Raw genomic sequence first — 1,153,433 nt, 5'->3', positions numbered from 1 at the left:
GACACCTTCCAGCCTGCTACTTATTGATGCCAGAAAGAGACTAGAAAGGTCACCTTCAAAAAAAAAAAAAAGAAAGGTCACCTTCTTATCTGTGGGATAAAGTAGTATATAGAGCTATATCTATATCTACCTCTATCTATCAATCTATCCAGGTAGCACGTATGGTATACACCATATGACCCATATACAACATGTATAACATACACCATACAGCCCATATACCATACCCAAGTATATGGACATGAGTGGGGGGCTATCATTTAGGAAACTCCAATTGAAATCGCACCCACCTGGTTCTGATCAAACACAACCCTTTAAAATCAGGGGAGACCATGGTCAACACCTTCGACAGGTCTTTGAAATTCATCCTACAAAATGTTAAAGGACTGGAGAATTTTCCAAAGGCCAGGAAGGGCATATCTGTTGGATATAATAACAACAGGGTGCTAACTGTAGAGAGCACTGGCCACATTTCCCTGGGAAGGCCCTCTTTGATTTGGGGGGAGCTGCCACTCCAAAGCAATTGTTGACAAACACATGGCTTTTCTCTAGTATTTGTATTGGAATGTCTGTCTCTTAAGTCTTGCTTAGGTCTAAATCACCTTCATTAGCATCATAGCTCATTCCAAATCTGGCACACTTTTGTAGACTCTCAAAGTCACACATCTCCCCAAGTCATGTGTGAATTTAGAGATTGACTGATGTGGAGCTAGAGAAAATAAAAGGCACTTCCACTTATTTTATTTTTTTAAAGATTTTATTTATTCATGAGAGACATGCACAGAGAGGGGCAGAGAGACAGGCAGAGGGAGAAGCAGGCTCCATGCAGGGAGCCTGATTGGGGACTCGATCCAGGATTCCAGGATCATGCCCTGAGGCGAAGGCAGACATTCAACTGCTGAACCACCCAGGCATCCCAGCACTTCCATTTAAAGATCTTATGGAGACAGTCATTGGAGTGGACTGGAAAGTCACTGAAGGCAGTGCTAGCCATTTTGTCCTGTTCACAGCAGAAATCCCAGTGCTTAGGACAGTGCCCTATACAGCAGGTGCTCTATAAATACTTGTTGAAAGGATGGTGACTTGAAGGCTGTGTTGAGCCTTCAACACAGAGACTCATCTGTTTGGTGATGGGTAGAGATGTGAAGACTGTATGACCTTTAAAGAATCTTGTTTGAGAATCAAGAAGGACCAAAGAAGACAGTACAGGAGCTTCCATTGGGTCTCTACCATGGCTTTTGGGACAGGGAAGGGAGACACCAAGGTGGGGAAATTGTGTGGCTAGACTACTAGGGGGATGCCAGGTTAGGGCTCTGGTGTTCATGAGGAGGGAGTTTCATGCTGAAGTCAAGAAATAGAGGAAACTGTTTCTTTTGGAACACAAGCAGCTTCCAGAGTGACCTTGGGTGTGGGAGGCGGTGACCTCTGATACCTGATGTATGATACACTGAGCTCAGTGGAAAAAACAAGACCCGTTCAAATCTCCACATAGCAGTCAAGGAGCTTTTGTTTCCTAAATGGCTGAGTCGGAGTGGAAACCAGGGAGAGAGTATTCGTAAGAGGAGACAGGCAGAGGACTTCTTCCTTCGGCCACCATCTTGGTTGGGCCACCAAGACACCCATAGCTTTTATAAAAGAAATACATTATTAAGTATGACAAGAAATCCCCTTGCTCTCTGGTGGAGGTGAGGGGGCCTGTTCTAGCAGATGATTGATCCCATATTTGACCATCTCTTTTATTTTATTAGTCCTCTGGGTTTATTACCTTCCCTTTTGTCAATCTCTTTGAAAACATGTTTGGGATTGCAGAACCTTACCACATAATACATGTGAGGCTTTTTGTGGAAATCTCATGACATCACTACATCCGATGTTTGACGAACTTGTATGGTCGCATAACTGAGTCTGTCTGTAACCCATTTCCATAAAGGGCCAGATTATAGATCTTTCCGGCTTTGTGGGCTATACAGTCTGTCTCAACTCTTCACTGTAGCATGAAACCAGCCACTGACAATACATAAAAGGACGAGCAAGGCTATGTGCCAATAAAACTTTACTTACAAAAATAGGCAGGGGGCTGGATCTCTGTTCCACACCGCACCCGCTAGGGTCTGTAGACATTTGGTCTAGACTCTTGCTTTTCAAGCTGTGCTCCATAGACCAGTGATCCCGGGATCACCCGGGAGCTTCTAGCAATGCAGAGTTCTGGTGCTGGACCTACTGGATCAGAATCTGCATTTTCACAAGACCCAGGTGGTCCAGGGGTACCGTAAGGGGTGATGTTGGGGCACCCTAAGGCGCGAGCAGCCCTGAGCTGAAGGCCGGAGGGTTTCCTAAGAGCACAATTCTTTTTCCTCCTCTCACTGCCCCGAAAATCCATCTTCCTCAGCCCTGTCCCACCAGAGCATATCGCAGGCCGAGCTCCTAGGTTTGGTTGGTTGGTTGGTTTCTTCTGGGCATTAGAACAGTTTCATTTTTAGCTATTGAGAAGTCTGGTCCAATCTAAACTGATAATTCAATAGCAGACGCATTTCAGCTTTCCCACTGCCATCCAGCTTGGAAGTCTTAGGAAAGAAAGAGGGGGAGGGCTGGATACCACCCCCCCCCCGGCTTCGGACTCCAATCATCCTGTCTCTGGCTTACCCCAGCACCGTTCTGTGTTGGGGCCCCCTGGTTCTGGCAGTGTGTCCTTGGGCAGCTCACTCTCCTCCGTCAGCATCACCCTTCTAGCCTCCCAGCCTCCCAGCCTCCCAACTTCCCAGCCTCCCAGCCTCCCAGCCTCGGGAAAGCATAGCTCCTTCCCCACCAAGCTCTGCAGGTGTGGGCTGTGCCAGCTGCCACCGGCTGACCTCTCTCCTCACCTTTGAACTTGCCTGGGCCAGAGCCGGGTGCCAGTCTTGGTGGCTCCCTGATGCTGGGACCGGGCAGGATCAGCGTCTCCGAGGCTGGCTTCTACCCTTGCAGCAGATAGAGAAACAGGCCGATCACTCTCCCTGGGGGACGACAGCGAACTCGGGACCCTCCCTCTTCTTTCTGCGGGCTGCTCTGGTCTCTCAGTGCTCCCTTGGTGTGCACAAGGCAGGTGGCAGGCAACGAGCAAGGGTCACAGAGTCAGTGTGGGGCCACTTGGCAAGTCCTTCAAGGAGAGTGTAGCTCATCTAACGCCTTCAGCCTCGGGCCCCGGCCAGGAATGCTCCCCAGAGCAGCCTGTTCCAGGGAGTTGCTCCCAGTCCCTTTACCCAGGACAGTGACACTTAGTGAAGTTCAGTGGCCGGCACAGGGTCCCCAGCTGGTAAAGGGCGAGCTGAAGATCTACCCCCCTGACTCCGAGGCTGGGCCTCTCCCTTCCCCAAGCTTCTCTCTGGAACACTCTTCCGACCTTTTCACTTTACATGCACGCAGGTGGACCTGGAGTGAAAGTGAACTCTCTTGGTTTCCAGCTAAGAAATGGTGCCCTTAACAGCATCTTTCCCTTTTTTGTGTGTGGAGTGGAAGATTCAGCAATCAGATAAATAAGGGGAAATTTTTAAGATTCAATCACTGAAGGGAAGTCTGTGTGTTACATATTTTCTTGGTGGAGAAACAGGGCAAATGTTTGCTCTGTGAAAAAAAAGCAGCTCTCAAAACAGAATGTATTAAATGATTCCAATTTTGTTTTGGAAATATATGCGCATGCATATAAAAGTGCCCAGAATAATACGTCACGAGTTGTCAGGACGTTGTTATGATCCTTCTCTGTCTACCCTTTTTACGCTCTTCTAGAGTGTTGGATGTTCCAGCGCTTGTGTTACTTTTATAATAAGGAATAGGCACACATTTATCTTGACAACACATAGAAAGGAGGGCTGTTTGTTTGTTTCCAGCTTTTGTTACTATCAATTTTCCATTCCCTATAATTTCAGCGTTAACATACGGGACAGCAATAACAGCCTTGAGAATTTTGGCAAGTTCTCCCACCTGGGATCCGTGATCTATGTCGTGTGAAAAAGACAACCATGAATTTGGTGAAATGTGATTTTCAGGGAAACGCATGATTTCAGGAAAAAGGATTTACAGGAAAAAAAAAAAAAAGAAGAAGAAAAGAAAAAAAAAAGAAATTACTTCATTGAGAAAAAGCCCCGAGAACATTCAGACGAATTTAGTACTTGTGTCTGTTGTGTGTCGGCGGCGGGGCCTTAGGATTGGAATTTTCTGTGTGTGTGTAACGAAGTCACCAGGAGCCTGATCTGCCTTCACCTTTGACCTGCAGAGGTCAAGGTTTCAACGGGGATGTTTATTGATTCTCCTGCAGCATTTATTTCTTGGTTTCCTGATGGTCCGTTTGAAAATCACGAACTCAGTCCCAAACCCACAAACTCGGTCCAAATGGCCATACTGAGTGCATTTAGATTACCGTCCACTCTGCTCGTCCTAGGACTTGAGTCCGGTGAAGCCTCATAATATTGAGGGGCAAGGACATCCACCTCATTGCCAAGTCTGAGTGCTCTTCTGTACACGTTCCTCCCCACGTACCCTTCACTTTATCTTCACCCCAACTGGAGAAGCCCATCAAACCCTCTAGCTCTTCCGCAGAGCCGCCACAGACAACCCTACTTTCAAGCTTCCATCCCAAGTAGGAAGTAATTCTTCCTTTTATTTTAATGGTTCATCACACTTGCGGCTACTTATATGTCTTATCTCCCCTGTGACATTTTGGGACTACGCATTATTAATCATTGGGTTTCCCCGAATAGCTTGGCACAGGGTCTGGCACCAAATGCACACCAAATGCGTTTCTTTTAAGGCCTAGTCATTAGTTTCCTGCAGGTTGTGCATACACACAGTTTAAGAAGTTGTATAGGTCCACTGGCTTGATTTGAAAAGCAGCACTCCGCTACCCCCTCCACTCACCTCTTATTTCCTGCTTCCCAAGGCAACGACCTTAACTGTTTGGAAATCGATCCCCACGCCTCTACGTTGCACGCTTATATTGCTCCTTCTTGTTTCTTTGATTTCTGCATTACCCACTGGCTTCCGTTTTGGAGGCTGAGGATCGAGCTCTCTACTGCGTCCCCACCTCCTCGCCTCTGCCACCCAGCCGCACACCTCCACCCTGGAAATACAGTCACTCTGTAACTTCGGTCAGACCAAGATTCAGAATCTGCATGATGGTGACGAGGTCACGCTGGCCCAAAGGCTCTCTCTGGAGGTAGAAATAATCTTTTTATTTTTCTGGTTGGCTTGGTTTTCTATGCACGTATCAGATGCATTTGCCAGCATTACCTTGGTTTTAAATCTCTCCTCTTATTGATGTCTTTTTTAAAAAAGATTTTATGTATTTATTAGAGAGAGTGCGGGGAGGGGCACAGGGAGAAGGAGAAGCAGACTCCCCACTGAGCAGGGAGCCTGATGCGGGCCTTGATCCCAGGACCCTGGGATCATGACCTGAGCTGAAGGCAGACTCTTAACCAACTGAGCCAGCCGGGGGGCCCCCTCCTATCGCTTTCGAACACGTCCAGGAAGTCTATCCAGTTCATCGTCTTAGGAAAAGTCTCTCCCAGAGCTTCTGGCTGCCTTATCTCTCCACCACCCTGGGGTCTCCCTTCCCCAGAATGGTCGGCTTTCCCTGTACCCCTTGTTTCCAAAGCTCTGTTTCCTCTGTCTTCTTTCTGATTTCTTCTTTTGGTTGCCTCCTGAGAATGGATGCAAGGGAAATAATTTTTTGACACATTGGGTGGTAGGACATGTCTTTACCTTTGATTGATGGCGTTACCTTGCTATGGACTTCTATGCCGGGTGTTATTTCCCCTCAGAAACTTGAAGGCGTCGCTGTAGTTGCTCTCAGCTTCTGGTGGTGCTGCCAAGAAGGTTAATGCTCTTCTGATTCCTGATCCGTTGTGTGGACATGGTTCCTTTTTCTTCCCTTTCTCTAGAACTTTGACCATCTTCTCCTGGTGCTTGGTGGCCTTATAGTTCATGGTGAGGTATGCTGGTGTGAGTCAACTGTCGAGCACTACGTGGGACACACTGTGGGTGACCCTCCCAAGCCGGACGATCAAGACTCTTGTTTCTGGGAAACTTTTTGAATTGTTTATTGGATAATTTCCAACCTCACATCGGCATGGTCCTCTCCTTTGCAACCTCTAGTTTGTGAATGTTGTCTCTCTGGATATTTTTTGTGTCCCCTCCCCCTCCTTTTTATCATTTCTTTCTTCTCCCATGTTCCTTAACTCTGTCTTTTAAGGCGATCTTGTGGCCGATCTGCTCAGCTTCCCTTCCAATACCTAGTCTTTCATTTCAGTGGTTACATTTCAGTGGTTACATTGGTCATTTCTAATGTTCTTCTTCTTCCCTGAGTGGTCCTTTCTCAAAACATCTGTCCTTATTTCATGCCTGCGATATTGTCTGTTTTTTTTTGTTGTTGTTGTTTTTTTTGTTTTTTTTTTTTGAGGATACGAATATCCTTGAAGTGGCCTACCACTTGCGCAGGCTCTTTTGCTCCAGATAGCTTTTCCTTCTTCTTATGTTGCATGCTGTTTGCCTCAAATGTCTGGGGGTCCTTGACTGTGTACGTGTGAGTGGAGCATTAGGCACACAGGTGGAGGTGTTTGCTACTGGCTTCACTCTAGAGAGACGACTGACCCGTCGGATGGGAACCTTCTTCCGACGTCAAGATCTTTAGATACCTTTCTCTCAGATGGAGGACATTTCTCTGAGAGGACTCCTACACTCCTCCTAGAGTTTGTCAACCCTGCCTCTGTTAACATTTGGGGCGAGACAATTCTTTGCTGCGGGTGCCGTGCTGGGCAGTGCGGGATGTTTAACAACATCCTTGGTCTGTACTCACCAGAAACCCGGAGCATCAATCCCTCTCCCACCCCAGTGTGATAAAAACATCTCCCCAATTTGCCCAATGTTCCCCATGGGGCAAAGTCACCCCAACTTGAGACGCACTGCCTTAACTTTACTCGCTGTTTCCCCGATTACAAGCTCTCTCTCTTTCCCGAGAATAAGGACAGGGTTTCATGGACATCAAATCCCTAGTTGTTCAGAGGATCTCAGAGTGTAACTGTTTCTTAAATAAACCTGCCACTGACCCTTCTATCATTAGCTCCACATTTGCACTTTTTTTTTTGCTACAGTGTCTGAGACAATCAATTCCTGAGCCTTTGGGGGTTTCTGTAATACTGGTTTTTCCCTTGGCTTTCTCCATTGCTGATCCTGGTTCCCACTTTCCCGGGCCTGCTAAATCAATTAGCATATCCATCTGCTCACCAGCTGCTGAAATTTTGCTCCTATTATCTCCTCTCTTTTTCTTTGTTGTCCTGGGTTTCTGCCTTTTGTTTTTAGATGTATTTACAGCCGTGGGAGTTAAGGACGGCGTTTCAGGAAGGGAAAGAGGGACACATGTGTATTCTAATTCACTGTCTTGAATGGGAAGCTGAGTCAACCATTTTCAAGTTGTAGAAATGTTATCTACAATAGAGTTGGGGGCAGGGCACAGGTAGGGAGCTGCCTTCCCCTAGGATCCTAGGAAGGAGCAGCGGCTAATAGGAATATGCAACCTGCGTCTTTAAATGCTAGTGCTGCTCAGTGGATATATGTTGAATGCCGGTTACGTTGCATCATACTTATGTACCACCTTGAGTAATTTAAAGGCAGCCTATTTAAGCACTCGCAAGACCAACTGAACATGTCTTGTTTCCACCAAATTATGCTGTTAGCACAAAAAGCACTTAAAAGGGAGGTGGGCTTGGGGAAGAAGCCTATTACTTGGCTCCCACTTTGGCTCCATGATAAGATTCTTTAATAGATGAGTCACTCTTTCCTTTAGGATGTGTTGTGGTATTAATCTCCTCTCATGTTCCAGGGTTGGGTCATAAGAGTCTGCTCTTCTCTTTCTTGTTTGAGAAAAGCAGAGAAGGAGAATTGGGTCTCGGGGAAGCATGTGAATATGGTGGATGTAATATTACAATTCCAGCAGCTTGGGCTTTGGACCTTTGCTCCCTCTCTCTGGCCCACCCCCACTCCCCTCTATTACAAGAGGGGGGCGGTTCTTCACAGGACCCTCCCTTCCACACAGGTTCTGTCCTCTCACTGGTTTATTTTCTCTTCCAGGCCCTGTCAGAAGAGTGCAACATGGAAGGGTGAGCCCCTTTACTTGTGGCTCAACTGCTTTTTCTAATTTAGGGAGACAAATTCAGCAAATTATAGGAATCTTCTGACTAGGTTTTGCTGACTGGTACAAAGTTAGCACTAATGTGGAATACACTTTACAACAAAACGTACTCACTGCCTGAATCCTAAATATGATTAGTTTGACTTCTTAACCTTTCTTTTTTCCAAAAATAAAATAAAATAAAATAAAATAAAATAAAATAATAATTTGTAGGAAAATGCCTGATATGGACTTTCCTCTTCCTCTGAGAGAAACCCAAAGAGAACTTTAAGTAAATTCCTTTTCATAAACATTTCTGACACGGTTGTAAATAATACAAAGATTATGGAGGGTTTTTTTTTAAAGATTTTATTTATTTATTCATGAGACACACAGAGAGAGAGACAGAGAGAGGCAGAGACACAGGCAGAGGGAGAAGCAGGCTCCACGCAGGGAGCCCGACGTGGGACTCCATCCCGGGTCTCCAGGATCACACCCTGGGCTGCAGGCGGCGCTAAACCGCTGCGCCACTGGGGCTGCCTGATTATGGCTATTAGTGCTATCACAAATATTCTTATTCTTCTATATTTCCTGGCATGCCATAGGATGTCACTCCTCTAATTGCTCTGAAGGTAGGTGTGGCCAGATGACTTGCATTGGTTAAGAAAATGAGAGGATATGCTTTAAGAGCCAGTATGTAATTTAACATTTATCCTCTGCTTATCTTATTTATTATAGAGGAATGTCCAGAAGGAGCTTCCATCAGCCTGGTTTCCTGAGTGACTTCAATGAGCATAAACCCATGCAAACTGATGTTGGACAGGTAATATAAAAAGAGAATGATGTTTTTATTGGGTGAAACACTGAGATGTGGGGGCTGTTTGTTACTGTAGCATAATCTAGTTTCCACTGACTGATACAAACTTGATACGTGATGGGGTTTGTTTAATTCAGAAGCATTAATAGTATTTTCCAGTGATATGTACATGTGTAAGATAGGTAGAAGCAAGACTGCTTTGCTTGGAGCTGGGTTGGGAGTCTGGAGACCTAGCTTGGCTGGTCCTTCCTCCCTGTGTACTTCTGAAATACCTTCTCACAGTCTTATCAGAAGACAGTTTGAAAAGCATTACCAAAGACTCCCAAACGAATACCAATTTCTCATGATAAGAGTTTTGTGCTTTATCCTTTTCATCCAGAAGCAATATGAAAAATATACTCCATAGCCACTCAGTAATAAACTAAAACTAATTATAATCAGGCAAATGAAATAAAAGCTAGAACAACGGGGGTCTTTTCCCAGCGAATATGCCCTAATCACATACACATGGCTTCAGTATGAAGACAGGGTTATGTGTTTGCATTTCCAGACACAGCATCAACTTTGAGACCAGGACTGAATATCAGCATGGGGACTGGGAGATGCCATGTGTCATGTTCATTTGTCCTACCCGGGGTCTGCTCTCATCTTCTTCTCCCCACCAGATCCCTCATCTACATGTCAGTTCTATGGTCAGCTTAGTGACTACATTTTAGTCACAGCTAAAAGGTCTCAAGGAAAAAAAAATAAAATAAAAGGTCTCAAGGATTTCAAGCATCCTTAAATGTTATGGTGTCCTAGGCCTTTGAGAATCTGACTTAAACCATTGACTCCAGAAAAAAAAAATCATATACACACTTAATATGTATATCAAATTGCAGGAGTTTTGAGAAATCTTGATTAGCTACTTCTCTAAATCTACCCAGAATGGATTTGGCCTCTTGAAGATGTGTATATTTCGGTATTTGGTCAAGATGTATGTGAAAAGATACTATATTTAATAGTTTCCCATATTGGTTACTATTTCAAGTGCATTTCAAATGGTAGAACTCATTAATTCCCTATCTTTGTTGGGGTGAAATATATATAACATAAAATTTATCATTTTTAAGTGCATACTGCAGTGGCATCAAATGCATTCACATTGTTATGCGACTGTCACCACCATCTGTCTCCAGAACTTTTCTCATCTTTCCAAACTGAAACTGTACCCATTAATACTAATTTCTCATTCTCCTCTCTCCCAGCCTCTGATAACCACCATTCTACTTTCTGTCTGTATGAAAATGACTATACCAGGTACCTCATTATAAGTGAAATCCTATGGTACTTGTCCTTTCGTGTCTGGCTTGTTTCACTGAGCATAATGTCACTAAGGTTTATCCATGTTGTAGCAGGTGTGAGAATTTCCTTCCTTTATAAGGGTAAATTATATTCTATTGAGCCTGTAGACCACATTTCCTTTATCTATACATCCATCGATGGGCACTTTAGTTGCCTCTACTTTTTATCTATTATGAATAATGCTGCCATGAAGATAGGTGTACAAATACATATTAAAGTCCCTGCTTTCCATTCTTTTGGGTACACACCCAGAAGTGGACTTGTTGGAATTCCATTTTTACTTTTTTGAGGAACTGCCATATCGCTATCCACAGCAGCTGCACCATTTTACATTCCCACCAGCAATGCACAAGAGTTCCAATTTCTCTACGTGTTGTCAACACTTGTTATTTTCTGTGGTGTTTTTTTTTTAATAATGGTCATCCTAATGGGTAGGGAATGGTATCTCATTGTGGTTTTGATTGCCATTTCCCTAATGATTAGTGATGTTGAGCATCCTTTCATGTGCTTATTGGGCATTTTTATATTTTTGGAGAAATGTCTATTCTACATTTTTTAGAAAGATTTTATTTATTTATCCATGAGAGACAGAGAGAAAGAGGCAGAGATATAGGCAGAAGGAGAAGCAGGCTCCCTACAGGGATGCAGAACTCGATCCCAGGACCCCAGGATCATGACCTGAGCCGAAGGCAGACACTCAAGCGCTGAGCTACCCAGGTGCCCCTTATTCTACATTTTTAACTAGGTTTTTTGGTTGTTGACTTGTAGGAGTTCTTCATAAATTCTAGATATTAACCTTTATCGGATAGATGCTTTGCAAATATTTTCTCCAATCCTGTGGGTTGCCTTTTCACTCTGTTGATAATGGACTTTGATGCACAAAAGTTCTGAATTTTGTTGTAACCCAATTTGTCTGTTTTTTCTTTTTCAGTGTCCTATCCAAAAAAATAACTGCCAGATCTAGTGCCTTAAAGGTTTCCTTTCATGTTTTCTTCTAAGAGGTTTATAGTTTTAGCTCTTATGTTTATAAGTCTTGGGTCCATTTTGAGTTAATTTTTGTATATGGTATAAGGGTTTAACTTCTATTATTTGGCATGTGGATGTCCAATTTCCCAACACCATTGGTAGAAAAGACTGTCTTTTCCCCATTGAATGGTCTTGGCACTCTTTTAAAAAATCAATAGACTATCTATGCAAGGGTTTATTTCTGGGCTTTTTTCTATTCCCTTGGTCTATCTGTCTGCCTTTATACCAATACCACACTGTTTTGATTACTGTAGCTTAGGTAGTACATTTTGAAGTCAAGAAGTATGATGTTTCCAAATCTGTTCTTCTTTTTCAAGACTGTTTTGGCTATCTGAGGTCCCTTGAAATTCTATATTAATTTTGGGATAGATTTTTCTAGTTCTTCAGAAACAATCAGGGGCATTTCCATAGGGATTACATTGCATCTGTAGATTGCAAAGTGTAGCCATCTTAACAATGTTAAGTCTTTCTATTCATGAACACAGGATGTCTTTCCAATTGTTTGTATCCTCCTTAATTTCTTTTTGCACTATTTTGTAGTTTTCAGTGTAAAAACTTTTCAGTTCCTTGATTAAGCCTATTCCTATGTATTTTGTTTTTGACGCTCTTGTAAAGGACTGATATTTCTAACTTCCTTTTCAGGTTGTTCATTGTTAGTGTATAAAAACACAACTGATTTTTGCATGTTGATTTCATTTTGGACAACTTTGCTGAATTCATTAATTGGTCCTACCAATTTTTCAAGGAATGTTTAAGATTTTCTATATACAAGATCCTGTTATCTGCAAACAGAGATAATGTTGTTCTTATCCAATTTGGATGTCTTTTATCTTTTTTTCTTACCTGATTGCTCTGGCTAGGACTTCCAGTACTATGTTGAATAGAAGTGGTAAAACTTGGGCACCCCTGCCTTGTTTCTGATCTTAGAGGAAAAGGTTTCAGTCTTTCACCATTGAGTATGATGTTCACTGTGAGTGTTTCACATATGGCCTTTATTATGTTGAAATTATTTTTCTTTTATTCCTAGTTTTTAAAATGTTTTTCTTATAAAAGTGTGTTGAATTTTGTCAAATGCTTTTTCTGCATCAATAGAGATGATCATGTGGGTTTTTTTTCATTATTTCGATGTGGTGTATTCCATTGACTCCACGTCTTTTAAAACATAGGGTTAAAAATATTCTCAAATAAAATCCAGGCTAAAGAAGTATCGATGTGGCATCTCATTGCTCATTGTACCCTATAACATAGGGTTAAAAATATTCTCAAATAAAATCCATTGCTAAAGAAGTATCGATGTGGCATATCAATGCACACGAATGAGACTTCTCCGCTCTTCTTTCCAAGAAATCTCCTTGACTTCCTAGGCTTCTACCTTTTGCTCCTTACTTTCCTTGTGGTCTCCTCCTAAAAATATTTTTTTTTAAGTAAAGAAATACTAAGCTCTTGAGAAAGAGGCAAACCTACAGTCCTACAATCAAAGATGGTTACGACTGAAAATGAGTTCGAGTTTATTTTGTCTACCTGTTGCAAGGACACAGAGCTTGCTTTGTTTAAAAAATGGCTATTGAAGTACAGTGTATTTCGACAGTCCAGGTCTCACATCTCATTATGTGTTTTAAGCTTGATATACACATACGAACAGAGAGAAAAGGAATTACATACAGGACTAGCTACGAGTAGATTCAAAACTATTTAACTTCAACTGGAATATGTCTTTTTCTCAGTTTTTCTCCCGTGGAGGCTATTTGATTGCTTTTATACATCAGTATACTAATCGAAAAGAGACAATTTACCCGAAGAATTCACATATACCATCTCATTGAGTCCTGAAAACAACCCAGTGAGGTAGATATTATACTTCCCAATAGACACAGGCAGGCCAAAAGAGAGATTACAAAATCGTGGTCAGAAAGACATGTGGAAAATTCTAGAGAGAAGAGATATGATTACAGTGTGGGAAAGGAGTGAACAGCTTGAGTTGTTATACTGTACCAAAAAGGATTAAACATTTAGATGGAACAAGATTTATTAGTATTAGCATTATAATGGAAATAACCATATGAAGTCATGACCATAAATAGAAAAATTGTTCTAGCTCTATCATTAAAGTGACCTGGAAGCCAACTACCAGCACACATGTAGAAGTCCTTCCTATACACCCTGAATGCCCAGATTTGGGCTTCTAATTCTATTTTCCATTAAAATAGCATGTTGTGAGTACTGGATTTCATATCCTTCCAGTGGGAGAAACAAGGTGGGTACAAAATATTTGTTTTTACCAGAAAGTTGTGTCTATGGAAGGCTGAGTCCATGATGGATACTAAAAGGAGAACAATTGATATAAAGTGTCCAAAAGGAAGTCATAGTAAAAAATAAAGATGACAAGGATGGGAAATAGTGCATTCGTTTTATTACAGAGGGGACTAATGGTTTAAAAAGGTGTTTGTAAAGAAGCCGCTGGTTTGCTAAGGGTGGCCACTACTCTCAAGAAAATGAAAATAACCAGATCTTACTTATGGTGGCAGAGCCAGGATAATGCCAGAACGAAGGGATGGGCTACGTGGAGTTTGTCTATTAAAAATGTCAGGATTAAAAAAAAAAAAAAATGTCAGGATTTTGCCTGTGTGTCATCAGTGCTGTTGGAGTGGGGGGGGCGGTGATGTCCTCACCATCCATCAGACATCCTACTCCAGAGAAGGTCAAGAACTGGGCCTTGTGGCAAGCACACCATCAGGGTGTGCACATGTAGCACTCAGTCTGAGCTGCAAGAGGGCCTTTCTCCCTAAACCAACAGTTCCCAGCTTTTTTTTTTTTTTTTTTTGGTGGGGGGAGGATATCCACACCCTTCCCCCAAAGCAACGGGAATGTACTCTGGCAAGGCACTCCCCTGGAAGCAGGGGAATTAGAATTTCCTGGGGACACATGTATCAGGGAAAAGCCCCCCCATCAAATGATGCTGACCCCCCTCCTACTTGGAAGGAGCTGACTTTCCCCATTGAGGATCACACTTCTCACCAACTTAATTGCAAGATCTTCAGCTTCTGCAACAGTAAAGGCAATAGTCCATGAAACAGCACAACGTATCTGGGTTCCAGAAGGAACTTTACGTACGAATTTAAAGATTCGAAAATAAGGACATTACAGCTTAAGTGTACTAATTAAGTCATCTTACAGGCTGCACTCCAAAGTCCCTTGTTTCTTGCAGTAGATAAAACAATTCCATGAAATTTCGTTAAACTACCCAAGGACAACGAAGTTACGACGTAAGGACGTAACCATTGGCGAGGAAAATAGTGAACTTTCAAGAGAACTAGTTTGCACTGTATTAATCTGGGAATAAGTAAAATGCGGGTAATGCCAGTGGTTCAAAATAGCAAATCTTTGTTTTTCCCACATGGTGCCTAAGCTAGCAGGGAAGACTGAGCGTGACGTGCTGTGTCCAGCGCTGTTGACCTGGTGTGTGGGGCAGGGTGCCGAGCTGTCCCCTGCCCGGGGAGCCAGGGCTCCCGTCCCACCAGAGAGGTCTGCCCCGGGCACCGGCTGGCATTCCCACGCCGTGCCAGGGGTTCTGTGCAGCGACGAGATTAGAAATTACACTCCCTGATCTGGTTTGGGAATGGAGATACCAAAAGGTGAGGAAATAAAACATTTCTCAGGCAATACGGACGCTTCTAGAAAGTTCTTCTGGGCCCCTCTGGTGGAACTAATGGCTACTTTTTTTGTTACTCCCATTAGGATTTTATGGGTGCTGTGACCCGTCTGCCGCTTTTATTGTTGTCCCAATGTGATTATCCACCCCCCACCCCGTGGACTTGTGATCCCTCCATGAGGGCAGTGACTCCTGTCCAGAGCCCTCAGAGCCCTCTGGGCGCCCTGGGCCGTGCTTCCCCAGCTGAGGGGCCTCGGCTATGAGGGGCTGAGCCCACCAGAGCAGGAGGGCTAGAGGAAATGGGATGCCGGGCTTCCCCCCAGTTCCCAAGCCCTTCCTGTTTCCTAACTTGCCATCCCCCCCCCATTTTCTGGGCCTGTTTCTAGGGCGTCCCATTGAGTCTCTCAACTACACTACAAACTTCTGATTACATTCCCCCTCTAAGATCCCCAGAATCGAGTTTCTGTTGCTTGAAAGCAAGCTCGGTGCCTGGGACGTTCTCCCACAGGTATCTGGCTTCTTCTCCCTTCGGGCCTTTGCCTCCATCACCCTGCCTGTCACCATCGTCTGTCACGTGGGGTGATGGGAGTCACATAATCTAAGAGCCATGGGACCTCCTGGAGCCACGGGATGCCCAGCCCATCGGCTCTGGGATCAAATTCCAGCTCTGCCACCTAGTGTTGGACCTTGGGCAAGTGGCTATCCAGCCACCCAGGATGAGCTGAGGATCAAGGTAGATAATGTGCACCAGGCCTACGGCTCCGGAGACACTGGTTACCCAGCTCCCCAGTTCCCTTACCCAGTCGGCGGTGGTTGAGTCATGGCCATGGGTACCCTGGGCTTCGTGACCATTTAAGTCCTTAATTATTTATCTACTTAGGTACCAATGCCCCATTTCCCTGATGCAGGTAAAGCACCTGACCTCTCCTGGCCTCTTCAGAGGACCTGAACTTCTATTACGTGACTCTGGGGAGGGTGTAAGGAGGCAAGACTTGGCTCTGGGTGGCATGATCTCAGGAAGCAGGGCTAATTCTGGGATTGGGTATTGCAATAACTCTCAACTAGGAGGAGGGACGACGAGAACGAGGCCAAAGCTGTAACTGATAAAGCAGCAGCAATCACGCCTAGTAGCCAGGAGAGGGGGAGGCTTTCTGTTCTGTGGCTTGGACACCGTTCGTGTTTTGTCTATGTTCCAATGTTTACGGAGGACTCTTGTTTTTGTCTTCATTCATCTTGGGCACAGGGTGGCCTTGTCTGGTGTTAATGTTCTACGAAACTCTTCATGTTCGAGAGGAGAACACCCAGGCCTGGCCGGGAGTGCCTGCCAGCTCCTGATGTCAGGGGCTCCTTTTCTTTTTCTCAACAGTAATTTAAGCTGAAATTGTCTCGTCTGTCAGGCCACAGCTTTCATTTTATGGAAAATTTTCTCCATAATGGTTTAGGTTTCTCAAGCCTTTATAATTACAGCAGACCTCCGATTTCCTGTATTTATGGGGTGAAAATCCCTACTGATGGAGACCCTGTTATTGGAAGAGCCTCGACTCACAGGATACAGATCAAATTATTTTACCCTTCGTGATAAAGGCTCACCTGCACGCTGCTCTCTCCCTGGGCAGCGGGCTCTCCGACTCTTCCGTTCAGTCGAATGCCTTTTGTCACTTGCAGTGTTTTCGACAGTGTCGTGTTGGCTGACCGGATCGGATCCTGTGCATTTCTAAGGCAGCACTGTGCCAGTCTGCTCAGAGCCCCGGTTGCCCGCAGCCCAGGGTGAGGGCTATGGTTCGAGCCACCTCTGCGGGCAGCGATTCGCCAGGCCCAGCGCTTCCTGGCTCCGTGGGCATCGTCCCTCCGATAGGCACACCTCTTCGCCCCCTGCTCAGGTAAGCCTGCAACCCTGACGCCAACAGATCTCTGGCAGCATCAGCTCTGGGCTGGCAGGCACAGGTGGGATCTTTCTTCCAAAGGCATCAGGAGCTGCCCCCCCCACCCGCCCCTGTGCTCTCGTGCCCCCTGGGGCTCCACTCTCCACTCCTGTGGCCCCCCGGGGGCAGACTGCAGGCCCAGGAGCTAAGGAATATTCTAGATCGGATGGTGTGTGCCATCCCCTCCTGCAGGGAGTTGTGAGCGATTTTTTTCAGGGCGCTCTCTCCCTCGGTTTTGGGAAGGAATCTGGCCCGGGAGCTGGGCGGCTTCCTGGAGCGGGGGCAGCATCTCGCCCTTGCACCTGCATCGCTCATTCCTTGGCACCCTCCGGGGCTATGCCCATTCTGCTGATGGGGGCCCTCTCAGTGAGTCCCCCAGGGGAGTTGGTGGCTGCCGGCGATTTTTGATATAGTGGGGCAAATAAAATATAGTATTGAAATTAATTTTACTTGTTCCTTTCAAGTGTTTTTAAATTTTTTAAAAATTATTTATTTCTTGATTATCGTAGTTGACACGCGGTGTTATATTAGGTTCAGGTGTACGACATACTGCTTGAACAATTCTGCACGTGACTCCGTGCTCACCACAATTAGGGTAGTCACCATCTGTCACCATATAGCATTATTACAATATAAATTTAACACTACCTATGTGGAGCCCATTATATTTCTATTGGGCAGGGCTGTTCTAGACCAGGTGTTGGCAAACCATGGCCCACTGGCCAAATTCAGCTCACCACCTGTTTGTGTAAATAACATTTTATTGGAATACAGCCACGCCATTTGTTCTCGTTTGTGCAACAGCAGAGTCGAGTAGTTGAGACGGAGAGCATCGGCCCCCGAGGCCCCAAATATTTGCCATTTGGTCCTTCACAGACAACGTTTGTCAACCGCCGGTGCTAAGACTATCAAGTAAAATATACGTGTTCTAAAAGTGTGGAATGTATTGAGTTTTTCACTCAATATCAAATATATATCGTAGTCTTTTATTCCCCGGGCAATGGATGCATTTAGGCTAATGGGATATTAGGATGAGGAGTTAAATAAGCCGAACTCCCCACTGCCCCAAGTTAGTGGGTGGCGGAAAATTTGCTCCGCTGGTTTTGGCACGCCAGTATCCTCGTGGAGGGCTTGTGCCCGTTCCCCCAACGCTTGTCCTCACCACGCAGTGACACGGACACACACTCCCGAACCGTGGAACCGTACCTGGGGAAAAATCCAGATTCCCACTCTCGCCACGGGGCTCAGGGCCTGGCGGGGCTCCATATGAAGCTAAGAGTCCACTGCGTACGAGCAGGAGCCGTGAGGATTCGGGGGAAATGGCCATCCCAGCCCCAAATCAGAGGCTCCGGGTCCCCGCTGCAGTGACAGTGAGCGGAAAGCAGTGTCCTTTCGGGACGGGGAGCAGAACCTCCCGCATGATCACAGAATCACATCTAACCACATGTGGTCTCTGTTCCTGCGCTCCCGCAGCAGAGCCCTTTGTCGCAAATGATTACGCTCTTCATTTCCCTCCTGACCTTTCATCTTTTTTTATCCTTGTCAATTTTCCTCGCGCAGCGTTGCCGTGGTGGTGGGGTGTGTGTGTCACGAAAGCACGTTTTTGCATCGCGCTGGAAATTATGGCCGCAAAGCCTCCTTAAATTACGCTCTAATAGTATTTTCTTGGAAGTCATTATGAATTTTGGTTCTTCCTAACCTTTGCCACTGGGGATCACATAGCACAGCTCAACGTTTCCGTTGCTGCGTTTTATAATGGTGGTAATGTAAAAATTTACTGGGGACTTTATATACAGAGACAAAAGCACACCACTTTATGAAGCTATTAAACACCACGGATTTTCCCACATGAGAGATCAAGCCTATTGTATTTCCCAAGTCTTCCAGCAGTTTCCCCACAGCACCGCTCCATTGTGGGAGCCGGTGTGGTGGACCCAGCCGCTCCCAAGCCCGAGCTCGTTAGCGTCTGGACTGCAACCCAGCAAGATCACCAAGGCATAGCCGTCAGAGACAGCTCGCCGCTCTGTCACCAGGCTTGTTACTACAGGACACCTGGCCTCTTTGCAGGAAAGGTTATTATATTTCCTTCTGACAATGGAAGCTTTTCAAGGGCCAACAATGCAATTTTTTTTATAGCAGAGATTAAAGTTAAAAACGTGACAAGCAGAGAGCAGCGTGCTTTTGTGTGCGGATACCCAGACATTTTCAGCCAAAGATGGCAGTAAGCTGCATGATAAAAATTCCAACTTGAAGCTCCCAGGGTTCTCCAATTAGATGCTTATCTTCTCTTTTATGGGGGAGGCTTCGTTTAAGACGAAATTTCTAATGGGGAAAATATGGTTTCACTACCCAAATGCATTTGCTGGGGGAATGGCAGACCGCTGAGACATAGGAGACATTATTTATATTGAAAAAAAGACGGTCAAATAATATACCTTTATGTGCATAGGATCTTGAAATTCGGGACTATTTCCATTTAGGAGGAGCGGTGGTACTCATTAAGGCGCTCTTTGGGGTAATTGAGTTATTAAAATCAATTGTGTTTCATGGAAATGACCAAAGCATTTCTTAGATTTGAAGGTTTGTGTTTAAAAAAAAAAAAAAATATATATATATATATATATATATATTAAGAGTTCTCTGAATCTGGAGGTATTTACTGTGTGGTTTGAGTCACTGATATAACTCTAAAACTATGTGAAGCTGCCTATGAGATATAAATCATTCCACCGCCAAATGTCCTCGTTTCTTCTTTGATTAGAGTACGTTTCTTCCTAACGGTGGGCTGGTCGGCGGGCGGACATCCACGCGGAAACTGCAGCAGGCCGTGGCAGGCAGCTAAAGGAAAGAGCCAGAGGGGGCTCTTGGTTGTGCTCGGCTAAATTGCAATGGGGCAGGGACTTCTGACCTGCTGGATGGACAGTTCACCAACTGCATGAAGATTTGGCTTCCAATTCACTGGGCTTTACAGAGTGCAGGAGCCCACGCGCGCGGATGTGCGCAGTGCTGTGCGCTTTCCATCTACATCTGCTGTCCCCGGAGACCTGGACCCAGGCCACAGGGGGTCAGTGGGAAAAGCAATCACTGGACGGCTTTGATCTCGTAATCCCCCCCACCTCACCCCCGTGGGAGGCTCCCCTGGGACTGGGTGCTCACAGCGGGACCCTCCCCAAGGCCCAGAAAGTGAGTGCAGCTCCCCGCAGGCACCCTGGCAGGTGCAGGCCCAGGGTCTGCTGGGTAGGGCCTGCTGCCCTTGACCTCCCTTGGCTGATAGGATGCGGGCGGGGGCAGTCAAGGTGCTGTCGGAAGGACCGACTTGGTGAACGCAAGTATGAGACATCTTCAGGTCCATCTCCTGAGAAAATGAGCTTGGGAGAGAGTGAGATGTCGGAGGCCCTGACCCACTCCCCTGGCGTTATTGGGCCGCACATATTTTCAGCATCTGTCCTGGAGGCTCACAGTGTTAGGAGGGACTCTAACTTTAATGGTGTGTAAATTTTTTTTTAACCCTCTTGTTGCTTCTTAGCTGCTGCTTGCAAATGTGGAGAGGCCTCCCCCACTCTTTTATTTTTTGCATTTAGTTTTAGAAGTGCAAAGAGGAAAATATGAAGCACTGTGTTAAAATCCCAGAGAATTCTGTACTCAGAAAAACGTCCACATGCTAGCTCTCCTTGGGAGAAGAAATGTCCAGACCCTAGGTGCTCAAGGCCCCGATATTAATTTTCTTTCAGGTCCTCCAACCTCCCTACCTGCACCTACCTAGAGTGGTTGAAGCTCCCAAGTCGCTGGCTTCCCTCTCCCGCCCCCCTCCTCCAAACTCTCCCGGTATCTGGTCCCCAGTTGGGGGAGGAACGAAGTCCTCCCTTACTCGGCCAATCATTCACACGCTGGGGAATGTGGGGAATGCAATTCAAGGAGAAATGAGAAGAAAATAATTTTTAATTTCAAAGAGAATCTGAGATATCTCTACACCGCGAATATATGAATACTGTACAATTTATGAGGTGCTGGAAAATATACTACATTACATGGTCCAATTTAATGCAATCCACGGAGCTCCAAATGCCCTTTAGAGTGTTTGAAGCCAACATTTACAAATACAATTCTAAATAGAGGATAACTAAATGGGTGTTATTATTCCGTTCTGAGCCTGCTAACGAATTCTCAAGAACGTAGCATGAATTGGTTGTCAAGGTAATGTCTGGGAAGGTGGCAGAAACTGTCACTAAGCCAAGTGGAAAAATTAAACCCTCTCCTCGTCATATTCCAGGAATTCTCCAGCAAAAGGAAATTCCTAGACACCTCTCGGAGCCCTTTCGTATTCTCTGCTCTTTCATCCCTCAATCCTCTCTTCCATTTCCCTGTAGATGACCAAACGAAATAGAATGCTCCTCAAGAAAACTCATTTTAAGAAGTTGAGTTCAGGGTCAGTCTTTTTTATTTTACTTTATTTTATTTTGTTTTATTTTATTATTTTATTTTTTTCATCTACGGGTCTTTCTTTTAGTTTATACCCTCTGGGCTGATTCAAATTAGAAGAGTATTTTGGACTCTCTACGGAGGACACATGGCGGAATGACCTAAATTGGAAATGCATGTTTCATGATAACAGACATTTCCACTCTTGCTGGGCATTTCCAATTGCTGGAAAGCACCTCTGTGACATGAGCTAATCCGCAGACCCTCTGGAGACTCGGCAGAGAAACTGAGGCCATGAAAGTGATTACAGGGCCATTAAGCATAAATGGTGGAAAAGAAATTACATTTGAATTTTTTTTCATGTTCTGCTTTCATATAAATTACATAAGACAATGGAAAGAAAAGACCATCTGGGTTTGGGTTTCATAAAATGGGACTCACATCTGCTTTGGTATGTCATATAAATATTCCCTCATTAGAGAGTTCAGTCTATGAAACACTTTTGGTCAAAAAAGCATTAAGAAAAAAGGAGGAGAGATTGCTTTTCATGGATGCTGATTATTTTTAAATCCTCAGTTCTAAATATTAACTGGCGAACACCTCAGAGGATCGTATGTCACTTTATTTTTAGAAATTAAAGTATCTTACTCTCTGTCTACTTTGGCCAAGTAATGCACATTGCTTTTTCATTTGTTAAACAGGAGACCTGATGCTGCTTTGTCAAAAAGCGAAGGGCCTTTTGTGCTCAGTTCAGCTTTTAAAAAGGCCTGAGCATGGAAAGGTGTATGTTTATAGATGCATCTTCTGGCTTCACCACCATGAATGAGATGAATGCTTCTTACCCTATTAGATTAGTTAGCTTTCTAGCAGTCTCTCACATCTCCTCCTTTTCTCACCTTTTGTGCCTTGGCTTCGTCTACTTTGTATTGGTTCCACCTTAGACTTTATGTGGCAGCGAGATGAGAGCAGCAGGTCTAAATTTGTACCATCTTAGGTTCAAGCCCATGGAGAAGGGTGAGAGGTGCCTTTGCAGGATCTCGCTGATGCTGACTGGGTGACGTGCCTGTCCTGGGACTAATCAGGAATCCCAGAGCCTGGGGGATGTGGCGTTCTCATTGGCTGAGGCTTAGTCACATGCCCCACTTCTGAATCAGAGGAGTCCACCCAAAACTTAGAGAATGAAGGAGGGATGATCCCTGAGGTAGGCAGTTTCTAAGATAACACCTCCTGATCCCTGCCTCCGGGGCTATCTCTGCCTTTGTGGATTCCTCTCCCCTCGAGTCTGGGCTGGGCCTAGTCACCTACTTCTAACACAGTAGAACACAGCCAAGGTGATGGGATGTCACTTCTGTGATTAGGTTATGTAAGGTAGTGACTTCTGTCTGGTTGTCACGTTCTCTCTATTGCCTTCTGAGCTTGCACACGTTGATGAAGCAAGCTGCCTGGTGGGACAGACCCATTCGACAAAGAACTGAGAGCCACCTCCAGCCAACAGCAATTGAGGAACCGAGACCCTCAGCCCGACCACCTGCTAGGACCTGAATCCTGTCCCCATGTGAACCTGCAAGCAGATCCTTCGCCAGTCCAGCCTTGAGATGACACCCCAGTCTTGGCCGTGTACTCAGTTGCAGACTTTCGATGGCCTGAGAAGCGGAGAACCCAGCTAAGCCGTGTGGGGACACCTGACTTGAAGAAACTGTGTAAGAATAAATGTGTCTTGTGGGACGCCTGTGTGGCTCAGTGACTGAGTGTCTGCTTTGGTTCAGGGCGTGATCCCAGGGTCCTGGGATCAAGCTCTGCATCAGGCTCCCTGCAGACAGCCTGCTTCTCCCTCTGCCTATGTCTCTGCCTCTCTCTCATGAATAAAAAATTAAAATCTTAAATAAATAAATAAATAAGTCTGGTTTTATGTTGCCAAGTTTGTGGGAATTTGTAATGCAACAATAGACAGCCAATATAGTGCCCCAGAGGGAACTGGGCGTACAGGCACCGGGGGAGGGTAGTGTTTAATCAGTATGGTGAGACACGTAGACCTGGGAATGAGTGTCACCAGGGAAGCAGTTTATACCGATCTCTAGAAACAGGAGTCACGACATGTCACACAGGGCCACCTGGGGAAGGAACAGAGGTAGGCAGCAGAGGGGCAATGGAAAAGCATGGGAAAACCCTTCATGGTGGTCTTCACAGCAGAGGAAGGGACAAGGCGGGACAGATAGACTTGGGACCTGTGGGTTTGAATAATTTCAGGGCCCTCCAGGATGTAGGGACAGGCCTACGTTGCCTGGCAGCTGGCCCCGGGGGGATTTCAGGACAGGGCAATTGTGTCCTGGTGGTTTATAAACAGCAGAAATGTATTTCCCGCGGTTCTGGAGGCTGGAGGAGTGAGATCAGGGTGCTGGGCGGTGGGGTCTGGGGACCACCATCTCCTGGGTGTCGGACTCTGGCCATGTCCTCTCCTGGCGGAAGGGGGTCAGCTCCCTGAGGTCTCTATTACAAGGGCACTGATCCCATCACAGGTCTCCGCCCTCGGGACCTAATCACTTCCCAAAGGCCCCGCCTCTGAGTACCACCATCCTGCGGCTGGGATTCCCGCCTCTGAATTTTGGGGGGAGCGGACACTCTGACCATGGCCCGCAGGGTGGCTCCACCCGGGACAGCTTGCTCACGGAGGTCGCTGGCGGGTGTGGGCTGCGGCCGGTTGCTCTGCTGTCTCTAGGACTGAACCAGCTCCGGAGGAGCGGTCTCCCCAGGATCGGCAAGGCCCCAAATGCCAAAGCGTCATTACATACAGGAAACGCACAGCGGAGGGGATCCCTGGGTGGCTCAGCGGTTGGGCGTCTGCCTTCGGCCCAGGGCGTGATCCCGGGGTCCCAGGATCGAGTCCCGCATCGGGCTCCCCGCGGGGAGCCTGCTTCTCCCTCTGCCTGGGTCTCTCATGAAAAAATAAATAAAATCTTAAAACACACACACGCACGCACAGTAAGTGAGGCACGTGGGTGGCGTCGGGGCTGCCAGGACAGCGGCGCCCCGGCAGCCCTCGCAGGTGGGTGCCCGTCGCTTGTGCCCCGTGCGTGACGTAAGGAGCCGGAGCACCGAGCAAGGGAGTGACCCGCTGGAGCTCCGGGCGGGGCAGAGGCGGCTGCAGGCCGGGCGGGAACCGGGGGAGCGGCGGGCACTGCTTCCCGGCTCCGCTTCCCGGGCCCCGCGGGGCAGAGCTGCGCCCCCGGAGGGTTTCGGGGCCTACAGGCTGTGGGGGCCCCCCTAACCGGGAACCTCGGCTCCCCGACTGGCGGCCGTAGCAGGCCCCCACGCAAGGCGCCTTCCGAATCCGCTGACCTCGCTGGCCCCGTCGGGCAGGAGGGACAGGCCCGCACCTCCGGTCAGGACCCGCCTCCCTCCACCGGGGCTGCCCCCGTAAGCTGTCACCTGGACACGGTGTGGCCCAGTCCCGGCCAGGAAGCAGAGCGGCTCCTCCATCCCGGGTGGCCCGCAGCCCAGCTGGAAGCGGTCCCTGCGCCCTCGCCACCCCCCGCGGGCCCCCCGCGGCCCAGCTGCGTTAACGCCGCGCACCTGCCAAGTGCCCGGGTCCCCGCCAAGAACCGCATCTTCCTGAGCGAGCAGGGTCCCCGGGCTGTGGCGTGTCTACAAAGCATGCGGAATTCCCCTTTGCAGGGATAAAGCAGCCCGAGCATAGGGTAGGGGCTGCACCCGATGGATTGTAAGGGCTCTTCCTCCCGAGAAGCCCCAGCTTGCCTTGCTCTGTCTTGTATTATGGTACTTTCCTTTATTATTCGGTCTCTCCTGAGACTGTGAACTTTTTGTGATCTGTGACTTCATGTATCTTACACATAAATATTCTTAATTTAAAAAAAAACTAAAGATGCTCATAGTCTTGATAGCTCTTAGGTTGGAGATGAAAATGGATTTAGGAAAAATGACATTCCAAAAAAAGAGTGAGAAATGAAAGTAGCCTTTTATTCTTTTTAAAATTTTTTTAGGTATTTTATTTATTTATTCATAAGAGACACAGAGAGAGACTCAGAGAAGAAGGCTGCATGCAGAGAGCCCGATGCAGGACTCGATCCTGGGACTCGAGGATCACGTCCTGAGCCAAAGGCAGATGCTTAACCACTGAGCCACGCAGGCGTCCCTATTCTTTTTTGTTTTTTAACTAAAGATTTTGCTTATTTATTTGAGGCGGGGGGAGGGAGAGAGAATCTGAAGCAGACTCCTTGCTGAGTGCAGACCCCGATTCAGGGCTTGATCTTATGTTCACAAGATCATGACCCGAGCCGAAATCAAGAGTCAGACGCTTAACTGACTGACTCACCCAGGTGCCCCAGAAATAGCTTTTTATTCTTAGAAAAATGTTTCCCTTTTGTGTTGTTCCTTTATAGTTATCCTATATGATTAACTCAATGAGCACAAAATCCCAATGACTGGAGCTACCTCTCATGATGATGGAGGTTTTGTTTCACTTAGAAAAAAACCATCTCACACAAAAAAGGCAAAGGTGTCCATTCACGTCGCTAACTACTTGTAGCACATTCTGGAGATGCTAGGCAAGATTAGAGTCATGTTGTTCAGTTCTATTTTTAATATAGTGATTGAAAATTTTCATGTGGCTGAGCAGGATGGAATGACCCCAGATATTATTTTTTAACACAGAGCAGGAGTTGGCAACTATAGCCTTTGGGCCAAATCTTGCCCGCCGCTTGTGTTTGTAAATAAAGTTTGGTTGGAGCGCCATCGTGTCCATGTGCTTACATTTTCCTGTGGCTACTTTTGCAACATAACACCCGCACTGAGCAGTGGTGACAGGGACTGTATGCCAGCCAAGCCAAGAATATCTCTTTGTCCCTTTAAAGAAAGTGTCTGCTGACACCACGCCTTAAGTTGAAGGGCAGTTAATAAAGTATAAGCTTTTATTTTATTTTATTTTACTATTTTATGGTCCTCATTTCCTTTTGAGCAATGAGCAATAGGCAGTTTTTCAGTCTATTTATATGATACCTCCCTCTAAAGAATTTCGAGTCTGTTTGCCTACAGATTTGCACATCTGGTACAAGGCTTATAGGTTCTTTTTCCAGACTCAGAGAGGTTAATTGGCCTTCATAAAGCTGCACACACGGATGATAGCGGGGGCCCAGAAGACAGCACAGGTTTGCAATTCTGAAGTCAGGCCCCGTGCGATGGGCATTTGTGTTTGAAGTTGTGGTTCCTATCGCTTTACCAAAAACCAATGGAAAAGGAAAATATCGAGTCAACCAGCCTGTTCTCTGTGTAGCAGTTAGCCTGAGTAATACCAGTACTGAAATGTGCATCAACGCCCACAATCACATTTGCTGACAAATGCATCTTTCAGGAGGTGGTACTGCTGTCTTCCAGTCCATGATGCCGTTTCTAAGTGACTGAGAATGGCACTTCCACTCTGGCCCCCAGGCATGTCTCCTCGAAATCCAGGGGCCAGCCTCAGTCCCAGGCCTCACACTTTCAGGGTCCTCCTCCCTCTGCAGAATTCTGTTGGGCTAAGTGGATGTAGAGTCCCCTTCTGGAGCACACCCCTTGTCCCTGAGACCTAGAAACTTCCTGCCCAAGCCTGTTTCCAAGCCTGCACGGATTATTCCGGATGTTCCTCCTGTATCCAAGAGCACAGGGCAGACCGTGCTGCTGTGCACACCCCCAGGCCTGGCCCTTGGATGTGCAAGCTAGGGTGCCTACTCTCATGGGCCCGAAGCCCTTCATGATCTGCAGTAGAGCTAGGGACGGGGAGAGGGACTGCGCTCTGGACAGGCCTCTATTTAAACTACCGCCCAGGCTCTGCAAATCACTCAAGTTACCTAAAACCCATTGTTGGTTTGCAAACTTGCTTTTTAAGGCAACTATTGTGGGTCTTGTAAACTAACTGGTTTAGAAGCAGACTCTCCTTGCTCAAATGTAAGGTGCAGGAATGTGGAAGCCACTGCTCCCATGTTTCCACGTCTCCGGTATCTGCACAGTGGTTGGGACATTTTGGGTAGGCAGCAGATATTTGAGGATGGAAAGAACATTGTCTGTGTCACTAAATTGACAACCAAATGGAAAGTCAGCGTTCCCACTATTGTTGCTGCGTAGCAAACCACCCCAAACGTAGTGTCGTGACACAATTGTCTGATTATGTCCACGGCTCTGTGGGCCAGGAATTTAGGGCAGAAGGGAGAGCTTGCAACTGCTTTACCATGTCTGGGGCCTCAGCTGGAGAGTCAAAGACCTGGGGCTGGACCCTCCTGGGTGCTTGCTCCCTCATGTGTCTGCCAGGTGATCCTGGCTGGGGCTGGGCTGCTATGCGTGGCCTCTTTCTGTGGCTGCTTGGGCTTCCTCACAGCATGGCGGCTGGGTTCCAAGCGTGAACACTTGAAAATAAGTAGCCCGGGAAGTCACAAGCTCAATGAAATTCAAGAGAAAGGAAAGGAAACCAGACTCCTACGTTTTGATGGGAGGAGAGCCTAAGACACGATCTAAGAAGAGCATGTGGGGCAGGAAAGACCGTGGTGGCCAAATTTAGAAAAATAGAATCTGCCACAGTCAGGTAGATGTTCTTCTAGAAAAATGAACACATCTACCCAGGCCTATGGAGAGGGACAACAGCTTTTTCCAAGAAAACAAAACAGGTCAAAGAGGATCTACTTTTCACCCCCCTCTAGGTTCGGAGAGGTCATGAGGAACCTATTTGCGGTGTCAAGTGCAGACTGCCTCTATGAGCCAGTGGGCTAAAACGTGCTCCATTTAGAGTAACGATTCGTGGCTTGAAATGGGCTTCTTTCCCACTGAGTGGTTGATGGTTCCATTGCATTTGCTTTGTCCCAGTGGTATAGAGTTACTTTTATATGAAGTACTAAAATAGCTTTTCAAAAATAAGACAGGAAGTTTCATGCTCTAATGAACTAATACAGTAAAACGTCAATATCATTAGCTGGAAAAATAGCAGACAAATGTTTGAGTTAAACTCAGCCCTGAAAGTTCTTTTCGTTGGAAAAGTTCTTATATTGAAGAATGCTTAATTTGACATTATCAAGAATTTATAGCCATCACCATTAATACAGCAAAAACATATGATATGTAAATAAGAAAGCACTGTGTAATGATTCCGCGACTTCATTTAAGGTTGGGGGCAGGTGAACAAAATACAGAGCTGATATGAAGTCTTCAGCAGTTTAGGAGTGTATGTAAGTTTATAGTAGAAAAGTGGATGCAAAGAGAAGGAGAATCTGAATTGCTGGAGGCCAAACCGACACACCATTTTAAAAATCCAAACAGGGGGCAGCCCGGGTGGTTCAGTGGTTTAGCGCCGCCTGCAGCCCGGGGTGTGATCCTGGAGACCCTGGATCGAGTCCCACGTCGGGCTCCCTGCATGGAGCCTGCTTCTCCCTCTGCCTGTGTCTCTGCCTCTCTCTCTCTCTGTCTCTAATAAATAAATGAAATATTAAAAAAAAATAAAAATCCAAACAGGGCTGTTTCCCACAGTTTCTCAAATTTTAAAATTTATTTTATTTTATTTATTTTATTTTATATTTATTTTTATTTTAAATAAAATATTTTATTATTTATTTATTATTTTATTATTATATTTATATTTATTATTTATATTTATATTTATATTTATTTTATTTTTTATTTGACTGATTCGTGAGAGACACAGAGAGAGAGAGAGGCAGAGACATAGGCAGAGGGAGGAGTGGGCTCCACGCAGGGAGCCGATGCCAGGATCCCGGGATCACGAGCTGAGCCAAAGGCAGATGCTCAGCCACTGAGCCACGCAGGTGCCCCTCAATTTCTGGGTCTTATCTGACAAACTCCGGCCTGCCAGGGTGGCCAGGGTAGGGAGGCAGACCCAATTTGCCTTGGGTGCTAAACTCGCACAAAGACAAACCGAGAGTACCTTCCAGTTGGGTAGTGGGGAGGTCTTCAAATCCACTCTGTGGCACATCTGTAGCTCTCACTCGTGGGAAGCCAAGGGGGCTGTAGCAGATGGAGCTCTGAGCGTCCCGCCCAAATATTAATGACATGGCTCTGGGTTTTTCCGTTTTACTCTCAGCCTTCCTTTCAAGTTTGCGTTTGAAGAGCTTTTTTTTAACAGGTTAGCTTCGCAGGCTGCTGTCTGCATTCCCCTCAACTGGTCCTCCCCAACACTGCTGCTCTGGAATGGCTTCTGGGCATCTTTAAATAATTTAGAGAAAGCTCATGTCAGTTCTCCAGTCCCACCCATGGTTTAGCTTACTTAAACATTTTTTAGCACTAAGAACTGTAATAATAATAATAATAATAATAACAACAAAAGGAGTCATGGACAAAGTAATGATGCCAAATGCTCCCGATCACCCACCTCTGGTCCCAAAGTAGAAGAGTCTCAGGATTTGAACATTCTTTTTATTAAGTCATTGAAAATTATTTGCTTGATTATGAAAAATATATAGACTAATAGATCTCAAATTAAGGACACGTGTTGGCTGTGACTTGGCTCTGCCTGGAGTCTCACTACTTTATTTTACGAGGTAATTCAGGGAAAGGGCATAGAAGCAGTGAGAAGGTCACATCTCAAGTTTCTACTGAAGAAGATCTCCTTTAGTGGGACAAGAAATACGTGCATGGTGCCCTGTTCGCCTGTGACTGCAGAGAACACTAGAAAATGCACCCTTTGGCTCAGTGGCCGTTTCCTAGTGACAACTGTGTTACTAAGGAGAGTGTGGAAGAATGTTTGGGGGACAGAGATCTTTTCTGCCACCCCGCTTCCAGCAAACTGAACCATGTGCAGAGGGGTAGGCAGATGCGGATTTGAGTGTGACGGCACAGGTTCGTGCGCTAGGCCCATCGAGCGAGGTCTGTGGCTTCCCACCCGCATAACCAAGCCTCTCATTCTTGCTTCTCCTACAGAACTGTCTGATGCGACCTTTAGCCACCACCTACGACTCAGTGTTGAAATTAATTCGGGTCTTCTGACTTCTCATCCTAGGAAAAGGGGAAAGGAGATGTCCTGCTTGACTGGACATTGAGGGGATGTCTTTTCTCCACCGTCTGTCAGGGTCACCAGCAATGGAGACCACAGGCCCAGCACGCCACATCCAGCCAGGCCCGGCATATAGCTCCCAGGCCTGCCCCTGACATTTCCCTCATTAGTCACCAACTTGTTCTTTTATTTTTTTAAAAAAATTATTTATTTATTCATGGGAGACACACATAGAGAGGCAGAGACACAGGCAGAGGGTGAAGCAGGCTCCCTGCAGGGAGCCCGATGCGGGACTCGATCCCAGGACCCTGGGACCACCGCCTGAGCCAAAGGCAGAGGCTCAACCGCTGAGCCACTAGGTGCCCCATTTCCTCGTTCTTAAATCATTTCTTCCTTTGGTTTCCTTGGGCATCACATTTCCCTTACTCCTCTACCCTCTCTCCCTAGATGCTCAGGGATTTAAATTTCTCCTCATGGACTTATGACTTCCAATTGTTTTCTAGCCTTAATATCTCCTTTGAGCTAAAAACCGGCCTTGTGAGAATTCCAGGTCCAGGTCAATGGGAAGTGAGCGTTTCATGGGACATCCTCATCGGTGCCATTCGGACTACTAATTTCCATTAGCCGACCTCTCCCACTCCTTGTCAAACATCCACTTTTATTGTCTCTGTAACCCTATCACCACCTGAAGTTACTTGCGCATTTGTGTGTGCTCGTTGATCATCTCTCCTAGGTGTGTGTATATCTATCTATACACTCCACAGGTGCTAAGACTTTGCCTACCCTGTGCAGAGCCTAGCACAGCGCTCGGAAAATGGGAGATGTTCCCCAGATGTTTGTCGAATGAATACATGAAGAATTTGTTGTAGGCAGACCCCCTCTGAAATCCTAAGTGCAGATCATGAGGGACACGAAAGCGGAAGTAGCAAACACATCGGCTGGAGGAGTTGGAATTACTTTTCCACCAAGACCACTCACAATGAGGGAGAGGTAATTGCCCATCAGGATTCCGGAACATTATCCTACTGGGAAGCAGTGGTGAGGCAGGTAAAACCCAACAGACATTTAGTAAAGTTTGTAATTATTGCATAGAAAAAAATATATAGTGCTGAGTCCCTAGATTCTGGGATCAGGGTGGGCAAAGATTTTTCCATAAGAGGCCAGATAATAAATATTTTGCGGCTTGTGAACCATATGGTCTCTGTTGAAACTATTCAACTCTGCCGTCAAAGAACAAGAGCAGCCATAGACAGCACGTAAGCAAGTGGGTACGGCTGGGTTCCAGTGAAGCTTTTTGTAATGGACACTGAAATTTGAATTTCATATAAATTTCACTTGCCACTACATTTTTATTCTTTTGATTTTTTTCCAACCATATTAAACAACAACAACATTCTGAGCTCACAAGCCAGAGAAAAACAGGCAGCAGGGTGGATTTGGCCTACAGGCAGTAGTTTGCTGATCCCTAATCTCCATGGTTGGAAAACTCAGCCTTGTACATATTTGGATTTTTTTTTCCATGGCTACTTTATAAATAATGTTTCTTCATAAAACATTTTCATGTAACCCCTGGACTTGAGTCTCTAGGGGTGTTCGGGGAGGGGAGGGACTAGGAAGAGAGTCTCCCAGGCCTAAATGGTTAACGTTTATATTGCAACATAAATAATTCTTTGCTCCAGATTGCCTGTGCTATCCATGTAGAATGATTAATGTCAAGATGATAAAATGATGCAGTCTCTTGAATTTGATTCCAGCTGTTCCCGTCTTTGATATGATTTGTGAATGACATTTGTATTTTTCACTGGTGATTAGTTAATGCTGGGAAGGACGGCCAGATGATAGTTGTCTAGAATTCTAAAGCCAAAGATTTACTTGGCTGGAAAACTGTTCAATAGAATATCGTTACAACATTTACCGCAAATTCATTTAGCATTTGTCATTAGAAGGTGCTTAGCGATCGGGGAACGCCAAGCAATCTACAGCCTGAAGAATTTCTTAGACTGTTTGATCATACCGTGATTACAAAACAACGGTAACCCAAAAAGGCTTCTAGCCACACGATGCCTTACTCTTGTTTGGATGGCAAGTGAACTCTTGAAGAAGTGATTCCATTTTTTCCTGAGAGCCCTTTGTCGGCTTGTCAGCGGCCAGACGACATCTCAGGTCTGCATCTCAGTTTAGGAGCCCCGTGGCAAAAGCTCCTGGGGGTTTAGCCCACGATGACAGGAGTGACCATTTCGGGAGCCACGAACAATGTGTCAGGCACTAAACTGCTTTACGCTCATTTCGGGCTTCACACCAGGGCTTTCATTTCTTTATTTTTTTTTTTTAAAGATTTTTATTTATTTATTTGACGGAGAGCTAGAGAGAACACAAGCAGACGGAGGGGCAGGGGGATCAATACCTGAGCTGAAGGCAGATGCTGCACCAACTGAGCCCCCCGGGTCCCCCCACACCAGGGCCTTTAAACATTATGCTGCACTATGGGAATGTTTTCCTACCCACCGAGTCATTGGGAGGGCAGGCAGTTTGGTGTCTTGTTCTCTCGGCAGCCCTGTGGCCACTTAGCTTGTGACTCTCTGTCACAAGGACAGAGAGGACATCTCTGATAAGGATGGGGGGAGTTTAACCCCATGTCCCTCAGCCTCAGCCCTGGCGACCTCTGGGGCTGGACCAGACTCTGCTGTGGGGGCGCCCTGTGCACCGTCGGATGGTCAGCAGCATCCCTGGTCCCCGGCCACTAGGTGCCTGGAGCACCCCCCCAAGATGTGACAAGAAGTTGTTTTGTTTTTTTTGTTTTGTTTTTGTCTCCAGACGCTGCAGATGTCCACTGCAGGACAGAACCACCCCAAGTTGAGACCCACTGATTGAACTCAACCTCCCCAGTGCAGCATCCTGCAGGTAAAGCCGTCCTTGGGGCTTAGCCTCTACGTTCACTTCCTGCACGAGACCATCTTGTAATGAGTTTCTCTTTGTGTCAGGAATTAAAATGGGAGCTGTCTGCTTTATCACGAACTCTGCTTCATGGAAAATAGAGTTCATTATGGTGTTGGCAGCAGTGACTGGCTTGATTCTTTACTCTGGATCCAGATTAGTATAAAGGAGGTATCAATGTTTTTGATAAATGAAAGGAGCAGATAATAAGAGTCTCTCTGTCTCTCTGTCCCCCTCCCTCCCCCTGCCCATCTCCTTTGGATCAACATCTCCGTAACCTTGAGGTAAATAAACCAGTGTTTCCTCTGCCCGTGGGACCGTGGGCAGAATGGCTTGTTTTCCTCTGTGCTCTTCTTTAAATTGGAACTTTCTGCAATAAACGTATATCTTTTTTTCCAATAAGATACAAATTCTTTTAAAAAAAAATGGTGTCGCTAATCCAAGCTTAGCTTTCTAGGTGGTGTTAACAATTTCTTTAGACAATCTGAGCCTCGGCTCTCCGATCAGACACTAAGGCCGTGGCAGTTCCAATGGCGAAACTTCTCAGACAGAACTTGATCGGTGGACACAGGAAAGTAGTATCTGTTACTTAATGGTACATGTACAATTAGGGCGATGTCCTAAACATTTGAAATGCCAGGGACCTGGAAAAATAAACATCCCCTCGCCAGTTTTGAGTTATGTAATATTTTCATTAAGGAACAATGTGGGACAGAACAGCAGTTGCTTTGAATTACATGCTATTTGGGATCAGCAACAGTGGATTAACAAGGTTTTACTACGTTTCAGATGTTTGTCAATGATTGATTGTCGGCTTTCATATCTACATATGCTTACCAGGCTTTCGGGGCACAGGGTCTTCAAGGCAGAGGTTATGTTTTTTATTGATTCTGGACAAGGCCAGACCACACCGGAGAGCCCCAACAGGCCGGCGGAGTATTTTGACCATTGATAACAGTGTGCGGACTAGTCAGCTCAAGATCCCAAGGCCAAGGTGGAAACAGGCCGGGAACAATGCCTGCAAAGGCTTTTTATGGCTAAAAAGCCCCAAGGAAGCATATAGCTTTCCCAATCAGCAAAGGCACTTGGCTCCAGCCCGTCATTAAAATGTGGGCATGGGCCCAGCCCCAGGCCCGGGAAAGCAGCCCCCCTCCATGAGCAGGCTTCCCTGAGCTGAGCAGAAAGCCCTGGCTGTGGGCCCCCTGGAAGCCGGGAAGTTTCCTTGAGTGGCCTGGACGCCAGCTCCTGCCTAGAGAAGTCGGGAGAAGTGATGGCTTTCAGGCTGAGGCCTGCAGGAGCAGAATTCCCAAATATCCAGCCAAAGAACATAATCCCGAAGTGGAAAAACAAATGAAAGTCATACCCACTGAACCCAACGGCCCCCTTTCGTCATTGGAAAGGAAATGGCTGGGAGAAGGTTGTGGACAAACACTGCACAGGGGTCACACCCTCCTTCCTTCTTGCATCGGCAGAAGCCAGAGGGAGCTTAGCTCAGACTTAATGAGGGTCCCGTGGATTGGCAATGCCCTCCGTGGGCCTCTCTATGCCATCAGGACACATTTCCTTTGATTCTTAATTTTTGTTTGGCTTCTGGTTCTTTGACCGATGGAAGCAATCGGATTTCTTCACCAGAATTAAATTGTTAAGTCCCTTATTGCACAAGGGAGGAAACGTTCTCAAGTAATTTTCATTCAGATGAAATGGGGATAAACCGGTCTTGAAATAGAAGGAAAGAATTAAAATAGTAACTCTATTCCCAGGTATGTTTTCCTCCCGTAGGAAACAGTGGTTTAAAGTTTATGGAGCAGGTTAATGAGTTGGAGAACCTTGCCTTTTGGCCCATGTCCTAAAATAAGACTTAAACACACTTCAAAAATATACAACACTTCTCATTAATGGTGAATAACGAATTAGGGTTTGAGTCAGGATGCAAAGGCAGAATGATTCATATAGTAACATGTAGTAGAAATGAGGTTTTTCAGAAATGAAATATTTCACTGATTAAATGATTCCTGGAACACCGTGGGCATTTATTTTGCTTTGCTTTTACCCTCGTGCTCTTTGATACTTTTCACAATTTTCTTCAATCGATATACATGACTGGACTGGAGCAAATGGACTAGATTTGAGAGCAGAAAAATTGATGCGGTATCAAGAGGGCCTTTCGAGAAGTGGAGTTGCTGTCAAAAGTCTGTGGAAGAGGAAACTATTTTTTTTAAATCTTTTTTTTTTTTTTTTTTGGTTTTGCTTGAAGGGCGTGGAATGGATTAAATGACTTTTTAAGCCTGTTCTTTTATTTATTTATTTTTAAAGGTTTTATTTATTTATTTATTTATTTATTTATTTGACAGAGAGAGAGAGCGAGCAATCAGGGAGACAGGCAAAGGGAGAGGGAAAAACAAGCTCCCTGCTCAATGGGGAGCCATCCCAGGACCCTGGGATCATGACCTGAGCCAAGGGCAGATGCTTAACCAACTGCACCACCCAGATGCCCCAAGCCTGTTGTTTTATTCTAATTCTGTTTATCTTCCGGCCCCATAGTGGAAGCTTTGTCCTCCTGCCTAATATTAAGTTAATGGGAATATGTGTAACTAACTCGAAAAGCTGGGCATCTGCTGACTAGTTACAGTTGCTTATTGTGTCTTGATGTCACTTTTCATTCACCCGGATTTCTTGGATCACCTAAACCCACACAGCGCTTCTTTTTGTTCTGCATGAGAGGCTGGAGGCCGGAAACAGTACCAACTTCCGGCTGTACGGCAGCAGATGAGAGCAGGTTATGCTAAGCATCACTTGTGTGATTCATTTGATCTTGAAACAAATTTGATTTGATACGTCCTATATAAATCTAACCCTGGTATCCTCCCTCCCTGCCTTTCTTTTTCTAGTTTTCTTTCCTTTGATCTTCCTCCTTCCTTCCCTCCCTCAATCTCTCTCTTCCTTACTTCCTTTTGGTAGTGAACATCCACTGAAGACATACAACAAACTAGCCACTGCATTAGGCACCAGAGATAGGAAAAGGTAGTAAACACGATCCCTACCTTCAGGGAGCTTACGTTCTCAAGGGAAGAAAAAAAAATCCCTCAGGGAAAGAAAGGCAGAAACTTGTGAATTCTTCTGAACAGCCTAGGGAAGGAAGAAAGGAAGGAAAGAGAAACATGGTAGCTCTACTTTGGGGCTACCATAGTCTTTCAAAGAGCAGCCCCCTCCCCCATATTCTATGTAGAATATGTTCCCAGCTCTTAGCAAAAACAAAACAAAAACAAAAAACCACAGGGACACCTGGGTGGCTCAGTGGTTGAGCATCTGTCTTTGGCTCAGGTCATGATCCCGGGGTCTCAGGATTGAGTCCCACATCGGGGTCCCCGCAGGGAGCCTGCTTCTCCCTCTGCCTGTGTCTCTGGCCCTCTGTCTGTGTCTCTCATGAATAAATAAATAAAATCTTTAAGAAAAAACAAACAAAAAAAACCCCAAAAAGCTATTCTCTCAAGTTAGCCCAGAGAAGAGAAGCTTAATGTAATGACAGCAGGGTGATGGTGTGCCTCTGAGCAGGAGCAGGGTCTTCCCTGAGGTCTGATGTGAAAGTTGAGAGTGCCGGAATTTCTTGTGCCACAAGAAAGTTCAGAAATAATCCATTTTCGCAGTGCAGAGAAGTATTTGGAGAGCTTCAGTAAATTCCTTTTAGGCTATCTTTTATTTATTTATTTTTAAATCTTTTTTTTAAAGATTTTATTTATTTATTCATGAGAGACACAGAGAGAGGCAGAGACACAGGCAGAGCGAGAAGCAGGCTCCATTCAGGGAGCCCGATGTGGGGCTCGATCCCGGGTCCCCAGCACCATGCCCTGGGCCAAAGGCAGACGCTCAACCACTAAGCCACCCGGGCTTCCCTAGGCTATCTTTTAAAACACACACTGTAACTTCACTCCTTTTTTGGGCAGTAATAATAATTTGGGTAATATTACCAGCAAGTATATGAAAATTCCTTCCATTGGAATTCCACGTAGACCTAGAATCAGGTCTCTTGAGGCTTTTCTTATTGGCAGCTTCCAGATCCAGGGAGAAGCTGGAAGTGTTTATTCTTCCCACACCCCTGCCTCGCTCTCTCCTGACTTTGCTGATAGCACCCTGGGCACCCTGGGGACATTGAATCTTGAGCCACACCATTGGCTGCATTATCGACAGACACCCCACAAGTGATACGGGGGCCTGGGAGCAGAGAGGAAGGGATAGAAAATTGCAAGAAAATGCCACGAGAAGATCCCATGGGCAGGAGGAATGCTATTATGAAGGAACATATATAACATTATAATGTTATAATGATGTGACGTCGATGTTATGAGTCAACTGCTTGCCTAGGCCAGTGGTTCTCAAACTGGAGTGACTGTGGCCCCTTGGGGGACACTTGGCAGTGTCCAGAGATACGTTCGATTGTCACAGCTGGGAGGAATGAAGACCAGGAACCATCCTGCAAGGCACAGGACAGCCCCTCAACAAGGAACCGTCCGGCCCCAAATGTCATAGCGCTGAAGTGGAGAACTCATGCTTCCGAGCAGGGACAGGTAGAGAAAAGACGATGAAAACAGGGCATCCGAGGACTGCGTGCACAGGACGAGAGAGGCGAGGAAGTATTTAGGGACAATATGTCCAACAGATACCAGCTTTCCTGTCCTTGGCCTCCGTGGAGGGGGAAGATTGTACTTGGCGACCTCACCAGACCCCAAATACATATAAACGAACAGAGTTCGTCATGTCCTGGTGAAACTGAAAATGAGCACCTGACACCCAGACAGCAGTTAGGAGGGATGAACAGCTTCCTCCCTTCCCACCACGTCGCCAGGGCATTTTAACCCTCAGCCCCGCTGCCCACTTCCAGAACCCGAGGGGGTCATGCCTTGCATCCCCCTGCAGTAGAATTAAGGAAAATCGCTCACATCTGTGTCTCGGATGCTGTCACGAGCTGGGTGGATTTTCGGCCAGTCAGAGGGGTCCCTGGGGGCTCCCTGGTTTCCAGGGCGAAAGCCTCAGGGAGAGCGAGCTGCCTTTGCCAGTCGGCTGGCCCTGCGTGGGCGGGCGCTCCGCGGTCATACAGACGGAAGCTCGGAGCGCTGTTCCTGCGCTGGTGGTCCAGAAGCTTCTCTTGGGCCTCCTACAGGGAAGGGGCGGCCTGGCGGGCTTCTCTGGGCCGTCCTGCACACCAGGAGGTCTCCCGAGGGGCCACCTGGGAGAGCCAGTGTGCCCTCATCCCTTGCTCAACAAGTGTGAGCACTGCTCCAAGAGTTCGGCCAAGAAAAGATCAATCGACTTGGAAATGTGGAAAATGCTAGTATCACGGAGCCTAGAAACGGAGCCCGGGAGGGGGCAGGCGGCCTACGGTTTTGGCACCGGGTCCAGCGGCGTGGCCTAATGAGAACTGTCTGTTGGGCAGCATCAAGGGCTGGGGCTCCGCAGGCCGGCCCCCGCCACCCCGCGCGTCAGGCCTCAGGCCCTGGCACTTGCACCTCCAGTCAATCATTTGAAGGTTTCAAACGTACCCCCAACAGCAACCTTCTCCATTTCAGGATGTCCTGAGCCGAGCGCCGGGTCTGGAATGCGGGGAGGGAGCAAGAGGCAACCGGGAACAGATGCTGCCCGGTGGACACCCTCCCCTCCTCTTTGTGCTCAGATTCCCCAGGGGCCAAAGGTCACAGGCCTTGCCGGGACCTCTGTTCCATGCTGAGCGCTGGGCGTTTATTCTTGGCTGTGTCTCTGGTTGCTTCTGAACCTGGCCTCACCAGGACAGACTCACCGAGGCTTGACGTGGGGATCTAAACCGAGACTATTCATCCCCATCAGCATCTACCGTAACTTATTTATTGGGTGCGGACAACAGACTCCAAAAAGCAGTAGGCCCAACCACAAGGCTGCCTAGCCAAGTCCATTTGGAGAGGCCTGCTCCAAATTTTCCAACTCCAGACCTTGTTTCCCTCAACTGACCCTGTCTTTGCTCTTGCTCTCATTCTTTGGTTGGGGTGGTGGTGGTGAGAGAATGGGAATAGGAGGGAAAGGAAGTAAGAATGCTTTACATAGGGGTGTCTGGGTGGTTCATTTGTTAGCCTTCGGCTCCGGTCATGATCCCAAAGTCCTGGGATCGAATCCCTTGTCGGGCTCCCTGCTCAGTTGGGAGTCTGCTTCTCCCTCTGCCTCTCATCTCTGCTCTCTCTCTCTCTCTGCCCAGTAAATAAATAAAATCTTTAAAAAAATGCTTTACATATTAAGTGAATTGACTCCCAAGAAATGTTCCTTGTTTGGAAGTCTGCTTTGTCTGCTGTTAATACAGACTTCTTTTGACTAGTGTTGCTGTGTTGTACCACTTGCCCTCCTGTTACTTTTAACCCATTTCTGTCTTTATTATTGAAAGTGAGTTTCTTATAGATTCAATGCAGTGTCAGTAAGCCGAGCTAGGAGCTGTTGAGTTACCATCTTTGGGAAATGTGCCCGTGAGTTCATTTACAGGGGCTTCAGGGCAGCAGACCTGGGAACATGGGAGCAGAACCTGAAAGAATGAAACCAGAGAAATCAGCCCATACAAAGACGCAGCCAGGGGCACCCAGTAGGTGACCTGAGACCAAGGTGAATAAGCAGGCGACACGGGCATTGGGCGGGATTCCAGGTGGAGGGCTGCCGCCTGCCCAGGAAGTTGAGTATGTGCTGGAAGTGGAGTCAGAGGGAGTACAAGCACAGAGAGCCCAGCTACTGAGAGAAAATGAGAAGGGAGGCTGGGACTCTGTGATGCTGTGGTGAAGAACAGGGAATGTGCTTTCTGGGAAGCCGAGGGCGGGGGCATCGAGGTTGAAGGGGACCTTCTCCAAGACCGAGGTTGACAGTGATACCTTGGGGCTGATTTTATTTGCACCTGGATTGTCTTGGAGTGTGGGATGGGCTGAGCTGGCAAGTGAGAAGCCCATGAGTACAACCCTAGACTCACAACGCAGGGGCAGGAGCCGTGCGGGAGGTGATAGAAGACACGGATGGGTGATGTGCTTGCCCAGATTTAAGGTTTTATTTTTGCTGATGACCTGCGGTCAGTCTAGAGAGAGGATGGACTTTGCTAGAAGGTACATATTCTAGCTTTTATTGTGACGTTAATTTTTTATTCTGTGATATTTGTGGTTTCTGCATCTACGAGGGACTTTTGTTTTAACGTAAGTCTTTTAAAAAGACAATAGTGTGTCTGTTGGCCATCTGTATGTCTTCTTTGGGGAAATGTCTGTTCATGTCTTCCGCCCATTTCTTGACTGGATTTTTTGGTTTTTTGGGTGTTGAGTTTGACAAATTCTTTATAGATTTTGGATAGTAGCCCTTATGCTCAACATCACTTGGCATCAGGGAAACACAAATCAAAACCACAAGGAGATACCACCTCACAGCAGTCAGAATGGCTAAAATTAACAAGTCAGGAAACAACAGATGTTGGTGAGGATGTGGAGAAAGGGGAACCCTCGTACACTGTTGGTGTGAATGCAAGCTGGCGCAGGAACTCTGGAAAACAGGGTGGAGGTTCCTCAAAAAGTTGAAAATAGAGCTGCCCTACGACCCAGCAATTGCACTACTGGGTATTTATCCAAAGGACACAACAATAGTGATTGGAAGGGGCACCTGCACCCCAATGTTCATAGCAGCAATATCCACAATAGCCAAACTATGGAAAGAGCTCAGATGTCCATTGACAGATGGATGTGGACAGATAAAGATGTGGTCTATATATACACAATGGAATATTACTCGGCCATCAAAGAAAGAATGAAATTTTGCCATTTGCAGTGACATGGATGGAACTAAAGGGTATTATGCTAAGTGAAATAAGTCAGTCAGAGAAAGACAAATACCATATGCTCTCCATGTGATCTCTACCATATGTGGAATTCAAGAAAGAAAACGAATGAACATGGGGAAGAGAGGAAAAATAACATGAGATAAAAACAGAGAAGGAGGCAAACCATGAGACTCTGAACTCTTGGAAATAAACTGGAGGGGAGGTGGGTGGGGTGATGGGGTAACTGGGTGATGGGCATTAAGGATTACTTGAAGTAATGAGCACTAGGTGTTATATGCAACTGGCGAATCACTAAATTTCACCCCTGAAACTAATCATACACTACATGTTGACTAAATTGAATTTAAATAAAAAAAAATTTTAAAGAGAGAATAGGGATTCCTGGGTGGCTCAGTGGTTGAGCATCTGCCTTCTGCTCAGGTCATGGTCCCGGGATCCTGGGAACGTGCCCTGCATTAGGCTCCCTGCATGGAGCTTGCTTGTCCCTCTGCCTGTGTCTCTGCCTCTCTCCCTGTGTCTCTCATGAATAAATAAAAATCTTTAAAAATAGAGAGAGAGAGAATAGTGCATGCTGTAAGTGTAAGAGAAAGTTTTAAGTAGAAAACACTCATGAGAAATTAGAATTCTACTCTCTATTTACTGAGTACCTCCTACTGGCAAACATTGAGCTAAGTCAGTCTTGGCCTCAGACTTCAGGAATATTACAGTCTAGTGGGGGGAAAGGAACAGACATAGTAAAGGAAACTTAAAGACATGCTAACTTTCAACTGTGACAAACATCATGCAGGGAGGCATGAGTTGCTTTATGAGATTAGGGGAATTTGGCTGAGGCACGGAGGTCAGGGTAGATTCTCGGGGAAATGAGGGTTGAGAAGTAATCTGAAATATTCGTGGTAGGGAAGAAAGGTCTGTGGTAGACCAGAGCATGGCTGCAGCAGCTATCTCGCCAGAGTGCAGGGAATAAGGGGACAGTGGTCCAAGATGATACTAGGGAAATACACAGGGACAGTGGAGAATCTTTTTTCTTTTTTAAGATTTTATTTATTTGAGAGAGAGAGAGAGAGAGAACATGAGCAGGGGGGAGAGGCAGATGGAAAGAGAGAGGCACACAGTCTGCTGAGCAGGGAGCTTGACTTGGGCCTCTATCCCAGGACTCTGGGATCATGACCTGAGCCGAAGGCAGATGCTTCACCAACTGAGCCACCCAGGCGCCCAGGGAACCTTGGAGAATCTTATGGGCATTGTGGAAGAGCTTTGCAGGAGTTTTAAAGTCAACATACGGGATTCAGGAGTGGGGCGGGGGTGACTCTGATGGGAGGAGTGTGCAGGGGTGGGTGTTACGGGACCCAAATTCGAGATTACCTTGGCTGCCCTGTCACCTGGAGGGGTGTAGGGTGCAGTGTGGATTTACAGGTAGACCAGTCAACAGGTTAAATCAGCTCTAGAGCGAGAGAGAAGGAAACCTGGACTTGGACGTTGTGTGCAGACGGAGAAAGGCGTCCAGATACTTAAGAGAGAAAATTAACAGGATTTGGTGACGGATTGGACATGGAGGGTGAGGAGGGCACCAAACATGAGCCTGTGGTTGGGGGTTCATGAAACCTTCGGATGAGGCAAGGTTTGGGGGAGAGAGAGCACGAGGTCAGATTGGGACACGTGGAGTTTGAGGTGCCCATCGGATGTCCCAAAGAGATGAGCAAATAAGCAGGTCGACATGAGGGGGCCGAGTCCGCAGAGAAATCAGGCGCGGAGATTTAACTCGGGGAGGCTTCTGCACACAGTGGTGCAGGAGGAGGAGGCTCGGATGGCATGGGGGGGCGGTTAAAGAAGAAATGGTCAACATCTCAAAAGCTGCCCTATGTCAAGATGAGGCCGATCAAACGTGTGTGGACACACGTACCGATGCAGACACGGTTTCTGACGGCAGCGAGCGAAGGCCCTCCACGCCGGGCGGAGCGTGGGGACGGCTAAGGAGAGGTGAGGGAACGGGCATCCGAACCGCCCTTGGAGAAGCTTGACGGAAAACGGGAGGCGAGAGCGGGCAGGAGCTGGAGGGAACATAAGGCTGGGGGAGCTACGAGCTTTAGTAACTGAAATACGTCGCCGAACTCGGACAGCTTTTAATGACCATCATCAAAAATTAAGCTTTGAGAATAAATAGACCGTGCCAAAGCACCGATGTTCATTCAATCATTTTTTTTTTTTTCTGTGTCTCTCCTTAATTGGTAATTGGTTTTCGGCCACGACACATTTGCTTGTTAATTGCTATACTTCCTATTTAATCATGCTTTTATAATTCTCCCAGGAGAACACGGCTGAGAAAGATCCAAAGGGAGACCTGCATTCCTCCCCATAAATCGCCCGTGTTAAGACAGGACACAGCTACGAGAAGGGTTTTTCCATAAGGCCTCAACCCCGTTTTTATTTTGTTCTCGAACGTGCAAACCACAGCGAGAACGATACTCAAGGGAGAAGGACTTTGCAGGTTGCACATGTCTCCCTTTTATGCTCCTAGTATAATCGCGAGCAACTACCTTCAACAGATTTTACTTGTGCCCTTTTCCAAATAATAATTTAAAAAAGAGGGAGATGTGGGCTACTCTCTGGAGCGCATGGCAGGCCCTCCGAGCTGACTCTGAAAGGCGATTAATCACAGCAGTGTCTGTTCGGTTTCAAAAGTTCCAGTTAAACGTACTTCACAACTCCTATTAAAGGGAATCTCTTCTACACACCTGTCACTTGTGAGAAGGGCTGATTCAAGTCAAAATTATGGAAGCGGGAACGCTAATCATTAGAACTGACATGCCCTCCTCTGCTGAACGAAAGAATCTTCTAATCACCTTTGAGTGGGCCTTAGACACTCGGTGACTTGTTCTCCACGAGTTCCGTGATTTCAGAATTGAGGGAGTTCCAAGGGGGAAAGGACTTGAGAGCGGAGAGGCCCAGAGCCACGAGGGGCGGCCGAGCCCTCAGGGCGACAGGAGATAGCCAGTGGCCCACCGTGACTTCAGTACTGTGTGTGTCACAGCAGGAGCTGGCCAATCACACCAAGGGCCAAGTGCAGAGCCAGGCCTGTTTTTTGTAAATAAAGTTTTATTGGGGCAGCCCAGTGGCTCAGCGGTTTAGCACTGCCTGAAGCCCAGGGTGTGATCCTGGAGACCCGGGATCGAGTCCCACATCGGGCTCCCTGCATGGAGCCTGCTTCTCCCTCTGCCCGTGTCTCTGCCTCTCTCTCTGTGTCTCTCATGAATAAATAAAATCTTTAAAAATAAATAAATAAATAGTTTTATCGGAAGCCAGCCTCACTCGTTCATTTCCGTATCCTGTATGGCTGCTTTCACTCCACCACCACCGAGTCGAGTAGTTGCCACAGAGACCGTACGCCCCGCACAACCCTAGAATGATTCGCCCTCTGACTTTTATAGAAAAGGTGCCACACCCCTGTCTCTGGCATTGGCTGCCAGTCCTGGCTGCACTTTAGAATCACTTCAAACAAAAGTCTAGGGTGCTCGGCCACACGCTAGACCACCTCATCCCCGCTCTTTCAGAAGCCAACCCAGGAATCAACATTTTTATTTTTAAAAAAGGGAAATTTTAATGCCCTACCGGGCTAAGAATCACTGCATTACATCATGCCGCCCCAAAGCACATTACCTTGAAAACACACTCCAGGTTGTAAGTGCATTTTCATATGGGACAGGGGTCTGGATAAAGCCCCCCAGAGCTTCGCTTCACAAACTTTTGCCAGCATCAGAGTCCCCGGGAGGGCCCGTTAGGACTCACTGCTGGCCCCGCTCCCAGAGATGCTGATGAGGAGGCCTGGGGTTGGGCTGCAGACCAGGCATTTCTAACCAGCCCGCAGCTGGTGCTGACACCGCAGGCCCGTGACCACTCTGCAGGGCACTGACGTCCATCAAAAGGCCTTGCACCCCTAAGGAGAGAAAGTCAAGTCCTGGGAGCCACGGGCTGGGGTTGGGGAGAGACTTAGGGGCCACCCACTGGGCTTGTTGCAGCCCCCACTGTGAAGAGCCTCACCGCTCTGCTCCAATCACCCATGTCCTCACCTCCTCCACCGCATCTAGAAGACTCGAAATCAAGCCATTCTTGTTCCGGATCTCCCCTCCCGTATCGGTTTTCTTTATTGTGTTTTTAAAATTTCCCAGGGATGGGGCACTTGGGTGGCTCGGTGGTTGAGCGTCTGCCTTTGGCTCAGGTCGTGATCCCGGGGTCCTGGGATCGAGTCCCGCATCGGGCTCCCTGCAGTGAACCTGCTTCTCCCTCTGCCTATGTCTCTGCCTCTCTCTGTGTCTCTCGTGAAAAAATAAAATCTAAAAAAAATAAATTTCCTAGGGACCATTCTGAGGCGTAGTAACTATTTTGAATGGAGAGAGGCAGGATGGTGGGTCGGAGTTTCAGAAATAAAAGGAAACATTATATGTTGCAAAATAGTTCAAAAAACACCAACAGAAGTGGAATAAATATTTGTGGCAACAGTGAGTGCGAAAACACACAGTGATGACAAGGCAACAGAGACAGGCGAGACAGAGGCCTTGGAACCACAAAAATGACTTTATTTTGAACCAGAAAGCAACAGCAATGGCGAGAACAGTCTGGGCCGAGGGCGTAGCAGTGTGAGGCAAGTACCAGGGGCTGAATTGGTTCAGGTCAAAGGAGTGGCCTACTTTGCATTTTCAAACTAAGCAAATCACATCCAGATCTTCGTGACACCAATCCCTGCATTCCCATTTATACAGGCTTGGACTGCCTTTCAGATTCCAGATTTTTATAATGGTTTTGTTATATATATATATATATTTTAAGTGAAAGAGCCACCGCAGTGAAGGTTTTGCAGTGAAGTTTCCCCTTTTCTTTTCTTTTTGATATATCAGGCATTGAATTGATTACAGGAACAGTAAAACATATTTGTGAGCATTTTGCTTTAAAGAACCCCAAAGAGCAAGCTTCTCCCCTGCGGCACCACTGATATTTTGCCCGGATCATTCTTGATTGTAGGGGGCTGTGCGGTGCACTGGAAGGATGTTGAGCAACATCCCTGGTCTTTACCCACGAGATGCCAATAGCACCCTCTCCCAAGTTGGGACAACCAAAAATGACCCCAGACATTGCCGAATCGCCCCCTTGCTGAGAAACACAATTTCAAAAACATCCTCCTGCTCCCATCATCGTGGTCTTTGTTTCCTTTTTAAACATTTTGAAGGGTACACCAAATCATCAACTTCCCAACACCAAAAGCACAGGTATGCGAGCATACCTGTGTGTGTCTCTTCAGGCACCACATATGTGCCTGGAGCCGAAACGGAATCCCCCGTTCACCGGGCAGCGCCGGTTCAGTTCCTTGGGAAGTTTAGGGTCAATATCTCAGTACCGTGACAAACTGCCCATTCATCATCAGGCCATATCCTCTTCTCCAGCTGAAGTCATCAACACTATTGCAGTCAGTTTTTGAAGTCTTTTTTTTTTTTTCAAGCTGGAAAGAAAATCTTCACCCACGCTCATCCTTCTCTTAATCCATTTAGATTCCTACTTGAATTATACGGCCAGCCACTTTTGACATTGGATCCAGGTTTCTTCATTTGTATCCACCAGGAAGAGAGGTACCATGTTTCTGAGTTCTGTTATGAGGACTGGCTATATAATTTTTGAGGCCCAGCGTCAGATGAAGATCCAGGCCTCCCATTCAAAAATTATCAAGAATTTCAAGATGGTGACAGCACCTGTTCGCACACCCATGACATCAGACCCGGCAGGCTTGGTGCTGTATTAAGGTGATTGGCACTGCCATCTCTTTCTTCCCTGTGTCACAATGCTTCCTGTGAAGAAAGGACCTCAAAAACAAAATACAATGACCCCAGTCCACTTAAAGAATTGTACTGCAGCAAATGTTTATAGCGTATATTTTTTAGACTTTCAAAAAAAAATTCACATGGAAATCTTTTCTACATCATTACAGTAATGAAAGTAAACACTGTGGCCTTTCACCATATACATACTTTCCTGTAAATATGACAACATGGAAATAGTAACCGCTACTATCCACAAGGTTTTTAAGTTAGCAAAGAGTGAGACTTCCACAACCAAATTATAACATAATCCCTCTCGTCCTTATAAAAATAGCCGAAACATAAACTAAATGGCTTGCAGCGAAAATTTGAGTAGTAACTTCTTTATATTGAAAAACATTATATTCATGGAAATATTGTCCTCGTAAATGCTTTACATTAACATCGTAAGGCAAACTGTAGCGTTTACTGGTACCTGGTGACCATGATTTTAAAAACTCAGAAGCTGAGCTTTAGACCCTTTTATTTAAAACCTGTTAGTGTACAAAGTGCATTAAAATATCCGTTACCCAGCTACCAAAAACAGTATGTAAAAATTACAACCCTTTCAGTTTGTTCAGGGAAGGCAAATACACATTGTTTTTATGCTGTAAAAAAAAAAAAAAAAAAAAAACACACAATAACAACCAAAAACCAAAAAACAACCATTAAGTTTCCAGAGAATGATTAACTTTTTTTTCCATTCAGGTGTCCATCTTTTCAATGTGAAATTGTCCTAAGTAGCTATCAAAATATTCATCTGGGTATAAATAATATAGTAAATATATAAACTCTATCTGTTAAGAAAAAGGAGAGCGTCTGCCGCTGAGGAGGACAGAAGCGCCCATGACGCAGCCATGAAGTCCAGGCTCGTGCTCACATAGCACGATGCTCAAACAGCGGGTCTATGGACGGATTTTAGGGAGACAATTGGTTGATTTGGTTAAAAACAAAACTGCTAAAAACAATGCCTACATCCACCAGTCTGTTCAGTCAAAATGGCCAACGCAGTAGCTCAGATAAATATTTTTAGCAAATGAAATGACTTAGAGACATCACGCCTTTCGTCAAGGTAGAACCAATGCCGGATTCCTGGTCCAAGTCCAAAGACTGCTTAAGAAAGCCTTACTTCATGGACCATTCCATCTTACCGGATCAGCATGCCCAGAATCCCACTTAACATCCTATTAGCAGGTTCTGTTAGCAGGTTCCAGCGTGGGAATAGTGAATTTGATTTTTTTTTTTTGGTTTTGTTTTGTTTTGTTCTTTTTTTGTTGTTTTTTTGTTTTGTTTTGTTTTGTTTTTGTCTTACAACTCTATAGTGAACTATACTAGAATACAGAGGGACTTCTACATCTTTCAAGATTGTTTAATAAAAGTCTGTTTATAACTTTTGAGGCACGTATACTAGTAAATAGTACTTTATGCAACGTCCCTTGTCATTAGCAACTCATAAATACTAAGTGTTTTCAGGTGAGTTATATTTGGACGTGGTAGAGACAGTCAGGGCCATGTGTTGATGTCCTGGAGAGCAAAGTCAATCCAAAGTGGTGCTGCCATTTGTACCAGAAAATGTTTATTTCCTCAGCCCCAGCAACCAAAGAAAAATGATTTGGGGGAGAGAGAGATAGGACAGCTATTAAATGTAGCAGAGCAATGTCACAGGCCTACAGATACTATTAAAAGGAAGAATGAAATAGGTTTCTTTTTTTTTATGAAATAGGTTTCTGTCATGAAACAGAACGCTACTTCTGATCAAAGACAAATCGGCCTCTGACGTTTTGAATAATCAGTAGAATTCCAAGTGACTATTTTTAATTGCAAGCTCATTTTTAACGTTCTCCCAGAATCCTGAATCCTGGAAAAGGGGAGGTCATGCATGGCCAAAGGCTTCGGAACCTTTCTTTCCAACATGACCCCACCAGCCATCGGAGGGTGATTAAAGATTGGGCCATGGCGGATTCCAAGCTCCCAAGTCAATTCTTTCTGGTCTCCCTCTTGCTCTCCGTTCTAGTTGATCCAAGACGGTTTTGACATCAGTTAAAACACTTCAAAATAAACCACGGTAAGAAAGCCCGTTTACTGCCCTACTAGGTTCAAAACTATTGTTTTTTTTTAATTTTTAGGGTAATTGCATATTCTGTTATGCAGCGTCGAGGCGACAGGACCTACCATGGGATCAGTATGAGATACGATGCTGTGAGAAGGTGAAGAAGCATACGAAACTACAAAAGACTGTTTTCTCAAGCCCACAGACTGTGATGACACAAAGGTTGTCGTAAAGGGCTGGTAAACCTCTGGGCCTCTTAATGTGCAAAACCAAATAATTTCTAAGAGTTGTAATTCCGGTTATGTTTTCATTTCATAAATACTCTATAAACTTTCCTGTAAATACAAGAAAAATTTGAAGAAATTATTAAAGTGTGTACTTAATACAAAGGGCAGTAAGAGGGGAGGATCGCCTACTTTGAGTCCTATCCTAGCCGATTTCTGGACACTTTCTGGCGACATTTAATCACACTCTGGAAGCCTGTGCTTTCTCTGTCCCTGAAATGGTGGCCACGACCCTTTTTATTCCCCAGAAAGTAGCCCCGCCCACGTGGCCAGGTGCTCACGGCAGCTGCTCTGTGCAGTCCAGATGGTCTGGGATGGGGAGGCCAGTTATAATGGTCAAGCACTTGTTCCACACCGTGAACGTGGGGCACACAGGCTGCGAGAATGTGATGTCGAAGGTGTAGAGGTGGATGGAGTTCAAAGCGTCGTAGAAGGCGATGGAGCCATTATCATAGTCCAGCAGGATGCCGACGCGCCGGAGGTGGGGGGCCGGCTCGATGGGGGTCTCCTTGCTGTTGTGTCTCACTACCCAGTTATTGTGACAGCGGCACAGCGCCCAGGAAGCAGAGTTCTTCCCAATCCACTCGTGCTTCGGGGCTGACTTGTAAGCAAGGCCGATGGCATACCTGCGCAAACAAAACAGTGACGACAAAATAATGAGGCGTGTTGCACACGTACGCTACGTCCTTTCTACAGTTTTCAGGGGCCACGAAAATATGATTTTTGTTGGCCCCGCTCATTCTTCAGTGAAAGCTTGGCAAAGACCCTGACACAGGTGGTCCTCATTGTCTTCCCTCCCAAGAATACAGTGCGCGGCAATGGGCCACTGTATTTACTCATATTCCTGTTTTTAGTTCCAGTATTACAAGAGAATTTGAACTTTGTGTCTCACTGCCCTTTTTTTTTTAACACTCATTGAGACCCATGCAATGAATTCTCCAGACCCACACAATGAATTCTCTAGCACTGTCCAACAGAAGTTTCTGCAGCAAGTGAAACGTTTTGCTCCGTTCAATGTGGTAGCCACAAGTCACAAGTGGCTACTCGGCACCTGAACTGTGGCTGCCAGGCTTGAGGAACCAGACTTTAAAATCAGTTAATTTTAATTAAGTTACGTGATTTAAATTAACTGCACGTGGCCCAGAACTACCATATTGGACAGCACAACCCTAGGCTTCTCCTTTTGACCTACTTTTAATTTTTCAACCGACACCGTGTCTGTCACTTTCCATGACTTTGAGTACACTTTGCAATGGGGTAAGCGCGGAGAACGGTTTTCATTTATGGGGTAAGTTCCTTGTCTTCTCCTAGTTGGTTTCCTGATCTACGGCACAGGGACAGTGGACAATCTCCATCTCTGAGGGCGATTTTGAGGAGTGAAGGAAAGAATACGTGTAAAATCTGGGGCACAAGGCCTGGCAAGGAATCTTCGGTAACTGCCGTTTTATTATCTTTGCCCCATGCCACATTATGAATAAGTACCGGAATCAGAATTTGAACCTTGGATAACTCAAAAGGCCATAGACTTAACACTCTCAAATCCCTTCCCTCACCGGAAAGCATGTGATTCATCCCTGCCGAGAGCCCCTCTGATTATATTTCCTACTACATGTTTTTAATTCTGGAAGTCTTTGAGAGATGGACATCCTGGTTATCCTCAGTGTACTCTCAACTGTCCAAAAAGGTTAAGGATTCTTTCGACAGTGTTCTAAGCTCCTTCGTCTCTTTTTACCCTGCTGAGATATGCCTCTGTGACACTTGTAGACTAGATGATTCAGAGCTCAACCTTTAATATGTTACGGCAGAAGCCAGTCTAGGTGGACACTGACACATGGTACCTTACCAACAGTGCAGAGAGCAAAAAAACTTCACTGGTCTTTGATGAAATGACATTTTTTTTTTTAATTGCATGTTGGACTTAAAATACAATCTCTTTAAGAGTGATGTGTTAAGAAAATGAAAAGAATATGCTATCACTAAATTTAAAAAGAGGATGGAATTGATCATCGGTTCAGCCTAGGGGACCAGCCCAGGGTGTCATCAACTTGGCCTCCTCTCTTCCTTCTTGCCAATCCTGCTCCGCATCATGGGGACAATCGTGGGGCTGCATTTCCCAGAATCCCTTTCCATTGTGATGGCTTTGTATAAGATCCAGAAGTTCTAAGAGGTGGGGAAACACTCTTCTCCAGACGGCAGAAGGCAGAGGTGGGGTTTGCAGTTTTGGCAAACTCTGGGGTCCCTGGCTTGGGGGGGGGGTGGCTTTCTGGCACACAGAGGTCACCATGGATTCTTGGGCTGCAGCAGCGGGCTCCCTGACTTGTGCACTTAGCCTTCCTGGCTCCCTTCTTCCTTGAGTTCCTAGCCTGACGTGTTTTTCTACTGAAGCCTACCTCACCGAGACACTTTGGGAAGGTTTATGTTTTGATTATGTGCCCCAGCTAAGTTCTCTATGCCCCGCAGACACGATTTCCATTTTTTCAGATAATTTGGAACTTGCATGTGCATCACAAAATAGCCATGTCTGTATTGTTTCCTTCTTGTTGCTGCACGTCGTTTTGATTTTGCATCAAAGGACTCTGATGTTTACTTCCCATTTGAACCGTAACCGAGCCTGCTCTGAAATAGCTATGGCAGGTATGACTGACTTCATTTAGCAAATGGAAGAACACAGAGAAGGTTACAATTAGGAGCGGAGTCCGGAATCTCACCCCCTCCTCCTTGACTTCTGGCCCAGTCATCTTTGCATGAACCCAGGTTTAGTTAACACCATTTCATGAAACACCAAGTGCGCATTAACAGCATTAGAGAGCAAGAAAATAACTATGTGTATAGTCCATTAAGCAAAGGAAAATACCATTATGTTATCATTAATCTGTAAAACTATGTACATATTTCCATTGGGTTTGAAAGGTGAAGGCAGAAGGTAATGTTCCATTAAGTTACGCAGTGAGACTTGGAGAATTCAGAAAATATAAAAATTATGTTTCTCAGAGCCATGTTAACATGCCCCATTGCAGGGATCATAGCATACATGTTAATTGAAAGTCAGGACCATATTTCACGAGAAAATCTATGTGTCCCTAGCTGGTGCGGACCAAGGTGCCATAAGCACTTGATCACACGGGTCACCCTTTCCTCTCGAACACCTCCCAGGAAATGTTAAACTACTTTCTACAGGAGACTTTTTCTGAAACTGACACGCTCCGGTTTGTAAAGATTCAAAGGGTGGCGATTAATTTTAGAATGTCCCCCCCGCCCCGAGTTGGTCTTGACATCTGGAGGGTGTTTCCAAGGTAATGCCGATCTGTGTTTATATAACTGAACGGGTCCGGTGGAATTTCCCGAACCATTCATCAATGGGAATGAGGTCATAATGATCGGGTATCGTTTATCATAAATAATTATTAATGGAGGTGTAATTATTTAGACACTGGATCCTATCCCAGATTAATACAGCACGTTAATTAACTAGAAATGTTTGCTGCTTTGCACCTGCAAAAATTCATTGTATTTTCCTTCGGGCTTTTATCTTGCCCCAGCGCAGCTAAAAACTGCAAATGCCAGTCTGGCCCAGAGCCGAGTGGGGCGGAAGGATTTGTCCTCCATCCTCTGGCAGGATGTTGGAACAGGAAAATGTTCTGGGCAAAGAGAATTGTGAGGATCACAAGAGAAGAAAGGCCAATGAAGGTGCCGTTTTGGGGAGAAAGGAGACACCCAAGCTTATGATTTCACTTCTTAGATTTCAGTTGACTTGTACCAACACTGTAAGGGACCTAAGACACAATAAGTGTTTCACCACCCTTACCTCAAACATAACACTGCTATAATACTCATCATTTCAGGTTATGCAGTTTTCGAAGTGTTTCTAGCATTAAGCTGTCACTCGTCAAGTATCCCACTGTAAGCCCTAAAAAGTAATTATACTGTTTCGAAGAAAAGCATGGTGGTTCAGAGCAGAGATTGGCAAACTATAACCCACGGGTCGGATTTGGCCCTCTGTTTATTTCTATAAATGAAATTTTATTTGTGCACCGCCATGCCCATTCACGGACATACGGTCTGTGGCAGCTTTCTCACTACAGAGAGTTGAGTAGTTGGGATAAAAATCATCTGGCCTGCAAAACCAGCAACACTGGCTCTCTAGCCCTTTACAAAAATGTTTGCGAAGCCCTGGGTCAGAGCTTGCACCCTGAGTGCAGCCTCCCTAGCCCTGCCGCCTCTGAGCTTTGTGACCTTGTGTTAACGGGCACGCACCTCAGTCATCTCAGCTGCAAAGGTGGATGCTGGCACCTACCTCTGTGGCGCTGTTAAGATGAACAAGTGAGCTGACATTTGTGAAATGCTTAGACCAGTGCCTGGCACATGGCTGTGCTAGATGAGGGCTGGTTAAGTAAAAATAAAAGAGCAATGGCAAACAGGTGTTTGCGAGCCAGCCAGCCGGAGCAAGGGGGGTGGTTTGTGACTGTGGAATAGACAAGGTCAGCTTTGTGAGATTAACTCGGCAGGGTTAGCTGATTCCAACCCAGACACGGCACCCTGACCGACACCCTTGGGTTTTAGAGATCTCGCTGGGCTGAGGGCACGGTGCCGGATCTAACAGACCTTTTGAAATGATTCCCAGCCTCTGATCACCGCTTCAGCCCCTCAGCTCTGGACTATTTACAGTATCGGCCCAGTCTAGAAGCACAAAATGTACAAGGCAACAGAAATTAGTTTTCTCTAAATGATGAAGAGTAATGTTTTAGAGTGGGAATCAGCAAACATTTTTGGTAAAGGGCTGGAGAGTTAATATTTTTGGCTTTGTGGACCATAGGGTTCTGTTTTAACTGCTTAACTCTGCCATGTGGCTCAAAGGCAGCCACAGACAACATGGAAAAGAATGGGCATGGCTGTGTTCCCATCACACTTTATTTACAAAAACAGGCACAGGGCCAGGTCTGGCCCACTGGCTGTAGTTGGCTGACTCGTGTGTGAAGGCGTGAAAGAGCAGCGTTAGCAGACTAGCTCTGTTAGGCACCAGGACCCTATCATCTCAGCTGCAATTCTTGCTGTAAATAATAATTTTAAAAATGGATGGACTTAAAACAGCTGTTTTTCTTATTGGCTGAATGGAAGATTAGACGATTGTTTTGCAAATATTCACTCCCTCCTCTCACCTCCATGGGAGACATATACTTCCCTAGACCACTGGCTTTGGCTCTGGCCAATCAGAAGGTAGTAGACAGTGATGTAAGCAAAGGCTTGAAATGTGCCTTGCACAGTTGCGCTTGCACTCTCGGGCTCATTGAGAAAGACATGACCTGGGTAGCCCTCACGTCCGAAGAGGATGAAGAGGCGCAAAGAACAGACCTAGATCCAACCTATGGTTTAAAGCAAAGCCTGGCTGAGATTAGCCCTGACAGCTCACCCATGGACGTGGGTAGTGAGTGCACAATAATAAATGGCTACTGTTTGAGGCCACTGAGTTTCGGGATGCTTGTTATGCAGCATTACCGAAGCAACAACAGACCGGAAAAGCTTTTCTGTGTATTTTTCTTCAAGATGGGCTCTGGTATGGACTAGTGCTCTGACAAAACACACAATGAGATGGGCCTTTTTATAACTGGAGGACAATAGATATCATTGCCTACCATGTGCTTCCACTTATGACCACTTCCCAGTAATGCCGGCCACTATCAATGAACACATTTCCAGCTACACCGTAGCTCCCTTGGCTGGTGAAGCGTTCAGGCGTGTGACTCTTTTTGGATGATGACTCATCACGTTCTACTGTTAAGTTATCGTGGGACACCTTCAGCTTTCGATGTGCAGATTTGGGGTCCAGTTTAAATGGCTGGCCTGGGAACAAGGTTACAGAACACAAAGAGGAAGAAGAAAAAAAGCACTGTTTATTTTAGCATGATTGATAATGGAGCTTCAATTTAGAGTTTAAAAGCACAGTGAAATAGTGATTCCGAACATGTTCCCACCTTCATGAACTCCCAAGTCTGTCAGTTCAGAGACAGGGAATCAGGGCTGCTCCAACCCATGATGCCATGGTATCATGGGCAGGGATCAACTACGACATGTGGTATGAGCCATCTTTGGGGGTCCCCACTGGACACAAACAACATGGGGACATACTGGCTAAAACAGCTTTCCCAAAGGAAGGAGAAAATGAAGACTTCATTTTCAACCATTCTTACATTCAATCCATCTTAAAATGTGCTTCATGCTCAGTAGACTTCAGACCAGAAGCCAAAGAAATCGAGATTTCAGATTTTGACATTATTTGGAAACAGTTGGAAACTCAAAATGACCCTCATGAGCTCAGAATGATTATAAAAATGTATACTTTTCAGCCCACAACAAGATCGGTGGGGTGTGTGTGTGTGTGTGTGTGATCACAACACCTGGGTTTTCTACTCCTGGCTGTATATATATGTGTATATATATTTATATTTATACATATACATTATATATATCTCTAAATATAGATGTATATAAAATTAGGCCCTCTCTATTTCATCATTGACATATGTGTTTTGAAGATTGAACCACTAAGTCTTGGCAGAGTCACACCTGAACATCTTGTCGTAGCTGTTACTTCTGTGAGAACATACCACTGGTCTAGAGGACTGCCTGTTATTCGGCACCACATGGGTGTTAAAAGGCAGGAAATGAGTGACAAGAGGATGCAAATGCCATGATGCCCAAAGCCCCCAGCCACTGGTGCAGTTGGCAGACCCACCCTCAGGCAGTGGGTGGAAAAGTCTGGTAAACTGGCTGGGGTGATACATGACGCTGGCTGAGAAACCGACCCAGAGAGCATGGGGCAACCTGTGTTATGTCCTGTGCGGGTAGGCCAGAGGATTTCCAGTCACCACCTGGATACAGCATGACACCAGCATCTCTCAAATCCTTTCTTGTAGATCAGGGGCCAGAACATTCTCTCGTAAGAGGCCAGATAGGTATTTTCAGCTCTGCTGGCCATGTGGTCTCTTCTGTGGCTCCTTAACTCTGATGCTGCAGCCGGGAAGCAGCCAGAGACAAGAGGTGAATGGATGGGTGTGGCTGGGGGCCAACAAAACTTTATTTCTAAAAATAGGCAGCCAGATTTGGCTGGTGGGCTGTATAGTCTGCTGACCCGTTTTCGATTTCTGTCCACGTCGCAGAAAAGCTTAAAGGGGGAGCTGAGAAAAAGCTTCAAGCGTGGATCAGAGCACGGACATTCTCAGAGGCCCTAAGAGCTGGTGGATTTAAATTTAGAGTTTAAATTTCAGCTTGTCCTGTCAAACAAAAATGTCCCTAGGAATGATCACACCAGCAGCTGTTAGGGATAAAGTATGAACTGAGGCAAGAAGAATCTGAAGATAGTTTTGCTTAAAACACTTCAATTGTTAAACGCAGAAGATAGAATGTGGGTGAAGACAAGTGGATGTTAGTGGGCAGGCTGGGAGGAATTCCATAAGGGCAGCCATCGCTGAAAAGGAGGGCCGTGAGCTGCTACCCTGCCTCCAGTGAGGACTAGCAGGATGGGATAGCCATCAGAAAGACTGGCGTCATAATGAGGTGAGACGTAGCCTGTGTCACCTCAACTCACACCCTCACCCATACACACATGGAGCAGGACCATGTCAGCCCAACCGCTGCATCCTCAGTGAGCAAATTCCACCTGTGCCTCAGATGTGTTTCTCGAATGAACCATCATGTGCTCTAAGTTCAAGGCTTTTGCTTCAGTGAGGACAAACTGGTTCAGGGGCCAAATTCATCAGTTACTTTACTGAAGAACTCAATTCATTGTAGTATCGTGTGCACAGGAGTTGGGCAAACAAGAGGCTGCGGGCCAAAACCAGCCTACCGCCTGTGTTTGTCAATAAAGTTTTATTGAAACACAGTCAAGCCCATCCAGTGATGTGTAATCTATGGCTGCTTTTGCACTGCGGTGGCGGAGGCGAGGAAGAGTGGATGGTGACCAAGACCATCTGACATGCACAGCCCCAAATATTTACTATTTGGCACAAACGCAGAAAAAGTTTGCCAACTCCTCGTGTATAACTTGATAACATCTGTTCAATAATTGCACGTCTAGAAATAGAAGATGACATTATCTGTCTACATGAAATGAATACATCATCTTCAGTAAAACCGATGAAGCACAAATAAGATGTCTCAAAGATGTATTCTCCAGAATTAACCTCAGAGGATGTATTTACTTATTTGTTCCCTCCTTAGTCTCTAAAAACATTTTCTTCTTTGCCAGCAGAAACGCTGAAGGACAAACTCGCTTAAAAGTCTAAGAGTATGTGTCTTAAACACGGATGTCTGCGGTCAAATAAAGTTGTCTGACCACCGAAATCGAGGGTCCGGGGTAAGTGAGGGCTCTTCTGGAAAAGCACTTAAGTGTTCCCGTTGACTAGCTGGCAACCCTCTGACATGGTGCCCTATCGACACACTCCAATTTGCTTTCTCTTGGGAGGTCCTATGCAAAGAAATTCCCTGTTCTATAACATATTTCTAGATCAAAAATAGTCAAGAAAAGAAAAGAGAGGATAAAAGAAAACACATGTGGGCAGAGACAGCGAGGGAGATGACAGTGTTGCAAGACATATGCACGGGCCAGATCTTTCTTCGTTGCGTCCTGGTAGTGCGGGATGTTTCCCATCATCTCTGCCCTCTAACCACTAGACACCAGTAGCATCCACCCTACTTGTAACAACCAAAAATGTCTCCAGGCCTTGCTCAGTGTCCCTGGGCAGGGGGGTGGGGGCGGAATCGCTTCTGGCAGAGAACCACAGACGCAGACACTTACCTGGGGTAGTAAAGACTTCCTGGGGAAAAGAGTTCTCAGTGTGCTCCTCTGCTATGGAAAGCAACACTCTGCCATTTGCAGAGCTCCAGCGACATGTCAGGCTTCGGATATAAGTACAGAGACGTGCAGATGCACAGACAGAGATGCAGCTAGACAGACAGAGGTTCTGATTCTCACGAGAAGCCCCTCCAGGATTATTTATTTTAAAAGCGAGCGTCCGAAGCGCAGAGAGGTCGATGGACTCACGGCCCTTAAGGGTCGAGCGCGTTGTGGCTCCCGATGCAAGCTCCACCACCCCGTGGGGCTCCCCGCTTGCATCTCGGGGCTGTGGCTGACCCCGGAGGCAGAGAAAAGGAAAAGAAGGGGGGGACAGACGTGGCCCAAAGATGAGTGGAAGGGAGGTGACAGGCCTGCTGAGCCCGCGGCACTTACTGTTTGTCTTTAGCTTTCCGGGCTCGCTGCTGCGGCTGCCCGCCTGGTTGATGGCCTTGACGATGAAGATGTACTTGGTGCCGCTCTGCAGACCGTGGACCGTGTAGTGGTTCTGCTTGATGTTGGGCACGATCATCCAGCTATCGGCAGAGTTACACAGACCTGCGGAGCCAAGCAGACACGGCGCACGGCTTTGGCGTACAAGGCTGCAGACGCTGAGCTCATCTGACCCCCAAGTGCAGTGCCTTGTCGCTCTGCACTTGAGGGGGACCACGGAGATGCTCGACGGCGCAGTCTCCTGCCAACCCGTGTGTGTTATCATACACTCCTATCGTGTGCTCCGGATGGAAGAGCCAATTAAAATGATTATATCGCAGGGCACCTGGGTGGCTCAGCAGTTGAGCATCTGCCTTCGGCCCAGGCCGTGATCTTGGGGTCCTGGGATCGAGGTCTGCAGCGGGTCCCCTGTCTCCCTCTGCCTGTATCTCTGCCCCTCTCTCTGGGTCTCTCATGAATAAATAAATAAAATCTTAAAAAAATAAAATGATTATATCGTAGCTTCTGTTCGGTAAAAATAGGAGCAGCGAAGGTGGTTCTGTCTGGTACCCTGCGCATGGCACGTGTGCCTGCTGCGTTCTCAGGGGCCGTGGCGAGGAGAAGGAAGCAGCAAGTGACCGCTGGCCGGCTCTCCGCACCCTCACCCCACGCTTGCGACAGCGATCGTTACATTGGAATCGCAATTTTGAGACTCACAGCAGGTGAGAGGAGGCCTGAATCCTGCCTGAGAGGTCGACTCCGCTAATGTAGACGTAGTAGATTGCAGTTTTGCCTCTAATTCTTCACCCTGCCCAGCTCCGGGCCTGAGTGACTTTGCAGTTACTCCCTCCAGAGACGGGACGTGTCCCCCATGACGTGGCTTTGGATTTGGCCCCGTGATTTGCTTTGGCTGCTGGGATGAGGCTGAAGTGGCAACGTGCCAGCTGCAAGAGTGGGCATTACAAGGCCTGCAGGATTTTGTTTTAAGGTGTTATTTATTTATTCATGAGAGACCCAGAGGCAGAGGCAGAGACACAGGCAGAGGGAGAAGCAGGCTCCCTTTGGGAGCCCGATGTGGGACTCGATCCTGGGACTCCAGGGGTCACACCCTGGGCCTAAGGTAGACGTTCAACCGCTGAACCACTCGGGTGCCCCAGGCCTGGAGGATTTCTGTTGACCTGTCGTGCCTCTGCCACTGCCACGGGGAGGACATTCCCCGGAGAGTCTGTGGTCTCCGCAGGATGAGAGGCCCAGGGCAGGGCTCTAAGCCCCGCCACCGCAGGAGCAGGAGCAGGAGCAGGAGCAGGAGCAGGAGCAGGAGCAGGAGCGAGGCCAGCAGAGACCGGCCCAACCTCTGACAGGGCAGCTAAGAGAATGATGGTCAGGCTTGCTTGCGTGCCAGCAAGAGGGTGGCCGTAGTCAACTGACTCGGGAGTCCCGACCCTAAGAGAAGCCTGGAGCGGCCGCACCGGGCAGCTCGGGGCCCCGCGGAGCCCTCAGCAAAGCACGCACAGGGATCTGAGCAGCTGTACTCCCGGGCTCGGCTGCCCAGAGCACGGCGCTGCCGCTCGGGCTGCATTCTGCAGGATGTGGGGTGGGGGGCAGGCTGAGGATTTACGACGCTTGGAAGAACTTGCAGGGGAAAGGAAGCCCGTTTTGTTTTGCAGCTGGCTGATGCTGAAAACATCTCTTTGGTATCGGGCCCAACTCTCCTCTCTCCACCCATCAATCTGCACTCCAAGAGAACCTTTTCCCAGCCCCCTGGTGACTGGCTGTCATGAAGTTTCCTGACTCTGGTGAATTTCCTTCACCAGCTCTTGGTAGAGGGCTGCGCCCCTCCACTTCCTGAGGGGCTCCCAACTCCCCCCACTCGTTCCCTTTCAGTGGATTTGCGAGTCAAAGGGTTCGTTCTTTTGATCTGGAGGCAACTTATACCTTACCGTAATCCCAAGAAGCAGTCCCTTCATCTTTCTTTGGTCTCACCTCTTTGAGAATCTAATAAAACATTTCTATAGAAGCAAAGTCACATGTGCATATCCATACCAAGCCACAAATATTTGCATGGCATTCCAAGCTATTCACAGCCCCATGACATCTGTCTTTGAATCCTACTAGATACTTTCTCCAGCTTTTGAGGTAAACATTGTCCATGGTAGTCTCACCGTTGAGAAGAACCTTAAAAGTATTTAGTCAAGGGTGAAACTTCCCCTCCTATGATTTGTACCTCGGGAGCAGAGGCTTTTAAGACACCCTCCAGTGAGTCATGTATCTATAAACTGCCACATGTATATAAACTTGCAAGGTCAGGTTTGACCTTGTGAGTCTCCTATCACCTCTTTTTGTCTCCGCCTGCGGTCACTTCACCAGGAGCACCGCTGGATTTGACAAAGCCAGCATAAAGCAAGGGAAGAATGTGAGATCCACGGAAGCGGTTGAAATCTGTGTGTGTGTGTGCACGCGTGCTTGGGCCGGAGATGCAATGGAACAACTGAGGCACCACCGTCCGTCCACCCCCACCCCCAATTCTCTCCTAACTCTTCACTGTTCTGATTCTCACTCATGTAGGACCCAGGAAAACACCCATGAGTGGTTCGGTAACATGGGATTCTCCTTGCTACGTAGCCCTTCTGACACTTTCCCCCCTTACCCTGTCCTTGATCATAGCTGTAATAAACTCACTGCTTCGGGATAGTGCCACGGCCAAATAATAGATCTTGAGTTAAGCAAGGAAGGGTCATTTTGAACTCTGAGCTCTGGGCCCCCAAGAAGCCTGCAAGTCGCTTTAGATATTTAATCATAATCTTACAACAGTAATAAAACAAAAACAGTGAGCTTTTCTATTGCCCAGGATAATCCACTCATGTTCCTAGAGCTTTGTCAACAGCAGTCAAGCACGAACGAAAACAGTAACAGCATTCAGTAGAATCAAATGAGAGCCCTATCAATGTCACTGCGTTTACACTGTTCCTGTTTAATTGCATGTGTTGCAGTAAAATGACTATTGTGGTCAAAGAAAGCAAATGTAAAAATGTTTCAATAAACTTTACATCACTGTACAACCGAAAAGCTGGGCTTAATGTGGCGGGGGAATGCTTTCAGCGACATCATAAAGCAGATGTCTGAAATTGCTACGAACAGCAACTTGGCCTATAATCCAAAGCCTTAACCCAACAAAAAAGATTTAATGTTTCAGAACCCTTTTTTGCAAACAGAAAAGGGACCCTGACTATCTGATTATGTTGAAGGGGTCGCTAATTTTTTTTTCCCCTTCGAATATTAAAAGAACAAAACGTTTACGGAGCAGTAAAAGTTGATTGGATAGCTTTACACTGGGACAATCTGCTTTCGTGAACGCTCACTATTTCTGTGGAGGCCTACCTTTCTGCTGTTATTACTGCCAGGATAATAATTGAGAAGTTGATTAAAAATGCCAAGAAAGCAACATCGACCACTTTCTTCTGGGGGCTGGAGTAAGCGGGGCGCCTCACTAGTACACCGTTACTGCGTTGCGAGTGTTGGTCTTGCGCCAGCACCACATAACTTCTTGCATATGGTGCCAAGTGCCAGACCCCTCTGCCTCGATACCCCACTGTGTCGGGACCGTTGACCAGGTTTTATGCATCTCTTTATGAAACACCCACGTAACCATCGTGACTGAAACTTCACTCTTCTCCAAATTCGTTTTCAATCATCTTTGGGGGGATTCCAACACCCACCTTCTCTAGTTCGGCTTGAAGTATTAAAACAACAATGGAACTTGGAAGATAATTAGTTCATAATGAAACTTAATTGGGTTTTTCAATTTTCTAAATTTTGTTCTCATTCACAATGGGTCAGAAGCATCTCCCTACATAATGCCGCTCATTACAAGATCCTAATTACATTTGGGATTTCAGAGCCTTGTATAGCAACTGTCATCTCGCAGTAAAACATGATGTATAAAACATTACGCAACACGGATCCCCCCTTCAGAGAGGCGGCACCCCGGCTTCAAAAATCCTTTGTCTCTTCTAACAGCTTGGACGGAAGTGAACATTCTTTTCCTTCTTCTCTGTAAAAATTGTGCCTGTTTAATAACTTTCACGAAGCTTTTCAAAACAACTACAAATAATTAAATACAGATAACTACTTCACCACGGAGACCTGGAAGAAATGCATCTTTTGACTTTTGCTAATACTAAATATAGGCTGCTGGGGAAAGGCCCCGTTTAGGATTTTAAACGGTGCACTGAAAGTAGTTTTGGAAAAAAACATGAAAAAATTTTGTAAAAATTAAACACATATCTATCGATTAATAAGCAATCCATTAACATCTGTGGGCCTAAGTCTGTTAATAAAAAATGCATAATAAAAAATTAATAGTGTCATTAATTTTGCATTTGAATATATGAATTTGATTAGGGGGAGCCTTTTTATAAGATTAAAAGCTCCACAGATATTATCTAATTCTCCTTCACTGAAGTCAGTTGTGGGCAATTAACCAGAATTTATTGTGACAAGTGAAGGCACCATGACCTATAGGCAGGAGAGGATTCCTAGCGGCACGAGGAGCTCTGGCCAGCTTTGGAGTATTCGGTCTTCTAATTTTCACCACAGTTTTACTCTTAGATCTTGTCATTCGATGTAATAGCATCTGCAAAGGAGATTCCTCGGAATGGTACAACAGATGGACAAACAACGTTCAGGGAAGGTCTTGCACATGAAGATTGCGTAAAACGCTCTCGTGTTGATAATCCTGGCAAATGTCACGACCAACCTTTATCATATGACCCAAAACATCAGCCTTTTTAAGAAATGCAACGATGGGTGAGTACAGAGTCATATTTTCATAGGAGTAATAACTTTGAATATCTGTGTGCTTGCAAGCACAGGGCTCAGGCTTATACTCTTATTATCTCAACCACTTGAAGTTAAAACATTACCTCTTTTTACAGATGAGGGAACACATTCGGAGGATGTTAAAGAACTTGCCCCAAATTACGGAGCTAGTGAGGTCCAAAGTGGGGATTCAAATCCAGGTCTCTCTTGGCCATGACAGACATGTATAATAGTTAAGAAGAAAATAATTTCATGCCAAGATCTTTGCATCTCAATTACCTTTTTATCTAAATTTATTCTTTCATTGTTACGACTGCATCCTGTAGGCCTCAGGGCTTTACTATACTGGTTTAATGAGCATTACAGAGACTAACAAGCCCATGAGGGTACCCCAGTCAGACGAGCACCTGCAGTCTCCCTGATTTCCATCTGTCTTGGGAAGAATGGCCTTTTTAAAAAAGACTTTATTTATTTATTCATGAGAGATACAGAGAGAGGCAGAGACATAGGCAGAGGGTGAAGCAGGTTCCCTGCGGGGAGCTCAATGCGGGACTCAATCCCAGGACCCCAGGATCACGACCTGAGCCAAAGGTAGACACTCAGCCACTGAGCCACCCCAGTGCCCCAAGAATGGCCTTTTTGGCATCTGTGTATCAAATAAGCAAGGTCTATCAGCTTCAATAAGTCATTCCCATTTATTTTCTTGTGGCAATGGCTTTTGGGGAATAAAACACCTTCTCTGGAATCACCAAGCATAGAGCTCCAAATTCAGGAGTGTCACTGCCAGTGGATTTCTGTAGGTGTGGCCTTTTCTCATCTATTCCATTTACATGTATTGTTTCAGTATTACTTTTCAAGCCAACAGCATGGAAGCCAAGTCAGTCCCAGGTCAGCTACCTGAGACACCCTAAGTTTCAAGCAATAGATCTCTTTTCATTTCGGGGATGGAGGGAAGCACTGGGGTTGAGTCAGGGTTCTAGAGTGAATCGCCTTCTTGCTCCCTTCCTTGCTCCTTGCCATATCCACACTCTGCCAGGGAACCTCGCAGGCCCCACATTTCAATCCTGGGCTCACCCGTGGGACTTGATTTGGCCTCTGGCACATCAGCTAATGTGACAAAGACAGGCCCACGTGTGCAAATGGGCCTGTCCTTATGGCGTGTGTTGCCCACCAGGAGAATGTGCCCTCATGGGACTGCAGGAGGGAGATGGGAGCCCCAGTCATCAGCCCGACCGTGACAGAGCTTCACCTCGGTCAGTGACACCAGCACACCCCCGCCTGATTCCAGACGCATAAGCAATGCATGTTTATTGTTATATGCTACTTAGGTCCTGTGGTTGTTGGCCATTCAGCAAAAGCCGATTGATATGGGGCCTGCCAGCCCAGGCCAAGGCTCTACGGACTGTCCAAATGCCCATAAAAATTTGATTCAAGACACTTTAGGAAAGACATAACCACCTATGGCAGACACGCCCTTCTGTAGCCCCTGTGATTCTCACTCCACACTATTCATGACTTTGTGTAATTCCTCTGCCTTGGGTGAAGCAAGACCTGTGACCTGCATCTCACCAACAATGTGGCAAAGGACAAAAGTCTTATCATTGTTATCACTCCTGTGGTGGTACATCATATAGGTTAAGGGAGTTTGCAAATTCAATTAAGGTCCTTAATCAGTTGTCTCTGAGTTAATCAAAAGAGAGATTATTCTGGGTGAAAAAAGCAAGGTAAAGAACTGTGTACAGCATCCTATCTTTTATGTCCCTAAAAAGTGTATTTCTAGGTGTGTGTGAGTGTATGTGCACCCTTGTGTATTAGCAGACTACCACAGGAAAGATGCGTGTGAAATGGAACTGGTGCGGTGGCAGCTTTGGGACCAGGGTGGCTGCCATATTGAAAAACACCCAATTGTCACTGTAGATAGACATCTTATATATTATTACATAGTGTTCGTGCATTACTTACTAAAAAGAAAGATTTTAGAGAAATTAGTATTTCTTCATGATTTGTAGCAGGGCATGTAGAACAAGGGATGAGGAGCAATACTAGAAGAATCCAAAATCCTGAAAGGAGAGCAAGATGATGCCAAACCATGGACACACCAGGGCTGGTTAGACTTGTCCCCCAAAGCACTTCAAATAGCAGAAGGTAGTAATGGTGTTTCCCAGGGATATGGGTCAGTGGGGGAGAAGTTTTTCTGGGATTATCTGCTCCTTGCCTTCTTTGGTGCTAGTGCCATTGGCAGGTCCAGGCCATCTCTATCTCTGTCAATTACTATGAACCTCCTAGTTCATGTTTCTGCTTCTAGTTTTGCCCTGTTCTGCTCCATCCTCCACAGCACTAACTGAGGCTTCTAACTGTGTATCTGATCGCACTGCTGCTCTGCATGACACCCAAGGCCACAGGGAAAAACCCAACACCATGTGGCCCAAGTGGCCCTCTCTGGTTTAGGTCTTTACTGAGGGTTAGGATGAATAGACTGATGATTTAGGACATGTGCTTTCTGGAACCAGACCCATATGGGTTTGAGTCCTAGCTCTATTTCTCTATCTTCATTTCCCACCATCTCCCCTTCTCCACTCAATTCTCCAGTCAGGCTTTAGTAGAGGATGTTTCAGAAAATGTCTTGCCATCCTCTGTCCCCAATGATGCGGCTGTCTGGCATAGGTTTGCCCCCAGTGATGCGGCTGTCTGGCATCCCCTTAACTTGCTGATATGTATCCATTCTCTTCCAAAACTTAATTACACCATCCCTTCCCCCAAGACTTTTTTTGTTACACCTACCACCTCTGCCCTCTTACTCAGGCAGCTGGCCATAGTGGTTCGCCACGTCTCATGATTTTCACATGAGACATTACACATTCTTGGAAAATGGTTAAGATTTTAATATAGCTTCCAAGGCAGCCAATTAGGGAGTGGAAGGTCAGAGAGTTGAGGAGGGAAGCCTGGGAAATGAGGATCTAAGGAAGCTTGGGGGTCCATTTGTTGGTACTTTACTTACTTGGAGGTGGGGGGTCTTCGAGCATCACTCTTTTAATTAATCCTAACTCTAATTTCTTTTTTAAGCATCACATGCTCAGAATTACTTGTGCTAGGAAAGAACAGTGTGATTAAGGGAGATGTGTATATAATAAAAGCACATTCAGTTGATATGGATTTATTCAAAACATTTCTTTGTTGAAATGTGCCTGCTATTCTCTTCTATTCTACTTTGGCATGTCCTATTTTAATTTCCTAAAGAAGTTTCAAACCTGAAAGGCTACTTCTTCTGGTCTTTTCCCATTTACTCAGCTCAATTTAAATAACCATGGCAGTGGGGAGGAGAGATTCCTTTGTTATCACTTCTCTGGCCAGCAACTGGGGCTATCTGAGATCATCAAATTTTCTCTGATCCCAAATACCTCATGGGCTCCAGTGAGAGAAGGGCTCTGTGTTTCAAGTAAGGTCTGAGATTCTGCTCAGGTAGGGGCCAATGACTAACATTTCAAATGATGGGCCTTCCCTCCTCCAAATGGGAGGTGGTATGTGGCATTGTTTGGCTATCCATTTTATTAAAAATTTTTTTTACATTGTGAAATAACACTCAGGAAAGTACATTATACTAAATGTATGATATAATGGCTAAATCATGTAACTTCCCACCCAGAAAGTAGTTAACCCCATGAACCCCCATATATTGCTTTCCAATGGTGCCACTCCCTTCCCATCCTGGAAGTAACCATTATCCTCTCTCTCTTTTTTTTTATCCTCTCTTTTATTTATAGTTTTTACACTCATGTATGCATCTCTAAACAAAATAGTTTCTTTTTTTTTAAAGATTTATTTATTTGAGAGAAAGAGCGTACACACATGGGAGGGGCAGAGGGAGAGAGAATCTCAAACAGACTCCCCATTGAGCATGGAGCTCCACGTGGGGCTCAGTCTCACGACCCTGAGATCATGACCTGAGCCAAAATCAAGAGTTGAAAGCTTAACTGACTGAGCCACCCAGGTGCCCCACAAAATAGTTTATCTTTAAATTACGAATGGATAAAAAGATTCATACCACATATATTCTCTTGTTTCCTGTTTCTTTCTCTTAACCATATGTTTGTAAGACTCACTCATGTGGTTTGCTAGAGATCACTAATTTTCATCACTATTTGGCCAGCTATTTTTGCTAGCAAGCAAATGCTATCATCTTCTTGGTTAGGAAACGCAGCCAATAAATACTGTGTATTCTTTCCTTCCTCGTCTTCCCTTGATACTTAAATTTAGAAATGCAATCTATCTGAAAACAGTCACCAAACAGAAAAATCAACAGGGTGCGCAATACTCACTAACAACATTGGCTTGTCCGGTGAATATGGTGTATTGGAGCTCATAGGAAACCACGCTGAATTCATCATCGGAGGTCCAATGAACGGTGATGGTGTCATAGGAAGCTGTGCAGAGCTCTTCTCTAATTGTGGGAGGGTTGGGAGCTGTGGGGAACAAGAATGCTCATCAGCGAAGTGGCACCTCTGGGATACATTTCAGAGGAGATGTGTGACAGTCAAAGTGGGCCTTTCTAAACAGGTCTATTAGGATCGCTACCCTAGAGATGGTGACCCCAATCTGAAGAATGTTTGGTTGGTTGGTTGCTACTGTGATTTTTGACAGGTAGCGTACGTGACTTCGGCCAGCCAGCAGAGACTTCTCTCTGTTTATCATGAAAGTACGTTTAGGAGGTTAAGCAAATAATACTCTTATCCACAGGGAAAAAACATGTTAAACAAAAAGCAAACAAGATGAACTCTTGTAATTTCATCCACACTGGGGAAATGGCAGACTTTTCCAGTAAAGGGCTAGAGGGTAAATATTTTATGCTTTGTGGGCCACACGGTCTCTGTTGCAACTACTCAGCTCTGCCTTTGCACTATGAAAGCAGTCATAGGCAATTCATACTCAAATGGACATGGGCAGGTTCCAGTAAAACTTTACTTGCAAAAACAGGTGAGGGCTAGATTCGGGCTATGAGCCAAAGTTTGCCAGCCTCTGAGCTTTGTGAAGTCACGTATTTCTGTATTTACCCACCGGATTGGAAAAATACTGATATTTGTTATCCTATAACAACCTGCCAAATAATTGTTTGAAAAATTTTCCTTCATTAGATGTTTTGATGCTTTATAAAATAAAAACCGTATTAGTGTAGCCCTATTTATTCTCCCTTTTCAATTTATAGGTGATATTTCGAATCCAGAAGAACACGATTAACAATCAATCATATCTAAGTACATTTTCCTTCCCCAAAGAAAACCTGGTTCATTGGCATTTGGTTAACTTTATCACTGGAGAAGGCTGTTGTTTTATGTCTTGAACATAGTCTGGAGCAGAGAAGTCTAAATCCTACCAAAATAATGATTTGACGTTGATTCAAAGTCTACCAGCTTGATTTCAGTAACTGGTTTTATGAGAAGAGTTTGTGGGCAAGAAAAAGACTAGGCAGTGAGTGTTTTGCACTGGCAATAATATTTTAGAGCAAGGGTTGGCAAACTATGGCTATGGGCCAAATCTGGCCCACTGCCTGTTTTTGTAAATAAAGTTTTATTGGAACACAGCCAGGCTAATTCATTTATGTATTGTCTGTGGCCGTTTTTGTGCACTAGCGAAGTTGAGTAGTTGGGACCATATGTCCTGCAAAGCCTAAAATATTTACCATCTGGCCCTTTATAGTCAAAGTTTGCCAACCCCTGGTTGAGAGAATTGATCCAGGCCTTTATTTCCACTCTTCTGTGTCCTAGAACCTAACTTCAAAAGGAGAAACATATCTGGATTCTATAGATTTGTTGCAACCTCTGCTCACACTTATTGCGGAGTTCTTTCCTGCTTTACACTTTGATTAGGATTGAGGAGTCCTAAACAAACCCAAAGAAGAAGAAAAGTTCGTAAACATGGTAAATTTAAAACTCTAATTGTTTTAGTCTTCTTCATTTTGCCACCTGAAGAGATGTCCAGGACAAATATCATACAGACTAAGTAACTTTTATGTTTGTTGTACAAAGTCAGTTAGACCAGCTCTGTCTCTTGGTTACTGAATTCCACAAACATTACCGAGCACCTACACTTGGCAGGCACTGCATTAAGTCATGTATTAAGATAGAAAGGCTCTACAGAGCCCCTTAAGCATTCTTCTTGGAGTATGTATTTATACATCTGTCTCCTGAAGTATCCACATGCAAGATTTAGTGTCATGTGCTGTGACTTGGATGTGCATGAATCAGCGACACCAATCCAGAGATGCATTCTGCGGGGGAGGCCCAGCTGCACCATAAAAAGTGCTTATTATTGTTCTGTGTGGTCCCTGTTGGTGTGGGATCACCGGCAGGGATCAGTGGAGAGATGCTTATTCTCCCATAATCTAAATAGTTCATTGAATTACTTTTCCATCAACCACTGTAGAAAGATTTTGTTCTTTTTGCATTGCAATATATGATCATATAGAAAGAAAACTTATGTTCAAAATAAGCAAGGAGCTGTGAGACACATGGCAGTAGCTGTGATCAGGGAGGAAATGTCACCTCTCTGGGTTATTAACTTGACATACCACTTAGAGGCATGTCACAGGAGAAAAAAATCTTGTTTTCACAGCCACGCAGGCTAACCCTGTTTTGATTAGAAGCCCAATGGGTTTGTCCTGAAAAGTCAATACCCAATTTACCGTAAATGAGAATAGCAGCACGTTTCCAATTTCAATATTCATGGAATATTGGTGGCAGCACTGCCATTTTCTTGCCTCTGTCATAAACAGGACTTGAGAAATGGTGGGCTAATATTCCACAAACACTTCATTTCCTGCTTACAAATGTCTGATAAACTATTTGGACTTGGCAATATCAGCCAAGCATCATATGTTATGGCCAGGATCGATGTTATGTCTACAAATGGGCCAGATTTGTATTTGAGGTTGACGGTTAAGAAGGCATAATGGCAGGTACCCCATGTGGTCTTAGCTTGGCATAAACAGCCTTCGGGATGATATATGGCGTATGTGGTACCAGTCAGTGCAACTACTTTCATACTTTCTCCTTTAATCACTGCTTTGGCATTTGCATAGAGACATAGCCCATGAATGTGTGCCCGCTGGAACACCATTAAACGATGATTGGGAAATGCGGAGGACACCCTCAGGTCAACAAGACACTGATTTTGTGCAGAAAGGCCATGTGCCCCGCCCGACAGGTTTTCGGTCTTCTTTGTTCTTGGGCATGACCTTGTGACATGGATCTGGCCCATAAGACACAAGTGAGAGTCTGTTGGTGGTTCTTCTGAGCAAGCTTTTTGCTTTGCTAATACACAAAGACAAAAGTTGGCTGGCAGATTTTTGTCACAGTTTCCCCTGCATCCCTGTCTTTTTACCTGTAACTTGAGCATGATGCATGGAGGTAGGGTAGTGGTGCCGTGATCTTGTGGTAAAAAAAGCAACAGAGTGAAGAGGGCAGAGCAGAAAAAGAGCAAGAGCCTGGAGTCTGAGATCATCACTGAGCCGCTGCCCAGCCCTGGAACACATACCTCCGTTCTCATGTTTGCATGATACAAACCCTCCTTGATGGGTTTAGTCACTGCTAACTGGATTTTCTGTTGTTGCAATCATACTCAATCCCAAATGATATAAGAAAAAAAATAGATTTTTCATAGGATGCCATGATGAAGAGCAGCTCAGCCAGAGAAAGTCTAGACCTGCGCCGTCTAATACAGTAGCCACGAGCTACATGTAGCTTATAAAATTTCAATTAAGTTAATTAAAGTGAAATAAAAGGAAAAACTCACTATGTACATTGCAAGTTTCTGATAGCCCCATGTGCTTAGCAGCTACCATAGTGGACAGTGCAGACACAGAATGCTTCTATCATTCTGGAAGGTTCTATAGGGTAGGGTTAGTTTAGGCAGATCTTAGAGTTAAAAGCTTCAAAAAGGAGGGCAGTGGATCAATAAATATTTGAAATCGAGTTTGTTTCCTTACTGCAAATGCATTTCTGAGTCAGCTGCTTTCTTCCTTAACATGGTCTGCAAGGATGACACAAGTTTGTGGGATGACCGCAAATGCAGAAAAGCTACAAGCGGCACCTTGGATTCTTGCGAAGGAAAAACCTACCTGGCTACAATACAATGCCCCTTGGATATAAAACTCCTTACTTTTGATCCACAGACTGTAAAAACAAACATCACAATGTTCCCTTTCTCCTGTTCCACCTTTTCCAACCACTGTTCCACAAACATGCACACACACAATTGGGGTTGAGAAGCTGATGCCATGCTAAGTTAAGAATGTGATCTCTTGAAGGCTGCATGTCCTAAGTTCGCTGCACATCTGGCTTCAATGTATATACGGAGCTTTCCTGAAGTCCTAGGCACCGGTAGCTTTGGTTAACACAAATAAAGGTCACCAAAACAGTCCACATTCTAACAGCGAATGATTTCAATTCTCGCTCTAGAGGTAGACAGCAAAGAAAAATCTGGGAGCCTGGTTAGGAATAGGAACAGCCTGAGGTTCTCTTTTATCGCTGTTGCTTTTGTTTTTTGAGCTTGACCATCAAAATGCCTATCAGAAACATGGCACCAGGAATTCGCATGTGATTTTTGGGATGTTTGCCATGGTGACCTCTGCCAAGATGAAGCATGATCTTTCACTAGAAAGAGCAAGGGGTCTTTGGAGTCCGTACGGACCCAAGCCAAATCCTAATTCAGCCATTCCCTAGCTACCTGGCCTCCAGTAAGACGGGTGACCTCCGTCATTTGCAAAGTGGGGGTCATAACAGGTTACCTCAGTTTGATGGTGTGAGGCTTACACAAGGTCTCAGATACCAAGAGCTGAAGCAGGGTAGACGCTCCATCGGAGTTAGCTGCCAATTCTTTCTCTGCCAGGACACTGTGAAAGTCAGCTGCCTTGCTGAGATGAAGTGGAAAACAGCCATGCTACCTTATGTATCTCTTTGATGGCCAGCAGAGCTACTTTTTGTGGCACCCACACTCTGAGAGGGAGGGAAGATGGTAGGAAGTATGTTTTTAATTACCAAGATTCTCCTTTTTCCTTTGTCCCTAGTTTGGTCTTGAATTGTATTGTTTTGGGTGGGAAAAAAAAGAAAACGAAGAGTGCCAGAAATCGTTTATGGGAATATCAGACACCATTCTCAAATCGGAAGCCCGCACCTCTGGTTTTTAGGGAATGGATGTGATGGCAAAGTATGCATATCATCGAATGTACACAATGTTAGAAAACACACACACACACACACACACACACACACGACAATACCTGTAAGGTAATCCAGACATTCTAGCAATTTCTTCTCTCGGGAAAAATCTAAGGCAAAAGTGTCAAATGTGTCATTGAGGTTGATTTCAGGAATAAGGACCTGGGATGATGCAGTTGCCATGGAGACTCTGTAATTTAAACAAAACAACTTTTTAGAAACGTCAAGATGGCTTTCACCGTCACTGCACAGGAATGAAAAAAATAAAAGGAAAAGAAGCATAATTTTTAAATAGTGCTGTTTTTACACGTGAGCCTCAAAAAGAACTTTGGGATGGCACCACACAGCGACAATGCAAATGAATGCAAGCTTAAAGACAAGGCCAAAGAATTGGGTGACCAGTAGAACGGCTCCCCCCAAACCCCCACTTCCTTTTTACTGCTGCAAAAAAATTCCCGACGGAGGTGAAAGAATATTCATATTTCATGTTGCTGTGTATTTAACAGCCTGGCCCCTTCACATCTAACCCCGGCGAGAAGCACATAGCTCCAGGCATTTCTTCACACATCTGTCTGGGAAACTGTTTGTTCCTTTCAGACTCGACCCTGCTCCACTTCAAAGAGGACTCTCCAAAATTTCAAACTGCATAAAAGGCAAAGTGAAGATTAAAAAAGAATGTTTCCAGATATTGGATTAGTTTAATCAATTACTAGCCTCTCTCTAAAATAAACATAAAAAAAGGAGTTTTTTTTGTCTGGCTCGTTTCGTTCTCCTTGTATTCTTTTTTTTTTTCCACCATATTCCCAGCAGATGCCATGGAAAATATTCATGAGCTTTCTTGCAAATTCTTCCAACGGATGCACCATTTTCCCTCTTCATTTAGGGTTGCTAGGTAGAGCTCTGATTTATACACTATAAAGCAACATATTGGCTAATATGACTCTCCTGCTATGAGAGAATCTCCTGCTAGGTGTGTGTGAAGCTCTCAAGTTGATTTGCAAAGTTCAGTTACTAATAGCAGAACGTTTGGACTAATTAAAAAACACAAGTGATTTTCTGAAAAACAATACAATTGTGGCATGATGTGAACCACGTCTGAGCATATCATACCATGCCAGCCCTGTAATCTTGTTGATTTGGGTATTTCATGAAGTTTGGTAAATACCACCACGGACCTAATTCTGTATATGGTACTAAGTACCGTATGGGAATTTCTGAGCAAAGAAACACTCTGAAATGGCTCAGCCCTAAATCTAGTTACTTATTTTCTAATCAAGAGTCTTGATGCTCATTTATACAAGGTCACAAAGCCAGCTGGCAGCAGCCAGGAGAATTCTAGGTCTACATTCTTCCATTTAATCTAGAAAAAAATTCAACCTGGTTACCTAAGGAGACATGATCTCTTAATGGCTCTTAAAACTTTGTATTTTATAAAGATAATATACTTCTTTGGCTATAAAAATTATACTTGTGGGTCTATCCATACAATGGAATATCATTCATCCATAGAAAGGAGTGATGTACTAATACACGCTACAGTGTGGATGAACCTTGAAAGTGTTATGCTAAGTGAAAGAAGCTCGATGCAAAAGGCCATGTATTGTATGACCCATTTCTATGAAATTTCCAGAATAGGTGAATTCATAGAGTCACAGCAGATTAGTGGTTGCCAGGGGCTGGCCGGGGGAGGCGGGAGGAGGCAATGGACAATGACTATGTAATGGGTATGGAGTTTCTCGGGAGGTAATAAAAAGATTTCAGAACTCGACAGAGGTAGTAATTGTACAACACTGTGAATGTACTAAATGCCACTGAATTGCACCCATTAAAATGGTTAATTTTATGTTAGCCGAAATTCACCTCAGTAAAAGTTACACCTGTGAAGTGCTCAAAATCCTTAGAAATAAGGTTTCTGTAATTGCCCTTCTGGTTCATGTTCAGTTGTGTAGATGGAGGGGAGCAGACAGGATAATTAACAACGTAATAATCCGGATGATGTTGGGATCGATGGATGAAAAGTTTGAAGAGGCATGAATTCGGGAAAGAAAACTTTCAAGTGTTTGAATGAGAGTGGAGAATCTAAATTCACCACCTAACTCCTTCACCAAGAAACAGTGAATAGCAGAGTTGTGGGATCTTGTTGGCTAAAGAGCGCACCCGAGGGGAGTGGGCCAATTATTGTGACGAACACCTGCTAATTTAGCCTGATGGATAAAGGGATGGTTGCTAGGCATTTTTCACAGGTGGTCAAAGTGTACTTACAAAAATGCTTTCCTTATGCCCCACAATCGCAAAAACTCCTCAAAACTCTGAGTGATCCCAGGACTACTCAACAAATCTATATAATAAGCTCTTAAAGTGTGCCAGGTACTGAAGAGCCTGAAATATTTGCATCAGTGCAGATAAGTTAAAAGAAACATTGCTGTGCCCATGTGTCCTCCTCAAATAAAAATTTCAGAGTGAAACCCCAATTAGAATGTCTCACGATGTCCAGCAGGGAGAAGCGCACTGAGCTACTGAGAAACCAGCATCTTTCTATTGCATTTGTCTGCCCATCTTGCATGGCACAGATCTTGGGCTGAGAGGATCCCGAGGGCTCTGAATAGATAATCTCACTTCAGCACTTTCCCGGGCCAGTGGCAAAAGCTTCTGTTTGGGCTCATCCAAAATAGATCTCACTCCCAAGTTTCTCCCCATTCTATGGTCCACAGTTAACTAAACCGTGCGTCAGGCCAGTGACAGTGTTAAAAATGCCTGCCACCTTGATGGGGGTGCCTTTGCGGAGTGGAAAGAGAAAGGCTGAAAGCCCCTGAGCCTGGGAGGCAAAGGCTGAAAGCAAGAATCTATGCAGATGACTGCAGCTTTTAACACCTACACATTTTCTGATGGAAAAGATATTTATCTTTGGCTATAATTTCAAATTCTTAATTGGAGTGACAGGAGAGGGGAGATCTGCCAAATTCAACATTTTTAGGCCGTGTTTTTATTCCCCAAATCCTTGTTGCCCATCTTCTGGCCTTTCAGATGCATTGCCAAAATCCACTGGGGCCATCAGTATTATGCCACTTGTGCAATTCCGTGCTTTCATAGTTGTGTGTGTGTGTGTGTGTGCGGCTGTGTATATGCTTGTAGGTGTGTGTTAAGCTCTTAGCATGTGGCAGCAAATAAGAACATTGTGTCCTATCTTGATGCTTCAGGGGGTGAGCTGCACATCACTTCCTATTTTGATCTTGACTTCGATGCTCCTAATCTCCAAGACACTCTGTTTGCTAGGAGCCACATGGGGCCTGTTTTCCAGAAGGTGGAAGTGTCTGGAGCTACACTGTTCACAGGATTTCTGTCAAACAGTCAATGCCAGGGGAAGATGCTCTACTCTTCCCGCCTAATATCACCCCCATGCCAGACCCCTGACAATGGCACTTAAGTGGGTCTTTCTTGGGCAAGTGGGCAAATCACCGTGGTAAAACTCAGTGAGGTCTCCCTGCAACAAAATGTGGTTTACTTTGGTCTGTTCAGGATTTCCCAAATGCACTTGGCTCTGGAACTTTGTTGTTGTTTTAACACCAATTAACACCCTACCAGAACACACTTCAAAAACCACTCATCATGTGTGCTTGAATTCTTCAAATCAAGTGACATTTTTCCAATGTTGACAACCAGAGCTCTTGGCTTTATAGTCTGGGTAAGTCTGATAGATCCTTGAACTGCTTATGGTGTTGAAGGACAAAGGGGTCACTTTGTGGAGTCGGGACACCCTCCTAGGAGCTCTGAGAAATGGGTACCATTAGGAGGGACGTTTCTTTTCATCATCCTCTTGATAATTTGCTGCTAAAAGTGATTTTAATTTCAGATTTAAGAAGTAGACCAACTTTCTTATGCTTCAATTTAGTGAAGAGTTTTGCTTACTTAATGTAATTTTGTAAAGATGACTGTACAATCACACAGGACACCTATATACTAGTGTGGCTTGAGAGTGTGGTATGTTATACAATACATTTGCATCAGTTTAGTGAGTGGGAAGGAAGGGAATTAGCATTTGTTGCCTGATCACTTTGGGACAGGGACCAGAATAAGAGTTTTACTATATTATTTCATTTTGTCCCTATAATAACCATATTAGGTAAGAATAATCGACCTGTTTTACAATATGGTCACTCATTCACTCGTGTCAGACAGATTGCTATGTGCTGGGGCTATAATGGGGAAAACAAGGTGGCTGGGGGTCTGCTGCCTACTAGGAGCGTATAAGCAAAATTAGACTCAAGTGTTAAAGGAGCTGCCCCAGTGCCATCCATAATTACTGCTAAGCAATTAGCACAGAGCCAGACACTTGATTTTGAAGCATATGCATCTCACAATGTAAAGCTTGCAGGTCTCTCTTCTTCGGTGTTTGTTTTTTTGTTTTGTTTTGTTTTTTGTGAAAACCTTATTGCGGGTGATTCAGCCTTTAGGTGAATATATCTACTTCAAGCAATTTAAAGATGCAGAAAAATCTCACCCAAGTCTCATTTCAAGAAGGCTTGCAGGATTAAAACTTTGTTTCGGGCTTTCCACCCTTGAATACAAGAATAAAGATGGTTTAGAAGTATACAGGTGCCAAAGCCCAAGGCAGATACAATAGGAGGCAGAGAATTATGAAGTCACGTCCTAGAGAAGAAGTTTATTTACTAAGTAAAGGATTGAAGAGTAGAGACAGGCAGAGACCAGCCCCAGGACAGACATAACACGGTGGGGTCATACTGACATACTAAACCATGAGAAATTATATCCAAGTGCTGTGACGGAGTATCTATGATGCCAAAGGCCTGTTCTTAGGAGTCCTCAGCAATATTATTACGACTACTGACAGAAGCAGCTACTATGAGGCCCAATTTTCTTTTTTTTCCTTTTTTTTTTTAAAAAAAGATTTTATTTATTTGAGAGAGCGGGAGGAGGGACAGAGGCAGAGGAAGAAGCAGACTCCCCGCTGAGCATGGAGTCCGACGTGAGGCTCAATCCCAGGACCCTGAGATCATTATCCAAGCCAAGTCAGATGCTTAACTGGCTGAGCCAACCTGGGGGTCCCTATGAGCCCAATATTCTATGCAGAAAACAGCTCATGGCTAAACCCAAAAAGTGGCAGTGCTGGGACCAGAACCTGAGTCTCCCAGGTCCTAGTCCAAGCTCCCTGCCCTTTCACTACACTCCAATCCTGGAAAGAGAGAAAGGCTCAGGAATTGACCAAGAGGATTGACACGATAGAGATGGGAAGAGAGGGGCTGCAGAAACAGAGGGAAAAGACTCTTGGCAAATGTTTATACGCCCTACATCTTCAAACTTGATGGAAGTTTAGCCTTCTCATAAGCAGGAGGCCAACTTTCTTATGCCTGGATTTAGTGAATAGTTTTGCTTATTTAAAATGATTTTAGGGACGCCCAGGTGGCTCAGCGATTGAGCCCCTCCCTTCGGCCCAGGGCGTGATCCTGGAGTCCCAGGATCGAGTCCCACATCGGGCCCTCTGCATGGAGCCTGCTCCTCTCTCTGCCTGTGTCTCTGCCTCTCTCTCTCTGTGTCTCTCATGTATAAATACATAAAAATGTTTAAAAAATGATTTTATAAAAAAGCACAACTACACTAAGAACTATAGTGAGGCTTGAGAATATGGTATATACAGTTGACCCTTGAACAATATAGAGATTAGGGGCACTGCCCCCCCACCCAGTGGAAAATCCACGTAGGACCTTTGGCTCCCCGAAACTTAAGTATCAAGAACCTACTGATGGCCAGAAGTCTGACTGATGACATAGAGTCCGCTGACATATCTTTTGTATGTTATATGTATTATACTCTGCATTCTTACAATAAAGTAAGCTAGAGAGAAGAAAATATTAAGAAACATTATTATAGAAAATGTTATTGAGAAAATACATTTACAGTATTGTACTGTATTTTTTTTAAATCCATGTATAAGTGGACCTGAGCAGTTCAAACCCATGCTGTTCAAGGGTCAACTGTATTATACAATTCATCTGTAGAAAGAAAAATCAAAAGCACGTTTCCATCCTTGAAGAGATGGGCTTGTTGCAGGTAGAGGTGAATGGGACTGGTTATGACCTGCTGGATCTGTGGGAGATCACATGTGGACATTCATGCGCTTATGCTATGCTTCAAAGGTAGGTCTTCTTTCAGAATGTTCTATCTTAACTGTTATGGTGCCACATTCTCTCCTCTCCGTAGGTGAGAGTGTATTCATATTACACTTGATCAAATTTTGGGGGATTGCTGAGAAATGCAGCTCAGAGTAACCATTTCATTTGGACATCTCATGATTTATAGCCAGAGAAAAGCACTCTTGGATCCCAGTTGGAAACCATGACGTAAGTGTAAACACTGTCTAGTAGAGTGTCCTAGGTACACTGGAGTATTAATGCTATTTGCCGTGCTTAACCTTAGGATGAACATAAAGCAACTGGATAGAGTCCAGGGGAGAGCTGTGAAGACAATTAAACACTCAGAACCGAGGAGGCATGAGGAAAGACACTGGCTTTTCCTAAGAGTAAGGAGGCGATCATTTTAAGGATATAAAAGGGATGATAACCAGCCATGTTAGCCATGTGCTTTGGAAGAGATTAAGTATCATAACCAGTCGCAGGAGAATTCTTTCTCAAATATAAGAAATAGCACAACGAAGCTGGTTCGATACAAAACCAGAGTTGTAAAACCATTGTACGTTTCTCTAATGGAAAGAACCCTGAAAAGAGAAATATCAATGCCTACCTCTAAGTGAGATTTTGAGAATTAGCGCGGTTTCCAACGCAAACACGCAATCAAGTAAGGTTACTTTTCTTTCTCTTTCCTTGAAGGAATTCAAGCCATGAGATGGTGGGTATTTTTCCCCCTGGGCCAGGGGTTGGCAAAAGACAGTCAGAGGGCCAAATACCCGTTTGGGGAAGTGTTTTTAGAAGCATAGCCACGCCTGTTTGTTGCCGTTTTGTCTATGATAGGCTGCTATGGAGCTATCACGGTAGAGCTGAGTCATCCTGAAGGAGGCCCTTATAACCCACAGGCCTGGAAAATATTTCATCTCTGGTCCCTTATTGAAGTCTGCAGACTTCTGCTCTAGGATGAAGACCAGCGTGCATGAACGGGCTGGGGTGGTCCGGTGAGGGGATTCCATTATTGCTTTGCATAAGGGGCAAGTGACTGAAAATTAAAATGAATGAAAAGTCAAGGGCGTTGTCATGGGTTGGAGGGAACACTTAGGTGGCGTCAGGTGCTCTGGCTTTACTACAGCTGCCGTAGGCCTTGTCAGCAGTGAAGGTGAGTGATTTTATGCCAATCAAAGATGTGAAGGGAAGGAGTCCCGAGTCCCACCAGTTTTACTGCTGAACTGACCATTCAAATAATGGCATCTTTATGTTCCCTGCCCTAGAATCAAGGACACTTTAAGAGAAAGAGGTAGGAGATTGACAGTTGGGTCCTTTCTCTCCAACATGAGTCAGCTTTGACCTTTCTGACGAGGCGAAGTTTCTCCACCAAATAAAAACAGGTCTAACACAGAGCAACACCTGGGCGTTTGCTTTTCTCTCTCTCTCTCTTTAATAGATGAGCCCTGAGATGGAAGAAAAGATTCTCTTTTATGTGACTGCCCTCATTTTGACTCTTTGTTATCAAATGTACGATAAGATCAGGTCTGGGAGTCACAATAAATGCTGTTTTTGTGCCACGGTGAGCTTTCTGCCCCCGCAAAAGCAAAGGCTGATTTTATTCTTTCTAACTGGTGGACTCTTGTTTCAAAGGCCTTGAACTCCAGGGCGCTACTGAAAAGGCTTTGACATGTCAAAGGGAAGCATCTTTGGCTGGAACAAAGCAACTCAAAGCCTCTATTCTCCTGGTACTCAGCCTCGAAAATGAAAACAAAAAGCAAGGCGAGGGCAAGGCCAACCGATTACTCCCCATCCCCAGACACCGGAGCCCCGGCAGCTGAGAAGTTGCCAGCAGCCCTCCACACTCACCTCTCGGTGATGTTCTTAGCCGTCTGTAGGAAGCGCGCATGATCATTCTCCTTCAGAGAGTGTTCCGCCTGGGAGATGAGGGATGCCGACCGCTCGATGCACTGCTTGCAGTTTGCAATCTGCTGAGCCAGTTTGCGAAGCCTCATCACCTTGAAAAGAGACATGGAGACGGTTAGGTGGGGGGGCTCACTTAGGTTAGACGCATCCGGCTGGATCCTTCGGAAGTGTGCATCACATTGCACGCAACTCGTCCTTCAAGACAAGTCCAAAGAGTGGGTAGGGAAAGGTGGAAATCCCAGTTACGGGACTCCTGGCCTGGAGAGTCTTTATCTCCTTGGAGAAGCGTTGCTAATTTGTTTTATGAGAAAATACTTTATTGTGAATTGCTTCCTTGTTGATGGGGAAAAAAGGTGTTGCCTAATGGCAAGTCACAAGGGTCACCAGACCTCTTCCTTCACCATTCCACTCAATTACTGTGAGAAGGCAGCCGGCGCTGGGACGTTTCTCCAGCTCAGATTTTCTGCTGGACCATCGAGAAAATAAAACATCTCCGTGGGTGCAAACGTGTGGCTTAAGTAAGAATCATTTTCTAGAAAGGCCCTTGCAATCCACGCAATAAAACTGTGATGTGAAAACATGAGGTATTACTATTTCCCACACGATCTAAAACTCATGTGTTAAATTAACAGAAAGAGAGCGTTTTTTTCCATTGATTAATATTTTTCCTGTTGAGCAGATGAGAGAAAGCCAAAAAAAGCACAGCTGGGCCATTTCCCCTCACTGGGAACGTCATTTCCAGGCACTTTGTGCTGACTTGATAACTAAGAACTATTTTGATAAGCATTTCCCAGTCGGTATAAAAATGCATGTTTGGTTCCAACCTCCATTCCAATTCCTGATTCTGTCTTGCTTGAAAACGACCCTCAAACGTAATTGACCGTAACCTCAGGGGTAGGCCAAGATAAGTGCACGGTAACCCACTTGACCATTCGCTCCGGTGTTTGAAATGTGCTGTGAGATGAAGCCCTCTGGCCAGAAGCCAAGTCAAAATTAGACCGCTAATTGGAATTGCCGTGCGCCCAGTGCCCCATCCACACAGCCTGGGACAGGTCTTGGCCGGCTTCAGGATCATTCCGGAATGGAAAACAGCCCTGGGTGAAAGGGTAGGAAGGAGGCCAGTTAATCTGTCTTACAGACAAGGCTGGCTCCAGCTCCCTCCAGAATTCCTGCTAACTCCAAGAAATTCCTTCTTTCTCCAAGTCATCATTATCATCCCCATGCAACTTTAATCGAAGAAAAGGAAGGAAGGAGATGTCAGAACTTGAAGCCTCTAAGGAACATCTGATTCCAGCTATGTTGTACTGCAGCAAACAAAGGAAATTAATGCTGCACCGAGAGGCAGCAGCCACAAGATCTCGGGCAAGAGTGAGAAAGATTCCTGAAAGTAGAGAGTTAGAGAAGTGTCAAAATCTTGGAGCAAACAGCATATGATATTAAGCCTAGTAAAAGACTTAACTCATTATAATTAGAGGGACCGTCCGCAGCAGATTAACCATGTTCATTAGTTGAATGAAATAACACTTATTTTACACCAAATTGAATTTAGCATCTAATATCATTCCGTCCAGAGGTAAAGCTAAGAAAGGCATAGAGTCCAATTCAAGACACTAGAACATGTCCATCAGAGGAAGGAAAATAACTTAGAGTCCCTCACCAACCAAGCGAATGAAATATTTAATCATACAACACAATTAAGGGTGTTTAACACAATTCTAACAAAAGACACACAAGGTCAAAATACTCCTATAGAATAACCCTGTGTCAATCACTTATCCTTCCGGTATGCCTATTAGTGATCCCACAGACTACAAATGCCACAATGCCTGAACTCTACTTTCTTCTTTCTTTTCTTCTGTCATGATATTGGAAAATAAAAGTGGCAGTAAGAGGAAAAGATAAAAAAAAAACAAACAAAACCTAAATCATGCGTAAGTTGAAGCAAGCCAAAATGAGAGCCTCCTTTGAAAACACAGGAATGAAAAAAAAAAAAAAAAAGAAAGAAAGAACACAGGAATGCTTTACAGAAAACAATCATTGGCATAATTTAAATTGTGGTTCAGGTGTACAGTTCCATCTGATACATCGGATCGGAGCTTTCCAAAGTGGTGTGCACAAGAATCTGCTGGGGATCTTTTTAAAAGAGAAACTGTAGATGTTTGGGCCCACTCTCCAATATCCTTGGTAAAAAGCTGATACTGTCAGAGCAACGGGAATCTGCATTTCAACAGGCAATGAGCTACAGGTGATGGATCAGTCCTATGGTCAGGGCTAGCATTTAAAATAAACTAACTAAAAAAAAATTAAAATAAAATAAACTAACTAGAAGAGAGGAGAAAAGAAAGTAGCAGAGTGCGCTCCCGGTACAAAGGGCAAAGTAGGTTTTGCAAAACCTTTTTGTGTGCGCAAGCGTGGGAGATTTCATGTCTTCTGTATTTTTTACTGTGGGTTTCAGTCAAAAAAGAAAGAAAACCACTACTTTAAGTTGGATGTTCACAAACTATGGTCTGTAAGCCATATTCAGCACACACCGTTTTGTATAAATAAAGTTTTATTGGCACACTGTCACACTCATTCATTTATGAATCATCTCTGGCTGCTTTCACACTACAACAGTTGGTAGAGGTGAGCTGCTGCAACAGAAACTGTACGGCAAAACCTAAAAATATTTATTACCTGGCCCTTTACAGAAAAAGTTTGCCAACTTCAGTGACTCTGATCAAATGGCCCTGCTCTGAACCACATTCTGGGAAACACTATCCTGCTTGACATAAGCACTTCAAGAATCAGATACCGAGCATTTAGCAAAATATTAATTTTGTCACTAGAAAACATTCTCATATCCTATTTTAAAAATCTGACAAGACAAATACAATTTGATTTTTGAAAAGAAACACTGGGTATCGACACATAAGAAGATTCTTTATATGTATTATTCCGTTTTTCCAAGTTGGCTCTGTTCTTTTTTCCTTTGGGAAGTGTTGATTGCAAATTGTAATTTCAGGAATTCACTCCATACTCATCACGGAAATAACCTGCCTGTTGAATCTCCTGTTAGTGAGGACATGGGCCGATAGATACCAATTTATCTGCTGTTTATTATACCTTACACATGCTTTTTAAAAGTTGCCCTTCATTTTTCTTTAAATGCTTTTAATATATGTGCTTTTATATATGCTGTAGGATTCCCACCCCAAAATTGTTATGTCCTATCAACCGATGGCACAAGAATCTGAATTGCCATTGAGGCCTGAGTTGGCATTTCTATAACGCTCTAGAAAAGCCCGAACATGTAGGCCAGTTAATTATCTTAACTGTTGGCGATTTAGAGTATGTGAAAGCGGTGAAGAGAAAGGACTTTTTCTCTCTGTGGCCACAGCCTTGTACCATTGATCGGTGTCTGCACATAAAACACATATTTTACTCAATCTGGAGTCTGCTGCCAGCTTTTCGTGTGTTGACATGAAATTTATCTCCTACTCCTGAAGAGATAAGACAATTCTTTCCCAGGGAGTCTCACGGCTTGAGACTCTCCAGTCCGTCCAAGTAGAAAGGCTGCTGAGCTATTTATTGCGAAGAATGCACGATGGTCTGAGAGCAGGAATGACCAGTATGTCCCCAGTGTGTCCCGACCCTGCCTGCCTGGCAGGCCCCCAGCTGGAGGGGTCGCGGTGAGTCTGTCTCCACCAGGTCCAACGGGCTTGTGATCCGCACCAGAGGTACATGGCAGCGAAGTCAGGAGGTGGTGAAGTTCACCACCGTGATCCCCACGATCTTGCCAGATCTCCCTCCAGCTCCCACATTTCCAAGTGTTGGTGAGAGGCTCCCACTGTCCCTTCTCTGGATTCAGCGTCCTTAGGCTGCCCGGACAGCACCCTGAGCATCCTCCTTGGGTACCCAGTCCTTACCTGCCCTCCCTGCCCAGCACCTCAGATTTCCAGAGTGTTGGTACTCATGCCCTGTTCTTCAAAATGCATCTCTAACACCACCAGTGCTGGCCGGGGACTCAGCCACTGTGAACTCCGAGGTTTGGGATCCACTAGACCTTGGTGATGTGCCAAAGCAGTAACTCAAGAGAAAGCCAAACTGGGCCTCATCTTTCCTGAGTGATGTTTGCTTTCTATTACTGCCTTCAGAGATAACATCCCGAGCAGGGGTGCGCTTTTTAGAAAGTGATAAATGTCAAACACACAGGCAATTTTTAAAGTAATATCATCAACTTCCCTGTACACAGTATCAGCTCTCCCAAATCTCCATCTTCTTGTCATATTAGCGTAAGAGTTCTCAAAAGGAAGTAAATTTTTATTGACAGCGCTGAAGCCCTCCCGAATTCCATTCAAGTCCTTCTCCAGAGGAAAACACCTTTTTGAATTCAGGGTGGATCACTCCCAAATACGTACACATGCCCAAACATTGTATGGGACTTTTTTGCAGTTTATCAAATTTTATGTAACAACTCTCATTCCGTGCAAAGCACTGTAAGCTTGTTTGTATTTTTGCGATTTGTCCATGTGAACGAGGGCAATATGTATCGCCCTAGAAAGCACTCTCTTCTATCCTATTTTAAAATAGGATTTTGAGGACTGTTCCATTATATAAATATACAATTGTCTTATCAACAGCTTTATTGAGATATAATCAACATATGACAAACTGTATATATTTAAAGCGCAAATTTGGTAAGTCTTCAAATATGCATAAACCCGTAAGATAACGAACAAATAGATCATGTCTCCACTTTTCCTCCTGCCCCTTGGTGATTCATCCTCTCCTCCCTCCACCGCCACTCCCTGTCACTCATCCCCAAGCAACCACTGATTTGTCTTCTGTCACCGTAGATTATTAGAAAATGTGGTTTCTAAACTTCTGTATGAATGAATCCATGCAGTACATGCTATCTTCTGTCCGGCTTCTTTCACTCACCATAATTTATTGAGATTCATCCATGTGGTTGCATGTATCTGCAGCGCGTTCTTTTTGGTTGCTGAGTAGTATTTCATTGTGCGGATGTGTCACAAACTGTGTATCCATCCATCTGCTGATGGACACTTCGGTCATTTCCAATTTGAAGGGTAATAGCCCTTCCCCGGTCCTGTGAGAATTCATGTATGTGTCCTATAGGGACATATGGTTTCATTTCTCTTGGTGAACACCTAGAATGGCTGGATTCATATGGTAAGTGTATGTTTAACTACTTAAGAAACAGTTTTCCAAAATGCAGTTTTATTCATATAGACGGCATGTGATTTCCAGTTCTTTCATGTTCTCAACAACACTTGTTACAGTCCATCTTTTTCATTTTAACTGTTCTACTAGGTAAGTAGGGCATCTCATTGAAGTTCTAAGTTGCCTCACTGACTTTTCTCAACGCCTTCCTTAATAACTAATGATTTGGACATCTTTTCCTGTGCTTATTTGCCATCCGTATACCTTCCTTGGTAAAGTACCTATTCAAATCTTTTATCTATTTTGGTAAAGGTGTTGTTTCCTTACTAACGAGTTTTGAGAATCTGTTATATACCTGCATACAAATACTTTTTATTTAGATAAAAAATTTATATTTGTCCCCAACCTGTGGCTTGTCTTCATATTCTCTTAACAGTGCCTTTTAGAGAGAAGTTTTTGCTTTTGATGAAATGCACTTAGCTGCTTCATTTGTAAATATTTCTTTGATGTTTCTAACATTGCATATGAACAATCTTTGACCAATTGAAGGTTCACCAAGATTTCCTCCCATGTTTTCTTCTAGAAGTTTTACCGTTTTGTCTTTTGTATTAGGAATATGATCCATTCAGATTTAATTTTTGGATATGGCATGGAATATGGCTCGAATTTCATATTCTTACATGCAGAATAGTGTCTCCTATGTGGAGGCTTAAAACTCAGTTTCCAAATTCCCCTTGCAGCTGAGTTGTCTTTGTATTAATGTCTACATTTTACTTCCCAAACTGCTAGTTTGCTATTTTCCTAAGTCTTTCTTTCTGATTTTATAACCTTGTGTGGCTTCACAAGGTTTTGCTCTCTTAAAAATAGAAGGTATCCCTTTATTTATCATTTCAAACATCTTTTTTTATATTTTCCCATAAAATGAATTTCACCTGGGATGAGATAATGCCTTTGCTGATTTTGTGGGCTATATTTTTAGAGATGCAAGATTTTTTTATATGCTTCAGAACTGCAGTTTGAGTTTCAGATTTAAAGGGAAGAAGTCATTCATAATCCTTTTCTCCCTCACCCTCCTGGCTTAGCCCTCTCTTATCCCCTCGGCCAACTGGTTTTACCATCAGTTTTATTATTATTATTTTTTTATTTTTACCATCAGTTGTCCCCCCTCCCTCCCTTGGGGGTCTTCATTCAGGGATCCTCTGCATTTCTGAGGCTTCTCTCCTGTGCAGGTATCAGAAATAGTGCAGAGGCAGGCTCCAGCCCAACAACTGACTTGTTCCAGACTCGCAGGCCTGAAATCGCTAAAAACTAAAATCCTAGGAGAAGTTGGCAATAGTCTTTTTCAGTGCCTTTTAATGAACTGAGAAGCCTTATGCGGCCTGTGGCATTAACCAACGAGCCTGGTTTTAGTCCCCGATACCATTGGGGCACTTCCAGCCCCTTTAACCCAAGGCTTCAAGAGCTCTTCATCCGTTGGAGTTGAAGCTGTAGCTACTTTGGTGTCTTCCAGACCAAGTCCCACTCCCATGTTTTAGCCAAATTGCAGCATTGGGGACTTGTCCATTTCTGGATCATGGAGACCTTTATCTTGCTTTGGATTCAGCTGTATCTCTTTGCTTTCCCATTCCACTATGTTCTCTTGTCACTGACGAGAGAGTGGAGTGGGTGCACCAGAGCACGAACCCCCTGCATCACCATGGCCAGAACTGCAGAGCCCCCTTCACTACTTTGATCTAGCTCCTGAGAGACACCCTGTCATGCTAGGAAGTTAAGCAAAGGAAAGGCCTGCTGGCCAGGCTGAATAGAGGCCCCCCAGAAATGCTCCTATCTTAACCCCAGTAGTTTTTGAACTATGGCGCTTTACATGACAAAAGGGACATTGCAGATGTGATTAAGGCAAGGATCTTGAGGGAGCGGGTATTATCCTGAATGATCTGGGTGATCCCAGTGTAATTAGAAGGATCCTTAGAAGACAGAAGCAGAGAGAACTGTTAGAGAAAGAGACCTGAGGAGGGAAGCAAAGGTCAGAATGATGTGATAAACCAGGAGCCAAGGAATGTGGGTGGCCTCTAAAAGCCAGAAAAGGCAACAAATGGATTTTGCCCTAGAGCCTCCGGAAAGAAACAGCGCTGCCTAAATCTTGACTTTAAGCCCAATGGAATGGATTTTTGACTCCCGACCTCCAGAAGGTCAGATACTAAATCTGTTGTTTGAAGCCACCCAGTTTGTGGTAATTTGTTACAACAGCGATAAGAAACTAATACCGGACTATTGAGAGCTGATCCTAGCACCATGTAAAGGCAACACATTCCCTTTCACATGCATATTAATTAATTGCAGCTGTACTTCAGACAATCGTATCTGAGGACCTGGAAGATGTCAGGTATTAAGAGATGTACACATGTGGTGTATGATAAGGGAAGAGGAAAAATATCCTGTAAGGATTCCTGGCTGACAGTGCTCTTTTTTTTTCTTTAAAGGTTTTATTTATTTATTTGAGAGACAGAGAGAGAGCGCAAGAGCAGGGGGAGGAGAGAGTGAGGGAGAAGCAGACTCCTTGCTCAGCAGGGAGCCCCATGTGGTGCTTGATCTCAGGACCCCAAGATCATGACCTGAGCCAAAAGCAGACTGAGCCACCCTGGTGCCCCACTCAGTGTTCTTCTAAATTGTACAATTTGTACGTAGGGAAAAGTTGCTTCTCAACACACCTGAGTCAGTTCTTGGCCAAGGAATGATTTCATATTAATTTGTTAATTCACTGGACCAGCTTCAAGAGCTATTTGATTTGACTTTTTTCTGATCACATCGCAATTTACATTGTAAATATTTTTCAGCCTATATAGACAAAGTGGTTAAAACATTATGCAATATTGAAATTACCTTTTAAATTTGGTAAAAAACAGAGACGAGCACATATATTAGTTATTGTAACCTCTGTGCACCACTTAATAGTTGCTAATTTAATTATACAGATTTCATTAAAGTATGGTTATGAGCAGTAATAATAGAACTTCATGAGTTTATTGTATTTTGAATGAATGTTTCTACTTTTAAAATATTTACAAAATTACCTTTTGAGGGTGGCAGAGAAATGGGTAAAATAAAATGGATCCTAGGTATTTCAATAAAAACCATAGGAATTTTAAACATACAGACATTAGAAAGGAATTACTATTAATATATTCACAAAGGGATATATGATATAGTGAAACTATAGGAGTTTTGCCACCATGAAATTATACCTGTCTGAATTTGCTCAACAGCATAGGAAAACACTTTGCAATTTCTATATAAAATCTGATTCATTGAAACATTTATTTATTTATTATTTATTTGCGAGACACAGAGGGATAATGATAGAGAAAGCATGAGCAGGAGGGAGGGGTAGAGGGAAAAGCAGACTCCCCACTGAGCAGGGAGCCTGATGGGGGACTTGATCTCAGAACCATGGGATCATGTGACCTGAGCCAAAGGCAGATGCTTAACTGACTGAGCCACCCAGGCTCTCTGACACATTTATTTAATACTGTGTTAACTGCTAAAATATAGCAGTAAATATGAAATGAACTCCTCCTCTGTGGAACCTACCTAGAGAAGAAAGATGAAAACAACAGCTATAATAGACCAGAGCTTCATGCTGCCCCCAGAAGTTCAGTAATGGAGCAGAGGTAATGTAACATAATCCCTGTATTATAGGTGTGCATAGGACACCATGATAATACAAAGAAAGGGTTGGACAAAAAAATGGCCAACCAGGGGCCTTTGAGCTCCGCCTTAGAGACTTAAAAGGAGATTACAGAAAATATAGAAAAGGGGGGTATTCAATATTTCCTAAGCTATTGATGTACATGGGAATATGTTTTCTCCAGGTAGAGAATATGAAATATTCTGCCCTAGAAATCATACCTTCCCTTCTTTGATCTTGGTTCCAATAATCTGTCGTCTTTGCTGAATGATCTCAATGAGAAGATCACACTCCTCCATCAATTTGGCTTCTTGACGTGATGCATTGACCTACAGGATAGATAGAATAGTAAGCATTTATTTGGCCTTTGTTTTCAGTTACACGCTCTTTAATGTAGACTACTGTGTTTCTGGTGATCACTAAAAACATATACTTTTTAAAGATTTTATTTATTCATGAGAGACCCACAGAGAGAGAGGCAGAGACACAGGCAGAGAGAGAAGCAGGCTCCATGCAGGGTGCCCAATGTGGGACTCGATCCCAGGACTCCAGGATCATGTCCTGGGCTGAATGCAGACGCTCAACCGCTGAGCCACCCAGGGGTCCCTAAAAAGATATTTTAAACGTTAACTTTTCTTCCAATTATATAGAGATGGAAAATATAGGACTTAGTGTCCATTCCCTATCTTGCATCCTTGGAGAACACTATTATCCAATGGTAGCAGTCTTTTCTACTAAGCCATACTTGGCCTCAGCATCTTCCTTAATCCCACATATATGTAGCTATTACCAATTAGTTGGAGATCAACACATGAAATATATTTGTAATTCCTGCTTTTATTCCTTGAAAGAAAGTGTAATTTTGGCCTTTTAAACATAAAAAGTAAGTTAAAAACACAATATTATTCCTTTATGGAGGGTAGATTACTATCGATGTCCATTGAACAAATTTTCCAAAAGCAAGGTAGCAAGATTATATCATATTTACTTTTTTAAAGATTTTATTTATTTATTCATGAGAGGCACAGAGAGAGGCAGAGACATAGGCAGAGGGAGCAGCAGGCTCCTCGAAGGGAGCCCCAGGTGGGATTCGATCCCAGGACCCTGGGACCACACCCTGAGCCAAAGGCAGCCGCTCAATCGCTGAGCCACCCAGGCGTCCCTACTTTTCTTTTAAATATAGACATTGACTTTGTATTTCATCACTATGGAAACATCAAAAAAGAAAAAGGATGGTTGACTATTTTATTAATTTTATGACATGATTTAAAATTTTACTTCTGGTATGCTTCTGAAAGACCAAGGTTCTACAATGAACACATGCCATTCTCTAGAAAAGGTAGATCATTAGAGAATGGCTTGTATTTGAAGTTTTTAAGACTCATTATATGCAAGGGAGGGTGACAATTAGCTCATTCTTGGCAACTGGGCTTGGGAAATACTCTGCACATGCTATTTCCTCCACCTCATGACAATTTTGAAATGCTTATTCGCAAACAAGAGGCCCAGAAATCACAGCTGTGGGAAGTGGAGAGAGCATGCATGAGTTTTATGATTTTAACACAGCACAGAAGTTGCAGTGTTACAGAGAATGACAATAGCATCATTGATTGCTCTAGCATATCTCGGGGAGGGGACATGGCCCAGTCATTAAGCCCTTTTGATTTGGGATACTTTATTTAACTGGAGTAATTCCATTCTCTATGAATGAGATAGACTGGAAGTAGGGTCAGAAGTTCAGGATAGAAATCTACTGATGACTCTTCAGAGAAATAATGTCCTGTTTCCGGAGGCCAAGATTCCTTGAGTTTTATTCCTGATTACTATAAGACACAGCAGAAAGAGTACTCAAGACATCTTATTGAGAAGATGATGGTCATTGGCGATCTGCAGCAAACTCCAAGATTAGCTCCTGTGTCAGATTAGCACACAGATATGCTTGCTAAATGTTTAATGAACAAAAGAAAAAAAAATCACAAGATGCATTGATGGACAAGTACAGACGTGGAACTCAGGCTAATATTTCAAGGAAGTTCATCACCGGACTCGATTTCTCTTACTGTTACTTTTATGTTGTCATTTCTAGTTCCCCTTGAGGATTCGCAAATAAATTTAGCTATCCGTGGAAATACTTACTCCAAATGCCACTACTCTCAAGAAATTTCTTGTCTTTCCCTTTGACCTCAAACTGAATTTAATAACTGACTACAACTGAGCTGTGAAAAGGATGTAATCATATAGAAACCAGGGGCACATTATGATGGGGAAAGTGAAATTTCTGGGAAGTATCACCTTACGTTTAAAAAATATCTTTTAGAATGAGCCCTAAGAGCGAAATTGTACTCGAGCATACAATCAAGGTAAGTCTAATGGGATGCAAGTTCTGAAAGCGCAGTGATTTTGGCTGTTGTATGAAATGAGGCATATCTCCCAAGTCTTTTCATTTTCTTGGTGATGTCCTTTGTTTTTCTTTTTAAGTTTTATTTATTTAAGTAATCTCTACACCCCAAGTGGGGCTCGAACTCACAACCTCGAGATCGAGAGTCGCATGCTCTTCTGACCGAGCCAGCCAGGCACACCTTGATGATGCCCTTTGAAGCATCAAAGTTTTTAATTTTGATAGAGTCCAATTTACCTCCTTTTCTATTGTCGTTTGTGCTTTTGGCATCATAGCTAAGCAACCTAATCCAAGGTCATGAAGATTTATGCCTCTGTGTTCCTCTAGAAGTTTTATCTCTTACGTTTAGTAGGTCTATGAGCCATTTTGAGTTAAGTTTTGTGTATCGTGCGGAGTAGGGTCAAACTGTGTCAAACCTATGCATAGCCAGTTGTCTAAGCACCATTTATGGAAGAAATAATTCTTCCCTTCATTGAAGTGTCTTAGCACTTTTGTCAAAAATCAATTGACCATGTCACAAAGTCCTCAGGTTTTGACGTTGTTGCTAACATATCCTGTGCTTAATGATATTCCAGTTTTGAGTAACCCTGATCTAACCCCACTAGTACTTCTAGAATAAGTGCCAGGAAATGTGGTGTGGAGTACTAACTCTACTCACTCACAGGATGATGATGTTGGGGAACTCAAGGAAAATATCCATTTCTAAGTTCTCTTATTTTGTGAAATGAGGTGAGTAATATCTGCTGTCTCAGCCATGTGGGATTATTATGGTAAATACATGAAATAGTATATGAGGAAATAAGTAACACTGTGAAGTCATAGACAAATCTGAGGTGGTGTTGTCTGCACTGAGAAATAGTTTTGTTAATAGACTACGATTTAGTTTGGGATCCATTTCACTCTGAAGATCATTGGGTTTTGGGTTACTCTATGGTAGGAAAAGTGTCCCAGTTGCCATCATAACATGGGGTTCCATTTAATCAAAATCTGACCATTTGATATTTACGATGGATAGATTTGTTTTACAAAAAAAGTAGACCGAAATCTACTTTGTTGAGCCAAATATGTTTTGAGAAAGCTGATACCACAACCACCATGGCCCCAAAATATAAATTCCCAGAAATTTGGAAACATGATATGTTCATTTTAGGCCAAGTATTTTCCTTAGATCTTTCAAAAAAAAAACACAGAATTGACTTTCCTTTGAAACCAGGAAAGTCGAATCTCTTTTTATACTTTGATGAAGCTTCCAAATTTGTGTAACTCTAGCATTCTTATATTCCAAAAGGTACAATAAAATAAGTTGAATGCTACCCTATATTTCTGAAAATCTTCCACTACAAAGAAGTTTTCCACAGTTTTGCTGTTTTATATGTCACTTAAAAGAAGTTAATGATTTGATTGGACTTCATTTCTTCTATGGGCCATTAATCCAAATACGGCAGGGTTTATTGGTTGCTTGCAGTGTGTTCAGGCGTTTCTAGTTCCCAGGTTTGGTTTAGAAGCTGGCAGCTCCTGGTTATGACTTCAGCTTTCAATTTCTGATTCATATCTTTTGATTCAGAATCACTAGGGCTAAAAGACGTGCTCTGAGTAGAGCCAATCTAAGGATGAAAGAAACAGCCCCTAATCCTTCTTTCATTGACCTCTACTTCCACCTTCTTTGTCCCTAGCCTAAAGACAGGAGTGCGATGGAGATAATTAGGAATGATGGCGGGTGGTAGGCGACTACTGGATCCCACCTCTGGACCACACTGGAATAGGGCACTTATCCTTCAGGGCCCTTGACATGGCAGGACAAAATAGAGCTAAGAATTAGGCCTCTTCCCATTCCAGGGTCCTCACTGCTCATCTCAATTATATTCACGTGTAAATGCCACATCGACCCCTCATGAGAAGAAATACTCAGGTGCTTCGACCTCATCTCTGTTCTGGCCTTGCCCATGTCTCAGCATGCCACCTCTCTACATCTAGAGTTACAGCTTCCTTTCTCATCCTGAAACACATCCCCGCCCCCTCCTCCCGCCAGCATTGTTTCTAGTTCTTAGTACCAACTTCATCTTTTTGGAAAACACTTCAAAGTAAGTCTTCTAAAGTTAGACCCAATCTCAATTCTGGCAAAATTTATTTCTTCTTTTACGTGTTATTATCCCATGTTTTAGGCCCTGACGCCTTATCTGAAACTGCAGACAGCGCAGCCAATGTCATGCAAGCTCAACTCTACTCTTATAAAACACTTGCAGGCTTCACTGTGAAAGACCTACATACGGCTAATGATTCATTCATCTACCCGTTCATTTATTCATTCGGATAACAGCAACTGGATTCTCAGAGTTTCTCTGACAGCGTTCCAAGTGCTGGGCGTGCAGGGGGTCCAGGCTAGACGAAGCTATCACAGAGTTTACATAGAAGCGTAGGGAAACAGCCTGAACAAGTCAAGAAATACATAAAAGTTTTGGATCATGACAAGTGCATAGAGGAAATTAAACAAGGTACTATGACTGAATGTGGCTGAGAGTAGGGTCCATTTTATCAGTCAGGTAAGAATTCTCTGACAAGTCTCTGAAGGGGTGAAAAGGGACCAGCCAGAAGATATAGAAAAGGTATTTGCGGGCACTCTCAACTCTGCTTCTAGCAGGGACCTCCTCACAAATTCTACAGCCTATCTTTATTAGTTACAGATCCCGTATTTGCAATATGGGTACTCACTACAATGTAAAAATTAATCTGAAACCCCAAATCAATACTTGTGGCCTTTTTGTGTTCATTTCAGACATTCCCGGAGTACAAAAAGCACATGAGTCACCCTACCAGCACCCAGCTGAGGTTGAGCAAGGACATGCTCAGCCTTCTTGTTTCAGCTCTTCTCTATCCAAGGATGGAGACAATAGGTGTGGTGGAGTGTGGTGCAAGAAGCTCTGGCTCTGGGGCCAGTTGGACGGGCTTTGAGTCCCAATTCTGGCACCTGTTAGTGGATCAGCCTTGGGCAAGTCACCCCACACTCTGGAACCTCCTTTGCTCTTTCCTAAAGCAAAGACCACGGAATCTACCAGGATGACTTGCTTTCGAGATTTAAGATTATATAATGTAGGTGAGGGGAGTGTGTGTCAGTGTGTGTGTATTTCTCCTAAGAGCAATGGTTCGGGATTGGCCAATTCAGTGTTCCTGGCAAATTTATAGACCATAACTATCACAAATAACAAGAATCAATGTATTTACCCACTATCTAGTGTGTCCATAGTCCTAAATATTCTGGAAGCAGGAAAGGTCTAGAATGAGGGGTGCCTGGGTGGCTCAGTAGTTGAGCATCTATCTGTCTTTGGTTCAGGGCGTGATCCTGGAGTCCCGAGATGGAGTCCCACATCGGGCTCCCTGCATGGAGCCTGCTTCTCCCTCTGCCTGTGTCTCTGGCTCTCTCTCTGTGTCTCTCATGGATAAATAAATAGAACTGTTTTTTAAAAAAGGAAAGAAAAGGTAGAATGAGAAGGCAAATTACGTAAGACTGGCTTATAGAGTTGGCACCCTGCTCTCTCCTGTTCCTACGGTAGTTCTGCTTCCTCTCACTGACAGACTAGGACTAATTTCATCCTTTATAGCCTAATGAAAGAGAAATTAGAAAGTCAAACAATGGAGGGAGCCTAGAAGGCCAACACTCCTGTCCTGTCCTCCTAGCCCTGAGATCTCCATCAGCACGGAGGCCATTAGGCCGCATTAACACTCAAGTCCGCTGCAGTCCTGGGGAAGTTGCTCCTGGGCGCACAGTTTATCTGCCTTTGCTAGAGGTCCAGTCACAGACACTCCTTCCCCCGCGTTGTTCCTGATAACATAAGCGGGTTGGCTATTTTTTCCAGAGCACTTGGTTAGCAATGCCCAGTAAAAAGTGCCCCCTGTTAAATTTTATGGTAAAATAGTGTTACGGCGTTTCACAGAAGGGGTGGGGTGAGGCGGACAATTTCTTATTTTGTTCTTGTCATATACGTATAAACATTAAAAGGATTTAATTACATCCACACTAAAAATTGGCCTATGTGTCTGCGAAATGTTCTTTAGCAGTCTGTAAACAGTTTCTAAGTATTTCTAAAAACTTGCTCTTTTAATTTGACTTGTATTCAACTGCAAAATGAGATGTTCGGTGCAGAGTATAAACATCATTAGATTTCAGGCACATGTGGCCTTAACATCTTTAGAAATATTTTATGAACTCTTAGAAGGCGACATCAATGGGGAAAGAGAATCTGGAGGCTTCTCATGGGCAAAATTGGACGGATATGCAGCTTGGAAAGTCTCATTTTCTCATTTTTAAATGCTCTTTAGCCATCTCTAGATTTTGAGAATAGAACCTTTTAATTCCTCTCGTGAGAAGGATATGCCGACTTGATAGATCACTTTCTATTTGTACACAGATGCAAACGCTGGAGTAAGTTTCGGAGAGGATAAGGCTGATGTGTCGGAAAATGGAAATTTTATTTCAGGGTGTGGAGGAAAGAGGGGTGCTGGCGTCACACAATCCCAGAGGCCACCGTTCCCTTTGAGTTCTAGGAGAACAGTGCCCCTGTTCCCCGACCTGTGCAGCCCAGGAGATTGCCCCTACCCCCATGGACCCACCATCAGTGCACTCTTGAAATTGTGCCATCAAACTGTGACCCCTCTGGCCTAAGATTCTAAACCTTGCTATCCTTACAATCACTACCAGTGAGGGTACCTGGGTGGCTCAGTGGTTGAAGCATCTGCCTTTGGCTCAGGTCATGATCCCGGGGTCGTGGGATCGAGTCCCGCATCGGGCTCCCCGAGGAGAGCCTGCTTCTCCCTCTGCCTATGTCTTTGCCTCTCTCTGTGTCTCTCATGAATAAATAAATAAAATCTATTTTAAAAAATCATTACCAATGAGTTTGGGGGGGTTAAAAGACAAATGTCTAGTTTCCAAATTTGCCTAGAATTGGTCCTCATGGCAAAAGCAAAGCGGTATCATGATTCAAATTAAGGTGACCTTGCGGAAGGTCAGAACTCTTTTTCATTTTACCGTATGTTGATGTTGTTCTTGGTTAAACTCAACAGCGCTTTTCTCTGCGACTAAGAGTATGTAATTCTGAGTCTGCATCCAACTTTAAAGGGGTTCGTGTTATTATTATGTCTCGGTAACACCATCATCTCATACTGTTATATGCTATAACATTGCTAACAATCCCATCCCGCTCCAAAAGAAAAACATTGGAGGAGCTCATTCCAATCTGCCCAGGGGCTGGAACAACGGAAACACAACTGGGCTGCAGATAAGCTGATAATTTGGCCAGGAAAGATAAGGGTACAGGGAAAGCCCGTATGCAGGTGGGCTGTGCCCTGCTGTGGACTGCTGACCAGGTGCGAAGAGAAATATGAGGATCTGAGGGTGCTTTGGGTTTTATTGCCAAAGGCAGCTGTGATGAACATTCCAGACACTGGGGCAGAAGTTAGAGCTGCCAGAAGGAACAATGAAAGCGACTCTAACACTTGAGTTTGTATATAAAACTGAGCCAAAGAGAATTGAGTAAGAGCAGACTGTATTACTGTAATTCATCTAATATGTTTATATGTAATCTTCACCCTGAAACTCTCTCACACCGAAGTCAAATATTTGTGGACCTAGCTTGAGTATATGAGGGAGGGAAGAGTGGCCAAGTTTCCAGGGTCCCCATCTTTGGAGGAGAAGCCGGAGGACAGGACACTTTATAATATTTAAGATGTTCATTTAAAGCCGAACACTTTTGAACAAGACTTTTCAAAGCCCAAGATGGGCTTTTCAGAAAAATAAAAAACAGAATCCCTTCATAAAGTGCTTTTGGTGAGAAAGAAAAGTAGTGACGGAGTGGATAGAAGCTACAGGGAATCCGGCCTTTACTGTGGGGCGACGTGCGGGAACATGGTTTGGCCCGGCCCAGAGGAGGCCAGTTCCGCATGCTGCTGATGAACTCTACGGGATTCTGCTATCTGTTTGCTTTAGGGTAAAAAAATAGCCCCCAGGAACCTCAAGAGAAATCCTCTTTTCTTGAGGTTTCTAAGATTATGAAGCTGGAATGTTGGATGAGGGAAGTGGGATGCCATTAAAAATGGGAGCCCGCTGTGGTAAGCTGGCAATAAAGTCTCCTCATAAATGAAACACAACTGTGATGATACAATAAAGCTGTCCGGCAAGAGCCCCACGGCTAACGCCTAAAACCCTGAAGCTTCACACAAAGGAATTTCCCCCCAAGAGTAGCACACACGACATGTCCGTCCAAGACATTGTTGATGCTGTTGTTAATTTTTCAGGAAAGCGCAATCGTCAGACAAGGTGAAATGAGTTAGGGGGGGACCAGGGCTAAAGGAGGCGGTGGTTCAGAGCTCAGGGTCCCGAGGAAGTCTTCCTGGGGCCGAATGCCAGATCCTCCCAACTTCCTAGTCCTATGACCTCAGGCATTTGCTTAAACTCTCCATTTCTCACATTCCTCTTGCCCGGTAGACCAGGTGTTCTCCTAGGGAGCACCGGCAAGGTGTGGAGACATTCTTGGTTGTCACGGGGGGGTGGGGGGCTGCCAGGGGGTGGAGGCCAGGGGTGCTACACAACAAAAGTCCGGCAATGCTCAGAACAGCCCAACCACAACCAAGAATCATCGAGTCACTAGGGCCAAGGCAGAGAAACCCCGGGGTAGCTGGGGTGAGAGCTAAATGAATTAGTAGGTGAGAAGCCATTACGAAGTAACTACTCAACGAATGTTAACTATCACTATAGTTAAAAGACTGTTTATCTGGAACGTCCACATAGAACCATGCTACAAGGGCTGGGCCCCGTCAGCCTGTGCTGATCACCTGGGGGACTTCATAGCATGAATCGAAAATTTTTCCCATCTACATCTTTCACCAAGACAACGGCTTTGGAAGCTATAACATGAGAACCAACTCCAGAATGTTTGGAGTTGTTTTCAAATCCCAAATGCATTCTCTAAAGGCTCTTTGCTGATGCAATGGGGTGAGGGAGGGTGGGGACGAGGGGAAGTCTTTCAAGATGTACAGTAGGAATTGGGAGACTTTGCTGCAGAGGGCTAGACGGTGGTTATGATAGCGTCGCGGACCACAGGGTCTCAACGACTCAACACCCCTGTTGTAGCAAGAGAGCAGCCCCTGACAAGATGGAATTAAATGGGTGTGGCTGTGTTCCAATAAACCTTTATTTAGGAAAACAGGTGAGGAGTCAGATGTGGTCCCAAGGGTCATCGTTCACCCCCCTCTATGGGGGCCTCTACGCCTCCTAAAGGCATAGAGGAAAAGAAAGATCACGGACATTGTAATCAAAGAGCTGCAGGTATGAAAATGCGCCGCATCTGTGTAAGGATGGCTCCTGGCTTGCACACTTTCACTGAAAATATCTGTAAACTCTCTGACACCTAATAGCTGTTTGATAAATATCAGTCTTCTCCTGTCGGGGCATGAAGAGTTGCAATCGGTGAGTTCATAGGATTTCAATTTGAAAATGAAAATACACTTGCAGGATGGTTTTTACTCCCCCCGCCCCCACGTCCTGCGGCTCCTGTGACAGTTTTAATAATAACCACCGCTCTTCCGTGCTGTCTTGCTCAGAGCACACTCGACTGACTTTCCAACCTCACATTCTTGGCATTAAGGCCAGAGACTTTTCTTTTTGTGTTAAACGGTAACTCTGTTCAAAGCGGTTCCAAAAAGAAGCAGCAGAATGGAAGGTGTTGCTCATAATTCATTCAAAAACAATAAACTCCTCCCTTCCTTTCTCTTATTAATTACACACTTTATAAAACAAATGCTCCACTCCCTTCCGTTTGGGTTGGGTACACAGAATGAAAAAAAAAATCTATTAACCTGTCATGGACACTTGTGTCCATGAAGTCTTTTTCATACAGTTTCTGAAAAGTGCTCCTTTCGATTAAGTAATTTTCAGCTAATGTATTTGGCAAAAATCACATTGTGGTCAGAAGCTAAAAAATCATTTACAGAAGGGGACGGTTCAGTGGTGGCTGGGGAGGACAGAGGTGATCCATCTCAGGGAAGGGAAGTCATTTCAAATGGAAAGAGGAAGCTTCCATCCCATGACCTTCCATTACTCATTTTCGATCTTACATGTCATTTCTCATTAAGCGGCATTCTTTTTCGTTGTTGCACCCTGATTCCTGAATAGCGGTGTCCTGGAAAATTACAAAGTTGAACTCCTATTCAGGCTTGAGCGATTCCAGGATAGATGCCGTCTGCCCCGCTGCCAAGTGACAGAGAATGAGGATCGGACGCCCACTCCTCAGTGGGCCCTACGGTGGGTGAAACACGCTCACCTGTTGTGGTACGTCCTGCAGGCACAACTGGGCAATGCGAAGCTCTGTCCTGTCTTTCTGATGCAGCCACAAGTAACATCTACAACACTTTGCCTGGGTATCGTCACCTTAGAAGCCAGGAGCCTGATTTTTAAGTATCTTTGGTGCCCGGTGTTTAATATTCACACTCATTCAAACAAGGTGAAAGGGAGGAGCTTAGGGAAATTGAACACGCGAGCTGGGGGCACGAGGGGAAAGGCATGTGTGCCATCATTCCATCTCAGAGGAGGCCTGCGGTCCTCTCTCCGGGATGCAGGGCAGGAGACAGGGCTGGCAGGTACAAGTCATCGCCAGGAAACACCAGTGTGGGGTGCAAATGGTATGAAGCCAGGAGGGTATGGCTCACCTAGACCACGGGGGGCAACTGGAAATTCGCCCTGGTGGGTGACTTTGGGACTCTGCAGAACAGGCCAGCTGATAGGGGGAACGTGAGGTATTTACCTAACATCTCCAAGCAGTGGCTGGTTGAAGGCTGTTCCGGGGGTGGCTGGGCAATAATTCTCCTCTGGAATTAACGGGTGGGTACCCTGGGTGGGGGAGACCCCAGGCAGAGTCTTAGGGGCTTCCGAGGGAAGGAGGCTCTCAGGCCAGGGGGCAGAGGGCTGGTGAGTGCTCTAAGGGTGTGGCACTGCCCATTACAGACACAAACACCTACATCAGAGGGGACTACAATCTGGACGTTTCTTAAAGAGCTCTAGAGGACATCACAGGGCACCCGTGTCACACTCGCCCAGCTAGCTCTATAGCCCCGACGACTTCTGATGAACTGCAGGGCTGAACAGAGTTTGCACCTGACTGTGCTTTCTATCCTGACCTTGGTCTTTTTTTTTTTTACTTCGGGTCACAATCTACCTACAAACGTTCATCTACGACTGATGATAAATGGGCCTACATCTAAGCAACGGCAGGCCAAGTCGCCTGGAGAAAAAAAAAAAAAACACATGGAATCTAGTGAGTCGGACTCAAATATATATATTTCTTTATCTAAAGACCCCTAGATTTTCCATCATTCCAGATCACTGGGAAATTAACATTGTCTTACTAGAACAAGGGCTTTCCAGTTTTCAGCCTCAATGGGTACAGTTTTCTAGAGTCAAATTGAATCTTAAAATACTTAAGTTAGGGATTACACGAAGAAGTGCTTCTCTCTCTGTCTCTCTCTCCTTCCATTATCTGAAAGGTCAACTCTATTTCTATATACAAACCTGCCAGATGTTGCCTTCTCACCTCCTAACTGGGAAACAGAATGCTCTGCTTACATTTGTCAGGATCAGGGGGTGGCGGGGAGGCGGCCTCCCGCCAGGTAATGGAAACACTGCTTGCTTTAATTTTATTACCAAGAACAAAGCCTTCTCGTCGCTTACTAGAACCCTTAAAGGCGGGCCTCATGGGCATAGTTCTAATTTTTTCGAGACCACAAACAAGAGGAATTCTTTAAGGCCATTTCATGAAAACTAGAAAGGAAAAATTACTTTCTTCTGCCAAAAGTAAGGCGACCCTTTGTGGAAGCAGCCAGAGCCCGAGTCAGGTGGGCCCGCGCCAGCTGTCCTTCTGCGGGCGCGAGCGGCCGTCCTCGGCCTGGCCACCCCCGTTTCGTGGAGGTTAGATCGAGGCGACGTCACAGATACCAAAGAAGCCACCTTCCCTCGGGATGGCATCTCCCCAGCCCCGCTGGCCCCGCTGTTTTCGGAGACCACGCAAAAGGAAGAAACGTCTCGCCCCCCAGAGCCGAGCGTGCTCCCCTTGCACACTTGCAAACTCTCTAAAGCCGGGCCGGATGCTGCCGACGAGCGCACCTTCCCAGGCTGCTCCTGCTCCTGCTCCTGCTCCTGCAGCAGGTGTCACTTGCCTCCCCCCTTCAGGCACAGGTGGCTAACGCTACTGCTTTCCAGAGATCTCTGCAACGGTCTCGGGAGCCGGGGAATGTATGTGAGAGGGCGTGAGGCCTCTTCTGTCTCTCCGCCAGGGAGGAGGGTGGCGGCAGGGGACGGAGGTAACACTGAAGCCATCTATGGCCTTTTGAGTGCCCATGATGTGCAAAGCACCACGCTATGGCCTGCGACAGACGCTGCCCCCAAAAGGCAGTGGCTTCATTAGAGAAAACCTAGCAAACATGCTGACGACTGCGTACATAATCATCCGCTAAGCCAAGGGCTATAGACGTTCTAGAGCTGTGTGGTCCGACACGGCAGCTACTGGCCTCTTGCAGTTTGGGGGCTTTGAAGTGTGGCTAGTCTGGGGGCGCCTGGGCGGCTCGGTGGTTGAGTGTCTGCCTTTGGCTCAGAGTGTGACCCCGGGTTCCGGGATCGAGTCCTGCATGGGGCCCCCTGCGGGGAGCCTGCTTCTCCTTCTGCCTGTGTCTCTGCCTCTCTCTGTCTCTCTTTCTCTCATGAATAAATAAATAAAATCTTAAAAAAGAAATGTGTCTAGTCTGAATTGAGGTGTGCTGTGAATATGAAACATATATTAATCATTTTTGTGTTGACTACATGTTGAAGTGATAATCTTTTGAATGGATCAGGTCAAAGAAAATATACTAGTAAAATTAATTTTACCCCTTTGTCTTCACTTTATTTTTTTTAAAGATTTTATTTATTCATTCATAGAGACACAGAGAGAGAGAGAGAGAGAGGGAGAGAGAAGGAGGCAGAGACACAGGCAGAGGGAGAAGCAGGCTCCATGCAGGGAGCCCGACGTGGGACTTGATCCCAGGTCTCCAGGATCACACCCCAGGCTGCAGGTCGCTCTAAACTGCTGCGCGACAGGGGCTGCCCTTTGTCTCCACTTTAAAAAAATGTGGTTACTTGGAAATCTCCAATTACATACATGGCTGCCATTATATTTGAGTTGGATGGTGTGATTCCAGAGGGCTTCGGAAATGAGGCAGTTGGTGTGTGCGAGTACCTGAGGAAGGTCTGCTTCGGAATGTGGAAGTGGGACCGGTTGTTGAAGATCAGAATGAGCAAGGAGAGAGCTGGGAAACCCCGAATGAGGAGGATGAGGAAAGCGTCAGAGCAGAGGGGGGAAAAAGGCCACCTCTGTAGGGAGGTAAGGATGTGTTTCAATGATATGTAGGGCACAGTGGGCGTGTATCCGGATTTGGTTATCCGGGAGTGGACAGAGAAACACCCAAGCCAGGTATGGCTTACTAACCCTTGTGAAAAGCCACACTGAGGCCAACTGCAGAGAGCTGGCTATGGCCCACCTCACACGGAGCCCAGCTAAGGTAGGAAGGTAAATTTGGAGACTTAACTTTGGGGAGGGGCTCTTTTCCTGACCTCCTTCTAATTGACTCCCTTTGTATCCTCGACCTCGTTGGTCTGCACCATCTCTCTTTGAAACTATCCATGCTTGGGGTGTTCTGGGCAGCTCAGTTGGTTAAGAGTCTGATTCTTGATTTCAGCTCAGGTCGTGATCTCAGGGTCATGAGACCGAGCCCCACATTGGGTTCTGCACTGGGTGTGAAGCCCGCTTAAGACTTTTTCTCTCCCTCTCTTCTGCCCACCCCTACCTGACCTGTTCTCTCTCTCTCTTTCTCAAAAAAGAAAAAAAAAAAAGAATAAGAATGAAGCTATCTATGCTTACTTGCTCTCCTAAGATTTTCCTCTGAAATGGTGTTGGAATTAGACATGCACTAAAGACCGTGAGGGTATTTGCCCAAAGACCGTATCTCTATCAACAAATCACTATATAGTTTTCCTTAAGCTTCTAGATTCAAGTTATGAATCTCATTATTCTATTCACAAATCCAAGAAATTTCATAAAACCAAGAATAATCACTCTTGGGGGGGTCCTGAATCAATGTTTAAGTAATTCAACTTTTTTTTAAGAGATTGTATTTATTTATCCATGAGAGACACAGAGAGAGAGAGAGCGAGAGAGAGACAGAGACAGAGAAAGAGAGAGAGAGAGGCAGAGACACAGGCAGAGGGAGAAGCAGGCCCCATGCAGGGAGCCTGATGCAGAACTTGATCCCAGGACTCCGGGACCACGCCCTGGACCAAAGGCAGGTGCTAAACCACTGAGCCACCCAGGGATTCCCATAACTAACTCAACTTGAACAGACATAACTCCATTAAACAATCAATGCCATATGTAAATTAGTTGATTAAATCCTGTACACATTTTTTTTAATTGAAATGAATTTACCTACAGGAAAATGCATAAATCTTAAGGGACAAGTCAATGGATCTTGATAACCAACATAACCAACAGCTTAATCAGGATATAAAAATATCTCCATCACCCCAGAAAGTACCCCCGGAGCCCCTCTTCCAGTCTATTCTCACCCCCCTGGGTAACCACTGTTCTGATTTTTATCACCAAATTCCTGTAACATTTTAAACTGCATTTATAAATGTAACATATTCAACTTACTTTATAAGCACTTTAAATGCCTAACAGGGTAAAATTAAAACCCTAACAAGGTAAACCTTCTCACATCCTTAAGTAGCTCTTAGAAATCTAATAAATGAAACTTACAAATGTAGTGAAACTCAAGTTCTCCTGGGTACTCCAACACTGGTTTGAAACAAACTATTTTACACTTTTAACTTAAAGACCACAGCTCTAAAATAAATTACACATTTCAGATTGGAATCTCAAAGCTAACCTGTCAAATATCTGTAATATGCCATTTTCTCTTAAATGCTACAAACCCTTAAAACACAAACATATGTTTTAGTTCCAAATTGTAATACCAAGTATTGATTCTACAGATATGGTTTAGTTCTGCATCTTTACGCATACTTCTCAAACTTCGTGGGGAGGTGGAAAAAAAGAACTTTCTTTATTAACAGGAGCAAACTGATCGTCTCAAAGAAGTTGGGGCTTCGTGGTCAAAGAGTTGAGAATAATCTCACAAGACCTGGAGGCCCACTGGCTCCAGTGGCACCACAGAAATATACTCACTGGGGCCCTGGTTATGGCGAGTTGGACAGGGTTTCCAATTCCCCCAGCAGGTGGGATCGCTTCTCGCCATGAGCACTCCCCTAGAAATCTAAGTTTTGAATCATCTCTTTCAACTCTCTCACCTGGTTCGGGGAGCTGAAGTTCAGTAACCACTCCAGTTGCCTTATTATTTGATTTGATTTGATCCTTTTTTTTTTTTCCTTTCTGGCTGATTCTTTTTATGTCTGCCTACAAGTCACATTTCCATGGTCATCTGAATGACATTTACCGCAAAATGTTATTGGGATAATTAAATCAGAAAGTGATGGTAGGAGCTAGCTAAGTGGTTGTTTTTGTTTTTGTGTACATCTGTGTTAAGTCCCGTCGCTTTTGCCTTCCCTCCACCACAGGCTACACGTTGCTGTGGAGCTGTAAGACTCCATCCAGTGATCACCTTCTAACACCTGCAAGGACCGACAAGGCACCATCTTCCCAACCTATGTAAACACATGGAAGGCTTTCTTGGACTTATCACAACCCCAAACAGAGCTTGTCTGGTCAGAGAATTAGGCTACTAGGATAGTTTTCATCACCTCGTACATATAAGCCTGATGTTCTATCTAGTGAAAATACTTTTAAAAGCATAGTAAAAGCTCTATCATAAATTCCCAGGCTGGGAAGTTACCTCACTTGGTTGTAAAAATCTTTATTTGTGTTGCTTCTCACTGAAAGCCTTTTACATTGAGTGGTGGCCTCAGGCTTTTTAAATAGCTGAATTAAAAATTTCATATTTCTGTTTCAAACAAAAATAATCAATGCTACAATTGTGCTCTTGTTAACGAGCATTTTATATGCATGACTCAATTATTTTGCGGGAGAATTTCAAAATTAGAACAGAGCTCTTCAGTTTTCCCTATAACATTTAGCAATTAAAAATAGAAGTGAATCAAACGAAGGTAAAAGATGATGTGTCCCGCTTCTCTCACACTCTGTAATTATCTTATGTACAGAGATAATTTCATCTTGATTACCATAAAAAAGCAATTTTATATTCATTTGTTGGAAAAATAATTTAAACTAGATATCAAGACCCAGAAACAAAAGAAGCTAGTTCAGTAACAAAATGATGGATTGATGGTTGGAATCATGCTCATCTCTGAATGGTGCGCACAGGCATGATAATGAGACTCAATCTCCTACCTGACAGTTACCTTCTCACCTGGGATCGTTCCTCTCACACCTCTGACTCTCCCAGCTGGATCCATCCAACTACCACTATCTCTTGTGATAACTACAATGGCCATTTTTTTTTTAGATCTGTCATGACCCGTTCTTATTATTCTTTATATCATGCCGGAAACATCCCTGCTGCTCTAGTCAAGTGTCTGAATATCTCAAGGCATGGAGGTTGTGTGTGGAATAGTGTAGGGGAGACGTGATGAAGAATTCCTGTGGTATGGGGAGAGACCACATTAAGATACATGTCTTCTCTCTTTTTCCCACTGCTCATCCGCTGGGCCCCCAATTAAGACCAATTATTTCACATTTAAGTATTAGCCTTAAAAATCTGCATTACTAAATTCAAATATGTCAGAGGAATTACTTTCAGAGGCACGTACATGGGCTCACACTCCAATCCAAGCCACCTGGTAGGATTCTGAATGTGACACAATAGTTCATCCCATCCAAACTGGAAAGATGAGGAGAGGTGTGGATCATGTTTTAAAAAAACTTTCAAAGCTGAAACTTGAGAAATGTTATTCTGAGAGTAACACCAAATGGACCAAGCCTCATATTCACTCATTCATTCCTAAGATTCATCTCTTATTCCAAAACAAGACGGGAAGACTTTCTACTGGTCTTCTCATTATTCCTCATGAATATACCTAAGAAGATAACAGGATTCAATGCTTATGAATCATTTTTTTAAGGCAGAAGCATTGAATCTAGGGGAAGATATTTGAGTATGTGTTACATACATACTACTTTAATAAACAATTAAATTTAATCTTCATGGAGAAATGTTAAGTTTCTTTCATGAGCGGTCAATTTTAGCAAACTTGGTGGAGTGAACTGGGTACTTGGTGGAGTAGCCATCATACACATGTGGTAGTCAATCTTCTCCGGAGAGAATGAAGTTCTGTGCAGCCTAAGAGTTCCTCTTCTCATCTGTCTTGGGAACCCCAAGACTTGAACTTGGGAGAGCAGCCTTTACCGCAGTGGCTTATAATTTTTGAATGCCACCATTTTTGCACTATCACATTATCATCATTCCAGAGCCGTCTGCATGGAGACCCCATGGATGACTGTGGGTTGCCTGGCGTGTTTTAATGCGGCCAGAATCCGACTCTAATTATACCCTGAGAACATTTTCACAAGGGCTCAGATGGGGTGGGAATCTAACCCTTATCTGCAAGTGACAATAGATTGTGCCTTTGCACATTTGAGTTGGCCCCCAGCACGACATACGTTATCCAAGACCAGACCCCTGTCCACAAGACACAAAGAGCACATTTGGTTTAAAAAAAAAAAGAGCACATTTGGTGTTCAGATGCTGGTCTTTATCCAATGGGTGTAGTAGAAGCAATTGTCAAGGTTTTCCATAGAGATGCAGAGAATGCTCTCAGGTAAAACCATATAATAAAATAATATAAACATAAAAGTTCATCTTTCTTTTTAACCCAGTGATTTCCCCCATCTCAAAGTTTACAATGGAATGCTTTTAGGATGTGGTGAATGACTACAGAAGTCTTTTACGGACCCCTACCTATTTTACGAAATCAAGGTTTTTTTTTTTACCATTTCTGAGGAGCTACTATAATACATCACCCCCCTCCCTCTCAATTTATGGAGCCCAATATCTGGGCAAAAATGGAATTAAAAGGCACTTAGTTCACCCCCACGTTGTCACTTCACGTGTCATCAGCAGTGGAAGAACTCAGAGAAAGCCAGGAAGAGAGCAAGGTTTCCATTAAAATGAAAGAAAAAGATAATTTGCAAACAATGGCGAAAGGAATTAAAAAAAAAAAAGGAATTACAGGGTGCCTGGGTGGCTCAGTCAGTTAAGCGTCTGCCTTCGGCTCAGGTCGCGATCCCAGGGTCCTGGGATGGAGCCCCAAGTCGGGCTCCCTGCTTGGCAGGGAGTCTGCTTCTCCCTCTGCATCTCCCCCTGCTTGTGCTCTCTCTCTCAAATAAATAAACAAAATCTTTAAAATAAAATAAAAAGTAATTACAAACAAGGCAAGATAAGCCAAAGGGGCTCATGCCAGGACTTGGGCGGGATGCCGGCTTGGAGAATACCCTTCTAGGATGAGCTTGGGCAAGGACAGTGAGGTCAGATGAGCCTTTACTTTCTCCACACTGCTCTGGCAATTAATTAGCCACCCTTCCCCAGCTGCTCTTTCCCACCTCTCTGTGTATTTACTCACTGGTCCCCTGTCATTCCCCAAATGAACATCTCATTTGTGTCCAGGTGTTGCAGACCCTGTGAAAGAACTTGATTCTCAGAATGTGTGCAGAATTTGATACATATCAGTATTTGCTTAGCTAATAAACTAGGTCTTCTGATTTTTAAAATAAAACAGGGAGGAGGAGGAGGAGGTGATGAAGAGAAACAGTCCATATTCGATCTGGAACCAGTAGTTCTGTGGCTGACCCAGATTTTGATCACTTCTCATAGGCTTGTCCCAGACCCCACATAGAACTAACCTTAAACTCATCCCCTGGGGATTCTCCACTGTCTTTCTCTCCTGAAGAAAAGAAAACCCAGTGGCCAAAAACCCCACTCGTTTCTAGAATCCCAGCCAGCACCGTACATGCACGATTCTTGAGAGTCTCCCCAATATTGCTCTTTCCATGCCTCTCCCTCCCGAGTCCTGCACTCCCTTGGCCTTCACACCCTCCGTTCACTGGTTTTAAAAAGACTGGGTACTTACTTAACTATCACAAAGCCATTTCATTTGCTTACCCTCGCTGTAAAAACAAGTCACAAAAACAATGGGGATGGGGGGAGACCTTCAAGCTCTTTTCGTTCTCAAGAAAAGCAGAAGTGAATCCCAGGAAGGAGGTGTGGACTTATAAGGATGTGGCATTTCCTCAGGATTTGGTGGGAATTCATTGATTTGATTTACAACAATTGAGAGTCGCCTCCGTGCTTGGAGTTTTGTGCTCCAGCTGGCATGGGGATTATTTTCCCTAGGAATGCTCAGCCCCGAATACAAGGACACCATCAGGAAGAGGAAAAGGAAGAAATACAGTCTCGGAACCTCGGATGTGAACCAGGAAATGCTGGTCCACTGCGCTGAGTTAAAAGTGCCTAACGGATTCCACTCCCTTTTCGGAGCTTACCAGCGGCCTGGGAGGGTTTCCCCTGGATGTGCCCCCCACGGGTTTTGCACGAAGATCTCCCTCTTCGTTTTCCATCAGCCAAAAATATCCCCGACTGGAAAGAATGAGGGATGCCGGTTGTAAGGGGGGGAAATGACCCAGATCTTTGTGCTCCTCGAACCCTCGCGAAACCCTCAGGACCAAATAGAGTTGACACAGAGCTGGCACTACTAAAGCCCACCCAGCTTTCAACTCCCAAAAGCCGGTTCCTACCGATCCCCCTCACACGCCTTCTGTTTCCATAGAACGAACTACTTGCTCTGGGTACACACACTCTTTATTGTTCTAGCCCCATACCTCGGTTTGCCCTGCAAGCAGTGCTGTTCTTGTCCCTCCGTCCGCCCAAATGCCACCTACCCTGGAAGGCAGGCTCAGCAGAGGTGCTGCCTCCCTCTGCCCCCAGCTGGGAGAAACGTCTTGCTTCCTAGAAATGCCAAGTACAGAGTCCACACCTCTCTCACAGCGATTAGTTTTCATTTTGGATGGCCGTCATTCCTTGGTCTTAGGCAGGGTGCTAAGCTCCCCGTGGGCAGGTCCCCGGGCACCGCACACACGGGGGCTGCCCCTACACGGGAATGGCAGGAACAAACCAGTGTGGCACTTTAGCAAACCCAAGTGACTGGCCAGAGGCTCAAATTTACACGCTCGCCCAGAAATATCTGTGCAGCGAACACAACTCAGGCATCAGCAGTGATCAGAGGAGGCAGGGCAGAAAGTCATGTTAAACTAAATTATCCCAAACCTGGAAAGAAGGCAAAAAGAAGACGGTGAGTCCTTTCGGGGTTGTACTAGGTGGAGTGCGGTCCACCAAGGCAGCCTAAGGAAGGGCCCTGCAACTCCAGGCTGGCAGGTCACGGAGTTCAGCTTTCTATTTACTCCTGATCAAGCCTCAGTCTCTGCAAAGCTAAACATAACTTAGAGAAAACTGATGATATACGACTCATTTTGCCCAAACGTTATGACTTCATTGCCCTTTGGGTCCCGAGCCCAGTTTTGCATCTCACTTAGCTGCCTTATTCTAGCGCCCTTCTACCCACACTGTCACTACCTGCCCCAGGTGTTTGCAGGTGGAGGGCTTCTGCTGTGCTCCTTTCGGCCAGCTTTACCACCTTGCTGGCTCCTTCATCAGTGACTTAAAGAAATCTTCAACAGACTTGTCTGGTTACTGTATTGAGAACTGGATGCTCAATTCTGTGAAAAATTATACTCTGAGAATATTAATAATTATGAATAAGGGACACGTGTAAAAAAAAGGTATTGCCAGTCTCATTTTTCTACTCATAACTAATTTTCTTTAATTTTTACCCAGGATAAATTTCCCAAATACCAAATTTATTCACCCACAAGCATTTCTTTCCACTCCAAAGGCTTGTAGAGAAACATAGTGAAAGGAATGAATACCCTTTACTCCTTACATCTAGAATAACTTCCAAGGGCACGTATGTGTGGACTTGCAAGTCTGCTACAATCAATTTAGTAGTAGCTTTATTTAAAAAGCCTCTATCACAACTAAATATCTAATCTTTTGGAAGAAAAATAAAATCTGCTGGTAAATTTCTATCATTTGAAATTGCTGAGCATTTTAGAAAGTAATTTTACATGTTAAAACGAATAGCGTTTTGTAAATTCAAGCCATACTACTATTGCATTAGGAACAAGACAGTTGTTCTGAAATCACTACAGGCCATAATAGAAACCAGACACTAAATGCTTTAAGAAGTAACTAGCTGAAATTGAATGAAATAATCACTCAATCCATAAAGCCTTTGTAAGATTTCCCCATAAAACACAGGTAATTTTTTTGTTTGTTTTACTGAAGAGAAATTATTCTTTCTTATTGTCCTAAACATCAAATGCCATCACATCATAAAAATAAAATACAGCACATGGATCATTCCATTTTGTTCATCCATTTATTCCTATAACACGTATTCACTGTGCCCTACAATAATGAAAACATTATGCTTGTTCACTGTTATTTACCACGTTGTTTAATCAACAAGGCTCAAAATGGTCCCTGGAGAAACCCTTGCCAAAAGCGAATCCATTCTTTTTTTGTTTTTTTAAGATTGATATTTATTTATTTATTTATTTATTTATTTAAGAGAGAGTGCACAAATCGGGGGGTAGCTGAGGGACAGGGACAAGCAGACTGCACTGAGCAAGTAACACGATGTGGGGCTTGATCTCACAACCCTGAGACCATGACCCGAGCCACAATCAAGAGTTAGATGCTCAACAGACTGTGCCACGCAGGCACCCCCAAAGCAAATCCATTCTAAGCAGGAGGTTAGAAAGGTCTGGGTTCTGCAATTTGTCCTCGGTGTCACTGCTGCCTGCATACTCTTGACTTAATCCCGACAAGTGGTCTTTTTCAGGGGAACATATCTGACAACTAAGATGCATTTAATGTACACCTGCAGTGGGTTGAGTGGTGGTCCCCCCCCCCCCCAGAAAGATTATGTCCAAGTCCTAATGCCCGTTATCGGCGAACATAACCTTGTTTGGAAATAGAGTCTTTGCATATATAATCGAGTTAAAGTGAATTCCCACTGGGGTAGGATGGCCCCAATCCAATGTCTGGTGTCCTTGTAAGAAGGAGATTTGGACGCAGACCCAGAGACACACAGGGAGAAAGCCAAGGGGCCACAGAGCCAGAGGTTAGAGGGCTGCAGCTTCAAGCCAGGGAACTCCAAGAATTGCCTGGAACTGCTAGAAGGTGGGAAGAGGCATGGAATTCCCCTCCCCTAGAGCCTTCAGAGGGACCAAGTCTTGATTTCGAACTTCTGGCCTCCAGAACTATGAGAGAATAAAGCTCTATTGTCTCATGCCATCCAAGTTCGTGGTGATTTGTCACAACAGCCCCAGGAAACTGATACAACACCTTTTATGTAGTGCTTTTTTGGATGCTTTTTGTGAGGGTGATTAAAATCTACAATATTAGGAATGCTAAGTAAAGCTGCTGCAGGGAGAGCGTCGTGGCAGCAGTGGGTGGGTGGGGGTGGGACAAAGCAGTGCAAGGGGAGAGATTCTGGGAGATTCTAGTTCCTTCCAAGTTCGTCCATCTTTTATATTTGGCTTCGGCAAAAGATTTAATCTTAAAAAGATTCCCATCTTAAAAATGTCAAGGGCGCAGTTTTCACATGAAACACAGCACACACAGAGACAGAGACGCTCACCTCCACATGCTGACAGGTTTGGATGAGTTTAGCCAAAAGGGTCTCCAATTCCGTGTTCCTCTTGATAAGGCTGGTGAGGTTACTCTCTAAGTTTTGCTGTTCAGAAAGAGAAGAAAGATATTATTCTACATCCCGAAAATACTACACTGTGTCCTGAAGTATTTAGATACCTTTCATACTTCAGAATACACAAAAGTACTCCTACTCCCGAAAAACTGATCTATTTTCCAGGAACCTCAATGCAATCTATGCAGCTTTAAGCATTTATAGATTTAAAGTCGACTCTGCGGAGCTGCATGTAAAAGAACCTTTAAGAAAGGTTCAGATTTCATCCTTTTGGTTCCTGCTTCTCGTAGGAACTCAGGCACATTCGCCTGAATAATTAGCTATAGGTCGTGAACTAAGGAGAAAGGAGGTAATTGGATTTCTAGTTCTTTACCTGAATCAGAAATGGCAATAATATAAGGAATATATTCCCACAGCAAATCAACTATTATTGGATTTTGAGGATTTACCACTGAGGCAGTCCCTCGGAGAAAGGTTTGAATTATCTGGCTCTCGCTGACATTATGACTATTTATAGGCATTTATAAGATATTAGAAGTCCTCATCATACACATTTACTCACTCATAGTACATTTCATTGTACCTGCTTCTATTCTTGTTCTATCAACCTATCCATGTCAGATTAAATTTCCTGGAATGCCACATTTCTCATATCACTATCCTGCTTACAAATCTAGAATTATTCCCTATTCCTTTAGAACATCGAAGTTTGCTGCAATGACCATTAAATCTAATTTTCAACCACAATAACCCGCTTCTCATTCTGGATGCTCTTCATTTATGCCATTCATTCATTTATCCATTCACACAAATTTATTATGCTTCTCCTAAGTGCCAGACTCTGAGAGATTCTGGGGAAACACACGTAAAAATTCCCACTCCCTGCCCACAGGGAGATGGCTCTGCAACTGGGGGAGAGATGCTGTGAATGAGAAAGGGGCAGCGTCAGGGCTGCCTGGAGGTTTTCCAGAGGACACATTCTTGCTGCCGAGGCTGGGAGGATGGGCATGGAGTTTTTGGTGAGCAAGAATGGGAATGTCTTTGGGGTAAATCCCCAACAGTGCAATTGCTGGGTCGTAGGGCAGGTATATTTTTAACTGTTTGAGGAACCTCCACACAGTTTTCCAGAGTGGCTGCACCAGTTCACATTCCCACCAATAGTGCAGGAGGGTTCCCTTTCTCCGCATCCTCTCCAACATTTGTTGTTTCCTGCCTTGTTAATTTTCCCCATTCTCACTGGTGTGAGGTGGTATCTCATTGTGGTTTTGATTTGTATTTCCCTGATGGCAAGTGATGCAGAGCATTTTCTCATGTGCATGTTGGCCATGTCTATGTCTTCCTCTGTGAGATTTCTCTTCATGTCTTTTGCCCATTTCATGATTGGATTGTTTGTTTCTTTGGTGTTGAGTTTAATAAGTTCTTTATAGATCTTGGAAACTAGCCCTTTATCTGATACGTCATTTGCAAATATCTTCTCCCATTCTGTAGGTTGTCTTTGAGTTTTGTTGACTGTATCCTTTGCTGTGCAAAAGCTTCTTATCTTGATGAAGTCCCAATAGTTCATTTTTGCTTTTGTTTCTTTTGCCTTCGTGGATGTATCTTGCAAGAAGTTACTATGGCCGAGTTCAAAAAGGGTGTTGCCTGTGTTCTCCTCTAGGATTTTGATGGAATCTTGTCTCACATTTAGATCTTTCATCCATTTTGAGTTTATCTTTGTGTATGGTGAAAGATACAAATGCAATGAAACGCCGGGACACCTGCACCCCGATGTTTATAGCAGCAATGGCCACGATAGCCAAACTGTGGAAGGAGCCTCGGTGTCCAACGAAAGATGAATGGATAAAGAAGATGTGGTTTATGTATACAATGGAATATTACTCAGCCATTAGAAATGACAAATACCCACCATTTGCTTCAACGTGGATGGAACTGGAGGGTATTATGCTGAGTGAAGTAAGCCAGTCGGAGAAGGACAAACATTATATGGTCTCATTCATTTGGGGAATATAAATAATAGTGAAAGGGAATATAAGGGAAGGGAGAAGAAATGTGTGGGAAATATCTGTAAGGGAGACAGAACGTAAATACTGCTAACTCTGGGAAACGAACTAGGGGTGGTAGAAGGGGAGGAGGGCGGGGGGTGGGAGTGAATGGGTGACGGGCACTGGGGGTTATTCTGTATGTTAGTAAATTGAACACCAATAAAAAATAAATAAAAAAAAAAAAGAATGGGAATGTCTCAGGAAGGTGGAATCGAGGTGGAGGTGGCCACGTGGAAGTGCATTCTACAGGCAGAGGGTAGAACAACGTCGTGGACCAAGATCAGGGCCAAGGATTAGGGTGACCGCGTGTTTTAACAGTCAGACAATTCCACGAATACAGTGAACGGAAGGAAATTTCATGGAAAAGAAAGTAGATCGAGGATGTGTAATGCCATCTGAGAAAAAGGATTTGAAAGGAGTATGGGGGCATTTTGAACATCAATAATTTCATAAAGGTGATAACAGTTCACTATGCTGTGAAACTAATTTCTGAAAGCATTTACTCTTTCTACTTTCTAAAATTTTAGATTTAGAAAGGTATATTCAGGAAAAGAGCACTTTTACTTAATGCTTCATTCAAAAGCACGAGTCAGAAAGAGAAATCTCTCTGGTTGTTCTTAAACAAGTTAAGCTTATCCATCTGGTCTTTACCCTATTGCCTGATTTTTTTCATTTCAATGACCGCATTTTTCATTTCCAGGGGATTCTTGATCACATCGCCCTCTTCTTGAGTTACTTTCTCTTCCTGTTCCCAGGATGCAACTCCCTCCTTCATAATTTCAAGAGAACTAAACACACTTATTTATTCTTAAGCTTGCTTGAAAAAAGGGCACTTCTGTACTTTCCTATGTTTGTGCAACGTTTCCCAAGAGTCTGATTTTATCTTGTATCTTATAATTTCTGTCTGGCAGCTCATCTGACGTGAACTTTGCTCCCTGCGCTGTGATCTGGGGATTGGCACCGCACTGCCAGGCAAGCTGCCCACTGTGATGTTGGGGCCTAAGGTCGTCCCCCGCCCCCCCAGAGAGGGCACTCCCACGAGACACCCGTGTGTCTCTGCTTCCTTCCCTGAGAATTCTATCTGGCTCCAATTCCAGAGAAGGTGGGAGGTACCCTTTGTGTATGTGTTTTTTTTTAAAGATTTTATTTATTTGACAGAGAGATAGAGAGCCAGAGATCACAAGCAGGGGGAGTGGGGGAGGCAGAGGGAGAGGGAGAAGCAGACTCCCCACTGAGCAGAGAGCCTATGTGGGGCTCGATCCCAGGACCCCCAGATCAGGTAACTGACTGAGCCTCAGGCACCTGGGAGGTGCCCTCTGAGTCCAGTGTGTCCATGGGGAGTGCTGGCCTCGGGCGTACAGACGGGACAGCGGGGGGCTCCGGCCCCAGTGGGATGCTCTCCACCATGCTCCCCCTCGGCCCATCTCCTCTCCTTCTCCCACCCTTCTGCATCTCCTTTCATTTCCGGCCTTTGGATTCTTTCCACTTAGGTCTCAACTTGTTATTAGTCTTCAAAATCCATTCGAAAATATTTTATCTGTAGTTCTCATGTGCTCAGAATTCAGAGGGAGGTTCTGTGCATATTTCATCGGGACAGGACGACCAAAAGGAACGCTTTGATTTTGGCTTCGAAACACTCAGAGCATCTTAAATATAAATATTTGAAAGGAGAAACACGACTATTTCCCACCTAAAGGATGGGCTACCCAAGCGGGAAGTCAGAGAAGGAGCCAGAAGGAGTGATTTAGGTGCAAGGCAACGATGTCATGTTTGCGTCGAAGAGAAACGTGCTTTCAAAGCTCTTAACGACGACAAAGACGACAAAGATGAGAGCCAAAGGCTTTTCTGTTCGGATGAAATGAATCACAAGCACTGATCACTTTATGGTCAGAGACTAGAGAATAATTTTGAGGCGTTCCGTTATTCAGTGTCCTTGATCTAGATGTGACTACTTTATGGTGCATTTGTCAACTTCTTTTGGTATGCTAATCTTAGGGAATCTTTTTACTTGTCTTTTTGGCTGACCCTTTGGAGCAGGAAGTTTCTAGGGACATACATCATCTCACTGTTTACACTTCAGTGATCATAGGTATGATTTTTCTAAAGCTCGTCAGCAAAAGAGGGCCAAGTAAATATAATCTAACACATTTCGATTTTACAAACATCTGCTTGCTTCCCCTCCCTTTATTAAGTATACATCATGTATAAAAAATCTGTTTTTAATCAACTAATATGTAGACTGAAGCCTGTGGTTTAAACACATTGACCTATCTAGATCCTTTGGGGTTATTCAAATTGAAATAGTACAAGTGTTACTGAAGTCCACAAAGAATTACCGAGTCACTTACAAGCAAAATAAAGGGAAATGAAGCTGGGAGAGAGACTTGTTTCCAAGAAGTACCAAAGGGGCTGACAACACTTCTGAAGAGAGCCCGGGTAATGGGGAGGTAACAAAATCCAGTCCTCGCTGAACCATGCCTCCACTACATCCATAAGCCTCCACTACAGGGACTTCTGTGGAGTTTTCGAAAATTTAACGGTATCGCTAACATCCTGTGTGGTGGTCAGCAGGTCCTACAACCTCCTAATTTTGACTGTGCTTTGTGCAAAAGAGAGATAATATTTTTTGGCATGACAGTCTTGGGACTAAGTGTATGTAAGTATCTACTTCCCTATGGGTATCTAAGGAATCCTACCGAGTACACACACAAAAAAAGTTTTAGTTTCCTGTTCTCACCTCGAAAACGTTGATGTATTCACACCTTCTTAGGGAGCCGAGCTCCGTAGAGACCCAAGGAATCGGGCCTGAGTGACCACACGCGCAGAGTGAGGAGACCGGGGCTACCACCCCAGCTGATTTCCGGGCCCAGTCCCCCACCCGGGGTGTGTGGGTGCTGAGAGACCTCCCTAGGCGGCTACTGTTAAGCTCGGGGGAGGAAATGAACACACACACACCGGGAACTATCCAAATGTTGGCTGAAATCATGAATTACAGGAGAAAACATTCAGTTGGGTGTCGACCCCAGGCCCCAGGCTTGCTGGTGGCTTTTGGCTGCAGGCACCTGTTCTTTTGGGCACCAGGGTTTTATCTGGCCCCGGGCAGGGCAGGCTGGGGTGCTGGGGAGGACGAGGGGAGGCCGATGCCTCTAGGAGCAGCCTGCAGCCAGCAACTACCAGCAGTAGGTGGAAAGAGCCCAGCTTCCCTCACCTCCCAGGTGGGGTCACTCTGAGTTGTGACCCAAAGTCTTTCAGGGAGCCCCACTAGAGGAGCCCAGGTGCCCGCAGCCACAAGGGGCTCGGGGCCACACCCTCTTTCCACTCCCTCCCCTCCTTGGTGTGGCTTCCCCCTCCCTTACAGATGCTTCCTGGGTCTCCTTCCAACAGGGACCCTGAGCCAGGGTCTTCTTCCGGGAGAACCCTACTAAAACCTTATTAGGAAAATAATCCTAATTCGTTATTTGTGAGTATTCCTTTTTTTAAAAGATTTTATTTATTTATTCATGAGAGACACAGAGACACAGGCAGAGGGAGAAGCAGGCTTTTAGCAGGGAGCCTGATGCAGGATTCGATCCCGGGATGTGAGATCATGCCCTGAGCCAAAGGTAGATGCTCAACCACTGAGCCACCCCCAGGCACCCCTGTGAATATTCCTTCTTATGAGGAACAGCCAAATTAACAAAATATTTTATTGCTTTTGAAAGACATTTGCAAATACAAGAGATTGCTTTCTCTTCCTCCACCTCTCCTGTCTTTTTTTTTTTTTTAAAGATTTTATTTATTTATTTGAAAGAGAGAAAAAAAGAGAGAGGGCGCTAGCTAGAGGAGGAGCAGAGTAGGAGGGGGAGGGACAAACAGATTCCCTGCTGAGCGCGGAGCCCGCCCCGTGGAACTCGATCCCAGGACCCTGAGATCATGACCGGACTCGAAACTAAGAGTCGGATGCTTAACCCACTGAGCCACCCAGGCGCCTCCTCCCCTCTTTCCAACTTTTTCTAGAGGTCACATATCCTCCAAATTCAACACTCTAAACCAGTAGTCATGGGAAATACAATGTCAGCCACATATGTGGATCACATTTAAAATTTTCTAATAGTCAAAACAAAACAAAACAAAAACTTAAATAATAAAATAAACTTCTAATAACTATTAGAAAATAGTCATGTTAAAAATAAAAAGAATTGGTTAAAATTAATTTTAAGAATACATTTTATTTGATTCAATATCCAAAATATTTCAGCCCGTCATCGTTATTTAAAAACTGATGAGCTGGAGCACCTGGTTGGCTCAGTCAATGGAACATGAGACTCTTGATCTTGGAGCTGTGAGTTCAAACCCCACACTGGGTGTAGAGATTACTCAAGATGTTTTATTTTATTTATTTTTATTTTTAAAAAGATTTTATTTATTTATTCATGAGAGACACACACACAGAGAGAGAGAGGGGCAGAGGGAGAAGCAGGCTCCATGCAGGGAGCCCGATGTGGGATTCGATCCCAGGACTCCAGGATCAGGCCCTGGGCTGAAGGCGGCGCTAAACCACCAAGCCACCCGGGCTGCCCAAGATGTTTTAAAAACAAACAAACAAACAAACAAACAAACCCCCTGATGGGCTATTTTACATTCTTTTTTGTTCTTTCTTTTTACTAGGTCTTTGGAGTCTGGTATGTGTTTTACACATATAACACATCTCAATTCACACCAGTCGCATTTCAAACACTCAGCTGCTACATGCAGCCTGGAGGCTCCATTACTGGACAGCACAGCATTAGAGTCCAGAACAGGGATCAGCAACCTTTTTCTGTAAAGAGCCAGGTAGTAAATATTTTAGTCTTTATTGGCCATAAGCTCTCTGTTGCAACCGCTCAATTCTGTTGCTGTTATAGTGAGAAAGCGGCCATAGACTCTACATAAAGGATGGGCAGGGCTCTGTTCCAATAAAACATTATTTACAGAAACAGGTGGTGACTGAGATTTGGCCCATAGGCCAAGCTCCTTCCTGGGCCTGGACACAAGCTCTTCCCCCTGGAATGCAGCAGTAAATAATTCTACTACTAGGGAGAGGGCATAACGAAACCAACCTATGTGTGGAGTGCCTGCTGTACACCCATCACTGCTCAGTCCCTTCCCATTGTAAGTGCTCAAATATTTATTGTGGGAACAATTAGCAGGGAAAACTGAATATTCATTGGACAACTCTTCCGAAATCTAATGTAGTAAATCAACTAACTGGTTATTTCATTTAACCACTACTACCGATCGTTAAAACATTGCCTTCTACCCTTGGGAGCCTTTCTCATTGGTAGCATTGAGTCTGAGCCCAAGAAGAGGGGCTTGGCAGCTGAGACGCATTCTGAAGGAATGCCATATAACCCCCTAAGACCACAAGGTTTCTGGAGAGGTAAATACTGCACTGTTGAACAAATTTTAATAAACATAGGTTTCTAGAAATAGTCCAGCAATGATCACTGACATATCTATTCCAAATTCTGCCTAAAAGCAAAGTCAAGTGGCTCCTAGCCTCAACGTGACCTCTCCCCCAGGTGTGTTTTTCACAGCGCTCTTACTCCTTGAAGAGGAAGGATGCGCTAAGGACGTGTCCTTGTTGAGACCAGTGAGGCTTTTGTGAGCACACAACCGGCTGAGGGAATTCAGCACGTGCCTCCTACCACTACCACCACCAAAGTAGAGGAATATAAATAATTCAAGATGGTCCTTCTCAAAGTAAAGATACAAGCTGGTCCTTCTAAAAGGCAGGTTTGGTTTGTGGATATTAAGCAAATGATTGGACGCAAGTCAAATTTGTGAAAGGCAGAGTTGTAGACCTCGTGTTGCTTAAAGAATGAGGCTGCCCTGCACTCTTCTGCAGCGAGGATGATTAATTTCTCCTATAATTTCTGTTTTTAATGCATACACTTCTAATGCATTTTCATGGAGCCATATTCCACCTCCTCTACATTAGGTAGTTTTCAGTGAGGCTTATTTGAGCTGATAATTTAGCAATTTAATAATTCCTGGCAGGACAGCAGATTTTACACGGATCTCAATAGAAGCCTGTAGGCATGGATACGGACAGCAGTTGAGAATAGTAAATCCAACTTAACAGATGAGCTTTGTGCTTCTACATACATTGATACCTAATCAAATAGCAAGGTAAGCAGACAAAAATACTGCTAATTTTAGCCTTTGGAGACCTGTACCTAAGAGTCAAGTTGCAGGGAATTAATGACTTGTCATTGAGCACTACTATTAAAATGTATGCCTGAAACAGGAGATTTCAGTAATTCCTTTTGGGTTTATCCAGGCCTTAAAGAATGTTTGCTCTTATTCCGAAGTCAATGCTTTAGAATGTCTTTAAAGTATAATATTAAGTCTGGATACCTTTCAAGGCAAACACAGATCTGGCTTGTTTCATTCCATAATATTCAGAGCGACATTCAGGAACTGTGTTTGTAGCCCTGACACCCAACACCAGCACTCCGGCACGATCAGGATATGAACACGTCGAGTGCCACAATCCATATATTTTCTTCTAAGAAACTTTAATCACAATCCTTAATACGAAAACACACCCGTATTAACACATGCCACCTGCATAAAAGCATAAATTCTTTATATGTAACTAAACACTTAAGATGTTTTAATTACATTGCAGGAGTTTAAGGCTATCTTCAAGTTCAACTCATGACAGACCGCGCATACGTGTGATTTATGCTGGTTTTAGTTTTTAATGCCTTTTTTCATTGGTTATGATAGTTAACATTTCCAAATGCCCTGGCAAGACAGGCCGCCCAGGGAACTTCAAAAACATAATAAAACCCAATCTGCATACAAATTTAAGTCTAGTGTTCCACGGACTACAATTTAAGCCATTTTGATATGCGATACTGTATTTACCTTGTCAGGTTTTATTTGATATTTCTGTATTAACTCCGCAGAATCTGCTCTATATATTTATAAATTCCATCATCAGGAGCTCAGGGTTTATTATTCTAATCTGGTAGTCAATAATAGACAGGGAACAATTCTTAAATACCATTTATGGTCTAGAATGGCTTTCAAATTTTGATGGAGATAGATAAATATCGTAGTAGAGTTATATTCACCTTGTTATAATTTGAGCAGATCCAACGACAACTACTTAGTTACAGATATTAGAGACATGAATGGCCTTTCTTGTTCACTCCTCATCCCCTTGGCCCTACTTCTGCCAGTAATAAGAGAGGTAACTGATCCATGACCCATTTGTCAGTTTTGAGAATCAATACTGAGGTGAAGGAAGCTGGGTGACTAGGAACCTTGGAAAATCTCAAGTTTAGAAGTAAGTATATCCATGGCAAAATTGATGCCTGCAGAGAAATGTTTCAGATAAAATGACTGTAACATTTATCAATGGAGCATTACAGGAAACATTTCCCAAGCTCATGGCCTAGGTAATAGAGCCATGAAGGTCACCCTTCCCTGCTCACATGCCCCTATTCAGGGTCTTGAATCAATCTCAACACAGCACTCTGGGTTGCCATAGCATATCCATGGGGTTGACTCAAGAGAGGCAACCAACCGTCAGTCAAGAATTAGATGGTGGGAGGATTATGGGAATATTAGAAAACAGACTGGGGCACCTGGGTGGCTCAGTGGTTGAGCATCTGCCTTTGGCTCAGGGTGTGATCCTGGGGTCCTAGGACTGAGTCCCACATCGGGCTCCCCGCAGGGAATCTGCTTCTCTCTCTGCCTATGTCTCTGCCTCTCTCTCTCTGTCTCTCATGAATAAATAAATAAAATCCAAAAAAAAAAAAAGAAAGAAAGAAAACAGACTAATAGTAGTTAGTTATTTTTGCTCAAAAAAAGAAAAAAGGCTTTCAAGTTGGGGAAATATTAATCTCCTAGACCAGGGGTCAGCACAGTATAGAGCATGGACCAAATCCTGCCTGCCACCTGTTTTTGTATGTCTTGCCAAATAAGAATGGTTTTTACGTTGTTTTTAAGATTTTATTTATTTACTCATGAGAGACACAGAGAGAGAGGCACAGACATAGGCAGAGGAAGAAGCAGGCTCCATGCAAGGAGACCCTAATGGGACTTGATTCCAGGATCCCGGGGTCACACCCTGAGCTGAAGGCAGATAACTGCTGAGCCACCCAGGCATCCTGGTTTTACATTTTTATTTTTATTTATTTATTTATTTATTTATTTATTTATTTATTTATTTTGGGTTTTACATTTCTAAAATGGTTTTTAAAAATGAAAAGATAAAATTTTGTGACACATGAAAAGTATATGAAATTCAAATTTCTGCATCCATAAAGTTTTATGGGAACACAAATACTTTCACTGGTTTATGGGTTGTTTGTTGCTGCTTAGAGCCACAATGACAGAGTTGACTACTGGCCCTTTTCAGAAAATTGGTCTCCTTAAAAACAGTAAAAATGTCTTTAAAAAATCTAAACACTTTTTATTAATTAATACAGAGCGTTTTCTCTGTTGGTCCAAATCATTTAAAAATTTCAACAATTTGGGATCCCTGTGTGGCTCAGCGGTTTAGTGCCTGCCTTTGGCCCAAGGTGTGATCCTGGAGTCCCAGGATTGAGTCCCACATCGGGCTCCCTACGTGGAGCCTGCTTCTCCCTCTGCCTGTGTCTCTGCCTCTCTCTGTCTCTGTATCTCTCATGAATAAATAAATAAAATCTTTTTAAAAAATTTCAACAATTTAAGTCACTTAACGTTTTCAATCCCTACTAAGAGAGCGTAGTAGTATGCCTAAAATTTCAATCGTTCAGGTATTCAAAATTCTAAAGGAGAAGACTCTTTTTGTTGGATACCAAATAATTTGTAACTCATAAAAGAAAAAAATAGCTTTAAATGCTGGGTGAAATGCAAATGTCTGGATGAATTCCACTGTCAACTTCTGTTCAGAGAAGCAGAAGATTCAGGCTGGGCAAGAGTCAGAAAGGATCTTAAATGGAATCAAGGTTGTTACAGCAAGAGCATGGTCAAGGGTGGGTAAAGAAGGCAGCAGAGCCTGAGGATTAGTCAGTTTTTTTCCGTTCTGTGAATAAGTATAAAGCATTGGGTTGTAGGTACACACTGAATGTGGAATTACTCATCAGTTGGTTTTTCCATCAATTCTATTTTCCTCAGTCTTTTTTTCTCAATCATGAAACACACCTCAAAGGAGGCCTTAGAGCTTGGGATAATAAATGTCTACAAAATCCCCTGATACTGATGGATGTCATACACCTTGTTTGTATATGTCACTTCAAGCTTTACTTCCTCCATCACTCAGAGATTGAATAATTTTGATCTTATCCCCTTTCCTCCATTCTAAGTAGATGATGACATTGCTAGATACTCATTAACGAACATGTTCTGGCTTTTCTACTTACATAGGGTTTTAACTGATACCATCAAACATTTCTACCAGACCTGAATGTCTCATGGTGGATGTTTAGCCTTCAATGAATGGAGATACATTTTTGTTTTTAAGATCCTGTGGGAAGACCAAATCTTTTTCTAAGCTAGTACTTCGCATTCTGCAGATACCTTATTTTGGTCAAAGTGAATATATTGAATATATTTCAAGCTAAAATAGTTGAGTCTTTGATCTAATAATTCTGCATAGATAACTTTGCTTTGCTTTGTTTCTACAGCAACATTTATCTCCTCAAAGTTTTGGGTTTGGGAGGAATATGCCTTTCCTGGACCCGCTGCTGAAAAGGATTATTAAAATTCAATACATGGTCAGCTTTGCTCTTGAATTTGTGGCATTCCCAGGAAGGATTCATATTGTTCACAAAATGCATATCCCCATCTGGGAGGTGCAAAAAGTATTAAAGCCAAGGGAGGTTACTCTCTTTGACTAAAAAAAAAAAAAAAAAAATAGATTGAAATTCCACTCCATCTAAAAGGGTCTGGTCTGTTAAGAATTTACAAAATCAATGTTATGTAAGAGAATTCCCCATTTGGGACAGCCTAGAGAATCAAAGAAGAATATGAAAGCATGCCATAGTTTCTCAGCCCTGAGTAACCTTCAAAGACAGAACCTTCCTTGGGTTTTAGACGTCTGAATCTCAAATTCCTTGAATTCATCGCATCCTTCATCCCTGACTCTACCACCTTTACCCAGCCATTTCCTCCTCATTTAGTAGGACCGATGCTGTCTTTGTCCGATCAAGGTGATTTTGATTGAGTTGAAATTTAAAAAAAACATAAAAGTTATGGAAGGAAGCAAGATGATGACCGATCACTGGGTAAGTGGTTCCCATCCTGGCCTGTACACCACAATCACCGGGGGGAGCTGTACAAATACCGTGCTCAGTCTACATCCCCTTCCCACCAGAGAGTCTGAATTACTTAGACTGGGTAAGGTCCAGGGATTGGAATCTTTAAAACTCCTAGGAGGTTCTAATGTGTAGCCAAAAGCATGAAGTATTGCTCAAAATTGAGAAATCAGGTTGCCAAGTCTTTGGATCTGTAATACTGTGAACAAAAATTAATAATTTATTCACTTCACTAGTTTTACACTTTAAGATTTATTCAGAATACAAAGAATATTTTTTTGGAATGCAGCATATGCATACAGTGAGTGCAGGAATAAAATTATACATAGATGTCGTTGGAAGTGTGAATTTCTATGAGTTTATCATAGAAAATCTCAGTAACTTTACTAAACACTGCTTTGCAAGGAACACTGATTACTGTTCAGAAATTCAGAGGGTTTTTTTTTTTTTGACCAGAAGATGAAGGGAAATACTTTGTTGAAACATTCAAGTATTCCCAATGCCTAAAAAGAACTTCCGGTCACCTCAATTAATACTTTCCAAATTATTAGTATCCTACAAATGTGGTTTGTTGATTTTAACAGTAATTATTTCACCAGAAATATAACAGAAGTATGCTACAGATGTTTTAATCCAACAGGATTTTTTATTCAGTAAATCAAAGATGTAGGGGAAGAAATCTAAGAACTCCGATGACCAAAAAAATAGATTCACTGCCCTACCCAGATTCTTTGAAAGGTCAACTCAGGCAACATGACTGCCCTCAAGACTAGAAACGCCTCTGAAATCTGAAAGGTAAAACGCAAATATTTACAATGATGGAAACCACAGTGATAACATTTAATTCCTTCATCTCTGAGCATGATATTCTGTGTCTTTGATTGAGGGCTACATGTCTGCTGGCAAAAAATAATAATAGTAATTCTAGAGTTAATTATTTCATCTGCAGTGCTACACAAAAAAAAAATTATTAAGCCATTTCCCAGAGCTGGTTTGTGTAGACATGACTGAAGACAATTTAAGCGTCTGGTGTATTTCGGAAATGAATGAACAGAACTGTCATTTCCCTGGAATATATTTTGGTTCGCATATACAATGTCTGGCTCAAGAGGAAGTCAAAGAATAAATGTCACTTAAAAAAATGTTTAAAGCCATTTGCTTTTAACCCAGTGAGAGAAAACTGTCCAATATTCAGAGAAGTGGAAGGAGACTTGCCAGTTACAACGCTCATGAATGACGGAGCCTCATCTCGCCCTGGCCATAGGGTCTGGCTCTCCAAACGCAGGGAGGACCACCAGCAGCAGCCTCCCCAGGGAGCCGGTGGGAAAGCATATGCAGGGGCCCCAGAACTTGTGATTTAATAAGCTCTCCAGGGGATTCTGGTGAGTGCTAAAGTTTGAGAACCACTTACCTGAATGTGGTAATGCCCTCCAGCGTGTGGGGTTTAAAATCTTTAAAGAGAAGAGAAGCTAAGTGGGGGGGGTGAGTCACACCTGTGCTGTTTTTCCTATCTTCCCTTTTTCGTGGACACCTTTGGATCTTCTTATTCAGTCTTTGTCCTCAGGCCTTATTCATGGGCCTTTCCAGAGTTCCTTCTGTCTCCACTGGGGAACAGGAAGCATAATGGCAGAGGGTGCCAGCCATGGCACAGGGAGAAAACAAGGCAGGGCTGGGGGATTGGGGAGGTGGGGGGCGATGACCCAATGACATGGCAGATGGAAGGTTTGGGAATGAATGTGTACCTGAGTCAAATGTGCTTTTTACCCCGTCACCATTGGCAATTCTGAATCGCTTTTTCTAATAAAAACATAGATAGAACTCAGATGTTCAGAATGTTCCAGAAAAAATTTTTTTAAAAAACCAGTCTTGGTGAAGTTGCCCCAGTGTATTCTCAATTACTTATAAATGCTGTTTTGAAAAATGTTTAAGTGGTGTTGAAAGGGGGAGAGGGCAGTCAGCCAGCAGAGGACCCAAACTCATCTGTTTATGATGAAAAAATAATGCCACCCCCACCCCACTGGTTGAAGTCAGTGCACCTCTTTAAGATTTGGCCTGACACAAAACGTATAAAGCTGAAAGCCAATGTTAAACTTTGCTCTCAGGACTTTTTAGTGTGACTTTTGTCATTTGATTTTCAAATTTGTCTGTGACCTTGGTTGATCACTGTGATAGGACACTCCAGGGAGGTAGAATGTCAACATATGACATCAGAGGCAGCTCGATAGTTCAATGGTGATAGTAAATCATAGAGTGGCCTTCCACTAATCATTGTTTTTCTCCAGTGCGTTAGTTTTATTTCAATGAAGTGCCACTTATATAGCTAATGAATACATTTTCAAATCAAACACATTTGCTATAATTAAAGGCAGACTTTAGCACCGCGTAATTTTGACTGCGAGTGAGTCTTTCACCAGAACATGTTCTTTCCATCTCCAAACAGTTATGACAAAACAGTGACTTCATATATACATATTCCCTCGGCCAACGTGGACTCCTTTACGGCTCCGACTTTCTCCTCCATCCTGATAATATTCAAAGTTCGATCTTAGATCTAAACTCTGACCTAAACTTTGGTCTCTCATTCCCACTTCTGTACCAACATTAAGCTTTGACGATCCCTTGTTATTTTAAACTCAACTTTCTTTTGTTTTTAAAAAAGATTTTATTTATTTATTTGAGACAAAGAGAAAGAGAGAGAGAGAGAGAACGAGCAGGGGGGAGGGAGAAGCAGACCCTCCCCACTGAGCAGGGAGCCTGACGTGAGACTCAATTCCAGGACCCCGGGATCATGACCTGAGCCAAAGGCAGACGCTCAGTGACTGAGCCACCCAGGTGCCCCTAAACTCAACTTTCTTAACTGCATCATCTGCCCCTTTGAAATTTCTTTCCGCTTTCTAGTCTTTACAAAGGATAATTCCCATTCTCCAGGGGAGAACCACAATGTAATCTTAGACCCTGACCTCTCCTTCACACATTCTATCAATCACTCTATACAGTTGAATGGTTGTTTATTAAAAAGGCCCCTCAGCTTCAGCTTTTCCTGGTCTTCCCAAGGTTACCACTCTCACCATCTTCTTCCGTGAGTTGTTGGTTTTCCTTCTTCTAATATTTACCCAGCCAAGTGGGTCCAGTCCATGGGTGGTCACCAAAGTAATCTTCCCAGTAAGTTTGTATCACCAGTGTCACATTCTCAAAAGTCCAAAAGCTGTCTAGTCTTAAAGGATCAAAATCAAACTCCTGAGTTGGCATGCAAAATCCTCAAAACTATAGCAGGTTTAGAATTTCCCCAGTAGAAACCAGCTGTAATGACCACTGCCTGCAAAATGAGCAAAAACCTTCAAACTGTTCCTTACTGGCCAATAACTGCCAAGCCATTTGCTCTTTCTGAGCTGTTGGCTATGCCTTTCCACCTACCCATAACTTTTCTCACCACCCCCGACAGCATCTCAGAATCTCGGAGAGGGCTCTACGTGCAAATAGAGGCACCAATAGATGCTTGGTTGATAAAAGAACACATGAATAATATTAATGCAGCTAACGATTTCCTGTCTATAACACAAATCACAGAAAGCCAAATCTGAATTCTATTTCAAAATTGGGGAAGATTAAATCATTCGTTCCTGAAGACATCAATACATATTTGAGACATCAAGCCAGAGTTCACTATATTATAAAAACACTTTGATTAAATTAGTTTCAGAAATTGCTCTCCGGCCAAGGAGCTATCTACCACGCAATGGATCAGGCAATAAATCTTAGACTGTATGTGCTGACAAGTGTAAGATGATTTATTGAATTGCAAGACAAGGAATTGTGAAGCACTACTAAGAAAATACACACTGTCTTCCAATGCAGCATTATTTTACTTAATAAAAGCAATTCAGGAGGATATTGTATTATTAAAATAATCGCGAACGCCTCCCATACATCATTAATTCTATATATTAAAAATAATCCAGGAATGAAATCATTAGATCGTGCTGCTGGCTCTAGATCAGACGGATGACTTAATAATGATCCATTTCCCTGAGATACAGCTCATCTCTGCCTGCTAATAATTGGAGTATTTACACTACCTGTGACCGCCAATACTGCTTTGCCCAAGCATTAGCACTGTGATTTTCACTCTTCTGTCTGTTTTTTCTTTGCAATGTTATTCTATTTTACACAATAACTAAAGAAACTGAGCCACATATTTAACTTTCTCTTCATGATTGAACTTTATTATAATGGTTGCCTGAATTTTACCATGTAACCAGTTTCTTGAAAATTAACACTATTTGCAGCTATAAGCTTCCCCAATGACCAATCAAAAAATTTTAAATAAAAAAAATGTACCTAAGGGGACCTTCATGTTGGTTTAATGAAAAATGGCATCTTTGGTGCTCGAGATATGAAGGCAACCTGACATGCCCTGGGAGAGGTTGGTGTGATTATGCCACAGTATATATGAAGAACAGCTTGGAGGTGTACCAACCAGAAAGGCACATTTTGTTTTGTCAAGATGGAATGATACTGCTAGAGAATTTGATACTCTTGCTCTTGGTCTCCAGCTCCCGAAGAGTAGTCTAGCCCTAAACAAAATCCTGGGTGTAGAAAAGAGATCTCCTTAGGAGCCCACTCTAGGGCAGGATGCCAGAGTTTGATTCTGGCTACAGCCAGTCCTTAGAGTCAGAGGGAGGCCGAAAACATAGTGGGTAGTGGGTTCCTGCCTCCTTGTGGAACCTGGGTTTGTTTGCATGGATCTTAATAATCATTTAGTTCCTGCAACTTTACAGAAGAAATCTGGACCAACAGTTATTAGACACAGCAACACCAGAAGTGGCTCTATTACACTCCCGCAGGGTGACTGGGCCTCTCTGTTCACCACCATCGTACAAGTGGTTCATTAGACGGGAATGGAAGCTCAGCTAGAAGCAGATCCCTGCATGCTGCCTGCAGAACTTTAAAGAGTAGAGCTCTTTAGAGGGCCTTTGCAAGGTTCCAAGATCTGGGAAAATCCCAAAGTCTTCATAGCACCATATGGTTGTGAAATGAGTCCAAAGACTTCTGCCTGTAACCTTAGTCTGTTCCCTGGGCTGTTGGTATTCCACACGAGCAGCTCTAGCTGTGGTCTGTAGAGTGCTCTGCGGTTCACAGAAAAAGATTCAGAGCAGAACTAGCTGATTATAGTCTGACGCATTGTTTCAAAGTATGAGAGTCAGTGTGTCCTTGACCATCAGAGACCCAGATACCCAGTCCCATCCAGGTTGAATCTATGGCATGGGTAACAAGGATCCCATCCACAGTCCATTTGGTAAACATTAAGTCTACCAGTGCCAGTGTTCTCTAGTAACACACACAGAGACTTCCCCTGCCTCTTCTTATAGTTAGAAAATTTCAGATACAAAAGATGTAAACTCCCTCGAAAGACTCCTGTCTCCACCCCCATTGGATTCCAAATACCCGACACCATGTTGGCTGCATAGTAGATTCTCAACAACTATTTGCTAAAGGAACGGGCAGATGAGTGGGCGAGTGGATAGATGGATGGGAGGGTGGGTGAATGAAGGCACCTGGAGGGTCTGGGAAAACAATGCAACACTTCAGCCCCAAATCCTGAGAAAGAATTGAGGTGGTGGAGAAAGTTTTCAGATTATACTGCTCTCACAGCTATGCTGGTGCTGCCTGAGATTTGGAAGTATTTCCAGTTCTCTTAAATGAGCACTTCTGATTCTGTTGAGAGCTTTCCGGAAGGATCCAAATACTTGATATTCTGACATTCTATGGAAGATACCAAAGGCAGTAGGCCTATTTATCTCCTTCTCTGTCAAAAGTCCTAATTTTCTCTTGTACATGTGCTGAAAAGAGAGGCCTTACTCCCAAGGGTACATTTTCTCCTCTGCCTGGAAAGTTGCTGTTGCAAATTAGCAGATGAAGTTAGTAGACGCTTGTTTTTTAGATTACAGACAAACAGAGAATGCTGAGTTCAAGTGCTAGTAATAGGTTTTCCCTCCAGTAACTCACAGCTGGTTATTACACCTTTTTACTATCTCAAACTCTAACTTTAAAACTGGAATCAGAAGAAAATATTCGGGAATTAGGAAGGCACATGATGAGATGACACTATATGTTGGCAAATCGAATTTAAATAAAATATATATTTAAAAAGTTCAAAAAAAAAGGGAAGAAAACATTCTTCAATGTACTCTGAAGCAGGTTATGTGCATTTCATCACTTTGGAGAACCGATTACGCATATCAAGACTGAAAAATAGGAAGAAGTTGTCCATTGACAAGCATTTTCTTTCCCTGAGTCCTAAGGTCCAATGGGGGCTTAAAAATCTAGGAGTGCCTGGGTGGCTCACTCAGTCAGTTAGGTGGCTGACTCTCAGTTTCAGCTCAGGTCATGATCTCAGGGTCCTGGGATTGAGCCCTGCAACCAGCCCCATGGCAGGCTCTGTGCTCAGCAGGGCATCTGCTTGAGGATTTCAACCCCCTCCCTCTCTGTCTGCCCCTCCCCCACTCTCTTTCTAAAATAAAATCTTTTATAAATAAATAAATAAAAGGCCAAGAAAGCAGTTTCACGTTACTTGCATTTTGTAGTATAGCAGAGTGTCTCCTAAACACACAAGCCTGGAATTGTAGTTTAGGGTTCATCTCAAGATGTATCCAGAAATGTAAAAGGAAATTGCAAAAATGAGTTTAAAGCACAAAAATCCCAAGTGTGAATTTTTCTGAGCACAGGTGGAGTAAATGAAGAGTTGGCTAGAAGAATATGAGAGATGGGGGGAATGGGGATAGGAGGATTTCAGGGAGAAATATCTTACTCCAAAGACTTTTGGGACTCTCTGTAGCCAGGTATTTCCACTAAACTTTCCAGGCCTAATCAGACTCCCCAGGACTGTGGTTCATTTGTTTCCAGGCAGCCATTTTACCATTTGACTTAAGAGTCAAATGTATAAGGAGAATTTTATCACCACTAATGCAACCCAGTATGGACCATGTTCTCATGGCACGGAATGAGATTTGGCAAAAATCAATGACCATTTAAAATGCTTAACCAACTTCTGGATCATATCAATTAAATCCTTCATAGAATTGTCACCTAAATTAAACATTACAAATGTACAGCTTGGAGGCATGTTAAAAAACAAAACCTTCCTCAACTGTATACATTACAACCATTAATGTGTTTTGCAGATTTTTTTTTTAGAAGCTGGGATGAATCCAAATTGACCATGTGTGTGCTGTCTTTGGCAATCATATGGTTTTCCAAAACAATTATAAAAATAAAAGAAACAATTGCTCCTTGCTCCTAGTGTATACAATGTCTCCATAGGGTACTTGGTGCCGTCCCAATAAATGCTCCATACCTTACAAAAAGGTTGTGGCTCATTATTTACCAAGGTCTGCCAGTTGTTAAGAAATGAAAGAGTCATGATGAGGTTTGGGGTGGGGACTTCAATACTTAATTAATATGGTGATTAACATCACAAATAGTGTCTAAACAGAAAGCTGCAGAAGAAAAGGAATGAACTTGAACCTTTGCTGCTCCAAATACTTTCTTTCCTGCAACTGTTATATGAGTTTATCATGAAAAATAACACTTGAATAATAATCAAAGACTAGATATAGCATCCAGGTTTACTGGATAGTAACCTTTTTTAAAAAAAGATTTCTTTATTTATGCAGGGTGGGAGGGGCAGAGGGAGAGGGAAAGAGAGTGTTAAGCAGACTCAGTGCTGAGCCCAGAGCCGACCCCGGGCTCCATCTCATGACCCTGAGATCACAACCTGAGCCGAAACCAAGAGTCCACTTAACAGACTGAGCCACCTAGATGCCCCTGGATGATAATCTTCTTAATGAGAATGGTATCTTTGTGCTAATCTTAACCTCTTCCCATCTGAACACCGAGTAGGCTCAATAAATGTTTGCATTGCATTGGAATATATTCGGACATCGGTGGTGGGAGTAACTGAAGTACTCCGTTCTGTTCTACTTCAGACTCAAAACATTTCGAAGATGCTCCAACCACTTCACACTGGAAGGCATCATCATAATTATATTTAAGCTTACTTTTCTTTTGAATTGAAAATAAACAAAGAATTCAGTGCAATTCAATTACAGATCGTTAAGTGGAAGTCTTGGTTCAACTACCACGTAACAGACGTATAATAATCCTCCTCATACGACACACTTGCTGGTATGTAAATGTTCACAGTAACAACCACACAACAAGGCCTAAGCACTTTTAATCCAACTTGAAGTGTCTGTCTGCTTCAAAAGATCAAATGATGACTATAAGATAAATTTCAATACCTCGGACGATATTCGATTTTGGAAAACCAATATTCAGAGCCACAGAGTCAGCATTGGGAATGCACTCGGGTTCTCATATCCTCTGTGGTCCTATCATTCTCCGTAAGCTACTCTGAGTTTATCCGATGCCAATGCACTTGGTCATTTTCCTATCCTAGCTAGAAAGGTGGGCTAGGGTGAGGCAATGACTCATTTGTTTAGAGCGGGGTGGGGGGGAGGAAGGATTCCTCTTTCCACACGACCTCCTCATGAACTAGAAGAGTCATGACGGTAACAGTGTAGTAGTGAATTAGTCATAGCAGCAGCACAAAGAGCAGCCAGTGAAGGTAGTCATAGCGGCAGCAGCCCCGGTAACAGCAGCCAGCATTTACTGAGCATATACTGTGCGACGAGTACTCTGCATATATTATCTCTAGCCCCCTTAATAATGCTATGGGCATGCATCATTACCCTGATCTTTATTGACGGAGAAACACACTCAGAGAGCCTCGCCTGCCCAAGTTCACGTAGCCAGTGAATGCTGGAACTGGGTCCCTAAGTCCAGTTCTGTTTGATTCCAAGCTTGACCCCCAACACACACACACATACCATCCGACTTCTGGAGGAGACACACGTCTTCATTTTCATGGCATCATCTTCTAAGAAGTCAATTCATTTCAGCTACTTTTTTTGTTCCCTTGTAACATCTCCAGAAAATGCCGGTTATGAGCCGAGCAGGTTGTGCTGGTTTCATAAACTGAGACTCCAAAGACAGAGTCAGCGCTTCAGAGGGAAGCCTGGGGTTTCCAAGGTTACACTTATGGCAGAAAAGCCAACAAGCAAGATTCTGCATCGGAGTGGCCCTGGTTAGAACCAGGAGGACCTGACATCTCAGTCAATAGTAACCACATCATATGGTAAGACCTCTGGCGGGCCAAGGCATGCTTGGAACTGCTGACCAAGGACTCACTTAAAAGACCTTAATTTAGGAAATACTTTTCTACCATGAATTGAAATCTTTATCGGAAGACCTTTCAGCAGAAGGGAAATATTGTTCTATTTTAATACCCAACTCACTCTAAATAAAACCAACTCTGGACCATTGACCTGATTTAGCCTCATAAACAATAACAGGACTGCATCCAACTTAAGAGTACAAATATATATAGTAGTCCATGTCATCGTCCCCTTAATACCACGTGTTTCTCCCAGACTTTGACTATAGGTTAATTCTGATTCAGGCTGCTACCAATTAAAGGGATGTCTGTTTAGCCTGATGAAGCTTTCAATTGAAATTTTTAAGGAAAAGGCCAATAGATGAATTCAGACCAAGTGAAAAACGGTGCTGCCTTATATAGTAAAAAATGCACCATAATTCTAAGCTCTAATTTGGGGATTTACCTAATGTCAAAGGTAAGTCATTGCATATGTAGGCCTCTACTTACTTCAGGATTTTGTTTTATTTTTAAAGATGTTATTTATTTGTTCATGAGAGACACAGAGAGAGGCAGAGACACAGGCAGAGGAAGAAGTGGGCTTTCTGCAGGGAGCCCGATGCGGAACTTGATCCCAGGACCCTGGGATCATGCCTCGAGCCAAAGGCAGACCTGAGCCACCCAGGTGTCCATTTTTTTTTTTTTAAGATTTCATTACTTCAGGATTTTAACAAGAAAAAAATATCTGGATGTGTGTGTTCATGAAGCCCAAGGTAGAAAACATTATGGAAAGCTTCTTTCTGTAAAAATGTGGCATCTTGAGGCCAGATAAAGTGGACTTTCAACACATAGTAGGCAACTGCGATACCAGTTGACAAGCTCTGAAGGTAATTTTGGGAGCCATGTCTTTGGCTGCACAAGATAGGATGAAGAATAAAATGTCGCTCTTCACCCTGTGCTCAGTCTCCAATTATGGAAAGATTCCTGTTTTCCTTCAGCGCGTCTAAGTAATCCCTTTGCCAAAAAGGAGGAAAGTCACACCGGATCTTCAGAATCACAAGATTAAAAGAGAGGGAAACGTTCCTGGAAAACATCTTCAGCATGGGATGCGTGCCTGTGGTGACCAGATGATTGTTTCTGAACTAAGGGGGGGGGAGGGTGTGAGAAGGAGAAAGAAACACATCCGAAACAATGCTACTTTCATGTCCCCAAACAAGGCTGGGGTGGTTTTCTTTTGTTGTTTTTTATTTTTTTTAAAGATTTATTTATTTATTATTTATGATAGACATAGAGAGAGAGAGAGGCAGAGATACAGGAGGAGGGAGAAGCAGGCTCCATGCTGGGAGCCCGACGTGGGACTCGATCCCGGGACTCCAGGATCGCGCCCTGGGCCAAAGGCAGGCGCTAAACCGCTGAGCCACCCAGGGATCCCCTTTCGTTGTTTTTTAAAACTTTTGTTTATCACTTTACAGAGTCGTGATTCTCCCATTTATATTTTCTGAATGTTTCTCTTCTTTAGTTCTGCTTGGCAGTTGTTGGCCTTTGGAGCAAACTCTGTATTTGAAAAAGCTTATGCTTCAGATCTCTAGAACTTTAAAAAAAAAACAAAAACAAAACAAAACAAAAAAAACAAAACAAAACTGAATATTGCCAGTGGATTTTAAATGGAACTCCCAAACAATAGCACGGCTTACATGGACTTCCCATGGGAGTTTAAGACTTTACAAGAGCAATGGCCAAGTCTCATGAGGCTGCTTCCTCCATCCTGCCATGACGTTTTGGGCACGCCTGAAATGTTCTGGCATTATGCTCTCTGCTCGTTGTCTTTTAGTGCATGGAATTTATTACCGAGGAAATATTTTTAAAGGATTTTTAAATAATAGTGATTCTTTAAGCAGTAACAGCAAGAACAAACAAGTAAGCCAACATTTAGAAACAGTAAAGTGAAGAACAATTGCTTCACTTTGGGAGAAAAAACGAACCCAAGTTCGGAAATGTTTTTGTTTCATGAAAATTATGTTCATTTCAGCAATTTATAAATCATCATTCAAGGGTTCAGTGGCATTTAAGGAACACATGCTGTCTTCCTCAGAGCTGTTTTTTGCAGCGATAGTGGGAAACAAACAAAGGCATTTCTTACAACAGCTTCTACGCCTGTTGTGCATCCTACAAAGACAACCTCAAGTGCAGAGCTTATCTGGATAAGGATCAGCTCAACCTTCAGCAGCTGTCTTATCACCTAACACTTCCTTGTCAGAAGAAACGCATGGGATTAAGCCATATCACTCATCTTCTAGAACACTCCTTTGGAACATTTTATTTCATAGGATCGCTTACGGCTATATAACTCTCAACAGCACGGGAAAAATGACTCTCCCTGAGCCTTGAGAATCAAAGATTAAGGCAGCAGTGAAGTTTTACTGGGGTGGAGTAAGCCAAGTGGAGAAAGCAAACTTAGATATATCTGTCCTCACGTCTGCGGGGGGGCATCGTGGGGAAAGGGCACCATAAAAGGGGGGTCACAGACATGGATAAGGAACACTTCCTGCGGGAAACAGATTTCATTTTGTTACACCATCTCTAGTGTTTATCCACCGAGCCAAATCATTGCCAGAAAGCCATTTTATCATTGTAAATATGGCACCGATTTTTTTCTGAGCAGGGAGCACTTTTATCGAATATATCCTTTAGACACAAAATGGAAGAGATAGAATCATCTTCTCTGAAAAATAGACACAGGTAGGTCACTGACAAATATACGTAAATCAATCTCCAAGAAAAAAAGACCAGATTCAATGGCTTTTTAACCTTCTGAGAAACCTATTTTCATAAGTGCATTTTGGAAGAAGTGCTACACAAACAGCAAAGCAGACCAACATCGTCCTCAGAGCCAAACACATAACGTTCCCCATTAATTGTGATGGTTTCATTTCCTCCCCCTTGGCCTTCCTCCACGGTCACTCCCAAGGACTTCTAGGGAGGCATCTCCAGCTATTCGATTTAGTACTCAAATTTGCTCAGAGTTACTCAAAAGAAATTATTTTCTGACTTTCCAGTTGAAAATTTCTCTTGGATAGAAATCGTATCAACTGGCCTATATACTTTCATGAAACAGAGACACTGTGATTATTATTATTATTTTTATTTTTTTAAGATTTTATTTATTTATTCATGATATACACAGAAAGGCAGAGACACAGGCAGAGGGAGATGCAGGCTCCATGCAGGGAGCCCGATGTGGGACTCGATCCCGGGACCCCAGGATCACGCCCTGAGCCAAAGGCAGACGCTCAACCGCTGAGCCACCCAGGTGTCCCTGTGATTATTATTATTATCTGCAATTTGATAAATATCTTCAAAACGAAGACCTCTTATAAAAACACGGGTAATGGAAATCTCTGAGTGGTAGACCGAGTACCTACACTAGGATCCTCATCTTAACTTACATGAAGGTATTTAACTTCTACAGAAAAGACTGCATCAAGTGTTAGAACATTTACTGAAGGCTGGTCTACTTGTGGTCTAGCATATAGGTTTCCACTAACCAGCTGTGAGTTCTAAACCAGGGGTTGGCAAACTATAGCCCGTGGGCCAAATCGGCCAGCCGCGTGTTGTGATGGTTTCACTGGCACACAGCCACACCCATTTGTGTGTGTATTGTCTTTGGCTGCTTTCACACTAAGGCAGGTTGGGCAGCTCCAGAAGAAATCATATGGCCCACAAAGCTGACAGTATTTTGTAGCTGGCTCTTCCAGTGTTTCCTGACCCCTGCCTTTATGAATTAATCTGGACCTCAGTTTCCCCATTCTTAACTGAGAGGCTGAGCAAGACTGAAATTTTTCAAGCAAGTTTGTACATTATAGAATCACCTGGGGAGTTTTGGGGAAATCCCAGAGCCCTGATTGTAGCCCAGAGGGTCTTGTTCCATGGGGCTGCCCCCGCCCTCCACTCCCCCCCACACACACACACTCAAAATGATCTATGTGCAGCCAGGGCAAGAACCACTGGACTAGACGATGATCAAGCCCCCACCCCCCAGCCCAGGGCTTTGACTGTGTGAACCTCTTGTGGAATAAACAGCATCTGCCTGCACGAACAAGCACCTGGAAATTAGGCCGGTACTGAAGACTCGTGTTTGATTCCAAGACTCACATTCCAACTCTCTGACTTGAGAAGTTTAGAATCTACAGTTTTGCAGATAAAGATGCAGGGCTATGTAAATATAAACGGCTCCTTTGGAAGACAGATTTGAAAGAGACTAGCACACTTATGAGTAACTTTTGAACTATGGACATAATTCACTTTGAATGTATCACACAATTAAAACTATTATACATCAAATGTAAGCCATCTGGGTGAAAGTCTCAGTGGCTTCCCACTCGGTCGAAAGCCCCAGGCTGCCTCTGACACAAGCAGCTACACCTGGAAGGTAGTCCCGAACGTGAGCCTCAAGGATGCGGAAGTCTGCGGGCTAGCAGATCATATCAAGTGCACCTCAATCACGTTCGAGGAAGGAATTAAAGAACATTTAATAAGCTTTTGGAGGTTTAGATATTGCTGAAACAGCCTTTAGGATGGCATGGGCGCTCAGGACGGGCTGGGGGCCCCCACGCAGAGAGCCCTGGGGTGCGGCCAGCTTGCACTCTGGGCGGCCGCAGGCAGAGGGGGTCCCGCAAGGGCCCACTTTCCTACATCACCAAAGGGACTTGGATTTGGAGGTCACGCAGACAAAGTCCATGCCTCCGAGACAGTCAGGCTGAGCATTTCCCTTTGTGTCACTGGCAAAGGCGCTTTGGAGGGACTCAGGGCGTCCGGGGCCGGGCATCGGGGCCGGATGATGCTCTGCGGCGCGGAGTCCCACGGAGTCAGGATGCTCAGCGGCACCCAGGCCTGGGTCCCCCAGATGCCAGGATCGGCCCCTGACCCCTCGAGTTGCCACAGGGAGGCAAGTGTGTGCTGCTCAGTTCACCTGCTGAGCTCCTCGTGACTTCTTAGCACCCTGCCTCAAAGTGGAACTCAACAGAACTGCTCCGAGGCAGCAGAGAACACGATCGACACGCAAAAAGTATACGCGCAAAAGCTCCAGGTGCGTATAGTACCAGTTAGTCTCTCCCACCCCTTGTGAATGACAAATGTTTCATCACCTCTGCCTGAGTTAAAGTTAAAAACAAAAAAAAAAAAAAAAAAAAAAAAAAATCAAACGGTCTCTTCATAATACTTTCCCGAGAGAAATCACTGGGGAGCAATTTGTAGGTTCCGAAATGAATGCGGAGACCTGAAAGGCAGTGTTTCGCTTGCTTATGTATTCAAAATTCAGAAGAATGGCTGGTGGGCTATGTATGGTTTTTCCTTTTTTTATCTGATGGGCAAATTCTACCGACACAGTGGAGACTATAATCTGATTAAATTATTATGGGCTGTTCCATTTGTTTCGACAAGTATTTACTACTGATAAAATACCTTGTAGCTTTCAAAAACGCTCTAGTCATTGAAAAATGAGTGATCTGATACAAAGGAGCTGTAAGACACAGTCACCGGGCTTGAGAAATGGACAAATGGTTGGGCTGGGAAGGCTTGTGCCCCAAAAATGTTTCCAAAATAATACCAAATACTATGTAATTATGAAGGGGTGTGGTAAAGGCAATATGGAGAGTCTGAGATGAGGGAATTTCGTGAACAGCTAAGCAAGAAACGTCCTCAGTGAGCCTAGAGTTGGGACCTTTAAGAATAGTGTGGAGTTGAGTAGCAGAAGGGTGGAAGGATAGAGGAAGGAGATCATTCACTTGTGTTTATAGAAACTTTACGCTGTCTGGCTTCTTAGAAGAACCCGTATTATCTTGATCACTACAGAAAAAGGCTTAACATTCGGAGTAAAGGAGAAGACGATGGGAGCCTTCAGAGAATAACAGTAGGAATGGAGAGAGGAGCCACTATCCTTGGTCCAGGGCTTTCCAAGGGTCAAGCGTTATAGGGTTTAATCCTGAATTATTACCTCCCGTTTTACTGAAGAGCACACGAGGCTCAGAGAAGTTAGTTTTGTTTTTTCCCCCTATAAATGCACACAACCCCACAACAGCAAGGCCAGGACACACGTTGCACTCGGACTCCAATCCCGTCTCAGACTTGCTGACTCAGAATCAGCATTTTAACAAGACCCTGAGTGGTTCCCGTGTACATTTATGTTTGAGACATCCTGGCTTAAGAAATGAATTTTTAAAAATTTTTTAAAAAAAGAACTGAACTTAAGCAAGCCTACAATTCTGACTGATAAGCAATTGTAGAAAGAGGGCTGCAAGGTCCACAATAGCCAAACTGTGGAAGGAGCCTCGGTGTGCATTGAAAGATGAGTGGATAAAGAAGCTGTGGTCTATGGATACAATGGAATATTCCTCAGCCATTAGAAACGACAAATACCCACCATTTGCTTCGTGGAAGGACCTGGAGGGTATGATGCTGAGTGAAATAAGTCAATCGGAAAAGGACAAACATTATATGGTTTTATTCATTTGGGGAATATAAAAATTAGTGAAAGGGAATAAAGGGAAAGGAGAGAAAATGAGTGAAAATATCAGCGAGGGTAACAAAACATGAGAGACACCTAACTCTGGGAAATGAACAAGGGGTAGTGGAAGGGGAGGTGGGCGGGGGGTTGGGGTGACTGGGTGATGGGCACTGAGGGGGGCACTTGGCGGGATGAGCACTGGGTGTTATGTTGGCAAATTGAACTCCAATAAAAAAAAATTAAAAAAAAAGAAAGAGGGCTGCGTGATAGACCAAAACGCTCTGTTATTGACTAACATGTAGTGACCATTTTTATTTGTATCCATGCTTGGCCAAGAATAACTAAATATGCACAAGCACTCAGTGAGGTCTCTTAAGGGAGTTGAAATGTCAAACTCATAGACTGAGACTAAATTTACATTTTTAACCAGGGCAAATAAATAATCACATTTCAAGTGATGAAATGAATTTAGAGATCATCAGAGATTCGTTCATTCTTTCCTTTTACACTTAACTACCTATGGAGTAGCTGATGAGTTTTGAATAATTCAACATTACTGTAAATACATAACAATTATTCCACGTGGATCTTCACATTTCAACTTTGTATTTTTCCTTCTTTATTTCTATCAGGATGGAAAATAGATCATCTTCGATATAGTCACCACGTTAAAGGAAATTTTTTTGTTCAGTCCACGGAGCCCTTGTGTCAAAAGGTAAGGCGAAAGCACTGTGTGTCTCCATCGCCCAAGCCCTTTCTCCTTGTCACTAATTTTTTTGAAGTGTAGCACGTTTGAGCCATAGTTCTTTCTTTCAGTCTTAACCATAGGCGACCATTTCTCTAACCATAGTTATGCTATTCAATTTCCCGTGGCCTCGTGCTCCCTATGGTTAAAAAGGTTCCTAGTTACCAAGTTTCTCCCACCCACTACATGCTGGGCCAGACGCTTGGCCCTACATTATCTCATTTAATCCTCCCAAGATCCCTAATGAGCAGGTATCATCATTCCCACATTTTTGTAGGGGCTACATGGTCGTTCCAAGGATCAAATAATACTTGAGAGTGCTTTGCAAACTGTCAATCTGGAGATTTACCAATGCTACTCATTACTCTTGGTAATAGCTGGTTTTCGGTGTTGAATCAACAAATACCCTTGAACCACATCTCAAAACAACTTAAAGCAGCATCTTGAAAGATAACTACCTCTCCCTCTACCACCACCCAGACTTGGCCTACTGGACTTTTTTCCTAGAGGCATGGAGGTAGCATGATGGCCTTGCCTGGTATGTTTCTAAATGCATTTCTAGAATACAAGAGAAACTACAGCTACTTCACTTAACGAGCTGAACGATAGTCTGTTTGTTGGTTTGTTAGGACCCTCGAGAGCTTAATTCAGCAATCCAGGGGCGAGAAAAGCATCTCCCTCCAAGCCCCTCGGTTGGGGTTTGCACAGGTACCTTAGGTCTCCTAGATCTTCCAGAAGCAACAGGCCATGCTAAGCACGAGTCTGAGAGCCTGTTCATTTTGCTTCTCTTGGCCTTTAATCTGACTATGCCAACCAAGAGCAACTGAGTTCTGAACAGCCATGTCAAGGGTCAAAGGAAGGAGAAATAAACCTCTCTATCAGGCCAGGATATTCAGCCTAATGCCCAAGTTCATTAAAAAAAAAAAATCCCTAACAGATGAAGCCAGCCCAGCAGCTGGCTTGGCAACACAACACTTCCTCCGGTTGCCTCTCACAGTGTCTTCCTAGAGATGAGTCCCTTCAGTGTGGAAATGACATAAACCGCTTCCTAGCCTGGCTATTTACCTGATCTCTGAGCCCTGTTCAGGAAGGACTTAGAGACCTCTGAGGAAAAGCACGTGAGTAGTAGATCTTTAATAAGGAAGGGTCCGGCAGGGGCCCCTGGGTGTCTCAGTGGTGGAGCATCTGCCTTCGGCTCAGGTCATGGTCCTGGGGTCCCAGGATCGAGTCCCACATCGGGTTCCCCGCATGGAGCCTGCTTCTCCCTTGCCTGTATCTCTGCCTCTCTGTGTGTGTCTGTCATGAATAAATAAATAAAATATTAAAATAGAGAGAGAAAAAAAGGGTCCGGCCCAGATTTTATTACAGCTGGGAGCCCTCCAACCTTGCCCTTACCAGCCACTCCAAAGGAATGCACAGTGCAAATGTCATTGTGTGTCCTCTGCCTGTGGCTCTTCATGGAGGTGTGTTTTTGCTTGAGCTTTTGGAATTAGGCGACTTCCAGAGAGCAATACGTAAGTCAGCAATTCCTGACTTAGTATTCATATTAAATACCTATCTCATGGATTGAGTTTCACAGAATTCTTTTCATGGTCCTTTTATATACTCTCATCGTGTGTTATAATTACATTGGGACTTTGCTATTCGTTTCTGCATTCCCAGAGTTTACCCAGTGCTGATCTCAGTAGCTACAAACAAATAGTCATCGGGAGCATAAACAAGGGATCTTTTCTTTCTTTCTTTTTTTTTCTTGGTGGGATTTCATAAAGCAGATGGGGAAAAGATCATTTATAAAGGCACAAATGGGGTAGAAGCTTTTCATGGTTCCTGTATTGTTTTAGTCACGATAACCTAGTCTACACTATCCAATGCGAATAAAAGGCCTTATTGTCCTGATTTTTTTCCCTACTATAGGGAAGTATAAGCAGTATAGAAGATATAAGGGAGGAGGCAGCTAACAACATTCTGTCCCCATGGCAGGAGAGCAAGGAGAACAAAAGACCCGAGGGCCGCTACAATGCAGGGGGGGCTCGAAGCCTCTGGAAGGCTTCTCCTGCAAGTTCCTTCACTCCAGGGCCTTCCTCCTCTCCTGGCCCTAGCCAACACCAAAACCTCTTCTTTCCATTCTAAGGGACACAGCTGCTAACAGAGCCCAAGGCCAGCTTGCTCCATCCTTCCTTCGCCCACCGAAGGCAGTCTACAGCAAAAAAGAAAGCTGGCCTCCTGAGCTTGTGGTTGGTCTGGGCTGCCCGCGTGTCATGTCGTCTACATTCGTCTCATCCGCCTCTATGTGTCTAAATGTGACAGTCGTGGCATAAACCTCAGCCAGCTCCTCTTCCCTAGGAAATAGCCACGGGTCCTCCGTCAACACCTCTGGTGTTGATTCCATCAGGTAAACCAGGAACATGAAAGACTGGCTCATCCCCCATGGACTGGACTTCAAAATGGTGCTTGTTCTTACAGCCCTCTCTTTCAGCCTACCACTCACTGCTTCTTAAAAGTCCATTTTACTACCTAGCTTGGTTTCGAAAGAAGGACAAATCAAAGTTTCCACCCAATTATAATTCCCCTGAAGTTTGTTCAGTTTCCCATGTCAGCCAGAAACACAAATCGACCCTATAACCACTGAGTAATTTATGATACTGTCAGGAAATCCACGATTGGATTACACCAATGAAGCCTTTACTGTAACAGTAAATGCCCAGATATAATAATACCTCATGTTCACGGAACGCTTACTATGTGCCAATCACCATGGTAGGCACTTTACAGGCATTTTCTTTTTTGATGAGAAATGCAAAATGTGTTTCCTCTGTCAGCTTAAAAGCTATCCTCACGGGTAGAGACCTTAAGTATCACGCCCCAAAGTCTAAAACATCAAGTGAGTAGGTTCTAAATGGATTTTGTAAATGCAATTTTATCAGATTTCTCCCGAACGCTTACATCACCTACTGAGAATGAATAAAATCTTTAGCCACATTCACTTTCTCAGGCCACTTATGTTCTCTTTATTACTCATCCAGTATTGAAAAAGTTACCACTCTTTCTAAGAAGGACTTAATTCATGATTTGTCAATGACCTAGGAGGAAGGAGAACTTTGAATGTGGCAGCCTTAAAAAGCTGGCCTGTTTAGTTAACGTAATTTCTGCATATCCGACTAGCTTTAACTTCGTAACTGGTCGAGATGAATCGCATTCTTTTCAAAACGTTTCAACTGGAATTCAGATCCCATGCACAGACAGATCTTCCTCGCTTCAGCTCACTCAGCTTATATATTTAAATAAAGTTTCATTGTTATCTGTATGCTAAGACATTCAGGTTCAGGGTGCCTGGGTGGCTCAGTGGGTGAGCGTCTGCCTTTGACTTGGGTCACGATCCCGGGATCCTGGGATCGAGTCCCACATCGGGCTCCCTGCATGGAGCATGCTTCTCCCTCTGCCTGTGTCTCTGCCTCTCTCTCTGTGCCTCTTATGAATTAAAATAAAAAAGAAATACAATTAACTTTAAAAAAATAAAATACAGGGACACCTGGGTGGCTCAGCAGTTGAGCATCTGCCTTCAGCCCGGGGCATGATCCTTGAGTCCTGGGATGGAGTCCCACATCGGGCTCCCTGCATGGAGCCTGCTTCTCCCTCTGCCTATGTTTCTGCCTCTCTCTCTCTCTCTCTCTGTGTGTGTCTCTCATGAATAAATAAATAAATAATCATAAAAGAGAGAGAGGGAGAGAGACCACAAATTGTAAAGTAATATGAGTGTCTTTCCCTGCTCTATCTCTTCTGTGGGCGCTGATGTGTTCAATTGATCTTACCTTCAGAAAATAGACATCACGTCCACCTCTCTCTCAAAAACAAAATTGCTTCCACGTCACCCCATAGAAAAGAGTAAAAATGTCCCAAACTCTTAGCTTGGCATTCAGAGGCTTTCAAGATCTCCCCCAACATTCTCTCCGGGCCCCTCAGTCGACACCCCAGGCTCTCACCAGCATTGTCTAGAATCCTACACCGTCTTGCAGGTTCCTGCCAACAGGTCTCTGCTGGCCTCGCTCCCGAGGAAGGCTGCTCTCTACTTTGATGCCTAATCCACCGATCTGTCACGGCAGCTTAAAACCCACCACCCCGAAGCAAGGTTTCTTGTCTACTCAAGACCAGTCATCTCTTCCTCCTTCAAATCCTGAAACAGCCCTCCCTAAGCCATCAATTCTGGACATGTCCATCAACAAGTGTTTATTCATGCCTGTGTCTCTGGCCTTTGCCAGGGGCTTTCGAAACAAAGCTACAGAACACATTAAAGCAACGACATGGACCCTTATCTCGCAAATAATACAAGCAGTATTACAAAATAATTGGAAGGCAGTCTCCCTCCAAAGTCCATACCTTAACCATCATAGCACACCCCTCCAGCCCCCGGTTTCCAACAGACATTGTGTGTTCTAACACACATTGCGGGCTTCCTCTGTGCCAGGCACGACACTGAGGGTTTATGTGACACATTTTATTATGTCCTCCCAAGTGCCATGCAAGGAAGTACATCATTAGCTCTGTTTCTCGAACATTAAGGGAGGTGCCCAAGACCGACATTTGTTCACACAGCCACCTGACTGTATGCTTTTCTGTGCATTTTCCAGAACTCTCCAAACTTACTGAAAATGATTCCAGGAATAATCAAGCATCAGGCCAAAATACCTTCCTCTTTGCAGGTGAAGGAAGGGCAAGAGGAGACTCTTCAGGGAGAAGGATGTGACTTGAGCTTCCTGTTAAAAACTTATCCCTGGAGATGTTTTCTTCTACTCCATATATCATAAATCCTTTCGGTACCAAAATACGAACATTAAAATATAGGTTTATGGGGCACCTGGGTGGCTCAGTAGTTGAGTGTCTGCCTTTGGCTCGGGTCACGATCCCGGGGTCCTGGGATCGAGTACCACATCAGGCTCCCCGGGAGGAACCTGCTTCCCCCTCTGCCATGTCTCTGCCTCTCTCTGTGTGTCTCTTATGACTTAAAAAAATACAATTAACTTAAAAAAATAAAATACAGGGATGCCTGGGGGGCTCAGCAGTTGAAAATCTGCCTTCAGCCCAGAGCGTGATCCTGGTATCCTGAGATTGAGTCCCACGTTGGGCTCCCTGACTGGAGCCTGATTCTCCCTCTGCCTGCGTCTCTGCCTCTCTCTGTGTGTGTCTCATGAATAAATAAATAAAATCTTTAAAAAAAAATAAATACAATACAATAAAATATAGGTTTAACATGACTTACAAATATTTGGAAAATATATTTTTATCGCACAGGAACTTTAAACATACTTTGCAGATTCAAAGAGACACAAGCACAAGTGCATTTGGAAGCAGCCAGTTCGAACTGATGAGACCGCATATATAACCAAAAACATTTTACAAGACACATGTCTGACTTACCCACACATCCCACTATGCGGTATCATATGGTGAAACGTCATAGGGTATATTCGTATTTTAGATTAAAATCTAGCCTGGAATTATAGTGAATTAGTTTGAATCCACAGAGAGGGTCACACAAGGGATGTCACATGAGATAACAATAAAAAAGAATGATTAATACCAGGGAATTTACAGACATGTAGTAAATTGGACATATTTCCTAATAAAAGGCCTGGAATGGTGGGTGCAATCAATGGTCCTTTCCTGGGAAGCTGTTCTCCATCACTCAGGGCTGGGGTTGGTGTCCCTGCTTTGGACATGGTGTGTCTCGCTCCACCACCAATATTTACCCGACTGGAGTTCTCTACTAGACTATAAGCTCCATGAAGGAAGGAGACTGTGCCTGTTCATTTCTTAAGCATATATTAGCTTACTTTTTGGTGGCCTGTTAAAAAAAAACCACTGTGCCAGATATGGTTAACTGGAGGATAAACGAAACAATGGGTATAATGGGTCTATCAAGTGTCCATCGCATAGTGGCATGAAACAAATGTGAACTGTCCTACAATCAGTTGAGATCTAGTTTATCAAGATTCACACCATTTAAGCCAACAAAATGCAATATAGACCAAAGTAATGGTTCCTGTTCTGTTGCATAAAATGCTATGTAATATCTGGCTCAGCTCTTATTTAGAAATTATACTATATAGAATGCTTCGTCATATAGAAGAATAAATATCTGCAATATGAGTATGAATTTAAGTTTTCATGTAGGCTCAATAAGCGAAGGTCAATCAGCGAAGCAGCTGATAAGAATTTATTGAGAATTAAGCAGACAGACAAGCATCTCTGGCCTCTATCCACGCTGTGGAGACATCATGCAACACACACACACACACACACACACACACACACACCCTTTCATGGAAACTGCACTATATCTGCTATTTTCAAAAAAGAAACAAGTTATAGAAATTCTAAGGAAAGAGAAAAAAAAAAGCCTAGCTATTTATCCACTTACAACTTTCCCAATTGCAAATAAAGTACAGGACTTTCAAAATTATAGAACCTTACAATCTATAAATGAAACCCAAGAGTGAAATCCCTTGTCTTTACCTCTAGATGAGGACTGCACAGGCAGGCTGAGCTTTAATTGGAGCCTTTATCAGACAATGACAAAAGTCCAATGGGATGACCCATTGAAATGGGCATCGTACGAATAAACTCCTTCGGCCAGCCTTTAGAGTCACAAATGCAAAACAATGGTTTGGACCTTCAGCATCAGCTGACTTGAAGTTGAAGGGCAAAGAAAGGTCAATTCTTCCCAGTTAGTATATTTTCATAAGTATAACTAGCAAAAAGGACCAAGAGCCTCCACATTGCACATTGGAACAGAAAAAAATGGAATTACTGCATTGCAATTCCTTGAAAACTCTGCAATACATTATATTCAATTCTGTCAAGTGTTATGTGGTTCACAAATCAAACTTTTAATACAGACTTGAGGACTGAGAGGCTTCTTAGAATTCAATTAAAATGATGCAAACAGGTCCACATTATGACATGCTCCATTTAGAGACATGCATTTGGCAGGAAGACTTTTCTCTTTTTATCTTAAAATAGAGTTCAGGAAATGCTGGTTTAATTTTCTCTTTGCTTTAATATTTTATGAGTGCTTCCCAATGCATAGTCTCTGAAAGCACTAGATCACTGACATGATACTATTTCAGATGACATGGAAGGTTTCATTTGCATAAATTCTACATGTTGGAATTTTTATGCTTTCTTTTCTTTTGTACCTAGCAAGAGAGTTGTAATGTACAAAAGTACATTCCAATTCTTTACATAAGTGCATGCATACTGAGACCTAATATGAGGAAAAGTCCCCCCAAAGTTTAAGATTAGTGTGAGAAAACTGTTCTTCATAATCATTGCAGACTTCCCGTCTTTGAATAATGGGCTTTTACTAACAGAAAGGACAAACACATTTTCCAACAGGAGACACCTGCCTCCTTACATATCCAAGTAAGTACGGCGCATCTATCCACTTCTCCTTGAAAGCACCCTCACCTTTTCCATGTTTGATATTTCCACATCATCCAGATCCATTTCTGTATGAGATGCTAAAGCCTCAGAAAAAGACACAGAGCACATTCACTTGTTCAGACCAAAGTAACAACAAAAAAATACCCTTCCATGGTTTGGTCCTTTCGACACGCTATTACTTCTTCAAAGATTAATGTCCATGTTGCACATGGGTTTTTAAAAAAAATATTTTTATTTATTCATGAGACACACACACACACAGAGAGAGAGAGAGAGAGAGAGGCAGAGACACAGGCAGAGGGAGAAGCAGGCTCCATGCAGGGAGCCCGACATGGGACTCGATCCCAAGTCTCCAGGATCATGCCCTGAGCTGAAGGCGGCGCTAAACCGCTGAGCCACCCTGGCTGCCCTGTACATGGGTTTTAAACCAAAATTTAAAAAGCATATATGTTCATAACTATGTGATAACTATCACAGACACCTCAAATGTCAACATATTCTTATGATCTTTTTATTCTAATGGAAGTGGCGTGTTTGAGGACATTCGGTGCTAGCAGGTTACCTGTTTAAATGCTCATAAGCACATTTTGTGAAATGGCTGTAAAGAAATGCTCATAAGCATGTTTTGTTGAGTGGCTGTAAATGTGCTTTGGCACACTGGCTGATGTTTATATGCTTATATTTCTCCAATTAGAGGACAAAATATACTGTATTGTTAATTGTCAGGCCCTCCCGGTGACAGTATCAACGACCGCTAACCCACAGGCTTGATCACACAAGTGTGCAGGGCTCATAATTGAAGAGCTTCATTTTCATCACAAAAACAACTGAGAGCAGGACTGTATCTCCTCATACATTTGGAGATGTTCTGTAAATAATTAATAACTCCTCTATGATAGCACACAAATAATGAGCAGAACCTGACTACCAAGTGTACATATCAAGTCTGGAGGTTGCTGCATACTGAACATCAGTCATTGTGGTGTTTTAACAATCGATCATTAGAAGGCAGTGCCAATCCAGTCAAAGGAACATCTTTTTGATTAAGACCCCGTCCGCCCTGTTTACATTTTGGAAAACAAAAACACCTATGTCCAGTCATCCTAACCATTCTGTCCCCAACTGAAAAGGAGTGGGGGAGATGACCACCTTGGTTTCCAAGATCAATGCCGTATCGATTTCCGAAGACTATCAGAGGCCCAATTCACACACGCTTTGCCTCTGCTATCATTGACTCTAGCCGTGTGTTTCTGGCTAGTGCCGTGCACTATACTAGAAAACCGGCCGGCATCTGTCTCCCCTTATCCCCAGCACCTAAATCCTTGGGCTTAACTTCCTCTCCAGGTTTACAGATGGATTTGCACCCGTCGTCCTTGAACACTTAAGAGCGAGGCATGCTGCCCAGGTGAGGCTTTTGTTCCCCCAAGAGACATGCAGAAGCGGGATTCCCTTCAGCTCACCGATCTCCCTCAGCATCTCAAGAAACAGCCAAACCAAATCACAGGTGTCGTCCCTTGATCCCAGCGTCACAAAATAAACTATGAGGTCCGGGTAAATGCACCACCCATTAGCGCCAAGGCAAGGTGATAGGAACCATTTGTGAAAGGTGACGATGAGCTCTGAGTGATAACACTCTCGATCACATGACTCATTTTTTTGTTTGCTCAACAACACAGAGTGTGTTTTTCCTGAGAGGAAGGACTTCAATATATATTTACTCAAAGCTCTTAATTTATACTTCCTTTCCTTTTAATTGGCGTCTTGTGATCTAAAATTAACCGGTGCGCACAGTATCTCACTATTCGAGCAAACTCTCGGCTGAGTTTGCCATAATTAGACCCACCGTCGCCTGCAGTTGATCAGACATCTGGAGACCTGACTTATTTCTTCCCTGGTGCATTCTATCCATATTTAGAGAGTGATTTTTTAATTTGACATATAGTCATATTAATTATCATTCCCCGCGCTGGAGTTAGGTTGATAATTTCATGTTAAAAGTGAAGTTCAAACAGTCTTGCCTGTAACCTTACTGAATGAAAAGCCTATTCGGAAAGGAATTCCTTCTCGAAACCCGAGATGGTCAGAGCACTCTAGCTCACCAATAAGCCAGATATCATTCACACAAGAAATACAAGGTCACATGTCCTCTGAAATCCCGCATTTGCTATAGGCATTCCTCCTTCTATCCTTTTGTTTGTGCAAGTAACTAGATACAGGTACAATTCGGGTGAAATTAGCTTTCTTTAACGAGTGAAGAAAATAAATGCCCCCCAAATGCCCAAAGCCAGATTTTATCTGCCATTCCTTCTTTCCTTCTCCCCCCTTGTCCCCCCCCTCCTCTCTCAACTGCAAGGACTGAAAATGATCCAGATTTTTCAAATTCGCCCTCACCTTGACAACGCTAAAATTACAAGCAGCAGTCAACTTTTACAAGATACCCTTATTGTGCAACATTTATAGGCTGCCAAAAAACATGCTAAAACTAATCAGATAACAAAGGTGAAGAGAAAACCTTCACCTGCCATGCAGCGAGCAGTGAATACACTTTTTATTTCCATGACATTTGCTGGCAGAAAGGGGTTGGCTTAAGGCGGATCGGACTAACCTTCAATTTGTCATAGCGCTCACTCAAAGCTGCCACCTGATGATCTCGGTGCCGCCCAACCAGTTTACACAAGGCACAGATTAACTGGTCATCGGTCACACAGTACATATTCACCTTCTCATCCTCGTGCTCCAGGCACATCAGCCCCCGGATGTGCGAGTCCGGAATTGGCTCAATCAGACGATGGCCTGTAAAAGGCTTCTTGTTTGGGTGAGTGGCTTTCAGGCACTCATCACAGTAGGACACTTCACAAGTGACACAGGTCTTCACAGCGTCCTGGGCAGGATCCTGGTCACAGAACTGGCAGAGGACTTTCTCGGCGGAGGTCATGGTGTTGGCGTCGAACGCCCGCTCCCGGCGGGTCTCGCTGGGGGAATTGGGCCCACTCACTGACGCTTTCTGGAACCTGTCGATGATGTTCTGCAGGGTGACGTTGCGCTTGAGTCCGTCTAGACCTCGCTGGCTGAGCGTGATGACATGTCGGCAGGTGGGGCACTGGAAGGCGGTGATGGACTCCACAGACTCGTTGGTGGCGCAGTGTGACACCAGGATGCGGTGGGCGCAGTTGAAGCAGAGGCTGTGTGCGCAGGGTAGCAGGAGAGGGTCCTCAAAGAGCTCCAGACAAATAGGGCAGGTCAGCTCCGACTCCAGTGTTTCCATCTTCAGGCAAAGCTCTCCTGGGTCATCAGCAAAATCCAAGGAAGCTGATCAGCTATCTGGAAACAGAACGGGAGATCTGATTAGGCGCGAGGGGGTCAGCCATGGGCAGCTGTCAGCTTTGAATGCATCTCAGAATCATTCCAAACCCAGGTCATGGAAGGGTAATTGTGTGTACGTCCCAAACAATTCTCTTTCTATTCGCTGGGGGAACAAGGAGGGTGGAAACACCCTAAGCCAGCAACACCAATTCCAGCCACTGCAAGCAGCACATTTTTTTTTCTCTTTTCGCAAATTTTGTTTGTCAAAAAGGTCTCACTCCCCACTGGCAAGTTACCGAAACCGTAATCGCCAAGGTTTGTATCTCATCACAATCATCTCATTGTGTCACGGCCAACTTTTACCTTGTGTCGAGAATGAAAATTGTAGAAACGTTAATTAATGAACCGGACTCTTTCCTAACTCTGAGTTGACGAACTTACACTCGTGAGTGTGTACGCGTCTGCAGGCCTTTGGACTCCGCGATTCCAGAGCAGGCTCGGGAGAAGTTAGAGACGCTCTCCTCGCGCACATGGGCATGAAATGGGCAGGAATTCAAACGCATGACTTCAGCGGAAATGATAATGCCTAAGTATGAGATGTCAGCTTCCAAAATATATTCCTGAGGAAAAACTGACTTTCTCAGAGATGATTGGGATCGAGGCGATGGTTTTTGGCATGCGCTCGTTACTCTCCTGAATAATTCTATTGTTTAACCCGGCAGTGGGCTGTGGGTGGGCAGAGTGGAGCAGAGAGAAACATCTGCGGGCCTTTTCGGTGGCTGCGGTGAGCCCGGGTACCAATGACTAATAGCGATGTAGTTAATTAGAACAAGGGTTTCCGTGGCTCCCAGATTCACTGGACAAGTGCTTAGGATCGCAGCTCGGGCAGCGCTGCAAAGCGGTCGCAGGCCTCCCAGGAGGCCGGCGGAGGCCCGTCAAGGGCTTGTCCCCGCGGCCAGCGACAGGCCGGGCCCGCCAGCTCCGTGCTGCCCGCCGCGCTGCCCTCGGGTGGCCCAGCTGCGCGCTCCCTGCGCCACCTCGACGGGCTGCTTTTGTGAACTCGGGCCTGCCCCCCCCCCTTGGCCAAGGGGGCAGGGGACACAATCCCACACAAACCCGGCTCGTTAGCGGGGAGGAGGCCTCGCGCTCATTAGCAGGCCTGGGAACCAAGGCTCTTTGAACCTTCCCCCTTTCGAGGCCATTAGCAGAGGTCTGCGGAGCAGCACCGGGCACACCAGCGGCCGCGCACTGCGGGCTGTGGGAGAACGGTGCCGCTCGCCAGGGGACGCGGGGGTCCCATCCCCCTGGGGGGGCCGGCTTCCCGCTTCGTGGGAAGGCTTCTCATCCCCAGCTGCGTTGAGTGATTCCGACAGGCGGCCTTTTTGTATTCACACCTCCGTTTATTGACAAAACTGGTGGATTTCTAGAATATACTGGCCCTTCCTGCCACAGCATCCCTCAGAAACACCATGGGGGGGGGGGGCTTTGGTTAAGCTCCTGCTCGTCTCGCCACCAACTGAATGGGAACTGATCATTAAAAAGCGTCAAGTGGCCGCTGAGTTTGTTAAAAATTAAAGAGCTGCTGGCTTCATAGGAGCCTGGTATCTTAAAAAGATCCTCAGCCCTTCGCTAACGTTAACCACAGGAGGAAGAATAAATGGGCAGCTGAGATTTGAAATATGAAAGCTTGCTCATGTTTCCACAACGTGCAGTGGCAACCCCAGGGCTGCCGTGGGGAGACACCCGCCGTCCCCACGCGGTCCTAGCCACCCCTTCCGACACATGGCTTGGAAGAAATTGAAAGGGGTTAGCTATTAACCATTATTTTGGCTGATCATGGAAAAAAACAGAATTATCTCTAAATTGAACTTCTCCCTTTCCATCTGAAGGACGTAAATTAAAGGGAAAACATTGCCCTTTTGGTCTGCTTTGTTCTCAGGCGTAACAAGAACGCCTACCGATAGATCCCAATGGAAGGATGAGCCCCAGTCATGTCTGGAGAGCTGTGATGACTGCCTTTTTATGCCAGGTGCCAGGATCCCACCCCAGCGTGGCACAATCAACCATTTCTAGAGGTGATTCCGCTGCTGACCCCAGTGGAAACGCTGATGTTGTATTCAGGAGACATTATGCTCCAGAAGCCAGAATCCAGCATCCTCACCATCCCAGCTCTATGATGTGGGCCAGCCAACATCGTGCCTCACCTGGATGATCACAATAGCTTTCCTAATGGCTTCCTGCCTTCGGCTCACTCTTGCCCCCGCCCCCAATCTTTTACTCAGAAGCCAGAGAACCTGTTAAGGCACGACTGAGCCTGCCTCTTCTCTGCTCTACCCTCCAGGGGCTTCCCATCTCACTCAGAGAGCAACTCACCAGAAGAAAACCAGCCCCAGAAAACACAGACTCAGACAATGACCTCATTTCCTCCCACGCTACCCCTGGTTCTGCTCTGGGCACAAGGCCTCCTTGCGATTCCTCAAACACGCCAGGCCTGTCCCACATAAGGCCACTTCCCCTGCTACCACCACGACCACCTGCCTATCCATCGCAGCAATCCTCCTCCCCCACCCCCCACCTCAGTTTGTCTTTCCCCCAAACTTTGTCACCCAACGCATCCTATTAGTCTGGTCACTGAGCCATCCTTCCCCACTGGCCCACCAGTAGAATGTAAACCCTACAAGAGCAGAGACTTTGCTTTGCTCTTTGAGGGACGTACACCACCAGCACCTGGAACCTTGCCTTGCACACAGTGGGACACGAACATTTGTTGAATGAGCTGGTAACCGTACAGATGTTGGGGTTAAAAACCTCAGAGCACGCAACCCAGCCACTGCCTCGAAGGATCTCTCAGCAGATTTGAGGGGAGGTCAGCCAACTTTTTCTAGAAAGGGCAAGACAGTAACTATTTCTGGCGTTGCAGGCCAGACAGTCTCTGTTGCGCTGCTCAAGTCGGGTGTGGTAACACGCAAAAGCAGTCACACGCAGTACACACCCGAGTGAGCGCGGCTGGCCGGTAATGCCGGATTTACAAAAACAGGTAGCGAGCTGGATTTGGCCCGAGGACCTTATTTTGCTGACTCACGTAGGAGAAGATAGAGACACGCAGAGCTAGAGAAAATACCAGCGAGACTCTCCCCCGCAAAGAGACAGGGATGAAATGCCGCGTGGGCGACAACGGAACGAGGGGCGGAGGGAGCCTCGGACAAGCGGGTACAGGCTTTCGGCTGCTAACGGGAAATGATGTGCGATGGGATTTCACCCTGACATCAGTGGAAATAATGGTGAGGCGAGCGCTTAGGGGCACTTCACGTAAGAATGATTTAATAGCAGCTGCTCAGAACAGGATCCTTTTCTTTTATTGCCTTAGCGCTTGGCGCTGTGCTTTGTGCGAGTGTCTACGCCGTAAATGTTGGTTTAATTGTATTAAGTGATGACTAAATACCTGGATGCGGAGCGGAGGTGCAGCCAATTTTCTGAATCTTTTGCCTGCACGCTGCCCACAGGGAAGGGGCTCTGGGTTCCAGATCTATGGTGGATCTGACCTTTTTCTTGCTTTATGCAGACCTTGCTGCGGCACGGGTAATATTTTTGTTATGTTCCTCGACAATATGTTACTGGCGAGCATGCATGCCATCCCCCCACCCGAGGAAATGAGCATGGTTTATTCTCCAGCCTCCCGAGAAGTGAAAATGCCATTCATTCTTCCACCAAATATTGAGCCCTTCTAACAATGGTAATACTTGGCCCCTGCCTCAGTGATCTTATGGGGAGAGAAAACATGAACAAACTGCTGTGCAACAAAACAAAAGACACGTGCCAGAAGACGGGGTAGGGGAAGACCGGAAGCTTCGGAAAGGAGGCAAGACCCAAGAAGGATTTTTGAAGACGAACAAGGGTTCATCAAACAGGTGGGGGAGGGGGGGAGGGAGTTCGTGAAAAATGTCATCGTTTCCTTTTCTTAACTCCCATAATTTAATTTCTAAGCCTCAAAAGAGAGAGCGAGAGAGCGAGAGGGATTCTCAGCCTTCCCTACAATGGAAGGAAATCACACGTGCATGTCATTGTCAGGAAATTCTATAGCTCAACATTTTTCTGAATGGGCTGATTGGTCCTCATTCAGAGGAGGATATGGGTAATCATGGGAACTCCTTGCAACAAACTGGGAATGGCAACAATTTACAGCTCACACCTCTGCCTGTCCACGGTTTGGAGTCTAGAACAGAGTGGGGGACAGAGGGAAAGGAGAGCCGGATGGGTTGGCCAGACAGTCCAGGACGACACACAGCTCGGCTATTTCTTAGCTGTGCGGCCCTGGGAGAGGGTCCGCAGATGTTCCCTCTGGTTCCTTCCAGAACTCACTCCAAACACTCAGTCACGGGCTGCAGTCGGGTGTACTGGATGCAAGACACCTTTTCGAGAAACTTTCTTACAGACTCAAGACTTCCGAGGAAAAACGGTAATGTCAATGTTTTCACACCTCTGCCTTCCTCCTGTCCCATCCTCTCTCGTTCTGGATGTCACCCGAAGCTGTGCTCTTCCGATTCTCCTCTAACCACTGCTGACCTCTCCTCCCAGCGAGGCAGAGCCTGGCTGTCTGCTAAGGGTCTAGCCTTCCATCCAAAAGTCATCAAAGCAGGTAGAGACTTCCAGTTGTAAAAGAAGTAAGGCCTGGGGATGTAGTGTGCAGCACGGTGGCTGTAGTTAATAACCCGCTCTATACAAATCAAGGAGTCGTGCTGCACACCTGAAACTAATACAGTTATATGTCAACTACACCTCAATTAAAGAAAAAGCCATCCAGGTCATCCATTCGTTTCTCCTACAGCATCTCTGAGAATGACTCCTAGGCTTGTCTCTCACAGGCCACCTCTTTCCAGAATCCCAGCTCAGCACTGACAGTTCTCTGCCTCATTTACTGTAAATGCCTCAATTCAGAGCGTGCATCTCAGGGGCTTCATCAGCTCCCCTCCCAAACCTGTCTGCCCTACAAGCCTCTGGTGTCTCCTCATGGTGCTTCCATTCTCCCGATCGCTAAAAGTCAGAAACTCGCCACGCATTCTACTTCTCCCTCCCTGGCGGGGAGCGGAATAAATGGCCTCCAGACACGGCCACGTCCTAAGCCCCAGAAGCTGTGACTTCTTTAGGATACAAGGCAAAGGGCAAGGCAGGCTGCAGATGGAACTGACGTGGCTCCAGCTGGCCCGAAAATGGGGAGATGAGCGCACTATCCACGTGGACTCGATGCAATCACAAGGGCCCCCCCTTAAATGTGGAAATGAGAGGCAAAGGAGTAGGGCCAGGCCATGAGATGCAGAAAAGACTCGATGACCGATGACCATTGCTGGCTTTGAAGGTGGAAGGGCCACGAGTCAGGGAACGTGAGCTGTTTCTAGACGCTGCAGAAGGCAAACAGATTCCTCTGCCCTAGAGCCTCCCTAAGGAACGCAGCCCCTAAGACACCCTGATCTCCAGTGTGGTTCAAGCCATCATGTTGGTGGTGATTTCTTCCTGCATCAATAGGAAGCCCCACACTCTCCTTCCTCCAAACCCAAATCGTTGGCCAAGATATGCGAGTGTCAATCCCTGGTTCTGTGACTGGCTTCCTTCTCTCTGCTCGCGCTGCCTCTGGGTTGACCCGGGTCTGCCTGTGTCCCCAGCCTGTTACCGCCTGCCTCCCCGCCACACAACCGACCAACCAACCAACCACCTCCTAATCTGATTTCTTACCTCCAATCTTTCTGCCCCTCAGTTTCATCTTTGCCACGTGCTTCTGGCACCACAGCTTTTTCCTGTCATTTCTCTTAAAGGCCTAAACAATGAGCGGCTCCCTGCTGGCCACGAGTCCTGAGGGATGCCTTAGCTCGGGGGTCAAAACCTTGCCTGAACTTCTCCCGAACAGCTTCTTCAACCAGATTCCCACACATTCGCCTCCTGTCCCAGGGACCCAGGAGATGGGGCCTTTTAGGGCTTTTAACAACTGCCTCTGCTTATGTCCCTAGCACAAGTCCTTTTTTTCCTTTGTGAGATGCTTTTGTGTGTTTCGTGTTTATTTTCTTGGTTTTGTTTTCTGGTTTTTTTAAGCTGACTGCAGAACCTCCTAGAGGCCCAAAGAACCACGGCCGCTGTTATATTTGGAGTTTTCATATTAAACAAAGAAGAATTGTTTTAGAAGATGGCTATAAATAGTGCGACGTGTCCTAGAAGTTTACGATGAACAAAGTAAAGCTTCTGGCTGAAAACCACAAAGCAGTGTGACTATCCTATTTACAAAATAACCAAAGTATTCATTCCAAAATATGATTTCCTGATACACAGCAGAGTGATCAGTAATGGGACCCCGGTTTAAATGATTCATGCCATTGTTTCAGTAGAGCTGGGTCAGCTCTGGGACCGATTCAGGCGTGCACGCGCAAGTGCACATACAAATCTCACACGGAGATAACACTCAGAGTCTAAATTTGAGGCCAATCGTGAATGGGTGGCCTGAGCCAAATGACCACCTAGTCCTCGAAATCCCCCATGATCAATCTGGATGTCAGAGGCTCGTGCCTCTTGGGGTTAAGGAAAATTAATCAACACAGAGATGGACAGCTGGTGGTGAGGGTGCAGAGATGAGGGACGTTGGCACCCAGGTGACAGCTACGGTGATTTGGCGGCAACAGCTGCCTGGGCAGATGGCCCCTGGCTGCGCACCCCCCCCAACCCCCCGGGCTCCAGGTATCATCATCCTGAGGTGGCACTCATCCCGGGAGGAGGACTCTCCTGGAGAGAGAAGGGCTCTCTTTTGTCCAAGGTGCAGGGTCCTGGGGGAAGCAGACGGAAGGAGAAAGTCCCCAGGGGAAGAGGACGGACACCTGTCTTAGCTGAGATACAAGGTGTGGGCCTGAGAACGGAGATGGGGAGCGCAGGATGGATGCCCTTACGGATTACTGTTACAAGCCAGCAAGATGGAAGTGACGAGGGTTCGCGTCGGTTGGCTTCATCTTTTCTGCCTCCTCCTCTGAAGTAAGAGGCCAAACCACCATCCTGGCAAGTTAGTGCAAAGAAAACATTTAACCCCCGGCCTGCGCTGTCACAAGCCTTGCCGTCATCCTGCTCGCTAGCTCATGTTAGAATCTCACAACTTTATTCCTGGTAGTCCCCCCCCCCCGACTTTGACTATGACACAAAGATAATCTACACCTTGAAGGAACACCTAGGGCCCCCGTGAAGACGACATGCATTGCAAGGTTTGACCTGTGGCCAAAGTCCGCGGGCGAGCTTTCCAGGTCAAAATTGCAAGAATATGGAAATTTCAGGGGCGCTTGGGTGGCTCAGCTGTTGAGTCTCTGCCTTTGGCTCAGGGCGTGATCCCGGGGTCCTGGGATCGAGTCCCGCATCGGGCTCCCCGTGGGAGCCTGCTTCTCCCTCTGCCTGTGTCTCTGCCTCTCTCTCTCTCTCTCTCTCTCTCTGTGTTTCTCATGAATAAATAAATACAATCTTAAAAAAAAAAAGAGCGTGGACGTTTCAGCCATATGTGCAGCTGACCAAGGACTAGAAGTCTCCAGACCGAGTGCACTCTGGAAGTTCAATCACCCACTAGAATAAGGAGATACCTGGTTGTCAGCATGCCATCCAGGAGTTTCTGAATTCCAAATTTCTCTTCATGGAGTTTTGACATTTTAATCATAAGGTAAACCCATCTCAGTGCCTCCCTGCAGCTCTTCTATGTCATGTCTGCAAACTCCACGAACAAAGATCATTTTTCTAATTTGGAGTATATGAAAAAGAGCATGCATTCCAGCCCCCGATAATTTTCCTTTCAGTCCCTCACTTTGTATGGCTCTGAAAGCCATCACTATGAGGGCAATTCATGAATCACCAGACCAAGGAATAAACGGATACCAACACTGGGTGGCCGGTGGTCAACTGTTACTACCAGGTGGCTCTCAGCCACTGCCCGGATGATTCCCCAGGCACTTACTCCGTTTTTTTTTTTTCTACATACCCTCTGGAGTAATGGAAACTAAGTTTGATGTTAAATTTACCAAAACATAACCGAGACGACGAACACACCACCAAAACCGTACAAACGTTACACCAAATCACATAAAAACGGTTTGGCCGGGGTGCAGGGGAGGGCCTCAAAAGGGCTGTGTATAACAAACAGCATCCCAAATTCTACGAATAAATTTTCTTTAAAAAGTCCTAAATTTCCGAACCACAACCCAGTCAGTTTTCGATCCCCTCTTCACACGAGTAACAAAGATTTAGCTGGTTTATTGCCATTTGGATTTTTGCTCTGAGATTATCCCTGTTAGAGAACCACAGGTGGAATTGTTTTTTAAGGACCGCAGAATGATGTTTTTATCTTACATCAGAAGAAACAGACTTTCAGAGGACTCAAGACTTTGGAACTGTGAAACTTTGGAAATTAGCCTCAGTTTGGTGAGGCAGAAACAAGAGAAACTGGGTGCTCTACTCAAGATGAATTCACCACAAATTAAATGACACAATGCAAGCACTCAATGTCTGCATATTTGGCTGTGGTTTAGCATTTAGCTTTGAGTTCTAAAAACCACAAAATAAACACCCTACCCAAATGCTGCTCTACCGATTAGCACCCTCGCTGATTTGAGACACAGGCGCGTCAGTAAGTGCACAATAAAACGGGGCCATGGGGGGATACAGGGGGGAGAGGGAAATCCATTTGAATTTAGTGGCATTTTGAAAGACTGGAAACTGATACCACAAGAGAGGCTACTTCCTACTCCAAATTATGGCAGAGAGCAGTCAAAATGCAAAGTGACTCTTAAAGCAACAGTGCAAATAACACGCTAGCAGGAACAGGTGGGGAAAAAAGAGTGATCTGGAACATTCTATAAGGTAATGCCTCTGAAATATCTCTGGTGAACCTCCGACTGTCAGCACACTCAAATTCCTTCCCTTGATCAGTGACGGACGACTAGGAATTTCTGCTAACCAAATCTTAAGCGGCCAAAGGGAACTGGCTGGAGGGAAGAAAAAAAAAAAAAAAAAAAAACCTTGACGAGCAGATAAACACCGAGGCACTCAGCTCAAGTTTTAAAGTAACTAATTAATACAATAGATGGTTTTTTAGAACATGCCACTTCACCTTTATTCTGAGGAGTGCTCCTGTTAAAATGTTGTACCTGATACCAAAAGTGAGAAACAGGGAAGACTTTTAATTTCACCAAACCCCCACCTGGTGGAATTCATGCAAATTGAATTAAACTGTTCGCAAAACCTTTTCTATACTTGCACATCTGTCCATAATGTGCTCGGTTTTTAGTAATTGGATCTCTAGGATAGTCTCTAAAATAATCACATACTCTCTTGACCATGTAACCTGATTAATAATGAATGAACATTCCTGAAAAGAATCACTTGGAAGCACAGCAGATGTCTTTGGGGATACGAAGGCTTTAATGATAAAAATTAAGGAGAAATGGGAGCTAGGTCACACTGTCTGGTTATTTTAATTGAAACCCAGTCTTCCAAATTTACTTAACAGAATGCTTAAATACACCTTCTGGAGTTCATTTATACAAGCAGACAAGAAAAAAAAAAAGACGCCAATGACAATGCAAAAAAGCAATCCTGATTTCTCAAGGACCAATGCCCAGATCCCGCCCGGTCTTAATAGTAAAGAAACCACCTCGACAGTCTCCCAAATGCGAGATCTCTTACTGCAAGCTGATCAATAGGTTAAAAACAGGAAACAGCACATTTGTCCTTAATAGTTCTTTTAGCCTCTCTCCAGATTCTTACAAATAGATCACCTCGAATACCCACCAATGGACTGCACCCTAGTTCTTGTTGAAGAAACATCGCCGTAGGCAGAGGATGGGGACCCACGAAATGACAGACGGGCCACCGAGACCAGATGGTGGGTGGCAGGCAGTGCTGGAGCGGTCCTGTGTGTCTGTGAGAGCGTCAACAGTGAAACACAACAGGAAAATCGACGCGACAATTCCAGGAAGGCCAGCTCCACCTCATCCACCCCGCCAGGGCTGCTGAGTTGAAGAATCAAAACTCCCTCTTGCTTTCCAATTGCCTTTTCCACAGACCTGACAGGGCTTCCCTATGCCCTCGCCCACTCAACGTTCAACTCAAGCCAAATGACAAGGCAGCTCGGGGCAGATTAACACCCATTGCCTCGTCCCAAAAAAATGATGACTTGGCACCAGGATCTGTACCCTCATTGCTTACGGGGACCAGCGGCAGGTCAGTGTCCTGCAGCTGAGCGCTGGATGCCAGCTTTCCATGCTGCCAACAGGAGCGTCCTGCCCAGCTCCCGGGGTCAGCGACAGGCGCTCGCCCCACCCCCCTTGCATTTCAGTCCTTTTGGTGGCCTCCTAAGCACATGATCCCATTATGCTCTGGACGCTGGGCTGGTTTGTTTGTTTTTTGTTTTGTTTTTGTTTTGTTTTTAATAATATACTTATTATTTTGTGTCTGTCTTCTGAATTAAAATATAATACCTGGAAGAAGTTTTTTAAAACATTACATCAAGAAGAACGATCTCTTGTACAGACACAATAAAGTGGTTATTTTTTTCTTCCCAAAATAGAGGTCTAAATTGCAGTTGATCATCCTGATAAACAATTGAAAATACACGTGTATGAAATATATACATTTGCACATACTCACAGAAGCAAAACATATATACACACACATATATGCCTATGTTACACATGCATATAACATCAAATATACCTATATTTATGTATACATATAATGCCTGCAACCTACACACAGAGCAAATCTGTGATGGGTGTCCCAGATTTCAGTCTCCAGAATGGCAAAGAAAGAGTGAATTGAGAATGGGAAGTAATCTTTTAAAAATGGACTGTCTAAAGGAAGAAGAGGAAGTAGTCTTCCCAAAAGAAAAAAAAAAAAGGCCTATCCTGCAGTTCTTTCAAGGATGTTGCTTATCACCATGCAAGACAAGAAACTGCAACCAAAGTAAATCATCAGGAAAGTGTAAAAAAAAAAAAAACCACGAAGCCAGAACAAAAAACAATGCTGATTGCAAACCTGCACTATTCATGTGCAAACCCAGACATCTGGCCTCCACCAAAGGTGTGTAAGAACTTGTCGCTGAACGGTGAGCAGGAGGCAAGGACCACCTACCTCCTCCTGTTGCCTGCCTTGAATGTCGTGACATTCATCACTTTCATGCCATTGCAACACCTCACGGTAAAACCAAAGCATGCCTCACATGTTTGGACATAAAAATGCAAACATCTACTCTCTTGGCTTATGTCTGTACAAATCGTAATCTCATTTGTCTGTTAACAATAAACAAAGGGATTACTCAATTGCACATACAGATGACTTCCCGAAGAAGTCCTCACTCTCCGCAGAAAAGACACGCATACATCAAATAGAATTTGAAAGGACTTTTCATCATGAGCTCTGAAAGCATCGCTTTTGTTAAAACAACGTTAAAATGGGCAAAATTTCTACGAGACGTGGCTAACTTGTCCATATTTTGGCCCCGTGGTGGAAAAACGAAGCCCGACCCTCTAGAGTTGAAACACCAGGAAACAAACACGTACTCCACCCCTCAAAAACAAAAGAGAAAGACAAACAACAACAACCCTTATAATCTCCTCTAGACCCTAGTCTGGCAACCTCTGCAGGAGATTTCCCACCGTCGGAGGGTCTCAGACATTTCATGTCCTATATAGCTTGTTATTTATTTTTGTATTTCTTAGAGAGAGAGTAGAGCGAGCAGGAGCATGAGTAGGGGGAGAGGGGCAGAGAGAGGGAGAAGCAGGCTCCCCGCCGAGCAGGGCGCCCGATGCCACGTGGGGCTCAGTCCCAGTTCCCCGGGATCACGACCTGAGCCGAAGGCAGATGCTTCGCCGACAGAGCCCCCTTGGGTGCCCCCTTTTGCAGTTTATACGAGGAAAGAAAACATCCAGCGCTAAAGGCACATGGAACCTCTTTTACACTGAAGCCAAAATGACTGATGTTTCCGTGGTCTAAGCCAGGCCGAGCGGCAGGCAAGGATGTGGTGGCGAAGGCAGGGACAGCCCGCGAAAGAGAAGGGAGAGCGGGGACCTGGCCCACCGGACCCCGACAGCCCTCCGCATCGCCCTCTGGGGGTGGCAGACACGAAGCGGCCGCTGGTCCCCCTGAAGCCACCCGCAGATGAACAGCGCCTCAACGCCGCCTTCCCGAATGCTCTTCCCAGTGTTGCTGGGTGGACGAGCATTTCTACACCCATTCAGAGATCTAGTCTATGTCGATGGAAGATCCCATAGATGCCTACGATGGAATGGAATTTTGGAGTCGCGTATAAACATGCATGTGTGTTGGGGATCCCTGGGTGGCTCAGCGGTTTAGCGCCTGCCTTCGGCCCAGGACGTGATCCTGGAGACCCTGGATCGAGTCCCACGTCGGGCTCCCTGCATGGAGCCTGCTTCTCCCTCTGCCTGTGTCTCTGCCTCTCTCTCTCTCTCTCTGTGTCTCTCGTGAATAAATAAAAAACATATTTTAAAAAACCATGCCTGTGTGTACCCGTACGCACCCGCACACACCCATATACAAAAGCACCTTTGCAAAATTACCTGGGACTCTTCACCAGCCCCTCAGTTACAACATCCCTCCCGCATTCGAGAACCATTCCTTCCCCTGCACAAAAATGGAAACTTGTACATACTGTAGATATTAAACCCCCCTGCCAGATGCCTCCTCGTGTCTGAAAAGGGTTGCCCCGAAAATAGCAAGATGACATAAGAGGTCCAGTCTCTGAAGGATGGACCGGTTGGGCTGGGTTGCTGCGGCAGCTAGATTCCACCTGGAAGATGCTCGCCAGTCGGGAAAAGTTTTTCTTACTTCATTCCTACGATACCCCTCTAGAAGGCAGAGAAAGTGCACACTCTCCCCTTCCCACTTGCTATCCACCAGGAGAAAAATGCTTCAGTAAATAGTTGGGGATGGTGGCCAGTACGGCATCCCACCATTGCTCTCCGAACACCCAGAAGCTGACGTTCAATGGCACGCACCACCACTCTGGTCTCCTGACTCATCGAGGTAATGACAATGTCACATAGTAACTGACTCCTATTGTATGGACAGATTGGGAAATTCAAATATGATAGTTCCTTTCCTCAAAGGAAATGGCTTTCTCTCTCAACTTCAAAGTCAGCCACACACAAAAACCTCATGGTCACAATGCCCTGAAGCTACTTTGCGGTCTTAAAAAAAAAAGAAAGAAAGAAAGAAAGAAAAGTAACCTTTATTCACAACTCCTGGTTAACTATTATGAAGAACAGGCTTTAAACGTTTCCCGTGATCACTGAAGCCCTACAATCAGGGGATGAAGTCTTTTTTTTTTTTTTAAGGCAACAGAAAGAGGAGTGACTCTTTTGTTCTGAATTGTTATTGTAAAGCACCACATGAGAGAAGGGGAATGAGGGGAACATGGCAATGAAAAGGACAACAGTGCTGACAAACGAAAACAGGATATTAAGAAAAGCATCGGAACTGTGCGTCCTCACAGAACAAAGGCAGGAGTCTTCTTGGGAGAAATTTGAGCAAAGATACTTGGAAAAGATGTAAACGCTAATGGATGAACGAACTTTCCAGGCAGCAAGAAATCTTCAAGTCTGGGGCAGTAAAATTGGGTTATCATTAAAATGCATGCACGCACGCAAAGTATCAAAGTACTCAATGTACTGATACTCAAAGTATCATAAAATTAACACTCCTTGCAAATCACATTAAATCACTCACTTTTCAACCCAACATCCACTTCTTGACATTTCTAGATCCATTTTTTGAGCCATCTAAAATAAGATATGGGTTTTTTTTCTTACACCACTGAGCTCACTTAGTGGACACCCATAAGGAAACGGAATTTTTTACAAAAAGAAAAATCATCTCTCTCCGTTCAGTGCATATTCCTCCACTTTAAATATAACCTGTAAAGAGAGCTTTCAAGAACCCCCAGGGAACCCACGGAATGGGTTCTTCGTTGAGAAACAATCACCACGACTAAGTAGCTCACGTGAATGTAATAGATCGGTTGGGTCAAGTCACGCTCTTATCACTTTCTACTTTTTTTTCTGATGAAAATTCTGCTAAAGCTGCTTAGTAGGGCAATGCATTTGGGGAGATCATCAGACTTCGTCCGGTTTATTGGACCCACTACACAACGAGAGGTATACTGATCATTATTTCAGTCTCTAAGCTACTGGGTTCAGAAAAACAAGCAATAGATCCGGTCTCGCAATGCCCCCAAAATGGCCGCCCATTTCCTCTTCTCTCTGTTCTGCTGCTTCTCTACTTCCTTCATCCTTCCCCATCCTGTCTTGCTATTGTAAGAGGAAGGGAAAACTAATAGGCTTTCCTCTTTTAGACAATGCACTTCAGCTGGCTTTCTCTTTGATGTGTTGGCAGAAAAGATGGGGTCAAGTCCTGAGCTCAGTGGGCCCAACTACCCTTGGTCTAGTTTTGGGGTGGTGTCCATCAGTGTGGTGTCGTGCAAAGAAATGTGTACCTTGAACCTGAGTTCAAACCCTGGCTCTGCCATTTCCTACTAAAGGCGGAGAGCAGCCAGCTACTCGACATATCTTCGACTCACAGATCCTCTTCCTATCTTATACAGTTTCCTTATCTGCAAAATGCGACAATGAGCGCAGTCTCAAAGGGTCTTTGGAGGATTAAGTGAGGCAAAGGTTTAAAAAGTGCTAGCGAAATTGTAGCTCCCACACCCTTCCTCCCCTCTTGTCCTGAATCACCTCTTCCCACTCTTCTTTGAGTACCTTAATGATCTGTCTGTTTTGTTGTTCAAACCACTTTTGGAAATGGAAAGGATAGGAATCCGTTTATTTGTTCAATAATGTGCACGGGCTGTCTTCTGTCATGGAACAGTATATGACTAAGAAACCAGCATTCCTAGTATTAAGATCAATTCTGTTTAAGTACTTGTCTTCAGGTAGGCAATCTTCTGTATTTCCCAGCCATCAACATGCCGCGCTCCATTACCACTGGGTCTCCCACCATGTCCTCGAGTCCTCAGTCCTCTGCTCCTCACTGAAGAGCTCCCTGTCCCAGACGAATCCTCTGCCGGAATTTTTGATTTTGCAGGAAATTGGAGACCCTGGCATGGTGGTACAAGTGAGACTATCAAGAACGGCCAAGGGTTTCAGATGTTTCGTACTTACAAGCTAATCAGTTAGCTTACCAGTTTCATGGATTTTGGCAGAAGACACAAGACCCATGAGTCAGAGAAAAAAGGATGTTGTTAGGACACAGCAGGCATCGTGAGTTTCATGTTCATGTCAGTTCCCCTGGTCCCCCAAGTCCACGGGGCACCTGGGAGTGCCCCAGGTGCAGGCTGCATTCACAAGGAGTTTGCATCACAGCTGAGATGTGTGTTTGCATCACATACAAGCTTAGGAAACCCGAATCTTTTATTATGGACTGCAAGCAAACTTGCCTGACATTTGCCCTATAGAGACACGTTATCTTTATTATAGTGGGCAGTAAACAAACCTGCTTTCTACCCGGAGGGAGATAATCTATCTCGATCTTCCAAGCTGTTTGCTGTACAAATAAATATCCTTTTAGAGATAGCCTGGAACAAAAGCCACCAGCACCTCAGCTCACAAGAGGTACAGAAACGCGAGTGGTCCCTGGAGAATTATTTCCCAACAGACACAGCTCCTGTTCCCTCCTGGAGACCTGGCACAAGAAATCAGATCACCACTGGGTTTTCCAGCAGGTAGGGTGGAGGCAGTTAACTTGACACTAAATAACCCTTGAGCCATCTATGGAAGACCAGAGGCAAAAGGAGCCCACAAGAAAGCGCTCCACGCTCCTCATCCCCACCACCCTCTAAGATCAGGGGATGTACCAGGAAAACTGGCAGAGAGCAGATTTTGCCCAAGTAAACAGAGTCCTTAATAACTTCCTTATTAGTTCCAAATCAGCCTGTATCCGGTCTTCACTCTTAATCAAAACTCATTTTAAGAGTTTGGAAGAATAAGCTAGTTTTGTTACTTCTATATTAGAAGTCCTATATGTACATTAAGTTGACTTTCTTTTTTTAGATTTTTATTTATTTTAAAGATTTTATCTGAGAGAGAGAGAGAGAGCACAAGCAGGGGTAGAGGGAGAAGCAGACTCCCCACTGAGTGGGGAGCCCAACACAGGCCTCAATCTCAGGACCCCAAAATCATGACCTGAGCTGAAGGCAGATGCTTAACTGACTGAGCCACCCAGGGGCCCCAAGTTGACTTTCTTTGACTAAGTTTTTTTTAGAGCTACTTTTGGAGTAAAAGCAGAGAGAAAGTCAGTTCTCTGAATATTCTTTCATTCAACAGGTATTTTTGAGGTCTTGTTGTGAACCAGACACTGCTCTGGGCAGTAGGGAATGCACTTTTGCCCCTACATTTTCAGGAGGGAAAAAAATAGGAAGAGGGTGAGAAAACACCATCATTTCAAAGAACCATACATAAAATGAAAGAAACAGAAAGAATGTCGTGATAGAAGATGGAGGGGCAAGTGATGTCTACTTTAGCTACAAAGACATTCTACTCATATCTGTGTAGCCTTCCTTGATATTTTGGCTTTTCCCCCTCCCCATAAACAAGCAAACAATATCTTAATTTCAGTATAAACCTTTCCAGCCCCTGGGTACAGGGTTTTGATTTAATACTCAAGTCGTTGAGTGTTCAGTGGCAGATTTCCTTAAGGGATGATTTCTTTTTCAAGGACATTAAAATCCAACTTTTACCATTTCTCCCATGAAAAGACAAAGTGATACATTATTGGAAAACAGTGACCTCTTTATTTTAGCGATAAAATCTAGGAAAAAGAGGCCACGATCACATGGTGGACCAAAAAAACAGGAACTATGGTAAGTACTTAGAATTCCCTGAATGTCTGGGTGGTTGACGGCAGGATGTTAACCCAAAGTTGAAAGTAACCATGGACATGCAGTTAAGGGTACAGGGAAGGGTGTGAAGGAAATTAATAGACATTTCAAGAGTCATTGGTTTTGCTTTTGCCTGTCTAGAAGAACCTTCAGGAAGGAAGGGAAAGGGGTGGGGAAACGGCATGGGGGTTAATGCACAGGTAGAGCTAGGGCTTCATGCCTGGAGGATCAAAGGCAAGTAGAAACTAGGAGAGCCCATTGCCTGAGAGCTGGTTGGTGTCTCACTGACAATAATCATGAAAGGGATCTCAAAAGAAATAAATTCACTGGCTAGGTAAAATTGCAACAGCAGCTGGATCATGGTTTTTAGAGCCCATCTCTTCAAGGGCTTAGAAGGGAGACGAGCACGGCAGGAATCAGCAGGAATCGTGAAAGAGTGATGGGCGGCAAGTGGCTATCACAGCTCAGCAGAGGCCAAGGGACAGGCTTGGGAAGTCTTGGTGGCGGGTGCCAGCCACCCCACAGAGAAACCAATAAGCAGGTTTAGGAGAGGATGGAGCAGCAGGCACAGTGGGGGTTGCGGCACAAGTGATTCTCCCAAAGTGAGTTAACCCCAGCCCAAAGACTTTGGGCCTAAAAACCAAGATGGAAAATGTTTCATTGGAGGCTTGATAATTCTGCAAAAAAAAAAAATACTTGAAATCATATGAAAACAAATCTCACAAAGGCTGTGAGGCTTCTGGCGTCTTTTTAAAAAATACTCTCAAGGCAGGCTAACCTCTGAGAGACTTTTCTTGCATTACCCAAAGATGTTTCCTGTTGTAACTCTGAGAGGAATTACAAATGTAATTTATAAAACCGGAAATCAAGACATTCCCTTGGAATTAATATCAAAAGGTACGATCTCAGGGACCTGACGCTAAGGATTTTGTTGTCGTTTTGCTCTGTTTCTTATTTGTTTGCTGTTTAGGACAGTTTGAGTCTCAAAGGAAAAAAGTTTTATTTTCACCCAGTAAGCATGCACTTCGTCTTGTAATTTTATCCTCTCGTTGTATCAAATGCTATCAAAAGCTGGCTTTTTGAATATAAGCGAAGGTACTCAGTCCTTGAGATACAATCCAGAGCTTAAAAATTCACTTACGAGGGATCCCTGGGTGGCGCAGCGGTTTGGCGCCCGCCTTTGGCCCAGGCCGCGATCCTGGAGACCCAGGATCGAATCCCACATCAGGCTCCCGGTGCATGGAGCCTGCTTCTCCCTCTGCCTATGTCTCTGCCTCTCTCTCTCTCTCTCTCTCTCTCTGTGTGTGTGTGTGACTATCATAAATAAATAAAAAAAAATTAAAAAAAAATTCACTTACGAAAAAATACCTAGCTTTAAGAACGGTGACTTTTCAAGGTAGTGAAGCTACCTCAAAGTGGAGATACATTTATTTTGATAATGAATCTGGAGGTTAATTGGAAAAAGCATCACAATTATGTGAGAAAGTGTTGCATTTTTTTGGAAAAAAAAATACTTCTTAACGTCTGTTCTCTCATCTTTATGGTGAAGACTGCTGGGTCATCCCTTGTTGCGGAGCCCCTTTAGCTTGTCCTTACTTAAATTAACAGACACTTGATCCAGGGCACTGGTCCAAACAGTTCCACCAGTTGTCTGAGTCTATTCTTTCTATGACAAACTCCTCCAAGTGACTCTCTCTTGTAAACGGATGCAAATATGCCATTCCCCAACTCCATTCATTCTCTCCCTCAGGGTGGGAAATGCCCTGCTCTCGGGGCGCTGGGCAGAGGGGGCAGGATGATGGCAGGGTGACTTCCCAGAAGGGAGCTTTGTTGTGCCTGAGCCACTGCCAGGCAACCTCCCTGCACATCAACTGCCAAAACATCACGGTCCAAATAGGGGCTCTCTGATCCCCCCCTGTCCCGCCCCCACCTATCAGCATCCAGAAAGCAATTCTTTGCATGGGTGCTTCTTCATCATGATCCTGACTGGCAGCTCCGAGGATTAAACGCAGGTCCTTTATGCACATTAGCCCCCTGGAGTGTTGAACTCCAAAACCTCTATTTTCTCCCGAGTCTACCCCGTATCTCACAAAACCCCAGTTAGCCACTGTGGTACACAGCCTTTCTTCCATTCTGGGTTATCAAAAGAAAACAAAACAAAACACCAGACCCTACAACAAAATGATGGACATGGTAATGACGGAGAGTTTGTAGGGTAGTGGGCAGATTCCAGGTTCTTTCATCGCGGAGACTGGGAACCCATTTACTTCTTTATCATTAAAACTTCACATTCTCATCAGCAGAATCTTGCTTACAATGGCACAAATGATCAATCGGCTGAATGAAAACTGTGTTCTCTGCGTGCGTATATATATCTCCATTAAAAAATGGCCCTCAAAACTGCTGAATGAAAACCAACACCAGTGCCTTCTTAATCAAGCAAAATTTCCTGCTTAGCGGCTGCATTAAAAAAAAAAAAAAAAGACCATCTGGCCTCTCTGCTACTTGAGGGTTTTTGCTCCTCACTTCCTGGTTATCTTTAGCAACGTATTATAATTTCACTTATAAATTATTTTTACCACGGTGCATTTCCTTCTGTGAACTACTTTAAGAAGCAGAGTAGAAAGCATTGTTCTATTTCTAGGAAAATACTTCTCAGTTCTAAATGGCAGGTTGGAAAGGGGAAAAGACTACTTGAAAGAGGAAGATGGAAGTCAAATCACAGTGAGAGCATTAACTACTCATATTTCTTTAAACATAAACACGTCTGCCACCAAGCTCTCTCTGTCCCTTTCTCTCTCTCTGTAGAGATGTAATAATTTACATCCAAAAACAGAGAGCCACTTCTGCCCTGCTCATTCAAAGTGTTCCTTGTGCTAAGCACTCTCCAAAAAATAAGTCGGAAAATGGAATTCATTCCTGCAGAGGAAAGAAGACTATAAATAAAAGTACAATCAAACTTCAATTAGTTGAAATTCTCTGAAAATGGGAGAGTTCTGGTTAATTTAATTTTCTGGTTAACTGAACCTCAAATAGAAAAGCTTTTTTTTTTTTTTTCCTAAATCCTCGCTGAGAACGTTCCTAAAATGCTTGAGCCCCCTTTACTTGCATAACTCCAAACCACATAACTGGATTGAATCAAAAGTTCTTAGGTAATTCCAAATTTTATTATTTCTTGAGATCATCACTTTAAGGACCTTTTTTCTTTTAGTCATAGAGGAGATTTAAGAGATTGCATTGAATGTGTATTTGTATCCGTGATCCTGAATGTTTGCATGAATCCATGATATTGCCTTCTTCCTTGCATCTCACGATCTCTCGGGAAAGTATAGCGTAGAAAACTGGGTAACAGAGAGGTCTGATTCTTTTGGCCATATTCAGGCAGGTTGAAGTTTTGGTCTGGTTGTGTGCTAAAAGAAACTGACAAAAGTCCCTTCAAAGCCTGTCTGGTAAGTATCAATAATAAATCATTTTAATACAGTGCCTCCCATCACTTTTATTAACACTAATTAAAGACCGTGTCAATTCCTTTGATGTACACATTTAAACTCACTAAAAAAGCACTAGGGCTTAGGTTTCATGGTAGAACACGGCGGCAGCTCCAAAGTGGCCCCAAATGTCCACCTTGCACAATGTGGCCACAGTAAGATCACCTCTCACTTGGGCTCCATGTGCCAAGTTCCCACAGGACTTTATACCGTGCCACCTCGAGCTAGCAAACAAAATACCATGCTGAATCAAAGTAGTGCCCAACAGTAAGAGCCCTCTAGTCTTATACCAGTCTTCCTGCCCTTTGCTGAAGACTATTCTAGAAGGAATTCCTGCACTGGGGAGGAGATTGAAAAAATGTCAGTTAACATCATGTCCCACTCTAAATACCATGCCATGTACGTGCAAAGATAAGACTGGTGCTTTCGCTCTCTAGGTAGAATCTAAGTAGAATGTCTCTGTCTCTGTCTCTCTCATACACAAACACACACACACACACACTTTTTGGTGGGCGGGAGCAGCAAGGGGGGTTACAATGTACTCATCCTCAAAGCAGCACTAGGAAAAATCTAATGTGTATTGAAATCTTATGATTTGCCAGGAACTCAGTTGGCTACTGGGCACACAATAGGATTTTCATAAAGATCCCCATAAAGGACCGAATGACAGTGAAGGGATCAGTCATAGCTCACTTATGGACCTATAAAAGATCTCCTTATAGGTAGATTAATGATACCAAATTTAGTGGCAGTGGCAGTGTTCCTGAACAATGACTATTTTGAAAACAGTGCGGTTGTCACATAGTAGAAATAAGACTTTATGGTAAAGCATAAATAGACTCGTTTATGTGTTGATCTTATCAACTAGTATATCTTGGGCACAAATGTGGGGAGCATATCCTGAGGATATGCTCTCAAAATCTACAATTCAGTGGAGACATTGCCTATGATCAGTGGGTTTTTCTCCTTGCTCATTTCGTCCTTCTATCTGTACTGTCCGCTCTTCTCAGTACCTTTGACAGGTCTTGCCCTGTAGAGGATAATGACACCCAAAGTGTAGACACTTTGATTTTTCCTAGGGACCTCTTCAGGGAACACAATAGACCTGAAACCTTGGGGAGTTCTGCAGAGACTTTCTAAAGTGAGACACTCAGAAGCAGGGTAAGGGACCCGAGGGTGATTTGCCTCCAACATCTGTCACCGCAGTGATTTCCAGGTGGAGGGGGTGGATATGACACCCTTGGTCAAAGGTCTGGGCAAGTAGCCCCATCTCATCTAGAACCGCCCAAACACCCTCCTGGGTCATGTGTAGAAGCAGCATCAGAAGGTATTACAGATCATTACCTACTGGTTCTGTGAGGCTGCCCTCCCATTAAATACCGAAATAGCTTCCTCAGAAGAGGGCAAACAGGTCCCAGGGTGCGTGACTCAGTTAGCTACCATGCCCTGAGCGACAGTGCGCTATATTGATTCTTCACTGCAGGAAACAAAGCACTCCTATCAGAGGAAGTATTAACAGAAATTAACACTCACTTGGGGGATTTGGGGGACCTGGGAGGCAAGAGTAATGCTTGCATTGATGTCCCAGCACCCACGTTTGACATGTGAGGCAACTTACAAAAGGCTTCCTTTGAGTTTCCTTTTTTTGACCATTCCTTCATATAACCATAGCTGACATTTTTTTTTCAGCATCTACAATTTGTCGGGCACTTTATGTAAATGATCTCCTCAAACTCGAAAGACTGGGTCATATTTTGCCCCTTCTTTTTTTTTTTTTTTTCCATCTTGCCCCTTCTGCAGCTAAGGAACTGAGGCTCACACTTAGAACCTCTAGCCCAGGGCCACGCAGCTGGCACACAGCAGAGTCCAGTTTAGACGGTGGCTTTTTCTGACTCATAATGATCGCTTTTCTCGGCAACATGTTGCTGCTACGTCACAAGGAACTGGAAAGTTCTGATGAATGTAAAGAAAAATATGGCCATTGTAGGTTCTTTCAAGTGTCTCAACTACTTGTAAACTTTAATTAAAAAACAAACAAACAAACAAATGGGGGCACCTGGGTGGCACCAGTGGTTTAAGCATCTGACTTGGGCTGGGGTCATGGGATCGAGGCCCGCATTGAGCTCCTCACTGAGTGTGGAGCCTGCTTAAGATTCTCTCTCTTTCCCTCTCCCTCTGCCCCTCTCTCCATTTGTGCTTCCTCTCTCTCTCTCTCTCTCTCTCTCTCTCAAATAAAGAAAAATTTAAAATCAAACAAGCAGATAAAAAACCAACCAAATGAACAGCTAAGCATTGGCCATGTGTCTTTACCAGGAGCCATTCAGGAATTTCACAAGCTAAGTGCTCCCCAGTCTCCCTTAGAAAGACAAAAAGGATGGACATCTGGATCATATTGGTAAGTGGGTGCTTTAAACATGAGAGAAAATTAGGAGAAAAACCTAAGACTGGATTACTTCCACGAGTTCACTCACCAGTATCTCACCAAGTCTGTCTTTCTTTCTTTCTTTCTTTCTTTCTTTCTTTCTTTCTTTCTTTTTCTTTCTTTCTTTCTTTCTTCTTTCTTTCTTTCTTCTTTCTTTCTTTCTTTCTTTCTTTCTTTCTTTCTTTCTCTCTCTCTCTCTCTCTCTTTCTTTCTTTCTCTTTCTTTTTCTTTTTCTTTCTTTCCATCTATCTTTTTTCCTTTTTTTTTAATATAACAAGCTCATCAGCCATCCTTTTTCCTCAGTGAGCAATGGCTAGTGACCTCCCAGGTAGCAAGTTCACAGGATAAACATATCAGTTATAATTAATGTTTACTAGGATAAGTGTAAATATTTAAAAACACACAACAGTTCCAGGCACATGTGATTTCCATTTTATTTTATGAAACACTAAAAATCCACTTGTCCACCCCATTAATTATAAGCTGCTCTCAGCCCTGACCTGTATATAATTCCCTCTGACGTAAATTGGAACAAGGTGCTCGAAATGGAAGCAGCCTACACCCCAACTGGGCTACAAAATGTCAAGTTCCCAAACCTCTCAAAAGTGTAACCTGACATTTTTCTAAGATTAGAGGCAGTTTGTGAATTTAAAAAGAGGGCTTAAAGACTCACCACAGTTAAACCTACAGTAACTCCTGAAATATCCAAAGTAAACAGGACTAAAGGGGCTCTGGGGACACCAAAACCTTGCTAAAAGAGAAGAAACACTCTTTAGTAGGCGGTATTTCTTTGCAGAAAATAATGTACATGTGCTTGAGCAGAATTAAGAATGCAACAGTAAACTTTCAGGAATGGAGCCCTCCAGAGATCTAAAGGAATCATGAATGGACCGTGCAAAATGTTGAATGATTGAGTTTACACTGCCTATTAATCTTAAATGTTGAAGGCAAAGAGAGAGAGAGAGAGGGAGAGAGAGAGAGAGTTGATTGGTTAACTTTTCGAGCAGTATTTTTCTTGACGCAATTGTAATATGTGTTCATTTATAACGTTCCCCCAAAGCAAAATGCCTGGAGAACAACCTGACCACTGAGAAGCAGCATTCGGCAGACTGATCTTTCTAGTCATTTTTCTATCATCTTAGCCACAAAAATGGGATAGTACTTCACATTTTGTTTTGCAAGTTGTTATTTTAAATATAATATACTGGGTGATTTTTCATGTTCAAAGGTTCTTGTGATTTCTCAGGATTAATCTTAAGTACCTTTGAGTACAACCAAAGTATTCCTGCCAGTTGCCAAATCAAATAGACCATGCAAGCTGAAGATTTAATAAATATTAAAATGTGAACAATTTCTTTTTTTCCCATCACAGCATGCATTGTCAATGAGGACAATATTGCCCCCAACGGCGAGAAAATTAGTTCTTGGCAAAAAAAAAAAAATCTTACTCTTTTTATGTACAAAACACAGATATACATAAATATGCAGTATAGTTATAGCAGTAAAATTTCGTGGCGGGGGGAGGGCAACTAGGAAACAGTATTTGTAAAAGCTCCTTGAGGGATCAACGATGAAAATAGTTTGTGAAACACAAACTACAGCACTGAACTTGCAAACGATTAGCCTTTACATCAGTGTGCCTCAAAGGATGAATTTTTCCATTATAAATGTCTCATCCTTCAATGAATTCCAGCCCCTTTCTTTTTTTAATGATTTTATTTATTTATTCATGAGACATACACAGAGAGAGGCAGAGACATAGGCAGAAGGAGAAGCAGGCTCCCCATAGGGAGCCCAATATGGGACTCAATCCCAGGACCCTGGGATCACACCCTGAGCCAAAGGCAGACACTCAACCACTGAGCCACTCAGGTGCTCCCCCCAACCCCCCGCAGCCCGTTTCTAAGTTGGGAGAAACTGAGGTTCCAAGAAGCAGATCTACAGTGAATTTTTTGTGATGTGCTCATGGTCGGCACCTGTTCTATAGGCCGTGTTCTTACTTAGAGACTCACTGGGGTCTGGGTTGGGAGGCACATGTTCAGCGAGAAGATGCTCTGAAGACAGGTGAAGAGATCATCTCTGAAAGGCCTTGGACTGAGGCTGCAGGTCAACCTGGAGCAGCTCTTGCTCTGTGCTGCCCTCTGGTGCTGTCTGGGCTTCCAGGACACTCCTTCCCAATGACCTGAAGTTGCTCCAAAATGATGGGACCATTTGCCTTCTGGGGTTTCTTGGCACCAACGTGCAGGAGGTGGTCACAGAGAGGAAAGAAGGCCCAAAGACATAGATTTTCTTGCAGGAAGAAGCAAGTGTCAGGAGGAAGGAAAAGCCATGGAGTTACTCATGTGCCCTTTCACCCTGGGAGAGAGTGGACCAGCTGCCCACACAGCTGTTGTCATCCTAGGCAACACAACTCCCAAAGGAGCAAGGCAGCAGCGGGAAATCTTCACTTTCTGTGCTAGGTGGAATTTCCCAAATGGTAGCCTGAAGATGTCGGCCTTAACCCCTAGAACCTCTGATGTGAGCTATCACGCCCTCAATTGCATTGTTACATAGCACGGCTGACGTCAGGGGAGGGAGATGATCCAGAGGGGCCTGACCTGAGCACGTGGGTCCTTAAAAAAGAAAGGTTTTCCCACCTGATGGTGGAAGAGGAACTTACACACATCATTGTGTGTGTGTGGGTGTGTGTGTGTGTATGCAAAAGACTCAATGTGCTGTTGTACTTTGAGGATGGAGAGGGCCACGTGAGAAGGAATGCAGGTGGCCCCCCAGGAAGACAGAGTGGACTTGGCTGACAGCGATCAAGGAAATGGGGACTTCAGTCCCCAAATCGCAGGAAAATGAATCTGTCAACAACAGGTGTGAGCTTGGCAGTAGATTCTTCCCCAGGGCCTCCAGATCAGAGCCGAGCCTAGCCAACACCTTGACTTCAGCTTCAATGAGACCCTGAGCAGAGAAGAGAGTGGGCCACCCAGACCTGTGACCTGCAGAACCACCAGCTAATGAACACATACGGTTTTAACTTGTAAGTTTATGGTGATTGGCTACACAGCAATAGTCACGAATACTTTCCTCCTTTCACTACTCAACCATCATATCACTTATACCAGCGCAAGACATCCCGGCCATGTTGGTCTCCCAGGTCACAGGCCCTGCGTCAGTGACAATCAGCTCAAATAAAGTCTCCAATCCTGGGCCTCTCACTGGGCTCTCGACCCTTTGAGAATCTACAAGCAATCCTGCCAGTCAAGCCATAGCTCTTGACCCCTGTTCCAATAGATGGTCCCTCAGGAGGATTTTCATGGCCTTCCCCTTAAATGATGTTCTCAGTGCCCTCCGCTGCCTGGTTTACTTGGTGCTTCATGGCTTCTCCAGCCTGGGCAACCAGCTGACGGATCTCACTTGGACTGTGTTCCACCTGCTAAGAACTCTGAACGGTGGGTGCATCAGCCTCTCGCGGTCCCCAGTGCCTTCATTTTGCTAGTTGGGCTGATCACAGGATCACGGAGGGAAATTAAGTGGACGGCTGGATACGCTTCCATGCCTTAATTTTCCTAACTCTTCTGTAGGGAAGATAGAAGCAGGGATTGCTAAGGTGCAAAGCAAAGGAAGGTGATCTGGCACCGCGTGGGGCTGAACATGAAGCTTTCCCAGTATCTTATCACCTCTGGTACCTGCTGCACATTGTACATCTCTCTACGCCTCCTTTTCGCTCATTTAGAAAAGAGTAGTAGTAAGAGTATTTACCTCCTAGAGCTGCAAGTAGAACTAGAGCTGGTAAAAGCCCATATCACAGAAACTGGAGTACGCAAACACTTTAAATGTCGCAGTGAGAATTATTTAGATAACAGTTTACATAAAATACTTTCAACTTTTCTGGAGGGAGCTTTGTAAATAATCTCTTTATCTCTTCTATCACAAGAAAAAAAAGCCACAGTTAACTTTCCTGATGGCAGACGTTAGCCTTGACCAATTGAGTATTGTGGGACATGGAGACAATCATTGGACATGGATGCCGCCTTCGATACTCTGGCCAAGAAGGAAAGAGTTTTAGGATTAGGAAGAAAGTTCTGCAGTTGCCACACTCGTAAGGAGATTTCTATTGGTATTGCTGTAAAGTTAACTAAACCCCAAGCCCCCTGAGGACAGAGCCCACGTATAATTCACCATGGAGAGCCACAGGGTCTACGGAAAGCTGTGGCCTCAGTGGGCACTTGACATAGTCATGCACCAAAAGATCAGTTCCAGAGTGAAATTTATGCTGAAAATGGTGGTGAGCTCGACATTTGATTCCCCCCCACTGAATTCTCTTATTTATGATCCCAGTGAATATAGGTTCCATTTCTCTTCAAATTAATGGATCTAAACACCTCCGTTACAGAACTGAAGGGGATGTTCAGGGGTCGAGGGCAGTAGGTCAGACGTCCGCCAAGTCTTTATGTTCTTCAACTTCTGGCTTCTACTCAAATCAGGAAATAACTCCCCAAAATGTGGTGTAAAATGGCCAACATATTTCCAACTGTTCTCTTCCTTTTGCATTTCCGGCTCATTACCTGGGAAGTATTTCCAGCGTCCTAGCGGCCACATCCCGTGCCAGTCATCTAACACCAAATGCTCCCTCCTGGATTGGAACGTTGGGGACAGTTATTTCCAGGTCTAAGAGACACCCTTGTTGAACAGCTTTTCTTTCTGTAAATTAGTTGTCATTAAAATAACAATGGATGCACTCATCAGTCAAATTAAAGATCATCTCTCTGAAAGTGTGTCAAATGCAGATAAAGTATAAAGAAGCATTGTTGATAGGTTTTTTTAAAAATGTGAACTTAATGAATAACTTTGCTCTTAAAATACAGCAGCCAGGGGCAATGAAGAATTCCCAGGGCTTTAAATCCACAGCCTTGGCAGACTTCTTAATGGCCTCTGTTCAAGATATTCCCTGACTTAAAAAATAAAAATCTCAAAACCACACAAGGTACCATTATTATACTCTAAATACTCTTAAGAAAAGATCCTATTAGCTGATTTTTCAAAATTTGCTAAAAAGTGGACTGGTGCAATTTAGTCTCTCAATAGCTTGGCCTTTAAATCTAATGTAGCATTATTTATTGCTTGGGTAAGGAATTTAACTTGCTTTACAACAAATTGCGGATTGGCCGAGTACCTTTCTAAGCCATTAGCCCAGAGCCGGGATCTGCAAACCACAGCCCTCTGCCTGTTTTGTGTGGCCCACAAGCTAGAAATGGTTTTTACATTTTTAAGTGGTTGGAGGGAAAAAAAATCAAAAAGGTATCTTGTGATATGTGAAAATTACATGAAATTCAAATGTCAATGTCCAATCGTTTCTGCCTATTGCTTATGGCTGAGTTGAGTCATTTTGAACGAGATTGGGTGGCCTGCAAAGCCCAAAATACTATCTGGTTTTTATGAACAAGTTTGCTGACCCCTGGCCTAGACACATGTGGTATGAGAAGGGTACCAACAGCTTAAACTTCACCCCCTGAGTGTGGGAGTGTCCACAGATCCTGGAAGTCTCATGACCTAGCTCTGCACACTGCCCCACTACACTTACACACACACACATTTTTCCCAGCTATTGGGTTGAAGAAAGAGGGAAGTAACCAATAGCAGAGCCCACTTCTATTCTCTAGGGAATATTCTGCTGGTTCCCTTTAGAGAGATGGAGCAGAGAGAGATAGAGAGATAATTAACAAGTGGTTCCTGACCTTTTAACCATGAAGGACCTCTTCTTCTTCTTTCTCTTTCTCTTTTTTTTTTTTTTTTTTGAAGGCTAGGTGCTGTGCTTATCGTGTTGAAAATCAGTTTTACTGAAATGTAATTCAGTGGTTTTAGTGTTTTCACAGAGTTGTGGCACCACCACCACCATTTAATTCCAGAACATTCTCATCACTGCCACTCCCCACCCCCCAAAAGAAACTTTGTACCCATTAGCAGTCACTCCCCACCCATTCTCTCTTCCTCCTGACTCCTGGCAACCACGAATCTACTTTCTGTTTCTATGAAATGTGTTTATTCTGGACCTTTCATATAAATAGATCACACACTATGTGGCCCTTTATGACTGGCTTCTCTTACTTAGCACAATGGTTTTTAAAAACCTCTTCTTTTAACTTCACAAATCTCCAGGTTTAGGGCAGCCCGGGTGGCTCAGCGGTTTAGCGCCGCCTTCAGCCCAGGGCGTGATCCTGGAGTCCCGGGATGGAGTCCCACGTCGGGCTCCCTGCAGGGAGCCTGCTTCTCCCTCCGCCTGTGTCTCTGCCTCTCTCTTGGTCTCTCATGAATAAATAAATAACATCTTTAAAAAAAAGAAGTATCTGATGAAAATAATCATTTAAAAGTAATGAGCACAATTTTCTCTGAGTTTTTTGAAATGATAAAAATAGCCCACAAACCATTCTTCCCGTCCACAGGGATGCCTGTGTGTCTCGGCAACACCGTTCAGGACATCACTCTGTGGCCAGATGCTCATTCTGTCATTTACTCAACAAATATTTATGGAGCGCCTGGTACCTGCCCAGTACTGTGCTAGGCAGGCGGCAAGACAGGCCTGACTTCCAGATCTAGTTCTTCAAGACCTTACTTTTCACCAGACACTGGCTCGATCTGTCAACCCCTGAACACCTTATTGCCAACACGTTGTATGTATTTTCCAGGGTTTCCATCTTTTCTGTAAAAATGATGTCATTTCTTAAGATGTTCAAAAGAATTTCAGTTGCTTTCCAGTCTCCAGATATCTGAAGAAAGCTCCTGATTCCTAATTCCCTTCTTTTCCCACTTATCCACCCTCTATTTTCTTCTCTTCCACCTTAGGATTCCATTCGTTGATAATCATGTTGAGTCCCATAGCACATACCAAGATACGACGAATATCCGGGGAGTATCAGACAAGCAAAAGGACGAACTTCAAACCTTGTCCATTAATGATTCTTTTTCTCAGTTCCTAGATGCCCACCATCCTGTTATTGCTCGCTCACTAGCAAAGACTCAGAATTTCCACTCCAGAAGTGGGCTAGGCAAAGTCTGTATAATCCAAGCAGCAAGAGTTTTAAATGGTGGCTTTAAGATCACTGGGTATTAGAAGCCGAATGGTATCTCTTTCCTCCAATCAGGCAAGTCTCTCCCACGGACAGATCATTTAACTGTTGGACATTTGTACTTACTAACATTGCTTGATCCTAAAGGATAGAGTCCAAATCAAACACATCTGGGCATATTTAACCTGGAAAAATGCCCCCAGAAGGCCCTGCTAGCTTTGTCTTTGAAGTGCTGTCAGAGAACAGAGTAACTGCACGTGTTCTGTGCTGTGTAGAGGGGTCCAAACATGGGTAAAAGCAATAGGGAGACAGAGATTTCACGTGAGGACAAACCGTACCTGCGAACGACGCCCCAGATGGGAAGGGGGCTCAGGAGAATCCCCTCCCCTGCTGTGCTAGCCTTCCTGGGGGCCACCAGAAAAGGTATGCTGGGGACATTATGGGAATTCAAACGGGACAAGGTACGAAGAAATGAACCAAAGACTTTCAACTCCCAGTGACGTAAAGTCTGTGCCATGGGTGATGGGTAAGGAATTCAGCTGGGGGGATCTTTAAAGCCACTATGATGGTTCAACCCTAAAAACTGGGGTGTTTTTGAAAGTGATGAAGATCATGTCTCAGTGGTCAATGGTAACATAATTTTTAAAGCATTTATGCAGCAATTTAGCAAACAGAAAGAAAAGCATTTGTTAACACGTGTAGGTAAGTGTTAGAGATTATTAACCTGTCCAGATTATTTAATATTATATCTTTTTGTTTAAAAAAAGTTGTTTGGGCAAAAGGCCAAAAGTAGCCTTTTGGAATGGAAAAGAAAAACTATATATTCATGCTTATAATTTGGATGATAAATACTGACTATACATAGATTCTTTTTAAAAAATATATTTAGATTCTTAACATGGTCATTAGACAAGAGCTCCAGGAGAAAACTTGAAATTTAGAAACACAAAGCCATACATGTTTTTTACAAGAAAATCATGAACTATATATAGGGAGGGCTCTACCTCGACATTAATTTCGAAGAACACAGTAATTTAAAATCTAGAAGCACTGTATCACTTTAGGCTGGAACTAATGAGAAATACTCTTCATTTCTTGAAATGACATTACATTTCTTGAAATGACACTGATTCAAAGTTAAAAATCTCAAGCTATTATACACTTTGAAATAATTTTAGGAGGGAAAAAACATGAATTGTCTCTCCTATAAACACCTTTAAGACTGACAAACTTTTTCTTCTATTGAATATTGCTTTCTTATCATATATTACAGCTCGAGGGGCTCCAATGAGACTTAGTACCAGGTAAAGTGTTTGAAAATCCCTACAGCTTCAATTATGATGTTCGATTACATGGAGAGGACATTTTATCTCAAATAACCAATGTTACATTAAAAAATGATCTTTCTATTCATTAATTCAATAATCCATACATTCACCAGATAGGCAAATAAGTTTTGTGCTAGGCATTGGGAAAAATTCAGATCCTCCACTGTACAGGTTTCGAGGACTTATTCAAAGAATTGCATAAAAGAACTGCCAAAAAATTGAAGTCTTTCTTTCTTTCTTTACTGACATTTTATGGATTTCAGGGAACGTTCAGCTGCTGTTATAACCTCGGCAAATCAATCTCAATTTGTAAGAAGATATTGTAACCCTAAAAGGTCACCTCATGTGTTCCTTGCATAGGAAGGACTAAGGGAGGGCAAAGATGAGCATGACTGGGGACCAGCGTGCCATATTTGATTTGTCCCGACACTGTACCTTTAAAAGAGAGCTTTGTCAGGCAATACTGGAAATGAGAGGTCTGTTATTTCGAGGTCTGGTACCCCTTTGTTATATAACTCCAAAAAATAAATGAACCTCTTGCTCTGCTCATCAAAAGGACTATGCAGGAAACACAAAAGTGTGTGATGTTACTAGAAGATAGATTTTATTTTTTTTAAGATTGTATTCATTTATTTGAGATGGAGAGAGAACAAGCAGGGGGAGGAGCAGAGGGAGAGGGAGAAGCAGACTCCGCACTGAGCAGGGAGCCCGATGTAAGGCTCGATCCCAGGACCCCGAGATCATGACCTGAGCCGAAGGCAGACGCTTAACCGACTGAGCCACCCAGGGGCCCCTAGAAGACATATCTTAAATGAAGTTATAATGCTATAACTTCGGAGAGACTTTCTGGAAGAATATTAAATTAAGAAAACCAGTATCATATCCTACAAGAAGGGCAATTTTAGCCTATGAAGAAATGTGTATTCGCGTGTTAGAAGCCAAACCTCCTCTACGTAATCCTGTAAACAAAGGAAGATCATTTTCTTGGCTCATAGGGATACAATATTTCTTTCTCCAAAGCCTTTTCTCAACATAATGTACAAATCCTTTTGGGCACTTTTGAAATAGACTCAAGCATTTTCAAGTATTATTTGTCATAATGAAATGAATACATTTACAAGTGTTATTCTATCATGTGGGGAGTCGATCCATATCTCGGTCTACTCTTTTTCCTTTCTTGGCAAATAGTCTTATTAAAACTCATACACTCCCGAGAGCCTTTGCTGTATTTAAGTGTCACTTGAGTTTAGTGCGATGGGATCACAGGCGTGTAGAAAAGAACAAAACCACTTCAGGACACACCTTCATCTAGAAATAGCGATACCTCCAGGCAGTTTATAAATCTCTACTCCTGAGAAAGAAAGGCTCCATTCTGCATTGGCTCAGCGTTCCCGGGGGATTTGTACTACAATACCACTCAATGGTGTCATTTACAGGCAGGGCCATAATGGCTGTGAATTAATGATAACTATTGTCCACATTTTTGAGCACGCTGTAACAATTTACATTCTGTTGCTAATAAAACGAGGAAAGGGTGACAAATAAAAGTGGAATTTAAATTGGATAACTGATATGGTAAGATGTAATTTTTATGTGAGGTTATAGTTTATTCTTTTCTCTGGTAATCTGTGACTTGCATGTAAATATAAAGCACATATTTTAATTCTTAAAGCCATAAGAATATACTATTTACAATATTTCAAACAATAATTACTTTCACCCTCTTTAAAGTCTACAATAGAAAACTACATTTACATATTAAGATATAATAAATATGAAATATATTATTTTTACCTTGTAAACATATGCTAAGGTTTTAAAAAATGATATTTTTACACAATGAAGTAATTATTTTTACCACATAGTTATAATTTAAGATTTAAAAACCAACTGTATTTTCTCTTGCCTGTTTTGGAGTTGTTTTAAACGTCTTAAAACGTCTACCACTAGAGAATTCAGTGAACAAGTTAAATCAGAGGAATATCCAGGACTGTGCCAATTTCTCTATGAAACTCTCTATGCACACATAGATATACCCCATTCATAAAGATATTATTTATTCTGTTTTATATCTGTTGAAATAGTCATGATATCTAACATTAAGTGATCAACTATCAATACAAAGTAAAATAAAACCACACTTGCACAAAGTTTTGTTTTTAATTACGTGTGTCCGATTCGCATAAGCTCTGCAAGAAACAAGGGCTGATATCTTTCTCCATTAACCACTAATTTTCAGCCATAAGGTGCAGAAGCAGATTTAAAGACATTGGTACTTATCAGAAGGGACCAGGCAGGCAGGCACCCAAATCTACCTCGTGGTAAGATGCTCATCAAGTGCTTGCAACCCAGTGAGCTACCCTGAAGGTTGACATTCTCCTTCTCCTCTACCTAGACCAGTGATTCTCAAAGGGGAGGGAGGGGTATTTTGCCCCCAGTGGACATGTGGCTGGAGGCATTTTTGGTTATCAGGTCTTGGGAGGGTGCAGGGGTTGCTACTGGCGTCCAATGGGTAGAGACCAAGGATACTGCTCAACATCCTAGGATACACGGAAGAGCCCCACAAACAACTGTCCAACCACAAATGTCAACAGCGCCAAGGCTGAGAAACCCTGCCCTGGAAGAAACTAGATTGGGTGTTGGGGAACATTTAGGATGCAAGCCCAAAGAGGCTGTGAAGGTGTGTTTGCGTATATATTGCCCATCTGTACATATATCGACAATGGAGCTGGGTCATGCCCCTATTTAACTTAAGCAAATGCAAAGGCAAGGGACCATGTTTGGGGGAAGAGAAAGTTGAAATGTTCGACAACTCTTCCCAGCATTAAATGGGTCTATTCCCCAAGGTGAATATGTGTGAAGTGTGGGTTCACTGTGTCTTGAGGAAGTATCAATTCTCTGTGTCTCTCAGAGTGTAAATCGAAGGCCAATCTAACGTTGAAAGACCTATTTTACACAACACTGCTCCTTTATTGCTTATCAGCATCCAAGCCCGAGCTTCACTGGAGACCCAGCAATCACTGGGAATTTTGACAATTCAGCCGTGCACCAAGACAAGCCCATATAGGTGTGAGAATTTTACCGGGGAGGTATTGACTACAGCTACATCAGATTATGAAAATATTTCTTCATCTTTTAAAAAACCAATATGTATGAGATACCACTGCACACCTACCAGAATGGACAAAATAAAAGTAGGAACAACACCAATGCTGGGGAAGATGCAGAGAAACTGGGTCACTGACCATCGCCGGTGGGAGTGTGTGATGGTTCGGCCACTCCGGAACGCTGTTTGGCAGTGGAGTATAAAATGTAACATGCACTTCCCACATGACTCAGCAATCACACTTCCCATCACAAAGAAATGGAAATCTATGGTCACACAAAATCCTGTACGCCGATGCTCATGGCAAATTATTTGTAATAGCCCCATACTGGAAACAACCCAAATATCCCTCAACGGGTACTCGGTTATACTGCAGTGCAACCACACTGTGGAATACTACTCAGTAATGAAGAAAATCAAACTAACGATCCACGCAACAATTTGGGTGACCTTCCAGAGAATTATGCTGAGTAAAAAATACCAATCTCGGAAGGTTACACACTGCATGATTATATTTATATAATAGTCTTGAAGTGAAAAAATTATAGAGATGGAGAACAGATTGCTGGTTGCCAGGGGTTAAGGAGACAGGCGTGGGTGAAGGGTACATGGGACCTCCTTGTACACTGGTTCCTAAGGATCTATAATTATTTCAAAATAGAAAAATATTTTTAAAAGCCAGATTTTTATAGGTGCCTGGGTGGCTTAGTCAGTTGAATATCTGCCTTTGACTCAGGTCATGATCCTGGGGTCCTGGGATCGAGCCCCGCATTGGACTCCCTGCTCAGTGGGGAGCCTGCTTGTCCTTCTCCCTCTCCCCTCCCCCTGCTCCTGCTCTCTCTCTCTCAAATAAATAAATAAAATCTTTAAAAAAGAAAACCCACATTTCTACACTAACAGAGCCCTGGGAAACAAGAGCATCCAAATGGCCACATTCAGTCGTAGGGTTGGTCATGGCTAGTCTTAGCTCTCAGTAACAGCAGCCCTATGCACCTTCAAAGTATACTTTTTACCAATTCTACCTTCTGTATTTACCGCTCTCTGAAGTAATTTTGTTTTTGCTTGCAGGACAGAAACACATAAACACGAGTATTAATTACAATTTCAGTTCCAAGTAGAGTTTTAAATATAAGGTGTGTAATACTGTACCACTGTAAGGAATAAACAGATGAAGAAGAAATGCTTTCTTGGATCACGCTATATGACAAAGGCACCTTTCTTAACCAAACTTTACTCAGGCTGCCTCAGTCCTCCTCTTTTTTTTTTTTTCCAAAGATTTTACTTATTTATTCACAAGAGACACAGAGAGAGAGAGGCAGAGACACAGGCAGAGGAAGAAGCAGGTTCCCTGTGGGGAGCCCGATGGGGGACTCGATCCCAGGACCCCGGGGTCACACCCTGAGCCGAAGGCAGATGCTCAACCGTTGAGCCACTCTGGTGCCCTAGTCCTCCTGACTAGGCCTCGATCTTAGCCTCTATCCTTGCTGGGCCTGCATAACCCAGTGTTAGCAAGAATCCTGCTAAGTCAGTTTAGAGACAATCCCCCACCCTCAAGATCTGGTCACCCTGACCTGAAGAATCCTCTTAAGTTGGCTTAATAAGAATCCCCTTACCCTGATGTCTCCTGTTAATAGGTTTCCATCATGCTATGAATTTCTAACTGCAGGGACTGAGTCAGATCTCTCTCCCCTATTGCTATCATGAAAGTCCTAAATGAAGTCTTCCTACGGTTTTAACAAGGGTCAGAATAATTTTTCCTGGGACCCGGGGTCCCCTGTGTCTCTGCCTCTCTCTCTTTCTCTCTCTGTCTCTCATGAATAAATAAATAAAATCTTTTAAAAATTAAAAAAAATATAATTTTTCCTTTAACACATGAAATCTAATGATAAGTGATCACGTCCATCAATGAGATTTGGTATTGTTTCAGCATATGAGGAGAACTTGTCCTACAAAGGTACTTTTTAGCAACAAATTAGTTTTCTCACACTTTATGGGGATAATTTTTACATATACATGCAAATATATATGCATTTGTGTGCACGCATGCCACACACACACACACACACACACACACACACACACACAGATCTGCCTGAAGAGATGCCTTTAGATGATCACATCCCTGTAGTACATCACTCCACTGTCCACGTTTGTGAATATGCATGCCTCTGTACAGGTGGGTGTGTCATCATTCAGAAGCGAACAAGTGGAAATGTCCATAAAACCCAGACTTGCCTGAAACTTTGTTTCCAGAAAAAAGAAAAAAGTAACGTAACATTTATTATATGTCTGATATGTAACCAATACTCTTAAGTGTTTTATATTTTATTTTTTCATATATACTTCTTCATTTAGTCATTACATAAGCCGTATGAGTTGGTGACAGTATTTCCATGGACAGGTTTAGAAAGCTTAAGGAATCAAGCCGAGATCACAGAGCTAGCAAGTGGCATATCAAGGTCCTCCCCCAAGGGTCTCTGAGATTGTGCTTCCAAATCTACCGCCTGGAGACAGTCTCTTAACTAAATAGTAGTTTTATCTCTGTCAAAATAATGTCAAACATCATTGCACGACCTGGTGTTTTCAGTTTCGTTTTTTTTTTTTAAGAAAGATGCCTTTGTTCAAATGAAATCTCTTAATCAGAAGCCCAATATTTTAGAAGAACAGAAGGAAACACCCGAGCTTTTTGTGTTGAACAGCAGGGAACTGGAGGATGGCTCTTGCTCCCTCATCTCTTTGCTTCCTGTGTCTGGGCAAAACCACTCTCCTTCCACCCAAGCATCTCTGCAGAAGTTCTGAGGAGGGAAGGTAGACACATCACTGGTGTCTACTACCACTGGAGGAGATTCTCCGTGGATCCCTTGCACCTCACACACCTTATGAGCAGAGGCACTGGGGGGCTTTGTTTCAGATGATCTTTTGTGTCTAGCGAACAGTCTTAGAAAACAAAGATCCTGTCTCCCCACAGAGCAACGGGTAGCTGTACTTACCGTCTATAGTAAGAGATTCAGGTTCGGGACCCCTGGGAGGCTCAGCTGTTGAGCATCTGCCTTCGGCCCAGGGCATGATCCTGGGTTCCTGGTTTGAGTCCTGCATCGGTCTCCCCGCAGGGAGCCTGCTTCTCCCTCTGCCTGTGTCTCTGCCTCTCTCTCTGGGTCTCTCATGAATAAATAAATAAAATCTTTAAAAAGAAGAGAGACATTCAGATTCTCCAGCTCAGGATCCACACCCACAGGGCAAATCTACCACCTGCACAGCATCCAGCCAGGCTGCTCTGGGTTACCCTGTGGGATTGGGGCTGGCGAGAACGAGTGCGATCCTGAGGCTCATGCTGCTTGCTGTGCCGTGTGAGTGATAAAACCCTCTGTCTCTGGCCCAGGAGTCTCATGTCTTCTGCCAACACCCAAGAAAACAGTGGCAGGAGAACCTGTTAGCTAGCAAGTAGGGGAAAGCCTCAGACCCATCACAATTCTTGACAACCACCACTCTATAACTTATTTAACACACACTTACATAGTATTTAGTCTGTATTAGGTGCTCTTCTAAGTGAGAGACTAACTCACCTAATCTTCATAATAACCCTGTAAGATAGATACTGTGACTATTATTTCCATTTTACTGGGGAGGTAACTGCAATCATCATGATGAAGTAGGTGGATCATTCCCATAAAATGATAAGTACTTGTATATATTTATAAGCATGAAATGATTTTCCTTATTTAAAAAAAAGATTTTATTTACTTATTCATGAGAGACAGAGAGAGAGAGGCAGAGACATAGGCCGAGGGAGAAGCAGACTCCCTGCAGGGAGCCTGACGCAGGACTCGATCCCAGGACCCTGGGATCACGACCTGAGCCAAAGACAGATGCTCAACCAGTGAGCCACCCAGGTGCCCCGGATTTTCCTTATTAAAAGAAAGAACATACCTTGAAACCTCAGACCCAGGCAACTGCTCTCCTCTGGTTGGTCTTAATCATAAAGCCCCAGTCTTCCTGAAGGCTGACAAAACCCCATGGGGCAGAAATATTAAAAACCACTCATAGAGCAGCCTGGGTGGCTCAGTGGTTTAGCGCCGCCTTTGGCCCAGGGTGTGATACTGGAGACCTTGGATCGAGTCCCACGTCGGGCTCCCTGCATGGAGCCTGCTTCTCCCTCTGCCTGTGTCTCTGCCTGTCTCTCGCTCTGTGTATGTCTCATGAATAAATAAATAAAATCTTAAAAAAATAAATAAAATAAAAAAAAATAAAAACCACTCATAATTGACTTTTGGTATTTTGAGAGGAAAAGTAGAGGCTATTGTCCTAAAGATTTTTCCAGGGTCTTGAGTATTTAAAGTGGGACCTCTTATGTCCTTAGAAACGGTCATAATTCCAACAAACTGAGTACTAACAACATGAGCATCCTCCCAGAATTAGACCTTCAGTAGCAAGCAAATTTGGAGGTTATTTGTGCTTTATAAAGCTCAGGCACTTGACATTTGTTAGCTAGAGAGCGGAAGACAAAGCGATAAACAGGCCTAGAAATCTGGACTCTTGCATGAATGCTTGCTGTGAACCAGTTCCACTTTCATTCATATAAAATCTTCAGAAATTAGCTACTTTATGATAGGAGTCCTTTTCGGATTATTTCCAACATACCTGGGGAGAGTCAACAAGATGTATCACTCTGGTGAATGATTATTACAAAGATAGATGGACTAAAATATGAGTATCAGGAACAATCCAAAAAGAAGGATGTGGACAGACACTGCATAAGAAATGCTAACGGCCCTAAAATACATGCAAAGATGTTCAACATCACCCAGAAGAGAAACAAACGGAAAGCTACACAGAGATACCCCTTTTCACGTATTAAGTAGGCGAAAATGTAGAAGGTGGATGATGCACTCTCTGGGGAAGCTCTGGGGAAGCACTCGCACACACCGGGTAGGCAATTTTACTTATTCGTCGAAATTAGAAACTGACCCAGCAATTCCATTTCTTAGGATTTGTCATACAGACACACCCACCCCACACCAACTGATGGATGTCTGAGGCTTTTCTAGGCACGCTGTTTTAAGAGCAAAAGATCGGATACAACCCACATGATCAGCAAGGGAAGGGGCAGGTAAATCACAGCACATTATCACGATGGAATGCTGCGCCGTTGTTTAGGAAAAGGCAGAGGGAAGGGGATCCCTGGGTGGCTCAGCGGTTTGGTGCCTGCCTTAGGCCCAGGGCGTGATCCTGGAGTCCTGGGATCGAGTCCCACATCGGGCTCCCCGCATGGAGCCTGCTTCTCCCTCTGCCTATGTCTCTCCCTCTGTCTCATGAATAAATAAATAAAATATTTTTTTTAAAAAAAGGAAAAGGCAGAGGGAAGCTCTGGGCAAACTTGTGGAAAGATCTCCAGGATAAAGTGGGGGGTAAAAGGGTGCAAGTAGTGTATGTGAAAGGCCACTATCTACATAAAATGAGGGAAATATTTTCCTAGTCTGCCTCCGATAATCAGAATTGCTGGGAGTCTCCCATCAATACCTAGAAATGGAGATCACTCTCAGAGACACACAATGTACTTCACATCTTTGGTCAGCTCAGGAATGATAATGTTTATACATTCACTAGGGACTTCAGAAATCCTCTAAGTTTTTCTTCAATGCTAGTATTTAAGGGGCGCCTGGGTGGCTCAGTCGACTAGGCACCTGCCTTTGGCTCAGGTCATGATCTCAGGGTCCTGGGATCCAGCCCCACATCACATCAGGCTCGCTGCTCAGCAGAGAGCCTGCTCCTCCCTCTGCCCCTTCCTCTGCTCATACTCTCTCTACATCAAATAAATAAATAAATAAAATCTTTAAAAGAGAGAGAGAGAGATGCTAGTATTTAAATTAGTATGAGGATAATGTGGACACTCCGATACTCTGAGCTGACACCCTGAGTCGACGGTTCAAACAAGGTTCGAAGCCCTGTGAGATCACAGTTAGGCCTCACGCCTAGGCCAGTGACTTTCAGACTGTTCCCTGAAATGACCCACAGCCAATAAGCAGTTTACCTGGTTAAAACTCGGCCGGTTTGGTAGTGCTTTGAAGGGGATGCTCCCTTCTTGGGTTTTCTGCATTCAGACAAGATTTGCAGAGGAGCTAACAACAAAGGGATTTAATTAGAAAACAAGAGCATACTGTGGGTCGCTTTTTGAAGAGGAACCACGAATACATACTCTTGTGGGCTTTTGCCTGATTGCGTTTGTTAATAAGGAATGCCAAAACATGTGCACCAAAAACCATTCAAGGTCTTTTGGTAGCAAATTATACTTGTAAATTTGATGTAAGTTGATCACTGGAAGAACTCACACTCTTTGAAGATTTGAATTCATAAATGTATGAAAGAATTAAGTGGTTCTTTCCCCTAGTGATATAAAGTATTAAATGGCAGGGAAAAAAATGTGTTTGAAATCAACGGAGGAAATAATTCATTTTGAAAATTATCCCATAAAAATGTTAAATAGGAAAAATATGTTGGGCCAGTTTCTACTGGATAAATAGAGCAGAAATACACAGTGGGCCAGCCTAAGGCCGATGGGCCAGGAAATGTCCCATCAAGCTCTTTGTCTTCTGTAATTTTCTTGTTTCTCAACTCGGACAGTGTTAGGCACAGTCATCTATTCCACCCCCAAACGACAAAGAAAGGGAGACTAACTCTGATCAGCAGAAAACTGGCTGGCCTTGGGAGCCTTCAACGGGGCAGTGGCTCCTGATCAAGGAGAAATGAATGTCTTTGAAGACTGCATCTTAGATTGTTTTGTTAATACATGAAATTCTCTCTTTATCATGCAGAAGACTCGTTTCAAAAGGAAAGTGCAAGTCAATGAGGATTAGTTTGGCTTCTCGGAGGTCGGAACTAAATCTACAAAACGAATAAAACGAGGCTGAAATAAACAAGAATGTGCAATTGCTCATCCGCGGGGATGATGTAACTAATACTGACATAATTTCCAAGCACGAAAGCAAAACTAGGTCAAAGCATGTTGGCCTAACATAATAAGCATTTTCGCTCCCAGAATTTTACCATGTAGGCTGTGTCTGCAGGCATTAATGTCTTCTGTTATCAATGTTCGGGGCTGTCACAAACAATTCATGTCTTATCACTCTTTGTTAGTTAAACCAAAACAATGTAGTTTACATGTGAACTATTCCATTCTGACAGCTGAAATGTTAGAAAGGGGAAATGTTAAAAATATTCAGGAAGTGTCTCCTCCAGGCTGAGAAGCACTGATCAGTAAATATTTATTATTTAATCGTCTCCTATCACGTTCTCCTCCACTCCGAAATTTTCCTTACTCAGTTATTCTGACTTTTATTATTCCTTTTTCACCCAGAGTCATATGGAGAGTGGCGGTAGCATCGATACCTCTTTAGAAATCCTCTTTACACCCTGACCGATGAGAAAAACCTCAACTGAGTCCATCAGTGAGTAGCCAATTTTTCCATTCTGCCTTCCCCAGATGCAGACTAAAACAACTCATACTTGCTTCGCCCTTCTGTTTGCTCCATTTCATTTTCCTTCACAAAGCACCCCTGATTAATTCACAGAGAAAGGGACTCCCCTCGCTCCTACAACTTTTTTCTGTGTAAACATAATCCTCCTAAGGTTTTGCTCTCTGACGTGTTCACACTTCCCTAAAATCAGAGCAAAGAATATGTAGACAAAAGTAGCACAAAATCCAAAGATGAGGCTCTGTGACCATTTGGATTTTTCAGATAGTATTTGCTCCTTACAGGGGATGATCACAGTCCTTCCTGATTCTTGACTCCTTAGAAACCATCAACCCCGCTGGAACCGTCTTGGCATTTATCAGCACATTAAATTAGGCTGTGACCCCAAAACGCCCAAATTACATCTTACCAGAAGGCATATGGTGTAGTCAAAAGACAGTAAGATGGGGAGTCCATAAGACTCAGGTTCTAGAAGTAAACCTGCTCATACCTTTGCTCCCTGATGGAGGGGACAGCATTCTTCTGAGTGACAACTTCAACCCACAAGTGCTCAACTTTTAACCAGTACTCTTCACATGTCCTAAATAAAGAGTTCTAATATTTGGTGATGTCTTCCATTTATCTGTTTCTTTATCTGGTCGTTCATCTCGTTATTGGCAAGTGAGCATTCAACAAATTCCACTTGTCCACAAACAGCTCCTTTCTTCTTAATTATTTGGTGAAGGCCACTTCAAAATACATACAACTGAAGCCACACTCTACCGCTTGACATATGACAGATAACATAGTCTACTGCGTGAACCCTTTGAAAATGTATTAGTCCCGTTGTCTCCCTAAACCATTAAAAGTCTCAGAAATTTCTATTTCATCATTTTAACCATAACTCTCAGATGGTCTGTCACACCCAGAAGCAGTGAAAATGCTTTGTCCAGCATATGTCTTAAATTTCGTAGAGAAAATGTGGCCGCCATGTGCAGAGGATAGAGCAGAAGACTTCAGTCTCCTCTCAGAAACATTCTCTCAGTTGCTGAGTGACCTTGGGCATGCCACTCCCCTGGCAAAATAAACCAACTGCACATGGCCCAAAGGCCTAAGACACCAGGTTGGGCTTCATGAGAGCAAGAAGCAGACTCTGGTTTTACTTTTAGGCTTTGAGCTATGGGAGGACACATCCCATTTCTTAACCGCTTCTGTAGCCCCATCATGGAGAGTCTAAGCAAAGCTGCCGGCCACATTCCAGGCTGTGTCCTCACCCAGAACACAACCGCATGGGTTACCTGGTTAAGCAATTGCAACCTACTATCATGTTTCATGTTTCTCTCAGGTCAAACCATTCGGCCCTTGCCGTTCCCCAACCCTTCTAACATCCTTTCTTCCTCTTGAAAATGGTTTCTGGAATATGCTCTTTCCTGCCAAAATTCATCTAGCACATGCTCATAAAATATTTACTGATTCCCTAATGTGTGCCAGGCACTGTGCTTGGGCCCAGGGATTAAAGGTAATTGAGATGTAACCCTTGCTCTTGAATAACTCAGTACCAAGATTGGTAGACAAATAATTAACTGGAAACATCCACACCATTTCAAATACTTGTGTGAGGGTGCCTGGGTGGCTCAGGGCATGACCCTGGGGTCCTGGGATCAGAGTCCTGCATCTGGCTCCCCACAGGGAGCCTTTTTCTCCCTCTGCCTGTGTCTCTGCCTCTCTGTGTCTCTCATGAATAAATAAATAAAATCTTAAAAAAATACTTGTGTTGATAAGAGGAAGCTCCAGCTCTTTTTCTTTCCATTTATTCTAATCCAATAGACAGTGCTCAGTCTACAAAGAGCATCCTTACAAGCAAGCCAAACTCCCACGTGCTCCGTTTCACTGTCCCTTCACTTGGCTCCCTGTGCTTCCCTGGCCGTCACTCACCAGAGACCTCAGTGGGTCCATAAGTTGAAGCAAGATGCTGAGAAAAGAATAAGTGTAGAGGTGGGACTCACAGGTGGACACATCTGCAAGTCCCATCTGCCAAAGGCATGACCCTGCCCACTGACGTTGTCCCGCAAAGGGCAATCGTGATTTTTACAGCTCCAGGCTCTACTGCTTTTTCTCCAAGATCCATCCTGAGGTTTGAAAGCCTGAGTCATGAGCTTTAGCTCATCCATATTGCTTCTTCCCCAACACCTGGTGGAGGCCATTGTCTAGAGGAAGGAAGTAGGAGTGTGGTTTGGAGGTGGGGCAGGGCAGGGGCTTGGTTGGGCCATTAAAGAAACTCAAGTCTCTGTGTATTAGGATAGGGGGTCCCAATGGGACCCAGAAGGTATCAGAAGGATGGAGAAGGAAAGGTGTAAACACTAGGGTAAACTTTTCCCACTTCAAGAATTGCCAAAGTAACGGTAACTCTTTCTCCTTCTGGGTTCCAGCCTGTGTAACATGGAGGCATGTCCTCGAAACTCAGAACTGAATCTGACGTCAATCCGATTGGTTATTTTTTAAGATAGTGAGTTCTGGAAATGGAATCATTTCTCATTGGAAAACATCCAGGGTTTCAAACGACAAACTCTTAGGGCATAAGGTCTTCCTAGATTGGGGACTGCCTTGGAGTTATTTTCCTCTATTGATAAAAATTGGTTAAATTGCTACTTAATAATTATGATAAACGGGGATCCCTGGGTGGCTCAGCAGTTTGGTGCCTGCCTTCGGCCTAGAACGTTATCTTGGAGTCCCAGGATCGAGTCCCATATCGGGCTCCTTGCATGGAGCCTGCTTCTCCCTCTGCCTGTGTCTCGGCCTCTCTCCCTCTCTGTGTCTCTCATGAATAAATAAATAAAATCTTAAAAAAAAATGATGATGATAAATGTATTTTAACTAGGAATTCGTAACTTTCTACAGATGGATATGTAGCTAAAAATTAACTAACCTTCACAAATCCAAATCACTTATCAAGTCTCCAAAGTTCAAGAAATCTTGGGCTACCATCAATTTATCAAGTAGATCCTTATCCATACAAGTATAGTTATTAAGAAGCAGGCATTCTGCCCACAAATAACTTACATTATGCTACTGGTACAATAAACTATATATCAGATCAAAAGTCCTTTGAGGGCAGGGATCATATTAAAATCATGTTTGTAGCCCAGAAAGGCATATAATAATCATTTAAAGTAGCTTAAATGAATGGACTACTGAATATATTAATTCTGTAAGTACTCAGTAAATGTCCTTGAATAATGTAAGAACAGAAGGAGAGCCTCTGGATTATACTCATCATAAACAGTGGACTGTATATAAAACCTTTAAATCCACTTGCACTACAAATGATCAGTACATCTTCCATTGTTTATGCCATTTTAAGCCAAAACTTCTTTCATAGCACAGAGCAGATAAGTTCTTAGTTTTATGTTTGCTTGTTTGGTTTTGTTTTAGGAAAGTCTTCTCTAAACATTTTTTTTCCAGTGCCGCAATTTTCTGACCTCTTTAACACGACCAGACTTTCTGGAGGCCATTAACCATCCTAATCTGTGTCTGAGGGATATTTTCCTCCGGGGTGGGGGGTGGGGGGAGGGGGGCGGGGATCTTGTGGATCCAGATGGGTCCCTAATATTTTGTCCTTTCATTGAAATAAATTTCTAGGACGTGCCAGGTCGTAAAACTAGGCAAGCAACCTTCTAGAACAAAACCCCCGAGATGAGTTTCATGTGAAATAAAAGGAGTTGATAATGAGCCAGAAAGAATCATGTTGATAAAACCATCCCATATCTAAATGGGAGATTAGATTCCTGTTTGACCTGGCTTTGTAGCCCTTTCTTTAATCACAGAGTATTTGATATTCTCTTCCTTGAATGAACTCATTTTCATCGTGGCTTTGGTCACAAGATTAAAGAATCGCTAACTAATTGTTCCAAATAAGCAGGGCAATTCTCCTGGACTCTGATCTGGCTCCCAGCGGCGCGTCCACCGGCCTTCCGTCATAGACACTTCAAGCCTGACCTCTGCAGGTGGATAACTGAAATGCACACCGCCCAACCGGACTGCGGCCTTTCTTTCGAGAATCCCACCAAATTCTCAAAATGCAAAAGCTCACACCAAGTACAACAGAGATATTGATGTAATATGTTGGCTTTCCCTTTCGTTTCATAAGTTGCTTTTTGGAAGTAGCAACCGTTTGACTGGAAAGCATTTAAATTTCATCTGCAGAATACTTGGGTCGTGGCTAACCACTCATTCTTTTTGCCCACCGAGAAAAAAATCCACATGATTTGGATGAACTGGGATCCTCAGATCGTGCGGGTTAAAAATGTCCTGATCGGCCTCACCTTTTCCTCATCGAACAAATTAAATTACTCTTTGTCGGGTGACCAATCCCGCCCCCCCTTCACAAAACACCGCGCAGGCCAGGTTGCCATAGCTACCTTGGATGTCTATTTACCACACAAGGGATCAAAGCCAGGAGACATCCACATACACACTTAGCCTTAAAACTTGCTGGAATGTCTGCGGATAACATGCACCTACCAATTAAAGGATTTGCCCACAGCCTATGCGGGCCATAGCCAAGCAAACTACGAACCCATGTCCTAACGAATGGCAAGGAAAAGCCAACTTGAATATTTCAAAACGACCAATAAGAAGCTTTAATTGACAGCAAGTCCTATGGTTAATAAATTCCCTGCAAGGGAGAGAGAGCAGGGAAGGCATGAACATTTCAACGCGTGTCGAAGACCCTGGACCTCCAAACCAACCTCCAAACCACGTGCAAAAACTTGAAACAGCTGTTGAAAGGGAACATTTCTCAGATACATATTTGAAATTCCGGTTAGTTACCATATCTTTCTATCTCGATGTTGGGACAAATGAGAACAGAAATGCCTTTTAAACTTTTATAGGCTTGACTTTCAAATGAAGGGAACCATAAAACATACTTGGGACGCTACGTGCTGGTTACAGACCGGTAAGAAAAAGGACGCTGTAGGAGGGTCCTGTTGTAAGCCCTGTCACTTCTGATTCCGAGCCTCGGGCTCACAGGTAGCCTGTCTTTCGGAGTGGGTAGGATTCAAGGACAGAAGCGCACCTAATTTGCTGTGTGTCTTTTATGCTTCCCCCTTCTCTGCCTTCACCTCACCATTTGTTCAATGAGGATCAAACTGCCACCTCGTTCTCTCCTGGGGATGTGACAGAGAATAAATAGATCATGTTCGTAAAGGACTTCCTAATCCTCAAAGGAAAGATTAATACAAAGACATTCATTATTAAACCAGATGTCCTTGGGCATTTTAATTCCAATCTGAAGAATGCAAAACAGGCGAGTCACAGCTTCCTTGTAATAGCACCACGCTAGCTCTGCAAGAATTGAGCAGCTGCTTGAAGCATTGGCTAACTACCTAATTTTTTCCCTTCACACTGGAAGGCACCCTGTAAGGCGATGATTTGTTTTAGTCTATCAGAGATCAGAGTGGGCACCTTCTCCTCCTAGAGCATTTTGGAAAGTCATCAGGATATTAAAAACACAAAATAGGTCTGGTAGGCAGTTGTCTGGAGAAGCTGATTTTTTTTTCCAGCCCGAGAAAGAATTATTTGTTCTTCTCATGTGCAGGGACAATGAGTGGTGCGCTATTTGGGGAGGATATTTGCAGTTGCGGGAATGCCACAGGCAAACCTGTTGTTTTTGGCTGGGCCTCTACAACAGGTGGCCATGCCTTTCCTTTTGCCTGGGAACACAGCAAATTCCTTCTCAAGGAAGTTTCAGGAAAGTTTCCCATTTATGATCAGAGTGCAGAGAAAGATTGGCACACACGTTGAAATTACTTCCTGATAAAGGCAAACCAGGTTTACACTTTGCTTTTGTCCTAAATCAGCGTGACCTTAGGAACCCTTAAATAATATTACCCTTCTATGTGGGGTTTTTTTCCCTGCCACCTTGGCAGAAAGCAAAATCCCTCTGAATCTCATCTCCAGGCAGGCAGCTTTCTAACTCTGCTGGCAGCTCCTGGCTACCTGCTATGCCTGGTACGTGGCAGGGGTCTCTTGGCTGCCGCACCATTGCTCAGGGTTGTGCAGCCCTCGGGACGGATCACTCCTCAGCAAAGAAGAGATTGGATTTCATTGCTGAGCTGATGACACACGGACCTGCTTGATAGTTAACGCTGCAAATCCCGCTGGGGCCGCCGGGCTGGGATGGCAAATTGGCTGGTGGGTGCGATTCACCCAGCCTGGATGCAGCAGTTTGCCCCAAGAGAAACTCAAATAAAGTTAGGATTAATCCACACCAATAACTCCACCATCCCCTCTACATTGTTGTTCTGGCTGCTGTGGAACAACGTGCTAGATTCCTGAAACGCTGGACTGCCCTGATTCTTTGGGTGAGCAATGAGTCTCCCCCTCTGCCCCCCTTCCGCCCACTCCCCCCCCCACCCTGAGACATCCCACCCCCACTGCACCCTCCGAACAGGCCAGAAAATTATTAGACACACAGAGTCAGAGGATTAAAAAGTCGTTCATTCACTAAGTAACAAAGGAGTTATTACATGCGTACCCTTAAAACTTCAATACCGGGCTGAATTCCAATTCACGCGAATGCCACAGCGAGCTAGGCATGGGGGAAGTCATGCCAAGCCGGACAGCATGCCTCTGGCATCAGGCACGGGGAGTGCCGCCGTTCCACAGGGATTGTGTGGGAACAGGGATTCTGAAAATTGAGCTCAGACATCACCAAGGAGAGGACAGGTGGCCCTGCACAGGATCAAATGACTCCTTTGTTCCAGCTAAGGACCTTTGTCAAAAATGTTTTGCGCTCCTCTTTTGCCTTTTAGATCCTTTCCATTTGGGCCTCTTGCTCCTTTCCCCCATCCCACCCCGCATAAAAAGAACGGGGTCAGTTGTGGGTTTGCACAACTGAAAGCAAGTGAGCCTTGGCCCCACAGTGTCCAGAGAGGCAAGGGCAATTCATTGAAAACACACACGGTACTTGCTCGTGTAAATGTGCTTCTCTGCACTCACGGGAACTTGCCTACCACGCCTGCTTGGGGCACAAGCGGCGGAGGGTCTTCGCGCCCGGCGTTCAGCAGGGGCTCCGCACCACCGCCCGGGGCGGCAGGAAACAGAGAGAAAGTTCTAAACCACCCCCCACCCCCGCCCCAAAAGGGAAAGTTGGCTTCCTATGCAAATCACTTATCCCAAAGTGCTGGGGCGGGGGGTGCCGAACCCATTTAGAAAAAAAAAAAAAAAAAAAAAAAAAGGCAGAGCTTTTCTGGTGGTGAGGCAGATGCTAACTTTTCCTCCCCAGATTTGTTGAGAACTGGCAAAAGCAATTAACACCCTCTAGTAATTGTCTGCCCTGGGCAGCCTAGCAGCCTGTTCCCAGTCTCGTCTTCCCTTTCTAGGAGCAGGGGTCTTCCCGTGTACATACTGACATCAGAGTCTCCCGTGAGTTGGAAGAAGTTGGAAATTGCACCCTTGGCTATTACACCCTTGGCTTCGTACACCCACTTTTTTCTTTTCCTTCCTTAATGGTAAACCTCTGCCTGGGCTGATAAGGAATTTTATCATTCTGCCCCGAAGCCACGGAAGGAGCCGCCTGCTTAGAATTCCTTTGAAAGACTCATTTTAAGTAATCCCGAGCCTTGCTCAGCAGACTGCTTCGGGGTTGTCTTCTCACGTCCAGAAGCAACACAGTTTCAAAACTGCTGGAACAGAAAAATTAATCTGCATTTTTCTGGAAGGGCTGTCTGTGCTCATTTGAGGCCGGTTCCGCCTTCTCAGCCGCAAACGCAGTTAAGTGCTCAGAGTGGGAAGCCGAAATGAGATAAGACGCCCCGTGTAATTCTTTTTCAGGATATTCGGTTATCTTTCTTCTAATCCGAAGCGCAGGATGGAGGCTAAAAGCTCGAGATGGATCCTGCACAATACATTCCAGCCACTGCAAACTGGAATTGATTTACATATTCTACAAACCGCTTTTAAGCCCCTTACAATGACTGGCTGACATCACCAATCACCGTTAGAGGCAAAGTGGGGAGGGGGTAGAAGGGGGTTGGGGGATGCGGGGGGGGGGGCTCTGAAAATAGGCCTCTCGGGTTCCCTTCGGAAAATGCAGCCGCGTCTCCAGGGCAAAAGGCCGGACTCGGAGGGGCATGTGCTACCCGGCGAGCCCCAGCACCGTCGCGGGGGTCCCCGGCTGCGCCGCCCTCGCGGCCCCCGGGCGCTTACCTGCCTCATGTTTAGAATTCCATGACCCATCCGGCAGGGAGCGAGCTGCCTCGAAGCCCACGCCGCGGTCTTCAGAGGGGAAACACCAAACCCAACAGAAGCCCGCAAGACAAAAGCAACTCAGGGAGATCCACAGGCAGCAAAGAGCACGTTTTCTTCCTTTTTCTTTGATCTGTTGCTACACGCACTCTGCCCAAGACAATGTCAAGTTTCTCAAGCTTTTCTTCCCAGCCTATGAAAAGTCGGGCTCAGGGAAGCGAGGACCGCCTGGCTCTTATTTCAAATCGGGTCTCAGAGACGTCGTAGGTGGCTGGCTTGGGCCCCAGAGGAGCCCCGCCAATCAGCAGAAAGGGGTGGGTCCTGGGAGCCAGAAATGCTGCCTCCGCGAGGATTAGAGAGCTTTCGGGATTTAAATGGCTGGAAGCAGCTGGAAACGCTGCGAACGCTCCCCAAGTAAAGGATGAGTTCTATTCTTATCTCCATGCTCTGGATCGGCTCAAAGCCTAACTCAGCTAGCCCGGGCCCTAAGGCCTTTGGCTTTTAGGAGCTCCTTAAAAAGCACGAAAGCATTTGGAAGGTGCACAACTACTCTGGCCAGAAAAGTGCAACATTCAGGGCCCACCCATATCTTGAAAAGGGTGTCTTTGCACCAACTGCTACTTTGGCAAAGATGGGGGGGGGGGTCGGGAGGAGGGAGGAATCCAGATTGTTATGCAGAACACCTTAACTCAAACAGGCACCTGCCTCATTTCCATATAGATGAACTGTACTTCCAGTCTAAAAAAAAAAAAAAAAAAAAAACAAACAAACCCAAATCTAAATGGGAACTTGCACACAAATCTGTTGAAATGCAACAAAGGACCAAGAATCTATCTGTTGAGGGCCCGAGGCATGATTTCAGATAATACTGTTACTAGAAAAAGAAACACTGATGTTTCCTTAAGAAGAAAATGTCTAAGGTAAGTGTACCTACTGCTCACTGCGGCTGCCTTACCAACAGAGCTGATCTGCTGAGCTTATTAACCAACCGGGACCTAGCTGGCCATCCTCTCAGTAGAACTTAAACCCGGACTTAAAAAGAAGTCCCAAAGTTCGCTTTCTTGACTCTACATAAACAGTAACTTAATTCAACTCTTAACCAGTGTGATTTCAATGCAAATCTACCTTTGAATTTCAAAAAAGTGCAAGTCGAGCAAAGACTACTTTGTGTAGCGCCAGTAGTATATATACATTCCTCCCCCTCCCCAAAGAAGTGACTAAAATTTTGTGAGAGTAATTCAGTGAATATTTTTAAATCCCTGTATCAGAGGCAAAAATACCAAGTTAGGGCAGCCCAGGTGGCTCAGCAGTTTAGCGCCGCCTTCAGCCCAGGGCCTGATCCTGGAGTCCCTGGATCGAGTCCCACGTCAGGCTCCCTGCATGGAGCCTGCTTCTCCCTCTGCCTGTGTCTCTGCCTCTGTGTGTGTGTGTCTCTCATGAATAAATAAAATCTTTTTAAAAATAACAAGTTAGCAGACCATGAATGGGCAATTTCAAGAGCGTCATCTACACAGGCTTAGTAGGTATGAACTCTGCCCAGTTCTGTGAAAACGCAGCCGCCCAATATCTGGACTCGGAGGTCCCTAAACCCACCCCAGCCCCCCACCTTTGTAAGCTAAGGCCCCACCTAGTGACATAAGCTGATTTGTGCTTATTTTGAAGCCCTTCTTTATGACCTAGACCAACCTCAGCACTACTGACATTTGGGGTTGGATCATTCTCCACGGTGGGTGCTGTGCTGTACATTGTTGGGTGTTGAACAGCACCTCGGTCTAGGCCCACTAGATGCCTGTGGCATTCTCACAGCCATGACACACAATAGTAACCATTTACCAAATGTCCTCCGGGGTGGGGGGGGCGGTGGTGAAATCACACCAAATTGAGAACCATGGATGTACTGGCTCTGGAATATTGGTTCTCAACCTAGAGTGTGTGAGGAAACTTCTGGGGAGATTGTTAAAAATGCAAATCCCAAAGGTCTGCTCCTGTTCCAGGGGAATCTGATTTGTAGGTTTGAGGAAGAGGCTGGGAATCCACATTTTGGTCCCACCATCACAGGACTCTGATTCACTTTGAGACATACCATCCCAGGTATGCCCTCAGCCCCAGGACATAGGGAGCTACCCAGAGCCGCTGGCTTTCTGTATCACCCCAGTTAAATCCCAAGGCACATCTAATTTCTCACCTTCAACAGAAGCTTCTGTGACAACTGCATTTGCCTTCTGCAGTCATCATCCCAAAGGTAAATGTGAGCTGGGATTTGCTCTCACCATCACTGTGCCCTTTCACAGTTCCAACCATCTTTCATCTCCTTTAGCCTACTCCCCTACCACCCTACAAAGTCAAATGTCACCCCCTCTTCTGTGCTTTCCCCAATGCCCCAGGACAGATTAATCCCTTCCCTTCTCTATGCTCATAAAGCAGTTCACAGACACCCAGGTGGTGTGCTGGTAAATGTTTAACAACCAGCTTTCAAAAAAACAAAAAAAACCTCTGAGGATTTGTAGTAGCCTTTGCCAATTTCCATAGTGTAAACACTCCCTCCTTTCCCACCATGAGGACACCGAACACCAAGTTGGAAAGAGTGGTGCCAAATCAGGAGATGATAAGCACCAGCTTGAGCAACTCGTAATACACCTCTGCTGTCACTTCCATTGCGGTACTGTCATCATATACTCTCGAGTCTCTCTCCTGTTAAACTGTAACGCTCTCAAGGGTAAGGATGGCGTCCTATTCATCTTGTAACCCCAGCCACTTGCACTGTACCTGCTGTGTAGCAGGTGGTCAACCAATGTGCGTAGAGAGAAAACGCAATGCAATGTGCAGCTTCTCCGAGACACGGACACCAATCTGATTGCTGCCACTGCCTCATCCACAGAAACTGAAACTCTTACGGTTACCTTTTTACCATAATGTTATATCTATTCTGTACTTATGAAAACAATAAGCATAATGCCATCTTCCATCCTAAAACTCCCACATCTGAGCACCATAAACAGACCAGAGTGAAAGACTAGAAGCCTGTTCTAAACAGAGCCTCGGCTTCATGGATGTATTTGTGAGACACCATATTTTTTATGTTTTTATATGAAGGCATCACACGCTTTTGCATCCACAAACTTGCACATCCTATCAGCTATTGATTACAAAGATCTCCAGGAGGAATATATACAATAACCTCTGAGAGGTATATGGAAGGGCATTTCCACTGGTAAGAGAGACAGTAATTGATGATGATCATCTCTACTCTCTTCTCGTTATGCACAAAGACAGGAATGCTACTGGTGGTGTCTTTAACAAACAGCACTTACGAGTGCCTAGTGTGAGCAAGCATGTTGCCTAGTGTGAGCAAGCACGTTGCCAGGTTCTTTGCAAACACGCACCATTTTCTCTCCACCAAAATATCAAAAAAGTAGACATCACCATTGTTGGGCTAAGGTGGACAGACAAGATCACTGAGACAATGGAAATAACCCAAGATCTTATTGTTATAAATTGCTGTACCAGGAATCACTTGTTTGGGATTAGGATTACTCTGCTTTTTGTTAAGTAAAATATGCTGTCTCCAGAAGTGTTCCGGAAACGCCTAAAGAAAGTGGGTGGTGTAAAAAATGAACTCTTTTTCATTTATAAATAAACAAATATAACTTTTAAAACTTCTTTTTTTGGTATAATTTTTAAAACTTCTAAATGAAATAAATGGCCCCTTGAGGGTTGTCCATTAAGTGAGCATTCGATCCACTTATTGGGACCAGTGTGAGCAAGTAAAGTGAAACAGGTAAAGAAACATGCTTGACCAAAGGAGAAGATGTCCTCTCCTGCAGTGTGTGATAAAGAGTGTTTGCAAATGACAGCTGAAGGGATGTTGCAGTGTTGACGGATATTCCTTAAAAAGTAGCCTAGACAACAGTCCTGTGTAGTTATGTGCAGATTCGGTTATAAACAGACCCGCACAGTCAATGTCACATAGGCGCCTAGGCAGTTGGCCCTGGGAAGACCCTACTGGACATGGGCGGGCATTCGCCTGGCACCTCACAGGAGAACTAGCAGGATGCATGCCCCGTCTTTCTGTGTTCTATCAGGGTCAAAGCACATGGGATCAGCATTTGTATAAGTAAATAATGGTTGACCAGCAGTAACTTTGTACAGTTTATTGAAATACCCATCAGGGGATCCCTGGGTGGCGCAGCGGTTTGGCGCTTGCCTTTGGCCCAGGGCGCGATCCTGGAGACCCGGGATCGAATCCCACGTCGGGCTCCCGGTGCATGGAGCCTGCTTCTCCCTCTGCCTGTGTCTCTGCCTCTCTCTCTCTCACTGTGTGCCTATCATAAATAAATAAAAAAAAATGTTTAAAAAAAAAAAAAAAGAAATACCCATCAGGATGCACCATTAAAAGTCAGTGAAAACCAAGGTGAAATTGCCTAGTCAGCCACCTGGAAAGTGTGCTCAATCAGAGCGCAGTCTTCTGGGTCTATGAAGAGAGTGTATTTCGTCTCCTTCAGAGGTTCCAGAAACCCAGTTGCTTTATACCTATGGCAGCAGAGGAAAATCTGAGGAATGCTGTACTTGAAGTAATTGGTCAAGGTAGTTTAAGACAACAACAACACAAGGCCCTGGTTAGAAAAAGAAAAGCCCATCTAGAATTCTTACAGGATGTCACAGAACAGCAACAAGTTTCTCCTCGTTGGGTGTAGGTACTCATTACGCCTGTTTCCTGGAGTTGGCTGATGGAAGCATTGTGGCTTAACAGAAGCACAGGTCATAGATGCCATTTGGAGTCCATTTTTGGTGTCATTGTGGCCGGTGAGCTGGCTGATGGACTTCAAGTAAACCAACTGACACCTGAAGGCCCACATTTTTCAGGGGAGAGTTGGGCAAATTATGGACTGAATGTTTGTGTCCTTCCCAAAATGCCTCTGTTGAAATCCCAACCCCTACTGTGATGGAGTAGGAGGTGAGGTGCTATCTTTGGGAGGCGAAGGTGGAGCTTCATGAATGAGACTGGTTCTTTGTAAAAGAAATCCCAGAGAGCTATCTCACCCCTTCACCTCATGAGGACAGCAAGAAGACAGCTGGCTGAAGCAGGAAGCAGGCTCTTACCTTCTACCCAATGTGCCCACCCCTTAATCTGGGACTTCCAGCCTCCAGAATGTGAGAAATAAATGTCTGTTGTCTACAAGCCCCCTAGTCTGTAGTACTTTGTGGTAGCAACCTGATGGATGAGTGGGAAAGGTTGTTGTAACTGTTGCTTGTGCGAATGTTTTGGATGACAGACTCTGGAAAGAAGGAAAGAAATCTGTGAATACAAACACAGAAGGAAGAGGCATCCTGTGAGAAATGGTTTTGGAGAACGTACCCTAAGGGCAGACTCGCAGACAGCCCAGAGCTGACTAACTGGTCACCGGTCAGGGTTTTCAATACACTGAACTTGATGTTTCCTCACTTGAAAATTAAGCAATTAAAACAAATCTTGCTATTTAAAATTTTAATCATAACTATTTAATAATTTCTGCTTTTAAAGGTGAAATATTTTGACGTTTCCTAGTTTTTGTTCATGGATTAAATATGGCTGATCCTTCATTACCTTCCTCTTAGTAAGGTGGTAAAGGTTTATGGATGAGCTTGGCGATGGTTTTTATATACTCCTCCTGCTGTCAGATATTCTCTACACTCCCAATTAAACCTTCTGCTTCATGTCAACACGCTGATATCCTACTTCCCCGAAGTAATTCTTCAATTTCTAAGTCATCTACTTTTTTTGCTACAATTTTGTGCTTAAATTTGCAAGAAGAAAGCTATTATAATAATTTATTTTGTACTTGTCTTATTAACCCCTTTCCTAGGCTCTGAGGTCAGTGAGGCCTGTATCAGTCAGGGTCCTCCAGAGAAATAGAACCAGTAGGATATAGAACATATATCTTGAAATTTATTTCAAGGACTTGGCTTCTGTGATTGTGAGGAGTGGTAAGTCTGACATCCATAGGGCAGGCTGACAGGAGCTGATCCTACAGTTCTGAGGCAAAATTTCTTCTTCTGGGCAGCCCGGGTGGCTCGGCGGTTTAGCACTGCCTTCAGCCAAGGGCCTGATCCTGGAGACCGGGGATCCAGGCCCACTTCGGGCTCCCTGCATGGAGCCTGCTTCTCCCTCTGCCTGTGTCTCTGCCCCCCCACCCTCTCTCTCTCTGTCTCTCACTAATAAATAAATAAAATCTTAAAAAAATTTTTTTTCTTCCTCAGGGAAACCTCAGTTTTGCTTTTAAGGCCTTCAACTGATTGGATGCAGCCTACCCACATTCTCAAAGAGTCTAATTTGCGTAAAGTCAACTGATTATAGCTGCTAACCATATCTACTAATGTCCTCACAGCAACCCCTAGATTAGAGTTTGAGTGAATAACTGGTACTATAGCCTAGCCAATGGACTGTTGTATATCCCTAATAACAACAAGCACACAGGATATGGTCAATTAGTCAGTAAATGTTTACTGAATTGCTGCAACTAATAATAATGACAATTTCAAAACAGCCATCAGTAGAAGGCTCTCTTCTCTCTAAATGATGAAATTTTGCTAATAGATTTATTATGTGCTTCTCAACTGCAACACTGGAAAGGTAAGAGCTATGTAATTTTGAGATAAATTGAATTTCTTTTTTTTTTAAGTACTGGGTTGAGATTTATTTATTTTTATATAAATTTATTTTTTATTGGTGTTCAATTTGCCAACATATAGAATAACACCCAGTGCTCATCCCATTAGGTGCCCCCTCAGTGCCCATCACTCAGTCACCCCCACCCCCCGCCCACCTCCCCTTCCACCCCTCCTAGTTTGTTTCCCAGAGATGAATTGGATTTCTAACTGGTGATTCTGTATCAAGTCATAGTATTCATCAAATGTCAGGATGGAATGGGATTTTTTTCATAGAAAGACTCAAAATATTTGCATCCCTTCTACTCTGTCTTTGGAATCTACTCGAAGATATGTCTTAGCAAAAGGAGGGAATTAAACCAAGAAAGAGGAGCCAACAGGACTCCGAAAACAGGGAAACCAACATAAAGAGAAGCAAAGATGGTAGATGTGGCAGTCCTAGAAAGACCCCCCATCTAAGCGGTAGCAGGAAGATGGACAATTCCGGTCTGAGGTCTCCAGGGCAAGAAATGATATTGATAGATGACATTCGAGGATGAACAGGTACACAGAGATATAAGCAAAAGGTGATACTATTATTAATTCCAGGAAAAGCAAAAGAACACACCTAAAGCAGCACAGTCCTAAGACACTCCTTACATCGGCAGGGATCTCTGATACAGATCCTGCGGCAGAGATGACTGGAAGTCAATCCAATATCCATCTTCCCCCCATATCTTCCCAACAGAGCTTCAGTGTATTTGGTGGCAGAAAGGTGCCCCGCTGAGGAACATCTGCCAGTCTCCCTTGCAGGTGTGGGTAGGGATATGAAATTGCATGGCCTATGGAATTTCAATAGAAGCTGCCATGAAGGGCTTCTGGAAAAGCTCTTAAAAGAGACACACGGTTTGCCTGTCGCCCTTCCCAACTTCCATACCAGGAGAACGGATGTAATATCTGAGGGACTGGGGCGGCTCTGTCGCCATGAGAAGGCTGGAACACGTGGTAGAGCTGGAAAACAGGAAAGACAGAAGGATCCTGGATTCCTGAGGACATCTTGAGTCTCCGAATGAGCCCTGAACTTTGTGTTCTGTGCAAAAAATAAACTGCTAATTAGTGGGAGCCAGCGTTTTGGAGTTTGTGGCTCATAGATGAACACAGTTCCTAACTGACACAATTTTATTGGGAGGATGTGGGGTGGGATGAGGAGGGTGGTGCAAGAGAGGTCATTTCTTTCTGATCCTATGCAGGATGTGAAAGATATGGTCTAAAATTCATAAACCAAGAAAGAGCAATAAAAGCATATTACGGGAAATATGGAAGTACCTATCAGAAGAAATATTTACAAGTTGAAAGTGATTGCTCCTAGAATGGACTGGGATGGCTGTTTTTATTACAAGTCTTTAGTATATTTGTACTTTGAAGATATATTACTTTGATAAAAATTAAAATGAATTAAAAATAAACAAAAAGATACTCGCTGGTGATTAAATCAATTTCTTGTCCTTAAACTCACTTCCTGTATTAGCAGTATGTTATGATTATCTGGCCCATAGTTAACCAAAGAGTCAGAATAGAGCATTCGAGAAGTTACATGCCTGATGGCCCATGTTGAACCTCAAGTGCAATGTCACCACGTCACGCACATATGATCTGATTGGCATTTCCTCTTTTCCCCACCACAGATTTAATTTGCTCAGAGTTTATGACTGATTTGCCATGTGTAGTGGGAAATACATATATCAGACAGCCCTGCCTTAAGCTGTTTTAGACTAACCTTCTTTTAGATCTCCGGGAATCAAAATTCTACAACCCAGCTGTCTTAATAATTCATTAGACTAATTAAAAAAACATTTTCTTTTTATTCCTAATTGGCATCATTCTTGACTTAAACTCATTTTTTCCCCCAGAATTGGGCTTAAGGATGGCTAGGAATAACCGGTTACTCTATATTATTACCACTTTACTTCTTATTCTTTCCTCTCTCTTCTTTTTCTTATATAAGAAAAGGGTTAGTCTCTCAAACCTTTAATATCTTAATGCTCAAAGCTGATTTTTAAATTAGCCTTAGAGATTAAAAACACATTTACTTTTGTGAATCAGATCTCAGTTTTTCTATGTTAGAAACAAGCAAATCAGGCTGGTTCGTTGATAATCACATGGACAGAAGGTGAATAGAAATTTTAATCAAAAGAAGCTTTGAACAGGATTTGCGCTCCTTGCTTGTAGAAAGACAATGCTTTATCCTTTAGATTGACACTTCTCAGATGCACAGAAAGACTGCTGAAATGGCTGTATTTTTTCCCCTGATTGGCACTACTCAATAAGTGGTTCCCAGCAGAGGAAAACCTCACGATGAGCCAGAATCATGGCTTACATGCCTCTCTCCTTTGCTAGACACAGATCGGGCTGGTTTTTTTACTCTCTTTTCACAGCCAAGAAAGAATAGTTGCCCTTATTTCCTTATAACTAGGTAGCTCACCCTGAGTTTTTCCTCTGCTGGGAGCCACTTATGAAAATTCACACATACTGAGCTAGGCTTCCCTCTACTATTCCCCTGATACAAGATGCAAGATAAACATAGTCTCAGCAAGAAAAAAATGCGAATGTTGGGTCTCAGTGCCTTGGCTTTCTCCATATTTACTAAAGAGCTCTTTTAAATGTCTGAGGAGCTGCATTCAAATGAAGCTTCATTTTATTTCTCCTTCGATTTAATAATTTCCAAAAGGAAGGGCCTACATTGCTTGTCTACTTTATAAATGGTGCCACTATTTAAAATCATTTTAACGTGAGTGATTTAAAGAACATGGTACAATGAACAAGATAACCGCACCCTTATTTGTGGCTTTATCTATGTTGTATCAAAAAGCTCTACTGATATTTCTCCTAAACCATATCTGTGTGGGGAAAAAATAATTTCGTTATGGTCATCTCTAGAAACCAACCAACTGGCTATACTTTTCTTCAACTGGGCAAATTAACCCAGTTAAAGGAATTCAAAACCAGCTGATACACTCTGCTCTAAGAGGTCTAACTTGGTTAAACCTTAAATTAAGAAGTGGACACCGTGGGGCACCTGGGTGGCTCAGTCGGTTAAGCATCTGCCTTCGGCTCAGGTCACGATGTCAGGGTCCTGGGATTGAGCCCCAGAGTCAGGCTCCCTGCTCAGCGGGGAGCCTGCTTCTACCTCCCCCTCTGCCTGCAGCTCCCCCTGCTTGTGCTCACTCGCTCTCTCTGCCAAATAAATCAATAAAATCTTTAAAAAAGAAAAAGAAAAAGAAGTGGATGCCTGGCCTAGAGAGATGTGCTATTAAATACAATAAAGCCCGCCAGGAGGTATTGGTGCTGAGAGGAACGAGAGGAAATGAAAGGAATCCCAGATCTCTGTGGACCAGTTATGTGTCAGGCCCTCTCGAAGAAGGAGCTAAGTTGCTGGTGTGTATATGAGAAACTGGAACCCGTCTCTCTGACTCCAAATCTCATGTTCTTTCCAGTACATGGCGCTGCCCTCCACCCCGTTCCAGATGCAGCTCTTCTTTGGAAAGAGGCATCAAAACCCAGCATGCCCGTGCGTCAGTAGCCACAACGCTCCCTCATCCCCCGTGCCTTATACAGGACTATTTGGGATTCCCCACCCGGATTTCCATTTGGTTCTGAAATCGCCAACCTCAATCCACCTCCCAAAGTATCTCACACTGCACCTACAAGGTAAATCAGGAGTTTACCATTATCTTTGAAAACACACTGAAGCACTTTAGTGACTTTTATTTTCCTATAGTGGCTCTCCAAATTTGGGCTGTGTTCATTAAATCATTTGTAGATGGCGGGAAAACACACATATGCCTATTGATGGGGCATTCCTCATGGAAAGAGGTGTCACTCTTGTGCTATGTGGGGCAGGATGTGAATTTTTCTAAGACTGTAAATGAGGTTTTCCTTCTCCATTCAGAATTTCTCAAAGGCTTTCCCACTGGAATATGTTTCTGCGATTCATTTCCACAGTTAGGAATGCATGCAGCCTGTGGAGGGCTTTTCCTTGTTCAAAATTAGCTGGCTGGTGCATCGGTGATTTAGCCACTGATTTCCTCAGCAACATATAGATAGCTGTAAATCCCTATGAATTCAAGTGTAAAGACAAGGACTTCTACAAGAAAGTAGGACTACAAGAAAGTAGTCCTCTGCTGAGGACTCTCATGCCTTCACCTCATGCTGACAAAGATGTGACGGCATACTTTCCTGGTGCCCGAATGGTCCATCATTCACTCAGCAAGTATTTATTGAGTGTTTACTACATGGCAGGCATTGTTTCAGGTGCTGGAGAGGGAGTCAGACAGATACAAACAGGCCGAGGGCTGCCCTCCTCAGTATCCCTTCTAGTGGAGCGACAGAGACAAAGCAACAAAGAACTACAGAGCGGGTCTGATGGTGATAGAAGTTCTGGTCAGGGAGAAGGGGGTCCTGGGGTACGGTGGGGTAGGGAAGTTAATATTTTATAGGATGACATTTCAGCAGAGTTTTAAGGAAGTGAGGAAGCAAGACTTTGGGCCACGGTGATGGGTGAGACAGAGTCATCCAAGCCAAGGGAGCAATAATTGCAGATACTCTAAGGCCAGGGCAAACTTCACTCAAGGAGCCTGTCACAGTTGGAGCAGAGTGAGCAAGGGTGACAGTGGTAGGAGCTGAGCTTCAAGAATGTTCAAGAGCACGCAAGTTCCTGTGTGCATGTGTGTGTGTTGAAGGGGGTAGCTTTTGTGGGTCACGTAGGGTCTAGTAGATCACCAGAAGAGTTCTGGGTTTTCTTCAGAGCAAGGCAGGGGAGACTCTGAGGCACTGGCGCTGATGAGTGACAACAGCCAATCGACTTTCTAGAGTTCAGGGTGACTGCTGGGCTCTATTGGGCAGAAGGAAGGTTGCCGAGGATGCTTTTTTGGTCAACTAAGTCAACCAGGTCAGAGATGGTGGTAGACTGGGGCAGGCATGGCAGTGGAGATAGGGAGGCTTGGGTAGATGTTGGATGCATCGAGATGGCCGAGCCGATGGGATTTGCTGACAGAGTGGATGTGTTAAAGAGTAGATACTAGGGTGACTTCCAAGTTCTCTTCTGGAACAGCTGGAGAAATGGAGTCACCATTTACTGACATGGGGTCAACAGCAGGGAAGCTCTTCGGAGGAGGGGCCCTTTCCCTACTTCAGTCTCCTGTGGGAGGAGGAGTCTGAAGGCTTTGTAAAATCATCCAGATGAAAAGAAGGTCCAGGGATATGCAAACCAAGCCAAAAAGTTTATACTACACAAGGAAGAAAACATTGCCCATAAATACATGATTTATTATTCCTAATCAATGCAGTAGAGCAATGTGGCTGGGAGCACCGATTCCAAAAACAGCCTCAGTCCAAATATCAACTTTGTCACTTAATAACTGTGTGAATACGGCCCATCTGCTTATTCTCCCTCAACGCTATTATGATTTGAATAAAGCAGCTTGTGTAAAAATAATACTATTTAACATTTACTGAGTGCCTACTAAATGCCAGATGCTTATGAGCATGTTAAATTCTCCTCCCCCCCGCCAACGTGAATGGGTACTAGTATTATCTCCATTTCTCAGGAGTAAAAACTGAGGTACAGAGAGGCAAAGTGACCCACTGAGGTCATAAAGCTAGGAGCCCACCGATCTTGGCTTACACATTCAGGCTGACTGGCCCCTGAAAACATGCTCTTACCTACAGAACTATGAGAACGCAGTGCAGAGTAAACTCAAAACTATAGCTTGTGTTATGATGAGGTAACTACTAAAATGATAAAATGCCCAATGGTCACTCATATGTTTGTAAAACTCTACTTGTATTCATTGTGTGACTCAGTTTCCATCTGTGCCTCACTTCCTCCAGCTCTATTTTGGGTACACAGCCTGTGTTCCTCTTTCTGTGGAATGCATAGATATGGTGAAACTTTGCTTAGAAAATCAGAACTAGGGGTGCCTGGGTGGCTCAGCGGTTTACCACCTGCCTTTGGCCCAGGGCGTGGTCCTGGAGACCCGGGATCCAGTCCCACGTCGTCAGGCTCCCTGCATGGAGCCTGTTTCCCCCTCTGCCTGTGTCTCTGCCTCTCTCTCTCTCTCTGTCTCTCATGAATAAATAAATAAAATCTTTTAAAAGAAAAGAAAAGAAAAGAAAATCAGAACAAGGCATTCATTCTTCGAAAGTTCCCCTTTAAAAATACCCAGGGGCACCTGGCTGGCTCAGTCGGAGGAGCATGCGACTCTTGATCTCAGGGTTTTGAGTTCAAGCACCACGTTGGGCCTGGAGCCTACTTAAAATAAGAAAAACAAAACAAAAGCGCCCAAGGCACAGGAGTCCTGAAGAGTCAGAAAACCCATTACAAGTGTGCAAACGTTGGTTTCTCACTGTCATTAGTGACATTTAAGACTGTGACTTATTTACATGTGTTCCACATACGGAACACGAACCAATTGCTCAGATATACTGGTAAGTAGCTCCAGGGTAGGCAGTGATACTCGGTTGCTCTCACTTGGCCCTAAATCTGAATTGTGGAAGTCTCACCCCAACCCCAAAGTGCTTGCAGATGGGACGGTCCTGAACCTCTGCACCCTATTTCTCCCAATTACAGTCACATCCTCTGGCCTAATGAGTTCCTAAAACTAGTGTTCATTTAGGGCAACTTTCCAGATGTGTCTTAAAATTAATCAGTGCTAAGAATAAAAGATAACATGACCCCAGAAGCTTCTGGCGGACACATTCTGTAACTGAACATGCTATCGTAACACTCTCACATCCAGAAAAATTTAAGTGGACTATGCCACGCCTATTTCTTCTTGCTGTCTATCTCCGACAAGTCACTCTCTGAGCTTCAGTGTCCTTATTTGCACAAAGAAAGCATCAGTTGACTTGTCTGCCCGTTCAAATCACCTGAAAGAGATACTGGTGAGAGGGTCCCAGTCCCAGAGACTCTGATTTAACTGATGTGGGTTGGGCCTGGGTGGGGAGATTTTTTTGAAAGCTCCCCTGGGGAATTAGATTGAGCAGCCCAAGGTTGAGAGCTATAGGTTGGTCTAGATTGGAGGTTCTCAAATGTTAGCATGCATCACAATCCCCTGGAGGGCTTGTTAAAACACAATTACCCGCCCCACCCCAGAGTCTCTGGAGTGAGGCCTGGATATCTGCATTTCTGACAAGTTCCCAGGTGGGGCTGAGCCACTGATTTGGGAACCTCTTCTCTGGATCAGAGGTCCACAAACTCCGGCCCTTGGGCCAAATCCCACCCACCACCTGTTATTGTATGGTCGGTGGAGAATGGTTCTTAACATTTTCAAATGGCTGAAAAAATAATCAAAAGAATTCTATTGCAAGTCATGGGAAAAAGTATATGAAATTCCAATTCCAAGGTCCATAAATAAAGTTTTATTGGAAGGCTGTCACACCCATTCATTAAACCAAGCCAAGGCCTGGTGTGATTGCATGCTTGCCTGTGAAGCCAGCCCGGACCGCCGACGGTGGCTAATACTCAAGCTTGATGTGTTTACCTCCTGAAGCAGATCAAAACATGCCCCCCGCCCCTCAAATATGCCACTTTGGCATTGGAATTATTTTGAGCTAAAGGCAGCTGAGAACTGGGGCTCCTGGCTGGCCCAGTTGGTGGAGCGTGCAACTCTTGATCTGGGGGTTGTCAGTTCAAGCCCCACACTGGGTGTAGAGATTGCTTAAAAATAAAATCTTAAGAAAAAGAGACAACTGAGAACCAATAGATGCAGGAAGAATTCTCTGCCCTGTTATCGGCCTAAAACCAGGGCACCAATTTCCCTTTGGGGAAGGTGCTCCCCCCTACAGGGGAGAGAAGAAGAGTGATCCTTCTCATTGAAGATGGGGTGTCAACACCAAAATAAGTTTGCATAAACAGACCATACTGATATAGTCCTTCCTGTCTGGGAGTTGATATATCTCCTCACATGTTCCCACATTTTATCATTCCTTGAAGCCCAAACCCTCTTTTCTTTGTGAAGAAAGAAGCCCTCGAGTCTCACTGCTTCTTAGGTTTTGCTCCTTATCTGTGAACTCTCCTGCACACACATATGAAAAAACTATGGGCCTTTTGACTGACTCTGGTTAGTTTAATTCGCAGACCTCAGTGACAAAACCTAAGAGAGTAGAGGAAAAGTTTTCCCTTGCTGACACTCCTGACCCAAAAGATGGGAGAAGCTGAGGTTTGCAGCCTCTTCAGTTCTTTTTTTTTTTCCTCTTCAGTTCTAAAGTCATCCTTTACCTTACCTCAATTCCTCAACAGATATCACCGGAACCCCAACTCCTGGTCTGTGCCTGCAGCCTGCCATAGAACACGACCACACGAAAGGCCACTCCATCAGAAAGAGCCTCTCAGAAAGAAGATGGCTTAGGAGACCTAAGACCTAATAGAAACACTGTGGGCTTTTACCCGAGCCTGTATCCTTTCTGGTAGCAAATATGCATGAAATGACCACCAAAGATCCCTCTGCAGCAAAGACCCCGGGACACGGCCACCGTGCATGCTAACTGAAGGGTCTTTCTGACAAATGGCAGGCATGCCATGGGCAGGGTGAAGAGAGGGGCCGCTATTTATTCTTAAATCTCTGAAATCCAAAGAGTTATTTCATGGTCTTTTCTTTTGAATAGTTATTTCATGGTATTTTAATGAAAGCCTGATACATAAGAATCCTTTGGTGATAAAGAAGACATGAAAACACATTCTACTGGAAATAAGCACGCAAGTGGTAAAACTTTCTTAAAAGCCCCTTCTCCTCCTGAATCGTGCCCCTAATTAAATTTAAACCCAAGTAATACCATCCACAGGTAACTAACTTGGTCTTATTTCTCCCTGTTTCTTTGAAAAGATGTGTATCCTTTCAGGTAACTATTCCCTTGACAGAAGGTTGCCATGGATACATTTTTTTTTTTTTAATTGAATGCCGGTATTTGAAAGCCTGTGCAATTTAGTGAAGTATACCTGGCCTGAGGGTTATACTAATTTAAGTGCCTGTCTTTAATGCTAACAATTTTAGCTTAATACAGTTGCTCTGTGTGTTTGGCATGTGGTGTTCAGGAGCAGTTGGAAATGGTGTGGGAGTTCCTTAAGGAAGAGCAAGCAAGACAAATATCACCGGGCCCACCTAACTAACTGCAGGTGAATCAGTGGATGCTTCACCCGCCTGGAATTTGTCTGTTCTCGGCATGTTTAATAATGAGTCATGCGATGCGTTTGCAAGGCTCCCAGGGCCCAGGGCCACGTGATGACTTTCTGTGCCTAAGTCCCTCGGCTTTGTTCAGACAGGCCGCTAATGCATCCCACAAAGCTGACCTAATGCTACTTCAGTGGCTCTATTTTTCTTCTGTGGCTCAGCCTGAACGCGACAGTGAGGAAGTCGATTGTCAGGCATGCAAATCGAGAGAAAAATATGCCATATTAAATCACAATGGTGTAATAAGGTATTACTCATGGGCAAATGACTTCTGGTTCTCTCCCGAGTAGGGGCAAGTTAAAAATGGAACCGGCCACAGAAGGAATGTAGCATTTTCATTGGCATTCCACCTTCGTCGAAGCAGTGAGCGCAGTACACTCCCATACACATGTTATGGCTGCTGTAATTCTACCTGAAAATAGAAGCCACCTGATATCTCACGCTAGCCATGAGTTCATTAGGTACGGGTCACCACCTTTATGATTACACTTGGGTGAAATCATTTCAAACATCATTCCCGAAAACATTCCCCATGCTCCTAATGATTGCTCCACTCTATGACTACAATGGCACCAAACATTTTGGAATGTTTCATGGCATCTCAAGAATTTCTTTTCAGAGCAAAAGAAATCTTGAAATGTTCATCCCGAATGTCGAATAGAAATTAATACAATAAGTATCCATTTTCCTTCAAGTTCAATTGATTTTTTTCCTGTGATCTAGAGAAAATGAAGCACATTTAAGAAAACGCATATTTAAATTGTACCTTTTTCGACCAGACATGGGATTTTGCAAAGAAAACATTTCTTAAAGCCTGGAATTAAAGAATTGCCACGTTGAAATGCATTGATGACTTTGCCCGCCGCAAAACTATTAATTTGGTATTTTTCCATGGCTTTACAACTTTGCCTCTTTATGTAGTAACTTATTCTCATGGAAGTACACTAATTAGGGTGACATATGTAACAAAAACATAAAACCAGTTGTTCTCCATGGGTTGATCACGGTCTGCCACAATCCTGCCTTTGCTCAAAAAGACGGAAAACGATTGCACATGAAGAAACTAGTTTCACTCTTCCATCAACAATTTAAATCAGTGCTTAGTTGTGTAAGATTAAATACAAAATGTATCACAGGCACTGAAACTATTTTTAATCCTTCTTATTTAACTACAGATACTCCTTCACTTAATTTTTGATTTGTTTTGTTAGATAAAGACAAAGACTTAAAGGAGAAAGACAAAGATTTAAAAAAAAAACAGAACAGCATGAAAGCACTATAAAATGCTGGTAAAATGTGGAAGAGTAGAAACCATGTGGAAGTAAGTATTGTGGAATAAAGGTTTTTTTCAAAGAAACATTCAGGAATCCTGTTTGAAAATACAGTTAACAGAGAAAAAAACCCGAAAAATTAGCAAATGCCAGTAGGAAAATCTTAGCCAACTCTCTTTTACTTAAAAGAAATTGAAGAAGATTAAGAGTTTGAAAACAGAGAGGAAGGCACAACAGTAATGGGTAGCTTTGTCTTCCTTCAGTGCCTCCTCTTTGCTATAATTAATCATGTACTCCAACTGCAGACCACCAGGGAACTGCATTGAGCTTGGACAATTCAAAGCAATGGAAGCCAATCCGTCCTTACAGGTTCCTCCATTGGGGTTTGGACCCAGAGTGAAAGCAAGATAATGGTCTCAGAGCAGCCTCTGGTGGCTGAATGTCAAAAGCTCAAGAAGTCAGAGGCCACCTTCCTGGTGTTCTTAAGATTTTGTGCAAATGGAAGTTACTATTTAAACAACTTTAAGCCAAGAGCCCAGAACTGACTTGGTGGGAACTGAAATTAATTCATTCATCTCAAAGACTTTCTCAGGGGCACATGGGTAGTTCAGTGGTTGGGCGTCTGCCTTTGGCTCAGGGCGTGAGCCAGGGGGCCTGGGATCAAGTCCCACAACGGGCTCCCCTCAGGGAGCCTGCTTCTCCCTCTGCCTGTGTTTCTGCTTCTCTTTCTGTGTCTCTCATGAATAAATAAAACCTTTTTTTAAAAAACTATCTCAGATTATGTCAAGTTTGGAGACTCACAAATTGGGTGATTCAGACAACAGGTATAGGTTTCCTTACACTTGGACACGAAACAGTGTGGAATACAAAATTATCTCCAACGTTCCAAGGATCTCCAATAAACGATGGGCCAGTGGTGACTGACACCTGAAATTAATTTTAACTTTTAAGCGATGGGTATTTTTACGCAATCTAAATATTTCCAGTTCTTAAAAAGCTCTGTGTATGAGTGTGTGTGTGTGTGTGTGTGTGACTGTGTGTGTGTGTGTATGCGCAGGGCTCTGTCCATTAGAAGCATTTGGATGCATTTTCTTGTCACAGCTTTTCCAGCTGGAAAACATCTGTTTAGGACAGAGGCCCGTAAATTCCATCTGGTAGGCTCCCCATTGAGCCATCTCATCTGGGATGTTTCTAAAGGCCCCTTTTGAAAGGTCTGAATCTTACAATGTCACCTGAGTCAAGCGTCATGTCCAAAAGAGTGCTGGCATCTGCAGCCTCGTGTTTCTGAGCACATCACATTTACACAGCAGGCTAGAATGTGTTGTTCAAAAAGAGATCTTCTCGGGGTGCCAGGCCGGCTCGGTTGGTAGAGCATGATCTTGATCTCGGGGTCATGAGTTCAAGCTCCACATTGGACGTAGAGGTGACTTTAAAAAATGTGCAAGGAATTAATAGTAACGTGCCAACGTTAATGTCTTAGTCCTGACGAATTTGAATTTGCCGTGGTAATGTAAGGCGTTAACATTAGGGAAAGCTGAGTGGAGGGGATGCGGGAACCCTCTGTACTATCTTTGCAACTTCTTTGCAAGTCTCAAAAGGTTCTGAAATCAAAATTTTCTTTTCTTAAAAAGTACGAAGGATAATGGGTAAATACACTGAGGGGAAGTAGGAAAGGATGGACGAAGTTCTCTTGTAGAAGGAGGGATGACTGACACACGATCAATCATCCACTGTTGCTTGTTGCGTACCAGGCGCTTAACTATGCACCTTACCACATTAGCTCCTTAAAATGGTGCCCCTCAAAGTGCACTGGTAAAGGAACACCGATGCCTAGTCTGAGTAACAAAAGAACCAACTCTTAAGGGAAAAATGTGGTGCTTAAATGTCAGTAGGAGAACCTTCCTTTATTCTTACTCTGGGCTCACTCGCTGTTTTCACCTTCCCTTGCGTCTTTGGCCCACTCCAAATCTGATCTTTATTTCTTTCCTCCATGTTCTTTCTTTCCTTTCCTTTCTTTCTTTCTTTCTTTCTTTCCTCTTTTCTTTCTTTCTTTCTTTCTTTCTTTCTTTCTTTCTTTCTTTCTTTCAAAATATTTTATTTATTTATTCATGAGAGACACACAGAGAGAGGCAGAGACACAGGCAGAGGGAGAAGCAGGCTCCCCTCGGGGAGCCTGATGTGGGACTCGATCTCAGGACCCCGGGATCACGACCTGAGCTGAAGGGAGACGCTCAACCACTGAGCCACCCAGGTGCCCCCTCCATGCCATTTCTTTGTCATTACTCATATGTTTGAGTATCTGAACGGTTGTACGTTCAATTATGCCAATACTCAAATATTTGTATGCCGATACTCAAATATTTGAATTTAGAAATCGATAAATTCCAATACTTAACTATTTAAGTTTAGAGGTCTCTAGTCCATCCTAGTACTTTCCACAGGAGAAAGCAAGGGGTGGTCAACGTGCCGATGGCAGCACCAGAGCCTGAGTTCGAGCCAACCTCGGTTCGGCCAGGAGGGCCCATTGCGAGTTCTCTGGACCTGGTGAGTCCCTTTTCAGTCTTCGTCAAGTAACCTAATTAGTAGCTCAGCTATTCTTAGCTCCGGAACAGGGTCCAAAGTTCCCATGACAGTCACAAAGCCAAATTTGCAAGCGTGACACAAAAACGTTGTTATTCCCTTCCGAACTCGGAAAGTGGGAGGCGCGCAGGTGGCTGGTGGAGACAGCAGGGCTCCAAAGCCCCGGTTCCCGAGAAGCCTCTCTTGCCTCCTAATTCCCATCACGCAGTGAATAATCCATCCTATTCTATCGGCCTTAGCTTCCCTGTTGCTACTACTCTTATTGAAGCCGGATGTCTCTTTAGACCTTCTGCCCAAAGGCTGTGGGTACAACTGCATGGCCCCCTGTTCTCATGCTCTTGGACCACAGTGGGGATGAGGGTGAGACGACACCCTGTGACCAAAAGCCCCAGTGAACAGGCAGGCGGTCAGGAGAGCCTCCCATTCTCGCTGTCACCAGCAAGCTCTGTGCCCGGGGACAATCTGAATAACTTCTCAGGGTCTCAAAATCCTCAGGGAGGCAGCGAGGGGATGGGCTTCATGTGCTAGAGCGCCAGGGTTTACCCAGCACCACACTGGACGCCTCTTAAGCACCACGTCAAGGCCTCAGGGTGCTCCCTCTTCCTCCCACTGCTGCCGTGGTGACTGCCCTGCGCGGGCTTCGACCACTTTCCCTTGGGTGCCACTGGCCCTGCCTTGCCTCTGCGTGTACCAAGGAACTCTCGATTCCTGCTTAGTGGCTCTCCCGACAGGGCCTGGGACCCCTCTATGTCAGCTCTCCTGGAGGCACAGCCCAGAAACTCCAGGGGTTGACTCTCAGGGGGTCACCCAAGACTGATGGGGGTCAGGAGCCTCCTGTCCTCAAGGTAAGTTCTAAGACGCATTTGGCAAGCTCCTCTGAACACTCCCTGGGGTGACCCTCCGTTACCCATGGGAGAAGCCACCTTGGCGATGCCTCTGGGCAGGCTTTCCCACTGTCCCTGTCACCTCCCGGTCCTGCACTGCTGCTCCCTGAGACCGCTTCCCATACGGACTTCCTGCAAGGAGGCTGTCTTCGGGATGCTCTGGGGGGATCCAGGCCACGAGGAGCACCTCCTCTACATCAGACGTTTACATCCTTCCCTGCTCTACATTTTGAAGGCTGTACTGCCAGAGTTCAGATCTGTCCAGTGGTCCTTGTAATAAGAACAGGCTGGGAAAGGCTGAGTGGCCAGGAAAACTGAGAATTACTTCCAGCTTTTTGCCTGACTTCAAGAGGCCACTGGGCATGCGGTTCTGGGACGGTCCCAGGGTGTGTTTGCCTGTATCACGTGGCGACCTAATACGAGTGGAAGAGAACTATAACACAGAGTAATTTAAACAGAAATAGGCTAATGAGAAAGACCCAGAAACTGCTCTTCTTTCTTCCCACTCCCTGATGTTAAGGAAACTGTCAAGGGGAGGACGTTGTCATCTGAATTTCTGTTCAAAACAGGAGATGTTTTAAAAGGTCAGGAGAAAAAGTTCTGAAAAACACGTTTTCTGCATGTTGCCAAAACCGAGAGAAATGTGTCCTGTCTCCCTTTAGAACAGAACCAGAGGACATTAGGCGGCGTTGGGGGTGGGTATTCCTTGTGAGTGAAGTTTGGAAGATATGGTAGGCAGTCTCTTTTTTTATGAGGGGTGAATTTCCTCTGAGCCTTTAAAATATTTACATAGACTCTGATTCTTTGAGAGGGAGACTCCAGAAGCAGTATTTCCTGAGTTTAGTTTTCCACGGGCCTTTTGCAGAACAAGTAAGTGTGGAATAGGGTGGGAGAAGTGAAAAGAAGGCTATCTTTTTTTTTGTACAACTTGAGCAATGTCTTAACCAGAGGAGGTGATAGGTAAGGTATGCAGGTGACCTAGCCTTCCTGTTGCCGTGGCATTGCCCCATCTCACCCCACCCTTCAATGTCAACGACACGCCGGGAGGTAGGTAGAACAGGAGCTCTTACTCCTTTTTTATTTTAAAGATTTTTTAAAAAGCAATCTCTACATCCAACATGGGGCTCAGACCTACATCCCCAAGATCGAGAGTTGCATGCTCGATGGACTGAGCCAGCCAGGGGCCCCAGGATCTCTTACTCTTTAGCAGGGTGAACGACCTCAGGCTGGCCTGTGTTTAAATGCCAGGGGAGGCAGGGTGCCTGGGGGGCCCAGTCAGTAAAGCATCTGACTCTTGATTTCAGCTCTGGTCATGACTTCAGGGTTGTGGAGCCTGCTTAAGATTCTCTCTGCCTCTTCCCCCTCTCTAAATCTATCTCTAAATACACACACACACACACACACATACACACACACACAAAGGAGGCAGAGCCAGAAGCAAAGATCTAGGTCTTCCAATTCTGACCCAGGATTTTTCCCACCACATTTATATTTTGATGTTTTCGTTAGTTAGCATAGCTGACCATTCTAGAAAAGAAGAATCACTTGGTGTTTTTACTTGCAATTTTGGTCGTTTCCCAATACTACTCCCACAAAATGAAACACACGGGGTTGGAAAGGGTCAAAATCATCTCCAGAAAACTGTTAAGAGTGCTGTGTGTGTGTCTTTTAAATCTAACTGCAGGTGGGGAATTAGCCTCTAGAAAGGTCCATGTAAAAGAGTGCTAAAAACTCTTGTAAAACCCCCCAAATGTGAAAGGCAACAAATGGTAACTTGGAAACAGAAGAATAAAAGGCATATACTCACGGTCCCCCACACAAAGAGATGGGTTATAATTTGGGGTAGTTGTGAGCTTAAGGATGCATCTGATTCCATGTGTCCAAAGCATGTAGCGAGCCCACTCAGAACAATTCCATCCCCTTGTGTGGGTAACCATGGAAAACGCGGTCATTGGCATTCCAGTGTGGGCCCCGGGTGAGATCATTGAGCGTCCGGGTTGTCTGATACGTCCGTAAGAGAAAAGCAGGACTACCACAAATCACTCAGCCCATTTTTCATTCCTCATTTTTGGGACTTCCTCCAGTTGTCAAAATTGAATTTTCCTTTCTTCTTGTACCCATCACCGCGTGCCGATCATCTTTATGAAAAAGTATTGAACGAAATGCCTCACTAATCTCCAGCCGTGGGCTCTAACTACTCTAGTCTTGGGTTTTGTTTTGTTTTGTTTTTTAACTTCGCCTCTGGCAGAAGACTATGAGATTCCCCTGCCATAAACTCAGTTTTTAAAGATTTCATACATGTACACATGAGCAGCAACAATAAGAAAGATTCCTCCGAGGCTTTCCCTCGGTCTGTATATTTTAGCATATGTTTTTGGAGCGATGCTATTGTAACAGAGCCTCGAGGACCTTGTAACTCTGGGTAAGCCTCTGCTGCGGTTTCTTCACCTCCCTCTGGGTTATGGTAAGAATTGAATGCAATCAATCGTTAAACCCTGGGCAAATGTGAAGTCTGCTATTCTTGTGCATACGACACCGTGCCAGACACGGGAGAGTCAAAGCCTGAGAAGATGCTCCTTTCCCTTGGAAAGTGAGTTCATAATTCATCGGGTGAAAACCCAGACCCAAATAAGCAAGTGCAGCGTATCATCATATTGTGATCGATGGCCTGTTGACTACCACACAACGATATGAATAGATCTAGACCAAACTGGCCATCAGAAGATTCACTTTTAGCCCTACCCTACCAAGGGTTGAATTACGTAATTTTCAAAATTCTTTGATTCACAGTCTTGCTCTAGTGTTTCTCATCTTATGGCTCATTTCTAATACTTATTAAGAGGTGAGGCTGTGTCCAACAGACCCTGTTGGTTGAATGCCCTGGTGGCCATTGTGCCTTCATCTTTGCTAAAAGGACCCTCCCCCAAGCTTTCTCAGGTCTAGGGCAGAGAGTTATGCTCTTCTCAACCCCAAGGGGTGAACTGGGATTGTTAAAGCCAATCAGGGTCATTGTGTGACCTTTGTCAGGGATTGGCTTAGGCACGGGTGTGCAAATTGCTTTTGACCAATGAGATAGTAAGGGAACTGGGCCAGAAGCATTCTTTAAAAAAAAAAAGGTTTTAATGCCTGATTAAAAGGAAAAAAGAGGGGCAGCCCCCATGGCACAGTGGTTTAGCACCACCGGCAGCCCGGGGTGTGATTCTGGAGACCCGGGATAGAGTCCCGAGTCGGGCTCCCTGCATGGAGCCTGCTTCTCCCTCTGCCTGTGTCTCTGCCTCTTCTCTCTCTGTCTCTCATGAATAAATAAATAAATAAAATTTTAAAGGAAAAAAAAGGAGGGAGCGATATGTGAATAAGAACTCCACTTCCTGCCTTTGGGTATGTGGGTAGGGAGTGAGGAGGTGATGCCTGGAGCTAGGGCAACCATCTTCCAGCCACTTAATGATGTAAGTTGACTTGGTCAGGAGGGCACAGTGGGGACCTGAGACACACCAGGATTCCTGAGGATGCTGTTTTGCCAAGGAATTAATGAATCCTGGAACAAACCGTGTTTTAATTTATGTGTTTGAGATTTTTTTTAAAAGGGAGGGTGGATCCCTGTGGCTCAGCGGTTCAGTGCATGCCTTTGGCCTGGGGCGTGATCCTAGAGTCCCAGGATTGAGTCCCACATCGGGCTCCCAGCATGGAGCCTGTTTCTCCCTCTGCCTGTGTCTCTGCCTCTCTCTCTCTGTGTGTCTTTCATGAATAAATAAATAAATAAATAAATAAATAAATAAATAAATAAATAAATAAAATCTTTAAAAAAATAAATAAAATAAAAATTAAAAAAGGGAGGGGGAATCTGTGTTGTTCAAGCCACCAAAAGTAGCCAAATAAAACATGCAATCCAAAAAGTTGTATCATGGTACTTTGTAATGTTTACCAACTCATCCACAAGCCAAATTTAATATTGTGACAAAGCAAATTCGTCTCAGACCAAGAGGATAAGATGAGTGATTCAGGGAGACAAAAGCCCCTTATCATGATCTTCAATTTTCTCATCTGCAAAACCGAATCCAAAGTTATTTATCTACTCCATTGAGATGGTAAGTGCCTGGTTCACACACACTAATTATTGCTGTTTCATTATACATGAGAAGGCTGGTAGAGCAGAGACAATGCCATAGGGCCACCGAATGCTGTTATATATTTTTTTCCTTCCTGCACACCCAGGAAGGCCATTATTTCCCAGTTTCCCACGTGAATAGGTTTTAATCATGTGACTGAGTTCTGGGCTGTGGGAAAAGTGATGCAATCCTCCCCGTGGCCTGGCTCTCATAGCCCACGTGATCTTCCTGCCAGCTCTTTCAGTGTCATATTACCATTACATTTCAAGGCTCGAGACCAAGTCTTCATATTGGCCACTAGGTGGACACTGAGTAGTTTTATTTTATTAAAATATTTAATAAGTTTACCTAAATTTACAAGTCTCCTTTTACTCCCATTTCCTGCTTTCCATTTAAAACTGAAGGGTAAGTTAATAATCAAGAAGGCTAGTTCAAAATCTATATTAAAATAGATGAGGAAATGGCTTTAAAATACCAAATAAGGTTTGCAACATCCATGGATGAACTCTCCCCAGGGAAGCAAAGCAGCTACTCCTTGTAGAACAAGTCAGCCCCTCTATGTAGGTGTTATTTTTGCCTAAACATCTGCTAGAGAGAATGCCTGTTTAAAGTGATGTCCTTAGGTGCATCCATTTTTTTCCTCCTTTTCTCAAGCACAGCCTAGATATTTTATCTTCTCCTGCAACTGTTTTAAAAAAGATTTTATTTATTTATTTATTTCAGAAAGAGACACAGAGAGAGCATGAGCAGGGGGAGAAGCAGAGGGGGAGGGAGAGAGAATCTGAAGCAGACTCTATGTAGAGTGTAGAGCCCGACAAGGGGCTCAATCCCATGACCTCGAGGTCATGACCTGAGCCAAAACCAGAAGTTGGACACTTAACTGACTGAACCTGTCAGGTGCCCCTGGGCTGGTTTAAAGGAAGGTGTGGGGTTATGGGGAAATGCCAAAGGAGAAACGCACCTCTCCTGGTTGGATCCCATGATGAGATGTGAGTAAGCAAAATGTGTGTGCCTGCTAACATCAACATAGTTTTTGCTCGATGAGTCCTATCATGTTCATAGTAACTTCTTTTTTTAAGCAGGCACAACAACAGTTAGAATTTTTATTCATCTAAGTAAAAAGAGTCACAAAAATAATTTTTGTATAGTTATGTAAAAGATAAAGAAGTCTCTATTGTTTTCCAAAGAACCCTAGCTGGCATGGTAATTTTTAAAAAGTGAACGATGCAATGTACAATACTATTGACTTAATATGGGGAGTTATTTTAAAATAATGAAGAATGAATTTTGATGGGGGGCCTGGGTGGCTCAGTTGGTTAAGCATATGCCTTGGGCTCAGGTCATGATCTCAGGGTCCTGGGATCGACCCTGAGTTGGGCTCTCTGCTCAACAGGGAGTCTGCTTCTCTCTCTCCCTCTGCTGTTCCCCCTGCTTGTGCTTTCTTCTCTCTCTCTCTCTCTCTGTCAAATAAATAAATAAGATATTTTTAAAAATGAATTTTTATTTTGTATTTCACTTGAAACAGGGCTTAAACATAAATTTATTGATTTCTATACATCTTGACTTTGAAAATATTAATTTTTGAACACTTATCCTAATGGGTCCACCTTATTGGAAGATTTAAAAGAAACAGTCCCCTCCAGTAACAGTTTGCACTTTGTAACTTAAAAAAAATACAGACTAAAGTGAACTGATAGGTTGTAGAGAAGAATATAGAAACTGCATTCATGTTTCAGATAAGATTATGAAAATAAAAGACTTCAAAGAAGGTTCACTGGAAACTATACACCCCATCACCTGTGGGTAAAAGGTCATACCTCTCTGTTAATAGTGATACCTTAGTGGAAATTTTTCAAATGCACTGTACAGGTTATTTGGCTAAGTCATTTACCTCTAGCTTGATTTTGCCTCAAGAGTTTCATATCTAAGTGGGTGTTCTTGAACACATCCAGGGATAGGAAACTCCCTTCCTTGTAATCCCTTCTAGAGTTGGACAGTTCTATAAGTTAAAAGATATGGTCAGGGTAAGTAAATCTAGCTAGTATAACAAAAGGTCCCCAAACTCCATGGCTTGACACATTAAGGATTTATTTCATGTTCATATCACAATTCAACATAGAGTTGATGTTCAACAACAATTCAACAACAAGAGCTGTTGTTCATCGGCTCTTCTCATGCACCCAGGCCCCATCCACCTACCACCTTCTAGGGCCTCAGTGTTCTCCCCTGGATCCTCTGCATCTGGCCAGAAGCCATGGAAGCAGAGAGCAGATGAAAGATCTCGAAGGAGGCTTTAAAGATCAGGACTAGAAGTAATGTACATCAATCCCACCCACATTTTATCGGCCTGACAGTCCTGGGACCTGAGCTGGTCCCAGCTCCTTAACAAGGGGCTAGCACAAATAGTGTGCCAGCGTCCCAAGGGTGGGGATGAGCTCACAGGTACTGTAGAGCACTAGCAGTATCTGTTATGCAAAGCTGTCCTTCCATTTAGCTAAAGTGTTTCTTGCAATAGCTTCTCCCTAAAGGAGCCAGCTTAACTCTGGATCATGTTGACTTAAGTTTAATTCTGCTTTCGCACAACAGCCCTACAGATATTCGAAGACAGCCATTATGCCTCTTGGTTCTGGGCTATTCATCCAACTAATTAACTTGTTCTCATATGATCTGGTTTTATGTCCCCTTGTGATCTTTTGTTTTTCTTAGCTCCAACTGCCTCATAGTTTGAAGGAAAACTAAATGAGATACTGCAATAGTGAGCTCACCTTGAAATATTGTAAAATTGATTACTGCAAATTAACATTACATTAGGTTCTGCTAACTCACGATAAATGTACTCCCTCTAATTGGTTTTACCCAGGACATTTCTTTCTTTTTGCACTTATGTTACTGATGGAAGGCTTGATATTCTATTCATTTTATGTTGTTAGATTTGAATACTGTGACTAGACTAATTGGAACACCTTTGCTCCTGTCTGTCCCATCTCTGGCCTCTTAAACAGATGTGGCCATCCCTAAAAGCAAGTAGGCATTTAAGAGTTGGCCATAAACACAGCCAGATGCTCAGGCTAACACCCAATTCATCAGGAGATGCTGTTAGTCTCACCTTCAAAACATACCCAGAGGGGCTCCTGGCTGGCTCACATGGAAGAGCATGCGAGTCTTGATCTCAGGGTCATGAGTTCGAGCCCCCGGTTGCATGTAGAGATTACTTAAAATAAACAAATAAGATAAACTTAAAACACACACACACACACACACACACACACACACAATCTTTCATCATGTCCTACTGCTCTGCTCCAAGCCACCGCCATCTTTTCATTGCATTCCTGCTGCAGCCTCCAAACAGGTGTGCCAGCGTCTACCCTGCATCATCCTGCACCCACTCCCCAGCCTATTTAAAAGCTGTGATTCTTTTGAACTCCTCTGCTCAAAACTTGTCAGTGGCTCCCATCTCACACCGAGTAAAAGCCAAAGTCCATGCAAGACCTCATCTTCTCCCAATCTCCCTTGACTCACACTGCTCTAGCCACTCCGAGCCCCTGGAGGTCTATGACAGACACCACATGTTTCCATCTTGGGGCCTTTACACTTGCTGTTCTCTCTGCCTGGGGCTGTCCCCCCAAGGATAACAGCACGATCTGCACCCTCACCTCCTTCAGATCTCTGCTCAACTGTTCTCTTTCCAAAAGTTCTTCTTGAACACTATCTATGGCAGACAACCTCTTCATTCCTCTCTCTTTCTGGAGCTCCCTAACTCCCGTGCTCTGCTCCATTTGTCTTCATAGCACCTCTTACTTTCTGACATCTTGGACATCTTGGACTGCTCTATTGTGTGACTTTACATTAGAATATAAGCCAAACAAGGACAGCGACTTGTTTAATTGACTTTGTAGCCTCAGCATCCAGAATAGAGCTAGCCATGGTGTTGGTGCTCAATGAAGATCTGCAGAGAAAGGCACAAGTGCTTTACCGCTCTCCACTGCCTGCTTCAGCCCTGGCCCACCAGTCCCTCTGGCTTTATACACTCTTCCCTCAGAGATGTCGTCCCTGAGCCCTGCTGGCCCGTGAGTTTGTACATCAGAGTATCTGCTGTTCTCCTAGCCTTAAATAATACTCTTTAAATGTGTACAATAATAAATAACTTCTAAGCTTCATTAAGGCACTAACTCGTTTACACTCTAAGTTAACTTAGGCATGATCAGTTCAGTAATTCCCACGTCTTGTCTTTGATTCCTGCCATCTGACTTAAAAATCAACTCTCATGAAAAAAACAAAGTCCTCTCTAAAACAATATTGTTGGCACTAGGTATTATTAATGCAAAAAATCATCACAGCACTTTCTCAGAAAATATTTGCTCTCAACAATTGGAGATAAGGTCTATGCTTGCATTAAATTTCTTATACATCATTGATCAAAAAGGTAGAAATAGAGGCTCCTGGCTAGCTCAGTTGGTGGGGCATGTGACTCTTGATCTTGAGGTTGTGAGTTCAAGCCCCATGTTAGGTATAGAGACTACTTAAAAATAAAAATTTTTAAAAAGGCAGAAATAAAAACCTATATTTTTCTTTCTTTCTTTCTTTCTTTCTTTCTTTCTTTCTTTCTTTTTCTTTTTCTTTTTCTAGAAAGCATTGCGTTTCTCATGAAAAATCCAAGAATTGAAATATGTAACAGGAAACTGTCAGAAAATTCCCCTAAATTTGAAAACAACAAAATTTAATTATTTGGTTGATGGAGGTTAAAAAAAATGATGATAAATTTTATGTCGTTTTGCCAAAATATTTTGTCACTGTTGATAAAGAAAATATTTCCCAGCCATACTTTTTAAGGTTTTGCTTCATAGGAATGCAAAAGAAAATTTCCAAAAAATTTATGTTGTGTAACTTGTTCCTGCCAAGCATTCTACTTGAATAACAGAAAATTCTAGCAATATTTTAATAGAATGATTCTTTAGCTTCAATTAATTTACTGAAGTATTAAAAAGATCTATGCATTATTTCTAAATCAGACAATGAATATTTATAGAAAGCATGTATTATACATAAGATTTGAGAAGAGAAAAAGTATCCTCAACAGAGGTACTTCTGGGCAAGATGAATTTTGCTGGGCCAAATGAATCTTTATCTAGGGCAACTAGATATAGACATTAATACAGTGACAGTTACACATAGATATAAATATAGCAGCAACCAAAAGGAAATTTCTTATTCTATATAATAAATTTATTCATGTACTTCCCTCTATCTTAAAAATAGAATTTCAGTAGACCAAACACTTTTGTCATGAAAAGAACTTTCCTGTCCAATAGTATTAGCTACTTTTCCTTTTTCTGGTAAGCAGGTTCTTTCTTTTGTTTTTAAAGTCTGCTATTTCTTTAAGAACAATTTATGGGGCTCCTACACATGGATAAGATCCACAAAGCCCCCTAGTAGAGTGGGGGGGGGCAGTCGAAAGGCAACAATAAAAGCATCAGCTATGGAAGACTCATCTCATTCATTCATTCATTCATTCATTCAATAAATATTTATTAAGAGCCTGCTATGTACCAGGCACTGTTCTCAATGCTTAGGATACATCAGAGGAGTAAACAGACAAAACCTCCATCTTTGATGTATTTCCATTAAAAGATAACAGGCAAGAAATACAATAAATAAGTGAATTACATAATATCTCATAAGAGAAACCCTATGGGGAAATAGAATACGGGCAGGGGCATTGGGAGTATTAATGACAAGATGTAAGGTTTATAATTTACAGGAGAAGTCAGAGAAGATCTCTTAAGAAGGTAACATGATTCTCTCATTTGTGGGGTGACATGAGCGACATCAGTACATAGTGGGAAAACCTTGATTTTATTCTGTTATTTACTTATTTATTTATTTGAGAGAGAGAGAGAGTGCATGAGCAGGAGGAGAGGCAGAAGGAGAGGGATAGGCAGCCTTCCCATTGAGTGGAGAGCCCGATGCAAAGCTCTATCCCATGGCCCTGAGATCATGACCTGACCTAAAGTCAGAGGCTCAGCAGACTGAGCCACCTGGGCGCACCAAAGCCTTGATTTTAGAGTCCAATTGGCTTGGATCAAAACCTGTTCCATGTTGTGGAACAATCTGAGCCTGAATTTCTTCCTCCACAAAATAGGAACAATGATAGCATATCTATCAGAAAGTGTTGGAAAGATTGAAGTAATATTTGCCAAACCATTTTTTTACATATCCCTGATGTAATAAATAATATATATTAATATATAATAAATAATATTAATTTATTATATATAATATTATATATATTAATATATATATTAATATAATATATATATTATAATATTTATGTCCAATAGTATTAGCTACTTTTCCTTTTTCTGGTAAGCAGGTTCTTTCTTTTGTTTTTAAAGTCTGCTATTTCTTTAAGAACAATTTATGGGGCTCCTACACATGGATAAGATCCACAAATAAATATTATTTATAATCAATTTAGACCCTGAACTATCTTTTTAAAAATTAATTTATTTATTTTGAGGGAGGGAGAGAGAGTGTGAACAGGGTAGGGCAGGGGCAAGGCACGGTGGGAGGGGCAGAGGGAGAGGAAGAGAGAGTCTTAAGTAGATTCAGTGCTGAGCATGGAGCCCATGTGGCGCTTGATCTCATGACCCTGAGATCAGGACCTGAGCTGAAACCAGGGGTCAGGTGCTTAACCGACTGCACCACCACCCAGGCGCCCTGACCCTGGACTATCTTAATGTAAGGGCCATGAAATAGCATGATTTGCAATGTGTCCATCTGTGGAAATCCATGTGTAGAAAGAGCCATCCATCTTCACCACCCAGCATGTAGACCAGGCCAATCACCTTTATTCTCAGAATTGTCTTAACTGGGCTTAACAGAAGAGAATACTTTCAAGTTGTGATGTAGTGAGGACGTGAGCCCCAGAGCTGAAAGTGATCAGAGCCCCTGTCTTGTTAAGACAGCTGGTCCAAGAGATTGAAGTGGGTACAGAGAAAATAAAAAAGATGAGAAGTGGAGAAGGTGTTCTATCATGGTTGTGTTCCTCATTCTGCATGTCTGCAGCTGCCCTCCTCTAGGAGATCGCAAAATTTGACCCCAAATTCCATCAAAAAGGGGAATCTATCCACTCCTCAAATTGGGGCATGGCTATATGACCCTTGTTGGCCAAATGGGACATTAGTGAGAAACATGAAGCAAGTAGAGGCTCAAAAAGCATTTGTGCTATGGGGCATGCCCCCTTTTGCTGCTGGGAACCTTTCCATTAGCAAGCTAGCCATCTGGAAGATGAGAGACATGTAGAGCATTGGTCATTCGGACCATGTAGAGAAGCATCTTAGCTGATGCTTCCTAGACCAGCCAGTCTCCAGATGACCTGCCAGCTGACTGCAGACACATGAGGGACCCCAGGTGATAACAGCAGAAGATTCACCAGGCTGAGTCCAGCTAATTGATGATCCACAGAATCATGAGCTAATGATTGTTGCTTCAAGCCAGTTAGTTTGAGGATGACTTGTTATGCAGCACCACATAACTGATACACCACACACACACACACACACACACACACACACACACACCTGACACAAACTTTCCATTTTTTTTCTCTTAAAATAAAATAGCTTTTTGGCCACTTGCAACCAAAAGAAGTCCCTAAAATGGCAGGGTTTCCTGTGCTCACGTCATTGACTTGGCGTTCTGTCCATTAATGTATTGTGTGATTTGAACCATGCCCTTAAATCCCAGTCTTCTCCGTCTAACCCCTATGGTACCATTATCCACCTAAGCTCTGGCCTCACAAACCATCTCATCCCTTCTCTCTGTGCCTGCCACCTACAGGTTGGACCCCTTCCCACGGCCTTTGCCCAGGATCTATACCTGCCACTTCCTGTTGGCTCTTTTCAGCACCAACCACTCCATGATGTGACTTTCCATCTGGTAACTGATCCTTGGACCCACTGCCACCATTCCTCACTTCTCTGTGCAGCCTTTCTCCTGCAAATGGGAGAGCTATCCAGCGCTGACAGCCAGCTCTCTCCCTGGGATATTTGCCCCATTTGGGGCCCAGATTCCCCCACTCTTATTCTTCTGTCTTATCCTCCACCTGAGATGGAGCTGGGCCTGAGAGGTTAGGTGGATGTCTAGGAGCTCTTATATCCAGATGACAAAGTATATACCGTAGAAGCAGATGGTAATATTTTTTTAAGGCAAGTCATGAGGAGACTATGTCACTTCCTAATAGAAGAAGGTTAACAAGGTTATCACAGGGATTTGTGGAGTGTGTGTGCTGCCTCCTGGGTTGGTAGACAGTGAAGCTGGTTCCCAACAGTATGAACCAGAAAGGCCAATGTTCTACTCATATTCCCTTAAGCCTTTCCATTTCTCTGCCCAGTAGCCTGGCATCCAACTGCCAGCCTCTACATCTTTCGGTCAGGGAGCTTTCTCTGGCATTGGAGCCAACTTTCGCTTGCTCTGGCAGGCAAGGGGTGTGGGAGAATTAAAGTCTCCAACCTCTGACCCTGTGCAGTCCTCACCCAGTGACTGACCAGAGTTGGTATATAAATACCCCAACTCCCTCCTCACTTGGTATCCCAGGGACACCTCTGAGGAGTATGTTTTACACTGGCTCCCAGCGTTCCCCAATAGGCTTATGCTCCAGTTGCCCAGAGTGATAACTTACTCAAAGACGCATTCTTTATTGGTTTCCTTACCTCCCCTCTCCCCTCTCTTCCAAATAAATTACGTGCACTTGATGTTTTGTTCCAAGATCTATATCCAGGAGAACCCAAACAAAGTCAATAATCCACCTATCAGATGCCTTGAAGGATAGGGATTGGATCTATGAAGATGATGGCAACAATTCAATGGGGCGAAGAGCATGACGATGTGGTAATGAACAGAACCAGCCACTTGGATGGTAAAGAGGATGATAATTGCCAGAGGGCCCCATTTGCCCTCTGTCCAAGAGTCTGGGTGATTTTCCCGACTGTAGAGTAACTGAACCAAGGAAGAATATGAGGGGAATTTTGGGTTATAACTTGATTCATCTATAACATTGGCATTAGTCACTTTGCCCACTGTCCATAGAACAATGAACTTGGGGAATTTGATTTCTTTTGATGTAGAGCTATTTAAGCATTACGTTGTAGATTTTTATGGGAGAATGATACTCTGATATGGTGCTTTATCTAATAGCAAAGCACAACTCAAAAAGATAACCAGGGTGTTCCAATAACCATGTTCAAATATTTATGAAACATTGACTTTAATCGTAGACTAAGGACAGAGTGGAAATTGGTTAGTTCTATTGCCAAATGCCTTCAGACTTCATTGACTTTTTTGGAATGAGTACAACAGCAGAGATTAGATCCAAAACTTGTACAGGGATTCTGTGTGGTCCAGAAAATTATGAGTCTTTACGCGTACATAGGAATTAACGATCGAACACGTCTACTCGTCAGCTTTTGGGATAGTGAGCAATCGAGGTGTCTGAACTGATTGGCAAAAGGCCTCTGCATAAATATCTATGACCTAGTCTCCTTGCAAAGAGTGGAAAACTTCTGAATAGTTCTGAATAGTTTTAAGGAAAGCAAGTGATTTCGGCATCTGGGAGGCAACGCTGCCCATCTGAAGAGGGCTCCCTTTGCTTGCAGCCAGAACCACAGGCCTTGCTTTGTCAACGAATCTGAGCTTCTTCAAGCATGAAAGGAAGGATAGGGAATCAAGCCTCTTTACTTATTAGGAAACGTATTAGAACTGCTTCAGAATTAGCCTTGGCTCAGCTTAATGAAATTTCTCCATTGTTCAGCAGCAGCCCACCAAATCCACAACATTCAAATGGCAGCTCTTAGACTGTCAAAGGCCTCGAAATGTAGAGAGAACTTACAAAATAAAGATGATTATTTCTCTTTCCCAGGTTCACAGAAAGAAGCAAACCTGCTCGGCCTCTTGAGTAGGCTAAATATTAGAGGCACCCCTTACTCTCACAGTGGCATGAATGCGGAAAATGCCTGTGAGAAAGAGCCAGAAATTTCTGCGATGAAACTCACCAGCTGGTTGACACTCAAGGAATCATTTTAGAGGATGGCAGAGTAACCAAGAGACATCAATTAGAGCCACTCCTCTCTGGTGTCACTGAAGTTTCTCCAGTGGGATTTTACGTGGAAGTCGTTGTCCCTTGAGACTTCTCCCCAGTTCTGGTTAAATGAATTTGCCTTCACTGGCCTGAGATAAGAGAATTATAATTGCTTCTCCACCCCCCACCCCTTCCACTCTGCCCCACACACAATCTTTGTGTTTCCAAAATGCCTTAAAATATCACTGTAACATCCTACATTATGGTCTTTAGGCCATGAACATGGGCATAAAATCTGACACTCAGAGTTCACCTTTTATTACCCACTGTCCATTAGTCTCCCTTTAGCTTGAACAAGAGCGTGGCCAAACTTCCAGTGTTCGGAGCACAAATCAATGTAGCAATGTAGCAAACAAAGCCTCTCCTGATTCAAATTATACCAATGTCAAATGCTGATGCGTGTAAATAATTAATTGTGTTTTCACTGGTGAGTCCAGTTTGATCTTTCATTGCTTGGCGATCCCTGGAGTCTGTGGCTCCCGGAGAAGCGGGGACATTCAGGATTTTTTATTACCAGCTCATAACTAATTTATAGATTACTATGGAGTCAGGTGCACAGATCCAGCATCTCATCTATCACTATAAGTAGCTCCAGTGTTAAGGGATGGCTACTTCCCAGAAACCAACGAACAGGAACACAGATGAGGACAGGGACAAAGCACATATGTCACAGAAGGCATATCTTTCAGAAGAAGCACAAATGTCTCCAGGTAGAGGGTTTCCTACTCACTGAGCCAACAAATGATAAAGTTCTCCAATTATATCCTAAAGATAAAACCCACTGCAAATTGCACAGCAAAAATCTCTCCAACTGTTATCACTGATCATTAAAAGTCTTCATCTAGGGCAGCCCTGGTGGCTCAGCAGTTTGGCACCACCTTCGGCCCAGGGCGTAATCCTGGAGACCTGGGATCGAGTCCCACGTTGGGCTCCCTGCATGGAGCCTGCTTCTCTCTCTGCCTCTGTCTCTGTGTCCCTCATGAATAAATAAATAAAATCTTTTAAAAAATAAAATAAAATAAAAGTCTTCATCAGGTTTTCCTCTCTGATTCGGCTTCTTCGGTGAAAATTTTACCAAAATAAGGGGTAACAACAAACTTGTAGAAAGTACGATTGCTAAGAAAAAAAGAAGGGGGACTTTTTTTTTTTTTTTTAATTGGTGTTCAATTTACTAACATACAGAATAACACCCAGTGCCCGTCACCCATTCACTCCCACCCCCCGCCCTCCTCCCCTTCTACCACCCCTAGTTCGTTTCCCAGAGTTAGCAGTCTTTATGTTCTGTCTCCCTTTCTGATATTTCCCACACATTTCTTCTCCCTTCCCTTATTTTCCCTTTCACTATTATTTATATTCCCCAAATGAATGAGAACATATAATGTTTGTCCTTCTCCGACTGACTTACTTCACTCAGCATAATACCCTCCAGTTCCATCCACGTTGAAGCAAATGGTGGGTATTTGTCATTTCTAATAGCTGAGTAATATTCCATTGTATACATAAACCACATCTTCTTTATCCATTCATCTTTCGTTGGACACCGAGGCTCCTTCCACAGTTTGGCTATCGTGGCCATTGCTGCTAGAAACATCGGGGTGCAGGTGTCCCAGCGTTTCATTGCATTTGTATCTTTGGGGTAAATCCCCAACAGTGCAATTGCTGGGTCGTAGGGCAGGTATATTTTTAACTGTTTGAGGAACCTCCACACAGTTTTCCACAGTGGCTGCACCAGTTCACATTCCCACCAACAGTGTAAGAGGGTAGAAGGGGGACTTTTTAAAAAGATTTTATTTATTTACTTGACACAGATAGAGAGCACAAGCGGGGGGAGCGGCGGGCAGAGGGAGAGGGAGAAGCAGGCTCCCCATGGAGCAGGGCACCTGATGCCATGCGGGGCTCCATCCCAGTTCCCCGGGATCATGACCTGCCAACCCAGTTCCCTGGGATCATGACCTGAGCCGAAGGCAGACACTTCACTGACTGAGCCGCCCAGGGGCCCCCAAACGGGGACTTTCTTAGGACAATTTTTATCATGCCAGGAAATGGCCTTGAAAGAGGAGGAAAACACTGGAGCTTAATTACGGCTTTGATCACATATGTGCTGTGTCCCTTGGACAACAGCAATGAGAGTGGAGCTCATTTCCTTACGGTTTTCTGAAGCGTGTTGTATTATATGCACATGTTGCTATGTGGTAGAAAGAGGCGGAAAGTGCAAACACGACAAGGGCCACTGATTACGTACCTTCAAAGACATCGGCAGTGACCGAGGGATGTACATTACATTCCTGAGTTCTACGCGGTTTCCTGGATGGTGTTAAGAGTGTGCTGTGAATGTACTCAAGAATTCCATCTCCAATACAGGCCAGGATGTCTTCCCACGCTCTGACCTCTCGGTTGCATCCCCGACTTCTACACAAAGCTCGTTCTCACAGAGCAAAGGAAAGATGGGCTGCGTAAATAAAACCCAAACCCAGTGGAATCTGAAACAAGTACCAGTGGCATAAAGAAATCTCTGAACATATTCATAAGGAGTGTTTCTTTATGGCACTTTTCTGTGTGGCGGGGACAGCGCCAAAGCTGTGCCACATTCTGAAACTGTTGCTATGGCAAAGCGTCTTGTTTTATTGACTATGGAGCACATTGTTGTGTTTAAGTCATGTAAATGATGGGGACACAAAGGAGAGGGCCCACAGCAGCCCCCCCGCTCAATCACGACAGCACTGGGGTCTCTCCCCCTTGACACATGCCATTTATGCAGCATGGGAAGGCATTTCTCTCAGAAAGGCCCACTCCCTGGGTGCTGTGGACTGGTCTTTGGAGACATTTGTGAGATCTCCACATCTTTCAGAATCGATTCTGCAGGGGAAAAGAATACACAATGATGAAGCCCTTGCTTTGCTTTCAGGGCCAGGATATGTCTATGGAAATTTTGCATTTTCTACCTTAGGAACACGTTTTTTGTAGCCAGGCTGCCAGTCCTGTCTCATATTTCAACTTTCTATCGGGTTCTGTCGCTTAGAAGGCATGGTAGGGGAGTTCCTCTTTTGTCTCCCACTTATATCTCAAATATGTGTTCTTAATTAAGTATTTCACTGCAGTATCAATTCACACTGATTAGATGTCATTACAGAAACAAAATATGCAGAATTCATTTTAATAACGCCTGCCACCTCTGAGGAAACAATAAGGATTTAATTTAATGATCTAAGTGTTGTTTAAAAGCAACGCGGAGTTAAAAGATAGTAATATATTCGGAAATGGAGCTTATTAGTATTTTCAGATACAAATGTAAGCTAAAATGCGCTATTATCTGGGTTTCAATACTTGTAATTAAAGAAACCCCCAACACTTAAGGCAACACTTGTTTACATGTGGAATCAAATGACACCCTTTAATAATAAAAGCTTGATCCAATGGAAACGGTTTCAGTTGTGACACTTGAAATTTGATAATTTGTGAGCTGTGATAATTTGTAGCCCAATTTCTATGAGACCTTTCACCATTAAGAAAATCCACTTTGGTGGCTCAGTTGGTGAAGTGTCTGCCTCCGGCTTGGGTCGTGATGCCAGGGTCCTGGGATCGAGTCCCACGTTGGGGGAAATCCCTGCTCAGCGGGAAGTGGGCTTCTCCCTCTCCCCTCTCATGCTCTGGCTCATTCTCTCGCTCTCTCAAATAAATAAATAAAATCAACTTAAAGAAAATCGATTTCTGATAGTGCTCTGTAAATGCCGATTTTCACATTTTGGTACCCTACACACTTTACAAAGGAGGAATGTTTATCCACTGGGGGAAGCTACATGCAGGGTACACAGGGAATCCTGTACTAGCTGTGCAGTCTGTTGTGTTTTCTAAACTGTTTCAAAATACAAAGAAAATAATAGAGGAAAAACTCTATTTTTGATGCAGAACAAAAATGTATTTTTCCAGCTTGTACTTTTGGAGGAATGTGTTGTCTCAGCGAAGCTTCGATGATTACAATTACAGAGCCATGTGCTACATTCTTCCCAGCACTTGAGCTGGTGTCTGGAGTCAAAGGGGTTTTGGACAATGAGCTAACTTTCTCAAGAAAAATTCTATTTACCCCCACATTTTCAAATCATTCATTCTGTAAACAATTATAAAGGAGAGATCTATTTCCTTTTACTGCTTCAGATGCTTTTCCAGTAGTTATTAAAAGAGTATTTACGGGGGCTCCTGGTTGGCTTAATCGGAAGAGCGTGTGAATCTTGATCTTGGGGTCACAAGTTTGAGGCCCACGTTGGGTGTAGAGATTGCTTAAAAATAAATAGATAGATACACTTTAAAATAGTATTTACAATTCCCACAGACCTGGTTGCTCTCACTTCCTTTAACTTTCTTGTTCTCTGTTAAAAAACTTGGTTAAAATCACAATTTGGGGGACACCTGGGTGGCTCAGTGGTTAGTTGTCTGCCTTTGGCTCAGGGCGTGATCCAGGGGTCCTGGGATTGAGTCCCATATTGGGCTCCCTGTGGGGAGCCTGCTTCTCCCTCTGCCTATGTCTGCCTCTCTCTATTGTGTCTCTCATGAATAAATAAGAAAAATCTTTAAAAAAAAATCGCAATTTTGCATTTCTCCCCTTCCAGGGTGAAGTTCAGGGTTTAATACAAGGACTATAAACATATCACAAACCAAAATTATATCTAATGTAAATGTCTAAATATAATCGAAATGTCTGCTCATATTTCATATGGGGTGGAGTAGGGGGAGGTGTGTAATTATTCAATGTCAAGATCAAGAGGAACATAGGGATCACCTAAATATTAACATTAAACATACATATATTGGATATTTATAATACATACTGCTGGCTATGCAATAATGTCTTTGCATTTCCATGGCACTCTTTAAGGGACCGTGATAGCACACATCTAATTTTACCCTAATATAATTCGGGGAGCTTGCTAGAGGTTACTGCCATTATTCTCACTGAGAAAATGGGCGGCTAACTTCCGAAGAGGTCCAGCCTTTGGTTTACTTTTGTCCGGCATGCTCATGGGGAGGTTGCAGACAAACACTCAGATTTCACAACCTTGCTCATGATACTTCATTTGGGGTCACATTCTCTACAGCCATGCCCGTGCTTAAATTGGCTTGTTTGATATCTCCAGTGGTGCCATTTGGAGAACATGTTTAATCAAAATGATAACAGGAGTTAGTGATCTCTTTTGAAACCATAACAAATAAAAGCACTTGGTGAATGACCTAGAACACTGGCCTCTGCGTACCCACCGTTTTCTTTTCTTCAGTGATAGCTTCACTGGCATCTAATTCTCCTATCATATGATCCACTCATTTCCTATGTACAAGCCAGCGTTTTATTCGTATATTCACAGAGTTGTGCGACTATCACCACCATCTAGCTTTAGAAGAGGCTCAGCTCCCATTAAAAGAAAACCTAGTATCTACTGGCAATCACTCCTTACTCCTACTCCCAGCCCTCGACAACCACTCATCTATTTTCTGCCTCTGTGGATTTATCTACTCTGGACATTTCATACAAATGGGATCATACGAGACGTGATGCTGTGTGCCTGGCTTCTTTTACTTAGTCTGGTGCGGCATCTATTAGTACCTCATTCCTTGTCGCTGGATGAGATTCCATTGTACGGATACACTACATTTCATTTATCCACTCATCAGTTGATGGACATTTGGGTTGTTCCCACTTGTTGGCTACTATCCTTGATGCTATTATGAGCGTTCACGCACAAGTTTGTATGTGGACATATATTTTCATTTCTCTTGGGTATATACCTAGAAGTGGAATTGGTGGGTCATATAGTAACTTTATGTTTACCTTTTTGAGGAACTGCTGGACTGTTTTCAAAGTGGTTATACCATTTCACCTCCCACCAAAAAATCCCTTTGCTTAATCCAAATTGACAAAGTAACTCTGATGGTCTGGCCAGTGGTAAGGTAGGAGAGTGTATATGCTTCACCATGATTTCAGAAAACTGATCAGGAATTAAAATGGAAAACAAGGGTGGAGGACAGTAGAACATGTAACTCTTGATCTCAGGGCTGTGAGTTCAAGCACCACGTTGGGTGTGGAGCCTCCTTAAAAAAAAAAAGCAGGGGATGCTCCTGGGTGGCTCCCCAGTTGAACACCTGACTTGGTTTTGGCTCAGGTCGTGATCTCAGGGTCGTGAGATCAAGCTCCGACTCAGGCTCCCTGCTCAGCAAAGAGTCTGTCTGGGATTCTCTCTTTCTCTCCCTCTGCCCCTCCCCCTGCTCAGGCATGCTCTCTCTCTAAAATAAATAAATAAATTCTCTTTTAAAAAGGAAAACAAGAAAATTCAGGATGCGTTTCTCAATCCTACATGTAGACTATGAACTACCTAGCAGTCAAACAGAAACTCTCAAAGTAGGCATCTGCTCTACCCTCAGGAACCCCTGAAGAAGTGGGGGATATTTGAACTGGTTTTTATCGCTTTTCAGTTTTCAACAGCAAGAGATAGTCTTGGCTATAAAGACATCCATGCAAAAGCCCTCACACCTGCTTCTTGCCCATAGACACATAGCTATTTAATAAAAAAAACTCCAAATATGTTTGAATAAACCTTTTATAATCTCAAGGATTCTTAAATTTCTAGACAGGGATTAATACAGACCCTGGCTTTCAAGGCAAGCTGGGACACCTTTTGGAATTTAAAACACGTGCTTGGCCCCTGACAAACCGAGTAGTAATCAAGGTGAGTTAGCTTGTTTCTTTTATGCACAAAACTAGCCACACTCTGACTAGCTCTTTCTATGTGGCCAACAGGGTGCATGCTAGAAGAGGGATGGGCAAGTTTCCTGGGCTGGCGCTGCTGGACACCTTGATTCTTATAATATCCATCAGTTGGTGCTTTCGACTAGTTCTTATCCATGACCCATGTGGCCTGATTTCAGCTAAGCCGGTACAAAGCTAGAAGGGAAAACTGCGTGGGATGTTTGTCTCATTCCATTGTCTCCCCCCTGCCTTTGCCCCCTACCCCATGTCACTCCCAAGCGTGATAACCAAAGCTTTGGCGGAGGAACAATCTCAAGCAGGGATAGCTAGCAGGTGTTGAGTGAACTTGGAAGAGATGGAGAGGAAGAAGGAATGAGGCAAGAGAAAAGAAGAGAGCAAAACAGGGAAAGAGCCTGTCGTGAGACAAAGGTCAAAAGTGGGGAAGGGTGGCAGAGAACACGAAGACAAGAGAGATGCGTGCTCGGGCTGAAGGGGTTAGCAAACGATGCTCTCCTGGGGTCACCCCACTTTCCCACCCAGGGCCCCGCATCCTGGGCCTGTGCAATAATTCACTGGTCATGCCCAAAGTGAGTTCATAGAAGACTTCCAACCTCAGCAGGAGTTACCAGTGGTTTAGAGATTCACAAACTGACACCGAGACACAAGAGGACCTTGACAAATGGCAATAGCATATTACTAAGCGGACAGAAGAAATCCCTGTCTGGTTACAGAGGCGCACACAGAGAGGAAATCAAGTTATTTTTTCAGGAGGGAGACGAAGAAAGCTGGTCAGCCCATGAACAGCAAGCCCTGAGTGAGTCAGTCCAACACGGAGTGAGTCCAACACGGAGGCACACTGAAGTACGAGGCCAGCTCCCGAGGAGAGCGGGCCCTTCAAGCTATTTCAGAGTTCTCTGCCTCGTGGAGCTCTGCGATTCAAGAGGGGTGTGGGGAGCTTGGGAAGAGTTGGCGGAAAAGTCACAAAGACAATCAAAGGGTTGAAGAAAAGGACCTGAGGGGAGAGAGTCAGGGAGCTGGAAAAAGTCAACCTGAAGAAGAGAAGGTGGGGGAGATCATTTCCCTATGGTCCTCAGGTCCCTGAGGAGCTTTTCATGGGTGAGCGGGCGGCCTGTTCCCCATTTCCACCACCGAGGGACAGAGGCCAGAGGCCCAAACGTGCAACATTTTTTAACATCAGTTAAATCTAAGGGATTTCCTGACCTGAGGAGGGTAAACAATGAAACGTGCTCCTGGCCGTGGATGGGATTAAGGACTACCCTTCCCTAGCGTCTCAGAAAATACCGAAGATTCTCCCATGTTCGAGACTGGGATGCTTTACAGACCTTGCCTGGAGTTGGGGGAAGGATGGGAAGGAACAGGGGATGCGTCCCAGCATTCCACAACACACTCCGGTACTTCTGTTTTTTACCTCAGACTCAAGTATTCCTCACTTGCCTGGCCAGATTCCTCACGTGTCTAGTCCCATTGCAGGACCCAGAACATCTTGCCTGGCAGACCCCTTGGAGACACAGCCATTTTGTGAAAGGGGGAACTGGAAAATATCTTTTGAAGGGTGGGAATTTCTTAAGAAAAAAAAGTCAGCTAAACCAGACTCACAGGGGTGGGGGTGGGGTAAGGCACCTCGGAGTGCATGCTGGGATTAGGGCTAATTAAGATGTTGACTGAATCTATGCTAATCATGTCCCACCAGACTCTGCTGGATTAGTATGTAAATTGGTAAACTCTGTTCTGAAATTGCCCTACCAGCTGAGGTCTAATTACTGACTAGACATAACAAATAATAATGGGATTTGTATTTTAGGATGTTTAATTATGGAAATACGCGTCTGGAAAAAATACCAGTTGTATCGCACAGAAAGCAGATTCATAAGGTTTTACCAAAGGGTTATGAAATTTTACACCTTTGAGAAGAGCACGATGAACTGGGCTGGCTGGGGGGTGTCCTTTCAGAGATCTAGCATCGGGGAAGGGGGACCAGAATCACAAGGATTAATTCGCTGCTTGAGTAATTTCCCCAAAGCTTCTCAAAGACTAATTGTTTCATTGCTGATACACAGCATCTTGTGAGCTTTTAGTTCTATCACCGAAAGCACTGGAACTCATCCACGAAGAATAACCCAGATGCTATGGATTTAGCGCAGCTACCCAGTCGTAGCATGCATTCAAATGGAATTAAAAGCAACAGGCCAACAATCTTTGTAGGAAATTATGCTCCTAAAATGGTTGTTCTTCACCAAAATTATTCTCTGACACTGAAAGCATTAAATTTATATTTCAGAAAATGGTTAGTCCAATTCTGGAGCCAGAGAGTGTATTTCATGGTTTTAGAGAAAAGCAGCTTGAGCTCTAGAATTCACTGAATGGGCACCTTGGGACAGAAACTTCTTTGCAACCATTAATTGCATCATTCTGTGACCCTGTCGGAAAAGTAACGAACATAGGAAGAGTTACAGAGTTTGGGACAGAGTTGTAATAGTGGCCTCTATTTGCCCACCATATTGGTATATCTTACATAAATTTCAAGGCCTATGGGTGATCATTAAATCTTTATTAGGTTTTACATCATAAAATAAATTATTCATGTTATTCTAATATATACTGATATCTTTACAGCCCTTCTGCCTACATTTAGCTAAACAAATCTCATTTGCATATCATTTTTATTTTAATTTAGGACAGTTTTGTTATGAAAATATAAGGCTTAAATGCCTATTATGTTCCAATTACGTGCCAATTTCCCACACTCTTCCAGGGTCTATACAGTGCCTTACAAATGAGAGAAATTTCACATAATTAACAAAGATGGAGGATTTCCTTGGACGCATAAGAAGTTTTTGAATGTTTGCTCTTGCTGTTAGGCGGCAAGAGGATAGGTATTATCAAATACAATTCAGTAAGAAAGCTTGTGTTTGCAGTAGCTTCAAGCCTCTATGTATTTGAAGTTACACCTGCATATGAAAATTAAATTTGTTGACCACTTTACTTTGAATCAGTGAAAACAAAGCGTTAACTTCTCCTTGCCGTGCAGAACCCTAGGGGAGAGCAGCTCACCATTACTGTGACCCGAGGGTATCTAAACTTTGCAAAGGAAATTCATTGAATAATAATTTTTAATTGAGAGCTCAGGCTATTTGTCTTTGTGGATCTTATTGGCATGTTGATAGCTGTTTATTTAGGTTTCAACTATGGACTTTAGCTTCTTTTTTCATTAGTCTTAAAAATGTAAGACAGGCTAGATTATGCTTGATTCCCTGACAGTGGAGGAGAAAATCGGAACAAATTTTGCCTTTCCATATGATACTGAGCTCTCACCTTTGAGCGTTGCTATTAAGCTTGCATGATGACATCCTCCTGTAGGCAATATATCACTGAAAACATTATTTTAAATGCTATTTCCCAATGCCCAAAGGCACCTGTCAGCAATTATACATTATTTACTATTAAAACTAATCATGACCTACTCGAAGCATTGAACCCAGGGTCAGAAACTCTGGGATGATAATTCTAGCTCTGTCCCCTTCTTGTCATGAGTTTTGGGAGATGCTGACGTGGGGTTAGAATGTGGGGAAGGTTCACTGGAAGTGTTTTGCCAACACATATGCAAGCAGAATGTAAGCCTGAACAGATGTCATCTTGAATGTAAATCTCCCAGCTATTGGCTAGCAAGCTATTGGAGAATTCTCACATTTTCTGGAATTCTCACTTTGAGGCAAATTATACAATCGCAGAGAATTTTTTCAACAAATGGGCTTTGAAATCCCTTCTCATTAAAGCAAACTGCAGATCATCTTGATAAATAGGAATATTGGTTCCAAAATGTGCCTACCTTCAGTCATGGGGATATAAGCAAACTCTCCCAGTTTGCTGTTCAAGTGGAAAAATATCATCACCGGTGGCTCTGAGCATCCATCTTAGCTAAGTGGGTTGAGTGGCGTGCGAGCAAGTCTTCCAGGCTAAAGGGCAGAAGCCAGGAGTTCAAGTCTGACTGTGCCATTCTCTGAGACTCTCGTTCCATCGCGAAGGGGAGCCTTTCTAACGAGAATTGCAAGGGACAAATGAAATCGGATGTATGCCCAACACACAGTGGATACCAAGTAATTGTTGAACAGATATCTGGTAGAAAAGGTTAAACAGATCTAAATTGTTCTGTCACATAAATTAAGAAGCAAATTTAAGGGGCAAGTTTTCATATCTTCTGAGAGATGTAGCCATAAAAGAAGAAAAAGAGACCACGTTCCCATCAATAATATCTTTTGGTATTTGTCATCTAATGATGACGTGTGTGTGTGTGTGTGTGTGTGTGTGTAATATAGAGAACCCACAGGCACATGTTCTATAATTTCACGTTATAACTTCTACAAAGATTATAGAATAGTTTAAAAAAGATAAAAAGAGAATGTAAAAAAGAAGTGTACATATATCTTTCTTTGTAAGGATGATTTTTTTTAAAGACCACCTACAGGCTGAGCCATAGTGAAATCCTCAGGCACACGCTGCAGCTCCACCCAACAGCCCAGGCAACGATAACGATCATGAAGAGCGACCATATCCGAATACCAGAACCTTAAAAAGTATAAACATCATTTTAGGATTCCCAAGGCATTTTAAAATTTTATTTCAAAGTGGTTCTGCCTGGTATATTGAACCCACATCCTCGAAACACACACACGCACACACGCGTAGCAAAGTGAGAAATCAGAGGCTGGGGTGGAAATTTCACTCTGTTGATCATTACATTGTGACCTCAAGCAGGTTCCATAACTTAACCCCTCTCTGCTTCGATTCCTCCATCTGAAAGACCGACGGAGTTTTCTAGCATTGTCACAAGGTTAAATGGGAGAGTGTATAGAAAGTACACAGCACACTGAGCCCTTTGATGGATGCTTGTGATGACCCTGCATCTGGTCATCTCGGCCTTCTCACTGCTTTGCTCTTTCCTGCTCCTTTTAGAAAAGGACTATGTCCCCACTTCAGATTTATCCAGAGGGCCTTGGAACCGTCTCATTGCTGATAGTCTTTTTCATGGTGGCAATAGAGTTTCTCCGTATGGATATAAATTCTTAGAGAGCAGGGGAATAAGATAGTTTTTTCATTTCACCCTTAGGCCTAGTCCAGTGCTCCAAACAAATGTTTTATTTTATCGCAAATGACATGCTGCTGAGGGCCAGGAGTCTGTGGGAATTTGCCTCAGAAAAAGCCACCTTGAAATGTACAAATAGCCCCCATACTAAATATCCCATAAGATTATAGTTAGTTGTTAGGCGAGGCAGTGGAGTGTAAGAATTAAAGCCAGGGACCTACCTGGCTTCAAATCCTTCCATTCCCCTTGCAAATTGCTCGAATAACCTCTCTTTGCCTCATTTCTTCATCTGAACAATGGGATGATAATGCTACCAATATCTGCCTAGGTTGGTATGAAGATGAAATGTAATGTGCTTGGAATCAGAGAGAGCACTCCATAAATATGATTTATTTGTTCCTATCATCATTACTATCAGTCTTCACAGATGGATTTTGAACTGTGTGAGCAAAGATATGCTTCTGGCCACCACTGAATCCGCAGCTCCTAGTGCAGTGAGCACACTCCCCAGAGTCACCTACCTTCTCTCCCTCCCATCATGTCATCCATCCAAGTCATTTCCGCCACAGACTCTTTCCTCTCAGCTGTCCTGCCAATGCACTCTAATATCTCTCAAACCCTTCCCTTCTCCCTTCCTCTCAGACTCTGCCACAAGGCATGTTCTCAACTCCTCTCTCCTACGTTCCAGTTGGTGTCCTAGTTGGGCCTCTGTGTCTATAGGGTTCTTTCCATAAGCTTTCTAACACAAAAACCTGATTATTTCTCCTCTCCACTTAAAATCCTTCTGTGGCTCCCCGTTACCTACAAGAGCACGGAGTAAGTAAATACCATGTAGCTCTAAAGAAATATTTTAAAGGGTGTGGGAGTCAGAATAATGGCCTCCCAAAGATGTCTACGTTGTAATTCTCCAAACTTGTGAATATGTTACGATACGTGGCAAACGGGATTTTGCAGATAGTATTAAGGATATTGGGATGGGAGGATTTCCATGGATTAGCTTGGTGGGTCCAGGGTAATCCCAAGAATCCTCAAAAGGGAAAGAAGAAGTCAGGAGAGTCAGACTCAGAGAAGGAGACGGGTCAGTGGAAGCAGACCTGAGAGTGATGTGGAGGCCACGAGCCAAGGAATGCTGGTGGCCTCTAGAAGCTGGAAAGGGAGGAACAGATTCTCCCCCTGGAGCCTCCAGAAGGAATGCAGCCCTGCTGACACCTTGGTTTTAAACACATTTCAAAAAAATGAAAAATAAAAAATAAACACATTTCAGGCTTCAGACCTTCAGGGCCATAAGAAAGCAGATTTCTGTTGTTTTAGGGCACTCAATCTGTGGTAATTTGTTATAGAGTGATAGAAAACCAGTACACAGGCAATTGGATAGCTAGTGCCGACTAAAGAAATGTGTTGAGGTCAATTGATGGCCAAGCTATGAATGGGCCAGACTAAGGCATCAATACACTTAGAAGTCTCTTTTATTAATGACATGCCATCGTTGCCTTTCTCTCCACCAATGGTTTTAGAAGGATGGCGTGAGATGCCTTTCCCAGGTTTCTACAACCCCATCCTTTCCTCTGCTCCTCCATTGGAGGCTGGAAGCGAAGCAAGTGGGAATGGAGACCCACATCCATACACAAATAGAGGAGGAGACACGCTGGTGTCGCAGCTTGCCCACAGACTGGCATCTGGGCTGGGATGATAACCTGGCCACTCCGGGCCCCAAACCAAAGCAAGATTACTTCTCAGTTCCCCTAACCAAACAAATCACATATGCTGCATTCTATATCCTAACCTAATATGTCGTTTCTACCTTGATGTTTCAAAAGCACTTTTTACACATAAACACATCCAGCACCTGCCCAATCCCTACTTACATCCGTCGGCTGTCAGCTCATAAAGGAACTTGGGGAACAGGCCGAAACTGTCAAGGGAGATTCTCTGGAAGCATTAAAATAAGCTGTAGGGAATTATCAATTGATATGGGATCTGGGGAGAAAGACGGGGTGTTAAGAGAGAGAGAGCAGTACAGACGTAGCTAAAACAGTACTTTTGTGGAGCAGGGGACAGATGTGTGTTGGCTACCCTAACAGTTGCATGACATGATTTCATTTTTTAATTTCCTGGGCTTCAGTGTCCTCATCTTTAAAATGGGCATAATAATACCAATTTGCAGCTCTGTTGAGTAGATTAAATAATAACATGGTTGTGATGAGGCCCAGGCAGTGCCTGCTACGTGGTGGATTCAAGAAACACTCATTTCTTTCCCATGATGCCCTTTCCCCATTGATATCTTTATAAATCATGTACATTACTGTGACATATCATTTAACAAAATAAACATATTTAACCAAAACCATCTAACATAAAAAACTAATATATCAAGGCAAAACATGAGAAGGAATAGTAATTTACAAGCTGTAAAGATCCAGCTTGCTAAAACGTTTGGCTCCATATTCTTCCAAGTTGTACAGAAGCCAAATTAATTCACGAGAAATCTCACTTTTGAATTATTTAAATGCCCAGTGATGAGACTAACACACAGCAGGTCCTGTGCAATGTGAGAGGATTATTGATTAACCCAATGCCCAGGTTCTAAGTAGCCAGTAATATATTTTAATGTATCAATAATTCAGGAGAATGAGCATTTTCTGTCGTTGCTGAAACCACACTGGCAACCGAACCGTGTGACCCTGCACAGCAATCGTTAGAGCCTCAAAGCTCATCTGTTCCCTTCTAGCCTTGGCCACCCCTACAAGGAGCCCCACGGAAGTAGAGTTTTCATCTCTCAGGGCAAACGTGGGCCACACTAGTGACACCCAGGCACTCAATAAATACAGGCCAGATGAATGAAAATCTCATAAGGTGGTAGTGCAGAGCAACCAACAAAAGTATTTTAAAAGATCAACCTGGAAAGAAAATCAATTCCAATAAACTTGATGCTCTCAGGCTCAAATATTATGAAGGTAAATAGTCTTCGAAACTGGAACGAGCACGCAGTAGAGAATGGTAAATAACATTGATCAAATCCTGAAAACCTCCCAGGTGTCCTCGGAGTTCGCAGACAAATTGATTAACTGTTATTTCACACTCAGGACCCCCCCCCCCCACAATTAACAGCCTGCCTTCCGTAAGCAATTCCAAAAGGCAAAGATAAAACTGTTGGGTTGAATTAACATTTTCAGTTGAGGAAGAAGAAACTCAAATGGAGAGGATATCGGCTTTCCCTTTTTTTGTAAAGCATCCATCAGGCAAATAATTAGCTCATTTGAAAGAAAGATCATGTATCTTTTCAGGTGTTCATATTAATATGCACGCAAAGAAGCTATTTAAACAGTCACACACCTTTTAAAAAAAGTCGATCATTATGAATGAAATAACTTTTTTTATTTTTTTATTTATTTTATTTATTTATTTATTTATTTTTGAAATAACATTTTTGAATATTCTAATCATCGGGTCATCCGAAGAGTGCAGAATTAAGTAGCAAAAGTTCTCTGGGCCTAACATCAGTGGGAGTTAAAACTGTAGACCTGGGTAACTAGTTGGGGTTGAATCATTGTACTCGATCATTGTTTTCATGATGTACAGGTTCAATCGGAATGATCTGAAGTGCAGTATTTGGAATATGTTAAGCTTAGAAACTAAACATCTGCCATCAGAGCTTTGCACAGAGCATGGCTTTTAGTTTTATTTTAATGAGGAGGAGCCACAATGCAGAGAGCCAGCTACATTAGGCAGCATCCAAACTTTCTCTCAGGGGGAAAAACAACAGCAGAGCTCACCACCCACTCCCTGTGGGGCGGGGGAGGGGCCGGCAGGGTTTTGCAGGAATTCGGTCCTGGAGACAACAGCTGTCTGTTGCTTAGATCTTCTCCACACATACTGCAGCTCAGAAGGACTGTGGTAGTTAGTTTGCAGGATAATTTGCCTCATACTGAATTAATGCTTTTCCAAACCATTCAGGCTTAGCTTTCCCATGGTATAATAAAAGGGTATATATACATATAATATCAAATATGTATATAAAGGGCACCCGGGTGGCCCAGTGCTTGAGCATCTGCCTTCTGCCAGGGTTGTGATCCTGGGGTCCTGGGATGGAGTCCCGCATCAGGCTTCCCATGGGGAACCTGCTTCTCCCTCTGCCTGTATCTCTGCCTCTCTCTCTCTCTCTCACGAATAAATAAAAAAGAAATCTTTAAAAAAAAGGTATATAAATATATAAATATAAAACAAAATGTGTGTATATACATATATATATTTGTGTAGGATTTTATATATACATACATAAAATAAATATATTTATGTATAAATACATATATAAAATACAAAACACTTATAAATGTATAAATATATATATGTAAAATCCCACAGAAACACCAAAATCAATCCAGAAAATACTAAAATGGGATCTTAGGGAGTAATCTGTGCCAAATAAGATTTGGCAAGCTGCGTCCTTGAAAATGCTGAAGGAGACGGGGTACCTAAACTTTCTAATTCCCAGTGGCTTCCTCATTTCTTCTTTCCAATCAGAACACTGTCTGAGGAACACATTGAGAATATATACTTCTACGCGACTAACTCAAAATTTCCTTTTCCTCATTTTAGTGGCCCCCCTCTCCCCTTATCTCACCCTGTCTGGAACTTACTTTGGAGACTATTCGGTTTATTAGCAGTGCTTTGGGTCTGCACAGCCCTAGTTACGAAACAGGTGAAACATGCATGCTCGCAGGAAACAGACAATTTGGAATTTTCCAGAAAGGCCCGATTTTCTCCCCCCCTCCCCCACGCAGTCGCACCTCCAAATTGATCCAATTTAGATATAAGCCCTTTAAAAACATGATGATCCGATAAATAGGCGCATTCCTACACAGAGTACAGTTTCTGCGCGTGCATAGGCTTTGTTGAAGTCAGTTGTTCGAAAGTGATGCTAATCAAGTTTGGGAAAAGTAAAATGATGCTCCGGCTACCGGTCCTTTGTGCGGGGACACAGCGCCGTTCTCATACGTTAGGCAGAGACAATGCAGGATGTCCCCAGAATCGCCCACCAATTTCCCTTCCTTCCAACAAGGGCCCTTTTAATAAAGCAATTATCGTAGCATCTCAGAAGAGGAAAAGCCAAACAAGCAAACAGGAGCCTTACCAGCGTCTCCTAGGGCGGACGAAGGGAAACAGCCCCCCGGCGGCTCTAGGCCAGGGACCTGGGTTGCTTGAGTCACTTGAGCGAGAGGACCAAGACAGCTGAAGTCTTCCTTCCCTCTGTTTGGTTTCTCCCCAGCAACCTCTCCCGGGATTTTTCTCACAAAGCACTCTCCTACTCTCTAATCCTCTCACAAGGAAAACCAGCACACACACCAGATGACTTCTGCAGAAGCGCCCCCCCTGGGGAGCGGCGGGGAGGGGGCCGGACGGGCTCTGCTCGCTTTAATCCCTGCGGCGAATCCTCGCGGAGGCTCCAGGCCTCCGTGCTCCCCGGGGACAGGACAGACCTGGTACCGAACCCGGGACCAGGACGGCTCCCTGGCAGGCCATGGGATGAGCATTCTGAGCTTCCCACCCCGCCAACACACACGCACACGCAACCAGGCAGGGCCTCCCAGGGATGGGAAAGGTGGCTCAGCCTCAAACTTCCTGCCACTCGGATACCTCTGTACACCCCCTCCCAGGACAGAACTCTTGCAAAACAAGTTGTGCCGAAATCAGCTAGAAGCTGCCCGGGTTCACCCAGCGCTTTGAGCCCTTGACACTTTAGAGCAGCTGCTTGCTTGGAATTTGCCCCCCACCCCCAAACTGAAGACAAACCAAAACGCAAAGGAGAGGCCCACTATTAAATATGAAAACGTGGGTCTGCACGCTCTCTCAAAGATGCTGCGAGTGACCGTCTTTACAAAATTTCGGTTTGGAAAAATCGTGTCCTAAGAAACAGCAAAGAAAAGTAAATTGCTGAGCTGTAAGGCATAACCCTTTCTAAGATTTACAGTTTACCTGCTCTTCCCAGAGGACAGGGTTCGCCCTTGTATTTCACGGCGATAGTCACACCTTGTAAATCCAAATCCCCTTCTCACTGAAGACAAATGTCTTACATACAGTTCAGATAGGCTATAATCAATCCGGAATGGGCCCCTCTCCCCTCAAGATTTAAAAAAGAAGACTTACCTTCCTATTACATCATTTAAACCCCCGCAACGAATAAATCAAAGAGGAGACAAGCAGATGGCACAGTTCTACATTTTGCAATGAGGGCTGTTTGCCTTGGAGTCATTATTTCTAAGGAGACGCTGCTGTGCTCGTGTCTCTGTTCGGCAGCATGCCATTTGGGCCTTTGAAACAAAATGAATCGGCTTCACACCACCAGCTCTACCACATACTAACACTTCAGAATGCCCAAACTGGGGCACGCCGCCTCTTTCCGTAGTGACCCTGCACAGAATCAGAGGTGACGGTTTGATGGATGAGTTTCCCAAGAGACAATGCAATCTGTGACATCACGGTTCTGTGTGCACCCCCTACCCCAGGCCGCCATCCAGCCTTTCCTCTCTCAAAAGAAAACTGCCTCTGTTTGGTGACAATGCCATCTCCATAGCAAACATGAACCTGGGATGCATGGCAAATGCTGTAACTTCTCTGTCCTTAACTTCTGTTTTCTGATTCTGCTTTGCTGGGGGTAATAGACACAGGGCAAGGTATGAATATACTGGGTAGAGAATGAGGCAAAACCAGACAAAAGTGCAGGACTCAATATCCTCAGTAACCTACAAAAGGGACATTTTGCTTGTTTTTTATATCACCATTAAACGCTCACACAATGATACTAAGATCTTTCTGTTACATGTGATTTAAGGGATTTTGCATTAAAATCGGATGTAAGCAAACACAAAGATTTTAAGTGTCTGTATAAAGACTTTCAGACTTAACTGGAACTCATTTAATATCACAGTTTTCTTGACCAGAAAAGATTTTCCTTCTCTGCATTATCAACCAATATATAGCTCTTGAATTGACCTTGGCCGTTTTGCTCTATTCCATGTCTTAGTTATTCTCTGTACTAGCATGCATCACCCATCGTAACATTTAAAATAATACTTGGGAAATCCAATCGCACACTGAATACAAACTTATTGCAAATAAAAGCTCTCCTATCTTTATGACTCACATCGTCACCTTTGTCCTTTTCACCCATTTAAATTGTTTAGATGTTTAGCACAAGGAGAGTAAAAAACCCAGAAGATATCTATGTCTACATCCACATCTACATCTTTTTTTAAAGATTTCATTTTTAACTAATCTCTACACTCAACATGGGGCTCGAACTCACAACTCCCAGATCAAGAATCACATGCTCCACCGACTGAGTCAGCCAGGCACCTGCTCCCCTACTACATCTTATATGTACATCTACATGTAACATTTTCATATCTATCTATCTATCTATCTATCTCTCATTTATATCTACATCTGTATCACCTATATCCATATCTACCTATCTAGTGATGAATGATCGGTAAATCTATCTACATAAAAATTTTAAAAACCTTTTGCATGGCAAAACACAGCATAAGCCAAATCAAAAGAAATGATGAACTGGGACAGAGGGCCAATCTCCTTCATGTTTAGCAATTGCCTAAACGATGAAAAGAAGAAAACCCACCACCTAAAAGAAAAATGGGCAGTGATTATGAAACACAGGAGACGTATAATTGGCCCAGAAATGTATGGAAAGATGTTCTTTCTTACTTGCAGTAAAATAAAAATACAGATTAAAAACTATACCAAGATATATTTCTTTCCTGATGGAGTAGCCTAAATCCAAAGATTGGCCCCATACACCAATGGTGAAGCTCTGAGGAAATAGGTACTCTCATAGGTTGCTGGTGGGAGTACAAAATACTGTCACAAATACGGAGGGAATTTGGCAATAAATAGTAAATTGACAGATATATATACCCTTCCATCCAGCAATACCACTTTTAGGCATCTGTTCCACAGATTCATCAGTACAAGCACAAAATGTCACACATTCGAGCAAAATCATGGAAACTACACAAATGCCCAGCAGTAGACTGATTAATTAAAGTACTGTGCACCTGCAGAAAGGAATGTCCAGTCTCTAAGCACTCATCTGGATGAATGTGCAGGTAATCAAAACAGAGTGTGGAGGAGGGCATGGGCTGAGAGCAATGAGGAAAGTGCAGCAGGAAGTCTATATACACATGTGCCGGTACTTGCAAAAAAAAAAAAAAGGACGTCTGGAAGAGTAAACGAGAATCTAATAAAAATAGTTTCTTTTAGGGAGAGAGAGTGACTAGAGTGGAAAGGGAAGAAGTGGACATGAGACTCCTCTGTGTTTACTCATTCTTTCATGTCAGGGGTCAGCAAACCAAGGCCCTGATGACCACAAGGATCCTCTGCTTGTTTTTGTAAATAAAGTTTTATGAGGAACAGCCATGCCCATTCATTGCATATTATCCATGGCTGCTTTCCAGATACAGTGGCACCGCTGAGTTATTGTACTGAGTGGTGAACTGCAGGGCCTACAGAGCCAAAAATGTTTACTACCTGGCCCTTTACAGAAAAAAGTTGCTGACCCCTACTTTTCGTGGTGAGTTTTAGCATAATGCAAGAGATAGTCTTAAGAAGATGGGGTAGATGCCCCTGGTTTCTACTTTAAAAGATGGTAACTTGAGATCAGAGTATTTGTGTCCAAATCCTGGTCGTCCCGTCTGATTATTTAACTTCCCTGGACTTGCTTTCATCATCTACAGAGTGATAACTCCTTGGCTTTGTTATGAAGATTAAATAAAGCAAGGAGAACAAATACGGAAACACTTGGCAAATTCTAAACCAAAAGACCAACCTATTATTATTATTAATATTGGAAGGTGACAAGCAATGCACACACATATGTACTTAGTAAGAACAATTAATATTAGAATAGCCCCGAAACTAAAAATTTGCAGAACTTAATTTTAAAGCACTGCCTTTAAACTCTTCTGCACTTAACATTTTTAGGTTATAATTATACCAGCTCCGGTCACATGGTAACTCTCAGCTCCCATCTGTTCTCTATAACCAGTCAAGTCATTGTGGCGAGTCATCTGACAACACTGACTCAGAGGTAAAACCCTACTCAAGGATTTCACACTGCAGTAGAATTATCTGGTGTTCAGAAAGCCCTAGAAATTTCTATACTTGAAGATATCTTTCTGTTCTTGCAATTGAAATTCATCTAATAAAGGTTATCTTACTATGAAGTGTGGTATATTAAGTGACTAAGTGGGTCTGGGATCCATCTGGGGATTATATGCGACAAACACATAATCAGACTTGAGTAAGAGACTCTCACCCTCAAAATTCATGTTTGCATAATCATTTTTTCTTCTTAATTTAAATATTTGAATGTATTAGCTTTAAGTTAAAAGCCAGAACTTCTTTTTGATAGAAATATCAGTGGTTTTTCCTATACTCAATGATCTTTCCTTTTTAGTTATCACATTTCTAGTGACTGATTTTGCCACAGTATTTATTTATTTATATATATATATTTTTTGCCACAGTATTTAAAGTTTGTTTCTAAATCATAGATATCTGAGCCTCTAAAGCTACATTAAAGTGAAATGCCCCAAACCTGCATCAGAATCTCTCAGGGGCGCCCGGATGGCACAGTTGGTTAGGTGTTGGACTCTTGGTTTTGGCTCAGGTCATGATCTCAGGGCTGTGAGATCGAGCTCCATGTTGGGCACCACGCTCAGCACAGAGTCGGCTTGACTTTCTCTCTCCCTCTCCCTCTGCCCCTCCTGGTCATGCTGTCTCTCTCAAATAAATGAATAAATCTTTAAAAAAATCCCTTAGGGGCATCTGGGTGGCTCAGCGGTTGACTGTCTGCCTTTGGCTCAGGTCCTGATTCCAGAGTCCTGGGATCGAGTCCCGCATCATGCTCCCAGCAGGAAGCCTGCTTCTCCCTCTGCCTGTGTCTCTGCCTCTCTCTCTGTGTCTCTCATTATTAAATAAATGCAATCTTTTTTTTTAATAAATGCAATCTTAAAAAAAAATCCCTTAAAATAAGCAGATCATTTGACCCACATTTCTACTTTGGGGAAATAATACTGAAGAAATCACGCTATGAAAAAAAATCACGCTATGCCTATCATCCTGTATACACACATATACACAAAGGATATTTATATTAGGAAAGCAACAACAACAACATCAAAACACTACTCACAACTGAAAGGTCTAATAGTCAGGAATCAGCTACAGAAGTTGCAACATGGTCATTCAGAGAAACACTGCTATTCCTGGTATCCACTGCTGTGCCACAAACCACCTGGAAATTTACTGACTTAAGCCGTGTGCATTTTTCTCACAATCTGTGATTTTGGAAGGGCTTGGTGGGGACAGCCACCTCTGTTCTATTTGGCATCAGCTACTGTGGCTTAGAGGCTGGAATCATCTGAGCACTCACTTACCACATGGTTGGCAGTTGATGCTGGCTGTTGCCTGAGACCTTAGCTGGGGCTGTTGGCTAGAACTCCTATGCACAACCTTTCCTGTGTGGGATGGGCTTCCTCATAATGTGGTGGCTGGCTTCCCAGGGTGAGCGTCCCAAGAGCAGGCGAGGCAGAAGCCATATCACCTTTTAGGATCCCTCTTGGAAGGCATATGGCATCACTTCTGATGGATTGAGGCAGTCATAGACCTTCACCCAGGTTCGAGGTAAGGGGACATAGATTCTACCTCCTGGTGGGGCACAAGGTTCAGAAGGGGGCAGTGAATAAAAAGGTTGCTGTCACTAGTTCAGAAAGTATAATCTTTCTTAATTATGCAGCCAATGGAAGGATATAGCAGATCCAGATTTATTGACATGAAAGGACATTCAAATGACAGTGAATGCTGAGTTGACAGAAATATGATGGCAAATATGATGCCATCCAGTAGAAATAACACTGGCACATAATAGACACTCAATAAACATTTGTTGAGTAAGTCTTTGGATAGAAATGAATTATGCTTTATGTTTGTGTCTGTATTGAAGATAGTCTAAGGGAAACTACCAAAACGTGAACATTGGTTATATTTCTGTGATGGGATTGTATTTCAACTTTTTAAAGATAGTGCGTTTATAATATTCTTATAACGAATGCTCATAGAAAATTAGAAGGTATATCAAAATGAACCTCAGAGGGCAATAATCTGAGTTGTCACAAAGGTTGACCTATTTTTTTTTTTTAGATAATTGAAAGCTAATTAGAATGCTCGTTGGCAAAACACTTGTTCCTTTTTCTGCTTGTTAGAATAATTTATTGTTTAGCTATCTGTAAGCATTTAATTGATGTAAAGTATTTAAGGGATATAAAAATAAGAATTTTCTGAGATCCCTGGGTGGCTCAGTGGTTTAGCGCCTGCCTTTGACCCAGGGCGTGATCCTGGGGCCCTGGGATTGAGTCCTACATCGGGCTCCCTGCATGGAGCTTGCTTCTCCCTCTGGCTATGTCTCTGCCTCTCTCTCTCTCTCTCTGTGTGTGTCTCTCATGAATAAATAAATAAAATCTTTTTAAAAATAAGAATTTTCTTTTTAGTTTATGATAACAAAAGAGCATACAACTATTTCTTAAAAATAAGATATCTTACTGAGGGGGGCACTTGACGGGATGAGCACTGGGTGATATGCTATATGTTGGCAAATTGAACTCCAATAAAAATAAGTAAATAAATAATAAAAATAAGATATCTCATTAAAATAAATGTAATTTGTCTCCAAATTAGTCCTGGATGAATGTAATAATAAATTAATATTTTATTTTATTTTTAAAAGATTTTATTTATTTGTTTGACAGAGAGAGAGAGAGAGAGAGAGAATGATCAGGGGATGAAGGACAGAGGGAGAGGGAGAAGCAGCAGACTCCCTCCTGAGCAAGGAGCCTAACATGGGACTTGGTCCTAGGACCCGGAGATCATGACCCCAGCTGAAGTCAGATGCTTAACCGACTGAGCCACCAAGGCACCCCTAATAAATTCCCTTTTTAACCACTGAAATAGTAGGATATAGTTCAATGGGAACCAGTATATCAGAAAAGCAAAATTGTGATGTGCATGTAATGCATTATGTTACACAGTCACTCCCTTTTTCCCAAACATTCATATTCTTAAAAATATGTGAAATACAAATTATTTTTGGAAGGAAAACTGCCAACCTCTCATATAACAAATACTTTGAAAGCACTGTTAAACCAAGATGTTAGTAGTGGGGCCAATGTGAACATAGAAGTTCTTGTAGTAAGAGAGCAACGGTCAGGGAGTCAGGCATTGGATGAAGCTGGAATAAACAAACAGTCCTAATATAATGAGAGTCATTGGTGTGACACCAGGAGGAGAGTATTGGTTTTTTTAAGATTATTTATTTACTCATGAGAGACACAGAGAGAGGCAGAGACACAGGCAGAGAGAGAAGCAGGCTCCCTGCAGGGAGCCCGATGCAGGGACTCATCCCCAAACCCCGGGATCACGCCCTGAGCTGAATGCAAATACTCAACGGCTGAGCCACCCAGGTGTCCTGAGAATATGGTTTAACCAAACTGATAAACTGGTTTAAGAGTAACCAGCTTTTAGTAAACTTTGTCATGCTTGTATTCAGCAGTAGTCATTTCCCTTTACTTGACCCCAACTGAAATCTCTACTACTTCCTGCTAGAGCCCTCACTCCAACCCTTGAAAGGTCACTACTCTAAAAGAATACATGGATGAACTCAGCCCTGATTCTCTAGGAAAAGAGTTCCACTGTCAACACTTAATGACAAAATCATTAACATCCTGAATAAACACAATTCTTCTTTCTGGAAACTAGGGTCTGCCGTCCTCTTCTGGGGGATTGGATCATTGTTTACTTGCATCACACGCACACAGACACGTACACTTTATTAATGCAGAGTCAGTCATTCAATTGTAAATTTGATCTTCCCTGAGCAGGTACTCTATGATGGGACATGCGCTGTAGGAATGTTGTGCATCAAGGTCCAGCCTTCCTGGAAGGCCACAACATTCTCTGCAAAAGAGTAAATGCCCTTCATCTTTCTAAAAAGCTTCCCCCCCACCCGCAGTTTGTGAGTTAGTTGCTTTAAGTAATGACTGTTCACTGTAGAAAATTTAGATAGTATGTTCACTAACTAGAATTTAAATAAAAACTTGAAGCATTAAAAAAAATCGGATATTAAAAAAAACTAAGAAAATAACCACCTATAATTCAAAAACCAAGTATTAACCACTATTAACAGTCTGATACCCCTATTGATAGGTAGGTTGGTAAGTAGGCAGGCCAACAGGTAGATGGATAGAGACAACATTCAATTACTTGAGTTTACACTGAATATGTATACATTTTTACATTGTGTCTTTTTAAAAGTGTCATTATTTTTATCTTTAACAATTTTATTGAGATACAATTTACACATCATAAAATTTACCCATTTTAAATGACTTTCAGTAAATTTACCAAGGTCTGCAACCATTACCAAAAGTCAGTTTTAAAACATTTCCATCATCCAAACAAGACTCCTGCACTTGTTTACAGTTTATTCCAGTTCCTATCCTCAGGCCCTGGCCACTCCTTCTTGTTTCTATACATTTGTCTTTTCTGGACACTCGGTATCAATAGAATCATATAATACATGGTCGTGTGTGTGTGTGTGTGTGTGTGTGTGTGGCTTCTTTCACCAAATAAACTGTTTTTGAGCCTCGTCCATGTAGTAACATGGATTGTCACTCCATTGGTTTTTATTGCTGAGCAGTACGTGTAGCTGTTTATCAAATCTAGCATTAAAACCACTCAGGTTTAACTATTCCTTTGGGTCTTCATTTCTTTATGAAGTCTCTTGTGTCAGGTAAAATGTGTATTAAATATATGCTTTCTCTTGTTAATCTTTTGTTACAGATGCCCTAGCCACTAAGGAACATAGAAAGGTAGAAGAAAAAAATTATTTTTCCTCTCCTCCAAGAGTATTTATATTTAGTTGATACTTATCAAATAACTGTTATGTGCCAGCCCACTGTCCTAGGTGATGAGTTCACTTTAACATCTAGGAAATGCAGTGCTGCTCCTGCTTTCCAGAGGTTATAGTCTATTTGGGAAGAAAAAAACCTCAACTTGAGGGAATAATAATGTGAGCGAGAACTATGGAACAGGAGGCATAAGTAGCATTACAGTGAAGTAGCAAACTCTAACTTCTAAGTTTTTGTGAGCACCCACTTGGAACTCCAGAATTGGTGAAAAGATTATGCTTATTATTTTTTAAAGGTTTTATTTATTTACTTATTTGAGAGAGAGAGAGCAAGGGAAGGAGCAGAGGGAGAAAGAGAAGCAGACTTCACACTGAGTGTGGAGCCGGATGCGGGGCTTGACACAGGGGCTCTATCCCAGGACCCTGAGATCTGGACCTGACCTGAAACCAAGAGCCGGATGCCCAACCAACTGAGCCACCCAGGCGCCCCAGTGCAAAGGTTATTTTCAGCTGAAGACATTTGAGATTCAACAGATGCGGAAGGGAAGTCTTCTCAGAGCTTTCCTTATCTGACTAAAAGCAGAAACTTCTGGGCTATGAGGACTGCCATAAATTCTTTTCAGAATGGCTTCTGCTCCTAGGAGAGAGACCAAGAGTAAATCTACCAGAAATCCCCTTTCCGGGTGAGTTTCCTGATCATGGAGAAGAATGAAAGACGACTGGTACCCGCAGAAGCAAGCAGTACCTTAAATGTCTTTCCGCTCTCATTTGTTCTCCTAAAAGCCCATCTGGCTTTCCTAAATAAACTCTCCCAAAGAATTCTTTTCTCCCCACTCCGTTCCCCCTAAGTTAGGTATGCAAACCCCAAATTCTAACCACCTCTGTGAGTCACTGGTCACCAAGCCCTGCCATGTGTCTGGGCCCCACCCTGGTCAACACAGGCTGCCTGTTCTCTTGCTAATATTGTGCAGACCCCCAGTCCCTATGCCCAAGGGGGCAGAGGAAAGGCTTCTCCTTCCCAACGGTCCCCCCACCCCCAAAAAAGAACCAGCTTCTGGAGGATACACAGGAATCAACCAGGAAGGGTGGGAGAGATGGTGGAGAGCAAAACTAAGAGAGGCTACCACTTGGGGTGACAGAGCTGAAGGCTCCCGGAGGCTGGCATGCTGTGGCGTGAGGGAGGGTGACCAAACAGAGAAATGGGCCGAGGCTGGGTGGCGCTGTCCATCACGAAAGCTCCTGCTCACTTGAAATGGAGCCAGGCTGACCGAGGTGGGCTGCAGGCGGAGAAACACACACCAGGGTTCAAAAGCTTCGTGGGCGAAAAGAGTGCAAAATATCTCACTAGCAATTTTAAAAGTATTGATTATACGTGGAAATGATGGATAACTTGGCTTTGGGGGTTAAAGAGAAGATATAATTCTAATCAGTTTTATTTATTTATTTTTGAAGTCACTGATAGAGGCCCATCAAAATTAAAAAATTTTGCTACCTGAAAAATCTTAATTACGCCAGGGAGGGCCTGGCGAGCAAGGCTAAGGCTCGTTTGTAGGACGATGTACCCCCAAATCGCACGGGCTCGGAGCGGCGGCTAGCAACAGTCTGACTTGAGTACATTCCTGCTGATGACGGCGTTGCCTGGAACAAACAGAAGGCTGAGCTCTGTCCATAATCAATCCCAGTGGTTTTTTTTTTTTTAACTGTTTTTGGAAAAGTAATTATTAGAACAATTCTCATCTACCTTTGCTTTTTTGTTTGTTTGCTGCACCTCCGTCCATTTCAAAAAACACTGGGTGCCGGGGACCCCCTCGGGTCCCCAGTAGCACTTATCCATTTGTAAAAGAATCGCGAGGTGGGAGACTCCATCTCCTTCAGGCATCTACCAGGTGGTTTGGCTTTTCAGTTACAAAAATCTGGTACTTCCTCCAAGAAATAGAAACAATGGATTAACGGGGCTCTCTCGGCGGGGAGAAAATGCGGACTTTCTTCTACAAAGGGACCCCACTGCCAGCTCTTAATGGCTCTGTACTGATCCTTCCAAGGATCAACATTCAAAGGACTGGATCCCAGACTGCCTCAGGGGACATTCCCTGAACTCAAATCACGAGTCCAAACAAAACCTAGAAGAAACCCTAAGAGAAACCAAGAGAAGCTGGGAGCAGGGAACTGGGGGATGAGCGCTGTCTCTCTTTAGCGGGAGCTTTCAAAATAAGGAAACCGAGGGAGATGATTGATACAGGACTGCCTGTGTCCACTCATCATCGACGACTTTTTTTTCCATTAAAAAAGTCCACTTGAAGTCTCATAAAAAACAGAAAAGCTCAAGTATCTTTACTGACGATTCAGTGCATTTGTTTAAAAACACAGAAAATGCTCATGAATTGATTGCAGGTTTTGGCCTCTTTCTGAAGGCCTGGCACCGTGTCTGCGGTGTCCTGCGGTGGCCGTTTGTTTTCGGAGCGGCGGCTGGGAGGCAGGGGGTGGGTGCACGCTGACCTGCGATGCGCGGTGATGGAAAGCAGATTTTCTCCATCGCGGCACCACTGACCTTTGGGGCTGGATCATTCTCTCTTGTGGGGGCTTGTCTCGGCCATTATAAAATGTTCAGCGGCATCCTTGGACTCCATTCATCACATGCCAGTAGCAGCACCCACATCCCAGCCGTAATTGCCAAAAACTTCTCCAGCCTTTGCTACATGTCCCCTGGAAGCCAGAAGTGCCTTCCTCCTCCTCTTGAGGAGCACTGATGGAATCCCTTAAAATAGAGCATTTATAGAAACACAGACTTCAAAGTCTCGACATGGGTTTTCCCAGTTGTGTCTTACTCCTGAGTGCTATGATGCATACCTTTGATATGTGTCTTTCTAAAATCTTTCCAACAAGTTGGACAGTGGTGGAGAGAACACATTTTCCACGGAGCCATGACCCTCTCAGGCAGGCTGAGGTCCAAGCCTGTTTGGAAGACCATTGACTGGGGAGGCTCCAGTCATGTGTTGGCCTTCTGCTGTGCTGGGTCCTGCCCTGACCCTCTGCCATCATCCAAAAGAAACAGAGAACTGAAATGGTCTCATAACACCGATCTGTGTTCAACCTCGAATGAAAGAAAACGTAAGGAATGGTCCATCTTAGTTTTTCACAAACGGATCTCATTGAAATGCACAGCTTACGTCTTGACAAGTGCACAATTCTGGGCAGAGCATACAGTTAATAGTACAATACACTGCCCTTATAGGAAGGAGTTCGCTATGCTGGATGTTGAACTAAAAGGGATTCAGGAAGGGTATTGGGGTGCCATTCAACAGTGAGGGGGTCAACATTCTCAGTGACCCCACTTTCCACTTTATGCTGCCACATAACCCATTAAAGGGGATCAGAAGGTGCTGTCCCAAAATATGCCACTTTGGCGTAAAGATTATTTTGAGCTGAAGCCATTGAGAAATAGCAGACACAGAAAAAGCTCTCTGCTCTCCTCTGTCTGTCTAAGGGCAGGGCAGACATTTCCTGTAGGCCGGGTTCCCCCCTCCACTTTCCAGTATCAGAAGGATAAGACAACTGTTATCACGGGGGCGGGGGCAGTACTGATTAAAATCTGCATAGACAAGTCTTACAGAAATAATCCTCATCCTCCATCAGGTTCCCCCATATATTTGCCTTCTCACCATTTACTGCCCCTAGAAGTCTGAAACCCTTTTCTGTTGTCTTGTCACTTCTCCACAAATTTACAGCCTTTTTTAAAAAAAGGATTTTAGGGGATCTCTGGGTGGCTCAGCGGTTTAGCGCCTGCCTTCAGCCCAGGGCGTGATCCTGGAGTCCCGGGATCAAATCCCATATCAGGTTCCCTGCATGGAACCTGCTTCTCCCTCTGCCTGTGTCTCCGCCTCTCTCTCTCTCTCTTTTTCTGTCTCTCATGAATAAATAAAATCTTAAAAAAAGGATTTTATTTATTTTAGAGAGAGAGAGAGAGTGCACGCACACAGAGTGGGGAGGGGCAGAGGGCGAGGGAGAAAGATAGAGGCAGACTCCCCACTGAGCTGGGAGCCCTTCTTGGGGCTCCATTCCAGGACCTAGAGATCATGACATGAGCCAAAATGAATAGGACACTCAACAGACTGAACCACCTTGGTGGCCCCAATTTATAGCCTTTTGCTAAAATAAGTGTATTAAGCCTCCAGGTCTGATAACCTCTTTGGGGTTTTCACTTCATTTCTATGAGGCCCCTCCCCACAAAGTGCATATTCAATAAACTTTTTTCTTCTGTTAATCTGTCTTTTGTCAATTTAGTTTGCAGGGTCCCAGGCATTGAACCTAAGAGGGTAGAGTGATGGACTCCTTGTTGGTACCTGGATGAGGCCTCCCGTGTCGACATAAAACAGACCAGATGGACACGTCATGCTGCTATTGTGCAAACAGGCAGGACTGCTATCTCCTGTCTAGAAACAACTTTACCAACGCTTTTATTCCACCGGCTGGCCTCACCAGTTCTAACCATCACTAAATGATGAAAACCCTGGGCAGCCCTCCCCCTAGCCCACTACAAAGAGTTGCCCTTTTGAGCAGCAGCTCTGTTGCAACCTGAAGGCTGAAGTTTGGAGCTTTGCCTTCATGACTTAAACTTGGAGACTCACACTGGACCCATCATTAGTTTTCTGTAGCCCTGTTTTGATAGGTGCGGCTGGTCTTTCCCTAGAGCAGTTACCTTGCCCCTTCCTCCTGAAGAATTACGTTCTACTTCTTGGCAGTGCTGCACTCAGTCTTTGAGAGGCAAAATGAATTTCTGGACACTACAGAGTCTGTAATTCCAGCAATCACAAATACACTCTTTGAATACATTAAAGAATTGCCAGGATCTTTTCACCTAACATCATGCAGTTTATAGAGAGACACTTGCATGTAGATTAGGTCAAGTGCCTAGCTCGGTACTTTAATCAAGTTTTACTGTAATGCAGTTGAAAGGTAGGTTTATCTATAATGTAGCGATAACTGTTATAATTTTCCTTATACATATTTTATATCTCATGGACTGTGGAATAGGAAGAGGGTCTGAGTATAGGAAATGGGGGTAAAGAGAAATTTTTTGAAAGTTTCTTACATTTAGGAAAGTGGGATTTCAAATAACGGATTAAGGGAGGCAGCTTTGAGCTCTCATAAGGAAAGAACCGGATTTGCCTTGGATGGATAGAATTAAAGAAGAATCAATATTTTTGACTAAATGATTAGGAAAAAAAAAACCAACCCAGGTCACTGTTACTCTGTGATAATGTGAAGTCTACATATGCAAAGGTAATGTTCTTTTCCATCACCAGTGGGAAAAAGGAATTTGTAGACTTTAGCATTATTTTTTTCTAATGCCATCTACAAACAAACTGCTTTGAAATTCCGAAGACCAAAAATCATTTCTTTAGACAACTAGAGGGTGGCTTGCAAGCCTGAACACAAACCATTGAGAATGCAGTGCTGGAAACTCCTTTAAAAAAAAAAAACACGTAAAATCCAGAACAGGCAGACCATTAAGCTGGAAAAAGAAATGAATATAACCTCGCAGGCAAGAAGAAAAGCAAATACTCACTCTAAAGCGGCCGCTGTTGATGCAAGCAAAGGTTAGAGCAACAAGGCTACTTTCTAACAAAGTGTGAATCCCATTAGTGCTGAAGTGTTATCCCTCCTTAGTCCTTCCATCTCAGCCAGAACAGAGTTAGGATTTTACTTCCATCTGCATCTCAAGGCTGGTAAATAGGACCCATGGAGACGGGCAAAAACGGTGAAGCCATTCAAAAGGCATCTTCGTCTTCGCATAAGACGTTGACATACACACAATAGGCAGTGGCCCAAGTCTGCCCAAACACCCCTTTAGCATGCTTAGGTGGACAGAATAGGGAGCTGGCCTCCCCCAGTTTCCCAGCATCCCCTGCAGCCCCCATTGTCTCTTCCCAAGCACACAATGGTGCCATTTCACGATTGGTACATTAGAAGCGAAGCACTTGGAAAAGTTTCTTTGGGGAGTTCAGAATTTAAACTGTTCCATTTAAAGAAGAAGAAGGGGAAAGTGGAAGAGATGCTGCAGCAGCTGAAAAAGTAAAACATCTGGAAGTTATCAGTGACTTACTTATTCGTGTGCCCAATACCCAAGTGATGGACTAACTTGAGCGCTGTAGTCCAATGGACACTGATTGTTCACTACAGCAGTTCATCTGCAAGGATCTGTAATCTAAATCCTTGCATTTGTTATTTTCTGTATCAAGGTCTGTCTAGCATGTCTCCTAGGCTGGATTGTGTCATTGAGCAGAACCAAATAAAATCACAAATTGGAGTTACCTATTCCCATAAAGAAAAATCCAATGTAAGAAAAGTTCGTACCCTTGCAAAGATTTTCAACATGGTTGCAATCAAGTCATTTTCCAATTGTATAAGTAAATAACATTGACCACATGAAATATTCTGCCAGAAGTACATAGTTGCTATGATTTTTTTAAAGGTGTAAAGCTAAGTGTTCAAATTTGCAATTATTGAACTTGGGTTTCGGCACTGAGTGTGTGCGGTGAAAGTGTAGGATAATTATACCACTGTGTGTTTAACACAAAGAGCATTTCTATCTCAGGGAAAAACTTTCTGATTCCCAACTGCACAAAGCTGTACCAACTTGCCAAGAATGAGGAAATAAAAAATCCACTGGAAATAACATTCGGTTGTTCACATTAGCATTGAAGACGACTGTGGTTTAGAAATTTCCCCTTTTTTAATTACAGCAAGTAAACTATTTTGCCAACTCTCTTTGGGCAGCTCAATTTTCATCCTAGCTGACTGCCTGAAAATGAAGCTGTCAAGAATCCTAAGTTGAAATTGTTTTTGTGAAAAGAATGTTTATTATGGTATGTCTCCAAAAATTGTGGAGAATCTGTTCAGAAAGATCCATCTTCTTCAAACTGTGTTCAATGCATAGTTTTATTATTTCAAGTGAAGAAGAACCATATGAAAAGTTCGTTGAAATGATTTAAATCATATATACACTAAGAATTATTTTAGTTATCTTGCTTATTTGTCTTTAAGTGTACACGGTTTTCAGAGTCCATGACTAAGCTGAATAAATACCAGTGTTTTTTCGAAGGCAAACTCAAGTTTGCACCAATACAAATTCTTTCCCAATATTCATTCAACCACCAGAAAAGTTCATTGCTAGTGATCAAAAATTCTACTGGGCGGTTTATTTTTCTAGTAGTTTTTTTTTTTTAAGTAAACTCTACCCCCACCATGGGACTCACACTCATGACCCCAAGATCAAGGGTCACATGCTCTACCGACTGAACCAGCCTGGGACCCCTAATGGACAGTTTACTCTTCTCTGCAATTAATGGATATTAGGGACTGAACATTTTCATCTCCCCCAAATTCATTTCATATATTGAAGCCCTAATCCCTAAAGTGACTGTATTTAGAGATAGGGCCTTTATGAAAGTCATTAGGGTTGAATGAGGTCATAGGGTAGGGAGGGGGCTGACCCAAAAGGGTTAGTGTCCTTAGACACCAGAAAGCTCTCTCCCTCTGCATCTGCATGCACTGAAGAAAAGCCTTGTAAGGCCACACTGAGAAAGTAGAAGTCTGTAAGTCAGGAAGACTGCCATCACCAGAAACCAAATTGGCTGGGACTTTGATCTCTATCTTGGACTTCTTTGCTTCCAGAACTGTGAGAAAGTAAATTTCTCACACAGTCTGTGGTATTTTGTTATGGCAGCCCAAGCTGACTAATACGACGAACAACAAAAAACTTAGTAGTAGAAATATATTTTAGTTGGAAACTTCTCACTACAGCAGGATTCCTGGAGGAAGCTCAAAGTATACCGGGATATGAGAAGAAAAAGTAACCAAAAATCACATCGTCAGCACTTTTAGCCGTTAAGTATTATCACTATTCCTTGCTGAAATGGTACAGTTTGCAATGTCCACACAATTAAATGTGATATTTAGCTACTGCTATACAGGCTCACTAAGTAACAGCAAAACATAAGGACATAGTCCTAAGTTCATCATATCTAGAGTCAGTTTTTTAGCCACAAGAGGCAATGTTTAATACATCCTTTTTGCAACACAAAATAGAGGTGATGGACAATTCACAAAATAAAATAAGATGTGGCCTAAGAATTTTAGGGGTGCTCTGAATGCTCTCTTTCAATACAGGTTTCTCATCTTAAAAATTAGGAAGACCAAAATGTGGAAACAACCTAAATGTCCATCAACTTGTAAATAGATAAATAAAATGTGGTCTAGCTATGCAATGGAATATTATTCAGTAATAAAAAGGAACACACTACTGATACATACAACATGACGAATGTTGAAAACATTTTTTTACGTCAACAAAGCCAGCTACAAAGGACCACATATTGTCCGATTCCATTGATAGGAAATGTCCACAAAAGGCAAATCGAGGGAAACAGAAAGTAGATTAGCGGTTGCCAGGGGCTGACGGTGGGAACAGGGAGTGACTGCCGGTGGGCAAATGTGTACTTTTTTTTTAAGGTTTTTTTTGGGGGGGGCAGAGGAAGAAGGAGAGAATCTTAAGTAGGCTTTATGCCCAGTGTGTAGCCCAACTTGGGGCTGAATCTCACAACCTTGAGATCATGACCTGAGCCAAAATCAAGAGCTGGATGCTCAACCAACTGAGCCAGCCAAGCACCCCGGGCAAATGGAATATTAACAATTGTTTTTGTTTCAAGCGAAAAAGAAAGAGGAGGGAGGGGCAGAGGGAGAAGGAGAGAGAGAATCCCAAGCAGGCTCCACACACGGCATGGAGCCTGACATGGGGCTTGATCCCATGACTCTGAGATCACGACCTGAGCTGAAATCAAGAGTCAGACACTCAATTGACTGAGCCACCCAGGCACCCCGAATGCAACCTTTACGGGTGATGGAAATGTTCTAAAATTGCATTGTGATGAGGGTTGCACAACTCTGTAAGTTTCCTAAACTTATTGAATCGTACACCTAAAATGAGTCAATTTTATGGTATGTAAATTATATCTCAATAAAGCTCTTTTGTACAAAATGAAGACAAAAGGTCTTTGAAATGCTGAGAAACACACCCACAGTCCCCCATTTAGCCTAGCTGAAACCCAAGCCAAACTTTGGTTAGGTTTGGTAGCATCATGAGGTCAAAACCTCAGAGACTCAGATCTTCATTCAGATCTGTCAAAACTTAGACAGATTTGGACTTTGTCTACTAACATGTGGTCTTTATCTTTACACTTTTCAACAGGAAACTGAATAAAGGGGAAAAAATACAGTAGGTGGTTTCTCTGACTTTGCCTTTGAGTTTTCACTAACTCTGGCCTATATAAGATCAATTTTTTTCCCTTAAATTACGCTAAACATTTTCTTTTACACATGACAAACTGGGATGAAAAAGTTCCGTTAGATTGTTGGTAGAGATAGATGACCATTTTTTTAAAAAAAGATTTATTTATTTATTTATTCATGAGAAACACACACACACACACACACACACACACACACACACACACAGAGGCAGAGACGTAGGCAGAGGGAGAAGCAGGCTCCATGCAGGGAGCCCGACGTGGGACTTGATCCCCGGTCTCCAGGATCACACCCTGGGCTGAAGGCGGTGTTAAACTGCTGCGCCACCAGGGCTGCCCAATAGATGACCATTTTTACACATAGTGTACTGCAAATTCTTTTAAGATTCCAAGCCTCTGGGGACGCCTGGATGGCTCAGTGGTTGAACATCTGCCTTCAGCTCAGGTCATGATCCCAGGGTTCTGGGATCAAGTCCCACATCGGGCTCCCTGCAGGAAGCCTGTTTCTCCCTCTGCCTGTGTCTCTGCCTGTGTGTGTGTCTGTCATGAATAAATAGATAAAATCTTAAAAAAATAAAAAGATCTGGATGATTTGTGGAGTGCCTAGGGTTTTCAAATACCCATTATCCCTAGCATGAAAACCGTTGCCACTTGTGCTTCTTTTTCGAGATGACGCCAAATTGTTCAGAGTTTGTTCTTATCTCCTTCCATTATGTGTGCATGTGTACGCACGCATACACACACTATATCCCGCACTGACTTTTACCTTTAAACCTTGGCTTAGCCTTGAACAATGTCACCACCCCCTCCCCACCTTATGTTCCTCCTTCCTTCTGGGGGACCCTGCTCTTTCAGACTTGGGTATAATACTGTCTTCTCTGGAACTCCTGGCTCTTCTTCCCTACCAACAACTTCACTCTTCTTCCTCTTGGTATATTGAGCACCCCACCTCTGGGAACGTCTCTCTCTAGTTGTACTACTCCCTTCAGACCATGACTACCTAGGGAGCTGCCTCTGCCTCGAGACTGGAAAGCACAAGGCTAACAAGGTCTTATTCATATATGTATCCTGAGGGCCCAGGGCAGAGCTTAACACATAGGGTAGGAAAGAAGGAAAGGGAATGATAGGAAAAGGAGGGGAAGGGAGGAAGGAAGGACAGACTGTGAATAATTAGTGTGTAAGTAATTAATGGAGATTGCTGTCTTCAGAATTCCCTCCATTAGAGCACTTAATTTGATTTTGCCCAGTTTGGCTCACTAAGCAGAAAATAAGAGAATACCAGGACACTGCAATCCTTCTAGCTCAACCTTTTCTCCTACCATGGCCCCGATGAGCCTCAAACCACTGTTGCCCTTCACCTTGGGACCATTTCTCCTGTCACTGAAAGGAAGAGACTAATGACTCTGAGGGAGAGGGCCGTCAGAGGGGAATCTCAGTCCCCAAAGATTCTTTTTGTCTGCTTCCCCTCAAAACGCTCCAGAATCTTCTCAACTTATACAACATCTGAGGCAGGGAGACAGATGTTTGGGTTGGAGGCCATGGGTTGTTGCAGGGAATGTGAACTTTGGATTCTGTAGGCACATCCTAATTTTAGCCCAATTTCCCTAGATCCTAAAGGACAGTTTGCCAGTGGGGTGGTGAGTCCTGATCAACATCGTAGTGGTAATGGTAATAGGGATGCCTGCTACCGATGATGGAAAGGTTTCATATAGCTCGCCTCCTTGGATCACTCAGAATAAACACAATTTTTGGTACAATTTGTTATTTTAAGATGAAGATACAGACACAATCTGCCCAAAGTAACAGATAGACACAACAGTAATAAGTAGACAGTAATAGCAAGTGGTACTTTCCCCAAGCACCTGCTCCCCCTCCCACTTTCCTTCAGATCTTTTCCATTGTCTCCTTCCTGTGAGGCCTTCCCTGACCTCCTTATATAAAAGTGCAGCCTCCCCCAAACTTCTTCCTTTTAAAATTTTTCTTCATTGCACTGACCACCGTATTTATGTATTTATTTGGGGGGGGGGATGAGCAGGGAGGAGGGGCAGAGGCAGAAGGAGAAGCAGAGTCCCCACTGAGCAGGGAGCCCAATGTGGGGCTCCATCCCAGGACCCTGAGATCATGACCTGAGCTGCAGGCAGACGCTTCACCCGCTGAGCCACCCAGGTGCTCCTCACTGACCACCTTCTAACGACTACAGAGCATATACATTTATTTTTATATTGTTCACCCATCAATGTTCCCCTCCTCAAGATATAAATTCCACAAAGACAATAATTTTCTTTCTCTTTTCCTGTTGAGGGCTCTATCCCTGGCATGCGGACCGGTGCCTGGCCTACAGAAAATTCTCATCGGTATCTGCTGAATAAATAAAAGGTTCGACAAGGACTCTGCTACCTGGGTCTGTGACTTCTTACCTGTATTTTCAAAAGATATTCATATTCTGCTTGTTAATTGTATTCTGCTTTCCGGCTTTCACTAGTTCCAATTGTTAAATTTAAGTGCCCTACAAAGTTCACCAAAGCCCATGGTGCCTTTGGGATATCAAATTTGCAGAAAACAGCATAAAAATAATTGTTAAAGCTTGATATAATGTTAAATGTTATATATGCATGTGTACTATCAAACCCAGAGTTTCCCTTTTCTGAGAGTTAGAAATGTGATATACTTAATCTGGCTAAAAGAAATACCCCTCTATATTAGGAACTATCGCCTTTGAAAAGCGATAGGCTTCTTTAGCTATAATTATATCCCTATTTTAGGCACAATGATCAACAGTGTCTGTGCCTGGACTGACTAGAAGTAAAGAGCCCTCTGAAGAGTGCAAATAGCTGCCCCACGAGTTTTGCCAAATGTGGCAGCTTCGAAAGTGTGTTTCCTTGGGATGATTCCCATTAAGAATGTCATGAGACCAAGACAATTTGCCATCATAAAACCTCTGAGACGCCCTGTATAAAGATACCTGTATAACTTTGTTCGAGTGTTTCCTTAGCTTCTGTGACCATGGGCCCACTGTGCGTGGACATCTAGAATAACTTACTTTGAGAAAGCTGGCTAAAGGCAACGGCTTAAAATTCCTTTCTTACGTCCTACACCACAAACCCCGACCATTCTCACATTTGAAGCAAGAAGGGAGAGAGAGGGGGTAAAAGGGAAAAGAAAAGAGGGAGAAGAGGAGAGGCTAGATTAAAATAAGATAAGCTTTGCTCCTAATGATTTCTTCTTTCCCTTTGGTGTGTTCAAAGTAGTTCATTTTGGGGGGATGGTGCCTGGCTTGCTCAGGCGGTGCAAAGTGAGACCCCTGATCTCGGGGTTGTGAGTTCCAGCCCCATCTTGGGTGTAGAGATTACTTTAAAATCTTAAAAAAAAATAGTTACTTTTTCTTTTAACATCAATACATAAAGACTAAATGCCAGTTTTATTTCATCTCTAAGTTTGACGAATGGCAATGAGATTTATCCTAATATAAATCACTAAAACAAATCTGTTGTCAAAACATCTCCGAAATACATTTTGGAGGGCTGTTATAATATCACTTTTGTTGATAGACTAGTTGCAACCAAAAGCATATGGTGCTAGTTTCACAGGGAAAGAAGACGGAAATGGACTGCTTTAAAACCTGTGCCTAGGGGATCCCTGGGTGGCGCAGCGGTTTAGCGTCTGCCTTTGGCCCAGGGCATGATCCTGGAGTCCCGGGATTGAGTCCCGTGTCGGGCTCCCGGCATGGAGCCTGCTTCTCCCTCCTCCTGTGTCTCTGCCTCTCTCTCTCTCTCTATCATAAATAGATAAATAAATCTCAAAAAAAAAAAAAAAACCTGAGCCTAGTGAAATATTTAGCCCTTCTTCCCTTTCTCCGCCCAGGGCCTTGTCTGGTAGGCACAGTAACCTTCCCATCAGCCACCTCGTTTTTTGAAGGGGTCACAGTGTCTCCTGTTTATGCTGTAGTTCTTCTACTTGTGACATTTACAAAGAACATTTAGTTCTAAGCTGCACTTATGATGTCATTAGGAGGTCAAAATTTTCTTATGAAAATTTTTTTAAAGAAAAACACTGCTCAGTGAGAGTCCAGGGACTACCATGTTGCCACCCAGTGCGGTGGCTGTTAGCAAAGTATCCAAGGAAATGGCCCAAATGGCCTCCTACTGCTACCATCACCAGGAGCTCCGCCTCCCTAGCCTTTATAAGCCTCCAGATCCTTCCAACTGTTGTGATTTGGTTTTGTGAAGCCCGCAAAACTTCATCAAGCTCACGTAGCATGTGACAGTCAATAAAAGTTACAACAGAATCCAAATGTCATTGTACCCACCAATATTGCTAAAAAGGGAGACAAGTTGAGAAATATTAAACTCAAAGAATGAGAGAAAGAAAGGAAGAAAAAAAAGATTATAATCACCTAGCCTCCTTTCCTTTATGATTTTTTTGTTTTGATTCTCAAAACATTGTTAAATTTAATTTGCTAAATCTTGTTAAGCATTAGATGGATGTTGGATAAGCTTTTACAGGAAATTTGAGGCTTTATTAAATCCCTTTGTTACTATGAAGTCAATGTAAGTTTCATAACACTCTGGGGTGACTTTTTTGCATCTTAAGAATTGAGATGGCTATGAAAACTGTATTTAGGTGGGTAAACTTGATTTCTCCCAGGCAGTACGGAAGTAGGTTTGTTCGCAGAAGTCCATACTACCTCTGCTAGAACTGGGTCAGATATTACCACAAAAGAAACAGATTATAGTAGGTGAAACTGAGACTCCAGTAGATAAAACGGGGCAGGTACAAAGTTACAGATGAATGGGTATTTCTCCTTTCTAGTAAACCTAATATTTGCAACTTTGATTTTCGAGGAATGGCACAAAATGGGACCAACAATTTTATAACCTGAATGTGTTGGCCAGAGTACATTATATGTTAGATAAAAGCTCCAGGAAGTGGGATATTGCCACCTAGCTCAATAAACATTGTCAATACCACATAAAAGAAGCTTTGTAAAGCTGAAACGGATTACCTTCACATCCTTTGATTTTATGGAAGATAGTGAAGTTTCAGGAGTTTTGTAAAGGAGCCAGTGTGTTGTGATGGAGAGAGCCTGGGCTTTGAGGTCTCATAATACCCACGTTGTTGTGTGTGATCTTGGGCAGGTCGCTTGACATCTCTAAAGCCCAGTTTCCTCTTCTGCAACATGGAAACAAAAAGCCCTACTCCAGAGATATTGTCGAGAAGATGGAATGAGATGGTGTGCCTCCTTAACTCTATCCAGCACATGATAAAAGCCCAGGAAATGTTGGTTCCTTTACTCTTAGTACTAACCAATGTTAGTATTTATTTGAGGGCATCTCAGCCACTGCACTGGGCCTTCTGCGTCCTTCATCTCATTTAATCTTTACAACAGCTCCATGTAGGCAGTAGTCTCAGTCTTTTCAACTTGCAGATGAGGAGACTGAGACCTAGAAAAGGTAGAGTAACTTGCTCAAGAACACATTCCTACTGAGCAGTGGAGCTATGATTTTTACTCCAAATCCTGCCTCATCCACTCACTAGTCAAGTCTGGCCCCGCCAGCTGATTTGCCAATTGGGTGGGGCTCAGTCCATTATTCATTGGACAAATATTACTAAGTACTCAATATGTCTTGGGCGCCTTATGGATTGCTGAAGTAAAATGATGAATAAAATGGACATGGCCCTGCCCCCCGCCCCCAGCTCACAACCTAACCCAGGGGTTCCCAGCCTCGGTGCCGTTGGCATTTGGTGCTGGACAATTCTTTGCTATGGAGGGTCATCCTGTGCGCTGTAGGATTTTAAGTAGCATCCCGGACTTCCACTAACTAGATGTTAGTTAGTGGAAGCCCTCAAGTTGTGACAACCAAAAATGTCTCCAGACATTGCCAAATGTCTTCTGGGGAGGAAACTGCCCTGAGTAAGAACACTACTCTTGTGAAGACAATATGAAGAATCTTATGCTTAAGGATTTAGGGAACTCCTGCTCAGCCCGAGGCCTTCTGAGATACACAGTTTCTCTTTAAAAAGCAAAAAAGCCCCAGTCATCTGCCATAAAATCTGACATGTAGCTACCACCTCACGAAAAGGTTCCACAATGTTCTATGGAAAGCTTTCTCAGTGGAACCATCCCTGCTTTGGAAAAGGAAGTCAATAAAATTTTCTCTATAGAAATATGTTTTATAGTCAACTTACCAGAAACAGGGTGTACCATCAATTACTATGCTTTCAAAATATATTAAAGGGATAGAAAGACTTAGTGGCTAATACCATATGGGGGCTAATTATAGTTCTATAATTGGGTGGGGGAGGAAAGCACTGACTTTGGGGAGCCTAGAATCGAGGGTTGATGGGTTCAGTGTCTCCAGGTTTATCACAGTATATTCAGGTTGCCGGTGGGAATAGTCCTGGTGGGTTAACTGTTGCAATCCAGAAATTACACAATAGTTCCACACGGATGATCCTGGGATTTCCAGACTTCTGGGACCTTCCTCTCTACACCAAGGCTCAGGGACCCAGTCTTTGACAACCTCATGGCTCTGCTCTCTTTTAGGTATTCAGAATTTGAACAAATCATCTTCAGCAGTGAAAGGGGGAAGAGAGAGTGTGCAGATTGCAATGGGGGTTTTACAGACCACGACCAGAATCCTGATGTTCCATCGATAAGAACTCAGTTACATGACTACTGCTACCTATAAGGGAGGCTAGAAAACAAAGTCCCGCTCGTGTCCAGGAGGGAAAGGAGGATTGTTTGAACATAGAGTCATGCTTTGCCAATACAGTTGAAATCATTTTCATTGCCCAAGAGTCATACATTGTCTAATTTTCTGGTTTATAAAATCAGGATATTATATACTTTATAAAGATACTGTGAAGACTAATGAGAGATTTGTAAGCTACATTCTTCCCAAAGACTGTGCGCTCTGAAGGTATCTGATATCCGGAGAATAATACACTCTGCTAATTTATAGCCCCATTATGAATAGACATTCTTAATCCCTGGCAGACATCGTGATGTGGTCAATCCGTTATCATTCGTTAAGAAAAGGCAAATGTGCTATGCACTACAAGTTCATGTCCCCCAGCGATGGTGTAATATTTTCTTTTGCTCTCAATGTGTGAATTATTAAAAATAAGCTAGCTACAATGTCATCATTTTTGATTATATCAAAAATGAAGGCAGAGACAGGACTGCTTCCAATCTGTGAAGTTATTTAGCATTTAATATTCCCTTTGGGAAATCAATATGGTTTGGGGGAGATTATTTATATACCACTAGTCAAGTGTGGTTTAAATAAATGCACTGTGTTGCTAGAGTTATGTGAATGAATCTTTCAATGTCAAGACCTTACTATTGAATAAAGAGATATAATCATAAATCAGCTAACGGGAAAATGTTAGTGGAAATTATCTGGTCATTCTGCTGATATAGATGAATACCTTAGGTTCTGTTTTCTAGTATTTATTCAAATCATAAATATGAATGTCTGAACATTATATGTCAAACTATTAACATTTATTAGTTACTTAAAATGTATACTCTATGAAATTACATTTATTTGAGGGGGTGAAATGTGGGCTGGTGGTTCAGACAAGTATAAATAATTCATGTTTTTTAAAACCGGTTAGGTAAAAAAAAAGAAGTAATTAAATCACGACAAAGTAATCCCTACTCTTAAAATAGTCAGGGTGCATTCTTCCTAATTCAGGACACAAATCAGTTCTTTCCAAGCTTCCTGGGGGTTTGGAGCAGAGGAGGATGGTCAGCGGGTCAGAAAGAAAAACAGAAATCAACAGAAGTCTAGGGTCCCTGAGCTTAAACCACAGATTGGTTTATTTCTCCTTAGGTCACTCGACTCCTATTAGAGAGAAAAAATCAAAGTTCCTGGGAGAAACAAGAAGAAAGTACAGCTAAAGAGACTGGTTTCTCCAAAGCCATCCTGAGGCTATTTTGGGAGTGAGAACCCACAAGCCTCACGTGGAGCAGAGGGCCACCACTGGCTTTCCTGTTCTGCACTTAGCTATTTCTCAGACAACCGATATGCCCTGCTTTTGGCAGACAAAACCTGGAACCAGAGGGATAAATTCATTGGTAAATTTACAAAGGGATGCCACACCTTACCCCAATGTTCTCCATAAAATGTATTTAACTGGTGACTTTTTCCTGGAGCCGACGAAAACCCTTTTCGGTTGAATACAAATTATTTTCACATATTTAGGCTGAACACAATGAAATTGTCAACCTCTGGCCATTCTGATGGGCAAATGGCAAGTTTTTAAGGGTAACCTTGAGGTTTAGTTTTCCAGGAACGAACGAAGTAAGATAAGTCCTACTGACAAACTCAGCAATAAATTGGATGGGGAAACAACAGAGTAAAAGAATTCAGAGCATATTTTGAGGCAACTCAAAATCGCCACGATTCTGACTTCCAACACTCTTAAGTGTGCATCCTCCAAGAAAACGTTGATACTCAAAACTGACACTGCCCAGTAATGGAGTGGTTAAGGTCGGTCACTGGCTTCACAAAAGAAAAAGAAGCTGTTGGCTGATGATATCTTTTGTTTGCCACTGTGACAAGTAGCACGTGTGCAATGAAGTGCATGGTCGGTATCGTAGAGTTCTGGGTCTTTAGTATCTGGGAGAGATGGAACAGCGGGCTGCAGGCCGGTTAGGCGAGTTTTGCCCTTTCTGGCTCATTTGTCTAAGAAAGAATTTGGTGATTTGACAAGTTTCTGAAAGTGGAGGAAAATTATTTGAGTGAAGGCAGCCAGAGGCAGTTAGCAAATTCTGACCACCATCATAGTTGTCACCCACTGAAATTTAAACTCGAGTCCGAATTTATACAAGTGGATTCACTTACATGGTGCAGAATTCACATGCTATTTATTAACTACCACTGGGCCCTTTCTTCTGAATCCCGTACATTTTTGGATGGCATGACATTTTGGAAGCCATGATCCTCTTGTGATAGGTTAGAAGAGCCAGGTAAAACCTTCTTACTGTGTTCTAACTTCGTATACTCATCTTTAACTGCAATGATGATTTTGATTCGAAAGACAAACTTCAGGAAAGGAAGTGAAAAAGTCAGAAAGTCTGGAGAAAGTTGGAGGAGGGAGTGTGTGTGGGATGTGGGGAGTGGGGAAGACAGCGGATTCTTCCCTTTTTTTTTTTGTAAGTGATTATTCACTTCTAAATGAGACAGCTCAGTTTAACTGCCCTGAATTTATGGGTCTAACCATTGGGGAAGATTATGTGTCTTGAGTCCTCCAGGGAAAGAAGCTACCTGGCGGTCCAACATTCATGGTCAATTGTTATTACAGGTGTGGGAACTCGTTGCTGGCAACGGGAGAACTCCTAGGGCAGGAAATTCAGGTGGGGTTCACTGATGAGGTAGTTGGGAGGCAGCCAAAGCTGTATGCCAGTGAAGGGCTTAGGTAGCTACTGGAGCTAGTGTGTTCTGGTCTATACTTTAGAAGAATGCAGCAACCCATTATTTGTGTCTTTATAGAAATGTATTAACCAATTTTATGTGTCCATGGAATTTATTTTGCCCAGAAGTTGTACTAAACTAGGAAGCAGCCAACTTTTTATGCTTTCTAGAGTGATAAGATTATATTGTATTAGTTAATAAGTTACATAAGTTACATAATCTTGTAATTAATAAGTTATATAAATTAATAAGTACATTAGTTATTGGGCAAAAATTATGTCTTTGCAACCAAAACCTGTGTATAGTGAGTTGATATATCTAAAAATGCACAGGTCCTTAAAATAACTCTTGAGAAAAAGCTCTTACTATATAAACCAGGTAGTGATCAGGATAAGTGGATGATACAAATACCTCGTGATTGAATTATTACTATTATTATTTTTAAAGTAAGCTCTATGACCAACGTGAGTCTTGAACCCATGACCCCAAGATCAAGAGTCACATGCTTTACTGACTGAGCCAGCCAGGTGTCCCTGAATTATATTTTTTAACTTAATTTTCTTTAAGTGAACTCTATGCCCAACATACGGCTCGAACTCATGACCCTGAGATCAAGAGTGGCACGTTCTACCAACTGGGCCAGCTAGGCACCCAATGATTGAATTATTTTTAAAGATTTTAAAAAATTTATTCATTAGAGAGAGACACACACACGCACACAGAGTACAAGCAGGGGGAGAGGCAGAGGGAGAGGGAGAAGCCAATATCCCACTGAGCTGGAAGCCTATATGGGGCTTGATTCCAGGACCTGGAGATCATGACCTGAGCTGAAGGCAGATGCTTAACCACCTGAGCCACCGAGGTGCCCCTGAATTATTTTTAAAATAATTTTTCTTTTTAAAAAATTAGTCAAGTAATTCATAGTCATTGTTGAACTAGTAGAGAATCCAGGGAAGTAAATCAAAACAACTTATGACCTAGTCTACCTTCCAAAGTCAGCCACTGGTACCAATTTATTGTGCAACTTTTTCCTATGTTAATATAATATGTATTTTAAGTGGGATTGTTCTCTCTCTCCCTCTCTTCTACATATATATATGTATCACATTATAATCTGCCCTTTTAATATTTTAACTGCTATATAATATTCCATTTTATGAATATACCATGCATTATTTCAATCAGTCCACTTTTGTTGATCCTCTAGATCATTTACCATGTTTAGGCTCAACTGTAGATTGTTATCACAATCATTTTATACTCATGTTAGCAGATTTGCCCAACTATTTCTTTAGGGTAAATTCGTAGAAGTAGGATTGATTGTTAATAGGATGTGATTTTTTTGTGGAGGTTTTAATACAAATGATGAAGTACTTCCCCTAAAACTTGTATTTATTTGCAATCCCACCAACCATATGAGAGTTATTAGCTTGTTTTAAGAGTTTCCAGCCAGACCATTCACTACTTCGGAGGAGATGAGGGCATATTTCCTGACTTCCTTCCTTCCTTCCTTTCTTCCTTCCTTCCTCCCTCTGACAAACATTGATCCGTAACCTACCACGTTCAGGCACTGGACACAAAGTCTTCGATCACATTAGCCAGCATGTGTGGGAGAGTAATGATTCTGTACCTTCTCTTCTCTTGGCCTCTTATGTAATCCACGTAAATATCATGGACAATTCCAACATGTTGACTTCCAATCTCCCTTTCCCAGATGCTTTTCACATCTGGAAGGAACACAAATTCTTGTGTCAGACCATGCTCCTTGATTTTGCTCTGGAAATACTGTCACAGCTCTGAGAGAAACCAGCCATGTCTCATCTCCAGGCTGACTGTCGAATTCCTCAAGTAGCTCTTCCTCAGTGATGGTGCTATGGCACTTCCACTACACCCCCCCACCCCTTCACCCCAGGTCCGAAGCAGTGCAAAGACAGGAGTACATGGGTTATTTCAGGGCCCCTCGTTCCCTACATCAGACTCCCTATAATATTAACAGGTTATTTTCATGATGCTCTTAGAAACCAGGATAAACAGGGGTGCCCGGGTGGCTCAGTGGTTGAGTGTCTGCCTTCGGCTCAGGGCGTGATCCCGGGGTCCTGGGATTGAGTCCCACATCGGGCTCCCAGCAAGGAGCCTGCTTCTCCCCCTGCCTGTGTCTCTGCCTCTCTCTCTGTGTCTCTCATGAATAAATAAATTAAATCTTTACAAAATTTTTTTTTAAAAAGGAGCCAAGATGAACAACAGTCTTCTTATCTAGGAAAGTGACAATCAATGAGGGTTTTCTCTATTGTTTTAAGTAGAAAGCCCCCAGATAGCTTTTAAATTAGTGTGAGGCACTTCAGACCTACACTTGCCCCAGAATGGTCTGACAAGTTTCCAATCATTAATGGACCTCTTTCAAGTCCCTGGGAGGTTGGGGGTTTTCCTGTGACTATGAAAGTCAAACGAACTGGTCCTATAATTACAAATTAATAAAACATGTTTAGGTGTAGATAATGTAAAACATGATTAAAGCATTCTCAGCTATATTGATCCATATGCAATATTAGGACTTCAGGAATTCTGGTTGTGCCTCTTTCAAGTTGTCCAAAGTAAAATTGCACCGTACGGTTCACCGTTGAACAACATCAGTTTGAACTGCATGGGTTCTTTTATAGATGGACTTTTTCTCATAAATACAGTACAGTGGTGTTAATGTATTTTACTTACGATTTTCTCTTTTTAAAGATATTTTTTAAAATATTTATTTATTTATGTGTGAGAGAGAAAGAGCAGTGGGGAGGGGCAGAGGGAGAGAGAGAGAAGCAGATACCCCGCTGAGCAGGGAGCCTGACACAGGGCTCGATCCCAAGACCCTGGGATCATGACCTGAGCCAAAGGAAAACACTTAACTGACTGAGACACCAGGCTCCCCTGAATCAGAAGTTCTGACCATAGGCTTATTGGGCTTTACCAAGTCTTCCAGTTGATGCCAATAATATGCCCAAGTTCAAAACCATTGTTGGGGGAGGTCCATGGGGAGATGGGCAAAATGGGTGAAGGGGAATGAGAGATACTGGCTTCCAATTATGGAATGAGTAACTCACAGGGATGAAAGGTGACAACACGGGGATCATAGTCAATGATACAATAGTGTTGTATGGTGACAGACGGTAGCAACACTTGTGAACAAGGCATGACATATAGAGTTGTTCACCTGAAACAAATGTAACCAAGTACGTCAACTATACTGGAACAAAGCAAAATAAACCTTGGCTTTAGCTTAAAAAAAAAAAAAAAAAGCGGAGAGAGAGAGAGAGAATTTCTCAAAGAAGTTTTAGGTTTGTGTAATTCAAGAACACATCAAGATATTCCCTTAACGCAACCATTTACAGTAAAAATATAAAATCTGAGTTGGCATTTTCACTTAGAATCTCATTTCCAGTGCAGCCCATGATTCGCATGGAGTTGTAGACTTAAAGCCCACTAGCGGAGATGGTTCAAAAGTCTTTAGAGCCTACGTGTTTAGTAAGAGGGGTCCCCTTACTAAAAGTTTTAGTTCAGGCCAGAGGGCCACGGGGTACCCTCTCCTGATGTTCCCTGGGCACGCTCAGTCTTGTCATGAGTCTTGTCAAGAGTCTTGTTACCTCTTCCTAGCTCCTCTGCATTCACCTTGATGGCAAGTTTCGACAAAAGTCATCATTCCCGTTGGCGTTTTCATGCTCTGTGACAATGGGATCCAGAATGCAGAGGACAGAAAACACCCTGTTTCCAGGTACTATTCTAGCAGTGCCCTGGTTTAATCATTTACCCTTCCCAGGGGCATCGCTGTACTCTGAGCACTTGGAATTGGACGTGCTGGCAGCGTTCCGCCTCCCACACTCCATAGCAAGACGCTTTCTCTTTGCATTTTGAAAAGAATTCTCTTAAAGGAAAATGAAAATACAATTAAAGGGCGAGGGTGAGCCTCCTTTTGTGCCAGTCCTTGGGCACCCAAACAATCGGCAACATTCATCCCAGATTGCCATGGGCGGGGTGGGCAGGAGAAGCATGCCCTCCTGGAGCCCAGCATAAAGCAAAGGCTGGGTTCAAGGTGAATGGGAGATGCTCGGTTCCAAGGGAGCCCGAAGTCACGTGGGCTGTTGAGCTGGAAATGTACACAGCTCCTCGGGCCTTCGTGTCCAAGTCGGGAATTCCTCTTCTAGAGGAAGAACCACAGGAACTCATCTTTGACTGCTGTGGATCTTGGGTGGAACTGGCACAGCCTCTTTAAAATTTGTGAGCGATCGATTTTTGTTCATCAAATCCGGAGCCCTCTAGCATGGTTTGGTTTCCACTGTATTCGTGCTATCGCTTATTGAACCGTAGCCCATGCTCCCAGATAGCCGTGGATAAGAGGCAGCCACATGTAACATGCCAACAGCCTCGTTTATGGCCTCCAAACATAATGAAAAGGGAATGGAAATGAGGCCATGTCTGGTAGGGCTTGAAAAGATTTTGCATCCAAGGAGCCTGCCAAGATGTTAACATAAGGGAACAATATCATCAGACAAAAGGGAAAAAAAATAATTACCGAGGCAATTAGTGATAATATAGAGAATGCCAAGCTTTGTTTAAATAAAACAAAATTCTATCATTAAAATATGATGATTTCAAAACAGTGTTTATTATTCTAATTTTGTTCAATCAAGACATAATATTCTCTTTCGTGTTCTGTACCTACTGCAATTTCTAGAGGAATAATCTAATTGGAATGCATTCGAAAGTTGGTCTTTTCTTGCAAACGAAGTTAGGCGTGAAGAGGTTTGCTTGTGTTAAGCAGACGGGTTTCCCTCTGCCGCGTGCAAGACTCCTCTGTGGTCAGGACAGCAGGGGAGCCCGGTTCCACGTCCACAGGGCTGGGCTGTAACAGCTGTAACCGGTTTATGTGTTTCCAACTCAGACGAATTCATATAATTTTGTGTTTCCGGCTTATCAGATCTAAAGAGATAGCGTTCTTTGCTAATAATGTTTTCAGCAGTGTCGTCTAATCAACAAATATTTTCCATGGTCATCTTGCACCCCAAACACAGGATCAAATTTCCCCTCACCCAAAGTTCAGGTTGCAGCGTGTTCAAGGATAATGGGGAGCAACAAACTTCCTTAACACACGGGACTGGCAAGGACAACAACTGTTTTCTTGGGCAAAAGAGATTAAATCTAAAAACATATCTTTCTGAAAAGTAAGGCCAAATCCAGAGTTTTGCACTCAAAACGCAATACTTTCTTTTAGAACACAGGCTTGCTATTTGGAGGATTACGCACAGAAATATTTCCAAATTGCCACCCACACAGTTCCTTGGCCATCTCCTTGTAAGTCTGAGTAAACGTGTGGTTAGCAGAAACCTTTTGATGTTATCCTATGCCAAGTATAATTTTAAAAATAAGCAAATTGCTGCATAAAAATCACATCATAGATGATGCTTCTTGTGCAGAGCTGAGAGACAGGGGGTGTACATTTTTCAAAAGCTCCTTGTAGCTCTGATGTTTTCTTTTGCCACGGAAAAGGATCCAACCCCCTGGCTTTACCCACCGAAGTACACGTTCTTGTTACAAATACAAAGCAAATTCTATAAATGCATGTGAATTTGAATTCTCCATCCTTTAGGTAGGGATGGTAAGATCCAGATATTTAGCAACGCTGACCCCTTATTTATTATTAATCAACTGGAGATGATAACTCTTTAAATAGGATACAAATGACAATTCCAATAGGGGAACAGAAAAACCTAAGGCAAACAGGAATTAAGGACTCAGTCGATGGCTCTCCCCCTACCATGAGAAAACAGCCGAGATTGCTCCTCCCGGCCCACCGTGAAAGCCACAAAAATACTTTGAGTTCTTGAACCTGCCGGGTTGATGCATATTAGTCCTCAAGTGGAAAACCGGAATTTTTATTATCATGCTAGTTTCACTCAATTATTTCTTCATTTACTTAAGCAGAAAAGGAACTTCTGAGATGACTGGCCATCTAGCTCAGGAAGCAGAGAGGAACAAAGGGAGGCTAGGCAGTCAGAAACCCAGGCCAGAGCCTGTCTTGGACTGAAGTTGCCCAAGGAGAAAGCCTGCAGCCACCCCTGACCCCAAGAGCCTGTTAGAACTGCAGAAGCTGCTGCTTCTGGAAAGTATCACTGTCTTTTTCTTGCTGGTTCCCACCCCCCCACCCCTTATCAGAGAGATTGTGTGTCCAGGTCGAGGATCTGAAGAACCTCTTTGAGGGGTTTGCTCAAGTTATGGGGACCTCGGGCAGGGAAGGAGGTGTCATGGTGCCCTCTGCTGGGAAAACTCAGTAGTGCTGCCCGGTAGGGTTTCTGAAAGGGGTCGAAGTAAAATTTGATTTGATTTTTTTTTTTTTTGGCTCAAGGGTGTTTCTGGAACAAAAAGTCCTGAGAAGTACTCTGCAAAAAAGTAGTTGCAAAACCCCAAACCACATGAAATTAGCTTGATTCTGAGTTGACAGTGGAATTCGAAACCAGCTGTATTTCATCCTAAAATGTTAGCGCCATAAACCCTTCATCAAACCTGGAGACAATTATTTTCTCACTATCTGGACAAGACCACATTTCTAGCGGCTGAATTTTTCCAGGGTGGACTTTGCTCTCCCATGTTCCTTTTGTAGAACTCCCCTCACTCAGACTTGCATAAACAAGCCTCGTTCAGGAATGAAGGATGCCACCCTCTGTTATTCCGCTATTAAAAGTCAGAAAAGGAATTTGTCACAGCAAGCACGCATCACATTTGCATTCTCAGGCTTCTTAGGAATACAGTAAGGCCTGAAATTAGTCTGAAAAAATCATTTGAGGAAGTTCAGGAAAACAGTGGTACTTCATTAAAGGTGTCATTTCTTTACCTCGTTCACCAGTTCTGGATCCATAGTTGAAAGATTTAAACTACCTACAACTTAAACCAGCTAAAAATCACTAAGGGGCAGTAAAAGGAGACTATCGATATGCACCACGTGCTGACAGAGCTTTTGGTAAACAACTGGATCTTCTTTTTTTTTTTTTTTTTTTTTGTAAAAAACTGGATCATCTTCAACAGATATTAAGGACATATCTGTTTAAATAAAAGTAATGAATAAAAGAGACAAAATATGATTGCCTCACGGAATCAAAAAACTTGGCTCCTGCCTAGCATGGGTGTGTGTTTTAAGTCTCATTTATTTAAGTGTTCTGTATACCTAATGTGAGACTCGAACTCATGACCCCGAGATCAAGAGTCACATGCCCTTCCAACTGGGCCAGCCAGGCGCTCCCCGGTTAGTGCATTTAAAAATCTTTTTGTTGTTGCTTGTTTTTAAACCTGAGTCCTGATTAGAGAACAGAAACCATGGCTTTGGTCTGGTTAAGTGAATGACTGATGGATTCATTCGTTCACTTACACACAGGTGAGGCAGGCTTCACGGGTGTGCAACCATGTAGTCTCATGAGAGCCCAGGCTCAGAAGGGCCCCGAGTTCAGCTCCGTGCTCTGCTATTGCCCATCTTGTAATTCCTAGCAAATTTTTATTTTACTTTTAAAAGGTTTTATTTATGTATTCATGAGAGACACACAGAGAGAGGCAGAGACATAGGCAGAGGGAGAAGCAGGCTCCCTGTGGGGAGCCCAATGCGGGACTTGATCCCAGCACCCCAGGGTCACGCCCTGGGCCAAAGGCAGATGCTCAGCCTTTGAGCCAACCAGGCGCCCTTAGTAAATCTTAAACAAAGGGCCCCACATTTTCATTTCGCACCGGGTCTGTAAATCATGTAGCCCGGCCCATCCGCAGGCTTATTCAGCGAGGGCCTCTGAGCACTGTCGGGGTTAGATGCTGACCTTCCTTGGAAACATAGAAGCCGGAGGCACAGTGCTCATGCCCAAGGGGCTTCTAGTCTAAGAAAGGACATGTACAAGGACCAGGACATGTACAAGGACCAGGAGAACAGGCAGCCAAACATCATAATTTGATAAAAGAGGCCTGGGTGCTCTGTAGTTCAGAGGATGATGGGAAGATCACTTCCAGCTGGGAAAACCTGAAATGCCTCGTGAATGGGGTGTCATTTGAGCTGGGACTTTCAAATAGATTCTTCAGTACTTATTTCTCTCCAGGAAAATAAAAAAACAAAGAAAATAAATAGAGGAGCTTTTCCTTTCTGCCATCTGGTCCACTTTGTGGTTTTGCTGTGTTCTCTTAGTCACCTTGGCTGACTTTGGAGTTTTCATCATCAGATTCCTGTGCTCTTTTACTCATAAAGGGTGGTCTTCCATAGAGAAAGGAGTTTCAATTAAAAAAAAATCAGGGGATGGGCTCAATTTGTGCCTCACTCGGCAAGCTTGGAGATGTCGCAGGAAACCAGTGGGGGGCTTCATTTGCTAAGGGGGTTGCTCCCTCATGCTGTGGCCCCGTGGCTATGAGACAGTGGCAGCAGGCTCAGAAGCTGTGGCACTGGGTAAGCAATTCGGGGCACACTGCCCCTCCTGCCACCCGCCCCCAAGGTGGGTCAATCCTATCATCTCACTACACAAAAAGCAGCACTTTTTCCTCCGAGAGACGTTGCCATGACACTGATGGAGATGTCGTCATGACACCGAGGGTGCCAAACCCCTATCTAGAAATCCAACTGTGTCCACTTCAGGGTGCTGAAGAAGCTCAATGTAAAAGCAGGAGCCAAGGCTGTAAGTTGTTTTACCCAGAAGTCCAGATTGCATCTCTCTCGACCTCCACAAGTACCTTCTCAGCAAACACATTGCTTAAGAGATACTGGGTTTTGAGAAAAGCATGATAGTATTCTCTAAGATTGGATGTAAAAATTATAAATGTGTTCTATTCGATAGGGATAAAGCTGCATGTAACCATTTTTAAAAAAATATTTTTAAGACATATTGGCCATGTTATTCAATATTAACACAATAGTTATTTTTTAAAAAAATCTTTGCACACTAATGACATCACCTCACACCATCCTTAGGGTCGATATCCTTTGGAAAAGAACATATTGCACAAAAGATGTAATATAGCCAGGGAACTTTGCAGAGAACTCAAGGATATTTTTCTTTCCTATACCGTCTCATAGTTATTATTTTTTTAAAAGTAATCTCAACACCGAATGCGGGGCTTGAGCACGTGTTTTTTTTTTTTTTTGAAGATCTTTATTTATTTATTCGTGAGACACACACACACACACACACAGAGACACAGAGGGAGGCAGAGACATAGGCAAAGGGAGAAGCAGGCTCCCTGCGGGGAGCCTGATGCCGGACTCGATCCCAGGACCCTGGGGTCACGACCTGAGCTGAAGGCAGATGCCCAACCGCTGAGCCACCCAGGTGCCTGAGATTAAGAGTCACACGCACACTCTACTGACTGAGCCAGGCAGGGTCCCATCTCATAGTGTCTCTTAATATGTTCCGTATTTCTAGAACTTTGCCTCCTTAATTCTTAAGATTTATTAATTTATTTGAGTGAGGGAGAGAACAAGGGGAGGGGCAGAGGGAGGGAGAATCTCATGCAGACTCCACGCTGAGCGAGGAGCCCGACACAGGGCTCGATCTCACAATTGGAGCCGAAATCAAGTGTCTGATGCTCTACCGACTGCACCAGCCAGAGCCCCATACCTCTTTGATTCTTAATGGAACAAGGTAGAAGTTTTGTTGTTGTTTTTCTTAAAGCCACTATGTGTTTTTAAGTCTCTGATTTTGGATAAAGCTATGAAAGCAAGGTATACAGTAAATTACGTGTTTTAAAAAAATTTTTTTAGCCTGATCTTTTTGAAGCCCAATTTCTCACTAGATATTTAAACCAGAACCAGCAAGGAGACACTCTCTGGATACCAATTCAGCAACATTGGCCATTTCTTCCCAATCGCTAATACAATTAATACAGATCTGGGTATTATTTTAAGAAGCTATTAATCGAATTCCCCGTGAGGGAAAAACAATCAACATTTACATCGAATTCTTACCTTGGACTTTGAGACAAAATTAAAACAGGAGAGGAGGCACTTCGAACACGACAGGTTTTACGACTCAGGTTAAGATCGAAGTCTGCAATGTAACGTTTAGTCGTGTGCTCAAAAGAACAGGGGAATAAAGATGCATTTGAGTAAAATTCAAGAGCCAGGCCTGGTTGCACGAAACCACCGTCTGGCGGACTTTATGAGAGAAAGCTGAAATCGCGTAAGCGGCAGCAGCTGGCTTCAGAAAGGGGCGGCACAGCAGAGCCAGATCCACGACAGCAGAGGCTGCCCCTGCCCTGGTTTCCCAGCCTGAGAACCGCGGGCGTCACACGTGTCCAGCTCCTGCCCTCTGGACCTGCCCACCGCCGCCAGGCTTCGGCCTCCTGGCACCGCGGGCCCACATCCGCGGTGGCCGAGCTGCGGGCCGCGGGGGCCCGGGGGCCACGGAGCCAGGGACCTGCAGACTGAAGTCTCTGCAGCTTGTGGCTCCGCGGGAACCGGTGGCGATGGCTGGGCTCCTCCTTCGTGCCCGCAGCCCCGGACCCGGCGGGCCGCGGCGAGGGGATGCAATTAGCGAAAGTTCCAAGGCCACTTCCTTGGTGCCAATGCTCGGAGGGGCCCAAGCAGAGAACCGGGCCTGCAGGGAAACCTCCATCTGGGTCGCATCTGCTATGTGGCAGGACGCGGGTTCCCGCTGTTTCGATTTCATCGTTCGGAAGCTTAAAAGCTGCCTTTTGCATTATGAAGGACTGGCTCATCAGAGCCAGGTGTAGATCCAGATTCAGCGACAATTTGTCTTAATTCTGCGAAAGCAGAGGGGATTTGGCAACTTCTTTGAAGACTCCAGGGCATTGGCGTTCTGGTGAAAGCGGGGGTCCTTGCAGTGCAGCCCAGGGGCCAGAGGGGCCCATAGAAATGCCGACCCTCGGGCTCCAGCTCATCCTCCGGAGTCAGGCCTCGGAGGCTGGGTCCCAGCAAGCTGTGTTCTATGCCTTCCACGTGATTCTGTCGCGTGCTCAACAGAACCACCAGTTTAAGGAATCCCAATAGAGGGGCCTTCTCCGAGAGTAACTGGGGCCGCCTCCCCTGGGAAACGGGCTGCTTGCTCCTGTGTTACCATGGTGCTGCAACTTTGTTGTTGTTTTTTTTTTAGGATTTTTATTTATTTGTTCGTAAGAGACACACAGAGAGAGAGAGAGAGAGAGGCAGAGACACAGGCAGAGGGAGAAGCCAGGCTCCCTGCGGGGAGCCCGATGTGGGATTCGATCCCCAGACTCTGGGATCACTAACTGAGCCGAAGGCAGACACTCAACCACTGAGCCACCCAGGTGCCCCTGCAACTTTGTACTTGGTCTGTGAAATTAGACCACTCTAGTTCACTTTTTGGTTTAGTCTAGTTTAGTTTCTAGTTTCTAGTTTTGTCTAGTTTGTAGAAGGAAATAAGCCACCTTCTCCCTCAAATTCTAGTATTTGACTTGTTCACATTTGAATTCTCAAAGTTTTCCCCCAAACCCCAAAGCGCGAAATAGAATTCGTATTATCGAGTAGTGACTCCTCGGACCATTTTCTGTACATTGCAATTAGTTTCTGTGCAGGTGAAATGTTTATTTTGTTCTCGAAATAGATTTCTCAGAATTTAGAGGCTCAAAGAATTTTAGAGGTGCAATGGATTTTTAAGAGCCATTCACATATATCTATTTTTTTAACCCAGGGAGAAATTCGGGCCACAAGATGATGACCGTGAGAGGCAGGCAGAGAAATCATGGGTTAAATGGGAGTAGGCGGCCGGCTGCTAAGCTGTGGATTCCTCTGTTGGAATCTGAAATCAAGGACAGCATCTTCTCCATCTCTCCCCCTAACTTCCACATCACTGTTCTTGGAACAGTGTTGGCACGGTTCAATAAATGCTTCTTGCAAAATGACATGAAATAAAACGTTGTGTTCCTTTTCCCCCTACTCCTACAGAAGGGAAATGGCATTTGCTTCCAGGCTGCCAGAAGGGATGAGTAAAGATAAAACATTAGTTTCTATTAAATAATAGGCTACTTCTTTTAAGCTACCAACCTAGTAGCCTCTGATGATATAAAATGGATTCTGTTTAACAAGGGGCCCAGGACAACGGACGGGAATTATCAGGCCTGTGATCTGTTGGAAAGACTGTGGGGAGATGTTTGTGCAGGACATGCTCATTATCGTGTCTGGCCCGAGTCAGTTTTATTTAGCACCGTAAAAACAGACTTAGCTTATGATATTTTAAGCATCTCAAACAAAGCAAGATTTATGCTATTGGGTGCGACTTTGGACCTTCCCTTGTACCAAGTTTTCCAAGGGTCTGGAGAGGCAAGAAACTGTTTCTTTATGCATTGCGAGTGCAAAGTAGGAAGCCCCCTCCTTCTCCCTTCTAATATCACCAGGAATGAATAGGCAGCGTGTTTCCCATAATTCAGCAATAACTGGGCTATTATTCTTTAATGCTTCAGTTTATTAATGTAACCACTGTGTCATTCCTACCATGCCCATGTAATTAAATTACCCGACAGACATTTGATATGAAGCTCTCAATCCCCACAAAAGCCCAGAATTTCTATGCCCCTTTGTGAGTCCCTAATGAATGAGTGGCACAGACACTTCTGTCATCCATGTTCACTCACTGTCCTCTCTGACTACTCTCCTGTGTCATAGGGGCTTGCTCCTGCACACAAACTGGGAACCGTTCAAAAGTGGAGGGTCACATTTCCAACAACAACAAGCACTAGGCATGCTATCACCTTCCTCTCTTTGTCTGGCTAAACCAGAGGCTGACCAAATTAAATTCCAAAACCACGTCTGCCGGGGTGGATCAACAGTACATTCTTAAACCTTAGCTACTGAATGCTAATCCTTCCTTAAGTCATGAGTAGAAAAGGAAAATAAGCTGAAAAAAAATTGAAGCAACCAATGTGTCCATCCAAATATATGTCATTCTCTGACTTTCTGAAAAGGAAAAAATAATTTTTATTTAAAAACTAAGTGTTTGGGACACCTGGGTGGCTCAGCGGGGGGCGCCTTCCTTTGGCTAAGGTCGTGATCCCAGGTTCTGGGATCGGGTCTCATACTGGGCTCCCTGTGAGGAGCCTGCTTCTCCCTCTGCCTGTCTCTCTGCCTGTCTCTCAGTCTGCATCTCTCATGAATAAATAAATAAATCTTAAAAAAAAAACCTAAGTGTTTAACTTCTAAAATTTGCAAACGGAGCTCATATTAGTGAGGCTAATAATGAAGCCTCATCCAGATGCTATTCTAGCCCAGCTTGTGAAAAGGTACCTGTGATTATTAAAAAAAACAATGGACTTTTTTCTAAATCACTCAACTGTTCATTTCAAGCTATTAATTTCAAGATAGAACTTGCTCTAAATGTTGTAGAACTTGGACGTGAACTCTTTAAAATAATCAATATAGATTGCACAGTAGGAATTTTTCTGTTTCTAGAAATGACATTTCAGAGATTCAAGATGAGTTTCCAAAGCTTTTTAAAAAATCTTGTATTTTATATTTAACAAAATAATACAATTAGCTTAGTGTATATTTGTTATGAGGGTAGAGTGTAGATTTGAATGCAAACCTGGACACCTGATTTTTAAATATTTAAATTACATGCTTTACACATGGCAGGAATATGAGGAAATGTAAGTGTACAGGCATGAAAACTGAGATCTAATCTCAAAAACAATTACTTTGCTTTTATAAGGAAAAAGCATCAAATCAAAGCATATGATGCCCAGATCTATGACACTGAAAATGCTTCCAACCAACCAACCAACCAACCAACCACCAACCTTTTAGATCAGATACTTGAGAGAAGAAATCGTATCTTATTGGAATCTAGATATTTTTAAAGCATTTTTTAAAAAAATTCACTTATTTATTCATGAGAGACACACACACACACAGAGGTAGAGACATAGGCAGAGGGAGAAGCAGGTTCCATGCAGGGTGCCTGATGTGGGACTCAATCCCAGGTCTCCAGGACCACGACCTGAGCCAAAGGCGGCGCTAAACCACTGAGCCACCTGGGTTGTCCGGAATCTAGATATAATTTAAGTCTGGCTAAAATCTAAATGGTAATTACTCTATTACTATGACTGCCCTTTAACATTGAAACTTACGTTGTCTATATATGATTAACATAATTTTGATTTATGTGGGATGTCTCATGTGCATAGGTACACAGATAAAATATTGGATTTAAATCCTGAAAATGTTTGAGATGAAAAAAAAATTTGGAGTTATTAGGACCAATTCTGTTAGTCTCAAAAGAAGGCAATAAAAGCCTAAGAAAACATCTAAAACAGAGGGAACAAATAGAAAGCAAATAGCTAGATAGTAGACCTACTCTTAACAATGCCCATAATTGTATTAAATATAAAGGGACTAAGCACTCCAGTTAAAAGAGTTGTTTATATGCTGTGTAGAAGAGATGGACTTTAAGTATAAAAACACAAGTAGGCTAAATGTTAAAAGATAGAAAAGACACATCATGCAAATACTCCACATAAGAAAGCTGGCAAGGCTATATTAATGTCAGGTGAGATAGTCAATGAATGTTGCCAGAGACAAATAGAAACGCTTCATAATGACAAAAGGGCAAGTCATCAGGATGACATAACAATAATAAATATGTCTGTACTTACTGACAAAGCTTCAAGTAAATGGAGAAAAGCTGCTAGGACTAAAGAAGAAAGAGACTAATTCATGCTTATAATTGCAGATTTGTATACTTCCTTTTGAGTAACAGACAAAACAACTAGAGAAAAAAAATCAGGTCTTTTAAAAAGCCACAAATATTTGACAAGTAAACAACACACTGCTACATAATCCACGAGTAAACAAGAAAAGTGAGAAAATAATTTGAACTAAAATAAAAAGAAAGTTCAGTATATCAAAATTTGTAAGATGCAGCTAAAACACTGCTTAGACGGACATTTGTAGAGCTAAATGTTTATAAAAAAGAGAAGTTTAAAGTCAATGATCTAAGTATAGATCTCAGGTAGCTAGAAAAAAAGAGCAAATTAAATCCAAGGTAATAGAAGGAAGGAAAAATAAAGCTAAAAGCACTAAGCAATGAAATAAAAAGCAAATAAAGAATAGATATTTAACCAAAGCCAAAAGTTGATTGTTTGAACTTATTAATAAAATTGACACTTGGCAACAGTAATCAAAGAAAACAAAAGAGAGAAAATATGATGAATCACCTATATCAGGATGTAACATTCTATAGGCATCAGAGAAATAACGTAATACTACAGTTTTACACCAATGATTTCGACAAGTTAGTTGGAAGGCACAAATTTGTAGAAAAACACGTCACCAAAATTGACACGGGGTAAAATGGAAAATCCTTTTAATCTTATACCTATTAAAGAAATTGAATTGAAATGAAAATTCTCCCCCAAAAGAAAACACCAGACCCAAAGGGTTTTACCATACATTAAAAGAAGAAAAAATACTATTTTATGCAACTCTTTCAGAAAATAGGAGAGGGAGAAATGTTTTCGCAACTCATTTTATGAATCTGACATAAATCTGATAACAAAATCTGATGAAGCAGATACAGCCTAAGAAAAGAAAATCACAAATCAGTATTCCTCATGAAGACAGATGTGAAAGGTTTTAACTACATGTTAGCAAATCAAGTCTATCAACATGTAAGAAACATAATATATCCTAACCAGGAATATAAGGTTAGTATAACATTCAAAATTCATCAGTCAATATAATTTGGCACATTAATAGTGAAAAGGAGTCAAACCATACGATCATTTCATTAAAGGCAGAAAAGGAATTTTATAAAATTCAACATCCACTCAGTGATATAAAACTCTCTGTAAATTAGGAATTGAAAGCAATTTTATCAACCTAATGAAGAGCATCTATGGAAAACGACGTCATACTTTATTGTGAAATATCAGACACTTTCCCCCAAGATCAGGAACAAGGCAAGGGTGTCTCAACACCCTGGATATTGTCCTGGATGCTACAGAGTGCAATAACATGAAAAAAGGTAAATAAAAGTGATAAAAATTTCAAAGGAAGTAAACCTCTTTTTCAAAAAATTTCATGACACTTATTGTGAAAAATGCTGAGGAATCTACAAAACAACTGCTCAGACTAATGAGGATATTTAACAGTGTTACAGAATGCAAGATTAATATAAAAATCTATTATATTTTTATGTAATTACAGCAGGATAAAGTACCGGGGAAGTGATTTAACTGAAGATGTGCAAACCTAGATTGAACACTATAAACTGTTGTTGAGAAAAATCGTAAAAGGTAGAAATACATGGAGAGATATATCATGATTACGGCTTGGAAGATTCAATATTGTTTTTTTTTTTTAGATTCAATATTGTTAAGATGTCAATTCTCATCAAGTTGATCTATAGATTCAATATATTTCCAATTAAAAGCCTCAAAGGCTGTTCAGCAGAAACAGACAAGTTGATTCCAATATTTATATAGAAATGCAAAGGAACGAGAGCCGCCGACAATCCTTAGAAGAATAACAAAATTGGTGAGCCCACCCTCTTTTATTTAAAAATTAACTATAAAGCAATGGTAGTCAACAGTTTGTCACTGTTTCGTCAGTCACAACACAGCAAGCTCAGGGGTCACTGCTAATTCAGATCACTTCTGTTTGGTATTTCTTCCCCTCTATTTGCCACCAAAAGTCTATTGGACGTAGTACGGATTGTGAAACACACGTTAACTACGTGCTAAGGTTGTGGTCTCCCCCTACAACATAGATTCTCTGTCTTTCTTGTTTTTGCTGTTTGCACTTGCATGGCTTTTTTTTTTTTTTTTTTTTTTTTCTGACACTAACAGAAAATCTACTTCCTGTTCCCTATGAACAAGGTTAGAGAATTTTTGTTGAATTTTGCATATAGGTCAGCATTGAGTCGAAGTTCCGTTTAAACTTATTCTTCAAGCTTCAAAACGTTCTGCCTTTAAAGACAAGGAACTCCTGCATGTAAGTCTACACTCTACTGATTTTGGAGGCAGGTATATTCTAATATCTTCCTAACTTCTACCACGGACTAAATATTGTAAATTAATTAAAATCAGTTGTTAAGGGTTAGCTGTGATATCTTTCATCTAAAATTGTCGTGTTATTCTATTTGCTATTCTCATACTGAGCTTGAAATCAGAGGGTCCGCTTGGCATAATACCCTCCAGTTGCATCCACTGGAAGCAAATGGTGGGTAATCGACATTTCTGATGGCTGAGTCATATTCCATTGTATACATAGGCCACATCTTCTTTATCCACTCATCTTTCAGTGGACACCCAAGGCTCCTCCCACAGTTTGGCTATTGTGGACATTGCTGTGGAAGGGGTGGTGGGTGGGGGGATGGGGTGGCTGGGTGATGGGCACCAAGGGGGGCACTTGATGGGATGAGCACTGGGTGTTATACTATATATATATATATATTTTTTTTTAAGATTTTATTTATTTATTCATGAGAGATAGAGAGAGGCAGAGGGAGAAGCAGGCTCCATGCAGGGAGCCCGATGTGGGACTCGATCCCAGGACTCCAGAATCACGCCCTGGGCCGAAGGCAGGCAGGCGCTAAACCGCTGAGCCACCAGGGATCCCCAGGTGTTATACTATATGTTGGCAAATCGAACTCCAATTAAAAAATATACAAAAAAAAAAAACCGCCAAAAAATGAAATCAGAGGGTCTTTTGAGGAGTGGGGGGAGGGGGCTTGTTCTTAAAGCAACACTTCACAGTGACTCTACCCTTGAGGTTTTCTTTGGAAAGAGCAGAGAGGGGCACCTGGGTGGCTCAGTGGTTGAGCATCTGCCTTTGGCTCAGGTGGTGACCCTGGGGTCCTGGGATCGGATCCCATATCGAGTGTCCCACAGGGAGCCGGCGTCTCCCTCTGCCTGTGTCTCTGTCTGTCTCTCTGTCTTTCATGAATAGATAAAATCTTTTTTTTTTTTAAAGGGAAGAGCAGAGAAACATTCTCTACGTGGTGTTCATCAGCCACTTTTTTTTTTTTTTTAATTCAAGACTCCAACTCCAAACCTCTCCCCCAGAGGGAACCAAAGATGGCTGTTCGCACGTGTTTGTGACGATGGAAGTGGAGTGTTGTTCTCAAGGCCACCAGGTTGTCTCCAGCCCCTGGACATGTGGCAGAAAGCAGAAGAGACACATTGACATGTGGACTCAGTCCATTCACGACCAGAATGTCAAACTTCCGAATTCTGAGCTTTGTTTTTGCCAGGGCTGCCTTCCTTTCCCTGTTATCAATGGATTCTTTGAGCTCGGGCTCATTTCCTTTTACACTTATTTGTGAGAGCTACTCAAGATTTCTTTTCTTCATGAAGGCGCTTAAACTTAATTTAAGCTTAACTCCAGAAGTGGCATAGTATCTTCAAATAAAATCAGAAACCCCAAATTCCTCATTCTTTCATTCCTAACCATGGTCTGTGATAGCATCCTCAACAGTCTTCTTATAGAATCAGGTATTTATGTACAACCACAGGCTTTAGAGGATTTGTATGTATATGTGCATGGTATAGATTCACATTCAGATATGGTTTAAATATATAAAGTATATTTTGAAGGCACATACATGTATAGACTTACTGTATTTACATGGAGTGTATATATATGTACACTCAGACAAATATATATGCACATTTTTATTTCAAAATAGTCTTTGCATTTCCCCTCCAGATTTGGGAAAGAAAGAGTCTTAGAATATTGCTTTTCATTCTCAACAAAGAACTTGGAAAGAGCTTATGAAAACCTTATTTTGATCCCTTTAAAAATATGCTTAGGAACAAACATAAGCTCCAAGGATAAGAGTGATTTGACAGATTTTCTCAGAATTCTTGCAAAACTGGTTTCTGCAGAACCAAGCAAAGGAGCAAACACACACAGCAGAGCCCTTGTGAATGAGGCCCCATCAGAACTCGCCGGCTGGAAAAGCCTGTACTCTTGTTTCAGTAAATCAGCCCTCTGGATGGATCCTCAGCCCAATTAAGCAGCTCTGGTGTATAGATTTGGGCCCACCCAGTGCTGAACGCGTCGCTGTGGCCAGTGGCACAGCCGGAAGGACAGACACCACAGGAAGTCCCTGGCACAGTCTCAGATACGCCGCCTCCGTGGTGTGGCACGGATGGCCAGGCGTGAGAGGGCTGGAAAGGGGGAGAGAAGAAGGCAGTGGGAGAGAGCTGGGGGTGGGGTGGGGGACGAAGAAGAAGAGGGGCAGGATGGGAAAGAAGACAGGAGAATTAGCAGGTTTAGCAAATACATATACAGACATCTAGTTCAATATGCATTTCAGATAAACCATGAATAATGTTTTAGTAGAACTAATACTTTTTTAAGATTTAATTAATTAATTAATTAATTATTCATGAAAGATGCAGAGAGAGAGAGGCATAGACACAGGCAGAGGGAGAAGCAGGCTCCCCGCAGGGAGCCCAACATGAGACCCAATCCCGGGACCCCAGGACTTTGCCCTGGGCCAAAGGCAGGCGCCAAACAGCTGAGCCACCCAGGGATCTCTAATACTTTTTTTTTTAAAATATTTTATTTATTCATGAGAGAGACACACACACACAGAGGCAGAGACACAGGCAGAGGAAGAAGCAGGCTCCCTGAGGGGTGCCCGATGCGGGACTCGATCCCAGGACCCTGGGATCATGTCCTGAGCCGAAGGCAGACACTCAACCACTGAGCCACCCAGGGGCCCCAGAAGTAATACAGTTTTTAGGTAAGTCTATCCCACGCAAAAAGTGGGAGAGAGACACAGAGCACTCTGGAAAGGGGAGGGGAAGGGGCAGGAGAGATACAGTGGCAGAGACAAATGCAGTATTGGGGGCGTACTGATATTCCTGACATAAATTGAACCGGACATCGTGTGTTTGATCTGGCAACCCTCGTTTCAGAACTGGTTCCCCCCCTAAGTTATTTTCCCAACTTCTTTCCACTCACTCACTCCACTGTCTCATCCACCCTCTTTATATCCATTGGTTAATTACATGTATCAGGACATACCCTCCCAGTATGGCAATTTTCTGCTGAATGCAAAAAAATTTCCTGAACTTCTGTCCCGTGTGCCAGGTTTTTTTTTTTTTTTGTAGGGGGTGGGTAGGTTGGTGGTGGTGGTTCTTTTTCTGCTTTATTTTGCTTTTAATTCTAGCATCTAGGCAAGGTTTCTTTTGGACAAAAAGTAATACGTTCGTTTCTTCAGATGGCAGGAAACCTGGAATGCGTCGGGAAGGGAGTCGGTTGGTTGGCTACACTGTGGAGCGAAGACCAAGGGAGCAGAAATAGGATGGAGGAGGGGCCGCCGAGGAGCTGGGATTTCACGGTTAGACATCCTGTTCCTGTGTGTGGGTAGCACGATCCCCGGTCCGAGAGCTGCACTGCCGCCTTCCTGTAGGAGTGGTGGGTGGGACAGGAGAGCAAATGACCTCCAAGATCCCATCTAACTCTGACTTTTCTGGCATTGATTTAAAAACCGGGCCCCTGTGTATTCTGAAGAGCCTTCTCTCCAATTCCAATGAAACACTCACACGGGGCCTCATTGGGTTTGTGAGCTACATCCATCCTGCTCGCCTTCGGAAGGAATTAGCATAGGACACAGGAAAGAAAAAAAACTGAGTCAGAGAAGATTTTCTACTTCCCATCAAATATTCGCAGAGAATATCAGGGCACTGGATGAACTCTGGAAGGATTCAAGCAAGTCTTGGTGAAGCGCCAGGGGGTTGCGCAGGAATGTGGAGTCACAAGTCGAGGGAGAGAGTTGTGGAAATGTCTCAGTGCAAGAGTGAGACTGTGAAAAGAACATTAGAGACGATAACTGGAGCAAAGACGACTCCTGCCAGGGAGAAACAGCAGACCTATTCAGACTGAATGGGGGCATTATTTAACATGGAGTCAGTGCCCGCCACCGCCACCCACACCCCCACCCCCATCCCACCCCTAAAATGTATGCTCTCCTTTCTGAGCATGGAGCCACAGAATTCTTAGAACTAAGGAAAGAATTAGCTGGAGGCCGGACCTTAGAGGATAGGCTGCATCTGTTTTGAATACTTTCATGCCCCACGTGTGGGCATTGACCTCCTGTCAGAGAGGGCTGCGAACTGCAACCCAAGAAGATGTATTGCTCTAGAAAATGTTTATACAAATGCTTGCACACTTGAAAATGAATCTTCTGTGCCTTTGGCACATACATTAAAGATACTGTAGAACCAACCATACCACCATCACTCTTTCAGCCCCTCCCCTTATTTTTAGAACTGGAATGCCATATGGCAAGTGAGAGAAGGGTACATGGAGAGAATCCGATATGTGGACAGATATTTGCTTACATTCATGTGGCACTTCAGCTTTATGCAGAGCTCGGGGCTGGCTATGTGTTCACGTGGGATCCTCCCGACATTGCTCGGAGTTAGGGATTATTGATGGGATTTTAGAGATAAGGAAACAGTAAGTCAAGAAATGAAGGCCCAGCCTGGGACCGGTGACTTGCACAATGCCATATGATTGATAGAAAGGAAACTGACCTTGAGGACCCTTATTTGCGCCCATATAACTTACAGAGGTTCACGGAAAGGTGAAAGAAGTGTAGAACGACAGTTAATTACGCAGTCCTGGAATCAAATCCCTGTTCCCCCATTTACCAGCTGCACGGCCATGGACATTTTTCTTCCCTTTCTTGGCCTGAGTTTTTCTGACTGTAGAATGCCTCTCATAATATTTTCTACAAGGTTTCGATTTTTGTCCTCGTGAAGATTACATTCATACCCGTGAGGTTCTCAGCAGAGAAAATGTCCCCACCCACTCTTACTATTGTTAATGTATCATTATTATCTCACAGTGTGCGTTATAACCTCCTGCAGTGTTGACTTGCACATCAGTCTAAGATGTGGCTTGTGGACTTCTGTGGACTGCTCTAAGAGAAGCAGGCATTTTGTAAGAAGAGGCTAAGAATTTCACCGAGAAGTAACTTATCTTCAAATCCGGTCAAAGTAATCCATAGCAATATTCCTAACTGTTTTTCAGAAGCGGGTAAAAGTATGAGAAATCCAGTGTGAGGTGTGGAACCAAGAATGGTAGCATAGTAGCTTGGCTTGGAGGAAATGCGCCCCAAAGGGAAAATGTTCATTGTGATCTTGCAAGGGAGTATCTGTGTTTTGTCAACATTATTTTAGCTTAAATGCTTCCAAATTTCTAAAGCCCAGAAGATAACCTTGGACTTTTAAAGCTAGGATTTTGCTGTTAGGATATTAGAAGATGAAGCATTTCATGACACTGTTATTTGATTTGGAGAGAAACGATAGACTTTGGAAATAAATTAAGACTACCAGTTTCAACACAAAGAAGGTCAAAGTATAGAGGAATTCTAGAAATGTTTTGAAATGGTGAGAGACCTACATGCTAGGGATCTGTGTGCAGACAGGATGTGCAGATCAAGACAACAGCCTTGGGCTCTTGGCTGAATCCTGAATTAATATAAGTGATAACAAGGCCGGGCAAAGACATGCTTTCTTATTTTTTTTCCAATACATTCTTTTCTTCTTAGGTGAAAAAAAGGTTTCAGTCTTTGAAAATAATCTTTGTTCCTTTTGCAGCTACTAAGAATCCAGAGAGAGGTAGTTCTTCCAAGCCTGTCCACTGGGGGAACGAGACAATCGTTCATAATTTGCTGAGCTTGGAGTAGGAACACCATGAAATGAAACCAAATGGAAGATTGATTCCATTGTTGGGGGTGGGGAGACATTCTACTAAAGGACCAACTTATCAAACAAATCATGTAAAATCATGTCTCGAGAAGAAAGGGGGTTTATGAGGAAAAATAAAATAATGAGTGACATTAATTCAGGTGCTTTGTCTTTCTAAAATAATTAGTCTATGAATAAGTGATACTTGAGGTGACAATGAAGTACAACATCTGGCAGAGTAAGTGGCTAAAACCTTTGTTCAAGGGAATAACAAAAACCAGGTTATGTTTCTATAAAGCTCTTGATCATGAATACCAGTGGGAATAAGCAAACCTAGCAAACATTTTGAAATAAGTTGAATTTGATATGGAGGCCTCCATCTTCCAACTTGGTTCTTTTCTCTCCTTTTTGGTTCATGTTGCTACTCTAGACCCTCTCTCGTTCCCGTCTTTCTCTAAGGCCCAGTGCCTTCATTTTCTCCCTCCATTAATTAATTCCTGATCTCAGGTGAAAGACTGAAACCCTGGCATTTAAAGCTGTAAAAGTTACAGGGGCACCCAGGTAGCTCAGTGTCTGCCTTTGGCTGGGGTCATGACCCTGGGGTCCTGGGATCCAGTCCCATGACAGGCTCCCTGCTCAGTAGGGAGTTTGCTTCTGCCCCTCCTCCCACGCCCGTCCTCCCACTCATGTGCTCTCTTTGTCTCTCAAATGAATAAATAAAATTCTAAAAAAATAAAGTTATACAAGTGATTAAGTTATAAAAACTAAAAAAAAGAAAGTTATCAAACCGATATGAGATTGCCATATTCTATGTCCCTATTTCCAGACTTGCATTTTAATAGGGATCAAAAATTAACGCGAAAGTAATCATCTTACATGGCATTCAAGACTGTGGCTGGAAGGTAGGAGGATGTATACAGGGAGTTTGAGGAGGTAAGGACCAACAAGAACGGTCTTCATGAAAATGCACTACATTAAACAAAAAACAAAAAAAAACCCAACCCCCCCCCCAAAAAAAACCCTTTCCACGTATTTAAACCATTGACCTGCCAATGGCACTGTGTGCTTACTGCAGAACGTAGAGTTTGGCCCTTCTAACAACCAACTGGACGAAATCTACTTTTCCTAAACAGCAAAGAAAGGGAATTTTCTGTAATACCTTCTTATGACCTTTCTTTGTCAGTACCTTAAAAACACTTCAAACGGTGAAAGACAAATTGCTTGTGGTTTAAACATCCAGAGGGCGAGATACTTTATCCCTGACTTCTTGATTTCTTCAAATAATTACAAATTATTCTCAGTAGAAAAATTAGACCCGTTTTCTTCACAAGTCTATGAGATTTGCATGTCCCCATCGTCACATAAGTGGCCCTGTGGCATTTCAGATCTCCAGTCATTGGAACAATTGGTTGATTTTGGCAGTCTTTATGACTAATGCGTTAACTCCAACCTACCAAATGAACTAAAACCGAATGTGTTCAAATATTTGGTCTACAGATAAGCCTATTGGGGGCATTCAAACAAATGAGGTAAACTTGCCTTGTCTGGTCCTTTCAGATTACGTTCCGGGGAAAGGTTACACCATAGTTTAGTAGAGCCAGGCCCCAAACGTCCATTCCCAAAGCCTCACTTTAAACAATATACTGTCTTTGCATTTCGCTAAATTGTGTTACTTGGAATTAAAAGCTTATTAGAACCAAGTCTTCCCTGCAAACTGACATATTGGGTTACAGTCATCTGTTCTAGAGAACAGACTGTGTCTAGACAGAAGAATACCACTGTGGCTTAGAAGGAACAGGATGCGTTACAGTGGCTGCTTCTGGGGCTGGGTGACCGTTTTCATGACCTGCGCGGGGAGCACCGTCTGATAAACTCTTTCGCAGCTTCCCGTATGTGTGTGTGTGTGTGTGTAGGTACAAATGACCTGCATGCCTACAGCTGAGAACGAACACCAAAATTCCGGAGAGGTGGTGGTGATGGAGGAAGAACACAGAAGCCAAGGACAAATACGAAACAGCAGCACTAAAAATGCAAAATAAAAGCAAACAAATAAAACCAGATTAATATAAATTAAAGCCAAGATTCCAAGCTTTGTGAGCAAAAGAATTCTAGTCTTTGTTCCATGTTCCAGGATCCTAACAACTGTGTTTAGGGCTGGGGGTGGGGGTGGGGGTGGGGGGCGGTGGGGAGCTGTGGGGTTATTTATTCAACAAGCAGTTGGCTCACTTATAAGAAATTAAGCATCTGTCTTGGGAAGCTTCCTCTCCAACAGAGCCATACTGAGTGCATACCGTATGAAAAGGAAGAGGCTCACGGAACTGGCGGTTATTACTGGAAACTTGTAAGAAAGTAGCCTTCGTATTTTGAAACGTTTAGCCTTAAATGCACGTCTAGCACTTCAGCGAGTTACAACACAGTAGACATGTTTGATCTTAGGAAGACTCCCAGTTTAAATCAATTTCCCTAAAGATGAGTTTACGCATGCTATAAATCACACGGGCTTTGCAAAGCCATTGCCAACATGTGAGAAAGGGATTCTGCTCCCCCCCCCCCAGCCCATGAAATCGGTCATCATTTTGAGAGCCTGAAAATGCAATCATTGTCAATTTTCTGGTTTCCATGGCTGAGAAAGCCGAGAAGGCAGGGGTTCATTTCTTACTAAATTTGCCCCCTAGGTTGGAGAAGGAAGACGCAAGCGAAAGGAGAGGACATGACGTATGGTGGTTGCTAAGAAACATGCAACTGAACATAGGCTGCCACTTAATAATGGCCAGAGGGGGTGTGAGCTGTGATAACATCAGCCACCATAGCTCTGCCTCTCAGCCCAGCAGGGGCCATTGCTGTGGGGAAAATGAAAAGGAAGGCAGCCTTGTTAGGGAAAATGTAAGAAGATCTGGAAAGGGAAATGAAAGCCTGAGGCCCTTCTCCTACTGAGATGGTACTGCAGGCGCCCTATGGGAAAAGGTATGCTTTGTGTTATTTTCTACTAGTAATGAAGGTGGATGGGATTAGGGCTGAGCCACGCTCTGCTACTTGCTCACCTGGTAGCCCATAGCTCTTCTTAGAAAGAGGGCCTGGCTCCTATAAGTTCATCTATCAGGACTCAATGAGGCAACCCCCATTGCTGACTTGATCAGCCCCGTGCAAAGGAGATAGGGGTGTTAGCCTGGAGCTAACCAGCTAACTAGCTCTAAATAGCCATAAAGTAGACATATTTTGCAATTGGCATGATCAGCATAGCCCACAAGACCAGAGCATAGCCTCTGGGGTCTGGCTCTCCTGCGTCCACATTCTGATCCTTCTACGTGGTGACTTTGGGCCTGAGTCCTCCTTGTGTTTAACTGGGGCATAATACTACAACCCCGATGCATATTTGTTTTTAGCCCAGAACCACTTGCCCAAATTCTCCTGGTAACAGAACCCCCCGTTTGTCATTTTGGGAGAATCCCTAGCCAACACAGGTTCCAGTGGGGGTTACAAAGAATACCAACATCCCCCAAACCCACCTCCACCTCAGCTACAGTAATTGGCCCAACCATTTGGGCAACGACTCAAACCAGGCTGACCAGAATCTTGCCATTGGGATTTTAAAGAAAACTACATCAGGGTATGGGTTCACATATGTTCAGAGCAAGACCCTTTCTTTCCAGTGGTGAAGCTGGCGGGGCTACTGGAAATCACATTTCCATCATGTGCATAAAGCTGGTCTACTGTGGAAGAGAATGACATTGACCAGCAAAAACATGCAGAGAGGAGACAAAGAAATTCCCCAGATCGCCTGAATGTCTGGCTCTGGTTCCTGAGTTCCCTGAGACCACCCTGGTTCTCACCTTCCAGAAATCTAGGTGACAATTAGATGAGAAAATGCATGCAAAGCCTTTAGCACAGTGCCTGACACAGAGGATTTAATAAATATTTATATTATTCTCTTGAGTGCGGAAGAACCATCCCCCTCTCTCACGCTTGGGTGAAGAAGTTCATTGGAACAGCTGCTTTTCTCCCTCCTTGTTAACTGAGTCCCATGGAAAGTGGCCTGCCCGGGACGAAGAAAGAGGGACACGATGTGACTGCAGAGTGAGGATCTCCCGTTGAGTGGCACTGCTGACGGAGATCACCCCCACTGTACTCACTAAACAAGTTGCTGCAACCTGTAGATGTTGTAGCCTGTGTATGCACTTCTTAGTGGTAAAGAATGCCTGGTTTTCACAAAGTTAAATGCAAACAGAAGAATAAAAAGGGCAGGACAGAAGCACTATAATGACCAGGTCCTGGCCCTGATTCTCCTACTTGAAAGTTTAAGGCTAAGCGTCACTTTGGGAGGTGGTGGAAATTGTGTTACCCTTATGTATTTAGAGTGCTATTGAGAAGATCTTCTCTTTTGACAAGTGCAAACTCTAGAGAGCTTGAGAATGTATGGGAGAATGATTAATATTTCCTAGAGGGCAAGAGAAGAATTGGCGCTGTGACTAAGGCCACGTCCATGCTTTTAAAAAAAGGAATCTCCATGTCTCACGTGGGGCTCGAACAAACCACTCTGAGATCCAGAGTCGCATGCTCTACCAACTGGGCCAGCCAGGTGCTCTGGTAGGATTACCTTTTTTTAAAGATTTTATTTATTTATTCATGAGAGACAGAGGCAGAGGGAGAAGCAGGCCTCCTGCGGGAAGCCCGTTGTGGGACTTGAACCTGGGACCCCGGGATCAGGACCCAAGCCAAAGGCAGAGGCTCAACCACTGAGCCACCCAGGCGTCCCAGAGATTACATTTACTTATTTATTTTTTTTTAAAGGGAGAGTTGAAGCAAAGATTTAGTCCATCAGTTAATGTACTGAGCACCTTCTGTGTGTTTATACTGAGGTTAGAGCAATGAAACACAACCGTTGCTCTGGTGTTCAGGCTGTCACTGAAATAGACCCAGAGACAAGGACCAAGAGAGCAGTGAAAGCCCAGAGGAAGAGGCAGTGATTTATGTCCAGGAGGAGGCCACGGAAGGAGACACAAGAGAGATAATATTTGTTCTGAGCCTTGACGCTGCCCAGGCAGAGAAGAGGTGGGAGGTGTCCCCGAGCAGAGAACACAGGGAGCCAGGGGGGCGGGACAGCGCTTGGCATGCTTGGGAAGAGCGGGAGAGGCGATGAGGACTGTGCTAGGGCACAAGATGTATTGGCGGAGCAGCCTTAATCTTTTCTGACAGGATCTAGACATAGCCGAGGGTCGTGATGTCCCTAGATATCTCACTATGACTGACCCGACACCCCCTGGCCAAGCCCAACTTTTAGGATCGTGCATATCCACAGCCATGATTTCTGGGAAATGCCAACAGGCTGCCTTCCGAGGTTGTTCTGCCTCCTGGATGCTGCACAGTTGACCATCGCTGCCTTGGTTTTTGCAGACAGCTCTGCCCATTCAGCTTCCATTCCAGCAGAATCACTTGCACACCTAAACTCACTTTCCTGACTTTCGGACTCCTTTCTGAAGGATTTCATTGGTCAAACTTTAGAGCCTTCTACCGTCTTCCTAGCCACACTCTCTTTACCATGACAGGGTTCTCTGGGAATCCAAAAGATCCTTCCTGCATGAGGCAGAGCGATTATCTTCCTCCATTTAGGGGCAAAATCTATTCTTCCACTTGTCTCACACCCAGGGCTTTAGAAACGGACTCTTGTTGCTCAAATAGGTATTTTGGATTTCACTGGCCACCATATGTATCCTATTAAAAATACTATTCTAAGAAGTCTGATGCCAACACCAAAGGTAAGAATAAATTTTCTGTTACTCTACAGACAAGTTATCAGTTAGGAAAAGAAAATAACATGAGCTGCTTAGGAGATGGGGGGGGGCAGCGAGAGAAAGAGGGGAGAAAGTGCTTGGGTCACACTGTCAGCGCCACTCACCATCCAGCCAGGCAGAGGGAGGGGAGCCATGGAAGGCTCTGGATCTTGTGTGTTAGGTGCTCAATCTGGGAGTTATCAGGGTGAAGTCAGCCTGTGGACAGGGTGAAGGGTGGATGTGCTCGGGGTGAGACTGGAGGAAGGGCATGAGTATTCTGAGCTGAGGCCATCCTACTAGTCGAGGATGGAGGCGATGAGAATTGACATGCCCGGGACGCCTGGGTGGCTTAACGGTTGAGCATCTGACTTTGGCTCAGGGTGTGATCCTGGAGGCCCTGGATCAAGTCCCACATCCGGCTTCCTGTGAGGAGCCTGCTTCTCCCTCTGCAAGTGTCTCTGCCTCTCCTCTCTCTGTGTCTCTCATGAATAAATAAGTAAAATCTTAAAAAAAAAAAAAAAAAGAATTGACATGCCCGTGAGAGGTAATGTGGTGGCAGCTGGGATATGAGTTCTGGGAGTCAGAGGATTCAGAAACATCCACAGCCCATTTGAAAACTCAAACATTTGTGAATGTCCACGGAGAGCAACTCTTCAAATTTCACAACCTTGTGACCTCGTATAGCTGGTGTGTAAGTTTTCCTAATGAAGGCAAGGGATATAGGTAATAAAATAAAATGACAGGTGATGGGTTTTGAAATCCAGTTTGACCATTATTTCACATGTTTTAATTTCTTCAGAAGCCTCCCTGGTTTGACTGTTCAAGAGTCACTAAAATTTTCTTAGGTCTTTAGTGATCTCAATGCAACTTTTTAAAAAATACTTTTTAAAGTCAATATATATATATTTTTAGTAATCTCTATGCCCCACGTGGGGTTCAAACTCACGACTCTGAGATCAAGAGTCGCGTGCTCTTCCACCTGAACCAGCCAGGTGCTCCTCAATGCATCTTTATTGTGGCCTATTAACTTATTGCAGATCTACCTTACCATTTACCTAATAAATGATCATTTGTGTGTTTTAAAATTTTTGCTCTAGGCCTTAAACTCATTTCTTCACAGACGGCTTTCTATCTCATTAACTTCCTGGTCGTATTTGGAAGCTACCCATTAAATGTTTCTTTTGAATCCCAAATTGGTGAGTTATTTTGCCGGAAGACATGTTTATGCACTTAAGATCTGCACACACCTTCTAAAAATTCTTCACATACTATCTATGCTCCTCCAAAAGCAAAAGCTATGAACATTAGGGCTGATCTTGCAGAGGAAAGAGGGGGACATTTTTTAAGGTGTGTCAATTCCTTAAGCTTCTGGGATCCCTTCAGTGAGCTGGAGACAACGGTTCATGCAGTTCTAGTGGCCCACATCGTTAGGAACATACACAGTCTTGATGCCCCTGGGGACTAATATATTTTTGTTGACAACTGGCTCTGGCTTCTCCTACTGGGTTGGTCCCTCCCCTGCTTGTTGTCCACAGGGCCTCCCTTGAAGCAGTCCTATTGTCCCCTGGCTCCCCGCCTGTCTAGTAGGCTGTCACTATGCTACAACCCAGAGCCAGCAGCAGCAGAGGCAGCAGGGCCAGGGCTTCACCGTCCCAGGTCCAGGCTCGATTCACAGTCCTCCCCCGTGGGACGGAAAACAATTAAATGTGAAAACTCGCCTTTGGATTTATTAGGTGCACTTTGCAAAGTCTGGAATCAAACAACCAGCAAGTCGAGGTGGTGCAAGTCGATGATGCTGGCGTTGAAGATTTGTATGCTATCCTGAAAAACTCAAAAGGAGGTCAGAGTTACAAATAAATGGGTATTTGTAAGGTACTGATGCCTTTACATTGAGACAGCGCTTCTCTTAATTTAAATGAATTGACTATAACGTTGGGTGGTTATCACCTGAGTAGTTTATTGCTATGAATGAACCCATCCCCCAAAGCTGGTGGGAACTATAATCACTCCAATAAAGTGAATGAATGGAAAACAAAGTAGGGTTTGGGGAGATGTAAAACCAGTTTCAAGGTTATCAATACACGTGTTGGTGGTCACATAACATATATGTGATGTTATCCCAAAGGAGAACGTCTACCACAGCATGCGGTAGACGGTGGGTTATACGCTAAGTAGGCTCTGACCCCTGGTACTTCCAGCCTCATTAATTAAATGTGCCAGAGACAGGGCACATCAGTACCGCGGGGGTGGGGCTGGGAGGCACACTCAGTCCTGTCATAAGGCAAGATAGTCTTTTCTGCTGCTATTGCAAGGATCCTTTCTTTCTACAGCTCTGTGGTCAGCTTTGGGGTCCCACAGAGTTTACATTTCTGCAGAGCAGATTATTTCTGGAAGGTTCTAAGGTGATCCTTGTGCAGAGCCACACTATATAATGTGGAACGTTTTGCGTATCCTCACTGCCAAAAATGCCTCTGCTCATAGTCCACAATTCCTCCATCTCCCCTCCAACTCTGAATTTCCACCACAGGGGTCCTCCCTCAGTCTCTGAGCAGACCTGAAAGACCTTTGTCTCTATAGGACACTGATAAATTGCAGACGTTATGTGGAAGAAGAAGGCACAAAGGGCCCAAGCAGAGACGTTGTCACTAGAAAGAAACAGCCTGCAGAGTAGACCAGAACTTCCCTACTCAGTGCAGTCTGTGGACCAGCAGGGTTGGCATCTGAGAGCTTGGAAGGAACGCAGAATCTCAAGCCCCTGCCTTGGACCTGCTGAGTCAGAGCCTGCATTTTAACAGGATTATTTGTGTGCGAATTACAGTTTGCACTGACCTGGAAGAAAGAAGAGCGGTGTCGTTAGAAACAAGGATGGTCAAGCCAAGACAACTAAAAAGATGATTAAAGATGGGCTGGACATTTTGCCAAGGACTCTTCTGGCACAGCGTTTTACTCTTGGATTCCAAAAGCAGGTTGGGCATCTGACTCACTACCTATAAATACATATTTCTAGATCATACCCCTCGGATTTTGATGCCATTGCTCTTAGGAGGTGGCCCAGGAATCTCCATGTTCAGCAAGCACCTGTATGATTCTTGGGCAGCTGGCTGCTACTCGGATCTCAAGATCACTCTGTTCTAACCAGCTCCCACCTGCCACGCCTTCCATGCTGCCATCATAACTTCACTGCCATCAGTGTCAGGACCTGGTCACTGAGTAGCCCAGTACCATTCTCAAATCCACGGACATCTTCAGACTCATTGCCCATGAAGACTTGACATTATAGACCTATATTACGCTTGGCATTTCCTCGAAAGTATCAACAAAAGGAGTATAGGGCAGGGACCAAGACTGAATTTTCCAGCCAAACTGCCCACTTCAAATCCTACCAGTCTCTTGCAGACTTATAAGGCCTTGGGCGAGCTGCTCAGAGTCTGTGTGCCTCAGGTTGGTACAGAGAAAGCAGGATAATCATAATACCTATGTCTAATAGCTGCTAAAGGGATTAAAGGAGGGAATTGAGGGCCATGCATCTAATAGATGGCATTGTCAGTCCGCCCCCCTCCCCAAATCATCCCTGCGTCTAGGAACCCGCAAGAGAGCACGTGGAGGCCAACTGCCCAGACCCCATCCTCCTCGGCCTCTTGGCTACCGGGATTTCTTCATTCTCTACAGGGAAGCTGGCACCCAAGTGGGGACACTGCCATAGCATAGCCCGTTTGAAGTGGACATGTTTTTCTGCCTCTTCTTGCTAACCTCACTTTTCAGTCTAGAGTCAACTACGGTTTTCTCCACTTTATTTTTAAAAGATTTTATTTATTTATTTGAGATAGAGTGAGTGAGAGAGTGAGCACAAGCAGGGGGAGGGGCAGAGAAGGAGAAGCAGACTCCCCGCTGAGCAGGGAGCCTGACGATGACTTGGGGCTCCATCCCTGGACCCTGAGATCATGACCTGAGCCGAAGGCAGACACTTCACCGACTGAGCCACCAGGCGCCCCTCCGCTTCCTTTTCAAAAGGAAATCCTGCAAGGACTTCACTCTAACAGGCCCAATCAAAATTCATCTGAACTTCCAATGGTCCTGCCCCTCCCTGCTTCCCGAGTCCCTTTTCACCTGGTAGTCTCTGACCTAGACCCAGCTGGGATGGATCTTCCTCCTCTGTAGGTCCTGTCCTCCTCTGCTGATGCCTGTCCCTGTTCCTCTCTTTGCTCAAATGGCTTTTGCAGTATTAACGGCACATGGGAATAGGACATGTAGTGGGGAGGGGAGGGTGGACACAGAAATCTTAAAAGACAGAACAAATGAGTGCTGAGCCCTCCAGTTTCTACACATAACATCCGTGAGAATCTCGAGATCGCAGAACGGTGCCGGTAGTCGGCTAACTGGGAGGGAGAGTGGTATGCTCTATGCTGGTTTGGCTGAAAAGACTGTCTCCCCCAGTAAGCAAATTATTGATTATAAACTGTTATGATTCCTTTGGAGCCATTGTGGCCAACTGTATTATTCCATCTGCCTTAAATGTCTGCTGTGTTCCCATGCCAAAACCCTTATGAAATTTCCACTGGAAAAAAAAAATGAGTAGCAAATTCGGGTCTCAGTGCTCATATATAATTTCAGATTTCATTAATGGTTATTAAATATATGCCCTGAGGAAGGATAAAGTTCCTCGTATGAATGGAAAGAGAATTGAATTTATAAATAAGGTGATTCTGTTTTCAAGGACTATTCATTAGACATATCCAGGACACACTTTAAAAAAAAAAACACTTTTAAATGAAAGACGTTTAAAATCTCATAGGATAAAAATGCAATGTTGGGAAAATACAGCCTTGTTCAAAAAATTCTAAAAACCTCCAAGTCTGAAACATTTTTCATGACCTGGAATTTGAAAATGAATTTTGGGGGAAATTTTTAAAAGTTGTAAAAAGAGGCGCCTGGGTGGCTTAGTTGGTTAGGTGTCCAACTCTTGATCTCAGCTCAGGTCTTGATCTCAGGGTCGTGAGTTCAAGCCCCACTTGGGCTCCATGCTGAGAGTGGAGTCTACTTAAAAAAAAGTTGTAAAAACATTTTCATATTGTGGTCAAAGAGATCCACATTTAGAAAATACGGATGTATCTACTGGCAGGTAGAAAACTGGTTGTCAAAAAGAATGTTGAAAAATTTTTTCTTAATCTCCTTTTACGAACCAAAATTATAAATAGACTAAAAGTAGCTACTTATGTAATTTTGACTAAGCAAAGCCCTTTGATGTTTTAGGCTACAAAGCCACATAACCTGGACATAGTCTTAGTGGGAATTGTCAAAAGTCCAAATAAGAAATTCAGATCTCTTTCAACCTGTTGCAAATCCCAAGAGCTGTACAAATGGTATACTTTTAGCTTAATGAGAATAAGTAGATGGAGCATGTTTTAAAGAGTGAGGTTGCCGAAAGAAGCAAGTAGTTTCTTTCTTTCTGTCTTTTTTTTTAATATCATAAGGGCAAGTAAAATATTTGCCTGAATGCCAAATTCCTAAGGAGAGATATCATTGAACTCAAGATATTTTTGTATCAGGTGAGTATCCTGACATCTATTTACACTGACTTGTCTTATAAGAGGAGACGAGATAATTTTGTTGTCATCTGCTGCCCCGCTGCCGTGACATGAGCCACCATTAGAGATGACATGTACAGGATGTTTTTAGGGGAGTGAGTTCCAATTTCAGCTTTTCTCATTAAGAAATGAACTCAGTGATATTTTTTAGCAAAAAAAAAAAACTTTCATAAATAACCTTCATACAAATAACCTGTTAAAGCGCTGGAAAGGTTTTCTATTTGAATAATATCTCAGAAGACCCCCTCTCAAATGGAATTTTACCTTTTGAGACAAATAATTCTCCAACTGAGAGGGATGGAGAAGACCAAAACCTCTCCCCTGCTCTATCTTGTATTCATTTCCTGCGTGAGACGCACTGTGTGACAGGACAGATGTGATTAGCCTGACCTGTGGGAGCAGAAGGCCAGTTTCTACTGACCTCGTAATCTCCACGATCTGACTCAGATCTAGGGAGCATCTCCCTTGGAAAGTTCACATCATTGCAAATGAAAAGTCTCATTATTCAAAAACAGCAATTATTCAGCGGCAGAACATATGAAACATCATTTTTCTTTTTAGTGTTTTCAAGGTATCCGAATTCAGAGGAGTCGGCCCCGGACATGGGAAAAGGTGGAGTTTAACACTATCCTAAAAATATTTTTTCTTGTAAGTTTCAGTCTGGGGTATGTGATATACGTGGATTTTTTTTTTTTTTAACCAGCCTGTTTTGTCATCCCCAAGGTACAAGGCCAGAGAACTTGTAGGAAAAGTTTGAAAAAGTCACCCTAAAGCGACGTTTATATAAAGGGAAGAGCAGGAAAACACTGAATCCTGTTCCCGTGGTTAGAAGGCAGACTGTGGTCGAAGTTTGTACCTTGACAATTTAAGCAGAGAGGCTTTATTTTTTTTTAAGATTTTATTTATTCATGAGAGACACAGAGACACAGGCAGAGAGAGAAGCAGGCTCCATGCAGGGAGCCCGACGTGGGACTCGATCCAGGGTCTCCAGGATCACACCCTGGGCTGAAGGTGGCACTAAACTGCTGGGCCACCCGGGCTGCCCACAGAGAGGCTTTAGAGAAACAAGCAAAAAGTGGATCCTCCGTTAGGCTACAGGGCAACAAAAGGGATTCACAGAGCAGATTGTAGACAACAGCACTCTGCATCCCTCCCTGAAATGTAATGGAAAGTAGACAGAATGAAGACAATTGAGTCATTTCCACTGTCCAGTGTCCAGATTTTTTTTCAAGAGTTGCTAATGGGAAGGACGCCTGGGTGGCTCAGCAGCTGAGCATCTCCCTTCAGCCCAGGGCGTGATCCCGGGTCCTGGGATCGAGTCCTGCATCGGGCTCCCCGTAGGGAGCCTGCTTCTCCCTCTGCCTGTGTCTCTGTGTCTCTCATGAATAAATAAATAAAATCTTAAAAAAAAAAAGAGTTGTTAATGGGAGGTAGAATCAACCTGGCAACGAGCAGGGAAAGGTGAACTTTTTAAAACCAACAAAGTAGACATTAAACGATGCTTTCATGGAGCAAGGGGAGTTACCTGTCATTTCACAGCCAGCAAGAGAGAAAGAACAGATTTATCCGTTCCTTAGCAAAGACATTTGGTAAAAGGCAGACGATAGCCTGGCTCAACCAGAATCTCGCCAAGCCCCCAGCCGGGGGGCCTTATCGACAGCATAAAAGCTCAGGTGGCAGCTGTGGAATTTCAGATGAACTAATAAATAGAAGAGCGAGCCAGCCGAGTTCAGCGGGAAAGAATGTCAGCAATTTGCCAGGGGACGCCTAGCAGCGCCTTGCGAGCGAGCGCATCCATTAGGGTTTTCAGAGGAATGGGGTTCCAGAGGTTTCGGAATGGCAGAGACGGTCCACTGCAAGACAGAAATTCAAGCAGAAACCTGGGCTGTGACGCGGCCTGTTTAGTTCCTCGGTGCAAAATGCTTTCCCACGCGCGCATCCCACACACCCAAGACTTACTCCGAGGAAGTGCAAAAAGAAGGTGTACTTTGTATGTAACATCGGATGAATAGAATTTTACCCTTTATGACATGAGCCTGTCACTAATGTCCTTGCTGACCCGATACCACCTTAAGAAATGAACGAGATATCAAGGTGATGACCTCGCGCCTCTATTCATGCTCACGTGCGCACTTACGGGCTCATATGGAAAAGCAAAATTAAAAGCATATAGCAAACAACCAGTCACGACACAGAAGGTTCCGGGAGTCCACGTAAATTAAGCTCCTCTGGAAGGAAAAGAAATCCCAGGCCATTTATGTATGCAAGTGTTTTCAAACAAGCTTCTCAGATTATTTGATGGTCAAGCGTGATGTAATCATTTACGAGCGAGCAGTGAAGTGAAAAATCAGGACATTGCATGTTTGGAGCAGAGTAGAGAAATTTCATAAGGAGCTTTTAATTCTGGGAGGAACATTTTGAATAGTGTATTAAGACTGATCGTATCTAATTAAAATGCTAACTCACATAGTGAACAAAGAAAGACAAGTAAAAACGTGTAGGGTCTTGTGGACTCGGATGGAGGGCTTCGGGAGTCCCCAGTCCAAGTCCCTCCCTTTCCAGACGAGGAGCCTGAGATCCCGGACATTCCTATCATGTGAAGTCACACACACAAGCTTGGGGCAAGGCCATGTGTCTGGTCATTTATGCACATATCAGAAGGGGGAGATATACACACACTCAAACACACAGGGAAAGAAAGGATGTGAAAACAACGCAGCTCACGGTGGTGGCAACACACGGTCCTCCAGGGAGAAGACACATGTCGCACAGAAGAGGAATTCCTCAAATGTGAAGTCGAGCCTTCCTGTTGGGAGCTGAAAGCTCGGGCAGCAGATACGGATTTTGGGATGCAGTAAAAAAACGGCGAGGGGGCCCGGTTCGCTCGTAAAACATACCAGCAACTTCCCAGGGGGACCCGACTTAAATCACATTGTCCGGTTATCTCTGCGTTGTCCTCAGAAACCAGAGGTCTCTCACCCTGTTTAAAAACCAACTTCCAAAAAAAAAAAAAAAAAAACCCAACAACAACAACCCCAAAACCAACTTCCTCCAGGGCACCTGGGTGGCTCAGTTGGTTAAGTGTCTTCCTTTGGCTCAGGTCATGATCCCGGGGGCCTGGGATCGAGCTCCCCTGTCAGGCTCCCTGCTCACTGGAGAGCCTGCTTCTCCCTCTGCCTCTGCCCTTCCCCCTGCTCATTCTCTCTCTCTCTCTCTCTCTCTCTCTCTCTCTCTCTCAAATAAATACAATCTTTAAAACAATAAAAAAATAAAACCTCCTTCCTCCCCAAAGCTACCCCTCCAGCCCCCCCCCGCCATCTGCCCCAGTGGAAATCACCTCTTGGTCACGAATACCTGGAGGATTTGGTTTCACCCACAACACTCCCCTTGCCTCCTGTGCGCACCCAGACATCCTAGCACGGTGCTCCTCAAACTTGAGCATGCATCAGTCTGCATCGCCTGGAGGGCTTAAGACAGGTTGTTGGGTTCTACTTCCAGAGATCCTGACTCAGTAAGCCTGGCTGGGGCCCAAGAACTTGCATTTCTAACAAACGTCCGTGTGACAGCGAGGCCGCCGGCGCGAAGACCGCACTTGGATCCGGTACACTGCGCTCGCGCGGTTGAAGTTGATTGAAATAGGATTACTGAGCTGATGGATGAAAATGATGCTCTTTTATTGGACTACATAAAATATGGTGTGTGTGCATCCAACACCTGCAGATGAAAGCAGTGACGAAGCCTGAGGTTTCTAGCACTGCCATCAGGAAAATATTGACAAGCATCCATTACAAAAATTTTCCAAAGAGGGGTTTCAATGGTCTCCGTATGCCAGATCAATGGGATGGAACTTAAAAAAAAAAAGTTGTCTCAGTAATAAAAGCTAAACGTAATTATCGTAATTGCTGCGGCTCATGCATGCAGTTCCAAAAAGTGTGGGGAATTTTTATAAGTCATTTTTTGGGGGTTAACTATTTCTGAAACTACCTCATTAGGAAAGAACTTTTTAATTACTGTGACTTTACATCTGAACTCTTCCTTTTTAGAGTACAGTATGACACAGTTTTTGTTCTTATTATGAAACGCTATCAAAAGGAGGAAATAAATGTTCTGCTCAAGCCTGCTCTCCAAAGTGATGTAGTTATTTGTAAAGTCTGGTTTCGACTAACTCAATGTGTACAAAGGAGAAAAAAATAATAATTTTGATATAGATTTGAAGGGAACTCGAAATTTTATTTATTAATCCCGGTAGTGGTTTTAAACCATATAAATGTGTATCAACTGCTCTCGTAATTCACTCTATGTTTTGCAATGAAAGGCCACTCTATCAAGACAAGATTCAGATCTTGTTTGTTGCAAATTCATTTATTTATTCTCTTCATGAACCCTCATCTGAGTCCATAGACCACTGACAAAGAGTTTGCTCAGGTCTCCAAATGGCCCCAAGTCCTCTCGAAGACCATCTTTGAGTACTTTTTTACTATGTGACTCGTCTCCAAATGTAACTGAAATAGATTTAACATTTTGTTTCTCAAGCTGCAAAAATTCAAAGAATGCAAAGGACAAATTCTATCTATGTAACAAGCAGATGAAGTGAACTCTTTAAAATCTGTACGCAGCTCATTAATTTTGCACTAGCAGGCAAATTATTACAGATGTTCCCCACACGTGACCTTTCCCGATCTGCATCTTTTATCCAGTAAAACGCCATTTCTTTCTCGGGAGCCCCCAGATGGAAAATACTCCATTTTCAAGGGGGTGTTGCCCACAGGGATCTACAGTATTCTAATGGTGCCGGGATGGAGGTGACCGAAGGCATGCCATTTCTCTAGTCATCTGAGCCTGGGGCTAGGTGACCAGATGTTCCCACGGGGCCAGCCTCTGAAACCTTTCCTCCTAAGTGCTGTTGCTGGGTTTGGCACCACCACTGGAACACTGGAAGGAGATGGAGGGGGGAGGCTGGACCTGCGTGCGCTGCCTCTGGGCTTGGAGCAGGGGGGCTCTGATGGTGTTCAGAACTTTCTCCCCCAGTATGAAGGGGTTGGGAACCCAGGTGCACCAAACCTGGTTTCTGGGGTTCCATGTTCCATGAGGAAAGCTTCTGGGGATCCCTGCCTGCCCCCTCCCCCGGCATGATGACACAAGTCACTTTCTGCTCTGCCTGGCGAAGCCACCTTGCTTTCCCTCCTCCCCTGGCAGCACCAAGGGAAGCGAGCCTACTCCAGAGAGTGCCCCGAGCTCACTTTCCTGGCCTCTCCGGTCTACCCGGTCTTGCCCGGTCACCGAGTTGCTGGCCTGCCACCCTAGTCTCTGTGTGCATCTCGAACACACGTTTCCATTTTCCATCCTCTCTTCGGGCCCGACTGGGCCCTCAGTTCTCTAGCATCGGAAATGTCCCTGTGGCTGGGGAAGCACGGCCTAAAGGCAGACATACAAATTATTCTGAGCGAGTGACTTGAGCTGCCACATGTATTAGGTGCGAGCAGGCCGCTTGGGAACCTGGCCTGGATCTGTCACCTGGTCCCGGAAGACCTGTCCGTCCCCTCCCCACCATCATGCTAGTTGCACCAGAAATGCCACCCCTCCTTCTCTTTTCGGTTTCCTGCTGGCTGACCTCGTGAAGGCCCCTTCCCTAAAGATACGAGGAGAGTCCTATCACCTCCAGCCTTCATTCCAAAGCTATAAAATGACTTTAGTCTCTTCACTCTGCCTCAGACAGCAAAGAGAAGAAAAAGACAATTTACGTTTCCTTTTCAGGCCGCCCCCATAACATCTCAAGACTTGCGCGCACTTTTGTGGCTGTATTATTTGGGGGGAATGCTAAGATGAGGTTGTCTTTGTCTTGCCAAAAAATGAAGCAAAACAAAAAGGGACACTGCACTCATCTTGCAAAAACTGCGTGCCCCAAACCTCCGTTAATCACTGGGGAGAGTCCATAACCGTCTTGCCTGCTCTTCCAGCATGAGCAGAACCTATAGAATATTCACACCGATCAATACCTCCTGCCTGGAAATTAATTGTCTAAGCTTCACTATCACTTTTATTTTATATTAATGGCTGTATAAGCGCCTGAGAACAGCAGGAAGTTAGCACACAGCTGCAATCAACTGCTATCTCGTACTCAGAACTGACAGGAAATGATTCCTTTTATCAAAATGTAGAATAGTATCTTTTTTTTTTTTAATAAAGATTCATTTATTTATTTTTGAGAGAGAAAGCGAGACTATGGAGAACGGGCTGAGGGGGAGGGAGAGAATCCCCAGCAGACTGTGTGGACCCTGCAGCCGGAGGCGGGGCTCGATCTCAGGACCCTTGAGATCATGACCTGAGCCGAAATCAAGAGTCCAATGCTCAACTGACTGAGCCACCCAAGCGCCCCAAAATGTGGGCTAGTACTTTTAAGTGAATTGTTACAAGAGTCTAATTATATGAAGCTGTGTTCAGTTCCTTTATTTTTAATACACACACACACACACACACACACACACACACACACAGACATCCCTGCGCATTTCTGAACCTTCTCTAGGTGAAGAAGATGCTACTTTCCTTAACTGGCAAAGACTTACTCATTAATCAAGGCTAATGTGCTCCACCAGGCACCACCAAAGCCTTGCTCTCTCACCAAGTCCACCAAAGTACTGGCTACTCTTGGGGCAGAGTTTAGTATAAAACAGGACTCAGGTGGTTGAAAAGGGTCCAAGGAACTCCGTGAGGTTGTGTGTCCAGGATCCTCCATGTGGATCTCAGATGTTGCTCTCATGAACTCTTGGTAGAGAACAATGGTTGGCTGCCTCTTTGGTTATAGGGTAATTACAATGGAAAATAAGCATAACTCCGGACCTGCCTTTTAAATAATTCAAACTTCTAACATTTAGAATAAAGTCCTTTTAATTTTAATCAATCTATGCATGGAAGATTGGCTCCTTGGCTCTGGCCCTTTGCCATAGTACACTGTGGGCAGGGTATACTTCTCTGCCTCTTGCCTCGGCCACATGACTTGTTTTGGCCCATGGAATGATGCAAAACTGACGATGTGCCAGTCTTCAGCCCAGGATTCAAGAGGCCTGTGTGTTTCCACTTGCTCTCTTGAACTCTGCCTCTGCCATGAGGATGATATGCCTGGGCTTGCCTGTTAGTCCCTGAGAAGGATGAGAGGTACTTGCAGCAGAGCCTTCCTCAAGCCAAGACCAGATAAGCCAACACCCAGCTGCCGAGTGGACTTGGGAGACATAATAAATAATTGTTTTAAGCCACTACGTATGGGGGGTGGTTGGGTATGTGGCATTAACTAACTGATACATCATTAAATCACTATCAGGCAGGTTTGATTTATAGGTTGTGGTCCATTTGATTAACTTATTTGTTTTAAGATTTTATTTATTGGAGAGAGAAAGAGAGTGCGCAAGCAGGGGAAGGGGCAGAGGGAGGGAGAGGGAGAAGCAGAGCCTGATGCGGGCCTCCATCCCAGGACCCCGGGATCATGACCTGAGCCGCAGGCAGATGCTTCACCGACTGAGCTGCCCAGGTTCCCCTAATTAACTTATTTTTAAATATGATATAACAGGGGATCCCTGGGTGGCTCAGCGGTTTGGTGCCTGCCTTTGGCCCAGGGCGCGGTCCTGGAGTCCCGGGATCGAGTCCTGCGTCGAGCTCCCTGCATGGAGTCTGCTTCTCCCTCTGCCTGTGTCTCTGCCTCTCTGTCTCTCTCTATGTCTATCATAAAAATATATATATGATATAACAATACAATAATGTTACTCAATATCATTTTAAGAGAATCCTAATAGAGACAGATTGGCTTTTGCTTCAGATGGCTCTAAATTCATACAGAGGGGAAGTTCCCTAATCTTCCAGAGCCTCAGTTTATGCATCTGTAAAACAAGAATTACCGCGCTTACCTTGAAGAATATGAATTAATGGATAAAGTATGCAATTTACCCAGCATATAGTAGAGCAGTGTTAGCATTATTTTTACTTAATATAATGTGCAAGAGAAAGTCTATTTAGACTAGAGTCATTATTTGTATTCCATGATTTTTTCTTCTTCTTCTCTAATTTTTTGCTCATTTTCCTCTGGTTTCACTTATAGAACTCCTATCTTTTCCTTGCCTTAGGTCTTTTGAAAAATCCAACTATAACATCTGCCATTCTTTTTGCTCAGTGCCCGAAGGGGATGTTTACCAAAAGTGGTGAGTCCCACTGAGCTATTTATATTGCTGTGGACACAAGCTTCAGGTTTAGGACACATTTTCAAACATGAAGTTCTTTGGAAAGAAAATCAAGCATAGCAGATCATTAAATGTCTTTCTTTAAAAGTGAGTGTTCTTTGCTCTCCCCTGTCTTATATAAAGTCCCTCAGTTAAGTATTGGAGGTAATTGGGATGCTGTCTAATTAAACCCATGACCCAGTGTGTATAAAGCAATGTAAAAAACACAATGCTTGCTTTCCTTTCCATTGTAGCTACAGAAGTGATCATATTTTGGAAGGCTCTGTCAAATGACTTTGCCAGGTTGATCAACCTTTCTCTGAAAAGGGCCAGATAGTACGTATTTTCAGCTTCGGAGGCCACATGGTCTCTGCTGCAGCCAGTGCACTCTGCCACTAGCCCAAAAGCAACCGTACATAGTATGTAAACAGAGAGGTGCGGCTGTGTTCTAAGGAAACTTTGTGTACGAAAACAGGTGGGCCATACCTTGCGGACAGCTCCTCTAAACAATAAACTATAAGACCAAAGTCATGCTGATATTAATGCACAATTAGCTACCCTGGAGCTCAAATATGTCCTTTAATATAAAATCCACACTATACGTAAAAATCTTTTGGGTTTGCTTTTAAATATTAGAACTTTAAATAAATAAATAAATATTAGAACTTTTGTAAGGTTCTGTGTAGGACAATCATAAGGTTGGATTTTATTCATTTATTCATTTATTGTTTATTCTTTCTCATGGCCCAAAGTTTCCCAACATATGCGGGACGGAATTTCTTAGTACAAATCCTGCCAGCAGGCTGATTTAATTCAATTTTTATCTAATTATTCCGTTTAGGACATTTATTCTGTTATTTCCACATATATCAACATTGGGTCTGCGTTGCCCAAATGTAGTACTATTTCCACCTATTTGCATGTTGCTCAATCCTGTTTTGATGGTGACTATATTGCAAGAAACATTTTCTTTTTTGGTTTGTTTTCCAAATAGGGGTCAACAGGAATATGAAGGGAAATACATATTTTCCCCAAAGGCCTCTCATGTGGAATCCCTCCTTGGCTTCTGAAAGCTCAGCATTACTCAGTACTCTGAACACCATTTTTACTTCGCGTCTCGTGTTAACAAGATCTCACCCCAACCCACAAGTCACTGTGGCTTGCCCTTGGGAAGCCTGGCTAGGGACACACTCAGCCCGAAGAAACCTGTGAGAGGAGGCAGCCCCGTCCGTGGAGTTCGCACCAGCCCAGCTGCCCCGACATGCTACGGGGGGCATTCGTGTGTGAGCGGAGTTGGGTGTGCAGAAGCTGGCGGGGGTTCCTGGAGGCTCCCCAGTAACATCGAGCCTGCTGCACGGTGAACTAGCTGAAGGTAAAGCTCCTCCAGCTTTCCATCATTAAAAACATTTCATTTCCCCCGATGGGTTTTCACAATCTCAGTGTGACCTTTATTTTATCGGGCGATTTCATCTGCCCTTAATTTCAAAGTGTGGCATTCTGAGATAAAGCTACACTGCGCGATATATTCCTCTTGTGAGGCAAGAGGCATGTTCCTCTCGTCCCCAAGAAGAAATGATTCCTCCTGGAGCATGGGACAGATCAGGCAGGCCCTATGCTTCCCATTCATCTCTCAGCCTGTCTGAATCCCCCAAGTGTTTAAGACTCTATTTTCTTTCACTGCCCAGATTTGGGTTATTTTTCGTTTCAAACCCCTCTAACCAAAAATGTTGCCAATGTGGGCTTACAAAAAAATTCTGGTTCCTCGTTGTTAAGGTAAAGAAAGGTAGGGGATGCCTGGGTGGTTCAGCAGTTTAGCGTCTGCCTTTGGCCCAGGGTGCAATTCCGGGGTCCCAAGATAGAGTCCTGCATCAGGCTCCCCATGGGGAGCCCTTCTCCCTCTGCCTGTATCTCTGCCCCCCTCTCTCTCTCTGTGTCTCTCATGAATAAATAAATAAAATCTAAAAAAGAAAAAAAGGTAAAGAAAGAGTCAGGAACTTCGTGTGAAACTGGAGCCTTCGTTAGGACAATGAGTATGTGTAGAAACAGGAGTGTTTTTAAAAGCTCACTTCCTGATTCCATATGAAAATAAATGGATGTTTTTAATAACATTTTAATAAATGTTTGGAATTTATGTAACAATTGTTAACACAAAGCCAAATGCTCACACAGAGCTCTTTTATCTAAGAAGCATACTGTCGAATGTCATGGAGGCTGAAAGATAAAGAGAAACAAGTAAAAAACCAGAGAACGGGCTCAATTCCTCAAAGCAGAGCATCTTGCCTTAGGGTCTGAGTAGGGCACACATTCAAATACCCATAGGGAGGTGGGCAGGGTCGGGAGGAGCAGACCTGAAGGCACGGAGGGCTTGTAAGATGACAAACACAATCATGCCACGGATGTTTCTACTGTTCTGCAAGTTTTTGGTGGACACTTGGGTCCCTTGAGCTAGTGGTTCTCCAAGTGTGTGCAGTAGGGTGGAAGGGTGATTTTGCTCACCAGAGGGCATCTGGTGACATCTAGAGAGATTCTGAGTTGTCACAACTTGGGGGCGGGGGCATGCTACCGGCATCTAGTGGAGGAAGGATGTGTAAAAGGCTGCTGCTACACGTCCCACAGTACACAGGGCAGCCCCACAACATAGAATTATCTGGTCCCAAATGCCAGCGGTGCTGAGGCTGAGAAACCCTTGTCTGGCCTGGGAGGTGTCTGGTTTGTGCGGGGTGTCTATGATGAACTGTAGAGCACTGGCTCTCTCTAGGGGCAGCAGTTCAGAGGTTCCTGCTGATGTGAGCATGTGGGAACCTTCTATGTAGGAATAGAACCAAACAAAGGATTGAGGCTTACTCAGGATATGATGGAATGGCTTCAAGTTATCTTTAGAGCCAGATGAGAAGAATTAAAATATCTTTAGAGTTTTTGCCAGAAAGACAATACAAAGAAAGCCGAGTGCTTTCAACCCAAATCAGATTAAAGAATTGGGTAAAGAAATGGATTTAGAGTCACATGTTCACATGGTGATTCTGAAAAACGGATATCCTTTGAGGCTCAGAACACACACTCCAGATGATAGCACCCTTCACGTCACACATCCTGGGTCAAATCTCTAACCCATAAACCATGTTAACCTTCCCAGTCAACCCAATGGAAACTCAATTGAGTTAAATAAATGAATTTTACAGGGTTATTTTTTTTGTTTTCAATTTAGGAAAACATTTAGTAATTGTTGTGACAATCTGGGTATGCAGTTGAAAACACTTTCAATATTTAAGAGTATTTTTGGCATATTAGCCAATGGACATATTTGCCTCGTAAGTAAATATTTGTCAAATGATTAAATGTATTAGCCTTTTGATTCTAATTTTAAATGAGAGATTGATTTTAGACTTGAGATTATAAATCGAAAAGTATAACAGAATTTACGTGGTAAATAATATTAGACTCTTCAGGTGAACTTCATTCTCTAAATATGGATATTCCAAATTTTTAATGAACTTAAATATTGAAAAGTTTTAGTGGCAATAAGTTGAAATGTTTACAATTTAAATAGTAATAAACTTAAATATACACATTTGTTGAATAAATGAATGCACGTATTAGATTTAGAAAAATTGTTTAAGTTTTTAAAAAGGTTTTGCCTGTTAGGGTTGTAAGTTTGCCAGTTAGATAGATACTTGAATGGGTAAACGAAAACCAGAATATATTAACTTTATAAATGTAGATTAAAACATATAAAGAATTTTAGCTAATTAAGTTTAGAAACGAGAGCAATTGTTTGAGTTTCGATTGCTCAACTTAGATGGATTCAACACTAATCAAAACCCTCTGTGAAACTATTTGTTCTTATTATACACAAAAAGTTACTAGAATTATAAGCAGAAAAGTAAGATTTGTAAGTTGAACTTAAAAGCTTGAGGAATATTTTGATTTTTGTAACTTCAATGAGTTAATGTAACTGTATATAGCCCTTTTTACACAGAAAGAAAGAGAGAAAGGAAAAGAGAAGAGAAGAAAAAGACAAAGAAAATGCCAGCCTTAGACGTTTAAAGAATCATTAATGACAACCAACCTTGTCTTTCAGCAATCAAGAAATGATGTTCTCATTGATCGGAGGGGATGTGTTAGAAAGGCACATCACTTTCCAGGTGTCAAAGCTGCAGGATGTCTGGGGCCACTGTATGTGCCCCATTTGCCTCCGTGACACCAAAAAGGATTCTGTGGCCCTGGGCAGATAAGACAATGCTGCTGACTATAGTCTCTCCTAGGGCCATTAAATAGAATATAAGGATGTTAGGACTGGAAGGACCCCTAGCGATCACAGGCTTCACTTCCCCCCAGGGGTGAAATGGCCAGGACTAGTCCTCTGGAGCAGGGCCAAACTTCCGGCCAGAGTGCCAACCTTAGAGCACGTTCCCAAAGGGTTACTCATACATTTCCCCCAATCTGTTAATTTGTTAGAGCTCATTCTGCAATATTTGCCAATTTTTAGATAGTAGTGGCCACAAACCTCAGTGAGTTCCTTTTCTGTGTTAGCAGATGAGCAATGGGGTGCCATGAAACAAAGTATATGGAGACAGATAATTTCCGAGAACTGCCTGACAGTGCTACGTGGGTGGGGGTGGGGGCGGGGGTGCGTGCGTTTGCATGCGAGCGCGGAGAGTGAAGGGTGGCATCTACTTTTTTCTCTAATTTTCTATCATTTTCAAAATTTTCAAAAAGGTGAAAATGATAACAAGTCTGCTCTATAATATCACGACATGCTTTTGCTGAAAGAGGCATATTATTTTATCTTCCCTTTTATCCTGCCTTGATTGTAGAAAATGTATCCAAAGGACCTATGAAGACACTTTATAATAGCTAGCGTTGGTATTTAGACTGACCCTATGGCAGGCTAGTAAGCTGAAAATAAAAGCAAAATCCTCTTTATCCTACTGCCTTTGAGAAAACAGAAACACAAAGCCAGGAGGCTCTAGACCAGGTAGCGCCATCTGCTGGCTGTTTGCTAATAGGTGTCACCTAAGGGCCACCAAACAAAGGTAATTGACAGGAGAAAAAGGAGAAGCGGGCTCCCTCCTCACTCCTGCCTCCGTGCCTGGGGCTCCCTGTCACCTGCCCTCTGAAACACAGAGATGACAAGGCTTCCTTCTAAGACAAAAACATTCACATTTCCCTGGGGATCCGTTTTTTTCCCCCTTCTATTAAAGAAGTGCACAAGAACAGAAAATACCTTGATTCGGTTTGGCCATCAACAAACCCGTTTCTTGGCAAAGATTACCTTTAGCTCCCTCGTTTTCTTCTGCTACTCCTGTTCTGTTCAATAAAGAGATCAGCTACAAGCTTGCCAACCAATCGAGGCAAATACATGAGAGACTTTGGGATCCCTGGGTGGCGCAGCGGTTTGGCGCCTGCCTTTGGCCCAGGGCGCGATCCTGGAGACCCAGGATCGAATCCCACGTCAGGCTCCCGGTGCATGGAGCCTGCTTCTCCCTCTGCCTGTGTCTCTGCCTCTCTCTCTCTCTCTCTCTCTGTGTGACTATCATAAATAAATAAAAAAAATTAAAAAAAAAGATATAAAAGATATCTATTTAAAAAAAAAAAAAAAAAAAGAGACTTTGAATCTTTAGCCCAAGCTCCACCAGGATGGACAGAAGGAAGCAAAGATAATTGAGTTACAACTACTCTAGCATGAAGCATGCGGTTTGTTTCTACTCACTGGCTTCGAGTTTCAATTCATTATGGCACCAGGGCTAACCGATTTTTGTGTAAACTCTTAGCTGAGATGATACAGCTGGGCTTTTGACTGTCTTGCCATTTCCATAGATGAGTTGGCGTGAAAAATATTTCTGTTTTAATCAAATACAAATAACACATGAAACTGCCTTTTGTGGGGTTTCTTTTCCCGTGTAACAAAGTGCAATGAGGGAAAACACTGAACGGACTAATCAGATGCACCACTCCAAAGAAGCTCAAATGTCATCACTATGGCAACATGGCAGCCGGGGTCCACCCTGGTCTCTTCCCCCAGCTCGCAGACTGTGCACATGGCCCTTGCTAATGAATGAACATGGCTGACCCCCCTGAAAACAGAGTTTTGGCTAGGAGGGAAGGTCTTAAGACTGCTTCCATTCCTGAAATGCGTTATCCTCTTTTTAGTTTTCTTTCTCCAAATTTAATTAGCCTCTGAGGACCTGCTTTGCACAAAGGATTTGCTCACTTGCTGGCTCCCTCTGTGCTTTCCGAGGGACTCCATGTTGTGGAGCCCTTTGTTCTGGGAAAAGACAGAGAACACTTCCACTTTGGCCCCCGACTGGGCAAATGACAGGTGATATAATGCAAAAGGTGAGTCTAATGTGTACACCAGGGGGTTAATTTAAACATATTAAGAAGGGATGCAAAAGATTCTCTGTTCATTAGAAGGGCACTTAGTGAAAATCTGTGTAAGTCTCTGACTAAACTCTTCCAAGGCCAGTGTTTATTTATATAGGCGACCGATTCGATTCAGAACTCAGGAGAAATGTCCCTTTCAATCAGTTATGTGCCTGATATTCGTGTTATTTGTGAGAGAAGATTAATTTGAAGTTAGTCCAAATCCTTCGTTTTCACTATGATTGACCATTTCTTTTGATCTAGTCGTAGAATCATAGAAAATGGCTCAAAACTATCTCCCTCAAGATTTTCACACCTTATAAACTTAAATTAGGATCTCACCTAGCTTTCACACCAAGAGACCAATTTGCCAAAAGCTAATTTTCCCAGAAGCCAAATATGCCAAATTTGGAATGTTGGATTTTAGTGAGTGATATGTATTTTTGGACAGTTAAGTAAACTAAGGGTAGCATAAGAATTCTAAAAATGCCAAAAGTCTGGCAAAAGAGAAGTATATGTAAACTTCCCATATGGAAAACTATTTTTAATTAAGAGATTGGCACTTTATATGTAACAGGACTGCTTCAGCAACTTCTGACTTTGGTCTGGACGCTTTTAAATGACACTTCCTGTTTTTTCTAACTTAAACCATTTCTCTAATTTTGTAATGGGCTGTTACTCTTTTCTTATGATCATTAGCAATTCAAAACATTTAAAAATTTAATAGAATTAAACTAGATTAAACTTTAAATAAGTGCAAGTAATATTTTAAATACGAATTAAAAAACAAACCAGATAAATCAACATTTAAAATTAAGAATTAAGTGAACATTTAATTCAAAGTAAGCACTGAAATTTAAATCCAAAAGCAAACATTCATAAATCGCCAAAACAATTCCATCTTACAGTTTGGTTACATCTATAGCAATATATCTATATCCGTGTATCTATTATTTTAAATAACTGAAGTTTACTAAAAGACTTGATAAAGTCATATAAAGGAGTAGAAATGGAGTGTGGTAGCCCAGAAGGGACATATGAAGAGTTTGCTGAATGGTAGCTCAATTTTGAAATACATTATCTCATATGTATGTAATCAGATATGAAGGATTACAAAAATAGATTGGTTACAACTAAAATTGCTGAAAGATGACTGCAAAGCCAAAGTACCTTAAAAAGTATCTAATTTAGGGGATCCCTGGGTGGCTCAGCGGTTTAGTGCCACCTTTGGCCCAGGGCGTGATCCTCGAGTCCTGGGATGGAGTCCCATGTCGGCCTCCCCGCAGGGAGCCTGCTTCTCCCTCTGCCTGTGTCTCTGTCTCTCTCTGTGTCCCTCTCGTGAATAAATAAAATGTTTAACATAAAAGTATTTAATTTAAATTGAAAAGCAATCAATTCTGATATTTTGACTATTAATAATGAAATAACCCGTTTCTAAATATATTTTATATGCTTTGTTAATTATTAATTTGATTGTAGAGAAAAGGTGCATGTAACCCCTCATCAGATACTAAAGTGGAATAGTTCTGTTCAAGCTGTTTAAAGCTGTCCTTGCAATGCTCTAATGCCATTTTTCAATACATCAGAAAATTTATGTATTAGCTTTTGGTAAACTGAGAGCCATCATGCGTGTGCATGGGCATGTGCATGTGTGTACTTGTGTGTGTTTTAAATCTAGCTATTTTATACCTCTCCCTCTTAATCATTGTGTTCTGACCAGTGCAGAGAAGAGTCGGTCTAATGATTTGTTCACTTTAGATGCTATGATTCTATTGGTGCAGCCTCAGAATACATGATTTGGTCCCTGGGTCAGGCTGTGCCTCATATTAGAGCTTCTAATCAACTGATATTGCCAAGTATTTTTTTTTTTTTTGGCCAGAACTGATGTAAATTCATAACTGCCTGATTCTGCTGTTGTGCAGTCGACCTTTTTTGAACTAAGTACCAGACTTTTTTGTCCTGGTTGTTACCTTTTGTCTTGTTTACACACTATGTTGCATTGTTTGTTGTGGATTAGTTAAATCTGTTCAGCGTTATTGGCAACCTTTTGTCAAGTCAAGGATGTAGCTTCTCTCCTCCCACCCGGCACCCCATAATTTTTTGCTCCATTCCCGCACAAGGTAAGCTATGTAACAAATCCTTCACCGAGGAATGGTGTATATTTGCTGAAGATACATGTCCTGTCCCCAGAGCAAATGCCTCCAATATCTTCCAAGATTCCATTTACCCAACCCTTTAAAATTAATATTTTCATTTTTCCTATCCTCACTTAATTGAAGTTGAATTACTGAAATGCAACAAACTGCACTTACAAATGGCATTTTAGTCAAAACTTAATTAATCAACATCTCATGCCACATTAATTAAAACTGAGATGAAAACAATCTGATAAAATCATTAATCTTCCTGGAAGAGTTTAATTAAAACATAAAGTATATCTTCATTAACATGACTTCATTAACTAACAATATCTTAGCTACAGTGACACCTACATAATCAACTCTAAGTTTTAGGCAGCTATCTAAACTAACATAAAGCTAAAATTACTTTTATTGTAGTGGCGATTTGGATGTATTTCAATAGTGCATACATCCAACATTCTGAGAACTCACCATAACTCAAAAGATAGTAATAATCAAACAATAAGAATGCCTCAATTTCAGAACCTCAACAATAAAGAGGATAAACCCTCTCTTCTTCAACTTTTCAGTAAGAGAAGAAATGGAAAGTTTTACATGACCTTCCCCATACCAAACTCAGAATTCTAAGGACTCCAAGACATGGATTTAACTGGTGAATTTTTCTGAAGTCTCTTATGTTAACAAATCCTTTCTTGGAGATAATTATGGCCTCAATTCTAAAACCTGATAAACTTAACAAGACATTTTAGTAATAAGTAGAATCTAGTGATGCTTTAAAAAAAATCCCCAAGATAGGGATGATTTATATCAGAAATATTAGGATATTAGCTCAATAAATGGAAATCTATTAATACAGCATTCTATACTCTAATGAGAAAGATCAGATGAACATTTCAAGATATAACAAAAGACATTTGATAAAAATGAATGCATACTTTAAGAATTATAAGAATAGAAATAGTGGCCCTTACTGTGTCATTGCAGACCCATCTTACACAGAAATCCAACAGGAACATTCTTGCACATTGCTTTTCAATAGAAATTTCTGCAATGACAGAAATGTTCTCTATTTGTGCTGTCCCATGTAGTAGCCACCAGCCACAAGTGGCTACTGAGCACTTAACATAAGGCTATTGTGACTGCAGAACTGAATTTTAAATTTTATTTGATTTTTATTCATTTAAATTAAAAAAGCCATATGTGGTCAATGGCCATTATAAAGCACAGTACAACCCTAGAGGGAGTTTCTTTATTTAGGGTGGGAGGGAGGGCAATAATGTACATTTTAGCCTTTTTGATGGTTTAGCAGTTGCTGATACCAATTACCAAGAAATTCTTAAAAAACAATGAAAAATTTAAAAAGTTAGATATTATAATTACAATACAATCAAAAGGAGTTACCTTTTTTTTTTTAAAAAAAGATTTTATTTATTTGAGAGAGAGAGAGAAAACGAGTGAGGGAGAAGGGCAGAGGCAGAGGGAGAAGCAGGCTCCCCACTGAGCAGGGAGCCCAACACAGGGAGCCCAACAAAGAGCAGACGCTCAACTGACTGAGCCACCCAGTTGCCCCGAAAGGAGTTACCTTTAAAACAACAGTCTTAACTAGGATTGTGGAAAGGGAAGAGGAAAAACATAACTCTACTAAAGTCAACGGTGTGAATGCTCAAAAGCAATATTGACATTCTGAAAACAGTGAAAAAGTAATGCCATTCACAGTTGTAACCAGAAAAAATAAGAACCATCTCTAGCTATTAGACTACATGAAAATAATACAATATGGCCTATCTAGGAAATGACAGCATAAGTCTATCAAAGAATGCCATACACATATTTTGGGGGGCTTTTCTTCTAGCTTCTCAGACTAATGTTAATCTTTCATGCCACAGAAGAAGAAAGCTGATATTAAGTTATGCAAATCTCATGCTAGATGTTTTTGCTTTCAGCTCACTGCAGCAGAACAACTGGATTGAGTCATTTTCCACCCCATTTTTACAAGTAAGGAAACTGAGGCATGAGGAGGTTAACTAAAGGTGCCCAAGACACAGAGCTAATAAATGGCCACGTTGGGCCTTAGCTCTCCAAAGTCAGTACCCACGGCATTAAAGCATCTGTCTGTTAATATTCTTTCGCACCCACTTTCCCTTCACATCTGTCCTCTTTATTTCAGGTATCTGCACATCTGAATTAAAACCCCTCATCTGGGGACACCTGGATGGCTCAGTGGTGGAGCATCTGCCTTTGGCTCAAGTCATGATCCTGGGGTCCTGCGATTGAGTTCCCCATCGGGCTCCCCACAGGGAGCCTGCTTCTCCCTTTGCTTGTATCTCTGCCTCTCTCTGTGTCTCTCATGAGTAAATTTTAAAAAATCTTAAAAAAATAAATAAAACCCTTCATCTGGGACCACAGAGGGCATGACGGCATAAAGCCAAAGGAAATCTCTGACCATTGTTGCAAAAATTAGTTGAAGAGCTTAGAGTTGACACAAGATATAAGCAGGCCTGGCTCACACACAGGCCAATGGTCGATGTTTTAGTTGGTCCTTTGGAGCACAGAGCATATGTTCCATGGAACACAAATACTCCTAAAGACACCGAACTCCAGGAGTGATGATTAATGTATGTGCTGGAATCTACACATCTACACGGGCGTTGGTCCCCAGAAGAGCCATCTCAGGAGCTCAAATGTAAATTCTCATTAACCTTGTTCAAGAAATTCTCTTTTCAAAGTTCCTCCAGAACTAGTTTGCAAGTAACAATAAATTAGCCTCATAGCTTTTCTGTGAGAATATCACAGAAACAATTACTGTGAAAAACAGAAAAAGAGAATTTATTAGGGTTAATTTTAAACATGACTTTGACTTGAATTCTGGTTATCAGAGAAAGCAGCTTTGATGACAAGAGAGCATGGAAGTGGTAAAAGGCTTTCATCAAATTCCAAAGGGGCCTCTAAGCACTTTCACAGGCTGTAGCGTTGGCATCTTTGGCTCTTTGTTACATCTAAGTGTACTTCAGATCTCAACAGCATTTATTTTCTTTGCTAAAGTGCTACATTTCTAATTCTTCTGTTTTGTGTGGATGATCTCGAAATTTTTATTTTATTTATTTTTTAAAGATTTTATTTATTTATTCATAAGAGACACACAGAGAGAGGCAGAGACACAGGCAGAGGAAGAAGCAGGCTCCCCACAGGGAGCCGGATGTAGAACTCAATCCTAGGGCCCCAGGATCACGACCTGAGCTGAAGGCAGACGCTCAACTGCTGAGCCACCCAGATGCCCCTCAAAACTGTCTTTTAGCTCTAAGATGCTTTGTATTTTAGCAAGGAGCAAATTGCAATGGCTTTTTTGGAGGTCCTGAATGCCATTGGGCATTGGGGCAGAGGTTGGGGACGAGGCAAGGAGAACGAGAGAGAGAGAGAGAGAGAGAGAGAGAGAACACCAATGGAAGTTTCACTAAGGTCACCAGGCAGGAGCTGGGAGTGAGAGAGGAAAGAGAATGGGGATTATAGAACAATGTGAATAAGAAGAGATTATCTGTAATTAACTGAGCTGCAAGAAGGACTAGTTGGGTGGGAAGGGAAGAGCAAAGCAGATTTGAAAGAAAGGAAGAAGGAGGTCAAGAAACCTTATATTAGACATTTCTCCACACTGGACACCAAAGAGCATACAACTCAGATGTGCCTTAGCAGCTCCCCAGCAGAGGGAATGGAGGGGAGGGCAGGGGAGGCAAGGAGGCAAGGAGTATCCAGGCCTTTTTATATACCAGTCAAGAATAATGTTCATTAATTGAGTCACGAATGAATATTTGTTTGGAGATATCCCATCGAGAAGCCTCATATGGAAGCATAGCACTGAGTGTTATACAATAGAATAAAGCAGGCACTAATGAAGTCCCTGCAGCAGAAAGAGACACTAGAAGTTTCTTTCTACCCATCAAGGGATCTTACTGCATGGGACCCCTTCAAGCGAGCCTGGGCCTCCCTGAAGACTGGCAATTCCTTGGATTCCGTGTGTGGGTGATGGGACCCAAGAATGCCAGCCTGTATATTCAGGTCGATTCAAAACCGGGAGCCCTAGGGAGAAAGATATTTCTTTTGCTAATTTAATCAGTGATCGCCTCAGAGGTTCTTAAACTTCAGGTTCCTATACAAACAGCTCCTGACAGGTAGGTAATGGAGGAAGCTTGTTCTCTTATGAATAGTCATGAGCTAGAGGGGCCAGATGGAGAAGGGAGACTAAATTCTTAAGGTAAATGTCCTGATTATATAAAGGCATTAAGGTTTGCCCTCTATTTCTTCTCCATCAGCAGGAAGGATTCCCAAGAGCCTTAACTCACGAGACAAAGCAAAACACCATTTATTTTTCAAGGCAGACTCCTAACAATAAATTGCACTCATGTAGCAGTTTCTGCTTTTTTTTTTCTCCAAGATGTTTTCCACTTTCCTGTTTGGTCTTGATAATATTGTAAAGTAGGGGCAGGCAAGTTTTCAGAATGAGGACACAGAAGTTCCAAAAGGTGAAGCGATTAACCTCGAGCCACTTCAAACAAGTTAGTTATAGGATCCAGACAGAGTTTAGGAGGCTTGATGTCTAGCCCAGTATTTATTACAGCCAGAATATCCAGCTTCGGTGTTCTCATCTGAATTAAAATTTTATTTAACTTTATTTGAATTAAGCTCTTGCAACAGTGATGAAAAAAGAGCATCCAATTAAACTCCCATGCAATTACTGAACACCTAGAATAGTACTCTAGGTGCTGTTTTTGTGTTTATGTAACAATAAATGAGACACAGTTCCTAGCTTTAAGCATATTGTCCGGCCTGAAAGACAAGGAAACAGAAAAAACAACAAACAATTAAATGAGCTGGGTTTTCTGAGGTGGAGTAGGTGGCTATGAGCATACCAGTTCATTCACTTATTTTTAATAGTTTATTCAATAAATACATATTAAGCAGCTGATATGTGCCATGCACTGTGCTGCCATGTGCTGGGGACATAGATGAAAGGTACACGATTCCTTCTCTCCAGAATCTCTAGGAAATAAATATATAATTGTAATAGCCAAATGCCAGGCAATGAGGTTACTTCTAGGGCAAAGAGATGCACATATAAGAAACAGTGGGATCACAAAGAAAGAAGCTGAAAGTCAACCTGGGGAGCAAGAAAAGTTTCCACTGAGCACGCATATGAGAAGAAATTATCTGTAATCAGCTGAGCTGCAAGGAGGGCTAGATGGGTGGGGACGGAAGATCAGGAGACTAGAAAGTAAGGAGGATGAGGGAGAATTTGGAATCTGATTAGGAAAGTTACATGACAGGGATCCCTGGGTGGCTCAGTGGTTTAGCGCCACCTTCAGCCCAGGGCGTGGTCCTGGAGACCCGGGATCCAGTCCCACATCGGGCTCCCTGCATGGAACCTGCTTCCCCATCTGCCTGTGTCTCTGCCTCTCTCTCTCTTTCTCTGCGTCTTTCATGACTAAATAAATAAAATCTTAAAAAAAAGAGAGTTACATGACACCTCACCTTGTCTTGCCCTTATGAAACTTATCACATAGTCAGAATGACACCCATATGAACAGAGAACTACAATAAACTGTAAGTGCCATTGGTTTTACGAACACAGAGAGCTGTGCTGGTACATCCTCTAGCTACACCTGCATGAGCACAGCAAATCTGAGGCCTGAGCTAGCCCCTGAAGCACAGACATAAGTCTCTCGGATAGAGAAGAGAGAAGGCCATTCCAGGTAGATGGGAACGTACAAAGTCCCCACAAAAAAGCAAATGTGTGGGCAGCCCGCGTGGCTCAGTGGTTTAGCACTGCCTTCAGCCCAGGGCATGATCCTGGAGACCCGGGATCCAGTCCCACGTCAAGCTCCCTGCATGGAGCTTGCTTCTCCCTCTGCCTGTGTCTCTGCCTCTCTCTCTCTCTGTGTGTGTCTCTCATGAATAAATAAATAAAATCTTTTAAAAAATACACAAATGTGCATGGTAATTGGGATTGAGGAATGAGGAGATCTGGACTTTGGAAAAAAAAATCCAGGGTCTGAAATTTGCTGGAACAGAAGAACAGGTTAGGAATCAGGAAAGTAAATTTAGATGGTGTCCAATAAATCCAGGGTAGAAAAGGAGAGGTTCTAAACAGAGGCAGTAATGATTAGGATGAAAAGATGATATATTTATGAGGAGGCTCAGATGTGGAACATATGGGACCTAAGAAACTTTCAATGTAAGGGATGAGAGAGAGGAACAGAAGATGGCCTGGAAGTTTCCAGCTTCACTGGCTGAGTGGCTGAAAAAGCATTCACTGAGATAAGAGACACAGAGAGGAATGATTTGGGGATATGGTAGGCAGAATAATGTCCCCAAAGATGTCCATGTCCTCATCTCTAGAAAATAAAAATATTGCTTTAGGGCAAAAGGGTTTTGGTAGATGTGATTAAGTTTAGGATCTTGAGGTAGGGAGATCATTTTGGATTCTGGAGATTATTCAGGTCGACCCAACATCATCACAAAGGTCTTGTAAGAGATAGGAGACTCAGAGGCAGAGAAGGAGATGTGACAATAGAACCACAGGTGACAGAGGGAGAGTTGAAGATGTTTCACCACTGGCTTTGAAGATGGAAGAAGGGGTCATTAGCTACAAATCCAGGTGATCACTAGAAACTGGAGAAGGCAAGGAAATAGATTTGTCTCTAGAGTCACCCGAAAAAAGGCAGTAATGCTGAACTGTTTTGGACTTCTTGCATTGCTTTAAGCCACTAAGTTTGTGGTAATCTTATATGTTATAAGCTTATGTTATAGCGTCAATAGAAAATTAATACAAGGGACAAACAGGGAAATAAAGAATTCAACTCATTGAGTGTAGAATTTGAGTCCCTGTGGTGCAGCCACGTGGAATTCAGACCAGAGCTGGGGTAAGTATGTTGAACTGGGAGTCTGACGTACAGTGTGTAGGTGATGGCCACACCAAGGGGGTAGGAGGGGTTGTCACTAGGAGCAAGAGCCAGAAGTGACTAGCATTACACCCTAGAAAACAGCCACTTTGAAGGATTTCACAAAGGAAAAGGGACCAGCAAAAGAAATGAAAAGGAGGTGGGAGGAAAATTTCAAGAGGGCTGTGTCATAAAAGCCCAGGTGAGACGACTAGAAAGGGAAGTGTGAGTCAAGTGAAAGTCTATTTTGAGGCCAAGTGGGAAGATCTCAGAGGAAAGGGCACTGGACTTGACATTACGGCAAGTCTTTGGTGGTATCAGCAAAAGTAGCTCCAGTAAAGCTGTGGAATGGGAGCCATATCCAGTGAAAGAGTGAATGGAAGGTAAGGAAGTCAAGACCATGACAGTCCATGATTTCTAGGAGCTTCTCTTGAAAGTTGGGTGAGCAACAGGGAGAGAATTGGGTAGGTTGAAGGAAAAGTATTTGGGTACTCATTTGGTAATTCTTGAAGTTGTGGGTTATCTGAACATGTTGCAGACAGAGGGGTAATGATATCAAAGTCAGAGACAAGAGGGAATGTGATAAAGGCCGGATTCTCTGGAAGCCTCGATCTTAAAAGTTACAATCTTAAGGGAGTCTTTGTTTATGGGTTTAGTGTGAACACATAACCTGAGACTAGCTACCAATAGCCTTTCAAGTGTCCATTAGCTGAGAAAATTAGATGTCTTCCCAACCCTGTGGTTTTCATGACTTATCTCATTAATTTCTATCCATCACTGGGGCTCTGATGGTGGGTGTGGAGAATTCCAAGTAAGGACTGTATTTGTATAAGTTGCAGGGAGCATCAGAAAGTATGAAAAAACTTAATCCAGGCACTTGGTTCTAAATAGAGAGATAAATCTTTTAATCTGTTTGGGGAGTTAAACTAAACTAATTGTTGAAACATTCATTTCAGCCAGGAGCATATTTTTAAGTACAGTTTGGGAGGAGAGAACCGATGAATCCAACCAGACTCACAGAAACAGGGATGAAGGAGGTGACAATAAATCCCTGAATTCCACTGGGTTGAGTGTTTACATTTTAAGCTGAGGACTAATTATTGAAATGGCCTAGATAAGTCAACAAAAAGAAGGAAGAAAAATGTGCCCTTGCTTGAATTAATCAAAACAACTTTTTAATATTAAAACTCCTTTAGTTTGTGAACATAAGAATTTTCAGTCATGTAGGAAAGAACACATTTTCTAGTTTTTGAAAAGTATAAGAATAAGAAGTAAGGATTATATCTGAAAATTATATTTCCTTGCTTGGCATCATGAAAACGTTCCCCAAACACCTAGGACAGTGATATTCTTTAGTATATACCCTGTGATGTGCAGGTCTATTGACAATAGTATTCTCAAGATGGCCACACTGCTGTTTGTAGGTTTAAAGGTGACAGATGTATTATGGATATTGGACAAGAAAGAAAACCATCAAATTCCTTTTAGTGACCGGAGGAGATTTCCCAGAGCCTTTCTATTTCTAGCACATTATATGACATTAATTTGTTGTTAAAATCCTCCAAAATTCCATAACTCATGTTACATTCAAAGATAACTTTACCATTTGCTTTTGTGGGTTTAAAGCAATATCTACTAATTACTTCCATCACTAGTCCTCCATATGAAAATGGTATTTAGGATGATCTTTTGGATAATCAGTAGTACATTCCAGTAAGCTGGATCAGTGCTGTCCATTGTTCTTGGAGATGTGATTTTATATTTATAAAACAACAATACATTTTTCTAAGTATCAAGAGATTAAGTTGTTGTATAAAACTCTCAAGGTGCTTGAAGAACCCTGAACCAATTCTAAATCCGTAAGCTGTGTAGTACTTTTCCTAGGTCTTTGTATTACTAGAACATTATATATCTGCCATTTTTTCTTATTGCCTATGTTGTACTTTTCATCTCTGTAACTTAATTTATTTTACAACTGGTTTGTACTTCTTAATACCTTCTACATTTCATCCAGTTTGCCCAGCTCCCCACCTACCTCTTCTTTGGCAACCACCACTTTGTTCTCTGTATTTAAAAATCTGTTTGGGGGAGCCTGGGTGGCTCAGTCAGTTAAGCATCTGACTCTTGATTTCAGCTCAGGTCATGAGATCAAGCCCTGTGTCGGGCTCCACACTGGGCAGAAAGCCGACTTAAGATTTTCTCTCTCCCTCTCCCTCTGCCACTCCCCTCCCTCATACACACATACATTCTCTTTCTCTCTCTGTCTCTCTCTTTCTCACAAAAAAAGTCTGTTTGGTCTCTTCTTCCCACTCCAAAAAAGGGCCATAATGAGGAATAAGGAAATTATGAAAGGAAAACACTTCACAGGTAAATGCAAACATACAATAAAGGTAGTAGATTAATGACTTCTATAAAACCAGTAAGAGGTTAAAACACAAAAGCATTAATATCAATTCTATCTATAAAAATCAGTCAAGGGAATCACAAATTAGGAGGATATAAAGTATGGCTTCATTTACACAAAATGTGAGAAGGAGGGAGCACAGATTTTGTGCTTTTAGAATGGGTTTGAACTTGAGTCACCATCCAATGTAATATAGACTGCTATATGCATAAGATATTATATATGAACCAAATGGTAACCACAGATCAAAAACGTGTTACAGATACAAAAAATAAGGAGAAAGGAATCCAAGCATATCACTAAAAAAAAAAAAAAGCCATAAAAAAGGAAGCCACAAAGGAAGAGAGCAAGAGAAGAAGAAAGGAACAGAAAAAAACTACAAAAATAATCATAAAACAAGTAACAAAATGGCAATAAGTACATACCTATTAAGAATCACTTTGAAACTGAAGGGACGAAATGCTCCAATCAAAAAAACATAGGGTGACTGAACAAGTGAAAAAAGCAAGACCTCTCCCCCAAAAACAAGACCTATCTCTATGCTGCCTATGAGAGACTCACTTAGACCTAAAGATACCTGCAGACTGATAGTGAAGGGATGGAGACATCTTTCTCATGAAAATGGAGTGAAAAGGAAGCTGGGGGTAGCAATACTTCTATGGGACAAAATAGACTTTAAAACAAAGACTGTACCAAGAGACAAAGAAGGACACTAAATGATAAAGAGAACAATCCAACAAGAGGATATAACAATGTAAATACTTAAGCATCCAACATGGGGGCATCTAAATATATAAAGCAACAATTAGTCACCATAAAGGAAGTAATCAACAGTAATACAATAATAGTAGGGGATTTTAACACCCTACTTACATCCATGAGCAGATCATCCAGCCAAAAAACCAACAAGGAAACAATGGCTTTGAATGATACACTGGACCAGATGGACCTAACATATATATTCAGAACATTCCATCCAGAAACAGCAGAGTACACATTCTTTCCAAGTGCGCATGGGCCATTTTTCAGAAGAGATCACATATTAGGCCACAAAACAAGTACTGATAAATTTGAAAAGACTGAAATCATATCATGTATCTTTTCTGACCACAACACTATGAAATTGGAAATCAAGCACAAGAAAAAATCTGGGAAGATCACAAATACATGGAGGCTAAATAACATGCTCCTAACAATAAATGGATCAATCAAGAAATCAAAGAGGAAATAAAAAAATACATGGAGACAAATGAAAGTGAAAACACAATGGTCCCACATCTTTGGGATGCAGCAAAAGCAGTCCTAAGAGGGATTCTTGTATTACAGAAATACAAGCCTACCTTAAGAAATAAGATAAACTCTCAAATAAATAACCTGACCTTACACACAAAGGAGCTAGAAAGATACCAAAGCCCAAAGCCAGGAGAAGGAAGGAAATAATAAAGATTCAAGGAGAAATAAATGAAATAGAGACTAAAATCAATAGAACAGATCGATGAAACCAGGAGCTGGTTCTTTGAAAACATCAACAAAATTCATAAAAACCTCTAGTCAGACTCATCAAAGAGAGAGAAGACTCAAATGAGTAAAATCAGAAATGAAGAAGGAGAAATAATAAAGAACACCACAGAAATACGAAGACTTATAAGAAAGTGTTATGAATGGGACGCCTGGATGGCTCAGTGTTGAGTGCCTGCCTTTGGCTTAGGGCGCGATTCCAGAGTCCTAGGATCAAGTCCTGCATCGGGCTCCCTGCATGAAGCCTGCTTCTCCCTCTGCCTGTGTCTCTGCCTTTGTGTGTCTCTCATGAATAGATAAATAAAATCGTAAAAAAAACCCGGAAGTGTTATGAAAAATGCTGGGTGCCTGGGTGGCTCAGTGGTTGAGCGTCTGCCTTTGGCTTGTGTTGTGATCCTGGGGTCCTGGAATCGAGTCCCACATCAGGCTCCATTTGGGGAGCCTGCTTTTCCCTCTATGTCTCTGCTTCTCTCTCTCTCCATCTCATTAATAAGTAAATAAAATATTTTTTAAAAGAAAGGTTATATGCCGACAAACTGGATAACCTAGAAGAAATGGACAAATTCCTAGAAACATATAACCTCCCAAAACTGAATCAGGAAGAAAGAGAAAATTGGAACAGATTACTAGCAATGAAATTGAATCAGCAATTAAAAAACTCCCAACAGATGAAAGTCTTGAACCAGATGGCTTTGCAGGTGAATTCTACCAAACATTTAAAGACGAGTTAATATAATTCTTCTCAAACTATTCCAAAAAATAGAAGAGGAAGGAAAGCTTCCAAATTCATTCTATGAGTCCAGCATTCCCCTGATACCAAAGCCAGATAAAGACACTACAAAAAAAGAGAACCACAGGTCAATACCTCTGATGAACACAGACGCAAAAATCCTCAACAAAATATTAGCAAATCGAATCCAACAATATATTTTAAAAAATCATTCACTGTGATCAAGTGGCATTTATTCCAGGAATGTAAGGTCGTTAAAATTTTGCAAATCTATCAATGTGATACATCACATTGATAAGAGGAAAGATAAAAACCACATGATCATCTCAATAAATGCAGAGAAGCATTTGACGAAGTACAACACCCATTCATGATGAAAACCCTCAACAAAGTATTTTAGAGGGAACATACCTCAATATAATAAAAACCATATATGAAAAACCCACAGTTAACGTCATACTTAATGGTGGAAAACCGAGAGCTCTTCCTCTAAGACCAGGAAGAAGACAAACATGTCCAGTCTCACCACTTTTATTTAACATAGTACTGGAAGTCCTAGCCACAGCATCAGAGAACAAAAAGAAATTAAAGGCATCAAAATCGATAAGAAGTAAAACTTTCACTATTTGCAAATGACATGATACTCTATATAGAAAATTCTAAAGATTCCACCAAAACTACTAGAACTGATAAACGAATTCAGTAAAGTAGTAGGATACTTAATTAATATACAGAAATCTATTGCATTTCTTTTTATTGTATTTATTTATTTTTAGCTGAGAGAGTAGATAAAGATATCGAAGATTGTGACAGAGAGCAGGAGTAGGGAGGAGTAGGGAGGAGAGGGAGAAGCAGGCTCTCAGCTGATCAGGGAGCCTGACATGGGACTGGATCCAAGGGCCCTGGGATCATGACCTGAGCCAAAGGCAGACGCTTAACCAACTGAGCCACCCAGGCGCCCTCTATTGCATTTCTATACACTAATAATGAAGTAGAGAGAAATTAAGGAAACAATACCATTTACAATTGCACTAAAAAGAATAAAATACCTAGGAATAAATTTAACCAAGGAGGTGAAAGATCTGTATTCTGAAAACTATAAAAAATTGATGAAAGAAATTGATGATGACACAAACAAATGGAAAGCTATTCCATGCTCAAGGATTAGAAGAACCAATAATGTTAAAATGTCTATACAACCTGGAGTCACTGGGTAGCTCAGTGGGTAAGTGTTGGGATCCCTGCTCAGTGGAGAATCTGCTTCTCTGTCTCTCCCCTCTGCCCCTTCCCCTGCTCGTGCTCTATCTCTCTCAAATAAATAAATACAATCTTTTTTAAAAAAAAGTCCACAGAACCCAAAAACTATCTACAGATTTAATGCAATCCCTATCAAAATACCAACAACAATTTTTCCCATAACTAGAACAAATAGTCCTATAATTTGTATGAAATCACAAAAGACCCTGAAAAAAAATCTTGAGAAAGAAGAATGAAGCTGGAGGAATCATAATCCCAGATATCCAAGACATGCTACAAAGCTGTAGTAACCAAAACAGTATGCTACTGGCACAAAAATCACAGATCACCTATGGGTCAATAGAACAGAACAGAGAGTCCAGAAATAAACCCATGCTTATATGGTCAGTGAGTCTACAACAAAGGAGGCAAGCATATACAATGGGGGAAAGCTGGTCTTTCCAATAAATGGTGCTGGGAAACCTGGACAGCTACATGCAAGAGAATGAAACGGGACCACTTTCTTACACCATACAGAAAAATAAACTCAAAATGGATGAAAGACCTAACTGTGAGACCTGAGACCACAAAACTCTTAGACGAAAACATAGGCAGTAAGTTCTTTGACATTGGCTATAGAAACATATGTCTCCTGAGGCAAGGGAAACAAAAAATTAAATTAAACCACACCAAAATAAAAAGCTTTTGCACAGAAAAGGAAGCCATAAACAAAACAAAAGACAACCTACTGAATGGGAGAAAATATGAGGTTAATATCCAAAATATGTAAAGAACTTATAAAGCCCAACACCAAAAATCCCCAAATAATCCAATTTCAAAAATGGTCAGAGGACTTGAAGAGAGATTTTTCCAAAGAAGACATCCAGGGCAGCCCCGGTGGCGCAGCGGTTTAGCGCCACCTGAAGCCCGGGGTGTGATCCTGGAGATCCGGGATTGAGGCTCCCTGCATGGAGCCTGCTTCTCCCTCTGCCTGTGTCTCTGCCTCTCTCTCGCTCTCTCTGAATAAATAAATAAACCTTTAAAAAAAAAACAAAGAAGACATCCAGATGGCCAAAAGACCCATGAAAAGATGCTCGACATCACTGATCATCAGGGAAATGCAAATCAAAACCACCATATTACCTTACATCTGTCGGAATGGCGAAAAACCAAAAAGACAAGAAATAACAAGTGTTGGTGAGGATGCGGAGAGAAAGGAACCCTTGTGAACTGTTGGTGGGAATGCAAATTGGTGCAGTCACGGTGGAAAACAGTATAGGGGCTCCTCAAAAATTTAACAGAATTAACATAGGATCCAGTAATTTCACTGCTGAGTATTTACCTAAAGAAAACAAAAATGCTAATTCAAAAAGATATATGTACCCCTATGTATATTGCAGCATTATTTACAATAGCAACGATACGGAAACAACCCAAGTGTCCATTGATGGAAGAATGAGGAATAGATAAAGGTGTGAGATATATATATCTCAAACCAGGCACCCTTGTTTTGTTTTTTTATAGATTCCATATATAAGTGAAATTATAGGGGCGCTTGGGTGGCTTGTTGGTTAAGTGTCCGACTCGATTTTGGTTCAGGTCATGATCTCGGGATCCTGAGATCAAGCCCCAAGTTGGGCTCCCAGCTCAGCGAGGAGTCTGCTTGAGTTTCTCTGTCTCCCTCTGCCCTTCCCTCCACATTCGTGCTCTCTGTCTCTTAAAATAAATCAGCCTTAAAAAAATAAGTGAAATTGTATGGCATTCGTTGTTCTCTGTCTGACTTATTTCACTTAATATAATACCCTCTAGGTCCATCCGTACTGTGGCAAAGGGCAAGATCCCATTCTTTTTTATTATCTGCCATTTTAAATGTCCAATCTCACATGCAAATACTCTTCATATGAGTCGCTCCCCCAACAGGATGTTTTCCTGCTGTGTGTAGTAACGACCTACGAAGTACACCTCTGCAACAACAGTCCACTAACACCCCAAAGGGGAAACCTCACAGATGAGTGAAACTGAAATCTGATCTTGGGGATAACAAAAAAGGGTTTGTGGCTGCTCGTCAGCATACTGTGATTCAGGTGTCTCTGGTGCTTCCTATTTTTCTGCCCTTCCAGTTGCTCAGGATCAAAACCTCAAAGTCATCATCACCTCTCTCCTCTTCCTCACACCCCACATCCAATTAGCTGCCCAGTCCTGCTGATTCTATGACCTCAGCATGTTTGGCATCTGACTCCTCCCGTCTGCCGCCCTTACTTCCTTCTGCCTGGATTTTGTCATGGCCTTGGAATTGGTCTCCCCAGCTCTGGCAGCCTTGTTTCCCCATCACTCTTCTCCGTTGCCACCACAACACCCCTCCTAGGATGTGGCTTATAGAATTTCCCTGCTCAAAAGCTGCGAAGGATCGCTCTTATAAGCAGCATGAAATGCAGGATCCTCAAGCCGATACTCAAACTGTAACAGTCTGGTCCATGGACCAATGTAGTCCACGAACCCCTTGGTGTGGCTCACCATGGCCATACATAGAAAAGTATGGAGTGATTATCTAGAAACTTCCCTAAACATTCTTTCGTTTTTCCTCATATTTGTTCTGACTATATTCATTGAAATGTAATCATACATCCATCAAATCTACTAATACGGCTTTGGTTGTGTAAGTTCAAAAATATTTTAATATCCTTCTTCTAGTAATTCATTGTCACTGTCAATGAATTGTCACTGTCAATTACTTCTACTAATTCATTGTCACTGTCAAAATAATATATGGATCGAGATGCCACACTTTTTTTTTTTTTTTACAGCGATCGTTTGTGACGCACTGTTCAACAACGGCGCTACATCAAGTGCGGTCCCCAGACTGGCAGCAGCCACAACACCTGGGAGCCTGTCAGAGAAGCAGAATTTCAGGTCTCACCCCAGACCTACTGACTCAGAATCTCTGGGAGTGGGTCCCAGCAATCTGTGTTTTAACAAGCCCTCTAGGTTCTAGCTAAGGTTTGAGATGCACTGATCAACAATGTTTCCCACCACCTTCAACCCTCTGGAGCTCATGGTGGCTGCTGAGCATTTGACATGTGGCTGGTGTGACTGAGAAAAATGTTAACCTTATCTAGTTTTACTTAAATCTAAATAGTCACACACTGAAAGCTAAAATGACATTATATAGCAATTAGATCTCAATCAAAAAATAAAATAACTACCACTAAAGAACCATTCGCCGAGAGAAAAATATCTGGACATCCACATGTGGCTAGTGCCTTCTGTATCGGACAGCGCTGGCCTGTTTCCTATACTGTATCCTACGGCTGACAGCCACAGTGTCACCTCTATAATCTATCTTAAGTTTTCCACCTAGGAATATTCATTTTCCAACCCCAGCACTCTCATAGTAATCTATTAAAATGCATTCCATTTTTCAATGCCTTTTCAAGGTCTTCCAGGAAGACCTCCAGGATCTTCCTTATTGAAGTTAACTTTCCTCCTTGTTTTCCTTTTACAGTGTTTCTTCTCATCCTCTTAAAGAATTTATTACTCTCTGCTTTGTGCCCAAATTACTTAGGGATGAGTTTGCCCTCCCCCAGATGGAGAGCCGTTGGTTTAATCATCTATTATCCCATGATAGCACCTCTCTGATACTCTGCAAATGGGAGGCATTTATCAACCATGTAATTGAATCTAACCTACATGAAACCAGAAAGAGAAGTCTTCAACACCAACAATGCATCCTAGTGTTCTGAGAAGTCAAGACAGATCAAAATGTTAACATACACAATTTAGTTTAGAATAGGAAAAAATGTTAAAGCCATGGTGAAACATTTGTCACAGGATCAAAATACATTGTTACAAAAATAAACACAGTGCCGGCCTCATCATTTCTTTAGCAGCAGGAAAGCATTTTCCTTTGGCAATCCCCTACCTCCATCAGAATTGTTCCTTAACTAAATTTGAAATTAAAAACAGACTTGTAGCCTTTTTTTTTTTTTTTGAAATAGCACTCCGATTGGAGAAACATTATTTCTGGTGATATAAAAGCAGTTTTCCCATCAAGTTCATGAGAGATATTAGACTTTTGAATGGACTAGTATTTTGCTACAAATAAAAAAAATAATGTCTATTTTTTTACAGAGAAGGCAAGAAGAAAACACAACTCATTCTGCTTTATTTCAGAGTTCTATACTAGATCCTGTTTTTACAAAGCTATAAAATTAAAATACATGAAATTAACCACACCAAACCAAACATTAAGCTGGCTAATAATTAAGTAGATTCTGCTATCAATGTAATAAACCTCATTAGACTTTTATAGGGATTACATACTCACACTGACTCACAAATACAGCACTCCCAAGAACTTACACTTCACAATGCCTTCACACAAGAGTGAATGGGAAACGTATGTTACTTCCCAACAATGAGCAATGGCAGCATTCATATATGATTTGAAAACCTGAATGTCAAATACAATTGACAGTTTTCTGTGTGCCTTTCATTACGGGAACTCACCAACTAACATTAATGCCAACTCCCCTTACGAGTTGTATTTTCAAAAATTTTAGGTTGTATGATTGTGCCATGGTGGAAAAGCACACTCTTCAACAAGTTCTAAGTGTCCACACATGACACATCTGATGCTCTTTTCAATCTGCACTGAGATGCTTGGAAAGATGCAGTTTTCTAGGCAGTACTTTCTAATTTATCGTGGGCACTTAATTTAGATGAAGAATGGGCTGGTGGTCCAAGAGAAGATAATACATTTATCTCAATAATGCACCATTTATTAGAACCTGATGGCAAAAATATTTTTAAGACACAAAGATTACAGAATAAAAGAAGATGACACACATCTATAGCTCTAGTTATGAAAAAAATACATGTGAAAATAGAAAAAGAACTTGAACACCAAAGTGTTAAATATGGTTTCCTTTGAGTGAGTAATGGTGGTGGGAGGAACGGGGAATCTATTTTTCATAAATCTACTTTATGTATTTTTGCTAGTCTGAATCTTTTATAACAATGTTTCCATGTACTACTTGTGAAACCAAAAGGAAGAATTATTTTAAGAAAATAAAAAAAATTCTATTTAAAGAAAGGCAAAAGAAATATTTATTTTTCCCGACAAAGGATTTTTTCCTAAAAAGCAGTACGAACTAAAGCAAGTTAAGAAAAATGTTTTTAGGAAGACATAAAAAAACTAAACACGGTTCCCCAATGACCTCTCACTAACTCTCATCAATGATAATGAATATTTATTTATTTATTTATTTATTTATTTATTTATTTATTTTTAAACATTTTTATTTATTTGAAGGAGAGAGGGCACAAATGAGGGAGCAGAGAGGGAGAGGAAGAAGTAGGCTTTCCACTGATCAGGGAGCCCAATGCAGGGCTCGATCTCAGGACACTGGGATCATGACCTGAGCCAAAGGCAGTCACTTATCTGCCTGAGCCACCCAGGCACCCCGATAATGAATATTTATATAGTATTTTATAGTTTAGAAATTACACTTTACATTTATCATCACATTTATTAATTTAACAGTGAGACCGATTTCATCATCATCATTTTACAGATGAGGAAACTGAAACTCAGGCTTGTTAAAGCATTTTGCTGATAGCAGTGGCAGGGCCAGAATTTGATCCAAATTCTGATTGCAAAGCTCAGGTGTCAACCCCTACATTCCCTCAACTCAATCAAATGCAGCTGAGAGAATTTGATGAACTGAATCTGACTAGAGAACTTAAACAATACAATCTAGACAATTAATGATTTTATAAAGTTTAAGGCCTTTACTTGAAGCAACGATGTATGCAACAGTCACATTTTATACTGCTTGGGAGGTCTCTGAGAACTTCCCTTCACACTCTTTCTAGTGTGTGAAACAGCAGCAGTGGGAGAGAATGACTTAAATTTCCTTGAATCCCAGTCCCATGCTCACAATTGTATTACATTTAAGGTCTACCCGTTGTTCATTCACTTGTCCCACAAATATGTACTGACCTCCCAATATGTTGTTTATTGCATGCGTAGGAAAAGGATGAGGCATCTTCCCTGCTTCAGAGAACCCCAAATCCGTGGAAAAACAGGTGTAAAACTATAATCCCACGTGGAAGAAGGAATAGCAATACTAGAGTGTGTGCTAAGCCGAAGTGGTTCTCAACTAGGGGTGGCAGTGCCTCCTCAGGGGGATGTTCAACAGTATCTGGAACCATGTTGGTTGTCACACCTTGGGGTGGGGGTAGCATGTAGTGAGTGGGTGGAAGCCTGGGATGTTGCTAAACACTCTATAAGGAACAGGACGGCCTCCACAGCAAAGATTATCTGGTCCAAAGTGCTAATAGTGCCAAAGTTTAGAAATCCTTTGCGAAGGCATATGATGCTCTCCAGATTTTAAATGAGGAAATATACACTGGCTAAGCTAGAGGAATTGACAATCCCATCATAATGAGTAGATTAAAAATGTAAGTAATCTACTCTTGGGTGAATGCTCTGATCTTATTTTTATGATCTTTATTTTTAGCTGTATGGGGGGTTAAAAGAAAAATACAACTTTTCTAGAAATGGGCTAATGATATATAATCAGGAAGGGTGGGGGAATTCTTTATTTTTATGGGAATGAATTCCCATTCTTTTGCCCCACCCTTGGCCAGGTGCCCATCATTTCTCCCTCCCCGGACTGCTGCACACCAAGATCAGGTTGTCTCCTGTTTCAGCGTTCTTAATACATTCCCACTGCACTGGGGATAACATATAACCTTGCCTCAAAACCCATGACCTAGATCCTGCCACCTCATACCCTTACCTGTTCACTCTACTTTAGCCACAATGATCCCTAAGTTCTTTTCCCAACTCAGAGGCTTCATACATTGTTTCCTCTAACTGGAAACCTCCTTCTCCTGCCACTAAATCCTTACATTCCATATCATGACCTAAATATCATGCCCTAGAAAAGGCCACCCTTAACTTCCTAATTCCTTTCATCCCCTGTTTCCTTATCCATTCTTCATCCTTCCATGCCTCGCTCTGTCCCCCTGACCCCTGTGTGTCTATATGATTTAGGCACTCTCGCTAGCTGGCTCTTGGTTGGATTTGGCCACTGGGAAGCATCAGTAAGAGGTCTGAGGGCCAGAGGAGATGGACATTCAGGCATTTCCTCCCCACCTTCCTACCTGGGTTGCATTCTGGGAGAGACTTCCTCCCACTAGCACCAGACCTCCAGCTCTCATGAAGCCCAAGTGTCACATTCTGTCCCCTTGTCCCTCCAGTCGAGGCTAGTTCTGGGTTAAGCTGGCCTCTCTCCTGTGTTCCCTTAACTCTGCCCCCACCTCTGGAAGTAACCCCTTCATTCACAAATTTTCATTTGAACCATCTAAAGTGAATTTTGTTGCTGGCCAGCACTTTGGCATTCACACTCCTCAATCTCAATTGGTATAGATTCTTTGTGTTATTCTTCATGTAGATTCTTTCACAGCCTCCAACCACGTTTACTCTGAGCTTTTATCACATTTTATAAATGTGTGTATGTGTGTTTGTATTTCGGTTCTTTGTGCAATATCTGTTGCCTGACCCAGCACAGTTATGTCCTCCAGGGATCATGGCTGTTTGGTTAGTGACACTTGAATGGATGGATTAAAGGGCAGACAATGCCATTGTTGAGGATAGACAGCTAAGTTTTTCATGAAATAAATCATTTAAAAACTGTATTAATAGAAGGAATTTATGGATACATAAAATGGCGCATGTGAAGGAAACTGCTTGAAGCTTTATGTGCATGCACACATGCATTCAGACTGACATTTGTTCAGACCCTGCCAGTACCACATTCTTCATCGGACATCGGGAGCAGAGGCATGAAAGGGAAACAGTCTCTTTTCTCAAAGGCTCACGGAGCAGTGGGGGAAGATAGAAATGTAAAGATAATGGGGCATACGAGCCAGGGGCACAAGGAGGTCAAGAGAGAGATTGCTATCAAAGTGGGAAGATTTACCAGGGAGGCATCTGGAAATTTAAACAAATACAACAAGAGCAGGTTTCAATTTTGTTCAAAAAAAAAAAAAACCAATGGCTAATACGATCGTAAAATCTTTGTTGTTTCTCAAATTCAGAGAGGAAAGGAAGAAAGCAACGTTCATGCCAAATATGTTGCTTTGGGGTAACGTCTCAGTCCAGAGAAGAGTCCGGTTTTACTATAAGACTCCAGACATGTGGGTCCTCATCGTAAGGGAAGCCCAAGCAGTGCAATCATGGGAGCCTCCAGCTAGGGTTCCCGGGAAACCTGCATTTTTCTGAGTGCAGGAAGGTTTAAGTAATTTACCCGCTGTCAAGTTTGATACACATATGTGTGCCACTGGGTGGTATGAATGAGCCTCTGTGATTACAATACGACATTTATAACCCTCAAGGTAACAGTTACGTTCACCAACATTCTTTCTGTCTGGAAATATTAAGAAATATTCTAACTTTTTTTTTCATTGAAATAATATTTTTTTAACCTTCCCGTGTAGAGGAAAACAGTTATTTCAACAAATGCTTTTATCATCTTCATAGTTTTGTCAATGAACTGCCCCAGTCCAGAGAGGTCACGATGAGTCACAAATCATTCTGATTGGAACCAAATAAGTGCTGTGGGCCTGTCCTCAGTCAGACATTAGAGCAGGGGTTGGCAGAGTTTTGCTATAAAGGCCAGCTAGTAAATATTTTAGGCTTTATGAGCCATATGGTCTCTCTTGCAACAAGTCAATATTGTCATCATAACGTGAAAGCGGCCACAGACAATATGTAAATGAACAGACACAGTCATGTTTCAATCAAACTTTGGTTACAAAAATAGGTGGTCGGCCAGGTTTGGCTTGTGGGCTACAGTATGCCCACCCTGCACCAGGCTATAAAGAGGGAGAGGGAAAAGGTAGCTGGGAACAAGGGAGACAGCTCTAAAACAAGTGGGAAAAAAAATCAAATCACTGATGGCCCTGCACCGGTACCGAAAGGAGAATATTCTAGTTGTGTGCTATACTAAGGTAGTGACAATCACTAAACTGTGAGTAACTGAACACATATTCTTCCTTGTGATAAAATAAGAGCCACTGGTAGAACTTCCTAGCAACTGTGACTACTATGTTAAAAAACAAAATCCTATTTGGGGAACACCTGGGTGGCTTAGTCGGTTGAGTTTCATTTCAGCTCAGGTTTCTAAGATCGAGCCCTGCATCAGGCTCCACGCTCAGCTTGATATTCTCTCTCTCCCGCTCCCCCTGTCCCCACCCCCACTTGCATGCATGCACTCTTTCTCTCTCTCTCTCAAAAGAATCCTATTTTGAAAAATATAAATAAATATATAGCTCAGAAATAGGAGCTCCCTGTGACATAGATGAGCTTTGAAAACATTATGCTCAGTGAAAGAAGCCAGACACAGAAGGCCACATATTTTATGATTCCACTTGCATGAAATGTCCAGAGGAGGCAAATCCATAGAGAGAGAAAGCAGAGTAGTGGTTGCGGGGTGCGGGGGCGGGGGGTGCTGGGGAGGAAATGGGGGAAGGACTGCTAATGGGCACAGGGTTTCTTTGGGGGGTCATGAAACTGTTCTGACTTAGTGGTGATGGAGACACAGCTCTGGAAATGTACCAAAGCCCACTAAACTGTACACTTTAAAAGGACGAATTTTATGGCACATGGATGATATCTCAATTTTGAAAAGGGAGTAGGACACTCTCACGCGATGTCTCCACCTTTCTGGAAGGTAACTCGAGGCAGTGCACATGAATGTATTCAAAGTCCTACAAATGTGGGAAGCGAAGGAGCAACAGGAGCTCAGATGTGGAGACTGAAGAGCAGCAGGAAGTAAGGAAGCAAGGAAGCAGATAAATAAATGATTTCGGCACCTGGGCTAGTTCCACGTACGTCAACTGGAACACAGAAGGGGCTCTGTCACGTTCTGAGAGCAAGTCAAAGGTGGTGCTTTACCTTCGCATACGTACCCCTGGAAGATGCCCACAGACAGCTGATGTGTTTCCGTGAGGGGACAGATTTATCTGGACGTAAAATGGTTATCGCCGGGCCCTGGGCGAGGAACAGTTCTGCAGGTGGTGCATTATAAATCCCATTTTACAGATGAGTAAACTGATTGTCAAAGGCCATGCTCTTTCCCCCATCCCTGATCTCCCGGATCTCAGGCTTATGGTGCCTGCGCCCTCTCTCCCTGAAAGGGGGTGCACCTGACGCCCTGCAAACAGGCTCCTGCTACGGCCACCTGGTTTCAGCAGCGGCCTCCCACCTGCTCATCCCTGTGCCTTCTGCTCTCGGCTGCTGCAGGGATCTCTTGAAACCCTCAAGCACTCCTATGCCCACACCCTGCTCCCCCTGACCAGGTCAAGCTCCTCACCCGGGATTTCAGGGGCCCGGTTCGGTGGCTAGCCCCCGTGCTGCAGCCCACCCTGGCCCTTCTGCCGCCAGCCTGTGCACCTGCCTGGAGGGCCCTACACCTGGCTGACTCCGACTCAGGTCACCTCCCACAGAGGCTGTCCTTGTCTACCGTCCTGGAAGTCCACTCCACGTTAATCCTCTGCAAAACCCTTACCATCTGCTATTTTCCCTCGCTCCCTTCTAACTTCCATCTCCCCCCCTCTCATTCCTTCATCCCTTCTGCTCTCTTTCCTCTCTTTCTTCTCCTCTCCCTCCCCCCTCCTCTAGAACATAGGCCCTATGAGAACATGAACTCTTGTGCTCTTCACCGAAGGGTCACCTACCTCTGGCCCAGTTGAGGCGCTCAAATGTTTTCTGAAAGAATGAATGAATGCAGATGAAACTTGGCGAAGGCCCTATGTTCAGCTAACTGCCTAGAGATCTTAACCCTGCTGCGCATAGTCTTGGCTCCGCATAGGATTAACCAATAAATGGGACTTCTAGTGACCACAGACTTCAGAAGGTCCTAACCAACACTGACCACTTACCACCGCCCCCACCCCCAAGGTGCCACGTCTGAGACAAGTTTCTGCCTGGAGAGAGTTTTTATTACCTCCTCATAAAGCCCTGAATCATGTGGTTTACAGGGCAAGTGCTAATGCAGTCATAATTATATTGGTGCGAACACATTGTCATAGACATGCAGCAAAGAGAGACACAGGCATTTAAGAGGAACCAGCTGCTCTCAACACAAGATCAACCGTCACAGAGAAACCGGTTAGCAGGCACACAGCTAAGGAATTTGAACCTAGTGACTGAAGGTGACACACCCTGTAACTCAGCGTAGAAGGAGAGTTCGCACCAGCACCTCAGGGTAACCCCCTCACTACCCGGAGAGCAGTGCATTGGGGGGCAGTCTATAATTAAAGATATGGATGCCGCCTTCTCCACGACGGTGACTGCTATTCATTTCTGTTTAATTAACTCGAGCACAAAATAAGTGCAAACTTCAGTCTGTGGGTGATTTCCTTTCTTTTCTCTTTGGAAGCGGATCAAGAAACAAGAAGGGACATGACTTCTTATAAATGCTGCACTTACCTAGGCTTTTTCCCCCCTTTTCATCTTTGAAATAACAGTTGATCCATTAAGAGACCTGAAGGTGAAAAATGTCAAACCTTTGACCTTTCCTTAGTTCACACACACATACCGAGCCAATGAAAACATGCTCACCTACCCACTCCATCTCCCTACAATTAGTGCTTTCCATGGACTTGGGGATGATTCTAGAACAAAGTTCTTCAGCCTAGGCACTACTGATATCTTGGATCAGATAATTTTCTGTGGTAGGGGCTGCTGGGCTGTCCCATGCACTGCAGGATGTTGAGCAGCCTCCCTGGCTTCCACCCACTAGATGCCAGGAGCACCCACCCCCCTCAGCCGTAACAACCAAAGATGATACTACCAAATGTTCCCTGGAGGGCAGAACTACTCCAGGTTGAAAACTACCATTCCAGACACTATACCTCAAAAAACTAGAAGAAAAAAGATCAGCAACTGCTTTCTAATTCTCTCTTTCAACACATGCTAACACATTTCATTTCTTGTATACTCTAAGCTTATAGATCCAGAATGCACACGTATTGCCCCTGTATCATTTGTTGCTGGTTTGAGTACAACGACCAGCACCACAGGGTAACCAACGCGCTACTCGGAGAGCAATGCATTTTGCTCAGCATCTTACTGAAATGCCATAAGGCCAGGGCTGCTCTTGTAGGAGGACTCCCTGGAACCCGGTGCAGGATTTTATGCCTTCATCCAGAATTGGATGCCAAGATGACACTTTTTAAAAAACAACGAGGGCCTGTAAATGCCTCTGAAATTCAGCAATATTTGTAGTTGGTGGAAGGATCTTAAAACTGGTTTCAAACCAGACATTTAAAGATCATAATATTTGTACGAAGAGCTCTTTAAGGAGAAAGAAAAGAGCTGGTTTTGGTTTGCAACCAATGAAAAAACAAGTCGTTTATCTCTGCCTTTCGCTAAAATAACTAACCTCTCTTAATGACGATATATTTAGATTAACAACACAAAGAGCAGAACTAGTCCTGGTACGGGCCTTACAAGATTTTACAATTCTGAAAAGGCCATCAATCAGCATACAATCTATAAAGACAACCTAAAGAAAATGTGTTCCAACTGCCTTATGCCCTTGTCTTGGTTATAATCCAAGAGTAAATCCTCCACATCTAAATCTCGCTACCCATAAAACTCCTTATCTGCCTTTCCTCGGTAAAGGCCATCAACCAAATGTCTACATACTGTTTTTCCCATGGAGGAATGAGCTGCAAGTTCACTCACCAAGAAGCAGCAAGTGGGAAGGAAGAGTAAGCAAGAAATCAAACATAAATCCTTGACAGCCCTCTCTTGCAAAGCTGACATGAGTTTAGAAAAAGCTGTTCTTCAGGATTTTCACAAACTTTCTTACTTCCCCAGGAATAATGTCTTCTAATTAAAAAAGTGCATTCTCAAGGCTGTTGACAATCACACATGGATTATTTCACATTGCACAGGAAGCTGCCCAGTGTAACACCCCTACTCTGTAGTCACAGTATCGCGTGATTTTGTTTGCTTTCATGATTTTCTTGTATGATATTTTATGGTTTTTGACTTAGCACCAGATGCACATTTGGCATGGATGGTATAATTTCTTTAAAAGGCTGTTTACAGATAGATGAAAAGTTGATTAGTATTATTTTTAATCTTTTTTTTTTCTGATGGGTTAGTGACTCGCTTTGTGCAAGCCCACATTTTTGTTTGGCTGAAGAGAAAAATATTTGACATAGTCCATGTCAATCTAACTTGTGGTTTCACTTTAAGCCCTCTATGAGTAGCTTGCATCTTGTGATCTATTTAATACCTTGCCTTTCTTATTAACAAAACCCAAAGTAGGCCATGTTCAGGGTGATCAGCTGGAAAGAATGTGGCTCATCAGAGAGGGCGGGCGTGTACCCAGCATTCTTCTCTCAGAACAGTGGCTCACCACAAATGTGGAGGGTGAGGTATTTGGGAAGTCTGGGCCCTTTGTCTAACTTTTGATTAGGGGCCTTCTGAGCTTTTATTAAGTGCAATTTAAAACGCTCTTCCTTTCTATAGGTGTCCCACCAATGAATTCAACAGCTGCTTTTGTGTGTGTGTGTGTGTGTGTGTGTGTGTGTGTGTGTGTGTGTAGGGGGGGCACACTGGCATTTTGGACTCATTCTCAGAGAAGGAGTCTAAATGCTTCCAAATAACCTTTGTGGAATTTCTAAAATAACTGATCATGAATAATGAGCATCTTGTAGTAGCAAGTCAAGGAAATGGATGATTTGAATACTACTTGAATAAAGAGTGCTGTTGTTTTCCCTTTCATCCCCCTGTCCAGGGAAGATATGTCTATCAGTAAACCCTCTTTGCCAGACTTGGGTTGTTTATTTTAAGGTGATCTCACATAAATTAATCCATTCAAACTATTACACAGTGAATGTCTTGTGGGCCAGGCAATTCCCTGTACTGTGTCTTCTATTTTCAGATGTAAAATACTATTTAAAAGGTAACTAAGAAGTAGGGGGACAACAGGAGTCATATTGAGAATTGAACCTAATAAATCAAGCCTGCGCAGCGGAACATTCCCCTTCAGCTTGCCTAACCTCTCATGGTGCAATTCATGGGAATTGAACAGTCCATTTGTGGTCTTCAGAGCCAATATTGGTTCCCTTTAGCAGCAGCCATATTGACCATCAGGCACCGGAAGAGAAACCCTGCAATGAGTGCTACTGTCTGCATTATTTTATTCAGTCCTCCACTCACCTTATGAGGTAGGTACAATTTCTCCCATCTTACTAAGAGGTTAAATACTTTTCCACAGTCCCGAAGCCAGCAAGGGGCTGAGGCAAGCCTTAAAGCCGGCTCTGTCTGAGCACGGTCAACTGGAAGTGTAAGTCGACGCCCTGAGGTGGAGAGCAGAGGGCTCCTGTTGTGAGAACATGGCAAATGGAACCATTCACAGCCCGCTGCCACGTCAGACGTTGCTTCACAGGACACTAAAGCATGAAGGGGCCTCACCGGTCGACATTAGTACTAGTTGCCGAGTACTGTTCCCATATGTTACTCCCTCTCTGAGACAAACACACAGATCGACGGTTGACGCACTGCTACTCCTTAAACCATCTCAGCAGTACTGTCCGGTCCCTCCTGCTTCCTTCTCTAGCCTTTGCCCATGAGCCGTTCTCTATTCTGTCAGTTTTTTAAATGGACAGAAAGCAGGCATGGAGTGGGGGGCTGGCCTTCGAAGGCCCCTTCAAGTACAGTATGGGAGCTGCAAACTTGGGTACAGCTCCTGGAGCCCAGCTCCTGCTCCATGGTTATGGATGCCCGGCCTACAGGGGGCGTGGCACGGGGATACATTTGCAACTGACTTTGCTGCTGGGGCCGGGACCTGCAGAATTCCCTACATGCTCCTTTTAGGGCAATTCCTCTCTGCGGCTCCCCTCTCCATAATGCGCCACGCAGGATCCCCCTCTCTGCTCTGATCCTCACTAGGTTCACATCCTTGCTTTGTCACCTTGCGTTAAAACACATCCAGACTAGTCTGTCTTAGCCACAGGACTTGGAGCCCCTCAAAAGCAGATATACTGCTCATTATTTTGGATTGCCTACAGGTCCAGCAACCATGCCTGGCATGCCTTGATGCTCCCCTCCCCTATTTTGGTTTATAGCCTCTGAAAGTTCTCATCTGAATTCTTTACATTTCATCGATTCAAGTTTCTACCCAGCTTCAGAGCAGTAATTTACCACTTTGATTCCTCACTCCAGTTTGCTTCTATTATTGATTGACTATCCATTAGATTTCTAGGGCAAGCCAGGAAAGTAAAGAAGAAACACTGCAGACTTGGGAGTCACTAGCTAGCTATGTGGCAAAGGGTGTCCATAATCGTGCTGAGCTTGTCAGGGTCCTCATCTGTATTTCTAAGGAGAGTTGAAGGGGTCAGAAGGGAAAAGGGGGCAGAAAAGGAAGGAAGGAAAAGAAGAAAGTGGAAAAAAAAGGAAAGAAAAGAAACAAGAAAGTTCAGTCTTGTGTGGTAGTTGCAGAAATTTGAGGGATTGTGTTTTTGTAAGCATCTGGCATTTAATAATCATTTATTCAATGGTAGCCAGCCATTTTCATGTTTCTGAGTCTAAGTGTGAATATTCTGGGGCCAAATGGAAGACATGCCACATATTGGAGCTAAGAGATGATGTATCTTTGATTTTTTTTTTTTGTCACCACGAAGGTATTTGTGGGTGGATTTTCTTACTGTTTTTGTTCAATCTAATTAGAGTTTTTATTTATAAAGTGAATTCACATTACATTTAGTTCTTAGTGGTGTTAGGATCAACCTTCAAAATATGTAATATTAGCAAGCAGCACTGAGTTGAGGTCATCAGATCTACCCTTTCACCCACCAGGCTGTCATTACTAATATTACTGTGATGTGGTCACCTCTATCTTGGTTTCTGCTCTTTATTATTTTTTTTTAATTTTTTTTAAAAATTTATGATAGTCACACACAGAGAGAGAGAGAGAGAGAGAGAGAGAGGCAGAGACACAGGCAGAGGGAGAAGCAGACACCATGCACTGGGAGCCCGACGTGGGATTCGATCCCGGGTCTCCAGGATCACGCCCTGGGCCAAAGGCAGGCGCTAAACCGCTGCGCCACCCAGGGATCCCAGTTTCTGCTCTTTAATTCAGAATTTTATTCATCCTTCTTTCTCCCCACCGTCAGGCAAATGTTAGTGAGGAATAATGTGCAAGGAGACCCAATATCCTCTAAACAAACAATGTGCCCTCAAAAGATTGTTTTAAAGATAATTGTATTGAGTTTGGGAAAATGATCAATTATTCACCAGCATACAGACTACAACAAGGAACAAAAATACCATTAGAGCTTGTAGAAACCTTAGGTTTCTAATTGTGCATATTGGCCACGGCATGAAGGTAGCAGAAAAAAATCTTATGACAGTATAAGGTGAGAACTGAATCCCTTGGGTTATTTTATAAAAATATCATGATTGGAAATCACCATTACTGAAAAGCATTCGTTATTGAGTTAATCAATACATGGTTCCAGTGAGATATCACAAAGACCATGACCATTTACATACTTCCAGAACTTCCAGGAAGTTTAGGGTAGGGTTGAGACATTAAACACTGATTAAAGTCTCATTCATAGCTGTGGGGAGGGGTAAAAAGATAGTAATATGCGGTGGGCACTTATACCCATCGTGTGGAGACCAACAGGCATTTTTCCTACATCCACACAACTGTTAGGCAAAGCCAGTATTTTTATTCCCATATTTCCCAAAGGAGAAATTAAGACCTAAGGAAGTCAACAACTCTACTCAAGTCCAGACTCATTGGAAGTGGCTGATCTGGGGTTTAAACTCCTTTTTGGCTCTAGAGGTCTTTTTGATTAACCAAGCATAACAGGTACCTAATCCTGCTGTCCTTCAAATCACTGTAAGTGCTATGGTGGGCCTTCTAAGATGGTCCCTCATGGCCTCCACCTCCTAGTATTCAGGAATTGGTATTTACCTCCCTTTAAAGAACTTGCTTCTAAAACAGAATATGGCAATGCCGATGGGATACCACTTCCATGACTGTTCAAAAAAGGACTGTGATCTCCATCTTGTTAGCAGATTCTCTCTCTAGCTGGCTTTGGTGAAGCAGGCTGGCATGTTAGAGAGGTCCACGTGGCAAGGAATTGAGTGAGGCCTCTGAGTAACTGCCAGAAAGGAAATAAAGTCCTCAAGCCAACAGCTCTTAGCAAACTGAATCCTGCCAATGATCTCATGACTGAGCTTTTAAGCATATTCTTCCCCAGTTGAGCCTCCAGATGAGATAGCTGCCTCAGTGGGCACCTTGATCACATCCTGTAAAAAGGCCCTGAGCAGGGGACCCAGCTAAGCTCTGCCTGGATTCCTGACCCATGAAACCTGTGTGATAAGAAATGTGTATTGTTTTAAGCCTCTAAGTTTTAAGGTAATTGTTTAGGCAGCAATAGATCAGTAATGCAAGAGCCTCAAAGAATGGCTTCATAATACCAATTGACTGGCCATATGTAGCTACTGAAAACTAGCATCATTGTCTTCCTTGGGGACCCAAGGCCAAGGAAGACAATGATGCTAGTTTTCAAAGTGACAGATGCCTCAACTCTTCCACTACAACATATCCAGAAACTAGGCTAAAAACAATACAGTAGACATTTGCCACCTGGGCCTAATACCTTTGTTTAACTTCTGTGTCAAAAACAGAAAGGAGGGTCACCTGGGTGGCTCAGTCAGTTAAGTGTCTGCCTTCGGCTCAGGTCATGTTCCCAGGGTCCTGCAACTGAGTCCCACTTCTTCTGCTTCTCCCTCTCCCTCTGCCTCTCCCCCGTTTGTGCTCCCTCTCTCTCTCTCAAATAAATGAATAAAAAGATAAGCAAACATAAAAATTCCAGAAAGGATGTAACCATTAGGCACAGAAACAGCCAACGAATACATAGATGTAATAAATCCACATGAATGAACAAAGAACAAGTACATATTGAGTGACAGGAGTTTTAAAAATCACTTGATGTAGCCAGGCTTCAGTTAGAGAGAATTCCAACCTAAATTGAGATTTAAAACTAGAGAATGGCTGAGTCATCCCCTCAGGAATCATTTTGGTATCCTAGCTGGTTAGGCTAGCTCTGTGCGGCTTAGCTTCATCATCAGGGGATAGTCCCTTGGATTAGAACGTTTCCATCTTTTGCAGAGCTTCTATTTAAAATAAATAGATAGTCACCACTCAAATTCAAAAAAATGTCTGGCCCAATTACTTCTAGTAATATGAGAAATTATGTTATTTCCCCTGGCTTTAAAAATTAGTCAAAGCTCATTTGGAATTTTAAAAATTCCTCCTATTTGTTGGGTATTGTTTTTCTCTTCATTTACAGATTGGCCTTTATGTACCATATCAGCTCCTTTGTATGAATATCAGAAGTGACAATGTATGCCTGATGATTCCCATACTAACGGGAAACCAAAGCTCCAAATTTTATTAACAAAATGCAGACATTTATAACTTTCTGTACCGAGGTCAACACTTATTCATCATACTAAGCTATGTACGATCAGCACTACTTTTGAGTACTTAGTTCATGGCCTTTGGGGTTAAGTAGTCCTGAGTTTGAATTCTAGCCAAACTTGCTTCCTAACTAGGCGGCTTCACATCCCTGACCCTTGGTTTTATAAACTGTAAGGGGAGATAGATATAAAGTCCTTGAGATAAAAGTTTCCATATAAATCAAATGACATAAGTGAAATGTGTATATTGTGCTTGGCACCTAATACGTAGCTGTTACTATATTTGAAAGATTTTTTCTTTGGTTTTCTGCAATTTGAATATGATATGGCTAGGTATACACTTGTTGGTATTTTTTTCTACTTTTGGTATTGATGTTATATGAACCTCCTGGATTTATGGCTTGGTTTCTGTCATTAATTTTGGAAAATTCTCTGCCATTATTACTTCAATTATTTTTTCTGCTCCTTTCTCTCTCCTTCTTCTGGTATTCCCAGGTGTAATTATCTCACAGTCCTTGGATATTCTTTTGCTTTTTTGTTTTCATTCTTTTTTTCTCTTTGCATTTCAGTTTGGGAAATTTCACTGGCATATCTTTCAGCTCACTGGTTCTTTCTTTGGCTACAAAGAGACTCCTAATGAGCCCATCAAAGGCATTCTTCTTTTCTGTTACTGTATTTTTTATTTTCAGCATTTCCTTTTGATTTGTTTTACTTAGAATTTCCATTTCTCTGCTCATTTTACCCATCTCTTCTTGCATGCTGTCCATTTTTTCCATTAGGGCTATTAGCATATTAATTATAGTTATCTCAAATTCCTAGTCTGATAGTTCCAAATTCTCTACCATAGCTGTGAGTGGTTATGATACAGGGAATTCTTTTCCTATTTAAACTGAAAGACAAATATTTTATTAGAATACTTACTTTTAAGAAATCGATTCTAGGAACTTCTTAAGAAAGTGACAAAAAATAAAGAAAGACAGTGACAAATGATATATTAGTTTTCTATTGCTGCATATAACAAAACAAATTTAGAGAATTAAAAAAAACACTTTATTAGCTCACAGTTCTATAGGTTTAAAATCTGAACAGGCTCTACTGGGTTCTATGCTTGGGGTCTTACAAGGCTGAAATGAAAGTATTTTCTAGCCAGGGCTCTTTTCTGTAGGCTCTAGGAGAGAATTTACTTCTAAGATCGCTCAGATTGCTGGCCAATTTTAGTTACTTGTGGTTGTAGAACTAAGGTCCCTGCTTCCTTATTGGCCATCAGTGGAGGGTTGCTCAGCTCCCACAGGCTGCTCTTCCATCCTTGCACATGGATCCTTCCATCTTCAAAGCCAGGAATGGTGCATCAGATCTTTCTTGTGCTTTGAGTCTCTCTGTCTTCCCCCCTCTGCCACCAGCCAGAAAATGTTCTTTGCTTTAAGACCTCACAGGACCAGATCATGCCCACCCAGATAATCTCCCTATCTTAAGGTCACTCGTGCCATATAACATAACATAGTCAGGGGAGTGATATAACATTTACAACTTCCAGGGCTTAGGGAAGGATGTATATATAATTTTGCCTACCACAAATGGGTATCTAGAGGACTTTTAGGATGGGAGAAAGTCTGGAGAATTCAGCACACTAGAAACTGTTCTAAACACTAGGCCAATTCAGTTTGCAGAAAGGAAATGGGTAATAGGTTTTACATTTTTCAATATCTGCATATAGAACAAATGGTACACATGTATTCATTCCACAAAAGAGATTAGTTATCTGTTATGTGCCAAAGTGTGCCCGAGATGTTGGAAAGGTAAAGATGAATAAGACCCACTCCAGCTCTCAGGGAGCTCACAACTTGCCGTCCAGAGAGTAGAAGCTGGCATGAAAACCTTTAAGATGTTCTTGTCTGATAGACTTCTCTAGGATGCTCCTTTGTTCCTTCTCTCTACGATGAAACTATATATGATAAACATCAAATCCTCTTCCTGTGACATCCATCTCTGTAGATATTCTAGGACACCCTTCTCTGTGATGAACCTGTTTATGATGCAATCAGTCTGTAATGCCTCTCTCCCTACTGTCCCTCCCTATAGTGCCCCTTGCTACAGCGCTCCTCTTCACTACACCTGCCTCTATGAAGCCATAAGCTAACATGCCTGTTTTTAGGAATCTCCATTCTGAGAAGCCACTCTTTTTTTTAAAATTATTTTTCATTGTGGTAAAATATTCACAGCATAAAATTTAACCTTTAAACCATTTTAAGTGTGTCATTTAGTGGCATTAATAAGTACATTAACATCATCGTATAATCATCACCACTATCTATTTCTGGAAGTTTTTCATCCTCCCAAATGGAAACTCTGTATCCGTTAAACAAGAACTCCTCATTTCCCCCTTCTCCTCCCTGCCAGGCCCTGATAACCTCTATTCTCCTTTCTATTTTTTTTTCATTTTATTCTAGAACTCTATTATGCTGCTCTTTGCTTCCTCTGCCCCCCAGCTTTATAGAGGTACGGTTGACAAAATTATATATATTTAAAGTATACAACATGATGAATTTTTCTATGTATACATTGTGAAATGGTTACCATGCTCATGTTAATTGACACATTCATCACCTTATACAGTGATCTTTTCTGTGTGTGTGGCGAGGATATTTAAGATTTACTCTATTAGCAAATTTTAAGTATACAATGCAATAACTATAGTCATACTGTAGATTAGATACTCAGAACTTACTATCTTATAACCAAAAGTATGTACTGTTCAATCAATCTCTCCATTGCCACCACTCCCAGGCCCTGGCAACCATCATTCTACTCTCTGTTTCTATTGAGTTCAACTGTTAGATTCCACATACAAGAGATACCATGAAGTATCCTTCTTTCTCTGTCTGGCTTACTTCACTTAGAATAATATTCTCCAGATTCATCCATCTTGTGAATTGTAGGATTTCCTTCGTTTTTATGGTCGAAAAATATCCCACTATATCTATCTATCTATCTATCTATCTATCTATCTATCTATCTATCATCTATCACTACATATAGTCACATTTTCTTTATTCATTCATCAACAGGCACTTAGGCTGCCTCTGTATCTTGATTATTGTGAGTAATACAGCAATGAACAAAGGAGATACTGCTTTCGGGGTGTCTGGGTGGCTAGTTGGTTAAGCATCTGCCTTCGGCCCAGGTCATGATTCTAGGGTCCTGTTATCCAACCTTATGTCTGGCTCCCTGCTCATCAGGGAGTCTGCTTCTCCCTCTCCCTCTGCTTCCTCCTCCCTGTTCATACTTTGTCTTTCTCTCTCTCTCCCTCTCAAATAAATAAATAATATATATATATTTTTAAAGAGATACTGTTTTCATTTCCTTTGGATGTATATCCAGAAGTAGAATTACTGGATCATATAGTAGTTGTATTTTTAACTTTTTGAGAAAAAAATTATATTATTTTCCATAATAGCTGTACCAATTTACATTCCCACCAACACTGAACAAGGATTCCCTTTTTTCCACACCCTCACCAACATTCCTTATCTCTTACTTTTTTAAAAAAGATTTTATTGATTTATTCATGAGAGACACAGAGAGAGAGAGACAGAGGCAGAGGGAGAAGCAGGCTCCATGCAGGTAGCCTGACGTGGGACTCGATCTCGGGTCTCCAGGATCACACCCTGGGCTGAAGGCAGCCCTAAACTGCTGAGCCACCTGGACTGCCCTATCTCTTATCTTTTTGCCCGTCTCTTATCACAGCCATTTTAACAGGTGTGAGGTGATAATTCACTGTGGTTTTGATTTGCACTTCCCTATTAGTGAGGTTGAGCACCTTTTCAAATACTCATTGGCCATTTCTATGTCTTCTTTGGAAAAACGTCTATTCAGCTCTTTTGACCAGTTTCTAACCATATTATTTTGCTATTTAGTTGTATGAGTTCCTTACATATTTTGGAAATTAACCTCTTATCAGATTTATGGTTTGCAAATATTTTCTTCCATTCTCAGGTTTCCTTTCATTTTTTCGATTATTTCCTTTCCTGTGCAGAAGCTTTTCATTTGATGTTGTCCTACTTGTTGATTTTTGCTTTTGTTTCCTTTCTTTTCGGTGTGATATCCAAAAAAATCATTATCAAGACAAATGTCAAGGAACTTTTTTCCCTATGTTTTCTTCTAGGAGTTTTACAGTTTCTTTTTTGAAGATTTTACTTATTTATTCATGAGAGACATAGGCAGAAGGAGAAGCAGACTCCCTGAGGGGAGCACAACGAGGGACTCGATCTTGGAACCCTGAGATCATGACCTGAGCCAAAGGCAGACGCTTAATCATTGAACCACCCAGGTGCCCCAAGTTTTTAGTTTTAGATTTTACATTTAAGTCTTTCATCCATTGAGAGTTAATTTTTGTGACTGGTGTAAGATAGGGATCCAGTTTCATTCTTTTGCATGTGGCTATTCGGTTTTCTCAACATCATTTATTAAAGAGACTGTCCTTTCCTGACTGTGAATTCTTGGTGCCCTTGTCAAAGATTAGTGATTAGTTGACTGGATATATGTGGGTTTGTTTCTGGACTCTCTAGCCTGTTCTGTTGGTCTGTGTGGCTATTTTTATGCTGGTACCATAATGTTTGGGCGACTATAGTTTTACAGGATAGTTTGAAAACAGGGAGTAAGTAAGATGCCTTCAGCTCTGTTTTCTTTCTCAAGTTCCGTTGACCTTTTCTATTGTTTTTCTAGTTTCTACTTCATTTATTTCTGCTCTGATCTTTGTTATTTCCTTCCTTCTGCTAACTTTGGACTTAGTTTGTTTTTCCTTTTCTAGTTCCTTGTGGTGTCAAGTTAGGTTTTTAATTTTAGATCCTTTTTCTTTTTCATTTTTTAAAGATTTTATTTATTTATTCATGTGACAGAGAGAGAGAGGCAGAGACACAGGCAGAAGGAGAAGCAGGCTCCATGCACGGAGCCCGATGTGGGACTCGATCCTGGGACTCCAGGATCACACCCTGGGCTGAAGGCAGGCGATTAACTGCTGAGCCACCCAGGCATCCCTAGATCTTTTTTCTTAATGTCAGCATTTATTGTTGTAAACTTCCCCCTTATAACTGTTTTTGCTGCATCTCATAAGTTTTGATATATTGTGTTTTCATTTCATTTTTTTATGTCCCTTTTGATTTCTTCTGTGACCCACTGGTTGTTCTGGAGGATGTTGTTTATTTCTACATTACTCGTGAATTTTCCAGCTTTCCTCCTGTTATTACTGATTCTTAGTTTCATGTCATTGTGATCAGAAAAGATACTTGATGTGATCTCAATCTTTTAAAATTTGGTAAGAATTGTTTTGTGACTTAACATAATGGTTTATCCTGGAGAATGTGTGCACTTGAAAAAGAATGTGTATTACACTGTCATGACATGGAATGTTCTATATATTTCTGTTAGGAGCATTTGGTCTAAAGTGTAGTTCCAAAGTATGCCCATTATTTTCTTAGTGATTTTCTGTGATCACTAAGATCACTTAGTGATGAACTATCCATTGTTGCTCAGTTATCTGAGCAGAATCTATTGGCTGCCTCTGTACCTATCTTACTGTAAAACTGATGCTATTGTCTGTTCTGTTCCTTCTCCAGGGAGCTTCTCTAACACCCCCCCAGCCCCCCCCCCCCAGTAGTGGAGATTCTGGTGCCTGGGTAGTCGTGGATTTCTGTTGGACATTTGAATGTGACAAACAAGCCAACATTACATGGGAAATACTACATGTGGAATGTGCACGTTTCCAGGGGCGAGCATTGTCGGTCGAGAGGTTTGCAATGATTTCCTTCCTGCCAAAAATAAACACGTGAAACTGCAAAAAAAAAAAAAAAAAAAAAAAAGGAGGGGCCCACGTGACTCAGTTAGTTGAGTGTCTGACTCCTGGTTTCTGCTTGGGTCACGATCTCAGGTGTCAGGGTAGTGAGAGAGAGCCACTGCTGGGCTCCACGCTCAGTGAGGAATCTGCTTGGGATTCTCTCTCTCTCCCTTTCCCTTTGCCCCTCCCCCTGCTTGTGTGCATGCGCTATCTCAAAATAAATAAAATCTTAAAAGAAGAGTACTAAAGTCTCCCAATTTTATTGCATTGCTGCCTTCAGATGTGTTAATATTCACTCAGTACATTTAGGTGCTCCAATGTTGTGTGCATATATTTATAATTATTATATCTTCTTGATAAATTGACATCTTTACTATTACATAATCTTCACTGTCTCTTGCTGCAGTTTTTGACTTAAAGTCTACTTTGTCTGACATAAATATAGCTGCCTCTGTTCTCTTTTAGTTTCCATTTGCATGGAATATGTTTTTTTTTTATCCCTTCACTTTGAGCCTATGTGTGTCTTTAAGCTAGAGTGAGTCTCAGACCTTTTCTATGGATGCACCCTTCCCACATATCTTGTTCCCTCTTGGGTGGGAGATACTTAAGATTGTGTGCCTTCTCTTGAGCCTACAAATCCAGGTTGGCTGCTGAGAGCCTCCCATTTGTTTTCTCTAGGGCAGTGCCCTGAAATGAAACTCCCACGGAGTAGAGCAGGCTTTCTGTGCTTGCTTGCCAGCTGTCTGCAAAGGCTTGCACTTTCCATCCGTGGGAGCAAGTGCTGGGAACTGGCCATGGCTGGGGAAGGAGGGTGTGGGTGAGGTGTGTGGATCGTGGGTGTCCACGGGCTAGTCAGTAGGAGTCTGCAGTCAACTTGTCCCCAGTGGCTTGTGGGCAGGCTTCCTGATGGAGTGATTCTGTGATTTGCTTAGTAGGAAGAACTATATAACACTTAGTAGTATTTCTTTAATGAGATCTGAGCCCTGGCTGCTGTGCTTTCAGCTTCTCCCAACCCCTCAGCCTTGCAGATCACCTCAGTAATACAAGTGAGTAAAAAAGAAGTGGGCCTCTCAGCCAAGCATCCTCTTAGACAGCTGGGAAAACTGGGTGGCCCCTCACATACGCTCACTTCCCCCCATGGCTGAGGTGGTCTGTCCTGGCACTGAGCTGTGTTGCCTCGGGGAGACTAGAGAAGTTGAGAAGCTTGTACAAATTAACATAGCTAATAAGTGGAGGACTTAGAATTCAAACCCAGGAAGTGTGGCCCAGAATCTATGCTCTCAAGTATTGAGTTGAAAAGTCAACAAATAGTTTTTTGGAGATTGACCATCTGCCAGGTACAAGACAAAGCTATAGTTCTTGTGCTAATTGAGGAGTCAAGTCCATAAAGGGAGAGAGGCTTCCACTGATTGTAATTCTGACCCATAGACTGCATGTATGCAAATGGTACAAAATATGGTATGCATGTATGCAAATGGTACAAAATGGGAAGGTAGATAAGGGATAGATAGTGAAGAAGAGCTTTGCCATGGGTGTTGGAATTTGGAACTATGGGGTATTGGACTACGACTGATCTATGATGAAGCTTCCAATGAGGAGTGGTGAAGTGAAAAAAATGTAGACAGTTGAATTTCTCAATAAGGTTAGTGCATTTAATATAAAAACCTGCTCTTTATTCTAAGATTATATCCTGTTTGTATTTTTTGATGGCAAAAATACCCATTTTTTGATATTTTCTAAGGTTTTTTAAAATCTCATTAGTGGCAAAACTTAAAGCCCTTGTAGTCTCCTGCCATTAAAAAATATTGGCCCCTAAAATTTGAAGATCTGGGAAGCAGTGCATTAGAGATGGCATAACAAAGCAATATAAGATATCACAGAGGTCAAATACGGTCAGGGTAAAAGTACTACGTGGATTAGGCCAAGAGGAGATATTTGGTGATATTATTGGGGGGCAGTTTTGACAGAGTGATGGGGGTGGGAGGCAGGCTACTGTGGGGATAGAGAATCTCATTTATCTCTAGGCAACAAAACTTGAGTGACTGTTGGCTCATTACATACATGTAGTTGCATTCTGCTGGTTATTGGGTTGCCATCTCTTTAAGACACATTGGAAGAGGGGGATATAAGGGCACTAGTAATTTAAGCCATAGCTCTGAAGCAAAATATCATTGGCAAACTCCAAAATTCCTGTTTGACTTAATCAAAAAATCAATCATTCATCAGCCTTTTTGCCCCCTCTCTCTGGAGGCGGGGGGGGCCCAGACACAAAACAGAGCAACCAGTGGCCACCTGCCATGCCGATATCCTCTGAGACTGGAAGCTAGATACTCATCAGCATCTTACACACCTCTTCCCTGAGCATCTATGAGAGATCAAAGTACTGATCTGGGATGCACGTGTCTGTTAGTATTTGAGTCATCCTAGGCTTGCTCTGCCTGGCCCAGAGTGGGGAAGGCATCTGAGACTGGGTTTTATGTCCTTTCCAGACTGTGTGAAGCACAGAACGCAGGCCTCCCAGCCACCAGCCCGCTTTGCCCTAGGACAAGTTGTATGGGAAGCATTCCCAAGTCCCTGCTGAACCAATGCAGAGAGTTAATCACAAGCCAGCGCACTCTGAATTGAACGTTTGTCTATGATGAACTGGCAAGCTCGTCTCCTGCACGTTTCCCTTCAGACTGTACGGTTTCACTGAGAAAGTTGTCTTCATGGCCTGAGGGCTTGAAAACATTTTAAAACCTGAACTGGCCTATTCCTGGAGACTAGTGCTGAGCCTACTGGGATAACATCAATCTGCAGGTTTCCCCCAGCACAGAAGACATATTTCATCCTATAATTGAAAACTAGATTTGATTTCTATTCCATTGTGTCAGAGCCTATACTCGGCTTTCTCAGTGGAGAGGTCTGGGCAATAGGGAGATGATCTAGTTTTGAAAAAAGATACTCCATAGACGCTGGTGTAGAATGCTGCAAAAACGGAATCAGAGTGATGTTTGACAAAGGATTCCGATGCCTCTTTGTGGACGCTGGGGTTAGATCAAGGGATGTGAGGCTTGGGGAACCCAGACACAAAACAGAGCAACCAGTGGCCTTCTGTACCGGAACTAGTGTTTGCCGCATCCCACTTCGTCCAGACACTGACATATGGGTTCACTGAATCCTCTTGACAGCCCGGAGCCTGGGTATCGTTATCTTTCTTTTAAAGAAGAGCAAAGAAAAGTCCAGAGAGGTGGGTCACATAGCTGGCAAATGACTGAATGGTGATTTGAACTTGAACCCAAGTCTGTCTTGCTCTGAGACCACATTCTTTCCTGTGCGCCACAAGAAACCTTGCTCTTTCTAAACAGATGCCTGTTGTCCTACGGGCTGAGTTTATAAAGTGTAATGTTTCTGCCAGAGGGGCAGAGTAGGCAGGAAAAATAACCCAAGATTACATGCTATTGACTCAGGCAGTGACACTTAGGACTTTTTCCTATAGAGTTTATGTTGTGAACCATTAGTATTATTTTCCTCATTTTTCTCAAGGAAGGCCTGGAAACCACATGTCTCTTGTCTGGACTACCTGAGGAAACTCAAGTGACAATGGGAAGCCGTCACAGACTAGCAAATCCTGGGCAATTATCCCTCTAGCACAGAGGTGGACAAACTTTTCCTGTAAAGGGTGGGATCATCAATGTTTTAAGCTGCATGAGTCAGACACTGTCTGTTGCAACTACTCAACTTTGTGTTGTAGCCCACAAGTGGCCACAGACAATACATAAATGAATGAGTGTGGCCATGTGCCAATAAAACTATTTATGGAGACAATTTTGAATTTCATATAGTTTTCACTTGTCACAATATATTATTTTTCCTTTGAATCTTTTTCAAATTAAAAAATGTAAAATCCATCCTGAGCTCATGGGCTGTACAAAAGCAGGTGGCGACGTGGACTTGGCCCATGGGCCACAGTTTGCCAATCCCTGCTGTAGAAGATCATTTTTTAAAAAGATTTTATTTATTTATTCATGAGAGACACACAGAGAAAGAGAGGCAGAGACACAGGCAGAGGCATGAAGCAGGCTCCATGCAGGGAGCCCGATGTGGGATTCGATCCCGGGTCTCCAGGATCATGCCCTGGGCCAAAGGCGGCGCTAAACCACTGAGCCACCCGGGCTGCCCCGTAGAAGATCATTCTTTATTTTATTTTTTTCCTGTCTGTTTGATGGCTTACTTTCACAAAGTCTACAAAAGTAGGAGAGAAAAAATCTGTCAATGAATAATTAGTAATAACTACTGAGTTCAACTTGACATTTTAAATCTTAACACCACCAATTTTTGGTTACCAGGGGGTGACTCACACAAAAGAGTTCTGTATTACCTTTTTTTAAAAAACTTTTTAAAATTGGAATTTCTATTGTGATTATTGTAGAGTCACATGCAGTTGTAAGAAATAGCACAAAGAAATCCCCTGTACCTTTCGCCTAATATCCTCCTATGGTAACAATTTGTAAAACTATAGTATAATATCACAACCGCTATATTGACATTGATATAATCTACTGATCTTATGCAGATTTCCCCACTTTTATGTGTACTGGATTATGTGTGTGTGTGTGTGTGTGTGTGTGTGTGTGTGTGGTATGTATATGTTCCATTATGTAAGTGGAATCATACAGTACATTGGATTTTTTGACTCCAAATTTCCCACAGATTCCTTCAGGCTGTTGAATGTATCAATGGTTAATTCCTTTTATGGCTGTGTGGTATTCCATGGTGTAGACATAACATAGTTTCTTTAACTCTCTACTTGTTGAAGGAAATTTGGGTTCTTTCCAGGTTCAGGCTAACATGAATAGAGCTTCTATGAATATTCATATACAGGTTTTTATGTGAACATTTCATTTCTCTAGGATAAATGTCTTCCAAGAGTACAGTTTCTGGGCTATGGGGATTTCATATTTGCTACTTTAAAAAAATTCCCATTGTGCCTATTTCAAAATCAGCTTTTTTTAAAAAAAAAGATTTTATTTATTTATTCATGAAAATACACAGAGAGGAGAGAGAGAGGCAGAGACATAGGCAGAGGGAGAAGCAGGCTCCATGCAGGGAGCCCGACGTGGGACTCGATCCCAGGTCTCCAGGATCAGGCCCTGGGCTGAAGGTGGAGCTAAACTGCTGAGCCACCAGGGCTGCCCTCAAAATCAGCTTTTTAACGTTATCACAGAAATCCTTGATAACAAATGATGTCTTGGAAGGCGCTCTTTAAAACTTCCCTGCCATCTTGCGTTCTCCCTTGAAAGATCCATAAAGTCCATACTAGAGCACTTAGCTGATCCCAAAGGGTCATGAGTCACAGGACAGGCAGTGTGGGCTGAGTGAGGACAAGAAATCAAATCACTTCTTCTGTCTCACCATTTATTGCTCTCACCATAACATGCTGCACCAGTAAAATTACAGATGGAAACAACCAAAGACAGGGTGTTTCTCATCATGGAAGAAGGGACAGGATTTACTTGCCTCTTAGGGATATTGTGAGCTCACATCCCATCATCTGTCCTTGCCACAGTCTCCCTCCATAAAGGTCTTGTGTGGCTTCTTCACTCAAAACTTGAAACTGTCTCAGGGCATGGACAAGTGATCAGGGATGGCGGAGCGCGAACACGCGAACAACATTTAATCATGCTCCTGGGGGCGTATGGGAATAGGAAACCCAAAAGTTCTGGGACCACAGCAAACAAACCCTTTTCATCAGGCCCCTGGGGATTATACAGCTGCGTGGTTAACAAGTTGACTATACTGACCAGAGAGCATTGAGCTAGTTTCGAGAATTACAATTCCTCAAGTCTAAAGCCCTGCGCCAGTCAAGTTCTGAGGTCCTGAATGGTGCAAGGAAGAACGTATCTTGGTTTTAGAAAAAAATTTTAAAAGATTTTATCTGAGAGAGAGAGCATGAGCAGGGGAGGGGCAGAGGGCCCAGCAGACTCCTGACCAAGCAGGGAGCCTGATGCGGGCCTCGATCCCGAGACCCTGGGATCATGACCTGAGCTGAAGGCAGACACTTAAGTGACCGAGCCACCCAGGGGACCCAGGAAAGAATGGATTCCATTGCTACACGAGAATGGGCCATTGGCTTTTCCCCATCACCTTTCACTCCCAATCGAGGAGGTGTCGCCACCCCTGTGGGTATCTGAAACCGGTGCTACTCAAAACAGGGTCTTGGGACCAGCAGCGGCTGCAGCATGGGCAGACCCGGGAGAAATGCAGACTCGGGGCACCCCCTGCCCACTGCGATCCGTAGGCCCAGAACGTCGGCAGGGGGCCCGGCCATCTGTCCTTTTACTGGCTCTCTCCTGGAGACGCTGAAGCTCACTCAGGCTTCAGTGCTGTCTTTGACTATCTGAGGACTCTTTCCAGTAGACAATGGGAATGTAAGTCGTGGCTTGCAAATGAGTTAAAAGAAAAACGAGCCAACAGAACAGTTTCAGTCCTTTTCCGTCAATTACACGGTCTTTATGAGGCCAACCTTGATATATGTATGAGCCAGAGTTGTTATTTCTGACATTCAGCAGATCATAGCTTTCTTCACACATGCTGTACTTAAGTTATGTTTCTAATGAAAATGTGAAGTTTGTGCTTCTACTTAGCACCTATTTAAAATTCTTTATCAAACTGTAATTTCCTTGAGGGCAGGAAATGTGTGTCTCCATAGCCTAATAAATAGGTGCCTAATAAATGGTTGTTGAACAAATGAATGGCTTGTGTTTTATATTAGAGTTGCTTCGTCCTCCACTACACAGTGCACTTTAAGGTTGTAGAACATGCTGGATTACTGAAAATATTCTGGCTCTCCTTAAGTATCCAGCAGATTTCCCCGAACACAATAGGTTCACAAAAACCGCTGAATGGACAACACCAACCAACTAAATTGCGTCTTTGGTGCTACTGCACAGACCCCAAACCATTTTTACTATCACCATTATTTCTGTGTGCATGTGGGAAAAGCTAATTTCAGAAGAGTCCCTCGTGGAACAATAAAGGAGAAAGGAGGCAACGGATATCCAGCCAGATGAGCAGGCGGTCCCCAGCTCCTGCTTCCAGCACCGATTTTCCAGTTAAGAACCCAAATTACACAGTCTCACCAGATGATCCAAATTCTGGCATTAAGGTAGGGATGCCTCAAGCCCTTCGGGATTGATCTTTTCGGTTTCCCTGCCCTATTAGTTGTTCTGTAAGATTGGAGTAACAGACACTTCCGCAGCAAGGTACTATGACAAATAAGAACTCTCGAAGGATCTGATATGTGTGAAGGCAGAAAACACATCTATGCCCAGGGATCTAAGATAGCTTAGCAAGGATCTAAGATAAGACAACTGTGCTCTTTAATTTTCATACAGCTCATGTGAAGGACAGGAGCCTCTAAGTGTTTTCCTCAGCAGGTTAGGAAACGTTAACAGAGGGATACAAGTTTTATAATCTGCTTTTGAGTAAAACAAGCAAAGAAATCATTCATCTATACCTCGGAATCTAAGAGGAGGAAAAAGTAAAATTAAGTGTTTATGATGAATAGACTTTAGCAACAAAGTACTTTGGAAAACTTCTACAATTATTAATAATCTTAGGATAAATTCAACATGGTTTTCCAAAGAATGGTTCCTTGGGAGTGACAGGAAGAAGAAAGGGCTATATATATTAATTTTTTTGTTCAACATTGCTGCCATTTTTGCATATTTATAGAACTGGGATTTGGTTGTTGATTAGGGTTTTTTTGCCCTCTTGAAATGTGTCTACAGGATGTGTATTTCTAAAAGGACTAACATGTTTCTGATCCAAGAAGGAATACAAAACCAGTCTGGGTAAAACATCATCTTCCAAACAAATTTTAACTTTGTGTTTAATTTGTTCAAGCATTTCACAGAGAATTTGTCTCCAGGCAAAATTCTTAAAAGCTAGTTTTGAGCCAACATACGTTACAACGGTTGCCTGCAATCACTTGAATATTTTAGTAACATTAGTCCACATTTATTTGAGCAATGTTTTAGATGCAGAACTTCAGGCTAATCTAGTCTCAGAAAGATCCTTTAAAGGTATAAAGCTGTCCATTGTGAGCCAAATGGACAGGGTGATAGAAAATCAGCTGTGGTAAGCCACTGTCTCGACATGCTACCAACCCCTTTCGTTATCTCTCTTAACAGAAAGATCCCAAGTCCTGCTTAAGTCCAAAGACCTCTGAAGGAAGTCCAAATGCTTCTTTTTTTTTAAATTTTATCTTTAAGTAATCTCTGCACTCAATGTGGGGCTCAAACTTAGAACCCCCAGATCAAGAGTCATGTGTATGCTCTACCGACTGAGCCAGCCAGGCGCCCCTTGAGTGATCTGGAGTAAAAGCAGTATTAACTAACAAATTCAAAAACTTTTTAGTGGGTACCCTTTCACCCAGGGGCAGTGTGTTCTGCACGATTTGTCCTACAGAGTGACAGTTCTATAGCTCACATGTTTATCAAATATCAGGCTATCACTCTCAAGGAACTTAGCAGGGATGATACTAGCCAGCATTTACTGAGCACTTAAACTGTGTGCAGAACACTGCATTTACATCTCCTGATTTACTCTTAGCAAATGACCCTGAGAGGCAGGTGGCAAGAGAAGCCAAGGTCAGGGAGTTAAGTGTTAGGAGTGGGAAGTCCAGCCAGCAAGCGGCATGGCAGAGATTCTAATCCAGGCCTGCATGGTTCAAAAATTTGCTCTCCTAACCTCTGTTGCATTCTGCACATCTTTAGAGGGCATCAACAGCTAGTGATGGTGGCTGTAGGAAACTGCAGGCTGGGAAAACATCCTTCCTTAGCTGCGGTGGGAAGGAACACATACACATTGATTTTATTTTGGTTAATTTATGGAGCGATAATTTGCATTTTGTGTGTGGGGGGGAGAGAGGATACTTAGAAATATCAGAAAAGTTTGAAGACCACTCAGCTAGTCTTTTCAACTAATTATTTTAAGATTTTATTTATTTATTCATGAGAGACACCGAGAGAGAGAGAGAGAGAGAGAGAGGCAGAGACACAGGCAGAGGGAGAAGCAGGCTCTCCATGAGGAGCCCGATGCGAGACTTGATCCCGGGACCCTGGTATCACAACCTGAGCCCAAGGCAGACGTTCAACCACTGAGCCACCCAGGTGCCCCTTTTCGACTAATTAAATAAAATTAATTTAGACTGCAATTTATCTCCCTTACTCACACTTCTACTTGTGACTTGCAGATTAAGTCTTAAATGCCACACTGTAGTAACCAGTCCATATGATCCCAGATTTTCTCCAGCCCATTCTCCTATTCTCTTTCTCTCCCCAATCATGAGGCAGTGGGCATTTCCCTCTCAACCCCTACTTTCTTCCTTGTGGCACACACTCATTTCTTCCCTTCCATTTTCATAAAGTCAGTTTTTGGAACACACAGAGAGCAAGAAACATATAGATGTTGAGTGGAAAGAAATCATTACAAGCTAACATTTCCACATTTGCTCTGTTTGGTCTCTCAGAGTTCCCAATTAGTCCTTGTCTTAATTCTTGGGCACGTTTCAGGAACTCTCACAATACTTAAATTATCATCTTCCAATATCCTTCCCTAGGGAATTCCATGGAAGCTTCCCCACTGCATGCAATCCAAGGATCTGAGTAAGAGCCGTATTTTACGGAATACCATGGGACTACTCTTCCAGATGGTCTATCCTGTAACACTCTACGAGTTATAGGACCCAGTGTGTATAGATATGTCCTCCTGAGCTTTTCTAACCAGTGGGCTAGGAGAGCCATTTTACTATCCATTGTACCTTATGCCAATCTTTTCTCAAATCTGGAATCATAATTGGTGGGCTTTGTTTTTCCCATAGGAACAGCCTTGGTTTCATGGCTCTCATTTTCCTGGGCAGTCCCATTGGCTTCAAACCCTTACTTGCCATAAGAGATAAAATTTTCAACAAGAGGCCCTGGAATGCAGCCAGTCCGTTGGAACTAAAGTGATGGTCCTTACTGCCCTTAAGCTCTTCAGTGTGGACGTGCACACAGCCTGCAGGGCAAACAGACAGTCCAGCAACTACCAGGGTAAAGTAAATATGCAGGGAAAGACACAGCAAACCCTTGCAGGGCAAACTGAAGTGGCAAATCCACAAAGCTATGGTTAGTGAGCAAAAGTCAGCAGGTCGACTGTCCCACATTCAGCAAATGGAAATGTGAGGTATCCTTTGCCCTGACGCACTAACGTGGACCTATGATTCCCACAGCCTCCAAAAACAACTTCCACGGTGGGGCCAGGGTACTCTGGTCATAATGTCATCCTTGAAAAAGGTCAGGAAAGTAGAAAATGTGATCTGCATTATCTTTTCATGTACCTAAAGGCCAATTATCTATTAAACTATTGTAAAGAGTGATCATTTCAGGGAAACACTAAAAGAGACTTTAAAAATAGTTGATTGCAGTGATTTACGTCATAAAGAAACAGACCATCTTAAGGAACACATGGGCAATAAAAGCAAGCAGATGCTTGTATTCTACCCCGGGCACTAATGGAGACGCACTGGCACTGTTTCAACGTAAAGCTTGCCATCTTCGGAACTGCCCACTGGAGTTTTAAACGCAGCTGTGACCCGTTGAGTCACCGACCAGTGAGCGCTCCCTGCCCACTCTGAGCATCACTCTGCGCTGCAGGTAAGAATTAACGTCACACTGTTCACACGTCAAACTCGTTTCCTGACCCAGGCCTTGAAATGTGTGACTGACTCTAAGTTCCGAACTTGCCATAAAAACAATTCCTCGGGTTGCTGAATTGCAAACAGAAGTTCTTATGAGCGAAATCACAGTAAAAAAATCAACGAGCAAGTCCAAACCCCCGAGCGGCTGGGCTGGGAATCTCACGCGCAGGCTCTAGGCCTGGCAGTTACAGGCTCGGGCGCTGGGGACTTGGGCGAAGCCTGGCAGTGGACGTGGATTCAGACACGACAGCCTCTCCCGCCCACTCCCCTTCCCAAATTCAAAGTGTTGCATAAGTATTAAGCCAGGTACTGCTGCTCAAGAAAGGACTCCCGGGACTATGGAAGGCATCTGGAGGACTGGCTCTTCAGGCCACCAAGCTCTCAGGCACTGCCCCAGAGCAATCGCTTGCTTGGCTCAGGACGAGGGGACCTCCTCGGGAGCACCTCCCCGCTTGCAAGCCCGGGCGTCCTGCCACCCCACTCTTCCTGAGTAGGGACATTCATGAAGTAAGTCGCGCCCACATTACTACCGCAGCATCGGGCTGATTACGAAGATGAGGCCGGCCGGGCCGTCCTCGGGGCTCAGTCGCACCGGGATGAACCCCCGCAGGGCATGAGCGTGGTGGCCGCTCGCCGGGACCTGGCGCTTGGCTGGCCGCCCTCTCACGTGGGCTCCAGTGCTCCCTGTGGGTGCTCTCACCCTCCCCTTGCTGGCTTCTTGCCCACCTTCGTTTCCGTGCTGTCCGGTCCTCCTTTCGTCAAGATACCTAGAGAACAGTGTCGTCTTTGCCACCCACCGACAAGCGCAGCGACCACTTCTGTCTCATTCCACGCCTGCCCGGCTTTCCACGGGACCCCCTCATTTCCTATTTTCTTCTGTGTTTCCATTTGGCTCTTCTGCTTTCCCTGTGCAAGTGAGTCCCCTGCTATTTTGTTCTCACCCTTTGTCCTCTCTCTGTCTCTCTCTTTTGGTCTTGGGTGCTTTCTAGCAATCTGCACCCTGTCCCTTCTTTCTTCTTTTCTCAATCCCTGAGTCCTCCGCCTGTTTGTGTGCTGGGCTTTTGTCTCTACAGGGAGAGTGCGCTTGGCTGGGGAGGAGAGAGTAGATTTTTGTTGCTTTGGGATCTCCCTTCCTCTCTCATCTCCTGCTTCTCTTTTCTTTCCTTTCCCCTTTTTCCTGTCTTCCCCACCTCCTGTCCCCTGACCTCTTTGGACTTCCACTTATCTTCTAAATAATTGTACTGGGTCTTAAAAAGTTGCAACACTTTCTTTTTTATACCTTGCATCTGATTTTGAAAAAAAACGGTAGACAATGGCTACAGCTTACCCTCCTTAACATATAGAGAAACTTTCAAATGGACACATACATGTGCATACACATACATGTGCATGTATGTAATACGTAGAGAAATGTAGATAGATACGTAGAGTGTTGCTTTATCACTGAGAGTGACTCTAGGACACAAAATGAGAACTGGATGTACTCACGCTCCTAAGTGGAAATAATCTACTGGAACTCTATAAGCCCCTAAGAGTTCTTGGAAGCGGCAATAAAAATGAAGTTTATGATAAAAATAAATATATTTTGGCAGATAACAATACACATGTTTAATTGGAATCACTAGTGTCATATATTGAAATCCAAAGTTAATTCCTGATCAACAGCAATAAATTATATACAACACATACACACACACACACACACACACACACACACCCCACACTCTATTTCCTCCACAGAAGGCAGGTCATTTATAAATAAACTTTTGTATAATCTGAAACTCATATACTGACTTACGCTACCAAAATACAGCCTGGAGTAAGCAGAGAAACAAATAAATCAAATGGACAAGTATATATAAAATAGGCTGTTTCGGAGATAACACAGGACAGATTTTATTAACTAATTTATGACCTACAATCTTGTTGGCAGAGGCCTTCCTCCTCCTCATTTTCGGTCTTTCTGAGCAGGATAAACAGCCCAGAAGGCCCGATGGTGTGCAAAGCTCACATCTTTATCTCTGTAAGAACTTTGTTTGGGGGCCTGAAAACAGAAGTTCTTGGAGTTTTTCACTCATGGTAACGTTTGATGTGTTTTCTGTTTGCTGCGACCTGCATTCGGGATCATTCTCCCAGGTCCCCCGCGTATTCTTTGAACTGTTGGCAAAGTATTTATTGGCAGGTGACCGCATTAGTGGGCAAAGCAAACTCTTTCTCTGCTGCGACCCCTTCTAGCTCTGGCTTCCTGAGACCGTGTCATGAATTCTCAACCCTCCAGACACCAAGCGGCCACTCGCCCACGTGCTAATGGTCAGCTTCTGTGGGATGCTCCTGCCTTGAACTTGGGTCACGCCGCTGAAGCCAAGCGAGTCTTTACGAAGCCACCTGGCAGGCCTTTGGCGCTACAATTCGGATTTAGAACTGCCTTTTCAAACTGCCCTTCTATCCTGGAATGCATCTGCACCAAAGTGGGTCACACAGACAAAGACATACGAAGGCAGGGGAAGGTGGTGGAAAGAGCAAGCTCTGAAAAACACGCCTTAGGCTTCTGCTTCGGGTAACAGCTTCCACTCCACCTCCTACTCCGCGCCTCCCACATGCCTGGCTCCCAGGCCGCACGTATGCGGTCGAATCTCAAGTATCCGGATGGAGAACCAGGCTGCTTATCTGAAAGTTCATACAAACGCTTCACCGTCTCCTACCCAAACACAACACAAGTGAAACGGCCAAACGGGGAGCCTCTCAGTCTCTCCCGCACCATTCTCTGGAGGAAAATGAGTATTCCCTGCGTGGGAAAAACAGCTGAATGGTTTTGGTAGGAAACTTCCTCTTCTTGATAATTCAGAGAGAGCAATGTGGCTCAGAAGTAGAGACTTAATGGGGTGCGCCAGGGACAAAGGGAAAGAAGTGGAACAAGGCAATGGGGTGGTGGTGGTGGGGTGGAATTTTGGTAGCGACTTGGATCCTCCAATTCCAGAACACCTGCAGGGAGCGGAGCTAATACCTGGATTCCACGGGGCTTAACCCTCTCCCCCCTTCACCTGCCCATTACAAGGTTCGCCTAACCCAATGGCCACAGCTTCGCTGCCTAATGGCTCCCTTTAATGAGAGCATGTTTGGAAGCCAGAAAGGAATTCGCTGAGGTCACTCAAGGGCAGTGGAATTACACATGTCATATAAAAGGCTCTGGCTAAGTTGACGCTAGAAAAACAGAATGGTAAAACCTTCGCCCAAACACTACGGGGAGTGTGAAGTTAATCGAGTGTGCTCATCTGTTAGTGCAAACTCTCGGGTTACATTTTCCTAAATCCTATAGTCCTCTTACAAGTGATAAGGGATCTCGGCTGAGAAAAATAATGTAGCTCGTTCCTATGTGGGATCCCTTAATCCGGGCTGAGGGAGAGGAGGAGAGGAGGACGGGATGAAACCAGAGGTACTCCCCCAGACGACTGAAGCGGACGGCCGTCCTGTACATTATCAACCACGAGAAAAACGTTGCTCGGGTAAACGCACCAGGCGTTGAGATCTCAGCTGTCCAGATTCTCACACACCACCCTCCTCCCTCACCCCCAGCAACTTATTGAAAACAGCCCTTCCTTCTCCAGGCTTCCCTGCTGGCGAATTTGTGGAGTAACGATAGTAACTCATGGATGTAGGACCTCTGACCACATATGAAGTTATTTTGATCGTCCCAGCAACCCTGGGAGGTGGGTGTTTATGGCCTTTTTTTTTTCCAGATGGGAGAACGGAGGCTCAGAGAAACTGCATCACACGGCCAGTCAATGGATGAGCCAGGACTTAAACCCACAGCAGGACTTTCAGCTCCAAAGCTCCTGCGTTTTCCACTCCAGCAGGCTACAAAAGATTCCCCACCCTACCCCCAAACCAGGTCAACTTTATTGTTCCCTGAGTCATTAAGGATACCACTATCCCTCCAGTTAGGTGAACCAACTTCCTGGGAGTCTGCCTTGATGCCTCCTGGTCCCTCCCCATCACCCACGTCCCCATTCATTGCCGCTCCTGTCTCTTTTGCCTCGGAAACAGCCACACCTCTTCCCAGGCCCCTCTCCTAGGTTCCTGTTTGGTTCACCCACATTCAGTCTGACACCCCATGATTTCTTCTCTATGTTGCTGCCCACGTGGCCTTTCCAAAAGATAAATGGCATCCCTCATTGAAAACTCCCTCATACAATCTGGCCATTTCCTCTCCCTCCAAGCACACTGACTCCCATCCTTCCTACTGGCTCTCAGTATAAGCAGCCCTCTCTTGGGGAAGCTTTCTCTGACTTCCTTCCCAATTAGCTAAAGGACCCCCCTCACCCAGTACAATCTCGCAGCAGTGCATAGCTATACTTCCTAGCTTTCGCTCCGGGCGCACCTTTACCCTGGTTTGTGGGACATTGCATCAGTGTTTTTGCCTCCTACACTAGACTGCTCTCTAGGTGAGCGCATGCTCTGCTTTAGTCTGAGCATGTAGGGCGATGCCCGGCTCAGCACAGGACTTTGATAAATATTGTTCAGTGGATGTTGAGCTTCTCCTTTTTGTTTTTCTCTTTCCTTGTCCTCTCTCCATTCCTGCCTCTTCATCCTTATCCCACTGCTTGTCCCAATGTCACTGGATCTTGTTCTCTTACTTGGTTTTAATTGGAAAGAAATCCATGCCAAAGCAGTAAATATGGTGATTACAGGTGTTGCTCTGTCTAGATCCATTCGTTTCTACTAGAACACTCTTGATGCCTTAAAAGGTAATGAAATTGGGATGCCTGGATGGCTCAGTGGTTGAGCGTCTGCCTTCAGCTCAGGGAGTGATCCTGGGGTCCTGGGATCAAGTCCCGCATCAGGCTCCCCGGAGGGAGCCTGCTTCTTCCTCTGCCTGTGTCTCTGCCTCTCTCTGTGTCTCTCATGAATAAGTAAATAAAATCTTAAAAGAAAAGGTAATGAAATTATTCTCTATCTCTGGGATATTAGGCATCCCTGTGTGATGGGGGAGTCATACTGTATTTCATGAGTTCTCAGGGAGGGAATTCTTTCGGATTCGGCATAGCTGGTATCAGGATGTATCCTACACTTGTTGCTGCCTAGACTGCAGTCATGCTATAATTGCCTTGCCTGCCCATGAACATAGAAGTTCATACTGTTTTCACTTCTTTTGAGGTCTAGACATTATTTGAAATAAGATGCACCCATTAGGAAAGGAGAAGTCATGTACCTGGCAAAGCCTATCAAAGAAATGGAAAGGAGGAAGGGATTCCCCCCAGACCAGAGGAAGATCCTCTCATGGCTCAGGGGGGACTGGAGGAAAGTTGCCTGGACAGGTACCCAGGAGATCTATGGAATCCACCAAGCATGCTGGTTCTAAATGCATTTGTGGACATGTGTTAGAAAGGTTAAAGAATTAGCTCACTGCGAAGTGTAGCAACTTGGTAGATATTCCTGTGGGTGTGAATAGACAAGTCCATTCCCAGGGAGGACCACGTGAGGAAAGATTATAGTTCTGATGTGGTTCTGGGAGTGGGGAGGACCACAGAATCCAGTCCACAGCAGTGGCTTGATCAAAGTGTAGAGCCCTATCATGATGAGCACTGGGTGACATAGAGAAGTGCTAAATTAGTATACTGTACATCTGAAACTAATATAACACTGTATATTCACTAACTGGGTTAAAATAAAAATTTAAAAAGTATAGACCCTCTATTTCTCACTTATTTTCATTGAACTTGAGATAAGATACAACACCAAGAAAAAAAAATTCTTCCAGTTAGAGTATAAAACAATGTTTTCTTAGCATTTAAATATGTCATGCTACATTTACTGAAAGAACTCTTTTAGGCATACTTAGACCAATTTTTAAAAAATAAATCCTATGTTCCTCCTGTATGCACATATGCGGAAAATATAAGATAAACTTTTTAAGATTTCAACTTCTCTAAATCACTTGTCAGTTGGGAGCTGCTGCGTGTGTGCTTTTGCGTACCATGCTATGACGCTCTGTGCCAAAATACATTTCCTTTAAGAGAGCTTCTCTGCTATCTGTGAGTCTCTACCAAAAAGCAGAGGGATGTGTTAGGTGGGGAGTGGAGAAAGAGAGCGGGGTCTGGGGGTAACTTTTGGGGGCATAACACCTTGAGAGGTCCACCCTCAAGACCCCCTGGAGAACTGTTGTTACAGATTGAAGGCAGGGAAATGTTCTAACCTGTTGTTCATAAAACCAGAGGCTTCGAGCAATGAATTCACTGGCCCGGTGTCCCGCCACTGCTGTTGGAAAAGCTTTCAAGCTGTCAAATGAGTGAAGTATGAAGTTATGAAGTGACCATGTGTTTCTAAAGCACGTTACTTTTTGGAAAACACCTTGAAAGGAGGAAGCTTATGTCTGAGATCACATAGATTGCTACAGAAGGCAGGGGGCTTGAGAGCAAGACTCTCAGACGCAAAAATGTTCTCTGAAAAGCAAAGCTTAGGCGGCTGAGTGGGCGACATTACATCCAGGCCGCCAGTGTGTGTGTGTGTGTGTGTGTGTGTGTGTGTGTGTGTGTGTACTTCTTCCTCTGTCCCTTAAATTTTCTTTTTTTTAAAAATTTTTATTTATTTATGATAGTCACACAGAGAGAGAGAGAGAGGCAGAGACACAGGCAGAGGGAGAAGCAGGCTCCATGCACCAGGAGCCCGACGTGGGATTCGATCCCGGGTCTCCAGGATCGCGTCCTGGGCCAAAGGCAGGCGCCAAACTGCTGTGCCACCCAGGGATCCCTCCTCTGTCCCTTAATTGTGTCCTTGAAGACATCCATCTCAGATCCAATGACTGTTTATCAACTGGCCTCATGTCCGGAATTGTGCCAGGTGCTTTCATGGATACCACCCTTCTCAACACTCCTAACTGTCCAATGACATGCGTATTTGTGTCTCCATGGATGGATGAAGGAAACCAAATCCCAGAAAAATTTAACATGACTTGACCAAACCCACCATCCACTGCTTTGTGTCTTAACTTTAAACCAAGCATAGCAGTTCGAGTGAACTCGTTATCCATTCTCTAGAGCTGATAGACCCTTTTGTTCCCCCGAGGCAATGCATGAGGTGTGTGTTAGCACAGATCTAACTAACTGTACAATTAGAGACCCGAGGTGGGGGTGGGAGGGAGGGGAATAATTGTGGTTTAAATAACCCAAGGCCTCCGTTGCAGAACAATACCTATAAATAATGCAGCATTTCCGGGCTTAGGCTTTTTAACCAGAATTCCAATTCTGTCACGTGTTAAAACTCAAACTGTCAAATTGAGGAGGTTCTGCTTAATTTCATTTCTGCCTCAAGTTTAGACAAGTGAAGAGCAACTCACAAGAGCTAATGCATGAGGACGTGCAGTTGGAGCCATTCTTTACGCAGATCCAGCTATTAAGTACCACGCATATTTGAAAATGCTACATTCCACAAAGCACTGCTATCCATTTTTATTTTCCTTTTAAATAAAAAATAAAATTAACTGAACCCTTGGCAATAATATATAAAGGAACTTAATTTCTCTGAAAGGTTCACTCGCAGAAGATTCCCTTCTATGTGATTGCAAGCAATTAATTAAAATATGGAAATGTACTTTTACATTTAACTAGAAACCCTAGTCTTGTCTATCACCTTCCCAGCTAACCTTTCTTCAAATATAAATATATTTTAAATTGGTTTTGCCAATGCCCTAGATACTTGGCGAATCCTACTGACACAAACCAGTTATTAATTCATGCTCCCTAGTTCTAAGCCTTATATATACAACCTCAGAAGTAACAGCAGCTGCCTTCGTCTGCCTCATAAGGACTGTCACTGGAACTTGAACCTTAATAATTTCCAGTGGTTAAAAACCAGTATGAAAGCTCTCGAGGTACTTGGCATTTTGAAAATATCCCCTCTTTGTGTGTGTGGCACCCTAGGAATCCCCGATGCCTCCAAGAAAGTGTGGTCTTAAGAATTTCATTAACAACATGTAAAGAGGTAGCATCCAGCAATCTGTCATTCACAGATGCTCTGCACGGAGCAAAGTGGCATCTTTCTTCTTGTAAGTGCAACCAAGTTCGTTGGCATCTACCTGACGTGCTCTGACACGGAAATCATCTGGTCACTGAAAGCATGAACAACATGGCCTGCGCCTTACCTGACTTCTGCCCATCAGTTGGGAAGCTGTGACTTAGAGAATGTCCCTCAGGATGATCAGTGAACAAGTCAGTGGTCAGGTAAGTTTGTAGCAATTCATATTTCATATGCTGCACACTCAAGAGGCAATGAGATTTCTCTTGGCAGAAATGCTATTGGTGGCATGAAGATTTGGTTTAAATTCATCTGTCTCTGATATACCCGCTTTTCCTCCAGAGTACTTAGCATAGGACTTCAAAAGGCACTCAATAAATATTTGCCGAATGAACGTAACAGGAATTAATAACGCGAAATGTTTTTGAAAAGGTAATTGATGTCAAATGGTAGGCAGAGAAAGCCAGAGAAAGTTCACCAGGGATAGGAATGCTGTGTACAAATCTGGTACAGTGTCCAAGGAAAGAATTTACATTTAATAAATAACTTTTGAAACCAGGTTCTTTTATGTCATTGCCTCTGGACTAGGCCACACTGGCAGCAGCAGAATCCCAGCCAAACACACCCTGATAGCAGTTTGAGAAAGGGAAGTATAAACCATAACTAAATGTTAGAAAGGATCCCATGAGGAAACACTTTGTCATCAGTTTTGTCGGAGATCTTTAAGAACAGAACAACACATGCATGCACGTGTACGTGCGCACACACACACGCACACCTCTTTAAATTCTTTATGGAATCGAGAGGCCAAGCTGGATAACATATAGAGGGCCTTGACATCCCCTCCACAGCATGGAAGACAATAAAAGTTAGGACACCTTCCTTCACATTTAGCCCCAAGGCTAGGTTAACACAGTACAGCGGAACTTTGACTTGCCCCATCTCCATTCTGGGCCCGGGTTGTCAGACAGTTTCCTAACTTTTACACATCACACAGATAAGAAATGAATCCTACCTGCATGTAGCAGTGGGGCAAACTGAGGGAGCTGCGTGGCCCAGAGATAACCTTCAGGGGGACACCCCCCAGCCCAGGCACAGCTTGATGACCCAGATGACAAAAGAGACCAACATCTGGGCAGGTCTGTGACCCATTCATTGTCTCCCAGGGCTCAGCCACTGGTCTGAATCTTGGCCTGAAAGAATATTCATTAGTCTGATCAGCCAAAAAACCAGCCACCAGGCCAGTCTGCAGCCAACCACACCTCATACGCTACACTCCTTCCGGGAGTCACAACACATGCTGGCCGATGACCACGGCAAGGCTCTGACAAGACCTGTTTCTCTTTGTCTTTTTTCTTCCCCTAGTACTTTTCAATCTCCTTCAATCCAGACACCTCTTAACGTCTCCCAGATCTAAAGAGGCTGTCGAGCGGCTGTCCCCTCCACACAACAGGCTAGCGGTGGCTCCGAGGGGCTGATGCGACAGCACGGCATCCTACCTACTGCCTTGCGCGGCAGGATCAGTCCGGACCCTCAAATAACTAATCTTCCAGAAGGAATCCTCCTGAAACTCCATTAACACCAAGGTGTTAAATACAATCATCCCTCTTATTGTCCCCACATGAGCAGCCGAGGAGCCAAGGACCAGTAGGTTGCGGAGTCAGGGCCCTGGTGGCCTGCGGGAACTCGCGTGCCACCGGCCAGGAAAACACTAGACGTGAGATCCAACCTCCCGCCCTTTACCCGGGGCCCTCCCCACCCCAGGAGACCTATCTATCTTTCTGCTTATATATTCCCCTGGCTGTTGATGTAATTAGTATATAATAACTGTGTACATATTAACTCACAGGAAGAACAGCGGACACGCTGGCCGACTTGGCCTGGGGCCATCTCATCCGCGGGGTGAGACAACCCGGTATAAACATCTGTTATTAACCGTATATTTTCCAATAAGGGTTCTGTGTCTCCTGGGTTACTGATGCCCGTTGAAAGCAACGCACTTACAGGACTCCTGTTTTTTCTGAGCACGACCGAGAGAACTGCTCCGAAACGTCTGCCCAGAGTCCTCTCCGTCCTGCGGCTTTTGCTGTCAAGAACTTGATTTACTAAAACGTCCACCGCACCCCGCGATCCGCGCCTCTAGGTCTCGCTCTCCTGGGGCGGGCAGGCTCCGTTTGAACTACGTTCCTGCGAACGGCTCTGCTTTCTCGAGTCAAGGGCCCTAAACAAAACTGGCCATGGCTTTTGTGTTTCCGAGCGGGGAGCCGCCACTCCCTGTATTACACCGTAGCCCGAGCAGAGGCCGGGCGATCGATCGCCAGCAATGGTTTAAAAAGTGCTCACCCCCTCAGACCCGCTTGCTGGCGCCGGTTACTTTTCTGGACGTCGGTTTCCAAACCTGAGGAATCGGAAACCGGGTCCTCATGCCACTTGCCGCAGCCAGTAGCACAATCCTGTTCCCCCAACTTTTAGGATTAAGTCACTGTGCATGACAGGAAACGACAGTATGACTCGGACAGCTGAGCAGTCACATCACTCCAACACAATCAACCCAGCTAACTCAATTAAGAACCACCCCCCCTCCTTGGCATGAGCTAAATAAAAAATAATTCCAAATAAGAAAACGATTCCTGATTCCAGATCACATTCGGACAGCTCTACTGTAAGAAAACTGACTTTCTTTTCCAAAGTTTTACCCATGCCCCTGAACTCGGCTGGCATAGTTCTTTCCTCCTTCCTCGGGCTGCCTCTTTTAATTGGCTGCTCCCACGTCTAACTACAATTGCCCTGAAAGTCTGGCAAACACTTTCGCATTTCCATGTTTAATTACATTCAGACTGAGATTTTTGTATACACACAGAGTATAGCCAAATTCGAACTCAATCGACCGCAATGCCTTTGACATCAAGCTCTTATTCATCATTCTCGCCTTATATATAAACAGACATACGCTACTTGTCAAAATGCGCGAGTGATCTTTACATTGTCTAGAACAAAGAGCCCAGCCCGGCTTCTTTCTTTCCTCAGTGTCTCAGAAGTTGTCCTTTACTACATGTGCAGGATGCAGGGATTTTGCTGCTGCGTGATTGAAAAACGATACCTGCAGACTGCCTTTTTAGTGACAAATTGCACTTCTGCGGAATATCACACTGCCTGTGGTTTTAAGAACCCACTTAGATTTACTATTACTTCCTTGGGGACTCAGCCTTCTCACAAAGCACCCCAAGGCTCATTTCCAGTGTTTCAGAGTGTGACAAAGATGAGAAAGTTGCTCATCACGATGGTCTACAAACTCTTGGCTAGTAAAAACGCTCTCTGGAATGGCTAAGGTGCTAAAATCATCGCCCCTGTGAATTCCTGGTGTATAAAACAGGCAGGAAAAGTTGTCTGGAGGTATTTGCGGAGAACTGTGTCTGTTCGGGAGGGAGCTGTGGGGTTGGAGGCTGAGCTACGCCTCTCCCTTTGCTTCCTGGGTGAGAGCAGCGAGACGTGGCACTTAGCTGAAGCGAGCAGAGAGAGATCGGTAAGACTCACCGGCTTCCCCATTTTTCCCAGGACGGGGGATTTTGTTCCTCAGCTGTGATCTGGAAGAGACAAACCTGTAGGTCCTCCAAGCAGGCTGCCTCGGATCAGCTGAACGGCTGGGGCGTTCAGGAAGCTTGCTCTGTCCAGCTCCGAATCACTCCCCTTTCCAGGCTGTGTGCTTACACGCCTCCCAGTCAGCGCAAAAATCTGCCAAACTCAGGTCAGCCTAACAGGTTTCCTTATATAGGTAAACATGAATTGCATTCCTGGTGAAAGAAGTTAACTAGGAATCCCGGTAACCTGGTTAACTCTATACATGCCAGAATGGCTGGGAGTCCGTCAGCCTGCGCAGGGTTTGGTTGCAGCACAAAGGGATTTGTGCCATTTAATTAAAATCATCTTTATCCTGGCAGTCTGTGAAATTGGCCCTTCTAGGAGGACTGTGAGTCAACAGTGAGTATTTTATATCAGGAGCTGTGACCAACCTCATATTATCCAAAGGCACAGTAGGGAGCAAAACCAAAGTAGAGGACGGTTTTGTTTGCCTTCCGTGTTTTTAAAACCAGGATAACTTGTCTTGAAATGATTTTCAAAGAAGTGAATAGAAAGAGGTGATGGGAAGAGAATGTGAATAAGTCTCCATGAAATAAGGCTCAAATGCCTTACGTGGGCACAGTAACTAATAGTTATTCGACCTTCCCAGGCCCTTAGTAGATAATGCAATATGATCATTTGGAGTTTACTCCCTTTACAAGCTAGTAATTGCTACTGTATTTTTTTGATGGGCAAAATGACACATAATGACATCTCTTTATTCCCTGTAATAACCCTCCTGAGCCCACACATTGAAGCGTTATTTGATGGCTTCAGGAAGGAAATCTAACACATGTGAATTTGCATAATTACACGGAAAATTGTTTTCAACAGCTTCCCGGACTTAAGGAGATAAGAAAATCCATCTTTAAAAGAACTCCTGGAAGGCCCAACAATGGGCTCAAAACATAATTTTTAAATGTAAGTATGTAACATATCAATTGTCTAATAATTGGCTCGCCCCACCCCCCATATTTATCTACCACCAAGTAAAGTAATAATCCTTTTCAAGTCTAACCAACTCCACTGCAGTCTTCCTGTGACTCGGAGACCTCCAAGACTTCCCAGTCCCCAGGGGCTGGAGGTGAAGCTTGCCCACTAAATAAAAGCTATCTTCAGCTGGGTCATTTGTCCCTCCCTTTTTGCACCCCCTGGGTGACTGCTCCTTGGGTAGTGTCAATCTTAGTAAAAATAGCTCCGTGCTGGGTTTTAGGCCCCTGCTCAGGAAAGGGGAGAGAATGTTTACATACCTCCTAAGCCAGCACCAGCACAAACCAATCGTCAAGAGTTTCTGCGGGGGCGGGGGTGGGGGGGGTGGGACGCTCCTAGCACTGCCTGATTCCAGTCCATGTTCGCTCAAATAAACTCTTGAAAATTGGGGGGGGGGGGAAGAAGAGGAAGAGCTTCTGCTAAGAGCAGTGAAGGGCAAAAATCACACTGTCAGGACGGGCGACCAATCTTTGGATAGCATTTTACACCAGGCAAAGATTTTTGCATCCAGTTTCTCTTCATATCTCCACAGGAACACTGTGAAGTGTGTGTGTTATTTCCTTTTTATGATAACAAAACTAACTCGCAGAGATACAGTGATTGCTCTAAAGTCTCATGATTGGCTTGTGGCAGATCCCAAATCTCAGATCTTCTAGAATTTAATGCCAGTAGAATTTCCAAAAGTAGAACCAACTTAAAGGCACAGAAGAACATTAAAATGGCAGTTTTCCATGCTCAAATATAATTTTTAATAATCGTCTGCCCGGAGAGTTTAAATGCAATATACGAACTGATTAAAATACTCTTTCTATAGTCATAACTTACCACAAAAATGACTCCAGAAAGATCATAAAATGAGATAGGAAGTATATTTTTATTGAATACGAATTTGGGTTATAAAATATTATGAAGATGTAATTGCAAATATTGCACACATTTTTCTGTTCGCAGTACACACATTTCTATGGCATCAAGTTAAGACTCATCTCGACTCCCCCACTGGCAGGAATATTAGTGTTTTTTACTTTTTGGGTTTTCATTAATCTTAAATAAAACTCTGTGTACCATGCTAGGTAAATGGCTTTCAGTACTAGAGTCCATTTACGATCCTGCACCCTTTATGTTCTCATAATTCCCGCTGAAGCAAGTTCTGTTTATGCAGGAACTTTAGACTTTATTAACATGTTGATGCAAGACAAAGAATGCATTTTTTTTCCTAGGGCAGGCTAAACCTTTAAGTGCCTTAAGCTGGCCTCCAAATTTGTTCTTACAATTCTAAGCAAACAATCATTTAGGTTTTAAACACAAAATATCTTAGGCTATAATTATTGAATTGGAAGGGTCAAAACGAAATTTGGATCTCAAAGTAGCATATTTCAAAGAAGGAATATAACCCTCTACTAAATCCATTTTGGATGCCTCAAGAAATGGTTTGGGAAAGGCTGTGCCACGAAGCAGCCTGGATCCGACCTAACCATAGAAGCCCCCAATGACAGAGCACTTACGGCTGAATAATTACACTGTGCCAAAAAAACAGCATTTATGGGAAACTGAATAAAATACAAGACCTACTTGAAGAGGAGAAAATATCATAGTGGTTGAAGGTAAACATCAGGGGATAGATTTTAGAAATTCCCGATGACATACGACTAATGAGTAGTTGAGCCATAATTCCAAGCTTGGTCCATCAGACTCCAGAACGCTTGTTAGTTCTATGGCGCCCTGGGTGTACCACACCAACCAAGGAAGTGCAAATGCCTTTGAGTCAGAATGTGCTTCCATGCTGGTTCCGTGTCTTGGTCGTGTGACCTTGGGCAAGTCACTTATGTTCTGAAGCCTCATCTCCAAAGTGAAAACAATGGCTACACGTCTCACAGATTTACTGAAAGTACCTAACAGGTGTCCCCCCCCCCCAATCATTCCCAATGAATGTATTGATGCTTCTTACGGCCCAGGCATTTTTCTAGGCCCTAGGTAAACAGCCACGAGTAAGTTAGGCATGTCTCCCCCATCATGGAGCTAATGATCTTCAAGGAAAGGCTGTGCACATCTATATTATGGGATATGAAACTCTGACATTTCCCTGGATCTCTGGAATTTAACTGGAGTTCCACATCAATATATAAACATTCATAGACAAATGTCCGAACTAACGCTTTCACTGTAGTTACTGCAGGTTGCTCTCACTGGCCAGAGGCCGGCCTTACCATGATTAGACTTAGGGGGCCTGGGCTGAGCCAAATAAGGTAAATATCAGGGAAAGGTAAAACTCGATGCATCCATCATATCATGAAACATCCTTCGAAAAACTGAGGAGGACTGGCACGTGTTCAATTGCAAAAACACTTTGAAGATGCTTGGGAAGCTGGATGTACAAGGAGTTATTTTCATCATTAATTCTGTATATGAAGAAGTGATGGAAAAGCATAATACTATAGCCCATTATCTATCTACTAATGTATCTTTAGTTCATATCCATTCAAGAAGCATTTAAGGGGTCTTATGGCAAGGGTCTGTGTAGGATACAAATAGGAAAGGGTACACGGAAAAAGAATTGTCCCTAGCTTTAGTGGAGCTTTCTATGTAAACGTTATGGTGCTGTGTTGGGCAGGATGGGCGAGGTCATGCTCTGGTAACAAGGAACCCCCCGATCTCAGTGGCTTGTAAACAACAAAGGTGTTTTTCTCACTCGTGCCACATATTTACACAGATTAGCAGGGAAGGCTCTCCTATTCATAGCCACTTAGGAGCCCAGGCCGATGAAGGGTTCCTTTCAACACATGCTTTCACGGTGGCTGAGATGGGAAATGGGGACTTGGTGAATCATGCAGCACTGCCTTTCGAAACTTCACTTCATAAGGGACACTCAGGGCAGCCCCAGTGGCGCAGCGGTTTAGTGCCGCCTGCAGCCTGGGGTGTGATTCTGGAGACCCGGGATCCAGTCCCACGTCGGGCTCCCTGCATGGAGCCTGCTTCTCCCTCTGCCTGTGTCTCTGCCTCTCTCTCTCTCTCTCTCTGAATAAACAAATCTTAAAAAAAAAATAAGGGACACTCAAACTTCTGCTCACCTTTCATTGGCCACAGCAAGTCCTCCGGCCCTGCTGAAGTTCAAGGCAACAGTGAGAACTAGAATCCGTGACAAATGAAGACATGACAGATATGGCCAACCATGTGGCTGGAGGCAAGCCTCAGTGAGCTGGGCATAGTCAATACCCTTGATGGCGCAATGACTGGCATCGTAAGTTCGGGAGTTCCTGGCCTGCTCCAGTTTCCATTAGAGTGCTGGCTGAAAGGTGGACTCAGAGATTAATCAGTGGTGCTGGCTGAACCTTGAGGGAAACAGCGACATTTAAAAAGAATGTCCTGAGGCAGGCGCTTCTTAATATTTCTATCAGTTACTCGAGTGATGAAATAAAAGACAAGTTGATTTAATTTGCAGATGGTGCCAAATTGGATAGCTAACACCTCAGAGGATTGTATTATAATTCTAAATGACCTTGAATAAAGGGGGGGGGGATGACGTTAAGAAAAAGGCAGCTTACGTCCAACAGGGACAAACAGAGGACTGGAACGCACGGGCTACACAGTATGTGGTAGGAAAACCAGAGTGAGCAAATACAAGTCCGTACTTTGGTTAGATCCTGACAGCTTAGCACTTTTACTCAGTACTTTTACTTGGTGTGGTGGTATTAACCATGGGAGTGCTGGAAACTAGGAATTCTCAGAGCACTGCCTGACTGGAGATCTTCATTTTAAGAAACAAGAAATTAGAGCAAATTCAGAGGCAAAAGCCAAAATTTCCAAAAGACCGTGTACCCTACTAGGTCAGGAGTCGGCAAACTTTTTTTTGCCAAGGACCAGAGAGTCAATATTTTCACCTTTGCCACTTGTAAGTCTCCCTCCCTACAACTACTCCACTCTGCTGCTGGGGTCCCACGGGGCCACAGATAATATGTAAATGAATGGGCATGGGTGGGTGCCAATAAAACTTTATTGTTGAAACTGGGCAGCTACCCTTGGGCTATACGGTGTAGACCCATGCTCTCTCTACATTGTAAGAAGCATCCCAGAATGGCAAGGTACTCATAGGTACTTGATTGCAAGTGCCGAGAAGGTAAGAGGGACCCTATTTTGGCTATTTTCCTATTGTTCATGTTCCCTTAACAGTGCTTTCTACACAGGCGCTAGTGAATACATTGGTGACATAAATGAAATGAAATTAGCTAGAAATGTCACTACACCGGCCTCCTTATAAAATATTCAAAAAGAACTAGAATATGTACTTCTTGAAGAGGTCATGGAAATACAATCCAAAATAGCATTTCCCATCTGAATTTGCCAAATGCTTATCAATTACATTGCCTTCTTGCTACAAAAAGATCAAGGATGAAAAAATACAAGAAAACCTTGAAGGATTACAATAACGAAATTAAAGGAGACAAAAATTTGCAGCAAGATATAAGCACACGGCATTAAAATTTTTTCCTCTCCAAGTTCTTCGTAACCAGCTGAAGTCAATGAAACAAATGTTGTCTTTATTAGACAAAGGCGAAAATGGAGACAAGGAACGTTAAGTCAATTGTCTAATGCCAATAAGCTCTCCCTAACATACTCATCTTGTTCAGACCTCAGGACCTTTGTATATGCTATTCCCGTTGCCTGGAACTCTTCTCCTGGTGTGGAAGGCAGAATGGTGGCCTCCCAAAGATGTCCCCATCTGAATTCCTGGAACTTGTGAACATGTATGTTAAATGGCAAGGGGAGATTGATTATGCAAATGGAATTAAGGTTGCTAGCAGGCTGAATTTAAGATAAGAAGATTATCCTGGATTATCCAGGTGGGCCCAATATAATCACAAGGTCCATATAATGTGGAAGAGGGAGGCAGAAGGATGAGCGTCTGAGCAATGCCATGTGAAAGACTGGACTAGCTATTGGTGGCTTTGCAAATGGAGGAAGGAGACCACGATCCAAGGAATGTGGGCAGCCTCTGGAAGCTGGGAACAGATTCTCCCCTAGAGCCTCTAGAAGGAATGTGACCCCGTAGACACCTTGACGTTAGCCCAGTGAGACCTGCGTTACACTTTTGACCTCAAGAACTGTAAGATAATAAATTTGGGCTGTTTTAAGCTGCTAAGCTTATAATTTGCCACAGCAGCAACAGGAAACCAATATACCTGGTATCTTCACTGCTAGCTCCTACACTCTCAGAATGTATGCAAACGTCTTCTTCTCCAGTAGGGGGCCACCTACGATAACCAGGGCTGACAGTTCCCACCCATCCCACCTCCCGTGGTTCTCTATCAATTTACTGGTTTTATTTCCTTCACAGCTCTGGTCACTATCCAACTACTACCATAGTTCATTCATTGGAAAGCAAAAAAAAAAAAAAAAAGAAAGAAAGAAAAGCAGAAAAGGCCCAACTTGACCAAAAAAATAGGCCACAGTGACACACTTGAAAAAAGAAACGGCGGTGGTCATTTTATATGTCTCGGAGCAGGAATGTTGGAGAAAGAACCAGGTTTGGATTAAGTAAAGAACATTTATGTTGGATGAAAAGACCTTCTTGACGGTAGTTGGAGTAATTGCACGATGCAACAGGCTGCCAAGAAGGGCCGTGGAGGCCCAGATTGTGGCAACACTCACGAGAGAGATTAGATAAGTTGAGTCAAGAGAATAAGTGGGGCTCAGCCTAGAGCATTTATTTGATGACCTGCTTGTTCTTCCTCTAACTTTAAAATGTGTGTAGCACAAAGCAATGAATCACCGGGCAACATCTGCATGTAATTGCATTTCTGTTCCAATAATAAATGTTTCAACTGCTATGCTATTTACGAAAGCTGTTATCATAAAGAGCCAAGTGGGGGAAATTTGAAACACAAATGCTTATCTTCAGAAACCTTGCCTTTGCAAGTCGGTGTCCGAGGACCGAGACAGCAACTTTGCTGTAGTATCTGAACTGTCCTGAGGAGTTTGTTTTTGTAATCCTATTTGAAATTGGTTTTGAGGGGTTTGATTCCCTGTAAAAGCCCTGTCACCCATGGTTTTCGTACTGTTTTTTTGAACCCGAGAAGGAGCAAAGGCTAGAAATTGTCCAGATTTTCCTCTCAGACCTACTGTCTGATTTTTGGACCCATTGTCAACGAGGGAGAAAAGGGGTCTTGCACCTTTGTTTTAGTCAAGAATGCTTATTCTCAAAACAGAAGACTAGAGTTACAGATTTTCCCCCACCCACCCTACTCCCACAAACTACCCCCACCCCGGGGATCTGGGGCCTTTACATTGCTCACAAAATCCCAGGACATTTAAAAATTATTAACAACCCATGGAGAATAGAGTAGGAAATCAAAGAAACTCTTAGTCCCTCTGGCCAGTCTTGCCCTCCCACTTCCCCACAGTGGCAGACAATTTTTCTGTATGCCTTCATGCAAGAGAAGCTGACCTCCCCACAAAACCACTGGTGACACCAGCAAAGGCTAGCAGTCATTTCGGTTATTTATTTTTATTTATTTTATATTATTTTATTTTTATTTTTTGTTATCTTATTTTTTAAAAGATTTTATTTATTTATTCATGAGAGACATAGATAGAGGGAGAAGCAGGACCCCGGGATCACGCCCTAAACCAAAGGCAAATGCTTAACCACTGAGCCACCCAGGTGCCCCCATTTGGGCCTTTTAAATTTAGCTTTGGGGGGATGCATGTTCTGCAAAAGAAAGCGGGTTGAATTTTTATATAATTCATTTAACTTTGCATTTTGTAATTGTGTCCAAAGGCAGCTTAAAATTCACTGCCTTGGATAATGAATGAAAACTCTGTCAAGGGGCTCTTGTCTTTGGCTCAGGTCATGATCTCAGGGTCCTGGGATCCAGCCCCACGTCGGATCCCATGCTCCATGGGGAGTCTGGTTGGGATTCTCTCCCTCTGCTTCTCTCTCTGCTCTCTCCCTCTCTCTCAAAATAAAGTAAGTTTTTTTTAAGAAGAAAAAGAAAACTCCATCAAGCTACAGAAAAAAATAAAACCTCAGCTCTTAAGAGGCTGCCTCTTTACATTTGGCTAGGCAGGTGTTTCAAGACCATGTCACTGAGAGTTTCCCTTTTAATGAGATGGCAAATAACCACGCGGGAGGGCAAATCCTCAAAGAGCAATGAAAACAAGCAATTTTACAGCAATAATTCTAAACCACCTCCCCATTTCCCAAGGTCTGTATTTCTTCACTCCTAGATGCTTAGTTCTCACTTCATTAGCACTGTTTAAAACACCACAGTCGAATATCAAAACTAAATGAAAATCTAGAACAGTGTTTTATGAAGATGAAAGTACATCACGGTTTTCCAAAGTAATGTTTAATTAACTCTTTAAAGCACAGATCAATAACAGTGCTTGGACTTCCAAATGATTAGCATCTAGGCTGCTTAGGATTTTTCTTCTTCCCCACCCTGGGCCTGTAACCCAGACTATAGATGAGGATGAGGGCAGGCATAGTCTAGTCATTCATTTATTTACCAAGTAATATCTGGTAAATATTACATGTTAGACACACATTCATGTGTTAGGGTAGATAACAGGAACTTAATTAAAGGTTGGAAGAATTTCAAAAGTTATGTTTTAGGGAAAAATATAAACATCCCTGTTATGATGTCATAAGAAGGACATTTCACTTCCCCTCTGTAGTGTTTTTCCCCAAACTGGTAGAAGGGGCTCAAAGTGCAATACCCATTTGCCAGCATGGTTGGATGCGGGCCCTCTTCTGAGCTACAGACTTCTGGTCATTCCCTCACAGGGTGGAAGAGGCCAGGGAGCTCTCTGGGGTCTCTTTTATAAGTGCACTAATCCCAACGATGAGGGCTCTGCCCTCCAGACCTAATCACCTCCCAAAGACCTCACTTGCTAATATCATCACAATGGGAGTTAAGATTTCAACATATGAAGTTTGGAGGGGGACACAAACATTCAGATCGTAGCAGCTAAACTAAGTGACATTCTACAAAATTCCATTACTGTACTCCTCAAAACTGCAAAAATCTTGAAAAGGAAAGGAAAGATGAAGAAACTCACAGCCCAGGGGAGCCTCAAGAGACATGGTGAGTAAATGCACTAAGTGCTTTGGATGGGATCCTAGAACAGAAAGAAGACATCTGTGAAAAAAACTAGAGAAATCCAAATAAAGTCTGGAGTTTAGTTAATAGCAAGGTACAATGATGGTTTCTTAGTTTTGACAGAAGTACCATGGTAATGTAAGACATTAGCATTAGGGAAAACCAGGTGAAGCGTATGTAGGATGTGTCCGTACTTTCTTTGAAACTTTTTTTGCTGATTCAAAAGTAAAAGAGTAAACAAATTTTAAAAAATTTAAAAATGCTTTAAAAATGCCTTTAAAATCTCACCAAACAAGAACAACATATTAGTTTTATACTGTAGCCAGAGAAGGAAAAACACAATGAAGAAAAGATCGATCCAAGAAGGACAGAGACAGAGGCAGGAACATGCAAAGAGCAACAGACAGATATGGAAGTAAGGCTCCAGGGTGGCTCAGTGGTTTAGTGCCTGCCTTCGGCCCAGGGCGTGATCCTGGAGTCGCGGGATTGAGTGCCACATCGGGCTCCCTGCATGGAGCCTGCTTCTCCCTCTGCCTGTGTCTCTGCCTCTCTCTGTGTATCTCTCATGAATAAATAAATAAAATCTTAAAAAAAGACTCCATATCCTTCCGGTGGACTCCCGGAGGGTGTGCAAGCTCCATTGCCTTGTTATGTGGCTCCCTGCTATTCTCTTAAGCTACAGGGATCAGAAAAAAAACGATCAGTCTTTAGGAGAACTGAGAGACTTGACATAGATTGGAAACATATTGGAGTACTGAGAAACTTCTCTGCCTTTTTCTATTTTCAAATATTAGGTATTTTTTTCTCCGTGTGATTCTGAAGGCAGATGTGTCAATAAATTGCTTTGGTTTAGCAAGTTTTTCAGGAACCTTGGACAGACTGATCAGCAAGTTTTTGACACTGAAGGCTATCATGTGTTACAGAGTTTTTCTTTGAGAATCCCATACTGTCTAGTGTCCCAATGCCACAAGGATACATTTAGGATTGACCTTGCCTTCATTCTAATGGGTACTTCTATTTAGAAATTAATCTAACTTTTCATCTACCTTGGAATAGATATAATGGGAAGCCAAAAAAGTTCTAAAAAAAATCCCTAAGGTTAGGTTAGGTTTTCACAATTGCACATATGAAGACTTTGGGGGTTCTCTTCTTAAAAGGAGTCCCAGTATTTCACAGAGGTTTCCCTGATCATTTAACCTCACAGTTAATCTGCAATTAATGCATGCTAAGAATTTCTGCAGACCACTATGCATTCACACTTTCCATGGTGTTTTTCCAAAAAGGACTTGAAACACTATTAACTGTAAGTCAGGATAGTCTTGACAAGGTTAAGTGTGAGATATTAACAGTCAGTCAGAAGTATTTGATTAGTGTGTGCCCTAAATTAGTCCAAACATGTATTTCATGGATGGGATACTCACACCCAAGGCTCCAAATCTTTTATTGATATGGATCAGAGAATCCACATGCCATATTAGATGCAAGAAATCTCCATCTAGAAACTGATGGAGTTTTGGTAATGGTTGGCATGTTGGAAGTGGGAGAGTAAGGACACAGATCTGCAAAGACATCTCAGGGGACTGCATATTTCATCTTGAATTAGTTTCAAATCATAAATGTGAAGTTCTTGTGAGCTTGGATTTAATCTTTAATGCAGCAAATTACATAAACTCTTTAACAAGAGCCAAAGTTCTAAAGTGCCCTCTTATATTTGTTTTCTTTTTCCACTGAAACAGCATACCAAATCTGATTCCGATTAAACCTGCTGAATTTGTTATCAGTGCTAGGAACTATGTATGCTGTACAAAAAAATAACTTCACCTAGAAACATATGTATAGGTGGTTTTACTCCTAAGAAATATTGATTAGAAAGACAACAAATCCAGGGCACCTGGGTGGCTCAGTGGTTGGGCGTCAGCCTTTGGCTCAGGGCATGATCCCAGGGTCCTGGGATCGAGTCCCACATCGGGCTCCCCACAGGGAGCCTGTTCTCCCTCTGCCTATGTCTCTGCCTCTCTCTGTGTGCCACTCCTGAATAAATAAATAAAATCTTAAAAAAAGAAAGACAACAAATCCTGGGAGAGGCCAAACTTAATTTTTCCCAAAAAAAAGAACTAAGTTTGTACATAGCCTGGAAATAGGACTGGGATTTTGAGGTGTGAAAACACATAATGACTTTACAGTAAGTTATGCTGTCAATGAAGGATGCCCTGGTCATTGTCTGCTAAACACAGTGCTTGACACTTAGCATATAACTGGTTTTATTCCTATGTATCTATGTATCTACCTATGTAACTGGCTATGTTTGTATCTATCTCAAAGCTTCTCAAGCTCAGCACTACTGACATTTTGGACCAGAGAGTTCTTGTGTGTGTGTGTGTGTGGGGGGTACTCTCCTTGCATTGTGAGATGCTGAGCACCATCCCTAGCTTCCACTGGGTAGATACCAGTAGATAGCAGTAGCACTCCCTCTCCCAGCTATGACAACCAAATATGTATCCAGATATTGCCAAATGGTCTCTGGTGTGTGTGTGTGTGTGTGTCCCAGAATTTCCCCCAGGTAAGAACCACTGATTACCTCTGACTCCACCTCTAATGTCTAATGTCTAAACATCTACACATCTATAGAAGAAATAAATGAATGAACAGGTTTTATTGTAAAATCTCCAATGGCATGATCTGTTGAGAAAGTATGCAAGAGTAGTGGGATTTATTGCTTATGATAATATGCATTGTATGTATCTATTATAATCATAAGGTATCATACTATGTAGTAAGTGCAAGAGCATTTGTTGGGATCCCCTATGCTTCCCTCCTCTTTGCCTTCTACCTGTTAGTTTCACATACCAAGTAGCTACAAACTGCTTCTGTGCACACTGCTTTCACATACTGCTTAGAATACATGGCTCAATTATTTTTGCTGAATCAAATTAGTAAACTTACAGCGAATCATAATAATCTAAAAACAAAGCTCATTTGCTATATAAAAAGTAGGCTTTTTGAGGGGAAAATGGGATTTTTTAAAATTTACTTTTTATTGGTGTTCAATTTGCCAACATATAGAATAGTGCTCATCCCATCAAGGGCCCCCCTCAGTGCCCATCACCCAGTCACCCCACCCCCCGCCCACCTCCCTTTCCACCACCCCTTGTTTATTTCCCAGAGTTAGGAGTCTCTCATGTTCTGTCTCCCTTACTGATATTTCCCACTCATTTTTCTCCTTTCCCCTTTATTCCCTTTCATTATTTTTTATATTCCCCAAATGAATGAGACCATATAATGTTTGTCCTTCTCTGATTGATTTATTTCATTCAGCATAAGACGCTCCAGTTCCATCCACGTCAAAGCAAATGGTGGGTATTTGTCGTTTCTAATGGCTGAGGAATATTCCATTGTATCCATAGACCACAGCTTCTTTATCCATTCATCTTTCGATGGACACCGAGGCTCCTTCCACAGTCTAGCTATTGTGGACATTGCTGCTATAAACGTCGGGGTGCAGGTGTCCCGGTGCTTCACTGCATCTGTATCTTTGGGGTAAATCCCCAGCAGTGCAATTGCTGGGTCGTAGGGCAGGTCTACTTTTAACTCTTTGAGGAACCTCCACACAGTTTTCCAGAGTGGCTGCACCAGTTCACATTCCCACCAACAGTGCAGGAGGGTTCCCCTTTCTCTACATCCTCTCCAACACTTGTTTCCTGCCTTGTTAATTTTCCCCATTCTCACTGGTGTGAGGTGGGATCTCATGGTGGTTTTGATTTGTATTTCCCTGATGGCAAGTGATGCGGAGCATTTCCTCATGTGCTTGTTGGCCATGTCTATGTCTTCCTCTGTGAGATTTCTGTTCATGTCTTTTCCCCATTTCATGATTGGATTGTTTGTTTCTTTGCTGTTGAGTTTAGTAAGTTCTTTATAGATCTTGGAAACTAGCCCTTTATCTGATACGTCATTTGCACATATCTTCTCCCATTCTGTAGGTTGTCTTTGAGTTTTGTTGACTGTATCCTTTGCTGTGCAGAAGCTTCTTATCTTGATGAATTCCCAATAGTTCATTTTTGCTTTTGTTTCTCTTGCCTTCGTGGATGTATCTTGCAAGAAGTTACTGTGGCCAAGTTCAAAAAGGGTGTTGCCTGTGTTCTTCTCTAGGATTTTCATGGAATCTTGCCTCGCATTTAGATCTTTCATTCATTTTGAGTTTATCTTTGTGTATGGTGTAAGAAAGTGGTCCAGTTTCATTCTTCTGCATGTGGATGTCTAATTTTCCCAGCACCATTTATTGAAGAGACTGTCTTTTTTCCAGTGGATAGTCTTTCCTCCTTTGTCAAATATTAGTTGACCATAAAGTTGAGGGTCCACTTCTGGATTCTCTATTCTGTTCCATTAATCTATGTGTCTGTTTTTGTGCCAGTATCACACTGTCTTGATGACCACAGCTTTGTAGTACAACCTCAAATCTGGCATTGTGATGCAAAATGGGATTTTTTAATTTAAAAAGTTTTTCTTTAAATATCAAGAGACCAGGGGCACCTGGGTGGCTCAGTGGTTGAGCCTCTGCCTTTGGCTCAGGGCGTGATCCCGGGGTCTCAGATCGAGTCTCACATCGGGCTCGCCACAAGGAGCCTGCTTCTCTCTCTGCCTGTGTCTCTGACTTTCTCTCTCTTTGTCTCTCATGAATAAATAAAATCTTTAAAAATAAATAAATATCAAGAGACCAGCCCCAGCTAATTCTGACCATTGAATTTTTTTTAAAAAGGACCAAAGAGATTTGACTTTTGAAAGCAAAGAGAGTTATGTCCTACTTTCCATCTGGGAGATAAGGAAAAAGCAGCTTTGTGGGGTGCACTGTCCCATTTAACCCAGTGGCTTACACACAGGTGGTACTCAATCATTACCATCTACAATAAATCAGGGTAGATATTTAAGAATATTTAACTGGTATCACTTCATATTAAACTTTAATCATAAACAAGACCATAATTAGAACAACTTGGGCCACTTTCTTTGAATCCAAATCCCCAAGTCTGCTTTCTCATTATGTGTCAGACTCCTCTGGACCGCAGCTGAGTAGAACACAGACATTCAACTAGGAAGTAGACAGATGACCTTCTGTGTGCCATTAAAACTCTTTGAGGCTCTTTGATTCCATCATCTGTAAAAAAGGAGGGATGCTAATTTCTATCTCTTAGGTTTTCTCTGAGGATGAAATGAGATCAATGGAGCAAGTGCCCTAACATAAATGTTTAATCATTTGCTTGATGCCCCTGGAGACTAGCTTCCATGGTCAACAGTTATGAATGCAGTAGCAAAATTAATTGCCCCCTGAGCTTGAAGCAAGAATGTATATATGAAAACCTGCGGAAAAGAGTAAAACATGATACAAGTATAGGTAAAGCAGTGGCACAATATGCCCTATGCTCCTTAAACTCACCCTATCTCTCTTTAAATAGAGGCACAATGCACTTGAAAATTATCTGATTCCCTTTTAACACTGATCATTGTCATTGTCTAAGGACCCCCAGGCCATCTAATCCCAGATGGTGGACAGAGTCAAGACTAGCTTCAGCCTCAAGTCAGGACTGAAGTGTTTGTCCAGAGCTGCCCTGGCTCACCTGGCTTACTGACCCTTGTCTAACTCCCAGACATGGTGGACTTTACTATTCTATCCCGGGCTGGGTGACCTCCATTAACTCGAGTCCTCATTTACTCCCTCCTCCTTCATTTATTCGCTCATTCTTCTCTGATTAACTATATTCAAATTATAGTAAAACAATGACACGGAGTGTGAATCAGATACACACACATATTAAACACAGATGTTATGGGACATAAGAAGAATCCAACTAAGATGTTTCTGGAATTTAATGAAAAAAAGATTACAAGGAAGAGGCTTATGCAAGTCTTTGTTGAAGGGCATCTAATCTGGTCTTTGAGGTATGGGAAGAATTTGGACATAAGGAGAGAGTGGCTATACAGATATTCATTTTACAAAAATTTGTTAAGCTGAACATATATGCTTAACTTCAAACATTTTGGCAGACACTTTAATCACCGTGTTTCTAAAGTTTGGACTCCATTCTCTGCTCTTCTGACCATTCCAAAATATGGTGTCTGAAATCTATATTTTAATTAGGCTAACAAAATTATTTTGTCAAACCACTGCTAACAATAATTGGGGTGTACTGATGAAATGGAAAACTAGGTTTGGGATTCATCCATCTAAGTCATCTAAAATCCTGAAACCGAGATAATTTTCCCAAAGAAATGGAATCTATAGCCCTCTTTGCCTTCTTTGACTCAATATTTCCTCTTGTAACATATGGATAATATTATTTGTCTCCCTGAGGTGTGTGGCTATTATGAGAGTTACTAGGGCAATTTGTTCAAGTACTTTAATGAGCCCAGGGTATTTGAGATCAGTTCAGAAGATCTTTATTCGATGGGCAGGCTGACCAAGGGTTCAGAGACTAGTTCATCCATCACACTATAAAGGATAGAGTTCTTAGCAAACTCTACCCAATGGGTGGAGGGTGAACTACTCACCCACAGTCCCTTGGGGGAAATTGACAACTAGATTGGTGAGTGGCTTGGAAGACCAGGGATGGCTGTGGGAAGGACAAAGAAGGAACAGTAGAGTGAGATATAGAAGAGAGAAAGCCCAGGTACCAAATGCAAAAATGGTTCACTCACTGGTGACCTTGGAGGGCAAGAGATTAGGTATCAGAGGATCTAGGGGTTAAGCTTAAATATGGGGATTTGTATATTCTAGTTATGTTTCAAAATCAACTTATAATAAGTGACACAGACAAAACAGGACTGTTAAAATAAGAATAAAAGAATAAGAATAAAATAATGAACCAAAGGCTGCAGTTGGATTAGAAAGCAAGTCAGCAGGATTATTACAACTGAACACATTATTAGCTCCAAAAGCCCAATAGCTAAAGCAGAAGAGGAAACAAGACAAATTATATAGTTCACATGATACAAAGAAGGATATAAACATCTTACCAGCATCAAGACACAGATATTTTATTCATTGGATCTTGTGGTAGGCAAAATAATGGTCTCCCAAACATGTTCATGTCCTAAACCCCAGATCTGTGAATGTCACCTTAGATATCAAAAGGGACCTTGCAGACATTATCAAATTAAGAGCCTTGAAATGGAGAGATTCTCCTAAATTATCCTGTGGGCCCAATGTAATCACCAAGATCCTTATATGAAAAAGAAATGAGTAGGAGGGGCATAGTCAGATGGAGGTGTGATAATGGAAGCAGAGGTCTCAGCAATGCCATTGCTAGAAGGGAGCGGTGAGTCAAAGAATGCAGGTGGCCTCTAAAAGCTGAAAAAGGCAAGGAAAGATATTCCCTTAGAACCTTCAGAAAGTACCACCCTTGCTGAAATCTTGATTTTAGCCTAGTGAGATCTATTTTTGGAGTTCTGACCTCCAAAACTATAAGATAATAAATTTATGTTTTTTTCAAGCCACTTAATTTGTGGTAATTTGTTACAGCCACAATAGAAAATAAGTGCAGATTTTAAAATAATGGACCAAGGGGAAAATCACTGAAATGTAGCTTTTAAGTCACTTCTGTTGGGAGTAAAAATAATATTGCTGAGTTACTTAACTCCAACTTTCTGGTGAGGCTGACTAGTTATAAAAATGAATATTATAGAATCTGGAGTGATTTCTAAACCAGGTACTTCAGAATCCATTTGAAGTGATGGTGAACAACTAGGATTCCACAGTCCTCCCCCAATCGTGCTAAACAGATTCTGTGGCTAAGACCTGGGACCCTACATTTTTAACAAGCGTCTATATTACTTGTCATTGCTGTAAACAAATTTCCAGCTCCAAACAACACCCATTTTATTATTCCACAGCTTCTGTGGGTAGAAAATTGGGGCATGGCTAGATGGCACCTCTGTTTTAGGGTCTTATATAAGGCTGTAGTCAATTTGCCAGCTGGAGATGGGACCTCATCTGAAGGTCCAACCAGGCAAGGATCCACTTCTAAGCTCATGCAGGTTGTTAACAAAATTCTGTTAATTAAGGGCTATTTGACAGTCCTAGATTCCTTGCTGGCTGTTGGTTGGAGGACACCCTCAGTGTACCTTTTCAGATAGGCCTCTCCAACATGGCAGCTTGCCTTATCAGAGTCAGCAAGAAAGAGAGCCCGCCAGCAAGACAGGGGTTACAACTGTAGTAGTGTAATCATGGAAGTGACCTTTCGCCATATTGTTTTGGGTAAAAGGAAGTCCCAGGTCCCACCCACATTCAAGGGAGAGGATTATACAATGGGGAGAATGCCAGAAAAATGGTCAGTGGGGTGCCTTAGAATCTGTCCACCACGGCATCCCAGATGATTCTTTCGTACACACCAAGCTGGGCAGCACTAACCTAGGAGAACAAATGATTTCAGCCGAAATGGTTGATTCCTTTTGACAGGAAGTGGATGTGAAAATTTCAAGGCCGCGGGCTCTGGTGATGTCTCAGCTGTGTCCTCTCCATAACAAATGCTATGGGTTAGCATGGTGTCTGGACCTTAAAAACAGGCCTTGTCATTACTCCCAGGCCTCTCCGCTGCCAGCTCGGTTGCTCATTATCCCTGAGCTGACCTCAACACGTCAGGGTAGCAGCCCAAGTTGGAGGGAGACGGGTGAAGGGACAAAGCAAGATAAACTGACATGGTGAGAACGGGTCTCTGAAATTTATGAGTTTTGATTATTTTTACTTTCTTGTCAAAAAATGTAAATTTTGTCCTGTCACAATATAAAGAGAAACCATTTCATAATTTACACAGCGGATTTCAAATACTATCCTATTTCAAGCTCCATCACATTTCCCTCAGATATTGAAACGGTATCCTGGCAGAGACATTGGCATGTGCTTGCCAAGCCCTCCTGGGCACACAACTAAGCAACATTTCCCAGCCCCTCGCAGTTAGGTGAGGCCAGGGAATAGAGGTGGCCTGTGGCAAGGGGCGAGGGGCCTGGCCCTTAAAGCCTTCTGCATGGTTCTCGAAATTCTCCCTACAGTCACCTCTTGGCCAGGTGTTGAGAACAGAGCTAAGGTCCCTGAGGCTCTAGCAATGAGACAGCTGCCAGACTGCCAGAAGAACCCGGATCCCTGGGCAGCTACTCCTTTCCCACTGTCATTGGTCAACTCCACTGGAGTCAAATGTGAGTGAGAAATAAACAGTTGTGGCAAGTCACTGTTTATTACAACTGACATGAATTACCTGACTAGGACAGCTGTATTATTTTCTTTGTGGGACAGATGTCACATGCTGGTGCTGGGCATAAAAGGCCATGTAATAGGTCATGATGGAGACATAATCCCTTTGTATTCTTCCCTTCTAAGCTATCCATAAGCATGGATTCTTCTAGACACCAGTTCTCTCTCTTTGGAAACTGAGGTCTTTTCTTAGTGAGTCTGTATAAACTCCCCATTCTACCTCAAACACTGATTTTCATGGGGCTGATTGCCTGGAGCTGCCATGCTTCCACCCCTGTGACTTGAAATCATCACACTGCTAAAAGCCCCTGCTGCCAACCTGCGTCCCCATTCTCGGCGGTGGGGGGGCCTTGTAGGGTATTTGACAGCATCCCTGGTCTCTACCCACTAGGGGCCAATAGACTCCCCTCCGGCTGTGACAACCAAAAATGTCTCCATTCATGGCCACATGCCTGTGGGAGGCTCGGTTGCCCTGCTTGAGAATCACTGGTGTAGAAGAATGAGAAGCACTTTTGTGAGGCCTCTAGCAGGGAGATGTAAACTTTTATCTGGGTGGGACTCAGGACACTGACCTTCCTCTCTGTCTTAGTTGGCTCCGGGCCTCTTCTTTACAAGGTGTTCTGAAATAAACCGATGGCCTAGTCCAATCTATCCACCCGGGTGATTTTTCGTATTCATGTTTGATTTTTAAAATTGAGATGTAATTGACATATGACATTATATAAGTTTAAGGTGTACATTGTGTTGATCTGATACTTTTATATATTACAATATGATTACCACTGTGGCTTTAGCTGACACCTCTATCAGGTCACATAGTTATCATTTCTTTCTTGTGGTGAGAACTAAGATTTAGTCTTTTAGCAGCTTTGAAGTTTCTAATATAGTATTGCTGACTATAATCAGCAGTTAGATTTCCAAGACTTATTATGTACTACTTGCAAGTTTGTACTCTTAAACAACATCTCCCCACTCCCCCATCCCAGCCTCTGGAAAGCACCACTCTACTCTCTTTTCATGAGTTCAGCTTTTTTAGATTCCACATGAGTGAGATCATTACAATATTTGTCTTTCTCTGTCTGGCTTAGCTCACTTAGCACAATGCCCTCGGGTCTGTTCATGTTGTTGAAAAAGGCAGGATTTCCTCTTTTCGTGGCTGAATAGTATTCCATTGTATATGTACTCCACATCTTTATTCATTGAGCCGTTGACAGACATGTAGGTTGCTTCCTTATTTTGGCTATGGTGAATAATGCTGCAATTTAAACATAGGGGTGCAGATAGCTCTTCAATATCCTGTTTTTATTACTTTTGGATGTACACCCAGACGTGAAATAGCTGGATCATAAGATAGATCTATTTTTAATTTTTTGAGGAATCTACATATGATTTCCTGTAGTGGCTGCTCCAATTTATATTCTTATCCATCCAGTTTAAACGCTGGCCATATGGAAAGGACTTTTTTTCCCCCCCATCAGAATAAGTCAAATTTAAAGTTTAATCCTCACCTAACTCTCTTGGGGATTTGGCAGAGGTACTTCAAAAAGAATGTGCTATTGTATAGGCCATGGTTTAAAATTATAGGCTACTTTTATTATTTTTAAAAATATTTTATTTATTTACTTGAGAGAGAGAGTGCGAGTGAGCATGAGCTGGGGAGTGGGGTAGAGGGAGAAGAAGACTTCCCAATGAGCAGAGAGTCTGATGGACCTGGAGCTTGAGCCCAGGACTCTGAGATCATGACCTGAGCCACCCAGGCACCCCTAAAATTATAGGCTATTTCAAAATCTTTAGATTGGAACAGACATTAAATGTGATGCATTTCATTATCTTGACATCAAAGCTATTAAAAAAAAAACCAAAACCGATGAATATGTTTACATGTTTCTTCTTTTTAAACAGAATCTTCCAAGTAAACAATCTCTTTTGCCTACATTTAAATGAGATTTTAAGAATGTTTCATGAAGATCTCCATACGATTTGGAGCGACATTTACATTTTGTTTTCAGTGCTGTAGAAATCAATTGTTTTTTTCCTCAGGGAAATGTAAGCATCCCCAGACACCTTATTACTTAGGGAAAACAGTGACAAGTGCTAACGGTTAGTAGTATTTCAGCCCAGAGGTAAACTGAAGAACCTCTCATCCTCAGAAGCAAACAGAGGTAATTTCTGAATTAGCTACCAAAAATACATTTTCACTGATGCTCCCCGTGAGTGAAAACAAGCCCACAAAGTAAAAGCATTATGCGTAAGTGGGCAGGTATGATTTAAACAGAGCAATACAAACCATTATGCCTCTACACAAAATGAAAAGTTCTCCAAGTCACTCTCAAGTGTCTCCTTACTGAGACTCAAGTTTCTTTAAATTTCTGTGTCCAGATTTGCAAATGTTATTGTCAACAAAGTCCTCTCAAAACCAGAACATAACGTTCTAGGCTTATTCTCTCTTGGTAATTCTCTAATAAATGGATTTGGAACCAAGACATGTTATTTCAAGCTACAAGGTCCTCAACACAGCATGAGAAATCTGGGTTGTCTTCCATCTGCCTCTTAGATCTTCTCTCTTAATAATGATACAGTAATCCAATTTTAGCTTGCATTTTACTCAGCGCTCTATCAGGCAGTATGGAATTCAGTTTGCTTACTTGCTTCCCAAATGCTCAGGCTGAAAAACTGCTATTGTCAAAGCAAATAGTGTGATTTGAAGGCTTATGAGGAATTACAAGGACAAGAACGAAAATGAAGTCCTACTTTGTCAATGTCATCTCTCAGTTTTATTATTATTATTAAAAGATTTATTTATTTGAGAGAGAGAGCATGAGCAGAAGGAAGAGGCAGAAGGAGAGGGAGAAGCAGACTCCCTGCTAAGCAGGGAATTTGATGCAGGACTCGATCCCATGACCCCGGGATCACGACCTGAGCTGAAGGCAGATGCTTTACTGAATGAGCCACCCAGGTGCCCCTCTCGGTTTTTATTATTAAAAGGGCAGCAGAACATGACTTTGTTTTCAATACAAAGCAGAACTTAGAAAAATCTTTTGTGAAATCAGAACTTTCTCAGGTGCTCCACGGATGACTTTCAAGGCTACAGGAATAACAGAGGATACTGCCCAGAAGATGAACTGATCAACAGTTAATGCAAATGCTTCCTTCTTGTCTCCCTGACTTGCCCCTCTTGAGCCTCACAGCTGAAACCACACGTAGAGCCAGCGTATAGGTAGTCCTCTCCACACTAAATTCTTAGCTTATTTTGTTGGCCCAGATCATCTCCCTCAAGATATTTTAACCAGAAGACATATTTTGCTCTAAATCAAGTGGCCCAGATCGCAGCCTAAAATCGGTGATATGCACAGAGTGGGCACATCTGCCTACCAGCTGCCAAGAAAAGTAAATACATAGAGCACATTTTATATCAGAAAGGCGAGTAGCTTCGATCTCTTAGAAGACAAAAGGCAGTAGAGAGAAAAGTTGCTGAACTTGAGCAGGAAATTTCCCCCTTCTTACCATGCCCTAGACATCCTCACCCCCTTCCCAAGTTTTTGAAAGTCATCCTACAGTTCTGAACTCCAAGCTCAGACTTCTCATGTTCTTGTTGTAGCTTCTGACCTTTCAGCTGACCCACTGATAACCCAGCATAAGAGAGATTAACTAACCATATGCTGAAAGGTTCGACCATCCCTGAGGGGGTATTGAACTACATGGAGAACTCTACGTCCTGGCAAGGGAAACAGTCTAACCCAATTTTCTTACCACTACATGCATTTCATTGGCCTGGGAAAAATGGATCTTCTTACTTGTTTTACCAAACCCCATCAAAACATGACTAGGTGTCGCCCAAACAACTAATCAGACCCTGGATTTTATTGTGGCTCGAGGGGAAAGCAGAAAGATCACTGACGTTTTCTTGGCTCTGAAGCTACATTAGGGGACCTCACAACCCAAACATTCCTCAAGGGATACCAAATGTCACTATACTTGATGTGGAAAGGGGTATTAACTCAAGAACCCAGATATTCTCATTCTTGTTTTGGAAAACTGATTGACATATATGAGGGCAGTCATCCACATAGACTTTGTGCTATGCTTGTTCTTAGTACCTTCTTTGAGTTTAGTCTGAAATACTTGGCTAATTCTCAAAGTCTCCCTTTTAATACCAGAAATTTTGTATTCAAGAATTCTATGCGTTATCATCAGCAGAAAGCTACTGCTCAATCTAAAGGCATTGACTGCTGGGTAATCTCCTTTCCTTAGCTGGAGTTCTCTGTCTTCCGACAGATATCTAACACCAGGATGGCAAAGAGCCATAGTCTCTTTCTCCAAGCCTCTTGGTCAAGGTACTAAAATTTCCAGTCATCTCTCCTAACCATAAGTGCCACTATCAGTTTCAATTACTTCCCTGCTTTTCATCCCCACTGCCCCTACTTTGGTTCAGGCCACCATCTTGTCTTCCTTGTGTTATCAAAACAAACTATTTTGTTTTGTTTTGGTAAAAGTTACTGAGATATAATTTATATATCACAAATTCACCCTTTTATGTGTACATTTCAGTGATTTTTGTTAAGTTCACAGAGTTGTACCACCATTCCTATAATTCAGTTTTAGTACATTTCCATCACCGCAAAGAGATCCCTCTGTACTATTTACAGTTAATCCTTGTTCACACCTCTAGCCCTTGACAACCACTAATCTTTCTGTCTTTATAGATTTACTTTCTCTCGATATCTCATATAAATGGAACCATATGATGTATAACCCTTTGTGATCGACTCCTTTCACTCAGCACAATGTGTTAGAGGCTCATCCATGCAGTAGTAGCACGAATCAGCACTTCGCTCCTTTTAATGCCTGCATAGCAGTCCATTGTATGGATAGACCATTTTATTTATGAATTTACCCACTGATGGACATTTATTGTTTATCACTTTACCCACTAATGGGCATTAGAGCTGTTTTCACTTTTGAGTTCTTACGAATGATGTTGTTATGGACATTCATACACAAATCCATAAGGGGAGCTAAGTTTCATTTTTAGATTTGCAATTAGTGGGTTATATAGAAAATTGTTGCACAGCAGTCTCTTAACTGTTCTACTTATCTCACATCTTGGCCCACTTTAATACCTTCACCCTCCTGCAGTTAGAATCTTAGAGTGTGCAAATCTAGAAATTGTTTTGCCCAGTGAAAACACTCCACAGAAGCTTCTCATTGTTTTTAGATTAAAACCAAAACCTTGCCATATTGTTTATGGAGCCCTGCATGCTGGGTTCTCACTTTGACAGCCTCTAATCCTATTTCTCCACTTCACCTGGGCCCTTCCTCTCCTCTATATCACCCAGACTAAATTTTAGCTTTCTGAACAGACTGTGATCTCTTGAGTCCTTAGCTTAGGTTTTCCCATCTACCTAGAACTCTCCTTAGTTGTAGGGTAATGGTTAAGAGGGGAGCTCTGGAGTTAGATACTTGAATTCACTAATTAAAGGAGTGTGGCACTGGGCAAGTCATGATGCTGTGCATCAAATTTCCCATGTTTAAATTGGGAAATAATGGATTCTGAGTCATTGGGTCCTTGGAAGGATTAAGTGCACTACAATGTGTGAAGCCCTTAGAATAGTCCTCACGAAAGCCAGTGATGGCCAATGAATTCATATTTTGGCTTAGATTTGACTCCCTTTTAGAAGCCTTCACTGACCCTTTTGGATAGGCTTATTCCTTTAAGTGTTTCCAGAATACTCTGTTCTTCTTGTATTGTAGTATCATTGCCATCATATCATCATTTACTTTTCTGTCTGCCCCCTGGCAGTCTCTGAGTTTTTGTAAGGCAAACTAAACTACTTCTATCACTTCTACTGCATGCATCTCACAGACCATGGCTCACAGTAAGTGCTCATTACAATAGTTGCTGAGCTGAAAAATTGCTATATATTCTTTATGTTCCATCCATTCTGACCTTGCTTTGTCCAGATGTCTCTCCCAAAGAGACCTCCAGGGACTGTATCATCCAGACTACCGGCCAGCTGCAATGTGGATGGGGTTGGCCAAGAGGAAGCCCTCACAGGAGATAGATGGGTGGGTAGAAGATGAAGTCATGGTAATTACCCTTCCCACTTCCTCCCTGCTGTGGTTCTGCCAGTGGTTGCATTCTTCTATGGGAACAGCTCCTGTCAGGACATCCTACTTCCACAGCTCTAGTTCTCTCTGGTACTAGAAAGAACACTCCTTTTCCTTGCCCCTTCAGATCTAGGAGTGGTACCAGCAGCTTTCCACTATTGCTGATCCTTTGTGCCTACTGTCCCCCCATCAGTCCTTCAAACCTGTCCAATCCCCTGTAAGGAGTTCATTAATGATGATGTAAATTCCCTTCAGTGTGTCATCTGCTTTCACTAGCGACCCTAACTGTACAATGATTGAGCATAGCCATTATTGCACAATTCACATTCCTTCTGGGTGGCTCAGGTGGCAGGGGACTCTTTCTTGTGTTTTGTTGGAGAGGTGGTGGTGGGGAAGAATTTGATTTCACTATTGAAATACCTCATGATGTTTACAGTTCTTATTTTTATATGTATACATTTCACTTGCCATATGTTAGGATGTTATTGCCAATGGTTTCCATATGGATTATTTTTAAGGAGTTTTACTGGTGTATGTTGCTTTCTAGGGCATTGCGTAGGGACGACTGGGTAGCAGCACTTAACTTGATTAACGGACAATCAACAGTCCACCCAGAGTGCTAAGACTCTTCAAGTATCACGATTCTTTCCAGTTCCAGTTAATGGTACACTTCCCAGGCTATTATTTCCAGTTCTATTTGAGAAACAATACTGGATATGTGATGCCAAAAGTTTTGTTAGAAGAATGGGTTGTAGACAGCCAAGTATCAGACTCAGGGAAGATCTATAGGTCCAAAGACTACCTCCCAGACACCTGTGTCTCTTGTATTGATCTGTCAACATTTCTTGAACACATACTCCTTACAGAGCAGGATCTTATTTGCCCAATTCCCAAGAAATAGAAGGCTTGGACTGAACATTCATATAGTTTATGATATAACTATTGCTTTGTGTCCAATAGGTGTCTTTTTACACATGAACTTAGGGTTATGAATAATCACCCACAAAAACTTGGCATCATTATCTAATTTGTATGACTTAAAACGATTCTCTAATATGATAAAAGCTCAGATTGCAAGAACTCTAACTAAACTATTCTGTGGAAGCCATCAAAATTTGTCATGGGCTGAATGTGAGAGGCTACACAGGAACTGACAAATTTTTTAAAGTGCGTGTTTGAAAAAGATAGCCGTATTCGTTTCCTGTTGCTGTTGTCACAAATCACCACAAATTTAGTGGCTTAAAACAAAACCAATTTATTATTTTATAGTTCTGGAGGTCACAAGTCCAAAATGAGTCTCCCTGGACTAAAACCAAGGTGTCAGCCGGGCTGTGTTCTTTCTGGAGGCTCTGGGGGGATTCTGTTTCCTTGTCTCTTCCAGCTTCTCGAAGCTGCCTGCATTCCTTGGCTCATGGCCCTTTTTCCATCTTCAAAGCCAGCAATGGCCAGCCGAGTCTTTCTCACATCACATCACTGCGACACTGCTTCCATCCTTACATCTCTGCCCCTCCTGCCTCCATCTTTCACTTATAGGACCCTTCTGATTGCACTGAACCTATCCAGATTATCCAAGAGAATTCCCCATCTCAAGATCCTTAACTAAATCACATCTGCAAAGTCCTTTTTGCCACGCAAGGTAACATATTCATAGGCTCCAGAGATTAGAATGTGGACATCTTTGGAGGCCATTATTCTGCCTGCCACAACATCTATTAAATACTTGCTTAAAATTTCACAAATTGTTGTTGTTGTTAATAATAAAAAATGGTGGAAATAAAATCTATTTATGAGCATTTTTAGTTTTTCCCTAAGACTATTTTTTTTTTAATTTTTTTTTATTTATGATAGTCACACAGAGAGAGAGAGAGGCAGAGACATAGGCAGAGGGAGAAGCAGGCTCCATGCACCGGGAGCCCGACGTGGGACTCGATCCCCGGTCTCCAGGATCGCGCCCTGGGCCAAAGGCAGGCGCCAAACCGCTGCGCCACCCAGGGATCCCCTTCCCTAAGACTATTAAAAAAAAAAAACCTAGGTACATTCTGTTGCCTTGAGGTCTACATATTAAATAAGAATAAAAACAACCACTTTAAAAGGTCTAAATTTTTGAATTTTAAAATGACGAAAATGGTAAAATTACTGATGTAGTAGAGAAAGTGCTCAAAATCGTCTTCTATTCATTGCATACCATTTTTATACATATTAATTTCCCTGAGCTAGGAAACAAATATTTCAGTAGTAATAATTATAACTGTTTAGGTTTCAGATGTCATTTTTGTGACTTGGAAAAGCTCCATGACATAATTTCATAGTTTGTATCCTCTCATCTTCAAAATTAACACAGAGGAAACACATTTTTTGAGCCTACATATAATTTTTACTTAAGTAGTTTTGGGTTTGGCATTCTACAGGATAGGAACTAGAACAATTTTTTGGTTTCTGTGGTAGAAGCTAGGAATTCTTCCCCACATTCGCAAGCCAACCATCATATGTCACTATCCATTTCAGCAACTGAGAAGGTAACTGGAAGACTTGAAGATGGCCAGGTTATATTTTCTAGAACTGTAAAGGTATTATAGTCATGCCACCATATTGAGGACGGTGAAGTAAATGGCTACCCAACAAAATTATATTGATATTATAATTATATCAATCAAAAGTATAATGGGGGATGCCTGAGTTGCTCAGCAGTTAAGCGTCTGCCTTCAGGGACACCTAGTTGGCTCAGGGGTTGAGTACCTGCCTTCAGCTCAGAGTGTGATCCTGGGGTCCCTGGGTTGAATCCCATATCAGGCTCCCTGCAGGGAGCCTGATTCTCTCTCTGCCTATGTCTCTGCCTCTCTTTCTCTATGTCTCTCATGAATAAATAAATAAAATCTTTTAAAAAATGTGTAACTCCTAACTCTGGGAAACGAACTAGGGGTGGTGGAAGGGGAGGTGGGCGGGGGGTGAGGGTGACTGGGTGACGGGCATTGAGGGGGGCACTTGATGGGATGAGCACTGGGTGTTATTCTATATGTTGGCAAATTGAACACCAATAAAAAATAAATTTATAAAAAAATGTGTAATGGATCATCACGTCAAGGTACATGGGTGGTGTAAACAGAGAGGGCACCTGCTTTTGTGGTGCTTATATTCTAATGGAGGATAAGAGGGAAATAATACACTAATAGATAAATGAGCCAATATGCAAACAATATAGTTCCAAGAAGGGTCAATGCTTTGGTGATAGTGATACGTTGGGCTCTGTTTGTGCCAGAAGGGAGGCTACTCTAAGGAGAGATGTCTCTGGAGGTGAGACATTTGAGCTGTCATTTTATGATAAACAGTTCAAGCTGCAGGTTCTTAAGACCCCAAATGACTATGGTTCATCTCTTCATCTCCAAAGCAGGGTATGTATACTACTGAAAGTGGGCAAGATAATCAATTGGAGTACAGGAAGAAAGGATTAGAACTTATAATTTGCATTTATTTTTAATCTAGAAAATAAGAAAGAAATTAAATTTTGCCAATATTTAAATTTTTTATACCCAACCCTACACTCGGTCCCTATGCAGACGGTTACCTGGAGTATTGCAATGCATTGCATTTTGTAAGAATTTAGTTAAGTGAATTTAAAGATTATATTATCTAATTTTAACTAGAATAAACTTCAAATAATGGACCAATGGCTTCAAAATGTGTCTGTAAGGAAAAAAATGGGTTGAGGTAATACTATAATTGCAATCTCAAGTTAATAAGAAAATGTCAGAAGCAACTCTTTTCCTCTGCCAAGCAGGCCATCATCAGTCACTTTATGACTCTATTCATAGCCGAAGAGAACTTGCCCACAAACATTTAACATTATCAAGAAATCCATATAGAACATGAATTGACAACCACTTCCATTATAGATAAGCCTTATCTAGCCTTTCCATAGGATGAAGTCATCTGTGCCTTCCCATAAGGTGAAAACATCACAGTGAACGACACTTTAAAAAAATATTTTATTAATGTATTTGACAGAGAGAGAGAAAGAGAGAGCACAAGCAGAGGGAGAAGCAGGCTCCCCACTGAGCAAGGAGCCCAACACAGGGCTTGATCCCAGGACCCTGGGATCATGACCTGAGCCAAAGGCAGATGCTTCACCGACTGAGCCTCCCAGGTGCCCCATGAGGAACACATTTAAAAATATTATTTACTTACTTCATCTTTATTCCATTAGGTATGTTTTATAATATATAAAATGTATAGATCCTGATTAATGTATATAATTTATAAATGGGCATATATTCAGGATTTGTGTGCATTTATTTTTCCTTCTAGGCTTGCACAATCAAACATGCTTTGTGATCACTGTTCTAAACTATTTGATAGTTTATGACCCTTGTCAGCAACTGTCAGCAACCGTGTATGGGGCAACCCGGCTCCGAACTGTGAAACAGATTTTCAAGATGGTGTGAAGTTTTGAGTGTAATTAAGGTGCCAAGAATCACATAATCCAGCAGATTCTGGGTGGAGTGGCAATTCTCTAGTGCTTTGGAAGGAACATTCCAGTTCCAGCTAGAAGCTACAGGGAATCTGAGCTGATACCTGAGGCAGCACTACAATTCCTGTGCCTTCAGTTCACACAGGACATTGGCCAAGTTCCTGTGCAAATCCATTCCTCAAAAATAGAGTTCCATGAGGCTATGCAGGGTCTGATCAGTGGCAACTTTTATGTGAGTGAGTGTGTGTATGTGTGTGTGTGTGTGTGTGCGCGCACGCACTATTGTGACACCAAATGAGGTTTCCTTTGGTCCATTGTGATTTCATCAAACAATTAAATTTTGAGATGCTTTGATGCATGCCTTATCTTAACACTGCATGGGGGATCCCTGGGTGGCTCAGCGGTTTGGCGCCTGCCTTCGGCCCAGGTCATGATTCTGGAGTTCTGGGATCGAGTCCCACGTCGGGCTCCCTGCATGGAGCCTGCTTCTCCCTCTGCCCATGTCTCTGCCTCCCTCTCTATCTGTGTCACTCATGAATAAATAAATAAAATCTTTAAAAAAACTCTGCATAAAGTATTTTATAAAAGAGACTGTCGGGGATCCCTGGGTGGTGCAGCGGTTTGGCGCCTGCCTTTGGCCCAGGGCGCGATCCTGGAGACCTGGGATCGAATCTCACGTCGGGATCCCTGCATGGAGTCTGCTTCTCCCTCTGCCTGTGTCTCTGCCTCTCTCTCTCTCTCTGTGACTATCATAAAAAAAAAAGAGACTGTCACTTTCTTTAGTTAATGGCAAGAAAATCCAAAATATAACTCTGGGCACATTTAGAATTAAAATAGTTAAAAGCATTTTTTTAAGTCTACCTTAGATGGTCAGGTTGCTATTTATTTATTTTTTTAATCAATTACTTAACATATAGCATATTATTAGTTTCAGAGGTAGAGTTCAGTGCCCTCGGCATCAGGGAAATATAAATCAAAACCACAGGAGTTAAGTGTATTTTTAAGTGAATGTGTGGCATTGATGAAATAATTTGCAATTTTGTTTGTCCTTAAGCACAGGCATTAAATGCATCAAGTTTTCAGACGTCCTAACTTAATCAGTTGCCTGTGGTAAAAAACAACTGGTAATCTGTAAGGATTTCTTGGTGATTAGATGGATGCTTTGACATGCACAGCAGAACGTGTTCCCAGGAGAGAAAGGACAGTAGAAATTCAAAGGTGCTCCAGGCCGTCTACATCCAATATTGTACATTTATCAAAGTAATAACTGTCCTGTCAACAGACTTTTCTCTTCCTCCCTTCTCCCTCCCTTTGTCCCCTTCTCCAGCTAAGCAAACCCACCCCCCCGCCCACCGACCTCTTGGCACACAGACTAACTCATCCCAGAAACATGAGCAGGGGTAGAGTTACCTAAGGCTCAGTCAACAACCAGTATTTTAAGAGATTTGGTGCCCTTCACTCCCATTTTTATCTATATCGTGCCTCTCCATGCTTTGAAGTAAAATATTACACCAAGAACATTAGTAAAAGCATCTTGTGTGCGTAAATATATGTGGGAGTGTGCATATTTAGGTTATAATGCCCACTATAATATAATGCCCAATAGGAGATGCACAACTTTATGAAAGTCTTCCTAGGAGTCACTGCTCCAGGCATTTGAGCTATCCAGGTGGTGGTGGATGGTGGTGGATGGCGGTCTGTGGTGGGTGGTGGTGGTGGTGGTGGTAGTGGTGGTGGTGTGTGCACATGCACACATGCACTGGAAGAGGGTGAGGAAAGAGGCTTTTGTGGAAAACTCTTTCCCATACTGTAGGAAAGAAAATAGGGTCAAAGCCTCTTGAATTTCTAAGCAAATACTACACTAAGGGCCCATACCAGGCACATGAAACTTAGGAAAGAGGCTACAGATCCACAAGAACTCTGCATTTGGACTTATTTGTTCCTTGGAAAATCTCTTCTATCTCTTTCTTATTTTTACCAAATGATCCTGAAGGTAGATTCTGGATTTAAGGTTCAGGGAATCTGTAAGCTCCAAATCTATTTTAGTTAAGACCTTTCCAGTTCTAAGCAATTTGGGGGTCTGTGACAAACTCGCCCCTGTCCAAGTGAGGTTGTCAATTGAGAGTGGGACCCTGAACATCTGGTCAGCTTTGAGAAGAAGGAATGGGTAGGGATGGAGCCTCCAAATCACTTTGGCCAACACCTTCTCCTCCCTGAGACCTACTTAATCACTTCAATCTTTGAATAGTGAGGTCCTAGTGGATTTCCTCGGCAGAGGACAATGTTCCAGGGAGCTTTGAAAGCCTGATGGCCTAAACCAAAAGCACAGAACCCCAAGCACCCACCTCTCTCTGTCATTGCAATAAACATGTACCACAATAGGATGGTTTAATTCATTTTCCATGTGGAAGACTTTATTAAGTTTAAAGTAGACTGGGTACATCGTTCTTTCCTGCAGCTGCAGTTTATGACGAGGGAGGGTAACCCAAAACACATGACCACATGATAAAACAATGTAAAGTAGTGCTTCAAGAATTCTGAGTGGACAGAAGGTTGGAAAAGCGAGCCTTTGTGTAAACAAGAGCTAGCCTCCCATAATGGTAGATGCTTGTAGATTTTAAAATCCAAAGAAACATGTACTTTCCCCAGGATGTCATTCTTGGCATAATAAACATGGTTCCAAATGCTTTACACAAATATTGTCCCATGAAGAGCCTGGATGTCAATCATCCTCCAACACCCATCTATTTTGGAAAAAAAATAAATCTGTAAATCTCTGGAGAGGTTTTTCTTTCTTTTTATGGAAGTAAATTCAAAAATGATTCAAGCATTTCTCTTCTGCTTGACCTTGCTGTCAGGTCACCAGCCAAGTTCCTTCCTTCTGATGTTGGCCCAAGTGAAAGAAGCTTCTTAGTTGACTTTTGCAAGTTCCCCACTTCCCTACAGCTACTTGCTCTTCTCCTGGCCGGTCTAGATACCTGCCCCCTCCACCACCACCAGTGGTTTGCTCCAGCAGTTAGGAAATTTTGCAGAATGTTCTTTCTTGCTCGTAAGTATAATCCTCTCATAATGCTTGAAATATTACGAGATGGAAGTGGCATTTGGTGAAATATTTTGGATGATACTCAGGATTAAACTAAGCATGAAACGGCGTGATTTACTCGAAAGAGGACATGCTTTTTAGTTAGAAGGCTTGATTTGTGGTACCCACCCTGCCATTCACCAACTGGAGGAACTTGGGTGAGTCATTTGGCTTCTTTAAGTCTCACAATCCTCCTAATCTTAAAAGGGACCAAGAATATCTGTCTTACCTACTCACAGGATGTTTGCAAAAACTGGATTATTTGTAAAGTGTTACACTTGGGTTACTTTTTGGTATACACTGATTGGTTGCTATGCTGAAGAAAGAACAAAGAAGTAGTTCTTAGAGATTATTTGGTAAAATCAGTTCATTCTCTAGTGAACCCCAAGCACAGAGAAGAGAAAAAACTCCAAGTTCATTACGGTTGCACAGTGATGTGTTTACAACATACATAAAGCAGACACATAAGAATGACACAAACAGTTGTGTTGTTCTGTGTACTTACTCATCATAATAATTTCCATGGTATCTATATGGAACTGCTTTATAGAATATAACCAGACTATTTCTTTTCCATCCACTCCTTTCAAACATTCTCTGTTCCAGCTCCCTTCCTCCTTCCTCAAAGACAGCCCAGGCGGATTTTTTAGTTGCCAGCTTGTTCTTGTATTTGAAAATGCCCAGGTCAGGGCTGTTTGAAACTTCGATCTCCTATTCGGTTTATCATGAACTCTTCCTCTGGGCCCCCGGTGCTGGGCCTTGGCCTGAGGGGTTGTGAATAAGGGAGAGCTTTATCCGACTTCTTTCATACTGCCCTCTTCCAGATTTTTTCTCCCGGCTTTGTGTCAGAGCCCAGGGAGACATAATAGGGGTGGTGGTACCTGGGACAGACATCTCTGGTAGAAGAGGTCCCTTTTTTTTTTAATTTTTATTTATTTATGATAGTCACAGAGAGAGAGAGAGAGAGGCAGAGACATAGGCAGAGGGAGAAGCAGGCTCCATGCACCGGGAGCCCGATGTGGGATTCGATCCCGGGTCTCCAGGATCGCGCCCTGGGCCAAAGGCAGGCGCCAAACCGCTGCGCCACCCAGGGATCCCGAAGAGGTCCCTTTGTAGTCTTCTGTGTTGACAACTACTGCTCCTTCCCAGAGGCCTTGTGTATGCGTGAACATAAATGCTCCCTCTGACCTGAAGCTCATGGACATACTTTTGCAGAGGTTCCGTGGGTGGCTCTTCCCACCATACAGTTCTTATATATAAAAGATGTGCTTCAGGATGCCTGGGTGGCTCAGTGGTTGAGTGTCTGCCTTCTTCGGCTCAGGGTGTTATCCCAAGGTCCTGGGATCAAGTCCCGCATTGGGTTCTCCACAGGAAGCCTGCTTCTTCCTCTGCCTGTGTCTGCCTCTCTATGTCTCTCTTGAATAAATAAATAAAATCTTAAAACAAAATAAAAGACATACTTCAGTTTGAACCCACTTCGAATACTGCCTATGGCAGTGCATCACACAGCCTCTTGTTGCCAGAAATCCCTGGCCCAATAGGCAGTCATCGGGGCGAGGTGATGACTCAAGCCCATGTATCATCTTTTGTGTCTGTTTGACCCATGGGAAACTCAAATACCTTGGCTTCATCCAGAATAAATGCTCTTGGTCTCTTACTATCTCTCTCCAGTGATTATCCTGCACTTTGTCCCAGAGAAGAAATCAGCAAATCTGTTACATAGACAACTAGCCAACTATTGAATGAGATGCCACCCTCTATCTCTAATAATGATTCTCTAGAAACTTCCCTGTCACTTGATTTAAAATTTACAGGGGATCCCAGGGTGGCTCAGCGGTTTAGCACCTGCCTTTGGCCTAGGGCATGATCCTGGAGTCCTGGGATCGAGTCCCGCGTCGGGCTCCCAGCATGGAGCCTGCTTTTCCCTCCTCCTGTGTCTCTGCCTCTCTCTCTCTCTATCAAAAATGAATAAATAAATAAATCTTTAAAAAAAATTTACAGATTCTCCCTGATGATTCACTACTGCATTCCCAGACTTTTATCTCTATAGGTTGAGGGAGGTGGTGCAGAGACTGAAGCTATGTTGAGCCTCTCAGCTTTTATTTTTTAATAATAAATTAATTTTTTATTGGTGTTCAATTTGCCAACATACAGAATAACACCCAGTGCTCATCCCATCAAGTGCCCCCCTCAGTGCCTGCCACCCAGTCACCCCCACCCACCGCCCTCCTCCCCTTCCACCACTCCTAGTTCGTTTCCCAGAGTTAGGAGTCTTCCATGTTCTGTCTACCTTTCTGATATTTCCTACCCATTTCTTCTCAGCTTTAAGTTCAATGGAATTTGTGAATAGAATGTGGAAATATTTAGTGACTGTTATATTCATTCTGGTATCTTTACCTGCCCAAATCCACTGCTACGCTCCGCTAGTGAATTTTCATTTCAGTTATTGTACTTTCCGATTCCACAATTTCTATTTGGCACTTTTTTGTATAATTTCCAGTTCTTCATTAATACTCTCTATTTGGTGATATATTATCATTATACTTTCCTCTGGTTCTTTAAATATGGCTTCCTTTAGTTATTTGAACATATTTAAAAATACTGATTTAAAGTCATTGTCTAGTAAGGCCAAAATCTGGCTTCCTTGGGGACAATTTCTGTTGACTGATTTTTCCTCTTCAGCAGATGGTCCATACTCATTATTTCTTTGCATGTCTCATAACTTTTTGTTGAAAACTATACATTTAAAACAATAAAGCAACCTTGGAATTCATATTCTCCCCTGTCTCTTGAATTTTTTGTTATTGCTATTTTTTATAGTTGTTACTTTTTTTGTGTGTGTGCCGCTTTCTTGAACTAATTGTGTAGAGTCTGTGTTCTTTGTCATTCATGGACACCAATGTCTCTGCTCAGTTAGTAATCAACTAGTGATTAGAAATTTCCTTCAGGGTAGCTCCGGTGGCTCAGTGGTTGAGCGCCACCTTTGGCCCAGGGAGTGATCCTGGAGACCCGGGATCGAGTCCCACATCGGGCTCCCTGCATGAAGCCTACTTCTCCCTCTGCCTATGTCTCTGCCCACCCCCCATCTGTGTGTCTCTCATGAATAAATAAATAAAATCTTTTAAAAAAAGAAATTTCCTTCAATGCATGGAATCAATAAATCTCACAGCCTTTGCTGAGGGGCTCTGGGTACATGCTCGGTCACAATTTCAACACTCAGCAAAGCAATTTACAACTTGGCCTTAGCCTTCATTTCTCATTTGTACAGAACCTCAAGGTCACACAGGGGTGAGAACTTAGGGCCTTCTCAGGTCTTTTGAAAGCATGTATACAGCCCTGGGCATGCATACAACCTTACATGTGCATGTAGCTGCCCAGATTGCCATTAATATGTCAGAGTCTTTTAAATCTCCCTGAGGACTTCTCATTCTCCAGCTTTTTCTTTAAACCTTTTTTTTTGGTTAGCCTATTATTTGTTCCAACTGTTATCTACTGCTTGAGGTAGCCAAGATGTTCAACAAATGCCTCTAATTGTTTTATGTATGTATGCATGCTTTTATTAAAATTCCAGTTAGTTAGCATACAGTGTAATATTAGTTTCTGCTGTACAATATAGTGATTCAAAACTTCCATACATCACTCAGTGCTCATCACAAGTGCCCTCTTTAGTTTCCATCATCTATTTAACCCACCCCCTCACTCACCTCCCCTCTGGTAACCATCGGTTTGTTCTCTATAGGTAAGAGTCTGTTTCTTGGCTTGGCTCTCTCTCTCTCTCTTTTTTCCCCCTTTGTTCATTTAGTCTGTTCCTTAAATTCCACATATGAGTGAAATCATATGGGATTTGTCTTCCTCTGACTGACTTATCTTGCTTAGCATAATACCCTCTAGCTCCAGCCATGTCATTGCAAATGGCAAGATTTCATTCTTTTTTATGGCTGAGTAATATCCCATTGTATATATATTCCACATCGGCTATTGTAGATAATGCTGCCTTAAACATCAGGGTGCATGTATCCCTCTGAATTAGTATTTTTGTATTCTTTGGGTGAATATCTAGTAGTGCAATTGCTGGATCATAGGGTAGCTCTATTTTTAACTTTTTGAAGAACCTCCATGCTGTTTTCCACAGTGGCTGCACCAGTTTGCATTCCCATCAATAGTATAAGAGGGTTCCCTGTTCTCCACATCCTTGCCAACAGCCATTGTTCCTTGTGTTGTTGATTTTAGCCATTCTTACAGGTGTGAGGTGATATCTTATTGTCATTTTGATTTGTATTTCCTTGATGATCAGTGATGTTGAGCATCTTTATATGTGTCTGGTGGCCAGCTGGATGTCTTCTTTGGAAAAATGTCTATTTGTGTCTTCTGACCATTTTAAAGTTGGATTATTTATTTTTTGGGTGTTGAGCTTGATAAGTTCTTTATATATTTTGGATACTAACCCTTTTTAAGAAACGTCATTTGCAAATATCTTCTCCTATTCCATAGATTGCCTTTCAGTTTTGTTGATTGTTTCCTTCAATGTGCAAGTTTTTTATTTTGATGAAGCCCCAATTGTTTATTTTTTGGTTTTGTTTCCCTTGCTTCAGCAGACATATCTAGAAGGAAGTTGCTATGGCCAATGCTGAAAAGGTTACTGCCTGTGTTCTCCTCCAGGATTTTTATGGTTTCAGGTCTCACATTTAGGTCTTTAATCCATTTTGAATTTATTTTTGTGTTTGGTGTAAGAAGGTGGTCCAGTTTCATTCTTTTGTATGTTGCTGTCCAGTTTTCCCAGCACCATTTGTTGAAGAGACATTCTTTTTCTTGACCATATAAGAAAAGCTCTCAGTTTTTCCCCATTTAGGATATTAGCTATGGGTTTTTCATAGATGACCTTTATTATGTTGAGGTATGTTCTCTCTAAACCTACTTTGTTGAAAGTTTTTTTTTTTATCATGAGTGGATGTTGTACTTTGTCAAATGCTTTTTCTGCATCTATTGACATAATCATATGGTTCTTATCCTTTCTTTTATTAATATGGTGTATCACATTGATTGATTTGCAAATATTGAACCACACTTGCAACTTAGGAATAAATTCTACTTGATCATTGTGAATGATTTTTTAATGTACTGTTGGGTTCAATTTTCTGGTATTTTATTGAGAATTTCTGCATCCATGTTCATCAGGGATATTAGCCTGTAGTTTTCTTTTTCAGTGGAATCTTTATTTGGTTTTGGTGTCAGGGTAATGCTGGTCTCAAAGAATGAATCTGGAAGTTTCCTTCCTTTTCTATTTTTTGGAATAGTTTGAGAAGAATAGGTATTAACACTTTTTAAAATGTTTGGTAGAATTTGCCTGTGAAGCCATCTAGCCCTGTACTTTGTTGGGAATTTTTTGATTGCTGATTCCATTCCTTTGCTAGTTATCAGTCTGTTGAAGTTTTCTATTTCTTCCTGTTTCAGTTTTGGTAGTTTATACATTTCTAGGAATTTATCCATTTCTTCCAGGTTGTCCAATTGTTTGGCATATAGTTTTTTTTTTTTTGGCATATAGTTTTTCTTTTTTTTTTTGGCATATAGTTTTTCATACTATCTTCTTTTGATTGTATTTCTGTGGTGTTGGTTGTTATTTTCCCTCTCTCATTTGTGATTTTATTTGTTTGGGTCCTTTATCTTTTCTCTTTGGTAAGTCTGGCTAGAAGTTTATCCATTTTATTAATTTTTTCAAAGAACCAGCTCCTGGTTTCATTGATGTGTTCTATTGTTTTTTTTTTCTTATCTTCTATATCTTTTATCTCTGCTGTCATCTTTATTATTTCCTTCCTTCTGCTGGCTTTAGGCTTTGTTTGTCATTCTCTTTCTATCTCCTTTAGGTATAAGGTTAGGTTGTTTGAGATTTTTCTTGCTTCTCAAGGTAGCCCTGTATTTCTATAATCTTCCTTATTAGAACTGCTTTTGCTGCATTGTAAAGGTTTTGGACTGTTGTGTTTTTACTTTTGTTTCTGTGTATTTTTAAAAATTTCTTCTTGATTTCCTGGTTGACCTATTTCTTGTTTAGTAGCATGCTGTTTAACCTCCATGTATTTGTGGTCTTTCCAATTTTTTCTTGTAGTTGATTTCTAGTTTTCATAGTGCTGTGGTCAGAAAAGGTGAATAGTATGATTTCAATCTCTTTGTATTTGTTGAGGTCTGTTTTGTGACTTAATATGTGATGTAGTCTGGAGAATGTTCCATGTGCACTTGAAAATAATGCATATTCTGCTGTTTCTGGATGGAATGTTCTGAATATATTCGTTAAGTCCATCTTTTTCAGTGTATCATTCAAAGCCATTGTTTCCTTGTTGATTTTCTGTTTAATCTGTCCATTGATGTAAGTGGGGTGTTAAAGTTCCCTACTATTATTGTGTTATCAATTAGTTCCATTGTGTTTGATATTGTTTTTTTATATATTCGGGCACTCTCATGTTTGGTGCATAAATATTTACAATTGTTATATTTTCTTGTTAGGTTATCCCCTTTTATGATTATAGAATGCTCTTCTTTGTCTTTTTTTATAGTCTTTGTTTTAAAGTCTAGTATGCCTGATATAAGTATTGCTATTCCAGCTCTCTTTTGACATTCATTTGTGTAATAAATGTTTCTCCACCCTCTTATTTTCAATCTGCAGGTGTCTTTAGGTCTCCAGTGAGTCTCTTGTAGGCAACATATAGATGGATCTTGTTTTTTAATCCATTCTGACACTATGCCTTTTGATTGGAGCATTTAGCTTGTTTACATTCAAAGTAATTATTGGTAGATATGTATTTGCTGCCATTTTATTACTTGTTTTGTTGTTGTTTCTGGAGGTTTTCTCTGATCCCTTCCTCTCTTTGTCATTTTTGGTCTCTCCTTTGCACTCAAAGTGTCCTCTTTAATATTTATTGCAGAGCTGGTTTCGTGGTCATGAACTCCTTTATAGTTTTTGTTTGGGAAATTCTTTATCTCTCCTATTCTGAATGATAGCCTTGCTGGATAAAGTATTCTTGGCTGCAGACTTTTCCCATTAAGCCCTTTGAATATATTATGCCAATCCCTTCTGGTTTGCCAAGTTTCTGTTGAGAAATCTCCAGCTAGCCTTATGTGTTTTCCCTTGTAAGTTAAGGACTTCTTTCGTCTTGCTGCTTCTATGTTTTTTCTTTATTGCTATATTTTGCAAATTTAATTATAATATGTCCTGGTGTTGGCCTGCTTTTGTTGTTTTTGATGGGAGTTCTCTGTGCCTCTTGGATCTAGATATGTTTCTTTCCCCAGATTAGAGAAGTTTTCTGCTATTATTTCTTGAAATAAGTTTTCTGCCCCCCTTTTTCTCCCTCTTCTTCTTCTGAGACTCCTACAAAATGAATGTAACTATATTTGATGGAGTCACTGAGTTCCCTAAGTCTATTCTCCTGTTATATAATTTTTAAATCTCTTTTATTCTGCTTCAATATTTTCCATTATTTTGTCTTCTAGGTCACTATATCACTTCTCTGCTTCTTCCAACTTGTTGTTCATTGCATCAAGTCTGTTTCCAACCTCATTTATTGCATTCTTCATCTCTGATTCTTTTTTAACTTATTTATCTCCATGTTAAGGGTCTCACTGATGTCTTCTATTCTCTCAAGACCAGGGAGTATCCTTATAATTGTTGCTCTAAATTCTCCATTGGGCATGATACTTATATCTGTTTCACTTAGATCTCTGGCCATGGCCTCATCTTATTTCTTTCATTTGGGATGAATTCCTCCATCTTGGCATTTTGTCAAAGTCTCTGCCTTCTTCTCTATGTCAAAAAAGCCAGTTAAGACTCCTGATTCTAAAAATAATGGCTTTATAAAGAAGAGGCCATCTAGTGCCCAGGGCCTGGAACTTCAGGAAGTGTCTCTGGTGTGTGCTGTCTGTGCTCTGCTGTTGTGTTTTGGCTGCCCTATTCTTCAGGCCAGCATCTGCAGAGGCTCTCTTTGTCTGCTGTGAGCAGTGTTTGGTTCCTAGCCTGAATGTGGCAAATTTTAACTAGGTGTGTTCTGGTCTTCTTGTGAAATGAGACCTGACACCAACTCCACCAGAACTGAGGCCTTGCAAGACTCTGGTTTGGAGACATAGTGTGGGCAGGCATTTGTGTTGGTCTTCTGCGGGAGGGGCCCACCACACGGGGCGAGGCAAGCTTGACTGAGAAGGGCAGTCCTTCCAGAGCAGGGGGTGGGGCTTGGTGTAAGCAAGTTAGGCAGCCAATGTTGGTGCTGCACTGCATCCCGCAGGTGGCTCTGTGTTTATGCTGAGGGGTAGGGGAGGGAAATGGTGCCAGCCAGCTCCTTTCTTTCCAGAGAGGCATCTCTGGGAATTCTGCCTTTCAGGGTGGTGCTGTGAGAGGAGCAAATAATCTCCCCCTGTGTGCCCCAGGCTCTCTTCAGATCACTGTTTCCACACTATCTGCTCCCAGGTTGTTTGTCTATCTTCTCTCCAAGAGCAGTGCAGTGCCCTCTGGGTTCTATCCCAGCCAAGCCCGCTGACCTTTAAAACTCCAGGCTTTAAGCCCTACTGGCTATAAGAACTCTCGAAATTCAGCCTCTTATTTTCTAAGCCAATAGCTTTGGGGAAATGTTCTTCTTATGCATTCCCCTGTATGCTTGTCTCTCTCTCTCTTGCTCTTCTCTGCAACCATGGTTCCCTCCACCCCACAGAACCCAAGATACATTTCTCCCTTAAACCACATCTCCTCACTTCCTACCTTCATTGATATGGCCCCTCCTCTCCCTTTAGTTGTGGAATTTGTTCTGTCAGTGGTCAGGTCAATTTCTGGGGGTATTTAAGATGATGCGATAGTTATCCAGTTGTGTTTGTAGGACAAGATGAGCCGAGGGTCTTCCTACTCTGCCATCATCTTCTCCTCTCTCTTTCTGCTCCAAGATTCAAGTTTACCTTAGGTCCTGGAGAATGATTCCAAGGTGGAAAGATCCCATGGGCTGCCAATCCATCAGATCTCAGATCACTATTCTTCTTGCCTGCCTTTGCTTTCATTCTGGTGGTAGAGACTTCTGTTCATGCATATCTGAGTCTCTTCTCCCTTAGAACTATGGGAGGATATACACTTAACAAACCTTCTTGACATTGGACAGAGTGATGTAGCTAGTAATGTCCAATAGGTTGTTGGCTGAAGTAACTTGTGTCATTTCCCATCTGGGGAATTTCATTGCCATTGTGAGACCCTGCAGCACTCTTTTTCCATTGCTGTCATGACTGGTGATTGTCCACATGTTGGTAAGTCTATTAGCTTGGTTCCAGAGGTAGAATGACATAGAGAAGCACCTCTTAAAGATATCTGCTATTTATCAAGTGTGATAAAAAAATAAACCTCATTGTGTTACATGACTAGGATTTCAGAGTTGTTTGTTAATGCAGCATAATCTGTGCTATCCCAACTAGCATCTTACTTCATTTTATGATTTTAAGCTTGACCTATATCTACAGTCCTCTGGCTTGGCCATCTGTACCACTTTAACCACATATGTCACATTCATCAGCATCCTCATGCTTATTTGAGACAATAAAGGGAGGCAGGGGACTCATAATTCTTTTCTTTTCCTCTGAGCCTCCCACTAACATATGAAGCTATGACACAAACCATGACAAACCATAGTCTGTTCTATATTTAACTCACATTCTCTTTCTCTCTAAGAGATAGATTTGACATGGAACTCAACTATCAAAAAATTAACTGATGAGAATATACACAATACTCAGAGTTCCAATGTCTCTTTATAACTTCAGCAAACCACCATCATCTTAGGTTTCCTTTTGTTGCTCTGTAAAGCAAGGACAAGAATGATATTTCCCAAGGTGGTTATGAGAATGAGTGTGTGTGGGTGTGTGGGGGAGTGTTAGGGGAAATATGGTGTATTTTGCATAAAGTGAGCTATAATTGAAAAAGGCACTCCATTTCAAGGGAGCAGTCAGGAGAACTACAGACCTCCAGAGCATGCTGGAATCTGTTTTTGATTTTCCCACGTTTATTACATGCTAAACTCTTTGGGTCCCCATTCCCCATTGAGATATTTGGCCCCAGCAAAACATGGAATTGCTACACTTATTTATGGATTAAAGAATAGTAGGCACTCCAATAAGATCATTCCTCTATTAACCTGAGGGGGTAATACAAATTGTGTTTCTGCAAATTCTAAGTGTTTTAATTTTTAACTTTTCCTTATTTTCTTTAGAAAATAACTTCACTTTTCATGAAAACATTAATGTATTTACACAATGTTAAGACAATAATTCAGTCTTATAAAAAGATATGCAGGGAAAACCACATTTCATTTTCATCCCAGCTCCCCTGCATTTAGGTTGCAGTCCTCCCCAGAAGCAACTCTATTATGTATTCTATGCATCTACAAATACAGTACATGGTATATACAATTACAAAATCTGCTCCTGCCCCATATTTAGCAACATAAATGGGAGCAGAGTGCACACTGCTCTTAATGCTCTCTAGGTCATTGTTTCTCTTCAGTCCTCCTAGATTTACCCATTTTTTCTAGTAGCTAAATAATATTTCATCATACTTGAGGACTTGACCTATTGGTGCAGTTGGCCAAACTCGAGGGGTATAGGAGGGTCTAGTTCAAAATCATAAGATGCAGTAGGATATCCATTCTGATAGTGCAGGCTATGCTACATTAAGAGACAATCCCCCGTGAGGGAGACAGAACAGGAGAGACTCCTAACTCTGGGAAACAAACAAAGGGTAGAGGAAAGGAAGGTGGGTGGGGGGTTGGGGTGACTGGGTGACGGGCACTGAGGGGGGACTTGACGGGATGAGCACTGGGTGATATGCTGTTGGCAAATTGAACTCCAATAAAAAAATAAAATAAAAAAATCAGTGGACATAAAAAAATAATAATAAATAAATCAGTGGAAAAAAAAAAGAGACAATCCCCTGATGATGGACATTTATGTTCTTTTAGTCGAAGGCTATTGTAATGTCATGAAGATCTTGTTTTACCTTTGCAAACATGTGCAAGGCTATCTGAAGGATACAGTCCTAGCAATAAAGTCGCAGATGTAAAAGGTAAGTACATTTCTCATTTCTTTTATTTCTAATAAACTTTATTTATATACAATCAAAAGCATGAAATCTATATATAGACTTAAAGGGTGAGTTTGGGTACCCAATGTTACCACCAACACAATTAAGAAGCAGAACCTTTCTGTGTTAATAAGCTTTATTATTATTGAGGAAAGGTGAGGCCAAGATCAGGAGGAGATGGCTGCCATGGAAAAGGTGGCTTATTACACTCACAGTTCCCAAGGGAGGGAATACATGACATGCCAAGGGGGAGGCCACAAGGGGAATCACCAAAGGTGAGGTAGCAAAATCGGTGAGCAAGAGAGAGAGGAACTTGTGTCCAAGCCTTTATTGTGGTTTTTGCAGGAAGCATAGGGGAGGAGAAATGACCTTTATTGGTTATTACAGAAGAGGGTGTAGACTCTGGATTGGTTGGTTTGTATTTGAGATGACTCAAATCAGGCCATCAGGAACAAGGTATGTCTGGCATCTGCATACAGGGCAGATGTTAAAGCATCAAGTTCACCGACTCTAGAAATATGGCTAATACAATTTCCGTTACTGAAACAGTTCCCGCACAACTCTTTTCAGAAAATTCCACCTACTCCAAACTCTGGTTCCAGGCAACCACTTATCTGTTTCCTATCACCAAAGTTTGTCGGTTCTAGAATTTCATATAAATGGGATAGAACAATATGCATACCTTTGTGCCTGACTTCTGTTGCTCAGGATAATGTTTCTGAAGTTCATTCACGTTGTTTTGTGTATCAATGGTTCTTTTTTTTTTTATTGCTGAGCAGTATTCCATTGTATGGATACATTACAATTTGTTTATTCATTCATCTTTGATAGACATTTGAGTTATTTCTAGTTTGGGATTATTATGCATATTGCTTCTTTGAATATTCTTTCAAATGTCTTTCACGGGCCTATTTCTCCTGGGAACCAGGGGTGGAGTTTCTGTGTATGTTCAACTTTAGAAGAGGCTACCAAATGGTTTTGCAAAGTGGTTGTGCCATTTTCTACTCATGGCAGTGTATGAGAGTTCCAGTCAATTCACATCCTTGCCAATACTTTATAGGGTCAGGTGCCATGTACATTTTGATAAATATTGTCCAAATGTGTAGCAGACACTGCAAGTTGTCTGAACCAACAACTGCTCCCACCTTCTTTCTCTCTTACTTCCCATCAGTAGGCTAAGACTTTCCCAATTTCCCTTGTAGTTATGTGTGTTCAATATATCACAGTTCCAGCTAGTAAGGTGTAAATGAAAGTCTGCTGGGACCTATCTAGGTAAGCTTTTATCTACTTAATGAGAGGACAGATGTGCCAGCCTTGATCCCACCCTCCCTCCTCGCTCCTTACTTGATTGCAGACATGATTCCCAGTGCTGTGGTAGGCATCTTGCCACCCCACCACCTAGAGCCCCCAAACCAGCAGCCACCTACCTCCAAACTTCAAATTATGTGAGAAAAGTAAACATGGACTTATTTAAGCCACTGTACTCCTTGTATTCTCTTATTTGCAACATATCAGACTAACACGTCTCACACTCTATCATTCATTTGAGCATTACGAAAGGGATTGCCAGCTGACATGTCTAATTTGAGAACGCTTGTTTCCCTACATTTCTCCTAACACACGGCATGGTTTTAATCTTTAACATTTTGTTGTTTTAATATATACTCTCTTAAACATGGCTGAAATGGGAACTTCAATTGCTTACAAGCTATTGTTTTTTCTGTGACTTGCCCATATATCTCTTTCAGATATTCATTTGTAAAAACTCTTTATATCTTAATAAAATCAGCTCTTTATCTGCTATATTTGTCATCTGTTTCTCAACTTTGCGTATGGTGGGTTTTTGGCAGGTCAGAAATTTTTAGTTTTTATATAACGTATTTTGAAGTAAAGATGTCCTATATCCAAATGCTACATTACTCCTTACTAGGTCTATGATCCAGGGGCTATTCCACACTTAATTATCTATCTTTAATATATTTTATATGTCTCTAAGGTATGCTGGATTTTAACCCAGGTCTACCTGACTCTGTAATTCATGATCTTTTTACTCTGTATCAAAGTACATTACATCCTACAGATTATAGGCTGTCTCAGCCCATTGGCCTGCACAATATTTAGGTCATCATACTAAGGGAAATCACACGTGAGGTCACAGAGAAGACTGGCCTTCCTAATTATGAGTACTTACAATCTTTGTGAAAATGCAGCCCTATGTCTTCATCTGTAGGTTATGAACAGATATGTGGGTTATCTTTCTAAGAGAAATCATACCCAAAGCACTGAAAAAACCTGGCTTTCTGTGGTTCATGAAAAGGTTGTACTCATACCTCCAATCTTTTCTTAATTCAATTTATACTATTTATTATGCAATGTATAATTCTTCCAATATTTTCTAAAATGCAGCTCCTCTATGATTTCATATATAAGATATGTATAGATATTTTGTAGGTCTAAGTTGGTCTCCCAAGATCAAATCGTATATCTTTTTTGATGATCTCTACTAAAATAATTTGTTTTAGGTCATGAAATCTTCTGATGCCATTATCAATTGAGCCCCAGAATGTTATCAACAATTTAAATTATTATTAACATAAAAATTTAAGAACCATGGACAATCAGCTTAGTGTGGGCTTGTCTTTCTCTCGATGGCTATATAAGGGTGGGCATTTCATTTTTTTAAACCTACATGAAATTAGAATTTTACAGTGCATGCCAAACAAAATCAGCCTTTTCCTCAATCCCATTTCCATTTCAGACTGTGATTTTGCTTTGGCTTATATTTTAATAAAGTTGGCATTTTTACCTCTTCTGCATCTGGAAATTCCCAATTGGCTTTGTCACATTGTGAACTGAAATAGTAATTCAGTTGGACTGAGTTTGCTTTGAGGAATAAGCCACCACTTTCTACTTTTTTCTCCCTTATGATTTATTGATTTGCAAGATGTGCCATGAAATATATACATATATATGTATATATCTATCTATACATATATATGTGTGTGTATGTATACACATGCACCCACACAAACTAGTTAAAAAAGAAAAAGAGTTTCATGCATGGTTCAGTTTACTGTTAATCTGATTTCTTCATTTAGGGCAGCTCCAGGGAGTTAGAAGCTGAATAAAAGCAAATTCAAGCGAGAAGACAAACAATAATATATATGTAGATTGTTGAAAATACAATTGTTTCCATCTCTTTATTGCTTTTGGAGAATAAGCAGTATTTTCTAATGTGTTCAGTATTTAATTTTATGAAGAATGTATTCTGATAATCAATAACTACCGATAAATCCACTAGATATCCTATACCATTGTAACTCTTAAATATTTGAAATAATGTGACAGCAATCAAAGACGTCTTTAGGAGTCTTGCTTTTTCACCACCTTGGAAAGTAAACAGGAATGTAATTTGCTAGCTAAGAATGGCCACCCTGCTGCTGGAACTTTCTTCTTTTGTTTGAGGATAAGAGCAGGGTAAGGTGACCAACTGTCCCATTTACCAAGAATTGGGGAGGTTCCTATGATGTGGGACTTTCAGTGCCCAGAAAAGTCCTGGGAAATCATGATGAGTCGGTTAGCCTAGAGCAGGGAAACCTGTCAAGGGTGTTGCAAATTGCACCCATCTGGATTTGATATTGGAACACATGACTGTCCTTCATGTGCCCAGAACTGAGATCATCCCTGGAAATGCTCATAGTATCTAAATGGAAGAAAAAAAAATAAATGGAAGAAAAAATTCTGAAACCACAATAAAACCTTAAATGTTTTAAAAGTTTAATATGAGTGTTATTTATAGTTTAATATCTCTAGAGTAATCAGGATATTCATATAAACATAATATATTCTAAAACAAATTCAATTAAAGAAAACCAACCCTCCCTAAGATATATGTCAAGTCTAAGATGCACATAAACTTAGTGTTTTGCTATGAGGGGAAGAGGGACATTTCATATGGGTGAGAGTATGATATTGTATGGGTGAAGTGTGATATTATGGGTGAATGTGTGATACTATGTCTAGAAAGGAATTTAGACAGTAGCTTCTTTTATCATTATGAGCATTGAATTCTCCACGAGGAGGGAATGTCCATTTTATGTGAAAAAGTCACCAGTGGCTATATCAGCCACTGATATCTAGTGGCAACTTTCAAAAAAGCTCTACTTGAATCTGCCAGTGTTGTCCATATTCAGCTATGCCCAGAACTAGGGCTCACAGCTGAATGCATCTACTTGGAAGCAAAGACCTCTGAAAAGGAGATACAGCCAACCATTGAACAACATGAGGGTTAGGTGTGCTGAACCTTTGGTGCAGTCAAAACTCTGTTATATAACTTTTGATTCCCCAAAACATTAACTATGAATAGACTACTAATGACCAGAAGCTTTACCAATAACAAACAGCCCATTAACACATATGTTGTATGTTATATTAATTACATATTATGTCCTTAGAATAAAGTAAGCTAGAGAAAAGAAAAAGCTATTAAGAAAATCATATGGGAAATGCATTTACAATACTCTTCTGTAATTATTGAAAAAAGATCTATGTATAAGTGGATCTACGCAATTTGAACCTGTTGTTCAATGGTCAACTGTATTTACACTCATAGATTACATGTTAGAAACTCCAAAAACAACTAGAGCCTCTCATATCTCTCCTTCACAATTGGCCATTTCATAGGAAGTGTTTTGGTTGAGAACTTTTCCATCTACTTTTGGCCATGATGAACAATGTGCACAGATGAGGGACGAGAGGAAAACGATAAGAATCAGGGTGCAACCCAGATGTCACGCTGCCATGCTTTCCCTTCTGATTCTCATTGAACCAGTTGGTATCTCCAACCTGGCTGTGTAGAGACCCGCCAAAGATGCATAGGGGTTGGTGGGGCTTGAAGTGCTTGTTTCTGAATCCAATTCCTGCTTCAGATGAATTAGTTCAGTGTTTGGACCACTTCACCCTTCTGAGCTTATTCTTTTTGGTGGCCACGGGGGTTGCATCACTCAGATCTCTCTTCAAGAGGATTTCCAGCTAGGAATATGGTCAGCAGACAGTGGCTAGCTGCTATATTTACAGGTCTGCCATGGTGTTTATGCCATGCAGCCCTGCCTCAAGGTTACTCCCAGCCAAGGCCTGAGCACAGAAGAGGAAAAGATCCAGGCCCCTGTCTGATTCTCTGATGGGCAAACTGCACAGAGGCTCCCCATCAGCCAGGCCACTGTGGTCCTAGAGCCACACTGCCATCTAGGAGGCTTCTGTCTCAACCTTCCTTCCTTCCCTCATGGGTATTAAAGTTGAATTAATGGATTAAGGGCTCTTCCTGCCTACTCCTGCTTTCTCTCCCCCTTATCTCTCATTGGCATTTTTTCCATTTGTGTATCTCCTTCTCAGAGGTCCTGAATTGTCACAGTTCTTATGGCCTTATGCTAGAGGTCACTCAAAGTACTAACGACACAGGTTCCTTGTGTAGAAGTTTTTTTTCTTGAAGACTGAAGCAAAGGATGGCATTTACCTTGCTTTACATCATTTACAAATGATGTAAAACTGAATCTTTAGTGTCCTTCTACTTAACATCTTTTGTTCACACTGCTGTCTTAGAATTTCCCATATATTTTTTCCACAAACTCCAACCTTTTGCCATATCTCTCACATTCCCAATCTTGCCTCATTTCTTTGATCCCTACTCTGCACTCAATATTTGCTATGCCCCCTACATCTTTGTTAACATCCCTCTTTACAGACCGTGTCATGGGGATATCACCTGCTACAGCCTATGTGGTTTATTATTTCTCTTCTTGAAAGGAACTGTCAGACCAGGTCAAAAATAACATTTTTTTCAAACTCTACTATGCAAATATTCTCATGTTTATGGATAAAGTAAGAGAGATCTCCATAAGTCTACCCAACCAGAAAGAGTGTTTTTTACCCCTATGAAGTCATGAGGAAAAGGGGAGGGAAAAAAGGGCTAAATTAAGTCAAACCAATGGTATTGCAGTAATGACTTTATATTTTTGGGATTTGCTACAGAAAATTCTTATTTGCCATTAAACCACCTATAAGTATCTACTGATAGTCACCAATTCTAATGATGCAGAATGTGGAAGAGATCAACTAGCTCCTTGCTAAACCTACCTTCTTTTGTTGGGTAGCTCTGTATGACTACATGACTGAATTGTGGCCAATGAAATGTGGGCAGGAGTGATGTATATACACCACACACCACCAGACCTGGATCATGAAATTCCTACTCTATGTATCCTTCATGTAATCCTACATGATGAAAGGATCCTGCATCTGAAGTTATGTATAGAGAAGAGCATCCTATGTATGAAGAATTTTGTCAATTTCTTACCATATAGTTTCACTCATATGAGAGATATAAGAAATAGCACAGAAGATCACAAGGAAAGGGAGGGAAAACTGAATGAGAAGAAATCAGAGAGGGAGACAAAGCACGAGAGACTCTTAACTGGGAAAAAAACTGAGGGTTGCTGAAGAGGAGGTGGGTGGGAAGATGGGATAACTGGGTGATGGGCATTAAGGAGGGCACGTGATGTGATTAGCACTGGGTGTTATATACAACTGCATTGAAACTAATGATGTACTGTATGTTGGCTAATTGAATTTAAATTAAAAAATAAAAGTTAAAAAAAAATATTTGCCAATTTCTTAATGGATAATTTTCTCATTATCAAGTTTTAAGAGTTGTTTATATATTCTGGATACAAGTGCTTTATCAGTATATGATTTGCAAATATTTTATCATAGTCTGTGCTTGTCTTTTGATTCCTTATCTGTGACCTTCAAAGAATAAATATATTTTTAATTTGATGAAGTCTATATTATCCCCCCAAACCAAAAAATCCAGCCAAGAAATGGGCAGAAAACATGAACAGACATTTTTCCAAAGAAGACATACAAATGGCCAACAGACACATGAAATACTGTTCAATATTACTCCGTATCAGGGAAATACAAATCAAAACTACAATGAGATACCACCTACCATGGGTCAGAATGGCTAAAATTACAATTCAGGAAATAACAGATGTTGGTGATGATGTAGAGAAAGGGGAACCCTCGTACACTGCTGGTGGGACTGCAGACTAGTGCAACCACTGTGGAAAACAGCATGAAAGTTCCTCAGAAAGTTAAAAATAGAGCTACCCTATGACACAGCAATTGCAGTACTAGGTATTTATCCAAAGGATACAAACATAGTGATTTGAAGGGTCACATGCACTCCAATGTTTATAGCAGGAATGTCCACAATAGCCAAAATACAGAAAAAGCCTGGAGGTCCACTGGCAGATGAATGGATAAAGAATATGTGATATATATATCCATAACCATTCAAATTGCCCAAGCCAAAATGAAAAACCATCCTTTCTGTTATCAACCACAGCTTGCAATATATATATATAGAGAGATATATATAGATATCTATCTATTTATATATATCCAATATATATGGAATATTGCTCAGCCATCAAAAAGAATGAAATCTTGCCATCTGCAACCACATTCATGGAACTAGAGAGTATTATGCTAAGAAAAATAAGTCAGTCAGAGAATAAAACATACTATATAATTTCACTCATGTGGAATTTAAGAAACAAAGATGAACATAGGGGAAGGGAAGGAAAAATAAAATAATATGAACATTGAGAGGGAGACAAACCATAAGACACACTGAACTCTAGGAAAGAAACTGAGAGTTGCTGGAGGGGAGGTGGGTGGGGGAAGGGATAATTGAATGATGAGGACCAAGGAGGGGACTTCATGTAATGAGCACTGGGTGTTACATGCAACTGATGAATTACTAAATTCTACCTCTGAAACTAATAAAAAAAAATCCATACTATCAATGTGTTCTTTTATAGATCGTATTTTGGTGATCTAAGCAGTCCTTGCCTAATTCAAGATGAAAAGTTTCTCTTGTGTTTTCTTTCAGATGTTTTCTAGTAAAAGGCTTTACATTTCGATCATAGATCATATATGTTATATATGTGGTATGAGATATACATCAAAGTTTCATTTTTCTTTTTTTTTGAGTGTGTATGGACATCCAACTGTTACATCACCAGTTTTTGAGAAGACTATGATTTCTCTCTTTTTTGCACCTATATCAAAATTCAATTGTCCATATATATGTGGGCCTATTGCTGGATTCTCTATTCTATTTCATTGATACATTTGTCTATCTTTTTTTAAGACTGATTGATTGATTGATTTAAAGAGAGCTAGGGAGAGGCAGAGGGAGTGGGAGAGAGAGAATCCTCAAGCAGACTCCCTGCTGAATGTGGAGCCCAATATGGGGTTCAATCCCAGGACCCTGATATCATGACCTGAGTTGAAATCAAGAGTTGGCCACTTAACCTACTGAGTCACCCAGGTGCCCCTATTTGTCTTATCTTTAGGGTCAATATCTCACTGTCTTGATAGAGCAACCTAATAATAATTTCTGAAATTAGATAGTGTTAGTGTACTTTTGTTCTACTTTTTAAATGTTGTTTGATTATTCTAGATTCTTTGCATTTCCATATGAATTTTAGAATAAGTTTGTCATCTATAAAAAAGCCTGCTGAGATTTTGATTAGGATTGCATCGAATCTATTACTCACCTGGGGGGAAATGACATCTTAACAATATTGATTGAGTCTTCTGGCATTTGAATAAGGCATAGCTGACTATTTATGTGGGTAATTATTTAATTGCTCTCAGAAATGTTTTATAGCTTTAACTGCATGTTTCTTTTATATACTTTATCCAATTTATCCCTAAGCATTTCATTCTTTTATGCTGCTGTAAATGATATTTTAATCTCAACTCCCTATTGTTTCATGCCAGTATATAGAAGTATGATCATTTGTATACTGACCCTGTATCTTGCAACTTGGCTAAACTTATTTATTAGCTCCAGCAGCTTTTTTATATGTAGATCCATCAGATTTTCTATGCAGGCTATCATGTCATCCTTGAATATAGACAGTTTTGTTTTTTTCTTTCCAATCGTTATTTCTTTTCCTTAATTAACTTCTCTGGCTAGAATCTCTAGTACAATATTAAATAGAGATGATGAAGTAGACATTCTGATCTTGCTTCTGATTTAAGAGAGAAAGCTTTCGGTCTTTCACCAGAAGTATTGTCGTTAGCTGTGGGTTCTTCACAGATGGATGCCCTTTATCAGTTGAGGAAGTTCTCTTGTATTCCTATTTGCTGAGATGTTTTGTCAGGAATGGATGTTGGATTCAGACAAATGCTTTTTCTGTGTATATTAAGATTATCACACAGCTTTTTCTTTCTTTTTCTAGTTTGCTAATATAGTGAATTACATTGGTTGATATTCATATTTTATGCCAACCAGCATTTCTGGGATTAACCCCAGATGATCATGATGTGTTGTCCTTTTCAGTATATTGTTGGATTTGATTCTCTAAAATGTTGTTTTAAATTCATTTGAGAAGAACGGGTCTAGCACACATTAAGTATTGAAAAAGACTGCAAAAAATATTGAAAAAGATGTTAGGGACCCCTTCCCCTCAAATGTACATAACTCTTCTATAATTGTTGTTTTTCTGGAGTGTGATGAACAGAACTGTACAAAATATGCCCAGTAGTACATTTAAGCACCTGGGCAAATTTAATTAACCTGTTAAGAGTTGTCATAGGAATTTAGTTTAAATTACATTTAAACTTACGTTGAACTTCTATTTCTTAGCTACATGAAAATAATGAGCACATGTCCCTTCTTGTTTGTAACAAAGGGTTTCTGGAGCTGAGGTTTACCTGCAATCTTAAATTTCTTTCTGGCTTTCTATTTTCAGTTTCTATAGAAGCAGCAGAAAATACCACCTTTGAAAACCATGTCTAATGGGGTGCCTTTACATCCACACAGGACAGTAGGATCAGGCTTCCAGTAGAGAGAACTGGGGAACCCATCCAAATACATTATGTTCTGTTAAACCTCACACTTGAGGATCCATTCACCCTTGAGCACACAATATGTCCAATTCCCATTCTATGTAAACAAGGTTGTTGTTGTGCAAACCAACGAAATTCCAATGTCTGTAATCTTCTACCCCATTCTTACATGTCAAGCAAAACCGGGGACAATCTGATGCAAGGATAGACAATCGGTCTTCAGGCTAAGTCCTTTGTGTCATCACCTTCCAACATTTCCTGGGTTAGTGTCATGGGCTGCTTAACATAGCCATTCAAATTGCCCAAGCTAAAAGGAAAAACCATCCTTTCTGTTATCAACCACAGACTCTTTATGGAACAGCTAGACAGACTCCTGGGCAGCAGCTGAGTATTAAGAGGCCTGGGAGAAAGGAGACAGCAAAAGAATCAGCCAATGTTTGTGGCTCTAGAAGGGGCTGTCTATTGTTCTGTAAGATATAATGTAATATAATCTAAAAAATCTCTGTATAGAAAATAATGTTTAAGCTTAGCACATTCAATGTCGAAGAACCTGGAATGTTTGCAGTTACATTTGATAGTAGGCTGAAGCATTCAGGGTGTGGTAGGATGTAAGCTCAGTGGTCTCCAGTACCTGTAAGGCAGGCTTGGTTGGTATTCCAGTCTGTCTTTTCACCATCTTCTGAACGATCCCACTGGGGGTTCAAAAGATACTACAATTTAACCTAATAATTTATAATCAACTTTAGGCACGGTTGAATGGAAATGCATTTCTAAAACGAGTGATGGTCTTACTGTGTGCCTAATTCTCTTTTTCCTTCTCTCAGTCTCTATTTGATGTTTCTATATTCTAGGCAAAGACAGGATGGTAAATCACTAGAAGTTTTGCTGAGTGGGAAATACTGCTAAGAAAGCCCTGAGCTATTTTTTTTGTGAGCAAAGATTTCTAAATTTATGTTGGTTTTGGCATTAAGTGAAAATGAAACATTTTCCCACCATTTCTTATGACCAACATAATTTGAATGCATATTTTTCATTCAACTTTTTTTTGAATACCATCTGGGTGCCCACTGCACAGTTTCTGTTTTTAAACTAGTAAGGCCTTTGTTGCAAAGATAATCTTTTGTAATTTTTATTGGAATTTGATTTGCCAACATATAGCATAACACCCTCTTGTATTTATTTTTTAGACACCTCCATTTCTTATGACCAACATAATTTTTTTAAGATTTTATTTATTTATTCATGATAGACATAGAAAGGGGGGGCAGAGACACAGGCAGAAGGAGAAGCAGGCTCCATGCCGGGAGCCCGACGTGGGACTCGATCTCGGGGCTCCAGGATCACGCCCTGGGCCAAAGGCAGGCACTAAACCGCTGAGCCACCCAGGGATCCCCGACCAACATAATTTGAACACATATTCTTTCATTCAACTTTTTTTTTGAATGCCATCTCGGTGCCCACTGCAAAGTTTCTGCTTTAAAAACAGTAAGGCCGATCTGCCCTACCACCCAGCAGTTGCACTACTGGGGATTTACCCCAAAGATACAGATGCAATGAAACGCAGGGACACCTGCACCCCGATGTTTCTAGCAGCAATGTCCACAATAGCCAAACTGTGGAAGGAGCCTCGGTGTCCATCAACAGATGAATGGATAAAGAAGCTGTGGTCTATGGATACAATGGAAAATTCCTCAGCCGTTAGAAACAACAAATACCCACCATTTGCTTCGATGTGGATGGAACTGGAGGGTATTATGCTGAGTGAAAGAAGTCAATCGGAGAAGGACTAACATTATATGGTCTCATTCATTTGGGGAATATAAAAAATAGTGAAAGGGAATAAAGGGGAAAGGAGAAAAAATGAGTGGGAAATATCAGAAAGGGAGACAGAACATGAGAGACTCCTAACTCTGGGAAACGAACTAGGGGTGGTGGAAGGGGAGGTGGGTGGGGGGTGGGGGTGACTGGGTGACGGGCACTGAGGGGGGCACTTGATGGGATGAGCACTGGGTGTTATTCTATATGTTGGCAAATTGAACACCAATAAAAAATAAATTTATAAAAAAATAAAAACAATAAGGCCTTTGTTTGCAAAGATAATCTCTTGTATTTATTTTTTAGACACCAGTATATCTAAGGCAGTGCAAGGCATATTATAAAACTTTCATAAATACTTACAAAGAATTTTAAAAAGTGTGTATTTAGAGCAATGGTTTTTGTTATTTGGACCCTTGGTCCAATGGTTTCCTTAACTCATTTCTCATTTCCCATGATTTTTATCATAGGCAAATCCTTGTTTCACTCTAGCGAGAAGTAGGTTTTCTTTTAAATAAACAAATAATATAAATTTTTAATAAATTTATATATTTGATATTTGTAGATTGCTGTATTTATTTATGTACTGATGTATTTATTTCCTTCTGAAAACGTATTTGGCCATAGTTATGAAAGAAGGTCATTGCCAGAGACCACACTCTGTGTGTTGAACATTGCTTCGGCATGACTTTCTGAGCTATGCTTTCTCCAGAAGGAGGAAGCACGGAGTGGCAGAAATGCTGAGCTGACACTTCTAATGATGATCTTTCTCGCACTTGAAAGGCAGGTTGAATTGTAAAAACATATCTTTAACCAGAACAGTGTAGGCAATAGAGAAAGGGCTGCAGTCCATCTTCAGCAAATGGGGTTGGAAGGGAGGATTTCAGAAGTAATCTGGACAACTTGCCCAGTGCCTCAGTCCAGTGTTTAAACACCCCTGCGGTGTAAAGTGTGAATATTTGGAACGCAAAAGGCTCACATTTAAATTTCATGCAAAGAAAACATCCTGAAGCCACACACAAATACTGTGTTTAGCCATTATCTGTGCCTTGGCTCCTTGCCTTTCCATAGTTAATGAAGAGCAAACAGAAGTAATATTTCTGCCCATATTCACCTAAACACTGCCCCTGTCTTTGCATTATTTATTATCATTCGAAGCAACGTGCTGTCACCAATCTTAGGGCTCTCTATAGCCTGACTCGTCCCCTGGGAAACACTGCTGGGGCTAAAGTCTGCCCAAACTAGGCTAGTCATAATAATCTACTATTGGCAAGTCATCCGTTGTAGACATCCACAAGGTGAACAAGACAGCAGAGACTGAAGCAGAAACAGGCATGCTCGGTGGAAACTCAAAGTGGAAAGTAAAGAGGAGAAACATCTGCTGGGACTGTTGGAGGGAAAAACACAAAATACAAAAGAATGATATGCACAAGGTAGAACAGTTCAAGTTGAAAAGGAAGACTAATGTCACAGATTCTCAGAAGGAGCAGAACTGGAGTCACCAGTCAGGAGGAAAGAGAAAAAGAATGCTTAAAGTCTAGAGAGAAAAACACAACTCGGTGATGACCGTGGCCTCAAGTCCCTTAGCCTGTCCACATCTCAACACCATCCTTCATACTCCCTCCCAGGGAGTCATCCTGCAACATTCTGACGTCTAAGCGTTAGCAACTGAAGTATAGGCCTGTATATTTTTAACAACATCACTGCTTTATCCAAACTCTAAATTTAACAATGCATCCTTTAAAGCTGCACCCCTTGTGTTTTATTTCACTCATTTCTTCACGAAAAAAAAATTCATTTGCAAACCAACTAGCAAGCGTAAAATAAAATGAACGTGGTGAAAGTTGCCAGTAGACCTCTATGTATGTGTCAGTAGGTGGTGAAAGGGATTGTCTGATTTGTTAACACCTCATTTTTGGATCAGCCCCTCCATAAATACTCTTCTCACACCTCAGAAAGAACAAGAGCAGAATATATTTAAACTAGGCTTCGTAGATGAGCCCAAAGCCTTGCCAGGAGACCTGAAGCCTTGAAACCGTAAGTTCTCAGTATGTGAATAAAGTGGCACTTATATTTATTCCAACCCTGCAGTCTGTTATTTAAAGAAACCACATTCTTATCTCTTCTTGGTTTTACTTATTTGTTTTGTTTTGTTTTCTTTCAATTTACTGAATTTTCTTAACATCTGGCAAATGTCTGTATGGTAGAGGGGAGAGGGAAGGAGATGGAACAGGAAGAAGGAAATAAACTTGGGATGGGTAGGAGGGAGTTCCAGAAATAGTTTCCATGCAAGTTTCCATACCAAGGCAATGGTAATGAGAATTTGCAACATGCCAGGCATTGGGTGAGGCATACAAGGCCCCATGCTAGATGGACATCAAAGAGAAAGCAAGGAAACACAACAGCTTGGCAGACACACCGATTTAAAAACCCATTTGCACAGGCTTGAGAGAGCCTGTTGTCTCCTGAGGAGGCTTTGGCATGGCAAGAAGAAAACATCAAAGACACTCCAGACTTCAAATCCCTTCCAAGGGTGCGATCAGCAGGACAGGAAATGGGAAAGTCATCCTGGAAGGAATCTGGAAGCAAAGGGGCTTATTCCAGGACACCCCCGACCCCGCACATGAGCTCTCACCATGTATACATTCAACAGACGTGATATGGTGAACAGCTTGGCACCCAGTCAGTAGCAAGTCTTGCCCTAACCCCCCACCAAGAAACTGTAGGGAGTAAGGCGACAGAAGAAAAGATAATTCAATAAGAGTGTTTTGTCATCTCCATGGTCGACTTAATATTTTGAAAGGATCCCCTATTACAAGAAAGCCTGCATTCTGAAACAACAGAAGCGTAAATAAATATTCAAAGAGAGAAGCCCACAGGGATGGGAGAAGACCTAACTTAAGCAAGAGAAAACGAACAAGTGGGATTTGCCTGAAATAATATCTCATATGCTTGATTAAAACTCCTGGTAACCCAGCAGGGTTGCTTCATGCTTAGAGTACCTCAGTATGACCAAGGAACCAAAAGTTGCCAACAAACACAAGGAAAGGCCTTTAATTCCCTGTCACTGGGAAATGATGACGGACTAGGAAATCTTCCCATGTACAGAGTCCAAACGAGACTAAAATTTCACATGTAACCTGTCACTGGGGTCGGATGGTAAAAACGAATTTGGTCAAGTTTCTTTCTTTTTTTTTTTTTTTAACAAAACACAGAGGTCCTACAAAAGCAAGGGGTAGGAGCTTCCTTGAAGAGATAGGAACATTTGCTCAAGCAAACATATGGAACACACAGATGTGTACTGATTGTACATACCATGTGTATGTTGACTAAGCCAAATAATACATGCTACATACATACATATTTATATACTTTAAAATAGATTAAAATATGGATATAAATTTTGAAAAATATATCTTAAGTTGAATAAAGCTGAGATTTTAGAGTAAGGGCACAGAAAATGGGAAATTTTTAGATGAACCCCAAGCTTGGTAATCTTTCGTTCTGCATGCCTAGTAAGCAAGGCCCCATGTGTGCAGTCTGGAGGCCTTGTAGCGTAATGGTCATGCTTGGAGTTTCTGGAGTAAAACCTTCAGGCCTTACATACCAGGTGCACTACTAATTATCAGTGTGACTTAGAAAAGTTCCTAATCCAGAAAACATGGGCGTAATATCAGTACTTACCTTACATGGCTATTGTGGGGGAGTAAGTGAGATAATAGACGTAAAGCATTAGACTGGACTCTAGCACATGTTAGGGACTCAGTAAACATTTACTATTCATTCACAAATCTATTATCAGCTCTGCATCCCATATCCCTTGGTCGCGTCCATAGCAACCATCAGAGCAGAGTAACCAGTGGTATTTAATGAGTGCCTGTTGCTCAACTGAGAAATTAGAGTTCCATAACTTGTTTGACTCCCTAAATACCACAATATAAACAGATATATAAAACAGAAAATTTCTTTTTTTTCTGTGTGGTTATTTCCACCAGCTACTAAACAAATGCATTTTTTTCAGGGTGCCTAATTTTTTGTCTAATTTCATCTTCTTAGGAAAGAGTAAATGCCTATTCCTTCTCACCAGTATTAAATTCCATAAATAATTCTAGATGTCAGCACCATATCAGTACCTTAAAACAATGTTCCTCAAGATTTCTCCAAGGAGGGATCCCTGGGTGGCGCAGCAGTTTAGCGCCTGCCTTTGGCCCAGGGCATGATCCTGGAGATTCGGGATCAAATCCCACGTCGGGCTCCCGGTGCATGGAGCCTGCTTTTCCCTCTGCCTGTGTCTCTGCCTCTCTCTCTCACTGTGTGCCTATCATAAGTAAATAAAAATAAAAAAAAAGATTTCTCCAAGGAGCAGATTCTCCAGTGTGAATAGGTACTCCTGTTAAAAGAAAGAATTCTATATTAATTTGAAAAATGTGTATTAAACAATGTTAACCAGGCATGCAGGATTTATCAGAGCTTTAACTATGCTAATATGTGCTATGGATCTCTAGGAGGTGCATGTAAATGACATGTTTCCCCAAACCACTTTTCCACACAGCTCATTTTTCATAGAATTACCTCTTTCACAGTACTATGACCCTCAGACAGAACTAACATTCTATGGCAGGCACTTTGGGATACCCTATCTTCGAGGGCTGACTTGAAATCTTCAGATTTTCTCTTGGAAAGTGGGGTCACGATCTCATGAGAACACAATCACTTTTCTACACAGATGGTCTCCATATAAAGGAATGTGGCAATAAATAAATAAATAAATAAATAAATAAATAAATAAATAAAGCAATGTAGCTATAAATTGTCAGTGTCCTGAGCTCTTGGTTTGATCCTGATGACTTTGCTGGTTGGGACGGTGTCTCCTCTCTTGCACCACTCCCTGTATAGGCTCTTTCCACCTTTATCGGCTCAGAAAAGCCAAATTCTTCAAAAGATGAATGCAGTCCTATTTTTGGTCAAGACCATCACTTGTTTTATAAATGTCTTATGCTAAACATGTCATCAGTGAATACCATGAAAGATAACAAAATCCGCATTTGTATCCCACTTTCCATAGTTATTTAAGCCTGCCTTCCAATTTTGTCTCTTGATCAGCGTTTCCCAAACTTTAGGATCATAATAAGCACCCATGGAATTTGGGATAAACAGGGATTCTTGGGTCCTACCAACCCATGTATTTTGAAATGCTTCCCTGGTTAAGGCTCATGATCAAACATCTTTGGGAAATTCAAACTTAGCTGCACATTACAAACCTTGCCTTTTTTTTGTATGTAAATTATTCTTTATTATGTTAATACACATAAATAAAATAATTTCAGCAAAATTGTTTTATTTTATTTGTTTTTTTTTTGCAAAATTATTTTATAATCTATTTTAGAAACATATTCTCTTTTTTTTAATTTATTTTTTATTGGTGTTCAATTTACTAACATACAGAATAACCCCCAGTGCCCGTCACCCATTCACTCCCACCCCCCGCCCTCCTCCCCTTCTACCACCCCTAGTTCGTTTCCCAGAGTTAGCAGTCTTTACGTTCTGTCTCCCTTTCTGATATTTCCCACACATTTCTTCTCCCTTCCCTTATATTCCCTTTCACTATTATTTATATTCCCCTTGTCTTTTTGAAACTCTCAGAATCCTAAACAAAACCTATTGAATCAGAATCTCCAAAGGTGGGCTGGGTATCTGTATTTTTTAAAGACATCTACAATGTTTGGAGAGCCAGTTCTCTGCAGAGAACCATGGCTCTACACCTCAAGTTCGTCTACTGACAGCCCTAGAGATAGAACCGCAAGGCAGCTCCTCCAAGGGAAAGTCCCTAGCTTCTTCTATGGGATCACTTAATACTGGTCACGAGGTACCAACCAGCATGACACCCTATAGAGGGGAGGAGCCCAGATACATACTGAATGAGGAAGGAAAGACTGTCATAGCAATATCTAAACATAAACAAATACTTTTCTTTGAAAGTAGGCAGAATCAAGAGCAGGAAATTTGTCCTCCAACGCCCCAACACATGGTTTGATCAAGAGGCTCTTCTCTAGAAGATGTGATCATTCTACTTCACCTGTCAGTATTTTCTACAGTGTAAAATGGCTCCTTAGGCTTTCCATTCATGACATGAAATACTTTCTCAAACTTCGCCAAGCAGTTCTCTGATCGGTGATGTGGTTCCCCCATGGGAACTGGGCACTTCATGCTAGAGAAAAGAAGCAGTATCAACACAGGTTATGAAACCAAATCATTCTGTCAACCTTGAGAATCTTCTATTTGGAGAATTAGCAAAAGTAGCAGAGGTACTGGGAAGTCAAAAAAGGATTAAAAGGGAACTGCTGGAGCGAATTTGTCACTATCAAGAGACTTCAGACCAAAGGTGGCAGGGCCAGGGAAGAAATCCTAGAAAGAACACGGATCTCAAGAGGATTAAGGCTGGGCACCGAGGAGTCTGGGTGGAAACATGAAGTCCAGGCAAATGTGATGGACCCAGAAAATAGAAAAGATTAGCTGGTACAGTTAGAATTGTTCTCCGTGGAGGTCCAGAGAACATACATGTTGGGCTTGTGGGCTGTACGGTCTCTGTCCAATAACTCAGTTCAGCACCTACAGTGGGAATGAGCCACAGATGGTAAGGAAGGGAATGGGCAAGACAGGAATTGGCTTGCAGTGAATTACATCTGGCCAGTGGATTGTAGTTTGCCCCTTCAGAAGCAAATAAAGCCAACAGCACACACAAAGCCCAAATGTCCTTTGGGCTCTACATATAATACCTTTTGGTTGGTCTGGTCTTGACTGAAAAACATCCTCAAAGGGCAAATGATTAAGAAAAGGGCTACAGTCATTTCAAACAAAGTATAACAATTTTGAGGATTCTTGATAATAGGGTCCTTGGAGTCACTCTAATCATTGTTCTATATCTAGACAGACGGGTAGGCATTACCTTGGAATTTTGCCAAACTACTTGTGTTTAAAATAGGTTCCTTCAGATTAGATACATTGCATACTTCTTTCTGGAAGTCAGATTTTAGAAGTACTTTATGTTAAAGTTTCTTAAGATATTTTGAACCAACATGGGATATAAGCCACTGTCATTAAACGGCCCATGTAACTTGGAGTTTTATGATACGAGTAATTTGAACCAAGTTCTTGCCTTAAATTATTTCAGTAAATTGAAATAAAGGAAACACTAACATTCTCTCCATCCTTTGATTCATCTCTGACCTGGTGTTTTGTTTAATGTTTTTCTTAAGCATTATACCTTTGAAATATAAGCTTTTAGAACATAATGGTTGCTAAATAGAGGAGAATGAACTGAAGGGGAACTTCAAATAGTTTTGCTCTAGGAAAGTAAGAATATATTAAAAAAAACCATTTAACTAACCCTTTTAGGAGTGAGATATTAATTCTATTTTCCTTGTGCCCTCTGGGTTTCTCTTGAATCTTTGAAATCCTTTCTCTATACCTGTAATCCCTGTGATGATATTTCTATATATTGATTCTCAAGTAGCATGAAAACATCTTGGAATTCTTTCCTAACTTAATTTTAAGATATTGTATAATTTTAACAGATTTGGAAGCTATATAGATGTAAACATAATGCAAGATATGCAAAATATACAGCCACTCATCTGGGGAATGAATAAAAAGAGAAAAAATTCCCGTTCAATATTATCAGTTTCCATAATGTCTTATTAGTTCCCTGGAAATTTAATTTTGAAGCTGTGTCATACTTTAAAGATTTGAGGTAAAAGAATCAATTTCAGTAAAATATCAAAAAGATGTTTTCACATTTTGAATTTCATTAGACTGAATATTGGTGTGAGACATACATGGATCCATGTCTTAATCTACTAATCTGTAACACTGGAGTTGAAGTATTAAGCAAATTGTATTTCAGGTAAGAAATTTGTCAGCCATTTGCCTTTACCTGGTGAAAAAAAGGAAATAATAGTTTCATACCTAAACACTAGTAAACAGACTATAGAATAATTTGAGTCTTAGGGCTGTGAATATTCAGATTATTACATTCATACATTCTTTCGGGCATAAATTAAGTAGGCTACGGGGCAGCTGGACAATGACCACAGCTTGACAAACCTCACGGTTCAGCAGATGTGGTTGTAAGATACAGCTTCCCTAGAAAATATTCACCACGAAGCAATTTTACGATTCCACTCTGAGGTTTTGATTTAAAAACTTGGAATTTCCAACAGAAAAGAAGTGGGTGGTACCATCATACGGCCTTGGGATACAGAAATATTTAGTTGCCTCAAGTAAGCAAAATGTGAATCAACAGCATTTCAAATTGCAGGATTTCTACAAATGTGCAAGTCACAAGCTGAGAAAGTTTTTCAGCGCATGCAATGACTTTATTCAGTTTCTTTTTGTTGACTTCCAGATACCCAGGGGCTTTTCTTGGTGTATATATTAGAAAGCTTCATGTGGGTCATTCGCTTTGAAAGATCAGCTTGATATCTGAGTAAATTATTTGAACAGCATATTCTTTGATATAGAAAATAACATGTATTCTCAACTAAATGTAAAACTGTTGAAATATTCCAAGATTTTAAAGGAAATATCACATCCATAGTCATTTCCTGGGCTGTGGAGCTGAACACCATCATTTATAATACACATTGAGAAATTCCATTTAAAATCATGAAATGCACAGGAATCAAGTAAGTACCTAGACGTGTGGGAGAACAGGGACCCAGGAGCTTCAGAAATAACCTAATGTCAACCGCATGCTTCAAAGTCCTGGGTTAATAAAAATTGAGTAAGACCAGCAGTACTACTTTGATCTAGATCAAAACTTCCCACTCTAATTCCTTGGCTGTAAGAGGAAAGTGAATTTCCAGATTTCTCTTTGTAAAGGAAAAAAAAATGTGAAAGATGCTGACATAATTTTTCAAAGGTTTTAAAACTTGTGGTGAAATTTATGAAACTCCTTGAGTTACAATCTAACATTTACATAAAGCAGGAGCCCTGGGTGGTGGGGGTGGGCTGATGAAATGAACATGTCCAAAAGTTACAAAGGAAACCTCTCTGATAAGGCAGGATTGCAGTTATCTTTTCCTTAATGGGTTCTGGTTCCACACCTGGGGGGCAGTTCCTTCTGCTTGAAATGCTTAGTTCACAAAACTCTTGCTTTGTTCCAGTTTCTCACTTCCCTTTCCACTGAAGACTCAGAATCACTAGTTTTATTAGTCTGAAGTCTTTGGTTGCCCAATCACGGCAATATTCACTTTAAAATATTCTTGTTTACTTGTAGTGCCCCTGAAAATGACCATATAAAACGCCACTGCCTGCACTCATACCGATGAGTGAAGACCAAGCAAAAGAAAAGTTGTGTTCTCATTGCCTAAGAAGTTGGCAGTGTTCCCCCACTGGACTGTAAGCTCTGTGAGGGTAGGGATATTAAGTGCTTGTTCTTTAGGGTGTCATCACCACTAGCATGATGGTTTGCACATATTACAATTACAAAGCTCCATAATTATCTCAGTTTGATTCATTACATCTGGGGGTTATCAGAGCCTGTGCATCGGGTTTCCTCTACTTATTATCAATTACGTGTCACAGTGACTTTTCTATGGAGGCAGTACGATCCTCATTTCATCAAGTCCAAGGTCACATAGCAAGAAAGCAAAAGAACTGGGATCAGAACCCAAGCTTTCTTATTCCGTGTTTATTACTCCCACCCACATCAGCTGCCTGAAACAGTATTCCGCAGACAGAAGCAGTTTCAAACTCCTTTTTCATCTCAGCAAATAAAGGAGGGTATCTGCTTCCTCTCATTTTTACCTGAATATCTGACATAGGAATCCTTCCTTAACTACAGAAAAGATAGTGTTGAAATCCACTATTTCTTTCAATTTGGAAGGAACAGAAAAGTCTTCAGTTAATTATTTAGAGAAAAAGCTTCCCAATTCCCATTTCAATATTTTCCTAATCACATTTCTGTTTGGAACACAGGCACTGAATTTGGAACCTGAAGCCCATTTCCTGTCTAAAATGGTTTTCATTCATTGAATGTGAACACTTGTTTTTTACTGCAAAGTTGTCTACAAAGCCGAGCTGCTGGAATTCATTTCTTTTAATGAACAAAAGAGTGATGGAATATTTAGCTGGAAGGAACTCACAGAGAGTTGCATGCAACTGGCAGAGTTTTAAGGAAAAGTTTTCAGTTCTAATGGAGGTTCCTCAGTCCAAATTGGAGGAACATTCAGGTAAAATTCTTCTAATGTAAGAACTGAATAAATGAGAAAAGGAAGTTTGATAACCTCTCCAACCAAACTAAACAGATGGTTCTCATCCAAAAGAATCATGCATTCCGGAAATATTCATAAACATCGAATCCTTGCTACACGCCAGACATCAGGATCCAAAGTTCACCAGGACTTTGTGATTTGCACCCATAAAAGATAACCAATAATTTTATGTTTTTGTGAAAAGTGCCAAATGACTACTGCTCCTAAAATAAAATTCATCATTTGAAAGTGAATAATTTAGTGCTTTTCAGTGTATTTACAGAGTTGTGTAATCATCATCACTATCTAATTCCAGAACATTTTTATCACCCCAATAAGAAACCCTGTACCCACTAGCAGTCACTTGCCCTTCCCTCCTCCTCCCCCAGCTCTAGAAATTTCTATGGATTTGCCTATTCTGGACATTTCATATGAACTGGATTGTATGATAGGTGGTCTTTTGTGATTAACTCCTTTCATTTGCATAACGTTTTCGAGGTTCATCCACATTGTAGCATGATTCCCTTCATTCCTCTTTAGCTCAATCACATTCCATTGTATGGGTAAACCAGTTTGTCCATCTATTCATTAGTTGATGGATATTTGAGTTGTTTGCTCCTGTTGGCTATTATGGAATAATTCTGCAATGAATATTCACGTACATGTTTTTGTGTACACCTGTTCCTTTGATACAGTCAACTTAGAAGCAAAGGAAAGCAAGACTCAGAGGGTTGCCTACCACTGTGCTAAAGACAGCAAATGTATTAGTAGTTTGTCTGTTTTGTTCCTGAATGGTAATCTACTGTATGAAGACACCACTGTTTATTCATTTACCAGTTGTAGGATGTTTACGTTGTTTGTAGTTTTTGGTAATTATGAAGAAAGCTGCTATAAATGTTCACATACAGATTTTAGGGTGATTATAAATTTTAATTTTTCTTGGGTAATATCTGGGGGTAGGATTGTTGCATCATATAATTCTATGTCTAACTGCATAAGAAACTCCTAAACTCTTTTCAAGGAGACCTAACCATTTTGCATTTCTACCAGCAGTGTATGAGTTCCTACTGCTCCACATCCTTGCCAACACTTGGTATCACCAGATTTTATTTGTTTCTTTTATTTTTAATCATTATAACACATGTACAGTGATATCTCACTGTGATCCCTTTAAATTTTGATGCTCTAAATTATCCTAGGTGGGTTTTTTTACATTGTTTTTTTATCCAGCAAGTAACCTGTTATTGTTGTTTTCTTTTTTAATAGATTATTTATTTATTTATTTATTTATTTATTTATTTATTTATGAGAGAGAAAGAGAGGGAGAATATGAGCAAGGATAGGGGAGGGCAGAGGGAGAGGAAGAAGCAGGCTGCCCGCTGAGCCGGGAGCCCAATGTAGGGCCCGATTCCAGGATCCTGGAATCAGGAGCCGAGCTAAAGGCAGATGCTTAACCAACTGAGCCACCCAGGAACCCCCATTATTGTTGTTCTCTAGCATTTTTAAAAAATTGCACAAAAGTAGGATGATATAATAAATCTACATAAACTGTTCACCCAGCTTCAATGATGATCAACATTTTGCCAATTTGTTTCATCCAGCACCACCACTATTTTCTGGTTTGTTTTTTCTGGAATCCTTTAAAGCAAATCTCATACTTCATCTCATTTCACTATTAAGTATTTCAACATGAACCCCTTGAATAACTTTAAAAATAAAACAATGTAATCACAAGTTACAAAATTAACGGTAATTCTTTAATGACCTCTAATATTTAGCCTATGTTCAAATATTCCCAATTGCCTCAAAAGTGTCTTTTCAAAAGTTGCTTTGTTTAAATTTAATTTGCTTATGACATGAGGTGGAAGCTAAAAGATTTGAGGTCCTACCTCCAAATGATTGAGGTTCCACTCAATTTTCAGAAATAGTTTAAACTTAGTTCAGATTTTACCCAAGTTATAGTTTAGCTATTTCAAATTACATTTTTATTACACAGCAGCAATTGGAGATTACAAAGTAGATATTAAGAATACAGAATTGGCATATCATTTAACCCACAGATCAAAACACTTAAGAGATGACTGCCACTATTAGACAGTGTAGCCCATTGATTCTGTTGGCAGTGAATACGTGGTTTGGCACTACCAGCTCAGGGTAGGGTGGAGAGGACAAATAGAGAGGTGGGGGCAGGGAGGGGGTTCTTTATTTGGCCACTAGACAGAAAGACTTGCTTCTCTTACCAGGCATTATTCCAAACAATGGTTGTTCATAGTAGGCCCTCAACACAATAGAGAATTAATAAATATCCCATCAAAAAGTGGTGTGTGTGTGTGTGTGTGTGTGTGTGTGTGTGTGTGTGTGTGTGTTTCATGTTAGGGGCTTCAGCCAAATGAAATTTTGACTTTATTTTGAAATAAAATCCAAATAAGGATTTTTTTTGCCATGCCAGTTTAATTTTTACTTTATTTAGAAACAGATAAGACTATAGTTTGAATTAATGGCATGTTAGTTCACAGTCAAATCATGCAAAAATCCAGAGATTAATGTGCAGACTTAAAGATAAGCAACTTGGTATGTTCTGTCCTAATTTTTTAATTAATATCTAAGTTTAAATTCCTGGTTGTTACAAGACTTTTCTGTAATCCACACCACAGTGCGGTTATATGGTTCCCTACAGCCCCTGAGCTCTTTTTCAACATTTGCACAAATGTATTTGCTTGCTCTATTACCATTTAGTCCAGATAACAAGGCTCAAGTAAATGTAGCCTGTACAATAAGAATATAATCGCTGTTTAAAATCAAACTTCAGAGTGGGTCAACATGGCATAATCTCCTGCCTAAGTGATCTGTAATTCGCCTCTCCAGATAGTCATCTTGGCCCTGGAGTAGTTTAAAAGGTAGTAGCTGCCAAAAATTGTTAACCATTAAACAAAGGTTTACTTTTCTTTTGTGTGGCAGGAACAAAGGTGCACTTTTAAATCTGTGTCTAAAAAATGTGTAAGTTCTGAAGAGTTCAATCCACTCTACGACTCTTGCTTTTAGTATCCCGAACAAACCTTTTAAAAGCGTTTGGGGGGGGTTGTTTTTTTGTTTTGTTTTTTATTTTGCCTTGATTTGGTGATCTCAGTCAATGTACGTGAGTTTTATTTCTGGGGGTGTAAGTTGACGCAAAGAAAAGTTGGAAAGCCTGAGACAGTTCTAAAAGGAGGCATATTACACGGAAATGTATTCCATCAATTGCCAGAATATTTAAGTATATGGGGTCATCATCATGGCTAATGCCCTCTTCATGAGGCCAAAAATGAGTTTTCATCATGGAGAATATTCATCTCTCTTATTGAACCATGGTGCAATTTAGCAGTCCACATATTCGCCTTTCGTAGTAGCTAAAAAGTCAACATTAGCATTTTTGCTCACTTTTCAAGTTCATAAAGTTAGCCCACTGCATTACTTCCGGCTTCAAAGACTTCTATAGTTTCATTTTCAAGGCAACTCTAGAAGACATGGCATTTTAAACACTAGGAGACTCGAGACTCTTACACGCGCAGCCTCTCATGGATTCAATTAGTCACCATTAGAACCTGAAGATCTAAGTTTCTACATAGTCAACTGTGCTGAAGGCAGGTTTCTCCCAGGGCGTTGTGTCTTTTCACAATTATATTTGGTTTCTGCTAAATTCTCCTTTTGGGACTTAGAATGTTTTTTTAGACCTTTACCAGTGGAAGGACAATGCCAGGTTTTTTCATTAGTGTAATGGGCCCACTTGCCAGGGCCAATGGGGTATCTTGTTACTTTTCAAATTCCTTAGAGTAAAAATGTTGGCAAAGTCATTGCTTTCTTCTACCTATTAGAATTTTTTTTTTTTACTGTCAGATAAAAGACACAAAGATAGTTAAAGCAGTGTTTTATAACCATGGTTTTACAACCTCCTTGGCACTGTGAACATTTGGGGTCAGATAATTCCTTGTAGAGGAAGCTGCCCTATGCATTGTAGGATGCTGATGAGCATCCCTGGCCTCTACCCAGTAGTTGCTAGTAGCTACCCCACTCCAATCGTGACAAGCACAAATGTCTCCAGACATTGCAAAATGTCTCCTAGGGGACAAAATCACCCCCTGTTGAGAACCACGGTTTTATAACCAGCGAGACAGGTATTCATTTACTGTCTTTTAAATCATTTAGGGGTGCCTGGGTGGCTCAGTCAGTTGAGTGTCCAACTCTTGATTTCGGCTCAGGTCATGATCTCAAGCCCGTGCCTTACTCCATGCTCAGTGAGGAGTCAGCTTGAGGATTATCTCCTTCTCCCTATGTCCCTCCCCACGTTTGTGCTCTTTCTCTCTTAAATAAGTAAAATAAATCCTTAAAAAATAAAAATAAATGATTTATTTATGAATACATCTCACAGTCAGCAACTATGTAAGCAGTGGTGCTGGACACAAAGTGGTACTAGACCAAATCCTTGCATGATGCTTGTCCTCACAGAGTTTATGGACTAGCCTAGAAAGCCCACAGTCTAACCTTATTCCTAACATCTGCATAGCAAGAGTCCTGAACCTCGGTCACCATAGGCTAGGTCTCATTCTGTGAACCTACATCTTGCTTTGGCTCATGACCCTCCAAACCCCAAACCAGAGCATCTGTGTGACCTCGGTGGTCACTCTAAAGGATGATCTTGCGGGATCCCTGGGTGGCGCAGCGGTTTGACACCTGCCTTTGGCCTGGGGCACGATCCTGGAGACCCGGGATCGAATCCCACGTCGGGCTCCCGGTGCATGGAGCCTGCTTCTCCTTCTGCCTGTGTCTCTGCCTCTCTCTCTCTCTCTCTCTCTCTGTGACTATCATAAAAAAAAAATTAAAAAAAAAAAGTAAAGGATGATCTTGCTTTCTTTTGAACTCTTTCATGGTACTGAGTTGGTGCCATTCATTACCTACTTCCCGGTTTATAGATGCTACATAACAGCTCATAATTTTTTTATTCCTAGTGATGGCACCTCCCTAAGATAGATGCATGGCTGATTGCCTGGATAAGGGTTGGGTCAATTACTGTGGAGTATCCTGACATCCAAAGTAGAGCTTGAACACAATTTTATTTTATTTTTTTAAAGATTTATTTATTTATTTATTAATTTAATTTATTTATTTATGAATGATAGATGGAGAGAGAGAGAGAGAGAGAGAGAGGCAGAGACACAGGAGGAGGGAAAAGCAGGCTCCATGCCGGGAGCCCGATGTGGGACTCGATCCCAGGACTCCAGGATCGCGCCCTCGGCCAAAGGCAGGTGCTAAACCGCTGAGCCACCCAGGGATCCCCCAGCCACCCAGGTATCCCCCTTATTTATTTTTTAGTATGAGAATGATGACCAAAACAATTGCTTATAGATATCATCCATGTGTCATTGTGCTGGAAAAATTGGAGAAGGGAAAACCTGAAGCCATAGAAATAGTAATGAAATTATTTTACATTCTTCATACAGATCAATAAAATACATTAGTAGAATAATGGCAATGTAAATGGGAAACAAAGGAACAAAAAGGGGAACCATTTCAAGGAAAAAATAAATAAAGGTTTGGAAGAGGAAGTGACTGCTACAGAGGAAATGGAAGTCAAAGGATCCTGAAGTTCAGAGTGTAGGGATGTGAAAATATGGTTTCTCCATTAAATACAAATAGAAGTTTTGAGATGAGTCAAAGATGTTAGGACATACTGAGATCATTCTTCATGTAACTCTTCTCTTTTGAAAACAATATTCTCATGAATTTTCTAATCTTAACATTAAGTTCAGTAGTAATCTAAGAGCAACCAAATTACGGAGTCAAATGAGTGACTTTTTGAACATATCACATGGAAAAAGATGAGAAAAGCAACACAATATAGATAAAAGAGGACTTACAAGATCCCTTTACCATTGTGAAGACAGACTGTGGTGGGGATAGGATAGAAGTAGGGATATCATTTAGGAATCTGTGACATTAAACCCCAGTGTCAAGGGTGGGAACTATGAGAAGCAGTCAGATTAGGGATACAATGCTAAGACTGAGCCAACAGGATTTGTCAATGAATTCAGCATAGAAAACAACTCAAAAAAGACCCCAAGATTTATGTTGTGAATTACTGAGTTGAGGAATTTAGGAAGTAGCCAATTTGAGAGGATATCAAAAATTCATTTGTTAACATGGTAACATTGAGGAACTCCTTAGATATCCAAGCATAGGTATCAAGTAGCCATTTGGAAATACGAATCTAAAATTAGGTGCTTAGCTGGAAATAAAAACCTGAGAGTAGTATTGCACAGGTTTCTTAATTGCAGACAATACAATCCTCTCTAGCCAGTTTAACTAGAAATGGGATGTTACAATATATGCACTTTTATGTTTATTACAGCATTACTTACAATAGCTAAGATATGGAAGCAGCCTAAGTGTTCACTTATTGATGAATGGATAAAGAAGGTGTGGTGTATATATACAATGAAATCGTACTCAGCCATAAAAAGGATGAGATTTTGCTGTTTGTGACAACATGGATGGGCCTAGAGGGTATTATGCTAAGTGAAACAAGTCAGACCAAAGAAGACAAAACCATATGATTTCACTCATATGTGAAATCTCAAAAACCACAAAAAAAAAAGAGATAAGAATAAGCAAAGAAACAAAAAGCAGAATCAGACCTATAAATAAAACAAACTGATAGTTGCAAAAAAGGAGAAGGGTAAAGGGATGGGCAAAATGGGTGAAGGGGAGGAGGAGATACAGGCTTCCATTTACAGAATGAATAAGCCACAACAATAAAATGTGCAGCATAGGGGGCACCTGGGTGGCTCAGTCAATTAAGTAGCTGACTCTTGGTTTTGGCTCAGGTCATGATCTCAGGGTCCTGGCATCAAGCCCCAAGTCAGGCTCAGTGGGGAGTCTGCTTGTGGATTCTTTCTCTCCCTCGCCCTCTCTCCCTGCTTGCTCTCTCTCTCTCTCAAATAGATAAATAATAAATCTTTAAAAAGGCACAGCATAGGGAATACAGGCAATCATATCATAGCGTTGTAAGGTGACAGATGGGTGACAGATGGTTGTTATACTCGTGGTAAGCATAGTATAACATATAGAGATGTTGACTCACTATGTTGTACACCTGAAACTAATGTAACATTGTGTGTCAATTATACTCAACAAATAAAAATAAAAACCATAACAATTAAAAAAAAGTAACACCTTCAACTTTTAACTGGAATTGCAACATAAGGGGAGTAAAATGTTGGCTCTGATGTAGATGTTCCATATTAAAAATGTAGGACTCTAATAATCCTTAATCAGTAAATATGGGGAAAAACAGTTGTGCTGTTCCTACTTTTATTCTGTATTATGCATTTAGGCTAAGTCAAATTACAAAAATGTGCTGAATAAGGGAGCTCCTGGTAGCTCAGTCAGTAGAATATGCAACTCTTAATCTCAGGGTTGTAAATTCGAGCCCCATGTTGGTATAGAGATTACTTTAAAAATAAAACCTAAAAAATGTGCTAAATGAAATATTTTTAACTTGTGTAGAATTGCATGGGCTGATCAAATAAAGAAAATTCAATAAAATGAAAAAAAGATATGGAGTATTACATAGTTCAAGAATTTCTGGGTGGGATAGAACGAGACCTGGATGTTCTGTGGCCAAACACAATGCAGCCAGGGCAAACATCCAACCACATCATGGGAAAGTTTTAATAGAAACAGCACTGTTGGTGCTACCCACTGTGACATTAGAGATGGACATCAGAAATCTGACTTCCCTCAGACAAAGCAGATGCCCTAGTCATGAAAGGTGACCCTATCTCTCCTAGTCATGTGCACCCGGATTTTGCACCTGTGCATATGAGTTGAAGAAATTCACCCACATGTCTCTCTACTCCAGCTATAAGAAAAACATGCAAGTTTAGCTTTACAACCTCTCCAGTGTTAGAAGGAAAGCTAGAAGAGTTTGGAATGAGTGTTGAATAAATAAACTTGCTATATCTGCTTCAGGGAGCCAGTGGTGTATAGATGGTATTTATAGTTATGATACTGGGTGGGGCCACTTGAGGGGAGAAGAGGGACAGTGGCTGGGCTGAGTCCTTGAGCTCCCCAATACTTAGATATCCAGGAAGGAAGCTGAAGACAATCAGGTAGTGAGGAGAAGAAAAACCAGGAAAATGTGTGTCCTAGAATCTCAAGGAGTAAGCAATCGACTGTACTGAATTGAGAACAGAGAACTGACCACTGGATTTGAATATATGCAGATTGTTCATGACTTTGACATGAGGTATTCCAGTAGAGTGATTAGAATGGGTGCATGGGGGATTTGGAGAGGTTGAAATGGAGATGATGTGTGTAAAGGGGCAAAAATATGGTGATGGGAGGTGGAGGGGAAAACTGGACCAAGAGGTCTTCTTTGAAATGGAAAATATTTAAAAATTAAAGATGAAGGGCAGCCTGGGTGGCTCAGTGGTTTAGTGCCGCCTTCAGCCCAGAGGGTGACCCTGGAGACCCGGGATCGAGTCCCATGTCGGGCTCCACTTTAATTTATTTATTCATGAGAGACAGAGAGAGAGAGAGAGGCAGAGACACAGGCAGAGGGAGAAGCAGGCTCCATGCAGGGAGCCCGATGTGGGACTCGATCATGCCCTGGGCCGAAGGCAGGCAGGCACTAAACTGCTGAGCCACCGGGACTGCTCCCAAGTTGTATATTTTGAATTCTCTTTCACAAATGCTGGCTTATAGCCTGATCTGTGAAAATATTGTGCTTTTAAACATTTTATTCTAACATGTTGGACTGCCCCCATGGTGGGATGTCAAGGGCTTTCTGTTTATCATCTCACTGTGCTCTGAGTCTTGACACAGTCATCCTTTCACAATTGGACAGTAAGCTCTCTGATCTTGTTCACACTTCCCCTGAAGCACTCCTCATTTCAGCTTTCTCTACCTTTAACAAACAAGTTCATCAGAAAATATTACCCTGTGTTATCCAGAAGAAGGCGGCACTTACTTTAGAAAGTGCTAGAATATGAAGGTCGAATCATACAGTGTGTAGCCATTCAAGACTATCTTCTTTTACTCAGTAAAATGCTTTTGAGATTCATCTGTGTTGTATCAATAGTTTCTTCCTTTTTATTGCTGAGTAGTATTCTATTTTATGAATGTACCACCACTTCTTTTTTTTAATTTTTTTTATTTTTTAATTTATTTTTTATTGGTGTTCAATTTACTAACATACAGAATAACCCCCAGTGCCCGTCACCCATTCACTCCCACCCCCCGCCCTCCTCCCCTTCCACCACCCCTAGTTCGTTTCCCAGAGTTAGCAGTCTTTACGTTCTGTCTCCCTTTCTGATATTTCCCACACATTTCTTCCCCCTTCCCTTATATTCCCTTTCACTATTATTTATCTTCCCCAAATGAATGAGAACATATAATGTTTGTCCTTCTCCGACTGGCTTACTTCACTCAGCATAATACCCTCCAGTTCCATCCACGTTGAAGCAAATGGTGGGTATTTGTCATTTCTAATAGCTGAGTAATATTCCATTGTATACATAAACCACATCTTCTTTATCCATTCATCTTTCGTTGGACACCGAGGCTCCTTCCACAGTTTGGCTATCGTGGCCATTGCTGCTATAAACATCGGGGTGCAGGTGTCCCGGCGTTTCATTGCATTTGTATCTTTGGGGTAAATCCCCAACAGTGCAATTGCTGGGTCGTAGGGCAGGTATATTTTTAACTGTTTGAGGAACCTCCACACAGTTTTCCAGAGTGGCTGCACCAGTTCACATTCCCACCAACAGTGTAAGAGGGTTCCCTTTTCTCCGCATCCTCTCCAACATTTGTTGTTTCCTGCCTTGTTAATTTTCCCCATTCTCACTGGTGTGAGGTGGGATCTCATTGTGGTTTTGATTTGTATTTCCCTGATGGCAAGTGATGCAGAGCATTTTCTCATGTGCATGTTGGCCATGTCTATGTCTTCCTCTGTGAGATTTCTGTTCATGTCTTTTGCCCATTTCATGATTGGATTGTTTGTTTCTTTGGTGTTGAGTTTAATAAGTTCTTTATAGATCTTGGAAACTAGCCCTTTATCTGATATGTCATTTGCAAATATCTTCTCCCATTCTGTAGGTTGTCTTTGAGTTTTGTTGACTGTATCCTTTGCTGTGCAAAAGCTTCTTATCTTGATGAAGTCCCAATAGTTCATTTTTGCTTTTGTTTCTTTTGCCTTCGTGGATGTATCTTGCAAGAAGTTACTGTGGCCGAGTTCAAAAAGGGTGTTGCCTGTGTTCTTCTCTAGGATTTTGATGGAATCTTGTCTCACATTTAGATCTTTCATCCATTTTGAGTTTATCTTTGTGTATGGTGAAAGAGAGTGGTCTAGTTTCATTCTTCTGCATGTGGATGTCCAATTTTCCCAGCACCATTTATTGAAGAGACTGTCTTTCTTCCAATGGATAGTCTTTCCTCCTTTATAGAATATTAGTTGCCCATAGTTCAGGGTCCACTTCTGGATTCTCTATTCTGTTCCACTGATCTATGTGTCTGTTTTTGTGCCAGTACCACACTGTCTTGATGACCACAGCTTTGTAGTACAACCTGAAATCTGGCATTGTGATGCCCCCAGATATGGTTTTCTTTTTTAAAATTCCCCTGGCTATTCGGGGTCTTTTCTGATTCCACACAAATCTTAAAATAATTTGTTCTAACTCTCTGAAGAAAGTCCATGGTATTTTGATAGGGATTGCATTAAACGTGTATATTGCCCTGGGTAACATTGACATTTTCACAATATTAATTCTGCCAATCCATGAGCATGGAATATTTTTCCATCTCTTTGTGGCTTCCTCAATTTCTTTCAGAAGTGTTCTATAGTTTTGAGGGTATAGATCCTTTACATCTTTGGTTAGGTTTATTTCTAGGTATCTTATGCTTTTGGGTGCAATTGTAAATGGGATTGACTCCTTAATTTCTCTTTCTTCAGTCTCATTGTTAGTGTATAGAAATGCCACTGACTTCTGGGCATTGATTTTGTATCCTGCCACGCTACCGAATTGCTGTATGAGTTCTAGCAATCTTGGGGTGGAGACTTTTGGGTTTTCTATGTAGAGTATCATGTCATCGGCGAAGAGGGAGAGTTTGACTTCTTCTTTGCCAATTTGAATGCCTTTAATGTCTTTTTGTTGTCTGATTGCTGAGGCTAGGACTTCCAGTACTATGTTGAACAGCAGTGGTGAGAGTGGACATCCCTGTCTTGTTCCTGATCTTAGGGGAAAGGCTCCCAGTGCTTCCCCATTGAGAGTGATATTTGCTCTGGGCTTTTCATAGATGGCTTTTAAGATGTCGAGGAATGTTCCCTCTATCCCTACACTCTGAAGAGTTTTGATCAGGAATGGATGCTGTATTTTGTCAAATGCTTTCTCTGCATCCAATGAGAGGATCATATGGTTCTTGGTTTTTCTCTTGCTGATATGATGAATCACATTGATTGTTTTACGGGTGTTGAACCAGCCTTGTGTCCCAGGGATAAATCCTACTTGGTCATGGTGAATAATTTTTTTAATGTACTGTTGGATCCTATTGGCCAGTATCTTGTTGAGAATTTTTGCATCCATGTTCATCAGGGATATTGGTCTGTAATTCTCCTTTTTGGTGGTGTACCACCACTTCTTTATCCATTCACCAATTGGTGAGCATGTGAGTTGTTTTGAAAATTAAGAATAAAACTGTGATGTGCACACACACACACACTGGAATATTACTCAACCATAAAAAAGGATGAAATCTTGCCATTTGCAATGACCTGGATGGAGCTATAGAGTATTATGCTAAGCAAAATAAGTCAGAAAAAGATGTCTACTACACGATTTCACTCATATGTGGAATTTAAGAAACAAAACAGATGAACATAGGGGGAAAGAAGAAAGGAGGCAAACCAGAAAATAGACTCTTAACTATAGAGAACAAACTGAGGGTTACTGCAGGGGAGGTGGGCAGGGAGATGAGGTAAATGGGTGATAGGTATTAAGGAGGACACTTGTGATGAGAGCACTGTGTGTTGTAGGTGAGTATCACTGAATTCTACACCTGAAACAAATATTAAACTGTACATTAACCAAATGGAATTTAAATAAAAACTTGAAGAAAAAAATAATAAAACTGCTAAATACATTCATATTCAGTTTTTTTATGCAGACAAATAAAGAGAAATGTCCTCATTTCTCTTTGGTGAGTATGGAGTGGAACTGCCGAATCACTGAAGTAAGTATATGGTTAACTTAGTCTATACTGGAGGTAGTAGCCATTTTATATTCCACTCAGCAATTCATCTGGCATCCTAAAAGCTTGCTAAACTCACTTATTAGTTCTAACAGTTTTTTTGTAAAAGCTTTGGGATTTTCTACATAGAATTATGTTGCTGAAGAAAGATGAGTCTTATTTACTCCTTTCTGATCTGTGCCTTTAAAAAATAATTGCCATATTTCACTGGCTAGAATCTCCCAGGATGATGTTGACTGGAAGTGGTAAGAATAAACATCTTTGCCTTATTCTTAATCTTGGAAAGAAATTATTTGATCTTGAATAGGTAAGTTTGAGGTTGGCTATAAGCTGTTTTTGTTGATGCCCTTTGTCCGAATGAAGACGTTCCTTTTTTTTCCCTAGACAGTTTGCCTGATAGAATACATGTTGAATATTGTCAAATGATTTTTTGCATCTATCAAGATGATCATAATGAATTTCACTGATGTTTTAATATTGTACCAACTTTGCATTTCTAATTCCCACTTGGTCATAATATAATTCTTTTATTGCTTAATCTTTTATTTATTGTTTTCAGTTAAATTTGATTTTTTCTAATTTAGTCAGGTAAAAGTTTAGGAAATTGATTTGAAACCTTTGTTTTGAAACATTTAATGCTATAAATGTTCCTTTTAGTGTTTCTTTAGCTGCATTCCACACATTTTATATGTTGTTTATTTAATTCATTAAAATATGTTCTAACCTCCTTGTGACTTTCTCTTTGACTAATGGGTTATTTAGAAGTATGTTATTTCATTTCTAAATATTTGAACTCTCCAGATAACTTATTATTATTGACTTCTAGTCTACTTTTTAGTCAGACACATAATTTTAATATTTTCATTTATTTTAAATATGTTGAGGTTTATTTTATGTCTCATAATATGGTCTATTCATATTCTATGTTTATCATATTTAGCTTCACTACAGAAATATTCATATGATTGATTTCCTGGGGTTTCCCCAGCCTCCCCTATAGGTGTTATATAACACACAGTATATGCACCATGTAATCTTCCTGAAACCTGAAAAACTGTGAATTCTAAAACACATCTGGTTTCAGGGATTTGGTGTAATTGTGGACTGATTTCTTGGTTATATTATCATACACATGACCAAGAATATGTTTATATTGTTTTTAGATTATCATTGAAATAAAAACACATAAATTACAAAATGCATAGGAGAACTTTAAGACTCTAAAGAATATTTCCCTAGACCATGGAGGACATGGTTCCCAGCCAAAAAACTTAGCAATGATGAATTTATGATATAATAGTGTTGAGTTTTCTTTGGCTCTAGCTGCTTTTCTTAGAAGAGACCGTCTTTGAAATGCTAAACTATCTGACAGGCAAATTTGGGTGGCACTTTCTGTTTTGGATTTTCTTGGACATGATCAGAATTGTCAAAGGCAATTTTACTGCTTTTCCGTGATAAATACTAAAAATTCCCAGGACATCCCTGAGGAGATAGAGAAGATAAACAGTTCATGACAAATATCAACCTCATTCTAGATCAGAACTCTCTTGCTTATTGAAATACTATAATTATCTATTGAAACCAAGAAAATTGCTTATTGAAACCAAGAAAGTTGGCAGTTTTAGAATAAATTCTTACCAACACTATCCCCAAATCTGTAGTAATGAACCAGAGGAAAAGAGTACATTTAAGTGTCCTTACAACTGCCAACCTCAGCCCAGATTTAAATAATGCCAGTCTTTATTAAAAAACATTGTTGAATGGAAATGATAAATCAAGGGGGCCTTAATTTTGTAGGATTAGGAGAAAAGCCTCAAGATCAGCAAGCAGGAGTTAAATCAGTAAATTCAACAGACAACATGTAGGTCAGCCAAGCCCATGAGCAGGAGAGAGACAATGCAGGAAGAGAAAGCAGCAAAGCTATGACACAATTTGCATTTTTTTAACCACAAGAATTTGAGAAATCAAGAGAATTGTGGGGAACTAACTAGATATCCTAAAGGTTGATGCCATAACTTCTCTGCACGTTTTCCACTCCTGGTTGCCCAGAAACTAAGACCCTACCTTGACATTATAAAGAGAAATGACATTATAAAGAGAAATTCACATAATAATGAGGTAAACAGTAATTGGGGGTCCAGCTGAAGATCATCTGGTTAGTTCTAACTTGACAGGGTCTTGATCACAAGATTAGATTTGATGTCATTAAGGAAAAGATCATTAAAAATTACTTTTAACTGAGTGCTACTGATGTATTGCTTCTTCTCATGGAGTCTGGGTGGACTCCATGCTAAATAATAAAAGTGATATGGTTATGCAGTCAAGTTGAATTACATAATCTACTCTTAGATCCCTGCTTAGAAGAAAGTTTAGGAAGCTAAGATTCAGGACTAGAACCAGATGGATGCCCCATTTCCTGGTGCTCTGTGCAGGGCAGGGGATGGGTGTCAGGGACTATATTGCTGGAAGAGCCTTATCTCTTTCTGCTTGGGCTAGAAAGATGGGGTGGCGCATCACAGACTACACAGTATTCTTGACTGGGCACTCATTATTCATGTATATTTTGCTTAGATTTTTGTGTGCGTGTTTTTTTTTAAAGATTTTATTTGCTTATTCATGAGACACACACAGAGAGAGGCAGAGGGAGAACCAGGCTCCCTGTGGGGAGCCTGATGCACGACTCGATCCCAGGACCCGGGGATCACGACTTGACACGAAGGCAGACAAGACACTCAACCACTGAGCCACCCAGATGCCCCTAGATTTTTGTTTTTAAATGAGATCCGAACTTATCAAAAATAAGTTGCTAAACTCAACCTTCAGTAGGGATGTGACTTAGAAAATGCTGTTCTGATTCCACTTCCATTTCAAATTTAGGAAACGCGGCACAATTGTCTGTCTCCATATATGAATTAAACTTCTAGGGCAGAATGGAGGTTTGCTTAAGTAAAAGGTAGGAATGCATAAAATGCTTTGAAGAGAGAAAAAGGCCAAGTCAGTGCTGCAGGCAGTCATGACTAGAATTCTTAAGCCCTGTGAGAAGTCAAACTGTGCATGATTCTGTTCTAGCACTGGCTACTCCTGGTTGCATTAAGTGACCACTTCAAGTAAAGGCAAAGTTCAGCTTTCCGAGTTGAGCTGTACACCTGAACACTTTGGAAACTTGTCTTCATTTTATTTTCCTTCAAAACCCTACAGCCTGCTGACCAGGTAAAATAATAGAACATATGGTCTTTATTTAATTCCTTCGTGCTTACCGCCAAGACAAGAGGAGGTTGAGGGGTGAAGATCTCTTGGCTGTCTTCAATGCTTTCCTTTAATCTTACTTTATTTACTAAGAGCTAATAAAAAATCTGAAGTGCTTAACTCTCAAGTGTTGTTTTTCTTCTGGGCATTGGTATTTGATTTGTTCCTTGGCCTGAACCCACCCCCTCATCCGCTCTTTTTACTGCTGACTGTGCCATTGTGAACCTCCTTTCCAAGGCTGTGTTCATTCTCCTTTCTTTGATATATTTTCAGCTTCTAAAAGCTTGTCTTTTTCCACTCTTACTCAAATTACTTTAAATTATTTTAAAGTATAATCATATTGGATTTATAAAGTAAAATAATTTAATTATAAAATAATATTTATACAAAAAATTTTGGAAAAGAGGAGAAAATCACTTATCTTGCTGCCCAATTGCAATAGCACTGTATGTATTATTCTCTTTTAATATAAGCCTTAGATTTTGCATGCTGACAGAGTGTAGAGAACTCTGCCCAAATGTCTTTCACTCCACATTATCCTATCAATGTGATTCCGTGTTTGCTAATTCTGCAGATTACTGGGTTGGATATTTGAGTGACATTACTTCAACTGATGTAGCCACCCTATCAGCAGGACATTTAGATTGATAATATCTGTTTGTAAGCTGCCCTCATAAGGACAGGAGCTTTGGAAAGCAATCAAACCTGCAACAAATTAACATGTAAGGGCTAATAACGTGTGAGGCTTTGGATATGAAAATGACAAGTTATAAAAACTTTGTGACAAAAAAAAAAAAAAAAAAAAAAAAAAACTTTGTGACAAGTAACAAAAGCAGCTCTCTTTGGTTATTTTTAAGACATAACTGTAGACAGGGGAAATGAGCCCAGATATGACTGGAGTATCGGCATTCTTAAAAAAATACTGATGTAATTATCCATCCTCATAGAGTCAATTTCCTGCCATATCTTTTCTGAAATTTATCCCTGAAAATGTGGTTCTTGATATGTCCAACTCCCAGGTGAAACTAATTATATCTATATCAAAACCTTTAATATTTGTACAAGAGAAATGTTTCCTTATCAATTACATAGTGAGTAGCCTTTTTAATATATTCCCACATTCCCAATATTCACACATTCTGATTCTTTATTTGGAGCTTTTAAAAAAAAAGGTAATTGCTCTTGTAAGGGGTCTGTATTTCTCTACAGACAATAAAAACTGAGAATAAGAACTTAATAAATCTAAATGCATCATCACTATCAAGTCTGATCACCTTGTTTTTGATAACCAAGAAATTGTAAAATAGATAAAAACATGCTCTTAGCCCTTTGTAAATTACTCACGGCACTACCTCTTTTTCAATATTGTGCTTCTTAGTCTGGCTAGCAATTTTCTTTCTCCTAGAAATTCTTTTGTTAATAAAATACTTAAAATATATAGAAATCCTCGATAAGAAAATAAAAATAAAGAAAAGAAATCCTCGATATTCTTGAGATAGGCAACTCCTAGTCAAATACATTTTACCAATACCAAGACCCTTTAATAATGTTACTAATTAATTAATTCTTCCCCTTACTCATTCCATTTTAATATCTTTTTTCTTTTAATACATTTTTCTTATATTCTATTTTATAATACATCAATGTGCCTATTTTGTTTTGATTTTGTAAACTGGTGTTCCTTGGGTATCTTTAAAAAAAATCTCTTTATTTTAAAATATTTTGTTACTTTATGTATTTCTATTGTGAGCAGCATACAAGTATATTTTATTTTTTATCCAGCCCCACAATCCTCATATTGAATAAGTATATCAATCTTTTTGCATTTATTTTTATGGACAACTTAAATTGATAGTCTTTTTTTTCCTCCTTTCTTTGTTTTACTTTTACTTTTCTGACCTTTGTGGGATTAAAGACTTTTTTTTAATCTGTTCTTCTTTAAAAGAGATACAGTTTGCATTTATATTATTTTAGGGGCTACTCATACATGTGAACATATATAGCAATTCTCCATTTTTCTAACAACTTTATGGTTATTTGGTAGTCCTGCCCTTTCCCCAAAACACATCAAGAATTTTAATGTCTTAAATACCCATAGAAGCTTTCACTCCTTCTCTTTTTATTATTGTTTATACTTTTGTTTTTATAAAATCTTTCCAAAAAGTAAACTCTTTTTTGTCACTTAGGTCTATTTATGTTATTTATTTCTTGTACCCCACATTTTCTCCAGGGTTTACATTTCTTCATGTAGAAGCCCCTCACTCCTTGTTACTTTATTTTTTAAATCACATTCTTATTTATTTATTCATTCATTCATTCATTCATTCATTCATGAGAGACACAAAGAAAGAGAGGCAGAGACACAGGTGGAGCGAGAAGCAGGCTCCTCAAGGGGAGCCTGATGCAGGACTCAATCCTGGGACCACGCCCTGAGCTAAAGGCAGATGCTCAACCACTGAGCTACCCAGGCATCCCAATCCTTGTTACTTTAGTGAGGGTCTTTGGCAAGGGGTAAATTCACTTAGTCTTTGTGTAACAGAAAATATCTTTATTTTGCTTTTGCTTTTGCTTTTGAAGGACAGTTACCTGGTGGGTATAAAAAAAAGTCCTAGGTGGACATGGTAACATCAGTGTATTGTCTCCTGGCATTTATTTCCAACTATGAAGAGATGTGCTGGTTGTCTCATCTTCAATAGTCAGTCCTCTGACTTCTCTCTGGCAGCTCTCTTAAGAATATCTTTTGTATATTACCCTTTATGTCCTGTAGTTTTATTACAATATGCATAGGTATGGATTTATTTCCATTTATTCTCCTTAGTACTTGGGGTATTCTCTTAAATTTAGGACTCGTATCTTTCACCAATGTAGATATTTTTCAATTATTATAACAGTCGTCTCCCCACTTTTCTGACATGACCCCAGAAAGAGTTGGGGGGGTGTTGTGGTACCTTGTTATAGCCTGGTAAAGGTGGAAGTCTAAGCTCTTTACCCTGCCTTTGCTGGTGGGGATAGAGGTAAAGCCGCAGTCTTTTCTGCGGTGTTGGGCTATAGCAGAGTCATTAGCATCTAAAAGTTCTTTATGTTGCCAGTTTGCCCTCTTCCTAGTTCTTTAGCTAGAGAGAGAAGGCTTTTCTTAGCTTTTTGGCTGTGCCTATTGGCATTTTCAGGTATCCAGGCTGATGCAAGAAGAAAACCTCAGGTTCTGAGGTCTCTAGTCAGTCTGCCTTCTTTTCTCCAACCTTTCAAAGTATTGTCATGTTTGTTTTCTGTGTAATGTTCTGAGTTTTTCGTTCTACTTACCTGGAGGAATAAGAAACCTGGAAACAAAACCTATGTATTTTCAAGTCTTTGTCAGGCTTCCCTATAAATTAATTTTAAGTCAGAAGAATTTAAATATTGATTTAATTCTTATTTTTGGCTCTGTTCTTGCATTAGAATTCTTTACTTGCTTTTACATTTTGATTTGCAAGCTCATTTGGAGAGGGAGATTTTGTTTTATGTTTCTCCCTCTCCCTTCTCCCTCTTTTTCAATGGTCACCTATCTCTTCCTAGTAATTTTGTTTTCTTTCTCCAGACCCTAGAGTATAACTGTAGAACCAGGCTTAAAATGTAATTCAGGGCCTATGCCCTTTGCAGTGAGACAGAGTTACCACAGACCTGGGCCCCAAGCTATTTGGTAGTTTGGTTAAGCTCCAAGTTAGCCAGCTATGCCTGAGTTCTTCCACTGGCTTGGCCCACAGGTAACTGTGAGATATGGCCCTAGGCAGTGAGTGCTAGAAAGGTTTTAGGTCTCCTTCCATTAATCAGGGGAGAGAAGTCCCATATCAGCCCTAGTTGTAAGCAATGAGCCTATCCTATTTAGTGTATCTCAAGTGGAGATGGAGAACCACAAAGTACTTTAAGTCTCCCTTACTTTGCAGAAGTTCAACTATCTGCTATCAGACCCAGATTCCTAGAGGTCTTTTGCTTCACTGGTACCTACCATTTCACTTTTCTGTTACATTTTTGGATCTTGGAAAATGTTACTCTCTTTGTGTGTGTGTGTGTGTGTGTGTGTGTGTGTGTGTGTGTGTTTAAATCTTTTTGGTATCTCATTGCAATCTGCTGGGAACAGAAACTGCACCAAAGCAAGACTTTACTAGACTATCTAGATGGAAAATATAAACCTCTCTTAAATATGTTTTGGAAACAGGGGAAATAGTTTATATAAGATAACAAGCTTCAAAATCCAAAATTAGCTCTGATTAAGTTAGTTTCATAATAGAACCAGTTCTTTTTAAGTGACATCATCTATTTATTAGCCATTTTGATATATAATTATGTAGTTCTCTTACATCCCCCTTTACCTCAACTCATCATCCAAATATGGGTAGATGATAACTTTCTGCTAAATTGTTCTTCAGTATTATTGGGTAAATATAAGCCAAATGTTTACTATGATTAAACTAACTTTCTTTACTTTTTTTTCTAGTGCTAATTAATAATTGTCTTATTTTCCTTTGCTTAGATGTCCTCTTACCTATAGTTAATTCTTCCAATACCATATAATATTATGGCAATACAGATTTCCATGCAATCAAATCTCTCATTTCATATATCAGTTGCTTTTTTCTCCTTTATGACTTCCTGTCTAGTACCCTCCATCTTTGTGTTCTGCTTGGACCAGTTACTTTCTTGGACTTCTGACAGTTGTCTTCTTTGAAACTTCTTTACCATCAACCTTCTCCTCTTCCTTGTATCTCCTGCTTCCAGGACTTTACTTTTTTCTTGGTTTACTGCAGTATGACCTATGCTCCAGGAACTTCCTAAGAGAAGAAGCACTAGAGATACCTTTAAAAATTTTTTTTTCTTTCCTTTTAGGTAAATAGTTTGGCCAGTATGGAATTCATTCTAGCTTGGAAATAATTCTCCCCCAGAATTTGTGGAAGTTATTGCTCCATTTTCTTCTAGCTACCTAAGTTTCTAAGTCCAAAATAATTTTCATTCCTGATCTTTCATTTAGGACCTATTTTTTCTCCCTGGAATATTTTAGGATCTTTTTTTTTTATCATTTATGTCCTGCAATTTCACGATGATGTACTGCGATGGGTGTTTTTTGTATTCTATGAATTATACTTTTGGTGGATCTTTCCAATCTGGGGATTCAGGTACTTGAGTTCTAGAATTTTTTCTTGAATTATGTGGCAGAGACAGCTAAACTCCTATTGATATTTTGTTGTTCCTCTTTGCTACGGTCTCAATGTTTGTGTTCCTTCCATTTTCCTATGTTGAAACCCTAACCCCCAAGGTGATGATATTAGGGTGATTAGGTCATGAGAGAAGAGTCTGCATGAATGGGATCAGTGTCTTCATTAAACAAGTTCTGGAATGCTTGCTAGCCCCTTCTACCATGTGAGGACATAGCAAGAAGTTGGTAGTCTGCAACCTGACCATGCTGGTACTTAGTTCTTTGGCCTTCTAGCCTCCAGAACTGGGAGCAATACATTTCTGCTATTTAGAAACCACCTAGTCTATGGTATTTTTATTATTGCATACTTAATGGACTAAGAGAGAAAATGGAAGTTTGTTTTTTCCCCTTCCAAAGGGAAGCAGAGCAGAGTTGGCCAATTGGGATGGTCTATACTCACAGAATTTTATTGGTCAAATGATGTGTTAGTAATTCCTTTGGTGGAGATGTGAGAAACACAAGAGAGATCGTAAGTGGGATGTGGTCTGGGGTGCTGTCTAATCGGTCTTTCTATAGAGTAGAAGGATCCCAGCAAAAGATAACTTGGATTACCAGAGTATCTCACTTTAGGGTTTTCCTGAAAACTGAGCCTGAGATAATGACTTAAGTTAATGTGGGAGGTGATATTTGAAATAGAAGTGAGGGAATGAGGAGAGTGGAACAGAGGAGGGAGAAAAAGCCACAAAAGAATCAGTTACTGAGTTGGTAAACAGTGTAGGCTACTGGGGCATCAGGCCAATTAAGACCATCTGGGGAACTAGTAGACTAGATCTCAGAAATGTCACATCAAGTGAAATGGAAGTAAAGCCAAAAAAAAAAAAAAGGTCCCTTTATGTCACCTGTGGGAGCATTAACATCCTGCTTTATACTTCAGGGCAGTGGCTGTTCAAGGTCTAAAGAGTCTCTCCCCTAGAAGCCAAACAAGGTGATGCTGAGACTGAGATGTGGCATGCTGGTAGAATGCATGGAAAGTTTATCCCAGCTTTGGGGAGACCAGTTAGACTAGTGAGAGATAGCACGAGGATCTGATACACAGGGCTGGTAGAAGGAGGCGGCATGAGTGACCAAACAGAAGAGAGAAGCACCTACCTAACTTGAGGGAATCAGGTCAAAGGGTTCAAACAGAGATCCTCCAAGGAGTCCTCAAAAAGGCCCACCCACATGACAAAAACAAAACAAAACAAAACAAAACAAAAAACAACCCAGCTTTAAACATCTGCCAGGCATACAGTAAGCAAAGCCATCATTCCTTTCCCCTTCCTTTTGCTATTCCTCCTTATGCCCACATCCTTGAGCCATCTGGCCAACATGCTAGAGAACTAGGGAAGGGGAGAAATCCAAGTCTGTGCCCCTTCTCTCTGCTGGAGGCTTCAAGCCTGGGAAAGTGATGAAGTGCTGCTGCCTTTAAATCAAAGTTTAGAATTTTCATTAATATCTTGGACTGGATACTGACTTGCAAACCAAGACTGTTTGTAACTCTCTAGAACCATAAGAGCTACACGTTACCTAATAATGAGCAGAAAAGTTTATGTCTTGGGGCAGGAGACATTCAACTTTTCCAAAAAAGTGTGGGAGATAAATAAAGTTGCATTCTAATTTGCAGCATTGGTTGTTCTGACTTGATCAATGTGTGTCAGACCATTTTAATGAAATAAAATTCATCTTTGCTTTTTTTCCCCCCAGGTGACCATATTTTCCCAAATGAAAAAGGTGCTGATGGATACAGCAGATAGGAAGTTTAGCTTGAGGCTATGAGAAAGAGTTCAGAGTTCTAACCACAGTTCCTAAGGCTTGGTGTGGTCCTGAGCCTGCTTCCCCCTCCCCCCAAGTCATGTTATATTCTCTTCCTCAAATTCTGTGCTTCAGCCACACTGAGACTGTTACTTCCTGCAGGGAACCATAATGTGGCTCCTCCTCAGTTCTTCATATTGTTTCTCTTTCTCCTTTGCTCCCACCTTTCCTTTGACACTACCTAATTACTTACTACTCACTAGATCTCAACTTACATGTTGCCTCCTCCAGGAAGATCCACTCCCCACAACTCCCCCAACCCCCTGCCACCGCCCAACCATCCCAGTTTACATCACATGTCCTTCGGGTGCTAACATAACTCCTGGTGCTCCATCCTTCCCAGCACCCATCACTACCATATTTCCTTATTTACTTTGCAGTGTACTCTGTGCCATCACTCACTACCACCATCTCTGTAAGAGGCAGGCAGTGTGGTTCGCATCTGCAGCCCCAGAAGCTAGCACAGTGTTAGGTATATAGTGGGAACGCCTGTCCAATGAAATAATTTGTATGTATATATTCATAAATAATCTGACAAATGTACACAAATTAAGCTATAATTTTTTAAAAAATCAGCTTTGCAGAAAAGAATAAAACGATAAGATACCAGAACCATCCTGGAAAATTCAGGATTTATGGTGGCTCTATATTCTTTATGACAGTGTTTCTCAAAGTATGGTCCCTGGACCAAAAGCATCACTGGGAAGCTTGTCAGAAATGCAAATTCTCAGCACCTCCCCACAGTCAGAAACTCTGAGGGGGGAAGTCCAACATCTGTGTTTAACAAGCCCTCCAGGACACACTCAAGTTTGAGAACCACTGCCCTAATATTTGAAATGCCCCTCCCTGCAAAGTGCTGAAGTCATATTTGGAAGGAGGAGATGATGTCTATTAAAACATCCCTGAAAACCAAGACCCATATGATCTCCTTCTTCTTGCCATTGAAGTTAACCATCCAAACTAAAGACCATCCAACACAATCCATTACCAGAGGATTCAGCTGGAAAGGATTACAGCCGAGCAGCACTGTCAACATCTACAAACGGTGTCCAGGTGCATGCATCTGGTACTCCTGGCTAGGAAATCACTGGATTACTTGCTTCATTTAGTTCTATATTTTAATGGTCTGACATTTTAAACTGCATGGCTGGGTTTTTAATCAGATGGGTCCATCTCTGTACCTATCTTGGCATGACAACTTATTTTGTTGGAGAGTTGAATTAGCAAGGGTGTTAAGCCTCAGGTTTGGCCAAAGGGAGAGGAAGTGATACTTGAAATGTCTGGCCAATCCATATGTGACCTCAAGATGGAAGATCAAAGCTTCCAGGTGGACAAGAACAGTGAAGAGCCATATAGAAACCATCCTGAATCTTCAGGGAGTATTTGCTGATCCCTTCACCCACGGAGGTTATATATTCTTAAAACTCATGAGGGTCACCAACAGGACCAAAGAGACAGACCATGCATGACACAGGAAGGAAAATGTCTTTAAAGGGAGTATGCATGTATGTATGTATGAAAAAATAAACCAAAACACAAACAAGAAACAAAACAAGAAGAACCAAGGAAGGGAAGGAAAAAGAGAGAACATTTTTAGTTCAGAGTAACAAAAACAAATAATAAATAAATAATGTACCAGACACTGTACTGGGGAGGAAAAAAGAGAGAAAGGTAAAAATGCTCATTATCTTAGTGCCAAAGGCTATCTGCTTATCCTCTAGAGTGGCTCTGTCCAATAGAGAAGTTGGTAGCTACATGAGGCTATTTATATTAAAAGCAACTGAAACTAAATAAAATTAAAATTTTAGTGCCTCAGTCACACAAGCCACATTTCAGCTGCTTGGTAGCCACATGTGGCTACCATATTGAACAACACAGATTAGAATATACTCATCATCCTAGAAAGTTTTCTCGGACAATGCTGCTCTACAAATTACCCTAAGATCAAACCTGTACTTTTTCCCATCCTTCCAGGAATATCTAAATTCATAGAATATGGAAAACCAAAAGGTATATGGCCAAGGACACAAGTAATTTTGCTTTGTTGATGAATTGGAATTCTCCCTGAAATTCAGTGCAAAACATGGCCTGATTTGTTTGTCTACACATCTCTCAAGCATACACTCGACCTGATTCAACAGAACAAATGTTAACCTGTATGCCTTCTCTGGGCAAGACATTGCCCTGGGCACCACTTGAAGAGTAAAGATGCATAGAATGTAGTCCCTGTTCTCCAAGAGACATATTTGACAGAAAATGTAAGACCAGGAAATAACCATGAGATAAGAAAAATAGGTATGTTGGGAGAGGTACAAACTGGGGTGTGGGTCCCCCAGTGTTGCTGTGCATATAACAGCCTTGTTAAAAATACAGATGCTGTGTATTTATAGGTCTGATTCTGCTTTTTGTTTGTTTGCTTATTCATTTGTTTTGTTTTTTAGATTCCACATATGAGTGAAATCATATGGTATGTGTCTTTCTCAGTCTGACTTATTTCATTTGGCATAACATCCTCAAAGTCCAGACTGATGGTTGCCAGAGGGAAGGGGGGATGAGGGATAGGAAAAATGGGTGAAGGGGAGTGGAAGACATAGGCTTCCTGTATGGAATAAATAAGTCAGGAGAATAAAAGGTACGTATAGTCAATGATACTGTAACAGCATTGTATGGTGTCAGATGGTAGCTACATCTGTGATGAGCACAGCATAACTAATAAGACACGCTGAACCACTATTTGTGCACCTGAAACTAATGCAACATTCTACATCAACTGTACTTAAATATTAAAAATTGAAAAAAATACAGATGCTCCAGCCCCATCTGAAGAGAGGAATGTTCTTTGGCTCTGGGAGAGGCTTCCAGCAATAGACATGTACCTCTTTCACGGAGGAAGACACTTGCAGGATGGCTTTTGGGTACAAAGAGACAGGATAGTACAGAAGAAATGAGCATTCCCTGTACATTAAGAGAAGGAGGATTTATAAACTAGCCTTCGTACAAATATTTGTGTGCTGTTGATCAAACCACTTCAAGCGATCTAACTAGTGATTATTGTCAAAATGTTTCCATCATGATTTGCCTTTGAATCTCCAAAAGCCAAAGGAATAGTTTAAAATCTTGAGTAGGAAAATAAACTCAGGAGTTAGTGAGATCTGAATGGAATTAATAGGGAAACAAAGTCTTGAAGTCATCAGAATTATTCAAAGGCCTTAAACAAAGCTAGAAGACAATATAACCAATCCTTTGGTGACAAATGAATCATATATTTTATTTATCAAGCTATTAATCAATATAGAGGGATCAGCAATCCTCAAGGGAAGAGCAAACATTTTATAGACAGAACAACTTTGGAATATAGGAAAGCATTCTTGGGGGTTGAAATACATAAAGCTGAGAGTAGCTGGCAAATATTAGTTCCCAAGGTGCTGCACTTAATCAGATGACAAAAACGCTGAGACTCTTAGCCAGTAAGTAACTTTCTGAGCCCACACTGTCACTAGATATCTCTTGGCTTATCCCTTGGCAATAATGGCTTTAACATTAATAGCTGACTGACTTGGGACAGTGAGATGGACATCCCCTGTATGTTTGAGCAAAACCAGAGAAATCAGTACTAAGTTTGTAGTTGATTTTGATAAGATCATAGCCTAAAAAGCACACCAGTATTAAAACCTTAAATTTTCCATTCCCATTCTGGATTTCTTTTTGTCCATCTATTCTGGGATATTGCAAGCTCATCCCTTCTTTTTTTCCCCCTTCCTTCCTCTATTTCTTTCTTTCTGTTTGTTTCCTTCTGTTTCTTTTCCTTCCTTGCTTCCTTCCCATCTTTCTTTCTTCTTTTTTTTCTTTATTTTTTAAAGATTGGAGATGAAAAGGATTGCTTTTTCTTCACAGGATAAAGCAGGTAAAGAACAAGAATGGTGATTCACTCAAGGCTGTCTTAATTTCCTTTGTTTGAACCTATCCCGTCACCACCACCAGAATGCCTTCTTTAATGACAAACAATTTCCTGCTATACCAGATTCCAAGGCTTTAATCCTTGTGAAGGGCCATGCAAATGCTAGATTTGTAAGTCATATGCAATTGTTCCAAGGAATTTTTATTGAGTTTCATTGGACATGCAGGCTAAAATGCAATTTCTGGCTTTTATTAGACAAAAAATCTATGTTTCAACTAAGTCAGCAAAGGAAAATTTGGGTGCAATACATAGCAGATGGGAGGCAAGACCATCATATAAGACTATACTGGCTGGACACTGCTCAACTCCAGGGAGAGCCATTCACAATGTCTTCCAAGTGAATAGTGTCCCTGGGAGCTGTACCTGCTCAACTGCTCATGACATTCTTAGCTGAGAGCTTTCTATAGAATTGTCATAGGTTATTTGTTCACTCAATTAAGTATTTATTGGGTGCTTATCATATATAGGTTCTGTACTAGACCCTGGTGAGCAGGACTGATTAAGTCTCTGTCTTCATGGAGCCAATACTATATTAGGAGAGTCAAATAATTAAGAAAGCACTCATAATTGAAGTGTGATAAACACTGTGATACAAGAAATAAAGGATGCCATGGAACATAGAGGAGGGAGTCCCTTTGGGAAGGGGTCAAGGGATTTTCTTAGAGGAATCGGTGGTTATTTTATAATATTAGCAATAAATAGGAATCAGGCCAAGTGAGTGGATATGGTTGGGATGGGGTAGAGGTAGGGGATGGTGAGGAGAGAACATTCCAGGAAGAACATTCTGCATGCAAAGGACTGAATGATATGTGGTACACTGAGTCATCAGCAAGTAGTTTGGAACCATGTGCACTTGTCCAAGTGGCCATGACAGAGCCAAGCCATGGATCCTGCTTGGGAAATATTTCATCTCTATGAAGTCACCTGGGAAGCTGTGCTTTGCCTCTGATTGGTGACACTTGTCTCTAATCTTATGCTCTGTTTGAAAGTAATCAGAGTACTTTACTCCCTATTCGACTGTGACAGCTCACCGAGAACAGAGACGATCTTAGCTCCCAATGTCCCGTTATTCTGTCTCTGCAGGTGGTAGGTGTCCAATAAATATTGAGAGAAAATAATTAAACCATCATCTAACCTAAAGTAAATCAATGTGAGATATGGACTTGAGAACTTTATTTTTCCTTTTTCCAACCTTTTAATTAAGTTAAACCAACACAGACATTTAACCCAGGCAGACACTGAGCCTGTTTTTTTCTGATTTCAGTTGTGCTATTAGTGAACACATAAAGAGTAGTTTCCTGATATTGTAATATGACAGAAAAGAACATTTAAACAAATAATGATATTTGCAGCAAAAGACTCATGATCTCACATTCTGACTCCAATCTTATAAACACTTGAAAGTAGCTTTATAGGTGTCTTGGGCTAATTCTGAGAGAGCATATAGTTCTTGTGCAGTCATTGGAAAGAAAACACAGTATCCTGTTCCAATAAAAGTTTCAGACACAGCAGTAAATCAGGCTCGCCTTTCAGAATGCAGCATTAGGCCATCAGTTTGGGCATAACATTTGGTAATATCATTGAGACAATAAAGGCAATCGTCATAACCCACATGTATCCAATGTTCCAAGGGCAGCTTTATGTTGAAGCCAGGACATGACAATGGCATGTGGTTTTTTTTTTTTTAAACCTGGTATGGAGAAGACCAAAGAGATAGATACTCTGAAACCCATTAATAAGGTTAGCCTTTACCTTGTCACTAAGGGAATAGCTTTTCTGAAAGCTCATAAAATATTTTCATACCTCCACTGATAAGTTTGCAATGACTGACTGGGCGGTGGGGGGGCAGTTCTCAATTTATTTTATTCAGCTTAAACATTTCTAAATATGTTATATTGCAAATATGTGGATTGGTCTAACTCAACCACACTATTCCTTTCTCTTATTAGTGACAATGTGGCCATCTACAGTGAGGATAAATGACCTAAGAAAGTGGGCTTTCTAATTTGGCTTATATTTTCAGCTTGCATTTAAATTAGGAGATTTTCCTTCCAATTTTATCCTGGTTCTTAGACTACTTTAATTTCTCACAAGATCTGGTTCCAGAGCAGCTATGCCAAATTTGGTCATCCATAACGACAGTGGTATAAGTTAGAGATATATTGGCTTCCAGATTTCTTTGGAGAACACATTCAGATTTAATGCTCCTGATACCCCATATTTCTTGGGAGAAATATGCTAGAATCTTTGATTTCATCTATAGGGATACTCAATAAAAATGAATAAAGTTACCCATTTAAAAACCTCTCATTTACTGGTATATTCTCATTACTTTAAATTCTGATGTCTTGGATTACACTGGGCTATTTCGTCACTTAATTTTTCATGGTTTCTCGAGACTTTCAGCAAAGCAAATACACTTTTCAGGTGCAAATAATTGACATGTTGCAGCAAAGATATAAATATCTTACAATTGAGCAACAATTGAGCATCTTTCCATATTTGCTCTGCCCAAAGTTGTCCAATGAATATTTTTTTTAAAGAACGAATAGTTCCATAAATATTTCTCCATATCAACCAGCCAAAATATGTTAAGGCCAGACTCTGACTTGGACAACTTTCAAACATATACTTCCAATTTCGAAATGGACTACAAACCACCCAGCATTTCCAGTCCACTGTTGCTCTGGTCCCTAGGTCTATGTTCTCTCACACAGTTAGCACAGCTCCCAGGAACAGTCAAGATAGTGACCATGCCAGAGTCACCTCAGTGGGTGGCCCCATTCTTCAGGCCATGTGAATGTTTACCGTGCTCTGCAGGTCCGTTCTCTCCTATAGCTGAGCCCTCAGGCCTCTTACAGAAAAAACCTTCTTCATAATTGAAGATTCGATCCTACACTATCTTCCAGAACCAACCTTTATCTTTGTTGGGAGGTTTTGAGGAATTCTGATTTAATATCCAGAACATCCTTTTATACTTGGCTGCCATTTTATCTCCAATCTTACCCCCAGTTCTTAAAACTAAGTTTCTTCTTTGTTCTGAGGATGGTCGCCTCACCTCAGGCCTCCCGGCTCACCTCTTGGGCTCAATCTGTATTTCAGTAATTGGAAGGAACTCAGCCTCCTTAGGAAAGTACTGTCTCATCCCTTGTGGGTACCTTACAGTTGTGGAGGGCAGTATTCTCTTGCTCTCCATTGGTTTAGGGAAGAACATTCCTGAGATCGCCTGCCTGCCTGCTGTTTAGACTGCTGAACACCCCCACTGGCTCCTGAATTTCCTGCTAATGTGCTTCTCCCATTTGTCAGCCACCCCACTGGGTCTCCTAAGCCCTGCTTTCTGTGGCTACAGTGGCTGGGTACTATGATCTGCCTCTGTGCTAGCCCACATCCTCTAAGAAACAAATGCTGACACAGGATAAAGTGTGCAAGGATTTCATTAGGGGACACGCCTGAATGAAAGGAGCTTGGATGAGAAATGGAGAAGGCTGAGAGACCATTCTGATCATGATGCATAGTGACTTACAGTGAAAGAGAGAAGGGGAGAAGGTGGAAGCTCCTAGTCTGCCCTTCAGTCTTAAGAAGGATCCAGAAAGCTGTCGTGAGAGCCTATCAACCAGAGTCACCCATCAAAGGGGTACTAGGCATCTCCTTAGTGTCTCCTCATTTATTCAGTGGAAGGGTAGCAGCCTATGGGAGACGAACTTCAGCATGAACCCCACGATTGATTCTAGACTGCAGCAGCCTGGCCCCCTGGTCTGCTTATGCCCCCCATAGTCATAGATCTGCCAGGTGCATGCTCATGGCCTTCACAACCTGTCAGGCTGCACTTTCTTCCAGCACCTGCAGCTGGGCCTGTAGCCCAGGAGCTAGCCTGGCCCTGCAAGCAGGCTCTTCTACTTCCAGGTCTCAGTATCTCCCAGCCTGCTCCATCCAGAGGGAGTCAACAGCTAGCCAGGCCATGCCTTGTCACCAGTAGGTATGAATTCCTTCCTGGCATTTCTCAGGGAACCTTGTGTGTCTCTTAAACCCAAATCCAAGAAAGAATTTCTGAACACATTTAGGAAATGAGAAAAGGTGTTATGATTCTCTTCCAAGAATTAAAAATTGAGGCATAACTGGTTTGATAAAAGCCACAGACATAAAGTCCAAGGTAAGAGCAGGAAATTCTGATGCATGCATGGAGTCAAAGAACAAAGGCAGCAATTCCGGAAGTGGGACAGGAGCACAGAAGGGTGGTCGGGGGCCAACCAGGCAGCCTTGCTTGCAGCTGTTGCCATGTTATACATGTGTGTTCATAGCAAATAAACTAAATAGACATAAGTTTACATGCATAGTATACTTCATGCAAATCATATGATTGGTGCTCAAGAAATGATGAGGTTTTGAAGCAAAATAAGTCCCTTAATTGGCAACTTCCATGTGTGACTCTGTAGTAGGGTGGTTACTCTCACAAGGAGCTCCGAATGTAAGGTTACTCTGACACTATCCAATAACATTCATCAGCATTATCCAGTGTTTGAATATTTGTTATAGGCCACGGCTCTTTTCAAATAATGCTAATCTGAATATTCCTTATTTATTAAACAATTTATAATTAATATCTATAATAATGCTTGAAAAATGCTGGAAGTATCTCAATAATAAGCATGACAGAGAATAACATACGGAATGCCCCAGCATTCTAATTTCTCATCCCAAATTTTGAAGATTGGCAACAGCGACAGATAAAGCCTGGGGATTCTCCAGGGTTGAGGGTGGAAATGTCGATGAGTAACTTGGGCTCACTGCCTTCTCCTTACCCACTCAGAATTCAACTGCCTTAGCGGAGCAGAACTTTAATCTCACTGCTCTGTGAACCTAATTTAACTGCTTGCTCCTTGAGTGCCTGGGTGGCTTAGTGATTGAACGTCTGCCTTTGGCTCAGGTCGTGATGCTGGGGTCCTAGGATCGAGTCCTCCATCAGACTCCCCCCGCAGGGAGCCTGCTTCTCCCTCTGTGTCTCTGCCTCTCTCTGTGTCTCTCATGAATAAATAAATAAATAAAATCTTTTAAAAAACCCTGCTTGCTCCTTCACAATCAGGAAAATAATCATATCATACAGGCTTCAATTATGAATCTTTGCATTTTAAAAATAGATAATATAGCATTCCTTCGAATTATGTGTCTTCTACAGGGTTTGGCAAGCCCATGGCTAAAGTGGAAAGAGATATTATGATTTAAGAAAAAGGAACTCATGTCATCTTATCCATGTTTTCACTGCAGAAGTTTTCATACACTTGACCTTCATTGAATGTGTCCTCTCACCAAAGAGCTATCCCTGATTTTACTCCACATCTTGGTTTGCTTGGACTGCTATAACAAAATATCCCAGACGGGGGGCAGGGGGGCTTAAACAACAGACATGCATTTTTCATAGTTCCAGAGGCTGAGAAACCCAACATCAAGGTGCCAGCCACCGTGGTTCTTGGGGAAGGCTCTCTGCCGGCCCACATCTTGCTGTGTCCTCACATGGCAGGGAGGGAGGGAGGGAGGGAGAGAGGGGGAGGGAGAGAGAGAGAGAGAGAGAGAGAGAGAGAGAGAGAGAGCCTTCTGGTGTCTCTCGTAAAAGCACTTTTTCCATCATGAGTGCCCCACTCTCATGACCTCATCCAACTCTAACTGCCCCCCATCTCAAATACCATCACACTGGAGGCTAGAGCTTGAAGATAAAAATTTAGGGGGTGATGGATACAAATATTTAATCTATAACACCCAGCTTGGCTTTCCTGAGATTAGCACCAGCTCATAAAGAAGGAGCCCAGTCAGGGAGGGGTGACAGGGCAGTTCTCAATTTTTCAATCGGTCCTCCTTATTCCCCTGTGGGCACCTGTATCACAGTGTCCTCATGGGGCCTCTGTCTGGAATTTAGGCAGGGAGTGAAGAGGGCAGTGCATCCCTGTGTGTCGAGGGCAGCCCATGTGCAGGGCTGACAAACATCACCCCCTTCCATCCTTCTGACATCCCTGGTGGGAGCCCTCCTCTTCTTTACAGAAGAGAGACGTTTGTGGTTCAGTTTCCATAACTCATATGCCCATGTCACCCAGACGGTAAGGAACAGACCTAGTTTTTAAAAGATAAAATTCATACCCCACAGAATTCACCCTTTTAAAGTGTATAGTTCAGTGTCTTTTTCGTTTGTTCACAAGATTGTACAATCATCATTATTATAAAATTCTAGAACATTTCAGCACCCCTTCCCCCCAGAAAACCCCAGACCCGAGGGCTGTCACTCCTCATTCTCACCTAGCCCAAGCCCCTGGAAATTGCTGATCTGCTTTCTATCTCTACGGAATTGCCTATTTTGGATGTTTCATATAAACGGAGTCCTGCAATACGTGGTCCCTTGTGCCTGGCGTCTTTCACACAAGGTAATATTTTCAAGGCTCATCCATGTTGTAGCATGAATCACTACTTCCTTCTTCCTTATGACTGAATAATATTCCACCATATGGATTGACCACATTTTATTTATCCATTCGTCAGCTGATGAACATTTGAGTCATTTCCACTTTTTGATTCATGAATGGTGCTGTTAATCATATTCATGCATAAGTTTTGATGTTGATCTAAGTTTTTGCTTTTATGGTGTACATACTCCAGAGCTGAACCACTGGGTCTTAGGGAAATGCTATCTTTCACTTTTTGAAGAACTGCCAATAGATCTAGTTCTGAATCACCAAGTTTTGGCCTGTCTAGTTTCCTCCCGCCACATCAAGCAGTCATCACGATTTCTCTCCACCTTTGCTCCACTTTCTAAGTACCTGGGGGCCTTTAAAAATACACTAAAGCCCCGGTGTCCTCCTGCAAGACATTCTGATTTAATTGGTCTAGGATGGGACTTGGACACTGGTGTTTATTTAAAATTGGAGTGGATTCTACTAGGAAGCCAAGGTTGAGAATGATCACATTATATTTTCCGTATCCTAGGTCTGTGGACCTTCCAGTTGGGGGTCAGCCTCCCTACTGTTAATAAAGAGAAGTAACTGGCTAAACCAGTCTGGGGAAGTGTTGCCTCTCTCTTGACCACATCACGCTTTAAGCAAGAGGATGCATAGGTCCCTGAGAGATGATCAGATGTGCCTCGGGGACACTGCGAGACCGTGGCAGGTCGGCAGACCCCTGGGGGGCCAGCATACATCCAAGGATGTAAGTACACATCCCCTTTCTTGAGCTCTAAGATGACACTATTGTCTCCCAAGAGACAATATTGTCACTTAACCTCCCAAGAGTCCTCTGAGCTAGTGATGGCCACGGTGCCCCTTAAATAGATGAAAACCCCGAAGCTTGAAGAGTCAGAGTGCCTCATCCAAGGCTCTCAAGTGGTGGAGCTGGGATCTGAATGGAGGGGACCAGCTCTGGAGTCCTCACCCTTAACTGCTTTGTGATATTGCCTCTATTCTGATAAACAACTTTTAACTTTGTTTTAATCACTGCAAAAATATCACCAAACTCAGCACTCTATATGACCCAAACCTGAACACTGGTGTGAATGAACCAAAGATTTTGAAATTCGGCCAAAGGCACTAAGAAAATAAATACTGATATCAGAAAACTTCAGACATTCTAGATTCCAAACTTGTGTACCTGACCCTAGGGCATGAGATGTTTTTCCTCTGTAGCCGTGATGGACATATTTAATGTTTCTCTTCTGCGCTGAGGATGGGATTCTGATAATGCACCATACACAACATCACCCTGAGTCTGGGCGGAGTTCTGAAGGTTGAAAAGCTTACTAAAAAAGTGTACCAGCACAGTGCAGCCTGGGCTGCTGCCTCCTTCCACCAACTGAACCATATCAGTTTCAAAACTGTCTCTCTCGGTAGCCTCTGGTTTTATTTAATTTACTGCACTTGGAATTTGATAAGTTCCTGGCTAGCTTTTGCATTCTTTCGCATCCTCGTAATTCACATATTATCTTTCAGCTTTCAGTTCTTTGAATCTTCTAGTAACTCCTGGAGAAAAGCTGCTTTAGCGTTTTATCCAGTTAATGCCTCAAAAACGTAGTCAGAGTCAAACACAGGGATATATTCTTACTCAGAAATGTCACTGTGGTCCAGACACTCCTCAATGTCTGACATTTTGGGAGGTCCAATTTTGCTCATGGGCCCCATCAGGGATCTACAGATGAAAGCATGTCCCAACACTACAGGAGCTCATATTTTTGTGGGAAGGACAGACAACAGCTAGTTATGAAATAATATAAGCATTCCAACAGAGGTGTATCTGTGCTGTCCATGTCCCTGATCGAGGCAGCTTGCACAGTGTGAAAGCCAAGGAAGTTTTTTTTTTTTTTAATTTAAATTCACTTAGCTAACATAAAGTACATACTTAGGCTAAGAGGTAGAGGTCAGTGATTCCTCAGTTGCACGTCACACCCAGGCTCATCACATCATGTGCCCTCCTTCATGCCCATCCCCCAATTACCCCACCCCCCCCACCTACCTCCCCTCCAGCAATCCTCAGGTTGTTCCCTAGAGTTCAGAGACTCTCATGCTTTGTCTCCCTCTCTGATGACTTCCCATTCAGTTTTCCCTCCTTACCCTATGATCCTCTGTGCTGCTTCTTATATTCAACATATGAGTGAAACCAAGGAAGTTTTTTAACTGAAGGCTCTGGGACATGAGAAGTAAAGAAGAGGGACAACCATATTCCAGGAGACAGGAGGGCATCCCCAAGGTATCACCTATGAGAGTACATGTGACCTGAGCATAGATTTGGGGGCATGGCAAAGAGGTAGAAAAGATGGTTCATCTCTATATAGTCTTAATCTGTGCCCTTCATAGTTCTTCCTGCTTAATGACTCCTAGGAAACCTCACAGTGCTTGAGAGGTGGGTATTACTATTTACCCATTTTAGAGATAAGGAAACTAAGGCAATGAGAGGTCATGGTGTCCAATAAGGGATGAAGCTAGGATTCACAGTCAGGTAACCTGGCGCCAGAGTCCACGGTTTAGTTTCTAGCAGGCTGGTGTGCAGAGTATGTGTCAGATCCTGAATGACTGACAGTTCATCCCATTCATTCGTTCATTTAATACATATTCACAGAATGCTATTCTGTACCAGGCGTGATGGCAGGCTTGAAGACAAAGGGGAGAAGGACCTTGAATTCTACCCTTAAGGCAATGGTGTGAGCAGGGTGGCAGGTGGGCTGCCATTTCATTAAGATGCAAGGGAATAATAAGACACCCCCTTCTGGATGCTAGAGTCCAACAGGAGGAAATGCCCTAAAGACAGGAACCATTCCAGCAAATAATTCAGGCAAAATGCTGAAAACAAAAACTTAGTCTCAGCCTTGGACCTTATAAAGATAAATCTCATAATGTAAAGATCATTAAGAACACACTGTTGCACACAAAAGAGATGGAACATAGTCCAGAAAGAGTTGACGCCAACATGATGGGATGACGACTTGATATAAAGGGTTTAAATGGAGCAGAGGGCAAGGCAGGCTCGCTGGGCCCGTGAGTGAGGTGCCACCAACATCACCGAGGTCTCTATCCAAATCCATCATGGCTTCTCCTGGAACATTCGAAGATGGGGGCCAGCCTTTAAAATCTGTCTGGCTGACCAAGAGAAGCACTGCCCTAAAGGAGTATAGTTCTGAATTCTTCCGGGGACACACCCAATTCAAACTCTGCTCTCGAGTGATAATGACTTCAGCAGACTGGGGATAAAACAGGAGATCACGTCAACTCCCAAGGCCTGACTTGCCCCCCAGAGTGCCCCCCTTCCCTCCTCTGCCGTCTCCACAGCTTGCCACTGAAGGGGAAGGGAAACCACTGAGCTTAGACACTCTTCCTCTAAAACGCCTTCTCCAACCAAAGCAGGGACACCACCTCGGGGACGCTCTTTCCCAAGCAGACTTCGCTGTTTGACCAAAGGTAGAAGTTTCTGGCCAGGAAGTTAAGGCACCTTGTGCTCGTGTAATCAGGTTTCCCTGGGAAGAAGCCGCTGCCCCCTGGGTGGTCACTGCTGCCAACAAATTGAACGCAGATGTTTGGCGGGTCAACTCTCCATGCATCCTGCTCTTTGTGTTTTTCCTCTTAGAGAGATGGGAGTAGGTTCAGCTTGTCCCGAATTTCGGGGCCTGTGTGCTCATCAACGTGTCCGTGTGGTTTGCTCTCTACAAACCTCTGAGATGAACTGATCAGCCAGTGAATCCATCAGTCACCTCCCACACTTTCCCCGCTCTCCCGGCCACTGTCCCAGCCAGTGGTCACACCAGTTATATCCCTTCTTATTTGAGGAAGGATCGTGGGGAAGCTCACACACTTGTGAAGTGCAGATTTCTAAAGCTGTGTTCTCATGTATTATTTTGAGAAACACATGTCCGTGACTGCAACCTTCCAAGGGAAAGGGGAAAGAAATGGCCGTGGCAGCTTTCCTAACTAACATGGTGCTATCGGGTGAGGGTAACGGATACCGATTTGCTAGTGCATTCCCATATTAGTAGTAATTTTTGAGAAATTATGAGTGAAGAAAGGAATAAGTCAAACTTTTACAACTTACTTAACAAATATCCTGTTTCTTCTATTTAAATAAAAGCATATTTATTCCAATTTCCTCCAGCTACCCCGTTCCGTATTTCTTGTCACCTGTATCACAACTCCTCTAAAGAACTGTCTGTACTCCGAGCCCAATTTCCATTTTCCTATGTGTTTTTATGCTACTTCAATCTCTTAAACTCACTATAGAATCCATTCACAGAGGAGCCTCCTGAACACAAAACAAATCAGCTCTGCTTCTAGGCCGAATCTCATTTTCTTTGCAATCCTCCACTCTTGTTTTATGTTCTTCTTTTTAAAAAAATATTTATTTACTTATTTGAGAGAGAGAGAAAGAGGGAGAGAGCATGTGAGTGTGAGAGTGGGGAGGGGCAGAGGGAGAAGAGAGAGAATTCTCAAGCCGGCTCCCCACTGAGTGCAGAGTCCGAGGCAGGGCTCGATCCCAGGACCCTGAGATCATGACCTGAACCGAAATCAAGAGTCGGCCGCTCAACCAACTGAGCCCCCTAGGCGCTATAGGACTATGTTCTAGGCTTGTGCATCAGTTCAAGACTGGCTTCTTGTGCTAGCTCATGGCTATGCTCTTTCACGGTGGGCCCTTAGACAGGTCAATAAAATTAGAGTGAAAACACTGTCTACAACTTCATTCTGCAGCACAAATATTAATCTATTGTCAGCTATTATTTGCAGGCAGCAGTATTTTCTAGTATCAACAAGCCTGTCCAAATCTGGTACGATGCCAAAAAAAGCATCATGATACACAATTAAAATACTGTGTTTCCACTCCTTTTAGTGGGGGCCAGTAAATAGAGTGTGTGTCCACGTGTGTGCTGTGTACCCTTTAAGTACACAAATGTCACTTAGTCATCTTGCACTTCTATAATTGTGCTCACTGAATGTGTTTCTTCCCTAAGTGATAATAGCAGGCCAGGGTGATGGATTGGTTTGCAAGTGCATCCACTCTCTAGTGGTAAACCCTGCCAGCCACTTTTGAGTAACTATGGGGTGGAGAGAGGAATAAGTCAAAGTTTTAAAATCACTTTCAAAATATGCAGTTATTTCTCCCATCACCCAATCCTTCTCCGGATACTGCTCTACTTCTTGACTTCCTCTTACAACAAGAGTCCTTCAGAGTTTTGTCTTTATTTCCTGTTTCTAATTTCCTGCCACCCAATCTTATGGATTTCCTCTGAACAAGCTTTTCCAGGCACCACACAGGAAGCCTGCCCCACTGAAGTTTCACTAGTTACTTGCACATCCTTAAATCCAGCCTCGATTCTTGGTCCTCATCATGCCTGGCTCCTTGGCACCGTTTTACAGAGCTCATCACTCTGGACTCCTTGAAACACCTTCGATACCTGGTGGCCAGGACACCACACTCTTCTGGTTTTCCTTCTGCACCTCTGGCTGCTTCTTCTCAGCTTCCTTTGGTGGCCTCTTCTCTCCCTGACTTTTTAAAAAAACTGGAGTGAAATTCATGTAATATAAAATGAACAATTTTAAAGTGAACAACTCAACGGAATTTAGTACAGTCACCATGCTGGGCATCCACCTCTTCTATCTAGTTCCAAAACATTTCCATTACACAACAGGGAAGCCCACATCCCCAGAGCAGTCACTCTCATTCCCCCTCCCTCTAGTCCCTGCTAACCATTAATCTGCATTCAGTCTCTGTGGATTTAACTATTCTAGTCATTGGTATACATAGAATCATACAATAGGTGACCTTTTGGTTCTGCCTTCTTTGCCTTAGCATAATATTTTGAAGTCTATCCATGCTGTAGCATGTCAGTACTTCATTTCTTTTTATGGCTTAGCAATACTCCATGGTATGGATAGATGGCAACTTGTTTCATCTGCTGATGGACATTTGGATTGTTTACACCTTTTAGCCATTGTGTACCTGGACTTTTTGGTTATCAGAGTGCCCTGGGACTCAGTGCTCCTGCCTCTTCTCTCTCTCTTTTAAAAGATTTTATTTATTTGTGAAAGAGAGAGAGAGAGAGAGAGAGAGAACAAAAAGGGGGGAGCAGCAGAGGGAGAAGCAGGCTTCCTGCTGAGCAGGGAGCCCGATGCAGGGTTGGATCCCAGGACTTCGAGATCATAACCTGAGCTGAAAGCAGACCCTTAACTGACTGAGCCACCCAGGTGCTCTAATCTCTTCTCTCTTTTTCCCTTTCGACATCACTCTTTAGTAGGTCTCTTCCAGTTATGTGACCTTATATACTGTCTGGATGCAGTACATCTGCAACTCAGACTTCTCTCCCTAACTCTGTACTTTTATCCCTGAACTGCCTGCTCCACATCCACTAGTGGGTGTCTAATAGGCATCTCAAATGTCACATGTCCAATGTGGAGCTTTTAATATTCCCCATTTGCCATTTGCTGCCAATCCTGCTCCCCCAAGTCTTTCCGTCTTGGTTAATGACAACTCCATCCATCTCTATGCTTTGGCCAAAGAGCTTAGGGACATCCTCACCTCCTCCCATATTCACATTTGATTCATCAACAAATCCGATCACCTGCTCTCAAGACCTCAATTTTGACCACCTAGGTCCAAATTAGCTGGTCCAGTCTATTCTAGGTTATTACAGTGGTCCCCTGGCTGCTCTCTCAGCTTCTGGCAAAACTGGGTTATAATACACACACACACACACACACACACACACACACTATATATATATATATAATATTTATATATATTATATAGATAGATACACACATACATACAAACATCAACTCCTCAGGACTCTTCCCTTTTGAATGCTTTCACAAACTGGTAGCCTGCAACTGATTATAAGTTTCTTGGGCAAAAGCACAATGATATTCCAGGAGAAGTTTAAGTCTATCCATTATCATCTGGTGAGAACATTCTTAACTGATCTAAGTATGGAAGAAATGACTGATTTATTCATTTTTAAATGTTCTTGTGTTCTGACTTTATTTTCTTTGTTTCTAACTCCTAAGGAGTGTCTTAGGTCCACTCCAGGGGAAGGAAGCACGTTCTTCTTTGAGCAATTTCAAGGGTAATCTCCCTGCACCCATTTTAACGTATGGACCAACTCCCGATTTCCTGCTCAGCTTTCTTGCACATATGTGAATTAATTCCACGTTGCCTAACAATTTAAAAGGGCAGTAAATTAAATCTCTTGAACCCCATTCACAAGTAGAGGACAGCATAGCAGCACTGAAAACTTAAAGTAGAGTTCAATTAGCATCAAACTATTATTACTCATCAAATCTATAATTATACCAGTATTATTTTCAAGAAAGCAAAATTTGTGATATAATATCACTGTCAACTTATGTTACTATAAAGCTGTCACTTTCAAATGGGGGAATTTTGCCCCCACCCCCAGGGGACATCCGGCAGAGTGTGGAAACGTGTGGTTGTCACAATGGGGTAGGGCTTGCTACTATTGGCATCTACTGCAGAGAGAGGGTGGGGACGCTGCTCAACACCCTACAGTGCACTGGACAGCCTCTCACAATCAAGAATGATCTGGCCCCAAATGTCAAGACTGCCAAGTTTGAGACACTCTGGTTTAGAGTTAAAATGTTTATTATTCTATAGGATCGTAAGGGTATAAATCCAATTTTAAGAGATTTAAATTTTATGAGCAGATTTTTGGTTTTCAGACTTTTGGTGCCTTTCGTTGAAGGCACACCTTTTATATTTTCATGTCTATGTCAATTAGCATACATTACCTGTATAGTCACCCATGTCGCACTAAACCAACTTCTGGAAATACTCTGAGAAAAACTCAGCAGCAACTAATTCCCTGAAATGCTGATCCGGCACCAAACCGACACTGCAGAAATGATACAAAAGCACGAAGCAAAGTGCATTGCACATAGTAGGTGTCGACAATACCTAGTGATTTACTGACTCCAATTCAGAATATGTTTGTAATTCAAGTTTCTGGATAGTTTAATAGTGTTTACATTTATCAACCTGGTGTAGTATTCAGATTCTTTTGGATCTCGTAGGGTCCCACAATTTTTATAAAGGAAAGTGGCGTGAGATGACTTAGACTTTATTCCAAAACATTCAAATCGATATCTTTCTGTTACAAGTATAGGCATATGCATAGGCATAGGTGCAGGTATAGGTGTAGGTATAACTCTGTAACTACTGGGGACATCTTAAATCAGAAATCCCACATGTGTTGTATTCTCTGCTTTAAGAAGGTAACAAAAACACGGTTAGCTTCCAGAACATAAATACTTGAAGGACTAATGAATATCTAGTGCAACCACTCTTCTTTTATTACAAATGAGGAAAGAGAAGTTCCTGGAGGTTATATGACTTTTCCAAGGCCACAGAGCTGGTTAGTGGCCAACCTGGAACAAAAGCTCTGCTCTTATGTTAGAGTACTCTGGGATCTTCCCAATAGACTAATCTTTCTTTGCTTGACTTATTTAGAATCAAACTTTCCAAAATTGCTGTGTAAAGTTGTGTTGCGTACTTTATTATAAGCTTGACAGAAGTCCCTGAGTAAGTTATGTATTCCCTTCCTTTTATCTAAAATTAAAATCCTTCCACTAAGCATATAGCACACACACACACACAAAAGTATACAGCACAATTCCTCTTTAAAATGAGACTCCTTGGGCAGCCCCGGTGGTGCAGCAGTGTAGCGCCGCCTTCAGCCCAGGGTGTGATCCTGGAGACCCAGGATCGAGTCCCACGTAAGGCTCCCTGCGTGGACCCTGCTTCTCCCTCTGCCTGTGTCTCTGCCTCTCTCCCTCTCTGTGTCTTCCATGAATAAAAATAAAATCTTTTAAAAAATAAAGTGAGCTGAAAATTATTATAATACAGACTTAATAAATGTAATATATAATGTTTAATATATAATAACTGTGCAGTTAATGATTTTTTTTGGCATAGCAACTTTTGAAAAGTTGTATCACTTTGAAACCAATTATTTTTTTCCCTCTCAGAATATCCATTTTTTCACCCCAAAACACACTAAATAAATAAACTGTAAGAAGTGATATGTCAACATTATTAATTTAGGCAATGACATACAAATTTACTTGACACAACAATTTTTGATCAGAGGATACAATAATAGGGAACAGATTTCACATATACCATGTTCAAATAAACCTAAAGAATTTTGCTTGGTACTTACACCAACCAAGAGAGATGGCCAGATTGACGGCTCTTGGCCACACATGCCATTTCCACATCTAACACACAATCATATTTAACCTTAAATGTTTCTCCAAAAGTATATTTCTCTGCTACAACTTTATTTGTAATCTATTATGAGTATAATGCAGCCATAAGCCTCAAAAGGTAGAAAAATTGGTAAGGAAAATGGGACAGAAAAAAATAACAAGAAACCTCCCTAACATATTTTAGGTAAAAAGCCTACTTATGTATTATGTATTTACCTGTTTAGTATCTATTTCATCTAATTAATGAAAACCTTTTCATTTAATGATTTTCAGAGATGAATTAAAGTCGTTAAAACAAAGAACAGAGTTGAAAGTGATTTGGGTTTTTTATCGTCAAGCACCCTACACACTTCTAATTCTACTTCTAATTTCCCTGTTTCCCAGTAGAACTAATTATTAGAGCAGTTGATTCCAGATTTTTTCTTTGCCTATCTTCTCTTTATATCTTTTCCTGCCAGATAAATACTGAAGTGTTGTAACAGACACTTCAAAAATGCCTGGAGTCAGGCATGTGACTTTAATAGGGGGCTCCGGCTGGAGCTTTTTGCAATGAAAACCAAATAATTCTGTGTTCAAATGGAAATGGAAATATTTCATCCTGAATTATCTTTACAAGATGATTCCAGCTTTTACATATGAAAATAACAGTTGAGATTTTTATCTGCGAATTTCTCAGGAGCTCCATTTTCAGACTATGTGGTCTATTTTAAACACACCATATGGATTATGTACTCTAAGAAGTACTCTGGACTAAAAAAAAACTGTGCAAACACAAACCACCCAGTTCTAAAGTCCCAGCTGGCACTTCTGTTACCCATAAGTGCTCTTTTCTGTTTATGTTTCTTACACCCACATGTATATATGTTTGCAGTTGGAATCCTTCACCCTTGTCTCTTAAAAATTCCTTGAGCAACAAGCAGCTGAGAATGGGACTTTGCTCCATTTCTGCAGGTCAGCATTCAGCTCAGCAGGGTGGATATGGCCAGCACTGCAGGCAAAAGGCTGCCAGGAGCATGTATGGTCCAGAATCTTCTCCCCCTCTTCACTTCAAATTTGCTCCTCTGGTGTTCCATTCCCCTGAGGCCCAACTTTCTGCTTTTGCAGATGCCACCCGATCTGATGAACCAGCATTTCCCAAAGCCATATGCCTTCCAGACTGTTAACAAGAGTCCCGTGAAGAGAAGAGTCCTGTGGCTAAGATGTGGGGAGTCAAAACTTCTCAAAACCTTTTAGTTCCAGGGCTTTCTATGTTAAAATGTTCATTGTAAATATCTTAGATGTGTCAGTGGAGAACAGATTTTTTTTGTAATGTGTTTAAATATGGAACTCTTTCTTTCCTCCTCAGTATCCACGGAACTCATTTTGGGAACTCTTACTAACGTCAACAGCTTAAAGGAACGTCTTAAGGTCGGATACTATATTCCAAGGCACAAGTTGCAAGTAGGAAGGCAGGCCTCCCACGTGGCTGCTGGGGAGGCTATTTTTAAACAAGTGGAGCTATTGGCACGTGTCAAAACCCACCACACAAGTGGTTGCCTGTTTCAGCCCTGATAACATGCTCCCCTGTGACATGGTCACATTGTCACACATCTAGGAGTGACAGCAATGATTTCAGGGATGATGAGAGGCAATGGAGAAAGTAGAGGGAAAGTTTTAACTGTGTCACTTAGGGCTTAGGAATCACAAACTGGCAATCCCTTTTGTCTTTTTGTCCCCCTCTTCATGATGATCACCTTGAGAATGGAACCAGGTTGTCCCTGGTGTTGCCCTGGGCTCTACCAACACAAAGTCCAGCACATTTGTGCACTCAATGAGTATTTGCAGAGTGGCTTGGTGATTCAATGATGACTAAATTCAGATATTTTGCTCAGTTTTCATATTCCTCCCTTCCTTTCTGCAATCCCAATCCCCATTTTTATAGATGATCGTGGGGACCGTTCAGCCCGTTGTTTGTTCCCAGTCTGAAAGCTATCTATGCTAGGTGAATAATCAGCCCTCTTGTATTTAAAAACTCTAGTAAAACTGGCTTCAAGGCATCTTTACTACTCTGTTTCAGAGCTGCGTGACACTCATGACTAAAGAAATCATCCACAATCACATATTCTATCTTGCGTAACCTGGAGGGATGGTGGCCATTTCCTTGGCAGTGTCAAATTCAACCATACTTTGCCCTAAACACTTTGGAAAAACCACCAAAGAACAAGATACTTCTTGCTGCATAAATAGATGAAGGACGTTCTCTAGAATCTTATTTCCATTCTCATCTTAAACACACACAGACAAATATATTGATATGCAAGTGTGTGTGTGTGTTTGTATATGTGTGTTTCTGTACTAGTATCATCTGCCTAATTATACAGGTTCAAGACTTTAGCCATTTTCATGTCCTCCTTCTCTTGTGAGCTTTGTTCATTTACTTAGCCACTCAATTTGATCCATGCTGTTCCTGAAATGACACATGCATTAGATCCTTTCCAAACTTCTACCATTAGTTCCTGACTTCCTTCTCTTTTACTCAGACTGTACAGTAGTGTCCAAAGTAGTAGAGAGATATTTCCCCATCCAGTATTGCATTTGTGTGGCCCATTATAACCACTAAATGTCTTCCAATATATTTTTTAATGCTTGTAACAATTTGTGGAGCAGGCACTGTGGCCTCTGTGTACAGACAAGGTCATGGTGAATGGTAAACAATTGGCTCCATGTCCTACAGCCAGTAATTTATTTGTCAACAAATCATGCTTCTCCTCATCTCATTTTTCCCCCATGGACCTTAGATATTTTTTAGGCACAATTAAAAAAATAAATTTTAAAAGACTGCTAAATGGGAACTTATTAAATAGCAAAAAACAAATTTGTCTTTATGTATCATTAATAAAGTTATTAACCATTAAAACCTGAAAATAACTATTTACTGATTCTACTTAAAACTAGTTCATTTACACTATGAAAAAATGATGAGACACTTTTTTGTTAATTCCTAAGGGCAGGTGAAAAGAGATATTATTGCCATAAAAGGGTTCTGATATTCCCTAATTGTTGGGATTTGGGGATCCTGCCAAGTAGAACTATTTGCTGGGTGCACAGAGTGTATTTGTCTACGCTTTTCTCTCAGCACAGATGACTCTCTCACGTATCCTCAACCTGCCCACCCCCGCCCAGACTCCATGCCCCAGCTCATATGCCACTCCCACCCACCATCCTTCTCTGATACCCTGTTTTTTTGTAACTCTCTTAGGGTATTCAACAGATTCTAACCTATATTGTGGTTATTTAGGTATGTGTCCTCTGCCCTTAGAGAATCATTCATTCATTCATTCATTCATTCATTGACTGATTCAACAAACAACCTTTCAGTATAGCTACCACGCTGAGCACTATAATGGGCTCTGAAAACAGAGAGAGTAATAAGAAATAAATTCTGTCCCAAGAGTGCAATCTTGTGTGAGCACCTCCCATCTCTGTTATGTCACATGTATTGGTGAACACTGCTGCTGTGGCTGGTCCAGCGTGTCTGAGTGTAGACTCCAGTTTACAGGGTGATGTTTACTCTGCCACTTCTCTGGTGGAGCCCGAGACTGTAAATCCATCAGAGAGAAATCTTGCATTTCAGCCTTGCATGTAGCCTCTGAGAGCTGACTGCACTTCAAAGAGAACGATGCTTCTATTGAGAAAGAGGTATCCCTCACATGAGCCCCAGCATCCCATTAACCAATGAAAGTGTTGTTTAGACATGCCATTTCTCCCCAAATTCTTCTAATTATGTAGCTTAGAGTAGTAATAGTAGTGGAGAAATCTGTCACTGCCAGAGTTCTTTCCCACTAATGAACTAATTAGAACTCCTTTTTAATATTTATATTTATATTTATATATAAGAGTGAGTTCACTTTGCAAAGTGTACTGAGTTCAGTAGTGATGAGATGGGTCCATGGCATCCTCAAACATTTAGGAAACCAACTGTTTCAGTGTTTTGGTGTTAATTATAATTGTCAGTTCATCACTTACATAATAAACTCTTCTCAGGGCCTCTTTCCACAACCAGTATAAACTAATGCACTAAGACAAACACAAAAAGAAACTAAGGGAACAAAGGGAAAACAAATTCCAGAACTTTGAGTAGATTCTGGAAATTACAGACTCCATTATTACTTTATGTCTGGCCAATTCTTTCAAAGTAGGATTTGAGATGGATCTCAAGCAAGGCTATAAATCCCAAATAAAAGTAATAAATTGAGGCCATGGATGGAAGTAGAAAGAAAATGTACACTCATATTTGATGGAACTAAGCAAGTCTACTTCTGAGATTCCTATTGGCCAAGGCAAAAAAGAGAATAATGTAACGACCAATAACTCAGTTCTTCATAGCAGAATGGACCACATATGTGTGTCTTCTCCTTGGCTGAATTCCTCAGTTAGAGATTGGATGGTAGCATATTCATCTTTGCCTCCCAGTTTGTTAGACTGGATCTGCCTTTCCAAGTGGAGGTCTGGGCTCCATTAAATTTTACTGAGTTTCCTCTTTAACTGAAGATAGTACTATGTTAATAGCTTATACCTGGGATGCCTGCCTACTCTCCTGATCCCCTGTAATCCATTCTTCAGATTAAAGTTAAAGTGACCCCTTATGGATGTATCAAGGCCTGTCTCTCATGTTCTCACCATCCTCCCAAGTCTCTCAGCCACATTTAAACATAGTCTAGGACTCCTGTACTCTGACACTCATGGCCCTACAAGGTCTACTCGTTACCTCAGCTCTCACATCTCTTCCCCTCCTCCAATTCTGATTGAAGCCCTGTGGTCATCTCTCTGTTTCTGGAGCACACCCAGCTCATTTCCTCCTCTGGGTATTAGCTCTTGCTGTTTCCTCTGCCAGGAAAGACTTTCTTTCCCTTGATTTTCACATACTTGCCTCTTCATTCATTCACATTTCATGCCAATCTTAAATTCTCAGGAAGCACTTCCCTGACCATCACAGAACCAGTCTGTACATACTTTTTAACATGTCACTAGGTCTTACTTCCTTCACCACACACACATCTGAAGTAATCTTGGTGTTTGCCTTTCTTTGCTTGTTTGTCTGTGGCATCACACTAGTGTGGAAATACACAATAGAAGCCTGTATGCCTTCCTTCCCTCTCCATACTCAAAGTTCAGAGCCACACATGGCACACGGTGTGATGAATGAATCAGTAAATGAAAGCTAGTATACTATAAACTGATTTTATTATAAAATGAATAACATGAAAGGGAAATATATCATAGCTAATTCCCTTTTCAAATTATCTAGTTAAAGTCAAAATCAGTGTATTCATCTAATGCAGGGGTCAGAAAACTTTTCTATAAGGAGCGGAGAGTAAATATTTTAGGTTTTATGGGACCTACAGTCTCTGTCTCAACTAGTCAATTCTGTCTCTATAGCATGAAACCACCATACATAATACCTAAACAAATGGGTGTGGCCATGCTCCCTTAAAAGTTTATTTACAGAAATAGGCAGCCATTAACATCATACTCAATGGTGAAAAACTGGGAACTTTTGCTCTAAGATCAGGAACAAGATAAAGCTGTCCATTCTTGCCACTTTTATTCAACATAATACTGGAAGTCTTACCCATAGCAATCAGACCACAAAAAGAAATAAGAGGCATCTCTATTGGTAAAGAAGTCAAACCATCACTATTTGCAGATGATGTGATACTAAACATAGAAAATCCTAAAAACACTATCAAAAAACTACTAGAAGTAATAAGTGAATTCAGTAATGTGTAAGGATACAAAATTAATACCTAGAAATTGGTAGCATTTTGACACACTAATAACAAAGCATCAGGAAGAGAAATGAAGAAAAACAATGTCATGTACAATTGACCAGAAAGAGTAAAATATCCAGGAATAAACTTAACCAAAGAGGTGAAAGAATTGTATTCCAAAAACTATAAAACATTGATGAGAGAAAATGAAGATGACATACAAAAATGGAAAGATATTCCATGCTCATGGATTGGGAGAATTAATATTGTTGAAATGTTCATATTACCCCAAACAGTCTACAGACTAAATGCAATCTCTATCAAAATACCAACAGTATTTTTTTTTTTACAAAGCTAGAACAAAAAATACTAAAATCTGTATGGAACCACAGAAGACCCCAAATAGAGAAAGCAAACTTGAGAAAGAAGAAGAAAGCTGGAAGTATCACAATTTCAGATTTCAATATATACTACAATGTTGTAGAAATCAAAACAGTATAGTATTGGCACAGAAACAGACACATCGATCAATGGAACAGAATACAGAGCCCAGAAAAAAAATCATGTTTATATAGTCAATTAATCTATGACAAAAGAGGCAAGAACACACAATGGGGAAAAGATGGTCTCTTCAACAAATGGTGCTGGGAAAACTGGAAAGCTACATGTAAAAGAAGGAAACTTTCTTATACCATACACAAAAATAAACTCAAGATGGATTAAAGACTTAAATGTGAGACCCGAAACCATAAAATTCCTAGAAGAGAACACAGCTATAGCAACATTTTTCTAGATATGTCTTCTAAGGCAAGAAAGACAAAAGGAAAAATAAACTATTGGGACAACATCAAAATAAAAAAACATCTTTTGAACAGTTAAGGAAACCATCAACAAAAGAAAAGATAACCTACTGAATGGGATAATATATTTGCAAATGATATATCCAATAAGGGGTTAATATCTCAAATATATTAAGAATTTACATAAATCAGGACCAAAAAAACAAAAGATCTGATTTTTAAAATGGGCAGAAAAAAATAAAAAATTAAAAAAATTAAAATGGGCAGAGAATCAGAATAGACATTTTTCCAAAGAAGACACACAGATGGCAAACAGATACATGAAAAGATATTCATCACTAATCATCAGGGAAATGCAAATCAAAACCGCAATGAGATATCACCTTACCCCTGTTATAATGGCTAAAATAAAAAAGACAAGAAATAACAAGTGTTGGTAAGGATGTGGATAAAAAGGAACCCTTGTACACTGTTGGTGAGAATGTAAATTGGTATAGTCACTGTGGAAAACACTATGGATGTTCCTCAAAAAATTAAAAATATAAATACCATATGATCCAATATTTCCACTACTGGGTATTGACCCAAAGAAAACTAAACCACTAACCACTAACTCAAAAAGATATATAAACCCCTATGTTTATTGCAGCATTACTTACAATGGCTAAGATAGGGAAGCAACCTAATAGACAAATGCATAAGGAAAATGTAGGATATACAACACATAATGGAATATTATGCAGCCATGAAAAGAATGAGATTGTGCCTTGAGACAACATGGATGGACCTAGAGGGTATTATGCTAAGTGAAATAAGTCAAACTGAAAAAGACAAATACCATATAATTTCACTCATAAGTAGAATTTTAAAAAAATACCCAAACGAATAAAAAACCAAAAAAATGAATAAATGATCAAAAAGCAGAATCAGACCTATAAATACAGAAAACAAACTGGTGGTTCCCAGAGGGGGGTGGGGAAAATGGGCAAACAGGAGAGGAAGCTACAGGCTTCAAGTTATGGAATAAATAAGTCATGGGAATAAAAGGCACAGCACAAGGAATATAGTCAATTATATTGTAATAGTGATATAATGGAACAGATAGTAGCTACACTTATGGTGAACATAGCATGATGTATAAACTTGTCAAATCACTGAGTTGTACACTTGAAACTAATGTAACATTGTGTGTCCACTATCCTCAAATTAAAAAAAAAAATAGGTGGCTGTTGGATTTGGTCTATAGGCCGTAGTTTGCCAACTGCAGATATAACATGTAGATCACAATCTGTATCAGGAAAATTATAGTTGCTGTTAAGAGTGAGAACAACCAGAAAAATTCAGTGTTAAAAAAATCCAGTAACTCTACAGTGAAAATGTTTATGTCTAGAAAAAAATGAAACCGAGAAATACATAAATTCATGGTAAGAGTAACAGAAGAAAGATCAAACAATAGCAATGCCAATGGCCACATTATGGTTTAGGCCACACTCATCACAGGCTTCACTCACAGGCTTCACTCACTCACTCTGGAAGACAAATGAGATAACACTTGGAAAAATGTAGGTAGGTCCAGGCACTTCATTAAGGAGGAAATGGGAAAAAAATGTCCAAAAAATTGGAAAGCTTTCACAGTCACTGATGTGTGTTCAGAAGCACAGAGCCAGAGAGAAGGCTTAGGAAGCTAGTGGTTGCAGAATGATTAGAAAGACAACAAGAAAGGTAACAAGGTAGGATAAATGAAGATTGCGAAGGACATGCAAAAGTATTCATGTAACAATATTGCAAGTACTGTAGAAAGACGAGGTATATGCTGCTCATCTATCTGGAGATTTGAAAACATGAAATAGAATAAAATTTGGAAAATACATATTTTAGTAATATTTTTCCTACCAGCATTTAGAATAAAAATATTAACATCCATACTTCTAAAATCTCTTCCAGTAATTCCAAAAAGATGTTTCTCAAAATTTAGGTATTTATATTTATTTAACAGTTGATAGTTTTCAAGGTACACTTGGACACTCCATTCTAATTTGATCATTGAGACAGGCAGAAAAAATTCTATTATTCCCATTTTGTAGATGAAGAGACAGAGGTTCAGAGAAGTTAGTACGTAGCTAGTAAAGTGGTGGTAAAAAGCCCTTGCTTTGGAGATCTGAATTCAAATTATTCAAATTATAATTTGCCTATTTACTAGTTTAAGAAAGAATGTTCTCTGAACATCTACATCTTCATGGACTCATAGAATGTTCCACTTGGAAAATTTCTGGCTATACAGTTAGATTTACCTGGGGTGATTTTTTTTTTTTTTGGAAATCTAGTGATGCCTGTGCCCCATCCCAGACCATCAAATAAAAATTTCTGGGAGTGGGATTCAGACATCAGTGATTTTTAATGTTCTAAGGTAATACCAAAGTTGAGGATCACTGATCTAGTACAGAAGTCAGCATATGTTCTCTGTAAAGGGCTGGATAGTAAATATTTGAGGCTTTGCTGTCCATATGATCTCTGTCACAACTCGTTAACTCTGCTGTTGCATGGTGAAAGCAGCTACAGACAATATGTAAACAAATGGGCATGGCTGTGTTCCAATAAAACTTTATTTACAAAAACTTTATTTATAAAAAAAAAACAAATTCAGGTGATGGGTCAGATTTGGTTCAAGGGCCACGGTTTACCAACTTCTTCTTTTTTATTTTTTTAATTTTTATTTATTTATGATAGTCACACACACAGAGAGAGAGAGAGAGAGAGAGGCAGTCACACAGGCAGAGGGAGAAGCAGGCTCCATGCACCGGGAGCCCGACGCGGGATTCGATCCCGGGTCTCCAGGATCGCGCCCTGGGCCAAAGGCAGGCGCTAAACCGCTGCGCCACCCAGGGATCCCGGTTTACCAACTTCTGATCTAGTAGAACCTTTGTGTGGAAGAGAGGTCTGGGGATGTTAAATATTTTGCTCAAAGCTTCCTATTTCTTCAATAACAAACTCAACACTGGGGTTCTGCCCACTGGCCTGCTATGATCCCACTACCAGCTCTCAAACCATGACCTTGGGAATGCTATGATTCACTTTCCACAAGCTTAAAACATCCCTCTTGAAATAGCATACCAATGATTTGGTGGGAAGAGGGCTGTCTTTGGATATAGAAAGCTGTGGTTTTGAGTCCCAGCTCTTCCACTTATTATCAGAGGAACCCTCCAGCAGTTCTCTCAAATCTTGAGTTTGAGTGCCTGAGTTCTAAACCAGGGATGAGTTGCTCCACAGAGAATTTCTACATGGATTAAAGGAGTACTAAATGACCTGGCACCATGCTTGGTACACAGTAAGTGCTCAATAAATAATGATCCCACAATCTGCAGACATTTACTGTTTTTTCTTTCATTTACTGTTTTAAGATTCATTTTTTTTACACATCATGTGGAAAAAAATTTGAAAGAACTAGAATATTAGGAAAAGACAAATGTCTCACCAAAATTTTCTCTTACCATCAGAGAGAAGAGCAGGGACATACTGAAAAGGGAGTAGGAAGAAAGCTGGGGGGGGGGGTATGTAAAGAAGCTCTCCAAAGAGATTCTGATAACCACGATCCTGTCCAACCACACCACCAACTGAAATCACTAGCCTAAATTTTGAGTATTTCCCACTATTCAAGAGATTGAGTAGAGATGGAGAGAGTGTGATTATATTTTTCAATTTGGAGATATAGGAAATAGGGTGTGGGTTTGTTCACTCTGTCTTCCTCAACTTAGCGGCTCGAATATGAACCTAAATCTCATAATTCATTATTTTCCATTGAATATAAGAGTATTAGCCAAATTATGAATCCAGGATTTAGTTGTCATATTAAGATTGGTTTCTACTGACAAGATTAGTGAATTTACTGACTTTCCAAATATTCTGGGGTGACCATCAATGCACCATCAGCAGACTATTTTTCCACTGGGGTTTATAAAGAGTCCTATGTCACATGTTCTATAACACTGGGATGATCTTATTAGCAGAAGTTGTTAACTATACAACATGTATTCCTTACTTCCTTGCTAAGGGAGCACTATTTCATTCAAACATCCCTTACTCTCATGCCATCATGTGTTTCATGCTAGGGAGGCTGAACCTATTTTTTAGCTCCACCCACAGACCTGATTGATCAGGAGGTAATACATTAGTCCTCTGACCAGAGACTGGATAGAGAATGGGCAAATGACCTTATTATAGCCAATGAGAGATGAGAGGAAGTCAGGTAAACGCTTCTGGGAAAGGTTTCCTAATTCTTCTGGAAGAGCAACAGGAGAAACTCTCTATCTTCTTCAGAAAGCACTGCTTCTATAGATGATGCCTGGAACCCCTGCTGCTGTCTCACCTGAATCATTAAGATGACCCAGGCATGTAGTGTTGAGAACCTGGATCCTTGTTGACACCATCAAGTCACAGAATCACACACCCCGAACATGCTCCATCTATGGATATTTCTTTATGTGACCTAATACTTCTCTTTGTGGTTTAAGTCAGCCCAGTTGAGAATGTCCTGATTCTGAATGCATGCCATTGAAACCTTTTATCTGATGCTACTTCCTGGATGCCTTTATCTCCCATCTCTTCCAAGATCAGTTTTCAAATTACTCCTTCAAATACAAAGAAAGCATAGGGTAGCTGAAATGCTACATTTGGTAACCTGATGCTCCAAAAGGAAGGCAAACAGTCTTACATTTTGAGGATTTTAGAAGAGAAATGTCCTTTATTAACAAATTTCTGCAGGCAAACTTCACAGCTGGATGGCAATATACCCAGAGATGATATCCATTAATCCTTGGGGAAAGCAATGTCTCTGGAGCTCAGACCACTTGAACGCACACATATTTGCCAGTCATGCACACAAATCAGAAATGTTGTCTTTAATCCTTCATTTCTAATTACAATCAAATGTTCACCAGGGCAACCTAACAAATGACAGAATTTGAATATGTGGTTTCAAAATAATAACAGATTATAAATTATGTTCTCTCATCTCAGTGTCTGAACTTCCTGCACTTATTCATCCCACAAATATTTACTGAGCTCCTGATATGTGCTAGGTGTAGGGAATATAGAAATAAAAAGGGCTAAATCAATCCCTTCAGGGGATCAGAGGCTACCAACAGTGTCCGACAACTTTCTGCAATGATGAAAACGTTCTGTAATCTGTACTGTCCAATACAGTAGTCACTAGCCACAAGCTGCCTATGGCTAATGAGTACTTGAAATGTGGCTATTTCAACTTGGGGACAGAATTCTTAATTTAATTTTAATTAAATTTACATAGCCTCATGCACCTAGTGGCTATCATACTGTATGGTACAAGTCTAGAAGGTAAAACAGCCAAGAAAATCAAAAGTGATGACACACTGTCATCAGTAGCACAAAAAGAGATGCACATAGTCCTACAAAGGTAGGTCTCCAGGAGAAGCGCACTCAAGTAATTCAGCCTGGGGCTAAAAAGCAGGAGAAGAAAATACATCTAAGGAAAGTTGACCCTTGAATCGAGTCCGACAGGATGAAGAGAAGTTAATGACAGTCCACTTGCTGTTTCTCTGATGTCAAGAATTTTATTAGGATAATCTACTTTGTCATGAAATTAACATTCCATTTTAGCAGTCTAACCACCCCTCATTCACTAGTTCACACATTTATTTATTTCCTTGTATCAAGCATATTCACTGTACATATAGAACTCTCCTGAATCACTCCACAGTTGATCCAGAGGGATTTATATTCAACATTTTTATGTTAAATATGTGATACAAAAACACTCACGTGCCCATTTGAATTGGATATCTGCTAACTTACTGCTCAGTGAAAACTACCAAAATAATTTTATGTGACCCCAATCTCTGTGTGTTTTGCTCTTCCAGCTATCCTAAAGATTGATTTTCAACTTACTATTCAAAATTACATATTTGGCAAAATTATATCTCTGGTTATATAAACAGTAAGTGTGTGGAGTTTCGTTTTACTTCCTGTCCCCTATAGTTCACTGAGATTGTTGTTTCTGACCCTTCAGCTTTTTGAGGCCATTAGGCCCACTTGCCTTCTAGATTAGCACAGAGTGCCAACCTCTGTGAACTGATTTTACGTCCTACCATGTCCTCCGTGCCCCCCCAAACCAATCTCCTGTCTCTCTCCAAGGGGAGGAGTTGGGAATATCTGAGTTTCTGAGTATAGTAGGCTTTAGAAGGGTAATGGAGTCAGATGAGGGAAGCGAAGAGGATAGATGGGGGTAGAGATACTGCTGCTTGAGGAGTAGAGACACTGTGAGGTCCTGACAATGAGGAAATGGGGGGTTAGTAAGTGTTGAAACTCAGGTGATAGTGGCAGGAATGGAACAGCCTAAGGCAGAGGTGAGGGGACAATTAGAGGTAGCATTGTCAGGCTGGAGACACATGGAATGCTGGAGGACCAAGAGGGCCAAGCCTCTGAAGTGACTGGACACAGAGTGAGGTCACTGGTGTACAAAATGTGGAGGCAGAGGTGGCTTCTTTAAGGGGTGGAGTTGGGTTCTGTTGGGTTTTAGGAGCAGTGGGCTGCGGGAAATGCAAATCTGGAGGGCAGTGATACAGAATTCAGAGATGTCACATCACTGAGAGACCTTAGAGAGATGGAAAGTAGAGGGAAGTGAGGTGCAAGAGAACAGAGAGGAAGCAGCCACATACATAAACTGATGTTCTTGGAGGTTTCCGGGACTTTAAGGAGATACATGGGACCCAGATGAAGGTTTTCTTTTCTTTTTCTTTTTAAAAAATATCTTATTTAAATTCAATTTGCCAACATATAACACCCAGTGCTCATCCCATCAAGTCTGATGAAGGTTTTTAATGAGATGATCGGAGCAGAGGGAAGCCTGAGGTGGAGGTAGATGAGGAGCCACAGGTCTGTGATTCTCACTGAACACTGGAGAATATGTCTCAAGAGTGCATTCCTCTGCAAAAGGAAGCAGGATACAAAGATTAAGGCCACAGCCTCTGCCACCATTAATGGTGTTTTGGAATCTGGACTCTGCCACTTCCTGGTAGTGTGACCTTGAACAAATCATGCTGTCTTTCTGTGCCATGGTTTCCTTTTCTCTCAAATAGCAATAGCAAGAGTGTCTCACGTGCATCACTGTGGTGATTGAGTCAATACAGGAATACATGGAAGACGTAGAAGAAGGCAGATGATCATTGGGAGCTGGACAGCTTGGAGAGCTGGTGGTGGCAGGGATGGGCGTGAGGGGTGAGATGAAGATGGAGGCCCGTGAAGTGCTGGAGGCTGAGAAAGTGGCAGACAAGTGGGTTGGAAATGTCTCAACATGAATGCTGAGGTGCAAAAGAGTGAAGGTCAGAAAGAGTGGAAGGAAGACACTAAGCCTTCCAAGGGGAAGACTGATGGCATTGAACATTTTTTTTAAAGATTTTGTTTATTTACTCATGGAGACACACACATAGAGAGAGAGAGAGAGAGGCAGAGACACAGGCAGAGGGAGAAGCAGGCTCCATGCAGGGAGCCCGATGCGGGACTCGATCCTGGAATCCCGGGATCATGACCTGAGCTGAGCCACCCGGGCGCCCAACATTCAACATTTTAACATCAGCATATATTATTAATCAAATACACCAGCCTCCTGTGGTCGGCAGTTTACACGCCTTTACCTTGCCTTCTGCTCCCAGTACTCCTGCAAAGTCCATGTTTTCCTTCCCTTTCGAAAAAAGAAATTGGCACTCAAGTGTTTTGTGGATGCTGCCAAAGCTGCCACACACAGGATATGAAAAGGGGGCCCCTTGGAACCTGGGCTCATCCAGCTACAGCTACGATGACGGCAAACGGGAGTGCGGGCAGTAGACTGGACCTCCACCGTGGAGCACCTGCTGAGCTAGGATGATGAGGACGAGGTGACGGCAAGGAGGAAAGAGGGAGAGGCAATTCTGCGAGACAAACATCGGGCGACGTCAGTGTCTCTAGTCACAAAATTAAAAGAGAATCAATTGGTTTACATGACTCTTTTATGTTATTGCCGTTACTCACTGAACCGAGAAAGCCTTTCGCTCTTCGCTTTTTCCGGAGAACAGCATAATCATTCAGGTTGGGCTGAGTGTCTGACAATGTTTTATGTAGTCTTCTTATTTCTTGCCTGAAAACCTATTCCCCATGTAATAGTTCCATATTCCTCTTGGAATGTGTAGCATGATATCCCTCCCTTCCTCCTAGCAACCTGTCTTCTATGATATATACCATTTCATCCCTTTAGCAATTGGGAAATGCATTTCTGGAAGCCAGTCTCTTGGCAATTGATGCATCATTTTTCCATTAAAGAGAGTGCTCATGCATTCACAAGGAATTGCAGGTTTAAAGTGTTTGGTAATGATCTCTGGTTGCTTGTCAAGCAGAATCTCTATCTGAACATGAAAATACAACATTAATATGATTTGCAACCCTTTCACTGGGCTCCTCATTTCCTCCAGCAACACAGAGTGATTTTCCCCCATGCTTAAAATCCATTACAGGTGCTTACTGCATTTGGTCTCCTTTGGAGGTACATCTTCTAAGTCTGACACAGGAAAAAGTTAAAAATGTCCTAAATGAGTAATCCCCCTACCCTGCAATCTTTTAACTCTGATTTATTCCTAAGCTGAAAGTATTCATCACTAGCTGAGCTAAAATAAACTAACTCTCATGACATATAATTAAATTACTGGCAGAAATAAAATTTAAAATTCCTCCACAGTACTTCACATAAACATCAGCAGAATAATTGAGTTGAGGTAAAATATTTTGTTGAAAGGCCAAAAAAAAAGTCACCTGAAAGAATTTGTTTCTCTAATCTCTGACAATGTTTAATTTTCTTTTCATGATAATTACACAAAAAAATTTCACTTGTGTGTAAAATCCTCTCTTCTTTCAACTCTTCTTTGCCTCCCTTCCTTTTCCATATCTTTAGCAGAAATTGGAAATAAAAACATTAGGAAAATGTTTAAACTTTTAGCTAAATGATAGCCTCTCAAGATCTGGCTAAAAGAAATTATGCATTTACGTAGTAGTCACAAATTCTAAATGAAAATTCTAGAAAAAGTGAGTGTTATATTTCCATTCTGTCTATCTGATTTTCCTTTTAGTTGGCTCCCAAAAAGACTCAATTACCCCAAAGACTTTGTAACCAGGGCACTTTAATTTGGGAGAAAAGTGATTTCTGGGCCCCCAATTAAATAGCCTTGAGGAACAAAACACACACACACACACACACACACACACTACACTCAATCACTCTGCAGTTTTTCCCCATTCAAGAACTTGTAAGAATGACTTCAACACTGTTTTGCTTGGGAGTTTGTCCTGTCTTTCTGTCACTTGAAATTCCAAAATGATATAGTCAGTCATTTTGGACGACAGAACTACAGTGTCCATACCACATGGAAAATTTTTAAGCCAACTCTTTCAGGATTCACCACAAAATGAACAAGTCAACACAACAGTGGTTCACAGGGCAATCCATTTTTCCTATAAAATTTTATGGTATCATTTTCATATTTACCTCTAAGTTTAAAAAATTCTCTTAACCACCTCCTCCCATTTTATGTTGAATAGCAATTTTTAAATTATCTGGTGGTTTAATAAACTACCCTTAATTTTCTCACACTCTCTTCAATTGTGCCAGTATTTTTCAGGCCACTCTCCTTTCTAGATGTAGATTTTTAAAAAAGAAGAAAGAGAGAAAGAGAGAGAGAGAAAGAAAAAGAAAGAAAGAAAGAAAGAAAGAAAGAAAGAAAGAAAGAACGAACTTAGATTAGATTTACCCCAAAGATACAAATGCAATGAAACGCCGGGACACCTGCACCCCGATGTTTATAGCAGCAATGGCCACGATAGCCAAACTGTGGAAGGAGCCTCGGTGTCCAACGAAAGATGAATGGATAAAGAAGATGTGGTTTATGTATACAATGGAATATTACTCAGCTATTAGAAATGACAAATACCCACCATTTGCTTCAACGTGGATGGAACTGGAGGGTATTATGCTGAGTGAAGTAAGCCAGTCAGAGAAGGACAAACATTATATGTTCTCATTCATTTGGGGAATATAAATAATAGTGAAAGGGAATATAAGGGAAGGGAGAAGAAATGTGTGGGAAATATCAGAAAGGGAGACAGAATGTAAAGACTGCTAACTCTGGGAAACGAACTAGGGGTGGTAGAAGGGGAGGAGGGCGGGGGGTGGGAGTGAATGGGTGACGGGCACTGGGGGTTATTCTGTATGTTAGTAAATTAAACACCAATAAAAAATAAATTAAAAAAAAAGAAAAATTGGGAAATTAACCCAATGCTGCCATTTTTTTAAGCCGCATGGACTGTGGCTGGTCCTGTAGTCCCTCTGAGCCCAAGGGTTTATCTGTAAAACAATGACATAAATATCTACAGCACAAGAAGAAGTTTCAAAGAAATGGTTTGTGAAGGGGATCCCTGGGTGGCTCAGCAGTTTAGCACCTGCCTTCAGCCCAGGGTGTGATCCTGGAGACCTGGGATCGAGTCCCACGTTGGGCTCCCGGCATGGAGCTGCTTCTCCCTCTGCCTGTGTCTCTGCCTCTCTCTCTCTCTCTCTCTCTCTCTCTCTCTCTCTCCTGAATAAATAAATAAAATCTCTCTTTTTTAAATAAATGGTTTGTGAAGAAGCTTTGTAAGTGTCAGGATACTGCACATAGGTATTTTTTATTCAGATGCCTCTCTGATGGGAAATATTTGGCAAAAGAATGTGTCAGTACTATAAAGAGAAATGTCTTCCCACTGCGATCACCACAAAATCCTCCTGGCTGTTCAGAATTATTCTAGTCCCAGTCCCCAAAAGATTACTCCACTTCTATCACTGTGGAGCCTAGTCTACCAATAACATATCCCTAAAAGTTCACTTCCCTTCCTGACCTTTCCAAAGGAAGGTAGGTTGCTCCCTGTCACACCTCCCATGTCTTAGGGATGGGTAGAATGATTGGAAGGCGATGGAACATTCCCTACTCTCCTCTGCAACATCTAGGTTCCTGCTCCACCATCAATGTGCAATAATATCTCTTTTTTTAAAAAAAAAAGATTTTATTTATTTATTCATGAGACACACACACAGAGAGAGAGAGAGAAAGAGAGAGAGAAAGAGAGAAAGAGAGTGAGAGGCACAGACACAGGCAGAGGGAGAAGCAGACTCCATGCAGGGAGCCCGACGTGGAACTTGATCCCAGGTCTCCAGGATCACACCCTGGGCTGAAGGCAACGCTAAACCGCTGAGCCACTCGGGCTGCCCTGCAATAATATTTCTAGTTTTTAAGTCCTTTACCATATGCTTGCATATCCTTCCTTTGCCATTCACCTTTGTCACATCCTAGGATACTCTGAGGTCCTTTAAGACACGGGGCACTTACCAGAGTCTTTCCTTTCAGTGGCCAGCATCCTTTAAGCCTCTAACAACCCTATTGAAGCCCTTTCTGATACCACACCTCACAGATCCTTGTCCTTCATAGCACGAAGAACTCAATTCTTCAGCACTAATCCTCCAAGGAAGCATCAATATATGTGACCATTTATTGCTACCAAGATCTCAAACTGTGATCTCAAACTCCTTCCCACATGACATCTGTTTCCTTGATTTCTCCCTGCTTTCCCAGTGGACCATCAGCAGTGGTCAGGTGGACAGTGGCCTCCCAAATGGCAAAATGGGTTTGCAGATGTGATGAAATTAAGGATCTTGAGATGGAAGAAGGATTCTGGCTTATCCCAGTGGGCCCAATGTAATCATGAAGGTTCTTAGACTAAGAGGGAGGTGAGAGGACCACAGTCAGAGATTAGATTGATGTAGTCAAAAGCCAATGAACCTTAGTATCCTCTGGAAGCTGGAAGTGGCGAGAAACAGCTTATCCCTCAGAGCCTCCAGAGGAACCAGCCCTACTGACACTGTGATTTCAGCCCAGTAAAAGTCATTCTGGACTTCTGACCTCCAGAACTATAAATAATAAATTAGTTTTTGTTTAATTCACTAAGTTTGTGGTAATTTGCTACAGCAGTGATAGGAAACTAATATATCACCCATGCAGCTGAATGACCTTTTGACGCAGTTCTGAGAGCACCAATAGTCAATAATTTCACTTTTGCCCATATCTTCACCCTGGAATGCCTCTCGTTAGAGACATCCCTGGATTCTTGCCTTGCTAGTCTCCAACCTTGACTGATTTCTGTCCCAATAATGGACTTTCTCATTCCTGCTCATCAGTTTCTGAGTGATGTTGGAGCAGATCCCAAACTAGTTAGGAAGATTTATAAATCTCTGGATTTCAGATTTTTTTTCCTTTAAGATTTCTCACCAGTGGCTTAGTACCAGATGCTACAAACATTTCCACTCTGTCTGGGATTCTAAATCCACCTCCACCCACTTCACTCTTGGATGAAGCTACCTTTCCTGAAAAGATTGGGATGACCTACAGCCTTTCAACTTGTCCTTCATCTTCAGCTATCTCTCTTATTCCCTCTTGATTCGAAATCAGTGCCCTTTTTCTTCTCAAATCCACATCCTCCCATGTTCCCTGGATCCCATGCCATCTGTGTATTCCTCTACCTCAATCTGTCTTTAGTTTCTGTCACTGAAGCACATAAAGAGGGGTCATAAGCTCCACTCCTGCATGCAGGGAAGCACCATCTAAGCCACCAGGATCAATCATTACCTAGTGTTTTTCTTTAGGTCTTTAGAATCTCCAAAGCTAGAAATCCATAATTTCTCTTATTTCTTCCTCCAGTATTTCCATGACTTTAACATCAAGAAGTTTTCAAGTGAGAGAGAATATTCAGTTGCTCTGCCTTTTAGAGACACACAGAAAACACAATAGATATAATGACATTAACAGGAATTCTCTGAGATCATGCAGATTCCAAATATTCTATATCAATGTCTTCATAAATTGAAAATATTCTTTGTTTCATTTTGGAAAATAAAGTCACTTTTCCTATGAGTCCTAAAGAACTGTGTCATTTATGTAATAGGCATTCACTAAATGTTTATTGAATAAATGGTCTAAGCAGCTCATTGAAATGGAAGTTTTTCATGAGCTGATCATCAGAGGCCCTAGAGCTCTTACCCCAAATAGTTGGATTTGCCTTCAGGTAATAATCTCTCCATCTCTGTCTCCATAAGTTGGTTACAAAATACTACTTTCATCAATGTGTAACCTTTATCATGTGGCTTCTCATTATTGAAAACAGAATTATGTGCCTTCTACTGCTGACACTAATATATTCTTGCTACAGGCTTCAAAACCCTCACATAACAGTCCCAACAATTTTTGCTGGCAACCGAGGTCCATGGATGAAGAGAAAGAAAAATGAAAGAGAAAAGTCATTAAAAACAACAACTGTAGATGGTAAAGATGTCAACATTTTTTTGGGGAAAAAATCTTGCCTATTTAAAAATGTTTAACATTATTCTAGCCAAATAAATACAGAACTAAGCTCTTGCAGAAAAATAATCCTTGTGGAAAAGATACATTTTTTTCATAGAGCTGTTTACTTTTTGCTTAAATTAATTGCATGTGTATCTAAAGTACACAGATCTATATTTTAAAAACATATTAAATATACTAACCTCAAAATTTGTATTTGCAATCTATGAATTCACATATATGTAAAATATACAAATCATTTCAATTATATTGCCAGATTACGTTTAAAGTCCCAATTTATGAAAATATCTTAAAGAAATTATAAAGAAGTTAAAGAGAAGCAATACAGAGTAGTAAGAAGAAAGTACACATGTGAGTCAGGATGATCTAGATTTGAATCTCCGTTGCTCACTACACAATATTTAACAAGTTCAATTTCCTTAATAGCAAAAATATGGTATAATAAATTCAGACAGTATGAATGATGGGCCTCATTCAGTAGGGTACATATCCAAATGTTTGATATCAAGAAGACTTCTAAATGTATCTCACCATGCTTATAAATCAAAGAAAAGATGATTGTTCAGGAGATGTACAATGCCTGGAAAACAAAGAACTCCTAGGGAAACTCTAACATAACAAGAAAGTGGATTGAAAGGTCCATAGTGCTACAGATATAAAATCTAGATTATCAACATGTATGCCTTAAAATAATTTGGGCTAAAAATGAAGCTGTGTTCCTAAAGTGAAGCGTGAGTACATTTTAATGTCTTACTCCAACATTATCATATGGTATTTGAAGACAAAAAAAGGATATATAATTTGGAAATAAAGATTAAAAATTTTGAGAAAATAATAATGTAACCCTTGTCTCCCAGGGCTATTGTGGGGCTTAAATAAGTCACAGCCTCTCCAAAAACATAGGTTTCCCTTCTTCCTTCTGTTCAAGGACTGTGTCTAATTCTTTATTCCCCAAGAGCACCTAACACAATGCTTTGAACAAAGTTGACATTCAGTAAATGTTTGCTAAGTAAATCAATGTCTTGGAAATCATTTAACAATGTACATTATCTGTTTTCCTCCACATTGACAAAGAACCCCCCCACCCTGCCCAAATCAATCAAGTTAATCATTTCTCTTCACATGAAAACTGCATCTCAATTTCTTTTGGAGAGCCTTACATTTTGAGTTTCTAAGAGTTTCTTTTAAATTATTTGTCTTATATGGTTGGCAACCACATGGCTAAAAAGAAAACAGATGCCAAAATTTAAGAAAAAGTAAAGAATATCGTTTTAGTCATGCTATTGCTGCAGAAGATTTCATACACTTGACCTTTGATGAATGTGTCGTCTCTCCAATGACCTATTCCTGATTCTACTCCAGCATGGCACTTCTTTTTATTTTTTTTTTTATTTTTCTTTCTTTTCCCTTTTTAATTTAAACTCGATTTGCCAACATATAGTATAACTCCCAGTGCTCAACACATCACATGCAGCATGGCTTTTCTGAGACCAGAACCAGTTTGTAAAAACAGACCAGTCCAATCAGGGAAGGGTGACTGGGCAGTTCTCAATCTTTCGTTCGTTCCTCCTTATTCCCCTGTGGGCACCTGTCCCATAGTGTCCACATGGGGCCCCTCTCTGGAATTTGGGCAGGGAGTGAAGGGGGCAGTGCGCCCCCATGTGCAGGTCCCACAAACATCATCCCCTTCCATCCTTCTGACATCCCTGGCAGGAACCCTCCTCTATTTTACAGAAGAGAGACATTTGTGGTTCAAAAGTTTCCATAACTCATACACCCACATCGCATAGACAGTAAGGACTAGACCTGTTTTTTTCGAAGACATGACTTAGATACCATAAAATCCACCCTTTAAAAGTACAATTAAGTGGTTTGCAGGAGATTTACAATGCTGTGCAACCATCACCACTATCTGATTTGAGAACATTTCTATTCCCCTAAAAAGAAACCCCATACCCATTAGTAGACACTTATCACCATCCCTTCAGCCCTAGGCAACCACTAATGTACTTTTTGTCTCTCTGGATTTGCCTATCCTGTGCTTTAAATATAAATGGAATCATATAATATATGGTCCTCCATGGCTGGCTTCTTTCACTTAGCATAATGCTTTCAAGGTTCATTCATGCCATAGTATGTATCAGTGCTTTGTTCCTTTTTTCTTGCTGAATAATATTCTATTATAAGAAAAATATACTTCCTTTGCTGATTCTGGTGGATGCAAAGGAAAAATATACTTTGAAAGCATTACACTGACAAAGTACATTTGTGGTCATGAAGTTCAAATATGTTGCAGCATGATATGCAAATGGAAACACCAGTTTTCAACTATCGGATTGGCCCAAATCTAAAAGTCTTACAATACTCTGTGCTAGTGAGATTGTACAAAAGCACCACTCAAGTACTTCTGGGGCAAGGAGGGTAAGCTGGTTCATTCTTTATCGAGGGCAATTCAGTAATAGCTATTAAAATTACAAATTCCCTTGCTGGAAATTCATTCTATAAATCCATCAACACATATGTGAAATAATGCATTTGTTTAAACACCACTTGTTGTAGCAAAAGACAGGAAACCACCCTACAATACCCTACTAGTGAACTGGTTAAGTACATGATGCTTGACAACCTTAAAGCAGTGAAAAAAGAATGAGGAAGTTCTATATATACAATATGGAAATTCTCTAAGATATGGTCATACTTGAAAGAATAAGATGAAAAATGCTACATATAGAAGGCTGTGTTTTGTAAAAGAAGGGAGGAGAGCAGAATGTATATATATTTATACCTTATTTATATGGATAAAGAAACACTGGAAGGATAACGAGAAGTAGTAACAGTACGTAAATGTTTGGTGGAAGAGGTGAGGACACTATGACTAGGAATGAGTTGGGAAAGACTTTTGCTGCACATATATATGTTTAGGCTATGGTAGGCAAAATTTTACAGTGTCTCCTCAAGCTTCCTGCATCCTGGCTACCCACTCAAGCACTAACCTACTTACTGCTGGGAAAGGGCTTTGCATATGGAATGAAGGCTGTGAATAAGCTCTTCTTCAAAGAGGAAGAACTTCCTAGATGTCCAAGCAGGGGGGCCATTAGTATCACTTGAGCCCTGACAACCTGAAGGAACTTGGGAACAGATTTTCCCCACAGCCTCCTGAGGAGAGGCCAGGCGACTGACACCTAGATTTTGGCCTTGTGAGGTCCTGAGCAGAGAAACCAGCTAAGCCAACTCAGACTTGTGACTTACAGTGCTGTAAGAGTCTGTGTTGTTTGAAGCGGCAGTGTTTGGGGTAACATGCTATAGCAGCCATAGAAAACTAATCTGTACATGCCTGTACTGCTTATCTTTAAAAAAAAAATGTTTTTATTTATTTATTCACGAGAAACAGAGAGAGAGGCAGAGACATAGACAAAGGGAGAAGCAGGTTTCCCACGGGGAGCCCAATGCAGAACTCGATCCCAGGACCCTGGGATCATGACCTGAACCAAAGGCAGACGCTCAACCATTGAGCCACCCAGGTGCTCCTGCTTATCTTTTTAATATGAATAAAGATTTAAAGTTACTGGAAATCCAAACAGATCTCGCTAAGATTGTTGCAAATAAGGCTAATTTTCCAGGAGCATAACTATCTAGTCAAAAGTTCATGGCGGTTTCTTTGTTTTGTGTGCCTACATTTAAATAATTTTAGTCTGAAAATTGCAATTTTGATAAAGATCCCCTGGGAAGCAAGTCTGTCTTGTAAAACCTGAATGGCTGGCTTGTTTTCCCAAGGCTCTCTGTGTCCTAAATTTAGAGTCTTCTCTAAAGATATAAACACAGTTTATTTAATTTTTAGAAAGTTAGTTAAAGCTGATAAAATTAAATTGATAGACACTAAAGAGACAGACGCTTGGCTTAAAGGAGAATGTTTGCCTTGTCTAATTGAAATGTCTAAAGGTTAAGCCTGTACTTTGTCTAACCTTTAACTACACGATTCTTCCCTTTGTTATTGGGTATGTTCCAGAGCTTTGCAAAAGGAGTTTATTGTTCTTACATGGAAAAAAAATGGTCAAATAAGTGATCTTTAATACAGAATTAAGATGAAAGTCCTAAGGACACCATTTCTCTTTATTATCATTTAGCTACTTATAGCTATAAAAAAAACCTGTATGAAAACACAAACCTTCCAAAATTAACTACCTTCTGTGAGAAAAAGCAAAAACGTATTTCCCTTCTAATTTGTTAGAAAAGTTCAATTAATCTCACTGTTGGAAAAAAAACCCTCCCAATTAATCTCACTGTTAGGCAAAATCTACTTCTTTTCTAAGCCATCTTTCCTCTTCCAAGACCTGGGTCCACTCCTTGCTGCCTCCTGCTGGTCAATATCTCAGTGGTTCTCAACTTGGGGTGACTTTGCTCCATGGGGCAATATCTGGAGATATTTGGGGTTGTTACAACTAGGGAAGTGCTACTAGCATTTAGTGGGTAAAGGTCAGGGGTGCTGCTGAACATTCTGCAGTACACAGAACAGCCCCATGACAAGATTTATCTGACCTCCGAATGTCATTAGTGCTAATGTTAGAAACTGGTCTAGATGGATCTAAAAGGATGGGTCAGTAATCAATAAAACTATGTGAAGTTCTCCAGTTAGGAGTAGTTAAAGCCATGTTAGTATAGTATTGTCTTGAAAGGGAGAATGATAGAAGGAAAGGAAAGAATAAGTGCCTTCTTTCAAAGTTTACAGTAAGTGAATTGAGCAGCACTTTAAAATTTATCAAAAGAAAGTAAAATTTAAAGTTCAGTTTCTCAGTCACATGAGCCACATTTCAAGGGTTGAGAAGCCACACAAGACAAGTGACTACCAGGTTGGGTGTGCAAATTCAGACAATATTCCTGGGACACAGGTAACATTTAATCCATGGGAAGAAAGGGAGGGAGGGAGGGTTTGGCAAATGCCAACATTAAGCAAATGGAAAAGAGGAGGCAAAACCAAGTGATTAGAGAGATGAGATGACAAGGAAAACAGAATCACAAAGATAAAAAGACAGTTCTAAGGAAGAGTTAAGTCAGCAAGCTTGACGGCTATAGAGCCGATGCACTGAGTGATCACTAAGGAAAGGCTGTGATTTTCATAGTAGTATATCAATGGGTGATCTTCATGATGTAAGCTTTAAGGGAACAGATGAGCTTTAAGCGAGATTTCAAGGCTTGAGGGAGTAGGATCAGATTTTCATTTATTTATGTTTATTTTATTTGTTTGCTTTCCTACCTTTTTTTGTTTGTTTGCGACAGGAAAAATGGAGAATGTGGTTATCATGATAAAATGACCACCAAGCAGTCTCAAAAATATCATCATGCAAAGATTCTCCTCTGAAATAGAGTTTCAAATAATAATTTTAGAAAATTTTCACAATTTCAAGCAATCACATTTAAAGAAGCATTTATCATGTACGACATTTAAAGTGAGGTTATGAGCCATCACATTTTAAAAAGGGAAATAGGGCACCTGGGTGCTGTAGGAGGTTAAGTGTCAGACTCTTGGTTTCAGCTCATATCATGATCTCAGGGTTGTAAGATCGAGTCCTGTGTCGAGCTCCATGCTCAGCACAGAGTCTGCTTAAGATTCTCTCTTCCTTTCCCTCTGCCCCTCCCTCCCTGTCCCCCCTCAAATAAATAAATAAATCTTTAAAAAATCATTTAGTACAATGAAGACACTTTTCTCTCACTATTCCTCTTATAAGCAGTTGTAAAATCCAGTTCATGAAATATACAAAAAAAACAAAAAAACAAAAGGCAATCCAGTCTAAACAATTAATCAGCTGAAGTGAGGGGAATGTGGAAAGGAGAGAGTTTTCATTACGTTCTCTGGCATGAAGAGAATCAATTGGTAAACTTTTTTTTTTCACTTTTCAGATGCTTCTTATGAATGGTATAAAGAGCTTAAGTCTGATTTTCCCATTTGAAACCAAAATGGATTTGACATCACAGCTATTTCCTTGACTAAACCATAAAAAAATAATTTATTCATAGCTTGCTTCCTCCATCCTCGACTATTGGTTGCCCATACTGGACTGTGTGAACTGTCATACCCAGCCTGAGAATCCATTCCTTCAAACGGAACTGGGGCCACTCCTGCAGCCCCACACAGCTCTGGAGAGGAATGCTCTATGGCTCCTTGGAATAATCTGAAACCTGGACGGTCAGTACAGAGCAGCAGGTGCAAGCTGCTCACACAATTAACTTCTCCTTTTTGGAAAGTACAACTACCAGAAACAATAACAGATTTCACATTTCTGGGAGGGAGCCTTCCCATCCCATCTCTAAAAAGGAAACACTTTTGCCCAGACCCTTGATTTAATTCAGTTCTAGCATTCTCTTGGCTTTCGGTTAAAGAGTCTAGCTGAGTAAGATCTAATGAATCCCATAACGCATTCACTGTTTTTATAAAGTCTCTGACATGCCAGCTTGGGTGGCTAGAACAGAAGCCCAATTCCGTATGCATTTCAGCCTCTATAGGTTGGTTAGCTTTGCCCTGTGTTCAAGTGTCTCGTCCATCCTAAATAGGTCTACATGCAGGGATATGGACAGATCAGCATATTCATTGAAACTACTGGAAAATAAAGACATCATCCTTCCAACATGAGGCCTCCTGTATCTTCCATGTAAAGGGAGAACATCCTATTATTCTTTGTGACAAAAGTAATATCACAGAGAAGATAGTCACATAAATGAGTCTACTTCCAATTCATTAGTAGCTGAATGCTGCCACTACGCTATGCTCTCCCACTGGTTTTGCAAGCCAACAACCCTGAGGCTGCCTCTCCACTCCCCTCCTGCCGCCTCTTCAAGACTTTGACTTGACATATACTTCTATCTCTCTAATCCCTCCCTATCCACTACCTTGTCCAACATTTCAGAAGGACGCTGCAGGATCTTGGCATTTAACTTGTGAAAAGTCGCCAGGCCTAACTGTATCAATGCCCCTACTGAATGCTCATACAATGAAATTATAGTTTAGTATGAAAAACCCCACTGCTCTCATAAATGCTGCGATAACACTCATTACATCAATACAGAGCAAAAGAAAGGAGCTCAGACTTAATCCGTTTTAATCTCCGTTATTTCCTAATATAAAAGACTAGGGGCCTTTTCACATTCTTTTGGAAGGATTAGGGAAGGCAAACATGAATAACAAATTGACATTTCTGAGTTCTGGAAGAGCCAAAAGCAATACAAAAGGAAGGCAGACAGATCAAATTTCTGAACAGAATTATTTTTCTAAGCAGAGTTTAAAAGTTAACATTAAGAACAAATGTTAAACAGCTCTGCACGGTTATTTTTCTTTACCTGGAACACATTTTTGCCAAACAGTTTAACTGACAAGTTAGAAGGATCTTGATGTTATAGAGACAAAGGAACTCTGTCTATGACAGGCATAATAAGATATTTTTTTTTAAAAAGAAGAGTTTCTTGCATAAAAATTTTTATATTTCTCTAGTCATTTAATTGTTGGAGACCTTCTAAAATTAATGACATCAATTATTTTTTAGTGAGGGATATGTGGATTCCCAGCAAACCACTGAATATTGGTATTAAAAGAGATTTTGAAATGATCTACTTTGGCCTCGTCCTTTTATGAATGAGGAAAACAAGACCTAGAAAGAGTCTCCAAGCTGTCCACTGCCACAAAAGTGTGAGATCCAATTCAGGACTAGGACGTTGGTTTTCTGATGACTCATCCAACAATCTTCTCATTTATCATTGTTCTTCTCCTCTATCAGATTATGTTTTATTATTGTAGAGTATTAACTTGCTCCCCATTATAACCCCACTGCAGTTTGCTTCAATGTATCTTGAATCAAAATAGCAAGAACAAACTAAATCTTGTGGCTCCACTTGCCTTAATGCCCCACAAAGTCACTGAGAAATGCTGTAAGGATTAGATCTACCCAAATCCTTTGACAACAACTCATATCTAACTAATGATACTATAAAATGAAAAAATCCCTAGGTGACCAGTTCTGTGGTGGGATTCTGGATCCTAATATGCTTAGCCTTCACCCTTCATCCTCGATCTGGGGGGTTCAGTCTAAACCAAGATTTTTCAACCCCAGCACTATTGACTTTTGGGGCTGGATGATTCTTTGCTGTCAAGTACCATCCTGTGTACCACAGTTTGCTTGGTGGCTTCCCTGGCTCCTACCCACTAGATGCCAGTAGCATTCCAACCCTGAGCTGTGATAACCAAAAATATCTTCAGACATTCCAGATGTCCCTTTGGGGTAAAATGACCCCAGACTGAGAACCACTGGTCTAAATCCTTCAGCACCTACCTATAAACCTGGACACAAAATAGGAACAAAAGCAGAGATGAAAAGTGGGATAAAAAGGAACTCACTGGCACTTTTGACTATGAACCCTCTTTAGCTCTAAAGCCATTTATATGTTTTGGTGAAAAAAATAAAAGTTGTTTTAATGAACCATATGTCTTTCCTCACTCCCACCACACTTTTGCCTTCAAGTGTGTTTTTGTTGCCATGAAAACAGAGCCTGCCTGTTTGTAATTATAATATTATTCTGTAGCAAATTTTGGAAAGAACCCATTGGTGCACTTCCAACCTCAAATTCTCTCTCTCTTCTTCTTCCTTCCTTAGCCAAGAGTGTGGAGAAAGGGAAGGAATGAGAGGAGAATGCTTCCTGTGCTCAGCTCTAACCTCGTTCTGATGCGTGCACTCAGCACCGACCTCTCAGGTTCCTAGGACCTGCCAACCAAACCTTCAAACACCACCTTGGCTCTGCCCCAACTTCATGATGCCACAAAAAGGTTCTCATTTGCTCAGCGTTTTCACCCAAGACCACAAACTTTGGAGAGAGACAGTCAGGACTCAACAGTGTGATGTGGTGAAGGGAGGGAGGAGAGAAGTAGATACCCATTCTTATCAAAATGAATTATGATCTTGTACTCATGGGTTGGGTTACTTCTCTGGGTATGTCAATGATAGCCTTGCTGTAGAAATTCAATAGAAATGTTTAATAGATGTAGTTCTTTAAAAAAAAGTTTTTATTTATTTATTTGAGAGAGAGAGAGACGGAAAATAAGAGAGAGCATGAATTCGGGGAGGGGCAGAGGGAGAGGGAGAAGCAGACTCCCCACTGAGCAGGGAGCCTGAGATGTGGGACTCATCCCAGGACTCCGGGATCAAGACCTGAGCTAAAGGCAGACGCTTAACGGATGGAGCTACCCAGCTACCTCTTAATGGATGCGGTTCTTACACAATTTCTTCTCTGGCTTTTTATAGAATGAGATATAAATAATAAAATGCTCAAATCTGAACTGTAAGGCTCTATGAATTTTTATACTTGTAAATATTCATGCAACTGCCTCCCAGATGAAGATATAGAATATTTCCATTACCCTAGAAGGCTTCCCTGCCTGTACCCAGTTAATATCTATCCCTCCCCTTCCAATACAAGCACTATTCTGATTTCTATCAATGAGGATTGGCCTTGCCCGGGGTTTTTTTAGCCTATAAATTATATTGCATAATATATACTCTTTGTTTTTTATCATGCAATATTTTTGTAAAGTTCATGCACATAGTTTTGTGTGTCAGTGGTTCATTCTTTTTTGTTGCTATATGGTATTCCACTGTGTAAATATACCACAGACCCTGTTAATGGATATTTGTGGGGTTAAAAAATATTTGGGAACTATTATGAATAACACTGCAAAGAAAATGCAGGTAAGTCATTGTCTAGATATATGCACCTGTTTCCCTAGGGTGTATAACCTGGAATGACATTCTAATATTAACAAGCAGAAAATGTCAATCATTAAACTAAAGGTTTTAGTTCAGCAGAAAGACTTAAAGGACACAACAAGTGTCATCCATTTATTTTGCATAATGGAAAAACAGATGAACCTTTTTTATTAATAAATCAGGAAAAATATACTAATGCAGCTACCAGTAGAGTGATCACAGAATTTGTCCTGAGAGTGGGAAACTTTGAAAGTGAAGGGGGCACTATTAGTATTTGCATCAGAACCATTTAACCTGGACTTTCCTGAGAAAACTGACTCATGTGGTCACTCATGCTAATTATGACTAAGAAGATAGATGGATGCTCGGGCCAGATATCTAAAGCCAGCTTCAGGATTAACTTCCTTTTGGGCCTTGGCTAACATGCTGAAACCCTCGTCTTTTAATCATGACACTGGTCAGAATCTTCTCCCTCAAAACATTATAAATATTCCATAAGTGGCAAATCATAAATCATAACCGTCAAAGGCAATAGAGCTGTTGAGGAAGGATGGAGGGCTGGAATGCAGACACCCGGAGTTGAGACACATGCTTTCAAGAGCTTGGCTATACCTGCATTTAAAGTGCCACTCAATTAATTTATGAGGTTCTCTCTTCCCTTTCAGTTTCTCTTCACTTCTGAATACACTCTGACTTAAAAATAAGTTTAGGTTGGCCACATATGCTCCATGTTACTTTGCCGACAAGAAGCGAGCTGCAAATGACATCAACTGTTGCGACACATTTGGCAAATATCTTTCTTTTTCATGCTTCAGTCGCTGGACTTACTGTGTGATGAGAATCCCAGAAGCCCAGTGTGACAGTGCCTGAAATCTTCACAAAACTGAATACCATGAAATTGTTTCATCAAGCTGACTCTCAGGATCGGGTGCAAGGGGGTTGGAGTTACCCTATAGAAGCTGAGGTTCTCGGGCTGACATGAGAAAACAAGGACCCTTTATTTCTACCATGTTTTAAAAGTTTGAAAACAATGCAAGACAACAAAGTAGCAATGCCTTTTGAATATGAGGCTGCCAGGTTTCACAGGCATTTGAAACTACATGTGTCAAAAAAAAAAAAAAAAACAAGGAGAAAATTGGAAACTAAAATAATTTTCCTTGAAAGGAAAAATGATATATGCTGGTTACATGTAGAATGTACTCAGGTTTGCTGTACTGAAATGATTAGTTGCATAGAAAAAGTAAAGTTAAGCAGGATAATGATGATCCGATATCAAGGACACTGTGTTCTCTACTGTAGTGTAGTAGCCCTTCCAACTGAATTTACTGGGAGTCACAGCCTATTACAAAATCATAGGTTAGAACAAAGACTATAAATATAGTATGATAGCAGAAAACTAAAATAATTCAATATGAATTCCTTGTGGACAAATCCCTCATTTTATAAAATCACCATTATCGGGCAGCCCCGGTGGTGCAGTGGTTTAGTGCCACCTGCAGCCCGGGGTGTGATCCTGGAGACCCGGGATCGAGTCCCACATCAGGCTCCCTGCATGGAGCCTGCTTCTCCCTCTGCCTGTGTCTCTGCCTCTCTCTGTGTGTGTGTGTCTCTCATGAATAAATAAATAAAATCTTTAAAAAATAAATAAAAATAAAATCACCATTATCTTAATGCTAAGTTCATCTTTTCTAAGAAAAAATAACACATTTGGCTGAGTCCATACCTTCTAGCTGATGTCTAAAAATTAACCAGCATGGTCCTAGTTTTACATTAAAAAAAACTCTGTATCTACACTAACGTACAACTTGGTAATCATACTCCTCCTAGGCATCTATCCTAGAGAAATGGAAATTTATGTCCACAGAGAAACCTGTATGCAAATATTCACAGCAGCCTTATTTATAATAGTCAAAAAGTATAAACAAGCCAAACATCATCAACTGATGAGTAAACTAGAAACTAGTACAGCCATACCATGGAATACCACTTAGCAATTAAAAATAAACAACAACAACCTCTTGATACGTGCAACAATTTGGATGGATCTCAGATAATTATTCTAAATGGAAAGAAAGATAATCTCAAAAGGCCACATGCTGTATGATTCCATTTATATAAAATTATCAAAAGAGCAAAATTATAGAGATGGAGAACAGATTAGTGGTTGCCAAAGGTTAGAGATGGGGATGAGGAATGGGTGTGACTGGGTGGGTAGCATGAAGGAGCCCTGTGGTCACGGAATAGTTTTGTATCCCGATTGTGGCGTTGGTTACACAAATTTCTGTATGTAATAGAATGGAACAGAACTATACACATGCACTGTACCAACGTCAGTTTGATGACTTTGACATTGTAGTGTATTTACATAAGACTTAACCACTGAAGAAAACTGGGCACACAGCACATGAGATATCTGTATTATTTATAGCTGCCTGGAAATCTAATTATTTCAAAGTAAAAACATTTTTGAAAAGCACCAGCTACATCTCTCTCTGAACACACACATATGAATCTTGCCGTCTACCCTTCAATGCATGCTACCTCCCAGAAAAAATCCTTCCTCCATTATTTTACATAAGCAAAAAAAGAAAATCATCATTAATAGCAAGGGGGAAAGTTTTTGTGTATTTCTGACAATCAAGTTTAACCTATTTATGCTCAAGCAACACCAGGTCATATTAAAATGAACCTAATCGAGTCAATGTTTACCATGGGTTGTTATCACATGACAGAACAAGGAAATGTCTTTTAATTCCTCACTAATGGGGCTGTCTACCTGCACATTTCCACTCTTTCCCAGCCCTTACGTATTGGGCATAGATGCCTATCACACATGCGTTTAACACTCACTGTTCAAGTAATTGCCCATTTAATTAAAAAATAAAAATAATAACAATGACAAAACTACTGGCGATAACTATACAAATGGTACCTGAAATCATCATTACTCCAAACTAGAAACTCAGGCATTTTCTTGGAGGAAGAAACAGCAAAAGTCACCAGCTGTCACGTGCCTGTTCTTCTCACATGGTATGCAGCTACCTGGAAGGCGGGGCAAATCTCGCCCAGCCCTCCCAAATGTTAAGAAATGTTCATAAACGAAAGAGGAATATTACACCGAATTCCCCTGAGGAGTACAATCCTTGTCATTGAAATGGCATAAATTGAAGAGATGCTGAAATGGCACATACCTAAATTTCCAAGATAACTTGCAACCGGATTTTAAAATCATAAGGAAGTTTGTTCCTATTTTTTTACATAGTGTTCGTATTTTACTTATAAAAATCCATTTTTAGGGGATCCCTGGGTGGCTCAGCGGTTTAGCGCCTACCTTTGGCCCGGGGTGTGATCCTGGAGTCCCGGGATCAAGTCCCACATTGGGCTCCCAGCATGGAGCCTGCTTCTCCTTCCGCCTCTGTCTCTGCCTCTCTCTCTCTCTCTCTTTCTATGTCCATAATAAATGAATAAATAAAATATCTAAAAAAATAAAATCCATTTTTAAAACCTACACATGCACGGAACCATGTATGTAAGGATATGTGTCCACCTATGTGTGCATATACACCTAGAAGTGGTAACGCCTACCATGGGTCCTTGATCTGAGATGGTATTTGTAATAGACACTTTTGCTTCTTCCCGATCCCCTGAGGTCCTTTTCACTCTCTTCAGGGCCACCTCCCCTGTTCTGGGTGTATTTGGGCCTCTAGGAACCTCACTTGGCACTGCCCTTGGGCTAGCTATGGGAGCAATTCCGGCTGTACCACATCTTGACATACTTTGGTGGGGAGGTGACCTTAGCTAAGGACTAACAAGAAGGGAGCACGAGAAGGTAGCTCCTTGGCACCAGAGGGGGGGCAACCTCTGAGGTATAACTTGCATTCGAGAGCTACTCTATGGGGTGTCAGGGGGAAGGCGGTATTTGGCCTGATGCTGCATCCCTGCGTGGCTTTCGTTCGGCCTTGTTGCCTGCTCTACTTCCTTAACCTGTTTCACCTGAAAGCATTTTCTTAATCACTCACATAAAGATCTTCATTTCAGAGTTTCTGGGGACCAAACTGAAAACAACCCCCCCCACATTAAAAATTTCCCGAAGCCAAGGAGTATCTTACAATTGAAATGAACATTTAATGCATCATTTATTCCTGAAAAATGTATTATTAAATAGATGTTGCATCTTATAATTCATGATGTAGCTTATAATTCTGAGACTATAAGCTATGCAAGGGCAAGGTGCGTCTATTTTATTCTCCAGTGTGCATCCAATACCCCAAACATTGCCTCATACATATTTTACTCAATACATTTTTGTCAAATTAATGGATTGAAAAAATAGTTTTATAATTTGTCTTGTATTATAATTCAAATTATGAATTTCCTGGAGAGTAGGGCATGGATCATGTCTGTATTTCTATTTTCCATAATGCTTAACACAAAGTCTTGTCCAAATGCAGCACCAACAAATGTTGACTATAATTGGAACACAGTTGCAAACAATTTTGCAAAGGAAAAAATAACTATAAACCAGGAAAATCAGAGAGAGAGAAAAAAGGAAAGGGGAAGAAGAGGTTGGAAACAAAAAGGAAAAAGAGTACACCATAAAGGGGTGCAATCACTAATGAGAGATGCGAAGTGGGGGGGTGCAGGTCAACTTTTAAGTGACAACAAAGGAGAGATTATAAAAACTATAATGGCTGGAACAAGATGTGAACGGGAGGCATCTGATTTACATTGAATTTGAGCGGGAAGGGCACATGCATTTTTCAAGACCAGCAAATTAAAATCTGGAACATAGCTCCCATAGGGCGCAAAATACTCCGTCTAGCAACTAGAGACAGGAAGTAAGAAGCCACTATAACACAACGGTGTGCACAGCTCACAACAACACCAGGGACTTCAGACACAACCACAACATGGGAGGACTCCAAAAGCCAAGCTAGAAATGCTGGTCATCTGTATTCTTTGGGCCAACCAGTGAGCACTCAAATGCCCTTCCATCTGTCCTCCACTAAGACCACTTATCAGAACTGAGTCATCCTTCTCTAGTATTCTTTAAAGACAGCCAAGCAGACACAGGGGTGCTATTTGCAGTTTGGTGAGGACCTGATCAAAGGTAAGGGGACTTTTGAAGCTGTCCTGCATTAAGAGGTGTCTAGATAAGACAACAGAGTAGGGGAACAAAAATACACCATTTCAATGGGAGCAAAACTATCGTTATCTGTGTTTGTGTTGAAGCACATATGTGTCCATGTGTGCTGTGATGCGTCTAATCACAGTTGGCAAGTATTGCTGTGGAATTTGCTGAGTTAAGAGAGTCCATGTCATTGGAAGGGAATGAAGTCAACGTAAAGGATATGATGCTTCCTTGATACACAGACTTCAACTCATCCTTAAGAGTCTCTCCTTTTACCTGGAATGCCCAAACTCTCCATGGAAAGGGTAGAAAGCAGGAAAATGGTGAAGGAGACAAGAAACAAAGGGAAGGAGAACACAGCAACCTGAGACAAAAATTCAAAATCTCCTGAGGATGGGAATGGGAGAAGAGAGGGCATGGGCAAGGTCTCAGCAGCATGTCTGCCCCACGTTCTGCCCATTCAGGAGGGAGAAAACCCCTGAAGAGCATTGAAGCATCACTCTGTAATATTCAGGGGCTCTCTCTCTATCCATCCCCACCTGGCCCATCTCTTAATCTTTTAGGGCCATCATTTTCACCCAGGCTCTGTCTGGAGCTCAGGGGGCCCACTCAGCCCAGCTCACCTTATGCACAGGTCTCTCTATCCTCATCTGAGAAGATCCAGCCATTAGGATGGCAAATGTGGCTGGAGCGAGTAATGAGGAAGTGTTAAGGGAGTTGAGCAGAGAAGTTGAGTCACCTGAGAAGTGATGCCTTACAACTGGAACCTCTAAATTAGCGGTTCTCAACCAGAGGCAATTTTGCCTACCTGGCAACATCGGGCAATGTCTGGAGACACTTTTGGTTGTCACAACTGGGGGCAGGAATGCTGTTGGTTTCTAGTGATTAGAAGCCAGGAATGTAGCTAAACATCCCATAATTCATAGGTCGGCCTTCTATAGCCAAGAATTATGTGACCCCAAATGTCATTAGCACAGTGGTTGAGAAACTCTGCCCTAAAAGAAGCCACTCCTAAATGTCAGGTTGGTGATGCAGAAGCAGCCAGATTATGCGGCCAAGGAGGACAGAGTTGGATAGAGCCAGGCATAGGGCATCTCCGGACTTTGGAAAAACTTCTAACTCAAGGTGATGAACAAATAGGAACTCAGAATCATGTCATTGACATGTCAAGGTCTTCACAAAATCCAGAGCCTGCCTCTTCCCAGCTGCATGAGCTCAGGCAATTACTAAATGTTTCTCCATCTCAATTTCTTCATCTACAAGTTCAGGGTCCTGTTATCTGCTCTATAGGAATCTATAAGGGTTAGAGAAGATATTAAACATGAAGCACTTCTCAACAGGCACTCAACAAAGAGCCCTTCCTTTTCCCTTTTCTTGCTCTAGGTGATTTCTTTTTTTAAAAAAAATTTTTAATTGTAGTTCAATTTGCTAACATTTAGCATAACACCCAGTGCTCATCCCCTCAAGTGCCCCCCCCCTCAGTGCCCATCACCCAGTCACCCCAACCCCCTGCCCATCTCCTTTTACACTATCCCTTGTTCATTTCCCAGTTAGGTATCTCTCATGTTTTGTCACCCTCACTGATATTTTCACTCATTTTCTCTCCTTTCCTTTTATTTCTGGAATGAACATCATAGAAGTAGAGGGAGGAAGGAAATAGTCTGATCCTCTCCCCACAGCCCAACATTTTCAGGGTTCCTTGATCCTCTTTCACTTCTTTTCTCTTTTTTTTCTACCTCCTTTTGAGAATTGAGATTTCCCATCCATCAGCGATCACAGACTCAGGCAGGGGCTTAAGCTACCCTATTTTTTCACCTTGTGACTCAAGAAGATATGGCAGACTGAAATCACCAGGGATCTTTGCACACAAGAAAGCCTCTTGGAAAAAACTCATCCCAAGAGAACAAAGGCCAATAGCAGAAGTGTGGTTCAAAGATAACAGGTGAGCTTAGAAAGAAAGGGTCATGCAGCATACATCCTGTCTCAGAATTGTTCTCTTATTCAGTCATTGTGGATTCACTCTGAGTCTCTGGACAAGGAGACTCTAATAAAGATCTACTAAAAACCAATATTGTTTCTGTAAAATTTCCAAGGGCTACTGAAAGCACACAGGATCAGAGGTCCTGTGACTGCAGAGGAGGAGCTGACATTGGCAGAGGCGCTGATGGCAGCGGCTGCCTCATTCTAATGATCATGTTGGTGACATGGTGGCCCCTATCCACACTCTTGACGGAAGGCATGGGCTGCAACTCCAGCAGGAATGCCCTCGAGAGATATCAGCAGTGGAAATAGTTCCTGTGGGGTCTTTGACAGCAATCACATTCTTCCCCACAGAGACCCAGAGCTGGGGAGGAGAGAGATGGCATGCATTCCCACAGCACCAGAGGCACACATGGCAAGAGTATGGGGACACATCCCTTGGAAGGCCCAGTGCTCTGGAGAGATGACTCAAGCAGTGGAGGCAGAACAGCCAGACAAACACTGGCTTGGTATCTTTTGTTGTCACTGGCATCTTTTCCATTTTTTTTCAGAGATATAAATATAGTTTGATGATTTTCTGATGATAAAAGTAACACCTCCTTTAGAAAGGCTGGGAACGTCAACAACAAAACAGAAAAAGACAACTGTCAGTCATGCCACTGTTCAGCATCCCCTGTGGTCTTTTATTTGCTATGGATATTTTTATTATTTATTCATTGGGGCTATGTTGGATTTATTCGTTGGGAATATGTTGGATGTCCATTTCTATGCCTGTCTTTTTCCAGCTCACATTGAGGTGGTCCAGGAAGTTGATGTTGCGGGAAGACTTGCCATGGCCCTGCTCACCCAGTTCTATGAGGGGTGGGTGGAATGGAGTTACTATTCTTATGACTTAGTTCACCCCTAATTGATACTTACAGGTCACTATACCCTACTTTCCCCACTTCAGTTAAGAAAACATTCAAGTTCAAGTCTTGCCCCTTAGAATAAGGGAAAGTGAAGCCAGGGTAGTTCGACTTGCCTCGAGGCGCACTAGGAGACAAAGGAAGACCCAGGATCCTTCCCTTACTCAGAGGATCACAGCACACAGTCTTCCCTGGAGACAGCCTGGAACCCCTACAGTGTAAATAAAGACCTAAGGAGGAAATAAAAGCCTAATTCTCTATGATATATTAGAGGAATGCAAAATATTAGACCTAAGGCATTTGCATTGAATCTCTCACATTCCATTTATGGTATTTGAAGCTCCTTTTCTTGTTCTTTATGTCTGTCTTTCTTTGTTGTGGGGGTGGGGTGGGTGGGGAACAGGATGTTAATCCTAAATCAAGATTGTAAAACTAAGCCATTTAAAATATATGCATGCTTAGCAAAAGGATCCTAGGGTTTAAGAATCATTTTTTAAAATTAGATTTTTCAATTTGATTCAATAAACATGTATTGAATATCAGCCCTGGAGTCTCCAACTCCATTCATTTGTAGGCACTAAAGGCCCCCAAGAGGCAAGCCCACTCTAGACCAACCCCTGTTAATCTAGCCTCCAACCATTAATACACATATTTTCATTGAGTGCTTCCTATTTGCTAGGGGCACTGAGCAAAGAATTGTTTGAGCTCTGCATGTAATATGACCATAATCAACACATATTTCCTTCTTTACTGTAGACAAGAAATGTTTCACTTTCCTCTTAACTCTCCTGTATGTATATATGTATAATTCTCCTATACACACATACATTTTACAAATACATGATGGTATATGGCACCTAAAGTATGGCTTCAATGTTGGATGGTAATACAGGGGACTATGATGACCCAGAGTGCTCATTGCCCACCTAAGGAAGACAGTCACTACTGATCCAAACTGATTGGCACTTGTGGGTTTGTGGGGACAATGTCACGTTTTTCAAGGAAACACAAAAATCTTAATTTTTAATTTAAATCTTCCTTTTCTAAAAATTCAGATTTTGAAAAATGCTGTGTAGGTTAAACAAAAAATAACTCAAATGAGGAATGTACTCTCCTACATTATGAGAGTATGCATAAATTGGTTCAAACTCTATGGAGGGCAATTTGGAAATATCTGTCAAAATTTTAAAATGCACATTTTTCTAAGTCAGACATTCTAGTCGTGTTTATTCTGCAGAGATACTTTCACATGTGTGAAATGATGTGTGTTCAATATTTGTTGCAGTATTGCAAGGCTACAATCATATACATGCCCACCAATGTACCACTAAGTAAATTACAACACACCCATGCAAAAGAATTCTGTCATTACTTTAAAATTGAAGCAGCTTTATATAGTGATTTCACTGATAGAGTGCCAAGTTAAAAAAAATGAGTACAAAACACCATATTAAAAAAAACCACCATATAAATAAGTTGCCTTTGTGTAAAAAAAAAATAAAAGGATGCATACATATATAAGTGCTTGTGCCTCAAGATGGCCAAGGGCCACCGACTCTCCCTCAGACTTGGATGAGAGACAGAAAAAAATCTGTGTGACTCTGGATTAAAGGCTTTCGGCCACTCTGCCATGGCCTTGAGGCAGTTATTTGGAGTACCACACTCGTCCCCTACCATTACCTTCCGGTCCCTGTTCCCAGATGGGCATTCCGATTTCTGAGTGTGGCTGTTGTCCTGACCTAAACAGCTAACAGAAGCTGTGGTCACCAGACTTAACCATTTCTCTTACCACGGGTGGGACTCTGCCTCTGGCCTTCCATCACCACTCCTTCCCTTGCCACTAAATATTGCCTGGGATATGGGCAGCTCACCCCGAATGAGCCCTTCCTTTGCCAGGCCTCCATGGGCATCAAGGAATGGGCTACTCTCTCCCTCTTCTGAACCAAGTCCTTTTATGGCCTAATTAGAGCACCAAGCTCAGGTGGCAAGAGTAGTCCATGGAGCATGAAAACCTCATTACCTAAATGGTCGAATAAATCTTAGAAATGCTGAATACTTACACAGTCATAAGCATGCTAGCATAATTACGACTCTAAAGACTGTAGTGCAGAAAGATTGTTGCCCTTTTGTATTCCATACTTGTCCGGGATTATTTGGCCAATGAATCTTCCCTGTTTGCTATATGCTTGTGGACATTGTGCAAAACTAGTGTTTTCCTAGTGTAACACACTTGAGGAAATCTTTCCCAAAGTCTAGCTTCCATTCTTTCCTCCAGCTTGCCCCTTATAAAAGAGACCCCAGTAAACTTCCCAAACCAAGCCATAAGGGTTATGACAAACCACACACAAAAAAGAGACTAAATAAAAGAAACAGAGAAACTCAATAAGGAGGGAAAACTCAAAATTCAATGTCTAATTCTATGATTTGGTGGTTATGGTCGTCTCAGACAGAGAAAATGAACCCAATCGTAGAACAAGTAATAAATCGAGACTGGAAGGTCAGCAGGTGGGAGAACAGACAGGAAATGTTGAAGGTCACAGCAGGCAATGGGTTATAAATCAGAAACTCAGAGAACACAAGCACCTGAGAGGAGGTCAAGGTCAATGGTTCCACTCTAGGCAGCCCATCACAAACCATTAAGAAGCCACTGGAGTGAGGTGGTTACAGACTCTTTCCCAACAGAAGCCCTAAAGGTTACTACTTCAGATTTGATGGAAGTCCACAGAGGCCAATACGGTTACCCATGTTGTATATCTAAGAGGGACCATTAAGAAGGCAGATGCTATAGATTTATATATTTATTGCCATAATTTTCTGGCAAACTTTTTCTAGCAAAATTTTTATATCATGATGATCTAGAAATGGATTATATTCCTAATTCATGTGAAGGTTCCATATGAGCTAGCAACAACCCTTCCACAAAGGTCTACTCAGTCCACAGAAGGCCACGGGCATGTATGGCACAATGCTAGCTGTGAAAACCAGGTGACCTACACTCTACACATAGCTCCACTGGACAATTTTCTTCACCCCCCCTAGGTTTGAATGCCTTCATTGGCTAAATGAAATTTGGATTTAGAGGATCTTTCAGCTATTTGAATATACTACATGTATGCTCATCTGATTTTTCACACATGCTTTGCTTCTACTTGGAATTAATGCTTGTCCTTCACTCATCACCAGGTTGACCCTTGAAATCCTTCAGGCCTCAGCATAAATGATAAATATTCTGGAAGGCCTTCACTTCTAAAGCTTCCATAGGCCATCTATCATCCACCATCATTATTCACATCAGATTTTACAATAATCATTTCAGTGTTTGTCTTTCCCAGTACGCTTTTTTAAAAAATATTTTATTTATTTATTCATGAGAGACACAAAGAGAGGCAGAGACATAGACAGAGGGAGAAGCAGGGAGCCCGATGCAGGACTGAATCCCAGGACCCTGGGATCATGCCCTGGGCCAAAGGCAGATGCTCAACCACTGAGCCACCTAGGTGTCCCCCCAATAGACTTTAAACACCACTAGGACAAGAAACATCTCTCTTGTTCAGGGCTGTCTCCTCACTGCCACGCATACAGAAGGAACTCAATAGATATTTGTTTGATGAAGACATGAATGATCTCAAAGTTTATATGGAAACCAACAAGTGTCATTTTCAAAGATTTTTTCCCCCAGAGCCAGTATATCCATTCACTTATCAAAGCGAGCCAAATTCACTTCTATCATGCTTAAAAAAGTAAATTCTTAAATCCTGATTTCTTATCTCTACTTATTTTTATAAGAGTAAAGCACTATATAGGTACAAATATATTCCTATAAAATCCTATATGTTTGAGTATGTGAAAATTAGTTTCTATTTTAATTGTACTCAGCAACTCAGCAACTCTGATAGAATGGAATCATCTTATAAAGAAACCCCCCAGCCCAGTTTACTGGTTTAGTTCATTCAGATTAATTAGGACTATTTTTACTGGAAAGTATTGGGATCTTTTTTTTAAGATGTTATTTATTTATGAGAGACAGAGAGAGAGAGGCAGAGACATAGGCAGAAAGAGAAGGAGAAGCAGGCTCCCGGTAGGGAGCCCAATGCGGACTCGATCCCAGGACCCTGGGATCACGCCCTGAGCTAAAGGCAGGAGCTCAACTGCTGAGCCACCCAGGCATCCCAAGGACTGGCATATTGATATTAAAGGGGTAGGGGTTTTGAGGAAAGATCCCTTATTATGGATATAAAAAATTTTTTTCAGCAAAAAAACAAGATCGAGAATACCATTAGTACCATCTGTGTGAGGCCCATCTATGGCCTCATCCTTGTTCTCCCAGAGGACTCTGTGCTGGTGCTTCTCATGTATAGGGAAGCCAGAAATGATCCTGCAGAACTAGCAGGCAGTAGAAAGATGAGATCACTTGGATTTTAGTGGGAACAGGGGCAGTGTTCAAGGGAGATGACGCATATCCTTGCAGGAGGGAGAATTCACTACTAGGGATCAAGTATCTCAGCACGTGCATATGTTCAGAAGCACAGACTCTGAAGGTGGACTGCTTGGATTTAAATCCTAACTCTCCTGCAACTTCCTGGGGAAACATGTAAGTTACTTAACCTCATGGTGCCTAGTCCCCTCATCTGTAAAATGGGAACTGTTTTGGTAACTACATAGTGGGGTAACCGCATACAGGTAAAACGATTCAATGGATTCAAGTGCTTGGAAAAATGTCCACCATACTAAGTACTCAATATATGTTAGATACGACTTTTATTATCTTTGTTGTCCATTTACGGGCAGGGACCAGGAGGGAGTTTTTTGTAAGGTACAGAGTGCACCAAACTTTTTCAGCTTAGTCCGAGGCGATTGACAAAAACCGAAATAGCAAAAATTTCTTTGGCTGGGAGTGCCCAAAAGAGCTGAGATCATTTATAGGCCAGACTAGGATCGCTTGGGATTCTCCACATTCTCTGTCTGGTGTCAGCAGTGGCAGGAAGGGAGAAGTTGGAAGGCAGGGTGAAAACACCAGTGCCACAGGGAGTGTGACAGAATGAGGAACCAGCAGTCAAGAAGCAGATACAGGAAATGCCAGGAGACAAAGATCATTAGCCTCCCTGGTCACATGTCTCCAGGCTTTCCTTTTTAGGTGCCTTCTGGAGAACAGAATAGAAAGTGCCTCCTCGTAGGAGGCATCCATAGCCCGAAACCTGTATAGTTGTTCTCCACTTCTTTAACTCATCGGGGAAAATCCTCATTGGACAACACACAGGTGCTGAGTTGGTTGTTCAAAAAGTAAGTTTATCCATCAATAAGTAATTTGTTAGCCTGTTGTTCTCACTTTAGAGTCTTATACCATTTTCCTGCCATTAAATATCAAAAACTGATTTTTGCCTAAAACTGTAAAAAGCTTTACACTTTTACATTTTTTAAAGTTTTTATTTAAATTCCAGTTAGTTGGGACACCTGGGTGGTTCAGTCAGTTAAGTGTCCAACTCTGGATTTCGGCTCCAGTCATGATCTCAGGGGTGTGAGACAGAGCCTCGTGTTGGGCTCTGCACTGGGTGTGGGGTCTGCTTAAGATTCTCTCTCTCTTCTTCCCTTGGCCCCTCCCACACTCTCTCACTAAGAAAAAAAATAGAGGGATCCCTGGGTGGCGCAGGGGTTTGGCGCCTGCCTTTGGCCCAGGGCGCGATCCTGGGGACCTGGGATCGAGTCCCACGTCGGGCTCCCGGTGCATGGAGCCTGCTTCTCCCTCTGCCTGTGTCTCTGCCTCTCTCTCTCTCTCTCTCTGTGTGACTATCATAAATAAATTTAAAAAAATAGATTCTAGTTAGTTAACATTCTGTGTAATTTTTTTTAAAGATTGTATTTATTTATTCATGAGAGAGAGAGAGAGAGAGAGAGAGAGAGAGGCAGAGATGTAGGCAGAGGGAGAAGCAGGCTCCACGCAGGGAGCCCAATGTGGGACTCGATCCCAGGACTCCGGGATCACGACCTGGGCCAAAGGCAGGCACTAAACCACTGAGCCACCCAGGCATCCCCATTCTGTGTAATGTGAATTTCAGGTGTACAGTACAGTGATTTAACACTTCCATGCAACATCCAGTGCTCATCACAAGTGTACTCCCTAATCCCCATCACCTATTTCACCCATCCCCCATCACCTCCCCTCTGGTTGCCACCAGTTTGTTCTCTATAGTAAGAGTCTTCTTGGCATGCCTCTCTCTTTTTTTCCCCTTTGCCCACTTGTTTTATTTCTTAAATTCCACATAGAGTGAAATCATATAATATTTGTCTTCCGCTGACTTATTTTGCTTAGCATAATACCCTCTAGCTCCACCCATGTCATTGCAAATGACAAGATTTCATTCTTTTTTATGGCTGAGTAATATCCCATTGTATATATATTCCATATTGTCTTTATCCATTCATCAGTTGATGGACACTTGGGCTGTTTCCACAGTTTGGCTATCGTAGATAATGCCTTAAACATCAGGGTGCATGTATCCCTCTGAATTAGTATTTTTGTATTCTTTGGATAAATACCTACTAGTGCAATTGCTGGATTGTAGGGTTGTCCTATTTTTAACTTTTTGAGGAACCTCCATGCTGTTCTCCACAGTGGCTGCACCAGTTTGCATTCCCACCAACAGTGCAAGAGGATTCCCCTTTCTCCACAACCTCACCAGCACTTGTTGTTTCTTGTATTGTTGATTTTAGCAATTCTGACAAGTGTGAGGTGATATCTCATTCTGGTTTTTGATGAAAGAAACAAAGGAAAGAGAAATGCAACTTAATTTAAATCTCCTTATAGCTCGCAGTACAGTGATAGAGACCTGAAACATTACAGGGCATGACCTTCCTCAAAGAGCCTTCGTGCCTTGGTGTGTATGTTTTATTAAAGACCAAGAGTAACCTTATCTTAACAGCAGCTAACTCCTCAAGGTCATGAAAGCCATGCTTCCAAACTCCTTAGAGACTTATGCTATCCCTAAATCCCACTAAAAAAGTATATAATCAGTCCCTCCTCACAATCCTCACGCAGCTCTTTCTGCCCATGGGTCCTGTCTCCATGCTATAATAAAATCATCTTCTTGCACCAAAAACATCTCAAGAGTTCTTTCTTGGCCATTTGCTCACAAACCCAAAAACTTTCAAAATTTTATCAGTTTTTATTCGTATTTCCCTGATGATCAGTGATGTTGAGCATCTTTACATGTGTCTGTTGGCCAGCTAGATGTCTTCTTTGGAAAAAATCTGATCATATCTTCTGCCCATTTTTTAATTGGATTATTCATTTTGGAAGTGTGGAGTTTGATAAGTTCTTTATATAGTTTGGATACTAACCCTTTATCAGATATGTCATTTGCAAACATCTCCCATTCTGTAGATTGCCTTTTGGTTTTGTTGATTGTTTTGTTCACTGTGCAGAAGTTTTTATTTTGATAAAGTCTCAATAGTTTATTTTTGCTTTTGTTTCCCTTGCCTCAGGAGACATATCTAGAAAGAAGTTGCTAGAGCCGACATCAAAGAGGTTACTGCCTGTGTTCTCCTTTGGATTTTTATGATTTCAGGTCTCACATCTAGGTCTTTAATCCATTTTGAATTTTTGTGTTTGACGTAAGAAAGGGGTCCAGGGGAGAGGGGGGAAAAAAAGAAAGTGGTCTGGTTTTCCCAGCACCATTTGTTGAAGAGACATTCTTTTTCCCATTGGATATTTATGTCTCCTTTGCTGATGATTAATTAACCATATAATTGTGGGTTCATTTCTGGGTTTTATATTCTGTTCTATTGATCTATGTTTCTATTCTTTGTGCCAGTACCATACTGTCTTGATCACTACAGCTCTGTAATATAACTTAAAGTATGCAGTTGTGAAGTCTCCAGCTTTGCTTTGCTTTTTTAAGGTTGCTTTGACCCCCATTCAGGGTCTTTTGGGGTTCCATACAAATTTTAGGATCTAGCTCTGTAAAAAATGTTGTTGGTATTTTGATAGGGATGGCATTAAATGTGTAGATTGCTTTGGGTAGTATACACATTTTAACAATATTCGTTCCTCCAATCCATGAGCATGGAATGCCTTTCCATTTCCTTGTGTCATCTTCAATTTCTTTAAGCAGTATTTTATAGCGTTCAGAGTACAGGTCTTTCACCTCTTTGGTTAGATTTATTCCTAGGTATCTCTACACACCAATAATGAAGCAGAAGAAAGAAAAATTAAGGAATCAATCCTATTTACAATTGCACCAAATTCACTTTTGCATCTAGAGACTACTGATTTACCACTAAGTTGTTAGGAGTGATATCTATACATATATTTGTATGTATGTTTATGCCTCTCTCAAGAGGTCACTTAGAAGAGGAAGACACAATCATTAATAATTGTGGTTTTAGTATAATCTGGTTGTTCCTTTCATTTCACAAAGCATCCGTGACATTGTTGTAACTTGTCATTAAGTCCCTTGGCAGCAGGATTTACCTCTAATCTTTGTCGAGCACTGGCTTCTGACTGCCCTGTATTCTCACCCATCTCCACATGCTGTAACTGAGAAACTGTGGCTGGGCTTGCTTATGTAATTAGAGTTGTGCCTCTGTGCCAGGTGGTTTCTCCCTCCTCTACTAATGATTCCAGTTCTCCCTTGAAGGCATGCAGGAACTATCAGTTAAGTCAAATGAAAACAATAGGGCAGGTGATGTCAGTTTCTGAAACTGTTGATTACTTTCCATGTTATATCATATGGTCATGAGGATTACTCCGCACTTCTGGGTAAACTGTTCAGCTACTCATTAGCTCAGTCCAGACACATCAAGGCTTGTCCTGGTTAACTAACCTTTTAAGCCATGTGACATGGGAAAAACAAGTCCTTCTCCAAGAGATGTTAAACTGAATATCATACTAAGATCTTACCTTCATGGTGGCTTTGGTAGTCATTTTTCTCACAAGACAACAATTCCAAGACAAGAAGTAGAACAAAAAAACAACAAAAAGAATGGTATCTTGAGTATCTCTTAGGAAGCTAGAGTCATATTTTGCACATATATTATTGGTCCACTTTTCAAGCATCCTAACAGGGCAACAACGTAATTAGCAAGTTTCTGCTAGTAGCATAGGTTTTTTTCCAACTCTTCCAACATAGCAAGTCCACAAGTTACCCTAGCACAAGGAAGAGGAGCTTCAGATACTGGCTATGGGGCATTTGTCATATACTCTTATTTCCTTCTCCAAGAGTTCTCAAAAACTGTGGTCCAGGGACCAGCAACATCAGTATCACCGAGGAACTTGTTACATAGGCAAATTCTTGGGACTCACCTGAGACACAATGAATCAGAAAGTCTGCAAGTAGTAGGCAGCAATCTAAGTCTTAACAAACTCTGGGTGATTCTGGTGCATCTCCCTCAGATGGCACTTCACTATCAATCATATGGCCAAGCTGATATGGGCAAAGCCAGTTTGTACAGATTTTGGTGGAATCCTTAAAGCTCATCCTGTTACTATGAGCCTTAGATCACAGAAAACAGAGTGTTAGAATCATTGTTAGTTCTATGAAGAAAAGGAAGAAGGAAAAAATGCACCAATTTCCTGGTAAATTTCCCCAATGGTTTTAACAATCTTTACCATATGCAAAGCATAACGTTCTCAAAGATTAAATACCACTCTTGGGACTTAAAGAAAAGAGGAATAGAAGACCATACTTGGGAAAAGAAATTTCTCTCTTTCCTGCTATGGAAGAAATATAACACTCATTAGGTCATTCCAAAAATCTATTACATTGGTTTCTAAGACAAAGAAAACTTTTAAGACTGAGTGGCCAAGATGAATCAGAAAACCTTTCTGTACTCATTTTTCCAGTGCTGACACATAATTTCTATCAAGAAATTTTTCCTAAAGAGATTAACCTAATTACTAAAGTTCTCTTTACTCCAGTCACAAAGGAAGGGGAGAGGAGTTCAGGTGAAATTGCCTTGAAATCAGAGCCCCAGACTTGTGCACATTCCTCACATTTGTGGCATTCTTGAAGCCATCAGACCACCCCTAATGACAAAGAAAAGAAGACGGACTGGAGGTACAAACAGCAATTATTGAAGCCACTTCCAAGTGGCTATCTCAGGAAAACACATTTCTTTATAGCCACTAAGTGACAGTAAGGATAAGAGAGGGCATGCCAGCTAATGGAAGAACATGAACTGAGAAAGATCCTTCCTGAACTTATCAGCAGGAGAAGACTCTGAGGGGATGGAGATGCCTGGGCACTGAGGTCATCTGAGCTCAATCAGCCACCCTACCACTTCTCGGTCCTGTCTAAATCCAATTGCTTATTTGGATTAGCTCTGCCACTTTGCGATAGATGCTTTAAGGAAATCAAAATAATTTACTGCACTAAGTGAAATTACATGACTAGGACTAGCTAGGCAATTCAATGTGGAGGCAGAGCCATTTTGTTCATTAGCACTGACCTTAGACAAATTATTAAATCCTCCATTGCTCCAGTGACCTCATGAGTCCAGTGGGAATATTATCACCAACTCATTACTGGACAACTCCTGAGAGAAACAGATGAAAAGAGTTGGGTATTGGTGAACTGTACTCTATAATTTTCTACATATTTTTATTTTTACCTCCAAGAACAAATTAGAAATAGTCCATATTCCAAGCCCCTGTCCCTGAAATCAAATGAGGAAATGACCGAGTCCATAGATAAGCATCATATTTTGCCTAACACTGAACACTAAAAGGAGACCAATAAAATGTTTCTATTAACAGAAGAGCTTTTCTTCATTCAGTGTGTGTGTGTGTGTGTGTGTGTGTGTGTGTGTGTGTACGAAAGAGCCAACTACAAAATTACAATGCTGGATTGTCAACAGAGCCTAGGAGTCTGAGTAGTTTGAGATAAGCAAGAGTGACATAAGCACCATTAGCACTGATTCTTTTCAAATAAATATTCTGTAACTGTCTCGTAAGCTAAGTCTTCAAATGAGGAAGTCGCTGAGCCAGTAGGCTAGATGCCATGTTCCTGGCCATCAAGGTGGCCCTATGTTCAGTGTCTGCCTACTAATGGCATTTCTTGGAGCTACCTGGGAACCTCTCCCTAAGCAGCACTGGTCCTTCAGGCTTAGCCAGCTGGGATTGCTATGCCATGGCCCAAGGGCAGGCCAATTAAGATTCATTATGTCACATCAAGAGAAGAATTCCAAACACTGGGCCCTTCACCAAGAATGCAGCATCCTCACCCTCCCACTTCAAGCCCTGAGATGTTTTCAGTAAAAATAACCTTAGCTAATCATAACTGCTGGGGAGGATAGAGATAATCTCAGTGAGGTCACAAGGAGCTAAAAAAAAAAGTCTTTAGAGATCAAAGAGGTATACTAAGAAGGGGTCAGAAAATTCAGGATGTAATGACTCATTTTATATCCTTCTGTTCTTTCTGAGCCTCAGATGGGGCTGGGATGCTGTGCTGGGATGAGTGGCGGGGAGTCAGGACTTACACTGAATCCATTCTTAGTTCCATGCTGAAAAGAAACCTCATTTTACTGTCTCAAATAAATTAGTAGTATGCACCTAAATAACGCTTACAACAGAGAAAGTCCTCATTGTGACAGACTTGTAAAAGGCAGTTGCAGGAAATTGCACAAAATAAGCAGAATAAATATTACTGGAGTGAACTGGATGCTTTATGCAACAACCACCTGACACTCCAACTTCCTTTCAAATTTCATTTTTCCTCCCCTCTCTCTTTTTGCCAGATGAATGTACTTCCAGCTGGACTTAGGAGAAGCAATGGTGTCAAACAACGACTTGTTAAGAAATACACACCTGTCATAAATGCAAGACTCTCTCAGGGGATATATTGAATTGCGTTCCCTGCTTCCTATGAAAAGGTGCAATGAAAAAATGAATTAACTATCAACTACCAGATGTTTCTAGCATCTCTATTAGTTTGGGAAAGATGAAACAATTGCTGCATTGTACAGATGTATATCTCACATAAACATAAGCATTTAGGATGTGGGAAGAAGGCTCAACTAAATGTGTCTTGAGAATAATTGATCTTTTCTTTTTGGCAATGCTTCATAATAACAGGAAGAAATCTCTTCTTTTCCTTAAATTGACACATTTTACACCAACACAAAGAATAAAAGGACATTTTTCTAATGGTATGGTCATATGGATATGAATTTTCAGTTTCACTTTGCTTCACTGCATCAATTATAATTATCTTGAACTTCCAAGTGATTCTCAGACATGGACATTTCACGATTTGAAAGCTTTCTAGTTATAGAAAGTTTTAAGTACTGTAAGTCCCATTCTCCAAATAATAAAAATGGATTCCAGTGAGGAGAGATGGTGTGGTCAATGGTGTGGGAAGTACAGAGCTGCCTGCACTTTAAAAATATTAAAAAAGAATATATACAAAAATGTTTGGGTTACTTTTGACTTCACAATATAATGCCAATGTTCAAGTATACAGAGTGGTCATCAATATGTGTCATTCAAGAAAAGGGACAGGACTATATTCTGGCAACAGCGTCAATCTCTGCTCCTGGCTCCATGTTATTGTGTCTCCCAAGTGATTGTGCTCTGAATTTAGCCTCTGTCATCTCAGTTCCAGAAGAGAACTATGCAATGGAAAGCAGAGGGGGGACACCATTCTGTGCCAAGTATGACAGGGCTCACAAACAGGCTTTACTCAGATTCAGCTCATCTGCCAAATCTGATGGCTCTCCCCTAGTGGCTGCCTAGGCCCTTTCTGAAGGATTCTGAGATTGTATCTGGGTTTAGGCAGAGAGAAGGTAGAAGTCTATTGACAACATTTGCCAGCACTCCAGAATGAGAGGGTGTCAGCTCATGTGCAGAAATTTTCCAGCTTGGGGCTTAGCAGCAGTTAAGAGAGTAGGCTTTGTGATCGACCAGACCTCAGTCGAAAACCACAAGCTCAGACGCACTAGGAAACTTATTTTAACTGCCCTATGATTGTTTCTTCTTCTCTTGAGTATGGGCTACTATGAAAACTACCCGAAAGGGCCATTGTAGAGATTAAATGAGATAATGTGTATAAAGAGTTTTGCCCATTTCATGTCACAGAGTAAGAGCTACAAGAATGACAACTGTGGCTGTGGCAGTAATAGTAGCTCTACCAACAGTAATTGCAGCAGCAGTTAAGAATAGCAGTAGTTCAAGGACACAGCTCTGAAATCTTTCTGGTATGGATTAGAGACCAAAACAAATGCTAAAGAGAAAGAGGGAGAGCATGTGCATGAGAGAGGTGTTCTGACCAGCCCAGTAAACTGGAACCAAAACAATCATTGGAAATTATGGCCCAAAGGCAAGCATTCTTGGATGGAAGTGACTCCCTGAGTCTCAGAGGTTTACCCTTCTCTCTCGGGTGCTCCCAGTAATGTGGCATATGCCACATCAATGGAACTAAAATTGTGCCAACACTCCTGAGGTAAAGGGTATGGTTTAAACTGAGTGAAATGAGTACCAGCTAAGAAAGAAATAAGGCAGTGATAGGTGGTCAGAGGCTACTGAAAATCTTTAAGAGGAAGAGAAAACAGAAACAGAGGGGAAGCCACCATCCCTTGAGCTGATCCCTCATACTCCTGGGACCGGCTCTTAGGACCCCATTTTTTTGAACAGCACCCAAATGTGACTTATCAGATGACTTGGAAAGTTGAAAGCATGTGTGGAAGAGTGAAAAAGAAGGAGTTGGTGAGCAACTGAATGCTCACAACACGAGTGGGGAGTATGTGCCCTCTGGATACTGGAGCCACTAATTGTAGCAGAGTGGGTTTGTAAGGATCAAAGATTGTGGGTGGTTTACAAAGGCTGTATGCTCCAGTAGAAGTATGGTTTGATTTGTTAGAGAAATAATGGCCACCTTCCAGACCAACAATGAGAAAAGAACAAATTCAGAGGGAGGAGTTTAAAAGAATTTTAAAGAGCACTCTTGGTGGAATAATAAAGGAATAGCAGCTTACAGATCATAGATGTTGATTCCTGGAATAAACCTTTGAGATCATTTAATTTAACCCTATTATTTATAGATGAAGAAATACATGTCTTACGGATAACAGACCTGTGGAAATAACATATTAAAACGAGTTATTGTACTAGAAAGAGGGAGAGAGTCCAGAAATGGATATGTAGACTTTGGAGTTGTCTAGGCTCCTGTAGTAATTGAAATCATATATGATAATACACTTCGCCCTAGCAGAAGGAAGAGATGCATTTCAGCTTCCAAGCAAAGCATGTAGAGAGTGACACACCCATAGTGAAATGGCCAAATGGACACCACCCAAACATAGATAACTGTATGGTTCAAACCATGTGAATAAATAGAGAAAGTTGGACAGTTATATTTCACATGTTTTGGCATATCAACTGAACTCAAATTATTTTTTACTCTTGGGATGAATCTTTCTGCTTTTTAAAGATTACTAAGGAAATAAAGGCAGATTCAAAATGTACAGAGTGTGATATTGGTTGGCTAAAGACTATAAATATATAAATGAAAAAGAATATAAGAAACCTTTAAAATTTTTGTTGGTAAACACTGAAAATACTTAGCTCTGAGGTGAGTCAAATACTTATATTACAGATTTGCAAAACCAGTTGGTCACTCTTGAAAGCAAACCTATATGGGTTAAAATAGTTTCAATATTAAATAATGTGGCTCTACAATCTCAGATAATTCCAATAAAAATTATGAAATGTATATACAAAGAGGAGGGAAAAATAAAAACAAGCTAATGACCTCATCTTATGTGGGACTCAAATAATTGTATTTCCTTTATGAAATCGACAATTAGAGATATATAGGCTGTATTTTTCATTTTAATGCTATTATAATGAAAATATATTCAGTGTTTCTAGAGGAAAACGGCCCAAAAATTAACTACTAATAGTTATGAACACTTACTATGTACCAGGCACAGTCAAGATAATTATTTCTATAGCTCTCTTAATAACACTGTGAAATGGGTACTATTTTTATACCCATTTTACAAATTTTATAAAGGATGACATTTAGGTACAAAGAATTTAAGAGTGGGGCGTCTGGGTGGCTCAGGTGGTTAAGTGGAAGACACTTGATTTCAGCTCAGGTCATGATCTCAAGGTCCTGGGATCCAGCTACATATCGGGCTCCATGCTCAATGGGAAGGTGGCTTGAGGATTCTTTCTCTCCCTCTACCCCTCCTCTCTCAAATAAATAAATCTTAAAAAAAAAAAAAAAGAATTTAAGAGCTACTGATTCTTAAAATGTTGAAATGGATCCAAGCTCAGGCAAGCATGTGTTTGAGCTAATGGTCTTAACCAATATTCTACACATGCATCAAAAAATGGAAACTAAAAAAAAAAAACTAAAAAAAAAAAAAAAACAAAAAAAAATGGAAACTAACAGGATCAACAGAAAAACATTCTTTAAAAAGCATAAACCAAAATGTTAGAAGATCAAACATAAAAGTATAAAAATAAACATAAATTTTTTAGATTCATTTAAATATTTAAGTAATAGAACTTTATGTTATTTATAAGAGAATATATAGAATAAGATGTAGAAATATTAAAAATAAAAGGATAGGAAATATGTTTCAAGCAATTACAAGAAAAAATAGGAAACATTAAATTCAGAATATAATAAAAATAATAATATTACACTGATCAGAAGTATAATCCACAAAAAAATATAATAGTCAACATCAGTGCTAATAGAAACTTCCATGACAATGGAAATGCTCTATACTTGTGCTGTCCAATATGGTAGACTCTAGTCAATTGTGGCTATTGAGCCCTTGAAATACAGATAGAGTAGCAGATGGACTGAATTATTGTTAAGTAATAAAAATTTAAATAAAGCCACATGTGGTGAGTGACTACAATATCGAACAACACATGTCTGGGTTTCAGTATATATGTAGTAGATGTTACTAAAATTAAAAGGAGAGTTTAAAAGGAGTATGTTTTAATGTTAGATTATAAAACAATCGAGGGGCGTCTGGGTGGCTTAGTCGATTAAGCATTTGATTCTTGGTTTCAGTTCAGGTTGTGATCTCGAGGTTGTGGGATTGAGCCACACGTTGAGTTCTGTGCTTAGTGGGGAGTCTGCTTGAGATTCTCTCTCTCCCTCTCCCTCTGCCCCTCCCTGTACATGTACTTTCTCTCTCTAAAATAAATAAATCTTTAAAAAATAAATAAAACCATCTTGAAATATTAAATAGACCAAAACCAAATAAGAATGTAGATACTGTGAATAATTGCTAAAATTACCTAATAGTTACATATAGAACTTTGCTCTCTACAAAGAATGTGTATCCACATTCATAAATGTCTACAAATATCAGCCACAAAAAAAGAACAACAACCCTATTTTTAGATTTCCCCAAAGTGGAAATTTTCCTGGCTACAATGCAACAAACTAGAAATTCATAACAAAATTTTAGTTAAAAACACACAAAATTCAACAAGTTGGAAATTTTAAAGTATTTTTCTAAATTTTTATCAATTTATAATGGAAATAAGCTCTGCAATTAAAGCTAATTACAACTTCAAGATATATAGGCTGGGTCAAAATTATATCCAAAGGCAATTTCACAGATTTTATTGATATTAATAAAAGAAGACAATGGAAATGAATGAGCTAACTCAATTAAGAAGTCAGCAAGAAATTAGGTGGGGGTGATGGGGATTAAGGAGCACACTTGTGATGAGCACTCAGTGTTATGTGGAAGTGATGAATCTCTATATTATACACCTGAAACTAATATTACACTGTATGTTAACTAACTGAAATTTAAACAAAAACTTTAAAAAAGAAGTAAACAAGATTATAAGAAAAGTCAGGGAAAGGAAATAGAAGTAATTATAAAACCAAATACTTGAATAATTGAAAAATAAAGAAATACAGGGAAAAACTTTAGTCAAGTTTTAGTAAAAAAAATATTAAGTATCAAACACAAAAATGTGAAAACAAGAAAGGGACATATATAACAGTATATAACAGTCAGAGATTTTTTAAATATTAAAATATTATAATCATATCCCAACACATTTAAAAATCATAATAAATGGATTATTTCTAGTAAACTATAAATTACTACACTGACAAAAGAAGAAATAGAAAGATTCTGATTATCACGAAAACTTTTAAAAATTTCTTCTATGGTTTCAAGAATTATCTCCCCAAAGTTCCACCATGTCTACAGAGTTCTCCAAATGAGTTCTATCAAATCTTCAAGAGACAGAATACTGCTGTTCTAGAAACATTTCAGACCATAAGAAATATGTAACCATAAGGCTGATTAAAAACCTGACAATAGGGACGCCTGGATAGCTCAGTGGTTGAGCATCTGCCTTCAGCCCAGGGCATGATCCTGAAGTCCCAGGATCAAGTCCCACATCGGGCTCCCTGCATGGAGCCTGCTTCTCCCTCTGCCTGTGTCTGCCTCTCTCTGTGTGTCTCTCATGAGTAAATAAACAAATCTTTAAAAAAAAAAACCTGACAAGAATATAGAGAAAATTATAGCCTAAAATATTCTTAAGTCCATAGGCAAAAATCAACATTGAATAAAAGCAAATCAAAAGAGTACTAAAACAACTGCTGTATATTATTCAAATGACACGGGAAACATGGGATTTATCTAAGATTTACTACTAGGAATTTTATTATTTTGATTAAACATTTGAATATGCCAAAATAGAAAAACATTATTTCAAATAGATTTAACATCTATTTTGGGATATTTTGTTAAATTCAATACTTGTTTCCAATTTTTAAAAATCCTAGACTCCAGAAATACAGGACTATTTCTGTAACATAATAATTAGCATCTCTGTTAGGAAAACCGTCTCACACTTAACTGTTAAGTACAAATGAATTCTCATGGAAATCAAGAGCAATTCAGGATGTCCAATAGCACCACATTTTCTAAATTTGTCATAGAAGTTGTAGCCCATGTACTAAGACATGAAAGAAATGAATATCTATAGCTATTCTTGTAGAGAGGGAAAATTTCTACTTTGCGACTGATTTTATCCATCTAGAAAACCCAGTTGAAATTTCTATGTTTTAGGTTCAAATCAGGTTTCAATATGCTCATTGAAGAAATACTTTAAAAGGAGATTAAAACTCAAAAACTATAATTTCATATACTATATGATACCATTCATGTGAAATTCTAGAAAAGGCAAAATTTTAATGAAAGATCTGCTATCTGGGGCTAGGGGTGGGGAGAGGGCATTCACTCTGAAAGGGCCCTGGGAAACTTTTGATGAGGGTGGTGACAACTGATTATATACAATACCACACAAGTCATTATACTGCATACTAAACATGGGTGAGTTTATTGCATGTAAATAATTCCATTCAAAAATGTATTTGTTAGAAAGAAAGAAAACCACATAAGCAGCCTGTAGTCTCACTACTCAGACACAACCATTATTAATACGTTGGTGTATTTCACAACATTTATCATAAACATTTTTCATTTGTAAACATAATTGGGATCACTTAGCCTTTTCGTTTTCATTACGTGCTCTTCAAAATCACCATTTTCATTGGCTACCTAATATTCATTCATTAAATTTCATTGGCTACCTAATATTCAATCAAGTAATAGGAATTTACTTAATGGTTAAAATTATTTAATCACGTATCTATTGTTGCTCTTACTGGTTACCACCAGTTATTTACTTATGCAAACATTACCGAGAAGAAATTTTTCTACAAGAAGTCCTTTTTTCCTTCAAAATTTAGAAATATTTTAAAGGATATATTCCCAGAAGTATAATATTGAGCCAAACAATATAAACATTTTCAAGGCTCTTGCCAAACCTTAGATTTTTGCCAAAAGAGCCATACAAATTCATACTACCTCCAGCAATGCTTAATGCCCTTTTCACTCCTCCAGAATTGGATACTATCATTTTTAAAATCTTAAAGACTTCCTAATGACCTCCCCCCGTAGCCTTTCAGCCACAATTAATTCCTCTAATTTCTTGTGTGTCAAGCTTTTCAAAGCTGCTTTTTCTTTTTGTTTCTGACTTCATTACCCCCTTTCTCTTCCTTCTTCCCTTGTCTCATCCACCTTGTTCCCCCTCTGCCCACAGACTGGTTTCTACTGTCACTAATGTCTTCCTTTTATATGGAGTAGTATGCTCATTATAAATCTGGGAAAGAAGGTTTCACCTAGGCCAAAACAGAATAAAGTATGGGAACAACAGCTCTTCCCTGGAAACTTAGCACAGAAAATAGAAGAATCAAATGCATTTCAGAGACTGGAATGTGAGAGGCCAGAGACTGCAAGACCATCTTAGGGATAGGGAGTCTGGGAAAGCAGAGAGTCAAGGAATCAGGCTTGAAGGCTGTCATTTCCTTTCTTAAATCTTTCCTTTAAAAAAGGGCAAATATCTGGGGGTAAAAGAGTCACTGGGCCCTGGTGAGAAACAGACACACAATAATCACAGGAATAATAATTTCAGAAGCTGACCTTTCCAATTTGGATTCCAGGGTCAGTCATTTCTTTGGCTCTCCTTGAAATCTTTGATTTGTTCACCATGTCCACTTCTGTCAACCTCCACCTGCAGTCGTTTTTTACTTTCCCCACACTTGGGTTTGTACTGAAGACTGCTAAATAATTACATAAGTGCTGCTGGTTACCACTACAAAACTAGATGCAATCAGGGTCATTCTGCTTGGGATTCATCGTATAAGTTACCAGGAGAAACGCCAAGTAAATGTAGGATGAAGGGGCATGGAATGTGATATTGGTGGTGATTTCTTATATGAGATAATGGGGGAAGGGTCCCCCTCTACTTTGAATCTAAGAGGCAGAGGGAGAGGGCAGAGATGACTCCAGATAAGATGGGACAGAATGGCAGCAGCACATTAAAGGAATAGAGAGGGATGTCTGGGTGGCTTAGTTGGTTGGGCGTCTGACTCTTGGCTTCAGCTCAGGTCATGATCTCAGGGTTGTGGGATCGATCCCCATGTTGCTCAGCACAGTCTGCTTGGGATTCTCTCCCTTCAGCTTCTCAAATAATAAAGGAACAAATAATGTCCTCCTCTTCCTGTCATTCTCCAAGATGAAGAAATATGTGCCAATAGGTGAGTCTGGGAAATTGAGTATTCAAAAATCACAGATGAAGAGTCAATGTACTCCAGGGCTACAAATCTAAAAAGAGGAAGTAAGCTGACTCTGGTCTTTTAAGGATATTGCCAAAGCTGAGTCACTAGAAGAACTGTAATTAAAATGCCCTGGTTAGAAATGATTACTAACTTCAATCAAATTCTGTAAAGAAAGGATTATGAAAGGTGTACATGTGCTAAATGTTTCAAATCATGTGAACATGTAGACTTGAATTTTCTTATTTAGATCATCTGTTGAGAGCTCAAACTAAGGTGTCTGGACTATTAGCATTATGCTGGTTTGGTTGCCTTTCCAAAAATACTGGAGGGTAGTACTCACATAAGTAAACTCTTCAGGTTGTCTGCTGTCATTTATCATAAGGAATTGTTTGTGGGATTGTCTGTTTAGGAATCTGTAAATGAAAATGAAGACTGCCTGTTTTTTATAGAGGAGATTCTCTATAAAAATTCTCTTGGTAGGAAATCTGTATTATAAATGAAAAACTAAGAAACAAAAGATTTTCCACTAGGTATGCCAATGCATGTCTAACTCTTTTTCTAAGTGCAACCTTCCCCTCATGAGAATTGGTCTAAGATGTGGCAGGGTGATGACTGACTAGATCCAAGATGGGTCCATGATTCAATGGAGTTAATCCTCCCATACGGCCTACCATGAAAAAGAGTCAAGCCAATCAGATTACTGCCCCTGGAAATTTAAATTAGCAAATGAAAAAGAAATGTGGGATTTTCCTCCCTACTCTTTAGAATGATCAAAAGTCTAAGCTAAAAGGCAATGAGGTAGAAGAAGGGTCACAAGCAGGATCCCCAGAGTTGTTTTAGTGCAGAACCTGGGTAGCCATTCTTGGCAACCTTGGCAATGAAAATAGAAACTGTGGTTAGGAGGATACACAAGTCATAACTAAGCTAAAGCTACAAGGTAAGGAAAAGATAGATGGAGTGGGGAAAATGAATGAACCAGCCACAGTGGCTGCAGGGGAGCAGTCCACCCTGAAGGCAGAAAAAAGGGGGTATATTATCTACAGATAATCTAAAAAGAATAATAAAAGTGGCTAAAAGCTGGTTGTGTTTTCATTATTACCATGCACCTGTGATGCTAAACAACATCAATGATAAAATACTACTAAGTCCCTTGCCCCTGATGTTGGTATACCACTGGTTAATGAGTAGTGAAAGGAATAGAAATCCAGAGTAAGGGTGAGACTTCATTAGGAGAGGACCATGTGGGGTGTGCTTGAGGTAAATTAGAGAGGCTCAGTTCCTTGCAATCAAAATATTAAGCTAACAGCAATTCACCAATCTCAGGACCCTCACCCCATGCGCTTAATGCTTGCTCTATTGTATTTATTGTATGTACATTACACCCTCTAAAACCTTGAATACAGTGTTTGCAAGATGAATTAGTAGTTGACATTCCAATGTATGCTGTGTGGAATATTCCAGTGAAAAGGAGACATTTTATAAAATAATACAGCCTTCATGTCAAGGTGAGATAAAATAAAGACGTGGATTTCTAACAACTAAAAGACTCAAGTCTGTTTGAGCATCTCTCTGGTTTTCTTTCTACCTCACTTATGAGCCTTCTCCAGTTTTCTGTCTCCTTTACTGGTTTCTTTCTACCCCTTAAGATAACACCTCCCCAGCTCCCTACTCAGATCACTGCCCCTTTGTCCCTGCCCACCCTCCTATGTTTACTCTATCCAAGTCCATGACTCCAACTACCACTTAATTACTAATGAGTCCAAATTTTAGCTGCAACATTGACCACTCTAAAGATCTCCCACCTATGTTTCTCTTTCAAGTACCCAAAATTCACTATGTCTAAAACCAAATTCATTTCAGGACTTGCCTCTTCCACTGTATTTCCCATCTTAATAAATTTCATTGCCATTCACCTAGTTACTGAAACTTGAAAACTTGAGTTGTCTTTACTTTCTCTCATTCATTATCCATCACTTTCAATGTCATAAAGCTCAACTGATTCTTCCCCTAAAGATACCACAGCCCCACCCCCTATTCTATTCTTCACAGTAGCTATGATACGCGGGCCTCATTATCTTTCATGTGAACTATGCTATCAACTTCCAAACTGGTTTTCCCATCATGAACAATTCTTCACTTCTGCCTCCTACTGCCACCAGGATTCTCACTTGAAAATACATCAAAATAACTTTGTCAGTTTTCCAGGTAAAGTCTAGAGGTTCCCTATTTCCTATGAGAGAAGGTCTATATTAATCAGAACTATATCTTAATTCTCCCAAAGTCTGATATCAACTTCCTTTAATTTCATCTTATATTTCTCCCTACTCCAGCCTTACCACCAATAATCCAATTGAAACTATCCTTGTCATATACCAAACTTGGTCTATGTCTTTTAAGTCCTTTTCTTTTAACATCCTCTTCCCTCTACCTTGTATGAACCATAAATACCTACATATTTCTATCAGTCAAGATGCTTGGGTCCACACCATAACTGCTCTAGCAAGAAAAGACATTATAGGATATTAGTCACGCATGTCATCTTTTGAGTGGTATGTGAAAACTTAAAGAATCTTCAGGAAAACCAGGGGGCCAGTTTGTTTGCTCTGAAGTCAAAAACAATATCCAACTGCTCAACCTTCCTCCAATTGACACAGCTTTCCCCTTTCCTGCATAGCTCACACCAAAACTTTACTTCTGTCTCCAGAAGACAAATCCCACATACTTACTATTTCTGTTGTTCACTTCTATATCAATGTCTCCTACAGGCAGCTCTGACTGCTGAAATCTAGATCATGGGCAAGTGTCTAGCTCCAAGTGTGGCTGGGGGGAGAGTTTTTTTGCCTTCTGTTTTGGGAGGCAAAGAGTTTCCCAATTATTAGAAGAGGGTTTAAATGGATCTAGGCAGCTACCATCCACCACATCCTTCCTCTTTGATGGCCAAATTAATATTCCCCTTCTAAGACTCATCACCACATTCCCTCAGGCATTGGGCTCCCAATTTCATGGCTCATACCTGTGCTATGGCATGCTTTACTGAAATTGTATGTTTGTGTTTCCCTCACTCCTAAACCCTTAAGTATCATGGGTGTGCTTGATCCTTTTTTGCATTATTCTCTTCTCCCTATGTAACATGTAGCCAATGTCTGGCATATGGTAAGAACTATGGTAAGAACTTAATTAATGTTCTTTTGGGAGAAAGAGTTAAAACTGGAGAGGTCCTAATTCAAATTTTCTTTATCTGCAAATAATTCAGTGATACACGTTTAGCTGAATTCTCTTTTACTCAATACTCCCAATCCCAGGGAATATTTAAAACTCTGATACAATAATATAGCATTGTAAGGCACAATGTTTCTAACCAATATTAAAAACTTTTAAATAGTTTGTGGTTTCCTAATATCCCCAAGGGAAATTGGAACTCTAGCATGAGCCTTTCCAAGATTTAGCAAGGCACACGCAATTTGAATTCAGAATCCCATGATATTATTAACAGAGATGTGACTTTGAAATGGAAACATAGTAGTGGCGAAGAGTCCAGAGAGGGGACCTCAACTGTAAAAGTCATTTAAAATGAGTTCTGTTTGTTTTGTTAATAACCATGGGATTTGTATCGATGTTACTTTGCCTTCACTTTGACATCATAAAGTGGTCTCCATGGACCTGCTGACAGCTTCATGAGCTGATTGTGACAACAGTCTATGTCCAAGGAGAAGGAATAGGCAAGTAGGGAGTACGTATTTTTATAAGAGAACATAAAGAGAATAGTAAATAAGCAAGTTTCCTTTCTTTCTTTGAAATATATATGCTTGAATTTTTGAAAAGAAATTGGTCATTTGGAGCCAATTCAAGGTATTTAACATCGATCTTTGATAGCCACTTAGTCAAATTAATTGTTATGAATCAGTTCTGTGCGTGAAATTCACATAGGACCCAAATCGTGGCTTTGGGCCCTGTCCTCTAAAGTGTGCAATTCCATGGCCCTATAGTCTTGTCATGTAGACAGTATCTGCAGGCAATGCAAAAGAAGTAGGGGAGGCTTAACTGGAATAAATATAAAACATATTAGGAAATACTATATGTTGGCAAATTGAATTTAACTAAAATATCAAAAAGAAAAAAAAGAAAACACTCAGGAAAGATACATCCTAGGACCACGCTCAGTAATCAACTGAGAATAAAGGTAGAAAAACAAAGTCAATTTTAATATTTAAATCCATTCTTCTCTCCCCATTTTTAAAAATTTTTTTTTATTTATTATGATAGTTACAGAGAGAGAGAGAGAGAGAGGCAGAGACACAGGCAGAGACACAGGCAGAGGGAGAAGCAGGCTCCATGCACTGGGAGCCCGACGTGGGATTCGATTCCGGGTCTCCAGGATCGCGCCCTGGGCCAAAGGTAGGCGCCAAACTGCTGCGCCACCCAGGGATCCCCTCTCCCCATTTTTAAAGATTTTATTTACTTATTCACGAGAGACACCGAGAGAGAGGCAGAGACACAGATAGAGAAGCAGCTCCTCGCAGGGAGCCCAATGCGGGACTCGATCTCTGGACTGGGATCACACCTTGAGCTGAAGGCAAACGCTCAACTGCTGAGCCACCCAGGCGTCCCCTTTACCCATTTTTAAAGATGAAAACATAAAATGAAAAGCTTGACACTGAACCTAAGTCATCCATTTCCTCTCTCATAACTAACCTTTTATAATTTCATAGGAAAATCAAGTGACCGTCTTTGGGTTAAATGCACATTCACCGTAGTAGCTGTACTTGTGAACACAGCACAATGTATAGAGTCATCAAATCCCTATGTTGAACGCCTGAAACTAATGTAACATTGTGTGTCAACTATACTTCGATTAAAAAAAAGAAAAGAGTGAAGCTTAACATTTCATAAATTCTTAATACAGTAAAATTTATTTCCTGGCTAAAACTTTTTTTAAAAGACCAGAAAGAATCCAGTTTGAATTCCTACAGTAGTATGTTTATTATCATAGTAGTATACAGGGCTACTTTAAACATACTGTGAGTACTACAGTACAATATAGATAATTTACTTTCCAATTATGACAGCCCAGGTTTAATTTCATGGTAGACTTGGCTAGCAAGGAAGGATGGACTAGCATTCACCTGTGGTCTCCATACAGTTCTTGGCTTAATTTCACCAATGTAGTGGGTGAGCTATGAGGGGCCATTAATTAAAGTCCAAAAGACCATGTGGGAGATGAATGTTTATTCAATGAAACTACTATTTTTCTCGGTCCGTTTCTGCAGTTTGTGAGTAAGATGCCATCAGATGAAGAAAAGAGAGCATTTTAGAAATGTTTGTACTTCCAAATATTAGGTTGAAATTCAAACACTGCTCCTAATAAATTTTGACAGTGTTTATATGTGTTTTTAATCTAATCGTTTATATATTCTTTTTTCTTCTAAAATGATTAATCTGTTAGTGCATGTGGCTTTGGCAAATAGCAGAATTGTGTTTTTACAGCTATGGTCACGCCAGTCTATACATAGTTAGGACTTCTCTTTCTTCCTACAGCACTTCAGTATTAGATTTCTCCCCCTCAGCCTTTCATCCATCACCCGTTCTCTGGTCTATTTTTCTTACTTCTCTGTTTCCCTTCCCTTCTTCTGCCTTATGTACTTATGCCATTATGTACTGTAGTAATACAGAGCTATATTTTTATTTATGAAATCTCTTAAATAAAATGGAAATGATAATATTAACTTCATTGGGTTCTTGTGAGGATATCTGTGAAATGCTTGCAACACTGCTGGGTATAGAGGGAAAGTTGTGTACATTTAAGGTAGCAAAAAATACCTTAATTTTTGGTAGATTTTGCATAGAATTTCATAATCCTTGTTCTTAATTTAAAAGCAGGTGATGGGGATGGAGGAGAGCACTTGTCATGACGAGCACCAGGTGATGTATAGAAGTGTGGAATCGCTACATTGTATGCCTGAAATTAACATAACACTATATGTCAACTGGAATTTAAATAAAAATCTTTAAAAATAAAAGCAGATGAGTGACATATCTAGCATTTCTCTTATAAAAGCAACCTGAACAATCTTCTCTTTAGTTATTCTTCAGTTTTCTCTCCTGCTCCTATGAATTCCCAGAGTTCCTAACTCTGGCCTTCACTCCAGAAAACCGCCCATATATACAACATTTTGCACACATTCCAAGGCTCTCATCAACATCTCTGATTCATCTATTGGCTACTTAGTTGTCCGTAAATCTCAGAACCTCTGCTCCAGTGAAAAGGTTTTCTTATCCGGCCTAGTACCAGACTACACAAATGAAAAACAAGACATGTGCTTATGACAACACCAAAGCAGGACAGGCGGAGAGTGAGGGAGGGAAAAGGGGGGGGGGAGAAGGGGATTCTTGAAAAATACATGGTTACTGATATGTCTTTTTTTTAAAGATTTTTAAAAGATTTTTTTTATTCATGAGAGACACAGAGTCAGAGACACAGGCAGAGGGAGAAGCAGGCTCCATGCAGGGAGCCTGATGTGGGACTCGATCCCAGGGCCCCAGGATCACACTCTGGGCAGAAGACAGATGCTCAACCGCTGTGCCACCCAGGTGTCCCCTGGTATTTCCATAATAACTAAACAAAATCATTACCTTGGGGAAAATGTAAAATATCGTGGGACATCTATGCACTTATTTTTAGGTTTTGGCATTATATTGGAGGAGTTCAACTTTTCAAGTGTCAGGACCATGCCCTGCCCCAGGACTGAAAACTATGGGGTCAAATAGAGAGAGCAGAGATTCTGGAAGTTTGTGTTCTGATTCTCTTCTTTCACTTCTGTATTTCAGAGAAGGTACTACATTTCTCAGAAGCCTTGCTTCCTTGGTTCTGAGAAGGTGATATTACCTACCTCTCAGGCCCATTGGAGAGAACACAAGATTGGTGTGTTAAGGTTCATAACGCTTATAGGCTTCCTTCTCGTATTTTTCTTTTTTTAATACTGGTAGTTTGCTGAATGAATAGATGATGGCGAAGCTTGCTTCCCTCATTATTTGAAGAGCAACTTCAGACTATAACAGCATGATTTCCATGGCTTACTGATCCTATATGAATGGCAGGTTTGTTTTTTACTGTAAAATTTGACTTTAGAAACATTACTGTGGGATAGTGTTATTCTGAGAAGGGACATTCTTCAAGAGCAGAGGGAAATTGTCCATGCACCAATTTTCTTAGACCTTATATGGGAAGGTATATAGAGACAAAAAAATGAGAAGGGGGACAAGAATGAAATGGTAAAAATTAGTGTTATATACTTATATTCCTTTATGTATTTTATAATAGAGAACAGTACAATTAGCATGAATCCTCTGATACTTTTACATTTTTATTTATTTTTTAAGATTTTATTTGTTTATTCATGAGACACAGAGAGAGAAGTGGAGACATAGACAGAGGGAGAAGCAGGCTCCTTGCAGGGAGCCCAATGTGGGACTTGATCCCAGGACCCTAGGATCACGACCTGAGCCAAAGGCAGACGCTCAACCACTGAGTCACCCAGGCGTCCCTCCCTACATGTTTATTTTAAAGACAAATTCTCAGAGCACCTGGGTGGCTCAGTCAATTAAGCATCCGACTCTTTGAATTTGGGTCAGGTCATGCATGACCTCAGGGTTGTGAGATGGAGGTCTGAGTCAGGCTCCACACTCAGCAGGGAGTCTGCTTGAGATTCTTTCTCTCCTTCTGCCCTTTCCCCTGCTCACACACTCGCTCCCTCTCTCTCTCAAAATAAATAAAATAGTTTTAAAAAAGACAAATTCTCATCTTTTTACCCTTATTCATGTTTTCCACTTGCTTCATAATCTAGGAGCTGAAGAAATAAAATATCACATCTGGCAATGGTTTTTCATGGCAACATTCTGTTTGCAGTATAAACTTCTTCATATTATTTGATTAATTAAGAATTCCATACAAATTCCATCTGCTTATGCTGTACACAGTAATTAATGTATTGTAAACAGGCAATTTTTTATCTTATAAAAGAATTTCCACTAAGAAGAATTAATATTTTCTTAATTCTTTCCCATAAACATCTTATGCCAAAAGTACACTTATTATTTTATGTACTCTTAAATATTGCTACAAAATCCATGGATCAAAAATCCACTCAGAAAACCTAAATATTAAGAGGGATAACCCTGAGAACAATAGCCCAAATTCCTTCTGAATATCCATTTTACCAGGCATCGGACAAATGTATGATGTTGGAGGCAGGTAGTGGAGTAGCATGTGATGGTCCTTTGTGGGGACAAAGGTACATTGTAGAGGTTGAACAATGCGAATGGGCTCATCTTGGAAAATCATTCCCCCAAATCTGTGTATGATGATTTTTTTTTCTTCCTTTCCAAGCCCTTTCTAACCTTGATGGTTATTGTACTTCTCTTTTTCTATGTCCCCACCTTTCCTTTTACAAAACTGAAGAAGATATTTGCTTTTTAAAATTTCTCTGTCTTGGGACACCTGGGTGGCTCAATAGTTGAGCATCTGCCTTTGGCTCTGGCCGTGATCCCGAGGTCCTGGGACCGAGTGCCTCACTGGCCCCCCTGCAGGGGGCCTGCTTCTCCCTCAGCCTATGTCTCTGCCTCTCTCTCTGTGTCTCTCATGAATAAATAAATAAATAATCTTAAAAAAAAAATTTCCCTGTCTCAAATATGCTAAAAGAGACACATAAGCATTGCCCTTTCTTTTGTTTTCCTTCTTTCTTTTTTCTTCTTGAGGTGATAGGGTAGCTGTTACATGATTTTTTAGACACTGAATTTACAAACACCTGAAATTTACACGAAATGCCCAGTATTTCCATTAGGAAACATTAACTGAACATCTACTGTATGCATCAACATTAGGCACTGGGAACGCAAACATGGGTTGGGTATGACCGGTGCCCTTGACATGCGAACCTACTACTGGGAGCAACAGATGCTTAAGTAAGTTACTATAAAATGAATCCCCTCTCTAATCAGGCTTGTACCCAGGAGTTTGCTGGCACAGAAGATGCCACAATGAATTGTGCCTAGAAGGACAGGGTATCAGAGATATAATCTCATAAAGGAAGAACGTGGAAATGAACCTTAAAAGGTGAAGGGTTCCAATAATGGTGGACTGGATCGCTGGAACCACCCATCCCCCTATGAACAGCTGGACATGATATAAAAAACAGGTATTTTAAGGCATTAGACAGCTTACAAAGGAGTAAACGATTTTAAGGTCAAGGAACTTGACGGAGGTGCAGAGGTAAGCCTACCATTTGGGTGTTCCTTCTCCCTTAAGGACATCTGGCAAGTCCAAAAGAAGGGACCGAAAGGCTGAGAAGTTGAGCAGAACTTCTGACAGTTTCCTAAGTCTAAGGGAACCAAACTGGGAGTCCAGGATCACTAAGATGAGTGAGAGCCTGCTCACCACGTCAGGCTGCGGCATGGGGCCCTGAGGAGGGAGGTGCAGTATAAGAGTCAGGGTAAGTTGGAAAAACAGCAGCCATCCCTGGGACTGCAATCCACATGCCAGACACATGGTTATATGCAATAAATAACTGTTGAATGACTGATTAAATGATTATACCTGTGAATCAAGGAGGTGATGGCCCGTCTTTTTGCCAGCTCTCCATGAGAGAGCATAGAGAGGCTGGATGGACATATGGGAGAGGCAAAGGGGAACCCAAGTACTGAGAGGATGTGAATCTGCAGCGCTGGAGTTCTGAAATAGGAAGATTTAGACAAGAAAAGAAAGAGGTTGGAAGGCACATGCAGCAGTGAACCCCATCTCTGACCAACTTTGTTCTACTTGAAAAATTGAAATAGGGAGAGGGGGAGAAAGGGAGAGTAAGAGAGAGGGTCAGGGAGTGAGGAGGTGGGAACAGAATTCAGTTAAGAAACAGGAAAAAAAAACCCCACTCTATTAGATAGCAATCACAGTTTCCTCTGGTTGTACAAAAAATATATTCCTTAAATCCACTATGACATTAACTAATTATGTTAACATCAATTTCACTGTGTACCACATTGGAACTCATTTTATTTTAACTGTGGTTTGTGGAAATCTTGGGTCTCTCTTGATTCCCAATCCCATGTAGGTCCCCAGTATCTAAGGGCTTGAAATCTCCAAATTGAACTGTATTCTTATCTTGTTAAAAATTTTTTCCTAAGTTCTAAAAACTTAGGGTTTCATGCTGTCAGTAAGACGTGGGAGTTGTTCAAATCTGTGCACGTTTTCTTGAAAAATTAGACTTGTGAGTGAACAAAGGCCAAGTTTCCATTTTGTAGCTGAATGATAAATGAGGCAAGCCTAGCACCGCTTTTATACAAAATACAAAATCAAGATGTGTCTTTCTCTTTCTTTCGTCATGCTTAAAAGAACAAGATGACTGCCCTAAAAAGTATATTTATTCACACAGCAAGCTTGGCTTTATTGAACTGTGTTCTGCGGATGCCATGTGTTCATAAATATCCTTATCCTCATTTTCTTCCTCTTCTGTCAAGTGGATATTCTGTATGGTGTGCATTAATGCAAAAACGGTTTAAAGGCTGAAAAATCAAAAAAGTCAGGAAATGCCTAGTTAAGGATTTGGGGAGCAATGAGAACTTGGCCAAATTACATACCCTGGGCAAATTCTGACACAGTTTTTACCACATGAACGGAATTGCATCGAAGGTATGAATTTACAAGGGAAAGAGGGATAGAAAAATCACATTCAGGCCACAACACCCACGTAATTGGGCTGTAGAACCTTTGGAATTTCCTGCCAACTGTTCTAAAATGTGGACTCTGCGCATAGATATTGTGGTAACAGAATCTGCACTTAGTTTCCATGGGCTTGTTAAAGGAAGAAAGCATTCTAGGGACATCTTCAACTTGGTAGCCCCCCTACTCCACAGCTCTTAATTCCTGGGTCTTTATGGGACTGCAACAGCAACAACTACAAAACAACGGAACAAAAGATTAATGTCTTTGTGGGATTTTATACTTTACATTTGTGTTGAGAAGCTTTCCTGAGAAGTGATGGCCATTCTGCTAAAAGCAATCTTTAAAAATGTATCATTCAGAAATATGAAAGCACAGGTATTTGTGCCTTAAAATTTGTTTTTCAAGGATGCCTGGGTGGCTCAGTGGTTGAGCATCTGCCTTGGGCTCAGGGCGTGATCTTGGGGTCCTGGGACAGAGTCCTGCATCAATCTCCCCGCAGGGAACCTGCTTCTCCCTCTGCCTGTGTCTCTGCCTCTCTCTGTGTGTCTCTCATGAATAAAGAAATAAAATCTTAAAAGAAAAATTTTAAATCAAATTTGTTTTTCAGCAAGAAATAAATGGGTAAAAGTGATTGTAAAAGTCTGAACTAGAAAACTATCATTCTCTCTTTTTCCCTGACCAAAGCCTTAATGACTAAAGAATCAAGTTTTCATAAAAATAAATCTTTAACACTTCTTCCTGTTCCATAAACGCAAATAATAACCGCATGTAGTAATGTGGGTTTCTAGATAAAGTCAGATCAGATCTTTCATATCTGCTGAGAATAAGAAATCGGTGGCTATCTATAAACACAATTTCCCTACCAACTCCCTGAAGAGGCTGAGAATATAACGAAATTTGTTATTAAATTCTAAGTCTGAAAAGTCACATTTTTTATGGATATAGCTGTCCTTGACATCAAAAGTTCCCTTCAACTGCACAGATTCAAATGGATAAAAAAAGAACATATGAATTACCATGCTTTATAAACTTGAGTTTCAGAAAGATGGTAGAAATGGATCGATTTTCCACTTACCTGTTAGAGTGAGAAAACTCCATATACAGAATTGAAAAGCTCCTACTGGGTTAAAGTTAGAATTTAATTATTACATTTATTAAACATTGACTACAAATGCTTATTGTTGACAATTATGTGTGCTTGAATAACAATTACAACAACTAATGCTGGTTGATTTCTCACTTTGTGCTAGTCATGGTGCTAAGCCCCCTGCCTAGTTACCTCATTTAAGTGATCCTTTGTACAGAGATGGAAACAGCTGCTCAATAAAGTTTAGGAACTTGCATGGCAAGTGCCTGTAATGGCAAATGGTGCACATTGCTGGTGCACACCAAGTTCTGGTGCATAGCTAATGAATACCATCCAATAGAAGATACAGAAACCACCACCATACATCTCTTTCTTGATGCAGCTATATCATAGCCTCTGGAGAGTGGAAAGTGTGAGACACATGAATTTAGATTCCTACTACTCCAAATGAGAAGCTGATTATTGAAGAAACAAACACTGAGATGTTCAATCTTTCACCAGACAGAGGTGTGTTAATATATCACAAGTATTTCCATTCTGTAAAGATTTTATTTGTTAATATGAGAGAGAGAGAGAGAGAATGCACACATACATGTGCATGAGCCGGGGAGGAGCAGAGGGGGAGGGAGAGGGAGGAGGAAAGAATCCCAAGCAGACTCCATGCTGAGCAGGGAGCCTGATGAGAGGCTCCATCCCCCAACCCTGGGATCATGACCCAAGCCAAAACCAAGAGACGGATGCTCAACCGACTGAGCCACCCAGGTGTCTCTATCACAAATATTTTAATTACTCTCAGGAACAGAAGGGTAAACAGAAACAGTCCTCTCACTCTATGATGTGCTAAAAATCGAGAAGCAGCAGCTCTTGTGTATTTGGTCAGGTTAGCTTCCTGATGGTCATTTTTCAAGAGAAATGTACGTGACTGGGAAAAAGGAAGTATTTTCTTTTGCGGCATTTGTTTATACATGGAATAAACTAATTGAGTTTTACCATTTATAATCTTGTTCATTTATAAATATCCCATAAGGGGGAGGGATTTGAAAATGCAATTAAGTGAAAATGTCACTTGAAGAACCTTAGCTGTCTTTATTCTATTGAGCATTCAATTCTTTGCTTTAGATTCATTTTCACTTTTGTCCAATGTGTACGTTCACATATAATAAATAAGTCAAGTACTTCCCCAAGGTTTTAACAAGGTCCATAATAATAGCTGATTACAGGGCAGCTGCCCAGCGGTTTAGCGCCGCCTTCAGCCCAGGGCCTGATCCTGGAGATCCGGGATCGAGTCCCACGTCAGGCTCCCTGCATGGAGCCTGCTTCTCCCTCTGCCTGTGTCTCTGCCTCTCTCTCTGTGTCTCTCATGAATAAATAAATAAAGTCTAAAAAAAAAAAAAAAACAAAGATTACCTGCCTCCTAGACTCCAATTTTTCCCTTCCCAAAGCCACTATGGTAGACATCTATTGCTACTCCTAAATTGTTCAGTCCCAGCCATTAGCTATTACTTCTACCAAGTAAGATGATTTTTGTTCTCGTTCCATCTCACTGCCACCCCTACTCCCATATACAATTCCTATCACCAACCATCCAACGTATTAACAGAGTTTAGGAAATGCTACCCCAAAATATGGCACCTCACCATACTGAATATTTCCAGCTGAAACTAATCTGAGAAAAGGCCCATGCAAGAACTCTCTGATCTTTCCCTGAAGCTGATCAGAGAAACATGTGACAGGTGTCCTTCTCATACCTGGAGGAAAGGAACAGCTTTATCTCCAGACAAAGGGACATGGAGAGGAATCTGAACAAACAGGACTTGCTATGCTCGTTTCAGTTAACACAATTATTAGCACATACTCCTTTATGTCCTATCACATTTTCGCATCACTTTGCCAAGCCTAGCAGGTAAACATTCAGGTTCAGCCATTTCTTTGGGTCTTCATTTCCTTATAAAGGTCCTATGTCACATAAAACTTACATTAAATAACTTTGTAAGCTTTTCTGTTAATCTGTCTTTGTCAATCTAACTTTCAGACTCAGCTAGGGGCCTAAAAAGGATCAAGGAACTTTCCTCTATGGTACTTATCATGTAATTTTGCTTAGGATGTAATTTGGGTTCTATGTTATTGTGACTCTGTAAATCCTATTTATAACTGAGTCATGTTACATATATGGCTATTGTCTCATGAAAAATTTGGTTTTTCTTTTTTTTAAATAAATTAATTTTTATTGGTGTTCAATTTACCAACATACAGAATAACACCCAGTGCTCCTCCTGTCAAGTACCCCCCTCAGTGCCCGTCACCCATTCACCCCCACCCCCCGCCATCCTCCCCTTCCACCACCCCTAGTTCGTTTTGGTTTTTCTTAAAGTTAACAATGGTCTTATGTTTGATTGCTTAGTTTTGTATATACTTAACTACCGATATATTTTCCAATTATCCTCAAGTTGTGTACATCTTCCAAAACATTGGGACAATTTTATATCTTTGGATAAATCCCTCCAGTGTCCTGAGCTGCTCCTATGTGGACTAACTGCTCTCTGTACCTGCATTAGTAATTTACTGATACAAATTTAGTGGCTTAGGGATGCCTGGGTGGCTCATTCAGTTAGGCATCTGCCTTCAGCACAGGTCATGATCCTGGGGTCCTGGGATCAGGCCTTATGTCAGGCTCTCTGCTTGGTGGGGAGCCTGCTTCTCCCTCTTCCTCTGCCACTCTCCCTGCTTGTGTATGCTCTCGCTCTCTTTCTCTCTCTCTCTCTCACTGTATCAAATAAATAAATTAAATCTTTTAAAATTTAGTGGCTTAAAACAATACACATTTATCATCTCACCGTTTCCCTGGCCCAGAGGTCTAGGCTTGGCATAACTGTTCTCTATTCAGGTTCTCACTGGGCTGAAACCAAGGTGATGGCCAGGGCTGTGTTCTCATCTGAGTCACAGAATCTTCTTCCAAACTCCTGTGGCTCTTCAGTTCCTTGTGGTTATAGAAATGAGGCCACCCACTGATGCTCTCCACAAAATGGCCATCTGCTTCTTTAAGGCCAACAGGAGAGAAACTCTGTTGCTTCAAATCTCTCTGACTTCTTTACTCTATAATCTCTAGTCCCTCTTTTAAAGGACCCACCCAATTAGGTCAGATCCACCCAGGATAATCTCCCTCTTGATTAGTTTAAATTCAACTGGTTAGGGACCTTAATTACATCTGCAAAATTTCTTTTCCTTCAACAATATAACTTAATCATGGGACTGATATCCCATCAATGTTCACAGGTCCTGCCCAGACTCAGGGGAGGAGATTATTCAGGATATGTATATCAGGGGGTGGGACTCTTGGGGACCATCTTAGAATAATTCTGCCTACTACTATACCTAATAACTAGAAGTCATCCAGAAATCTCCCTTTGTTACCATCATGGGAATCCCCTTAGCCTTTCTTTTACTCTGGAGTCCCCATTTCCTGAATCCCATGTCTCTTTTTTCTTGACTAATTTCCATAATGTTGTAGAAGCACATCTCAGTTTCTTGAAAAAGGGCTGCATGGGAAGTCAGTTTTGTTTCTCAGGAACTGAATATAGGATTCTATGTGTGAAGTTGTTCTTCCTCAGAATTTTGAGTGAGCTATTTCTCCATTGCTTTCTAGCTTCTGCTATTGCTACTGAGAAGTCTGATGGCATCTAACGCTTGATACTTTGTATGAACTTGGTTTTTCTCTCCCTGAGAGCTTGCAGAATCTATTTTCTGTCTCCTGCTTACTGAAATCTCTTGATAATGTGCTTTGGTGTTGGTCTACTTCATTCATTGTTTTGGACACTTAATAATCCCTTTCAATCAGGACACTTATGCCTCCAATTCTGGGAAATTTTTTGAATGATTTTATTATGATATCCTTACATTTCATATTTCTATCCTCTATTCATAGAACTTCAATTATCCTAGAATATTCTAGATGGATCTCTATTTTTTTAAAATCTTGTATTTCTTATTTTCCTTTCTGGTTTCTATTTTACTTTCTAGGGAGTTCCCTTGAGTATATCTTCCAATAGTTTGTGCTATCATATTTTTAACTTCTAAGGTTTTGTGTTCACTGAATATTTCTTTTTTACAGTATCCACTTCTTGTTTCATGGATTCATATATTCTCTGAAGACATTAACAGTAGTTATTACTGATTTTTTCTTTCCATTGTATTGGTATTTCAGCTTAGTTTTTTAAAAAATAAATATCTGGCAGTCCTTAGCCATCTTGTCATATTTAAGAGTGGGGTACTAAAAAAGATGACTGGGAGCTCTTGGGGAAGATGCTTGCCAACAGTGCTTTTCTCTCTAGAGTAATATTTGGAAGACCTCAGATTTGAATATTTTGTGCTCATTTCCCTTGGATGTTAGGTTTCCAGAAGAGAAGCTTCTGACCTCTTGCCTAGAAGGTACGTGTCTGGCTGCCAAATTCTTGAGTCATATGAAGGAAGAAGGCTAGAGATCTCAAGTCCCATATATAAGGTTTATCTTAATCCCTATGTTTTCTACTTGGTCTCTCCATTTTAGCTGTGCCTGGTATTGTGTTCAAAGATCATCTGCTTATCCTCTTTACAGAATAAACCTCGAGTATCCTGCCAGAATGGGGGAAGGATGTTTGCTCAGCTGCCTAAATTTGGAATGGAGATATGAGGTACTAAATTCTTAAACAGATTTTCAACCAATTCTCCACCTGCCAAATCCTACTCCTTTGGAGGATTCTGCAATGTACATTAGGTTATTTCTTCCCTTCCCAACTTCCAGTTTAGGATTCAACTTTCTCACGTCTGTTAAGTCATTTAACTCCCATCCATCTACCTACCAACTTCTAAAATTTTGTCACTGTTGTCTCCTATCTCATTCTTTGTCCTTGTCTACTTATATCCTCTTTAAACATCCCTTTACTCTCATTTAGTAGGATTCTGAGACGAAGAGGAGTTAAGGTACCTGTGTGTTCAATCTGCCATTCTTAACTATTTATATGCAAGATGATCCCAATCAAAGCCCCAGTGAGTTTTGGGGGGTAATCTCATCAAATGATTTGAGAGCCTGTTTGGAGGAATACACTTGTGAGAAAGCCAAGAAACTTCGGGGGAAAAAATGAAGATAAGATATTTCTCTACAAGATGTTAAAATATAAATATGTAACTATTAAAACAGAATCATACTGGTGGTTATAGGAAGACAGACTAATGGAAGAAAACAGCAAAACCAAATACATAAAAATATTTGGTATATGAGAATGCAATATTTCAAACTGGTAAGAAAAGGACTAACCAGCAAATTAGCCAGTTGATAAACGATACTAAAACAAATGACTACCAATTTTCACATACATACACATAAAAGCTTCATCAGAAGAAATTCTGAAAGTCCCTTTGCCTTTCCAGGATCAGACAAGGATTCCAGGCACTGACAAGGATTCCAAGAATGTCTTTTAGTATGTGGTTATAGCTTGGCCATCTCTCTTTGCTCTGGCTCTTTTATTTATTTATTTAATTTATTTTTATTGGAGCTCAATTTGCCAACATATAGCATATCACCCGGCTTTTATGGCCCATGGCCCATCTGAGAGGAGCTGGCTTTTCTGATACCATTTCCCCTCGGCCTCACACCCCACCTGGGATTATAACAGCCTTTACCACTACTCCCAAGATCGCTGAGCTTAGCATTTGGTCCATAGGCCCCCACATTGCCAGCCCTGTCAGAGGTCCTGCTCTTTCTTCAAGGCCAAGCTGGGAGGGGGAAACCATCTCCACTGCTTTCAGAACTCCCAGATCTTATTTCTGTGGCTTAGGAATTTTACTTTACTTACTTCTTGAATTCTTTGAGCCTTTATCTTGTTCTCCCTGGCTTTTATAAATGAGGGCCTCTTATTTGTCTCCTGAAGGAAAAATTAAAAAAAAAAATAGTATACACACCACCAGAACAGGAAGCCCTAGAGTTATGGTTCTCTCATCTTGATTAAGAAATTGTCCCCAAGGGACACCTGGGTGGCTCAGCAGTTTCAGCATCTGCCTTTGGCTCAGGGCGTGATCCCAGAGTCCTAGGATCAAGTCCCATATTGGGCTCCCTGCATGGAGCCTGCTTCTCCCTCTGCCTGTATCTCTGCCTCTCTTTCTCTCTGTATGTGTCTCTCATGAATAAACAAAATCTTAAAAAAAAAAAGAAAGAAAGAAAGAAAGAAAGAAAGAAAGAAAGAAAGAAAGAAAGAAAGAAAGAAATTGTCCCCAAACTTTGTACCTTAAGCAATGGCAACAGTTATTTTGCTTAGAACTCTGCAATTTGGGGCTGCTGTCACAGGATGAGGATTGTGATATGGAATTATCTGGAAGCTAGTACACTGACATTTCTGGCAGCTGATACTGGCTGCCAATAGGGAATCTCAGCTAATGTTATCAGTCAGGAATGAACACATGGTCTCCTCATGTGTCTGAGGCTTCCTCACAGCAGAGTGAGTGTCCCCAAAGACTGAGCCAGATACAGACATAATACTATCTATGACCTGGCCTCAGAAGTCACGCAGTGTCACTTCCACTGCATTCTACTTGGTGAGCCAGTCTCAAAGTTCTACTCAAGTTCAAAGGAGGAGAAATCGCTTCCACCTCTTGGTAGGAGCATGGCATGGCTCTGGAGGAACATATGGGACTGGATATATTGCTGGGGCAAATACAGAAAATAAAACCTGCCATACCTACCTTCCTACATTAGAAAGAAGAGGAAGAGAGGATTTTTTTTTTAATTGGGGTATGTTGGGCCACCTGGGTGGCTCAGTGGTTGAGCGTCTACCTTCAGCTCAGGGCATGATCCTGGGGTACTGGAATCAAGTCCTGCATCAGGCTTCCCTAAGGGAGCCTGCTTCTCCTTCTGCTTATATCTCTGCCTCTCTCTATGTGTCTCTCATGAATAAATAAATAAAATCTTAAAAAATAATAAATCGGAATGTGTTAAAAGCCCACAGGCAAGAAAAGATACAGTTAAATTTTTAGTTAGGTTACCTTGCCCATCTGGTTTCATGGTTGACATACAAGTGCTAATGGAATCCTCTGCTATGTTAATTAACTCTGCTTTGCTTTAAGGTCATAGAAAGGGTCCTTAACTCGAGCCAATCACCTTGAAAATAAATGACACTGCTAACAAGGGCAACCAAACTGAACAAAGCCCACAACACAAAAAAGAATGGCTCAATATAAATCCATTTCCACTAGCACATGATCTATTAAAGATACATGGGGACTTCTGTGCCCAAATGAGGGCAGCCCATAAATACAACAGGAGTAAAAAATTATTTTCTGTTTTCTTTTCAAATAAGTCATTTGTATATTCCTGCTCTATTGAACTCACTTATAGAAGAACAGATCACATTTTTGGTTTTGTTTTTGTTTTAACTAAGAACAAGTCCTATTATTGCTAAAATGCAACATTACTGTCTTGGCAGCTATATTTGGCTGAATTTTTGTGGAGACTCTCTTGTTTGGTTTTCTATCATGACTACACTATTAAAAAATGTACTCATGAACATTTAGCGATTGCTTATCACAGTGGTTTTTTTTTCCCTTAAAAATTGAGCAATCTTCTTAGGATTTTTAACATTTGGAACAACTGTATTTCCTTTATATTGTATTATAAACATGTGATAACCCAAACCAAATTCCAGGCTAGTCCTAGTAAATGACATGCCAAAAGTTGCCTGAGAGTAGCTTCTATAATTCATAAGAGATATATCTGCACCTGGAGTTAGAAGAGGAAGAATCTGATTTGCTTATATCCTTTCTGTGCCAAATAAGCAATCAAGCTTTGTCCCATGTTAAGAGTCTTTCTTAATAAAGCAGTCAGAAAATAATTTTCTAATGACTTCAAATCTACTGTGAACCAGAGACATTGCTTATTTAATTACCAAATCTGACTTTGGCCAATAGAATTTCCTGGGAAATACAGATTTCTAAGGTCACCCTAAAGAATTTGAGTCTATGGTGACACCCCAGAATTTGCACTTTAAACAATGCCTCTATTAGAGACTGCTACAAATGGACCCACTATAAAGTTTTATTTTTAGTTTTCACAATGTAATAGAGAACTCTTACTCTATGCCAGCCATGGTTCCAAGTGCTTTACAAATATTAACTCATTCGATCCTCATAACAAACTAATAATATAGGGACTCCTGTTCTCAACTTACAGATGAGGAAATTAAACCACAAATAAGTCAAGTAACTTGTTCAAGGGCCCACAGCTGAACCCAGGCTGCCTGGATCCAGAGTCTGTGCTCATATTCACTATGCTGTGCTGACTTTTGAGAGACATAATCACACACACATAAAAATAAAGTATTTAAGGGGCACTTGGGTGGCTCAGTTGGTTAAGCATCCAACTCTTGATTTTGGCTCAGGTCATGATCTTAGGGTGGTGAGATCAAGCCCCACGTCAGGCTCCACACCCAGCTTGGGATTCTCTCTCTCCTTCTCCCTCTCTCTCTCCCTCTCTTCCTCTCCCTCTCCCCGCTCACTCACTCTTGCTCACTCTCTCTCAAAAAAAAAATAAAAATAAAATATTTAAGGTTGTGGAACTATAGGATTAAAGACCAACAGATTGGAAGTTGTTAGCTTTCCTCTTTCTCAGCCCTTTGTAACTGAAATTATCATTGTAGGTTGAAGGCCACTTAGTTTGTAGCCATGGAACACCATATCCTACCACCAGGAGGAGACAGGGCTACTCAAGTTTTGGCCATCATAATTCCCACACTTCCCATTGTAGCATTCATACTTACCCTCTGCGTTCTCCACTGGGATAGCCCAGAGCTCTCTTGTGATACCTACACATTCCCAACTCTGGCCAACTTTGTCCCCTGAATCATGGGTACCATTTCCCATAGACCCACAGCTATTGCCTGGGGTCCTGCTCTGAAGGACTCACCATCTACGACCACAAAGTCTGTCCTTCCAGTGACTGACACTGACCCAGCAGCCAGATCATATTGCCTTGGACATATCCACCATTCAGAACCAAACCCACATCTTTCCTAGACATGGTGTCCTCAACCTCACACTGGCCCATGACTCAGAGTGTTCAAATCCAGAAATAAAATACAAAGTTTCCCAGCATGCTTTATGGAATATTCCACAACCCAATATCTGGAAATAAGTTGACATCTCATATAACTATACTTATAATTTGTTATCGTCCAGAACAACCCATTCCTTCTCTGAAAATGAGGACAAGCCAAAAATGAGACTTTAAAAATTTTAACTTACATATAAATAATTTATGATGGCTTTGAATTAGACATTTTCAACTTTGCCTTAAAAGATGGGATCTGTCAGGTCCTATAATCTGGTTGTAGAAGTTTGACTCCATGAATTGACTTTATATAAAATATTTATAAACACTAGAGATGTATTATAGAAGATGAGCTCATTACAGTCCTTTTTTTAGCTCATCAAGAGGTACATTAGAAAACTAGGACTTGTTCTTGGCTGCTAATGCATAATGAATAAGGATAAGGTTAAATGTTTCATTCCTAAGCATCTGGATCATACATAATCAATTTGATAATGTGGTTTCTTGGTTTTATTTCTTACCTGTATTTATGTACTATAGGAGGCAGCAAAAAGAAAATATGTCAACTATCCATTTTTATAAAGCAAAATTTGAAGAGAAAAATGACTTGTCAAGGTAGCATAGTATGGTAGAAATATTATTGGCTATGGAGTCAGACCAAACAGGATGCAAATTCAACTCTGCAACTTACAGGTTATTTAGTTTTTCCAAGCTAAGTAAAGGTTCATGGCCATATAACAATACAAGAACTAGTTTCCAGTAGAGAAGCTACTACAATGAAATAGGACTCACTGAAGAAAGTTAACTGGTTTCTTAAATATGTGCTTTGAATCTTAGAAAAGAATGGAAGCAGGTACATATCATCCCCTACCATGTGCCTTTTCCAACTGTCTGAATTATATCATTTTATTAAGTTGTTTCAGGGATCTGATAAGTTGAATTGGGTGGTTTTAATATTTGAGGTAAGATTAAGCAAAAGGAGAGTGATTGTAATGTAGATGTTAAATGAAAGGGTTATAGAAAGTTAGTTCAACTCCTCTCTCATTTCCTGGCATACCCCATCAAGAAGCCAGTCAGGAGATGACAAGCTGCCTTAGGTGTGAATTGCCAGTTGAACCAATGGACTCCACTGAAGCGTCTCACCTTGCTGAGAGAGCTTCAAATGAGGGTCACGGAGGAGCACCATGGATATGAAACTGATTACATTAAAGGGGTCACTAAGAGAAAAATGTAGGGGAATACTTATCCTGCAGGCAGAAATCAACAAACAAATTAAGGCACTCATGAGGCTGAGGCGTAGATGGAGGAATCAAATTTTTGCTGTGATTTTGAATTTTCAGTTCTCTTATAATCTCCTGGCTTTTCAGTAATTTAAATTTACTTAAATAACAGTTCTTTTATCAAAGGTCACCAATGGAATCTGGCCCCAAGCTCAATAACTTTGTTTCAATCTTTCAAGTCTACTGGCTTTGCCCCTCCTGGACATGTGTTCCCTTGATTACAGGTAAGGGTTTTTTCCTGGTGTTCCTCCTTCCTCTCTGTCCACTTCTTATCCACTTTATTCCTTTTTTCCCCCTTCCCAGGCTTATTTTTATTTATTTTTATTTTTAAAGATTTTATTTATTTATTAATGAGAGAGAGAGAGAGAGAGAGAGAGAGAGAGAGAGAGGCAGTGACACAGGCAGAGGGAGAAGCAGGCTCCATGCCAGAAGCCCAACACGGGACTCATCCCAGGACTCCAGGATCACGCCCTGGACCAAAGGCAGGCGCTAAACTGCTGAGCCACCCAGGAATCCCCCCAGGCTTCTTTTAAAAAATTATTTATTTTAAAGAGAGAGAGAGAGAGACAGAGAGTGAGAGAGAGAGCACGTGCACACACAGGGGACAGGGTGGAGGAGCAGAGGGAGAAGGAGAGAGTCCCAAGCAGACTCCACGCTCAATCCCATGACCCTGAGTTCACCACCTGAGCGGAAGCCAAGAGCTGGACACTTAACCAACTGTGCCACCCAGGTGCCCCTCCCTCCCCAGGCTTCTAAATGAAGGCATGCTTCACAGTTTAGTTTTCAGCCCTCTTTTAATATTTACTCTCTTTTGGTTTGTCCATTCACCTCTTTGGCTTCTACTTTTCTATTTTTTTTAAGATTTTATTTATTTATTCATGAGAGACACACAGAGAGAGAGGCAGAGGGAGACATAGGCTCCATGCAGGGAGCCCAATGTGGGACTTGATCCCGGGACTTCAGGATCACCCCCTGGGCTGAAGGCAGGCACGCAACCATTGAGCCACCCAGGCATTCCTGGCTCCTACTTTTCTATTTCAATCCTTGACTGATTTCTTAAGCATAGTTCAAAATTTCTAAACTGCTTATACACATTTCTGATGGATGATCCATTGACCCCTGAAACTTGGCATTATCCTTCCCCTTTTATATTCCTCGCCCCCATAACCCTAAATTCTCCAACACAGCTCCTCTCTGCTGATCAGACTCACAAACTTGGGGTCACCTAGGCATCTCCTTCTCGTTTGCCTGTGTACTTTAACAGGTGCTATTGACTACAGATTTCCACCCACCCCCAATTCACCAAGGTCTATACCACTCCTCTCCTTGCACACTGACACTGTGTGTTTCACACTGCCTCCCCCCACCCTGCTTATTTCCCACCTAGAGTTAACACATCTCAAGAGAAATACAAGTATTCTAGTTGTTCAAGGGAGATTATTAAATCTTAAATAAATTAATCATGTATTTTCCAAATAAGGCAAAAGACACTGAGTGATTATCATTTCATGGAAAATAACCCAAAAGGCTACTGAAAGACTAAAAGGAATGCTGTATCTTTAAATAGAAGCTAACTGTTGTAGAAAGAATTGATGTTTACAAGGGGGGTGGGGCTCTTTAAAATAGACAAAGCAAGGGTACAAATCCAGTTTCTTCCCTCCCCTAACCAGCCAATGTATGGTACTGGTATTATGGCAATATAAGAACATATATTAGATTTTCCTAAGTGCTTTTTATAGACCATCTGAATCAGAATCATCTGGAGTATCTGTTAAAATGCTGTTTCTCAGGCCCCATATTGTATCCTTCTTTTGTAGTGAATGTGGAACATGGTTTTTAAACAAGTTCTTCCTATGATTCTTATGCACATTTAAGTTGGGGAGCCACTAAAATATAAGCAAAGAAAAAAACACTATAAAAATTGCATACAAATATTATAAATCACATTTATTTTCTTCATATTTGTTTCTATTTTTCAAATTTTATAGTTATATAAAGAAAAGTAATAAGTGTGATTTTAAAACAAAATTTGTAGACTATCTCTGAATTTCACCTACATATATTAGATAATAACTCACAGATAAATTCTTTGAAAATGTTAAAAAGATTCTGTAAAAGAAGAGATTTGAAACAGAACTTTTCCATATACTCTCCAAACTACAATTAAACTCAAAAATGACTTAAATAATCTAATGGGATTTTTTTTTATTCAAAAAGTTTTCAAAATTCCAGATGTGTAGGAAAAAGATAATAAAATTATAATGCCATTGTTCTTTTTTAAAAACTCAAGTTCTCTTGCTAATAGTTAAGGATACTGATTTATTTAAAACATAACATGTTTCTGCTTCATAACAACATCTGTATTATTTTACATTTTTATTGGCAACTTTCACTGTACCCTGGTGATTTCTAAAAATCCTCATACTTCCCTGCTGGTCAAAGTTTCCAAAAAATAATAAACAAATTATTATTAACTATGATCTTTTTATTCCATGACTATATATTCCATAAGAAACACTTGAAAAAGCTGAACTATTAACTTTGGGGAAAATAGGGTCCATATACCAGCTCTCAACTACAGAGATATTTTGTGAAGTGGACAGATCATCAAGAATAGATAGTAAAACGCCCACAGCAAGTATATTATTCCCAAGAGGAAGTGTCAGCATCTGGACTTCCATCAGCATTAAACGCACTCCTAACTTTTTCACCTCACAAATGTAACATCCCTTGCTCATGGAGAAGCTGCTATCATGGCAAGTGTTGCCTGTTGCTGAAGTTTCTAGCCAAATTGTTCTCAAGTGGGAATGCTTGGACCCCCAGTGGATATTAGGCAATATCTAGAAATCTTTTTGGTTGTCAGATCTGAGGAGAACTACTGGCGCCTAGTGGGTAGAAGCCAGGGATATTGCTAAACATCCACAAAGCATGGGACACTGAAATCCCTGTATGGTGTGTGCAGAGACAATGCTATGAACTCACCGAACTCTATTTCTTGCCCACCTGGCCTCACTGTTACAGATTTCCCAGCCTTCCCTGCAATGCCGCCAGGCATATGACTGAATTCTGGTCCACATAATGTCGATGCCACTATGCCAGGTCCCTGAACCCACACCCCGCACCCACACCCTGCACAGGTCTCCATGCATTCTTTCTTCCTTCTTCTACCATTTGGTTGTAGATGATCTCATCAAATCCAGAGGCCTCAGGCAAGGGTAGAGCCATAAAAACTTATGGAATCTGGGCCCCTGAATATCTGAATGTAGTAGAGCCTTTCCCCACACAATGTCAACCGTACTTGGGCTATGCCATGGAGATTCGCAGGTTGCCATCACTGCAGAGGGTTGCTTACCCTATGTACATTGACTGCTGCTATACTTGAATGCAGCTGTAAGAGCTAGGTTTGTGAGAAAATTCTTTGATATTTGGGAAACCCTATCTCAGAGAGGCCCGATACATAACAATATCCTAGAAAATTCAGGGAAGAAAAGAAAAAAGACTTCTAGGCCATTATAGGCATAGCTAGCTGAGATAATTTAATCAAAGGCATAACCACTTACAAACCAAGAACCAACTGGCATCCTGCACTTAGCTATGGAAGATACAAATGGATCATGTAATTGCATTCACCCATACATATTATACACATCATTGATTGTATGTTAATGTGTTTAAATCTTGTTTCAAAAACAAAATATCCTGCCGGCATGCTCTGAGTAAACAGAATCTTAGAAAAAACAATGAACAATGTCTGGGAAGAAAGAAGGAAAACCTGAGGAAGACGGACTAAGATTTTCATTCTAAAGCAAAAACTTGGAAAAGATATAAGGCTGCTTGGGTAAATACAGAAATTATAGAAAGCAGAAATTTAAGAAATGGGTATTTTAAAAGCCAAAATAAACAAAACATGATGAATATTAACTCACTGTTACCCTGCTTTCTAGATGCCTGTATTCCATATTTGGAAGAGAAAATAACCGAGTGAAACAGGATGACTTGCTTTTCTCTTTCAAGTGACTATTCTATTCTATGTTGAGGGATTTGGCTACGCTTCAGTTCTCTGGAGGGACTCTATTTTTAAAAAAAGACTTAGATTGTTATCTTTGAAACCATCTTCACAAAGGGCTCAAATTTAAAGTAGTAAGAAACTTTGGTTTCAAACCTAGAAACGCATCTGATTTCATTTTATTTTAAATTTTATCCTCAAGGAGCACATTACGTATTTTAAGTCACTGTGGAAGGGGGCTTCCAAAAATCTTTCAGTTCACAGGAGTATTCACTAGACTGCAACATTTTCGTCCACTTACTAATGTCTGAATGCCTGTAACATTCATTCTACTGGTTCAATCCACCACCGTGTGTGTGTGTGTGTGTGTGCGCGCGTGTGTGTTGTGTGTGTGTCTTTGCATGTACACGTCCGTGCTTCAGGTCATTTTGTTGTATCAGAGGTAGTTTTATGTTCCTCCAAATTTGGAATCCCACACTATTTCAGGGGAAAAAATGCATTAGAAAGCTAACATATACAATGAATGGCTATTTAAGCAGCTACACATAGTCAAACTCAAGTTTACACTTCCGGTAGCAGAGGTCTGGGCACTATCAATGCAGTATTTTGATAAATTGTATTTCTCTTGATGTCCATAAAAATGCAAAAAAAGCATGATGCATTTATAATTATATTTGCAGTCTTTTTGAGCATATTTCTGACTGGAAAGGATGCCTAGTTTAACCAGGTTATCAACAGGAACCAAATCTGAAGCATCTTAACTTTACACATCTGTCGGTTGGAAAAATCATCCATAGACTGGCTTCTGGCTTCACCCATTTCCAGCCTTGTTTTTCCTCTCCCACCTGCATGCTTTCATGCCGGGTACCGTGGGGCACACTCATCCTCCAATACAGTCTGTGGTCCTATGCGCCCAGTCACAACACAGAGTCAGGAGCCGGGACAGAAGGAGCCTTGCTAGGGGCCAGCCCTATGCTAGCACAATGACCCAGTGCCAAGAGACACGGAAAAGATTGATAATAAATTAATATTCTCACCAATAATTATGGTGGTGTCAACATGCACATCGCTGCTGGGAATTTGAAATCTGTATCTTTCACGCATGTGTAAAGACATTGAAACTTAGCTCTTTGTATCCCCAACCCAACTTTCCTTTAGCTCAATCTCTCAAAAACTCACAGCCTCTCAAACACCCCTCACCATGAAGGGAAACACAATGGAGGGGATTCTGAAATGGGAAGAGACAGCAGTCTTAGCCCACTGTGGTTAAATTATCTCATGTTGTCAAATTTTCCAAAACAAAGGCACATAAACATTTGCAAGCACCACAGGGGCTACTCCCACCCTTCCCGAAGGGACCCATTCAGTGGTGGGTCCTCTGGCTTAAGTTTTACTAGCTTCAGGATATTTCTACTTTTATATAGAGGATTTTTCTTCTCTGTAAAAACATTATATTATGGAAACTTTCTCTCTTTTTTAAAAGATTTTATTCATTTATTTGTGAGAGACACAGAGAGGCAGAGACAGAAGCAGGCTCCCTGCAGGGAGCCCGATGCAGGGCTCAATCCCAGGACTCCAGGATCATGACCTGAGCTGAAGGCATATGCTCAACCACTGAGCCACCCAGGCATCCCAGAAACTTTCAAAGATATGCAAAGGTCAGAATATATAACAACCCACTATGTACCCAACGCTCAATTTCAGCAACTATCAACTCAGGGCCTTCTTACTTCCTCCGTACCCCCACCCGCTTTCTCACTCCCATCCTGCTTCCCCCAGACTATTACCATTTCATCTATCATTATTTCTGTACATACATATATGTTTAAAGTTTAGATTTCTTGTGTGAGATTTTATACCAAATTTATCAGTGGCCATAATTAAAGGAGTATTTTTTATTTCTGCAAGAAGAATTACATTTAATTCTACTATTTTCAGAGCAGGGACCAAGTCTGTTCAACGCTACTCATTTTTAACATGTACAATGAAGACAAGATTTCCTTTGACCTTAAACTTACACAGTGTTATATGTCAATTATATCTCAATAAAGCTGGGGAAAAAAAGATTTCATTTGAACTGACAATGACCTTTCCTTCACAATAGAGCCATGAATGAACTTCTGCTCCACAAACTCCCACACATTCCATTTTTCTTATTGCTCGTAATAGTCATTAATCCATCATCATATATACATACATACAAATACACACAGAGAGACACATGTAATTTTTCTTCCTATATCACATTCTTCTAGCCTAAACTAAACCAGATTTTTCAGTCACAGGGAAAAATCTGTAAATAAGGCATTAGAGGAAGAAATAAGAAAAAACATGAAAAGTTGTCTAACATGTTAACAGTTAAGGGAAACAATGCCACACCCCCTTCCGCACATGTGCAGATTTTCGTATCACATTTTATACCGTAGTTCTATGTAATTCCATATTAAGATGTCATAAAGCGTGCCTAAAATACAAGTATTTGGAACTGCCTTTACTAGCATTTTAGTTAAAGTCAAGAAGAGAAGGAATTTAAGTTGGCATCCTTATTCAAGTAGAAATTTATAAGATTTTACTATTCTTGCTAGTTAAAATAAAGCCTGTTGGGATACACCAGTTCAGGAGATTTTCCTTTAGAGACATAAGTGTTCTTGCATGAGACAAATAGCATATCACTATGTTACAGAGTGCTGGTACATGCCTCAGCTCAAGAACTGCTCTCATACTACGGAGCTGTGACAAATTCCTTATAATTTGCAAGTCCATCCTAGGCTGGAATCCACGGACTCAGAGGTACACAAGAGGAGCACAGGCCCTACCCTCAGAGAGCTTGTGATTTACTGAAATAGATGACTATACCGGGAGTCACAGTGAAGAGTTAACACTAGTCACAACAGAGGAATTACAGAGGCTTCAGGAAGGCGAAGGAAGGGAGCGGAAACCAGGGATGGCCTGGGGAAGTATGTTTAAACCGAGACTCACAGCATTCTTTTTGGTGCAATTGTATTTATTAAAAGTATGGCCCTGTGCAAAGTGGAGGAGAGGTCAGAGGAGACAGCATGGGGGCAGGAGAACGTGTACAAGCCCACTGACACTGGCACGGGCAAGAGAAGATGGCATTCCAAAGTGGAACAATGGCAAGGAAAATGGGCAGGAGTGGACAGGTTCAAGAGCCATTTCAGAACTGGTATCCATGGAGTTTGGCAATGAATTAGCATGAGCGGTAAGAAAACAGGGGGACCTGGCTCTGCATCTGCGAATGGAGGTGATGACTTTTGTGAGGTTAGACAAGGAGTGAAACTATTTTTTTTTTTTTTTTTTTGGAGTGGAACTATTTGGCTTCAGGATGACCATTTCAGTTGATTCTTCAGAGACAGACAAACATCACAAATTGGAGCTTGGCCCTGTGATTCATGAAATTTTGAAGAATGTGTACACATGGTGTAATCACTGCTATAATCTGATGGTGCTGCTTGTACCTTAAAGCTGAGAAGCAAGCCTACCTTTGTGTGTTCAGACTGTTAATTGAATTACCTTCGACTTTAGTTTATGTTCCTTAAGTACAAATTCTTAAGTCAGGCAAAAGGGATCACAGTTATGTAGTACCATGCTTAACTACCCTTTTTATAAGCAAGGATTTTTATGCCAAAAATAAACAGAGGCATACAGACATAAACCCATAAATTACGTGCGCTAGTACTTTAAAGGACCGTGTATTTGCACAAGGACCAGGAGAGCTTTCCTAAAAGGGACTAGGTCCTGGGAATTCTCTCTAAAAGTGATTTATTTCTGTCAACATTCTTATTCAATTTAAACACACGCATTCACATATATTTAAATTTCTCCAGACATTTGACGTTAAAGCTTTACTTCTGATGTTCTGAGTAAATACCTTTAGCAAAGAAGCAATAAAATAAGTTAAGGCAGCTCTTCTCCTTGAATCTATCCTTCTTGTACAAATCTTCCTCTAAACACCCAGAGATTATTTGATAATATTTCTTTAGAGATATTTCCTGTAAACTATTTATATATTTATAACCATAATGTATGTCATGCCTATCACACACGTATATTACAAACTATTCAAATACTTCTGATTGCTTTGAATTTTTTTTCTTATAGAAGGTTCTTTTTGGTTTTCTGATTATTTCTTTAAGATTTTATTTATTTATTCATGAGAGACAGAGAGAGAGAGAGGCAGAGACACAGGCAGAGGGGGAAGCAGGCTCCACGCAGGGAGCCCGATGTGGGACTCGATCCCAGGACCCCGGGAAAGCCTCCCAGGTGCCCCAATTTCAACCTTTATAAATGTACTTATAAAATCACTTTCAACAAACATTTATTAAACATCTACTGTGTATTGGTAGATGTACTAGAGAAGATCAGTGCACATTATTACCATAATAAGTCAACTGTCTAAAAAAAGCAGACAATTTTAACTAATAAGTAATAACATTAAACAACTTCACAGCTGCAAACAGAAACAGACTCATGGAACCATTTTCTACCTTTCTAGTTCATTATGGGGCCAACTGAGAACTAAAACAAACTTTTAGTCCCTGGTTATCATAACTGGAATTGCCCACACTTCCCCAGCCCTGACATTCCATTCACCACAGAATCCTGATGATCATCTTCAACACTAGGAGACTGTACATGGCAAGTGGTGCATGTTAAATTATTTCACATCCCAGGTTACTGCTGAGTGTCCAGAAAGCCTTCACATTATTTATATTTTCTGTAAAATAATCTTCACTTCCTGGTAGGAGGTAACTTTGCATTAAATGATGAAACTGCACTTTGGGATATGTATCCTATTAGTGTGTTATCATATTAGTATATTATCCCTAATACAAAAATCTCATCTGTTAGTTTAATGCAAAGCTTTACTTTCTCTTCACTTATAACTTACAGAAAGACATGCTGAACAAGTTAGTTATGTCAATACATGTCTGTTAAGCCCATGAGCTGAATTCCAAAAGGATTGGGAAAAATTTCTTAAATGCTCTGCTTACACTGCTGCTGTGTTAACATTGCTGACCCAATTAAAAACATACATGGACAGCTCTGTACTGGTAACATTTTATATGATGTACATTACATGGTACCTTAAAAGGGAGCCAAAATACGTGTTTTGATGTTTCAGAAGTGATTCTGGCAGAGTGAGTAGGATTCTTGAGCTAATCCGAGAGTGATCGCTCTTTAAATCTGGATTGGGAGATTCTCAGCATAAGGAAAAGAATAAGCACAAACATCCAGAACTCAGTGAATTTCTGTGATGTTCTTCAAACCTTGAGGTACCAAGGAATCTTGCTCGTATGAAGACTGATAGATCCAAGGAGAAATGGCCCTAAGGTGTTGCTGACTCTACCTTGTGACTTCCAGCCAAGCAGCCCATCACACACCAAACAGCTGCACCCGGAGAGACTACACTTTGGCTCTCTCTCTGCTACACAGTGAAACATTGTGGACAGACCCTCTTATCTGGTTCCAGGGTTTGTTCCTCAGTTCCTGCTCCATCCCTGCCTTTATTCAGCTCCAGACTTTCCAGCTCTATTTCCTGTCTCCTGCTGCCAGTCCCACACCTGCACTTTGGGCAGATCTGGACACTTGAATATTTGGCACTTTGTCTTCGATATGGTTTGAACTCAATCTCTGGCGCCCATGCCTTTGGCTACCCCTCCATCCAAACTCCAGTCTCTAGAAGTTCTCTGCTTGGCCAGTGCATCCACTAGACTCAATCCTGCCCAACCGGAGCAGAGCACAGTCTGGACTATATGCTGAAAGTACTAAATCAATCAAGATAGGCACACGGATGATGACAGAATGAGCAGCCTCAATTCTGTGTTCTAAAGCAAACGTTCATTTTTGAACTTATTCGACATACTCATCATGAGCCTGCCATGACTGCTCCAAATCACCCTCACTAAGAAGCTGTGCCACTTGAACTTCCCTAGTTCTGGTGGCAGGGTGAAGAAAGCATATTGCATTGCAAAGAAACTAAAAAAGACTTGCCCAGAAGTGATACGTTTTGGTCACATTTCATTGCCCGATGCAAGTCATACAGCTCTGCTTCCTGTCAAGGAGGCACAAAGGTACAATCCCACCCAAAGGCGGGGGGGGGGGGGCTAAAGATATTGCTAAACAATATTAACTATAACGCTGGGTACCAACTGTTAAGCCGCAATTTTCTGATTTGTTTGTGGAACTGGAATACTGACTACAGTGTTGCTTGGCTATATCTGCTAACTCTTACTGATCCCTACAGAAAGCTCTAACTTAAGGTTAAATTTCCTTTATCAAGGACCTACATGAAAGGGGCTAAGAAGTAGGTCCTTGATAAAGGAAATTTTTATGCTATAACTACTGTCATCAGTAGCAACATATTTTTTTAAGATTTATTTATTTTAGAAAGAGCCAGGGGAGAGGAAAAGAGAGAATCTCAAGCAGACTGCCCACTGAGTGTGAAGCCCAACTTGGGGCTCGATCCCAGAACCCTGAGATCATGACCTGAGCCTAAATCAAGAATTGGATACTTATCCAACTGAGCCACCCCGGCGCCCTAGTAGTAACATATTATTAATAATAGCTAGTGTTTCATTTATCAGGCATTTGCTATGTGCCTTAGAAGTATGCTTCTAAACTCCTTAAATATATTTGTTTAGTCATCTAGTAACCCTGTGATGCAAGGCCTCTTTATTTCCTGCTTATGGACAAGAACACGGAGTCACAGTTATGTTAAGTAGTGTGTTCAGGGACAACTGCTGTCATGGTTTGCTGGATGCTAATTTAACCTTTAAATTATTAACATAAAAGTATAATATAGTTTGGGTGTTCTAACTCCAGGGTATCCACACTGGGTTACTGTGAACCTTCTGGCTTGTTATGTCTAAAGTGGTCTCTCTCTAGGTTTTAGTCCAGAGAACATTCCTAGCACACTGCAGGAAGGAATGCAGTAGAGGAAATGTACAGGGCTTTGCTTCTGGCTAGAGTGTAGAAAAGTCGAGAGAGCATCATTCTCACCTAACCACCCGGACAAGCCTGATGAGCTATAAAATCAAAGTTTTGTAAAATCCATCTGAGAATGGGGAATGCAAAGCAACTGAAATGAACCACTTTCCAAAGAACCATGAGCCCTTCCTAGCTGAGAAGAGAGCCATAACTGTTCTCATTCAGAGTAGAATGATGAGTGCAGAAGAAATCCATATCAAAGGGCCAAGGAGAAATTAGTCAAGATCGCAGTGAATGTGCAATGGCCGCACATGGTCTGGCGTGATAGAAGAGAATGCCAAGGAGCTCAGCCACGGAGCTAGTCAGCAGTGACCAATCAGATCATTCCCACAGGTTGTTACCAAGTGTTCAGTGGTATCATGCTGAAGGCTGGGACAGAGCAGCAAAAAGATTTTTCCCTTAGATGAACAGGGCCTTTCCCAAGGGCAAGGCAGCCATCTCCAAAAACAGAACTGAGAAAAAGGCATCAAGGCACTCTGGGCTCTAAGATACTGAAGGCAGGGGGCATGCCAGCTAAGTTGAAAGAAATCCATCTGTGACATTCTCACAAGTTGACAATGAAAAATAAAAACTCAATAAAATTGAGCAAAAGAGTTGCCTGAACAGACCCTCTGCAAAAGAGGATGATACGAAAGGCAAATAAGTACATGAAATAGTAGTGTCCCATGCCACTGGTTACCAAGGAAATGCAAATTAAACCAAAACTTAAGAGACTGACATAAAAGTATTGGTGAGGATATGGTGCAACTAGAATTCCCATACATTTCTTCTGCTCAGAGTGCAAAATAGTACAACCAGTCTCAAGTAACCATTTGGTAGTTTCAAATAGTTAAACATGCGTCTTTCCTAAGATCCAGCAATTCCACTCCTATGTAATTAGCTAAAATGAATAAAAATATATGTCCACAAAGACCTGTTTACAAATGATCAAAGAAGGCTTACTGATAAGTTGAAAACTGAAGACTACCTTCATCAGCATGGAAGTGGCTAAACTTTGTATGTTCATAAAACAGAATACTACTCCGTGATAAACAATATGATATATAAAAAACAATATGGATGATTCTTAAGAATATTATGCTGAGTGAAAGAAGCACAAGAGCAGATATGCATGAATCCATTTATATGAAGTTCTAAGGCAGGCAAAATAATGTATGGTGATGAAAATCAAAACAGTAGTTGAATTGAGCAGAAAGGGGCACAAGGGAGCTCTCCAGGATGATGGAAATGTTCTACATTTTGTTTTGGATGGTTAATACATACAGTTGTCAAAACTTAATTGAAATGAAGATTTATGCAATTTATTGTAGCTAAATTATGCCTCACTTTTAAAATGCACAAGGTCAAATATCATCATTTCTGAACCTTGAGAATGAGTCAGCTCCAAAATGAGTCCATAATATAAGAGTTAAAAGCCAGGTCCTGTAGGCCACCCAAGGTCAACATAAAACAAGCACTTCTCTTATTCACAGCATTTAACACTCGGGTGCAGACACGATAGGACTTGCTATAAAAAAAAAAAAAGGCACAACCCCACACCTAATGAGTGATCATATCCTTTCATCTGTCTCTAGCCAGCGTTATCTCATGCTGATTCACCCAAAACTTGCCAATGCGTCACTGCTCTAATCCCTGTGTCAGCCTATAATTGTTCAGGGTCAGCCCTTAAAGCACTGGGGATTCCCATTCTAACCACACAGAGCTTATCAACTGTGTGGCTTGTTAGAGCTCTACCATTAACTGCTTGATTATCTCGTTATTGCCTTTCTGATCTTAACTTCTCTATGCAAGTCCGTGCAAACACTTTCCTGGGAGGCTTCTTTCAAACGCTCGGAAATGACTTGGGGCATAGTGATGGCAAATGGTATTATGCAGTGAGGTGACTCTAGAGGAGAACATGCACATCTTCTAGTTTTAATAGTGCCTAAAATAGCACTGCTCATGCTTGAGTGTGCATAGGAATCACCAAGGAATATTGTTAAATGCAGATTCTGATTCAGTAGGTCTGGGATGGAGCCCAAGGTTCTGCATTTCCTTTTTTTTTAAGATTTTATTTATTTATTCATGAGAAACCCAGAGACAGAGACAGAGACATAGGCAGAGGGAAAGGCAGGCTCCGGAGCCTGATGTGGAACTCGATCCCAGGACCCCAGGATCACAACCTGAGCCAAAGGCAGACACTCAACCACTGAGCCACCCAGGTGCCCCATGTTTCTGCACTTCTAACAAGCTTCCAGGTTACAGGGTGTTGCTGGTCCATGGTCCACACTTTGAATTGTATCAGGTATTCTTTTCTCTACAGCTATGTTCTCTGTTTCTAGAAGGTACCTCTCTCCTTGTGTGCATTCTCCGTCTAGGCTTCAACATGCAACTGCTTTAGGGTCAAAACATGCAAGCTAGTGTCCCAGCAATGGACAAAGAATAGCTTTCAAAGTTAAAAATAAGCATTCTAGAGGGATGCCTGGGTGGCTCAGAGGTTAAGTGCCTGCCTTTAGCTCAGGGCATGATCCTGGAGATGCGGGATCGAGTCCCACATCGGGCTCCCTGCATGGAGCCTGCTTCTCTGCCTGTGTCTCTGCGCCTCTCTCTGTCTGTCTGTCTCTCTCTCTCTCTGTCTCATGAATATATAAATAAATATTTAAAAAAATAAGCATTCTAGAAAGTCATTCTAATTTTCATGTACAGCTCAAAATCAATGTATTCAATCAAAATCATGCATCTTCTCTGGTGTATTCTCATCATCAATCTGTAGGATTCCCATTGCCCAGCAGCTCCCCCAAAGAAGGCAGCAGACCTTCCAGAATCATCTAGGACCAGAGCAATGGACCACAGGCAACATCTCACCAACACTTCAGCTCACATTGGTTAGCACTCTGCCTGACAGCCAGGAAGGGAAGGAAGAATGCAGGTCAGTGAGTTCCTCCCTGAAATGGGCCAGAGTCTGCTTTCATAATCAGGTGAGGAAAATAGCCTCTTTTCCCAATGACTGCTGGGTATCATGTTGCTCCTCTGGCAGATACAAAGGAAAACAGATTTTGCCCCAAAGTGACCTTTGGGCAATAGGATTATAAGAGATAGTAAAATCATAATGACAGTATATTTGGCATCCCATGGGGACATATTTTGTGTCTTAAGTCTTTTTTTTAAGTATTTAAGTTAAGGGACACCTAGGTGGTTTAGTTGATTAAGCATCTGACTCTTGATTTTGGCTCAGGTCACGATATCAGGGTCCTGGGGTCAAGCCCCGAGTTGGGCTCCACACTCAGTGGGGAATCTGCTGGAGTTTTTCTCTCTCTCTCTAATAAATAAATACATATTTAAAGTATTTAAGTTAAAGAGCATCTGGATGGCTCAGTCAGTTTAGCATCTGCCTTTGGTTCAGGTCATGATCCCGGAGTCCTGGGATCAAGCCCTATGTTAGGCTCCCTGCTCTGGGGAGCCTGCTCCTCCTTCTCTCTCTGTCCCTCCCCCTGTTTGTGCATGCTCTATCTCTCAAATGAATACATAAAATCTTGAAAAAAATTATTTAGGTTAAAATATTATCTCTATGCAAGAGTTCCAGACCTTCTGTTGAAAGATACATTTGAATCATTGAATCTCAATAATTCAGAATATTCATAATTTCTCCAACATTTTTAAAAGATTTCATTTATTGATTTATTTAGAGATACAAGCAGGGGTAGCTGCAGCAGGAGAGGGAAAAGCAGACTCCCACTGAGCAGGGACCCTGATGCAAGGCTCAAACCCAGAACCCTGGGATCATGACCTGAGCCAAAGGCAGAAGCTTAACACACCGAGCCACCCAGGCACCCCTTCTCCTACCATTTTATATAAGCACTTAATTTATCATTCAGAATGAAATTTTACATGTAAAACAAAAAATGCCAACATTGAATGTGGTATGATATTCAAGAGTTATCACAACTGATCTGGTTTATTGCTAATTCGATTAGGGGCATTAATCCTTAGGCACACAAATACTTTGTCAAAAAAACACACAACTAAAACAGACATGCATACACAACATGGCAGCAAAAGCAGTCTTTAATCTGCCATTAGTCTTGTGAGTTTAAGAGGATGAGTGAGTCATAGTGAGATAAAGGTTAGGAGTAGCTTTCATAGCCAGCTGAAAATGTGATAATACAGTCTAAATGGAGGCAGCCAGGTATGTGTTCCCTCTAAGCTTAAGGGACCCACCTCTAAACAGTCTGGTTATTTATTAGAAAACAGGGACATTGAGCAGTTCAGCTGAGAGTCCTGGTACTCAGCAGGACAGCTATATAAGTATGAACCAACAGTCAACTATTTAGTTTATTTTCACTGCTTGCCATTCCTTTCAAAAGTCTTCCTTTGCCATCCTAGGACACTTTACAACAGCTGTTCAAGATTGTAGGAGTTCTGATTCCTAAAAAGAAATTCAGCACTACTCAATTTTGCGATACAAGCATTTCCCCTGAGACTGGCCCAATATTTTGGTAGCAATTATAAAATGTATACTCTCGGGCGAGCCTAAATTTCTGAACACGAGTTTAGCTGAAGAATCAGTACTTCCCTCCGCACTTGAAGTGAGGAGTGATAAAATTTAAAGGCAATCAGGTATCTGAGGATAATCAGAGCTGAACTTAACTAAAAATGGAAAAACCCTGGGTTCCTTTGCAATATAGTATAACCACCACCACTACCACCACCCTCCCAGTCACCACCACCCTCACCAGTACACCATCCCCACCATCACCATCACATCACCACCATCATCACCATGACTGCCAGCATCCTACCCTATTGGTAGTACAGGCAATTGTAGAAGTTTCATTGAAAATAATTTTGGTGGTGACTACTAAATTTTAAAAATTCACATCTCATCTGAATCATCAATTTCTTTCAGAGGTATCTGTCCTGCAGAAATACTTATGCAAAAAAATACATGGAAAAAAGCTTAATATTACAAAAATGTCAATTCATGCCAATAAAATTCCAATCAAAGTCCCTAGAGGATTAATTTTGGGCAGAGTGACAAACTGACTCCGAAATTTAAGTAGAATCATTGTTTGAAACAAGGAAAAATTATGAACACCCCAAAATTAGGAACTTCAAGGACATATTTGTTTAACAAATATTTATCAAGTGCCTATTATGTGCCAGGTATCATTTTAGCTAAAGGGAGAAGCAAATAAAACCCTGCCATGCTCCTACTATAGAACAGTGGGCTACATAAAATAAGAATAAAATATACATAGTCAACAGATGTAGAAGAATCTACAAGACATACTGTGAAGTGTTTTTTAAAAAAATCACTGAACGATATATGCTGTATAACACTATTTGTTTTCTAAAATTCATCATGATCTGAGCATGTAATTATACAAACGCATAGAAAATAGTCTAGGGAGATATCTGACTAATAGGCAATGGACGATTACTCCTGGAAAGGAAAACAGGATTGAGACAATTTTGGCTTGGTGTACTATCTGGATTTTTATAAGAAGAATGTTGTTTATCACCTGCATCCCTAAAATGTATCGGGTTACCTGAAAAATACTGATGAAGCATTCCTTGTCACAGTCTGGTCTAGAATATATTGTACTTAACAGAATGGTTTCAAGTACCTTCTCATTTTTGTGGGTCATTTCCTATGACTTCAAATTCTGTAGGCTGATGGCAGATGAAGTTTCCCTTTGTTCAAAGAAAAGGCAGGAAGGGAGGTGGGTAAGAGAGAGAACAAACCAGGATGGTGTTTACCATCAGTCCAACTTGGGTTTTAGTCCCTATCCTGGTACCCGATAAACATGCGTGTTCTCAGAATAGATACTTTTAATAGAATGCAACAGGACATCTAACAAAAAGTGGCTTACGCGACAGATTTGTTAACTCATGCGACAGATTTGTTAACTCACGTAACCCGAAATCCAGAAGCAGAAGAGTGCCAGGCAGGACAACCCCTACACCTCTCCCTCCACTTTTTCCTCATAGTTGCAAGATGGCTGTTGCAGCTCCAACAAAGCACTATATCCTTACAAGATAGCAGTCCAGTGTTCGAAGGAATGAGGTCTTTTATTTGTCCAGGTCTCTACTTTATTAAGGAGGATACCTTCCATTTAATTGGTCAGAACCAGGTCACATGACCACCCTCAAATCAATCACTGGAAAGGTAGGATAACAGTCACTTTCCGCTTAAGCCCAATCATATTTCATATCCTGAGACTGAGCCCTCCTTCCCTGAGCACATAACCTTACCTGATACCCACAGTAACTCTGAGTTCCCCTCTTAACAAAACTTGAAAAAGAAATCACCACTGAACAGCCAATGAACTGCTACAATAACTAAAGATTTATTTTGTTTCTCTATAAATTGGGCAAAATGACCTATTCTCATAATTGCTCAAAACACCAGATGAGATAGCATGTGGCAAGCACACTTGGCCTATAATAGCTGTTCAATAAATGTCAGTTTTTTCCTGTCTTCTATCAATAATTAGAACATTATTTCCACAAGATTTTTAAAAAAAGAAGTCGAAGCATCTGGATACAGTTTTCCGTTCCTTGCATGTAGGTATTCTGATACGTGTCATACATTTATGTTCAGCAACCAGAGGTGTTGCTGTCTGAGGACTGTTACCTAGGAGGCCACATTTGTTTCTGGAAAGAGCCCTGTACCAAGCAATGCAACTACGGGACAGAAGCCATGAGAGGAGACAATCTCAGGAGAAGACTTTGTCAATATTAATTTCAAGTTTATCTCTTGAAGGAAAAAGGGCAACAAACAGGTACTAGTTGGACACTATAACCTAGCATGGCGGAAGAGCAGAGGACACTCTCTGGGGTCTCCCTCACAAGGGGACAAATCCCAGACTGACATTCCCCCCAGTACAGCTCAGGATGACTGCATTTACCTTCTGGTGGAAAACCCTGTCCCTGCAAATTCCAAATAATGCCAAAGTCCCCTGCATATGATGGCAATCAATTTAAAATTATTCTACCACAAACTAGTTGATGACGGATTTGGTTATGGATTTCAGCCACAGCAGGGGGAGGAAGAGTAAGGAAGGCTCAGAGTTGGGCCTCTGCACACCCAGATGGACAGATTTCCCTGGAGCGGTGGTTCTCAAGTTTGTGTGTGTACCCAAATCACCTGGACAGTTAGCTAAATCACAGGCTCCTGGGTCCCTCCCCAGTTAGGTCTAGGGTGGCCTCTAAAAATCGCCAGTTCTAAGAAGCTCCCAGGTGACGCCGATGGTACTGGTCAGGACCCCTATTGGGGCAGCACTGCTCCAGCGTGATGCAGGAGCTGTGAGCATTGAGTTCGCTCCCCGCATCCCCACCTGTGAACTCAGGCTCAACCCCAGTCAGATGACATTGCAGAGCAGAACTGTGAAACGTATAACATTTCTGAATAGCTTCAAATTATTTCCAGGTTGCAGAACTTGAGACTGGAAGACTTCATTTGGGGAAAGACCCCTTTGAGTAAACTTGAAAGGAGAAGAGGAAGGCCACCTACCAAAACGAGCCAGCTTCCCCCTATCTCACCTGCCAACTTCCCAACAAAGGGGGAGCAAAATAACACTCAAATTCTAAGTGCTTTTAGGGGTTTGCAAGCATCTCAAGTAAATCATCCTTCCTTTCTTTTATGCCCAATAAAACTATTTAAACAGAGACCTCAAGAATTTAGGGCTCTTTTGCATCTTTGCCAAAGGACAATTCTGCTTGATTGGGCTCCATTACAAAGTCCAAGAGCATGGCCCAGACGAACCGACTCCATGAGCCTGCTGTCAACTGCTCTGCCAACAATGCGCCGAAGAGCCGGATTAGAAAAAAAATGTTTCTGTCATTTGATGCAACAGATTTTTCAAAACAATATTTTAATTTGCATACCAAGCCAAATTCCCTCTCGGAGGAGGGATAGAGCGCATTCCATTGTGTAAGACAATCCTCATTCCCGCGCGGTGATGTCAAGTGCTCAGTGAGCAATGCTCTTTCTGCGACTCTTTTTCTTGTCATTAAAGTTCCTATTATAAAATTTTAACCACTTCAGAATCGAGCAAGATGTTGCAAATCTTTCTGTTAGCGTTTCTGCAAAAGTTAAAGAGACACGGCTGTCACCAACTGCCTCAAGCACAATTATTTAATGACTTTTCCCTCATGGTATGAATAGGGTTTCTGAAATCTATCTTCACCTCCCAGGACTTTCTTCTCTTAGGAATAGTGATTTGGGCAGTTTATTTTTGCCAGCTTTTAACGTTTGGGGAGCAGTCTGATTGTTTGCTAAAATGATAGGAGGCACTTCAGGGCTCTAAGACTAAATCCTGGTAGGAATTTTGAGGTTAATGGGAAACACACTGGGCATTTTGCTAGTTAGGGGAATACTGGGGCACAGGGAAGATTAAGGACAAAATGTACTCTAACACAGAAATGACATAAAATGGCGTGAAGCAGTATAGCACAGCAGGGAGACTTTGGCAAGGGCCTCTTCTTATGATTACTTGGAAAAAAACACCAAGTAAAAAAATTACAATATGCTACCTATCTATCTTTTTCATCTATCTGCATACATACCCCTAAATTTGAAGATTAAAGGAAAAAAACTGATTTCCATTTGAACTCCAACACTGTGCTTTTTTAATTGTGAAAAGTTTGAAAAAATATAGAACAGTGAAGAAAAAACAATATAGTACCAACCAGCCTAAATTAACAATTGTTCACATTGAGTCATTTTAACTGAACTAATTTTAAAATGAAAAAAAAAGGGGGCCTGGCTGGCTCAGTCAGCGGAACATGTAACTCTTGATTTTGGGGTCACAGGTTTGAGCCTCACATTGGGCATAGAGATTACTTACATACATACATACATACATACATACATAAAACTTTTTTAAAAAATGAAAAAAAGGAACAGTATAGACAACACTGAATTCTCTTTGATTTTTTCCCTTGTTCCATTTGCCTGTAACTATTTAATTTGTCCAGTATGCGGTTTTATACTTTTATTTTATATACATATATCCCAAATTGTATTCAAAAATGCTGAATACAGTCTTGTATGTTTTCTGATATGTAAACAAATGCCATCAATTCAGCACTTATGATACCACAACTTGATTTCATCCAGTGTTATACTTTCGAGCCTATCTACTCTGATACATACAGACCTATATCATTTTTAATGTGGCATCACATTCCATTCTATAAACACAGAACAATTTATCTTTTAGCCAGCTGATGAAACCTTCAGGGGTTTTTCATCTTTCACAATTACAAACAATGCCACAAAGAAAAGTCTTGCCCCCATTTCCAGAGGCTATAGTGAAAGAAGTTTTCCTGGGATCAAATAGAGGCCAAGCTGCTGGGTCATAATGTCTGCACATTTTCAGCCATGCTAGATATCATCGAAATGTTCTCCTAAGAGGCAATAGCGTTGGTATCCCAATCAGTAACACTGACAGTTGGTTTTCCCTCATTCTTGTCAAAACTCCAACTGTGTCATCCTTAAATTATTTCTCTCATTCAAGGGTCACTGATAAACAGCAAAGATGAGTTTTCTGCCCATACCACGAATGAGATTGCAGTGGACATCCCTTACCTCTGCCCACTGGCACCGAGAAATTTTTAGACACTGAGCATCCCTTTTCTATAGAGAACTGCCCTCCAACCCAGTGGGTTGTTAGTCACATAGTCATGAAGGAGCTTCTTCCTGGTATAGTGACCCATCCAAAGGTTGAGTTCAGAATATGGATGATCAGGGCAGCCCGGGTGGCTCAGCAGTTTAGCACCGCCTTCAGCCCAGGGTGTGATCCTGGAGATCCAGGATCGAGTCCCACATCAGGCTCCCTGCATGGAGCCTGCTTCTCCCTCTGCCTGTGTCTCTGCCTCTCTCTTTCTCTCTCTGTGTCTCTCATGAATAAATAAATAAAATATTTAAAAAAAGAATATGGATGATCAGAATTTCTCTTCAGGGGTTGGAGCGCCTGGGTGACTCAGTCAGTTAAGCTTCTGACTCTTGGTTTCGGCTCCGGTCATGATCTCATAGGATTGAGCCCCACATTGGGCTCCCCGCTCAGCAGGGAGTCTGCTTAACAAGTCTCTCCCTCTGCCCTTCCTCCCAACTCATGCACACATGCTCTCTTTCTCTTTAAAATAAATAAACCTTAAAAGATGAATTTCTCTTCAGGGGTTAATATAGGCAATGGGAGTGAAAATCTCTCCCATCTTTTGGGAACTTGAGGAGTAAGTAACAAACTGCCTTTGTCTACCTGAGGGTGAAGCCACAGAGAGGTAGGAGGAATCAAGATTAGACAGAAATTCCACTCTGAGGTATATTCCAGAAGAACGGAAATTAAGTACTCGAACAGATATTTGTACATCAATGTTTGTCACAGCAATATTCACAACAGCCAAAAGATGGTAACAATCCAAATGTCCACCAACAGATGAATGCCTAAACAAAATGTGGTCTATTCCTCTGATGAAATATTGTTTAGCCATAAATAGAAATAAAATACCGATATGTGCTATGACGTGGATAAACTTTATGCTAATTGAAATAAGCCAGAAACCAAAGGACAAGTATTGTATGACTCCACTTACATGAAATACCTAGAATAGAGAGGTTGATGAAGACAGGACATAGATTAGAGGTTTCAGGGGCTGGGAGGAGAGGGGAATGGGGAGTTACTGCTTAATGATTGGTTACAGAGATCCTGTTTAGAATGATGAAGATTTCAAAACAAAAAATGGTGATGGCTGTACAACACTTATGTTAATATAGTGAATGCCATTGAATTATATGGTTAAAATGGCATATTTTATGTTACATATATTTTATCACAATAAAAAATATTATAAACCCCAAGACCATTAAAAACAAAAAAGATTAGATAGACAAAAAGAAAGACATGTACGTATATATCTCTTAATGACACCATATGAGTCCCTGGATCCTATCATGCATGAAGTCAGGACTAATTCTTTTCTCTCTTAGTTACAGAAATCAATATATTCCATTTTTTCTCTATCTGGTTTGAATTGCCTTTCTATCGCCAGGAACTGAAATAATCCTAAATCAGGCATAACAGCATATAATCAGGAAGGAAAACAATGTGATCTTAACATCCAGTTAGGTTCTAAACATTTTATTCAAACCTCTGCTGTTTGTGGGCAGTCAGTCAAATCTTACTCGAGTTGAGTATATGTGTGTGTTATTAGGAGCTGGTAATAGCTTGAATAAACATAATAATCATAATCCCCTAATTTCATTTCACTGCTTGATACAAGGTCTATTCCAACTAAATTTTTTCCAGATACATTTCTCCTCTGGTTAATGTGCTAAAGAGAATTGAGGAACATGCTGAAGAGGACAGAAAAATAAAGAGTCCACAATGAGAAGATGGATATCAAAAGTAATTCTTTTATTCTACTACCAAACAGAAAAAGAAATGATCCGAAATCCTAAGGCCAAAATAATTCTCACATTTTAAGCATTTATACTGATCTGGAGAGCAGGGTGCTCCCTTTCAGAGAGTCACCCTCTCTCCTTAGAGGAACTAGGAGTCCCTTCCTTTCCTATAAGGACACCTAATGATTTCTGCCTTGATTTTCCCTGCCCTTTAGTAATAGAACTGGCAAAGCCTACATGACAAAAGAGAAGGTTGGGAGAGAAAGAGAATTTCTTTTCTTTGATGTTTCTCTTCGTTTCATTAGATCTTTTGATCTTTGCATAAGTTTATTTTATTTTTTATTTAAATTCAATTATCTAACATACTTACTGTTTTAGATATACGGTTCAATAATTTATCAGTTGTGTATAACTCCCAGTTCTCATCACATCACATGCCCTCCTTAATGCCCATCACCCAGTGATCCCATCCCCCCATCTATCTCCCCTCCAGCAACCCTCAGTTTGCTTCTTAGAGTTAAGAGTCTCTCATGGTTCTTTTCCCTCTCTGATGACTTCCCATTTAGTTTTCCTTCCTTCCCCTATGATCCTCTGTGCTGTTTCTTATATTACACATATGAATGAAACCATATGGTAACTGTCATTCTCTGATTGACTTATTACATTTCCATCCATGTCGATATAAATGGTAAGTATTCTTCCTTTTGATTGCTGAGTCATATTCCATTGTGTGTATACCACATCTTCCTTACCCATTCATCTATTGATAGATATCTTGGCTCTTTCCATAATTTGGCAATTGTGGACATGGCTGCTATGAACACTGGGGTGCAGGTGCTCCTTCAGATCACTACATTTGTGTCTTTGGGATAAATACCTAGTAGTGCAATTGCTGGGTCATAGGGTAGCTCTATTTGTAACTTCTTGAGGAACCATCATACTCTTTTCCAGAGTGGCTATACCAGCTTGCATTCCCCCCGAGCTGGAACAAATACTCCTAAAATTTGAATGAAACCAGAGAAGACCCTGAATACCCAGAGGAATGTTGAAAGAGAAAACTAAAGCTGGTGGCATCACAATGCCAGACTTCAAGCTATATTACAAAGCTGTAATCATCAAGGCAGTATGGTACTGGCACAAAAACAGACACACAGATCAATGGAGCAGAATAGAGAGCCCAGCAATGGACCTTCAACTCTATGGGCAACTAATCTTTAACAAAGCAGGAAAGAATATCCAGTGTAAAAAAGACAGTCTCTTCAATAAATGGTGTTGGGAAATTGGACAGCCACATGCAAAAAAATGAAACTGGACAATTCTCTTACACCATACACAAAGATAAACTCAAAATGGCTGAAAGATCAAAATTCAAGACAAGAATCCATCAAAATCCTAGAGAACACAGGCAACAAACTTTTGAACTTGGCCATGGCAATTTCTTGCAAGACACATCTATAAAGACAAGGGAAACAAAAGCAATAATGAACCAATAGTTGATAAACTTGATAAAACTATTTTATCAAGATAAAAAGCTTCTGCACAGCAAAGGAAACAGTCAACAAAACTAAAAGGCAACCTACAGAATGGGAGAAGATATTTGCAAATGACATATCAGATAAAGGGCTAGTATCCAAGATCTATAAAGAACTTATCAAACTCAACACCCAAAAAACAAACAATCCAGTCAAGAAATGGGCAGAAGACATGAACAGACATTTCTCCAAAGAAGACCTACACACGGCCAACAAGCACATGAAAAAATGGTCCACACCACTTGCCATCAGGGAATACAATTCAAAACCACAATGAGATACCACTTTACATCGATGAGAATGGATAAAATTAATAAGACAGAAAACAACAAATGTTGGAGAGGATGTGGAGAAAGGGGAACCTTCTTACACTGTTGGTGGGAATACAAGCTGGTGTAGTCACTCTGGAAAACAGCATGGAGGTTCCTCAAGAAGTTAAAAATAGAGCTACCCTACAATCCAGCAACTGCACTACTGGGCATTTACTCCAAAGATACAGATGTAGTGAAACGCTGGGACACCTGTACCCCAATGTTCATAGCAGCAATGTCCACAATAGCCAAACTGTGGAAGGAGCCACAATTGTCCTTCAAAAGATAAATGGATAAATAAAATGTGGTGTATACACACACACACACACACACACACACACACACACACACACAGGAATATTATTTAGCCATCAAAAAGGATGAATACCTACCATTTACATCGATGTGGATGGAACTGGAGGGTATTATGCTGAGTGAAATAAGTCAATTGGAGAAAGACAGTTATCATATGGTTTCACTTATATGTGGAATATAAGAAATAGTGAAAGGGACCATAAGGGAAGGGGGGAAACTGAGTGGCAAAAAATTAGAGAGGAGGACAAACCATGAGAGACTCCTAACTCTGGGAAACAACAGGTTGCAGAAAGGGAGGTGGGTGGGGGGATAGGGTAACTGGGTGATGAGCACTGAGAAGCACTAGGTGTTATACCTAATGTTGACAAATTGAATTTAAATAAAATTAAAAGTAAATAAATAAATAATATTGTATAAGAAATAAATATTTTTAAAATAAAATATTAAAAATTAATAAATAATATAATGAAATGAAATGAATCCATTTGCAAAGAGATAGTCTATAAGATTAAAGGTGTTACTTATTGCAGAATTTTCTTAAGTACTGAAATAAGAGTGGTGGGCAACAAAATTGTGAAAGGTCCCCAAATCAGTAATAAGAGTGATAAAAATCCTAGAAGTGCAATAGTCTTCAGGCCAGACAAGAAAAGGGAAGGGATTTGATTGTGTGGAGTAGAAGGGAAGGCATGCCCAACAGGAAATTGGCAGACACCAGTGGTAGCGACAGGCAAAATCTGAACATCAGTAATAGGTTAAATTGTTTTATAAATGTTTCCACAGTGGCAAAATGCTAAAAATGCAAACTCATAAAGAAATCAGGCAAAATACAAGAGAAGCAAACTATTTGTTCAACATGAAAAGAAACACACAAAGATAAGAAAGGAATACTACATTATGAAAGTTGAAATGAAACATCATTTTTCTCCTATGCTTCTTCCCCCCACCCCTTTTTTTGGCTCAAAAATGGCTCCATAAGGATTGGGAGGAGGGGAGTGGCAAAGGAACCAAGGAATCGCCTTTGGAAAAACAAACAGGGTTTCCAAAATTCATTTATGCTTCTCTTCATCCAGTTTAGTCTGCTTCTTTCCTTTCTAAATGCTTACGTGGGTGCTTTCTCAGCCTGGTATTCATAAGCAAGACATTTTTGAAATATATAGCTTCATACCAGTAATGGGGTGGGATAGAACAGCACACAAAGGAGCTTGCATTTCAAAGACTAGCACAAAGAGCTGCTTCTTGAAATATGTAACATTTCCAACTCCAGGAAGGCACAATTGGCTGCCTGTGTCAGTGGTGTAGAAGACCTTCCAAAACGATGCAACACAAATGGACTACAGTGTGTAGTCTATATCTCGTTATAACACAATAAAAAATGTGAGCTGATATTTCCACCTCTGACACCATGTGAGGGTTTTAGTTGGCTTCGTATTCATGGGGGTTCAGTTGAATGAATAATACCATAGTTAGAAGGAAACATTATTTAGCAAGAAGGAGGGACGAGGAGGGGATACGCGGAATAATTGACATGGAAAGTCATTTGATATTACCAGTTAAGCTCCAGAATTGGGGTTTTGAGGATAATTCCAAACAAAATCCCAGACATTGGTTTGGAAACTGTTTCTCTATTAATCTGTGTTCTACTTTTGTGGCGTTCCAATGAATGATATCCCAAAATTATAAACGTTTTCTTCAAACCAAATTTCCTGTGAATTGGCAACAATTAGTTTAATTGGACTGAAGGAAATATGATTAATTCTGAGAAGGATATGTTTGCTCTGAATCTTCTCGAGGAAAATCTATTCTGTTTTGGTAAAAGTATGAACCATAGTTATAAGTGATTCATTATACAATGCAGTTCTGTGATAAATTTGAAGGCTCACTTAAATACTGACATTTTCTCTGTAATGTTAGGCTATAATAATTCAGCGTATTACAGGAAGTATTCTTTTTCTGAGTTTTTATTTTAATTTCAGTTAGTCAACATACAGCGTTGTATTAGTTTCAGGTATAAAACATAGTGATTCAGCACTTCATTTGTCACCCTGTGCTCATCATAACAAGTGCCCTCCTTCTTCCCCATCACCTAGTGGGGCCACTGGTGACCATCAGTGTGTTCTCTGTAGTTCAGAGTCTGTTGTTTGGTTTGTTCTCTCTCTCTTCCTTTGCTTGTTTTCTTTCTTAAATTCCATATATGAATGAAATCCTATGGTATTTGTCTCTCTCTAACTGACTTCTTTCACTTAGCATAATACCCTCTAACCCACATCTTTACTTTCTTTGTACAGTTTCCTATCTCCTCCTCATTTATGCAGGTGTTCATCGCATCCATTCACCAGCTCACTCTTTAGAAATACAGAGCTATAAAATGTTTACTTAAATATATTAATAGCTATCATTTATTAAAATAACAGGCATTTTAGTTCCTCTATACGTAATGTAATTTAACCCTTGAGACAATGTTTTCATCTGCATTTCAGAGCTGAGAAAGCCAAGTCCCTGAAGTGTTGGCTAATTTAACCAAGGCTGTATTCAAACCCAGACCTAACACCACAGCCTGTGCAGTTTTCACTATGCTATGCTACCTCTGACCAAAAGAAGCTGGCAAAATCATCACTAAGGGAACTGTATTAACACACCAACTAAATGTTCACTGAGGATACACAGAACATATAACTATATCAGACAAAATACCTTTTCTTTTTTTTAAATTTTTATTTATTTATGATAGTCACACAGAGAGAGAGAAAGAGAGGCAGAGACACAGGCAGAGGGAGAAGCAGGCTCCATGCACCGGGAGCCCGACGTGGGATTCGATCCCGGGTCTCCAGGATCGCGCCCTGGGCCAAAGGCAGGCGCCAAACTGCTGCGCCACCCAGGGATCCCCCAAAATACCTTTTCTAAAATATTAACTACAAGAGCATTGAAAAAATGTTCTAGAACTATATCCCTTTAATCCTATATCATTACTATTACTCAATTATTTACATTTAAATTGTTGGAGATTTAATGTTTATTGTTTTAGATCCTAATTAAGTGCTTGTTAGCGTCTTCATAAATACAGCATTTAAAACTTGTTAATAAAAATTCAAAGCATCTACAAACTTTAATTTCTCAATAAAATACTTATACTGGGTTTAAAGCCTATTTTCTATAAGAAATTGGCCACAGTCTCCTCATCATGGTGTGCCTGTTTTCCTCTGTACTGCTGAGAAGCCTTGGCAATCTATCACAGGACGAAAAAGAAAGAGGAAAGGGAGGAGTAACCTTTAAGCTGAGAATAAATCACACTCCTGCCACCGTTGTCCAGCAGCCTGAATGAGATCCAGGAGGAGTGGCAGGGAACATTTTAGTTGAGTTACCTAGTGTGGCTACATTGGATCACCAACTCATAGATGCTGAATTAGCTACTGACCCCTCCTTCTGGCATTTCACAGAGGTCAAAAGTAAAACTGAGATGTCCTTAGACCAGACATGAGAGAAAAAGAGAGGACCTGTACACTCACTTAAGAATCTGACAACAATCAATTTTTACTTGAATGAGGAGATATGAAAATATGTATAAATAACATTTTCTTATGTGACTGAAACAGTAATTGTCATTGGACTACAATGTGGTGTCTTTTAACCAGATAGTTACATATATTTGCAACAAGGCTCTCCAATGCTATTGTGATTTACATAAATCTAAGAATGCAGCTCTGTTACAGGTTCCATCAGGAATGTTTCCCCGTGAGAGAGCCCCAGAGATTATTTGTAGCAATGCATAAAGCTTATGGTGGACAAAATAAAATGGAATAAAGTTTTTTTTTTGTAGGTCTGAATGCATTCCCCCATTATTTGTGTGTGTGATTTAAATTATTTCAACAGATCTCAGAATATAAAATAATACATTATCATTGTAGGAAATCATATCATACCAAGCTATACAAACAAAAATAACATTCTAACTCTTCCCAAATCCCACAGTTTTGTTAGCAGTTTCTACATATCTTTCTACATCTTTCTTAGGCTCATTGTACTATGTGCCTATTTCCTTTCAACCTTTTTTCAAAATAGTATTTTATTACTACACAATTTGCTTTTCTCATTTACCAATAAATCATCAATAGTCTTCTGATTGATACACAAAAACACTCATTCTATTTACATAGTTGCATAATGCTAACTAAAATGACCAGTAGAGATAGATGACCAAGCCCCTAGACTTTGGCCTCCAATTTGAATCCCCACCGAAGGGTATCATAGTTTCCTGGGAAAACAGCCAATTCTAGATTTGGTTCCACAGCAGAGAAGATACAAGATGAGCCTGAGACATGTAGTAGTCAGAAATCAAATATCTCAGAGATAAAGCCATTTTAAAAGGACACTGGAAGCAGTATAAAGAGGCCCCTACCAGTCAAATCTATGACAATCTGAGCAGCAAACAGAGTTACAGCCAAGTTGACAAGTAATAACTATAGAAACTCAGTCTGGGGGAAGTGAAGTGATTTGTGCCAGCGCCTGTGGCCATAGGAAGTAGTCAATGTTGAATAGGAGTTTTCATGACTCCAGAGCAACGCTTCTACTACTGTACACCATGCTTCTTGATCAAAGCAATGCTTAACTGAAAAGTACAGAAGGGAGGAGAATAAACAGCTAGGAAGAGGCAGATAAGGGAATCTGAATTTAAGTTAATTTAAGTTCGTCATTTTCAAGTACGTGGCCCCATCCAACAGTACAAGAGCATGACTGCAGATACCCAAGCAGTGGCTGGGTAAGATGGTGTGGAGACAAACCACTAGAGTCCCCCCAGCACTAATGTTCAGATGTGCCAAGTGCTCCTCCTTCCTGGTGGTACTTCCCTTTTATGTCCTTGTAATAGTGGTGAATCCCCCAGCTGGTGCCATGGTATTTTCTCCAACCCAAGTATGTCTGATATGGAGATTCCTAATGGGACTAGACTAGACTATTCCTTCAGTTCACCCAAGTGCCCTGTGGCTATGGAACCTTGGTGCTTACTGTCTCCCAGACTTCTCCAGTAGGCCCCAGGAACTCTTCCCAGAGCCCTGCCCCCAGCAGGGATGCGGGCCCCAGCCCCCAACACTTTAGTTTCACAGAGCACTACCGAAGCCATGTAAGTTAATAATATACATATAGCTTAATGAATATATAAGTTATTATATAATTTGATGGAATTTTACTGACCACATAAGGCTAAAAGAGAGGACCGTAATGCAGAAAAGCAAATGTCAAAGACAAAACATGGGCTCCCGGTGCCCACCATGTTGCAGAGTAGAGCCCACCTCCCACTATCCACTCACCCTGGGAGGGTTTTTGATCATTCTCCCCCCCACCCCCAAGCTCTCCTGGGACACAGAGAGAGGAAACATCAGTTCATCTTTCATCACCAGCCCCAGGCCCCCCCTCCTGTGAGGGTATGACTCTGGCCAACAATGAAGAATTATGCAGATGACTTAGAGTTACGGTTTCTCTTTGGCAAAACCAAAAGGTCTGCTTTGGTCATTTTTCTTCCCCAGAACTAAAGAGCAATCATCCTCAAAGGGGAGTCAAGCATCCATCTCTAAGCAACAAAATAAACCACAGAAACTTTGACACCAGGGTCTTTTTCTCCCAAGGCTTAAATATCCAAGGCCTATCCGCTGACTCACTGATCCCAGTCCCCTCTTAGCTCCTGCCACCAGCTGGAGCTAATGCTGAGGTACCCTGGCCCTGTGTGATGGGCATTGACATGTGTTATCCAGGTCCCCCTTCCAGGAAGGGCTTGTTGCCCCAGCTAAGGGGAGTGATGCAGGTAGACAGCCTTTGGCTGGCTGCAGCTTAGAAGCAGAGAGCCACCAAAGTCAAGGTCACATCCTTCCCAGGGTAGCCTACACCCAATGAGGGTTGGTCAAAGTAAAGGTATAAAATCCATGCTATTTGGAACCCCAGTGGGACCATTATGATGGGCCATTTTATGCCAGAGATGTCCATGGGGATGGCCAAGGCTGATCTGGCCCACGCTGGGGCCCAACTTCTCCCTCTACCCAATCTTCTTTCCTTATTTTCCCCTTCCCAGGCACTGACCTCTTTTAGACATGTGCACATTAGATTCCTCGTGCTATGCTTCAAGGAGAAACCAACTTGCAATACCCTGCTACAAGATCCCTGTTAGAACAACTGTGGGCCAATATTCCCATCACAAACCCCACATATGGTCTCTGAATCCATGCAGCTCTGGAGGGAGCCCTTCCAGATAGAGCCCCCTCCCTCTGATCATAGGCCACTTGGGCTTCATCAGATGAGTCAGGCACCAGCCCTCTTGGCTCCTCAGATGCAAGGAACAGACCTCACATGTCTCAGCTTGGTTCCACAGATGCTCCCCTCAGTAGGCCAGGCATTAGGGATAGGAGTCCCCCTGCCCTCGTTCTGGAGGGTAAGGAGTGGTGGGACTCTCAGTGTCACTTCCTCCAAGAAGCCCTCCTCCCTCACACACAAACTCCTCTTAACTCTTACCTACCATGTCAGTGACTCCTCTCTTTAGGTTTTCCATGGTCAATGGAGAATTACTGTCCTGGTGGTATCCTGGAATGCAGTGGCCACTGTCTTCATTCCTCAGCCAAAATTGGCCCTGGAAGAGCCCCATTTTAACAACATGTTACATTATGGGAATGCTTGAACATGGCAAGAATATATCTTGGAAGAACTCTAGCAGTGGTCTTCTCTGAAGAGAGAAATGGATAAGCAGGGGAGGAGGAAAGGACTGAGACATACTTTTCCCTGTCCTTTGTGCTTTGGCATTTTTGTACCATGTACATTTTATACCTATCAGACTGAACCTTATGGAATTACCAATATTTTACCATTTAAAAAATGTTTTTTCAAGGTTTTACTTTGAAGTAATCTCTATACCCAACGTAGGGCTCAAACTTAGAACCCTCGAGATCAAGAGTTGCATGATCTGCCAACTGAGCCAGTCAGGTACCCCACTATTTGACCATTTTTGATCTATGATTTTCTTATTATCTTGTCTACCCTCAGCATAGTCAATTATAGGAAACCAGAGGTGGACTACTTGATGTTCTCTCACCATCAGATTATAAGAACTATTAGTGGCCTAAACTGTCCCTTAACTCTTCCTCTCAAACCCTGACCCTACTGTGTAATTTTTCTACTAACATTTCTTACACTTTAAGTTTGTTTCTGGAAGCATAATAGAAACAGGATGCAACCTAAGGAAGACAATCAGTAACATTCCCACTCTGTCCCCACCCTACATCCAATACTCTCCCCAAGGCCCCAGATAAATAACTCTTTCAAGACTCTGCTAAGATACCATCTTCCCCCTCTAGTCTTTTCTGAATTTCTTCTTGCTGCCTATAGCCCACTGAAGGGAGACTGACCCTTCTGCTGTGCAGATGCCTATCAAAGGCTTTATCACAGTATTGGCCTCATGCGTACACACATATAGTTCCTTCATTTAGACAACTGTTTTTAAGAAAAAACGTTCATGTCTTCATACCCCAAATTAGAACAGCATCAGGACTGGACCAGTAGGTTCTGATAAGACAGGATCAATAAAGAATTGCTAAATGAAAGAATGGCCTCATTGTAAAATCTAGCATTGTTCATAGCACAAATGAATTCAACAAATACTTTGTGCTGTACACTCCTTATTCGGGTTTGAGGGCAATATTCTGTGTAAAAGTACAGTGGGATACAACTGTGAATCATTAGCTTCTACAGACTTCTACTCAATGGTCCGTACATGATAGATGTCTTGGATCTACAGTCCTAACACACAGAAATGCACTCTTTCTGAAAACATACCTTGACAAAGAAGGGTAGCCAGTAAGACCCTGGCTCTTACAGACGATAATTCCGTTATGCTTCATGGCCTCCAAATTTCTATCTTGCTTCTAAGTGATGAAGAATTTCGAGTCTCCAAGGGGGACAAATAACAGGAGAAAACTTTGTCAGGAAACTCGAGGCCCTCGGGGCCAGAGCTCAGAAAACACTTATGCAGGTGAGGCTGTTTTCAAGAAGTTTCGACTATATAAATTCCTCTTTGTCAGAGTTACCATGTATGAGTCTAAGACAGTTATTATATTTTCTTATTATAAGCATGCACTGTGTTCTGCATCTGGAGCACTTGCCAAATTGCAGATTTATTCCTACTTCTATACATCTGTGAGAAGAATGTGTGTTCTGTTTCAGCAGGGAGTCACTTGAAGTCACAGGTTGCTAATTCCAAATGAATAGAAACAGTGATTAATCTGGAAGATACGAGCTCGCCACTATTCATGTAACAGATGTCCATTACGATGAACTACACATTTGTTCCATGTTTATACTAGAATACAAAAAAGGAGGGCCCAATCATTTTGAGAAAGAAAGAAAGAGTGGGAAAGGAAAGAAAAGAAAAAAAAAGAAAAGAATGAAAAGAGGATGTGGGAAGGGGGAATTAGAAAATGTTTTGAAAATGTTTATTCAGGTGCCAGGGTAGATGCGTGGAGATGTGTGGTATGTCTGCAGGGTGGCAGGTAAAGAGCGGAGGGGAGGTAGAGAGCAAGAGAGAGAGGGAGAACCCGGGGGTAAATGTTCCTGGCTTCATTTCAGGGTGTGGATATTAACTCAGTTCATCTCACTTGGCTGACAGAAGCACTAATGCCAAAACCGGCAATTTCATCAGCATCAGCTACACAGAAGATGGGATTTCAGAGAGAGGCACAAGAAAAGGGAGAATGATGTATGTAATTTTATTCAAATAATTAAAAACAAAGTTGGCAGTCTATCTTCCTGTCAAGAAGAATAAATATCAGACTATGGAGTTGGAAGGGGGAGTGCAAGAGGCTTCCTGCTGCTCCGTATTAACTCCGGTCCAATACAAACTTTATAGTTGACTCTTCACAAAAACATCCATTTAAAATGATCCTCCTTTTTTTTTTTTTTTTGGTTACTCTGTGAGCAAAGCTAACACAGCAAGAGGACACAAGCCAGGAATAAGTGTGGAGGAGGCTGCCTGCTGGAACCACAGTAGAGCCATCAGTTTCATAGCCACAAATACAGGGTTTGTATAACTGAGCTACTTCTCCAAAACAAGATGAGTGAGAGGTTTCCAGAACTTTCCTTTCTCTCATTATTTATCTCCTGTCCTCATATGCCCAAAAACTAAAGCAGGGACCAGCCTACAGTAGGATCCAAATACATACATACGTACATACACATATCTACACACATACTTTTTTAATGAATTAAACCAACAGGGGCTGCCTTAATGAATGACATGTGCACATGGATGGATAATATTTATCAATGGGGTCATTATCTTATGCATTTGCAGACTCACTGGATTATAGCAGACGCAATATCATAACCAAAAGCTGAAGAATCCTCTCTGAATGTCATAACCCAGCTATTACATGGCCTAAACTATACCTCTGCAGAGCTTCTTTTCAAATCCAACTGTTTAGAGGGGAGGACAAGTTCCATTTTGTTACTAATGAAGAGAGAAGATTAGCATACCCAAGTGATAAAAAATAATAGATCAAACAGACTCACTGAGGAAAGTTTTGCTTCTAAGGCATTTTAATCACAATTCCTCAACATTTCTAGTAATGTATCAAATCGCTCAACAAATTCCAAAATGTTGAATTTAGGATGAAAAAGGCTCCACCGTTATTTCTAAGCTTTTCTTTTCCATATTCAAAGATAGTAACAGAAGTGAGCACCACCCCCATTTGCAACACTCCCAAGTCCAATGAGAGAGCAGAGCTGTTCCTCAGGGAGGTCCACGTTGGGACTGGGCTTGTGGGAACCGCGCAACCATGGGAACAGCAGATTTGTCTACCTTGAGCAATGCAGAGAGCAAAACACCGCAAAGGTAGCCAAAATGATTAAAAAGGAATTCACCTAATTAAAAATGACATGCTGCCGTGCCAAGTTAGAAGTGTTGGTAAGTGGGTACTTGCAGACAGCTAAAAGGCTCTTTCGGGCATCCGAAATTGGCTCTGCCAAAGCCTTAGTATTTTAGTCTAATCCCACTGAGTGAGCCAAGTTGATGATGACAGAGAAAAAAGCTTTCCTTTTTGAAGGAAGTAGGAATGGGGATAATACAGAGGTCAGCAAAGTTTTACTGTAAAAAGCTAAAGAGCAAATATGCTTGGCCTTGTGGGCCACAGGGTCTCTCTTGCAATAATCCAACTCTGCCACTGTGGTGAACGTGGTCATCGGCAGTATGTAAACCAATGGGCGTAGTTGTATTTCAATCAAACTGTATTTATTAAAGCAAGGTGACGAGCTGCATTTGACTCACAGGCCATAGTTTGTTGACCCCTGAAATAATAAGTAGATGGCTCTCCAACAGTCTGAAAAATAAGGAAATATGCTGATCTCAAGGTCAAATTGAAAATTATAGGGTTTCTTAATTCTCTACATTTTAAAATGCACTTAGCAGGACCTCCGATTCCTGTGTGGATCTTACGGGTTTTGCCTGCCAATAGCATTTTCCTTAAATGCACTGAGATGCAAATATTTTATCAAACTTATTGGCATAAGTTTAGATTCAGTCAAGAAAATAAAGTCATCCTAAACATTCCAGGAATAAAGAATTTAAGATATTAATTAGGGCTCATGTCATTGTTGGAATACATTGGGACACTCGGGTCAAGATAGTTGCTAGCAAAGGCCAGGGAGGCAGACAGTGAATATATCTCAGCCTGGCATAAAAATGTGGCTGCTTATCCAAAGCTCTACAGAAATCTGCTCCAATTTGTGAGAATGAGAAACATTACATCGACTGTCTCAGACTGCACCAGCCAAGGAATTTGTTCTCTATCTCCCCCTGCAAAGCCGCTGTGAGCCTCCTGCCTGTCCAATGTCCAGCTGCAAGTACCCCTGAGCCTACCAGCTTCTACTTCTCTTTAGACTGAAAAATAGCCGACATTACCACCCCAGCAACCTGGACGTGGGACAGGACAAGGACAGGGACTGTCAGAGAGGCAGCACCCCACTTCTCTTCAGGAATCCAGAAGACATCTCAGAAGGGGTGCTGTTGATGCCTACTTGACAATGGATCATCCAGCACATTCCACCCCTTTGTCAGTGCAGTGTCTCAACACTCTCCTTTCACCCATTTTTACCTTCCAAATAAGTAAACAACATACTGCTCCTGTCTTACTTGAATCAACTATTCCCCATACATCCCACACCGCAAACTGGAGCTACAAAGTCCGATTTGTTATTTTGTGCATAAATGGTTGATGGCTGTTGTTTTCTACTTTAGTCACAATAGCTCATTACTCTTTTACAATGTAAGGATGGAGGTATAGGTATAACTCGCTCCTTTACATGACATAATAGGTAGAAGGAAGAAGAACAAATTATATATACAGACACATCCATATCACAAGAGGAAGAAAACATGTCCATTGCCATCCTCATTTCTACAACTTGGCCACGTGACCACTGTTAGTTTTTATGCTTTTCATCTTCTACTGTTCATGGGATCACGGACACTGAGCACACTCAGGTGGGACTGTCATCCATCCTGCAAACCTAGCTGGGATTTGCTGCCCTCTGCTAGCCTCTGGTCATCATTAGGTGACCCCCTCCATGCAGTAGTCCAGCTCACGTCTCTCTGACTCCCGAGCACCCCAGCAGAGCCCAAGGCCTCACCTACCCTGGTCACCTTCCTCTTGGCAGCTGCCTGGTTCAAGGGGGGAGGGAACAGATTAGAGGTGGGAGTGCTGAGGAGGGGAGCAGGGTCAGCCCACACTGCCAAATTCCCATATCCACACACTCCCTCCTACCTTCCATCCTCACATTTTAACCTTTCAATCTGGCCCCTGGTCCTCCTAATGGGTACAAAATTTCACTTTGCCTTCAATTAATGTAATCTCTCGTTCTCTCTCTCTCCCTCCCTCTGAAACCCAATAGATTTCAGACTGTCTTCACTCAAATTATACCTAAAAGGCATGTATTAACTCTCTTGGATTGAAGCTGGGTAGCTGAGTTGATTAGAGACTGGGGTTCATGGATTTAGACTCTGCATGAACACATTTTGCTTTGTACCGGGGAAAGCCTGTTTCTGAACTTCAAAGTCTAACCCTCCCACCCAGCTAGTTCTCAAATGTGTGCTGGTGGTCAAGGGCAAGGATAATATGTGTGATGGTTCAGTGCAAGCCCTACCCCCCATTCCTAAGAAACCAATAGATTAGACTTCTTCTTTAATGATAGATGTTTTCTTGGGCAAGGGATGAGACTTTTCTTTTTTCAAAAAAGGAAATAATGGTCAAAATGTTAGTATCATCTGAATAAGCTTTGCCAGTAAAAGCCCCCAAAATATCCAGGTTAGAATGCCAATTTCCAAATCCTCTCTCCACATGTATGTGTACACAGACACAGACACACACACACACAGAATTTTATAACATGGGTCAAAATGGGTTTCAACTAGTATAAGGTTGTAGGTTTCAGTGTCAGAAAAACATGGGCTTCAATCTCAATCTGTCTCTACTGTGATTCCTCTATCATGTTATTTAATATCTCTAAGCATCCTCGTTGGTAAAAATGAGGGTAACTATAATATTAAGAAAACTATCCCCAGACTTTAAATAAGGCAAAATGGGCTGTGGCACGATCTTTCAAAATCTTACTGGGGCACTAACCTGCCTACCTAAGACTTACTTCATTACATGGGGAATGCTCTTGTGTTTGACTTTCTGTTTTTTACTTGACGAGGATTTAGATGCTCTGAAGTTACATGTTAATTCATAAACTTCTAACCAATAGGAAAGATAACCTCAGAGGTTGTGGTTTTATTGCCCTGCAGAATAGTAATCAGTTTTAAATCTATCCCAGAAATCTTATTCCCACACATCTTTTCCTCAAAATGCCTATAAATACCAAGTTCCTCAAAGTGCTCTTGGAATCAGCCTAACCCTCTTATGGTTCTCATCATTAATGAGTTGAATAAATTCTTGACAGGTGTTCATTCTGTATTTGTACGAGATTCTGTTTTTAGGTTTTTAAAAATTATACTTTTGACAGTACCTACGGTATAAAATTGTAATGAGAATAAAGCAAATAAAGGAATTAATAAGGCCCTGACATATATTAAGCAGTTAATGAATGTTAGCTATTATTATTAGTTATTATTAAATGTAGTGTGATCCACAGGAAATAAAAAATGTAATGTATCTGAACTTCACCCAGAGACCCCCATGCAGCCAAATCAAAAGAAATAAAATTAAGAGACTATTCATGCTGAGCTCTAGCTTGATTTCCCCGGAGATTTTTGAAGCCTCCAGATCACATCCCGATGATCTAAACTTTTGAATTAGTAGCCATTTTCATAGATGATGTCAGATCTTATAATTATTGGGTTCTTTAACTGTACACAGAATATGTATTGTGTCCCATAAAGATAGATAATTTTTCTACCACACATGGCCAATAACAGGAAATAAAATTAAAGTTGAGTTTGGAGTAAAAAATAGTATTTTTACCTTCCATCCTGCTTTGATATACCCAATTGTTATCCCTCATTATATTTCCTTCCATTTTAGTGGAAGGAAGGGCTATTCCCTGTTTTTTCCCAAAAGTCTTTATTAGCTATGTCTTTCATATCTTCCTTTGTCTGATTTCAATAACTGCCAAAAATAATGGTGTTTTCCCATGGAAAACTTGTCCCTTAAAAGAAACTAAGGAGGAGTACCTGAGTGGCTCAGCCAGTAAGCATGGGCCTTCGGCTCAGGTTATGATCTCAGGGTCCTGGGATCAAGCCTCCCAACAGGCTTCTCACTCAGCAGGGAGCCTGCTTCTCTCTCCCCCCTCTGCCCCTCCCCCCATGGTTGCACTCTCTCTCTCAAATAAATAAAATCTTTTACAAAAATCTAATGGATAATAAAGGGAGAAGTATGACCAATTTCTCCAGCTTCACTCTGATTTCGATTGCTATTTATGTTCAAATAACTTTCTCAGATTATGAATCCTGAAAAAGAGTTTCTGTTGTTTGGATTTTTTTTTGAGGGGAGGGGCAGGTATTTGTTTTCTAAAACCTGGCATAGGAGTTGGATCAGAAGAACCAAGTAAAAATTGGATAGATGAATAAATGTTGGAACAACACTTTAGAAGTAATTCACCACCTTTCCACACTGATGTCTAAAAAAGAATGAGAAAGCATCTATAGAAAGAAACACAGATACTGGGGCATAAAATTTCCACACATAAGTACAAGGGAGCCAGATGGCACTGGGGGTTACTCTGCACAGTACACAAAACCAGAAAGACTCTGGGTCATCAGATACTTTTTGAATACTTTTCAAACACTGAAATACAATGCAGGAACCTACCGTACTCACTTTAAAAAAAGCAAACAAATACATATAGGGATTTAAATCAAGGTTAAACATTCAGCTGCTGTTCAGTTCCAGTGACCAAAGACTAAGTTGAATTTAAAATCAAGTGAAGAAGGCAAAGAACACACGTAGTAATGAAATGTTCACTATATTTGCAGAGCTTACTTAGGTATCTACACAAGTTCAAACATGAAGACAAGTTCAGTATATTCAGCTACATACACATACATTTGTGTGTATGTGTGTACACACGTATTTTATATATACTCACACTCAGACTCACAATCGCAAGCACATTGGCTAGCCTTTAAAATGAGAGAATACCACTGAGTAGAGAAATTAAAGTTGAGGTAGCCCTCATTCAAGATTATTCTAGTCCCTTGCTACTCAAAATGTGGTCCCTGAACCAGCAGCATCAGCATCGCCAGGGAGCTTGTTCAAAATGCAGCATCTCAGGCTTCACCCCAGATCTCCTGAATCAGAACCTAGCTTTTAACCAGACTGCCTGGGGATTTGTATGCCCAAATTAAAGTCTGAGAAGCACTGCCTTAGAACCATGATATCCATCTCCAAAGCTATTAGCCACCCATGTCTATTCAGTAATTGAAATGTGATTAGTAAGACTGGAAAACTGCATTTTTCATTTTAATTAAAATTAAAATTTGGAAGATAATACCTGATTCAGTTATTAGACCACTTTTAGGTTAAACCTGTTTGGAATAATGGGATGCCTGCCTTCATCCCAGTGAGTGATCTTGGAGTCCTGGGATTGAGTCCCATATTGGGCTCCCTGCATGGAGCCTGCTTCTCTCTCTGCCTATGTCTCTGCCTCTCTCTGTGTGTGTCTCTCATGAATAAATAAATAAAATCTTTAAAAAAAATAAATATGTTTGGAACAACTCAGATATATATGAATCTAACTATAGATCTATTTCCAATAAAAACTGAGTATCTGAACTGAAAAGTACTATAAGTGTAAAATGCACACAGATTTCAAAGACTTAGCATGAAAAAAGTATGTAAAATGTGTAATTGATAATTTTCATAATGATTATATTATAGGCTAAAAAGATAAAATTTCAGATACACTGCGTTAAGTTTAATATAGTCTTAAAATTCATGGGCTGCTTTTACTTTTTAAAATGTGACTACAAGAAAATGACAGCTCCATATTATTTCTACTGGAGAGGGCTGCTTCAGATCTATGGCTCCCCAACTATAAAATTACTGGTGCCTGGCTCACAATCCCAGAGATTCTGATGAAATTGGTCTGGGGTGGGCCTGGGCCTTAGGGTTTTTTAACTCTCCCTGGTGATTATACTGAGCTGCCAAGGTGGAGAACCACTGCCCCAGGTTAACACAGATTCATCGATCCCAACTGATAAATAATGGCCTCAAAAGGACCTAATATCTTTTGGACGCTCTCATCATCCCTCAGCAAAAATGTGGAGTTGGGAAAATTGGGCCCATCTCTTACCTAAAGACTGAAAAAGCATCCCCACTGATGTCATCTGGGCTGAACGTTGGGTGATAGTTTTGTACCTCAACTTCAGATAGCAAACATACCCAGATGAAACTCAGCGTTTTCTCAGTGTCTCCAGCAACTCGCCACCAGTTCTTCCAATAATTCATTCCCATATCTGATGTAGTATATGTTTACAACAATCTCCTGGGTAGTTTGTTTACAAGCAGGTTGCTCTATGGTCGGGCGACCAACAAAACTGGTTTGCCTGGTACTGTCCTGGGTTTGGGCTTTAGCCAGAAAATCCCATATCCCGGGAACTGCTTGATTTTGGGCAAACTGGGACGGATGGTCATCCTCCCCCAAGGAACTGGATGTTTAACAAGAAGTCCAGGTAACTATCATTGAATTCAAGGTGAGCACAGTTTGAGAGCCACTCTCAGAAACACAGGTTCTTGACTAATTTTTAGGGCAGTTCTTTCTGGATTAACCAACTGCCCTCAGAAGGTAGCCACTGAGGTTACACAAATAATCAAATAATCAGTTCAGCAAATAGCTGATTGGGGAAATTGCTCTCATTTAATTAAACATATTAGTAAATTGTTTACAACCATTTGGGAGGAATAACTATAAAGGAAATCACCCTGACTGCCTTGAAGGTACTCTCCTGTTGTCAGGACCTCAGCAGACAAGGGCTGGGGAGGCCAAATAAGCATGTGGCATGAAGTTGGGTCAGTGTTGAGTTTCAATCATTGTTTCTTCCATTTGCTAACCTCTCTGTGCCTCAGTGTTTCCATCTGTAATAATGAAATCAATAATTTATACTAACAACCAAGGTTAGCCACGAGAATGAGAAATAAAGCATGGCATTAGACAAATCCCAGTTGAGGAACATTCTACAACATACCTGACCAGTCCTCCTCAAAACTGTCAAGGTCATCAAAAATAAGAAAAGTCTGAGTAATGGTCACAGCCAAGAGGAGATATGACCATCAGGTGGAATGTGGCATTCTGGAAGAGATCCTGGAACAGAGAAAGGACATCAGGGTAAAAACTAAAGAAATTCAAGTGTAGAATGGGTGTGAGTTAATATCAATGTATCAAAATTGGTTTATCGCTTGCCACAAATGTACCATACTCAGGTAAATGTTAATAATAGGACAAACTAAGTGTGGAGTGCAGGGGAATTCTGCACGTGTCTGTAACTTTCCTGTAACGATAAAACTATTCTGGGGCAGCCTGGATGGCTCAGCAGTTTAGCGCCACCTTCGGCCCAGAGCATGATCCTGGAGTCCCAGGATCGAGTCCCACCTCGGGCTCCCTGCATGGAGCCTGCTTCTCCCTCTGCCTGTGTCTCTGCCTCTCTCTCTCATGAATAAAGAAACAAAAAGATAATATAGAACTATTCTAAAATATAAATAAATAAATAAATAAATAAATAATAAAATAAACTATTGTAAAATGTAAAGTTTATTACCAAAAGCTCCTAGCGGAGTAGTGCCCAGGCCAGAAGTACACGTTTACGATAGGTGTTACTGTTACTGTGACCTGCACATGTAAGTCATCCTGTAACAAGAAGACCGTCATCTTGATTCAACATTTTCGGGAGAAATGAGAAGCTGGAAAGCCTCGGAGATTGGGGCTGAGGACAGAGAAGAGGAAAGAGAAGAGAAGAAAGGGGAGATGAAGAGGTCAAGGGCACTGTAGGATTTTGTCTCCTGCAGACCTTCCCTGTAACTTCTGACACGTTACCCAGTTGGTTTTCTTCAGTTATTCAGAGTCTGTAATTACTTTCTCCACTCAATTGTTCTCTGCTCCCCACGACCTCCTCTTCCTCTCCCCTCCTTCTGCCTGTGCATGCGCATGCGCGCCCCCTAGAACGTCCTGGAAGGCAGAGGCCTTCTCTGATTCGTCACTTCTGTATCCACCGTGCGCCGCGCAGCACGTGACACGGGCTACACGCTCTCTGTATTTAGTGAATGAAGGATGGGAAGCCGCTGACCCCCGAAGGACGGAGGGAAAACACTCGGGACTAGAACTAGAATCGCTTTCCTGCGCGTCTTCGCCTCCGTAATCGCTGTCCTGTATTGTGTTCGATTTCATTTAAGCCTTGCACAGATTTGGTTAGATGAGCAGGGCAGATGTTTTGGGCTCCATTGGAGGGATGTAAACGTTTTTGAAGAGGAAGGGAGGAAAAGGAGGAAGAAGAAGGGAGGAAGGAGGGGGAAAGAGAAGAAGGACCGGTAAGATAGGCGCAGCATTCATACGGTTAGAGAACGGGCCAGGGTGTTAGTCTCCTGGGGCCACCTTAACAACCTACACACACAGGGTGATGTGCTATATGTTGGCAATCGAACTCCAATACAAAATAAAAAATAAAGCAACCTACACAGGCAGGGTGGCTTAAGCAACAGACATTTGTTTTCTGACAGTTCTGAAGGCCGGGAGTCTAGGCTCAAGGTGCCGTGGTGGTGGTGGGGGGGGTCCTACATTGCTGTGTCCTCATCAGGTGGAGGGAGCTGCCGTGTATCTTTCTCTTACAAGGACCCCGGCCGTGTCAGAATAACATCTCACTCTCAGAGCTTCACTTAACTTCAATTACTTCCATAAAGGCTCATCTCCAAACACAGTCACATCTCAGGTTAAGGCTTCAACTCATGAATTTGGTGGGGGTGCATGACTGAGTCCTTAATAAGATGTTCTCTGACAAGGGGCAACAGGGTTAACAGGACTGAGCTAGGGGTCAGCAAACTAGGGCCTACAGGCCTTATCAGAAGGCCACCTTTATTTTGTAAATAAACTTTTATTGCTGCGGGGCCACACCCAGCATGGACAAATTGCCCAGGCTTCTGCTAGGAGGCAGAGTTGAGGAGCTCCCACCCAGTTGGATTCCCAAAGCCCCAAATATTTACTCTTTGGCCCTACATGGAAGTGCACTGACTCCTGGGTTAGGCCAACATAGGATTGCTTGTTTGATATGCAAGATGACCCCTTTGATTGCATTCTTGCCATTTCCCTGATGAGGCAGTGGAGACTCTTAAGAACTGGCTGCCACGTTCATAGCCTGCATGAACTCAAACATTCGGAAAGTTGCCCTTTCCAGGCCCCCCCCCCACCACAGGACCCAAGGCTTTTCTCCTGGACCTTGGAATCGTGTGTGGATGTGGCTGCCAGGCCTATGGTCCCATCAGCACCACAGCCTCCCTGGCAGCCTCACAGACTCGTCACTCAGGCCTGAAGGTCCCGCTGTGTCTATTCACACCTTTCTAGTTTTGGCTTATAGCTATTTTAGGTCCTTGGTTTCTTGAAATTTTTTCTTTCAGTTTGTTTTGTGCCAGGGCATGTGTTTTGTATGATTAGCATTTACATAGAAAGCAGATCACTTGAATTAAGGGAGCCTTGCAAATAATTATGTAGACCTTAAGGGGTTTCCAGGGATAATTTTGGGACTGTTAGTCCTAAATGCAATTGCTGGTCCTTTTCATTATTAGACAGGATGTTCCCTTTTCAGCATCTGATAGTGAACTCAGGGTTCTTTTGTTATTTATTACAACACGGGTTCCTGTTTATAGAGGCGTTTGTCAATAGAAAACAGTTCTTAGATCTTCCTTGAATTAGTGGAGACATTCCTCAAATGTGAATCCAGAGCCTTTTCATTAGGCCTATGGTAGAATTTAAGAAAGCAAAATTGCAATTGGGCTTAATTTTACTATTGGCTAACAGATCTCTTATGAGGACTTGGCTTCTTGATCTTCATGTCCATACAGACAAATGATCTGCATGCAGTGTTGCTGCTTTCATGTGTCCAGCATTATTTCCTCCAAGGAGCACCTTCATTCCGCTTCACCTGGTCCTATGTGGGCTGCCAGTCACAACATTCCAGGCCCCTGCAGCTCCTACAGCCCCATTCTACCCAGAGATACAGCAGCTGACCCAAGGGAAACTGTGTGACCCAATAGGAGCGAATTCCCCAGAATGTTAAAGAAGTTGAGAGAGAGGCCATCAAACCAAGGACTGGGCTGAAGGAAGGATGCAGAGCCCCCCAGATCTTGCGGTCTTATGTACCCTTGGACTTCCTAAGCATGTGAACCAAATAAATTCCTTTTTCTGCTTACTTAATCCAAGTTGGACTTCTCACTCAAAACCCAGAATGTCCTCACTAATATAACATATTTCCAGATTTTCTGAGTGTCCTCAGAAACAGGCCTCAGCCACCCCCAGAGGGCACAGGGCACTAGGCACTGGGACATACGAGTCCTCCTCCTAGGTGCAATCCTAGAACTCCTAGGCCATCCCTCTGCCTGCTCGGAGGGCCTTAGAAATGGGCAGCCTATGGGACGCGGGACGTAACATCATTCTTGGATATGTGTATGCCTTCTGTTATGCATAAAGTATATTCTGGGCTCACCTTTCTGAGTTCTCCCCGTCCTTTGGCCCGTCTTGGAGTAGAAGAAAAAGTGTTGATCTGGAGAAAAGCAGCAGCCCAAGTAGGATTAGCCACTAGGCCCACAGCACTGCTAATGCCTGACAGAGTGAGCTAGCCATAGTCTAGTGCCAGGGCCAGACCCCAAACCTACCAGTGAGCCCAAGAATGGCCTATGTAATCAGGAAGGAGAAATACAGCCCAACGCACACCACCAAGTGGCTGCAAAACTACCCCCTCGGTGAATACACATTGTTTTCAACTCCTTTGTTTTCCAACAGATACTTCTCTGAACCTGTGTAAACTCTGCCCCACTAGATCCTTCAACTGTCACCTGAAGTGTTAGCTATGACTCAGAGTTTCCTGAGATAAACTCTACAACCTCCCCCTGTCCACACCAGCCAAAACTTGGAGCCAAGTGGCCGGGAGATGCCTTAACGCCATGTGAACTGCGCGCTGACGTGTGCCTGCAGGTAATGAGAAATAAGTACACTTCTTTGCTGTCTCAGTTCTTCGCAGTTTAACTTGGCTTCCTCTGTTTCAGACTGATGGGAACTGAAGTCAATTCTTAAGACCCACAAGGAAGGAAAGCTCTTTGTGTTAAAGGCGGTCCGCCAAGGTGCTAATTCCATCTTTGGTAGGTTTTTCCCAGGACTGTGTTCCTCATCCAGGAATTTCTCTGAGCTTGGTGGTTCGCACGTCCAAATTCCAGCTTTGAATAAATAAACCAGCTAAAGTGCTGGGGTGCCTCAGGGAATAGCAGGGTGGTTTCTGAACCTCCATCGCCCCCCAGTGGTAATTTTTTTTTTGGTCAGGGATTTTCTTATTCCAAAAGGTTTAGGATTTTTCTCTATGAAGCTGTTTAAAAATATATATATATTTTTTAATTCTCGCGCTGAAGATTATGGAAAGTTTGCGTGGAGGTGTGTTAGTAACATCAAACTAATAGATTTATGCAATTGACAAGAAATATGCAATTGGACAGATCTCACGTATTGGGGTGCCCCTTGAAAATAATTCCTACCTATCATAGCTGCAAAGTTCAATGTGAAAGTAATTATCTCAAATAAGCCTGAGTTTTTTTTAATTCAGAGTATCCAGACCTGGGTTTCCATTTTTCTGGTCCATTTTTTTTTTAACTTGAAAAAGAGAGAGAGCCCGAGCGGGAGGGAGGGGGAGAGGGAGAGGGAGAAGCAGACTCCCTGCAAGAGCAGGGAGGCTGACGTGGGGCCTGATCCAAGGACCCCGAGATCATGATCCCAGCCTAAGGCAAACGTCTAATCAACTGAGCCACCCAGGCACCCCTTTCTGGTCCAATTAAACCACTATTAATAACTATGATTTTTTTTTACTTGTTTTATCCCTTTGTAAACTTTTCTACCATAAAATGTCTTATAACATTGTCCAAGGAGGTGAGGAAACAGTCAAAGCCAATGAAAATGAAGGTTTATAAACCATGTATGTATAACTTTGCAAAATCCAACATCAAACCCACACAAACTACATAGAAATATCACTGTCAGTTTGGCAAGACTTTCAGCAGATTATACATACTATGGCAGAATCAAATGAATAAAAGTTTCGGTGATTTCAAACTTCAACCAGATGAAACTAAAAAACAGGTGAGAGAAGTGCCCTAAGTCATAAAACATAGTTTAATGACATTAAACGGTCTCAATGGTCAGTAGGGACTGGTGTATGAGATTTAATTCATCAGCCACCCATTCACCCACCTACCACTCCACCCCCTCATCCATCCTCCCACCTACCCACTTAGGTTGAGAAAGGTATCCTATGGAAAACAAAGGAGAAAAAGTGGGTCTTCAGAGCAGGGATGATCTTGCAGCCACTTGGTAGTGTGCTGCAGGCTCTGTTTCTCTTTCATGATTACCTATATCCATCCATCTATACACCAGGTATGTGCCAAATGCTGTGTGAAGTGCCAAGGATAAGAGATGGATAAAATGCAAACCTGCTTCCATGGTGCCAGAAGCAAAAGAGAGTTTTCAGGTTTTTCAATCTGGTCTCTACTCTGAGGCTCCATTCTCAGAGAAGATGGAAATAACCAGTACCAAATCACTAAATCCAGAAAAGACTCTCAATAAGTGGCATCCAGATGGCCTAGAGACCTAGCTGGCCTTGGCTGCATAGAGATGAGAACTCATGCAGCTACAGCTATTGAATGTTTTTCTCTGAAAAACAAAAGGTGGGCTCTTTGGGATTCAAAAAAATACAAACTATTGTGAGAGAGAGAACATATGTTACATACAAAACAGCCAAGGAACACTTTTATGGCATAATAAGCTCAAAATTTTGCATTAAATACAGCCAGTGCTTTTTATGGCTAGTATGAACTATTTCACCTGGCTTTCTAGAAAAGGAAGAACTAGAATTGAGGAAAGCAAGTCCAGACTAAAGAGGCTTACCATCAGCCCAGAAAAGGGAAGGTTCTTGCTTCCCTACCCACAATAGAGTTTGTATTTCAACACAGTTTTCAGATCACAGTGAATTCTTTTGGTTCACCACCTGCTATTCCTCTCCCCCAGGCCCTTTTTAGCTTAGAGGCCAGCCTCATAGTCCTGTAAATAATACTAACCCAGTGCTAACCTCCTACACACCAAGCATTCCTGCCACTCCTAAATCCTGAGTGGAAGTACATGTCCTTCAGCTTCCTCTACTCAGATCTTGTTTCCTTTCCGGATAGAAATTCTCTTCCTCTGGCCACTGCCCACCCCTCCACCCCCACCCCCCGCCCTGCTTTGAAGGATAAACTTCATCAAATCTCTTTTAAATCCCAGTGGTCTGGGGGCCTCATTATTAGTGCCAAAGCACATCTTTTAGTGTGCATCTAGCATATCTTGCACATAGTAAGTGCTAAATAGTTTGTTAAAAGTAGGGGAAGGTGGAATGGTGGGAAGAGAAGGATAGAAGGAAGAAGGATAGTTAGAAGGAAAGGAGAAAGCGAGGGAAAAGAGAGAATAATATAGAAAGAAAGGAAAAGTAGAAAAAAGAATTATCTTACAAGGACCTGATGTTCCCACTAACAAACATCATCCAACAATGAAATACTCCCTTGTCCTCCTTAGCAAATGACGTAAGCATGCTGCTGAGGTATCTTCAGGGACATATATGAAACAAATTAATCTATTGGAGTTAATGGTTTCAAATGATGGTTTTCAGTGTTTTCTCATACTTTGGGGGCCAGGCTGAGCTGTTCACTGTTACAATAAAATAACAGCCACACACAGACACACACACACACATTAATTTTCAGGAAACCTTTAAATGAACAGATAGAACGTTCTTAATTTTCACCTTTTCTTTTTTCTTTTTTTTTAAATTTTTATTTATTTATTTATGATAGTCACACAGAGAGAGAGAGAGAGGCAGAGACATAGGCAGAGGGAGAAGCAGGCTCCATTCACCGGGAGCCCAACGTGGGATTCAATCCCGGGTCTCCAGGATCGCGCCCTGGGCCAAAGGCAGGCGCTAAACCGCTGCGCCACCCAGGGATCCCATTTCACCCTTTTTCTACCACACAATTCTCACATATGTTGTCAAGTACTCACAAAGAACAAAGCATATGAACACACATGGTGACAACCAAAAAAGTCAAAGGGGAGTTCCCAGAAATGGAATTTCTTGTAAATATTTAACCACTAGTATAAGACACAATCAGTTGTTTCTATTTCACCCAATGCAATGAAATATGTATTGCATGATGTTCACAAGAAGTACCGGTGCATTTCCATTTTAGCAGCCACCCCTCAGTGTTCAGAATTCTAACACCATAGCAGGCTCACCTGGGGATAAATGTATTTGTACAGGGGAGCTCTTGTAGGTGATCCTCAAACCACATCAGTGTACACACTTCTTTCTCACCTCAGGTGGCTCAGTGTTCAGCATGGCAATACTACAATACTACAAAAAGCAATGAATTAGAGAATGAGGCCACTTTGAGCAATTATAAAGGAATTTTAAAAAATAAATCAAGTTATTATTGAAATTGTTAGGTAAATTAAGGTAGGGGCTAATTATATTATTATTGTAAATAGTGGAAGAGTCATACTCATCTCTTCTAGTCGCTAAATATAAAGCTGAATTAGTTTTGGGTAACTGAAAACTTTAGATAAATGTTCTTTCTTCCACATGAAAGAAGACAGAGAAGCAATTTTCTCTCACTATGAGTTACTTTAATGCAGAGCTTCTTGAACTAGCTGCAGTGGAGGACTAGGGTTTTTTTTTAATTTCTAATAAAAGACCAATATTTATGTAAAACACTAACAAAAATTTTAAAAAAATACTAATGAAATAAAAAGCAAACATACAAAACACAAGCCAAAGTTCAGATTCACCAGATACAAAACCACTCTTTTAAACTGCTAACAAAAGTTTCCAAATGCTTTCTCTTGATCTTTACATTTTTAAATGAACAACACAGAGGGTATTCTAAAACCTTGCCATCCAAAGTATGGTCCTTGGACCAGCAGCACTGGCATCCCCTGGGCACTTGTGAGGGTAGAGACTCTCATCCTTCCCCTAGACTCACTGAATCTGAATCTACATTTTAACATGATCCTGGATGGATCTGTGTGCACTTCAAGTAGGAGAAGCATCCGTCCAAACTATAAAATCAAAAGCAACTCTACAGGCACACAGACATACATATAACTTTAAGACCACAGAATGTTTTATTATCAACTCACCATTTTTTGTAATAGGTATTTAATAAATTCACCCTTAAGCAAAGTTTATGCCATTGTCAGCTAGGCCTGGCCTCCCTATCCCCTGGAGCTCAAGATCTGATTCACTTGAATCTCCAGATCCACGGAAGATCAAGTTTCCCTAAGTTATACGATACTTCCCAGGGACTCATGTTCCCATGGTCACCTCTGCCTCTGGATTCCTCTTTCTGCCTGTGCTGGCTCAGTTCATGTTAACTTAGATAGCAAACCACCCCTTTTATCATCTTCTATGAAAATCCATTCACCAAAGCATTTGGTGGTTTTGTTATGACTCATAATAGAACAGAGACATATGGAGACTTTGTGAACATGATTTAAGAAAACTATATCTATGCCAATCCAAAAATTAACACAATGTTTCATGGATAATTAACACTAGGAACATTCCCACAAGATTTTGAAATGTCCACCACCACTTCTATTATTTAATATTTTGCTGGAAGTCCCTAGCCTGTGCAATTAGCAGCGCCAAGAAGTTCTAGGTGTTAGAGTATGAAATGAGGAAGTTAATTATTATTAGTTCCGATGATATGAAAGAATCCCTGGAAAACCCAATATAAACCAAATATAATAAACCAAAAATATAAAGCAAAGACAATAAGAAAATTTAGACATTGTAGAACATAAGGTGAATGTAGCCAATAGCTTTCATAAATATGCCAACAAGTTTGAAGACCTAAGGAAAGAAAGGATTTCCCTCCCATTGCAACAACAAATTTTAAATACCAAGAAATAAGCTCACCAAAAAATACTTAAGATTTGAAGAAACACTTAAAAATCATACTGAGGGACACGAAACAAGAACTGAACATTTGGGAGCATCCTGCATATTCATGTATAGGAAGACTCATTTTTCAAGAGTTCTAGTATTCTTAAATTAATATATAAATTCAACATAATCCTGATGAAATTACCATCCAGGTTTAAAAAAAAAACTTGACCAGCCAACTACAAATTTCATTCAGAAATGTAAATAAGCAAAAGTATCAAGAAAAATTCTGAAAAAGAAGTATAATGAGAGGCTAGTGATTTGCCAGATGGTAGCAATACTTCAATGAACATGGTATTAGTGTGTTCATGGATAGGACAATGGCTCAGAGTAAAAAAATCCAAAAATATGTTCAAGAATACATGGGCATTTAATGTCTTAATAACAAGGACACATCTCAAATCTAAGTATGTGTGAGGGGTGTCTAGAGAGAGAGTTTATTGGATAAATCATCCTGGGACAATTGAGTGACTGAAAAATACTGGGGGATTGGAGCTGTAACTTATTCCTTACACCAGGATAAATTTCAAATATATTAATGTTTGATTTTTTTAAGATTTTATTTATTCATGAGAGACACACGCACAGAGAGAGAGAGAGAGAGAGAGAGGGAGAGAGAGAGAGGCAGAGACACAGACAGAGGGAGAAGCAGGCTCCATGCAGGGAGCCCGATGTGGGACTCATCCCGGGTCTCCAGGATCACACCCTGGGCTGAAGGCGGCGCTAAACCGCTGAGCCACCCAGGCTGCCCTATAGTAATGTTTTAAAATAAAAATAGAAAACTTTTAAAAACTTGAAAAAAATATGAAAGAATTTATTTAGAACTTAAAAGAAAGTACTTCTGAATATGCTATAATACCCAGAAACCATGAAAGAAAAGACTGCAAATTAAGGTGCACAAGCAAAAACACGAGAAAAATGACAAACAGAAAATATGCCTAACTCATTGTTATGGATTAAACTGTGTCCCACTCGAAATTCACATTTTGAAACCCTAACCCCAAACATCACCTTAGGGATAGTAATCTTTTTTTAAATATTTTATTTATTTATTCATGAGAGACACAGAGAGAGGCAGAGACATAGGCAGAGGGAGAAGAAGATTTTCTGAGGGGAACCTGAGGCAGGAATCAATCCCAGGACCCTGGAATCATGACCTGAGCCGAAGGCAGATGCTCAACCACTGAGCCACTCAGGTGCCCCCTAGGGATAGTAATCTTTAGAGAGGTAATTAGAGTTTAAAGAAATCATATGGAATTAGACAAATACCATACTATTTCATTTACATGTGAAATCTGAAAAACAAAACAAAAATCATAGATACAGAGAACAGATTGGTGGTTATCAGGGAAAGTGGGTTGGGGGGTAGGCAAAAAGGGTGAAGGAATTCAACCGTATGATGATGGATGGTAATGGACTTCTTGGGATGATTGCTTTGTAATGTATGCAAATATCGAAGTGGTGTATTGTACACCCGAAACTAATGTAACACTATATACCAATTTTAATGAAAAAAGAAAGTAAGTTAAGCAAAGTCATAAGGGTAAGATCCTACTCTGATAGGACTGGCATCCTTATAGGAAGAGATACCAGAGAGCTCCCTTTATCCACGTGGACAGAGAAGAGGCCAAGTGAGGACACAGCGAGAAACTGGCTGTCTGTAAGCCCAGGAAGACAACCCTCACCAGAAACCAGCCCTGATGGCATCTTAATATTCAACTTGACCTCTAGCCTCTGGAGCTGTGAGAAAATAAGTTTCTGTTGTTTAAGCCACCCAATCTATGTTATTCTGTTATATGGCAGCCCAAACAGACTAATACACTCATATTGTAGAAAAAGAATTAATTTCTTTACCATGTAAGTAATTCCTACAAAATCAGTAACAAACAGAGCAATATACCAGTGTTGATGAAGGTGTGGGGAAAGAGGCACTCTCATACATTCCTAGAGGGAAGTACCAATTGGTACAACCACCCATTGAGGGTAATTTGGACATGTCTATCAAAGATAAAAGCAAATTACTCACAACCCAGCATTTCAACTGCAGGTGTTTATTACACAGATATGCTCAAGGATATGAGAAATGATGTAACTACAGTATTACTCATCATAATATTGCTTGTAAAAGGAAAGTATTAGAAACAATCCCACCAATTACATAAATTATATTAATCCAGAGAATGGTATACAACTGTTAAATAAAAAGGAAAAGGATAGTTTTATGTAACTATATGGAAAACCTCCGAGATATTTTAGGTAAAGAAAAACAAGGGTGAAAACATTCGGTGAAGGCTTTTCCATGCTACCCAGTGACAGGTCCGTGCAGCGTTGCTCTGTGTTCCCATCGTAGCTTAAAGGGAAGCCTTCACAATGTCCGGAGAACCCTGATGTCCTGCAAATGAAGGACGAGGATGTCCTTGAATTCCTCACAGCAGCAATCCACTTAGATGGCACCAACCTTGACTTCCAAATGGAACAGAACGTCCACAGAAGTGATGGTATCTATATCATAAATCTGAAGAGAACCTGGGAGAAGCTTCTGCTGGCAGCTCGTGCCACTGCTGCCATTGAAAACCTGGCTGAGGTCAGTGTCACATCATCCAGGAATCCTGGACAGTGAGCTGGGCTGAAGTTTCCTGCTGCTACTGAACCAGTCCTATCTGCTGGCTGCTTCACTCCTGGAACCTTCCTAACCAAGTCCAGCCTTTCTGAGATCAGTAACCACCAGCAGTCTCAGCTCCCAGAAAGGCTGCCTCTGTGCTATGGGGACACTGCCATCCCTTGCAACAATGAGGGGGGGCTCACTCAGCGGGTCTGGTGTGGTGGATCCTGGCCCTGGAGGTTCTGTGCATGCGTGGCACCACTTCCCATGAACACCCATGGAAGGTCGCACATGAGTCCTACCTCTTCAGAGATCCTGCTGAGATTGGAAAGGAAGAGCAGGCTGCCGCTGAAAAGGCTGTGGCCAAGGAGGAATTCCAGGGGGAGTGCACTGCTCCAGCTCCTGAGTTCACTGGTGCTCAACCTGAAGCGGCAGACTGGTCTGAAGGTGGGCAGGTATGCTCTGCACCTAGTCAGCATCCCCTCCTGGGGCCTGGAGCCCCCAGCTGGCCACCGAAGACTGGTCTGCGGCTCCCACTGCTCCGGCCACTGAGTAGGTAGGAATAACCACTGGTGGTCTCATGCCGCTCTTCCACAAAGGCAAGCAAAAAGGACAGATTGACCGAAAATTAACAGTTTCTTAAAAAAAAAAAAAACAACAAACCACTCTGTGAAGTATGATACCACTTGTGTAAGAAAAAAAAACAATGGAAGTGGGGAGAGAAGAGCTCTTCTATTGCACATGACAGTGTCTGCTACACTGGAAGAACCCCACCTAGCCTTTCAAAGTCGATTCAGGGTGATGGCTGCCCAATACTGTAAATGTGCTTAGTGCCACTGAATTGTACATTTAAAAATAAAGTAGTAAAAAAAAAAGTCAACTCAGAGGTCATCTCCTCCAGAGTAAAGGCCATGGCTAAATACATTTTCCTTATATTCCCATGGCAACTTTATAAACTAACTACCATAAATGAAATTGGCTGAAGGTATGTTTTATCTTGCTCTCTAGGGTGTTGGTGAGGCTATTGGTGGGGACCATGCCCCACCCAAACCGTGGACTCTGAGACTGGCTCCATACCCAGCACACAGCAGGCACTGAGGAAATATTTCCCCGACAGCCTGTCATACAGACTTCAGACTCAGGACTGCAATGTCAACTTCTGCTGAGTTTCCAGCCTGCTAGCCAGCCCTGTACATTTCAGACTTGGCAACTCTCACAACTGGGTAAATCAATCCCTTAAAATTAATCTGTCTAGAGATGGATGGATGGATAGAGCAATCTCTTATTGGTTCTGTTTCTTTGGAGAAGAACCCTGACTGATATGGCAAGTAAGATAGAGAGCTGGGGACAAAAGAACACTCCTCAGATAACCTCATGCATTAGGCTTTCTACTGCAGCTGCCTCTGCTTCTGATACAATATTAAGGGAGGTGCAACTGATGATGAACCGTGAGAAAATTGGTAGAAAACCCCAGAGCAGAGGGGCAAGTGTAACATATTTTAGCATTTATGTTAATGATGTAGTTCATGTTTTATAATTCGCAATGTATTTCTCTAGATATAAAGCTTTATAGTGTCATTGCTGAAGAGGGAGAGGGAGAGACAGAGACAAAGACAGAGAGAGAAGAAAAATTCAAACCTTTGTTACATTCTGATTATCTTTCAAATATTTGTACCAATAACTGCATTTAGAGCCTGTATATCTTTGGTTTTCATTGCATAAGGAGACCATGAAGTAAAATGATATCACAAACATCTGTACCTACTAGGATTCAAGAGTTAAAATGTGAATTTTGATATCTCCCAAAGCATATTTTCTGGAAAAACTGCGTCTGATGTGGTGATGGTGGTGGTGGTAGAGAACCGTTTGTCACCTTGTCTTTTGTGGCTTTAATTCTTCAATCCCACTGTTGGAATGAGTCCAAACCACTCAAGAGAGCCTTCTCATCCTTCCTCCACAGTCACTCATACCTCACCTTCCTGATTTTTCTCACATATTTACTTCTCTCTAATTTATTAATTCACAATGATTACAACAAGAAATAAAACTGCCAAAGAAGCACAAATATATGTAGGTTGGCTAGTCAAGCATTCTCTTCCTAGTAGGAAAACCCAACTAAAACCAGAAGGTTCTTTGGTAAATATAGAATGATAGAGAAAAAAACAAAAGCCTTGAAGGATGTAATCATTCATACTTGTGGCTTCAATACCCAATTATACCTAGTGATTTATGTTAGTTTATTTGCAAGCGGCTCTCACTTTCCTGAGTTTCAGGTCTGTGTTCTGAGCTGCTTCTTGGATTTCCTTGGGAGGGACTAGAAAATGGTGGGCTACAAGAGGAATTGTCGGGGAGAACAGGAAACTGTGAGGGACCTGAGGAATTGTGGGAGAGACCAGGGAGTTGGGGGGGGGGACCAGAGGGATTGTGGGAAACCACAGAAATGTGAAAAACAAGGGGAATTTGGAGAAATAACAGAATTGTTGGAGTGATGTGGAATTGTGGGAGAGAGCTGAAAATTGTGGGAAAGAATAGAGAATTGGGCTTGAGACACGAAAATTTTTAAGAGATTTTATTTATTCATGAGAGACAGAGAAAGGCAGAGGCAGAAGAAGAGGCAGGCTCCCCTCAGAGCAGGGAGCCTTAGGTGGGAGTCGATCTCAGGACCCCAGGATCATGACCTGAGCCAAAGGCAGACATTCAACTGGCTGAGCCACCCAGACCCCCTTGAGACAGGAAATTGTGGGAAATCAGTTGCATTTCCATACCCTAATAATGAAATATCAGTAAGAGAAAGTAAGAAAATAATCCCACTTATAACTGCATCAAAAAGAAAAAAAATACCTAGGAATATATTCAATCAAAAAGGTGAAAGATCTGTATATTGAAAACTATAAGATATTAATAAAAGTCAGAAGAGGACACAAATAAATGGAAAGATACTCCATACTCATGGATTGGAAGAATCCATATTGTTGAAAGGTCCATACTATCCAAAGCATTCTAGACTCAATGCAATCCCTTCCAAAATTCTAATGGAATTTTTCACAGAAATAGAACAATCCTAAAATTTGTATAGATCCAGAAAAGGCCTTGAATAGCCAAAGCAATCTTGATAAAGGATAAAGCTGGAAGCATTTCATTGTCTGATTTCAAACTATGTTACAAAGCTATAATAATCAAAACAGTATGGTATTGGCATAAACACAGACATAGAGAAAAATGGAAGAGAATTGAGAACCCAGAAATAAACCCATACATATATGTTCAGTTGACTTACAACAAAAGAGCTAAGACTATACAATGGGGAAAAGATAGTCTCTTGAATAAATGTTGGGAAAACTGGACAGCCACATGCAAAAGAATAAACCTGGACCACTATCTTACATCATGCACAAAAAAATAACTCAAAATGGATTAAAAACTTGAACATAAGACCTGAAACCATAAAGTCCTAGGAGAAAACACAGGCAGTAAGCTCCTTGACATCAGTCTTGGAGATATGTTTTTGGATTTGACAGCATAAACAAAGGCAACAAACGCAAAAATAAACGAATAAATGAGTAAAAATGAACATCAACCTAAATAGCTTCTGCACAGCAAAGGAAGCCATAAACGAAGTACAAAGGCAGCCTACCAAATGGATGAAAATATTTGCAAATTACATATCTGGTAAGGTGTTAACAGCCAAAATATATAAAGAGCTCATATGACTCAATAGAAAAAAAAATTCCAATGAAAAACTGGGCAGAGGAACCGAATAGGCGTTTTCCCAAAGAAGACACACAGATGGACAACAGGTACACTAAAAGGTGCTGAACAGGGGTGTCTGGGTGGCTCAGTCGGTTGAAAGTCTGACTCGTGGTTTCAGCTCAGGTCATGATCTCAGGGTTCAGGGATCGAGCACTGTGTCGGGCTCTGCACTCAGCAAGAAGTCTATTTGAGGATGCTTTCCCTCTCCCTCTATCCCTTCCCCCTCTCATGTGCACGTATGCGTTCTCTCTCTGTCTCTCTCAAATAAATAAATAAATGTTTTTTAAAAAGGTGCTGAACATCACTACTCATCAGGGAGATGCAAATCAACCCAACTGAGACCTTACTTCACATCCGTTAGAATGATTACTCCCAGAAAGACAAGAAATAACAAGTTGGATATGGAGGAAAGGGAACACTTGTGAACTGTTGTTCACAATGTAAATTGATGTAGCTACTGCGAAAACATTATGGAGGTGACTGGAAAAATTAAAAATAGAACTTCCCAATGATCCAGCAATTCCACTAGGTATTTATCCAAAGGAAATGACTGACTCAAAAAAATACATGTACCCCCTATGTCCACTACAGCATTATTTACAATAGCCAAAACGTGGAAGCAAACTAGGTAAGTGTCCATCAATGGACAAATGGATAAAAAAAATGTGATACACACACAATGTAATATTATTCAGCCATATAAAAGAAGGCAATCCTGTCATTGGTGACATGGATTGACCTTGAGGATATTTTGCTAAGTGAAATAAGTCAGACAAAGAAAGACAAACAGTATATGATCTCACTTATATGTGGAATCTAAAAACCAAACCAAACCAAACCAAAACAACAAAACAACAAACTCATAGATAGAACAGACTGGTAGTTGCCAGAGGCTGGAGGTGGGGACAAGGTGAAGTGGATGGAAGTGGTCAAAAGGTACAAACTTCCCATTGTAAAATAAATTAAGTCCTGGGGGTATAAAGTACTGCATGGTGACAACTGTTAACAATACTGTCTTATACATTTGAAGTTGCTAAGACAACATATCTTAAAAGTTCTCAGGGATCCCTGGGTGGCGCAGCGGTTTGGCGCCTGCCTTTGGCCCGGGGCACGATCCTGGAGACCCGGGATCGAATCCCACGTCGGGCTCCCGGTGCATGGAGCCTGCTTCTCCCTCTGCCTGTGTCTCTGCCTCTCTCTCTCTCTCTCTGTGACTATCATAAATAAATAAAAATTTAAAAAAAATTAAAAAAAAAAAGTTCTCATCAAAAGAAATAAATTTTGTAACTGTGTGGTGACGGATGTTACCTAGACTTATTATGGTGATCATTTCACAATATGTACATATACCCAATCATTATGTTGTACACCTAAAACTAATATAAAATTATATGTCGGGGATCCCTGGGTGGCGCAGCAGTTTGGCGCCTGCCTTTGGCCCAGGGCGTGATTCTGGAGACCCGGGATCGAATCCCACATCGGGCTCCCGGTGCATGGAGCCTGCTTCTCCCTCTGCCTGTGTCTCTGCCTCTCTCTCTCTCTCTCTCTCTGTGACTATCACAAATAAATAAAAAAAATTAAAAAAAATTATATGTCAATCATATCTCAATTTAAAAGATATTTTTAAAATCCTGCCACAAAAATTGTGGGAAAGACAGGGAGTTAAGGAAGAAACAATCATGGGAAATAACAGAGAACTGTGTGAGATAGGGAATTGTGAGAGATCATAAAAAAAACTGTGGGAGACATGGGGAATTCTGGAAAAGGACAGAATTGTTAGAAAGGGAATTGTGGGACAAACTGAGGAACTGTAAGGGAGGAATATAATGAGGGAGCAGAGAATCGTGAAAGAGTGAAGAATTGGAGAGAGGTGGGAAATTATCAAAGATACAGGGAATGATGGGGAAAAAGGAGAAGCATGCATAAGACATGGAATTGTGGGAACTCGAAGAAGTAGAAAAGCAACACTTTGTAAACATAAGCCAACTGTAGGTTTGGAGAGGAGACTTATTTTACAAGAACCAGTCATACATTCAGTTTGTAATTACAAAAGAGCTTCAATTTTTCCTCTGTGCTAAACCCTTGGGTCTGACAGCAGGAGTTCATACCACATTACCATGGATTGGCAAACTCACGGGCACTGCCTTGTACGGGCAGACACACACACACACATACTCATACACACATGTAGACATGCATGTACACATACAAACACACATACATACAAATATATATGCACACATGTCTTGGAAATTTCAAACATGATAAGAGAAATAAACATAAAATGGCTAGAAAATTTTTAAGATCTTGTAAGATAAAACAAGATGAAAAGTGATAGAATAGCATAAGAAAATTAGAGTGTCACTCGAGGAATACAACATATGAGGAATAGAGTTTCCTTAAAAGAGAAAATGAAGAAAGAAGGAGTGGAGCAAGTTATCAAGAAAATTAATAATATAAGAAAATATCTCCAATGTGAAGGTCATGGGTTCCAGAATGAATGGTCCCCTCAGGTGCTAAGCCAATGAAAGCAAAGAGGTACATCTTTTCAGGCTACTAGAAGAAAAGAGAAGTTAAAAATATTGTTGAGGGGAAAAAAAAGAAATGGGGGCACCTGGATGGATCAGCGGTTGTGACTCTGCCTTTGGCTCAGGGTATGATCCTGGATTCCCGGGATCGAGTCTCGCATCGGGTTCCCCGCAGAGAGCCTGCTTCTCACTGTGCCTGTGTCTCTGCCTCTCTCTGTGTCTCTCATGAATAAATAAATAAAATCTTAAAAAAAAGAAATGGCACTCAACTTTTCAATATCAGCAATGGAAATTAAGACAATGAAGCAAAAAAAAAAAACGCAAAAAAAAAAAAGACAATGAAGCAACCACTTGACATTTCTTTTTTTTTTTTTTTCCACTTGACATTTCTAAGAGAAAAGTTTTTAAACCTAGAATTACACATGGAAACTACCAATCAATCACATGGGAAGGTAAACTACGAACAGTTTCTGATTTTCAAGACCTCAAAAGCTGATGTGCTCCCAAAACAATGTGAAGAAGAATACATGGTATCCAAGAACCAGAGATCCAAGACAAGATAGAAGATTGAAAGGAAGTCCTTAGAGAGCAGCTGAGAATTGGGCCTTGGCAGAGGTGAGGTGCTTATCTGTGAGTGGGGTCTCAAGGGGAAAAGAGAGACATAAACATTAGTTGATATATTTAAATGCATTGAGAGGAGATTTACCATGGGGACAAGAAGCTTAGGGAAAACCTAAAAATCTAGACAGACAAAGGGGGAAAGGCAAGTATAAAATTCTAGTGAAGAAGTTGCATAAGAAAAAAATCGTCTTTGGTCATAACAAATATTTTCATAGCCACAATACTGTAAATACTAAACTGTGATGTGTCCCAAGCCTCTAACTATTGGCACGGGAGAGGGACACGTGTGTTTGTGTCAGCACGTTGTTTGGAACGTGGAAGGAAAAGTAGAAGAAACAGTTAAAGAGTAGTAAGTCTTTGCCTGGGGAGAGTGGAAATTGGGGTTCAAAGCATCCCCCCGCCGTCATCTCCCTACCCACTGAGAGCTCTACTTTAAGGCTCTGTTTGGTACCTCCTTCTTTTTGTTTAAGATTTTATTTACTTATTCATGAGAGACACACACACAGAGGCAGAGGCAGAGGCAGAGGGAGAAGCAGGCTCCCTGCAGGAAGCCCGATGTGGGACTCGATCCCAGGACCCCGGGACCTGAACCGAAGGCAGACTCTCAACCACTGAGCCACCCAGGTGCCCTGGTACCTCCTTTTTTATAAAGCATCCTTGTTACTTCTTTCCTTCCCATCCGCTTTTGGCACATGACCCTCCGAACAGTGACTTCTTCCCCTTGCCTCCAATAGTATGCACATACGTACACTGAGATATAAATATGGTTATTTGTTTGCATGACTGTCTCTCCCATTACCAGGTATTTTTGGTCTTTCAGTGCCATATGCTCCTTTGGATTACTTCTCAGAATAGTATTTTTACATGCATTAAACAAAATACAAGAAATCACTAAGGAAATCAATTATATTGAAATACAGTTATCAACATATTTTAGAAAAACACATTTTGATCATTAAAGGTCAGGTTCCTCAGGAAATATGCACTGATATAATATAGGTTTTAAAATGCTGTCTTAAAAAAAATAAAAATAAAATGCTGTCTTGATCCAGTGTTGAGGCCGTGGCTAGTGGCTGGCCAGTTCCCTTTCTTGAGCAGCCAGGTCCGCACTCGCCCACCACCTCCCTTGCTGGGCTCTCATATTCTGAGCCGCTATACACCATGTGGCTGCTGCAGAGCCCACCTCACCCCTCACCGGTCTCTTCCCCCTCTCCCTCTGGCTAGTGAAGGACTCCAGTGCTTCTGCATGTAGCAAGCACCCTACCATGTGAGGTAGGCCCCCTCTCTTGGGATCTGTGAGTATAATTAACTGTTTATTCAATGGCAGTTGTTTCCTGATCTGTCGACCTCACCAAATCTAAATAATAATCAGACTTGTTAAAATGGCTGAGACTCCAAGAATTGTGCATCGGAGTGAACAGCAATGAGAGAGTGATGGTAGGTCTGGGCAAAGGAAGAAGTGGAACTGTGAGGCAGTCACAAGGGAAGTCTCAGCCACTGATGCTAGGATGGCCCTGAGGTGACCTCCTTGCAGAGAAGGCCTTGGGCTTATGGACCCTTGCAGAGGCTATCAAGGCGGCAGCAGCCGGTCCCCAGGGACGGGATGTGATTTTTGCCTGAGGCAGTTCTCTTTGGCAGAGAGCGATTCCTGGAGAGAGACCAGAGGGGTCAGCTGCTACCAGTCCCCAGGCCCTTGGAGATGGCTCCCCGGGCCCTGGGCATGCTTCCCAGTTCCATCATGGTGATATAGAAAGGCGTATGCTTCTTAGTAACACTTTTAAGTCACAAGATAAAATTATCTTAATTCCGAAGTAGTGATGAATAGTATTTCAAGACAGTAACAACCATCGTTTGTGACATAATTTCTCCGTGGTTTCTATCAGCGCCACATATACCTAGCACTACTAGGATTTGTTGTCTGCATTCCTGATGAAAAAAATTCTAAATTTCTGTTAGAGGTAAGTGAAAATACAGACCTTCAAGTCCACACACCCAGGTAAGAAAGCCTTGGGAGCCGGAACCTTGATTGGTTCATTTTGGGATCTCCAGAGTCGGCCACGGTTCTGGACACCTACTTGAGTCATTACTAGAACTCACACTGATGGGATACAATTTAAAAGATAGAGACTTTAAAACTAACACCTCCAGAGCAACCCTCCCGCGGCTTAGCGCAGAGCCCCACTCTAGGGACGTCTCCCCGCCCACGCTGGCCCGGAGGGGCGGGGCCAGGTGGCGGCCCTCGCGCTGATAGGTAGAGGCGGGAGGGGGCGGGCCCGTTTCGCCCCGCTCCACGGAAGCCGACAATTTCAGCCCGCGCTCCGCCCCCCGCGCGCCCGGAAGTCCCGCCTTCGGAAAAGGAAGTAGCGGTGAGCTAGAGCGCCAGCGGTGACCGCGACGGCAGCGGTGACCGAGCGAGGAGAAGGCGGCAGCGGGTTGGCGGTTAGAGGCGGGGCCGCCTCCTCGGAGCGGCTGGGGACGAGCGTCAGGTGCGGAGGGGCCGGCGGTCTGAGGCCGGTGGGCTTTGGGGTCACGGACTGGAACAGGTGGGACGCGGAGGGACCGTGTGAAGATGACTTTGTCCCCGTTACCCCTCGGAGGTCCTTTCATTCCTGCCTTCCTCGAGTCTCTTTTCTGCGCTGTACCCTTCCCTGATTCCCAGTCCTTCTCTAAGCCCGGGTCTGGGGTTCAGTCTGGATTCCCCTCTCCCATCGGGATCACCACAATTAGGGCCCCCTGTTCCCCACGGACCTACACTCCTCGGTGACGTAGTCTCTCAGGGACCCCCTTCACCTCACCCTCCCCAAAGTCCGCACATCGTAGGAATGTGCCCCTAAAGAGCGATGTGGTGTAGTTTTCACACTAGTGTTTCCCAAAGGGGTTAATATGTTAAAACTATCCCTCAAAGTGGATACCCTGCCCTGTAGATTTACATCGGAATGACAAGGAGGAAGAACAAGAGTTAGGCAGATTGAGAACGCCAAGGGAGTCGTGGGAGCCCAGACATCAGCATTAATCTCTCTCTTTGCTTTGGCACCTTTGAATTTAGAATTGCTTGGATTCAGCACCGCTTCCAGCCATGGGTTTGTCTGCATCTACCCCTGCTGTTGCAGTTCAGACCTCAAATGCTTCAAATCGTCAGACAGCATCCCCGCCTTCAGGATGTCCCATGCACGAAGGGAAAGTGAAAGGTAATCAACCCTTTATCGAGAAAATAAAAACAAAAGAGATTTCTCAAAAGCATTTTAAGGAAGAGGTAGCATAACATGCTACTGAGGCAGTGAGTTCTGTCCTTCTGGTGCTATTTACAAGGTATATGACTGTAGACAAGTTACTTTTCTAAGTCACAACCAGTCATCTAGAAGATGAGGATATAATAATATTTCGCAGGGTTATTGTGATGGTTAATTAAGATAATGCATGAGAGTGCAGCGATTGCTCCATATGTTAGCCCTTACCCCCTAAAGTTTGCCGTCCACGGTTCTCAACCTACTGGCAACCCCCATTCCCCAGGGGACATCTGGCAATGTGTGGAAACATTTTTGTTGATCAAAACTGAGAGGAGGTGGTGCATCCAGTGAGTAGAAGCCAGGAGTTCTGGTAAATATCCTACAGTGTGCAGTGTACCTTTCTGCAACAAAGAATCACTTGGCCCCAAATGTCAAGAGTGCTAAGGTTGAGAAACCTAGATCTAGATCTGTCTGTATTTGTCAAGGCAACTTTACATCCATTTGATTATCCATCCTTGTGAAAGTAAGTCATCACTTATGGTCTTGCCATTCTTTCCTTAGGTGCAGAGGTGAGAATAGAAAAGCTCTTATTCCTCACTGGTCCACATTTGCTTTATATTGTTTATATAAAACTATGGCCTGAAAAACACTTGCTTGCGTTGTAGTCTTTCATTCCCTTGGTCATTCAGCAAGAATTTTCTCACTATCCTCTCTGTGCCAAGCACTGGTGGGTTTTGTTTTTGCACTGAGAAAATAGCAATGTATAGAACACTAAAAACCTTTGCCTGATGGAGTTTACATTCTCATAAACCTGTATGGTAGGTTTTTCCCCCTATTTTATATTCTACAAACTTAAAAGCCACACAGCTAATAAGTGGCAAAGCCAGCAAAAACTCTGTGACCTTGGACAAGGACAGACTCAGTGTTCTTCCAGGGTTTCTCTGTACAGGAAGAATTAAAACAGAGAAAGCTTGGACAAAGCTGTTGTGTTCCTGCCCTGAGTGTCCCCGGGTAGATAAGGTTTAATTTCATGTACTGTGTGTCCAGAAGAGCTGTCAGTCAGATTGGTTTCCATTAGTAAAGAATGTGGGTATTTGTAGGCGACTAAAGAGGCTTCTTGTTATATGAGAAAAGTAACAGTGTTTTCTAACACCCAGCTGGGGGCAGTGACCCAGAAGAGATTGGCACTTTGAATGGTGGAGAGGAAAGGTGGTATAGCAAGTCTCCCTTCACCCCTCAAGTGGAAAGCTATACAGGGTCGTAGGGAATGAGGGTCTTCGAGGAGAAACAGAGGCAAGGAAGGGAAAGGAAATTTGTCTTTGGCGTGTAAGGCATCCAGCACATTCTTGGCGTCACTGCTCCTGCCTGACACAAGGATCCCTACTTGGGCAGCTGTCTTCCTGGACCATGGCTGTTTTGGTGCCTGCCCCCTCTCCTCAGTCTAAAACAAGCTTCTCAGTCTCACACTTGCTTCCATTTGCACCCTGGATTCTTGGATATCATCTGCCCTTCCTGCTGCTGCTCCTTAGGTTCAGACCTCCCTTCTTAAGTGTCACCTGGATCCTACGTGGATTGTGGAGCATTTGCTTTAACTTGTGCCTATTCTTGCTAAATGCTTGCTATCAACTGATGGGGAATAGAACCTCAGCCAAGGGGTAGTTTTCTGTGCCTTGTTTCTGTGCTGGAGCAAAGCACAAGCAGAGTGGCATTCACACTTCTTTCCAGGAGTCTTTTTGAAGGTTCCTCTGCTCATTTTCATTTCCTGTCTCTAGTACCTGAGAGAAGACATCAGTAAGCCTGGCCTCCTGTATCCTGATCAGGCCTGGACCTTGTCTGGAATTCGCAAATTGAAAGTCAGGGAGACCTGGTAAAACATGGCTGGGTCTCTGCTTGGGTTACTCTGTAGCAGTTCACTGCTGGGAACCCAAGCAGGTACCTTCAAGCCCACTGGCTGAAACCATGGAATGAAAAATACATTCTCTTGGAAATGTTGAGGAGGTTTTTTGGTTTATTTTTGCTGGGGGTGTGACATAATATGGGAATGGGTACCTATTTCTCTTTCAAGAGGAAGTAAATTTATAAAACCTTTTCCTGGCCTTTAGGATATTAGAATGTTAGCTAGCTTAGCTCTTGGCAGCTTGGAATAGTAGAAACCTGACTATGCCTTTGATGGTGATCACTGGTCAGAAATCCAGCTTTTTAGAGCCCAGATCGAGAGAGCCAGATCTCCTGCCTTTGTGGTGACACTGTTTTTATGCTTGATTTATTTCAGGCTGTCCAGTGAGCGCAGAGCCATCTGACCCAACTTGTGAGAACAAAATGAGCTCTGTGCCTGCCCACCAAGATCGTGCATATGAGTACGTGGAATGTCCTGTTACGGGAGCTATGGCTGAGAATAAGGAGAACCTAGATCCTTCTAATCTGGTAATTCTTACTCTGCCCCTCTTCCTGGAACTTTTTCACAGAGAGATGCTTTTATGGACTCCTAAGACAGACTGCTGACTGCTAGGATTAATTCTCCTTTCTTTTTAAAATAAAGAAGTCTCATTTTCCATCCACACTGAAAATCCAGAAAGCGTCACTAACTGTAGTTTTGAGAGTGCCTGTTAAAGACAGCAGTGATCATGAAGTGCTAGAGTAGGTTGACTGGAAAGAAGCCAGGCCAAAGGAATATTTCCTTTGGGGATAAGTGGAAGGCAGGAGATCCCACTAGGAGTGCAGCTAGAATTGGTAAAGGTATTTCTGGTTTTGGGAAACCTCATAGGCATGATGCCTGATTAGGGCTCTGCTTCCGACACAGCCAGGTGCCAGCCTATGTGAGAGTCACTGATGTGGTACAGCGTCATGTGGCAGCCACCAGTGGAATGCCATGGAGAAAGTAAGCACAAGACAAGCAGTGCCTCACCACATTCTGTGATAGACAGTGTAGGGAATGGAGGTTTCCTGTTTGAAATCATATTTTTTGGTGGAGAGATAGACTCAGATCTGTACTCTAGGAGGCCAGAACAGGGTTTTTTAGAAGGCCAGGGTTATCAAAAGTATTTAGAAATCTTGGCTAACATTTGAAGGAACTAGAAATATTTAGTCTGGAAGAGAAGCGGTATGGGATATGTGTGTATTATAACATATATAACAGTACCATCAATTGGGTGGTTTGTATACAATAGACAGCTCTTCCTCAGGCTTCCAGAGGCTGACAGGTCCTATTAGAAGGTGCTGGCAGATTCAGTAAATTGGGAGGGACACAAACATTCAGCCTCAACACTCAGTAATGACCCAGCCAAGCTATAAGGAAACTTCTGTGTTGAGGAAGGTGGCCAGGATTAGGGTTTCTCCCCCTTAGCACTATTGACATTTGAGGCTGGTCGATTCCATGCAGTAGGATGTTGTCCTGTGCTCTATCGGATATTTAACAGCATCCCTGCTGTTCACCCACTAGATGCCGGGAGCACCCTCTTTTCTATCACAACAACCTGATATGTCTCCAGACATTCCTAAAAGTGCCCCCTGTAAGACTACTGTTCTAGATAATCTCTAATAGCCTAAGTGGGTCAGAACATGGGCCTTTTGGAATCCCAGAGACCTAGACTCTTACCCCAGGATTGTTACCTCGCAAGAATATTAATAACAGCCAACATTTCTTTTGGTTGTATCTATAGCCCTTGTGCTAAGCATTGTACACATGCTCCAGTAATCCTCATCACCACTCCACAGCTAGGAGTGTTAGTGTCCCTGTTTTCAGAGTTGAAGCTACCAAGAAGGAGCAAGGATTCAGTTTGCCCCACATCACTCAGCTAGGAAGTGGCAGGTCCCAAAGTGAATCCTAAGCACCTCTGGCATGTGTCCTTAAACCTGTGGTGATAATGCAGGTAAAATGCTCAGTGTGGTACCTGGCATACCTGGTTCTCCCACTGCCATCATTCTCACCCGGGGCTGTGTTGGGATTTTATAAATGTGTATCTGCTAGAGAATCCTCATACTTTGAACACAGAAGAACCTCTAGGCCAGGGGTTCTCAACCAGGCATGACTTTTCCCCTGGAAGGACACTGTTGCAACTTGGGAGGAGGGGTACTAATGGGTAGAGACCAGCAAAGTTGCTAAATATCCTTACAGTGCTCATAACAGACCCCCATAACCAAAAGTTTTCCACTCCAAATGGCAGTGGTGCCTGGGGTGAGAACCCTGGTCCAGGGAAAGTGCAAAACAGTGTTGCCGCCCCTTACGTGTGGGAGGAAGGATTCTTGCTTGCCCTCGTTCCAATCCAGCAGTGTGATGGTGTCGCTACTCCTCTCTGATGTATTCAGCCTAAAGACAAAGCATCAGCAAGAGCCTAAAAGTATTTAAAAAGAAAGTGGTGTGTACATATAGTTTATGAGACTTCCTCAGAAGAGTGAACAGTCATTTTTGAAAACCTCATAAAAAGGTTTTTAGAAACGTCTGTAGTCGTGGTGTTAGTTTATACTTCTTAATCCTTGAGGAGAAAAAGAGAAAATGTAGCTACACTGTGTATTTACCATTTGTGAGAACTTAAACAAAATTGCAGAACTCTGACTCTTCAAAACAGCCAAATTATCTGGGAGGTCTGAAATTTTGATGTCACTGGCTTAATAGGGAACCTGTACCTAGTGTGTGATGCATTACTTTCCAGAAAGTCATTAATTATATTGTTTGCTTCTACTTTATATCATATTTCCAGCATTTTTAAAAATCTGCTTTATTTAGATGCCACCACCGAATCAGATGCCGGCCCCTGACCAGCCATTTGCGCTATCTACTGTGAGAGAGGAATCATCTATTCCAAGAGCAGATTCAGAGAAAAAGTGGGTCTATCCTTCTGAACAGATGTTCTGGAATGCGATGTTACGGAAAGGGTGAGTGAGCATGTTACTGAGAGTATAACTTTGCTCATTCAATGCATCTAAGAACTAAATGTGAAAGAAGTGTTCATCCCAAAAACATACAGTAAGATTTTATAAGCTAGTCAGTATAGAATATTCAACTGATTTTTCAGACTTAAAAGAATTTAAGTGCAAGGCTAGTGTACTAGTTGGGATTCTCCAAAGAAGCAGAACTAATAGGATGTGTGTATATTTATACATAGAGATTTACTATAAGGAATTGGCTCACGTGGTTATGGAGGCTGAGAAGTCCCATGATCCGCAGTCAGCAGGCTGGAGACACAAGAGAGCTCACGTGTACTTTATATCCAAAAGCTGGCAGGCTCAAGACCCAGAAAGAACTGATGTTTTCATTCCAGTCCAAAGGCAGGAAAAAAACGGTGTCCCACTTTGAAGGCAACCAGGCAGGAAGAGTTCCCTCTTATTTGCAGGAGGCTCATTCTTGTTTTATTTCTGTCTTCAACTGATCAGATACTGCCCACCCACGTTAGGGAGATCACTATGTTTAAATGTTATTCTCATCCAAAACACCCTCACAGACACACCCAGAAAAATGTTTGACTAAATATCTGGGCCCCCATGGTCTAGTCAAGTTGACACATAAGGTTAACCTATCATAGCCAGTAGAAGTTTTTTATAAAACCTATTATGTCAAATACACAGAAAAGGTTGTGGGATCATCAATCAGTGGTACTGACTGAAAGAGTGTCACCTTATGGTCCCTTGATAAGTGTGTAGTTTTTGGTGACCCGGTGAAATGAATACGTGGACTGATTTTATAGTATATTATCAGTACGGTTTATTGAGTTTTACCAAATGTTCTTTCCTAGGTGGAAGTGGAAGGATGACGATATTAGTCAGAAAGATATGTATAACATCATCAGAATTCACAATCAGAATAACGAACAAGCCTGGAAGGAGATTTTGAAGTGGGAAGCCCTTCATGCTGCGTAAGTATATTTGAGATCTTAAAAAACCGCCCTTCCAGCATCTTTCATATATTCTCTCTGCTTTCTAGAGTTGTAAGTTTTTATTCAAACAATGTGTTATTCTAATACATTGTAGGTGGCAGGCCTGTTTCAGGGACTATTGTATGATAGAGCACTCCCACATAGCTGTGTGAAACAGCGACCATTTTATTACGCTTGTGGATTTGGTGGGTCCCAAGTGCAGAAAGGACAGCAGGAATCGCTCATCTCTGCTCTCAACGTCTAGGGCCTCAGCCAGGTTCTGATTAGGGATGGCTTGACAGCCACAGGCTGAAATCCTCGGGTGGCTGGACCATTTCCTTGATGCTGGCTGTCAGCCAGAACACTTAACCCACAGCCTCTCAGTGTGGCTGCTTCAGCTTCCTCACGTCATGGTAGCTGGGTTTCCAGAGCTAGAATTCCAGAAAGCTCCAGGAAAGCTGCATCTCCCTCGTTGACCTGGCCTTAGCAGTCCCACAAGCCTGCCCAGGTTCCAAGGGAAGGGCTGTGGGCCCCACCTCTCAATGGAAGGAATGCCCTGGTCCATTCAAGACACAGCACTTGGGATGGGAGATAACACTGCTCTCTGTCCTGAGGCTGATGCAAAAAGCAGTTCTGTTCCCTCAGCAGCATTGAATTCCTCCCTGTTAGGGCTAAACATCAAGAGATATCTTAGCACGTTGGTCTTTTTCTCAGAGACAATAGGTAAATGCAGCCGAGTGTGTTGGCAGTCATGGACCGCCAGTCTGTTTGAGCGGTGGTCCTCACCCCTGAGCAGCGTCGCATGGCCCAAGGGTTCACTGAGTGCTAGGCCCCCACCCCCGGTGTTTCTGATTCTGGAGATCTGGGGTCAGGCTCAGAGGAGGCGTTTCCGGAACACAAATGCTGCTGGTTTGAGGAGTCTGCTTTGAGAAGGGGAGGCGTCGGGAATGGTAGCACAAAAAGCCAGACTCTATCGCCACTGGTGGATTACATTTTAATTTCTTGATAAAATGTGATTAACTTCTTGGCTAAAATCCACTGAATGACTTTGTTAAGGTGTTCTTTTTTTTAATATTTGGACTCTGAGGTTCGTTAGGGGCACTCCCTGGGTGTCACTGGCTAGCCACCACACCTGGGAGGGGGTACGTGTGAGGAGGGAAGGGCCCAGTGACCAGGATTCCCTTCTCAGTAACCCAAGGCCAGCAGGACGCAGATCTGTCCTCTCCCAGCTCACTAACAAAGTGACCCACAAGCGTCTGCAAGTGTGTAGTGAAAGCCACCTGCTAACTACTTGTGGCGTGACTTCGGAGCACAGAGAAGGCAAATAGGAGGTTGCACCTTGTCTGCTTCAGCCCCCCTTCTGGTCATTTCCCAGGGTCCCTCAAAGACCCCTGCTACAGCCCCCAGGAGATCGCGTGCCTGGGTTGACCACTCAACAAAATGTTGTTTTACCTTCCTCAGCGGGGGGACCCTCTTGAGAAGAGAGGCTAGTGAGTAGTTGATAAAGCAACAAGTGAGGGGACTCCGATGGGCCTCACGTAGGGCTCAGTTACCTTGGGCCGTGTTTTCTCCCACCCACGTCCTTCAGCCTCGCAAGGCTAAAGTCTCTCCTTAGAGTGACAGCACCTGATAAGATAGGGGCGTCTCGGATTCACTTACTTAAACAGCTGGTCCAGCACTAATTTCATTTGTTCTCAGGGATTCGTCCAGCGTTTTTCTTCATAATGGCTTGTTCATTGGTTTCGAATGAAGACTAGAGGATTTTCTTTTTTTTTTAATTTTTTTAAAATTTATTTATGATAGTCACACACACAGAGAGAGGCAGAGACATAAGCAGAGGGAGAAGCAGGCTCTATGCACCGGGAGCCCGACGTGGTATTCGATCCTGGGTCTCCAGGATCGCGCCCTGGGCCAAAGGCAGGTGCCAAACTGCTGCGCCACCCAGGGATCCCGAGGATTTTCTTTTATTCATCTAAAAAATAATCCAGCTGCAGTATGTGAAAGTCAAGTATAATGCCCAGTACTTAACACTTTTTCTTCCCTGAGAATACCTATATCCCCCCCAAATGGAAAGTCTACTCCCTAACTCCTGCAAAGTACAGCGCAGATAATCAGAACATACTTGATGCAGAAATAAAGAGCAGTATTTTGAACAAACAGGGATATTTCTTTGAATAGTTTTGAAAGTTCTTTCACTCTGTAAATGTGAAATTATGTAAAATGCATACTGAAAAATGCATGACAAACTGCAACATCACATTTCTTAACAGAGGGAAAAATATTTGAATAGGCTTTTCTTGTTTGCGAATTTCTAGGGAGTGTCCCTGTGGTCCATCATTGATCCGGTTCGGAGGTAAAGCGAAAGAGTACTCGCCGAGGGCAAGAATTCGTTCCTGGATGGGGTGAGTGCTGGCACAGAAATGTTATTTTACCTTCCTCAGGTCAGGGTCTGCTTTCTGTTGGCCCCCAAACCAGACAGTCTGAGGACTGCATTGCCATCTTCCACAGCGTGATCAGTATTCAGCTGTAGATTTCCTCCTCTTCCTCAGGTTCACCGCTTAGGGGGCAGATGGATCAGGGTTTCGTGTGTTGCTCCCAGTCTGATTATCGTAGCCCAAGTTGAGTTGTCTTCTGTTTTCTCAGGTTTGTTCTCTTACTCCTCCCATGATCTTTCAGCATCTGAGCATCCCTGTCCTCTCTTCCAGTGTAAACACGTCCTTCGCTCACACTTGGGTCCGTCCAGCCTCTCAGCCGACCTCCCTGGCCTGTGTCTCTTTTCTGTTGACCATATTGCCTTGCAGGCAGATGAGCTGTCGTGTGACCCGGGCTCATCACGGTTCTTTGGCACGGCTCCCTTCAACACAGTAGACTGATCTCTGAGTCTTGCTCCCCAGTTAGATGTTCGGCCCCAAGAGTGAGCGTTTTCATGCTCACTAACACGTTTTCGTTCCAGGTATGAGCTGCCTTTCGACAGGCACGATTGGATCATCAACCGTTGTGGGACTGAAGTCAGGTACGTCATCGACTACTACGACGGTGGCGAAGTCAACCAGGACTACCAGTTCACCATCCTGGACGTCCGGCCTGCCCTGGATTCCTTTTCGGCCGTGTGGGACAGAATGAAGGTTGCATGGTGGCGCTGGACTTCCTAACCATTGCTTTGTTAGACATGGGAAAATAGAAACTATTTTTTTTCCTGAGCAATACATTAAACTATTTTCCCCAAACTGGATTGCTCTCCTGGTGTAATGGGAATGTCAAGTGGGTACTGACACCGTATGCTTCACGTAGGGAGGGTGCCCTACACCGTGTTCATTTGTTTTTACCTTGCACAGTTTTTAGCAGATCGTTGGAGGTTTCCTTCCAACTTGGCTTAAGTGGGAAACAGTCCCTTGGTTTTTCTTTTAGCTGCAGTATTGCCAATGTATTTAATCTAGAAAAGTAAAGGTGTGAAAATTTTTTTTCCTTATAATGTGAAGAGAGCTGCTTTTTTCTTTACTATTTCTCAGGAATACTTGAGATGTAGGCCTGAAAGCCCGTGTTATGCTGAGGAGTTTTTATCTGGCCAAATATTTGAACTAGTGCTATCATCATAGAGATGTAGTTCTGCTTTTGAAAAAGTTACACCAGCATTTTCATTGACCCCACAGGGACAGTACTCCCTTAAAAGAATGCAGAGGAAGATGCTGGAAATGTACTCGGCAAAACTAAGGCATCTTGGCTCCGGATTCTCAATTGTGAGAATTTTTTAGGCTGGACCTTGTTACAGGACAGTTTCACCTGCCCCGTAGTTTGAGGACGCACGTGCACTGAAATAGAGGTTTTCACTTTTTACAGATTTTCACTTTAATTCCGACTGTCCCGATATAGACCTCTGCTCCCAGTAAGCACGTCTTCTAGCCTGTGGCATTGGCCAGCTCTGAGTCCCGCTTCTCCTGCCTGAAGCACTCCTCCAGTCAGCGTAGCCAGAACCTTGAAGGTTTGGTGCAAGTCCCGGCACCAGGATGGTCCCTCTCCAAAATACGATTCTATTTTGTCGAGTGTTAGAATTCACAAGAAGAGTATTTTTTTCCCAGATGCAGAAAGTTTGCATCAACTCAGTCTCTGTGCAGACTTGTTTTTAAGGGAGCTCTAAGTTTGCCGTTGAAACTCTCCCTACCAGCAATCCATAAATTGGTTCTGCTTAGAGCAGCATGTTACAAATGAGTGTTGGCTTTTTTTTTCTTAAGTGTTGATCCCATGAATTCTGTTGATTTCCCTGGAGTCTATAGTTAAGTTAGGAGAAGGAACTGGCAGGTGGGAGTGATTCATTTGATATTGATTTCTTTGTTGTCAGTTTTCTGTGGTGTTTTTGAAATCCAACAACTTGAAACTCTTCTACATGTCAAAATATTTGTATATTTTAAAATAAAATAAAGCTGATAGTTAACAGGTTTGGATTTTAAGAGTAACTTCACATGTCGCAATTGTTTCTTCGGACAGAGAGGATCTTGACAGAAGTGATGCTCTTGTCTCCCTGCTAGCAGCCATTTTCACTGTGAATCTCATTTTAAACTACCGAGAAAAATAATCACTTGGCATTTTTTTTGGTCCTCAGTGTTACTTGAATAAGTGTAGGATAAGGCATCGCTATGGGAAACAAAGTGTTGTAACTGGCAACTGAAAACGGAGCCCTAGGCAGGGATTCCCCCCTTCTAAAGAGCTATATTAGTTCTTGAGAAAAAGCACCTCTGCAGGAAACTGTTGAGCAAAACTGAGGACAAGATCAGTAGCCCTCCAACCACCCCTGGAAAAGACAGTAGCAAAAGGGGCAGCCCTGAGCAGCAAGGTACTCAGTCTTTTGAGGGACAGTCTATAATTGAAATTGTGGTAAGTTCTAGAATCCCAATTTAAAGATGGCCTGTGGTAATCTAGGGGGTGCAACTTCACTTACGTATTTTTGAATATACAGTTACTTATTTCTTTACTGAGTCACCAAAGCAGTTCATCCTCTACCAGAGTTATACCTTCCTAGCTACAGTGAAGAGGTGCACACTTCATGCCCCCCTCTACAGTGACTGTGGCACTTGTACTGTGACCATTTGTGTCTTCACAGGCTTAAGGCCATGTGTGGTGACAAAGAACGCATGTCCTCCAAAAGACAGACGCCCCCATGTTCCCTGAAGCGTTATTTATAGTAGCCAAGACACAGAAACAACCGAAGTGTCCACCAACGAATGAATGAATGAAGAAAATATGGTGTAGATATACAATGGACTATCACCCATAAAAACGAAGGATATCCTGCCATTTGTGACAACATGGTTGAAATAAGGAGAAAGACAAACAGCAGATGATCTCACATGTAGAATCTAAAAAAACGATGGAAAAAAAAAAAACACTGAGCTCGTAGGTACAAAGAATAGATTAGCGGTTGCCAAACATCACAGGGGCGTGGGTGGTGTTGGTGAAATTTGTGAAGGGGGATCAAGAGGTGCAAATTTTATAAAATATCACAAGAATGTAAGTCTTACGCAATTCTACATAGCACATTTAGAAGTTGCTAAGAGAGTGGATCTTAAAAATTACAAAAAGAAAAATTCTATAACTGCGTGGTGATGGATGTTAACTAGACTTACCGTGGCGATCATTTCTCCAAACATACAAATTTCAAATCATTACATTATACACCGGAAACTAATGCCATTGGTCGGTTATACCTCAATTTAAAAACACGCGAGTCGTGGAAGCAGACAGCTGGCTTAGAGTCGCAGCTCGGACCGTCACACGCCCTGTGATCCTGGTATCTCTAGGTCTCAGCTCTCTCAGCCGCACAAAGAATGAACTGCTTCAGTCTGCTCAGGCTGCTATCACAAGATGCCGCGGACTGGCGACTTACGAACAACACAACGTACGAGGTCCAAGGTCCAGGCGCTGCAGCTCAGTGCCCGGTGCGGAGGCGCGGCTTCTGGGTGCCTCACAGGAAGGGGCCAGAGAGCACGCTGGAGCCTCCTTCACACAGACCCCCTCTCATCACGAGGCTCCACCCTCATGACCTAAGCACCTCCCAAAGGCCCCACCTCCTCATACCACCATCCTAGGGATGGGGGGGGCACACAGTCACGGTAGCGCCCACCTGTGAGAGTTGTGCAGCCCTGGGGTGGGGGGCTTGCTCCACGAGTGTCAGCCATCAGCTCATCATCATCAACAAGGAAAGGATGGTTCAAGGGGGAGGCTGGGCATAAAAGAAGCCCTAAGACATACTACACGCGGGGTGCCCTCCACCCACATCTCCCACCAACTGCTTTGGTGACTCAGTAAAGAAATCAGTGCGCCCTGGGGGCACAGCAGGGGCCCTTCCTGTTTGGGGTTCATGGAAGGATTAGCAGGCACTGGTGTGCTTGCTCGCAGCAGGCTCCTATTATTTAAGATCAAGGAACAAGGCACGTAGCAGTCTTTGACCTTTTGAAAACTAGAAACGTGGCAGGGTAGACGTTTGGTTTATTTAAAACGCAAGTCCCACCAGAGAAAAATGAAGGTTATGATTAGGCTCCCGTGCTCCCAAATCTAAGCTGTGGCTCCCTGTGTCCTTGGGTAAGGGACAGGGCTAGGCGGGGAAAGATAAGGGGAAGGCCCCAGAACCCGGCTCCCGGAAATCCCAGGGACACCCAGATGCAACAAAACCAGAGAGAAGGTAGTAGATCGGGCCTCCTGGCCCCAAGTGTTAGGGAGTGTCTTCCTCTGACGTCTACCAAGTAATCAGAGACTCACCAGACCCAAAAAGCCCTATGTCATTCACTCAAGACGGCACAAGAAATCTCAAGGCCATCAACTCCCCAGTCAGGTTCTCTATAAAAGGCCAGCCAAGGGGACACCTGGGGGGCTCAGGGCGGGATCCTGGATTCCCAGGATCAACTCTCGCATGGTGGCCCGCGGGGAGCCTCTTCTCCCTCTCCCTGTGTCTCTGCCTCTGTCTGTGTCTCTCATGAATAAATAAATAAGGGGATCCCTGGGTGGCTCAGGGGTTTAGCGCCGCCTTCAGCCCAGGGTGCGATCCTGGAGACCCGGGATCGAGTCCCACGTCGGGCTCCCAGCATGGAGCCTGCCTCTGTCTCTGCCCTTCTCAATCTCTCTCTATATATATATCATAAATATTTTTTTAAAAAAGAATAAAGAACATCTTTTTAAAAAAAGAAAAAAAACAGGAAGGGGACTGGTAGATGGATGAGGTGGGCCTAGGAAGGATGACGTGGCGCCGCTGCCACACGCAGAGAGCGGGCCGTGGATCCATGTTGGGCGAGGACAAACCTGGTGGGAGGGGAGGGGGCAGGGTGGCTCACTGCCCTCGTGTCCCCCTCCAGCCTGGCTCTCCCAAGCAGAGTCACTGGACGTAAGGAGGCTCCGACGCTGCCCCAACCTGTTTGTCTCTTGCGGGAAGGAGCAGGTCTCTAACTCCTTCTCTAACTCCTGCCGTGGAGACCCGCTGGAACCCCGCGTTGGCAGAAGGCCTTCGTCCCGAGGATGGCATTTGCCATCCAACCGGTGCCGATGCAAACCTCAGAGGTCCCGCACCTGAGAGCGGCAGCTCCTTGGCAACGAAGCCACCGCAAGTCTCTTCTCCAGAGGAGTTTGATGGTCCTGAGGGAGATGGGAAAATCACTCCTACCTGGACGATCTTCACAAGCCTTCTTTTCTCCCACCCTTTCTCCCCAAAACCCGTTTTTCTCATGGAAGCCGTTTCTCCCAGCTTCTCTCTACGAGGTTAGATATGTAACCCTCTGACTCTAGCCCCTTAGGGAGCCCGCTACTCTCTTGCTGGCTCCCATCATGCACAGGAGATGAAGCCTGTTGTCCTCCTAAGGGGTCTCTTGCTAGTTTAGTTCACAGGCCCCGGTAAGGACACCTAAAAGGGTAGGAGGAAAGGTGTTTCGTCCTCTACAGCCTCTGAGCAAATGTGGGCAACTTACTTGTATGCGAACAAATGACGGCTTCCTCCCAGCACCACCAGCGCGCATCGGAGGGCGTGTCCCCCTTTCCACTCAGCTGTCATCCCAGACGCAGGAGCCCCTCCCCTGCGGAGGGTCCGGCTGAGCCCCTGTCCTTCATGAAAGAGGCCAGGGCTCCGAGGGCCACAGAGCTTTGTTCACGCCACTCTGAATTATCCACATGGCAGGTTGGCACAACTGGATGGCCCCCCACCAAATCCCCCAATGCTGCTCCTGCCACCCTGTAGTTGTGTGACCTGGGTCAACACATCTGACGCCGCTCTGAGCCACCTGCGCCCCCTGGCAAGAGAGGATAGTCATGGTTCCTGCCTGTTGCTGGCGGGGGTTGAATGGGTTGCCGAGGAACACACTTGCCCTCGAGCCGATGGAGTCGCTGACCGTTAGTTAACAGCACGTGCGTTCCGCGGCACTGGGTCCCAGTTTGCGTCTTCCCAGGTGATCTCACGCGGGAGCCAATTCGCTGCGACCCGTGGAGTATGAATTCAGCGCTGCTCTCGGCTGTTTCCCCCTTAGCCCCGGGGACAATCCTGAGGACTGGGCCTTGTTCGGCCCTGAGCAAGCGGAGAGTCAGGGAAGTGATGGGGCTGGCCCAAGGTCCCCCAGCTCATGGGTGACAAAGCCAGGACTCGGCCCCTGGCCTCTCCGACCCCGAAGCCCGCCCTTTGGGAGGTCATCGTTCTTTCCATCATTAAGCGAGCACCCACCACGGAGCATGCGAATGTACATTTACTGGCCACGTTTCCTACTAAATCTTTTTTCTTAAGAATGGAAAGGCAAGGGCCGGCCGTCTGGGGGCTCAGCAGTTGAGCGTCTGCCTTCTGCTCAGGGCGTGACCCTGGGGTCCCAGGATCGAGTCTCACGTTGGGCTCCCTGCATGAAGCCCGCTTCTCCCTCTGCCTGTGTCTCTGCCTCTCTCTGTGTCTCTCATGAATAAATAAATAAAATCTAAAAAAAAAAAAGAATGGAAAGGCAACATATCTGAGCCCTCCCCCCGCCCTCTCCGTCCCAGATTTTACAGAGCTGGGCTCCGCGTCTATGCAGGGCGTGGCTGGTTAGGAGACAGGGTGTCTGTGCTTGCCAGCAGCTTCTCCCCAGGCTGCCGCCCCAGTTCTTCCGAAGCCGTTTTGTTTGGAAGACAGGCCTGTATCTCTGCACCTGCAGGGCGGTCGGCGGTCTCGGGCGTTTTCTCCGGGTGAACCGCTCGAGCCTGTGCACACGCGTGCGCTCGGCCAGCGTCTAGCAAAGGCCAAACGCGCACACAGGCCCTGCGGCGGAGGATGGGGCGGGGGGGGGGGGGCGCCTCCAGATAAGCCACGTGCACAGCGACACCTGCAAAGTGCGCCAAGTGCCCGAAGGCCTCCTGACTCGGCGTCCGTGGGAGGGGAAGCCTCAAGCTGCCGTTAGCCGTTAGCCGGGGAGGCTTCGGGGGAATAGGGAAAGCGGAGGGGAGCACCCGAGCGCCCGGAACAGAGCGGCGAGCGGGTGTCCCCGGGGCGGGCAGGGCCGGTGGGCGCAGGGGAGCTTGGGCTGGGTCGTGTGGCGCTCCGGTGTTCTCGGGAGGAGCGTGGACGTGGGCGGGAGGCCCTCCGTGGTTCTTAAGCAGGGGAGCACCTGAGACAGGTGTGGATCACAGACCACGGGGGTGGGGCGGGGAGGAGGGAGCCGAAGGGAACCCACGGCCCCGTGCGGCCGCAGCCACGGGAGACCCAGGCGAGAGGCAGCCTGCGGGGAGTCGAGGCGCGCAGGTGGCCCCGCGGGGCTGGCGAGCTCCGTGCCATATTCAGGGGCCATGTCACGCCACGGGGGACCGGGTGTGATGTCAAAGCTGCAGATGCGGATGGTCAGACTTAGCAGATTGTCAGACAATTAATGACTTTTGGGTCCTTCTCACTGTAGGTATGTCCCGGTCGTATCTGGGGCCAGAAGTCTTTTTTTTTTTTTTTTTTTTTTTAATGCAAGTACATCTCAGATATGGCCCAGGACATACTTCCACTCACACACAAGCACCCATTTATGTGACAGCTGCCCTGAGGGTCCTCCAGCTTATCTGGCGGCCCTACCCAAGAGCTGCCAAGGTAGCGCCCCCCCCCAGCACCCTCTCCCCGCCAGCTCAGCGCTGGCCTGGGCCCCGGGACGTGGGACTTTACCGTTGAACCTGGCACGTCCTGGGCAACTGGGGACCGGCTGGTCACTCTGGGCCGAACCCATGTTGCCTGAGGGCAGTTTTGAGGATCTCCTGACCCTTCTGCAACCTCCGGGGCCGGAGCTGCATGTGCCTGGGTGCACGCGGGCCTCACTGGGCAGGGACGTACCCCCTGCCGTCTCCCATCTCCCCAGTCACCGTCTGTTGCCTCAACTGGTGGAACATTCTCAAGCGTTACTGGAATTTTCATTTGCTTTGCAGTTTTCTCTTGAACATTTGCTGCTGATTTAGTCCTGTTTTAAAATCCTGTCTGGCCGAGCTGGGGTCCTGCCTTAACCTCCGTGGGCCTCTCTTCCAGCCACTTCCTTTCCTCCCTGTTCCTCAGAGTGTTCCCCCCACCCCCATCTGCTTATCAGCGACTGTGCCACAGGCCTGGACGTTGTTCCGGCGTCTCCTTACCTTTCATTCAACGCTGTCCCTCTGCCAAGCACATGTGTGGCAAAGCGTGTGTGAGAAAAGAAGCAAGCTGGGCTTATTTAGAATTTTCTTCATTTGCCCCAACTCCATGGGGACAAGAGATTTTTTTTTTCCTATACAAAACCACAACAAATGTAGATGTTAATAGCCACTTAGATGGATCAAGACAAATTCACGTTTGGCCGTTTCTGCCACCGTCATTCTGGCCCCGCTGCCTGAGACCCACGGTGAGTGAGTGTTCAGAGATGCGGAGACATCGGGGCACCGAGCCTCCTCCTGCTCGTAGGCACGCTCTGCTCGGCGGACCAGGGAGCGAGCGGCCTGCTACGTGGCTTTACCCAACCACGGAGAGTTTGAGTTTTATGTTTTGCTTGTTGGGTACTGTCTCATTTATAAGCATTCTAGATTACTTCAATTTCCACTCAGGTCCTTAGGTCTTACACGTGTGTGTCTTAAAACAGCGTATTTTCAACATAAGGGCATCCAAAAACCTAGCTTTCACTGATGAAGCTAAAGCTACAGCCACTGGGTCAGCCCCACAAAGAGAAAGGGGGAGTGAATGCTGTTCATCACACATGCACACACACACACACACACACGAGTTTAATTATTTAAAGGACACCCTGAGCCCTGTTTTTTTCTAGACCTATCAACAGACAGACCTGTCGTTACCCTTTGTGTCACAGACGCCAACCATCAGGGCCATTTGGTCTGGAGGTTTTAAAAAAAATAGGCCCAGGAGGGCAAGAGCCGGGTGGACGAGGGTCCCACACGTGGCAGTTGAGTCCTGAGTGGGGGGAAAAAACCGGGCAGATGATGTCAGGCTCCAAGTCTGTGTGTTTACACAGGGAGCAGGACTAGGAGGAGAGGGGCTGGCACCGCAAAGCCACTTGCGATCCACAATCAAGCAGTGTTTGTGTAGAGCCTGTGGCCGCGGGCGGGTGTGGGCAGCCGGGGAGAACTGGGGAGAACCGGGGCGAACCGGGGCCTGGTGGGCAAATCCTTCCTGGGCCCCAGCGGAGGCACAGCCTGAAGGCGGCCCCTTCGTGCGCCCAGAAAGAGACCAGGGAGACCGCGTCTGGACCTCCTTATCTTGGCCCTGAAACAAAGAAGCATCTAGGGTCTTCAGGACCCACGTGCCCTACAGGGCCTGTGTGCGTCCTCCAGGACGCTGAGTTTCAACGGAGGGACAGTCAGCCGTCACTGCACCGAACAATCATCATGAAGTTCCGGGCGCACCAGTGCATCCCCACACCCCGCGCGGCCCAGGGCTCTCCGGCTGCGCGTGCTCCGTCTGCCTGCAGCGCACCTGCCCTTGCGGGGAGCGAGGTGCACGTCTGGAACCGAGTGGGGAGCGCCTCAGTCACAAGATTTAATGCCAGGGAACAAAGCCTTTGTTTAACTTTTTATTCATCATGGCACAAGATAGAACTTTAAGAAACACCACTGAAAATGTCACTGTCGACATGAGAATTAAGAGTAGCATGTTTCATTAAAAAAAAAAATCTTTTTCTATAATACACATTCCCTTATGAAGTGGAAAAAAAAAAATCTCGAAACACTGAAGCGAATCGCCACCTGCTGGTCAGAATTGGTTTTGCGGTTGAAAAACTTGAAACTGCTGATAGGCTGGTAGGAGCATTGTACGATACACACACAAAATTACGGAAGAAAACAAGTCTTCAGCTTTTGGCACGATGTAAATACAAAGCTGTAGTTTTTTTCCAAACATGACTTACTTCACAAAGCATCGCATAAAATTTGGGTAATACTGACTACGGGGCCAAAGGAAAAACTTGGTTCTGTAATTTGAATTCTCTGTTTGGATGCTTAAACACTTTATAGTTGGGTTCCAGTTTGTGGTTTTGAAAAATACATAAAAATTATACATTATAAATATATATTATATATGGTCTCTATAAAACTGAATTTGATCTAAGATGGGAACTTCTTAATTATTCTTTCTTTGTTAGGCACGGCCTTTCTCTTGTTTGATTAACTGAATCCTTTCTAAACAGACTCTAAAAATATATTCCATAATGTATCAAATTCAACATTTTCCTTAAAACATATTCAATAAGAAAAAGCGTTCGGTGACTACATGTTTTTCTGTATCTCACTACTATATAAAAATATGGCTTGGCATATTCTGTTTTGTTTGTCTTGTTAGTGTTTCCCCCTAAGCATTGAAGGAAGGGCTGTCTTCACTTAAAAAGCTATGGCAAAAGCACAGAAACCTGCTTGTGCATATTCTAGAACGTTCTATAGAATCTCGTTACTTACTATAAGTGAAGTGATTTAAAAAAAATTGTTCTTTCTGTTTCTGTGAATATAACATATATGATTATCATACATAATCTGTTACAGAATATACAACAGTCAAAACTGAAGTCACATAAATACGACTAAGCTATATAGAAGCGAGAGTTGTATCTTCTACAGAGCCAACGTGAATAGTTAATAGATTGGATATCACCATCCTTTTTTGTTTTTGTTTTGTCCTACGGCTGGCTATGCAATAGAACTGTATTATAAATGGCCAGGGTACGAGTGCTCTATATCTTTAAGTGAACTGGGTTTCTCCTGTGTGATTTTTTTTTTAAGTGTTAAAGAAGAAAGCTAAGTAAGTGTCCAATTGTCCAACACCAACTTTTTTCCCTACTGAGTGAGAGAAGGCTGTTTGGGATGTGGGGGCGCAAGCTTGGGTGGGCTCATACCAGCGTTTCCGGAAGGGCATCGGGGTTGTCGGTCGATAAGAGCTCCCAGATTTGCCACCGCTCCCTCTGCCAATCGAGCCAGTTGGGTTCACCCAAAGTCTTACTGTTCTGGTCGCTGGCGGAACTGGAGTAGGCACTGCTCAGTTTCTGCTCAGCGGCCTGATGCTCTCGCTCAGCTGTTTGGCTTCCCTCTTCCAAAGCTGTTCTGGAACCTTCTTCGGGCCTCTGAGGCCTCCACAACAGTGGCTCTGCAGGCTGGTGGGAAGAGGCCAAAGCTGGCTTCCCTGGACCAGGATAAGGAGGAGGAGGCCTCTTGTCATGCTTCTCACTCTCGAGAGGTCTCTGGTGCGAAGGCTTGGCTCTGCTCTGCAGCCAGGCCACATCCAGCTCACTCTCGGTGAGGTCTTCGGCGCTGCTCAGAGTCAAGTACTGCTCTGCCTTGGGTGCGGCCTGCTCCGACCTTCTGCCGCCCCGGATGTGGGGCGTGCTGCACACGCGGGACCCCGGAGGGCAGGCCCCGCACCCCCCCACGGTGGCCGTGGTCTGAGTCCTCCGGATGGCCTGCGTGCCACTTTCCAGTTCTGGGGGGCTCCCCTGCCACCGGGGCCAGTTCGGGGACAGGTTCCCTTGAGAGAGGGAGCACGGCCCCGGGCGTAGGGAGCTGCTTTCAAAAATGTCTCCATAGGAACCTGGAAGCCAGAGAGAAGGGCGGGAGATGGAGTTAGTTCGGAGAGTCCCTGTTGGGCCGTGTCCTGTTATTCCCTTCCACCGCCAGCTTCCAGAATGGAAAAGGCACAGGACACTCTTCAAGCCACTGCCCAAGGTAGACTATCCCCTAGTAAAAGAAATGACAACGCTCTGGCTACTGGCACGATTCGTGGAGCAGCTCCGCGTACAGATGTCTAGGCTGACAGGTTGGCTGTCAACCTAGATTTTTTTTTTAAGATTGCATTTATTTACTCATGAGCGACACAGAGAGAGAGGCAGAGACACAGGCAGAGGGAGAGGCAGGCTCCCTGAGGGGGGAGCCCGATGTGGGACTCGATCCCAGGACCCCGGGATCACTGCCTGAGCCAAAGGCAAACACTTCACTGACTGGGTCACCCAGGTGCCCCCCATTTTGTTTTCAAATTAGCAAAAATGCAAACCCAATGATCCGCAATACCGACGGGACCATAGCACCATGCACGGCCCAATGAGACACCCCGGCCGTCTGCAGCGCGCAGAGCACAAGCCAGCCCACCGAGGTGACCTGTACCCCTGGATGCTTGATACGGTGCATAACTTTGGCCCCCTGCCCTATTCTGGATTTGTGACTTGCTTTCCAAAACGTTGTGAATCTATTAATCACTGAAGATACACAACAAAAAACATGTGCAAGAGGTTCCTGACAGTGTAACTTATTATAAAAACAATGACCAAAAACAAAAATGGGTTGTAAGCTATGAATCTGCACTCTGGAGTACTACGTGGCCCTTAGCAATAATAATGGCAAGTAACTGAGAAATGCAAGTTACACAGAGAATATAAAGTTGCACGGACAGAATGACGGTAGCTACGTTTAAAAACTCTTGCAAAGGAAGTGAAGTGAAAGATAGCCAAAGGTTGACGTATTTTGGCAGAAGGACTAAGTATAGTTTTATCTGTTTCCCCCCCTAGTTTCAGCATTTTCTAGGTAATATTTGACAAGTACGTAAGATGACAGTAAGGCAAAAATTAAAGAAAATTAATTTAAAAAGCAAATGCAATAAATGGTCTTTAAAAGATAATACATCACCTGTCATTCCTGGGTCTTTGGAACCACTTTTTAATGTTGAATGCCAAGTTCCCCAGATATTGAAAGGCTCCTCCGACATACCTAGGAAAAAGTATACGGAGGGAGGTATGTCACTCACAATGAAAAGTAAAGAGCAAAAATCAGTAAACAAATATTTTTGTAACACAGTACCACATTCAAGATTGTGGTGGATACAAGACAGGATATGATGCATACGTGCCTTCCGGTGGGGGGGGAGCTTATTACATTTGGGATTTACAGAAAGGCTCTCTCTATAATGGTGTGGTACCCAGAATAAGGGCCCCCAAAGATGTCTGTGGCAGGATCCTCAGAACCCGTAAAAGATGTTCTATGCCAAACGGACTTTAGAGATGTGGTTAAATTATGGGTTTTAAGGGGCCTCTGGGTGGCTCAGTGGTTGAGCGTCTGCCTTCGGCTCAGGGGATGATCTCGGGGTCCCGGGATCGAGTCCCACATCGGGCTCCCTGTGGGGAGCCTGCTTCTCCCTCTGCCTGTGTCTCTGCCTCTCTCTCTGTCTCTCATGAGAAAATAAATAAAATCTTAAAAAAAATTATGGGTCTCAAGATGAGAAGATGATCCTGGATTATCTGGGTGGGAAGTCACAAGGGTCCTGATAAGGGGGAGGTGGAAGAGAAGATGTTACGCTGCTGGCTTTATAGATGGAGGAAGGGCCATGAGCCAAAGAACACAGGTGGCCTCTAGAAGCTGGAAAAAGCAAGGAAACAGATTGTTCCTTAGAGCCTCCCAAAAGGTCGCAGCCCTGTGGACCTGTTTTGGATTTCTGAAGTCCAGAGCCCTAAGGTAATAAAGGCGTGTGTTTGAAACCACTAAACGTGTCATGTGTCAGAGCAGTGACGGGGGACGAACAGTGGTGACGGGAGACAGCAGCTCCGATCGTGCTAAGAGGCCGAGGGACCTCAAGTAGTTAGAGTCCCTGTGTCTAGCCCACCCCCAGGAACCCCCCGCTGCTGGCATCCACACACGCATCCCTGCCTGTCTTCGCCCACATGTTTACGGAGCAAGGGCATCCTCTCTGCCTCCCGGAGGCCTCACGACGAGCCCGTGAGGCGATCGCACTGAGTGTCGCTTGACGCGCCCGTCTACCGGCTGCTTCCCCGGGGCCAGTCTGGAGGGGGCAGGTGAGAACCGCTCTGCAGGTTGTGGTTACTGGCGAGCGCTTACTACCTGCCAAGTTCTGTGTTGAGGACTTTGCCTGGATTAGCTGATTAAGAATTTTTTTAAATATTTCATTTATTCATGAGAGACACACACAGAGAGAGAGGCAGACACAGGCAGAGGGAGAAGCAGGCTCCATGTGGGGAGCCCAAGGTGAGACTCGAACCCAGGACCCCAGGGTCATGTCCTAAGCCGAAGGCAGAGGCTCAACCGCTGAGCCGCCCAGGCACCCCAAACTCTAAGAATTAATACAGCTGTCTCCTTCGTTTTTATCCAAGGAAGAAACAGGACTCCAGAAACCTCAATCTTTCACATTAGGTCCTGCAGATTGAAAGTGGCAGCACGGTTACTGACTCCAAATCTAGTGCTCTGGTCAGGTTATCCTAAAACGGCCTGTCTCTAGTTCCCTCCGAGTGAGGTTATTTCCAGGGAGAAGGTTCTGGTTAGATAGGATTGCTCAGCCCCAGCACCAGTGACATTTGGGGCCGGATCCTTGTCTGTGTGGGGCCGTCCTGTGTTCTGCGGGATGCTGAGCAGCAGGCCTGGGCTTTACCGTCTACATACCAGGAGCACCTCCTCTTGGGTTGTGACAGCCCCACAGGCCTCCAGACATTGTCATATGTCTCCTGGGATACAAAATTGAGGACCACAGTGTTCAATTCAAGTTGGCCAAGATAATCAGACAGAGCGAACATGTGCTTTCGTCTACCTGCTAATAAATTAGAGCTAATGTGTTTCTTAGCCTACCTGCTAAGAAACTGCGAAGCCAACACACTGTCCTGGGGAGAAAGAATCAAGCTTTCTGAGTGGTAGGTGGTCTAATAATCTCTCTTTGAATTTGTATTTAGAAACCCAAACATGCCATGTGACACCAAAATTCTCTTCAGAGTGTCTTTTTGTTGTTGTTGTCATTGCAGAGAATATTAGATACAGGAAATTTGTCACTAATTTAAAAGAGCAAAAATTAGAGGAGATGGGGTGACTGGGTGACGGGCACTGAAGATGAGCACTGGGTGTTATACAATATGTTGGCAAATCGAACTTCAATTTAAAAGATGGAAAAAAATCAGAAAGCATTTATATACATCAGAAAGGGAATAGTTAGAAATCTATGATGCACCGATTTAACGGGAACATGTAGTGGCCATGAAGAATGTCAGCAAAATGGCAAATGCTAATGATACGATTTTACATAAAATAAGCTTAATTCGAAAGTAGCTATGCTTTGAAAACAAATATATAAACTTAGGGATGCATCCGGACGAGGACCAGGAAAAATCAGTTTCACATTTTATTTTATTTTTTTTTTAAAGTTTCACATTTTAAAAATAGATTTTATGCTCGAAGGGAACATGGGTTACTATTTTCCTTACAAGTTTTTAGAATTAGTTTTTTGACATGAATCCTTGTAAAATAAAAATAAACATGCTATGATTTTAAAACACCAACAAAACAAAACAAACTCCAGCAAAAAACACAGCCCTTTCGGGGTGTCTCTTTGGATTAAGTTATACATGCAGGATAAAAGAGCAAGACTTTGTGCTGTGTCTTCCACTTATTACTCAGAGCATCCTGCCTGGTCCTGGCACTAAGGAATTGCTCTGTGGAGGGAAAGTGCAGAACCAAACATTCGGTGCTCAAATAAATTTGGGGATAAGTGCAAATCACACTCTCCCTTCCATTTTGCAAATTAATGGTGCCCATTAGCACTTTAAAAAGTTGGAGAAATTGTGCAATCGAGAAACCATTAGCTTGGCTAGCCCAGGGTTCTCCTAATGTATCTGACCACGGAACGCTTATTTTGCTAAAAAATCTTCATGGCCCATGGAGGCCTCTTTGGAACACTGGAACGCAATGTCCCCTTAGACAGTGGGTTCAGCTTGTTCTCTTAATAAAAGTGACAGCAATAACTGGGTGACATGTTAGTCTAGCAAATGTGCATCCAAACTCGCTGGCCAGGACACAGCAAGTTGCTCAGACGCTTGGGGAAGGAGGCTCTCGGGGCGTGAGACTGCTTCCCAGATGCCTGGGACGGCGGGGACCCTCCAAGACCATGACTGAGCTCACCCCACACCTTCCTCTTCCTGGGACAGGACTCAGGAGGTGTCACAGAGTTACAGAAATGTGACACGAGGAAGAGATGATGAGAGGGTCCCCGGGCCCGCACCATGCCACCTGCAATGGGAGTTAGTGATCGGGCCAGCGCCTGCGGGCGCCACTCACCTTTGCCAAGCCTTGGTCCAGGAGAACTCTCCCTTGATTTCGACGATGGCAAGTGGCTCACCAGTACATACTGCTCCGGCCCTTTGTAAAGCTTCTCTGAGCCCCCCGGGGCCACATCCTCTTGCATAGCCAGCAAGGAGCGCTCAGACAGCACTGGGGAGTTGTTGTCATAGGGGGAGAGGTCTCCGCTGGAGGCCTTGTTGGAGTCGGTGGATGAGTGCCTTCCTCCCACAGAAAAGGAAACTTCCGATCGCAACATGTCAGGGCTTCTAATGCAAGGAGACAATTGCAAGGGCGTGAGTATGTTCACACTTGGTGACCAGATGCAAACCACACGACCGCCACACAAATGACAGGAGGAGAATGCATGGGCACGGGGGCTGCAACGGAAAGACCCTCGGGGTTGCTGTTCGCAGGCTGGTACAGCCAAGACGTGGAAGCGCTTCCACGGCAAGGCCAGCAGAGGGCAGTGAAAGGCAACAGTTGTGACAGGAACCTTCCAGGCGGAGGGCGGGGGAGGATGGGCCAGACCCGGATCCCTGCGATCCCCACGGGGCAGCCCTGAAATGCCTGCTGCGCCAATCCCGCTGCATCGGAAAACTAAAGCCTGACGCCCACTACGTGTTAAGCGAGGCACAACTCGTGGGTCATTCGCTTGCGTCCCTCCGTGTCCTGAATTTAAAGTCATTCACCTGAAACTCTGATCGCGACTTTATACGAGGTTGGTGATGGCTTTGTGAGCGTTTCCTCCCCCACCCACATCCTTAGTATGAAAAAATCAAATACTTCATGAGAGTAAATCCATCTTTCCCGTGATGATGACGACGGCGATGAGGATGAGGATGAGGACGATGATGCTTCTGGTGGGAATAACAGTTTGGCGTGCAGAGGCCCACAAGAAAAATCTATGACCATCACTAGAGTCCACTGTACTCTAATATTCCGGAAATGACTCTACAAGGCACTAGAGCTTTCACAAATTGATCCAGAACAGGCTAATTAGCATATCCACTACGTTTTACATGTGCACGAGTTGTCACAGCAACAGAACAGTGAAAATGTGAGAGGGACAGGAACATGAGGACGTCAGGAACATGAAAAGACTGTTGGAAGTCTTACCTGGGAACATCTGTATTTTCTACCTTCCTCAAAACAGTGGCCCTGACATCTTAAAGGGAAATGATCACAGATTAAAAGTTCCAGAACCCATTTTTGTCTCCCCCCCCCGCCCCCCCCAACGCAGCTTCACTTCTCTTTCCTAGTCTCTGCTTTCTTCTGGTCTAATTCTATGACACAAGTCCTTGGGGATCCTAAAGCAGGGAAGCACGTGCCAGAGCCATCTGTTCCTGACTAGGTGGCTGTGTGCATGCGGCACCGGGGGTGGGCACTCATGGGGACCCAGCCTAGGCCCGGGTCTCCGGGGGGTCTCCTGGGGCTGAGTGTCCCCGAGGAAAGCATTCCAACCTCTGCCATACGGCTCGCTTGTCCCTGACGCAGTCAGGGGCTCCAGCACTTCTTGCTGAGGAAATTTCTAAGCCACATGGAGTAAATAAGTCCTTTCCTTGTCTCCTCTTTAACCCGATGGCAATCTTATGGGAAAGAGGCAGACAACAGCCATGAGGGTGACTTTCCAGAAACATTAGGCTTCCAGTGAAGGAAGGAAAAATAAAAGGACTTTTCTGCTGGAAAGTTTGCTTTGGGTAGGAGGGGGGGATGCTATTTGACCTCCATATGTAATTAAAGGGGGAGGTAAATTCTCCCCAATTCTAGTGGGGGGAAACAGAAAGCAGAACACATGGACACTTGTCTGTCATTGTGAATTTGACTCTGGTTGAGGAAACTTTGCTATGAAAACAAGAAACACCGAGGCACCCGGCGGCGGCGGCAGGGGCGGGGGTGACTCAGCCGTGGAGCATCTGCCTTGGGCTCAGGCCGTGACCCTGGGGTCCTGGGATCGAATCCTGCCTCGGGCTCCCTGCATGGAGCCTGCTTCTCCCTCTGCCTGGGTCTCTCTCTCTCTGGGTCTCCCATGAATAAATAAATAACATTTTCTTTTATAAAAAAAAAAAAAGAAAGAAAGACAATAAGAACTGAATGTGTCAAACAGGGAGCTCGGCTTGGACTCAGGGTTCCGACCAGGCCTAGGAGTTACACGCCTGGGCCAGCGCCCATTGTTCCGTTTAGTTGACCGGTTTCCCGGGTCATTAAAGCAAATGTGCGGTGTCCCCGGGACAGGCACCTGGGCCAACAAGAAGAGCTCCCGGGTGACTGCTTTGTTGCCCCCCCCTCCCGGGAACTGTTGCACAGCTGGTGGCATTCCCACTCCCGAGACCCCAATTACTCCGCCCGCGTCTCGCTCCCGTGTCCTAAAGAACACGCACGGGGGGGGGGGGGGGCGCGGGCTCGGCCAACATGCGGTGCACGGACAGGAGCGGCGGGCGCCCGGCTCGGCGTGGGAGGTCCCCGCGCCCTGAGCCGCGGCCGCGTCGGTGACCCGCCTCTGGCCTGGGGCCCGCGGGGCTGCAAGGGCTTCGGGCGACGCCTCGCTGGCTTAGCCCCCAGGCGCGGGGACTGGGCGCCGAGGCCGCCCGCCGTCCCTGGGCCGGGGCTGGGGGCAAGAGGACGAGGTGGGGGACTCGGCCCCGGGGTGCTTGCTGGAAATGCAAATTGTCCAGCTCCATCGGGACGCTGACCGCCCTGGCTGGCCCCGCGGGGCCCGGGGGAAACGTACTGAGAACTTCCAGGTGCTGACCGCAGACCAAGAAGCGGAGCGCGGGCCGCCTGCGGGCGGAGGTCCCGGGCGGCTGCTCAGGTCACCGACTGCGCAGCTGGCTGTGCTGTCCCAAGGGCCTCTGGGACGGGACCCGGTGAAGGGTGCTCCAGGGAACCGTGAGTCTGAGAACCCCCACGCCCGACCTAGACCTAGCGGAGAGGCTGAGGGCAGTGGTCCTGACCTTGAGGCGCCTGGGGCCCCAGCTGCATGGAGGCCGGCAGGCCCCGCCAGCTGCAGCCGGTCGGATCCGGGCAACTGAATGCGCTTTGCCTGGGGCTGCAAAGCTGTCAAGGGGACAGGGAGCAGGCATGGAGCTGAGCCACTGCCAACACCTCCTCCGGTGCCTGATCACGGTCTAGAGGTGAGTGGAAGATACGAGGACCTAAGGTGTCTTTCTAGCAGCTGGGGCAGTAGGGCTGGAGACCCTTCTCGAATTGATTTGATAAACAGTATTCAGTATTATTTAAATGAATTAATAGTAAAATGCTACGTGTTAGAGGGGGACCCCGTGCCCTCTCCAGTGCCCAAGCTATTTCCTATCTACCACCTCACTTGCTCGGCTGAGGTCAGCGGGGTGGTGGCCGTGCTCACCTAAGAACCCACGGCGGAGAACTGCCTTTCCACGAGAGAGCCCACCAGGCAGCAGATGAAACCAAACTATTTTATTCACTTCTTGGGACTCTCACTGACAACATAGGCAGTTGAGAGATTTTTTTTTTTAAAGAGTGCTGTTCCATTGATTGCTTTATCATTAAAATCTACTGAAAGCCAAACCAGAACCCTCCTCTGGGTATCTCTGACAGACAAGCGGCCACCACTGCCCTCACTAACATTCGCCCCAAAGATGGTTCAACTGTCTGAAGGTAATTTTTAGTTCAGCGCTGCAAGTCCAGATGACAAAACATTTCTATTTATTTACATAAAAGATTTAACCAGTGATCCACTAGATGAGAAATAGTTTGAAAGCATGTAGCGGGCTCTCTATGTCTTGGAATTTGGTGGATTGAGGGTGGGAACGTTGAATGCATAGGTTGCGAGTTGACATGGGTTTGCCTCCACAGACGGATGGTTTTCTCCACGAGACCTGAAAACCCCAGGACCATCCACGGCATGCGTGGCCACTCTCAGCTAACCAAAGAAGCATGAGATGGACATGGAGAGCGAATCACTTTCTCACCCTTGGCTGGTCCCTCCAGGTCAGGGTGTAAACACGCCGCTGGCAGGGTACCGTGGGCAGGCCTGCACTGCAGCTGGAAGAACAGAACTTGTTCTGTGGATAAATGGAAAACTCGGGTTCAATCACCGGATGTGGCAGCCCAGCCCCTTGCTGAGCTACCACAGTGAGAAACCCCCTTGGAGACTTCAAGCTTGTGTTGGCTTCATCCTTGGCTTAATCGTTCAACTGATAAACCTCAGTCTGCTGGAACTCAAAGCACATAACCATCTCAGACACTATTAATTGGACAGGGAAAGGAATCCACTCTGGATTTATGGAGGATTTTCCATTAATCACGCTCAGTTCTGCAAAGCATCCCTTATGCAGACTCCTAAGGACAAAGGCACCCTGCTCCAAAGAGAAGCTGACACGGAGCCAAACTCCCCACCAGGAGAGGAGGCCAGCACGCTGGACATTAGCACTTACCCGGAACTTACCCAGAACTCCCCTCATTTTTAGCTCTTAGTCATTTCCTCCCAATAGTCGTGGCCCATGAGGGCATTTATGACAGCGGGAGAGAAAACAATGCCACTTTACTCTCTTTCTCTCTCTCTTTTTTTAAACAGTATGCCTGATAAAACATCTTCAAGGTAATATTTTCCAAGTTCAAAAGAAGCTGTGAATCATAGTAAAGGCGTTGGAAGAAAGAGGTGATGTGATCAATTCTCCCTCCAGTTTAAATTGGCTTTTCGTAGAAGGCACATTCAGACTTTTTAGAATTTCTCATTATGGAATTCTCTCTTCCGCATACATTTTTCCTGAAATTGTCTGGCTGAAAAGGCTTTCTTGAACAGAGTGGGTGGGGAAGGGTGGGGGTTAATGTTTCATTAATTTCCTAGTCGCTGGAACAGAATGGCAATTGAGGCCACAGCTACTGCCAATCAATAGGATTCATTGCTATTATACTATACTGACAAAGTCTCATTTCTTATTCTCTGAAAATTTCCTGAGAACTTTTTGACTTTACAAATCTTAGTGAAAGGAAAACCTAAATTACAGTCCATTTTGTAAGGTTTTGTGAAAGAAGACATTTTCAACGACAGTCTTTGAAAGATTAAAGTAGCTCCATGATACTTGATCATTTGAATGTGATGCCTTGGAATTATGAGAAAGCCTAATATTCCTCCATTATGAAAAAGGTGGATTTTTTTTCCACTGGGAGGTGAATCTAGTTCAATAAAACAATTACTTTTCAGTTTTACAATGTTATCCTTTGAGATGACTATGAGTCTTCTTTCATGGTTTTGATTGGCTGGCCACCAGTTTTGCTATTGTGGTGGCCAATTTCAGTAAAATTTTTGTGAAGGCCACTAACAGAATTAAATACAATGAAATTTTAAAATGTACACTCATAGGTTTGGTTCATTCATATTGGCTTTCTCCCCAAGTGCAGTTAAATTTATTTTGATCTTATTTCCAGAATATAGTAAGGAAAATGATCTACTTAACTTTGTATACCATCTAGGTAGACCATGGAGGTATGTTTGGCTCTATGTAATTTTTAATGGTTAAGTTTTTTTGCAGAACACTAAAGCAGTTGAAAAATACCGAAAAATGGAAAAGTTGGCACATTCGCACTCACAACATTATATTAGATTTAAATGCTTTATTTATGCCCAGAGAGAATTATATTATTTCCTTCAGGTCAACTTAATTAAAAACTTATTTAGGACTGTTGCTTGGTTAGGAGAAATTGTCAAACATAGTTGTTCTCTCGGTTGAAAAATAATATGAGCAAAGAGGTATATTTTCAAAGCATTACTGATGGGTTTGCTTCCATCTGGGGCCAGTGTACACATTTTGCCTTTGGCTTCGGGCTCCGGGATGGCACTTTGTGCCTCCCTCTTCTCACCCAAACCCCGGCCCTGCTATGGTGCCTTGGTTCTGTTGCGAGTGCCTGGGTTCAACATGCCTTGTCCAATTTCATTTGCCTTTCAGTCTCATCCCCTATCTCCTTACATCCCTAAATCAAAGGAGGGGGATCTATCTTGAGTGTTTTTGAAGAAAAGAGCATGTAACTCTACTAAATATTCCAGACAAGCAATGAAAAAACTGGAAGTCTTACATTGTTAGTAATATAAATCTCTTCTAATCTCCCTCTGGTATTCTGTTTTGGTTGAAGCCAAAAATGTCAGTAGACAAGCACTAGAAAAAATAACGAATCCTCCTTTCACCGCCCCCAATTCAGTTATCGCACAAGAAGAGAAAAACCCGAATGAAACCAAAACATTAAATTCCCAAATATCACTAAATGTTTGCTCTTTCAAAACAGAAATTATCATAAATATGTTCTTGTTTTTGGTTCTCCACTCTTTTGAAAACTCACTTTCCACTCCCAATATGATCTTGTGCAGTTTCCACGTGGGGTACAGGAATCGAAAGCTTTATCTAGGTATGCAAACTGATGGCACAGAAGTTTCGGAGGAAACCCAAAGGGTCGGAGGAGAATCGCAAGGGCAACCATGCATTGCTGCACTCAAGTATGCATTTTAGAAGCTTCTACCGCTTCCCGCTCTGCGGTTCTCCTGCCAATCCCCTTAGTCTTCACTCCCCAATAGCTCCACGCTCAACCTTGCAGCGGAGTCTTCACTGGATCAAGACTTTAAGACAAGAATTCAGTCCATCCCCGCTGCCACGGCTCATCCAGGCCTCCCCCTCACTACCTGAAAACACACGATCACCTCCCATCCTCCCCAGTTCTCCCCGGCCTCGTGGGAGCGGGTCACCTTCCCACGTCTGTCTTTTTTGCCCTCAGCCTCTCTCTGTTCCAGAACCAATGTCACCTTCCTGCTGCCAGTCGGATCAGGCCTGTACGGGTGGGCTTTGCCTTTCGACACTGCTACGGTTAAGGTAGGAGGGTTCTCTCTTGTGTCACATTGCCTTCATAGGTTGCTCTCTCATGGACAGAAAGGCAGAAAGTAGTGACGCCCAAGCCTTAAGTGTTTGTAAATGCACAAAATAGTGAGGTTCCAAATCACATGATAGTTAGCGTTACCGTTCATTAAGCATTTATTAAAAACCAGGAGCTATTCTAATAGCACAAGAACTCTGTGAAGCTGGTGCTGCCTTTTAGCTCTCTGGTTTACAGGTGAGGCAACTGAGACAGAGAGAGAGAAATCTCTTTACCCAAGACCACAGCTCTAAGAGCAGTGGAAAAGGAATTCGAACTCAGGCGATCTGGCTCTGGATCTGAACCTCATAGCCAGTGCGTTACACTATATGGGAGCGTGCTACTGATGTTCAACGGACACGCCGATGTAGTCGGCGCCATCGGGCAGGTGGGGTACCGTAATTTGTCATCATGTAATCTGTCATGACCATAATTTCTCATCACTGTAACGCATTGCCACTGCTTCTTAAGTGCCATCCCTCAGCCTGCCATTGAAGGGCATCTGCCCTCTCTGCTGGCCAACCTTCTAATCATGCCCACAGCCAGCTGACATGTTCATTATGATGTCCAGGCCCTGGTTCAAGCTTCCCAAATGTTCAGGTCTATTGACACTTGTTCAGTCTTCCAAGTTCACTGCAAATCCTTGCTCTTCTCAGAAGCCATCCCTGAGACTACAGGTCACCCCTTTTTTCTCTTCTCCAAACTCCAAGTGGTTTTATGGTCTGGAGTGTTGGTTTCCTTCCTCTGTCAATACAAAGACCCCCTTTTAATGTCAAGAATCACGCACCTCAAAGAAAGTAATACACGATGGCAAATATGTAATATCTAATGTGGCAGATCTAAGCCAGAGGTTCTTACCTGTGGCTGCTTAGTACAAACACAGGGGGAGATTTTTAAAAATCCTAATGTCCAGACTGTGCCCTAAAACAAATGAATCAGGATCTCTAGGGGTGGCACTCAGGCATAGTATTTCTCCAAGCTCCCCAGAAGATTCGAGTCTGAGAACCAATGGCCCGGCACATACCATTCTGCACTCTGTGACTCACTTAATAGCCTGCTTCCTATTATTTTTATCCTTGAAGCCTCGTTCAACCAGTCTGCAAGCTCTGAAAGTCAAGAACATGCCTTGATATTTTAAACTTTCGCGGCTCAAAGTGTGGATCACAGACCAGCAGCAGCACAGCCTCATCTGGGAGCTTGCTAGAAATGCAGATTTTTCAGACTCTTTCCCTCAGGTCTACTGATTCAGAGAGGGCTTTTCAACAAGATCTCCTGATGATCTGTGTATACAGTAAGCTTTGAGAAGCATGCATGTAAGGTATGAAGATACTACCTATAGCTCCAGGGGTAGGACTCTCAAGCCTCAAAAGACAACTACAATTAAATAAGTATTTATTTGTTTATGTATTTTCACCTCATGACATCATGATCAACACTTCTGGGCTGCTCCTTGGCCTGTACCTAGAGGAAAACAATTACTCCCTTCTCCTCCTTACTAAGAAAGCCTTCTCCACATGTTTTCTGTTCAATAATGCTAGTCTCTGACGTCCACAGAACACCTGTGAGATCATCTCCCTTCCCTTGAAACCCACCCTGACACTCACCTAAGATCTTGGTCTAGTGTCAGCTCGCCTTGGCCTTACAATTCTTATTCTTATAGGGATAGGGAACAGGAGAGGCTAGACAATTGTACAGCTTGTGATAAGCTTAATATGGAAGCTTCTTCCTTTTCCTAAGAGTAGTGAAAGGAAGGTTCACTTCTTGGCATTTACATGCAAAAAGCATACCTGAAAACCATATAAAAATAACTTCTATCAACCATTCTTCAAAGCACAACGTTTATATATTTAAACGTGCCATATAAAAGCTGAAACTTGGCAAATCAACATCCGTGGTTTTTTTAGGGGTGTGTTTTCCAGCTTTCCCACAGAGTACCCAGGAAATGTTATAAATGCAGCTTAATGAGGGATTCACAAACAGAAATGCCACTGTGTCTGTTTTCTTGCACGGGGAGGGAAAGAAGCGAGTTCATTAAAATTCTGGTGATACAAGATCTGCTGTGAAGAAAAGCCACTTGAATTAGTTTAAATTAGAACTTATACCTTGATGACAGAAATCTAGGGAAAATTTAAGGGAGCCCAATTATCTGACATGCAAATCAAGACCATGAAATGCCAGCCCACTTAGACAATTTGAATGTATTTTTATTCACTTGTGGCTCTTGGGGCTCAAATTCAGGCAAAATGCCTTACTTGAACCAGAATCTGGCCTGATAATAATTGGCACAAAGACGAATTTTAAAAAGTGCATTTGAAAAGATGAGCCACTTAAAAATTCTTCTCTGCTCTGCAGGAAATGGAGTGAAGTCTGGATCTTGCAGTGCTACTCATACAATGACGCAGGAAAGGAGGTCTGAGCAGCGTGGGATTCCTTTCACTACATTTTTCTAAAGAGTATAAGTTTTTATATCTGAAATAGTTTCAAATGATAAATTAACCTATCAACTTCAATATCAATATAAAGGAACGATTTAACACGCGTCAGTATTTCTAAGGCACCAAGGAATAGGACATACTGTTATTTTACATACAGCTAAGAAAGAAAGAAATGCCGTGAATTACTTAGGATATGCCACTGATGATAAGGTGACCCTCAATTTCAGGGATGATAAAACATGGGGCAAAATGTGTCTTAGAGTTGTTGACATTCAGGAAATTAAAAGCACAACCTAAACGATGCTCTCATGAGAGGACGACAACTCTTCCTGCTACAAATTTAAGGTTTGGCATCATGGTGACAGCAGCGCTCCTGGTTAAGGACGCAATAATACCTTCTTACCTGGCTTTGCCAAAAGCTCAGCACCCCCACTCTGCCTCTGTACCAAATATTTGAGATTGATCCTCAAATCGGACTAAAGCAAAATCCAGTGGTCTTCCTTTGGGGGCAAAATTGGTGGCAAAGCACAGCCTACATGTAGCATGGCTTGTGTTTTACTTGTTGCAAACATGTCTGCATGTGGAGACCAGCGTGCATTTTTATCAAAAGGATGCTAACCATAAAGAGCGTCAGGAAGGTGCACACTTCCAATTTTAAAGGAGCAACTAGGCCTTGGTAGAGGCATGTCTTGTGGTTTGGTATCATGTCACTGGTGCTGGTCAGTGACACAAGCAGGGTGCATCCAGGTGCCACCTAAGGGACCCGTAAGTACAGCTATCAGGATTCTAGAAGTAGAATCACTGATGCACTTCAGAGTCCTTTGAGCTTCTTGTCAGTGATTTAGTTCTTTTTCTTTCCCCAGTAAACACAGTCAAAACAACCTCAAGGGGCTCAAAAAGAAACCAAAACTGAAACAGAAAAATCCCATAAAGTGCTTTCTGATGTAATAAGTGGGCTAGGAAAATTGAAGCCTTTTCTGGGTAGGCGGGCTGACAAGAGGTGCCAGAAAGTTGCCAGATCTCCACTTCAAGTCACTCTGTGTGGAATTAGGTAGGCTTCTCTAATTCTTTAGAAATGAAAAGAGAGATCCCCATGGCGGCTTTAGAAGATGGGGCAGCTGGCATACTCACGATGATTGGGAGGCCTTTCTCCTGAGTAAGTAGTCCACCACGTCGGGGTCAGTCTCCAGCAGGCTGATCAGCACTTCATTCTGGAGATCCGGTGGAACCTGGAGGGGCCAGATGTGGGGGCAAGGTCAGACGGTTCCAGAAAGAGGAGAACCATGGTCACTGGCAACTTCACAATAACATAAACGAGAGCCTCACAAGTCGTAACAGGACAGAGTGATCCGCCACCTATTTGCCAGTCAAAACCCAACCTACACCAACCCCTACGGCCATTTAATTCTTAGGACAAAGTGGACGATTACCAAAAAAGTCATATTCGATCCAAGTCGTCACCCCTGTTATGACTGGCGATATAGCTTAGTCACTTTTTACCTCTATCACCCAGACTAGATTTTCCCAGCTTTGAATAAGCAAAATATCATGGTTAAGAGGGATGGTGTTCATGATTTATTGTCCAAATGGAGACACTTTCTAAAGTTCCTACTTATAATTATGCCAAGATGACGGGTATGAATTATAACTGCCTTGGGCAGTTCTGGAACATATATGATCAGTTCATTAAGAGGACAGGCCCTTGGAGTGCCTGGGTGGCTTAGTCAGTTAAGCTTCAACTCTTGATTTTGGCTCAGGTCCTGAGATGGGTCGTGACATTGAGCCCCACGTCAGGCTCCGTGCTGGGTATGGAGCCTGCTTAAGATTCTCTCTCTCTCTCTCCTCTTCTGCACCCTCCTCTCTCTGTGTCTAAAAAAAAAAAAAAAAAAAAAAAAAAAAAAAAAAAAGGACAGGCCCTTGAGCCAGACTGTGTTTGAGTCTTAGTTCCATTTATTAGCTATGGGACTTCGGCAAAGCACGTGACCTTTCAGTTTCCTCATCTGTAAAGTGGAGAGAATGACAGCCCTCATGACAAAGCTGTGGTGAGTAAATGATTATTACATGTTGCGAACTGAGAACAGTAGCTGGAAGACAGTAAACACTCAAAAAACCTGCTGACTGCTGTATATGCCCATGCCATTTTATCCTTGGGTGCTTGCACTCACCCCTTTCTTGCATCAACAAAAAAGTTTCTCACCTCACAATTTTTTTAAAGATTTTATTTATTTATTCATGAAGAGACACACAGAGAGGCAGAGACACAGGCAGAGGGAGAAGCAGGCTCCACACAGGGAGCCTGATGGGGGGACTCGATCCCTGGACCCCAGGATCACGCTCTGAGCCGAAGGCAGATGTTCAGCCACTGAGCCACCCCTGTGCCCCTCTAGCTTCAGAATTTGACAAGCATTTGCTCGAGTTCTGTAGCTGAGCATCACGCCTCCCTAGGCTAACCCACAGCACATTAGAAGATGGCCTTATAATCCTAAACCGCAACACTGTGAAAATGTTCTATGAGAAAAGCCTAAACTCTGCTCCAACGAGTTTTCTACTCTACAGATGCTGGTAGCTCAACTAAGGGAAACTCAAATTATTGAGAGGAAACAAAATTTCCATCTGATTCTCTCACAGGCGGGCTCGGAGACCAGGCTCTTACAAACTGCAGGGACAAGTCTTTGGAGTTAAGCGGCTGGTGGAAGAATTTGCCTCCTGCCTCTTGCAGAACTCAATTCTTCTTGAGCTCTGAGAAGCTGGAAACAATTTTATTCATAAGAAAAGGGATGAGAAGGCAACAACAAAATGCTTTCTTCTCTCATAAATCTGTTCCTCCCACTTCATCCTGAATCTTCATTAATGACAGTGCCAAACCCTGCTCACACAAACTCAAAATCCAGGCTGCAGTCAAGCTTCTCCGTGTCCTTTCCCCTCCCTGTTCAGAACCAGCAGACTTACTTGACTGCATCTCTGTGATGTCTGTTCCTCCTTTTCTCTATCTTCCATTCCCACTGAAGCGATCCAAGTTGGAGCTGCCATGACCCCTTTGTAGTGGGCATCTGTTGGCCATTACCAGCTTCCATTTCCCTCTTGTTGTAACAGTTCTGCCCCCAGTTTCCTGTGAAGCATCAACTGTTCCCCAACCCTGAGCTCAAGGGTGATGTGTAAGCTGGTCTAAGGCCACGATCACTCCCCTCCCAGGCTACCAGGGCTGCCAGCACAATGGCCTGGAACTCCATTCGAGGTCATGAAAGGCCAGGAGAGTGTCCCCAAGCATCTGAGAGAGACAATAAAGGGTTGGAAGCTACAAGGGCCCGAGGACCCGGCTGACAATTGAAGAAACAGCAGCAAGAAATGGAAAGGAAGGATCTCTCGATATCATGAGTCCTGGGTAAACCTGTGCCTGAAGCCATATTGCCTGTGGACCTCAAACTGCTTAAATTACTTTTGAGATTTTCGTTGAAAAGAAAGATACATCCTTCATGGGCCTTTGATGCAACTGCTGGCTAACTTATACACTAGCTATTTCCTTCACCACCCAGCGTCACATTTCTTGTCTGCATGGTTGTCTGAGTGCTCTGATCAGGACGCTTGCTCAGGAACCTCTTTATCTCTATGGTGGAAAGCCCTCCACTTGCTCGTACCTGCCATTTGTTCCCCTGGTGGCCACCCTCACATGCTCTCACCTCAGCAACCATTGCACTTCTCACTCTGGCCTTTTCCACCTCATTCCTTTAATCCACTACATACATAGTTGGTGAATGTTTACGGAGCACCAGGCACTGGATGCCAGGATTCAGCTCTAAAGCAAGCAGACAAGAATCCTTGTCCCCTTACAACTGACAATGAATATGGGAAGGTCAGCACGAAACAAATAAACAAAGCAAGCACAGCCTGGATCACACAGAGACAAAGCAGAGGAGGGGAAAGGACCGTGGAGGGGGTGGGGTGGGGTGGGGTGGGGGGCAGTGCCATTTAGGTAGGATGGCAGGTCACAGAGAAACTGCCATTTTAGCAGAGAACTGAAGTTGGTACAGGAATTAGAGAATATCAATTGCAAGCAGAAGGAAGAAAAAGTCAGCAAGATCATGGGTCAGGAGCAGAGAAGAGGCCAGTGAGGCTGGGAAGAGTGAGGAAGGAGGCGGGCAGTAGGAAGTGGGTCAGGTAGCCAAGGCCAGATGTTGCAGAGGCTTACGGGGTCATGATAAGGACATCTGTGCCCAGTCTAGGTGGTGGGGGAGCCACTGGGGGTTTTGAGCAGAGTTAGACTAAGGTAAATGGTCATCGCTGGCTACTGCGCTGATAGCAGAGTGCAGGGAAGCAAGGGGCTGACGCAGGGGGTGCAGAGAGGGGTCAGTGCTAGATCCAGAAAAAAGGGGGCAGAGAGCCGAACCAGGATGGCGAGCTGATGAGAAATCTGTGGATCCTGAAGACAGGGAAGATAGAGATGATAGCCTCAGCTATTTTGCTGGTGGGAGAGAGAAAGAGGGAGGAAGAAGGAGTAGAAGAAAGATGCCTTCGATGTTTGGAGCGGAGAGTCAGGCACCCGGGTGACCAGTGGAGAGAAGCTGTAGGTGGAGGAGACTGGGGGTCACCGCTGGGAGGGTGGCTTCGTTAGAGTTACGGGGGAAGGCCTGTGGGACATCCAAATGAGAGAGAGATCTAGTGGACAACCAGGAATAAGGCTCTGGGGTTCAGGAAAGGGGCTTGGGCTGGACATAGAAATCTGGGAGAGACACATATAGATGGCATTTAAAGCTCTGTGACCAAACCCAATGGCCCGGGAATGAGAACGGCAGAAGAAGAGAAGGGGCAAGGCATTTAGGTCAAGGCTGAAGGGTTCGATTCTCTTACTTAATTGAACAAATTAAACAAATAAAAAGACTGATTATTTTTACTGTAATCTTTTCAAACAACACGACCCAATGGATACACACTATTATACCACCTTGTTAAAAAAAAAAAAAGTAATGCCCAAAGGTTGAAAATGAGGAGAGAACTCATTTTTGAAAAATGAACAGAAAGCAAAAAATAAGCCAAAAATGTATATCCTGAACACTTTTTAAAAGAAACTACCATGAGCAAATGAGAAGAAATATTCATTCCTTCTCCTCCTCCTCCTCGTCCTCGTCCTCCTTCTTCTTCTAATATTTTATCTATTTGTTTGATAGAAAGAAAGCAGGAGCAGGGGAGGCAGTAGAGGCAGAGGGAGAAGTAGGCTCCCCACTGAGCAGGGAGTCAGACATGGGGCTCAATCCCAGGACTCCAAAATCATGACCTGAACTGAAGGCAGACACTTAACCACCTGAACCACCCAGTCTCCCCAAAATACTCATTTTTCATCCAGTTAAATTCAAAATTTTCTTTTTTTTTTTTTTTGTTTGTTTTTTTGTTTTTTTTTTTGTTTTTTTTTTTTTTATTGGTGTTCAATTTACTAACATACAGAATAATACCCAGTGCCCGTCACCCATTCACTCCCACCCCCCGTCCTCCTCCCCTTCTACCACCCCTAGTTCGTTTCCCAGAGTTAGCAGTCTTTACGTTCTGTCTCCCTTTCTGATATTTCCCACACATTTCTTCTCCCTTCCCTTATATTCCCTTTCACTAGACACCTACAGAATGGGAGAAGATATTTGCAAATGACATATCAGATAAAGGGCTAGTTTCCAAGATCTATAAAGAACTTATTAAACTCAACACCAAAGAAACAAACAATCCAATCATGAAATGGGCAAAAGACATGAACAGAAATCTCACAGAGGAAGACATAGACATGGCCAACATGCATATGAGAAAATGCTCTGCATCACTTGCCATCAGGGAAATACAAATCAAAACTACAATGAGATACCACCTCACACCAGTGAGAATGGGGAACATTAACAAGGCAGGAAACAACAAATGTTGGAGAGGATGCGGAGAAATTCAAAATTTTCTATGTTTAGACATGTAATAAAAAATGTTACTTCAAGCACCAATTCATTCCCAGTGAAGAATAAACAACCCTCATGCCTACCCTTTGGAGTGCTATAAGCATCACAGTATTAATTCTGTGAGAGTATACAGTACATCTAAAGATGAATTATTAACTTGAATACATATTAGAATAGGTTACAGGAAGTATAATTATTTAAAACATAACTTTCCATAACATTCTGTTAAATTATTCTGTAATTCAGAGTTTCTACTCTTTCAAGCAGGCTTGGTTCCCAACCAATTATAATCATTGAGCTTTATTTTCCGTAGCATACATGACTTTTACTTGGTAACAAATGCAAATAGAAAGGGTCAGTGCTGTAAATCTATCTATATTTTCTTTCTTAAAAGACCCATGGTACCATTTTGGCTCAGAGACACTCTTTGCAAATAAGTAAAAAGATACAGTTATTTATTTTTTATTTTTTTAAAGGATACAGTTTAAAAATATGGATCCATGTATGGCAGGAAGGGTAGGTGATATTTTCCTATGTATTATAGGTGAAACTCACTCCAGAGTACATAATCCATTATTTTAATTAATTTCTATCCCATCTTGTTATGATTTAAAGCAGCTTTAAAAATTCATAGATAAATCATAAGAGACTCCCAACTCTGGGAAACAAAGGGTTGTAGAAGGGGAGGTGGGGGGGGAAATGGGGTAACTGGGTGACGGGCATTAAGGAGGGCATGCGACGAGATGAGCACTGGGTATTATACTGTATGCTGGCAAATTGAATTTAAATAAATTTAAATTTAAAAAATAAAAAAAGAAGTGCACTTCTGATGAGCACTGGGTTTTGTAAGGAAGTGTTGAAGCGCTATCTTGTACACTTGAAACTACTATCACACTGTATGTTAACTAACTGGGAGTAAAATAAAAACTTTAAAAAAAAGAAAAAACTCACATGATAAAAACCACATGTTTGTTTGTTATTAAGCACTGGCACAGAAAATTGGAGCCAGTGGGAAAAGGAGGGTAGAGAATTTGAAAAGATGCCTAGAACTGACATCGTATTCGTACGACAGCCTCCAATGCTGTTTTCTCAATAAGCCCTCCAATCCTTGTCCCTATTTGCGTATTTCATTTCCTATAAGTTTAATAAAAATTTCAAACTACTGGCTCGGTTCAATTGGATGAGCATTCATTTTCTGTGAAGTTAGATACTTTACAGAGAAACAAAAGTCAAGGGAATGAACTGATAGGAAACAGGAGCTCACAGTAAGTCCGAGACATCCAGAGAGATCATTCCTAGATATGCTCCTTTGTAAGAATCAGGATGCTGTCAAAAGTATTTCTGATTAAGAGTCGGGAGCCCCTGAGGCCCAGTTTTTTATCAGCTTTGCTGCTTATAGCTAATTAATGTAAGGCCGGATACATCAACCGTCTTCTTTAGGATTCTGTTCATACAAAAATCCAGGCCTATCCCTTCCATCCCATTTATCTTTATGGAAGCGTGGTAAGGATCAAAAGGACCAAACAGATTTGAAAGTACCTTACCGATTGTAAAGAGGGTCAGAATAAAGGATTTTATTAGAAATAGACAAAATAATTAATAAACACTTCAAAGGACAAAACAAAAGCAGACAAGGAGACGGCTAATAATTGTTCTGCAACTTCTTGCTGGACTAACAGACATCTGTCTCTGCCTCTCACCTGCGCGCTCGCAGAGAAGCACCACTCTCTTCTCCTTTGCTTAACACTTTGGGCAGGTAACTACGTTGCGAGATCTCCTCTTGATACGTCCCTGCCCCTGACCTCCCCCTGGATCTCGAGAGCCCAAGTTTGTGATCTGTGGGTCCCTCAACTACAATGGTCTTGAAGCCAACTCCATGGAGCTTCTCCCTTCTGGTCCCTTCTCTTCCGCCGGACCTCGAGTCTTCGGTTGGTCGCATCAGCAGAAAAATTCATAGATAAATCATAAGATAAAAATTCATAGATAAATCATAATCAGCCGACCGAAGAAGGGCTGACCTGATCTGTCTGCCCAGAAGAGATGCAGGCTCCTAAGGTGGTAGCTGTCTGCCAGCTTCCCTCTTGTGCGGCGAGGGCAGGCTCCTGTGTGCCCATCCTGGCCAGGCACCCCCGCAGGGGGCTTGGAACATCTCTTTTCATCACCGGATGTGATGACGGCAGCAAGAGATGCTGGAAATAAGTGCAGTCTCTTGCCGCTGAAGATGGCAGAGCGGAGAGAGCAACAGTGCAGATGAGCCACTAAAGCCCTGCCCCTGAGGCTGCTTCCGTGACCTAATAATCCAGCTGCTTGCAGCCCCGGCCACTGATTTTTCTCTTCCTAGCAGCCAAACGCTTTCTCAATTATGCCTTTTCTTCTTCCTCCTTGCCCCCTGCTCTTTTCTCTCCTGAAGCTCCCACCTGCACATCCATGACCCTTCACCCACTTATCTCGCAAGTCAACATTGTTCTCTTCCAGAACACAGGCTAGGGTGGTGTTTTCCACCCAGTGGATGTCCAAAGAATGTCATCAGAATGGCAGCAAATAACAGTCAAAAAGAACCCAGGATAATTGGTCTTCGTGGTGTGCACTGGCTCTGTTACCTTTGTGAAGGGGCCTCTCTCTGCTTATAAGTAGTAGCAGTGTCATGTTCTAGAAAAATCTCCTTGCTGTTAATTTTTAGAGCTAGACTATAAATTTCCTTCCCCAACTGAAGAGCATCAGAAATTTTCTGACATGTTTTTAAACTATTGCTCCCATTAATATAAAAATGAAAAATGAGGGGCACCTGAGTGGCTCAGTCGGTTAAGCGCCTCTTGGCTTCGACTTGGGTCGTGATCTCAGGATTGTGAGATCGAGTCCCCCATCAGGCTCCAAGCTCAGTGCGGACTCAGCTTGAGATTCTCTCCCCTTCTTCACCCCCACCTTTGCTCCTCCCCCAATTCACACATGCGCACTCGCTCTTAAATAAATAAATAAATAAATAAATAAATAAATAAATAAATAAAATCTTTTTTAAGAAATGAAAAACGAAGGGAGCCTAGCTGGCTCAGTCAGTGGAGCATGCAACTCTTGATCTCCGGGTCATGATTTCGAGCCTCACGTTGGGCATAGAGATTACTTAAATAAAAAAAAAAAAAAGAGGAAAAATGAAAAGTATCACTACATAAGTAAAAAATTCTATCTTTTTTTTCTTCTGGGATTTTGTTTATAGCAAAATGGAAACTAAGGAGGACTGTGAAGAACACGCTACTTTTAAAAATCAACTGATCCTGCACATCTGAGTGAAGAAACAAAACCCAGCCCCAGTGGCTTCTTCACTTACAATTTATTGTTTCACATCAAAATCTCTACTGGGTTTTAGTCAACTATTTAGTAAGTTTCGAGATTTTCCAAGGGTACCATTTATGGTTGTGTTTATCTGGAGACTCGACTCCTTAGATTTTCATGTGTTCCTTCCGAGCAGAATGCTATTTCAAAAATCAAAAGAACTTTGGACTCTCCTGCTTCAGAGAAAAAATGTAAACACTGCAATATGAAGGAATAAAACTGTCACAATTAAAATCCACCCTATCAAATTAAAAATGAAACCTTGAACGATGGCCTAGGGTATAACACTCATGATGTAGTTTATTCTATAAACCACAGAGAGGGGGAAATGGCTCAAGTTTTCCCCATTTACCAAGTCACTATAAAAAACCATTAAGGGCATCTCGAAGAGCAATTCTCAGGACCCAGCCCTATCGTATTTGCCCCCCAAGTGTTCCATACTAATCCATCCCTTTGCACTGGACCGAGAAGGATGCTTTGGCTTTTCAAACTCTACCACTTTCCAGCAAAAGCAAGTATCATTGGAAGTCACGATGACAATTTTTTGAATTAACAAACACACTGAAAGAAATCACTTGGGCTGCTTATGAGGGCCAAAGTTCGGTCATGGGCCTGCCCAGCCCAGGATCTTCTGTGCGACTGTCGTGGAGGATGGCTTAACATTATGTAAGGGGGTCTTGGATGTCTGTGGAGGGCCAGAGTGCATGAAGTTCAGCAAATTGTTCTCAGGTGCCTGATACATGCCAGGCAGCGTGTTTGGCAACTGGAGCACGTTAGTGAACATATACAGTCAAGGAGCCCAGGACTCGGGGAGCTGTGGTTGGGGGAAGACGCAAAGAAGGACAATGAAGAAGGATGAGCAGGCCTTGCTCCACGGCCACAGGCTAAAGGCGGTGGAAACCGCTCAGGTGTGCCATTCTCCTGCTCCTCCGCCTGTGTGTCGCCAGCAGTACGTGCGGGCAGGGACAAGGTGAGCAGGCTCCCGCAGGAGCACGTACTGGCTCTTGCAGCCACCTGCCAGCCTGAACAGCAAGCGGGTCGCTGTTACGATTAGTCAAGAGGGATGAATGTTGTTAAGTGTCTCCTTTGTTCCCTATTTTCAAACTGGCTAAAAAATAGCTCTTTCTCCGCCACAAACGGACTCCACATCTGAGATGCCACATTAAGGCACCTTGTCTTGGGCCGTCTGGGTAGCTCAGTGGTTGAGCGTCTGCCTTTGGCTCAGTGAGTGATCCCGGGCTCCAGGGATCGAGTCCCACGTCGGGCTCCCTGCATGGAGCCTGCTTCTCCCTCTGCCTGTGTCTCTGCCTCTCTCTCTCTGTGTCTCTCATGAATAAATAAATAAAGTCTTAACAAAATAAAAATAAAGCACCTTGTCTTTTGGGTGGGGAGGCATCGTGCTGGAGAAATAATTCACTTAGTCGCTGCATCACTTGGACAAACTATCTCAGCTTACTGTTCATGAAATGGTGGTGAAATTTAGATTAGCTGATGATGTACAGAACGACCAGCCCAGCCCCTGGCATGTCAACAACAGTAATTTTAAAAAACACTGGATGGATATAAAAAAAGGAAATGGAAATCATACATAATTATCTGGGTACATTGGTAGGAGGTGTTCTCTTGTTTGATGACCTGGATCGCTGCTTGACTCCCTTTGATTTGGCACGCAAAGGCGGTTTTAAGAAACTGCAATTTGCATCAAGGAATGAAAGGAACACGAGGCGAAGCTTGGCTTCTGAGCTTGGAATCCTCACGTCGGCCTCTGACCCTTGCTCCCAGTGGTTCTCAGTTGAAAATTCCCATGTGCTCGGTGCTGGTCCCCAGCTCAGGCTGCAGAACCAGCAGGGTGGGAGCGCGCTGGCGTTCCCACGTCTCCACTGCACTCCGGACTCTTCATCAGCCTGTAAGAGGGGTGCCTTGCCTTCTTTCCCTCTCTCCAAAAAAGGAGCCCTGGTAGGAATCATTTAGTATCAGTCCTCAGAAGGAGCTGACAGTTTTCTCCACTCGGCTCCGAAGCTCTTATTAATTCCAGGAGCAACGATGAGTCTTCTCTGGGATTGTCAACGTCAGTTATGGAAGCAACAACTTTCAGAGCCATTCAGGCACCAACAGTTTAGGCAGGGGATGCTTTCCACCTTACAGTGATACCAGTGAGCATTCCTAGATATGCATTATCCTTCCCTTTTGTTTATTATTATTATTTTTTAGATTTTATTTGTTTGCTCATGAGAAACACACAGAGAGGCAGAGACATAGGCAGGCTCCCTGCGGGGAGCCCGATGTGGGACTTGGTCCCAGGACTCCGGGATGACGCCTTGAGCCGAAGGCAGATGCTCAACCACTGAGCCACTCAGGGGCCCCTGATCCTTTTCCTTTATTTCCATTGTTCCCAGATCATACCATTGTACGTTATCCAGTGTTTCAACTGTGGATATCAGGAATAGAGGGTCATGATTTAAAGGTGAGGGAGTCGACGGGGTATGGGCACTGAATCAAAAACAAACAACAGAAATGCATTTCTTCCTGGCAATATATTGTTGTACTTATTCAACAAATAATCACCGGGTACTCGTTTGCTCTTCTGGATGCCAACGAGCTGTAAAACAAATGAAAACCCCTGCCTCCAGAAAGTTTGCATTCTATTAGGTTTCAATAAGCATAAAAAGTAAGTATATTATATAGTGAGTTAAAAGGTGAGAGGTGCCATGGAAAAAAGAAAAAGAGCAGGGTAAGGGCGGAGGAGTATACAGGCGTGGGAGCAGCTCACACTGTTGTGCAAAGCGGGCCGGGTGGGCTTCCCCACACAGGTGACACCTTGAAAGTGCCCTGAGAGGACACAGTATCTTATCAATTCACATGGTAAGAACAGTGATCTTTTCTCTTTTGTGTGCCTAGTATATGCCAGTTCCTGCCGCAAGTGCCTAGCAATGTCATTTCTCATTCTCAAAATAATCCTGTAGAGGAGGCAACCTCATCACCTTTTTGTGCGAGAGGGAAACGAAGGCTTAGTGAGGTTGAGCATGAGCCCAAGATCACACAGCAGATTTATGGCCGAGCCAGGAGGAGAATTGTGGTAGCTCATTCCAAAGCTCACGGCCTTCCCTAAAGCACCTTGGGGCTTTCCCAAGGTGTGGTTCGAAAGGACCAGCACGTCCTGGAGGCATTTGTTAGAAAGTGTGGATCCAGGGGCGCCTGGGGGGCTCAGAGGTTGAGGGCCTGCCTTAGGCTCAGGTTGTGATCCTGGGGTCCTAGGATCAAATCCTGCATCGGGCTCCCTGAGGAGACCCTGCTTCTCCCTCTGCCTGTGTCTCTGCCTCTCTCTGTGTGTCTCTCATGAATAAATAAATAAAATCTTAAAAAAAAAAGAATGTGGATTCCTGGGCCCCATCCTAGCTCCACTCCATCTGATTCTCAGGAGGGAGGCCGGGGAATCTGAAATGTGTGACAAACCTGGCCACTCTGCTGCACGCTCAAGTTTGAGAAGGCCTATTTTAATCTGCTGCCTTGGCTTTTGATAGAGTGAGCTCTATGGCTGTTATCAGGACGTCTCTCCAGCTCTGGGATTTCCACCCCTGGGCCTGAATAGCAAACGACCGGTGTGAAAGCCTGTCCTAGCCAGGCTCTCGAACCCCGTGCCAGCCTCTGGATCTAGGCCTCTCTCCTGCATGATGGGACAAAGCCAGGTTCTTTTCTGCCCTCTCTCACTAACTCGGATACCTCTCCCACGTGGGAGAGGCAGTTGCAACATCAAGACATGAAGGACATCATTAACACTCAAAAGAAAACTTGGGTGGTGGCCAGGCCTCTGTGGCCTTGGAGACCCTTCCATCTGTTCTGCGCCAACGCTGCCTCCAGGCAGGTGCATTCGGCCCTCATGGACAAACTCCTGGCCACCTTTCCTGATGAGTCCTCCTTTCTAATGTCAATGAGGAAGCAGAGCCTCCCTTTCTGAGCTCATCAACCCCTCAAAAAGCTGTGAAACTGCACAACAGCCAACAACCTTTAATCATCAGGCTTCAGCCTTCCTTGTTTGGAATTATTGTACTAATTCTGAAAGCTTGTCTAAAAAACAAAACGAAATCAATCAGCTATATACATGACTGAATTTTTGTCCACCCACGCAGACCAGCTTTGCCAACCAGCCAGCAGCTCTCGTATAACCAACTAGATTCTGAAATGGCAAATATGCCAAGAGAGCCTGCCAGCGGCAAGATTCTTTTTTTTTTTTTTTTTTGTGCTTTATAGAGAAAAAAGAGGTAGACTCAGTGCGAGGGCACAGAATCACGTACATTTCAGAACTAGAAGGCACCTTGGTTTTCATTTGTTCTAACCTCGTCCTTTGATAACCGAAGAAACCGAAATCTCAGGTGAGCTCACCAAACAAAGTGAGGTGGAGGCAAAGGAAAGACTATAGCAAAGTTTTCTGATTCCAGAGCCCGTTTTCCTTTTAGCTGACCTCAGCTTGGGATCCTTGTCCCACATCTCCTCCCACATCCATCTTTTTATTCTTTCTCAATACATAATTGCCATCATCTGTCTAAGGAAATCAAGGATGCTTATAGTCACGGTTAACTTACTCTGAGAAAGGTATCCTTGGTTCCTCCATGTCTAAGCCTTTTCATATGCGTACGTGGAAACCATATGTTCCAGAACTACCACTGAGCCACTCATGAATTTGACCAATGTTTCTTGTGTTTCTACCATGTGCCAGGCACAGGGGTAACGCAGTAAAGAAAGCAGATGGGGTTCGCCTGGGTGGCTCAGCGGTTAAGCGTCTGCCTTCAGTCCAGGGCCTGATCCTGGAGTCCTGGGATCGAGTCCCGTGTCGGGCTCCCTGCAGGGAGCCTGCTTCTCCCTCTGCCTGTGTCTCTGCCTCTCTCTCCCTCTGTGTCTCTCATGAATAAATAAATAAAAGTCTAAACAAAAGAAAGAAAGCAGATGGAAAGGGACAGAAACCCATCCTGTCCTGGAGCTCACATTCTTGCGTGGAAACACAGGACAAGCAAGAGAACCTAGTGAGACCCTGCGCTGGTAGTGATGAGTGCTCGGGGGGGAAAGGCAGGGGCGAGGGAGGGGGAACAGGAAGTGAGGGTGCACACAGGGGGGTGGGTGGGGCTGCAGGTGAGACAGGGTGACCAGGAAAGGGCTGGCCAAGAAGTGAAGACCACAACAGGGGAGCACCAATATGAGCTACTCCCCGAGAGACTCTCGACATCGGTGTCTCCCAAGAAAACAGCAGGTGCAGCGCATGTTTGGAAGATGCTGGGAAAGGGTGGAAGATGATATTCTGCTGCTGTTTTCTGTAGCCCGGGCAGCAGGAAATGGTGGCCAGGTAGGGCTGTGTTAGCATCCCGAGTGGAAAAGAAATGCCTGAAGGTTTGTGGCTTCAGCTAAAGAACTTGGCCTAGCATATAGAATGTGGAGGACAGAATTAAGATTGGGGAGAGGTATTATTTTGTTTAAAAAAAAATCCAGAGAGCATGAGGTCATGCCGAGACTACTTGGCAAGATGACGGGTGACTTAAAACTTGAAGAAAATGTTGGAAAGTTCAGTTATTTGATTCATCCTAGCATGTGATTAATTATGAGGATTTGGGCTGAAGTGTGAAACTTATATGCAGGCAATGACTCACTCCACATTTTTCGAGAGCTTCTTGTTTGCAGACAGGCTGGGCCCGCGCTTCAGAGACTCAAAGAGGAGCAGGATACCGTTCTACCTAATTATTGTACTAATTCTGAAAGCTTGTCTAAAAAACAAAACGAAACAGTGAGTGTTTCACTGTGGGTAAACCCATTTTCTCTTCTTCCTCAGCATCCAGAAGGAACCCATTTCCCAGCTTCCCTATAGCTAAGCATGGCTTGTGCAATGGGATTTGAGTGGACATGATGGATGGCCCTTCTGGGTTGGGCCCATGAAATCCTAGGGGATTGCAGAGTCTCAAGACGTGAGGAGCTGAAGTCCCTAAATCGTTAGCTGCAAAGCTGTCTGACAAACATCTGATTACACTTTACGTCAACAAGATATTTATGTCTGTTGTGCCGAAGTACTGAGATTTGGGCCAGCTCACGTTGCCTAACTAAGAAAATTATTAATTAACATTCACATCGAATTTTACAGGCTGCAGAATGCTTTCACATATCAAATGATTCTGGGAAGCACCCTGGGAAATAGGCCGTGCTTTCGGTTTTCCCATTTCACAGACGCTGACACCGACGCTTATCGGGCGCTGAGTTACTTGGTCACGATCACACAGGCAAGACGCAGAGGGCAACAATTCTAAAGCACTGGCTCTCAAATTTACAAAAAAAAAAAATCATTGGTGAGAGACCAGCATGGAAAGAAATCTAATGCAAGGCAATTAATAAGTGTAGACAAAATACTAAGGAGATTCAAAAGAGGGAACTAACATGCTTGGTTGGAGAAGCCACTCAAGGCTCCAGTGGAGGAGGTAAGATTTACGGTGAGCACTTGTGAACTGACAGGAGAAATGGGAGAGGAAACCTGGAGAAAGTTCCTGTAAATTCTGACATGCGATAGGAGTGGTGAACAGAAATAGAAGAGACTTGGCATCTGTTCTCATGTTTCAAGGAAAGTTGGAGCAAGCAGGGCAGTTTTTTGAAGGAAAACAGGAACTGGTAATTCAATACAAATAAAAAAAATATTTATTGAGTGCCTGCCAGATGAAGGGCCTTCCAAAAGCATACAGAGGATACAGAGAGGAGATAACGAGAGCACAGCCCATGTTTCAGATGGATTTTTAAACTATGGAGGGAAACAGTCAGAAATGACTAACACAATGTTGAGTAAGATAAACATCAGTAGGAACAGTATTGGGGTTCAAGGGACAGAGAAGTGACACGAGAGGGAAGACTTCAAGATTGACCTCGGAGGAGGTGCCATTGGTGGGGGTGGTTACGCATTACTCGGAGTCACAGGGGCCACAGATAATTCCCAAGAGAAGGGTTTGATCGATATTTTGAGCGAGGACCTCACTATGAAAATAATTAAATGACTCCAGAACGTGACCGTGGTTTAGGGGACAGCAAAATGAAATTGACAATTGGGATACGTGTGTTTTAACGTGAGGTCACAAACTTCCAGTGACGTCACAGCTCCGTACGTTTCTATTTCTACTGAAAGTGCCTGCCTTCCAAGGTATTCGGGCAACGACCAGCACCACAGGCCAGGGAGGGCGTGCAGGAGTTTCATCATGCCACCCAAGAGCGTCACGACGCAGCTTATTGGGAAGAGCCACTTACCATGAACAGGGCTTCATAATTTTCAATCATTTTCTGTACCACAGCGATGATGGCCGTGCTCTCCTCAGCCCGGGCTGAGCTCTGGACGGTGAATTCTTTGTCTGATGATTTCTGCTTGTGCAGCAGGTTGGGTCCAAATATGGTGGCCAAGTTGAGAGAAGTCATTTTGTTCCCGGTGACCTGTAAGAGTGGACAACACAAGGACTGGTGTTATTTTTGCTCTTCAAACTGCTGGGTGGCTCAGTAATCAAGGGACCTTTTTCCTTTACCCTCCCCCCCCCCCCCGCAAGGGCTCCATCACCTCTGGCAGAGTCCGTGGGGAGCACCAGCATTTTCCTTTTGCTTCATGTCTCGGATTGACTCTCATAGCTCGGCGGTCATGTCGACAGCATATATTTTTTAAAGATTTTATTTATTTATTGGAAAGAGAGAGAGAGAGACAGGGGGAGAGGGAGGAGTGGATTCCCCGCTGAGCAGGGAGCCCAACTCAGGGCTCGATCCCAGGACCCTGGGGTCATGATCTGAGCTGAAGGCAGACGCTTAACTGACTGCGCCACCCAGGTGCCCCTTGATAGCATATGAAGTACGATTTTACATCTCTAAGTTATTTGTTGTGAAACTGGTACTATATAAAATGTCTACCCTGCCTGCTTTTAAAAAATGCTGATGTCGGGCAGCCCGGGTGGCTCAGTGGTTTAGTGCTGCCTTCGGCCTGGGGTGTGATCCTTGAGTCCCGGGATCGAGTCCCACGTTGGGCTCCCTGCGGGGAGCCTGCTTCTCCCTCTGCTTGTGTCTCTGCCTCTCTCTCTCCCTCTCTCTGTGTCTCTCATGAATAAATAAATAAAATCTTAAAAAAAATTTTATAAAAAGAAATGCCGATGTCCGTCCATCCGTCCATCCATCCATCCAACCATCCAACCAGCCCGCCAGCCCTCCATCTATATCCCTGCATCCATCAAACCATCATCCCTCTACTAAATCACACACTCAGGACCTACCGTAGGCTACACAGTTTTCACGGATTCTAATTATTTACAAGTTTTCCAACAATGACCATGGTACAGTCCTTATTTCAAAGAGTGCACTTTCCAGAGGGGAAATAAGCCTGTCAATCACAAGGAGTGAGTCCAGAGTATGAAGCCATCAACTCTGGACGCCCCAGGGACACTCCAAAGAGACGACAACATTTGCACAAAACCATGAAGGAAGAACAGAGTTTGTCAGGCTGAAGAGCAGAGGAGCTGAGACAAGGGACAATTTCACAGTTGGAAGAACACCATATGCAAAGACAGAGACATGTAAAATACACCAAGGCACCCCCTAGTGTGGCAGAGGGTTCTGCAGGAAAAGGAGGCAAGGGCCATTGCCACATGTCCCCAGCGGGCACAACTGTCCCGGGTTAAGAACCACTGGTCTAGGCAAATTTTTCTTTCTCTTGTTGATATTAGTTGAAAATCTAGGAACACGGGGCTAAGTATAGGAACTGTAGCTGCTCAGTGGGGGTCCTAGGCCTGGGAAGATGCGCACAGCCTCTGAGAGGCACCTGGGTGCACAGCACAGAATTCGTGAGGCCTCATCACAGCCACGAGGTACTCCGGGCCCTACCCGTGTCCTGGGGAGCCCTGAGCTGGCAGCTAGTGGGCCCTGCGATCCCAGCGTGGCACAGGGCATGCGCTGTTTTTAGAAGGTGAGCCTGTTTTGGGGTCTCCTGCCAAGTGAAATGCTTTCACGTGGTAAACACTGGGAATTTTCATGGAAGTCCTCTTTATGTATGACTGTTCAATCATTTTGTCTTCGTTTTACTTCATTGATATACAATTGCCGTTTTTTTTTTTTTTTTCATTTGATTTTTCATTTCTCTTCCTGGAAATTTATGGCTTCCTGGAAATTTTGAGGATCAAATCAAACGTGTGTCATTTTCAAATCCATCCCTTTACAATTCAGGCACTTGGAGTGTTTCCCCTTCCCCTCTTAAACTCATAGCAGGGTTTTCCCTTTTTTTTTTTTTTTTTTTTTTGGTTAACATTCACAAATAGGAGAGTTTTGTTTTCTTCTAAAAGAATGTTTAGCACAAGGACAGTCCAGAACTCTGTTTCCGTTCCCTCCTTCTCCTGTTGCTATTCTGGGAACGCAATCCAATCCGTCTGTAAAATGGCACACAGATTCCAGCTGCAGAGTGTGCTGCTGTGGTTTGTTAACGCTTTTTTGTTTTGTTCTGATTTGTTTTCATTTTACCGTCTTTGAGATCGGAACTTGACTTGTGGAGCCAGACAGCCTCCACCTTGGCTGCTCGTGGTTCAGCATCTAGGTAGCTCTGTGTCTAGGTAACAGCACGTGCACTTGGGGTCAGTTCATTAGTTAATTATTAGCCAGCCAATTAGAGAAACAACTTTAGGGACGCCCTGGTGGCTCAGTAGTTGAGCGTCTGCCTTCAGCCCAGGTCATGATCCCAGGGTCCCGGGATCGAGTCCCACATCGGGCTCCCCGCAGGGAGCCTGCTTCTCCCTCTGCCCATGTCTCTGCCTCTCTCTGCGTGTTTCTCATGAAAAAAATAAAGTTTTTTTAAAAAATTAAAGGAACCACTTTGTCCTCGCTAAAGAAGCATCCTAGATCCTTTCTAAACCTAGTATGAGTCCTTCACATTTATTACAAGTCTAGCACCTACAGGCACCCAACCAGGAACTTTCCACAGGCTATTTTGATTCTTTTGCACTATAAGCTCACGAAGCAGCTGGGCTGTTGTCCTTTTTTACAGACAGGGAAGTGATGCCCAGAGCCTGGAGCCAGGAGGCGGGTGGAGCCGGAAAGCCACCCTGCATCTTCCTCCGGAGCCTGTGCCTCCCACGGGTCAGCCTCCCCGGTGGCCTCTGTCAGTGTGGGGCAATGAGAAGACTAAACTTTAAAGCGGGGCCGGGATCGGGGTGAGGAGAGTGAGGTACTGGGCCTGCTCCAGTTCCGGAGCCGACCACCCATTTCCTGCAGGTATGCACCTCCTCAGAGATCTGTAAGCCAGCTTTCTGTTGGTGGCTTGGAACTTCTTTTCTGCCTCGTAGACCCTTTGAGGAACCGAAGGCCAGCTACGGGCCCTCTCACCAGCCAAGCGCATCTTCACACCACATTTCCCCTGCAATACCACGTCCAAGGGGTCTTGGACAACTGGAAAAACCACTGCCCGAGAGCTTTCAATTATGCTCCTGCAATATTCTCTCGAGAAGAAATGAAATCTTTCTTACATTTGGGAATTTCTCTTTTCCTCAAGGAGCAAAGCAAATAAAATGGAAAGAGACAAAGCAAACCCAGATAGTGCAACACCATGATTTGATTTTCCTAAGAAAAGCACTGATTGTCCCTCCAACAAATTTTCTCATGCCCTTCTTTCCAAAGTCTCTAACATCCTATTAGTCAATGATGCAGTAAGTTGGAAGTGCCAATCTGAAAGCAAATATGATGCTCATTTTCTAGAGGAGGGAGCTCAGTCAGACCTCCCCCACCCAACCTTGTTCTCTTCCCTCTTCCTCTATTTTGTAGACATAGGGTCATGCGGCAAGGCGCTGACACAGCGTGTGTGTGCCTCCAAACTACTTGATGCTCTGGCTCTGTTTCTTCGTGTTCCAAGCCATAACAACTACCCAGCAGGGAGAGAACACATCTGACTCCAACCAGCAGAGAGGGAAGAGAAAAAGTTGAAAACTGCTCTGTTGTTTTTTTTTTTTCTTTTAAAGATTTTATTTATTTATTCATGAGAGACACACAGAGAGAGGCAGAGACACAGGCTGAGGGAGAAGCAGGCTCCATGCAGGGGGCCCGATGCGGGACTTGATCTCAAGACCCCGGGATCACACCCTGGGCCGAAGTCAGAGGCTCAACCACTGAGCCACCCAGGTGCCCCAACTGCTCTGTTTCTTGAGTGTGTTTTACAGTTCGAGTTTTGCCTCACTGCAGGGCATCCACCCTCTATTCTCCCTGTGCTCATGCCAAGCCACCAATAAAATATTAAGCAAACAACCTTTCTCTGGCTCTCTCTCTGGCTCCTCTCCTTCTACTCTTAACTTCTACCAGAGGGGTCTTTAGCTAACCCCCATCCCTGCGCACTCCAAACTTCTCTGGCCCATGTTCACCACTTTCTCTCCGAAGCTCTGGAGTGACTCTGCACTGCCTTCCCTAATTCTATATTCGCCCCGTGTCCTCACCTCCTCCACCTCCGAGAGGTCACAGCCTCCCAGGAACAGTAAGGTGACAATTCCCAAACGACACTCACTTGTCTAGAGGAACTAGATATGTGCTCAGGATGGATGTGAGCCAAACACCGAGGCCACTGTTGCCTGGACAGTGACAATGTGAATTGCTGTCTTCCGCATGGCTGTGCACACACAAGCTTCCCAACTCGCTCTCTCCCTGCCTCTAACCGATCTACAGCATGGGGGTAGTGGAATCCTTAGTGGAATCCCTCCACATATTCGGGGCTTAAAGAAAAAAGCACCCACCTCTTACGAAGGCATTCAGCACTCTGTGAACACAGCCTAATTGCCCCCATACCTCATCGCGACCTTCCCACTCCACAGCCTTTACTCCGATCTCAGATGGCTGCGTGGGCTACCCGTCTGCCTGTGACTTCTCACCATTCCACCCAAGCCGCCTCTCCTCCTATTTCCCCTGCTGCCCCAACCTTTACCAGTCCTTCGTTTTGACTCAAGGTTTAGGTCAAGAGTGGCTAGAAACACTCGCAAACTCTTGCTTCCCTGTACAACGCTGCTGTTACCAGGATATTTTCATATTCCTTAGAGTAAACTTGTCTTCTGAGCCACGGTGCAGGGCCAGGTGAAGAATTTTATCCACAAAGTTCAGATAAGGAAAGTCAGGTTTAGGAAGGTTAACAGATTTCTTCAAGAACACATGGTCAGTTCGTTATAAAGTGACCGAGCACTCTCAAACAGGGGGGACTTTGCCCCCCTCCTGCCACCCCCCACAGGATACTTGGAAACATCTAGAGATGCTTTTGGTTGTCATAACTGGGGTGCGGTGGGGAGCTGCTACTGGCGTCAAGTGTGTAAAGGCCGGGGATGCTGCTAAAGCATCCCTAATGCACAGGGCAGCCCCTCCAGCAGTTACCTGGTCTCAAATATCGATCATAGGGAGGCTGGGAAACCCTGAACTAGACCCCTCAGTGGAGGGGTTCTCCTAATTCCTGTTCCAGATTTCTGCTCTTAGTAAGCGAGACCAGTTTGGGTTTGAGCCACCGCTACGACTTTACTGGTCACTGGATCGACCCTACCACTATCCATATGACAGTTTTGTGTGAATTAGAAAAAGGAGCCCCTTCCTCAACATATTTTCCTGCCATCTTCTGGGATATTGTCTTACTAACCGTGCAGATCCACAGTGCCTGTGGGGTCCATGGCGCCGCCCCCAGAGTTGTGAAATGCACAAATGCGCAACCTGCGCAACCGTAAGTGGAGCTCCCTGTGGGACACTGGCTCAGTTACTTAACCCCTCTAGTCCTCAGCTTCCACCTCTGAAACATGGGAGCAACGGTATCTGCCTTGTGTAGTGGAGGATTAACTGTCACGCATGCAGCCAGCACGAGGTAGGAGACAGAGAAATGCTAGCTAGTATTCCAGCCTGCCAAGCTGGGTTTGTACCCATCCAAGAGGAGTTTCTTTTTTTTTTTGGCACAGGCGATGGAGTCTTGTTCAGCATTTGGACGTGTATCTGAAAACAATTCTAAAAAAGCAAGAGTGACTTCAATTGGACTTTCTGCTTTCCTCAATGCCTCCTTGGTCACCTAAGACCTGACTACTCGCATCGTACTTCAGAAGCATCAGAGAAGCAACTGGCACGCCTTGGAACACAGACAGGGCTCTGCCTCTACCCAATCATTAAGCAGATGATTCTATAGCTTGTGTTCTATCTGTAGCTGATAAAGGATGACACCCAGACGGGTAATATAACCACTTAACAATTATGAGAATTATAGTATATCCCCGGAAGAGCTGTGTCTGCTGAAATCAGGTGTCAGTGCCATATTATGAAGCCTGAAGCCAGCAGAAGTTTCACTAATTATAACTACGATAGAGATACATGATACATGGCTAACTCAGGGAAGTTCCAATCTTATACCAGTAGCGAGGACGATGATAAGAAATGCAGAATTGCCTTTCTGGATCAAAGTGAAAAAATTTAAAAAAATAAATAAATAATAAAAAAATAAAAATTGACCATGATTTTTAGGAAGGAAAATTGATAAATACAGAACTGAATCCACAATAGAATGGAGTTCTACTTAACAAGAATTTAAAAGAAAAGTTTCTGGGGTGAGGTAAGTTTGGAATGCCTCTGGCCTCTTTGTGTTTGACTTGCAATGCTTGTTAGCATAGTAAAGGGTCTGAGATCACCCTGGGAATCCAAGGTCAAGGAGAAATTTGACTGCATGGTACCAAAAAGGGAAACAGATCTCTTGTTAAGGTGAAGATTACATAGGTTGCTTCCTAAATGGTCACCTAAAATTGAGGCCAGAGTCTCCCTTGTCCAAGGGTGGAATCAAAAAACATCCTGAAGAATATGTGTGGTGACCTAAGAGAACCAGAGTCTAGGACCTCAAATGGACAGGGAAGGGGGTCACACTAGGGCCTGAATGGGGACCAGATTCAATGGAAACAACCCAGAAGGACTCATGGGACTGTGCACAGAATCTGTCCAGCAGCTGACACCCTGTGGCATCGAGATGCATGGTGAGAGCAGATCAGACCTTCTAGTTCCTTCTCCACCTAATTTGGAAGCAGGACTGACTCTCCGTGGCATTAAGCCAGTCTATTTGAGGAAAAGGGCATAAGGAGAGAAAGGACCTCTCAAAAGGAGGACATTAGACTTCTAGCTACAGGGCAGATGGGAGCTTGAGGAACAAACTGGAAGAATAATGCGGTGACATCACATTTGCACTCCAAATTACGGAAGCGGATCAAATTAATTACAAGGACAGCCTTCCCCCCATCCCCATTACTCCGTTTCTCCATGGCTGTAAACACCTCTGTAGCTCACTGCTCGTCTTCTTCCCACAAATGGAAAGTCAAGTCTTGCATGAGGCACCATCATGAAAAGGAGAGAACCGTTTAGAAGCATTCTTAGAACACAGGATGTTAATTGCCTACATGCTCTTAGGAACTGTCCCTCCAGAGTAAAGCCTGCACTAGTTCTCATTCTATATCATCAGCTGGGTAGGGAAAGGGCAGGTGTCATTTCCTCCAAGCAAAACAGCCAATCAGGCTGATGGCCCACCCTTTCACCACCAGAAGCAAGAGGAGTCGTAGCATGTAGGGCCGCAGTGGGGGTGCATCATACCTCTTGCCCATCTTTGCTGACGTTGTCGTTGGCATGCCTGGCCACCATGGAGAGGAATTGCAGGAGACGGTGGAGCGTGTCGCAGTTACAGGGAGGTAGAAGGTAGATGAGGAGCTGCAGGGTGCCCAGCTGTTCCTCAGGCTCCAACACTAAGCAAGGCAAAAGGAGGCATTCTGAGTCAGGTACCACCACTCAGCTTCCAAGAAGGGGCCCCTGGTAACCGCTTTCAGAAGGGATTACTAGCCAGGCGAGTCACATGCCACGCCACCCATCCTCCCATCGGCTTGGCAGTCTAGCACACAGTCCTGCGGAGGACAGAAAGATCAAGAAGACCTGGGGAAATGTAACATCTAGAGTGAGATGATCATCCCAGGTAGAAAGGTGGCTTAGTTCCCCTTACTTTCTTCTCCCTCCCTTCCCTGGCATTACTCATCATTTACTTTGTGGGTCACAGTCCTTCATTGTCGGTAAATATTTACTAACAATGACTGGGAATTGGGGAACATTCGAAAAAGTTGAGTTTATAGCAGATTTGAGGCCCTCTTCTGTTGAGCAATATGCAGGAATCGACGTTTTGTTGGTGATGACCAAAGACACAGCACAGTGACAGCGTCTTTGCTCTCTTTCGTGATCCTGTCTCAAGTGTGGCATCGGAGGAAGAAATATACGGAGACTGCCACAGCCCTGGCCTGTTCCTCCTCCCCCTCGTCCTCCTTCTCTCCTCCGTGGGGTCTGTGTCCACAGCCCTGGAGCAGCCACACTGGAAGTCCTGGCCCCGGCCTCTGCCGTCCTGCTTTCCCTGGAAGGTTGCCTGCCCCCTTCTCACTCTGGGTTCCTGTCTTTCCCTCCATCCTCGTACCAGAAATGCAAACTCATTTTTAGGCACGGACTGAATACAAACTCCTGCCATGACGCCAAAGCATCAATTTATAGCACTCTCTACTGGGCGAGGGTCACTTGAAAGCATCTCGAATTCTTATTTATTTCAACCGTCCTCTTGCTAATTCTCCCCATGGTAAATCTCAGAAAATTCCCCCAAATAGCCCACTCACGAGAAACCAATAAATAAGAGAACAACAACAAAAAAGGTTATTGGGAAAGGGGCGCCTGGGGAGCTCAGCTGGTTGGGCACCTGCCTTCAGCTCAGATCATGACCCCGGGATCCTGGGATCGAGCTTCATGTTGGGCTCTCTGCTGAACGGGGAGCCTGCTTCTCCCTCGCCCTCTGCCTGCCACTTCCCCTATTTATGCTCCCCCTTGTTCGCTCTGTCAAATAGATAAATAAAATCTTTTTTTTTTGAGTTATTGAGAAACACATGCACAAGGTTCGATGAGTGAGTCAGGCATCCCAGTAATCCAGGGAACATTCCCGCTAATGGCTGTATTACGCACAGAGAGTATTGATGAAGGCTGTGTATAGCTCCCTGGTGAGAAGGGGGTCCGGCATGTCCCTCAGGAACTCCTTCAGCAAGGCAGCCACATCATGAACGCTGTGCTCTTCCTCCAGAGACACATCGACCCCACGGTCAAATTCCTCACGTAACTGGAAAAATAATGGTTTAAGTGCAGTCTTATAACATCACACCTCAATGTGCAGCACCCAGCCAACAAAGTGCCGTGACATGCAGTATCTAGTGTTGAGCTTACACAGACACCGAAAAGGAGAAGAAAAGGACATGTCACCATGATCTACAGAGCCTATGCAACCCAGCCATGAAAAAAAAAAATATATATATATATACACACACACTATTAAATAACTATATCTGTAAGTTTCCTGTTAATGATGCAAGCAGAGGGCTTGATAATGACATCCAGAAGGTTGGGAGGAAGAGCTAAGGGGTTAGGTCAGCAGTAAATGTGGGAGGGAGGAATTAATCTATCATACAGCAGTTTTGCATGTCAGCGATCCTACCAGGTTGGAATTTTGACATTTTACAGAAATACTCAGCAAGAAAGCAATTTTTTCCCCCTGCAAATGATGAAATTAAAAACCCTGACAAGGGGACGCCTGGGTGGCTCAGGGGTTGAGCATCTGCCTTTGGCTCAGGGCATGATCCCCAGGTCCGGGATTGAGTCCCACATCGGGTTCCTCGCAGGGAGCCTGCTTCTCCCTCTCCCTGTGTCTCTGCCTCTCTCTCTCTGTCTCTCATGAATAAATAAATAAAATCCTTAAAAAAAAAAAAACCCTGACAAGTCATTTGTGACTAAGTCTCAAAAGATGACAATTACTAAATAAAAGCTGTCTGAGATTTGTCAAAATAGTCTTATTAACAATTCCCAAAAGGATTCCCTGCCTTAATCACTACAGGAGGTCATTTATGACAACAGGAAAACAACAGTGAGAGGAAGGGAGTCCTAACTCTACAGCTTATGTCTGCGAGTGACAGCTCAACTTCTCCTATGTATTGTTTTCTGCTGTAGAAATAATTTTGTGAGTTCACGAATCCCCTCTATGCAATAAGTTTCTACAAGAGTTTATTGGTTCAGTCGCTCACTCATCCATTCATTCAGCTTCCTGTCTACCAGGCCAAGGTATAGGCTCTCAAAGTACACCAGGGAATAAGGAGACAACATCCTACCCTCCCCCAGCTCTCAGCCTAATAGAGAGACTGGTGAGCACCTGGTAATCCCACAAATGATTAATTAGCTGTTAATATTGTGACAACTGTCCTGAATAAAAACTGTAGGGTGCTGAGAAGTGATGTTCGAGATAAAATGGTGAGCGAGAGCATACTGCACACTGGAAGTCTAAGTCTCAATAACCACACATTGTATTTTGATTTGATAATCCTTCAATAAATCTCTATGCAAAGGTTTTCACTTCGGTGGATCCAGACATAACTGAGGAATAATTTCTGACACCGGCCACCTCTCCACCTGATGGGAATGACCATTACTGTCCTGAACTGCCCACGGATTCCAGGCAACTCATCATTAGTGTGCAGCGGGCAGCCAGAACCAAAAAGTCTTCACTTGGCACCACTCCCATCATTCGTGATCATTCAAACACGCCACGTTTCTGCCCTGAGCACACACATGAGGAAAGAATGGGCCGTGGAAAGAAGCTTAATCTAAATTGTGTGATCTTGAATTTAACACTGATCTTGAAATTAGACACGGGGCGAAGTGTGCGGTCTTGAATTAAGTCTCGTAATTTCTCTAAGCCTACAAAGAAGTGGGTGAAGGGGCCACTCTCACAGCTGGTGGGTGGAGTCAATAAGATAATGTTTTGAAAATAGTCTGTAGCTCTGCTCAGGCGAGAGGGCCCCAAAATGTTATTATCATGCTATTTTCCTCCTTGCGAGCCCCGTTGCGAAATGTTAAATGTTGCTCAGTAGTCTCTTATGTGACTATTGGAAATAAAGAGGTCCCACCAAATAAACAGAAAAAGTAGTCCTTTTGGAAGCCCCTTTTATCTCAACGAAAAAAGAAGTATCAGGAAACATTTATTTCCATTAGTTTCAATAATACAAATAAATATATCTTCAGCTTCATCGGCTAGAAATTATTTTCATTTGGTTTCATTTTTTTGAGTTGCTGAGTTCCTTGCTTCTTTCTGTTGGAACCCAATAGAGGAAGCATAATGTTTTAATTTTGCTTTAGCCAAAGAAAGGGTGGTTTGCCTTTTGTGAAGATGCCCTCGTGAACACAGATGCCTGCCCGGTCACGGTGACAGATTCCCAAAGGTCTAGTATCAAACTTCTGTCTCAAGAATGTTGCACGGCGCTGAAGGAAACCAAGGAGCATGGTCCCCACATGAAAAATGAGTTGGGGGTCAGTGGGTCAGTGGTTCCTCAGAAATATGATAACGATGATTTCTTTTTGAGAAAGCAAAACTATAAACAGAGCATCTTATACGAAGGGAATGTTAATGGCCTCCTTCACATCGCATTTTAGTAAAAACAAGTGCTAGACAATTGTTTTCTACATATTATCCCTTACTGATTAGGCGCTCTCTGAATCTCCTGCTTTTACAGTTGCAATAAGAGGTCTTTACCTGCCAAGGATACATCCAAATGTTTTGCTTTCAAGTGTTTGATCCTAACTCTATCACGACCTCCCTGAGCTTCTGAGTAGCTGCCTTTCACCTCTTGGGACTCAGTTATACTGTATTTGGTGGGAGGATACAGAAGAGCTACTCAGAAATGAATTTGCAGAAGCTTGAACCGTGCATGAGGTCACTGAATTGAAAGTCAAGAGACCATGACCAAGTAGGATTTATCCCCGGGACACAGGCTGGTTCAACACTCGTAAAACAATCAATGTGATTCATCATATCAGCAAGAGAAAAACCAAGAACCATCTGATCCTCTCATTAGATGCAGAGAAAGCATTTGACAAAATACAGCATCCATTCCTGATCAAAACGCTTCAGAGTGTAGGGATAGAGGGAACATGCCTCGACATCTTAAAAGCCATCTACAAAAAGCCCACAGCAGATATTCTCAATGGGGAAGCACTGGGAGCCTTTCCCCTAAGATCAGGAACAAGACAGGGATGTCCACTCTCACCACTGCTATTCAACATAGTACTGGAAGTCCTAACCTCAGCAATCAGACAACAAAAAGACATTAAAGGCATTCAAATTGGCAAAGAAGAAGTCAAACTCTCCCTCTTCGCTGATGACATGATACTCTACATAGAAAACCCAAAAGCCTCCACCCCAAGATTGCTAGAACTCATACAGCAATTTGGTAGTGTGGCAGGATACAAAATCAATGCCCAGAAATCAGTGGCATTTCTATACACTAACAATGAGGCTGAAGAAAGAGAAATTAAGGAGTCAATCCCATTTACAATTGCACCCAAAAGCATAAGACACCTAGGAATAAACCTAACCAAAGAGGTAAAGGATCTATACCCTAAAAACTATAGAACACTTCTGAAAGAAATTGAGGAAGACACAAAGAGATGGAAAAATATTCCATGCTCATGGATTGGCAGAATTAATATTGTGAAAATGTCAATGTTACCCAGGGCAATTTACACATTTAATGCAATCCCTATCAAAATACCATGGACTTTCTTCAGAGAGTTAGAACAAATTATTTTAAGATTTGTGTGGAATCAGAAAAGACCCCGAATAGCCAGGGGAATTTTAAAAAAGAAAACCATATCTGGGGACATCACAATGCCAGATTTCAGGTTGCACTACAAAGCTGTGGTAATCAAGACAGTGTGGTACTGGCACAAAAACAGACACATAGATCAATGGAACATAGAGAACCCAGAAATGGACCCTGAACTTTATGGTCAACTAATATTCGATAAAGGAGGAAAGACTATCCATTGGAAGAAAGACAGTCTCTTCAATAAATGGTGCTGGGAAAATTGGACATCCACATGCAGAAGAATGAAACTAGACCACTCTCTTACACCATACACAAAGATAAACTCAAAATGGATGAAAGAGCTAAATGTGAGACAAGATTCCATCAAAATCCTAGAGGAGAACACAGGCAACACCCTTTTTGAACTCAGCCACAGTAACTTCTTGCAAGATACATCCATGAAGACAAAAGAAACAAAAGCTAAAATGAACTATTGGGACTTCATCAAGATAAGAAGCTTCTGCACAGCAAAGGATACAGTCAACAAAACTCAAAGACAACCTACAGAATGGGAGAAGATATTTGCAAATGACGTATCAGATAAAGGGCTAGTTTCCAAGATCTATAAAGAACTTATTAAACTCAACACCAAAGAAACAAACAATCCAATCATGAAATGGGCAAAAGACATGAACAGAAATCTCACAGAGGAAGACATAGACATGGCCAATATGCACATGAGAAAATGCTCCACATCACTTGCCATCAGGGAAATACAAATCAAAACCACAATGAGATCCCACCTCACACCAGTGAGAATGGGGAAAATTAACAAGACAGGAAACCACACATGTTGGAGAGGATGTGGAGAAAGGGGAACCCTCCTGCACTGTTGGTGGGAATGTGAACTGGTGCAGCCACTCTGGAAAACTGTGTGGAGGTTCCTCAAAGAGTTAAAAGTAGACCTGCCCTACGACCCAGCAATTGCACTGCTGGGGATTTACCCCAAAGATACAGATGCAATGAAATGCCGGGACACCTGCACCCCGATGTTTATAGCAGCAATGTCCACAATAGCCAAACTGTGGAAGGAGCCTCGGTGTCCATCGAAAGATGAATGGATAAAGAAGCTGTGGTCTATGGATACAATGGAATATTCCTCAGCCATTAGAAATGACAAATACCCACCATTTGCTTGGACGTGGATGGACCTGGAGGGTATTATGCTGAGTGAAGTAAGTCAATCGGAGAAGGACAAACATTGTATGTTCTCATTCATTTGGGGAATATATATAATAGTGAAAGGGAATAAGGGAAGGGAGAAGAAATGTGTGGGAAATATCAGAAAGGGAGACAGAACATGAGAGACTCCTAACTCTGGGAAACGAACTGGGGGTGGTGGTGGGGGAGGAGGGTGGGGGTGGGGGTGAATGGGTGACGGGGCACTGAGGGGGGCACTTGACCGGATGAGCACTGGGTGTTATTCTGTATGTTGGTAAATTGAACACCAATAAAAAATAAATTTATTATAAAAAAAGAAAGTCAAGCGAAATGTGCACGATAGCGTTCACTTTTCACTTACTTGTCTCACTCTCTTTTTTGAGCTTCCAACTCGGAATATCCCCACCGTCTGGAGGCCTGCAAAGAAGCAAAGAAAATCAACAGTCCTGTTTCATGGCTTGAAAGTGGAGGAGATCGCCACAGACGTAGAAAAGAATGTCAGCACCAAGCCGCAACATGCAAAACAGTAACAGTGCAGCAGCGCACGAAAAGCACGAAAAGCACAGCTGCTTTTTCATCTGAAGCTTAGCCCTCTAGGAGCCAGGGCCAAGGCATGGTAAACGTTCCTGATGAAAACGTTTTCATGTGATATTTGTATTTCCACATCTTCTCCATACGAAAAAAGTAATATTTTCTTTATTATTCAAAATAACTAAACGTGCATTTTATCTGAATTCTTAGCTCCTTATCAATGTTAAAAATAGACATATCTTGTTTTTGCTAATTTTAATTAAAACAAGCACTTATTAAAGAAAATCTGTAAGATGCAGAAAATTGTAAAACATAATATACTGTTTAAAATACCTGATGCAGAAATAACCACTCTTAAAATTGATTTCTATCCAGCCTTTTCTCCAGGTGTGTGTGTGTGTGTGTGTGTGTGATTTTTCTTTTTACATAGTTGACCCAGAGTTTTCTTTGATTCAGGTTTGATTTGGGAGGGGGGGCAAGAATGCTTCCTAAGGAGTATTATGTACTTCCTTCCTTCAGGGGGCACAGAATGTCTGAACGGCCCTCCTCTTCCTATGTAAGCCATTAATTACCGCCACTGATGATCATCATCTACATTTATTTTTTCATTGGTGGCTCATTTTCTCTTCACTTGGGATAGTCCGCTATGAGGGCGATGCTGGTTTAGAGTTGCCAATGGACATTTTCTAGCCATGGGAAGAGAGCTGTTCTGAGAGTAAAGCCAGCAAACAGACTCATGGTCTCCTGGCATCATTTGAATCCTGGATCCAGCTGTGCCTGAATCTAGATATAACACTGAGACTTCCAGCATGTAAATAAGATTTTGGGGTGGGTGTGCTTTGCTTAATCTAGTTTTATCTGGGTTCCTCTCTCTTGCCACTGAAATAGTTCAGACTAGTACAACACATAATGAAATCGGAAAGAATTACGACGTTTATGACATTATTTCTTTCCATCGAGAAACAAAGTAAACATCTTAGTTTGTTTAAATCATGGTTTAGATCTCTTGGTAGAACTTCGCAGAATGTTCTTGCTTCTTTTTACAGATACTCTGGGTATATTTTTGATATTAATACGAATGAATTATTTTATTGTTAGAGTATGTAACTGACTATTGCTCTCACCCAGGAAATAGGAGATAGATATCTTTTTTGTATATTTATGTTATGGTCTTGCCACATTATGTATTAAGTATAAGCCCCTTTTGTTTGGTTTTCCAGGGCTTTTCAGCTGGGAAAGATAGCATCTATAATTACAAACCATTTATAAATATAATTATAAATCCATAAATCCCATTTATCAGTTCCGTATCTTATAAATGGTATCCTGAACTTGCAAAATAATTTGAGAGAATCATGGCGGGAGGCTAATTATTCCTGATTTGCATAATCACATACTGGTGCTTTGCCCTTGGGTGGCATTTTGCTCTGCGTCTATTTTCAAAAGACCTCTGTACCTTCCTTGTTACTGCTCTCAGTTTGTCTGCCTCATAAGTGGGGCCAACCCCAACCCTCAGTCTAATCTATTGCTTCTACCTCTCTGGGAGCTTGCAAACAAGACAAGCTATTTAGAATCACTCCAGAATTATACTTTTTCACCTGCAAAAGGAGCATAATGAGCATCCACCTGAAAAGTTATGCAATGATTCAATTAATTAATGCATACAAAGCACTTAGAGGCATATATGGCATCTATTATGTGGTGAGAAACAGATCCTGACTGAACTGAATGAGTCTCCTTTGCATGACATAGAAAATTTTAATATAATAGCAGGTATTAGCAATTTTAATTTTGGCTGCATTTATTTTCTTATTTGCTGATGGTTTCTGAATAGTTGAATTTTCTACAGAAGTGAAATATCATAAGAGCACTCTCTACACAGGAGAGATTATTTATTCATTGAGCTGAGTCCCTCTAGGCTCTTCAGAAATGCCCATTTCTTTCTTTTTTTTTTAAGGAATTTATTTTTATTTATTTATTCACGAGAGACATACAGAGAGAGGCAGAGACATAGGCAGAGGGAGAAGTGGGCTCCCCCAGGGGAGCTCCATGCGTGACTTGATCCCAGGACCTGGGACCATGACCTGAGCTGAAGGCAGACACTCAACCGCTGAGCCCCCCAGGCGTCCCCAGAAATGCCCATTTCTATGACATTATTTCCTCAATGGTAGTACTTTTTCGCTCAGCAAAAATGGCTGTAATTGAAAAAATGAGACAGTGATCAAGTGCTATCATTTCTGTGTATCTCAACTGATTAGATATTAGATATTTTAAAATCTCTCTTTGTTTGCTGGTTTGTTTCCAGGTGGAGCAACTGGCAGGCCTCAGACATCCTATGCCATTCTCTGACATCAGCTACATGGTGACTTTCCTCTAAGAGGAGATACAATCTAGGCATTTAGTAACCTTGACTACTTAAGACAGTCACTGATAAAGACAGGAATACATGAAAAAAGGCATCAATCTGGCAGAGGAACGTGACTTGGCTGTGGCTTGTCCCAGAAATCGACGCAATCACCTTTCTCTCCTATTCATCAGAAACTGGAATGGGAACTTGACCCCAGAGCACCTGGATATGAGGCTTAGGGAATTCAAGCAAAGAGGGCAGGCAGGATAAGCAGGACGCCCCACCCCAACATCAGCTGAAATCCCAGAAACATAATAGGGCTTGAGTCTCCAGTATATTGTCTGGTTTTGTTGGTGGTGGTGGTAGTGGTGGCGGTAGTCTTTTTTTGTTTTTGTTTTTGTTTTAATTTGTGCTTCTGGGAAATTGAGGATGCTTAAGAAATTTTGAGCTAATAGTACAGAAAGCATCTGGGTGAAATGTAAGTGGGGAAGGGTGGTGTACACAGATGCAGATGGAGTCAAGATAACTGTCCAAGACCAATTACGGAGGGAATGAAAAGATCTTTGACAAATGTTTATAAGGCTAAAGTGAATCAAACTCTCTCCTACCCATTTCCCAAATGGGCAAATAAAGTCTTATGAAAGAATTGTTTTTTAAGGTTTGCCCTTTTTTCATTGGTTTCAAGTGACCAAGATTAATATCTATTTGTATTTGAATACATCTTGTATTTGTCTGGAGCTAAGCACCATGGCAACCAGCAACAGAATCAGGTCCTTGAAAGACCCAGGATAATCTTCTTTCTTTTAGGCTCTACACTACAGGTTAACCATTCCAAAAAAGAAAGAACTGTCCAGTTTTTAGTAAGCTTAAAGGAAATGCTATTTTATAAGTTATAATTCATGAGCATTCATTTTCAAAAAGAAAATAGAAAGATATACCAAGTTTTCTTTCACATAAGCAGTTACTCAGCTTGGCACTGGATTTTTGCAGGATTGGAGTAGAAGTTTCTCACTAAGGACTTTTTAAACTGCTTACAGTTCACCCTCTACATTCTTTATAGGGAAAAACTATAATTATAAAAGTATGAGTCTCTTTTTCTACCTCACAGTGACATTCAGGCTGAATTTACATATTTGCAGTACTGAATCCTTTAGTTGCTATTTAAAAAAATACTTCTGTGCAAGTAGTATTTATTGAGTACCTACATAGTATTAATCATGATACTAGGTGCTGGGACTTTGAAATGACTGAGACGTTTTCCTTGACATCCAGTGTGCCTTCCCAGGAGAAGAGACAGATAGATAAACACATACACACAGGTACATATAAAAATTTTGTAGAGAGGGGCACCTGGGTGGCACAGGCGGTTAAGCATCTGGCTCTTGGTTTTGGCTCAGGTCATGCTCTCAAGGTCGTGAAACTGAGTCCTGCATCAGGCTCCATGCTCAGAGAGGAGTCTGCTTGGGTTTCTCTCCCTCACCTGTCCCCCTCCCCTGGCTCATGCACTCTCTCTCTCTCTCTCTCTCTCTCTCTGAATAAGTCTTCAAGCAGATTTTTGTATAGACAAGTAAAGTTTCAGTGCATATTAATTGTATTAAGTCATCCATATGTTATCTAGTGATTAAGATATTTAGATATCTCCTTAGTATTTTTTTTACAAAGTCCCACTTTTGCTAGAAAAAATTAGATGAGAATGCTAGCTAACAGTAGTTATGTCTCCACGATAGCCTCAGAATTTTCTTTGCTTTTCTGTTCCTTTTCCTCTTTATCACAATGAGCGTATTCTTTTCTAGTAAAGAAGCAATGAAATTTTTCATGTCCATAAAATGCATGCTACACTATAGGCAACAGTCGGATTGTGGAAATGGCAGTCTGATGAGCCAAAAGCCTACATTTTCAGAAAAATTTTTAAAGAAGTATATTTTTAAGTCAACATGTTAACTGGAATAGAGTTGCCAAAAGGGTCATTCTGAAGAAGTTTGAAGTGAACATCTTTCCACAAGAATGCAAATAGCAATATAGAAAGCTGTTGTCAAAAACCCTGTATTTTCTATTCACTTAAGAAATGGTTTGCCAATCCTTTTTTTTTTTTTAAGAAGCTGGACTCTTATTTTTTACAGGAAGCCTTGCTAGTAACCTTGATGCCTAAAAAAGACAAAAGTGGCTGGGCTCCGTTTGAAGGCCGGCTTGGGGACAGACCCAGCCCCACAGACGGTGGCCTCCAGGCTCACTTCCAAGGATCCCTAGTTGCTGGATGGCCCGAACACCATCAAGTTGACGTTTGTCCCCCACAATCTGGTTTCGCCCAGGGCTCTCTTAAGCAAACACTCAGATGTGTAACCTTTCCTTTTGCAAAGGAGATTTTAGCCCAGAGACTGAGCCAATGAACAAGGCATTGAACTTGGGTGCTTAAATCCACGCAGCTTGAATAAATGAAAGTCTCTCATACTCGATCGCTGACAGACAAGTCTGCTTACCATGTTTTTCTAGATGCTGACAGCAGCTGTCCACCAGCCTGGGGACCTGTCTGTAAATAGGATTCAGACTGAGCTTCTTATCTCTGGCTTTTTCTTTTTTACTCTGAGCCTCGGCCGGCAAGGAGAGTTGTAAAGCTTCTAGCAGGCGAGACTGATTGTCATCAAGATCTGTGATAGAATCCACTGACATCGCGCCCTGCAAATCATACACAGACGTCAACAAAGTGCATGGATGGAGAAAACCAGAAGTTCCCTCACATGCTAGCCAATAATGCTTTTGCCTATGCCTGAGTGTCACCCTTGAAATAATGCCTCTTGATTCAGTCATGCTGTGCGTACGTTAAAAGGAAAACAGCCAACACCTCTTGAAAGAGTCAGGAAACTCCTACAATGGGGTAAGGCAGTGGTCGTTGCGATTTCAATGGATAACATCTGCTAAATGGAAGACAAGAGAGGGCAGACAGAGAGTCGTAATATTTTGACCCAACCACCTCCATTTCTTGAAACAAGAAACAAAAAGTCACATTGTTGATGAACGAGGTAAAGTCAGAGAAGCCTTGTGAATAAAACCCCAAACTCTCAACTATGACTCTAGGAGGCAGATTTTTAAAATTGGATTCCATGGAACAGTCTGTTTGCTTTCCTCCCAGACATGGCACAGAGAACTGTGTGTATGCGTGTGTGTGTGTGTGTGTGTGTGTGTGTGTGTGTGTAGGGGGGGGTGGAATATGAGAAAGGGAGGGAGCCAAGCCTGTGACAAGCCCATGGGCAGCTCATGCCCAAGTGCCCTGGGGACCTCTGGGAGACGGTGTAGGTCAAGCAGCTCAGAGCTAACCATGCTCAGTAGCGAGTGCACCAGGCTGTTTATACCACAAGCCTCAAGAGTCCTTGATCACGGGCGACTCCTGCTAAGGGCAGGGAGGTGACGTTAAATGTCTTGGCACTTGCAGCCTGTCGCCTGCATGGGTGGGTGCTTCCAGTCATCAGAGAAAGCCTTTGGCAGGGGTGGGGTGCAGGGGAGCAGGGCTCCAGCCCTGTCTGCACAGCTCTCCCCCCTCCCCCCCTCCCCCCCCCCCCCCCCCCCCGCTGATGAAGCACAGAGGAAGGAGTTCGCTGCTGGTACCCTGACAAGGCCTGGACAGAAGAGAGGGCATTTGGGAGGCCCATTGCCTGGGCCCCAGATCCCCAGAAAGCTCACATGTGGGGTTCGGGTGTTACCGCCATCTGACACGCGGTCTGAGAGACAGGGAGAGCACTTCCCTCATGTACATTTAAATATCCTGTAATGTTGACATTTCTTCGTTTTTAAACATGGTGAAGCCTTGAAAGACAACAGTGGCTCTGGCACCCCTTGGGCTTGGAGAGGTCTCGAATGTGGCTTTTAAGTGGGAAGTGTTTGGGGTTTTGACCAGGGCAGTAGTGAGTGGCTGGAGGCGGCAAAGATGTAGGGGATCTCCAGGCAAGAGGAGGAAAGGAGATCTCCCAGAGGCCTAGGAAGCTTTAGAGGTGCTCATCAACTGACTCAGCCCATCACCCGCCACACTGCCTGAAAACTCAGCCTTCCTGGATTGAAACGTGAAATTTGACACATGAAATGACAACACAGTACCTAGAGCATAGCGCTCCCTTAACACATGGCACCATGTTGTTACGGCGTGGATTTGAAGGAGGATATATGTGCCTTTTCTCTTTCTTTCTTTCTTTCTTTCTTTCTTTCTTTCTTTCTTTCTTTCTTCCTTCCTTCCTTCCTTCCTTCCTTCCTTTCATGTTCTCCCTCCCTCTCTCTCTCTCTCCCTCTCTCATATGTAGGTTTCTTATGAAAAAAAAATAAGGTTCCATTGATAAAAAAAAATCCTATTGCTTGTGAAGACTGGTGGCCAGTTCACTGGGGGGCCAGGGGTGGTTCCTGGACTAGAGATGAGGAGAGTAACAAAAAACCACCTGGCCCTGCCCTCAAGCCTCACAGTCTCAAGGCAAGTCTCTAGTAAAGCAGAAAATCACACTAGAGCATGAGCAACGGTGATGCCATAGGATGTTTAGGACATCATGGGGCACACAGGTAGCCAAGGAGGGGAACCCAACAGCTTTGAGAGGGGTCAGGAAAAGGCTTTGAGGGTGTACCACGTGCCCTATGGCCGGTGCACATTGTCCCTGAATGGGGCTGTTGACAGATCCCTGGACTACATTTCCACTTTTCACAAGAGCAAAGACTCAAAAGAATAACCTTGTAATGCTTCGGTTGTTTTAGCAGTGGTGTCAGAGAAAGTACTGGCCAACTCACCCTCCTCCTGGCCCGAGGAGCCGGTTCTGGGGTATTCGGGGACGTTGACTCATTTGGTGTTTCCGAGGTGGAGCTGAGAGATGAGTTACTGCTTGAGAGTTCTTTGTTTTGTCTTTTATTTCCAAATGGGAGGAGGGAAGCCACAAAATCAGATGCGTCCTTTTGCTCGTCCCTCTGCGAGTCCTGCTTGAGTTTATAAGCCCGGTCATTTGCAATGACTTGGGATAAGGGCATTCCAAATGCCTGTGGGATGAATTCTGGAAGCAAAACACAAACATTCACTTTCAGACATGACTGGACCAGTGAAGGCTCTCGCTCATGTTTCAGACCTAAGGGCAAACGTATCCAAAGGACCGTTGTCTGAAGAATCAATAAAAATACAGAGATGACTTTGGTGTTTATCAGAGTGGCCAAAGTTTCTCTTTCTATCAAACAGGCCGGTATGTATAAACAACACAAGTTTTTAGAAATCTAGGCCTCTAGATTTTTCCCCCCAACATATCTTGAGTATGTTTTAAAGGAAATCACCTTATGGAGAAATGTGGCATTTTTGATAGAATGTACACAATGCTTTATCCTCATGAGTACACAATTTTACAAACTGTCAGTCTTTGATTCATGTGTCTCAAGAGCCTCCAGAACTTACAAGGCATGAGAAGGCTGCGGGCATCCATTTATTCAACAGGGACTCACTGAACGGCTACCACACACCACATCACACTACGCAATGGGGAGCACAAAGCTTATAAAAGCTGTAGTCTGTGGGCAGCCCGGGGGGCTCAGCGGTTTAGTGCCGCCTTCAGCCCAGGGCATGATCTTGGAGACCCGGGATCGAGTCCCACGTCGGGCTCCCTGCATGGAGCCTGCTTCTCCCTCTGCCTGTGTCTCTGCCTCTCTCTCTTTGTGTCTCTCATGAATAAATAAAATCTTAAAAAAAAAGCTGTAGTGTGTGCTCCTAGAGGGTCCAGAGTCAGGGCTGGGTGGGCGAGTGGGAGTCAGATACATAAATAATCACACAGGCATCTGGCAGGTGCTATAATGGAGAGATGCATGGAGCAAAGACTGAAGTTCAGTTAAGGGGATACACTTTGAGGTTTCCCAGTAGAAGAAGCCAGTATGCGAGTGAGGACCTGTGAGGCAGGGGAAGAGCTCGGGGGAGGTCTGCTCTTTACTCTTTGTGTTCCCATCCTCACAGGCTGCTGGGCTGGGGCTGGGGCTCTCATGATGGATCCTCAAGCCATTCTGCTGGCCACATGCAGAAGTAGACTCTCATCACTAAATAACCAGCCTGAGGTACGATGTGTTAAATCCTCTAGTGAGGACAAGTTGGGGGAAGGAACATAATGCAGAAATCTACCGCTATATTTGGAGATGTACACACAGTTGCTTCCTGGATCGCTGTAGTAAGTCCACGTGTATACACATACATTGTAAGCACGCTGATCTTTGGGGCCAGGCATGGGGGGGGGGGCACTATTCTAGATTTATGCTGAAAAGCATTAATAACTAAATTAAATGCATTATTTCTTTTAGATTCAAAATTACATCTCCTAGCAACACAATATTGGAGTCTAGCCTTTCTCTTGTTTTTATAACCCCTATGAATAAAACCAGGGTGATCAAGAGAACACAGTTCTCAGGGTTGTTTGCTCTTTGAAAGAAAAAGCTAACTTAAATCAGGTGGAAAGAGACTCTCAGAGGTTTTCCTCCTTGATCCGTGGCAACATTTTAACATCGCTGAGCCAATGGTCAAGTCTACGGTAAAACCAGAAATGGCACTTGAGAAGTCTGCACCTCTGGTTCTAGCAAAACATGCGATCTGTTTGGGAGTGAAAACTTCAAAAAGATTTTCATAGGATGCTTACCATCCTCGATCAACGAACTAGGTGGCATGTGGTAACACAAGCAAAAATTGAAGCATGTTTTTGAGTGATCCATGTAGACGGCATAGCAAGAGCCAATACTCAGTATTGATAAAAGGCCACGTCCACTACTAGCAAAATTAGAAACCAAAGAGGACAATACCAGACCATGTGCTGTGCACCCCTGGATTTACTGCGTAAATCAGCGTGGTCTCATCTATGGGAATAATCAAATAGTCTTACTTCCAAAATCCCAGGGAAAGTCTGGAAACATGCAGATGCCAAGGCTGACAGCTACAGGGAATACACAAAAACTGTGGGTGGAACAGAAGGGACAATGTCGAGGGATCTGTGTCTGCTCATGCAGGCACACCCACTGCAGGGATTTCACAGGAGACGGGGCCTCCTGCTTCCTCTCTTAGCCAACTTTGCCATGTAAGGAAAGTCATTCAGAGTTTCTAATATCCCTAGGAAAAAGAAGAAAAATGGTTTCCTTTGGTATCTGTCGTTCGCAATGACCCGAAGTCTGCCACTCTCCTTGTAAATTGGAATAACTGAATACAAATTAAACAGATGGGATACATGAAGTCATGCTTCCTCATTTTTATTTCCCTTTTATTCTCACTCAAGAGACAACCTGCTAACAGATTTGTATTTTTCCCTAATAGGCTTTCTTTCCTGGCTGAGTTTATTTATTATTTCAGTGATAGTTTTGATGTAGTCTCTTGATTCTTGTTGCTTTCTCTTGACAACCCTTATAAGCTTCAGAAAGGAGGCCTCTCTCTGCCCTAAGTTGCAGTGTCTAGAGTCTGGAAAATTCTAGGCAGGATCCCTTGAATATTACTGCTTCTCAAAACATGGTTATTGTGAAATTGAGGACTCATCACAAGTCTATTTGGCAAAACCCTCCTCATGTGTAAATAAAATGTTGGGTACACATGCTTATCTGTGGGTTCAAAGCTCTTCTCTTAGGGGGGTAACACCCAAGAGACTCTGTGTTGATAGTGGCTAATACGGTTGATAATAGTCTTTTAAAACCATATGGACATTTCCCAAGACTCAGTGTTCTGGGGCCTGGGACAGTGTGTATCATGTTCTAATCTGCAGTATGTGTTCACTAAGGAGACTGCTTCCCCTGCTGTGCTCATTAGTAGCAGCCGTGGACTCTCCCAGCCTGTGAGCTGTGGGGTCAGGAGGTGGCATGTCATCCTCTGCTCCCTATTGCCACTTCGAGTTCTGCACCTTCCCTCTGTGTGGCAGAAACCCGCTATTGCACCGTTCCTCTTGCCTCCTGCTCCTTGCTCTATTGTTACGGACTGACTCGTGGTCAGATCTCCCGGGCCACCATCATCCTGGTGGCATGGATATCCACCGAAATGGCCCCTCTAATTCTGCGTCCTCACATCTCCTTCACTGTCTTCTCTTCTCTTACTTTCTCCTGCGTGCCACCTTCTCCACTCACTCCCTTGGTCCCATCCTGGGCCTCGTCCTCACCAGAAGTGGTTCCACCTCAATATCAGGCTTCCTCCCCCGACTCTTGTCTTACCCCCTTCCCAGGTTCATGCCTTATGTGATGTGATGATCTGTTTAAACACACCATTAGGATGATCTGTTTAAACACACCATTAGGATGCCCCGTCTTAATGCATTTTGATGGGGTCTCAACGCCCTCAGCATGCAGACCAAACACCTGTGTGAGGTGTGTGACCAAACACCTACTCCCCGCTGGGACTCCCACTCCCCTGGGTTCCCCCACTTCCAGGAGCAGCGCTCACAGACAGCGGTCAATACATTCACCTTGAGAAGTTCTACACAATGATAACTGATACTTGATTTTTCTACTGCTATTTAATACGATGCAAAATAAAGTTGTATCAACTATTCCTCTCCAGGGCTCCTTTGCAACTGTCATGTAGTAACACACTGGGGAACAATAAAACGTGGCATGATACTATTTCAGCAAAAAGAAAGGTGCCAGACCTGAATTATGTCCACAGTTCGTGTCAATAAATACATGGCTTGGTCTGAAATATCCTGTGAAGAGGGGACCCATCTCCCAGACCCCCACAGTAAAATTACTCCCCCATGTTCTGCTGAGGAACTACTGAACTAGAACCAATAGCTATCTTAAAATCTTTTCCCCAAAAGTGATTTCTTTTTTGACACAAGAAAGAAATTTTCTAAAAAAAAAAAAAAAAAAGAAAGAAAGAAATTTTCTGACGTTCTGAACGTTTAAAAACTGCATTTTGGTTGCCAAATAATTTATCTAAGAGAAATTAAGGACTTGGAACTATTCTGTATGAAAACATGTTTTCTGACCCAGCATCTATTCTGAATTTGTTCCCATATGGAATTCAAGAGTCATACGGGCACTGCTTAAGTGGCAAGAGGGACAAAGGAGTGTCACACGATCTGTTGTGTTTTATGTCAAGGCAATTAAATAAAATACAGGACATGATTCATTCTGATTGAATCAATTAATCTAGCAGCATATCAAACACTTAATGAATCACTCTTTATTGGGAGAGCAATTTGATTCTCAAAAGCTGCTCCTATTTATTTTTAGATGACCTAACCCAAGAAGTCACTTAGAGTTTCCTGTTTTCCTTCTTTTACTTTTGAACTCAAATGATTATCATTTTCCACATGTGCAGCTGCTAGGAACCCCAGTGTTAATATTCAAGTGGAAGAAAATAATGTGAACCATTACAACTGCGCAAAGCCTGCACGCTGCCCCCTCACGCCCTGGCTCCCAGGACATCCGTGTGATGGATGTGTGGGCACAGGCAGGACTTTATGTTCAGAAAAGACGCCAGGTAATTAAGCCTAAGATGTCCTTAGGCCCGGGACATCTCCTTTTTCAATATCAGAGCTACTTTAAAAGAGGGGGGAAAAATCCTCTTTTGCCACGAAGTCTGATATTTTTCCCTTTAGTTGGATGGACCACCAGAACCTACCTTCCTTTTCCCAGCCAGCAACCTGTACAGCTGAGCTTATGTAATATATAAATATGATACAGTCTGCAAATATGATGGCCCAGTACGCATTGGCTAGTTTCTCCCCCGGCCCTTCCTTTCCTGCTCATTCACATCCTTGCTTCCTGTTGTTCTGTAACACGGCAAGCACACATGCATCTCTCTCTGCCGAGGGAACTCGATCATCTCCTGCAATAAAGCTCATTCTGTTTAGTCTAGCCTGAACGGGCACTTCTTTTTTTTTTTTTTTTTTACAATTCATTAATGCTACACTTTAATCAATTATAGGCAGAAAACAAAGTGATACTTTTATCATTTAGAGATTTGGGGTCATGTTTATTGAGGGATTAATGTATTATGTGTTCATGATATAGTTTGTTAACTAGACAATAGTGGTCATTATCTAAAGAAATTCTTCATTAGTGAGATTTCAGTGATCTAAGAGTATACTTTTGAAGAATCACCGAAAGTCTACATTATGAGTATTCAGTCCTACTCTCAGTAGTATCATCATCCTAGAGTAAACTAGCTTTAAAGGTGCGCATTACTAATGCCAGTCTGAGTGGCCCCTTTAATACTCTCCATAAACACTAAGGATTAATCTAGCGAGGTAAAGGTGATCGGTGGCAGGAACAGAAGGAGTAAAACTCTAGTTTAAAAAAGCTACCCTGGTTACTAATACTCATTTAAAAATAAGGGCAAGAACATACAGAGCGATTAAACAGAATCCAATTTATCAGACAGTGATAGGTAGCTGGGCAAGAGTTCACGCCCTTTGCCTTCACTCCTCCAGCAACGGATTCTGCTGTGAGAGGATGTGCCCTGGGGAGTCCACGCTGGCTAACGTGGACCAGAGTTCTCATCTTAGAAGCTGCACATCAGAACTTTATACAATGACTCATGTCCAGGACCCCTACAGACTAATGGAATCACACTTTCTGGCTTGGGGGTCTGGGCACTGGGAATTTTAAAGGTTCCACAAATTATTCTACTGTATAGTCAGAGGTAGGGATCATTCACATTTTCAGTTTCTTTTCTCCAGTTTGAGGTAAACATTTGAGATGTCTGGAGATATTCCGGTTGGAGGCAGTGCTACTGGCATCCAATGGTAGAGGCCAGAAATGCCACTGAGCATCTCGCACGATGAACAGGACAGCCTCCATAATGAAGAATTATCCAGTCTAGGGGCGCCTGGGTGGCTCAGTCAGTTAAGTGGCCAACTCTTGATTTCGGCTCAGGTCATGATCTCAGGGTCCTGGGATGGAGCCCCGCGTGGGGCTCTGTGCTCGGTGGGGAATCTGCTTGAGGATACTCTCTCCCTCTTCCTCTGCACCTCCCCCTACTCATGCTCCCCCCCCCTCGAATATCTAAATCTTTTTTTTTTTAAAGAATTATCCAGTCTAAAATGTCAACAGACTCAGGTTGAGAAATCACGCTCTAAGGGAAGTAAAACATTGGTTCTCCATTCTTTAGAATTCTTTATCTCCTTTCAGTCCAAAGAGCCAAATGCCATGACACTTTAGGCACAGTTCAAGACATGGGTGTAGAGTCTGGGATCAATGGTGTGGACTAGGTCTTGTCCAGTACTGACCACAGTGCATTTCTTTTTCTACCTTCAGTTTTACTGCCTTCTATTATCTTTCAAGCAGAAATTCAATCATAGAAAAGAACTCCAAGGTGAGACATGGCTCTCCTCACTCAACACTCATTCATTATGTCACATAAAATGGAAATACATTCATACAACCACACCATTCAGCAGGCATTTCATATGGGACCATACAAACAAGCCACGGAAAGTTGTACTGTGCTAATGGGGCCCAGGTGCCCATTATGCAGGCTCAATGAATACTGGTTAAAAATGACCACAAATACTTCTGAAAGAGTGGCTAATGTGTCAGTTCCCTAAATAGACATAGAAGGGGACACCAAACAGTAGGAAGAGAGTCAACAAATCCCAAAACATATAGGGCAAAAAATAAGCATGCTATGGTCTAACATAAAAATGCTGAGAATGGCCCATCTCCAGTAGCCCATGAGGATGAGACTGTTTCTTTCCAGTAGTCATGGTAGGTGAATCCAAACTTTTTCTCATTCAACTAGCCCTGCCTAACGATTGGGACCTGCCAGACAGCTGGTTAGTGTTAGAGATGCTGTCCGTGGCTACTCAACCCAGGTTCTTCTTATGCATTGCTGATTGGCTAGCATCATAATTGGAACCATAAACTTGGCCGAAGTCACACTTTGCTCAAACCAGTTGAATTCATCAATTCAGTACAGGGCCACTCAAACACAAAAGAGTAGACCAAAACAGGCTTTAATGACATTCCATCATAGAAATCCAGTTTGCATAATAGAGTTGAACCACATAAATCTATGCAATTCAAAAACCCCACCAAATTCAACCATTATGCTCCATGGAAGATGCATCCGCTCTAGTTCATTCTGTCCTTTACCTCTATCTTTGTTTTTCTCCTTTCCTAGTGAATCCAGTTTCTTTCGCAAAGACTTCTTTCTCTTCTGTCCATCTGTAAATATTAAAAGAATGAGAAGTTGTAAACACAAGCAGACAGATGATATCTTACACTATCAATAACCACATTTGACCAAAAGCATGACGTCTCACTTACTTCACTTATCATTTGGCATTTCAGACAGAAAAATGGCTCTGAAGCGAGCAAAAAAAAAATTGAACTCCAATAAAAAAAATATACAAAAAAGAAAAAAAAGAGCCTCAGAAAAATGGCTCTGAAAATACACGGTAACCCCTTCCTTGGATAGTACATCTAACAAGAATCTTGATGTATGCTCTCAAATTTTGTTTCAATCATGGAAAGTACAGGAAACTTACCTCCTTCAGAATTAATTTAGTGTTGACACTAAATTGCTGTTGCTATTACATGAGTCTCTTCCTATTTTTCATGTTTATGCAAACCAATGTCATCTTGAATCAAATCTCCATGAGACGAGAGTCAACGGTACATATGGTTTTGACATTTATAAGCTGGTAGCGTGTAACTGGAGAAGGAAATGAATTTGGGGGTCTAGAGGAGTCAGATCTAATTATTGCTGCATCATTTACTAACTGTGCAACTTGGGACAAGTCTCAGTGTCCTCATCTATAAAGTGGGAATTTCATGGGGTTGTGGTGAGATCTAATGAGACGATGCACACAGAGTGATATGGGGACTCTGACATACGTGCATAAGTTCTGATTTACTTTCCCTCGGGGGGTTGCATAATATTCCATAGTGTAGCCGTACCATAATTTCATTAACCATTCCTCCACTGATGGACATTTGGGTCATTCCTAAGTTTTCACTATAATAAGTAAGGTATATATTCCTTTAGCGTCTTGTACTTGCAACAAACATACTGAGCACATCTGGCTAACTCCCTGGGATGTCATCAGAAAACACTGCCAGTCATCATGGCAAGAATGCATTTTGGGATTATGCAACAGTCTACTGAACATGTGGAAGGCACAAATCGGGAATCCGCACTGTGATCCAGTTGGGGAAATACAGCCCATGCCACAAGGAACCTTATGTTTAAAAGGAGGATTAAGAATTGTTTTTTTACAGGATATACTAAAAAGTGTAGTCCAGAAAGGGACTCAGCCCAATAAAATTTAAAAGCCAGACTCTGATATCAGGAAAAGACAGCCTGCACATTCTTCACCAGAAATGAGCATTCCTGGGATCCTCACGGGGCTGCAGATGTTCCCATCTCCTCTCTGGATTTTTGGAGGCAGAAGACATCACAATATGATCAGCAGACACACTCAATCCCTCCTCTTTCAAAGAGCAAAGAAACATTTCGGAAGATGATTCTCTTCCCACAAAATGGACCTAGTTCCTAAGAGTCTTCACCCTTGCGGTCGTGAGATTCATATGAGGGAACATTAAGTAAATCACTTGTAATGTGGTGAAGAGCCAGCAATGTCTGTCATTCTGTGTATGTTCTCATCTCCAGTGTCTAAAAGATGATTAATCTTATGGCCTACCATAGTGTATTATAAATGTACTACAACAAACATACCAACAACACAAGATTCAAATCCATTCTCCAAATAGGACAGGACTTCTCTGTCACGCTTTGTTTGCCACTGGTTCATACCACCAAATGTATTTGACTGGAACAAGGGTATAGTTTTTAAAATTTTGATCATTCCTTCACTTTATTTTTATTTATTTTTATCTATTCCTTCATTTTAATCATTGACCTAGAAGAACAACTAAACTATATAGTAAAGCTTAAGAAACTTAGTTTTCATAACCACGGGGCAGATCCTAAAATGCAAGCAAATTGTCAAAGAACCAGAACACAGATGGGATAGGGGACATTTTCTTTTAAGATAGAAAGATTTTTTTAATTTCTTTTTAATTGTAAGAGGTAGCGTCTATAAAGATGTGTATAGGGGGCACCTGGGTGGCTCAGCGGTTGAGCATCTGCCTTTGGCTCAGGGCATGATCTCGGGTCCTGGGATCGAGTCCCGCATCAGGCTCTCTGCATGGTGCCTGCTTTCCCCTCTGCCTGTGTCCCTGCCTCTCTCTCTGTGTGTCTCTCATGAATAATAAAAAAAAAGATGTGCAGAAATCCAAATGTGCAGTTTAAATAATAGGAGGCCAACTCCCACATCACCTACAGCCAAGTTCAGAGGTAGACCACTGCTCATACCCAAGCCTCCTGTGTGCCTCCCTTCCTCACCCCCCAAGTAATCACTGGTCTGGTTCTTGCAATAATCAATCATCTGCTTTTCCTTGTAGTTTTATTATCTGCGTGTGCATTTATAAAGAATACAGTTTGTTTTTCCCACTTTGGGGTTCACAGAGACAGAATCACACTGTAGTTATTCTCTCCTGCCTCACTTGTATCATTCATCAGCACTTCTGAAATTCATCCTGTCAAGGCAGGTAGCTGTAGCTCCCGTTTTTATTGCTGAACAATGTTTTCTGGTATGAATATACCATGGTTCATTGGAAATTTGAGTTGTTTCTAGCTTGAGTCTATCAGAATCAATATCTTTGAAAAAAAATTTTTTTTGAAAAATTTTGTGAGTGTGTCTTTCTATGTACATGTCCAGGAACCTTTCTCTGACAGTGGCTCTAGGACCACTGACATCAGTACTGCCTGGGAACTCGTTAGAGGTGCAAATTTTATAGTCCTACCCCAAAACTATTGACTCAGGAACTCTGGGGTGGGGTCCAGCAATGTGTGCTTTAACAACACCCCCAGCGGATTCTGGTTCACTGTGAAATCTAAGAACCACAGTTCTAGCGTAGATCTAAACGGACTGTGTTGCCAGGTCAGCATGTGTGCAATCTTAGGCTTTACTAGGTAACATCAAACATTTTCCAAGTTGTTTGCTAATTTGCATTCCCACCAGCATGAGAGTTTACATAGTCCCACAAGGACAATCTGTACTTCAAACTCCAAAATTCCAAATACCTCGAAGCCTCATTGTAGGAAAAAAAAATCTGATCTTTGTCAAGAGTGACCCACAATTTTAAAAATTCTTAGGTATTTACAAGACATACTAACATTATCTTTTTTACTTAACTAGACATTCCTGACATCCACCTCAGGCCAGCATGGACACCTAACCCTGGGCCACTGTACACCTGGCAAAAGCCTTGGAGTTTGCAATTCCATCCTAGCCTCAAAGGAAGGTTCTAGCTTGTCTCAAATCTTCAGAAAATCCCTGCTGAGAAAAGTTTGAAGGAATGCTTTTTGGCACCATTGTCCTTACTTTTCCAACCACAGCTGCCTCGCTATTGACTTAGACCAGAAACGTAGACTCTCAGAGAACGCAAACCAAAGGAATTCACAGGCAGTGAGGAGGGCTCAGTTAAAAATGTGGGCAAAATGCTATAAAAGAGACACTTGGTGGTGGAATGGCAAGTGGCCCTTTAGAGGCTGCATCTAACCTATAGCCTTGGCTCTAGAGACACTGGGGGCTGGATAACTTTGCTGTGAGGAACTGTCCTGTGCACAGCAAGATCTCTAGCAGCATCCCTGGGCTCAGTTTACTAGATGCCAGAGCACCCACCCATTCCCTGTTGTGACAACCAATAATGCCTCTGGACATCACCAGATGTCCCGCAGGGACAAAATCACTCTGGTCGAGAAGCACTGGTCTGGGCATAATTCTACCCAGAGGGTAGCTATGGGCTCAAACCACGGGACACCCAAACTCCAGAACATTATTCCCACTTTCCCACTCATCACAAGGCTCCATCTATACTCAATCTCAGTTTCAGGCAGAACAATATAAAAATGTTTATAAATTTTTGAACTTTTACATATCAGGTCAAATAATGGTTTCTTCCAATTTATAAAGAAATGTGAGTCTGCCTATGGCTGTCTTTCTGCCAGATTCCTGACCATACGTGGGGGAATAAAGTAGGTTCTTTGGATAAACAGCCTCCTATTTCTTTGTGTGAAGCATTTTGTCCTTGTTTTATCAGGTGTGGAACAGCATTTGATGGTGAACAGTCGTATGAATGGTTGTAGGAGTATGTCTTTAGCATGCAGGGAAGACTCAGGGGACATTAGGATTTGTTGTTTGTTTGTTTGCTTGTTTTTAAAGGACTAAACATGGTGGATGAAGAGACTTCCTGGCTGGCCCTCCACTGGCCAGAGCAAGGATTCAGGAGGAAATCATAGGAAGACCATTTTCTCAGCAAATGGAGATGCTCAGCAATGGAATGAGCTGCCTCAAAAAAAAAAAACAAAAAACAAAAAAACCCCCAAAACCAACAAAACAAAACAAAACAAAACAAAACAAAAAAGCACCACTCACTGTGACTTCCATCTCAGCTGCTCTTTCTGTCTTGCATCCCTCACTCTGGGGAACCATGTCACGAGCAACCCTATGCAAGGGCTGTGTGGTGAGGAACTGGAGTCTCCAGCCAGCAGCCACATGATTGGGCCGCGACACTGATTCTCCTGCCCCAGTCATGCCTTCACATGACTGCAGCCCCAGCTGAGCTTGATGGCGAACCTCCCAAACCAGAATCTGAACCAGAACAACCAGGCTGTGCTATTCCCAGAAACTGAGTGAGATAAGAAATGTTTATTATTTATAAGAGGAAGAGAAAAGCCAAGGAAAAAAAAAAAGATGCCCAGCCAAACGCATGTGGTATCCTAGACGGAATCTTGGGTCAACAGAAGGATATTAGCAGGGAGGCTGGTGAGGTCTGAACAAAGCCTGTAGTTTGGCTGATGGCAACGTACCGACGTCGGTCTCTGCGTGGTGGTAAGTGTACCAAGGTCACAGAAGATGCTAGTGTCAGGGGAGAGTGGCCGAGGCGCAGGCATAAGGGAACTGTGCAATTGTCTTTGTGACTTTTCTATAAATCCAAAATTATTCTAAAATAAAGTTGCTGCTTTTCCTCCCAGGTACTGGACATATTCAAGCAAAGGCTGAAGCCTCGTTGGCCCAGCCCGTGAGAGGGTGGAGGACTCCTGGAAGGACTCTGGGAGTCACAGACCTGGGAGCTCATCCTGATGGCAAGAAGGTGACTTACAAGTCAGAGTGTTGGACCTGGCTGAAACTACTGGAATCATCTTCCTGGTCACATCTCCCCGAGTTGAAAGAAAACATGTGTTGAGGCCAATATAAAGCATCCATTAGGTCTCTGCCATTCTGGTGGAGCATGTTTTCTGGAACGGGAGTGGACAGGTGAGAGGCTCGAGCGGAGTTGTTTGTATGGCCCTGCTGATGTTCTCATAGGTGGCTGATTAGACTGTCTTATGATACCTCCTCTTTCCTGGGTTCCCTAAGTCCTTCTTCTGCATAAGTTACCCAGACCTGGTGCTCGTCGCTTGCCTGCAAGGACAGTGATCCGTATGTCCATCTGTTTGCTCTTCAGGTTCCCCTGCCTGTCCTGATAAGCCAAAATACAGTCCTTAAATTCTACGTGGCAATGCGGATAAGGCGAGCTGCCCAATCTGTGGACGTCTTACAAAAGCGTTCACTAAGACTGTACCTTACCCTCCTTGAAACCCAAACTCGTTCCTTCGTCTCATCCGCTCCCCCTGTCGAGGGCTCTCAAGCCCCAGACCTTCCGAGACGGAGGCAAGAAAAGGACTAAACCATTCACTTGCTCTCCAGTTCGGGACAGGAGGCTTGTCAAAGCAGTGGTAACATCATTAGGGAAATAAGTCAATCAGAGGAGGACAAGCATTATATGGTCTCATTCATTTGGGGAATATAAAAAATGGTGAAAGGGAATAAAGTAAAGGGGAAAGGAGAGAAAATGAGTGTGAAATATCAGTGAGGGAGACAGAATATGAGAGACTTTCACTCCGGGAAAGGAACAATGGGTAGTGGAAGGGGAGGTGGGTGGGGGGTGGGGGTGACTGGGTGACGGGCACTGAGGGGGACACTTGATGAGATGAGCACTGGGTGATGTGCTATATGTTGGCAAATTGAACGCCAATCAATCAATGAAAAAAAAATATTAGTGGCCCCTGACCCTGGAGGCCACTCACTGTGCCCATCCCTTGCGCCTGGCGTTTTCCAGGGAGTCCCCTCCGCGGCAGAGGCACATCTGGCCTATAGGTTGACACTGAAAACACAGCGGGGCTGATGAGAGCCAGGCAAGCGACCCACGGGCAGGTCCCACCGCAGGTAGGGGTGGCTGCGCGGTGGCACCACGGTCAGCGGGGTGGGGGGGACCCCAAATCGGCCCTGCCACTTGGAGCTGCCTGTTCAAAGTCCGGCCCGACAGCCGGCAGGGGGGTCAGCCCTGCACGCGGTTAGCAGGCGAGCGGCCACCCGGCCTTCTCGGCGGGACCCGGGGCGCCCAATGGGCCCCGATGGGCCCCGATGGGCCCGAGAGCTGGGCGCGGCCGGGCGCCGCGGCTCAGGAGGGGAGGCGTCCGGGTGGGTGCGGCGAGCGGGCGATCTCCGTCCGGCCCCGGCGCCGCAGCGACGACCCCCTGGGCCGGGGGACGGTTTCCCCACGGCAGCTCCGTGTTTAAACGGCACTTCCAGCAGGCGGGCTCGTGCCCCGAACACGGTCCGTGCGCCCCGGCTGTGCCTCCATTGGCCACCGACCGAGCCCACGGGCAGCTGAGACACAGCCTGGACGCCCAACCCAGGCGCCGGGGCTCAGGGCCGCACACAGACACCTGCAAACCCTGTGAGAGCGAGCTGAAGGCACCTTGGTCAGAGGCCTCCAGCAGGTGCGGGGCGGGAAGCCAGGTTGGCCTGGGCTCTCACAGGGCCCCGTGGCTTGGCGGCCGCCCTCCACCGCAGGCCAGGAGCCCTTCCCCGGCGGGGCCTCTTAAGGTTTTCCTCCTGGTAATCCCACCCTCTGTCACACAAGCATTCTATTGGTGAAGAAAGATGAGAAAATAGCTAATTCACGACACTCTCCTTAGTGGAAACTAGGGCTTAAGACAGTGACTAAATAAGAATGCAGGAAGAAAACAACCTACATGGAAAAAGCAGAAAACAACGTATTCAAGCCCAAAGTTATCTCACAGTTCGGTCAACTGTGGGTCTCACTACATATATATATGTATATATGTATTATTATACTTAATATGTATATAAGTATATACATAATGTATATATATATACTTATTATATATAGTATATATGTATATATAGTATATATATGTATATATATAGTATACATGTATATGTATATATATATAGTATATATGTATATGTAAGTATAGAATGTGTATATATATGTATATAAGTATATATAAGTATATTATATATAAGTATATATGTACATATAAGTATATACATGTATATATAAGTATACAATATGTATATATTTAAGTATATATATAAGTATATATATACACACACACACACACACACACACTTTTTGGTGTTATTATTAAAAGTATATATATATATACACACACACACTTTTAGGTGTTATTTTTAAGAGATTTTCCATGCTAAAGACTGTTGGTCATTTAATCAAATTTATAGGCCAGTGTTTCCATTTACGTATCACCCTATCCTTAGCAGTTCTTCCACTAACCCTGATTGCAATAGGAAGCAAGTAGAAACAGGGCAACTGAGTCATTTTTCTTGCTGTAAACCCCAATGAATTAAGCATTGTTTCTTTATCCTGCTAGCACCTTGTGGGTTAGATTTTTCAAAATCTGTTTCCAAAGTGCCTATGTTTCTCTGGGAAGAAAGTATTTATGGCATTCTTAAGCAATTCAGATGCCTCCCCCCAGAGCTGAGGCTCCCCAAAGTACTTGTGAAATGTAGTAATCCTCACAGTTTACATGTTGAAGTGGTGGTGAAATTATCAAAGCTGCGGTCAGAAAGTAGGAACATTCTGTGAGTCTCTCTCACTGCTGTAAAGAGAGTCGGCTCTTGGAGGAGGTCACCATGCTTCCAGTTCAATTAAATACTAAGAAACCTTTCCCATTTTGTGTAAACTATTTTGGCAAAGTCGTTAGTTCTGAAATTTTTCCTTAGGAGGAAAAAAAAAACCCTTTAGATTCTTGAGCCTCAAAGCAAGTGTTTTTCTATTACAGAAAATCGTTGAAATATTTGATTTGTTGATCATGTCTTGTTATTCTATCAAAACGTGAGGTAGCGAAGCAAATCACATGTCTTGGATGTCATGGGTTTGAAAAGCTCAACGATGGTTTTTCCTTAACCAGGCGCTCTTTATAATCACTGCTTGCTGTAATAACCAGTCATGATCAAATTATGCCCTAGAAGGATCTTTTACTTGCTGTCATTTTTTCCATATTCAAATGCTGTGAGTAAAGAGAAAAAAGGCTATAAGCTCATGTTCCAAAGGGGCAGCCCTGTTGTTATTCTTCCCTAAGCTAGGAGCTAGCCTGTCTTTCCAGGCATCTGAACTTGCATTTCTTATCGCATATTCCTTAAATCAAAAACAATGTTTTTAACTTAGTCTAGGTAAGCATTATGTTTGCAGAGACAGAAGTTTCCAAATATCAGAGCAAGAAAAATGGCTTTTGGCAAGTCTTTTCCTGAAGCCATATTTCTTTCCTGGAGCATAAGGGAAAGAAAGCAGGTAGGAGAACAAAAAGACAGAAATCACTTATCCCAAAGAATACCCTGTATTGCTAAGGAAATTAAACTCCAAATTACAGAAGTTTCATCATTACTTGTTTTAAAGCCAAAACTTGTGGTTCAAATTGAAAAGGTAGAGTCAGACAAGGGTATCTACACATGGTCTGATTTTTGATCTGTGTAAGGGGCCAGTGCTACTTACTTTCTTTTGACAGATATTGTTTTACGGTGAACAAGTAAGAAGGGACTCAAATATCTTTAAATCATAACCTTTAAAGCCTGGGAACGCTTCCAAATTTCTGCCAGTGGATCCCATGAAAACAGCTCTCACAGATTCAGTAACTGGACAAGTGATGTAATTAGATGAACACTATTAGGGTCTTCATCCTTTCCTTTTTCATCCTTGTTTTTGATTATTCTTTGAAACATATGAAACAATTCTTAACGAGATAGGAACACTATATAAATAAATATGCTATGACTGAATTCTAAATCCAGTTCCTTCAATTTCTCAGAGATTTCCTGAGGCACAGATCTATGCAAAGGCCTGTGCTAGACACTAAAGCAAATAAATGTGCTAGAAGGATGGCTTCCTCCCTATGGCTTCTTGGCAATGACGGATGACACTGCCATTATGCACACCAATAGTTTCTAATCTAAATCCATCTTTATCCTACTTCATCACACCCCCCCCAATTTTTTCTTTCCCGGCTTTGGTAGGTACTCACCCTCCAGGTGGTCATGCATCCCGGGATGAGTACTCACCCCAGGCTCAGGAAAGGAAACTGAGGTCAAGCCAACTCCAGTGATTTCTTTCTGCTTGCTACTATGGGCTTGGACACTGGCAGATGTTGCTGTTCTGGGGGTGGAGAAGTGAGGGAAGCCTACTGAGAAGCAGCAGGGAAAATATCCTCTATTATGAAGAAGTTACCTGCTAAAGAGTCCCTGCTTCTCTGCTTCTTCCTGCTGCCATAGAGGCTGTGATGTTGGGGGCTGCTGCAGTCACTTTGTGACAATGAGGGAAGCCGGCCAAAGAACAGAGTGACCCCCTGATTATGGCTGGGAAGAAATTCCTGAGTCCTGAAACCAGCCTATCTCTGGGCTCCCTGTAAAGTAATATAATCAATCTCTTTATTATTTAAGCCATTTGGGGTTTGGTTTCCATAATTTGAGGCCAAAGCATCTTAACGGTGGATAATCCAAAACTCTGTTGTGGGATATGTTTTTCTACGTATATTTGCACCACCTTGTCATGTAATGCCAGGCTTCCCTAAGAAAGACATCCCTGGCAAGTTTGAATCTGTGTGTATTGGGTGGGATCTACGATAGGGAGGGTAAGAGGAGAGAGGTCAGATTACAATGAATCATAGTATACAATTAATTATATTATATTTAAGTGTTTATAATATAAATATAAACACTTACACGTGCCTGGGTGGCTCAGTTGGTTAAGCATCTGCCTTCAGCTCAGGCCATGATCTCAGGGGCCTGGGATCGAGCCCCTTGTGGGGCTTCCTGCTCAGCAGAGAGCCTGCTTCTCCCTCTCCCTCTGCCCCTTACCCACCTCATGCATTCTCTCTTTCTCTCTTAAATAAATAAATAAATAAATAAATAAATAAATAAATAAATTTTAAAAATAGATATAAACACTTAAATATAATCACTCAAAACATCTGAGAGTTACAAAGTTCTGATCATTAAAAAACACTCTTACCGTAAAATAAAGATAATGAAGACATTGAAATGAATAGAATGGCATGTTTGGTCAACTACGTAGATAATAACTATAAATTACTATATCAAATTAATATTAATCTCTTTTTTTAAAGATTTTATTTATTCATGATAGTCACACAGAGAGAGACAGAGAGGCAGAGACACAGGCAGAGGGAGAAGCAGGCTCCATGCAGGGAGCCCGACGTGGGATTTGATCCCAGGTCTCCAGGATCGTGCCCCAGGCCAAAGGCAGGCGCCAAACCGCTGCGCCACCCAGGGATCCCAATATTAATCTCTTAAATCAGAGGCCAATGAGCCTTTTCTGGAAAGGTCTAGATTGTAAATATTTTCAGCTCTGTGGGCCATAGGGTCTCTGACAAAACTACTCCATTCTGCTAGGGTAGCACTAAAGCAACCTTAGACAGTGTAGCAACAAATGAACGTGGGTGTGTGTGTGTGTGTGTGTGTGTGTGTGTGTGTGTGTTTTATGGCTGTGTTTTAATAAAAGTTTATTTGTAAAAATAGCCAGTGGCTGGATTTGGCCCTTGGGGTGAAGTTTGTCCACTCCTACCTTAAGTGAAGACCCTTTAAACTACTTTTCCAGAGCTTTGCATTTGTAACAATTTTATAATTACCCACTAAATCAGTTTGTAAATCATCTTGAGGACTCCATTTCAAATTACCTAGAAAGCCTGATTGCTTTAAAAGCACTTGATATTTAATTTCAGTTACTACTTACTTGCCTTTGTTTCACTCACGGAGAAACAAAGAAAAAAAAGCAAAACTGGGAGCTCCTATTCATATTTCAGAGATGAGACATTCTTTGTAATTATCAAGTTTACTTTTGGGCCATGATCCCAACGGAGAGAATAGTATAGTCTTGAAATCTTTGAAAGGTGCCAGAATCTTTCAGAAACTGCAGTGACCAAAGTTTTGTTCAAGATGCCAAAACCTTGTGCAATAATAGTTGCAGCTCCCACAAAGATATACAAGTATGTGTAAATGTGACCAGCAGGGACAAGACCCTGGATAGAAAACTATGGTCTGAGAACATAAAGGAAGCCATTCGTGAACATGGAGGCACAAAGCCTATGGCTTAAAGAACCACCTGCGATCATGCCCGGCTGCTTGCTCAGCAGCAGAACAGAACCATACGGAAGCACACGTTGGAGAACTTGACATGGCCACAGCCCCGAGGTACAAAGGAGAGCATCCAAGAAGAAAGTCACAGAGGAGGCTGCAGAGAAAGCTCTCTGTCATGCCCGACTTTTGCTGGGATAGGTAGACAAGACGGCTCGTATCTCTAAGTGTCACCAGTGGTAACGTGGATAAATGCCATCCACTGTTCTATCTTTTAATATAATTGATGTATCTACGTTTTGTCTATTGACTGACTAGGAAATCCTGGTGGATGTAGATGACTTTTGACATGATACTGTAGCCTTCATCAAAGGCTTCTACCTCTTGAGAAGCTAAAGCCCCACGTATCTACCTCCTCCAGGCTGCACACCTAGGTTGGTACTGAGAAAGAGAAAGAGAGAGAGAGCAGTAAAGCATCAAATGTAATATCAGAAATTTACTGAATGAAGAGGGGGAGAAAGAGCACTAAAGAAAACAAGAATACGCATTTCCGTCTTCTGGGACAACCATTCGGCTTTAATTTTTTTTTTTTGAGGTTTTTTATTTGTTCATGAGGGACACAGAGAGAGGCAGAGACAGAGGCAGAGGGAGAAGCAGGCTCCCTGCGGGGAGCCCGACGTGGGACTCGATCCCGGGACCCCGGGATCACGGCCTGAGCCGAAGGCAGATGCTCAACCACTGAGCCACCCCAGTGCCCATCATTTGGCTTTAAATACTTCGTTTACAATATAGAATGAGGTGAAGCTCCAGTGCCTGCAGTAACATGCTTTCCTGACTGTGGCAGAAATCAGTCATTTCCTTTCATGTTACCTTGGACAGCCGATTTTTCCTGTAAAGGGCCGGACAGTAAACACTTGAGCCCGTGAGACACATGGGCTGTCACTGCCCAAGTGTGCCATGGCTGCATGAAAGCACCGCTGACGATCTGTACATGAAGCTGCATGGCTGTGTTCCAATTCAGATTTTATTTACAAAAACAGATGGTGAGCTGGGTGTGACCAGCAGGCCAGCTGCTAACCGCTGCCTTAGACCATTTGTATTAAAATGCTACCAAGATCATGTTCATTGAGCTGAACACACTATCTGATAGATAAGTAGTACTTGGTTGATGTGTTTTGAATAAATGACAAGTTCATGCAGGCCATAAGGTGTTATTTGATTTCTGGACCATGCTCCCTACACTTGTTCCCTGGGTCTGCTGTCCAGGATCGGGCCGTTTACAGACTAGCAAGCCTGATTCCAAAGCCTATGCCATGAGCAGCCTTTGACCGGGAGGAAACATTCCATGGCTGTCGTGAAAACTCACGGACAGGATCCCTCCCGCCTCCTGATCTCTACACCAAAGATTTTTCTAGGTCCGGTGTAGCATCTTCAAAAGTACCTTTGTAAAATATCTTAGGTTGAGAAGGGCTAACAAATTTTAAGCTCATCAGTCATTTTATAAGGTTTATGTCAATATTATCGGTGTTTAGTTTGTGTGTCTCCTGGCTGAATGGATCTCGAGGAGGAAGGAGCCCACAGGGTGTGAGAAGCCTAGGTCCCTGGATAATTGCATGGAGCGGAGTCCCCTGTCCCAGCCCCCACATCCAATCTGCAAGGGATACATGCCTGAGTGAGAAACTTTCATTGAGTTAAGGCCCCGAGGGCTTAGCCAACCTCAGCTAACACAAGTGTGTATGTGTGAGATAGTCTTAGAAGTCAGATGGCTGAGCCATTGAAAAGTTAGATGTTGCCCAACTGCCTCGTACGTTACCGCAATGACAAAACTACCAAGAGTATGAGAGTGTCTGCTTTTCCATCAAGTCTATTACCCAACTTTTGGAGCCATTCCAACCTAAGAGGGAAAACACCTCCCTGGTGTTTAGCTTGCATTTTCTTTAAGACATACGAGAGTGAACATCTTTTCAAATATTTGTCAACCATCTGTATTTATCCCTTTTTCTGTGTGCTGCCCGTAATCCGCCTATATTTTAATTATTTTTATTTTCCAGATTAATTTGTAATAAAGCTTTACGGAGTACAGAAGCCAGCCTTTAGTTGTTCAAATGTGCTGTAAATTTCTATTTCTTAATTTGTTTGTCACACAGATGATTCTATTTTTTGTTCTTGAACGTACTGAAATGTGTCGTTCTCTTTCTTTATGTTTTCTGGGTAATGCCTTCCCCAGTGTAAAAATAGAGGAATATCCAGCTATGGCTTATTTTGGTGCATTTATAGTTTCATTTAAAAAATCCTCAGATATTTCTTCCACATCAATTTATTTTGATGTAAGGACTAAGGTCAGAGTCCAACCTTTTCTCCTCAATGGTCGTCTCATTCTCACTAATTGTTAATGATTATCCATCATTCTCCCCCTGACCAAAAAAATGGAGCAATATTTATCATGTCACAAGTTCTCATATTTATTTTTGCTCATTTCTGAACTCTGTTGTTTTCTATCGATCCGCCTGTTGTGAAGCAGTACAATCCTCTTACAATTGCTTTAGTCGTATGACATTTTAATAAATGGGTAGGGATACTTTCCACCTGACCTCTTTCTCAGATCTCCCCTGCCTCCTCTCACATAGTTATTTGTCTAAATGACGTTTAGAACAATTTAGTGATAATACAAAAACAAATTGTTATGGTGTGTTTTTTGACATCACTTTCAGTTTATAGCTCATCAATGACATAATTGATGTCTTTTTAGTTTTGATTCTCCTTATTCAAGAAAAATATAGACTCTGTATTTATTCCTAACTTCTCTTCTTATCCAACTGAGATCCCACAGTCTGGTATTATAATTATTCCCGCAGATACTGCACTAATTCATTTGCTATAACTTCTTTAACAAACAACCATAAACTTAGTGCTTAACTCAAATTTATCATCTGACATTTCTGGAGGTCAGAAGTCTGAAGTGGGTCTCACCAGGCTAAAATCAAGGCGTCAGCGGGGTTGTATTCTTTCCAGGGTTCTGGGGAGACTCTGTTTCTCTGCCTTTTCCAGCTTTCAGAGGTCCCCTGCGTCCCTTGGCTCGTGGCCCTTCCCCTGCCTTCAAAGCCAGCACCAATGCCTGTCTCTGGCCATTCTCCATAGTCCCCATTCTCTGGGACTCATCCGTAGCTGGGAAAGTTTCTCTGCTTTTAAGTAACCATGTGATTAGCCTGGGCCCTCCCAGGTAATCTGGGATAATCTCGCTATCTTCAGGACCTTAACTGATCATATCTGCAAAGATTTGGGGGGCACGTGAGGTAACATTTGCAGGCTCCGGGGACTGGGACGTGGGCATCTTTGGGGGTGCATTATTTGGCCTACCACGGATGCACTCTCAACAGCCATGTCCCTGTCTCCTGTCACTGAACTCAACTAGAAAATCCTAACTCTGGTGAGAGGAAATTAGATTAACTGGGGCCGAGAAATTTAAAGTGCAAAGTGGTATGTTTTGCTTTAGCCATGTTTAGCTGCCAGGATGTTTATTTTGCAATTTAAATTCCTAGCTACTGGCCTCAAATGGACCTTTTGGGCTGCCCTGCAATCCCGCAACACGGCTGGTCCACCTGCTTCTTTCTCTTCCACTTCTCTCTGCTTTCCTCAAATCCCCTGGACCTCCTTCCCATCCTCACTCCTAGCAGATGAGATGGCTTCCTATTTTGCTGACAGTAGAGAGGCAGTCTGGAGTAAAAGTCCACATGCTCGTCCGCCGTCTTCTAATCTGTCTGTGTCTATGCCTGTATCATCAACATCCACCTATCACTATAGCTCGAGAGGTCAAACTCTGCAGGCTCTCTGGGCCCACCCCTGCAGCCCACTCTAGGAAATCACCTCAAGTAACTTCCCAACCACCCACTCCTCAATTCTTCCCTTTCTATGGGGAATCCCAGCTGCCGATGAGTATGTCAGGCTATCATTCATCTGAGCCCTGGAAGCACCAATCTCCCGAACCAAGAGGGGTATCCAAACAGATACCCATAAACAAACCCCTACAATCATTCTAGAGTGACAGACAGAGAACAGAAGTGTGAACTTGAGTATGTTGTCATTTTCGTTATACCCACTGTCTCATTAGGCTTGTGTTCATTTCTTTAGGCTCTAGGCCGTGACCACTGCATTCCTTTTCTGGAATAAATTATTCACACAGTGAGTCTGAGCCTGCAAGAACCTCCACTTGAGGGCTCACCACCCTCAGACCAAAGCTGCCATCATAGCACTCAGCACTGGCCCAGTATTTGAAGGATCTCGGTAAATATTTGATGTCTACAATCCTCTGCCCCAAACAAGAGCTTCAGAAACCTTGGGTGATGTCTGTTTCTCTCCACTCAGCCACACAATCCCTTCTCTCCTCCCTAAGTAAGAAATCACTTGTAAATCATTAGTTCCTATTTTGATAGAAAACATCACAATAACTCCTGTAGCCCAAACATCTTTGAACATCTCGCTAGAGCAATATTTCCCTGAACATGCTAGGAACCACACGGTCTTAGAAACAAGTAATGGAGACAGAGCTTCTAGCAGACAATTTTTATAAACCTGTCTATTTGGTAAAGGTTGTTTATTTAGTGGACTCTTTAAAAAGCAGGAACAAAAAGAAACATCAAATTAACTGGATTGAAAAACAAAGCTATGAAGAATGTTTGTTCCCTGGTATCTGATGTACATCCAATTCGGACTTTTTAGAGTCATCATTCCCTTCACGGCATATTGGGTCTGCCAACAACAGTTCTGTTTTGTTGAGAAACCGAAAGAACAACAAAAAAATCACCTTTGTGCTCTACACTTTCACAAAGTATAAAGTGCCCTTATAGAAGATAGTAAACATTCAGAAACAGAATTTTACAGATTACAGGATTTCAAATACATGCGTCTCATCTTTACCAGAACCAGGACCTGGATTTGTAAAAACCTCAGGGCATGAGGCCTGAATGGTTCCCAGTGGTGAACCTCAGCATAGACACTCCAGGTGAAAGACGATAAAAACTGGTTAACACGAGTGTAATTCCTGACTCTGGGTTAGCATAAGGTCAAGTGACATGTTTAATAGATTGTGAAAACATTCTTTTTAACAAATTATTTTGAAATCGTGTTGAAATAGACACGGTTTTAGTTGGAGCCCTTGAAGTTGGCCTTTCCGAAAGTTCTTTTCAACGGACTGTGCTGCAGTTAGGCAGACTGGTGAGATACACATGGCTTTTCCTTCTAATGCCTCAAGCCGACCTTCCCTTTAAATAAGCATATTGGCTGACATGTCGGTTGTGCCCCTTGAGCATGTCTTTCAAAGTGGACATTAATGCTGGCCAACAGCCAAGGAGCTGGTGCTCCCTTCCCGTGTGACTGTCAGGTGTGGGATGAGCCCGCAGCTGGCGGCTTTGGCGGTGCGGACGTTGGGCTCCCGGTACCCTGATGGAACAGCCCACGCTGCCTTACCTTTGGGGATGGTGATGGGACAGCTCAGGTCACAGTCCTGCTGCAGTTGATAAAAAGCCACTTCCTGCAGCCGGGCTCGCTCCAGCTCCGAGAGACTCTGGATGGGGACAGATCTCAGGCGCACGCTGCGGCCCGACATGCTGTTCCAGGTGAAGTCACCCTGCGGACCAAGGAGACACAGGAGTTACACAGCCCGGTCGTGTCTCATGAAGCTCATCCCTCCTCTCAGTCAGTCACAGGGTCAAGCAAGCTTCCCCTTGGGGCTCCAAACTCATCTCCCAACCCCTCAAATCAAATCTCCTCTTGGTTAACCGCGAATTTCCTCAGTCACTTGCAAACCTCCAAATCTCTAGCATCTGCTGGATCACGCGATCCCATATAATGATTCACATGCAGGCCGGAGACAGCCGTGGGAAAGACACTCCGGGGCAGCCCGGGGGGCTCAGCGGCCTGATCCTGGGGTCCCGGGATCGAGTCCTGCGTCGGGCTCCCTGCATGGGGCCTGCTTCTCCCTCTGCCTGTGTCTCTGCCTCTCTCTCTCTCTCTCTCTCTGTTTCTCATGAATAAATAAATAAAATCTTTAAAAAAAAAAGAAAGAAAGACACTCTGAGGGTTCCCGCCTCTCTTCTATGGCAACGCAGGGCAACTTTTGATTATGGATCTCGGTAACAAGAGGGACTTGCTGCTAGCTGCCAGCATGCACCCTAGATGTAGGGGAGGACCACGTATGGACAGCCTACCACCTGCCAGCGACTGTGCCAAGTCACTGACAACCTTCTGAGGTGTTTACCATCTTTGACTCTATCTTATACAGTTTACCCTTGGACAACGCAGGTTTGAACCGCACAAGTCCGCTCACTTATACGTGGATATTTTTGGATCAGCACTGCACGGTACCGTAAAGGTATTTGCTCTTCCTTACGATTTTCTTCATCGCATCTTCTTTTCTCTAGCTTGCCCTATTGTAGGAATATAGTCTATGGTACATATAACATACAAAATATGTGTTAATAGACTTTATGTTACCGGTAACATTTCCAGTCAAGTAGCCTATTAGGAGTTAAGTTTTGGGGGAGTAAAAAATTAAATGCAGATTTTTGACTGCATGGGGGTGTTGGTATTCCAACTCCCACAATGCTCAAGGGTAAACTGTATAGTATTTAATAATACAGGACATTATATAATAATACAATCTAGTATGCTTATAATATATAAACATATATATAACATTATTATTAGATATATACTTATAATACATGATTATAATATACATGTATGATACATTATAGTAATAATATAGTAATATCTAATCTATGTAAATATAATATAATGCAGATGAAACTGAGGCTTGCTGAAGTTAAGTAATCTTCCCCAAATCATAAAACTTAACAAGATTTGGAACCAACCAGAACTCAAGCTAAAAACATGTGCCCTCAAGCTCTGTGCTAAATTGTAACCACTGAATTTCTATCTAGAGCACTCTGAGCTACTCTGATCACGATCGATAGAGAGACATGATCAATAAGAACTCTGTGTAATTACGGAGATGTCTGATGTTAAAATACTGCACACCGAAGAATCAAAGCCAAGACTCCCCGCCCCAATCCTGAGCATATCCCTATGCACACATATATCCACAGAGTGACAAGCTCTGCCCTCCCCACAGACAGTAAGAATGTGACGCCCCGAGAAATAAGACCTCATGATCCTCTGAAGCCCAATGTCCCCTTATGGAGGACTTCCTGTGACCCACAGGTACCAGCCATGGCACAAGAGCTTCGAAGACCTACTAGTGTCTCAACAATAAAAAAAAAGGTTCCAGGAGGAAGGAGCAGTGCTGGCTCCCATGGGCCATACCCTCGAAGTTGTGTGGATGTGGGGAACACTGAAGGCATCCCATAAGACTTCGCCATCCTCATCACTCACCTTACAAGAAAGACTGGCCCCAGCAGCTATTAAAGCACCTGCATTCCCTAGTGGCAGCCAATTCCTGCCTAGAATGTTCATCCCGAGAGTAAAAGGCACTATGTTAATTCTTTGATATTTTTTTCTTTTCTATGTGGGGTTTCATTGATTTATTCATCCATTTAACAGATGGAGATAGTGCCCTCTAGTAGGGCAGACAATGAACAGGGTAAGTAAAGGGTATAGTACGTTAAATATGGTAACTGCTAGGGACAAAACAAAAAGCAGGAAAGGGACTGGCAGCATGAGGAGAGGACATGATTCGTGTTCCAGAGGGAGGGGCCAGCAAAGGCCTCACAGGGGAGGCCATGTCTGGGGAGGAGCTAAAGGAAGTGTGGACTTTTTTGTTTGTCTTCACATGTATGGGTTTTCATCCAGTGGATAATGGTGAAAACTAACAGGAGCCCAGGAGGGGTTTGGGGGCACGATGTGGGGATGGTCTGGGCAGGGAAGGGAGTGAGCACATCTAGGCTAAGTGGTCAGACTGCCATCACATTTGGTGAACTGAAAAAAGTTCTTCCAGGCCCAGTATATTTTGCACTTTTTCTTCCTTTTTCCTGTTTTTGGTATCATCAGAGTAAGTTTAGATGGGAGTTGGGGACTCACAACCCGCCCACCTTGGGTGTACTTCTCATTTCACATGTTTTAGGCTGAGGCTACCACAAGGTACAGTGTCAGTGAATTGCATTTTTGCCTCCCAAATGAAAGTTGCAGATGAGTTGGTGACTTTTAAAAATGAAGTCTGGGTATCTAAGAAAGCCCACTGCTATTTGAAGTGTCAAAATGGAATTACATGCCTATTCATTAAAAGCATGTAGGAATGTGACCTCTAATCGGCTCAATTATCAATAGCAGGGTTTGACTATCTTTTTCTGTAAAAGACCAGATAGTAAATATTTCAGGCTTTACAGGCCATATGGTCTCTGTCAAAACTACTCAAACCTGCCTTTGTGGCAGAAAGAAGCCATAGACAATTCATAAATGAATGAGTGTGGCTGTGTTCCAATAAAACTTCATTTATAATAACAGGGAAAGGCTGGATTTGTCCAGTGGGCTGTACTTGGCCAACCTCTGAACCATAGCTTACGACTGAAATAAGCCCATCCCAAAAGACACACTTTATTTTTATTTGCTATGTCACTCTGGTTAATTCTTTTAACAATTTAATGAGCACCTATTACATGCTAAGAATGGTCCTAGCCAGGCTTGGGATTATCAAAGTGACAGCATGGTCCTTGTCCTTTTGGAGTTAAACTTTAATAAGGAAGAGCACATATGATCCATAAAATATAGATATTGTGATACTGGAAGTCAGTACAGATGCAATGGGGCCTAGGAGAAAAGTCTTGGACATCTGTCTGGGGGACCAAGGAAAGCTTTCTAGACAAGGCAGTGTTTCAATGAAGACTCAAAAGTTCAATAAGAGAGAGAGAGTTTGCCCAGTAGAACTGCAACATTGGAAAAAACGGCGGGTGCCAAGGCAAACGAACTTGAGAGAAAGAGCTCGTCTGGGGAAATTACAAGGCTGGAAGGAAGGAAATAGAGGGAGGCGAAGCCATGCAGGAGTCAGGGCCAGATCCTGGAGGGCTTTTCCTGCAGGCATTGCAAAGTAGACTGGACTTTACTAGTAGGTGATGGCTAGGCATTAAGGAACCTTGAGTGCGAGAGGAGCATGATCAGATCTACGTACAGCAAAGATGACTGGAAACAAGTCTTGAAAGAAATGGAGGGAAGGAGCAAGTCGAAGATGTAGAGATCAGCAAAGATGCTGGCTAGGTGTGATGCTGATTCAAACTTGAACGAGCAGAGAGTTACACTCTCTAAGTCTCTAAGAGAGACACCTAGAACCACATATTGTTCTTCTTGTGATTTCTTTTTCAACCATTTAAAAATATAAAAGCCATTCTTAGCTTGCAGGTGGTACAAAAACAGCCAGCAAGCTGGGTTTGGCCCACTGGCTATAGTTTGCCGACCCCTGATACAAAGAGATTAGGATATTTTAATACCCTGCACACATTTATTTAGCATCTACTGTCATGTACCAGAGACCCTGTCCCAGGACCCTGCATCATGAGCTATATACATCGGCTAGATTGAAGAGGGTAAGAAACTCGCCTGGTTTCTTCTCCTTGGTCCCTGTATCCAGGACAGTACCTGGCCCTTAACTGTCACTGAAAAAATATTTGTCAATCTATGAACTAAATGAATCAGGTACGTCACATGTTCAATAAGAAACCATGTAATGTTTCATCTATGTGGGAGATGTCTTGTGGATTTTTTTTTTTTTTTTGTCTTGTGGATTTGAATAAGCTGCTGAGAAACAGTCTTTTGGGCTCCATGCTGGGCATGGAACCTGCTTAAGATTCTCCTTCTCCCCATCCTTTCTCTTAGAAAAAAAGAAAAGAAAAGAAACTGTCTTTTGAAACAGAGCCTGTTGATGAAAAAACCTGCCAGTATATGAGGGCAGAAGATAAGCATAATAGTATCAGACCCAGAGAATAATGAATCCATGACACCCATGCTCACCCATCAGACCTCTTAGGAGCAGGAAGACATGACCACAAAGGTCGCTATTGCCCTGTGATCCTCATGACAAGCACCCAGAAGAGTGCCAAAGCCCACCAGCACAGCCTCGACTGTGCTTCTGGCTGTTCCTCAACTCTCAAATCATGTTCCAGGCCGACATGTTTCTTTGGTGACTGCTCATCTCATAAAGGGATGACTCATTTTAAGGCTCTGGATCTAGTCTTCTGAGTGGTTGCCATAGGGTTTTTCTTTCAAGGTTGAAAGTGGATGATTTCAAATTTATTTCAATAAACATAAATGTAAGTGAAGTTGAAACTGACCCCATGTTTCTGGATAGACTAAAGGCCTTGACAGTTGTAAAAAATATCCTTTAAATCTGGAGTACTATTGGACTGCATTAACAAAGGGTAACAACATGCTACAAAAAAGATACAGCACAGTGGTTTTTGAGGGTGATTTTTGCCCCTTCAGGGGACTGTTGGCAATGTCTGGAAACATTTTTGGCTGTCATAAGTCTGGGGAGGGCTTTGCTACTGGTATCTAGTGTGTAAAGGTCAGGGATCTGTTCAACATCCTACAACACACAAGACAGCCCCCACAATAAAGAAATATCTGGCCCAAAACGTTCATAGTCCAGAGGCTGAGAAACCCTGGCATAGCATAGGTTACATCTGCTGTTAGGCCCAGATTACATAGAATTTCCTTAAAATGATGGTGTCAGGAGCTATTAACAATCATTGGTGAATTTGGTTTAACATCAGATGCATGCACTATGTATTCTTAAGTATACTATGCATTATGTATATTATACACGTATCATTCTGTGTATTATGTAAGTAAACAGAATTATGGAAGTTATTTAAAACCAGCATTAAGAAGCACAAACAACACGAACCAATTTAAAAGGAACAAACAAACCACAAAAAGGTCTCAATACAACAGAATGTTGATCAAGTGGAGAACAATTCACCAAAAGCATTAACTAAAGAGACTTTCTTCCCACCAGAAGTATATGTCTCCACATTTAGAAAAAAAGAAGCAAAAGACACACTGAAAAACCAACAATCTAATATCTGTGATTTATTCAGAAAGGTCATTCTTTTGGGCTAGATTGCATCTCTACAAACAGATTTGCTTTTCCCATGAAATAAAATTGATTGACATAATTTTGGTTTGGGTCTATACCACATTGTTTTCTTATGTCCTTGGGACTAGTCTCTAATTGTGGCATCTCTTTAGCCTCATCCAACTGTAAACTTCCCAAGGCCAAGGAAACCAGCAAGGAGTGCAATGCAGGGATCTTCAAAATATGGCCTGCAGACCTAGGGCAGTGGAATACCTGGGCAGATGATTCTCGTTAAACATACAGGTTTCTGGGCTCTAAGACAGATTCAGAGAATCAGGGCCACAAAGAATGGGGCTCGAGCGCCTTCATCATAAACCAGCATCCCCAGAGTTTTCTGATTTTTGCACAATAAAGACTGAGGCCCTCTGGTACTGTGGTGAAGACTTGGGTTCAGATAGAGATGAGCTCTTTGGCAAGATTCAGAGCATCTCTGAGCCTCAGTGTTCTCATCCAGAGGATGGAGCAAAGAACAAGACAACTCTCAGGTTTGTAGTGATCGTTTGAAACAACGCAAGTGCATTTCTTGGAGAGGGCTTATTAGCTCCCAGTAAGTCTTGAATACATGGTAATTAAAGTTATTCTATTAATCATCATTACTCTAAATTTGCATACCCTTTTTAAACCTGGCAGTTTTAGTGACACCAAAAACTCTTAAGAAATGTGCACTGAATTCATGAATAAATGCTTCCACTATGTGTAAGATGCCTCTTCTCGGTGGTCATAAGCCAGCCAGCTGGATTATGGCTCCACATGGGTGAGGAGCAGAAGAAAAGACCGATTCGGTAAGTTAAGGCCTGAAAAACAGCATGCCGTTTAGATAAACCATACTGGGGCCTAAATTTCTTTTTAACTGTTTTCTACTGTGGCCAGCTGTCATTCGTACAGCCAAGGTTCCCAGATAATCACAATGTGTTGCTGCAGCATGGCATAAATTTAAATACCAGGCTCGCAACCAACATTTCTGAAAAGGGCTGCCTAGTTCTTTATAACTCCAAAATAAACACATCATCAATGACAAGGAACTCCCTTCTTCTTCATGAGCTTCTGGGCAAAGCCGAGCATATCTGTGTAGCTGTCACACCCCTATTTGGACTCTTACAAGAAGTTATTCCTTTAGGGACTCAATAGAATAACATTCACTAATTCTTCTTCTCTCGATTCGTCAGCCACTCCTTCTCAAAAGATCTTTATGAAAATTTGACACTTCTGCTACATCAGACATAATTTTTATGCTTTGTTAATCCCTTCTAGTCGGTTTTCTTAGAGAAGGAATTTTAGAAAATTCTGAACAGTTGGCAGGTATGGCAGTCCGTTTTAACCTTTGCTTTGGTATAGTAGCTATTTATTGCTACACAAGAAGTATCAAAAACTGTCACCGTAGCATTATGGAAATGTGCACTTCACTCATTCAACACGCACTGAATGAGCACCTTCCACAGGCCAGGCACTGTGCTGGGTCCTGTGGATTCTTCAGTGAACAAAACAAAGCTACCCTGCACTCAAGAAGCTTCCAGTTTAGCAAAGGAAATTGATAAGAAATGAACATAATAAATGAGTAAATTCCATAACAAGTGACAAGGGGCTAGACCCTAGGAGAGAAAGAAGGTAGTGTGTGGGGGGCTATCAAGCGTGCTGGGGGGTTGGTTTCCAGGGCAACCTTACCAAGAACATGATATTTGAGTCAACCCTTACATATGGAGGCAGATTCCAGGAGATGAGACTCTCAGGCAGGGATGAGTTGACACAAGGGCAGTTGGGGAGGTGGCAAAAGCAAGCGCTGGCAAGCGAGGCTGCCGGGGCTTAAATTCTGCTTCTGCCACTTTCCAGTCATGTGGCTTTTGGCAAGCTTTCCCTCCCTCCTATGCTTTGTTTCCTCATCTACGACATGGGGATAATGACAAGCCAGGACTTGGCAAGCAAATGCCTGTGAACCAAATCCCGCCTACCGATTGCTATTGTAAATAAAGTTTTATTGGAACACAGCCACACCCATTCACTTAGGTATTGTCTATGCTGCTTTCATTGGCCTGCAAAGCTGAAAATATTTACCATCTGGCCCTTTACAGAAAAAGTCTGCTGACCCCAGGGCCAGACTAAAGGTGAAGGCACATCTATGATTAGGATTTGTCTTTGGGATCAACATTTTCCCTCCTCTCCTAAGATTTTCTCTGAGCAACATCCCACAGAGCCTGCAAAGAAATCACACAACATAGTAAGAATTGGGGATATTGGAAAGTATGAAAAGCCAGGGTGATATAAAAGCAGTTATCTGGGGCAGCCCTGGTGGCTCAGCGGTTTAGTGCGTGATCCTGGAGTCCCAGGATCGAGTCCTGTGTTGGGCTCCCTGCGTGGAGCCTGCTTCTCCCTCTGCCTCTCTGCCTCTCTCTCTCTCTCTCTAATAAATAAATAAATAATCTAAAAAAAATAAAAAAATAAAAGCGGTTATCTGCTAATGGCCTGTTCATTTAAATTACTGATAAACCAAAGACGTAGAAATGAACGTCGTCAAGCCAGCACTGTGCTAACACCATGCAAAAAAAAACAAAAAGTCACTCAACATCTCGTTTCCCGTGGAAAGAACCTTTCTAATAGTGTGTATGGAGGGGATGCAGCGACATATTGGAAGTCCCCAGAGGCAAAACCAGCAGAACAAAAGGCCAATTTTACTTCTGTAAATCCTCAGTTGGATCATGGACCTGTCTACTCACCACCAATTTATTTATTTTTTTAAAAAAGATTTTATTTATTCATGAGAGACACAGAGAGAGAGAGGCAGAGACACAGGCAGAGGGAGAAGCAGGCTCCACGCAGGGAGCCCGAGGCGGGACTCGATCCAGGGTCCCCAGGGTCAGGCCCTGGGCCTAAGGCGGCGCTAAACCGCTGAGCCACCCGGGCTGCCCCCCACCACCAATTTAATTCGGAGTTTTAAGTTTCACTTGACTCTTGGATGGAGAGGAGGTAAAACAGCCTGCACTGACCCCAGAGTGTGGAAAGTGGAAACGTTTACAAGAATTAGAATTTTTCAAGGACAGGGCCGGCAGCTGAGGGTCTTGCTTATCCTTCGGTAATAAACTGAGCTCACTGACGTTAGAATGGCAGGCCTCTGACACGGACTGACCTTGAAGATCCCACTACCACTCACAGACCGTGCGTTCTCTGCTAGTTACTGCCCTGAGCTCTTTATTTGTGGTAGCTCATTTATTTCTCACAGCGACTCTAAGGGCGATGTTTCCATTATTCTTCCCATACTTCAGATGAGGAAACGTAGACACGGGTCCTAAGTTCACTTGTCAAGATTGCACACCTAGTGTAAGTGCCAGAGTTGGGATCCGAAGCCGGGCAGTGGGCTCCAGGATCCGGACCCCAAACCACTATACGTATTTTGTCACTTCTCATGAGAAATCGATCCAGACCCCCATGTCTACAAAGGAGGAAAGCAAGGTGCAAAGACGTTAGGTGGCTCCTACAGGAGCAGAGCGGGATCTGGGACGTTAGGGTCCCCTTCTGCCTCTTTCCGCCACCGGGTCTTTTCATTACAAGACACAGCCTTGGGGCCCCTGGGCGGCTCAGTGGATGAGCGCCTGCCTTCGGCTCAGGTCGTGACCCTGGGGTCCCGGGATCGAGTCCCGCATCGGGTTCTCCGCAGGGAGCCTGCTCTTTCCTCTGCCTGTGTCTCTGCCTCTCTCTGTGTCTCTCCTGAATAAATAAATAAAATCTTAAAAAAAAAACCACACCACAATGAGACACAGCCTTATAGTAGGGTAAGCCCGCCAGTGCTTAAAAAACCCAGGAGCTTCAGGTTTCCTCTTTTGTAAAATAAAGCCCATTAGATTCTTTTAGTAGCTTCATGTACTGTGCAAGTTGTTCTCCAAAGCCCTTATTGATCATATCTACGGCAAATAAAATGTTGCACCGAGTTCAAGAGGTCCAGGGGAGAGGAGTAGCCACCTTACTCTCCCAGAACTCAAAGGAGCCCGCGGGGCAGCGGCTGTCGCCCAGGCAGCGCCGGTCCGTGTGTCACCACGGCATGCTCCCCTCTGCTCCGCTTCACTCGTTGCAAGCTGCTCTAACATTATCAACCGATCTAAAAATAACATTCTCATAAATCGCTACTGGCACAGACAGGACTTGGCTGTCGCACATCTCAGACACTGATCAATCCACTCTTCCCAAATCACAAGATAGATGTGTAAGGATCACAACATTTTAGCACAATCACCTTCTCGAAAAGAAGCATAAGCATAGATATTCATATTGCTTACCCATGGATTCTATTCGGCCGTGTCTGTGCTGTCCTAATTTTACCGAACTAAGCTGGGAGTAGGAACTCGAGCCTGTTTTTTTTAAAGAAAAATTAGTCTTTTGGTAAAAAATGCATCCTGCAATGGCAGATTACATCGGGTGTCTGAGAAATGGCCCAGCTGGCAGAGCTGTGACTCCCAGGATACCTTTTGCTGCCAGAGACCTCTGCTACCGTGAATCTCGGGACCAAAAAAAATGCAATCTTGTCATTGGACATTGAGAAGTTCCTGTCCCCTCAGAACGGAGGCAGGCTGTGTCACTGAGTGAGCGTGTGAGTCAGTGTGTGTGTGTGTGTGTGTGTGTGTGTGTAAGAGAGAGAGAGAGAGAGAATGGGGGAGGGACAAAAAGAATGCAGAAAAATTGAAACTGGATTTCCTGATTTTTATTTTAATAAGACTATTCTGAAGAGATACTCTGGAGTTAGGAAAAGATTCCTCTTTAAAAAAAATCCCCTTTTCCACAGGGATCTACAAATGGTAATTGGATTGTAACTGTGCAAACTGTCCTTATTAGGAATCAACCAAAGAATGTTGGAAGCCTCGGGTAAAGCCCCTGAGAGCATGATAAAGCACATAGGGCGCTTTCTTTGTGTAGGGCAAATTCTCAATTCCTAAATTATATTTTAAAACCACAGGCTTCTTCGTTCTTCTAACACCAGGAAAAAACAGTGAAAAAGGAAAAGATTTCATTCTCTTTTATACTGAAGCATAACACATGCTCTGAATTTTATGCTCTTTGTGGAACAATAGTCCTTGAGAAGTTGTTCATTTCCTGAACAGAGGGTGTGGAGGGCAGAGTGGATGTGACCACGTGGCCACGTTTAAGAGGGTGCAGGTGGGAGTCGGGGGTGGTGGGGAGAAATCCATAAAGAGCAGAAAGAAAAGGAAAGATTAAAAACATATCCCGATCACTAATTACCTTGATCTCCACGCATACCACATGGCACTGAAGCAAAAAACAATTTGAAAAGACACTTTTGTTTTCCAGTCGATATGAAGTTATAGTTCTCTTGTGGTCTCCAGTGAATTCCAACCAAAGGATCACTGTGATTATAACTGACAAGCTGAGAAATGATTTCATGGAAGATCTTACTCAAAACTTAGAGACTTGGGTATGTTTTTTACTAGGATTCTGTGAGGTTAATCATCACTTGATATAAGCCACACACAGCTTCTGTTGCTGCTGGCATTTATTTAGCAAGAGAAAGGAATTTAAAAACAATAAAATATATCAGATGGTTTTCTTTACTAGAACAATTACACTTACAGAGAAATTCAGACTCAAAATTGACCTGTTACTGCATAGACCTCCACCTCCACTACGCCCAAAACTCAGATGTTGAAAATAGTCATCATCATGCCAGCAGATAGTGACTATGGTTCATGTGCTCTGGATACTCACTAATGAAATTGAGACCCTCGTTTACATGTATTTCATGTAATAGTTCACATAAAATTGATAAATGTGCAATTCATTTGTCATTGTTAGGCAAGTGATCTTTTTAGTTTATGAATACGTGAAAACAACATGTAGTTCTCATTGTGAGCTTTCTAAGTGCTGGACATTTTTCTAAGTGTTTTATGGGCATGGATTCATTAACTGCTAAAAGAACTATAATGAGTGGGTTACATTACATCCCAAATTACAGATGAGGAAACAGAAGTTCAGAGAGGTTAAGTAACTTGCCCAAAGAGTCACAGCTTGTAAGTACTGCAGCTGTGATCCCAACCACTGTGAGGCTTACAAATTAATTGGAAGACAAAGCCACAGTCCACAGCCCACACCCCAGTCAGGGCCATGTCATAAGTGTCTAATGAGAAATAGCCACAGCAATTTAATAAGAATGATTACCTAATACTGGAATGGCCTGTTAAATCAATTTATTTAATGGAGACATACACTGTCAGGGCAACAAATGTTTCATAAGAAAATGACTATTTCTTTAAGTGAATAATCTCCAATGATCTCAAGAGACGACGTCTTGTGAAATTCCTAGTCTGTTTAAAGAGTGGAACCAAGTCTGGCCTGGAGAGGAAATGCAGAAATAATGGAGAAGTTGTGTATCTCTGGCATTCTTTGGAAAAATGTGGTCAAGCCAGAAAAACGAGGGGGTGAAGATGAAGAATCTTCTTTTAATCAAATATCAGCTCTTTAAGTAGAACCAATAAAAGGCCAGAGAGTCTCCCAAATGGCCTTGGAAATCAATATCGGGAAGCAATTGAAAGGTCCACTCTGCAGAAGAGCTTGCTAGCCAGAAAAATGCCTAGGACACAACAGTGGTCTTTTATCTATTGGACTCTTCATCAGACAAGGGTGCCACGCAACAGCTTATAGCTTCCGAATCTATGCCCATAAGTATTCACTCCACCTTCCTCTCTGGTTCTTCTGGGTTTTTTCTGTTTATGCTGTTGGGGATGTTTTGCACACTTGAAGCAAAAAATATTATAGAACCACTCTATCCAACTCTTGGGGTGAGTACATTTCCAATTACAACACCCTTTTGCTTAAAATCCTTTGAGGTTTCCTCTTTAGCTCCAGGACAAAGCCCACATCCCTTAGCGTGGCATCCACTGTCACATGTGTTGATTTAAATGGAGCAAAATCAAGTAGTCACCGCAGAGTAGCAAGTAATAACAATAATGATGATAACAGAAATTTATTGAGCGTGTATTAAGTACCAAGCATTGTACTTGGTACTTCACGCGTTCACTCCCTCCCACAACTTTATTATACAGAGGAGGGGATGGAGGCACATAAAGAGTGGAAAAGATTGGCCACTCAGACTCTTCTTGGGCACTCAGCTAAACCGCACTTCCCAGCCTCCTCCACAGGTAGCAGTGGTCATGTGACTAAGCTCTAGCCAAGGGGTTACGAGAGAGAGTGCTTAGCTTCACCTCTAGCCCTGGCCCCTGAAAACCTGGAGACAACAGTTCCCAGAGCTATGCATGGCACTCTCAGGCAGAAACCACACTTCTTAATATTCATGTCCTAGGATCCCCCACCCTTCAATCCTGGCTGGCCCTGTGATTTGCTTGAAGCAATAGAATGCTGCAGAAATGACGCTGAGGTGATTCTGCTCCTAAGACTTAGGAAGGTCTGGCAAATTCTGCTTTTGCATCCTTGGGACCCTCCCACCACCACGTCTTAGGTCTGGTTAGTGTACTGGAGAGGCCATGCGCAGAGAGAGAGAGAGAAAAGCTTAGCTATCCCAACATCTCAGTGAAATCCAGCCTCCAGGCCACCTCCCAGGTAAATAAGGCCACTGCCAAGGCCAGGAGAAATGTCCAGCTGAGCCCAGCTCAGACTGCGGAGAGCAAATCAAATGGTTGTTGTCTTAAGTGCTAAGCCTCAGGGTGGCGTGTGATGCAGCCACAGGTGACCAAATCAACATCTTCTTGTGTTGAAGAGAGCGGAGCCCAGGTTGTCGAATCCGTGCTCAGAGCACAGCCATCCCACCAGTTGTGGACACTATGACATCATGAGTGAGCAATGCACTTGTACGGTGGGATTTGGGAAACGTATGTGAGGCAGCAGCTGACCTCACCTTCCTTAACTTCCTTTGTACACCCAGACAACAAACCAAAACAGTTTGACTCTGGAGTCCTGGCCCCCGGAACCTCTCCTGTATGTCTCCCCATTGAACCACATACTGGCTCGTCCCTTGACTTTCTACATTTTCACATGGCAAGAAAGAAGCTGGAAAGAAAGAAAAGAAAGAAAGAAAAGAAAGAAGAAAGAAAGAAAGAAAGAAAGAAAGAAAGAAAGAAAGAAAGAAAGAAGAAAGAAAGAAAGAAAGAAAGAAAGAAAGAAAGAAAGAAAGAAAGGAGAGGAGAGAGAAAAGAAAAGAAAAGAAAATCTTTTTTTTTAAAGATTTTATTTATTTATTCATGAGAGACCCAGAGAGAGAGAGAGAGAGAGGCAGAGACACAGGCAGAGGGAGAAGCAGGCCCCATGCAGGGAGCCCGATGTAGGACTCGATCCTGGGTCTCCAGGATCACGCCCCGGGCCGAAGGCAGGCGCTAAACCACTAAGCCACCCAGGGATTCCCAAGAAAATATTTTAAACAATGTATTTTAGTCCTGCTACCTTAAAGTGCATGATGAAAATGAGGTACCTTTTAGTTCAATTATCTATGGCCCCTACCCTGGGCTTGATCAGACCTTCCAGAGGTGGGGGTGACAAGTACTAGCACAGAAGGAGGACTCTGCATTCTCTCGCTGCTGTCATTTGCTCCCTTAACTGGAGCTCTCTATCCTCTCCCCACTCCCAGCACTTGACCTTGGTCTAATCTCTAGCATCCTCCTGCTACTATGGTGACCCATTTGCAGGGATCCTTCAGATCTAAAAATCTACCATCAAAGCAAAGTATTAGGTCACTGGAAAGTTACTTAAGGCTACGGATCTGAAATAGTCAAAACCTTATTAAAGAACATCTAATATTCAGTTAGTGCCTTTAAAAAAAAGATTTTATTTATTCATTCATGAGAGACACACGAGAGAGGCAGAGACAGGCAGAGGGAGAAGCAGGGAGCCCGGTGCGGGACTCGATTAAGGCAGCTGCTCAATCACTGAGCCACCCAGGCGCCCCTCAGTTGGCGCTTACGGCCTCCATGGATACGCACTATCCACGCGTCTAGGAGGCATATACTAGAATGATCCCAGTCTTGCAGAGAAGAAAACAGAGACAAAGAGAACTTAAATAACTCTCGCCACTACAGAGTAAGGAGTGCAGGCCTCAGCGGTGGTCTGTTTTGAAATGCAATGGGTTTAACCCTTAGGCGACATCACAGCATGCCAGTGACTTTTTTTTTTTTTTTTCAATGAATCCCTTATGGACCGAGTGCCCAAAGCCCTTATGAAGAAAGGTGCAGAAATGTGCACAAACAGAGGCAGGGCAGCAGGAGGAATCAGAACAGGAAGCTGGTGAGGCAATTGCCTCTAGGAGCAAGAGGAGGGACTGGGGTTTGTTTCAAAGGAAAAGGAAGGAGCAGGCATTTTAGAAATGTCGCATCCTTTACCAGCTGGGATCTGCATTCTACCGTTTTTGGGTCGAGGTGTAAGGTAAGGAAAGGGGCTTTTTAGGAAAGATGAATGAGGCAGAGCGGTGCAGAACAGACCAGCAGGGGCTGGAGAGAGTGAGCAAACACGGAGGTCTACAGTGAGAGTGGTCAATGGAAGCCCCAGGCGTGATGTCAACCGACGAAGAGGCTTTTGGCAGCCACAACACAGGCACATGTTAGGGATGCCTTCTTCAGGAGAGTCCCCTAATTTTTCCAATAAATGTGGATCCTCAGGGAGGCAAGTCCAATATCCCTTCACGGGGAAAGTGAGAAATTCGCATGTCATTTTATGAGTTGGGGAGGGTAGACCTAGAAAGATCATTCTCTTCTGGTTCTCATAGAGACACATGGACATGATGTCACTGGCTTTAACATGCTGCAGAGAGTGGCATTTCTTTTTCGGGCTGCTCCTTCTACCCACATTGCAAGGAAAGCTGAGTTCTAAGAATGAATGCTGCAGGTTTCACCCAAAAAAGGACACTCAGAGGAGAGGACATTCATTTTTGGTAAGATGTCATGTGGACGCTCTGCAGAGCAGGTCATTTATTCAGATTTGGGCAGATCCACTGCTCACTAAACAAGGAATGAATTTCGGAACAAGATTATCTACAAGATACGGGGATGCTGAAGTAATGTTAGCCCAAACTGGAGAACTCAATCCCTGATCAGATATTTCTAAATCAGCAGGAAATAAGGCAAGCCTTAAGGAGAGATGACTATCATATTTAGGAGAGGGAAAACTCTATACTGGAAACTCGTAGGCAAAACAGAATTGGCAACAACAATAGCAAATACCAAAGTGAATTCCTTTCTGGTTTCTCATTTCAGTGCTACATTTGACAACATTTTGTTTCATCAATTGCACCTAACACTCTGCAAAGTCTCCACTCAATGAGGTTTTTCTCTACAAGACAGTAGTAGTGCGCAGCTCAAAACCAGCACCAACGGTCATACTTCAGACTGAACGGGAAAAAGCAACTTAACACATTTCAGCCGAAGGCTGGTAATTAACTCCTCTAAACCTTTAGTTGTTGACCAAAAGTGAGCAAGTAAGCTATTTTGTTTTTAAGATTATCTATCTATCTATCTATCTACTTACTTATGTAACAGAGAGAGGGAGCGAGCACAAGCAGGGGAAGGCAGAGGCAGAGGGAGAAGTAGGCTCCCTGCTCAGCGAGGCTCCCCCATGCGGGGCTCGATCCCAGGACCCGGGCACCAGGACCTGAGCCGAAGGCAGATGCTTAATCGACTGAGCCACCCAGGTGCCCCACAGTAAGCTATTTTAAATTTAAAAAAAATATGCATTTGCATTACTAGAGTGCAGAAAAACTCTAGCTTTAATAATATTCTTGGGGTATTTGCTTCAAAAGCAAAATTAGAGGCAGCCTGGGGGGCTCAGCGGTTTAGCGCCGCCTTCAGCACAGGGCCTGATCCTGGAGACCCGGGATGGAGTCCTGTGTCGGGGTCCCTGCATGGAGCCTGCTTCTCCCTCTGCCTGTGTCTCTGCCTCTGTCTGTGTGTGTCTCTCATGAATAAAAATAAAATCTTTTTTAAAAAAGCAAAATTTAAAAAAAAAGCAAAATTAGTTCAGATGCACGTGGTGATTAATGTTAGAAGAAACTCTGTAAGGACCGGCAGTTCTCTACCTGGCTGCACACTAGAATTACTTGGTGCATACCCCAATTTCAAAAAGAAAAGAAAAGAGAAGAAAAAGGAAAGAATTAACTTGGTGCGGTTTTCAAAAATGCCCATGCCCACGCACCTCTCCAGAGCAGCAAGGACCTCTCCAGAGCAGCAAGGACCTTTCTACGATGATGGAAATCTTTGTTACCTGTACCATCCGATATGGTGGCCACTACCTACCCGCGGCTGATGAGCTCTTGAGATGGAATCATTTCATTTCTAGTCTTCTCCAGCCTGCATTGATCTAAATGGCAACAGCCACGGTGGCTAGTGGCTACTGTAGTGGACACCACAGGTACAGAGCACATCAGCCAGACTCTTCAGGGCTGCGGCCCGGGCTCTGGTAGGTTTCCCAAGCTGTCCCAGGGATTCGAGGGAACAATCCCAGATGAGAAGCACTGCAAAGGCCTGGGGTTAAGAAAACCATCGGGCGGCAGAGTCCTTACTCTTTTGCCTTTTTCTCCAAACTCCACGAAGCATCTGCCACACACCTTCTGCTCTCTTCCTCCTGCTTCCACGTACCCCTCCTCGCACCCCTCCAAACTCCCCCGTGATGGGCGCACTGTCTCTATACGCACTCATCCACTGACCCCGCCAGATGTCTCTGACACCAGGGGCAGATTCTTAGCCTTTTCCTTCTCTTTCACTGGCAGCAGAAATAAAACCTAACAATACTACCAATTGGGAATTAAATCCCCAAACCCATGCACCCATAATTTAAAATTGTTTTTCCTTCGTTCAGGCTTGATCCAGATGCCACTTTCTACGCTTTCCGCCACGGATGCCACAGGGAATGTTTCTGATGGTAGTGTGGTGTGGGGGCAGTGCGATAAGCAGGCCTCACGTGCTCATTTGCAGCTGTTTCCTTCCACCAGGACACAGTGTTACCCCACAGGGGCTGCACGGAGGGCTCTATGTTCTGACTGCCAGCCTTTTAAGTCCAGCTCAGCCCATAACCAGCCATGTGGGTATCTAACGATTCTCAGCCTCAATTACCTGCTCTGGGAAGTGGGGATAAAAAACAAAACAAAACAAAACAAAAACAGACCGTGGGGAAGGTGGAGCAATGCGTTCCATTTGCATGATGAATGAGACATGTGCGACACACAAACACACTGTCCCAGAGCCAGATTTTGATTCCCCCATACACACACACATACACACACACACACACACACACACAATTTTGTGGTGAGTAAAACAAATATCAGGGCAACTTTTTCGGGAGGAAGTCATGGAATTCATCAAAGGATGCTCTAAGCACATGATTAATTCACGTGGCCATATGAAGACCATTTGGAAAGTGGTTAATGAGGAAAGAAATAATATGCTAATGTGACTTTTAAAAAATATATCCCATTTATTTATTTTAATGAGTCTTCATTTTTATTTATTTTTAATTTTTAATTTTTTAAAAAAGATTTTATTTATTTATGAGAGACACACACAGAGAGAGAGGCAGAGACACAGGCAGAGGGAGAAGCAGTCTCCATGCAGGGAGCCTGATGCAGGACTCGATCCCAGGATTCCAGGATCACACCCTGGGCCGAAGGCAGGTGCTAAACCGCTGAGCCACCCAGGAATCCCGAGTCTTCATTTTTATTGACTCATTATTAGTTAATATTAATGGAGCAAGGAAGTGTATGCTAATAAACATAGATAAACATCACCTTATTCACAAAAATGGTAAGACTCAAAATTTCAGAGTTCAGTGATAGCAACAGAAAGAGCATTCTGCACAATTTTCAGGCACAGAACACTTGGTCAACCTTTTGGTAAATCTCAACGGCTGTAGCCTGACATGTCTCAATGTTGTTTTCACTCACAGGGACTATTGATTTATGTTCACATTTTCTTCACTGAGTTCTGCTGCCTTCTTCCTTATTAAATATCCATCTGTGGGTAGAACCACTTTTTAATGTAAGAAAATATAAAATTATAACCCATTAGCACCATGAGAGTTCGTAGTCAACACAACTATTAATGGTAAGGCTTGCTCATCAGTGACTCACAGCACAGATAAGCTAAGCTGGGAGCTACGCTCCATTCCCAGGGGATTTAGATATGTGAGGAATAACTAACATTTCTTGTGGATGTACATATGTACCCATCATTATTCCTGGCCCTAGTCATGTGCTCCCTGCTTTAATCGTTAAATAACTTTATGAGGTAAGGTCTATTAATATAAGCCATCTCCCAGATGAAGGAATCAAGGACTCAGGAGGTTAAGTAACTCACTCAAGGCACAGAATGCAAGTGACAGAGCTGGGATTCAAAGTCATGGGCCTCCACCCCAGGGTCTGGGGTCTTAACCTCACCCTAGCATCTCCCTGTGAGTACCATCCCTTCCTCACAAGGAGCGGCAAGGTATGACTCAAGAAAGTGCATCAGAATGAAATCCTCTCTCATTTCATTTTCCTACAAAGTAAAATTCTGAAGTTTGTAAATTATCTATAATGACTAATATTACTTCTAACACATTGAGTGAGGCATGACTTGACCTTGAGGTGTGAACTGTTGATCTCCAGTAGGAATAGACGAAGTCCAGTCCCAGTCATATCCAGCCTCCCGCCTCTTTTTATAAACTAGAGCCCAGAGAGGCCTGTTCATTTCCATCCTGGGGTGGGGGTGGGCGGAGGGCTGTGTCCTAATACAATGGCAGAGTTGAGTGGTTGCACTAGAGATATAGGACTCCCAACGCCTATAACATCTATGATCTGGCCCTTTACAGAAAAAAGTTTGCTGACCTCCTTCTCGACCCACTGAAAAATCACCAGACAAGTAGTACAGGAAATGATGGAGTTTCCTAGGGCGTTTCACTGTTTCAAACAGCAAGGGAACTGCCTCTTTTTACAACCATCATTACAACATATACATATGTTATGTATGAGCCGATGGCTCGATAGAGATCGCTCAACAACTTATTTTTCCTACATGTTTCTTTTAAGGACCCAAATGACCTAGATGCTTAAGATGTGTAGGGAATCACTTGTGATGTCTCACTGAGAGAAGCAAGAAGAGGACTGGGAATGTTTAAATGTCAGTTATTTTCCCAGAAAACTCTAACTTCCTATGATACCTCCCTCCTATCTAATCATCACATTCACCTTTCCCCCTCCCGCATTTCAGCTATTTTCCTGACTCTGATTTAAACATCAACTCTCTGCCCTTGTGCCTTTGTACAAGTCCTCGCTGGACTGTACATTCTGGAAGGACAGACACAGCACTTAGAAGAAATAGCAATTGAGTTTTGTGCCTTTGCATATCTGTGGGTTGAAAGAAAGCTCTTGAGAAAGAACACTTCTGCGTCTATACGGAAAACTATTTGTGTCTATTAGCATGGAAACAAGACCAGCGGGTAACATTTATATTTGGGACATTTGTTCTAAAGTAACCCAAATCACTTCCAGTAAAATGAAAAAAACCTTGCTTCCTGGCTTTTACTATCAAGTGTCAAAACATGTAAAAGGGCCCAGGAACAGAGAGAAACTGATTTGCAGAATGACACAAAATGCCAGGTATGACATAAAAACAAACCATCTGAACTATCTGGCATGAATCTGAGTTTTTAGCTGCCATGTTTCAGACTCTTTTTTCCAGAAATGTTTTCTTCTAGAGATACTACTTTTTAAATCATAAATTAAAAAGTGTTTTACCTACCTGGCTAAATGTTTTTGCCTAAGGTAAATAATGCTTCCTTTGAGCAACAAAACATACAGGAACTGAAGTTTTTCACAAATAAATTAGAGTGATATATTACAGGGATTTGGAGAAGTATAATAAACGGGTGCATTTTTAATAGACTTTATTTTTTAGAGCAGTTTCCATTTCATGGCAAACTTGAGAAGTACAGGCATTGCCCCAATACCCTTGCCCCACACCTGCACAGCCTCCCCCACTATCAACATTCTCCCCCAGAGGGGACATTTATACAGCTGATGAACCTGCACTGATATGTCATCATCCCCCAGAGTCCCTAGTTGACATTAGGGTTCATACTTGGTGTTGAGTCTGGAGAAATGTATAAGGCCATGTTTTCACAATCATGGTATCATACACAGTATTTGCAATGCCCTAAAAATCCTCTCTACTCTACCTCCCTCTCTTTCTTATAACCCCTGGCAACCACTGATCTTTTTGCCTTTTCCAGAATGTCAGATAGTTGGAATCATACAGTCTGCAGCTTTTCAGGCTGGCCTCTTTCACTTAGTAATGTGCATGGAAGGTTCTTCCATATTTTCTCATGGCTTGATAGCTCATTTCTTTTTAGCACCAAATAATACTGAATTGTCTGGATGTGCAACAGTTTGTTGATCCATTCACCTACTGAAGGACACCTTGATTGCTTCCAGGTTTGGGCAATGATGAAAAAACATCCACGTGCAGGTTCTTGTGTGGACATAAGTTTTCAGTTCCTTTGGGTAAGTACCAAGGAGTATAACTGCTGGATAGTATGGTAAGAGTATATTTAGTTTTGTAGTGACTGCCAAGTTGTCTTCCAAAGTGTCTGCACCATTCTGTATGCTCATGAGGAATGTATGAGACATCCTGTTGCTCCACAGCCTCACCAGCACTTAATGTTGTCAATACTTGATGTTGTCACCAGCACTTGATGTTGGCCTAGGTTTACACCATTATAATAGGCATGTAGTGGTATCTCATTGTTGTTTTAGCTTGCATTTCCATGATCACATATTACTTTTCATGTGCTCATTTGGCATCTGTATATCTTCTTTGGTAAGGTGCCTCTTAAAGTATTTGGCCTATATTTTATCTTGTTGTTTGTTTTCTTATTGAGATTTTTAATAGTTCTTTGTATTTTTTGGACAATAGCTCTTTATCAGATATGTATTTTGTGAATATTTTCTCCCTGTCTGTGACTTGTCTTCTTATTCTTTTGACATTGTTTTTCAATGAGCAGAAAATTTTAGTTTTAATAAAGTCCAGATTATCAATTATTTCATGCATTGTGCCTTTGGTATTGTACCTAGAAAGTTATCACCACACCCAAGGTCATCTGGATTTTCTCCTTGTTATCTTCCAGGAGTTTTATAGTTTTGCATTTTACATTTAGGTCTGTGATCCATTTTAAGTTAATTTTTGTGAAGGGCACAAGGTTTATGCCTAGATTCTTTTTTCTTTTTTGATATGTGGATATCCAGTTGTTCCAGCACCACTTGTTGGAAAGACTATCTTTGCTCCATTGTATTGCCTTTGTTCCTTTGTCAAAGATCAATGACTATATTTATGTGGTCTATTTCTGGGATTTCTGTTCTGTTCCATTGATCTACTTGTCTGTTCTCCTGCCAATAGCACATTGTCTTGATGCCTACCATTTTATACTCAGTCTTGAAGTCAGGTAGTGTCATTCTCCAACTTTATTCTTCTTCAATATTGTGTTGGCTACTCTGGGTCTTTTGCCTCCTCATATAAACTTTAGAATCAGTTTTCCAATATCCACAAAATAGCTTTCAGGGATTTTGACTGGAATTGCTTTGAATCTATAGATCAAATTGAGAAGAACTGACATCTTGACAATATTCAATCTTCCTATCCATGAACATGGGATATATCTCCATTAATTTAGCTCTTTGTTTTTATTCATCAGAGTTTTGTGGTTTTCCTCATACAGATGTTGTACCTGTTTTGTTAAGTTTTTGCCTAAGTATTTTAGTTTCAGAGGGGCTGATGTAAATGGTATCCTGGTTTTAATATAAAATTCTACTTGTTCATTGCTGGTATATAGGAAAAGCAATTGGCTTTTGTATATTAACTTTGTATCCTACAACTTCGCTATAATTACTTATCAGTTCTAGGAGGCTCTTTGCTGATTGCCTCAGATTTTTTCATACCTAATCACAACATCTGTGAACTTGGTGGAGATCCAGGAGGTAAAACCTACACAATTGGCAGGGCCTCCTGATGACTGGGTCTCCCTGGAGTTTTTCATTCTCAGAGTTGTACACACTGAGCTTCCAGGAATTCATCAATTACAGTTCAGGTTTCCCTACCTGGGCACTGGTTCCTTTGGAGATTGTTGCTCCAATAAGTTTGATTCTCTATATTCACGGGTCAGTCTCTCCAATTTTTAGAGGCAGCAAGTTGCTCTATGACCTCTCTTCTCCTATGGATCTAAGAAGAGTTGTTGATTTTTCAGTTTGTTCAGACTTGTACTTGTTGGGTGAAATGGCAACTTCTAAGCTTCTCATGTGCCAGACCAAATACCCAAAGTTCTGATTAAATTTTTTAGATAAAACTCACATATCATAAAAATTTAAAGTATATGAGTCAATGGATTTTAAAGTATATTCATAGAATATACTTTATGCAAACATTACCATTATCTAATTCCAGAATATTTCCATCACTCCAAAAAGAAACCCTAAACCCATTAGCAGTCACTCTCCATTCTCTTCTCACCCCAGGCCCTGACCACTGATGATCTATTCTATGTCTCTAAGGACTTGTCTAGTTTTTACTTCTAATATAAGTGGAATTATACCATATGTGGCCATTTTGTTTCCAGTTTCTTTCTCTTAGCATATTTTCAGGATTCATCCATGTTGTAGCATGTATTAGTACTTTGTTCCTTTTTATGGTCCAATAATATTCATTGTATGGATATATCAAATTTTGTTTTATAATTCATTAGTTGATGGACATTTGGGTTGTTCCCACATTTTAGCCATTATCAATAAAGCAGCTGTGAATATTTCATGTATAAATTTTTATGTGAATATATGCTTTCCATTCTCTTGGGTATATGCCTAGGAGTGGAATTGCTGGGTCATATGAGAACTCAAAGAGTCCAACAAAAACAACAACAAAAACTTCAACATGGGTTGAAACGCAAAGATCTAAAAATATTTTTTAGTATAAAACTTATTTCCCACCTCATTCCTTTCATGAAAGATAAAATATCAACAACAAGCAAACCCATGCAATATTTCTGCTTCATACAGATTGGCCATCAGAGCTTTTACCAAGCAATGAGAAGAAACACAATCCTTCAGTTTCTTTTCTTTTCACAAGCTGATGATCACGAGTAGCTTGAAAAATTTAAACATTGTGGTAGCATTCACTTTTTTAATTAAGCATTTATTTAAAGCATTTTTTTTTTTAGAAATTAGCCAGGTAGTGGCTATAGCAAAAAAAAAGGCGAATAAAATCTTTAATCCCTTTATGTTCATATTTTAATTTCAAAGACTAATTGTTAAGTTAAGACTAATTATCTATTCTGGTAATTTCACATAAAACAAAGTACAGGGATCCCTGGGTGGCGCAGTGGTTTGGCGCCTGCCTTTGGCCCAGGGCGCGATCCTGGAGACCCGGGATCGAATCCCACATCGAGCTCCTGGTGCATGGAGCCTGCTTCTCCCTCTGCTATGTCTCTGCCTCTCTCTCTCTCTGTGTGACTATCATAAATAAATAAAAATAAAAAAAATTAGAACAAAGTACAGTTCAGAGCCCAGTTCATTTCAAGGAAGCATTCTTATCTATATCAGGAGAGAAGCTAAAAATACAATGTTGCACTGATTAGTTCAATAGCCTTGTTTTCATTGCTCTTATGCTCTTTGATTTTATTGCTCCTGGTGGAGGGAGCCAGAGAACTTAATACCTCTTGCAAGATCGTCATTCTGTGCCATAAGAGTTGAGGATAGGAAGCAAATAAATGAAGAAGATAGTCACGTGAGCTTCTTTCTGGCTCTACAGAACACTACATGGCACTCTCCAGGGTTGAGACATAGAGGAGCTACTGGCACAGATAGAGCATTTGGCAGAATAATGGATGCCCAAAGATGTTCACACTCTAATTTCTGGAACCTGGAAATACGTTGCCTCACATGGCAGAAAAGACTTCGCTGATATAATTAAGTTAATGTCTTTGAGATGGAGAGAGTCTCCTGGATTATCCAGGTGGGCCCAATGTAAACACATGCGTCCTTAAAACAGGAGACCCTTTTCTAGTAGAGTTCAGAGGGAGAGGGAGATAACTAGAGTAAAGCAGTCAAGGAGATACAACCTTTCTGGTTTTGAAGATGGAGATAGGGTGCCATGAGTCAAGGAATGTGGGTGGCTTCTAAAAGCAAGAAAAGGCAAAGAAATGGATTCTCCCCTAGAGCCTCTAGAAGGAATACAGCCCTGTTGTCCCCTTGATTTTACTCCAGTGAGCCCCGTGTCAGATTTCTAACCCAGAGCTGTAAGATAATAGGTTTGTAGTGTTCTAAGATACTAAGTTTATGACATTTTGTCATACTAGTGATAGAAAATGAATACAGACGGAATCAGGGATCTTATACGTCTATGAGGGACTCCTAAATCATTTAAAGCAGGATTTCCTAAATTGTTCCATGATCAAGTTAGTTTGAGAAAGTAGTTCACGTTAGTTGCGTCTTATATAGTCCTGTTAGACAATAACTGAAGAAAAATTGAGGGGTCCTGCAGAGGGAGCACTGTAACTCAGGGTACCTTCTAAATAAATTTGTTATAATATCACCTCCCTTCCTTTTTTCTTCTCAGAAAGTCTTTTCCAACCCCTCAGAGCTCTCAGAACATAGTTGGGAGATGCTGAACTAATCTCACCTGCTCAATTGAGAATCTGAGACCAAAAGGGAAGAAGTGACTGGCAACACAAAGACACAACCCTGGCCTTATACTCCTCATCTGGAACCCTGTCTAGGGCACCACTCTGTCCCGCAGAGAAGAAGATACCGTTTTCTGGCACCTGAGTGTATCCAAGTTAGACCTCTGGTGGGAGGAAAGGATCTCAGGTGAGAATCAGCCCAATGAAGCTCATAACAGATAAAATTCTCTACTCAATAATAACAGAAACAATAGGGCTGCTTCAGCACTGAACATATTCTCTTATTTAAAATAAAAGCATTCAACAAACTATTGAAAATTTACCAATTTCAGATTAACAAGAGGAATGCAATAAAATATTTCCCCACAGTGATTTAGCATGTTCCTAAAAATGTCTAATTCTGCTGCCAGAGTCCACTTCCCATAAATTCTGGTTTCCATAAATGCTGATTTGAGAAGGAACAGAGGTATAACCGAATGCTGTTGTTTTCAATTGTAGCACTTAAATAATGCTTTCCCCACATTTCCCACTGCCTGTTCCAAGGGCTGTGAACCCACTGTCCTTTGATGTTTTTCAAATACACATTATCCACATCCTTTTCCAGAAAGTGAATATTTTTTCCCACCACCTCAGCTTTTAGATAATAATAATAATAATAAAGATTTTGACTAATAAAGCTCACAACTCTGAATACTTTTTTTTACGCCAAATACTGTACTGCATGCATCACATGAGGAATCTCATTTAATCTTTATAAGAAATGATTAAGGAAAGTATCAACTTTTGTTGATATCAACAACTATCAACTATCAACATTTGTATTGTTCGTATGAGCCACCTGAGGTACTGAGAATTTAGGTACTTTGTCCAGGGTCATGCAACAAAGAGTGGTGGGGCCAGAATCTGAATAGGATCTGATTCAGAACCAGTCCTCTGTAAGCAGCAGCCCAGTGGTCCTCAGCTGGGGGTGATTCTCCCTTGCAGGGGACATTGGCAATGCCTGGGGTTATTGTCTGTCATCACAAATGAGGGGTGGAGCAAGACTGGCATCTAGTGGGAGGAGGCTGAGGATGCTGCTAACCATCCTATAGTGCACACAACAGACCCCCAAGCAGAGGATCATCCCACACTAAATGTCACGAGCTCCAAGGTTAGGAAACACTACCTTAGCCTAATACCTTCCAAAGGCCAGGCATTTAGAATGGGCCATTTGTTGGTAAGATATGTGATTCTCATTTCCAGGTTAGAAACCTCAATCTCCACCTGGGAAAGGAGGTTATCTCACTGTGTTGTGGAGGGCACGTAGAGCCATGGCATCCCTTGGGTGCATCTTCTCATAGCATCAATTTACTCAATCGCTTCAGCTGGCAGTTTCACACTATCCCCTGACATCCTGGTACATTAGGTCATTTTCTTTTCTGTCTTTCATTGGACACATGAGAGAGGCCCTAGCCCACTAGGGAGTGTCTGAAAGGGGCCAGAAAAGAGATTCTGGTTTTCATTAGCTTTGCCTTGTAGTCCAGAAGACACAACAGCAGCATCTGCGTCACAGATAATGGCAACAGCAAAGGGATACAGCCACAATGGGTTGCTTGGGGTGCAGACCAAGTTTACAAGTCAAAATATTTTCAGAGAACAGTTCTGCTGTATCTACTCAAAATGTTATTGTTCATATCATTTGACCCAGCAATTTTAAAAATATTTTATTTATTTATTCATGAGAGACACACAGAGAGAGGCAGAGACACAGGCAGAGGGAGAAGCAGGCTCCCCGCGGGGAGGCCAATGCGGGACTCGATCCCGGGACCCCGGGATCAAGACCTGAGCCAAAGGCAGATGCTCAACCACTGAGCCACCCAGGGGCCCCCGACCCAGCAATCCTATTTCTAAGAATGTATTTCACAGAAATATTTAGAAAATGTGGAAGATACAGTCACAGATATTCATTTCAATACCATCTCTGACAGCAAAGAAAAATGAAAACAATGGAAATGTGTGCATATTTTCATCAAAAGATGTACGCTACAATGTTCATAATAGCATTATTTGCAACAGCCAAAATCTGTAAACTACCCAAATGGCCACCAAAAGAGAATGGATAAATTGTGGTATATCCACACAGTGGGATACTACATAGAAATAAGAATGAAGAAACACACTTCAACCATCTACAATAATATGAATGAATCCCACAGACATCACTTTGTGCAAAAGAAGTCTGACACAAAAGAGAATCTACTGCATGAAACTATTAATACAAAATATAAAATTAGTCAAAACCAATCTGTGCTAGGAAGAGCAGATAAGTTACGCTTGGGGAGAAGTGACTGCAACGGAGTCCAAGGGGGCCTCTTGGGTGCTGGTCCCATTGCTTCCTCATCTGCCATAGTTGTGCTCGCTTTCTGGAAACTCATTAAATTTTAAACTTGTGCATCTTTCTACATGTGTATTTTACACATAAAATATATAATATGTAATTGTGTGTATATATATGAAAACAATTTATATATAACAATATAACTAACCAACTATATATATATATATATATATAAACAACCTAAAGGTGACCGGCTATATATGCTATGAAATGGGATATCTACTCAATAGAATTCTGAAGAAAAATAAAGTAGCTCACTCTGTACAAACCTGGAAAGACGTCCAATGTATATTAAGTTAAGAAAGAAAGTTGCAGACCAGCATGATAATGTGTCTACTATAATTTCTCCAGGAAATGCATGTTATTGTAAGCACAGAAAGTCCAGAAATTACGCCCTCAAATGGTTAATAGGAGCTGTCACTTGAGGATGGGATTCTTAGGGACTTTTGACATTCTGCCTATTGTATATCTATACTGTTGAACTTATTTACAAATATGCATTATGTTTGCACTCAGAAAAAAGGATATATGGAAAGTTAAGATGAACAAAATACGCCTCAAGTTTGAGATGGTTATTATTTCTTCGTTCAGCAAGATGAGGGTTTCTGATGGATGAAGGAAATGATAATGAAATAAACCTAGTTCCTTGCCTGCAGGGTTGCTAATTGAACCCAGTGGTGGAGGTCACGTTGGTTTGTTGCTGGCAATCTTCACAATTGATTCAAATTAGCACTTGTTTGCTGGGTTGCTCCACATTCAAATCTAGTTATGGTGTGGCCACCGCAAACAGAATTCTTGGCCACACAAAGAATGCATCTACAAAATGGCAAAACAACTGGATTTGTTTGATTAAATGAACAAAACCATATATTCAGAGGAAGGAAAAATCAAAACAGCTGCACCCAGAGTAACCCACTCAGATGGGTGGTTCATGAAATGTACCCATTCATTGAATCAACATTTTAGCAGCCTCATGCGGACTCTGTGAAACATCCAGTTTGAAATGAAATACTCATGAATAAACCAAGAGACCATAAGAAACACTTTTTTTTTTTTTGCCCATCATCAGCAAATGTTTGCTGAGTGCTCCCTGTGGGTCTGCCATCATGATAAAACTGTGGATCTGCTTCTACTACTTTATAATCAAGGGCAAGTGTCATTGTGTTGAGTGTTCTTGATTCCACACATGACACTGAATGGAAGTTCACTCAAAAAGAAAAAAAAACCCACTGATTTGGGCAAAGTTGATAAAACTACAGCTTTTCAAATACAGTAAAGGTCTAGGAGACATATAGGCCAGATGGCTAGATTGTATCCCATGCATCTCAGCCCTGGCCGCACATTATATTCAAACGAAACAGAATATGCAGAGATGTTCCTGGTCATTGAAATTTCTGAAAGCTCCCCAGGTGATTCAAAAACACAGTCAGAGCCGGAGCCATAGCTTGGACCAATTGAATCAGAAGCTAGGTGGAATGGGACCCAGACATGAATATTATTTAAAAGCTGCACCAAGTAGTTCTAAAGTGTAATCTGCGTTGAGGCCAATTTCTTCTAAATTAAGATTATTAAAGAAGTCAAAGGTGGCCTTTCAAGAAGCATTTTGTAAAGAGACCCCATATTACTTGGTCTCAGACTGTGCAGTGTTGCTAGAAAAGTGATCGCGTGGTGAAACTGTACCATGCTATGGTTTCGGATGCTCCCGCTTACACACATAGAAGCATATTCCCAGTCTGTGAAGTGCTCACTACGGTTAAACGCTGTTGTGTGTGCTTGATTTCGATCACTTCGTTTGGTCCCCATGATCATTCTTGAAACAACTGAGGGGAACGGCTCTTCCCAGATGAATCACCGCACAGAGAGGTTTTTCCAGAAGTTTTGCTCTCATTCGATTTTATAGCTGACCTGTGAGACTCGGGCTCCTTCAGGAGCTCTATCTATTGTACATCCTAGCTGGCAGTGGGAGAACAGGTTAAGGACATGATCTTACAAATATGCACACTTAACATCTCGAAAACATCTTCGGAACATGTCCTTTTAAATAAATTGAAGTCAGCATGAGTTTAAGGCACTCAACACAGCCCTGATAGAAACAAAAGCTAAAAGCAACATTCTGTAATTGTATTTAGAGAGAAGCCACCACATAACAGCGACCTACTTGTAAACCCAATTTGAGGTCCCTAACTAGTCTGATAGCCCCGCCACACACAGCCTCTCAAGTCCTACAGGGTCAAGGTTACACAAAGGCAGACTGACCAAACACTTCCTTTAAACTGAGAGCAGGAAACACACCATTTGTTACCTCAATGATCTGAAGCCTCCCACCCTGAGCAGGGCACAGCTCGAGAGCAGGAATGGGTGCCAAAGGCACGATATCCTGTAGCCCATTCATTTATAAACGAGTTACCAGAAGATGAGGGCCTCCTCCACTCGTGCATTTCTGAGCAGAAAAGAGGTCACACTTATAAACTGATTTTTTTTTCTGAAATTTACGTATTTCTAAAGCCCACACACTTCCTCTCTCCCCTCCATTCCTTAGACTAAGTTAGATTAGTAAGATATGACTAAACTGTGATTGCCCACTTGTTTTCGTTAGCCACAGTATAAATCAAATCTCATGCTTCTTTTTGCTTGCTCAAGGGGTCAATTTTAACGCTGAGTTAAACAAAACTCCTTGGGAACCCTTAATACACCTCTACGGTTCTAACATAGAACATGCCAAATTTAAGTTTATATGCTTTTTGAATTATTGGCACCATGCGTGGTTCCAGTCCTTTATTATGAAGACCTCTGGCATATTCCACTTTGTTTTTATTTTTTTTTTAAATGACAATTTCAATCTTCTTTAAATAATCTGAAGAATAGGCGACTTTGCCCACCGGATATTTTTTGGACAATAATTTCATCCAAATAACTGTTGTGCTGCTTTCCCCTATTCATCTCTTCACCATTTCCTAAAAGGCATCACAGCATCACAGAACTTTAGAACTTGGGGTTCAATGTTTGGACCTCCAAGGACCCTGAAACAATGGTCTTTCCAGAACAGCATGCTGGGTCCCAGTACCAATCCCACTTCCTCCACCTGTAGTCCCAGCTCAATTCTCTGGTAACTGTAGATCTGTGGTACTCCACTGGGAGCAATTTTGTTCCCCTCCTCCCCTAGGGAACACATGGCCATGTCCGGAGACACTCCTGGCTGTCACAGCTGGCGAAGGGTGTGCTACTGGCATATAGTGCGTGGAGGCCGAGGAGGCTGCTCAACATCCTCCAGTGCACAGGACGGCCCCCCACAATAATTACCTGGCCCCAAATGCTGAGAGTGCTAATGTTGAGAACCGCCCCCAGTACAGGTTTCTCAGAGATCCATTTTCCAACCACATGGTATATGATTCCATTTATACAAAATGTCCAGAATAAGCAGAGCCATAGAGATAGAAAGTAGACTCTGGTGGTGGTCTAGGGCTTGGGGGAAAGGAAACACAAAGTGACCGCTAATGAAGACGGGATTTCTTTTCAACAGGTGACGAAAATGTTGTGGAATTAAACTGTGGTGAAAGTTGCAAACTTTGTAAAGATACAAAAGATATACTAAACCTCACTCAACTGTACATGCTAACTGGGAATTTCATGGTATGGAAATTAAATATCAATAAAGTTATTAAAACTCTTTTGATAGATCTTTCACTCAATAATTTCTATCCTTACTAAGCAAGAACTAATAATACTGGAGAGCATTTTTGAGGAGCTCTAGTTTTGCCTGGAGAATATTCTCTGGCAATGCTTTAAATGCAACCTTATATTTTACAGGAAAGACTTTAAGATTTTCTTTATTTCTAAAGTAGCTCAATCTCCAATTGTTCCCATAATGTTATTTGATATGGAGATGCACCATGCACATCTCCACATTGATGCCTTCATGCTGGCCCTGACTTAGCCCAGAGATACCCAGGCGAATGCTTCATCTCCTCCATGGGTTTGCTTGAAAATAACTGCCCTCTTCAAACTTGCCACTCAGCACTTCAAACCCCCCTTAGCCAGCTCTGCTTTTTCCTTCTCCCTAGCCCTTCTCCCTTCTAACATAGCATTATTTACTATATCTATTGTTCGCAGTTGCTCTCTACAGGATTGTGAGCAAGGATCTTTGTCTTTTACTCACTGATGTAGTAGATGAATTTAGAACATGGCTAGCACATGGGACATAATCAATAATTATTTAAACATGTAAGATGCCAGAACACAGGTTGGCACTTAATGATAGCTTCATCATCAGAGTTGTCACCATCAATAAGGATATCATCATGTGGCCACTCTTGCGCTATTATTCCTCACGATTGCACTGTGTTTAGCATTTCATGTTTCTTTACTTGACATTTTTTTAAGTAGGCTCCATGCCCAGCATGGAGCCCAGTGTGGGGCCCGAACTCATGACCCTGAGATCAAGACCTGAGCTGAAATCAAGAGTTAGATGCTCAACCAACTGAGCCACCCAGGCGCCCCTCTTTATTTTACAAAATGTATAAAGACTGTGAACTTCCTGAGGGTAGAGACTGACATGTATTTATTTCTGATATGTCTTTTTTTAGATTGAGATATAATTCACACACCATAAAACTCACCACTTTAAAGTGTACAACCGAGGGGCTTTTAGTAGAGACACAAGGTTTCGCAATTACCACCACTAATTCCAAAATCCTCCTATCACTTCCCTCCCCCAAACCCAAACCCATTAGCAGTCACTCCCATTGCCCTCTTCCCTGGCCCCTGGCAATCATGAATCTGTCTCTAAGGATTTGCCTATTCTGGGCATTTCCTAAGGATGGAATCAGATAATATGTGGTCCTTTGTGTTTGGCTTCTTTCACTCAGCACGATTTATCCATGTTGTAGCATGTACCAGTGCTCTGTTCCTTTGGATGACTGAATACTATTCCATCATATGGATATCATGCCATATATTTTTATGTGTCCTATGCCTTGGATATTACAGATACTCAATAAATATTTTATACTAATGATTTAAAAATTCTGGAGATGTATGAAATGCTTTTTTTAAAAAAAGATTTTATTTATTTATTCATGAGAGACACACACACTCAGAGAGGCAGAGACACACAGGCATAGGGAGAAGCAGGCTCCATGCAGGGAGCCCAATGCGGAACTCAATCCCGGGACCCCAGGATCAGGCGCTGGGCTGAAGGCAGACGCTCAACCGCTGAGCCACCCGGGTGTCCCTATGAAATGCTTTTGAGAAAAAAATTTAGCACATGACAATGATTTTCCTAAGAGCATGATGATGATAAAGATGATGCACTAGGTAAGACAAAAAAAAAGGAGATTTTATTATGATTATTTATAAAACTATGTTAGCATTATACTGGGGAAAATGTTGCCTACAATTAGAACAAACCTGCACTCAGTCCACAGATTTCTGTGATGGACTATTACATCTGTTTAATTTCATTCCAAGTAAAAAATTCCCTATAATAAAATGTATGTGCGTAGAATTAGATTAATTTCTGGTCTTCTTCCTGATTCATTTCATTCCTCAGAATTATATCAGCTTCAAATCTAGTTAATACTCCAAGCAGACATACCATTCATGATGTGATTTTTTTTTATAGAGATTTGGAAAATCATTCTCAGCTGCTATCACTGGATTTTACATCAGTTAGGGACGTGAAGAAGAGGCTCCTAGCTGCATCGCTGCTCAGGGCTGTCTGCGTTCAAGGGACCATTAGCTCAAACAGTAACTGGAATGGATACCAGGAGTGACAACACATCACTGATACTTCGGCCTCACCACATATTTCTTGTCCCCTGTAGAATGAGCAGATCATGTGAAAATCCTATTCTGACACTTTATATTTGTATCCCTGTGGGCAGTTCCTTAAGAAGTGAAGATGAAAAGTATGCCCCTAAACGGCAACAATGCAAGAATGTTCTGTCCAAGAACAACAGAAGACATTCTGTGGAGCAAATATGCGATAATGATCATTTCCAACCTTTTAGGTGGTGAACCATTCCCTGTGTTTCTTTAAATTTTCTCCCTCTGCCCCTTGAGCAAGTACTAAAATTGTCACTCTTAATATTGGAAGTCGTATTTATGAAGAGCTACATGTGTATCGAACGACATCACTAGCTTTCCCTGCCTGATGTCTTCCCATTTTCCAGGCAGTGAGGTAAGCGTACAAAAGAGTCAAGACCATTGGCTCAGGTCAGGCATCGTGGGTCAGTGGCCCAACGACGGTCCTGACCCAGGCCATCCTGCCAAGGACCAGTTTTCTCCACCATCGCATACTGCTTTTGTTCAGAAAATACCAGTCTGTGCATGTGTATGCTGAACCCCAGTAGGTAAGTGCAACTTACTTTGGTGTATTTTGCCCAATAAGCAGAAGGAAAAATGCTTGTTTTCACATTACTGTGTTATCTCTGTTAACACAGATGTAACATTTTCATTCCCGACAGTGACCAGTTAATTATAACCCAAACAACACACTATCCATCTGCATATAATTTCCCATATTGAGAATTGCTCCACCAGATATTTAGCAAATGCTTACAGATCTTTCAAATTACAAGCTGTATGAACTCTTTCTGAGAATGCTTATATTATTAGGATATTTTCTACTACTGATCTAAAAAGGATCCTATCACTTTAAAGAAAATCTTTTTTTTTTTTTTTTGGTCTGTGATTTTTTTGTTCAGCTTTTTCCCCCTCTGAGAATGAATATTATATAAACCCAGGGCCTATGGGAGATATAGCACTGTCACCTACTCATGATTCTTACTGAACATGATTGAGAAATTATGCCCCTAACTTCTTGAATCTCCCCTGCATTTGTTCCATTCATGGATTACTTAGAATAAATAAAATCTCAGCTTCCCAGAGACTTTCAGAAAGGAGTCTCTTAGGTAATTACTGTTAATGCTTTGGTGATTATCTCCTCAAATGGAGAAGGGAGGGAGGGAGGGAGGGAGGGAGGGAGGGAGAGAGGGAAGGAAAAGAAGGAAGAGGAAGAGGAAGGAAGGAAGAATCGTTTTAGAGAAAGACAACTTTAAACATCTATTTTTTTTTCACTTAACGATGTGTCACAAACATTTTTCTATGTCAACCAATACAGATTAACACCCTCACTCTGAATATTGCGTGTGCCATAGTTGATTTGAACCAGCCCCCTACTGGTAGACATTTTGTTTTCAATATAGTTCGCAGTGGAAACAGCAGGCGCTGGCTATAATTAACTCTTCCCCCAATGACTCAGTGTGTGTGTATCAGTTAATGCACCATCACTGCAGGAGCACAAAGTACAGGACTTCAATCTGAAAGATGGAAGTGGTCCTATTACAATGAATACACCCCTTCCCAATCCACCCAAAGAACAACTGGAATACTCTGGATGGCCTGCCTTCACCATAGTCCCTGGTGCCTTTTGGTGGCACTACTCTCCCTCTGCTCTTTCCTCACCCCTTTCCCGTCCACGAACACAGAGAGGGACACAGAGTATGCAGGCTTCCTGAAGGCGAGAAGGATGGTTTTTGTTCCAACGGCCCCTCTCAGCATTCTCTACTCCAACTCAAGAGTGGAGAATCCTCTCCAGGCTGTGAGTAGCTTGAGCCTGGACCACTGTCCTATTCACATTTGTACTACAAGGCTGGTGACTGTGTTAGGAATATACTAAGTGCTCCATAATGGCTGCTGAAGTCACATCACAATTTTGGTCTTTGAGGAATATGTTCAGAGCTTGTGACCCAGAGCCATCTCCCTTTCCTGTATAGCTCTTTTATTTCCTACTGCTTCATTAATAATAAGTTTTAGCTTTTCTTTTCAGGACACTGGTGGCTTACTAATAAGCCTGTCACCATCTTTGATTACTGCTTGGAATTACCATGACAATGCATTTCCCTCTTCTTACTTTGCCTTTTTTTCTGTTCCCTTACTTCTGTTACTGCTTTTCTTATGCTCCCCATCCCAAGTCTACTCACTTATTGAATGCTGTTAGCCAGTAGACAATCCCTCCTTTTTTTCAAAGCTTCAGACAACCAGCCGCAAAACATAGTTAATTCCAGGGTATTCTGGAATAGGTGCTGATGGCTTGCAATCAACAAAGTATGTGAATGTGAGTGAGAGAGGGTTTTTTGTTTTATTCTTTTCCAATTACTACTTGGGCTGAAGTATTTCTAGAAGCCTAAGAAAATACTCCTCCTCCTCCTCCTCCTACTACTACTACTACTAATAATAATAATAATGATAATAAAGCTTATTTGTCTTAAGCAAACAAACTCAGTCACAAATAAGAAAAGATCAAGTGGATCTATCATAGCCTATTTGCTTATAGTAAATTATAGTTTGAACTAACAGATCAGAGCCAAATATAAAAGGATGTTAGGATAATGGATTTGAAGCCTTTTACAGTATCTCCCTTTTCAGGTTCTTATTAGAATCCATTTGCCTAAAAGTCCATAGGAAAAGTTGACAGCGATGCTGAATTATCCATCCTAGCTGTCTAAAAGGCCCATCAAAATCACTAAATCAAGATACCAAGATTTCTTTGTCTATGGAGACTCCACAAAGATCAAGGACTTTTTGATATATTTTCATAATGCCATAGGTAACTTCTTTTCATTTTCTCCATTTAATCAACACATTCAATCTAGCACCTAGCTTGTAAAAGATTTTTCTAGGTAACAAAGAGCTCCCAAAGCAGAATAAGACATAATATCTGACTTCCAAGGGTTGCAAAGGGAAATCACTGTGTTTATTAGAATCACATGGTGGTGGTGTACCTGAGTTCTGAAGAGGGTACAACTCTCCAGCAAAAACAAACAAACAAACAAACAAAAACCAAGAAAACCACAAAACACCAGCCTAGAGAATAATATTTTCTTATAAGTAAATGTCCACAGAAGAAACATTTAAAAGCTGACTTTGACTCTGGTTACTTAAGAGTACGCACTCTTGAAATTATTCCAGAATATTGGACAATCTTGGACCTGCTTTAAAAGAAGACTTGAGAGTTGAGCTCCCACATAAGAAAGGCTTCTGGAACTCCTAACACCTGACTTATTTGCAGATCACCTTACATGTCTCAATCACTGCTGCAAACCAGGAAGTTCAGCAAAGGGGGAAAATTCACAAAACAAAACAAAACACCCTCCCAGCAGTCAAAAAGCAGTGCCACAAGATTGAAATGTCTGAGCTTTTCTCACAAGTGAGCCTCCAGAGCCAACACCGCTTGGGGCATCTCTTTACTTGCAGTCCACACATAATTCTAACAAGCTTGGACATCAGATGTTCCTAGCACACTGTAAATTAGAAGCAGCAAATTAGGAGGGGAGAAGCTGTTAGCATAAGCAACACGGACACAGAAAACGTGATGAGCTGCGAGTCAAGGAAAAGAATAACTATAAAATCTGTTGCTGTTGTTGTTGTTGTTGTTGAGTGCCTACCATTTGAAGCCAGGCATTACAGGAGGTGAAGACATTTAAGACGTGCTTCCTCTCAGAGCTCCAGACTGCTCCAGCTCCTGACTGCCATGGTCTCCCTTCATTAAACGTATTCCATCAGGCCAAAGCAAGGAGACGTAATACTGGTGGGTCAGCTTCTCAGTGCCTGGGATTAACCCGTGCTTTCCCTCATCTCTGACCACCAGCAGGCAGGAACCATCTTATTTTTTATTTGTGCCAAAAAAAAGTAGAAGGCTTCCCAGCCTGAGGTCCTTCCACATGAGGTGCATGTTTTGTAGCCCTGTTTGATCCCACAGACCTCAGGAAGGACACAGAGCACCTGTTTCTGGGCCAGAAGGTGTCCCAAGTGTGATTTCTGATAATCCTTTCTTGGACGCTCTTCCTTCCCACTAAATAAGAATGGGAACCTGTAATCTATAAGCATGTTTATTCACTCATCATTTTGGAGAAAAGCTTTTAGAAACAGTGATCAATTCATGTGTGTATTTGTCTCCTATAGTAATACGAATGGTCTCAGGCTCAACGGCTATTCAACATACACATTCGGAATGAGTGCATAAGTGAATGAAGACACCTTCTCAGGTCATCTTGTCGCAGTTGTCCCAGAGATAATGCCATAGAGGAAAATATTTTATGCTTATGATCCATTTTTTAAAATAGTGATTCTTTTTAAAATGACAAGACAATATCTGACATCAAAGAGCAAGGGAAATAAGAACACAGACACTCTGGAAATGTTATGCCCTCTACATAACAAAGTAAGCAGTCGATCTAGTAAATTCTGTCTTCTTTTATAAACTCAACTTATTCATAAATGAAATAATTGCCTGGAGGAAAAAATTTTCAATTGAAATTTTGTTTTTCTCCCTCAAACATTAACTTTTAAACTGCATATGTGGGACATAAATTAGTGGAAGAAATTTCTGCAGAGAGATCCATATTTTAATACCCTATGACTCAGAATATGCAGTGGGAGAAAGTAAACAGAAAGAACCACATCGTTTCTATTGTCTTTGCCATCAAGGCCTGAACAACTGTCCATGGTGAACTGGCAATAACTCACTATCCAGTGGACTAGAGAAAGTAATGCCACAATGAGGGATCTTTCTGTTGATCCTTGTGGACAAATACATGAGCCTCTCATTCTTGAAACAGGACACAAAGTAATGAGATAAATTTTGTAAAACTACAAGACCACTAACAGTTCACCAATGACTTCTTTAGAAGAGATTAACCACAACTTTGCAGGAAAAATCTGTCCTGAATCTCTTCAGCCACCAATATATGTAATTAAATAAAACAGAAAAAAAGATTGGAAAAGATTATGATGTGATCTACACTGCCTTTCCTCTCCCTCCTCCTTTCCTGTACCGCTTTACTGTATACCCCCCACCTCCTTCTCCTCTAAGCAAGCGGATGCCAATTCTCTTAAAATCCATTTCACAACTTCCTTCAAAGAGAAGGAATCCTTCTTGCCTCTGCAATAAACATATTCATAAATAAATGCAATCCCTGGACACAATTGGCTTTTAGAACTATATTCTATATTCGCTTTCATTCATACCATTAGCCTGTTATAATCTTCCACTTTCTTCTCTGTGATTTCTCTCTCTCACTCTCTGATTGAAAGATCTACCTTTTGGGACACCTGGGTGGCTCAGCGGTCGGGCATCTGCCTTCGACTCAGGGCAGATCCTGGAGACCCGGGATCGAGTCCTGCATAGGGCTCCCCACAGGGAGCCTGCTTCTCCCTCTGCCTGTGTGTGTCTCTCTCTCTGGGTCTCTCATGAATAAATAAATAAATAAAATCTTTTTAAAAAAGAAAGATCTACCTTTCTTCACAGGGTCATTCATTCCCTACTAATTTATCTGCAAAGATCAACTTACAATCTTATTTATTAGCACTTTTAAAAACATTTGCTGTGTGCCAAATGATGAGGTTGGGAGGATGATAATTTTCCATTTCCCCCAGAGATGCCTCTTATTTGGTTTTCACACTCATTTTTCTAGGTAGATTCTATAATTATCTCCATTTTACTGATGAGGAAACTGAGGCTCAGATAGGGTAAGCATCTTGTCAATGGTCCCTCCACCCTTGGTGAAGCTGGGGTCTAAGCTCTAGTTTTTAATAGTACTACACTGCCTTTCATGGGTATTTTCTCCTTGAATTTAATTCAGCCAATGCCCTAAAAAGATTACTTAAGAAGTAAAAGAGATCTAGCTATACCACTAGTATCAGATGATCTATTACTAGCATCTGATGATCTAGTCAGTATTCCCTTTACTGATCTAATATTGATGTACAACTCATCAGCTACCTCTTATCACCAGTTACGGATTTGCTTATTAACTGATCAATTGCTAGAATAAAAGAAAAATCCATATGCTTTACTAAGGTAGAAGGGCAAAAGACATACGAATTGAATAGCTAGATCAGAGGTCCTCTTAGAGAGAGAAGCACTTTGGTTATCATTTATGCAAAGGAGAGGCTGCTGAGAACATGGGGATGATGCACACAGCAGGAAGTTAAGGGAGTCTGAGAAAGAAAGAGAGAAATTGGGACTTGCTTATAAGAGAAAATGGGGGCAGCCTGGGTGGCTCAGCGGTTGAGCGCCTGCCTTCGGCTCTGGGCCTGATCTTGGAGACCCAGGATCGAGTCCCACATCGGGCTCCTGGCATGGAGCCTGCTTCTCCCTCTGCCTGTGTCTCTGCCTCTGTGTGTGTGTGTGTGTGTGTCTATCATGAATAAATAAATAAAAACTTTTTTAAAAAAAGAGAGAAAATGGGATTAGGCCAGTAGGATGTGGGCAAAGAAAGACCATCATATTCAGAGACGCTGAGTTGTTAAGTGGGATGGGGGTGCCAGGACCATGTCCCACACACACCGTTTAAGTGTGTGGTCTGGTGTGTGACATCCTTTTTTGCCTTGTCCTTCTGGTCGTCAGCAGAAGTTTTGCTACTGTGATCATCTTGAGTTCATGGTTGTTTGGATGGCAGATGCATTGTAGGATGGGGCCAAGTAGAAGGGACTTTGTCCCCTCTTTCAGTGGACACCAGATTGGTGATAAAGGAATGGCCACAAGAACAGAGGAAATACTTTCAGTGAAATAATGGGGAGAGCCTTGGGGGTTTACCAGAGGGGAGAGCCTTGGGGGTGTACCAGAATGGGGGTTTGAATCAACTTATCCTGATCTGAGAGGGCTGGCGAACCCTAGGGGACATGCTGATTACACTACAGAAATTCAACTATCTAACTTTTTTGGGTAAAGAACAACCTTGTTTGCTAGAGCCAGGGAACAGACAATGACATAGCCCCTTCTTAAAAGTAACTTTGAATGTATCAGCATGTGCAGTCAACTTATTTGCTGACTTAAAAACAGTCTGATGAACTTTTTTGCCTGTTAAACCTATTATTGCCCATAATGAAAGACTCTATATGCACTAATCACAACATGCAGCCTTCTGTTTGATCACAGTTTTTAAAACTTCATGATACAGGGGTTTTTAGTTTTACTCAACACATTTTCCTTCCAAAATCTGATTGGTTGCTCTAGATGCCGTGAATGATATAAATTGAGCTCTTAGTTGGAAGAAATCTAAAGGATCAAGCATCCCTGAGTTTCAGACAGAAACTTCCTCTGAATACGCATATTCAAAGGTATGTGGATTTTATTCATTTGGTATCCTTTCTGTTGTACTTATTTCTTTTTTTGCATTTCATGTACAAAAGCTGCAAATGTATTCTGCATTTCTAATACTTTATGCTGTCATCTTCGGTTACTTCCTCAGTCAGACCATAATTAGATTAGACTCTGATTACTTAGATGAATTATTTTACTCTCTAATGCAGCAAAGTCTTTGTATTTTTTAAAATTTTACTTCCAGAATCCCAAAGCACTTTTCAGGGCCAAATTTCACGGCAAAATATTTATTGTAATTACATATCAATTAAGGAAAAAAACAATTTCCCCCCACAGGCTGTCATCTACTACTTTAAAAGCCATTTTGTTTATTAATTACATCAAATAGAACCATCAACTAAATGTGGGGTTTTTTTTCACATTAATTCAAACTTAAGAAAAACAGATTTCGGAGGTAGAAAACATCGGTGCACTTTTTATAGCCAGCATCATTGCACATGGTGTTCACTCTCTACGCACAATTTAAGATCCTTCTTCTGACAGTTTTCTTTTTTTTTTTTTTTAAAGATTTATTTATTTATGATAGAGAGAGAGAGAGAGAGAGGCAGAGACACAGGAGGAGGAAGAAGCAGGCTCCATGCCGGGAACCCGATGTGGGACTCGATCCCGGGACTCCAGGATCGCGCCCTGGGCCAAAGGCAGGCGCCAAACCGCTGCGCCACCCAGGGATCCCCTGACAGTTTTCATAGTCGACAATTCGTACCAAAAAGCAATGTGCATATTTTAGGATGGCCTGTTTTTCTCCGTGTCCCAAGGGTCATAAAGTGTATAATTATAGCACAGCCAAACAAAAAGGAAGATGTCATTGATTAATATCGAATCTTCCAAGGAGAAGTCCCTCAAAATTCATGGGATAATCACAAAATATTCGCACTGTCCTCTCCTCTCCATTCAACCCATCTTTTGCTCCACATCTGGAACTCAGAGATGTTACCTGAGGGTCTTGCTTGAGGTCCTACCAATCGAAACACCTGGAACTTCACTCCACTCCTTCCTTACCCTATTTTGGTAGATTATTTCAATGTCTTTTCTCAGACGATTAGTCTTTGTTTTTAACAGTAGCAATGCTCGGGTGGACGGTGCAAACAAACCATTTTTGTGCCTCCTCGTTCTGAAAGTATCACATACTGTGCACCCTGAAGATCTCCACAGCTTTTAGAGCCAACTCTGTCCTCGTGGTCATTAATTGTAAGCTACATCTAGCTTCTATGACCCCACAGGCTGCACAGGTATGGGAAAATAACATGTCAAATCATGTAACGAGAGTTTCACATCACTACAATTTGTTGAGCTCTCAACTAAATGAGAAGCATCCTTAGCACTATTGTGCTTCCAAAAGCAATGAAATGAGCTCAGAACTGGAAATCACGTGTGAAGGAAGTAAGCTCACAAAGAACGGTCCTATTCATTTTGACTAGTGACAGACTAATATGGATTGTGTGGGTTTTATAGAGCATTAATTATGTCCATATCTGCAAAAAGATTTTTTTTTAAAGTGTCAACTGCTATTTCAGGGCCATCGAGAAATGGGGACCTGGATTTTGTTTGCCTGCCTCCTGGGAGCAGCCTTTGCTATGCCCGTGAGTAAAATACCCCTGCATAATATTCAATTTCACAAGCTTGGAAATAAAAGTCTGCCCCACAGTTGGTAAACTTTAGGGTTTAAGACAGTACAAGATCAGATGTCCTCAAATGTCTCTGTGTTTAAGAAACACTTGGAAGAGCTTGTTATAAAAAAAAAATATTCCCAGATGCCTCCACCCAAGACTGATTCAGTAGAGCAGGAGTGGGGGGAGTGCCCAGGACTCTGCATTTTAACAAGCACCTCAGGAGATTCTGTGGAGACAATTAACTTGTAAATATCATCGCCCATCTCTAGATGGAGGAAACTTTTAGAAGGGACCCTTGAAAGGCCTCCAGAGAAAGTGCTCGAACAGCTTAGGCAAATACTACAAAAATGCCAATTTTCTCTAAAACCCAATTTCTAACGAGTGTCCAACTCTCTTCCTGCCCTCCAAACTCTACTGCTGTTACCGTCGGAGGGTAAGATCTCTGTGTTAGGAATTTCCTTCTTGAACCATCTCCTTGTTGTCAGAGGCCCCATCCCTTTGGGTGCACCTGTTAAGCACACGGGGGCTTCCGTGTGGTTGTCCAGAATCCTACCTATGCCCGATACATGTGGATATTTCCTACATTCAAATGGGCCACGTACCAGGAAGTCTGACCCATCCTCTTTAGACATAGGTACACAAGGTCAGAGAGCTTAGATCACAGGCAGGCAAAGCAGGACCCATCTGCTTTTCGGTGGCATAGAGAGCAGTTGATACAACCAGAAGCCAGCAAAGCTTGCATATCTGCCTCCTCTCTTCCTCTCTCACCCACAAGACCAAGATTCTGTGCTGTGCCTTCCTGAAATCCTGCATTGTGGCAATTCCTAGTCCCCTGAGGGGCCCCTGTATTACAAATTGAGCCCTTCTCCCACTCTTCAACCAAACACCCCTACTCCCTGAGGGTTTACATCAAGAAGGTATAGGAAAGGCAGTTACCCGACTAAAATAATTCCAATTCAGATGAGAGCAAATAAACTCTCTTATAAAATACAAGCATTTAAAAATAATAGAGCCTTAATTAGCTCCCTGTCTGAGGGAGAGGATCCATACGAGCCTCCCTCCTCTCCCTCTCCCCCACTCCAGGGCCAACCCACAGTGCACAACGCAGGCATCGGTCATGTGGCCTCCTTTTGACAGGACAGACAGTCCTGGTGTAGATAATTATTTGGTCTGGTTTTTTTATTTTGAACTTGAAATTTTGTCTGCCATAAAAACTTTGACAGAACAATAAGAAGAATCAGTTTAAATTTCAGAAATCAACTCTTTCACTTTCCATGGGATGTTTAATGTTTCCACTCTACTGCACGCATCTCCTCATTCATCAAGAATTCACAGGTGGTTGTTGCTTCTCATTGCCCTCAATGTGCTTTGCGTGCCAATTGTGAGGAATCTCTTGGATCCTTCAGGACTTACCCACCCCCTGATCTATAAGGGAAGGTTTGTGAGACAGTTCTCTTCTTGTCGGTATTTCATAATCGTGTAAGACAAACCCATCTCTCTTTCCAACGTGGAGTGAGTTGCATTAAGACACAGGTTGGCAGATGGGAGAGAGTAGGATTATTTGACAACAAGGATGGGGGCGTGTCCAAAGATCACTGAAGGATAAATGTGTGCTGGTTTTTGCTTCCAGGTCTTAGGAATGTCATTCGGTTGTTCTGGACCTCTTTACAATAAGAGGGCTCCTCTTCTACACAGGGTACATGTCCAAACGAAAAGGAGACCTCAAATATATTCTGCACCTTATAGATTTTTTAAAAGTAGCTTCAAGCTCTCTCAATGTGAACAATTGCATATTGACTTAATCTCTTCCTCTCTCTCTCCCTCTCTCCCTCCCTCCCTCCCTCTCCCCCCTCCCCTCTCCCTCTTCTCTCCCTCTCCCTTTCTTTTTCTTCTCCTTTCCCCTCTATAAAAGCTACCACCTCATCCTGGGCACCCTGGTTATATCAACTTCAGCTATGAGGTAATTTTTCTCTTTACTAATTTTGACCATTGTTTGCGTTAACAATGCCCTGGGCTCTGTAAAGAATAGTGTGTTGATTCTTTATTCAAGATGTTTCTCAGTCCTGCTTTTTTCAGTTCCCATTACCAGCTTCCTGGTTTAAGCCCTGATGGGTTGCCTCAAGCCTGCACTGCCCCAGCATACTCCTACTTGGCCTCTCTGACTCAGTTTCTCCTCCTTATATGGCTATAAGGCTATCCATCATGAACCACCACTCAGGGTGGGGCTGCATGGTAGGGCAGGAAGTGAACTCTGGCTGAACAGCTTTGTTCTATTCCAGCCTGTGAAAGGTAGGGGAGTCAGGTAAGATGTTAAAGATCCTTTCCAGCTAGAAACTCCTGATTCTAAGATGTTCACACTCTATGTGTCTCCTTTGTTCGTCTTTACTGAAAGATCAGTGATCAGTGACCAAGCAGTCTGTGAGACATTCTGCAGAGCAATGGAAAGCATGAGATTTCTGGAAATCAGGTTTGAGGCTCTCCTCAACCCCATACCAATCACGTGACCTTGGGCAAATCATTTTCTCTCTCTAAAACTTCGGTTTCCTCATCTGGAGAAGGGAAATAATTATAATACCCAGACTTCAAAACATGGCTTGAGGAGCAAAATAGTTAAGCAACATAAAATGTGTTTTGTCAAGTATAATTTGAGCAAAGATAGTAATTGTTTGTTGTACTGATACCAAATGTTATCCTGTAACATGAAAGAGCCCCCAGAACAGAGGTTAACCAAGTATATACTGTGTAGGGAGAGATGAAACTCTTATTTCCTTCATAGGTTCAGATGGCAATCTGTGAATCTGTTTACTCATACAAGCCGAGGAAAAGTATTAATAACAATTTAAGCAAAGATCTTCTAATAGACCTTAAAAAGTTGACATATTTGACCAGAAAACCTGTGTTTCTAGGATGAGGGACAGATTTTCTGCCTTATTTTTCATTGTGATATCAGATCAAAAAAGGATATGACTAATGTTATATCACATTAATTTTTTTTTTGTTCTGCTCTTGCAAAGAAGAGCAGGAACTGTGGAATTCAACAGAATTACTACTTCTATGACCTCAGCCAAGCTCATGAACATCTTTAACTCCCCATGAGCTAGTCTGTAAAAGTGAGGGTGACGATACTTGCCTCACAGTATGTGGGAATACATGAACAATGTGTGTGATGGACGTCATGTAGCGCCTAACACCCCAAGAAATACCTGACAAATGTTTACCTTACTCTTTCTTCTATAGAACTCGCACTTTTGGGCCATTAGTATATTTCTTAAAGATTTTATTTATTTATTCATGAGAGACACAGAGAGAGAGGCAGAGAAATAGGCAGAGGGAGAGGCAGGCTCCCTGTGGGGAGCCCGATGCGGGACTCGATCCCAGGACCCCGGATCATGCCCTGAGCCGAAGGCAGACGCTCAACCACTGAGCCACCCAGGTGCCCCTTGGGCTATCAATATTGACAGGACTGCATCAGTGAGTCTAAATTTCATGCAACTAAACTAAAGCAAATGTATTCTAATGTCTCTTTTTCTTAAGGTGCTTACCCCTCTGAAGTGGTACCAGAACATGATAAGGCATCCGGTATGTAGATATTTTTTTCTTTATTCCCTTAAAATACTAGGCATGCATTTCAATTCCCTTTTAAATGAAATAACATATCTATCCCACATACAGACACTAATGGAAAATCTAGTCTGTAAAAGGTCATATCTGTGTACACAGTTAGAAATTCTTGCACAGGAAAAAAATGAATAACTATTCATAGTAATAATGACAAAGAAAACATGACTACTTCTCCAGCTGGAAGTCAATGGAGCCGATGGTAAACCTGACTCTTTGTTTCTCACCAGTACCCTTCCTATGGTTACGAACCCATGGGTGGATGGCTGCACCACCAAATCATTCCCGTGCTGTCCCAGCAAAATCCCTCGAATCACGCCCTGCAGCCTCATCACCACATCCCCATGGTGCCAGCTCAGCAGCCCGTGGTCCCCCAGCAACCAATGATGCCAGTTCCTGGCCAACACTCCATGACTCCAACCCAACACCACCAGCCAAACCTCCCTCTGCCTGCCCAGCAGCCCTTCCAGCCCCAGCCCGTCCAGCCACAGCCTCACCAGCCCATCCAGCCCCAGCCACCCGTGCACCCCATCCAGCCCCTGCCGCCACAGCCACCTCTGCCTCCGATGTTCCCCATACAGCCCCTGCCCCCCATGCTTCCTGACCTGCCTCTGGAAGCTTGGCCAGCAACAGACAAGACCAAGCGGGAAGAAGTGGTGAGTATCCCTCAAAGCCACTACATACAACACCTGGCAAAATTGGTCTCCAGAGGTCTAAGTTCTCGAACAATCCAGGGTATAGGGTTTCAGTAGCTACACAGGTCAATGACTCTATTTGTCCAAGCATGTGTTGCAACTTTGTATTATAAATAAGTTTATCCATGAAGCTTAGTAATCAAGACCATGATTCCCTTAAAATATGGGATTATTTTAAATCTCTCCCAGAATATGTATTGCTGAAACCCATTAATTTTAAAGACAGCATAATGGAACATCAGATCTCCTTATATTTTAAGAGTTGGACTAATAAGAATAGGCTAGAATTGCACTCAAGATTTTACAAAGGGTAATTCTTGAGAATGGGGAAGGATGCAAATATCCAAACAGGCTATGAAAGGTAGGTGGGAAATCTCTTCGAAGACCTCTTGAACTTCCTTAAAGGAAGATTACCTGCCTAGAGTGGATTTTAATCTAACTTGGAGGAAGCTAGACAGTTTATTAGATTCCTTTTCAGTGCTGGGTTTGTAGATTAAACTTTTAGCAAGAAGTTTTCACAATTAAGAACAAAATTAATTGCACTACAGTCAGTTCTTCCAAATGAGTGGGAAGTAGCCAATAAAATAAATGACTCATACGCATATCTATAAACCCTTATTCTGTGTATATGAGATGATGTAATTCTGCTGCATATGTAATTCCAACTTATAAAGGTTATTGATGATCTTCTACCGAGAAGCAGTGAGGGGTGAGGTAGGGGTGACCTGGATGGGGAGCTAGGATACCCAGGTTCCAGTTCTGGCTTTGCCTCCAAAGAGGAAACAGTATTGTACAAGTTACTTCAAACTTATGGGTGTTTTCCCTTGTTTAAAATAAGAGAAAGTGACTACCTCAGATAATTTCAAGCCTCCGTCCAAGTACAAATACCACAGTCTCCCACCAAGAAATTATATGGTATGTGCCACATATGGCTCCACAATGATGGGCATATCTCTGGAGAATATGGGGCAGAATTTTTGAAGCTGTATCCCCAATAATTTGGTGCCTATCGTCAATCCTTCTAGTTTAAGGTAATGTTCCCTCGTATAGAAAATGCATTTATTTATCACTTCATTAATGATTCAGGCCATGAACTTTATAATGTGCCCGAGCTATTTATGGGAAGGTGACTTTGGGCAGGTAGTTTAAAGTCTTTTTAAAACTTCTGTGTAGAATCAGAGTATAAATATGGGTAGCTTCTTAGAGTTGTTTTACAGAAAATAAAATCAAGTGATGAGCTCAGGAAGCGCTCAGAGAAGGGTAGCTATTGCTACTTGATGATTGCAAAAGAGTTGCAAGTGTCCTAAAGGCAGGGACATCCATTCTGGATATCTCCTCTCTAATGACAATGAGATAACAAAGAAACTTTGACAATTTATAGAGTTCGATTTAAATGGTTGTACATCATTCTGGCAAAATGGAAGCCACACATGTGACTGTAAATGATACTCACTAGGAATATTTGTCAATTATTTTAATTCTTCCTTTTGTTATTATTTTTAAGGATTAAGACATCAGAAAATGAGACAACTGAAGCAAATACTTCAGGTGCTTTCAGAATGACACAAGAACATGATGAGTTTCGCCTGCCATCACTTCACTTAGTAAATTCTGTAACTAAAAATCAGTACCATTAGCAAACAATAAAATGTTTTAAAAATCAGTCATGTCTTTGTGTTGCTTTAAGCTTAAAAGTTCATGTCTCTTCAGAGAACATATCAAAATGGCTATTCTTGGATAAAGTAGGGGGTGCTCATTCACACCTACAAAACTGACCATTCTGCAGGCAAATGAGGACTATTTTTCCTCTAAGAGAAAATTAACATCATCTCAAAACATTTAAAAAAACCAGAAGTTTATACAGTAGTTACAATAGTAGATACAGTGAAAAATTATGAACATGTATAGTCACTGAAACCGAATCAAAGGGAAGTTTGTATGAAGAATTCTTTAAATTGAAAAAAATAAACTTGTGAGAAGTGTTTATATTACAAAACAAATTAAGACTTGGAACACAGGCTTTATACCTTGTACTGCATTAGTAACCAAAATCCAATCTTTTGATCTCATTCTACTGAAAAAGATTTTTAAATGAAATTATGTGATAACATTCTGAATTTTAAATTATTGGAGTAATCAGTTTTCCTAAGAAAACTTTTATTATATAGAGCTTCAAGTAGAGAATCACAGTGATTTTGTATACAAGTCATCTCTTTCACTTAATAATTTTTAAGATGATAAATTGCACTGTATAGTCTTCAAAATGTTAACAGATGCATAAAATGGACTCAATACAAGTTTTCTTTCCCACTCATATTTATATTCTAACCCTTTTTTCCTCCTACACCCACACAGAATTGTAAACAATCTTTTTAAGGTTTACATTACACAGCACCCACAGTAACCTTATTCTAGTACCTTTATGATCAAGCCTCCTTAATCATTTTCTGGAATGAATAAACATAACTTTACTGGGAGGGTCTTGATATTTAAACAAATAACTTGATTTAAAAGAATTTAGATCCTATAAAAAAAGTAAGAAAGCTTTTAATGAATTCTCATGAACCAATTCTAATCAGTTTGGTAAATATTTATTTATCACCCTTTAGGGTAAGGCACCATTCCACAGACTGGTAAAAACAGTAAGTTCCCAACCTTAAGGAATCTAGAGCCTACCAAAGGGATAGAATAAGCTCACAGATATTGATAAGAGAAGACCTAGCAGCATTAACACTCTGACAGAAGTATGGTCAAAATGCCCTGGCACATACAGCAGACTTCCTTAGCTAGCTGCGCAATAGCTTTCCTCACCACTCATTCCTTGTTGGCAGAGCTGGAACTATTCCCAGCATCTGGCCTTCCACAAACTCAGGGCACATGAGCCCCTTCCCATCCCAGGGAATGAATGTTCATTCCTCCGTGCCAGTTACAGCATCAATTACCATAATATAACCATAGCCATGCCAAATATGGCTTTGATTCCCTTTGCTGGTGACTGGTTTAGGGATGGGTTGTGATGGAACCTGAGCAATGAATGAGGCCCCAAGGAATGTCTGCTAGGAGAGAAGGAGCTTCTTGGGGGGAGGGGAGATTACTTTCCAATTAAAAATACACACACACACACACACACACACACACACACACACACGCTAGGAAAGAGTGCTGCTCTATCTTTGGATCTACTTGTTTGAGGATGTGATGCCTGGAGCTGTGTCTGCCATATTATGACCAGGAGGGACAAATGGAAAGAGGTGAAGCCCCTAAGTCTCTGGAGCCATCACTGTGTCTCTGAATTAACCAATGCAGGAACCATCTGCCCCTAGATGGATGACACTATTTCCGTGCTAGTGTTTTTCAATCGCGGGTCATGAATGATTAATGGGTTATGACATCGGTATCAGGAGCCCCATGACTTTTATCATGCCAGTGAACTGTCTCTCCCAATAATGTAAAGCTTATTTGGCTAGAACTGAGAACTATTTTGTCAGTGACTTCCCTGAAAAAAAATCCAATCGATAGAGATATATATCCTGGTGTAGTCTCCAAAACATATGCCTCCCCACACACTGCCTTTCACGGTTCACGAAAATATTGCCATTACATTTATTTCTTCTGAGAAACATTTTAAGGGTGTAAGGGATGATGTTACTTGGAGACTATGTGTGATATTGGAAAAAACACAAACTTTGGAGTCAGACTGGAATTGCTCTCAATTTTTCTGATATAAGAGGATTCTCTATTTGGAAAAGTCACTGACAAAATAACTCCCCTTTTATAAGGATTCAAATTATACATATACATATACATATACATATTCAAATCACATTTTGAATTACAGGGGAAAAGTCAGGTTTTGGACTCTGAAGACTATTCGCCATGGAGTGAGATGTACTGCATAAGTTAATTTTATGAGAAATGGAAACTTGCATATTCAATGGCCAAACATGTGTTTTAATATAATCATTTTCATGGTAGGCTATAATGGACAGTATTCCGTCGCATTAAACAATGTATATCAACCACAACATAGCATCTCCTTGATGATCCAGAATGAGATTTATGAGCACCTGTCAGTGAGGTGTGCCACCTTGGCATTTCAGAGACCATAAGGCTCTTTTATGCCTGTTTTAAATTGCCCTCTCATTGTAACTCTTCCTTTCTGCTCTTGGCTATCACTTCTTTTTGTTAATGTATATTTGCATCTTGTAACATGTAGCTTATTTTGGATACATATTCTCCCTAACAAAATTAAGTGCACTGGCTTTGGGATTGTGACTTCCAAAGTTCCACAGTCACTTTGAGACTATCTGATTTTGTGACTCCCCAACTGTGGCAGATGGTCACAACTGACAAAATTCTGGCATGTAGACATGTGTGGCTATCGCCACATAGTATAACATAGCTGATGTAAATTGAATAAAACGGAACATTTCTTATTCATTAAAACTCAGGTGTAGTCAGCTGCCCAACATTATATTTGAGTAAAATATGGAAGAAAATCGCTAGATGCTAACAACCAAGACTCAAAGCACAGGCTGAAATAAATAGCAATACTAACCATAAATGCACTAATAAACCCAAACTTATACTCAAAGAATTCTTAAATCAGGAAAAAAGCAAAAGTAGATTATTTATGAAGCTGTACTGTGTCTTTGAAGTTCAGCTAAAGAGACAAATGAAGTGAGGAATTCAGTTCAAGGAAACTCCTTCTCACCATGACCACTCTCATGTCACTAATAAATTTGAAATCTGTTCTGCCCTTATTCACTTTCTGTTGGTTAGGACATCAACATACATCCTCTTGGGGAGTGGGGTGCAAATACACGTCTAGAAATTACCCTAAGAGAGGCATCAAAATGCATGAAAAGATACACTCAAAGATGTTGATCACAACATTATTTATATCATGAGAAATCTACATTTTCTTACATCTAGCTGAAGGAGTAATGTGATAAAAAGTATGCTTTAGAAGAAAATTTATTAGTGGAGAAAATGTGATAAACTAAAACTTAAGACCAAAACTACGTATCATACGTGACTATTACATCTGACCTTAACATGTAGCTAATTTGGACACATACACATATGTGTGCATTGGCAAAAACTACGAAGGAGATGTAGCCGTTTGCACAAAGATCTAATTTTTCCCCACAAGAAACATAAACTACTTCTGTAATTCAGAATCGAATTAAATTATTTATTTAAAAGTTTGTCCTCCCTTTCTTCTGCTTTAATCCAGACACGGCTCCTTCCTTCAGCTCCCTCCCACATGAGTTTTGGATCTTAGTGGCTTCCCTTCAGGTAAATTCTGAGTAGACACGACTGCACGTGTACTTAATTTTTCAGAGAAACATTCTGACCAAAGATGGGCTAAGGGAAAGGAGCTATTGGCTTTAGCAGGAACAATAAGATCAAACAACAAAAAAGAGATGAGCATCATGGGATGAAGAAAGAAGAATTAGAAATGGCACAAATAAAATAAAAATAGAGAAATGACCATCAAAGCAGCTCCTGCTGAACTTCTGCCAAAGGTTAACTGGGTCCAGAGAGCAGGCGGGTCAGAGGTCAAACACATCATCTAAGCCCTAAACCCTTAAAGAGCTGGGTGCCTGCGGCTTTCACATTGAGTGGGTTCTCTTTTTGACTCAAATAATGCCTGAACTATTCGGACTTGAAACTCATCAATGATATAACTTCACTTTGGGGCCTCAACTGGCTATAATGTAGTTTTTTCTTCTTGTTTTTAATGACATCAGGTCTGAATTATCTGAAGAGCTCGACCTGGATCAGTAACAACTCCAATTAATCAGAAAATGCTCACAGCTCACACATTAGAAAGGGCAAAGGAAAATGCAACCTAACAAGCTGGTTTTCAGGCTGTAGTTCCAGAGCCACCTGCCTTGAGAGCATGCAATCACCTCTCCTGAGGGCCTGCACTGAAGACAGAAGTTCAAAGGATCACCCAGAAGTCATCTGCACTTTGACAGAGACCAGTGGACAGTTGCTGCATTTTCCAAAGCAAAACTCAGATATGCAGGATGATAATACAACAGAATATTTGAAATCAGAGACTTATACTAACTGGAACTTATACTCTATGCCTGCACTGTTCAGTATGTATCCCCACGTGGCTATTCAAATTTAAAAGAACTAAAATTAAATAAAATTTAAACTTCAGTGAATCAGTCACACTAGATACATGGTAAGTGTGAAAAGCCCACATGGGACGAGTGGCTACCATATGGGATGGCACGGACACAGAACAGTTCCATCACCCCCAAGACTTTTATTAGATGCTACTGCCCTATACAGCACTTCCTGAGGCGGAAGAACAAGTCCTGTTAATTCAAAGATTTTAAACAAAAGATGAAGCAAAACAGACTTGCTGGTTAAAACTGAACATCTCAACTATCCATAACAAGTCATTTCCCAAGCATTCCAGGAATCATGATCTTGTATGGAAATTTTCTAAGAACTGGAGAAGCATCCTCTCTTCCCCAGGTCAAATCGCACACTCCAAAATGGTTTCCCCTCCAGTTGGCTTTTAAAACAGATAAATTCGGAGCTCAGCTAAATTAGCTGTTCTCTCCAGAAGAAAAAATGGTTTTAGTTCCAGAGGAATAGCCATTCATTTTCAGACCTCTACCAGCCACATTCATGCTGGAGGTAGAAGGCTAGGGCTGCCCTTGACCTAGGGCTTCACTGGGAACAGGCCAAGCTTTAAGCTGATGGAAAGATAAAAGTCAGAAAAAAACACAAACTTTTGTCCACCCCTAAGGGTGGTTGACTGCCTGGAAACATCAGAAAATATTTACATTCTTTTCTCTTTTGTGGTTCAAAGCCACAGGGCAACATAGGACAAATGGGTGTGCATGCACGCACATGTGCACCCATGTGTGTGCAGACTGCCCACTGAGTTTACCTGTAGTAAAAGGGCACATGTGGAGACACACCATTTGAAACTTGCAATGTTAAATAAAGCTTCTTTCCATTCTAATCATTTAGAGACTATATGGCCATTCTATCAATTATCATCATTATGGCACATTACGCCTCTTCCAATATAAAATTCTATCAAGAAAAAAAGATCAAGTTGCTTATCTTATTTATATGCAATGTCAAGTTGACTGTCTTCTCTTCCAACTCCAGGTAAAATGAAAACACTGGCTTTTCCCATAAATCTGAACTTTGCCTCTTATTAGTAAATGACTGCTGAAAATACCAAGCTTGATTTAAGCCCAAGACTTTAAAAAGAATATAAAAAATAGTTAACAACTCAATTAATTAGGGGGGAAAAAGCCAGAGATCTGACTATGAACAGCTTAATATGGGAATCACAAGAGAAAAATGATTTCAATCAATTTCCCACATTTCCAGAACACAGTGATCTCTAGTTGTGTTCCATATTGCTTTAATAAGACAGTCATCAGCCTATGTTTGTTGTGAAATTCTTGTTAATTGGGCTTTTTACTTATTGTTTGGTGATTTGGCTTTTAATTCCTTTTGCCCTCACTGGTCTAGAGGCTTATCAGCAGGGATCATTGGCTGACATTTACTTATCCAAAAATACTTCCCTGCTGGGAAGAATTCATCTTGGCCTCATCTGAAACACCTGACTCTTCTAGAAGATAAATAATACTTGAGGAATAAGATCGGGCTGGGAGTGGTGAGGAGTGAAGAGGTTGAGGAGAGAAGAAAGGAATGATCGTTTGGGTCCCAAAACATTCGCCTTGATAAATTGCACCTGCATAATCTATCAAAAAACCAAGATCAATAAAGCCCCTACAAATAACATTGCTCTATGGTCAGCAAACAATAGCCCGGGGTCCAGCATTTACTTTCTTTTTAAAAAATAATAAAACAATTTTAAACGATGTAAAATATCTTCCTCAGAACAACTAAATCTTGCCTTCCTCTCCCTCCAATTTTCCATGCTTTGAATCTGTGGAATGTGGTGGCTCTGGGGTTAGTTCAGTGTATACACAAGGGTGAAGATGGCTTCCCGGCGTGATGGTGCAGGATGCAATCTCCACGACCAGACTGTCTGGCTTCGCAGTAATGACCTTTGCCTGTCTGCTGTGGAAATTTGGACAAGCATTTTAGTCTCCATGTGCCTCAGTTTCCTCATCTATAAAATGTACTATCTATCTCTGTGTCCTTTCATGTCAACTAGCTCAGGCTCAATACATGTTGACTATGGTTCTTATATTCAGGAAGGGAGCCTTCTCTATAGACCCCTCCCCCAAAGGGAGTTGGAATTGGGGAGGATGTAAAATTTGGACATACTGTGGAAGTTTTCTATGCCAAGGGCTCCAAATACATCTGTCATTTGCCAATGTGTTATCTCTGACATACAACCACCAGAATACCTTTCTTACTGACTGCTACCCTACATGACTCCTGCCTTCTCCTATCCGACATCCCCAGAGGCTGTTCTGTGCCGCTCCCTAGATCATCCTAAGGGTAATGCGAGAGTAAATCCACCAGGAGTGTAGCATGGGCTCATTAGAGGCCAGAGTGTTAGACCTCCTTCCTCTGAATGTCTTCTTTTCCCCTTCTTTGTAAGGCCTGGCTGCCACGCGTAGTGACTTCCAACTCCAACCCTTCCCTGTTACTCTGGCTCTGGTTACAGTTCAGCTAATTCTACTTCAGGGATTTCTTTACCAAACTCTTTCTCGAGAGAGCAGTGGTTCTCAACCAGGGTAGCTGTGCCCCCTAGAGGACATCTGGCAATGTCCGGAGTCACCATGAGGGTTGGGGATGAGAGTTGAGGTGGTACTATTGGTACCCAGTGGGTGGAGACCAGAGATGCTGCTAATCATCCCATAGATATGCTGCTATCCCACAATGCACAGGACAGGCCCCACAACAGAGATCCAGCCTTGAATGCTGACACCACTGAAGTTGGGAACACCGCTCCAGAAAACGAGGCCAATATTCAATCATGCTGTGTGTTTGGAACTTAACATACAGAAATGGTGAACAAATGTGGAAGTCTGTGTGTATTTTTAAAACGTAGCTGAGAAAGAAGAGCCAGGAGCTCAAATCTTAACCTTGGTAAATGTGATGTAGGAGCTCTGTATGAGCCTACTGTATGTAGGCTTTGCATTTCCTGCACCAACTGCGTCAGCAAAATGGAACAGCTTGGGGGGTGGCCCGGATGTCAAAGAAAATTTGCAAGAGACAGAGAGCTGCACAGGATTAAGGGAGCCGGTGCCTCCAAATCAAAAACGTTCTGCAGAAATTAGAATAGTCATCTGTTTCTTCAGAAGTTGCTTAGGGATGCCTGGGTGGCTCAGGTGGTTAAGCATCTGCCTTTGGCTCAGGTCATGATCCTGGGGTCCTGGGATCGAGCCCCACGTTTGGCTCCCTGCTCAGTGGGGAGTCTGCTTCTCCCTCTGCCCCTCCTGCTTGTCGTCTCTCTCTCTCCCTCCCAAACAAATAAATAAAATCTTTTTTTTTTTAAAAAGAAGTTACTTAAAAATGAGTGTGTTCATTGTTTCTTGGGAGGTTACTTAAAAGTTGTTGTGTTGCCTCAGTAATTAAGAGGCGAAAAATGACCAGCCCACTAGCCATTGATATAACTACTGAATTAGAACTCATTTAGTTTGTCTGAAAAGAGTCCAGTTTTGGGATTCGCTTGAATTTGGCACAAAAATGAGAAATAAGTGAGCAGGGATTTAAGATGACATAATGCTCACGATTTTCAGAACCATCGCTCTGCATAAGTATTCTTTGATAAATATGATAAAACTTTTATTACAAAATCATTACCAAAAAAACCCCTCTGACAGCTATGGAGAATACGAAGCAGTATGCTATAAGTAGAGACCCACTTTGCTTGAGCACAGACTTTGGACAACCTACAATATTTGACAGACTCTGGACACGAGACAATCTATCTGTCCAAATACCAAACTCAAGACACTCCTCTAAGTGACATAAACTCTTCTGTTCAGCCCCCCATACCACACAGCAGGAGAATGGTCGTAAATGAGCACCAGCTCAAGCCTGCTCATTTAGAGACCTTCTTTTACTGGCCCACATGGGCTGGAGTGCTCAGGCCTCGAGCTTTCCCAGGGAATGCTGGGCACGCTTCTATTTCAAGCAACTACTTGTTTCTACTTTGGTCTTCCCAGTAGCCTGTAACTTCCTTGAGGAGATTGAGAAAAAAATACATAGAAACTGGTCAGTGTGCTTAATATCTGCTCAAGGAACCATCGTTAGCATTAAAAAGCCACCATACTGTAATAGGAAACCAATGATAACAGTAACATCAAACATTTACTGGGCTCTTATATCTCAGGGTTGTTCCAAGCACGTGACATATATTCGCTCATTTAATTCTCACAAGCTTTAGAGGAAACGTCTCTATCCCTAATTTACAGATGAGTTGTCTAAATTTTAAACTTTAAAAAGAAATGCACTTCTTAAAACACACACACACACACACACACACACACACACACACACACCCTGTCCCATTTTCGATGTGTGTGATCTGAAAGGCAAACTAATTTGTCATCTGCCTCTAGGATCCCAACTAAAACAACCTCTATCTATTTCTAGCAGTACATGTGAATTCAGCTCAATGATGGGAGTCCTGAAGCTCCTCTCCTTTGTCACTTAATTTTTCCTGCCCATTTGACTTCCCGAGGACGTGCTTAGGAGCTAGTGGTAAAGAAAGCTAAAGAAGCCTCAGTCCAGTAACTTCTGTGCCACTCCGGTCATCCGCCGCAGGCGGGGAAGGAATCTCTGGAAACATGGGCAAGTATCAGCACACCAGGGGGGCACTGCCTCGGCAACAGGACACATCCACCCATCCCAGCTGCAGATGCACACCCGAGCACCAGCGGCCCTCACTCCGTCCTTGGCTCCAAATGATGGACTGAAAACCACCCAACCACGTCCAGCCCTGGCAGGAACCGCAAGGTGCTGTCTTTCTGATTCATGCAGAGAAAGCTACAGCGGGAAGTAATGATGTCTTGTTAGAAAAGGTGGGTCCACGAAGTAGCCCACCCGCGGGGCCCATCTCCAGTGACACCCTGCAGCTCGCCACCCCGAGGGGCCACAATAGGAGGCCTGCTGCCATATGGCCTGCAGGACACTGACTCAGAACTCATGGGTTGGCGCACTCCCTCTACCTGGCCCCTGACGCCCAGATCACAATATATGAAAGGATTCAAATATCTCAGGAGCTTCCTGCATCGCAGCTTCCACAAATGTTAGCTGTCGAGGTGGCTGTCCTAACCGGCTCCTTCCGCAGGGACCCGGGTCCAAGGAGATGCTCACGACCGTGCATGGCTGCGTGCAGGAACAGAGGCTCCCGACATTGACCAAAGCCCATTTGCACCCTGGACGTGGAACTTGGGCGCAACCTGGTTTCTCCACAGGTGATTTTTCTCTTAATCTGAAGATGGGCACAACAGAACCACTTCAAAATCTACTTCTTTTTAAAGACAGTGGTGGATTTCAAAAGCACTTAAATGTGCAGCTCCTATCAGTGGGATTTACAAAGACAGTTGGAAAGCAAAGGGGAGTTTGCTGCCTCTGTGGCTCATTTTCCCACAAGTAGAACACAAATGTTCCTGAGGAGCAGCGATAGGTATGCAAGAACCTGCAATCACTGCAGCCTGAGCTGGTTTATCTTCTAGTTGCTATTACTGTAAATAATCAGAATCACAATATTCTTTGCCCTCCTTCAAAATGGAATCATTCAACAGATTGCAAATGATGGTGATTTAGAGCGGTATTTTTTCTCGAAAAGCAACTTGGTTTTTAAAAAATTTTTCAAATGATTAATACATATTTAAATCACTTTATACATATAGTGGCACGTGCACGCCATCTAAGGTAATAGATTGCCAATCTGTGGGAAAGTTTGCGATTTTACTTTTTTTTTTTTTAACTCACCAAGTAATGTTTAATGTGACACTGTCTGTTCCTTTAGGAAAGATTCAAAGAAACTTGTACTTGGACCTATCTGAAACCAGCAAGGACCTAAGCTCTGTAAACACTTTGGTAAATTTCTAAGGTAATAATAAGAAAAGATGGAGTTTGAGGTTCCTTCCCAGAAATCATGAAAAATCGGAAGCATAAAGAAATAAGATGTGTACCAGAGGCTGTCAGCAGCAGAACCAAGGCTCTCAGACTTTCTAAAACGGCCATCCATCTTCGCTGTATGGAGTGGCCACAAGGGAGGGGTCCGGCCACATTCTGTGGTTTCACATTAGGACCCATATTGCTTGTCAATGTCCTAGAATCCTGCTCCTTTATCACAGTGAGGGGAAGAGCAACGTTTGCCCTTGTCCCAATGTCCATCATCATACGGTACCCAATAAACCAGACCCAGAGAGAGGCTGCAAGGCAGTGATGTTTAGTCTCATTTCCATCACGGACTAGCCAGCTGGCCCTGCCATAGCAGATCCACGCTCACCCTTGGTTTCCTGACCTGTCACAGAAAACCACTGCACCAGAAGGCTGCTAAGACCCCTTGCCATGACAGCATACGTCAGTACGCAGAGTCCAAGTGCACCAATTTAAAAATACTGAAAAAAAAATAGCCAAAAGGAAAGGTGCAGAAGAAATAGCGGGTCCTCACTGAGATTTGCTCTAAGCTTGCAATAAAAACATGAGTGTCTTGGCAACGATATGTAACATTCCAGTCACCCTGGCTCGAAGGCTCTGAACCTTCTCCTAAAGCAACAGGCAGAGACATCGCAAGTGTCATTTGAACCATGTGAACTTTGAAGTTGAAAGAGGCTCAAGTGCTGGACCAAGCCGAGCGAATCCCTCCAAAGCTATTGCTTCCCTCACTCCCTCCTGCCTGTGTCCACCTCCCCCCGACTCTGCTCCAGGGGCGGGAGCCCCGTGGGGTCCTTCACAGCTGCCTCGCCCAGAGCAGGAGCTACGAGGCCCCAAGCCCGAGACGCGCGCACCGTATCTCCTTACCTCTCCAGGGTCCCTACACCGCAGCAGTAGCAGCAGCTCCAGGCAGAAGTGACCCCCCATGCTCTCCACACAGAGCCCCCGGCCAGTGTGGGAAAAGAGAGGGAGCCGGAGACGGGGATCCTGCCTACGGAGCCAGAGGAGGCAGGCAGGCAGGCTCCCCGGCTGGAATGCACAGCTAGAGGCCCTGGGAGGGAGAAGGCCTGGGGTCACTGTGATCCTCTGAGTCAGACACCCTGGGGAGCTGTCAGCTCTGAAAGGCCTCCTTCAGCACACAAGGCAGAGAGGCACCGAGCACTCACGGGGGGAGGAATCTGGGAGTCACGAAGCGGAGGTAAATGGTTCCATAGACCTCCGTCAGTTTACAGTGAGGGGTAGAGATGCAACAGGCATGCTGGGGAGGACACCTCAGTTAAATGAAATGTCAACTCACATATGTGACAAAGGACTCGTAACCAGGTAGCTACAGGACTCTCACAATTCTGCAATAAAAAAGACAACCTGATTTAAAAGTGGGAAAAGTCCCTGAATAGACACTTCTCTGAAGATCATTTACAAATGGCCAATAAGCATACGGAGAGATTCTTGAGAAGCACCTAGGTGGCTCAGTCGGTTGGGCATCGGACTCTTGATTTTGCCTGGGGTGGTGATCTCAGGGTCATGAGATCGGGCCCGGCATCAGTCGCCACACCGGGCATGGAGCCTGCTTGGGATTCTCTCTCCCTCTCCTTCTGCCCCACCCCCACCTCTCTCTCTCTCTAAAAAAAAAAATTCTTGACATCATCAGCCATCAGGGACACGCAAATCAAAACCACGACGAGATACCACATCACAAAAAAGAAAAAGAAAAAGAAAAAGAAATACCACATCACACTCACTAAGATGGGTAAAAGAAATGTTGGCAAGAGCGTAGAGAAATTAGAACTCTCATACATTGTGGGTGAGAGCATAAAGCACAGTTTGGCACTTTCTCAAAATATTAAAACCAGAGTTACCATATGATCCAGCAATCCCACACCTACCTATATCCCTGAAAGAACTGAAGAATATATGTTCACACAAAACTTGTCCACAAACTTGCTCACAACAGCATTATTCATGATGGCCAGTGGGTGGAAATAACCCAAATGTCCATCAATTGATGAATGCTAAACAAAATGTGGCAAGTCCATACGATGGAATATTATTCAGCCACAAAAAGGAATGAAGTCCTGGTACACGTTACAACATGGATGACCCTTGAAAACAGTATGCTAAGTGAAAGCAAGCAGTCACAAAAGGCCACATATTGTGTGATTCCATGAATTGGCAAATCCATAATGTGGCAAAAGATAAGTGGTTGCCAAGGGTTGAGGGAGATGGAAAGATCACAAGCAGTAATGACTAAGGGGTGTGAGGTTTCTTTGGGGGGTGATGAAACTGTCCTAAAATTGATTGTGGTGATGGTTGTACAACTCTATGAAAATACCATTAAATTATACACTTTAAATGAGTGAATTGTATGTCATGTGAATTATATCTCAACAAAACCGTTATGTTAAAAATGAAATGCTAGTTCTTATTCCCTTGTCACAACCCTTCCCCAGTTACCCTGGGCCCTTCTGAGGTCACCATCACTCCTACCATTCACCGATGTGGATGTGGCAGGGGCCATGGAGAGAGAGGGCTTCCATGAAGCAGGGAGCAACAAACACTGGCCCCTACACATCAGGACCCTTCTCAACTTCATTTCCAGGTCCCTGATGACAAGAATCTTGTTCCAGCTTCACAACTTAACCCCACTCCTCCCTGACACCTTCACTCCCGAGTGGCGGCTCCCTTTCCAGAATGCCCCTGGTTCCCGTTTGTGAGGGTCCTTTTGAGCTGACAGTTGCCTTTATATCCCATGTGGCTGCCCTCCCCAAGTAGATTCTATATGATGTAAGCATAGTGGGCCTCATGGCTCAGTGTCTTTCTCACAGATGAAACTCAGGAATTGTTACCCTTCACCTTTTTTGAAGGGAGGGATTTTTATTTTTTTAGCAATTTTAAAATAAGGCTGTTGCCTCTAGGGGCTACTGTGCATTTTCACTATCCCAAGTAAAAATGAGGGCACCTGGGTGGCTCAATCGGTTAAGTGTCTGCCTTCGGCTCAGGTCATAATCCCAGGGTCCTGAGATCGAGTCCCACATCAGGCTCCTTGCTCCTCGGGGAGCCTGCTTCTCCCTCTCCCTCTGCCTGCTGCTCCCCCTGCTGTGCTCTCTGTCAAATAAATAAAATCTTGTAAAAATAAGTAAAAATGAAATTAGCAGGTGAGGCCAATGAAGGAAGCAATTCAGAGAAGAGAATACCACAGTGGTCACTGAGTTAAAAAAAATCCAACATTTTTATATAATTTTATCATCCACTAAGAGAGCTACATCCAAGGCACTGACACATTCTAATTATTAATATTCATGATTATTATTACTCGTTTCCATATCCTTTATCTTTCCAAACTATTTTGGGGCACAACAGACCAATTCCCATGAAAATGATTTTTTTCATGATAGCTAGTTCCATCCTGTCCCATGCTCACAGATTTTGCTTGAATCAGTGCATTCTGCTATTAGAACTAAAGTCTTAAGAGAAAGGTTTGCTAGTGACTCCAGTTAGCTACAATGCACGGTGTCCGGAATTTATCACATTTTTGCACCAACATGTACTTTTTGCCTATTATGAATTTGCCTTAAAAATTTTCAACCCTTAAAAGTCCTTAAAATGATTTTTTTTTTACAAGTTGGTACCATTGCCCTCAGAAGGCTGTCAGTGGAACTATGAAGGAATAGTCTCTCCCACTGGAGGATAACCAAGGCTGCAAATGAATGTTCCCAAAAGCCCCTGCCTCTGTTCACTCTGTGCTGGAATGTTCATACAGGGTTTTTCCTCAAACACACTTGGGTGCTGTGGGTAATAGATGTCAAATAATAAAACTCAGAGGCACACGCTATGTTACTTTTTAAGGGAAAAAAGTGGGGGGAAATCAAAGGGTTTAACAATTTTATTCACTGGCTTGCATTCAGCGACTCTGACAATTTGGCCACTGCTCAGGTTCGTGAATTTCTATGGAAAATGAACTGTGTTTGGCAAGCCTGACGAAATATGAGGCTGATAAACAAATGTTTCATGCTTTCTCAAGACCTTATGCCACTAACTGTGTGGGATTGGAAAAACTGTTCAAATGTCAATTTAAATGTCAATTGAAACACTGTAAATACATGATTTTCTATACCCATATGAATTAATACGACTCTGTCGACTTCAGACCAGAACTTGAACTAAAGTTGCTTTGAATTTTAATCCAGAAATGGTTCACGGGGAACATGAACTTCAGTTTAGGCAAGTTGAGTCAGGAGAGTGCTGTTTCAGAGTCAGAAATGTTCACGCGAGACTCGATCTTACACTATGGAGAATCGACTGAAAAATCAACCGATATGAAGGTTGTTAGGAAGCAAGTCTTGAACTCAAAAAAGGCTTAGGCCAAAAGAAATAAAATAGTATCGTAACAGCCCAAATCATTATATAAAAGAACACTGCGGTGAATTCCGTTGCAAAGTTCATGACTCGTGAATATTATCTCCAAACCAGTCATCTCTGAGTTTTATAGGGTCAGCTATCCAACCGCCTTCTTGACCCTTCCAGCTGGTATCTTGGGGTCATCTCAGACTTCACTTAGCCAATGCTGAACTCTTGACTTTCCCTTCTGGCAAATGTCTTTGTGCCTAAGCCTCCTACATCTTAAGAGGTGTTTATAAAGCATTTATCTCCGTGCCTGGCACGCACACCCGCTCAATAAATGTTGCTGCTGCTGCTATTGATGATGATTGATGACGGTGATTTTTATGCACCCAGTTCGTCGAGCCAGAAACCAAACAGCTTTTCTTGATTCTTGCCTTCACCTCATGTCCCACATTTAATCCACCCCCAGGTTCTGTCAAGTCTGCCCCCAAACAAATTGGGAATCGGAGCCCCCCTCTCCAGCTCGGCTCTCATCACCCCACCTCCGGCCTCCGTCGTGTTTCTCCTGAACGAATGGAAGCCTCCGACCCAACCTAGCCATGTCTGCTCTTGCCCTTGTCCTTGTCCTTGCCCCTGGGGGAGACCGGAATGATCAGTGACACATGTCTCCGTGACCACGATGTGCGGGGTGCTGCTCCCGTACTCATGAGATGTGCTAACCTGCCTCTCGCGGTAGGTAGTCTGGTTACTTCCCCTCCGCAGGTGAGCACAAGGACGTTGGGCCATGGCCAAGGTCACACCGCTTCCAAGAGGCAAAGCTAGAGTTCACACTCCAGAGCGCAGCACTGCCACACACATACCATGCACACCCAAGCTTTCTGGAATAACAGACAAGCAAGCCGAGACCGGTACTTTGCTTCCGTCACACCTGGAGTAAAATCCATCTGCGTAGGAATTGCCTGTGCCAAAGGGTCTGGGCCTACTTCCTCTTCGCCTCTTTCCTCCTGTGCTCCTGACGCTCTTGGACAAGGTGAGCTCGGCCCAGTGTAGGGATCTTTGCCCATGTGGTTCCCTGCTCTTCCCAGGGCTGGCTCCTCCTTCTTTATTCTGTAATCTCACTCCCTAAGAAAAGCCTTCCCTGGCCTTCCCCGTCTGAAGTCAATGTCTCCTGGCTTCTCTATGTCAACACCCTGCTGGTTTTCTTCTCAGCGTTTATCTAAGCTTGTATTTGCTTTCGTATGTTGTCCATGTGTCTACTGACAGTGTTGTCCATGTGTCTACTGACAGTCACTGGCCTGGAAGTTGCACAGTGATAAATATTGTTTACCACTGCATTTCTAGCATCCAGCATCATGCCTGTGCATAGTAGATGCTGAGAGAATCTGATAAATGATTGGCTGCAGGCAAGCATGCTTTGGGGAAATGAAACACCCAGCTAGACAGGTTCTCCAAGTGTGAGTGCAGGATCAGAATCAGATTCCCCTGAGGAAACTTCTTTATCAAAAGTAGAGTCCCAAGGACTCTGTGTTAATTTAACACTTGCTTTTGAAGCCTATCACCTAGTTTTCTAAATAATTTTTCTGATTTTGATCTTGAGATGATTTGGCAACGAGTAACTCCTAGAATTCTTGTTTGGCTGTGATTTTTAGGACATCAGTGTACCCTTTCAGGAACACTCGCTAAGAGGGAAAAATGTATAAGTGGCTTTCACATGAGACAAGATTGTCTACAAATATGGACAATGAAATGGATGCATACTGTGTTTTTAGATATGTAGGTAAGCATTTGCATAATTGCCTTGGGAGCCAATAATTTCCTTTTCAGCTTGCAGACATTTGTGTGGGCTCCTGGAAAGCTTGTGGTTCCTGGTCCCTTTAATTAGATAATGATGTGTAATGGATGCCATGGACCAGCTGGAGTTCAGTCCTGAACTGACCACAATACGCCTTCCGGGGCTCAGGAATCTGCATTTTTAAGAAACTTTCCAGGAAATTGTTATGCAAATAAAATTTGAGAGCCACTACTCTATCTAGACTGTATATATTGTTTTAGAAAAATAGACAACAGAGATCCAGTGTCCACTCTTTAAATGTGTGGTTTAATTCTGAGAAATCCAAGACAATGTTTTACCTACAGGAAAAACATACACTATTAATTGATATTAATAAGCTCCCTAATTAATTGATATAATTAAGCTCCCTAAGTGCCCATAAATGCAGATTATCAGTAACCTTTTTTGGTAAATTAAGTTACCTCTGGTAAATATCTTTTATAGCCTGCATATACACATGGAAAGAAAGAAACAGACATTTCTCACCTTGGAAGGGAAGGATGAACCATTTGGCCAGATAAAAAGAATCGTAAGCCGTAACTTGACTATTTTTTAGGCTATAAGAGGACAGTGTTAAGAAAATGAAAACTGAATGCAGGAAGAGCTTCCTGGCTTGCTCAAATGACAAAAGTGGCTGTTTTTTCCTGAATTTCTGAGTTCTTCAACTTCCTCCCAACCTGTTCCTCTCTGGTCTTCCCTAGCTAGGTCAATGGCAAGTTCATCCTTCCAGTGACTCAGGCCAAAATCTTGACTCTCTATTCCCTTTGACTCCATATCATACCTCACGGCCAATCCATTAGTAAAGCCTATTGGCTCTATCTTCAAAGCATGCCCAAATCTGACCCCTTCTCATTTCCACTGTTCCACCCTAGTCCAAGCCAACATTGTCTCTCACCTCAATTAATAATAAAATTGCTGGGGCACCTGGCTGGCTCAGTCGGAAGAGCTTCCGACTTTTGACCTTGGAGTCATGAGCTTGAACCCCACATTAGGTATCTGGGAGATTACTTACATCAATAAAACTTTTTAAAAACTAAAAATAATAAAATTGCTAAATGACTCAGTATAGAGACTGGTTTTGCAAAACCGTCTCTAAAACAGTCACTTCTCGGTAGAGACAATTTCTTGAAAAAAATCTTTGGATTGTCAATGAGTCACTTCTAGTCATCTTTTTCTAAAAAGGCATTAATGCAGATGACCCAGAAAAAAAATACAGGTGCAGAGGAACTTCCCCAAACCCCACGAGAATTTGAATTGCTATGGAGAATGTGTTTATGCTTCAGCAGTTCACAGGATTCTTGATGCCTGAATTACATTTTCTTGCTCATAATGAGATAGTACCAAATATGATACGCATTTATTGTTCACATGGGCAGTGTATAGAGTGGCCATTCCCATGTATTTTGGGGATGAGTGAGCTGATCTTGGAGATACTGTCCCTCTTGCCCATGACTGATTCTGGAACCCAGACCTAAAGCCATCAGCCTTCCTTATGGTGGCAAGAGGCATGTGAAGGAAAGGTGGCTGGGAGCTTCTGCAAAATGTTTGTTTGAATGTAAGCAAAAGATGCAGGAAAAGGAAACATTTTCTTCCTGTATGCCAGGGTTTCTCCACCACAGCACTACTGACATTTTGGATCAGGTCATTCTCTGTTGTAGGAGACCATCCTGTGCACTGCAGGATGTTTAGCAGTGACTCGGGGTTCTATCCCCTAGATGCCAGTAGCAGCTCTTCAGTTGTGACAAACAAAAATGTCTCCAGACATTGCCAGCTGTCCCTTGGTGGTGGGGAGGGGGTTACCCCAAGTTGGGAACCACTGGCCTAAACATTGTCAGTCTTAATCTCGACTGCCATGGGTTCTCTCAACACTGGCTTAGAGATGCTTAGAGGAACATAAAGTGCAAAAATGGCAGGAAAAAGATGCAGAGTCACTGGATGAAACCCATCATACCTGTGATCATCTATAATTCCCAAATATTTAAGCTGATTTAAGTGGACTTTGCTGTTATTATCCGCCAGGGCCATCAAAGTGATCTGGGGACCCACCATTATGGTTCGTACATAGTACGCTGCTTTATTCTGGGGCATCCTACAGCTTGGACAAATAACCTAGGTCCCACCTTGGGGCCAGATTCCATGGGTTCGGTTTTATGTGTAGGACAAAAATAAAATGGCTCATTTTCCCATTTGTTAACTGCTGCTTATCCACACTTATTATGGAACTGTAGAATTTTAGAACAGAAAAGGATTTTAGGGAAGGAGAATTAAGTGAAAACCAATGCCTATGTTTATCTTCAAAGGAAGGCTTTCAAAAGAGGATTAAGCCACGTGACTCCAAATATCAGGAAAAGAGCCATTATCCACTTCAAAACACTTCCTGAGCATGACAAGTCACCATACATCTTACGTAAAAAGCAAAGGGAGACATTTTCTTACGGCCACATACACTTAAATATTCCCTTCTCCCTAAATAGGAATTCCAGATAGTCTTTACGACTAAATCAATTATCTATGTAGATGGACTTTCTGTCACTTCCGTGAGCAGAGTTGTCATTTAATTGTACCATCTAGCACTATTTTTTTTTAATGTGAGAACTGATGAACGAATAGAGCTGGCATAACTGATGGATGGACTCTTAAATTCAAGGTGTAGTGGGGAGGGGAAGAAGATAAAATCATAATCTCTTCCTTTTATTATTTTTATCATTTTATATATATATTAATTTATAATACTATCTTTGTCCATTATAAAAGCAATGTTAAGCTTATAACCAAAAACATGAGAACTACAGAAATAAGCAAAATGGATAATATTAAAATAACTGATAATCCAAGACTTACTGATTATGTGTTAGTGACTATCCTCCCAAGTATTTTTCTTGCCTATTGAGATTTTCTTCCCAAATAGTATCATATTATCTTGAAATCTACTATCATGTATTTTAAAATTCCCGCTATCACATCTCCATGCTGTTTCTAAATCATCCCCACTGTAAACTGTGCTTCATATGAATGGCTGGCTGACAATAAGTTGGACTATGCTCCAAACCGAAAATGTGAGGGGCAAACACAAGCACAAAAGAAGTCTGAAAAGTAGACCAATGCTTAGGATACAACTAGCTTCAATATATTGTCACCGTCACTTGTAGATCCAATCACAGAAAGCAACCCCAAGGAGGGCAAAGGGGAGGCAAGAACAAACCAGTCTTGCAGGGAAGGAGCTGCACACACTGAATGAATGGCATGGAGGACTGTCCAACAAATGCAGATTTTCTCGCTTTGTAAGTCACGGAGCCATTGGCTGGAAAAAGAACAGGCTTTACACAGTCAGATACCCAATCGAATAATTGGCTGCCCTACAGAAAGCCTGCATTGAAAATTCCAAATATCTATATTTACGTATATATCCACACATCTGTGTGTATATCTATACCCATGGTTGTAATCATGTCTGTATTTACACCTGTACCTATGTCTTTACCTCCATCAGTACCTGTAACTGTACCTGCACATCCATCCATCCATCTATATGTCAGAGGTTCTCAAACTTGAACACGCACCAGAATCTGCTAGATGGCTTGTTCCAACACACACTCACCCATCCCCACTCCCAGAGTTTCTGATCAGCGCGTCTCTGACATGGCACAGGGTCTGCATTTCTAATAAGCTCCCAGGCGCTGCAGATGCTGCCGGTGTGGAGACTACACTTCGAGAAACTTCGCCTCCACTTACGCCTCCATCTGTACCTCTATCTCACTACCAATCTATGTTCTAGGGAACATATGGCTACCCCCACAGCCTGGAACTTCCATTATCATCACCTGTCCATTTAAACCGCAGCCTTACATACGAGAGAAAACAGGTATCACGGTGCTTTCCAATTCTTTCCACTTAATTGAATAACAAAAATTGTCAGATATAAAAATGATTGCCATGTATCTTCCTCCTCCCAGGAGAACAGTTCGATTGTGGTACATTTCTTGCTTTGACTTGGTTTTCACTGCCTTTGGCTTTTAACTTGATGTATTTACATTCTAACAATTCAGGTTTCTTTTCCAAATAGTGAGATGAAACAGGGACAACTCAAAGGCAACTTCATTTTGAAATTGGCCAAGCTTTTGTAAACAAACTCTTGACAAAGCAATTTATAATTCTCTAAACAACGGCAAGAAAATATCACACAGAAAAGCAGATGTTATTCTCCTGACTTCTTTTCTTCAGGTCTACAATCATTGTCTATAGTACCAAACCAACCGCATTACTTCGAGTCAATTTTGGCTTTGCTGGATGTCAACCCTGTGAGCCACATTCGAGGTGTGGTTCAAAGAACAAAGCTTCTCAGAGACAGCTCTGTGGCCTGCTTCCTTGTGTTAGTTTGACAGCGCCTGATTTAAGGGTTATGTTGGCTCATGTTTGCAGCAGGCAATGGGAACACAGTTCCCCAGATGCCAACCTTAACCTAAATAAAAGCTAGGCCTGTGTCTCCTCAGGGTCAAGTTAAAAGAATATGGGCTGTGCTGTCTCAGACCTCAGCGGGTACCAATTAGCGGGAGACAAGACATGTACACAAGGAAATGTAATCAGTAATGTTAGTGGGTAAACAGTTGCAAGATCGAGGGGAAAAAAAAGGTCAGTCTGTGATGGTACAGTTGGGAAAAACTTCATATTCCATTTGTCCAAATCCTTGAGAAATAAAGGTTACTTCTCCAGAAAGTGAAATGCAGACATTGAGAAGGGAGGTAGGCACAGGTTTACAGACAAGGTCAGAGCAAAGACTCTCTGGAGTGAGGAGGTAATATGCGATGACAGGGAACGATCCCAAGGACCAGGGACTTCACTAGTGAAATGATTATTAATTATGGCCACCTGCGACCTATCGCAAGGGTCTCTTACGTTGGGAGGCCAGAGAGATCAACAGGAACAAAACTTGTGCCCTAATAGAGAAAAGGATGATGTGTGTTTTGGTCAGTTTAGAGAAAATATCTCTTTCTCCCTTAGTATTTTGATGGATGGATGGATCGGTGGATGGATGGATGGATCGGTGGATGGATGGGTGGATAGATGGGTGGATGGATGGATGGATGGATAGAGAGATGCACATGTGTGTGCACACTCTCAGATTTTGTGAAACAATTCCAATTTATATATAAGATCCTCCCATTCCAGTATACATTCCAAATGCCCCAAGCTGCAAATATTTCAGGAAATAGCCACTGAATAAATGAGATAGTCAGAAAACATTGAAATAAAGCTGTCATTTTAAAAAGTGCCAAAATGAAGAACTCATAAGCTGTAGTAATAAAAAAAATCTGCATTTTAACATTGACAGCTGTAGATACATGTAAGTAGTGTTTCTTTCTCTTTTGGTGCTGGAGAGACGTCCAATATAAAAGACAATTTGTTACCAATTGTGCTGTGGAGAGAATTTATTGGAAGCACTGCAGGAGAAGAAATGGTGGCTGTTTCTAAGAGCATTTAGATGCATCAGGGACGCCTGGGTGGCTCAGCAGTTGAGCGCCTGCCTTTGGCTCAGAGTGTGATCCTGGGGACCTGGGATTGAGTCCCACAATGGGCTCCCTGCGTGGAGCCTCTTCTCCCTCTGCCTGTGTCTCTGCCTCTCTCTCTCTGCCTCTCATGAATAAATAGATGCATCAATCGGCTTTTAGTTTCAATTTGTTTAAAAGTGTGTTTGATTAGGCACAAATTGATTTGCAAAATGATATTTTGAAGTAAGAATCAGTGTAAAAGACTGGAAAAGCAAACATTTTCCAAAATTAGTATCTTTTCTAAAGAAATGTGAATTTTATAAATAAAAAATAGCCGAGATAAATGCTACTCACAAGTAACTTCGCAATAAAATGAATGAAAAAAAGAATGCATTTTAAAAATCTGTTGGTTCGCAAATCTTAGCTCCCAGAACTTCAACAGATCTCTCCTTCCTTCTCTCTTCTCCCAACTTCTCTCTCTCCTCTCTCTCTCTCTCTCTCTGTCACACACACACACACACACCACACACACACTCATTATCAAATTAAATGTAATCCTATTAAAAACAAACTCGTGCCCAGATAAAACACAAAGCAGTTATTCAAAACAAGCTTGCATCAGAAATTCAAAAACATTTGTCACAGGAATGGAAAAAAACTTTCTATTCCCATCATTAATATAAACTGACCATAAATATCAAAGCTACCCGTATCTTACTGAGAAATCATTATGAAGGAATTGCAGTTAAAATGACAGCTCTGGAAAATGAGATAAGGGACCTATTAAGAGATTATCTTGTCTTTGTACAGTGATGGGTCATACATGAATAAGACAGTTGGCATGCCCACCAAGACACTGATGCCAACTTTAGAGTTAAAATGTCTCAGGTCTGAGGAACATCTGAAGAAATTATTGGAGAATAAAGAAAAGTATTTTCATGAATCATCTGTAGTGCAGAGTTTCTCAACCTTGGTATTCTTGACATTTGGGACCAGATCATTCTTTGTTGTAGGGGACTATCCCATGCATGGAAGGATGTTCAGCAGCATCCCTGGTCTTCACCCACTAGGTGCCAGTAGCAAACCATCCCTCCCATTGGCAACAACAAAAATGTCTCTGGACATTGGCAAAAGTATCCTGAGGGGCAAAATTCCCCCAGGGAAAAGCACTGATAGCACAGGTTTACATAAACATACTTGATCAATTGATGTCTTAAATATTATAAAACTCTCCCAAATTTTATATTCCTGCAGAACTCATTCTGTGAATTTTGCCAAAGTGTTGTATAAAAATTTTCATATTCAATCACAACAGATTGACAAACCTGGAGTGACCGTTTCTTAGGTATAAACATTTAAAGAAATGCACTAAAATACTTCTGATGATCTTATGAAAATACCCAAGGATTCTCATCGAGAATTTTTGATTTGGGGCTTAAACCAAAATGTTATCACTGTTTTACATAATGCTCTCTTCAAAATGGAAGCACAGATTGTGTTAGCATTGGAAACTAAATAGGAACCGTGTTGCTTATTGTTATACGTTAGATGAAGGAAAACAATCTGTTTCTCCTGTTTAAATAGAATCTCAGAGTATAATATTGCTGAGGATGGTATACCCTGAAATTCTAAAGATTTTATTAGTTATCAGATGTACCTTAGATAAATGTTGATAGTTTGTATCAATTACTCAGTAATCAACTGGGGAAAAAAAGCTCCCTGGTGAGATTATTACAGACATCCTCAATTACAATAACCATTTATGTGAGATCTTGCCTTTAAAATTTGTCTTAGTAGAACTTGCTAGTAAAATGAAGAGAAAGTATATTTATTTTTTTAAGATTTTATTTATTTATTCATGAGAGACACACAGAGAGAGAAAGAGAGAGAGAGAGAGAGAGAGGCAGAGACACAGGTAGAGGGAGAAGCAGGCTCCATGCAGGGAGCCTGATGTGGGACTCAATCCTGGGTCTCCAGGATCACGCCCTGGGCTGAAGGCAGGTGCTAAACCACTGAGCCACCCAGGGATCCCCGAGAAAGTATATTTAAACCAAAGGCTGTTGAATCTACTTATAGTTTTTCTAACCTGAGAAATTAATATTCCAAATAAAGAAAATAGGCACATTTTCTTGGCCAAGTTTGTTTAAAAATATGTGACTACATTATTTAATGATAATAAATCTGGAGATAAAAATGCTTATCAGTAATGATTAAGATTATAATATATTCACTGGCAATGCAGAGGAATTACTCAAATTTGACAAGAAATGTTGGAATTTTTTATTAAGTGGGTTCCACACCCAGCATAGAGCCCAACATGGGGCTTGAACTCATGATGCTGAGATCAAGACCTGAGCTGAGATCAAGGGTCGAACACTCAACCGACTGAGCCAGTCAGTTTCCCCTATTGGAAGTTTTTAAGAATAAATTTTTATTGAGGCATAATTGACATATAACATTATATTAGTTTCAAGTGTACAATGTAATGATTTGATATTTGTATATAATGCAAATGATCACCACAGTAAGTCCAGGTAACATCCATCACCATATGAAGCTTCCTCCTGCCACCAACCCTGACAACCACCATTATGTTCTCCATATCTATGTGTTTTGTTTTTTGAGCAAGTGGTTGACAACATGCCTACTTCAATAATAAAGGGAAAAATGTGAAAGCTATAATTTTTTCTAAATTGTTCATTTCTTCCCCATTTCTTTTTATAATTTTCTCATGAAGATGATTCATTTATCACTAAATATAATCACATTATCATATCACCAAAAGACATTTCATATAATTAAATGCACAAGTCAGAAAAAAATCTGTTAGTCTGTACATATAAATTATTCCTTCAGAAAATACTGTCACTATGTTACTCACATTCCTACACAGATAAACATCTCAAACCTAAATTTTGACTTCTGTAATTATTTGACACTTATTATTGAAATTATAATGATCTAAAAGATACCTCATTTGATTTTAAAGAGGAAAACATTCTAGAAGAAAGTTCTTTAAAACACACACACACACACACACACACACGGATGAGTCTGAGACAAGAGGTTCTGAATTTGCATCCCAGCTCTGCTAATTACTGTCTATGAGACTTTGGTAAGTTATTAGAACTCTCAGTACGCCTGGGTGGCTCAGTGGTTGGGCATCTGCCTTTGGTTCAAGGCATGATCCCGGAGTCCTGGGATCGAGCCCCGCATTGGGCTCTCTGCGGGGAGCCTGCTTCTGCCTCTGCCTATGTCTGCATCTCCCTCTGTGTCTCTCCTGAATAGATAAAGAAAATCTTTTAAAAAAACCCCAACCCAGCTATATTGCTCTTGCTAGATTAGTGGCTCTCAGCTGGGGTGTCCTTGCACCTCACAGGACAGTTGGAAATACCTGGAGACATTTATTGATGTCACAATGTGGGGAAGGGAACTATTGGCATCTAGTGGGTAGAGACCAGAGATGCTGCTAAACACCCTACAATGCATAGGACAGCCCTTCATAAGTGGTGAGCATTGTGTAATGTATACAATTGTAGAATCAGTATGTTGTACACCTGAAACGAATATAACATTGTATGTAAACTACATTTCGGCAAAAAAACTAAACTAAACTAAACTAAAAAAAAAAAAACAACTAAAAAACAAGATCAGTCCCAAACATCAGTCAAGAGTGCTGAGGCTGGGAAGCCCTAGTTTAATCTATGCAACAAAGCAAAAAGCACCTAATTCAAGATATTGTGATAAGAACCCCTTTTTGGAGAGCATGTGATATTTTACCAAGGAGATTTTTCTCCTTCCATGGCAGGTGGAATTTTAACTAGCCCTGCTTGCTATTATTGTTGGCATCTTATGGAGCAGGAAACAAAATGGAAGATTGAGGGGCCAGGAGAAGCAGACCCAAGTGGGCAGTCCTTGTGTTGTCAATCTCTAACTGAACATGTCTTCTATGAGCCACAAGTACGTACTTGGATACTGAGTTAGAGCAATGCCTTCCCTGTAAAACAGGACTCACTTGACGTGCTAAAAAAAACACTTCATAAAAATCAATACAGCTAAAGCATAAGCAACGAGTTGTAATAACTGTCCTCTTTCCCCCCTGATGTCAGCCATAAGTGATATTCTGTACTGCTTAGGAATTGCTATTAAAATCAAACTTTTAACAGCCCTAAGTAAACATTTTCCACAAAACTGAAGTGATGGCAGAGCAATATGATTGCTTACAGCTGCAAATGCCTCATCGTGAACCAAATACTTGTTAAACTTCAACTACAATTTCTCTTCAGTGGGTCACAGTATGTTTTCCAAATAAAACCATTTTTTAGTTTAATAAATAATGCCATAGTAGACCCTTTGATTAAATCACAGGATAGACCGGACACAAATATTTTGTTGATTACACAATAAATACACAATTAGAAACAAAACAAAACAAAACATGTTCCCAAATATAAATTGCTTTGTAATTTTACATTAGGGACTAGCACTGTGTAAATTACTCATGTTTTACCCCACCCAAAGGAAAGAAAAATACAAAACTTCATGCTAGGAAGGAAAAAAAATATAACGTTTCCTGTGTGTTTACTTTTCTTGAGTGCCTATGGTATTCTTCAGATTATGGGTCATCAACATCTCAGGAGAAAGGTCTCAAGTCTCTGAATGGGTAAGGAGTGAGAAACTGAGGTAAGCAAAGGGCATCTGGCATTCACTTCTTCTAGGAAAGAAGATCTTGCTCACACATTCCATTCAAAGACTTGAAAGGAAAAACAAAAGTTCCTCTTGAATTTCAAATAGTCCAGGACAAAATATATCACTATGTTGTTTCACTGTAGAGTACATGATTGTAATCTGCTGCTTTTGTTTTAAGGCCAAACTGAGTTCAGCCTTGGGAGAGGGGGGCCTGGGTGGCTCAGTTGGTTAAGCATCTGACTCTTGATCTCGGCTCACGTCGTGATCTCAGGGTCATAACATTGAGCCCCACATCAGGCTCCGTGCTCAGCTCAGAGTCTGCTTGGGATTCTCTCCCTCTCCTTCTGCCCCTCCCTTGCTTTCTCGCTCTCTTTCAATAAATAAATAAATACATACATACATACATACATACATACATAATTTTTTTAAAAAAGACTTGGATGTTACTGGCTGTTTCACATGGCACCAAATAGTCTTGAAATGGGAAATACCTCTGGGAAGGGCACAGCAAGTGAGCACCACAATCCTGAGGGGCATCAGTGGGGAGTATAGAGGCATTTGGATACCAAAAGCAAGAAACTGCTCCACCAAAACATAGATAATGTAAGTTCATTTAGTGACTGCTTACCAATCCCTCTCAGTCTCAGGCAAGTGGGTGCTGGGATAAAAAGATATGAATAGTTGAATCCGAGCCTGACTTTGCAATGGTACCTAAGAATTCTGAGTCAAACACAACCTGCTTTTGAGTGTAATCTTGTGCTACAGAGGGAAATAGGCTGTGTTTACCAAAACAGAAAGACTGGATCTTCATTTACAACAGGCTGTGTGACTGCAGAAGTTACCTCAAATCTCTGGTTAATCTACTCCTTTAGAAAAGCCCTTCACAGGGATGGCCAAAAGCTTCAACACAGCTGTTGCTGATTTAGTCAGCCCCTGGCCTGGCTTCTCTGGACATGCATTAATGTGGCACCCATTCAAATAACATTCAGTGACAGTTTATATTAAATCCCTTACATTAGAAGAAAATCACTTTTGTTTTGTAAATGCCATTGTTCTGGTATTAGCTTAGTGATAATGTTCTCATTTTACTGAAGGAAGAATAAAAGTGTGTCTCAAATCATTTCCAAATCCTGTACCTTTATCCTCAAATGTCAGAGCCTTATTCTTCTGTGTGGTAGTAGAGCTATTTTACAGGAACATGTCCCAATGACTTAACGGATCAACATAAGACTGGATGGGCTGGGAAGCAGTACAAAACCTTTTCAGTACAACTTATCTCCAAATCTAGAGTTCATTTATTGCCCTGAAATCGCCAAAAGTCACCTGAGACTTTGGTGTACAAAAATTCTAATTCTAATTTAATTTTCAACACATTCAATCCAAAGGATATTAACCCACAGCTAAACTGTTCCTCAGATCAAATAACTGAATGTTCTAATCAAGTCCTCCTAAGGCTGCAGAATGGCTAATTCTGTGAAAGACAACCAACTTGATAATCATAGAGGTATTATAGTGACTCATTAAAGAGGCAAGTGTTAGAAACAGGCTTTTTCTCTAAATGGCAGCTCTAGCATCTTTGTAATTCAACTAATCCCCTTACACCTACACAAGAACAGTTTCTATACTTCAATAATGGACTTCATGAAGGCTGATAACAGGGAGCAAGGTTGACACTGGGGTTATGAGATCATTACAGGAAGTTCCTGGAGCTGATGTCAGGGGAATGAGTCATTCGTTTTCTCCATGATGGTAAGGAGTTTATGGATCAACTTTGGAGTAGTCATTTTTCTTAAATATTTTACAAGTCTGGTTTAGTATTCAATAATCTAACATTCTTATCATCAGTAGTTGTTTGTTTAGCTAGGAAAAATGACAAATTGGAAAATTAAGTCATTTCACCCCTCATCCACCTGAAATTAAGTATTGAAATTGACAGTTGTTTTAATGAATTATTTAGTAATTAAATAGTCCAACAAGCTAACCCTTATTTCTGTTATCTATCCCATCTCCTTCCAAGACAAGGTGTTTGAGAGTTGTGTCTGTTAAATTGGAGTCTCAAGCAGACTCCGGCCATCAGTTTATAACCACCACTGCCACCCACCCCCCAGAGACAAAAACAAAAGCTAACAATTCTTCAGCACTTCCTATGGACCAGCCACTGTCGTAAGCAGTTCTAAGCCCCCTGGGCACTCCACCATCCTGCTTCAAAATCCTAAGGGAACCCACCAAATTTCTCAAGGATTAATGAGACACGCATGGGTCTCGGAATTCCAGAAAGCATAGCAACTACCCTCTTGGCATCTCTAAATAGAACAGTCGGATGTTGAAAAACAAATAAACATGATCCTTCAGGCATTTCACAAATACTAATTGAGGGCGCCTGTGTGCCAGGCACTGAGCTCCATGCTCTGGATACGTTCACTCAATCATTACGGCACCACCACTGTTTCCATTTTACAGGCAGAGAGGTGCACAAACTTGCCCACAGACCCAGAGCTAGGAAGTGGCAGAGTCAAAATGAAGTTCTAGGATAGATTTGGTTAATCATGAGAGTCACTTGGCAAATGGTGTCCCCATTCCTCTCAGCGCTCAGGCTAGAAACTTCAGGATCTCTCCCCTATTACCTCCACAAAACTGGCCAATTCTCCTGAGGGGCTTCTCAGACCTCTCCCTTATTTCCCTCCATTCCCACATCCTTGCCTTGGCCTGGGCCCACAGAGGCGTTTTGCTTTTGTTTTTTGTTGAGGTGAAATTCACATAATATAAAATTTGTCATTTTTAAGTGTATTGTTCAGTGGCATTCAGTACATGCACAGTGTTGCACAACCACCACCTCTATCCAGTTCCAAAATATTTTTACCATCCCTGAAAGAAAGCCAGTACACATTATGTCTCCCCATTCTTCCTCCCTCCAACCCTTGACAATCATGCATGTATTTTTTTGTCTCTATGGATTTTCCCATTCTAGATGTTCCCTATACATGGAACCATATATTATGTGACCTAATGTTTTGGGGATTCACCATGGGGTAGCATGAATCAGGGCTTCTTTCCTTTTTTATGGCCAAACAATAATACATAGTAAAGATGGACCGCATTTTGTTTACCCATTCATCTGTTGATGGGTATTTAGGTTGTTTTCACTTTCTGCCTATTGTGAAGAGAGCTGCAATGAACACTTGCATACAGCATTTTTTTTTAAATTCCTGTCTCGCTACCTGATGCCTCTTCTTCTTTAATCCCTCCTGTTCACTGCCAACAGAAGTCTACTGATGCCACTCCACTGCTTATACACTTTCAACAGCTCCCCATGATGTAAAAGGGCAACCAGTAGCTCTTTGGGGCTTTGGACAACCCATGTGGGTTGGTCCCATTACTCTGGACTCAACCTGTCCCTTGGTGTATCCCTCATTTTCCTTAGACTTTCCTATCCTGCCTGCCCACCTCCCTCTGCCACTACCAAAGAGGCTCCAATTCTAGAGCCGACACTCCCCTGCAGGAAAGTGTCCCCGGTAGACCAGCTAGCTGAAGTTCCCGCCCACATAGCAGCACTCTGCCTCTCCTGGAGACCTGCTGGAGCACCATCGCTCCCAGGCCAACTTCGATGATGCTCCCTTCTTTCCCAAGCTGGAGACGATCTTTGCTTTACCTGCTGCCCACTAGGCATTTTATCTGGACCATTGTCAGAACAATTACCCCCGGAGGATTTTCATCCAAAAAACCACTTGTGTAACAAGTCTCATCTCCCGCACAGCGTGTAAATTCTGTGAGAACCAAAACCATATTTTGTCCACATTGCTCACCATAATGCTTTGAACACGATTGGCATTTAAAAAGCATTTGGTGGAGCACCTGGGTGGCTCAGTGGGTTAAGCATCTGCGTTTGGCTCAGGTCATGATTCCGGGGTCCTGGGATAGAGCCCCATGTCGGGCTCCCTGCTTAGCGGGGGTCTGCTTCTCCCTCTCCCTCTGCTCCTCTGCTTATGCTGTCACTCAAATAAATAAATAAAATCTTTAAAAAATAAAAAAAACATTGGAGGAAGAACCAAATGAAGGAATGGAGGAATGAAGTTGAATGAGAGAATGAATAGACACGGCATATCAGACGGAAGCATCTCCTCAGCTTTCTCGATTAGCTTCATCAGTCATGCCCGCCTACGACTCCAGTGGAACACATATTAATGGCTTGATCATTAGAGATTGGTGTCTAGAGGTGAATCCCAAAAGGAAATCATACTTGACTAGCTGTGTGACTGTGGGCAACTTCCTTAGCCTTTCTGTGCCTCAGCTTCCTCATTTGCAAAATGCAAAGAAGCAAGGTTTGCTTTGAGTATTAAAATGAACTAATATTTATGCAGCTCTTAGAATGGTTCCTGGCACATGGTCAGCATTCCAGAAGAGTCTGTTTAAAAAAATTTAGTAAAAGAAATGAGCCAAATGCTTATGCTCTAAATGAAAAAACTGTGATGAAGACAGGCAGACAGAGTGAATACGAGGCTCTTCGAGGTGCAAAGTAAAGCTATTTAATCAGGCCCACTAACCCAACTGTCCATGCGAATCCAGATGCTACATATCTGTAATAGACTTGCCACAGCTAATCTTCTACTTCATTGTTTGGAAGGTCTGAGGCCATCACAGAGAAGCACTTTTGGTCTGATCCTGAAAGGCCACCTCATCCAAGGTTGTCATGGGTAAGATCACTGATAACTATTTGTTGATTGGACTTCCCTGGGTGTATGGCGCTGACTACAGAGAAATCATAGCCATATCTGGCTATGGCTTACTTCAAGACTAACTGTGAAGCTAGATATAACAAGCAAAATTGAGTATAATGCCGAATCAATGGGAACAAAATACTCAAGCACATTTCCAAATGATACGCTTACTTCTCATGCTAGTCTATTCATTTCAGCCCCTTTAACAGATTTTAAATGTTTAGCTCATGTGTTCTCACAAGAACTAGACCCGTTGCTTACTTACACTCAGTGACCCTGTCTGCCTCTACTATCTTCATTAACAAACTCCTCTTAGATCTATCCCCTAGAAACATGCCTCGTCTGAATAAACTCAAATTATCCAGTTGTTTTGTGTTCTTCCCATCACAGAGCCTCCCCATGACATCTGGTTTACTCCTCTATTTAAGTGCTGACGAATCAGAGATGTACACATATATCTACCTTCATGTGCAACTTTTGATGATGCAAACAAACACAAAGCAAACTAAAATGTTCTAAAGGGTGCGTGCATTCCCTTGCCCACAGTACAGAAACACCACCCACTGATATATGTGTGGTTTGGCTTACAGGTGGTATCAGAGGATCCTCCCTCTGATTATCTAGTGAAGTGAATACATAAAGGAGACTCTCTTCCAACATTAATTCCCAGAGTTTGACCCAACTTCAATAATTTTGAGGAGCGCATTTTTTAAATTAAACTTCTTGAGATCATGGTAGGTTCACATTCGGTGGCAAGAAATAATACAGAGCTCTCCTGTACCCTCCACCCAGCCTCCCCCTGGGGGATCTTCTTGGATAACTCTAGTACAATGGCACAGCCAGGAAACTGCCACTGATATCCTCCACCAACTTTATTCAGATTTCACCAATCCCGTATGCTCTCGTTTGTGTGTGTGAATATGTGTGTGTCTGATTTATGCAATTTTATCACATGTGTAGATTTCCATGACTACCACAACAGCCAAGACACAGAACATTCCATTGTCACAAGGATCCTTCATGCTACCCCTTTATAGCTACTCTCGCCTCCCTCTCAACCTAACACCTTCTTAAATCTGGCAACCACTAATCTGTTTTCCACTTCTATAATTTTGTCATTTCAAGAATGTTATATAAATGGACTCATACAGCATGTAGCCTTTTTTGACCAGCTTTATCCACTCAGCATTATGTCTTTGAGGTCTATCCAAGTTGTTTAGTGTATCAATAGCTCATTCCTTTTTATCATCAAACTGTATTTATTGTAGGACCACACCACGGTTTGTTTCACCAGAAATGCATTTTTGTTTCAATGAAATTTTATTATCTGCACCCATGCTATACAATGTAATATGATTTTCTAGAGAATTACATAAATGACTTTTTTTATTACAATACCCCCACAGGAAAGTGAAAATGAAGTCAATTTTCTGTATATTTTAAATTAAAGCTTGCACAGGTGTTTCAGTCAGCTAAATATTTTAGCTGGGACTATTTTAGCTCTGAATTATCCAAATAATTATTTCAAAAATATTTAGTTTAACTTAGCTTGCAGAGAATGCCTCTGTGTGAAGTAAGTGGTGGTAACTTAAAGTAACTAATGATCATAATTATTGGGATTTAGTCTTCTGGCCATTTTCTCCCTTGGAATTTACAGGGAGCTTATGAAAGTTCAAACACTGTATTTTTGGCAAAGGACCCTCATGCTTTGTCTGCATTTTACTGCTTCCTTTGCACCTGGGAGCAGCTATTTTAGGACTGTCTAGACAATCACTCCAGCTTTAAAGGTCTTTTCCTTTCTTTTCAAATAATCTGAGCAGGGAAGGTAATAAATAGATGATGTTGGCATTCTCTCAGCCAAGATACTATTCAAATAGAGCCTTTGCTCTGGCTCACAGAATTGAGTGGCCTTAATATCTAGTTCCAGACTTTTACCAACTGATCAAACTTTACACCAACAAGAAGGTCTCCTTCCTTCCATACCTCTTCACTTAGGGTATCAGGATGATACTTTTTGGTGGAACTGTACGAAATGGTTAACATTTGACAAATTGGGGCCTATATAAATAGCAGTTGCAAGTGACCCAACCCCAGAGATTTGGTAAGGAACCTGGGGGGGCGGTATGGCTCTATTTCCCTTCTCTCGCTCCCCGGCAAGCCTCACTTGGACTGTAGAGATGACCCAGAGGCACAGCTTCTGCAGGTCACTCTTGCCACTGTAGGAGAATAATAGAACCCAGTACAATCACTGGGCATTCTCCACATGGTTGTTCGAGGCAGTTCCTCTGAGCATGCGTACTCAAATTAGCTTGGGTATCTGAGATCAAAAGCATTTCTCCTGAATACCACCTGCAGCATCAGAAACAAGACCAGCTCGAGAAGTTTGAGCCAAGTGTCCAGGAACTTCACTTCAATGACACTTATGATGGAAAACTCTGTGTGTGCCAGACACTGGACTAAATGAAGCGGTGGTGGTGGGATACAAAGTGGATGAACACTCTCTCTCTACTTAAGCAGGTTACAAATCTGCAGGGGAATGAAATTATAACACTAAACAGAGCAAACACAACACAGAACCAAGTCAGAAAATGTGAATTTCAAATCTAAGGGCCACAGCTTACTAGGAACGTGATTAGTGCAAATTGCTTGACCACCACCCCCAAGTCTTTCCTTGAGAATCAATTAATAATAATAATCTTGATCTTACTCTTGCTTGCACTTGACTTAATGAGGATTTTATATCATGTGTAAAGTACGATTGAGAACACTCTAGAAATGCAAGCTGTTACTGGAGTAGTCACTGTGTTCATATACTACCCCATTTCGTCCCCAGTAATCTCAATTTTAAAATGATTTAGGACTCTCCTCCTTTAATATAGGGAAATCGGGCCAAAAGAGGTTGCTTAACCTCACCACTGCTACAAAACTCTTTCCTGTAGGACAATAATGAGGCCCCAAGCCAAAGGCAAATTTCTTGAGATTCATCAGCAATTTTTGACTAATTGTCCTTATCTTCTCACTCTACAATTTTCCACTTCCCAGTTATTTTTCAGTACAACTCAGTCTGTTTTCTGCTTCCGCTATTCAGATAGAACTGCTTTGGTCAAGATCATCAACGATACCATGTTGTAAAGCTCGGGTGCGGGGGGGGGGGGGTGCGTCGTGTTCAGCCTTCATTCCACCTGACTCCTCAGTAGCATTCGACTGAGCAGCCGACCACTCACCCAGTCATCCTGCATCTGTTTCCTCTCCTAGCTTTTGCTCGAGACATCACTTTCCTCACTTCTGCCTTTGATAGTCACTGGACTTAGCTTCCTTGCTCCTGCTCTTCCTTTTTTCAAGCTCTAAATGGTGGCACGCCTCACGGCTCTGTTCTAGACGAGTCTCTCTTAAGTCGAACCTTCTCAAGATGTGCACAGGATCCCTGAACCTCCTGGATCAGACTCACCAGAGATGAGCTCCATCAGGCAAGGAAACCTTTGACATTCATTGCTGAATTCCCAGAACCTGGAAGAGTCCCAGGCATACCTTGGTGCTCAAAAAATATTTGTCGAAGAAATGAGTTGCCTGAAGTGCTTGTGAAAAATCTGGGATGCCTTCCTGGGCTTCTATGTTGGAATTACAGTCGATCTGACATCTGAGAACCAAAGTTTCTGGTCTTCTGTCACATTACCTTTCATCCCGGCTCTCTCCTTGACCCCATGCCCTCCCACCTTCCTCATCCTCCAGTGCTGGGGGAAGTCTTTCCTGAACCCCAATGCCACCCAAACTAAGTCAGATCTCTCTGTTGTGCTCCCTCACAGAATTCTCTGCTTTGTGGAATTTATTGTCACTCTAATTTTACACACGTCTGTGATGATTTAACAAAGTCCTCTCTCTCCTGCCAGCCTGCCTCAGATCATGTAGGTTTCTCTTTATTCTTGTATTCCCACTTTTTCATCCAAGCCTTACTCATAGTAAGCCCTCAACAAATATCAGTGACTAAATTAATATACATGACATAGATTAATATTATATTAATATATCAAAATTATATTAACAATACATATATAAAATACATGTAAATGTTATATTAATGATATAATAAATAATTATTAAATGATGGCACAAATTTCTCTCTCCAGTTCCAAGTTCTCCTCTGAGTTCTAAAGGCATATATCCTATCCATTTAGGGGTTTCAGGTCCCCTATTTAGTGGGTGGATATTTAGTGGGTTTCTCTCCTTAAAACTGACCAGACACCAAACTTGATCCCCCTCTACCCTACAATCTTATTTCTCTCTCATTATCTTCTTTATGTGGACAAATAGCATCACTGACCCGGTTGCTCAAGCAAGAACTTGGGAGTGGCATCTGGTTCCTTCTTTTCCTCATCAGTCTCCTATCCCATAGCCCATGGGGCACCTAGTCCTATTTCTTTGACTTCTAAAATACATTGCAAATTCATCCCTTCCCCATCTCCATGGCTGCTACTCAAACCCAATCCTCCATCAACAGTCAACTGGTTGGTTGCTGTGGCTTAATGACCATCCTGCATCCATTCTTGTTCTCCAACAATCCATTTTCTACACAGAACTCAAAACGTCAATCAAATCATCCTGAAATAAAGATGCATCCCAACTCAATGGCTTCTGGCTGCAATGGAAGAAAGTACACACCCTTTAGTTAGGCCCTGCCTGTCTCTCCACAGCGCCTCATGCTCCCTTCCCTTACCAAACCCTGTTTCGCACATGCTGATTCTTCTGCCCAGAATGACTGCCCTGTGTGCCTTCACCCCCTGCCCATTTCACAGAGCTGGCTTCTTCTCTTTTCATCCTCAGATTATATGCCATCTTCTCGGAGCAACATTCTCTAGCACTCTATCTAAGATTAGAGTCCATCTTCTGATATCTGTTATCACAGAAATCTGTTTTCTACACAGCATTTACCACAAGTTGGAATTACTGATTTACCATCGTTCATTGTCTTGTTTCTGCGTGGAAAGCTCCATGTCAGTCTTGTTTGCCATTTCATCCCCAACACCTCAAACAAAGCCCAGACCATCGTTCTACCAATAAATGGTTGTTGTATGAATTAATAAAGAAGAGAAAAACAGTCAAAATAGAATGACTTCAATAGATTCGTGGTTGCCAGGACCTGGGGGTGCAGGGAAGGATGAACTATAAAGCAGCAGCATGAAGGAATTTGTGGGGACTTGGGGGGTGGATGACAGAACTCTTCAATATCCTGATTGTGGTGGTGGTTGCACAACATCATACATTTAGCAAAACTCATAGAACCCTACCGCCCCCCAACAAAAGGTGAATTTTACTGTATGTAAATTGAAAAACAAATAAATAAAATCATGATGTTTTCAAAACCCAAGTCAACTGACAGCAAATCTAATAATCCAAACTTCATAGGTTTGGGGCTCTTTTGAGAAGGGGAGTCAATTAACTTCCCGTGTTCGTGGTCAAGTACTGACTCAAACCATACTTCCTCATTTCTCACTTACCAGTTTAAAGAAAGGAAACCGGAAACAAACTAAAGATGTGGAGGATAAACAATACAAGAAAAGACAGTGGTAAAATAATATTTAAGATAATCATGTGATAAAATGTCAGCCTTTGGGACGCTTGGCTCTGTTTGTGTTGGCTCGCTGCAGGGGTGCAGCGGCTGTGGGCTGATTTCATAATGGTGCCTCCCATAGATACACCCACGGCTGACCTCTGCTTCATGCAGTTGATAATGACTAACCTTCACATATTACCCTGGCAAAACCTACTCCTTCCCTGGAGGGCTGTTACACACAGAGAATTATAGTTTCACAGCTGAACAATGTTTCTTTCTCAAAATATTATCATGATCAACTTTCATTAGAACCAAGTTATATGGGCTGATAAATTGCTGTCTTTTGCCAAATTATTACTCATCAGTGTATATTCACCCAACGTATGCCACTGAGAAACTCCATTCTATGGGGAGAAAACAGGATTCACAGATATTAATAGATTCTTTAGACATGAGTTGCATTCTCTAAAGTAAGCACCTGGCATACGAATTTCATCTTGTGACCTTTCCCCTCAGCCTCCACTATTGACTTTTATCCATTAGAACATGTTGATGGATATACCATTTCAAAATGAAATATTTGGATATCTGACTCTGATTTGGGGAAAGGGAAATGGTGAGCTAATTTCCTCTTTTATCGAGCTGAATCACTGAGCTCGCTCTGTTGCTATGCACGCATGAGTCAATGCCATAGCAACCTCCCAATTTGCTCTTAAACATACAACAGCAGAATGATCCTAATAGGTATGGCTTTTTTTTCAATTCTTAGAATTTATTTGTTCTCTTAGCAGTTTTAATTTGATACTATATTTTACCAGTACAGGGTTATTTAGTTATCCTTTTGGAGTCTTATCACTGCTGACCACCATATATATCATCAATACCAATACAACTAACTGCTTCCTTCTTGGAAAATTCACCCATAGTTTCCCTTGATGCTTTTTAATCCTTTGCTCACAATTAAAAGTTTGCATTTTGGACAGTATAGACTGGATCCTCTTTAGGATTTTCTTTATAAGGATCCTAAATTTAAATGGGACTGAAATATATTCTTTGAAATGCATGAAATATAGAAATGAACAGACTTCTCATATACCTATTTAAGTAAATTCAATGAACGTGTAATTAGCACTTGGTATGTACTAGGAAGTGTGCCAGGCTCTAGAAAGAAATAAAATCTTCACTATCAAGGGATTCAGAAAACATCTAAGAGGCAGAGATAAGAGGATATGTTAGTCTCTTTGAGCTTGTGCTGTAGACCTAAGAAACGGTCACTCCAGGTTTGTCAATCTGTTGTGATTGAATATGAAAATTTTTATACAACACTGTGGCAAAATTCATAGAATGAGCTCTGCAGGAATATAAAATTTGGGAGAGTCTTATAACATCTGTGACATCAACTGATCAAATACATTTACGTAAACGTGTGCTATCAGTGCTTTTCACTGGGGGAATTTTGCCCCTCAAAATATGCTGTGATATTTAACTTTAGGTGAGTTTCGGAAAATCACAAAACACACCATCTCGATCACTGCTGTCTGTAAGTGTCATCGGCCGATGGACTGGAAGAAAAACTGACTTGCTCCTCAAACACCCAAAACAGGTTTCCAATTCCATGCTTTAAAAATTATTCGGCCGCCTGTGCCGATATTCTGATTAGTTCAGGAATTATGTGTGTTAGTTTATAGGTAGGCAATACATTTTGCTGAAATTTCAGAGATCTACCCAGCTTTCCACAAACACATGTCAATGCATCCAAGGCGAGGAAAAAATTTGGTTCCAGTCATTTTTCATTGAAGCATCTATGTCTAATGTGAAGAATGTGTATCAGGTACCATAGGAAACATCAACTCTCTCACTGACCAGATGCATTTTTTTAAGATTTTTTTTTATTTATTCATGAGAGACACACACACAGAGAGAGAGAGAGAGAGAGAGGCAGAGACAGAGGCAGAGGGAGAAGCAGGCTCCATGCAGGGAGCCCAATGCGGGACTCGACCCCGGGTCTCCAGGATCACGCCCTGGGCTGAAGGCAGGCGCTAACCCCCTGAGCCACCCTGGGGTCCCCCCAGATGCATTTTTGAATGTCTCAGGAACTGCCATCTTCTCACTTCTGATCAGATGGAGAGCGGTGTGTTCTTAGCACGACACATGCTCTTTACACGAAGCTCACTGCAGCGAGCTCCTGCTGCTCTTACAAGTGGGAGCAGAAGGTTCAATCCTATAGGTCTGTATTGATTATAAGTACAGAGCTAGAAGACCCTTGTCGTTCTTAATGAATCATATTTTTTAAGTTATCTGTATATTTTGATGAAGTAAGTTTGGCATTTTCAGGAGTATTCACTTGTGACTGCAATCGCTAGCCCAAAGGTTAATATTCCTTTGAAAAGCTAATATGGGGGCACCTGGGTGGCTCAGTGGTTGAGTGTCTGCTTTTGGCTTAGGTGGTGACCCCGGGGTCCTAGGATCGAGTCCCACATCGGGCGTCCCACAGGGAGCCTGCTTCTCCCTCTGCCTGCGTCTCTTCTTCTCTCTGTGTGTCTCTCATAAATAAATAAATAAATAAATAAATAAATAAATAAATAAATAATCTTTTTTTAAAAAAGAAAAGCTATATGGAAATATATTTTATATCAGTAAGCTTCAAAGTGGGTCCCAGGGCCAGATGTTTCAGTCTCAGATGAGAACTTATTAGAAATGCAAGTGCTTGCACCCCACCCCAGACCTACAGAATCAGACACTCTGGGATGGGGTCTGACAGTCTGTGTTTTCACACACCCTCCAGGGGATTGTAATGCGTGCTCAAGTTTGAGAACCACTACTTTACATAAAGGATCAAACATCTATACACTTAAACTAAGAAATAGCTCTTTTCTTTTTTTTTTTGATGTTGTGAGGGGTTTTTCTTTTTTTGTCTGTTTGCTTGTTTTGTGTTACTTTTGGTATTCTGACAAAAGTAGGATTCCTGACTATCCTAGTGTGGTTATGACACAAGATCACCTACTTCCTGATAAACTAAAAAGTCAGTGTAAACATTTTAGCTTCAAAGAATGACCTATTTAAAATACAGGCTATTAGCAGCAATAATGAGAGGATGACTAATTTGAATAACCTAGTAGCTTGGGTCTGAAGAGAGATCAATGGCTTAGAGTCGGAGAGACTTTAGTGCAGCATTGTATGGGTTAAGTCTCAGCCTCGGTGCTATTGACACTTGGGACCAGATAATTCTCTGTCTGAGGGAGATGCAGTATGTCTTAGCAGCATCCTGGGTCTCTATGCACTAGATGCCAGTAGCACCGCCCCCTCTCCCTCAAGCTGTGCAATAAAAAAAAAAAATGTCCCACTTCTACTGGTCCAAACTTGGCTGCACAGTGGAATCCCTTAGAAATGTTGGTGCCCATGGTCCATCCCAGCCTGGCTGTATTAGATCTCTGGGTAGGCTCAGGAATCCACAGGTGCTTTTTCAAAGCTCACCAAGCATTGCTGAGGTGCAGCAAAGACCTACAAACATCATATGGACATCGCTGTGCCTTTATTTCCTTACCTGGGAGACAGGTGCAATACCATCTATTCTAACCATCATGTAATGAGAGAACATTTGTAAAAGCATGTGTTCCACAAAGCACTAACTATGCTGAGGGCAGCAGAGAAAAATAATGCATTCGAAAAAGTTGCCATGGAAATGAAAAGCTGTATCCAGCCCTCTCTAATGAACGAAGATGATTTATATTTACTGTCTCTTGGATGCACACCTCATTTACAATAGGCAAGAGATGTAGGGAATTTGCAAAGTCTTTCTTGGGAGTAAACCAGTAGTGTTATTTAGCCTTAGATGGACAGAAAGCCATAGCACATCAGATCAAATTGGCATACTGTGCACCAACAATAAAGTGGACATCCAGAATCAAATCACTAATCTTTCTATCCTCTTGGCTCTCAAGAACTCATTTTAATAAGTAGGAGAAGATTCAAATTCATCTGAAAATAAATTACCTCTCTAAATATTGTTAGACTGTAGAAACATCATATACATTAGAAATCTGGTATAGGCTTCAACTGCATCCATATGTATTATTTCTTAAAAAAAAAAAAAAAAAGATCATGGGGCACGTGGGTGGCTCAGTCAGTTAAGCATCTGACTCTTGATTTCCACCCAGGTCATGATCTCAGTGTCATGAGATTGAGCCCCGGGCAGGCTCCATACTCAGTGCTGCTTGAGATTCTTTCTTCCTCTCCATCTGCCCCTTCCCCTGCTCGTGTGCAAGCGTGCTCTCTCTCTGAATTAATTAATTGATTAAACCTTAAAGTAAACAAACAAAAATAAAAGATCAAAATATCTGAAGCAAACAATACCAAATATTAACGGCTATTAAATCTGAACAACAGATACCTCGATTTTTTTATTTTATACTTTCTTATTGTTTGAAATATTTGATTGTAAAAGATTATGTTAAAATCAGTTTGAACAAAGCACCAGAGAATACTCTGAAGGAAAAGTAAAGAAGATACGTTTTAGTTGGTGTCAGGAGACCAAGGGGACCCCACAGAGATGGAGAGGCCAGCTTGAGGCAAAGAGGCTCCAACTCACGGTGCCTGGCTCTGTTTACACTGCTGGCATTTGTAGGTACAGGACATTAGGCCTTTGACATTCAAGATCAATGGTGAATTTACCCAGCATGTCAGGAAGTCTTCTTAGTTTATTTTTGTCCCACGTTCTACCAGCTTTCAAACTAAGCAATCTATTGTGAAATATCTGCTTCTCTCCTCCTGTGCTCCTATCTCCAGAAACCAATACGTAGCATTTGTAACATCTTACACAAGAGGTAGGAAAAGGATGGTCCTTTAGGTGCATCTTTTAAAGGAACTAATTTGAGGGCGCCTTGGGGGCTCAGTCGGTTAAGTGTCCGACTCTTGATCTCAGTTCAGGTCATGATCTCAGGGTCGTGAGTTCAAGCCCCGCATCGGGCTCCACAATGGGTGTGGAGCTTACTTTTAAAATAAATAAATTAATTAATTGATTAATTTAAAGAACCAATTTGGTTGAAGCACTACACTCACATGTGGGCTGCGATCAAATAAGCAAGCACAACAATTTTTGTCCTGGAGTAGCAGTTGGCAAACTACAACCCGTGGGTCAAATCCAGTCTGCTGTCTGTTTCTGTAAATACAGTAATAATTTAACACAGCCTGATCTGTTCCTTTATATATTATCTCTGGATGCTTTCAGCTATAACATCAGAAGTGAGTAGTTACAACAAAACCGGGCCAGAAGCCTAAAATATTTACCATCTGGCCCTTTATAAAAAACTTTCCGAACTCCTGTCCTAGAGTACTAACATATCAAATTGTCCCATAGAAACTTATTAGTGATTAGACAAAATAAAAAATTTTAATGACTTTTTGTACTGTTGGCATGTGATCATGCACATTTATTCTATATTTTTCTTTTAATACCAATAAACTGATTATGAAGATTTAAATATTAATTACCACGTTTCTCTTTTAAAAAACTGGTGTGGCCTACAGAGGAAACCTAACAAAGGATGTGTTGGTGATTAATAATTTAACATGTTGCTAAAACATTACCGTTTGATGGTCTCTCAAATTGGCCTTTTCCTAGAGTAAAACTGTTTTAAATACAACTATTTGGAGCTGAATAACTCCATTACATGTAAAAATACTTTTGAAATTTATTGACCAAGCATTCTTCCATTTTTAAAGAAATATAGAAGTCATAGTTGTATGCTAGAGAGAAATATAAAGGTGATTTCTTCCAGTCCTTTGAAAATAATTACCTTTATAGAGAGTAAAGATAACATTTCTGTTTCAACATAAGTAAGAGCCTATTTTTACTTCATTTCACATGCTTGGCCTTTCCAGTGTTTGAGGAAATTTTAAGAAAAGGAGGTACTTTTGTAGCGACATAATGTTGTATCATTCCCAGCAGCCTCATAAATTGAAAACGAGACCCTACTGATATCCTTTCCTTTGTTCCTCCTCAAAATGATCACAAAATAGGAAAATAATAAGTAATAAAACAAAGAGTGCAGAGCTATGGTTGCCAAGGCAACCATAATCATATTTCCTTTGAACTTCAGTGGAGCACCCACTGGATTGAAGTTCAATCCAAGTTCATGTTTCCTTAGGAAGCTTATATAAATTCAAAGTACTTATTATCAACAGCAGTATCATTCTAATCAAGCAGGTGATGACAAGATTATAGAACAGGAACTGAGATGCCCATGGCATTCCTATTATGGGGAAAAGATGGGAAAACAACACTTGCCACTTGCTCGCATACCCAATGGTCCAAAGAACATTTGCTTCCACTCCACTCAATTCGACAAGCATTTGTGGTACGAGCTGGCTACTGCCATGTATGGAAGTGTGAGTCCCACTCTGAGATAATGTAATAAATACAGATTAAAATGAGTTGCAACCCCTTCAGAGATCCCCATGGCCCTAGAGAACTATGAGAAAGTACAGCATGGCTGGTAGGCGCACTCCACAAAGTAGTATTTGTGGACCTTTCTCATAAAGGAAAATATTCATAAACATCAGTTTGTCTTCATAGTGAAGAGAAGAAAATGTTTCCAAAAAATTTTGAGAAAGCTATTTCTACTCATTTGTATTTCATTTGGTGCTGCCTTTAGGACTGAAGAGGATGTTGTTTACTCCAGGAGATGGTCAACATCTTGGAGGGTAGATAGCCAGAGTTTGCCTCAATGAGCCCTAAACAATCTTTGCTCATATTTTCCAACTTAAGCATTCATCAGCTTGAAAGTCTGTAAAGCTGGCTGGTGTTTGAAAGTCTGGAATGCATTTTCCCATAGAAACAATGATATGCATAGTGATTTGGGTTCTCAGGTCAGCTGATGTGGTCTCATTTAACCCACAACACACTTGAAGTGTAGAGTGGGACATATAAATATCAATGGGGACACCATTCTCATTCGTCTCAGACCCTGGTAAAGAGAGTTCTCCAACTTGGTATAGGAGAAAGAGCACTGCGTTGGGGTTAGAGTTCTCTTTCTGTACCTCTAAACCAGAGACCATTTCCTGGGAGTCCTATTGAATTTCCTGGGTTCATGTCATTAGCCCGGGCCACCACAGGATCTCAATCCAGAACTTGCTGGATAAATGAAATAATGAGCACATGATTCTGGGCTAGTCACTTCAATATTTTTGAGATTTAGTCTCCTTCCCTGTAAATATAAATTAGATGCTTGAGAAGAGTAGACCAGGTACTATGCTTGTCTTGCTCCCCATCCATATCCCCCTTAGATTGGTGGGCAACCACTTTATTCCTGCTCTTTGTACGATAGTTATAACAATGCTTGCCACAAGGGGTGGATAGAAAGATGTATCACAAGGATGGAGACAGACCACTGGTAGGGATTGAATTATCATGGTTTTGGAAAGGAATTTTCTGAAAACATAGACACCTACTAACATTTTTCATTGAACCAATTATGTAATAACAAACACTTTCCAAATTCACCCTCTCTGTGAAGCCTTTTTTGAGTAACCCCCATCTCATCTTTTTGATGTCTCCTTTCCCTGATATTATATCTTATTTCTTTATTTTTTGTTTCTTGGACACTGATCCTATCTCATTTATTTTATTTTCTGCTACTTATTGGCTATCCCCTGCCATAGTAGAATGAAAGTACCACCCAGGGCAGGGATGTGTATCTATTTTATTCAGAGCTGTATCTCCAAATCCTAGAATAGTGTCTGCTCATAGTAGGCATCTGATACACATTTATCAAACAAATGAATCACTGAATGGGAGAAAGGAGTATACTCTTCTTTAGATCTAACTAGAGGAGCTAGACATCTCAAAGTATATATTTTCTAAAAAAGAAAAGGAAGCATTAATTGACGACAAATTTTGGAATATTATTAAATCTAGGAGGAGAAGGGACAATCTTTTCTTGTCAGAAAAACTAAAGTAAGGAGACCCAAATCCCAGACTACTACCCATCAAATACAGTAACCAGACTGGTTACTTAAATACAGATACTCTCGATTATCTATAAACATGTATAAAGAAGGAATGCTGTTGGACTTTAGGCTACACTGAGGACTAGGAGCTAGCCTGATGCAAAGGAGACACAAGATCTTCAGAATCAGAAGGTGTGCATTCGAATTCTTGCTCTGCCTCTTAATCCCTATTGACTTTGAGCAGTTAGAGAATCTCCCATGTTTCAGTTTTCTCCTTTCTAACACTAGAATATGGCCCATTGCCTTGCCAGGTTGTTGTGAGGGTGAAATGAAAAGATGTAAGTAAACCCAGGACACAGAGAACTTTCAACAGACAATAACTTTCTCACCATTGCTTCCCATCACCCTCCCAGCTTCACCCTCACTAGCAGTAGCCTTGCCCCAGTCACTGAAGCCCTTAGTCTCCACTTCCCTCTCCTACAAGATGAACAATTGGGTTTGAATGATTCCAAATAGATCCGCCACTTTGAAAATCCCATGCACTCACTTTTATTTCCCCAAATATGCAATTATGGGACTGGATGAAATAAAGAGATAATGTAAAGATAACCTAGACTTATTTACAGAGGATTATTAAGTATTCTGAATTGTTTGTGTTGTAATTCTATATTCATAACCCTAAAATGTAATTTTTCCTTAACAAGTCTTCTGGAAGATATAGTCCAGGTCTCTGCAATTCAAACTCCAGAGAGTTTTTCAATGTTTGGGAGGGACTGAAGAGGCCCAATATTTTAAAGATGAATGTAATTTGGTGCTGAAATCTTCCTTTTGCATCTATGACTGTGTCCCAAAATAAAATCCTAGAAAAGAGAAGTATGGTTCGGAAATATCAAGAGACCTCCTAAGAATCCTGCAAGGTTTCATGCACATTTGATTGATTTATGCTTTAAATTTGTTATTTATTTACAAATTTCCACATTTATATTGTCCAAACAGGATGAATTTGACAACCTGTGAATAATGAGAAGAGAAAGAAAATCAAGTTACCAAATTATTTTCCCTTTGGGTCACATGCAACCCATAAGATACTTTGGATATAGCACTTACATCACAGAAAAAATTACTAAGCATTAGCAGAAAATAATTTACTGGTTGCCATCTAGTCTTTAAAAGTCCTTTTAAAAAATTAATATATTCAAAGAGTTCCGAGGGGAGAAAAATCTTTTAATTCTAATACCTTTTCCCAAAGAAAAAATGGTCTGAAATATTTCCAAATACACTAGTGAAAAAGAGTTCCCTTGAGTACAACCATAATTTTTAATTCCTTAAAGTGTGTTTTGGTTTGACAACATACCTTCAGGTCATATTCAAATTACACACCTGTGGGTCATTATCCAATGGTACATATACATACACACACACACACACACACTGCACCACCCACTTCTCCCATTTCCTCCAGTAACCAGAAAATGGAACGTTTCACTGTAACCATGCACACCCTTCCATTTGCATAAAAATAAGGTTTTCGCCCACTAAAGAAGCACAAGAACATAATCCGGGCTGAAATTAGTCAAAGTGAATAAAAGTTTTTAAGACAAAAAGAAACCTTAAATTCTAATCTAATTGTGCCTGGATCAACAGCTACCATGTTAAAATAAATATCTATATCACATAATTAAATACAGGTGACCTAGAAACACCCAACTTACAAATATCCCGTACGTGGGAACAGCCAACTCAAGTGAGTCGGATCAGGACTAGGGCAGGCTCTCCCCAGGTCTGCAGGTGGGAGAAAGATTCCTCTTGGCCTCCTCCTGCTGGACACCGGTGTTGGTAGTGATTAGGGTAGAAGGGAGAAGTGGGAAACCATGGTTCTCGTACCACCACTGTATTCCCTTCCCACCATGCTCACCAAGGAATCCATTTCCCATAAATGTTACCAAGAGTGCCTTGGTTCCCAGGCGGGTCCATCAGAAGTCCGCTGGGCCCACAGTGCAGCTGGAACTGTGCTATTAATACTAGGCTGACTTCCCACTTGGAAGCCAACTCCGGCCCTGACAGTGTTCATCAGCTCTGTTATGGTTAAATGGATTTGTGGGCGGTCCTGGGAGCCTGCCAGTTAGAACATCCTTTCTGTGGGAAAATTCCTGCCGAGGCCCAAACAACTCACTGACAAACACGCTTGTAAGACCACACTTTGGGAGACCCTTAGGCACTGACAAATCAATCCTCACCTTTCCCTTCCGGAAGCACTTGGGTGACCACTATAGTAAACCGCTGCACAGATAACACGCGGCGGGTACAACACTCAGCATGTGACCATGGTAAACTAATAGGTATGTTTTGCTGCCGTCATTAACACAGTAACAGCCCCACCTCTCCCCTGACACACGTACACACTCATCAGGACACTCACTTGAGGACCATCGCACACATGCACATACTCCACTGTACAATGTTCCATGTGAATATGTTTTCATCTTTACAGAAGTGTCTTTGTCTTTTCTTGGGGGGAAGCAAAGGAACCATGATCCAGACTTGGACTGCGTACTTTAACTGTCGTTTTCTTGCTCTGGGGACTTATTTATACTTGTTTATCTACACTCGAAACTGGCCCTCCCCAGGCCAAAAAGACAGTTGTAGGACAACCAGCCAAAGCTTGGAGATGCTCAACCATGGGACAGAAAATGAGAGAGTTGTAATCAAGATTAGAGTGGGGACCTGAGTAACATCATGTTCAAATCAACTAAGGGACTCTATTACATAAGAGTCCTCCTGGATTAGTGACACTTATATGTGTGAGGATACTGTTCCCATCGATGGCAAAGAGAGTTTGGTAAAAGTTGATGAATTACAAATCCGAATCGTTTCTACACACATACACAGCGCTAACAATGCAACAGAGGAGATGTTGGATGATTTCATTAGCAGATTGTAATCTGCTAAGAGAGGAAAAATATTCACTGCCTAGCAGCCTGAAAAAATGCACACTGTTAACCAGTCCAAGGGAGGCGATGGCGATGCTGAAGCAGGACATTCACTACACCTTCAGTTTTTCCAGCCAAAGAAAGCCAAAGTTTTGTTATTAAAAACAGCATGGGAACCACTGGACACCACAGTGGTACATGAAAGGGCAAATCTCATGTCTTCTTAAGTCAGTTGATCAGTCTTTCATCAAAGGGTGAGGGCAGAGACAAGGCCCAAGTTCAGTATAGGGACCTGTCTTCCAGGGAGGGGGCCAGAAGAGATTTCGGCACACCCGAATGATCTCCAGCACAGAGCCATTGATGACACTTCAGCTCTGCTGTTACATCTTTCTCACTTAATCATCCCCAAGGATAAAATATTCTCGCATCCCGTGGGGAATCTGAAATGAAGTAAGAGCAGGTTTGGGCTATTTCTGAAAATAAATGCCTGTGAATGATCTTCTAGTTGGCATGGAATATATATAAATATAAATAGATCAATATTTTTATACTATGTGTATATACCATGTTCACCTAGATTGATGTATATATACTGTGCATATGTGTATATATACATACTGTTTTTCCATACAATATGGATGCTAACTGACCTTTAAAAATGCCTTCAAAGTGTGCTATTGAGTTCAAGCCTGCTTAGTACCACATCCATCTGTGGGGAGCTAATTAGAAATTACTGCCTCACTAACATGTTTCCAAACTGAAAATAAGATGCAAGTATGAACACCTGTGTCAGTTGTTAAACGTATTATCCTTGAAACTTTTGCAGAAGTGCCAACAAAAATCCACCCTCTGGAGTAGCCATGGCAACCTGGACTGTTCAGTCTGACCAATACACAGAGGTAAGCCCCAGGAAAAAAGGGTTCCCTAATAGGCATTTGGAAAGAAGGCAAAAAATAATTTCCCCATTCACATTGGTACACCTGTATGTGCTGTAGAAACAGAAAAAGGTATTAATTCCACATAGTGCTCTCACCCAGGCAAAAGCATTTTCAAATAAAAATAGCTTTTAAAAAAGTTCGGATTTCAAGTCACCCTGAGAACTAAACTTACTCCTTTCAGAGAATTTACCAGTCTTGACCAGTGCTTAGAAGTCTTTAGCATTGATGGGGTTTACTTGTCTGACAGGGACAATCTGTCTTGCTCAATAATAATCCTATACTATACTCAAAACAAAACAAAACAAAATAAACAAACAAACAAAAAGGATGGAAGATATGTTAATCTGAGCTAAATTGTCCCAAGGGCCACACCTATTTCTTGGTAGTTGATCAAACCCGGTTTAGGATAAGGAGTTTGAATATGTGGCAAGCAGCCCAAATGAATTTTTGCCAGATCTCTCCTTGTTTCAATTCCTTCTTCCCTAATTGCTCTGCTTCCTCTCAGCACTTTCTGGTCACTCTCCCTGACCCCAGCACTGGTGAGGGTGTGTCTGTAAAGTGAATGCAGTCATATTCTAGACAAGCCACTGTCTGGGATCTCTAATGAGCCAACAATCTTCTGTGACTGCATCAGGCAAACTTTTCATGCAAAGAGATGCTCAGAATACCTGAAAGGATAAAGAATCTAACTTTCTGTTTTTGCCAAGCTAACAAGACAGGTTGGGGTTTTGGTGCCTGATGGCTAATAAATGGTTATATGTATGGGAGAATTTGTCTTTCATAAAACCTGATAGGGATATGGTGGAGCAGTAGTTAACCTTTACCACCTTGCTTCCCTTTAACGGTTTCCATTCTGTACCAAAGAGAACCTGCTAGTTGTAAATGTCCAAACTAGTCAGGGTCCAGGGTCAATGTGCAGCATCTATCTTATAAGATTATTGTCATGATTAAGTGAAATATATATACATATTTTTTACCACCACCATCATGATCATAATCATCACCATCATTATCATCATCCTTCAATGTGAAATGAGGACTACTAATTACAGAATTTTAGTTATGAAAGGAATGTGATCTACAGGTAAACTCAAAGGTAAATACAGTAATCTACAGTTCTTTATAGAAGGACATCCCAAGTTCATCAGCCTCAATATATTTTGTCTCAACAGACCATCTATCTATCCACTTTTCTCCCATTACCAAGGAGCCTGAAGGTTTACATAAATGACCAATTTCAGTGAAGTACTGAACAAATTTTTCTGGAACTTTTGTGTACCAGACAGTAAAATGTAGCAGAAATGGTTGTACATTCTTATGAATTTAAGAACTAGTTAACCCAAGTGCCTGGGTGGATCAGTTGGTTAAATCTCAGACTCCTGATTTCTGCTCAGGTCATGATCTTAGGGTTTTGAGATCGAGCCCCATGTCAGGCTCCATGGCTGAGCATGGAGCCTGCTTAAGGTGTTCTCTCCTTCCCTCTGCCCCTTTCCGCCCCTACCCACCACCACCCCCACTAAAAAAAAAGAAAAGAATGAATTAACAAAGATGGCAAAACTACAATAGCAGACACTTGGTCCCATCTTGTTTGATATCTTCATAAAAAACTAACATAAAAGTATGGATCATGCTTATCAAATTTGCAAGTGGCACTAAGCCAGGAAAAATAAATAGTAAATGAGAAAATTAGGGTTTTATAATATAGCTTAAATTTATGTGTAATAATTTAATTAGATCTAAATGCTTAGAATGAGACTAAAACAAAAAGACTGAAAAAATCTGAGAGAAATTTGCATTTAAATTATAACAAAAATTAATCAGGGATAGAGGAGTGACTTGAGAATGAGGTAAAGCTCTTCAATTGTCCACTAAGTTCAAAGGGAGTCTGACAAAAGTGCCAAACCAGGTAAAGGAAATTGAGGCTGCATGAAAAGAACTTGAGAATCCAACTCCAGAAAAGTCATAATGCCTTGGGCTCCACCCAGACCACAGTACTCCTGGAGCAGCAAACTGTTCTGGAGGCCACATCTTTGAAAGATATTGATGCATCCAGCAAGCCCTGAATAGGGCAGTGTGGATAGGAGGGGAAGTTTCTGGAAAGTCACTCAATAAAACTCTGAGGTCCACTAAAGGACTTAAGGCTGTTTAGTTTAGTCTGTCTGGAGTTGGGATAACAGAAATGCTGACTGGCCATCAGGTAAATTCAGTAGGTAGATCTGGCCTATCTTTCAAGAGAGAAGATTTCGAATGACTGAATGGGAATTCCAGGGAGTAGGCCTTTCCCAAGGAGATCCTCTCTAAAAAAAACCATTTACCCAACCATAAGTGACTTAGGGGTAAGGGGACACTTAACACTCAGAGGTCTGTGCAGATAACCACTGGCTCTTCCATTCTCAATATGGAGAAAAGAATTCTTACTTTGGGTGAAAGGCCAAACATATGATCTTTGAGGTCCCACCACTGTGGGATGAGAGATATGAAGAAGAGGCAGGGGTTCAGTAAGAAGAAGATACTTAGAAATGGGAGTCGAGGAATGCCTGGGTGGCTCAGAGGTTAAGCGTCTGCCTTTGGCCCAGGGCCTGATCCTGGAGTCCTGGGATCGAGTCCCACATCGGGCTCCCTACATGGAGCCTGCTTCTCTCTCTGCCTATGTCTCTGCCTCTCTGTGTGTGTGTCTCTCATGAATAAATAAATAAAATCTTTAAAAAAAAAAGAAATGGGAGACAAGTTTACTGATGACTCTGGGGGGCTAAGGAATATAGTGGGTGGCATAGCCTCTATGATAAATAGATCCATGCTAATTAATTAAGGCCTGAACCAAACGTCAGAATTTTTTCAAGATTTTATTTATTATTCATGAGAGGCACAGACAGAAAGAGAGGCAGAGACAAGGCAGGCTCCCCATGAGGAGCCCAAAGTGGGACTCAATCCCAGGACCCTGGGATCACGACCTGAGCCAAAGGCAGATGCTCAACCACTGAGCCACCCAGGTGGCCTCAAACTTCAGAATTTCACTTAAGGCTGATCCTATTCTGAAGACGATGAAGTGGAAGACAGTTTTCCCAGCACCCTATACACTATCCATACCCTCTGAAGAATGGGATGATGCCTTATGCTTTTTCACATCCCCCACAACAGCTTAGGTATTGGGCATACAGCAGGTGCTCCCCAGCCACTTGCTGCATAGTTAACGGTCTACCTTTTCTCCAGGGGATTCAGGTTAAAGAACGAGGAATCATTCATCAACGGTGAAAAGTCTAGTTAAGCCAAGTGGCTATTTGCTTGACTGCTTTGACTAGGGTATACAATCCTACTCTAATTGGATGTATTGGTTTTGGCTATTTTGTGGCAAAATATCATAGTAGTGTGTCAACGTGGGGTTTTTCTTAAATCTTTTGATCACTGGTAACTTTGTTTTGCTTGTCTTTTCAAAAACATTATTTTTTTCTTATGTCTGATAGGACATTAATAAATTTTGTTAGGTTGTACTTCAATACTATAATGATTTGATAGAATTATTTGCTATAATAAGATATATAGCATGTAATGTGTTTTAATATAGCATGGGTACCTTTTAATAACAAAACTTTCTAGAATATTTACATTCATCTAATCACTATACAGTTAAATTACACCAAAGCAACTTGAGAATTTGCTACGTAATTAGAAAACACAAAACATCCGCATTGCCTTGACCCAGAAATGAGGAAAATGATGCTACAGAGTGAAAACAAGGTGAGAACATAATTGTAGAGCATACTTGCTGAAGGTAGTACATTTTCAAATATCTACTTCATCTCTTTATTGTTCTTGGTTATGCACTTAGCATGAACTGAGTCTGTGGCTCCCATTAATTCATTTTTACCTTTTATTGCTGGGGAATTTCATCACTGCTCTACAACCTGCCAGGAGATGACTCTTCGGGTCAGTTGAGAATGCCACGGCTATCGCTCCTGCAGTCTCTGAGCATTTCACTGTGGGTTTTAATTACCATGGTGTCGTGCTTATGAACCATCCCCAAACTGCGTTCAACTGGGAAGTCATTTTCTTCTAGTTACCTTTTTAATTAATATCAAAATGACAGATACATACACAATGCGTCATTCTTTACAGACACTGGTCCATCATTGGACTTAATCACTTCCAGAGCAATGCAGATGGATGAAATCCAAGGGGCTCTGATTCACAGGCTTCCTGGCTTTTCTCCCATTCAGTTGGTGGGAAATTCTTTCTCTTTTTAAGTTAGATGAGGGGTGTAGTTAGAGAAATCTGTATCCTACACTCTCATGATTTGGCTCATGCCTTTATTGGTCTCCAAATCTGATACGTTTTTTGGTCAGTTGATCAGACTCCTAATTCGATCCATTGCATTCAAATAGCTGTACTATTTTTTTCTCCTTTCTTCCCCCAATGTTGCAGCACTTTTCAAATAAGGAGTCTTTCTAGCTGGCTGCACAGATCTGCCTGAGTGACACACAGCATCTTTCCTCTGTGCTAGAAAGTCACAGCCCAGGGATCATCTTGGGTATCCTATAAGTCATGGCCAGTGGTGTGCTAGGGACATAGCAATTTTCTTAATAAGTATAGGCTGTATTTATTAAGCTAGAGCTAGAATTACCAACCAGATCTGCTTTTGCTCAAACTTGTGTCTTGACTATCACTTTTAAGAAACTGAGATCTAATTCGCATGCCATTAAAGTTCACCATTTTAAAGTCTGCTGTCCAGTGAGTTCTAGCATATTCAGAGAGTTGTGCAACCATCACCACCATCAATATTAAAATGTTTTCATCATTCCAAAAAGGAGCCCATACCCAATAACAGCTGTTGCCCACTCTGCTCTTCCCCAGGCCCTGCAATCATGACTTTGTTCTCTACCTCTATGCATTTGCCTATTCTGGGCATTTCAAATAAACGCAATCATACAGTATGGGCCTCTTGTGCCTGGATTCTTTACTTAGCATAATGTTTTCAAGGCTCATCCATGTTGTAGCACTTACCATTCCTTTTTATAGCTGAATAATATACTATTGTAAATATATATCATGTTTGTTTAGCTGTTCATCAGTTGATGGACATTTTGATTGTTTCCACTCTTTGGCTACTGCCAATGATGTTGCCATAGACATTTCATTTGCATGTTTCTGTGTGGATATAGGTTTTCATTTCTATCTAGGAATGGAATGTCTAGGTCCTACAACTCTATTCTAACTCTAGCTTGTTTTCCTCAGGTAGCCACTAGTGATCTCAATCCTGTAAATTCTCCTATGACTTGACTCTATCACTTGACTCTATCTTGTTTTTTTGTTTTTTTTTAATTTATTTTTTATTGGTGTTCAATTTACTAACATACAGAATAACCCCCAGTGCCCATCACCCATTCACTCCCACCCCCCGCCCTCCTCCCCTTCTACCACCCCTAGTTCGTTTCCCAGAGTTAGCAGTCTTTATGTTCTGTCTCCCTTTCTGATATTTCCCACACATTTCTTCTCCCTTCCCTTCTATTCCCTTTCACTATTATTTATATTCCCCAAATGAATGAGAACATATAATGTTTGTCCTTCTCCGACTGACTTACTTCACTCAGCATAATACCCTCCAGCTCCATCCACGTTGAAGCAAATGGTGGGTATTTGTCATTTCTAATAGCTGAGTAATATTCCATTGTATACATAAACCACATCTTCTTTATCCATTCATCTTTCGTTGGACACCGAGGCTCCTTCCACAGTTTGGCTATCGTGGCCATTGCTGCTATAAACATCGGGGTGCAGGTGTCCCGGCGTTTCTCTATCTTGTTTTTATAATAGAAAAACCAGTCTGGGATATTTCATTCTATTTTATCATCACAAAGGCCATCCATTCATGTCTATGAACAGTTCAATGCAAAGTCCTATAGAAAGTCAAAATCGAATCTGAGCCATTTATCTATCTTCTTAAGAACAAATGCATCTTATTTAGAAGAATTCTGTATAGAATGGGTAAATTCTCCATTGATTAATAATACTTTCTTATGTTACTATCTGCCATAGCACTTCCTTAAAAGAGCAAGCACTTCATGTACTATGTACAATAAATCATTTCTTCCTTATATGAGTGTCAAGTCCTTCCACAGGTAATGACATCAATCTACAGAGAAGCATTAATTGCTCACCTCCAAATCTCGTAGTGTCATGTCCTTCTTCCATGAGACAACTGACCCAACCTGAATCACTAATATCAGAAAAATCTAACTTTTTTATATGCAACATTTTTTATTACATTCAGGAACACTTAAGTACTCAGAATAACAGGAGAATAAACTTCATTGGATAACAAGAGGAACTTATTTCCAAATAACAAATTAATTTCATAAATGGCCCCTCAAGGAAGATTAAATGTCACCAGTCTTACCCATAAGCATTGTTAATATAACCTCTAAATCATATTTAACCTCTAATACTAGTCCAAAATGTGTGTCAGTACCAAACTTTCTACCACCAGATTTTTTTAAAAAAAGATTTTATTTATTTACGAGAAAGAGAGAGAGAGAGAGAGAGAGGGGCAGAGACACAGGCAGAGGGAGAAGCAGGCTCCACACAGGGAGCCTGATGAGGGACTCAATCCCGGGACTCCAGGATCATGCCCTGGGCTGAAGGTGGCGCTAAACCACTGGAGCCATCCAGGTCTCACCACCAGATTCGAATGTATTCGGGGGGTGGGAGTGAATGGGTGACGGGCACTGGGGGTTATTCTGTATGTTAGTAAATTGAACACCAATAAAAAATAAATTTAAAAAAATAAAAATAAATAAAAAAATTTAAAAAATTCCTAATCATCTTAGCATAAGCGCTATTAAATAGTATAATTTTATGTTGTATTGCTTCACACTTAGAAAAATATCCTTTCCCTTGTCTTCTAAGAAGATGCTTCTCCAGGGATCTCGTAGACTTCAGATTTGCTTTCTTTCTCCTGCCTCATTCGGCATCAGTGAAATCACTTTGTAAAAGCTACTGGGACCATAGGCCACTAGCAGTGTATCAGTCAAACAGATAGATCTGATAGTCACATAGATAAATCTGCCTTTGGATCTTATGCATAAAAACTGCCCACAAACACACAAGTGTTTTCCCCACCTTTTCAACTGACTAAGAGAAATCGATCTAGATATAGATATATAATAACAAAGGCATTCTCTCCCGCTGATACTTCACTTAGAAGGCCCTCTTAAAACAAGAAGAAAAAGATAAAGCCATGTAAGAGAAAGCTGAGTTACAGGATCTCCCAGAAGTATCATTCGCACTGGTTTTGCTTGTTTGAGATAGCTACCGAGTTCCACAAATTGCTACTGAGGCCACCACCCCTGAAATCCAAGTTTCATGCCGTATCCCCAAACGAAGCCTCAGTACGTGAGGGGAAGTGAAACCTCCAGGGTCAGCACCAGCATGGTGTTGACAAAGAAACCCATGTGCATGGTACAGTGGGGACTGTTTTTCAAATTACCTCAAACTTTAAAAAGCCCACAAACATACAAGTGGGTTGGCTTCCTCCTCCCACTTGAGACAATCCCAGTTTGTCTCAACCCCCACCCACCGCCTCCCCGTTCACGTGCTAGGGAAATACATGTTATTTCAACATTTGGCTCAGGCAAACATTAGCAAGGCAGATTTTTCTTCCATTACTACCCATGGCCAAGTGTATAACTCTGCAGTAGACTGCTCTGTCTGTTGGTTTTCCATTCTCTCGTATCCGATCCGCACACCGTGTGCAAGTGACTGCTAACCATTTGTACCTTAGTAAGAGGGAATCAATGAAGCAACAGATGTTTAAGAGTTGGGGTGCCACCTCCCAGATTTGTATGAATTTCCTTTGTGATATCAATGACAAATTGTCAACTAAACTCAGCTGGTAAAGATAAGTCCACCGAACTTGCTCTTAGACAAGCAAAGCTGGAAATTCTCTTCTACCAATAATTAGCCACGTGACCTTGGGAAAGCCACTTTGTTAGCGGCCTCTATGGGCTGCCTCTCTAGCAGTCATTTCTCCTTCCCTCCTCCTTCCAAACAGAGGTCTGACGCCTGTCAGCCTTTCAACTCTCCCCCATGTGATAAAGGGTAGATGACCCATCCCAGGTTCCAATGATAGGTTCTCATTATTTTTAGTCCATTGTAGTTATACCCTTACATTTGCCAGGACTGTCTGAAGGAGAGAAATGGACATCAGATTAAGTTCAGTTGCATAACAGTTACAGAAAGAGCAAGAAATAAAAATAACAGTGGCTTTAAATAAGATGCAAGTAGAATTCTCTGTTAGAGAAAGCAGCTAGGTGCCAGGCCCCCCGGAGCACCACAACGCCACGAGGGAGGAGGCTCCCACCAGCTTACTGGTCTGCCAGTTTGCTGTGCTGCCTCAGGCCCACCATGGCTGCCCGAACTCTGGAAAACACATCTGTATTCCAGCCAACAGGAAGCCCTCAAGGGTCACATGGCCCCAGTTAGCTGTACAGGAGGCAGGGCAGGCAAGGTGGGGGTGGCAACCGACTGTCATTGCCACAGCATGCAACCCAATTCCAGTCAAGGAGATATGAAGAAGATTCGAGGAAAGTCCCCTGCTAAGAAGGAAGAAGGAAGATGTGGCCTGGCCTTCTCTCTCTGGTCCCTATCAGATATCAACGTGATGTTTGGAACTGATGCAGCCACCTTGCTACCAACCCAAGGGGAAAGCCAACAAACAGAGCGGGACAGAGCCGGTGAAGAGAAAGACCTGCCACCCTAATATTTCGTACATGGATCTCATGCCACTCTGGAGTTCTTACGGTGCTAGACTGCAATCTCATTGCTCTTTAATTCTGCTGGAGGGGGGAGTATTCTATTACTTGCAGCTGAATGCTTCCAAATTCATTCCATGCACCCAGTAGGCCTTCCAGTTTATTTTTATATTTTATGATTCCATTTATACAAAATTCAAAAACAGGCAAAACTAATCAATGAGTTTAAAGTCAAGATATTAGTTATAATTGCTTTCTTTTTTGTTTTTTAAAATTTTATTTGAATCCAATTAATTAACATATAGTTAATATTAGTTTCAGAGGTAGAGGTCAGTGATTCATCAGTTGCATGTAACACCCAGTGCTCATTCCATCACATGCCCTCCTTCATGCCCGTATCAATTACCCTGTCCCCCCACTTACCTCCCTTCCAGCAACCCTCAGTTTGTTTCCTATGATTAAGAGCCTCTTAGAGTTTGTCTCCCTTTCTGATATCATCTTGTTTTATTTTTTCCTTTCTTCCCCTGTGATCCTCTGTTTTGTTTCTTAAATTCCACATAAGTGAGATCATAGGATAATTGTCTTTCTTTGATTGACTTATTTCGCTTAGCATAATATCCTCTAGTTCCACCTACATCATTACAAATGGCAAGATTTCATTTTTTTGATGGCTGAGTAGTAGTCCATTGTATATATGGCCAATGGGCAGAAGGCATTCCAAATTTGAAAGCAGTTATTTCTCCCTCTTGGTCTGTATTTTCATAAGCCAAAAATTCTAGAGACACAAAAGACCAACTAGTTATCATTTCAATCACTATTATCAAAATATACCTTGGCTACTATTGGTTTTATTTAAAAAGGAATGCAAAAAAAAAACCCACCAACCCCATATTGCACATTCATTTACTCAGGTATTCAAACATTCCCTGAAAAGCATAACAGTTTTAAAATCCCGGCTACACCATTTCTGGCACTGTGATCTAGTGCAAGTAATTTAGTCTGTGAGAGCCACCGTTTCCTTATATGAAAAGAAAGGGAAAATACTGTCACTTTTTAGGAGTGTGTGAAGTTCAGAAATATATGTAGAAGACATAATGTCAGATATATAATAGGTGCTCAGTAACTGGAAACTAACATGTCATGGACAGCCACTGAAGACACAAAGATGAAATCAGGTCTGGTTCAAAGTTGCATTCATTTCTTTCTTTCTTTCCTTCATTCATTTATACATATATGCATCCATAAATACATATTCCTCCTACTTCCAGAAGGCATTGAAGGCAGCCAGAAGGCAAACGGAAACACTATAGCAATGTTTTAAGTTCGAGAATAAAGTGTCTATACCAAGGAATTATGAGTAGTCAGAGAAAAAGCAGAACCTGGGAGGCAAAAGATGACACAAACGAGTAGAAACCATGAGGGAAAGAGAAGGAAAGTCAAGAGAAGGTATTTGAGACTAAAGAGAAGGAAGAGGTGAAGAGCAGAGGGAGGACTGAGGGAGGAGGGTATGACACGGGGCGGGGGCAGGGAGGAGAGAGCAAAGTTGAGCCTTCAGCCTAGTAAATGCCTAGCGATGCTGAAGACTGTATTTTGCAGTGACGAGTTCCTTCTGAGTCCCACCTGGAGGGGCGCATCAGTCCTCCCAAGGACTAAGACGCTTTTCTCCTCTTGGCACTCCTTCCCTTGTCACTTTAGAATGAATTCCTCCTATCTGAAACAACCAAGCACGTCTCTGTTCCTTGCAACACAAAAGATCCTAAAACAAATCCAACCGTAGCTGAAGCGATGGAGTTGTAAACGGAGTGAAAAGAATGTGTACACAGTAATAAGGGAGGAAGGCTAAGATGGAGACCTGTTTAAAGAGCAAAAGAAGGAAAAGATGCCTGCGGAGGAGATCAAGGGGTGTTGGTGAAATCCAAAGAAATCAAGTTGTGAGAAATGGAGGTTGCCAGGAAGAAACAGAGTTGGATTCAAAGGCCATCAAATTTACATGCAATAAGGACTTATCTTCCTGAATGTGCTGATAAGGTCTTCTATAACCTTGAATAAGGGGATTCAAGGGTGATGGTGTGAAAATCAGCTGGCAGAGGACTGAGGAATGAATAGAGTTGAGTATGTAAAGTAGCTTTGAGTGAAAATTATCCTTATGTAAGGTGTAGCTGAAAAAGAAGAGATGGCTTTCAGGAGGGGTTTGCTCAAGGAAAAGTTCTGACATGAGATAATAGAGGGTGTAGAGAAGCTGACGCTGGAGGAGAGTGAGATGATACTATTTGGAGTGGGCCCTGAGGAAGCATGAATGCATGGGATTTGGACAGGGAGGCAGATGTCTTTACCTCAGAGATGGAGGAAGAAAAGGGGTCTGTGCTGCTTATTTGACTTTCATTTGTGACAGATCTTTTACCACAAGACAAATTGACCCAGTACTTTCATACGGAACCAGCTATAAGAAGGGAATATTTCAAGTTTTTTTTTATTTATTTTTATTTTTTTTATTTATTTATGATAGTCACACAGAGAGAGAGAGAGAGAGAGAGGCAGAGACACAGGCAGAGGGAGAAGCAGGCTCCATGCACCGGGAGCCCGACGTGGGATTCGATCCCGGGTCTCCAGGATCGCGCCCTGGGCCAAAGGCAGGCGCCAAACCACTGCGCCACCCAGGGATCCCTATTTCAAGTTTTAAATTAGCTTGCTCTAAGTTCATAAGGTCGTATGTGTAAACAATATGGCAGTCTCTAATTTGCCAATTATTGTTACTTGCTCTGGATATAAGCCCATCTCACGAGAGCACCGACGGGGCTGGGTTTCTGGAAGTGACAAATCTTGTAGTTGTGGCCGGCCAATGAATCACCCAGGAAGTTTGAGAGACCAGGATGTTGTTACCTCCAGATCTTGGGGCTTCCAGGCTTCCGCCCTATCGGGCAGGCACATCTGCTTCTCCAAATGAAGGAAACAAAACCAGAATAGAAGAGACAGTTGGCAAAGTCACAAGGTCAATCCTTGCCCTCTCCTTCCTGGTTTCCTGCACTGAGCTAGGACTATCTACGTGAGCTGCCTTGGAGCAGTTCTGCACTCTGAGAAAAGAACTAAAATAGGAACCGCTAATACTACGTTCCTTTTTCAGCATCTCTGAAATGCCATCCGACTCGTTTACTTGTCCCACAAATTTTAATTGATTTCCTACTATGTGCTAGAATCTGTTGTAGGCCCTGGAAAGGAGTAGTGATCATAAAATAATTTTCCTATGCAGTGTACATGGCCATGGGTCTTGCATAAGGTCTAATTATTAATAAGGATTCTTACTGTTTATCTAAACAGATGCATCTGTAAATCTCACTAAGCATATTGCATTACTGTTTACAAAAGATGAGGCTGCTGTTTATTTTTCAGCATGGAAGATGCACATGCCGTACTTTGCATTTATGAGGTAAGGCTCAGGGTGGACAAACCCTTAAGATAAATACTCCACTCTACAACCCACAAAAGAGGATGAACTCCAAAGCTCATATGTGTTCCAATTTTCATCATGGCCCATTTGGCCCGGGGTCCCATATGTGTCAAAAGATCCACATGACATATGAGAGAGGGCAAGTTAATTGCATTATCATCTCAAACAGCATTCTTATCCTTCCTCCAAAACTAACTTCCTAACTTGCCCTGATGATCACTTTTGGATTCATCTTCCCTGAATTTATCTAAAACTGTTTTAGAATCTCTGCATTTACAAATGTTAGACTATATCACTTTCTTAAAATACAGGATTAAAAATAGAACAAACATGTTTTCACTTTATGACTCCCACAAGCTTAACTTTTATTCTATAATCATGTTTCTTAACGTTGCTTAAAGGGTATCATCTAGTCCTATTAAGTTCTATTGTATTGGGGCACCTGGTGGCTCAGTGGCTTAGCGTCTGCCTTTGGCTCAGGTCGTGACCCCAGGGCCCTGGGATGGAGTCCCACATCAGGACCCCTGTGGGGAGCCTGCTTCTCCTTCTGCTTATGTCTCTGCCTCTCTCTGTGTGTCTCTCATGAAAGAATAAATAAAATCTTTAAAAAAAACAGTTCTATTGTATTATGTCCACCTCTGTATCCCCACAGCCTATAAAATACCTGACAAAGAAGGAAAGGGCTTAATAAATATTGGGGATGAAATAAAATGATTTAATAAACAAGCGCTTGTCAACTCTTTTCATTTTTAAACTTCCCATCTCTCCACCTTTATTTTTTTTGTATATTTTTTTTTATTGGAGTTGAATTGCCAACATATAGTATAACACCCAGTGTTCATCCCGTCAAGTGCCCCCCTCAGTGCCCGTTACCCAGTCACCCCATCCCCCCTGAAAGATGAATGTATAAAGAAGATGTGCTCTATATATACAATGGAATATTCCTCAGCCATTAGAAACGACGAATACCCACCATTTGCTTCGACGTGGATGGAACTGGAGGGTATTATGCTGAGTGAAGTAAGTCAATCGGAGAAGGACAATCATTATATGGTTTCACTCATATGGGGAATATCAAAAATAATGAAAGGGATTCTAGGGGAAAGGAGAGAAAATGAATGGGAAAAATCAGAGAGGGTGACAAAACATGAGAGACTCCTAACTCTGGGAAATGAACAAGGGGTAGTGGAAGGGGAAGTCCACAATACCCAAACTGTGGAAGGAACCTCAGTGTCCATCCCCACCTTGATTTTTTACAGACTAGAGAATCCTCACCAAATAAGGCTTAGGTGCTGTAATTGAGCTGACCATATGTCCCAGTTTCCTTAAGGCAGTTTTAATTTCTGCCTAATGTCCCAGTGTCATTATTACTAGTGACCCTTTCCCTTTCAAAGGTATCCTGGTCTGAATGCACCTGCGTCTGCTATTCCCTTGGGCTCCCTTGAGCCCCTCTATGATATCCTACATGGACTCCAGTGAACACGTTCTTGTACATTGCTGTAGTTTGTTTGTTTTATTTCCTAACCCCCTTCCTGACAATAGTGTTTTTGTGGGCCTTCAGACTATTGGATATTGGGTAGGAGATGTTTAAGGAAAATCTAGGCCAGCACTTTTCAAATTTTAACATGCATATGTATCACCTAGGGCTGCTGTGAAAAATCTGATTGTGTTCAGCAGTCCTGGAACAGGAACACAGATTTTTGCATTTTTAAATGGCTCCTGGGTGATACTGGTACTGTTGGACTGAGGGCCACACTTTGAGTAGCAAGATTCTGCAAATGTTCCTAATTAGCCACAAACTTAAAGACCAGCTATTATGAGGTGCACCACTTAAGTACTTATGAGTGTGCACTTTGGACACCATAGCACTGGAGTCAAATCCTCCTTCTTTCACTTACTACTTGTATGACTTTAAGATCAGATAAAGTATTTGATCTAAGGTTCAATTTTCTTCTATATGAGATAGAAAAAATAATATCTATCTCGGAAGTAATGTGAGGATTAAATGACATAATAACTATAAAACAATATTGTCCCTCACCCATTGTGAATGTTCAAAAATGGTGGTAGTTGAAACCGTCATCATCTCAGTCATTAAACTGCAGTTCACATTCTTCTCCCTTCCACTCTATGCAGCACTTCCCTGCTATTTTTTCCATTTTATTCAAAGCTTAACATCAGAGGGTACTTATTAGGGAAACATCAGAGGGTAATGAGTCCAATTTTGAACAATGTCTTAAGAAAGGACACCTGGGCATGCCAAATTATCAAGGGGTCAGTACAGGCAAGACTTGCAATTAGGGTTTGGACAGAACCACAGGAAAGGCAGGGACAAACATTCGGTTGAAAGTTGGTGATTAGCTCCAGTTCATAAACATTCAATTGTCACTCGGGTGAATTGAGTTTTCTGGGCTGTGGCTGCCGCCCCCAGTCTGCATGTGTCTGTAACGGCAGCCAGGAACAAATACTGTCCACCTGCCCATATGGTTCTAAAACCCAGTATCACCAGCAGAAGAAACAGAGTGACTATTAGAAAAACAGCAGGTTGGACAAACAAACTCTTCAAACCAGGTTTCATTTTAAATGTTGTCTCCTCTTTTTCCTAACTGGGCATCAGGAGGCAAAATTCCAAGTATTTCAGTTTCACTTTCTTTCCTTTAGGCTTTCAAAACCCACATAACTGGAACCTTTGTTTTAACTATCATAAGCTGATAGGATTGAAATAGCATTTTGTAAATGATAACTTGCTATTTAAATCTATGGGGTCACAACCATTGTTGTAGCCATCACAATTATTATCCTCTTCCTCATCTTGACAGTCCTCTCCAGCTATAAACATTTCTCTTTCCTCTGATGCCAGTCCTAATACAGGACCAGTATTTTCTCTCTAGGTAGAGTCAACAATGGAAGGGGAGAAATGCGATCAGAAACTTGGATAATTTTCTCACTAGAAAATTAATCTCTCATTTAGTCATTGTAAAACCAGACATTGAGTTTGGAATCACAACATGCTGTATTTTCACCTCCTACAATTCAAAGCTCTCTATAGATTATAATTCTCCATCAATTCACTTATTAACTTAGTTATGTCACATCTGACTTGACCACAGTACCTACAGCATGAAGAACATAAGAAGATGGCTCTCACACTGAGAGCTCACAGAACTTCCAGAACATGTCTCCTGAGGCCCATCACTATCCACAACCTAACCCTGATCCATCCTGCAACAACTATCTTGGCACCTGGATGGCAGGTCGTTTTCAAAGTACATCTAAGTACATTCAAAGTACAATAGAAGATATGTACAGAACAAAAGATTGGGCCAACTATCAGAATGGCTGCAAAAGAGGACCTGTTTATTGAGAAAATAAGTAAAAATAATTCATATTTTTTCCACTTGGCACTGACAGATCTCATTTGGTGCATAAATCTCAAAAATCCCTTAAGATGATCTCTGTGAAGACAGGGACAGAAATCTCCAGCACATTTCCATGATCTGATTGGAGAAACGGTTGTTTCCTAGAGAATGGGCAGCCAGGACATGGGCAGCATCAACATTAATATGGCCACTCAAGTGTTTCTCTCACCAAAGTGGTTCTAGAGGCACACAGCTATTTCTCCTCCAAGCCAGTAGTTGGCAAACTATGACCCACACACCAAATCCAGCCTATTGTCTGTTAGTGTAAATAAAGTTTTATTGGAACCAACCATGTATACTCATTTGTGTATTGTTTATGTCTATTTTTGTGCTAAGACAGCAGAGTTGTAACATAGGCCATATGGCCCGTAAAATCTAAAATATTTATGATCTGGCTCTAACTAACTAAAATACCATGTACTTTACAAAAAAAAAAAAAAAAACACACAAGCTCTCCCTGACAAATGACTGATTTAGTTTGAAGAATTCAAACTAGCTGAAGAATATCTTTAATACTTTAAAATAATTACAAGCCTTCATAAAGATATTAAAAAGCTAGCATGAAAAAGTTTTTACTAACAATTCCTATACTGATATCCCTTTGGTATATAGTCACTAACAAATGAACCAAATATTATTGGTGAGAAAGATAATGCCTTTCTCTTTAATAATAATTATATCTTTATTAAAGATAATAAAGTTTTACATATTAGAATTCAAGTGGGAAAAGGCAGGTGATAACACAGAAAGATATATTACATATATATGAATAACATAATCAATATCTTTGATTTCTACAAATACATGGCAAATAAAAACTAGTATTTGGGGTTATGCTCATATCCTAAGTATCTGCACAATAACTGGGAATAGACAAGTTCATCCAAAAGACTCCTTTGTGAGTAACATAGGAGATGTCTCTACAGAAGTATAATATCTTAATTTAGATTTAATGTACTTCAATGCAAATGTGTAATTATCTGAGGACCTAGAGCCAATAAGGGGAAATTATATTTAAATGAAGAAGAGGGTTATCCTCGTGTCCTGCTTTAGTAATTATAAAGCATGAATACTTATATTCCATAAAAACAAAAGGAAAGACAAAACCATCTGCCATGAATAATTTGCAACTTAAGTTCAGGCTACGTTTTTTGTTTTTGTTTTTTAGAAACAACTAATATATTTTTTTTAAGATTTTATTTATTTATTTATTCATAAAAGACACACAGAGAGAGGCAGAGACGTAGGCAGAGGGACAAACAGGCTCCCTGCGAGAAGCCCAAAGCAGGACTTGATCCCAGGAACCAGGATCACAAAGGCAGGCTGATCCCAGGAACCAGCTGATCCAAAGGCAGGCTCAACCACTGAGCTACCCAGGTGCCCCACCAATATAGTTCTTTCATTAATTTTCATGTTTTTACTTAATTTTCAGTTAACATACAGTGTAATATTAGTTTTAGGTGTAGAATTTAATGATTCATCACTTACATACAATACCCAGTGCTCATCACAAGTGTGCTCCTTCATCCCCTTACCCATTTAACCCATTCCCCTGGTAACCATCAGTCTGTTCTCTACAGCTAAAAGTCTGTTTCATGGTTTGCCTCTCTCTTTTCCCCTTATGTTAATTTGTTTTATTTCTGAAATTCCACATATGAATGAAATCATATGGTACTTGTCTTTCTCTGATTTACTTTATTCAGCATTATAGTCTCTAGCTCCATCCATGTTGTTGCAAATGGCAAGATTTCATTCTTTTTTTATGACTGAGTAATTTTCCATTGTATATATATTCCACATCTTTATCCATCCATCAGTCAATGGACATTTGGGCGACTTTTGAAATACAGTCCTTTCTCCTTTCGAAGACCCTCAAGGATCTGGTATGGTTTTATTTTCATAGTATCTAGATGTGCCATATTGGGATGGAAAATTCAACAATATTATTTTTCTCAGTAAAAGAAGTACATAATTAATACCTATGTTTATTGGAAGTTTTTATTACTTGATGTCAATATGTGAAATTATACATTTTTCTTATTGCAAATACTTTCTGATCAGTAAATCAGTGATTAACTATACACTAAGTGGGTAGTGATAAAAAAATGATTCTATTTTTAAAAATATCCATGTTTACTTTAGAGTACTGATCTATTCCTCATTTCATGTGCATTGTAAATAATAACTAAGAAATTATTAATAACTGGAACAATGGTTTACAATTCTGATTATGCTGAAAGGCTAAAGAAAGACTTTGGAAATTCAAAAGCCAAGACAATTGATATTGCTTTATTCCTTCCTTCCTTGTTGGGCACAAAGAAATTACTCAAGAAATGCTTACTTATATGGAGATACAAAAAAATAAAAATTATTTTTAAAAATTATTCTAATAAATTCCTAAACATAAAAATAATATATTCTAATAATCCCAAATTTTTACATGAATGCTTTCTAACTTTTTCACTTCTATATATATTTTTTATAATTAGAATACTAAGTCTCTGGGGCACCTGGATGGCTCAGTTGGTTATGTGTCTGCTTTCCACTCAGGTCATGATCTCAGGGTCCTGGGATCCAGCCCCGTGTCAGGCTCCTCGTTCAGGAGAGAGTCTACTTCTCCCTCGCCTCTGCCCTTCCCCACCCCCCTCTTGTGCTCTTTCATTCTCTCTCATGTAAATAAATAAATAAAATCTTTAAAAAGAGAAAAAGATACTAAATCTCTGCACATCAGTATCGGCCTTTTAAAGAGGTTGTGGTAGCCAATCCTCAATCCCAGGACACACAGATGTTAGATGTTAGTAGGTAAGAAACCACCCAACAAATTTCTGCTTGGTAAGTAAAATAAAAAGTAAAAAAAGAGATCTTGTTTTCTCTTCTTTGGGAGAAAAAAAAATCACTAATCACTAATCACTAAATTACTAATCCTTATAGTAAACCCACACACAAAAAGAATGCAAGGAAGTAAGTAGTAAGCAAGCGAGAAAGAAAAGAAAATGATAATGTTTACCCAGATCTCTAAAGCACAAGGGCTAAAATTTGACCCCAAAACTTCCTAACTTTTGAGAATTACATTATTACATCTGTGGATTTGGAAAATAGGAAGTCTGCATTTTGAGCACATAAATAACATAAAAGAATTGTGCCTTCATTTTGAAAAGTCATTCGATAAGCAAAAAAAAAAAAAAAAAGGGACATCCTGTAGGGCACACTTTGAGGATGAAATTTCGGTAAAGGGCATAGATTCGGCTTAGCCAGTTTTTCCTCACTTGGGCCACTCTAATTCTTTCAGGGTGGGGCTCTGAATGATGACAAACAAAACACAGTCTCTGTACCCCAACTTTTCCTTCCTCTAGGAAGCACAACTAAGATTAAGTCGATAGGCATTTTGTAGAAACAGCGGCACCCACCCTTCTGATTAATAGTCCAACATAGAAGCCATTTCTTGTTATTGATTGAGACTGGGCAATTACCTGCCTCGCAGGAGACAGAAAATAAATACAATAAAATAATAGAATCAAGACTCATAACCCATGAAAATTATCCAAAGATAGAAACACAAGCCTGAGGAGCTGTGTCTACAGCCTGGCCTGCTGAGGCAATGTGGGGTCGCACGTCCTCCTTCACAGAATCACCAGACTAGGTGTCTGTGGTACGAGGCTTGGAGTGACCCAAGATGGGGCAGTTTTAAAATTCAAAACTGGCTCCAGGAGGACTGTAGCTTCCTTGGCCAGGCACCTGGGTGCCACTATTTAGACCAGTCTCCAGGTAGAGAGTCAAGTCAGTCTTTCTGGCCCTTGGGCCATTTCAAATGACAGGGGCTCTGTGGCTAGAAGAGAACACCTATAAAATATTTCCAGCATGACAAAAACCTCTCCTGGGCTCTGCTGTATATCTAGATGCTATATAAATTGAAAGTGTCAGCTTTTTAAAATTCCCTTTTCGAAAGTGATCCGCAACGATCTCTTCTCTCGATTCTCCAGAAGTGGGCAATCTAATCCCATCTTTGGAGCTACCGTTTCAATGGCTAATCCTTATGTTTGCCTAGTCCAATTGCAAAACCCAACCAATTTGAAAAAGCATGTCTTCCTTGGAATGTGTTCATTTCTACTTGCTCATGGCTATGTGTAGGAATTTAAAACTAAAACCTGTTTTTCACATGAACAGACAAAAGGGGCTTTGTCTGACTATCTCAATTGACTTCCCACACAGGAACCTAAGTGATAGCAAGCTGTTACAATGGTTGACTCATCCTCTAAATATCAGCTTCCCCATTATGTCATACCTCCGATTAAAGATCACCTTCTGAGAAAGCCTCCCTCACCATCTGAGCAGCTCTGCCCTGGCACGCTGTCCTCTTTCTCTTACCACCACCGGGCATGCTAGAAACTTACTGCTTTGTGGTCACTCCCCATTCTACAATGTCATCTCTACAGGAAGAAGTCTTTTAACTGTTTTACTCACGGATGTATCCATCATGCCTGGAAAAGTACTTCTGCTGTGTTCATTTTATATATGCTCGGTAGATACTTGTTGAATGAACTTATGAATGGAACCTTCTGAAAAAATGGATCCAAAATTTTGCGTGTGTGCACTTCTCTGGAGATCAAAGGGTAATTTAGATCTTACTCTATACGGATCAGGTCTGCGGTCTAATATGAATAAGAACTTCAGATATGCATGTGAAGCACCATTTCATTATCAGTAATGTTATTATTGGCAACATCCATCAATGAAGGTTCTGCAACTGATAAAATGCTCATTGTACCAGAATCACATAAAAATAAACAAGCGCAAACTGAGGAAAGCAGTGACATGGGGGGATGTTTATATTTTAAAGGCTTGTTGTTGCAAATGCAGTAAGATTTACAACGCAAAAGAGTTTAATCCACACTTAAATAATTTAGATCACTCCAAATTCCATTCTGACCCATCTGATTGGACATAGGTATCTATCTACATATGTGCAATCGGTGACTATGTACATTTTGTCCGTTGAGGTTTTCCTAATAAGAGATTGTAGCAGGAGTTCCAGAGGGTCAAGTCTGGAGGCAGAAGCAGGGGCATTCCTAGGAAGACCTGCACAAGCCTAGGCTGTGATTAATGGTGGGTGGCTTCTCTCCGCTATGCCGGCTTCCCCTCCCCGCCTGCTTGCTAAAATATGAACTGCACAGCCAGGGCTGAAGGAGCCACCAAAGTGAAACCATGTGTATGCCTGCAGATAAGAATCCTGGATGAGAGCAGGGGTTGGGAGGGGAAGTTGAGGAGAGGTTGGGCCAATGCTGTGTAAAACTGAAGACCAAGTGGGCTCAAAGGAAAGCAGGCGATAAGAAAATTAAATTAGAAGAGAACAGGAAGATGAAACAAGTTTTTCAGAACAGCCAGAAATAGTTAAATGAGGAGGGAACACAAGGAAAAGGGTAAGGGCGGGGGGGTGGGGGGACACAAGAATTGTCATAACGAAGGATAAAAAGAAACACATAGTGAAGGCAAAAGAGAACGTAAAAATGGGGTAAACAGTGATATACCATGAAAAGAGAAAACCAAACAAGTATAGAAGTAGAAAAGGGAGAAAACGGAGAGATGATCATGTGCACACACAAACACAGGGGAGTGCAGTGGCGGGGGGCGGGGGGGCGCTACACCCGAAACTCATGGATGGCCTGTCATGGTGCCATGGTGTGGTGAACACAGCTAACAGCCCCCCGGAGAGACCCACTCACTAACCCTGGGGCTGGAGACTAAGTCACCCTACACAACGAGGGGGACTTCATGGACGTGATTCAGCGTATGGACCTGGAGATGGCGAGAATATCTGGGATTATCCAGGTGGGCCCAATCTCAACCCATGGGTCTTTAGAGCGAGAACCTTCCCCAGCCGGGGTCTGTCAGAGAGAGAGATGTGTAACACTGTTGCTTTGCTGACTTTGAACCCCAAATTCCTGTTATCTTCTTCCACTCCTTGCCTTGCCTTCCACCTTAATCCCTGCCTCACGCAAAGCTCCAAACTCCAGCACTAAAATCATGCTAAGACCATCTTTGTTTAAGAGCGAAAAGAAGGAAGCAAATATTACTGATACCAGACATCTTAAAAACAAAAACAACACCAGTTGATTGGAGAATTGAAAGTATGTTGAAGTACGCCTTTTGTTGTTAAGGTTTCTGAAAGTAAGCATTAAAAAAGAATCAAAGGCCTCCCCTCTTATTTGGGCTTTGCCACTTATTAGATGGTGTGATCTTGGTAAATCCTTCAATCTTTCTTCTATAAACTGATGCTTAAAATAATGCTTGCTTGCCCTCTCTGCATCCCAAAGCAGGGATAGTTAATATGACTGTTACATAACAGAGGCTATACACTCTACAGCCCTGCACAAAGCTAAAATCTTGCTACTAATCATTGGGTGTAGATCATTCACGGGCCTATTATTGTTCTGAATTATAATATTCAGAGCCATTATGCCTTTATCCTGGAGATCTCTAAGCATTGCTAATACTCCTGCCTTCCAAACTCAACACAGATGAGTTGTTGATCTCCAGTGAAATACTTAAGGATTGAGAGGGAAATGTATTCTTGATTTAAAAAAAAAAAAAAAGTCAGTGAATCTTTTTAGTAAAACAAGAAAACATCCATCTATCTTTCTACTAACTTTGGGATTCCATGAATTATCTTTCTTAAGACATGTCCCATCTGAAGACAAGTGACCTAAAACAATGGCTCTTGTCCTGGTGCTCATGATAAATTTCATTTTACATGTCGGAGAGCCTTTGAACATGTCAGACACTAAAAACCTTGTGGAGAAGTCCTGTTTCATTAACACAATACCTCCCACCCGATGTGCTGTTTTCACACTGGAGCCATGAGCTAAGCAGGCGAGAGCTCTTAACAATATTCTGTGTTTTTCTTTACTCTATCGCTTGGGCTCCCTGGCATTGTCTCTTAGTAGCTGTTGCATTTGGCATAGGAAAAGATAAAGTATCCCAGAATCCAGAGGCTATTGGAACCCTTCAAAGATGACAATGAGGAATCTGCAAACAAATTACTTTTTCAAAGAGCAAACAATTCTATGAATTCTCATCAGAAACAAAAATACATGCCATGAGATTTACCAAATAAAATCCTTTAGCAACAAATAGCAATATTTATTCCTTTGGGTCCTTGAAAACCATACGACAGAAATGCCTCCACTTCTTTGTTTGTCACTTAGGGGCTTGAACTGTCCAGAATATAATCTTAAATCTGGAAGTAAACCTGAGGTTTTCCAATGAGACTTCCTCCCAAGACAGGGAAGTTCTGGGACCCCCCTCTGGCCAGAGTTACCGAGTCTCATATTGTGTCTACAACTAAGGTTATTTAATGAGCATGCTTATCTGGTTTCCTGTGACAGCCTTAAATTTGGGCCTCAGAGCCAAGAGGTTGGACACCGTGATTGATAAGGGGAAAGAAGAAAACCAGTTAGAGGAGCTGGACTGTCCGGAGCCACTGGAACTAGGCACGCATTCCTACAGGTCTCGAGGCTCTCCAAAGGCCCCGGTTCAGCAGAGCTCCTTTGCAAGGAACACCTGCAGTGCAGAATGGGACTCAAGGAGACAAGAGAGCTGACCTTCAGAGGCCACCTGTTGTGCACCCTGGATCTTTCTGCTCACTCGGAGTGTGCTCTACCCCACACTCTGCTCCCTCGAGAGGGATGGGGACCTCTCGAGGGCCGGACGTGTGTCTCTCAGGCATGGCTCCACCCAGCTTTGGGTACAGGGTGAACATGCAGTTAATACTTCTTCAATGGACACTCCTCGGTTTCAGGTTTGTATGCTAAGATGGAAAGGGAAAATAGAAGCTGATACCTAGAGGGTAAAACTTCAATTATCTGTAAAACTCCTACAAGACGTTTCTCAGCCTTTCTCGGCGGTGTCTGATCCATGGAGGATCCTTCTAGATTAAATTCATCAGTGATGTTGCTATCCCTAAGTCCTCAGCCTGCGACAAGGTTTGGCTTTTCTTTTCTTTTCTTTTTTCCACTTAATGAAGTCGTAGCAACCTTATACAGAGGTGACACAAATAGCCTCATGAATTGTTTGAATTCTTATTGAACTTCGACATCTATGTTAGCTTGTGGGATCGCTGATTTATATTCCTGGCTACAGCAGAATAAAATGTTTACAGTAAACATTCTGCCGCCAAAATCACGAAACCATAACCAAGATGCATCCGTATGATTCCCTCACGTTAGGAAATCATTAATGCTGGAAGTTCACACTAAAGTGCTAACTGCTAAACTTGGCTGTTTTAATTTTTTTTATTTTTAAAAATATTTTATTTATTTATTCATGAGAGACACAGAGAGAGGCAGAGACACCGAGAGAGGGAGAAGCAGACTCCCTGCAGGGAGCCCAATGCGGGACTTGATTCTGGGACCTGGGATCACGACCTGAGCCCAAGGCAGATCCTCAACCACTGAGCTACCCAGGGGCCCCTACTTGACTGTTTTTAAAAATATTGATTCTGAGCATCCTAGCTACTGCATCTGGATCCCAGAAGAAGGGGATCAGGGAATTTGTCTATTACCCCAGATGATTTTAAGGCAGTCATCCTTATATAGAATAATTTAGAAGAATACTCTTTTTTTTTTTCTAGCCACAACATGGGTGGTGAAAAAAATACACAAGTTAGAAAACTCTCTTTAGGTTTTACAAAAAGTTCAACCTTCAGAAGTCAAAGGAGTCAATCAATATAATGGCTCTAAATTAAGGGATATTGGGGTTTTTTTCCCCAGATTTTAAAAATATTTTATTTTTTTAGGTCCCAGCAGCATTAAGGAACAAGGCAGAGAATGGTATAGCATTACAGCACAAATTATCTAAACACATGTGTTCTGATAGTTTTATTCTTTACAATTCATCCTCGCCTGTAATGTGTTCCCCACAAAAATCACAAAAAATACCAGGAGATAGCAATTTTTCAAGGGCGACCCAGATCAAAATGATTATCCCACGGGTTGTCCAAAAGACAACTCATGATTCAAAAAATGCACATACAGAGAACAAGATTTATTCATGGACTGTCAGTAAACCAGAAACTCAACATAATTTGCAATTTAGAACTCTGTGGCTCTTACCCTCTTCAAAAGCGGTTTTATTAAATTCAAGTAAGTTTAATTTTAGATAATCAAACCTCAAACCAAACCAGTGTATATGTTGACTTTTTTTTTTCTTTTTTTAACCTGGGCCTAGTCTCCAAAGACTTCTCTCTTTAGGCAGAGAGAAAAAGAAAAGAAAAAAAGAGCCCCCTCGGTTTTCAGCCGGGCATGGTTCCTGAATTTGCAATTGCGCTGATTTCCCCATGAGTCACACTTGTTCTTGTATATGCCAGACTTTCCCCTTTTGGATGCCTCAAGAGAAACTTCTATTCGACAATGGAACGCTAGAAAGTGATGAGGAAACCATACAATATTGTGTCCAGCTCAATAAGATGCAGAACAGCCTGGTGTTTCAAAGCACAGCTTCTCCCAGTTGAGAGGGCAAGAAGGACTTAGGGGGCCTGTGAAAACACACATTCCTGAACCCCACTCCCAGACTTTCCAGTTCACTGGTCTGGGATGAGGGCCTGTGATTCCGCATGCTTAACCAGCTTCCGAAAGATCCACGGACCACCTTTTTGAGTAGAGCAAGTTTTCTCTACCTCACCGCTATTGGCATTCAAATTTTTTTTTAATTTTTTTTTTATTTATGATAGTCACAGAGAGAGAGAGAGACATAGTTTTTATTTATGATAGTCACAGAGAGAGAGAGAGAGACATAGGCAGAAGGAGAAGCAGGCTCCATGCACGGGGAGCCCGATGTGGGATTCGATCCCGGGTCTCCAGGATCACGCCCTCGGCCAAAGGCAGGCGCCAAACCGCTGCGCCACCCAGGGATCCCCCGCTATTGGCATTCAAAGCCAGATAATTCTTTATCGTAGGGGCTGCTGTGTGCCCTGTAGTATGGTGAATAGCAGCCCCAGTCTATGCTCACTAGATGCACTAGCACCTCCCCAGGTATGACAACCACAAATGTCTCCAGACACTGCTAGCTGTCCTCAGGGTGCCAAACTGTCCCCATTGAGAACCACTGGCTTGTATGATATGCTCTGAATAGAAAAGATCTGAGTTGGAGTCTGGCTGAACCATTTTCCTACACACGTGATTCAGGGTAGTAGCATCCAAATCGTTAAATCAAGAGGATGATGTCACCTCTCCCATAGATCTGTTGTAAGGACTGGCTAAATGGGGCTGTATTCGACATTGTGGCTTCTGGGGCTGGCCCAGAACCAGGCCTCAAGAATGGGTAGTGAGTGGCTTTGTTTGTTTGTTTGTTCCAACACCTTTCAAAACTCTGTTGCTCACAGAAAGGCAAGCTGCTGTCTACTGTGTTAGAGAAATTAGAGCATTCAGATGCACTAACAGGAAAATAAGCCCAAGATCTATTTCTGTGGTCACGAGGCTTAAAACCCGGTTCTGTGACTAATATGCTGCACATATTGTTGTGATTCTGAAATAATCTTGATTTAAGACATAGCTGTGTTTCTCAAGTTGTCTCTACAGCAAAATGCTCTGCCGGTTTGTCAGGTCCCCTTCATCCCAGTGACCTTAGAAGATAAACATCAGTTGTCCAAAGAACAAAAGCAACCAAAGGAGTAGAGGTAAGACTTTCACAAGAGACCAGCTAAAAGGGTAAAGCGGTATTTACATATCTCATATCCTATCAATGTTCTCCCAGGAGGAGCACTATTGTTCCTTTTTCTCTTTCGCCACCAGGAGGAGTACCAAACTTTCTCTCCACTCACAAGCTTTTGTCAGATGTGCATTGCAGAGGCTGGCGGACCAGAGTTGAATAAATTCAGTTACTTCCTAACAGGATAAAAATACCTCCTGGCACGAATTCAACAGAGAAGGCTGTACAAACCACGTCTGTATATAAGGTTCTTTTAAGTTTTTCTATTCCAAACACCACAGCAATAGCTATTTTTGTTCTCAGGAGGCAAGAGATGACAAAGTTAACTGTCTCTTGGTGCTCTTTCTTCTCTACATTTAAGATAAAGCATTAGGAATAAGACACGTAAAAATTAATGTTACTTAGGAGGAAGTTCTGCAACTTGGAGATGAGAAAGTACGTGACCAGTGACCACTGTGTTATTATGGGGAAGAAGGTAGGAAGAAGTGAGTTGAAAGAACGTGGAGAGAAATGGCCATCCTTCAGCATCCCTGAACCAAGTATTAAAAGACAATGCCATTCACATCCCTACCCACTTCTTTGCATTTTCATCTATTCCATCAGCAAGCAGTGAGTACGTTACCACTGTCTTGATAATTCTGTGTGTGAAATTCTTAAGATCTTTATTTTTATAGTATGTTTGAGTGTAACTGGTATGGCTTTTCAATTAATAATGAAGTCTTCCAAGATATAACATCAACCTTTCAAGCAGAGTAACCAAAATGGTTTTCAGATAGTTCCTATGTCCATAGAATAATTTGAAATGGCCTGGGATGTCTCTGCCTGCTAAAGACAAAATAGTAAGATTCATGATGCTGCCAATGATGGTGATGATGGTGGTGGTGATGGCAGCAGTGGTGGTGGTGATGGCACTAGTGGTGGTGGTATTGCTTGCGATAGCAATGATGAAGAAGATGATAACAGGGATGAAGGTGATGGAGATTTTAGCTAAATTTTGTGAAAGCCTATCCCCATAGGGCAAATACTGAGCTAAGCAATTTACAATAATAACTAATTAAAGCCTCTCCTCAACCCTGGGAGGAAAGTACGGAGCTTTCTTCATTTACTTGTTTTAAACTCAGGGCATCCACATCATTCTGGAAAACCTTTCAATGCCCCCCAAACACAAAGATTAATAAGAAAATAAATATAAAGGTTACTGTTAACCAAATGCTAAATAATGATTATTACAGAGAATGCTTTTGTGTTCAGATAAAATTCCACAGAGCTGTATTTGTAAAGGCAAAGCTGGCTCTTCATCTGATGAGTTTGGGGCCCATTTTCATTTATGCCCATATAAAGGCAAAAATACACATACTATATGGAGCCTGCCATATACACAGAATTTTTTCTTGCTGCAATCCACTCTTTATAATTTTCTCTACAGTTGTTACATGTTTACAATGAGAATGTGTTATTTGTACAACCAAAACCAATACAGCTATGCCATCTTAGAACAAACAAAAGATGTAGTTCCTAAGGATACTCTCAGAATAATCACTTGCATTTATGAGTCTGAAACATGAGTGTGCATTTTTATTAACCTTTTTCCTAAGTCACTAAAAAGTCACCAAGTTTTGCCCAAACATGTCAAAGTACAAATGAAATAACCACCACCAAAATACAATTAAAAATGTTCTGTAAGAAAATTAAAAAATAATAAGTCCAAAGAAGCTTATATATATGTCAAATTTCACTTGGATTCATCTATTAGAAATGTACCTAAATGTGGAGATGGATGTGGCACCTGTAGTCCTATTATTAGCAACAATAACTGTTATTTTAGATCTGAATACGTAAACTTTATATTATTTGTTAGATACTCTATTTCCTCTTGGCTACAATCATGAGCCTTGTACCAAAGCCACACCTATGTAAAGGATGTCAATCAGATTGGCATTTACCAGAACATTCCAAAATCAGTAAGGCATGTATTTTTAAGAGCCTCTTTTTTTTTTCTTTGCTGGCTATCTTTAGGTCAGCAAAGAAAGGAGTTCTAAAGAACCAGAACTGGGAGTTCCACAAATAAACAGCCTGCTTTACGGTTCCTTATGGAGAAAAATCTGGAAATTCTCAACGGGATTTTTATTGCTGATCTAAAGTTACTTGACGAAACTCAGGATCTCAAATGAGGGAATCCTTTGGATAGCGAGGGTTTGCTTACTGTCTTCTCAGAGTGAATTCTAAAATTAAGACCTATTCTAAGATCAAGTCGAGAAGATTGCTTACGGGCCTTCTTAGATAGGTTACCTTGCTCTTCTTTCACCTTCCCTACAAAACAACCCAGATGGAGCAGACAAGTCACTAAAAGATCACATTTACGTGAGTTTTATTATTAATCATTGGTCCATGGTCCCTGCCATTTGTGGCTGTGCTATTCTAAGTCCAAATTTCTGACCCATATCTTGAATCTACAACCTCAGATACAAATTATCAGCCAGTGTGATGACTGAGAAAGTAGATCTGCTCATACATCTCCACTTCTTAAAATAGCATCAAAATAGCTACATCCTCTCATTGCAGAGGAAAGTCCACTTTCCAGTGGGTGAAGAAAACTCAGTTGGTTATGACCTACAAACAAACAGGCTAAGGAGTAATGAAACTTTAGGAAATAAGAACTGAAGAAGGGAGAACTTATCAAACCACACAAAAAAATAGGATTTTGGCCTAGAAAAGAGAACCATGTATTTCCCCTGGCCTCTGAGCATAAACTAGAAAATACAAAGACCGGTCATGTATTTTTTCCAATTCAAATCCAACTAAAATTTGAAAAGAGTAAACTAAGAAGGGAGGGCGTTTTAATGCTCAAAAAAATTACAAAGAACACGATGATATCAGTGTGCAGAAAAAAATACTGGTAAAATAGAGATAAAAAATTATAGGATGGCCCACGAGAGGCACAAAAACCACATGAGAGAATTAAGGTCATGAGTCCAAGAACTACCTGCTATTAGCATGTATGTAAAACAACCTGACCTGCATCCCGATAGCCAAGATTTTGTCTCTAAACCTTTCCCCACTAAAAGGGACCAGGGATCCTTGGGGAGTAATCACATCCATGTTGTGCAGCAGAAGACTCAGGATCAATCTAGTACACCTTGTCACCATCGGGAAGCATGAGTGCTTTCAAAGACGGTGCGAAACAGACAAATGAGCCAGCCCAAGGGATTTCTCATTGACGAAGACATGCCAAGTTAAATATCAAAAAGTAAAAAAATAATTCTGCAAAAAGCCACGAGAACATGGGGCACCTGGGTGACATAGTCAGTCAAGCGTCTGCCTTCAGCTCAGGTCATGATCCTGGGTCCTGGCATCAAGCCCCACATCGGGCTCCCTGCTGTATTACTCAGAGTCGGGAGAAGTTTAAGATCTTGTATTTTCTGAATCTCTCTGCATTCTTTCAAAATTGTACCATAAGGGGTCCATCTTTACCCCAAATAATTTTGAAAACAGAAATGTTAAATGAAATTGGAAAATTAAGTTTGCAGTCTTCTGTAAAGCTTTTTCTACTAGAACAAAAAAAGAAACCTTCCATGGAAATCAGATAAGAAAATCCTGTAAAAGTATGGGATATGGGTACTAATAGTAGTACTATTAATTCTATTACTAGTGCTGATCCTAGTACTAATACCAACATACTAACATTGGTATGAATAGTAGTGTTAATACTAATATCAATGCAGATACTAACGCTAGTGCTGGTGCCAATATTAATGCTACTGCTAGTACTAATACTAGCACTAATATTAGCATTACTTGTAACAATAAGGCTAATGCTAATATCGACACTAGTACTTATACTGGCACTAATACTAGCGCTATTATTAGCACTAATGTTTGAGTTAGTATCAATTTTAACTTTAATATTAATACTAATGTTATTGCTAATTGGTACCAGTACTAAAACTAATATTGGCATGAGTATTAATACTAATACTAATAAAATCTATAGAGCTAATAAATTAATAGAAGTTTCATATTAATACTATTGAGCTGGTTATGATCATTTCTGGACTCACATGTTAGGATAAACAAGTTTTATTTGTTCTTTGAAGACTTTGAATTGTTTGGGAGAACCTGATATATTAAATTGATTATGCTAACTAACATACTTGGGACTTAGTGATTTACATGTGTAACTGCTATTCAAATATTTGAAGAAATGGGATGTATTAAACTTGGAAATTTAGGGGCGCCTGGCTGGCTCAGTCAGTGGAGCATGCTGACTCTCGATCTTGGGGTTGAGGGTTTGAGCCCCACACTGGGTGTAGAGATTACATAAAAATAAAATCTTAAAAAAAAAAACCTGGAAACTTAGACCTCTAAGGAATATTTAGATGCTCTGTAAAGTTTTTTAAGGGTTAGATTTGAAAAATCTATTTTTTTAAACAATCCAATCATGAAATGGGCAAAAGACATGAACAGAAATCTCACAGAGGAAGACATAGACATGGCCAACACGCACATGAGGAAATGCTCCACATCACTTGCCATCAAGGAAATACAAATCAAAACCACCATGAGATACCACCTCACACCAGTGAGAATGGGGAAAATTAACAAGGCAGGAAACCACAAATGTTGGAGAGGATGTGGAGAAAAGGGAACCCTCTTACACTGTTGGTGGGAATGTGAACTGGTGCAGCCACTCTGGAAAACTGTGTGGAGGTTCCTCAAAGAGTTAAAAATAGACCTGCCCTACCACCCAGCAATTGCACTGCTGGGGATTTACCCCAAAGATACAGATGCAGTGAAATGCCAGGACACCTGCACCCCAATATTTATAGCAGCAATGTCCACAATAGCCAAACTGTGGAAGGAGCCTCGGTGTCCATCGAAAGATGAATGGATAAAGAAGCTGTGGTCTATGGATACAATGGAATATTCCTCAGCCATTAGAAACGACAAATACCCACCATTTGCTTCAATGTGGATGGAACTGGAGAATATTATGCTGAGTGAAGTGAATCAATTGGAGAAGGACAAACATTGTATGTTCTCATTCATTTGGGGAATATAAATAATAGTGAAGGGAATAGAAGGGAAAGGAGAAGAAATGGGTAGGAAATATCAGACAGGGAGACAGAACATAAAGACTCCTAACTCTGGGAAACGAACTAGGGGTGGTGGAAGGGGAGGAGGGCAGGCGGTGGGGGTGAATGGGTGACGGGCACTGAGGGAGGCACTTGACGGGTTGAGTACTGGGTGTTATTCTGTATGTTGGCAAATTGAACACCAATAAAAAATAAATTTATTATTAAATAAATAAGTAAATAAATAAATAAAATAAAAATAAAGCAAAAAAAAGAAAAATCTAATTGGTATTTAAAGGATCAACAGAAAAGTATGTATGTTTAACATTAATGCAAACATGTTAAGATTTACAGATAAAATGAGATTTGTAAGTTGAGTTTGAAGGTTTATAAAAGGTGCTTTTAAAAGCGTAACTTGATATGGATATACTGAGAATTATACAAACCAGGGTCAACATTAATAGTCTGGTACCTGCATACACACAAACAGAAGCTTGGCCTCTAAAAACCACGAGTGGAATGATGTTCCTGGAACAGGTATGCTATTGTGGTCTCAAAGGAGATAAGAAAACAAAGCCAATTCCTGGAAAATTAGAAAAGGGAAAAGGACAAGAGCCGGCACAATGAATCCATTCTTAAGTTTGAACAAAAAGGCCAAAAGGGGCCCGCACATTCATTGTACTACGGGAGCCTCCACTGCAAAGTCACTGAGATGAATCCAAGAGGCCTTTTTGCAGTGATTCAGATACCAGAGGTAAGAGCACGTGACATGAGTTTTAGCAACGAGGCAATATATGATTTATTTTGGAAGAACCATCTGAAGAAACAAGATGAAAGCCGCTGGTGGGGCTTAGCAGAAATACTTTCGAGCAAGCCAAGGATAAAGATTGTTTAGATATCATTTAGAAGTGCAAAGGCCGCCACAGACAGCAGGGCTTAGGGAGATGCTGGCTACACGCTTATCAGGCAGGTGAGCCGGGCCTGTGGGAAGGGGAGAGGTGAATCTAGACGTGACGAGATGCCTGAGGCCTGGCATGGTTGGCCTGGCCCGGAGCCACCAGCCATAATAGGAACCTGGGAGCCCTGCAGACATGAGGCGTCACATTTAAGTGTTCGGGTGGGGCAAGCAGGGACATAAGAGCATTCATTTTAAGTAACGAATGCACAAACAAAATACACCGGTCTCGAGTTAAAAATAACAGGCAGGTAAAAATCAAAAGAGCAAAGGGAGGGTACTCCCCCAGCATCCTGAAGGCTCCCGAAGAATTTGCAAAATGTGGGCATGTCATCGAAGGATGAGAAACTGAGTATGGGGGAGACGAAAGAAAGAAAACTAAGCTATGGGGAGCAGAAGGGAGAAAACTATCGATGCAGGTGATGGTGGGAAAAGTGCCGTGGGAACTGGGGATCAGGAACTGCTGGCGGAAGCAGGAAGCCCGTTTAAAACCAATAAAGTGTTTTCAGGTGGAATGAGGTGAACAGTTGAAGCGAAGGCAGCAGTCCAAGGAAGGCCACAGGTTTAAGTGGACCAGGTGGAGAGAGCAGGTTCCTTGCAAGTTTGAGCCAAGGAAGAACACCTGCAACAAACCGGTTGGTTAAAAAATAATAATAGTAATACATTGGCAAAAGAGTTGGGCCAGTACTTCTCAGGTAGGAAGAAAGCAGGCCCCAGGTGAATGTGCGGAAAGTGACGCACGAAGGAGAAAGCGGTTAAGGTGCCTCTCCTTCCACCAGCGGCTGTGAAGCCTGGCTGCACCCTAGAATCACCTGGGCAGCTTGAAGAGACACCTATGCCCACCCTCGACGGAGGAGTTGGGATCTCGAGGGGTCGGGGCCTGAGACCTCTACAGCTCCCCTGGGATCCCAGCGTGTGGCCAGGGTTGAGAGCCACTGTTCTGCATGTACCAAGGGAAAGTGTGACGTCCCATGGCTCTAGATGATCAGGCCAAAATAGCCACTTGCACCCGAAGTGCCCCAATAATTGCGGCCAGAGCCACTTCCTTCTTTGAACTTGGCAGATAAATGACTCGATTTTCCACTTAAACTAAGGAGCTTTAAAATTCAGAGGGAGGAAAGTAAGAAAGTTTTCCTCAACTAATTATTTTGACTATTTGTAATGGTCTCTAACCAGAAATCCAATGTACCAGTGCTCTTCACGCTGATCATGAGTCACTCGGACACAACAGAGAAACCAGCAACACTAAGAAACAGAGTCTTATTTACATCAGAAAATGTCAAAAAAAATCAGAAAATGTCTACAAATTCTCAACTGGGGAGCAATTTGGTCTCCTTAGGGGATATTTGGCCATGTCTCAGACATTCTTTTTTTTTAAGATTTTATTTATTTATTCATGAGAGACACAGAGAGAGAGGCAGAGACACAGGCAGAGGGAGAAGCAGGCTCCCTGCGGGGGGCCCGATGTTGGACTCAATCCCAGGACCCCAGGATCATGACCCAAGCCGCAGGCGGATGCTCAACTACTAAGCCATCCAGGTGCCCCTCAGACATTCTTGATTATCCTAACTGGGGACCATGCTACTGGCATCCATTGAGCAGAGCCCAAGGAGGCTGACAAACAGCCTACAATGCACAGGACGGCCCCCCAGTGCAACACAGAATGATCCAGCCCAAAATGTCAATGATGCGGAGGTGGAAAAACCCTGCTCTAAACAACACAGTCAAAAAAAAAAAAATAACACAGTCACCGTTTCCACAAGTAATAGCTAATACTCGCTGCCTTCCAATCTCAATGCAAATAAATCTCAACATGCACAAATTATATACCAAATTAAAGAAAAATAAAAAGGCCTCCCACAGAAAACTAAACCACGAATAAAATTATTTTGTGGGCTTATCACAATAAGAGCTTAAAGCCTGAAGGACCAGAACCCTGGCCAGCCAGTACACTGAAGTGAAGAGTGGATTTCAAATAGAATCTGATCGTGGCAGTTGAATTTACATTCAGACAAACCGAGAGTCTTTTCATTGACGGCTTCTAAGGAGCAGGCTTTATCATCAGTGTTTAATAAGTGATGCCTGAAATAAAATATTCATGCTAATGTTACATTTCAAACTCCCCAAATTATGGATTTGTAGGAAAAAAAACCCAAAAGGTTTTTAAGCTATGCACTTACAGTCATTTCTTCCAAACCACTTAGTAAATTTATTCATTCTATGAAAATCACAACAGAAGTGAGATATTAAGATGTTTTTCAGGATTGCAAAGCATGTAGACAGTAGGAAATGATATGACCCCCAAATATGAGAAAGCAGGTGTGGTTAAAGCCAGAGAAAGAGGGATCCCTGGGTGGCGCAGCGGTTGGGCGCCTGCCTTTGGCCCAGGGCGCGATCCTGGAGACCCGGGATCGAATCCCACGTCGGGCTCCCGGTGCATGGAGCCTGCTTCTCCCTCTGCCTGTGTCTCTGCCTCTCTCTCTTTCTCTCTCTGTGACTATCATAAATAAATAAAAATTTAAAAAAAAAGCCAGAGAAAGAGTCTTATTTGGCTAAAAGACAAAGCAAACTAATCCTTCATCTCCAGCCTCTGATCTGTGATAATGTTAAATGGGAACTAGAAGACTACTTCAGGGGAAGATGTACAAATCATTAAGATTATTTATTATAGGTCCAAACACATTAAAATATGACCAGGAGTTCTAAAACAGGCAATTTAAATAAGTGATGAAACCTGCTTCCAAGTGCTTGCTAGCTATCAAGCCGCTTATTGACGGCCTGTGAGCGAGAAGGACGACTCCAGGGCTAACTTGGCTGTACATTTTATTCTGATCAAATGGGGACAGGCGGCTTTTATTTAATGATGCCTAGGCTCCTCCCCAGGCCAAATAAATCAGAATCTCCAGGGGAGGGGGCTGGCCTTTGGCATGATACTGCATAGCACATCTTAAGCTGGATTGTATATACGGGTTCCCCGGGGAGCTTTCTAAAATGCAGATTCTGATCGAGTGGGTCTGGGTGCACCTGCGATATTGCATTTCTTCAAACTGGCAGTGCTAGTCTAAGAGTCTCACTTTGAATAGTGAGCATCAAGGGCTTCCTGGATGATCCCAACAGGCAGCTGGCATTGAGAACCATCAGTGGTTGAGCACCTAGCTTGGCGCTAATTAATTAGCTTGGTTTGTATTTCACAGAAATGAAATAAAAAGTGTGAAAAAGCATTCCTCAAATAAGGAATTACTCTATCCTAAATCAGAGCTCTCATGTCATGCAACGCACATATCTTTGTCTTAACTTGCAAAAGCAAAAGAAAAGGTCAGATTTTTCTAAAGGGAACAAATTCTGATGTGGACTCCTTTGGAAGAGCGGTAGATAACTTGACACGACAAACAGAATCCTCACGCTCATCATCCTCGCAGTCAACATGTATTGGGCCAAGCACTATGTTCGACGCGTGACAGGGCTTCTTGAATTCTCACGACAATTCTCTGAGGTAGAGCCTAATGTTATTTCATGATCTAGTTTTGGAAATCAAATCTTGGAGAGATTGAATAGCTTATTTTTAAGGTAACAGCTTTGAGTGGCAGAGGTCGGATTTCAACTGAGGGCCGCCTGAGTCCAGAGCCTGAATTTGAATCCATGGTGTTTTTATTTGTTTTTATGCTGTGAAAAATATGGTCTTAATATTGATGAACATCAACTCAGAAAAAGCTTCTTTGCAACTGTCAGAATATTGTTGTAATTGAGTGATAATTCCAGAAATATACTTGGTAAGAATTGAATTCAAATATCAAATTTGTGTAACCTTCAGAAATAGCATAAACATTTTCTCAGGATGTGGGGTGAATGGTTGATTTGGAAGGTGCCCAAATGGTGTATGGATAGATGCTGAAAGTGGGTATCCTTTGGAATGCATTGGGGTTACCTTTTCAATCTAAATGGAAATTTGAGGTAAAATGAGTGTGTGCTCCCAGATAAGGGGATGATCATTATTCATCCTGCACAAATTTCACACATCCTATGAGTCTTTGCTGGAAAGTGTGCATTTACATGCTACAGCATGGATGAATCTCAAAAACGTGATGCCAAGTGAATGAAGCGAGTTGTGAAAGGTCACATATTGTGTGATTCCATTTATACGAAATATCCATAAAAGGCAAAAGTTTTGAGAAACAAAGTAGATGAGCAGTTGCCAGGGGCTAGGGATGGGAACAGGGTGTAACTGCAAATGGGCAAAAGCAATCATGTTGGGTGATTGAAATGTTCCAAAAAGGACTGTGGGGATGTCTGCACCACTGTGTAAATTCATGAACAATCATTGAATTGTGCACTTAAGCTGGATGCACTTTATGATATGTAACTAATACATCAATAACATTATTTTATTTTTTAAAGATTTTATTTATTCGTGAGAGGCACACAGAGAGAGGCAGAGACACAGGCAGAGGGAGAAGCAGGCTCCCTGTGAGAAGCCCATCAACCACTGAGCCACTCAGGCGACCTTCAATAACATTTTTAAAGTACGCATTAATAAAAGGACCAAAAGGTAGTTACTTGGAAATGAAGAACTAAAACCAATCTTTTACACTCAAACTAGGTCTCCTTCCTAGAAAAATCAAAATAGGGGAGAACAAACACCACTTTTTTAAACTACTTACTCAGGATTCAGAGTGATCTGACCAAGCATCCATCTGTGGCTAATATAGAAACATCCCACTGATCTAGACGCCAGACTTCTAAGAAATTTGACTTTCTAAAATCAGAAACAAAGAAGACATCTGAACAACCATCAGGATCGCCTACATCATTTATGGGGCCCTGAGCAAAATGAAAATGCAGGACCTCTTGTTCAAAAGGTATTCAGAATTTCAAGATGGGTGACAGCAGAGTGTGGAATCATGCACGAGGCCCTTCTGACTTCTGAGCACAGGGCTGTGTGTCACTGGCCAGGGCCAATGCCCATAAAGTCAATCCCGGCAACTACACTGGCTGTCTCAAAAGCTCTGGGCCAAGGCTATGCACTTTATTCAAGAACCTTCCTTGGTAATAGGATTTCTCAAACTCTCATTTGTTTTTCTTCTATATGCACACCTAGAGGACTTGGCTCTCTAAACCCTGGGCGGTGGGCAATCAGAGTGAACAAATGAGAAATAAGTCAAGGTTTTCAGGAGGAAGGCATCTCCTTCTGACTGAAACGTGGAAAAGGGGATGGTAAAGAACAGACCCAGGTATATGAATTATTATAATGAGGCAAAGAAAGAGTGACCTTTTCCATCACACCCACGGCTTGCAAAGGGGGCGACATAGCATATATTGTAGAGGATACATGTCAAAAAGAGTGAAGAGTGAATGGGGCAGCAGCGTGCTGGAGAAATGCTCGACAGATGACTCTTTGAAGGAAAGCCCCAATTCCCAGCCTTTGCCAATTTCCATGGTGTAAATGTTGCCATTGTGGCCACTTTCAAGGGACCAAGGTGGGGAATGGAACAGGGGGTTGCAAGGAGAGGCACCTAATCACTTCTCCATCCAGGGCAAGCCAGCCCCGGCCCACGTCTGAGATGGGGAAAACACTAGGTGCCACAGGCAGTGAAAATACAAGACAGGCCCATGGCTCGGGAGGAGAAATACAATTCAGTCCTATTTCCTAATAAAACATTTTGTTCCAAGAGTTAGCAAAGACAGAAGGTAACTGTTGCTATTTGCTAAAATGGGATTTTAATTCCAGTGGCAAAATCATCCTGGATAATCAGAAATTGACTACATAACTATTTCCCTTGTCATTTTTCCTTCCAAAAATAATTATCTCTGAATGATTTCATAGTTAAAGATTGTATGCTTGCAGAGCAACCAATTGTGAAAGGAATTGAAAACTATGCCAGTGATACGGTTTTTTTTTTTAAAAAAAAAATAGTAATATTTGTTTTTAAAAAGGAGGGCTTAGCCAAGTAAAAATATTTCCTCTTTTCTGTTCTAATGGTTTAACCTATGAATCACCCTGTAGGAGTACTATCGTACCAGAGGCATGCAACTCTTACTCTTCGGAGCGAAAACATTAAGACTTCACTATTGGCTTTGGCTGCTTCCAGTGGAGAGGAGGGTCGATGGCAGGTTGAAACGTAAGTACTTCCAATCACCACAGGCTGTGTGGAGAATCCTTAGCCCATCCCATAGCTCCCACCTCCGGGGAACTTTAAAACCTCTTAAAAGTGAAGCAGTCAACCACATTCTGGCTCTGGGCGTGATGCCACAGGAGGCGCTTCCCAGATGGTGTGTAAGGTAGGAGCCATCATGCTATCTCCCAACTCCTCCTCCGCTGTCCTTCTTGTACCCAGAGGCAACTTTTACCCAGAGAGGGCTGGGGTGATTGCCCCTCTTGGGGTAGCTGCTCCCTTTTCCCAAGTGGTCAGGGGTTAAAGCTACCTTCTTCCATTACCTGCTGAAACCGCAGTCAATCCACTTATTGTTTTCAAAAGCATTTATCAAATGCTTATTATATATATAGGCACTGTTCCCCAGAACTATGATTTCGTTATTCCTGTTAGGTACTGGTCCAAATTCTGACAAAGTACTTGGAAGGCAAAGCAATATGTTGTGCACACAGCAGCCCATTTAAAAGTAAGCTCTGGAATGAATGCCAAGATGAGAAACAGACTTCTCTTAAAGAAACCTATACAACTGTGATTCTTCTTGTCATATCTGTTTCATGTAAGCTCTACGTTTTTTAATCTTGGAGCCTACATGGAGATTATTCATTTTAATTCAGTGTCTTCCCTGCCTTTATAACCGACTTGCTGAGTCGAGCACATACAATGTCCTACTTTATTTTTTAATAATTTTTATTTATTCATGAGAGACACACAGAGAGGCAGAGACATACACAGAGGGAGAAGCAGGCTTCCTGCGGGGAGCCCAATACAGGACTTGATTCCAGGACTCCGAGATCACAACCTGAGCCAAAGGCAGATGTTCAACTACTAAGCCATCCAGGTGTCCCTACAATGCCTTACCCAATTTGAGATCCTCTTGGCATGGAATAATAGAAGGTTTGTTAACACTCATCATTTTGGCCTCTTAAAACATGTCCCCCCACATACATCCCCCCTAAATGATTAGACATCAGGGGGCTACTGCCAGTAGGAGCTGCTGAAAAATGGGGCCCATCTTTGAGAAGCCACAGCCCAGGAGATGAGTATGAGAATGACAATGAGTTGTCATTCTTGGGAGGAGCTGATTACAAGCAACTGCCACGAGATGTTCCTGCATGAAGGAACGATGACAAGAAACTCATTTTTGTGAAAGCTGCCCCAGACCAGAAAAGTCAGTGTCAGGCTGCTAAGCTGTAGACATGCCCGACACCTCTGGACCTCTCTTCCATGATCTAACCTCAGTGTCTGAAGATAGATGGACATTGTTGATCTTTCAATATACTTCTTACCAAGAAGAAAAGATAACAACTTCCAAGAAAACTAGCAGCCTGCAGTTCTTCAAAGTCTGAGAAGGGAGGAGCAAGGATGGAGAACCCACATGATTATCTAGGCCACGGAAGCACAGGGGAAAGGGTAGCCTGCAAGGGGCAAAAACATCTATGTGTGTGTACAATATATGCATTATATATGTACAATATATGACATTAATATATGCAATAGGGAAATGTAGTATAATACATATAATCTGTAATATATAACACATGGCATGGATAATGCATTATATGGACCATAGAAAATAGAGGTTATGATGTATATTTTATCTCCCATACTTATTTCATTGTTCTCCCAGGCTGTATGAAAAAAACCTACAGCCAACTGTCCTCTGAAAACTGGAATGCTGTCAAGCCAACAGGATCCCCCCTCCCCCTCCATTGGTATCAACTCAGTGATTCCATTCGTGGAGGGACAGGCTAGAACAGGCACTCTGGTGCCAAACTGCATGGGATTACACTAACTCCTTGGGTGGCCTTATGCAGGTCACTGAATCCCTCAGTTTCCTTATCTGCAAAATGGGGACAGTAATTGTACACGTTCTCTAGGATTGGTATGAAGATGTAAAATTCCCACTGTATTTGTAAAAATCCTAAACCAGGGCTTGGTAAGTGGTAAGTGCTGTGTAAGTGCTTATAAAATATTGAACCCATAGGAGAATCTTTCTATTCTTCTATGCGCATGGAGTCAATAAGGATTTTACTCATCTCTTTCTAATAAGAACACAGTTCACTCTTAATTTCTTAGTTTTCCTTTACCACAAACAAACTTCTTTTTTCAGCGTTCAAGTGAATCATGCAAGAATTTGTTAGTCACTGATAAAATCAATATGATTTACAAACTGGAATAAAAGTGCCATTGTCTTTCTTTGAATGCATTGGGCGATCAAGGACTTTTTCCTAAATCCAAGAAATGCGTTTACACCCCTGCCCTGGCACTACAAACATTGGCATTTTTACATTAGGTAATTAAGAACTCAGATGAAAACCATCCAATGCTGTTGTTAAATCACTAAAAGGCGCAACATAAGATGCACTTTAATGATCATATTTCTATATTTGTACAATGGTACCTTTCTATGGCATGACACGTCTTTCATTTCAACAGTTTGTAGTTTGATTCTTTTCCTTCTTGACACCATTCAGGGATTCCAAATATCTTAATTTCTCTTGACCACTGGTAGTTGAAGAAAGACACCAGACTGACTGCAGGTGAAAGCAACATATGGACAATCTATTTTTGAGTCCAAAGGAATAAAAATTTTAGAAGATTCCTTTTCCCTCCTTAGCTGGAGTCTCAAGCAGCTTTTATACTTACAAGTCAACAGATTAACATTCTTGATGATTCACTGTTTCAAAATAACTCAACATTGTACTTCCAAAGTGACTGCTAGAAATATTGCTGGCATTTATTTCCTTAAGCATACTTGCTAAGTGGCACTGAAATGCAAATGCCCAAGAGAAAGATCAGAGCTTCTACATTTGGACTAAAAGGAGGACACACACAGAGATCTGTTCCTTCTCTAAAATAGAACGCATTAAATGGTAGGCTTAAGTGGTGTTGGTATGACATTGTGGGAGGGAGACAATCAATATGGATTCTGGGAAGCAAAGGCTGTTGAATAGGTGCTCGCACTTGTCACCCAGAAATGGGCTGAGAAGATTGTATGTACCTTCCCTACTAAACAGAACTTTTCCATCTTCACAGCCCTCCTACTGAGTTCCTGGCACACCGTAAGCAATCAAGAACCACTTGCTAGGATAAAGACCGAACTGATGGATCACCATCTTAAGTAGCTGGCTGTCGAACTGGGAAAGTGAAACAAATACACGTGAGACATTTCATCCTGAAGACCAATGACAATATCAATAGGCTTGTGCAAATCAAAATGTCAAAGAGGATGTGCAAAAAATGAGAACCCTTACACACCACTTGTGGGAATGTAGTCCAGTCTGGCAGTTCCTCAAATGGGTAAACAGAGACTTACTACCTGTCCCAGCAACTGCACTCCTAGGTACATTTCATTTCAAGAGAAATGAAAATGCATGTCTGTACAAAACCTTTCACACGAACGTTCACAGCAGCATTATGTGGACGGCCAAAAAGTGGAAACAACCCAAATGCCCATCAACTGATAAATGGATAAACAAAATGTGGTCTCTCTGTACAATGGAAGGTTAGAGAAAGGAGCAAAACTCCGACATGTGCTACAACACGGATGACCCTTGAAAACACATGAAGTGGAAAAAGCCAGAAAATGCAAACCTATAGAGTTTAAGGCAGAACGTAGACTAGCGGTTGTCAGGGAAGGGGGTGTTGAAGGCAAATGGCAGGGCGGCCACTGCTCTGGATGCAGCATTTCCTCTTGAGGTGCCGAAAATTCTCAAATACGTGGTGATGGAGGTGCAGCTCTGTGAATGCACTAAAACCCACTGGATTGACCACTTTTTAAAATAGTGAACTTTACGTTACACAAGTTCTATCTCGATGTTAACAAAAAAAGACACCCAAGAGGCACGGGCACAGGAGTTCAGCAGAGGGAAATATTACTAAAGTTGGAGCGCACTGGCTCTGGGTTCGAGGAGAGAAGGCACTTTGGAGGAGAAGAAGGCAACAGAGTGGGCTGCTCACACTTCCAGGCGCGAAAAGAAAGGCTAACACCCCTTAGCCACGACCGTCCACAACCGTGTGCCCTCCCCTGATAAAAAGCACATCTGCCTCTGCTACCAGTGGAAGTCACCAGAAGAACAGGCAGCCAAAACGCAAACCATCTAAGCCTCTACTTTTGCTCCTGTGCCTTACCATTTTCTCTTCGAAACACTCACTTTTAGATTTCTACCCCAGCAGAGCCTATCCAAAGAAGACCCAGATATCCTATCATTTCATCCAGAAGTATTTCAATCAGACTCAGTGCAATATTGTATTTCTTTCCCAATATTTGAGGGCCTGAATTTCAAGAAGAGGGATGTCTATGTGCCTAGGGGGATGACAGTGGTGGCAGCTGGTCATATGAATACATTTGGAAACCCCTACGGCTGTTTGTCTTCATAGGTTTTCGATAGTTTACTATTAGGCATTAGAGGTCATGCCTCCACTTGGAATCAGCTCCATTCAGGAGACCGTACCATGGTGTTGCATAGCAAAATGCTATTTAAAAATAACATTCTCAGCACATTCATCAACATTCCAAAAATACTCTGCTTGGCTCTAATGGCGAGATCTGAGAACAGGCTGGTCATGATGACCACAAACTTTGGGAAGGATTCTTGCTGAAGCACTTGCCCCACTTGCTCTGTGGGGCAAAAGAGAGGGAGCATAGGATTCTTAGGATCAGAAAAACGCCCAAGGGTAGCTAATTCAGCCCCCCTCCTAAACAAATTCCCCCTGACAACCCTTTAGGTAGGTATCACCTTGACTTCAACACTCACAGCTTTATGTCCAGCCAGCCTAGGAGAGGACAGTTTTTACCTCAACAGACCGAAGAGCCTGGTCAAAACCTTGAATGAACAGAGACAGATATAAACTCTAGAAAAACACATAATATCTAGAGCAGGTTCTCAATCTCACACTGTTGACATTTAGGGCTGGGTAATTCTTTGTGGAGGGAGCCATCCTGTACGCTGTAGATATTTAGGAGCATCACTGGTCTCTACCCACTAGATGCCAGTAGCACACCACCCCCACCCCATTTGTGCAAACCAAAAATGTCTCCAGACATCACCAAATTCTCCTGGAAGCAATCTGCCTGGGTGAGAACCAATGGTCTAGAGTGTCAATGACTTCAGGGGGGCAGACTTACCAGAGCGTATCTATTAGGCATGCATTGCTAATACTCAACTGATTATCCTGACACTTTATATTTTTTAGTGGTTTTTCAAGGTATTTCTTTACAAACTGGCATACTATACAATGCCGATGCTCTCTCTCTCAGACCACAACCGGAAACTGTTTCTACTGAAAAAAAAAAATGCCCAGGCTGCAAAAAAGGCAAAGCAATGAACATTCAAACCTACACATGGTGAGATTATTATCACATTTTTTTGTTCCTTCTGCACACATGAATACTGACACGATGGGTAGTCACTATAAGTAAGATGACAATAAACAGGCAACTCCTACTGATAGGTGGGCAATATTTTAAAAATTAATTTTTCTATTTTTAAATTTATTTTTCACCCAGTTCTTAGGAAACTCAATAAACATTTTCTCTTAAAACCCGTAAAAGATTACCGTTGTTGTAAGCTTAACCTAAAAAAAATCTACTTAACTCACATTTCAGCTGAAATTTATACACAGGTAGTGAAGACCCATAGGAAGCAATAATGCTACTTGATTATGGAAAACAGCAGAACAACACTGACTAGGACCACTGTGCTTACCCTGAAACCCGAAGCCTCCGGCCAAACAGATTTAACAAGAGAAAGACCAGAAAAGGTATATAAAACTGGGGTGATACAGTTCCCCAAGGCACTTTTGGACAATTTCAAGGGCTTAAAAGTTGATGGATATTGGTCTTAATATGGTGTTTCACTAGCAGCATACCTTTGATTATAAACAAAGTCATTTTTTTTCTAAATATAAAACAGAAAGAGCAGGAGTCAAACAACATAGACTTTTAGAATAAGTAGCCAAGATTTGGAGGAAGGGGAAGGCAGGAGGGGAGAGGAGAGGCAGTGAGGCATTAGATGGGTGGGACATTCACCCTCACTAGTCATCAAGTGGTGCTGCCCGCTGGGCATCTGGAGTGTGTCACTATGTACAACACAAATGGGGGTAGAGAGGGGTAGGCCAAATCCAGTCTTTCTTAACCTTGGCATTATTGACATTTAGAGCTGGACAATTCTTTGTGGTGGAGGCTCTCCTGGGCACTGCAGGATGTTGGACAGCATCTCTGGCCTCTACCCACTAGATGCCATTTGCACCCTTCCCCCAAGTTGTGACAACCAAAAATGTCTCCAGACATTGCCCATGTCCCTGGCAAAAGTGCCCCCAGTTGAGGACCACAGGGCAATGGATATTACATTGTAAGAGTTACAGGAAGGAAGCTGTGATCTAACAGTCATTCGTATATACAGGATGTTAGGATACTCAAAGCTTGACTGTAATGTACACCTCATCACCCAACAGTAAATTCTTTGACGTATCCCAAACTCAGCAAATGTTTGTTGACTTGAATAAAAATAAATGATTGGACATATTTCCTATTTTAGAATAAAAACAATTAGGCTTAAAAGCTAGTACATTATATATTATCATTTCATTCACACACACACACACACACTTATACTTGAAAGACATCTGATAACATGTTAACTTTTAAAATTAAGTACTTGCCATTTATTCAGGGTTTACTTTGTCCTGATCACTGTCCAAGCACTTTATGTGCATCATCCTACTTAGTTCTGACTCCAGCCCTGTGAGATAGTTTTGCTGCCCTGATTGTGAAATGATACTGAGGCTCACAAAGAACTAACTTGCTCAAAGTCACCCAGTTAGTAAGTTCCAGACTCGGGATTTGAAGCTATGCCTGATTCCAAATACAAACTCAAAGGATGACATTGCCCAGAAATGTAGGGTCTGATTCCCAAGCTCTTGGCCACATGATTACACTGTACCTAAATGGCTTAAGATTGTCTCATTTTGAAGAAAAATTACAAATACTAACATAGGAGAATAGCTCAAATGAGCATATAAATTTTCCATCCATTTTGGTTCCATCTTCTTTGAACATTTTCCAAACATTAAAGACTGTCAGTGAGTCATGCTTTGAGCCCATCCCTAAATTAAGCAAAGCTTTATACGGCAGGTTAATTAATAAATAGAAGAACGTGCTCTCCATTTTGCATGAGGAAATGCCTTGTAACGACTTGGGCTTTATCTCCTCTTCTAGAATGGCTTTGCCCATAATTGAGCTCATATCAAGAGGTCCAGGAACCGCTGGCTCTCTGCATGCTAGTATCAGCTCCAAGATGCTGCCCTGGCAACTCCCAGCATGCTTGCAATGTAACAAACCCTGAAACTGGAAGCAAAAGAGTCTTGCACCTAAATGCCAGATCTAAATGTCTCACACATGAGCGATGTTTGAAATATCTATTCCACTTTTGCCTGCCACTTCCCTTCTTTCCAGGACCCCATTACATAAAGGCTTAGGTGTTCTGGGAAATAATTGGGCATCAACTGTGGCAGGGTGTGGGAGGATGCCTAGGTTACCTCCAGTATTACACAGTCTATTTAGGAGGTGGGCAATCCCTATTTATATAACCCCAATGAAGATACACCCCAGCAATTTGGGAGGGAGGATTGCCAAAACCAGTAGGTACTTTCACTTGAACACCTTGTACTAAGTGCAAATCTGATTACTGCCTTCATCTTCTTAGAAAGGAACAGGTATCATGGCAAACAATAGTTTGCGTTGGCTGCTCAGTGTGGGAAAGCCAAGGGGCTGAAATTCAAAGCTGAGTAGCACACCAGCAGAGATCAGCAGCTGGATTTTAGCATGCAACAAGAAAACATGGCTCCATACCCACAGCACCTACAGAGATGCAAAATCCTGACTATTTCAGTGTGAAGCGTAGTCCTGGGGTGCCTAGGGCTGGGGTACGGGCATGGGGCAGAGGGGAAAAATCCCACCAATTGGCATAAAAATTTCCTCTGCAGGGAACTAAATCAGATTTGTCGCCTTTTGTCTCCTAATCCAATCCTCTAAAGCCCTGGTGTCAAATATGGAACCCACTAGCCATCATGGCTAATAAGTGCTTGGAATGTGGCCAGTTGAAATTAAGATGTGGTATAAGTAACAAAATACGTGCCACATTTCACAGACTTGGAATGAAAAACTATACATGATGCTATGTCTCCTTACTAATTTTTCTGATCGCATATGAAAATGATAGTATTTCAGACATATTGGGTAAAATAGATCACTGTTTCTACTTTTTTAACTTATTTAAACATGGCTATTAGAACATTTAAAATTATCTTTGTGGTTTGGATTACACTTCTATTGGACAATGCTGGTCTGAAGGCTGAATGTTACTTTAAGTCATGATTTATGTCGAGCTCAAAGATGCTTTCGTAAGAAAGTGTTGCTTGACTGAGCTTGGCTCTCTATCACAAAACGTTAACTTCAAACATACTTGAAAACTGAAATTTCATTCACTGCCTTCTTGGCAAAATCTGTTGGATAAACAAATCTGCTGTTTTGAGACATGAAAAGGGATGGTTAACAATGTAAGTAAATGTTCTTCCTTTGCAGACATACTTAAACCATGTTAAGGCAGAGATGAAACAGGCTCTAACCTCGAAACAGGCCCATAATTAGGTGCTGATGTTGAATATCCTGCAATGCTTCAAAAAGACACAGAGATGGAGAGAGGCCAGGCCCGCACAAGGCAAGAGAAAAGAAAAGGTTGAATACATGAATGCAAATACGGTCCGTAAAGAGACCCGAGCTCCCCTACTCTATGCTTTGCTGGTACCACTGGCCTTTCTACACCTTCTCTCTGTCTCTTACCACCACCACCCAACTGAGTCATGCCCGGGTCCGAGGCCAAAGCCATCTTCCTGACCCCTCTGATGAGCCTCTCCACCCTTTGTGCCTCCCATTGCTGATCTGTCTTGTATTCTAAATCGTCCCAGCCTTTGGCTCCAGAAACTACCATAATAACAAGGAGCCTTCGTGTTCATGCTATGACAGGGAACGGCATCCGTGCATCAAAGCCTTAAAATCCACATAACCCACCCAAGCAAGATTCCAAAGAGGAGTGTTAGGCTCGTTAACTGTCAAGTCTTCCAATCTATTCGAGTCAATCTTCAGTCTCCTTAATTCAATATAGAACTTAAAATATAAAAATAATCCTCTTGCTTTGCATTTAATTCACCTAGAAACTATTCCATGTAATTAGAACTCAATGAAAGTAACAGTGCCTGCCAACAGGAACCAAATTTTCTCTGCAGTTCATAAGTTTTATGCCCCTGAGAGCCTCATCTTAAGAAATTTTGTATTTGTGGGTGGTTATAGATTTTTTTTTCTCTAATCTAGAGCTCAAAGAAAATGTGGTCAAAGGATATTCCTGTGGGTAACCTCAGGAAGGAAAAATGTCTCCAAAAATATTTTTTAAAAAGAGCAGGTTGTAGTTCTTAAGGGCCAGTACAGTAAATCCTCGGCGACCCTGGATCATCTAGGAATGAGTCATTCTAGATAAGCACACATCCTGGAGAGCCCAAAGTGTATGCACTAACCATCTTATTGTAAGAGTTTTTATTTTTCTAATGGAGACATTTCCTTGTCTTTTTGCACCTTTGAACCAGTTATTCCTATGAGCATAATTACAGGTGAAAATACAGATCAAATTCAGAGCTGCATGAGCCTGTCACAGTATCGCCACATGAAGCTAATGTGCCTCCAGCCATCCACAGTGACAATCCATTATGAATGATGTCTCTCCACCGTGGCTCTCAGCTCGGCGTCCTTCTGGGCCACATGTGAGGGGCTGCCGGCTGCCTCTCCTCTGAATATTAGAGCAGTTCTTGGTGCTCCCTCTTCATTGCCCTCTCTTTTTCCCACTGTCAACAGTATGGGCAAACTGCTATCCCACTGTTGCTTTCCACCTCTACCACCAAGGGGCCATGGGTGCCCACCCAAGTCCCAGGTGACCAGCTGGCTGCTACCAGGCCAGCTCTACCACTCTATTTCCCTTTGCTTTTCCCTTCATTGTCTACAATGGCTCCTCCACACTTTCCAGTTCTGAAGATGAGCTTCTCCTGTACCTATCACCAATGAGCTGCCATGTCTCTTTCCTTCTACAAGACAAATCCATGAAGGACGACGTCACTGGGTAAAAGCATGTGCTCTCTGGAGCTCAGCTTTCCTTCTCAAGAGAGTTTCTGTTTCTTCTTTTCTTTTGCTTTTCTTAAATCACTAAGCATTTCTATCCTACCTAGGCTGCTATCCTAAAAACTAAGGGTTTGCTATATGACTTTATATTTTCACAGGAAAAAAACCAACTAATTTTAGAATTTAAATGGCTAAGGTCTGGCATGGAAATTAGAAATCCTTGGTTCCTGGTCTAAATACTGAATTGCTGTATAATCAATTTCTACTCAAATAATTAATTTCTGCTTCAGTTTTATTAACAATTATAATTAAGTCAACAGCAGAAGAGTAAAGGGTGTCATTTCTCCTTGGGAAGATGAAAAACAGCTTACCATGAATAAGTCAGAAGATGGTCTTTTGAATCAGCTAACCTGAGTTCAAAACCCAATCCCATCGAACCCTCTTGCACTGTTGGTGGGAATGGGAACTGGTGCAGCCACTCTGGAAAACTGTGTGGAGGTTCCTCAAAGAGTTAAAAATAGATCTGCCCTACGACCCAGCAATTGCACTGCTGGGGATTTACCCCAAAGATACAGATGCAGTGAAACGCCGGGACACCTGCACCCCGATGTTTATAGCAGCAATGTCCACAATAGCCAAACTGTGGAAGGAGCCTCGGTGTCCATCGAAAGATGAATGGATAAAGAAGATGTGGTCTATGCATACAATGGAATATTCCTCAGCCATTAGAAACGACAAATACCCCCCATTTGCTTCAACGTGGATGGAACTGGAGGGTATTATGCTGAGTGAAAGAAGTCAATCGGAGAAGGACTAACATTATATGGTCTCATTCATTTGGGGAATATAAAAATTAGTGAAAGGGAATAAAGGGAAAGGAGAGAAAATGAGTGAAAATATCAGTGAGGATGACAGAACATGAGAGACTCCTAACTCTGGGAAACGAACAAGGGGTGGTGGAAAGGGAGGTGGGCGAGGGGTGAGGGTGAATGGGTGACGGGCACTGAGAGGGGCACTTGATGGGATGAGCACTGGGTGTTATGCTATATGTTGGCAAATTGAACTCCAATAAAAAAGAGCCCAACCCCATCATTTAATATTCCTGTGACCTTGAGAAAGTTACTTAGCATCTGCAAGCCCCAGTTTTCTCATCAATAAAATGGGAAAAATAAACTCCCTTAGAGAATTGTTCCAAGGGTTAGAAAGTATGCATATAAGTCATGTAAGATGATAGGGAGTGGATATTGGAGGGAAACTTCTTTTTGCCATCACTGACCCTCTGGCAACAGGAGATTAAATTGGGCCTCAGCTAGGAAAAGCAATCCTTAAGCAATTGAGAGCATGCAAGAATACATTTTCAAAGATACTGATCTTTCTTCCTTTTTAGAAGCTCATAGTACTGTTTGGCCTAGGGCATTCTGACTGGGCTTGCTGTAAACACACACGCACACACAATGTAAACACACGCACACACACCACCGCCACCACAGCCACCACTGCCACCACCGCCACCACCACTACCACACCGGTTAAATAGATTATGCTACATTTGCCTACAAACATGCACATAAAATGCATCCTGGTTTCCTGTGGTCGGCAGTCATGGTTGCTTCCAGCATCTTGGCCCTGACTAATGTGTGGGGTGTGTGGGTGGTTTGGGGCATTAAAATATATCCCAGTCTCCAGCAAAAGGCCAGACTGCGCTCACATAAACAGTCCTCTGCTCATTCTGTTTCTGTTTCCCATGACATAAAATAAACTGGCTGTCACATATATATTGTAAGTAAACTGAGAAGTTTCTTAAGTACATATATGGCAAAGTAACACATAAATAGAGAACCGAGGAGTTTTGTTTCATAAGTAAATAGGCCCAGACAATTACCGTGCAATAGAATACACCATTCAAGTTGAGCATTGGTTGGCTTTCTTTGCTTCTTTTTTTATAACCACTTTATTGAGATATAATCCACATACTATACAATTTATGCATTTAAGGCGTTCGATTCAATGGCTTCTGGTATATTCACAGAGTTTGGTAACAGTCACCACAACCAACTTCAGAACATTTTCATCACTTCAAAGAGACACCCATACCTAGTAGCAGTCATTCCTTCTCCCCCCAACCCCAGCACTAGGGAACCACCAATCTACTTTCTCCCTCTACGGACGTGCCTATTCTGGACATTTCATATACATCAAATCACACAGTAAGTGCCCTTTCGAAGGGAGAAGAAATGTGTGGGAAATATCAGAAAGGGAGACAGAACATAAAGACTCCTGACTCTGGGAAACGAACTAGGGGTGGTAGAAGGGGAGGAGGGCGGGGGGTGGGGGTGAATGGGTGACGGGCACTGAGGGGGGCACTTGACGGGATGAGCACTGGGTGTTATCCTGTATGATGGCAAATTGAACACCAATAAAAAAATAAAAAATAAAACATAAAAAAGGAATATTACTCAGTCATTAGAAATGACAAATACCCACCATTTGCTTCAACGTGGATGGAACTGGAGGGTATTTTGCTGAGTGAAATGAGTCATTCGGAGAAGGACAAACATTATCTGTTCTCATTCATTTGGGGAATATAAATAATAGTGAAAGGGAATAGAAGGGAAGGGAGAAGAAATGGGTAGGAAATATCAGAAAGGGAGACAGAACATAAAGACTCCTAACTCTGGGAAACAAACTAGGGGTGGTGGAAGGGGAGGAGGGCAGGAAGGGTGGGGGTGAATGGGTGACGGGCACTGAGGGGGGCACTTGATGGGATGAGCACTGGGTGTTATTCTGTATGTTGGCAAATTGAACACCAATAAAAAATAAATTTATTAAAAAAACAAAAAAACAAAAAAACAAAAAAAAGAAAAAAAAGAAGTAAGTGCCCTTTCGTGCCTGGCTTCCTTCACTTAGCACAATGTTTTCAAGGTTCCTCCATGTTGCAGTGTGTATCAATACTTCATCCTTTTCAATGCTGAATAATATTCCACATATGGGTATATCCCATTTCATTTACCCATTCATCAGCTGATGGACATTTGGACTATTTCTACTTTTTGGCTATTATGAATCATGCTGCTATGGACATTCATGTACAAGACTAAATGTGGACACATATTTCATTTATCTTAGGTGTATACCTAGAAGTGGAATTGTTGAGTCATATGATAACTGTATGGTTTTTTTAAAAAATATTTATTTATTTATTTATTCATGAGACACACAGAGAGAGAGGCAGAGACATGGGCAGAGGGAGAAGCAGGCTCCCTGTGAGGAGCCCGACGTGGGACTCGATCTCAGGATCCCAGGATCATGCCCTGAGCCAAGGGCAGACACTCAACCCCTAAGCCACCCAGGTGCCTGATAACTATAAGTTTAACTCTTCGAAGAACCACCAGCCTCTTTTCCAAAATGTCTGCACCATTTTATGTTCCCATAAGCAGTGTTTGAGGGTTCCAGTCCTCCTGTCTTCTTGCCAACACTTGTGATTATCTGACACACTGATTATTACCAGCCTAGAGGGTATAAAGTGATATTCCCTTGTAGTTTTGATTTGCCTTTCTCTGACGGTTGCTGACTTTGAGCATTTTTCATGTCCTTACTGGTCAACTGTATGTATGTTACACATGCTTATACTGGCCATTTGGAGGTGAATGGGGTGGAGGGAGGAGGTATGTGATGGAATTCAACAGAGTCGTGGAGGCATCAGATACAGGAATGTTATCCTAAAGTTCTTTTTTTTTTTTAATTTCTGCTAGCACAATGAGTGTACTAAGGAATTTGTGAGTAACTTTAATCTTGAGACTGGAATTTGTGAGCCAGCCATAAATCACTTAACCAAAACACGATGAAATGCTATTCAACAAAGCGTTGGAAGAAGCAGTAAGATTAATAACTAAAAAAACAAATGACTTCAATACCATAACTGAAAAAAAAAGCTATGAAAATAGAACTATAAGTCATCTGTCCATTGGTCAAAGGTGTTATCATTGGCTCCTGTGTCAAAGATTAAGACCCCAGCCTGCTGACCTGTCACGCAGTCTACTGGAGTGATGTGTGTATGTGGGTGGGGGGTGGGTGGGATGGGATCGTTGTAACAAAGATGGCAACCAATTGTTCAATGTACACTATGTGACAAGCATTGTCACAAACAGTGTGGCAAGCACTGTGTAAGTTTCACCTACAATATCTGTTATCCTTGCCCCAACCCTGCAAGATATTTTTTATTGTTGCTTTTGGCAGTGGTTTGCTTGTTGTTACAGAGAAGGGCAACAAAGTCCTTTCCTGCCCACAGTTACCTCCTGCTGAGGGGAACAGCCACTGGGGGCTCCTTAAGTATAAACCTCCATCCAGGTACTATAGACCAGCCCTGAGCCATGGCTAACTGGCCCAGGGTGGCGACTGATCCAGCAGTCACCCAATCTGCAGAAACCTGTGAGGAGGCAGAGCGAGAGAGCCTTCCTAGCAGGCATGCCACCACCCAGACTGAACCCATGGGACTTCCTCTGTTGCTAGTTAGCTGAGAGATGTAGTAATTGGTGTCCAGTGGGTGTCAGAGCAGAAGAAGCCAGGAACAGAGTGAAGCAGATTTTAAGACAGTAGGATCCCACAATGGTCATCCATGAATTCTTCCTCCCAGAGTTGACCAAAACCCAGGAGTGGCGATCCTATGGGTGTCCTGGTAATAAAGGACCTCCAACCCTGAGTGTTCAAAAGGCTGTTCTACAATTTCATCACATCTTTTTAGGGACGAAGAAATCGATCATAACACACACACACACACACACACACACACACACACACACACACACCAGCCCTCACGATGCTTAAAATGTTTCGATGGCTTCCTCTTGCTCCCGGGTTACACTCCAATATCCTTACTCTGTGGCCCTACAAGACCTTACAATTCCTACATTTCTCCAAATGCCTCTCATGCCAGTCTCCTGCTCACTCACTTTGGACTTTCTTCATTCACTTCCTTGAACCTGCTAGACCTCCTTCCCCCCCCCCCCCCGGGGTCTTTGCACAAATTACCCCTTCTTTCTGGAGTGTTTTCTTCTTCTCTTTGCCACCTAATGCCTCTTCTGCCTGGATGGCTTAACCTAAACATCACTCCTCCAGGCATGACAGATACAACAGGTACCATAGCCAGGTCGAGCTGGTTCCACAGCCCTCAGAGAAGGAGGAGGGAGGTCTCTGAACTGCACTCCATGGTTCGCTGGGTATCTATGTCAAGTGTTCACTTAGGAGCACAGGCAGGGGCCTGTGAACACATGCCCTCGGGCCTTCTCCAAGTCCTGCTGCTGAGCGCCAGGGCTGGAGAGCTGTTGATTTGGAGGACCCTGCCATGCTCTCCCTCCCAGGAGAACTGCAGAGGTAGCGCATGACCTCCAGCCACTCAATGAGACACACAGTCCTAAGCCAGAGGAGGAGGAGGGAGCCTTTTGTGTGCACTTTGCTTTGTGTAATGGATACCACTGGAATGTGCAGACTGCAGTGAGCTACTTCTTTTAAAGGACACGTTTTTAAATATATAGGCAGTTTTGTGATTTTAAAAAGAGCACTGGAGAAAAGAGTGTTGTAAAGCGAATAATCACCTTCTAGTGTGCCTTTGCTTAAAATGAAAAATTATAACAAAGCTGAGATAGCACTCCACACCAACTAGGATAGCTGTGACCAAAAAGACAGGCGGTAACAAGCGTTGATGAGGATGTGGAGAAACCAGAACTTTCATACATTGCTGGTGGGACTGGGAAATAGCGCAGTCTCTTTGAAAGCAATCTGGTAGTTCCTCCAGTGGTTAAACGGAGAGTTACCATAATGACCTGTAAATTCTACTCTTAGGCATATACCCAAGAGAAATGAAAATACACAGCCCTACGAAACTTATACATGAATGTCCATGGCAGCATTATTCATAACAGCAAAAAAGTGGACACCATCCAAATGTCCATCAACTCATGAATGGATAAACAAAATGTGTTTCCATATGATGAAATATCATATGGCAATAAAAAGTACTGAAGTGTTGATACATCCTACAACACGAGTGAATCTCGAACACGTTATGTGAAGCAAAAGGAGACAGTCACAAAGGAACACAGAGTGTACAATTCCATTTATATGAAATGTCCAGAATAAGCAAATCCATAAAGATAGAAGGCAGACCGGTGGCAGTCAGGGGCTGGAGGGTGCTGGAAGTGAATGGAATGCGACTGCCAGTACGTATGGGCTTTCCTTTAGGCAGGGACACAATATTCTAAAATTAGCTATTGGTGATGGATGCACATTCCTGTAGCTATACTGAACCCCACGAGATTGAACACTTCCAGTGTATGACCCATGTTTAAACGTGTGAATTACATGGAGGCATTAAACAAATGATGCTATCCCTCGGGTTTACAGAGGAAGGTGTCCCCACCCAACCTCGTGTGTCCATGCCAGGCTATTTGGCACGCAGGTCCCTCAGGTTAATGCACACATCTCCAGCTACCAGGGGGCAGACTTACTAACAGCTTGAAAGTGAAAGCCCATATGAATGGAACCACAGGATCTGAATGACCTTGACCACAAGAGCAAGGGAATGATAAAGTGAAGTTAGGGGGGAAAAGGAGGGAAGAAAAGAAGCTAATGTTGGAATGGGATATTTCCATTGCACTAGAAAATAAAGGGAAAAAAATAAGTGAAGAGTTGTTTCCAGTAGAATCTCTTTAAGCAAATGGAATAATTTCAACAGCCCCAAGTAAACTTCAGGATCACCCAGTCACGGCCAAACTGTCACAAATAAGATGAGGAAGACAAGACTATGGCCCTGAGGCCGTGACTTCATTATATGGAATGCAGGCATTGGGCCTGTGTCACCAGAAGGTGACATTCTGGTATTCTATGTATATATTTTACATTTCTGAAGTTAACTTTATTTTAAGTTTAATTTTTTTAAATTAAAGTATAATTTATACATCATAAAAGTCACCCATTTTAGATGTGCAAATCCATGATTTTCAGTCAATGACCAAATTGTGCAACCATAATTATAATCCAGTCTTCAAACATTCTCATAAAATTATGAAGACAATTCTGATGGTTGCTCAGACCCTTTTTGGCTTTTTTTTTTAAGATTTTATTTATTTATTTGACAGAGAGGCAGGGAGAGCACGCGCAGGGGGAGCAGCAGGCAGAGGGAGAGGGAGAAGCAGACTCTCCACTGAGCAGGGAGCCCAACGAGGGGCTTGAACCCAGGACCCTGGGATCATGACCTGAGCCGCCGAAGACACTCAACTGACTGAGCCACTCAGGCGCCCCCCTGTTTGGCTTTTGTTTTGAGAAAGTCCAATTTCTTAGAAGTCTGATGATCAGTTCAGTGTGATATTTCTGTATTACCCACAAATACATGCTTGGTCAGAGTACTGTGAATCTTGAATAAGTAGTAAGAAATGTGCTTTTACTCATTTATTACATTTGGTTTTTCTAAGAGGGTAGCCTAAAAGGGAAAAAGATAGACTGTAACACTACTAATGTATTTCAAGCCTGGTTGTATGACATTGCTTTCAACTGATTTGCAAATAAACACTTTTTGATTCTCTAATCAGCACATACTCTTTAAAAAGGACTTTACTGAGATGCAATTTACATCCCATAAAATTTACTTGTACATTTACTGAGTTGTGCAACATCACCACAATCCAATATCAGAACATTTCCATCGCCCCAATAACGTCCCTGGTGCCCATTAGTGGTCACTCCCCTCTCCTACTCCCAGCCTCAGACAACTCATCCACCCTCTGTCTGTCTAGATTAGGGGAAATCATCATATTCTCATACACATATACAAACTATAGATAAAAAATATTTCTCCTTTACCAAAATCCTACTTCTAGACAAAGAATTTGGTGTCTGTAATATTTAGAATTTTTAAGTAACAAATAAAGGTTGCAAAGAAACCTCTGAAAACCAGCCCTACAAACATGTTTTCTCCACTAGAAAATAAAAAGCTTGTGATACCCAACCAAAAGACAGCATTTTTTCATCAGGCAAGATTTCCTCCTTAAAGTCAAAAGGGTCCATTTTACCCCCTTCCAGCATCCCTCTCCTACAAAAAAAGCACAAAGTCAAACAGGTTAAAACCGTTTATGGCACACATTCTTTATTTTATCTGCAGAAGAAACCCTGAAGATATTTCATCTCCTCCAAATTTGGATCACAGGCTGAATCAAGCAAACCAAACTTTCCCAAGTGACATTCAGTTCCACAGCTTTGTAAGGGCTTTGGTAAAGTTTCTGGACATTAAGTTGTCTTTAAAGATACTCTGGAAAGTTTTGAGCAGCCAAAGAGCCACCAGCTTTCTTAGCAAGCCAGTATGTTGTGAGCAGTTTCCAGTCAATCAGAGATCTGTTTTTTTTTTTTAAGGCACGCTCATTGAGATCTTTTAATTTAATTAATGAGGGGAAAGTATATAGCTTCTACAAAATAACAAAATTCTTATCGTGGTGAGTTAGAAGTTGCCCCCTGCCCCCACCGCCATGTACACATACACTATAGTTCCCAAGAAAATACTGTTCCCAAATTGCCTTTCTCTATTAATGAATTGACCATTGGTCAACATGACAAATATATGAAATTGAGTCATTTCCGCTTAACTCTCCAGCCCAGCACAACTGTGAAAGTAGATAAATCATGTTTCGTTTTGGGTTTGTACCACCCAATTACTGCCATAAAACACAACACCCTTGTTCCAACCACTCCATGGCCTTCTGATAGCAGCCTCCACAGGCCAGAGGTTGCCAACTTCAGAGTCTAGTACACTGACTCTCACAAGGGTGCTGACCTGCTTTCTATTTTCAACTGGAATTTCCTCCTCTGGGGTCATTTGATCCCCACCCTGAGGGGCATGTTCCTGATTCCCTGTTCAGTGCCCTACCTTGCCCTCACTTTGGAACCAAAGAGAATTCCAGCCTCATCCTCCTGCAGAGTCCAATGAGAAGAAGACTCACAGACATTATGCTTCAATATCTGGTGGGAACCAGGTTTTGTGAGCCTCCCAAGCTCCTCTTAGGAGACACCAAGGTGACATTTACTCAGGAAGCTGCTGAGATCTAAGACAAGACCTGCAGGAAATGATAGCGGGAGGCCATGTTGTAGGGCTAAAGCTGTAAAGACATCTCCATTCAAAAGGTCACAAGAATGTGGAAGAGTCAGCCAAAAGAAACATCACGAAGCATAAGATGGGGCCACATCCCTTGGCAAAATACAGGCTGCACTGGCAGGAGACAGTTCTCTCTCCACACACCTCTGGTGGCTACGCATGCAACAAGCCCTGCACAGTTTAATGAACAGGGCAGTGGTGTTTTACGGGTCAGCCCTTGGAGGCCCTTCACATTCTTTCCTCTGAGGGAGTTCTGGATACACTAATGTCAAAGTCTCCAATGCAAAGCCAGAGGAGCCAGCATTTGAGACCAATGAGTAAATGATGTGTTTCAGAGTCCAATTCTCAATTTTGAATGGGTAAGAACGCTAGTGCTCATGAAAATGATTCTGCCTAGAATATTTACAAGAAAAGCTATGAAAAAAATATTACGTTCAACTTAAAAAGTCCAAAGGGTTTTCTGGTGGCTTAGAGAATGAGACAAGGTAGATAGGTTTCAAGACACTATGACCCATATGTGGGTGCCCCTTACTTTTTTGTTCAGGAGGAAGACTGAGAGTAGAAATTAGATGTCATCCTTTTTTGAAATTTTCCTTGAGTGCTGGGCACATATCCAGTTCTCCACACATACTGACAGATAAATGAATATTCTATCTTATTTTGCCCTTATCAGAATGTTCTAGAATTCCCTTCCATGCAAACGATGTGCATCCCCTTTCTTTTGCCTTCGTTCTTATATGACAGTAGACCTATCTACAGTGTCTGTGATAATGTGAGGCGTAGTTTTAGACCAGAGATCCACAAACTTTTTCATTAAATGGCCAGACAATACACAGTGTAGGCTTTCCCGCCATCCACTGTATTGCAACCACTCAACTCTGGTAGCATGGTAGTGTGAAAGCAGCCATAGCCATTATGTAAATTATGGGTGCGGCTGTTTCCAATAAAACTGGATTTATGGATGCTAAGATTTGTATTGTATAGAATTTTCACAGGTCATAAAGTCGTCTCCTTTTGATTTTCCCCTCAATGTTTAAAAACGCAATGCTTATTCTGAGCTCTGTGGGCTGTAAAAAAGCAGGCAGTGGTCTGTATTTGGTCCATGGGCCATGCTTTGCTAACCCCCTGATTTAGACAACTGAGTGACTGAAATATAGCAGGTGCTCTGCTAGGTAAGATCAACTACAGAACAAACTGTGGAATAAAAAAAACACACCAGGATTTGGCAACTGTTCAATCAATTGATATAATGGAAGAAGACAGGGCAAAGGTTTTAAACTTCAGAGAGGAGATTTTGTGTGTGTGCATTATTTTTAATTTAGCTTATCCATTTATATGTCAAAATTGATCAAATTAACCATCTAATTTCCAAGGGGTTGGCTCTGATTTGTTTGAACTGAAGGATTAAATGTATTTTTCTTCCAATTATAAATTACCTCATCTACAACTCTTCTAGGTTTTAAAACAGGAGCTACATTTACAAATATTTTTAAAGTGACACCAGTAAATCGAAGCAGATTTAAAAAATCTCCTGGGAGGTGATTCGGAATGTTTACCCTTTGACAGATTGAGGAACCAGAGCTGCCAAGGACAAGGAAACGGGGAAATTGTAATAATTTTGGTTAAAGGTTAATATTATTCATCCTATTTCTAAATATCTCCTTGTTATCTCTTCAGTCTATAGCCAATCAATGTGGATTTGTGGGGCCTGGTTCCAGTGGGATGACCCCATCATCTTGCCTCTGTTGTCTAATTAGGTCATAAGGAAACATATAGGGCAGCCTGGTGGCTCAGTGGTTTGGCGCCTGCCTTTGGGTCAGGGATGATCCTGGAGACCTGGGATCGAGTCCCACGTCAGGCTCCCTGCATGGAGCCTGCTTCTCCCTCTGCCTGTGACTCTGCCTCTCTTTGTGTGTATCTCATGAATAAATAAAATCTTAAAAAAAAAATAAGGAAACACATACTCATCTCCATGACAGAAAGAGCTCATTGACAAAATGAGTAGGGGGGGGGGGGTAATGAGATAGATAGATTTGCGACTTCTTAAAAACATCAGTCTTGGGATCCCTGGGTGGCGCAGTGGTTTAGCACCTGCCTTTGGCCCAGGGCGCGATCCTGGAGACCCGGGATCGAATCCCACGTCGGGCTCCCGGTGCATGGAGCCTGCTTCTCCCTCTGCCTGTGTCTCTGCCTCTCTCTCTCTCTGTGTGTGTGTGTGTGACTATCATAAATAAATAAAAATTTAAAAAAAAAACATCAGTCTTTTCAGAGAAATCTGATTACATACTGTGTAAGATAATTGGCTTGTCTCCATTTCTCACCCCTCGCTGCACTCACAAACTTGCCATAGCTCCATCATGGAGGGGGTGTTATTTCTCTGTCCTCTGCCATTTGGCTTGCACATGTGACTCGCCTCGGCCAATGGCAGATAGGTGGAGACGAGCTTGTGCCAGAGTCCCGCCTATGCTTTACGAATCCTTAGTCCATTCCTCTGGTCATACTGTGCCTCTGCCCTTTTCCAGGTGGATGCTGTCCCACCAACCCAGGCCCCAGAATAAACACACATGGAGCAAAACTAATTCAGGAGCCAAGCCCTGCAGGACTAGCACACTGACCCCCAATTAAAAAGCTGAGCTCTGCCCAAATAAGCCAATCCCAGCTGACCCACAGATCCAGGAGAATAGGTGATGGCTGTTTTAAGGCCCTGAATTTCCAAGTAACTTGTTAAACAACAACAGCGTGGCAAGAGCTGACCAATACCAAGAGACAATTCTACATTTTAGTCAACAGAACTATACAATAAAGCACCATTTTTTGTGTCTGTATGCATCCGCATGCCAGGAGTTCTAGATTTCATTTCTTTTTAAAGAAATACAAAATTAAAAAGTGTCCTCCCCCCGGGGCAGAAATCCCATGGAAGGCCTGGCAGTTCTTCACATCCAGATTCTCCTTAGACCTCCTACAACGGTGACGAGACACAGCACCGTGGTAATGGTGGCATTATCTGCCCACCTAATTAAAAGCATATGTTGATCCAAGAATGTCTAGATTTTAAAAAATAGTCTCCTTTTCTAATAAAGATCAAGGCAAATCATATAGTAAAACTTAGCAGTAAGTGAAGTCCCCGACAAGAGCGTGCCTATGTTTGCAGAATCAGACAGCATCAGCACTTTTTACACCTTTTTTTAAATAGTGGGAACCAAATAAATGCAGGAAGTCTTTATAACTGTGTCCCGATGATAAGGTTTCACTCTGCAGCCATCCTGAATAAAAACAGCTATTAAAGTTTTTTTTTTTGAGACAGCTAATCTTGATAAGGTTCAAACTTTTCCCCAAGAGAGGCCTATGAACCACCACTCCCTCTGAAATGAATGAATAAAAATGCATGTGTATCATGAATGCCAGGGTTTACATAACCCTTGTGCTGCCCAGAGCACAAGTGGGTCATGGCTACCGCAAATACATGCGGGATGTGTGTTTATCCCTGCTCATAAATACTTTTGGAGGGCAGAATGCCAGCTCTCATGTACCTTTTCCAGGCTGCCGCAAGTTCAACCATGCGGCTGTCATTCCTGAAATGGATGTTCCATCAGAACAGCCATGCAGGGAGGGAGCACGGAGCATCCGTGCAGAAGCTAAAAAAGTCTGTGGTGTTTCGATCAAAAGCACTTTGCGAGAGAAAACACAAGAGTTGGAATTACAAAATTACCACAACACTCAGCTAAAAATATCAAACAGGATGTTCTTTGTGGTTGTATATGTTACTAACAACAAGAATACAAAAATCCTCTCTGATCTCATTATCAATTCATTTTACTTTCTCCTGTTACATTTCTGGATGTTTCTGGCATACATGATGAGTGAAGACAGGCATGTTGCCACTGTGGGGTGCCTGGTTGGCTCAGTTGGTGAAGTGCCCAACTCTTAGTTCCGGCTCAGGTCATGATCTCAGGGTCCTGAGATGGAGCTCTGCATCAGGCTCCACACTGGGCATGGAGCCTGCTTGGGATTCTCTCCCTCTGTCCCCCTTCCCCCACTGCACTCTCTCTCTAAAAAGGAAGAAGGAGGAGGAGGAGGAGGAAGAAAAAGAAGAAGAAAAGGAATGTTGCCATTGTGTTGGAAGGACAGATAGTCATTTAAAAGGTATCATCTTAAAATAATAAAATAATAAAATAAAATAAAATAAAATAAAATAAAATAAAATAAAAGGTATCATCTTATGGAGAACAGGTAACCAGTTGCCTGGATTAGAGATGGGGGTAAGATGTAGTATGGGTGTCACTAGAAAGGGGTAGTATGAAAGAGTTTTTTTGTGGTGGTGGAACAATCCTGTATCTTGAATGGTAGATATGCCCCTCTATACACGGGAAACAATCGCAAGGTACTATTCTCTCTCTCTCTCTCTCTCTCTCTCTCACACACACACACACACACACACACGAAGGAATGCATGTAAAAACCTGGTGAAATGTGAACAAGGTCTATAGACAAGTTAATAGTAATGCGCCAGTGTCAATGTCCTGGTTTTGATATTGTTCTATAGTTAGGTAGGAAGCTATCACTGAGGAAGCTGGGTAAAGGGTACCCAAGATATCTCGGTAGCATTTTGCAACTTCCTCTGAGTCTACAATTATTACAAAATGAGAGTTTTAAAAGTATCATCTCAAATGTATAGTCTCAAGCCCATTCCATTTTAGCCATCGGCCACCGTGTGGTGGTTCAAGCACTGAGATGGGCAGTCCAACAGACAAAGATTTGAGTCCTGGTCCCACTACTCAGCTTACTAGCTGTGTGACCTCAAAACATCTAAACTCGGTCCCTTAGTTTCCTCATCTTTGAAACAGAGATAATATTAGGACCTACCTCACAGGGTTCTTTTAAGGTTTAAATAGTGTAGAGCGCCAAGGGCTCATGGGAAGCATTCAGTATATATTGGCTGGTATTATCACTGTAAGTCTGCCTAATTATCTCTAAGAACTCTAAGTCATTAATTAATTTTGCTGGCATTCAAGCCCATACTAAGTGTCAAGTACATGCTACATGTGGCCAAGGATGTGGAGTCCAGATACGCCCTGTGTCCTGGCCTCTGCCCCTTTGGATTTTTCAGTTCCGTAGTGAACATGGCATTTAAAGAAGCAATTACAAGCAAGATGGGTATTACGAAAGTGGATACACAGGGGCCGCAAGAGGGAAGTCACTTAGGGATGAGAGGCACTTTCTGCACTCAGGGTTGAAATGGGAGTTCTCTCTCTGCTAAGTTAACTGGAGTTAACGGAGAGGTTAAACCACAGTCCTCACTTGCAACAACCCCTTACCCACCAGAGATAAATGAGAATAACTCTTCATGAAAGCACAGCTCAACCCATTGTGTGTCGATGTGCAACGTTAAGGATTAAAACTCTACTCATCTGCCAGAAAAAGAGCCACACTGATTCTTCTTTCTCATCGTTTGGAAAATAAATTACATTAGACTATTCCAATGGGCATACAGGGGAGAAATCTCTTTTTTTAAAAATAAATTTATTTTTTATTGGTGTTCAATTTGCCAACATATAGAATATCACCCAGTGCTCATCCCGTCAAGTGCCCCCCTCAGTGACCGTCACCCAGTCACCCCCACCCCCCGCCCACCTACCCTTCCACCACCCCTAGTTCGTTTCCTAAAGTTAGGAGTCTCTCATGTTCTGTCTCCCTTTCTGATATTTCCCACTCATTTTTTCTCCTTTCCCCTTTATTCCCTTTCACTATTTTTATATTCCTCAAATGAATGAGACCATATAATGTTTGTCCTTCTCCGATCGACTTCTTTCACTCAGCATAATACCCTCCAGTTCCATCCATGTCGAAGCAAATGGTATTTGTCATTTCTAATGGCTGAGGAATATTCCATTGTATACATAGACCACAGCTTTTTCATCCATTCATCTGTCGATGGACACCGAGGCTCCTTCCACAGTCTGGCTATTGTGGACATTGCTGCTATAGACATCGGGGTGCAGGTGTCCCGGCGTTTCACTGCATCTGTATCTTTGGGGTAAATCCCCAGCGGTGCAGTTGCTGGGTCGTAGGGCAGGTCTATTTTTAACTCTTTGAGGAACCTCCACACAGTTTTCCAGAGTGGCTGCACCAGTTCACAGTCAGTGGCTGCACCAGTTCACATTCAGGGGAGAAATCTCTTACAGTTTAAATTTATATTAAGAAATTTAGACCAAGGTATTTTTAAATTAAGTAGGGAGCTTCTTAAGATGAAATTCATTACGATACATATGTAAGATGTATCATGGTATGATAAGTGAAGAGTAAGTACTTTAATAGGCTTGTAATATGAATATTTTTAAAGACATGTGCATCACGTATGCATGAGGTTGGCATGACACGTTAATAGTTTAAATGTGGACATTAAAATAACCCACAGGGGAGAGAAAGGAGACATTCTAAGCAATCTGAAAATCTTCTATATACTTAGGAACTGAGGGTCTTTCGTAATGTGAGTAAACCCCAAAGAAAACTGAACAGGCATATGATGAGTTTTATGTTTGCAAACTCTCTCCCTCCACTTCTGCCAAAACAAAACCAAACCTCCCACCCTTCCCTGTGCTGGCCTGCGTCCTGTGCGACCGGACTCAATGGCCTGCATCTCAGTGCATGGGCTGGGTTTGGTCCTGGAAAGGGGAGATGAGAGAGCAGGAGGACCAAGAGGTCAGGGGATCTCTCGTCCCGCTCCATCCCTGCTTCTCCATACCTTGCCCTTACTGCCATCCTCTCTGGGTACACTTCTGGGGGCCCTCCAGTGAGGCTGCAAGTCACTGGGTTCTGGTGACCTCAGCCCCTCCTGTGCCCCCAAGGCGACAGCTTCCCCGTGGTGCTAATGCTTCATGCTGTACCCTCCCCTTTGGGTTCCCCGAAACTTACTGACACATCAGGGATCGTTCATTCCTGAAGCGAGGCCTTTTGGGGTGCGCCCTCTCCTTCCTGCAGTGAATCAGTAGCTAAGGTGCGGGAAAGTCTCATCTTTTGAGATCAGTGTTTTACAGTTTGCTCAGACCATCAAAGCGACATCATGATGGGACAGTTGAAAGTCATGTGCATAAATACTTAGACAAATAATGCTACACGTTACTATTTTCAAGTTCTTCCAGCCAACCCGATATTCCATTCTCCTGCAAAATGATTATTGTCCCGTGGATCTAATTAAAATGACACTGGTCCCGCCAAGTCGGGAATCCATAGCAGCGACGGGGAGCTCGGCCCGTGCGGAGCGGCACCCACCTGGCACAGGGGAGCTCCGCAGCTGCAGAGCCGGGGTGCTCCGCTTGCTGGCGAGAAGCTGTCAGCCTCTTTATTTTACTTGGACTGAATTCTACGTTTCTTTACCAGATATTTCAGTCAGCTGCAGAAAGGGGTCATTCAAAAATATTTTCAAAGTTTATTCTTCTGAACGTCTTTTGCTGTTTCCACGGCAACTCTTCCCCAAAGCCACAACTCCAAATTCTTCTGAAAACTTCATTTCAGAAATCTAATTTAGCTGACACTCCAAACACTCAAATCGTACTATTAAAAAAAATTTTTTTAAGTTAGAAGAGTTCGAAGAATGTGTCGAATAACCAGAGAGAAAGGGGAGAAAATCCTGACTAGTTTTCGTTTTCAAATGGTCATGACAGCTTTCAAGGAAAGGGCCTTTAGTAACGATGGTCACATCTGAATGAACAAATGAAGCTTCTACTTTGTGTAGAACTCCTCAAACGGAGACGTATCCCGTATCTGCATCCAAGTAGTCCCTACGAGGTCAGAGTAAGCCGTACCACACAATGACTGCTGGGAGTCCTCGTTGTTTCGTTTGATCTCTCTTTCCAGTTTTTAAGTATTCAGAAGGTATTTAGGAATCAAAGAAATCAGAAAGACCCATCTTTTGAAAATAATGTCAGAGCCAGAAAATCTGAGAAGCGACGTTAAAGGGTAGTAAACTAATCGCGTTCATTTGTAAACCCTGGTAGATCTTAGTCCAAAATCTTACAAGCACCTAAGCCCTTGAAATCCACTCGCTCCCATTATTTCGGTGCTTATGATCGAAAACAGGCTGTGCTAATTAACACTCGGTCACGTGGCCAGGACTTCAGAAAGGGCCCTGCAGTCCTTGTCAGTGGCCAGCCAGCCAGACCGCCAGCATACCTGCCAGGCTGGACTGCCCGGGGAGACCTCCCACCTGGATGGGATGCAGAAGGAAAAGCTAGGGGAGCTGTCTCCCTCCCCCTTCCCGTCCCTCTTCACTCAGTGCCTTTGCATTTTCCCGGAAGCAAGTGCACCCCTGTCACCCTCACTTGTCACCCAAGTGAGCACTTGCCGGCCAGAAACAGACCTTGGCGCCTCACCCGCATATGGTCACAGCTCCCACGTCCGGGCACCGGGGCTTTCTGAGCATCTCTCGCATCCTAGTTCGGAGGTCACGATTCCTAACTAAGAGCTGGAAACTAACAGATTTAATAAACTGGTGTTCCAGCTCAATCAGAACAGAGGGAGCAAATTTAGGCAAGGCCATTAGACAATAATAAACCAAGAAGTCAGCTAAAGTCTGACACGGGAGAGCAGACCGGTAATGGTTAAGAACTAAGGCCCAAGATCACAAAGGGCATCTCCTCCTCGCTGGGTACCAGGTGCCTACCCTGGGCCGGGCTCACTCGAGGCAGTGGGGCCACGGTGGGAAAAGAATGACTGGGTCGCCGCCCTGAACGCGCTTCCCCATCAGTAGGGAGAGACAGACAAACGCGGCATGTGGGATAGAAGACCAAGGAGCGAGGCAAACACGACGCAGCAGCCAGTGTGATATAATCACTGCTGACAGACCATAATCAGAAGCACTTTAGAAAGGGCGCTCAGGGAAGGGGACATTTTCTCCCGCTGTTTGGAGGACATGGTAAAAGCCTATCACACAAAGAACATCTCAGGCAGAGGGACAGGTACAAAGGCCTCAGGTGGGAAAGAGCCAGTGGCATTTGAGGAACGGAAGGGACATTCATGTGGCTGGGCGGTGGTAAGGTGAGGGAGGCTGTTAGGAAGCAAGGGGTGGGGGGCATGCAGGCCGACTTGGAAGGCCACGGTCATGGACGAGGAGATCGGTCTAAGCATAACTCATGGAAGCCAGCTGGAGAGCTTTAAGCAGTGACATGTCACAACTTCATTGTCTTTTTAAAAGATCTCGCAGGTGCCACGACTGGAATATAGGGTTACCAGGTCATCTTAGTGTGGACAGCGGGTACTTGCATTTGGGTGACAGCAGCAGAGATGCAAAGGAGAGGATGGGTTTGGAGAGCACTGTGAAACGGACCTGGCAGGGCTGCCCCCCGAGGTGCTCTGGTGCAGGCAGCTCCCCGAGCGGCCGGCCACCTACTAGGACAGGAACAGCTGAGAGTGCCACGGGCAAGCGGCAAGTGAGAAATCAGAAAGCCAGCAAGGACTGCGTGTGAGTGGACAATAACATCGCAACCAAGTTGACACTCAAGTGCATTTGGTCCAGGGTTATCACAGGGTGGGGAATAGGAAAAGTAAACAATACTAGTTCATCACCAGAAAGGACGAGGCAAAGAGCAGTATTTGTTTTCCTGCAATCGGCAGATACCCAGTGCAACGTGCAACAGGAGCCTGATTATTTCTCCATTAACGGTGGTGCTTAAGGAGTGTCTTCGAGGGTGGGAGACGTGGCTCCCTAAGATGATGGGAGTTGCACACCAAAGGGACCATGTAAAGGAAAAGCTCTCAGAGCAACAGAAAAGGAGCATGTTGTGGGGTGGGGGTGAAAAGGCATCCACAATTAGCAGAGCTGTTCATTAGGGGATAAGATCATCTCCCATTTACTTGGAATGAGTAAAATGTTAGCTTTCGTGGAGACAGACGACAAGCAGAGAGCTACAAAAGTGAATTCCGGGCCGTGCAGCAGGTCAGCACAAGTCCTGCTCAATTTCCTAAGATGTCTACACCGGCAGCACTGATAGATGATAACTGATTCCTATCAGCTCGGCCCTGCAACAGTGCCCAGTTCAGGGTGTCTTCAGAATTACCAAAGAACGTCCTATCGTCAGCACCACTGAACGACTGGGTGAACTCGACAGCTTCAGAGTCTTGGGAAGTCAAATGTTCATACAGAGCACGTTCGGCAACTTTCACATTATGCCCTTCACCGTTTGTGGGAAAGAGGGGCTTCCTCTCGGGGTGGGCAGCTTAGCGGGGCCTCCTTAAGGAGGGGTCGCCCAGAGCCAGGGAATAGCCAGCACTGCACGCTGAGGCTGCGGTCAAGAGCACAGACGGTGGGGCGACCCCACCAAAGAGGAAGCGAGGTCGGCTTCGGAGGAGCTCAGGAGAAGCTCGCTCCGAGCGACGGGAACGGCTGCCCCCTGACAGCTGGACTCCGCAGGGATCCGTGGCGACTCAGAGCCTAATCTCCTGCTCTTTGTCACACCTCAGCGAAGAAGAACACACATCACCCCACACACAGCTTCATCTTAGCCAGAGGCATCAGGAAACTTCCTTCCAGCTTCCCTTTCGTAGAAGGGGGATGAAAAGACGTGTCCAGGGAGCTGCTTTGGATGGTAGTACTCACGAGCTTCTCGAAAGTGCCTCTGATCATTCGTTCTTTAACGAGGGCTTAGCACAGTAATCCTCCTGAAGGAGTCACCACACTTAATTGCATGAGTTGTCATAAAATGAGACATACGTTACACGGTCTTGGCAAACGATCAAGGTTTGTAATATTTTGTTTGTGGTTAATGGAAGAAAGCATACGGGGACTGTTGGGGAAGGCAGATGAGCGTGACCTTTAACCCAGGCCCAGCAGCCTAACCATGTGGGATCGCCAAGAGCAGGAGGACGCTGTTAGAGCCGCGATCACTGGGACACCGTGACATTTACCACGTTTCCTCTTCTCGGATCTTATTATTACCCAGTAATTAACACCTCTCCTTTAAAACATGCGTGAAAATCACACACACCAGCGGGTCTCAAGTGGGAGCGACTCTGTCCCCCACGGGGCACATGGCAGTGTCTGGAGACGTGTTTGGTTGTCACAGCTGGGGGACAAGAGCCCAGGGATGCTGCTAAACATCCGACAGTGGGCAGCCCCCACCACAAAAAATGACCCTGCCCCAAAGGTTCGTTTTGCTGAGGCTAACGAACCCTGGGAAAGACGTAAAGACGTGACAGGAAACTCAAGAGATATCTTAAGATTGGGGCTTGTCCATTCCTGTCCAATTAGAGAGTCATCTGGCCACGCGATTCAACAATATGGATGGTCACACCAAGTCACTGCAGGTACAACATTGCATTGTCGGTGTATTACGGCGACAGAGCAGGGAGGGGGGAGGCCAACTCGGCTCATCTATCTCAATTGTCTAAATGAGTCAGACGAGCTCTGTGAAATCAGAGCGCTTGCAGAGAGCACTCCATTCTGTCCCCAGCTACACCTGTGCCACCCTGAACGCCACCACTTGAGGCTGGGATTTCCTCAGCCACAAAATAGAAAACCTGTCTAACCCACTAGCTGGATTTGACACAGACCATGTCCAAATGCTCTGCAACTTGTAGAAGGCAGTAATAATGAGGGACATATTACTACCTGCAGTTTCTCTAGAAGTGCTGCCAGGAAATCACTGATTCCCGCAATCATCCTTGACTGCCACACGCTAGCATCTCTGTAGCCCATCCAAATGAAGACTGGCTGGCTTTCCATGTCCTAAGTATCTCTCAAATATGCTAACTGCTCTCCACCTCCAGCCCAGCTGCCATGCTATGTAGGTCATTCTTCCCTCCTCTCTCCCTGGCCCAAATACCAGGATGCGCTCCGGCTCCTGCTCACCCTCAACCCCATCCTGGGCTCCACGCAGATGTTTCCAAATGCAAATCTGACCAAGTCACCGAAAGGTGTCAAGGACGACACCCAGCTGGAAGGCTGGAGTCACCATAAACCCAATGTGGGAAAACCGTGGGAGGAAAGGTTTCGGAAGGAGAACGCGAGCTGCTAACACACACATTTGTTGTGATGATAAAACAAGAAGACAGTCGTGCTATACTTTGGAAAAGTGTAACGTTATACAAATGCAGGACGCTCTTGTCTACTTAAATGCTTGTGTTTCTCTCCTTGTTGTGACCATTATAGCCATTTAAAAAGATGAGTGAAGAGTTTGTGGCAACTCTTAACATTTTCCCTCTTCAATCATCCCTTCGGAAGACTGACCAAATGGCTGGCACACGATAGGCACTCAACAAATGTTTGACGAATGAATAAAATGAGCGCCACTGACTTCTTATGGGCAGTCTCTCCTTGGACAAATGAAACAGCACTGAAGGAAGAACATTAAATACTTGTTCCCTGGATTCTACCTCAGAGCAGGCAAGAAGTGCCAAGAACACGTGCAGGATCATTCTTTTCCAGGAAGACACAGGCCAAAAAAGGCCCCAAGACCACAGGACAATACACAGTGGGGCAGAACCACGTGGAGCAAAGGAAGTGGAATATTTGTGCTACGAGGCAAACAAGCTTTCGGAATTACCTAAACCAGTGTGGGGGGAGCAACGAAGAGAGCAGCGTGAGAAGAGATATTAAGCCAGAGAGGGTTATGTTAATATGAAAAGCAATGGGTCACACTTAATAAAGAACATTCTTTTGACTTGTGACTGATACAGGGCTGCTGAATGCTGCTGCTTTATCACCCTAAAGTATGCATGAGAAACTTCAGAGGGCCCGGGTGACTTCTTCCAACCCAAAAGCCAACAAATTCCCTCTGGAATCTTCTTTTTTTATAGTCCTAAATCAGAAAATATGCATGTGGTGCTCTGTGCTAGAATAAAAGGGTAGTTCATCAGCAGATCTTCCGAGCACAAGAGGAGACGTTAGCATTAGCTTGACTCTAAGTTCATACTTTTAGCAGACAGAAACAGCTGATTGATAACAATTTTCAAATTGTTCTGGGATGCATTTACATGACCGAGGCAACAATCATTGATAGAATGAATAGATTTTTTTTTTAATTTAAGGAACCAGTTCTCACCTTTCCTCCTCTACCTTGTAAATGGCATAGAGACCTCCGATTGCAAATCAAAGGGCATCAGCACACAGTTCAAAATCTGGAAAAGGTGGTGGGGTAAGATGTCGACTACGCATAATGAGCACAGACTCCAGATCCTTCAGTGCAAAGAAACCTCTGCCCAAAATGAGTTACCCTTAATACCACTTTAAAAGGAAAATCACGGAGCTGCTCGTGTCTCAAAAAAAACTGAACGAGCATTAGTAACTTATTAGTGTCTCACTTGGCTTTTCAAGACAAGTCACTGGCAAAACTAGAGAAAGCCGTCATAAGGTTCCTAGAATGTTCACCTGGTAGGGACCTTAATGATTTTTGTAATTCAGACCCTCTTTTCTCCCCCAGCCCAACAAAGTGAAAGGGCAGAGCTTCCAGGTTAGCCGAATGCCCCCTACCTCCGGCTAATTCAGGACCCACCTGGCAACAGGAACCAGGACCTCTGTACCTACCACTCTTGCCCACCTCCACTCCTTTCTTTAAAAATATATTTTGTAACTGTAGCTGGTACATTCTGGAAGATAGGAATTCCAGACAGATAATTATCAGCTTAAGTATAAATATGGATGATCTCTAACTTTTTGCCTGATTCTTTCCGATTTTAAAGCAGCATGGAAAATCTCAGCAGTGAAGCTCATGTCAAGGAGAACCGAGTAAAGTAGCAGATGGCAGGACAACTGCAATGGCCCATGTCAAAATACCACACCTTACAATCGGAAAAGAAATGTCCAAAGACTGCAGTAAGCTAATACTGCTGCCCGCCCGATGCCTGCAGGAGGCATTCCGGACCTTGAGGAGTAGTACTCAGTCCTGGGAAACATCTTTCTTTTCTCTCTCTCTCAAAAATAAACTCGGTCTAGAAGCTGGATTTGGTCAGTCGGTCATTAACCTTGAAATCTTGACTCCTTCTTTAAAAGAGGAAAAGCCCATGAGCTTTGAATCTGTTGTGGTCCTGCGGCCCCGGGACCAGAGCCCAGTGTCCGGCACATAGTAGGTCCCCGGTGAATATTTGTGGACTATTTGAGTTAATAGGGAGGAGCGAAGATACTGGCAGGAGACCCTGGGCATCCTCTCATGTTAATCGGATAATGTGCAACATTCTGTCCTGCTACAAACTCCAGGGGAAATGCACACCCTCTTTTCCAGAAGCAGACCAGCTGCACCCCAAGGTGCCCTGCAGCATTTTCTCCCCAGAGTGCACTAGCCACACGCTCAGATCATGGAGCGGTCCTGCCTCCCGTCCAGTTCTATTCTCGTTCTTGCAGCATATGTGACCGAAGGCTGAATGGGCGAACCTGGGTCCCAGGAGCCCCATTCTCAGCCCCGCTGGCGAGGCGGCAGCAGGGCCCGGCCTCTGGCCCCTAACGCAGTGTCCGCAGCCCGGGGTAAAGGAACGCGGGCTGCGGGGGGCGGGGGCTCCCGTTCTAAGGTGCAGCCGAGTTTCTAAGCAGGTGACCCTCGGGGGTGACGCACGCGACACCGTCCACCCCCTGACCCCGACCGAGGACCTCTGGGGAGGCTCGGATCCCATCGACCCAGCGCCGTCCCCTCCCGGGCCGGCCAAGTGGCGCCCCCTGTCGCCTCTGCGAGCGCCGGGACACTCACCGCGTAGTGCAGCTGCGGTTTCTCGCGGCACACCGGGTCCCCCATGTCGCCACCGAGAAGGAGTGACGGGCTCCCGAGCGCAGCCTGGGGTCGCGGCGGCTCTCCGTGGTCCCCCTATTTCACCGCCATCCCGGGGCAGCCCCCGGACGCGAGCCCCGTTCCCTGCGCCCCGGGCGCGGTGCGAAGCCCGCAGGCACCGGCGTCCCGCCGAGAAGCCGACAGGGACCGGGAGGAGGTGGCGGCAGCGGCGAAGGGAAGGAGGAGGAGGAGGAGGAGGAGGAGGAGGAGGAGGAGGAGGAGGAGGAGAGGGGGGAGGAGGGGGAGGAGGGGAGGGGAGCGGCCGAGTCAGATGGGATGGGCGGGCGCTTAATTCCTTCCGCTCCTGGCGGGCTCCTGTGGCGGCCGCCGCCGCCAGCTGTTGGGGGCTGCAGCGCCCAAGCGCGCCCACGACAGGTGTCAGGGCGCCCGGCTCCCCCCGCCACTCCGCCCCTGCCAGGCCGTGGCGCCCGGGCTGCCAGCGCCGGGGCGGCTAAGCGCTCCACGCCAGCGAGAGGGCGAGCTCGGCTCTGCAAGAAAGAGCGACTTTCGCTAACTTTGAAAGGGGTGTGGGCCTGCCTGCCGCGGGAAGGCGATTCGGAACCGCTCCGGCGAGGGCGGAGTCTCGGTGGCCCGAAAGCCCTCCTTTGGGAGAGGCTCCGAGGCGGGGACCCTAGGAGAGGGCAGGCCCGAGAGGGGCCAAGCGATGCAGCCTCGGGGAGCTGCGGACGGGAAGAAGGCCGGCCCGATGCTGGCCTGAGCGCGCCACTTTGGGTAAACTGAGTCCCGGACGGCTTGCGGGACCTGGGCCTGTCCGGGGAAGCCCGCTGGAAGCGGGAGTCCCGAAGAATCTGCTGGAACGCAAGGACTGGTGTTGGTGCCAGGCTGGATCTGAGTTGGGGTGGGGACGGGGCTCAAAGCACCACTTTCTACGTCTTAGCTCTTAGGTGCAAACCGGAAAAGGACACAGCAAGAATTTGGAAAGACAAGAGACTCACGCTCTTTGCAAATGCTGCCAGACGAACCAAGTAATGTTTAGCACGCACGGGAGGGTCACACCACCACTGAAATCTGGCCTCCGCTCTGCTGCAGTCCCTTGTGAAAGTGTGTGCTTTAAAACACCCTGGATAAGAGTGCTCAGGTCCCTCCCTGGGCCTGGCATTCTGTGATTTATGTGCAGCTTCCCACAGGCTAAGTCCAGACAAAGGCAGGGTCTCGGGCCAGAGTGGAGGCTCCAGACCCACTGAAATCCATCAATCCAAGTCCAAGAAGGGAAGCTTTCCAGTGGAAGGTGGGTCTGTGGGTGGCTTGTCTCAATTCTTCAGGGTCCCCACGGTACTCGACTTGCTGAGTGGCTCTTCTCCTGCTCTGTATAGGTGTACAGGGTGGGGAGGAGGGGTGTCCCCCGTGTTTGAGCCCTCACAATTAGTTGAACCACCCAACCAATACAATATTAGCATGTAATATTTTGAAAGCAATGGCATCATAATTGTAAATATAGAAATTGTAAAAAACTGGGAATGTGAAGCCAGGGGCACAGATATCCTGAGAAATCTACTACTAGGTATTCCCATGACCGGTCATCTTTCTGGAAAACTCTAAGATTGCATCTGCTAAAGCTGATTATATACCTGCCCTCTGCTCCAGGAATTCCACTCCTAGATATATAGAGAAATGGGTACGAATGGCCTCCTCATGCACAAAAATATTTATAATCCTTAGGTAGAATCACCAAAATGGAAACAATCCAAATATCCCTCAGCTGCTCTGTGATGAGCCAACCGAGGTCTGTCCATACAGTGAGATATTACTCAGCAATGAAAGGAAAATAATACTGATGCACACAATGACACAGATTATTCTCCCAAATGGTGAGAGAAAGAAATCATCCACAAAACAGGAGACAATGTATGATTCTATTTATTCCGAACTTGAAATTTAAATGTTGACCTGAAAGAGGCCAATGTGACTGACCTATGGCGACAGAAGCCAGAACAGGGATAAATAAACAAGTAAATAAATATAAACAAATAAATATCTATTACCAAGATAGGACAGGGGATACAAGGGAACCCTCTGGGGTGCTGGAAATGGTCTGTATCTTGATCTGTATGACCGCTACCCGAGTACACCCATATCTAAAAATTCACTGAGCAGTACAGTTCAGGTCAGCGTAATTGACTCCCTTCACTATGTGTATTTTATACCGCAATAGCATCAAAGTAAGTTTTTTTTTAAGATTTTATTTATTCATGAGAGACAGAGAGAGAGAGACAGAGAGAGAGAGAGAGGCAGAGACACAGGCAGAGGGAGAAGCAGGCTCCATGCAGGGAGCCCAACGTGGGACTCGATCCCGGGTCTCCAGGATCACACCCTGGGCTGAAGGCAGCGCTAAACTGCTGGGCCACCCAGGCTGCCCCAAAATAAGTTTAGAATCAGTCCCCTGCCCCAAGCAGGAACTTATGACCAGAGTGCTGCCTATCTTAAGAGAAAGTCGACGTCACCACTTGCCTCAGCCTCCCGCAGCCCAGCCTGCACGGGTCTCCTTCCCCCACCACGTGGGAGAATAGAGCATGCCCACTCACCTTGGGGGCCCCCCCTGCTCCCTCACACACCCAGACGGAGCTGGAAAAATGACATGCTCAAGTCGCCCCTTCGCTTTCCCTCTGCTCGGCTGCTTAAAGCAGCCTTTAGAGCTATGACGGCAAACATGCATAGGATGAGGCAAAGAACTAGCATAAGCTCCACCATACAGCACCGTTCAGAGAGTGCAGCCAGGACCAACTTAGGGACCTTTGCCCCACTGCGGTCGGTTTAGAAGGATGCACACCCCAGCTTTAGGATTTCTTTCTCTATCATACCTGCCTTTAAACCTCCGAAGCTAAAAATCCCTTTCCCTGCAGAAACTGTTTCATTATTAATATAGATAAACAACACGAGATGGGCCCCTGGATTTAACACACCTTAGCCACAGCGCTTCGATCGTGACCCCCGAGTAAGCTGCCTCCAAGTTAAATTGGCTCACCTCACATTTTGTTTGTGTGCCACCTTTGAAAAATGTATCGTCACTAAACAGCATCATCCTGAGCCAGAAATAATCCACCATTCCTGAACTGTGTGCTTACATCCTAGGAATGACTCCTGCCTGCTAACATATTTCTTGCTCAATTGTCATTGCTAAGACAGAGTTAAATTCTTAAGTGCAATAGGGCTGTTTTTCTGTGTTTGCAAGGTCTGGGGAGATCAGCAAAGCATTTAAGAAAAGAAACTAACAATTCGTGCTGCAGGACTCTTAGGCTCACCTCAGAGTGAGTCTTACACCTTTTCTTAAGATTTTAATTATTTATTCATGAGAGACACACAGAGAGAGGCAGAGACATAGGCAGAGGGAGAAGCAGGCTCCCTGCGGGGAGCCCGGAACCCCGGGATCACGACCTGAGCCAAAGGCAGACACTCAACCACCGAGCCACCCAGGTGTCCCCTACACCTTTTCAATTCTCAGTCTGCTCATTCAAGACTCAAGAAGAGACCTAGAACTCTGAAAGTTTAATCATTCACTCCGTCGCTTGTCCAGGAAATATATTTAAGTCGCACACAATTTGCAGGTACTGTCCTAGGTCATTTAAACTATGTGTCAACACGGCAGGTGGTTTTGAAATCCAGGTTTTGTCTGTTGGGTGACTGCGGGAGATGACACAGGGCACGTGAAACTTGTCCCAGAGAAGGCTGAAGTTCATCCCATTTGCTCGCTAGGTTAAGAACCTGCGTGGCTAATGTTCCCTTTTAGTTAGTCAGCTTTTCAAAAAAATAATAAATTTCTCTGATGTTTATCATTTCCCCCAGAGAGAACTCTAGGAGTTCCTCCACCAGTCTCACTTTTAAGAAAAAAAAAAAAAAGTGTCACTGTCACAGTGGAATTTCCTCGTCTTCCTGCCCCCAAACGGTACAGCATTTTCAGGACTGCAGGCTGGCCCTTGCCACCAGAGCACTGAAATTAAAATCCTTGTTTGCATTCACTCTGCCTGCCTATAAGCTGAGTTGACATTTTCCACACTTCATGCCAGCCCGAGGGTGATTACTTTCTCAGGAAAACTGGATCTAAAGCCATGGCAGAAAACTCAACTTCAAGGTTGAGAAGGAGCCGAGGGCCCATCTGAGCACTAAATCCTATTTAGGAAGGGGTGCGTGGGTGGCTCAGTGGTTGAGCATCTGCCTTTGGCTCAGGTCATGATCCTGGGGTCCCGGGATCGAGTCCCGCATTGGGCTCCCTGCAGGAAGGCTTCTTCTCCCTCTGCCTGTATCTCTGCCTCTCTCTTTCTCTCTCTCTCTCTGTGTGTGTGTGTGTGTGTGTGTGTGTGTCTCATGAATAAATAAATAAAATCTTCAAAAAAAAACTATTTGGGAGAGGACGATAAGCCCCTGCTTGGAGGCCCAGCCTGGCTACAGAGTAGCTCTGAGACCCTTTCGGGTGGGGACCCCTTCCCTAAAACCCAGTGCCTACACTCTTCCATCCTACTATCTTGTCAACCCACCTGCTAGAGTATTTTTCAAATTTTGAAATTAAAAAAATTGATAACATATAATGTGCAGCTTAATGACTTATTGCAAAACATACACCCATCATAACCATCACTGAGGTCAACAAATAGAATATTGCTGGTGTCTCAGAGAGCCCCATGTCCCTGGCTACATTGTAACACCCTCTCCCAATCCCAGGGGCAGGCACTACCCTCTGTTTTATGGACTGTACCTCTTTGCTTCCCTCTTACAGCAGGGTTTCTCAACCCTAGCACTGTTGACATTGGCGAACCAATAATTTTCCGCTCCCCCCCCCAGTTTTGTTGAGATATAACTAACATATAACATTGTTTAACTTTAAAGTATATGACCTGATAATCTGATACATGTATATACTGTGAAATAATTGCTGCAATAAGATGAGTTCATACTTCCATCACCTCACATAGCTACTATATTTTGTGTGTGTGGTTAGAACACTGACGATCTATTCTTTTAAATTTTTTCTTTTTTTAAAATATTTTTTATTTATTTATTCATGAGAGATACAGAGAGAGGCAGAGACATAGGCAGAGGGAGAAGCAGGCTCCTCGCTGGGAGCCCGATGTGGGACTCGATCCCAGGACCCCGGGATCATGACCTGAGCCGAAGGCAGATGCTCAACTGCTGAGCCACCGGGGTCCCCCTAAACACTTTAAGTATACAATACAGTACTGGTAATTACAGTCACTGTACCATACACTAGATTCCCCAGAACTTACTCATCTGATAACTGGAAGTCTGTACCATTTGACCATCATCTCCTCATTTCCCCCACCCCAGGCAACCACCATTCTACTCTGTTTCTATGAACTTCTTTCTCTTTTTTCAGATTCCACATATAAGTGAGATCATCAGTACTTGTCTCTCTGTGACTTATTTCACTTAATATAATGCACTTAAGGTCCATCCAGGTTTTTGTCAATGGTAGGACTTCCTTTTGCTGTGGCCAAAATATGTGTATGTACACACACACACACACACACACACACACACACACGGGGGGGGGGAGGAGGAGAGAACAGAGGGAGAGGTGTCATATTTTATTTATCCATTTAACTGCAGATACTTAGGTTGTTTTCGTATCTTGGCTATTGTAAATAATGCTGCAATGGATGTGGTAGGGCCGATATCTTTTTGAGATCCTAACTCCAATCTTTTTGCATATACACCCAGAAGCTGCATTGCTCTGTGTGCAAATCACACAGTAGTTCTGTTTTTAATTTTTAATTTGTTAAAGAACCCCCATACGATTTTCCACAGTAGCTGCACCAATTTACGTCCCCACCAACAGTGCCCTAGGGTTCCCTTTTCTCCACATCCTCGCCAACACTTGGTATCGTGTGTCTTTTTGATAAAAGCTATCCTGACAGGTGAGGTGATATCTCATTGTGGTTTTGATTTGCATTTCCCTGATGACAAGTGATGCTGACCACCTTTTCATGTGTCTGCTGGTCATCTGGATGTCTTCTTTGGAAAAATGTCTATTCAGGTCCTTTGTTTAAATTGGATTATTTGGGTTTGTTTGATTTTTTTGTTTCTGTTTTTGTTTTTTTTGTTCTTTGCTATTATTTTGATAATAACCCTTCATCAGATACATGGTTTGCAGATATTTTCTCCCATTCCTTCTGCCTTTTCATTTTGTTGATTGCTTCCTTTGCTGTGCAGAAGCTTTTCAGTTTGATGTCACCCCACCTGTTTATTCTTGCTTCTGTCTCTTGGATTTTTGGTATCATACTGACAATTCTTTACTGTGGAGGCTGTCCTACGGACTGTAGGCTATTTAGCACATCCCCAGCATCTACCCACTAGATGCCAGCATTATCTCCTTCCCCCAGTTGTAACAACCAAAAATGTCTCCAGACATTGACAAATACCCTCTGGGGTAGGGGCAAGACCATCCCTGCTTTGTAGGAAGTTAAGCATTCATAAATATTAGATCTCAGTGTTGCCTCTTTTCTTTATGTAAATGATTCACAAGTATGTTTTATTACATGTGGCTCCCTTTACTCAACATTATGCTTTTAAGGTTCTTCTATGTTGTATGTGGCCATAGCTTGTTCATTCCCATTGCTATCCAGTATTTCATTGTATGTGTTTACCACTGTTTATCTTTTCAATTGTGATGGACATTTGTGTCCTTTCCAGTTTTGGACTACTGAAAACCATACTGCTTGAACATCACTACACACATCTCCTCATACACAAGTGCATGCATTTTTGTAGGGTGCAGAGCTAGAAACAGAATTGCTAGGTCATAGGTATGCATGTCTCTAACTTTACTGGACAATGCCCAATGCTTTTCTGAACTGATTGTACCAATTAGAATCTTTATTTACACTACAGTATAAATAAACCAAACATAGTTTATATAAAGACTGAACATAGTTTAGAGTTGTCTCTCTTCTAGGTTTTCTCATGGGGCTACAAAGACAAAATTCAGGAAATCAAACTCTAGGATCAGGAAGGAGAGATGGGGAAGAAGCTTAACATCCTCTTTGTCCCAAATCACATGTCTCCTGTAAGTGAAGAACTTACCAGCCCCACTAGGGTCCTGGTATAGGGTCACAATTGCTGGCTCCATCCATATGTACAGGTAAAAACAATGGATACATCAGTCATGCCTTTGGGGGAAGACATTTTATTTGCAGAAGTTCAGCATACTGGGGTGGGGGGGACAAAATATCTCAGTGACCTAACTATAAACGTAAGTGCCATTTATGGAATTACCAGTTTGTTCCATAGCCATAATTTCTCCCCTTCTTCTTAACTCTAACGGGGATGTGGAGATGGGAGGGTTCCAGGGAAGAATAAAGGGTCCCATTCCTTTCTCCAGGTGAACTACGGAGAGATAGTTCCCAGCCTGAAGACACATCCACCCCGAAGACCCATGAATGAGGAATTCCTGGGGGTGCTAAGAATGGTGCCTGGAGCTGTGGTGACACAGGACAGAGAAAAAAAGAGAAGAATGCCCCGGCATCTCCTAGGACTATTGCCTGCAGCCTTGATTTTTGCTACAAAGAATATCAAGAAGCTGTACATCAGCCAGAACTGACAACGTGATGATTTGTGAATGTAGCAGGCAAAGACAAGGAAGTGAAGGTGAGAATAAACTGACCATTAAAATAGGTTCAGCTTGGCATCACTGGTTTGTCCTTTGCCTGCCATTTTGATATTTTCACTGGAGAACTGCTGCTACTCGATGTCAGGGAGCCAGGGAAAGTGCCTTTCAAAAATATCCACAGAGAGATGTTTCTAAAATAAATTTTTTATTCAAGGGTCAATAGGCAAAAGAGGAGGCTACAATCCCTCTAGTTATGACTTCCCCCCAAAACAGTGTGAGAATCAGGAAACTGCTTTTCATTATATCCATAATCTAATGTTAGCCTCTTGCCTTTGCACAACCAATTATAACTTCCTTTCCTCCGCACGGTGCCGCAAGCATGGAAAGCCTGCGGAACACTCATGGCAACCCCAATGCTGCAGGTGCTGGAATTATTATTTGAAGCAATAACAATTCCACTAATTATTGAACATGTACGTCACTGGTCCTTTGTTCAACTAGATGCTTTTCGAATAGCAAATCTGTATCCTCACAATAATAGTGTGAGGAAAAGTATGATTAGCCCCATTTCATTCATGAGGGTGATTAACTTGCTTTGCACATCTGGTACATGGTGGAGTTGAGATGTAAATGAAAGTTGGGTCCATGTCTCTTTGCAGGCCACTCCAGTATGTTTCAAAGTAGAGACTCTTTTTGATAAGTCAGGCTCATCTATTAGATTCCTATGGGGCCTTCTTATAAAAAGGGGTCAGACACTTACCAGTGCCCCATCCATATCTCCTAGGCCAGTAATTCTTCTTTGCCCCAGAGGAACACTTGGCAATGTCTGGAGACATTTTCGGTTGTCACAAAATGTGTCTGTGTGGTGGGGGCGGATGGTTGCTACTTGTGTCTAGTGAGTAGAAGCCAGGGATGCTGCCAAACATCCTGCAATGTGCAGAACAGCCACCCTCTCCCCAAACAAAGAACTATCCTGCCAAAAATGTCAAGAGTGCCAAGGTTGAGAAACCCTCCCTAGATATAAGAAATTCATCCTTTAATAATTTCCACTTAGTAATGCATCTCACACCAACAACAAATTTTCTTTCAGTGCAGTGGGTAATGCTTCACCCGAGAGAACAAGGAGAAATATCCTCAGAGCAGAAGAGTAGGGCTCGGCAACAGGACTTACACACAAATTGGTCTCCAGGCAACACAGCACATTGAAAGGCTAATAGGTAGGGTAAGAACTGGCCATCTCTGTGACCCAAACGAACAGCTATCGAGTCCTTGGGAGCACTTGACCAGTCACCCAATGAAGCCACTGTTACAACCTCAAAAACCCCTTATTTCAGAGGGGTTTTTTTTTTAGCAATATTATGAATGATGGCACCTGGCATTACTCTGGCAGGAGTAATGGAGCTTTCAAAGCAATTTCACATGTAATAGTGTCTACCACCCTCCTTAATCTGTTTTGCGATTATGATTTTCATTTTTCATAGGGAGCAAGACATATAAGGCAAATAGTAAGAATTTGTTGCCAGAAGTATAATAAAACAAGAAGAATGAAACAGAGTGCCCCTCACATGCCAAGTCACCTAAACCTGTCTGTATTCCATTAATCCACCAAATAGGGAGGATGAACCAGAGAGTTCCAGATCTCCAAGAAATGCTTGGTACATAGAGGCTGAACACCAACAGATCAGCAGGGACTTCCCTGCCTTGCTATGCAATGAGAGCCAACCAAAAAACACTGTTCCAAGCTTAGTTTCTTGATTTGTTTTCTTTGGGACCATGCTCTATAAAAGTGGTTCTCAACTAGGGGCAATTTTGTCCCTCAGGGAATATTTGGCAATGTCTGGAGATATTTTTTTTTTTGTCACAAATGTGAGTGGGGGCATGAAGTTCTCCTAGTATTTAATGGATAGATGCCAAGGATGCTTCTAAACATCCCACAATGAACAAAATACACCCCCCACACACACACACCCCACCCCAGCCCTGCCAACACACACATACACAGCAAAGAATGTTTTGGCCCTAGATGCCAGTAGGACTGAAGTTGAGAAAATTTATAGATAAAACTGTTCTGGTCAAAATAATCCTAATACATCAGAATCTAAGCATCAGACTAGGACTTTTTCATTATTTCAATTTTAAATGCCATCCTTCTTCATAAACACAGCACATTTGGACAGATACGACCTGCAGAGATTATAAGATTTCTTCTCCCTCTCAGCAGAAGACAGAACAAAAGAAAAAGGGATCAGAAATAAATGGCTAATCAGTGTTTCTGAAAGTATGGTCTTTAGCACCACATGCATCAAAACCACTTGGCAGGGGGGATTTTTTTTTTTTTAAATCCGATTGTGAGGACTTTTTTTTTTTTTTTTTTTTGTGAGGACCTCTTAAACACACCATGAATGAGAATCTCTTGGAGCACCTCCTCAGGATTGACATTTTTAGCAAGATCCCTTGGCTGTTATCACATACAACAACACAGCTGGAAAACCACTGATGCCATGGTAGTAAGATGCAGAAACGAATGCCTAGGGATGCCGAATGACTTATTCTAGGTCATGCAGCTAGTGTGAGACAGCGTCAGAACCCATCCTGCCCTGTGGATTGAATGCTACAGGAAGGTAGAAAACATTCCTAACTCCATGACTAACAGCCGGAATCAGATCCATTTATAGTTATGAAAGAGTAAATGAACATAACATTTGGACCAGTTCAGCACCACCTAGGTAGGGCCTGCTAAGTGACTTGCAACATTTTTCCTGTGGTTTTTGTCAAGTTTTCTCCCCATTGTCTTTCTGACTAACGGTAAAAGGAATGCTACACGTGACTTCTTTCAAAGCTCTTAGGATAACTGATCTCCATTAAACTTTATTTTTCAAAACCATGGAATTCCTTCTTCTTGCATTAACATGTCAAAAAATGACAAATGTGTGTAAATTACACAAATTATTAGTCCTTTTAGATTTTCCAAAGGGAAAATCCCTTCAGAGCCTATTGAAAAACCTTCCCACCTAGAAATAATTCCTTGTCTCCCATCTTAGCAAAATAAAGTTGCCAGCCACTATTTCCCTATGGTTGATAGGAAAGTCTGAGATTTGGAACAAAGGAAAGCTGGTTTGTACATCATAACAGACAATGTGACAACTTCAAGGCTATCAGTTTGCATTTCTGTAAGTCCCATTTCTATAATGGAATGATCGAAAGAACAAAGAAAACTCAGTCTGTGAAAGCTGAAGAAGGCCAGGGAGACAATGATGAATGATTTGAAGGGACATCATGTGTAAGAAAGGAAAGTCTTGTCAGTTTTCTCCAGAAGGCTGGACAAGGATCAAGAGTGGAAATTATGAAGACTTGGATTTTTGGCTCAACATAAGAAAAAACCTTCTACATTTAACCTGGCAATTCTACTCCTAGGTATATAACAAAAAGGAATTAAAATATCTGTCGACACAAAAACTTGCACTCTTATGTTCAAAGCACCATTACTTAGAATAGCCTAAAATGGAAACCACTCAAATGTCTATCAACTGACTAATAGATAAACAAAATGTGGTCTATCTGTACAACGGAAGATTATTTGGCCATAATAAGGAATGAAATACTGTTATATGATAAAACATGGATTAACCTTAAAAACATCATGCTGAGAGAAAGAAGCCAGTCACAAAAGACCACATTTATCATATGATTCCATTCATTACCAATGTCCAGAATAGGCAAATCCACAAATACCAAAAGTAGAACTGTGCTTGCCTAGGGCTGGGGAGATGAGAGGATGGGGAGTTGAGGAGGTGGTAGCTAAAAAGTACAGGGTTTCTTTTTAAGGTGATGAAAATGGTCTAAAACTGATTGTAGAGATGGTTGTGCAACTCTGAATATACTAAAAACCATTGAATTGTTGATTTCAAATGGCTGAACTGTATGAAATGTGGATCTGAGCTCCATAAAGCTATTAGGAAGAAAGAAAGTGGCACTTGGGTGGCTCAGTGGATTAAGCATCCGACTCTTGAATTTCAGCTCAGGTCATGATCTCAGGATTGTGAGATGGAGCCCCATATTGGGCTCCATGCTCAGTGGGAAGTCTGCTTCTCTCTCTCTCTCTCTCTCTCTCTGCCCCTACCCCAGCTCATGTGCATATGTGTACTCTCTCACTCAAATGAATAAATCTTAAAAAAAAAAAAAAAGAAGGAGGAGGAGGAAAGGAGAGAGGGAGGGGAGGAGGGAGGTCTTCATAATAAATTTGGTGGTGCCAGAGAAGCCAGGCAGCTATCCCGGGACATGGTGATTTCTTCTTCCTGCCAACATTTAATAACCTGAGCCTGGATGACCATCAGCTGGAGAGGCCGCACTACGTGGGAAGTTTCACTGTTGGACCTACAACTCTAAAATGTCAGAGTCGATGTTTTATCCCTTTTTTGTTTCCCTGATTACAACATGAGTGGGTCAAGGCTAAAGACCGGCTTCTATTAATTTATTCAGTCCATTCTTTCGACCATTCTTTCAATGCTGAGGGCAAGGACCTGTACTACTCGTCTCAATGATATAGTTGCTGCTTGCCTCAGGCAGAGTTCTCCAGAAACAGACACTAAGATAAGGATTCAGGTGCAAGTTATTTATTCAGGGCATGTTCCCAGGAGAAATGGGTAAGGGGTAAGTGTAACAAGGTAAGGAAATGTGGAGAAGCCAAGTAACAGTGTGATTTCTGGCAAAGTCCCAGTTTCAGCATGATCCTGGGGGGTGTTCTGGAATTCCATCTCACAGTTGTCCCATCTCAAACCAAAGGAGCTGGGCTTTAACATTCCCACACCTGCCAGCCGTGGGCTATGGGATGCTCCAGGGTGATGTAAAGTCCCAGGCACTTCCTGCTCGTTGTGGGTATAGGGAACTGCACAGGAATCCCAAGGGAAGTCCTCTGAAGAAGTTCACAGATGTTGGTCATTAGAAGCAAACCGCACAGAAGCTGGGGGATGGGTCCGGCACACAAAACTGATAACAGATCTGAGATATTCTGGGCAAAGCACCAATAGCAAGTGTCTACTACACTTTCCGGTTGAAAACCTGTTAAGTCCTAAAGGGTGTTTATGGCTCTGCTCCTCCGTCCAAGGTCCTGAGCAGGCCACAGGCTGCGGCCTCCAGAGCCCATCCACCAAGGCTCGGCGCTCCAGCTGACCCTCTTCCTTGCTCAGAAATGCTTTGTCACCACCTCGCTGTCCACCTTAGACCCATTTCACTTCATACGCGGACAGCCTTCTGAAGTGGCAAATGCGTCTGCGGGCACCATGGGGAAGTTCTCAGCAGCTTCGGCATTGTCCCTGACTGTCCCCTAGCCATGGACTTTAAGTTTGGGTAGATTCCCAAAGCTGCCGACCCATGGAAGCATCCTCACTGGGTTATTTAACTTGTCAGATGTCCTTGCTCTGAGTTCTAGATCATCACAAATATATCTAAGATGTTGATTCCTAATAACTCAGTTAAATCTTCCCGGTTTCATCAGTCATTTTATGACATCATTTGTTGATTACCATCTTGTGCGGGGGGTGGGGATTATACGTGTGTGTTTGTGTGTGTGTGCACGCGCATGAGGGGGGAGAGACAGAGAGAGAGAGAGAGAGAGAGAAGTTAAAACAGAGACAGGCGTATGTATATATGCATCAATGTTCACTATTATGCAGGTAGAGATCTTTCTCAGGCTACATGGTGAGGTCTTTGTCCTCAAAACTATTTTTCCGCCAAAGAACATGCAACAATTTTGCTTACTTATTTCAATTTGGAAAAACTGTTTCTATTTTGCCGTCCCTTTTGTTACTTGTTACTAGCACTTCTCCCACTTCCTCTGAGGTTATCATACAAGATGGGGTTAATGATAAAACTCCTCAATACCAAACAGAAATATAGTATTAGGTAGACTGAAAAACAAAGGGGGGGGGGTAGGGCAGAAACAAAAAGAGCTCCCAGAAACTCTTAATGCATATTTTTGGCAGTGTAGAGACAGCCAAAGGGCTTTACTCCAGAGTTTGGTTTTGTTTGTATCTATGAAAGTGCACAAGTTGAAATTCCATAAATAGAGGAGCTTCTGGACCACTTTCTATTGCTAATATTTTCTTTTCCTCTGACGTCTGTCCCCAGCATCTCTGTTCATGGCGAGCACTTAATAAATGCATGATGACTGGTGCTAGGAGGTGTTACAGGGGTCCAAGGCATTCTAGCAGGAGCATAAAGCATTCCAGAAAAATCCAAGAAGATACCAAAGGAGAAAAATCATCATTCAATGAATTTACAAAAGCCTGAAGAGAAAGCATGTTGCACTTCAGCATTATTTGGTTTGGTTTGGTTTGGTTTGGTTTGGTTTGGTTTGTTCTAAAGGAACAAATGAGGGGAGATGTTTGCCTCCAATCTGGTATAGGAGTCAGTAAAAATGGTTTTTGCATTTCTAAATGGTTGAAAGGAAAAAATCAGGAGAAGCATAAGGTTTCATGACGCGTGAAAATTACAAAAATCTCAAATTTCGGCATTCATAAATATGGTCTCATTGGCACATACATATCTGTCTATGGCCACTTTCAATGGCCTAACATACCTGGTCTTTACAGAAAATGTTCACTGGCCTCTGACTTAGAAAACTAAAATAGAACTTTGTTTTGTTTGATTTCTTTTGTCTACTTTTGGTTTTCATTTTCTCCCTTCCGGAGTTTTAGAAGCCCAAAGAAAAAACATATCTTCTGATATTCGTTTCTATTAACATCTCAATTACTTTGTTTCATTTACAGCCTTGAAGCAGACAGACAACTTGCCAAAGATAAACCAGCCCATTTTGACCAGGCAGACTTCCAAATTGGATTCTGCTGCTCCACGTATCTGAGCTTTCAGAGACACATTTATGTTATTTCTAGAAGTCTCAGGTAAATGTATGTGGGATTCATTTGGTTTGTAGAAGGCATCCCACCCCCACTTCTTCTAAAACAATATAAACCATAACTAAAAACAAACATTCCCCCGTTGCATCTGTATTTGCTACTCTCACATCATTTGTCGGAGTATTTCCCTCCCACCGTCTGGGATTTTCTAAGTCTCATCAAAAGGAAAGTTTTCTCTATGCCCTCATCAGGCGAGTTTAATCCTGATCTTGGACACATGCTGTTCCTTGGTATCCCTCTCTCCAAACCTGAACCAGGTTCATGCCCATCTGCACTGGATTCAGTTACACACTGTCCCATGCCATGTCACGCCACTGTGTTCTGAGACCAGAAAAACAGAAGATCCTAAAACATCCATGTCCATATTTGGCCCTTGGAGTTGGACCATTTTGTCCTGTCTTAAAAACCCTAGGCTGCTCAGAGGGCGTAGACTCAAATTGTTACCTATTTTTATGGCATAAGCTTTTTATCAGGCTGCGACTCCTAGGTCATGCCACACTGTAAAGACAAATACGTGTGTGTATAAAATTTTCACACTAGAAGAGATTCTGGAAGGTCACCAGAATTCCAACCCATTTTCTACAACTAGCACAATGCATGTAGCACCCTCTTCACATTCTGAACATTCCAAAATGTGGCCATCCACCTTCCTGGCTTCTCGCCAGGGGAGATGCCCTTTGAAATTCTAGGTCGCACGTTAGACATGAGCCCTCTGCTTTCAAGAGGTGAACCCCTTCCACCTGGATCACCCTTCTTCCAGCATCACATCCATCACCTCCCTCCCCCACCTTTCCATTTGCCCTTGGTCCCGTATGCCTCCCACTAGCTTCCCTGGCTTTCCTGGCCCTCGCGGACCCATCCCTGTGGGCCTCTGCTAGGACCTCATCTTGTCTGTTTCCTTCTAAAGCACTGGTCTCCTTGAAGACAGGGGCTGTCCTAGCCATCTTTTCCCCTCCTAGAGCCCGGTTCCATGCCTACTATACAGCAACTGCCAGAGAAATATTTGTCGAATGCTGTCATTAAATGTGAGTGCAGGAGATGAGGACAGTCAGCGTTTGGTGACTATAGCCAGCAAGTCTACCAAGAAGCCAAACAGGGATCACCTACAGTGGCAGTGACCGCTGCCTGGAGCGACCTGGTGCTTCATCTCCAAGGAAGACAGGATCGGCTTCCTTGGGCCCGGTCAGGCCCCCCCTGCCCTGCTGCTCCATGTTGCAGACAGCTCTCAGTAGGACACTGTGACTTCGTACTGAAGAGCAAAACCTCTTAACATCCTAATTCTGGTTTTTAGGAAGGAATAGCCCACTTCTCCAGAAAAGTCAGGTCCACGGGAACTTTACAGGTCCCATCTCAGGGCCACCATTTGGGGCTACAGGGTGAAACTACCCAAGGGCCTCCCACAAGGGAATTCAGCATGACCGAGAGGGAAGTGCTGCTCACAGAACAGGCTGTTTCCATCATCTCTGCAAGGTTCAGTAGGCAGGGCCCTCTGCTCCGGTTTCTCCTGAGACCAGGGGAATCCGCTCAATATCCTGCCCCAAAAAAAGGCTGAGTTTGGCCAACAGTGTCTCCGATCTCTGCACATTTCCCCCTGTTCATCTCTGACATCAGATGCTGAGACCCAGCTCCCCAACGGTCTGACGCTGAGGGGCCACCACGGGCCGAATCATTGGCTGCTCCTAAGGCAAAGCTCTCCAAATGCTTCTGCTCCCAAAACAAGGAGCCCACTTAACATCTGACCCCAAGAGCTTGGCAACGGCGCCCTGGTTCCACAGCCCCCTGGCCCCACCTGCACTTGGGGACGGCCAAGGACAAAACGGAAGGAGCAGGGAAGTTTCTTCCCTGACCGGGAGCCCCCCTGAAGCAGCCGTGACCCAAACCCCAAGCCCTGGGGCCGAGGCAGCTGGACGGGTGTCACTTTGCCTTCTACAGCCAGTGGTTAATTTCCACAAAAATGCCAGTCATGCAGTTTTCGGTGGTTTACTCTTAAACTGACGTTTGGATTCTTTTTTTTTCTCAAAAAATTGTCCTTTGAGGTGCTGTACCAGACCTGGGGGGCTGCATCAAGGTACTCTACATCTTCTGAGATTCTTATACACAGTCGGTTCTGGTTCCTTCTCATTACTTGCCAGATGTTCTTTCTTTTTTTTAGAGGATGGTAATTTTTAAAGATCTCATGAATGTCTACACATATGTATTCAAATATATATACATATTTATGTGTATGTATATACACGTATGTGTGTCTATATAGGTACACACATGCGGTAATATGTATTTTTATTCACACATATAGTCACAAGTCTTATAAGATACATAAAATGATATTTTTAAATTAAAGACTTTGGATAATTCTGAAATATGAGAAGAAGTACATTTTCTATATGTGCCAGAACTTTTGGATTGAACGGCTACGTTTATTGGCTATTATTCAATGGTTTAAATTTTTTAAAGCATGGCTATCAACTAATGCTTGGGTTATTACATCCCTTTTATTCACTTTTAGCATTTTATATTTTTCTTTCTTTTAAAATTCCTCACTTGCATCCATGGGAGAAACAAATTTAACTCAACATATCAGCCAAAATTTTTGGTGATTCTTTAAAAAGACCTGGCTATTTCTTCTGACCTTCTCCTTTATTTTTTTAAAGATTTTTATTTATTTATTTATTTGAGAGAGCGAGCAAGCGGGGGCAGAAGCAGAAGGAGAGGGACAAGCAGACTGCGTCCTGAGTGCAGAGCCCAACACAGGGCTCGATCCCACGACCCCGAGATTGTGACCTGAGCCAAAATTAAGAGTCGGACGCCCAACCGACTGAGCCACCCAGGCGCCCCTCTTCTGACCTTCCCCTTTAAAACCTGCCTCAGTTCCATGGGCTCTAAAGAAATAATACTTTAATCCTTTTTAAAATCGAAAATTGATGTCTTGGAGACATGCACATATCTCATGCAGCCTCCCACACAAGACTGGGCAGCCAGCCCAGATATAAGAGCGCAATTGAGGCAGACAACACTTAGCACACAAACAGTTCTCTCCGTCTCCAGCGCCTCTTTACAACCTCACAAAGCTAAGACTAAACATAAATGAAAAAAATCCCTCCTTCCAAATTGCCTTCTTAGGATCCATAAATTCCACATTCAGCTGGCCTTGCAGGCTTCACTTTCTCCTTTGGCCCCAAAGCCCAAGGACATGGGGTCTGCTCCATGAGTGAATGCACCGCAGCTAGACACAGCCTTGTCATCCTCGCTGCGCGGCGGGGCCCCCGGAGCTGGGAGCGCCTGGAAGGCCACGCTGTCGGGGTGGCTGCAGTTTGAGGCAGAAAGCTGCAAGGAGGAAATGTGTTCCATTTGTTCCTGAGACCAGAATGCAGACAGAGGCTCAGACAAAGGGCCAGGCCTGTTGGGGAGCCTTGTGTGGTTGTCTTATGGGGAACACATCACCATAGGACACATTTTTGTAAAAAAAAAAAAATTAATTTCTTTTTCCAGCTTTATTGAGAAGTTGTTGACCTACAAAATCGTGTAAGTTTAAGGTGTCCAAAGTGTTGATTCCATACACATTTCATTCTTCTCATTGAAGTGTAATAGACCTACAGTACTACTTAGTTTCAGGTATACAACATAGGGCATCAACATTTGTGTACGTTACGAAGTGATCCCCCCAATAAATCTAGCTACCATCTGTCAGCATCCAAGGCCGTTATGTATTATTAACTATATTCTCTGTGCTGTTCTTTTGTATCCCTTTGTCTTATTTATTTTAGAGCTGGAAGTTTGTCCCTTTTCATCCCCTTCCCCTATTTTGCCCACCCCCACCCCCACCCCTACCACCACCACCAGCAGATAATTCTCTGTATCTATGAGTCTGTTTCTGTTTTGATTTGTTGTTCACTTGTTTTCTTTTTTAGATTTCACATATAAGTGAAATCACACGGTATTTGTCTTTGTCTGACTTATTTCACTTAGCATAATAGGCCACATTTTTCATAGAAAACTGGCTGAGAGTAGCACTGCTAGGTTTCCATCATTAGAGACGTGTGTTCTCTTTCTTTTTCCGGGGGTGGGTGGAGGGGGGGCTTCTTATTGAAATACAAAACACAAGCCAAACAGTACTGAATTCATAAGCACACAACTCAGTGCATTTTGCCAAAGTGAACAACCCTGTATGATGACAATCCAGAACAAGAAAAGCCTCCCCAATCTTTGCCCCCCAAAAGCCACCACTAGCCTGACCACTGACACCCTAGGTTTTGTCTCACCTGCCTGTTCCTGAACTTTTGGTCATACACTCCCACTGTGGACAGTCTGTGTTCCGGTCTGGCTTCTTTCATCACTGTTGCATGAAGCAGCGAGTAGTGGCCCCTCATCATCTTTTCCGAGAAGGATTCCACTGTATGAATAAAACACGATCGTTTCCCACTTCGACTACTGAGAAGCATTTTTACCAGAATAATGCTGATAGGAACATTCTAGCACATGCCTTTTGGTGAGCATAGGTAGGCATTTCTATCAAGTACACACCTGGGCTTAGAACTTCTCCATTATAGGGAGTACCTATGTTCTGCTTTAGTGCACACCACTCAACAGTCTTCCAAAATTACTTGCACCAGTCCACTCTGCCACGAGTAATGCATGGGATTCCAGTTGTCCCATATTAATGCAGTATGCGGTATGGTCAGTTTTCTCTCCCTTGCTTAATTATGGCCATTCTGACGGGCAAGTAGTGGTAATGCACTGTGTGTTTAATTAACATATCCCTGGTGACTAATGAGTCGGAGCACTTTTCATATGGTCTTTGGATGTCCCTTTTGCAAAGCGTCTGTTTTTAGTCTTCTGCCCATGTTTCCACTAAGTTTTCTGTCTAGAATGGGGTTGGCAACATTTTTCTCTAAAGGGCCACATGGAAAGTATTTTTAGCTTTGCAGGCCATACAGTCTTTGCCACAACTACTCAACTCTGCTGTGATAGCATAAAACAGACCATATGTTAACGAATGGGTGTGACTGAGTCCCAATAAAGTTTTATTTACTAAAACAGTCAGTGGGCTGAATTTAGCCTACAGGCCATGGTTTGTTCACCTCGACTTTACAAGATCTGCGTGGTTTTGATTTTTAAATATTAGCAAAAGTTAGCCTCATACCAGGGCTTGCTTATTATCTATTTAATACCTGGTCTTCTTATTGGTATCATAACACTGGAGAGAGTGCCTTAATACCTGGCTGAAGAAATTGGAGACGTCAGAGACCAAGTGTAGGGAGGGATTCTAGGAAACTGTTAAAGGGAAGCTGTCTTGGGAAGGGTGACCTTAGAGCTCCCCTTGTCCTTATTTTTTCTGAGACAGGGGCATGGTGGTTGGATAGATAGTGGCTATCTTGTGACCATGAGACAGCCTAGAGTATGAAAGCTGGCACTAAAAATGGCAAAATGAAAAGAACCTGAGACCCTCATGACATTTTCGAACTGCTACCCTAGCCTAACCTTTCACATTCTATGTGCTAGAAAAATTGCTGCTCACCTGCTTAAGACACTTATTTCAGTTGTTATAGGCAGCCCAGCATAATTTGTAATGGATAAAAGAAAACCCCCATCCTGTTGGATTATATATATATTGTTTTAAGATTTTATTTATTTATTCATGAGCGGCAGAGGGAGAAGCAGGCTCCCCACAAGAAGCCCGATGCGGGACCCGATTCCTGGACCCCAGGATCACACCCTGAGCCAAAGGCAGACGCTCAACTGCTGAGCCACCCAGGCATCCCTGTTGGATTATATTTTTATCCCTCCTAACTCCTTACTGAAATTTTAGCCTTCAGTTTTATTGTTTAGCCAGATCATTAAACACTTAGCATGTGACTTTTTTTCTTCCCGTGCTTTCTCTCTGTGTGTTTCTGTCCTGTTTGCGCCTCTTGGTCACCCATTTTTCGATGGAGAAGAAATATCTCCTGCTCTGGGTCCACAGTAAGTACTTTCATCATGTGTACTCAGTGCTTCAAAAGTAAGTCTTTGTGATGATAATGTCTATGTTCAAATGGTGAAGATCATATGCCTTTAGGCAAAAGGACAGCATATTTTTGATCAGAAAGACAGTGAAAGAAAGGCAACTTTGCAGTCTATAGACAAAGGGCAGGGCTGGGTAGCATCTTAATAGGCATGCGGCATTATGATACTAATGCTCTAAATTTAGGCGAATCAAAATTACACCCTTTGGGGCACTGTTTAGCCTTCAGGCGTGCTAGCATGAGATTGATTTCATATATTTTGAGTGCACTTTAAGCTGAGGATCAGGTGATCATATCATCCTTTCCTATAAGATGGGTAGAGGTTGCTGTCCCCTGCAGCTGCAGAGATCTAAGCTCACATCCTCCTACAATACTAGGTCCTAAGAAAGCACTCTATAAAGCATCCTTTCCAGAGCATAATCCAATTCAACAATTTTCAGATGGGCACTTCTACCATATTCTCCATAGTCGGTTTCCCTTAGTTTATAAGGGGCCACTATTTTGGGCAAACTACCTGTTTTGGAGTTGACTGCTTCAGTGGAAGGCTTCCAGACTGAGAACCACATGGAAATAGAGCACATCTACCAACCCCTATTTCACAGTCAACGTGGAACAGCAGCAAGACACAGGAAATACCTGAAAAATCTCCTGAAACCCATCGAAGATAAAGACACTCCCTTTGTTAAAGTGTTAAAGATGTTATCTATTACAAGTTCTATGCCAGGTATACTCAGAGAGAAAACATCACAATGTGAAGATAAAGAGATTGGGACAAGGAGTCTTCATGGAGTGAAACCATCTGGCTTCACTGTCTTCTGTCAGAGGTCTGCAGCTCTGGCCCTCCAGAACTGTAGGGTTTTATCTGAGATAGGGAGAAGATAAAGGCCTAGGAGGCTGAAAAAGAACAAAAATGAGAGGAAGAAGTGAGATTATGCATCTAATTTGTGGATTCCACTCATTTGCATCACTTTAAAAATCACATCTCAATTGGTACTGAATTGCAGAGAATCAAATTAACGCTGACCTTTCAGTGGAGTGGTCTCACATAATTATCTTGCCTTCACTATGGGCAGAAAATCTAGTCTTCGTACTTCCAGGTAGGAGGCTGATTTTGATTACAGGTTAGAGGGCATATTACTACCTGGAGATTGTTTGTGTGTGTGTGTGTGTGTGTGTGTGTGTGTGTGTGTTCTAGCCAAGGTACACGCTAGGGACCACACAATCCAAACGTCCACTCAAGGCTTTAACAAGCCTTCTGTTCTACATGTGACAGGGTTTACCGAGAAAGAAAAAAATCTTTTTTTCCTTATTCTTAAGACCAAAAGAATTACTGCTTTGCAAACCACCTCTGATTTTTTTTTCAACTCTCTTCTCTTGTTGCCCAGTCTGCTCTAAACTTGTTCTCTTCTGTCTGAAATCTTGCAGAGCACTTTTCCAAGCAGGAAGCCTGACCCCAGTAATAGTGCAATTGTAAAAGCCAATATAAAAGCCATTAGAAACTCAGTAGCAACTCCTTCTTACTTAGAACCTTAAACTCTGTTTCTACTAAGAGAAGAACAATCTCATAAAAGGACTGTTCTTTCCCTATTGTCTGCATTCACTTTGCCTACTTGGTTCACAACTGAAGTGGTTAGGAGCTAAGGTTCAAGATTTGAGCATGCAGTCTGTGTGGGCCTGAGATAGTCAAACCTCCAGGCTCCTAAAACAGGACAGGGAAGGAGTCTCAGGCCCCTGCAGAGGCAAAAAGCCTTCTGAGACTGTAGGAGCCCTTAAAACTCTTCCCCGTTCTCCAAAGCCAAAATGCCCTGATCGCAAGGGGGCTGGATAATTTTCGCCCCTACTCAGACACCCTTTACGGTAGTGCTACTTAATAATTACATCCAGGCAAACGATGAAAACCTGACTGCCCTAGACAAATCTAGATGTGTGGACACCCTACACATGGAGCCCCTTCCCTCCACCACTTAATGCGAAGCTGGAATCGACGGTACAGAGAGAAACCAGAGTAGGGTGGGGATGTAACCAATGCTTTTTGGAACATCACGTTGATACCAAACCTGGGGTGGTACAGTATCAAAGTAGAGCAGTGGTATTCAACTAGGGCAGTTCTGCCTCCCGGGAGACACTGGGCAATGTCTGGAGACATTGTGGTTGTCATAATGGGAAGGGGGTAGGATGTGAGAGGTGGAGGAGTGCCACTGGCATTTAATGGGTGAAAGCCAGGGATGCTCCTAACATCCTACATTGCCTAGGACAGCCCCCACGACAAAGAATCATCCAGCCCCAAACCACAAGAGTGCTAAGGTTAAGAAACCCTGAGTTAGAGCAAGCAGAGAAGCTACAACAAGGCCTAGGATGGGGTTGTGGCTGTTTCAAAGCACACTGGCATGAGATTTCGAACACACACACTACCTACTATGCCCAATGATGAATGGTCCAGAAGGGAGATCTGGTCACACTTTGGGCAGAGTTAACTGTCCATCACACCACATTCAGGGCTCACCAGTTGCTTCATATGGAAGGATAAGAAGTTAGTGTCACACTGTTGTTACTGTGTGTGTATGTTCAAGCAACATTTCTAAATAAACTGTAAATATAATGCATCCCATCCAGAGGTTATCATTCTTAATGAATTCTTTCTGGTTTTTCCCTATAACCTGAAATAAAAGAATCCCTTCAGATAGTATTCCCTGAAGTTGCCTCAAATGGCCATTATTTTTTATTTTTTAAGAATACTTTTTAGGATTTATTTATTTGAGAAAGAGGGAGAGTGAGTGGCAGGGGCAGAAGGAGAGAGAATCCGAAGCAGACTCCCTACTGAGCATGGAGCCCAACTGGGGCTTGACCTCACAATCCTGAGATCACCACCTGATCTGAAATCAAGACTAGGACACTTAACCAACTGCACCCCCCCAGGTGCCCCTCAACCAGCCATTCTAATGAGGCTTTTCAGACCGAGAAAAGCAGATCATACTTTCTCATATATTCTTTCAGAATGAGGCCTGAATAAGGCCTATTCCGTCTGAGCACATCCCAAATGAAATGAAAAATTCAGTAATTATGCTTTATAAATTTTTTATTTATTTATGATAGTCACACAGAGAGAGAGAGAGAGGCAGAGACATAGGCAGAGGGAGAAGCAGGCTCCATGCACCGGGAGCCCGACGTGGGATTCGATCCTGGGTCTCCTCTCCAGGATCGCGCCCTGGGCCAAAGGCAGGCGCCAAACCGCTGCGCCACCCAGGGATCCCTAATTATGCTTTATAAAGAAAAACAAAATTGTAACTAGCGACCCTACTTGGTACCCATTTTCCAATAGGAATAAGAAGAACATGGGTGGGACACCTGGGGGGCTCAGTGGTTGAGCGCCTGCCTTTGGCCCAGGGCGTGATCCTGGAGTCCCGGGATCGAGTCTCACATCAGGCTTCCTGAGGGGAGCCTGCTTCTGCTTCTGCCTGTGTCTCTGCCTCTCTGTGTGTGTGTCTCTCATGAGTAAATAAATTTTTAAAATCTTTTTTTTAAAAAAAGGAAGAACATGGGTGTCAGAAGTTGGGTTTTTTCTCCTTAATTGCCTTCACTCCTTCTTTTGATGACTCCTCAGATAAATTCTCCATGTGACTTACACTGAAAAGAAAAATTGAGAAATTTCCTTTTGGCCAGAAGAATCATTGGCAGAAAGCTGACATTCCATTCTTTTCCTGTCCTACCAACATGTACACATTTAACTCCAAAGAATGGCTGATGAAAAGCAGCCCTCTGAGCCATGATTGAAACATCAAACCACCTTAGAGAGTGGCAATCATAGTAGTAAATATTTAATAAGCCTTAATAGCAAGTATTTAAATCCTTTAAAGGGACAATGGAACCATGTAACTGTTTGAGATTTTAAGAAATATTTATTTGTAGAGAAGTATCCTCCCACGTCAGTCAATCTTCTAAATCACAAGAGCCACGTTGAGTCTTGACATTTTGTCAGAGATATTTTTGGCCAAGCCATACTCTACTATCCAAAAAAAGGTGCTTATTAATGAAGAGCTAGGAACAGATTTTCAGCCCAGTGTGAGTTTTCCTAGAAGACACTGAATTTCCATGAGGAAATATTTCAGAATACAGGCATCAGTACAGCAAACACGGAATCATACTGTTTCGCTTGTGCCAATCAATTACCTGGTTGAGGAGAATGACATGCAGTCAGACACCCACATTTCTTCAAGACCAGTAAGGACATGCGTGATTGTTCAAGGAAGTTCCTTAAGATGACAAATTTGATGACAGTCTACATTGGACTATCATGATCTACTAGGTTTCCATAAAGCTAGTAGTAGTCAGAACCGTCCGTGTGTCATCATCATTTACAAGTTACTTCATTTCTATAAAGTCAGAACAAATTACAGCAGAAATGTTTTTAGAAAGTCAAAACTGGAAAGTCAATCCAATTAAAATATGAACTTGAGGAGACTTTCCCACAAAATTACACAACTTACTGGAGTCTTTTTTTTTTTTAACTTAGGCAAGGAGTCAGCAGACTAGACTGTGGGCCAAATCTAGCCCATGTCTTGTTTTTGTAAATAAAGTTTTATTGGAACACAGCCACAAATCATTCATATATTGTCTATGTCTGCTTTCAGCCTACGAAGGCAAGGTCAAGTAGTTGTGACACAGACCTCCTGGTCTACGAAGCCAAATTTACTCGCTGGCCCTATACAGAAACAGTTTGCTAACCTCTGCCTGAGATTTCTGGCCTCTTCCAAGTGGACACTTTTACAGAGGGCTATTTGTGTATATAATTAATAATCTTCAAGAAAGAATGTCATCTTCGGACTAAGTAACAAAATACGCAATTACAAATCAAGAACACATGGTTCTGCAAAGGTAGGTGTTTCTAAAAGATGCTGACTCTGAAAGCATTGCTTGAAGCAATGCTATTTTCATAAGAAATTTGTGATTGACAAAGAGTTTGGCTGATGCGTCTGTTTCCCCGTGTAAGCGTGAGAGTTTTTGGATTTGTTGTGGTAGGTGTTTTTAAATCATGGAGATGGGGATCCCTGGGTGGCTCAGCGGTTTGGCGCCTGCCTTTGGCCCAGGGCGCGATCCTGGAGTCCTGGGATAGGGTCCCACGTCGGGCTCCCTGCATGGAGCCTGCTTCTCCCTCTGCCTGTGTCTCTGCCTCTCTCTCTCTCTGTGTGTGTCATAAATAAATAAATCTTTAAATCATGGAGATATAAGATACTTACTTTATGGGGGATGCCTGGGTGGCTCAGTGGTTGAGCATCTGCCTTTAGCTCAGGCCATGATCCCAGGGTCCTGGGATCGAGTCCCACATCGGGCTCCCTGCAGGGAGCCTGCTTCTCCCTCTGCCTGTGTCTCTGCCTCTGTGTGTGTGTGTGTGTGTGTGTGTCTCATGAGTAAATAAATAAAATCTTTAAAAAAAGATATCTACTTTATGGAGCACGGCTATACTAAAATACTCCACAGTCACTGTGAGATGACCCTTACATTAAGGAAATTGGCAATCATCAAGAAGAAGAAGAAATTACGGAAGAAAGGAGTACGAGAGGAGTGAACACATATCTCTCCACACTTACACCTTTCACCTCAATTGCAATGGCTTCCACCTCCCAGAAATCCAGCCGCCCTCTCTCACGTGTCCACCCTAATTGCACTACCCTAGTCTGCAAGCACTGGCTCCAATCGTTGCTCCCCTCCTGAGATTCTTCCAGACAATCAGGCCCCTTTTGACTTCAACATCTTCCTTACCCAGCCTGGATTCCAGGGTTGACTGCCGAAATTCTTGCCCTTCCTTTGCCCTCTTGTTAGCAAAGTCCACTCCTGGTCAACAGGCCGACACCCCCTCCCTCAAGTTGGACATTAAGTACACTGAGACAAAATGGCACAAATGTGCAGACTTCATTATACTAAGGGAAGTAAGTCAGATGGAGAAAGGCAAATAGTGTGTGATCTCACTTATATGTGGAACAAACCAACCAACCAACCCAAAACTGAGCTCATAAATACAGAGAACACATTGGCGGCTGCCAGGGTATGGGGGTTGGGGGTGAGTGAAAGGGGTGAAGGGAGTCAAAAGCCACAAACTTCCAGTTATAAAACAAATAAGCCATGAGGATGTAATATGCAGCATGGTGACTATAGTTAATAATACTTATTGTATATTTGAAAGCTGCTAAGAGAGCAAATCTTTAAAGTTCTCATCACAAAAAAAATTCCATAATTATGTGTGTTAACCAACGTTAATGGGACTTACTGTGGGAATCATTATGCAATGGTACAAACAGCATATCATTATGTTGTACACCTGAAGTGAATATAACACTGTATGTCTACACCCCAATTAATAAAAATGTACAGAGGCGCCTGGGGGGGCTCTGTTGGGTAAGCATCTGCCTTCAACTCAGGTCATGATCTCAGGATCCTGGGATCAAGCCTCGCATCAGGCTCCCTGCTCAGCAGGGAGTCTGCTTCTCTCTCCCTCTCCCTTTGCCCCTCCACACTGCTCCTCTTTCTTTCTCTCAAACAAATAAATAAATAAAATATTTTTTTTAAGAAAAGGAAAAGAAACATGTACGGACTGGACACAGATGCATGGCTCTCATCTCAGAGGGGCCCAAAGCATGTGTGGTCCTCAGTCCGCTGCCCTCCTTCTCTGGTCCCTTCAGCTCCTAGCCTTCATCTACATCCCTTCTTAGGTTTGTAGCTCTCACTGAGAACGCCCCTATGGCTGGGAACTCTTCCACCTTCCCTTAAAATACACTAAGGTCTGAGTCTGTCATAATTGGTCTGGGGGCCAGCCTGGGCATCAGGATTCTCAGGGCTCCCCAGGTGATGAGATCAAGGCTGGGAACTGCTGACCTAGACCACAGTTCCTCCAAAACGAACAGGTTCATCCTAGCCCTCTCTCCTGAGCTCCAGGGACACACTCCAAGGCTCCCAGACATCCACACCTGCATATTCCACAGGCAGCTCAAAATTATCTTGTGAAACACCAAACATTACTCAACTCACACCTCTCTCCCACCATGAAGTGTCTGTTTCAGGTAAAAGCCTTACCTTTCTTCGATCTTCCAAGCCAGGGGCTAGTGATGCCTCCGGAACTTTATACACAGCATTTTGGTTTGGGTTGGGAGGTTGGGAGGCTGGAAGCAAGCTGTTTTGACGTGGTTTCTGTGCTTATCTGGGGTGGTTGGGAGCAGGATGCCTGCGAAAATTATGAGAATCCAGATCCTCCACTAGTCTCTCCTTGCCACTGCCAGCTGAGATGCCACCCCGCACCAACCCAACAGGTGCCGAGGCCAGTTGGCTCTATATCAGAGATCTCTCTCAAACCCATTAGGTCCTTTTTGTTATCATCACCAATTAACAGCCTCTTCGTTGGTCTCCTTGGCTTACTTTCCCAAGTCCTAATCCATATATGCCCCTCTCCACTTCGAGTACTGTCTTTCTAAGATGCCAGACAGATCAGTCACATCCCATTAGCAATGGGATAAAACATCTGAGCAGCCATGGTGCACTGCTTGTGAGTTCTTGGAAGACGCCACACTGTTCTGTGTCTTCGCCTGCATCTCTGCTCTTCTCTCCCACCTACGTGCATTCTTACTAGTCTTTTATAGCTGAGCTCCAAAGCCATGCCTCTTCCACGAAGCCTCCCTCCTCTGACACCCACAGGCCAACATAGCCCTCCTCCCTGAGCTACCCCTGCCCCTGTACATGCTTTCTATTGGATTAAGATGCATCACTTATTTTCCACGTGCACCTTCCCTGCCCTGATTGGCTTCTCCGGAAAGTAGAGGCCACATCTCCCTGATTTCTAGATCTGCATCCTTGAGCCCACGGTCTGGCACATTGCAGGAGATGTGGTAATAAAAGCTTAGGGAGCTGATACAAGAAAGTCCACGGATTCAGAAGGATTCCAGGATGATTTGTATCTGAGTGCCATCAGTGACCACAAATGCCCCGGGCACATACGTGAGTAGATGCTCGTAGACTGACATGTCTGGAAAGTATTGGCTTGGAAAAAATGACAGACAGCTGCTGGGGGCACTCAAAGACGCTTACACAGATGTGATATTATTTCCCTGCGACAGGTGAGGTATTCACCCTGACAGCGATGGCTGAGGAATGAGCACATTCCAGAGCTGTGTACTCACAGCTGTTATCAGAACAGTCCCCAGATACCAACAAGGTAGTTTGTTCTTGCTCCTTTAAGAAAAGTTTTCCAGAATGAGAAGTAGGCCAATGCATAGTTGATATTTGCACAGGGCTTCATAAATGATTTACACTTGAAATCCCCTTTCTAGAGCAAAGAGTGAGTCTGTGTGTGTGCGCATGAGTGTTCGTGGGTGTGTATGTGTTTTCTTTTGCTATCTCCTATATGTTTGATCCTAGATTGTTGAAAGGGGTGATGAGCAAAATTCTCTGGAAAACAGCTTACTGTTCTTGCAGCCGTTTCAACATATGGTGCCCAAAGTACAATAAACGTGCCATTTCCATGTGCTCTGCTACCTACATGAAATTCTAAACAAGTAACACAGCAAGAGGGAATTTATTTCTGGAGTGGAGCACCTGAGCCTCTCAGACTTCTGAGTCATGTGAGCTTCAAGATGAACACTTTACTGGGAGGATCTCATGAGGCTGCCGTTAGTAACGCATGTTCTTCCCAGGTGGAGCACTGCTCATGATCCCCTGAGCAGTGGATCACGGAAAACTCACCCTGAAGAAATCCATTTCATGGTGTCAGATTTATACACTGACCCTGCTGTTACATCCTGAATGCTAGCCATTCCAAAATCATGAAATTCATGATCTAAAGCGGGGTTTCTCAGCCTTGGCACCATGGATATTCGTGGCCGGACAGGATGGGGCCTGTCCTGTGCATTGCAGGATGTCAAGCGGCATCCCTGGCTTCTACCTGCTAGATGCCATTTGCACACCCTGCCCCCAAAATGTGACAATCCAAATTGCCTCCAGACATTGCCAAATGTCTCCTGGTTGGGGGAGGAAGCAAAATCACCCGCCCTCTCCCCCCAGTGAGAACCCCTGGCGGGCTGTCAGTATAGACCCCAGGTGAGAGATGCGAACATCCCTCTTTGCAGATCCAGCTGTGCAAGGTAGCTCAGTCAGCACTGTGCCTGCCACCCGCCACAGCCCCACATACATTAAAAGTTTTCTTAAAGCCCATGTCACGTGGAGCCCTGTGGATATTCCACAGGCAGCTCAAATTTATCTTGTGGAAAGAGTTATCAACAATAACTGTCTCTTCCAAAACTTGTACCTTTAGTAGTTGCAGGAATAGATTCTAGTTGTTAAATGCAAGGACAAACAGCAAGCCATTACCCTTTACATCTTTCTCGATTTTTTTTCCATAATTGCCCCCAAGAGAAAATGTTATCACTGTGGCTTAGTTGAACCCAAAAGCAGGAGAACTGCTTGTTGCCATAGCAACCGAGCCCAGCTGCATTTCCTGTAATGCTTGGAGATCAGGGTGCAGGCTCCCAGCGTCATCTGATTGGATTTTCTTTTTCTTTTTCTTCCAAACTTTTATTTAAACTCTAGTTACTTAACATATAGTGTAATATTATTTTCAAGAGCAGAATTCAGTGATTCAGCACTTACACACAACAACACCCAGTGCTCATCTCGACAAGTGCTCTCCTTAATGCCCATCACCCGTCTAGCGTATCCCTCTCCGCCTCCAAAAACCCTCAGCTTGTTCTCTATCATGAAGAGTCTCTAGTGGTTTGCTTCCCTCTCTCTTTCCCCCCTTCCCATATGTCCATCTGCTTTGTTTCCTAAATTCCACATATGAGTGAAATCATACCATATTTGTCTTTCCGGACTGACTTATTTCACTTAGCATAAATACACCCTAGCTCCACCCACATCATTGGGAATGGCAAGATCTCATTCTTCTTGATGATTGAGTAATATTCCATTGTGTGTGTCTATGGACGTACACACACACACACACACACACAACATATTCTTTATCCATTCATTATTGGCTGGATTTTCTCATTGCTCTAAAATAGGAAGCAGTATCCTCACACGTTACAGTTCAAGAAATAAAAACTTCAGATGATGAGCATCCACATATGTGGTTCCTCTAGCTGCAAAGGGGCTTTATATTTGGAGAAGATTGCTAGAGGAAACACCAGTCCTGGAGGCCCTTTATAGACTACTGACTCCACTGGTGAGTGAACCTAGAAATAGGAAGCACGAGATGATACGAAAAGCAAAATGCTGACAACTCCCAACCTCACTAGCTTCTCCTCTCAGCTCTGCTTTTGTTGGTACCTCTGTCTACAGTGCCTCCAGCACCCTGCACAGGTGTCACCCCCCCATCAGATTTGCCATGCTAAGATGAGGCCCCTTCTCCGTGACCCCATAGTACCTGTTCATAATCTGCTGCATTGTAGTGACATTCTTTTACATGTCTGAATTCACTGCTAGACTGGAGAATCCTTGAAGGTAGAGATGATGTCTTCTCTGGCACTTACTAATAAGCATTTCATAAATGTCAACTGAATTGAGTAGGCCCTTTTATGTTTGACACTTAAGAAAAGATGAAAACCAAAGGATAACAAAAGAAACTCATAAAAGAATTTGGAAAAACAAGAAAAAGCCACAGTTATGAACCAATTCCTCACCTCAAGACATCTGGTAGAAGATTTAGAGTGAGTATAGATGCAATCTAAAATTCTAAATTTTCCATCGATGGGTTTAGAGTACATACGCCATTCACTCAAGGAATATCCACGGAATGTCTACTATGTGCTAGGCAGTCGACAGGTGGGAATAATAGTAGTTTGTACCACTATAAGGTTTTATAGTGTATATAACACTTTTAGCCACATAATCTAATTAAAGTAATATTCAGAAACTGACTGAGTGGTTGTGTTTCCTAAGGTCATATGAGAGATCTACTACCTCTCCTGATTGGTACTATACTTGGAGCTCCGTTTACAACACTTCCATTCAGAGTAACACCTCTGAAGAACTTTATGCTTCTCAATAAACAAAAAATTTAAATTTCCCAACCTTTACATTTCAACATTCAGCTCACACAAGAAGCATGCTACTTAATCAGAGTTTTAGCCTAAGGAGGTCTGTCCTAGAAGCGGCACACAAGAATCTCTCTCTGTGGCAAAGTCCCCAGGGCTTTGTCCAAAGGCAGGAAGCTCGCTTAGTTATTAAGATAAATAGCAGAGGGAAGTCAAGCAGAAGCCAAATGATTTCTACAATTTTTCTTAGCCTTGAAAAGTTGTCAAAGCCAAGTTTTCCAAAACTACCCCTCAACCAGTATGCTCTGAAAGGCTGACCTAGAGACAACTTTACATAGGCATTTATTTATAAAAGCCCCTATTCAAAATAAGGTCATGCTAGCATGGGCTCTGAAAACGCAGAAATAATCAGATACACTGGGGTGACATAGAACCAAGCTATAATTTCATTTGGGATGTATTAAATTTATTTGCTGCAATTGCATGTGGGACAGGCTAAGTTTGTTTGTTTTTACAAATTTTTAAGAATGTTCTTACATACTCCCCTCTCCAACATGCTAAAGACCTTCTGGCTTGTCCAGCTTCAATATGTGCCTGCCCTGGCTTCCAAGAGGGACTCAGTCTCACAGAAATGGATCTGGAGCTTTTGAGCACTTGAAAGTGGCATGGATCTGGTTATAGTGCTTGAGGACAGTGGATGCGAGAGGAAAAAAGATGCCAAGCAGCAGTTCTGGATATTGAACATTTGATTATTTCCAAGAAGTTCGTGTAAATTAACTGAGTTATTTCAAAATTACTTCTGGTTATATGAACAGTATCCTTTTGAGTCTTCCAAAACTAAGCCAAACATATGTCACGTGACATACCCCCAGCCCTCTGAAGGTATAGTACTGCTCAGCAAGGCTCATAAAAGCTCATTACTGTACATTTTTTGTTTTAATATTTCCCCAAAAAGAATAAGCAAAGTAGCATGTAGAACACACATGTCAATTCTCATTTGGGATATTACTCCATTCTAATATGCTTTAATAACTGATCCTCTCAAGCTATCTACTGCAGTTTCACACTTCAGGTCCTTCGTTGGCTTTGTCTCATGCTGTCCCAGAAACCAGAAAAAGGGTCCGTCTCAAAGGTGAGCTGTCTCTTGAAGGTTCATTTCTGAAATGAGTGGGCTCTCAAAGAACCCTCCATGGTGAAGCTCCTTTTTGATAAAATCACACTTCTGAAATAATAAGCCCTAAAATACTCTCCTTGAAGCATTCAGAGTACAGAAAAAGAGAAAGGATGCCTAATTTGCAGCCCCTGAAATAAAACTAAGGGTATCTTTTTTAAAGAAAGTAACTGCCCGAATAAGAGGGGTTTATTGTTTCTTAAGGAGGCTTTCCAACAATCTGGCATTTGAATTCACTGGAGTATTTCCTATAGTAAGTTTCCATATGGAGCTGCATTGGCAGGAATCAAGGAGTGTGGTTTTCAGGTCTGGGAGATGATTAGGCTTATGCTGTGCTCCGCTCACGGGTCGTACAGCCGGTCCAGCCTTGCCTTCTGTGAGTCACAGCTGCAAGTCCTGCTTACAAACTCTCAATTTACGCTTCCATGGTTCATCGGGGGAACTTAAGGAGTCCTGATCCACGCTGGGCACTCTAGGTACCATTTGGCATGGCAAGGACTTCACGACACAGGCCGCGTACTGTGCAAAATGTCTGTTATTCAGTACATGCACCCCCATGACTGGAATTACTGCTGACCGTGGACCAAGATCGTACTACCTTGGGAGAGGAGCTATTTGGCTTTATAACAAAACACATTTTTTTTTTCAAGCATGACTTGGGGAGATGCCAGATCTTTATTATAAACATGGAAACCAACACTTCATCTTTCATGAGTTTTCCCGGACTCTATTTCCTTATTATTCAATGGGCAGATCCCAATATATCTACTTGACACTGGAGAGGAAACATATTCTCCAAGGCAGTGGAAGAAATTCTTATATTTACCAAATGGAAATTCTTCCACTTGCTTTCCAGGCCTCTTTTGAAAATAACCACAGGAAGAAATGGGATCTACTCTTACAGAATCCAAACTTTAAAGTACTTTTGCAGATTCGGCCGAGTGAAGACAAAAGAAGAAACTGTGACCTTCTACTTGGAATAATGGTTAGGATGATATAAACATGGCTGGACTCACTGGTGACATCTTTGTCATTTTCTAAAGCATTATGAGAGGCGGAACAATTAGTGGTACCAGTTTCTACCACTTATAAGGTGACCATGTGAAACTGGATGGCCTCATCTTGCCTCATCATTGGTGTCACTGCAGCCACGGACTTCACTAACTCGGTAGTTCTGGGACAAAACTGAGATGTTGACGTTTATAAACAGCAATGATACTAAACCTTGCAAACTGGCCGGAGGGGGGAGGGGGGTGAAGAAAAGAAGTTTTTAAGTCCCTCTGGTCAAGAAATCAAGACTTGGCAAATTCATGATATTTTGATGTTCCCGTGGTAACTGAAATTATTTTCCTCTTTCTCGTCTACTTTCACTATCTGTGACTTCTCTCAGACTATAATTTTCATCTCCTTCTCATGGGGAGTGATTGCAGGAGGCATCATATTATAGTGAAATAAGAGGACTAGAGACTAGATACTTGTGCTTCACTCACTTGGTACCTATGGCCAGTCGCTTAAAATCTTTGGCTCTATTTTCTCATTTCTAAGATGGGGATAATAATATTTGCTCTGGGAGAATCAGATGGCATGATACACATGAAAGTGTCTGCACATTCTAGTCTGCTGTCATCATCTGCAGATGACACAATTGCCTACTTAGGTAACTGAAAAGACTCTACACATCATTAGAATGAATAGGCAGGTTCAGCAAAGTGGTTGCAACAATTTCAACATACAAAGACAAACCACATTTTGATAAACTTGCAGCTGGCAGTTGTCAATGATAACATTAAGAGATGTGCCATTTACAATTGTAAAACAATATATAAAGTACTCAGAACGTATGAAATGCGACAGACACGTAGAGATTAATCTTTCAACAGAGGTCACCTGCAGACAGTTCCCTACATTCAGGTGGCTTCCAGTGTCTGTCTCAGGACAGGCTCTGGCCTTGCAGGTGTCCTGAATCACCTGCCCAGGGCAGACCGGAAGTACAGAGAGGTTGAGGGCCCAGGAAAGAGTCCAGATGATGGCACACATACTTCTGCTCCATCACCTCCCACCAGGACATTTCTCAAGTGTGTTCTCCATAGTCTCTCAGCAGAATTCAGCCCCAGGTTCCCACGGCAGTAATCAGCTCATGAACACATTATTTATTGGCTTTCCTCCTTCCCCTGAATCACCTCCCTACTCCCTCACTGTGCTCCAAGCATCATCTCCCAAATTAACTACCTTCACGCAATTCCTGGTCTCAGAGTCTGGTTTTAGAAAGCACATAGCAACACAGAGCAGAGAAATAAATGCACAGTGAATGTTCAGAGCCCATAACTGACATCTTTACTTTGTGATGTGTACGCATGGCCTCAAAAACGAAAGGGAGTCCTACTTTAAACATCTTGGCATGAAAACCAACTCTTCCCTCTAATAGGATGGTTCCTGATTCACAGAGTTGCCATGATGACTCAAGTCTTGATTTTCCCGAGGTCCTAGTTGTAGTAAAGCAAGATAATCCTAAGCTTTATGGAGCCCAACCCACTGCAGTAGATTTACTGAAAACTTTGGCAAGGTTGCAGGCCAGGGAATGAGCTAATCCTTCAGAAATAGACCTCTGCCTCTTGCCACTCCAATATTTTGAAATGTGGCAGGGCAGGGATAAAGAATTGGCTTGGCATAAGCCAGTGCATCTAAAACCCAATGTGTACAAACATACAAATTGCTTGTGGGTTCCTAGAGCTGGGCAATAATGCCTGACTCATTACATCTCCCTTCGGGCTCCTCCACACCCGTTCATAGGGCCCACAATGGCTGAAAGAGCATGCTTTGGAGTTGTACCAACTAAACTGTGCATCTTTTGGCAAGCTGCTACACCTCTCTAGTGTTTGCTTTCTTCCTTTACTAAATGTGGTGATAACATCTATAGCCCATGGTTTTGTTGAAATGATTATATGCAATAATGTATATAAAACTCACACCATACATGCTCATTTCTTTCATTCAGCAAGTATTTACTAAGTGTCGTTTATGCGTTTGGCCTTGTTCTAAAAGGCTGGGATACATCAGCAAACAAAACAGACTATGATTCCTCTGTCTCTGTGTCTCTCATGAATATTTTTTTTAAATCTTTAAAAAAAATAGGATAGTATCTATCTCAAAGATAGTACCTATATCAAAGAGTTGCTATGAGAATCATTTTAGTTAATATACGAGAAACCCAAATAGCATGTGGCACATAATGGGTACTAGATAAATATTTGCCATGTTTCTTTTATTGTTATTGTCAATATTGTTTAATTTGATTTAAAAGCCACTGTAAAGATGGCAAGTGGAAGATATTTAATGTATACTAAAGTGTATCTATGCCTCTGCCTAGGGCACTCTTTCTCTAAATATCAATGCTTCAACTTTCTCCTCTCCTCCTAGTATTTTTCTTTCATCTCAGCCTCTTGCTGAGAACCCTGAACATCTTATCTGACACTGCAGGTTGACCCACTCTACTCTTTCCCTCCTGATGTTTTTCTTTTTTTTAAGATTTTATTTATTCATTCATTCATAAGAGACACAGAGAGAGAGAGAGGCAGAGACACAGGCAGAGGAAGAAGCAGGCTCCATGCAGGGAGCCCGACGTGGGACTCAATCCCGGGTCTCCAGGATCACGCCCTGGGCCAAAGGCAGGCGCTAAACTGCTGAGCCACCCAGGGATCCCCCTCCTGATGTTTCCCCCTAGCAAAACACCTAGTAAACACCATATAACATCCTAAATAGTTTACTTATATATTATAGTTCCCACTTATTGTCTGTCATTTCTCACTAGAATGTAAGTTCCATTAGGACAGGAATTATTTTTTTAATTCTATTTATTTATTCATGAAAGAGAGGCAGACATAGGCAGAGGGAGAAGCAGGCTCCCTGGGTGGAGCCCGATGAGGGACTCAATCCCAGGACTCCGGAATCACGACCTGAGCCAAAAGCAGACGCTCAACTGCTGAGCCACCCAGATGCCCGGATACTATCCTATTTTGAGCTAATAAATTTGAGGCATAGAAAAATTAATAAACTTTTCAAGGTCACACAGAAAGTAAATGAGGAAGACAGAAATCAAAGTATTCTGACTCAAATATTGAGCACTCAACCACTACACCATACTGCCTTTCTTTCGTTAAAGGGACAGTTAAAGGAGTGCTGGACAGATTGCCTAGGGTGAAAGTTGCAGGTGTAGAGGGAGGTCTGAACTGCAAAGGGACATGAGGGGTCTCTTGGGGGTGATGGAAATATTTGCTATTTTTTAGTGGTGGTCTTTTCACGGTTGTCAAAATTTATCAAAATATATACTGAAAACATATAAAATTTATTATACATAAATTGTCCCTCAATAAAATTAATTTTTAAGACTTTATTTATTTATTAATGAGAGACACAGAGAGAGAGAGGCAGAGACACAGGCAGAGGGAGAAGCAGGCTCCATGCAGGGAGCCGGATGCAGGGCTCGATCCCAGGACTCCAGGATCACGCTCTGGGCTGAAGGCAGAGGCTCAACTGCTGAGCCACCCAGGCGTCCCAATAAAATTGACTTTAAAGAGCATTGAGAGTCTGAACTCTTGGTTTCGGCTCAAGTCGTGATCTCAGGGTCATGAGATTGAGTCCTGCGTTGGGCTCGTGGGGAGTCTACTTGCCCTCTCCCTCTCCCTCTGCCTGTCTCCCTGCTCATACACTGTCTTTCTTTGAAATAAATAAATAAATCTTTAATTTAAAAAAAGTGCTGGAAAATTCGCATTGCATGTCTTGAAATCACCAATTCCATTCACCTCAGTTACCCTTACAGAACATTTCCATTTAGCCATGTTGGTAAAGCGTGGGCTAGGCATGGTTTCTGTGTTTTCTCTTACTTCCCTTATTTCTCCTTGGGGTATGACTTATATGTACTATTAACTTTGAGTCTCTCCACAGACTCCAGGACGGGGTTCTACATTTAAAGAGGGAGTAGCCAATGAATTTGATTGACTCAAACATTTTTTTTAACAGTTTCTCTTTGTTTATTGCTGTGGTAGGCATTCCAAGATGGCATGCAAGATTCCCACCACCTGCTAACTACATGGTATTATAACCTTCTCCCCTTGAGTATAGGGAGGACCTGGGAATATAATGTGGAATATACGGTAACCTTTACTATCAAAGTGGTGGCTACCTTATATGGCAAAGGTTACCTTATATGGCAAAGATGATGGGACGTCACTCCTGTGATTATATTACTTATGTAAGACTTCAGAGTAGCTGACTAGAGAAAGACTCTCCCTTGCTGGTTTTAAAGAAGTGGGATGCCATGTTGGGACAGAAGACCATGTGGCAAGGACCAGGGGGTGGGGGTCTCTAGAAACTGACAGCAGCCCCTGGCTAACAGCCAGCAAGAACGGCTGATAGCCATTGTGCAGTGACAAGAAACCAGATTCTGCCAACAACACGGGCATGGGAGGGGATCCTGAGCTCAGGATGGTACCTTCTCTGCAGCCTTGCATGATCCTGAGTGAAGATTCTAGTTAGGCATGCCTGGACTCCTGACCTACGGCAACTATGAGATAATCAAGGGGTGATATTTCAAGACACTGCATTTGCAGAACTTGGTTACCCAGCCATAGAAATTGAACATACTGCTCCTTAAAAAAGATCAGCTCATTCTCCCTGACATTCATGGAGCTGCTGCCCCAGAAGAGCTCCATTAGGCCAGACAGAAATTTCCTAATTATATTTAAGGGTTTTCTTCTGTGTTCCTGGTGCATCTTATCATGGAGGTTAGAGCACAGTCCTAGGAGCCAAAGTCCTTTGTTCAAATCTCTATTCTGCTTGCTAGCTGTGAACCTGGGTAAATCGTTACCTCTTTGTGCCTCAGTTTCCTTGTTTGTAATGGTAGGTAACAGTTTCTACTCCATTCAAATGGCTCATATTAGTCAGAGTAGGTTAGGTTTTACTGTGGGGACAAATTGACCATAAAACCCAGTGATTTAATGTAATCGAAACATGTTTCTCGCTCATGCTAGGTGTTCGAACTGGGTTTTAAGGTGCCCCGCTTCTTATAGTTCCTCATGGACTCCAGCAGGTAGCAGGGCCTCCAAACCGAGGTGCCACCATCTTAATATATGGCCTAGAGAGAGCTGGAGGGCATTTCCCACCTCGGCTATGAAGTGACACAGCACATGCTTTAAAACCAGGCATAGCCCCAACTAACTCCAGTTGTTCAGGAAGACACTTGACCTAAAGAGAAGCCCACTATGGGGAACTCTTTCCAGGTAGAGAGAAGAGACAGGCTCTGAGGAAGGAATGACTGATGTATTGAAGGAGTAAGAAGCCCACCGTGACAGCTGTGTGGCGACTAAGGATGGACAAGATTTGCAGAAGAAACTACTGGAAAGGCAGGAAGGAATGAGAGCAGACAGGTTCTTGCCATGATCCACACAGCAGCAGCTCATGCTTCAGAAACAAATCTCCATCTCTGAGAGTTTCTGTTGACTGTCCTACCTAAAATGGCGCCCCCCTTCTCCAGTCATCTCCATTCCTTAGCCTAATCTAACTTTTTCATTGTACTCTCATGTAAGTGTATCATGTATTTATTATTGCTCCCCTACAGTCTCCCCTACTAGAGAGTAAAATCCATAAAGGCAGAAATCCCCCACCTGATTCACTGTACCCCCAACATCTAGTATGGTAGATCACCCATAAGCTTAGTAAATGCTTGCTGACTGAATGAATGAACGAACGAATGAATGTATGTTTGGCTTTCCTGCTACACACCAAATTTGATGAGTTCAGTTAAGGAATGCATCATCTTCCTCAAAGGCTCTTCCAAGATCAATTTTCCATTTAGATCCTGCAGGGTTCAATTACCAGGGAGAGCGTTAGTTCCTCATAGGAGCTGATGGCAGGAAATATGTCCACATCTTACTCCTGAAAACCACAGTGCTTCTAGTCCAGAGAGAGAAACAGGCCTGCATGGGAGAGTCACATGGCTCTATCAGGGGTCCCTAACAACACCTAGTATGGAGGATCTTGAGGACGAGAGCGGTTCTGGAAGCCACATTCATCCTCAGGCAGGCCTGCTCTCAACAAAAAGGAGATCCAACTCTCTTGGGTATTTGGAAATCCAAACTTTCTTACCCTGGAGTCTTTCAAACTGAGAGGTGTCTGAAATAAAGCCAGACTGCCGAGGATTGGCTTAGTTTAAATTCACTTTCCTAGAGTAGAATTTTTTTTTCAAAAGACATTTATTAAATATCTTTAAAAACCTTTTTCTAAAACTCTTGTATACTTTTATTTTTGTTCAAGTAGGTTTTGTTGTTTCTTAAGATATAACTGACATGTAACATATTAGTTTCTGATAGACAACATAATGTTTTGGTATTTGTATATATTGTGAAATGATCACCACAATAAGTCTAGTTAACATCCACCACCACAGTCACGATCTTTTTCTTGTGATGAGAACTTTTAAGATCTATTCTCTGAATGACTTTCAAATAAGTGATACAGTATTAACTATAGTCACCATGCTGTACATTAAATCCTTGAATATTATATATGGGCCAGCCAATTGATCAATTACTTAAATTCATTCTCAGGGTAATACTGACTGTAGATATTACCATAACCATGCTATAGATAAGGAAACAAAACAAAAACAAAAACAGAACAAAACAAAAAAGATAAGGAAACAGACCCAGAGAAATAAAGCCATTTGCCCCAAGGTCATCCAATTACTAAGAAGAGAAAAATAATATTTTAAAAAAGAATTTGAACATGTATTTTCAAATTTGCAGATCAGTGCTCATCCTATACTCAATGACTACAGGTAATACAATACCACATGCCTTCTAGATTAAACCATCCTGCTCTTAACTCACTCTGTTATAAATACTTGCTTAAATATCTGTGTTTCACCCAACAATTCCACTTCTGGGTATTTATATGATAAACTAAAATGCACGCCCTGCCAAAGATAGTACACAAATGTTCACAGCAGCATTATTCATAAGAGCCAAAAGACAGAAACAATCCAAATGTAAATGGATAAACAAAACGTGGCATATCCATACAATGAAGTTCTCTTCAGGAATAAAAAGGAATGAAGTACTGGTACATACTACATACAACATGATGAACCTCAAAACTTATGGGAAGTGGAAGAGGTCAGACAAAAAAGGATCATGTGGTGTAGGATTCCATTTATATAAGAGATGTCCAGAATAGGCAAAGCTATCTAATTTAGAGACAAAGCACATCAGTGGTTGCAGGGGCTGGGGAGAGGTAGATGGAGGGAATGGGGAGTGACAGCTAATGACCAGGAGGGACGTCCCTGGGCAGATGGGAATGCTCTTAAATTAAATCGTGACACTGGTTACACAATTCTGCAAATTTATTAAAAAATCATTAAACTGCACACTTAAAGTGAACAAATTTTACGGTAGGTAAGTTATACCCCAATAAAGCTGTTTTTAAAAACCATTGAGAAAAAGCAAGAGAGTAAGTTCAGCGGGGGAGAGGGATTTTTTTCTTAAACATCACAACCGGGCTTTGGAAACACATCCCAAGCATAATGAAATAATTCTTCTTAATGTACAGGACAGCTCAGCAGAACGTTATCAAGGAAACCACTTTCCTATCTTGGACGCTAAGGATGGAGCCAAAAGAGATGTCTGAAGTTCAGACTTCTTGCAGGCAGCGAAGCCTCCCTGCTGGGGGCTCCAGTGGCTGCGAACCAGGGGCCCCCAGCAAGGAGAAGCAGACCAGTCTGACCAGGAACCGACCAGATAGGACGGCCTGCACCCTACCCAGAAGCCAGGCCTAGGACGCAGGCTGGAGGAGGGACTCTAGTGTCTCTGGAAGTCAAAATATTTTCTTTGACCCAGTTGCCAACTTGCAGGGAAGGAAATTAAAGCTAAGCTGCTTTCCTAATTTAGGGCGAGGATATTTTCCATATTTTTGCAGAAACCTTTTATTTATGAGACGCGAAAGGAACCAGGGGCACACAGAAAGCAAAAGTGTCTAGTGGCCTTTTTAGCACATGGTAGGCTGCACGTTTCCTCCTTGTGCTTCTAAAAATGGTTGAAAAAGAGTCCAACTTGTAAAATCGTGCACATCTAATTCTCTCTGAAATTTAGGCCAAGAGATATGACCTGAGCTGAGTCACATCTGAGTCAAAGGGAACTGCCTCATCTCTCCTCCACCCACAGCAGTGTCCTCTCCAAAAACAAAACACAACAAAACAGTGAGCCGTGTCTGCCTCAGATGAACATCCAGCCTTGAGACGATGTGGGAAAGTGACCTTTCGCTTTATTTATACGGTGTAGTAACGGCATCCCTGTGTTTCCTCCTTCCCGACCCTCTGAAAACACTTTCCGCATTGATCTCCGCTCCGGTCGAGGAGCCACACAATAGGAATACGGTGGTAATCCTGTGGTTTTAGTGACTCAGTCAAAAAAAAAAAAAGTCCCCACCAGGCTGTGTTTGAAAATTCATTCCAAATTGATTCATCAAATTTTTATAAGATTTAGTGTGACATTCTGATCGCCCAAATCTTAGAAAGCAGCCGCTTCTTCCCATCAAGGCCGTACCAGGTTGCTTTCCAAATTTCCAATTGCATGTGGCGAGCACCCTGCAGCACGCTTTCTTGCACTCCCCAACTAGGACCCTATGGTGACACAACTCCCGGGCTGGCGTGTCACTGCACGCTCACGGGTGCTTCAACTACCTGCACAGGTGACCAAAATGGCTTTTTCAACGTAGTGGCGAGGCCCTTCAAAGTGTTTGAGAACACTCTTCCATCTCCCCGCTCCTGTCCGTCCCATGACTGAGAATCCACCTGTCGCAGCCTGAAATCCGGGCGGCCTACCTGGTACTGGGTTGTGGCCGCGTCTCCCGTGTCCCCCCTCCGTGGCACCGCTGGGCTCCTCGCTCCCTACGTTCGGCGCAGGACTGCAGCCCCCACGTGACATCAGGCCGAGTTTCCACTTGGAGGGTGGCAGTGTTGGAGGGGTGGGGGGACAGGCGGGGGTTCTGTCGCACACCCCTGTATCTGCCTTGGGTTCAACCACGCGTGCCCTTCCGGAGGTGAGTGGGGCACAGAGGAGGGAAAGGAAGAAGGGACAGAAGCCAGGAGAAAGCATGATCACCGTGTAAATCTGGATCCCCCCCCTCTGCTCCTGCGCCCTCACATTGCACAGTGTGTGTCCGGCACAGGTAGCCCGTGCGCGCCCACTGATGGGCCCCTGGTGGCCCGTAGGCACCTACGGCCACGGGAGGCCTGATGAACGCCTCCCGAGTTGCCCCTTACGGACCTCTGCAACCATTTCTCCGGGCGGTGTTTGCTCAGGAGCAGAAGTGCTGGGTCATAGCATCAGGTGCTTCGATTTAACCACGCATTTCAAGATGGGCTTCCAGAAGGGCTGCACCAGTCTCTATCCTGACAGCGCAAGAAGAGGCCCAGAGCCCCAGGTCCTCATCAACACTTGGCATCTTTCAGTTTCCTGACTATCGATAGCTGGTGGCGGTCATCTTAGAGCACCAACTGTCCTCGAGGAGAGAGACAGGTGGTGGGAAGACAGGGGAGGGGACTGAAGGAACCTGGCTCTCGGGAAGGTTCTCCTTTAAATAAGAAAACAATAAGCTCCTACCTTGGTTAAGCCATCATTATTTTCAGTTTTGGGGATACATGCAGCTAACTCTCTCATCCTTGTGTATACGCTGTTGACATGTAAAATGAATTCCACCTTGAGATCTAAAAAGCATGCCCTCTTTACGGCCAAAGATAGACCACAGTGGGACTGTCTTGCAAAGAGGAACAGTCATGAAGTGACTGCTGGCCCTCCAGGTAAGTCAAGATCATTCACTTTTATTTTAAAAGAGATCATTGCACCTTTAATTCAAATGTTTCTTGCTGAGCTTTTCTTGTTCAGCATTTTAAGCCCAGGTGATTAATTTTACTGACAGTCTAAAGCACACAGACATGAAAACTGAAACTAAATCACAGATAAACAAGGAGTACACATAACAATATATTAAGAGGCCAAGAGACAGGTGTCCTAACACCCAAACAATTATTCGGAAACTATAATTAGAGGGGGAAAGGCACAGGATGTTCCTACCTGTTTATAAAAGTTAATGAATCTCAGCCAAATCCTCCTTCTTCCCTTTATCTCCAGTAATTGCCAAGCAAGTTCAACTGCAAAGATAAAGAATTTACCAATCCCTTCTTTCACAAGTTAATTCCTCTCTGTATACACTGTTCACTTTCTTCAATATTTCATCAGAAGTTCCTTAGGCCTAACTTGACATAAATTGCCTCTTTAAAAAAAAAAGATTTTATTTATTTGGGAGAGAGAGAGAGAGAGAGCATGAGGAGGGAGAGGGGGCACATGAGAGGGAGAAGCAGACTCCTCGCTAAACAGGGAGCCAGACTCGGGGCTCGATTCCAGGACCCTGGGATCATGACCTGAGCCAAAGGCAGATGCTTCTCAGACTGAGCCATCCAGGCGCACCATACCTCTTTTTACTTAGCCACAACAAGCCTCATGTGCAAAGCAAAACCAACAGTCATGAACAAGTTATCTTCTACTTCTTTTCACCAAATTAAACTGGCCCCAAAAGAATATTATTCTGCAGATGCTGAAAAAAGGTATGGCAGGTAAGCTGGTCTCCCCACCTTCACCCAGGCTGTTCAGGAACAAAGTCAGAGCTAGAACAATCCGCAGGTTCTGCTGCATGCATGGCTCACCGGTCATCTCTTTTCAGCTTTCCCAATTCCATTTGCTGTTGCGCCACACAGCACTCTTCATTACCACTGATGGTTTGGGTTTTGATCCTTATAACTACTCATGCCATCACATATTTTATAAAAGCAGGCAGTCTTGGTGCTTCCTCTTTTCTTCAGAACTTGGGTCTCTTCCACTTTATCTCTTTGTTTTTTTGCTTTTTGTTTTTTGTTTTTAAGATTTCTTTACTTATTTTATAGAGACAGAGAGCACCAGTGAATGGCCGGGAGAGGCAGGAGAGGGAAAGGGAGAGATACAAACTTCCCACAGAGTGCAGCATCCAATGTGGAGCTCAGGCTCCATCTCACGACCCTGAGACCAAAATCAAGAGTTGGATGCTTAACCGACTGAGCAACCCAGCCCCCCCCCACTTTATCTCTTTAAAGATAAGAATAATGATATCAGGGTACTGAACCAGTTGCTCCTGTGTTTACATGGGCTTTGCATGCAAATATAATTTGGCCCTCTCACCACCTGGACAAGGTACCAACTGTAGGCGATAAGGAAATTTGGGCTCAGAGAAGTTAACTTGCTAAAGTTGCCAAGACACGTCCACTTTATGCACCAACCTTCTTGTGCCTAGAGTAGCACTGCCCAATAGAAACAGGATGCAAGCCACATACATAATTTTAAGTGTTTTGGTAGCCAGATTTAAAAAGTCAAAATAGGTGAAACTGAGTATAACTTCATCTCTTATCTCACTCAAATACCCCCAATAGTATCATTTCAACAAGTGATCAAAGTAAAAATAATTATTAAGACATTTTACACATTGTTATAGCATATCTCAGTTTGGACAACAAATTATCATTAGAAATACTTGAACTGGATTTAGATTTCATAAAATATACCATTGAAAAAGTTTATTCACACACCCAAGTTTTACCAAACATATTTAAAAGTTTTCCAAAAACTGAAGGGAATGAAGGGAAAGGAGAGAAAATGAGTGAAAATATCAGTGAGGATGACAAAACATGAGAGACTCCTAGCTCTGGGAAATGAACAAGAGGTAGTGGAAAGGGAGGCGGGCGAGGGTTTGGGGTGACTGGTTGACGGGCACTTGAGGGGGGCACTTGGTGGGATGAGCGCTGGGTGTTATGCTCTATGTTGGCAAATTGAACTCCAATAAAATCAATCAATCAATCAATCAATCAATCAATCATTGGTAGGTTGAAATTGGCCATGGTTGGAATGTCTATGCCACAGAAATTGTCATGGGCTATAAATCAGGACTTAAAAAAAATAAAGCAGCTTATTAGTATACCAGTGCTCACTATTATAAAAAGCAAATGAGCAAATAAGATAATGTAAATAAGTGTTTTCCAATCTTCAAAATTCTGTGCTTAAAAATCAAAGTAATGAGGCAGAGAGACTTATTGAATTGTGTCACATGTTTCTCAATTATTACTTAATCCATAATTCAAAATGTCTGATTTTACTTTTAAAAAGTCTTATGAAAAACAATTTGAAATAAAAAAAAGTTTATCTCTGAAGGAATATCAGTGGAAAGATAAAGTAAAGTAATACATTTTTCTCTCTTGGAAGATATGAAACAATTCAAACAAATCCACATAAGATAAGAAAGGTAAATGAATTGAGGTTAGCACAGAAGCATAAAGTAGTAAATCCTAAACAGAAAGGATGATCAGGAAACGAATTATTGGAATAACAGTTTATGTACAAAACCTTTTAAATTATGTAAACACATATTTTTCAGCTTTTATTGAGGTATAATTGACAAATAAAAAATTGTATATGTTTAAGGTAAAGGTTTTCCAAAAACTGAACATAGTAGCAGTGCGTTCAGTAAAGTTTAAAGTTAACACATGATAATTACATAAAATTAAAATCAGTTGGTTGCACTAGCCACAGACGTGTCGCGTGCTCATCAGCTACGTGGAGCCAGTGGCTGTCACGGGGGACAGTGCAGCTCTAGGTCTTGAACGTCCTTACAGGCAACTCAACTACACATTCCCACCGGAGCTCAGGCGGCGCAGACGTCTGCTCCTCCACCGCGAGGGCAGCCCCGCACGCCCCAGCCCGGAGGCCCAGCTCACACCCCCTCCTACGCTGAGACTTCCCTGATGCATCAAAAGGAAACACCTGCACCCCGATGTTTATAGCAACAATGTCCACAATAGCCAAACTGTGGAAGGAGCCTCGGTGTCCATCGACAGATGAATGGATAAAGAAGCTGTGGTCTATGGATACAATGGAATATTCCTCAGCCATTAGAAACGACAAATACCCACCATTTGCTTCGACGTGGATGGACCTGGAGGGTATTATGCTGAGTGAAATAAGTCGATCGGAGAAGGACAAACATTATATGGTCTCATTCATTTGGGGAGTATAAAAAATAGTGAAAGGGAATAAAGGGGAAAGGAGAAAAATGAGTGGGAAATATCAGAAAGGGAGACAGAACATGAGAGACTCCTAACTCTGGGAAACGAACTAGGGGTGGTGGAAGGGGAGGAGGGCGGGCGGGGGGGGTGACTGGGTGATGGGCACTGAGGGGGGCACTTGATGGGATGAGCACTGGGTGTTATTCTATATGTTGGCAAATTGAACACCAACAAAAAATAAATTTATAAATAAAAAATTAAAAAAAAAAAAAAGGAATCCAAAACGCCACTCCTCCTCCGAACCTAGACAGCACTTTTGCTGGGCCTCCTGAATGGCAACCTTCACATCTCCCTTTGTAGAACAGCCACCTCCTTTCACCCCTATCTCTTACACTACCATCTTTGGCGTACCTCAAAATTGTGTACAAAGCAGCTCATCAAAGATACCTTTTTTTTTGCCTGAATCATCCAAAATGACTGTGAAGGAAGTATTAAAAGGAATAAGTCTAAATATTTGAAATGGACCTATTTACTCTCCACCAAAAAGGGGGGGGGGATCAGCTTAAGTAAAACACTACAATCTCTTTGGTGTCCTTATATAAGTCGAAAAATATTAGTGTGTATCATCTTTTGTAAGTTTTGTAACAGACCCATGGGTCTCACAAAGCAAGGGGCATTTTAAAAGTATCTACTTACAGAGTTTTTTATGGTAAGGCAGAGTGAATCTCCAGACAGCCTTCCTTGGAAAAGAACTAGAAATGTGGGATAACATATTTTAAAACTATTAATGATATGTATGAGTAGGCAAGAAAGTAAAAGAAACACTCAGATCTCAAAATAATCAGAAAGGACATTGCAGCCTTCTAGCCAGTGGTTGCTTAGAAGGCTTTTGTTGAACCAGATGAACCTAAATTCTAGTTTTCCTGGCTTTATAGGATTTAGGGGATGAAATGCAAACTGTACCGACACAAACAAGGTGGCAAGTTGAATAGGACATCCCATAAAGCTGGAACTCTCACAGGATAAATCCTTGCAGTAAGGAGGACTACCCCTCCCTCCAGTCATAAGCTGGAAAATGTTCTCCTTCAAACCTGACCGGTGGAAACAACTCCAGCTGCTTCTCCTGTGTACAGCGACAGGAGAATGGGTACCCTGTGGTATGGACACGAAGGACGTGTGACCGAGTAGCAGTAGACTACGGGTGAATGCAACATCGTGGATAAGCTCACATAGATGACGAGAAGCAGAAGAACCAGACACAGAACAGCACATACTGTAGGAGTCCATTTGTAGACAGTACAAAAACGAGGAAAGCTAATCTGTGCAGATAGAAGTCAGAACGTCTGTAACCCTTGGAGAGGCTAGGTTAGAGACCATGATTATTTAGCTACCTTCAGCAGCGCTGTATTTTGAAATGTGAGGGCATGATGTCCACTTGTAGTATTTGCTCATATATGTGTGTGTGTGTTTATAGATATCACATATTGATTATAAGTATATATAATTTTTATTCTCAATTTATTTATATAGTTATATATAATTATATATATTTCATTTTATACAGTTATATATCTTTAGGTATATATTTAAAATTATGTAATATAATCATATTTTAAATTATAAATATGTATATTTACCTTATGGCCATAGCCTCTCCATAGAGGGCTGATAGAGTCTCCTAAGCAGTCTCTTGCTTCAAATCTCTTGGCAGACTTCTAGCAACTCTAATCTCCTAGCACACAGCCTAAAATTCTGAGCGAGTGACCTGTTTGCACCCCAGGAATTAAGGTCCAAGGGTGGCAGGAACCAAAGTATGAGGTGTGCATACCAGTTGCACATAGTAAATACAGGTGGGAAGGGAATGGCAGCAAGCAAAAGGCTTCTCCCAAAGTCCTTCTCAGTGGTCATCTGCCATTTGCTCTCAGTGGACGTCAGTTCCCACAGGCCAGTGCAGCACCACCCACATGTCACAAGAGATGGGAGAGAGAGATGGGCGCATCTCCCCTATGTGATGGGACCCTGTTCCCTAGAGGAGCCAGAGCCTATGTTGTAGAAACAGGAGAAAGCAGCCCCAGAACCAGAATACCTCCTCTGACATGATAAACAGGCCCCAAGTGCAGAAGGGAGCGTGTACCCCACCACAGGTGTGTAGCTCACACGGTAGGTCAATCTGGGCACACAATTGTCTGACTCACTCAGCGAAGCAAATACTACAGGTGGACATCACACCTTCAAATTTCAAAATACAATGCTGCAGAAGGTTGATGAAGAATGATGAAGCTAAACCAATTTCCAGCTGTGTATTTCCCAGATACTTTCAAAATCCCAGCTTATCGAGAGCTTTCATAGTTTATTTCCTCACAGGTACTTTTGTGATTTCATCAGAAATGACTGGCTGATGGGTTCCCTTGTGAAAGTGTCCCATTTGGACAAGTTAAATGAGTAAACCTGGTTAAAAAAATATATTCATCAAGAGCCTCTGGGCATAAGGTACGATTTCCAAGAGCCCAAGCATTCTTGGCTACTTGTAAGTATTACTGGAAGGCACTCAAAACCAACACTCCATTTGCCTGATCTTCAGCAAAGAAAACATCAGCCTGTGTGAGCTAATGTGGATGTTATTTTAGAATTAGCTTTGCTGCCATTTCAGGGTAGCTAATACCATTGTCCTCACCTCAAAGCCTTTGAACTGAGATTTAGGAGGTGAGCAAGCTGCAAAGCCTGTGAGTGTGGTTCTAGAGAAACTCACACATGAGTAGATTTGGCTTGGTCATGCTGAAGACTTTCCCTTAATTCACTAAGTATTTGGATCATGGGGAAGTTGAAATATTGGTAGGAACAGCAAGGGCTGGCTTCATGGGTGTGCAACCTGGGCAGTCACCAGGGCTTCATACCGCAAACCTCCCCACAATTAGTTTAAAACTCTGCTGTCGCCATTTCAAAATTCTTAAGTCTTGAGCAAGGGGCTCTGCATTTCCATTTTGCACCGGGCTTCCCAAAGTATGTGACAATTCTGGAAACAGCAGTGCGACTTTACATCTATCCCCTCCCTAGACCTTTTTCTTTCTTGTTGCTTGCACATATGATACTCTCTATTCATACTAAATTAAATTTTTATTTTTTTTAGCAACTGAAAGGTCTGGCCCACCAGAAGGAGAAAGAGGATCAGAGAACAGTAATAGCAAAAGACAGCATCAGAGACCATGGAAGCTGGGTGCACAGTCTATGGGAACTCTCTGTATAATCTTTGCAACTTTTCTATACATCTGAGTTTATTCCAAAAAGTCAAAGGGTCAGCTCATCATAAACTTACAAATCAAAATTAGTATTTTAATTTTTTTTTTAAGTAGGCTCCGTTCCTAGTATGGAGCCCAATGTGAGGCTTGAACTCATGGCCCTGAGATCAAGATCTGAGCTGAGATCAAGAGTTGGATGCTTAACCAACTGAGGCACCCAGGCGCCCCTAAAACTAGTCTTTTTAAAAAGATAATTGTAAAGAATCAAAAACAAAATCAAGCCTCTCACACCTGAAAATGAAAAAGAAACAACATTCTAAAAAAATTACCCAATCAAAGAAAAATTAAAAGTGGGAATTATAAACTTGACAATGCAATGCTGGCCTTAGTTTTAGAACTATTAAAGGAATTAAATAAAATGTTTAGATATAGCAAAACTATGTTTAAATTTCAATAGTTTACTTTTAAACCAGTAATTATGGCAAAAAACTAAAATCCCCTTTGCAACTGCCACAACAAGCAATTAAAAAAAACTATTGGATTTGCATGAAATTCTCAGAAAAGGGAAAACTATAGAGATGGAATGCATATAGATCAATGGGGGCCTGGCACGGACAGCAAACACTTTCAACAGGGGAATGGTATGGTGTGCAAATAATGACTTCAATAAAGCTTTAAGTTTTTTTTTATTTTTTAAATTTTTTAAAGATTTTATTTATTCATAAGAGAGAGAGAGAGAGAGAGAGAGGCAGAGACACAGGCAGAGGGAGAAGCAGGCTCCATGCTCCATGCAGGCTCACATGCAGGGAGCCTGATGTGGGACTCGATCTCGGGTCTCCAGGATCACGCCCTGGGCTGAAGGCAGGCGCTAAACCGCTGAGCCACCCAGGGATCCCCAGTTTTTAAAAAAATTTTTTAAAAAGGAGCCATTAATAAATTTAGTAAGACATTTGCATTAACAACACATGTGTGTGAATGGCCTACAAAATTTCCTTAAAAGATACTAAAGACCTGAAGAAATGAAGAACCATTCTCTACGTCTGGATGGAAAGATTTAATTTTGCCAAGATATCAGTCTTCCCCCACTTAATACATAAAAATAAATTCTTCTTGCAATCTACAAAAAAGAAAGAGAGAGAGAGAGAGAGAGAGAGAAGGCAGGCAGACAAGCAAAGAAAGAAAGAGAGACAGAGAGAGAGAGAATGAAAGGAAGTATAAGGAAAAAGAAAATCTTTCTGTCCCCTCAAGGTGGGGCAGGAAAGCATCCTGGGGGGAAGCAAAAGGTTGCAGTGTGACCCCCCAAGACCCAGGGACATGGAGCCTGCCCAAGACTAGGGCTGAGCCAGGTCCACAGTAGCTTAATTCACTCAGAGACCCATGAGTGTCTGTTGTGTGAGCATACTCTAAGAAAGATGCTCCAGTTTACGGCAGAAAGAATATTCCCTGTCCTGTGCCCAAGAAGTGTGCACTGAGCAGGAGAGAATCTGACCACGGCTTCAAGGGTAAGGTAAAGGGAGAGGACAAAGCTGAGATGGCGATCTCAAGCCAAGCTGGCTGGGAGAAGAACTCTTTCTTTTCTAAACATGGAAAAAGAAAAAGGACGTGAGAGCAAAAGTTTAGGGCAAGGGGCATGTGGCAGCAGGAAGAGCGTCTGAACTGCAGGCTTGCTACTTAGCAAGTGTGCTGTTCGATGTCTTTGGAACACTTTCCTCACTCGGTTGGCACGGTAACTGTAAAGCCAACACCTTATGATCCCTCCCTATTTCACAGAGGAAGCGGCTGAAGCCTGGAACAGTTAAGCAGTGTTCCCAGCCTCCAAAAGCTAGCAGATCTGGGGCTTGAAGCCAATGATTCATTCGTTCATTTTTCCATCACTGATTTTTCTGAGCACCAATCATGGGTTGGGCATTGTTCTAGGGACCAGAAGCTAGAGTAGGAAAAACAAACAAACAAACAAACAAACACCACAAGTCTCTGCTTCCATGGGGTAGATATGTGAAGAGGAGGTTAAGCACAGAGAGAACATAGAAAGGCAACAAATAAATTAGAGTTTCTCAACTTTGGCACTATTGGCATGTAGGGCCAGATAAAGCTTTGTTTGGGGGCCTGTCCTGTGCTTTGTAGGCCATTCAGCAGCATCTCCAGCCCCTAGTCACTAGACACACTAGCACCATCCCTCCTCTCAAGTTGTGACAACCCAAAACATCTCTGGATGTTGCCAAATGTGCCCAGGAGGCAATATAGCTCCAGGTGAAGAACCACTGAAATCAGTGAACTTCATAATGTCAAGCAGTAATAAGTGATAAATAAAATAAAATTAAAACAAAATAAAACTGGACGATGGATAGAGATCGATGGAGGGGTAGCACTTCATATTGGAGGATAACAGAAGCTTATTCCAATGAAAAGAGGCCAAAAAGCAAACACTTATAAGTGGGTACAGAGAGTTGGGGACAGCAGGTGCAGGTTATAAGGTGGTAAGAAGGGTGGCATCTAAAAGAACATAAAGAAAGTAGAGCGGCTGAAGTATAATGATATAGGATGGGTAGGCTGGGGCTGGATCATAACAGCGACTTTGGTTTATGTTTTAAAAATCTAGTTGCTCTGTGGAGAGCAGTGTGGGATGGCGGGAGAAGGACCTGAGTGTCTAGGAGAGAGACTGGAAGAGCTGGAATGGGGTTTTAGTGGAGGGAACGAGGAGACATTGGACAAATCTGGCACATGGAGTATAGAGCTGAGAGGCCTGGCTCATAGACGGGGTGTGGACAAGAAGCTCCCTTCCTCTTCGTGTGTCTCCCAAGATGCACCCCACTTTCCATATTCCTGCAAATCCACCCCTGCTTCCACCTGGACCAGACTTGCTACATGTCTCTTTGCTTAGGCTCAATCTCTGGTTCTTCATCCCTCTCTAAACCCTCATCTTCTTTAAGATTTTATTTATTTATCCATGAGAGACACAGAGAGAGAGACAGAGACACAGGCAGAGGGAGAAGCAGGCTCCCCGTGGGGAGCCCAATGCGGGACTCGATCCTAGGAACCAGGATCACGCATGACCTGAGCCAAAGGCAGACGCTCAACCACTGAGCCATCCAGGTGCCCCTCTGTCCTCATCTTCTAGTAGGTCATCCCTGACACCTGCCCAGGTCAGATCCACATCCAGGGACCTCATCTTCCCTCATCTCCCTGCCATTCCGTCACATCCGCTTGGCCTCCAAACATTGTCATTATTCTAACTCTCTCAAAAGCTAAAGCTGAACATTCTGTTTCTATAACTATGGAAACACACTGACTATCTCCGTTGTGAATTCCACAGAAGGGCCTAGGAGATTTCTCAGGGTCATCTTATGAACGAAAGACATGGTAGATGTTGGGGTCAGAAATGGAAAAAAGAATGACTTTCAGCTTAACAGTACAACATAGCAGCCAAGGGAGGGCATTTCAATGGTGATTTTTCTAGTGCATATGCTTATAATGAGTTGCATTGTGTGCCCCCCCACCCCCTGCCTAAGATATATTCAGGTCCTGACCCCCACTGCTTTGAATGTGACCTTATTTGGAAATAGGGTCTTCGCAGATGGGATTAGTTAAAATAATCACATTGGATTAGGGTGGGCACTTAATCCAACGACTGGTATTCTTATAAAAAGAGGGCAGGACGCATCCAGACACAGACACACACACAGGGAAGAAGGCCTTGTGACAATGGAGGCAGATATTGGAGAGATGCATCGACAGGCCAAGGAATACCAAGGATTGCTGGGAGCCACTGGACGCTGGGAGAGGCAAGAAAGGATTCTCCCTTAGAGCTTTTAGAGGGAGCGTGGCTCTGCTGACACTTTGGTTTTGGACTTCCAAACTCCACAGCTGAGAATAAATTTCTGTTGTTTTCAACCACTCAGTTTGTGGTCATTTGTTCTGGCAGCCCTAAAAAATCTAATAAAATGCTCATTTGGACAATTTAGGCCAAAATGTGAGTTTTATCTACAAATGAATTTTCTGCGGCAAATCTGTAACAGTATTTCAAAGATGAAGGTTAATCAGATCAAGAAGTCCAGCCGAGTTTGACCTTCAGACTTTGGTTGGCACTGTGCACCTGAGCTCTGATTAAACTGCCTTCTTGAAACTTCCTTTAGCTGCACAACTGTTTCACTGGGTCCAGCCTCCTGGAGCCCTGGACTCTCGTGCTGGGCTCTTTGTACAGTAAAACTCAATGTGTACCCTCAGGGCCCAGAAGCCCTAGTACTGTGGGTGGAAGTGCCTCAGTAAAGGTTGAACAAACCTCTGCACATTCTGATTACTCCTCCCCACAAGCCTTGACATAGGCCCACACCTCTCCAGAAAGACTGGAGAACAGTTTTCTAGAAATGCCACCCTTGCACCACCCCTGAGTCAGCCTTGGCAAAAAGCCAGGAGGTGTATCAGGGTTTCATGCCCAAGTCTATCTACAGCCTCACCTACTGGTGCTTCTCTGGCTCTACATACCTCCTTCCCTACATCAGGTGTTTCTTGTTGACATCTACTTCATCTCCATCCAATGGGAATTTAAATGGATATATAAATCTCCCCAAATTATAATGGACTCAAGGCATTGTAGCTCCAGTGATAGAGCTAGGCAGTAGGAGAAATGTTTTAGGCAGTAATACTTCTCTGTCATGCTTTTGTTTCAACTCGTAGGCAGGGGACGAGGTAGGTCCCTTTTCTTAGTCATACAGAAGGATAAAGACCAAAAGGAACAAATGTGAAGCATAAAACCAGCAAAGAGATGTCAATTTTAAGACATTTTATAGCATCATGCAAAAGTTCTCATTGTAACACATTCCCTTCCACTTATCATTCACCTCAACACTTCCCCCTCTCTTACACTTTCTATTCTTCTAGAGTCAAAATTTTAAATTTATAGCTTTTCCTGGAATACATGTGCACTGTGAGAACTTGAGAAACACAAAGAAGCACAAAATCCTAGGGCAAAAATATAAGCATTTATGTATGTGCACACAGATCAAAGGCAATCAACCCATAAGCTCAGTTTTATAATTTGTCTTTCACTTAAAAATGTATATGAACATCATCTATGGTACTAAATATTCTGTAGCATTATCTTGAATGGTTAAACAGTGTTCCATAACAGTAGTATATGATAATTTAAACAACCCACCATTGCAGACTATTTCCATTCTTCCTTTCTCCTAATTGAGAAGAAAAAAAAAGCTGTGATAGCACATCCTTGAAGCTAAATTTTGGCACACACCCAGGATTATTTCCACAGAATACATTTCTGGATATTCCCAGAAATCAACATCTTTAAAGCTTTTGATTTCTACTGCAGAACTGTCTCCTACCCACACCAAAAGATTGCACACATAAGCACCTCTAGCAGCATATCCCAGTGTTTCTTTTCTTACCCAGTCACCATCACATATTATACATCGTTCATCTTTTTCAGATTTACCAGTGAAAAATGGTAACAAGGCATTTGAATATTATGTGAAAGAAACTACACATATACATATATGCATATAACTTTTTAAAAATAAAGAATCATAGATATACTTGTAAAAACTAAAACTTAAAAGCTTCTAGAAGAAAACATCAGAGAATATGTTTCTGACTTGGGGGTAGGCAAACATTTCCTAGGACATAAAATTTGATAAATTTGATTTCATCAAATTTAAAAAATTCTTGCTCATCAGGAAAAGACACCACTGGGGAAGTAAAAAAGACAAGCCATAGACTAGGAGAAATATGTACAAAACATTTATCTAGAAGAGGACTTGTATTCAGACATATCTTAAAAGTCCTTCTAATAAATAATGAAAAGAAACAACCTAATAACAAATGGAAGAAAAAGTAAGAACAGGCAAGTCTCGAAATACTCAAATGGGCAATGAACATATGAAAAGGTGTTCAATCAGGAAAGTCACATAAAGCCATAGTGAAATTAACTAAAAGTTTCTAGACAGTACTACACCATGAGAAAAAGAAATAAAGGACATATGCATTCGAAACAAAGAAGACAAACAAAATTTACATCCAGAAAACATAATCATGTATTAATTATCTAGGAAGAAAATCCAGAAATATACCCCAAAAAGCTACTAGAACTATAAGTGGATTTTGCAAAGTCTCAGGATGCAAGGTCAATATACAAAAATAATTGGATATCTATCTGCTATCAATGAAGAATTGGAAGATTAAATTAGAAAAACGATATAGTTTAGAATTTAACCGAAGTACATAAAGTACTCAGGAACAAATGTAATAAAATATATGTATAATGAAAAAACTGAAAATAAAAAACATTACTTAGAAAAGAAATAAGACATAAATATATTGATCTATAAATTCAGTGTAGTCCAAATGAAAATTCTAGCATCACTTCTTGCAGAAATTGACAAACTTATTCTAAAAGTGTATAGAAATGCAAAGAATAAAAAAAAAAGAAATGCAAAGAATACGAATTAGCCAATACATTTTGAAATAGAAGAACAAGATTAGAAGGCCTATATTACCTTATTTAAAGATTTAGTTTAAAGCTACAGTAATCAAGACAGAGTGCTATTGCATAAAGAAAGACATATAGAACAATGGATCAAAATAGAAAATCCTCACACACATAATATAATCCATGGATTTTCAACAAAAGTATCAAAAGGTAATTCAATGGGTAAAAAGAGAATTCAGAAGATGTTGCTAGAACAATGTTTTTTTTAAAAGATGAAACTAGCTCCCTTCATGCCATATGCATACACACTCACACACACATGCAATGGAATCATAGACCTAAATGTAAATGTTTAAACTATAAAACATTTTGAAGAAAATCTATGATCTTTTGGTAGACAGATTTCTTAGGATATAAAAAGCCACAGAAAAATATTAAAAATTGGACTCCATCAAAATTAAAAACCTCTGCTCTTTGAAAGGTATTATTAAGAAATGAAAAGGCAAGACACAGACTAGGAGAAAATGTCCACAGCACTTATATTTGTCAAACAACTTGTTCCCGGAATATATCAAGAGTTCTTACAACTCAAAAATAAGATGACTAACTATCCAATTTTAAAATTTTTAAATTATTGGTAAGCACACAATAAGATATTTTTCATCATTAGTCATCAGGGAAATGCACATTAGACCATAATGAGGTACTGCTATAAACCTACTAGAATTGAAACATATTGTACCATTGGGGTATGAAAAACAAATGTTGACAAGAATGTAGAACAATTGGAACTCTCATACCTTGCCAATGGGAGTATAAAAATGTGACAATCTTTTAGAGAACTATATGGTAGTTTCTTATAAAATTAAACACACAAATATGAATGGCCATCTTACTTCTCAATATTTACCCAAGAGAAATTAAAAAATACCCCCCCAAAGAACCGTACACAATGTTTATAGTAGGTATACTCATAATAGCCCCAACCTGAAAACAATTCAAATGTTCATCAACTGATGAATAAATAAAACATATCGGGATATGTACATACAATGGAATAATGAATCAACAATAATAAAAAATAGTGATATACACAAGAACATGCATGAATCTCAAAAACATGTTGAGCAAAAGAAGCCAGGCAAAAAAAAAAGTACACATACCGTATGATTCCAATTTTGAAACAAAATCAGACTAATCAATAGGGTCAGAAGGTAAATCAGCAGTTGCCTGGTACAAAGGGAGAAGCCCTGACTGAGAAAGACCATGAAAGGGCTCTTTGTGGTGATGGAAATACCTGGTATCTTGATTGTTGGGGTGATTACGTGTGTGTGTGCGTGCGCGCGCGCGTGCGCATGTGTGTGTATGTCACATCTCATCAACCTATACAGTTAAAAATGGTATATTTTCTTGAAAGCTAATCATACTTCAGAAAAGTAATTTTAAGACAAATACAGAATGAGATACAATTACATGCCCATAGTATGACTTACAATACAAAGGCTGGCACGACCGAGTGTCAACAAAAAATATGAAGCAATTGGAACTCTTGTGCCTTGATAGAAAACTTTTTTGGCAGGTAAAGTGAAACAGCTTATGACCCAGCAATTCCACTACGAGTTCTATATTCAAAAGCAATTAATGCATACGTCCACAAAAAGATTTGCGCAAGAATGTTCATAGGAGCTGTATTTGCAAGAGCCGAATATTGGGAACTACCCAAATATCTATCAAGAGATAAACAAATTGTAATGTGTTCATACGATGGAAAAGTACTTGGCAATTAAGGAACAAACTAATGCTGCTCACAACAACCTGGACACATGTCAAAAGCCTGCGTTAAATGAAAAGCACACAAAAGCACACACAGTATGACTCCATTTATATGGGCTGCAAAAAGAGGCAGCACCAATCTATATGGACAGAAATCAGAATGGTGGTTGCCTCTGGGCAGGGGAAGAGCGCATGAGGAAATTTACTGGGATGACAATGTTTAATATCTTAATCTGTACAATAAGTGTATGTTTCTCAAAATTCATCACGCTGAACACTTGAAAATTGGTGCATTTTACTGCATATAAATTATACCTTGACAAAGCATGAAAAAAAAAACCCAAAATAAAATTTAAAGCCAAAAAGATTTGGGTGGGGGGGAGTAGAGAGTCCTTCGGAGCTTGTGTTCATTTGTACTTATTTTCGCATTTTCTTAGAGATTCCAAAGAGGCCACGTTTCAAGAATATTCTTCACAAACAACAAAATTCCTCTGAGAGCAAAGTGACACGGAGCTCTAGTCCTCTGAGGGCCCAAAGAAACAAAAACAGCAGCCCGCTGAGATGTGGAAGCCCGAAATCTTTGAACTCACAGAAGAAGGAATTCTAAATTGAGAAGCCAAACATTTTCTGTTTCCTGGCAGAAACACTCACACATGCAAAAAAAAAAAAAAAAAAAAAAGCTTCAGGCAGGCAATGAGGCTACTGACACAGCAATCTGGTCATCACAGAGGTCTTACAATGCATTCAGAATCAACTCCTTGCCCACTGTAAACAAATGCTGCTTTCTCCCAGAGTTACTCATAACAACCCGTGCGCTCTGCGGTCACGGTTAATCTGGCTCACAGAGTCCCGAGCTGGAAGGCCCTGTGTGTCAGAAGTCTTCTCATATGCCTTTGGACAAACAGTGCTTGCCACACAAGAAGCAATGTGTCACCCGTGGCATTTCACTGTTGCTGTCATGAAAAAGGAAGCTGCATGACCGCACGATCGGCAAGGGCCACCACAGCCCCCAAGCAAGGGCAACCTCACAGTCCAGCTCATTGCACTGCACCTCCAGAGATTCAGCTAAATTCATACTGGAGACACCTAGTCACACACTCATTTCTGCACGGCAGCATCCTGCCGATCAATAGGTCCAGGGGTAAATTCGGTTGCTAAGGAAGCACCTGCAGATGTGCAATTCTGATTATAGGCTGGCACTCTGTGGCAGATGTAGTCTATAAATTCTCAGGTTTAGAGAAACCCTATTCGAGGCCAGCTCCATGGGTGCGCAACCAGCGCACAGGGCTCCATACTAAGAAGGGCTCTGAACTTGGTCAAATGCAGCTCAGCCATTACCATCTCGAGATTCGTGACAATCTTTTCAAAAGGAATCTCATGTTGTTCTTTGCGCTGAGCCCCGTGCAATTCAACACCAAGGGGATCATAGACATAAACGTAAGAGCTAAAACTATAAAACTCTTAGAAGAAAACATATGAGCAAATTTTCATAACCTTGGGTTCAGCAAAGCCTTCTTAGATATAACACTGAAAGCATAAGCAATGAAAGAAAAAATAAATTGGACTTCAACAAAATTAAAAACTTCTGTGTTTCAAAGGACACCATCAAGAAAGTGAAAAATAAAACCCAAGTAATAGGATAAAAACATCTGTAAATCATATATCTGATAAAGAACTTGTGTTCAGAATATAAAGAATTCTTGTAATGCTCTAATAAAGACAACCCAATTTACAAATGTGCAAAAAAGGATCTAACAGACATCTGTCCACAGAAGATGTACAAATGGTCAAAAACATATGAAGAGATTCTCAACATCATTTAGCCAACAAGGAAATGCAAGTCAAAACCCCCATGAGATATCACATCACCCCTACTAAGAGGGCTATAATCAAAAAGATAGATAATAAATAACAAGTGTTGGAGGAAAGTAGGAAAATTGGAACCCTTATACAGTGCTAATGAGAAGATAAATGGTGCGGTCACTTTGAAAAGTAGTCTGATGGTTCCTCACAAAATATTAAACATTAAGTTACCACAAGATTCAGGAATTCCACTCCCAGGGATCTATCCCAGAGAAATGAAAACATATATCCACACGAAAGTCTGTACATGAATGTTCACAGTAGCATGATTCATAACAGCCCCAAAGTGAAAACCACACAAATGGCCCTCAACTGATGAATGTAGAGGTAAATTGTGGCATACAGAATAAAATATCATCCAGCGGTAAAAAGAATGAAGTACTGATACATGCTATAGCAGGGGTGAACCTTGAAGACATTATGCCAAATGAAAGAATCCAGAAACAGGAAATGCCTGGGTGGCTCAGTGATTGAGCGTCTGCCTTTGGCTTAGGTCGTGATCCCCAGGTCCTGGGATTGAGTCCCTCCTTGGGTTCCCCGCAGAGAGCCTGCTTCTCCCTCTGCCTGTGTCTCTGCCTCTCTCATAGATAAATAAAGAAAATCTTTTGGGGGGAGAAAAAGAATCCAGAAACAAAAAAACACATACTGTATGATTCCATTTACATGATATACCCAGAATAGGCAAGTCCGCAGAGACAGACAATAGATTAAAGGTTGCCCAAGTCTGGAGGTGAAAGCAGGAAAAATGGGCAGTAATGAGTAAGGAGTGTGGGGTTTCTTTCCGATGTGATAAAAATATTCCAATTGATTGTGGTGATGGTTGTACCACTCTATGAATATACTAAAACCCATTTAATTATGCAAGTTCAATGGGTGAATTTTTGTGTGTGTGAGTTATGTCTCAATAAAGCTGATTTTTTTTAAATAATGTCAAGGAATTATTAAAGTTTTAGCATGATAGCTGCTTTTTTTCCCTCCCAATTATTTTTTTCAGTCAAATGAAGCAGGACACTCAAAAGGAAATCAGTAATACATTCACTATAACCCAAGCCCAACCTCCCCTGGGCCATTACATAAACAGAAATGTGAATTATCTGAGTGTCTTGGATAGCAATGGAGTCCCATGATGCTGCCTCCTACATCTTTGCCCCCAGCTGTAGTTCCCTGAGGCACTGAACGCTCACCACAGTCCTTTCCAACACAGGGTAAGCACATTTTCAAAAGAGGATAAGCAACATTTTTTTTCTTATTTTTTCATTGGCTTTATTCAAACAACTCAAGATTCAGCTGCTGTTTTAGGCCATGACAGTATTAGCCACCAAACTCTTTTAGAAAAATCATCCAAAGAATGAACAACATCTCAAAGGTTAACTGCATCTGGTCTTTAAAAATACAAACTACTAGGACGTCCCCTGGAGTGTTATTATTTACAGAGGATTTTTTCCCTCTGCCTCTAATATTTTCATGGCTGTGCTGACTGGAGGCTTTCAGAGCAGGGGCCATGGTGGAATGCTAGAGAATTCCTCCCCCAGGATCCTCTACGGCTGTATTACTCAATTATTCCATTCCCATGAGCTTCTCTTAGGGACAGTGATCATTTTGTTCTCACATCCATGCACATCCACACACAACTGCATCAGGCCTTGAAAAGCCAAGTCCCTATGAAGAGGTTGGAGAAAGACACAAAAGCTGAAGAAAGGAAGGGTCCGAGGACTATGGGAATAACAGCAATGCTTAAAGCACTGTGATGGGAACAGTCCAAGTGGTGTTTGTGGTGCTGTGGTGAGCAGAATAGAAACTGATTGGCCAACAAAGCAGAGATTACACAGTGGACGGAGAAGCTGAGTGCACCTGCCATTCGTAATGGTGGGCATTTCCACGGTGGAATCCCTGGAGGACCAATGCATTCCAAGTACTGTTGACAGATAAGATACAAGATGCCTAGCTAAATTTGAATTTCAGATAAAGAACAAATACTTTGGTAGTCTAAGTATTTCTCAGATATTACACAGGATGTATTTATTTATATTTAAACCTATTTGTTTTCTTTTTTTTTTTTTACTTGTTGTTTTCTGAAATTCAAATTTGTTTGATAAATCTGGCAGCCCCTATTTCCAAAGGAAGAAAGTCTCAGCTAGGGTAATGCCAAATAAGGGTTGAGAGGGCAGAGGAGATTCTGAATAGGCCACAGTATTCTTCCCCTAGCACAGGAAAAACAAGACACACGTACCAAATTAACTCACTAAGTAATAAAGAATAAAAGAACTGTTGCACTAGATCTGACAAATGCCCACAAAGGTCACAGAGCTCCTGGAGGACATTTTCCCCAAGTTTAGCAAGTGAAAAGCTGAAAGCCAGAGCTCCAGGAGGCCGTTGTTCTAAGCCAGAGGTTCTCAACTGGGGACAATTTTGACAAGGTCTGGAGAACATCTATCACAATGGGGGAGCGGGTGGGAGTGGAACTGGCATCAAGTGGGTGGAGGCTGGCAATGCTGCCAAATCTTCCGCAATTCACAGGACAGCGCCCCACATGAAGAGTGGCCTGGCCCCAAATATCAATAGTGCTTGAGGCTGAGAAATCCTACTCTCAGCTAAAGAGAGTCAGAGGAACCTAAATTAGGCAGAGAGGAACCACACTATAAGTCATCACTGACAGCTGCGGTACCCCAGCAGCAGCTGGGTTGCAAGATGAGAGTCGGGCTGACTCCACAGAGTTCCTCTACAACCAAAATTCCTGTTCACACACCATACCCCTCCTGAAGGTGCCCTCATGAGCTGAGGCAATGTGCAGAGGGCTGACGAGGGGGTATCCAAGAAGTTCACCTCTGAGCACTCATCTTTCTGTTGGAGCTACCGCCTCACACCCATATTGTCCTAGTTTGCTTAGCAACCACCGAGTAATGTCCACCCACTCCCTGGCTCTGAGGTGTAGCCTTGATGCAGGTCTGGATTCTCACGGACCCTGTAAGAGATGTGTTCTCTGGGCTCTGCTCCAATCCCTTTCTCAGTATTTCCTCAGTAGCTCTGGAAAGTTCTTACTCCAAACAGCCAGTTTTGTATCTCCTGGTTGGGGGACCACACTCAGGTTTCCAGAACCACTTTTGCCTGTACATGTGGAGCTCATGAAGCACCTAGAAATTTACATTCCCTTCCCCACAAGGTAGCGAGGGTGAGCCTAATGGGGACAGCAGTGCTGAGTAGGACCTACACTGACCCCAGTGTTCCCCCATAGGGTCCAACTTAAGTCCTCTCTGAAGAGGACTTTGTGAAACCTTGAGTCCTTGTGGAGCCTATTTCCCTTCTTCATCTAACTTCCCTTACCATTTTTTTCCTGAGTACTTCCTATCAATCAATCCCTTTCATATTAATCCTAGTCTCAGAGTCTGCAACTCAGGAATGCAACCAAAGGTGAAACTCACCCACTGTCCTCAACAGATCTGAGGGATAAACATGTGACCCAAATGGGCTGTGGCAACCATTTGCCATGACTTACCAACAACCATCTGCGCGTATGTCCCCTCCTGCCCTGCCAGTAGAACCTGTGACGTATTCAGGTGGCAAGCCAAGAACCCTTATCTCAGAGAAAGCTCTCTTCCCTTAGCCTCAGAGTCTGAATCATGATTGCTCCAGCTAGTCACAGTAACTCCAACGTTCTGTGCCAGTGACTGGTCTCAGAGTGGACATGTGACCCACTTCTGGCCAACAGAATATAAAGATAAAAATAAAAATCTTATCATTAATAACTTATTCTTTATTTGTTTCAGAGGTAGAATTTAGTGGTTCATCAGCTGCATACCGCCGTTTTATAGAGTAGAAATTTCTTACTCTCCAAAAATAAGAGTATTGTGGAAAGAAAAACTCCTTTACTATCCTTCCTTTTTTTTTTCTTTACTATCCTTCCTGTCTCCCTATGACACTGAGGTGAAGACGTGATGCTTGAAACACCAACAACCATCTGCAACTATGAGCATAAACTCAAGAGATTCATCACGCTGCCCAATTCCTGATCTCACTGAGTCACCAAATCAACTTGAGAGCCCCTTGCCTTCAGACTTCTAGATTTGTGAAATGATCAAACATTTTCTTTTCACTTAAGCCACTGCTGATTACTCTTTTGCTTACCAATGAAAATGTCCTGAGATAAAACCTAATCACAGCTCTCCCATGAGATTGGTTAAGAAATTGAATGCTTTCACAGAGTTCCACTTTCTTTGGGACCATGAGCTATAAAGATAGATGTTTCTGTTGGCCAGTGATCATTTTCCATGGCTATAGGGAGAAACTATAGTAGGAGAAAGCAGACCAATCAGGGAAGGAAACAGGGCTGAAAGACTACAACTATAATAAAGTTAATTATTGTAGTGACACTAGCTTCAACTTCCTTATCTGTAAAGGGGGAATAATGATTCCTACCATGCAGGACTGCTATGAGAATGATTTGAACTAACATTTGTGAAGTGCTTGGTTCCACCTCCCCTAAATCTAAAACCCTTGGATAATGAGGTATTCCAGCATTATCTGCAAAGAAGCTTAATATTGTCATTTGATAGTTTTTGGGTTGCATCCTAGAAGTCGGTGTGCCTGAGCTCAAATACTGGCTTCCCTTGAAAAAGACTTAGGCATCTGATCCAACTTTGTCTTGGTTTGTACAGCAGCTGTGCTCAGAGATGGCAAAAGAGGTGGGGAGGAGGGAGGAAGGGAAGGAGAAAAAGGTGAAAGGGAGAAAAAGAACAACAAGGAGGAGGAGGAGTTGGGGGGGTGTATACTTGTTTGGGATTCCAAAAAACTTCATGGATATTTCATTCAAGGATCTCTGGGGCTCCACTCCATTAAAAAAAGTTATAATTTAGAACTGCTTCCTATCATATAAACCCTCTTCAGCATTTAATTTCCAATAGTATGTTTAGCACTCAAAAAGAAAAAGAAGAACTATTAAATAGGGGCTTCTATTATTTTTATTCTACATTTGAGAAAACAGAAGCTCAGAAAGATTATATAAATTGCCCAAAGTCACCCAGCAAATTAGGTGAACAAGGATTCAGCCCAGGGGTGCTCACATCTATAGTCCTGCTCTTAGACATTTTTACACTAAATACTGCTGAAGGCCAGGTACTAAAAAAGAAAAGAAATATATCACATCATTCAGAGTGGTATGAGCTAGCCAGTGTAATTACCTCAATTCTATACACTTGAGATCCTTAACATAAACAAAATAAAACAAAATGAGATGCAGCATCTCCCTGTCTGAAAGGTCGCAGCCTATGGTGGAGAAAGAACATAAATACATAATTTCAATGCATGGTAATTGTTCTAATAAACTCACTGGAGAGCCACTGGAAGTTTCACAGAGAAACTGCTCTTCATTCCAGGATGAGTGAGGATTTATCAGAGAAGGGAAGGGGAGGGAAGAACTAGCCTTCCAAAACAGCACAAGGTGTTTTGAAAGAGGTGAGCAGCTGAATGCATTAGAAGTAAAATTGTACAAAATGCCATTTAACTTCTAAATATATTCTGACTATGTAGTCTTAGTCTTCCTCCTCAGCCCCTGGGGCAGTTCTTAGCTGTGAAATAAACATTAAAGGTCCACATACCATTTCTCTCTTCCACATACATAAGTAAAATAAACTTTTGTAGAATTTTTATGTGATTTTAAAGGAAATCAGTTATAATAAATGCTAAATGAAAATATAATTTTATAAACTCCAATGCCCACTCACACACTCATGTTCCTTCTGATGAACTGGTGTGGGGGCAATGAGCCAGTGCTGCATCTCCCCAGTTTGTAGGTTTAAGAGGAAGGGATTTTCCCATAAGAATTTAGCTAGCTGGTGAAAGGATGAGAATACCACCTCCTGACCCCTAGGTGTATCTGGTTGGTGCCTTATTGCCCCTTCTCTCCAACTCATTATTCATACCAATCACAGAAGTGGTGCTCCTATCTTTCTGTTTGTGTAGACGTAGCTTTACTGAGCAGATGTCTTATTTGATACCATTTTGATTCAGAGATAGAAGTAGCAATTGATTTTTATCTCTGTACATGGAAATCACCTTTAGACATACTATTAAGTTTGCATAGGGGATAGGAGCAGAAGTCTTGGGAGGCAGGAAATGTGAGCCCCAGAAAAACACACAAGCCACCTCTTAATTAGGAAAGATGATGTTTTGGCCGTACCTTTGCAAGGATAAAAAGGCTGGGTTACAGGTGTCTGGGTGGTTCAGTGGTTGAGCGTCTGCCTTTGGCTTAGGTCGTGATCCCAGGATCCTGGGATAGAGTCCCACATCAGACTCCCTGTGGGAAGCCTGCTTATCCCTCTGCCTATATCTCTGCCTCTGTGTGTGTGTGTGTGTGTGTGTGTGTGTGTGTGTCATGAACAAACAAACAAATAAATAAATAAAATCTTTTTTTAAAAAGGCTGGGTTATAGTGACCTGAAAATGAACTTGTCCAGACATTATGTTAGGTCAAGTAGGAAACCTAAAGTAATCACTGGGGTTACCATGTGTGAATTCTACATCAAAAGTCAAATGAGTTCAAGAAGTGAAAAAAATTTTAAGGTTGTTATTTATTTTGGGGGGATGACCAAACTTTAGGGCCCCATAGATTCATTGTTCTTACATTCATTCACTCATGTATTCATTCAATGGACAATTTCTGAGTGTCCATTACAGAGAAGAAACTGTTCTAAGTTTTGGTAAAATAACAGTGATGAGCCAGGTTAAAAGCAGGAAACAATGAAAGAATAAATCAATTATAATTTTATGTCATGAGAAATGCATGAATAGCTTCCTTCTCTCCTTCTTTCTTTCAAAATAATCCAATCCAAGAGCCATGAGGAGGACTGTGCAGGGTAGGGATGAATCTGCATAGGGCTGGGAAGGGGTGGCAAGCCAGCAGAACGAGTAGGGTATGCAAGACATTGCTCAAGGTGGCCTGCTGCTGGAAGTTAGAGCCCAAGTGGCATGAGGAAGGCATCCACACAGATGGTCAATGTTACTGGCTTGGTATGGGCTTGTGGCACCTGGAAAGGGTGAATAGGGTGTCCTTGTGCCACACATAGGAAATGACAGTGACAGCAGCTTGGTGTGGGGGTTGGGAGCCTGATACAGTAAGAGTCAGGCCAGCATGGGATGTGAGAGGCCAAGAAAAATGAGAAAGACATTTATGTACAGGGTAAGAGTTGGTGGTGACGATGGAAGATTAGACACACACATACACACACACACACACAAAGGAAGATTGGACATATGGTGGGGATTGATTGATCTATTATGGTTATATTGATGGTGGGAGGACCAAATTTCTCACAATCAGAGAAGTGAAGGGAAAAAACTAGAACTATCCATATGGTATTGGATTGGAATTGGAAATACAGATGTAAAGCCATGATTTTCAATATAAAAAATTGATGTATACATTTACAAGAAATTTTCTGAAAAAGAAATAAAGAAATTGACTCCATTTATAATAGCATGAAATATAATAAAATACTTAGGAATAAATGTAACCAAGGAGGAGAAAGATCTCTACTCTGAAAACTACCAGGCATTGATGAAAGAAATTGAAAGATACTTAAATAAATGAAAAGGTACCCTATGTTTATGAATTGGAAGAACTAATATTGCTAAAATGTCAATACTACCAAAAGCCATCAAAGCGAGCCAGATTCAATGCAATCCCTGTCAAGATTCCAATGGCATTTTTTTTTACAGTAGAAAAACATGCTTAAAATTTATATGGAATCACAAAAGACCCTGAATAGCCAAAGAAATCCTGAGAAAAAATAACAAGACAGGAGGTATCACACCTGATTTCAAGCTATACCATAAAGCTATAGTCCTTAAAACAATACAGTATTGGCATAAAAACAGTCAAATAGACCAACAGAACAGAATCAAGAGCCCAGAAATAAGTCCAAGTATATATTGTCAACTAATACTTGACAAGGGAGCTAAGAATACTCAATGGGGAAAAAACATTCTTTTCAAAAAATAGTGCTGGGATAATTAAATATCATGTAAAAAGAATAAAACTGGACTCATATCTTATACCACCACTCACAAAAACTAACTCAAAAGGGATGAAAGACTTAAGTGTACATGTAACTTCTAGAAGAAAACATAGTGAAGCTTTTTGGCATGGGTCTTGGTAATGATTTTTTTAATATAACACCTAAAGCACAAGCAACAAAATCAAAAACAAGTGGGACTACATTGAACTAAAAGCTTTTGCACAGCAAAAAAAAAAAAAAACCTTCAACAAAGTGAAAAAAAGACCTATGGAATGGGGAAAAATATTTGCAAACCATATATCTGATAAGAGGTTAATATCCAAAATATATAAAGAACTTATACAACTCAATAGAAAAATGATAATAATAATAATAACCCAATTAAAAAGGAGGCAAAGGACCTGAATAGAGATTTCCCCAAAGAGGGCAGCCCGAGGTGGCTTAGCAGTTTAGCACTGCCTTCGGCCCAGGGCGTGATCCTGGAGACCCGGGATCGAGTCCCACGTCAGTGTCCCTACATAGAGCCTGCTTCTCGCTCTGCCTGTGTCTCTGCCTCTCTCTCTCTCTCTCTCTTTCTCTTTCTCTTTCTCTTTCTCTCTCTGTGTCTCTAATAAATAAATAAAATCTTAAAAAAAGAGATTTCCCCAAAGATATATGAGAGGCCAACAAGCACATGAAAATATGCTCAACATAACTAGTCATTAGATAAATACAAATTAAAATCACAATGAGATATATCACACATGTTGGAATGGCCATCATCCAAAAGATAAGAGATAATAAATGCTGGTGTGGATGTGGAGAAAAGGGAACCCTTGTGCACTGTTGGTAGGATTGTAAATTGGTACAGCCACTATAGAAAACAGTATGGAGGATCCTCAAAAAAAATTAAAAATAGAACTACCATTTAATCCAGCAATTCCACTTCTGGGAATATATCCAAAGGAAACAAAAGCACTAACTCAAAAAGATATCTGCACCCTTGTGTTCATAGCAGTATTATTTACAATAGCAAACAGATGGAAATGACTATAAGTGTCCATTGATGGATGAATGGATAGAGAAGTTGTATACACACACACACACACACACACAGAGAGACACTGGAATATTATTTAGCCATTAAAAAACAAGGAAATCCTACAATTTGTGACAACATGGATGGACTTAAAAGCATTATGCTAAGTGAAATAAGTCAGAGAAATACTATATGATCTCACTTATATATATATGTAATCTTAAAATTAAAAAAAAAAAACAAACTTATAGAAAAAGAGACCAGATTTGTGGCTATCAGAGGTGGAGGGGAGAGGGAGAGGGAATTGGAGGAAGACGGTCAAAAGATACAAACTTCCAGTTATAAGATACACAAATACTAGCAATGTAATGTACAACATGATGATATAACTAACACTGCTGTGTGATACATAGGAAAGTTATTAAGAGATTGAATCCTAGGAGTTCTCATCACAAGGAAAATTTTTTGCCTTTTTTCTCTCTTCTTGTTATTGTATCTATATGAAAAGATGTATGCAAGCTGAACCTATTAGGGTAATCATTTCACAATATATGTAAATCAAACCATCATACCATATGCCTTAAACTTATGTAGTAATATATGTTGATTATTTCTCAATAAAACTGGGAGAAGACTAGATATAGAAGTAAATACATATGTAGATATGTTGGTGTGTATATATATATATGTTGGTTGATTATATATATATATATATATATATATATATATATTATCACACATATATTCTTCTGGGTCTGTCCATTGAAAAGGTCTAGAAATTACAACACTCAATGGCAATAAGTATACTTTGTGTTGAGATCTTGGTTTCTAAATACCATTTTATACTAAACAGACTCAGAGGCAGATTCAAGTGCTGGAGCAGGAAAAGTACAAGATGATCCTGGAACATCCTTTTGGGCCAGAAAGCAAGTAAGTGCTTATAGAATGATGGGATTAATAGAAGGACAACAAAAGCATCTTGAAGGGGCTCCCACTGTAGGTTGGCCAGATTCAGCAAATCAACATAGAAAACATCCAGTTAAATTTGAATTTCACATAAACAGTGACTAATTTAAGTATGCCCATGCAATATTTCAGATATATTTATTAAAAAATTACTCATTGTTTATCTGAAATTCAAATTTGGCTGAGTGTCCTGTACTTTATATGGCAATCCCATCCCACCGCTAAATGTGGGACTCTCTAAGCACCAAAATAAAAGAGAGTAATTGGGGGCACCTGTGTGGCTTAGTTGGTTAAGCATCTGATTCTTTATTTCGGCTCAAGTCATGATCTCAAGGTTGTGAAATCAAGCTCCCCCCTGGGCTCCTCACTGGGCATGGAGTCTGCTTATGATTCTCTCTCCCTCTTCCTCTGTTTCTTTCTTTCTTTCTTTCTTTCTTTCTTTCTTTCTTTCTTTCTTTCTTTCTTTCTTTCTTTCTTCTTTCTTTTTCTTTCTTTCTTTCTCTCTGAATGAATGAATGAATGAATGAGAGTAATTACAACCTACTGAATATAACAGGAATCCATAAGACTTATAAATAAAAAAATAGGAAGAATACAAAGCTTTTCCTTATGGTGGAATGCCAAATAGAATTCCAATTTGTTGAAGGTGTGATGGCATAGAAAATTATCATCTGGCAATTATCATAGTAATAATTTAGCCAAGAAACATCAATAGATGCTGAAACTAGTGGATAAAAGTTTGATGAGGAATGGGATATTCACAGTTCCTCAAATGTGATATTCCTGACAAAAAATGAATAACTTGAATCTAACCATGAGGAATCATCAGACAAACACAAATTTAGGGATGTTCCACAAAACAACTGGCCTAAGATCTTCAAAAATATCAAGGTCCTGCAAGTCAAGAAAGACTGAGCAGTTTAAGATTGAAAGAGATTCAAGAGATCTGACAACTAAATCCATCTCATGGTTCTAGCCTGGATCTTTTGATACAAGGAAGATTATGGGAATAGTTGGTAAAAACCTGCAAAGGGCCTGGGGACTAAATGGAAGTAATGTATCAAGGTTAATTTCCTGATTGGGGTGATTATATTGTGGTCATTGTTTGCAGGAATGATGCACTGAAGTACTAGGAGTGATGGGGCATCATGTCGGCAACTTATTCTCAAGTTTGAATTTATTTAAAGTATTTTTTTAAGTCACCACCATTTAAAATATCATAAAATGAAGCAGAGTTTTATTTTTTAAATAGTAAAGCAGTTTGCCATGCAGGCCGATCAACAGTGCATACTTTCCATACCTCTTTGTCCAGCTCAACCTACCGCTTAATCATTTTATCAGATGCAAAGTGTACGACACGGCCCTCGTGTGTGTGCTATGATCTTATACTCTATAAAGGATCTAGCACTTATGCAGGGTGAAGAGAAAACCACTGAATCTGAACAATCTATGAGAAGTGCTAAGTGAGTCACATGCTCAACACAGACAAAATTGGATAAAGTCTTTGAGCTAGCTTTCGCTTTCAGCCTGCTTGAGGAAGATGGGTTTCTATTGAAGAACACAGAGAAAGAGAGAGAGAAAAAAAGAATTTGAAACCAGACAGGGAAGAGCCTTAGATGCTCAAACAACAGCAATCTATCAGAGGCCTCCAAGAAGAGGAGCCCTAATTAGCTGCTGGTTCCAAGAAGATGACTGTTCTATCCAGGTGTATGATAACAAGACAGTCAACTAGGGCGAGTAGTGGCAGAAGGAATAAAATGGAAAGAATGGAGGCTCCCAGAATTTTAAATGGAAAAAGTATAATATAATGGAATATTCCTCAGCCATTAGAAATGACAAATACCCACCATTTGCTTTGACGTGGATGGAACTGGAGGGTATTATGCTGAGTGAAATGAGTCAATCGGAGAAGGACAAACATTATATGGTCTCATTCATTTGGGGAATATAAATAATAGTGAAAGGGAATAGAGGGGAAGGGAGAAGAAATGGGTAGAAAATATCAGAAAGGGAGACAGAACATGAAAGACTCCTAACTCTGGGAAACGAACTAGGGGTGGTGGAAGGGAAGAAGGGCGGGGGGTGGGGGTGACTGGGTGGTGGGCACTGAGGGGGGGCACTTGATGGTATGAGCACTGGGTGTTATCCTGTATGTTGGCAAATTGAACACCAATAAAAAATAAATTTATTATTAAAAATATATATAAATACAAAATTTTTTTAAAAAAAAGGAAAAAGTATAATAAAACAAGCTTGGTCCTCTTTAGAGCACAGGTCAGCAAATGTTTTCTGTAAAAAGCCAGCTAGTAAATATTTTCAGCTTTGTAGGTCAGACAGTCTCTATAGCAACTAGCCAACTCTGCCATTGTCACAGAAGAGCAACCATACACCATACTTAAAGAAATGGAAATGGCTGTGTTTCCATAAAACTTTATTTATAATAACAGACAGATGGATCTGGTTTGGCCCATAGGCCATAGTTTGTTGACCCCTGGTTGGGGGCTCTGATCCACAGAACTTTTTCAATGCCAGTAAGGGAGAGTCTCTTGCTCCAGTCTGCTAAGATGGAACCTTCTGTGATGGAACAAAACCATGGGAGTAGCATTCCATCATCTTTGTCATGTTCAATTGGCTCAAAGGAAGGCCCATGTTCTGGCCACATGCAAGGGGAGTGGATTATACAAGGATGTGACTCGTTAGGGGTCATGTCAGCCACATTGCTTTTATGGCTTAACTCACTGCCTTCTCTCTGTTTCACCTCTAATGACCATCGATGCCTGTCTGGTGTCTGGTCCACACATTATCTGGATTCTCATCTACTTCCTGATCATCTTTCACCCTGCATTGCCAACACCTCCACAAAGTCCATCACTCCAACCTGTCTCTATGATCTTCTCCTCTCCATGGTCAAGTCACCGATCCCTTGACTCCATTAGCCCCATCTTTTAGCATTCAAATGGAATATGGGTAAAATGAAACTGAGACTGTTATGTTGGATACTACCACCTTCCGGCTTTTCTACTCACTTCAGTGGTCTGGCCATTTGTCAAGTCACCCAAAGTCAAAAATCAGAGAGTTACCTTGAATTGAATTCTGCCAAAAACCACGTGAGATGGAAGAAACCTCGGAGCCCCAGAAAGGAACACAGCTCGGCTGACAGCTTAATTAGAGCCTTGTGAAACCCTGAGCAGAGGACGCAGTTAAGCAGTGCCTAAACTCCTGACTTAGGAGAACTAATAAATGTGCGTCGTGTTCAGCTTCTAGCATATTAATGTGGTGCAGCAATAGGAAATGAACACAAATGATTAGAAACAGGGTGTCCCAGATGTTGGTGTTGTTTCAGACAGCAACTGGTGTCCAGATCTGCTTCTGTTTGCCAGTTTAGGTCTATTCATAGTCTTTAGAACACTCAAATGTAGAAATGCCTCAGATGTGACTAGCTTTTTACATTTTCTTCTCACTTTTCAAATCATGGGTGGAAGGTAGAGGGAAACCATACCAAAATTGTTTTACTTAAGCTCAAATTTGACTTCATTATGGACTGTGAGACTACTTATAGCCTATTAAAACTGAGACATCAGGGACGCCTGGGTGGCTTAGCGGTTGAGCGTTTGCCTTTGGCTCAGGGCCTGATCCTGGAGTCCCAGGATCGAGTCCCACGTCGGGCTCCCTGCGTGGAGCCTGCTTCTCCCTCTGCCTATGTCTCTGCCTCTCTGTCTCTCATGAATAAATAAAATCTTTAAAAAAAATAAAATAAAACTGAGACATCAGACCAAAAAAAAAAAAAACCCTAACAGTTTTTCAAAAAGAAAAATACCTCCTGTTGAAACTGTAATGCCAAAAAAGAACAGTGAAGTTCGAGAATGGAGCAGTCAGGGTCAGAATTGAGTTGGGCATCATATTATTCTTCAGCCATCCTCCCCTCTTTTGAGGTATGTCAACAGCTTAAAAGCAAGCCAGCAATAGACTTCAGAGGAATTTAGACTTGTCTCCAGTTCTTGGAAAATGGAATACAATGTACTGTGTATCATCATAATTACCCTTGCTATTTAACAACATAACAATAAACAGAACAAATGAATAATTCTTTCATATATGATTTTAGAGAATTACAAACCAAACATTCTGTATCAGAATGCAAGTTTCTATACTAGAAAAGAATGGCCAAAAAACTAGTGACTAGCCAGTCACTCAAAACACACTAATATATATTGGCCAAGTTTTACATAAGCCGAACATTCAATCAACAGTTAAACAGACTGAAAGGCTTGAAAGAGTAACTTCATGAGGAAAAAAAGTATGCACTTGCCTCATGAGTGTCAAGAATATATGATCCATGCATTTAAGTTAATATAGTTGTTTTTTAAAAAGAGGTATCTTGGGCAGTCCAGATGGCTCAGCGGTTTAGCGCCACCTTCAGCCTAGGGCGTGATCCTGGAGACCTGAGATCGAGTCCCATGTTGGGCTCCCTGCGTGGAGCCTGCTTCTCCCTCTGCCTTGTGTCTCTGCCACTCTCTTTCTCTCTGTGTCTCTCATGAATAAATAAATAAAATCTTTATTTAAAAAAATCAAAGTCAGATAACACCAGGTATATACCACCCACCTACACTTCAATTCCTAGCCCACTTTACCGTCAGGTATGCCCATGCAACTAGGTTCTTGCCCAAACCTGCCCTTTAAGTCAGGGTATGTGCCTTCCTCATACTGTGTTTCACTTTTTCTCACTAGATGGAATGGTGAACACCAGAGTGACCATGTGTTGAAGATGGCAAAGCCACAGTGATCCTGGGTTTCTGAATGACTGTCTACAGCAGAGCTGCCCTCCAACCTAGACGACACACACCAAACCTTGACATGAAGGAGAAGTAAATCTCATTATTCTTTAAACCACTGAATTATGGTAGTCTCATTGCAACTGAGCCAACCCAAACTTACACGCACATTGTAATATGAAAAGTATTATCACACAAGACATGTGTCTATACATGCATTGAAAATGTTTGCGAAGACAGTCAACAAACTATTAATAGTTATTTCTAGAGAATTGACAGAATGATGATGAATGGGAATTATTAGGTGAATTAAAAGATTGATACATGTGAATCCTCTGGCCCATAGCCCATCCCAAAAGCTCAGACTCAGTCATGGACTAAGCCAACTAGATGCCTAGCACTTTGCATCTGTAGAGAATGACACAGGGTTACAGAACAATGAGAGATGACTCGTGGTGACGACAGTAGCACCAAGTCTAATGGGAGGGGTGGTAAGCGGCCCTCATGAAGCTTCCTTACTGGACTCTTCTTCGGTGCCACCATGTCTGTGCTTTCAACTACCAATGGCATGGTGTATGAAGACCAGGATTGGATTTCTGAGGGTATCTGAGCCCCAAACAGGTTGGGAGAGAGTTCAGCTGTGGGGTACAGATGTTAATAGCAAGAAAAACTGCTCAATAAAAAAATAAGACAAAGATATGGGCAAATACTGCAAGACCTGGGCTCTACATACCAATATAAAAAAATTCACAGAAATTCCTATCAAACTGACAAAAAAAAAAAAAGGCTATAGAAGTTTTCCCATACAAACGTACACCATTTCTTATATTAAATCAGGATTTCTCGATGGTATAGACCTCTGGGGCCAGATCATCTTTTGTGGCAGGAATGGTACATCCTGTACACTCCAGAATATTCACCAGCATTCCTGGAATCTATCCACTAGATGCCAATAATATGCCCTCCCTCCCCTCTCATGACAACAACAAAAGTGTCTCCAGACACTTCCATATATACTCTGGGAGGGAGGTGTGGAATCTTTTCCTCCCACCCATGTTGTGAACCACTGCTTTAAGTGAACTAATAAAAATCATTGCTTTCCCTCTAATTTGTTTTCTTTTAAAAATCCCACAAAATGGTCAGGCCATTTGGGACATAACTGAGCACTGGCTCAGTCAATTAATATGCCTGGACATGCTTTTAAAATTTGTGGCTGACACAATGCTGAGCATTACAGTAATTAAGGGAGATTACAGAAGAAGGATTCAGAAGGTCACAGCAAATGGGCCTAATAAATATGACTCCATTTCAACAGGATAAATATAAGCTTATTCACTTGAGTTCAGACCACCAACAGCAAATTATAGGATGGAGAGAGACATGATTTAGCTTCTGCAAGTGTGAAAAGAAGTTCTGTAAGAGCAAACTACAACATGACTACGCAAAGGAGTGGTACTTAGGAGTCATTTCGTGCAAATTCCTGGTGGTTGTCTATGTTGGCTGGTCATAGGCTCACCTGTGGGGATAGTTACCAGGCTTTGGGGACTTGCAAGAAGGTCTGGAAGCCCTATAACCTAAGGTGCTCTTGGTCACAGGCTCCAGTTCTGATTACTGAAGAGATTTTTTGGTAACCAACCCACCGTTTGTGTATTTATCTGGGACTTTTTGCTAAAGAGGTAGGAGTTGAGGGTAGATCAAAGGCTCGTACTACTGCCTATTTTTCTTTTAATAATTATCTTTGCATGTCTAAAGAAATGGCTTCAATGAGTACAAGTTAATGGTCCATTAAAGAACCAGTAATTTTTGTGTGAGGTTAAAAAATATAGAGAGAGACAGGGACACCTAGGTGCCTCAGTGGTTGAGAGCCTGCCTTTGGCTCAGATCATGATCTCAGGGGCCTGGGATCGAGTCCTACATCAAGCTCACCACAGGGAGCCTGCTTCTCCCTCTGCCTGTGTCTCTGCTTCTCTGTGTGTCTCTCATGAATAAATAAATAAAATCTTTTTTAAAAAATAGACAAATGTTTACAGATAGATCTGAGAATAAAGATTTTATAACTAGCTTAGTAATTTTAATTCAGGAAATGCTGGAATAAAAATAATCATAATGACAATAGGGAACTTTGGGCAGGTTCAGAAACTCTATTTGCATTTGTTTGTATAATAATAGTTGAGTCAACCAGAAACCGAATGATATCATAGCTCACTATATGAATAAATCTCTCAGGCGGGAAGAACAGATTAAAGAGACAGAGAATTCAGCCATCATGTGATATAGGGGAGTATAAACACATGCCCCCTGAAAGAGCCTGTCCCCTATCATATGGTGTCTGCAGTAGTTGCCTATTGCCTCCTCAACATCAAGTCCCCAACTCCTGCCCCCTGCTCCCTTTTCCTTGCTGGCAGAGTCTTGCCTCCTACTAAGGGCAAAATGCCAGATACTCACGCGTACTTTCCCAGATTCCTTTGCAGTATAAATATGGGCATGTGACTCAATGCTGACAAATGAGACCTGAGGGAAAGTCTGTCAGGAGACTTCTGGGAAAGTCTTTCTTTAAAAATAGCAAACATGCAAATGCCCTCTTTTATTCACTTGAGTGTGTCCTGAGAAGCCCATATGGCAAGGGACTGAGGGTGACCTCTGGCCAACTGCCAGTGAGAAACTGACGCCCTCGCTCCAACATCCCTTGAGAAACTAAATTCTGCCAACAGCCAGGGTGAGCTTGTAAATGGATCCTTCTCCAGTTTGAGCCTTTAGATGAGACCCTGGCTCAGGCTGTCACCCTGATTGCAGCCTCATAAAAGGCCCTGAAGTAGGGGAATTGGCTGAGTTGTATCTGGACTCTTGACCCACAGAAACGGTGAGATAATAAATCTGTGTTGTTTTAAGCCACTAATTTAATAGTAATTTGTTATACGGTAATAGATAACTAATACAATGCCCATGTGAGATAAAGAATATCTTGACTCCTGAAGCAATTTTCCATCACGTATTCTGTTACATGCAGTCTCAAGCAGCCTGGCTGATACACAGGGAAATTTCTTGTGCAGATCTTATCTTTTTGTACTTTCAATATTTCATTAGCATAATAACAAGCAATTGCTTATTATAAGATTTATTACGCTATATCTGCTATTATAACATTCCAAAAAGCTACTGTGTTAACTTTATATTCAAACGAACGAGTGAGATTCACAGAATTATCATGTGTTCTTCATTAGCATTGACATTTGAGAGTGATTCATTTTGGTTAAATGCCTTCTGATCATCTTGAACTAGCAAAAAAAAAAGTATTATACTTACTAATATCATTTTACAGCATTCTTTTTTTTTAATTTTTATTTATTTATGATAGTCACAGAGAGAGAGAGAGAGAGGCAGAGACACAAGCAGGCTCCATGCACCGGGAGCCCGATGTGGGATTCGATCCCGGGTTTTCAGGATCGCGCCCTGGGCCAAAGGCAGGTGCCAAACCGCTGCGCCACCCAGGGATCCCCATTTTACAGCATTCTTATGCAAACAGGACATCTTCTACATTTGTGTTTGCTGAAATCAAAGCACAGAACTGTATCCAGGTCCAGTGGGGGGGGCGGATATCAGGGTAGAAAAACTGTAAGACACAATTCAAGACCTGTCTGTACTATCCCTGCCTCAAGGCCTTAGCACTCATTTCACCTCTCTGAACTTCAATTTTATCATAAATATATAGCAGGTAACACTTACCTCACTGAATAAATGGTAAAAAGAAAACCAAAGTTTGATTATATTGAAGCATTTTGGGGAGCGTGGAGTTTTAAAAAGGATAATATACTGTCCCAGTTTTCAAAGATGATTTTGTTGTTGAAATAAAGCTATATACACATAGAAAAGGTGGCCCCAATTATTTCTGGCTATGTTTTAAGTCACTTGGGAGGGCAGCCCCAGTGGCTTAGCAGTTTAGTGCCACCTTCAGCCCAGGGTGTGATCCTGGAGACCCGGAATCGAGTCCCACATCGGGCTCCCTGCATGGAGCCTGCTTCCCCCTCTGCCTGTCTCTCTCTCTGTGTGTCTCTAATACATAAATAAAAAATCTTTAAAAAGGAAAAGAGCATTTTCTAGAAGCATTTTAAAATGAACATACTCAGCTACATGTGGTCAGGATCTTAGCAACTTCTGATAAAGATTTTAAGAACCAGGGGTACCCATCAACAAGTAATATCTAGGAAAGCACTTGTCCCTTTCCTTGTCCCAGTAACTAAAACAACATCCTGGAATGAGATATTTCTGTTGTTGCAATATTTTCTGGCTGTGTCTACAGGATGCCAAAACAAGTAAAAACTAAAACATTCAGGAAAAGCAGGTACTTGGCACTTTAAGAATTGGTTGTTTCATTGACTCAATCTTTTCTCTCCCTAGTGCCTTGAGTCAAGCCGCCTTCCGTATGTAGACAGAACCTTGGTGTTTATAGTTGACTTTGGGGTCATTCATCTTTCTTCAGCCAGTCATGCATTTGATCTGAAGATATTTGTGAAGTTTACATTTTTGAAAATATTTCCTCAACTTCGTCAAGTAGTTTTTCTTCCTTCTAAACACATCATAGGTCTCTCTTTTTCTATTAATCTATTTATCTTCAAAATAGTAGTCCTGCATTTCTCCACACCTTTCCTTTTTAAACAAAATGGTGTCTCTTCATTTTCCTCCTCAATGTCCTCCAAGAGCACAGGGGTCCTCCAAGAGCACAGAGCTTCGGAATTTTTTTTGCCAGTACTTCCTCTCCAGAGAGCAAAGGTCTCTCTGACGCGCAGGTGTTTATAAAATGACTTGCTTTCTCACATTTCCTTGCTACCCTGGGCCCCAAATTCCCTGACCTCTGGTTCCCAATGTTAGTGTTCTCATTTATCATCCATCTCCTTCTTACTGCCTGAAGGCACTGTGATCTTAGCCATTCCCAAGCACCAGTGGGTGCAGATGGGAAGAGGAAGTAGCTGAGGAAGGGTCTGCCCCAGGACAAAGGCCATCTTTACATTAGGAGGCATCTGGCTTCACCAAGTGACTTCAGCTAGAAACAATCTTGAAGCAGGAAGACTTACTAAGCTCGACTCTGCAGTTCATGTGTGTGCACACCAGCCCTCTCCCGAAAGACTGATTCGGACCTTGGTCATTGTGGGTTGTGTTGATTTGCTGACTCTTGTCATTGACTCTTGTCCTATAAGCCCAAATCATAATGTATGCAAGGACATTTTCCAACAAAGTTTTTAGCATAGGAGGACATCTGAAGGAGGGAGAAAATTCCCCAGTCATATGTAAAAACCTCCCTGTGTGTGATTTCATCAAATGAAAATATTCGAAAGAAAGGGCATGAAGAGTCACCTGGTCTGCCTTTTCTTCTTTTTATTCAGGTATGAAATATTTATTGGGCCCTTTCTTTCTTTGGAGGGTACTTTGCAAGATGCTCCCTCATCACCGTTACAGCCTATACCTGCCTCATCTTGGGTGCCCACTCTTTGTCTAGGCCTCTCCCCACCACCTGAGAGCCTTCGACACTGTACCCCCTCAGAAAAAAAGAGCCTTTTCCCAAGCACACTTTTCATGACATCCCACAACTTAAGATTCAGAAGCAAAGAGAAATATGTTTTTTCCAAAATGAAATTTTTAGTACATCACTTAGAAAAATCATATAAAATAATCAAGTCTTTCTTTGGTGTTGTGGAGAGGAGGACGTTCACAGAGCCTCACACTGGGCCCAACATTTAACCAAAATGACAGCTCTCTCCTATAAGCCCAAATCATAATGTATGCAAGGACATCAGCAAGCAAATGCACATTAATCCCATAACATGATACTCAATACCCACCAGAACACTCACAAGAATAGCTAACATGAAACAACAGATGGTGCAAGTGTTGGCAAGGTTGTGAGACTCTTGGAAATCCAATATAGGAGTTAGAAAACTTTTTCTATAAAGGGCCAGATAGTAAATATTTCCAGCTTTGCAGGCCATGCAGTCTCTTTCACAGCTACTCAACTCTGCCCCGACTACATAAAAATAGACACAGACAATACATAAAAAATGAGGGAGGTTGTGTTCGAATAAAACCTGACCTACAAAACCTGGCCTTTGGGCCATAGCTTGCAGATTCTGCTCTAACATATTGTCAGCAATAGCGTAAATTTGTACAAGCAGTCTGGAAGGCTGAAAAAAATATATATATGCAACATTGTAATACATATTATACATGCATATTACAATGTACATATTATATCCTACACAAATTATATTCTATATATTACATTATATATTATACTATATATATATATACACATATATATGCATATATATTCCCCAGCAATTCCATTTCTAGATATATACACATGGGGGTACATAAATGCGTTCACTAAAAAGTATGTACAAAATGTTCATAAAAGCACAATTTATGGAGATCCCTGAGTGGCTCAGCAGTTTAGCGCCTGCCTTCGGACCAGGGCGTGATCCCAGAGTCCTTGGATCGAGTCCCACATCAGGCTCCCTGCATGGAGCCTGCTTCTCCCTCTGCTTGTGTCTCTGCCTCTCTCTCTCTGTGTCTCTCATGAATAAATAAATAAAATCTTTTTTTAAAAAAAAGCACAACTTATAATAGTCAAAAACCAGAAATAAGACAGATGTTCAATAGTAGAACAGATAGATAGAGTGTGGTATATTCATACAGTGGAATACCACCCAGTAATGAAAATGAATGAATTACAACTACATGTGACAACCTGGATAAAACTCACAAAAATAATGGTAAAGCCAAACACAAAATAACCTACAACGTGATTACTTTTATATAAAGCACAAAACTAAGCTCTGGTTAGGAGTGGGGACAGTGGTTACCTTTGGCAAATGGGTACAGGGGGGTGGTTCTAGGGTTCTATTTCCAGTGATGCTCTATTTCTTGATTGGGTTCTGGTTACACGGGTGGGTCCACTTGGTGAAAGTAGAGCCAGGTCTGCATTATAATTTATACACTTTTCTACATGTGTTTTATACACCAATAAAATGCTTACAGATAAAACCTGTGAAGACTTCAATAACCCACACAATTCCAAATCTCACTTCCTCACTGAATCTTTTCCTGTGGCCCTGGGACAGAATTAATCACTTCCTCCTCTGAGTTCCCATGGCACACTGCACATTCCTCTACTAGTATACTAATTCATGATTATTTATATATCTTCTGGCAAGGGCTAGACTGTTTGCTGCTTGAGAACAGGGAGCACCAAAGACAAACACATTGGATGATCCAAAGTAGACCATAAATAAATGTTATGGAATGAGCTTCAGCAAGCACTTTGGGTGCTCATCAGACACCTCCTCTGTGAACTGATTACTCTTTAGCCCTGGACAAAAACTTACTGAAATCATTTGATAACCCAGAGAGAGTTCCAGAGTCTGGTGGAAATAGCAACCATCTCTCTTCAATCTTCAGAGACTCACTCTATTCCTCATTTGTTGTATCACAAGCAAGGACGATACCCAGATCATATTTGTTCAGCTCCTCAAAGAAATGCCTTTAATTTCACAAGATCTACTGTTATACTTTCTGCTACTTTTTGATAAAGGGTTGAGACCAGAAATATCCATTTGCATGCATGTATGTGTGCACATGTGTGCACATGCACACACACACACACACACCTGTGTCTTTTGCAAAAACCACAGTTGAAAATGTGTCTTTTTGTATTACACTGTCCCACATATAAAACCCTGTAAGATATATTTTTCTTTGAATTCAGTAGCAGTGGGGAGGGAGGTAGTTTTTACTAATAAACTTATATATTAAAGTTTGCTTTGGGGAACTCGATACTTATGTTTTCTTCTTTTTTTTACTTTATCAGGAAATTCCAAACTCAATCAAATGTTCAACCCTAATGATTAAGTCACTTTAGGACCTTGGTGACATCTATGCTCTTGATCCTTTTATTTTGCTTCAATTCAACTTTTATTTGTAATGGCTCCTTATTATGTTTAACTTGGTAAGCCTCCTTGGAAAGCAGGTAGAGTATAAATCTTAAATCAGAATTTCTCAATCTCAGTACTATTTACATTTTAGGCTAGATAATTAGTTGTTCTGGGGCTGCTCTGTGCATTGTAGGATGTTAAAAAGCATCCATGACCTATACCCACTAGATGACAATAGCACTGCCATCCCAGTTGTGACCACCAAAAAATGCCTGCAGATATTGCCAAACGTCCCCTGTTGGGCAAAATCACTCTCAGTTCAGAACCACTGTCTTAAAAATATAAATAAATATTCTAGAACACTTTTAAGTCCTTGTATCTAAACTTGCTCACTAAGTAGCTATTAAATAAGATGTAATACAAAGTAATGATTAAAATTCAACTACATCTTTAGCCAAATGAGGAGAACACATACACACAGCCACTTCAGCCAGGAAACACAAGGCTGAAGAGAAATTTAGCAAAGGCCAGTGAACGGAGCATGGTGGTTTCCTGGAGGTAAACACATACGGGGAAAAAAATGAATGGAAGTGGTTAACAGTCACAGACAATGTTATAAAGACATTTCAGATGCCATACTAGGAAAGTCCTAATGGGAAGCGTAAACCCAAAAGGCAGTGGGTTCTCCTTTTTATACTTGGTGAATTAAAACATCTGGAGGAAGGTGCATATTTTTTTTTCCAAAGTAGAAAATGACTGACTGGTCCAGATGGCTTTTTTTGGTATATTTTTTTTATTGGAGTTCTATTTGCTAACATATAGTGTAACACCCAGTGCTCATCCCGTCAAGTGCCCCCCTCAGTGCTTTTATTCAATAAACACAGAAGCTCCTCTGAAATTTTCTCTGAAGAGTAACATATGAGGGAAGGATCAATGGAAGTGACAAACCACCCAATAAGAACACTACTCACCAGTGTACTACCTTCCACACGGTCCCATTTGCTTTGCCAGCCTGGACAGATTAGGTGGTATTACCCTCACTTTATCCTTAAGTAAGTTAAATATATAAATGGCACAGAGTCATAAACTTGAGAACACAAAAGGACTTGAGTGGGGGTTATATTGATTTTATGCTACCTGCAAAGCCCCAATCCAATGACTCTCCCTCCCACAATTCACCCCTGATTTCCCCCAGCCCTCGTTAGAAGATCCAGTTATTCTGTCTAGCTTCTGTCTTTATCAGTGTTGTCTCCCTAGATTTTTCTTACTTTAGCACAATGTCTTAATCACTTATGTTTCCCCCGCTGCTTTTTACCAAGCACAGAGCCTTATAAAACTAAAAAAAAAAATAGTTGTTTAATTGCTCCTGATCTATTAATATCCTCCTGAATCCCTACAAGTTACTCAGTATTGAAAGTTAAGCATTACAAGGCTCATCCTAAAGGGGAAAGGGTTTCCTGAGAAATATCTGAAGGTCTGTGACTCAGTGACCCTCTACAAAGGAACATGAATGTTTATGCTCAGGGTGAGGGAGGAGATGACTGCTCTTTCCAGGGTAAATTCCTCACCTAGACTCTCTGCAAAGTGACCGTAGGGTAGCATGTGGGATGTACATGCCAGCGCAGTTTTTAAGCAGTTAGAAGACACACTTGAGTGTCAAGGATTCCACATCTTACTCTACACATCTTTAAAACTAGGAATATCTGTTCAAATGGGATTCCACTATTTTTATGGCATGGAAATTTGCATTTGTATCTTTAAAAAATCACAGCACGATTATTTCCATACACACTTTCCCTTGTATGAATTTCCAATCCTTCAGAGTGCCCACGTGTTAGGGATTTTAAGAGCCATTTTGTAGATGAGAGACAGGCTCATTAAGTTTGAGGACTTTCCTAAAGTCACTCAGTCAATGACAAAGCAGGCCATCCAATTCTCAGTATAGGGCAATGGGTCTCCACTAGGGGCAATTATGCCCTTCAGGGGACATGTGGCAGTGTCTAAAGACAGTGTTGGTTGCCACAACTGGTGTGGGAAGAAAGAGTGCTACTGGCATCTAGTTGGTAGAGAGCAGGGATGCTGTGTGCTGTGCACACAGAGCAGTCCCACAACAAAGACAGAGCAGTCCCACAACAAAGTCCCACTTATGCCCAAGTGTCAGTAGCATTGATGTTTAGCAACCTTCGTCTAGATCTCAATCTCAGTCTCTCTCTCTCTCTCTCTCTCTCTCTCTCACACACACACACACACACACACATTCATAGTCTGGGTGCAGCATGGATACCTGCATAATCTAAGCCATCAGGGGCACAATGCCATCTACCACTGCAATCACAGCCTGTACAGTCATCTAGAAGACCCATAAATCCAGAGTAAGTCTTAAGGCTGCATGGCTCCCCAGCCAATGCTGGCCATCCTGTGAAGCTGAGAGTGTGGAATAAACAGGGAGGTTAACCAATGATCACCAAAAAGGTTCTCAAATTCTTTTACTCTATGATAATGGCCACCATCTTGCCAGTCTTCAAATCTTTGAATAGGTAGAGTCAGGTTAGGAATATTTCTCTACCAAGAACAGCTATAAAGACATTAGAGAAATCTCAATGACTTAAACATTATTTGCTTGGTGCAGATGCTCAGCACTGAAATCATCCAGGAACAATACACCAAGCTTCTGGGTGCCAATACCTCTTTACATTTTCTTACACTTTTCACCTTCCTTCCCTCTGAAAATATGTGAGATCATTTATTCTTTGCCCCTAATTTTTAAATATGACTCTTTATTTTAAACCATAACCAATGAGGCCTAGCAGCATTGCCCAATGTGCTTTTAGGATCACAAAGGATCTTCTGTTTCTAGTCCTAGAATAAACTACTACACAGATCTAGTCCAACTGTTTCTAGAAAGATGTAGAAGCAGGCCCCAGGGAAGGAAGGGGACTCGCTGTCTCAAGGGCATCCTGTGGAAAAGCTACAGCTGAGACCCAGTCATCTATGCTACCCACTCTCTACCCTTCCCTTGTCTCTCTCCTGGTGTCGCCATTCCTGTCTTTGTGGGGAAAATAACAAGATTTTCATAGAATCCCCTTATATACAAGTTACCATATACATTCCAAATGTCTCCACTTTTTTCTCATTTTGTTTGTACTGATGAATGCATTTCATGGCTCTCTATGCTTATTTTTATTCTATTTATTGAACACTGAGATCATGCTCATTGTGTGTCAGATACTGTTCTAGGTGCTATTAATGCACTTACTCCACATAACAAGCCTATGAGGTAGATGTGATTATCCGCCCCCTTCATATTTACAGACCAGGCACAGAGAGTTAGGGCAACTTGCCAACATCACATGGCCAGTGGGAAGAAGACCAGGGATCTAACTACCCTGGGCTCTGGTTCCAGGCTTCGCTTCTCAGTCACCATGCTGCTTCTCTTGAAGGTTTTTAATGTATCACAAGGAGTCTTGCCATAGTTGTGGCTGTCTGTATTATATAGATTGGGGCATGTGTGCCGTCGACTCAGGTCATGATCCCAGAGTCCCAGGATTGAATCCTGCTTCAAGCTCCCTGCTCAGCAGTGAGTCTGCCTCTCCCTTTCCCGTTGCCTCTACCCCACTCAGGCTCTCTCTCTCTCTCTCTCTCTCTCTCTCTCTCCCTCTCTCTCTCTCAAATTTATTTTTTAATAAAAATAAAAAATAAATAAATATAAATAAAATCTTTAAAAATATATTATCTAGATCAAAAAGGAAAGTATACTTTCTGCTGGATTTGTTCTGAGTGTGACAGACCAGTATGATGTTTGTGAAGGTATATGACTAATTATGAGAATGATAAGTTGGGAGAATGTCGCCTGTCCTCTGTTCATGTGCATGATGAGAATGGGCAACCTCTCTTGTGTCTCTTCTTATAAGGATACTAATCCTATTAGACCAAGTCTCACACTTATAATCTCTTAACCTTTACTTCCATACTCCAAACATAACCACACTGAGAGCTAGGCCTCAATATATGAATTTGGGGGAAAACACACTCAGTCTTATGAAAAACTCCTCAAAGACTCATGTCACCTCAATCAGGGAAAGAAAATAAAATTTAAGATTTTGGTACATAGGACCAGGAAGGGTTGGGGAGAGTCAGGAAAAGGAAGGGAGAGCCCAGGGGCTCAAGAATGTTTTTTTCATCTCATATATAGCCTGTATCCAGGTGATAAAAATAATTTATTGGAAATTTCTCTCAAATTCTTACTTATTCTATATAACCATCCTTTGAGGTAGGTGTGGTTTTATTTTGAGATGCAAGCACAGGTCCTGCAAAGCTAACTGGGCCTTCCAGCCAGTAGGTGAGCTGTGCCCATTCTCTGCCCTCCCTAATGTTTTGCTGCTCATCGATTTATTATTTTTAAAAATTAGGGTGCATGCTAAAAGAAAAAAAAAGTGGTGTTGTTTTGAGAAATGTTCTATTCAGGAATTCAAAGTCATAACTCTGAAACCCAGAAGGTTATCAGGAAAGAAATCCAGAAAGTGAGAAAGGTTAGAAAAACATAAGACACTTTGTCCTGTGTTAAAAGTTGCATCAACAAATGGTGAAGTGGAAGGAATGTGGCTAAGGGCAAAAAAAAAAAAAAAAAAGAGCTACACGAACCAGTCCTCAGTCAATGACGTGGGTACGGCCATGGTAGGAAAAGGTCCAGTGGCTTCTAAGGCCCCACTTCCAGGAATAAACTTCTCTCACCTACCCACGTGCAGAACAGGAGGGCCTCTTGGGTAGCCAGGAACCATGAGATGTGAAACAAAGACTAGTCTCAGACAGAAGTGGAGAGCCTCAAATGCTCTCACAGAAAATATTCGGCTGACCTTTGGTGTATCAGATTTGGCTGCAGAATGCCCCGTCAAAAACTTGCAATGTGTACTTTCCAGTAAAGGAGATAGCAGATGAGGGCACAATTATAAATGGCATTTTCCTGCAGATGACTAAGAATAGTGGTCACAGGGAGCTATTCTCTCCAGAAAGAATATAAAATGGATTATTTATTCCCTTCTCTCCTGTCTTGAAGAAAGATGAAGGAAAGGAAAGATGGAGACCACTGCATTTCTCAATAAAGGGAGGGGAAAGTGAGTGTGGCAGATGGAAAAAATCCCCCCAATTCTTCATGGGTCCCTGAACTCACACTATAGGGAGTCCTCTTACTGAAGAGTAGATTTTCCTACCTGTCGGGTTGGATTCCACCAAGTGACTTGCTCTGGCCAAGTCTTGCTCTTGCAAGAGGCAACTAATGCACTTTGGTGACTGACTGACTGACTGGGTTTGCTGGCTCTCTCGCGCATGCCCCACAACCAAGAAAACAGCCTCCCCCAGGAGCTGCTGCCCCTCAGCCGGAGCTCCGGAATGAACACGCACATGGAGGCCTCATCCTCCACCTGTGAAAAGCCAAGAGTACCTGGATCCAGAGCCTGAAGCAACGGCCCAAGCTTACACGAGCCCACTGCACCCTCACCTCACCCTTCAAACTCCACCCCAACCTGAAGACTAGCAAGTGATACTAGTGGTCCCTTGAAGCCAGGAGACCACACAGCATGGCCTGCATGCCAAATCCAGCTGCCATCTGACTCACCCACCAGCCAGCTATTAATGGATTTCACATTTTTAAAGGGTAGAAAAAACATAAGATTTTGCACACATAAAAATTATATGAAATTCAAACTGCAGTGTACATAAATAAAGTTTGATTGGAACACAGCCACTCTCACCCATTTATGTGTTGCCTATGGCTGCTTTAGTGCTACAATGGCAGAGAATAGTCGTGATAGAGATTATGTGGCCCACAAGGCTGAAAATACTATCTGGTCCTTCCCAGATAAAGGTTTTCAACCCTACTTAGAGCCACTAAGTTTTGTAGCAATACATATGCAAGTGATCCCCACCCCCAACACACACACAATAAACTAGTAAATAATTAATGGTGACTGTACCAAAGGAAATGAACTTGTTTAAAATAACACAAAGGTAGCAGAACCAGAGGATCTATCAGAATGAGCTATATAAGCCACAAATTGCTTCATATTGTGAGGGGTTTTTAAGTAAATTATTTTTCCTGTGTTTCTGTGGATTGCTCTGTGTCCAACACAGTGACTAAAACAAAGGAAGAAGATCATGCAATGCTTGCAGCTCCAGAAGAAACTGGTACTTGCCTCCTTACACCGGGATAGACTCGGAACCCAAAGCAGAGATCAAAATAAGTGGATGAGAGTTCCTTCACTAATCGCTGGGAGAACAGGGACCATGCCTTATACAACCTGTACATTATCCTCAGGGTTTTGCATATTCCAAGGCAAACAGTGCATACTTGATAAACACGCATCGATTGGACACACATCTTTGAAGAGAATACACGTTTCATGGAAAATGCATGGGATTGAGAGTTAAGAGGCTTCGATGTCTGATCCTGCAACTAAGTGGTGGGAGTCACTGGACCCATTATTATTTCAGTCCATTGCAGAATATCCTAATCTGCCCGCCCGGCAGGTGGGTTATAGGAATGTGGAGATGGGAAGCCCTGGGGCTAGTGAGATGGAACCTGCGGAAGCCAGAGCCCATGAGGTTAGTTCCCAGACTGCAAGCAGCCTTGCTCTTTTACCCTAGTGTGCCATGAAATTACAAGTGTTTTCTCTATATGCCATAACATGAAAATGGTTAGGATACATTCGGGGCAAATTGAGCTAGGATTTAACATATAAGGAGATTAGTTTAGTCTGACAGCTACTTGTTTTTAAAGTGCATGGAATACACTGGGCCTTCTTAGTTCATTCTTCACTAATCAAAGGTAATAAAAATAACCTTGAAATTATCTTAAAAGTCTCATTAATTACTCTGGAGGTCAGGATGCCCAGAAATGAATAAATCAAGCTTAATGTTCTCTCTTTCCATGCTGTGTAATAACCCTCTTCCAGACTGATGGATCAATTTTATTTGATCAATACCAACTAATATTCTCTCCAAATCCACACTCTTTCAAATGTGACTTTGCACCTACACCTGTCAAGAGTTGGGTCTGTTTCCCCACCTTTGAATATAAGCTGGTCCTGTACATTGCTTTGGTTCATAGGCCACTGCAGAAGTAATGAGACTTCAGTCCCGAGCCTAGACTTTAAGAGGTATTGAATGCTTCCACTCTTTCAGGTCCCTGCCCACACCATAAGAAAAGCCCAGGAGATGGGATCCCTGGGTGGCGCAGCCGTTTAGTGCCTGCCTTTGGCCCAGGGCGCGATCCTGGAGACCCGGGATCGAATCCCACGTGGGGCTCCCGGTGCATGGAGCCTGCTTCTGCTTCTCCCTCTGCCTGTGTCTCTACCTCTCTCTCTCTCTCTCTCTCTCTGTGACTATCATAAATAAATTATAAAAAAAAAAGAAAAGAAAAAAGAAAAGCCCAGGAGAGTGTGATGGAAGATCAAAACCCATAAAAAATGAGCCCAGTTTTCCCACATGACCACCGTAGGCCAGCCAACTTCCAAACATAGGAGAAAACAGCCAAGATCAGCTTCAAGACCCACAGAGCCACCTTCAGCATCCACAGCTGACAACATATGCATGAGACAGCCTAGGCGAGACCAGAAAGAGACCAGAAAGAGCTCTCAGCTGACTGATAGGTATTTGACCCGTAGTAAATGTTTATTGTCGGAAGAACACTGAGATTTGGGATGGTTTGTTATACATCGATAGCTGATACACAGATATATTAGCATCAGGTTTCTTCCCATTCTTTTTTTTTTTTTTTAATTTTTTATTTACTTATGATAGTCACACAGAGAGAGAGAGAGAGAGAGAGGCAGAGACATAGGCAGAGGGAGAAGCAGGCTCCATGCACCGGGAGCCCGACGTGGGATTCGATCCCGGGTCTCCAGGATCACGCCCCGAGCCAAAGGCAGGCACTAAACCGCTGCGCCACCCAGGGATCTCTCTTCCCATTCTTATGGAAGGGAAAGTTATTCTTTTACCTGACTTCTAAAATTCAAATATACATGGATCCATGCATTCAACAAAATATGATTAAGCATCTATTTTGTGTCAGGTTCTCAACTGGGTTCCAGGGATATAGCCATGAAATCCACTCAACTAATTGCCTCCACGACCACATCTCTAATGTTGTGCTTTCATCTAATGTTTTAGGGCCCAGTTCTATTAGAATGTATTACCATTACTGAAAACTCATCATGTTCTAAACCTTAAGTCATTATTCTCTCCCACAGAACCCCCCAGCAAAAATTAAAAAAAAAAAACAACCAACCAACCAACAATGACAACAACAAAGGCTTTATTCTCACCTCCTTCATTTCTACTGGTCCATTCTTTCATGCATGAAATATGGACCACGAACTGCCCAAATGGCCCAAATGAGTCCAGACTTCAAAGAGGAATGACTTAAGACCACCTTCAAGGAGACTCAGGTAGAGCACTAAATGATATTTCTCAGCCACCACGCACCTAGCTGGGGCATAGGACTAGTTCTCACCAAAAAGATGCAAGTGGAAATGATGGGCCACTTCTGGTTCAAAGCACATAGGAGCAAGTGTGACTTCTCTACAACTACACTCTCCTTCCCCTTCTATGGCTCCCATGGCACCTGCATAGTAAAGATAGTGGCTTTACACAATGGAAGGTACTGGGATCCAAGTGACTACTTGAAGGAGAACTCCCAGGATTTCCAGCTAACCTTGCTTTGGTCTTTGCATGAGCAAGACAGGTTATTTGCTGAGTTAAGTCTCTGAGATATGGAGTTATTTTTTATAGCGATTAGCTTATACTAGTGTTTCCAACCTCAGCACAACTACTGACATTTTGGGCTAGTTCACTCTTGTGGGGAACTGTACTGTGTATGCATCGTATGATGTTTAGCAGCATCCCTGGCCTCTACCACCAGAAACCAGTAGAACCACCTCCTCCACTAGTTGTGACAACCCAACAATGCCTCCAGAAATAACAAAAGTCTCCTGGGTGGCCAGATTGCCTCCATTTGAAACCCACTGGCTGATACTGCTGAATACACCCTATTTCCAATCTTTTTGGTACGCACAGGCTCCTCTCTTTTACTATATCAAACAGTTCTCCATTCTTATCACTGGGAATCTAAAGTCCTCTTGTGTGATTTTCGATAACTTCTTAATTTGACCAAAGCAAACCTATTTTCCAAAGTTATTTTTTGTAAGATTCCACATATAAGTGATACATGCAGTACTGTCCTTTTCTGGCTTATTTTACTCAGCATAATGCCCTATAGGTTCATTCATGCTGTCACAACTGAAGAATTTCCTTCTTTTTAAAGGCCAAATAACATTGCATTGTGTATATATATAACACATGTTCTTGATGCATTTATCCATTGGTGAGCACTTAGGTCGTTTCCATACCTTGACTTTGTGAATAATGCTGCAATAAAAATGGGAGTACAGGTATCTCTTTAAGACATCTGGTTCATTTCCTTTGGATAAATACCCAGAAGTGGGATTGCTGGGATCATATGGTAGCTAGTTCTATTTTTAATTTCTTGAGAAACTCCATACTCTTTTCCATCAAAGTTCTTGACAATTACCACCCAATACATCAACTGGGTCTCTGTAATACTGCTTTCTTCTCTTTTGCGTTTGCACTGCACACACTCATACACTCACCACATGTGTTTCATGTCTGTATATTTGTTTCTACTATCCATTCCCGTGAGATTCTCAATCCCACCCTCACTGATTTCTCTCCTCTGTAAATTCCCATAGACTCATAGGTATGGAGTGAACAATGAGTTTTTTCTCATGGGTAAACTATAACTAATTCACATTGGCTGCTCAGAGCATGGCAATGAGAAGGCAAGACAATGAGAAGGCTGAACAACAGCACGTTGTGATCAATTAGTACTGTCTGCCATGGACCTGAAACAGAATGGTGGTAGCCACACCATCCTAGATAAACTGCCTCACATTGCACTCTGTTGACTTTTCCTAGTCCCATTATAATCTCCTAAATCACAGGACCAGTGTTTCACACAGAAAGAAAAACTCTCTCAGATACTCAGACAATAAAATAATAGTTTATAGGACCCTAAGGGTACAGAGAACTTTTGGAATTATTCCTAAATCTTTTACTAATACATTAATCAAGAAGGAAAAGTTGCATCCTGGTACAGTCATTTCCTAGGCTCTTTGTCAACACACTGTCATGTTAGGGAGCTCTATTTTGATTTCTTCACATTATCAGTTTGAGTAACAGCTATATACTATATACTTGTTGAGGTATTAAAATATGCCTCCTCTTTTTTTGATAACCAAACTTCCTCTCAATAATCTTGGCCAAATATCTGAACTATCTCATAGGCCATGAAAATATATACTTTTTCAGATATTTGGAGACATTTGCCTTCTAAATGTTTTGCATTATTTTTCTTTTAAAACATATTTTGTATGAAAAGAACCAAATGTTCCATTGTTGAGGGCACAAAATCATGTTGTTTAGTAAAAAGTGATTCATACAAATTAGTAATGGAAGAAATCCATCCTGTTCCAGGAGCAGTAAACAATTTATTTGCTCAAAACATTCTCTAAAGTTTAGTTGAGCTTTATCTCAGAATTTCATGTGATTAATGAAATTTTACTGGTATTTCTAAAATAAGATATGAAAACTAAATTACTGAGACACAGTCCAAAGACCCTGTGAGCCTCTGCATTGTCAAACCACCCTCAAACATGAAATCTCCAATGGAAATGAACAATTTTCCTGTTAAAGTTGATTGTTTATGAGTGGACACAGACCATCCACGTTTCCTGTCAATCTTACATGGCTATTTCTAAACCCGCTTCTGGAGAACTCTGAACTCTCTTCCACACTCACATTTTCATTTGCAAAACAACAGCTTTTGAGCACTTATTATGTCTCAGATCTAACACTGGTTGAGATGCTCTCCTGTGGATACTACATCCCTTATATCTGCCTGCTTCTTTCCCATCCCTGCTACTATATCACCCTGGCCATACATTTCTTGGCTTCACACCTCTACTTCCCTGTGTTGGTTGCCAGAGGAGAGGTGGGAAGGGGGATAGGTGAAATATATGATGAGGACTAATGAGTATCCTTATCATGATGAGCCCTGAGTAATGTATAGAATCACTGAACCACTATACTATACATCTGAAACTAATACAATACTCCATGTTAACTAGACCAGAAACAAAATTAAAAACTTAAAAAAAAAGATTGACCTATTTCTCCCCAGTGACAAAAGAATAAACAGCAAGTGTGTGTGTTGGGCCAGAGCCAGGCAGGGGGCGGGGGGTGGAGTGAAAGGCAGATTTAGGTTCAATAGAAGGATTAACAACCAAAACACTCAAGGAGAAGACAGGAATGATAGTACAATTGGTAGAGTTCATGTTTTAGCATCAGACAGCCTAGGTTCATAACTGGGCACTGACATTACTAGTTGCATACTTTGGAGAAATCATTCAACCTCTCATGCCTCTGTTGCCTGAAATGTAAAACAAAAATAATAACAGAATGTACCCCATTAAGCAATTGGGAGAATTAAATGAATCAACACATGCAAAATATACACTTCATAAAATATATGAGTAGCATTCAACAACTAAGGTATTACTATCACTTTCATTTTTAGAATAAAGAAGCGATGCATCTACCCATTAGGGCAAAGAGTGATAACTAGTTGGCAATGTCCTTTCCTCTTTTTTCTGGGTAAATGACTAGTTCACATTTCCCAACCTTCCTTGCAGTTAGGAGTGGCCATTGATTGATTTCTAGCCAATGAAATATGAAAGGAAGGGCTATGTGTTGCTGCTAGATTTGGCCCATATAAACCTCCCACGCACCTTCTCCATACCGTCTCCGGGTTCCAACGGGCTGGAATGGAGGGACCATGCTGTGGCCCTGGAGACAATATAGTGAAAATGTGCAGGGCACCATCAGATGGCATCTGTGCATGAGTCTACCCCCCTCAACTCTCACAACTCCAACTCAGTCTAGCTTGAAGCATCCTAGGCAGTTATAGAAGAAAAAAATAATTTCCATTGTTTTGAGCCATTAGATGCTATTTGTTACCTTATTCTAACCAAGGATTTATCATACTTGGAGATGAATAATTCTTGTTTGTGGGGGCTGTCTTGTACCCCTATGAGGAGTCACTAGCACTCCTCCTCCTCAGTTGTGACAATGAAAAGTATGCCCAGATATTGCCAAATGCCCCCTGGGGAGAATAAATCATCCTGGCTAAGAACCACTCTTCTAGCCTATCCTAACCATATACCCATCTTCACAGGTGTTCAAGATGCTGCATGCATGGTGGTTGAGCAGAAAAATGTTTGAGATGTTGACATCTGTCCATGATCTAGGATCCCTTTCAATTTTGTAATTCACACTGGGGATTTTATTGGTGGAAAAGGTCATACCCACTTACCACTGGATGGATTCTTAGAGATAATTTGGTCCCCAAGGAAAAGGGGAAACCTGGAGATGTTATAGGATTTTCCAAGGTGATGCAAAAATAAAAAGTCTCAATTCCCAGTTTATTTTTGCTTTTGCTACCCCATACTGCCCTGTTTTCTTACACAGCTTTCTCACCACATAAAATCATCTAATTTATCTCTCATAGTTTAGTTCAAGGAAAATGCCTCAAAAAGATGCCAGGAGGGAGGCAAGGAAAGACACCAGTTATTCACCGTATGCTGAATATAAAAATCTGTCAATTCTTTATGTACAATGACCAAAATTTATAGAGGAAAAGAAACTACGCAAGAATTAATTAATTGACGTCAGGCTCTATTTACACATGTTGTTAGTAGCTACATTGGCCCCTCTGTCGAGAATTGATATTAACCAGGCTCACCAACCTAACTCTCAAAAGGCTAGACTCATTCTCAAGGCACTGAATATTAGAAAAAAGAACCGAGAGCTAATCTTTTCTAGCACTGGTACCCATGGCAGATTCTGAAAATATAAAAACCTTCTTAAGCCTTATCTTAGCCTTGGGTTATCCCAGAAGCAAACAGTATAATGAGAATTTGCATGCAAGTAGTTCCATTGGGAAGAGCTCCCCCAGGAAGCATCTGGAAGGGAAAAGGCAGTCAATTCAGAGTACCTTAATGAGCAGATGATTACTGTGGGCAACTGGGGCTCAATCCTGCTGCCCATCCCCCCAGGAGACTGTGTAGAGCTTGACTCAGAGTCTTCTCACTCAAGAGGCAAAGAAGCTGGTTGTGTCAAGGGTTGCTTCCTGGGAGGAACCCCTTGCCATTTCCAGATTGCCTTGCTATTGGCTGAACACAAGAGTGGGGGGGGGGCAGAGAAAGCTTACTAGTAAAGAATTTCAGGTGTTCGCAGTATAAAGTCTTCAGGTGGATGTGGACAGCACGTGGGCTGTGAACCAGGAACACCCGCTATGGTCCAGAATTAAATCACCGACCCTCCACTCCCCTGTCCCTGGAATATCTCCCAACTCCAGTAGTCTTAGTCTCTTTTTTTTTTTTGTATTGGAGTTCAATTTGCCAACATATAGCATAACACCCAGTGCTCATCCCATCAAGTGCCCCCCTCAGTGCCCGTCACCCAGTCACCCCTACCCCCCGCCCACCTCCCTTTCCACCACCCCTTGTTCGTTTCCCAGAGTTAGGAGTAGTCTTAGTCTCTTAGTCTTAGCTTCCTTTGAGCTCACTTCTGCATTCAGGGACAGGAAGGTTATTTATTTGGAGTCTATCTCCAAATTAAAGATTTAATTACTCTCATTTAGAAGAGACTTCCAACCAGTAGGACATAGATGCTTGGAAGTGAAAGTGGGGATAGCCTCAAATTATATAAGGGAATCCTCAAATCTCTTTTTTCACACCAAGCATCTGGAATACATAATTCATCTCAAGGTACATATTTTACTCTTCTATATGTGTGGTTTGATGCTACTGTGAAAAATCATATGAATTCATTTTAAAGTACAACCTAATTGCTTATTTCTGTCATTGTGTGTGTGTTTTTAAAGATTTTATTTATTTATTTATTTATTCATTCATTCATTCATTCATTCATTCATTCATGAAAGACACAGAGAGAGACAAAGACAAAGGCAGAAGGAGAGGCAGGTTCCCTGCATGGAGCCTGATGTGGGACTCGATCCCAAGACCCTAGGATCATGACCTGAGCCGAAGGCAGATGCTCAACCACTGAGCCACCCAGGTGCCCCTCATTGTGTGTTTTTGAGAAAACAAAAAGTTAAACTATCACAACCATGAGAGAAATTTGAACCATGAGAGATTAAGATGGGGAGGGGCCTCCATAAATGAAAAGTTTGGAAATCATTAATTTCATGACTGAAGAACACTAAAGGAGATTTCATCTCAATGATGCTTTGCTGATATGAGGAGGGGTGTTTCTTTTAATTCATCTGCTTCCAAAGTGTTATTAAAGGTCCGTAGACTACACTGGTGTGTTCAGGAGTCCAGGCTGCAAAGTTAAATGTGAGCTTGAATCCTAGTTCTATGACTTGGTAGCCATTTGACCCTAGACAAGTGACTTCTCCAAGGCTGAGTTGCACATCTGTAAAGTAAAGTTTTTAATGGTATGCCTTTCTTCTATGAGTGCTGTGAAATTTAAACAAGATACATGTATAAAACTCACAATTCACAACCTGGTACACAGTGACTACTCAATACGTGATAGGTAGCTTAGCATAACCACTTTTCTGTTGCTATTCCCACATCTTGCTATTGATGACGCTGGGTAAATTTGAATTTCAAAAAATCAAGGAATATTTTCTGTATAAATATGTCCCAAGTATTGCATGATTCTAGATGGGCTGGGGTCAATATGCTTTTTAGAAGCCCTGGAGTCCAAACCCTATTATCCATTGTGGTCTTCTCAAAGTATTGCATAGGACATACTTATACTAAATACCAAACGTCACGTTGGAATATACTTACCCTAAAAAAGGTCACTGTTTTACTGAAATTTGTTTGACTGGGTTACCAAATCTGGCAATCCTATTATAACACACGAATACGCCTGATCACAAGGCCACAAAAGCCTTAAGGATATGTGGATACAAGTTTCAGTTCAGTTTTACAATTTCTATTACAGTGTTTAAGAAGCGTGGCTGGATTTCTTTCAGGAGCCTTAGTCTAAAGATTCATGTTCTTGTATAAGCAATCACTGAAGAAACAGAACCCCGAATTCTGAATCCCTGTTTGAGAAGAGACAGCCTATTCAGCTATTTATTCTAGTAATAGACAATGTTTATAGTGCCTTCCTGTGACGCGTTCATATAAAATATTTGCTAACCTTTCAGCACAGAGTGAGATGAAACACTGCTAGTGAAATCCAGCTTATCTAGGGCACATCTTCCCATTCCATTCAGGCACACCTCTGACGTAAGCTCCTCCGATCCCCACATTTCACTGCCTGCATTTTACTAGCAAGGTTGCCTAGCATGGTCCACAGGGCTTCCAAATACAGGAAACTATATAAGAGGTTGCCTGTCGTTTTAATCTATAGAATGTTATCAATGCAGATTCTTTGGATGCTTTGAAAGGACTACAATGGACAATAAGGTTGTGAAATCTAGGGCTTCTAAAAAACATAGTGCCCTAGCCCACCTAGAACTGAATCCGTTACAGCAAGATCTTCATGCAACAGGACCCATATTCTGGACACTAATGGCTTTCTCCTTGGGTCAAGTGTACCAGGCTTCCTAGAGCAAAAATCACTATTAAATTTTTGAGTTTTCCACTAGGTCTCCAAGGCATGCATAAACAAGCAAACAAACAAAACAAGTAACCTGAAACTCCTAGCCTTTCCTGCACCCACGTATGAATGTAATGGTTTTAGTTCTCAAAGCGTTACTAAAACCATCCATTCATTAAAGAGAATGAATGTACAAATCAGCAAACTGTCAGTAGAGTTGCTGACATTCTGGGCTTTCTATAGGAAAATATTATTCCTAAAAGAAGTCTGGCCGGCATAGACCAAGAAACACACCTGTGATTCCCCCACAACCATATATCTACCTTTATTTTTCTCCATCCCTTGCCCTAAAGAATATCTTTTGAGTCTTTAGCATAATGTCTAGAACAGAGTTAAGTACTTCATAAATGCCAGCTCTCAGCAACATTAACAGGTACTGCCACCTGCCTGAAATTTGAAGCTAGTGAATTGCATGATGAATTGTCACTGTCCCCTGCGGTTAGATTTTGTGGGACTAAAGGCAGCACAAATCACATTCTAGAGCAATGTTCCTCAAATGACCTGTACTGAATGACCAGGATTTCTTCTGTTTTGTTTTTTTTTAATCTATTGCAAATGTAACAAATATAAAATAAATTACTCAAAAATGGAAGGAAGGCATGTAAAACACAAGCCCAATTTTTTTAGTTTATTTTTTATGTATTTTAATTAAAATACAATTAACATGCAGTGTTATGTTAGTTTCAATGATTCACCGGTTCAATTCTGTACATAACTCAGTGCTCATCATGATGAGTGTACCCTTCATCCTCTTTATCTATTTAACCCATCCCCCCCACTCACCTCCTGTCTTGCAACCACCAGTTTATTTTCTGTATGTAAGATTCTGGGGGTTTTGGTCTCTTTTTCTCTTTGTTCATTCATTTGTTTTCTTCCATTCCACATATAAGTGAAATCATATGGTATCTGACTTTCTCTGTGTGACTTACTTCACTTAGCATTATATCCTCTAGGTCCATCCATTTTGCAAATGGCAAGATCTAGTTCTTTTTGTAGGTGAGTAGTATTCCATTGTGTGATATATATATATATAACCACCTCTTCTTTTATTCATCTACTGATGGGCACTTGGGATGCTTCCATATCTTGGCTATTGTAAATAATGCTGCAATAAACCTAGGGGTGCATATATCTTTTTGAATCAGTATTTTCATTTTCTTTGGGTAAATACTCAGTAATGGAATTATTGGATCGTATGGTAATTCTATCTTTAATATTTTGAGGAACCTCCGTACTATTTTCCAGGGTGGTTGCACCAATTTGCATTCCCACAAACAGTGTGTGAGTGTTCCCTTTTCTCCACATCTTTGCCAACACTTGTTATTTCTTGTCTTTTTGAGTCTAGCTGTTCAGACAGGTGTAAGGTGATATCTCATTTTGGTTTTCATTTACATTCCCCTGATGATGAGTGATGGTGAGCATTTTTTCCTTTGTCTGTTGGCCATCTGTATGTCTCTTTTGGAAAAATGCCTATTCAGGTCCTCTGCCCATTTTTAATCAGGTTGTTTTTTTCTGATGCTGAGTTGTGTAAACCCTTTATATGTTTTGAATATAAACCCTTTGTTGGATATATCATTTGCAAATACCTTCTCCCATTCAGTAGATTTCCTTGTAGTTTTGTTGATGATTTCCTTTGCTGTGCAAAAGCTTTTCATTTTGTAATAGTCCCGTTTGCTTATTTTTACTTTTATTTCCCTAGCCTGAGGAGACATATCTAGAAAAATGTTTCTACAGCTAATGTCAAAGAAATTACTGTCTATGAAAAATGCTGTTGGTATGTTGGGAAGAATTACATTAATTAAATCTGTAGATTGCAGGACACCTGGGCGGCTCAGTGGTTGAGCCTCTGCCTTCAGCTCAGGGAGTGATCCCAGAGTAGCGGGATCAAGTCCTGCATCAGCTTCCCCATGGGGAGCCTGCTTCTCCCTCTGCCTATGTCTCTGCCTCTCTCTGTGTCTCTCATGGATAAATAAATAAAATATTTTTTAAAAATCTGTAGATTGCTTTGTATAGTATGAACTTTTTAGCAATATTGATTCTTCTGATCCATGAGCATAGAATATCTTTCCATCTATTGTGTTGACTTCAATTTCTTTCATCAATGTTTTATAGTTTTTGGAGCATAGGTCTTTCACTTCCTTAGTTAAGTTAATCCCTATGTATTTTATTCTTTTTGGTGCACTTGTAAATGGGATTGCTTCCTTAATTTTTCTTTCTGCTACTTCATTATTGGTGTATAGAACTGCAACAGACTTCTGTATGTTAATTTTGTATCCTGTGACTTTACTGAATTCATTTACCAGTTCTAGCAGTTTTTCAGTGGAATCTAGGGTATCATGTTATGTACACAAACCCAATTTTTAAAATTAGATTCAATAGATAAAAAATTATGCTGTCCAATTTCTATGGAAGTTTCTAGATGTGTACTTTCTTTTTTTTAGATGTGTACTTTCACTTGATTTCCCTATGTCACAGCAGACCTGCAAGGACTGTCTAAGGGCCAGCACTTGTTCAGGGACCACACTTTGAGTAGCACAGATCTAACAGTGATTGCATATACATTTCACTACTGGAAATACAGACTCTCATACTACAAGAATATTATTGTTTTAATCAATGAGTTGACATTTGGTTCTTTTATTAATGAGAGAAGAATAACTGTGATAAGCCAAAGTAATGTGTTAGATTTGAAATTTTATCCAACAATATTGCCCCTGATAAATTTCTGATTATATATACCATTTAGGCTAATGTTAAAATCTGTATTTTCCTGAGCATATAAGACTGCAAACAGATGGAGGTATCTGCCCAGGGAATACAATTTATTTTGGTTAAAAAATGTATTGTGAATAATACAGTATGTATATGGTCTATAATATTCCTCAGAAAGAAAATAAACCCGAGAAAGGCTAAAAGCATATGGATTTACTACTTCAGAAAGCCACTACCTTACCTGGATATGGTACTCTCAAATCTACAAGCCTGTTTTATTAAACCATGCTATTTTACTGCTTGGAATACCGTACCCACTCCCACCTGCAAAGTAAAATTCTGCTTATCTTATAAGATCCAGATCAAGAGTTCTCTCTCAAGTGCTTTCTCAACATTTCATTCATTCATGCACCATCCATTCATCCATCCATGCAACAAAGGCATATTGCCAGGCACCATTCGAGATGCTAGAGATACAACAGTGAACAAGCCATAGCTCCTATCTTCTTGGAGCTTGTGTTTCAGTGAGGAAAAAAAAGATAAACTAACAAATGCATTTGTATATAGTATCTGGTGAGTGGTAAGTTTGCTAGAGAAACTGAAACACAGACTCAACTTACCTTCCTCAACAGAACACAGAAAGGGATCTGAGAGACCATTTTCTCAATTTCCCCAAAGACGATGCATAGCTATTACCATTTTAGGTCCACAGGAGAGAATTTAATGCAGTACATATGACGGATGCCTTAGGAATGAGGTCTCAATTCTCAGACAGAGACTGAAATAGATGGTAACCAACCTACTGTTTCAGATACTGTGCTCCGAGCCGCCTCTCTAAGGACTCTCCAGGGGAGCAGAGACTTAAAAACAATCCCAAAGAGTGAGCCATGTAGGTAACTAAGGGAAGAGCATGCCAGGCAAGGATAAGCAAACACAAATCCCAAAAGAAGCAGGGAACTTGAGTCTCAAGGAGAGCTGGGAGACCTGTGTGATTAGAACAGAGTGAGCAAAGAGTAGAGCAACAGGAGACAAGGACAACACGTGAGGGTCATTAAGCAGAGAGGCGCTCCCGGCAAGCCTTGCTGGCCTACTGCTTTGTTCGCAGGGCAGCACCTGGCACCACCACCCTGTTCCTGTGCAGTTAGCGACGCACTGTCTGAAGGCAGGCCCATGTGATGTTCATCTTCGCATTTCAGCATCCAGCACCGCAGTATATAAGGGCTCATGCGTGTTGACTGAATAAGTGAAGAGATGAATGAATGAACGAACAAATGACAGGGCTTTCACAAACATGGCTTCATTAATTGGCACTCTTCAAGGAGGCGGGTTTGGTAGCATTACATCCATTTTACAGATTTTAAAAAATCTTCTAGGATGTTCGTAAACTTGTTTGCAGACACCAAATTGCTAAGATCTAGGGCAAAGGCGTTCCAAAATCAGAGTTGTTCATATGACTCCTGGTTGAGTGCCCTCCATCTGCATCAGGCTCCCAGTTACGGTCAATAGGATAGGACATGGATGTATGCTTTAAAAAAAAAATCTCTGTATCTCACAATACTTTCTGAAAATGGCATGTGCAAAGTTGAGAATTAGTTTGTTAGCTGGTTTCCAGTCTGGGGACTGGCTGCCCTCTCCTGGCAACATGCAAGATAACAAGAAATTTAAAAAAATAAGCCTTCTCTGGTTGGCCTGGAACATCCCATCTTAACCCCACATTGTTCCTCCAGCACTCAGCTTCTTTTTTTGCCTGGATATATTTTCATTCATGTTTGTCAAGTTCACCTACTGAAAGGAGTTACTTTTTTGTGCTATAACATTTATTTTTAAATCTAAACTACATCAGGGGTGCCTGGGTGGCTCAGTTGGTTAGGTGTCTGCCTTCGGCTCAGGTCATGATCTCAGGGTCCTGGGGTCAGGCTCCCTGCTCAGTGGGGAGTCTGCTTCTCCCTCTGCCACTCCTCCTTCTTGTGCTTTCTCTCTTTTTCTAATAAATAAAATATTTAAAAATCAATCAATCTAAACTGCATCAGAGTTAAATCTCATTTGTTTGTCATTTGTTGCTTTAAATTTTGTTATGATCCAATTATTTGAATATATAGGAATGTCTTGTGTCTTTGTTTCATTCTATCTTAAATGAAAGTAATCTTGTATTGATTTTTCTTTTCAGTGATAAGTCTACAATGTACAAAGACCGTCTGGTACACATATAAAAGTTGTATCCACTATGATCGTGGTACACATATAAAAGTTGTATCCACTATGATCGTGTGTGTCTTTATTAATTTCATGTGCTGAGAGTATGACTTTGGTATTTTAGCTTTTGACTAGAAATTATGTTTAATTTCCATGAATATTATTAGGTGTTGGTGAATACACTTAGATGAACACCAAGAGAAAATCACTCTCCAAAAATATAATGATGAACTCTGAATACTGTTAAGATTTTAACAATTTACTAGGTTTTTCTATCACTTCTGAAAATGCCTATATTTCAACGAAAAACATCCTAAGTATTTCCCCAAAGACCAAGTCAATTACTATAGAAACAAGAAAGTGACAATGATATAGTAAAATTGACTCTTCTTACTGAAGTATAATTAACATACAGTGTTCTATAATTCTTGGAAAAGATCCAACTACTACAGATTATGGTAACCAATGACATGTGCAAATACAACAAGTATTTAAAATGTTCACTTCGCAGGATACTAATGGTACAATACAAAATAGTTTCTGGTTTTCAAATGTCCCAAACTAACATCACCAGGAAAAAGCAAAGCATTTCATTAATTCTGTCTGGCCACTTCAGTGGCACTAAGTTGGGTTGGGTTCTTAAAACCCTATAAGGCAGCATGAGGAAGGCAAATAAGGGACTGCTTTTTCTCTGGCAAAAAGCACTGTGATAGCTAGCCCAAGCTTCGAGTTTCAATTCACACTCTTTTTTTATCCCCATTTTGTTCAAAATCCTGACAGCTCCTTGTGTTCCCAGTCATTAAAACCAAAATTATTTAAGATTGCTGAGATGGAAAAAACAAAAACCACCTGGTCCTGCCCTTATATCAGCACAGTATTCTCACTACTCAAAGTGTGGTCCCCGGCCCAGAAGTATCAGCAACACCGATATTAAAGACGCAGATGCTCAGGCCCCTTGCAAGTGCTGGTAAGATCTCCCAGGTGCCTGTATGCACACCCACCTTGGTGAAGCACTGCTCCTATCAGACACTATGAAAGAGCTGAGCTGCATTGAGCTGGTGTGCAGAAGTGAGTAAGGATTACAGAAGCTTTGGGTAAGCACGTGGCAGTATAGCCACCATTTCAAATAGAATTCGTGCTGTTTCTTTAAAAATACATTTTTTCATTCATTCATTCCTTATTAGTTGATGTCGTCTCCTAACCATGTTCCTTTGGTACTTGTAATAACATAAGCATGTTCCTGAACACATCCACTTTAAGACTTCTGGCCTTTTAAACGCAATGCACATAGAAGGATTATGAAGAACATGGGTAAGAGAAAAAAAGTTTTGATGCCTAAGGGAGGGGTGGGGGCACACAAATGAGTGATGCTAAATCAGGTGAACTGAATAAGGAAAATATAAGAATGCACATTTTTAAAGCTATACTACTATCGTGCTTTATATTTATAGGTCTTAAGTCATGCTGCGGAGGAAGAGAACAAATTTTCAGTAATGCATTTTTAAATATATTGTGTGATATATTACCTCATTCCCACTAGGTGGCACTTAAGAGCCTTTATACTTGGAAAACTATTTCAGGATCATCACAAGGTTTCCAACTGAACTGATAACTGCTATCTAGCGAAGCCTATTTGCATATTATTATTGCTGGAGATACGGAAAAAGATATAAGACAGAGCCTCTCTCCCCAGAGTACCGTTCATTCATAGGTTTAAAATCAATTTTCTGATTTAAAGAATAAAATATTTGGGGCACCTGAATGGGTCGGTTGGTTAAGTGACCAACTCTTGATTTGGCCCGGGTCATGATCTCGGAGTTGTGAGATGGAGCCCTGCTTTGGGCTCTGTGCTGAGAATGGAGCCTGCTTAAGATTTTTCTCTCTCCCTCTGCCACTGCCCCTCTTCACTTTCCTCTCTTTAAAAAAAAAAGTAAAAAATGTTTAAAGTAAAATATAAATCATCCTATCTAACTCCCAAATTAGTCTTCTCACTCCAATAAACCTGTTCTAGTTTGGTAATTATTTAAATTTTCTAAGCGTGTTTTTACCCAAATGGTCATGGGTCCCACTCTACACAAGCAAAATACTGCCTCCAAATCCTTGTTCACAGAGGAGAGAGACGTCACTAACTCTGTCCTCAAGATACATTTCTATTAATGACAGTCACTAACACAACACTGTGCAGTTATATTCTGATCCTTACCATACTTAGCCCAACATACATTGTGCATCCTTAAGAAAAATTCATTGAATCCAAATCATAGTTTCTAAGCCATGACCAAGAGTGTGGACTGTATCTTAAGTGTAATTAAAGAAATATTGAAAGGTTTAGGGTTTTTGGAAAGATCATTGTGATGTGGAGAAAAGAACTGGGGGACTGAAGTGGTCACCACTAGAAACCAGTTAGGTGGCCTAGACCAGGCTAGTGGGCCTACATGGAAAGAAAGAAATGGAATCTGAAGACTTAAACTTGAAGCAGTTGCGGTCCTTGTCTCTGGGGTGGATAAAGCTCATGCACTGGAGCTAAATGGCTGTGATTCAATTCTACCTTCCACTACCCGAAAGCAATAGCTCAGCCAAGTTCCTTGAGCCCTATGACCCACAGGCAATTTGACCAGTAAAATGGAGATACTGCCCACCTCGCTAGTGCTCTCATAGGGATTAAATAACATCAATAGAAGGTGCCTGATGTACTGCCTGGCAATACACAAATGAGCAGCAAAGGATGTCATTATGGGTTCCACCGTCTCCACTCTAGAGAAAACCCTTACTACCCTCAAACCTAGGTTGACACTGTAATCCACTATTGGGTCTCCCAGCACCCCTGTAGTATGGTGTGGAGCAGGATTTCTCAGTTTTGGTGCTAATGACATTTGGGATTGGATCATTTTTTATTGCAAGGGGCTGTCCAGTACATCTTGGAGCTGTCCAGTTTAGTGAGATAAAATGAACAAAACAGTTTTGCATCATCTAAAGTCACTCAAATTCAGCACTACTGATATTCAGAGTTGGATAATTCTTTGTTGGGGGTGGGGTGGGGGCACGGTCCTGTGCATTGGAGGATGTTAGTAGCATCCCTAGCCTCTACCCACTACATGTCAGCAACACCCTCCCCCCTCCAGTTGTGGCAACCAAAGATGTTTCCAGGTATTGCCAGATGTCTCCTGGAGGACAAGAATCACCCTCAGCTGAGAAGCACTGGTGTAGGACATGGTATAGAACAGCCCTATCCAGTAGAAATGTAATGTGAACCACAAGTGAGAGCCACAACATAATTTAAAATGTTCTAGTAGCCATATTAAAAAAAAATTTTAAACAAATTAAATTAATTTTTAAACTATATTCTACTTAACCCAATATAGCCAAGCTATTATCCTATCAACACATAACAACCTACATAAAAATTATCAATAATGTATTTTACGTTTTTTCCATATTAGTCTTTGAAATCCAGTGTGCCTACTTAGCTCTTATAGCACATCTCCATTTGGACTCACCACTTTTCAAGTGCTCAACAGCTACGTGTGGTTAGAGGCTACTGTATTGGACAATATAGGTACAGGATCTTCCAGTGTGCTGTTTTGTATACTGACAGCCTCTTCTTTTCTTCTCCTTATTTCTCCTTCACCCCCTTAGTCTTATTAGTTTTATATTTTTAACCACATCTTGGAGATGCTCTGTAAGTATCACAGGGCTACTTTTTAAAAGACTTTGTTATTTTTAAGTAATCTCTATACCCAATGTAAGGCTCAAACTCACAGCCCCGAGATCAAGAGTTGCATGCTCCACTGACTGAGCCAGCCAGGTGTCCCATTTGGCTCTTTTTTTTTACTGCAATAAAGGATGGCAGATATAAAATTATATAAACAAGTGGCCCCTCTAGCTCCTCCATTATCTGACCACTTCTACCCTCCTTGGCATAAAACACAAATTTAATTATGGCACTCTCTTTCTCATATATCTCTAATGTGCTCCCCCCTCCCACTGCCCATAGAAGTCTTCATGCCTCCTTCACCATGTCCCTTGGATCACTGACCAGCACTTGCTTTCTAGAATCATTCTCATTTATGTGTAGACTTAAGCCATACCATCTCCTTTAGCAAATTCCTTAAATCTTGTATGGAATGAGTCAGCAAGCTTCATGTGATGTTCTGCAAACAATGTGGACTCAACCAACATCTGCAGAGAAGTTCTGGATCTTTATACAAGGCTATTTGGTTTACTGATGTTCAAAATAATAAGCATTCTTGCTGAAACCAGGCCACAGAGGGCCACCTCAGGCCCTTTCTCCTCACTGATCAACAGCTTTGATGTCCTATAAAAGGAAGCTTTGAGGGCATCTGCCCTCCTTTAGGCTACCATATTGTTTTTTTACATTCCACAACCACCCAACTCCTCTCATTTCCATGCCCATCTGTGTTGAAGCAGACACTGATTCTAGGGCTGCATTCCAGACTCTCATTAACAGAGGCCTGGCTTACATCTGACAGTAAGTATGGTGCAAAGATGTCCATGATTAACATCCTAGAGAGGATGAGTCTGATATGTTGAAGTCAAACAAGGGCAAAAACATTCAATTTCCCATTGTTGCTCTCCAGATCTCTTTTGGGCTGGAATTTAAACCTATATTGCAAAGGCTCTTGCAAACCAGCTTCATATTTTCATTAAAGTATGTGTCTTATGGAGCATCAAGTTGATGAAATGTGTTTACTCATTCATTACATAAGGATTTTTGTCAGCAACTTTTGAGGTCATCCTTCAGCTGGTTTTCCTTTGCTTAGTCAACCTCAATACCCTCACAATATTACATACAACAAGGCTAGTTGGCCAGAGGGCGAGCCGAGCCAACTAACCAGCTTATAGGTGAAGCAGATGCAGTCAATGCCCCTCACTCCCCCTGAGCATTCACTGTTCCAGTGCACATCAATGGCATCCTTCTGCACACATATACAGCTCTCTGCCTAAGACTTTTTCTCGGTGAGGAAACATGGGGCAGGCCAGAAGTTCTGGGGAGCTCATACTCCAGGAGGTAGCCCTGAGCCCGTGGCACATGGGAGTTGGAGGACATATACACCAGTAGCTTTGCCCTTGGGTGGGGAACATCTCTGAGGCATGGTCTACACTGCTTTCCAGGTTTCCGAATGGGATTGGAGCCCAGCGGTTAAGGTGGAAATTTGTTGGATAACACATTCTTTATTGGATTCCTTCTCTGTCTCACCCGTTTCTTTTTTACTTCTCTACTGGTATTTCCCAGCTCACTCCCCTTGAACCTGAATCCTAGAATCAGATCCTACTTCTTGGAGAACCCCACCCAAATCATGCTAACTTTCATTAAGAGATAAATACTTTGTTTCTTGTGAACAGAATGATAACATTGATAGAGATGATAAACCTTAATGAAAGCTGAAAAATAATTTAGCTTACGGTGTGAAAACAACAAAAAAAAGACATTTCTGTACTGAAACATGACTGGAAGAAAGCAAAGAGCCTGTATAATTATTTTCATATTTGCTTTGGATATTTGAATTTTGCCCTGTGCAATATTTACCAAGGATAAATGGTATGCTCAAGCTCTGCTAGATAATATAGTAGGATTTGGCATAAAAGAAAATTATAAGTTAGAAGCTTTTCAATGGAAGGACCTGTAAATTTCTAGACCTCAATACATCAGTAAAATCCAGGGACTCGTGTTTGTCTTAAGTTGGTAGAACGTGCTCTTACAATCCCAAATATTTCAGGCATGACTTGTCTTTTCATACATGGTGGAGACTTGGGGCTGTACCCCAGTACTTGTTCTCCTTTTCTGCCACAGTAATAAAGAACCCAATTGTAACTGGCCTATATCCAGCTGGGACACATGTTACCCAGCCTCCTTTACAGTTGGGAATGGCCAGGTGACTACATTCTGGGCAGTGGGGTGTAAGCAGAAATGTCCTATAGCAACAGAAAACTACCTTAAAAGACAGTCCCTCTCAACTATGGTGATTTGCCACCCAGTAGATATTTGGAAATGTCTTGAAACATTTTTGGTTTCCATACTGGTTATCACACTGTTACTGATATCAAATAGACAGAGACCAGCGATGCTGTTAAACACCCTTCCATAAACAGGACGGCACCCACACGAAGAACGGTCCCACCCAAAATGTCAACAGCACTGAGATGTTGACACTCTTGGTTGGACAATGAATTTGAAGCAAGAAGTCAGAAACAAACCTTCTGGTTCTTTCAAGCTCTGCACAGAATTCCAGTGCCTTCTCTTCCCTGATAGCTACAAAGCAATCAGAGATGGCGCTGGCACGTGCCTTAGCCATGAGATTCTAATTATTCTGAGTCCTGAATCTTTGCTAAACCTTAATCATGTTCTCCATCATTCACTAAAACAGTGGTTCTCATTAACTTTCTGGTCTCAGGACCACCTTTAACTCTTAGAAAATACAGTAGGTTCCAAATGCTTACATTTATGTGGTTTTTATGTATTGTGACTTACTGGATTAGTAATCAAAACTGAGAAAGTTTTAGACACTGGCACACATTCCATTAGCTATCAGCACGATGACATCATCATGTACCATGTGCTCTCAGGAAAATTCTATTGTACATTCCTGAGACTATGAGAGTGAAAACACACAAATAATGTCTGCAGATTACTACAAAAATAATTTTAACTTCAAGGAATTCCTAAGACTCAGAAACCCCCAAAACTTCCTCAGACCATACTTTGAGAAACACAGGACTAAAGAGCCCACTTTAAAGATGTGGATATTAATATTCTATTTGCCTTTGGGACAGAAGGGGTTTTTCTCCTTGTAAATATATGCTCATAATTTCTAAAAAGGTATAGGCAGTTTTCTTTTGTTGTTGTTTACTTTTCACTTAAAAATATTTATTAAAATAAAGAATTAAAAAAATAAAAAATAAAAATAAAAAAATAAAATAAATAAAATAAAGAATTGAAAAAAAGAATTGCCAGAATGCAGCCCTTGGCCTTCAAGAATCAGAAAAGAGGGTCACCTGGGTGGCTCAGTAAGTTAAATATTCGAGTCTTGGTTTTAGCTCAAATCATATCTCATGGGTCATGGGATGGAGCCCCACATCAGGCTCCATGCTCATCTGGGAGTCTGCTTGAGATTCTCTCTCTCCTCTCCCTCTGCCCCTCCTACCCACTCAGTCGCACTTGCTCTCTCTCATAAATAAATAAATCTTTAGGGGTGCCTGGGTGTCTCAGTCATTTGGGCTTGGGTCATGACCCCAGGGTCCTGAGATCAAGCCCCGTGTCGGGCTCCCTGCTCAGCAAGGAGTCTGCTTCTCCCTCTGCCCCTCCCTGCCACTCATGCTCTCTCTCTCTCTCTCTCTCTCTCTCTCAAATAAATAAATAAGTAAATCATTTTTTAAAAAAGAATCAGAAAAGAAAACAAATAAGAAAATCCTGTCTGTCCTTCCTGGAGAGTGGGGAAGAGGGAAAAGACTGCCTGTCCTCACCAAAGCCAGCAGCTTATACTGAGAGAGCTGTGGTAGGTTCTCTGATCTTAGGACTCACTGTCCAGAGAATTTCCCACCAGAGTAGAGGCCCAAGAATCAGAGATACCAAACTCAGAGAATAGATTTTCCCAAAGGTGTGTAAGCTTCAGGAATTTGACTGGAGAACCAGAATCTGAGAACAGTATTCTGAAAACCTGCAAGGTCTGAAGGGGCAGAGGCCAGGCCCGGGAGCCTCTAATTACCCTTGGGTGCCACGAGCTGCTGGATATAGTCGACAACATTGCTGTGGAGTTGGGTGGCATTGGCAATGAAGGTCTCCTTGGCATGGCTCTGGGCCACCTTGCTCCCACCTATCATCGCATGATACAGCATAAGGGTATGCTTCTGCTACCCCTGGCTCTGCTGGAATTCCTTCACTTTCTAGAAATCCTCCTGGTGGTCATTCTTAAGGATATTCTGGCCCCATCGTAGCTAGACCCCAGTTCTGGGAGGTTGAGCTAAGATAGTTCATTCGTACAGCTTCTCTAAAGCTAAAGTATATACAAATGAGAGAGAAAATTATAACATTAGAGTGACTTTTGATATTTTTAATATTGAATATGTACATTAAACTGGCTCACTGGTCTCAGAAATTTGAGAAAAAGAATCCATTGTTCTAAATTTCCTCTAATCTGAGACATCTAGAACTATCAGAAGATCATGGTTTCATGTTTAAAGGGTCCAAAGCCCAATCAAATCTGATAACCAAAGGGACTTTGACATCTTGAATTATATTTCTCTTTACTTTTTTCTTCCTAGTCTTTCACAGTTGAGCACCTCTCAATAAAATATATCTCCAGGAGAACAGCAACACAAGCTGTGCCTCCCAAAAAAATCGATTGCTCAGATAAGAGACACAGAATGGCTTTTTTCTTCATGAAGAATTCAGGAGAACTCAATATTTGTGTAACATTTTTATCTGTATTTGATAAAGAATTAACTTCTAGAATGTATACAATAATAATGAATTCCTGAATTTTTCATAAAGAGACCTATGTATGATATCAGTATTAAGATATCAGTAAACAGGGGTGCCTGGGTGACTCAACCGGTTAAGTGTCTGCCTTTGACTCAGGTCATGATCCTAGGGTCCTGGGATCAAGCCCCACATCAGGTTTCCTGCTCGGTGTGGAGCCAATGCTTCTCCCTCTCCCTCTGCCTGCTGCTCCCCCTGCTTGTGCGCGTGCTCTCTCTCTCTCTCTCTTTTAAATAAATAAATAAATAAATAAATAAATAAATAAATAAATAAATAAATAAATAAATAAAATCTTTAAAAAAAAGATTCACTTTTAAAAAAAGACATCAGTAAGCAAAGTAGTTGACTTTTCAGAAAATGTGTCTCATTTTTAAAACATTAAAGTATTTCATTTTTAAACAATCATTTTCTCCATTTCTTAACATTCTGGACACTTGATTTTTAGCATAGATTCCTAAAAGCTAATCCAGTTGTTCTGTGTAAATAAAGATCATGATTTCTCCAACTTGGCACTATTGCCATTTGAAGCCAGGCAATTCTTTATTGTGGGAGCTACCCTACACATTGTGGGATAGTTAGTAATATCCCTGACCTCCACCCTCCAGATGTCAGTATCACTCCACCAGTTGTGACAGACAAAAATATCTCCAGGAACTGCAAAATCATCCTTAGTGGAGAACTACTGACACAGGTCCAAAAATTTAGCACTCAACTGTATGATTAATTGGTTATTGAGACGATTAACTTACTCATTACAAGCAAATTTAGAAGATTTGGAAATACGACTCTATACTTTTTTGGTAGGATTCACATCAGACTTTTTTTCATTAATCTAAAGTCAACTTAAAATTATTCCATTGATTCCAAGAAAGTTCTCTGTGATTGTGCTGAGCCACCTACCCTGCTGAACAGATGACCCCTTAGCCATCCACATGGACATAAACCCAGACACTTGGGGGTAAACATTTTCTTTTCATCCACTCAGGAAATGTCTCCCAGAGATCCAGACCACAACTCCCACTTCTGAACTAGCCTAGGCGATCTAACATCAGGAAATGCCCTCATCCAACAAATGTTAGTGGGGTGCCCAATCACTGTCCACTTTTAGGTGCTGAGGGTACAAAATGGAATGTGACTTTATCCTCACTCTGGAGAAAAAGAGACTTACAATCACAGTACCTATATATCTTCATGCTTCACCCACACTCCGATCCCAGCCACTGAGCCCTTAACTGAGTCTATAAGCAGTTCTTAGAAACCCATGTAGGTTGGAAGCCAGTAAGCTTAATGGAGATAACTAACTAGGGTAGACCGGTTAGATCTGAGCTTATTGGCTGTCTAGGGGCAAAAAAATCAACAAGTGCAATATTTAAAGGAATTAAATTAGAAAGATTACCATGAGGATCAATACTATAGCTTTAAGGGACCCTCTGCTACAAGAGACCTCAAATTTCCTTCTATTCTTTCACAGTTTTAGAATCTTCTTTTCAACAATCATGGTAAATGGTCACGTTTTGGGGGAGGAGTGAGGTTCCACAAGCTAAATTACCCATTTGGTATATAACAGTCTTTCCCCGGCCAAATGACTAGGCCAGCTCGAGAGGACCTTTAGACCCCACTTGGAGGCCTCCAAAGGTGACCAGCACCCACCTGGCAGCCACCTGGCTTTCATTGTTGGAAATGGCTGATACCAACATGGACATGAGAGAATATATAGAAAATTCTACAAAAGACTGTTTCTTTAAGTGAGGCACATTGCTCCTACAATTAAGGAATGGACAAAGCAACCATTGGGTCATGGAAGCAATTCATAAGTGAGTACTGTTGAAGCAAAGTGATGTTTGTATGGGTTGCAATTTACAAACGGTATGCAAGTCATCTGTTACACTCACACAAGCCAGGCCAGTGGGGGAATCAAATGGCTGCTGTGGACCAGCCAGGGCATAGGAACTGCATGTTGTGGCACAGTTTGGCAAAGCTATGAGTGACCTGAAAAGAGCGTCCAGCTGTGCTCCTCTCCTGAGTGCCTGCATGGAGCAACATGAGCACATAACTGTTTTAAAATGTAGGTTTTATTATTATTCACATATGGTGGGGCCAACAGATCAGGAGACAACTGCCATTGAAAAGATAGCTTATTATTGAGGGGTCCATGAGGAGGGGGCACACCATGTCATGCAGGGCCATATGGGGGAAATACAGGGTCGGTCAGGAGGCAGAGGGCAAGAGGAAAACGTGGGCAAGAGACTTTATTGTGGTTTCCATGGGGAGAAAATGGGGGAGGCAGGTAAGCAGGCTTTGAATTGGCTAGTGAGAATAATTTCATCAGGCTCAGAGATAGAGGGGCTGTTTCTGGTGCTTGGTGCCCTGGAATGATTAGGACAGGGGAATAGTGGCCTGGAGAATGAGAGCCCTATAAAAACAAACAAACAAACAAACAAAAAGGTGGTTGGTGTAGGGACTCTATTGGCTAGTTTACATCTGAAAAGTATGTCTGCAAGTCCGTTGTTTACTATCTCTGGGAATTGGCTAACCCTGGGAGGGGCATTTCTCTGCAGGATCAGCAAGGCTCCAGATGTCAAATCATCAGAAATGCAGAAAATTAAAAAGGCATGATTAATAGCACTTCACCACTTCATCACAGGACTAACAATTTAGAGGTCTCTCCCACAAAACTCTAGGCTTTTTATTTTGTTGTCCAGGACTTAGCACATCTGGTAGCTGCTCAATAAATCTGACTCCCGGTGCCACCACTTACTAGCTTCATGACCTCTGGTAAATTACTTATCCCTCTGCAGCTTCGGTTTCAGTGGAATGAGAAATAATAATAATACCAACCACGTATGATTGGTATGCGAATGGAGTAATTGGTTACTATCTATAAAACCCGCCGTAAGCACTGTGTAAATGTTCGGTTTTCAAAATGTCAATTGAACCGAACTGAAGGAGGATCAGTATTGTACTCTGGAATGGAAATGAGCTTCTTGTCAATGAATTCTATCTTCCAAGGTTGTGTTTGTTTTTTCCCCATTAGATTTCAACTGTATTTGTTTCTTGAAACTGTAAACAATGGTGGGGTAAATCACGAATTTACTTTTTATCTCTCCCCCCCTCCCCCCAAGGGAGAAGACAGTCCTGCTCAAATAAATTCTATTCCTGTCAGCTCATTCCTTAGGAATAGGTCCTCATGCCACTGGAATCAGAGGAAGGAGGATGGGGAAGAGCGGAAGGCAGGTGTAGAAGTACCTTTCTGTGGTTTATGGATAGATCATGCCCAGGCCCCATCCCCGAATTCCCTAGTTCAAGCAATGTGCTCAACTTCAAGTCTGAGTTTCACACTCAGAAAGGTGTGATGGAAGAGCATGGAGCTGACTCCATCTCCTAGAAACAGGCTGCTTGCTCCCCACCCTAACCCAAGCACAATCTGTTATATCCCGGACCTTAAGTCAAATCTGCTATGGAAAGACTCCCCTTGAAGATGAAGAGTCTATGAATCTAAGATACAAAGTTAGGAAACCCTCTAGGCTTGCTGGAGGGCAAACCCAAGGATCAGCTGGCACACATTCATCCTTTGAGCAACCACCTTAGTTACCAAAAGTCAATGCACAGACACGTTAAGATATGGGATGGGAAGGGTCTCTTTTGGGTAGGAAAAAAAATAATGTATTTGGGGGTAAAAAAAAAAAGAACTTTAACTACCTGGGCTTTCAAATGAGAGATGAAACAGTGACTTGAGAAATGGAGCCCGCATAGTTTACACTATGTTTCACTTGGGATATGAATGGAACTTCAGGAGGGCAGGGAAGACAGAGGTCTTGGGAGCTCCTAAAGGGCTTGTGAGCACTCCTGCTCTCTACAGCTTCTTGGTTCCAATGTCCTTCATGGTCTGACCCGTTTCAAGGTTCCTTGTCTTCACAGTCTGGGAATATCCAACAATCACTTGGCTTTATCAAGAAGGGGGTCAGGAGGCATTTCGTACAATTTTAGAGCAGTGGTTCTCAACCTACTTTTGCTCCAAAAAGGACATCTGACAATGTCTTGAAATTTTTTTGGCTGTCACAAGAGGGGGGGGGGGACTTCCAGTGGGTGGAGAGTGGGAATGCTGTAAACACCCTAAAGTACACAAGACAGCCCCTCACAACCAAGAATTATCCAGCTCCAAATGTCAGTAGTGCCAGATTTAAGAGACCCTAGTTCAGAAGATGCAAAAGTATTTTGCTCAAATTATCTTACTAAATCTTAACAACTCCAAGAGGTATTAATCTCCCCACTTTGCTGCTCACATGAGGAGGGAAGCCTGCCAGTGTCAGAAGCGAGTGTGACAAAGCTGAGTCTAGATCCAGGATTGCCTAATTCCAAAGCGTGTACTTCTAAACGGTATGTTACATGCACAGCCCAGAAACCCTGCACAGTATTACATGTGTGTGTATAGAAAAAGGGAAGAGGAGAGTTTTAGCTACTAGTGCTAATTTCGGAAATTTCTCAATTTTTGATATCTTGGTTGAAGTCAAGACTCCCTAAGAAACAGAACAATGCAGTCAAGGCCATACATCAGTACATGGATTACCAATTTTCAAGGAAAGTGCCTTTGTGCTAAAACTATATAAAGTGTAACTCAATCTTTGATGGTTTAGAAGGTAACTTCAGCCTTAGAGCTTCCAACAACCCCTTCTTTGTATATAGGCCAGTTTAAAGACTTTGAGACATTTGGGATTATTACAAAGTGACACCCGAAACATACAACGCATGAAAGGAGTGCTGTTCACACGATGGGTAACTTACTCTCACTAAGAGAGAAGAGAAACCATTGAAAAATATGAATGTATGGCTACAGGATCCACAACAATAGCAGGTGCCTGTAAGTCTAATCAATGTTTATTTAAGAGAACACAGAATGTTTGAATCCACATATGGGGAAAGTTTCACTGGCCAGACTTTAGTTAGAAGTCAGAGATTTACGATACGTGGGCAAAACAGCAAAAGTTTAAGCCATGCCAAAACTTGAGTGGCCTTAAGAATATGGCCAAGGTTCTAACCAATGATAGAGGCTGAATTATGCCTGCCATTTTGAAGCTGGCTTCATGACCATTTTACTTTTGAGGTTGAAAACTCTCAGGTACCCAGGACAAGTGTCTCTTTTTTTTTGTTTTTTTGTTTGTTTTTTGTTTTTGTTTTTTGTTTTTTTAGGACAAGTGTCTCTTAAGTCATCATTATAGTTGCTGATGTACTGTTTGGAGTGGAGTTCACTCTATCACCCGTCTTGTTTATTTGTTTCAAGCAAGGGCCAATCCCAGTATCATCAGTTCTCTGGTAGAACTTAATTTCACAATGACAACTTGGCCATTTGAATAGTGTGGGTTCTGTCTTGTGAATACCTTGATTCTTGATGGGCTTGTTTGACACCAGCCTGTCTATGCAAGGGTAAGAAGATCAAACATTTCAACAAATAGAGAAAATGATAAATATTTTATGCCAGTCCTGCAGTCAGGTTGAAGCTATTTGGCAGAAATTAAAACATTATCTCAAATAAACAAGCAAAACCTTTGAAGAAATGATCTCGTTGCTCTGGAACCCCCTATAAGAAAATATGTAGACATGCAATACTACTCAGCCATCAAGAAATGAAATCTTCCCATTTGCAGCGATGTGGATGGAGCTAGAGTATATTACACTAAGTGATAAAAGTCAATGAGAGAAAGACAAATATATGATCTCACTCGTATGTGCAATTTAAGAAATAACACAGGATTGGAGGGGAAGAGAGGAAAAAAGTAAAACATGATGAAATCAGCGAGGGAGACAAACCAGAAGAGGCTCTTAATCATAGGAAATAAACTGAGGGTCGCTGGAGGGAGGGGGGTGCGGGGATGGGGTAACTGGGTGATGGGCATTAAGGAGGGCACTTGATGTAATGAGCACAGAGTGTTACAGAAGAGTGATGAATATTAACCTCTACCTCTGAAACCAATAACACATTTTATGTTAATTAATTAAATTTAAATAAAATGTTAAAAATAAATAAGTAAATGGAATTTAAAAATATGTAGATAGCTCATGATTAGATTTAATGTTCAGCTGGAGATCCATCCCAGTGTGAACTAGACAGCCTGTCAGGCTTCACTCATCTCGGATACTAGGCAAACGCTTTTCCTTCTCTTTTACTCATCTTTAAAATGAAGGAGGAGGAAAGTGCTCTACGTGAAACAGGGACTGACTCTTGGCAACTACAAGATGATCCTATTATATAATTCTTGGGAACGAGCAAAATCTTATTTGGCAAACCACTGTTCAGTTCTCCAAACAATAATGCCTTTCAACAATGTTGACTTCAAGTAGATAACGTGCTTATTTGTAAATATGAGATTGAATAACTGTTCTGTTCATTTCAGTAACCCTTAAGCTTAAAATACAATAATTCGGGTAGCTATATAATTTATTTCCTTCAAAATTTTGCACAGAAGGAGCGAATTCTCTCAGATAAAGCTATCGGACTTGTGGGTTTTTTTGCAGATTTGGGTTTCAAAAAGGTCGATCAGCTCTCACTTCTAGATTACAAAATACACAGCATGCGAGCTAACATTTAGAAGCTCAAGCGCGGGGTTCAGGTGAACACCCTGACTCTACCCTTCATTACTAGCTGAGATTTGGAGACAATTACACCGCAAACCTTAGTCTCACCACCTCTCACACAGGAATAAAAGAGTCTTCAGAAAGTCGCCCTGAAGACTGCATGAGCTGAGGCTGGCTCGAGGTGACACCTCAAAATGCAGTTATGAAATGTTAATTTTATTTCACTCGCAGACTATCTTACCATCAACAACATGTTTCCTACCGGTTTAAAAACCCAAAATGGAACAAAATAATAACGGGTCACGTTTTTTTTTTTTTGAAGGGATGTAAGAATTCGCAATTTAGGAAGGTAAACACGGGTGCCGCCCATCTGGATATGCAAGAATGGAGCCACTGTGATTTGCCCTGCAGCCGACCTTGTGTTTTTCTTTCTTTTGAAGTCCTGCCTTCAAAATAATAAAGAAAAACATGAAAAATGAGCCTGTTCCTACTGGGAGAATGAAGAAATAAACTATGATTTAAGGGTTATTTCGTTGTCTTCTGGGGACCTCCTGATTTATATATTGTTTTTGCTTTATATGCTGCGACATTTTCTTATTTATATTCATATTTATATCTCTAATACCTAGTACTTATTGGGTCTGTGATAAAAGATGACTAACTGTATGTAAATGTCTTTCTTCATCCAACAAGCTCTTTTCAATCATCATAATGGGAAGAATTTATTATGATGGTGAGACTTTTTAAAATCCAAATCTTTAAAATTCTGTAAGTGTGAGGATTAGGGAAATTTTAAGCCTAAACTCACGGGACGCCTGGGGGGCTCAGTGGTTGAGCATCTGCCTTCGGCTCAGGGCATGATCCCGGGTCCTGGGATCGAGTCCCGCATCGGGCTTCCCAGCAGGGAGCCTGCTTCTCCCTCTGCCTGTGTCTCTGCCTCTGTCTCTGTGTCTCTCATGAATAAATCAATAAAATATTTTTTAAAAAGCCTAAACCCACATCCATTCTTTCCCACATTCCACCAGAGTAGTGTGTGGTGTGCAGAGGGTTACAAAGCGAGGGATAGCGGTGCACATTTGGAAACCACTCTCAACTAATTCCATTAGGCTTAAGTAACTTTGTTCTCCCATGGCCATTTTTTTTCCTTTGAAGGGCCATGTTCTGCTGTTTGTTTTTTACACTTGTTCTTCCAGTCTCCACGGACTGTCTCAGGTGGCTGCCTGCTTATTTGTTAATCACTTCCCGGCAACATCCAACCTCATCTAACAAAAATTGAGGAAACTCGAACCTCCACCACCCCTTCTCTTTTCCAGCTCTACATCCAATGTTCCTTATCTCAAACCTTCAGAAAAATTTGAGATGGACATGACCATCTGATAAAATGTTATGCGTATCGAATCAATTTCTGGTTCTATCTCTCTGATAAAGCAGTGCCAGGAAACTTAACATGTTTTGGTAAATGAAGAGGGGGGAAAGGATAGCCTAACAAGTGGAATAGTAAATGTGCGGGCTCCTGTAGTTAGTAAAACAAGGCTATACTCAAGAATAAACACTCAAGACATCTTTAGAAAAGCAAGGGTTACGAGAAAATCTGAGACGTATTACCCTCATGTTCTCTGGAGTCATTTGGGCAGCAGAATCTTTGGCCTGTCCAGAAAAGTTAAAAATAGCATATGGCTCTACATTGATGGCATCTAGGTAGTGACTTTCCAATAGAACATGTCACAACGGTTCCACTGCAGTGTGAACACAGATGTTTGAATTCCCAAGCGAAGAATGTGCCTGCACCCTGGACGGTCTTCCCTCTGTGGCAAGTCCACCTTCCATGGCAGTAGAAGGAACAGGGCAATGGCAAACCAGTTACAGAAAGAAAAAGCTCTCGCTTCTCAGGCTTCTGTGTGCGTGGGAATCAGCCGGGGATCTTGCTGATCCTGCAAGTCTGGGTCAGGGCCTGAGGTTCTGCACTTCTAATGATCTCTTAGGTGGCGTTGCTGCTGCTGGTCCATGGGCCACACTTGGAGGAAGATAATGGAGTAGTTCTGAGTGGAGTTTGATCTCTAGTCCATTCTCTTTGAAACTTTAGAAACTTTTATAGCAATTTGACATTGTTGAGACACCTGAGTGTCTAAAAGAGATTGGAACAAAACAGCTGGTCTTTGCACAGGAAATCTCCGAAGTATCAGCCTAGCAGATAATCCCCTCCACCAATGTGCAAACTTGAGGGCAGGAATCACATCTTATCCACTAAATGCCCTGTACCTGGCCATAAAGGGCACTTACCATATGTCAGTCAAATGACTGAACAAAAGAAATATTGGTCATCTGGTTGTGGTTTGGGATAGGTTCCAAAAGGAGACAGTCCTAAGATTATGTGGACTTTCATATGCAGAGAAAAAGGCTAGAAAGTTGGTGGGAGGCTGACATTTAACTTGGCTTCAAACATTTGCTGAGAACCCTCGCATGATACTTGGGAGACACAAAATTGGGCAAAATGTGGCCCTGAGCCTCAGAAAGCTCAATTTATCACCCTGCTATTCAGAATGTGGCCCAGCAGCATCACCGGTGGTTAGACATGCAGAATCATGGCTGGCTGCAGACCTGTACATCAGAGTCTGTGTTTGAACAAGGTACTTACTGCAGGCATTAAATTGGAGAGCTCTTGTGCTCAAAGGGTGGTTCTCAGCGCTGGCTGAATATTAGAATTGCTTAAGGAGCTTGAGTATCCTGACACTCAGATCACATCCCAAAGCAATGAAATCAGACCCTGTAGGAGTGGGGTCTAGGCATTAGTAGTTTGTAGATTTGCCCAGGTGGTTTCAATGTGCAGCCAGGCCTGAGAACCACTGGTTTGGAACTCTAGCAGGTCTATGAAGGTAAAATGTCAGGCTGAGGAATTTGCACTCAATCAGTGGGCAATGGATGGATGTTGAGCAACAAATTGCATTTTCAGAATTATACATCAGAAAGGCGATGTCAATAATCATACCTTAGCTGAATCAGACCAGGTAGAGAAGAGCCATGGGCAAAGTCATCTAGAAGAATACCACAATACTTACATTGGAGATGACAATATAGCCTCTTGTCAAATTCCCTACTTCATGGAGAAACTAAGAGGGCCCACTCTGTGTGCTGGTGATTAGACTTGACAGAGGTGGCTGATAAAGGGCTGGTTAGGGAGCCCGCCCCAACAACTGGATTTAAATCAGGAAGGGCCAGTAGAGCACATCTCAGACAAATTCTTCAGTGGGGTGTGGGGGTGGGGGGGTGAGTGGTGAAATCCAGACAACAAATGCGAATGTCCAAAAGCAGGAGAGAGAAGCAAGATTCAGGAGCTGGAGGAGTGATGAGAACAAGGAAGAAGGGCATGAGATAAAAGTCACAGACGACGCCAGGGTAGTGATTTTTGCCATAATGGACAGGCAGGTGGGTTTGTGAAATGAGAAACGGGCCTGGGGAAGGGTGATAAGGACAGGATGGGAAACTATGAACTAAACTGAAAGACTGTTAATCATCAAAATTTCAATTCTGTATATTCTACTGGAGGAATCAGAGCCTATACCTCACAAAGTCACTTCCACGTTAATTCTCAAGTAAATTACAAGATTCCACCTATTAGAGCATTTCTTCTGAGTCAGGAGAAGTTCAATTGTATCGGGGGTCAAAATTAAAGCCTTGAGGAGTGCCTGGGTGGTGCAGTCAGTCCAGCACCAACTCTTGGTTTCGGCTCTGGTCGTAATCTCAGGGTCATGAGATTGAAAATATTCTATCAAAATAAAAGTTATTAACCTCAGAGCTTCAGGTTTCAGAAGATGCATGTTAATGGGCTAGAATCCTGACCCCGCCCCCCCCCAGGGCCTCAGAACATGACCTTATTTGGAAATGGGGTCTTTACAAGAAGTAATCAAGTAAAAATGAAGTCATGAGGGTGAGTCCTAATCTAACATGAGTAGTGGCCTTATAAAATGAGGAAATTTGGACCCAGAGACAAAAATGCTCCAGGGGGGAACACCATGTGAAGATGAAGGCAGAGAACAGGTTGATGCATCTACAAGCCAAAAGATGCCAAAAACTTGCCAGCAATCCCTGGAAGCTAAGAGAGGGCCCCAGAACCATGCTCCCTCAAAGGCCTGGGAAAGAGTCAAGCCTGCTGACACCTTGATCTCAGACTTCTAGCATCCAGAACCGGAAGGCAATATCCTTCAGTTATTTTGGCTGGCCAGTCTGTGCCACTCTGTTGCAGCAGCCCTAGCCAACCGCTACAGGGAGCCACAAGGGAAGACAATAAAGACAGAATCGAAGCCAGGGGAAGTTTACTTGCTCTAAGATTAAGACAACGCTCCCAATGCAAATGATAGCTATTAGTTGAGGATATGTTTTGTGAGGAAGGATGTGAGAAAGTGTTTTTTAAGCTTTATTTGTGACCAATCAGACTCAAGTGAGTAGAAAATCCCATCCTGAACAAACAAAATACTTGCTTGAAACTTGTTTAAAGAGGAGTCATGACAGAATGAGATGCTCGAAAAATATGGAAAACAGTCCTTTCTGATTAGAAATGCAGAGCATTTTTACCCTTGAGGCAACTTACCATTAAGTTCACTAAAGTAGATAATAGATTCCAAAAAGCCAAGGGGGAGGGAAGAGAAGGAGTTAGGAAAGGAGGAAGGAGCCAAATGGATGAATAAGGGAAGGAAGAACACAGAATATCAACATGTATTGCACAACCAGTTCTTGAAAAATGTGTCAGCAAGTACCAGGCCAGCTTCAATTGGCAAATAACTGGCCAAGCTCCTTTGGGTGAGGGAAGCAGTGATACTGAGTTCCATGTGAATATCAACATGAGCTTAACTATTTCAGAAAGGCATTTCAAGGGCATTGGGTTTGTGACAACGTACTATATACAGAAGCCACTAAAAATGCTAAAAAACAAGGTAAAAATCTAAATGTACTGGCCTAAATGTAATCAGCCAGAAATCCCTTTTAAGAATCATCCTATTCACATGAACAGAAATCTCACAGAGGAAGACATAGACATGGCCAACAAAGCACATGAGAACATGCTCCGCATCACTTGCCATCAGGGAAATACAAATCAAAACCACCATGAGATCCCACCTCACACCAGTGAGAATGGGGAAAATTAACAAGACAGGAAACAACACATGTTGGAGAGGATGTGGAGAAAGGGGAACCCTCTTGCACTGTTGGTGGGAATGTGAACTGGTGCAGCCACTCTGGAAAACTTGTGGAGGTTCCTCAAAGAGTTAAAAATAGACCTGCCCTACCACCCAGCAATTGCACTGCTGGGGATTTACCCCAAAGATTCAGATGCAGCGAAACCCCGGGACACCTGCACCCCGATGTTTCTAGCAGCAATGTCCACAATAGCCAAACTGTGGAAGGAGCCTCGGTGTCCATCGAAAGATGAATGGATAAAGAAGATGTGGTCTCTGTATACAATGGAATATGACTCAGCCATTAGAAACGACAAATACCCACCATTTGCCTCGACGTGGATGGAACTGGAGGGTATTATGCTGAGTGAAGTAAGTCAATCGGAGAAGGACAAACATTATATGGTCTCATTCATTTGGGGAATATAAAAATTAGTGAAAGGGAATAAAGGGAAAGGAGAGAAAATGAGTGAAAATATCAGTGAGGATGACAGAACATGAGCGACTCCTAACTCTGGGAAATGAACAAGGGGTAGTGGAAGAGGAAGTGGGCGGGGGGTGGGAGTGACTGGGTGACGGGCACTGAGGGGGGCACTTGACAGGATGAGCACTGGGTATTATGCTAAATGTTGGCATATTGAACTCCAATAAAAATTTTTTTTTAAAAAAAGAATCATCCTATTCGATCTTTTAAAGTGAGGAATTTGGGTTTTTCATAGAAAAACTGCCTTTCATCAAAAATAGAAAAAGTGACTTTCTGACTCTTACAATCTTCCGGGTAGTTGGTCTTCAATGTCACGTATGAATGACACAAAATGAAGCCTGAGTCCACCACATTTATTTAAGAGCAGAGGTACAAATGCTTTTGTGTAATCTCCCCTCCCACAGAAATCTATGATGAAAGAAAGTCTGATGACATGTAAAAGTACAGAAAGGAAAACAAGGAAACTGGGAAATGTGTTAAAGCACATCAGGGACCGGCAATCCTCAGAAGCCGGGCCTTTCAGATGATCTACTGAGAAGTCTTTACTGAACAACTACTCTGCTCTGTTGCGGACAATAAAACTTTCTAACGGGATCTCTGTACTGAAAGGACAAACCTAGAAAGATACCTGGAAACACAAGCCAGTTTGCAAATGTGTCCTCTAATGCATCAACAATGCATTGACTCATCTCAAGTTCACTCACCCGTGTTTGCAGCTCTGTGCGTATGTACCATGCACCGTTCTCGGTTCTGCAGACATGGCTTTAAAGAAACAAGGCAGCTGCCCTCATGTAGTTTAGATTCAGTGGAGACAGGGTGGGAGAAGAAAGGCAGGTGACAAACACATAAATAATGCATAGTATGTAAACATACGAAGAAAAATAAAGCCAGATAGCTTAGTTGGTTTGGGCGGCTATAGCAAATACGGTACACTGGGTGGCGTAAACAATAAACACTTATTTCTCCCATTCTGGAGGCTGATAATTCCAAGACCAGATTCGGTGTCTGGTGAGAACCCTTTTCCTGGTTTGTGTGCAGCTGCCTTCTTGCTGTATCCTCACATGGCAGGGAGAAAGGTCTTCTTGTGCCTCTTCTTGTAAGGGCACTAATCCACGCTCATGACCTGACCCTCCCCTAAAGACCTCATCTCCAAATAGCATCACACTGGGGGACTGGGGCCTCGACATACGAATTTGGAGGGGGTTGCAAACATTCAGTTCCTGACGCCAGATAAAGCAACATGGGAGACAGAAAGGAGATATATACATGGTGGTCAGGGGGGACCTCTCTGAGAAGAAGACAAGTGAGCAGAGATTTGAGGAAGTAAAGGAGTGAGCCACATTCATATTTGGAGGAAAAGCATTCCAGGCAGAAGGAAAAGCCTGAGATGGAAATATGTATAGATGTTTGAAGAAGAGGGAAGAAACCAGTGTACTTAGGGAGTTATGACAGTAGAGGTCAGAGTGACATCAGAGGAAGGCCAGAGTGCACAGGCCAAGGCAAAAAATGTGAGTACATGCTGGTGAAATGGAAGTCCATTGCAGGATACTGAACAAGATGGGTAATGTGCCCTGTGTTACCCCTTTTTTAAAAGATTTTTTAAAGTAATCTCTGCAGTTAACATGGGGCTCAAACTCACAACCCCGAGATCAAGAGCGGCACATTCCACAGACTGAGCCAGCCAGGCACCCTTCTGCATTACCTCTTAGGAAGAAACTATGCAAAAAAAAAAAAAGGAAGAAACTATGCCCTCACCCCATCCTTCAACAAATGTTTTGAAATCCCTCCTCTGTGCCAAATATAGGCATACAAGAATAAGTAAGAAACAGTCCCTGCCTATTATTGCAATTGCACATCCTTAACATCAAGATTGCCGCAGCAGCACTATCAGCACCATTATCCTCATCACCAGCATCATCAACATCACTATCACTCACACCTTCCTCCTCCTCTTCCCCCTTCCCTTCCTCCTCCTCCCACTCCTCCTCTTCCTCCACCTTCTCCAAATTATGTTACTTATATAACCAGTGCTTCGTACGCTTTCCCAAGTAATAGGCCAAGACCCAATACCTTTCTTTGTAGGAGAGCTGGGTACACGGGGTCAGTTAGAAGTATGTCTTTCTTCTATGTAGTTCTCAGAGCTCACAAGGTAATCTGAGTTGCAAAGATGAGCCAAGGGGCCAGGCCATGTGTCAGTGCAAACTGGCCAGCCTGTGCCACACCACGGCAAGGCTGCTATCCCACTAGCCAACACTCAGTTGGGCAACTCCCCATTGTTTGTAGATGATAGAGTTTCTCACAAAGCTAACGCTGCCTCCCCGCCTGAAGCCCCCTCCCCCACAGACTCACGGTTTCTTGTTTAGGGTCTCCCGTGAAGGTGGAGCTCCTTGAGGACTAAAGAAAAGGAGTTCTTCCAATGACAGGAGGTCAGTCACTATTAGGGTAACAAACTACAGCTAATTGTGCTGCGGTGTGATTCTAGGGTACCCTTATTTTTAGGGATTTAATTTCAGAACCTAAATTTCTTCTCCAAGAAATAAAAATGACTTTGCTTTCAGAGTCTTTAGTGCTTCTAGAGTATCTTGTTTATTGCTTCCTATATTGTACCATATTCATGTAACTGTCACCCTACTAGGTCCTAAAATCTCCAAAGATAGAGACTATGTCTTATCTGCAGCTGTACTCTGATAACACGCTTAGAGTCTGGCACATAGCACGTGCTCATTAAATCTTCGTCGAAATAAGTTGTTTTTCCTGCTTCTTCTCCCACAATAATCACATTTTCTACCCTAGGACATTGCTATTGAAGAATACAAAGACACTGTTATAAAAAGGAAACATAAAGTTATTGCACACCAAGCTTCACTAATAGAAAAGGAGAAGAAAGAAAAAGAAGAGGGGGATGAGATGGTGCTTTATTTTTTGCTCCTTCCAAGAAGTTAGTACCTGTTATTCAGTTGACAGTTTCCTCTATAAATCCTATCAGTCATGTAAAAGTTCTTTCTGGAAGCAGATCAAATGTTTTGAAATCACACTGTCAAGACAGTACGACAACTATGAATAGAATGCAGCATGAATGCTAGATTACTCACGATGCAGCCTCAATGCTGCAACAGAAGTAAAACTCGGCAAGTTTGCCAGGGTTACAAATGGCACCAAGAGACTACAAGTTTTAGCCCACAGCCATAAGAATCTCTTGAATTTCAACAGTTTCTCCTTTGCTTTTACTGCAATGCGAAAAGCATATGGAAAAGGCACCAAAAAAATTCACAAAAGAAATGAATAGAGATATCACAAGGAGCCCAAGCATAAACAACATCATTTCAGGGATCATCCTTTAACAAGCTGGAGGGACACGGCCCTTATCCAAAGAGGAGCCTTTCAATTCATCCCAGTGTTACTTATCACGGAATAACCTGCTAGCGCACAGAACTTTATCCAAAAACCATCCCCATGGTGGTACCATCAAGTCATCCTTAATTAGAAAACGTCATAGGTGCCACAACATAAACTGGGAATTTGGGATCAAATCACAAGAAAGGACGTTTCTAACCTCTAACCCGCTAATCAAACCCAGGCTTGCTTTTGAGCAAACTTTAACTCCCAAGTTATACATAAAGCTAATATGGCCCCCAATGGCTTATCTGCATGAAAAAGGACCAGACTGGGAGCTGACTCTCTAAATCATTCTAGACAGAAATGGCTGTTGACCCACCACAATGCACACTCAAATCACCCAGTTAAAGAAAGCTGGAATGGAATGATCACCAGGAATTACTGGGATGGAGCTACCATTCCTAAGGCCATATGCTCCATGTTACTTGCTGCCAAAATTAAAATCCAAGCAATCTTCCTGGGAAATGATGAAGTCTGATCATCAGGCCACTTTAGAGAGAACCACAGCACGACCTTGAGGCATTATTTATTATTAGTATTTGCTTATTTCCCCCCCAAAGGCTGTGGTTTATCCACAACATCTGGGCTTCATCGTTGACTGGAAAGCTTATGAGAGCCCTCGTGCCGAGTGAGGCAATGGAAACAGAAAATGATGTCGGAGGATTGTCAACAGGCCTTTGGACATTGCCAAATGGCATGTTCTTTTCCAAAGAACATTCAGGATGCAAATAAAAATCAAATAACACTTCTTCTTGGCAAAAGAATGGGCTTAATTTGCTTTTGTTTTCCTCTCTTGCTTTTAACTTGAACTGGTCTGCAGAGGGTTATGAAGACTTTATCAACTCTAGTTGTTCTCCCAATATGAAGAGCTTTAGCTAGAATTTGAAAAGGAGAATTGTTACTCCCCAAAAAATGCCCCCTCCCCAAGGAGAATTTGAGGTTGAAGTCATGCATACACTATCTCCAGATTAACTATTGTGGGCATTTACTGGGACCTGTCATTCTGCCTCTGGCAACTTGTTTGCTTTGGCCATAGTCACTTTTCAGCTAAAGTGACAAACCCTCATCCTCCCTTCTTTTAAAGGGGTCGAGACCCCAGAATTTCAGAGTCCTTCATTTCCCAGCAATTTCAATGTCATGATCTCCTGGTGGGACCTCCCTGGTGGGGATCATGGTATGAAAAGGGGACAATGCTTTCACCTTACTCTTATATCATCCACATCCTTGGTCCTTTATGATGAAGCTCTTTTTCCTTCTGTCACCTCTTCTTCCATTGTCCTGGGTGACTGCAAATGGTTTAAGGCCTCAGCACCTTTGTACATGTTATGTGTACCCTCTATCTGCCCTCTACACCTTCCGCTTCCTTCTTTGTCCAACTCCTGCTCAGTCTTCAAAACAGCTCAAGCTTCACATTCCTGCATAAAGAAGACTTTGCTGTCCTTCAGGATAATACAGAGGGTTCCTCCTCCCATAGCAGTCCCCTCACACCTCCTCACTCACTAAAACCATCGGCTTATTTATCTGTGTCTACCAGTAGCCCCAACTACTTTAGGACAGGAAATCAGTTTTCTCTGCCTTTGTATCCTCCAGGCTTGAACATAACAGGTGTTCCATAATTGTCTGCTCAACAAACTAGGAGTTCACTGTGTTGAAAGACAAATCAACAAAACAACCGTGCCTGTTCCTAAAAGCTAAGAAACAGGCCTATTTCAAGGTCTCTATCTTGAAAAATAGGGAAAGACCCCTGTAACTTCAGAGCAGAGGGCACGAAATTCTCAAAGTTGGGAAAAGAATAGTACAATCTAAGAGGGGTTGGCAAATTTTTTCCTATAAAGGGCCACATAGTAAATACTTTGGCTATGTGAATTTTATAGTTGCTTTCTCAACTACTCAGGTCTGCTGTTGTAATGGGAAGGAAGCTCCAGGCAATACATAAACAAATGGGTGTGGTTGTGCTCCAATAAGACTTTATTTCCACAAATAAGCAGCAGGTTGGATTTGGCCTGAGGGACTTTGCCTGCTGATCCCCTGATCTACAACTTCAAATAATTTAAAAGTATTGAATTTAGCATCTAATAAAAAAAAACAAGTACTGTCACATGATACATAGGATTCCTACCAAGAGCTACAAAGACAAAAAAGCCAGGAAGGCCATTCAGAGGAGAATGTTATGGAGATGATACTCATTTTCAAGAAGATACACTTCATTGTTCAAAACCAAATGGTTTAAAAAAAAATAAAATAAAATAAAAATAAAAATAAAAAAACAAATGGTTTTAATAACCATGAGCCATGTCACTGTACCCGGTTCCATGGGTAATTCTGAATTTACTGGTGAGGTTGAGGGCCCAAAGGGCAGGAAGCAAAATTTCACAGGGTAATAGTGCTAGAAAGAGTCAGATCAACCTTTCCTCCATTATATAATTTTCACATTCCTGTTTATCACACTTAAAAAAGAAGTCAAAGTACCCACCTTAAGAAAATCTTTTAAAACACCAAAAAGTAGAAGGCTCTGAAAGTCATGTATTTTCCATTTAACTTTTTTAATACCAATGAGCCCTGTCCAAGTCTTTCATTCTTCAGCATTCTCATTATTTCTAATACAAATTTCCACACAACCTACCTATCAATCAACAACTATCTATTAAACACTTGCTACAGGCCAGTCATAGTGTTAGGTGCAATGACAGTGCTTCTCAAAATTGTCTGATCATCCCAAGAGCAGAGGCCCAATCTGGAATGCTGCCTGCTTTTGTAAATAAAATGTTATTGGAACACAGCCACATCTATTCATTTACATATAGTCTATGGCTGCTCCTGTGATACGAGAACACCTTTGGGCAATTGTGACAGGGACTACACGGCCTACAAAGCCTAAAAGATTTATGATTTGACCCTTGTAGAAAATGCCTGTCAACCCCTGATTCGAACTAAAGGACCCAAAACAACCTAAATGTCCATCAGTAGGGGACAGGTAAAATAAAATAAGGGGCTTTATTCTATAATTAATTTCCATATTATGGGATACTATGAAGCCCTTAAAAACAAGAAACCATATGTACACCCAGAGGTATAAAACTATCTCTGGACTATGTTAAGTGTAAGAAATTTTGTACAAATAGTGCACTACAATTTGTATATATGTGGGGGGAGGTGGTGAGAGGGAGAGGAAGAGAGAGAGAGAAATGCATGCTTACAAATGCATGTTGTATCAGAGGAAGAACAAAAATATATGCAAGAAATTGCTATCAGTGGTTGATTCTGGGTAAGTACAATGTTAGACTTATGATTAAGATGAGAGGCACATCTGTTTTGGACCATTTGAATGTTTTAACCATGTGCACTTATGATCTGTTTAACATTAATAAGTATATAAAAATGAAATATTTTTTAAGATTTTATTTTTGAATAATCTCTACACCCAACATGAGGCTTAAACTTACAACCCATGATCAAGAGTCACATGTTCTACCAAGTGAGCCAGCTACACACCCCTGAAATAGTAGTTTTCAAAATTAATCCATTAAACAAAATTAAGGCTGGCTATCATCTCCCAGAAAATAAAGTTATATTTGGCCAACCCAAATTTCCTACCAGCTCTGGACAAAAATGGACTAGGCATTTCAACTTTCCCCATCCACATCCATTTTTCATGTCAAAGAAAGGGAGTTGTAGGAGGCCTTAGCCTCCTTGGTATCAAGAAGCGCTAGTCATCCCACACAAAAACCAAGAACACAATATGTGGCTGTCTGTTCATGGCCTGTGTGGTGACACAAAGTCAGATGAAGGTTGGTGGCAATAGCCACTATAGGCGGGAAGCACAAGAAAAGAGAGCTACCACTGAAGGTGCTGGCACAGGGCACTCAGCATGCCTATCTCTGGGCAACATGAGATACGCTGGCCCACCCAAAGGCCCAGAGATGGGAACAAGAGCTCTGATGAAAGGCCAGGAAGCAAGGGCAGCAGGGGTAACACATCATCCCAGAACTGGCCAGGACCAGCACAACAAAGCCAACAACAGAAAGGATAACAGCCACGCTGGGGGAATCAACAAAAAAGTGTGGTGTGTAATCCTTTCTCAGAACATGCCAGAAATTATGTCAAATGAAAACTGTCTTTCAAAACAGTAGAACTACTGTAGTACTTTGGGGAACTGCCCACAGATCTCCAAATCTTTGGATTTGAAACAAATCTTGCAGTGTGAAATACCAAGTGTCACAGCTCGTAATGGAAATGGCATGATCATTCATTCATTCACATGTTCTTAAAGTGCTTATGTACAAATTTTTAAAAGCCTATTATCATATAACTAATACATCCAGAAAACACAAAGCTTACGGCCAATGGTCCCACAGAATGAGACTGGTCTTTGGAATTGTTTCTTTTCAAAATGAAAACAACTTTATTATTTCTTGAATGTTAGGAAAATGTAAACAACATAGAAAACTATTAAAAGATAAGGGGTGCCTGGGTGGCTCAGTTAGTTAACCTTCTGCCTTCGGCTCAGGTCATGATCTCAGGGTCTTGGGATTGAGCCCCATGTAAAGCCCCACATGGAGCCCCACATTGGGCTCCCTGCTCAGCTGGGAGTCTGCTTCTCCCTCTCTCTCTCTCTGCCTCTCCCTCTGCTCATACTCTCTCTCACACATGCATTTTTTCATGTACTCTCTCTCTCTCATAAATAAATAAAATCTCTTGAATGAAAAAAAGTATACAAAGATAAAGTTCTAAAAGCCATCTAAAGTTCCAAATCCAGGGATTATTTTATAAATTATAAAATAATTTCTTTACGGTACTAGGTAAAAATTTCACAGTAGAGTAGCATGTACTATCCTAGGTGATTTTTGAAGTGAAATCGCTCCCTTTTAGCCACTCCACTACCAACAGTGACCTTCCCTCTGGCTCCCACTTTTGAAATGCAATGTCACTCAGGTTTGCTGCATAGTTTGAGAATAAGCAAATCTAATTACTCAAGACTTTTGCAAACTCACGCCACCCAGAAAAAGTTAATGCCTTCATGTTAATTTGATTCACTTTCTATTTTTGGAACTTTATTACTTTGAACACATGCCAGTTGTTATTATTTCTACTTTAATTGCCTAATTGTGAAATTTCGAGGCTATGTGTATTTGGACTAATTTCTACTTTGAAGAGAAAACCCACCAAAATAAAAATTATTTTAAAAAGTACAATGACCATTGAGTACCTGGGATACATGGATCCTTAATACCACATATTAATACTATTTTTAAAAGGCATTGAGCTGAAAAGAAATAAGGAAAAGAAAATACTTTTATTTGAAAACTCAGAAGAAAGCAAAAAAGATATTAAATGAATATATTATTGGAAGTAAGTACTTTCAAAGTTAAAATTCCTTGAATGAATTAATTACCAACTATAATTAAGTGAGCCAAGAGTTAAAATACTCATTGAAAAAATCATGAGGTATCACAATTTCAGACTTCAGTTTACATTAACAAGCTGTAGTAATCAAAACATTATGGTACTGGCATAAAAATAGACACCGAAATCAATAGAACAGGAAAAAAATAGAAATAAATCCACAATTATATGGTCAATTAATCTTTGACAAAGGAGGAAAGAATATGCAGTGGGAAAAGGATAGTCTTTTCAATAAATGGTGTTGGGACAACAGGATGGCTACATGCAGAAGAAAGAAACTGGACCATTTTCTTACACCATACACAAAAATTAACTCAAAACGGATTAAAGACCTAAATGTGAGACCAGAAACCATAAAAATCCTAGAAGAGAGCACAGGCAGTAATGTCTCTGACATCGGCTGTAGCAATATTTTTCTAGATAGGTCCCCTGAGTCAAGAGAAATAAAGCAAAAATAAGCCATTGGGGCTACATCGAAATAAAAAAGCTTCTGCACAGCAAAGGAAATGACCAGAAAAACTAAAAGGCAATACACAGGATGGGAGAAGATATTTGCAAATGACATCCAATAAAGGGTTAGTACCCAAAATATATAAAGAACGTAGACAACTCAACACCCCCAAAAAACAAATAATCCAATTTTTTAAAATGGGTGAAACACATGAACAGACATTTCTTCAAAGAAAACATACAGATGGCCAACAGACAACATCACTTATTATCAGGGAAATGCAAATTAAAACTACAATGAGCTATCACCTTGCACCTGTCAGAATGGCTAAAATCAAAAACACAAGGAACAACAAGCGTTGCTGAGGATGTGGAGAAAAGGGAGCCCTCATGCACTGTTGGTGGGAATGCAAACTGGTAGAACCACTGTGGGAAACAGTATGGAGGCTCCTCAAAAAGTTTAAAATAGAGCTACACTACAATTGGGGCACCTGAGTGGCTCAGTTGGTTAAGTGTCCAACTCTTGGTTTTGGTTCAGGTCATGATCTCAGGGTCATGAGACTGAGCCTGGCATAGGGCTCCATGCTTATCAAGGAGTCTGCTTGGGATTCTTTCCCTCTCCCTCCCCTCGTGCCCCTTCTCTCACTCTCTCTCTCTCTCTCTCTCTCTCTCTCATGCTCTCTCTAAAATAAATAAGTAAATAAAATCTTTAAAAAAAGGAACTACCCTATGATCCAGTAATCGCACTACTGAGTATTTACCCAAAATAATATGAAAACACTAATTTGAAAAGAGATATGCACCCTATGTTTATAGCAGCATTATTTACAATAGCCAGATTATGGAAGCAACCTAAGTGTCCATTCATAGATAATGGATAAAGAAGAGGTGGTGTGTATGTGTGTGTGTGTATACACATATATGATGGAATACTATTCAGCCATAAATAAAGAATGAAATCTTGTCATTTGCCATGACGTGGATGGAACCAGAGAGTATAACGCTAAGTGAAAAAAGTCAGTCAAAGACAAATAGCACATGATCTCACTCATATGTGGAATTTAAGAAACAAATGAACAAAGGAAAAAGAGAGAGAAACCAAGAAATAGACTCTCTCTCTCTCTCTTTTTAAAGATTTTATTTATTTACTCATGAAAGACACAGAGAGAGGCAGAGACATAGGCAGAGGGAGAAGTAGGGTCCTCGCAGGGAGCCTGAGGTGGGACTCAATACCAGGACCGGGATCATGCCCTGAGGTAGATATTCAACTGCTGAGCCACCCAGGTGCCCGAAACAGACTCTTAATTCAAGAGAGCAAACTGATGGTTACCAGAGGGGAGGTAGGTAGGGGTGGGCAAAGCAGATGTTGAGGATGAAGGACTGCATTGTCATGATGAGCACGGGGTGACATATAGAAGTGCTGAATCACTATATCATACACCTGAAACTAATAAAGCACTGTTAACTATGCTGGAATTAAAATATTTTCAAAATCATAAGAGAATCCGATTTAATTACAAAGATGTTGAGGTGTATAAATAACATGGAAAATAGAGAAAGCATTATGGAAATGTGTCATAAAGAAAACTGAGAAAAAAAAAACTGAGAACTGTTGTTCTTCCCAGCTCGTTTTCAATTTTATGAAGCCCCACAAGATGTAGATCATCAGAAGCACATTGAGTACGCATTTCTCTCTCTCTTACATGCATGCACACACATATTAAGTACATATCCACTAACTAATCAGAAAGATACTCCAAGTGAGCCAGAACATTAATGCATTTATACAAAGAGTGGAAATATACTTTGCATATGCTCAGCATCTGTAAAAATTAGGAAACTGATCACAGCTACCAGTTCCTAATTTCCTTACAATTTAAGTCTAGAAGGAACTAGCATAACTTCACATTTATGTTTACACATCACATCAAGGTGAAGTTAAGTTCTGGAACAAATTCTGGTATTCTTGGTTTCTCCTACAACTGAAACATTATACGCTTTGAGAAGTTATTGTTGATTAGCTTAGAATAGTTTCCTGCAGGCCTTATTTTCCAGAACATGTCTCTTAGCATTCTTAGTCTTGACTTCTCATCTTTATAGTAGTCTAGAGATCTAACATTTCACATGTTAAAGGTCACAGAGAGTCAGATGCAGCCTCCAAACCTACTTTCTTATAAAACATTTTGTTGACATGTTATCTTGCCATTGTCAACAGAAAAATCATATGAAGTCTAAAAGGTTTCTTTACTTCAAGAAAACAGAATGAGAGGGCCCTGAGGGGGGCACTTGAGGGGATGAGCACTGGGTATTATTCTGTATGTTGGTAAATTGAACACCAATAAAAAATAAATTTATTATAAAAAAAAAGAAAAAGAAAACAGAATGAGAGACAGCAAGAAGAGACAATATACCAGTGTCCAAAGCAACTAACGGACACTTCCAATATATATAGAGAAAAGAGTACAGCTTCCAATTAATTAACTATTGACTTTGGAAAATAATCTTTTTTTAAAGATTTTATTTATTTATTTGAGAGAAAGCGAGAGAGCACAAGCAGGGGGAGGGGCAGAGGGAGAAGCAGACTCACTGGGGGGCTCAATCCAAGACCCCAAGATCATGACCTGAGCCACGCAGGCACCCCTACTTTGGAGAATAATCTTAAAATTTAGTATTTTCTTTATTAAGTTCTTATGCCTTTCTGTTTGCTGCTAATCATTATTAAAGAAACAAAATTTAATAGTAGATATATCTCTACTTTCCAACCAGAATTTTTAAAAATCTTTAGAATATTATTCCAATACAAATTTCTTAGAAGAAATGAAAGTATTAGTTATTGAGTATTTAAAAATTCAAAGTTAATATTTTAGTTAAGAGTCCCTAGGTGCTTAAGTAGAGTACCTTTTATTTGCCTTATCCAAAAGAACAATTTGCTCTACTGAGTTCTGGTTTTATAAAGTGTTCTTGAGGAGAAAAAAAATATATCACAGCTTGATATTTACTATTAATTCATCTACTAAAGATAGTAAAATTCCTTCACAAAATGTAATCACAAATATAAAAAGACTATTTTACTTTGTGATGAAAAGTAAACTGACTACTAGCATTCTACAAAGAGCAAATCAGACTTCATGACTGGTAAGATGCAGTAACATTTTTACACAGCATTAGGTCAATTTCATGGATGCTTTGGCCTTCCAGTCTTGTGCCTAGGCCAAAAGCACAGCTTCTGGAAGCAAATGTTGTGAATCAGATGACAAGTATGATATGCCACTAAAAGCAGCCCCTCAGTGGTTTTAGCACTCCTGGCCAGGTCCCATGCCCTGTAGAACTGGTTTGATGGAACAGGTATCCACAGATGACCCTCTGGCCAATCCCCATTGCTTCTTGGGGACTTTTTCCAAGATTTGTCTGTAGAGGAACAGATTTATTCAACAACTTATCCAAGACTCTGACCTTGGCATACAAGAGTAGAACAATCAGCCAGCTGATCAAAATATGCAACATAGTTTACCAGAAAGTAAGGAAATCTCAGAGTACAACTACTGTATGATTAGGAAGGATGTGAGGATAGAGCTGCCCACCGCTCCCAGTAGTTCTGCTTGAAACGGAAGGCCCAGTGTCCTCCTATTTCACATTCACAACTATTATAACCATTACAGATTTTTTTGTTGCTGTTTCGCTGCTGTTGTTTAGTTTTTATTTCATTATCATAAAAGTAATTCGGCAATCCAGCTAGATTTGGAAAAGAATAAGAATAAGGAAAATATGGAACCCAGAGAGCTACAGCGAGAGCACAAAGATTCTAGGATATTCCCAGCAGATGGGGGTCAAGGGGTGCCCTCCTGAGCTACAAAAGGAACAGTTTGGTAGTTAAGATAAAATATAAGTCAAATTTATTAGATTTGTCTACAGTCCACAACGGCAGTCTTCTTGCTGGTCTTGCCATTCTTGGACCCAAAGCACTCCATGACTTGCGCAACATTCCTGCCTGCTCTCACCTTGCCAAAGACCACACACTTGCTATCCGACCACTCAAGACTTGGCAGTAGGAGACGCAGCCCAGGGGCTCGCCATCCATGGCGAATGTTGAAGAACACAGTGGCATTGACCTTGGCTGGGTAGCATCTACCAGGCCACCATTACAGAATCCTAATTTTGATGGCCATCATGTTCCAGTTGCTATTTGTCCCTTATTTCTATTGTCCTGTCCCGATCAGAAATGTTTTTCCTAGCGCATTTCATTTTGGAGGAATAACATCCTCTTCTTTGAGTGCTCACAACTCACAGGCTCACAACTCAGCTTTGACAATTTCTAGAGACAGGATATTGCCTGAACTATCAGTAAGCAACTTAGCACCATGTTCCTTTTTTCACACTGTTCTCTGTATTTCAGAGGCTAGAAGTCTGGGAGCTACATTCTCTAGACTTTTTGCCATCACAGTTCAGAGTGAGGTCACACAAACGGGACACACTCACAAGGCAGAAGAGAAGCCAAAGCCCAACATGATGGTGGCAGGCAAGTGTGTGGGTTTTGACATATGGGGGCCAATTGGAAGTGTTGCCAGGTGCTTCTGGGTACAGCAGGTAGCTGAGATCATCAGTGGTTCTTTCTCAATGTTACCATCTCCCTAACTTCTATCATGGTGGTGGCAGTCCTTTTCAACTCTTTAGTGAGCCTCTAACTCTTGTATTAAAATCAATTTCTTCTTGAAATATCTAAGGGTTTTCTGTTTTCCCAAACAAATCCTGGTTAGTGCAGGCTGCCTTAGTCATAACACAGGTTCACTGTCGGTAGGATTTCATCGGCTCCATAGGAGCAACTCTGGTAACCAACAGCATGCAACAGGCAAAGGTCCAAGAAATTGGATTGAGCTCAATACCAAGGATGACAATTGTCAGCAGGGACTCTGATAATGAGCTGGATATCAGAGGTGAGGTCGAGGTCCCCGTCAGGAACAGAACCAACTTGCTTTGGACCTCACCTCAAAATCCAATGTTGATATGTGAAATAGCCACATCCTTTCTCTTCACGCCAGGTACAAATCTGGCGCAAGAAAGATAAAGGCTTGCACTAAATTGTGTGAACCAGCACAGTGGTGCTGTGGTCTCCTAGCTGGTGATGCAGGAAAGCTGGACCACAGCTTTAATGGTGCTGAGCAAATCACTAGAAATTGATGGCCATAGTGAAGATTTCCTGGAAGGTGAGAAGAGCAGCCAGGAAAATGCTGCTCTAGTCTCGGACTTGCTCATGTTCACTTTCTCAGGGTGCTAGCTGTGGCTGAGTGAGGGCTGTGTCCTTTCCTCCCCAAGTTGCCCCACCTCCTACAGCTTTGCACCCCTTGGAGAGTAGATTTTCCCTCTTTGCTGTCTGAAGAATCACTGATCACACCCATGAAAGTTTCTCGTTAATTCATGACCAGATAAAAGTGCTAAACAGAAACTCACTTAAACTTTCTGGAATTTGGCTTTCTCTTTCATTAAAGCGCAATGATAATCCTATTATACCAGGTTTTTGTGAGGATTAAATGAAACATTATATATATAAGAGCTTTAGAATGTAAAATATTACCAGTAAAAATTCACTGCAATCATATCCATACAAAAATGTCTACCAAATATTTTCTTGAGCATTCTGCAAAGCCATGCACTAAACAAAGGAAGTAAAGGCCCTTAGAGCAGAAAAGGATTGCAAAGCATAACAAAAGCCAAAATTAAAAACAAAACAAAACTGTTTTGTTTCTTTAAAAATAATATCACCAGCCAAAATTGTTTGACTTTCAAAGTTGCAGCTTAGAGCATGCTCAAACAATTTCTAAAATGTGGAAACATTTGTGGAACTTGTGGGAAAACACAATTTCCAAAAGCTTTACTCAGAACAAACCCACGAGAAATAACAATGTCCACATCATCGCAGACATACACATCAGCGCACACCCATCCCCGGTGCAGCCCGGCCCACCCAGAATGTAGGCCTTAGAGCACTCGGTGACAACACTGATCAATGGCATTTCGTGGACGAATCTTTGAGAATTAGCTCAAGATTTCTCTAAACAGACTGAATTGCAATGTTTGGAACATAAAGTCTCAGTTTGGGTTCCCCTACAAGTGGACCCTGAGGCAGGGATAGGAATGTACACGGTGTATCTGGGAGGTGAGTCAGAGAATGGGGAAGGCATCGAGAGAGGTGTGTTAGCAAACAAGTTACTTCTGTGGGCACTGGAGCTCGGTCCCACCAGGTTTGAAAGCTGGGAGATAGTATGGAAGACGCCTCAGACTTGTCCCAACTAAGGAATTAGGAAGCTGGAGCAACTATCCAGCAACTCCCCAGCCATCACTTGCCTGGGGCTGTTCCACTGGCATTGACTCCCAGCACTTTCCATTATCATCAGAAAAAAGAAAGAAAAAAAGGCCCTCGGGTGCAGGGCTTCAGGTCTTCCCACTGAGCAGCCTTCCAGGTACAGAGCCAATGCTGAGGAAACACAAAGAATCACCCAGCCCCCGATGTCTAGAAGGTCACAGTGCAGAAACCCTGATTTAGACAATGGAATCCTAAAAGGTTAACATGGAAAACAAATGAGGCACATGACCTTGTAAAGCCTGTTGCAGGCGGCTGGTTTCGCTGTTGCGGGAAGGCAGCCGAGCTAAGAAGGATTTCGTAAGGTTCTGTTAACTAGAAATTCCTCTCCTCTCCTTACGTTTTAATAACACATAGAATCGGTGTGAGGTGATTAAATCCAAATCTCTGAGTGTAGCACCACAGAACATTTCTATTGCTGACTTCTACAGGAGTTGTGGTGGGTGGATGAATGTCTGCACCATGGTGGCCTCTCCCAACCACACACTCCCCTATCCTAATTGAGGTCTGGGTAGCCCCACATTTCCTTTAGCATATGCTGCTTATAAACAGTCTTGAAGCTTCCTCCTACTACCTCTGACCTCCTTAATTCTTCGTTCCAATTTCTGCTTCAACCATCCAGGGTTCTCAAGCTTCCGCCCATGGAGGACTCAACCAGCATTTCTGCTGGTTGCCACAAAGTCTTCATTCCATGACATTTCTTTTTCTCACATTTACGAAGTTGGCTTAACAGAAGCTTAGGAATGTGGTGAAAACGCAGAAAAAGATCTGAATAAAATGCAGAGCAAAATTACTAAAAATAAATTTCTTGTTTACAGCAAGCCCAAGTCTGGAGTAAAAGTAAAATGAAACATATGTTAGAGACCTTTCAATATTGGGTCCAAGATCAAGAGGGAGACGAAGAAAGACACGTTGAAAGGAGGGCTCTGAAAGTGACACTAGGTCTCGTGAATTACGACACGAAATTTATATCCATTTAAGTTACTGGCAGAATCAGAACCAAATGGACAAACTCTAAATTACATGAGTGGCAGAGGAAATCCTCCCTTTTTACTTCAGAGTCTCTAAGAGATCAAAAAATTTCTGAGTCTTACACTTATTAAGCGGCAGCTAAGGTTTCAGAAACCAAGTCAAGTTAACAATGAGATCATGGGCATAGTAATTTTTTCTTCCCATTTGATAAATGAACATGACTTGTTTTACATGTTATTATATGGAATATAAAGACTTGATACATTTAATACATAGCTGCCGTCTGGGCTGATGCCTAGTGATGACCGCAACGTGATGATGAGAATGATGATGGTGAAGGGGACAGTTAACAACTGAGTGCTTACTGTGTCCCAGGAACTATGGAAAACATTTATAGGTGTCATTGCCTCAATCTCTTGATGCAACTGTAAGAAACTATTACTATCACATTTTACGGTGCAGAAACTGAGACTTAGCATTTCAGAGTGAATAGTAGTAGCTCTTGGAATTGACCCAGATCTGTCTGTGTAACCCACAATCATACCATCTCTCCAGTGGTGAAATTTTGGAAAAAGCCAGTATTACTCTGATGCACAATTTTCAAATATTAAATCTATCATTTTTAATGTGAGAATTATTAAATTATCTGCCTCAAGGTTAGGAACTGGGGCTGGGATTTCCTTCTAGGACATTCTCTTTAGGTATTGCCCACCACTCCTTTCTGCAAGAAGGGCAGCCCGGTAGACAGAAAAGGGAGAGGCTTTAATGCTACTGGGTTTCAAATGCTTGCTTCCCAACTCTCTAGCTGTGTGAATTCAGGCTACTGAGTTACTGTGGCAGGCACAATTCTAAATATGGCCCTGCAAGATTCCCATCCCCTGGCAAATCAATCAAACATTAATCTAGGTACCGTTACAAAGGGATTTTGTAGATGTAATTAAGGTCCCAAGTCATTTAACCATAAGATATAGAGATTATCTGGATAGGCCCTTTAAAAGGCATAAATCAGGTCACCTGGGTGGCTCTGTGGTTGAGCATCTGCCTTTGGCTCAGGTTGTAATCCCAGGGTCCTGGGATCAAGTCCTGCATCACGCTCCCCACAGGGAGCCTGCTTCTCCCTCTGCCAATGTCTCTGCCTCTCTCTCTCTGTGCCTCTCAAGAATGAATGAATGAATGAATGAATGGCAGAAGTCAGGATGAAGTGTGTAATAGGATTAAACAGTACACTTATGGTGATGAGCACTGAGTAATGAATAAGAGGGTTGAATCACTATACTGCATACCTAGACTCATATAACACTATGTATTAACTCGACTGGAATTAACTTTTAAAAAAAAAAACTTAAAAACAGGCAAAGATCAGAGAGATTGGAAGCATGAGAAGCATTTGACATGGCATTTCTGGCTTTCAAGATGGAAAGACCATGAACCAAGGAATGCTGATGACCTCTCAAAGCTGAGAAAGAGCCCAAGCCAACAGGCAGCAAAGCAACAGAGACCTCAGTCCTACAGCCACAAGGAAGTGAGATTGGCTAAGAACCAGAAGGAGCTTACCAGTGATTCTCCCTCAAGAGCCTCTAGTACAAAAACAGTCACTAAGTTTTAGTAATCTGTCACAAAGCAAGAGAAAACTAATATAGTTGCCCTAAGTTGGTTTTCTCAATAATCAAACAGAGGTAAGTAACCATGTATACGGGGCAGCATTACTGGGAGGATTAAAATGGGAATGTACTTCCCGTGCCTGGATGTACCTGACACAGAGGAGGCAGTAAGTGTCACTAACGACTCCGCAAGTCAAGGCTCAGAGGCAACCACACTTTATCTTTAACACAGACAAGATGTAAAATTAGCATAAAACCACAAACCAAATATAAATTTGAGCTCACTTATCATAAATTAGAAATCAAATCAAAGGGCAGCCTGGGTGGCTCAGCAGTTTAGCGTCACCTTCGGCCCAGGGCATGACCCTGGAGATCCAGGATTGAGTCCCACATCGGGCTCCCTGCATGGAGCCTGCTTGTCCCTCTGTCTGTGTCTCTGCCTCTCTCTCTCTCTCTCATAAATAAATAAAATCTTTTTAAAAAATAAATCAAATCAAAATGAAGCTTGTAGAGGAGGCTACCAACCTATGAAATCAGTTAGTTCCCAGAGCCTATTTTTAGGCCAGTAGTTTAGAACCGGGTAGGCATTCTCCCAGAAGAGCATGCTAAGACCCGGTGATGAGGGCTCAAGTCCACTAAATCCCACTGACGAATTAGGTGCCTAACTGTCTTCGGGAGACCCCAATCATAATAACAGCTAACAAGCTTTCTCTGAGGAAAAAATTCTTTTCATTTATAGCACACTTTTGCTCTAAAAGGAACTTACCTCTCTTTTGCATTTTTAGCCCACATAGCCACATGTTGAGATAAGTGCAGAGAGGAAGAAATGGCAAGCTGATGACAAAGGATTTATGTCACGGCAGGAGTCCACATTCCCCCAAATCCCCTTGCAGGTAGGATAGGGCCAGATGATGGAGTCCTGGTCAATGAAATGCAAGCAGGAGTGATGTGCCATCACCTCCAGGCCAGGCTCGTGGGCTGAGCCCCATCTTCCTGCCATTCCATGGGGCTCACCTATTGGACATGGAGGCGGAGGTGCCATGAGATGGAAGAAGTCCAAGTTCTTGAATGCCCACATGGAAGTCTGCCCTTCAAACACCTGATGTGATTCCAATGCTAACCCAGAATCTGACTCTTAATGTTTTCAGCCATGGAGACATTCAGATCGCTCCAGTAATTAGCTTTCTGTTGCAGCATTTACCTGCCTCCCAGCGCTCACATAGAGATATGTGAACCTTAACATGAGACGCTGCCACAACCAAGACCTAAACCATGTAGAGCTGGCCTAGCCATTCCGTCCCAGGCAGAGAGGAAATAGTCGAGGTGGGAAGGACTGGTGACATGCTCTTGCAGCAACAGGACACTTGCTAAAATCGTCACCTGTGACGACCTGGAAGGCAGACCCAGCACCTTCAGAGGTGAACCGTCGGCACATGTTGGCTCCTCCTGCTGCATTTAGAGCAAGAGGCTGCGACTAAAACAGGGGAGCCTGGGAGAGAATTTCAGTTCTGCCAACAGGAATGAAAGGAACAGGGATTCCAACTCAGAGCCTAAAAGGTTGGCGGAGCTTACTCTTCTAGATGCCCAACTCGATAAAATAAAAAAAGGCTTGGAACGATAGTGTGTGCTGGCCTCCAATGGCCAACTGACTTTATTTTTTTTAAAGATTTTATTTGTTTGTTTGTTTGAGAGAGAGAGAGAGAGAGACAGTGAGAAAGCAAGTGAGCAAGAGTACACAAGCAGGGGAGCAGCAGGCAGAGGGAGAAGGAGAAGCAGGCTCCCCACTGAGCAGAGACCCCCCAATACCTCGGGATCACAACCCGAGCCGAAGGCAGCCGCTGAACCGACAGAGCCACCCAGGCGCCCTGGCCAAGTGACTTCAGAGGCTCATATCACTGCGGTCAGTTAGCAGATGCGGTTCTGAGCAATTACATTTTTGCCCGAGATCACATGATTTTACAAAGTGACCGATCCAGAATTCGAACTCATATCTTGTGATTCTGACTTCAACCTTCTTTCAGTATATTTCACCGCCAAATGCTGCAGTAAATTCTAATTTTTAAAAATGTGTTGATGGTTCAGGAGCTAAACAACAGTGAATTTCCTTGGGAACAAAATAAACTTTGCATGCTTTTTTACGGGAACCAGGAGGTGAAATCAGTGCTTCAATTTCCCTAAAATGGGATCCCTGCATTGTTTTCACTTAGAACTCCTTGTTCTCCTTTTTTTTCTACTGACAAAATGAGATTGGCCTCTTTAAGAGCGTTACTATCATTTTATTAAAAATTAGATTTGAGAATCTGCCTTTTTGTTGGCAGTGACATATGTTTATATATGCTATTGATCTGATCACTGTTCACAGTGGAAGCTTAATAAATACTTATGGCTACATGACTCTAGAGACAAAAAGCACTGAATGACACAAGGCATGAGCTAGAATTATCTGTGGCTTATTTCCATGGTTAGATGGTAAGCTCCTGCAGGGAAGAGCTGCGTTTATTTCCCCTTTTGTAAGTGGCTTCGGAGCAACATCAAGCATATAGAAGTACGCAATAACGGAGCGCTATGGAACCAATAAAAAGCAAGGATAGTTTAAGTGAGATAGAAATAAACATACAATGTCAGATCAAGAAGTGTCTTAATTTGGATTCCCCCACAAGCAGATGCTGAAGCAAAGATCCATGGACAAACAGTATATCTAGGAGAAGTATTAGTTCCATGTTGCTGCTGTGACAAATTACCACAAATTTAGTGGCTCAAAACAACACAAATGTATTATCTTAGAGTTCTGGAGGTCGGAAGTGCAAAATGGGTCACCCTGGGCTAGAATCAAGGTGTTAGTAGGGCAGTGTTCCTTTTAGAGGCTTTAGGGGAACCCATTTCTTGGCCCTTTCCAGCTTCTAGAAGCCAGCTGCATTTCCTGGTTTGTGGCCCCTTCTTCCATCTTCAAAGGCAGCATTGTGGCCACTTCCAGGCTCTCTCTGACTCTTTCCTGTCATATCTCCTTTCCTGAATCTGACTGTCCCACCTCCCTTTTACACCTGTAAGGACCTTAGTGATTATACTGGGCCCACCTGGATAATCCAGGCTCATCTCTCTAGCCTGAGATTCTTAATCCACATATGTCAAGTCCCTTTTGCCAGGCAAGGTAGCATGGTCACGGGTCTGTGATTAGGACATGGACATCTCTAAGGAGTCAATATTCTGCCGGCCACAGAAGGTGACACCAGAAGACACTGGCAGGGGAGTGAAGAAGTGAGACAGAGAAGGGAAAGAAGTCAGTAAATGTGAGTCACCAAGGCAGACATCACCGAGGACAACTGGGGTTCAGTGGGGCAGGGAGACTCTGTGAGGCAGGGCTGCTACGCTGCAGTAATGTCAGAAGGGGGGTGACTGCCTATCACATGCCCATCTATCACCATGAGGGGGCTGCTCCCGTGGTCACTAACCCTGACACTATCAGCTTTCCCTGTGATGGCTGTGGGCACTCATGACCAGATAGAAAGCACTGGGAAGGAAGCTGCAGGTGTTCTTCTCAAGCACCTGCCATCAGGAAGGAGTGGCTTCTGGAATCATCTTATCTGATCATACTCCCTTTTCAGAAGAGCAGGAGCCCAGAATGTTGAAGGGATTACTCCCCCCAGATCACGTGACCAAAGAAGCGCTGATGGCCACTTAGTTAGTATCTCAGGCTATTATTATGTGTCGGGCACTGCACCGGGGGTTTGACATGTGCTTCCATATTTTATCTTCCTAGTCACCCTTCTGATGTGAGTATAACTACTGCCCTCACAAACTTAGCCAAGATTACACACCTAGGAATAGTGTCAGATGTAATGAGTGGCTGTTTGGTAGAACAGAAGTCTACGGAGCCTGGGTCGGCAAACTCTAGCTCGCAGGCCAAATCCAGCCTGCCCCCCATTTTTGCATAGCTCATGTGCTAAGAACTAAATGCATTATTCTAGTTGTAGTCTCAACCCACCTAAAATACAGCAAGACTGCTACCTCCCTAATTCTAGATGCTATACTTCTATTAATGCAATCCAAGAAAACTTTCATTTTTTTAGAAACTGCCTCAATAAGTTAGCTAACATTGCCAACTGATTCTTAGTCAAAACACACAAACATAATTTTAAGCTGCGTCTCCTCTATCCAGGATTTACACAGCTGGTTTTTCTGCATTTACCTTTGAGAACTTTTATTGATCCTTGTTACAATCCATTTTGTTAGATTCATTTTTGTTACTTCTACCTCTCAACCTCCCTTTCAGCTCTACAGCTGCCTGTGAGGCACGTTGATTTGAACGGCTACCCATTCAGAAAACCACACAGCCAAAACGGAGCTCCATCTTCTCCCACCCACACCTGCATTGTCTCCTTTATGTTCCCCAGCCTACAACTGTCTGAAGGCTGCCCACATCATGGGCATCGCCTCAAGGGGACACTACGTTCTAATGTCTGGCATGTTCTTTAGCATGTATGAGTGAGCTCGCTAAGTATCAAAGGATAAAAAGGAAAGAAGGGAGACAGAGGCGGGGGGTGGTGGGGGAGGAAGGGAAGGAGAACAGGGCATTTTTATACTTTTTAAGAACTAGTAAAGGAGTGGAGGTTCTCTATGAAAAAGAGATAAAGGCAGCACTGTGGTGCTCAGGACAGAGTGGACCCCAGGGTCCCAGTGGCCAGGCACGGGCACCCCATCTCCAATCTCCTAAAGCCAGCCAGTGAATAACCAGGTGGAAATTCTACCAATCTCAATAAGAGGATATTATTTCACAAGTGGGGGGCTATCGCTTCAACTCTGTACATCGGGAGGATCTTTTTCACTTCCGTGATCAAAGATGCTGCTTTTTTTTGTTCAAGGGGACTTTCCTTAGAGAAACATTTGGACAGTCATGGGCCCACTTGGAAAAAGTAAACAATTTCAAGGACAGATTATGAAGCATCTCCACTTGCCTTCGGAACTAAGAAATAAAGAAAAGATTACAAATCCTTAGCCTCACAGTGTTATCTGTATGGCAATACTATAGTATTACTCTATTATAGCTTTTTAAAGTAGCTTTATTATTTAGGCTACATTTAAAATATTTTCCAATTTCATCAATGTGTGTACCATAACAGTTATTTATTTCAAGTCCCGGAAATAAGATGTTGATTAAGTAACTCGATAAATGAACCCATCTCCCACAGTCCTCCTCACGTTAGGCTCTGGCAAATTCCCTCAGAGCCACTTATCTGGGGGCAGAGATCTTCAGCCTGCCTAACTTCCTACAATCCAGAAAATTCCCAGGGCTTCCAGCTGCCCAAAAGGTATCTCAAAATGAGTGATTATAATTCTTCACAGCTTGTGGGTTTAGCTGTATTTTCAGAGAGAAATCTCAAATTCCGAAGAAGATGACTTCATCTGGGCAAATATTTTACTGTAAAAGGTACGAGAACTCAGCCCCTGTGAAAGTCTCATTCAAAACTGCGTCAGGAGACAAAATCTCACCCTAGGAGGGGCAGAAGAGAAGATGTTGACAGGTCCATTATGAGCTCTAACCATGTATGTGCATCCCCAGAGAAATCATTTCTGGCCTCATATTTTCCATTTTAATGTCTCAACAGCAGAACATAAAGCACCTCCAAATTATCCCAGCAGCCACTGCAGCTCGGCTTAACTATGGCCAGTGCTCATTAACGGCCAGAAACTTCCCTTCAGAAGTGAAATAATATGTCCTGGAGGGTAGGTGAGGAAACCATAAGAGTGATGGTGACCAAAAAAAGGCAACTCATTTGAAGAAACCCCTGGGTGTTCACAATTAACCTCATTAAATTGCATTTTTCATTTCCAGCCTCTTTTCTGAAATCGTGTTTCATACAGATCTTTCACACTGTGGAGGAAATTAAGCCCCTGGAAATAATATTACTTTGTTTTATACTTGAGTGGGGTCCATGGGCAGCAGCACTATCTGGGAGCTATTGGGAGATGTGGACTCTCAGGCCCCACACTGGATCTATGGAAGCAGAATCCGCATTTTAACCAGGGCCCCAGGGGACCTATGTGCACAATGAGCAGAGCTGACCTACCAGAGAGTAGCTCAATAATACTGACTAATGTTGCAACTCAACAGTCAAAAAGACAACCCAATCTATTTATTCTATTTATTCACTTGAGAGATTTTATTTATTTATTTTAGAGAGTGAGAGACAGAGAGTGCAAGTATAAGTTGGGAGAGAGGCAAAGGGAGAGAGGGAGAATCTCAAGCAGACTCCCCGCTGAGTACAGAGCCTGATGCAGGGCTCATCCCATGACCTTGAGATCCTGACCTGAGCTGAAATCAAGAGTCTTCCGCCCAACTAACTGAGCTACCCAGGCACCCCAAAAAGACAATTTAAACATGGGAACTGAAGATACATTTTCCCAAAGAAGATATACAAATGTCCAATAAGCACATGAAAAGATGCTCGCTATCGTTACCTGTCAAGGAAAATAAAGTCAAAACCACAATGAGACACCACTTCATACCTCTTAGGATGGCTATAATCAAAAAGGCAGACAATGACAAGTGTTGGCGAGGAGGTGGAGAAACTGGAACCCTCACACACTGCTGCCAGGAATGGAAAACGGGGCAGCCACTCTGGGAAACAATCCGACAGTTCCTGGACGGCATATGAGCCAATAATGCTGCTCCTAGGTACATGCCCGAGAGAGCTGACTGCAGATGCCCACGCAAAAACCTGTACATGAATGTTCATTGCAGCAGTATTCCTACTGGTCAAAAAGTAAAAACAGCCTGGGGCACCTGCGTGGCTCAGTCAGCTAAGCATCCGACTCTTGGCTTCGGCTCAGGTCACAATCTCAGCGTTCGTGAGATGGAGCCGCACATCAGGCTCCCTGCTCGGCAGGGGGTTTGCTTGGGACTCTCCCTCTCTCCCTCTTCCTCTGCCCCTCCTCCTCTCAAATAATAAATAAATCAATCTTTTTTTTAAAGAGAGATTTTTGTTTTTATTTTAAGATTTTATGTATTTATTTGACAGAGAGAGAGAGAGAGAGCACAAGCCAGGGAAGCAGTAGGCAGAGGGAGAGGTAGAAGCAGGCTCCCTGCACAGATGTGGGACTTGATCCCAGAACCCTGGGATCATGCCCTGAGCCGAAGGCAGACCCTTAACTGACTGAGCCACCCAGGTGCCCCAATAAATCTTTTTTTAATGTAAAAACAGCCACACATGTCCATCAGTGGATGAACAGATAAATAAAAGCGTTCTATCCATACAGTGAAACATTAGCTGTAAAAAGAACTGCTGTGCTGATGCGTGCTACAGCACAAATGAAGCCCGAGCACATTAAACTACATGAAAGAAGCCAGCCACAGAAGACTAGCTGTTGGAAAACTCCATTTATATGAAAGGTCCCCCATAGGCAAAAGCACAGAGAGAAAAAGTAAATTAATGGTTGCTTAGGGCTAGCAAGGACAATGGGGTGTGTGTGGAGGGAGGGAGGAGCTAAAAAGTGGGAGGTTTCTTTCTGGAGTGACCAAAACATTCTCAAACTGACTGGGGTGATGGTTGCACACACCTGTCAATACCTTGAATATACTAAAAACTGCTGATTTTTTTTTAATAAAAAAGCAGCAAAATCTTGTGCCATCAGACTTTCACATCTGGCATGTTGCCCAGCTGGAGATATGATGACCTGAAGGCTAGGACAAAGATCACAGATGGTAAATGCTTTGTGCCAAATGACACATCACGGATGGAGCGTGTCCTGTGTGCCACGTCCTGTGTTGGTCCTGAATGGGGATTTTTCCCTTAAAAATTCTCCCCACAGCTCTAGGAGTTAATTGCTACTATCATCACCATTTTACAGATGAGAAAAACTGAGGCACTGGAAACATACCCAAGGTCGACTAGCTGGTGAGTTGTGAAGCTCACATTCAAATCCAGGAAGCCTGGGAGCAGAGCATGTACACCATTTCTGTCCCTATCTTGAGTCCCCCTATAAGCTACTTCAGCTGATTGCTACCTCTCCGAGCCAACACGCAGGTGGCAGGAGAGCCCACGGGGAGCAGTGAGAGGTGGGAGTCACCCCTTGCCGCTCGACTCCCATTCTGCAAGCTTCACTGCTTGTTGACTATACGTGACTAATGTTGAATGATTTTTCTCTTTGTATCAATAGACAGATTGGCTTATTCTGATAACCAGCTTCAACCTCATCCTTCTGAGTTTTCCAAAATGTAAAATATTTTGGAAAAATCAGCCAGCCTTTTTTTTTATTGGAAAAACACTAGTCAAACAAAACGGCTTATTTTGAGAAATGCTCTGAATGAGTAAAGGACTAGTCAAATTCCACATGGGATGTTTCCATGAGTCATATATATGAAAAAATATTTCATGTGCGATCATAAGACAATGGTATCTGTAGCAAAACTTCTGCCAAATCAATGACTCCAATCTGATTATTTAAAATTACAGCTAACATGTATATAATACTTACTGTGCCCTGGGTATTATTTCAAGTGCTTCCTATTTACTCATTTAATAGCCACAAAAACCCATAAGGCATTTTAATAGTCCCATTCTAAAAAGGATGAAACTGAGAATTACGGTTTTGGCAGCCAGTTAATGGCAGAGCTGGGGTGTGAAACCAGACGATTCATACTCTGAACTACTGCAGCCTACTAACTGCTCTTGACAACTGATGGAAGAAAAAGCTAGAGCCTCTGCAACTAGAGATCGCTGGGCAAAGACAAATGTGGCACATTGAAATCAACTAAATTTCCTGGTTGTAATAAGCTCAGAAAAGAGTTTTGTCAGCAAGTGACAGTTGTGGCAACTTAGGTGGATTTGAACAGGTCGTTTAAACATACAAAATAAGCCAGAAGGCTACTCAGTGTTAGACACCAGATGAATTACCAGGAAAAATACGGTCTACCCAGCCAAGAAGTCATTTCTCTTTAAGATCAAATCCTATTGCTCATGTCTGCATGGAATGGAATTACTCAGAGAAAAAGCAAACAGTATAGCCAACTAGTCTATTTGTATTCCCTCCTATAATTTCAAACAATTTCATGGTTCATTAGGTATTTTGGCATACGCGGTAAGTATTTTTTAATGGAGAATGATCACAAAGCTTTAAAGTAAATTAAAAACTCCATAATAATCAATCATGATCAAGTAGGCTTTATCCCTGGATTCAAGGAGGTTCAACATCAGGACAGCTATTGATGGAATTCCCTACATGTTTACACTAAAGGAGGAGGAAAATAACACTGTCATGTCAACAGATGCTAAAATATATTTTACAAAGTTTCAAAGGCTTGTACATTAAAGAAAAATACAACTACTAATAAATCAAGAAAGAAAGGACCACTTCATCTTGGTCAAGGGTATCCAACAGAAAGTGATAAAAACCATCCTTGTTTAACCATGGAAACTGAGAAATGGCCCCATTACACTCAGGAGCAAGGCAAAGGGGCCCACATTCAACATCATAGCAGAAGGTTTCATCAACACATATGACAAGAAGACACAAGGAAATCGTAAATGAGAAAGACAATCCCAAACTATTGTTACTGGGAGATAAATGATTTCCTATCTACAGAGCCAATCCTGTGAATTTACAATTTGTTAGGACTAATTCAAAAGCAATAACATCACCAGGTAGACCAACATACCAGTTCACAGGGTTCCCGTATGCCCGCAATCAGCAAATTGAACACATAACGGGCAAATAGATTTCATCCCGAAAAGCCAAGCAACCATGAAAGGAACAAAAATGAATCTGTGAAGTGGTAAAACATAAAATTAACAAGAAATATCCCAGATCTAGAGGAGAATTCTACAAAAATGAAAACCTGCTCACTGGAGGCATTACTTGGGTGAGTAATTATCACCGACTAGGAACACGTCGGCTGTTAAAACCTCACAGGGGGGAGATGCTGAATCATTCACTTTGGCTGTCCAGATCTAATTTGCCAGGTAATTGGTATCTTGCCAGTGTGGCCGGTGTGGCCAGCCAAAAGTGGACCCCGTCCCTTGATCATTTATCCCCTGCCTTTGAGTGTTTACCAGCTGCTTCGAGAGTAGAAGGCCCCTCTGATACCTTCCTGGCCAGCATTCTGTTATCTCCTGCACAGCGCCTGGAGGAGGAGAGTCTGCACACGGGCTGCGGGGTGTTGCAGCCTTGACAACTGTCCTACTATTTCAAGGAATATCAATAACTTAATTTATTGAATAAGAGCCCACCCAGGTCTCATATATTCAGGCCATTTTGCTGTCAAGACTGCCTTGTGGTGCTGATCCTTTGTGTGCATAGCTCCAAAACGTTATGATTGTAATCACTGTAGATGTTACGGGAAGGCATGAAACTGCATACATTTTAAAGCAATACACTTGGCAATGCACATGAAGAATATGTGCAAAGTCAAAGAGATGAGGCCCATAGATGAGAATCTGTGAGATAATTACAGGCATAGAGGGCAACCTGAAGGAAAACCCTGGGTCACGACTGATAAAAAGGATCCAAGAGCTGCAGCCAGCAACAAAGAATTCTGAGATTGGTATAGAAGGATGGGCCGTGCAAATGCAGTTACAAGCATAAGCAATTGCATGGTTTTGAGGCATCAGTCCCCAGTAATTTAAAACAGGAAACAAATCTGGGGTGTTTGCTCTCTTGAAGAAAAGACTGTGCTATGACTATCCCATGGGGTCAGTCCTGGGAAGAGACTAGGAATAACTACGGCAGGGCACGTATGCTGTTGAGGGGCTAGAGGAGAGTCTGTCAGCAGAAATGCATTTCCTGAAAATATTAACTCCTTATATGCTGCAAGATGGAGAACACTGTAAAAGTCTATGGGCCACAGGATCCCTCATCCCCATCAAAAGAGCAAATGAAAAAGAGGTGACTTTAATAGAATAAATCCTTACAGTACCATGACTTTCAGTAGCATGATATTTTCTCTTTATTTAACCCTTCTCCCTGATTTTCACGGTGATATGTATTCGTGAAAATAAATGTCATTAATCATTGTTAAAACCAGAAGTGTGATTTTTACAGATGCGTTTTGCCATTTATGAAATCATCCTTGAGATGTTCAGAGTCTGAGGTAGACACACCTATTAGCCAGGTCCCAAGCTCCCGCCTACCATCTCGGTTACTTGATACTCTTAAAGGAATCTGAAAAGGCCCCACTTCTGGGATAATCCAACATTTTGATAATTACAGGCTGGGTTTATTAGTTTGGGTAAATTTGTAAAGCTCTCTGGGCCACCATTTCCTGATCTACAAATATAATCATCACTTCCCACGATTATTGTGGGTTTAAGAGAGTGTAGCCACTTTGTAAAATGGTTTGCCGGTTCCTCAAAAATTTAAACATGGAGTTACCATATGACCCAGCAATTCTACTCCTAGGTACACACCTAGGAGTGAAGAGAAGTGAAAAACTTATGTCTGTACGAAAACTTGTATGTGAACTTTCATAGCAGCACTGGTCAAAAGAGTGAAACGCTGCATTTGGCAAGGGCCAACAAGGTGAAAAAACCCCACTGTCCGTCAAATGATGATTGGATAAACAGAATGTGGTCTATCTGGGCAAAGGAGGATTATTCAGCCACAAAAGGAAAAGAAGTCCTGACACATGCTACAACATGGACAAGCCCCAGAAAGATCCTGCTAAGTGAAAGAAGCCAGTCACAAAAAGATGACATACTGTATGATTCCATCGATATGAAATGTCCAGAATAAGCAAATGCAGAGAGACGGAAAGTAGATTCGTGGTTTCCTCTGCTGGGGAGGACGGGAGGAACGAGTGGCTGCTGAACGACACAGGGTTTCTTGTGGGGAGGGATGAAAAATGCTCCAAAATTAGACAGTGATGAAAGTTGCACGACTTGTAAATAGACTGAAAAGCCCTTATTTGTACCCCCTTAAAAGAGTGAATTTTTGGTATAGCAATTATATCTCAATAAAGCTGTTATTAAAAAATAACCCTGCATTCCATTGTTTGCCTGTAATCCTATTTTCAATATCTGCATGTAGGAGAATGAGACGCACTCATTTGGTGCCCTAGAACTTCCGTTGCTTTGTTCTACACTTTCAAATAATGAAGAACTTTGTGACCATTTTTACAGCTTCTTATGCATGGATATCAGGCAGATGATTGCATAGAGAGAGACACACTGCGCCTCTAGGAGTTTGTACGCAGATTAAACTATATAAAAATTTTCCTGGGAAAATATACTCATTTGGAAAGCCTGCCTTTGAGAAGTATTTCAGCAAGCTCTTCTTGTTTTCTATAAAAACAGGGAGCTTTCCTGAGTGAAAGAAAGAAGGTGTTTAGTTACTATCTGCAGAAATGCTGAGTCTGAACAAAAATATCTAATGAGGAACCCGATAGGCTGGTTTGGAGGGGGAAGGTTGATACATGAGAGTGACAATATCCAGACGGGCCCACTCATGTGGTGATGTCTCATTAAGAGACTTGCAGAAGACAATTTACCTCACTGCACACCCTTTTGCCCTCATGTCCCCAGTCCCCCCATGATCTGTGTGACCTGTTCATTTACTGCTAACTTAGGAGAATCCCGTACCTCAGCCTGAAGCTCACTCAGCGATGAGACACATTCAAATTGCCCCCACCAGAATCTTAAAAAGTAATCAGTCAGCTGCTGCTGAGAAGGCAAAAGAAGGACAAGACTCATTCGGCGCGCTTTCAAGAGCCAGCCTTATTTTTGAAGAAACAGACGGGTGAGAGAAGGAAGAATGAGAGGGCAGGGTGAAGACAGATACAGTAAGCCAACACACAAATTATATTAGGTTTCTGTTGACCTGGGGATCAGATATTTCCTAAATGTACCACAACGATAACAAAGAAGTTTAAAAATTCCATTCAGATTTGAGAAAAATTTAGATCACAACTCCACAGACATAGTCTCCCAGAGGTCAGTTACTATATTATAACTCTTCGCGAGGATGTAGAGAAACTGGACCCCCCATACACTGATGGACTGTAAAATGGTCCAGAAGTTTGGCAAAACATTCGGGCAGTTCCTCAAAAACTTAAGCATAGAGTTAGCACATGACCCAGCAATTTCACTCTTAGGTATTGACCCAAGAGAATTGGCCAAAGATCTGTACATGAATGTTCCTAAGTGGAAACACTTGTACGTGAATAGTCCAAAAGGGGGAAACAACCAAAACGTCTACCAAGTGATGAATCAGCAAAAGGTGGTGTATCCATACAGTGGAATATTGTTCAGCAATAAAAAGGAATAAAGAATTGATACATGATCCAGCACAGCTGAGCCTCAAAAATACTAAGCTAAACCAAGGCAGATGCAAGAGACTACATATTTTATGATACTATTTATATGAAATGCCCATAGTGAGTAAATCTATAGAGATAGAAAGCAGATTAGTGGTTGCGGGGGGCTGGGGTAAAGGAAAATGAGGATTGATGCCATTTAAATGGGTATCATGGGTCTGCTTGGGATAACAACAAAGTTCTAAGACTGATTTGTGGTTCTGGATGGACAACTTAGCAAACTTATTAAAAACTCACTGGAACAGATACTTGAAAGGGTGAATTATATGATATGCAAAAGATGTCTCAATAAATTGTTTTTTAATTCATAGAAAAAGACTGATGGTGGATGCCTTGGGGGTGGAGAATGGTGTGTGATTTCTTTTCTGTTTTGGTTTCTTTTTACACTTTACAATGATTTGCAAATTTTCTATGTGAGCAAATTCTTTTTTAAAGGATTTTATTTATTTATTCATGAGAGACACAGAGAGAGAAGCAGAGACAGGCAGAGGGTTGAGGCAGGCTCCTTGCAGGAAGCCCGATGTGGGACTCGATCCCAGGACCCCGGGATCATGACCTGAGTCAAAGGCAGACGCTCAACCACTGAGCCACCCAGGTGCCCCCTATGTGAGCAAATTCTTATACGAGGTTCCCCAAAAGAAGACCAAGGTGAAGAATTGTATGAAAGTGATTCAGGGGCGCCTGGGTGGCTCAGTCAGTTAGGCGGCTGCCTTCGGCTCAGGTTATGATCTGAGGTCCCTAGGATCGAGCCCCGAATCAGGCTCTCTGCTAGGCAAGGAGTCTGCTTCTCTCTCTGCCTCTTCCCCTCGCTTCTGCGCATGCTCTCTCTCTCTTCTCTCTCGCTCAAATAAATAAATACAGTCTTTAAAAAAAAAAGAAAATGATTCATAAGATTTCCCTGAATGAACCTGAAGCAAAGTGGGAAAGTGAGATGAGGAAAGGAAAGATGCCAAGGAAAGATGTAGTATGAGGCAATGATCCCAGGAAGGTTAACTATGGCTCAACCCATAGGGGTGGAGGGAGTTGAGGAGACACTGTGGGATCCACATTAGTCATCTGATAAGGAAGCTGGAATATTTAACACACACACACACACACACACACACACACACGGCACCACAACACCAGACATTGGTTGTCCTCACCATGCCCCACCCATCTGCCAGTAGGAATAAATTCCCAGGTACTTGTGGTTCTTTGTGTGTCAGCTACGTGGTGGGACCCATAGTCTAGGTTTGGTCCTCAAAAAAAAACAAAACAAAACAAAACAAAAAACACAAACAAAAAAACATAACACAGGTACTGGCTGTTGGGCATGAAAGCACCCAGGAGCTCATGTACACAATAAATGAAACAAGCATGCCAGAGAATACAGATGAAGCCCTGGCAGGATCTGCAACAAGCATGTTTTGATTATATAGGCAGAAAAGGAGCAAAATATTTAGGAAAAAACCTCAAAACTATTCATGGTATATAATATCTGCAAAATAAAGTCTATTAGTGATATAAACCACATGTACATAATAATAAAGGTTTGATGGCATTTCTGAGACATTCTATAAAATGTACAGGAAAACCAAAAAAGATGTGGTTCCTGCTCTCTTTGAAGTAAAGAGAATTAAAATCCAAAATGGCACAGGAAGCAAGGGAGTCATTAGCTCAAGAGAAACTGTCAGAGGAGGGGCTTCACCACAGGAGAAGCATGGCTTGAAGGGCCTCTGGCAAACTTCTGCTTAGGTAGAAGATGGTCCTCACTGCCACCCAGCATTCTGTTAGAGCATATTTGCACCTTTAATTCTTTTTTTCTTTAATTTTTATTTTATTTATTCATGAGAGACACAGAGAGAGAGAGAGGCAGAGACACAGGCAGAGGGAGAAGCAGGCTCCGAGCAGGGAGCCCGACGTGGGACTCGATCCCGGGACACTAGGATTATGCCCTGGGCTGAAGGGGGCGCTAAACTGCTGAGCCACCCGGGCTGCAGTGGGGAGACACTTTTATGATCTGAGGTCCCTAGGATCGAGCCCCGAATCAGGCTCTCTGCTAAGCAAGGAGTCTGCTTTAATTCTTTTTTTAAAAAAAAATATTTTATTTATTTGGGAGAAAGAGAATGAGAAGGAGGGGCAGAAGCAGATTCCCTGCTGAGAGGGGGGCCCAAGATCTTGACCAGAGCCCCTCCCCACCTGCCCATCTCTCTCTAAAATAAATAAAAGAAGTGGCAGCTAAGTAAATCAATGTTTATTTTATACATTAAATAGTATTAAAATGTTTTAAGACTGTTCAAAAACACTATTTGAAACACTAATTTAAAAAGAAAAAACAGGGGTGCCTGAGTGGCTCAGTCAGTTAAGCACCTGCCTTCAGCTCAGGTCATGATCCTGGAGTTCTGGGATCAAGCCCTACATGCGGCTCCCTGCTCAGTGGTGAGTCTGCTTCTCCCTCTCCCTCTGCCCTTCCTCCTTGCTCCTGCACTCTCTCTCTCACTCTCTCTCTCTCTCTCTCTCTCTCTCAAATATATAAATGAATAAGAAGAAAAAGTTTTTTTAAATATTTTATTTATTTATTCATAAGAGACACACAGAGAGAGAGGCAGAGACACAGGCAGAGGGAGAAGCAGGCTCCATGCAGGGAGCCCGATGTGGGACTCGATCCCAGGATCCCAGGATCACGTCCTGAGCCAAAGGCGGTGCTAAACTGCTGAGCTACCCGGGCTGCCCCCAAAAAGTATTTTTACATAAGAAATAGCCTTCTAATTTTTTATATATGTAAATCTGTATTTTCACAGTGATTTCACATAAAATAAGGCAGACCGGTAGTTTTCAGTATAGCTTGTCATATTGTCAATTGTTGAAAAAGCACAAGTTTCTGAATATTTTACTTTTGTTTACAAAATCTAAAACAAAGCCTGCAATGATGCTGTCTTCAGGGTGAACATATTTTCCAACCAATGTCTCCATTCTCTTAAAAATGGAGGATCCAAACAAGGTTTAGCCTACTCTTCCAAAACATCACTACTATTATATCATAATGTTAGTCACAGATGTTCAAAATTATCCAAGTTATCCAAAATTAGCACCCAAGCACTTAGCAGGTAAGGTCTGCCCCCCCACACCCCACCCTAGGCTTGGAACCTGGAAGATGTTTGAATTTGGCCTCTTAATTTTCTGATCTTCTGACCTACACTTATCTTCAAGACCGAGGACTCTAGAGTTCCACACCATGCATCTTTGATCATGCTACGTTCCTAGCTCATGAGTGTCTTCATATCTTTTCTCTGCCCACCTGATCCAAGTGTTTAATAGTTTTTTTGTTAAAACTAACTGTATAGTATTTTCCATAAAATGACTCATGCTGTGAACCTATACTCTGACAAGTGACTAGGGTGATCAACTCGTCCCAGTTTGCTGTGGACTTTCCACCTTTACCACTGGAAGTCCTGTATGTAGCTCAGAAGCCCCACTCCATTCCCCAAGACCCAGGCAAACAGGGATGGTTGGTCATCTTATAAACTTTGATGTAAATTATGAGTTTATCTGTGTTTTCCACAGGCTTAACACAGGGATTTAAAAATAATTTTTATTTGTAAAAATTCTGATTAATTTCAGTTGCATGCATTTGTGTCACTGTGTTTTTAAGCAGATGTTTTCACAAGTGATTTTTCTATGAATTCATCATAAGGTCCAAGTACTGTTATAATTAGACAAAACGGTCAGTTCCTGGCAACCTAGACATGAAGAAAAAAAGAAAAGCACAGAGCCAAAATGTTAATAGCATTTAAAAATATGGTAGAGCTAGGAAAATCCTTGTTAACTGAGTCTACAGCTTATCTATGACCACCAAGAGATACTTGAGTAGGATTAAGGTTTATGACTAATTACTATAGCTGATTAACATCTATCCTACTACCTTTTTTTAAAAAGTAAGCTCTACACCCAACATGGGACTCAAACTCATGACCCCAGGATCAAGAGTTACAAGCTCCACCAACTGAGCCAGCCAGATGCCCCTCTACCACCTTTATTCTTGATAGTAATAGTAAGGTATTGAATCTGCCCTTTTATCCCTGTCAAATATATTACATTAAAAATTACTTGGAATCCCCACGAGGGAAGCAAATATCATTCTGTAAGCTGTAAGGAATTATAGAGTTTATCACTGTTAATATAAAAGGCAAAGCCAAAGTCAACATTTTTAATCAAAAAGTGACATCAGGTCAGGCCTTGAACTTGGCTCTTGAGAAAAGCAAGCAATCATGCTGAAGCGATAATATTCCAGGCAGAGGGAAGAGTTTGCATAAAGACTTATAAGTGAGAGACCACAAGGCGTATTCAAGGAGCTGAAAGAGTTTATTTTCTTTGAGATAGAATTTGAGAAGAGGACAGATAGTGATAGCCTAGTGATGAAGAAGTGAAGAGGTGGATTCAGATCCCAGAGGGTCTTACAAACAAGGTCACAGAGTTTATACTGGATTCGAAGAGCAATGGAAAGACATCAAAGTATTCCAATAGGGAAGTAGATGTCAGATTTTCACTTTCTGACAAACCACTCAAATAACAAAAGGAGAGAATGCATCGTTGATGGGTCAAGTTGGAGAAAAAAGTCTTCTCCTGAGGCTATCACTAGCCGTGGTGTGATGGAATATAGGGCAGTGGGGCTGGAGACAGGGAGACTGGAGAGATGTTTAAGAAGTAGAAGACATGTCACATGATAACTGCCCAGATGTGGGAAGGGGACATGGGAGAGAGAATGGCTGAAACTGACATCCAAAGTCTGGCTTCAGCAGTGGACTGGGTGCCCTTCACCGCCATGGGAGCTTGGGAACAGCGTTGAGTGGGGCTGGAGAGACAATGAGTTCAGCTGCTTTATACATTGAGTCCCAAGCTGACAAAACTCCAGTTTATAGTGCCATGTTTATAATCCAAATAGCTATTTTCACTTAAGAAACACAGCCTAAGAATCCAATACAGTTTCAAAACAAATGTTTCCACTTGTGCAAAATGAAGAATGCAGAAAGTAAATGGAACAGAGGTGCCAATTTGTAATAAGCCTTGGACTTTCAATGATAAGATGCCCTGTGTTCTAGGGCAGTATCTTTTTTTTTTCTGTAAAGTTTTTCGTAAATAAATGGTTCTGTGGTGATAGCCCCGATACCACGCACTGCTCTCGAAAGCAATCTGACCAGCACATAGGCCAGTGTGCTGCTCATGCATGAATTCCTGAGAAGCCAAGGGAAGCCAAGGGAAAATGGTAACCAGGAGGATAGTTGTAATTTCGACTACATAAGAATCCCAGAGCATATCTGGATGACAACATACCAGCTCAATAAGATTGTCAGAGAACCAGATGCTCTCAATGTTTAACATGGATGAAAACAGTCTCGCATTCTATTTCAAGACTCTTGGCCCAGAAACAAACAGTAAAACCCTCAGTGTTGCAGCAATAAAACAAAATCTAGTACAAAATTTAAACTTGTAGAGCAGATATGGTTGATGTCCCACCCCTGACCTTCACCTTTGCCTGTTGAAGGCTACCTACCAGGAACACCAGTAAATCTATGCCTGAGGGCTTTTTTTTCTGGCTGAAGGAGCAAGTCTTCCTCACACAGAGCAAGCTGGAAATACCAGAAAGTTAATGCCCCTGGAAGCGGCCTTTACTGAAGACAAATGAGGTGTTGGTAGGCAAATACACCAATCTCCTAGGCCCCCAGTTGGGATAACTCTGAAGGGTGTTCTACGCTGTCTCCCAAAGTCTTCTGGCAGGATCGAGCCGTTACAGGTAGTGGGCAAACACTTGAGTGCATGTAGTTTATTTTGGAGGTGTTCCCAGGAAACTAGTAGAGGAGTGTGAAGTGAGAGAGGAAAAGGAAGGTATCCAGTAATGCAGATTACCGTTGTGGGAAGACTGGGGTTTGATCCTGCTGGGGCCTCTGAGAGACTGTATAGAACGTGCCTCAGAGTTATCCCAACAAAGCTATGAAAGTTGCTAGATTTATGCACCAATGACCATTGGTGGGACTCCTGGGTGGCTCAGCGGATGAGCGTCTGCCTTCGACTCAGGGCATGCTCCTGGGGTCTTGGGATGGAGTCTCGCATCGGGCTCCCAATGACTGGCTGAAGTAAGTCCTGCAGGGCAGGTAGGAGTCAGTAGGGTTTGGGGTAGGGAGGGTGCTGTGGGAGAGCGACACGACAGTAGGTAGGAGCAGAGACGGTCTGAAGGGGGCCATTAGATGGGAGGCTCTTGGACCATCCACAAGAGAATTGGTGCAGGCTTGATGCCAGAGAGAGGAAGCAGACTTGGAGAGAGACAGAATCAAGAGGACATGAACAATGTGATAACAAAGAAGGTGAGAAGAGGGGTCAACTGGGTGGTTCAGTGGTTGAGCGTATGCCTTTGGCCCAGGTCATGATCTCAGGGTCCTGGGATCAAGTCCCACATCGGGCTCCCTGCATGGAGCCTGCTTCTCCCTCTGCCTGTGTCTCTCTGCCTCTCTCTCTCTCTCTCTCTCTCTCTCTCTTTCTCTCATAAATAAAATCTTTTAAAAAAGGAATATGAGATGATTTATAGATATCTGCCTCAAGAGACCAAATGGCTGCACCGTCCATTATGCCAGGAACACAGAAAAACAGACCATTTATGCCCCAGAGTGAACATCATTATTTAATTTTTTTGACACGTTGAGTTTGAAACCTTTGGGGAATCCGAGAAGAGAGATGCTGCGGACATTACAGGTTGCCAACTCAGGAGCAACTGATGATGTGCCTATCATCAGAATACAGGAAGTAAAATTAACTCCACAAAGATTCAACAAAATATGTCAATGTGCCAGCCACTGTGTTAGTCTCTAAAGGTAAGTAATGAGTATGAAGGAGGAAGTCTCTTCCCTGCTGGAACTTTCAGGATGGTACAGTTTCTGCCACCCTGATGTTGGCAGAAACCATGATGGCTGATAAAATGTCTAGGAAGAATGTGAACATTGAGAACAAAAGAACCCCGAGCAATTCCAACATCTGAAGGGCGGCCAGCAGAAGAAAAGCATTTATTTTTTTTTAAGATTTTATTTCTTTCTTTCTTCATGAGAGACACAGAGAGAGAGAGAGGCAGAGACACAGGCAGAGGGAGAAGCAGGCTCCGTGCAGGGAGCCCAACATGGGACTCGATCCTGGGTCTCCAGGATCACACCCCGGGCCAAAGGCAGCTAAACCACTGAGCCACCGGGGCTGCCCCAGAAGAAAAGCATTTTTTTTAATTTTTTTTATTTTTATTTATTTATGATAGTCACAGAGAGAGAGAGAGAGAGGCAGAGACACAGGCAGAGGGAGAAGCAGGCTCCATGCACCGGGAGCCTGACGTGGGACTCGATCCCGGGTCCCCAGGATCGCGCCCCCGGCCAAAGGCAGGCGCTAAACCACTGCGCCACCCAGGGATCCCCAGAAAAGCATTTAAAAGAAACCAAAAGCAATGGCCAGTGGAGTAGGAAAAATACAAAGAAGATAAAGACTGAAAAGAACTTGCACTCAAGATGTGGCTTACAGGTTATAGTGGTGCCACATGTGTTGAGGTAAGGGGCAGTGCTGAGCAAAAACATAAATGTGAGTTCAAAGAGTTGATTAAGGATCCAAAAAAAAAAAAACCCTAGAGATATTTGTATCATAAATGTGGGCATCACAAATAATCCTGACCACTAGTTATTTTGCTATAACCTTAAAATATAATGGGGTGCCTGGCTGGCTCAATCACTGGAACATGTCACTCTTGATCTGGGGGTTGTGAGTTCAAACCCCATGTAGGGTGTAGAGATTGCCTTAAAAAATGTAATTGATGCTTTTAAAAAAAGTCTAACCTTGGATACTTCATAAATATTTCTAACTTGTTCCTTAGATTATGACATGTCTCAATAGGAAAAGTAATACCTTACATTAGTAGAGTGCTTTAAAGGTATGATGCTGAGTGAAGTAAGTCCATCAGAGAAGGACAATCATATGGTTTCACTCATATGGGGAATAGAAGAAATAGTGAAAGGGATTATAGGGGAAAGGAGGGGAACTGAGTGGGAAAAATCAGAGAGGGAGGCAAACCATGAGAGACTCCTAACTCTGGGAAATGAACAAGGGGTGGTGGAAGGGGAGGTGGGCGGGGGGTGTGGGGGGGTGTGACTGGGTGACAGGCACTGAGGGGGGCACTCGATGGGACGAGCACTGGGTGATATGCTATATGCTGGCAAATTGAATTTAAATATAAAATGTAAAAAAAATAAAATAAAGCTTATCAGACAAAATGTAAGTCTGGGTATCTGCCAGAATTCTTGGTTGCAAGCAATGGAAATCGGACTCTGACTTAAAACGAAAAGGAACACATTATACTATGAAGAATATCAGTGTTTTCTGGGGAGGCAAGCTTGAAAAACGCAGGGAATGAAGGGAGGCCAGGCAACGAAAACGTCTACCCTGGACACCTGCCCTGGCGCGTGGCCTGCGCAGCGTCGCTGTCGTGGGACCCGGCGTCGCTCCACCCTGCCAACCAGCGCCAGGCCTCGGTCTCTGCCTTATTCAAGAGAATAAATTCAGGCCAAAGGATCTGATTGGCTGAGTCTAGGTCACGTGCCTTCACGCGGCCCACCTGGTGGTGGGAGAGGGACTATCTTCCCCTTTGGGCTCCTGTGGAGGGTGGCAGGAATCCACTTTCCATCAGGACTCACATAATGAGCATTGCCCGACCCTGGCAAAGGGGTGCTGACGTGGCACAGCCCACAGCCCACAATCTTCAGGTTCGGTTACCTGCCAGCTCCACGCTCCATCTCTACACTCATCATCTCCTTTGGGCTTTACTAAACCTCCATGTGGTAAGTTAGCATCCTACCCATTTGACGTTGTAAGAGACAGAATCGGAGCAGTTGCGTGCAAGCATCAGGATTCGGATCCAAATCTTCTAACTTCAAACCAAGAATATTCCCACTGGGCAGGGTTAGCTCAATTCACATGAGTATTTATGGATTCATACTTTGCCCAGAAAATCAGGATGTGTGTAAGGACACAGAGTAATAGGTATTTAAAAAAGCCCCAAGATTGAGACCCACAACTGGCTCATCTGACTATGATTATTAGCAAGTCACGGAGATTGTCACGATGCACATTCACTATAGACTTGCCTGGGGCTGCGTGCTCAAGAAATGGCTACGAATCTGACCTTAGTTCTGACATGCAGAGTGGATTTCCTGCCTCAGAATTCAACACCAAGGTTGTCTAGCCCAACCCACTGGTAGTGGCTCTCAAGTGGCATTTAGACCCTGAGCAGAAATTGTGAGCTTTCTCATGAATTCTCAGGTACTTTAACCCACCTAGAGTATAATTTTTACACTGGAAAATAGTCAATGCTATTCAGATGAAGAGGAGCTATAGATATGAACAACCCAGTCCTATTGTTTTTAATTGATCAGACCTTTTTTAAAAAAGATTTTATTTATTTATTCATGAGAGACAGAGAGAGAGAGAGAGAGAGAGAGAGAGGCAGAGAGACACAGGCAGAGGGAGAAGCAGGCTCCATGAAGGGAGCCCAATGCAGGACTCGATCCTGGGTCTCCAGGATCACGCCCCGGGCCCAAGGTGGCACTAAACTGCTGAGCCACCCGGGCTGCCCTAACTGATCAGGCTTTGATATGAAAGTGTTTTTGTTTCTCACACAAAACAAGGTGCAAAATAATACTCTGGCGGCTTTCCAACTGGGGCCCAGCAGAATGGCTCCAGCAAAGAAGAGTGGCAAGAAGAAGGGTGGTGGTGATGGCCGTTCTGCCCTCATCGAGGGAGTGACCAGAGAGTACACCATCAATATTCACAGGGGCATTCACAGAGCGGGTTTCTCAGGCACTCCAAAAGATCTGGAAACTCCGGATGTGCACATCTACACCAAACTCAACAAAGCTGTCTGGGTCAAAGGAATAAGGAATGTTCCATACCATATCCATGTGTGGTTGTCCAGAAAGATTCACCGAACAAGTTCTAGACATTGGTTCCTATGCACCTGTCACCACTTTCAAAAATCTACAGACAGTTAACGTGGCTGAGGATGAACTGCTGATTGTCAAAGAAAAGTATAAAACTGCAAAAAAAGAAAAAAAAAGGTCTGGAATGTATCTTTCCCTCAGCCAATTGCTGTTCTGGCTTACAAATACATGCGCACATGCGATGTTTACACACCTTGTGTGTGTGGGTGGGTGTGTGTGAGCACATGTGTGTGGAGAGGGGTGGTTTACATACACAAGATTTGAGACATCAAAGGGCCAGTGGTTTCTGTGACTCTAATACTAAATGTTGTTTGATTTATTAAGTTTTGGGGGCCTTCTACACATAGTGGAGAAAGAGGGATTACATATCTGAATATTATTTACCAAGAAAAATAATGTAATTTATACTTCAGAAAATAGAATTGTGGATAGAGGACTTAGGTTTATGCATAAAGAACACAATATTTTTTTAAAGATTTTATTTATTATTTGAGAGGGAGCACACGAGCACACATAAGAGAGAGAACAGGTGACAGGGAGCAGAGGGAGAGGGAGGAACAGACTCCCCGCTAAGCAGGGAGCCCAATTCGGGGCTGGATCCCAGGACCCCGAGATCATGACCTGAGCTGAAGGCAAACACTTAACCTACTGATCCACCCAGGTGCTCCAAAAACAAAATCTTCTTAAAAGTGTACTTTTCTAGTCTGTATATATACTGCCTTAGACTGCTCAGGTTGCTATAATAAAAATACCAGTGCAGCCCGGGTGGCTCAGTGGTTTAGCGCCACCTTCGGCCTACGGCCTGATCCTGGAGACCCCGGATCGAGTCCCACGTGCTCCCTGCATGGAGCCTGCTTCTCTCTCTGCCTGTGTCTCTGCCTCTCTCTGTCTCTCATGAATAAATAAATAAAATATTTTAAAAAATTAAAAATTAAAAAATAAAAATACCATAAACTGAGTGGCTTATAAGCAACAAACATGTGTTTCTCCCAGTTCTAGAGACTGAGAAGTCCAAGATCAAGGTGCCAGCAGATTTGGTGTCTGCTGAAGGCCCATGTACTGGTTCACAGATGGCCACCTTTTCACTGTAACCAGGGAACACTCTAGGGTCTCCTTCATGAAGGCACTAATCCCGTTCATCTGCCCTCATGACCTAATCACCTCCCAAAGGCCAACCTCCTAATATGACCACATTGAGGATCAGGATTTCAACATATGAATTTGGAGGGGACATAAACATTCCATCCACTGCATATATCTTATATTACTTTCCTCTGCTTTAACAAGATAAAAGAGTATAATAAATCAAAATGGAAATGAACAATATTCACAGTTTTTCATATAAATTGCTAACCTAAATTGCTGAGTTGCAGCTATGTGTCCGGCAGTGGCCAGCCTCATTTAATCCCCATAATGATCTTACAAGATGGGCTCCTGTCCTGGAAAGTAGCACTGAGGTCCTTTAGCCCATCCCAATGGTAGTAGCTCTCAAGTGGCCTTTAAACTCTGAGAAGTTGTGAAATTCCTAAATCAGTTCTCAAGCAATTTAATTCGCTGATAGAGAAATTTTTTATCCTGGGAAATTGTGAATGCAATTCAGATTAAGAGGATCTATACCAATGAACATTTGATGTGGATATTGTCCTCTTCTGACTAAGACCCACAGGTGGAGGAGACTTGCCTAAGATTATAATGTTCATTTTCCTTTTTTATAATAACTCTTCATATCCCGATTTGAGATTAAAATCAAGAAAAAAAGTTTTTTCCTAAGATGCTTTTCCAACTTCTTACTTTGCATCAGCTACTCTGGTTGCCAACCAGAGTTCCTTCATATTAAAAGAACTCTAACCAGTTGGGATTAGTGTGATCGTTTCCCAAACTTTACGAGGTGACAGCAGGAATGAGAAGTCCAGTGGTTTTCGGCTCCCACTCTTGACATCTGATACCCCCCACACCCCCTCTACACAAACAGACATTGGAGGAGCCTGGTATCAAGTAAGGATCCTTAAATCCAGGGTGCTGCCCAGCCCAGTCCCTTAAATCCAGGGACTGACAGGCCTATATGGATATGAGCAGGGACTCTGAAGCAGCTCACATCAACAGCTGCCATTGGACATGAACCTCAGGCTCCAGAAACCTCTGCATTATCCACCCTTTGAGATTAGCCCTAACACTGCATTTCAAAGCCCAAGATAGCATGTTGACCCTTCAAATGCATGACTCCTTTGTATGATCCCTGCCCAAGTACAAAGCTTAACCAGGCTACTTCCTCACCAATAAAGCTCAGTCCCTGGTGACCCATCCTCGTCAGGCTTCAGATTGTGAATCCCTAAGGCATTTACCTCCAGTTTCTCTATCTCTCGCTCATGCCATTATCTCTTTGTGTCATTCTCTGAGGAATGGTTGCCTCCAACACTAGACTAAACTCTGTAGCAGGGATCTGGACTTGTTTGCTTACCACTGTATTTCTCAGTGCCCAGCACATAGTAGGGGCTTATTCAGTGTTTATTGAGTGAATCACAGGACATAAAATATTCCTTATCTAACATGACTTGCTCAGGTGTCACTTCCTGCACAAAGCTTTCTTAGACTATGCCAACCAAAATGACTTTCTCCTTTATTCCTTTTTTATGCCACATGCACCACCACCAATGTACATGAAAGCAACAGGCAGAAGTAGGATTTTCTGGGCCTGGGGGCACTCAGAGGATGAACCAAGGAGAGGAGAATATACAGCTCAGAAGAGGAAAAGGACAAAACAAGAGAACAAGAGAAGGTTGGGAAACCTGATTAAGGTGAATTAATCTGAAGAATGTGAAAACCACAGGTCAAAAACTAATGATCTGTAGTAGTCAGCTAGAGCTGTGATAAAATTACATAACAAAACAGCTCACAAAAATAAGCATTATTTTCTTGCTCATACATCCTATGTGGCTGTGTTTCAGGCTGCAGTCAACTGGGTTTGGCTCTAGGCTTCAAGTTGGGTCCAGATCTGTTTCCTGAAGCCTAGGTTGAAAGGGTAACAGCTATGTGGGGCATGTTCTAATCACTGCACCATCACGAGGCCAAGCGTAACCATGCAAGTGCATGTAAGGCCTCTACTTGCATCACATCTGCTAACCTTCTAACAGTTAAAGCAAGTCATATGGCCAAGCCCAACACCAAAGGGGTATGAAAATATACCCTACTCACCCCAGGACACTGCGAGATCACACTACATAAGGGAATGAATGAATGAATGAATGAATGAATAAAAAGAGAATGAAGAAATGAGAACACAAGCTATCATACTGTACAGAGAGCCCATTGCTATGACCCAAAAGAACAAGAGCATGCAAGCGCTCAAAGCACATTTTGATGAGGAACAGTTTTTTGGAAAGTAGAAACAAAGGACTTCTTCACTGAGTCCAACAACAGCAGGAAACTGCTGCTTAAATCACAAAGCAGTCCAAGGTTTCACGTGTGTGCTAGGAAACTGGGTTCTACAGACATCTAGAAAGTTCCAGCGTTCACATGAAATCTACACACTCTGTGCAAAGTACAGTTTATTGTGTAGCCAAGCTCAAAGCTAGCTTATCTAGAGCCTCACACCAAGTTCTCCATCCTCACCAAATAGTAGCATTTGTGGTAGTCTTAAGATTAGTTTCTCTGGGAAAACACTCTGAGCCTGGGAGTTACCTGCAGAAGGCTGATTAGAGAATCCTCTAGGGAGATAAACCTACCAGGAAGAGATGGGGGGAGGCAGGATCAGGCACAGGGAGGAGTCCGGCAATGCAGTTGCAACAGAGGCCTCAGCTGAGCAGACGAAGAGCTCTGGAGTTTGGGTGGCCCTTCAGAGGCAAGGAGGCCAGGCCTCTGTAACCCCGAATCAGCCAGTCAATGGCTACAGATCACCCTCTCAGAAGCAGTGTAATCTTGAGAAAGTCAGCGCCCTGGGGCTGAGGAGGGCCATAGCTGTGAGCCTTCAGAAGGTGCCATCCCCAGTAGCTGGGGTTGGGTGGGTCTAGGTCCCTGAAAGGGGGCCTCAGCAGAGCGCTTGCAGAATTCACCACAGTTGGTATCCACTGACCTGCTGGGCAACTTCTGCTAAGTAACTGGGGGAGGAGAGAAGAGTTGGGGATCATGCAAGAGGGACAAGAGAAGGAAGAAGAATGGGAAGAATGTTCTCCATTGGGTCCCTAGGCTTGGGTTTGAATTTTGTGGTTAAGGCCCTTTCATTTCCAGGAGACACTCCACACCCAAGCTTCAAGTCAAAATGGCAAAGGCTGACCGAGAGCTAGGGAGCTGTCCACCCTTCCTCTTCTGCATGGAAACCAGCAGTATGCTTGGAGCATACAGGGCCTGGCCTTTGTACTGATCTGGGCAATGGGTAGAAATGTAAACTGAAAGAAGCCCCGAGAAGATAGCATGATTTACATGACAGTCAGGAGCAACCTCATCCCAGGGAGAAAAGAAGAGATACAGAAAGGAAGGGGGCTGGGGCAATGCTGTGGAAGAGTTAAGATCCTGAGGAAACTAAGTAGGGAGAGGGAAAGGAAGGGAGGAGAGACCAAATTACGCAAAGATGGCTACCACACCGTAGAGTAGGATTTACGGATTTCAACCACTTAAGAGTTTCTGCGTGCCATGCAATTTAATTTCATGTTAATTCTTTCAAGTGCAACAAATTCTTTAAAGTGTAACTTAATTCTTTGACTGCAACACCCAGTTGGACTAGATGGCAAGTGGCTTGGCATTATCCACATTATACAAAAGAGATGAGAGGACAAATAAAAATTTGCAGGGATGGAGGTACAACACTTAAGGGATGTCCTTGTGATGGTTCTCGAAGGGTTGTCTTGTACTTTATGCTGCTCCTTGCCGTGTTATTGCTTAATCCTAGTGTGCATGTGCCTTATGATCTCTTTGAGGGCAAAGGCTGTGTATGCGGATTTAAAGTGCTTGGCAGTCCTTATAGACCACAGGATCAATGAGTGAAACTCAGAGAAGGAATGGGTGGATCCTGATGAAGTCACACCATCAGCTAAAGTGGAAATGAAATCAATGGCCAGGATCTCCCTTAGGCCTAATCCAGGGAACATTCGAGAAAACAGTGGGAGCATCTTATGAAAGACATCATCTCTCAGATTGCTTTTAGGTCTCTGGAGGCTCAGTTTTACTTTTTAAAATCTTGAAAACTCCATCTGGGCCCAAGAGCAAATTTAACCATTCTTTCATTTAGGCGCCGCTTTCGCTTTCAAACAAAACCTGCCCGTCATTAGTAATTTCATAGCTCAAATATGTTTGGAAGACACTTAGCAAAATATAAACATTGCTCAAAACGTCGTGATTAAAACTGCCACATTGCAAAATCACCTCAATCAATGCTTAACTCTCTCCAATCTGTTTCTTATTTCCTCTGTTCATCTTATTTCCCATAACATGATGCTCAAATACTTCTCCCTTGATAAACATTGATTTGATTAAGTGGGATTTCGTTCTTACGGTTGTCAATTCATGAGCTATATTCATCATTCCTGTAAGTTTTCTGTACCACGTGTAAAACACCGGAAGCATCATTATGATCCTCCAATGCTTAGCTATCACTTGTGGACAGCTAAGATGACAATCTGTATGAATGTGTTCCTGCGTTTTGGTCCCTTTGCATTTTTGCCAACATACGATGCTCAGCTTTTCCTGTATTCAATGCTGCCTTATAAAGAACTTTATTTCTCTTATCATAGTGTCCACCATCTCCAGTGATAATAGCAACAAAAGTCTAAAGGGATAGCAGATAGCGACTAGTACAACTTACATAGCTCATTCATTGGCGGCAGAGTTCCCTGAAAAAGCCAGCTGTGGAAATGAGTGGATATAAAAGGAGTAAAGTGCTGGTGGTGATTACAACACAATAGTTGGTTCCACACTCTTTGTTTAATTAAAAGCAAGCAAAGAAAGCATTCCCACCATTATTTAGCATTCAGAGACAGGTCAGGTGATGTCTGAGTTGCCCAGAGGAAAAATTCATGAAGCTAACAGAATTAGAACCACAGACAAAGTAACTGACAATTGAGGTTATGTTCAGGGTTTTTAAAACTCCATCTTCCTTTGTAAATATATATTTTAAAATACCTATGAGGGACAAAAAAAATAGCTATGAAGGAATGTAATCCAGTTCATATTGCTGGCTTCTTGGTTACTTTTAAATTAGGTTGTGTATAAGAGTATAGCTCGTCACAGTGACCTTCTACTCTACTTTAAATTTATGTTCAATCGTAGCCAAAGAGCTAGGCCAACAAGTAACTTGCAACCCTCTGGCTTCTTTCAACAAAGTTTTGAGTGAAGCAGTGCAAAAGCATAGCAGCACAACTGACACTGTAGGCTACAATAAAAAAATAAGGGGAAAGAATCACACTTTGGTTCTTCACAGGGTATTTGCTTCAAAAACACTAAATTAAGAATTAAATTAGCAATCTGTGTGAAATTATATCTTGTGGATAAAACAGACTATGGTTTAAACATGTTTTGTCCTCCCTACTGGAAAAAAAATAGATAAGCCTGGTTTTCATTAATCTCCCATTTTCTACCATTTTATAAATAAATTTCAGTTTTATGAAGTGATATTTCACAGCTACAACACTAGAGAAAGTCACGGATTATTGTGCAAAAATGGCAAGATCATGTGAACACAGGGACTGAAATGATGCTCTTCCTACAAATTCAAATAAATTTAAGTAACAGAACAATATTATAAATACGGGAGGTAAAGATGGCTCTAGTGTAGTTCAGTGTTCAAAACAAAGAGATTTCTTTTCTTTTCTGTAAAACTGAACTGTGGAACATATTAAATATGAGAACACGGCCATGGTACATTGCACGTTGATGGGCTAGAAAACTCTGACCACCGAAACCACCACCACCATCATCATCACAACCATCGTAATCACCATGGAGAAGCACAGGGTCTTAGGAGAAGGAACCCAGACCTCAGAGCTAGATAAATCTGGCTGTGACACACCATGATTTCCTGTCCATTCAGTTGTGTGGTCTTTGACCACTAGGGCACAGCTGGACACCCATGTGCCATCAGGAATGGCAAATTCCATCAGCATTAAGAAAGAAATTCTCAACTGGTAACAGGAGTCATGGCAATGGCTGGAAGACAGAAAGCCCTGCAACCACAGAAACCTAGGTTGCAAACCTGGCTCCACTCTTTCTGGCCAGTGGGCCTGGGGCAAGTCCTCCAACTTTTCTCAAACCTTAGTTTTTGCATTTACAAACTCGTTATCTTAGTTTGAGTCCCAGCAGAAGAGTCCGAAGAAAGATGGGGCTGCAGGTAGTTTAGATGGGAGGTGATCTCAGGAAGCTCAAGGGAGGGAGTGGGGAGAGGGAGCAGAGGGAGGTGGAAAAGTCAGAAAAGCCAATGAAGGGTGTGCATCAATGACTGGGTTCCTGCTATGGCCAGGTGGGGCTCCATCCTGTTGGGGGCACTCTGAGAAATCACAAGGAAGGAATACCCCTCAGAACCACTCACTACAAGCAGGGGGCTGTGTCATTCTTCTACTTACTGTAGCTGCAGGTAAACATCAGGTCTGTAGAGAGGCTACTGGGAGGGGCACAAGAGCCTCCACTATTCTCAGGACAACACTGGTTATCTTCTCCAGGACAGGATCTGAGGATCTGAGACAGGAGCGCGAAGTGCTTGGTCCAGGACAAGGACTCAGCAAATGGAAGGATGGTGGCAAAGATGACCCCTAGAGGAGGATGAGCACTACACAACTCAGGAACCTGCCAGTGACCTGGTCTGGCCAATCCAGAGCTCCTCCTCACCTCCAGGTGAGTGCCTCCAGGAGCCCGCACGTCTGCTGCTCTGCATAGGCTACCTGCACTGTTAATACATTGCTCGTGCAATTTTAAAGGAGGTTTTTGTTGAGTCTGCAGAGCAAAAAGACAGACTCGACCTACATTGCTAAGTTGCCATGTTTAAGCGTGCACGATGCCTTCCATGGGCATAAGGCACTCTCGCCTTCATGGGCCCCTTCCTCCATAAAAAATATGCCCATGTTGGTATAAATATGAACATGTTGGCAAATCGAACTCCAATAAAAAATACAATCAATCAATCAATCAATCAATCAGAACATGTTAATAGTATACATTAAGACATTTTCTTGGACCTAAAAGCTCTTTTTTTTTCAGCTGAATTCAAAAGAAACTAAAACATTTTGTAGGCCCCTGAAGAACTATAGGCCCCAGACACTATGTCTGCTATGCCTAATGGATCGATGGACCTACATATATGATTTCATTTAATTCTGATAAGAACCATGAAAAAGTGATTTCTTATCCCCATTTTTCAGATGTGGAACTGAGCCTAAGGGAGCTCAAATGGCCCATGCAAATTCACACAGCCAATGGCAGAGCCAGGGATCCTTATATACATTCTAAACCCCTCTAGCAGTCATATGGAACAAGGATTCACCCTGACCCTTGCTGCCTTTGCCCAAATCTGAAACATCACAAATATATGTAAATATATACACACAGAAACAGGCATACATGCAAGAAGTTACTGTGGCTGAGTTCAAAAAGGGTGTTGCCTGTGTTCTCCTCTAGGATTTTGATGGAATCTTGTCTCACATTTAGATCTTTCATCCATTTTGAGTTTATCTTTGTGTATGGTGTAAGAGAGTGGTCTAGTTTCATTCTTCTGCATGTGGATGTCCACTTTTCCCAGCACCATCTATTGAAGAGACTGTCTTTCTTCCAATGGATAGTCTTTCCTCCTTTATCGAATATTAGTTGACCATCAAGTTCAGGGTCCACTTCTGGGTTCTCTATTCTGTTCCATTGATCTATGTGTCTGTTTTTGTGCCAGTACCACACTGTCTTGATGACCACAGCTTTGTAGTACAACCTGAAATCTGGCATTGTGATGCCCCCAGATATGGTTTTCTTTTTTAAAATTCCCCTGGCTATTCGGGGTCTTTTCTGATTCCACACAAATCTTAAACATACATACATACATACATACATACATACATACTCAGAAGTACATCTTAAATTTTTAACAGCTTTATTGGGGTATGATTCACATACAATTCACCCATTTAAAGCATATAATTCAGTGGTTTTTAGTGTATTCAGAGAGTTGGGCCACCATCACCACACTCAACTGTGGGACATTTCATTCACGCAGAAATAAAGCCCAGACCCATTAGTAGTCACTATTCCCTACATCCACCTGTCCCTACCCCTGGCAATCACAAATCTACTTTCTATCTCTATGGATTTATTTATTCTGGACATTTCATAGAAATGCAACCATACAATATGTAGTCTTTTGTGAATGGCTTCTTTCACTGAGTGTAATGTTTTCAAGGTTCATTCACATTGTAGCATCTGTCATTACTTCACTGGTTTTTATTGCCACATAATATTCCACATAATATTGCCACATGATATCTATGGATGTACCAGATTTTATATATCCATTTATCAGTCAATGGCTATTTGGGTTGTTCCCATTATTTGATTATTATGAATAATGCTGCTATGAATTTTTGTGTTTATACATTAATTCTAAATATGTATTATTTTACATCAGGTTGTTTTCATATAATCCCTCATAGCCTAAGGAAGATCCCTAGAGTTAGGAACTTTTAATTAAAAATAACTTTTCTGGGGCACCTGGGTGGCTCAGTCAGTTAAGGATCTGCTTTGGTACAGGTCATGATCCTGGAGTCCCAGGATCGAGCCCAGCGTCAGGTTTTCCATTCAGTGGGGAGTCTTCTTCTCCCTCTGCTCCTTATCCCACTCATGCTCACTTGTGTTCTCGCTCTCGTTCTTACTCTCTCAAATAAATAAATAAATCTTTAGAAAAAAACCAAACACTTTTCTAACAAACAAAGGGAACAGTTAACATGAATCCATGAGGGAAGAGACTTTATAAGGGAATTGAAAACCTTTAGGAGGGACAAAATTGGACCTTCAAAAGAAACAGCAAGAAGCCAGGGCATCATGTACTTACTGAAATGGAGTGTAGACATATTTCTGAACATAATGATGAGAAAACAAGTTATTCAGCAGCTTTGCTCCTGACGTAGGACACAATGAGGAATCAATAGGAATATTCTCCTTCAGGTGAAAGGTATGGTTGCTAAAGCTTATCTTTCCAAAGGAATCATTTAGGACCTAATAAGGATCTAATCATTTATGGGGTGCCTGAGTAGCTCAGATGGTTAAGCGTCAGCTCAAATCATAATCTCGGGGTACTAGGATTGAGCCCTGATTTGGGCTCCCTGCTCAGCAGAGAGTCTGCTTCTGCTTCTCCCTCTGCCTCTGCCTCTCCCCTCTTTCCACCTGCTGCTCATTCTCTCCCTCTCAAATAAATAAATGAAATATTTTTAAAATAATCTAATCATTTATATGTGCTGGCCTAATATTCAGCCAGAAACCAAGGAAAAATCTTCCAGCAGAACATTCCAAAAAGAAGTGCCCAGTGACTTTCTCAATTCAAACTGACAACGTCACACCCCCTCTTGACAACATCTTTCACTCCGCACCCCCCCACTTTCACCTAAGACTCACCCAACACCACTGAGCACTCAGGACACCCAATAACACGCAATGACGACTGAGTGCCTGTGTGCCAAACATGGTGCTCAGTCCAGGAACAGAAAAACACTAAAAACAGACAAGGCTCATATATACTCTCAAGGAACTTACCCCCTTGTGAAAAAGGAGGAGACTAGTCAATCAGTATACAAATAATCAAAAACATTCCATATATAGAGATATATGCATACCCTTTTGGTTGTAAATTTTAAAAAAAGGCCAATTCTGACTAACTTTAATCCTCTGAGTACAATCATTGGAAAGATACTGTAGTGTCTCAATCTCACAGAACTAGAAGGGCCACATGTACTGGCCCTGGGAGGAAGTAAAAGTCATTATAATTCCATGCGAGTGTTCATCTGCACATGGCTGAACACAACTGCTTGCCAAAACGCAAGCTTTTATAGGAGCAATGACCTCTTTCTTGTTCAACACTGTACACCTAACCTCTAGTTTCTGGTACATTGTAGGCACCCAAACTGACCAATGCCTCCCAATTTCAATTCTAAACTTCAGAAGAAAAACAACAGATTGGCCATCTTGGGTCAGGTGTCCACTACTGGTCCAATGAGCTGTCACTACACATACTACAAATGTTGATTGGGTCTCATCCCCTGAGAGAAAGAATGGTTCTCACAGAGGAGAATTCTACTATAACTCAGTACCCACAGAGGTGGCACTTCAGAGTTGTTAGTTCGGTTTAAATAGTATCATCCAACTAATCTTGCGTTCTTTTCTCCCAGGTAACTGAGATATCATTGACATCTAACATTGTGTAAGTTTAAGGTGCACAATGTGTTGATTTGATACACTTACATATTGCAGTGTGACTACCATCATAGCTTTAGTTAGCACCTCCATCATGTCACATAATTACCATTTCTTTTTTGTGGTGAGTACATTGAAGATCTACTCACTCAGAAGCTTTCAAGTAGGGGATCCCTGGGTGGCTCAGCAGTTTAGCGCCTGCCTTCGGCCCAGGCCGTGATCCTGGAGTCCTGGGATCGAGTCCCGCATCAGGCTCCCTGCATGGAGCCTGCTTCTCCCTCTGCCGGTGTCTCTGCCTCTCTCTCTCTCTCTCTCTCTCTGTGCGTGTGTGTGTGTATCTCTCATGAATAAATAAATAAAATCTTAAAAAATAAACTTTCAAGTATATAGCATGGTATTATTAGCTGTAATCACCATGCCGAACATGAGATCCCCAGAACTCATTCATTTTATAAATGAAAATTTGTACCCTTTGACCTGTATCTCCCTATCCCCCTACAAGCCCTGGTGACTACCACTCTACTCTGTTCCTAATTGTTCTGCGTTCTCACTTACCCCCCTTTCGATCCATAGTAGATATTTATATGAATTTTGGTTTAGGAATTAAGAATAAAGTCTACAGGGCACCTGGATGGTTCAGTGGTTGAGCATCTGCCTTCAGCTCAAGTCATGATCCCGGGGTCCTGGGATCCAGTCCTGCATCAGGCTCCCTGCACAGAGCCTGCTTTTCCCTCTCCCTGTGTCTCTGCCTCTCTGTGTCTCTCATGAATAAATAAATAAAATCTTTTTAAAAAAGAATAAAGTCTGCAACTGAAAATTAAACTCAAATCAAGTTATTATTCCTTGTTTATATCCCCACCAACTAAGCCTACCAGCCATAGACTTAAAATAAGGAAAGAACACTGTTTAAACACTAACATTTCCATTATTCAAAATGCCCACGATTTCCTGAAACTGACTTGTTTACCCCAGGTGGGAAAAACCAGTGATCACTGTTTGTGGCAGATACCTTCAGAAGCCAATAATTCCTTGTTTTCCCTGGGACCCACCATCTACTCGCCTACGCACCCCACTCCCACCCCAGGATTCACCTCCAGCAGCTACGTCTGTTGCATTACGGCTGACCAAAATGGAGCATCCAACCAACCTAAACAAGGCCAATCATACTCTTGCATCGGGGAACTGGACCAGAGGGCTGAAGGGCTGTTATCAGGTTTTGTGTGGCACAGGGCCCATGGGATATAACCTTGGAGAGCAGGCTACCTTTTGGGTACTGTGGGAACTAAGAATTTGAAAAGCATTGTGAACAACAGGAAGTGAAGAAAGCAGATACACAATGCTTTGAGAATCTAGAATAATACCTGTATAATTCTAATTTTAGGCTCCAGCCTTTTCCTGAGATCTGCCTCTATCCCTGCTCTTGGGATCCACAGATATCCCTACATGCTGTTGCCAAATGCCCTTTAGCTAGTTCCATCAGCTTAGGTTACTAACCAAAATCCTAACTAGCACCTACAGTTCTTGAGGGCTCTGACAGAGCTTTTTACAGTAGAGGATAAAGGACAAATCTGAGAGCACCCCACATTTCTTAGTTTGTACTTTGCAATCTATAATGAAACTAGTAGGCTTCTGAGTGTCAAACCCATCACACTTCTGGCACTAAAATTTGTGTCCAAGTTGCTATTCTTTGAAAAAGAGGAAATAGAATCACACTTTTAGGAAAAGTGGTGTTGATAGCTCTGGGCAAAATCCTGCCTGCCATCCACCTCTATCCGCCACCTCTAGGTTTCTGAGAAGACTCCATGCATAAAGAAAAATAGCAAAAGTAAAAACAAGGTTCTACTTTATTTTTAGCTGAGCCTGTTTCTAATAAACTCAGATGAAGCCAAGAGCACTTGGCAAGAAACAGGAAGGGTTCTGGTCTCCAGGCCATGATGGCACCTCATGCCGGGTTCCTTGCACCACAGGCCCACATGGTCCATTTGAGGTCAGGGAACTTTGTTGGCAGCACCCACTTCCCTATGTCAAATTCAGCAAACTGACCCTTCTCCATGGCCCTACACAGCCAACTCCATCCTAATTCCTACCTCAAGGACATGCTAGCCAGAAACATGGTACACAAGCAGGATCACAGACCCCGGACTTCTCAGAATCTCCAATTCCAGTCCCTTCCCTCAAGGGTTGAGAAAAGGGTTGTTGTCAGCGCAATCCCTGAAACACAAAACTATTCTTAAGGCCTTTATGAGTCAAGGGATCCAAAGACAAGGACACAATTCATGAGTGATGGGCTTAGTGCATACATTCTCAATGGGGCAATATTGCCACCAAGGAGGTGAAAACTGATTCTTGGGAGAGAAGAAAATTTACTCTTTTTAATGTATAAAATACAGATCTACATACATGGCATCTATGCTATTAAAATTTCATTGGGGGGTGTGTGGCAATTCTGGGAAAAATGTCTTTAAAAGTCTCCTTAAGACAAAAGATAAGGCTCACCTAGGTGGTTCAGACGATTGGGCATCTGCCTTGAGCTTTGGTCGTGATCCCGGGGTCCTGGGATCGAGCCCCGAGTCAGGCTTCCTGCTCAACAGGGAGTCTGCTTCTCCCTCTCCCTCTGCTGTTCCCCCTGCTTGTGCTCTCTGGCTTATGCTCACTCTTTCTCTTTCACTCTCTCTCTCTCTGTTAAATAAATAAATAAAATCATTTTTTCTAAGATTTTATTTATTTATTCATGAGAGACACACAGAGAGAGAGGGGCAGAGACACAGGCAGAGGGAGAAGCAGGCTCCCTGCAAGAGTCTGATGCAGGACTGGGATCATGCCCTGAGCCGAAGGCAGACGCTCAACCACTGAGCCACCCAGGCATCCCAAATAAATAAAGAAAGAAAATCTTTAAAAACAAAAAAAGAAGAAGAAGAAATAAATAAAAAAAGAAAAAAAGGACAAGAGACATTGGAACTTGCAAGGTGGATTTTGTGGTGTGGCTTTCAGGCTCCCTTACCCCGATGGACCCATTCCCAGCTCTGTGCACACTGGCTGCTAAGGACATCCAGTTCTTCTCCCAAGAATTGCCCTTTGCAGAAGGGGACCCACCTCTCCCAAGAAGGCTATGCTCACACTTTCCCCTTTTCTATGCCTCTTCCCCATGCTTTGCTCCATTTCTGTGAATGTCAAGCCTGTCCAAGGACTTTTTCATTCTGCATCTTTCTTAGACCTTCTCCCAATCAACTCTTTGTTTTGCAAACTGAATCATCTCTACATTCCCCCAACTCTTTTGCAAGTACCACTTCCATCTGAATACTCTTCATAAGTGCTGATGGCTTTTCTACTGCTACTCATAAAAGCACTCTGAGGTATATAATCTTGCCTCATTCTTTTTTCTACTCCCAGGACCTAGCATTGTTTCTGGCAGGAACAAATGTTCATTAAGTGTTAGATCAATCAAAGTAGTTTATAGAGCATGTTTGTGAGTCTTTGGGCAAACTGCAGCCTATGGAAGCTGAGTAGGCCACAGAGCAACTTCCAGTTATTTCAAAGTTGGTCCATCAACTGAAAAGACCCAGCTCTAGTTATTTTTGCATTCCTATAAGCACCAACAGCCAAGAAAACAAAATACCTAAAATATCCTGTCAAGATACAATCCAATTGTTATAAATAAGATATTTTTTAATAAGTAAGTATATGAGAAAATACATCTCTATTGAAATAGCTGTATTTAAATTCAAGTGCTAAACATAAATAAAATATAAATAATGCTGACTTCTTCTTTCAGACTACATATAGGTTATAGTTATTTTATCTGTACTGTCTCTTTTGAGGTTCAGTCAATCGAGATAATATTTTACCCATTTTAAAAAGGATGAAAGTAGGGGCACTTGGGTGGCTCAGTCCATTAAGCCTCTGACTCTTGGTTTCGGCTCAGGTCATGATCTCAGGATCATGGGATTAAGCCCTGCATTGGGCTCTGCTCAGCACAGAGCCTGCTTGTTCCTCTCCCACTGCTCCCCTCCCCCAATAAATAAATAAAATCTCTTTTTTTAAAAAAGGATGAAAGTATTTTAACAAGTTCAAGTGGCTCCCTCAAAGCCTCAAGATTGCAAAGTAATACATGGATAACTGAATTCAAACCCAAGCCTCCTAAACCCAGTCTGGTGGTTCTCAGTCAGGGACAATTTCACCCCCTTAGAGGTTTTTGGCAATAATGGGAGATTTTTTATTTTTGGTTGTTGCAACTAGGGGAGAGGTGCTACTGGCATCTTGTGCAAAAGACCAGGAATGCTGCTAAACATATCATTATATAGAGGACAGCCCTTAATAACCAGGAATTTACCTGGCCCAGAATGCCAACAGTGCTGAAGTTGAGAAATTCTGATGATGTCCAATGCATTCACCATCAATTTCACGTTGTCTTTGAGTAGACAACCTAGTTTTTAAATAGGCAGGGAATTATCAAACCTTTGGCCACAGGGCTATGCTTTCCAACGCAAAAGCCATGAGCCACATGCAGTTATTGAGTGCATGAAATGTGTCTAGTCCATACCGAGGTAATTCTGGGCTTTGAAGACAGTGTGAAATAAAGCATGTAAATTCCCTCAATATTTGTATATTGGTTACATGTTGACATGATGATATTTTGAATCTACTGCATTAAACAAAATATGTAACTATAATCAATTTCACTTGTTTCTTTTTACTTTTTTAGTGGGGCTATGAGATAATTTAAAATTTCATATGTGGCTCTCACTTGGGGCTTTCATTATATTTCTTTGGATAGTGGTGCTATATCGTTGCTGCTGCAGAAAATATCTAGTTGAAACAGTGTATGTCATATCCATTATGCAAAGCAACATGAGAACAGGCTATTTCAAAACAGTCTTCCAATTTGTGATAGGTAAAATAATAGCCCCCACAAAGATGTCCACATCCTCTTACGGGGAACCAACGAATATGTCACTTTACAGGGCAAAAGGGACTTTGCAGACATGATTAAGTTCAGAACTTTGAGATAGGGAGATAATCCTGGACTATCTGGGTGGGCTCAAAATAATCACAAGTATCCTTATAGGAAAAAGGGAGGCAAGTGAGTCAAAAAAGAAGATATGCTGACAAAAGCAGTGTCTAAGAGAAATGGAAAGATGCTTGCTATGCTGCTGGCTTTGAAAATGAAGAAAGGGGCCACAAGCCAAGGAGGCAGGCAGCTTCTAGAAGGTGGAATAGGCATTGGAATGAATTCTCCTCCAGAGCTTCCAGAAGGAACATAACATTGCCAAAACCTTGGTTTTCGACACCCAGTTCCTCCAGAACTGTAAGATAATAAATTTGTGCTGTCTTAAGCCACTAAGTCTGGGGTAATTTGTTATAGCAGCATAGGAAACTACTCCAGCATTATGCACACAGAGATGAATTGTGTTGCACATAGGCGTTCATTCAAAATTGAAAATTCTACCAAAATATATGACTCCATTTTCGGAAGTAGAAATCTATATGACTTTGATTAAGCACACTCACTATAGCTGACATAACCTGAGGTCTATACCATCTCCACAATTATAATACAATGTATTTACCAAAACCACTTAACTCAATGAATTACTGTAAACTGTACTTGGACCATGCATGGATAATTGATTTGCACAACATACATGGTGCCACAAGTAGAAATCACTAAAGAGAAAAAGAAAAGGCAGCTAAAAAATGAAGAATTGATTGTCCTATATAACATACATATTCATACACAATACATGTCTCGGGAATGGATGCTCACTACTCAACCCATGCTATTGAAATTCCAGTATAAAAGCAAATTGCTGTACGTGAACAATAATTATATACACAAAGAAAATGATATTTTAGCTAAACACCTAAGTGAAGGACAAGCATGAAAAAAAAAAGGACAAGCATGGTTACTGTAAGTCTCTCTACTTTTCTATAATATCTAAACTCATGTGATTACCAGGCAAATGAAGTTTTTAAAAATGCAGACCATCCCTATTCACAAGCTTCTGTGTTAGAGTGCATAGCTGGGGAGTTAATCCTTTGGATAATATCACTTTTCAAGGAAGGTGGGCTTTAGTAAAAAAAAAAAAATTTTAAATAGGAGGGATTAATAATACACTAATCTCCTTAGTAACTGAAGCTAATTTATGAGAACTATAAACTTTAATCTATTTCCAACTTTAAAAGCAAAGAACATAAGTCAACCAGAAAAGTATTTATGGCTAGCTACCAAAATTAAAATTGATTCTCTTTTGGGCAGAAGTAGCAAGAGCTCTGGATTAGGGGGAAGACATAGGATCTAGTTCCTGTTCCGGAACCAAGATACTATGCAGCTTTAAGCAAGTCCCTTGGGTTCTCAAACCTTGGTTTTCTCCTTCACAATATTACAATATTAGACCAGCCGTGTGTCCCTATGGCTCTTCACAGCTCAAAAACAATCTATGCTTAAGCATTCATACAGGATTGTTTTATTGACTTCATTCTTTTGTTAACATAAAAAAGGCATAATTTATCAAGACTTTCAAATCTTAGGTTGTGTCCTAAGACAATGCATGTCTGGTGATACAATGAAAAAGAGCAGCATGCGTTTTCCTATAGTTTATTCAGTGTTTAGGGATTTGATGTCTTCACTTGGCTTGCAGTGAAAATGTTAACACAGATTACTGCCCTCTAATAAAAATAATTTTCATTACATTTGGCCAGAAATATGTGTGCGAGGAAGAGTAGGATCCAAACAACAGATCAGCATATCAGCTTCTGCAGCTTTGCCTCCTCCCTTCCTCCTACAGTCCCCTCCCCCCTCTCCTATCACTGTCCAACATCATTAATCAAAAGCAAGGCTTAACTATAAATAGGCACTGGAATTGACTTAACTAACTTTAACATGGAGGGAAGGGGCTGGGTTAGGTTCCAAGTTGGCTATATTTCCCTCCATTCCTGAAGATTTTCCAGCAAGGTCTAAATCTCCTGCTGCCCTCTTCTCCCTCACAGTCTTCACTGTCCTTCTGCATTAAAACTACAGACAGCACTTTACTTTATTCTTACTTTGCAGGACAATCTCCTTGTCTTCATTTGCGACATGCAATGCCTGTGCTCAGTCACAGAGATAATACATAAAGTCATAGGGAAATGTCTATATAAGTAATTCAAAAATATCTAGAGGTTTTAGAGTTTAGAATTAGCCTGATCAATACTACAAATGTAGAATTTGGCTAAAATTAAAGCAGGTTTATAGAAGCTCTGTCGTTAATACAAAAAAAAAAGATGAAACGAGATCATAATCAAGCTGGGGCAAGAAGGTAATAAGACAGTATCTAGGGGCGCCCTGAGTGATGTAGTCAGTTGAGCATGTGGCTCATGGTTTTGGCTCAGGTCACGATCTTGGGGTTGTGAGATCAAGCCCTGAGTCAGCTCCGTACATAGTGCAGAGTCTGCTGGAGATTCTCTCTCCCTCTCCTTCTGACCCTCCCCATTCACGCTTGCCCTCTCCCCCCCCCACCGCTTCTCTCTCAAAAAGTAAATATATTTTTTTAAAGTATCTAAAGGAATCGAATGATAGGCATACTTCATTTTACTGCATCTCACAGATAGTGGTTGGGTTTTGTTTTGTTTTGTTTTGTTTTTACAAATTAAAGGTTTATGGCAACTGTGCATTGAGCAAGTCTATTGGTACAATTTTTCAAGCAGCATTGCTCACTTTGTGTCTCTGTGTCACATTTTGGTAATTCTCATGGTATTTCAAACTTTTTCATTATTATGTTTGTTATGGTGATCTGTGACCAGTGACCTTTGAGGTTACTATTGTAACTGTTCTGGGGTGCTACGAATCACTCCCATATCAAATTTACTTAATTGATAAGTGTGTATGCTCTGACTGCTCCACCAACTGGCCATTCCCCCATCTCTCTCTCTTTGGACCTCTCTATTCCCTGAGACACAGATACATTGAAATCAAGCCAATTAAAAACCCTACAACGGGGACGCCTGAGTGGCTCAGCGGTTGAGTGTCTGCCTTGGGCCCAGGGCATGATCTCGGAGTCCTGGGATCGAGTCCCTCATTAGGCTCCCTGCAGGGAGCCTGCTTCTCCCTCTCCCTGTGTCTCTGCCTCTCTCTCTCTCTCTCTCTCTCTCCCTCTGTGTGTGTGTGTGTGTGTGTGTCTCATGGATAAATAAATTTAAAAAGAAAAAATCCTACAATGGCCTCTAAGTGTTCAAATGAAAGGAAAAGTTGCATGTCTCACTTTAAATCAAAAGCTAGAAATCACTAAGCTTAGTAAGGGAGGCAATGTCAAAGATGACATAGGTCAAAAGCTAGGCCTCTGGCACCAAACAACCAAATTGTGAACGCAAAGGAAAAGTTCTTAAAGGAAATTAAAAGCCCAACACCAGCAAACATTGATAAGAAAGTGAAACAGCCTTATTGTGGATATGGAGAAAGTTTTTATGGTCTGGGTAGAAGATCAACCCAGCCGCTATATTCCCTTAAGCCAAAGCCTACTCCAGAGCAAGGCCCTTACTCTCTGCAATTATATGAAGGCTGAGAGAGGGGAGGAAGCTGCAAAAGGAAAGCCTGAAGCTAGCAGAGGTTGGTTCATGAGATTTAAGGAAAGAAGCCAACTCTGTAACATCAAAGTGCAAGAGGAAGCAGCAAATGTTGACGGAGAAACTGCAACAAGTGAGCCAGAAGATCTAGCTCAGGTGACTACTATAGGTGACTATGCTGGACAGATTTTCCATCTAGATGAAACAGATGCCACCATGGACTTCCATAGCTAGAGAGGAAAAGTCAATGCCTAGCTTCAAAGTTTCAAAGGACAGGCTGACTCTCTTGTTAGGGGTTAATGCAGCTGGTGAGTTTAAGTTGAAAGCAATGCCCATTTGTCATATGGAAAATCCTAGGGCCCTTAAATATTAAGCTAAATCCACTCTGCCTGTGCTCTATAAATAGAACAACAAAGCCTGGATGAAAGCACATCTGTTTACACCATGGTTTACTGAATATTTTGATCCCACTGTTGAGACCTACTGCTCAGAAAAGAAGATTCCTTTCAAAATATTACTGTTCATTGACAATGCACCCACCTAAGAGCTCTGGTGGAGATATCCAACGAGATGAATGTTGTTTTCATGTCTGCTAACACAACATCCATCCTCCACCCCATAGATCAAGGCATCATTCTGATTTTCAAGACTTATTATTTAAGAAATACACTTACTAGGCTACAGCTGCCATAAAGAGTGATTTTTCTGAGGGATCTGGGCAAACTCAATTGACAACCTTCTGGAAAGAATTCACCATTCTCGATGCCATTAAGAATATTCATGATTCATGGGAAGAGGTCAAAATATCAACATTAATGAAAGTTTGGAGGAAGCTGACTTCAACCTTCATGGATATTTTTAATTAAGGTATGTACATTGTTTAGACTTAATACTATTGCACACTTAACTGTCTACAGTATAACATAAACGTAACATATATGCACTGGGAAACCAAAAAAATCATTTGACTCACTTTATTACAACATTCACTTTATTGTGATGGTCTGGAACTGAGTTTACAATATCTCCAAGACATACCTGTGCCAACGGGAAAAAAAACCAACTCAAACTCAATGAAAAACAACTCAAACATTTTTTGTAAACCTTTCTTCTATGACTTCTAGATAAGAAAGAGTTTTAAGTTCATACTGTATAGTGTCCCCTCTGCCCTAAATATGTAGTTATGATTAATGAAATATAAAAAGAGAACACCAAAAGATAACAGCAAAGGGGCACCTGGGCAGCTCAGTTGGTTAAGTGTATGACTCTTGATTTCAGGTCAGGTCATGATCTCAGGGTCATGAGATTAAGCTCTGAGTTGAGCTCCACCCTCAATGGGGAGTCTGCTTAAGATTCTTTCCCATTAGAAATGACAAATACCCACCATTTGCTTTGACGTGGATGGAACTGGAGGGTATTATGCTGAGTGAAATAAGTCAATCAGAAAAAGACAAACATTATATGGTCTCATTCATTTGGGGAATATAAAAATTAGTGAAAGGGAATAAAGGGAAGGGAGAGAAAATGAGTGAAAATATCAGTGAGGGTAACAAAACATGAGAGACACTTAACTCTGGGAAATGAACAAGGGGTAGTGGAAAGGGAGGTGGGCAAGGGGTTGGGGTGACTGGGTGATGGGCACTGAGGGGGGCACTTGGCGGGATGAGCACTGGATGTTATATGTTGGCAAATTGAACTCCAATAAAAAAATTTTTTTTTAAAGATTCTTTCCCTCTCCATCTGTCTCTCTCCCAGCTTGCATGTGTACTCTCATTCTCTCTCTCTGTCTCTGTCTCTCTCAAATAAACTAATAGATCTTTTTAAAAAAGATAACAGCAAAATCCAAACTAAGATATATATCCTCACCAATAGTGGTGATGGTGAAGTCACAGCCTGCTGAGTGCTGGGCCCTTAAACAGGCAGCAAGAAGTGGGAATTTCTTTCCAGTGGGGGATTAAAAGTCCTCTACTTAATATGAAAGACTGAACCCAGGCTCTAGGCTTAAAGCTGAATAGGATTTAGAACCACCTGCTTATGAAAGGAAGTTAAAATAAACTATTACCAACTGATTCCCAGATTTACAGGTTATACACCACTGGTTACTAAGGGGGAGGACATGACTTTGTTCCCCAGAGAACATTTGGCAATGTCTAGAGACATTTTGGGTTGTCATAACTGGAGAGAAAGATGTGCTACTAGTACATAACAAGTAGAGGCCAGGATACCACTAAACATCCTACAATGCACAATACTGTCCATCAGAACAAAGAACCACCTAGTCCAAACTGTCAAGAGTTTCCCTACTAAGAAATCCTGGGTTATATGAAGCTAAATACCTATGAAAGCAGGAGGCATCAAGACAGTCTGTCTAGACCAAAATCTGAATCAGGCTGCTACTGGCTTGGAGACTGGCTCTGCATTACTCCTCATTTCACTATGGGACAGGAGCTCCAAACCATCATACAAGATGTGGTTCTGTCCTGAGGACCCAGGTGGAAGTCAACTGAAAGACCTGAGACACAAAGAGTTGTCCATTAAAGAGAGAGAAAGAGTAAAAAGAATGAAAATGCAAAACCAAATGAGCAAGAGAGAGCTTGAAAAATACAAACAAAAAATTTCACTCAATTAGCCTATGAACCCAAATAACAAAACCTGTAAAGAAATATAACATTGAAAAAGACAGCCAATAATATAAATATTCATAAATGAGTTTACTCCAGTGAAAAAAATTTACAAAATAGCTTGACAAAAACTTAAAAAGAAATATGCTTAAAAAGTCCAGGAATAGAAGAGATAAGATCACATCTACAAAAATAGAAGAAATTATGACACAAAATCAGACAGAAGAAAGGACAAGAAAATGAAAAAAGAAATGAATTGAAAATTAGAAAAAAATTATTGGTTTTAAAATTAAAAATTCAAAGAATAGGATAATCTCTGGACCCGAAAAAGCTGAAGAGTGAATTAGTAAATTAGATTTTGGTACCAAGAAATTTGCCCAAAAGGCCAGCAAAAAGAGAAAAAAGAAATTTAAGATTCTTAAAGAGCATTTAAAAATCGGGGGAAATGGCTTGAGAAGCTCCAACTTTAGAGATTTATTAGAGATTTAGAACCTCCTATTAGAGACTTTAAAAACAGAAGTCTGAAACAACTGAAGAGAAGTATTTGTACATAAATATACAATAGTTCTTTTTCCATTACCAAGGAAAAATGAAAGTCTTCAGTTGAAAATGTACTATTAGTATTCACCAGCATAAATACGAATAAATTCCACATCTAGACATATTTTAGTAAAACTAAAAAATATCTATATTAAAAGTCAGCAGAGACAACTGGCAGCTTAACCTAAAAAACAAGTGACTATCAGACTCACAACAGACTTCTGATCAGTAACAAAAGTTGATAAAAGAGCCTGGAGCCAAGTCTTTACAATGGTGATGAAAATAACTGTCAATACAGAATTTTAGTTCTGGATATTATCATGTAACATTGAGGGCAAAATAATAATAGTATAAAACATTAAGAATGGTTAGCACTCACTAAAAGAACTATTACAGGATTTATTTCAGCAAGAAGAAATGTGACCTTGGAGGAAAGGCATGGCACGAAAGAAATGAAGTATTTGGGCTTCTTGTAGATGCAAATACAAAGTGACATTGCTGCAATAGTTAAGCCGTACCACTTGCAACAATGCCAGATGCCCTTGACTTCAGTATTATTAATACTTTACCTTATAATCCCTACTTTAATATATTGCACTTTTTAAAGATTTATTTATTTATTTATTTATTTATTTATTTATTTATTTGAGGGAGAGGGAGACAGAGAGAGCATGCACAGAGGGAAAGAAACAAGCTGACTCAACGAACAAGGAGGCCTGATACACAGCTCCATCCCAGGACCCTGAGATCATAACCTGAGCTGAAGTCAGATGTTTAACTAACTGAGCTACCCACCCAATATATTGCTTTTAATTTCACTAAAGATGAAAATTCTATTTTGATGTACAGAGACAAAAGAAAGATTGTCAAGAACAAGCATACAGAAACTTAGAATGACCAGATAAATTAAGTATAGACAGAAACAATGTACCAAAGAAACACACAAACAAAAAAAAAGTCTTCAAAGAAATAGTTACCAAACATTAGGAGAAAGGTAAAGAGAATAAAACCACCAAAAAACAGAATGGGGAGAACTGTCGGATCCTGGACAAAACTGAGATTGCTTTAACTACTTTATTTACAAAACAAGGAATGAAGGGAAATCAATATCCTGCATCCTTGACCAAAAGTGTTATTAATCTAAAAGATCACTTTAAGGTATCTTTTTGCTCAATGATTTAGCAAACATTATGTAGCAGTCCCAAGCATAAAATCTTAGCTTTGAAATACATATGGAATAAAGTTTTAGCTGTTCCCAGAAATTTTTTTGCATTTTCTCCATGCATCTATGCCAAGTTTTTCAAGCTAGGTATTCAACAAAGAGGATGGAACCAAAACATAGCATTTACCAACAGCCCAGGTAAAATCTTAATATTTATAAGGCAGAGAAATACATTCTATGTTACCTTTAACATTTGTTGATAAAATTGCAAAGGACACATTGAACCAAGAACCACATAATTTCCAATAATTCCTGAGTTTTTACTAATTCCTCAAGTTTTACACTGTTGAGATGCCGAATATCTCAACAGTGCCTGGTCTATGATATAACCTCAATACATGTTTGTGAGTAAATAAAATTACATGAAAAAAAAATAAGAGAAAAGCAGAAATTGAGGAGATAAAAAACAAGATATACTAAAAGATATGTAAAACCAAAAGCTACTTTTTTACTAAAAAACAAGCTAATAAAATGGAAAATATTAAGATATACCTAGAGAAATATACATATACAATATTAATAATAAAAAATACAAATAAAGGAATGATTTTAAACCATAAAATAATATCAACATAATAAATTTTAAAACTTGAGTAAAATGCATAATTTTAAAGAAACATGTAAATTATGAAAATTGGTCATGAAGAAACAGAAAATCAGAATAAATAAATAACCGTTAAAGGAATCTAACTGGTAACTAGAAGTATACCCTTGAAAATGACAACTAGGCCCAGATGGTTTTGCAGTTTGTTCAAACAACTTCAAAATATGTAAAAACAAAAAAATCACCCAATTCTCTGAATGAAGCTAGAATGTTCTTCATTCCAATTTGATAAGGACTGTATAAAGCTAATATTGGAGACCTACCTGTCAATGAATACAGATGCCAAAGTCTGAAAGAAAATATAGCAGAACATTTTTTAAATCTACTATGTATATCAATAAAGCAAGGATGGTCCAAGTTTTTTTTAATCTAAAAATTGAATATACCACATTAACATATTAAAGATAAAAAACTGGGGCACCTGGGTGGTTCAGTCAGTTAAGCGTCTGCCTTTGGCTCAGGTCATGATGATCCCAGGATCCTCGGATCAAGCACCATGTCGGGCTCCCTACTCAATGGGGAGCCTGCTTCTCCCTTTCCCTCTGCTGTTCCCTCTACTTGTGCTCTTGCTCTTTCTCTCTCTCTCTCTCTCTCTGACAAATAAAGAAAATATTTTAAATAAATAAAAAGATGAAAAACTGGGGCACCTGGGTGGCTCAGTTAGGCTTCTGCTTCCAGCTCAGGTCATGATCCCAGGGTCCTGGGATGGAGCCCCAGGCTCCTTGCTCAGCAGAAAGCCTGCTTCTCCCTCTCCTTCTGTCTGCTGCTCACCCTGCTCGTGCTCTCTTGCTCTCTGTCAAATAAATAAATAATCTTTAAAAAAATAAAGACGATATATAAATTAGTGAAAGGGAATAAAGGGAAAGGAGAGAAAATGAGTGAAAATATCAGTGAGGGTGACAAAACATGAGAGACACTTAACTCTGGGAAATGAACAAGGGTTGGTGGAAAGGGAGGTGGGCAGGGCAGGGAGTTGGGGTGACTGGGTGATGGGCACTGAGGGGGGCACTTGATGGGATGAGCACTGGGTGTTATTCTATATGTTGGCAAATTGAACACCAATAAAAAATAAGTTTATAAAAATTAATAAATAATTAAAAAATAAAATAAAGACAAAAAACCATATCTGCATCCCTTGTATTCAGGGGGGGGAAATTCCCTAAAATTAATCACTTATTATTTTAAAAACTCTTAGCAAATAAAAATTTTAAAAGACCCTCTTAACTTGATAAGCATTTTTTAAAAAACCTAAGACAAAATATTAGATCACCACTTTCATTCCAACCTTTTTTGAAGGCCATAATCAATGTAAACAAAACAAAGCAAAAATATTTATTTATTTATTAAGATTTTATTTTGTTTATTCATGAGAGACACAGAGAGAGAGAGGCAGAGACACAGGCAGAGGGAGAAGCAGGCTCCATGCAGGGAGCCCGACGTGGGACTCGATCCTGGGACTCCAGGATCATGCTCTGGGCGGAAGGCGGTGCTAAACCGCTGAGCCACCCAGGGATCCCCAAAACAAAGCAAAAGTAAAAGAGTTAAGAGGTAAAAGAATTAGAAAGGAAGACATTAAACTAGTGATACTAGATATGATGATCTCCCACAGGAAATCTGAAGAATTTACAGAAAACTATCAGAACAAGTAAGAGAATCCAGCAAGGTTGCCGAATCAAGATTCACACACGAGAATTAATAGCCTTACCACATACCAGTAATAACCAGTTAGGAAGAAAATACATCACACAAAATATCAGTGACTTTAAGATCCCTGAAAATACACATAATACAATTAGTACAAGTTAAGTTGAGAAAATTATAAAATATCGCTAACATAAAACATTACTTCAGTAAATGGAGATATATACCATTTCATGATAGAAAGACTCAATATCATACATAATTTTCCTAAATTAATATATAAATTCAAAACAACTCCAAACAAAACTGAAACATGATTGCTCAGGAACTTACTAAGCTTATCATAAAATTTATATGAAAAGAGGGTCCAGGAACAGCCAAGAAAACTTTGAAGAATACTCTGTTCATCAATAGGAAAAGGGAGGGATGAATTGATATTATACTCATAAAATAGAATATTAACAGATAAGATGAATAATTAGAATTATGACAGGCAAAACAAAACATATTGCAAAACAATACGTATAAAATAATAATGGGATTTTTTTTTAAAACATGCAAAAATGCTGAGTTTAGGCATTAAGTACACTGGTCACAATAAGTTGTCTTCATTATCATGTTTCTCCCAATTTGAATGAATAAGAGAAACACAGTGGTAGTGACCGTGTCATGAGGTCAAAGTTATGAAAACACAAACCTGGCTTCGTGTGCTGCCTCTGCCCTCACTGGCTTTGTGACTTTGAATGTCTTATCTAATCTCTGGGCCTCAGTTTCCTATCTGTAATGGAAAACGGACAGAATTTACAGAAGATTCACAGGAGGACAAAACAGGATACTGACCGAATTCACAAAGTACCCAGCCTCATAAGAAATAATCCCTCATTAAGTGATGGTTTTTACTGTTATTGTAGAAACCACTTCTACACTGAGTTCTACACTTCCCTTGTGCAGTGCAGAGACTGGCATTTGCAATTTCTAAGCCTTTGGGTCATAAGTACCATTCAGAACAAAGCCACTGTTTCCACAGAATTCAAATTCTAAAAGTTATTTTTCCAGTCAACTCGTTGCCTTTTATTTGTGTTTTTAGACCAACAGGTAAACTTCCTTAACAATGTAGTATAAAAGTGTGCTGAACGTCACCGTAAATTTGAGGGAAAAAAAGCGAAACAAAGATGAGCCATTTTCTGTGCAATAAATCATTTTTCTATCCAGTTGTTTATTAAGCCACAACTTTGAAAAGGACTGGCTTGTGTAATATTTGAGATTTTAGAGGAAAACAAAATGTACTAGGTGGATCCGAGTGTCACCTAAAATGTTTGACATAGGGGAAAATATTTATGATTTTGCTGTCATGGCTAAGCTTCTGAAATAGAAATCACAAAAATGATTTCACAGACAATTATTTGAAAGCTACGGAGAAAATTATATTACTGTTACATTGAAAAAGCAACTGTCCCCTAACATCATCTTCTGATTCAGTAAAGATACAAATGAATCTGTAAAAAGAAAATTGCATTATTACCTACTGTTGAGAACTTAAAGGATTTCTTATTGAAGGCCTTATAAATCTCTTTGTACAAAAGCTTCCTTTTAAAATGGCTATATTCTTTGTATCTTTCACATCTATACACAGAGCAGCAAGACTATGTTTCCTTGTGTGGTACTCTACAGCAAGCTGATTATCAGAGCATAAAGAAATTCTAACCACACACACACACACACACACACACACACACACTCACACAAAGAAATTCTAATCATACACAATTGCAGGTAGCACTTGTCAACGGGAACAATGATAACCACTTCCTCCAAAGCACCCCTGAAAATGCCACCAGAACCCACTACAGCAAAACCTCCTCTTCCCTAACATGGAACCTTTTCCACAAAATGGGTATAAAGATAGTTTGGCACAACTAGAATTGTTCTCTCCCTGTTTGAATATTTCAGATGTACATGAATATTTCCTGTTTTGCTATCAGCAGAAAATAATTATGCACACTAGTCATCCCATAGCTCCAAACGTGGCTAATTCGGGTCACGTGCTTGTGTTTATTATTGTCATGTGATCATCTCAGATGCTTCAGACACTACAGTGTGTGTGTGTGCGTGTGTACGCAAATTGGAGAGCGGGTCCTGTAAGTCTTATATCTTTATACGTCTATACAAAATTACCTAATTCATCCCAAAAGAGAGCTAGGAAGGGAGGGGACTTGCCTACTTCTCTCCACCTCTGTCTCCTTCGTCTGCCATTACCTGGAGTGACTTCAGCATCAATGCAGCCCGTGCCCTCATTGTTCTCAAGGTTCTCAGGTTCTTCTCAGGTTTGCATTTATTCCAACGTTGCCATTCACAAGGATGGTCATCTCACCTTGGAGATTTGCCATCATTTGGAGGTGCTTGACCTAGCAATGTGCTCCAACTACAAACTCCTATTCTTCCATTTAGTGTCTGTCCTTAATCTTTCTAAACCTGCTCTTTCTTATCATTTTTAACCCATTTATGCATTCTACAAATATTTATCATGTATACCAAGCAGTGCATTCGGAGCTGGGGTTTCACAATGTGCAAGACCAATGGTCCCTGACCTAATAAAGAAAGCAATTATGAATATGGATATTGTTTATATCCTCATTAGGACACTGAATTCTGAAAAGACTCTGCTACAAGTCACTCCTAACTCCCAAAGGCAGCATTGCATTATTAAAGCACATACTCCCACAAATTGGAAGACAAAGTCATTCTTTCTGTGCCCACGAGTAAGCCGTTCCCCAAGGCACCAAGTGGCAGCAGGAAGGCTGGGCTGAGGTTCCCCTTCACACACCCTTAAGAGTTCCCTGCCAAATGTGACCTCATGTTTCAACCACAAACACACAGCTAATAATAGCTTCTGCCCTTAACTCACAAAATACAATTCTTAAAGGCAATTTTTGAGAACCAGCCAAATGTCTGAAAGGAAAATTTACAGAGCCTAACCAGTAACTACTACCAAAACAAAACTCGGAGCAGCCACACGGCACTTGCAAGTTTCACCAGCAAAGTCCTTTGAAAAGAATCTGAGGCTCCCCCAACTAGTATGCATGTCTATTCACTCTAGAGTTCAAGTCTACTAATCATCCCCTGCTAGCTTCTGTTCTCTCAAAACAAGCAACAGATAAAAATCTTTTCAGATAGGATCAAGAAAAATATATACCTAAATGCTTTACTTATACATAAACAGACTTACAGAGAATATGTGTATATATATGTATATATATAAGTGTGACATAGACATAGAGAGTTGTTAGTTATTTGACACGTATTTGGTAGCTTAGAGAAAAATATATAAAGTGTTACACTTAATGAAAAATAAAGCTGATGTCTGGTATACTTTTCATGCTTCAATTAAAAAATCAAATTAGGGGTGGCTGGGTAGCTCATTCAGTTAAGTGTCTGCCTTCATCTCAGGTCGTGATGCTAGAGTCCCAGGATCAAGCCCCATGTCGGGCTCCCTGCTGAGCTGAGAGTCTGCTTCTCCATCTCCCCCTCCTTCTTCTCTCTCGTTTGCTTGCTCGCTTACTCAGTCTCTCAAATAAATAAATAAAATTTTAAAAAATCAAATTACAAGATCTTCATTCCACTATTCAGACTATTTGTAAAATCCAAGCAATCCAATTCAAGTGACTTCTGAGCGGGCAAATAATGAGCCATGCAAACATCAACCTCCATGTGTAATGGGGATGCCTGGCCCAAGTGATCTGTGTGGCTCCAGCAGGTAAAAAGGACTGTGATGTCTCTGAGGGCAGGGACCACGTCTCTTCTGTTTACAACTGTATGCCTAAATCCTGGCACAGTTAGCTTGATGATGAGCATTGGAGCAGGTGCTCAATAAATATTTGATGTTTGAATTAATGGTGAATGAGAGGGAGGATGGATGGATGGATGGATGGATGTAAAGGTGAATGAATGCATAGATTTTGTTCCCTATTTGGACAAGTGGAGGAGAAATTAGGGATAGAGAATAGTCAATAATTTAGGGAAAGATTTCTGACTCATATTAATGACACTCTCCCTTTGGCAACAAGAGAGAATACTCTGAGCAAAGCTTTGAAGTTAGGTGAATTCAGGCGTAGATCCTGCAGTGACCTTGGATCAGCTATGCAATGTTGAGTAAGTAATGCCACCTTTGGGGGCCCATTTCCTCAACTCTAAAACTGAAAAGTGAAATTCACTTGGGTTATTGAGAGGATAAAATGAAATAACAGTGAAAGAGCCTACGGGACTGCCTCACACTGTGTTTTTAAAATGCTGCAAAGAGCTATATTGAAGAGAGTTCATAATCACCTTTGGGCTAAAGGACGTATCAGTCACTTACAGGGAACAGAGATAACATTTCAGATAATTCAGGCACCTGGAAATCTATGATCACTTCAAATATGTACAGTTAAAAGATTTTGCACTATGTCTTTAAGTAAAACGCTCAAGATAAACTGCAGTCCTCTCTTCCCTAAAAAGCTAAAATGAACTTTATTTTCATCATCACATGACTCCCCATGTTTTGTGCATTCTGGTATTGTTTTAAAAGATCATAAAGTGTGGGCAAAGGGAGGCACAAAAGTCTAGAGCAGGAATCAACAGTTTCTGTAAAGGGTCAAATAGTAACTATTTTAGGCTTTGAGGGTCATACAGTCTCTGTCACAACTCCTCAGCTCTGGTATTATAGCACAAAAGCAGCCAGAGACAATACACAAATAAAAGCATGTGTCTGTGTTCCAATAAAACTTTATTTATAGACACTGACATTTCATTTTCATGTAATTTTCATGTGCCACAAAATGTTCTTCTGGGCCGTAAAACGAAATGTGTGAAAGTCTGAATTTAGTCCATGGGCCATAGCTTACTGACTTCTGGTCTAGAGCAAGTCATTATTTTAATATTTGACTGGAGTCTTTTTTTTTTTTGTAACTGAAGTCTTTTAACAAATCAGGAGTATTTGCTTTAAATGTGATGTTGATGATCTCCCGATTAACCAGTTAAAAATTATAATTTTCTTAATCTATTTTTTAAAAGATTTTGCTTATTTATTTATGAGAGACACAGAGAGAGACAGAAACATAGGCAGAGGGAAAAGCAGGCTCCCCCTGGGGAGCCCGATGCAGGACTCAATCCCAGGACCCCAGGATCATGACCTGAGCCAAAGGCAGATGCTCAACCACTGAGCCACCCAGGTGCCCCCAAAATTTTAATTTAATATTTTACCTACAAATGAAACACTGCTATTAAGCTATCTGTCAGTGAAGTTTGGTAATACTTAAAACATGCAGACATTTGCTGCTGTACACAGATTAGTTAACATCTCTGTTTCCTAGCAAAGATAAGAAAATAAAAGTAAGAAAAAATAATTTTCTTCTGGTTTCTGCTTAAATCAATTGTTGAAGTGTGTTTTAAGGTGATGACAACTGGAAAGGCATATTTCATTTCCTAATATAATAAATGATACATAAAATTTCCTATCCTGCTGTTAGAAAGCTTTTGGGACTACTATTTCTGTGACTTATTAAAACCTAGCCTTTAGGGACAGAAATGCCCCAACCATAGCTTAACTACTACCATTTGCAAAGCTCCAATTTGATTTGAACATGAAACTTCTAAGTTAGAGACTTGGGATTATTTGTCTTCTTCTTTATTTTCCCTTAGAAAATTGCATTTTTAATTGACCTCAATCTAACTCCCACAGATTTGGCATAAATGATCACAGTGTAAAGAACTTAATATAATTTCTCTACTTCTGTTTGGTACATTAAGACTCAGCAGGAACAGCTCAACCAACAAATTAAAAACTCTTCCAGTTTTCATAAATACATGAGAACAGTGTTTATTTTTTTTTTACAATTTTATTTATTTATTTGAGAAAGAGAGCACCAGCAGGGGGAGTGGCAGAGGGAGAGGCAGAGGGAGAAGCAGGCCCCCCACTGAGCAGGGAGCCAGATGGGATGTGGGGCTGGATCCCTGGACACTGGGATCTTGACCTGAGCCCAAAGCAGACAGATGCTTAACTGACTGAGCCACCCAGGCATCCCTGGGAACAGTATTTAAATGGATACAATTTGTTCTCTTGATCTACTGTTGCTATGGGCTGAAGGTTTGTGCCTCCCTGACCTCAAAATTCACATGTGGAAGCTCTAACCTCCAATGTGATGGTATTTGGCAGTACCTTTTAGGAGGTAATTATGTTCAGAATGGGGTCATGAGGGCAGGAACCACATGATGGAATTAATGTCCTTATAAGAAGAGGAAAAGAGCAGGTGAAGACATGAAAGTGGCCACCTGCAAGCCAAGAAAGGAGTTCTCATCTGGAACCAAATCTGCCCACACCTTGATCTTGGACTTCTGGGCCTCCAGAACCATGAAAACTGAGTGTCTGTGGTTTAAGCTACCCATTTGACAGTATTTCGTGGCAGTGACCCTAGTTGCTAAGACAATTGCATTGCTACGTAGTTTAAAAGCACGCTTTCTATAGCTGTGCCGCCTTCAGCAAGTTGCTTTTTGCCTACTTTCAGTAAAATGAGGATTATAGTGGTACCTGACTTGGAGTTGCCATGAGGATGAATTAAGATAATATCTGTAAACAAATAAGGAGCACTTGATAAATGTTCACTTATAAACATCCATAAATTTATATATTATAGATCTAGTGGTTTAAGCTACATACATAGCTAATTGTATTTAACTGTTTAGTAAGCTTCCACCAACTGATAGTCATGTGAAAATATGAGAGAAATCAAAATTACAATATCAAGGTGCTCGCTTGGCAGCACATATACTACAATATCAAGGAGATGCTATTTCTCAGGTTGCCTAATTTTTTTTTAACTAATTCAGTGTTGGCAAGTCAAATACTCACAGGCATATTAAATGGCCTAACCTTTCTGGAAAGTAATTTTGCAATATTCCTAAATCCTTAACATTATTCATACCCTTTGAATCACTGATTCCTCCTTTAGCAATGAATCTTAGTGGAATAATAAGATGTGTGGTCAAAAATGGATACATGAGGATATTCAGCAAATCTTATCTATAATAGCGAGTAATTAGAAATAATCTAAAATCCAACAGTGTAAGAATAATTAAAAAATATCCTTACTGATTCTTTGCAGCCATATAAAATCAAATTTTTGATAATTTTTAACATGGGAGATTTTATGAGAATGTTACATAAAAACCTAAATGAGACATTCCCCAATTGTATTAGTTATCTATTTCTATACAACGAATTACCTCAAAACTAAGGAGCCCAAACAACATACATTTACTGTCTCATAGGTTTTCTGGATCATGAGCATATGCACCACTTAGCTGGGTCCTCCACTCAGGGTCTCACAAGGCTGTGATCAAGAAATCCTCAGAGGCTGGGGTCTCATCTGAAAGCTCCACTGGGGGAGCATATGCTTTCCAGTTCACTCAGGTGATTCTTAGCAGGATCCATTCACTGAGGGCTGTTAGACTACAGGCTTCATTCCTTTCTAGTTATTGGCCAGAGGTCTCCCTCAGTTCCTTGCCATATGAGGCTTTTCCAACATGCCAGCTTGCTTCAACAGAGTCTGCTAGCAAGTCAAAATTCACAATCTTTTGTGGCCTAATCATGGAAGTGACATCCCCTCAAAGGTGCCATATTCTTTTGATTATAAGCAAGTTACTCATAGGGAAGCAATCACGCAAGGCTGTGAGGACAGAAGGCAGGGATCAGTGGCCATCCTAGAGACAGCCCACCACACATATACCCAGCTATGCACTGCTATAATATATAAATATACAGAGAAAATACTGCAAGGATATATGCCAAAATATTCCAAGTAATTATCTCTAAAATGAAGGAATATGGGTGATTTTCAGCATTGTCTCTATACTTTTCTATATTCTATTAGCATTTTTTTACAGTGAGCACATATTACTTTTATAATTAGAGAAATATGTTTTATCCTTTTAATAAATACTTAATAGAATTTAATTATAAATTTGCTCAGAATGCTAAAATTATGTTTTTCGTAAATAATCCTTCCTGTGATAAAAAAAAATACTCCTAAAAAAAGGTCTGGTTGTAGTTAAAATGTCTAAGTCCAGGTGAATACTTTCTAACCTTGGTAACTAAATGGGCATTTGGGCCATGATTAACTATATTTGGCTTAATTTTTAACCCTTTCTACTGTATAAGATTATGAACCCAAGAGAAATACCTTTAAATGACCATTTCTTTGGCACCACTACCCGTGCTTTCAGTCACAATCATAGAGAGGAATGTTACTATGAAGATATGTCAACAAGTCAACAAGAATTTCCTCCCTCTTTCACTTTGGGCATTGCAATGTCCTCGGTGCTTCAGGAAGACACAGTCCTTATGCTTGAGAAGGTTGCATTCTAATTGGTAAGAGAGAAAACAAACACATTAACAAATAATAGTGCATAATTCTTTACTTGAGGTGCATAAAACATCCTAATTTCCAACATGTTTGCACCACTGATGTCAGATAAAAGAAGGCCAAAGTACTACAGAGATTCTTCTTGGAGGGGACTTGATCTGGGGTTTCCAATGTGGGTAGCACTTAAACATACTTAGAAGAGAGGCACTTGGGTGGCTCAGTTGGTTAAGCGTCTGCCTTCAGCACAGGTCATGATCTCAGAGTCCTGGGATTGAGCCCTACATCAGGCTCCCTACTCAGTGGGGAATCTGCTTCTCCCTCCCCCTCTGCCTCTCCCCCAACCACCACTGGTGCTCTCTCACTCTCCCTCTCTCTCTCAAATAAATAAATAAAATCTAAAAAAAAAAAAAAAACACACATGGAAGGGAAAACAAGACATTCCAGGTGAGGTTCGGCTTATACAATCTCGGGTTATACTTGTTACCCTGGTGCAGTAGTAACAGCACTCCATTTCACATTCCAAATTGTCCCAATTTTGAAATAAATGATATGAACACCCTAAGTAAAAATTCCCTAGTAGAGGGCATGCATGTTCATTACATTCATTTTATTCATATTAGCTTACCAGCACCAGCAAGAGAACAATTACTCATTCAGATTATTTGTTCATTTATTCAACATGAATTTAACTTAAAAGGGTAATTTATCTTTTTTATTATCGCTGCAGAATACCAGTCAATAAGAGACATGGACTATAAATGAAAGTGTATTTTTTGCATAGTTGTTTCCCCTTTTTTTCTTCTGTACTATTATCAGGATACTAACAGCAGATACCAGATAGACTCCTAAAGCTTCATGGTTACAGACATCTAGAGTTTGTAGAGTGAACAAATGTCCCCAATGGCTTTGGAAGAGGATTAAATAGATATTCTAAGATTCTCCAGGACAGGAATTGAAATGAGGTTTAATTCCCCCAGCTTTCTCCTCAGAACTACAGTTTAAGGCTAGGATAATAAAGCTCTTGCTTATCTGAAATCAAGTGAGATTTGGGGAAGGGGTTGCCATCTCCATGGTTATCAGATCAAACCTATGCTAGGTGTCATCATTTTCTCAGCACAATGTGAAATTGGAAGGACTAAATCATATGAAATGGCTGGCATCAGATAAAAGCCACAGTCATTGAGCATTCCTGCCATCACAAGAAAATTACAACTAAAAAAACAAAACAAAACAAAAAAACAAAAAACAAAAAAACAAGAAAATCACAACTTCTTACAGAGCTCACTGGTAACCATGGAATATGAAATGCAAATTTTGGTCAGACCAAATTTAACAAGAACTTCAGTCAACCAAATATGTTAGAGAAAATTTTAAGCCATAATCAATTTGATAAAAAATATCTGTATAATTTCACTTTGTGCAAAGTAAAATTAAAAGACTGATATCAAAGTTGAACTACTTTCCAATAAGCATGTTGCTACAAGGTACTGCCTTATTAACTAACTTATAAGCTACAAATTTAAGCAAAGAAACTTGACCCAAAGAGGAAAAATGTTAACTAATACGCAATTAATAGTTAGCAAGATGGAGTTTTTTGTTTTTTTTTAAAGAAAAGCCACTTTTAAAAAAGTCCAAACTACACAGCATTCATTACTAACCACATCATGGGTTTTAACATGGTCTGATTGTGCTGGCAAGAAATCTCAAACCTAAGAGTTGGAATGGTTGAGTTGATGTTTAGGGCAGGCAATTCCATTAAAATCTGGCAAAAGGCATCTAGGATAATATCTGACACAAAATCCTGCTGTTATCCAAGACTCTGCTGGGAACACATTCATTAATTTTAATGATACCTGAACTTTAGAACAAAATTATTCTAAATCTTGCTTTCTCTTTCATTCCATCTGGATTACTATTCTAATAATGTATGAAAGCAAAATTCATTAGCCTAATTATTTAAACTCTGATTCAAGAGAAATATCTATTTATACTAATAGAAAACAAAGAACTAACTTTTGATAATAAGTATACTTTAAATTCAAGTGTTTCTGTGAAAAGCTCAAAAAGTCACTTCACTGGATCCCTGGGTGGCTCAGTGGTTTAGCGCCTGCCTTTGGCCCAGGGCACGATCCTGGAGTCCCAGGATCGAGTCCCATATCGGGCTCCGGCATGGAGCCTGCTTCTCCCTCCTCCTGTGTCTCTGCCTCTCTCTCTTTCTCTCTCTCTCTCTCTATCTCTCTCTCTATCATAAATAAATAAATCTTTTTTTTAAAAAACAGTCACTTCACTGAATTAGTTTCTCTTTCCCAAAGTCTTCCCAAACCTAATTTAATTTTTCTGTGATTGCTTTTACTCTTTCCTCTGAAGTGTTAGCTATAACAAATGCAAATTTTGATAATGTTTTCATTGGCATTTTAAAATATTCCTAATTACCAATGGCTGGGCAGCTTAAATTGATTCTTCTGAGATTCTTTGAAATTAGTTTTTGAGTAGTTTCATGGATGTTCAGGTGATAAACAGTGATGAATTTCTCCTTACAGAGAAAGAAAAACGAGAAAGGATGTTCAATGATACAAATAGGCTGTTTTCCTGTCAAAACAATATGATCAGGGCTAAAAGAATGACAATCTTCAATGATAACAGGAGAAATTCTATTTTTAATTCCCCATAAGGAAGCAAACCAGAGGATTAGGCAGATAGACAGCTAAGTACAAATTTGCCATACAGTGGCGGAGCACCTTTGGAAAGCAATATAAAAACAAGTATCACCAGAAGAAGCAAAAATAGCTAGAAAAGGCTGTTCTTAGGTGTTTGCTATCTAGGACTATCTATTCCAATGCAAAATAAATTCTGAATAATGTTTACAGTTGGACTGAAGAAAATGGTACTGTTAAAAAAAAGAAAAAGAATACCACTGAAAAATATAGACAGAAGCAATGGAAATTCAATGGTCTGAGGTAAATCTATCAGAGCTAAATCCATGAAAATTGTTTAGCAGTTACCATATATTAAAAACTGAAGCTTGAAATAATGGCCAGGCTCTGTGTGCAAATAAATAATCAAATTTCAGGTCTTTAGATGATTTGTCTACATGATCACACAACTAATCTGACTGAACTATTGAGATATTTTTAATGATTATAGTCACCTAAAATTCATTCTATCCTGGGGTGCTGGGATGGCTCAGTCAGTTGAGCATCTGACTCTTGATTTCAACTCAGGGTGTGAGACTGAGTTCCACATTGGGCTCCACACTGAGTTGTAGCGCCTTGCTTGAGATTCTCTTTCTCCTCTGCCCCTCTACATCTCCCCACTCCCATGTGTGTTCTCTCTCTCGCTCTATCTCTCTCTCTCTCAATGTAAATTAACTAATTAATTAATTATATACCTCCATTAAAATCTCCACTTGTTTTCACTTGCAACCCAAAAGAAAATACTAATTTCTAACAGAGCAGAAAAATCACAGGTAGCCCCAGACTAACAGGTAATAAAAAGACTTAATTTTTTTTATTTTTTTAAAGATTTTATTTGAGAGAAAGAGTGAGCAAGTAAGAGAGAGAGTGTGTGTATGAGTAGGGGGAGAGGGAGAAGTAGACTCCCCACTGAGCAAGGGAGCCAGACACAGGGCTCGATCCCAGACCCCGGGATCATGACCTGAGATGAAGGCAGATGCTTAACCCACTGAGCCACCCAGGAGCCCCAAAGACTTAATTTTTTTTATTTAAAAATTTATTAGTAGGGACGCCTGGGTGGCTCAGTGGTTTAGCGCCTGCCTTCGGCCCAGGGCATGATCCTGGAGTCCCAGGATCAAGTCCCACATCAGGCTCCCTGCATGGAGCCTGCTTCTCCCTCTGCCTATGTCTCTGCCTCTGTGTGTGTGTGTTTCTCATGAATAAATAAAATCTTTAAAAAAATAAAAAAATAAAAAAATTTATTCGTTAGTAAAAAAGAAAAGTTGAAGTACTAATTTTGTATGTTAGAATGAATAAGATCTAATGGATAGAAACACTATTTTGAAACAACTGTTAGGCTGCAGCAGAACGTAACACTTATCAATGGAAAAGTTCATAATTTAGTTAATCTGAAAATTAGAGGTTTCAGGAAGCATGAATTGACAGTCTCATCTGAAAGGATTTCCGACAAAAATCAGGAATGGAAACTGAAAATGAAAAAGTATAAGAAACATGAAATGTTAAAGGAATGATAAGGCAGCAGGAGTAGGAAAGAGAGAAACATAAGGCTGAAACAAACTAGGGACGTTGGGAAAGGTTATGAAAAGAAAAGAAGTTATTTTAAAATTTTCCTTCTGTAGTAAACAACCATATGATGCTGTGGCTTGTAGTAAATTTTTTATAAGATTTCATTTTTGTCACATACTTTGGAGGCAGGGGAGACTGAGAGATAATCACCAACCTCCTTTACTACCTAACGCCCATCCCTCATACTCCTAGCCTTAACCACTGACTGGTTAAGTAAAAGTAGATGAGAACCACACACTTCTAAAGTTTTCTTTTAAGTTTAAGCCAACATTTATTAAAATTTTGAGTGATTTTTAGTAAGCAAGGTCATCCTACAGCTATGATTTTATGCCAGGAAAGAGTACATATTTGGATGACTGCTGATGTTAACAGAGTAATAAATCCTGTCTCCACTATCCTATTCAGCATGTTCTCTTAATGTTTTTGATAAGCTTCTGATTCCATAGTTTTAAAATCTAATAAAATGTAAATGAGACATAAGACTAATGCCCTGGGGAAGCAAACATGAATATTCTACTCTTTAATTCATCCTCACTGCTCTTTCACTGGGCTAAAGTTGTTGATTTCATACCCACTTTTCAAGAAAACATAAACTTGGCATCTGCATTATCTTCTAGGCTTGTGTCTATATTCTTCCTCCCATCTTGACATAACAAAAATCCCCAAATACTAACTTTTCAACGAATTGAAGAAGGAAAATTCTCCTACACTGGAATTGGGTGTTCATCCTCACTCTGCTTTTATTTGCCTCCAAGAGTCATGGGCTTTCAAAAATCACCAATACATAAATCCAAACCTAATGAAGGACAGCGCTACCTCGCCTTAAAGGACCTTCTATTGTGAAGTACACAAGGCAACAACAACGACGTATCAAGAAAATTAGAGATTTGCTCAGATGCTTAAAAACCAGCTTCCAGCTTTGCTGCTTTGCTCCTTGGGGCTCCAGTCATAACCTCACACATAGAGTGATTGCTTCTTCCTTGGAGCTGTTGGCTGGGTTGTTTCTCTCTCAGAACTATTATAGTTCAGAATTATTCATAGTTCTTCCCCAGCCTCAAATGCCTGCAAGTCTCTACCTCATATACTGATGTCCTATCTACCTCCAGAGCCAGCTCAAGGTCCCCCTTCTGTGAGGTCTTTGATCATTCCCGATCATTCCAGATTCTCCCTTCTCTCATTTTAGATGGAATTATCAGGCATCTCAACAGTTTTCCCTCAATTTAATACTTCTGTGTCATTCCCTAATTTTTCTCATGTACTATCCAACTAGAATGATAAGCTGGATGAAGGCTAAGGCAGTTTTACATCACAAGATTTTGGACAGTAACAGGGGCATGCATTTTTGACAAATACTTGTCAGTAGATGGACTGATGGATCAATTCTTTTCCTGGCCAGTAAGTGGGAGACAGTACAGGGAGACTTGTCCTTGGGACAGGCAGTCACCTAATTGTCTGATTTCACAAGGGATCACAGCATAAGAACAGTATTCTATCCCAAAGAAAGCATAGGCTAAATGTGGCCTTTGCTTTGACATTCACTACATCCTTCGAATTGGCAGCCCCCATGAATTAACCATAACAAGGATTTTCCAAAACTATACAGGGAGAGGGGAGAGTAAAATCTATTCCCTTGCATGGAAGAAGGGGACATTTGTGGCTCCAAGAAGATTGCCCAGGGGGAAGAAAACGTCTTCCAAAGCCATTTATCTTGTTCTTCAGCAACAGCAGCACGTAGTCTGGGACTTGGCATACTGACAATTACAGCAAGTAGCTCAAAGTTTCAACATTTATGAAAGAGGAGAACCTTTTATTTGTGATATGCCCAATGGTTACTTCAGCCTGAAGAAGGTCACCCTACATGTGACATCTTGGTAAAGTAACAGGTGATGCAATAAATTCAGTCATAAAGACACTGAAAAGCTTCAGAGAAAAATAAAAAATTTTAAAGCATGCATTTAGATTATGTGAATAAACAGATGCATACATTAGAAGTATGTCTACAACCTGGCTTTGGAGCATTTCAGCACAGCCTGCATTCTGCATGCTTGGACCGGCTCTATAGTTAGAAAAAGGTAATATTCTCCTTGTTCAAATGCTCTTAGGCTGAAGAATTTTAACAGCCCGCAGGGAGGAAAGCCTAGAAACTGCTTGAGCAAATTCTAAGCATGCCCACGTGGTTTCTGCTCAGCTGCAGGTAATTATCAATCATATCATTCTGGCAAAAGCTTGACGACATCACTTGCTTTCTCATCTTTTTTCTCATTATGCTTTTCTCCCTATAGAAAAATAGCATTTGAGGGGGGAAAAAAAAAAACAAAAAAGAACTCCTCACTTTTCCTACACTGCTTGACAGGCCAACGAATAGTTTATAACTTTACCCTGTCTTTTACTCATTTTCATTTCATGGGCACAGAGCCATTCATCTTCTCCAATTCACCACGTATGAGTGGTAATACCGAATATATGCAGTATACCATATATTCAATATTAAATATAAGGTTTCTTTTTTATATATGTAGTGCATCTTGGAAACAAGCAGCAGAAATTCACACAATAACTTTAAAATCCTCACCTAAAGATGCCGACCACCTATTCCAACTTTGGTGCTATTGCTTAAAAGTGTACGCAGAGCTGCATTTTGGAAGCTCTTCTCAGGTAGTCACCCATAGCATGTATTACAGGCGTACCTCGGCTAGGCCAAAAGATTGTATTCTCAGCAAAACCAACTGTCACATTTGCCAAATGAGTCTGAGCGACGAATTCATTTAAACCTTAGTGTACTCAGAAATTCCACTCCTGGGTATATACCCAAGAGAATTTAAAACACATGTCCACACAAAGACTGGTACTAAGAGTTCATAGCAGCATTATTCACAGCAGCCCAAAAGTGAAGACAACCCAAATGTCCATCAACTGATAAATGGATACGCAAGGTGTTGTCTTTTTTTTTTTTTTTTTTTTTTTTTTTTTTTTTCGCAAGGTGTTGTCTATCCAGGCAATGGAATATCATTCAGCAACAAAGTAAAATTAAGCCCCGATACACGCTACAATGTGCGGATGAACCTTGAAAAATCTGCACTTAGTGAAAGAACCCAAAGACAAAATGCTACATATTGCACAACTGCATTGATAGGAAGCCTCTAGAACAGGCAAACCCAAAGGGCCAGAAAACAAAAGCAGATTAGTGGTTGGTCAGGGGCTGAGGCAGGAAGAATGGACAGTGACTCCTTGATGGGGACAAGGTTTCTTCTTGAGGGGGAGAAAAATGTTCTAAAACTGATGGTTGCACAAGTCTGTGCCAATATCAGAAATCATTACATTCCACACTTCAAATGGGTCAACTACATGGTGTATGAATTAATGTCAATACATCTTTTTTTAAAAAATTAGAATAATGGCTATAACTCAAATCTACTTGATAAAACGTTCTTCGATAGCACTTCCCTGTTCTTATTTTTTTGTGAAGAACACATTTGAGATTTTCTAGAAAGCACTAGGGAAGAAAAGCAGTTTTCTTAGCCATTGTCTCATCCACGGATCAACCATCCTGCTGTCCACCCAACAGTCAAACAGAACAGTCCATAGCACAGACTTCCTTCTCACACCTGATTCTAGTCTCTCAGATTTAAGAGCCAACACTAGAAGATCTCTACACTCTTTCTTCTTGGCACAAAACTATTGTGAAAAATACTTATAAAAACTCTGAAAGTAAAAAAAAAAACAACTCTGAAAGTTTGGTTAAAAATCAGAGGTTGCCATCTAAAAATAATGCATGTAACATTTCACACCAAAAAAAAATCTAAACAAGTTCACTCCCCAGAAGGTGACTATTTACAATTCTTGCTATTTTGGGAAGACATGTTAGTGCCTTCCTCACAGACAGAAGTAACCACTCCCTCTTGTTTGACTTACATAAGTAATGCCTGTTTATTTCAGAAGAAATGAAAATACAAAAATGCAAAAAAGTTTTTTGATTCAGCCAGCAATATACAATTTAATGTTTTGATGTATTTCCTTCCGGATTCTCTTTTAATAGACACTTACGTCAAAATTCCAAGTCACTTGTACATAAAATAGATTGATTACTGAATTGGGCCCTTGAAGTGTGGCAGAAATTTCCATTAACAGGTGGGGTCTATGACTCATCTTTTGAATTTGGGCTGGCCTTGTGACCTGAACAATAGAAGACAGCAGAAGTGACAATGTACAGTTTCCAAGCTCTGCTTTAAGACGCTTTAAAGCATCTTGTCCCTCTTACAACTCTGCATCCACCATGTACAAGCCTGAAGCAGCCTACTGCAGAACGAGAGACCACATGGAAGCGAGCTGAAAATCCTTGACCAGCATGCTACATGACTGCACATGAGAAACCCCAGGAGAGATCATCCCAATTCTGCCCACATCAATAGAACTACCCCACCAACGTACAGAATGGTGTCCAAAAATAATTATTCATTGTTATATGAAGCCAAGTTTTGTGATCGTTTGTTACACCACTTTCTGTGGCCATAGATAACTGATGCAGTATATCATCCTAAGTTCTTAGAAGCTGACCCCATCTAATCAGAAAGGCAGTTGAGAAGATATTGGGCAACTAACAGGATTATGGAGATGCTCAGAACAAAGTTTCCCCAATTTCCCAAATCACAGAATAGAGTGACCTGATGATTAAATTGCATTTGGCCCTCCTCAGCTCAGATGCTGAAACTCATGTTGCCCCAAAACCTTGACTTTGTTGCAACTATAATGTCACCAAACAGATGCCAAACTTTCATCAGAAATCCAATCATTCAGACCTTGCTGCCCCTAAAAACTAGAAGTTTCTACCTCCACTGTTGCTAAGAAATGAATGCCTTCATTATGCTGTTACCTAGGGAAACCTAGGAAGAATTTTCTCTTAAAAAATCAAATCTGGGGACGCCTGGGTGGCTCAGCAGTTGGGCGCCTGCCTTCAGCCCAGGGCGTGATCCTGGAGTCCCAGGATCGAGTCCCACATCGGGCTCCCTGTGGGGAGCCTGCTTCTCCCTCTGCCTGTGTATCTGCCTCTCTCTTTCAGTCTGTGTCTCTCATGAATACATAAAATAAAAATCTAAAAAAAAATCAAATCTGGGGGGCCTGGTTGGCTCAGCAGGTTAAGCATCTGCCTTCAGCTCAGGTCACAATCCTGGAGTCCTGGAATTAAGCTCCTTGTTGGGCTCCCTAATCAACAGTAGTCTGCATCTCCCTCTCCCTCTGCCACCACTCCCCACACACACTGCTCATGTGTTTCTCTCTCTCTCTTTCTCTCTCTCTCTTTCTCCCCCTATCCCCTTCTCCCTCTCTCAATAAATAAAAATCTTTTTAAAAAATCAAATCTATCTGATTAAAAAATGGCCAAAGGACTTGGACACATCACCAGAAAGGATGTAAGGATGGCCAATCAGCATATAAAAAAAATTTTAATATTATCAGCTGTTGGGTGAACGCAAATCAAAACCACAATGAGATACCACAACATCCCTCTTAGAATGGATAAAACAGAAACTGCTGACAATACCAAGTGCTGACAAGGATGTGGAATAACTGGAATTCTCACATACTGCTGGTAGGAAAGCAAAATGGTACAGTCATTCTAGAAGATGGTTTTGACAATTAAATGTACACTCACCATGTGATCCAGCAATCCAACTCCTGGCATTTATGCCAGAGAAATAAAAACTCATGTTCACACAGAAACCTCTGTACAAGTATATTTATAGCAGCTCTAGTCACAATCACCCAAAACTGGAAACCACCCAAATATCACTTAATGGGTCAATTATATAAACTATGGCACATCCATACCATGGAATTTACTACTCAGCAATAAAAAAGAACAAACTATTGAGGCACACGAGTGGCTCAGTCAGTTAAGCATCCATCTTTTGGTTTCGACCAGGTCGTGATCTCAGCCCCAGGTTGGGCTCTGTGCTAGGTGTAGGGTCTGCTTAAGATTCTCTCTTTGCCAGGGCACCTGGGTGGCTCAATCGGTTAAGCATCCAACTCTTGATTTCAGCTCAGGTCATGATCTCAGGGTCCTGGGAGAGAGCCCTGTGGCAGGCTCTGCATACAGCAGGGATTTCTGTCTCTCCTCTGCCTCTCCCTCTGCTCATGCACATTCTCTCTCTCTCTCTCTCTCTCTCTCCTTAAATTTTTTAAAAAAAATTATTCTTCTCCCTCTGCCCCTCCACCCTCAAAAAAAGGAACAAACTATTGATAACAAGTGATGATTATAGGTAGAGTCTGTATAACAGATGATATTTTGTCTTGATGGTAACAGGACCTCATAATAGGAAATTAAATGATGATATTAGTGCTTAAGGAAGAAGAAAGCAGGAATGAAAATCAGAAAAACCTGTCATCCAGGAAACTAGTTATAAGGCCCAGCATGAAAAATGAGGGCCAGTGCCAGGATGGACAGAAAGAAAAGGATAAATAAGAATATTATGTAAAAAGAGGGATAAGCTATCCCCCATATGGGGGCCATATGAATACAGAATATAAAAAGAAGGAATAATCAAAGTATTTTCAGGGTTCCAAAGCTGTGAAAATGGTCATCATGGAAGAAAACAGGAAAGTTGAGAAGAAACTAGTTGTGGCTTATTCATCTACTTACTTTTCCTTCTTGCAGAGAAAGGATCATTAATTATTCTGAACATTTAAAATTTGAAGTGATAGTGGAACCTACAAAAAGAACCATCCTGTAGACAAATGGGAATATGGGACTTAGGATTCAAATGGGGAGGGAAATAATCATTTGCACCTGTAAAGGATAGAAGTGATCACTGAAATTAAGACACAATATTAACCAAGTGAACGAAATTGTTAAGAAAACCCATTTCTTCCATTTGACTAAAATTATTTTTTGACAAATATAAATATCCAATTTAATCTCCAAATTTCTACCGTGAAAGTATATTATGAACATCTTTTAGTACCACTCAGTTTCAAAAGAAACCTTATGTGAGATTTACCTTCTAAAAGATATTTAATTAGTCAGTATCGTGGGAAATAATCATATCAACTTTTGTAAACCAAGAGAAATATTTTAAGTTCAAATCAGGCTCAAAGATAACAAGATCAGCATATTCAAGGAATGCAGTATAAACTGGGTATATTTTGCTTCTCTTTGCAAAGCACCTCCCAAATCCATACTTCATTCCCTAGAAAGATTAACGTAATTGCTGAGGATACTGGCCAATGGCATTTTTTTCCAATGGTATTTATTATAAAACAATCTAGGCAAGTGAAAGAAAACAGCACACACTGCTAATATTTTGGTAGAATTATGTGTTTATTCTAGCACTGTTAACAAGAGAGGAGCAAGCATCCAAAGAGCACAAAGGAATGCTGCTGATGTAAATGAATATTTACTCAAAGTCCAAATCTTCCACCCCCCTCCCCAACATTGAGGAATGACAAAGAGCATTTTGATTATGGATTTCTTCCCAGCCTCACACCCCAACAAATGCAGCACCCAAAGAGATGCTTGTTAATAGCTCAGGGTGGCAGTAAGCACAGCCAAAACAGTAACCCATGACAGAGCTTTTCAAGTAATGGAGAATGGTAGGCAAATCCAAGTTACAGAGACAGAATATGGCTGAAGGGCCAGTCAAGTCAACTGGTTGCTAGTGAGAACAGTCATAGGGTGACTTTCTTCAGCCCTCTAGCCACAATCTATACCCTCAGTATTGCATCTGCTCAATAGGCATACAAGTGTACTATCATGCAGACAGGACAAAAGGAGGTGGATCACTGGGTGAAAAGCACCACCATTAATAGACACATTATATTTGACTAACGTAGATAAACAGTGACAATGGTGTTCAAACACATTGTGTGTATCCTTTCCATCACCCGGTTCTAATCGTGAGAAACATCACACATCCCAAAATTGGAGAACATTCCACAAAGTGGAAAGGCCATGAAAGACTGACTGGAAGAGACTAAGAAGCCACACTAACTACATGCAATGTGAGTTCCTGAATAGAATCCCGAGATTGAAAAAGAACAATAGTAGAAAACCTGGTGACTCCAAGTAAGTTCTCTATTTCAAAGTACTGCTGTTAACTGGCATCACTAAGATTACCTTGGTAACAAGTTTGTTCATAAATGTACCAGTTTATGAGATATTAACATTAAGAAAGTTACTGTATATTTATTGTTTGCTTGTCTTGTTCTTTGGATTTTAATGGCTGGTTGAGTGCAAGATTAACCCCTATGCAAAACCAACTCCAGAATTCATGACCCACCTTCCAATCATATCAGACAACCTTTTGTTTCTATATTACGCCCTGCTTTCTAACTCTTCCATATTTTTGCTCATTCTGTTTCTTCTACTGGCTTTCTTCCCTACCCTTGTTCCCAGCACATACTCCTTGTTTTAACAAATACATATATATTTTTAAAAAGATGAACTTCAAATATCATCTCGCCTGGCTTCCCCAAGCAGAATTTGACTTTCCATTCTTAAAGCCCCTTGTACAAATGTCTATTTTAGCTCACATGAGAAGGTACTAAATCTACCTTATATGGAGTAATGGTTATAAACAAGAGATCTAAAACCGGGCTATCTGGATTCAAATCCTGACCCAATCCTTTAACAGCAGTGTAATCTTGAACTACTTAATTTTCTGTGTCCAAGCTTCCCTGCCTAGAAAATGGGGCTAATAATAACAATTCATGGAGCTGATAGGAGAACTACATGAATTTATGCAAATAAAGTCATTCTAAGAGTGTTTGAGTCAGGTAAGTGGTCAATAGTTTTTTAGCTATTATCATGGTTATTGCATGTCTCTCTAGACTGAGGACCTTCTGAACAAGGACCATACGTATTTACTTTCCCGGGACAAATTCTCCAGGCTTCCCTATTTACTGGGTTGGGACTTTCTTCCATTATTGTGAGGATTTAATGATCCAGTGCCTTTCAAAGTATTTAGTAGGATAACTAGCTCAAGGCAAGCATTCAATAAATATTGGTTATTATAATTATTATCCTGCTAAACCCCAAGCTTGACACTTAAGATATGTTGAATTACTTGATGAATAATTATTATCCTGCTAAACCCCAAGCTTGACACTTAAGATATGTTGAATTACTTGATGAATGAATAAGTGAGTGAATTAACTGGTAAGAATAATTAGTGAAGTACAATACTTCAGTAGCTAATACAGATTATCATTATTAACCAATGATAGAAAAAAATTAAATTTCTTCGTTTGCCACCCCCATACCTCTAAGCTTTAGAATGCCAGTTTTATCTGAAGAGACCTGTTTGTTTTGCTCTGTGTTTTGTCAATATCCAGTCATTTGGAAAGATCTCTATGGAGCACAACAAAAAGTTCTAAGAACAAGTAGCTTTGCACAATGATACCTTTATAGCCAGTGGGGGTTATCTGAGCTATAGTTATTGCCAAATGAAGAGTATGTGCATATTGCCTAAAGGCGGCAGATATATCATTATAATAACTCATTTAATAAACAACTGCTCCTAGGCTGGATGGACAGTCTTTTTTTTAGCTTTTCTTTTTTTAAAAATTTTTTATTGGAGTTCAATTTGCCAACAAATAGCATAACACCCAGTGTTCATTCCGTCAAGTGCCCCCCTCAGTGCCCGTCACCAAGTCTCCCCAACCCCCCGCCCACCTCCTCTTCCACTACCCCTTGTTCATTTCCCAGAGTTAGGAGTCTCTCATGTTCTGTCATCCTCGCTGATATTTTCACTTATTTTCTCTCCTTTCCCCTTTATTCCCTTCCACTATTTTTTATATCCCCCAAATGAATGAGACCATATAATGCTTGTCCTTCTCCGATTGACTTATTTCACTCAGCATAATACCCTCCAGGTCCAGATGGACAGTCTTAATTAACTCCTTTGCCCCAATTTTGACTAAAATAAAAAAGGGGGGCTTATTTTGCCATTTACTTATGGGTATATGCATTTGACATTTGACAGGAACCAAACTGCATTCTTTTTGATACAATTTAAAATACAGCAGTACACAAATCTTAAAAGCTAAAATGTAGAGGAAAAACTACACATCATCGTTCTTCAACTACTACCTATTTTCCTTACACTTTAAAAAGCCTAAAATTTCATCTTACAACTATTACTTACATTTGCCGTAGTATTATTGCCTTCCTTCCCCTGAAGGCATTATAAAATCTTTAATCTGCATCTGCCTGTGACAGTGCTTCTGCATGAAGTAGACTGAGTAATAAACAGTGGACACTGGTACATAATACCTCATAGTGCATGGGTCCTTGGTACACTCATCATTGGTTTCACTACTGCCTACAAAGAAAATACAATTATATTCCCCTTAAAGGTGAAGAAACTGAAATTCATACCTCACAAGTAGTGGGACTTGACCCCAGGCTTAGACACCTCCAAAGTCGATGGTCATATTGTCCTTAAGTAATGCTTTTGGTTAGCTAAGATGTGGGTGACTAATTCTAAATGCTGCTCCCCATGAGCCTATGCTAAAAATTTTGAATTCAGCCGGAATTGTGCTGGAAGTTCTGTGCAAGCTCACACTGACCCTGTGTCACTAGTGACCCATCTTTAGTGAACACAGTCATGTGTGAGAAGTGACCAGGTAAGTTAAAAACCCTGGAAAGAATCTCAACCAATGGAGGATGAAACCAATGGAGACATTTCCCACATCCCTGTGTTTTAGCTTGTGACAGATCAAAGAAGGCCACATATTCTTTGTTGCTTCTCCCTTCCAGAAGTAGAATCTACTTCCCTTGCCCTTGAATCTAGGCTGACCCTGTGACTCACTTTGACCAAATACCAGGAGATCACCATGCAGTGAGGAAGCCCAAACTAGCCACTTGAAGAAAGAGAAGCCACAAGAAGGAATACCAAGGCACCAGACATGTAAATGAAGAACCTTGAACTTTCCAGGCATCTGAGACACCAGCTGAAAGCAGCCAAGTGAGTGAACTCAGCTGATTCCATGTGGCTGAGCCCTAATCTAATTCCTGACTCACAAAATCATGCCACTAAGTTTGGGTATGGTTTGTTATGCAGCAATAGGTAACTGAAACACAGATGGATCATCCTGAGAGGCATTCTATATGTTTTCCAATGGTCCTGATGGAACCTCAGTTGTCCCCTTGTCCACAGCTGCAACTTCCATGACCCAACTTTCAATGGCATTTCATTCTCCCTTATTTTTCACTGCTGCTTGTTGGGATCACCTCCCTAATAAACTGCAGTCCTCCAGGTCCTAACCCTGGAGGAACTCAAACTAAGAGACCTTTTGCCCCTTTTACATTTTTATCAGGGAGTTTTAAAGCTTATATTTTCATAAAATAATTTATCCACATTGCTCTAATTATATATAGTAATAACCATTTTTATTTCTAAAACTGTTATTATGAAATTAAAAATGTGTAGAGATATACAGACAAAGAGAAATTACAGTAATAGATCATGGTCTAAAATTCTCAAGAAGTCTTTTGACACAAATAAATGGAAAGATATTCCATGCTCACAGATTAGAAGAACTAGTATTATTAAAATGTCTGTACTACCCAAAGCAATCTACGTATTAAATGCAAGCCCTAACAAAATACCAACATCATTTTTCACAGAACTATAACAAATAATCCTACAATTTGTATGGAACCACAAAAGACCTCAAATAGCCAAAGCAATCTTGAGAAAGAAGAACAAACTGAAAGTATCACAACTCCAGATTTCAATATATACTACAAAGCTGTAGTAACCAAACCAGTACGGTACTGGCACAATAACAAACACATAGATCAATGGAACAGAATAGGAAACCCAGAAATAAACCCACAATTATAAGATCAATTAATCTTTGACAAACGAGGCAAGAATATGCAATAGGAAAAAAAACAATCTCTTAAACAAATAGTGCTGGGAAAACTGGATAGCTACATGGAAAAGAATGAAACCGGACCATTTTCCTACATCATACACAAAAATAAACTCAAAATGGATTGAGGACCTAAATGTGAGATCTGAAACCATAAAAATCCCAAAAGAGAGCACAGGCAGTAATTTCTCTGATGTCAGCCACAGCAACATTTTTCTAAATATGCCTCTTGGGGCAAGAAAAACAAAAGCAAAAATAAACTATTGGGACTACATTAAAATAAAAAGCTTCTGCACAGTGTAGGAAACAATCAATAAAACTAAAAGACAACCTACTGAATGGGAGAAGATACTTGTAAATGACATAATTGATAAAGGGTTAGTATCCAAAATACATAAAGAACTTAAACAACTCAACACTCAAAAAAAATCCAACTTAAAAATGGCCAGAAGACATGAACAGACATTTCTCCAAAGAAGACATACAGATGATCAACAGACACACCGAAAGATGCTCAACATCACAAATCAGGGAAATCCAAATCAAAACCACAATGAAATATTACATCGCACCTGTCAGAATGGCTAAAATCAAAAACACAAGAAACAACAAGTGTTGGTGAGGAGGTGGCGAAAAAGGAACCCTTGTGCACTGTGGGTGGGAATGCAAGCTGCGCAGCCACTGTGGGAAACAGTATGGATGATCCTCAAAATAAAAACAGAATTACCATATGATTCAGTCAGTAATTCTACTACTAGGTATTTACCCAAAGAATATGAAAAAATATATTGTACCCTGATGTTTACTGGAGCATTATTTAAAATAGCCAAAGTACGAAACCAGACTAGTGTCCATTGATAGATGAATGGATAAAGAAGTGGTATATATATACAATGAAATATCATTCAGCCATAAAGGAAAAGAATAAAATCTTGCCATTTTCAACAACATGGATGGATCTAGACAGTATAATGCTAAGTGAAATAAGTCAGAGAATGACAAATACCGTATGATTTGACTCATATATGGAATTTAAGAAACAAATGAACAAAGGAAAAATAGACAAACCAAAAAACAGACTTTTAACTATAGATGGTTGCCAGAGCAGAGGCAGGTGGAGAAATGGGTGAAGTAGGTGAAGGGAATTAAGAGAGTACGTTTCATGCTGAGCACTGAATAATGTATAGAATTGTCGAGGGATCCCTGGGTGGCTCAGCGGTTTAGCGCCTGCCTTTGGCTCAGGGTGTGATCCTGGAGTCCCCAGATGGAGTCCCCCATCGGGCTCCCTGCAGGGAGTCTGCTTCTCCCTCTGCCTGTGTCTCTGCCTCTCTCTCTGTGTGTGTCTCTTGTGAATAAATAAATAAATAATTTTAAAAAAGAATTGTTGAATCACTATATTGTACACCTGATATAACACTACATGTTAACTATACTAGAATTAAAATTCTAAAAAACACTAAAAACAGGGGATCCCTGGGTGGCGCAGCGGTTTGGCGCCTGCCTTTGGCCCAGGGTGCGATCCTGGAGACCCGGGATCGAATCCCACATCGGGCTCCCGGTGCATGGAGCCTGCTTCTCCCTCTGCCTGTGTCTCTGCCTCTCTCTCTCTCTCTGTGAGACTATCATTAAAAAAAAAAAAAACACTAAAAACAGAAATACCAAACAATCCAGTAATTCTACTTCTGGGTACTTACCCAAGGAAAACAAAAACACTATTTCAAAAAATATATGCACCCCTATGTTTATTGCAGCATTATTTACAATAGCCAAGACACAGAAGCAGAGGTGCTTGGGTGGCTCAGTTCAGCACCCCGAGTCTTGATTTCAGCTCAGGTCATGATCTCAGGGCTGTGAGATTGAGCTCTGTGCTGGGTGTGAAACCAGTTTAAGATTCTCTCTGCCCCTCCCCCACGTTTCTCTCTCTCCCTCCCTTTCCCTCTTCGTCTTTAAAAATGTAAGAGAAGGACAAACATTATATGTTCTCATTCATTTGGGGAATATAAATAATAGTGAAAGGGAATATAAGGGAAGGGAGAAGAAATGTGTGGGAAATATCAGAAAGGGAGACAGAACGTAAAGACTGCTAACTCTGGGAACCGAACTAGGGGTGGTAGAAGGGGAGGAGGGCGGGGGGTGGGCGTGAATGGGTGACGGGCACTGGGGGTTATTCTGTATGTTAGTAAATTGAACACCAATAAAAAATAAATTAAAAAAAATTTAACAGAAAAAATTAAGAGGTGAAACTAAAGAAATAAAAAAAAATAAATAAAATAAAAATAAATAAATAAAATAAAAATGTAAAAACATAAAAGGTTGCAGAAGGGGAGGGGGGGATGGTGTGACTGAGTGATGGGCACTAAGGAGGGCACTTAATGGGATGAGCAAACTGAATTTAAATTAAAAAAATAAATATAAAAAACAAAAGATATGGAAGCAGCCCCAGTGTCCATCAATAGAGGAATGGATAGAGATGTGTTATACACACACACACACACACACACACACACACAATGAAATATTACTCGGTTATAAAAAGAATGAAATCTTGCAATTTGTGACAACATGGATGAACCTAGAGGATATCATGCTAAGTGAAATAGGCCAGACAGAGAAAGGCAAAAATCATATGATTTCACTTATGTGTGGCATCTAAGAAACAAAACAAAACAAAAAAAACAACAACAAAAATGAGAAACAGACTCATAACTATAGAGAACAATGGGTGGGGGGGGCAGGTGTGGAAGGCGAAATAGGCGAAGAGGATTCAGAGGTACAAACTTCCAGTTATAAAATAAATAAATCATGAGAATGAAAAGTACAGCACAGGGAATATAGTCAGTAATAGTGTAATAACTTTGCATAGTGGTGAAGAATAATTACACTGTGGTGAAAATTTCATCATATATATACATATATGTGTTGAACCACTATGTTGTACACATGAAATTAATATACTATATATCAACTGTACTTAAATTAAAAAATTTTAAATATAAATAAAAGTTAAATTAAAAGATGTAAAGGTAAATAAATAAAACTCTAGAAGAAGTCTGTCCAAATAAAAGAAAAAAATTGGGACTCCTGGGTGGCTCAGCTGGTTGAGCATCCAACTCTTGATTTCAGCTCAGGTCATGATCTTGGCTCAGGTCATGACCTCAGGGTCATGAGATGGAATTCCCACATCTGGCTCCACACTCAGTGGAGAGTCTGCTTGAAATTCTCTCTCTCTCCCTCTCCCTCTGTCCCTCCCCTGCCCCCTTCATGCTGCCCCACTCACACATGCACATGCTCCCTCAAAAAAGAAAAAGAAAGAAAGAAAAGAAGAAAAACTTTCTGCACTATAAAGATACTGCATAGAAACAATGACTTGGAGAAAATATTTGTAGGTATACTAAGTTAATTTTCTTCTTGACGATTCAACTTTCCCATTCAGTGAATTTAAAAAATAACTTCTTTTTTACAAGTTTTGGATTTCAGTGAACATCTACATAAGATACATTTACCATATCTTCATATAAATTAGAAATGATACCTTATAAGGACAGTAAAATACATACCAGGAATTTAAACATTTTCTATAAGAGAGATATTTCTAGATGAGGAGAGACAAACTTGACAGTCATGACCCACTTGACACTTCTGCATCTAGCTTCCCTCAGGGAGAACCAAAATTCTGAATAATACTGCAAAGAGAAATGCATTATTTCATTTGTTTAAAATTTATAACTCTGGGGTGCCTGGGCGGTTCACTCGGTTAAACGTCTGCCTTTGGCTTAGCTTATGATATCAGGGTCCTGGGGTTGAGCCCCGCACCAGGCTCCCCGCTCAGCGAGGAGTCTGCTTCTCCCTCTGCCTCTCCCCTCCCTGCCCCTCCCCCACTCATGCTCTCTCTCACTTTCTCAAACAAATAAAATCTTAAAAAAAAAACTTGAAAAACTTATTTCAACTAAAAGAATTCTGAACAAGAACCTAAATATTCCATTATTTCCATAACACTTTACCAGTGTTTAACAGTGTATTCTCAGCTATATGAAAAAAAAATGATGTATTTACTTAAATTAGAAGATTATTTACAAAAATTAAAAGATTTTTAAAGATAAATTAAAAGATGCCATTGTAGCAGAACGACAATACATTTACCGAGTTTACAACTCAGCACTCCTGAAGCTTGTCTGGGACTCCGACTTGGAGCTCACTCCAAGCTGACTTCGAGTCAGCTTACCATCTCCATATCAACTTTCCCATTTATTTTCTTGGCGTGTGAACAAACACATTCTGACAGCACCATTTATTGACAACATACTGACATTAGAATCCAGATTCAACACACCTCTTCAGGGGCTCGCTAAAAGACCGTTTTGATGGAATTATGAAAACTGCACCTGTCTTTGAACTCACTTATAAATCATGAAAGGAAGAAACCTGACGCACTGGGTCTAACAGCAAAAAACCTGGACACAGTGAGTTCTAATCCTGGATTTCCATTAGGAGTTTACAAGATAACCTTGGGTCAATAGTTTAACTTCAAACTATTCTTCTAGTCTAACATGTTCACAATTCTTATCTGCCAAAAAGCAAATATGACCAAACTTTGTGTTGACCCTCACAAGGAAAGCTAAGCCAACCTGTACTTCTTTACACAATTTCAGGAAGAATTTCCATGTCCATTTTAAACTTAAGTCAGAACTCTGAAGGTCTTCATTTGGACGGTCCAGGCATAGACTGGGGATCTCATAAATAGGATTTAAGTATCACATGGATGTCTGGACTACATAGAAAAAATTTTAGAAGCTTTTCCCCTCCTAATATTCTCTTTTGTTCCCAGACTGCTGAAGTCTGTCTAGAAATGTTCATGGGAGTTAGTTAGATTTTGAGAGAGGAAAAAAAAAAGCATCTGAATGTAGATGGTATAACCTTGATTTAGTGATGGTACCTTGTTCGCCTGGAAAGATGAGCCATGAAAAAGTCAGCTAGATCTCACATGATAGTGGTGGTATGAGGAGGTGAGAAAAACACCGGGCTTGAAGTGAGAAAGCAGTCTGCCATTTACCAGCTAGAGAACCAGGGCTGGACTGGGAGCTATCCAGTTTCCAACATTGTAAGTATTCTACAAACAAAAAGTGTCTGATGCAATAAGTTACTATGACTAGTGTGTGGGAATGAAGGTTATTACCCCTAGGCCTGTTGGCATGTTGGGTTATAACAAATCCACAAAGCAAGTCTGGCAAATTCCTGTGTTCCAAGTCACTAGGCCAAAACACCAGGGGTGACAGCCTGCTGTTGCTCCAATGCCTATCATGAAAAGTATATCTTACTTAACAGCTGGCAAAATCCATTTCCAATTACCTTGCGCTGTTGTCCAACTCAACTAGTTCTACTCATTCACTTGTTGATCACCTAAGCCCTCTTTGATTGCCACAGTAGAAAGACCCAGTTTCCCAGCATACAGTAGGTGAAGAATAAATATTTTCTACTACTGTAATGTTTTAATCCAAGTCCTACCTAGGTTGCCTCCTAGTTGTGTGACCTGAACACATCTTCCATTTATTTAACCTCGTTGGCCTTAGCATCTTTTAGTACTTCCTATCTGCTGGGCACTTTCCAAGTAATTAATTCTTGAGATGCTCACAAAAATTTCCTGAGGTACACACTTTATCCCCATTTTACAGATGAGGAAACTGAGACAGAAATATGCTTTGCAATTTCTTTAAGGTTACAAGGCAGAGCTGGGATCTGAACCCAGGCAGTCTGGCTCAGAGTCCAGCTCTAACCCATTCACTTCCTTTCCTCTCCAACTAAGTCTGGTTACCTCTTAATGGGAATCCCAGTGTCCTCATGTACAAAATAAATGTTGATACTGTCATCCTAGAGAATTGTAGTAATAACAAAAAAAATTGGTGAGCACTCTGCAAACACTAATTGTTGTTTCACTTACCACTACCATCAACACCCATCAACTGAAATAAGTGCACAGGGAATCAACTGGAATTTCCAACATGAGAATGATACTTTGCTCAAAAGCCATTTAGGTCTCAAAGTACCAGCTTGCCTAATTGTTTCTCAACACCTGAGAAATGAAGTCATCAGCAATGCAAGCATTGATCCAATGCTTATTCACACTTCAACTCCTATAAGTGGTATGAATTCACCCATTCCCATGAGGTGTCAAGATATACAGAAACAAAAATGTGCCATCTTCCTTGATCTGCAGTCCACCCAACTCAATTCATTTCCGATTTCTCCACAGACATGAACAGTTTAGGCTTAGCCTTCTCTGGGGTCCATCAGCACATCGTTTGATGAGCAGTTTCCCAAGTTGCTTTTAATTCTAATGGCTCCTGAAAATCTTTGGCTATTTAATAACTCTGATGTGATATGACCAGGCAATTTTTCAAGATCATAAGCAGTTTTTAAAGTTCCTGCGTATTGTGAAAAACAATCTTTTTAATCGCTTGCTTTCAAGGCCTAATAATCAGGACACAGAATCTCCACGGTAACCAATCTCAGAAAATCCTGGGCTGGCTGTCAACTCTTCCATCGAATCTGCCCGAGCCATTACTACCTCCCTTGCTGCATCTTCAAGGACAACGTTTCACATGCATTAGACCTAGGCCAACTGCATAACTGTTCATTTATGTTTCTGTTTTCTTGAAAAGATGCTGTGGCAACAATATTGGTATATTTTCTAAAAGTTATAAACACCATTCTTTCTTAACACCACTCTTTCTTAACAGATATTAAAATTTGCATACTATAAAATTCATCCTTTTATTTTTTAAAGATTTTATTTATTTATTCATGAGAGACAGAGAGAGAGAGAGAGAGAGAGAGAGAGGCAGAGACACAGGCAGAGGGAGAAGCAGGCTCCACGCAGGGAGCCTGATGCGGCGCTCGATCCCAGGACCCTAGGATCATGCCCTGAGCCGAAGGCAGATGCTCAATCCCTGAGCCACCCAGGTGTCCCAAAATTCATCCTTTTAAAGTGAACAACTGGGCAGCAGGGGTGGCTCAGCGGTTTAGCACCGCCTTCAGCCCAGGGCCTGATCCTGGAGACCCAGGATCAAGTCCCACATCGGGCTCCCTGCATGGAGCCTGCTTCTCCCTCTGCCTGTGTCTCTGCCTCTCTCTCTGTGTGTGTCTCTCATGAATAAACAAATAAAATCTTCTACAAAAAATAAAGTGCACAACTCAGCAACATCTTAAAGGATATTCAGCAGGTTGTGCAACTATCACCTCTATCTCATTCCAGAACATGTTCAAAATCCCAAAAAGAAACTTAGTATTCATTAGCAGTCACTCCCCATCCCTCCCTACTGCCAGCCTCTGGCAGCCACTCATCTACTTTGTTTCTGTCTGGATTTGCCTATTCTGGACAGTTCATATAAACAGAATCATATAATTTGTGGCCCTTTGTGACTAGCTTATTTCACTTAGCTTGTTTTCAAGATTCATCCGCGTTCTAGCAAGTATCAGTACCTCTTTCCATTTTATTGCCAAATAATCTTGCATTGTAGGGATAGAACACAGTGTGTTTATCCATTCATCTACTGATGGGCAGTTGGTTATTTCCACCATGTTGGCTATTACAATAATGCTGCTATGGATATTCATGGACATGGTTTTGCATGGATATACTTTCACTTCTCTTGAATATGTACCTAGAGGTGGAATTACTGAGTCATATGGTAACTCTGTGTTTAATTTTTCAAGAAACCACCATGCTGTTTTTCAGAGCCACTGTACCATTCTGCATTGTCACCAACACTGTAGGAGCATTTCAAATTCTAGACATTCTTGCCAACACCTGTTATCCCTTTTTTGCAGCCATCTTAGTGGGTATGAAGTGGTGTGTCACTGTGGTTTCGATTTGCAGTTCCCTAATAGCACGTGAGCATATCATTCTTTACTTACTAACACACTCTACTACCATTTTTTCACACATTACATTCCACCCCTTCTGCCATATTTTAACACAGTTGCAATGATAGTCTCACTCTCTTTTTCATAAGCAACGGCCCAGAGAGGATGCAGTAAACTGTAGAATAAGATTCCATGCCCCAAAGGTGTATCTCCGGGATTTGGAAAACTGCTGTCAGAATACAGACTCCCTCAGTCATTGACTGGATTCTGATATGAAACACACTTTCCCGGCTGCAGGCACCAGACTGGAAGAATCAGAATCCCACTGTGGAAAAATAAGCTCACGATTCTGCAAACCCTGAATGTGTCACGATATGCACCATACTCAAAGCTTATTTATTTTGAGATGGCATCTGGTTGAGCCAAGAAGTGGAAATGGAGCTTTCTCGGATAGATATGGGACCAGGTGATCAAAAGCAGAGTAGGAAGGAGAGAAGGTGTGATGGCTGTCAGACTGACGCTCTGCCATCTGGCACTCTCATACTCCATTCTTGTTGGACTTCTGTAAGTTCCTGAAGTGTCCTACCTTCCCTCCGACCTACAGGCTGTTCCTTCCAGCCAGCATGCGGCCTGCCTTCCTTTTCATTTGGCAAAGCCTCCTTATCCACTGCTTTCAGTTTAGACATCCCAGTTGCCCTTAGTCCTTGTGTTGGTTTCCTGTGGCCGCTGTGACAAATCACCACAAACATTGCAGCTTAAAACAACACACATTTATTCTCTCACAGCTCTGGAGGTCAGAAGTCCCACTGGACTAGGATGAAGACGTTGGCAGGGCTACACCCCTTCTGCAGGTTCTAGGGGACGATCTACATCCTCGCCCTTTTCAGCTTCTAGAGGCTGCTGCATTCCTTGGCATGTGACTCCTCCTTCCATTTTCAAAGCCAGCAGTGTAGCATCTTCAAAACCAAGTCATCCTTCCTTTTCCTTCTTCCCTCCCTTCCTTCCTCTGGCTCCCCTCCTTCCCTCTCTCTCTCTCTCTCTCCCACTCATTTATCCCCACATCTCCTTCTCTGACTCTGACCCTCCTGCTTCCCTCTTATAAGGATGGAAGAGGGGATAATGCCATTGGCTCACCCAGATAACCCCAGATCATCCCCCACCTCCAGATACTTACCTTAGTCACATCTGCATAGTCCCTTTTGCCATGTAAGGTAGTGTATCCATGGGTTCTGGGAACAGGGACACGGATATTTGGGGGCCATTGTCCTGTCTACGGTAGTCCTGTAGCAATGCCACAGCATTCTGAACAGTACAGGGGCCTATTTATCCGAAAGTATTATTTTCATAAAAGGATAAGCACCCTGTGGGACCATGCCTGTTTGTTCCACGTATATCCCCCATGTCAAGGGCATAGCTGGTACTCAATAAATATTTGATGACTGCCTAGCTGAGGGACTGGTTTGGCTTTCCCCGCCCAGAGTTCCTGGGGAAGGGGAGAAGGTGGGCCGAGACTCTATTGTAAAAGCCTTTGAAATGACTCACTAAGCAGTTTGGATTTCATTCTGTACATACTGAGTCCCAGCAAGGGTTTCTGCTCAGAAAGTTAACATGATTACAAAGTGTCTTTGGAGGAAAAGGCCCATAAGCCAGATGGGAAGAGGGAGAAACTGAAGGCAGGGTAGCCAAGCAGGAGGCCACAGCCTATGAGGACCCAGCGAGGCAACAGCAGGAAGAAGGTACAGCTGCAGAAAGATGTAGGAAGAATGGAGCAAATGAGAAGTAAACACAGCAGGATGGAGTGACTTATTTGAGAAGATAGGAGAAAGCAGAGGGGAGCGCGCTGGAGATGCCTGCAACCTGGGAAAAGTAAGCAGGCGGAAGAATGGTGACACCAACCAAAATAAGGAATGCAGAAAGGGGACCGCGCTCAGAGGGAAGAGGACTGACCTGCTCTGCTCTGGACACACAGAACACGCGGAGTCCGGCGGACAGCGGGAGCAGACGTCCAGGAGGCCATCAGAAATGTGAGGAACCCAATCACCCCCAGACGGATGATGGCTCACGTCGCAAGGCTGAACGAGATCATCACAGGAGAACGATGTGAAGGAAAAACACAAGACCATGGGGACGGGTGGACAAAGAGTGGCACAGAGACAGAGGAGCAGGAGGAGACGCTGGAGATGGAGAGGCAGCTGTTGTGACCGGTGTGGGGGGGGAAGGAGGAGCGGGAGCAGGAGCCAGGGCAGGACAGGGTGGCAGGTCTGCTCAGAAGTCCAGCCAAAGGAGCTCTAAGGAGAGTCTTGGAATTGCAGTACCTTCGAGAAAACTGATAAGTAATGGGGATAGAAAAGATCCTGCCAAGATATAAGGTGCTCGTGGCCGCAGACTTTTTCCAGCAGTTTGGCAGTTTATACCGAGTCCAGAAGAATCTCCAGGTAGCTCTGCCCTTAACCTGTTTGAATTTGAGCTTAATCCTTCCCAGTCCCTCTCTTTAAGTGTAAGATAAGGAGGCTGCAGCTAGATGCTCCCCGTAGTCCTTCCTGAGTCTAAAACTTGCTCTTTCCAACCTGCAAATCCCTAAATTCTGGTGAAAGTTCAATGTCCAGGCATCTGAGAAGTTACCTTCACATTAGTCTCTATTTAAGTTTAAAATTACTTTAGCGATGAATTCTAGCAGAGGGATATTCCAAGAGAGAGCATATGAAAGCTGAGTAACTATATTCCTAATTTATAAGTTCTTACGGCATTATGCGGATTTCAGACATAATTCCTTGGAAAATGCCTTTGTCAATTTCATATTTGCAGCTCTTACTCTAATTACTTCCTCTTTGGTGACACCGGTGAGCCTCTATTTTTAACGACAGTATTCATCTCTGCCCACATTTTAAATTTTAATTCCAGTTTCCACCACTATATATTTACCACTCAATTGTTCCCTACACATATATTTAGACACCCCACCTTTTTTTCCTATCCTCTGTATCTTTCGGAAAGGCTTTTTTTTTTTTTTTTTCCAATTCAGAGCTCTGGTTGACATATACCAGAAAAGAAGAAGAAAACGACAAAGAGTGAACCCAGAAGCATGAGAGAAAACAGTACTGGAAAGCAAAACCTAGAATTCAGTTTCTTGTATAAAGTAGCACATTACGCAGAGTTCTTCAACTTCAGCACTATTGAAAGGTATCGAGCAGGATCATTCTTTGTCGTCACGGTCTGTCCTATACATTGCAAGGTGATGAACAGCATCCCTGGCCTCTACCCACCAGATAGCAGCAGCAACACCCTACCCCAGCTCTGGCAGCCAAAAATGCTGCCAGGTATTGCCAAATGCGCTCAGGGTGCAAACTCATCCACAGGTGAGAACCACATATATGATCATGTTACACCCTCATGCTAAAAAAAAAAAAAAAATCACCAATTTCTCCCGTTCTCCACCACAGCTTTTCTCAACCTGGGCATGCTTGACATTGAGAGCCAGAGAACTCTTTGCAGTGGAGCTGCCCTGTAATCATAAGATGTTTAGCAGCATTCCTGGCTTCTCCCCCAACTAGATGCCAGTAGCATCTCCTCCTATAGTAAACAGAATAATGTCCCACCAAAGATGTCCACACCCTAACCTCTGGAACCTATGAATATGTTAGGTTATATGGCAAAGGGGCATGAAGGTTGCAGATGAAATTAAAGGTTGCTAATCAACTGACCTTAAAATAATGAGATTATCCTGGATTACACAGGTGAGCCCACTGTAATTACAAGGGTCCTTAAGAGAGTCAGAGGGAGAAAGGATGATGGAAGAGAGTCAAAGAGATGCAACAAGGCTGGCTTTGAAAGGGGAAGGGGACCAATGAAAAAGCAAAGGAAACAGATCGTAGAGCCTTCAGAAAGAACACAGTCCTGCCAACACTTTGACTTTAGCCCAAGAGACCCATTTCAGACCTCTGACCTCCAGAACTGTAAGGTAATAAACTTATGTTGCTCTAAACCACTAAGTTTGAAAAAAAATAAAAATAAAAATAAAAAAATAAACCACTAAGTTTGGAGTAATTTGTCATGGCAGCAATAGGAAACTAATATATCACCACCCCTAGCTGTGACAACTCAAACTGTCTTCAGACATTGCTAAATGTCCCCTGGGGACAAAGTCACCTCTAGGTTGAGAACCACTACTCCACAAGATGTCCAGTCCAAACCCCTGAGATGTGCACAGTGGGGCTCTTCATAATGAATGCTACCCAAACTTTTGAATACTATTATCCAATACACAACGAGACACGGCCTATGCTCCAGGCATACAAAACTTCCAACTTCAAAAGCACTTTACATCCTTTCACCTCTCTGCGGGTTTAATGACAAGAGGTGCCTTGGAGTGTAGGCCATGTCCTTTGGTCCTCCTGCCATTTGCATCCATACCCATAGTTAGTTATTATCCCCCAAATATGTGTGTGATTTCTGGTCTCGTTAGGTTACCATATAGACAGCCATGTGGTTGCTACATAAAATAAGCCATAGATGTCCTCACTCCCTCCTCCAAACCAGTGTTGCACTCAAGCCCCTCTAAGTCCTCTTTGTTGGACACTCTGGCATCACCAACTCCTCCGTGCCTCTACATGTCCATTCCTTTCTCTTTCACCAAGGAACCACCTCCCTCCCTCTTCTAAATGGCAGGCACTCTTGAAGATCAAGTTCAAGTGTTCTCTGCACAGTGAAGCCTTCCAAAATTCTCCGAAGCACAATGAATCATCACCCTCCTCCCCCGCCCAACACACACAGCCCAGTCCCTCACTGTGAAGGTGAATTCTGCACTGTACCTATTGGTCAACTCATCTGTCCTTGTCATTAGACTGAGCTCTTTAAGGGCCAACATCATATTTTAGCCTCTCTGCATTTCCAGTACCTAGAGAAATCGTGTGCTTAAGAAGTGCTTATGGGAGGAATGACGAAAAGAAGTCATGGATAGAGAAAGATCATTTTAATTATGGGTTATCAAAGCTGGCAAACTCCAAGTCAGCTATGAGCATAATCCTAGCTCTGATCCATGAGAATTAGGAGAATGTCAGGGTTGGAAGGAGACCTTACTCCTTTGACATCAGAATCAGGGACAGAGATGGGCTTCTAAGAAGAACACAAGTTGAGAAGCATGTACCGACTGTGTCACTGTGCACCATGTATCCCTTTGTTCTCCCTTCTACTCAACAGATACTCTACCCAGCATGTCCATGAATCCGTTTTTGTTAAAATGGTCCTGAAACACATAGTAAGGAAATATTAATAGAGTCATAGCTGACTTTGTTTAATACCTCCTGGTTTTAGACCATAAAATGGCCATTTGGGAACTTTGAGTAAGCACAAGGCATAGAGCTGCGGGCATTTATGAGAGTTGTGGGAGCGGAAGCCAGTGTATGAACAATTTAGTTTAAAAACAGAGAATCTGCTCAAAGAATTAAGCAGAAATAAATGTGATCCATCACTGGCTAAACCTGAATGAAGGTGAATTCTCAGGTTTGGCTATGGATTCAATGGAAGAGAAACAGAATAGTTTAACAAACCGTAAGAGGCCTATGTGACTCAAGAGAGATGTACATGGTTTTGAAAGTGGACGAAGGCCCCAGGGAAACTTGATGCTGGCAGAAACCACTTCCATGGGCACTTGCTAGATAACCAGCATGAGGTGCTACATTCACCTCACTGGGGCAGTTTTGCCCCCCAGAGAACATTCAGCAGTGTCTGTAGACATCTGTCATTGCCACACTGGCGGGGAGGAGTGCTACTGGCATCCAGTGGGTAGAGGCCCAGGATGCTACTAAATATCCTACAAGACATAGGATGGCCTCTACCACAAAGAATCATCTGGTGACAACTGTGAAGAATGCAGAAGCTGAGAAACCCTGAGCCAGAGCAACCCAGGAACGGCACAGGAACCAAAGTGCTCCTCCAGATCCCACTTCAAGTAACCTTGCAAGGTATCCACGTGCTGGACTTTTGACAGTATTGATAAAGCTTCTCTTTTAGGAGAGAGGATCCAGCTTGTTTGAAAATGAGAAGAACAAGCAGTGCTCAACTGGAGGAGTTTCCCGGGTTTTTGAGAAGGTTCCAGGGCATTAAACCTTTGAAAGGTAATCTAGGCCATTAAATTCCAGACCCAGGGGTTACAATAGAATATCTGGGCCTCTACTAAACAAATCCAGCCTTGGACCTTCAGTCCATCCAGTCACTCCATGTCTGCCTCGAGAATAAAGAAATTGGGCACACGCGTGCGTGCGCACATGCACACACTCACACACACGTGAAGATCCGATGAGAAAATGTTGTTCTTTTGCTAGATGAGGCTGGCCATGTGCTAAGTATTAACCCTGCAAAGAGGTGAGAGTCACGGTGGACAAGCTTGCAGACTGCCCAAATGCTGCATAGAACAGTTAAAAGCCACCAGTACTGCCGCAGTTCAGATACATGTTCATCGATTATGAGATTTTAGTGGAGAAGATAATTTCTAACCAGCCATGGTCATCTACAGAAAAATACCTTTTGGTCATAACAGCAACAGTATCTGTATGCTACATTCCAAGTATGTACAGTTGTTAAGAAAAGCAGAGACATTCTTAATGATGCGATTGGGTTTAAACGTGAACGTCAGTGGCTGTCTAATCCATGAACCTGGCTTGCTTTTGCATTTCTCTCTCCTCTCAACTCATGCAAATTATTCTGATAATGTGCGCGTCAGATATATAGCAGGAATTCACCCCTCCTAAACACCGAGAGACATTCAACCTCCAGATTTTTTTATCCTCTCTCTAATGCTAAATTCTCTGTCGGGAAAGAATCTCTTGTTCTCTGACTTGTCTTTCTACTGCCTGTCTTCCTCAAGAAAATAGGCAGAACAGTCAGCAATGTTTGTTAGTTTTTGTGACCCATACTCCCCACCCAACAGCATGTTACTGTGACATGATAACTAATATTCTATTAATATGTGAGACTAATATTTGATTAATACTGTTGGTTTTTCTAAGGCAGTCTATTAAGAGACAAATTTTCATAGTTATCTCATGGTAACAGAGCGAGGTATGATCTCGGACGCTATTTTCAAACTGTTTTCCTTGGTTGTGTTTCCTTGATTTAGTCCAAATCTCCAGCAATTACATGGTATTTCATTTCATTTCTGTAATTCTAACTGTACTTTAAAATCTTTAATTACAACCAATGGAATCTCCCTTCCCTTATGGAAACAGATCCAAGGCAAATCTATAGAATTTGTGAACTGAAAGAGACTGGAAGTTGTTCATTTCTAAAACAACTACTATTTATTCTCTAAAAGCACGCTGCTTTCCAAGTACCCATCGACCACAGTTTCCCAAGAGCTCTATTCGCCATTCTTCTTAACCAGATGGCAAACATTTTAAAGGTACCAAATAGCTCCCTCTGAGTTCCCTATATATTAAAGATTCCTGATAGACATATATTTCGTTAACTACTAGTTGTCCGTAGTAGAATTTGGGCATATTTCCATGATCTTTCATAGCCTGAGGCAGAGATCCTTTTTCTCCTAGATTAAACTGCTATTTGGTACCATAGATTTCTGAAATCAGACCTTTAGGGAGAAGAAAAAATCAAAACTCGAGAATTCTAGTAGTTACTCCCCACACAACCCAAACACACACACCTACACACACACACACACACAAACTATCAACAACACCCTCCAGAACAATGTTTCTGAATTCTCTGTAGAACAACCAGATGGCAGGCATATTTCAAAACACAGTACATCCAATCCTTGTAAGAGCATAGGAATTAGATCATTCGAGTTCTGAAAAATATCCACATTGGATGAAGGGATAAGATGACCCTTTGAAATCGCCTGTAGCAGAAACAGGAAAGCAGAACATCATCTCTCCCTCCAGCTCCCACCACTGCTCCAAAGTGGAGCCAAGAAGTCCTAACAAGACACACATCGGTGGCCCCTAGAGACCTCCCATTTCCAGGCACCACTTAACGGGCCAAAGGGGGACAGCCACACCATGGAAACCTCTCAGTGGGTCCCTGGCTCTGTAAATGTGAGGCAATTAAACAACTGCCCAGGTGTCCAGCCTTGGGCCATGAGCAGGCAAAGCACGGTACCCTACCTACCTCGGACTTCCACACAACGTAGGGGTGGCTGTGGCTGTTGGGGGGGGACTGGAACTTCCTCTGCTGGAGCCACCTCCTGGGAGAAGTGAAGATGCCATTAGGGCCACCCCCGGAGGAGCAGAGGATGGCGCTGCGGCCGCTGCCGGGCCCGGCCAAGACTGAAGGCAGGTCCCAGGCCATGCTCTTCTTGAGGCCACTGCGACCCAGGGGGACCTCATAGTCAAAGTGGAAGCTGCCAGACGGTGACTTCTCCAGCGGAGTGCTGGGCGTGGAGAAGGATGAGCAGAGGGGTCTAGGGGGTGGGAGTCGGTTGGCCCGGGGGTGTGGGCCCCGAGGAGAGGACGCCGATCTGGGGCCGAGACCCTCGGCCGCGGGCAGCGGGGAGCAGAGGCGACCCGCGGTGGCGCCCCGCGAGCTGCCCTCCACGCCCGCCTCGCCCCCGCAGCCGCCGATCAGGGCCGGGTCCAAGCTGCGGGTCTGGCGCAGCTTCCTCTTGGAGAAGCCCTTGGCCGAGGCCGCGCCGCCCGAGGCTGGCGAGGAGCAGGAGAAGACACTGTGGAGCAGGCTCTGCGCGGACATCTCGGCGGGACCGTGCCTGAGGACCACGCTCTTCCCGCTCTCGGGACGCTGGCGACTTGGAACCGGGAAAGGAAGGGGGCTCAGGCTCGGCTGCAGGCGGGGCTGGCCGGACGCTGGCCGCGGGCGGCGGAGGGCAGTGCCCGGCTCACGCGCCACCAGCGCGCTCCAAGTGCCCCAGCGGGTGCAGAAGCAGAAGATCCATCACCAGCCTTCTAGGAAAAGAGGTCGGGCGGCCTCCTGCGGCCGCTAGAACCTTCCCCCAGAGCCCAAGTCGCGAATGGGGCGAGGAGGAGGAGGAGGAGGAGGAGGAGGAGGAGGAGGAGGAGGAGGAGGAAGGTCAGGCGCTCGTTGGGTTCCCAGCTCCAGCCCGCCAGCGCCACTCCCCCTTCGCAGCTCGCGCTCGCTGGCTCCGGACAGCCTCGAAGTCCTCAGCAAGCTCCTCCTCGCGCCCCGAGGACGGTCCCGAGGGCTGGGAGGAGGCCTCCGGGGCGTGCGCTCAGGGGCGCCCGTCGCGCGACCCGCGCTGCGAGAGGGACTTCCTCGGCTCCGAAGTCGGGCGCCCCGGCTGCGCCCGGGCTGCGCCGTCCTCGCGTCCCGGCCCCCGAAGCCGCGCGTCTGGCCTCGGCTCGGCGGTCGCGCCCACCCCTCCGACCGGCTCGGCGCAAGGGGGTCGCCAAGCTCCAGGCGCCCGCGGGGTGCTAGCCTCGCCACCAAGTGGGGACACGGACGGCGCTGCGCCTGGGGCCTCCCAAGGGCCGAGTGGCTCCGCGGGCGGAGGACTGCTGGCCGCGCTCAGGGAGCGAAGAGAGAGCCCCGGGGCGAGCGCCCAAGCCCCACCGAGAAGGGCTCGGGGTACGGGCAGCCCAGCCGTGGGCCCAGGGCCGGAGCGGAGCTGTCCCCGCACGCTCGCGCGGGAGGCAGGGGGAAGCGGGCGGGAGGGAAGCCCGGGCTGGGGCTGGGGCGGAGCCAGGAGCAGGAGAGAGCAGAACGTGGAGATTTCCAGGCGCCAAACCTGGGAGCCGCGCAGGAGAGCGCAGCTCGCCGGTGATACCGGGTTTCCAGGGGAGAAAGCCGGGAGGACGGAAGTTCGGACCTTCTCCCTGTCTCCCATCCCCCACCCAGCTCGAGGGGGCGCCAGCTCCACTCACGTTTCTGGAAAGGAAAGGAAGTTTCAGATTGCACCCCACCCACTGGTGTCAGATGGGCAGCCCGGGCCGGTTGCTCTGAAGTTGGGAGTTAAATCTCCCGTCTTCCTATTGCTGCCCCCTACTCCTTTCCCCCCTCCTTGTCTTATAGGACAGAGATTCAGTTCAAAAGCAGTGGCCGCAAATGAATGGGCTGGAGACGGGGACGCACTGAGGAGGTGGGGAGAGTCCTGGCCCAGTAAGGGTCATGTGCGAATGTACTGGAGGAGGAGGGGTGAGTGGGGTGGGCAGGAGGCAGGCGCCCACAGCAGCGTCAGCCCAGAGCCGGCGGAGATTGGCGCTCACAAGGGCTAGGTCTCCGGGTCTCGGCTCCGGGACGCCCCTGGGCGAAGCGCGCCGCGGCCACATTCCTGAGAAGCTGGAGAACCTGGCGATGTCCACGTGCCCCACTCGGACGAGCCTGGAAGCGGCTTCTCCCGCTACCGTCCGACCCCTGGAATCTAAAAAGCGCAGAGCCTCCCCGGCCTGTCTGCGGGCTTTGTGATGTAACATCGAAGTTTTGCAACGCAGCTTACAACCTTACCAGGGGAGAGAAAGGATGTTGAAAACGCCCGCGTACTTGATTTAACTGTTCGCGTGTCCTCTTTTACCGCTTCGGGTGAAGAGAACTATATGCGAATGCAAAGGTGACTTTCCTCTACCGTTTCTTTTATTAAAAAAAAAAAAAAAAAACTTGACAATGAACCTATAAATACAGGTGTTTGGCACAAACGTTCACCTTGCTGTGGGTACCTAAAAACTGTCCAACTTTGATTTTGCAAGACTTCTTTTATTCCCTATGAAATTTTCAGGGAAAAATTTTGTCTTTTTCAAAAGTGTGTTCAATGTTCCTAGATATTCAACTAGCTAGGAGGAGGCACGTCGGGGGAGCTAACAGAAGAATCCAGCACCTCCACAAAGGGCTTCATTCGGCCCCCAGGATCTCTGCCGCACATGTTTTTGTAAATGCGGGGGGGACAGACTGCACCCTGGGAGTTCCTTCTGGGAACTTTACGACCTATCTGCTGCCTAAGGACAGAATGAGTTGGTTACAGACTTCCCAGCACTCTCACTGCTGGCCATCTCTTCGCACCCTGAGACTTAAGTATTCTCATTGGCTGATGATCAGGTGTGCTATGGAGAAGTAAAATTGCTTACTGCCCTGCCTGACTACACTCGCCAAATTACATTTGGAGGATTGTCCGCATTCGCTTTCCTCCATCCTCAAACAAGTCACATTAGAAGTAAAAGACGGTGGGTCTTGCCTGCCCTTTCCTTACTCGACAATACCCTGTAACTTGTCACTAGTAATGAAAACACTTAATATCTCTACCATTCAGATACCATTGCGTGGAATTGGTTATGCCTCATTGGCTTTTGGCATTTGGAGTAGATGGTTAACCAAGTCACACTCCATAGAACCTCTTATAACTCAAGGTGGTTGAGCAAATGTAATTTATGGTTCATATACATTGTACTTCTCTAAACCCATATAATAACCATGGAGTTGAAAATGCAACCCTGCCACTATTATATAAGGCTTATAAGAATGCCCTCTAGGTATAAAGACATACATTCCTGGTTATAGGATGTTGGAGAACCAATGAGCAGAAAGATTCTTCTATTGGCACTTGGGGCTTGGAGCAGACACATCCAGTTAATTCATCATCTTGTTTCCAATGGATCTTGACTCTCTATTAGCCTGAAGCTTGCCTCACTGTTGGGAACAATGAATAAATTATTTTAAATATTCATAGAATTAGCTTCGGGCTCCTGGTTTAAAGCCCAGTATAAGCTTTTAAAACTCTGGGAGTGGGGTGGAATATAGTGGTACTTCTGGAAAGAAAGCATTCGTAAGAAAATTATTTGGATTTTTTAATGATATTTTTTGAACTATTTTGATTTCCAATCTATTAGGTTTATTTTGCAGTCATTGTGGTTTGTGGCATATTTATTCATTCCTAGTTAGGGCATCCTATTTTACTCTTGTTTGTTATATAATCCTTTTGCTTATATAGACCCAACTCATATTGGCCTTTGTGATTGCCATCCTGATTAAGGAAGATCTGGGTTTCATTTACCAATTTCAAAAACAGCTGGTCTTGTTACATTGATCGCCAGCATCTTTCTTACAATTCATCAGCCTGCTTCATAAGCAATATAACTGGTAATCTAGAAATAAATGGTTTTGAATATATACTTTAAAAATCAGATCTGTGGGACTTTGCTCCTTTTTCGAGGGCATTGCTATTGAAAAGTAGTGTCCATGTTGGTTTATTTTTTTCCCTCAGAATCAAAGTTAATCAAAGCCCTAGGATACCTGTTATTAAAGAGCAGAAGAATATTCTAATGAAAGTTCTAGAGTCCTTGGCCTCCCATCAAGGTATCCTTTTATCAAGAATCCTAGAATACTCATCAGTTTTCTTTCTATTCTCTTGAGATACTATTCTATAAACACATACATCTTACTACCAAAGGATATATTCTGTTAAAACAAATTTCCCTTTTCTTAACTTTATCCCTTGAAATTTTTCTTATCTTTAGCCAAAATTCCTCTTTCCCCTTGGTGTTTAGACCCTCAAGCTATTTGTAGATTTTTATCATGCCCCTTGGGTCTGACTCTGTGGTTTGGCTACACTATAAAGTTCATATTTTGCTTTAAAACCATCATTGTAGATGATCTCCTCTGGATTCCCTCCAGTTGCTTATTTCTTTTCAGTCCTGATGTCTAATATTGTAGGTTGGGGCATCCTATTTTGCCCTTGTTTGTTATATAACCCCATTGCTTATATCGAACCAAATCACATTAAACTTCCTGATTGTTGCCATATAATATTTCAGATTTCTATCTGCTTGGCTCCCCATGCTTAGCATCACTGATTTTTACTTCATCCTGCTTGTGTCTCTCAAACTGATTGTGATCCCTCTGATATTTCCACATTTTAAGTGGTAGCTGGGGTCAACAGTTCACAGCACCTTACTCTCCCATAGAAGTCCAGAGTTCTGCATCTAAGTTCCTGAAACATGAAAAGGGGGACAGATTTTTAACCTATGTGGTGTGGAGTATATGAGAAACGTGCAGAGAACTTTACAGGACTTAAGAATGTTAATTACATTAAATAACCAGACTGTCCCATACTCAAACTGCTTCTTAACTGTAAGCTAGGAATTTTTGTAGCTGAACTAAGACTGTTTCTTCTGATTCCTATTCTAGGATCTCCTTGAATAAATATAATTGCCAAGGCACTTAAACTACAACTGGTGGATGTCAGTATGGAGATAAATCTAGCGTTGCAGGATAATTCCATTTGGGTAAGATTTGCAAAAACTCACTTTCTTAAACACCAACCCAGCATTGAAGAACAGTGAACACTGAAGAACAGTTTTCCAAACATGAAAATGTTGTCAAATATTCTCTAGAAGGTGAATATAATGATTTGCATGGTATAAGGGTTTTTGAGAGCTTGAGTCATAATCCGTACCATGATGTGAAAAGACTAAGAAGTTCAACTCTCCATCTTAGAGAAAAACTTACTATTATATTACCAAAAGAAATGTTCAGAGGGGGAAATCTTCATGCAAATACTAAAGGGAAAAAGCACTGAACATGTCTATACCACTTGTTAACTCGAATTTAGTGTTGTACTCAAGATCATCTTTTCAAAAAGTTTGGTCCTGCCCTTTTAATCATAACAATATAATAACTAACACTTGTTGGAACTTACTACATGGCAGGCACTGGGCTGAAATCATGCATGCGCTCTCCAAATCAACAGTCACAAGCACACACGAAGCTAGAATACCTAACCCCCAACTGTATAGATGAAGAAAACCAAGTCTCGTAGGTCACCCCCTGGTTAAGTGGCAGAGCTAGTATTTCAGATCCGTCATCCAATCTCAACCTCTAACTCTCGTAGGACTAGAACTGCAGATTAAGAAACAAGCCCTTCATTTTGGAAGTGCTTTGGGACCCTTCCTGGATGGATTTCAATTTGTTGGTTTCCCATCTAGCTGTGTGACCTTGGCCACATCACTTCACAGCTCTTGATCTCACTTATCCATCCGCAAAATCACATTCACTTCAGAAGGCTGTAGAAATGAGTAAAGAACCTAATGAATGCAGCATGCTCAGCAAAGAGCATTCTGAAGGAAATGAGTACAATGACAGGAGTTGTAACTATAATCTATCCAAAAATCTATCTATTTTAAATTACTTTATGAATCCAGATATATTGAATGACCAACCACCCCTAATGTGAATTCACCTGGTCTAACACCCAAAAGACCTATTCAAACCTTTCCAATTTGCTAATGAATCATTTAAAATTATTTGAAAAAGAACTGTGGATGACTCAGTGAACAGTCATAGCTGGGGTTTTCACCACTCCCCAAGTTTTAGTGAGGTGCTATCAATGCCAACATAGTCTTTCAAGGCAGGGCACTTTTTTGAGTTAAATGAAGGACAACTTGGGATTCTCCATATTCAGAGAGGAGTGTAGGGAATGTTTTACCTCCTACTACATTTATATACCAACAGGCCAGTTTGGGGGCTCAATTTCACATTGCCCAGAATTAGAACCATGAACTTCTTTCTCTAAAAGAGGCATGCAGTTGAAGTTTGAGGTTTGATCTCAGAGTCCTGGGATCAAGGCCCACATTGGACTCCATACTCAGCACAGAATCTGCTTAAGATTCTCTCTTTCCCTCTGCTCCCATCTAAAATAAATCTTTAAAAACAAAACAACTTAAACCAAGTTCCAATATGGATGTGCTTAGCAGAGTACCAGGAGCCACACATGAAACAAACAATTGTTGTCTACCTGCAGCCACCATTTGAAAGAATCTTCCAGCATCAAATCCTAAATGTGTGACCATCACCACTTTTGGTTTTGGCTTTGGCTTTGAAACTTGAACTCAAGAGACTTTTAATAATAATACAGGTTGGCTAACAACCAAATTCTATTTCAGTTTATAAACATTTTTTTTTTATTTTTTTTTAATTTATTTTAGAGGGGCAGAGGAAGGAGAGAATCTTAAGCAGACTGTTTGCTGAGCACAGAGCCAATGTTAGGCTCAATCTCACAACCCTAAGACCATGACCTGAGCCAAAACCAAGAGTCAGTGGCTTAACTGACTGTACCATCCAGGTGCCCCATCAGTTTATAAACATTTTTAAACACGGTTTGTGCCGGTAGCATTCCTTCTTCAGCTATACATAGTTACATAGCTTTTAAGATCTTCCCATAGCATGTTTTAGATTACTTTTGAGGATGAAGAATTAGGTAACGGGGCACCTGGGTGGCTCAGTCAGTTAAGTGTCTGCCTTCGGTTCAGGCCATGACCTCAGGGTCCTGGGATCAAGCCCAGTGTTGGGCCCCCTGCTCAGCAGAGTCTACTCCACCGTCTCCTTCTGCCCCTCCCCCAACTTGTGCTTGCGTGCTCTCTAATAGTAAAATATTTTTTAATTAGGTAATAATGTAAATTCTTTTTAATATTTTATTACTCTAAAATTTTCATAGTCTAAACATTTTTCAGTATTTTTAATTTTTAAAAGTAAATAATGTGGAATTTTTTCCTCTGAAATTTTCATTTTCCCCAGAATCCTGCCTTCTCTACATTGAACACATACAGGAAAACCTATTTGCCTAACATTTTTTCTAGCGACAAGATAGGGTGGGGCACAGGAATGAATGAGGAAAGAAAACCAGCTGGTACTGTGTCCAGGGTGTATATTTTTTTTCTCATCTACTTTGTTGAGGAATAATCTGTATACAATAAACTGTACCAATGAGTTTTGACAACTGTAAATACCTATGAAACCACAGGCACAATCAAGTCCAGAACATTCCCATCACCTCCTAGGTTAGCTTTTATTAATGTTCCATGAACACAAACAACTAGATATTGCACCATGTAATGGTTGAATTATGCCTTCGGTCAATATATAGAGGGAGGGAGGAAGGCCTAAATAGAAAACAGAGCTTCTTACTTCTTTTAGTGGGTCGAATTATGTCCCCCCCAAAAGACATGTCCAAGTCTAATCCCTGGTACCAGAGAATGTGACTTTATCTGGAAATGGGGTCCTTGCCGATGTAATCAAGTTAAGATTAGGTCACACTGGATTAGGATGGGACCTAAATCCAATGACTGGATTTATAAGAGATATTTATAAGATCTTTATCTTTATAAGAGAAAAGAGAGAGCAATTTGGATGGATACACACACACACACACACACACACACACACGAAAAGGTCATGTGACAATGGAGACAGAGATTGGAGTGATACATCTACAGGCCAAGAAACACCGAACATTGCCAGCAACCACCAGATAGGAAGGAGACAAAGAGATTCTCTCTCAGAGCCTCCAGAAGGAACCAATCCTCTTGACACCTTGATTTCAGACTTTTGGCTTCTTAACTGTGAGAGAATAAATTTCTGTTGTTTTAAGCCACCCACTTTGTAATAATTGGTTACATTTCTTGAGCATAGTGTGCCACAGCTTGGTTCTCGTTGTAATGATTTAATAAAACCCAGAACCAAGGGATTCATTGAGCAAAAAGCAATCACAGAGAATTTAAAAATAAGGCAAGAGAATGGCTAATGGATGGTTCTAAGAACAGTGACATTATTGTCATAGCAGCAGCTAAGTCACAGCTAGGTCCCACACCTGGTTCTAATCCTCCTCTAAGATGGAGTTCACTTTTCCCCTTGGGAACCTTCTGTCCTTCCACGCATTTGTTTCAAGAAAGGCGTTAGGGCTTGGTTTTGTAATTGGTCAGTAACACACAGAAGTGTATCACTAGCTTAAGCCAAAAAGAGACACTCAAATTTGGAGGGCTGTGATGCTTTAGTTTACCTTCTTTGGTCCTTAATGCATTCTTCATTTAAGGGGCTGAGCTCACATCTGGGATGCTAACGAGTTCAAATGCCAGAACAGTCCTGAGAGAAAGGCCTTTAAAAAGACAGATGGGAACTGATCACACTCTTCAGGAGGCATGGAAAACCAGAGCCCAGGAAGGTTTTCTCTCAAGAGAACCACCAAGGATCCAGTTAAAAAAAGCAGAGCTGCTCAAGTCCATAGCTGCATGCCCTTCATTTGCCTCCTGTACAATTTATTGGGAATTCCTTGGGTATTTTTCACAGTTCACTGCTTTGTGGCATGACACAGATTAGAGACATACCAAAGAACTCCCACCCCCTTTAAAGATATAGGAATGAAAATAAGACACTCACAGATTGTAATAAGCAGGTTGTGGATCAGGGAGCTAAATTTAAGGGGTTTTCCCCTTTTTAAATAGAGATGGTTTCATAAAACAGTGCTATGGAGCTGGCAAAAGCAAACTGCTGGAAATTGTTGAAGATTTACATGGCAGTGGGGAAATGTCAGGAATGAGAATCATAGAGCTAACTTTTAGTACAGGCTCGGCCACTAACTAGGCCAGTCAACCAACCTTGTGCAAAATAAATCCCTACCCACCTTCCTGGTCTCAGCTTCAAAGTCACTCTCCCAAGGAGCTCTCCCTGCCTACTCCTCGTACCTCGGCTAAGTTAGGGCCCTGTTACATGCTCATTTACTCACAGACTTTTCCTTCACCATAGCACTTGCCAACAGAATGATAATTACATGGTATTCATTAGTGCAACTGTGTATGTTCAAGCTCTACCATCCCCCAGGATCATGGGTTTCATGAGGCAGGAACCATGACTGATTGGTTTTCTCTTGTATCCCCAGTACTGAAACAGCTCATATCACATAAGAATAAGGGCTCAGGGATCCCTGGGTGGCGCAGCGGTTTAGCGCCTGCCTTTGGCCCAAGGCGCGATCCTGGAGACCCGGGATTGAATCCCATGCATGGAGCCTGCTTCTCCCTCTGCCTGTATCTCTGCCTCTCTCTCTCTCTCTCTGTGTGTGACTATCATAAATAAAAAAAAAAGAATAAGGGCTCAATCCATAATCATAAATCGATCTGTCAGTCAGCCCCTGTCCCCTCATCTGGAATCTGGTTCTTTTGGTCCCTGCTGGCTCTTGCCTTCTGTGTCTCAGAAAACTTGGAATTATCCTCAGGCATCAGAGGTAGGTATCTCTGTTGATCTGACTTGTTGTGAAAGGACTCAAATAAGCAATAACGATGTAGGCATCTGCTTATCAAAACTGTTGCTATTTTGTTAGATGCATGGCCTTTGAGTTGGACATCTCCTAAGTTTGAATCCTAGGTGTGTGTAGGGAGGGGACGGGTGCATGTGCCTGTCTGTATGTGTCTGTGTGTGAGAGAGAGAGAAAGAAAGAAAAAGACAGATTAACCAACCTTGAGTAAAGCTATTTAATTCTTCACAGACTCAGTACTTCCTCAAATACATGTAGTTTATAACTATAAGATGTAAAGCATTTAGTACATTTTCCAACACAGAACACACAAATAATAACTGTTACCTATTATTAATAAAATTTACTAGCATGGATTATAGAAATAAAGTACATAGTATGGCTTATCTAGGCCTATCTGTATATGACATCATAAAATAAAATACCTAATAACAGTAATAGTAAGAGTAGCCAACCCTTCATATGCACAAAGTGCTACACAAGTACTTTATATGGGTTATCTTATTTAATCCTCAGAACTTGATGAGGTACTTATTATCTCCATTGCCCAATGAGGAAACTGAGTCACTAACAGGTTACAAACTTGCCTAAGTGAGCTAATAAATGGTAAAGCCAGGATTTGCCCATCTTAGCTGATCAATGATGGAGCCAATAAGTTCATCCCAAACACACAATGCTAATTGGGTTTATAAAATGTTCTCTATGGAAAGTGTGACAAATAGAAAAGTCACACTAATCTCCCCATTCACATGATCTAGAACACATGGACAAGATTGGGGTCAGATATGGGTGCGCAAGCACCTATTCTGTGCCAAAAGCTCTGCATAGATGACTCCTATACAACTTTGCTATGACATGAATATTCTTATTCCCATCTTCACCATAGTGAAATCACCATAAATCAGTAATCCACACCCACATCTGTCCAACATCAAAACCCACTTACTTCCCACTATACTTTATGAATGTCAGACAATCTGGCTAAAAAAGATCATGGTCATCATAAAACCTGAACAGAATGTCATACCCCTAACTTGAACTTGCCAAGTTTCATACTTTCTAAATGCAGATGGAAATTAGACAGCCATAGCTCTGTTTCTTATGCATATTTTCACTTATTAAAAGAGTTTTAGGTGGCTCAGTAGGTTAAACATCTGCCTTCTGCTCAGGTCATGTTCTTGGGGTCCTGGGATCAAGCCTCCAGTCTGACTCCCTACTCAGCAAGGAGTCTGCTTCTCCCTCTCTCTGTCCCTCCCCACTCCCCCCAACTCGTGCTCTCTCTTGCTGTCTCTCTCATGTAAATAAATAAAATCGTTTTTAAAAAAGAGTTCTAGCCTTCTTTCCTCCAGGGTAAGTCTTCAAATATTGTTTCTGGTATCACTACCTTGCTTTAAACATGTTCTCTTGGACATTTTTCACTTACTGCATATTCCTCTTAAATTGTGAAACCCCAAACTGGACACAGTCCTCTTATAAGGGACATATTCAAGCTGTATTTAGTTTGATTTAGGTATGCCAAATAAGAAGTTGAGTAGTAGGCTTTTATTCACATTTCATGACCTGCCTGATATGTGTAGGGTAGTGATAAGCTCATCAAATTATTGTTATCTGTAAAGCAAAAGGAGGCCAATCCTACCAAATTGGGTTCTAAGGTTATAAGAAGTAAGTTACTTAATTCCCTTTTAGGGAAGCCTGGGTAGCTCAGTGGTTGGGCATCTGCCTTCGGCCCAGGGTGTGATCCTGGAGTCCCGGGATTGTGTCCCACATTGGGCTCCCTGCACAGAGCCTGCTTCTCTCTCTGCCTATGTGTCTGCCTCTCTCTCTGTGCCTCTCATGAATAAATAAATAAAATCTCTTTTTAAAAAAATCCCTTTTATTATTCAGAACAGATCCTTCTGCCCAAATGAGTTCTCATCAATGGAAAGTCAGTATACTTGAGCCAGATGATCCTTGGGGCATTTCCAAAGTGCATGCCGTAGCTAAAGAGTGTCTTTCTAAATGGAGATTTATCTGATAAAGCAGAGGGCCAAGAAAGTATCTATTTGGCTCAAGCATGTGACACAACGTGGATCATTAAGATAATAGGAAAAAGTGTGTTTAAACTACTTGAGAGACTGGAAGAAATGTGATTGGATAAACCTTTTATACAAAAGTCTTGAATTAAAAAAACCACACACGATCTTTATTGATAATAAGCACTTACATCTCAGCATTTGCTAAGGCAGTCTTATATGCATTCAGTATATCCTCAAGTCTGCACTCCTCTCTCTGACCTAGTTGTTAGCACCTTCACCAGCAACAAGACTCATACAAATAGGAGAAACACAGCATCTAATCCACTTAAGAAATGGAGAAAGCTGTGGCACAGAAATGACAAGTGACATGCCCATGATATCTGAGACTGTATTCCATTCATTTTTTTAGCCCTAGAATATTCCACAATGGCTGATACAAGACAGGCACTTATTAAAATAAAAACTGAATGAATGAGAGATTACTGGAGCTAGAATTTTTGCCATCTGACATGCTGAGGTTACCCTCTATAATGTTATTGAGATATAAGTCACGTACTATCAAATTCATCCATTTTCAGCTCAGTTCATTTTAACTCAATTTAGCTAAATACTGCTAAATTACATATATTTATTTAAAGTCTGCTTCAAAGGGCTATCTGGGTGGCTCAGTCAGTTAATCATCTGCCTTCCACTCAGGTCCTGATCTCAGGTCCTAGGGTCAAGCCCTGAATAGGGATCCTTCTTCAGGGGGAGTCTGCTTTTCCCTCTCCCTCTGTCTCTGCTCCTGTGCTCTCTCCCTCATTCATCCTCTCTCTCTCTCTCTCTCAAATAAATAAATAAAATCTTTTTTAAAAAATAAAAATCACTTCAACATTTGTAAGGAGATGAGGTGAGTATGCACAGTTAAAACTAGTTTTTGGAATCTATCTCTTGATTTATTTGTTAATGCATCCCTTGAGACCACCAATTGAGAAATGAAAACTAAAAACTATAAGTCACTGTTCAAAGAAATTGAAGAAGACAAATAAATAGAAAGACATTCCATGTTTATTGATGGGAAGAATTAACATTTTTTTAAAGATTTTATTTATTTATTCATGAGAGACACAGAGAGAATGGGAGAGAGAGGCAGAGACACAGGCAGAGGGAGAAGCAAGCTCCATACAGGGACCCCGATGTGGGACTCAATCCCAGGACTCCAGGATCACGCCCTGGGCTGAAGGCAGGCGCTAAACCACTGAGCCATCCAGGGATCCCCAAGAATTAACATTGTTAAGGTGTCCATACTACCCAAAGTAATCTACACATTCAATACAATCCCTATGAAAATCCCAATGGCATTCTTAGCAGAACTAGGACAAATAATT

The 1,153,433-nt window shown here is 42.2% G+C and overlaps 6 protein-coding genes, 5 long non-coding RNA genes and 1 pseudogene across 31 annotated transcripts; 8 read left to right on the top strand and 4 right to left on the bottom strand.

Moving 5' to 3' along the window:
• Positions 1–45,595: 45,595 nt before the first annotated feature.
• Positions 45,596–391,913, bottom strand: MID1 (midline 1). 6 transcript variants are annotated; one of them, XM_077890027.1, is made up of 10 exons: positions 391,735–391,913; positions 151,499–152,214; positions 112,611–112,706; positions 89,631–89,738; positions 80,502–80,650; positions 72,570–72,697; positions 67,615–67,758; positions 58,445–58,606; positions 54,852–55,059; positions 45,596–49,847 (listed from the first exon to the last, which is right to left on the bottom strand). In XM_077890027.1, exons 2-10 carry the CDS (start codon positions 152,156–152,158, stop codon positions 49,499–49,501), a joined length of 2,004 nt encoding a protein of 667 aa, XP_077746153.1. In that variant the 5' UTR covers positions 152,159–152,214; positions 391,735–391,913; the 3' UTR covers positions 45,596–49,498. The 6 variants fall into 6 exon arrangements, with proteins under 6 accessions (XP_077746153.1, XP_077746155.1, XP_077746151.1 ...); XM_077890029.1 differs by lacking the exon at positions 391,735–391,913 and adding an exon at positions 253,983–254,373; XM_077890025.1 differs by lacking the exon at positions 391,735–391,913 and adding an exon at positions 202,149–202,427.
• LOC144309016 (uncharacterized) lies at positions 221,728–293,431 on the top strand. Of its 2 annotated transcripts, none has more exons than XR_013375158.1 (3): positions 221,728–221,853; positions 274,436–274,510; positions 293,220–293,431. It is a non-coding gene; the product is annotated as an uncharacterized LOC144309016 (long non-coding RNA). The 2 variants fall into 2 exon arrangements; XR_013375159.1 differs by having other exon boundaries at positions 274,436–274,535.
• LOC144307709 (uncharacterized) lies at positions 306,410–334,254 on the top strand. 9 transcript variants are annotated; one of them, XR_013374452.1, is made up of 6 exons: positions 306,410–306,571; positions 306,906–307,194; positions 311,732–311,838; positions 323,698–323,772; positions 324,785–325,162; positions 334,238–334,254. XR_013374452.1 is itself a non-coding variant. In XM_077887669.1 (5 exons), the coding sequence occupies exons 2-5, from the start codon at positions 307,166–307,168 to the stop codon at positions 325,000–325,002; spliced, it is 429 nt and encodes a 142-aa protein (XP_077743795.1). In that variant the 5' UTR covers positions 306,410–306,571; positions 306,906–307,165; the 3' UTR covers positions 325,003–325,224. The 9 variants fall into 9 exon arrangements, 1 of the variants encoding a protein (XP_077743795.1); XM_077887669.1 differs by lacking the exon at positions 334,238–334,254 and having other exon boundaries at positions 324,785–325,224; XR_013374454.1 differs by lacking the exons at positions 311,732–311,838; positions 334,238–334,254 and having other exon boundaries at positions 324,785–325,224.
• On the top strand, positions 391,541–398,094 carry LOC144309017 (uncharacterized). Its single transcript, XR_013375160.1, has 3 exons — positions 391,541–391,723; positions 392,653–392,739; positions 395,893–398,094. It is a non-coding gene; the product is annotated as an uncharacterized LOC144309017 (long non-coding RNA).
• A 160,915-nt stretch (positions 398,095–559,009) lies between these two features.
• On the top strand, positions 559,010–562,974 carry LOC144307976 (uncharacterized). Of its 2 annotated transcripts, none has more exons than XR_013374610.1 (3): positions 559,010–559,171; positions 561,230–561,361; positions 562,841–562,974. It is a non-coding gene; the product is annotated as an uncharacterized LOC144307976 (long non-coding RNA). The 2 variants fall into 2 exon arrangements; XR_013374611.1 differs by lacking the exon at positions 559,010–559,171 and adding an exon at positions 560,682–560,815.
• Positions 562,975–597,997: 35,023 nt separating this feature from the next.
• Positions 597,998–611,919, bottom strand: LOC144307626 (uncharacterized). Its single transcript, XR_013374420.1, has 3 exons — positions 611,479–611,919; positions 610,169–610,279; positions 597,998–598,195 (listed from the first exon to the last, which is right to left on the bottom strand). It is a non-coding gene; the product is annotated as an uncharacterized LOC144307626 (long non-coding RNA).
• Positions 611,920–619,075: 7,156 nt separating this feature from the next.
• LOC144307625 (uncharacterized) lies at positions 619,076–641,119 on the bottom strand. Of its 2 annotated transcripts, XR_013374419.1 has the most exons (4): positions 621,223–621,317; positions 620,948–621,036; positions 620,378–620,493; positions 619,076–620,267 (listed from the first exon to the last, which is right to left on the bottom strand). It is a non-coding gene; the product is annotated as an uncharacterized LOC144307625 (long non-coding RNA). The 2 variants fall into 2 exon arrangements; XR_013374418.1 differs by lacking the exons at positions 620,948–621,036; positions 621,223–621,317 and adding an exon at positions 640,885–641,119.
• Positions 624,062–632,652, top strand: LOC144308285 (small ribosomal subunit protein uS2 pseudogene; annotated as a pseudogene).
• Positions 641,120–641,236: 117 nt separating the features above from the next.
• On the top strand, positions 641,237–652,413 carry HCCS (holocytochrome c synthase). 2 transcript variants are annotated; one of them, XM_077890150.1, is made up of 7 exons: positions 641,237–641,394; positions 641,955–642,096; positions 644,408–644,559; positions 646,859–647,007; positions 647,865–647,984; positions 650,300–650,386; positions 650,938–652,413. In XM_077890150.1, exons 2-7 carry the CDS (start codon positions 641,985–641,987, stop codon positions 651,134–651,136), a joined length of 819 nt encoding a protein of 272 aa, XP_077746276.1. In that variant the 5' UTR covers positions 641,237–641,394; positions 641,955–641,984; the 3' UTR covers positions 651,137–652,413. The 2 variants fall into 2 exon arrangements, with proteins under 2 accessions (XP_077746276.1, XP_077746277.1); XM_077890151.1 differs by having other exon boundaries at positions 641,253–641,451.
• Positions 652,414–659,982: 7,569 nt separating this feature from the next.
• On the bottom strand, positions 659,983–1,141,176 carry ARHGAP6 (Rho GTPase activating protein 6). 4 transcript variants are annotated; one of them, XM_077889547.1, is made up of 13 exons: positions 1,140,181–1,141,176; positions 737,706–737,865; positions 720,871–720,942; positions 713,578–713,834; positions 711,297–711,492; positions 706,303–706,358; positions 701,059–701,209; positions 699,667–699,815; positions 692,332–692,511; positions 676,949–677,046; positions 666,504–666,772; positions 663,084–663,164; positions 659,983–661,995 (listed from the first exon to the last, which is right to left on the bottom strand). In XM_077889547.1, the coding sequence occupies exons 1-13, from the start codon at positions 1,140,757–1,140,759 to the stop codon at positions 661,301–661,303; spliced, it is 2,943 nt and encodes a 980-aa protein (XP_077745673.1). In that variant the 5' UTR covers positions 1,140,760–1,141,176; the 3' UTR covers positions 659,983–661,300. The 4 variants fall into 4 exon arrangements, with proteins under 4 accessions (XP_077745673.1, XP_077745675.1, XP_077745674.1 ...); XM_077889549.1 differs by lacking the exon at positions 1,140,181–1,141,176 and adding an exon at positions 907,381–907,642; XM_077889548.1 differs by lacking the exon at positions 1,140,181–1,141,176 and adding an exon at positions 797,368–797,521.
• On the top strand, positions 780,020–784,473 carry AMELX (amelogenin X-linked). Its single transcript, XM_077888606.1, has 4 exons — positions 780,020–780,073; positions 782,016–782,063; positions 783,638–783,682; positions 783,952–784,473. The coding sequence occupies exons 1-4, from the start codon at positions 780,020–780,022 to the stop codon at positions 784,471–784,473; spliced, it is 669 nt and encodes a 222-aa protein (XP_077744732.1).
• Positions 1,141,037–1,145,393, top strand: LOC144308964 (uncharacterized). Its single transcript, XM_077889909.1, has 3 exons — positions 1,141,037–1,141,041; positions 1,141,196–1,142,590; positions 1,145,158–1,145,393. Exons 1-2 carry the CDS (start codon positions 1,141,037–1,141,039, stop codon positions 1,142,256–1,142,258), a joined length of 1,068 nt encoding a protein of 355 aa, XP_077746035.1. The 3' UTR covers positions 1,142,259–1,142,590; positions 1,145,158–1,145,393.
• The last annotated feature ends 8,040 nt before the right edge of the window (positions 1,145,394–1,153,433 follow it).

This window comes from Canis aureus, chromosome X (assembly GCF_053574225.1).
Source record: "Canis aureus isolate CA01 chromosome X, VMU_Caureus_v.1.0, whole genome shotgun sequence".
Taxonomy (NCBI): Eukaryota; Metazoa; Chordata; class Mammalia; order Carnivora; family Canidae; genus Canis; species Canis aureus.
This window is presented reverse-complemented; position numbering and strand designations above follow the sequence as displayed.

Bases quoted from the DNA above. Each gene is read 5' to 3' on its own strand.
- MID1 (XM_077890027.1), bottom strand. From the start codon at position 152,158: ATGGAAACACTGGAGTCGGAGCTGACCTGCCCTATTTGTCTGGAGCTC. The intron at 112,707-151,498 runs GTTAGTCCGATC...CTTTCTGAACAG, and splicing joins AGCGCTATGACAAATTGAAG to CAAAACTTAGAGAGTAACCT. The intron at 80,651-89,630 runs GTATGATTTCTA...TCTCTTTTCAAG, and splicing joins CCAAGATCAAAGAAGGGAAG to GTGATGAGGCTTCGCAAACT.
- LOC144307709 (XM_077887669.1), top strand. From the start codon at position 307,166: ATGGTACTGCAGGCGCCCTATGGGAAAAG. The intron at 311,839-323,697 runs GTCAGAGTTACA...TCCTTGCCTTAG, and splicing joins CCTGAAAAACTCAAAAGGAG to GTCTTTTGAAAAATCCAACT. The intron at 323,773-324,784 runs GTGAGTCCCACT...TTTTCCAAATAG, and splicing joins GGGGATGTTTACCAAAAGTG to GGGTCAACAGGAATATGAAG.
- HCCS (XM_077890150.1), top strand. From the start codon at position 641,985: ATGGGTTTGTCTGCATCTACCCCTGCTGTTGCAGTTCAGACCTCAAAT. The intron at 644,560-646,858 runs GTAATTCTTACT...TGCTTTATTTAG, and splicing joins ACCTAGATCCTTCTAATCTG to ATGCCACCACCGAATCAGAT. The intron at 647,985-650,299 runs GTAAGTATATTT...GCGAATTTCTAG, and splicing joins TGGGAAGCCCTTCATGCTGC to GGAGTGTCCCTGTGGTCCAT.
- AMELX (XM_077888606.1), top strand. From the start codon at position 780,020: ATGGGGACCTGGATTTTGTTTGCCTGCCTCCTGGGAGCAGCCTTTGCT. The intron at 782,064-783,637 runs GTAATTTTTCTC...CTTTTTCTTAAG, and splicing joins ATATCAACTTCAGCTATGAG to GTGCTTACCCCTCTGAAGTG. The intron at 783,683-783,951 runs GTATGTAGATAT...GTTTCTCACCAG, and splicing joins AGAACATGATAAGGCATCCG to TACCCTTCCTATGGTTACGA.
- ARHGAP6 (XM_077889547.1), bottom strand. From the start codon at position 1,140,759: ATGTCCGCGCAGAGCCTGCTCCACAGTGTCTTCTCCTGCTCCTCGCCA. The intron at 692,512-699,666 runs GTATGATGCACC...CCACTCTTACAG, and splicing joins TCAGCAAAGATGGGCAAGAG to GTCACCGGGAACAAAATGAC. The intron at 677,047-692,331 runs GTAAGTGGCTCT...TGGCCCCTCCAG, and splicing joins ATTATGAAGCCCTGTTCATG to GTTCCACCGGATCTCCAGAA.